General features: G+C 40.2%; 5 protein-coding genes and 2 long non-coding RNA genes across 21 annotated transcripts; 5 read left to right on the top strand and 2 right to left on the bottom strand.

The window, feature by feature from the left end:
- The first annotated feature begins 133,426 nt into the window (after positions 1 to 133,426).
- LOC118918567 (uncharacterized) lies at positions 133,427 to 140,050 on the top strand. The gene is made up of 2 exons (XR_005027187.2): positions 133,427 to 139,109; positions 139,374 to 140,050. It is a non-coding gene; the product is annotated as an uncharacterized LOC118918567 (long non-coding RNA).
- A 348-nt stretch (positions 140,051 to 140,398) lies between these two features.
- DNAJB9 (DnaJ heat shock protein family (Hsp40) member B9) lies at positions 140,399 to 144,125 on the bottom strand. Of its 4 annotated transcripts, none has more exons than XM_036897522.2 (3): positions 144,101 to 144,125; positions 142,245 to 142,471; positions 140,399 to 141,265 (listed from the first exon to the last, which is right to left on the bottom strand). In XM_036897522.2, exons 2-3 carry the CDS (start codon positions 142,459 to 142,461, stop codon positions 140,814 to 140,816), a joined length of 669 nt encoding a protein of 222 aa, XP_036753417.1. In that variant the 5' UTR covers positions 142,462 to 142,471; positions 144,101 to 144,125; the 3' UTR covers positions 140,399 to 140,813. The 4 variants fall into 4 exon arrangements, with proteins under 4 accessions (XP_036753417.1, XP_036753416.1, XP_036753415.1 ...); XM_036897521.2 differs by lacking the exon at positions 144,101 to 144,125 and adding an exon at positions 143,862 to 144,076; XM_036897520.2 differs by lacking the exon at positions 144,101 to 144,125 and adding an exon at positions 143,870 to 144,076.
- A 117-nt stretch (positions 144,126 to 144,242) lies between these two features.
- Positions 144,243 to 151,576, top strand: THAP5 (THAP domain containing 5). Its single transcript, XM_036897517.2, has 3 exons — positions 144,243 to 144,474; positions 147,612 to 147,804; positions 148,298 to 151,576. Exons 1-3 carry the CDS (start codon positions 144,395 to 144,397, stop codon positions 149,207 to 149,209), a joined length of 1,185 nt encoding a protein of 394 aa, XP_036753412.1. The 5' UTR covers positions 144,243 to 144,394; the 3' UTR covers positions 149,210 to 151,576.
- Positions 151,577 to 173,884: 22,308 nt separating this feature from the next.
- On the bottom strand, positions 173,885 to 225,629 carry GPR141 (G protein-coupled receptor 141). 4 transcript variants are annotated; one of them, XR_008998529.1, is made up of 4 exons: positions 225,173 to 225,629; positions 180,884 to 181,021; positions 175,719 to 179,058; positions 173,885 to 175,643 (listed from the first exon to the last, which is right to left on the bottom strand). XR_008998529.1 is itself a non-coding variant. In XM_057504663.1 (3 exons), the coding sequence occupies exon 3, from the start codon at positions 179,042 to 179,044 to the stop codon at positions 178,136 to 178,138; it is 909 nt and encodes a 302-aa protein (XP_057360646.1). In that variant the 5' UTR covers positions 179,045 to 179,058; positions 180,884 to 181,021; positions 225,173 to 225,629; the 3' UTR covers positions 173,885 to 178,135. The 4 variants fall into 4 exon arrangements, 1 of the variants encoding a protein (XP_057360646.1); XR_008998530.1 differs by having other exon boundaries at positions 175,719 to 181,021; XR_008998531.1 differs by lacking the exon at positions 225,173 to 225,629 and having other exon boundaries at positions 180,884 to 183,310.
- A 26,857-nt stretch (positions 225,630 to 252,486) lies between these two features.
- LOC118918493 (uncharacterized) lies at positions 252,487 to 293,766 on the top strand. Its single transcript, XR_008998528.1, has 4 exons — positions 252,487 to 253,011; positions 253,211 to 253,420; positions 281,886 to 281,999; positions 293,668 to 293,766. It is a non-coding gene; the product is annotated as an uncharacterized LOC118918493 (long non-coding RNA).
- Positions 293,767 to 362,598: 68,832 nt separating this feature from the next.
- Positions 362,599 to 869,651, top strand: ELMO1 (engulfment and cell motility 1). 9 transcript variants are annotated; one of them, XM_057504658.1, is made up of 25 exons: positions 362,786 to 362,923; positions 394,839 to 394,926; positions 395,898 to 396,015; positions 450,095 to 450,248; positions 471,284 to 471,324; positions 472,367 to 472,439; positions 506,838 to 506,888; positions 519,030 to 519,199; positions 530,858 to 530,893; positions 538,058 to 538,157; positions 544,882 to 545,033; positions 547,089 to 547,167; positions 551,277 to 551,321; positions 552,361 to 552,411; positions 554,969 to 555,091; positions 556,515 to 556,646; positions 603,164 to 603,268; positions 637,589 to 637,697; positions 712,291 to 712,427; positions 824,379 to 824,542; positions 832,084 to 832,196; positions 840,730 to 840,837; positions 847,966 to 848,048; positions 862,885 to 862,962; positions 868,249 to 869,651. In XM_057504658.1, exons 4-25 carry the CDS (start codon positions 450,171 to 450,173, stop codon positions 868,447 to 868,449), a joined length of 2,229 nt encoding a protein of 742 aa, XP_057360641.1. In that variant the 5' UTR covers positions 362,786 to 362,923; positions 394,839 to 394,926; positions 395,898 to 396,015; positions 450,095 to 450,170; the 3' UTR covers positions 868,450 to 869,651. The 9 variants fall into 9 exon arrangements, with proteins under 9 accessions (XP_036753236.1, XP_036753235.1, XP_036753239.1 ...); XM_057504659.1 differs by lacking the exon at positions 394,839 to 394,926 and having other exon boundaries at positions 362,790 to 362,923; XM_036897341.2 differs by lacking the exons at positions 362,786 to 362,923; positions 394,839 to 394,926; positions 395,898 to 396,015 and adding an exon at positions 362,599 to 362,735.
- A 96,848-nt stretch (positions 869,652 to 966,499) lies between these two features.
- On the top strand, positions 966,500 to 1,151,504 carry AOAH (acyloxyacyl hydrolase). Its single transcript, XM_036897455.2, has 21 exons — positions 966,500 to 966,644; positions 982,475 to 982,570; positions 999,445 to 999,511; positions 1,004,968 to 1,005,067; positions 1,029,311 to 1,029,367; positions 1,034,652 to 1,034,722; positions 1,040,792 to 1,040,852; positions 1,041,925 to 1,041,995; positions 1,042,880 to 1,042,928; positions 1,045,408 to 1,045,456; positions 1,047,315 to 1,047,409; positions 1,082,813 to 1,082,904; positions 1,098,261 to 1,098,343; positions 1,121,156 to 1,121,192; positions 1,121,916 to 1,121,990; positions 1,130,421 to 1,130,593; positions 1,136,987 to 1,137,045; positions 1,137,136 to 1,137,195; positions 1,138,222 to 1,138,318; positions 1,145,444 to 1,145,520; positions 1,151,126 to 1,151,504. Exons 1-21 carry the CDS (start codon positions 966,518 to 966,520, stop codon positions 1,151,252 to 1,151,254), a joined length of 1,725 nt encoding a protein of 574 aa, XP_036753350.2. The 5' UTR covers positions 966,500 to 966,517; the 3' UTR covers positions 1,151,255 to 1,151,504.
- The last annotated feature ends 1,929 nt before the right edge of the window (positions 1,151,505 to 1,153,433 follow it).

Here is a 1,153,433-nt window from a genome sequence, read left to right as displayed (position 1 = left end):
ACAAGCTGACAGTGCCTCACTGGGGCCTGCAGATAGAAAACTAAGTGTGAGACCACAGTGTATTACAGAAAGGAGTATCTGTCGAGCATAACACCAGGATACACAGGCATGGAGCTGAGAGGTAAGTTTCAGATGAGAGGAGGCTGTACTCTCCACTATAAATGTTAAGCAGTTCTTAAAAATCCCATTTAGCAAAACGACATAATCATGATGACATTTCCCAGGAATTCTATAAAGACACAAGGCACAACCAGCCTTTGTCACTGTCTTCCATTCTAATATGAATGATTTCATGAAACTTGAAGTTGACAGTAATGGTCTCATAATATGACATACTTTAGATAATAAAACAAAGGTAAAACAAAATAAAATCTAGAGCTTATGCTTGGTATTTTACAAGTACACACTTGCAACCCATGACAGAAGTCAATTATTCTGACACATTGTATTTATATATATTAGTGCATGTAAAATAGGCACTAAATTGAAACTCTCAACTTGAGTCATGCGGCAGAGACAGAATATGGGCAGTCACCTGAGAGAAAACAGTCGAGACTGTTTGTGCATTACTTACTTATATTTTCCAGGTAATACAAAATATATACTGCATTTTCCTTCAAATTGTATCCAGAATTCAACCACTTTTTCACCATTTCCATTGAAGCCACCCTGGACAAAGCTACCATCTTCTCTTACCTGATTATTATCATAGCCTCTTTTTTGGAGACCCTGCTTCTGTCCTGGTCCACGTCATCGATTTGTCACACACAGCCAGACTCACGCTTTTAAAATGTTGTATCATTCCTCCAGTCTCCCTTCTCTCCTAGCAACCAGGAGAAACCCACGTACTGACCCTGATTTATAGTGCCTGACAAAACAGCATTAACATCCTCTGAGACTTTGTTAGAAATGCAAATTCTCAGGCCTCACCCCTTCATACTGAATCGAAAACTCTGGGAAGGGGGCCCCGAAATCTGCTTTAACAAGCCCTCCAGATGGCTGGGATGAAGGCTGATGTTCAAAATGACAGATTAACAGGACTGTACATTCGGCCCCTCTCACTGCCTCGTGGACTCATCTCCTGCTATTCTTTGCTTACTTTACTCAGCTCTGGCTACAACAGCCTTGAACATGCCAAGCACGTCTCATGCTCGGGTGCTTTGAGCCTGTTGCTACGTCTACCCATAAAACTCTTTCTTGAGATATCATTGTAGCTTGTTCCTTTGCATCCTTTAGGTCTTTCTCCACAAATGTCATCTTATAGAGCAGCCTTTCCTGACAACCCTATATAAAATCAGTAAACCCTGTCTCCAGACTCCTGTTCTTCTTACTTCACTTTATTTTTCTGTATTGCTGTACTCTGAATTGTATAATTCTTTATGTATTATCCCCTGACATAACATTTATCTGTTCATGGCCTGTCTCATCCAGCAGAATGTACACTCGACAGGGATGGGGTCTTTGTTATCACATTTATAAATAAGCAGTGTCAAGAACATTTCCTAACATGGAGCAGACACTCAAACATTTATTGAATGAATGAATTCAGCTGCTGAGTTTTGAGAAAGAAGATGTAGAGCCCAGGACCAGATCAATGTTTGGCTGTACCTTAAATATCTACCAAAGTCTCTTCTTTTTAAAAGTATTTATCATAGATTTCCTATATCATAGATTCTTGTAAAATTAACAATTGAGTCCCCTTAAAATGACATTAAGGGAAAATGCATTTTAACAGTCTAAAATAATATCAGAGTTATGTTTACTTAATTGAATTAATTGCCATATATACACATAGAACATAGGATATGTGGCATATAATACATAGGCCTTTTTGGGGGGGTGATGCAGGGCGATGATGAAGGACTTGCAGAAAAAATTGGAAATTCATCATATAGTCCATGCTGATAAGATTTTTCATTGGAAGTTTAGCAAAACATCTAGTAAAACAGACTACAGAGCTACCAAATAATTGCAAAGACAATTCTGTCATGGATTGTACATACCAGGAACCTGGGAGCAAGAGTTAATAATGTGGGTGCCAGAATCAGAATCACAAATGAATGGACCAGTAGACATAATAATCTGAAATTAGGAAATCAAAAATACAAAGCAGGGGATGTGGTTTTATGTATCATAACTGAAGAGAAAATCATGGTTTTAGTTGACTGCAAGCTCAGTGGTTTGTGAAAGCCCTACAAAAGTTCTTGGGAACATCAGTACTTATAAAATATAATAATTAGAGGAAATAAATAATTGTTAGCTTTACTATGCAGTTAAAGATAGGATACGCGATAAGGGGTTACAGATCAACAAAAATTGATCAAGATAAGAATGGGCAGGATATTGAGAGGAAACAAACATATGTCACTTGAACACTCATGTCACATGTGCCTTGAGTAGAGGAATTATTGAACTGTCCCTCTGCCTGCTGTCCTACAGGCTTTGAAGCCCTAAGGTCGAGGTCATGCCCCATAATAAGATTCCTGATGGATGAAGGTAGGCTTTTCTGTGTGTGTGTGTGTGTGTATGTGTGTGCATGTGTGTGTTTATTTTGGTATCAGTTGATATACAATTACATGATTGTAACAGAGGTGAAGAGGTTTTCTAGAAGGAGAGGTGGCAAAGAAATGTCTACCTCAGGTAGACATTTGCACAGGTAAATCAGTTTTAGAAAACAGCACAAATGAAGGTGATTATCTGGAAAATGGTTTCCCTTAAAATTATCCACAAGTGTAACCCTTGGAAAGTCTTTCATACCCAGTCTAAGGATCACTGGCTGGTGCCACCCTCTGGGAAAATGTATTATAAGCATATCCCTCAGCAGTCTCCTGCACTCTCCTCACTGCACTTCAGAGCCCCTCTTCTGAATTCCAGACCATCATTGCCAGCTCCCTGCACGGCAGTCACACATGCAAACTTACCTGTAACTCATACTCCACAAGCTCCAAGATTAATTGTCCCTGTCCTAGCTCCCCAAATAAGCTACCCCATCTCTTATATTTTCTGCTTCACACAATGGCATCATAAATCTTTCAGAAACCCAAGCTAAAAACATTAGTTAACTGATTTTTCATTCACATTATCTTCTCCCTCCCATTCACAACTAAGTCCTGTTCATTTGTTTCTAAAATAAAGAAATCTTTTAATATTTCCTTACCACCAAACTTCCTCATAATTTCTTGTCTGAGTTAACTGATCTCTGTCCTTTAGAGGAAATTCAAGCATCATAATGTCATGGCTTTTGCACCCTGGTTTGTAGGTCCTCAGCCTCAAATTCCTCTCTTTTTTTCACATGGTCAGGATAAATGCTGCATATCCTTTAAGGCATAGCTCAGTTCTACCTTGTCAATGAACCCTCCTGAAAATCCTGTTTTAATCTTTCTCACAACCTTTTGCTAGCATCTTAACATGATGGAGAAATATTTTTACTGTGTGAATATTTCTATCTTTCCCATCATCCCAACTCCAAAGAAGACATCATTTTCTCTCTGTTTCTTCAATACCCTGAAACTCCAAGGATTTGCAGACTGGTTTGGTTTGGGAGAAATGGCATTGTAAAGACAAAAAGAAAACCTTGGACTGGACCATGAAAAGAGATTTTGAGGAATGTGAATAGAGAAGACTAACAAAAGAGCTATAGGATATACAAAGATTGAAAGCACAGTGGAGGAATTTTAATATAAATTATTTATATAGACTGTGATTCTACTTCATGATGCTTGAAAAATACAAATAAACAATTTGAGTTCCTATGGAACTTTTGCACTTACGTCTTGTTTTCTGTAATTGTTTTTTTCATAGTGACACTTCGCTAAGACTAGACCACATGGATGATAAGTGTAACAGGTTATATATTGAGGGTATGCCAACCAAGAATTGAGATGACCATAGAATGAGCACCCTTCTCTACCCTAAATTAAAAGAGTCAATATAGATCTGAGGTTTAAGGGTACCTTCACCTACGAAAGCTAAGCTGTTGGGATTATGGTATCTAAAAAAACAAACTTCAGTTATATCCAAGACATGAATATAACCATAACGACATCAAAATCTTTAAAAATTGTCATGGAAAGGACAATAAAATCAAAGTTGCAAATTATAGACAAGATCACTTTTCAGGAATAATTTAACCAGTCAGAAAAAACCATACTTTAGAAGTCGAATAACAGATATCTAAATACTAACCTCAGAAAGCAGCAAACTGGAAATTGGTCTGACTTCAATATCCTTAGACACCTAGATTTTTAAAAGGTGGGGTCAGTTTTAAACATTAAGATGAGGTATGTGTCATATTAGTCTGGGTTGGTTCAAAGCCTGACTGGTTCTAGCAGCAAAGATTAAATATCAAAGGACATGACTATGGCTGTCATACTTACAAAGAAAATTGGTGAAACCACTGAGACAGGAACACAATAGACAACAGTTGTGATCACTGAGATTTCTTGCTACCAGAAATTTGAGAAAACAATCAGAAATACTATTCCAGAATCCGGAGATATGAAGAGAATGAGGTGCTCTGGACTAGTATTTTGCCACCCTCTATAAAGATTAACTCAAGGAACATGTAACTGGACAACAATTATTAATATGTGAATATTCCCACAACACTACTAAAGATATGCATTATATGGGACTCTTCCCATTTCAAGAGGCAGAAAATCAACTTAAACCAGCTGAAGGGGAAAAAAGATGGGATTCATGTGAATGGAAAATCAGGGGTGCACCAGCCTCAGACAATGACAGACCTAAAGGCTCCCACTGCCAGCAGTTCATTTTTCTCCCCATTTTCCAGTTCTGCCCTCCTCTTTAGTCAGCTTCATTCTGCCGGCAGCCTGTTACATATGACCAGGGAAATGGATGCCGGAAATTCCACACTATGACCCATACAGCCTGTAATACACAAAGGAAGAAATATACCCAGAGGGCCTCCGACTGACCCAGTTTTGTATATGTGCATGCCCTTGAACCAGTCATTTTGGCCAGGGGAATGGGGGAGTCTAATGGCTAGTCCTGCAGCCCCTCTATTTCTGTGGCTAGTTGAGGATGATGTAAACTCCACAAACCACTGGATACATATTCCCCCCAGGAAGAAGTTCCATACCAGAGCAAATGGGAAGGGAAGCAAGCCAGGAAAACCACACTGTGACTACTAGAGGTCCCTGTAGAAACAGTCTGTCTTTGCTTGCTTAGCTTCTTTCTCTGTCTTCAGAGACTTATTTTTTCTTGCAGACTGCTTCTTCTGGATTTTGTCTTACAAAATCAGTACATGGAATGGGGAGAGGAAGGGTGAAAGATACAAGATATGCAGGGTGTGATTTGGGGCAACTTTGAAAAGAGAAAAGCAGAAAGTTGGTATTGTGTGAAAGAAATGGATGAGAGATAAAGGAAGTACTTAAAGTATTGCTTTAGATTATGTAATGTCTTTCATGTGGTGTGAGGAAGTAAGTGGAAAGGTATTCTGATTTACTGTTGAGTGTCTAAATTGTTCCTTTAATCACTTCAATAGGATTAGAGCCATTATTGTATAAATACTATATTCTCTTTGTGTTTGTACATCTATCTCTCCCACTAGATCAAAGTATCCTTGAAAGTAGTGGTTATACCTTATATATTTCCAAAGTGTTATGCACACAGAAAGGACTCAGAAGTATATTTGCTGAATGAATGAAGTGTGTGATGTATGATTTCTCTACTCTCAAGGCACTCCAATACAGTGGGTCCGTCATATTTTTTAAAATCCTAAAAAAGGTGTTTCCATGGCCTTGAATACAATCTTGCCTTTAAGAATTCCCTTTGTACCTTTCATAAATTCATTCTGAGGCATTTTCTCTCTTTACCTAAAATCAAGATAGTTAAGGCAATAATAATCTTTCACCATCACAGAATCAAAACAATTTGAGCAAAGAAGAGAACTTGAAATACTGAAACCAACTCCTTAATTTTATAGAGAAGGAAATGGGATCTCTTTTTAATTAAATTATTTGTTCACCCAAATAATTATTCAGTGACTAAAACAAGGACTTGAGATCCTAAACTTCAGTTTCAGGACTTCCGTAATCATCTTGTCTCCTAAGCATTATACCTTCATAAAGACATAGCCCAACATCTTCTATCCATACTACATAAGCATATTTATCCTTGCCTTTCCCACAGTTCCTCATCTACAAAATATGTGCAAATAATATGGATTAGTATAAAAATAGCTTTAGAGTCTGACATTTCTTGAGCCTGCTTCTTTGAAGCTGTATGATTTGGTGAAAGTTTCTTTATAAAAATAGTATAATAATACCTACAGTAGCCAGGTACCTATAAGGTACAGAATTGTGAATATTGACCAAGATAAAACACCTAACACAACATAGACCTGAACAAGTATTAGGGTTTGTTTCTACCAAATCCTCACCCTATCTGTAGCCAAATAACACGTATGAAAAACATTGGAACATACAGAAGAAGTCTATGGTGGAGGTTACCGTTTTAGCTCAATGATGAAAGTTCAGTTATAAATTAACATATCAAGAGATTTAGATACCCTGTTAAACTAATCATTCTTCAAGTTACTAATACGTCTTGGCTACCTCATAGTCCCAATGAAATAAAATATCCCTTTAAACTTATTTTTTATCATGAGAATGTGTTAGCACCAAACAAGTATAGTAATCCAGACCACAAAGTACTCAATAGGGTTTTAGGAGATTTCCTTAAAGACAAAGTGATTGTGTCAGAAATAGAAGTAGAGATTAGAAACCAAGTAACAACTCCCTTTTTCAAACATTACCGCCTAACTTAAAATACCACAGCAAGGAGAGCAGTCTTGTAGATAAAAAGCAATTAGATAAAATAATGGCTGCCATCTTTCTACTGCAATTGTTCTGTGACATAATGTGTAGGGATCATACTTCTCCTCTTTTTGATGACTAGTAATGGAAAAAGTTCATCAGTAAAACTTGATAGCAGGCTAAGACCATTTGGACCAGTACAACTAAGTCATTTTTAACTGTTTGCTCAATTTTTTTTCAACTTTTACCTAATTTCTTCAAAAGGAAAGGACAAAGGTTGATTTTTTAAATCCTCTGCTCAAAATCAATATCTGTAGACTAAAAGTAGGTATGATTAGACTTTATATTGTAAGGATATTGGTTGATTTTCTACATTGAGATGATCATAAATTAGTCAACAATTTACCACCATAAATATTAAAATATGCAATACAGAGTTACATATACAGCTCATCTGAAAAATGAAGCTCATGTTTTTTTAATTGGTTTTGTGCCCTAATCATTTCAAGTAAGTCCTGAAGTAATTTAAAGATTATCACAGAATATAAAAGTTGATCTTTAAGAATAAAAGTAAACGATATAGATGGAATAATGTTTTTAAGCACCTCAGTAGAGTTGATTAAAGTTCTTGACTCCTAAATTTAGCTGCTGAGTTTCTGAAATCAAAGAACATAAATAATAGACAATTGCAATACCTTTCATTTTTAGCCACTCACATCATCTTTTCCCTCATATTTTGCATGGATCCTAATTTCTCCTTACTATTTCAATTACTCTCTGTATAGATCTTACCTCAATTTTGGAATTATGTGGGATAAAATGATAAGTGGATAATTGAGACTTTTGATCTCTGAACTAATGCAGGTTAGGATACCACATCTCTTTGCAAGACAACAGAAGAAAGACCATTTAAATCCCAAAAGCTGAAAGTTTAAACCATTGAATAAGTTAAGATGTGACAAATTATATTTTAGAAATAGTGGTAAATATGACAACTCAGATTTTGCCATTGATGTTTAGCTGTTCCTTCTGGTAATTGCTAAGCTTGAAATCTTACTTCTTAGAAACTGCTCCTAGAATAAGGTAATATATTCTATTCAACATAATCAAAGAGGCTGCCATCATTTTTTATACACCTGAAGGACAACTATACAATCCATCTAAAGACATCATTCCCAAAAAGAAAGGGCCATATGTTCATTGTTTCAACAAAAACTCAGTGGGAAGCTTTGGTGTCTCTTGAAGCAAGAGATTCAATAGCGAAGCTGACTTCATGAAGAGTCCTTCAATGCTAGTAGGAAATCAGACAAAAATAGATATGGAAAATAAGGGGCAAGTGCTCTAAAGAAAAGTAAAGCAAGCATGGAGGAGAGACAAATGTAGGTAATATTTTAGATAATTTAGATTAACATTTTTTCCAGGATTACCAGAGAAAGCATCTTTAAAGAAATAACTTTAGAGTAACAACCGGAATGTGAATATGTAGAGAAAAGAACATCCCAGGCAGACGGAGTACATGTTCCGAGGTCTTGAGGCAGAATTTTACAGTGGAGTTCTAAGGTACAAACCAGGCTAATGCTAACTAAAAATAGAATGCAATATAGTTTTATATCCTTCCTCTCTCTGACTGAGTTTTGACAACAATGTTTTAAAATGGACTGAAGAAATAATGATAGTCTGGGATCAACTTCCCAGGCATAATTAGGCTAATATATAGTTCCTGAATGTTGAGGAAAAGACTCAGATAGGTCAATTAATCACTAACTAGCCTTTAATCATCCTTGGCATTTCTCCTAATAATATGAAATTGCTTTTGTGTAGTGACCAATAATAAAACATGTGATCTTGAATTATGATTCTCATACAAAATACAATTTGAGGAAAGGATAATTCAATTATATCTAAGCTAACAGTTTGAAATGTGGATCAAAAACTTTGTCCATAATTTTCAAGTAATAAACTGATCCCCTCTTGAGAGAAGCATAAAAACAAAACTAGTTTAATTTAATAGTTTGGCAAAGATCAGGGCTTACCATTCAGGAAATATTTTGTGTGATTTTGCTACCAGGAGACCTTCTCTTGGGGTTCTTTTCAAGTTGACCTGTCAAAAATTCTGAGGGGAATGAGGCTGAATTAGCCTAACTATGGTGGAGGTGCTGATGAATGGCTATATGATGAGAGAAAGCCTGTCATATGTACCTCAACACAACACTCAAGGTTTTCTGGAGATTTCATCAACAATGAAAACTGTATTTTTTGATATACCAGTTGGCCATCTCAAATATCTCCAGCCTTACCTCTCTACTAGTTGCCCAATAATTAACCCAAAAAATGTACAAACAAGATTTTTTGTTGTCAGATTATACTTGTTGTTGTTTCTAAATTACCCTGCCCCTCTATCTTTTAATCATGATTTTTCCTTTGTCCTTTGACTCACTCTATCAACGCTCCCGAAGAATTGAGTTTACAATTTCCATCTAAAATAACATTGAGAGTTCATACAACACTTAGCTAAATGTTTCTGAGCTGTTCTTTGGTTAATCAGGGTTTTGAAACACTGTTCTGATCCTGATTGATCCTTTAAGGATCTGATGAAAGTTACTGAATCTCTGCCCACCAAAAATGTAGTAGATCCATAAACATCAAATTTAACACAGATTCAGAGTCATCCAGAAGCATCCCCTTATGCCCACATACAGTATGGTAAGAGCTCCTGGCAGATATGGAGTTTTAGACTTCTCCCATGTTATCCAAAAAAGTTTTTATCCATTTAGTTATGACAGACACAAACTTATCCTTGAAGCCATTTACAAATATTAGCCCTTCCCACTCTGCTCTAACATGAAGCCATACTTGGGCATAATATCTCCACATCTGTCACAAGCCTGTTTTGAAATCTGATAAAACCTGCCTCCCTAGGGAATATAAGGTGTTTAAATTGTTAAAAGAGCCAACTAAGTCTTTGAGTGGCTTCTATTGACTTGCTTCTGACATTTTCAAGATAGTTCTGCCTAATAGTTCTGGTTTCCTATGGGATTTCGCCAAATAATGAAGTCAATATTATCAGATCTGTTTCTTTAAACAAGTCTAATTGTGGCATATCTACTCTCTGTTTCACATAATAAGAATGTTTTCTTTCAGACAATATCATATGTGAAATATTTCTAAAGCCCAAGAAAATTTTCAAACAAAGGACAATATCTGCACAGCACCTTAGCAGCCTTACCTCTCACAGCTTTACCTTTCCAGTTTAATAACAAACTCAATGGTGAGACATATAAAATTTACATTGGAAATGATCATTTTACATGCTCAACAATATCATTATACCTTACTGAGGAAGTTTAGTAAGTTGGCATTGAATCTACATTGTGTCTATGTATGTATGCCCACGTTAAAGCTGAGATCCTATATCTACTCCAAAAAGGCAGAAACCTACCTTGTTTGGTAACTGCTTTGAGAATGAACTAACTTGAATGTTTTCTGATAATTATAAAGAATTATATTTATTAAAATTATATAAATGCTAAATAATAAGTGTATGTTTCCTAAATGTTATTCATTGTCAAACTGAGTCTGGCTCTTAATTAAGTCACCCTGCATAGGTATTCTCTACCTCTCAATGCCTGAAAAAAAATAGTGAGATGACCACAGTACAAAAAGCTACCAGCCAGGTCACTTAGCAAAGCTTCATGTTGAGGAGTTATTCTCCCTAGTTTCAACAAATCTTGTGATTAACTTTTGTCTGTACTGTCTTTACAAGAATGATTGTATGGTAAATAGTTCTGGGAGATAAAGATAGTGTCTCCCTCTGGGGCAGAAGGCAGAGTTTTTAATGATAAGAATAATAATTTTTTACAAGTCTCCTTCTGGAAAAATTCTGGCAAAATGGCTAGTATCCTCTTTGTAAGACTGAGAATCAGGATTCCTCAGCTGTGATACCGACCCCATGTGCATACCATTTACCTAGACCACTTGACAGGACCTAGGAGACAAGGAGAACCAATAAGAACATGAAGCTCAAGCTTCTCGCTGTGCCATGAGTAATACGTCCTCTGTCTCTGATCCAGGAGTCTCATGTCCTTGCCAGCATTCTAAAACTGTGGCAGGGAACAAGCAGGGTAAAGTAAACAACTTCATGGTTCTTGACACTAAGCTAAACAAGCAAAGCCAACTGGGATAGAAAAAAATCTATTGGGATAGAAAATAAATCCTGCATTTCTTCATCTGGCCAAGGCACAGTAATGGACCAAATTTATGCTCATAACTAAAATAACTATTACACTAGGAAAAATATATATGAAAACAATACTTTTAATACCTTTGGACATCAAGCAGTATAGAACAATAATTTCAGAGAAAGAGAAAACAAATGCCTGTAAGAATTTCCAGTCTGCAAGAAGAACCTGAGAAAAGCCCATCAGTATCCCTACGTTAAACAAATAGAGTCGAGAAACCAAAGCAATTAGAGTTTCCAAAGCAGAATACAGAAGAGAAGGAAGCTGGATAGAGATCTGCAGAGGACTCCCTTCCAGTCGTCAACTGAGTATAATCAGTGTATGTGTATGAAGAAACTACCAAAGAGAAAAGAAACCCCCAGAGCTCACACAAGGCAAAGAATAATTTGTGCTCCCAACATCCAGAGTGAAAAGCTCCTAATTGATGGAGAACTCAGAAGAGCATTGTCTCAGTAGTGAGGTAAAATTATCCCTAGACTAAAGATTGCTCTGGACCCACCAATGCCTCAAAAGAATCAAACCATTTCCAAGTAACTTAGCATCCCAGAACAAAGCTCAAGAATGTTTAAGAATATGAAAATATCCAGCATCCAATAAGGTAACATTCACCACATCTGGTATCCAATAAAAAGGAATCATGCATGCAAAGAAACAGGAAAATATGGCTTGAAAATGGAAGGAAAGATTCTGAGGGATATTCTTTCTATTCAAAATATGATTCACAGACCAAGCAGCATCAATATCGCCTGAGACTTCGTTAGAAATGCAGAAAATCTTAGGTTCCACTTCAGATCTATGGAATCAGTGTCTGCATTTTAATAGAATCCCCTAAGAGATTAAATGCACATTAAAATTCGAAAGTCACAAAATTAAAACTTAGAACTCAAGGGACTGTAGGGAGTGACTTTGAAGAATTCCTTGCTCAGCAACTTCTATAAAGAATAAGTATGCATATAAGGAATTAGTAAGCATATCCCAAATTCCAGATATTTTATTTCCTAAAATACAACAACATAATATATGCACTTGTTTAAAAAAATAACATTCTACGTATAGTGTTTTAAATGAAAAATACTTTATTTTTTTCACTTTTTCTGATCTGAAGTCTGGCTTCCAAGAGGTGACCACTTTAACTTTTTTGTTTTAGCACTTCTAGTAGTTAGTTCTTTAATGCTTAAAAATAATGCTTATACAAAAATTCCTCAGTCTGTCAAACCTGACTCCCTGGTATGAAGTATAAAAATTTAGTTTATTAATACTATTTCTACTTCCTCTCTCTTATCCTCCCCTAATTTTTGACAGTTATAGATTTTTACTATAAATTTATTATACATTTCTACTGGATACCTATGTATTTTTAAATAATAAATATATGTATATATTTATTTTTCCACTAATTTTTGGCAATATTTCTGGACTCTTTACTCTGTAGGATGAAGATATTGACACTTTTCTCCTCTATCAGCCACATATTTACCTTTATATTTTTTAAGACTGTAACATTTACATTCTATTGTTTATTAAAGTTTACTATCCTTTGTCTATAAAATGAAATTGAAATTAAAATTCCACAAATAGCACTTACATTATTATAGCTACATACATATCAGTTACTGAAAACCAAGAAATGAACTAGGATTCTGTATTTGTTATCCTAGTCAGCTGTTGCTCTACTTTCTTCATGTCTAAGTAAATTCCACTTGCAAGTCTTTGCATTTTATTTGGGTCTTAAGAGGGAAAGGAGATCAAAATGGGTGCTCAATTAGCCATCTTGAATGAGAAGCCAAAACAAGCATTTTATATATATTTTTTCACATAGTCCCAATATAGCCTCTGACTATAAAATAGTCTCTCTTTTCAGAAGCTTCTGACCACAAAACAAAGTCATCTTTCCTTAATACATGCAAAGTATGATGGCATAACTTTCATCGTGCACAATGGTTTGATTGCCCTGCTCATTTCTGGGACAGCCCAAAGAGGAGGTCTCAGATGTTCTCAGCAGTGCTGTGCCTCCCACAGCTATCTTCCTGTGCCCAGGTAGTCCTCCTGACCTGACTATCCAATGTGTTCACACATACTGCCAGAAGCTACTCAGAGAAGTCTCACCAGCACTCAGCAGCAGCAGCGTGCACGCGCCAACATCCTGCCACAGTGCCGCCTGCAAATGTTCTCAACAACTCAGGGTGCTGCCTGTGGACTCCCCGGAGCTTCAGCTCCTCAAAGTACCAGAACACTGACAGAGTCCTTCACTCAGCACCATGCCACTCCTTAATGCCTGTCCCCAAAACAAGCCTGCCTATACCGAGGGGTAAAATCTCTTTAAACTGTTCTCTCAGCTTCTTCTTCAACCCCTGTCTAGAAGCTCAAACTTTTAGTCCCTGGAACCAGCTAAGAAGTTGATACCAATACATCCTCTTCATTATCATTTTCATTCCTTCCTGCCCTGCCTCCTTCATCTCTCCTTGCACATATACAAGACCCCTCACAGATATCAGTAGTAGATACTGTTAATTCCTATGTGACCTAAATAGGAGTTAACTCCTAGTTTATATAGGAATTAAATGGTACTATTACCATAATTATATAGATTGTTTAACATACAGCTGTGAATAACATATAAAAGTATCTCAGATTATTTTTAATTCTCATTGAAAATGAGAATTCATTATGTTCTTACCAATTTCCCTGCAATAGTATATAGTTCATCAAAGTAGCTTTTGGTATTTGCTTCAAACTGCTGATAAATACTTGCTTCATTTTTATATTTAAAGAAAACTTTGGTAGGGTGGGTTTCTTAAAGTTTCTTAGTTCAGGGCTTAAAATTCCATCCTAAGACCCAAATTATACTCCTTAGCAGAACCCCAAGGAGCATGTCAAACTCACCAACAAAAGCAGTAAAATAGGGGAAGCGTGTCATGCCAAGACAGTTCCAGAAGTCCTTTGAAAATCTGCCACAATGTTCAGAAAGGGATAATAATACACCATGTGACATAATGGAAATGTTTCCCAACTCCTTTTTAAGTCTGGATGGACTCAGTCCTCAAACAGACTTCAAAAACCAACCATTCTGTTTTTACAATGAAAGAGTACATTATGTCATTGAAAGATGATACATATATATATATATCACTATAAAGAGAAATGTGCATTGATGGATCACTCTAAATTCAGCAGATAAGAAAGGGGTAGCTCCCCTTTCCCCAGAAAATACCAACCTAAATTCTTTTTTATACCAGGAGAAAAATTCATGGACCTTTTAATGCCTAGTCAGTTTTCTATGTCAGCTTGACTTGCAAGGGTAAACTAGTTTCATGGCTTGAACTACTTTTCATCCCCATTATTGAATCTCTGCTTACAAAAGTGTTTTTCTGTATTAGCCTATAATTGTACCCTTCTCTGTGCTACTGAATTATCAGCACTGACATGTTATTTGTGCTGGATAGAGACAATGCTCTCCATTTTTGCTATGTGGGCAGTTCAGTTCCTTCCCTAAGCAGGATAATTAAAGGAAGGTGAACATGAAAGAAACATGTCCAGGGCAAAAAGCACCTATTCGATAAAGCAATTAGACTATATTAACACATCAGCTAGCTAAGTAATTCAGAATCACATTCTGAGGAGACACAGTTCACAAATGCAAACCTTACACCTCTTTCCCAATGACTACAGACTGCATGAAGACTTACCCAGAAAACTTGAAAATGCAAGTAATCTGTCTAAAAGGAGAGTTAGTGACTTGGCATACTCCAGCACCACTTCAGTAAAATGCATTTGAGGTGCATGCCACCATTTTTGCCAAAAGGAAGGGAATGCACTTAGGGGCATTCTTATCTCACATGTATACTCAAATCACAATGTCTATATCCCCAGGACACTATCCCACAGAGTTAGTATTAACCATGCCTAGACAAAAATACTGTTCATGGTAGTCAAATGCCTAACTCAGTCACTCTCCATCCACATTTGCAGACCGAAGAAGAATGTTCATTTTTCTTATCATTTGAATAGGAAAACAAACTATTTCAGTAGCCAAAACACCATCTCCTTTGGGTGTCAAGAGCCATTAAAACTGACACTAATTGGTGTTATTGCTGACAGCACAGAGTGACAGGGTAGGCTCCATTGAAGAAGCAACATTCATCCCTGGGAGTGCTTGCCAGCTAACTCATGGGCAGGCAAATTCAGGTAACCCCAAGCTGAGCCTGCCCTTGTCATTCATGCTATGTGAATAACAAAGGATGACAGGACTTTTGATTCACCACTTCCTCTAAACACTGTTTGCTGTCTTTGCCTCTGTACACATCACTTCCCTTTCGGAGCTGAACTGATGAGGAAGAACTCAAAGGCAATGAAAGTTTGGCTCTGATCAGTGATCCATGTGTGGCAGGTGTTGAGAGGCCCATGGCAGTACTCACAGCCACATCTGGGTGCTGTGACAGAAACTCAAGACTGTGATGCTAATGAAGCTTGTACAACAGAATGCATTTTCCAGCCCAAAGCACCACACACCTGAGTAAAAGGAATATTCTTGGGTTTCACTATTTCTTACTCATGGTATACACAGCAAAACTCATCCCAAGGCCAATTGTTTTATTCACTTCCTTCCTATGTGTTCTTAAATAGCAAATGGCTTCTTCCTACCATGACCCTCATATTCCCTATCCATATAACTGCTGCTGAATTGTACTAGTGTATCAGAAAATTTGCATTATAAATCCAAAAGAAAATAGATTTACTTTAACTACTCACAAGAAGAGAAGAATTTGTTCCTGTTAAAGCCTGATTCAGAATGTTAATCTTGAGACAATTTATATACAGATAAAATCCTTCAGTTAATCAAAGAAAAAACAGAAACAGTTTTAAAAAAATCCTTCTGCATACAAAATGGAGCTTTTTGAAGTAGGGATAAGAAAAGAGAATAATCAAGTATTGAGCAGCCACTGAAAAATAGAGATGCATGAAGGTATACAAAGTAAGTGCATAAATATAGGGTAGTACTTTAAAGAGGAAAAGTGTAGTAAATCTGTATACATATATTTTTTTTTCCTTTCTTAAGTTCATAGAATATCACAGATTTCACAGGTCATTCTATTCATCTCAGTTCCTTAATAAATAAAATAACAGATGAGGGAAATGAGATGCTATTAATAATACTAGGGTTTACCACACATTTCCAGTCTACTGCACAACCTTTGGGAAGTTGGAGGCTATGTCTTTATTAATAAAACTATCTGATTAATGGGGGGGGGAAGCATACACAGAAAAAGTTCTGTTTTTCCATGTGTAACAGACAGCTAATCAAATTTGGAAGAGGATTTTACTTTCAGATTGACAGATTCAGGATCACACTAAACTGAACCATACTGAATCTGTGTATTTTGGATTTACCACTTGGTACCCGTTCAGAAGTTAAACCAACACATAATGAGACAGGGACCTTGGGTACAGTCAGAGTAGGGTGAGGGCCTCCAGAAGAAGCAAGGCAGGATATTTACAGTCAAACCAATGTAATGATGTAAAGAAGTCCCTATCAAAATTCTGTGTTAAGCATTACACAAGTTAAGGTCACACTAATTCTCTAGGGTAAAGACACCAAACTAGGCATATAGACCTCTTCAGTGAGATCAGTTAAAGCTCAAAAGGCCAGGAGCAACTTGGCCTGGAATGTTTGAGTGTTCCACAAATAAAGAAGGGTATCTCATCATAACCCATGACTTCACTGTAAACAGCCCTAGCAAACAGACAACAACCCACCCCACCTTGGAGGCAGGGCAGGTGGTACAAGTCCACACCCTAAGCCCTTTATCAGTTCCCAAAAATCCTCAACTGCCTATAAATCCCCTAAATAATGCACCACCCTGGGCTCTCTTGTCCCCTCCTGGGGTGAGCCAGGAGTTCTGTCCTCTCACTATATCTCTCAATAAAATCCTCTCCCTAGCTCTCCTACCTTGGGTGTTTGCTAAGTTCATTCTTTGACTCACCCTCCAAATAAATAAAGTAACTACAGAAGTTAGGAATGCCTTAAAGCACTATACTAATAATAAAAAGACACACAATGGAACTTTATATTGAAAATAAACATTCAGAAAAAAAACAAAAAAGGCTGTTGGAGAGAAATATATCTGATACTCTACATATGTGAATAATGAAAATGATTTTTCAAATATGGTTGTCATCATACCTGGATTAGAAACTTGACATTTCTCAGTGATGAAAATTAATAGTATTATGTTACTTTACTACAGCAGAGCCCAAAACAACGGGAGCCAGAATTCCCAATGAACTCCTTAGGCAAAAAATGAGGAAGAATAGGAAGTGAGACATTAAATGCCTTTTTCTAAATTCTTCTGTGTATCATACACAGCACCTTTCAGATAATTTAATAGATCCTTGTTGATTAATGATAAAGTCTTTATAAGGGCTCTACCAAGCAAACTAAAATGATTTCCCTCAGGCAAGAAAAATCACAGAATCTAAGGTTCAGACCAAACCTTAGAGATCAGAATTCAACCTCTCATTCTTCTGATGAGAACCATTAGACCTAGAGTGATAAAGGACTTCCCCCAAGGCCATTCATTTAGCTTGCTAGAAATGTCCAATCCCTCGGGGATTCAAGGTTTCCTTTGTCTTACTACTTGCCTTCATGGGAGGATGATCTTTACAGGAGGTAGACATTTAAAATAGTTGCTGTAGACTGAATTGGGTCCCCCCACAACTATCATATGTTGAAGCCCTAATTCCCACTGTGACTGTATCTAGAGATAGGGTCTTCAGGAGGCAATTAAGGTTAAATGAGGTCATAAGGGTGGAAGTGTGGCCTTATAAAAATAAGAGCACTATCTCATTCTCTTTCTCTCTTCCTCTGTCATGTGCAGATACAGTAAGAAGGTGGCCATCTGCAAGTCAGGAAGAGGGCACTCACCAGAAACTGAACCCTGCTAGAACCTTGATCTTGGATTTTCCAGCCTCCAGAACTAAGAGAAAATTAATTTCCGTTTAAGCCACCCACTGTATGGTATTCTGTTAGGGCAGCCTGAGCTAAGACAATAGCTACAGCAGTATGTTGTGAGAGCGGAGAGCACTACCCATAGACTTCAGTCCAGACCCCTAAGAGGGCAAGCTCCACGGCTGCAGTGATCCAGGGATGATGCAGCAAGCTGGGGTGAAAGGAGTAAGGAGGAACAGCTGAGATAAACCAGCCACTTTCAAAAGCAAGCCCAAATGAAGTATCAATGAAGGTGCAGTCTACTGAAATTTGCAGGTCAGATATCAACCATTGGCAACACAAATATTTATTGAGTGACTTCTTTAGGCAGATACCCTAAGTACCAGGGATACCGCAGTGATAGCATTGACATTGTCCCTGCTCACAGGATCTCACCTCCACAGAGGACAACAATCTAAGTGGGCTGTCTTTGACACTGACCCCAGTGTTCCCTAAGAACTTAGTGAGTTCTGTAGATCAGCCATAAAATCTGTCTTCATTTTCTTCTGTGCTTTGCCCCTAACTGAAAAGAACTTCTGATAGTTATACAAACTTCTGCTTCAAACTTCCTGACAATATCTCCTTTGATGAAAAGAGGCACTAATGGGCCATGATCTATAAGGATCCATCCCTGTGAATGAGATCTGGAGTCATGAGCAAAGTCTTTGGGTGATCGGACCAATCTGGCTCATGGTCAATTCCTCATATCCAGGCAATCAAAATGTGCAACTCAAGGGTTGGTGGTTAATTTACCTCTACCTCTGATGACTAATTTAATCTACCTCTCCAGCCAAAGAAGTACAAAATGATATTGTCCTCCACATCTCCAGAGAAGGTAACCTCAGAAAATCACATGTAAGTGGAATATTTGTTGGATGCAAGCCAGAAATCACCATTGAATACATAAAGCAAGGGCTGTCAGTGTGACTGGCAACTACAAAACCCATTCTGATTGGACCTTGGTATTTGGGAGACAGGATCTAGATAAGATCTCTGACTACTATGTCTCATGAATGCAGCCATCCAGAGGGTGGACATTAAGAGCATGCTTCAACAGTGCAACATGCAACACTTGCATTTTCAATGCTTGAAGTCAAACTGAATGTTAAGTCCTTAGTCACCTATAAGTTTCCTCTAGAGAGAGCCCTGGAGATTTTTAAGAAATCCATAAAGGATTTGAGTCTCAGCACTTCAGATGTTTAAATGTCCAGGTAGGGTAGCCTCTGATGAAAAAATTCCTAATTAATGGTTGTGGATAAAGTGAACATTCCTATGGCCAGGATTCTCACCTGGCCCTAGTCGGCTTGCTCAGTACACATGTGTGGACAATATGCTGCTATTATAAAGAGCTCCAACCAATACTCTGGATGACATGGCAACATGGTAGCATAGCTGCAGGGCTGCAAGGCTGCAGAAGAGCAGAGACTGCAGTGGTGGCAGCGCCAAGGACAGAGACTGAGGTGGCTGCAGGGGTAGAGAGGCCCAGAGGCAGAGACCAGCTTGCTGCATGCAGACTCACGCTGAGTGGACAAGATTCTAGTGATTGACCTGCCACTGTGGGAATAAACTTGGGTATAAACCTTTTTACCCCAGGAACATTCCACTGTCATTTTTCAGTCTCATTGAATCCATAATGAACTTGCCCGGAGCTGAAACCCATTGGCAAGACAATGGTAAAAAATATATTGATATAATGCATTATAACCAGAGAGTCATATACAGAAGAGATGGTGTACCTTAAAAACACAACTAGAGACAGCTTTGGGATACGCTTATGCAAAATTCAGCAAAGGAGAGCAAAGAAGGCAGGTGCTGGAAACTCCCCCTTCTCCTGAGGGTGACTTAGCTAGACAAGAAGGGAAATCTACAGTTAGGGTTTCTGATTCTACTGTATCTGTGTCCAAGAGGAGATACTGGAAGAGGGGCTGGTGAGTTACAAAGAGGAAAGGTCATTAAGTTTTATCTGATTTACTAGGACACTAAAGGTCATAAGAGTTAAGAAGTTTCCCTAGGTCAAACAGATCCAAAGAGGCAAACCCAGATAAAGAAAACTGTAACTCCAAGTCCTGTGCTCTTTTCCCTCCACTAATTGTGTGTTTGCTTAGACTTCAAAAGCATATTATCTTTTCTAACAGAAAAGTTAACAAGTTCTACTTCAATTACAATTCCAAAATATATCCATGTTAGATTTCTCCCCTTTTCCTTCCCATTACCCCACTGCCAACTACCATTATCTCTCTCCTGGACTTCTCCGATAAGTCCCTTAATTCATCTCCCTTGCCCACTCTCACTACCATAGTTTTTAATCTGCAGAACAACAAGAGAGGTTTTTTTAAAAATAGATTATATTATGTCACCACTCTGCCTTGAAAGTCTAATGTGTTTCATTGCGCTAAGAATGAAATCCTCACCTGGCCTACAAGCCCGTGTATGATCTGCCTCTTGTCTGCCATGCTGAACTTCTCTCCAAACGCCATTTTTCACCATGCATCAGCTACACTGGCCATCTATCCACGCTGAGCAAGCCAAACTCATTTATACCACGGGGCTTTTTCACCTACTGTTGCCTATGTCTGGGTGGCCTTTTCTCCAACTCTCTCTATAATTTCTTCTTGTTCATCATTTAGATGATTTCTAAAGTCATCTCTGTGACCACTTTATCTAAAGGAGCTTCTTGCTCTATCCCCAGATAATACATCCACTTATCTGGTTGTGTATTCTTTATGACATATATTACTCTCTAAGATCTTTTTTTCTTTTTGAGGTAGATTGGATTCTTTTCAGCAAATAGTCATTCTTTCCCACAATAGCCCCTGTGGTTGGAAGTAACAATGAACTTTAGGGGATATGGTATGTCTAATCAGCCTGCTTATGCTCTTATGACCTTTACCCCCTCTGAACAGAGTTTGTCTAAAGCAGCCAATGCTCCTTCAACTTGGGTCGTGAGTGATAGATACATAGAACAGACTAGAACCCACTCACAGCATGAAACAGGGTCACTACAGCTGACCCCAGATTTGAAAACATGAATAAATGTTGTCTTTTTAAGCCACTGAGAATTTATTTTGTTGCCACAACAAAATTTCAGAGCATTTATCACCCTATGAGTTATTTGTTTAATGTCCATCTCCCTGACTAGAGTGTAAGCTCCGTGAGGGTACAGACTTTGTCTCATTTATAACACTAAAAACATCATCTGGTATATAGTTGATACTCAATAACTATTTGTTAAAACTCATTTAGCAGGGTCTTATATAAACAAAAACTGTAGAAACTTTAAAACTCACTGGACAACATGAGGCTTTAAAATGTCTTATTTAAATACCAAAATGTGGAAAATTTCCCAAATTTTGCTATTAGTTGTCAGCAAAAGGAGCTGTTATATTTCTGAAAATCAAACCAATTGAAATTGAAAACAAGTGAATTGTAAGCAGGTTAAGTAAAGGAGCAAGCTTGAATTATCTTTCCAAGAATACCAAAGAAATTGCTCGGCGCTGAGAGTGTTTCTCAGCCAAAGCCTGAAGTGGCGACAAGACCTCTAACCTCTCTCCCACCCAAACTCTGCAGCTGTAGCCTCGGGCCTCTTCTCCCTTCCTGCCTTTGGATTTTGGCTCATACTCCTCTCCTTATCTGGAACACCCTTGTCAAATGTCTCCCCGTTCTGAGATTATAGCTATTCTTCAGATGCTATCCCTTTATAAAATCTTTTCAGTCTATGCCATACTGAATTAGTTTTCTCCTGGGAACAGAGGGGGGCTATTTGTACCTCCTACATAATATTCATCACATCCTGTCTTCTACCTGAGCATGAGGACCTCCAATAAACTATGTGAGGACAGGAATCATGTCTTATTCATTGCACACTAGCCTAAAAATAGTGTATTTCCAATAAATATTTGTCACTTTGCAAAATGTACTAAAGTTTTCAAATATTCCTTACCACCATGGTATAGAACTGGAGAAAAGATAATAGACCACATTACTAACCAAGTTTTTTCACAGTATGAGATTGCTGTGACTGTAGAAAGGGAAGTCAAAAACTAAACCTGTTTTCTTATAAGCTTAACAATGCATAAAGAAGCTGCAATTTTATTTTTATGGCTGACATCCACAGATAATAATCATCCAAGTTGATTTTGAAATGCTTTGTACATGTTTGACTTTGCCACTAAATAATATTTATAAGGCCTATCAGCTCTTTTGTAAGGGATCAACTTGAGTATTTTTACATTCAAGCAAGGCTGATTTGTGGGAAAGGGCATGTGCATTATTTGGTGTGATTAGAAAATATCAAGATGTACTAACCACTAAATCACAATACATCATTCAAGCTTCATTCCTTTAGGGTAAGAAGTATCCTCTTTTGAAATTTAGATACAGTTGACACAGTCCACAGATTAAGCTAAATAACAGTTCTTCATATACTAACTAAATTAATTTAATGAGATTGCTTCCGTCCTGACAGTCAGTAAAAATTGGTGGCCCTGAAAAAAAAGGTTTGAAGTAAGAGTTTGTGGAAAGGAACTGATCACAAATAAAACTGCTCTGGGAACACATTGCAGATGGGAGCTTCAGCTGACTCTGAACAGGAACTGTAGGATATTAAGAATTAGATGGTGGGAGGGTGGAGGGGAGGAATGAGCAGAGATGAAAGAGGGGAATAAAAGAGAAGAGAAGATACATGGGTGCTAAGGCAGCTTCTAAAGAGCCTTATCCAGGAGTGCCCTGGGGCAACATTCATGTAAGCCCAGTTTGTATTTTGCCAAGCAAATTTTTGGGGTTTGGTCATTTAATTATGTTGGAGTGGGGGAGGGGGGAAAAGCAGCACTATTGTCTGACTATTTTAACTAGCAGATTCCTTGGTTCATATTAGGAAATTTCCCCAAGGCAGCCTACAGGCTATGTTTACATGATGGCAAACAAATTACTAAATATACACTGAAAAGCACCCAGTACAAATGCCTATGTAACCAGTTGAATTTAAAACAAAAATTCAGAATGATTTGGCATCACCCAAAAAGATATTAATATAAACTTCTTTCTTCACTATTTTGTTTCAAACATTAGAAACCCTGCTACGATCCAGAAATTGGATTGGAAACAAAAGTAATTGAGATATATTTGCCATTTTGAAAGCACTAGTCTAGTAAGGGAGAAAGACATAGAGAGGTCACTTCAATACACTAAGAGGACTGACTGGGCAAAGCAGAGGGAAGCAGTGCCTCATGCACAGTGAACAGGGTAGCGAGTGTTATTTGGGGCACCGCCATTAGTTCTGCCTCAACTATGAACTGGCAAAAGATGGGGCTTTTGCCCCATAGGAGACAGAACTTGGACAGCATTCTCTGCCATGCTGAGCAACCCAGAGGCTCTTCTCAAAGTAATATAAATCTATAGAATAGTTTTAAGCAGGGGATCAAAATGGTTAAACGTGCTCACATCAATACTGGGGAGGTGAAATGTAACTAAGGCCATAGCAATAGTTTGAGTGATACATAATGGGAATATGAATAGTAAGTAGAGATCAAAAAGGACAGGGAAAAATACCAACAATGTCCTGGCTCTTGGGAAGGTGGTAGGTTCACTGCTGTTCTCTGTATTATTACAGTAAGCACACATTGCTTAACATACATACTTTTTCTATATTAAACATCTAATTTGAAACAAAAGCAGAAAAGAAAAAGAAGTTGCAGATCACAGCATATTTTGGTGTTGAAATGGTCGGATATGTGGGTAACAAAGTAGAATAATCTAGACTGAGAATTGTCACATACAATTATGCATGTCTTGCCCTGAACTGAGTGGAAAAGTGGGCACTGAAATGCAACCTGATCTTTGCTTATAAGTAGGGTCTGTGTGTGCATGGAGGAAGGTCAGCTTTTTCTAGTTTTCAAGAAAGCACTGCATAGGCATGTGGCAAATATGCCTAGGGTAACAACCAGTTTTCTGTGTTGAGCACATGGATGGTGGTATCATTAAAAGTGACTGAATTTGACCCAGGAATTCCACTCCTAGGAATTTACCCTAAGACTGCTGGAGCCCAGTTTCAAAAAGACAGATGCACCCCTATGTTTATCGCAGCACTACTTACAATAGCCAAGAAATGGAAGCAACCTAAGTGTCCACCAGTAGATGAATGGATAAAGAAGATGTGGTACCTACACACAATGGAATATTATTCAGCCATAAGAAGAAAACAAATCCTACCATTTGCAACAACATGGATGGAGCTAGAGGGTATTATGCTCAGTGAAATAAGCCAGGCAGAGAAAGACAAGTACCAAATGATTTCACTCATCTGTGGAGCATAAGAACAAAGCAAAAACTGAAGGAACAAAACAGCAGCAGACTCACAGAACCCAAGAATGGGCTAACATTTACCAAAGGGAAAGGGACTGGGGAGGATGGGTGGAAAGGGAGGGATAAGGGGGAAAGGGGCATCACAATTAGCACACATAATGTGGGAGGCAGCATAGCACAGAGAAGATAAGTAGTGACTCTATAGCATTTTACTATGCTGATGGACAGTGACTGTAATGGGATATGTGGTGGGGACTCGTTAATGGATGGAATCTAGTAACCACAGTGTTGCTCATGTGATTGTATATTAACAATACCAAAATAAAAATAAATAAATAAATAGAATAAAATAAATTTTAAAAGTGACTGGAATACTAGAAGTGGAGCCATCTTGGGTAGCACTGGGGAAAAGGAAGTAGATCATATTAATTTCAGGCCATGTATGACATCCAAGTGAAGATGTCCACCAGGAATGTGTTATCTATGATTCTCAAGATTGGGAGAAAGGTCAGAGCTGATACAGAGGTCAACAGCACATACAGGAGTTAAAGTATAAAATTAGAAGAGCAGTAAGTATAAAACTGAGTATCACTTAATCTAGGGGGCAGGCAAAGATAAGCCCAAGAAAATGATCTTTAAGCCTATTGTTCTGACTGTTAGGCTGGAGAAAAGAAAAACAAGGACATGCAAACAGAACAGAGAGATGCCATAGGGGGAGAACACACCAGACACCAAAGTCCGTGCCGTATATGGAAAGGGGACAGCTCTCCCTGAATTCCATCCTGATGTGCCAACTAAGACCTGGATGTCAGCCTCCTCCCTCTTGGAAGGAAAAATGTTTCTAGTTGACTATTATGTCACCTTTAGCCAATCATACCTCTCCACACCCCCTAGGATAGCTTGCCCACTCCTCCCCCTCCTAATCCCTTATAAGCCCCCACCTCCCTAACCGGGCGTGACTTCTCCGGCTTGTAGTACCCAGGCCACGAGAACATCACCCGGGGGTATTTAAATAAAGTATCTGGCCCTTTGTTGCCTCTTTTTGCCTGCTTATTCTGGCTAGAATTTATCTTACACTGACTAGCACTTAATATTCCCTAATACTTTGTTTCAGTGACATCTTGTGGCACTTAACAGTTTTCCTGAAAACTTAAAGCTCTTCTCTGACAAACACCCTATTCAGTCCCCTAAAGCACCAGCAGGCCCATTTTTCATCAACATTAAGCTTTTAACTATGTCCTTATCTCTTTTTGAAAAACAACTGATTGCCTGTCACTGGCTTATACTTTTCAAGATGGATTCTGTAAGAGGTATTTCATCTTACACATTGTGCTAAGTCAACCAAAAATATATAGCCTCATGTTTCAAGATACATTTGAGTTAAAACTGAAACTTAAGTCTCTCTCTTTAGCACTTTGTCCTTTTGCCCCTGTGGAAAATGGAATTTTTATATAGCATTTTTGGTGACATTCTTGCCATTCAAATGGCCCAAACATTTTTTTAATTAAGGTATCATTGATATACAATCTTATAAAGGTTTCACATGAGCGACATTGTGGTTACTACATTCACCCATATTATCAAGTCCCCCACACACATCCCATTACAGTCACTGTCCATCAGCAAAGTAAAATGCTGTAGAATCACTACCTGTCTTCTCTGTGCTATACTGCCTTCCTTGTGTTCCCCCTACATTATGTTTGCTAACTATAATGCCCCTAAATCCCCTTCTCCATCCATCCCCACCCCCTCCCTTTGCTAACAACTAGTCCCTTCTTGGAGTCTGTGAGTCTGATGTTGTTTTGTTTTTTTCAGCTTTGCTTTGTTGTTATACTCCACAAATGAGGGAAATCATTTGGTACTTGTCTTTCTCCACCTGGCCTATTTCACTGAGCATAATGCCCTCTAGCTCCATCCATGTTGTTGCAAATGGTAGGATTTGTTTTCTTCTTATGGCTGAATAATATTCCATTGTGTATAAGTATCACGTCCTCTTTATCCATTCATCTACTGATGGACACTTAGTTGCTTCTATATCTTGACTATTGTAAATAGTGCTGTGATAAACATAGGGGTGCATATGTCTTTTAATCTGGGATCTTGTTTTCTTTGGATAAATTCCTAAATGGCCCAAACATTTTTTAAAGCAACATTGCACTGTAACATCTAATTAGTGTAAAGGAAGAAGTCTGAGAGAGAAGTCTAAAATGCCTCCAGTTATAAACTGTCTGCAAAGGTCTCAATTGGTGAGTTTGCAGTCAAACACAGAAGTATTATCTAATTAACATAGAATTTACTATTATTCATTACCCTTCCTTTTTGAAAGAAAGAGGCCAGACTTTATGTTAGGCCTTGGGAATTCCGAGAAGAACAGGATATTATCCCTGCATTTTAGAAATTCAACCTAGCACATTATCAAGAGCAAAATATCCCAAATTATCAGTTGATATTTTCTCTAGTTCTAATTAGGTGAGAAAATGTGAAATAAAAACGTTATTTCATAGCCCAATTTATCCCACTATTGAATCCTTTCTCTCCTAAATTTTTAATTTTAAAATTGCAAAATACAACAGGCTTCCATGATTTATTTACAATATTTTAAATATACTCATCACCATTCAAGGTAAATGCCATACAAAAACAGATAAATTATGTGTCCAGGAAGGTTGGAGTTCATAATTCTTGCTCTCTTTAATGTCAGTGAGCCCTGGGCAAGTTTTCAGGGACAAACTGGCAGTTAATGTAGATGATGTAAATTCAACCTTAACCATCATTTTATGACCCAGAAACTCCCAGATTTCTGAGCCTGAATTACAAATCGATATCACATTTATTTTTATTTTATTCACCTGATTATACCCTGAAAAATAAAATGAAAAGTCCAAGACAGTATCATGTCATTTAGTCATATATCATGTTTTACTTTGGAACCAGTAAAACATGCATGTACCTTATACACTCAACCAATAAATGATAATTTGAATACAAGCATTGTGTCAGGCACTATTTTATTTAAAAATGGTGACTAATATAGTCCCTGACTTTTTCAAAATAGTACATTTCTATCCATCACATTTTTTAATGAGAATTTGTGAATTCTTAAAAAGATACTCATTGATTATCTCCTGAAATTATATTTGGGGGGAAAAACTAAAAGAGCTATTTCCCAGGATGTAAATTACCCCTAGCTTATTTTAGTAGTTATATTACCTAACATCACAAAACAACCAAAAAAAGGTTATACAGAAGAACCCCATTTGTAGCTCAGTTGAAAATGAGATTATTGTATATTTTGGTGGCTATTACAATGTGATTCAAGAACTTGAGAATCCACAATTGATTTGAAAAATATAAAATCACAAGTACTGGGAGCTTGAGCAGTATTAAAGGGGTCAACAGAGTACTACCTTCCCAACAAAAATTGTAACATATTTAAGTTATTCCATTTATTTCCTTTCCAATCCCCTACACCACTCTTACCATTCCCTTTGTAGATAAAGAGTGAGCCATCCCAATTTTTCTTCTCCCCATCTTGAACCATGTTTAGATTTATTGTTGCCTTTAGATTTTAAATAACTACCAGAGTGTTTCCCTAGGAATTATTCTGGATATCAAATGAGCTTCCAAATGTGTAATTTATTTTAGTGTTCTTTAAAAAGATGTATGTTTAACAAAAATGTAAAATATGTATGCTCAAATCGTCTCCTGAGAATCCAGTTTTCTAATCCTTGGGAGATATTCCCTTAATTGTTCAGAATAACTTCTCCCCTCTCCTACACACATACACACATACACACTTGCATTTATCTGCTTTTCCTCTACCCAGTACTCAAAAGGACCAAAATTTCAGGTATGATTATAAGAAATGAAATAAATCAAGGACAGAACTGATCCTATAGACTCTTAGTTGAGTAAAACATCTGAAGTAGGTTCCCAATTAGCAGCAGTTTCAAGTAGGTCTTGTCCTATTCATGATGGATTGGCCTATTCCTTACATCTACCTATAAGCTAGCTTCTTTTTGACAATCACCCTCTATAAGGAGTCAGGCTCAAAAAAGATCACTTTTTTTCCATCTTATATTTAGCACACAGTGGCTGGAACAAAGTATTAAACCATATTTAGTGACTGTTCCATACAGACTTTGGAAAGGAACATTCTAAGCATATCACATGAATGAGAGATTAATATGAAGACAAAGGTTTTTGTTAACTCTTACTTTTGTTTTACTAAGAGGAGAAATAAGCCATTCATTATTTTAAAGATCCAAATTATTGTTGTGCCCCAAGATTCTACAGTAATACATGGCCTAGTGTGTTGTGTGTGTGTGTGTGCATGTGCATTCCTAGGGGTACTAGAGATGGTATATATTCTCTTTTAACCATTTCCTCCCTATTCTTTTTTTCCCCCTATTCTTTATTTTTAAATAATATGTACCTATTCCATTCTCATAAAGTCTGCAGTCATATCCCAAGATGATATTATGGCCAAAGCTGACTCCAAGAAAAAGTCCAAGCTGAGCCAATTATATTGTATCACTCTAACCATCATATTGGAGTTCAGTCTGAGAGACCCTAGTCAGCCTCTGTTGAACATTTAAGCTGTGGGGTAATTTTTAAAGAAGGGAATAGTAATTTCTCACCTTATGCAAAATGAAGTAAAGAAAGTCAACAGAAAAACTGAGAGAATGAAAAAGACACAAGAAAATTGCAGAGACAGGAGACACTGAAGGTGGGAAAGATAAAGAGAGTGACTATGTTAAATTTTTATGACTTTTTTCTTATCTAATGCCAACCCCTCCTGAGGTTAGATTGCACATCCTACTTTTGGGTTCCTTAAGACCACCCAAATATTCCTTTTGTTTTAGCCTATTTTAAAAGGTTCTATTTGATACAGCCAGATCATATTTGATTGATCTCTTTAAAGTATAGAGGTAAAAGCAAGGTGCCAGACATTGTCAGAAAGCCTGACTTTGGTCTTGTCTTAAAACTAGTATCTAACAGAGCCTAAGTGGTTGTGCAAAAAAAAGCTGTGTGATTTTAGGAAAGTCATTATAACTTTGAGTCTATGTTTCTTTACCTTTGAAATAAGGTATAAAAACCATTTGCAACAACATGGATGGAGCTAGAGGGTATTATGCTCAGTGAAATAGGCCAGGCAGAGAAAGACAAGTACTACATGATTTCACTCATTTGTGCAGTATAACAACAAAGCAAAACTGAAGGAACAAAAAGCAGCAGACTCACAGACTCCAAGGGATGAGCAGTCACCAAAGGGAAGGTGGGTGGGTGGGGAGGGAGGGAGAAGGGGATTAAGAGGCATTATAATTAGCACACATAATAGAGGTAGGTCACAGGGAAGGCAGTACAGCATGGAGAAGACAAGTAATGACTCTAGAGCATCTTATTATACTGATGGACAGTGACTGCAATGCAGTTGAGGGGGCGAGGGGGACTTGATAAAATGGGTGAATTTTGAGAACACAATGCTGCTCATATGAAACCTTCATAAGATTTTATATCAATACCTTAATTTAAAAAATCATTTTAAAAAGTGACTTTATAATCAAAAAAAGTAAGGCATAAAGACTTCTACATTTGACAGTATGGCAGACAAGATACCATGAACAACCATTTTAAAAAATAAAATATTAAAGAAAAATTTTAGGTATTTTTAAATGCATCACTTAGCTAACACAAAAGTAATAAACATATCAAGCCTGATAAGTAATTTAACACAGTAGCTCTAGGAGGTAAAAGTGTCAAGGATGATTTTTGACCTAAAGACTTTTATTGAAGTTTTGAGACCTTGATAACTGCTCAGGAAGTAGGGGATATGAGATAAGAGTCCAGGGGTCTGCAAGGTTGGGTAATATAATAAGTGGTCCCTGCTATACCCACTGTGCAAGGGTGAGACTTAAACCCCACTGCACAGAATGCAACAGAAAAGAAACTCACCTGTGCCAAGTAAGCTCTCTTAGAAGGAAAAAAAATACATATTTACCCTAGTAATTCATAACCACAGCCATTCCTAAATCACATTTGCAATTTGAGTATCTGTGTGACCTGAAAAAAAATTCTCAAAAGGAAACTTTAATTTATGGTGGTTCTAGGTTGGTAGTAGCCCCAAGGTAAATGCTAATCTTATTTTGAGGTGTATCCATCATCAACTAATTAAAGAAAGAATAATTCAAATAGTAAATTAAATGCAGTTCTAAATACAAAGCTGATCATATCACACCAGTGCTTTAAAATTTTCATTGCCTTTTAACAATCAAACTCTGTTCAGTTTTCTCCCAATCACATATAATCATCACCATAAAGTGTTTTGTCTCCTAGCTTCATATATCTGATATATTTTGAGGGTTTTTTAATCACACAAAGGAGCAGATTCCTACACAAGGAAGAAATTTCTACAAGAGAGCACCCAATAACAACTCACTGAAATGGAAGCTCAGACAGCTACTGACCATGCCAGGATCCTTATGCCATTGAGAAAATAAGCGAAAGGCAGTGTTACAGTGTTGACCAAGATCCCAAAGTGGCTACTACTATTAAATGAGTTCAGGGAGAATGGCTGGAACCCAGGTAATTCCCTGGAACATTCACTTATAATCATGCTATTGATAAAAATTCATCACTCAATTTTTTAAATGGACAAAGGACTTGAACAGATATTCTCCAAAGAAGGCATAAAAATGGCCACCAGGTACAGAAAGGTGCTCAACATCATTAATGATCAGGGCAATGCAAGTCAAACCACAGTATCACCTCACACCTGTTAGGATGGATACTAGGGAAAAAAAAAAAGTTAAGTGTTATCAAGGATATGGAGAAACTGGAACCCTTCTACATTGTTGGTAAAAACATAACATGGTGTAGCCACTATGGAAAACAGTGTGGATGTTCCTCAAAAAAGTAAAAATAGAACTACCATAGGATCCAGCAATCCCACTTCTGTGTAAATTGAAATCAGGATCTTGAAGAGAGATCGTCACATCCATGTTCACTGCAGCATTATTCACAATAGCCAAGATATTTAAACAAACAAAATGTCCATAGGCAGATGAATGGATAAAGAAAATGGGGTACAGGATTCCCCCACTATCTCAAGTAGTGTTCTTATGAAAACTTTCATAAGCCAAAAGGGCATATGAAAGATGCAATTACTATTAATTTATATGGAAAACTGAGCATTCTCAGACCCAAAAAATAACTTCTCTTAGGCTTTTCTGATACCTTAGAACACATTTTGCTAACGGATGCACAATATAAAACCAAGATAAAGCACTCATGCTCACAGACACAATTCAAAGCTATGGTGGCTTGATGCTAAGATTCTGAGTGCAGTTCCCAGGGAAGGGGCTTGCAGCGCTGCTCTCACTGTTCTGGGTAAGCACTGCCTCTGTTATGGCTCATTGCAAAACAAAAGCTGAACCCTATTCTCACCCTTTGCCTTTTTTTTTTATAAAAGTGAAAAAGCTCTTCAGATTTCTTTCAGTTAGAAAACACAGGTAGTAATGTAGGTCTTTTATAAAAGCAAAGTAGCATAAAGCAAATTTTCAAAGAGTGTGGAAAACCTATATATATATATATATATATATATATATATATATATATATATATATATATATACGTACAATGGAATAGTACTCACTGTTTAAAAAGAAGGTAATCCTGTCATTTACAATGATATAGATGAACTTGGAGGACACTACGCTGAGTGAAATAAGCCAACTTCAGAAGGACAAATACTCCATGAATCCACTTATAAGAGGTATCTAAAATAGTCAAACTCCTGGAAGCAGAGAATAGAATTGCAGTTGCCAGAGGAGGGGAGAACAGGAAACAGAAAGTTGGTCAAAGGGCATAAAGTTTCTGTTATGTGAGATTAATAAATCCTACAGATCTACTGTACAACATAATGCCTATAGTTAACAACAGGGTACCATGCACTTAAAGTCTTTTTAAAAAGTAGATCTCATGTTAAGCCTTCTTACCACACACACAGAAAGGGGGTATGGGGCACAAGGGAATTTCTGGAGTTGTGATGGATGTTTTTTACCTTGATTTTGATGAAGATTTCTAGGGTGTATGCATATGTCCAAATTCATATACATTAAACATGTGCAGTTATTTTGTATTTCAATTATATCTGATAAAACTGGGGAAAAAAATTAATGAAGCATCACCAAGGTCTCAGATATTTAAAGAATGAATGCTTGGAGGATATCACTGGACAAAGGGGACTGTAAAGGATAGTGCAGAACAAATCATAAATGCAAGAAACAACACTCTAATCCTCACTCTTTATTACTTTATTGCTGAGTCGTTTTTCTTAGTAATTTTCCTTGTCTTTGCTAGTACCCTCTACCAATGCTGCAGACGGTATTTAATGATGGTGAAGAACCTTGCCAGTTGTTCCACAATGTGGTACTATCCAGATGGACTGATCACAGGGAGTCCACAAGGAATAAAAACAACACCCAGATATCTCATACATGGAGTGGCATGACTGATCACAACTTCAGGCTCTCTCCCTCTGGGAAAGGAATGAATATAATATAGGTTGGAAATAATATAATAGTTAGAAGCATTTTTGAAACTCATGTTTCTCAACCTCTTATTAATACTTCTCCCAAGCAGAAAAATTTAATTCAATTTATTTCTCCCTAATGAGAGAAAATAAATAGTAAAGAATAAGATTTTTATCATATAGGGTTGAGCTTTGGAGAACCACAAACGATTGCAATATTGTATTTTTTCCTATTCCTGCACAAACTACCATAATTTAGCAGCTTAAAATGCAATTTTTTTCCCTTATAGTTTTGGAGGTCAAAATCTGCAATCAGTTTCACTGGGCTAAAATCAAGGTGTCAGCAGACCTGTGTTCTTTCATGTTCTTTCTGAAGGCTCTAGGAGAGAATCCATTTATTTGTCTTCCCCAGATTTTGAGGCCACTTGCATTCCTTGGCTCATGGATCCTTCCTCCAACTTCAAAGCCAACAGCATTAACAACTTCAAACCTCTTGCGTCTATCATTACATCTACTATTGAGTCTGATCCTCCTGTCAGATAATGCAGGACAATCTCCCACCTCAAAACATTTGACTTAGTCACATCTGCGAAGTCCCCTTTTACCATGTAAGGTACATATTCCAGAAATCAGAACATGCACCTATATAGGGAACTATTATTCAGCTTACTACAAATATCTAATATTCTTCCCTGCCAATAACCAATCTTGCCCCTTGAGAGTAATATTGCCCCCACTGAGAATGCATGCTTTATATAATAGGAAGGATACATGTGGATGTTAAGTAGCAAAAAGATGGACTGTACCGAACAGCTTTCGGGGTGAGAGCATTTCCTTATATTTTCCTGTTTTTGGTACTAGCAAATAAGATTTCCTTTGGATACTGGCCTTTTCTTCACTGTACTGAGCCTTAATGAACCCATATGTCAAGGTGTAAGCATCTGGTAGTCAATTGGACCCTCTCTGGGAGCATTAAAACAGGAAGAGGCTCAGGTTTCATTCAGGATCAAAGGAGACTGTCCAGGAGTTCTGGCTTCCTTAACTCTTGGCTTTTGTGCTTTCTTGGTTCTTCAGCCTCCCCTCACCTTCCACTTCATTTCTGGAGTCCTACCAGATCCTTTCAAAATACCCATTTTTAATTGAGTTGACCAAAACTGATTTTTTTTTTGCATGAACCCAGATAACTCTAATTTATTCAGAATAAAATATTTTAATTTCGTATAATACTATATAATACCTTAGGGGGCCAAAATTTCTAGAAAAATGAACAATCCCAAGTCATTTAACTTTCATTTTGAGCTAAAACAAAGGAAAAAAATTGGGCAATTTACTAGTGAAATAACAAAAGTAATGCTATTCAACAAAACTTTCTGTGATGGTGGAAATGTCCTCTATCTGTGCGGTCCAATACAACAGCTCCTAGGCACATGCTAATGATTACTTGATATGTAGCTAGTGTAACTAGGGGGCTGCATTTGTAATTTTATTTAACTTCAACTAATCTTAATTTGAACAGTCACATGTGACTGCTGTCATACTAGACAGAGAAGAACTAGAGTCTTCATATTTTTGTAATTAAGAATAGTCTTACATACGGTATAGCACCTTAAATAAATGATTATATCTTCAATCATGAGTACTAATCACTCTAATTCTTAAAAATACTTGAATTTCATTACAAAGATCCATAGTGGGCTAGATATTTTGTTGTCCTTTCAAATCAAGTCTCTATCTTTCTCTTTCTAGGCTCCTTAGGGCTGGCCTGTGTGAATTACGTAAATAGAGTCCTCTGCCCTCTTGGTTCCTTTTGAGAGGTTGATTACAGGGAATTCCTTGCCAATTGAAAAGAAGGAGCAGAACGGAATTGGGTTACTTATCTCCTTGTTTCCTTTCTGCAAGGTAGCTGTGGGTTAGCAATATACCTCAACCATACGTCACAGGTAACCCTTTCCAAAGTCCTTTCTTTCTCCAGATTCTGGTAACTACTTCCTCCTTTGGCCTCTTCAGGCTTACAAAAAGTGATGACACCTCACTGTTACTAGCTCTATGCCTTGTTCTGCATACCCTGCCCTTATTTATTACTCTGTTTAAGTATCCCATCTGTTTCCTGCTGGGATACTGACTGATAAAATCAGTCAACATTTTCATTTAATAAAATTTTAGAATAAGGCTCAAATTAAAACCATAGGATAAAAAAAGTACATATTTCACCATAGAGCATAAAGAGGACCCTAATTAAATATGCTATTCATCATTGCTATAGATAATAGTCATTTTACACACACACATACATACATACATACATATATATACAGCACGTGTGCACACACACAGAATTAGGAATAAAATTCAACTCAAAGCTCAAAGGGACGATAACAATATTTCTATCATTAAAAGCAGATATCAAGGACCCATCCACAAAAGTAGTTATGAATGTGCTGACACAGAATCTAAATTGCAATTTGTTCAGTCTCCTGGGAACTTGGTGTTTTCAAACGTAGTTCTCTTGGAAAAGAAGATAAAATATCACTAGATTCCTATCAGTTCAGTCTAGTTAGGTGACCATTAGTCAAAAAGTAAAGTGAAAGCAAAATGTAGTGTTACTTGTCAACTAAACACAGATGAAAACAAAATATGAAAAAACTTCCTATGTTTTTCCAAGAGGATGAGAGTATGTTATATCCAAAAGAAACTTTAGAACTCATCTAATTGAAAGACATTTTAGATTGTGCCATGAATGGTCAGAGGCTCTAGGAAACTTCTGCATAGCCTTCCTTAACCTGAAGGGATTCAAAAAAAGCAATTCTGAAGTTAATCTACCCAAAAGTTTAATATGAGCAAATAAGTCACTGATAAAAAAGAAAAAATTAAAATGTGAAAGATATTTTTGACTCAAAGTCATTCCTTTACTTTCCGTTAACTAGTGGGGTCCTATCCAAAATAAGAAAGGGATTTCCCCAACATAAACATCTTGTGCAAAAAATCAGGTCCCTCAGGTATCTACCTATTGTTATTACTATTATATTCCAGTCATTCCAATTAAAGCATCATCAATTATTTCCTTTTATATATATGTGTGTGTGCATAACTGTTTATGTATTATATGTATATAAATATCTTATATATAATAAAGATTACATATATACCTATATTTATATTTATTTATTTACACATTTTTTCAGGATCTTCAGGAGAAATGAATGGTCCAAAATCTAGTTTATTGGCTATATTGGTTACAGTAATAGTAGCTACCAAAATGTATACTGCTTCAAACCCAAGAGGACTTAATATTTTTAACAGGCAGATAATTAGATCAGTGGAGTTTCCTCCTTACCGTCACTCACAGATCCAAAGTGACAGGCTTTGCCACCTTCAATACGTAGCTTCCAAAGTAATCATGGTCATCTCCCTCCAGCCAGACAAAAAGGGAACATGGCATTTTTAAGACCAGAAAATGTGGCATATGTCAATTTTACTCTTATTCTATGAGCTAGAAGTCAGTAGCATAGCTACACCAAACTGCAAGAGAGGCTGAGAAATGAGCCTAGCTGTGTGTTCAGGAATAAAGGACAACAGGGATTGGGGGAGCACGGAGCAGTCTCTGCCACAGCGGCACTGAACCTTTCATTCTTTCAGCCCACAAAACATACATCTAGGAAACAAGAAGATAATCACCCCCATTTTCTAAATGGGAAAGCTAAAATACAGTGTGCTGAACAACGGAAGCAAGGAGGGACCCTCCCCTACCCCTCTGTCATTGGCCTGAGGCTAATATTAAGTGTTCCAGACATCCTGCCAGAATTATACACACTGAGTTGAAAACACAGTTTAGACCAGAGGAGAGGAGTTCAAAAAAATAAATAACTGACCTAGCTCCGCCACTGGCTCGGAGACCAACACTGGCTTCATTCATTGCTTTACTTCCCAGTATACTATCTATGGGATTCGATGACTGCAACAGGGGAAATGGAACCTGTTGACCTATACTGTAAGACTACATATACACTTGCTACTTATTTCTCAAGTAGTGTTCGAGGGCTAAGCCGTCTATGGTAGTTCCAAAACCTTACAGTGGTCAGTTAAGATAATACTAGTTACTCTAAAAACAGGAAACCTTGAAATCTCAGTGGCTTAACACATAAATTTAATCTCTCCTACATCTACAGAAAAAAATGGGTATTACTGATAAGCTGCCAGCTCTCCTATGAGCAGGGGTTCAAGACCCAGCCTCCAACCAATTTACTGCTCTTTTATTTACAAAACATAGTTCCCTAGGTTACACCAGGGATGTTCATCCAGCCTGCAGGAAAGAAAAAGGGAAGGAGAAGGCATTCTCACTCTTGACCCCCTCTTCCTTCAAGGGACATACGCCACCACTGCTCATGTTTCATTGGCATGGCCATACATAGATATGAGGGAGACTGGGACAAATGTAGTTGTTGCCCAGGAATGGTTTTACGCTATAAAGGGAAGTTTTTGATGAAAAGCTAGCTCTCTCACAACTCATTAGGAGCCAGTGGAAAGAATCTTTTTTATTTGATTAGTTGTTATCTGTGTCACAAAGAGTTCTGTTACCATAAATAACGGCTTACAGTAGGCTTTCTTTAGGCTAGTGTGGCTGAGCTCCAGAGGTAAGTGACCATTCTGTAATGTATGTAAATTTTCATGAGCAGGTTCAGACTGCATTTTTATAAAGCATCTATAGCCTTATAGTTCAGATTTCAGATTTCTAACCTGTTTGTCTGATTTGAGGACAAAGGTCTCCTAAGTATTTTAAATCATTACCATATAGAAATTTTCTAAACTAGCTTTGTCCTTATAGGCCTTATTCCCCAACCCAGTGGTTCCTGGACTTAGTGGTCAGACCCACTGAGGACCACTATGAATGTACAAATTTCAGGACCCTATCCCAGTCTTATTCAATGACTTTTAAGCTGGGGAGAGGGCTAGATGTTGGGCAGTCTGGGAATACATGTACTTTTTAAGCTCTCCATGTAGCCATTGTCCTTACTTACTGAGCTAGCCTGAATAGATGCACCACTTGTTAAATGGTGCTCACTCCTCGCTAATATTGCCAGTGACTAGCTTCCCTCACTCAGAGCACACCTGCATTCTCTTCATTTTACCCATACTTCTCAGTTTGTTTCTCACAAAAACAACTTTCAGAGTATTCATCAGACCCACCTTCCATTTTATATATCCCTTAAGTATACCTTTCTAATTATGATGACTGACACTATTAAGCATCTCCCATGTGCCAGACATCATGCTTATCACTTCATGTTTCATTTAAAACTCATAGCAAGCTATTTACAGATCGATAAACTGGGGCTTCTAGACCTGTAGAATTTGTCCACCGTCACAGGGTAGTCAAGTGCTTGAACCTGGATTCAAACCTCAATGCCCGATTCCAATCTGTTTGCCTGACTTGGGAACGTATTTTTCACCCCTCCTCTTCAGAACACGGCATCACACTGTCATGGCTTTCTTATTCAACTCTTCTACTCCATGCATTTTTTGCTCCCTCTCAAATACGACTTCAGGTTTTCATCTTTCCCCAGTTTAAAAGTTTAATTCTGATTAGTCCATGTAAAAAAAAAAAAGAGAAACCCTGTAACTGTCCCAATGGTAACAATGCATATATTATCTGTCACCAAGTTTTCAATTCAGAAGCACCAAATGAAATAGATGTGAAATAGATGTTTCTCTGCTTGAACAGAGAAACCTTTGGCTGCTGCAAGTCTACAGATATCCTTAGAGCTTTGATCACAACATGCATAGCTGAGTAATAAGACTGTTAATGACACTTAAAAAAATAATTAACTGTTATATCTCACTTCGTGTCTCAAGGAATCTAAGGTGCAATTTGTATTGAGACTATAAATTATTTTGTGGCAGACGGCACATGGTTATATTTCCTTAATTCACTCCTTATAAATGTCCCATGCTATGCTTTCTGAATACCTGCCTCTGCTCTCGAACCCTGCTAGCGTGGTGAGATTGCACTCCATTGGCACCAGAAAGGCAAGTCTAGAATCTCCAATACCGTAAGGAAGTCGTTACAACTTTTTAAATGGCAGAAGGCTCCTGATCATAAAAACTTTAATTTTCCCACTATGTAGGCCACTTCAATCACTTGGTTGGAGCTGAAAGTAGATAGTGTTCTTTTAAATCTTTTTCCTGAGAGAAATATTAGAATTTTTTTTCTCATTAGTATTTTTTCCTGGGGGTAAACTGGAATGGAAAGGGAGATAAAACATAATTCAGTCAATGACAGTATATTTTGAATTTCACTGAAATATTATGCAGATTCAAATGGTAAAAGTAGGTTACAAATAGTTTATAATGAATTATTTGGAGATTTTAATTTTCCCTGCCATCATTACGCCAACAGCATAGAAAAAAAAAAAACATTAGAAATAAAAAAGGGAAAGGAAAGGAAATGCCATCACCTATAAGAGGAGATCAGAGAGAGACTTGGCACTGGTACCAGTGACTTAATAAACCAATTTAAAATGTAACTAGACATTATACCTTATATATATATATACGCTCCATAGCCACTGGTATCCAACTCACAATTGCCAGTCAATATGAAATCTTCCTCTACATTATCTTTCTCTTAGCTTCATTAGTAATAATGAATTGTTATAATTTTTCTCATATTTCATAATTTTTTCCCACCCTTCAGTCTCCTTGCATCCTCCAGTCACCTACCCCTAGCTAATAAACATACCCACATTTCTTCTATTCTGTAAAAGCATCCCTTCTCGGCCCACCAGTACCATCCAGTGCATTCTTACTATGTTTTCCCTTGTTCAGCTTCTCCTGAAGAATGTTCTACTCTAGCTACCCCCACATCCTTGCCTCCCGTTCCCATTCTCTCCCATGAAAATCTGGTTTTCACCTCCTACCCACCACACACTTTCCTTAACTCTGTAAAAAAACTCCAGAAATGGCAACTAAAAATCTCCACAGTGACAAAACTGTCTATTGTCTGTTCTTCTTATCCTGGTCCTTTCTGTCCCATTTGAGAATGGTAGAGACTCAGTTCTTGCTGAAGTTGCACATCCTTAGTTTCCATGGCATGATTCTTTCCCAGGTTTATCCCACTCTACTTTATTACTCTCTCCCATACAAATATCTTTGCTTCTCTTTGAATGTTGGTGTTCCACAAAATGTTGTCCTCGCCTCACTTTTTCTGCACACTGCCTCTCTTCATATGCTCTGTTCAGGCAGCCTCATTTGAGTTAATGGTATTAACTCTTAGCTATGTGTCAATGACAATAAAACCAGTTCTATAGCTCTGCCTTCTGCCCTGAGCTTGAGACTCAACCAACCAAATGCCTTCTACACATAGCCACCTGGATATCTACAGTCACCTCCTGTTCAATACAAACAAACCTGAATTTGATATCTTCTTCCCACAATACTTTACCTCCAGATTCATTCTTCCTTTTTCCCAGTAACATTTTTGGTAATAATGGGTTCATAGATAGTATCTCACCCATATAACCCACCGTCCTTGATGAGTTGAGAGTAGGCCGTTGATTCCCCGTGACCCGAAATTGTTAGGACCAATAGATAGAAAAATGCAGTAATGTGGAATGCAGCTGGGTCCCAAAAATGGTTGAGCACAAAGGAAAAAAAATGTATGTGCTCTTAATGATTTGCAATCACCATATAAGTTGATCATAGGACAGAAGTACAGTAAGGAGAATATAGTCAATTATTCTATAACATGTTTTTATGTTAATAGATAGTAACCGCACTGGTCGTGGGGAGTGGGGAGGGTTTAATAATATGGGTAACTGCTGAACCACTGTGTTGTATTTTCAAAACCAGCCTTAGATTGTATATCAACAATACTTTAATTTTTAAAATCTCAAAAAAAATACATGTGCTCTTGCCACTTAAGTTCATTAAATCCAAAACCGCCACACCAGTGTAACCCAGACTTCCTGTGACTCACTTTCTTAGAGAGAGTCTACTTGTGTTCAGCACACCTGAGAAGGGTCTTTGTTCCTTGCACCCAAAATAATTCTGACCAAAAAAAAGAAAAAATACTTGTATCTTTAAGTCAAAATGACCTCAGCATTTAAATGAGATTACAATACAATGCCTATTAGTATACAGTGTCTTTACTGCTTGGAGTTCCTCATTGCCATGAAACCCCTAGAATTGACTCTAATTTTAACATTGTTATCTAGATGCATCTAGTTAAGTAAAACCTTAGGCAATATGCTGTTGCCTATTCCAATTCTCTTCTCACCCAGGAGCTGCTCAAAATCAAAAATGTCAAACATAAATTATTAAAGAATGAATTTAAGAAGTCATTTCCGTAGGTTTCCAGGATTTCTGGTGCTGAATTTTTGCTAGCTGTTTTAATAATCCTCTTTTAAATTCCATTTGTCAAATTACCTTTAATCAACAAGAGTGCTGTTGCATGACATACAAATGAGGAAGAACAAAATGTTCCTCAAGGTGCCTCCTCCTGGAATGAGCCAGATAAGTAACTCCTGAGTAGAACTGATTTTAAGTAAAGGTACATTCTCAGTTCTAGTTGAAATGTCAGGCTTTATCATAAACGGACTCCAGATGTATTAGGTTCTGCCTGACATCTGATGATAATATTCGCAACTGTTAAGTTTAAAAGCATTTCATATATAGTCAAGGCTTTCAAGAATAAGGAATCCTTTCTGAAATCAGCCCAGGCTTAGCTATTCTTTAGCGAGTCAAAAGTAACACAGACTAGCTAAAGGTTAAAGCAATTTGTCACAGCTGCATGTGAGTAATTCAAAGTTCTTTAACCCCTTCATTCTGAGAGGATGTTTTCCTTAAAAGCAGGCTGTGGAATTATTTTACAGGAACTGTGTCCCATAGGACACAGAATGAAAATTAGTGTCAGCTTCCCTAACAAAACTTGACAAGGAAAAAATATATAATCTTCTAGTCAAATTACTTTTTTAAGTTTTAGTTGGATATTTTGTTAGAGTTCCATCTCAGAAAAATGATAAATATGTCCATCTTATATAATGTAAGCCATAAATAGTTAAACCTATAGTTTTTCAAACAACTGTGATTCTCCATGAATCATGGTGAAGAGAAAAAAAAGGAAAACAAAGGGGAAAAAAACACTAGGTTAAGTTGCATTTACTCACTCAACACCTTGGTTGGTAAGATTTTTAAAATCTCCCTATAGTCATATCCATAAAAGCTTGATTCTGTAGTGGGAAGTGTTTCCCAAAAGGTTTGTTAAACTTTTCTTTTTACAATAACCAAGAGACATGTAGGCCAAGTCATCATTTGAACTCATCTGAGCTTGGCTGAAATCTGGAGGCACATACTTTCATCCAAAGGCTACAGTCTTACTTGGTCCACTTTGAACTAAGTATGTAGTAATCTCGGTTTTCAAACTGGGGATATAAGAGCATATTATTATAGAGTTAACTCCAGCCTAGTTCATCTAGGATATCATTTCCTAGGAACTAAGTGATATGTTGACAATGAATATTAATAAATTTTAATAAAAACATAAGCTTCTAATTGTACAGAGTGGGAAAAAATGGGATCATGAAAATTGGCTATCATAATACAAGGTAATTAAATCAATTCTTACCTTTACTACTTAATATGATGCTTTGGAATTTCATCAGAATTCAATTGTTGAATTCAATGTATTTGTTTACACACACACACACACACACACACACACACACACACAGATACACATTGTCCCATATACCTTCTGCAAAAAATGACAGATTAGGATTATCAAATTTGAAGGAATGTGGATATCCTACCAACTTTGAAATATGTTTAGGCAACCTAGAAGAATGGTTCACTAAAAGCAAGCTAGACTATAAGCCAGTATTTATTCAAAGTACTTATATATATCAAAGGTAATTTTTAAAATTACACATAAATTTTATTTAAGGCACAACCCTATGACCACAGGGAGTATATTTGCAAATCAGATATACAAAAAATATACAAACATATGAAAATAGGTTTATTGACAAAGGAATTCAGGTGGGCTAGTAGGTTAACAGATCTCTCTAAAGTAATGGTCTCAGTCTTGGCTGCATATTGGAATTATTCTGGTTTCTATCCATTTAGGTTCTAATGTAATTGGTCTGAGGCATAAGGTTGTGCTGAGAATTTTTCTAACTCCCCAGGTAATTCTAATGAGCAGCAAAGTTGAGAACCACTGCTCCAATAGATATAAATCTTGAATGGCTCTAAAGCAGATTGGGATGGAGAGAAGAAAGTGCATGAAAAAAAGGGGAATGAGGACCACAAAGTCAGGCAGGGTAATTTGAAAGGAGAGATGAGCTGAGCAGACAGTACTGTTTGCACAAGCCCAGCCACTTGTCATCCCAGTCAGAGCTTCCTATGATGGCATTTACTTGGGTAGGGCACCACAGCTCAGAGTTTGGCCTTCAGGTTTACAAGTAGAGAATAACAATTATCAGAAGACAAATCTCTCAGAAACCTGTCCCAAAACTGGACTCACAAAATATTGAAGAATGAATCAGAATGCTGAGGAGTGCCTTTACAGTAAAAGACATATTCAGCCTGGATCAGATATCACACTGACATTGGGTAAAGCCATATAGGAAGCCAGATTCTAATAAAAAATGTAAAGAATCAGATGAAGGTAACTAAATGTACAATTTCAACAGCTAATAAGCAAGTAGGGAGAGCTGGATGCATCCACTCCTCTGTATACACATACATGATTCATGGACCAGACAACCCATGCATTTTCAAAGCAATTTTTCTCTACGATGATGCTCTTACTCCTCATTTCTCTTTGCTTTCATGCTATATGCCCGCTTCCATTGGTAAGTTCTTCCTTTAGCGATGTTAATACTATTGATTGCCTCACATTTAAGCTTGGTTTATTCTTCCAGATTTGGATCTGGGAAGCATATTACCTGTAATAATTATATATTGATTGTATTTTTTAAGTATCTGAGATATAGAGAAACCTTAAATTTATTAGCTATAGAAGAGAATTGAGAGTTAAGGGCATCGAACTAAAGCAGAGGGGACATATTCAGAGGTAATTAGGAATCAGTTTGTATAGCTCTGAGGAGGACAAAAGTCATGAAATATGAAATACTTATCTATTTATACCTCCCATGGCCACTACCAAAATTCTGAATATAAAACAGGCTATTTATTTTAATATTATATATGAATTATATATGTATTTAATACATATGTAACTTAATTGTGTGTGTGTGTGTGTATATATGATTTAGCTCATTGAGAACTTACTTATTTGTATTTGCTTATTCTTAGAGATTAAGCTGGTACTATGGCTTCCCTCTTTCCTTCCTGAAGCTATTATCTGTAAAGCAGCTCTTCTCACTATAGTGCTATTCAAAATCTAGATCAGATTGGCTTCTGAATCATGAACTGCTTATGCTATTTCATGAGATTAATCCCTTTTTCATTTCAACAACACATTAACATTAGATGAAATCAGTACCTTGATTCTGAAAAATTCAAGTAAGAAAATATAATAATCTGCCTAGATAGCATCTATGAGTGTTGCTGCTGAATTATAAATATGAAGGAACTATCACTTGTCCTCATTGGATTTTAAAAATAAGTTAGTCATTTTAGCTCCTCTTCTGAGTGAAATTGATTATCTTCGTTAATAATGAAAATGGAGATTGAACACCATATACACTTATGTTTTATTAAAATTGGTAAACTTTTAGGTGACACTTGGCTTATTGTCATTTTGTATTTAAGCATAGGTACATCTCAAAGCATTTCTGGGTCATGTGATTCACTCAAACCTCAGCTACCGAGAAACTGATTCAGAGGAGCTATGCTCATGAATTCATGTTCTAGGTTCCACGACCTCTACTTGGTGCACTGGCTGGGTTAAAATCATGCTTAGAGACTGAATTTACCCTTAGGTCATGATTTGACTGATCAACTCTCTTGGTGGACACTCTTTTTGCCAGCTATCCCTAAGGGTCACCCAAGAGTCACCTGATCACCTTACTTTGCACTTTTTCCATTGAGTTGCTCACTTTTACACCCTCAATACCCATACATCTGAAGTCCTGCTTGTTCTCTTCCCATGCTCCAATACTATGTCTACCAAACATTCCATAAATTTTGACAACACCCTTTCAACATTTTCTCTAATTGATCCTCAAATCAAAGATACATAATCTTAAAACTTTACCTCCTCCTTTTCCAATACCTCCTATTTCTATCTCCTCAGAATATATGGAACCACTGCTTTTAAATAGTAATAGGTGGATTCTAAGAATAAGGTCAGTATCTATTTTTTCTCTAAATTTTGTAGTATAACAAATGCTAATCACTCCAAAAAGTTTCTAGAATTCTTAAGCATTTTTTAAACAATTCAATTGTGTACAATATGATTTAATGTATCTATTAAAACACTTTCTCAAGCTATCAATTCAGGGAAAATAAATGGTTAAATTCCTATCAAGTATGTAGGAAGTCTGGGAGACTTAAGTGGATATTTTCTACATTATAAAAGGAATCTTCTAAATGGTCATTTTCAAATTCTATAAGAATGTTCATCTAAATGAATACAAAACACTATTAGAGCATTAACAGTAATCATTGATATTCTATTTTAATCTTTTTCCTGGGTGTTGTTTTTTTACTAATCTAATTCTAATATATAGTCATGCCTGGAGAATTTCAGCCAAATAGCTCATACTCAGAAAACAAAGTCACTAGAAAATAGGAGAGAGAGAAAGGTAAAAATGAAGTACAAACATATTTCTGAGGTCAGAAGAGCATAGTAATTTCACACTTCTTAGTCAACTTCTTTCATACCCAAAGTTGTCTATAGACTTTCCCAATATTTCAATAACAACAAAACAAAAATCAGTATTCTTGCATCTTTCTACTTCTGCAAAACTCAAGGATAAAAGTTCTTGCTCATACTTTAACAGACACATCATTGCTTAGCTTCCTTCTCACTGAGAACATTGGTGAAGTTAAAAACCTGCTGGGTTTTTGATTTGAAGAGGTATATGACCATTATTCAAAAAGCAAGACAATTTATGAGCTTCAGCCATGTGTGTGAGAAGCCAGTTGTTCTGTTCATTAACCCACCTGTAAAACAGGCATAATAGCACCCACTTTGGTTGTTGTAGGCACAAATAACAAAGCATGGTGCAGGTGCAGAGAAGGTAGTTTCTGAGAGTTGTTACTTCTGGATGATACTTTTCCATGTGAGAATTGAGGGAAACTTATGTCTCTACTGCTGCCTTGAACAAACAATAGCTTTGCCAAGTAATGAGTCCAACTAAAATTCACACTCTCTTTATACAACAGAGTTGAGAGAAGCCCATAAATATCCTACTTTAGGAGGACTGATGGCATTGTGTGTACATTATCTTTATTTTATGGCATAAATGCATATGGTAATCTATTTTTTTAATTTATTTTTGGTATCACTAATGTACAATTATATGAGCAACATTATGGTTACTAGACTCCCCCATTATCAAATCGCCCACACACACCCCATAATAGTCACTGTCCATCAGCATAGTAAGATGCTATAAAATCACTACTAGTCCTTGGTTAGCCAGAGACGGGTAAGATTTCTCAAGGGAGGAACAACCTAAAACAGGCACAGTCGCAGGGGGGCCATCAGGTGAGAAATTGGGGATCAACAGAGGTGAGGCTTAGAACCTCACCCCCCCTGTTCTGAGAGAAATCTTCTGCATCCGTGGATGTTTTATTGCCCTTGTCTAGCTTGGATTAACACATAGTCTACAGGCACACACCTGATCATCTACATTTGCTCTTACAACACTAAACTATGTTTTCTACCTTTATCTTGTATCTACCTACCAGTTCAGCATTTTATTAAAAATAATAATAATAAAGAGAGAAATGTGGTATCCACATACAAATCAAGTATAAAAATCAAATGAGTATTCATATTTGAACTGTTTATAGTTCATAATGCATGAGCAAAACCGAAAGTTTCTGTGATGACTGCCCTTGTACTGTTCACCATGTAACTTATTCACTATGTAAGAATTTGTTCTCCATGTAAGAACTTGTTCGTTATGCTTCAGAAGATTGGAGACTGATGAAAATTAGGCTTGGGGTGGAATAATGATTGTGCATTGAGCATTGACTCCCCTATACAGAATTTTATTGTTGTTAACAACCATTTGATCAATAAATATGAGAGATGCCCTCTCAAAAAAAAAAAAAAAGTACATACTTCCAATTGTAAAATAATAAGTAACCGGGGGGGTGTAATGTATAGCATAAGGAATATAGTCAAAAATATTGTAACAACTTTGTATGGTGATAGCTGGTACCTAGAATTACCATGTATATAAATGTTGAATCACTGTGTTGTACACCTGAAACTAATGTAATACTGTGTGTCAACTACCCTTCAATAAAAAATAATTATCTACAAAAAAAAAAAAGTCACTACTAGTCTTCTCTGTGTTATGCTGCCTTCCCCGTGTCCCTCCCCCAACATTGTGTGTGCTAATCATAATGCCCCTTTTTCCCCCTTATCCCTCCATTCCCACCCATCCTCCCAGTTCCTTTCCCTTTGGTAACTGTTAGTCCATTCTTGGGTTCTGTGAGTCTGCTGCTGTTTTGTTACTTCATTTTTTTTCTTTGTTCTTATGCTCCACAGATGAGTGAAATCATTTGGTACTTGTCTTTCTCTGCCTGGCTTATTTCACTGAGCATAATACCCTCTAGCTCCATCCATGTTGTTGCAAATGGTAGGATTTGTTTGCATATGGTAATCTTAATCCTTTAAGTTAAATATTATTTAGAGTCATTAGTAGTATCCACTATTTTTGTTTTGTAACATAATTGCCTCTAGTGTATATGCTAGAGCCGGGCAAGCTCAGATTTATGTATACTGGATTTTCTTAAGGGACACTCTCTGTATTGCTTCAAACAATTATTACTATAGATGACAAGCAAAGATGCCCTCTCACAATCAGGCAATGTTTGGTCCAAAAGATTAAATGTGCTTGGAAACTGATTCCAACACATACTCTTGAAAATCTGATTATAAAATGGCACACTTCTCTGTTATTTCAAGGACAAAAAATTTGGAGAATACTTTAGAAAAAATATATTAGGTTTACTGTGGAAAGAAGTATAGCCATCTTCCTCAGAGAGGAAGTTATAGAGGAAGCACGAAAAACCTGGCTGAAGCAAGTTCCAAAAGTAGTCTCAAACTCCATAAAAAGCTTTTTGTACCACACTTCTTTAAACAAACCTAGACTGGTCAAATTAAATACATGCTCTGATTCCATCAGAAATGGCCTCAGGAATCTATAGTCCAATTCTAGAATTCACCCAGACCACTCTCACTGGGCTACTTCACACCACTGGTTTCTTCAGCACAGGTTCCCACCAGCCCAAACCCCAGTGGCTCAACTTTGTTTCATGCTTCTGCTATGCTCTTCTGACTAACTCAATTGATTTTCACAGCTCAGCATTTTGCCTTTGACACCAACACTCTGCAAAAGCCAGACTGTCACCATTTACAAGAACTCAGACTATGGACAGGAAGCACTCAGGCTGGAATCCTACCTCTGATCCTGAAGGAACAAGTGGCCAGACCCACTCCTCATCTGGGGCCTCTCTCCAGGGTGAGTGATGGGAAATTCCTCAGAGGCAAGAGAGAAATCATGAATTGAAACACTGGAGTAGTTTAAAATGGTCAGAAGTGCTTTCTGAAGGAAGACAGTTTCTGGGTGTATATTAGTTCATTCATTAATGGACAAATATTTAGTGAGCCTTTCTTTATCAATAAAGAGGTGGACAAGACAGAGAATGTCTCTATTCTCTTGGAGATAGCCTATTAGTTGGGCAAGACAGAAAAAAATGAAAAGTGATTACATATGTAAAAGCATAACTAAGACATTGATAGAGCAATAGCAGAAAATTAGGAGAATGTAGACACCTTTTTAGATTGAGCAGTCAGGAAAGGCCTCTCTCATGACATGACACATGAGCTTAATCTTAATGGGAATAAAAAAGATAGCCAAGAGAGAATTCTAGGTGAAGGAAATGGCACACATAAACATCCTGGGGTGTACATTATCTTGTTTAGGTTAAAGAACAGAAGGACATTCAGTATGTCTAGAGCATAGCATATGAAAATTATAGATAATGGCAGAGACATTAATGGGGCCAGGATAAATAGGAATCATAAGAACATGATGAAGTGTTTGGATTTTACGCTAAGAGCAATGGGAAGCAATTAGAGGATTTTATGTAGGATAAAGTATGATGTGCTTTAAGTTTTAAGATCTCGCTGACTAGAAAACGTACTACCGCGTTCGCCCCTTGTTGCGGTGACGACAGCGATACGTACACAGACCTGGTTCACTTCAGTTCTTTATTGTTGCTCGGAAGGCCGGGAGAAGGCGAGTGAGAAGAAGCAACAGCCGGGGGGAGCGAATGAGAAGAAGAATGAGGGGAGAGAGGGAGACAGAGATTGAGAGAGTGGGAAAGAGAGTGAGTGCTTCTTTCCTGCTTATGCCTTATATAAAGGAAGCTGGCCTATGGTGATCAAGCCTATAGGAGCAACTTCCTTATGCTAATGCCACCTAACCAGGCAGGGTGGCGCCCAGGAAGCGTGCGCCACCTTAGGGCATTGGTCAACTATAGTGGAAGGGCGGTGTTCAGCCATAGTGGGACTCAGCCTCGGCCGTAGGCCGGCCCCTACACGTACTATACATTATAGGGTTCAAAAGGAGTAAGGAGACTCCTGTTCAGGAGCGACACAACAGTGGTTTGAATCAGGGTTTGCAGTTGACAATGTGTGCAGCTCTATCAAAGGAGTCACAGTATATTTTGAATGGGGCACTGAGAGACCAATTGATGCAATGACTACTGTTGCAGGATGAAGAACTATCTACTGATACAAGGAAAAGGATAGGAGGTGCTGGTCTAAAGGGGGAAAATTAGAATTCTTTCTGGGATATATTAGTTTGAGATGCCTCTTAGACACAGAAGGGGAGGTGTCTTAATCAGTCCAGGCTGCTGTAACAAACTACGATAGACTGGGCAGCTTGCAAGTAGCAGAAATATATTTATCACAGTTATAGAAGCCTGGAAGTTCCAAATCAAGGTGCCAGCATGGTCAGGTTCTGCTGAGGACCCTTTTCTAGGTTGCAGACTGCCGATTTCTCATTGTGTCCTTACATGGTGGAAATAGGGCAAGATGATCCTCTGAGGTCCCTTCTATAAGGGCACTAATCCCATTCATAAGGGTTCACCTTCATGCTCTAATCACCTCCCAAAGGTCCCACTTCCTAAGACCATCACATTGAGCATTAGGATTTCAACATATAATTTGAGGGGGAAACAAACAGTCCAAACCAAAAATAGACAAGTGGGACTATATCAAAGTAAAAGATTTCTGTATAGCAAAGGAAAACCATCAACAAGACAAAAAGGCAATCAACAGTATGGGAGAATATATTTGCAAATCATATATCTAATTAGGCTTAACATCCAAAATATATAAAGAACTCATACAACTCAACACCAAAAAAAAAAAAAAAAATTTAAAAAAATGGGCAGAGGACCTGAACAGACACTTCTACAAAGGAGACATAAAGATGGTCAACACACACATGAAAAGATGCTCCACATCGCTAACCACAATGAGATATCAACTCATACCAGTCAGAATGGCCACTATCCAAAAGACAAGAAATAAGAAGTATTAGCAAAGATATGGAGAAAAGGGACCCTCCTACATTCTTGGTGGGAAAGTAAATTGGTGCAATCACTATGGAAAACAGTACAGAGGTTCCTCAAAAAATTAAAAATAGAAATACCATATCATCCAGTAATTCCACTTCTAGAAATTTTCCTGAACAAAATCTCTGATTTAAAAAGATACATGCACTCCTATGTTTATTGCCACATTATTTATAATAGCCAAGATATGGAAGCAGCCAAAGTGTCCATCAACAGATGAATGGATAAAGATGTGATACATATATACAATGGAATATTTTTCAGCCATAAAAAAAAGAAGGAAATCCTGACATTTGTGACAACATGGATAGACTTAAAGGATATTATACTACATGAAATAAGCCAAGTGGAGAAAGACAAATACCATATGATTTCACTTGTATTTGGAATCTAAAGAAAAACAAAACAAAATGAACAAAATGACAATAGACATAGACACTGAGAAGTGACTGGTGGTTAAACCATGGGGCTGGGGAAGGGGTGGGGGTGGACGGGTAGGTGAAATACATGAAGGGGATGAAGAGACACAAAATTTCAATCATAATATAAATTAGTCACAGGGATGAAAGTACAGCATAGAGAATATAGTCACTAGCTCTGTAACATTGTTCTATGTTGACAATAACTACACTAGTTGGGGTGAGCACTTAATAATGTCAAAACTATACTTCAATAAAAAAAGTATTTTAAAAACATTCAGTTCATTGCTTGAGTGGATAAAGAAAAGTTGGATATATGAGTCTTGAGCTGGCAAGGCTGGAATTAGAATATAAATTTTGGAGTCACAAGCATATAGATTTAAAGACATGACAGCATATGAGAGAAAGTAGATGGAAGGTGATCTAGGAAGGGGGTCTAAGGCACACCACCACATGTAGGTTGGAGAGCAAAGACGGAGTCAGCAATGAAGCCTGAGAAGAAAAACCACGGAAGCAAGAGAAGAAAATGTTTAAGAAGGTAGAGTTCACTCTGTCAACTGCTGCTAAGATGTGATATCTGATGACAAAAGAGATGACCAGGGTTGAAATGGGGTGGGACAAGTGTGGTGCCCACCCTGCACTGATAGACCCTGAGAGTATACACCTCTTTCAGTTTTATCCCTTAGGTGCCAGGATTGCTTCACTCCAGTCCTGGCTATGCCTGGACATGACCATTGAATTTGGCATCAGAGAAGTTACTGATGAACTTGTTGGAATAAATGTCAGAAGCAAGGACAGAGCCAAGCAAAGTCAGTGATGAAAAGATGAGCAATGAAAGAGGAAAAGTAGTGATGGCTGATACTAACACTTCCACAGAATTGTTTCTGAGAAGAGAACAGAGAAATGGAGCACATGCTAGAGGAAGATGTTAGGTGAGGGTAGTAATGATATTTGTAAACACTGGCATTTTCTTATGCTGTTGGAAATGGTTAAAAACAGTTAATGGAAAACAGGAAATTGCAATCCCCAGGCAGGGAAGAAAAGGTCCCTCCAGCTTTTAAGGAAAGAAGTGGGAGGGGAGAAAACTGCAGCCAGATGATCACACTGGAGAGATGCCTGGGTTTCCCCATATAAAGCAGCCACTCAAAAACTCTACATTTTCAGATCAACTTGGGCCGCAGAAGAGGTGTCCTGCTCCAAGATTGTATTCTAAAATGCATATCCCTTTTAACACTAGCAACCTTTCAGCCCATGCTACCCTGAAATGAAAGACATTGATAATTCTGGTGGGTGACAGCCCCATCTCTAGGGTCACAGAAGATGGTAGACATGGTGACAATAATGGCTTGCCAGCAAAGAGAGGACTTCTGGGACAATGAGTGGCTCAGGCTCAGAGCACAGAGGTGCTCATCAAAATATCTGAAGCACTGATGTCATCCATCATAAGGTAAGCAGGAGAAAGAGGAACAAAGAAAAGAAGAAGGGGGAGGAGAAGAAAGAGAAGACCTACCCATACTACAGCCACAAGTAGTTTTGGTGGGTTTTTGGGGGGTGTAGGGGGCTAAAATTTATGGTATATACTTAGTAAGGTATTATTTTATGCTGAGAAGTGTTATAATGAGCTAGGCACTGTTCTAGATGCTTTTTATTGTCTTTAATCCACACAGCAATCCTGAAAGTTGGGTGTAATTATCTCACGTTTTCAGGTGAAGAGACTGAGGCTCAAAGAGATCAAATGATTTGCTCATGGTCACAGAGCCATAAGCAAAGCCAGGATTCAAAACCAGTCTGACTCCACTGCCTGTGAAGGCTCTGAACAGAAGCTGAGGAGCCTGGAAGACAGCACTTGGCAATGAAATCAGCCAGCCCTGGCTTGCAGAATGACAGTGAAGTCAGGAGCCACAGCATGGGGAATCGGACAGCACCCAGGACTCTGCACAGAAGGGAAGCAGCAGGGGGAGAGCAGGACATGGGGCATTTTCCTGATGGGCAGACACTATGAGGACTGATTTTTATGTTGCTACTGTTATTATGACCCTGATACCTGCCCTTTAGGTTAGTGAGGTCAGGGAAATACTGCTCCATAACTGCATAATTCTGCAGCTAAAGAAGCACAATGTAACTTTTCACTCTGCTCCCAAGTTGCTGCAGCTAGAAAAGAAAAAAGCCTTATCTCCATATGTACAATTAAATCTCAACAGAGAGCAATGTTAGTCTTATTCAAAGATGTCTGTGTTCCCTCATTTTATGAAAGAATTATGAACGTGTTCCTTGCTGAGTTGAGTTATGTCCCAAAATCTTTGAAGACAACTTAAGTCTCTCTGGAACTGAATAACTCTCTTCAAGTCTATAAAACAGGAAGGAAAGATAAGGTTGTGTAAGCTTCAATTGAAGTTTCTTTTCAAACATCCTCAACTTTTACACATAAGAGGAATAAGCTCTCATTATTTCTTCCTTGCAATATAAACATTGATGTTTTAAAATGTATTTTTCACAGAAGGAACATATTTTCATACATAAAGTTTCATATTTTCATAATTTGGAAAGTTAGAAAATAGGTCCTCTGGCATCTGACTATGTCTCCCTTCCTTATCAAACTCTACAAAGCATCAGTTTTCTATCAATGATGTGCCCTTCCCCTCCACACTCATCCCCAAGAAGAGCAAGAGCCACTAGCCCTACCATGCACAAAAATCAGCTCAAACTGGATCACAGACCTAAACATAAAAGCTAAAACTAAAACTATACAATTTCCAGAAGAAAACATAGAAAAAATGTGTCATGACCTTGGACTGAAAAAAGAGTTCTTAGAAACAACACTAAAATCATGATTTATAAAAGGGAAAAATGACAAAGCGGACTTAATTAAAGTCTTTTGCCTTTCAAAATACACTATTAAGAAAATGAAAAGACAGCCAGAGTAGGAGAAAGTATTTGCAAATAATGTATCTAATAAAGGACTTATACTGAGGATATACATAAATAACTCTTTCAACTAAGAAAACACAACCCAATTTTAAAATGGGCAGAATATTTGGAAAGATACTTCATAAACAATATATGGGGGTGATTAATAATATATTAAAACTTGCTCAACATCATTAGTAATTAGTGAAATGAAAATTAAAACCAAGGAGATACCACTGTACATACACTAAAATGGCTATAATCAAAAAGACAGACAATACTAAGTTTGATGAGGATGTGGAGAAAGTAGAACATAAAAAGGTATAGCTACTTTGGAAAACAGTTTGTTAGTTTCTTTAAAAAGTGAAATATAAACTTACTACCTTATGTAGCAATTCTCTCCCAGAAATTTGCCCAAGAGAAATAGAAACATATGTCTATGTAGACATGTACACAGTGTTTATAGAAGCATTATTCATAATAGCCAAAAACTAGAAACAAAGCAAATTTCCATCAGCTTGTGAATGGAGAAACAAAATGAGAAATTTCCATATACTGGAATACTACTCAGCAATAAAAGGGAACAAAATACTGATTGGTGCTAAAACATGGGTAAATCTCAAAAATAATGCTAAGTGAAAGAGGACAAGTATAAAAGATTACATGATTCCATTTAGATTTACATTCTTCTAAAAGTATGATTCCATTTAGATGAAATATCCAGAAATGGAAAACCTATATAGACAGAAAGCAGATCAGGGGTTGTCTGAGGCTGGGGGTGAAAGTAGGGGTAGACTGCAATGGGCACAAGGGAACTTTTGGGGATGATGAAATTGCTCTAAAACTGAATTACAGGAAAAAAAAACTGGATTATAGGAATACCTGCATAACTCTATAAATTTACTAAAAATTATAAATTTACTAAATTATAATTTATTATATATATATTTACTAAAATGTGATAGGATACATTTTACAGGTAGATATTATTGTATGTAATTATTTGTCAATAAAGTAGTTTTACAAAAAAACTTAACAAAGAGCCATTAGGTCCCTGAGGGTCAGCAGGATATACCATGGCTTTCAAAACAGAACTTGTTAAAGAAATATTTAAGGTACCCATTAAATTGGCAAAAAGCTTACAGTCAGATAATACCACACGGTAGTGAGTCTATCAGTCAGGCTGTGCTGTTATATAACAGAAACAATAACCCCAGTATCTCAGTGGTTTAAAACAGGGGTCAGCACACTTTTCCTGCAAAGGGCCAAACAGTGAATATTTTCAACTTTGTAGGCCACATGGTTTCTGTCTCAACTACTCCATTACACCTACACAATATATAAGCAAATGGGCATGGTTGTGTTCCAATAAAACATTACAAGTAGTGGGCCAGATTGTCCAAGAGGACTCAGTTTCCCAACCACTGATATAAATCATCAATGATTTATTTATAACTCATACTTAATGTTTATTGCAAGTCAACTAGAGGCTTTACTCCATGTCATCCTCTCTGACATGTGTTGATGTGATGAAGAAGTCTCCATGCGGATCAGAGTCCAATAAAACATGAAAATTCCTTACTGGCTCTTACGGCTCTGCTCACATTTCATTGCCCAAAATAAATCCCATGGCTATGTCTGATTTCAAATGGGGTGAGAGAGTGCAATGCCACAGTGCAATGCCACCACATGCACAGAAGGCGAAGAGCTAGAAGTCACTGGTAAATACAATACTTAATTACTACAATAGAGAAAACTTCAAAAACATGAACTCCATCCACTGCTAGGAAGAATCTTAAGTTGGAAAACCACTCTGGGAATAATATAGCACAATTAGGAAAATTACATATACTTTACAAACCCAAATTTCCACTTCCATGTGTTCCCTACAGAATCTCCCACATAAATCCAGTTTAAAAACACATACAAACATGTTCACTGCATAGCCTGTAACAGAAAAAAAGAACACAACTTCAAAGCCTACTAACAGTGAAAAACAGAAAAATTATAGTTTTTCATCAAATGGGATTTATAATAGTCCTAATATAAGGATCAATGAAACAAAATACTGTATCCAAAAGGAAGATTTAGAAAAAGCTATTTTGAGTAAAAAAGGAAAGTTGCAAAAGATTACAAGTACAATAATTCCATTTATTTAAAGTATTAAAAACACATTGTGGAGACATAACATCAAAAAATGAGCACACATTAACTTTAAAACAACACTTATCCCTAAGGAGCTTTGGGGGCTAAGGAGATTTCTAATGTATATTGTATTTCTTAAAAGAATCAGAAGAAGTTAGAGCAAAATGTAAAATGTATTAAGTCTATATTGTGAAATATGTGGGTTTCTGTTCTATTTCTCTTGTCCTTATTTGTATGCTTGAAATATTTTTAAATTAAAAGAAAAATAATTACTGCAGCTAGTGTATGACTGCCAGCAGTGAGCAGTGTCACGGTGATGTTAAATGACACAAAAGAGCAGGCTTGAACCAAGAGCAAAACAATGAGTTGCTCTTATAAGCTACAAAAAAAAGAGCCGTGAAAGGGAACAAACCAACATCACTGGTGAGCCAGACTGAAAGCAGAATTGTCAGGACTCAACTCTCTGATTTAGGGGAAGTTAATAGTGAATAAAACCCACAAAACATAAAGCCCATCTTTTCATGCCTTTGACTAATGCATTGTGGTCATTTAAGCGATGCCTGTTAGGGCTTTCATAACATAAAAATTATCGTGTCTTCTACATTGTAAAAGTGTTCCCATGTAACAGAAATAAAATGAAAGAAAGGAAGAGAAAAGGAAATTGAATAAGAGGGAGAATGAGAGAAACATGGAAAGGGGCAAGGGAGGGAAGATCCATGCTGGAAGTCAGGTAACTGAGCTCCCCCTCCATCCTTGCTGTGTCACTAAATCTCTCTTGAGCAAGTAACTTCAGCTCTGTGAGTCTGTTTCTTTTCCCTAAAAAGAGGACAACCTAAATCCTAGCTCAATATTCTATGACCCTTGAAATATCCATTCAGGTTCACATTTGGAGAAGTGGTATTACCATGGGATGAAAACCCTAAGCCTGTTGTCTGATCCAGTGAATAAAGTACTAGAATAAAAAGTCTGGGTCAGAATTCAGCATGAAGTTCAAAGGCACACATCACTCATCAGGGCAGTTACTATGCTAAGGGTGGTGGGTGGGAAGTGAGTGAAGGTAACCCAGGAAGACTGCTGGGTCTTAGACTTCCATTTATGACAAGCAGGATCCAGTGTCCACACCCTCTGGCAAGAAGGCCTAAAAGAAAGTTGTGAAGAGAATCAAATATTTATGCCTATCTCTAATGTTTCAAGGTCCAAGAAAAACATAAGAAAACCCAAGAGACTCTGGTACATTCAAAGCTTTAACTTGCCCTGAAGTTGGTGTGAAAAGGTTTAAATTATAGGATATGGGACAAAGTCTCACTAGAGTGGTTTCTAAAATACCAATAATGTGCCAACTACACTAATAGCAAAAAAAAAAAAAGAGCCATGAACCCCAGCTGCTCTCTTCCCATGACCCATTCCTCCTTATCACCATCGTTGCAGCATGTCAGCCCCCTTCTACAGAAGCCGCAACAGCTTCTAACATGTCTCTCCAGCCTGAGCCCTTTGCCTTTAGAATGGGGTTGGGCTATATCAAGCCATTTTCCCTATAAATATCCACAGGAAATCACTGAGGAAATATAATTTGAATGGGTGATGGTGGCATGCAGGACTTATGAAATGGAGAGGCTCCTTTGAGAAGCAGAATGTCACTGGCTTAAAATAATTTTTCTCAGTATTACAGATAGATATTCTCAGATTGAAGTTCTCCAAACAATTCAACTGTCTCTATTTTACATTTCATATGATGTCATCACAAATGAAGATCTTTCCATTAAAGTGTCAAGACTCAGATTTATACAACAGACATAAAAATAAAAGCTAACACTGAGGCAAAGAACATTAATGGAAGTTATGTACATGCATTAAGGGGAAAATGCACCTCTGAGTGTTGTTTATGTAAAAGGCTATTTATAAGTTTGAGCTTGCATTTCCTCAGACATTATTTGAAAGTGTCTCTATTACTGATGTGCTAGAAACATTTTTCACATTTTAATTAGGCTGTGGAACATGCTGATTCCAATCAACACATTGAGGACAATTTTAAAGTCCCTGATCAAGAAAGAAGTCCCATTCATATTCTAGAAATTTACCTGAAGAAAACAAAACTCTCCAATTTGAAGAGATAGATATACTCCTATGCTTATTGCTGCATTATTTACAATAGCCTAGACATGGAAGTAACCAAAATCATCAATAGATGAATGGGTAAAGACGATGTAGTACATATATATACACACACACATACAATGGAATATTACTCTGCCATAAAAAAAATAAATCTTGCCATTTGCAACAACATGGATGGACCTAGAGGATAATATGCTAAGTGAAATAAGCCAGGTGGAGAAATACAAATCCAGTATAATTTCACTTATATGTGGAATCTACAAACAAAATAAAACAAAATGAACAAAACAGCAATGACTTACAGATACTGAGAAGTGACTGGTGGTTACCCTGGGGCAGGACTTGGGGTTAGTGGGTGGGTGAAATTGATGAAGAGTATAAAGAGACACCAAATCTCAATCATAATACAAATCAGTCACAGGGATGAAAGTACAGCATAGAGAATATAGCCACTAGTTCTGTAACATCTTTTTATGTTGACATATAGTAACTATACCACTTAGGGTGAGCATTTAATAATGTGTGTATCTTTGGAATTACTGTGCTGTACACTTGAAACCAATATAACATTGTATATCAACTATACTTCATTAAAAAAAATAACAACATCAACAAAAAAGATCATGCTGGCCAAGGTAGAAAGAACAAGGTACAAGAAGGGGCAAGAAGATGGGTTCCGGGTCCATATAATCATAAAGGGCTTGAGTGTGGTGAAGTTTGAATAGGTGCATTAACATAATTTGATAACCAAATGAGTTGGAGGTTAAGACTGGAAGCAAAGACAACTCATTGTTTCCTGACTTCAGCTACTAGACAGAAAATGGTACCACTGGCTGAAAGAGGAAACAGAAGAAGCAGATTTGCAAAGAGAGGAGAGTAATAGTCTTTTGAGTCAAATTCTGAACATGCTGACTCTGAAAAACCTGTGGGCAGTCCCTGTGGAAATGTCTAGAAAGTCCTAGGAAATGGGCTTGGAGCTCAGAAAGATATAAAGGGAATACTTGAGACTTTGGGTGTAGGTGAAGTCCTGTAAGGAGAGTCTCTGATAAAAGAGATTAATAATAGCCAAGATTTAAGGAGAGCTTCCCAAGCGCCAGTCCCTGACCTAAGCCCTTTGCACATATTAACTGATACCCTCACAGAGATCTGGTAAGGTAAGATTACGGCCATTTTTCAGTTTGTGAGACTGAGGCATAGATAATTTAAGCAATTTGCCCGAGGTCACAAGTAGCTAGTCAGTCCTAGAGCTGGCATATGAACCCAGACATATTGCCTCCAGCCTGTGCTCTTACTCTCTGAATGATACAAGCTCCCTAAGAGAGGAAAGCCACAGCAGCACCTCTGGGCAGCAGTAATGTGAATGGTAGGAAAGGATCACTTGAAGAATATTGAAATGCAAAGCTAGAAAAGACAATGGGAAGACCAAGTGAAGAAATTGTTTAGAGTATTAGGGGGTCGTTAGGCATTTCAAACACTGAAAATACCATTAGCCATTATCACACAGTAAGAGAAAAGAAAATTTTCTGAAAAGAAACCAAATAATCTTACAAGTGTTCTAGTAATAACACTGCAAACATTTCTGCTGAAATTATAAAGGTTTTCGGTCCCGTAAACATGAAAAAATGAGGAGGTCGGGCAATGAGTATGAATTTCAAAGTACAAATAGATGCCATTTAAAGTAATGCTTCTTTCCGTTCTTCTCTGTGCAGTTAGCTGGAGTTCAGCTTTGCCTCTGAGTAGGTAAAGGCCGCTGGAAACCAAAATGATTCATCCTGCTGGGACATCTTGCCCAAAAGAGCCAGTGACTTTGGTAAGGGTGCTTCCCGTCAAAGATACTAAGCCCAATTTGGCCAGCAGCAACTCTCCACTGCTACTACCAAGGAAAATAAAAAAGACAAGTGGAGAAAAGGCAGCTTGGTAATCTGTCCTGGAAAGAGCCACAATTAGATCAAAAACAAAAATCCTTAAAGCCTCTAGACATGTTCTTTGAAGCTGTTGATGTGTCATAAACCTTGACATCCCTCACATATTCCAAGAGTATGCAAATAACTGAGCCTCCCTAAATCTAACCTCCCACCCCCAAAAGAAAACTGCAAAGCCAAACTTTAGAAGTATATCCTTTTCTCATTTTCACTGGGGAGCTACTCTAAAATATCCTGCTCTGAAAAGACGGGAATTGGTTTCTCATTAGCTCCATTCTCTCTTTCAATGGCAATTTATCTCCCTCTTGTGGACTTTTGGGATATTTCCACCCAGGAGAGTCCTTTCCAATTTACACCCCCAACTTAACCACTAGGTCCCACTGCCTACTATAAGTATAAACAGAAGAGATATCTACCGTACCCACTACTAACTTAAGTACCAGATAGAAGACACACCCTGGCAACTCACATTCATTCTTCTTCTGGAAATAAAGGAGTTGTTAACCAACTGTGACCATGCATGAAATATTTACTGAGCCATTCTGAAAAGCATGGACACAGGACACTTGAAAATGCAGAGCTTGCTTCTACAAAACTTCTAAAAGACAAGATCAAACATCCCACTGAAAACCTGTGTCAGTTGCTCTGACGGTGAAGAAACACTTGGACTAGGACAGATGCCTATATGGAAATCACCACCTGTGACCAGTAGTACCAAACATTAGATTCTCAAAGACTTGTCCTGGGTTAGGTGTGAAGACCTTCAACTATGAAAATGGTATTTCTCCTTAAATGCACAAAAGAGTAGGTCAATACAAGAATTAAATTCCATCACTCTTTACAGAGATAATGCCACAAGACAGAAATACCACTGAGTTCTTATACTTCTACCTCAAATTTTGCAATTATCGGGGCCTACCTTTTTGTTTTCTCCCATTTCAGAAAAGAAAGTTCCATTCCCTTCCAAGAGTAAACAAGAGTTTTCTTGGCTCTATATTTTTCTGGCTCTTTTCCCTCAACCTGCAATTTTTCTCAGGTCTCCTTCATCCCTTCCACTGATATTTCTTTGATCTATGAAGTCCACTAGACTTATTCTCATTTGAATCAAGCTCAACTCTGTTTCATTCACCCAGTAATGAATTCCCAATACCAATACCTGGTGCATAGTACATATTGATAATTTTTTTTTTGTCTATGAATTAATTGAAATATAATTAATACCATAAAATTCACCCTTTAAATAAAGTGTACAAGATGTGTGATCTTTAGGAGTTAATTAGATCACGAGCGTGAAGCCCTCATGAATGAGATTAATGCTCTTATAAAAGAAACCCCAGGGAGCTCCGGCGCCCCCTTCCACCATGTGAGGACACAGCAAGAGGTCTGCAACCAAGAAAGGGACACTCACTCCATCATGCCGGCACTCTAACATTAGACCTTTCAGCTTCCAGAAAGGTGATCAATAAATTTCTGTTGTTAATAACCTACCCAGTCTGTGGTATTTCATAATAACAGCCCATGGAGGACACGTGTTCTCTTCTCTTTCTAGTGGTCACTTGGTCCCCATTTGATGTCCAGAAAAAATAAAAATAAAAAATACAATGTGGTTTTCTTTAGGAAAGGCAAAGGAACAACTGAATGAGGTATTCCCAACCTCTACCCCAAGATTCCAAAATAAAGGATGCTGTTGATGAACTGAAATTATTTTATTTCTAAATACAACACAGTGGTGCTTCTCAACCTATGAAGGCATCATTATTCAAGAATCCCATCCTAAAGGAGCACAAATACCAAGGAACTACATGGTTTATTATCTTTCCATATTTTAGCTTCTCTAGAATGTGTGATTCCCAAAGGAATTTACTATTTCCTGAAAACCCCTAAGCGTAAAATTTATAGATAGTAAAGGAAAATTTTCTGTAGCGATTCAGAGCTAATTAACATAAGCCATGCCTGTCAGTCACTCTCTGGAAGCCAATTAAGCAAAGTACTCAAATGCAACACTTCACCATCATAAATTAAAGTTGGCAAAAAGTTTAAGTTCTATCATAAAATTAACCACTGTAAGTGAAGTAGTTGTGAAAATGTACCTTTAAAAATAAAGTATATTTATACCTCAATTGCTAAGCAAAATAAAGACAATTTTTATTGTAAAACAGCCAAAATGACTTTATCAATCTTTGCTAACTCTTTATTAGGGGGAAAGAGGATCTTTGCACTCTGAGGTATGTAAAATTAATTTTTTTCAAGGGTATAATTCTTCAGGAACTTATGAAAAGCCCCATGCAGCATACCTTAAAAATAACTCACTAGATTACATCTTCCTCCCCTTTGAACCACTGAAGTTGACTCAGGGCCAAAACATGGTCATAAACAGATGGGGATTCATGGCCTTGATTTATTCTCCTCTCCCTATAATTTATCTGAGGTCAGATAGTGTCACACTCAACCACACAATATTGCCACATAATTAAATAAAAAAATAGATAGATTGATAAGTAGGTAAACTAGTCCTATAACTCTGTCTTATTTGCCTGCTTTCAATACATGTTTTGGGTTATTTTTTTTTAACTCAGTTTACAAACACCTAGTTACTGCATCATAGCTTTTATGACATAATCAGAGAAGAAGTCATTATGATGAGGGAAGAAAAACCCCATACTTAAACCCAAAGGCCCTGAAAGCAAAGCCCTGGCTAACTGATTATACCAGGTGATTATAACCTTAGATATTACCTTAACTACTCTCACGACAACACCCTAATTCCATGTCCTGGTCTACAAGCACCAAATAAAACAACTCATCCCTGATTTCAATATGATCCTGGATGTGAAGAGGAAGGTTTCCAAACCTTATGTGCTGTGGATAAAACACAACCCTCATTCCTCACTACAACACCTCTCACTGCCTGTCTGCCTTAGACTCAGACTGATCTCTTGGTCCCAATTCACTGCTCACCTCAAGAAGCCTACATGCTCTCCCCTAGATATGTCTTCATCTCTTATACTCTTCCTACTGATAGCTGTGTACTTACCTTTATATGAACTCATGCCCAATCCCATCCCTAAATCCTGAAACACTTCCAGTGTGCCCTCTGGAACCCACAATCAACCAGCACAATTCCTTGTATTCCTAATGCCATCAGCTGAGGCTCTCTGCCCACCTCCCCTCCCCCACCCCCAGGATATGGCTTCCCCTCAAATATCAACATACTATCCCTCCTTGTTGCAATTTATCAACAGACCTGGGTCTTTCCCCTACTCATTAAAGAATTAAGCTCCTAACTCAGTGTTCACTTCCAGCACCCTACTGTCATTATTCTTGGTGATTTCAACATACACCATGATCCTTCCTATCCATTTGAGCTCATCTCCTCCAATGATCTGAGGAAGCTCCTAACCCAGCCAACTGTCTCATTACCAATAACAGCAATTCCCCCATAAGCTCAATATCAAGCATTCCACTCTCCCAACACCTCCTTTTATCCTTCCAGCTCTTTCCTCTAATATCCCAACCCAACCAGGACCTATCACTTTTTCCCATATTCCACTCATATATTTAATATCCTCCTTACATAGTTTAGAATCCACAAACCATTACCTCTCTTTTGCATAATATCTTGACTCTTTTGTCCTCCTCTTGACTCATGATTCTAACTTGGCAAAATTCTAATCACAGATAAATCCAACTCTCTACCTGCTCTGTCCTGGCACCCATGAAGCTGAATGTGGCTGGAGAAAAACAATCTTGTTGCATCTTTAAATCCTGATCACTCATCTCAGAGACCTTTAGTGCTGCCCAGTATTTCTCTACTCTACTCAATTTCCTCATTCTCCTAAGGAACTTTTTCATACCTCTTCTTTCACCTCAAAACCACAGCACCTCCTCATTTTCATTTTTCAGTTTTGCTTCCTATCCCTCTAAGGAAAAAATAGTTTCATAAATTACTGCCACCACCTCCATCCACCCAGCTATACTTATTCCACTTTCCTTTCATTTACTACAGGTGAATTTTCCATGCCTTCAATTAGAGCCCTTTTCTACTTGAGCACTAAACCCCAAAATGTCTCAGGTAAATGCTATTGCTTCAGAAATTCTCCCCTCTCTCTTGCCTGATTTTTTAAAAATCTCTATTAGATCATTCTCTGAAGCATAAAATCACCATTCATCAATACTTCTATTGTCAAGGTTTCCTCCATGTTGCTAAATGTGGTCTCAATCTTCAAACTGTAAAACATATCTGCAATATTTGACTTAGTTGATCACATCCTTCTTTTTGAAGCACTCTTCCTATGGTTTCCAGCACCCCACACTCTCCTGGTTTTTCTCTTATCAATGGGCCACTCCAGTTTCCTTTACGACAACAATATTGGAAGGACCTAGACCTCAGACTCTGAATCTCTTTTCTAACTACCCTTATTTAGCTCGATGTTCTATCAGTATAAACTGATGACTCCAAGATTTATATTTTCAGCCCTGACCTCTTCCATAAACTTCAGTTCTCCTACTACACTAGTCAGGCTCTGTTTTAATAATGATATGTAACAACTTAAAAATCACAGTGGCTTATGGTAATGCTTTTCTCGCTCATTTATCTGTAGGTTTGCCAAGGCATGTCTGCTTTAAGCTGCAAATTCAGTTCAGGTCTGTTCCACACAAATCTCATTCTTGAACCAGTAGTTCCTCAAGGGCATGCTCTTTGTACAGCAGAGAGTGAAATCTTCAAAGGGACTGCCTTATTTTTGCCACACCACCTATGGCCTCAGCTCAAGTGGCACACTGTAACTTCCACCCACATTTAACTGGCCAAAGTCACCTGGCCAAGGCCAGGATCGATGAGTCTGAGTATACTTCACACAGGGAAAGCCATGACAGGGGTAGAGAGGCAAGAAAGAACTGTGAACAACTAAGAAACTCTACTGCACCAGCCACCTAGTCAACATCTTCACCTATCTGTTCAACAATCATTTCAAACAAAAATCTCAAAATTTTTCATTGAAAAAACTGATTTTACCCCCCTAAATCTGCTTCTCCCACAATCTTCCACATATCTTCAAAAAATAATACCATCATTTCAGTTGCTCCAAAAGCCTTGATGTCATTGACTTTCTTTCACTTAACACATTCAATCCTATTGATTTTACCTTAAAAAATGTGCATAATCTGAACCCTTCTATCAACTCCACTGTAATCACTTTGGTTCAAGTCACCATCATATCTTGTCAGGAGTATAATAGCCTCCTAACCAGTCTCTATGTTTCCATTGTCATCCTCCTCTACTGTCCTCTCAGTATGACAAGAATGATCCTTTAAAAGTAAATTATATCATGTTACTCCTTTACTGAACCCACCATCCATATCCTTCTGACTTCATATCCTACTATTCTCCCACTCACTCCATTCCTCCCACTCTGGCCTACCTGCTGATCACTGAATGCAACAGGTATTTTCCTGGCCAGTGACTGTACTTACTCTTATCTCTGCCTAGAAAACACTTCCCCCAGATATCTGCATGGCTCTCTCCTTTGCCTTTTTCAGGACCTTATTCAAATGTTATCCTCTCAGGGAAGCCTCTGTGAAACCCCCAACTGCATAGTGCAAGAAGTACTTGGCTGAACATGGCTGGGCAAACCCAGAGGCTCAGTAATACAAACTATAAGTCAATGCATAAAGTCCCCATAGAGAAGGAAGTTGCCAATGAAAAGCAGAGGAACATTATACCTTGTCATGTATAATTCTGAAATTCATCACCAAGAGGCATATGATCTCCCCCTTGACTCTGTGGTGTGTACTTCGGTGACCCATTTATGATGGCCAAGGCCATGTGACTTCCTTTGGCCAGGGGACTGTGTGAAGGGGTACTATGCAAGCAGAGGCTTTAAATCTGTAGTGGTTTTGTTTGACCACTTGTGCTTCATCACCTGCCTTGAAAATAACATGCTTGGAGTTGCCTCTGGTCCCTACATGAAAGTCATGTGGACCAAATGTGAAATCAACCTAAGGGCAGCAGCCAAGCCCAGGTAAGTCCAGAAAAGCCAAGCAAGTGACACCCAACCTGCAAGCCCATTAAAAAGGAATAAATGCTTTTTGTTTAAAGCCACTAGATTTGGGGGGTTGTTTGTCATGAAGCATTCATTATTGCAGCAAAAAACTGAAGACGTTTTCATACACAGCATCAACATCATCTGGAAAGATTTCTACAATATCTTTTCTGTTATTTTTTTTTTCACTACATCTCATAAAGGGTTTTATCTTTTCTCTGGTATTGAATTATCACTACCACCCTTTCTTCTTCAGTGATAACTGCTTGAAGCAATAGTTTACAAGTATTTGTCTCCTTTTGCTCACTTCCCAATGTGCTTTAACCCCTCCAATCAGGTTTACATCTCGATGTCATAGAGACCATTACCTCACCTGTCACTCATCCCTCTTCAAAGGGGAAGATAAAATGCAGAAGTGGGGCTGCAGCACTCATGACAACTGAGTGACAAGCAAAGAGTTGGGTGGAACTGCGGCAGATAATGCAAAGCAATTTGAAAGGCACTATTTTTTCAATCTATTGAGGCTTTTATTCTAGCCCCTCCACTTCAATTTGTATGTTAAAAATTCAAATAATTCATCCACTGGATGAGGAATCAATCTGTTTTCTCAAAAACTAGTTTGATAATTTGATGACACTTCTCTGGACCATGATATTTTCATTCATAAATTTAGAAAGCTAAACTGCATGGTTTTTGAGCAGGAACTCCTAGGAACTTTTTAGAATTCAGATAACCAATGGACCCCCCACTCCTCCATCCAATTCTGATACAATCCCTTTGGGTAGCATGGGATTTATGCAAGCTGAAATGCTCAACAATTGATTTCTTATCTTCTCAAGCCCCACTGCACCTCCTGTGACACACATGCACACTACTCATTCAGGACCACTGTGGCAGATGTTCCCCACCATCCCCCTAAATTCTTAGTAGGTGAGTTTACCTACAGATTGTGCTCTGAACACATTAACTGAAATAATGTTTGGTATCTCTAATGTAATCTGTTTACACAATCTAATGAATATAAGCTTTCTTTATTTTATTTTACAATACCTATCAAAACACTAGATGTTAATGAATACTTTTTATATTAATTTACATTCCCACATAGCCAACATACCACATATGCAAGTGCTCTTATGCCAAGCCAGCAAGTTTGCAACAACATATATTAATTTCTTCATATAATCCATAGCAGACAGGCTAATAAAGAATTTGAAAAATAGTATGAGTTTGGGAGTTGTGTATTCTAGATATAAAATTTTCCCCCATAACAACACAAACATTTGAAAAAATTGTAATAGACATTTTCTTCTTTTCATTATCTCCCTACTCTGAAAAATAATGGTTACATGTTTTTAATTTAATTTTAATTTTTAGGACATGACTGCATCTTTTTTTTCATACTTACCTTCAGCCATTTCAACACAAACTCACATTCACACACATACACCCAACTTCTAAAAATCTAATATCCTTGCTGCACAGACTTCAGCAGTTTCCAAGGGAACACTGCTTCAAGGCAATGATCCTATTAAAAAGATCCCTCTGAGAACAAATATCTATTCCCTTCAAAATCATTCAGAAGCATTAAATCAGAGCCACTCCTCTTGAAATGTAGAGAATAATCCTGCACTTAACCATCACAGGTTAGCAGAATATGTTCCCCTTAAAAGCATAATTACTCTACAGGGTGGCAGTACTGGTATAGACCATTAGCCCTGACAGTGAAAAGCTTCCAATTCCACCACAGATGAAAAGTTGTTGAGATGACAAGGGATCTACAAATCATGATTATCTTAAAATCAGAAAATGAGACCATGTAGCTAAAAAAAGACCCTTCAGGGATCCGATGCCCAAGTCTTCTGGTTCAGGCAGGCAGCATACCCAAAAACTAGCTAAACTTGTTAAGTAGTCTTTAAGAAGTGCTACTTGCCTAGCATTAGCCACACTAGCCTAGTATTATCACTAGACTACCTCCTAAAAATAGTTCTTTTTAGTATTTTTTTTTTGTTATAAAACAATAACATTTAGAAAACATAGAAAAGAACACAGAAGTAACAATCAACCATACTCCTACCTGCCAAAGAGCCACTATTAACATTTGGGGCATAATTTGAAACTTATTCTGTGACTTTATATTGGCTTTTTAAAGACTCAAATGAGTCCATATCATGTACACTATTTCTGCAGTGAATTCAAATTTACAATGCTGGAATTTATCTAATAAGTACCCATTTAGGGACCCTTAATTGTTTCTGGTTTTTACTCTTATAACTAATAGGGCACTAGATACCCTCAAAAATATATCTTTATGAACAAGATAAGTAGTTATCACGGGACAAACTCCTGAAGGGAAAACTGTTGGATCATAGAGTAGAAGTCTGTTAAGACTTTTGATAGACTTTGTCAAAGTATTCCTTAGAAAGGTTAACAACAACTGAAAGTCCACCATCAGTGTGTGAAAATGTGCTCCCAAAATGGCACTGGAATCCTAAGGCAAGGTTCACCCAGGACAGTTACACATGTACATAGCAATTGTCAGGGGATTCTGCCACCTCTTAAGTTAGTTCACTGAGAAATATCAGAATTATAATAAAAAGTAAGAAAAAAGTAAGGTTTATTAATAATGTTAATTTATGAATACTTCTAAATGTCTCTAGATACTCTGTAAAAAACCTGTAGTAATAAGTTCTAGTTCCTCCTCAAAAAATGGGAATACTGAGCCAAAGCCAAAAGAGTGGTCTCCCTTTTGTTTGTTCTAGAAACTTCTTCCTTAAGAGAGACTTAAAAAAGACTCCTGTTAGTGCTTAGTATCACTCTTCTCTTATACATCTCTTTGATAGGACAAAAGGACAGTAAATACAAAAGCCAAATTATCAGAAATAAACTCAACCAGCTACAAAGCCCAGACAAGCATATAAAGAAAGATATGAACCTTGCCAGTTTCAAAACACTGGAGAGTAACAGAGCCTGTAGCAAACTGGAATAAAGCAATGCAAATTCAATTTTTTTATTGTGAAAGGTAATTATATCATGAGGCACTTTACTTTTTTATGAAGAATGACTTTTTTAAAGCAGTTTTAGATTTACAACAAAACTGAAAGGAAGGAACAGACATTTCCCATATAACCCTGCCTGCATAGCCTCCCCCATTATTAACATCACTCACTAGAATGGTACATTTTTAAACCAAGGATGAACCTACAACTGACACATCATAATCATCAAAGTCAACAGTTTACCTCAGGATTCACTTTTGGTGTTTACCTCAGGATTCACTATTGGTGCTGTACATTTTATGGGTTTGAACAAATGTAGTAACATATATGCATCTTTATAATGTCATACAGTATTTTCACTGCCTTAAAAACCCTCTGTGCTCCGCCTAATCATCTCCCCCACATCCCCCGTTCCATTCCCTGACAACCACTGATTGTTATACTGTGTTTATAGTTTTGTCTTTTCCAGAATGTCATACAGTTGGAATCATACCAGTATGTAGCCTTTTAGATTGACTTCTTTCATGTAATAATATGCATTTAAGGTTGTTTCATATCTTTTCATGGCTTGAACGCTTATTTCTTTTTAGCATTGAATAATATTCCATTTTCCATATGTATCAAAGTTTATTTATCCATTCAACTACTGAAGGACATCTTGGTTCCAAGTTTTAGCTACTATGAATAAGGCTGCTATAAACATCCCTGTGTAGGTTTTTATATGGACATAACTTTTCAATTACTTGTGGGTAAATACCATGAAGCACACAACTGCTGGGTTATATGGAAAGAGTATGTTTAGTTTTGTTAGAAATCACCAAACTGTCTTCCAAATTGGCTGGCCATTTTATATTCCCACCAGCAATAAATAAGAGTTCCTGTTGCTCCACATCCTCATGAGCATTTGATATCAGTGTTCCAGATTTTGGCCCTTTTAATAGGTGTATCCTGTTGTCTTATTGCTGTTTTAATTTACATTTTCCTGATGATGTATTACATGGAGCATCTTTTAATGCTTATTTGACATATGTATATTTCCTTTGTTGAAGTGTCGAAGGTCTTTGGCCCATTTTTTAATGAAATTGTATTTTATTGCTGAGTTTTAAGAGTTCCTTATATTTTTGTAGATAAAAGTCCTTTATCAAATGTGTCTTTTGCAAATATTTTCTGCCAGCCTCTGGCTTATCTTTTAATTCTTTTTCCATTGTCTTTCACAGAGCAGTTTCCAGTTTTTAATGAAACCCAGCTTATCACTTCTTTCTTTCACAGATTTTGCCTTTGGTGTTATAACTAAACAAGCATCAGTATACCCAAGGTCACCTAGGTTTTCTATATTATTTTCTAGGAGTTTTATAGTTTTTCACTTAACATTTAGGTCTATAATTCATTTTGAGTTAAATTTTGTGAAGGGTATAAGGTCTGTGCCTAAACTTTTTCTTTTGCATGTGAATGTTTTTTGTATGTGATGGGCCAGCACCATGTGTAGAAGAAACTATCTTTGCTCATTTGTATGGCCTTGGCTCCTTTGTCAAAGATCAGTTGACTGTATTTAAGGGGTCTATTTCTGAGATCTCTATTCTGTTCCAACGATTTATTTTTCTATTCTTTTACCAATACTGCACTGTCTTGATTACTACAGGCTTACAGTTAAGTCTTAAAAGTTGGGTAGCGGCAGTCCTCCAACTTTCTTCTCCAATATTGTGTTGTCTATTCTGGGTCTTTCATCTCTCCACATGAACTTTAGAATTGGTTTTACAATATCTATAAGACAGCCTGCTGAGATTTTTTGGGGGATTGTATTAAGTTTATAGATCAATTAGGAAGAACTGACATCTTGACAATATGTAGTCTTTCTATCCACAAACATGAAATCTCTCTCCATATATTTAAGGTATTTTTTGTTCATGCAAATTTTGTAGTTTTCCTCATATAGATATTACACATATTTTGTTAGATTTATACCTAAGTATTTCACTTTTGGGGAGCTAATGGAAATACTATGCTTTTAATTTCAAGTTCCATTTGTCTATTGTTGGTATATAGGAAAGCAAATGACTTTTATATATTAACTTTGTATCCTGCAACTTTGCTGTAACAGCTTATTAGTTTTAGTTTTTCAAACTATATAACATTGGATTCCCTACATAGATGGCCATGTCATCTGTGAATGAAGACAATTTTATGTCTTACTTCCCAATCTGTATAGCTTTATTTCCTTTTCTTGTCTTATTGCACTAGCTAGGGCTTCCAGTATGATGTTGAAAGGAATAGAGAGAGGAAACATCCTTGCCTTGTACCTGATTTTGGTGGGAAAGCTTCAAGTTTCTCACCATTAAGTATGAAGTAAGCTATAGGGTTTTATAGGACATATTTTATCAAATGGAGAAAGCTTCCCTCTATCCCTAGTTAACTTAAGAGTTTTTAATCATGAATGGGTGTTGGATTTTGTCAAATGCTTTTTTTGTATCTATTTATGTGGTTTTTTTTTTTTTCAGTTTGTTGAGGTGATTGATTACATTAGTTGGTTTTTGAATGTTGAGCCAGCCTTGTATATATGGGATAAATCACATTTGGTCATGAAGTACAATTATTTTCATATATTGTTGGATTCAGTTTGCTAATATTTTGTTGAAGATTTCTGCATCTATGTTCATGGGAGATACGGCTCTGTAGTTTTCTTTCCTTATAATGCCTTTGTCTGGTTTGTATTAGAGTAACACTCTCCTCTAAAAGCGATTTTACAGAATTGGTATAATTTGCTCCTTAAATGCTTGGTAGAATTCACAAGGGAACCCACCTGGAACTGATGCTTTCTGTTTTTGGAAGTTTATTAATGACTTGTTCAATGCCTTTAATAGACATAGGCCTATTCAGATCACCTATTTCTTTTTGTACATTTTAGAAGATTGTGCCTTTCAAGGAATTAGACCATTTCATCTGGATTATCAAATTCATGGGCATAGAGTTATTCATAGTATTCCCTTATTATCCTTTTACTTTCCATAGGCTGTAGTCATGCCTCCTCTTTCATTTCTAGTATTAGTATTTTCTTTCCCCTCTCCTTTTTTCATAGTTAAATGGCTAGAGGCTTATCAATTTTATTGAAGAAATAACTTTCAGTGTCATTGATATTCTCTATTGATTCTGTTTCAATTTCATTGATTTCTGTTCTAATTCTCATTTCTATTCTTCTCCTTACTCTGTATTTAATTTGTTCTTATTTCCCCCTAGTTTCCTAAGATGGAAACTTACATTATTGACCTTACATATCTTTTTCTTTCCTAATATATGCATTCAATGATGTATTTCCCTCTAAGCACTGCTTTTGCAGCAGCCCACAAATTTTGATAAATTGTGTTTTCATTTTCATATCAAATTCATTCTTTAAATCATCCTGACAGACAAGCAAAATACATTGAGGGGAAAATTTTATTCATGCACCTCCAGATTGCATTTTGTTGTTGTCTGTTTGTTCTGTTTTGGTTTTACTAATGTAGATTATTCTTAGTCTCTTATTAATCATTGTTCAAAGTATGCTTTGGGTAACAAATACCTACTGAAGGATTTTTATGGATGTTTGCCTTGATGTGCTCTTTCAAAAAAAGTATTCACACCAAATCTGTGACATTTTAGTTACTAAAACTGAGCCTCTACCCTGCATGTCCTACCTTCCTGTAGCAATTTGTGCTCTTCATATCGTGGCACTGGAAAGTTGTTGCAAATGTATTTTGTTAATAATAATAACATTAGATAATATTTAATGAATACTTATTGGATTCAGGTTAACTGACTCTATATTAGCTAAGTAGGCATTTTCCCTATTATCCGCCTCCCCACAGTAGCTCTGGAGATGTTCCTTTTAACCATTTTACCCACAAAAACATGTAAGCCCTTCCCTTATCATAAGAATAAGGCCAGTAAGCCTCCAAAAGATTAAATGAGTTGCCCACAGTTAAGAGGTGCTTTTGGCCTTTGAACTCAGCAGCATACTCCAGTCACTAATTATGGAGTTAAAAGTGTTACAAGCTCAAATACCATAAAAGTGAGTCTCCTTTGTCACAAAGTTTCCCAAAACAAATGAGAACACAAGCAAAAAAGGAAAGGAAACATGGGCAAGGAAATGCAAGGGGTGGCCCTCATAAAGTTTGAATTTTGAGTCAGTGAGGCTGGTCCCAAGGGATTAGAACTCTATTTAAGCCTAATGCATTTTGGGGGTAGTAAATTTATTGAACTCACAAGCTAAAACCATCTCAAGAGGGCTGTTTATTCAGAGGAGACATATTGATCCATTAAGCTAATGCTTTAATATAAAAGGCTAGACTTACTACTAGCTTTAGTGACCCAAATGATTTTACCCATATGAATAAAATAACCTTTGGTGTGAGCAATAAAAAATAACAAATGAGCATCAAATTCCACTTAGGGTATGTGTATGTGTGAATTCCATCTGTTAGGTTAAATTTCTAGCTTAGACCTTTATATTACTCTGAAAATTATGAAGTATTAAATACTCTGAAACATACATGTGATCTGAAAAAAAATGGCAACCAATGGCCTATACTTATCTGGATAAAATGGAAGTTTTCTGAATGTGTTTGAGGGGAAAATGCTGCATAAAGAAAAAGATAAATTGGGACAGCTTAGGACTCCAAAATAATAATGAAATGAAATTGTATCTTAATTATAATTGGAAAGCTTTGGAGAGTACTGAAATGTGAGTAAACCATTTATCTTATCAGTGTAGTCTGCTCCTTAAATATGTTGAAATATAATTTTCACTAAATCTTAATAAATCATTTATGGCAGATGTTAAGTATATCAAGTATAAGAGGATCATGCAAGGAAGTTAGTGAATTTTATCCTACTAATAGCATAAGGCAAAACCAATGTGCATGATTAACAATGACAGTTTTAGAGAACAGCTCTAAGCAACTTAAAGACCCAGGAACAAAAAGGATCAAAAGAAACAAGCTACTTTCATTGGGTGAATAGAAGTAACTTTAAAATTTGGACTGTTAAAGATGCTACTTAAAATGAGATACAGGAAAGGAATGAAAGAGGACGCATTGTATTCTCAAAAAGCCTATTCTGTCAAGGTTGTTGGAGAACCAATTATTCCTAGGAGTTCGTCAAATAAATGCCTCTGAGCCTGTCTCAAGCTAAAAAATTACATACAAGCATTTAGCATGTATTAGTTTGACCCTCTGAGCTGACCTCATCCATGAGATTTCAACAGTATTGTTGAAAAATATTTCAGCATGCTAGCATACCTTAATTGAACATGGCACATTTTATAGCAAAGGGTGTATGTGGGAAATTGCATGAAAATAAGAGTGAAAAAAGAAATTAATTTAATGCCATTTTATATTCCAGTACCATTCAGAATTTAACAAGAAACACAAACCATATAACCACTGAATTCTGGTTTCATTGATCCAAATCTCCTCCAAGAAATCCAACCAACCCACCCACTTGTCTTGTTTTAAATATTTATGAACACAGCTTCTATCTGGAATAATTATCAGATGCTAATTGTTATACTAATAATAGAAAATTAAAATTCAACACTGAAACAGATGGCCTCCCTTCCACTCTACTCCAGTCTCTTTATCTTAGTGAAAACTCCTAAAAGCGAAAAACTATCCATCAGTTGGATGGGTTTTACAGTATGTTTGCTATTACTAAAGATGGGGTGTCAATGAAAATGTTTCTTAAGGAGAGGCAATTATTTTGATGTGGAAAAAGTTCACAGCATGTTTGACAATAAACATTTATTTGCCCAACCATAAATGGTTTTTTTTTCCATTAAAAAAATTGAATCTTGTACCTTCCAATTTCTTACTCTGACATTTTATTAACTGGTAATCTGTTGAATATTAATGTGATACTCTGAAAATTTAGATCACATATTTACATATATTTGAGAACATCTCTTTAGTGTGACTGCTCTGGGATTTGGATCTACATGACTAGTGCCATTGTTCTCCATTCTGGGACCCCTTTTGGCCTCCCATGCCTCACTGACAAAATAGACCATATGATCTATTTGGAACTCCAGATACTTTCCCAATTAAGTTATCCTCATCCACTCACTGTATGACTGAAAGGCAGTAAAAGCCTTTCCAAACTATAAGTATATATATATATATATATATATATGTATATATATATATATAAAGTTTTTAAACTATATATATATAAATATGATAAGTTTTAAAACTATAACAAAGATATAAATACAAGTTTGATTTTTGCAAGGCCTATTTACACATTTTTCAGCAGTACTTTAGTTCAATATTTATACTCACTTTCTATGCACGTAAGAAAATTTAAGTCATTATTTCCATGCAGAAGCTAATCAAAAGTCCTCATACAGTAATCGGCAGCAAAGCACTTTAGACACAACAGGCAAATTATAAATATTTTAGTGATATTATTAAGGTAAACAGCAAACTTAATTTTATATCTGTTTAAAATGCATTTATTCTGAGTATTTTTCATTAACCAGAACATTAAAAAGTATTTTAATAAGATAAACACTTGTCTATGTTATCAGTATGAGCAAAGTTTTTGTTTCCTTTCATTAACCAATTGCATTTCAGGATGGAGAACATTAAAATTAGGATATCCTGCTTACTTCAGCTGTTGCCTTACTTTTTATTAATAGACTAAGGTATCAGTCAGGTAATTGTCCTTTCCTGCTTTTTTATGCCCTAAACCATTTCTCAATCATAAATAATTTATCAAATAGTAAAACTATTCTTTCTAAACCTGCAGAAGGAATTCTGTTATGAAGAGCTTAATTGCTTCTACAGCACTCTTATAATAGCTTTCTTTGAAAAACTGCATATGAGACAAAACTTTGTGATGGAACTTTGCCTCTAAGAATTGTGGTCAGCCTTGGTTCTAGTGCTAGAGATCTCAATCCTAATGCTCAGGCAACTGAAGCTCTGAGCCCCTTCTAGCAAGTTTTCCCCTCCCCAGGCTGTGAGCTAGCTCTGAGCAGTTCTGCTCTGAACTCTGATCAAAACTGATTCTAGTAGAACCCATGAAATCTTTCTCTAGAGTAGCTGACAGCCACAAGAACAAAGAGAAATTCTCAATAATAGGCAAGAAGGCTGTAAGAAGTCAAAGCCAGAGATACAGCGCTGAGCATCAGGTGGGAAAGTGAAAAAGAGGTTGTACCTAGGAAGGTGTAAGGGAATAAGGCCCAGGTCAGAGTATGGCGCCTTACAAGGGGGCAGACAAACAGTTCAGGATGAAAACTACAACTAGTGCATGGGTGTTCTCTGATCCTAGCTGTGTGACATGACAAAGGGCTTTATGATTAGTAGGACCATGTAAAACCGAATATAGGCAATAGGAATCTATGTACGATTCTGAGTAGGAACATGATACAATCTAATCTGCATTTTAGAGATTTGGCTCTTCAGTGTCAGTGTAATAGATTAAAGAAAAATAAAGCTGAAGGTAGCAAGAACATTAGGAAACAAGAAACACGAAAGGTATGAATGAGGGCACTAGAATTAGGGTATGGTTGAAAGCTACCCAGGGGATAGATTCAACGGGAATTGGTAACCTACTGGCTACTAGGTCTGGTGAGGACTTAAGGCAGTATTTTTGTATCATTTCCAGTTCTAACTTAGCCAAAGGTGGAGATGGTAGTTTCTATTCACAAACAGGAAAACAAAAGAGAGACTTTTGGTAAAAATAATGTCCGTTTTGAAGGTTCTATTAAGCAAAGTTGAAAGTATCCAGACCAAACCGAAGAGAGAGAGACCATTCCTTCAGCCACTATGGCTTAGTATTCCCATTCTTCAGGAACTACAACTGGCAGCCAAAATCTCACTATAGAATAATGACAGATGCTTAGAAGCAGTACATCAACAGTATTTGTAAACCTTGTTCAGTTTTTACTTTTTAGCATAAATCTAATTTTTCTCAGTAAATCAACTTCTGGCTTTTTAAGAGATGGTAGAATCCCTCTTGTCATTACTATGTACAGATATAACTTTCCTGGGTGGACCTTGTCTGAGAACTCCAGTGCCATTTCTGGTGTCCATTCTCATACACTGATGGTAGACTTTCAATTGTTATTACCTTTCCAAGGAATACTTTGACAAAGTGTATCAAAAGCCTTAACACACTTCTATTTTTTGAACTAGCAATTCCCCTTCTAGAAATCTGCCCTGAGGAAATAATCAGAGATGTGCACAAAGATTAATGCACATTATTAGGTACAAGAGTGAAAAATCTAAAGACTACCCAATGGAATTGTATAGTAAGCAACTGGAAATATCTGACTCCCCAACTAGTGCAGTTTTCCCAAATCGAATGGGCATATTTACTTGGTAGATCCCAGTCCTTTATCTCTTCCATCCTCCCCTAACCCAGCTACTATTCTTGCCTTCATCTTGACTCATGCTTTTTTCGTGTTTGATACAGTCCGGCTTTTTTCAAGACTATTCTGCACTCACCTGTCTGTTCTTCCTCTAATCCTTACAACTATGTTCTTCTCTAGGTAATAGTTAATCTGATACTCAAGTGCATGAAACAAGTAGGTAGAAAGCCAGATCTATTTTATGATGTCTACTTTGCTCCAAGATGAGAATCTTATTTTAGAACTGATCTCCTGAACTCCAAGCCCTCTGTTTCTCGTGTTCACAGAGGAGTGATTTTAAAGATGAGGATCACCAACAAAGCAGAAGACAGGAATGTCATGACAATGAGTCAGGTAAACACTCTAGGCAATGGGGTTTTCTCATTTTCCTTTTTTATCTGGACATTTATTACATTCAATCCTGAGGCCATCTGGGTGTCTAATCCATTCAAGGGATGCTTATATACATTGCTTTTCTAGAAAGTTAAAAATAAGTCAGTTTCCAACAAGTATTTTCTTGCCAAACATTACCATTATTCCTGAAATAGACTGAATCACTATTACAGAAGGGTGCTTTTTGAGTATATGAATATAGCTAGTACCTTCTTTACTAGTTGGTAATGACTAATGTCAGTTTAAGAACTGAGAACACTAACAAGAAATTTTGCTTTAGACAGTTAAACTATTAAGATGAATTACAAAGTTTTCTAAAATATATTATCTTAAATGCCACCCTTCTCGAACTGCACAAAAGCAACCAGGGAAGCCACAGCAAATTCATTATGGTGCTACAGTGCATCTTAATTTTCTAGGGAAACACAGTGACAGCTGCCAGACACTCCACAAACTACAGCTCCAAGATAGTTCAGTATCACACTAGATCTACTTATCTTCCTTTTGAAGATGTCCTATCTTTTTCCCCTAGTTTGTTGAGATATAATTGACATGAAATTATATTAAAGCATACAACATGATGATTTGATATTATGTATAAATTATGATGACAACATATCTTTGTGAAACATTTTCAGCAGCTGCTGTGATAAAACGCAAAAACTACATAAAAATGGATGTACGTAAAAGAAGAAATGAGAGCAGTAGGCCCACCTGATTCCACAGTTTGAGAATGAATGCTGTGGCTAACAGTCATACCCATACTATTATTAAGTAACTGTGGGTATTTAAGAATCAAGTATTTTTCTTCCCATGCTAGGTGTATCATTTTTCCAATGTGGCTTTTATGATGTTAGAGGACATAAATACCTATTAAGTTGAGTTAATAAATAAGTCTACTAGGAGTTTCTTTTGGCCTATGGATTCAATGAAAAATTACCAGACACTAAGGGTACTGTTTACAGGAGAAAGTCCGGAAATCTCAGCCTAAATGCTGTGAAACTCTAGACATAAACTGTACATTACTGTTACATCTTGGTTCTTTCACAAAATTGAATGAAAAGCTTTTCTTAAAATTTTACTTGGTTATTACAAAAAGTATTCAATGTCCAAATATAAATTAATTTATATCCATTTTCTATGAAAAAAATATTATTAGCTATTGTACAGGATTTTATAAAAATAAACATTAAATGCTCAGTTTCAGAAGTATTAATTTTTCCTATTTTTGGTTTCTTATTTCTGTAATTTAAGACAGTATACAGACTTTTAGGTTAAGTTCCTAGTAATTACTTGCCAAATAACTTATTTATTCAAAATTTCTCTTCAGCCCTTCCCACTGATGGATATATTTACAGTAAGGAAACTTTAACCTCACTGATACAGGAAGAAACACCTGAGGCAATGACAATCAAGTCAAAATCTTTTATAAAATTGTAGTCCTGTGTTTTGTTTTCAATATCCAAACTAGCACCAATTAAAATCAGCTTCTTTATGTAAATTAGTCTCTTCAAAAACTTCCTTTATCCAGGTAGTTATTAAGTGAGATGGAATTTGACTTAACTAATGTCTGCAAAGAAGAAAAAAAACACAGGGGGGATTCTAATATAGCTTTGAAGCACTGGGCTCTCCTTTGTTTATTTACAATCTCTTCTTTGCAAGAACAATGATCAAGATGCAATTATTTTCTTGACTGTCACTTTTACAGTTTTAATCTGATCCTGCATTTTAAGGCAAAGAAAGGATGCATAAAATGAAGAAGCCCTTTTGTCTAAACCAGTTTGGCTTAGTGATTAAGAAAAGGGATCTCATTGTTGCCACTAATTTCAAAAGGGACATACTAAAGGAAACCTGTACTTTTTTGCTTGGAAAATATGATAGACTCATTTTCCAAATGGCATGACTGTTTCACTGTTCAAAATCAAAATAATTTTTATTAGAAAATAGATTTCCAACTTGGAATTTCTTTCCCCATTCCATAGCAATGTATTCTTAAAAATTAAGAGTATTCAAGATTTACAACCTAGGAACATGAATCAAACATGAGTTTTATTGTATCAAACTGAGGAAGTTTAACCAGGAGGTAAAGGTGAGTTTTGTTGTCTTTTTCAAAAAAAAGACTCAATTGCTATTTATCATGATTAAAGAATAGCCTGAGGGAAAACACTAATGTCTGGAACCAAACCCACAGTCATTGGTGACAGACTTACATTCTTTTAAGTTCAGACCTTGCTGTGCTAATTTAAAACTGAAAATGTGTATGGTGATAGTCAGTAACTACATTTATTGTGGTGAGCATTTTGTAATGAAAACAATGGCTAAATCACTATGTTTTACACCTGAAACAATACAATATTGTATATCAACTATTCTCCAATAAAAAAAATAATAAATATGACAAACAAAAGCCTTATTACCTGCAAGCCTAGAAAAATTATTCTTCTTACAATGTCTCTTTGAAGGTAGTTGTTCACATTCCAGGTTCAATAAAAAGTGACACTTAATTTGGCAGATCCTGGTTTTAGGAACCCAATAGCGTAAAACTGTCCTGATAACATAAGATGCATGACTGAGGCTGTATCAGGGTAAAATTCACTACGTCAAAGTGTCATAAGCTGCCTAAGTCAGGAGCCAAGGTGGAGTCTGGGCAAAAGGGATTCCAAGGGAAATTATGGAGCATTGATGTTTTTGGTTTTTGTTATTCTTACTTTTCTAAGACTTCCATTTTGCTATATGATATTTTTGTATTATTTGAATGCATCTGATACCTTCATTCCAGACTTTAAATAAAAATAAATCAGACTTAAACACATACTAATTGTCATACACATACATCATGTTAACACTCTATACCCAGTCTCATATGAACAGTGGTAAAGGAAAAATATATATTTTTGGTCCCCCCACCTTTTTTAATAACCAGTGCTTAATAAACTCTAAGGCCTAAGTAAAAGTCAGTCATAAAAACTGGGAACAAAATCAGAAAAGCAATTCTCTGCATTTGAAGTTCATATTAATTAATATAGAAGGGATGTGATTAGCAGTAGCGACCCTTGAGAAGCACTCTGAATTGAGTTACAAAGACCAGCGAGTCTCTAAATCTCCTTAGGGTCCCCAGTCCAAATATAAATCACCGCAGCCTGAGCATTGACTTTGGATAACCTAGATGACCTCCTGCTTGTAATAAATGCAAAGAAAATGATGTGGCACTCTGCAGGAAGTTTAGAAAATGGAGAATTGAAGAATAATGATTTGTTGGGGTTTATACAGAGAGACCCAGAATACAACTCATTAGAAATATGTACTCATTGGTAAAGCAGGAATGATTTTCTAGTTTCTACCACAATCCAAACAAAATATCCTCCAAGACTACTTAATTTATCTTACCATGGTCTCTTATGTTCATGTTCACCTCATAATCTCTAGTTAGCAACTTGGAAGTTTGATATTAGGGAGAGCTGCCTTAGAAAAGCCTTTTCTAGTGACAAGAATGGCAAATCCCCACTGAATATTAATAAGTTAGTACTTGTTTATAAATACATCCATTGGACTTGCTAGCCTGAGGTCAGTCTCCAGCTCCTCATTCCTAAAAGAATGGATAGCACCAAGTTTCTTTAACTAGATGCTGGACCCACAGGGATTTCATCAATCTGCAAAAACAGAACCCTGCCCAAACAAGTATGTGAAAGGGTTCAAAAGTGACACAAGGGAATGTAAATGGACTGAATGCACCAATCAAAAGACACCAAATAATAGAATGGATAAAAAAGAAAGACCCACCTAAATGCTGCTTATAAGAGACTCACCTCAAACCCAAAGGCATACACAGACTCACAGTGAAGGGATGGAAAAAGATATTTCATGCAAACAATACGGAGAAAAAAGCAGGTGTTACAGTACTTCTATCAGACAAAATAGACTTCAAAACAAAGAAAGTAACAAGAGATACAGAAGGACATTAAATAACAATAAAGGGGTCAGTCCAACAATAGGATATAGCCATTATAAATATCCATGCACCCAACACAAGAGCACCAACGCATGAAACAAATACTAACAGAATTAAAGGAGGAAACAGAATGCAGTGCATTCATTTTAGGAGACTTCAACACAACACTCACTCCAAAGGACAGATCAACCAGACAGAAAATAAGTAAGGATACAGAGGCACTGAACAACACACTAGAACAAATGGACATCACAGATATCTACAGAACTCTACACCCAAAAGCAGGAGGATACACATTCTTCTCAAGTGCACATGGAACATTCTCCAGAAAAGACCACATACTAGGCCAAAAAAAGAACTTCAGTAAATTCAAAAAGATTGAAATTCTACCAACCAACTTATCATATCACAAAGGTATAAAACTAGAAATAAATTATACAAAGAAAACAAAAAGGCTCACAAACACATGGAGGCTTAACAACATGCTCCTAAATAATCATAGGATCAATGACCAAATTAAAACAGAGATCAAGCAATATATGAAGACAAATGAAAACAACAGCACAAAGCCTGAACTCCTGTGGGACACAGTAAAGGCAGTTCTAAGAGGAAAGTATACAGCAAGCCAGGCCTATTTAAAGAAGGAAGAACAATCCCAAATGAACAGTCTAAAGTCACAACTATTGAAATTGGAAAAAGAAGAACAAATGAGGCCCAAAGTCAGTGGAAGGAGGGATATAATAAAGATCAAAGACGAAATAAATAAAATTGACAATAATAAAACAATGGAAAAAAATCAATGAAACCAAGAGCTTGTTCTTTGAGAAAATAAACAAAATAGATAAGCCCCTAGCTAGACTTATTAAGAGAAAAAGAGAATCTACACACATCAACAGAATCAGAAATGAGAAAGGAAAAATCACAATAGGCACCACAGAAATATAAAGAATGAATAGAGAAAACTAGGAAAATCTATATGCTAACAAGCTGGAAAACCTAGAAGAAATAGACAACTTCCAAGAAAAATACAACCTTCCAAGACTGACCCAGGAAGAAACAGAAAATCTAAACAGACCAATTAGCAGCAAAGAAATTGAATTGGTAATCAAAGAACTACCCAAGAACAAAACTTCTGGCCCAGGTGGATTCACCACTGAATTTTATCAGACATTTAGAGGAGACATAAAACCCAGAGGAGGCCAGTGTGCTATGGAGATGACCATGGTGCTGGCCAGTGTCAACACCTCCCAAACCCCTGCCTTACCTTCAGTGCCTGATTGTCTGTCCATCCTTCTCCCTGCCAACACACACACCTACCCTGCACTCCCAGGTTTTTATTATAGGGCTTAGGGGATTTTCCTTTGTTCTACCATATTTTTTTCCATCACTGATTTCTGGGTTTTTAGTGGAGAAACTTGCCTTTATAATTAATAAAACAGAAATGCAAAAACCAAAGTGACCTAATAAAAAAAAAAAGTTTAAGGTTTCCAAAAAATAGAAGAGAAGGGAATACTCCCAAACTCATTCTATGAAGCCAGCATCACTCTAATACCAAAACCAGACATAGACCCCACAAAAAAAGAAAATTACAGACCAATATCCCTGATGAACATAGATGCAAAAATACTCAACAAAATATTAGCAAACCAAATTCAAAAATACAACAAGAGGATCATACACCATGACCAAGTGGGATTCATCCCAGGGATGCAAGGATGGTACAACATTTGAAAATCCATCAACATCATCCACCACATCAACTAAAAGAAGGACAAAATCCACATGATCATCTCCATAGATGCTGAACAAGCATTCAATAAAATTCAACATCTATTCATGATAAAAACTCCCAACAAAATGGGTATAGAGGGCAAGTACCTCAACAAATAAAGGCCATATATGACAAACCCACAGCCAACATCATACTTAACGAAAAGCTGAAAGCTTTTCACCTAAGATCAGGAACAAGACAGGGACGCCCACTCTCCCCATTTTTATTCAACATAGTACTGGAGGTGCTAGCCGTGGCAATCAGACAAAACAAAGAAATAAAAGGCATCCAGATTGGTAAGGAAGTCAAACTGTCACTATTTGCAGATGACATGATATTGTTCATAAAAAACCCTAAACAATCCACTCTAAAACTACTGGAACTAATATCTGAACTCAGCAAAGTTGCATGATAAAAAATTAATACACAGAAATCTGTTGCATTCCTATACACTAACGATGAACTAGCAGAAAGTGAAATTAGGAAAACAATTCCATTCACAATTGCATCAAAAAGAATAAAATACCTAGGAATAAACCTAACCAAGGACATGAAAGACCTATACCCTGAAAACTATTAAGAGAAATTAAAGAGGACACAAATAAATGGGAATTCATTCCATGCTCTTGGCCAGGAAGAATTAATATAGTCAAAGCAATCTATAGATTCAATGAAATCCCTATCAAAGTACCAACAGCATTCTTCAATGAACTAGAACAAATAGTTCTAAAATTCATATGGAACCACAAAAGACCCCAAATAGCCAAAGTAATCCTGAGAAGGAAGAGTAAAGCAGGGGGCATCTCACTTCCCAACTTCAAGCTCTACTACAAAGCCACAGTAATCAAGACAATTTGGTACTGGCACAAGAACAGACCCACAGACCAGTGGAACAGAATAGAGAGCCCAGATATTAACCTAAACATATATGGTCAATTAATATACGATAAAGGAGCCATGGACATACAATGGGGAAATGACAGCCTCTTCAACAGTTGGTGTTGGCAAAACTGGACAGCTACATGTAAGAGAATGAAACTGGATCATTGTCTAACCCCATTCAGAATAGTAAATTCAAAATGGATCAAAGACTTGAATGTAAGTCATGAAACCATAAAACTCTCCCCAGGCAAGGGAAACAAAAGCAAAAATGAACAAGTGGGACTATATCATGCTGAAAAGCTCTGGACAGCAAAGGACACCATCAACAGAACAAAATGGGATCCTACAGTATGGGAGAATATATTCATAAATGACATATCCGATAAAGAGTTGACATCCAAAATATATAAAGAGCTCACGCACCTCAACAAACAAAAAGCAAATAATCCGATTAAAAAATGGGCAGAGAATCTGAACAGACACTTCTCCAAAGAAGAAATTCAGATGGCCAACAGGCACATGAAAAGATGTTACACATCGCTAATCATCAGAGAAATGCAAATTAAAACCACAATGAGATATCACCTAACACCAGTAAGGATCGTCACCATCCAAAAAACAAACAACAACAAATGCTGGCAAGGATGTTGAGAAAGGAGAACCCTCCTACACTGCCGGTGGGAATGTAAATTAGTTCAACTATTGTGAAAAGCAGTTTGGAGGTTCCTCAAAAAACTCAAAATAGAAATACCATTTGACCCAGGAATTCCACTCTTAGGAATGTAGGAGCCTAATTTGAAAAAAAACATATGCACCCCTATGTTTATCACAGCACTATTTACAATAGCCAAGAAATGGAAGCAACCTAAGTATCCATCAGTAGATGAATGGATAAAGAAGATGTGGTACATGTACACAATGGAATATTATTCAGCCATAAGAAGAAACAAATTCTACCAATTGCAACAACATGGATGGAACTACAGGGTATTATGCTCAGTGAAATAAGCCAGGCAGAGAAAGACAAGTATCAAATGATTTCACTCATCTGTGGAGCATAAGAACAAAGCAAAAACTGAAGGAACAAAACAGCAGCACACTCACAGAACCCAAGAAAGGACTAACAGTTACCAAAGGGAAAGGGACTGGGGAGGATGGGGGTAAGGGAAGGTAAGGAGGTAAAAGGGACATTAGGATTAACACACATAATGTAGGGGAGGGCACAGGAAGGCAGTACAACACAGAGAAGACAAGTAGTGACTCTATAGCATCTTACTACGCTGATGGACAGTGACTGAAATGGGGTATGTGGTGGGGACTTGATAATGGGAGGAGTCTAGTAACCATAATGTTGCTCATGTAATTGTATATTTAATGATACCAATATTTTTTTTAAAAAGTGACTCAAGGGGCATGTCATTATACATTTGTCAAAACCCATAAAATATACACCAAGAATTAACCCTAATATAAATTATGGACTTTGGTAATAATTATGTATCAATGTACATTCACTGATGTCAACATGCACCACTCTAGTGCAGGATGTAAACAGCGGGGGAAGATGTGCTCTTGTCAGGGGGTATATGGTACTTTCCATTCACTATTACTGTGAACCTAAAACTGCTCTGAAAAATAAAGTCTACTTTAAAAAAGGCAATGATGCAAACAGCAGGAGTTAAAACTTACATTTTTAAGTCAAAAACACCTGGGTTGAAATCCTGACACTGCCCTTGGTTGGGTGACATTTGTCCTGTATAAGCCTCAGCTTCTTTATTTGCAAAATGGAGATAATAATATTGAGCATTATGAGAGTTAAATGAAGTAATACAAGACTGTGTCTGGCACATAGTAAGATTTCATAATTTCCATACTTAGCTGAATGCAAATCCTATAAGGTTGGACCTGATTTAGGAAGTTATTCTTCAAGACAAAAAACATAAATCTCGCTGACTATTCAGAGACCCCAAAGTACACAGAGATGAGAGTTAGAAATGGCACAATGTGGGCCCAGGCCCCTGAGAAAGAAAACATTGTCTGGTATTAAGCTGTCAGGGTTAAAAATTACACAAAGCATATTGGTTTCATTAAACTTTCTTATCAAGACAATTGATGCAAACATTATTACACTGAAGTCTAAACTTGTACCCGAGTACTAGTTTAAAATTTTTCCTTCTGCACTAGTTTCTCTTTTGGGTTTTGAAATGAACTCTTCCCACTCCCACCTGCCCCCAACAACACACATACACACACATAGCACAGGGTTCCAAACTATCTCACTTCACACAAATGTACAAAGAAAATTCAGCTTCTTTATTTTGTATGTAACTAATCTAATTTTCCTTATTAGCACCCACCCGCTGAGTGGTGATAAAAATTGAGTTTATTCTAATCTTGTAAATTAATTGACTTCTCTCCAGAGAGCTCAATCTTTTTTGCATAAATGTCCAGTCTTTCAGATGCTCTTTCTCTCCCTTCTTCTTCCAGAGGACATCTAGATACATGAGGCATGTTTCCTGTGTCCTCTTGACAGTAAGGGGAGGAGGTCTGGTATGTATATTCTCCATTCTCTTGCTTTTCTCTGGACTGGCAATCATTAACACTACCACAAAGCCTGTCCATGGAATGTTCTACTGCATCTGCTATTAAATTTAGCATGAGATGCACAGCCTGCCCTCTTTCCATTTTCTTAAGCCCTCATGGACTGATGTAAGCCTGTCTTACCCCTCATTGAAGCAGCTGGTCCCGACCAAGGTGGTTTATACTGTGACATTCAGCTACAAGGTCACCTCTACTTTGCCACAGCAACTCTTGGTATGCCAGAATCTCAACTAATTTACTTTTCCCCCTCCCCTCTGGGGCCTACAAGAAAATCTGAAGCTCCATCCAAGTAGAACTGAGACAAAAAGACAGTTTGGGAGAGCTACAGTCCACAGTTGCTCAATAAAAATTTAAAAATTTTAAAATACTCCAAAAAGAGTATTTTTATCAATTTTAATGTTATCAATACCTATGATATTGTTTTCAAGAAACTCTGCTTTAAATGATAATACAAATTTTATTCAAAAATTTCAATGTATCTTATAACCACTTTAACATAAACAAATCTGATTTCTTATTTTAGCTTATCATCATCACCATTCAAGATCATCATTTTAGCAGAAGCAACGCCCCTACCCATAGAAACTTTAAGAAAAATAATCATGGTATAGTTATACAAACAATCAACAAGCAGATAAGAATACTTGAACAATATTACCTTTAAACTGAAAAGCAAACTGAGGACATGACAGACTAATCAGTGGGAAGATCAAGACACAGAAAGAATCTGAAGGTGAGACGAGGAAAACAAAGGCATGAGATTAGTGGACTTTGGAATACAGGCAATGTAGGGCCAGGGAATTTCTCTCATAAGTCATTCTCCATAAAGGTAGCAGTCTAATGTTATTCAAACGAAATTAAGCATCTCTAAGAGTGGCCTTAAACTCTTCTCCACACATAAGACTATCTAAATGGATTCCAACTGATGGAATCTTTTAGTTTTTTAAAAGAGTTTCAGAATAAAGAAAACTAAAGAATTAAGAAAATGAAACACTTGGTATCTAATATGCTAATCATGTCTGTTTTTATTCTTCTGTATTAGTACACTAGTTAGAGAATGGCTCTGGCTTCCTGTTAACGCTTGCTATTGAAGGGAAGAGAGAAATCCACACAGTCTTTAGCATATGAGTAATCAGTATTTAGTATGTAGTAATGGATGCTGGACAGGGGGAAAAGGATTAGGTATCATTTTAATAGTGGGTCAAAGTAAGTCAGGAGACTTAAATATTACTTTCCTTCCTGAGAATATTCTGAAAGTTGTGATTTTAAAATAATAATAATAATACTCCATATCTAATATAGAGTCAGTTCATTGGTTTCTTTCTATTTTTTGTTTTAATTAAAATCTTCCCTGAAAATCACTGTACTACCTAATATGAAGCCAAGCATTGATTATTTCTCACACTAAATACCATCTCTTTTCCTCCAAAAGGTGTTGAAAGGTTCATTTAATCCAGTGACTCAATTGGAGCCTTTTAAAATGCATTTTATATGACACACAGTTTATCTAGATTTTTTAAATGCACTGGAAGAACACCTTTGTACACTGCAATGACCTGTGAGAGCCGTAGTTACTTTAGATTATATGGATACTGAACTACAACCTGCCCGCTTAACTGTAAACTTTTATCTTCAATTAACTTCTGCCTATTATCTATTTAAAACCTCAGAGAAGGTGGGAGAGGTAGAAGTCAGACAAAGGTAAAGGGTTCCTTCTGGAATAAGGCAGCTCTCAGTCGGCTCACAGGTATGAAAGGACAAGGAGACCAACAAAGCAGCAGAAGGCAGATCTTGCCTTCATTCAGCCAGTGCTGAGCCTGGTGGGCATGAGCTGGCAGGCTGAGCTGAAAAATAGAAACCCTGAAGATGGGCAAAGAACAGAAGCAAGCCGAGCCAGTCCTCCTCAGGCTCAGCAAATACTGGCTCCATGTGACCACCAGGTTTCAGGATCTGAAGATCCAAACCATAGAGGGCATTCATTAGTACAAATGAGGACAGAACCAGAAATAAAATCCTAGCACCCATACAGTGTATGCATGTCAGGTGGAGGAAAGCAGTATCAAACAGATAACGAATAACTGATCCAATAGTAAGAGAACTAGCTGAGGTCCATTACTAGTGAAGCCAAAAGAACAGTAGATGGTAAGATGTGACCTCCCAAAGCAAGCTGTGTCCAGTGTGTGTAGATGAGTATCTCCCTTTTACGAAAATAGAGAACTTTTTTCAGTATGCTTACCAAAAGATGATCCCTTCCTTTCTTAAGGAGACATCCTCTTGATGATGTGGCACATTAGTAACATGATTAACCTTGCACACATTTAATTGGCAGCTACAGCCCTGACCTACCACTCCACAGAGATGTCAGCGCCCACCTAGTGCTTGTTCTGGGTTAGCTAATACCCATTTAGAAGTATGGTACAGTGGTCTGCTGCTTCCCACTAAGCCATGTCAACCATTCCTTGTCATGGTGCCCCAAGGTTCTGTGTCCTGGGCTCCTACTTACAACAGACAGAAAGAGGATATCCAGCAATTTCAGGACTTAGTCCCTCATTAAGAAGTTAATGATCTGGTTCAGGGTCAAACCACTGGCCTCATATTTGAATCACTGGGGGAACTTTTGAAAAACAAACAGAATGTGGGTGGGGCCTGGATGTGGGTATTTTTTAGAGCTCCCCAGAAGAATCTTATGTGCAGCCAGGGTTTTGAATGATTGTCCAAAGGCATTACACAAACAGCAAACAAATGCAAGGCAAAATAGAGTATAAGCATCCTGTCCTACAGACAGACTTCATTGCCAATGCAAGTCAAACCATGATAAAGCATGCAGAATCAGCTTATTCTTTGCTTAACAAAACTGAAAACCTAACTAAAGCCAAAAATAGACTTAACTTTACAATAAACAAAAAACTGTGCTAATGAAGTCAGTCAATTTTAGCCGACTGTACTTCTCTATAATTGGCAGTTCAAGAAGTATCAGTCACTTCCTTGGTATATAGACTAGTTAATGCTGTGGTAATAAACACCCAAAATTCCTCAACAACTTAAAGCAATGAAGGTTTATTTCTCACTGTGTATTACTCACAGGTCAACTGGGGGTTTTGCTTTAGTTCTTTGTGTTTTGTCTTTAGTTCAGGATGCTGAGGGACAGGGCAGTCATTGTCTGGGACATTCTAATTCCATGAGAATGGTGTTTCACGTGATGGTTTTTAAAGTTTCCATGGGAATGTGACACACATCATCTCCTATATTATTGATCAGAACAAGGTGCATGGCCATATGCCCAAACAAAGAACCAGAAATATTTGGTGGACAGCCAAACTATGATACATCGTTATAGCTGACTTAATTACTAGGGAGGTTTGGACAGAACAGGTTAGCCATGTGGACAAACCCTTGTCTTTTGTAGAATTTTTGTATTTCCTAAAAAAAGCTAAAAGTTGTTGAGCACTTATTATGTGCAAGGGGCTACAGTAGGACAATACAAGTACTACTGAATATTCACAATAACCATACACATAGGTACTGTTATTATTACTGTTTTACAAATAAGTAAACTGAGGTTAAAAGAAATGAAGTAATTTTACCAAGGTCACATAATTGGAAAAAGCCATTGATTGGGATTGAGTGTCTCCAGAACTAACCCACTGGTAGAGGAGCTAACTGTCTGGTTTGCTCAAGATTAAGGAGTTTCATGGGATAATGGGACTTTCAGTGCTAAATTTGAGACAGTCCTGGACAAACCTACTAGTAACCGATCAAGCTTTCCGTAAATGACAGTACTTCCTGTTTTCCAAATCAGGGAATACCTCTGAAACCTGTTCATTCCTGTAACCTAGGACAACAGAGCACAGATCCCACCCTCTAGAAAAATGATTCCAAATTTTTGTTGTTATTGTTCTCTTTTTGGGTGATGGTTGTTGTATTAACATATCAGCATCCTATCATGGATATGCCTAAGAATCTCCTTGACAAGAAATCTTCAGTAGTACATACGAATTTAATCCAGGCTTTCATGGGCCACAGACATCAGCAGACCAATGCTACCATGGCCGTGGGGACAATCACAGTGTGACTCATTCTCCCCCAGATCTCCCCAGCCTGTCCTCTACTCTAGAAGTCCTGAGTGGTTCATGTTCCTCCTCAGCAAGTTTCTACTTTTCTGCAGTCACCATCATTGTTGGCTATTCTACAGCTGCCATTATTGAAGACTAATGACCAGCTTTCCCTTACTGGCCAAACAGTATATGTTAAGCAGGAAGTTAGGCACTCAACAAATATCTCATGCCTTCCCTGACCACTCAGGTTATTTAACCTTCCAACATACTCAAGGAGCTCACTCTACTTACTTTCTGACAAGAGCTTCTCTTCATTTCCAGACTAGTGATTGTCTGTTTTCTTGCCTGTATACCTCAAGTATGCACCACAAGAGTGGGACTAGGTTTTTATCCATTATTCTATTGCCAAGCTCTCTTTCTCCCTCTATTACACAGCAGGATACTCTTAGAGACAGTCCACTTAAAGACAGCCTGATACTGAACCAAACTGCCTGATTTCAAATCCTGATTCTTTCACTTACTGCCTTTGAAACCCTGGGCAAGTTTCTTAGCCTCTCTGAACAAGTATTTCCTCACCTGTAAAATAAGTATATAATAGCACCTGCCTCACAGAGTTTTTGTGAAGACTAAATGTGTTACTAAATATAAAATGTTTCAAATAAAACCTGGTATCAATGACCAATTGTGCTGGTTTGCCAAGGACTAAGAGGGCTCCCAGGAAGCAGAACTTTCAGTGCTAAAATGGGAAAAGTTCCAGGCAAATCAGGATGATTTGGTTAGCCTAACTTGCACATGGTAAGCAGTATATAAACATTAGCATTTTTCAACTGATGTAGTTGGTGATACATGGAAAAAGAGCTCTTCTGGACCATAACATGGTTGTTACATATCTCCAATTTCTGTTACTTTTCAAAAATCAAGTAATTTGAGCAGGCAGGATACATACCACCTAAAATGCTCACCCTGAGACCAGGGCTCAAGATGCTTATAGATTCTTTTGTCTTCTAGCATCATCCAAAGTAGAGGCCTAAATTATCTCTGTTCCATCTTCCCCAAGGTTGTCACATTAGAATCAAATTAATTTTTCATTGGTTTATTTACTCTTAAGACTTTCTTGTTAGAAAATGAGGCTTTTTTCTTGTTGGTTCATTTGCTTCATCTTGTTTAATGAAGCACATTTTTGTAACACTAGGAGGTAAAACCTATTACTGTCAACAGGACCCAGTATTATAAACTTTCCATCACAGTACTTGCTATACATAAACAAATGACATTTCTTCACCTTTGCTCATTTCTCAAAGCTACAAAATCACAAACAGAACATTAAAAAATATCTCATATGCACTGGCCCAAGCTTACTAATATGTACATGTATAACATAATTTAAAAGTAACATGAATTGTCACAAACACAACAGAACTTATCAGTCCAAAAACATGTCACCCTGGGAAGAGTTAATAGGGAGTATAAGAAAGAGTAGAACTGAAGTGCCTACTAAACTTTGACTTTAGTTCTACTACCTCAAGTTAGTTCTAAGGTATCTTAAATCACTTAAACATTTTGATTCTGTTTCTTCATCTGGTTGACAGAAATAATATCTGCTTCATAGGACTTTCATAAAAAGTAAATCAGAGTAATGTATATGAATCACTGAGCTTCCATCTTTCTACTTTTAAATCTAGGTTATGCCAGGGTGCAAGAGGAGGCACATAACCATTCCAGAGAGGATGCTGCCACACATAACATTTTGAAATTCCTTACACCACATCCTTGTACATTTCTAAACAAACAAAAAATCACTCTGAGTAAAAACTAATGAATAAAGTGGGTGACCCCAGTAGGGTCTCTAAACACACCATCTGTAGTAAAATGTAACTCTAAAGTAACAGGGAGCACTCCTAACTACTTCCTGGTTGGCGCTGCCCAATTGAAACTGAATTTTGTGCAAATAAACTCTTAAAAATTAAATATGCCTCAGTCTATCATTTACCAGTTCTGGGGTGTGGATAAAATGAAAGTTCCTGTGGCCAAGATTCTCACCTGACACTGGTTGGCTAGCTCACTACACAGGTGTGTGCAATACATCGTTATTGACTCTATATAAAGAACTCTGCCCAGTGCTCTGGGTGACACGGTGGCACAGCTGCAAGGTGGCAGGAGAGCAGAGGCTGGAGTGGTGGCAGTGCCGAGGACAGAGGCCCAGAAGACGGCTGTGTGGGCAGAGTGGCCCAGAGGCAGAGACCGGCTTGTTGCATGCAGACTCACTCTGAGTGAACGAAATTTTAGTGACTGACCTGCCACCATGGAAATAAAGTTGGGTATAACCCTTTCATCCCAAGAATGTTCTACTGTCATTTCTTCAGTCACACTGAATCTGTAGTGAACTCGCCCAGGGCTGAAACCCACTGGCAAGACATGGTGTCAGAAAAGGGAACTGAAGGAGCCTCCACAGCCTCCTGCAGAAATAAGCAACCAGGGGTAGGTACCTGTTGGGCTTGCTGCTTTCTTGCTGACTCTGGAGGTTCTGGGTAAGTCCCTCTCAGACTCTGGATCCTAGCTCCATAGCTCTTGAATTATGAGCTTTCAGGCGTTATTTGAGCATTTCTTTTACCACACTAGGTAAGAAATTGGCCAGAGCTGGACTGAGTCTGGGGTCAGATTGGGTCGGACTTAGGAAGCCGACTGAATGCTGAGACGGGCTGGGTATGACTTAAAAACGGGACTGGGTCCGGCAAGGGATTGGGTCCGATTTAGAAACCAACCTGTTACACGGAAGGACCGTCTGACCCAGGAAGGAGACTGCGTCCAGGGACTGACGGAGTTTGACTTAAAATCCGAACTGGATGTAACTTTAACTGGACTGGGTCAAGTGTGAGGCCACAGGTGAATAAAATTTTGTCCTAAGGCTGAATAAGTAGGTTAACTTTACTGAAGATTATCTTGAATTACAGTGGCCACAGTGGAAAACTTTGAGCCATTTTAGGTAAGTTTATCCACTCATGGAGTGCCTTAAAAGAAAAAAGGGTCTCACCCAGGCACTCACTGTAAATTGGTAGAGGGAAAATTATTTTTTCTCCTCTACAGTTTCTGGTGACCAGGATGAGACAAGCTGGGACATCCTAATCCCTCTGGAGTCTGCAGACACCGGCAGAAAACTGCAAAAATTAAGAATTCTTACTAAGTTGGCTCTCCCACATCTCTCTGTGGTGCCTGGTCAAGAAAGGAAGGCAAAATTTAATGTTTTCTCTTCCTATCCAAATTCAGATCAGCAGGAAAAAACGTTGGTTATCAAAACTTTCTCTCCCAGGGACAGCTATTGCCTTCCTTTTTTTTTTTTTTTTTTTTTTTTACCTAACTATAGTTGATACACAATTTTATATTGGTTTCAAGTATACAACTCAGTGGTTCAACAATTACACAAATTATTAAATGCTCACCCAAACTAGTGCAGTTACTATCTGTCAACACAGTAAGATGTTACAGAACCATTGGCTATATTCTCCATGCTGTTCCACCATCATCGTGACCAATTTATATTATGATTGAGATTTTTGTGCCCATTTATGCCCCTCACCTTCCCCACCCTTCCCAACCCCTTCTCTATAGTAACCACTGCCTTCTTGTTTGCCTCATTTTATGTCCTAAGAGAATGGCTTGGCAACCAGGAGGGGCCCCAAAATATGACTGGATGGAAATGTGGATTGTACGCCACTTGTAGCTAAGATCTCACTGACTGTTCCCTGCTCCCAAGGGAATTGTGTAAATATTTCTTTCCTATGGTTATATTTGGAAATGGCTCTGAATCCAATCCAATCCCAATCTCAAAAACTCCCCAAATTATCACAAAAGGTTTGCAGATATTGTAAAAGATTTGGATTCAGAAAACAAAGCCCTTGGAGAAGCATTCTTTCTCTGTGCCTTTGAGATATAAATGTCCTATCTGTTCTTCTCTAGGAACCCAAAGGCATCTCTTGAAATGCAATTTATGAGAGGTAATTTTTTCAGAAAAAAATAAAGCTATTTGGATATTAGGTGAATTAAAAAATCCTACAAGTCTTATAACAGGACATAAGTGGAAACATTGGCTATATTACCAATGCTTGGATTGGGATGTCACATTTGAGAATGTGCATAAAATCAGATATGACCAGACAGTGTTAAAGAACTAAGTAAGGTGGACTTTATGGAGCCTTGGAAAAACCAGCCTGACAAGGTCACTTCCTGGCGGCCAGGGAATCTCAGGATATCTTGGGGACTTCAAGAATAGAGGTTGTACCCAAATCTACAGGTATTCCAGGAAAAGTCTAATAGTGAGTTCTTGGTTTATTTTCTTAGCCTGAGGAGGCTTTTAAAAGTCCAATCTTAACCGGGATGTAATGTATAGCATAAGGAATATAGTCAAAATATTGTAACAACTTGGTATGGTGATAGCTGGTACCTAGAATTATCATGTATATAAATGTTGAATCACTGTGTTGTACACCTGAAACTAATGTAATGTAATACTGTTGTCAATTACCCTTCAATAAAAAAAAAAAAAAGTCCAATCTGATTCCTTATGACAAGTTCCAGCAAAAAAAATTTTAAAGAGACTATATATGGTCAATCACTATTCTTCCTGCACTTATGTAAATAATCAGGCCAAATTTAATGAGACTATTCTTATTTTACAAAGAAATTAGCCTTACTAATTGATAGAAATGAGGATCATTAATAGAGGGAAAAATTATGTTTCAGTAGAAAATTATAACACAACCTTGTGGATACAGGTGGTGTCTTGAGGTGGACAGTTCTCCCAAGATCTTCATGTCTGGTATGAAACCTTTATTCGTTTAACCTTTGTGCTATTTGCTTTCTCTCTCCTTGCTTTTTTTCTCTGTTAATGCACAGAAAGATGATGTTCCTTAGTTTTGGCAACAATTGCTGAATCTACTGCTAAGGCCATAGTTGCACAACAAAAGTCCCTAAATTTTCTTGCTAATGTGGTTTTAGGTAATAGGATTGGTATAGAGTATTTATTAGCTGAATAAGGAGTCTGCACCATCATAAATACCTTCTGCAGTACCTGGATCAACACCTCTGGTATTGTAGCAAATAGAGGAAATTAACAAATAAGACACTTGTCTTAACAGGTCGATGCCCCTTCAGGTACATACTTTGACTTATTTGATACCAATTGGCTTGATTCATGGGGTCCCTGGCTAAGGAGTATATTTCAGTCTCTTGATATTATCTTCCTAATAGTTATCATTGTAGTCTCCCTGGTATACTGTGATCTCTCAGAGGTCTTAAACGCATATTCACAGTCATCAGCAGTACATCAGATGGTCTCATTATGCTTGGAGAAACAGAAACAAGATGAACAACAAAAATAAAGCTTCCACAGATCTGACATTATAACTTAACCAATGAGACAAAAGCAATTTGGCTCTGGTGGTGACTGAGAGTGGCTCTAATACTAAATTTTTGGTCAGTCTCTCATATATGAGAACATGATAAGAGTGGTAACATAAGGAGGCCATTAGACTTACGTGACTGTAATGTTGTGGTGGCCTATGTAAGCACACCAAAATCTAAGCCTGTAAATGCCTCATGATGAAATTAAAACCTAAGGACAACCAATCACCAACAGTCACCTAGCTTTAGGCTGCAGTCACTAATTTCCTTACTGTCACCTTCTCTCTGTTAAGTCTGTCCCTGAGCTGCTCACAGTGGCGTAGTCCTAACTACTTCCAGCTTGGTGCTGCCCAGTTCCAAGTGATTTCTTTGTCAAATAAACGTTTTAAATGTAGAATAAATAAATAAAGTAATAAAATAAGAAGCACATCATTACCTAAGTCTGTGGCACTTCTGCAGGAAAGGTTTCAAAAAGATTTAGGGAAATTATAGAATTTTTCATATTCATCTATAGCTTCTCAAGGTGATTCCTTAACATAGCAACCCTAACCTAAATGTTCATTTTTTTTAAATAACATTTATTTGCATCCCTTTTTATGTAATTAAAATTAATTCTTATTTCAGACACTGACTGGGATATCCTAATCACCGTTGATGCTTGATATGTTATAAACCAAAGTCGAAAATCCTTTCTTAACTATGTATATTCTTCAGAGTGTATGTAACAAAGAATAAGGTTGCTTATATCACACGTTACTCTTGCTGATGGCTACATGAAGGGCAGATTTCCATAGCCAGAAAGAAGAATAGATCTGTGTTTCTCATCTTGACATTTAGGATAAAATACCTACATAAATTGGTTAAAAATCTTTTGGTTTCAGTGTGGTTAAATAACATGCTTGTTCTTCATTCTGTTCACTGTGTTGTGTACTTTGGCCTCAATGTGCATTGTCAGAAACAGTGAGACATGTTCCCTAGTTCTCTTATTTCTCAAAGTAAGAGCCTTTTCTGCTAGTACTAACTGACATAACTGTCTCAAAGAAAAAAAAATATGCCCTCAGCCACAAAGATAAATTATAGAAGAATTTTTTTAAGTTAGGTTTACTGATTTAAGAGGTACTTGGTGAGCTTTCAGACCTCAATTAAGGCTGTGATTTGAGGAAAAGAAAATGAATTTTCCAAGCAATTAGGTGGTAATAGATCTAATGGCTTTGGGGAGAAAGAAATGAGTATATTTAACTTTGACAAGTGGCTGCCATGCATGTGTTACATAACCTTTTTTGGTAAGTATTTTTACTCCAAGTACCTTTCTTAATTATCTGTAGATGCCTTTTGCAAGGAATTATAAAGAGTAACAACCACAAAGGAGACAGGCATTCTGCCCTACTGAGTCAATAGCATTCACTTTTCTAAAAAGACATCAAGTTAATTTCATAATACTCATTTTTAAATGTCCAAAAATATGTGCTTACCTATGAACCACATGGTCTCAGAAGGATATTTTACAAGAAAATGTGTCAGCTTTCATAAACTTCCACAGGGACTTATTTTCCTTTTGAAAGAAAAAAACCTGACATTGAAAACACAGTGGAATTCGAACATGAAAAGACTTTCTAGCAGCATGAGAATGCAATAGAATCCAACAAAATCAGTGTATTTCATATTAAAGTAAGGCCCTGTCTTCAGCCCATTCATGAGACAAAAGAATAAACCATTGGTTACAGTGATGTGCACAGGTGTTCAAAATTAATGGAGATTCAGGTTCCTCATGTACTGATTTTTAAAGGACAGGCTAAGATGGATTCATCTGCAAACAGAGCCACCTTACTATACCATATTCCATACATAAAAATCTTCTTTGAGCCTTTTTGTTCACAGTATATGCAATTTTCTTCATTACTTAGCCCCATTTTTCCTACCACCAATTCTTTAAAATGCCAAAATGCACCCTACAGAGTCTCACAAAGGAGGAAATCCCCCACCCACCAGTTCTGATGAGAGGAAATAAATTCTCTGAGCTTTGTTGCCTCTGTCCCCTAGGCCCCAGAAGCCTGACCTCTCTAACCTACAGAACAGCAAAAATACTTGGCTTTGGGGTAGTAGAAAATATTTTAAGCTAATAACCAAATGAGCTTTCTCTGAAGCAGAGCGTAAAAAATTAAAACACATAATGGTTGAACCTAAAACTTGGCTGGAGACAGTTTAATGTCTCCTTTGCTGAAGTTGGAATAATTGCTCATGAAAAGAGGACTCTGAGGTCATACCATTGATCCAAAAATGAGTAATGAGTGGAACAAAAGCCAACCATTCAGTCACTTTAGCCACATCGATAATGAATATTGATTTTTAAGGCCAAATCATTCCACAGGTTATCTATACTATTTACTCCAATGACAAAAGCTAACAGGTCAGTTCCACTGCCCACCTGGCACCTTGGTGATGAGATCTAAAGAGTGCTTGCTGTTGTCCTAGACTGAATCGTAATATCAGTGCTGACAGAACAGCAGGAGTTGTCTTAACCTCCGTAGCCCCAAGGAAGCCGTCTTGGCACTGTATGAGCGGCGGAGCACACCCAGTTCAGGAGCTGCAACGGGACTGGGAATGAAGGAGGAGAAAGCGGCACAGATCATACAGTTGACTGACGGGGGGTTGAGCTAAAAGCAGAAGCACCTAATTCATAGTAACAATAGCCGGCATATATTGGGCAGGAATATTTGTCAGGAATTGTACTTACCTCATCAAATATTAACAACCTTTGAGATAGATTCCATCCCTGTTTTAGAGAGGAGAAACTGAGACTCAGAAAGCCAACAGTGTAATAGGAATTAAATTCCAGCAGCCTGACTTCAGAGTCCATGCTTCTGCCAGACCCATTGGGAGTACCAGCTAGAAGTGAGGAAATAGCCAAATGAGCATGAAACTGAAATGAATCAGCCAGACAAGTGGGGAGTGGGATGTAGGTGTAAAAGGAGACAGCGTACCAGAGCTCAAGGGGTCCAGCCCCACAGCCAGGCCAGCAGGGAGTTGTGTGGTATGCTGTGGAAGCCTTGCTCAGCCTCCAATCCAGCAGTTGTGATCTGTCCTTCTTTAAGCCTCTATCAGGCAGGGATACCTGTTGAGCATGGATAATTCAAGAGCAAAGTCTGCTGGTCAAATAGAATTCTTGAATTTCTCTTCACCTTTTAAAAAGAACACTTGAGTTCTACATCAGCTCCTTTTGAGTTCCCAGACCTGATCCATTGTGTGTGCATGGGAGAGGGAGGTTTTCCCAAGCCTGACACCAAGAAATTCTTGAACACCAGCAGGAGCTCCCAAGAGCTCAACTCAGTTCTGATGCTCTCTGCCTGGAGACAGCACCACATTCCCCAGGTAAGGGCTCCATTCTACAGGACTGCCCTCCACCCCCAACTCCAGGCTCCAGGCACACTTCCTAGGCTGTGACCTGTGCTGCTGACCAACTGGCTGCAGACTGGAGGTTCCAACAACCTCCTCAGGTTCCATTAATGTGCTAGAGTGGCTCACAGAACTCAGGAAAACACTTATATTTACCAACTTAATAAAAGATACTATAAAGGATACAAGTTAACAGCCAGATGAAGAGAGACATGGGGGCAAGGTCCCAAACAAAGGAGCTTTTATCCTGTGGTGCTTCAGTGCCTGGCTCCAGGGCAGGTGGAAATGTTCTGACTCCCCAGGCATGGAAGCTCTCCCCAACAGAGAAGCAAGGTACAAAAGAGAGAGAGAGATGCTCTTCTCACAGGTTTTTGTGAGGGCTTCACTGAATAGTCATGACTAACTAAATCATTGTCCATTGGCTGATTCAGCCTCCAGCCCCTGCCCTTTGGTGGGGTTGAAAAGCCTCTCATTAACATAACAAGACATCCATTTCACTTTTAAGGCTCTGAAGTGTTTTCAGGAACTGTGGATGAAGACCCAATATACCTCAGTATATTGTGTATTCATCTGAATGACCAAATGTACATTTTTTTATAATGCATTATATTGCAATATTGTTTTAAAATCTATTTGAAAACCATGCTTTAGGAAAGTACACCAATATACGGAATATCATGGCTTCCTCTGAAAAGCTCAAAACATTCCATAAACACTCATAAAAACTTATATTCCATATAAGTTTAGGCTCTAATACTAAGAATCCTTAGTATTTGGTGTCTGAAGCTAGGGAATAGTATTAGAAAAGAATCCAGTATCTTCCTTTCACCCTAGGGGGTATTCTGCACTTTCCCCTAGAATAGAGAGGACTGTGGTAATAGGAATGGGAATCTCACAGCCTCTTTTGTAAAGATTACACATGCTTCTGGAACCTCTGAGAGATGTGTGTTGCTTATTGTGAATCATGCAATCAGTGGCAGAATCCATGGGGCCTACCAGATTGATTGCTTTCCTTGCGTTGATTTGTCAAGCAATTAGATCATGTGCCATATAAAATCTTACACCCATTATACTATGCTGGTAAATAGCCAGCTTTAATCTTCAGTATCTTAAATGGTTCCCAGGTTATGCTTTATTGTCCTCAGTGGACCTGTGCATTCCTACTTCTAATTCTTCTTTTTCTAGAAGTGTGGTTTGTAAAGAAATAGATCTGACCAGTAAAACCCATAATGTGGGATTAATTACCTTTACAAAATATATTTCTATGACTTTACATTTACAAAAGATTTTGTTGTTGTTACTAGTTGTCTTTTTCAATAGATCTGTTAGGATAAATGTGGCTCTTTTCAGCTTACACCTGAAGGCCACTTGTGACCAAAACAGCTAGAAGTTATATGCTAACACCCAGCACAGTGTTTGATGCATTGTTTTCTTTCACTGAGACAAAAGATAAATAAATATGGACAATTAGCCAATTCCCATTTAACTGTAGAGTAATTATAGATAGATAGGTTTAATGATTCAGAGCTAATCCTCATTTTAAATCAGTAATAGTATTTCTGGCAAGAATCACACACTAACTAGCATATGTACCAGTATTTTAATTTGTTTTCAGTTATTAAGATTTGGGTGCCATCATGCTGTAGACCACACATTGTGCTAGCTCTACAGGGCCTAAAGGGACCAAAGGCCCAGGCCCACTGTGGGTAAAATTGTAACATTTCCAGATTATCCGCCGGGCTTTAGTTCATTTGCATATCTTCAGGGGTGGAGATAAATTAATCTCCATTAGGTAATTACCTGAGCAACCGAGGGCAAACGGGAGAGGTTAAGGGGAGGGGGCTGGCTTGCTTGCTGGCTTCTTTCAGAGCAGAGGAAAAAGAGGGCCTGGGACTGCAGTTTGTGAGCAATGAAAGGGTTTTAAACTATTTCTCCCTTTGACTGATTTCGGTTTTCAGAGGTGTTTTGCCCCGGGATTTCCTCTCCCCAGACTTACACCCACTTCAAGTGACAGTGTTCTCAGAAAGACACAACATATACACATAAAATGTCCTGAGAAACCAATGCACCCAAAATTGTGAGAAACTATTCTGGTCAAATCCTAATAAATAAATCCAGCTACAGAGCTGAGAACAGACAACTTTCTGAGTCACAGTCCACTGCCACCTGGTTTCAAAAGACATCTAGCCGAACCAAATTCCAGCATAAAAAACACATCGGAACATTTTTTTAACTTGGCCGTGGAATATTTGATAGCATAAATTGGGTGAATATACGCTAAAAATGCGGTTCTCTAAGTGTAGTCCCAGGTCTACAGCATCTGCACCACCTGGAACTTGTTAGAAGTACATATTCAAGACAGAAACTCGGGGGAGGCGCCCAACAATCTAGGGTCACAACTTTTCTGGTTGTGAAAGAAGAGGCATCTGTTTCAGGTGGAATGGGATCAAGGCCGTTTCTTGAAGGAAAAGAAACTTGAGTCAGACTTGATGTGGGGAAAATAGAAGCTCCTATGGCCAAGCCTAAACTACTAGATGGTGTAATTGGCCTAGTGCTAGGCTAATGCTTCCACATCCACTGGCAAGGGGCTATTACTGACTGAGTCACTATGTAAAGAGCCCTGCCCACTACTCTGGGCGGAGCAGAGATGGAGGTGGATTAAGGACCTGCAGACTGCTGGATGCAGGTGTGATTCTAGTTCTCAACTTACCACTGTGAGAATAAAACCAGGTATAAACCCTTTTATCCCAAGAATTTACAATGTCATTTGTCATTCTCACCAAATCCATAGCAAACTTGCCCAGGCAAAACACTTGACAAGAAACAGAAGATTTACCTGTTTTTTCCTCTTGATACAAGGCTCTACAAGCAGGACCAGAAAAATGATAAAATATTTACCTTTCCATATAAGTTTAGGCTCTGTTTAAAATCTAAACCATATCATGCAACTACTTTGGCCCACCTCAAAAATAGACACTCCCCAGCCAGCCAGCCAGCTATCTTAAGAAAATTGATAGTAATCCCAAAATATTTGAGATTTCATGTTATCATTCACAATGAAACATGAAGTATTTCCCTTCCCTGACAATTGTGATTTATTTTCTTTGTCCATTTTGTAAGCCATATGTTCGATTCAAAGGTAAGATTTGTAGGGAATTTAAAAACTATAAAGGATGAAATTAATGTGAACAGGAAGCCACACAGGTTCTAGTCAACATTTTTTAACAGTTCGTTTTTCTTGTTACAGAGTAGTTTTTCTTACAAATATTCTACACCTTTTCATTAGGCTCCATTTCATAACAATTTTAGTATTCTACTTCCCCCTTGTGGTGAAAATTAGAATTTTACTATTTCTGAACTAGAAAGGTTGACCTGACCGTAGACAAGGCTCATATGCCCAGTATCAAATTTAAATAGAAATTGACAAATTCAGTCAATCATTTCTTTGATTTCTCTATATCATCCAAATTCAGATCTTTCTGAAATACCTAATGGTTGGTAGAAGGTGTTCCTTTTCATCCAGATCTATGGAATTATCTAGATGCAGGCAGAAACTGATGGGAAAAGCCAGTCAATAATTCTTTTCAAACAACATCTAACTGTTAGTTTTTTTAGCATGACTGAAAATAGAAATTGAACACTCAGAATAATGTGGTCGTTACTGTTAAATATAAAATTGCTAATGACTATACAGAGAATTTGTGGTGGGCTTCTCAATGTTTATTTTGTACTTACTGCTCTAGTTGACGTATAACTATGACTGGGAAAAAAAGCCCAATTTAATTAAACTTTCACTATAAAATCTAAAATTTACATCTCTAAAGTTGACTTCCCAGGGGTGCCAGATTAAGTGCCACCATAGCAATAAATTTCAGTCATTCATCAGACTGAATTTTGGGTTGAATTACTGGAGTTATGAGTGTGGTGTCAAGACTGACAACTTAAAAATATAAAACCCTCTAAACCAAAAAAAGAAAAAAAGAAGATACAACATTTTTAACAACTACCTACCTTTGTATTCATAACATGTCAAGTTCTCAACTCCTATAAGGTGTCTATATTATAATCTCTGGAACATTGATTGTATGGGTCAAATGATGCCAGGCTAGAAACCACACAGGAATCTGATTAATAGAGGTGAACTGATTCAACCTCAATCCAGGCAAAAACTGGGAGAAACAACAATGGACTCAGTCTCCAATTCTAGTTTCCTCCATCTCTGAGATTGTTGAGGCAATGATATTAAATGTTTGCTATATACAGGATGCCAAGATAGTGAGATTCTGAGAAACTGTCAAGGACTAGTTCAAATGCAGAGTATCTCTAAAGGCAGACAGAATTATTTCTTCCTTCTCAATGACATGATAGCTCTTTACTCCTATAGTTAGGAATGCCCTTCATACATTATATTATCTATTATGTGCCCATATGTCTTCCTCAGTAGGTTCTGAGCTCTTTGAAGAGAGGAATCACATCTCAATAGTGTATAAACACTAACATCTAACAGAGTATCTGCATATAGCAGATGCCCAATGTTTGCAAAATAAATCAAATAAATTGGGGTGAATGGTGTGATACAAAAGAGTTGAAAGCATAGTAGTTACCCCAGTTAGTTTATGGTTTATCTACATAGGATCCCTTAGTATACATTGACTGGTTTGGTCCTTGCTTGTAGGAAAGTGTGGTCTTCCTGAGGTTAAAGAGAGCTAAAAGAAGGTGTTTTTTTAGCTAAATTCCCTTCAAGTCAGCTTTTCTAGAGGCTCCTTCCACTTACTAGAACTTCCCTAAAGGCACAGAACTTGCTGTGCTGCCAAAAAAACTTGGCCCCTTTTTTTGATCAATGTTATTTTCCTCTCTTCACAATAGCTGTATGTCCCCCAGCTAAGGTTGTACATGGGCAGAATCAAGAAGATGTGTTTTTAAGGATATGAAGAAGATCCCCATTGTCCAATTATCCAGTAAGGTTTTTTCTCCACAACTATGTTAACTAAAACCTCACCAAAAGAATTTATTCCATTTTGTTATAAATTGCCCTACCAAGTTTAAAATGTAGTTTCCCCTTGGAGGGACAGCCCACCCAGTTCCTAACACCTTGGTGTTTATTAGACTACCTACCATCTGCTCCAAGGAGAACTGAGAAACAGCAGGAGGATTCTAGGTACTTAATAAGGCAAGTGAAGTGCTGAAGGGTGAGAAAGAACATAAATGCTCTGACAATGAAGCAAGAAAGCCCTGCCCTTCTAGAGCCCTGCATTCCTGGGGCTGCTCAGGGCCCATGCAGGTGGTCTTCCTGTACGCATTCTGCTGTCACCTATCTACCCACAATCCATCACCACAAAGCCTCCCCTTCAAACTGACAGCTAATTAATAATTAATAATACTATGAACCCTCAGAATCTTCTTCCTTCCCAAGTAATATATGCTAGCCTACATCATGTGGACAGGCTTTGATTAAATCAAAACGTTCTTCAGCCTAGCCTCCACACAGGAAATGCCATTTCCACAGAGACCAGTTAAAAACCTTCATCTCATAGCCTTGGGGCAAAGTAGCCTCATTGTCCAGTAAGAAAACAGCCAGCTAAAACACACATCCCCAGGGCAAAGTGCAGAAGTGCAGCTTCACACAGTCCCAGTTCCTCGGTAAACAAGCAAAGCAGGCATCCAGCATCTTCCCGAAGACGCTGGAAAGACACCGTGCCCTGAAAATGAACAGATGGTAATTCCGTCCTGAAATCTATGCTCTGGGTCAGAGCTTACGTGAAAGCTAATAACTCCCTATGGTCAGTCATATAAAACCTAATTCAAGAAGCAGACATCTTTCAGACACGGTACCAAAGAACAAGCTGACACACACTGGAGGGGAGTCACCCTGGGCAGGTCATCAGATCCAAAGCAAGGAGTTAGAATCGAGTGGACACTTGTCTTTATTGCCATTGTTATTACGGTTTGGCAAATAAGATTCATCCTTCTTTCTAATGTTATCCTAATTAACTCTCCACCTCCCTGTGTGTGGAACGGTACCATACTCTAACCAGAGATTTGGCACTAAGTCATGGAACAGGCCTCTCCCTAGAATTTGAATATTGACAGGAGTGATACAAAGATAGTTTTAAAAAATAAAGTTTGGGCACATTCATGCCAGGGACAAAGAATGTAAAAGATGGTCACATAGTTTCCACGTCCTACAGACCTTCCAGACTGCACTGTTTTGTTTTTATTCTGTGACTGTGAGGAAGCCATCACTTTTCTAAGCCTATGCATTCTGGGATGAATCCCTCCAATAGACTCTTTTTGCTAGAGTTAGAAAGAACTAGTTTAGGTTACTTATAACTAAAGAGCTCTGACTGATATACTTTATCATCTTTATATGAATCTACATAATCTTTATATAATCTTTATCGATGATGGCATAAATATATAGACACATATATGCACATACACACATATATATAACTAAACAATAAATTAGGTATACTTGAATACCTATGTCAGGTATCTTACCTGATTGATTGAGGATGCCCAGAGTAGGCAAAAATCAGGTAAGCAGGCACACATTCTGTCTTATAATTTATTTCTCTCTGGATATGGCATGTGCTACATTTTAATTCTATCAATTTATTTCCAGCCCCTCATTCTGGATGACCAGGAGGCATGAAGAAGGGATAAAATGTTGAGCATAATCTTCTTGACCTTATCACATGGACCTATGGAACTGAGAATTCAATGTCAGTCTTTTGAAAGGGGGAAAGAGGTATTCCTTAGATGAAGTTAAAAAAACAACAGTGGAGGGAGGGGCAGAAGATGGCGGCGTGAGTAGAGCAGCGGAAATCTCCTCCCAAAACAACATATATCTATGAAAATATAACAAAGACAACCCTTCCTAGAATAAAGACCAGAGGACACAGGACAATATCCAGACCACATCCGCACCTGAGAGAACCCAGCGCCTCGCGAAGGGGGTAAGATACAAGCCCCGGCCCCGCGGGAGCCGAGCGCCCCTCCCCCCAGCTCCCGGCGGGAGAAGAGCAGGCAGAGCGGGAGGGAGACAGAGCCCAGGACTGCCGAACACCCAGCCCCAGCCATCCGGGCCAGAGTGCAGGGCGCTTGTTACTAGGAAAACAGGGCAGCAAGAACAGTGAGCAGGCACTGGAGGCTGGGCGACAGAGGGCATAAGAAAAGCGCGTGACCATTTTTTTTTGCTTTTTTGCTGTTTTGTTTTGGCGAGCGCTTTTTGGAAGTCTTAAAGGGATAGGGACCCCAATACTAGGGAAACAGGGCAGAAAGACTGGTGAGCAGAGGCCTGAGGCTGGCACCGGAGAATAAAGAAAAACGAACGACCACCTTTTTTTTTTTTTTTTTTTTTTAATTAAAAACTTTTTTTTTTTTTTTTAATTAAAAAAAATTTTTTTTTCTTTTTTTTTTTTGGTGGGCGTTGTTTTGTTTTGGCGGGTGCTTTTTGGAAGTCTTAAAGGGGCAGGGCGGGTCACTTAATCCAGAGGTAGGGAATCCGGGATCTCTGGGCACCCTAACCCCTGGGCTGCAGGGAGCAGGGAGGCCCCTTACGGAGATAAATAGCCTCCCAGCTGCTCCTGCTCCAACGCGACTCCACCATTTTGGAGTAGCTGCCCAAGCCAGGCCACGCCCACAGCAACAGCGGAGATTAACTCCATAGCAGCCGGGCAGGAAGCAGAAACCCTGTCTGCGCGCAACTGCGCAGCACAAGCCACTAGAGGCCGCTGTTCTCCCAGGAGAGGAGGGCCACAAACCAACAAGAAAGGAAGTCCTTCCAGCCGTCACTCGTCCCAGTTCTGCAGACTATTCCTATCACCATGAAAAGGCAAAGCTACAGGCAGACAAAGATCACAGAGACAACATCAGAGAAGGAGACAGACCTAACCAGTCTCCCTGAAAAAGAATTCAAAATAAGAATCATCAACATGCTGACAGAGATGCAGAGAAATATGCAAGAGAAATGGGATGAAGTCCGGAAGGAGATCACAGATGCCAGAAAGGAGATCGCAGAAATGAAACAAACTCTGGAAGGGTTTATAAGCAGAATGGATAGAATGCAAGAGGCCATTGATGGAATTGAAATCAGAGAACAGGAACGCATAGAAGCTGACATAGAGAGAGACAAAAGGATCTCCAGGAATGAAACAATATTAAGAGAACTGTGTGATCAATCCAAAAGGAACAATATCCGTATTATAGGGGTCCCAGAAGAAGAAGAGAGAGGAAAAGAGATGGAAAGTATCTTAGAAGAAATAATTGCTGAAAACTTCCCCACACTGGGGGAGGAAGTAATCGAACAGACCACGGAAATACACAGAACCCCCAACAGAAAGGATCCAAGAAGGGCAACACCAAGACACATAATAATTAAAATGGCAAAGATCAAGGACAAGGAAAGAGTGTTAAAGGCAGCTAGAGAGAAAAAGGTCACCTATAAAGGGAAACCCATCAGGCTAACGTCAGATTTCTCAACAGAAACCCTACAGGCCAGAAGAGAATGGCATGATATATTTAATACAATGAAACAGAAGGGCCTTGAACCAAGGATACTGTATCCAGCACGACTATCATTCAAATATGATGGTGGGATTAAACAATTCCCAGACAAACAAAAGCTGAGGGAATTTGCTTCCCACAAACCACCTCTACAGAACATCTTACAGGGACTGCTCTAGATGGGAGCACTCCTAGAAAGAGCACAGCACAAAACACCCAACATATGAAGAATCGAGGAGGAGGAACAAGAAGGGAGAGAAGAAAAGAATCTCCAGACAGTGTATATAACAGCTCAATAAGCGAGCTAAGTTAGGCAGTAAGATACTAAAGAGGCTAACCTTGAACCTTTGGTAACCACGAATTTAAAGCCTGCAATGGCAATAAGTACATATCTTTCAATAGTCACCCTAAATGTTAATGGGTTGAATGCACCAATCAAAAGACACAGAGTAACAGAATGGATAAAAAAGCAAGACCCATCTATATGCTGCTTACAAGAAACTCACCTCAAACCCAAAGACATGTACAGACTAAAAGTCAAGGGATGGAAAAACATATTTCAAGCAAAAAACAGTGAGAAGAAAGCAGGGGTTGCAGTACTAATATCAGACAAAATAGACTTCAAAACAAAGAAAGTAACAAGAGATAAAGAAGGACACTACATAATGATAAAGGGCTCAGTCAAACAAGAGGATATAACCTTTCTAAATATATATGCACCCAACACAGGAGCACCAGCATATGTGAAACAAATACTAACAGAACTAAAGGGGGATATAGACTGCAATGCATTCATTCTAGGAGACTTCAACACACCACTCACCCCAAAGGATAGATCCACTGGGCAGAAAATAAGTAAGGACACGGAAGCACTGAACAACACAGTAGAGCAGATGGACCTAATAGACATCTACAGAACTCTACATCCAAGAGCAGTGGGATATACATTCTTCTCAAGTGCACATGGAACATTCTCCAGAATAGACCACATACTAGGCCACAAAAAGAGCCTCAGAAAATTCCAAAAGATTGAAATCCTACCAACCAACTTTTCAGACCACAAAGGCATAAAACTAGAAATAAACTGTACAAAGAAAGCAAAGAGGCTCACAAACACATGGAGGCTTAACAACACGCTCCTAAATAATCAATGGATCAATGACCAAATCAAAATGGAGATCCAGCAATATATGGAAACAAATGACAACAACAACACTAAGCCCCAACTTCTGTGGGACGCAGCAAAAGCAGTCTTAAGAGGAAAGTATATAGCAATCCAAGCATATTTAAAAAAGGAAGAGCAATCCCAAAAGAATGGTCTAATGTCACAATTATCAAAATTGGAAAAAGAAGAACAGATGAGGCCTAAGGTCAGCAGAAGGAGGGACATAATAAAGATCAGAGAAGAAATAAATAAATTGAGAAGAATAAAACAATAGCAAAAATCAATGAAACCAAAAGCTGGTTCTTTGAGAAAATAAACAAAATAGATAAGCCTCTAGCCAGACTTATTAAGAAGAAAAGAGAGTCAACACAAATAAACAGTATCAGAAACGAGAAAGGAAAAATCACGACGGACCCCACGGAAATGCAAAGAATTATTGGAGAATACTATGAAAACCTATATGCTAACAAGCTGGGAAACCTAGGAGAAATGGACAACTTCCTAGAAAAATATAACCTTCCAAGATTGACCCAGGAAGAAACAGAAAATCTAAACAGACCAATTACCAGCAACGAAATTGAAGCGGTAATCAAAAAACTACCAAAGAACAAAACCCCCGGGCCAGATGGATTTACCTCGGAATTTTATCAGACATACAGGGAAGACATAATACCCATTCTCCTTAAAGTTTTCCAAAAAATAGAGGAGGAGGGGATACTCCCAAACTCATTCTATGAAGCTAACATCACCCTAATACCAAAACCAGGCAAAGACCCCACCAAAAAAGAAAACTACAGACCAATATCCCTGATGAACGTAGATACAAAAATACTCAACAAAATATTAGCAAACCGAATTCAAAAATACATCAAAAGGATCATACACCATGACCAAGTGGGATTCATCCCAGGGATGCAAGGATGGTACAACATTCGAAAGTCCATCAACATCATCCACCACATCAACAAAAAGAAAGACAAAAACCACATGATCATCTCCATAGATGCTGAAAAAGCATTTGACAAAGTTCAACATCCATTCATGTTAAAAACTCTCAGCAAAATGGGAATAGAGGGCAAGTACCTCAACATAATAAAGGCCATCTATGATAAACCCACAGCCAACATTATATTGAACAGCGAGAAGCTGAAAGCATTTCCTCTGAGATCGGGAACTAGACAGGGATGCCCACTCTCTCCACTGTTATTTAACATAGTACTGGAGGTCCTAGCCACGGCAATCAGACAAAACAAAGAAATACAAGGAATCCAGATTGGTAAAGAAGAAGTAAAACTGTCACTATTTGCAGATGACATGATACTGTACATAAAAAACCCTAAAGACTCCACCCCAAAACTACTAGAACTGATATCGGAATACAGCAAAGTTGCAGGATACAAAATCAACACACAGAAATCTGTGGCTTTCCTATATACTAACAATGAACCAACAGAAAGAGAAATCAGGAAAACAACTCCATTCACAATTGCATCAAAAAAAATAAAATACCTAGGAATAAACCTAACCAAAGAAGTGAAAGACTTATACTCTGAAAACTACAAGTCACTCTTAAGAGAAATTAAAGGGGACACTAACAGATGGAAACTCATCCCATGCTCGTGGCTAGGAAGAATTAATATCGTTAAAATGGCCATCCTGCCCAAAGCAATATACAGATTTGATGCAATCCCTATGAAACTACCAGCAACATTCTTCAATGAACTGGAACAAATAATTCAAAAATTCATATGGAAACACCAAAGACCCCGAATAGCCAAAGCAATCCTGAGAAAGAAGAATAAAGTAGGGGGGATCTCACTCCCCAACTTCAAGCTCTACTATAAAGCCATAGTAATCAAGACAATTTGGTACTGGCACAAGAGCAGAGCCACAGACCAATGGAACAGACTAGAGAATCCAGACATTAACCCAGACATATATTGTCAATTAATATTTGATAAAGGAGCCATGGACATACAATGGCGAAATGACAGTCTCTTCAACAGGTGGTGCTGGCAAAACTGGACAGCTACATGTAGGAGAATGAAACTGGACCATCGTCTAACCCCATATACAAAAGTAAACTCAAAATGGATCAAAGACCTGAATGTAAGCCATGAAACCATTAAACTCTTGGAAGAAAACATAGGCGAAAACCTCTTAGACATAAACATGAGTGACCTCTTCTTGAACATATCTCCCCGGGCAAGGAAAACAACAGCAAAAATGAGTAAGTGGGACTATATTAAGCTGAAAAGCTTCTGTACAGCAAAAGACACCATCAATAGAACAAGAAGGATCCCTACAGTATGGGAGAATATATTTGAAAATGAAACATCCGATAAAGGCTTGACGTCCAGAATATATAAGGAGCTCACACGCCTCAACAAACAAAAAACAAATAACCCAATTAAAAAATGGGCAGAGGAACTGAACAGACAGTTCTCCAAAAAAGAAATACAGATGGCCAACAGACACATGAAAAGATGCTCCACATCGCTAATTATCAGAGAAATGCAAATTAAAACTACAATGAGGTATCACCTCACACCAGTAAGGATGGCTGCCATCCAAAAGACAAACAACAACAAATGTTGGCGAGGCTGTGGAGAAAGGGGAACCCTCCTACACTGCTGGTGGGAATGTAAACTTGTTCAACCATTGTGGAAAGCAGTATGGAGGTACATCAAAATGCTCAAAACAGACATACCATTTGACCCAGGAATTGCACTCCTAGGAATTTACCCTAAGAATGCAGCAATCAAGTATGAGAAAGACCAATGTACCCCTATGTTTATCGCAGCACTATTTACAATAGCCAAGAATTGGAAGCAACCTAAATGTCCATCGATAGATGAATGGATAAAGAAGAGGTGGTACATATACACAATGGAATACTACTCAGCCATAAGAAAAGGGCAAATCCAATCATTTGCAGCAACATGGATGGAGCTGGAGGGTATTATGCTCAGTGAAACAAGCCAAGCGGAGAAAGAGAAATACCAAATGATTTCACTTATCTGTGGAATATAAGAACAAAGGAATAACTGAAGGAACAAAACAGCAGCAGAATCACAGAACTCAAGTATGGACTAACAGGTACCAAAGGGAAAGGGACTGGGGAGGATGGGTGGGTAGGGAGGGAAAAGGGGGGGAGAAGTAGGGGGGTATTAAGATTAACATACATGGGGGGGTAGGAGAAAAGGGAGGGCTGTACAACACAGAGAAGGCAAGTAGTGATTCTACAACATTTTGCTATGCTGACGGACAGTGACTGTAAAGTGGTTTATAGGGGAGACCTGGTATAGGGGAGAGCCTAGTAAAAATAATATTCGTCATGTAAGTGTAGATTAGTGATACGAAAAACAAAGCAAAAAAAAAAAAAAAAAAAGGGCAGTTCCTGTGTGGTAACCTCCAATGAGTTCTACACAAGGGTATAAAGGGCATGTAAAAGTGTAGGCAAAGGGTCTGTGTCTATACAGAGGATCAAAGCCTAATTGGGCTACCCCGAAAATGAACTAAGATACGGTATGAAAAAGAACTTCCAATATCAGCACTCTCTGGAAGACTCATGCCAGAAGATGATCATCAAAAAACCCCAACAAAGATCCACGCACTGCTACAGCTGTAGATGCACTCATCCCACCAGCTCCTGGACTTGCCATGGGAATGAGGAAGGAGATATCTAAGCTGGCCTGTGCATACAGTAAAACAACAAATTTGACTGGATCTATACTGTTGGAACTCAACCAAGAATTAGGAGAAATGCAAATTGTAGCGCTCCAAACTCTTACAACTACAGACTATTTACTGTTAAAAGAACATATGGCATGTGAACAGTCCCCAGGAGTGGGTTGTTTTAATTTGCCTGATTTCTCTCAGACTGTTCAAGTTCAGTTGGACAATATCCACCATATCATAGATAAGTTTTCACAAATGCCTAACGTGCCTTAATGGTTTTCTTGGTTTCACTGGAGATGGCTGGTAATTACAGATATGCTTTGGTTATGTAACTATACTCCTATTATGTTAATGTGTGTGCGCAATTTAAGTAGTAGCTTAAAACCTATACATGCTGAAGTTACTCTACAAGAAGATATGTCAAAGAAATAATCAATCTTCCCATGTTTTCTTCCGCCTGCTACTTCTATAGCTTTTCTTCTTCCTTCCTAATTACAACCCTTAAATAGAATTCGTGCCTCATATCAAATTTACCGAGTATCATAACTCCTCCAAGTGGTAAAGATACCTCAAGACAAACGCTGGGCATAGAAGCCACAGGGCATAAATATGCAAAGAAGTAAAAAGCTAACCTTTTCAAACAATAAGGCTTCCCTCTCACTTACCAACTTCACATTTCCCTGTATGGCCCCGGAAGATGACTGGTTAGCCAGAGACGGGTAAGATTCCTCAAGGGAAGAACAACCTAAGACAGGCACAGTCGCAGGGGGGCCATCAGGTGAGAAATTGGGGATCAACAGAGGTGAGGCTTAGAACCTCACCCCCCCTGTTCTGAGAGAAATCTTCTGCATACGTGGATGTTTTATTGCCCTGGTCTAGCTTGGATTAACACATAGTCTACAGGCACGCACCTGATCATCTACATTTGCTCTCTTACAACACTAAACTATGTTTTCTACCTTTATCTTGTATCTACCTACCACTTCAGCATTTTATTAAAAATAATAATAATAAAGAGAGAAATGTGGTATCCACATATAAATCAAGTATAAAAACCAAATGAGTATTCATATTTGAACTGACTGTTTAGAGTTCATAATGCATGAGCAAAACTGAAAGTTTCTGTGATGACTCCCCTTGTACTGTTCACTATGTAACTTATTCATTATGTAAGAATTTGTTCTCCATGTAAGAACTTGTTTGTTATGCCTCAGAAGATTGGAGACTGACGAAAATTAGGCTTGGGGTGGATTAATGATTGTGCATTGAGCATTGACTCCCCTATACAGAATTTTATTGTCGTTAACAACCATTTGATCAATAAATATGAGAGATGCCCTCACAAAAAAAAAAAAAAAGGACAGACTTCCAATGGTAAAATAAATAAGTAACCGGGATGTAATGTATAGCATAAGGAATATAGTCAAGATATTGTAACAGCTTGGTAGGGTGATAGCTGGAACCTAGAATTATGTATATAAATGTTCTACCACTGTGTTGTACACTTGAAACTAATGTAATGTAATACTGTGCGTCAACTACCCTTCAATAAAAAATAATTATTTAAAAAAAAAAAAAAAAAAAAAACAGTGGTCCCAAACCCCTAGGCCATCTAATCTCTGATTCTCCCAGTCCCAAGGAAGATTATTCTTGTGATTGGGGGATTCTGCCTCAAAGTGGATGTGGCTGCAGCAGATTCACATGAAAATGAATCTTTTTGGACCATCAGTGGGCTGGGTCACCACTAAGACTCCCATGTAAGAGATAAAGAAGCCAAGTCCAGCCGATTCAGGCTGCTATAACAAAATACCATAGACTGAGTGGTTTATAAACAACAAAGAATATTTTTCACAGTTCTAGAAGCTAGCCCAGATCAGGTTGCGAACATGGTCAGGTTCTGATGAGAACCCTCTTCCTGGTTGCACACTGCCAACCTCTCCTTGTATCCTCACATGGTGGAAAGAGCAAGAGAGCTCTTGATACCTCTTTTATAAGGACACCATTTTCATTCATGAGGGCTCACTAATGGCCTGGAAAGGCCCCACCTCCTAGCACCACCACTTTGAGGCATAGGATTTGAAAGAGCAAACCAGGGACCTGGATCCTACTCCAGCCAATCAGGACCCGGATCCTACTCCAGCCAGTTGGGACTCAGGCTCTCCCCTCACCAGTCAGCAAGAAGCCTGCCAATTCCCCAGCCAATCAGCCAGAGACACAACTATCACCCCACCAACTACCCCTAGACCCTGCCAATCAGCCAAAGACAGTGCACCTCTCCCCATCAACCTCCCCTAGAGCCCCATAAAACCTTTGTGTTTTTGAAACTCACTCTCTCTCTGACATCTCGGTGTTCAGTGCTGATAAGAGATTGAGCTCGAGCTAGCTTGAATAAAGGCTCTTTGCTTTTGCATTGGTGTTGGTTCCTCAGTGGTCTTCTGGGATTTGTGACTTTGGGCACAATAGAATTTATGCATATGAATTTGGGGGATACATTCAATAAATGGCACTGTGAATCACAGAATTATCCCCAAACTGTAGTGCCAAGTGGGAGCTCAGGCCTAGTTTTCTGGTCCATCTCCCCAAGTTACCCTTCTTAAAAGCTGGGTTCATTTTCCCTGACTTGTTCACCCCTAAGCCACACTCAGAGAAATTGGAGCTTAATAACTATGAGCAGAAATTTGTTTCTCACAATTCTTAAGGCTAGAAGTACAAGATCAACATGCCATCAGAGCTGGTTTCTGGAGAGGCCTGTCTTCCTGTCTTTGGTGGGGGACACAATTCAGCACATCACAGCCATACCAAAGTACCACAAATTGGGAGATGTATACAACAGAAATTCATTTTCTCACAATTCAGATGGGTTTCCTCTGAGGCCTCCCCACTGGCTTGTAGATAACCATCTTTTCTCCATGACTTCACATGGTCTTCCTTCTGTGTATGTTTGTCCAGATTCCCTCTTTTGTAAGGACAGCAATAATAGCAGATTAAGATCCCAACCTAATAACCTTATTTTAACTTCATTACATCTTTAAAGACCTTCTCTCCAAATACAGTCACATTCTGAGGTCCTGGGGATTAGGACATTAACATATGAATTTTAGGGAAACACAATCCAGCCCTTAACAGCAAAATAGTAAGTGAAGAAACTGGGCAAATGGTAAGAAAAGGAAAGATGATGGGAGAATAAAGTATGATCCACTTACCAAGGCTGAGTCTCAGCTCCGGCTCTGAGGCCCGGCGCTGCCAATGCGGAGAGGAACTCGGTGAGCCACAAGACACTTGGCATGCATGGCACATGGATTTGAATGATGGGGCAGAGTGCTCTTATTGTCTAATAAGAAGTCATGACCCGTAGGTGGGAGATTCCAGTCACGGAGGAAAGGCGTGCAGCACCACAGCAACCCAGTGGGAATGTATCCTCCAGCGGTCACAGTCTTAAGGATTCCTTCAGTCATGGGGGTAACTACCTGCACTTCAGGATTCTAGGGGTACAAAGAGTATCTCCAAAGAAACCGATGTTTTGTAAACACTATACACTTACATATGTTGGCATGGAGTAATTCTCAAAAAATTATTTATTGCAGTTATTTTAAACAACCTCCTAAGAATAACTACATTCTAATTTCTCAACTAAATGACAAAAGTCATGAGAGATCCTTTGATCTCTGGAGGCTTTTTATAGTCCCCAGCAATCCATGTGTCTCAAGACCATTACAGTTCAATGGACCAAAGATGAAGACCGTCCAGGTTCTGGAGCCACAAAACTGAACCTTTGACCCATGTCCTGCAGACCTCTTATGTCACTTTTGGAGGGGAAATGGGTATTTTGTAGTGAGGAGACAGGAAGGTGTACACCAGGAAGAATGGTATAGGCTGGGAATATGTCCTTCAAGTCCCATTCAGAGATAAAATATACCTGCCATTTGAAGGGGAATATTGAGTAAGCCTCCTTTTCTGCCCACAGACAGGAAGTCTTGTAAAATGCTAAAGGTCATGACCTTGGGAGACAGTCTGCCTGGATTGAATCCCAAAATCAACATTTATTAAATGTGTGACCTTGGGAAGTTTTCATTAAGTTCTCTGTACCCTGGTTTCTCTCTCTGTTGAGGAAACCAACTGCACCTATTTGGGGAGTTTGTTATAAGGATTTAGTTAAATATATAAATACTTACATATATTTAACATACATATATATGTATATATATAAATAGCACATAGTAAATGATATTAAATAGTTCCTTAAGCTCTGAAAATTATAGATTGTTATAATCAAATTTCTGCTAAATTGTTTGACTAGAAATGATAGAATCAGAACAGTTTCAGCCATATGTGCATATTTACATGTCCCAAAATATACTCTATATTGTGAACAGGTTCATTTATTCAGATATGTAATGAGGATTCATTCTGTTAGTAAAGAGGGACATGAGTTCCTTTGTCAATGCCTGGTAATGAGACACCTGATTTAAAAACCCCAGAAGGGAATTCTCACCTTTTGTAGCTGTTGTAATACCTTGCAATTCAGATAGAATTTGCTATGTGTTTTCACTCCAAGTCCAGGATATACACATTTTTTCTCCAACTGGGCATATTTATTTAAGATTATTTTCTCCAGATGTGTTTGTGTTCACTTTTCTCAGTTGAATCTCTTTTTTCTTTTTTTTTTTTCTCAAATCTCTTCCCTTAAGTCTTTGTAAACAGGCTCTGTCGGTGGTGTTCTCAGCACCATCATTTGGCACTATTGTACGCCTCAGTGGCTCATCTCTCTGCCAAGTCATTAATGATGCTTTTCCAATTTACATGCAAGGCTTTCCTCGGTCTTTTTTTTTGCATCCCATGTGCCTTTCTCTAGAAACTCTTGACTGGCTGGCTGGTTCTCTCCCTTTGTTGTCTCTCATTCATTTCCTCTCATTTTCCTCTTTTCTTTATCCTTTTAAGAATGAAGGGAAACTCTTGTTACTTCAACAGGCTCTGTTATTCCAAGATGGCTTTTCTCTTACCATACTCAGTGCAGATATATAATTAATATTGAACATATTTGAATGTTGAACATACCTCATATTGAATGAGGTAATTTGTTTTATAAATTACAGCCACAGGCTTATCCCTTTTTGTGTACTTTCTCTTTTTTCCCCTATCTAGAGTAATTGGATTTATGCTGCTACTCATGGTGATTCCCTGTCATTTTTGTGATGTGTGACATCTGCTATTTTACAGTACTTAACTCGTGTGCACTGGCAGCCAGACACCTACAGGAAATAACAATTAGGGGCATGAATAACACACATCTGCATGAGTTCTGGCACTGGCTTATGTATTAACTCTGCTTACTGCCTTCCAGATTCATGCTCTTCTGCATTGTGATAACCATTTGATTTTGAAGAGGTTAGCTTTCCTTTCTGTGGAGATTTTGGCATATATTTTATATAATTGTCTGTTTTGAGGGGTTGGGACATGTGTTTGGTTTTGTGTGTGTGTTATGTGCTCTTTGATAATTGAACATTCAAGAAAAAGGAAAACTCCCAATCGCAGCCTCTTATTGCTGTGCTAGGCTTCCCACCTGAATAGTTTTTACAACAACATCAAGCATGACTCATTGGTAATCCCTGCTGCTATAAAATTCATATGCCGTGTGCCTCCTTCTGAAGGCAGCGATTTGCATTTCTGTAGAGGTTTCAAAGAATAGGACAAGGTTATTATCTGTTATTATTTGCTGACCACCCACAGCACTCACAGTGAAGTATGAGAGACAGTCAGGGGAAAGGTCAGCTCTTTAAAATGTACGTGTAACTAGCTCAGAGCCAATGGAAGCATCTTGGTGGTATTTTAAATTAGCAGCTTCCAGGGTCAGAGGACTCTAAAAAGCTTCTTAACGTCTACTTTGAGTCCATGGAAACTGTCACTTCACAGACTCATGAGATGAAAGGGCTGGCACAGAACAGCTGTGAATTCTCTCTGCTTCACTGTGAAACCAGGTGGCTAGTAGGAGTGAAACTACCTCACTCCTCCTTTGTAGAGGTTGGAGCTGGGATGCCCCATAGATGCCAATGGCATCTGCTGGGTGATACATAAAAATGTTAAAAGTTTATTTCCCCTCCAGAAAACAGAAATCAAGGAGAAAGGAATCATCAGAACTCAGTGACTGAAGGGATGGGGCTTCAGTGGATAGCATTATAATGGCAGGACAAGCCAGATCCAATGGCAGAGAATGGAGCTGGAACAGAACCCTAAGCAAGGAGCTACTCTGATGATTAAGTCAACTGGAATTCTAAACCCATGCTTCCTAGAATTAGTCACCAGAAAGAGAATAAAGAGGCTTCCACTTGTTTTTTTGAAAACAAAAGCATAGCTTGTAACACTAACAGTACTTTTAGAACATTTTAATTTTTTTCTAAAACCCTTTCAAATATTTCTGAAACAGAACATGAGGTTGTAGAATTTTCTGTTTGTTTATATTTGGGGGGGTGACAGGTGAATAAGATGGTTGGAATAGGTCAGGTATAAACTACGCTTTCCAAACAATCTGCATGACTCTTAACATGAGAGTCCAAGGCAAAGCTGTAGGTACAAAAATATGTCACAATATGATAAAAATATGTCACAATATGATAATACTTACATATCAAAAATCCTAGATATGTAAATGTCCAGAGACAAGGAAATGGCTTAGTTATGGTATATCTATAAGGTGGAATTATTAGACAACCATAGAATTATGGTTCCACATTATTTTAATAATCTGGGGAAGTGCTCACTATGCTGAATTAAAAAGGCAAATACAAAACTGTGCCTACAGTATAATACAGATGTCCACACATGCACTCACAATGGAAGGAAACACATTACATTGTCTATATCACTGTTAAATCCAAATGGGAGCATTAGTGATGGTTTTAACTTTTTTTTCTATATTTTCCATCTTTCCACAATTACTGTATTTTACTATTAAAATGAGAAAATTAATACATAATTATCTCTAAACCCCTAACCTGCTCTAAAGAGATAACTTAATTAATCAGCAGGACAAACATTCACTTATGTGGTGGAAATTTAAGATTTGTAGAAGTCCATCTTACGCAAAACTTTCTTCCACCAATATCCTGCAGGTACCCCATATTCATATAATTAAAAATATGCTTTAAAACGTATTTTGAGCAAAAGCATACATTGTATGATCCTATTTCTTTTTGTTTTTTAAATGAGTATATAGTTTAATATCTACTTAGCTATATCATTATACATGTATTGGGAACCGAACCGATTCAGCTTGTTCGCAATCCTTAGGTTCTTTCTGATAGAGGGTTGTAGGCTTTGTCCAATGTGCCAGGCAAAGGGTATAGGATTGGACTTAATAGATTCCTATTCCCTATTCATCAAGGGCAGGATGCCTATATAGTATTTCCAGCTGATTCACACATCTTGAATACTAACAATTTTACTAAATATTTGTAATAGCCATTGTGCTAAAAAATAAATAACTGGAGAGATTATAGTAGTTCTCCCAGAGTGTGACCTTCTGATTAATCTTTCAGTAGTAACTGACCATCCCTTGAATGTTCACCTTGATTAGGGTATGTCAAAGACTGAGTAATCAGCCCTAAGGTACTGATTAAAGCTATAACACACACACACACGTAAGTAATTTATAATAAATTATAGACCATGTACTGATATGCATTTACCAAAAAAATGTCTGAGGGAATAACCAAATTTTTATTAGTGGTTTTCTCTAAAAAGAATGCAAGAGGGGACATATTCCTTCACTTCCCTGTGTTGTTTGAAGAATTCATGAAAGCATTACTTTTGTAATCTATAGTCACACTAATAAAAATTTTTTAAAGGATGGGATAAATGATAATGGAGATTTACTCATGTGAATTATAGATTTATATCTGAACACCTTTTGAAGTGCACAGCTGTGTACTGGGAGTCCACAAAAGCACAGAATGAACAAGGCATATAAAGAGTGAATTCTGCCAAGAATTTCAGATGGTTTAGAGCATTAAGTAACTTAAATGGTAAGCAATTTAAAGTTAGATGTTTGAGCAGTTTCCCTCTGGCCTTCCTTCCACCAACCCCATACCCCCAGCCTTGCAACCTACATCCCTCAGCTCCTTGAAATACTCATTCACTTCTTTTTATCATTAGGGGATTCTACTAGGAACATTTGAGAAGTTATGCACTTTGTTAGTATCATCCATTAATACTTGTTATGAATTCATTTATCAAGATTATCAGGAATCACCATCAAACAATTACCCACAAAGGACAAAGATTAAGACTCAGAAAAGGATGTAACTGGTGGAACCTTGTGACTGGGGGACTTGGTAAGGAAATATACGAAAGAGAGAAAGAAAGTCTGGAACTCAAAAGGTAAACTGAGAAGGGATACTCTGAGTCCTAAGGTTAGCCAAGCCCTTAAGCCCTCTAGGGACTGGAGCTCTGGAAAGGTGTGCTTTGGGGTCTGAATAGGAGGAGTGGAGCAGAGAGGTCAGAGAGAATTAACACCAAATAATTTTATATCACAATTTTATCCTTTCCAGGAAATATACAGATATAAATTCAGCAGCAGACAGGGCTATGTCCATCATAAGATTTGCTGCTGGTGATATACATCAGTCAGCATTTGTACGGAGCAAAAGAACTGAAAGTATAACCTGTGTTCATGATAAATGGAGATTTGGAAGACACTTGCTTTATCCTGCCTTTGCTTACTTAGGCATCATGCACATACAAAAGATACCACCAGAATTTGCTTAGACAACACTGAGCATGGGTAAGAGTGGGAAGGAGGGAGAAAATCACTGTGAAATATTGCACTTTCATTGCAATTCTGGAACCATCATTTTAAATTGTGAAATGCTTGCTGCTGCATATAAGGAGCAGGAGACTCCTCATTCAGAGGCATTGGCAGGAGGCCTCATTTGTCAGGGAAGGAAAATGCATAATTCAAAATGAAAGTCACCTGGCCCTGATAACTTGAAATAAGTGAAGCAAAACTTCATTCTTTGGTTCAGTGCCAGGCAACCACTCCTGCCCCTCCTTATAAGAAAGGTGCCAAGCTCCCACCTCCCATTTCTCACTTGCTATTAGACCCCATAGGCAGAGTGAAGGAAGAGAGTAAGTACAGGTTGGAAACATCATCAGGCTAATAAAACGTAACTGCTCCTTGTGTATTTGACGTCAGTGGTCTTAGAAAAGTAGCACCCACATCTCTCTCACTCACTCTTGCTCTTTCTCCCTGTCACTCAGGACAGCTGTAATTCTGTACCCCTGTGTCTGAATGAATCCAAAGCACTCCAGAATGTCTTCATGCTTCTCTCTGACTGATGTTCCCTCCTTTTCTCTTCCTTTTCTTCTGCCTCTCTTCTTTTCCCACCCTCCCTTCTCATAAACCCAAGGTTTAACTCTGGCAGCTGGTGCATGATAATGAGTCACCCATTCATCCATCTCCCATCATTTTGACAAATGTTTATTTACAGCCTGTTATGGATGAGATGTTTGAGAAGGGAGAAAAGGCACTTCCCCAGGTCCCCTTCTGCAGTTCATATTCCTGAGAGATTTCAAAACACTCGGCACCCAAAGTGACTGTAAACAGTTTGCAGCTGTTATGTGTACAGATCTAAAGAGAGAAGGTATTACATAAAAATTACAAATCTATTCTAATAATGGTCAGTGATTCCTGCCTGACTGCTACCCTCCTCCTTCCGCAGCTAAGTAAAAGGAACCAGCAGAGCAAATAGAATCTGGTGCCCATGGCAACATACATTCCTGCTTTGAACTTGTCAATCCACCACAAGGAAATCACATTAATGGGGTGTTTTTCTGCTACAAATAGCTTTTCTTTTCACATTTTAATTACAGGGATAGGTTTTTCTTGATTTCTAAAGTCTTCAAAGACCTGGGCAAGGGGAAAAAAATAGTCATGTTATTTCAAAAATGTCCTTGAAATTCCAAGCAGACTCTTAGTTGATGGAAGTAAAGTAGAGTAGGAGAAACAATCTTTTTGTCCCCATTGTCCCTACTACATGACTGTGAAGAAGCCAAAGCTTAGGCAGATACTCTTTCAGCAGTTTGCTTCTTAGTCTTTTTAAGATCGTTTCCTCATCTGTGAAAATAGAGACAACCATAACTGCCCCCCAAGAGCTTTCTGAGATTTAATGACTGTTTGCAAAGTGCTAAGGATAACTGCTAGCAAAGAACAATTAATATTGCTGGTTAATACTGGATAGGGGATCCTCGGTTTCACCTTAGGCCCTTAGCTACTTCACTCCATCATTAGCAGCCAGAAAAGGCTCATTTTATCTACCTTTAACTGCTTAACTTTGAACCATGGCTGCAGAAGCTGATGAACACATTTATGAACAAATTGGTAATTTCATAAAAAGGGCAAAATTAGAACTGATTTCTAAAGCTGGTTGAGAATGCTGAAGAAATGGGAGATGGCTCCTGTGCAGCACTGTGTATTTGGCAGGAAGCTCCAAGGAAGACAGAGTCCAACGAGGAGAGAGGAAACTGCGGACAGGTAAGTTGCAGATTTGGGGAGTCTTCCTTCTGACCTTAAAACTAGCTAAAACTAACCATATGATAAAAAGCGGTGGGGCAAGGGGAAGGGGAGAGTGGGGGAATAACTTTCTGATTGAAAAAGAGGGTTGATACTCTATAATCTGTGACAGTCTGTCCCTGTAGCTCCTTCTAAATCTTTTAATACTGATTTTTTTAAAAGAATGGAAAAGACATTTTCCTATACAAAATAAATAACTCATTTTCAGGCCTTGGCTTTACTCATGTTGCCCACCTGTAGGCATGGAAGATAAAAGAGGTAGAATACGATCCAGCACTCTGGTCCCTCCTAACTCTTAGTTCTTAAGAAGGAAGGCCTTCTGCCTCAGGGTATTTCTGACTGAGGACATTGGACTAGCCTCAGCCATTTCCTAGTTGCCACTGCCATCTGACTTCTTCCAGTCTGCTAGACATACCAGGCCCTAGGGTGTAGAGTACAAGCTTAAGGAAGCTATCCTTGCTCCCTTGAGCTCTTCAAACTGCTCTAACAGCTTGCTCTTCCACACCCTTGAAGGAAATCCTAGGGAGGACCGGCAGATACTCAGTATAGGTAATAGCAAGTCCTCTAAAGTGCTGGTGAGGATGTGGAGAAATTGGATCCCTTGTGCTTCACCGGTGGAAATGTAAAGTGGCGTAGCTGCTGAGAAAACAATTTGGCAGTTACCTAAAAAGTGAGACAGAATTGCCATATGACCCAACATTCCACTTCTAGGAATATACTCAAAATAACTGAAATCAGAAACTCAGATACCTATACACCAGTGTCCACTGAAGCATTATTCACAATAGCCAGAAAGTGGAAGTAACCAAGCGCCCATCAGGAAGTGAATGGATAAACAAAACGTGGCGTGTACTACAGTGGATTATTCAGTCTTAAAAAGGAAGAATATTTTTGACCATGCCGCAACGTGGAGGAGACTTAAATATATTAAGCTCAGTGAAATGTCAGTCAAAAGGACAAATACTATATGATTCCACTTATATGAAGTATACCTAGCATAGTTCAATTTAGCAGAGACTTGGGGGTAAGGGGAGATGGGGAGTGATTGTTTAATGGGAATAGAAAGAAAAAGTTCTGAAGATACACAGTGGTGACAGTTGAACAACAAGGTGAATATACTGAACTATACATTTTGAAATGGTTAAATGGTAAATTTATACTATATATATTTTATTATAATAATAAATTTAAGTCCTCTATGCATTTTGGGCAATGAAATATATGACCAAATTTAATACTAAAACTTCAGTCTTTATCCAGCTTTACTCCTTTCCACCTTTCTCCATCTGCAGGAGCAACAAGCCTAAGGCCAGAAAACTTGCAGTAGAGAAGCCCAGGACGTGATGGACCCCTTCCTCTTCCTTGCTCTAGTTACTGCTACATTCTGGGGCCCCTTGGGAGGGGGCCAGAGTGAGAGGAGGAAGGAAAGGAAAATTTTATTTGCCTGGGTACAACTGTCTTTTTCCATCTGTGCCCCAAGTTGAGCATAGGGCCAAAGAAAACTCTTTTGTGGAGAACTTTGGTAGGCTCAGAGACCACTCCACAAGAGAAATAGACACACACACACACATACACACGGGACCCCTTCTCTGTAGTTCCCTTGAGGCTGGGGGATTCCTCCAAAAAATGCTGTTCAACTTCCTCTTCAGGCACCTCATTCCCAGTAGTCTGCTCTTATGCTGTTGTCACCTTAGAGGCAGTCCTCTAGGATAGAGATCCTCTCAAGACAATGAGGTCCAGTTGCTTTCCACAGCTTCCACTTCTAGCCAAATACTGATTTAGCTCTGCTCCTGACACCCTGGAAGAGGAAGCTGTTCCCAAAGCAGCCCTGTCTCTTTCCCCATAGCCCCTCAGGGCAGCTCTAGACATTGCCTCCCATGCATTGGACCTTGCAGCATGAGCTGCTGAGGTTCAGTTCCTGTGAGTCTCAAACTGTAGGAGACACATATCAAGCTATCCTAGAAGTTTTCCTGAAGCTCACCTTGAAAAGGAGGCAGAATAGAGTAAGCTTCTCCTCTCTACAAAGAAACCCTCACTGTGATTCTCTGTGCCTTCTCTGCCGTAGTCAGGAGGTGGGCATAAGAACTGTGGGGGCAGAACCAGACTTCCCCGTCTTATCACACCTACCCTTTGTATTAGAATGTACTTTAGAACAGGAAGAGCTGCTTTTAGCATTCCGTTATAAAAGGTTTTTTTTTTTTTTTGCTTGTTTTGGGCTTTTGTCAATAAGATGTCCAATCACATAGAATTATAATAAATAACACATGTGTATATTATGGGGGTTGTGGCAAACAAAGGAGCAACTACTGAAGGTTGCTGGAGGGTGTGAACAAATTAGCATAAGTAGCTTAGAGGCCTTCTAGGAAAAAAGGAATCAAAACATTTTCTCTCAAGATTCAGCCACTGAAATCCATGGACTACAATGACAAAAAGGTCAGGATCAGAGAAGGCCAAAAGGCCCTTGTCATTAAAAGAGAAAAAGAAACAAGAAGTCACAGAGAGAGAGAGAGAGGAAAAGTGCCGAAGAGGCTGGGCCCAGCACCAAGTCAGGTAGTGAAGCAGGGCAGGGATATCAGGTCTTATCTGAGGCTGACGCCAGAGTTTCTGGTGGCAGTTCTGAAATCCCCTGGCCTTGGAGAATTGGGAAACTTGCAGCTTAATTTTCCCAGGCCTCTAAGCCCCACTGTGACAAGGAATGCTTGATTTACTGAAACATTGTTTATTAATATCTTATACAATTTAGCCTTTAGATGAGGTATGTGTTAATCTTGGTGATCTCCCATAAATATAAGCTATTAGACTGGGACAATTTGGACCAACTGAAAGCCACAATCCATAATCCAGGAACTGATGATAAAGCGGAACTTTACAGATAATGCCACTGGCCTAAACCTGATGAAGTACCTGGAGGAACCAAGCTTCCAATACACATGCAATGGGAAGTGACACAAGCTGTTACAGCTGATTGCTCCCATCCTACTTACTGCCAAGAAAGTGAGGCTCATCTCCTGTCCTAGAGATTTGGCTCCTGATCCCTCTCTTGCCTATAATTCTATGGAGATGCTAGCCAGAGGTAAGGATACCCTAAGTAGCATTTTTAATGACAACAATTGGTCTCCCACAAGTTTGTTCTAATTGGAAGGTCCTTAGACATCACAGACACATGTGAGAGTGTTTTGCATACTCAAGGAGCAGAAATATCATTGATGGGTGAGGTGGGTAAGGACTTCTCACAGCCAAAAGTCACTGTTAAAGACTTAGGGACATCCTGCAATAAACAGACCTTTAACTTGTGCTTGTCGCCATGTATCCCAAATTTATTGGACCACAAGATTGAAATATTGGGTAAATAACAATGATACATCAGTTTGGAAAGCATTTTAGCACATGGCCTTCCTAGAATAGCTAATGGCCACCTGGCTGAGAGATGGATCATAACTTCTGCCATCTGAGTATGAGATATCAGAATTGCTATATGAGATGAGGTGGCTGATATGAAAGTGCCCAGCACTGGGCCTAATACCTAAAAGCTGCTCAATGAGTACAGTATTAGATGAACCAAAATATGCATCTGAGTCTATATGAGAAACTGGGACACAGAAAAGGTAAATCTTGATGTAGATGAGGAACACCCAAGGAAGAGAGGCCACAGACACCATTGCACATGTTCCTGTGTGTCCAAGAGCAGTGTGGGGGATGCTGGTGGAAAAATGGGAATGGGGCACTAATGGAAAACCACAACCTTCCTCACAGTGGAGCTTGCACTGGTACCAGTTCTACCTTCTGCTTTCCCTACTCTTCCTCCTGAGTTGATCCTCTCTTCCTCTTACAGCTCACTTCAAAGGACAAAAGCATGTACGAGACACAAAGCATGGCTAACAATAGAAACAGAGCAATGGAACACAGAAGGAAAAGGAAAACTATAGAATTCATTTTACAATGCACTGCAATGCCCGGGGTGTCCATAATTTTAAAGCAAAGCAATACCTCCACCTAGTGGGGAAGCAGAAGTGTCCAGCATTGCAAATACTATTTACAAATGTTATGTATGAAACTCTCCTGCACCCTCCACATTTGGCAGCTATTCTAAAGCTATACACCAACTAAATCATGTTTGATAATCATATTTGTTTCTGGCTACTTAATTCATTCATTTAGTCCAGTAATAGATATTAACGTCATATTCCCTACAGCAATGCAAACAATTACAGACATTTGTAAAGCAATGTTCCAACTTCTACTGTGTCACAAATGCTAATACATCAGTGAAACTAAGTGAAAAAAATGTGTCCCTCAGGTAATAGGCTAAATAGAATAAAGGTGATTTTTTGTTCTTCTTTACCAGCAAAATTGGGGAAAAAAGGAAGAATCTAACCATTCTGAAATGTCCATTCACCTTTGGGCAATATATATTTTAATCCATCTAATTAAAACAAATAACTACAGCTTAAACTACAATTCAACCGATATATACCAAGTGATTTTTAGAAGAAATAATAGCACTACAGACTGCAAGGTTATTCTTTATGCTATAGTTTAATGTGGAAAATACTTCAAGATATATGAAAAATAGCATCTCACCACCCAAGTCAACAAGTCAACAAGACCCAGTTAACAAGTAAAATCAAAGATCTGAGAGTTTAATCTACCCTTTCTGTAACTGCTCAGAGTAGTCGGGAAAAGAAAAAAAGTGGTCTAGCAAATTCGCGACTAGATGCCACCGATATAAGAGCTGCTAAGCCCAATTAGTAGTATGCTGCCATTTGAAATGAAATTGAATGTAATGTTTCTGCATTGTTATTATACAGCAGAAACTGCAGAAACTGTTACATCGACTTTTAATTAAAAACTTTGGGCAGTTGACAAATAAATGATAATTTTTAATAATGTGCTTAGACTTCAGCAGGAAGGTAGACAAAAATATAGATCAGAGAATGGGATAAAAAGAAAGCTTGCAAAAAACTTCAATCAGCAGGGTTTAAAGACTAAGAAGAGTAGTTAGAATCCTAACAGAGGATAAATTCATGATCTTTCATGACAATGCCTTTAAGATAAGAGAACAACAGGATGTCTAGAAATGAGGATGGAAGAAGGGATGAGTTTTGGACTTTATGATATTCTCTCAGAAGAGGTAGGCAAGAATAATTGAGATTTGTAATTATTTTGGTACTGCTCAAAGTGAATGCAAGTTGAAAGGAGATCATGAAAATTATCAACAAAGATGGAGTGTTGTTATTGCTGTCGATAATGTCAAAAGAGAGAAGTGCATGAACTTCAAGTAATAGAAATCCTTCAGGAAAATGACAGTTGGGGGCTTATAGACACAGTTGGAAAGACTTGAAATTGGTACTTGCTTCAAAAAGTGACTTCAAAAGAATATAAATGAACAAAATTCAAAACTGATATCCCACAATTAATAAGGAATACTAGCAGATACAAATTTGTTCCATGATATTCTGATACAAGCACAAAATTTTCCAAATTAAATTAAATCTGTTTGGATCCTCCACCTATCTACTGATAGGATGACCAGTATCATCATTATCAATGTACCCTGCCACCCTCTGAGAAATGGAAACAGGAATCCTGGGACTAACACGTGACAGCAGAATGGGGCAGACCAGGCCTTTAGCCCACATCTGACATAATCCTCCACCGGCTGCTGCTGCCAGATTTTGCCAAGTAGCCCTGAACTGCTGTCCTCTGTGAAACACTATTAGCTTGCTATTGCAGCTGTAACAATTTGCCACAAACTTAATGGCTTAAAAAAAACATAGATTTATCATCGTATAGTTCTAAAGGTCAGAAGTCTGACTGGGTCTAACTGGGCTGATATGAAGTTGTTGACAGACCAGTGTTCCTTTCTGGAGGCTCTAGGGGAAAATCCATTCTCTTGCCTTTTCCAGCTTTGAGATGCTGCTCTCATTTCTTGGTTAGTGGTCCCTTCTGCCATCTTCAAAGACAGCAAAGATAACAAATCTTTCTCAGGATATCATCTCTCAAATCTGACTCTTTTTGCTTCTCTTACCCCTTTTAACAGCCCTTGTGATTACATTAGGCCCACCTAGAAAACCCAGACTAAGTCCTTATGTTAAACTCAGCTCATCAGCAATCTTATTTCCATCTGCAACTTTAATTCCCCCTTGTCATGTACCTGAATGTATTCATAGATCTCAGGGAATAACTAGGACATCTTTGAAGGGGCCGTTATTCTGTGATAGGAGCCCCTCACGGCAGCCCTCTCCTAGTGCTTCCTAACCTCTTTTTTTTACATCAGGGACACAGTGAAAATGAAAATATTTTATGGTGTACTGGGGCAGCTGGATAAACATCGTGTAGCAGCCCCTCAGTCTGGGAAGCCCCTCAGTCTGTGCCTACCGCAGGATTGGTCACAGGGATGCACGCTTTTGCTTTTAAAGCTATGACATCTGGGGATTAATCCGTGGACCTGCACGCTTATCCATGGAGTCTTCCTGGGCAGGTGAGTGGCATGGGAATCTCTGCCTTTCTTTGATCTGCCACCCTACTTTTCCCATTCTCAGGGGATGCCTCTGTCCACCAGGCCAGCACCTTCCATCTTCTGAACTAGGCAACAGCTTTCCCTGTGCTCCTGCCTGCTTTTCTCCTTCAGTGCGATTCCTTGCTGCTCCTGACCCATGATGAAGGGTGTGAGAGGCAAGGGCAAGAATTCAACTCAGACTGGCTTTAGCAAAAAGAAAACATTTTTTGACTCACAGAGCTGAAGACTCTGAGAGGATTATTCAGGCACAACTGGATGCAGGTTAAATATCTCTGAGTCCTCTGAGGAAACTCTTTCAGTTTTCATAAAGTAGCCCTTGGCAGAATCAGGTTCATATCACTATTTCTGTTAGCACTCCCAGGTGATATTTATAAATTTTCTAAACATGAATTCAATGAGATTTCTTTTGACCTACTTTATGATCGATTTGAAAATATTCTCGAAGTGTTGGAGAAGTTACAACTCTTTTGTTTATAATTACCAAATAAGGGACATTTTCAGTACACCATTAATTATGGCTTTAAAGTGAAATGTGAAATGCATGTTTGGGTCCCTGTGCCAATACACAAACACAGCTCAAAAGTTTAGGAAGAGAGATGATTTATTCTTTTCAAGGTTTTTAAGTTAAGCTCACACAGGAAAAGAAGATGTATAGAAAAATATTTAACACTTGATTTTTAACTTCTTAACTCAATAAAACCTTTTCTAAAGTTCCCCTTTGATCTTCTCTTAACTAAGGGGCAGTATCCTAGTTTCTGAGTATCTAAAGATCAATCAGTATCAGTATATAAACTAATTTTGTCTCCTTTCAAGAATAACTTTTTATTAGGTAGTATCTTTGACCATTTGAATAATGGTATTTTAACAGAAAAGTATTTCCTAACACTAAAATGTCTGAAAAAAATGAGAAAAAAACTAATAGCAGAAGAGATGTTATCATTTAGGATTAAAAAAATATTTGCTGGATGACTATGTCAGATTCTCAATATCTTTATGAATAGATGTCATTTGTTATAATCAAAATGTTCCTATTCAGATTAACCTGCTTTATGAGATAAAGGATTTTGTAATGTTTCAGAAAATCAAATTGCTGAGATATGCATATCTAGTAAGATATTGAATTCATTTATTCAAATAGCAAATATTTACTGCATACCCTAAATACTTAGGACATATCAGTAGACAAAACAAATAAAGATTCTTATCCCCTCAGAACTTATAGTCTATCAAAAAGAAATGTATAATAACATAATAAGCAAATAAGATGGTAAGTGCTGAATGAAAAAAAAAAGGAAGGAGATGAAAGGGATGGGGAGTATGAAGGAGGAAGGACATGACAATGTGTGGTTTTAAACACACGTGACCTGGGAGGTCCCATTGAAAAGATGACATTTGAGCTAAGACTGTAAGAAGGTTAAAGTGTTGGCCAAAGGCTAGGGAGTGGTCCAAACAGAGGAAACAGCTAGTGCAAAAGCCCTAAGGAGGAAGCATGCCTGTCATGGTCCTGGGAGGATAAAGAACCCAGTCTGGCAGGAACAAGCGAACAAAGGGAAAAAGAGTAGAAGATAAAATTAGTGAGTTAAAGGGGAGGATGGACTGATTGGGTAGAACTGTATAGACTCTTGTAAAGGATATGGCTTTTATCGTGAATGAGAAGGAAGTAAATGGAAGCCTTGAAGCAGAGAGATGGCAATCTCTCACCTTTTAAAAGAATATAACTATTACTGGTTTGGTAACAGATTATAAGGGGTAAAGGATAAAAATTTACCTTTATCCAATATTCCATATGGGAGATGATGGTGGTATTAGCATTGGCATTGATAAGAACTTGTGAGATTCTGGGAATATTTTGAGGATACAACCAGCAGGATTGGCTTTGTGGTGCAAGTGCAAGAACATGAAAGAAGTCAAGAATCACTCCATGGTTGCAGCCTGAGTAACTAGAAGGATGGATTTGCTATCAGCTGAGATAGAGTAGATTTGAGTTGGAATATCAAGAATTCTATTTTGGACATATTGAGTAGAGCTGTACTTTAAGACAGTGGAACATAGAACCTGGAGTTTGGGAGAGAGATGTGGGTCGGAGATAGAAATTTGGAAGTGGCAGACATTGATGATTTTAAAACCATGAATAGAGGACACAAGGGGAATGAGTATAATCAAAGGAGAAGAGAATAAAAGAGAGGAAAGGGGAAGGGAAGAAAAAGAAAGAGAAGAGGGGAGGAGAAGAAGGGGAGAGAAGGGAAGGGAAGGACCGGGACTGAGAAGATGCAAAAGAGAAGAGGAATCAACAAAAGAGACTGTAAAGGAGCAACCAGTGGGGAACAAGAAAAGCAAGAGTTTGTGTGCTGGGAACTAAGTGAAGAAAGAATATTAAGGAGTGCTAAACTGTGTCTAAGATGAAAAATGTGTATAAGGTGAGAAATTACCAATTTATTTGTTACTTGACATAGATTTTGCAACGTGGAGCTCATCAATAACCCTGACAAGAGAAGTTTTAGTGGAGTGGTGGGAATGAAAACTATCTGGAGAAGTTTTGCTACAAAGGCGAGCACTGAAATGAGATAGCAACTGAACAATGAAATGAGATAGCAACTGGTTCGAAAAGTGGAGTTGAGAGAATTTGGTTTTAGTGTGGGAGAAATAGCAACAGATGTGTTTGCTGGTGGGAATTACTGAATTGAAAGCAGTAACGTGACAGGAGTGGAAGAGAAGAATTTCTGGAGCAAACAAGCAACCTGAAGACTTTGTTTTTGGTAGGGAACTCACAGAAAGAGAAAATGGAGCTGCTTCTATAGGTGTATGGTGAGAACCTTGGGAAGTTCTCTTCAGATTAGTTCAATTTTCTCAATGAAGTAAGATCTCCAACTATAAATGAGTATAGATGTGTTTATCTTTGCACTTTTTTTTCTATTCAGGTTTTTAATTTTCCTGGCTTTGTATATTCATATTTTTTTTTGTCTTTATCCAGTTGACAAACTGAGAAGTCAATGAGCACTCTGGGAATAAGAAAAGAAAGACTTTCAGGCTTTCAAGATGCATCACCATGTATATTGTATCTCTTAATCATGGTATTCTATCTTTATAACCAACATCAAACTTTAATTTGGCACTTCCTAATGCTCATAACAAAGATAAGCTAGTATACACATGTACTTTACACTTTTAAAGTCGAAACACTCTTCAAATAGCTTTTCTAATTAGTTTTCTCTACTGCCCATAATAACTCCATAGGGGGTATCAGTTCTATAGAAGACTTAGAAGGGACAATCATTCATGGAAAGCTTTTAAAGTGTTTACAAATGCCTTTTCCACAAAAGTTTGTCCTTTAATTAGATTTAAAAGTGTATCTGGTCTGGAGTTTCCAAAGAGTGTTACACAGAATTCTTCTTTGGCTTAATTGCCAGAGAAATGCTCCTTAAAAAAAGGTGTTTTGATCATAGATTTTAGAAATGCCTCAAATAATATCTGCTTCCTGGAAATATCCAAAGTAAGTCTGTACATTAAAGACTTCGAGAAGTCTTAGAATAATAAGGAAACTCTCATAATCCAGTGTTTCCCATACCTGACTATGTAATTCTTACTTTCATTGAACACACAGATAACACACTTTGGAAGAAGCTAGTTTACAGCGATTTCTTTTGCAAAATTGTAACATTCCATAAGAAAAGCATTAGGCATATTTAATCTTATATTACTCAATATTCAGGAAAATGAATGTGACTAATACATTATTGCAGCACAGGCTAGCCAATGCCAACTAACATACACCCCTACCTACACAAAGAAAGGAACAGAGATGAATGGATCATAACCCTCTCTGAAAAGCAAAGAAAAATGTTTTTCTCCTATCTTATACATCAGATCTGTGGGCCTATATTCCTGATCCATGTGTCAAGGAATGAGAATCATTATCTAAATGATAAAAATGAGTACAAATAACCAAGTATTATGTAGTAGCAAATACCAGTGTGTTCCATTTCTAATTAAGAAATACGCAATATAGAAAATGCTAAAACTCATTTAAAACAAGAAAATGTTACAGCATTTCAGATGTAACTAAAAGTAAACTTTTAGTTGTAATTAAAAGAAATATCAGCAGAGAATTTTATTTTAATGATTTTCCCTAATATATGTAATGAATCATGTAATGCTTCTTCAAGTGATTGTGTTTAAATAGGAAATGAAGTTTAAAATTTGAATTGTTGAATGGGTTTGCAAAACTCATTTAACCTGTTAATTTTGTGAGTGATAAGTACATAATGTGTCATAATCCAAAACAGACTCCCACGTGGCATCCTTGGGACCTCAGCAGCATAGACTGGGGTGGGGGTGGGGGGGAGAGAAAATGAAAACAATGAAGCTGACAGGACTAAGGCTAAGGGAAATAACATACCTGCAGATTTGACTCCCTACAAGCCAGTAGATAAAAATTCAAACCAGTATTCAAATAAATGAAGAAAACAGGTCTGACAGAGGCCAGCTGGAGCAGAACAGATAAGGGTGGCTGGCAAAGATTTGATCACATAAACGGGCCATGGTAGCAACCATCTTCATGTAAAGAATAGCCTTGATTTTGACAGAAGAGACTTGTACCTCTAATTTAGTGAACACCATTTGGCAAATAATTTCCCTCTTAAAATGCCTGCATAATGATGAATACAAACTATTCAAAGATATTTTGATATGTAGATATTTAATAGGTGTCTGGGCCTGCTTACTACATAAATGACTATATCCTGAATGGTAGACTAGTAAGTCATGGACTTCAATTCTGTACTTCACAAAGGTAAAAAATTATAATGGAATTTTGGAGTCTGTCCTAAATGCCAAGATTCCACAGTATTTAAGGTGAGGTTGGTTCCTAACTCAAACAAAAATGCAACCACCATTTGGGGATACAAAGGGAAGAGCCTAATCCTCTTTAAAAATATCTATCTAATGATAAAGAATACATCATAAAGGAGGTAAAAGTGTTCAAGACCACTGGAATCTTTTTTCAAGTTTTAATATTCAATAGTGTATAGTGCATACAACCTTCCCCTCCATCCTCTCAATCATCTTTAATAGAGCACCTTTTTCTATAGTCATCAACGCTTTAACAGGAGACCCTGAGTTTTAGGGATAGCCCCAGCCCCCTATCCCAGTGCCTGGTCTCAACTAGCCCAAACCAGTCACGGCGGTTATATTCCCCTTGTTCATGACTGGTTTAGGTATGAATATGCAACAGTATGGAATATTTCTGGTCAGTAAGATGGGAAGGAGTTTTTTGAAAGCATTCTAGAACTATGGAAAGCCAGGAACTATGAAGTCCAAATATACTTGAAAAACATGCTTTGATCATCTGAATTACCAAATGTATTTCTTATAAATCACAGTATCACACCTACCTATAAAGAAATATATTTAGCAAGGTTTTCATCTTAGTCTTGATTTCACAAATGTATTTGAACATGATTTCTTTTCACAGCATACTTATTAAAGTTCTATAGATCACCATTCTGAAGAAAAAGCTATTCGCTACTTGGATGGAGTCATAATTGAAACTCTACTAAAAATATCCATGTTAAAAATCCTGTCCAGAAATGTATTCACTATAAATTCTCTTCCAAATGATTTCTATAGAAGTACTCCAATTTGCTGCTATTCTCTCCTAAACCTGCCCAATCAGGCACATCCACACCACTGACAGAAACAAGTCTGTGTAAATTCACCTTCTCAGTGAGGTCTACACTGAACATCCTGTTGAAAATTGCAACACACCCTTGACCTGCTGGACTTCTCAATATCCCTCCCTTGTGCTACATTTTTTCTGTAGAGTTTATCACTTTACATAGTAATTTACTTATTATGATGATTGCCCGTTTCTTTCCACAGAAACATAAGCACCTGCACCCTTTATGAATGATTATGGTGAATAACAATAAATTAGAATGCACAATAAATGACCTAGTATCAAGGAATAAAAAGAATTTTACTTCTACCTTTCTAGATGCTTAGCTGAGATATGCCCCTTCCCCAGGCCACTGTAATAAAACACAGATTAACAGGAGAAAAACAAAGAGAGGCTTAATAACATGTATGCGTCTTGTATACATGAGAGATACCCAGGAGAACAGAGCAATTCTCCTAAAATGCCCAAGCCACCACCTTAAATACTATCTCCAATGAATGACGAAAGAAGGTATTGGGCTGGGTGAGAGCCAGTTTGGGGAGGTTTTCAGGCAAAGCAAACAAGCGAGGTTCTTAAGCAGGTTTAAGTCCAAGCCTTCTCCACTGATAAGGGTTTCTAGAGATTTAGTCATCCCCCTCTTCCTTGTACAGAAGGTAACACCCTTACAAATATAAATTTCCTGTATAAATATAAATCTCTTACAAAAGGGTAACATCTACTTGGTTTTCAGAGTGTTTCCTGTGCCTACATTTAAGAAAATAATAATCAGCACAAAATAACAGTAAGTAGGTGCATTTTATGTGTAAGGGGCACATTTTGGGGATGACAACTCCTGCTCTTCTTCACTAGGCAGTTCCATCATAGGGCAAGGGCTGGAGAGAAGCTGGGGATTGTAACTCTCAGGAGAAATATTTTCCCAGTCCAGGGCAAATTACCTTTGAAACTGAAGTCAGTCAAAGGGAGAAATAAATTGGGAGAAACCTGTTCATTGCCTTCAAGCAGTCATCCACTTCTGCTCGCCTGTGTCTCTCAAACCCAGCTGCAAAAGGAGACCTCTCCAGTCTAGATAAGCCCTCGCTCTCCCCTGTAATTACCTGTTGATAAAAGAGATAGACTACTCTCCACCTCTTGAAAACACCTATTTATATGGAGATGCACTAAGGCCAGTCCAGATATTCTGGAAATATAGCAATTTTACCCACAGGGATGGAGTTTGAGTAACAAAGTTGAGATAGAAGAAGAATCTGAATTTTGAGATGAGAGTCTAAGTAAGGCCTGCATGATAGGGAACATATATGCTGCTCCATCTTCCAATGACTTTGGTTGTATTTGATGTTAAGTATAAATGAAATGTGTATTCATATTGCTTCATCCAGCCTGACATCATTGTCACATGGAAGGAAATGTGAAGTAAGTAGGTTAAGTAAGACAAGGACCTGTGCCTGATTTATTCATGCAAGATTATCTCAGTCTGGTAATACTAAGATTTTAAATTATCTTCTAGTCTATGAAATACATTGCTTTCTGTCAGGGTTGGGTATTGGTATTTCTCTTCCCGGATACTGGTTTTCCTTAAATGTCTGATATTCCTTGGATATCTGTATGTACTTATGAAGGACTATATCAAACTGCACAGGAGAAAACTTCAGAGAAAAGCAGTTTCCTCAGAAGTTATGTATACCTGCATTAGATCTCCTTTTTGATAAGAGCTTTGGTTCTGTCAGTTGTCAGGACATTTCAACCAGCAGGGCCCTGCAGGTGGTCATGCAGGTTTATTGTTCCCTACTGTGATCACGCAGAAGCTATTGTTCCGATGGTAGCTCACAGCCTGCTGGAATTCGCTAGTCAGGCCTGCCTCTGTCAATCCCCTCTGGCTGTGCGTGGCATGTACTCCGCCCAAGTCTTTTCTCCCCAGTTGCCACTAGCGAAACCCACTCTGAGCTCTATTTCTCTGCTTTCCCGCCTGCTCCATACCACACACAAGTTTCAAGTAAGGATGCTGTACTCTGGAAGTGGAGTGCTGCCATTGCATACCAGCACTCTCTCCATCCCCAAGTGAAAATTGACTTCATTTTTGCTCTTCCTTTTGATTGGCACTCCAATACCCTCACTGGCGAGCCTCCCCAGGGATAATCTCTTTGAAAAGTTATTCTTAGTGCTTGTCCTGAAGAAAAAACAGTTTTGCCAATACCAGTTTACCTTAAGGGAAGTCAAAAGGGCAGGGGTTCCCAATGTATAAATGATTGACCTCAGGCAACCTGAATTCTCATAAAACTCTCTCAGAAAAGACTTAAAACTCCTAACACAAAACTGCCTACAGTCACCCATCAAATCAGGAGTAAATTACGCCAATTCTGGAGCACCAAAAGAATCTCACGCCTACTACTATGTGCCCCCAATTTGGGACATGTTCAATCCAGAAAACATGAAATTAGTTCAAGAAAAAGATTAAGTCATTTTTCTTCCCAAAAGGAAAAGATTGATTGATTTCATGTGCTGATTTGTAGTGTAGACATTTCTTAAGTAGTTTTTCATTTTCTACCTATAAAATCTGTACAATAAAGAAAAAAATTTATTTTAAGTTTTAAGTTATTGAGGAAACTTTAATGTTGATTACTGATCTAATTTCCAGTTGCTTACATATCAAACTACTCACACACACACATTTAGATTTAGGTAATCTAAATATCTCTTTTGATATTTGGCTTGTATTTTACATAATTATGATTGTTTCATTTTTCCTTGCAAAAATTATGCCAAAGAGCCAAAAGGGAGGTTAAAAAAAAACAGTGGCTCAAATAAATGTTCAGAATGGGAAAAACAAGGAAAAGAATCAGACCATGGAGAAAAAGGGGAAAGATGCTAATATAAAAATAATCCTTAACATTAATCCTGATTTGAAAATGGCCTTTTTTTCTTCCTCATTTGTTTCTGTTTGACAAGCTACAGATATAGCCTTCAGACCAAAATTCAAAGTATTTTCTAATTATCAAACAAAAGTTGTAAGTATAGAATGGAAGGGTAGGGAGGGATAAAGGCAGGGAAGAAGAAAGGGGGTATTATGATTAGCATGTATAATGTGGGGGGTGGGGGAAAGGGGAGGGCTTTGTAACAGAGAAGACAAGTAGTGATTCTACATCTTACTATGCTGATGGACAGTGACTGTAATGGGGTTTGTTGGGGGGACTTGGGGTAGGGGAGAGCCTAGTAAACATAATGTTCTTCAAAAAAATAAAAATAAAAATAAAATAAAAATAAAAAAAGTTGTAGGTATAACTTCCAAGAAATAACTAAGATATATAAATAAAATAAATTCATTTTTTTCACAATTTTCAAATTAAAGATGATTATAACAAATACAGCTTTATGCAAAGTCTCTGCTTTTTCCTAGCCAGGCCTAAAGAGGAAAAAACCCAATGGCAAGAATACTTGCTCCTAGCAAGCAAATACACGAAAATCATAATTAAAAAATCTTCAAGCTACTAATATTTATGAGGGATGGGGGATGATGAGAGAAACTACCAAATGGCAATGAAACAGGGTCCTATTAGGGTTTTCCGATTAGTCAAAAGTAACTTCTTAATATGGTCTATGATCAATTTACACAACCTATGTCCAGATTTGTAGAATAAATGTTTAACAATGAAGTGACAACAGAGAACACCACATATTGTAAATAGTGTATTTTTCTCACTTACACGCAATGTTGTATGAGACATTCACTAGTTTTAATATGTATCCATAGGATTAATACTCGTAGAGTATAATGTGGAAAAGTGCAGGACTAAAGAAATAAGTCTATCTGGAAAAAAAAGCACATATTTCTTAGGATTTAAAAATATTGCACATAATAAGGTTGCACAGAAATTACTGGCTGTTTTTACAAACAGAATGAGGTATTAGTCAATCTCTAAAGATGAGTGCAAAGAGGAGAAACCACATATAATGACATAAATCCATATGAAGACCTAGAGTACCAACAACTAAGAAAGAAATGTGAAAAGGTGTGTAAAGGAGCTATGACTTCAACACCAGAAAATTATTTACCAGGAACCAAACACATATCACTTGCCAATATTTTCTTAAGTTTTCAACTTTCTTTCAGCCTAAATGGCTATAAGCAACATAATCATTTCCTTTTCTCCAATTCTACTGCAGAAAGGCATAGTTCTCTGGTAAATATTAAACCATACCTTTCTGAAGTTTTCAGTGGAAATTAACCAAGATATTGCTATCCTTTGCTGAATGACTCAATTATAGTTTCACATACATTTAGCAACCCAAGACAGAGATGCTACAGAGCATGCAATTTTAATTTAATAAAGGTTTCACTTCAAAAATTATTCAAATTCACACAACTTAAGTCTACAATGACTTTTAAAGCTTAACCTTAACATATTTATCAGGCAAACTCAATCTTTTCTGGGTAATAAAACTGGCCATTGTTACTAAGCCCAAGGGCAAGCAGAAATAAAAGATCAGTCAGAATTATAATATCTATTTTAAAGAACCTTTCCTAATCAGGGAAATTAATAACTAGCTATTTCTCTACTGACTTTTGCTGAATTTGTTGAAAACAATTTAAGTATATTCAATAGCTATATCAAGTGAAATCATGCACTTGTCAAAAAAGTTCACAGAAAATTGTTTTGCATCAAAGATATTAAAGAGTCAACTAGCTGGGTTTAGTGAGAACAGAAAAAGAATGAGCTACTGTCCTGAACAGTCAGTGTATGTAGTAACCATATTTCCTCTTCTTTGAGTGACAGTCCTGCAGTGCTTGCTAGATCCATGGAATCTATTTTCAGTCTGTACTGTGTGCCGATTGTTAGTGTCAAAACCACTAAAAGAAAACATTTTCTCCATATCTTCAAACATGTCATCGAACAGTCCACCTCCAAAAGAAAACTCCTGGAAATGATGCCTTTGTCTAGTGGAACCATCCTGGCGTGTCTGGAAGTGATTTTCGAAATGCTTCTTAGACCGAGTGTTTTGGTTTTGACCAAAAAAACCAAAGTCTTTAAACAAGTCATCAAAATTGAAGTTAAATGACTGCTCAAAAGGACTTCCACTACCTCTTTGTCCTTTACCATTAGTAAAAGCACTGTGTCCAAGTGTGTCATATTCTTTCCGCCTATTAGCATCTGATAGTGTTTCATATGCTGAAAGAAATAAAAATACTTTAGTATCTGGAGGAAATCTAAATTATATATAACTAAACTTCTTCAAATAAGTGAATTCAACCTTCTATTTTAGAAAAATATTTCACATCACAAGTAGAATCAAAACACTACAAAAACTAAGAATAAAGTTTAATTTTAAGTTACAAAAGGCAGAAACTTTGTCTTGATCACCACATACTATCAGCAGTTAGCACAATGCCACCCCTAGTAAATATCCAATAAATATTTGTTAAACAAGTATTTAAAACACATACGTGGGCCACAATTACAGAGCTATTCTTCACATTACTTGTGTAAAACCATTACTTGTACTGAAGAACTTAATGGTCAAGTATAACCAATTAAGAAGAATTCAGAATTTTCACTTCCTTACCAGTTGAAGAAAATGTTTAACTTAACTCCTAGGTTACCTCCACCCATCATTAACTACCAATGCTCAGAAGGTGCAATTTGTTTTAGAACTAGTCTTGTATCAAAATCTCTTTCATACTTTTCCTTTGAAGGTAAATGTGCCTTTAAAATACAGATCAAGTAAAGAAGAAAAGAAAAAATGGTATTTTAAGAGTCTATTTAAATTTTCTGTATGCTTAATATTTTTATATTTAATTTCTATACTTAGTAAGAACTGTTTCATAAGTTAGTTTTGAGTTTTGGGTACCTAAAATTCCTTCTGACAGAAAACAATAAGCAGCAGCTGTATAAATAATAAAAGAATGAAATAATACATTTTCAACATTTTTAGATCTTTATGCCAATAAAAATATATACTATCATTCATCTGCCCATTTATGAATTAAAGAATCAGTTATAAGAAAATAATCTTGAAAATCTCACTGCATTTAAATGTGGATCCCACTCCCCCTCCTACCTCCATAAAACCCTCAAATATATACACATTTAGCTACCATTCCTTTATTAGTTAGTACCCAAGAGACCTCAGAGGTAGTTATTCATTTACCTTCTGCAATCTCTCTGAATTTTGCTTCAGCATCAGGGCTCTTATTTTTGTCAGGATGATACTTCATGGCCAGCTTGTGAAAGGCTTTCTTGATTTGGCGTTCTGATGCCGATTTTGGCACACCCAAGATATCATAGTAACTTTTTGACGCCAAAATTAATTCTGTTATCATTAAAATGCAAATTGCAAAGATGAAAACTGATTGGGGAGTAGCCATTTCTAATATCCTAAAAAAGAAGAGAAAATAAATTGTATCCATGGAGCTGGTCTTTAAAACACATTTGTTTTAAAAGAAACTCAATGAACTTTTAAGATACAAGGTATACTTAATGCAGCACCAATACGTTAAACATAGAGTATCTTGTACTATTCCCATGAAATTTCATTTTCCTAAATTGGTTGAAACCTTCTTAAAAGCAAATATAATTCAACCAAGTTGTGAAAAATCTTTCTTGGCTTTGCCTTTCCACTTATGCTGTGGTCATATAAAGAGTAGACAATATTCAACAGGACACAAAATTCAACAATTTCATTTCAGCAAGGAAAGCCAAGGACTACTAGAGAACCTCAGTATCACAATACTATTGACAGAGCAACACAACAGAATGTAATCATTTTTTAAAATTAGAAGATCCCAAATATTTAACCAAAAAACATGGGTAAAGACCTTGTTAAAAACTCTTAATAAAAGATTTCTGTTAAGACTGTCAGAAAAATGAACTTTCTGTTTGTTTAGGTAAGTTAAATTTTTATTTTCAAACTTAATTTGTCATTAAAATATTTCTCCGACCTTAAATAAGTTTTAACTTAGAATTCAACTTAGAATTCTTGATAGTATAGATTTAATAACCTGGGATTCAAAAAGAAGTGATCTTTGAACATTGTACCAAAAGAGTCCTTAGTAACCTATAATGACATAAGGCTGACGAAAGACACTATGGTCTGTGGAAACTGCCTGCCTTCCTCTCCTGTGGCCTTTTCCTGAGCGTAATTAGCAGATAGATTATTTCTTTCCAGAGAGTTACTCATAGTCACGGGTACCAAGGATAAAATACAACCTCTCATTTAAGGAACACAAACCAAGCGCGCACTGTTAACACCCCAACGACCGCAGGTTGTTCTCTGGTCAAAGGACGAGTCTAAAACTGACAGGGAGTCGCCTCATCGTTTAGTAAACGTTACTCCAAAGTTTCAGGTTGAATATCTGACCCGTTTTTAGTAGAATGACTTTTGTACTACACTGACTTTCTCATTCCCAAGAGGGTCCCACCGGAAAGCAGCGTGGGCCTTACTCCCCACTGCAGGTGGCCGTTCGGGTTGGAGGTCCAGCTTTCTCCCAAAGGCGACAGACAGTACACACCCTGTCCGTCAAGGCGCCGCCATCGGCGCTATCCGCGCCCGGGTCCAGCTACTGGAAGAGCTGTCGGCGTCGGAGAAAGCCAGCCATACAACCCAAAATATCACACGCATCTTCCCTATTCCCTTCCTCAAAAACATCAGGCAGCCCGAAGCTACCACAGCGGACACCAAGTCCAAGTCATGCCGCAACGACCGGCCAAGGCCACGGGGACGCTCTAACCCCCGCCCTCGCAACCCGGCCTCGTCCCTCGTCCGCACCCGCACACCGCTGCTGTTCCTCCACAGAGCCGAGGGGCTGGCGAGGCTGATGACCGGCTCCACACAGCCACTCAGGTCCGGCCCCTCACCGCGGCCTCCGGCAGCCTGCGCGCGTCCCACTGCGGCTCGGACACTGACCTCCCGCCCCTGCCGCCGCCGCAGACGCCGCGTCCCCTCTCACCCCGCTCCCCACTGGCGAAACGCCGCTGCAGGCGCCGCCACCTCAGAAAAAGACCTACACGAAACGCTTCTCTATTGGCTCCTGCCTCCCCACCTGACCCTGGCGCCTACGCGCACGTGGAAAACTGTTGTCGCCTATCACACGGTGCGTCACTTCCGGCCCCAACTCCCCGAAAATGTGTTACTTAAGCCCGCCGAAGCGGAAGTGAGTCGATGGTGGCGGCGTCTTCCGGTTCGGACCATGCCGGCGCAGGCGCGGTGGCTCTGGCGGCCTGTACCTGCGGTCTCACCTCAGCGAGGAAGGCCCCCTTTGCCTTTCGCCTGCCCGGGTCTGAGGTGACTGCCCCTGAACGATGCCCCGCTATTGCGCAGCAATTTGCTGTAAGAACCGCCGAGGACGAAACAATAAAGATCGGAAGCTGAGTTTTTACCCGTAAGTTGTCGCTGGAGCACACGCGTCAGCCCTTGCCTGAGCCGCGGTCGGGTGACGTTCGGACCCGGGATTTGGCGTGTCTGCGATAAACCTTTCGCTCTCAGTTCTGCAGGCGTGGGCCGTCACTGCGCGGGAGGAGCCCCTAAAGGGTTGATGAACGTAATCTGGTAAAGTTTAGTTTACTGAGAAATGTCCTTCCTGAGCCGAAGACGTGTCGGCTCATGGTGAGGCCCAAGAGCCTCTTCGGGTGTTGATAGCGCAGGCAAGTGAAGCTTGCCTGGTGCCGTGGTTTTTGGAGCTTTTCCCCACCTCACCTGACCTCATTTTTCTGACCGTCAACTACCACTTTAAGGTACACATGCTTTAGACCTGCCAAGAGAGAAGATGCAAAGTTAACTTAAACCTCCTCTGAGTTAGATCGCATAGATGATACCCATTTTCATTTTATCCTGAAGAAACCGAAGACTTTCGGAAAGTAGATAACTAACCTTGAAAGTTTTGTGGCCAAAACATATAACCAGACCCAGAATTGTAACCTGTGTCATACTCAGGCCTCTCTGGATTCTTAATTCGTACAGAGAACAGGGTGTTATTCCGAATTACTAGTGCCACAAAATATTTTCGTGAAACCACAGAAGTACTCATTTTTATCCAGAAGAACAGGGAAACAATAGTGTATAGTAGTTTAGAGTCAGGCTGCAAAGCCAGGCTTAGGAGGTTCAAATCCTAGTTCCACTACTTTGTAGATGAATGACGTGCAACCTGTTTAGACTCTCTATGCCTACGATCTCTCATCTGTAAAGTGGAGATATTAATAGTACCTAACTCATACTTAGTGTATCTAGAGGTAAAACAGCATTTGGCTCTCACTCAGTACGTGCTTAATATATATGAAAGTCAGCATATTTAGAATATTCCATTTATTTTTCTCTTGAACTCTAAAATAATTCATTTAGTTCTAACCTCGTTGTCTTTTACTTTCTTTGAATTTTCTCCCATTTTCTGAAGCCTATTCTGCTTTAGCCCTGAAGCTCTGTGTTCACTAATGACTCAGCTGCTTTTCATTATCTTAACTACTGGAAAAAAACTGATAACCCCGAATAATGCACATATGGCAGTATTTCTAGAATTGTTTCCTCTTGAAGCCAATATACAGAGGTTTCTTGGGGAAAAAATCCAATTTATGGGCAATGGATGGGGGAAATGCTGGTGTATTAATAGCTCAAGTTCTGAGAAGGCTTGTAGCAAATTTAGGATTTAGCCCCATATTTTGCAGGTTTATTTGGCCTTTGATTTTGGGGGTATAACCCCATACTCTCAATTTTTGAAATTAATCTTTGCCTGCATAGTTAATATTTTTAAGGAGGGAAAAATAATGCCAGAGGATGTCAATTTTAAAGACTTCTTTTTCTTAAAATATGAATTTACGAAAACAGAATTTTGAGTTTTTAAAATTCCATGTTTAATGTGCAAATAAAAATTGAGTTAGTTTTATTCCCCTAATAGCACAAAACTTGAAGAATTAAATTTGTTAATGCTACACTATAGCAAACTGTACTATAAATTTATATTGAGAATTTAGTTAATATATACAAATGGTGTCCTGTTTATACTATGAATCTTTTTTTCCTCCCCAACTCATTTAATTAGGTTAGCATAACCTTGATACCAAATCTGGTAAAGACGTTACAAGAAAGGAAGTTACACTTAAGATCAAAGATGCAAAGTCTTATAAAAACAAAGTCCTATGTTTGCTTGCTTATACTATAAGCAAATTGTTATGTAGCCATAAATAAAAAGGCTAATAAATCATGATTGTGTTCACCTTTTTACTGTGATTGTTTTGTTTTTGGGAATTAATAAGAGCGAAACAAAATTATCAGTGAAACAAATGAATCAATATCAAGATACTAAGTCATTTAGGAAACATGTTTTGGGAGATTTATTGGAGGTCTACCTGCTGAGAAAGCCTTGCAGTTCATTTACCAAATAAGGGTAGTTACAAAATGGTTTTATTGTTTGTTCATAACTTAGCATACAGTACCATAAGAAATAATTTTCAAAGAGCACCCTTATACATGGAATTACATTAAAAAACTACTGTAAGAGGTATTCTCATTTTAGATGTAACAGAGAAGGTGTGAACATATTTGTGGCTAGCAGAATTTAGGTACACCAAAAAGAGTATAATACACTCTTGGACTGTGTTCTTGTAAATTCATTGAAAGAAATATTAATTACTGTTAACTGTTGTTTAGTACAGTTTCATCCAAACCTTTTAGACTGGTAGAAAAAAGTCTTCTGTTAAATTCTGCCCTTTGTCCAGTTTTGCCTATAAACCACATTGCAGTATGTTAGCGTCAACTCTAAGCTTATTGTCACTAGTGGAAGAGCATATATAAAGAAAGAGCTGTCTGGCTTTTATCTTTTCTGTTAAATTTGTTTCATATTATAAAACATCTGAGTGTCCTTTTTAACATGTTCTTGTGTCATTTTTCATTGAAGTTAAATTTTAGAGTTCCCAGTGCATTAGTCATAGAAATTTAAAAATCTTGGACTGAGTTACGTATGGGTAGAATTGAGAGTAGTTCTGGTAGAGAGAATGGAATAGTAGTTGTATTCATTGGTATTCATTTTATTGTCAGCTAAATCATTTGCTCAGATTCTCCTAATCTTAAAAATATTAATGTATATAAGAGGCTAATGTTTAATACTCCCATGAATTATAGACAAGAAACCATTTGACTTCTAGTATTAATATGAAATACATTTAAATAGGACTTTTTAGTATGTACAAATCTTTCCTAGTTCTAGCAAACTACGTAAGAAAATGAAAATAAAACATCATCCACAGAAAATGTGAATAGATTTTATCCTTTGTTGGAACACATATATTTTACTTGAAGGAACTCTGAGTTTTGTTTTACCAGCCTTTCTTCTCAAAAGCTTTGGCTACACATCCTATATCTTAGTCCACTACAGAGGTGATACGATAGTAATTGTCATGAAGGTGCACTCACATGGTAGGGATGGTTGCCTTGCTTTGCAGCACTTGATGCATAAGTGACCTATATGTGCAGATCTGGAATCTGGCAGAATTGCAAAAATATAGCAAAGCTTTCCTTTTTTAATTTCAGGTTTCCTCTACATGACAAAGAAAGACTTGAAAAATGGTTAAAGAATATGAAACGAGATTCATGGGTTCCTAGTAAATACCAGTTCCTGTGTAGTGACCATTTTACTCCTGACTCTCTTGACATCAGATGGGGTATTCGATATTTGAAACAGACTGCAATTCCAACAATATTTTCATTGCCTGAAGACAATCAGGTATTGGAGGCAGGGTGTATGGGAGAGGGCAATAATGTGGAGGAAGGTGGTAGTTTGCAGGTGGCACATAATCTGGTAGAGGAGGTGAGAGGGAAAGATAACTGATGGAAAACAGATACTTGAAAAAAAGGAAAATTAATTTATCCTTTAATAAAAGTGTGACAACTTTTTAAAAACTTAAACATCATGAAGCATAATGTAAGGAACAAAAAACAATTCATACATTAATCATTATTAACATAAGTTCATAACCCAAGATTTTTTACTGGCTTTTTGAATGATTTGAAATGTTTCTATCATATGTTGAATATGCTTAATGATTTTTCAGAAACACTAAGTTATATTTGCTATAATTTAGAACATTTTTTTAGCTAAATAAATTTGCTTGGCTAGTATACTGCTCAAACTTATAATTAAATATTCAGTGCTAACTAATAAGAAGATAAACTCAGTAAGGATATCTTTTTTAGAATTTGAAAATATTATTTTCCAGGAAAAAGACCCTTCCAAAAAAAAATCTCAGAAGAAAAAATTAGATGTTGAGAAAAAAGTGTGTCTAAAAGCCAAGTCAGAAGAATCATTTTCATCAAATGAGCCAAAGAAAAATACACTTAACACAGAAGTCCTCCCTGAGAATGCAGAATTACTTGATGCCTCTGCCTTGGTGAGGCCGCCAGTTCCAAAAATAGGAAATATACAAAATAACATAATAACTCTTAATCTAATTAAACAAGATATTGGAAAACTAGAATCTGCCTTGGAAACATCAATTAACCAAGACATAAGTATAAGTGGTTTTCATGCATCTTTTGATAATCTAAATTCTACAACTATTACTTTGACAACTTCCAATTCAGAAGGTATTCATCAGTCTTTGGAAACCCAAGAAGTGCTTGAAATAACTACCAATCATCTTGCTAACCCAAACCTTACAAACAATTCCATGGAAATTAAATCACAGGAAAATCCATTCTTACTGAGCACAATTACTCAAACAGTTGAAGAATTAAATACAAATAAAGAGTCTGTTATTGCCATATTCGTACCCACAGAAAATTCAAAACCTACAATTAATTCTTCAAAGCCTGTGCAAAAAGAAACCATGGGAATGGAAGACATGGACGTTGAAGACTCCTTATATAAGGATGTAGATTATGAGACAGAAGTTTTACAAATTGAACATTCTTACTGCAGACAAGATATAAATAGGGAACATCTTTGGCAGAAAGTCTCTAAACTACATTCAAAGATAACTCTTCTTGAGCTACAAGAGCAACAAACTCTGGGAAGATTGAAGTCTTTGGAAGCTCTTATAAGGCAGATAAAACAGGAAAATTGGCTATCTGAAGAAAATGTCAAGATTATAGAAAACCATTTCACAACGTACGAAGTTACTATGATATAAAGTAAGGAGCTTTTAAAGCAATGACTTCTATATAAGCTTTCATCAGCCAAACCAAATTATATGTAATGTGAACGTTTTCCTGTTATGAAGTTCTCATTTTAACGAAGCTAAGAAAGTATTCTAATGTTATGAACTACATTCTGTTCTTGTAATGCTCATTTTTGAAGAAAACTTAAAAGAGTTGTTGGGCTATAGGAAAAAAGTTTCATTACTTGGTAATTTTCCAAATTAAAGTTAAAATATAGTTAATAAATAATATTAAGTCATAAAGTGAGAGATGCTTTTTATAGATATGGTAAAAAGAACCCAGAATAGAAGTTAAGCTCGGTTATCGGTCTCAGTTACCATTGGCAAATGACTTGGGTAAATGACTTACCATGATTGAGCTTCAATCTTTAATCAAAATAAGGGTAATTAACTATATCTGTAATGTAGTTCGTTTCTTTATAGTTCCTTCCCTTTCTAGTTATTTTAGTAGAACAACTTTTCTATAAGGTAATCTATACTTATGTAATATTAGAAGTTGGCTAGAATTTGGTATTAACTATTGGGATACCCTCAGTATTGAATTGTTGTTTGACCTGTTGGCTGTAGTTAATCTGTAATAAAAGAAAATACTTTTATAATTTTATTACAGTTTTAAAATAAGGAGCCACCCATTAGCCCAATTCTTAGGAGAGTACTTTAAACTCAGTACTTTATATGTGGCAGACCATCACAATACATAGTCATTTAAGCTTCTTAACATCCTGTATTTAAGGTTATAATTTATAAACCAAAAATTTTAATGAGGTTTATTTTTAAAAATATATACTGTTATATTTTAGAAATCATGTTTGTGTCTGTTTAATATGTATAGTCTTTTAAAATGTGTGCTTGTCATTTTTAAATTCCAGAATGATATGTAATACTTAATACTATGTATTCCAACTTAATCATATATTAAGGTTCATAAGCAAGAAGTTACAGATATGTGGTGATGACTTTAGGAACACTAGTAGGAAAGAGAAGTCATGGTGATGTAAATAAAAATACTGCTTATATTCATACAGAGTTAAGAAAAGCACCAAAGTGAAGACAGTGGTAACAACAGAAATGTGAAAAATAGATGATCCCTTAAAATTGGCAGTTAATTAAATATGTTGTTTACATTGTTGAGCACGTTTATGTCAGTCTGATTATTAGTTTTCTCATCTCATCTAGAAAATAATATTACCTATTTTGAAGGATAATTTTGAGAATTCCATAAAGTAACAAAACATATTTTTGGTCCTGTAAAATAGGAGGTGCTCAATAAATTGTTGACTGCACAGCAAATAATATACTAATTGTTTTGTAAATGCTTGGTGATTATTTTTGGCCATGTTTCACTTAGTGTCTTCAGGCTAATAAAATTAATTGGTGTTATATGAAAATGTGTCAGCTATTTATAAAATGTTGATTAGAGGTGTCCTTATTTTGAGCATGGGTGGAAAAACTTAAAATCTTAAATTATGTGCAGATAGTTGGTAGAGTTAACAAAATGTACTTTTTTAAAAGAAATAATATAGATGAAACCTTTATAAGTCATAAAATATTCCAACTCAGTATTTAACTATATATATTTAATTTTCTAGTTGTTTAAAGTTACAGTTTACTCAGGAATCACTTAGACTAGTTGTATTTCTTTAAACTAAATAAATTATAAATATTTAAGATATTTACTTGGCTTGTTTATATTAAGTTGAGAATTTTCCCAACCAGTTAACCTCTGAATATATATTTGGGGTTTCTGGCCAACTTAATTTCTTACCTGGATTATTATAGGAGCCTCTTAGCTAATCTCCTCTACAGTATTTTCAGCCCCCTACTTTCATATCCTGGACTCTGCTGTCAGCTTTTTACCCAAACTATAGATCGAATCTATATTGAATCTACAAACAACTTTATTTTCCTAGTTTAGTAATCTGTAATTTCTAGTACCTACAAAATAAAGCCAAAGTTACCATGATATATCTGATCCTGTTACTCTCTTTATCCTGTGTTCTAGCCACACAAGACTTACAGCATTTCTCAGACATGCTAAATCAGGTGTTTGTTTTCATGTTCTGCTTATTTTCCCTAAATGCAACCAGTCTGTCAAAATTATATTTTGACTTAGGTGGAATTAAAATTTTTTTTTTACCCTCAGTCAAAATTGTTTTCTCTGTTCTTACAAAGCTTTGTTTTATAACCTTAAACAGCATTTACCTTAGAGTTTTTTATATCGTATCTATGGCTATCTCTTTGACTACATTGTAAGCTTTTTGAAAGCAGAATTTGTGTTAATCACTTTTGTTTCTTTGACAATGTAATATGCACTTAATAAATGTCTGGATGAATATCTTGGATTTGCCTGCTTAGAATGTCTTGGCCCTTGTCACTTAAGATCAAGAACCTCCATTATAAAACAGGTCTTTGAGAGCTTGAGAATGATTACTCCCAAGAACTGGAGTTTATTTCTTTACCTTTTTTAATCTGATGGGCTGTGTGACTGCTTTGACCAACAGAATACAGTGAAAATGTTGCAAAATTAGTCCTAAATTGCCCTAGCAGCTTCCAGTTCCTCTTGGAACAGTCCCTTGTAGAATACCAGAAGCCATATAAGAAGTTTGATTACCCTGAGACTGTGCTAGAAAAACCAAAGCTGTAAGAAGAGGCTCTGAAGAATGAGATAACAGACGTGAGTCAAGAAGCCTTTTCTACTCATTTATGTGGTAAAAACTTACCACAGAACCCTGAATGACTTGGTAATTGAAGTCATATACCTCTAGAATTGGAGGAAGGGATGTGAAAACATATTAAACAGTTGGTTTATTAAGCAGCAGCCATCCCACACAGTTTGGTGGGTGTCCCTTTTGTAATCCAGCAGAATATTGTTTATTCTCTAGAGAAGACAAAACAGTGTCTCTAGGAAAAGATAAAAAGCTGGGCAGGGACACCATATGGAGAAGTATTAAATGAAAGTTTACAAACTGAAATGTGAGCTCCAACCTCATCTTACCCCAAAACATCACATAATCAGTTCCCAGAACTCTGGAAGCCAAGCTTACACTCTCCAGTTTTCTGGAGGAAAGAAAATAAGATTTCACACTGGGAGTCCAATTGGTCCATCAAGTCACTCAATAGTGATTTATTTTTCAACCCTCACTGTGCATCAGAATCACTTGGGAAGTTTTAAAATATTTTATTACCTGGTCTCCACTCCTAGAGAATTTGATTCAATTTGTCTGGCATAAAACCTGGACATCTGAAGTTTTATGAATTTTACAAGTGATTGTAGTAAACAGCCCAAGTTGAGAATCATTTCACCATGAAGCTTATGGACAAGGTGCATCCCTGAGTATGGAGTTTTTCATCAACTTTTAAGTGTCCTGTGGACTGTCAGACAATTAAGGGAAACAGTTAATGTTAAAGATAGAATACTTTTGGAGAAAACATTATGTAAGCAGAAGAAAAGGTAGGGGAAAGAACCCAACTATAATGTTCCTAACAAGAGACTTGCATCCCTAAAAACAAAAACTGCCTTTTCAAGAAGTATTATGAAAACATAAAGCTCTAGTAATTTAAAGTGTGACATTAGAAATTAAAAGTTAATAGGAAAGTTAGAAGATTAAAGGTCAAGAACTCTCCCAAAACGTAGAGCCCAAAGACCAAGTAATGGGGAATAAGAGATCCAAATCGAACAAGTTGAGTGCTATGGGCTAAATTGTGTCCCTCGCCCCAATTTCATATGTTGAAGCTCTAACCCCAGTACCCTAGAATAGGACTGTAGTTGGAAATAGCGTCTTTAAAGAACAGATTAAGTTAAGATGAGGCCATTAGGGTGGGCTCTAATCCAATCTGACTGGTGTCTTGTAAGAGCTAATTTCAACACACAAAGAGACAGGGATGCAAGAGCAAGGAGGAAAGATGAGGACAGGAAGGCAGCCATCTGCAAGCTGAGAGGAGAGGCCTCAGGAGACTTCCAGCCTCAGAACAGTAAGAAAATAAATTTCTATTTAAGCCACCAAGTCTGTAGTATTTTGTTATGGAAGCCCTAGTAACTAATATATTGAAGGGGTTTCAATATCTGAATAGTAGGCATTTTAGAGATTGGAAACAGTAAAAGTAGAACAAATAGTAAAGAGTGTAGGAAAAAAGTGACAAAATTTTCTAGAATTGAACATATTTCCAGGTAGAGCCACTGTGCTGAGAACAATAGATAAAAAATGGGTACACAGCAAGGCACATGATTTTTAAAAATCAGAACTTCAGACACAAAAAGAGGATTGTATGGACTTTCAGCAAGGAAAAAAGAAAGGGCCAAGATTAGAAAAGCAACAGTCTTGAATGGCTACACTGGAAGCAAGAAGACAAGGAATCAGTGATCTGAAAACTCTTGAGAAAAAGATCTAATATAGAATACTATATGCAATGTCTCAAAATACTGCCTCCTCGTTATCCTTTCTTAAAGAAACTATTAGAAAATGTATCCTAGGGAAATAAGGCCATAAAAGAAAAATCAAGAGAATGGTTTACCTTCTAGAATTATTTCCCAGATGATACTTTATCATTTACTTGATAAATTAAAAATAGGGAATTCAAATCAAGAAAGAAAGGGAATTTCAAGTAGGTTGTTCAGGGAGTTCTGAACAAGACAGCTGGACTGCAGGCCTAGACAGCCACCAGTCCAAATTGTGGTAGGTCAGAAGGTTCAGGGATGGAGTTCTTCAAGAAGGTGAAAAACTGATAAGAGTAACTAACGTGTTGAGCACCTTCAGAGTAAATTCACATATCTAGGGTATAATTTAGGGTTGAATTAATGATAAGTACAGAGAAAACTATAAAAACAAATCAGAAATATTGACAAAAAATGTCTAAGGTCAAGCTATTATATCTTAGTACATAATTGCAACTGCATAGTGAAAATAACATGAATACAATATAAACACTGATATATTAGGAAGGTGAGAGGTGGTATGGAAAGTAAGCGTGTGTGTGCATGTGCATGCCTGTGTATGTGCCAAGGCCAGGAGCAAGAGCTGGAATGGGAAGCTAATTAAAGAAAGCAAAATGCTCATTGACCATAGTGGGATAGCAAAAGATAATGCCTAAATGCAAAAACTTTAAAATAGTAAATTAAGCATGTTGTTTTAATATAAATAGGTAAACACATTGAAGAATCTGCAAGTATCACTGGAAGAGGTTGACTGGGGAACAAAGTGAAAGAGAACTGCAATTTTTTGTGAGGAGGCTTGTTGAATGCTGGCTTTTAAAGCATGTTTAATAGCTATAGGTTCATTCCTATTCATCCTTCAGCATTGGCCTATTCATTATTTTACCTAGAAAGCCTTCTTTTGCCCTTCCAGATGCCCTCTATAGTCTATTAGTTACCATTACTTACATCTATCATAATACCTATCATCCAGTGTCACTATTGCTTCCTTACATGTTTGCATATACCCCATGTAAGTTTTCATACCCTCAAAGTATAAACTTTTTACAAGCTTCATTGCCCAGCACAAGTCCTAGTACAAAGTAGGAGCTCCATAAATATTTGTCAAATGAACAACTTGACACCAACTAAACCATATTTCAGGTACTACTTTGCTGGGTCGAATTCTGGCTCCACATTGAGAAAGTCACCAGATAAGTTAACCATTTGCAAGCTCCATGTGTGCATTATTGTCCCATTATTCCAGCAGGCTCTGTTAAGTTATTAACTCACATTATAGTGTAAATAAACCTACTTTAAATCTTTCATGGCATGTTGTAAACAGTACCTGCCTAGTAAAGGTGAAGTAACTTTCCTTCCAGAACAGCTTTGTAACCTGGAGTTTGACTATGGGAAGTCTCCAAGAGGGTCACTAACTCCCCTAAAATTCAGTGCAATATTTTGTGTGTATAGGCTGTTTTTGGAAACAGAACCCATAATTTCTATTAGGAAAGAAAGAAAGAACTCCGAAATCTTTAACAGCACTGTTCAGAGTAATAATACCTTACATTTTGCATAGTGCCATTCTCAGGGAATCATAAAATATTTACATATTTTATTCTATAAAAACCCAGAAACAGAGAGATGGAGAAGTTGCTATTCTAGATCTGAATACACATAACCCACCAATTTAGCTATGTGGTTTTTATTTAATCAGGTGTAGAACTAGGACTAAAAGGAAAATCAGCACATATCCATAAGTGGGTTAGGTAAATTCTAAACAGAATTCTTATGAGTTTTAAGCCAATGTTTCATATTTTCTGGAAAATAAATTTAAATGTTCATATTTTAGAGTGGAAGAAAAATTAATTCAGAAATTAAATATTTTTTATTACTGGAAAATACTATTTAAGTTCAATTCACTTGTTTCTTGGTTCCTGAAATAAAATAAAATGAGAAGCAATGGAGCAGGAGGCTATTTTGGAGCTAGCCTAATCTTTATATATATTTTTCAGTGCATGGTTCAGGTTTTCCATTAATAAAAGTGCATTGTGTTTAAATGTGCACCACAGACTAGAATACCATAAATGTGCAATGAGGTTAATATTGAGCTTTCAAATTTGCTTAGTCTGTGAAAATGAGTTCACTGACATGAGACTAGAATGTATCTGAACAATGACTGAAAAAGAAGCCAGTCTGTGTTGAGAATTAGGCTTGGGGTTGATTAATGATTGTGCATTGAGTCCCCTACATAGAATTTTATTGTTGTTAAGAACCATTTGATCAATAAATATGAGAGATGCTCTCTCAAAAAAAATAAAAAAATAAAATTTTCTTTCTTTTCATAAAAAAAAAAAAAGCTAGTCTGTTCAGTGGTGTGATATTAAAATGTGAGTTTTTGAGGGAATGAGTAAGAAAGACTAAAGGACATTCAGATTTTTCAAACAAATTCATTAAAGCACTTGTCTATTCTTCTTTGGAGCATTAATGTTAAAGAAATAATTTGTTTTGCTTTGTTAAGATATTTTTTGGAGGTCTGAAACACCCTTCAGCATATCAACTTTCAGTCCACCTAAAATTTAGTGTAATTAATTTGGGAAATGATAAAATGCAAAAGGAAACAAGTGGTAGATTATAGGAGGGACAAAGAACTAAGATACGTGAAACTGAAAAATGTAGCTTACTTCGGTAATATAATCTAGTCTACCTGGTCAGTAGACAGAAACACGTTACTGGGTATTACCACAGAAATGCATTTATGAAGAAAAGTGCTATAAACAAAGCCTTTTAATGAGGAAAAAAACCAGCAAAGCCCCTTCAAGTTACACTGAAACTAACCTGCTCCTTAGTAATAGCAAAGTGTTGAGGGTAAAGAGACGCTACTACTAAAAATAGAGAATGGAGTACCTGGTTTTAACAAATAATGTTTGGCACAGGAGAAATTGATCCTAAGCTTAGATAAAGTCCCACAAATCTCTCTCTGTCTTCTTTTGCTAATTTGGGCAGAACTGAAACCAAAACTTCATAGGACGGTAGGCCTTCTGTTTCACTAAACCAGTTTAAAGTGGTTTTCTAAGTCGTAACCAGTTTTCTAACTGGTAACTAACACACACATACACACCAGTTAGTTGTTCATTCTTCTGTTTTCACAAACTATTCATATCATTATTATAGCTAGATCATTCTTTGTTGCAACTGCCTCCTTATATATCAGACAGCAAGTTCCTAAGAGGTGGAGATCAAAACTTACACTGTGGGGGAAGAAAAAAATTCCTCTGCTCCTTAGATTCAGTGTCTGGGCCTGTGAAACAAACTGGTAAATGACAGATGAACCAGAGAAAAATTATTAACACGTGAACATGTGCATGGCACATACATGCGGGAGAACTCAGTGATGGGTAACAAAGGGGTGGTCAGAACTTGGGGCTTACGTAACATCTTAAAGAAAAGTGACAAGAAAAAGGAAGAGGAGTTTAGGTACCTAGGGGTGGCAAACTGTAGAAAGGCAAATATAATGGGGAAACTAATGGCCACTTTAGTAAGATTTGTTAGGTAGATTATTACTCTGGTGCTGATAAGGAGTCTAGAGCTGTCTCTGGTGATTAAGAATACTCCTGCCCTTCTTAGTAGAGAAGGAGAGGACACAGAATTTTTTGTGTGTCTGCTTCCTCTCAATTGTTTTCAGCTCAAAAAAATCCTGTCAAAAGTGGCACATTTTGTGGTGGCATACTCTGAATCCCTTCAACAGCTAGTAGGCACTCAATTGTGGGAAAACACGTAACATGCAGTCTCTTGTGGCCTTATTTGTTTGATGGATGGTTGATAAAGTATATTTTATTATGCTTAGATTTAGTTACTTTTAAATACTATAAACACTAACTAAATAGGAATTTTAATTGCTCAATCTCGAAGCCTATTGCTAATTCTGAGCTAGTTTTTTTGTCCTGAAGTATATCTCAAATGTACCTGCTAACAGCAATTAGAGAAACTATGGAAACTAGAATGTCAAAGGAGATGAGAACCTTAGAAAATAAAATACTTAAACAAGCATATAAGAACTTGAAATAGTTTAAAATGTGCATATCACTCTTCAATTTGAGGTCCCACTCAGAAAATTACAAAAGACTTCTCTTTTCAAGTGCAGTATTGTAAAATGATTTTTAAAATAAATTAAATTAAAAAATCTGAAGATCCAATAATACTAAAAGTAACTTACTGGTTACTCTGGCTATTCCTAAATCTTCTGTATGTTGCATTTATCTAAATTCTAAATCAAACATTTTTAAGTCATGCCTTTGATTCTTTTCTAGATAATTACCTTCATCTTGAGTGATTTCTCTCTTGACTTGGATTTTACGAAGTTTAAACTCTACTTATATTTATGCTGTAACTTCATAGATATATTATTCCTAGAAATGTTTGTAACTGTTTCAGTTAGTCACAATTTTCTCAATTGAACTCAAAGCAAATTAGATGTATTATGAGATTATAGAGAACCTGCCATTCGATCTTACTGCCACAGAGTGTTTGCTGCTAAGTCCCTTGGAGTGACACATATTTACTATTTATGATTGTTCTGTGAACTATATTCATCTGTTTAGACATGAAAAATCACTTTCACAACACTTTAACACAATGTGGATTTTCTGAATGCTACTTCTTACCATGAATAATGCTGTGCATGCTTCACTTGTTGATCTTCCTAAATCTTATATCAGTTTATTTTATGAAACAATTCAATTCTGTCATTCTTAATAATGTGTTTATTTTTTTAAATGTAGCATCAAATTCCTCATGAACTATGGCAATTTACATTTCTCTTAAGTAAGACAAAGTGATGTAATTTGGAATTGTTTTTCTGGATTCATGTCTATAGCAAGTTTGTTTTGATTATCTCTTCCTCCTAAACTTGTTTTATGGCATTTCCAATATAGGATTTAAAGAGAACCTGTAGATAGTTTGTTTCACACTCATTTTTATGCCCTCTTTGATTTTTTTGTTTGTTTCTGTTTTTTTTTAACTTATTCTATGTCAATGTCCTTTATTTAAAAAATTGTTGATAGTTTTAACCATTACTTAATTTTCTTTTTCAATTGTTTGGTGGACTTCATCAGAAAAATCACCTGAGCCTGGAGTCTTCTTTGAGAAGAGGTTTCTGAGAACAAATTCAAATTGTAAAATAGAAACAAACCTATTCAGGTTTTTTAAAAAATTTGTTTTAGTTTTTTGTAAGTTTTGTTTGTCCTTTTCATCTAAGTTGTCAAATTTATTGGCATATAATTGTTCATAATATTATTTTATCATCTTCTTGTGTCTATAGCATCTGTAATGATATCTATCCCCTCTTTGATTCCTTTTATTGATCTACCACTGAGTTAAGTACCATTGTTAGTCCCCTTTACATGTGGGAAAATAAGGCCCTTATGGTGATTTGTATAACTTGCTGGTTCAAGATGACATGATTTGCTGTTAACCTCTGATTTGCAATGTCCTGTAATTTCCCATATGTTACATGCAATATGTCACAAAATTTTATTTGAGAAATGGCCAAAGCTATCACTGGAATAAAAAATACCAAGGAAAATCCAGGTCACATAGGTCTTGGATATCCTTGGCTGGAATAATTCAGTATAGCTATCACAAATGCTTGAAGATACTTAAAAATTAAAGATCGCAGCTGCTACAAATTGCAGTATTTGAAAGATATCTTTTCTATTGGAGAGTAAATATTTGTTGATGGACTGGTTGGTGTTGGTCCATAGTCATCATGATTCAGTACTCTCATGATTGTAGACAGCTACCATCAATTTCTTCTCTCCTTGCACAAGCATGTTGTACCTCCATCAAGAAATAGCAGGCAGACTCTATTTCTTTCCTCCTCTTGAATCTGGGCTGGCCTTAATGACTTGCTTAATGAATTAAATGTGACAAAAGTCTTGTTCTGGGACTTCCAATGCTAGACCATAAAATGCCTTCCAGTTTCTTTCTGCCTGGGCCTCTTGTACCACTTAGTCCTGGGGAAACAAGCTGCCATGTAGTAAGTCAGACAGGCACCCTGAGTGTGAAGGTGTTCCAGTCAATAGTCTGAGTTTAGTGCTCCAACTATACTCACCAAATCACCAGACCTTTTAAGTGAAGCTATCTTGAATCCTCCAGCCCATCCAGTCAGCTGAGTGCCAATAAGGTACTCAGTCAATGCCATATGGAACAGAACAAACCAAACCACACCCAAATGCCTGACCAGTGAAATTGTGAAATGTATTAAAATGCCTCTTGTTTTAAACCACTAAGTTTTGGGATTGTTACACAGAAAATAATCAGAACAATCATTATTATATAAATGGAGGCAAACATCCCTACCATCTGGCCTTATAAAGACATCTGTGATATTCCAGATTAGTTGAGAGAGAATCTGGAAAAATGGCACCACCAAATAATCTGCCATGATAAATAGTATATCCTGCACAACTTTGTTCTCCACAGTGCTAGGATGTGAATACAGTTTGTAAAAATTTTAAAAGTTCTTGCCAACACAGTTATTTCAATTTAAGATTATTAACTATTTCTTCTGGTTTTCAGTCAATTAAGACTTGTTTTTATATTCAGGGTACTGTAATCAACAGGACTTTCTGATTACTGGGTGTCATCTTGAGAAAATAAAAACATCTTCATATATAAGGAAATGATTAAGTTAGGGTGGTTGCAAGGGTTGAGCTGTGAGGTTTGGGCAGGTAAACATACCAGGTAGCTCAGACTTCAGACACTTTGAAACAAATCTCTGATTGAATGAATCTGTAATAGTGGACTTGCTCCCTGACAGAATAATATCTTACTGGAGTGTTAAAAGGTTTATGTTGGATGTCACATACAACTTAAAAGTTACTCTGCTTAAGCTGCTTTGGCCAAGAGGATCATAAGCAATACAGTAACAGTAAACATATAAATTTTTTTAAAAGACTGCTTAATTTAATCAAGTTTATAGTGCTTTTTAAATAACATCTTGCACTATCAAGTACTTTTAATAAAAGCCTAATACCTAATTTGGCTTGGTGAGAACATCATTGGCAAGAGTATTTAAAGTAATTAAATATGCCTATTGTGAGTTTTTAGTCTTTTTTATTCTTTAATGAAGAACAGTTGTATAGCAACAGAAAATATAGTCAAGAAGGAATCTAAAGTCATTGATACCTTCTCTGCTCAAGCAAGAGTCATTCTCATTAAAACAATATAGAGAAATAGTTGTTATTAAAGAATCATCTCCTTGGGGCATGTTAAAAATCACTATAAGCCTCAAATGGATGTTATGCTTCTATACAGTTAGCTCTTTTCATTCAGCTTTAAAATGGTACTATTAAAAGTGTGCAGATCACTGAAGAAAATAAAGAGAAGGTGAACGGGCTCACATACCCACTGAAAGGAAACTGAATAGAATAACTTAAACCTCCAGCCTGTCTTTAGCCCAGACAAAGGCAGTTTTTAAGGTATTTTTCTATTGTCTTAACAAAAGTCTTTAACTACAGGGCAGGCTTTTTAAAGAAAATAGCCTGTAAACACTAAATTGTATATATCCTAGATAATTCAATGGCTACGTTAAGTTCAAATAATCACCATTTTAGAACGTATTCATTTCTCAGGATACACAAAGGCCTGTGTCAGTAGTAGAGTGGCTTGTTACTTGGTAGCATTATTGGTAAATGAGTTAGACAAGCTATTTTATCACCATCTTATTGAGCACATCAGATTATTTTGTGGCTTATGATTACATTGCAATGCAATAAAAACCATAATAAAATATGAGCTGTTACTTTTGATTATGTATATATCAAGAGGTATATTGTGGATTATTCCTATGCTTATGGAAGCTCTTCCACAATTAATTAATTTATTCCTTTATCAACAAATATTTATTGAGCATGTATTACTAAGAACTGTTCTGTATTCTTGGTTTGCAATATTAAACAAACCAGAAGAAAAATTCCTGCTCTCTTGAAGCTTAACATTCCATTTGAAGAAAGAAAATTGTTTTTAAAATTTCAAACAAATATATAATGCCAGAGAAGGAGATACTGTGAAGAAAAATCAAGCAAAGTTTGGAATAGCATGTAATAGTAGTACATTTTTGATGGGATTATCAGTGAAAGTCTTTCTGATGAAGTGACATTTTAAAGTACAGATGAAATGGAGGGGAAAACCTTCGGAATATCTGGGGAGAGAATGTTTAAGGCAGCAACAGCAAGTGTAAAATCCTGAGGCTGAAATTTGATAAATTCAAGGAGTAGCAAAGCTTGTGAGGTTGGAGTGAAATGATCTAGAAAAGAAAGGTTGGCAGTGACATTGAAGAGATGGCCAGTAGCTTTGGGTTTTATTTTATGATGAGAAACCGTTAAAGAGTCTTGAGGAGAAAAATAAGTGATTCCTTTAGCTGCTGCATAAATAACAACAAAGGGGCAAGTTGAGAAAGTGCTGAGATCATTGAGGAGCAATTAGGAGGCTATGGCAAGAGACGATAAGTGCCTTGGGGTACGGTGTATGCTGATATTTTCTGTTTGCATCTCCAGATCCACTTTCCATCATTCTCCACAGTTTTTTGTGCCCTAGGAGACTGACTGGTTTGATTCAAGCAGTGCGGGACACTGGCAGAAATCAGGGCAAGAGGAGAGTGAGGAGGGTATTTATTCTCCTGGCTCACTCCCTATAGGGTCACAGGAATTGTTTCTCTACTATAGCTCCTCCTAGGCAGCCCTCTCATACCATACATCTGTTCTCTCCAGGTTCTCTAACATCTTCTATCAGTTGCCCATTTGTACCTCTGATGATGAAGTCTATGTACTATTTCTAACCCTGAGATTTCATACTATCCCTGTTGAGTTTCCTAAACTCTACTCACACCTATGAACAGTCCCTTCAATACACCTTGCTAAAGTTACCTAGTTTTAAGGAGCCACCTCTTATTTTCTGGACCTTGAATGGTACAGGATGAAAATGGTGAGGATGAAAAGTAGTAGTTGGATTCAAGCTGTATTTTAATAGGATCTGCTGAAAGATACAGAGAAGGGATACAACTTGCTTTTTCTCCTTAATAATATGAAGGTCTTCTTCAATGTCAAAACCTCTACTTAATTTATTTTAAATTAATTTATAGAATTCCAAAACTTGTATATACCATAGCATATTAATGAATCACCCTGCTTAAAGTCATTTAGTTCCTTAATGAGTTTTTGCTAAGATAACCCTTGAATGTATATCTTTTTGCATGTGTGGATTTCTTAAGGACAGATATATAGAAGTAGAATTACTGACAAATCAAAACCTCTAGAGACCAGGAGATCTCTGAAATAAAAGAGTTTATTGAGCCTTTACAAATGCTAGCCAGACAAAGGACTGAGTTAGCATGAACAGTTAACAGAAACAACTTGTCTGCTACTCTCAAGAAACAGGGTGTAATTGTAAGAGGTCTCAAGGAAAGAAAGTTCTTTAGGTTCACATAGGCTACAGATAAGGAAGGTGGGCTAATAAGAAGTAGAGAAAGTCCAGGAAAAGGTGGTAGTCCATAGAGAAGGCTAGTACATTGGTCACTGATGATGGTCAGACACTGGTCATGTGCAAGGGGGATATCGTGGTTCTGGGGACCTTCTAAATGATTGTTGAAATGACTTCAGGAATGTGGAGTTTCTGGTTAGCTATGGCCCATGGCTACTGACTGATTACCTTCCCTTGTCTCCTCATTCTCTGGCCCTTATGTCACTTGCTTTAGGACATTTCAGAATTTTTCCTTATCATGACTATACCAAGATATATATGTATGTACTTTAAAATTCCTATGGATATTTCCAAGTTGTCTCCAAAAAGCATTACTAGTACACCCTTCTAACAACAGTGCTTTCACCCTCACCATCAAGAGATGTTATCAAACTTAAAATATATATATATTTGGATAAAAATGTTTCATTGTTGTTTTTTGCTTCCCTTGAATATCGAGTGTCTTTCCTTGGTCATTGGTCAATGTTTGAAGAAGAGTACAATTACACATAGATTCAAAATAGCTCCCCCAAAAATACCTAATTACAAAGAATTAATCAAGAGCACTTCATACGGGAGGTCTGGTGGACACCACTTTAATCAAGTGACCAAAATGAATGTCATCAGTAATGAGACAAGTCAAAATAGTGGTAATGGTAATAAGATGTAATAAAAAAATGAGATGTAATGAGAAAACAGCATGACTTCTGTGATATTACTACAAAAGATATGTAAGCTGAATCTAATTATGAGGCAAACCCTCAAGCTAAAAACACTAGTGTCAAGTTCATAGAAGACAAAGAACACTGAACGTCCAGGGTAAAGGAGACTGAAGAAACATGACAATTAAATGGAGTCTGTGAATTAGATAGTAGCCATGAATCAATGTTCACTTCCTGATTTTGATGTTTGTGTAATGATTGCAGGAAAAATCCTTGTTTGTGGGAAATTCACACTAAAATACGAGGAAGTGTCAGGGCATCTGGTCAGTAACCTACCTGAAATGGTTCAGGAAAAAGAAGTTACTTGTATTCTATTTATAATTTTTCTGAAAGTTTGAGATTATTAAAGCCACAACAAGAAACAACTAACCTTTTCACTTTAGTAACCCTCAGGAATACTCCTCTCTCCCTGTACAGTGGATGTCACATACTCATCCTTGTGGCAGAGAGGAAAACTCTTTAACTTGCTTTCTCTTCCCCAGGTTTTTCTTTTTTTTTGCTGATAGAAGTTCAGCAGTCATAATTCATGTATCACAGAAGCTGGAAAAATATTTCATCATACTATCTACAAATCATAAGAATAAAAGTTTATTAAAGCTAATCAAAGGCTGTCATATGAAGGGGAAGACCTAAGAGGTACTGGCTTGCTTCCCATGTATTCCAGCCTTTTCAGGATTTCAAATGTAGTGAAGTTTCCTGAAATCCCATCTTAAAGTGATCCAAATATTATGCTAATTGGCAAGCATTAAAAAAAAAAAAAAGGTCACCTAAATCCCAATCCTCTGCAAAAACAGCTGTGTACCCTACAGTTTATTTGCAAGAATCAGCTTAATTCAGGTTCAGTTATTAGTTGCAACAAACTAGTTTTGAAATAAAATGCAAAAATTTATTAAATATGAGCTAAGGCAAAAAATATTTGCTTTCAGCAATATTTTTGCTCATATAGTAAAGAGATATTTTAACTATCTTCGCAGCTAAGAGTTGCTGTGAAATATTCCTTTTAAGGAAAAAAGCTGAGAATCTAGTGTAGAGTTCTGAAAACCATAGAAAGTTATTACTCTTGCTTTATTTTCATTTCTCCATCCCCCTCTTTTTTTTTTTCTTTTTTAATAAATTGTTTAAAACTCTAGTAACAGGCTTTGAAAAGCAGTTACAATTTGTTTCTTTGGGTTGCCATCTAGTGTTAAAATAAAGAACACATTTACCTTTTCCGTTTTTGACTTTTGTGAATATTTATATTGATGCTATTTTCAATATGACAGAAATTGCAAGTATACACTTAAAATTTTTAATAAAAATTAAATGTATAACATGCTGATTTGATATATATATGACTAACTTGCTGATTTGATGTACATGGGGAATGATTGCTACAATCAAGCTAATTAACATATTACCTCCTCACATAGTTATAGCTAACCATTTTGTGTGTGTGTGAGGAGTGTATCTAAAATCTATTCTCAAAGCATATTTCTAGTGTTCAGTTCAGTATTAAGTATAGTCATCATGCCTGTACATTAGATCTCTATATCTATTCATCCTATATAACTACAAATTTGTACCCTTTCACCAATACCTTTCCATTTCCCCCACATCCCAGACCCTGGTAACCACCTTTCTACTCAATGCTTCCATAACTTTGATTTTTTTTTTAGATGCCACATATTGTAAATGGTATCATCATATATATATATATGTGTGCATATGTGTGTGTGTGTATGTGTGTGTATCTGTATCTGTGTATACCCCTCACATCTTTATCCGTTTATACATTGAGGGACACTTAGGGTATTTTCATATCTTGGCTATTGTGAATAATGCTACATTTAACATGGGACGACATATCCTTCTTAAGTATCTTGTTTTCAGTTTCTTTGGTTATATACTCAGAAATTGGATTTGGTGGATCATATGATCTACTTATAATATTTGGAGAAACCGTCATATTATTTTCCATAGTGGCTGTACCAATTTGTATTCCTACCAGCAGTGTACAGGATTCTCTTTTCTCTACATCCTTACCAATATTTGCTATCTCTTTATCGTTTTGATGATATCCATTGGAGCAGTGTGAGGGAAAATCTCAATGTAAGGTTTTGGTTTACATTTTCCTCATGATTAGTGATGTTGAGCATTTTTCATGTACCATTTGGACCTTTGTGTGTCTTCTTTGGAAAAATTCTATTAAGTTCCTCTGCACATTTTTTAATCAAAGTGGTTCGGTTTTGTTTTGTTGCTATTCATTTGTGTGAGTTCTGTATATATTTTGGATATTAACTCCTTACCAGATAAATGATTTGCAAATATTTTCTTCCATTTGGTAGGTTGTCTTTTCATTTTGTTGATGTTTTCTTTTGCTGTACAGAGCTTTTTGTTGGATGTAGTCCCACTTGTTTATTTTTGCTTTTGTTGCTTTTGCTTTTGCTGTCAAATCCAAAAAATCACTGCCAAAACCAGTATCAAGGAGCTCACTCCTTATGTTTTCTTCTAGGAATTTTACAGTTTCAGGCTTTAAATTTAAGTCTTAAATTCATTTTGAGTTGATTTTTTGTCTATGGCATAAGATAGGGATCAGTTTCATTCTTTTGCATGTGGCTGTCTAGTTTTCCCAGCACTATTTATGAAAGAGACAATTCTTTCCCAACTGTATATTCTTGACTCCTTTGTCATAAAGTAATTGGTGACATATATGTAGGTTTATTCCTTGGCCCTCTGTTCTGTTCCATTGATCTGTTTTTCTGTTTTTATGCCAATATTATTCTCTTTTGTTTACTATAACTCTGTAATATAGTTTGAAATCAGGAAGTGTGATGCCTCAGGCTTTGCTCTTCTTTCTCAGGGTTGCTGTGGCAATTTGAGGTCTTTTTAATTTATGTACAGATTTTATGGTTGTTTTTTCTATTTCTGTGAAAAACACCATTGGAATTTTGATTGGGGTTACATTGAAACAGTAGATTGCTTTAGGTGGTATGGATAACAGTAATTCTTTTAGTCCATGAGGACAGAGTATATTTATTTGTGTCTTCTTCACTGTCTTTTTTTTAAGTGTTTTTGTATAAAATTTTAATTTTAGAATAGTTTTAGATTTGTTAAAAAATAATAGAGATAGTACAGAGAATTCCAATATACCCCACAGCCAGATTCCCCTTTTAACAACATCCTACATGAGTATTTGTCACAATTAATAAATGAATACTGATACAGTACTAGTAACTCAAGTCTGCATTTTATTCAGATTTCCTTAGTTTTAACCTGGCGTCCTATTTCCATTCCAGGACCTCATGCAGAATAACACACTGCATTGAGTGATCCCGTCTCCTTAGGTTTCCTTAGGCTGTGACAGGTTTTCAGACTCTTCTTGTTTTGGATGAACCTTGACAGTTTTGAAGAGTACTGGTCAGGTATTTTGTAGCTGGGATTTGTCTGATGTTTCTTTCATGGCTAGACTGGAGTTCCATACTATTGCAAGGAAGGAGCAGAGAAGTAAAGTGCCCTTCTCAGCTATGTGAAGGAGGCATACTAGCAACATGGCCCGTCACTGCTGACTATCACCTGGCTCAGGGTGTGTTCATGTGGTTTCCCCACTGAAAGTTGCTCTTTCTCCCCCTTTCCACACTTTGGAAAGAAGTCACTATGTGCAGACCACACTGAAGGAGGGAGGTTATGTCCAATTTCTCTAGTGTGCTTTTTTTAATCATTTAATTATTTATTTATTTTGTTATCATTAATCTACAATTACATGCAGAACATTATGCTTACTAGGCTCCCCCTTCACCAAGTCCCCCCCACAAACCCCATTACAGTCACTGTCCATCAGCGTAGTAAGATGTTGTAGGATCACCACTTGTCTTCTCTGTGTTGCACAGCCCTCCCCATGTCCCCCTCCCACATTATGCATGCTAATCGTAATACCTCCTTTCTTTTTCCCCGCCCTTGTTCCCTCCCTTCTCTTCCATCCTCCCCAGTCCCTTTCCATTTGGTAACTGTTAGTCCATTCTTGGGTTCTGTGATACTGCTGCTGTTTTGTTCCTTCAGTTTTTCTTTGTTCTTATACTCCACATATGAGTGAAACCATTTGGTATTTTTCTTTCTCCACCTGGCTTATTTCACTGAGCATAATACCCTCTAGCTCCATCCATGTTGTTGCAAATGGTAGGATTTGTTTTCTTCTTATGGTTGAATAATATTCCATTGTGTATATGTACCACATCTTCTTTATCCATTCATCTACTGATGGACACTTAAGTTACTTCCATATCTTGGCTATTGTAAATAGTGCTGCGATAAACATAGGGGTGCATCTGTCTTTTTCAAACTGGGCTGCTGCATTCTTAGGGTAAATTCCTAAAAGTGGAATTCCTAGGTCAAATGGTATTTCTATTTTGAGTGTTTTGAGGAACCTCAATACTGCTTTCCACAATGGTTGAACTAATTTACATTCCCACCAGCAGTGTAGGAGGGTTCCCCTTTCTCCACAACCTTGCCAACATTTGTTGTTGTTTGTCTTTTGTATGGTGGCCATCCTTACTGGTGTGGGGTGATATCTCATTGTGGTTTTAATTTGCATTCCTCTGATAACTAGCGATGTGGAGCATCTTTTCATGTGTCTGTTGGCCATCTGAATTTCTTCTTTGGAGAACTGTCTGTTCAGCTTCTCTGCCCATTTTTTAATTAGATTATTTGCTTTTTGTTTGTTGGGGTGCGTGAGCTCTTTATATATTTTGGATCTCAAGCCTTTATCGGATCTGTCATTTATGAATATATTCTCCCATACTGTAGGGTACCTTTTTGTTCTATTGATGGTGTCCTTTGCTATACAGAAGCTTTTCAGCTTGATGTAGTCCCACTTGTTCATTTTTGCTGTTGTTTCCCTTGCCCAGGGAGATATGTTCATGAAGAAGTCACTCGTGTTTATGTCCAAGAGATTTTTGCCTATGTTTTTTTCTAAGAGTTTTATGGTTTCATGACTTACATTCAGGTCTTTGATCCATTTCAAATTTACTTTTGTGTATGGGGTTAGACAGTGATCCCGTTTCGTTCTCTTACATGTAGCTGTGCAGTTTTGCCAGCACCATCTGTTGAAGAGACTGTCATTTCCCCATTGTATGTCCATGGCTCCTTTATTGTATATTAGTTGACCATATATGTTTGGGTTAATGTCTGGAGTCTCTATTCTGTTCCACTGTTCTGTGGCTCTGTTCTTGTGCCAGTACCAAATGGTCTTGATTACTGTGGCTTTGTAGTAGAGCTTGAAGTTGGGGAGTGAGATACCCCCTACTTTATTCTTCCCTCTCAGGATTGCTTTGGCTATTCAGGGTCTTTCGTGGTTCCATATGAATTTTTGAACTATTTGTTTCAGTTCGTTGAAGAATGCTATTGGTAATTTGATAGGGATTGCATGAAATCTGTATATTGTTTGGGCAGGATGGCCATTTGACAATATTAATTCTTCCTAGCCAAGAGCATGGATGAGTTTCCATTTGTTAGTGTCCTCTTTAATTTCTCTTAAGAGTGTCTTATAGTTTTCACGGTATAGGTCTGTCACTTCCTTGGTTAGGTTTATTCCTAGGTATTTTATTCTTTTTGATTCAATTGTGAATGGAATTGTTTCCCTGATTTCTCTTTCTATTAGTTCATTGTTAGTGTATAGGAGAGCCACAGATTTCTGCATGTTAATTTCATATCCTGCAACTTTGCTGTATTCCAATATCAGTTCTAGTAGTTTTGGAGTGGAGTCTTTAGGGTTTTTTTATGTACAATATCATGTCATCTGCAAATAGTGACAGTTTAACTTCTTCTTTACCAATCTGGATTCCTTGTATTTCTTTGTTTTGTCTAATTGCCTTGGCTAGGACCTCCAGTACTATGTTAAATAACAGTGGGGAGAGTGGGCATCCCTGTCTTGTTCCTGATCTCAAAGGAAAAGCTTTCAGCTTCTTGCTCTTCATGATGTTGGCTGTGGGTTTGTCATATATGACCTTTATTATGCTGAGGTACTTGCCCTCTATACCTATTTTGTTGAGAGTTTTCAACATGAATGGATGTTAAATTTTTCCAATGCTTTTTCAGCATCTATGGAGATGATCATGTGGTTTTTGTCCTTTTTTTTATGTGGTGGATGTTGTTGATAGATTTTCGAATGTTGTACCGTTCTTGCATCCCTGGGGTGAATCCCACTTGGTCATGGTATATGATCCTTTTGATGTATTTTTGAATTCAGTTTGCTAATATTTTGTTGAGTATTTTTGCATCTATGTTCATCAGGGATATTGGTGTATAATTTTCTTTTTTGGTGGGGTCTTTGCTTGTTGGCTTCATAGAATGAGTTTGGGAGTATTCCCTCCTCTTCTATTTTTTGGAATTATTTAAGGAGAATGGGTATAATGTCTTCTCTGTATGTCTGATAAAATTCCGAGGTAAATCCATCTGGCCTTGGGGGTTTTGTTCTTGGGTAGTTTTTTGATTACTGCTTCAATTTTCTTTGCTTGTAATTAGTTTGTTTAAATGTTGTGATTCTTCTTTGGTCAGTCTTGGAATGTTGTGTTTTTCTAGGAAATTGTCCGTTTCTTCTAGGTTTTCCAGCTTGTTATCATATAGGTTTTCATAGTATTCTCTAATAATTCTTTGTATTTCTGTAGGGTCTGTCATGATTTTTCCTTTCTCATTTCTGATTCTGTTGATGTGTGTTGATTCTCTTTTTCTCTTAATAAGTTTGGCTAGAGGCTTATCTGTTTTGTTTATTTTCTCAAAGAACCAGCTCTTGATTTCATTGATTTTTTTCTATTGTTTTATTCCTCTCAATTTTATTTATTTCTTCTCTGATCTTCATTATGTCCCTTCTTCTGCTGACTTTAGGCCTCATTTGTTCTTCTTTTTCCAATTTCGATAATTGTGATGTTAGACTATTCATTTGGGATTGTTCTTCCTTCTTTAAGTATGCCTGGATTGCTATATACTTTCGTCTTAAGACTGCTTTCGCTGCATCCCACAGAAGTTGGGGCTTTGTGTTGTTGTTGTCAGTTGTTTCCATATATTGCTTGATCTCTATTTTCATTTGGTCATTCATCCATTGATTATTTAGGAGCATGTTGTTAAGCCTCCATGTGTTTGTGGGCTTTTTTGCTTTCTTTGTACAATTTAGTTCTAGTTTTATACCTCTGTGGTCTAAGAAGTTGGTTGGTAGAATTTCAATCTTTTTGAATTTACTGAGGCTCTTTTTGTGGCCTAGTATGTGGTCTATTCTGGAGAATGTTCCATGTGCACTTGAGAAGAATGTGTATCCTGTTGCTTTTGGATGTAGAGTTCTATAGATGTCTATTAGGTCCATCTGTACTAATGTGTTGTTCAGTGCCTCTGTGTCCTTATTTTCTGTCTGGTTGATCTATCCTTTGGAGTGAGTGGTGTGTGAAGTCTCCCAGAATGAATGCATTGCATTCTATTTCCTCATTTAATTCTGTTAGTATTTGTTTCACATATGTTGGTGCTCCTGTATTGGGTGCATATATATTTATAATGGTTATATCCTCTTGTTGGACTGAGCCCTTTATCATTATGTAGTGTCCTTCTTTATCTCTTGTTACTTTCTTTGTTTTGAAGTCTATTTTGTCTGATAATAGTACTGCAACCCCTGCTTTCTTCTCACTGTTGTTTGCTTGAAATATGTTTTTCCATCCCTTGACTTTTAGTCTGTACATGTCTTTGGGTTTGAGGTGAGTTTCTTGTAAGCAGCATATAGATGGGTCTTGCTTTTTTATCCATTCTGTTACTCTGTGTCTTTTGATTGGTGCATTCAACCCATTAACATTATGGTGACTATTGAAAGATATGTACTTATTGCCATTGCAGGCTTTAGATTCATGGTTACCAAAGGTTCAAGGTTAGCTTCTTTAGTATCTTACTGTCTAATTTATCTCGCTTAATGAGAAGCACTGTCTGGTGTTTCTTTATTTTCTCCCTTCTTATTCCTCCTGCTCCATTCTTTATATGTTGGTTGTTCAATTCTGTGCTCTTTTGTGTTCCCTTTAACTCCTTTTGTGGGTTGTTGATTTCATTTTTTGCCTTTAGTTAGTATTTGGTTGTTCTGCTTTCTTTGCTATGATTTTATTTTCTCTGGTGACCTCTGTTTAGCCTTAGGAGTGCTCCCATCTAGAGCAGTCCCTCTAATAAACCCTGTAGAGGTAGTTTGTGGGAGGCAAACTCCCTCAACTTTTGCTTGTCTGGGAATTGTTTAATCCCTTCTTCATATTTAAATGATAATCGTCCTGGATACAGTATTCTTGGTTCAAGGCCCTTCTGTTTCATTGCATTAAATATATCATGCCATTCTCTTCTGGCCTGTAAGGTTTCTGTTGAGAAGTCTGATGTTAGCCTGATGGATTTTCCTTTGTAGGTGAACTTTTTCCTCTCTCTAGCTGCCTTTAAAACTCTGTCCTTGCCCTTGATCTTTGCCATTTTGATTACTATGTGTCTTGGTGTTGTCCTCCTTGGTTCCCTTCTGTTGGGAGTTCTGTGTACTTCCGTGGTCTGAGCGATTATTTCCTCCCCCAGTTTGGAGAAGTTTTCAGCAATTATTTCTTCAACTACACTTTCTATCCCTTTTTCTCTCTCTTCTTCTTCTGGTACCCCTATAATGTGGATATTGTTCCTTTTGGATTGATCACACAGTTCTCTTAATATTGTTTCATTCCTGGAGATCCTTTTATCTCTCTCTGCATCAGCTTCTATGCATTCCTGTTCTCTGATTTCTATTCCATCAATGGCCTCTTGCATCTCATCCATTCTGCTTACAAATCCTTCCAGAGATTGTTTCATTTCTGTAATCTCCCTCCAAACTTCATCCCTTAGCTCTTGCATATTTTTCTGCAGCTCCATCAGCATGGTTATGACCTTTATTTTGAATTCTTTTTCAGGAAGATTGGTTAGGTCTATCTCCTTCTCAGGGGTTGACTCTGTGATTTTGGTTTGGATGAAATTCTTCTGCCTTTTCATGGCGATAGAGGTAGTTGTGGGGAGCTGGTACGTGTGTCGGCTTGGAGAACATCCCTTCTTGCTGGTTTGTGGCCTTTCTCTCCTGGGAGAACAGTGAGCCCTAGCGGCTTGTGCTGGGCAGCTGCGTGCAGACGGGGTGTCTGATTCTTGCCTGGCCGCTGTGGAAGAAGCTCTGCTCGGTTGCTGTGGGCGTGGCTGCTGCCACTATGGTGGAGTCGTGCCAGAAGGGTAACAGGCAGGAGGCTGTTTATCACGGAAGGGGCCTCTGAGCTGCACTGCTGCCCAGGGGGTTGGGGCTCCTGGAGCTCCCCAGGATTCCCAGTTACTGGGCTGGTTGCACTGGGGCCCCTGTCCCTTTAAGATTTTCAAAGGGCAATTGCTTTTCTTTGTCCCCGTGTTGCTGGCCGCAGGGACCCGCTCACAGGTCCTACTGCCCCGTTCCCCTAGTATCCAGCACCCCATGCACTGTATGTCTGCGCTCTGGTGCAGATGGCTAGGGCTGGGTGTTTAGCAGTCCTGGGCTCCCTCTCCCTTCCTGCTCTGACTCCTCTCCTCCCGCTGGGAGCTGGGGTGAGGGGAGCTCGGGTCCCGCTGGGCCGCAGCTTGTATCTTACCCCCTTTGCGAGACGCTGGGTTCTCTTAGGTGTAGATGTAGTCTGGCTGTTGTCCTGTGTCTTCTGGTCTCTCTTTTAGGAATAGTTAAATTTGTTGTATTTTCAAAAATATATATGGTTTTGGGAGATTTCCGTTGCTCTACTCACGCCGCCATCTTGGCTCCGCTCTCTTCTTCACTGTCTTTTATCACTGCCTTATAGTTTTCACTGTACAGATCTTTCACCTTTGGGTCAGATTTACTCCAAAGTATTTTATTCATTTTGATGCAATTGTAACTGGAATTTTAAAAAATTTCCCTTTCTGATAGTTTGTTATTAGTGTATAGTAAAGCAAGTGTTTTTTGTATATTGGCTTTGTATTTTGTAACTTTATTGAATTTATTTATTCTAACAGTTTTTAAGTGGAGTCTTTAGGGTTTTCTATGTATAATTTCATGTCATATGCAAAAAGAAACAGTTTTACTTCATTCTTTTTACTTTGGGTGCCTTTTATTTCTTTTCTTTCCTAATTGCACTGGTGAAGATTTCCAATATGATGTTGAACAAAAGTGGAGAGAGTGGGCATCCTTATCCAGTTCTTGATCTTAGAGAAAAAGCTTTTAGATTTTTAAGAAACCATTCATTGACATAAATTACTAGGACACACTTGAAATACAACAAACAATAGTCTCCTGCATCTTTCCATCTACTGTTCAAAATGTCTTCCTTGTGTGTTGCCTTCATTTTCCTGTCTGCTTTCCAAGAGCTTGATGTCTTCCTGCTGTCCCCTGCTTGCTTAGAACTGCTAACCATGGCTCACTCAAGCCCCTCCTCCTCTCCGTTAGTGGTCCTCAGACTTGGTCTCCCATCCCCAACAGTTCCTGCTGGTTCTCCAGATTTTTCTCAATCTGAAGGCTCAGGTCTGGTTACCAGGTCCATCCTGCCTGAAGCATAAGGCTTTTAGCATTTCAGCATCTGTCCCTGCCTTCCCAATCCTGATCACCACTGCTCATCCTACTCAAAATGTGGTACCTGTTGGTGACCAATGGGCTTTTATGTGGCCCATGATGAAGCTTCACTGGGTGCATTTTGATATGAGTGGCCCATCTTCTAGTCTTAGAAGTTCTAGATGACGTGTACCCCTTCAAATAATAAAACTTGCTCATTTTTCTGAGTTTTGGTGCCCAGCGTGCTAGTTCTATTACAGAGATAGGGCTCAGCCATACCCAGGATCAAAGTCCTTCTCAGGCCCTGGCTGATGCCTATTTTTTATGTCTGTAGATGCCCTTTGGCATCCTGTGCTTTCTCAGCATTATCCAAACAAATCTACCATCACTGTGTCCCTTTACCATACATATGTTTTTATTACCAACTATTTCCAAAGTACTGTAGTCAGTCCCTATTACAAGGAGAGTTTCCTTGTTCCTACCAGCCCCACTCAATATGAGAGGCCACGGTCTATGCCTCATCTTATTAAAGATTAAGTGGACAAAATCTACCCAATCTAAGAAATGGCAGCCTCACAAATTTTCACCTCCTGACACCCCCCTCAAAAGCTGATGACTGAGAATAGATTGGCCCTCTGCTCTCTTTCAGAACTGCTGTATTAGGAAAACAGCTCTAACGGCAACCCCATTGAAGAGGACTTGGGGATTTTCAGCACTGCTTGAATCATTCCTCACAAAGCTCAATTCACCTACAAGTAAAATAGTCCCTTTCTCCCTAATTTATATGAGGTTGAGGAGGAAAGCTGGGGCAATGACCCTTTCAGAGGTAAATTATGAACAAAGGCTGAGTAAAGTACCTTGTAATGGATGCCAGAAACAATCTGCCTGGGCCTTAAAATTGTCATTACCCCTGGTAGATATTGACCATCAAAATCAGGTGGATACTATCAGCCAATGTAAGAGTTGTGAAGCTCAGGGAAATGTCTTTGTCTTATCAAAAAGGCAAATACACATATGTATTTTCTGTACATTTTCCTTAAACTTGCATTTATTCTTTTGATCATGACAGAAACAAAAGAAGCAATTCAGAATTTAATGAAGCTGAGGTTAAGTATTCCCAAAATAAAGGAATATTTTTCATGTTCATACTGTTATAACTGGTAGGTATCCCTCTTAAGTTGACCATGTTTATGGTGACATAGTGGTTCTCAATCCTTGCAGCCCCAATACCTTGCATTTCATTGCAAGTATTTGATAACACTTTTACCATTCTAAAAATTCACAGAAAATATAACCCTCCAATACCTTGCATTTCATTGCAAGTATTTGATAACACTTTTACCATTCTAAAAATTCACAGAAAATATAACCCTCCTGCACAGACACACAACACACATACACAGGCTGTACAATATTCTAACTAATATAAATGAGTAATGAAAAAGAAAGTAATTTACAATAAAATAAGACATGTTTCAGTGTATGCATGCTCAGACATGATCACAAAAGGAGACAAATGAGGTAGTCTGATGTTAGCTTCTATATCTAATATCTACCTGACTACAACAACTACAAATATTGTTCACAGGCGTGTTGTGTTGTATTTTAATGCCACAAATGGTGTTGCCATTGATAATGTTATTTTACAAAGGAATGAACAACTTTGGTAAAGTTCTAAGAAAAACAGTAACATTTTTCCTCAATATCCATGGAAGCTATATTTCTGGAAAATTAAAGCCAAACTAAGAAAATATTATGCATTTATGAAAACTGAATAAAACCTAGCCAACTGCTTTTATTATCATGAGCATGTTTCATTTCATAAATGTCTGGAAGAACATTCAAATAAAGAGCAAGACCTGATAATTCTTTATTGTGCATACAGTTGTTGCAAGACAAAATATCTAGTCTCAGGCCCCAGCCACCAAATACTAATACTACTCTCTTAAAATTGTGGTATCCAAAAGTGGCCTGAGAGACCAGTGTCACCCCAACTCCTGCATGAGATTCATTTTCATAGCATTTAAAGACAAAAGGCAAGTTGAAAATTTCCATTTATTCTATAAGTATTGATAAATAATATATTTTACATTATGGAATATTGCATATCTATGTACTGGGTAATATCCCCTATAGGTCCACAGAAATAGGCCCTTATTATATGTAATGCATAATAAAACAGAGGAAAGAATAACTGCCTGATTTCAACATATTTAAAATCTGGAAGAGATTATAATACAATCTATTAGGTAACAGAGGTTATGATAGTAAGACATAGATATATAAGAAGAGAAGTTTATGTAATTCCCATAAATAATTAAAAATTTTAATATTTTACTATAAATTTTTTACATATTTCAAGAGTGTTACAAATTTTCTTAAAACTTTTTTGGGTGTTAGAAATTTTCTTACAAATATTATGGGTCAAAGTGAGAAAGAAATACTGAGAAAAAATGGGAGAAGAAGACAAGAAATAAAAGAAATATAACTTAAAAAAGAGAACAGGACATATAAATTTAAAACAGGAAAATTTGGGAATAGTTCATGTATATAGCATGTTGCTGCTTTTTCTTCCTCATAATTACTTTCTATGACTCAGTAATTTTAGTGGTTATAGAAACTCACAGAGGGATTTCTTACTCATCAGATGAATTTGTGGATCGTAGAGTATAACAAATTAAGAAGAATCTTTAGATCTTGAACGTTTACCTTGCTTGGGAAAAAAAAAGTTACCTTAATTAATTTTAATCTTTTAAAATTACCACGAATTGCTTAAGGTTTCCTGAAGCATTAAATAATGAAACTGGCTCAGTTCCTTCAAGATTATGAAACTTTGAGGGAAATAAAGACACATAACTTTAAGGGTGGAGGGGAACTCTAAATATTTCAGTATAGCCTTCTGTCTCCAAGGAAAATCTAAATTAACTGTGGCCCAAGACAGCTAGAAATTCTTGAAAAAATAGAAAAGGAAAAAAATTTAATCACTTCCCTTGGGAACTCATTTTAATGCCTAGCAGCATATTGGTCAGAAATATTTTCTAAGTTACACCTTCACCATTATTTAGACATATTCAGTAAGCTTTTGAATGATTTTTGGAGATACTGAGAGAATTGATCTCATGTCCTTAGATTTGACCTTTATAGGACAAATCTAGAAAACCTTGTTATAGCAGAACGCCACAAGGAATTCTTTTTCTCTTGATTTCTAGAGAAGCGACTTCCCACCAAAGTTGTGATGATCTAGAAAAGTTTCTTACTATTCTCTCTTAACTGCTTTTTTCAGGGTGTGAGTTGAATGGGTATCTTTTCTAGAAAGCCAAATAGAGCTTGTGTTTTCTGAGCCAAATCTTGGCCAGGATTAATTTATCTAAAGTTAAGTGGAATGAAAAGAACTAGAGGGCTGAGTCCAGTCTAAAATAAATTAGTAAAACTTAGAAACCTTTAGACCCTTGGTGCCTGGATAGGCCAAGTAGACATTTTGTATTGGAAAATTATGCAGTATTGTAACTCCAGATAGGCTCAATATCATTAGTCTTTGTACAGGCATCATTTGGAGATGGTATGGATTAAATAAGGACTGGAATTAATTACATTTTATAGTCCTTTTGATAAACTGCATCAAGGCATGGTTTTAATCAAGTAATGAAATAACCATTCCTACCTGCTGTGTCTATTTTCACTCCCAATATAAAGGAAGTAATTCTGAATACTGTAGTTGGTGGCTAACTGCACAAAAGGCAATTCCATAGGTCAATTATCTTTTGCTTAAACCAGTGGCTTCCCCCAAGAACAAAGAGCAGCAAGTCAAAGCAGCTAACTGCTGTTACACTCAAGAATATTTCATTATAAAATGTAACATTGTTGTTACAGTCACTTGACTGTGCCACAGAGTATAAGTAATAGATCCTAAAGAATTGGTAGGGAAGGAAGCAAATTAGAATGACTCCTATAAAAAATAGGTTTTTCAATTGGGCCCAAAACTCCTGATGGGATAGTAGGGAGCGGCGCAGCTTCCGCACCATCGGAATAATGATAAAGATCTGGAAGACCAAGAGAATCACTGCAATGGCTATAAAAATAATGGCTATCATATAGTTGATGACTTGCACATATGCACGATCAAGTTCTTTGTGAAATTTAAAACAGTGCTGCTTATCATACACCTTGTAAGTTCCATACTGAGAAACAACCAGGGGCACCACAATGACAATCACCAGCACCCACAGGCCAGTGCTGGCAGCCACTGCATGCAGCTTTCTGTAGAATTCCACTTTGTCTTTGCGCTTGAAGAAGATGAGGTACCTGATGACCAGGATCACCACGTAGAACAGGAAAGTAAGGTACATGTGGATGTGCAGCATGGCGCTCACAAATTTACAGAAGGGCAACCCAAATGTCCAAGTGTGCTTGATGAGGTAGGTCAAGCGAAAAGGCACTGTCAGCAGGAAAACACTGTGGACCACCACCAAGTTAACGACTGCTGTGGTGGTCACAGACCGGGTGTTCATTTTCACCAGCAGGAACAGAATGGAGATAATGCCCACTAGGCCTCCAGTGAGCACTACACAGTAGAGTGTGGTTAAATGGGGTGTCCGTACTGGATCGCAGGAGGAATTATTGTGGTCAACCATACTTCAGAAATCACCTAGAAAAGACAGCACCAGTGTAACTGACAAACTTCCAGACCTTGTTCGTATCTCAGTCCTAGCACTGGCAATGTGATTTTGTCATTTATCACTTTACATGACACAAACCTTGTGTGTCTGAAGAATAAATTCTGTATCGTATTCATGTCTATATACTTTAGATTGAAAACAGTAAGTCACTGTTTCTTAATCCTTATTGGGTTAAAGACCTCCTCAAGAGGCCCTCAGAGACATGTGTCTGCATACACAGCCAAAACAGCTTGCATGGAACTGGATTGCAGACCATCTGAAGCTGATACATAGTACTGCAGTCACCAGTGAAAATATGAAAATAAGGTAGACAGAAAGTTGAGGGGATGTATTAAGTCACAAAATAGTTTTTTTAGTGTGATTCTAATTCTCTAATTCCTTTCAACTCATCAGCAAATGATAAAAAAAGTATTTATACTTTATTCATTTATGATAACTGATTAGTTTCATAAAAAAAGTTAAGTCAAAGCAAGCAGCAAGCAATAGGATGGTGGATCTGAATTTCTTATCATAATTACATTATTATCTAGCAGTGGGTCCTTGTATAATTTCTTACCATGGCTCTACTGAAAATGCAACAGGTCTCTCAATTCTCCCACCCACCACCCTCAAATTCATAAAAGAACCACTGTCATTTTTCTTCTGGAAAGATACTTGCCCTTAATAGTCTTGCTCCCTTCTAATTCATTATCCACATTCTAATTTATTATTTACTATATGATTTAGTAATTTTTAATTATACTAATCAAGTCATTTCACGTTATTTAAATTGATTTAATAGCTTCCCATTTCTTTTAAGATAAAAATTTAAATCTTTACATATTTTGAATGTTCTGAGTTATGGCAAAATCTGATCCCATGAGACCACATTCAACAAATAATCTAGAGGTGAAATAGACATAATTTGATGGATTGAAAAGGGGAAATGGGAGAAAGGAAGTCAGTCACTCCCAGATTTCAGATTTGACAACTGTGTGATGAGAGATCTGTTTACTGATACCAGGGGGACTGAATATCAAATTTGAGGAAAGTAGTTGAATAATGCACTTAGTTCCTGACCTTTATAACACATTTGCAATTACTCTTAGTCATTTCTTGAATGTCTCTTCACACAATCAAAACTACTTCAGCAATAAAAATTAAGCAACTACTGATATAGTACTGGTTAATTGCAAAAGTATTATACCAAATCATGTATTCTCAATAGGGCAGTATCTCACACAAAGGGACAAATGTTTGTTCCTGAGGTGTGAAAAATCTTACTTTTTTGTTTAAAACACAGATACACATACAGTATGTCTGTGGTGGTAAAACTTCATGAGGTGAAGAGGAGACGATTAGGGGAAAATGTCTAAAAACACTGAAGCAGGAGCAATAATTTTAAAAAGTTGAGAAACGCTGTACTAAATGAAAGGTGCCAGCCACAAAAGACTACATGTTGTATGAGTTCTTTTTCTAGAGAATCAAAACTAATATGACAGAAAAAAGATTGGTGTAGCCCAGGGTCCAGATTGCCAGGGAAGGGATTGACTTCAAAAGGGTATGGGGGAATTTGTGGAGTGATGGAATATTTTATTTGGTGTTGGTTGCAGTTGTAAGTATTTGTCAAAGCTCATCAAATTGTAACTTTCTTACACATAACTTATATCTCAATATAACTACTTAAAAATATTAATAACTTGACCTCAGAGAGCCTCTGCTTTTGTGGGCATGGGATTACATTTCTATATGACTGACTTTAAACGTGGCCTCATATTATACTTGTTCTATGTGATGTGCAATCTCTGTACTTGCCTTTTATTTTTCTCTGTAGAAAAGTAGTTCCATCAAGTAGACTTGAAATTATATTGTGTTCATATCTGAATCAAGGATGAATGTACCACCATAAATTCAGCTTATCATTTCCTTGGGCTGTTGACCTAAAGGGATCAACTGAAAAAAGAAGTATAACCAGTGTCATACCATCTGTCTCAAGTCCACTTTCTTTCTTATAAACTGCTATGATCTCTCAGTTGTAGGAAGCCCATGTTATATCTCTTCTATGTGCCAGATATTACACGACCCTCACAGCTGTCCTGTGCATTGTGTGTATTTACTCTGCTGAATTTTTGGTGAGGAAATTGAGCACTACACATAAGTCATTTGACCAAGGTCTCCAAAGTCTCACACACACACACAACTCTGTATTTTACATCATAGAGAAGCAAGTTGTGCATCTCCTAAGCCCAGGTTTATAAATCTTAACACAAGGAGGAGGGGAGGTCATGAAGAAATTTGTTTCTATTCACATGACTATTTGCCAGTGTGTCTTTTGTTCCATTGATATCTTTATTGAAGTATGATTGACATGCAAAAAGATAGGTAGATACATGCATATATATATGTATATATGTGTGTATATATATATATATATATATATATGCAACTTGATGAGTTTGGAGATAAGTACACACCTGTGAAACCATTACCACAATCTATGCTGTAAACATGTCTACTGCCCCCAAAAGTTCTTCCTGTCTTCTTTATTTATTGTGTGTGGTAAGAAAACTAAGATCTTTCCCTTTAGCAAATTTTTAAGGATGAAATACTAACTATACTGTAAGTAGATCTCTAGAACTTCCATCTTGTATAACCAATCATTTATACCCTTTGACTGTCCTCCCCATTTTCCCTTCCCCCCAACCCCAGAACACCATTCTACTCTCTACCTTTATCAGTTTAACTATTTTAGGTTCCTCATATAAGTGGTATCATGTAGTATTTGTCCTTCTGTGTTCAGATTCTTTCACTTAGCATAATGTCTTCCAGGTCCAACCATGTTGTCACAGAGAGCAGATGTCCTTCATTTTTAGTGTGGATAATAGTCCATTGTTTATATACACCACATTTTCTTTACCCATTCATTCACTGATAAGACATTTAGTTTGCTTCATGTGTTGACTATTGTGAATAATGCTGCAATGAACATGGGATTGAAAATAATTTTTGATACCCTGATTTCATTCCATTTGATAGATACCCAGAAATAGAATCGCTGGACCCCATGGTAGCACTATTTTTAATTTTTTGAGGGACCTCTATACTGTTCTCCATAGTGGCTGAAACAATTTACATTCCCACTGAAAGTATACAAGGGTTCCCTTTTCTCCACATTTTTTTCCTTGACAACATTTGTTATCTTTTGGATTGTTTTGATAATAGCCATTCTAATAGATATTAGGTGATACTCATTCTGGTTTGATTTGCAATTCCCTAGTGATTAATGATGTTGAGCACTTTTTCAATGTACCTGTTGTCCATTTGTATGTCTTCTTTGGAGTAATATCTTTTCAGTTCTTTTGCTCATTTTTAATATCATCATATTTTTTTTTTGCTTTTAAGTTTTATATATTTTGGATATTAACCCTTTACAGGTATATGCATTGCAAATGTTTTCTTCCATTCCATAGGTTGTCTTTTCAGTTCACTGATGACTTCCTTTGCTGTGCAGAAGCTTTTTAGTTTAGTATAATCTCCTGTGTCTATTTTTGCTTATGCTTTTGATGTCAATCTGAGAAATCATTTCTAAGATCAGTCTTGAAAGACTTTTTCTCTTTATTATCTTCTAGGAGTTTTACAGTTTCATGTCTTAAAATTAAGTCTCTAATCCATTTCAAGTTCACTTTTGTGTGTGGTGTAGGAAGGCTCCAATTTCATTATTTGCATGCAGATTCCAGTTTTCCCAACACCATTTATTAAAGAGACTACTCTTTCTGCATTGTGTATTCTTGGCACCCCTGATGAATATCAGGTAGCCATATGCATGTGGGTTTATTTCTAGGCTCTCTATTCTGTTCCATTGGTCTATATATCTGTTTATTTGCTGGTAACATACTATTTGGATTACTTTTATTATATTTTGTATCATAGCTTTATATAGTAACTTTGTAATGTATTTTGAAATCGAAAATGTGATGCCTCCGGTTTGTTCTTCTTGCTCAATATTACTTTGGTTATAAGGAGTTCCATATGAATTCTAGAATTTTTTTTTCTACCTCTATGAAGAATGCCATTGAGCTTTTGATAGGAACCTCATTGAATCCATAGATCACTTTGGGTAGTATGGATATTTTAACAATATTCTTTCAATCCCCAAACATGGGACATTTCCATTTATTTGCATCTGCTTTAATTTTTTTTATCAGAAATTAAATTAGTTTTCAATGTACAAGTTTATCAATTCCCTGGTTAAGTTTATTCCTAAGTATTTTATTCCTTTTGATGCTATTGTAAAATAGGATTGTTTCCTTAATTTCTTTATCACATAGGTCATTGTCAGCTTATAAAAATGCAACTGATTTTTTCATGTTGATTTTGTATCCTGCAACTTTACTGAATTCATTGATTAGTTCTAATAGGTTTTTTGTAGAGTCTTTAAAGGTTTTCTACATATAAGATCATCCCATTTGCAGAGATCATATTGCTTCTTCCTTTCCAATTTGGATGCCTTTTATATACTTTTCTTGCCTGGCTGGCTTTCCAGTACTATGTTGAATAAAAACACCAAGAGTGAGCATCCTTGCCTTGTTTCAGATCTTAAAGGAAAATATTTCAGTTTTTCACCATTGAGTCTAATGTTAACTGTGGGTTTATCATTTATGGCATTTATTGTATTGATGTAAGTTCCTTCTATACATAATCTGTTGAGTTTTACTCATGAAAGAGTGTTGAACTTTGTTAAATACTTTTTCTGCATCTATTGAAATGACCATATGATTTTTATTCTTCATTCTGTTAATGAGGCGTTCATATGAATTGATGTATGTTGAACTATTCTTACATGTAGGAATAAATCCCATCTGGCCATGGTGTATGCTTCTTTTAATGTGTTGATGAATTAGGTTTCTTAATATTTTGTTGAGGACTTTTGCATCTATATATTCATGAGGATATTGACCTGTAATTTACTTTTTTGTAGTGTCTTTGGCTTTTATAATCAGGGTAATACTGACATCACAAAATGAGTTCAAAAGTCTTCCTGCTACTATTTTTTGGAAGAAGTTAAGAAATGTTGGTATTCATTCTTCTTTAAATGTTTGATAGAATTAATCTCTGAAGCCATTTGGTCCTGATATTTTCTTTGTTGGGAACTTCTTCATTATGAATGCAATTTTATTTGTTTTTGGTCTCTGTAAACCAGTATTGACTTTCTATTTCTTCTTGATTCAGTATAGGTAGGTTGTAGGTTTCTAGGAATTTATTCATTTCTTCTAGGTTATCCAATTTGCTGGTGTATAATTGTTCCTAATAGTGACTTATGATCCTGTTTATTTCTGAGGCATATGTTTTAATGTTTCCTCTTTCATTTCCTATTTTATTTATTTGAGTGTTCTCTTTTTTATTAGTTTAGCCAAGAGTTTGTGTAGTATATCTTTTCAAAATATGAACTCGTAGTTTCCTCATTTTTTTGTTGTTTCTCTATTCTCTATTTCATTTGTTTCTGCTCTGATGTTTATTTACTTCATTCTGCTAACTTTGGACTTAGTTTCTTCTTTTCTAGTTCGTTGAGATACACAGGTTGTTTATGTGAGATCTTTTTTCTTTTTTAATGTAGACATTTCTGACTATAAACTTTCCTCATAGTATTGCTTTTGCTCTATCCCCTAAGTTTGGGTATGTTATGTTTTCATTTGTCTTGAGATATTTTCTGATTTCTCTTTGATTTCTTATTTGAACCAATGGTTAGGCAAGAGTTTGTCACTTATTTTACATACATATATACATTTTTCCATTTTCCTTTGGTTATTGATATCTAGTTTTATTTCTTTGTGGTTGGAAAAGATACTTGGCAAGATTTTAATCTTCTTAAATTTCTTTAAGCTTGTTTTGTGGCCTAACCTGTGATCTACTTTGGATAGCAGACTACTTGAGAAGAATGGGTATTCTGTTTGCTATTGGATAGAATGTACTTTATATGTCTGTTAGGTCCATTTGGTATGTAAGTGTTTTTCAAGTCCACTGTTTTCTTGTTGATTCTCTGTCTGGATAACTTATCCATTTTTGAAAGTGGAATTTTGAAGTCTCCTACTATTATTATTTTGCTGTCTATTTCTCCCTTGGGCTTGTTCACAGTCTAATTAAAGTTTAATCTACCTCTGGATGTCCTTTCTCTCCTGCATTTTCAACTACAACGTGGAGTATTATTCTTGACTCCTAATGGATCTGGCCTGACCTCAAATCTTTGTTTTACAAAATTCCCCAAAACCCTAATGCTAAAAAGCTATGATTTTCAGAAGTTTTCCAGCTTAGGATTTTAGTCTCCCACCCCAAAAAGCCCCAGGATTCATCAAAATGTCTCCAACACATTGGTGAAGTTCTTGAATTTCTTGAATTCTCAGGCCTGAATTTGAAAATGCCGCTATGATAAAAAGAAGTTGTTTCATTCAGGTCACTTACTTGATTTTCTTTTCCCTCTGCTGTCTTGGCCTCTCCACTCAGTGACTTATATGAACTTTACTCTTCAAATAGATAACTTCTGTATTTTATTTTCTTTGGCTTTTTAAATTGTTCTTGGAGCCCTTATCAGCTGATAGCCATTCCATCCCATGAAGATGCAGAAGCTAATGTCATTTTTAATGGTTAATAATGTAAGAAATTCTTATAGTCGTGAAAATTTCAAACTGCATTCAACAAAAAAAGATGGTAACTTTCTCCCCTATATGCAAAAATTAGCTCTGTAAATTTTCTAGAATTTCTGTTATGAAATGAACAAGCTCCAGTAAAGTGCTTTGTAAGTTTTGGGGTGCATATCTAATGCCTGTTTATCGTAGCAACACTCCATAACACTCTGACCCTGACTCTCTGAGCTTTGGTCACATTGGCTTTGTTTCAGGTCCTACAACATCTCATGCTCCTTTTTGTCTTAACACTACCACCTGTTCTTTCCCCTTCCCATTATCTAGCCATCTACTAATTCTTTAGATCTTACTCTGCTCTCCTCCACCCCTGAGACTAGATCAGATCTGCCTGACCCTCTCTTCCAGAATTCTCTCTACAAGTATGATTGAATAATTACTTGGGTAAATGGGTGCTATTTGGAGGCGGAGCCAACAAGGCGGCGTGAGTAGGACAGTGGGAATCTCCTCCCAAAAACATATATACTTTTGAAAATACAACAAACACAACTAGCCCTAAAAGAGAGACCAGAAGACGCAGGACAGTGGCCAGACTGCAGCTACACCAGCGAGAACCCAGCGACTGGTGAAAGGGGTAAGATACAAGCCCCGGCCCGGCGGGACCCGAGCGCCCCTCCCCCCAGCTCCCGGCGGGAGAACAATAGGCAGAGCGGGAGGGAGACGGAGCCCAGGACTGCCGAACACCCAGCCCCAGCCAACCGGGCCAGAGCGCAGACACAGTACATGCCCAGGGGGCCCTGGATACTGGGGGAACAGGGAGTAAGACCTCTGTGCGGGTTCTGAAGCTGATGCCCCTGTGACAAAGAAAAGCGGGGGCTTTTTGAAAGTCTTAAAGGGACAGGGACTTAACAGCTTGACGGAAACAACCCAGGTCACAGTACAGCAGCTGGAAATTACAGGGAAAACCGGGTGCACTAACCCCCTGGGCAACAGCTCTGAGACCCCTCACGGAGGCAAACAGTCAAGCAGCCCCCCCATCCATTACCCCACCGGGCGCTGCGAAAGCAGAGAAGCAGCCTGAGACAAATTCCGCCCACAGAAAGGGAAATTTCTCCCTTCCTGCCAGGCAAGACACAAAGACCCACTCTACACGCAATTACCCAACACAAGCCACTAGGGGTCGCAGTTGTCCCAGTAAAGAAAGGCCAGTAGCAAGTGAAAATTTTGGCCCTCCCAGCTGACAGACAATAGCACCTGTCAACATGAAAAGGCAAAAAAATATGATCCAGACAAGACTAACCCAGACAGCTTCAGCATCTGCTACATCTTCCCCTGAGAAGGAATCTGGGGAGATAGACTTAGCCAGTCTTCCTGAAAAAGAATTCAAAACAAAAGTCATAACCATGCTGATGGACTTGCAGAGAAATATGCAAGAACTAAGGAAGGAGAATTCAGAAATAAAACAAGCTCTGGAAGGACTTCAAAACAGAATGGACGAGATGCAAGAGACCATTAATGGACTAGAAAACAGAGAACAGGAACGCAGAGAAGCTGATGCAGAGAGAGATAAACGGATCTCCAGGAATGAAAGAATTTTAAGAGAGCTGAGTGATCAATCTAAAAGGAATAATATAAGAATCATAGGTATTCCAGAAGAAGTAGAGAGAGAAAAGGGGATAGAAAATGTCTTTGAAGAAATAATTGCTGAAAATTTCCCCAAACTAGGGGAAGAAATGGCCTCTCAGACCACAGAGGTACACAGAACTCCCATGACAAGGGATCCAAGGAGGGCAACACCAAGACACATAATAATTAAAATGGCAAAGATCAAAGACAAGGACAAAGTATTACAAGCAGCCAGAGAGAAAAAAAAGGTTACCTACAAAGGAAAACCCATCAGGCTATCATCAGACTTCTCAACAGAAACCCTACAGGCCAGAAGAGAATGGCATGATATACTTAATGCAATGAAACAGAAGGGCCTCGAACCAAGACTACTGTATCCAGCACGAATATCATTTAAATATGAAGGAGGGATTAAACAATTCCCAGACAAGCAAAAGTTGAGGGAATTTGCCTCCCACAAACCACCTCTACAGGGCATCCTACAGGGACTGCTCTAGATGGGAGCACTCCTAAAAACAGCACACAACAAAACACCCAACATATGAAGAAGGGAGGAGGAGGAATAAGAAGGGAGAGAAATAAAGAATCATCAGACTGTGTTTATAATAGCTCAACAAGCGAGTTAAGTTAGACAGTAAGACAGTAAAGAAGCTAACCCTAAACCTTTGGTAACCACAAACTTAAAGCCTGCAATGGCAATAAATTCATACCTTTCAATAATCACCCTAAATGTAAATGGACTGAATGCACCAATCAAAAGACACAGAGTAATAGAATGGATAAAAAAGCAAGATCCATCCATATGCTGCTTACAAGAGACTCACCTCAAACCCAAAGACGCGCACAGACTTAAAGTCAAGGGATGGAAAAAGATATTTCAAGCAAACAACAGAGAGAAGAAAGCAGGTGTTGCAATTCTGGTATCAGACAAAACAGACTTCAAAATAAAGAAAGTAACAAAAGACAAAGAAGGACATTACATAATGATAAAGGGCTCAGTCCATCAAGAGGATATAACCATTATAAATATATATGCACCCAATACAGGAGCACCAACATACCTGAAACAAATATTAACAGAACTAAAGGAGGAAATAGAATGCAATGCATTCATTCTGGGAGACTTCAACACACCACTCACTCCAAAGGACAGATCCACCAGACAGAAAATAAGTAAGGACACAGAGGCACTGAACAACACACTAGAACAGATGGACCTAATAGACATCTACAGAACTCTACATCCAAAAGCAACAGGATACACGTTCTTCTCAAGTGCACATGGAACATTCTCCAGAATAGACCACATACTAGGACACAAAAAGAGCCTCAGTAAATTCCAAAAGATTGAAATCCTACCAACCAACTTTTCAGACCACAAAGGCATTAAACTAGAAATAAACTGTTCAAAGAAAGCAAAAAGGCTCACAAACATATGGAGGCTAAACAACACGCTCCTAAATAATCAATGGATCAATGACCAAATCAAAATGGAGATCCAGCAATATATGGAAACAAATGACAACAACAACACTAAGCCCCAACTTCTGTGGGACGCAGCAAAAGCAGTCTTAAGAGGAAAGTATATAGCACTCCAAGCATATTTTAAAAAGGAAGAGCAATCCCAAATGAATGGTCTAATGTCACAACTATCAAAATTGGAAAAAGAAGAACAAATGAGGCCTAAGGTCAGCAGAAGGAGGGACATAATAAAGATCAGAGAAGAAATAAATAAAATTGAGAAGAATAAAACAATAGCAAAAATCAATGAAACCAAGAGCTGGTTCTTCGAGAAAATAAACAAAATAGATAAGCCTCTAGCCAGACTTATTAAGAGGAAAAGAGAGTCAACACAAATCAACAGTATCAGAAATGAGAAAGGAAAAATCACAACAGATCCCGCAGAAATACAAAGAATTATTAGAGACTACTATGAAAACCTATATGCTAACAAGCTGGGAAACCTAGGAGAAATGGACAACTTCCTAGAAAAATACAACCTTCCAAGACTGACCCAAAAAGAAACAGAAAATCTAAACAGACCAATTACCAGCAACGAAATTGAAGTGGTAATCAAAAAACTACCAAAGAACAAAACCCCCGGGCCAGATGGATTTACCTCGGAATTTTATCAGACATACAGGGAAGACATAATACCCATTCTCCTTAAAGTTTTCCAAGAAATAGAAGAGGAGGGGATACTCCCAAACTCATTCTATGAAGCTAACATCACCCTAATACCAAAACCAGGCAAAGACACCACCAAAAAAGAAAACTACAGACCAATATCCCTGATGAACGTAGACGCAAAAATACTCAACAAAATTTTAGCAAACCGAATTCAAAAATACATCAAAACCATCGTACACCATGACCAAGTGGGATTCATCCCAGGGATGCAAGGATGGCACAACATTTGAAAGTCCATCAATATCATCCACCACATCAACAAAAAGAAAGACAAAAACCACATGATCATCTCCATAGATGCTGAAAAAGCATTTGACAAAGTTCAACATCCATTCATGATAAAAACTCTCCGCAAAATGGGAATAGAGGGCAAGTACCTCAACATAATAAAGGCCATCTATGAAAAACCCACAGCCAACATTATATTGAATAGCGAGAAGCTGAAAGCATTTCCGCTGAGATCGGGAACTAGACAGGGATGCCCACTCTCCCCACTGTTATTTAACATTGTACTAGAGGTCCTAGCCACAGCAATCAGACAAAACAAAAAAATACAAGGAATCCAGATTGGCAAAGAAGAAGTCAAACTGTCACTATTTGCAGATGACATGATACTGTACATAAAAAACCCTAAAGACTCCACCCCAGAACTACTAGAACTGATATCGGAATACAGCAAAGTTGCAGGATACAAAATCAACACACAGAAATCTGTGGCTTTCCTATATACCAACAATGAACCAACAGAAAGAGAAATCAGGAAAACAACTCTATTCACAATTGCATCAAAAAAAATAAAATACCTAGGAATAAACCTAACCAAAGAAGTCAAAGACTTATATTCTGAAAACTACAAGTCACTCTTAAAAGAAATTAAAGGGGACACTAACAGATGGAAACGCATCCCATGCTCATGGCTAGGAAGAATTAATATCGTCAAAATGGCCATCCTGCCCAAAGCAATATACAGATTTGATGCAATCCCTATGAAACTACCAGCAACATTCTTCAATGAACTGGAACAAATAATTCAAAAATTCATATGGAAACACCAAAGACCCCGAATAGCCAAAGCAATCCTGAGAAAGAAGAATAAAGTAGGGGGGATCTCACTCCCCAACTTCAAGCTCTATTATAAAGCCATAGTAATCAAGACAATTTGGTACTGGCACAAGAACAGAGCCACAGACCAATGGAACAGACTAGACAATCCAGACATTAACTCAGACATATATGGTCAATTAATATTTGATAAAGGAGCCATGGACATACAATGGCGAAATGACAGTCTCTTCAACAGATGGTGCTGGCAAAACTGGACAGCTACATGTAGGAGAATGAAACTGGACCATCGTCTAACCCCATATACAAAAGTAAACTCAAAATGGATCAAAGACCTGAATGTAAGTCATGAAACCATTAAACTCTTGGAAGAAAACATAGGCACAAACCTCTTAGACATAAACATGAGTGACCTCTTCTTGAACATATCTCCCCGGGCAAGGAAAACAACAGCAAAAATGAACAAGTGGGACTATATTAAGCTGAAAAGCTTCTGTACAGCAAAAGACACCAGAACAAAAAGGAACCCTACAGTATGGGAGAATATCTTTGAAAATGACACATCCGATAAAGGCTTGACGTCCAGAATATATAAAGAGCTCACACGCCTCAACAAACAAAAAACAAATAACCCAATTAAAAAATGGGCAAAGGAACTGAACAGACGGTTCTCCAAAAAAGAAATACAGATGGCCAACAGACACATGAAAAGATGCTCCACATCGCTAATTATCAGAGAAATGCAAATTAAAACTACAATGAGGTATCACCTCACACCAGTAAGGATGGCTGCCATCCAAAAGACAAACAACAACAAATGTTGGCGAGGCTGTGGAGAAAGGGGAACCCTCCTACACTGCTGGTGGGAATGTAAACTTGTTCAACCATTGTGGAAAGCAGTATGGAGGTACATCAAAATGCTCAAAACAGACATACCATTTGACCCAGGAATTGCACTCCTAGGAATTTACCCTAAGAATGCAGCAATCAAGTATGAGAAAGACCAATGTACCCCTATGTTTATCGCAGCACTATTTACAATAGCCAAGAATTGGAAGCAACCTAAATGTCCATCGATAGATGAATGGATAAAGAAGAGGTGGTACATATACACAATGGAATACTACTCAGCCATAAGAAAAGGGCAAATCCAACCATTTGCAGCAACATGGATGGAGCTGGAGGGTATTTTGCTCAGTGAAACAAGCCAAGCAGAGAAAGAGAAATACCAAATGATTTCACTCATCTGTGGAATATAAGAACAAAGGAAAAACTGAAGGAACAAAACAGCAGCAGAATCACAGAACTCAAGAATGGACTAACAAGTACCAAAGGGAAAGGGACTGGGGAGGATGGGTGGGTAGGGAGGGATAAGGGGGGGAGAAGTAGGGGGGTATTAAGATTAGCATCCATAGCGGGGTGGGAGAAAGGGGAGGGCTGTACAACACAGAGAAGACAAGTAGTGATTCTACAACAGGTTGCTACGCTGATGGACAGTGACTGTAAAGGAGTATATAGGGGGGACCTGGTATAGGGGAGAGCCTAGTAAACAAAGTATTCGTCATGTAAGTGTAGATTAATGATTAAAAAAAAAAAATGCAGTTCCTATGTGGTGACCTCTAAGGAGTTCTACACAATGATATAAAGGACATATAAAAGTGTAGGCAAAGGGTCTGTTTGTGTTTATACAGAGGATCAAAGCCTAATTTGGCTACCCCAAAAATGAACTAAGATACGATATGAAAAAGAACTTCCAACATCAGCACTCTCGGGAAGACTCATGACAGAAGATGATCAGAAAAAAAAAAAAAAAAAAAAAAACTCCAACAAAGATCCACGCACTGTCACAGGTGTAGATGCACTCATCCCACCAGTTCCTGGACTTGCCATGGGAATGATGAAGGAGATATCTAAGCTGGCCTGTGCATGCAGTAAAACAAATTTGGACTGGATCTATACTGTTGGAACTCAACCAAGAATTAGGAGAAGTGCAAATTGTAGCACTCCAAAATCTTACAACCACAGACTATTTATCGTTAAAAGAACATATGGGATATGAACAGTCCCCAAGAATGGGGTGTTCTAGTTTATCTGAATTCTCTCAGACTGTTTAAGTTCAGTCGGACAATATCCACCATATCATAGATAAGTTTTCACAAATGCCTAAGGTGCCTAACTGGTTTTCTTGGTTTCACTGGAGATGGCTGGTAATTACAGGTATGCTTTGGTTAGGTAACTATATTCCTATTATGTTAATGTGTGTGCACAATTTAATTAGTAGTTTAAAACCTATCCATGCTGAAGTTACTCTACAAGAAGATATGTCAAAGAAATAATCAATCTTCCCAGGTTTTCTTCTGCCTGCTACTTCTATAGCTTTTCTTCTTCCTACCTAATCACAACCTTTAAATAGAACTCGTGCCACATGTCGAATTTACCGAGTATCATAATTCTTCCAAGTGGTAAAGACACCTCAAGACAAAAGCTGGGCATAGAAGCCACAGGGCATAAATATGCAAAGAAGTAAAAAGCTAACCTTTTCAAACGATAAGGCTTCTCTCTCACTTACCAACTTAACATTTCCCTGTATGGCCCCGGAAGATGACTGGTTAGCCAGAGACGGGTAAGATTCCTCAAGGGAGGAACAACCTAAGACAGGCACAGTCGCAGGGGGCCATCTGGTGAGAAAATGGGGAGCAGCAGAGGTGAGGCTTAGAACCTCCCCCCTCATGTTCTGAGAGAAATCTTCTGCATACATGGATGTTTATTGCCCTCGTCTAGCTTGGATTAACACATAGTCTACAGGCACACACCTGATCATCTACATTTGCTCTCTTACAACACTAAACTCTGTTTTCTACCTTTATCTCGTATCTACCTACCACTTCAGCATTTTATTAAAAATAATAATAATAGAGAAATGTGGTATTCACATATAAATCAAGTTTAAAAATCAAATGAATATTCATATTTGAACTGACTGTGTATAGTTCATAATGCATGAACAAAACCGAAAGCTTCTGTGATGACTGCCCTTGCACTGTTCACCATGTAACTTATTCACTATGTAAGAATTTGTACTCCATGTAAGAATTTGTTCGTTATGCATCAGAAGATTGGAGACTGACGAAAATTAGGCTTGGGGTGGATTAATGATTGTGCATTGAGTATTGATCCCCCTATACAGAAATTTATTGTGGTTAACAACTATTTGATCAATAAATATGAGAGATGCCCTCACAATATATATATATATATATATATATATATATATATATATATAAACACACTTCCAATTGTAAAATAAATAAGTAACCGGGATGTAATGTATAGCATAAGGAATATAGTCAAAATATTGTAACAACTTGGTATGGTGATAGCTGGTACCTAGAATTATCATGTATATAAATGTTGAGTCGCTGTGTTGTACACCTGAAACTAATGTAATGCAATGCTGTTGTCAACTACCCTTCAATAAAAAATAAAAAAATAAAAAAATAAAAAATGGGTGCTATTTGCTGGTGTCTCCCTGACTCCTCCCCAGATTATAAACTCCATGATGAGGACTGTGTTTATTTTTTTCCACTTTTGTATCCATAACAGTGGACAAGACATAGAATGTGGTCCCTTAAATATTATGCACAGGAATAGCTAAATGTCCATAACATACAGCTAAGAGTAGTATGTTACTTCCAATTCTTACTGCTGCCACTTTTTGCAGTGTTACTCTGGACAAGTTGCTTAAGCTCTCTTGAGGCTTATTTTCCCCACCTAAAATATGGATATTCCATAGTTATGCTATTATAATGTACTGAATTGTGTCTCCTCTTCCCATCACCCCTGAATTCATATGTTTAAGCCCCAACCCTCCATGTGACTGAATTTGGAAACTGGCTCCCTTTTTGGAGATAATTGTGGTTAAATGTGGCCATAAGGATGGGGCCTTAATCTGATAGAACTGGTGTCCTTATAAGAACAGAAAGAGACACTAGAGTTCACTCATGCTCACTTTCTTTCTCCACATGTGCACAGAAGAAAGGCTATGTGGACACTTGGTAGGACAATGGCCATCTGCTAACCAGGAAGAGATCCCTCATCAGAAATCAAATTTACCAGCACTCTGATCACGAACTTCTAGCCTCCAGAACTGTGAGAAAATAAATTCCTGTTTTTTAAGACATTCAATCTGTGATAATTTGTTTTTGCAGCCTGAGCAAACTAATATAGTCATATAGTCATAGAGTCATTATGAGACAAATAAGTTATGCAGAGACTTAAAACAATATATAACCTAATAATTAACATTGGTTAATTTATAAGATAAAGAATAAATCCAAAGTATGGAGTAGCAAAATCTTCCAGGAATATCCTAGATATTCTCTTATTGTCTGCAGAAATCTTGCAAATTTCCATTGCTTCTCTGAGAGGAAAAGAATTATTTGACACTTGAAACAGAGATGCTAATCATATCAATAGCGTTCTGTGGCTTCCCTTGCAAATGACCCTAGTCCATGTACTGGGACTAATGTGTGTTATGGTGACATCACAGTTCTTCCAGGAGCTGGAGATTCTTCCTATCCTGAAACCTAGGACTCAAGCTATTTACAGTGACGGTTTCCTTGCCAGGGTGCATGAGGATAAAAGCAGCAATAGCTACAGCTGCAGACCATTCAACTAGCCAGGCTCCTAGAGCTGAACCCGTATATTCCCAACCCTATCCAGATTCATCCACATACTCTGTTACTAGTTCTTGACTCTCCACCTGACATCTACTTTTGATTCTTTGCTTGACCTGACACACTTTGGCTCATTACACACAAGACTCTGCCTCAGATTCAGCTCTCCTGACTTCTTGATTGACTATTTCCCAGTTAAACCCATCTGCCAATACTTTCCCTCAAGCAGACTTGAAGTCTGATTTTTCCCTTCTCAATAATGCCCTCTTCAATTTTTGTCTCCTTTCTTTCTTTTGGCCCCTTTCTTGTAACTGCAGCTCAGCCTCAGGCTTTGGAACAACTCACTCCCAATAGGAAGGGTTTATTCACATCTCAAGAGATTCTTCGTGAACCATTTGCTGTTCTAACCATGTCGTTATGACCCGCCTGGTTCTCCTAAGAAGTTCTTCTCTGTTTCTTTGTGATAATTCATTCTATAGCTAGAACACTGTAGTTGTACTTTGACCTTTATTTGCACTATCATCATCTTCATAATCCGTCAGTTGCCCCTGTGTTGTCATGTTGAAGGTCAAATTCCCTGACCCTGTCTTGTATGAACATGTGCCGTAAGACTGGGTCCTGAGAGATTTTCCAGCTGCTGAACATCTGGTATCCCGCATGTTGACAGCTTCTAGATTCCTTGTCTCTGTGCTCTGTCCATACTTAATCAGGATATTGTGCAAGACTCCCAGATGGTCTGCCCCAGATCACGGCTCTTCCATTCTGCCTTAACCCTCCTGCTAAGCTGTGCCATGCATTCTCTCAATCTGCCTGCAGGAGACACACTCTCACATGACTCCCAAGGAGCCCAGCTCTGACTCTGGCTTAGGTAACACAATGAAAAAGAAGAGGAGAGGTTAAAAAGTTCTTCCGAGAGTATGTTCCTTTTTTTTTTTTTTTTTTAACTTTCTTCTTTACCTCTTTCTATATGGCACTTTCTTGCTTTTGTTCTCTTGAAGACTGCTCCATTCTGTATGATGGAACCTCTCCCTCAAGGTGACTCACCCGCTTTTGAAAGCCAGAAAAGACTACAATAGGGTTTACAGGAAGAAAACAGTGAAGGCTTCTGAGAGTCCGGTAGTAAGGAGGCCAGATAAGGATTGGAGCCCAATTTATTTCTGGGGAGGGTGGGGAATGAAAAAGGATGTGTGTGTGCAAGAAGTATTCCTCTGCATATGAGATATGACTCCAGTGATTGATAAGAATTTTTAATCAGTTGTCATGAAAATTTTATTTCTCTTCTCCTTTGTTCTTTGTGAGAGATATGATTAATTCTACTGTGTGCATATCTTCCTTGTAGCCTTGACTCTGCATGTCCAATACCACATTGACATAGTCACTTCCCCACCTGTGTAGGTATGGAGGCATTGCTATACCTTCATAATGTCCTGTTCTCTGATACATGCAGAGAGATGGGCACATGGGACACACAGCATTATTTTATCAATATTACATTAAAGAATTGTATTCTCCAAATTGAAGTTGAAACATTGAAATCTGAAGACAATTCTCATTTGAGTTATGAGCAATGTCATATTTTTCTTATCGGTCAAATTTCTTTATACAGTGACTTACTTCAATGACAATAACATCACCAATTCAACCAAAGAAAATAGATTTGCTTGAACCTAGACTGTTAAATATTTCTTAATCAATTATTTTATGTGTGTGTTAGAGTTGGGCTTCCACAAAGAATGGAGGATATCTCCATTCTTTTGCAGAAAACTTGAGCACACATAAAAATATAAATGCCATTCAGACATGCTTCCAATGCCTCACTGAAGAATAATAGCTTGCTAAAGAAAACAGCCCCCGTTCTAGGAAAATGAGGAAGATGTCTGAGAGGAGCAGTGAGCTGTGTGACAGATGGGTCTAACAGACAAACACCACAGGCAGGACCTGGAGACCTGGAACAATGGAGCCTGCACACAAGGTCACCGTGTTCAAGGATGAGCTCTGAGTGTGTCATATGCAGAACTTGCCAAGTGAGGTTAAATAAACCTTGCAGAAAATATATAATCTCGTACTGAATGAGAAGCTCTGTCTCTTTCCCTGGATGTCAAATTTAGATGCTATGTGTTGATTTCTTAATAGTTAGGTTCAGGTTTTGAAATTTGCTCTGAGATTTGGGACATAGAGACTTTAAAGAGGAAAAAGACATGAATCATAGAAGGTACCTATGACCAAATGTTTGAGACTCACTAGTTACTATTATTTAAAGATTCCATCACACACCCAATTTTTGTAGAAGAAAGTAATGGGCACACTAGCTCAATATTTGGTATATGGTAGGTGGCTAGTATATCTGTGATGATTGAATGGATTCATGAAAGTATAAGAGAGAAATCAAGAGGAAGGGGGAAAGATGGAGAAGGAAGAGGGAAAAAGAAAGGAATAAGGAGAAGACAGAAAAGAAGTAGGTTCTCTGGGTCCCAGCAGCCATGCTGTTGTCACTTGTGGGCCTTGAGCTGGCTAGTATTTTCCTGGCTTCAAAGTCTGCATACCTAACAAATGTCTTTCTTTACTGAGATGATTGTCTAATATATTATGAGCTGTTTGCTGAAGAGTGCAGCACATCTCTGTGAGACCTGAAAGAAGGTAAAGATGTAGTTCCTGCTTCTATGGACATGATCTATTACTAATACAAAAGAGCCAGATAATAGTTTTAAAACAATATCTGCAACATTTATTTGCTAATGATATTTAGCTATCTCACCCATATATCTTGTGTTTCCTCTTCCCAAAATATTCTGCCATATTCAATCCCTCTCACATATCCTTGAAGCCTAAACTCATATTCCATTTCCTTCTGGAGCCCTCCCTGGTCACCTTAGACACTTTCATCTGCTGTCTCAAAATGCTGTACCTAAGCGTCTCATTCTTCCTTCCTTTATTTCTTTATTAATTGCCACTTTTTTTTATTTTAGTCATGTGTATGCTTGTTTTTAACACCGAATTTCTTTCAGAACTTACTATTTATAGTAGACATGAGCTGTTAACTGAATGGGTGAAACAATGGTGAAAAATTTCCTTGACTTTATTAAACATATTCCTGATAGGGTTCAATGTGGATCTAATTGAGTAATTGTTGTCATACCCCAGGAATAAACTGTAGACACAGGGCAGACTCCCCTAGGGGAGCAGGCCTGCCTCCTTGGCCCTCCTTAAGCCGCCTTGTCTTGGGCAGGAATCTGTTTTATCTGTGACTGACCCCTGAAGCTCATCAAGAAACCTGGCCTCAAACTCCAATTTCCGTCTGCCCTCTCTTATCGCCCTACTTAAAACCCTTCTTCGGTTCCTTTTAGTGAACAGAATGAAGTCTAGCACCTACCATGTAATGTAAGCCCTTTACGATCTGACTCAACTTATATTTCAAGGCATATCTCCCTTCATGACCCCCTTTTCTCACCCTCATCCTATGCCCCAGACTTACAGACCTCGCCATACCTAGAATATTCTCTTTCATACCTCCAGGTTATTTCTTCTTTCTTTAGACTCCAAATGTACAGCTAGACACTAGGACTGAAGGCCAAATTGTATCATAAAGGAATTTATTTCTCTTTTAAAACTTCCTCAGACCTTCCATTCTCTCTTGAAGATATATAAACTTGCTAGTGTGACATATAAGATTGGTCCTGCTAGCCTTTGTAGTTCTATATCCAGCCTCTCTGCCACTGGCACCAGAATTCTCCTGAATTCTCTCCTGCCTGAACAATTTCTTCATTGTTCTGCTCTGATCTCAGCCCCCACACAGGAGAGCATCTCAGCTTTGCCTGAGGCCTGGTTGGGGACTATTTCCTTGTGTCTAGTCAGTTCCCTTCCCAGTGCTTTCCTCCAACCTTGCTTGGGTCTTGGTGGTAATTGTTCAATGGCCCAAGGAGATCCTTAGTATCCAAAGTATGACGTGGATGTGGCTTCTGTGACTGTTTTATAAAGACTCCATAATAAAGCTAACATTAGAGACCAGTCTACAAAGTGAGAGTCCTAAAACATAGAGTGGAATTCAAGAAACGGCATTAAGCAATCCGTATCTTCATGAGTGCATAGACCCCAGGCCCCAGAACATCCCCTCTTTCTAAACAGAAAAGCAGCTATAATCTACTTTGGGATTTCTCACTTAATTTGATAAACAAATCATTTTAAGTATCTTTTGTACAGTAGTGAATGAAGATTCTGAGATGAATAAAAAAAAAAAATCCCTGCTTTTAAATTTCCTTCTGTCTGGTAGAGGAGAAAGAGGTGCATAAATTATTTACAATAGCAATTACAGGTACATAAAAAGTGCCACAAGAACTTAGAAAAGAGAATAATTAATTTAACTTAAAATGGATATTGAAGTCATCAAAATGCAGTAGCAATGGAGTAAGGCTTGGGCACAGATACACAACAATTACTGGGTCTTTAAGGATGTATTGAAGTTCCAGATGCAGAAAGGAAAAGATCGAGCACTCCAGGTAAAGATAAGATTCTCAGAAAAGGAATGGATGCATGTTTAGGGAATTACCAATAGCTTCATGTGCCTGGAACCTTAGGTAAATGAATAAAACACAGGTGAATGTCTATAGATGAGGCTTGCGAAATACACAGCATGTTGTCACTCTGAGGATTTCTTATTTTATCCTGGAAATTAAGGGAAATGCAAATTTTAGAAAATCAAATGACATTTTAATATTTCAATTCCAAAAGCTTATTTTTAGCAGCAAAATGGAGAAAGGATTGGAGGAGTGCTAGAGAAAAAGAATAATACCATTAACTGACTTTTAATCTGACCAAGTTTAAATATTATAAGGATTGGTGCAAGTTGTCACTACCTATGAGATTTACCCCTAAGCTAAATAAAAATTGAAGACCCTGGGGTTGGAGAAGTCCTTATGTGCTTCAGGTGCATTCATTAGCAAGTGATGACATTTTCATTATCAAATCAATGATAAAAGGACAGGGATAATCACTGAATATTTTGAGAAAACAAAAAGCATATTTTAAAAAGGCATCAGGCAAAAAACTAAGAGTTTGCTGGAAGGGCAAAGAGGAAAAAGTAATTTTACATGTAATTGACACCCTCAAAGGGAAGAGAATGATGTGATAGAAATTCAACTATAGTTGTTATTGAATAACTGAACCCACACAATTAGTGAACTTGTAAGAATTTTCAAAAGGAATCTCACAGATGGTACAGAAATAAAGGTAAAATATAGAAGATTTAAAAGAAATGCTAAGAAATGCCTATGGCAAATCTAACCGTACCAACATCATCCAGAGACAGTGGAATGAAATGGAATACTCAGATAAATAATTGAAGAATATTCCCTATACATAAAAAAGATGAAATCTTTATGTTGAAGGATCTCACCCCGTGCTGAGCCAAATTAACCTAAAAGACTAACATCTAAACACATCAGGATGCAATTTCAAACCACAAAGAACAAACTCACATATCCATTTGGATGTCTAATAAACATCTAAAATTCATATCAAGAAAATGTATATCCGAAGCTGACCTCCTGTGCTCTTCCTACCACCTCCCAGACATATACATAAACTTGTTCCTTGTAAAGTCCTCCCAGCCTCAGGCAACACTAACTCCCTTTTCCAGTTGCTTAAGCGAGAAACCTTAGAGTCAATTCTTGATTTCTCTTTTTCTCCCAAAATTCACCTCCAGTCCTTAAGTGACTCCCATTCTCTCTCCTCCAAAATAATCCACATACGATTGCTGGACCAGGTTTTTTTCTATGAATGACATTTCTGGGACAAATATGAAGCGTCTGTAGGCTAAGGAATAGAATTGCATCTATGTTATTTTCCTGACTTTAGTTATTGTATGTGGTTATATGAGAATGTCTTGTTCTTAGGAAATATTTACTGCATATGATTTGCATGTCGATGGTACTTTGTACCATTTTTAAGGATGTTTTTAGAAGTATAAAATTGTTCCCAAGTTAAAAATTACAAAAAATAAATTAAATCTAAGGTATTTCTACTCTTCACCACTTACATTGTAGTAACTGTGATTCAAGTCACATCTCACTGGGACTATTACTACCAACTCATGGGTTTTCCCTTCTTTTACTCTTGGCTAGCCTTTCGTCTATTCCCAATTCATGCCCCAGAGTGATTTTTCAAGATGTAAGTCAGAAGATGTCATTCCTCTTATCACAATCCTCTAATGGCTCCTTACTTTACTCAGTCAAATCAAAATTGGAAAATGGTCTTTTAGGCCCTACAGAATTTAAACCATCCTCCCTGACTCTGCCTCTTTGATCTTATCTCCTGTCATTCTCTTTCATTGGTATATTCCAACTAAACATAATAATTCCTTGCTTTTCCTCAAACATCCCTGGCATGTTCCCACCTCAGGATGCTGGCTCATGTGGCTTCCTCTTCAGTAATGTTCTTTCCCCAAATATTTGCACAGCTTGCTTCTTCACCCCCTGCACATCTGGCCAAAGGCCATTCCAGTGATTCCCTTCCTGGCCTTCATATTTAAATGCCCACATTGAGCCACTTCCACCCAGCACACTGCATCCCCTTGTATAACCTTGGATATGCTAAAAACCACTGAACTGTACCCTTTAAAGCAGTGAGTTTTATGGTATATGGAGCACATCTCAATAGAGCCTGCTGCCCTGTGCGCAGGAAACCCTGGGTGAGCAGCTGCAGTACGGTCCTCTCGCAAGAGTCCCAGACTCCAGTCACACCGTGCCTCTCCTCTGACTGCTTTTTGCCTGCTTCCTGGTTCCTGTCCCAGCACCCTCTGGGTCTTGAGCCTCCCTGAACCCTATCCATCTCCCCTCCTCAGTCTGACACTTCTTTCTTCACTCCATGCCCTCACATTAGTTACAGGTAGCTTTCTGATCAATGACCTTCCAAAGACTCGCCAACCCCTCAATTATTGGCTCCAGACTGACTCTGAAGTTCTCTTGGGCCTACTTCTGTTATTTCTGCCAGCCCCTGATTCCAAAGCCTGCTCCTGCTTCCCATCATCCTTGTCTTAATTCTAAAATAATCCATGGAAAGACAGAAGTTTTGCCTTATGCTTTCATTCCTTCACCTCTTCCCTTCAAAGTTTATCCCTGTCCCATCCCACAGGGGCTGAAGTGGCCGGCAGAAATCCACAGAGTAGGAGGAAGTGCCACTAATTTTCTCAGCATCCCAAATCTAATCCTCAGCCCTGACTTCCTTGGTCTGCTGCCCAGCCACCTTTGAACCGCACATGCTAGCTATGGCTGAGTGAACGCCAAGACTAGACACTTCGGGCTCTTCTGACAGTGGTGACGTGAGACTCGTAGATGTGTGTGGCAAAGGGTAAGGTTCAATGTTTTTGAAGAGAGGAACTAAGCTGCCAGGAGCATATTGGCCCTCTGTACAGGAAGTAAGGGCCAGTTTTACCATTATGAACACTGGGTGGGATCCATCTTAAAGTTACAACAGTTAGAAGAAGCTACCATTGGATATGCCAGGTATCCAAACATGTGTCAGACACTTCTTGGCAGACTGTTGTACAGAAAGCTCACTGAATTTGATAGTCAAACAAGATGACCAATTCTAAGACAGCAAACTTTGGAAGATTTGTTAATCAACAATATTAGCTGTTCATATATCTGTATCTCCATTATAGCCTGAACATGTCGATCAGCAAATATACAACCTCTGGGTAGACTTTGATTATCTAGTCCTAGTTGTTTCGAGATGTCCTTAATCTACTTAGCTTTTGGGGGGAAGAGAGGTGACAGTAAGAGATATATTTGTATTTCTTTTTAATTGGTTCTGTTTAGACCATATCTTTAGACAAAAGAAACATAGCTTTTCCCTTTCATAGATTTGAAAACAGCACTTATATTTCTCACAAGGCCTCAATACATATTTTCTGGACCATATTCTCTGCTGACATTTATTATGTGCTTAAGAAATGATGTGAATTTTTGCTAATTATCAGGGAAATGCAAATTAGAACCACAATGAGGTATCACCTCACGCCAGTTAGGATGGCCAACATCCAAAAGAAAAGGAACAACAAATGCTGGTGAGGATGCCGAGAAAGGGGAACCCTCCTACACTGTTGGTGGGAATGTAAATTAGTTCAACTATTGTGGAAAGCAGTTTGGAGGGTCCTCAAAAAACTAAAAATAGAAATACCAATTGATTCAGGAATTCCACTCCTAGGAATTTACCCAAAGAAAACAAGATGCCTGATTCAAAAAGACATATGGATCCCTATATTTATTACAGCACCATTTTCAATAGCCAAGATACGGAAGCAACCTAAGTGTCCATCAGTAGATGAATGGATAAAGAAGGCGTGGTACATATACACAATGGAATATTATTCAGCCATAAGAAGAAAACAAATCCTACCATTTGCAACAACATGGGTGGAGCTAGAGGGTATTAGGCTCAGTGAAATAAGCCAGGTGGAGAAAGACATGTACCAAATGATTTCACTCATCTGTGGAGCATAAGAACAAAGCAAAAACTGAAGGAACAAAATATCTGCAGACTCACAGACTCCAAGAAGGGACTAGTGGTTACCAAAGGGAAGGAGTTGAGGAGGGTAGGTGGGGAGGGTGGGAGGTAGAAGGGGATTAAGGGGCATTATGATTAGCACACATAATGTAGGTAGGTCATGGGGAAGGCAGTATCACAGAGAAGACAAGTAGTGACTCTATAACATCTTACTATGCTGATGGACAGTGACTGCAGTAGGGTTTGGGGGCACTTGATAATATGGGTGAATGTTGTACCCACAATGTTGCTCATGTGAAACCTTCGTAAGACTGTATATCAATGGTACCTTAACCAAAAAAAAAAGAAATGATGTGAATTTTAACCTTAGTCAGAGATGCACATAAATAAGGAGGCCCATTTGTAATCAGACAAACCTCTAGTTGAGACATGGCCCTACTGCCTTTTGGTCATATATCCAGCATGGAAAATTGAGGCTCATTGGCTAGGGAGCCTTCCACATATCTTCTGGGCCCTTCTGAGCTGGTCCCTAATAAGTGCACATAACACTCTTGACTCCAGGACTCTTTCTGGGAATACCGGACAAAGGCAAATTCTCTTGTTTTAGACTGGAGTGTGTATATTAAAGACTCAGAAGTGCTGCAATCTTTTTAACTACCATAACAGATGCCAACATATACTAAGCTAATGATGTTGATACCACTTGGCAACAGATGTTTAGGTGTCATGTATAGGAAATATTTCTCCTAGGAAAGAAAACAGGGAGCAAAATCCCAAAGTTTGAACCCATCAAAGTCTGATAACCAAAAAAATGTTAGAGTTTTATCCAGTTTGCATTAATAAAAATGCCATTATTTCATCTGTAATGGACTCAAATTATGTAAACTATATAAAGCATCCAGCATGGGGCTGGACACTGAGCAGCCACTCCATAAATCCCGATAGTCTCTGTTTCTTTTCCTCCGCATGTAGAGATGTTTTTACTTATAAAACAAACACCCCTGAAATACGTCAATAACCAGAAATTCTTGTAATAACATGTTTTGAAGAATTCAGGATAAAGATAAATAGTACTCAGGAAAGAAACTTTATCTTTTGAGGGTAAAACTAACTCAAATCACGAATCACTGAATTTTCTGAAACTCTTATGCATGAGACAAAGGTTAATGGAAGCCATTGCAAAGAACCTACATCCTATTTCTACACAGCATAGTAACAAACCATGTTGTAACAGCATTTGCTACACAAATGGCAGATCAACGTACAAAGAAAAATAAAGTATTGATTTCTTGGACCAGATATTTTTTTTAAATGTTCATTCAGAAAATGACGATAATGTAAAAGAAGAAACTCCAATTTGACTTATTCAAGGTGATTTGGATAAATTCAAGTTTGGCTCCATTTTGGATTTTTTTTTAACTTGAATTGCTCAAGAAGTTGTGTAACCAGCAATTAATTACCAAGAGTTCCAAGTTATTAAAAGAAACCCATTATAAATCTAACACATAGAACCTAGCAGACTTTAAGCTGTATAGTAACTATCTTCTACCAATTTACCTTTTATTTTGTTAAAATGTGAGAAACACCCACTGTGTTATTATTCCCAAACTCTTTTAGAGCCTTATAGAAAAATACAGTCCTTTGGAGTCAAGTTAACTGGCTAGTTCCATTAGTAAATTGTAGACTATCATTCTTTCAACTATCATAATTAACTGTAGCAATTTCAATGATATAAAATAGCCTGAGCCTGGGTGCCAACTCTGCCACTTATTGGCTGTGTAAATTTCTTTAAAATATTAGCCCTCTCAGCTGTATAGAGGATAATAATGCATGCCCTGCCAAACTCAAAGGTTCTCAAGAGAGTAAAAAGGGATCCTAACAACATTTTCCTCCAAAATACTGGGCATAAAACCTATCCTTCACTGTTTCTCTGAGGAACATCTAGAAACTCAGGTCCACAGGTGGAGGAGAAATAAATAAACAAAAGACATGCAGAAAATAATAGAAAAGCCATTGGCTCTGTATCCAAACACAACCATATTTGAATTCTGATACTATTACCAGTTTGATTTTAAGCAATATGTTTAATCTCCCTGGGTTCAGTGCCTCCATTTATATAATAGAGATTAAACTTACCAGTATTGCATAATTGTTAAATGAGACAACGAAAAGGATGTAAAGGGCCCAGTATAGATGATTGCATTAGGAGTTTCTTAATAAATGGTAGCTGAAATTACACAGAATATTCACGTAAAGAAATATGGTTTCAGTCATATAAATACCTAGCTAATGGGTTTTTCCACTGTGAATTGCAGTTCTTTAATAAGACAGTATATACTGAAGACAGGGTATATTTAAAGTGGTGGAGCAATTGCAGATATTCAGGAGACTTTCATTAGGTAATAAGGCTCAACACAGACAAGTGTAACATTGCAATCACGTGGAACACGGAAAAAATGTTAGAAATATCTAGGCAGCAAAAGAGAAATCTAAACAAGACCTAACATGTTCTTGGACACATGGGCTACAGTTTTGTTTTGTTTTTTAACAGTTTATCCATAAAAAAGTGTTACAAATTAGCATCAGAATGTAGTGATATTTTTTCTGAGTTTTCTTATTTGTAATAATGTTTTACTTAATTGATAACACACTGTATATATTTGTGGCAGGAGCATTATTTGCCCAATTCTTTGTCTCTACACACCCTCTGACGTGTGACTTTGCAGTTCTCCTACTGCAGGAGCAAGATATCTTTCCTGCCCCTTGGGTTTGTATTTGGCCAGATGACCTGCTTTGGCCAATAGACTGAGGTAGATGTGACAGTGTGCCAGTCTCAAGCTTAGACTTTAAAAGGCAGTATTTCTGCACCTTCCCCATGCCTCTACCATTACCATGAGTAAAGCCTTCTGGGTCAGCCCCTGTCCCTGGAGGAGGATGGAAGACACATGGAGTGGAACTAAACCATCCAGAAGAGCCCAGCCGCAGTCAGCAGACATCAGCTGTGAGAGCACAAGCCTAACTGAGATCAGAGTCATCCAGCTGAGCCCTCGGCCAATACACAGGTCCACAAAGATAAATGATTGCTCTTGTATGCTCTTGGTCTCTGGGTGACTTGTTACACAGAATTTTACTGGCAGTTACTAACTAAATATAATGTTCTTAAGAGGCATCTTGTTTTTTAAAATATTGTCCCCATCTAGCCTTTGATTCATGACCTGATATATTCTTTGGAGAAGCAGAGAAAGGGGATGTGATGAGTGAATGGTGGTCTAGCTTCTATGGTCCAAACAAAAGCAATTTTGAGTATGCACAATTGATCACTATATTATTATGTTTGTTTTTGTTTGTTCTGTACTCTAGTACCTGTCTCACCTACCCCCCACAGGTACACATGTGAGTACCCTGAGTCCCATAACCACCAGTACTAACCCTTGGGTCCTTCTTGCTACAACAGGATATGTACCTAGTAGGGTAAGCCCGGGGAATGTGGAGGGGAATAGCTGCTGTGATCAAGGGGACCGTAAGCGGGAGCCCAGTCAGTCCTCTTGTCCTCACTCTCCAAAGGCCAGACAGTGCCTCAGTTCCCCAGCAATGCCCCACCCATCCTTTCACTTGAGACCACTCTCTAGGCGAGATTGTGTCTCCTTGGGACCTGCCCTTTGGATTCTCAGGTTTTACTGCTTCACATGTGACAGACAGAGGAATATAGATCTCAAGGGAGTGTTGTAAAGCCTCTAGAAACTTTAAGGTGGCTCTTAAATGCAAACTGCGGAGTTGTTTGGAAGTAGTTATTTACCATGCCTTTTGGGGGTGTCTGTCATCTATTTTTACCATACACAGAGGGCTGAGGTTTCTAAACCTCTGACACTTCTGGCTGCATTTAATCAAACTTGCAGCTGTTATTCAGGTAAATCAGTGTAGTCTTTTATCTGGAGTTGGAATTTTACATCTTTGCTAGATCACTCCCTATTTAAGAATATCAAGAGGAGAGAATTTTAGATTTTAAGAGATGAAATAAACAAATCGATGACAGCAATGCATAGACCTTGTTTCAACTTAGGAAACCAACTGAAAAAAATGTGAGACAATCAGGAAAATTTGAATAGTAACTAGCTATTTGATGATACTAAAGAATTATCAGGGGCAAGATAATAGCATTACAGTTATTTTTTAGAAAGCCCTTAATTTTTAGAGCTATATATCAAACTATTTATGAATAAAATGATATTATATCTGGAGTTCTCTGGGGTTTTCTTCAAAATGATCCAGTTTGGAGGGAGGTGAAATAAATCAAACCAAAGCAGCTGTGAGTCAAGTCTCTCCAGCTGGGTGCAGCCGGGTACTGGGAACACTCATTCCTCCCTACAGTGCTGTATATTTCAAATTTTCCATGATGACATTTTTAATTAGTGATCTGAAAAGAATAAATGCAGAAGACATTTTCAAGAAAAAAAAAAAAGACAAGCAGTAGTGATAAATATACTTCCATTTTCTATTATGAAGAGTATGTTTAAGTTCAGTGTCTCCACAAGGAAACATTGTCATGGGGGTTCCTCAGCTCACCAGGTACTCTTTGTTTCTCTACTTGGAGCCCATCTGTGTTTACCGTCTGCATATTAGGCTTTATGAACAGAGAATCCACACTGAAACAAGTGCCAAGAGAATGCATAGTGCAGGAGCATTGAGCACACAACAGGACTCAACCACTGGTCACTCAATGAAAAAGACTTCAAGTAAAGAAAGAGAGGCCAGCCGGCAAACAGTAAGCACACTCTAGTTCCTGCTGCTGTGCTCCCTGCTCTTGCTCTCAGTACTCAAGCTTCCCTCACCCTGAAGTATTTACCATGCCCTTTGGGAGTTGTGATTTGTCTGATCTTTACTCTTAGCAGGAACCATCTAGATCAAGACTGCCCTTTACAGGTTAACTTCTTTTGTCTGTGCCTTTAACAGGTTGTGTTGACAAGGTAAAGTGACCTTGTCATCAGTGGTTTTCAAGTAAGTGAAAATTAAAGTGAAAAGACTCTTTTTCATCAAAAAGTTAGTGAAGTAAATATTGTGACAAGCTTCACTGCTGGCAAAGATAAGGTGACACTGCTCGTTAGAACTGAAATTGGGATCACATTTCTAGAAATCCATTTGGCAATGTATGGCAAGTGCATGAATAGCAGTAACGCTCTTTGAGACACTAATCCTCTTCTAGGAATTAAGAACACCACCACTGTGTACAGGATATACACCCTAGCTGCAGAGAGATTTGTTAACAAACAGGAAATAAATTATGCTACACCCATGTGACCTACTATGCCACTAACATGAAGCTTAGAAAGGAATATTAAATAAAACAGGAAGACCTATGATAAAGAAGACAACAATGTTTATACACTATGATCTAAGTATATGTATTTATTGGAAGTGACTATATCACATATTTAAGAGTAGTTGATTTGGGCAGTTGGATCATGAATGATGTTTATTCCTTTCTGTATATTTTTTTCAATGTTTTCCAAATTTTCTGCAATAATAAAAATGCTATTTTCATAATCATAAAAATATTTAAAACTATTAGTTCTGATATTTCTCCACTATGCAAAATTGCCCTATATTTCTTAATTGCCTGATGATAATGACTTTGATGACAGAAACAAAACAACGACCTAAAATAAACTCAGAATAGGTGCTATGGCTTGTGCATCTGTATATAATTTTCCCTGGCTCAGTTAAAAGTATAGTTTAATAACATCTCAATCTTAAGATTGTTTGGGAGATAAGTAAGAGATTGTATATGAAACTATCTTTATAAGCCTTTAAGCTCAGTTTCCTTTGTATGTAAAATGATGACAAGACTTGGGTGAGATATTGTACATGAACATGCATTGTAATTATGAAATATTGTAGAATGTTAGCCGTTATTATTACTTACTTGAACGGGTACTTTAAGCAAGGTATTTGGGCTTTGACATTTTGTTGCTGCTCTAACCCTCTTGTGTAATGAAGCCAATGGTTATGTGAGGAAAAGACCCTGTCTATACCAGTCAATACTGCATATGCCTCCCTGTTCCCCTTCACCAGCTTCCTGAAGTAATATGCTTTTCCATGGGAGAGACACATGCCTTTCTTGGAAGCACAGAATTCCTTTCAGATATGACATTATTACTCATTTTCCCAGGTCTTACAAGGTCAGCTTTAGCTTTTACTACTCCCTGCAAATGGTACCCCCCTTTGTCATCCCTCTGTTAGTATTCCCACCAAACTGTGGAGGAAGGAATGTGCCCTCTGAGCACAAAAATAAATTCAGGAAGAGCAACCCCCTGCTTAAATGGAACACAGGCTGCTTTTGGCTGGCTTTCTTTGCCAAGTAATTTGTCCTTGCACAGTTTGAAAGAAGTGCTGACAGAACAGAATCAGAGACTCAGAGCTCAATGACTCAATTAGTTCTTTACCAAGTATCAACCATCTTTCCCTGTCATGCTTCAACATGGCCATTTATAAAATTGTATTTTTAAATCTGCTGGGGGGCTGGGATGGTTTAAATGAGCTAACTTCTAGATCCAAAGCTCTTAAAGGTCACATATTATCTAAGAGGTCATACACACTCCAATGTTCTTTTCAATCTCGAAAATTTCTTTCATATCCAGACACAGTACCACAGAACTCACACTCTTGTTTTGCCAAGCACTCTGTGGTATCATCAGCAAAAATAATTGCTGGGAAGTTTCTCATATAGAAGTCACCTCTTTGTACAACCCCACCATGATTATAGTTTTGTTCTTGAGAACCTTACAATGTAAATGATTTTCCTTCCTAAATGATATTTATTCATCAATTACTATTCCTATCTTCTCCCTTGTCTCTGGACTTCTATACCCTGCCACCTTTTCTTCCTCAGGTGAGTACCTAAGGTTTCCAGAATAGTGTAGGATTATAAACCTTTGTGCTAGAGTTCTATCTTCATCTTTTGGTAGCTGGGCCATCTTGGGCGAAGTACTTAATTAATATCTCTATACTTCATTTTCCTCATCTGTAAGTTGGATGATTATAATGTTACACATTTCATAAAATGGTTGGACTGTTTTATTTACATGAAAACAATCTATATAAAACATGTAAATATGTTAGTAGGACAATATAGAGATTGCACGTCATAAGTGTTCATCATTGATGAGGGTGATAAAGGTGGTTCAGTTTTCAGTACCTTTCTCATATGATCAGACTATTTGGACACTCTAGACTGCCAGTGTCCTTCTTAAATTATAATGTCAGAACTGGAGACATAAGCATGTTATCATCAGGAACACTCAATACAATGGAATGCTTACCATTTGAATTGGATATTAGCTATTTGAAATTGAACATCTTATTCTGTCTTTCTAGATCTACAGTTTTCTCAGCTATAAAATGGGGATTGTTATGCAAATTCTAGTAATGATACTACACTAAGATACTAAATATGTGCAAATCATGGTTCTAAGCACTATATTTAAAAGCACTTAGATCACTTGGCAAGCAGTAAACGTTCAATATTATGGTGATAGGAGAAGGTCTGGAAGGTTCAGGGTATAGTTGACACTGTGGTGATATTTTTCCCCTGAGCAGAGTCTGAGGTTTCCCCACCCCTGACAGATCTGACATCTCTGCCCACTTCCCCTGCAGACACCTTCAACAGAAAGGAGAGTAAAGGGAATGAAGAAGGAGAGAAGGCTGGGGAAGCATCAGAGAGAAAGCAGAAGAGGCAGAGGCTGTGGGAGTGACCAAGAAGTAGGGGACACACCCAGTGGTTGCCCTCAGAAAGACCAGAACAGGAGGAGAGCTGTGAGCACAGGAGGAGGCTTCTTTTCCCTAGTCTTTGCCTAGCCTCTGTGCAAGGGTCTACAGTCAGTCATCGTGATTTATGTGAAGAAGAAAATAGGAACCGTACAAAATTCACACATCACTTGCTTATAAAGAGGAAATGGCCTGAACAACAGAGAATGTGAGCTTTGGTATCAGACGCATTTTCTGTTTTTTAGAGCTGCATTTTCATGACACCCATTATTAAAGCTCTACATTGAATACCAGATTCAGCTGCGTCTCTGCAAAGTGTAGCCTTTACTTCGTTTGACTAAAATTCTTCTTATAGATTATTTTTGCCATTCATTTATGAATTCTTTAGCACTGCCAGAAAAATTCAATGCCCTGTAGGGGGCAAAAAGATATTCCCATTTCCTCTTGGCACTTACAGAAATCTGGAAGACAGAGAAAGATTCCTTCCACTGGGAGAACTTAACTACAGCCTTCTTCTTGAATCTGTATAAATGCTTTTATAGATATTTTGATGTTCAGAATTACTGATAGACTTGAGCCCATCTGTGCCCTGAATTTTGTAAGTTCGCCTATGTTATAGCACCGATTCCCAACTTTTGACAGATTTGCACCATTTCCCCCTTGTTTGAATTCCCTAGACTCCCTGGCCTCAGGGGTTACTGTTAAATACCACCAATAATAAGAGGTGTCCCTGTGAGAAACTAAAGGTGAAACTGAAAAGGAGCCATCACTTTTCCTGTGTCAACAGCATGCAGGCCCAAGGGCTTCAGGAGAGAGCAAACAAGCAATTCTGGCGGAGAATTGCTTCCTCTGAATCACCCTCCTTGGAGCATAAGCAGCTGTAGTCTTCAGTGGTGGTTTCCAGAGATTCTAGTACTTCCTGATCTCCAGAAAAAAAAGTGGCAGCTGCGCCTAATCTTTGCTCTCTCGGCCCTTCTAATGGTATTGCAGCCTCTGTTTCACTGCATTAAATCCCTCTCTGGAACACCTGGAGTGGTTTCAGTATTTTTTTCATGATACTCCAGTTGATGCTTTAATGTTAGATGCACGGTAGAATTGCCTGGGAAGCTTTTGAAAACACTTACGTGTGGCTTCCGTGTTTGGGAAGGGACTTAGGCATCTGTGTTTCTTATATGTTCTCCAAATATTTCCAATGGACACGCAAGGATGAAAACCACTCTCTCTATCTCAAATTGAATTCCCAGCCTTAGGCTCTGGATCCTTTTCTGTCAGATTCTCATCTCACAGGCATTTCAAATTAGGTTTATCAAGTCAGAGAGCTCACTCTAACTCTTACCTCAATAGGTTTCCTCAACACACTGAGAAGAAAGGCTGGTGCAAGCAGTTTTCAGAATGGCCCAGGGTTTCTGGGTGTCTGGCAGAAGCAAATGCCAGTACAAATGGAAATGAATAAAGAAATAAAAGAACATCTTAAAAGTGAATGTTTAAAAAAGTGGCCAGGCATTTTGAAAATTTGTAATTTTGAAAATTAAAAATATACCAGTAGTACCATCATCTCAAAGGACATATTAGGCAAAGAAAACACAAACTGGTGACATGTATAATATGAAAAAAATTCTCAGAATGCATGACAGCAAATAAGAGCAAACACACTGTCTACCTTTCTTAGCACTTTACATGTAATTTCTCTCAAGATCCTCACAGCAACTCCATGAAGTATATACTTTGCTTTCCCCATTTTAGAGAGAAGGAAGCACAGGGAGGTTCAGTAGCGCCCAGATTCGTATGCCTCGTTAGAGAGAGAGCAAACCGGAGCGTCTGGCTTTGGCTTTGTTTCTCAACAGCTATGCTGTGATCCTATCAAGTAAATGGAAATCAAAAAAGAGAAGTGACATGGGGGTTAAATTTGTTCCAGAATAGATGATAGAGTAAAATAAAGGCAAAGTAAAATTCTTGAGATGGAATGGCTGAGAATTTTCCAGAATTAATGAGGAACAAATCATCAGACTCAAGAAAGGTTAAAAAAAAAAACTTAAGCAGGATGAATGAAAAGAAATCCATACTGAGACACAGCATGGTGAAACTGCAGAATACTAAGGAAAAGGAGGTGCTGATGTTAAAGGCACCTGAGTAGAGAAGACAGATCACCTAAAAAGAAAGTCCTTTATGCAGACAGGTGGCTTCCTGCAGGCAGCAATGAAGGTCAGAATACAGTAGTATATTGTCTTTAAAACAATGGATAAAAATAACCATCAACCTACAAAGTATACTCAGAAAAATTATCTTTCAAGAATGTGGACAAAATAAAGACCTTTTGTACAGACAAAAATTGAGAGTAATACCAATTTATCCTTATTTAAAGAACATATAGAAGATACATTTAAGAAGAAGGAAGGTTTTACAAGAAGGAATGTCTAAGTTACAAAGGAAAAAGTGTTAAAGAAACTAAATATATGGGTAAATCTAAATAGATGTCTGTATAAAACAATAATAACAATATGTAATTTTATTAAGATAAAATACAAGACAATACTAAAATCCTGGGCAACAATATTTTATAACTTGGGAGGGAGTTCTCTGTCAATGTGTTCTAGAATCTGTACATTGTTTAGGAAGAAAGCAAGACACTGTTTTCTTCAGATTCTCAGAGTAATATGGAAGTTCATATTTCTTTGATAGTACTAGGAATAAAACCAGAATGTGTGTCTTCTGAGCTCATAAAGGGGAAAAAAATGAAGAAAGAGCAAGTTCAATTGATTCAAAAGAAAAGAAAACAAGGAATGAAGACAGAAGGAAAAAAATGAAACCTACAAAGAGGGACACAGACAGAAAGCAAAAAATTGAAAGGTAGAAATAGATGCACATTTCATTAATAACTCACTTAAGTGGACCAAACTACAGTGTAAGACATGTCTATAAACCCATTAGAAGTCCACTATTTAGACACATCTTTAATAAAAGAACCTTGGAAGTTTGAAAGAAAAATACATTAAAAAGCTATAACAGGAAACAATTAACAAAAAAAAAAGGAAGAAGTTGATATGTCTATAACATCACAAATGGCCTGAAATCATGTGTAATGAAGTTGTACAGTCTATTGTGTATAGAAAAGGGAACAACACCTAATTCTTCCTAGAGGTCAGGTGAGAGAATTGAAGGAAGTTGAATTAAGAAACAAAAATAAACCTTTGGTCAATGTTTGTTGAGCAGCTGTCTATTCCAGGCCCTGACCTGGGGGATTTATTTGCGTTCTCTCCTTGTAATCCTTAAGACAGTTCGCTATGATATGAATTATTAGTTCCAGGTTAAGTACGCTGCCTCAGGGTTCACACATGGAGGAGCAGGAAGTTGACTTCAATTCTGTCAAACCAGAAAACACAATATGTGAAAACTGAGCCAGAAGGATTTCTGTGTAGCATTGACACGTGAAATACAGGATATCCAGTTAGATTAGAAATCTGGATAAACAATAAGTAATTATTTGTGCATGAATATCCTATGCAATATACTAAAAAAAAATTATTTACCATTTATCTGAAATTAAGATTTAGCTGGAGAGCTCTGTTTTTGTTTTCTAAATCTGTCAACTCTAGGAAGGGGGTGGAATAAAAAGCAGTACAGAGGTGAGCTGAGATATAATGGTGCTTCTCCGCTTGGGTCATGAAGCAAGGCTCCCTTCCATTCTTCTCATGACAATCCATTCAAATTTATGAAAAAAAATATAGACTACCCTTTATTAATTGTTATTTATTTATATTTATTATTACTATTGTGCCACAAATAATATATAGTAAGAGGTTGGATAAGGAAGGAGATTCAGGAAAAATATTCGTACGCTCTTCTGCTATATTCCATTTGGAACACTTGGGGGACTTATTTTTATATGCTTAATCACAAGTAAATCATATTTATTATCCCTAAGTTTTCAAATGGAACTCCTACGAGCATATTCACTATAACAAGGTCCCCAACAACAACATAGTTCCATGCCTCATAGGGTCCACATTTGCTTCGTGGTGTAAGCTGACGGTACAAATCCTGATTGGAGTGGAATAATGAAGCACCCAGGCTGGGTTATTCAGAGGGGCAGGTGGGTTTTAAACTAAGCTTTGTGGGTGAGGAAGAACATAGGTTACACTCTTCTAAAAGAAAGAATAGTGCCTCCTGGGCTATATCCATAGAAATATGTAGTAGCTGGGTATACAGTATAAATCAATTCATGACTAAATTTGCATGAAAAGCATTATTGTGTGACATTCAATTTAAATATAAAATCAACTACCCGTGTGCCAGTTACCCATACACACGTGTATTTTTTCAGCGCCTTTGGAGACTGTGAGATTCTAATTGAAAATTCCTTTTAACCAATAGCAGTGGCATAGCACGTGGTTGGAGAGGCTGTGAGCAGACATCTCCTGCGATCTGCCCACCCAGTCACAAACAGAGACAATCTGATGTGGTTGTAGGCGATTTTTGTTTTTAGCTGGGGCTTTAAGTTATTCCTTGCTGAAAAAATAATCTGTAAAATAAGAACTGGGTGCTGATGCTGGACATATAATGCTCTTCTGGCACTATGGGACTGAATTCTAAGTTCCCATAGTCACCCCCAACCCTAATTTTTCCAAAAATCAAACTGTAACAAATATACTTTGCACTAAGTTTATTCTGATCTTCCTTTTTCTTTGATGCTCTTACTCTTTCTTTGATAATTCAGAAGGCACTTCAAGGGTTTCCTTGTGCACCCAAGCAATCAATTCAGTTATTTATTAGCATCAAGTCATAGAATGTAGTGAAAAGAATGTGTCACTTAACACCAGCTCTACCACAAGCTGGATAACTAAGGACAAGAATTCAACCTCTCTGAGCTTCTGTTTACTTAACAAGGGTTATCCTTTAAGTAATCATGAAAGGAAGCACAAACTAACTGTTAGCTTCTCTGGCCTCCTAAAGTCCAGTCTTCACTGTATAGGATCTGAGAAGTGAATGGTATGAGGCACCATCCTGACTCTCTCTCTGTTATGCTAGGAAATTGGCAGTTTATTAAAAATAAATAAATAAGCTCCTGAAAAATAAAATGCCACAAAATTTATATTTGTACATATTTAACTATTACACATATTTATAATTTTTAAATGAACAATGTATACATATTTAATTATTCAAAATGTAAAATACATTGTTAAAAATCCAAGTTAATTTAGGATTTCTGACTACTTATAATCTAGATCATGGATTTACAAACTATAGCCCAAGGGCCAAACCCCACCTGCCAAATAATTTTATAGGTAAAGTTTTATTAGAATATAGCCACACACATCTTTTCACATATGATCTACAGCTGCTTTCCTACTACAATGGTGGTTGAGTAGTCATGAAAGAGACTGGCCTACAAATCCAAAAATATTTATGATCTTTTTTTACAGAAGTTTTTTTTTTTTGCCTGTTCTGAGTAAATTTTTGAATTTAGAGCAATGGGGAGGAACTCATTCACGGGTTCCAGTGGTGTCAGCAAGGAGACAGCACACTAGACTGGAGGCTCGTGTAGTTAGAACTCAGCTAGGTCTGGCTTCAGATCCCACCTTATGTAGATAATATACTTGTGAGATTGTTGGGAGGATTAAAGTTTAGCATGATGTCAGACAAAGTGAGTGCTCAATACATGTTCATTCTATTTAAATACTTGTTTCAATAAATATAATCTTTCCCCCCATACTCTGCTTCTTTTCAGAAGTGTGAAAGAGAAAAGGGGAGCAGCTCAGATACAGTCACTCTGATAAAATTAAATGAAACAAGTCCCCTCTGTAATTCTGTCTAAACACAGACAAAAACAAGGTCACTGGGCCACCCATGAAATATAGAACACCCTCTACCTTAGTTAAAATTAACGACTTCTGTTTCTTCACTGAAGCAAACAGTTGTCTCTGGTTTCTGACAGCATCCAGTGCAGAGCAAATCCCCACTTCCTTAGACCGTCCCCTTAAATCTCTCCACCAAAGCCCAAATCCTATAGTAGATTGTTTCTGATACCATCTTGCTGAGGTACCCATGGCTCCCCATGGTGTGTGCCCTCCCTCTCTGCAATGAGTAATCAGTCCAAGCTGTTTAACTGCATGTGTGTCTGTGGTCTTCGGCTGAAAGTCACTGGCAGAGGAGATGCTGAGATGAGAATAGTTACAGTTTGTTTTATTTGTGTATATTATGAAAACTATAAACTGTATGATGGTGGTAGGAGGGAAGAAGAGTGAAAATTATTATACTATGTACTGGGAATTTTTCATGTGTTAGTTCTTTTGATCCTTACAATTGTCTTTTGAGTTACATATTGTGATGTCTTCCATTGACACAAGAAGGTGAGGCTTGTTGGAGCTGACCAATATCTGGGGCATGGCAGATGTGCTTGTCACTTAGAAGCACACAATGGCTGAAAGAATCACCATTTTTTATAAAGAAGGCTGAGCTCATAAACAATAAAGCCTGTATCCCCTTGCAATAGCTGCTTTTATGTATTGCATAGTGTTGGGCACTCAACCAGGATGCATAGATTGTTTCTCTGAATATCTTAGAAACTTCTCTATTCCTTCTTCTCTTAGACACAAGCCCGTGGAGCTGCTGTTAATTGTGTCCCTGCTATTAGCACTTAAAATACAAAGTTAGAATGTGGGATGAGAAAGAACCAGCCACCTAACCATAAGCCTCATAATCACCTGGGGAGATCAGTCAAACCACTGATGCCCGGAGTCCCATCTCAGATCTTTGGATCAGAATCAATAGGGAGTTGAAGTTGGTGCTCTTAACAGGCTGTTCAGATGATTCTGATACAGATCCACAATCGCTGCCTGAATGTACCTGAAGGTCAGATTCCTTGATGTTCATCCAAATTTCATCCATACATCATGTCTCCATTAAAAGTCCCAACCTTCTGACCTCTCTGTCTTCCCTGATCTCCCTCCTAACTAAATTACCCCAGCACTCAGATCCACACCATGCAACTCATTCCTGAGTACAGAGGCTGCTGGGGAAAACTTAGGACTTGAACAGAATTCACTTTCCTGACCTGTAAAAGTATCCAGGTAACCTTAAACATTGATTTCATCATTTACAATGTAAATAAAACTGGTCTCAAACCCACCCTGGGCAGAACATTTTTGTGCAATCCAATTCACCATGTTCTTTTGGGAAGCAATTAGTATTCTTTATTAAATGCTTTCAATTTTTCCCAGTAAGCCTTTATGGTACTAAGACCTGTTCTAGATAACTAGCTACCCATCTAATTATTTGGCTAATGATTTCTACTCAATATACTTTTCCAGTGACTATGCAATCTAATGAAGATCATCTAACCTCTCCTTTTCTGTAAACATATCTGCTGAGAGCGAAGTCTTAGAATTGGCCTGTTTCAGATATCTTCCCATGAGGAAAATTTGACATTAAGCTTTCAAGTTCTTTTAACTCAATTTCCTGGGGGAAAAAAAAAAGTAAAATAAGGATACCTACATCCTCCTTACAAACCATGAAGCATTTGAAAAATGTAAGTTCTCATAATAATTTATCATCTTTGCATTTGTTTTACATGGATAAGTTGTGTCTTTCCAATTATATTAGTGTCTCCCAGAAGCATCATAAACATCTCTAAATATTTCTACATGTTTTTGTATGTACCTATGCTATAAAGACAGAAGGAGGTATAATAATCCCTATTTTACTATTAAAAATTTTTCCTGAAAACTCAAGTAAGAGAACCTAAAAAGGTTTATGTCAAATTTATTTCATGGGAAGAGATCTGAAACTGACCAATTGAACAATTTTGGTCTTGGTAAAGATATTTGTAGGATAGATTATATATCAACACTGGAAAGAGAGACAGAATTGGTCAATATGACAACTGTTTATTTTTTAATTCTTTCATATCATGTCCAAATCCAAACTAAAGCTTCTCCAAACTGGGCCCTTGTGTAGAATAAGTCTGTGCTGGATATGGTCACTGCCCTGCAAAGAGATTTCAACATTGAAAAAACTGTTGAGACCTGCACTAAAATAATCTTATGCAGTGAATGATGAATTACACAAGTGCCATTGAATCAGGTGTGAAATAAAAAGAAAAATACGTATATATATTGGTCTTTGCCCCCAGGTGCCCAGGTAAAAAGAGCACCAGGATCATGTTTTGCTCTATGAAGTGAAGTGACTCTGTGTGGGCTCCTGGGTGGAAGCCGGTTGCCAAGGGGAACAAGCCGAGATTAGAAGCTCTCGTCCTCCAGAGAGGGGAGAGAGGCTGGGGATGGAGTTAATAATTGATCTTGACTATGTGTGGAAGCCCCCATAAAATCCCAAGAGTAGGGTGTTCAGAGAGCTTCCATGTCAGCAGACACATCCACACTGGGAGGGTGGTGCACCCTGACTCTGCAGAGACAGAAACCGCTGCACTTGGGGCCTTCCCAGACCTCACCCTGGGCATCTCTTCCTTCGGATCTTCACCTGTATCCTTCATCATATCCTTAAATAAACTGGTGAACATAAGTAAGTGCTTCAGTGAGAAACATTGGGAGCGGCTTTAGCAAATTAGTCAAACCTGAGATGGGGTCACAAGACGGTCTGATTTGTAGCCAAATCAGCCAGAAGTTGTGGGTGACCTGAAGGCCTGTCTCCCGGTATATAGTGTCAGAATTGAGTTAAAATGTAGGACACCCAGCTGAGGTTATGGAGAATTGCTTGGTGCAGGGGGAGAAACTTGCACACATTCAGTGACCAAAAGTGTCAGAAGTGAAGTGTTTTATGTGAGTAGTAAAGGAGAGCGTAGGAAAGAAAGACTGGTGGTTTTGCTGATACACCAGGTGACACAAAAAGAGGAGAACGATTCCATCAATTAATATCGGTGAAGACCCTAAGTAGTAGTCGCTGTGCAGGGTCTAACAATGAGGAGTCCCGCAGAGGAAAGTGGGCATTCTAGACATGGATCACAACATTCCAAAGAAGATAATATGTAATGTGCATTTGGGAAACGATGAGAAGTTCTAATAACTGATACAGGAGAAACAGATTGGAGAACAGTGGGGGATAATTCATGAAAGGTATACAGTCAGGCATTCTCAGATTAGACTCTAATATTTCCAAACTGGAGATAGCTGGAGGCTTAAATAGACAGGCAATTAAATTTTTCATGTGACTGAGAGTTACATTTAATAGAAGCAAGAATTTGCCTTTGCACAAAACAACAGATATGATGCCACCTATCTGAAGGCTTTAAATTCTCAAATTCAGAGATGTAAAGTGTAGAACAGTGGTTCCTTGGGGTTGGGGGAGGGAGGAATAGAGTTACTGTTTAATGGGCACAGAGTTTCAGTTCAGGATGATGAAAGAGCTCTGGAGAGGGGTAGTGGTGATGGTTGCACAATAATGAGAATGTACTTAATGCCACTGAATTGTACACTTAAAAATGGTTAAAATGGTAAGTTTTATGCTATGTATATTTTGCCAAAATAAAAAAAGAAACAGGAATAGAATTTGTCTTTAGGGCAGGCCCTCCCTTTAGTCAAGAAAGGGTAATTTTGGTGAACCTTTCAGTAGTGCAAATGGAGAGTCTGTGCCACTATGAGTATTGAAGGTGCTTCAGCCCTAAATGGACCACATTTCTGTTCAATGGGTCTGTCTCTTCAGAGATGACTATGGCATGATCTTATTTTTGATATTCTCTAACTGAGGCTTAACATAGGAAAGGAGAAAGCTGAATTAGTGGATGTGAAGGTTAAGGAGGACAGAAGGCCTTTGCCCAGAAATGATAATTAGGCTCCAGCAGCATGGCCTCAAAACAGGGCTAAGGAGACAAGGCTGTGGGGAACCTCCAGGAGGAAACGCTGATGCCCCTAGCAGGCAATCTCTGAGGTTTTCATTTCCCTCTGCAACATTGTAATTTGTTGTGTTGTCATCAAACCTTCAATATCATTCATGGGCCAGGAAACTACAGCCCATGGACCAGTCAATTATTTGGGTTTTTTTTTATTTTTAATTTTTAATTTGGTATCATTAATATACAATTACATGATCAACACTGTGGCTACTAGAGTCCCCCCATTATCAAGTCCCCACCACATAGCCCATTACAGTCACTGTCCATCAGCATGGTAAAGATGCTATAGAATCACTACTTGTCTTCTCTGTGCCTTTCCTGTGCCCCCCTGCTACATTATGTGTGCTAATCATAATGCCATTTTTTCCCCTTCTCCGTCCCTTCCCATCCCCCCACCCCCACCAGTCCCTTCACTTACTTGTTTTTGTAAATGAGCTTCTTGTCTGATCACCCCAACACCTATTTATTTATGTGGCTGTGGCTGATTTCACATACAACTGTAGAGTTGCTTAGTTGCAACAGACATTGTATGGCCCACAAAATTTTAAATATTTATTATCTGCTCCTTTAAGAAACAGTTTACCAAGAAGTGTCACAGATTCAAGTTAGTTGTGCTTGAGAGGGAACTGAGGGCCCTTGTATTCCTTTTGGAGTCAAGCCAAGCAGAGTGGTGCAAAGAAGATACACAGATAGATCCCAGGACAGCAGTCAGAGTGAGGGGCACCCAGTGTCTTGGATTTGCAGAACATGTAAGCCCTGCCCTTGGTGTCTCAGAAATCCTTTGGGAGGGGACCGAGGTCCCTGTTATACTTAAGTGAGACTTTGAACCATGAAGAAAGTTGGGTTATATATTTGAGGTTCCACTTATAAAGATTTTGGTGTTTGAATTATGTCTGGGACTAATCTCAATCTCTAAAGAGATCCAGGAATATGACCTCAGCACAGCCTTTAAGCACTTGAACAAATGGTGCTGTTTAATACAGACTGATACTGCACAGAGGCATCTATAATTACATCCCCAAGTGAATAGTATGTTACTGTTTCCCTAACAGCTTCTGAGTGGAGGAGGAGTGAAGGGCAGGGAGGGAGAGGGATACACTCTTTTGAATAAAGAAGTTTCAGGCGTAACACCAGATATACAGAGCTGTGCAGGTTTTTCATTTTTCATTTAACATTTCTTAAATTTTTTTAAGTCTTACAACTTAAATTTCCCTAGAGAAGTGAATGAACCATAAACCAGCTATTGTACACTGAATTTCTCTTTCAGAAAATGAAATTATTCCCAGAGAGAGAAGAGAGTATATTTGGATCACAAGTCATTGCCTGCCCCATATAGGTGTGGGGAATCCAGTAAACAGTGTTCACATTTTTGGCATTATCAACTGGCCAGGTGACAGAAGTTAGGCTGACCTTCTTTATCAAGGAGAAGACTGATACCCTAAGTTCTATTAGAACTGGCTTTTGGACTGCCCAAGAAAACCTACCTTTCTGCACAATGTTCCAGCTGGTATAACCTCCTACTGGTCTTGGAGCGGGAGGGGCTCAGATGCTAAGAGAGCAGCTATTCCTCAACAAAATTTCACTCTCCAGTTAGTTACCCCTTTGCAGTAACTAGATTACTGGAACATCATGTTACATGTGAATTGAATTAAAGAAACTTCACTCTTTTAAAAAATGACTTAATACCCAGGAATTGCAATCTTTAGTTGACCAAGTATTTTGAAATCACAGTTATGTCCAAAGTTGAAAATAAGATGCAATCTGTGGACTTAGCAATACTGTTTTTAGAGCACTTTGGGTTCTGAACCTTCAATAGCTATGGCACATAATCTCAATGATGGTGTCTTCGTCTTGTCATTCATTCATTCCCTCATTCATTCCCTCATGTATCCTTTCCAGTGATGTTGAGTATGTGACTAACACTGTTCATGAATACAAAGGTGAAAGTAGCATAGCTCCTGTCCTTAGGGAAATCATAATTTTAAGAGAATGAGTCTAAATAGATTCCTTGATTATGATTCTCATGAGTAATACCATTGTCATCTAAAACAAGATGGGACAATAAGAATATCTGAGGAGTATTTGGCATAACTCATACTAGATTTGAAGATACTGTGAAGTACTGTCTAAAAAATGTTTCACCAATTACAGAATTTTTCTCAAGGTTATTACTTTAAAGGGTATTAATGATATTTGCATATTCAAATCTTTAAAAAAGTTTTTGACATGTTACTGTAGTTACATTGTGCTAACATCTTTTGTGGTGCTGGCACAGTGGCTCAGACATAGTAGACAACTGCCAACCATTTTATTGAAGTTTAAATTTGGAAAGCATTTTTAGAAATCAGCTAGTTCTTGAGCCCTTAACCTTAATTGGTTTTTGTCCACTTTGAAAATCTGATGAAATCTGTGGGGATTTTTTTTCTCATTAAAAAAGCACATATTACAATACGATCAGATTTACATGCACAATTTTAGGGGATTGGTGGATCACCGTAAATATCATCCATAAACTCCTTTTAGGGTCACATGATCTAGTCTACATCTTCCATTTCATGATTGTTGAAAATCATTGCCTGGAACAGGGACTAGAAAGCTGAGGCCAGTTCTGGCTCATCTATTTTCATTCAGATTGTGAGCTAATGGCTATTAAATTTTTAAGTGGTTACATTCTAAATGACTGTGTTAGTATCTGCATATTACCTTCAAGTTTACCTCTTGGCCTGCAAACCTAAATAATTTACTCTCTAGTCCTTTGTAGAAAAATTTTGCCAACCCCTTGCTTAGAGTGGTTAAAAAATATTTTCCAAATCACTCAGCCAATTCCTAGAAAACAGAGGACTAGATTCACGGCACCTCATTCCTCAACCATTGGTCTTCTCATTACTCCTATTGATCAATTAAAATAAAAATTGATTGACTGATTTAAACCCAATAAGAAAACAAGGAGTTGTAAATCTGGAGACTCAATAAACAATTTCTTGGATAAATAATTATACACTTGTGTACAAAGTTGAAATCCAGAGAATGATGTGACTCATCCAAAATCCTATTACAAATTTGTTAGAGAAGCAAGACTAAACTCTCAAACTGAGGCTGTGCATTACTGACTTATTTTTTTTAACTTTGTATTCCATTCCATTCCACACATTTGAAATGCAATACTTCTTGTAAAGAGGAGATAATGGATAGAAGGAACTTAATGTAAAATTATTTGAATAGATATTGCTCTTAACTTTTATTTATATGACTTCTAAAGTAATTTTCAAATTCCTCCTGTCATGTAGTACTGTAAAGATGGAATGAAAAGAATTATAATAGCTATTATTATATGTGTTATTTTGAATATGCTTATTTTAGAAATTTCAAGGTACCTAATTGATTTGATTGTTTTCTTTTGTTGATTAGGGCTGTCAGAATGGTTTCAAACTATATATGACAATATTACCACTAATAGAGTTTAAGAATTTTCACAATGGAAAAAAATGAAACTGCTTAAAAGATAAGCATTTGGCTAATATGTAAATGTAATACCAGATATCCTAAAGACTGTGATGCTTTAGTCGGGCTCTTTTTTATTTGTCCATATTTAACCGCTAACAAACCTAGTGTCACTTTCAGAGCAGTGTGTACTACATAGGAAGATTTGAATAATTCTTTCTACAAAGGAACAGTTGTAGAGTAAATAAGCTCGTCTTTTTACAACAAAACTGTCTGAAGATTCTGAATTCAAATTACACTGGCAAGTTCAACACACTGTCTTTATGCATAACTTTCATTCATATGCTACCCACACAACTTCTGCACTTACCTGAAAAAGCCAGATTTCTCAGGGGAGGTGCAGAGATGGGCCACCTGTCTGACTTCCAAATAAGATTCTTTTCTAATAGCAAGGCTCCTTGAGTACCTTCATGGTCGGTGTGCACTCACAGGCCTGGCCAGTTCACCAAACAAAAGGAAGCTAAAGTGTTCTAAGTTCCGCAGAGCGTCAACAGCAACCACAAAACCTCAAAAACATTTCAAACATGCTTGCATTGAAAAACAGGCTCTAAAAGATGAGCTGCAAAATTAGAGAAAGGACAATGTCAAGAAATATTCATTAAGGTTTTATGACTTTATAAGTCCATTTAAAAAAAGTTTTCATTTTAAAAAATTTTCAACTGAGTTTTATAGAGAATGGGAAAAAATGACTGTGATATTATCAACAGCAAAAAGGGGAGATAAACTGTATTGTGTTTAGGTTGAAAGACTATACATATTATAAATTTTTTAGGGTGAAAGAATATACGTATTATAATATAAATGTATATATGTTATAATATATATATATTTCCTTTCAGAAAATTTAAAGCTGTTCTGTTCCCCATTGGGGACATAGGACTGTTACTCTTATAATATATTTCAGTGATTAGCTCTGTCATTGATACATAATATTGACTATGATATGAGGCTGCACAGGACGGGAGTGCTTTTGTCCACAGCCTCACTTTTTAGACTCTTTCCATTATCTCCAAAAGAAGATATACATATACTCACAGAGATATACTGCAAGTGTTGAAAGAAAAATAATTACTCAAACTGCTCTAACTTGCCAACCATTTTATGCAACACTACACATTAATATTTTATAAATATAAATATCTCATAAATCACATAATGTTATATAGAAATCTATAAGTTCAAAATGCTAATTTAATGAATGTCAACATTTTAAATATACTTCCATTTTAAACTCTAATTTGACATTTCTGCATTTAAAAAAATTATGGTAGCATCAAACTAAATTCTCGCTACTAAGAGGCCCTAATTAGAATGATAATTTTGGCAGTTTCTGATGATTTCTGTTCCCCCTTACAATGTCAGAGCACTAATATTCTAAGCACAAATTTTGCAGTTTTGGTTTCTTATGGTTCACATTTCTTATTAACCTGATGGTATCAGTGCACTGACTTTTTTTTCAGTTTCAAAGGAAGGACTCTACATCTGGAAAGTTTTCAGTTTCAGCAGGTGTGCACTCTTTGTGTTATTGAAATACAACTGTTTTTACTGAAAATAACTCATGCTGAATTTCAAATTTTAATAATGGTGTAGGAGACTGTTATAGACAAACCCACCTTCTGAGAACAACTAAACAAATTTGGATAGGATATAAAACCTATTGGTTTGAAGGCTTTAGAAAGCTGGCCAGGCAGTGAGAATCTAAAGAAACAAAATTCTTGGGAAAAAGAAGGGAAGCATAAAGGGTGAACCTGATTTTCAGTTTTTTTTCTATCAAGGTACTGCTGATTTATAACTGACCACTAAAAGGCAGAGAAATTGAGCAGAAAGGGGTAGCTAGGAAGCTCAGGAGAGAAGGATACCTAATTTGGGAGCAAAATTGGAGTCCAGGGATCCCCAAGGAGGTGGCATCCTTATAGTCTCCTCAGACTTTCTGGTGGGACCCCTGAAGGGCTGTACCTTAGGGGGAGGCATGAACGAGAAATACTGGCATCCAAGGTTGAAAGCTCAGTTTCAACTCAAGTAAAGTAGGTAGTTAGATAATCATTAAATAGATTAAGGGGTTCACCATCATCGTAACAGCCTCCCCCAACCTTGAGTCAAAGTAATCTCTGGAGGATGATGACACTACCCAGATCAGAAATTATCTCTCATAGTTTTTATACAAAGTGTCCAAAGTGCAATAAATAGTAACAAGCATGTCAGAAGATAAGGTTAAATAACCAAAACCATGAAAATAAATAGAAAATAGAAGTAGGTGCACAAGGAGATACAGAATTGAGGACCTTTAAAATAACCGTGATTAATAGTTCGAAGAAATACGATGAGATACAGAGAACTTTTTTTATATTGGATCTCTTTAAAATCAAATAGAAATTCTGAAACTGAAAAACAAAATAACTAAAATTAAATACTCAATTGATGGGGCATAACAGAAAATAAGACACAGAAGATGAGAAATGGGGGTTGGTCATTACAAAATATTGAATTGAAGAAATGAGGAGGGAAAAAAGAAATAAAATTATGTAAAATTCCACAGAAGACATAAAGAACACAGAGAAAAGATCCAGGTAGAATCAGTATTAAAATAGGTAAGGAATGAAAAACTCATACAATATTAAAAGGACATAGATTCAAGATGGAGTATGAACCCCAAATAGGATGAAAATAAATAAATCCATACCTATTGTACATCAGAGAAACAATTATAAAGACCAAAATGAAGTAAAAATCTTAAAATACATTTAAGTGGGGAGCATAAGAACAAAGCAAAAACTGAAGGAACAAAACAGCAGCAGACTCACAGAACCCAAGAATGGGCTAGCAGTTACCAAAGGGAAAGGGACTGGGGAAGGTGGGTGGGAAGGGAGGGATAAGGGGAAAAAGGGGCACTATGATTAACACACATAATATAGGGTGGGGCACAGGGAAGGCAGTATAGCACGAGAAGACAAGTAGTGACTCTATAGCATCTTACTATGCTGATGGACAGTGACTGTGGTGGGAACTTGATAATGGGGGGAATCTAGTAACCACAATGTTGCTCATGTGATTTTATATTAATGATAACAAAATTTTTAAAAATACAAAAAAAATTAACTACTGATAGCCTGCTGTTGACTGAAAGCCTTACCAATTACATAAATAGTTGATTAGTCCATATTTTGTATGCTATATGTATTATATACTGTATTCTTACAATAAAGTAAGCGAGAGAAAAAATGTATTTAAGGGAGAATATTACTTTTAAATGAGCAACTAAAAACAAAAAAGGTAAGTTGTTTCTTAAAAATAACAGTGGAACCCAAAGGAAATGGGAGAACAATCTTGAAAATTATGAAAGAAAATAACTGCTAAATTAGATTCTTTATCCAATGAATATTTTAAGTATCTTGAAGATTAAATAACATTTCAGATAAACCAAACCTATTATAATTTTTAACCTTTAGGAATGAACTAAGGGAGCTAGTAAAGGCAGTTGTTTAGGAAGAGCAAAAGTATATCTATGAAGGAAGCCAGAATTACAGGCAGAAATGAAGAGCAAAAGAAAGAGTAAATATGTGGATAAACCTGAATATATTTGGAATTTATTTTTTATAAATTATTGAACAATAATAGTAATGCCTAATGGAGTTCAAAATATAGATAGAATCAAAATGCATGACAATAACAGAAAAAACATAAGAGGCAAATTAAAGTGTGCTAGTATCTCTGCATCTTCTTTGTAGTGCTGAAAGTATTAGAATATTCTAGATTTTAATCAGTCTAGAATACTCATTGTAATTTCTGAGGTAGCCACTAAAACAAATTACAAAATAGCATGCATGTATTTAACAAGATGAAAGAGAAAAAAAATTTTAATATTAGTTTTTAAAATGCCTCAAATAGTGGAAAAGGCAGATAGAATGGGTTGATAAATAGAAAACAGAGTAAGAGGGTAACTTTAAACCCCCCAAATAATATATGTAAATGAGTACAAGAGATCAAAAACAATTTTTCAGACTGGATGAAAAAAAGTATATGCAACTCAATGTTGATTAAAAGGAACACACCTAATAACATGAAAAAGTATTTTTTTAATGGCCAGTATAGCTCTAATTTTATACATTTTCAGACAAATTAGACTGTAAGGCAAGAAGCATTGGCAATAAACAAGGGGAAGTTCATTATAATAAGAGTCAATCTTTCCAAAACATTACAATTCTAAATTTGTTACACTTAATGGTGTTGTTTTTAAATATACAAAGCAAAATAATGACACAACTAAGGAAAATGGAGAAATCCATTATCATTGGATGATTTTAATAAATATCTCTTAGTATTTGATAGACCAGAGAAAAATTCAATATAGATATAGTAGATTTGAACAATGCAATCAAGACCTAACTTACACACTTTATATCCAGCAAGTGCAAAATTCACATCAAATGCAAGCCAAGTAAGCAAGTGATGGGTATAAAGGAAATCTCAACAAATGTCAAAAAACTAAAATTATACAGAGTACATTTTATTATAACATGCAGTTAGGCTAGAAATCAATAACAAAAAAAGATAATATTAAACCTTCATATGTCTGGAAGATATTCCATATACTTCATATACTTCCAAATAATTCAGAAACTAAAAGAATGAATGCAAGTGGAAATTAGGAAATATTTTTGAATGCTAATGATAACTCACCTTATCAAAACTTTTGTAATACACCCAAAGCCTTATTAAATACTTATATTAGGAGTGGAAAGCTGAAAATAAATCATCCAAATATCCATCCACCCAAGTTAAAAAAAAAAAAATCAAACCTAGACAGAGCAAAAAGAAATAATACTTTTATTCAAGATTGCATTCCAATTAGGATCTTTCCTTAACCCAGTGTGGTGAGGCAAGATAAGCAATAAAAAGTAAAAGTATTGGAAAGGAGGAAATAAAACTGTCTTTATCTTCAGGTGACATGATTTTATGCATAAAAATTCCCAAGGCTCTACAGGCACACTAATTCAATAAATTTGTTAATTCAGTAAAGACAATAGTTATCTGCTAATTTTCAGAAACCAAATGAATTTCACACTTGTAACAGACAAGCAAAGAATGCAAATTTAAAGATAATACCATTTAAATTAGTATCAAAGAACATTAAATCTAACAGAAGAGGAGCAAGTCTTCTATGTAGGACAATATAAAGCATTGAAATAAAGAAGACTTCAATGAATGGAAGACTATACATTGTTTTCATACAAAAAGATTAAGTATTGTGCAGATGTTAATTTTCTCCCCAAACTACCTATAATCAAGATGTTGCTAATCAAAATCTGAACAAGTGTTTTTGAGGAAACTGACAAGCTGATTTGAATGTTTATATGGTAATGTAAAAGGCCTAAAATGTCAGACAATGAAAAAAAGGAATATATTTGAAAGATTTAACTGTCCACATATCAAGGTTTATTTTAAATCTAAGATAATTCAGACAATATGGTCTTGGCACAGTAACATACAAACAGGCCAATGGAACAATATAGAGTCCACTAACTAATCCACACACATACAGACACTTGCTTACAAAAAAGGTAGCAGTACAGAACAGTGGCAAATAATGATTTTTTCAATAAATGGAGCTGGATCAATTAGACATTCAAAAGGAAGAAAAAATTAATCTTGACTCCATACCTCACACTATACATAAAAATTAGTTACAGATAGTTATATAAATGTGAAATGTAAAAATAGTAAGGTTTCTAGAAGATAACAAAGAAGAGTATATTTATGACCTTGGGACTTAGGAAGATTTTTTTTTTAAGATACAAAAACCACTAACTATTAAAGGAGATACTGGTCAGTTGATCTATATTAAGTAAAACTGTATGCCCAGCAAAGACATCATCAAGAGAGGAAAATGGACCGTGAGTGGAAGCAGATTTTTGTAGTTCGTATAACTGACAAAGGGCTCATAGTGATTTGGTAACTGCAGTGGAATACCACTAACTATACACCAGGTAGCTGAAATTTAAAAGACTCACAATATCAAACGTTGCAGAGGATGTGGAGTGAATAGAATTTTCATACACTGCTAGAGGGAGTGGAAAAGTGGCACAACTAAAGCTTTTTCTCTAAAGCTGAACATCTACACACCTTATGAACCAGCAATGCATTCCTAGACATATGCCCAACAGAAAATGCATGTGTATGTTTACCCAAAAAGTTACAAAAATGTGCATAACAGCAGTATGAATAAGAGTCCAAATCTGGAAACATTCCAGAGGTCAATCAAAAATAAAACGTATGTTGAAAAAATGTGGGATGTGTAGAATTGCTCTTACCATGAAAATGAATGAGGTAACATGCCATGCAAAAACATGGATGAATTTTGCAAACATAATTATTAATAAAAAGGAGCCAGACTCAAAAGAAATCACTGTGTGATTACATTTATGAAAAGTTTAAATACTGGCAAAACAGACAAATGATGTTATAAGTCACGGAGTCACTTAGAGAAGTCACTGGGGAGAAGCAAGAGAAGTGACAGGAGGACTTCTCTTGTGACCTGAGTGGTGGCTACTTAAATGTATCCACTTTGTGGTAATTCATATGGTTGTGTCCTTATGATTTGTGCTCTTCTGTGTATATATGATACTAGTACAATAAAAGTTTATTTTTAAAAATGACTCAAACTGGACATTCAGTGCTACAATCATTTGATACTAATTACCTTTACAGTTCTATTATTTCCAAATAAGAGTTCAGCCAACATTCTCTTTTCTCCCTTGAGGCTTCAGATGGAATGTTTTCTTTTTTCAAATTACTTGCATGCTTTTGCTCATTTTCCTGGGCATGATGCCACCACATCCTCTTCCTCACTTTGAAATATATTTGGCCAGTGCTTCGTCCCCACCAAAATAGGTGCCAGAACAATTAGCTCCAAATTCATATTTAGAGCTCAGCTCATTTGGAACAAATTTGCATATGGCATTTGTGAGCTTCCAGCTCTTTCCTATTAAATCAATATGCAAAGTAAATTCTGGTTTGAAGATCTGCGGATCTTAAAAATCATCTTAATCACATAAAAAGAATGATTTCCAATATTGGGACCTCATATAAAGATGAGACTGGTGATGATAACATATCAAATATTCAAAGAATAGGGGAGGGATCTGGGAATTGAAGAATCTCAATGTTTGAAAATACACATGGATACTGGGAACACCCTTCCAAGTAGTCATCCAATCTCTAGTTGTTCATCTTCTGACCGCTCTGACATTTAAAGCTGTTCATTACTTACAAACTGAAAGGTCTCACTATACCATCTACTCACATCTTCAATTCCCCCCTTATAGCCATAGAGAAAAAGCTAAGTCCCTTTTCTGCACTACAGCCGTGCAAGCACTGGGCGACATTTGCCTTGTTGGTTCTGAGTCTTCTTTCCTCCATGTCTGGAGCTGTGATCTGTTAAAAAATGTGTGTTTTGGCTTTTAGTTCCTCCACCATCCTGACCACTCTGCTTTCATAACCCTGCAGTTCGTTTAACTTCCTCCTTTATAAGATTCATCCAGAACAGCACTGAATGTCTTCAGTGTGGGCTGACCTGAGAAATGACGAGTCCTTGTTATGTGGGCCTTTCTTTAAGAGCTGCCTACACATCTTCCACTATCCTGCACTTGGACCCAAGAGAAGACCCTTGCATTGACCTTTACTAAACTTTATTTTGCTCCAGACTTTTTCAGAACTTTTTGGATCCTAAATGTGACCACTCCATCTTCATCCAACAGAAGAGAACTGGCGTTCAAGCCCTTCACCAGCCACTCAAAAGTTTCCATTTGGGCACCAGTCCCTTCATGAGTGTGCTTTGGCTAGAGTTATTCTCCAAATATCATGCAGCCTGTGCTTCCAGAATGTCAATATGGCCACCAGCAACCCTGTCAAACCTCTGGATGGAAACCACATGACCTGTGTCTAATGAATACTGCCCTTCACTCTGGTAACCTGTACACAACTTAACTTCCCAGTCACAAGAATTAGGATCCTGGAGTCTGCACTCACAGTAGGACATAAGGATTTGGAAGTTCTGCATTCAAGTTCTTCCCATTCATCTAGTAAACTGGGTGTCCTTAGAAGATCATTTAGACTCTCTGAGCCTCATTTTGCTGATTAAGACAATGGGGTAAGCCTACGCCTTTACTGTAGATTAAAAAAAAATTTTTTGTGTGATTTGTGTGACTTCTATCTAAAGCAGCACGTTTCCTTTAAGGTATTCCATGAATTTCAAACTCTACATACAGAGTGTTCTGAAACAGACCATCAAACATCACCAGTGAAGAGGTCCAAGGTTTTCACCACTTAAGGCATTCCGACACTATGTTTAGTCATACCAAAAAAAAACCTTCGTCACCTGTAAAGAAATGTCATTACAAAGGATGGTGCCAATGACAGTGATAATGATGTCCTCATATGCAAACTGGAGCTTCCGCCCTGAAGTCTACACGCATGATGCTTCTGTTACTGGGATAGTAACAACAGCTGTTGTCACTCTGATGTGATACTCATGTGGCTTTTCAGAGTATGAGTTCTATTTATGTTCATGTTGGGACATTATAAGGTATTTTAGGGCACTTGCTCGGGTGACAAGAGAATTTTATAGGGGAACATAAATGCACCTCAAATCTATACTTCCTCTCAGCAAAGGAGTAGATTCAAGGACCCTGTCATTCTTAGGAAATAAATTTTATGGTGCCATTTTTAAAGCAGATGTTGTTTTTCTAGAAGCAGAGTAGCAACCTCTGTGCTGTGGGAGACCACACTTCTATGAATAGGGAGGAAATCAAATAGTATTTTGACTTACACAGGAAGTTTTATAACCTGGAGGAAGTATCCCAGTTTTCAATGTGCACCAGTAAATTTCAATCACACACACACTTCAAATAGATCTAACTTAATCAGACAAAAACTTTTATTTCAGGCTAAGCCAGGCCAGCACCCAGTCATAAACTTCAAGCTTCCCAACTCAGTCTATATAAATAGCCTTGGACATTTCCTCCTAACTTTAATCCTGACTTCTTGCCTCACCCTCCATATCTATATCCACCCAGTTCTTGACCGATTGGCTTTGTCTCCCTTTAGTGGCCCTGTGTTTGCTCCTTGCAGCTGAAGGTGGATTTAGGTTTTTCAGTTCCTGTCAGCCTCCCCAGGTGATGGAGCCATAGCCTGCCAGTCATCATCAGTGACGGCTTCCTTGTTACCTAACACTTGCTGTAAGTGAGAGGTCCTGAGAGTTCCCCGGAGACTGGCCAGCTCTTGCCAGATAAATCTAAACCACTTGAAGTGGGCCTTTACTTTAGAAGCCCCAAAAGTTTCATTCTCAATTATAAAAAATCATTCTGCACTTTCCTGTTTACTGAACACCTTTGTCTCCATCTTCTGTGTTGGTCGCTGTTATCTCCAGAGTGCATTATTTTTCTTGGAAGATGAATTTATTAATTTATTCAGTGAATGTTTATTGTACCAGGTATTATACTTAACAGCACAGCTCCAGAAGCAAATCATATCAGTCAGTTTGATTCTGCCTTTGCTGGAGAATTTGTTCATCTAAAATCATCATTCCTAATTTAATTTTTATTTTAAATTTTTTAATTGAGATATAGTTGACATATACTGTATTATTTTCAGGTGTACAATAATGATTTGATAGTTCTATGTATTGCAAACACCACTCATAGGCCTTATCACACTGGCCAGCACTCTGCTAAACAGGGACTTCCTTCCCCTGGGTATACAAGTCTTCCTGTACACACACTATGTTTGTTTTGCTATTATTCACAACCTATACACCAAAACCCTAATTTAACTTCCACAATAAACTCATTTGTTTTGTTCAATATCCTTATTTTGTGTACAGTTCAATAGAGGATGAGATCCATGAAATAAGGGACTGTGATTCATCTACAACTGATGAACAAACACTAAGCACAATAGTGCAAAACATATTGTCTACATTCAATAAATCTACTTAGTGGGTGACGGATGGCTGGCTTGATGGATAGATAGATGAATGGATGCATAGTATGTGCCAGGCAGACATATAAAATAAGTAAGTCTCGGGGATATAATATACAGCATGGTGAAAATAGTTAATACTGTATTGTATATTTGAAAGTTGCTAAATCTTTAAAGTTCTCATCACAAGAAAAAAACTTATAACAATGTGCGATGATGTGTGGTAATCATTTCACAATATATACAAATATTGAATCACTATATTGTATACCTGAAACTAATATGTTATGTTATTTATATTTCTGTGTTCTATGTTCTAGTTAGTTATATTTCTATAATATTATGATAGCATTAAAGTATATATTTTATACATACATATATATATATACTTGTTTTCTGTTACATGTTATCTCAATTAAGTCACTAGTTGAATGGAGGATTTTTATGATAAGAGGACTCAACTATGAATCTGGTTCATCTAAAATCATCATTCCTAATTTAATATTTTATTTTAAAATTTTTAATTGAGATATAGTTGACATATAATGTATTATTTTCAGGTGTACAATAATGATTTGGTAGTTCTTTGTATTGCAAAAAATCATTGCAATTAAGTCTAACATCTATCCCTATACATAGTTACAAAATATTTTTTTTGTGATGGAGTTTTTAAGATTTACTCTTTAAGCAACTTTCAAATATGCAATACAATATTACTGTTACCCATTATTGTTACATTATCTTTCATAATAGAGTCTGTTAGTCCATTCTAAATTCCTATCCGCCAGGCTGGTAATTCTCTCTTCCATCTGATCTGCCTTATCACCACGGCTTTCCAGTACATTCTGCATCTCATTCATTGAATTCTTCAGCTCTAGAATTTCTGTTTCATTCTTTTTCATAATATGAATCTCTGGTAAAGTACTCCTTCTGTTCATTAATTTTATTCCTGAGTTCATTGAGTTGCCTTTTGAGTTCCCTTGTAGCTTGTTGAGTTTCTTCAGAACAGCTATTTTGAATTCATCAGATCACATTATTCCATGTTTTTGAGTTTGAGCTTTGTCACTTTCCTTTTGTAATACAGTATTACTATGACTTTTCATAATGTTGGATGAAATGTGCCTCTGCTGTGGCATTTGAAACAGCAAACCTTTCTTATTTAAGGAAGGCTCGTTCACTTTGATCCTGAATTCAACAGGCTGGCAATTAGACACCTTTCTCTTGTTTTCCAGAAGGTGGTGCTATAGCATAAGTTTTTGGTTTCTCTCCCTGAATTAACAGGATGTTTTCCACCTCTGCCACCACTATAATCCCAGCACGTTGTGGTATTTGGCTTTGGGGAGCAAGGCTGCCTCAGCCTGTTCGTCCCTTTCCTCTGCCTCCAAGCTCATCTCTATCCTGCACCAATGGCCTGCAGAGTTCTCTTTCCAAGCGGGCTATACCTCCACAGATTCTCCATGTCTTCTGAGTGCCCAGCACTCTCCAAATTACCTTTTTTCGATGGTGGCAGGTGGAGGTGGGGCAAACTCATGACTTCCTTGGACCCACGGACTCCTCACAGGCCCTATCCACCCACTTGCAGATGAGCAGGTGGGTGACTCTCCCAGGTGTGCCATGCAGAGGCACTTCTGTTGGGTTATGGATGCCCTATTAATTGCAAATCAAGGGGGAGAGAAGAAAGCAACAGCTCACACTGCCATGATGCTGACATCACTCTCCTAAAAAACTCTCCTTTAAAGAGGGATAACCCTAGGGTAACTTATTTTTCTTGGCTTGCCCAGAACTTTCCTAGTTTTAGCATAGAAATTCCACATCCAAGGAAACTCTTCAGTGTACACAGCAAGTTGGGATGTTCTGTCACCCTTCATGGCCCTTCAAAACAAGCCTCTAAAATCTAATACCAGCTCCACACAAAACTAGGGCTCTATGAAAACGAGTTAATCCCAATCTCTACTCTTCTTAGAAAATAGTATTTCTTTTCTATTAATTAAATATTCCACCTTTTTGAAAATAGAAATCGGAATGGTATATCTCAGTCCTGGCCAGCCTTCATCCTGAGGGTGCTGATGCTGAAGGGCAGTCGCTCAGCTGGGGGGGCCTTGTGAAGAGTGACAGGGGCTCCTGCCATAGCCCAGGGCACACCTCCCCGGTGGCACGGCAGGCCTCTGGCCAGCTGAGGCTCAGCACCCCACACAGACAGAGTTAGACCTTCTTTTGCTATGATGCCGATGGGCAGAGACATCTGTGGGCACACCCCAGAACAGGGCTGGTGTTTCTGGTGGTCCTGCATCTGTGAGCCCAGCGGCCTTCAGGCTCTCCATTGGATGGGCTCACCACAAAATAAATATCTCATCTGAATGGTGGTCTTGACACCTTTTAAAGTTCCCTTTTAATTTAAAGACTTTCATTTGTTCAACTGGTACATAGTGGGCTTCATGATTGTTCTCTGGCCAGCCACCATGCATAAAATCTCCCAGGCCTCTTAGGAATTTGCAAGTGACTTCAACTACCTGGATGAATGAGTGCTTATAGCCAATTATAATCTAAAGGACACTTTTTTTCTGAAATGAGTTCAAAGCTCATCCATTTTAAAGTTTAGGGTATTGTTTAAACCAGCCAAAATTCCTACCTTATCTGAATCACTACAAACAAAATGGTCTCATTTTACATAGGCTTTTAAAAAGTCACACTTTTAGAGATTTTAAAACCTTTTCCCTGATCAATTTCCCATCCCTTTCTTCAAAATGTCCCCAAATAAAAGTGACCCCTATTTTGACTGCCCACCGCTCCTTTATATAGTAAATCCCTTTTAAAAGTATCAGTGCCACAGTCATGTTAGAGAATTTTTGTCATAAGAAAAAAAATCACCTTTATTTACAGAAGCAGAGTCTAAGGGGAAAGCACATATTTATCACATCAGAGAAAATTCTTTCAGATAAGACCTGTCTTGGTGACAGAGGGTCAGCCAAGTCTCTAACTCGTCTGCTTTTGGCAGGTGGCTCACTGGGGGCACACGCTCGGACCCAGCTCTGCTTGAAGATCTTAAGAGCACTCCCATAACATCTGCGAGGCATCACACTGGGGTGGGAAACTGTGGCAAACTCCTGTATGAGTTTTTCATCATACAGATAGTCTGGAGTTGCTATCATAAAATTAACAGTTTCCTTACTAAAATACAACCTCTGCATTTTATATCCAACAAACATTATCAGCCCCAACAAACATTTTGAGGTTTGCCTTCTCCTCACTAGGTTCCAGGTATAAGAAAGCTATTCTGAAGTACCAAATGCTGTCCTTCATTTGGGAAAGTATAACAATGAAGCAAAACTGAAGGAACAAAACAGCAACAGACTCACAGACTCCAAGAAGGGACTAGCAGTTACCCAAAGGGGAGGGGTGGGAGAGGGTGGGTGGGGAGGGAGGGAGAAGGGGATTGAGGGGTATTATGATTGGCACACATGGTGTGGGGGGGTCACGAGGAAAACAGTGTAGCACAGAGAAGGCAAATAGTGACTCTTTGGCATCTTACTACACTTATGGGCAGTGACTGCATTGGGGTATGGGTGAATGTAGCGACCACATTGTTTTTTCATGTGAGACCTTTATAAGAGTGTATATCAATAATACCTTAATAAAATAAATAAATAAAGTAATAGGAATGAACAACATACAACTAAATAACAACATGGGTAAATGTCACAAGTGTAATGTTGAGTGAAAAAGACAGATACAAAAGAGCATATATTGTATTATTCCATTTCTGATAGCACAAAAAAAGGAAAGCTGATCAATGTCATTTAGAAGTCAGGATAGAAGGGGTAGGATATGGTTAGGTCTGGAAGACGGCCATGAGGGAGGATTCTGGGGAGCTGGTGATACTCTTGTCTGTAATCTGGGTGCTAGTTACACAAGTGGATCAGTTTGTGAAAATTTATCAAGCTATACATTTATAAAGGTCATCCATTTTTTTGTATTTATTACACCTCAATAAAAAATTTCTAAAATTAAAAAAAAAGCTATTCTGAGTTCCGGATTATATAAATTTTGTAGCCATCTACTGGAAGACATTTAGAAATAGCCCACCCCAGGAGGCCTTTCACATTGATCTCATAAATTGCCTCATTGATCTTAGAAAAGAATTAAAAGCACTGGGTGATGGAGGCTGATGGTCCATTCACAATGGCAAACACATCCATGCCTTCAATCCCTTGGTCAGCCATAAAACTGAACATAGAGGAAGAAAAAAACATCAAACAAAATGAATTCTTATGAAACACAAAGCCAACCCTATTAATAGTAAAGTCCACCTCAACTGCGGTTTCAAACTCCTCCTTGGCTTACAGCTTCACAAATACAAAGCACTCTGGCTTTGCTGATGGTCGCAGTGCCCGGATAAAAATTTTTTTGCATGGAGTCAGGGCCAAAGGGCGCCAGCCTACTTTTCCCTCTGCATTGAATTCTGACAGACTCTTTTTTCAATCTCTTAGCTTACTAATTCATTCTTTACTCATGTCTGCTTCACCATTTAATTCATCTGCTGATTTCTTTTTAATTTCCAAGAACTTTACCTCCTTTTATAAGAGCTATGAATCTTCTTTTGTAAATGTTTTTTGTTGTTTCCCCATTAACTCTGCTTCCTTGCATAGTTCTTGTATTTTTATGATATTGGTCTTTCTGTTTCATGATATTAGTGTAATTGAAATTTTTGAAGATTTAAAACTCTATTTCCTCTTTTGAGTTGAGGGTTTAGACTTACAACATTATTGCTCATGAGCTTACTTTATTCCCAAAGGGTAATTCTTTTTTCCCTGCTGTGACTGGAAGTTCTGACCATGGACTAGGGGTGTTTGTTAAGAGGAGGGGCCAGGGATGAGGCTGGGCAGAGGGTGCAGAAGGTCAGGCGAATAAAGTAGAATTCTTCATTCTTCCTGTCAACCAAATGCTTCTCTGGGAATCTCTGTATCAGAACTTCCTCTGCAGAAAGCCATGATTGGCTCTATCTAGGCTGCTATCTACTCTCTTTTTCCATTTTTAGTTTCTGGCTCTTGCCCAAAGGTTACCTACACTTCTGCTCTGCCTCTCAGTCCTGTGCACAGTGTCCCCAGGGCTCTCCCTGGTGGGCAGTGAGAAGGGAGAAGCAGCAGGACTCAACTAGCCCAGCCATTTTGAAGGAAGACTTTTAATGAATTACCCCAACTGTTGCCTTGTTTGCATTTGTTGACTCTGACCTTAAAATTTCTATGGAGCTCTTTGGGAAGGAAAGGACCTCATCTGAGATATTTTTCTCCAAACTGTATTTGGGGTTGTATTCTTTTAGATTTTATTCCATCACAATTGGAATGCCTCAAGACTTCTGTTCCACTGATCACAGATTTTCCTATTTTTCTATCCTCTTAGGATGACCTCTTTTAAGATAAATTTTTCAGATCTATCAATTTAATTTGGTACTGAAGAGGAGATGGATTCAAGTTCTGCACCCTTCAACTTGAAGCAGAAATTTAAAGAAATTATTTAACCTTGTTAGAAAAAGGCAGATCTTGGTAAAGATATGTGGGTTTGTGTTATCATTTGCTCTCTGTCTCTGTGTGGGTATGTGTGTGTGTGTGTGTATGCGTGTGTGTATACACATACATATATTTATATATTTTCCAAACCTTAAAATAATCTTTTAAAGTATTATGATCATTAGTTTTATAGATGAAGAAATTCAATCTAGGATTAAAAACTTTCAATTAACTTGTTAATTTTAAATAAAGGGAAAACTTAGCATTATGCCTTACCTAGTGTACACTTTTGTCTATTTTTATCTATTTTAAAGTGATTTTCCCCAACTAGACTTTGAGCTCTTATCATTTTAGGATAACAGTTTATTTTTCTCTGTCACTGTTGCTTAGCAGTGGCTGCTGTATACAGTAGGCATCAGTGAAGGTTTGCTGAATTTGATTGAAGTGAAAAAACCAGGATTCTAAACCAAGCCTGTCTGACTTCACAGCTTGTTTTCACCACTCTACCACCAGAGCTGACGACTGCTCTAATTCCTCAGAGTTAAGATCCCACCCTCTCCCGGTACAATGTTAGGAAACGCATTCTGTTGCAGTTCTTCCTCTAGCCTGAGGCATTTCCCAAGTGATCCTTTACATATTCAGTAACTGTTCTGGATAGGAGTCTCCAGGAGCCAATTTTACAGACAAGAGCCCTAGAGAGAACAAGCATCATGGCTCCATTTTGCTTTTTCAGATTGCTTCCCTGGTGGCCCACAACCTTAAGATAACACAAAAGCTGGAAATATTAACTAGATGTGAAAACAGAATGTAACATCAGGAGCAGCAGCTTTGGAAACAGAAGCAACCAGTTTATGCTAAAGTTACACCAATGCTGGAATTCAACAGCGTCTGATGGTGATTAGCAAAAGCACTTAAAGAGCATCAGTTCACATAGATCCACTTGTGATAATCTTTTGGTTTGGTTCAAGAAGAGAAAGGAGGCTATAGGTATATGGATACACAAAGGCTTAAAATGTGCTGATGGGATATGCAGCGTCAAGTTTCTTCCCAAGATTGAGTTCATAGGCCCATTTCTAAATCTGATGGAGGGTGAAAGATCTTTTTTTTTAAAAGGAACATTCTCACACTTTAGCATGAGTAGGGTTGCTTGGCTTTCCCAGGCTGTAAATAAAGTGCAACACAGAGTGAGTATAAAGAGCATGGTCTTCATTTCTGCTCAGAACCCATTACTTATAGTGATCTAGCGTTGTGAATTAGTGCCTTGGTGATGGAGGCCTCAAAGTAGGACACCATGGAGACCTTGGTGGTGAGAGCCCAGGGGACTCCTGTGCAGAAAAGCAGCAGGACCTAGACTGCACTTGTAATTGTGAGATAAAGGAGGTATCTTGCTGGGATCCCTCAGCACTTTGATGGTGGGCTGCAGAAAGTGGACTTCAGGGTACTGAAGTCATACTCGGAGAAATAAGATAATGAGCCAGAGTAATCTGAGAACTAATATTCACATGACCTCACTTTTATCCACAGCTGTTGGGGTCTATGAAGATTCTGGTTTTTACTTCCTTCATTTTTAGCCATTTCCTTTGCTCTGATATCATGTAGGTTTAGGCATAGATAGTATAGCTTACTTAATAAAGTTGACTCTCAAGTCTAACTGCCCAGTCTGGACACCCAGTTTCCCCATTTGCTAGTTGTGTTGCTGCCCTGCATTTACCCCTTAACCCTCTATGCTCACTATATACATCTGCAAACAGTACCTTTCTTAAAATGTCATTGAGTATTAGATGAAATAACGGATCCAAATGCAGTGGAGGGCTCAGCCCACTATGAGCATTAGTTCATGTCAGGTATGCTGTTATTGTCATTAGTATTATCATCATTACTATCAAGCTCATTTTCATTTGGGGCATTAGACCTACTCATCCCACTCTACTTTTCATTTTCTCAGCACTTATTTTATCATAGACTTTAAAGTTTGCTGAATAGTCATCTGTATGCAGAAACTAGACTCTCACTTTGAATTTTCCCATTTCTTTTAATAGATAGTGGTGTTCACTGATTTATTTCTTTACTATTCACTAAATTATTTATTCATCTGTTAATTATTATGCCTAGTATATATCAAGTACCCTTCTAGGAACTGGTGTATTTTCCTAGAAGAGAAGAACTGCCCTCAGAGAGCTTACAATTTAGTGGTAGAGAGAGACAGTAAAACATAAAAATACATAATGTGAGATCAATGTAAAGGCTATGAAGAAAAATAAAGCAGGGGAAATGAGGAGAGAGTGACAGGTAATGTCAGTTTAAACAGAGAAATCAGGATAGGCACCTCTTTATTTTAACAAAACATGGGGAAGTTCAAGCCAAAGGACATTGACAATAGCAGTAGAGTTCTTGGAGGTGAACAATTAAGAGAAGTCTCCTTGATAGTAGCAAGAACAGTGGTAGAGCAGTAGAAGGATAACATGGAGAACCAGAGAACAAGACAACTGAGAAGAGGCCTCTTGGATAAATCAGACCTTTAAAGACTACTGCTGCAAAGGGGCCTGCCTTCAGTCGGATCAGACTGTGGAGCAATGTATGACCCAAGGTGCTCTCAACACAAATCAGCTAGCAATGAGCAAAGGCTAACAGCTAGGTATGATGACCAGCTTGAAGCTTGACGGGAGGTTCAGGGAAAGAGACAGTCAGAGGGAGCCAACTAGAATCGTACTCATCACAGGGGCAGTAGGGCAGGACTCTGGAGTAGAGACCAGACTGAGGACGCAAGACTGGAGGTGGGAGACCCACCTTACAGGCAGCTCCACTCATCTGAGTGAAAGATGGTGATATCCTGGACTAGGCTTACGGTGGTGGGATGAAGAGATGTGAGCAGATTTGAGACATATTTAGTGGGTAAAATCCGCAAAAATATGAAAATAGACCTAGGAATAAATAACATCGGTCAGTAAATGAACATGATATTGGAATAATTAACTCTAATGAGTTCTCAGAGAATAGCTGCCAGATAGATCTAAATAAATGGTGAAAATCTGCTGATTGACAAAGATGCAAAGCTATTCTTTGCAAGTGTTCTACATAAAAAGAAACATATTTATTGATTTTGGCAACTTCTGAGAAATTCTCATTTAGTTGTTTTATTGTGGAGTAGGAAGTCTTGCCGTATCTTCTAAAACCTTCCCGGAAGTAAAGTCCTTGGCAGAGAATTAGGGGAAAAAATAACAGCACAGGTGCTCAGGATTCCTAATAAAAAATAGAAAGCCATTTATTTGGAATAGATGTTTAAAGCTAATACATTATTATCTTAAAGGGTTCGAATAAATGGAGGTCTGAACTTTTTTCTAATTTCAGTTTTATTAAGGTATAATTGATATATAAAATTGTAAGATATTTAAAGTGTACACCATGGTAATTTGATATACATATACTCTGTGAAAGGATTCTAGTTAATCAACATGTCCATCACATCATGTATTTATCTCTTTTTCTCCCCTTGGGTAAAAACATTTAAGTTCTATTCTTTTAGAATTTCAACTGGCAAATTTCAATTATATGATACAGTGTCATCAGCTATCATCTGAAATTTGAGCAATTTTTTCTAACTCTCATCTTCAAGATAGCAAGAAAGAGACAAATGGGATAAATTGTGATTTTCTTGTAAACATGAGTTCATTCTCAGGTCACTAAATCAAAGGGATTAAACTACTGATGTTTATTTAATTATTCAACTAAGTAATGGCGTATTTTACTTTTTGCCTCATATTCTATACTTAAGGTGTCAGTTTTAGTTCCCTCAACAAAACACATCCTTTTTATTTAGAACTTTCATTCTAATTATTGACTTCTTTAGGCAATGTATTAACCCCATTTCTGTACCTGAGATTATTTAATTTGAAACTCCTTTTATCAAATGTTATTTTAACATCTGATTTTGTTTGTGCTTTCAGAATTAGATAGCCTAGAGGGAGAATGCTTTGCTGAGCCAACAATAAAAATACATTTAAAAAATTCTACACCACCAGATATGGTTGACATAGAATTTTTAGTTGATAGTGATTACTCTGGAATTTCATATTAATTGAAGTCAAAGCCCATGTTTTAGTTATCTTATTAGTAGTAGATAGTGCATTATTCTATTTTGTATACATAGTTCAGCTAAATAGATGCTGACTTCAATACTGATATCAAACTCATGTATTTTTATATTTAATATTTATGCTGTAACAGTATTAAAATGTAAGAGCTTTTAATGGGATGAGCTCTGCAAAGTGTTTATAGAGATTTCAGGATCTGAAAATCAGATATCTTTAGGATAGGTAACTTTTTGTTCTAAAAGAATAAATTTAATTTAACTTAATTTAATTCTAGGTAAATAATAATTAGGAGAAGTGTTGATTACTAAGGCTAAGGGAAAAAACGAGTAGGTCCTTGCAGGGAGTCCTCTGTGAAAATGCTCTTAAATCAAGTGCATTATGTAGATAACAATATATATCCATTTACACAGACCCCAGATATAACTAAGCAAGTGTGACAGGCCTTTGGATAATCATCCTTTGGCTTAAATAATGCTACATATCTTTCCTTGACAATTGAATTAAGTTAAAGGAGAAAGAGAACATTAACCAGTTACTGTGTGCTGATGGTGAAGCGTGGCTCCACCTTCATAAACTGACCTCAGACACTGAGGACCCTGAGAACTCCAAAGTGGTTTTTCTCTGTGATACCTGAGAAATTAGTGATTAGCAATTAGTAATAGCAATACAGTTAACTCCAAAGATGCCAGGCCAAATTATTACCAAAAAACATTCATATTTTTAGCAAAGAAGCTATGATAGTGCAAAGAAGCAGTTATGGTAAATGTTAATAATTACCTACAAATATTATAAATTTTACTATTTGTGCATTCCATCACACAAACTATGCACAGATCCCTTAATTTTCTGATCTGGTAGTATGTTGTCAAGGGGGAGAGGAGGTTTGTTGTATATTCTCTTCTTTACACTCCTCTCTGGAAAAGGGTTAAATTTTGGATGCAGCTTTATAAACTCAGAGTGTCAGTATTTCCAGTGTGATCTGGTTTCAGAGAAGCAGGTATTTCAGGACATATAAAATATAATCAAAGGAGGGATGGATGCACTGGTATTTAGACAAATAAGAGCCACTACTTGAGAACTTCCTAAGCATCAGATATTATACCAAGTGGTTTGCATAATTATTCCTCACAGTAGAACTATTTTCCCCATTTCACAAGTCTTCGCGAGGCTTATTATTGTACTAGTGTCAAATGGGGGTAGACTAGGAATCCAACCAGACTTGTCTGCTTCCAAATCATGTGCTTTTTAAAAACCGTTGCATCATGCTCTGTCTTACAATATTAACAATTAGATAGGAAGTGTTAACTGGGTGCCGGCGTGTTTATGCTTTGCTTACATGTTATGTGTTTGCAGTGCATGATCCGATCTTAGCTAGGTATTATTTACACATGAGGCTAAGAAAAGCAAGATATTAAATAGTTTTATGACCTCCAAATCCTCGGAGTCCTTTGTTGACCTTCCAACAAACTTGGAAAATAAGATGTCTTTTCTCCTAAGAGTTTTAATAATCAATTCATAGGAAGGAAGGAGCAATCTTTTTCTTTTTTTTAACTTGTGGATGAGGCAGCTGAACCATAAAAAATTCAGTGACTTGCATAGTCTCCTTAGCCAGCCAGTGGAAAAGTCAAACTTAAGCTCCTGGGTCTGAACAGCTGTTTCTCTGGAATACTCCTCACCTGAAGGAGTCGCCACTGCCCAGCTCCTGTAACTTTCACGTTGCTTGTCTCCTCTTGGTGACCTCCAGGAGGCAGGAGGGTGCTCTTTGGTAGAAATACTGCTCCTCTTCTAATGAACAATGAGACCACAATGGGTCAATCAGCAGGGGAAACCCAAGCGAGAAAATCAAAGTGCTTTGAAAAGCAGGATCTACAGAAAATTCAGCCTCTCCTGCACACAGAAGTATATATACTACGAGGCCTTTTCATGGCCTTGGCAGAGGGGAGCCCTCATTCTTAGTGGCATGGCACTGGGCAACATAGCCTGTGAGCTATTACGGGGGGCAAAGCAGGGGCCAACACCCTGTACTGAGTCAAATGGCCAGTAGTGACAAGAAGGACAAAACAACTAAGGAAACTTATGTGATCTTTCTTCAGAGGTTTAATAAAAATAGCACACACTCAGCCAGATAACCTGAACTAGTTACCTTTCCTAATCAGTTGAATGATGATTAAAAAAATAATAATTACAATGACGATCTTATAGGGTTTTGGGAAGATTTAAAGAAGTGTGTGTGTGTGTGTGTGTGTGTGTGTCATGTGCATTATACATATAAATACAGTATATATACTGTATACACTTACTATTTAGCACAGTATTCATGCATGGATTGATTCACTCATTCAAACACATAATAATTGCTGGTTTCCTAGGTTCTTTTCTTTCTGCTCTCCTTCCTTATCTTAATCTAAGTTCCCCATATGCTTGGGATAGTTCTGAAATCCCTTTTTCTATTTTGATGTGGATTTAAAATACATTGTGGTGGTTTAACAAAAGCATCAGCTTCTCTCTTAGTAGAATGATTAAGGCAATTGAGAATGAAAAGGCAATTGAGGCAAATGAAAAGGCAATTGAGAATGATGACTTAGATGATGCTGTCAACTCTAAGCAACTGGCTTAAGATGGTGAACAGCTGGAATTGGAGGGTTTCAGAGGTTGGTCAGAAAAATCTCGCTTTTCAAGTCACAGACACAAAAGGAAAACAAAGAAATGAGTGGAAAAGCATTTTCCTGAATGTGTGCTATTCTCTTAAACTGTATCTTTTCCTCCTATAACCCAGCTGCTCATCAGCCCACAGTATTCCCTCATCTCTGTGGATATTGAATAGCTGGCTGAGCTGGTTATCTTTGGGTGAGGGTGAGAGCACATTTCCCAGAGTAGAGTTGTCTGTAATTTGCCTCTTTCAGTGCCTGAAATGGCGTCTCCGAGCACTTCCCCCCTTGTGCTCTCCCTTGACATCTTTCACAGGCTGTCCTCTCAGTCTTGAGCTCTGAATACCCTCCCACCAACACTGCTGGCCATTCGCCAGGTCCTCCCAAGCTCTACACAATCCCACTTCTTGGTTAAATCCTGTGCAGCCTTCGATCTAGCCAGCTGCATAGGGAAATTGGATCCTCTTGTTAGACATTCTAAAAAAAACTACACATTTTCTTCAAAGCACTTGTTGCAGGTTACATTTATATACATGTGCATGTGTGTGTGTGGTTATTTGATAAGCATCTGTCTTCTCCACAGCACCTTTAACTATAGAACAGTAAAGACTGTATCTGTTTCTTTTTTTCTTCTCTATTACATCACGTCCTGAGTACAGTGCTGGGCGCATGGTAGGCACATATGAATTTATTGCATGAATAAAGTATCGGTGATGACCCATCAAAAAGAATCAGGCCCATAAATATTCCTAACCCTCAGCTCCACCTAGGATGATGCTGAACTGTCTCTGTAGAGGGGTATTGGCTGAAATAGTGGGTGGAACCACCAGGGTCTTGGGAAAAATCAAGGATGCTTTCAAGGTACATCAAGGCCAATCCTTTTTTTAAACCTGTTTCACAGATTACATAACAGTGGTAGCAGGCACACAATACCCAGGAAAAGAGGAGCTGATCTCTCTATTCCACGACTGTGTAGCCTGCCTCCCTAAACAACAGCAGGCCCACAGAAGGGATATGAGAGTATGTGCCAACCTCTGTAGCCCACCTTTGACGTGCCAAATACTTTGCCTACATCATTTCCTTGAAGGGAAGGACTATAATTCTGCTTATCTGTGTTTCCTAAGGCACCTATCAGTCTAGGACACACAGCAAACATTGTATTATTAACCATTTATTAATGCTTGTCAAATAAATTGCATTTATGAAAAGAGAGACCTATGACATGTGCACAACCATAGATAAGCAAAAACAATGGTGACTTATGAGGACAGGTTTTGTATTTTGTGATTTAGAAGAGAGAACTGTAGCTGGGATGAAATTCTGAAAATAGAAAAATGTTTAGTGCTACAGTAGAAAGTGTTGAATTAAAAGGCAATTGAGAGTATGTTAATCACTGAGATAAAGTCTTAGGTAACTGTGAAAAAGTAAGATCCTCAAACTGTAATAAGTAAGGCTAACAGTGTGCTTATTCTGTGACCCTACCTCCATAGACATACCCTTGTAGCAACCATCAGTGTGTTCTCTGTATTAATGAGTCTATTTCAGTTTTTTTTGGTTACTGCTTATTTTTTTAGATTCCACATGTAAGTGAAATCCGCTTTGCCTTATTTCTTAATGTAGGAAGAAAAACATTCAGTCTCTCCACTAAGTATGTTATAGACTTTTTCTTCCGTGTCCTTGATCGGGTGAAAAAGCTTCCATCTACTTCTAATTTGCTGAAAAGTGTTGTCATAAATTGAACTTTTTCTGTGTGGATTGAGACCATCACATGGTTTTTCTCCTTTATTGTGTTAAGATGATGAATTACATTGATTGATTTCCAGGTGTCAAACCCACTTTGCATTCTTGAGGTAACACTCACTCTCCATCATAGTGTGTTACCCTTTCTGCATATTTCTGGATTTGATTTGTAATATTTTGTTAAGAATTATTCTATCTGTGTATGTGATGGTATTGGTCCATAGTTTTCCTTTCTTTTAATGTCTTTGCTGTTTTTATTTTCAGGATTATGTTGGCCTCATAATGCAAGTTATGGTATGTTCCCTCATCCCCTGTTTCCTGAAAACACTTGGATAATATTAATTTTATTTCTTCTTTAAATATTTATGGACTTCATTACTGAGGCCATCAGGGCCTGGAGATTTCTCTGAAAGAAAAAAAAATAACCCTCTTAATTAAGGATTCAATTTCTCCAGTAGAGATGGAACTATTCACTTTTCCTATTTCATTTTGTGTTTAGGTAAGTTGCTGTTTTTTTTCAAGGGAATCTTTCCATTTCATCTAAGTTGTCATGTTTACTGGAATAAAGTTGTTCATTATTTTTTCTGTCACTTTTCCAATACCTGTAGATGTTATATGGATGTTCCTTTTTCCTTGTCAATGTTATGAATGTGTGCCTTCTCTCTTATTTGTTATCACTCTTGCCAAAGGTTTATCAATATTAGTAGTCTTTCAAAAGCCCAACTTTTGGGCTAATAAACAATATTGTTTATTAATTAATTTCTGCTTTTATCTTTGTTTTAATCATTGCTGGGAATCTCCAAATATGTCATACACATTCCAATGCTCAAATGTTTTGGAGTGCCTGTTCATGCACAGAGGCCACTAACTTAGGAAATGAACCTCCATTTGTCAAAATTTATTGACTGACTTTGATTGGAAGCTGTTTAACTGTTAGGCATTATTCAGTTAAGAGGGAAAAAGCAAAATAAGCCCTTTAATCAAATAAGAAATGCATACTTAAACTCTAATAATATTTGATCTAAGTTAAATTTTACTACTAAACCTAAATGTGGTAAGTATTCAAGTTCAAGCACCTGGATCATAAAAAACACATCATCTTAATGTGGTATATTGCATAATTAATTGCTCATGGCCAAAATTTTTCAGAAAGACCTTTTGACTATTAATGAGAAAAACAAATTGTAGACTTCAACTTTGATTAAGAAGTGACAGTGGTTCGTAATTGTACATTTAAATGTATGCTGTTGTTAATTAGCAACTCAGTTTTTTAGCTAATGTAATAGGATTTTTTTTCCTGAGGTGATTGATATAAAGTTGGTGATGCCTCTTACAATTGAAGATACCTCTGAATTCAAGAAATAAGTATTTTACAGAGAAACTGAAATTTTCATTGATATTGGTGATCTTTTAGGAACAATAAGAAACCAAATTAAAATAAGAAGAGGAAAAAATCTGAACTGAGCAATAATCACAGAAGGCAAAGATGAAGCTGTCAGAACACAAAAGCTGCTGGCGCCAAGGGGAGCGACTTCTCAGTCATGTTTGTTCAGATCTTAAAGAAAAGATTATTTCTTTGCTATTTAAATTCCTCTAGATCTTATAAACAGATATAAAGCTTCCTTATTTAATACTGGAAAGCTAGCATAATCCTGATACCTAACTCTAGCAGAAATAATACATAGAGGAAAAAACACGTTGCATGCTTATTTATAAATGCCAATTCAAAAATCCTAAATAAAATAGAAGGCCTACTTCAGCACTACACATTTCAGAAATTCAGTGATTAATATTAGAATTTCTAGTAATATCACTGATTACTTGAGCATTTCTCAAATGTCTGATGGAATAAGAAAAAGGGAAAAAGTTGAACTAAACAATGTCAAAGAAATTTCCTGGCTGCATGTATCCTCAGAGCCTTTAATTTGTTCATATACCAGAAGACACAACTGCCCTCAGTCTTTCCAAACAGTTGATCCTAAAACCTGGCCTCCAGCTTTCTCTCAGGTTTTCTCTGGCCTCCTGCCTCCCTAGCCTCAGCAGTTGGATTTGCCCTCATGGTGGAAAGATGGTCACCTCACTGACAGGATTCGCCTCATATTCCAGGACCAAGGAAGGAAAAACGGTGAAAGAACACTTAACAGTGAGGCCACCGCTTCGGAAAATATTAGTTGTCCCAGGATCTTCAGTCGTTCTGCTTTCTGACTCACAGAACCAGCCTCAAGAAAATATGGGCCCATGGCTCCCACCAGTGTGTTTCCATTAGTAAAACAAGGAATGATAAATGGTCATAGATAGTAATTACCAGGTCAGCCATGAGTATCATTTCAAATGAAGGCTGAAATGTTGGATTCTTCAGCACATAAAGGTGAGACATTGGGCCAAGCATTGGGGAGGAAAGAAAACTAAATTAGAGCTATACCTCCCATATGACATAAGTAAATTCCACATGAATAAAAAATGTAATTACCAGGATAAGTCATGGGTAGTATTCATGTAACCATGCAGTGGGGGGTGCCTTTCTAAGCCCAAGGCCATGAGAAGAACCCATAAAAGTAAAGATTAATAGATTTGGTTATGGAAATGTTGAAAACATTTGCTATAGCTCCTATGCAAAAAAAAAAAAATCCATGAACATAATTCAACAAACAAAATATTTTCAATATATATACTAAAAAGGGTAAATTTCCTTAATATAAGGTTTGACAAAAGAATGTAATAAATGGCAACGGTTCATTAGTACATAATTTGGAAGAGAAGAGAAAATTACCAACTGATACTGAAAATATGGTTAACTTCACTGTTAGGCAAAGAAATGCCAACTGACAAGTTACCATGCTTTATCTACAAAACTGTCAACTATTAAGAAATCTGACCATATTCAGTGGCTGAGGTATGTCAGGCACAGACATAATGACCACTAGGAGAAAAACTGAAACTGTTTTTCAGTGGGCAGTTTAACAGTATATATATTAACATCTTTAAATACCTTAAAGGCCACTGCTAATGTTTTATTCTATAGAAATTTTTAGAAATCTGTAAAGGTTTAGCTATGAAATTCTCATCATAATATTGTTATTTAGAGTGAAAGTTTGGAGAAGCATAAGTGTTTACAATAGGAAATTGATTAAATTTTATCATACAAAAATATTTTATTCTGTCATTACTTAAGCTATACATGAAATTTTGTAATATGGGAATATTCTCCTGATATGTTAAAAGGAACATACAGGAATAAAAGAGATTAACAAAGACTAAGAACAAGATAAAGACCCATACAGAAGTTCAGATGGACATAGACCAAGCTGTAAAATGTAGCTATGTGAGGGGATTTGGAGTGTGTTTTGTGTTTTTAATCATCTGTAATTTTTCTACAATTAATATGCAATGTTTATAACAACAACAAAAAGCAGTACAATGTATTATCTCAATTGTGAATTACACCAAAATATTAACAATGGTAACCTCTGGATGAGAGCACTAGAGGGCTTCTCATTTACATTTTCATTTATAAGCTTTCCTATATTTCCCTTTAATTAACAGGTATAACTTCTACAATATGAAAAGACATCCTATTTAAAAAAGAAAACAGCAACACTTAGATGCTCTCTTTTGCCCTCATAATAATGTCCAAAGTTCATTAGAAGGTATATACACCTTATACACCGTTTCCTGATGTGGCCCGTACTTACCACAAGCCAGCTCTCTTACTGTCTCCTCTACTGTACTCCAAGGCTGGGCTTTCAGTTCTCTAAAACAGCAAAGCCTACTCTCCTTTAGGGCATTTGCTTCTGCCCACATGCCGCTTCCAGACTTCTCACAACTCCTTCTCCTGGAAAGTACCCCCTTCCCCTTAACAGGCAGTTTGGTGGGGCAGGTGCCTTGTGCATACCTACATCGCTGCATTCTGTTTGCTTGTCTTTCTCACTCACTGGATTCTAAGTTTCCACAGGGCAACACCTGATGAGTGATCAGCAGTTACTGTTGTCAGAAGAGGTAATGAATGAGAGAGTGAATGGGAAGCAGCCTCCATGTATTTGATGCTGATGTGGACATCTCGTTTATTTTCTCTCATTGAATCCTAACCAAGATTTTATGAGGTAGGCATCATTATACCTCTTTTCCAGAGAAGGAGACAAAAGTCCAATGAATTCAGGAATTTGGATCACCCTCAAGAGCCCCCAAAACATAGTAAGTGCTAATAATTATGGAATAAAAAAAAACACTCACAGTTTATGGTCATTTCTCTAAAGCCAAACTAAGTGAAGAATTGAGCCACTTATCTGGATAATTAAAACAAAAAATACCTTGCTGTGAGGATAAGGTTGAGACTAGAAATAGGAAAAGGTTGTTTATTTTACTTTTTCCTTTTTGTCTTGAATTATTTTAGGGCTGCAAAAAGGGCCTGGATTCATCTGCGTTGAAATCCCATGAGAATTTTTACAGGTTGAACCAAAACAGAATAATGAAATGAACCCTCCCGGGCAGGAGACAGGAAGGCAGAAGCAGACATAAAAGATTATTTCTCTGCATTATTTGGCCTCTATGGAGAGAACCATGATGAGCTTCTGGGAAATGCAGTATTGATGTGACGTAATAGGTGAGCTTTCTTTTTTCTTTTCAAATAATGACTCATTTTATATTAACCATGGCATGAAACATTGCCACTAAAGGTTGTTTTTCAGCGCAAGTGAATTGTATTTGATTTCACTCTGCCTTTTTCATCTATTTCAATAGCTCTCATGCTTTGTCAATGAGACTTTATTCATGTCATTATTCGATTTCTAGTTTAGCGTGGGTTGAATGGATTCAAGAGTTTTTTCTTTCCCAAGTCATATCCTTTATTCCCTATTTTGAGTTTTTCTTTGATTTTCAAGTGATTCCTCATCAGCTTGTGCTTACCTCCATATTTCATTTCCTTCTACTGAAAAATAACACTTTGATTGTGTTACAGTTGAGAAAATAGGTGTTTGCAAAAAGTTAAATATTTTGTTTTTTTAAAGTACAACCTGTACTTAAATTCTTAAAAAATATTAAAATTCACAACACTGTTTTCTTACTGTTTGCAAATCCCAATTCTACACAAGATTGTTATTGGACCACCAAGACAAACTGAAAGTTCAGAATAAAGGGATTTTATTCTGAATACCAATTCAGAGGAGAAAATTTAATTAGGGCTTGATATTAAGTTTGCCAATCCAAATTACATAAATATTATTGGTTTTCCCATTTGATTATTTTCATTATTATTTGATAATGATTTATTGTTGTCTAACTTTCAGTTGGCACTAACTTAAAGGCACATATTAAACAAATGTCCATTTTCTTCCTTCTACAAAAGCAAATCTCTTGTGTGCCAGGCACTGTGTTAGACACAGTTTCTATTCTCTTGGAGCTTGTGGTCTAGGAGGAAGACAGATGAAATCCCACTAGTGAATGTGTAATCACAAACCGAGATGAGTGCCCTAAAGGCAGGGAGTGCAGGAGCTTCTTTGGGGTGAAAGAGTCAAGTGGCATGTCCACATCTCTAACCTGTGGTCACTGGCAAGTCTGGGATTCCTGCCCTGTCTGATCGCCCTGAAACATTTTCCCTGCTAAATACTTGAGATGAAAAACTTACTAGACCTGACCTGGCCTGAATTTTAAAATTCAGATAGAAAGTCTTCTGCTTCTACTTTTAACACTATAGCACATCATATTTTTAGATTTGAAGTAAGAAACTCCACCTTTTGGCAAACATAAATGGTCAGGGTGGATGTTGTACTTGGGAATGATTGATTGGGTTTAAGGCTTAGTGAGTTCATGTTACGTACTTGATGACTTCACATGGGGCAGGTATTATCTTACCGAGTTGCAGAAAAATACATCTCAGAAGATAAGTCACTTGTCCAAGGTCACTTGGCTTCTAAGAAGCAGACCAAATTCAAGCTTATTCATTCAGAGTTGTTTTCCTAGCATCATTTGGGGGGAAAATGTTGAAATTGAAAACATAATGAAAAATCCAGGGTTCATCTTGTAATTGCAAGACAGGCTCATAGAAAGATCCTAGGTAGGGAATATAATGTCCTATGTCCTGGTTGTAGCAGGGCCACCAACATCACAGGAACCAGAGTGAGCCATCTTTCTTAAGAGAGAATCAGTTATTTCACGGGTGAAAAACAAGGCTCTTACAACACCAAAGGCATGATCTGTGAAAGAAATAATTGATAAGTGGGACTTCACTAAAATTAAGAACTTCCACTTTGTGAAAGACATCATCAAGAGAATGAGAAGATAAGTCAGGCTGGGAGAAAATATCAAAAGACATACTTGACAAAGGATTGTTTTGAAAGTACACATAAAACTGTTAAAACTCAACAGTAAGAAAACAAAAAACACAGGTAAAAAGTGGTACAAAGGCGTTAACAGAGACCTCACCGTAGAAGAAACACAGATGGCAAATGAGCATATGGAAAAATGTTCCACATCTGATCATCAGGGAAATGCAAATTAAAACAACAATAAGGTACTACTGTATACTTATTAGAATGGCCAAAATCCAGAACACTGCTAATACCAAATGCTGGTGAGGATGTGGAGTAACAGAGACCCTCATTCATTGCTGGTGGAAATGAAAAATGGTACGGTGACTTTGGAAGACAGTTTGGTGATTAATTGCAAAACTAAATATACTCCTGCCATGCAATATAGCAATCATGCTCCTTGTTATTAACCCAAAGTCCACTCAAAAACCCGCACACAGATGTTTATAACAGCTTTATTCATAATTGCCAAAACCTGAGAATAGCCAAGATGTCCTTAGATAAACTGTAGTACATCCAGACAATGGAATATTATTCAACATTTAAAATAAATTAAGCCACGAAAAGACATGAAGGAATCTTAATATATATTACTAAGTGAAAAAAGCCAATGGTCTCAATTATGTGTCCCTCTGGAAAAGACATAACTATGGCAACAGTGAAAAGATCAGTGGTCGCCTGATGTTGGGGAGAAGGAGAGATGAATAGTCAGAACACAGTGGATTTTGGGGATACTATTCTGTATGAAAATATAATGGTGGATACAAGTCATTATACATTTGTCCAAACCCATAAGTGTACAACACCAAGAATGAGCCCTAATGTAAACTGTGGACTTGGGGTAATTATGATGTGTCAGGGTCGCATCACTGCAAGGATGTTCCACGCTGGTGGAGGATGCTGACAGTAGGGGAGGCTGTGCGTGCGTTGGGGCAGGGGCATTTGGGATCTCTCTGTACCTTCCTCTCAATTTTGCTGTGAACCTAAAACTGCTCTAAAAAATAAAGTCTTCAAAAAATAAAATAAAAAACAAGGCCTGTATAATATTTACTTTATCCAGTTCTCCAGTTGATGACCTCTGGTATAGAATCCAGTTGGATGGGTGATGATTTCATTTTTTTCTTGAAGAAATCTTTATGGTCTAGGAACATATTTTTAACCCTTTTTTTAGAAATCAAGAGGGAGTCACATTTGTCAGAAAATCAAAATAGAGTTGGGGGGACATTGAGGCAGGGCCAAACGCATCCTCACTCCAGTGCAAATTTGAACTTTAAACTGTGTGAAACCACAATGTCTCAAAGACCAAAGTGAGTGAGTTTTATTGACTGTGACCTTCTAGTTTTTCAAAATATCAGGTGCCGTCTGCAACCACATAGATCTAAAATTTCTCTATCAGCCCTCACTTAAGCATGCTCACCTCCTGCCAGCACCAATCATAATTTTACAAACAGCTTATATGATTTGTTTCTTAACCTTGTGGCTTTTCCCTTTTTAAGCTCCTTCCATTTTAGAGTCTGGTGGGAGGCAATTCAAGTGCATTTTGAATCTGTGTCTCCCAGGCTGCAGTCCTAACAAACCCTAAATAAAACTTTAACTGGACCAGGATTTTTCCTTCATTTCTTGATTGACAGGTCTTCTGCTCCTTTGCTCTCCCATCTCTTTTCTAGTTTGCATCCTGATTGCTATAATAATGTGAGTTGTGTGTTTGACAAATATTAATTTATGATATTGATCCTTCTGTTTCCTAGGTGAATATTGTGATCACTAGTCTATTAACAACTTAGCATTTGTGGGAAAGGGGAATTTGTAGGAACTTGTAGGAAAGACACATGTGTACATACTTACTAGTTTTCAAGTTATTTACTTAGTATAGAAAGAGCATTTAATCCTCACTACAGCACTATAAGTCTATTTTTTACCACTATTTTACATATGGATAAACAAAGACTCAAAATCAAGATCCTATATCCCATATAGTATTTGGCATGAAGTAATTACACTGTAACATTTAAATCTGTTGCATGGGGGGGTATTTAATGACGTTACTCAACAGTGCCATGAAATAACACAATTAGGGGCTCAATTTTAGGTTGGAAGTTAATTTTCCCAGTCCTGTCACCAGAGCATGCAGAACACTGATCCTGCAGAAGATCACAGCTGCCGGAGCATCCGCCAACAGCAGGAGGAGGGTTGGGGAGTGGCTGCAGCATTACAAGTCCCTCTTAGGCTAACAAGCAATGGCTAAGGACTGTGGAAAGGCAAGGGGATATTCCTCCATAATAAGGAAACAAAGAAATGGATAAGATTCCCCCAGAACTAGACCATTAGGCATGTTCATTAAAGGTTACTACCAGTCACATGGTGAGCAATGTCTGGACCTTTTTATCCAAACTGCTTGCCTATCCTTTAGAGCTAATCGAATAGAACCACATTTATTCTAGCAAATTATACATGGCTCCACATCACAGAGAAGGGCTGACTCTATCTACTAATCTGGATATCATCTTCCTAAGGGCCTAAATGAAAGTACCCCATGCAGGTGTTGTTCAAGGAGGTGTCCAAATAACAGAAGATGCCACTAGATGGCCATGGAGGACAGGTCCTTGAGAGCCTCACCATGGTGAGATGCATGCAAACTGCAGCTAGCTATTGGGGCAGGATTAAATGCTCCGCCTAAATGGGGAGGAAATTTTTTAATAGGAAGAGAAGAAAAGGGAGGAGAGGGGAGCCAGTGGATGCTGTTGGAGGAGAGGAAAAAGACACTGGCGTCAGGGACCATACTGTCAGAAGGTGACTTAAAAGCACATAGCAGGAGGTTTTTATTTTCTGTGGGATGTCCTCCTCTGCCCCCCAAGGACTCTTCGGTAAGGTCTGCATTGTTCTCCACTGCTTTCCCATTAATGGATTCTTAGCAGAAAATCAGCCAAGGGCTCACTATCTGGGTTGGTGCTGGGCAGTGACAAGGTAGGAGCCCCGGGGGGACAGCACAGCTTTGGTGCATTTCCTTCATCACTCAGAGTGCAGATTCTGATACCTCAGGGGAGTGGGGAACAAAAAGAAGAAACAAAAGAAAGGAAGGGAGGGAGGGAGGAAAAAAAGACAGGGAAGGGAGTGAGGGGAAAGCAGCCCAGTCCTTAGGGTTGTTTCATTTCTCTGTATATGTGCAGAGTTTCTGATTTGAACTTAAGTCTCTCTGACCTCAAAGCCTTGCATTGTCTACTATAGTGTAAGTGTACAACAAAATCCCCATTTCTAAGTCAGCCTGCAACATAAACTCACGTTGATTTTAAAAAGCAGAGGAAATTTTAGTGGTTCCCCACGACCATCCACAGTCTCAGGAAGGCTTTCACAGCCTCCCCTCAAATAGCTTGACTGTTGAACTAATCTTATTTTCCACCTCCAGTAACAGCTCTAGTCTGCAGCATTCCATGCTGTCAGCTCTCTTCTTCTCGACATCCTTTTGCCTCCCTTTCCCCCCCCACAGAAGTCCTTTGTGTTTTTCACATCCCTTTGCATCACCCCACCCCTTCAGGAGGGCTTTTAAGTTCTCATGACCCTCTTCATCTCCCATCTCACACTGAGGTCGTCTTTAGCCGTCTGTGCATGCTCCCATGGACCCAACACCATGCAGGGCACAGACTGGTCCCAATATATATTGACTGTACTGAATTTAAAGATGATGGGTCTGGACGTTTATTTGCAGCTCACTTTAATGACCTCTAAACGTTTCTCCTGGAAGATGGGAAAATCAGGTTTCAGTGGTCTAACACAAAATTCAAATGCAGCAAACCCAGCGTGGCTATCTTGTAAGCGACTACTCCTACTCCTGGTGCTCGATTAGGAAGTTACCTGCCCAACCTGATTATGTGTTTATGTTAAACCCAGTGAAGAAGATGAAATGATGCTGGATAAAGAAAGTCTCATTGATTTTGTTTCATGCACACAGCTCATCTTCTGTGCCTGTGTGCCAGGCACATCCAGGGCAACAATAACCAGAGGCTAGATTTTTTTTTTAGGTGAGACATGGGCCTATGTGAGCACATTAAAGGGGCCTTGGTGGCTGCTCTGGGAGATGCACCTGCTTAGATGCCATTGAAATTTCCAATTTCTTGGCAAAATCCTCTCACCAGCTGAAACTACAACTATAGCAGACCCCAGGGGGCTGTCTGCACTGCCCTCAGGTTCATGGCCAGCAGACTTGCTCTGCAGGATGCTAGAAATACAGTGCCTGCCTCTTTCTTAACTTCCTAATTGGCAAAGAGGAGAGTGCATACTCTCAGGAAGGCCCAGGGAGACAGAGAGCAGTGTAGTAAATAAAACATCCCATCTATTGAAATGATACGCATTTACTTCATGAGCATTTAAAACCAAATAGAAGCAAGCATAAAATTACAAAGTGGTTTACAGCCTTACTTGTTACTGCTAACATTATTCTTTGCAGCTACATACTGCCTTCCTTAAAAAAGGTCCCAAAGCACTTGTGAAATGTTGTCTGGACACAGACATCCCTAACAAAAGGGAGGATACTGGTGAGTGATATGTCCTGTCCCTGCTTCAACAGGCTTCTTCTCCAAGTTCAGCATCATTTGAACATGAGGAAGGACAAATGGTAAAGAGAGCAGGTAGGTTGGACAGGCAGATAGACAAAGATATAAGACAGACAGAGCTAGGAAGAAAGAGAGAAAAAGACAAAGGGAAGGAAATAAATAGAGTTGGAGGCATGAACAGAGACAGACTGATGTACAGGCAGACCTCCCAGGCTGCTCCCAGACAGCCTTCATGCAAGCCAACGCCTAGGACTGTTGTGGGCTAAACTGCATCCAAGATGGGTTTTTCCTCCCAAGCACTGCTCCCCTGCAACACTCCCCATCTCCCCTCCTATCCCCCGAAAACACACCAGCCCTCTAAGATGCCTGTGTTGCCATGTGGGAGCCAGCCTGGGATGGCAGTGACAAGGAGATGCTTCAGAGAGTTAGACAGGAAGAAACAGACTCAAGGAAAGGGAATGTGGGTCATCAGCCGTGGAGAGAAGACTAGGAAGAGAGAGAGAAGCTGGGTGATGCTGTGACAAGGGTGGGTACCTCTGGGAAGCCATTTTCACATGACAAAGCAAACCTGGGAGTGGGCCTGGAAGAGGGTGGGAGAGTATCTCCCAGTGCTGCTTCAGTTCCCGGGGGGCCAGGCTTTCCGGGAGGTGGGGTGGGGGCCTTTTTCCTGCTTTATATCTCAAGTGGCAGTACTCCAGCTTTTAGGGCTGATCCTTCCTTTTAATATTTAAATGATAGTGGCTTATATTTAAGAAATACATGCTTAAGTCTATAGAGCTCAAGAGTTGTTTTATTCTGCAACGGATATGTCTATGATGCCACGAAAATACACAATAAAATAAAATAAAACCTTTTTAAATACATAGAGAAAGAGAAACAAAGTAAATAAATTATAAAAATCAAGAAAAGAGTGGGTCAAGACCCTTGCCGAATGGATGGGAAATGGGTGCCGTCCCTGCATCCCCTGGGCCTTGCTGGCTCTGATTTTCTGAGCTGGCCAAATCCTCTCATCATTTGTCTTCTGTTTGCTGGTACTCCCTTCTCCACACCTCACGTGGACCCACACACGGACTCTCGCCCCCTCCTCCCTGATTCCCAGAGAACCCTGCACAAGGCAGGTGAGCCAAGATCCTGGGCCAGTGGTTGGGGGCAGGGCTTACAGTACAGAGCATCAAAGGACATACATGAAAATTAAACATTTTTAAATCAAAATTTGCAAACACTATTTGCCTTTATAGTTTTCAAATGAGTAGTACCTGTTAATATCTTATTTGTATAGTATAGTGATATTTTCAATAGAGTGAGACAGCTGAAGGGTGGCCATTGCTGTTTCATTGCTGGAGGGCCAGCTTCAGGCTTTTTGCTCGTTATCTCTTCTGCTCAAGACCCATCCTCCTGTCACAAGGCTCAGCTGATTCTCTTTTCTCCTTTACCTTCTTCTTCTCCCTGTCCACACAAACTTTGAATTCAGCTCAGTTTCCTATGCAGAAACATTCAATTCTCTGATGTTCTGTTCCCTGCTTCCAAACTCTGTGTCTGATTGTGGAGTAGGAGAGGGAGCTGCACTCTGTAGAGCCACAGGTCTATGAATTCATTTGCTTAAGCAAAAAATGATTTGACCCCTGGGAGCAATTATGTTAGCAGAGGGCAGAAGCATCAATGCAGTGTTTATTTTAAATAGCAATTAAAAAAATTCTTCCTACACCAAACTGTGGCTTCATCAAAAAAAATGTGGCAATCAGCAGCAATTTGTATGGGAATGCTGTCTGCAAAGCCTGCAGCAGAAAAGCAGTGCTCTTTAAAATGAGCTGTAAGAATGCTGCTGTCATCAGATTTTCCTGGGTCGCTAGCTGGAAGAGACATCTGAGACAATGTGAAGAAGGCTACCCCACCCCATGCTCCCAGCCCGGTGAGCCGCCCAACTAGCACTGTGGCCCTTGACCCGGCCCTCCCTCTGACAGCTCTCCTCAGTCTGTTTTAGCCCAGATCTGAACTCTTTTTTGTGGGGGGGCGCAAACTTTCCTTCCTATGCCAAGGTCCCAACCTACTCTGGATCGATCCTATTCCTGGAAAATCTGCTTTCCTTGCCCTGTCCCCATGCTGTCGAATCTCTTAGGCTTCATATGAGCGTGATTTACAGAACTCTGTCCCTCACATCATTTTGCCAGAACAAACATTCACAGGCAACATAAAATCCTTAGAAGCATCATCCCTGCTCTGTCATTTATTCCTCTGCCCTCCCAACTCCTTCAAGATGTTTCTTGTTTCTTGCCAGAGCAGCTTATTCCAGCTTTTCACTTTGAGGGAAGCCAGTGCATTCTCTGCCTTGCTTCTGGAACTCTGGACCATCAGAAAGAACCATGCGAACATCACTGGTCCAACCAAGACCAGCCAAAGGCCTCTTTCTTCTAGACAAGACCACCTTGGAATCTTTTGATTGCAGTTAAAAATAAAAAATAGAAACTTATTCAAGGGTCTCACTTTCTCACCCTCTATTGAATGAAGTACTAGATAAAATTTAAATAGCATCTGCACTCTTGGACAAAGGAGGGCTTCTTCAGCCACAGAGCCTCCAGGCCCCAGACCTGCAGAGGGCCCCCGTGAGTGCACGCTGGTCTTTGAAGCAGCCAAAACTCTGTGAGTACCCAGCCCGACCTTTTTCAGGGCAGGATGGCCATCTCCACCCTCGTTATTTCACTCAGGCCAGAAGTTATGATCATAATCTTATTTTACCAGATTTGGATTGCTATGAGGTAAAGGTCATCCTAATTTTGGTAGAAACATAGAAGCAAGTAAACATGATTTCCAAACAAATGGACTTTGAGCCTAGGGTTTGAAATATTCTTCTTCATTGTAATTGTAATTGCCCTGCAAAGGAACATTTAGACCTTGTACCTTTCCTTAAAATATGCAACTAATAGTCTCTGCCTGTTAATCCTATCTGCTTCCCTGGGAACTGTAAGTGATGGAGCCAGGGGTCTCCTGTAGCAACCACCTGCCAGCAAGTGGTACTGTTCTAAGAAGATCATTTGCCTTCCTTGAGAAACCCCTGCCCTGGTGCTTTACAGGCTGTGGATAAAGTGAAGGTTCCTGTGGCTAGGATTCTCACCTGGCCCTGGTTACTACAATATGTGTGGGCAATACGTTGTTAATGACTCTATATAAAGAGCTCTGCCCAGTGCTCTGGGTGACAAGATGGCTCAGCTGCAGGGGAGCAGAGTAGAGACTGGAGTGGTGGCAGCACGGAGAACAGCTGTGTGGGTAGAGAGGCCCAGAGGCAGAGACAGGCTTGCTGCATGCAGACTCGCTCTGAGTGGATGGGATTCTACTGATTGACCAATCTAGTGATTGACATGAAGAACGTTCTACTGTCATTTCTTTGGTCACATTGAATCCATACAGAACTTGCCCGGGGCTGAAACCCATTGTCAAGACACAGTATACTTCTGTGTTCTGCCTCAGTGACTGGTCGGGGACTGGTGACCTCTTCATCCTGAGCAATCAGAGTCCTTCCCAGGGAACCGAGTAATGGAAGCTCAGGAGAGACGGCCCTTTCCTCTCTGGAGGTAAGACTGGGAAAGTGTGAGTCCAGAGCCGTCAGCTGCCCCCAGACCCACTGCATGTTCCAAGCCCACCTGCAGGTGGAGAGAAGGGACCCAACACAAGAGAAGCCAAGGTGAGTGACACAGGGCAGGGGTGGGCATGAGAAGTACCCTGGGTACAGCCCTCTCAAGGTTCTGCTTTTAGGTCGTGTTTTTCTTTTCTGATGTTAATTTTGACTTTCTAAACTACTCTGATCTCCCCAGTAAATATTTTTATGCTTATATGAACCTAAGTTGGTTTTCTATACTCGGAACTCAACGAATCCTGCCTAACAAATGGCCCCAAATTGATCTTGTGCCAATGGCCCATCCTCAGGAGACTGTAACACGCTCTCCCAGGAGCAGCAGCTGCCCTTTTTCTCCCTCATATTCCTATAACCTAGTGCATTCACAAAACCCTCTGAGTATCTCTTTTGGGAATAAGCAAGATGAAGTAATAATGATAACAGCACTGATTTATGGATTTCAAAGCCCTTTCACATACCTTGTCTCAAACATCAAGAATATCCAATCTATGGTATCTTTATAGTAGAAAGTTGATGTTTATCAGACATCACAGCCCAATAAAAACATCCTGTAGACCTTTAGCTTCCTTCCCTCTTCTTATCTAATCTTAATTTGGCTTTCTAAGCAGGCTTCCTTACTGGGGAAAGAAGGAGCAAATGGCTGGGAGAAAGAGGGGAAGGGTGATGAAAATATTTGGTCAGCTTGGTTGCATTTCCTAAAAAGAAAATTATCTGGTTTCTGTTGTTGAAGACAAATCTCAGGGCCTCAGGTACCTGGGAGCCCGATCCCCCAATGGTGACCTGGCAACAAAGTTCAGGATCCACGAAGCTGAGGCCCCAGTGCTTCATTCACTCATTCATTCAATAAGCTCCAGGCGAGCCAATTACATACCACGCATTATGGTAATTGTTGTTATTGTCTGCACTCTCAGGAGTTTACAACCTTTTACAGTGGTTTTCAGATTGACTTGTACCCTGGAATCACCATAGCTTTAAAAAATACTGCTACCTGAATGCCAGCCCCGAGATTGTGATTTCATCAGTCTGGGGTGTGGATATGTGGAGCTATGAAATGTCCCCAGGTGATTCTAAATGTGCAAACAAGTCTGAGAACCCCTGGTCTGGGGGTTAGGGGATAGGTGAATAAGCAGGGAAATACTACAAAGGGTTTAAACACTTGATGGGCTGGAACTAGATGAGACCCTCAGCCCAGGCTTGAAGACCCTGAGAGCCTTCCCTGAGGAGGCAGCTGAGACCTGAGGGATCCTGCAAACTGGCCAGGTGATAACATTGGGAAAATGGGGCAGAAGGGTCTTCTGAGCAAAAAGAAGCATAAATATCATAATAAAATGCTGTGAAGAGAGCGGGCCCAGTATATTGGAGAACAGAAAATATCCTTACAGCCAAGGAGAGACAGGAGGTGATAAAAATTGAGCTGCAAGAGGTGAGCAAAGATCAAAACACAAAAATTGAGGTTTTCAGATGTAATTTTGAAGGCAAATGGAGACACATTTATGAGGCATGCAGCAGGAGCTGCAAGGGTCAGCTGTGTTAGAGACAAAGCCCTCTTTTAGCTGCCACTCCTCAGAATGACTGCATGGCCATGCCTACAAGTAGGGCCAGCCTGGTAACAGTGTGGTTCATGTGGATTGCTGATTGTGTTAATGATTTAGCCTTTCATCTTAAAATCTCATCTGTGCCTAGTTCTGGTATTTCATGTATTTATAGGCTTCTTTTTCTCCCCAGGAGATCAAAGCAGCTGCACCATTTCATTAACCTTCCCTCAGCTCCACTGGAGAAGATGGTGAGGTAAATTATATTAGGGAAAATATTAAACACTTAAAGTTTGAAAGATTTGCCAAAAAGTCAGTACGATAAGCTGAGAAAATGCCAAGTTCTGGGGCTGCCTTTTCCTCTGATTCTTAGGCTCCAATTTATCTCTAAGATGATATTGTGGAAAGGAACAGGTCAGCTTTGAGCACTTCTGCAGAGAGGGGCAATGCTGAGCTTCAAGCTAACCTACACGTAGAAAAAAATCAGAGGGGAATGAAATTGCTTTTTGCTCAGGAAACTCTTCCAATTTCAGTTCCAGGGCAATAGTTAATTCATGAACTGAGCTGTGAGAGAAATGAATACACTGCTTCCCAGAGGAATAGGGATCTGGCCAACTCTCCAACTGCTAATACAGGTTTGAGGCTATTTTACATTTGTCCTCATGTGGGAGAAACTAGATATTACTTACCTAAACCTAAAACACTTTGAATTGGTTTTGACCTAGTAGATTTTTGCTAATTCAGACACCACATGTTGAGGTTGGCCTGTTTATTCCATTTTGAATCAATTAATTGTGTTTCCCAACAAACTGCCAGCAACTGTAGGCCCAGATCTGATTTTCTGCTGCTTTTACCTGAAGTTCCTTCTTACCTGATTTCCTAAAAAAGAGGGTTCGAGCTTTCTTTATACCTTTCAGTTCCAGCTCTGAGCTCAGCCCCTTGCCTGAGTTCAGACAAAGAAGTCAAAATATAGATTAAACCAGTGCTTTTCAAGCTGTAATTTACCCCCAGATCACCTGGGAATCCACGGAAGTGCAGACCCCACATTCTGCATTTCTAACAAGCTCCCAGGTGGTGTCCATGTTGCAGGTCCATGAACCACACTTTTTCTCATTATGTTCGGAAGCTCTGAGGAGATCTCTCTTCTCAAAACCATCTTTGCCGTCAGTCTGCTTCAGTTTCTATCACTAGAGAATCACGTGAGTCTTGAAGGCTTTTGCCCTTCCAGCATCTCCTTGTTAAAGCCTTTCCCTGGAGGATTTATTTGATGCTCCCTCTCAGCTAACAGTATCAGGGATTAGGTTTCAGTTGGTTGAAATACAAACCCGAATGGAATAAATAAGGCCTGTGGATATTAAAGAAACAAAGGCAGCCAGAAACAAAGAAAGGGACTTACTGATGATACAAACTTCCCCAATGAAAAGGAAACAAACAAAAGTGAAGCCATTCTTCTTGTCCTCACAGGAGCTGCAAACCAGAGAACGTTACCTAGAACACGCTGGAGAGTCACACACAGCCTTGGAGCTCAATCCCACTCTGTCCAAGGATTAGGGTTGGGGACAAATTCTGTAGCCTTGGGCATTAGTTTCCTAATTTGTAGAATGGAAGTGACAATACCTGCCCCATCCATCCTGAGTTATTGTGAGGCTTAAATGAGATCTTTAAACTCAGATATTGCCAAGCACTTAGTATGGTAACCCTAATAGTCACTCAAAATATAATCAAATGTAACTAACTATGCCAGCAAAGTCTGCAAAATTCAGATTAGTAGAGGACTCAAGAAGGACTTCAGGATTTCAGGCTTCAGTGGGAGGTGAAGGGAATGCAGTTTATTCCACAATTTGCCCTCTTACATCTCGTTCCATTTCATCTCTTAGTCTTGGATGATCTCTTCCTCTACACCTTTCTTTAATGACTGGTCAGTCTAATTTACTTGCAGAGTTTCCCCCTAGGGAAATGTCATATTCAAGAGGAGAACCACCCCCAGGAGTCATTATGGATCTATCTTGGTATACCTTACTTAAATAAAAGGCAACACTGGAAATTGATTTCTTCACTTGCCATTTAGTAGCTGACTTTGGATTTCCTGCTCTGTAAAGTGGGAGCAAGAATAGCTATCTCAGATGGTTGTTTTGTAACTCAAATGAAACATTGTATATGGCCCCTTAGTAATGAAAAGTTACAGTCCCCCTCTGCCTCAGAACCCTCCACCGATGTCCCATCATCCCATTATGTCAAATGCACAAATCCCTTAGGAGAAAATAGACCAAGGGAAAGATTGATTATAGCCTGATTTCTTCATTTTTTTTTCCATACTTGAAATGCTCACTCTTGTCCTTTTCATCCTTATCCAAGGTGAAACTGCCAATCTTTCCCTCAGCTGTAGCTGCCCAAAGAATTATTGGAGAAGCTGAGTTGAATGTGATGTTTCAGGTCTGTTCTTTTCTAACAATAGGTCTAAATGGGACAAACTGAAATTTCCAGGGAGCTCAGCATCTCAGCCACTCATCCTCAGGATGGGAGCTTCTCATGGGAAATGAAGTGTTAGGGACACACTGGCAGGGGCACAGGGAGGCCCGGAGAGGGGCTCCCGCTCCTGCTAGAACTCAAATGACCCCAAGCCAAGAATCAGATGCAAAATTGCCAACATATGCTTTGTTTCCCAACAAGTGATGTCTCAATTTAGACTATGCTGATTTTTCTAAAATCCCGTTTAATATAAGTTTCGTTTTATATGGGCTAGCAGATGGGGGCTGCAGAGCAGAACAGCTGTACAGTATAAGTCACTTTGTAGGGTGACAGGATCCATGTATCTTAGAGGGGTAGTGAGCTGTTAAAAAAAATTAAAAGAAAATCAGGTCAACACCTAGGTGTTTTGAAGGGGAAAAACAATAATTTGAAAATCTAGGGGTTGTTCATCTGATTGTTTTTTTGAGATAGGAAATGAAGTATTGAGATACCACTTAGATAGGACACCACCTTATCAATTCTTTCAACCTCTCTGGGCCTTGGTTTCCTCATCCAGAAATGAGCCTGTTTTGGGTGGGAGGTGACAAAGAGATTTCACTTTATGTGAAACTCTAACCTGAGGCAGTGGCTACTATGAAGACAGTCCTGATGAATCTGTAGCTCTAGCTAGACTGGTGTCACAACAGATATAATACCTGTCACAGGTGTAGTAGAATCAGTTACAGCCATTCTAACACCTGCAACCATCTGAATCAGATGGTCTCTGAAATCCCCTGAGTTATTCAGTCTAATGTACCCACCACAGGATAAAGGGCACAGTGGAACTGTAGAAGATTAGATTGGGGAGCCCAAGAGAGAGAAGACTAACCTAGAGATCACTAGGGATGGTAGCTTTGGCTAAAAGATGTCCTGAAGTTTGGCTTGCCTTGCCATAAACACCACCTGCAAATCCAAGCCCAGGCGATATGTATGACACAGAGACAAAAAAAAAATGTATTTTTTTAAACAACAAAGATATAGGTTCTCCTAGTTCCTTGACTCTCTTGGTACTTGTAATGGGTTGAATGGTGGTCCCCCAAAGATTTGTCCATTTCCTAATGCCCAGAATCTGTGAATATTAGCTTATTTCAAAAAATGGTCTGCATAAGTAATTAAGCTCAAGACCTTGAGATAGGCTTCTCCTGAATTTCATCCTGGATCTCATCCTAGATTAACCCTAAATCCAATGTCAAGCATCCTTATAAGAGCCAGGAGAGAAGGCATATGACAAGGAGACGAGGTGGTGACCACAGAGGCAGAGGATGGACTGATACAGTCAAGGAGGCCAAGTTCTCCCAGCCACCAGTGGCTAAACAAGGCAAGGCAGGGCTGTCCCGTGGCCTCCAGGACTGTGAGAGAGTAACTTCGCACTGTTGTAAGCCACCAAGTTTGAGGTTATCTTTACAGCAGCCCCAGGAAACTAATGCAGCTGCCGACAGCAGTTAACAGTGGCTCAGGCTGGCCGGAGATCAGGGCGGCGGCTTTGCGCAGCTGGCATCGCTCCAGAGCTTCAACACTCCTTCCTGCCTCCCATGCCCTTCAGGCTCTCTGTTTTACACAAGATCACTTCCGCAGCCCCCAACAAGGAGACCCTGCCTGTATTCCTGGGCCTCTCCACTCAGGTGCACCACCTTGGCCCTCAAATGACCTCACTCAGGCCAGCCTTGACCTTGACCAAGTTCTGTAGTTGAACTCAGCTACCAGCCTCATCATTTATCAACATTCTATTCAAACTGAATCCTCCTGGCCATGTTGGAGAACATACTCTCAAGCTACACTTCCTCGTTTTTACTACCCCCAAATGACAGCTCACAACTGCACCTAAAAATATTGTGGAAGCTCTGCCAGCATTTGGCAGCTGGGGAGTGGTGCAAGAGAAGAACTCAGAAGTGAGTGAGCTCCCTTTAATAGTGTTTAATAAGGAAACTTTCCTCTCCAATTTGCAATAAATAATGGACAAAGGGGCCATTTCTAAAATTTCATCTCTATGGCCTCAGAATTTCAATCTACAGGAACAGTAATTCACATAAGAACAAAGGGACCAAACTTTGGATTTCTTTTGATGTTATTGTCCCTGCCCTCCCATTTTCTAATTATGTGTATTATTTGCTCATATTGAGGAATCTGAGCTTCCCCATATAGCAACTCTTTCCCCCAAACTCAGACTATGCACTCTCTACCTCTTCTTCTTAGTTCATCCCATAGTGCTTCTTTATACTGAGACCTTGCTAGGAAAAACAGCAAGCTGTTTCTGTCCCCACCAGCCTGCTCCTTGTCCACCAAAAGCCCCAGTCTTATCCTCCTTGGTGTGCTGGCTCTGTGTGGCATTTTAGGCTCTGGTACCTCACACCACACCCCCTCTGCTGCCTCAGCTCTGACTCCTGCCCTCCACGTGCCCATCACTTGTCCATCTTGCCATGCTCTTCTGTATCTGTAAACACCTGGCTTCTGACAGAAATGCAGGTTACAAATATTGCCTCTGACCTCCTTAGGCAAGCTTCAGTCTTCCTGATTGTTCCCACCAGTTTACCCCAACCCTATTGTAAGTGGGACCCGGACCCTGGGAAGTGTGCCTGGTCATCCGGACGATGCTCCAAGCTATCCCCACAATCTCAGCACCCTAGGGAAAGGCCTCACCTCCCATCATAATCTCTCTCAGAAGTTCACCTGAGAGATGAGTCATAGTGCCCATGAATGACTGATTAGACAGAAAAGGCTCTCCCCTTGGGACTGGAAGCCTAACAGGCCCAGGCATTCCCTTCCCCTGAGGTGTGTTCCTCACCGTCCCTGTAGGCCAAAATGTGGGGACCATTTGTACCTCCTCAAAAATAAGTTATTTCAACAAACATTGGTCAGTGTATTTGTTTGCTTGGGCTGCCATAAACTGTCACAAAGCGGGTGGCTTAAAACCAGAAAGGCATCGTGTCATTGTTCTGGAGCCTCGGAAGTGTGGAATCAAGGGCTGCTCCCTGCTGAGGGATGAGGGGCAATGTGTCCCATGTCAGTCTCCTGGCTCCTGCTGGCCGCTGGCATTCCTCGGCTTCCAGGGAGCACTCTCCCTGTGTCTTCATGTCGTATTCCTTCCGTGCCTACCTGTCTGTGCATCTGTAGTTTCCCATTTTATAAGGTCACCAGTCATATTGGGTCAGGAACCACTTTAGTGACCTCATCTATTTTGATCATCTGGAAAGACCCTAAATTCCAAATAAGGTCATTTTCTCAGGACCTGGGGGTTAGGACTCCAACATCTTCTGGGGGGACATAATTCAACCCACAACACTTAGGTCCAGTGTATTCTTACTTATGTTAAGGGTGCATTTATAAAGACCTCATATAATTTAAAGATTTCCTTAATTTTTCTTAAAGAAAAATAATAGTTGAAGGCAAAGTGGAGGAACTATTATCTCAAAATGTATTTATCCACAAACATAACATGTTTCTTTTTTTTCTTCCCAATATTTTCTCAAATATTTTCCTTTGGGAACTCACTGAATTCACTGCTTGGCCTGTCCCACTGGCTGTTCAGCTTGTGCAGTGGCATCTTATATAACTTTCACTGCGTACTTACAGATTTTCAGATCTGATTTTCAGCACCCCTTCAAACAATGGGACTTAATGAAATCTTGGATGATTTCATTATGTGGTACAAGAAGTTTTAAATGTTTAAGTAGCAATGAATATTAAAATAACAGCCCAAAAGTGACTGAAATCCCTTGCGGTGATTCTAGTGCAGGTACACATGACAGCGACCCACAGCCCACTGACCAAGGAAGCAGGGTGTTTTCATCAAGCCGCTGAAGTGACACTGTCGTCTGGCAGTAGCGTGAACAGGATATATATAATTCATATGGGTCCATGCCTTGAAGTTGTATGATTTTTTTTTAATTTGAGGAATTTTTGTTGTGGTTTTTTTTCAAATTTGGGTAACCAGTGAGACTTCATTGATATTTTCAGGTCACACTGTCTTAAATTCACAGAGTTCAAATCTGCCTTAAGTGTCACTGGCCTGTGTAAGAAGTGCCTTCCCAGCAGGAGGAAGACTGACAGAGCATAACTACTCACAGGAAGCATGGCTCGTGGAAGTTACATGTCTGGTTACTGAGGCCAGCCTGGGGTAGATTGGGAATAAATGGGTGTTAGATATGTCTCTGGTCGTCCATCTTTAAATTATTTATTCCCTTGTCCTCCCTGCCTAACTATGAAGTCTTCTTTTTATTTATTTATTTATTTATTTATTTATTTTTTTTTTTATTGAAGGGTAGTTGACAACAGCATTGCATTACATTAGTTTCAGGTGTACAACACAGCGACTCAACATTTATATACATGATATTTCTAGGTACCAGGTATCACCATACCAAGTTGTTACAATATTTTGACTATATTCCTTATGCTATACATTACATCCCGGTTACTTATTTATTTTACAATTGGAAGTGTGTTTATATATATATATATATATATATATATATATATATATATTGTGAGGGCATCTCTCATATTTATTGATCAAATAGTTGTTAACCACAACAAATCTCTGTATAGGGGGGTCAATACTCAATGCACAATCATTAATCCACCCCAAGCCCAATTTTCGTCAGTCTCCAATCTTCTGATGCATAACGAACAAATTCTTACATGGAGTACAAATTCTTACATAGTGAATAAGTTACATGGTGAACAGTGCAAGGGCAGTCATCACAGAAGCTTTCGGTTTTGTTCATGCATTATGAACTATACACAGTCAGTTCAAATATGAATATTCATTTGATTTTTAAACCTGATTTATATGTGGATACCACATTTCTCTATTATTATTATTTTTAATAAAATGCTGAAGTGGTAGGTAGATACGAGATAAAGGTAGAAAACAGAGTTTAGTGTTGTAAGAGAGCAAATGTAGATGATCAGGTGTGTGCCTGTAGACTATGTGTTAATCCGCGATAGACGAGGGCAATAAACATCCATGTATGCGGAAGATTTCTCTCAGAACATGAGGGGGGAGGTTCTAAGCCTCACCTCTGCTGCTCCCCATTTTCTCACCAGATGGCCCCCTGCGACTGTGCCTGTCTTAGGTTGTTCCTCCCTTGAGGAATCTTACCCGTCTCTGGCTAACCAGTCATCTTCCTGGGCCATACAGGGAAATGTTAAGTTGGTAAGTGAGAGAGAAGCCTTATCGTTTGAAAAGGTTAGCTTTTTACTTCTTTGCATATTTATGCCCTGTGGCTTCTATGCCCAGCATTTGTCTTGAGGTGTCTTTACCACTTGGAAGAATTATGATACTCGGTAAATTCGACATGTGGCATGAGTTCTATTTAAAGGTTGTGATTAGGTAGGAAGAAGAAAAGCTACAGAAGTAGCAGGCAGAAGAAAACCTGGGAAGATTATTTCTTTGACATATCTTCTTGTAGAGTAACTTCAGCATGGATAGGTTTTAAACGACTAATTAAATTGTGCACACACATTAACATAATAGGAATATAGTTACCTAACCAAAGCATACCTGTAATTACCAGCCATCTCCAGTGAAACCAAGAAAACCAGTTAGGCACCTTAGGCATTTGTGAAAACTTATCTATGATATGGTGGATATTGTCCGACTGAACTTAAACAGTCTGAGAGAATTCAGATAAACTAGAACACCCCATTCTTGGGGACTGTTCATATCCCATATGTTCTTTTAACGATAAATAGTCTGTGGTTGTAAGATTTTGGAGCGCTACAATTTGCACTTCTCCTAATTCTTGATTGAGTTCCAACAGTATAGATCCAGTCCAATTTTTGTTTTACTGCATGCACAGGCCAGCTTAGATATCTCCTTCATCTTTCCCGTGGCAAGTCCAGGAACTGGTGGGATGAGTGCATCTACACCTGTGACAGTGCGTGGATCTTTGTTGAAGTTTTTTTTTTTTTTTTTTTTTTTTTTTCTGATCATCTTCTGTCATGAGTCTTTCCGAGAGTGCTGATGTTGGAAGTTCTTTTTCATATCGTATCTTAGTTCATTTTTGGGGTAGCCAAATTAGGCTTTGATCCTCTGTATAAACACACACAGACCCTTTGCCTACACTTTTATATGTCCTTTATATCATTGTGTAGAACTCATTAGAGGTCACCACATAGGAACTGCATTTTTTTTTTTAATCATTAATCTACACTTACATGACGAATACTTTGTTTACTAGGCTCTCCCCTATACCAGGTCCCCCCTATATACTCCTTTACAGTCACTGTCCATCAGCGTAGCAACCTGTTGTAGAATCACTACTTGTCTTCTCTGTGTTGTACAGCCCTCCCCTTTCTCCCACCCCACTATGGATGCTAATCTTAATACCCCCCTACTTCTCCCCCCCTTATCCCTCCCTACCCACCCATCCTCCCCAGTCCCTTTCCCTTTGGTACCTGTTAGTCCATTCTTGAGTTCTGTGATTCTGCTGCTGTTTTGTTCCTTCAGTTTTTCCTTTGTTCTTATATTCCACAGATGAGTGAAATCATTTGGTATTTCTCTTTCTCTGCTTGGCTTGTTTCACTGAGCAAAATACCCTCCAGCTCCATCCATGTTGCTGCAAATGGTTGGATTTGCCCTTTTCTTATGGCTGAGTAGTATTCCATTGTGTATATGTACCACATCTTCTTTATCCATTCATCTATCGATGGACATTTAGGTTGCTTCCAATTCTTGGCTATTGTAAATAGTGCTGCGATAAACATAGGGGTACATTGGTCTTTCTCATACTTGATTGCTGCATTCTTAGGGTAAATTCCTAGGAGTGCAATTCCTGGGTCAAATGGTATGTCTGTTTTGAGCATTTTGATGTACCTCCATACTGCTTTCCACAATGGTTGAACAAGTTTACATTCCCACCAGCAGTGTAGGAGGGTTCCCCTTTCTCCACAGCCTCGCCAACATTTGTTGTTGTTTGTCTTTTGGATGGCAGCCATCCTTACTGGTGTGAGGTGATACCTCATTGTAGTTTTAATTTGCATTTCTCTGATAATTAGCGATGTGGAGCATCTTTTCATGTGTCTGTTGGCCATCTGTATTTCTTTTTTGGAGAACCGTCTGTTCAGTTCCTTTGCCCATTTTTTAATTGGGTTATTTGTTTTTTGTTTGTTGAGGCGTGTGAGCTCTTTATATATTCTGGACGTCAAGCCTTTATCGGATGTGTCATTTTCAAATATATTCTCCCATACTGTAGGGTTCCTTTTTGTTCTATTGATGGTGTCTTTTGCTGTACAGAAGCTTTTCAGCTTAATATAGTCCCACTTGTTCATTTTTGCTGTTGTTTTCCTTGCCCGGGGAGATATGTTCAAGAAGAGGTCACTCATGTTTATGTCTAAGAGGTTTGTGCCTATGTTTTCTTCCAAGAGTTTAATGGTTTCATGACTTACATTCAGGTCTTTGATCCATTTTGAGTTTACTTTTGTATATGGGGTTAGACGATGGTCCAGTTTCATTCTCCTACATGTAGCTGTCCAGTTTTGCCAGCACCATCTGTTGAAGAGACTGTCATTTCGCCATTGTATGTCCATGGCTCCTTTATCAAATATTAATTGACCATATATGTCTGAGTTAATGTCTGGATTGTCTAGTCTGTTCCATTGGTCTGTGGCTCTGTTCTTGTGCCAGTACCAAATTGTCTTGATTACTATGGCTTTATAGTAGAGCTTGAAGTTGGGGAGTGAGATCCCCCCTACTTTATTCTTCTTTCTCAGGATTGCTTTGGCTATTCGGGGTCTTTGGTGGTTCCATATGAATTTTTGAATTATTTGTTCCAGTTCATTGAAGAATGTTGCTGGTAGTTTCATAGGGATTGCATCAAATCTGTATATTGCTTTGGGCAGGATGGCCATTTTGACGATATTAATTCTTCCTAGCCATGAGCATGGGATGCATTTCCATCTGTTAGTGTCCCCTTTAATTTCTCTTAAGAGTGACTTGTAGTTTTCAGAATATAAGTCTTTCACTTCTTTGGTTAGGTTTATTCCTAGGTATTTTATTTTTTTTGATGCAATAGTGAATGGAGTTGTTTTCCTGATTTCTCTTTCTGTTGGTTCATTGTTGGTATATAGGAAAGCCACAGATTTCTGTGTGTTGATTTTGTATCCTGCAACTTTGCTGTATTCCGATATCAGTTCTAGTAGTTCTGGGGTGGAGTCTTTAGGGTTTTTTATGTACAGTATCATGTCATCTGCAAATAGTGACAGTTTGACTTCTTCTTTGCCAATCTGGATTCCTTGTATTTTTTTGTTTTGTCTGATTGCCGTGGCTAGGACCTCTAGTACAATGTTAAATAACAGTGGGGAGAGTGGGCATCCCTGTCTAGTTCCCGATCTCAGCGGAAATGCTTTCAGCTTCTCGCTATTCAATATAATGTTGGCTGTGGGTTTTTCATAGATGGCCTTTATTATGTTGAGGTACTTGCCCTCTATTCCCATTTTGCTGAGAGTTTTTATCATGAATGGATGTTGAACTTTGTCAAATGCTTTTTCAGCATCTATGGAGATGATCATGTGGTTTTTGTCTTTCTTTTTGTTGATGTGGTGGATGATATTGATGGACTTTCGAATGTTGTGCCATCCTTGCATCCCTGGGATGAATCCCACTTGGTCATGGTGTACGATGGTTTTGATGTATTTTTGAATTCGGTTTGCTAAAATTTTGTTGAGTATTTTTGCGTCTACGTTCATCAGGGATATTGGTCTGTAGTTTTCTTTTTTGGTGGTGTCTTTGCCTGGTTTTGGTATTAGGGTGATGTTAGCTTCATAGAATGAGTTTGGGAGTATCCCCTCCTCTTCTATTTCTTGGAAAACTTTAAGGAGAATGGGTATTATGTCTTCCCTGTATGTCTGATAAAATTCCGAGGTAAATCCATCTGGCCCGGGGGTTTTGTTCTTTGGTAGTTTTTTGATTACCGCTTCAATTTCGTTGCTGGTAATTGGTCTGTTTAGATTTTCTGTTTCTTTTTGGATCAGTCTTGGAAGGTTGTATTTTTCTAAGAAGTTGTCCATTTCTCCTAGGTTTCCCAGCTTGTTAGCATATAGGTTTTCATAGTAGTCTCTAATAATTCTTTGTATTTCTGCGGGATCTGTTGTGATTTTTCCTTTCTCATTTCTGATACTGTTGATTTGTGTTGACTCTCTTTTCCTCTTAATAAGTCTGGCTTGAGGCTTATCTATTTTGTTTATTTTCTCGAAGAACCAGCTCTTGGTTTCATTGATTTTTGCTATTGTTTTATTCTTCTCAATTTTATTTATTTCTTCTCTGATCTTTATTATGTCCCTCCTTCTGCTGACCTTAGGCCTCATTTGTTCTTCTTTTTCCAATTTTGATAGTTGTGACATTAGACCGTTCATTTGGGATTGCTCTTCCTTTTTTAAATATGCTTGGAGTGCTATATACTTTCCTCTTAAGACTGCTTTTGCTGTGTCCCACAGAAGTTGGGGCTTAGTGTTGTTGTTGTCATTTGTTTCCATATATTGCTGGATCTCCATTTTGATTTGGTCATTTATCCATTGATTATTTAGGAGCGTGTTGTTTAGCCTCCATGTGTTTGTGAGCCTTTTTGCTTTCTTTGAACAGTTTATTTCTAGTTTAATGCCTTTGTGGTCTGAAAAGTTGGTTGGTAGGATTTCAATCTTTTGGAATTTACTGAGGCTCTTTTTGTGTCCTAGTATGTGGTCTATTCTGGAGAATGTTCCATGTGCACTTGAGAAGAACGTGTATCCTGTTGCTTTTGGATGTAGAGTTCTGTAGATGTCTATTAGGTCCATCTGTTCTAGTGTGTTGTTCAGTGCCTCTGTGTCCTTAGTTATTTTCTGTCTGGTGGATCTGTCCTTTGGAGTGAGTGGTGTGTTGAAGTCTCCTAGAATGAATGCATTGCATTCTATTTCCTCCTTTAGTTCTGTTAATATTTGTTTCAGGTATGTTGGTGCTCCTGTATTGGGTGCATATATATTTATAATGGTTATATCCTCTTGATGGACTGAGCCCTTTATCATTATGTAATGTCCTTCTTTATCTTTTGTTACTTTCTTTATTTTGAAGTCTGTCTGATACCAGAATTGCAACACCTGCTTTCTTCTCTCTGTTGTTTGCTTGAAATATCTTTTTCCATCCCTTGACTTTAAGTCTGTGCGCGTCTTTGGGTTTGAGGTGAGTCTCTTGTAAGCAGCATATGGATGGATCTTGCTTTTTTATCCATTCTATTACTCTGTGTCTTTTGATTGGTGCATTCAGTCCATTTACATTTAGGGTGATTATTGAAAGGTATGAATTTATTGCCATTGCAGGCTTTAAGTTTGTGGTTACCAAAGGTTTAGGGTTAGCTTCTTTACTGTCTTACTGTCTAACTTAACTCGCTTGTTAAGCTATTATAAACACAATCTGATGATTCTTTATTTCTCTCCCTTCTTATTCCTCCTCCTCCCTTCTTCATATGTTGGGTGTTTTGTTGTGTGCTGTTTTTAGGAGTGCTCCCATCTAGAGCTGTCCCTGTAGGATGCCCTGTAGAGGTGGTTTGTGGGAGGCAAATTCCCTCAACTTTTGCTTGTCTGGGAATTGTTTAATCCCTCCTTCATATTTAAATGATATTCGTGCTGGATACAGTAGTCTTGGTTCGAGGCCCTTCTGTTTCATTGCATTAAGTATATCATGCCATTCTCTTCTGGCCTGTAGGGTTTCTGTTGAGAAGTCTGATGATAGCCTGATGGGTTTTCCTTTGTAGGTAACCTTTTTTTTCTCTCTGGCTGCTTGTAATACTTTGTCCTTGTCTTTGATCTTTGCCATTTTAATTATTATGTGTCTTGGTGTTGCCCTCCTTGGATCCCTTGTCATGGGAGTTCTGTGTACCTCTGTGGTCTGAGAGGCCATTTCTTCCCCTAGTTTGGGGAAATTTTCAGCAATTATTTCTTCAAAGACATTTTCTATCCCCTTTTCTCTCTCTACTTCTTCTGGAATACCTATGATTCTTAAATTATTCCTTTTAGATTGATCACTCAGCTCTCTTAAAATTCTTTCATTCCTGGAGATCCTTTTATCTCTCTCTGCATCAGCTTCTCTGAGTTCCTGTTCTCTGTTTTCTAGTCCATTAATGGTCTCTTGCATCTCGTCCATTCTGTTTTGAAGTCCTTCCAGAGCTTGTTTTATTTCTGAATTCTCCTTCCTTAGTTCTTGCATATTTCTCTGCAAGTCCATCAGCATGGTTATGACTTTTGTTTTGAATTCTTTTTCAGGTAGACTGGCTAAATCTATCTCCCCAGATTCCTTCTCAGGGGAAGATGTAGCAGATGCTGAAGCTGTCTGGGTTAGTCTTGTCTGGATCATATTTTTTTGCCTTTTCATGTTGACAGGTGCTATTGACTGTCAGCTGGGAGGGCCAAAATTTTCACTTGCTACTGGCCTTTCTTTACTGGGACAACTGCGACCCCTAGTGGCTTGTGTTGGGTAATTGCGTGTAGAGTGGGTCTTTGTGTCTTGCCTGGCCGGAAGGGAGAAATTTCCCTTTCTGTGGGCGGAATTTGTCTCAGGCTGCTTCTCTGCTTTCACAGCGCCCGGTGGGGTAATGGATGGGGGGGCTGCTTGACTGTTTGCCTCCGTGAGGGGTCTCAGAGCTGTTGCCCAGGGGGTTAGTGCACCCGGTTTTCCCTGTAATTTCCAGCTGCTGTACTGTGACCTGGGTTGTTTCCGTCAAGCTTTTAAGTCCCTGTCCCTTTAAGACTTTCAAAAAGCCCCCGCTTTTCTTTGTCACAGGGGCATCAGCTTCAGCACCCGCTCAGAGGTCTTACTCCCTGTTCCCCCAGTATCCAGGGCCCCCTGGGCACGTACTGTGTCTGCGCTCTGGCCCGGATGGCTGGGGCTGGGTGTTCGGCAGTCCTGGGCTCCGTCTCCCTCCCGCTGTGCCTGCTCTTCTCCCGCCGGGAGCTGGGGGGAGGGGCGCTCGGGTCCCGCCGGGCCGGGGCTTGTATCTTACCCCTTTCACCAGTCGCTGGGTTCTCACTGGTGTAGCTGCAGTCTGGCCACTGTCCGGCGTCTTCTGTTCTCTCTTTTAGGGCTAGTTGTGTTTGTTGTATTTTCAAAAGTATATATGTTTTTGGGAGGAGATTCCCACTGTCCTACTCACGCCGCCATGTTGGCTCCGCCTCCACTATGAAGTCTTCTAAAAGAAACATTACTTTTATTATGTGTTCTTCTGTCCTTCCCTGCCCCCAGCCACCAAAATAGACCTTGGCATAAACGCTAAGTTCTTAAAGCAAAATGACTTAAAGGCAGCATGAGCCAGTAATGCTCAGCAGTCACGCTATGGGCAGCCACGTACTGGGAGTCCTGAGACTTAGCTTTTAATCTTGGCTCTGCCACCAAGTTATACTTTCTGGAACAATTTGTTTAACTTCTCTGGGCTTCCATTTCACCATAGCAAATGGTTTTGTATGGTTTTGGTAAGGTGAGGTAATGCCAATGACAGCACAGGAGATACATGGATATTCTCTTGTAGAGACAAGCACGGGTCAAGTGAAGGGGATCTCACATCACATGCTCTCTCCTCTCCTCACTAAGCCAGTGGTTTTCCTGAGTGTCCAGGAGTGCTGTGGGCCACAGAGAGCCCTCTGGGCTGCTCCCACCAGCTCTCCCAACTGTCTCAGTATGAATGGCCTCCCCCACCCAACACTACCCCGATTTTAGTCTGTGCCTTCACCTAGCCCCAGTGGGGAAGAAAAGGCTATCTTGGCAGTGTTGGGCTGACCCTGAATTTGACTGCCTGGTAGGTTTGGACAGGCCAGCCCTTGGGCTCCTGGACAAAAGGGTGCTCAGTTGACACAGTGTCCATATTTTCTGAACCAACATGCATGATGTGTTCCACAAGAGATTTGTAAATTTCCAAAGTAAAATAATCTGAAAAATATTAAAATAAAATCACGGTTAAGTCTCTAATTAAGTGTCTTAATGAAAAAGGAACAAAATTACATTAGATGCATCTGCCTAATGAAATCCAGAATGAGACACATGATCGTACACGTTCCCTTACTAGTGAGGAACAGGAATCCTCCCCTCGGCCCCCACCATCTTCTGTTGCTAATTCCAAAATCCTTTCCTCTCTGTATGAAGGAAGAAATTAATTTTCAGCCTCACAGAAAAATATAGAAAAGGAAGAATGCATTTTTTCCTGGTCTTTAACAATTTTAATGTAAAAACATGTTCAGAGTGTGAAAGCTTGTTATATTCACCCCATCTTCAGGAATGGGGATTCCCAGAAAGGTCTGGGAATTTTACTTTTTGGTTTCATGCTCAACATCTGGATCGGTTTGTTTCTGTTGATTATTTCTCATCTTGGGAGGGGTAAGTGGAGAGAGAAAGGCATTAGGTACTCTTGCCTGCCCCACCAGCACCGGCAACAACTGGGTGTCAGAAGAAGCTGGTGGAAAACCAGCTGGGATTCCAACATCTGTGAGCCAGGCCCCCTTAGAGCGGAGGCGGAAGTAGGAGTGGCAGGCAGAAGTCAGGAAGACAGCACCTTGCCTTTGCAAGGTGGGAGCAAATCACTTCTTGGGAAAATAAAATGGCCTCACAGGCATGAGTTTCATTCTATTCATTTTTTTCTGGAAACAATGCTCAGTGGAGGGTTGATGAAGAGGTCATAATACACAGTTATTTTAGAGCCATTCAGCAATTTTGTTCTCCACTCAACCAAGAAGCCGTTAGAATTGCCAACAGTTGACATTGCCTGACAACTTGTCTGCAGGGAAATCCAGTTATCACAAACAAACTTCTCTTGTCTCAGGTCAGTTTACTAGCCGACCAGCTTTCAGAAAAGAGAAGGAAGCTGATGTTCCTCACACTGACTTCGATGGGCCTCCAACCCACCCCTCTGTCAGCAGAGATGGATCTAACTCTCACTCCTCAACAAGCCTTGTGGGTCTAGTCAGTGCTTAGAGGAACCAGGCCGCATCTCAGTTGTTGTCTTTTTTTTTAAACAGAAATGATATTTTTCTGGTTTTGAAAATAACCAAGAGCTTCAGTGCAAACTGTCAAGGTGAACTTGTCTGACTGAAGCATGGCTGTAGACTATGACCTGCCAGCTTGAGTGACAGGCTGTTTACACTCATTAGGAGACTCTGAGAATTGAAGGCCTCTGTGGATTTCTTGATCTTTCTGAATATTAGAAACAGAATGTTTTTTAAAAGGGCATGATTTAGGAGTCATCTACCTTATGTTTCCTAATCTGTGTATTTAAACTTCTGTGGAGTTTATCAATCAGAAGAGGCCTTAGTGATAAATAATAGTGGAAACCATAAAGGTACAGAACATGTGGTTATTTAGAAGGAGAACAGTACAGTGGTTAAGGCACAGCCTCTGGAGCCAGCCTACATTTGAACGCTGGCTGTGTGACCTTGGACAAATGACTATCTTACTGAACCTATTTCCCCATCTGTAAAAAGGGCATGATTAAAGTACTTTTACACATGATTATTATAAGGACTAACTAGAATCTCTGGGGTTGAGATGGAGGTTTAAAAAGGTATTTTTTAAAGCACTTGTGATTCCCATGTACAGCGAGGCTCCCCAGCCAGTGTACCCCCTGCCTATGGAATCTTGGCTGCCCCTCAGAGGATGCTGAAGTGTGGAAGAGGCTTGGATTTCAGACCAGACTGGCAGACTGAGAGCCTGGTAAGTGAATTCCTTCCACAAGCTTCCCTTCCACAGGCCCTGTGTGCAAGAAAGGGGTCCTCTCCACTCTAGATGTCTATTTCTTGTGCCACATAAAAAGCAAAGCCCTCCAGCTGCTCCACTGGCCCAAGGCACAGCCGTGACCTCCTTCCCACTCACTGGTTGGGTAGCCCTGCTCAAAGTGACATCTCTGTGCTGTAGGGCCAAGGGCTGGGGAGGTCTGGCAGGATTCCTGGGAGGTGCGGCTTTAGTCAGAGGTCTCTACACTAGATGCTTAGGACATCTACAAAGCAGCAGGAGGCCGCCTTTAACTGTGCAGGCCTCTGCAGCAAATAGGGGCTTCCTCATTATCATAGTAATGAAAATAACCTAAAATATAAAAATATATAAAAATTTTATTGAATCTGAAATCCAGTTGAATTGTTAAGGTATTTTCAACTTGACTTTTGTCAATGAAAGAAAAAGGAAGTGTTATTTGCTTTTTTAAATATCATTTTTGGATTGCTATTACATGACTTTAAAACATGTATGCCCAACTTGAGAGTAACGGTTTTTGTCAGGAATTTTAAGAGATTATTATTTAGAATCTTGACCAGAAATTGCATGTAACCATTTTGTGTGTACAACCTAATTTTTTAGAAAAGCATGAAAAGGAGGAAGTCTCAAGTTTATCTTTTAAAAAATGTGAAAAGACTGTATGAAAGTTTCATACAAATTCATTTTCTTAATATGTTTATGTAATATAAGAAAATAATTATTTTTTCATCAATACCCATAGAGATGCCCTATAACTTACCCCAAAGTGCTGAACAAATATTGTTTTCTGTGTGTGCCATGACAGGTCAGGAAGCATGGCCTTAAAGAGAAACTTTTGTGTGAAACTTATGCAAAAATGTTTATAGCAGCATTCTCTGTAATAGTGAAACAAACAGGAAACCACCCAAAAGTCCATCATCAATAGAATGAATAAATGGCAGTGTGCTCATTCAATGAAATAACATGCAACAGGGGAAATCAATGAACTTCAGCAACATGTCAACATGAATGAATCTCAGAAGCTTCATACTGAGGAAAGAAAAAAAGACACAGAATAAAACATATAAAGTTCAAAAAAAAAAAGGCAAAACCAAACAATAAATTCAGGGGAGAGGAGATTAGAACCATTCTTTCATTCAGGTCTGCTCAGACCTCAGGGACTTGCTGCTTACTGTTTTTTCTGCCTAAAATACTCTTTTCCCAGAGAATGTCGTGTGTCCTTTACTGCAATTAGGTCTCTGCTCAAACACTACCTTATCTGTAAGGTCTTCCCAGACCAGCTGATAAAAAATCATGCAAGGGAACATGGAGCATACACACATCCAAATATACACACACATCCAAATATACACATGCACACACCACACACTGAAACATATCATGTGCATATCTCTTACCCATCTTATTTGACTTCTGTTCATATCAACACAGACATATAGATTTACTTGTCTACTCCTGCCCTCCCACCCCCAACCATGAGGGCAAGAGCTTATTTTGCTCACTGCTGTCTCTCTGCTACTGAAGAAAGTGACTGGCACATACCAGGAGTTCAGTAAAAATCTTTTGGATCCAAATGGGGGTTTACGTTGCACGTTATCACAGCCCTCCAAATTCTAGTACAGGTACCAAATGTAGAGTCACCAACTTGGGTATGTAAAACTGAAACTTTATTTTGTTATATTTTATTTTGTTCTCAAACCCTAATTTCCACTGGTTGAGGAAATCTAAAACTTCCCGTTTCAAGGTAAACCTTTCCCTTCTGGATTTTTCCTCAGGCTTTCCTTTGGGTAAATGGTAATGTAACATTTTATCCCAGTCACCATCTGGCCCTTGTATCTCTCTCTCTCTTTGGAGGGGAGCCTAGTTCCCGGGGCATGGGGCTTATAGTGCAACACGAGGGCCCCTTGCCTTCTCCCTATAACCCTGTTGTTTGCTGACAGCTATGACAGTGCTACTTGTCCTGTCGGATCTTTGTTCACAGACATATTCCCTCCCTGCAGCCACCGTTGGAATGTTCGAAGTCTTCCTGTGTTCTCTGCTCACTGAAGCTGCCCACACCCTTGATTATCTTTTCTTTTATAACAAGGCATCACCACCACCTGTGAGCCTCTCTAAGGGGCTTAGGCAACTTTCAGATAACTTCCTGTACCACCCCAGAATTGCAAGAGATCCAGGAAAGGGGATGCAAAAGTTTTCTCTCAATACAGTACTCCCCACACCATTTCTGTTGCACTTGCCCCATGTTGATCTATGAATCTGCTGCCTCTTCAGGCTTCACCCAGAAGAAGGTGCTGTGAGGTGCCCCCAAACTCATCTGGCACTTCCCTCATGCCCATCTGGGGCATCCTCCTCTACCAGTAAATCAAGCTGGGTTACGCGTCTCTCAAGCAGAAAACAAGCTTTCCCATCATCCTGAATCCTTCCCCACTCTCTAAGAACTTAAAAATCTTTCCCCTCAGAAATCTTGGCTCTCATTCTATTGCCAGAGGTTTTCAGAAGAGCTGACTCTATTCAGAAACTTGACTGATTCTGAACCCACCATCTCTTAGAGCAAGGAATGACTCTGTGGGTGGAGAGCTGGGTGCAGCAAGCAAACTGAGGAAAAGAGGAACATATGTTGTTTTCTTGGAACTTATCTCACCACAGCCGAACCCATGGCACCACAAGAGCTTAGGAAATGGCTTTGCGAGTTTAGACAATGCTTTATTTACCTAATCCTTTGGGAAATCTCCAAAAGGATTGTCTTCTCTCTAACAGATGTTCACTACCTGCACCTCCCACTTTTTGTTTTTAATTTAACAATTCCTGATGGAAATATATGTACCATATATTTCATACCTTCCACATTTATTCAGTGTATAATCCAAAAGATAATGACCCAGTTTTTGAAAGAATGTTATCTTATTAAGAATATCAATTATTACTCAGGGCTCCTCCCTAGCTCTGGGAATTGTTATGGGCTAGGGGAATGGGCAGGACGCTTTCACTTTTCCTACCTCCTGGCTCATCTGTCCTTTCTTCCACCTCCTTTCTCACAGCAGCTTCTCTCAAGGTTGTCATCCTGCCCATCAGGAGTCACGCCTGGCACCCTTTCTGCCTACAGCAGGCTGTCCTGGCTTCTCTAGGTGTGGCCCTTGACCAGCAGCATCCACATCACCCAGGAGCTTTCAGAAATGCAGAGTCCTGGACCCCACCCCAGACCAACTGAATTGGAGTCTGCCTCTTATCAAGATCACAGCGTGGCTCATGGGCATGTTAAAGTTGGAGAAGCACTGCTCCAGATTCAGAGCTTTCCAATCAGTCCACACTGAGCCCTGCTTCGCTCCTAAGACACTAAGCGCAGGCCGCTGCCTGAGCGCTACTCCCCTGCCAGTGTGACTGTAGTTCAGATGACCTGTACACCAGCTCTGGGTCAACATTGTTAGGTACAGACTAATTCCCAGGATAAGATGAGCTAGGAGAGTTATCCCCCACCCAGAGTCTGCACAGCACTGGGGCAGTAACTCAGGGGCAAAAGCAGCCTGAAACACTTTACATACATAAACCCCAACAGTTCTATTGTGAAGGCAAATCAGTGCAATCGTGGTTACAAACACACACACTCTGTCTAGCACATCCTCCAGTTTGTACTTTTGTGACTTATTTCTATTCACAAAACATCCTTTGGTATCTTTTATGAACTGATTTTACCTGATTTACAATTTCTCTGGATTAGTAGAATGAGTGTGGACTAGAAGGGAGAGGGACAGATAGCATGAAAGCAGTCAGGCTCTCCTGACCCCTGTCTGGATCCTATAATTACAGGTCAGAGAATATGTTCACAGCTAGACTCCCTGGATTCAAGTCCTGACTCTGCCTGTGTCATTGAATGGTACTTAGTAGTTATGTCAAGTTTTTACCGCAGTTTCCTCATTGTAATACAGAGATGATCATAACTGTACTCAGGGTGAGTGGAAGAATTATATGAATTAGTACATATGTGCTTAGAGCCATAGATGATACATAGCTAGTGTGCAATAGATCATCATTATTATCCCCAAAACCAAATAGAAGGCCTTAAGCCACTTTTATTTCCTCCTTAAGCCATTTTTAGTTGTGAGATTTTGACTCAATTTATGTACTACCTTTGATCCTCAGTTTCCTCAGCAGTAAAACGAGGATAAGAACAGTACTTGCCTCATAGAGGAGTAAGAATAAAATGAGAAGACTTCTAGAGAAACACCGAGCAGAGTATCTGGGACATGTGGGTTCTGAGCAAAGCATAGTTGCTGCTTCTCCTTTGCCATGTCAACAGTCAATACACCTAAATAAGATGTGTAATTTTACATACAATTCACATCTAGATGCCAGGCCCAGGAAACTTCTATTCATCCATAAAGACCCAGCTCAGATGCCTCCTTCAGTGAAGTCTTCCACACTCCCCCATGATACTCTATTCCAACCTCTCCTAAAGTCCTTAGCCCCCTGGGCAATGCATCATATCTGCCTGTATGTACATCTCCTCAACTAGATTGTGCACTACTTGGGGGCAGGTATTATATTTTATTCATATCTACATTGCCAATACCCCAGGGAGGTCCTTACACAGAGCAGGCAGTATTTGTGTCATGGATGGGCAGATGAATTGGTGGGTGGGTGGGAAGATGGATGGATGAATGAAAGACTAGGGCAGCTCCACAGCTATTTTGCTGTGGAAAGATGTAGAGGCCTGTTTAGCTCCTATAGTTTCACAGTTGGGCTGGATGACTTGGGCTGCACATTACTGGGTAAGGAGCACAGGACTCTGTGGCATTGTGACTATGGACTGTTTCCCTCTAGGTATACAAAAAGACAGAAAATAGAAAGAGTTCTTAGAGTTTAGGTAGTGTCAACTCCACAGCTAAAGAGGACATGTATATTAGGGTTGTTCAGGGTTTATGTAAACTTTTTAGGAAGGTACCCTAAATCCTCTTTTCCCAGGCTTCTTTCTTCTTGATCTCGTCACCACCTCCTGAGAACTGATCAGTCCAAGAACACTTTCCAGATGCCCCCTGCCAGTCAATTGCCCCTTCAGAACACCACTGCATTTTTGTCTTTGCATTGTTACTTACCCATTTTATAGATGAGGAAATTGGGAGTTAGAGAGATTAATTAATTTGCCCAAGATCACTTATTTTAGTACTCTCAAAGAAAGATGTTGATATACTGGTTTGGCATGAACCATTTAAAAAAAATCAATAATTGCCATAAGTATAACTCTTGGTTACTTTAGTGACTTAATTTCTACTCAGATTGTTATCATGGGGCCATGACATACATACATATGTACAGTGTTGATTTATATCAACATATAAATTGTCAGTTTCAAACGTGCAATCTGTGTTTCCCTGGGCCAGAGTCAAGGCTGGAGTTTAAAGTCAATTAACAGTAATGACTATTCTTTCGGTAGCTCTTCTTCCCACTTGCTATTATAGGACTTAGAACCTGCTGCCAAGCCTCTCTGGAATCTGTTTATTTCAGGGAGTCCCTTGGGATGCTGTGGACATTACAGGTGTATTGGTTACCGACGTGTGATATGGACCTTCTCTTTACCTGTATTCTGGATACCTTGGATGAGGCTTGCTAATGCCGTGTCTGCTGTCACTAATATGATAGCATTGTATTGTCCCATTTGCAACTATCTTATAGTCCAAGTACATAGCAAGAGAAAGCCTGTTTCCTTTTATATTTCCCTTAGAACATTAAACACCAAAGTGGTTTTAGATTGTACCACATTCCCAAAATTTTAGCAGAACCATCTCTTTTGGTTTTGACTAGACAATGAACCCCTGGGCCACTGACCAGTCCCCACCCAGTATGGACCCTCTACCCCCATTCACCATCCAGAACCCCACTTTTCCCAGCATTCACTGTCTTCCCTGTGCTTTAAGAACCAGACTCAAAGTCTGCCTTTGACTTTGAAGCCTGTCTGGATATAGAGTTTGTACATTTCTTAAGGTAATAACACTTCCTTGTGCTTTTATAGCTCTTTTTCAAATAAACACTGCCTTCTTGACCTTTATTACCAATCTTTGTCACAAACCTTGGAGATAGGCAAGGCTGGTGTCACTAACTGCCCCAATCTGTAGGTTAAGGAAACATAGACAGACATTAAGGAAATAGAGAAAATAACATATGATCCCTGAAGAAAGGGGAGGCTCTGGCCTCCTCGCATAGGAGGACAACCCCAAGTGGCCATGCGGTCATGCTTTTCCACTTGAGCTACACAAAGTCTTCCCTGTGGTTTAATGCTGACCAGATGTTCCTTTTCTAAGTTTAGGGCAAAATGAAAAGGAACAGTTTTCATGGAGCTCAGAGTCAATGTGAGGAAGATGGTTATGATGAAGACAATGTAATGGCGTTAAGAAGGGAAATTGCAGACAATGGTTAAAATAAGGATAGATTTTCATCTCTGGGATTGCTTAAGGGCTCTCTTGGAGGGAAACAAATTATATGACCATAGAATCTTCTGATTTTGGTTTCTGTCTGTCATCCAATTCTCAACATGATGCAAAGAAACCTGGTGCAATATTTTCCAAAGAAGGTTCTTTTCTGAAAAGAAAAGCAACTTATTTGGTCACTTAACTTCAGGAAATTCTAGATGAAGAAAAATTAAACAGTTTTTCTTTTTGCAGTAGTTCCCAAGTTTTTGCTTTTGAGAATATGAATCCCTATAAAAAGAAAATAATATTCTCTATTTCTTCAATTACTTGTCCACCTAACACCTTGCTCTCAGTATTTTTAAGGCCCAATTTCACAAAATGCTCTTTGGGAAACACTGCCTTTGAACTGATGTGTGGATATTTCTGTAAAAATGTGTTTATTCCATCCCTCCAAAAAAGGGGCAGATACAGGCTCTTTAACCAAGGGATGAGAATTCTCTAGTTTGGAGGCTGTTTCAGCATTTTCCTTGAAAATGTCACTGTGTAACAAAATAAAAAGTCTCTACACCCCATAAAGCAAGGCAAGATGGGAACAAGAATGAGTAAGCCCTGGGCTTGCCAGAGTATTCATTGAAAACACGAGAGAGAAAAATGGATGGGAAGACTGGGCTGTGTTGAGATGTTAAAATCATAGATTTTATACGAGGTGGTCTCTGTTCAAAGTCCCTTATTTCTCTGGTCTGGCCTTTCTACCCAGGTCTTCAAGACACACCTCTGTTCTAAGCAACCCTTCCTTCTGGCCCTGCCAAGGACCACAGGGCATCCTCTCCTAGGTGACATCCTTTTTGAAGTGGTGGTAGGGTCTGCCCTTGGGTTTGCTAGAGCAGAAAGTCCAGGATTCCATGAATCATAAAATCCAAACTCAAATAAATTCCCAGTCCCTGGCCATCATGGCCCCCAGACTGTATTCATTTTTCTGGTCATACCATGGAATGGACCTAATTGAATGCCCCCTCCTAAATTCACATGTCAAAGCCCCAGCTCCATATGTGCCTGTACTTGAAATTTAATTCAGGCTAAATGAGGTCATAAGTGTGGGGGCCCTAATCTGATAGTACTGGTGTCTTATAAAAAGAGGAAGAGACAGACACCAGAGAGCTCACTCTCTCTGCACAGGCACAGAGGGAGGAAGGCTATGTGAGGACAGTGAAAACATGACCGTCTGCAAGCTGGGAAGAGAGGCCTCACCGCAAACCAACCCCAACGGCACCTTGATCTTGGACAGCCATCCCCAGACTGTGAGAAAGTAGATTTCTGCTGGTCAAGCCACCCAGCTTGTGGTGCTTCATTAGGGCAGCCCCAGTAGCCTAATACAGGCCATAATGATCCAAGTAGGTCTGCTTGACAATCAAGAGAAATCTCACTGCAATAGAATTCCCCATAAGCTTCTTCAAAGAAATACATTTCTGGGACTCCTTTTGCCCCATTGATTATCCCTCATCCACTGTCTTCTGTATTTCAAAGAGAGGCTTCCCTTCCTGCTGCTTTTGATCATTCTGTAGAATAAGGATCATCAATGGGAGAGGCATCACCTGATCTCAACCACAGAAAGACCTCCTTAGGGACCAAGGAATGCAGGCAGAGAATTCATTCTCTTGGCATCTCTGCTCCCACGCAAAAGGGCTTGATGGAAAAAAGACTTACTCCACCGAACACAATTGCCATAACGTACTTGCTAATGGCTTTCCAATGGCTACTGCTCAATGCAGAACACCTGCGGCCACCTGACGCAGCACAGATCCTGACATTTTGGCAGCACTTCTTTGTTCTACATAAATCATCTTATTTTCACAAGCAAATGGAGCTGCCAAAAGCTCCAGTGAACAAACACAGCCTGGCAGATGTCATGATGGGACCAAGAATGCGAGGTTTTAGAGAGGCGACTGGCAGGCTTACACACCTCCTCAGGTCCCAGCAGGCACAGAGAAGGCGACAGACACAAACTGACCTGCATGTTGATGTCTCACAGAACAAGGGGGACAGAGGAGGAGAAATCGGTATGGAAGTGTTTTAAAGTGAAACACAACACTTCTTACCACTAACCACTGAGGAGATTTTCAGATTATTCAAAGGCAAAGAGAGACTATAAACAAGGCACAAGCACATAAATGTGTTTTTAACTGGAAAGAGCAATCCAGGGCTGTTTTAAATGCTTTGCATAATATAAATACATATATTTAAATAAAAGGAAGAAAAATGGTTAACTGGAGTCTTTTGAATGAAGGGCTATTAGCATATTTTCATGCCAGCCAATCGGTAGCATCTTGTGCAGAGACACCTGTGTCTCAAGGAGTCCCTCAGGGAGTGTGGAAACTCGCCCATCTCCAGTGGCAGCCTTTTGGATACACTCTCTAAAGGGCTGTCGTGCCACTATGACTTTGCAAAATGCAGAACTCTTTGTATACCTCCCTAATCAAAACCTGACAGCTCCTTTTTTGCCCTCTGAGTTCAATCTAAATCATCAGCATGGCCCACGCGTTCTCCATGATGGCCTTCTGCCTGTGCCCCCCACCATCATGTCCTGCCCCCAGCCATCACTCTCCACCACCGCAATGTCAAGCCACTCAATCTTGGGCTTCCTTTGTCTCCGTACCTTTGCACATACTGTCTCCTCCTCTACGCTACTGAGTGAATTATGACCCATTCTTCAAGATGTGAGCCAAATTTACCTTTCCTTTCAAAGCTGCCCGAAGTCTCTAGGCAGCTTGCTCCATCTTCCCTGCCCTCAGAATACTCTGAGCACCCCCTGAAGTGGGATCAGTAATCAGAATTGTGATTGTTAGGATGTCGTGGTGCATGGGCCCAGGAAGCAGGTCCCTTTCTTCTTTTTCTTTGAATATCTTTGATACCCTCTCAACCAAGTGCATCATCTATTGGCCTAAAAGGATCTTTTCCTATTAAAATGTGTGGATATAAGCAAGCAAGTGAAAAATTACAAGGCAATTTATAAAAAAGCCTGAAGCATCTGAAAAAGGTCATGTTTTCTGAAAACTTAGAAGAACATCTATATAAAAACAGCTTCCAACGACAAAAGATACATGAAAGAAAAAATGAAGTAATGAATGAATGAACAAAAGTGGAGGAAATAAAAGTTTAGAAGACATTGGTGTGGTGTGGTCATACAGACACAGAGGGGGTGACCTCCAGGACACAGGACCAGGGAACCACAGGACAGAGAGGCTGAGATAAAAGAAGAGATGTGATAGGAAGTTACAGAACTGAAAGAAAAAAAAAAAGCAAAAATACAAAAAGGTAAGGAATTACAAAATGCAAAAGCAAATCGAATGCAATTAGGGCCCTAAAAAGCTATTTCTCATAGTTGAGCTACACTTCCCTGCCTGGCACATCGGTCCTGCCTTCTTCCTCCCCGCCAGCGTGTGCGCAGGAGTCCCCGCAGCTCTTCTGAGCCAGCCCTCCCTGTTAGGGATCTCTGCTCTCTGGCAGAATGTCAGCTGGGGGAGAGGGTGAGAAGAAGGGCACGTGACCAGCCACCTTGGGTAGGTGATCTGCCGCAGCTTGGTCACTCGTACCAAAAGCTGAGGAAAAGAAGTCATCCAAGTGACGAGAGATGAGAGAAAAGTGAAACAAACAAAAACAATAACAGTAAAAATAAGAATTGAGTCTAAGATTCATTATCTTTACAAAATACATATTTTCCTTTTAAAAATAATGACTTATGGAACGGACTCCAAAAGCAAAGGTAACAAAAGAAATAAAAACAATTGGGACTGTATCAAACTAAAAAACTTCTTCATAGCAAAGGAAACCAACAAGGCGAAAAGGCAGCCTACTGAATGGGAGAAAATGTTTGCCCATCATACATCTGATGAGGGGCTAATATCCAAATTATATAAAGAGCTCACACAGCTCAATAGTAGAAAAGCAAACAATATGATTCAAAAATGGCAGAGGGCCCGAGTAGACATTTTTCCAAAGAAGACATACAGAGATGGCCAACAAGTACATGAAAAGATGCTCAACATCACTAATTATCAGGAAAATGCAAATCAAAACCATGATGAGATATCATGTTAGAATGGTTATTATCAAAAAGACAAGAAATAATAAGTGCTAGCAAGGATGTGGAGAAAAGAGAACCCTCCTGCACTACTGGTGGGAATGTAAATAGGTGCAGTCACTGTGGAAACAGTATGGAGATTCCTCCAAAAAATTAAAAATAGAACTACCATATGATCCAGAAATTCCACTTCTGGGCATATATTCAGAGGAAGTGAAATCACTATGTCAAAGAGATATCTGCAGCTTCCTGTTCATTGCAGCATTATTTACAATAGCCAGGACATGGCAATAACATAAGTGTCCATTGATGGATGACTAGAAAATGTGATATATGTATATAATTAAAAATTATTCAGCCATAAAAAGGATGGAAATCCTGCCATTTGAGATGACACAAATGGACCTTGAGTGTATTATGCTCAGTGAAATAAGTCAGAGAATGACAAATATTGTATGATCTCACTTATATGTGGAACCTAAAAATAATAACTGAGCTCATAAGTGCAGAGAACAGATTGGTGGTTGCCAGAGGAGCAGGGTCATGGTGGGCAACATGGGTGAGGGAGGGGTCAAAAGTTACATAAACTTCCAGTTATAAAGTAAATGATTCATGGAGATGTAATGTACAGCATGGTGACTATAGTTGAATAGTACTATATTGCATACTTGAAAGTTGCTAAGTAGATCTTAAAAGTCCCCATCACCAGAAAAAAGTTTTTTAACTGTGTATGAAGATGGATGCTAACTAGACTTACTGTGGTGATCATTTCACAATATATACAAATACTAAATCATTATGTTGTACATCTATAGCTTACATAATGTTATGTCAATTATACTTCAACAAAAGTTTTTAAAAATAGAAATGTTATATTTTTATTACAAACATCCAAAATTTGGAAAATGCTCCAAAAACAAGTGTTAAAAAGAAATAAAAACTATCCCCATATTACTCCTAATATTGTAATCTACATTCCCCTCCAATTTTCCATATTAACATGTAAAAAATTACAGTTCCCATATATTCATCATACTCATACCCTACATCATTTCTTTAAGTTCCCACTGAAGATACTCAATTAGAGCAAATAAATAAGACATACACCCAGAAATCTACACCTCAAACTGATAAAAATGTTTTGCTTTTCCAGTTCACAGACCATTACTGACAGCAAAGACTTTCTGTTTGTCACACCAAAACTCCGTTCAGCGTGTGAGACCAGGAGCTTGGAGGCAGCATCTTCACCATGTCCCCACAGTCACGGTGGAGAGGGCAGGAGGGAGGGAGAGCGGCATGAGCCTCCACAGGAGGGCCCTGGAGAGGCATGCACCACTTCTGCTCTGTTCCATTGGTTCTATTTCAGTCATAGAGTCCCACCTCATTAAAAAGGGGCAAGGATATAAAATTTAGCTTTGTGCCCAACATAACAGGAGACACACATTGATTGGGGAGCATTAGTTGCCTTTCAGTTGTGTGGTGGTTTTAAAATATGTCCCCAAATTCTCTGGCACTTCTTCCTTCAAAAAGTAGAGCCTACCATTGATTGTGATGTGGTAGATGTGATGGTGTAGATCTTTAACAGTAGGTCACAAAAGGCACTGCATCCTCCTCCCTGCTAGCTCTCTCCTCTCCTGGACCACTTATTCTGAGGGAATGCTCACTGCCATGTCAGGAAGACACTTAACCACCTCTACAGAGAGGTTAAGGTGGTGTCAATTTTAAGGCTCCTGCCAAGAGCCAGGAGCAGAGACAGAACTCCTAACAACCACATGATTCATCTTCTAACCCAGTGCAGCGTTCAGATGATTGCAGCCTAGGCCAATATCATGACTGCAAACTCATGAGAGATCCAAACCAGCAACACCCAGCTTAGCTGCTTGGATGCTGACCCACAAAACTGTGTGAGACAATAAACAGCTATTGTTTTAAGCCACCAAGTTTGGGGATAATTTGTTATAGATAATTAATGCAGCATAGAGCCACATACACTGTCTAAGGCTAGGCAAAGCATCACCTTATCATAAGTGGGACTTTGGGCCCAGACACAATATATTGGAATGCTTAATGGAGGTGCAATGATTTTCTTGCTTAATCTTGGCAGATCTGAGATATAAGGACAAAGCTGGCAGTGACACTTCTTTATGCATTTTCTCTAGGTCCAGACTCATATCCTAGCCCTCTCATCATTGCAGCTTAAGTGGCCAGTTAAGGCTGTTCCAAGGAAAAACAAACCAAGGGAAAGCAGGGAAGAGGGAAATGGAATCTGAATCTGACCAGCAGGGCTCTGAAGGTAAGAGGAAGGGAAAGAAAATAGCTTGCAAGAGTCGGCAGCCCCTCACCCATTTTACAGAAGTATTCATAGGAGAAAGGTGAGGAATTGTGAGGACAGGGAAAAGGTCCATTCTGACCTGGAATCAAAACCCCTTCCCTGGCTTCTCAAAATTCTCCACCTCCATTAAATATCCTTGCACTTAGATCTATTCAATTAGAATCCTCTGACCTGGGGTGGGGTGAGTTGATGCAGAGGAGCATTATGCCTTCTCTGGGGACAAAATGGTGTTACTTCCTGGCCTCCTAAGGCTGTCCTAAAGGCTCTCCGCTTTTTAATAATGAAGGCTGGAGTCTTGTTTAATTGTTTGATAGAATAACAACTTGTAACAATAGCCTATCTTCTCAAGTTCATGTTCACTTAATAACATCATATGCTGCTATAGTACATAGGGTTACTCAAATGAATAAGCAACAGAGTGTTTCCAAATTAAGACCCTGCTAAACTGATTTTAATGGACATGGTAGCATATTAGTTATTTATACACAGTGACAAACTAATTGTGTGAGGTCAATAATGCCTACAGTTCTTAAATGCCTATAGTTTTCATTTTGTGAATTAAAACTGTCCCCTTTTATTGAATTCTCACTTATTATTTCCATTTTGACAGCTCATATTATGCTTTGGGTGCATTATCAACAATTTCTGAATTTATGTAGCTCAAATGAGAGAAATGTTTCACCAGCAAGAGCTATTTGGCTATTGTCCAGCAGTCAATTTCATTCCTTATTTAAGACTAACTTGTATGGTGGACCTTTTCCTATGGATGGATAGATGGGTAGAAAGTTGGGTAGATGGATGGCAAGAGAGAGAGAGATCTAGGTGAACAGAAACAGAAAGCAAGGCTAAAACACACAGGAGAGGAGTCATTTCTGCTTGGCAGAAAGCGTAACAGCCGGGATCTGAGACCTGGTTCTATGCCCTGCTTTGGCCTTTATAACTTGCTCTCCCAAAGCAACTGGTAACAATCTCAGGTCCATTTCCTTGTCTGAGGTGGGGAACAGCCCTGCTCCCTGCCCCGCTGGTAGGGTAGAAATACTTAAATGCAGGTGATGGTGCTCTGAAGTAACAATCAAGAGTGTAAATCATGAGGATGAAAAGAAAATGTCTCCTGTGGTTGCTACCTCTAACTCCTACCCCTTCATTTCCAAAACCACTTACGTGGGTCTGATGGGAGAGGAAGCAGGTTCACAGGGACTCTGGGGTGTTTGGTTCCTTCAGAGACCCCTCTCAAGGACGATGAGCCAAGTACCTAGAGGATGAGCTAGGGAATATTTACAACACCAAGTTTTTTTTTATCCCCTACTCCAAACACTTCGTTTGTTCATGCCTAATCCCAAACCTTCACTTCCAGCATGGACCCAAGCTGCTCATAAAATTAAAGTTAATGGAAAAGTGACTTTAATATCTCTGAGAGATGATTGCCAAGACCCTGACTCTGACTAGACACCCTACTGCTGTGCTTGGTTCTACACTACAACCACCAAAAGAACAGAACTGTTCTCTCTCTCTCCCACTTCATGTCTCGGGTGCTGGAATGACATTTGATGATCTGTGCCCTCCCTCTAGGACTAAGAATTTTAATCAAGGTATCCCAAACCCCTACTCAAAGCCACGAGTCGTCATCATTTTACAAGCCCACCCTGAGCTGCTGAAACCAGCAGTTGTACCCTGCCTAGGACGCCCCCACTCCCACTTCCCCAAATGCAGGCTTGTACAAAAGAACGTGCTCCCAGCCCCTCACTTGCTATTGTCCTCTGCTAACCTGAGACACAGCATTTTGGCCAAAGCGTCATTGCATGAATCACAAACAGTGAGAGAGTTTACACTTCACAAATAGTTTTTAGTGTGGGTGGTACCTTACCTTAGTAGATTTGTCAATTGCTTTTTCAGGCTCAGGAATCATGGCAACCTTCACAGCATAGCACAGAACTCAAGAAAAATTAGGCAAGAAACCATTGATGTGACATAAAACTGCAAATGTGCCCTGAGCTGATGGAGGAGAAGGCAGATGCATAATGCTAATAAAGTGATTCACAGGCACTTCCGGGTCCTCTAAGGATGCCCAGGACCCAGAAATTTTTGTATCATCATTGCAACTGCTTGGATTGGAAATAAGTTTTCATTGACAAAAAAACCCCAGCTCAGATTGCTTAGAGACGATCACCAACTTATATTAATCAGATCTGAATTTTAGGGGACCCAGGGAAGAATTCTAGAGAAATGTGGGGTTTTATTGCCTCTAAGCAACTGAATGAACACATTAGTTACTTTAAGATCCTTTTTCACAAACTCACAAAGTGCCATCCTCTCTGGCTTAGTGCCCTCAGTCGCACTAGGAAAATCTCTTAAGAATCAATGCCAACTTGTCCACACTCTATCTTCATACCTCTGCCTCCCTCAATGGCCACCAGAAAATAAATTTGTTGAAGCCACCTCAAAGCTAGGCAGCTTGTGATGTATCTGGGGAGTCCGGCTCCAGCTCACTGTTGCCATTGCCACACTGCTGCTACAGATGACGGATGAGGAGAGACCGGATCTGTTACTGTCACACCAACTGATGGAGCCAGATAATTCTGAGAGTCCTAGAAGGGTGAGTATGTCACCCTTGCTCCCTTCTCCTGTATGGGAATCCAGGGAGCTCCAGGGAGTGAATTGCGACAGCAGTGGCCATTGCTTACCAAGCCCTTACTTAGCCTGTGCACAGTTCAGGGAGGAACAGGGGCAGGATTTCACTTAGTCTGGTGGAACTATACAATTCCCCCCAAACACTGCCAACACCAGGAGGGAGAAGAATAGTCTATTTGCTTGTTGTTTGAACACCTAATAGATTTACAGGATGAGAATATCTCCTCTCCAGCAATTGCACAGGCTTGTCAACAGAAAAGAGAAACATCAACAGAGCATTAGAAATGCAGCAGAGAATACAAACCCTCGGACGTTAGGTGGGAACCCAAAGCCCTTGCAGGGAGGCAACCAAGGCACAGGGTCCAGATACCTAGAGTCCCACGTTGAAGGCATGAGAACCCAGCCAGGGGTGGCAATGGAGGATCCAGGGGACATTCCCACTAATCCAACATGCTGGTGAAGACGCATGCGGCGCACCAACCCTGGAAGCACACTGAAACTGGTTTTCTTTTTGTTGCTTGGTTGGTGGCTATACCTGTGCTTGGTAAAAGGAACTCAGTGTGGATTCAGTTTGTCTCAGTTAATATTTTTTCTGAATCTACAAATCTCCGGAAAGCCCCTCAGGCATCTTTAAAGAATCTCACTGCAATCTTCTGCATACGTGGATGTTTTATTGCCCTGGTCTAGCTTGGATTAACACATAGTCTACAGGCACACACCTGATCATCTACATTTGCTCTCTTACAACACTAAACTATGTTTTCTACCTTTATCTTGTATCTACCTACCACTTCAGCATTTTATTAAAAATAATAATAATAAAGAGAGAAATGTGGTATCCACATGTAAATCAAGTATAAAAATCAAATGAGTATTCATATTTGAACTGACTGTTTATAGTTCATAATGCATGAGCAAAACCGAAAGCTTCTGTGATGACTGCCCTTGTACTGTTCACTATGTAACTTATTCACTATGTAAGAATTTGTTCTACATGTAAGAACTTGTTTGTTATGCCTCAGAAGATTGGAGACTGACGAAAATTAGGCTTGGGGTGGATTAATGATTGTGCATTGAGCATTGACTCCCCTATACAGAATTTTATTGTCGTTAACAACCATTTGATCAATAAATATGAGAGATGCCCTCACAAAAAAAAAAAATGAATCTCACTGCAATGGGGGTGAACGTATGTGGCAATGACCGCCAAGATCCGGGGCCTGTCTAGAGTGGGCCCAGGCGTAGGCAAGCAGCCGCTCTTAATGACAGTGTTTCAGATGAAGCATGAGGTAATGGGAGATATTTAAGGTTTGAGGGTCTCAGAGGTCAAACATGTTAAAGTTAACTGTGGGGGACCACTGCATGCATGAGAGAACAGTGAGAAAGGGACATATTTTTTGTCCCTGGGGAATTTTTTAATGTTGTAGGAGATGAGTAACTGCACTAGAGGAAATTAGTTAATAAAATAAAAATATCAGTGAAACTTTGGGTCAGAAAAGTCTAGATGCAAACCCAGTTCTGCCCACTCATAGTAGCTGTGTGTCCTTGAGCAGGTTATTTATCTGGAGCTTCTTCTGAGCCACAGAGTTGCCAGGAGCTGCTCCTTTGCCCCTCTGTTTGCCACTTTATGTTAACCCCCCGTCTTGTCATATGCCTCCAATCACTATTCTATGCTCTTTAAGTTTCATCTCCCCTCACTGTTACCTATATATGCTTTAAATATTTCATTATGAGTTTTAAAAATATAATAAGCACCTGATCACAAAAGGACAAATGCTATATGAAGTCCCTAGAGCAGTCGAATTCATAGGGACTGGAAGTGGACTGGGGGTTGCGAGGGGCTCGGGGAGGAGGGAATGCAGAGTTTGTGTTAATGGCTGTCGAATTTCAGTTGTGCAAGATGAAAAAGTTCTGGTGATGGATGGTGGAGATGATTGCAAAACAATGTGAATGTGTTTGTTTAATGCCACTGAACTTAAATAGGGTTAAAATGGTAAAAATGTATGTTATATACATTTTATCTTAATAGAAAAAAATAACACCTGCCTCACTCTCACGATATTTACCCACAAGATTCACTGGAATAGAAATATTTGTCACATCCAGACAAATCAACATGTTTTTCTAGGGAAGAATTAAGGTGGGGAAATACACTTTTTTTCTATTTTAAGACGAAAAGGATAAATACAAAATCCAGCAGAGAGCAGAAGAGAGTCAAGGCGGCATTTCCCCTTGAATTTTGTTTTGTGATCATTCTCCCACTTGCTATCTTAATTTATGGCTGTTGTCCTTAAAGGTGGAGTCTTTCTAAGACAGCCCCCTCAGAGGGCAGAGGATAAACAACTCTCCCACTGAGTAAGTTGCTTAAACATCACATCATTTAAATTAGCACAGAAAATAATGGCTCGGTGTTGGGCTTTTTGGTGGTAAGGGTTCTAACCTAACTAATCTTTTTTATTTTGTTTTGGTCATATGTCATTTACCCAGACCATTTTGCAAAATACTCTTGTATGATTTTATTGATAGTCCCCCAAAAGGGCACTAAAAACTGCATTAAGTCTTGGTGGAAACCCTATGGAAACACTACTGGAAAATTAATGGGATTTGGGTTTTTACGTGTTTTCCTTCCTCCCTGCTGAACTGCCATAACTGCCCTAATCAAATACTGTAAAAATGTTGCCATTTACATTAACTTTGATGAAATATCTTTTTCTTCCCTTGATGTCCTCCTTCCCTTGATTTCCTACAATGTATTTTCCAGTTATCCTTGATGTGCTATAATTACTTGAAGGAGATTGTATTTTGCCTTAAAAGGATACTGTCCTTTTATTATTTAAAATATCTAGAGAATCGTTTTCAGCTAAGAGAGCAGCATTTTCATGACAAGGGTGTTCTCTCTTATCCCTTGAAGGGAGCCAAATGCCTTTGCTGTCACATTTAAGGTTGCAGATTGCTTTTGACTTCGGGTTTTAAACAGCCTGGGAGCCTCATGAGTGGCATATGGATTCCTGGGGAAGGTTTTGTTTAAGGGCAACAGCATTAGCTCTCTTTGCCTTCTCTCTTGGCTGCTGCTCAGCATAATGTTAAACCGGTGGCGGCTGCAGTATCTGCCCAGGCAATTCCGATTCTTCCATTGACTCAAATCATTTGGATACAGACAGTCTTTTTCTTTCATGCGTTGACTATGATTTAACGACCAAATATCCATTATTATTTCACCTGTCTTGAAATGGGAGCTGTAAACATTCTGATAAATGATTTGAAAGATTGCCTAATTTCTGTAAATACTTCTGTCGGCTGTTAACTTTCAACTTTAACATCTGAAACATTCTGAAATTCCTCTATGCATATCCGGGAATGAGTAGAATGCCACATGTCCCCGGCATCAGTTCAGAAGGAAGGAAGGGAGGGAGGGAGGAAGTGTCTGGCAGCTGCTCCTGGGGAGGTCTCTCCCTGTGCACTAGATGAAACCTAAACCTGGATGGGTGAGGGTTCTTGAATCTGACTGAGAAAGAATTCTCGAACAGGTTGGACAGGTACAGGTAAGGAAGGAATTCACTAAGGCGAGAGTGATGGTGGATGGCAGCAGAGAGCAAGGAAGAACAGAGGGAGGAAAGGGAAGCTCACTGAACTCCAGCTCAGCAGAGGGCAGATCCCTTGCCAACTCCTGAAGCCAGGGTCACCTGGCACCCAGTGTCTGCTTGAATCTGCACTGCACGGGAAATAAGCCCCTACCACCCCAGGATTTGGGGGTGCTGCAGAGCACTGGATGGAGTGAGATTATGTTCTGAGAACTTCCCAAAGCAAAGAAAGGAGATTTTCAGACAGGCTACTAAAGAGCATGATCATACAGCTGCAGCCCTGTCCTGGCCACCCAGGTGATGAGAACTTGCCTGCCCAAATCAGGGATCTTAGCAGCCTACTTGTCTGAAGTAGGACAGAGAGAGAACTGTTCTCAAGTCTAGAAAATAGAATGAAATAGTGAAGTAACAAAGACAGAGCATAGAAACAAAACACAGTAAGTCAAGCAATGACAAGTCTTTATTTAAGGCAAAAAGCACATACTCAAAGAAAGGGGAGTGCAGGCAACATCAGAAAGGAGGTGCACTTAAGGGTCTAGGATTCTGTCTTTTAAGGCTTTCAGGAATGGGGCAAAGGGGGGAGCATAGGCTTGACATGTGGTCTCATGATGTCCCTCTAGTGAGAGACATTATGTCACCATCCATAGTCTGTCCTCAAGAAATTCTATAAGAAAAACTTAACACAAGGAATTTCTTGAGCCTGTTCTTCTCCAAGATAGGGGTTACCCTCAAGCAATGGGGACATATTGTTGAGGACTATTTTGCCCTGCCTTAAGATAGGGTAGGTTATTGGCTGATTACCATAAATTATGTTAGGAATCTTACTTCCTAACTCCCTGGTTTTTAAAATGGAATCTTAGCCTTAAGGTGGATGGAGTCCCTGCTGTCCTTACTGTACTGTTTTATTTCTTGGCATTTTTCATCACAGGCAGGGAATATCAGTCATAATGCTTGTCCCATGTCCCTGCCCTACCTCAGAAGGAAGGGAGGAAGGGAGGAAGGGAGGGAAGAAGAAGGGAGGGATGGGGGAAGAGAGAAAAAGAAACTGTTTTTCCTTTTCTCTGGCAATGGAAGAATACTTCTCTCAAAGCCCAGCATGTGTGAACAACGAGCCTTTTTCTATAGAATAGAAATGATGGGAGAGCCCATCACAATGCCCACTAGGATGGGCTTAATTCATTTAACTTCTTTCTCCAGAATGCTCCCTTTTCTTGGAGTCGAGATGAGTGGAGAGTGGGAGGGAACAGTGATGGGAGATCAAAAAAGAACAACTAAATCCAACTGAACAACCCTGTGTTCTTCCAGAGGCTTACAACCCTCAGAATTGATGAGCCATGTGTTGTGTGTTATGTGAATATTTGCTGCAACATAAAGATAGGTCAGTGTTATCTCTAAGCTCAGTCACCTCTTTGTACATGGCAATTGGTTGGCTTATAATAAGCTTCAGGAAAGCCAGTTCTCATGTGGAATTCACCACATTTAGGAGCTCTATAAGAGTTACTTTCATAACCCTAAATCCAGAATTCCATGAAGAGAATCTAAACAAACTGTGTAGACTAAATAACATCATTGTGGGGAAGGGCGGGCTCCATTATGGAAATCAGGGTGACACATACTGCATTGGCAGGAGCTGTGTGCTGCAGTAAATTGAAATGTAAACAGCTTTTCTTAACAGAAAATCCCATGTGGAAAATGGAATCCAGCTGTAGAATCTAGATGACCTAAAATGCATGTCTCTGTACCGGGTAGTCAAGCAGAAGAAGGTAGTGCAGGGACTCCTATGTGCGTCCAGTCTGCACGGCTGAGAGTGAACTTGTTATCCTGATCTCCATGATGGAAGGTGGGTGTGCAGATCCCCAGAGACACATTCCAATTCTGCTCAGGCTTAAGGCCAGGATTTGTGTCCTGTGTCACACTTAAATTCATCCTAATAGAGACCTCGGCTTCTGACAAGGAATGTGGGAAAGGATCTGAGTCTATACGGAGTGTTCCCTATATGCCAGACACTAAAAGAGTTTGATTAAAAATTTAAAAATAAAAACAAAAAGAGTATGGAAAATAATTTAGCAAGCACTGTGTCCAGATTAACAAATATCAATCTTTTGTTCTATTTGCTTCAGATATTTGTGCATTTGTATAAAAGATGCAAAACACTTGGGTTAAAATGGAAGCTGCCTGTGCTCCCTTCTTGAGTCCCATGAGGCAAAAGAGTCACTATCCTGCATTTGGGGAGTACCATCCTCGTGTGGATATGCAACCACATTAACTCATTTAGTCCTTCCAACAACTCTTTCGAAAGGATGTTATCCCCATGGTACAGATGAGGAAACTGAGGCCCAAGGATATCAGTATTCGCCCATGATCACACAGCAAATAGGTGAAAGAGCTGAGGCTCAAAGCCAGTTTTCTCTTGTTTGAACCAGTGTTCTTCTTACTGCAGCCTACAGCTAGTCCTCTTCCATGTGTCACCTGAAGATTGCAAAGAATCTTCCCAGCTGAATCATTTCACCTCTTTGGATCTTGATTCATGAGCGTTACTTTCTGATTCCTTACTGGAACAGTTTCCAAAGTTTTGCTTTTTGGATTGTAAAGCCCAAGTGTGAACCCAAATGGGGAGTCACAAAAACGGGAGAATTATACTACCTTATTACACACACGTGGCCATCCTCTCCATCTTTCAGCACACTGCTAGCACATGGTTGCCTTCCTGAGGGCTAACTCTGCATCCCATATTTCACTGGTCCCACTCCATGCAGGGAGGTGTCTGTGAAGTGGTTTTTAAAACTCCTCCATGGATACTTACAATTTGTTTCATAGCCATAATACTCAAAAAGGGCTTTCAGAGAAAAATGGGGCAAAAGGAAAGTACAACTTAAATTCAACAGTGGCTACCATACAAACTGAAAAAACACTTTTGCGAAGCAATCTGGTGAAGTGTATCATGAACCACAAAACTATCCACAATGTTTGACTTTAAGAAGCACATTCTGAGAATCTATCCTAAGGAAGTAACCCAGATAGTGGGAAAAGCCACATTCAAAGCATTTCCTAGTTCTGTTATTTATTTAGTAAAGTAATGACCTAATGGTCCGACCAATGTGTTAGATGTACTACAGAAGGCCCCCTCCATGGAAACATGTATTGTCATTAAGTTGATAATTTTGAATAAAAGCAAGGCGCTCATCCTCACTTTGCTACTTAGCTGTAGTCAGTTTAGCAAGCTGGTTAACCATTCTACTTTTCAGACTTTTCACTTGCAATATGCAAAATACTGATAGCTACCTTAAAGATTTGAGAAAATTGCATGGGCTGAGATATGAAACAATGTATCCTGCTTACTGGTGCAGGGTAGTGCTCAATAAATCCTATCTCTTAGAATGCTTGTCTATGAGAAAAGTACATATTTATTGCAATTACTATAACATCTCTCAATAAAAGAGAATGCATTCAAACACATAAAAAGAATCTAATTTATGTTATCTGTTTGTTACTACAATAGAAATATTAGACAAATCTGATAATCTGATGTAGGGAATGCTGTAGGAGAGGAACCTCTGCCCTCTTAGGTGTTGTATTTGGGGGCCTGCAAATGAAACATAACTCACAGCTTAACAGGGAAAAAAGCCACAAAGCTTATTTATGTACATATGGGAATGCACACACAAAGCAGCTCCCTAAACACTGAAGACGGGAGTTTATATACCGAACTTAAAGGGAGGAAGGGAAAGAAAATGCTTCTGTGGGAGGAACAAATGGATTTCTAGGGGAACAAATGGAAGATATGACAGTTCGTGATGATGTTTATGCAACTGGGAGCAGTCTCAATTTTCTTCTTCATGGCCATAAAATGACCCTGAAGAGGGGCTTCTTAGCAGCCTCACTCCCAGAAGTTTCTACTTTCAGTGGCAAAGGAAGGCTTCTTTCTGCATCTGTTGAATTTCGATTGTCTCTACTTAAAAATATTCTGAAATGTCTTATTTTAAAATTCGGGGGGCCTAAGTGCATCTCCCCACTGGCATGAAAATATCTCCCCCCTTCTATTTGCCGTAATATTGTTAGGCAGATTTTGTGAAGTTTTAAAACAAAGTGGTATTTTCTAAGCTGTTACTGTGTAAACTGTGACAGAGGAAGCCTTTTCAATCCAGGAGGAAAAAGCTCTAGCACAGTCTAGATTCAGAGACCACTGCAATGGTGAGACGAGCCCTGGACTGGTAGCCCACAGCTCTTGGGCCACAGCACGGGAGCAAAGCTCTCCTCTTCGCTCCCTCCGCTGCCCAACAGTCCGGGTGGGACCAGCTGGTCCTGTTTCTCACCTATAATTCAAGAATGATAATAATGTCTAATTTACAGGTTTCTTAAAAAGAACTGGATAAGATCTATGCAGGTTGAAAAATCATTTGGTTTTTAAAGGCTCATTTATGTTGGATAAAAATATTTTAAGGCAGTATGATCTTATAAATAAGATGACATCCATTTAAATCAAGAAAAAAGGGATGGTGATTAAACCTGAAAACTTAAAGTGTATATATATATATATATATATATGGAAAATATATATACATTCACCTCTAGGGAATGCCAAGCTGACGTTTACCCTTAGGCACTACAGTGGCTACAACTTCATTCAATGCTGTCATTAGAGACAAACTTGTTTTTAAAAACTGGAGCCAGAGACCTTACTGAAGTAGAATAATAGCTACTTGAGCACAGTGACCTTGCAAAATGGGATTGTTATTGGAGAACATCGTGTACTTGATACTTAGGCCTTGCTATTTTCATAGCACAAGCCAGAAATGCCAACCTTGCCAGCTCTTAGATTTTCTTGCATGTTTATGGCTGGAAACTGGCTGCCAATGAGTTCATTTTTGGTCAGCTAATTTTCATTTAGACAAGACATTTGTCTGCTAATTTCACCAAGATTTGCTAAGATAGCCCCACCACCACACATAAACTACCTTTTATAAAGAATTTTCCCCAACCTTACAGCCTTATGTAGAAAAAAAGTTAGGCAGTTGCTATTAAGTTAGCTATTAATACTAACTTCAAAATTGCTGTAACAAGGTCCAACTGAACATAAACATCAGAATAAAATATTCTATGCACAGTGATCCTTTTATAGTATGCTTCTAAAAATTAAGCTTTTCATGTGGAAATTATCAAATAAATAGCTGTGCTCATTTCTAAGGAGATAAATAGCTCCAGGATTTCATTATTTGTTACAAATTTTCAAAAGAATTCACTGAAGCTCACATCTGGCTAACAACCGACAGTCTCTTCTATTTTCCACTAAAAAACATACAAAAGTTTTTTTAGTGCCAGGCATAATACAATTTTTAAAAAAAGGACTATTGCCAGAATCTGGGAGAAATTTCTTCTAAATCCAAAGTCAACTGTTAGACAAAAGCAAGTAACTAATCGGGGCTTTACCTCTTAAAATAATGGAGGCTTCCATTCTAAAATATAGACAGATATCCTTCATTCTTTCCCAATTGGGCCTCCTGATTCAGACTCTTTTCCATGAAGCCAATTTTTTAATGCTCAGGGAGATGTTTTTAAGACAACCGGAATACTGTGTACCATTTCCCAGACTACCTCCCCTCCCTTCGTCTTGTCAGAAACTGCAGCCCCCAGAAAAGCTTGAGTGCATTGCATTCTGGGGCTCCATATTCACTGAAGTGCTGGCGATAAGGAGAGAGGGTCCACATCGATGACAGGAAATTCTAGGAATTGTAGGTTTTTCATTTTCTCTATTTGCTTAGAGTATCAGGAAATCTCAAGCCAGTGAAAGTGCCCTAAATGAAAGCCCATTAAATTCTAACAAGTCTGCCGTAAAACTCTATGAAATGTCTTAAAGAACCACATTGACCAAGAATAGGGCTATAGGCATTCCGCCTCCACACTGTCAACAACCATCAGGACATTTATTGAAGGAGGTATGAGGATAAAAAGGGTGGAGGTAGCTTATGAAAAAGTAATGCAGTTAAGAGAAAGGAAGTATCTTGAATACTCAAAAGAAAGCACGTATTTCTGAAGTGATTTTACTGCAAGACCCAATAAAAAATGATTCTGAGTACTTTGTCATCTTGACTAGGATGCTAGAGCATACGGGTTCAAAGTTTGCTTGCTGTATCACTGTGGGCAAATTATTCAATCATTCAGATCTTCACTTGCCTGCAAGTGAATTATGGAAGTAAAATATCTGACCGGGTTGCATTAAGAATCCCCTGGTGTCATGTCAATAAATGCTTAGCACGATGCTTAGAAGCCGGGAGAGGACAGCAGGGGTAGTAACAGGAGTGAAGGTGGTGGTGGTGACGGGACTTAATATAGGTAGTAAATAAGAACAGTACTAGGCACATGTGTTACCTGTTATTATTTTGGCTTGATTCCGTGTGTGTGTGTGTGTGTGTGTGTGTGTGTGTGTGTGTGTGTATAGACTACATAACTGTTTGCATCAAATAATTAAGACTGTTACTTTTCAGAAGTAGATTTAAGAGATAAATGATAGGAGCACATCTTCTGAAATTTTATGTATTTTCTTTCTGTAATGAACATGTATTAGTTTTCAAATGTATTTAGACTAACGAAGTTTTCTCTTTTAAATGCATTGTGACCCACTCACTCACTCACTCACTCAGCTACTCACCTAAAGCCCTTCAGTATCTACAGCAATGGTTCCCAAGGCCTTCATGCTGACTGGCCACATCAAGTCACCTGAGGAGCTTATCAGATCTATCTATTCCCTTGGCTCAACCTGGACCTCCCAAATCACCACTTCTCGTTGGTTCTCAGTACCAAATATTTGAGAACCACTGTGTCCAAAGTCCTTCCATGACTTGACCCTTCCCTCCATGCAGTTTCATCTTCCCCTTTCCTTCCTAGTAAAACAAAGCTTCCTATTAAAACATATTATAGGATACGCTCTTCTATGCCTCGCGCTGTCACTTTGCCCAGAATGCATGCCCCATCTCACTCCAACTCTTTGAGTTACTGACCCTACTTATTCTTCAGTACTTAACTCAAGCATTTTCCCCTCCAAGACCCATTGTCCATCAAATGAAGTATATCCAATAAATGAACAAATGAGATAAATTTCCATTTTTATGGCCTCTAAGAGCATTCTAGAGCAGTATCTCAAAAACTTCTCCATATTACACTGAAACTGTCTCTTCAATGTCTGTGTCTGCTCCCACTCAGCTGAGGTCTTAAGGACAGAGCCCATGTGCTGTGTAGCAATTCCTAACTCAAAAATTTACCATGAAACGATTATTTCCATTTCATAATAGTTTAAAATATTGCTAAAAAAAAACATTATTCTCAAGTTAACAGTAAACTATGCAGCAAACTATAGAGCACAGGGAACACTGGTTCACTTTTCCAAATTTGTGTTTATTATAGGCACATACAACATAGATGTGCATGTGCATAAAATACTTTTGAGTTGAAATAAGTCATGAAGCCAACGTTTCCTAAAGCAGGTTCCTAAAAATCCTTGTTTCATGAGCTACTCGATGCAAAAAAGATCCATGAAATTAAATATTCGAGATATCCTACACTAAAAACATTGCTGACACTGTTGAATACAACAGTTCTAAGAGTTATTTGACAATGATGACATGCTATCAAGTACACTTGAGAACATTCAGAGTAAGTCAAGTTCTGTGGACATACATTTTGAGAAATGCTGAATGAAGCATTCTAGCAGTCCTTCAGCTATGGTGGCAGATGGGTCAGACCTAAATGTCATGGCATAGAGGGATGATTTTTACTGGAGAGGGTTACAGTCTTATTGTAGTACACCAGAAGCAACAGACACATTCCAAGTGGCACTCTGTTGAGAGACTACTCCTCTTACCTTTTCCATTATTAAGAATGTCACTCTGCTTTCACATTTTCACAGGTAGTCATTGGAATTCAATGAATAATGTTTTCCCCTTTTGGGGCATGTGTAAATAGACTGCTATCTTGAAGAGCACCCATCTGTGACAACAGTCAGACTTATGGGTCTAACTTACAGACTAATTGAAACTACTTGGGAGATGATGATGCCTCTCAAATACAAGGGGGCTCCCCTTTCTTTATAATATACTTATTTCTAATATATTTATGATATATATTTTTATAGTTTCATATATATCATATTTTTCTCATTCAGGTTTTTGTTTTTTGAATAGTTGGGGACCATGTACCAAAATGCACTCCTCATTTACAATTTTTGGTGGAACAAGAGCAGATTTTGGCTGCTTCTGTTTTATTCATGAAATCTTCTCAGAGGAAATGCTACACTATCCATTTATATTTGTGGCTTTGTATTCAGCACAAAATTTAATTTTCTGCCTGGTGTCATTTGTCAAGTAAGCTTTTAAGGCAGTAATTTCCCTGCATCTCTTATAACGATAGCCTGTCTTTAAAACCACAGGGTGCCATGTGTCCCCACAAGTTGTCACTGAGGAGGAGGAGCTACATGAGGGCTGAGAGTTACAGTGATGACCAGGCGCAGAGCAAACAGTCTCTCTGACCAACATCACAAGTGCAAAAGTTCAACTGTCAATTTGTAATAATTCAGAAGGTTAAGTTAATACTCATCCTAAGTCCCACGAAATACGCAAAGCTACATTATAAACAGAACTGTGCATCTGTTAAGTATACTTACTATACAAAGGTGCCCAATGTACCATAAAATATACATGTATCATATGCAAATAATGAAATGCCAATCTAAATTTAAGAAAATTTACCCTAAACAAAATATTTCTTCCAACAATAATAAATAATCTAAATTTTTGATTAACTATGTTTTCTAAATGCTTTGGATTTAAATATGCTTTAATGAAATTATAGGAAATCCTTATCTCTTTGAAATCTTGGACAGAAAAGTCTGGTTTTTAAATCACTACCTAGAATCCTAGAAGCATTCAATCAGTCTCCATTTTCAAAAGAACCTGCAATTACCTCTCTTCACGCTAGGTGGCGTCCTTAAGGAAAAAGCTAGCAAATTAATGAATACATTTGATTTAGCAAGGTCAAAAGGAAAGGAAAGGATACTTGCAAACTTGAGAAGAGGTAACTATCTTATATTAGAATTCCAATGTTTGGTAAAGAAAACAGACGGTAAGAGAGGAATGGGAAAGCCTATTCAAATAGCCTTGGGATACCTCTAAACAGGACTTCTTAAAAGAGTAGTCACCTACCATCAGGAGTGCCAGTTAAAATGCACATTCCTAGGCAGTCTGTCACACTCCAGAATTACTGCGTTAGAATAGTGAGGATGAAGTAGAGACATGAATCTGTTTTCCTAACATATACTCAAGTTGTTTTTTATGCAAAAATTTTGCGAACTAGATTTAGACTGCTCTAAATTTGTCCAGAAGTAAGAAACCCCCGTTGGTTGACAAGTTCTGATGTTCAGAAACTTTTTTTTTTCTTTCTATAGCTTGTATCTTAAAGATCAGGAGTTATAGGTTGCACTATAAAATCTCCAGATGGATTTTTGCTAAATTACCATCACTCAAAAAATATTCATTGTGGCAGGTTCAACCCTGTACGTAATAGAATACTTGGAAAGCAGTTTGAGCTTTGTAGAATGGAAAAAAATGGGTAAAATGCAATGAAAGTGAATCTCTCCTGGGAGGAATGGGTGGTATTTAAATTAGGTATTCTAAAGTGTTACCACTTTGATCTGTCTTTTGAAGTAATTACAATGATATCTGGAATTTAAAGATATATATTGCTTATTCCTTGTGGACATTTTCAAAAAACCCTTTTTAAAAAACCAAAGCAGTTTTTTCCCCTTAGTTTGAGTGACAAAGGAAGTGTCTTCCTCGAGTGCAGCTAATTATTGTATAAATGTGTGTGTATGGGTGTGCTTGTGTGTATGCATGTGTGTATTTCTGTTCTCTAGAACTCGCTGAAGTGAGTTTTCTGTTTTTTATTTTAAATCGGATTTTCTTTTTGTAGAATCAAAAGCTTGCTCCTTTAAACTCACTTGTTTTAAAATATTTTAAATGGACAATATACTAAGATCTGTTTACCATCACTGACTTCAACTGAATATACAGAATAAAATTGAACCATTTTAGTAAGATAAGCACAGTCAGTGTGAAAAAACATTCTGTAGAGCCTATTTGCCCCTATAGTACATGAAGCCAGTCAATTACACTCTTTGAATTTTTGCACCTACATTTTATGGTTTTCTTATCTTTTCCTTTACTTTCGGTTGTTATGTCATGTTGCCATCAGTACACGAAAGCACTAGGAAGGACTCCTATTTTTAATGCGTAGAGGTCTTGGAAGGCAGCATAGCCACATTTAGTTTGTTGGAAATGCATATATGGTAAGAAGGAGAGCAGGGGACCAGTGGAGTAAGGGGATGCTGCATTAGTGAAATGGCAGATGCTAGCTCTACTTTTTAATTACTTTCTCATTCTTGATTATGTTCCCAAAAGGTAAGACTGCAGGTGGTTGAATTATGGGTAGCTGAACTATTATTTCAAACATATCTTTTCAGTCTATTTTTACTTTGGCTATAATCATAACATTTATAGAAAAGCTTGTGGCCCCCTCAGGTTATATAAATTTTAATTGTCTTGTTTTTTTCATGTACTAATAATAGCATAGTGCATTTTCTTTCTTAATGAAAATGAAAAAATCTTTCATTTTCATTTATAAAGAAGCATGTCTGCATTATTATATATGCATGTATGTGTGTATACACACAAACATAAATGTGCATATCTGAGTGTGTATTTAATACAGGGCAGAGTGAAAAAGGAGCTCACTTTTCCACCTTGGGAAATGACTTCATATGGATTGGCTTTCCTGGAGTTATTTTTATTGCTAAATTATCTTTATCAAGGTCACTAAATGGTAGAAATGCTAACAAAAGAAGGAATACGGTTACTTTACAAAGGAACAGGGCACTGGGACTGTAACTGTTTGTCTGCTCCCTCTGGGGAGGGTGGGGGAGTTGATGAACAAAAGCAACAGTTTCCAAGAACAGACAATGGCATTCTCTGTGACCTGAAGAACAGCCTGCAACACTGGATCCCACACATCAGCTCTCTCCCTAACACCCATGCCACATTTATAATGCCAGTATCTCAGATACTTTGGACTTACTGTTTTTCCTTTTTAATTTAAAAAACATTCCTCCTAATGGACACAAAAAAATAGCATTTTGTATTTTTTTAATTAAAGAACAACCCTAGTACATTTATAAATCTCTAAATACATGAGGGCTTGAGTTAGGTTTATTGAGACCTTCATCTGGAAATACTAAATACTCATCTGACTATGAGCTCCATGAAGGTAAAGATAGGGTTGCTTTGCTCAACATGGTCTTCCTAGCATGGCTCAGTGCCAGGCACATAGTAGGCCCACAACAAACATGGTTGGTCAACTGACTTACTGTAGTTACAGTCAGAAGCTCACCAATGGGTGGAAAGTAAAGCATAGTGCTTTTTAGTCTGTGTCTCTTACAGATTTAAATTTTTCTTCTTTTCCCTCATATGGCTTTGAAAACTTATTTTACATTTTATGAGGAGCAAATGACATGCTCCACTATGCCATCTCAAATCTTCTTTTCTAAATTCAGGTTTTATCTTAATTACAGAAAAAGTGATTATAGGCAAACTGTAGGAGAAGTAAACATAGGAAAAAATATTTTTATTAAATCCCCATAATATCACTGTCCAAAAATAACAGCCACTAAAATATTTGTTGTTTCCTTCATATTTTTCTGTATTTATGTCTTTAATTTATGTCCATCTTCACATAATTGTGATGTTGTAAATATAATTTCATATTCTGCCTTTTAAATTTAATGTTATTTCTTAAGCCAATGCCACATCATTAAAATCTCTTTAAACATAATTTTAGAGGCTATGTCGTGTTCAGCCATAGAGACACACCCCATAATCAACTTAAATTCATCTATTTTTGAACATTTACATCATTTGAAATATTTTATCTTAATGACTATCTAAAGATAATGTTTGTCTTTGTCTGATTACTTTTCTTGGAAGAGTTTCCTAAAAATAAACTTGGCTATTTTTAAGGCTTTTGATTAAATATTGCCATATTGTCTTCTGGTCTTATTATAGTTTGTAGATTAAACTTCGACCAGCTGTGAATGGAACTGTAATAGCAGCTGATAGCAGCGACCATTTTTTGATGCCTTATTATGTACCAGACACCATATTAAATGCTTTATGTGCCATCTCATTTAACTGTAACCATAGCAACATGTAGAATGCATTGTTTTATACCTATTTAAAGATGATAACCTGAGGCACAAAGGGGTTATACAACTTTCCCAATGTCAGACGCCCAGACTTTAGACCCCGATGATCTGAGTCCAGAGCCTCTGCCCTCACTATACTGAAGGAATCTTTGCCAGCATTGAAAGGTATGCCTTATATCTAGTATCTGAACTCTTTGCTAATTTCCTAGAAGAAAAAACAGTATCTCATTGTTATTTCTGTTTCATTGTTTTAATATTAACAACTTTATATGCTTTCTTGTTATAGTTATTAACTAGTTGAATTTCTTTCGATGTGAATTGTCTATTTCCTTCATTTGCTACTTAGTGACTCTTTTTAAAATGTAAACTTCTTAATTATTAAAAATATTTTCATTTGTCTATGCCTATCAGGGGCTAAATATTATTCCTATTTGACATTTAGCATTGTATATGGCATTTTGAACATACAAAACTTCCATTTTTAAGCAAATATATTGATATTTCTCTTTACAATTCCTTACATCACTTTTATGCTCAGAAAGTAGTTCCCTATTCAGATTTCAGCTTAATATTAACTGAAATTTTCTTTAAAAACTGTACCCTTTCCCTATATTGATCCACACATTGGCTTACCCAGAAAGTCCTGCTGATAGCCTTGGATTTCTTTTATTTGTCTGATCCACTGTTAGAACTAAAATGGAAACAAATATTTTCTAGTATTTCTGGTACTCTGAAAACATAATTCATAGAAATTTCAAGGCAGTAACTTTGCCCCCTGCCTGAAAAAAGGGAAGACAATGACAGCGTCGATACATATTGCTAGTGACACACTGATACCAAAGATTGGGTTTCGATCCTGAGCGTTCTGCTTTGGGGTCACCAGTACAGTTCTGCTGTCCAGCACTAGAATCCACTTGGGCTGCTTCTCAGTGTAAGCCAGAAGACCGGAGTTACTCATGAGGTTACTTCTGAAATGTAAGCCCTGAAAGGAAGCATTTCCAATCAGAAAGATCTGCCTTCTATGCTAGAGCACTGTAGAGCAGTTGTTTACAACGCATCACATTGTCTGTTAACAAAACCTCCAAATGCCACTATTAAGGTTTCTTTCCTTTTGCCAGTGCAATTCGTTGATAATTCTGCACAGAAAAGCTTTGAGGAAAACTGATTTTTTTCCCCATTCTACTAATTTGTGGTAACATAATTGGGAGTATGATACTCTGTTTAAAAAGAAGCATCAACATATTTTGGGGAGAGAGTGAAAAGCCTCTCAATCCACCTCTAAATTCTAAGCCTACAATTATTTACATGTAACTTGCAGTGATTTATTAATTAATTATCAACTAAAGTAGGCTGATGTTAAAAAGGATAAGTTTGCTACTGGTTACCAAACTATCATCAACTGCCAGGAAAAGAAAACCTACAATTATAAACAAGACGCAAGTAACCATGGTAACATATCTACTTTTCACAACAAATAAAAAATTTCAAAGACAGTTAGTGTTTCTTAATGTTTGACTAATTTTTATTATCAGTTCCAATGGCCTCTGTTACATTTTAGAAGAAATTAATGTCCAGGTAACTGTGGATCTAGAAAAATGAATTTTATGCTAGTTATATGGACTTAGATTATAATAACTTTATACTTTAAAATCCTGCAACTGTTTTTTGATCCAATTTTAGATGATTTTATGATACATGTAACTTATCAACAAACAGTTAATAATCTGAAAGTTACACAATGATTTATAATGTATTGTGGGATATTGAGCAATTACTATTTTAAAATAATAACTGTAATGGAAATCCAAGTGGTTTTCTAAATGCAATGAACAGTCTCTCTCATCCAGCTATTTTTTATACCACAAGACTAGAAGATATTTCACAAATTATCTGGAATAGCTTTAAAAATAAGTCCAAAAAACTGAATGGAATAAAAATATTTTCCAGAATACCTTCAAGGGAGATAATTATTCATAACAACAGCTAAAATTTATTGAGCACCTGCTATATGCCTGAGAGTTTCCAGTAAGTTGGCACTGATTTTTCAGGTGCTATGTCATCCTCATTTTGATCATAAAAAGACTGAGGCTTAGAGCAGTCAAATAACTTGTTCAAAGTCAACTTTCTGGTAAGGCACAAGGCTGGGACTTAAACCTGACCTGTGTGAGTTCAGCACCAAAGCTCATAACTCCTATGTAATAAATAAATGTCAGCTATATTTTATCAATCTTGGCTGAACCAACCTAAGGCTGGTTCTTCCATTCTTCCTAAGCTTCATTCAGCCAACATAGTGGTCATAATTTCTGAGGAATTGGATCCTACAAAAAGATGCCAGGAGTGACCCAATTATCCCAGAAGAGACCATTTTTTAGAAAATAACTAAGATTGTTTGAAGATCTCTTATTTTTGAAAACCCATCTTCCTAAATAACCCACCACCTTTTGCATAGAATCTTTTCTGTGGGAATAGAGCTCAAGATGGCCTGGAATGTTTTTTAATGAATCCTTCTTTTTCATAACACATGGAGTGTTCCTGTGTGACTAATTTACAGCCACTCTTTAAGCAAATAGTGGACCAGAACTCCAAATTCTAAGTGTACATTTGAGGCTCTTTGATGCTATTCTCCCTTGCCATAAAAATGTTGCCAATTTCATGACTGTGTTAATATACCATATTATCTAAGATGGTGCCATTGGGGAAAGCTGAGTGATAGGAAAATGGGACCTCTCTGTACTATTTTTGCAAGTTCTCATGAGCCTATAATTATTTCAAAATAAAAAAAGGTATTAAACTATTGGCGATTTTCCATTTTGCCAAGGAAATGACTTCTGATATTAGCATCTGGTAACTTTCATTCCATCAAGTTTCCTCTTGGAGGACTGGTCATAATTTGAAGAAGCATGGATGTGTGAGATGGACGCAGTGTGTTATACAAGGTACAACAGAGCCTGTACATAGAACCTGTGTCAGAAGGTCAACCACAAGCCCTTCTGCAGGAATCTGGTTGAGGGCTAGGCTGCCTCTGAACAGCCTCATTAGTCATGAAAGCCAGCCTGTTGAGGGTGAGTCCCTGCTGCCTCTGGTGGCACTCACCACTGAGTAAGACAAACTCACCAGGTGACAGCAGGAGCTTGATGCACAGTCCTTCTGGGATGGGGAGGAATGAGCCGTGCTCCTCACCTGGCTGCTATCTTTGGATATTTACTTACACATATCAGTGCCAAATTCTGGCCAAGACAGACCATAGGACGCTGGTGTCCAGGAAGGGAAGGTGCAATAGCGAGCAAAGCAAAGAGATATTGTGCAGGCAGGCGAGGCTGGTCCCCTCAGAGCTCCAAGCACTCGCCCCTTATCCTCAGGGGGACTATTTACACGGCCACCCAGGAAGTCTACTCTTGTAAGCTGCCTCGAGCAACTAAGAATAGTTCCCAAAATAACACACTGATTTGAAGGTGGCATATAGAGGGAAAAATTTAAAGGTTTGTTCTGATTGCACCTGCCTGAAATGCAATATTTGCTTTTTTTTTTTTTTTAGAGGTGGAGAAGGGAAACAGTGGACTCCTCAGTAACTTCACCTAGTTAATGAGGCTTATTCTGGAAGTTCCTAGAACTCACTAGCCCATCCTGCTCAGAAATACTGTGTCATGAAAGGTTTGTCTCCAGTAGGTATTCAGACGAACCTGTTCACGGTGGTATTAGGGAAAAGGTTGAAACTTTGAAAAGACAGAACCCTGAACACAGCATGAATTCAGAGGTGGAAGAAGATCAGGTAGCAAATATTGGGAAGACAAATGATGGGGCAGAGAATACAAGGAGCCTTCGCACGGGCCATTTCACAGACTACCCTAAAACTGTCCATCCGTCTTCTGCCGTCAACCTTCCCAAAGCCCTGTTGGCATTTCTGGGAACAGATTGCTAAATAAGCCTAAGCTTTTTTGGTTCATAGAATTGGTGAATCAATAGGGGCAGAAGATTTATCTCCTGCCTCTAAAGATCATTTATAACAGGGCTAAGTGGCCCAGGATAAAACCACAATAAAGGTGATTCATGCAGGAAATCCATTCTGTTAAAGCAGAAATGAAAATCCACATTAAATCACAGTCTGTTTTCCATGCACAGGAGAACTGCAGTGAGCCAAGCTCAGTGGATTCCCAGGCACGCTAAAGGCTGAATGCGATTGTTCTAATAAAATGGGGAAATGAGACTCCTTTAAAGTGAGAAGACAGTCTCCAGTTCTGAGAGCAGGGAGGCACTCCTGACCGGGTGAGCTGCCCAGCGGCCCTGCCAGGCGGGTGTCTGGGACTATATTCCCAGACGGCAGCCAGCCTGGGGATTTATTCCATTACTTCAAGTTCCTTGCCAGGAGGTTTTCATTAGCTCTATCATTTTTTCAAGGTAATTGGATATAGTACAAAAACCCACCTTTGCAAATTACCATTAAAAGGCTGTCTACGTGTTTGAGTTAGGGATGTCTTCTGCCTCCTGGCATTTGAACTCAAATTTACTGTATTTTCTTTTGGCTGGGATCATCTGAAAGAGTTGTCCCCTCTTCTTCACCTTCCCTTCTTGCACCAAAGGTCTAACATATTAAGGAATGATGTAAACACAAGGACAGGCTCATAGAGCAATCACTCTTGGGCCCATTACTGTGCACATGACCTATTTTTTGTGACATTAAATTCCTCTCAGCTTCTTTCTTTTTCTTCAGCTAGCACCATGTTTTTTCTCTTTTTTGTGTATGTAATCTCTATCAATTCTCACTCTTGGGCATTGGTAAGGATCAAGTGAAATGCTTTCTAAGTTCAAATCCTCACTTTTCATTGAGAAGTTGATTGATAGTCCATCAAAAGGCCTCCAATTTTATTGTAAATTAACTAAAAAATGTAAACTCATTTTGTATACCTAATTTGGGTTTTTTTCTTTTCCATAGGTTCTTTCCTTTGCATTATTAGCCTTTATTTATACAGAAAAGTCACAACTTGAAATATAGTTATTCAAGCATAATGAACAATCTCTAATGCAAACTGGTTGACAGCAAGGGAGTCCGAAATGAAGACAATCCATAACTACATATGGCTCAGTGTAGAACTCGCTGTAAATCATTGGTCCTCATCTGTTATCTTTATTGAAAGCTAACAGTGGCCACTGTGGCACATCCTGAAGGGTGTTCTAAGAAGCAGCATGTGCAGAGCTTTGGTAAAGGTAAGAATTTAGCAAAGACAAAACCTTATCAAAGTAAAGCCCCTTCTCTGAAAATAAGTAAAATCTGTTAATATGTTACACTTTTATCAAAAGTGCTGATGTCCTTGGAGATGATGGTAAGCTAGCTTGTCTATTGACAAAATACTTGAAAACTGGATTTATATGAGAATTATTGGCTTTCTTCGAAAATAACTCATGTCTACTCTTATGCCTAGAGGGCTTTGCAACAAACATCAGGAATAAAGAAGGTTTATTTTATGGTAAAAGTAATCTGGTAGATTGTAGAGAGAACACTAAATTTGTCTGGTCATTCAGATATTGCAAGCATGAAATAGAACATACTGAGTGTGTATCAATTAACCATAACCTCTTATTGGATTTTCTCTGCAAAAATTGTTTCTCAATACAGTCAGTATTTTTGTTCCCCTTTCAAAGACTAAGAGAAAGGATATGCTCTTGATAACACACTGCTGCTCATCAAACTATATGGAAAGAATTAATTTAATGAAGAGTTTCTACTTAGGAAGTAACAGTAGGAGGAAAGGGCAGCAGTTGGAGTTTCCAACCGGCTGGCTGATGTTTTACATGCTAGAGAAGCAGCTGGAAATTTGGATGACAGTTTTGAAAGATGGATGATAAGGAAAAGGTCACCTGAAATTGAAATGGTGGGTGGGAAACTGGAGCAGGCCAGGATAATGTGGCAAAACTGAATCATCTCATGCGTGGTAGAGCTTTTAAGCAACTCTTTTATTTTTGCTTCAAACAGTTTGCCATCCTGCCTGGTGACTATTGTCCCATGAACAGCATACATTATTTGCTTTTTTCCTTCCACCCAAATCAATTCTAAAAGCAATTTTTAAAGTTCAGTTTATAAGATAAAAGATGTTCCTATCAGAACTGAGACAAATTGTGAATGTGTGCCCTTTACTTAAGTATATATATATTTAAGCATATATGTGTTCCCAAACTACATTAAAAACAATGTATTTACAAAATTAGCAAACACTGTAGCTTGGAAAATTCCTTTGGCACAGACAGAAGTATCCAGCCACAAGTGCTCCTGACTTAAAAGCTGAACCAAATAAACCTTGACAGCAAGGCAAAATATTTTATAGGCAAAGTGACATTTTATAAAAACAGAATAATAAATGCAGAAGGGAAAATGCACCAAGGTTGAAGTATCATCTCAGATCTATTGGATATTAAAGGGAGGTGAATCTCAATTAGATTTTTCCTGTTTTATTACAGTATTAATATGTGTATGACTGAAGCACTCTTAAACTTGGAGAAATACTGTATTTCTAATTACATTGTGCATATCTCCAATCACTTGTCTATGGGAGATCTGGATAATGCAGTGTGGAAGCCTTACTAGCATGATGAAATGGATAGATACAGGAGGAAAGTGATGGAAAAATCCCAGGACTACTTTCTTAAAATCTCCAATTTGGAACAAAATCAAGCAATGTTTAAATCACCCCGAAGAACACAATTCAACCCAAAACACATCTACAACTTGACATTAAATCAGACTACAAATGGAACTAATAAAGAATGAGTACATTTACTTGCTTATCTCCATCTTCCACCCCACTCTACAACTCAGCAACCAGAGTTGCTCTGGGCCAGTTTAGGAGAATCAGCAATGGTCCATCAATCACCCTTCTATTCCATAGGACAACAGTTGTAAAAAGTACTGATGTTTTACTCTGGGAAAAGAGAAACAGTCAAGGCTGGTCTTAACACTATGATTTACATTACGATGTAAACAGAGCCAGGATTTCAGGGAGAGTAAAGTTGGTGTGTGTATGCTCTGTAAGTGCCAGGAAACACGTGCATGCCTTTCTGAAAGCCCTGAGCAAATGTACTTTAGGTTAAGGTGGTGCTCCAGGCTGGGAAAAGCCCACGGTCCTCATTTTTATCACTTAGACACATGCATTTCCACAAAATGATGGCCATGGGCTAATACAGAAGGAATGAAGAAAGATGACAAGGATCTTATAATCATCAAATCAGTAGGTGAAATAATGATTAGGTAATGTATTAATTATTCATTCCTTTGACAGGCATTTATCATTTGACAGTCATAGTAGACATTTATCATTTGACCTACTTTTTTTTTTTTTTAATAATTATTTTTTATTGAAGGGTAGTTGACGCACAGTATTACATTACATTAGTTTCAAGTGTACAACACAGTGATAAAACATTTATATACATAATTCTAGGTTCCAGCTATCACCCTACCAAGCTGATACAATATCTTGACTATATTCCTTATGCTATACATTACATCCCGGTTACTTTTTATTTTACCATTGGAAGTCTGTCCTTTTTTTTTTTTTTTTTTTTTGGTGAGGGCATCTCTCATATTTATTGATCAAATGGTTGTTAACAACAATAAAATTCTGTATCGGGGAGTCAATGCTCAATGCACAATCATTAATCCACCCCAAGCTTAATTTTCGTCAGTCTCCAATCTTCTGAGGCATAACAAACAGGTTCTTACATGTAGAACAAATTCTTACATAATGAATAAGTTACATAGTGAACAGTACAAGGGGAGTCATCACAGAAACTTTCGGTTTTGCTCATGCATTATGAACTATAAACAGTCAGTTCAAATATGAATACTCATTTGGTTTTTATACTTGATTTATATGTGGATACCACATTTCTCTCTTTATTATTATTATTTTTAATAAAATGCTGAAGTGGTAGGTAGATACAAGATGAAGGTAGAAAACATAGTTTAGTGTTGTAAGAGAGCAAATGTAGATGATCAGGTGTGTACCTGTAGACTATGTGTTAATCCAAGCTAGACCAGGGCAATAAACATCCACGGATGCAGAAGATTTCTCTCAGAACAGGGGGGGGGGTGAGGTTCTAAGCCTCACCTCTGTTGATCCCCAATTTCTCACCTGATGGCCCGCCTGCGACTGTGCCTGTCTTAGGTTGTTCCTCCCTTGAGGAATCTTACCCGTCTCTGGCTAACCAGTCATCTTCCGGGGCCATACAGGGAAATGTAAAGTTGGTAAGTGAGAGAGAAGCCTTATTGTTTGAAATGGTTAGCTTTTTATTTCTTTGCATATTTATACCCTGTAGCTTCTATGCCCAGCGTTTGTCTTGAGGTATCTTTACCATTTGGAAGAATTATGATACTCAGTAAATTTGATATGAGGCACGAATTCTGTTTCAGGGTTGTAATTAGGAAGGAAGAAGAAAAGCTATAGAAGTAGCAGGCGGAAGAAAACATGGGAAGATTGATTATTTCTTTGACATATCTTCTTGTAGAGTAACTTCAGCATGTATAGGTTTTAAGCTACTACTTAAATTGCACACACACATTAACATAATAGGAGTATAGTTACATAACCAAAGCATACCTGTAATTACCAGCCATCTCCAGTGAAACCAAGAAAACCAGTTAGGCACCTTAGGCATTTGTGAAAACTTATCTATGATATGGTGGATATTGTCCAACTGAACTTGAACAGTCTGAGAGAAATCAGACAAATTAAAACAACCCATTCCTGGGGAATGTTCACATCCCTTATGTTCTTTTAACAGTAAATAGTCTGTAGTTGTAAGATTTTGGAGCGCTACAATTTGCACTTCTCCTAATTCTTGGTTGAGTTCCAACAGTATAGATCCAGTCAAATTTGTTGTTTTACTGTATGCACAGGCCAGCTTAGATATCTCCTTCCTCATTCCCATGGCAAGTCCAGGAACTGGAAGGATGAGTGCATCTACAGCTGTAGCAGTGCGTGGATCTTTGTTGGGGTTTTTTGATGATCATCTTCTGGCATGAGTCTTCCAGAGAGTGCTGATGTTGGAAGTTCTCTTTCATATCGTATCTTAGTTCATTTTCGGGGTAGCCCAATTAGGCTTTGATCTTCTGTATAGACGCAAACAGACCCTTTGCCTACACTTTTATATGCCCTTTGTACCCTTGTGTAGAACTCGTTGGAGGTTACCACAAAGGAACTGCCCTTTTTTTTTTTTTTTGCTTTGTTTTTGGTATCACTAATCTACACTTACATGACGAATATTATGTTTACTAGGCTCTCCCCTATACCAGGTCTCCCCTATAAACCCCTTTACAGTCACTGTCCATCAGCATAGCAAAATGTTGTAGAATCACTACTTGCCTTCTCTGTGTTGTACAGCCCTCCCTTTTCTCCCACCCCCCATGCATGCTAATCTTAATACCCCACTTCTTCTCCCCCCCCTTATCCCTCCATACCCACCCATCCTCCCCAGTCCCTTTCCCTTTGGTACCTGTTAGTCCATTCTTGAGTTCTGTGGTTCTGGTGCTGTTTTGTTCCTTCAGTTTTTCCTTTGTTCTTATATTCTACAGATAAGTGAAATCATTTGGTATTTCTCTTTCTCCGCTTGGCTTGTTTCACTGAGCATAATACCCTCCAGCTCCATCCATGTTGCTGCAAATGATTGGATTTGCCCTTTTCTTATGGCTGAGTAGTATTCCATTGTGTATATGTACCACCTCTTCTTTATCCATTCATCTATTGATGGACATTTAGGTTGCTTTCAATTCTTGGCTATTGTAAATAGTGCTGCGATAAACATAGGGGTGCATCTGTCTTTCTCAAACTTGATTGCTGCGTTCTTAGGGTAAATTCCTAGGAGTGGAATTCCTGGGTCAAATGGTAAGTCTGTTTTGAGCATTTTGATGTACCGCCATACTGCTTTCCACAATGGTTGAACTAGTTTACATTCCCACCAGCAGTGTAGGAGGGTTCCCCTTTCTCCACAGCCTCGCCAACATTTGTTGTTGTTTGTCTTTTGGATGGCAGCCATCCTTACTGGTGTGAGGTGATACCTCATTGTAGTTTTAATTTGCATTTCTCTGATAATTAGCGATGTGGAGCATCTTTTCATGTGCCTGTTGGCCATCTGTATTTCTTTTTTGGAGAACTGTCTGTTCAGTTCCTCTGCCCATTTTTTAATTGGGTTATTTGTTTTTTGTTTGTTGAGGCGTGTGAGCTCTTTATATATTCTGGATGTCAAGCCTTTATCGGATGTGTCATTTTCAAATATATTCTCCCATACTGTAGGGATCCTTTTTGTTCTATTGATGGTGTCTTTTGCTGTACAGAAGCTTTTCAGCTTAATATAGTCCCACTTACTCATTTTTGCTGTTGTTTTCCTTGCCCGGGGAGATATGTTCAAGAAGATGTCACTCATGTTTATGTCTAAGAGGTTTTTGCCTATGTTTTCTTCCAAGAGTTTAATGGTTTCATGGCTTGCATTCAGGTCTTTGATCCATTTTGAGTTTACTTTTGTATATGGGGTTAGACAGTGGTCCAGTTTCATTCTCCTATATGTAGCTGTCCAGTTTTGCCAGCACCACCTGTTGAAGAGACTGTCATTTCACCATTGTATATCCATGGCTCCTTTATCAAACATTAATTGACCATATATGTCTGGGTTAATGTCTGGATTCTCTAGTCTGTTCCATTGGTCTGTGACTCTGCTCTTGTGCCAGTAACAAATTGTCTTGATTACTATGGCTTTATAGTAGAGCTTGAAGTTGGGGAGTGAGATCCCCCCTACTTTATTCTTCTTTCTCAGGATTGCTTTGGCTATTCGGGGTCTTTGGTGGTTCCATATGAATTTTTGAATTATTTGTTCCAGTTCATTGAAGAATGTTGCTGGTAGTTTCATAGGGATTGCATCAAATCTGTATATTGCTTTGGGCAGGATGGCCATTTTGACGATATTAATTCTTCCTAGCCACGAGCATGGGATGAGTTTCCATCTGTTACTGTCCCCTTTAATTTCTCTTAAGAGTGACTTGTAGTTTTCAGAATATAAGTCTTTCACTTCTTTGGTTAGGTTTATTCCTAGGTATTTTATTTTTTTTGATGCAATTGTGAATGGAGTTATTTTCCTGATTTCTGTTTCTGTTGGTTCATTGTTAGTATATAGGAAAGCCACAGATTTCTGTGTGTTGATTTTGTATCCTGCAACTTTGCTGTATTCCGATATCAGTTCTAGTAGTTTTGGGGTGGAGTCTTTAGGGTTTTTTTATGTACAGTATCATGTCATCTGCAAATAGTGACAGTTTAACTTCTTCTTTACCAATCTGGATTCCTTGTATTTCTTTATTTTGTCTGATTGCCATGGCTAGGACCTCCAGTACTATGTTAAATAACAGTGGAGAGAGTGGGCATCCCTGTCTAGTTCCCGATCTCAGAGGAAATGCTTTCAGCTTCTCGCTGTTCAATATAATGTTGGCTGTGGGTTTATCATAGATGGCCTTTATTATGTTGAGGTACTTGCCCTCTATTCCCATTTTGCTGAGAGTTTTTAACATGAATGGATGTTGAACTTTGTCGAATGCTTTTTCAGCATCTATGGAGATGATCATGTGGTTTTTGTCTTTCTTTTTGTTGATGTGGTGGATGATGTTGATGGACTTTCGAATGTTGTACCATCCTTGCATCCCTGGGATGAATCCCACTTGGTCATGGTGTATGATCCTTTTGATGTATTTTTGAATTCGGTTTGCTAATATTTTGTTGAGTATTTTTGCATCTATGTTCATCAGGGATATTGGTCTGTAGTTTTCTTTTTTGGTGGGGTCTTTGCCTGGTTTTGGTATTAGGGTGATGTTAGCTTCATAGAATGAGTTTGGGAGTATCCCCTCCTCCTCTATTTTTTGGAGAACTTTAAGGAGAATGGGTATTATGTCTTCCCTGTATGTCTGATAAAATTCCGAGGTAAATCCATCTGGCCTGGGGGTTTTGTTCTTTGGTAGTTTTTTGATTACCGCTTCAATTTCATTGCTGGTAATTGGTCTGTTTAGATTTTCTGTTTCTTCCTGGGTCAATCTTGGAAGGTTGTATTTTTCTAGGAAGTTGTCCATTTCTCCTAGGTTTCCCAGCTTGTTAGCATATAGGTTTTCATAGTATTCTCCAATAATTCTTTGCATTTTCGTGGGGTCCGTTGTGATTTTTCCTTTCTCGTTTCTGATACTGTTGATTTGTGTTGACTCTCTTTTCTTCTTAATAAGTCTGGCTAGAGGCTTATCTATTTTGTTTATTTTCTCGAAGAACCAGCTCTTGGTTTCATTGATTTTTGCTATTCTTTTATTCTTCTCAATTTTATTTATTTCTTCTCTGATCTTTATTATGTCCCTCCTTCTGCTGACCTTAGGCCTCATCTGTTCTTCTTTTTCCAATTTTGATAATTGTGACATTAGACCATTCATTTGGGATTGCTCTTCCTTTTGTAAATATGCTTGGATTGCTATATACTTTCCTCTTAAGACTGCTTTTGCTGTGTCCCACAGAAGTTGGGGCTTAGTGTTGTTGTTGTCATTTGTTTCCATATATTGCTGGATCTCCATTTTGATTTGGTCATTGATCCATTGATTATTTAGGAGCGTGTTGTTAAGCCTCCATGTGTTTGTGAGCCTCTTTGCTTTCTTTGTACAGTTTATTTCTAGTTTTATACCTTTGTGGTCTAAAAAGTTGGTTGGTAGGATTTCAATCTTTTGGAATTTTCTGAGGCTCTTTTTGTGGCCTAGTATGTGGTCTATTCTGGAGAATGTTCCATGTGCACTTGAGAAGAATGGGAATCCTGTTGCTTTTGGATGTAGAGTTCTATAGATGTCTATTAGGTCCATCTGCTCTACTGTGTTGTTCAGTGCTTCCGTGTCCTTACTTATTTTCTGCCCAGTGGATCTATCCTTTGGGGTGAGTGGTGTGTTGAAGTCTCCTAGAATGAATGCATTGCAGTCTATATCCCCATTTAGTTCTGTTAGTATTTGTTTCACATATCCTGGTGCTCCTGTATTGGGTGCATATATATTTAGAATGGTTATATCCTCTTGTTGGACTGAGCCCTTTATCATTATGTAGTGTCCTTCTTTATCTCTTGTTACTTTCTTTGTTTTGAAGTCTATTTTGTCTGATATTAGTACTGCAATCCCTGCTTTCTTCTCACTGTTGTTTGCTTGAAATATGTTTTTCCATCCCTTGACTTTTAGTCTGTACATGTCTTTGGGTTTGAGGTGAGTTTCTTGTAAGCAGCATATAGATGGGTCTTGCTTTTTTATCCATTCTGTTACTCTGTGTCTTTTGATTGGTGCATTCAACCCATTAACATTATGGTGACTATTGAAAGATATGTACTTATTGCCATTGCAGGCTTTAAATTCGTGGTTACCAAAGGTTCAAGGTTAGCCTCTTTAGTATCGTACTGCCTAACTTAGCTCGCTTATTGAGCTGTTATATACACTATCTGGAGATTCTTTTCTTCTCTCCCTTCTTGTTCCTCCTCCTCGATTCTTCATATGTTGGTTGTTTTGTGCTGTGCTCTTTCTAGGAGTGCTCCCATCTAGAGCAGTCCCTGTAAGATGTTCTGTAGAGGTGGTTTGTGGAAAGCAAATTCCCTCAGCTTTTGTTTGTCTGGGAATTGTTTAATCCCACCGTCATATTTGAATGATAGTCGTGCTGGATACAGTATCCTTGGTTCAAGGCCCTTCTGTTTCATTGTATTAAATATATCATGCCATTCTCTTCTGGCCTGTAGGGTTTCTGTTGAGAAGTCTGATGTTAGCCTGATGGGTTTCCCTTTATAGGTGACCTTTTTCTCTCTAGCTGCCTTTAACACTCTTTCCTTGTCCTTGATCTTTGCCATTTTAATTATTATGTGCCTTGGTGTTGCCCTTCTTGGATCCTTTCTGTTGGGGGTTCTGTGTATTTCCGTGGTCTGTTCGATTACTTCCTCCCCCAGTGTGGGGAAGTTTTCAGCAATTATTTCTTCTAAGATACTTTCCATCTCTTTTCCTCTCTCTTCTTCTTCTGGGACCCCTATAATACAGATATTGTTCCTTTTGGATTGGTCACACAGTTCTCTTAATATTGTTTCATTCCTGGAGATCCTTTTGTCTCTCTCTATGTCAGCTTCCATGCGTTCCTGTTCTCTGATTTCAATTCCATCAATGGCCTCTTGCATTCTATCCATTCTGCTTATAAACCCTTCCAGAGTTTGTTTCATTTCTGCGATCTCCTTTCTGGCATCTGTGATCTCCTTCCGGACTTCATCCCATTTCTCTTGTGTATTTCTCTGCATCTCTGTCAGCATGTTTATAATTCTTATTTTGAATTCTTTTTCAGGAAGACTGGTTAGGTCTGTCTCCTTCTCTGGTGTTGTCTCTGTGATCTTTGTCTGCCTGTATCTTTGCCTTTTCATGGTGATAGGAATAGTCTGCAGAACTGGGATGAGTGACGGCTGGAAGGACTTCCTTTCTTGTTGGTTTGTGTCCCTCCTCTCCTGGGAGAACAGCGACCTCTAGTGGCTTGTGCTGCGCAGCTGCGCGCAGACAGGGTTTCTGCTTCCTGCCCGGCTGCTATGGAGTTAATCTCCGCTGTTGCTGTGGGCGTGGCCTGGCTCGGGCAGCTACTCCGAAATGGTGGAGTCCGTTGGAGCAGGAGCTGCTGGGAGGCTATTTATCTCCGTAAGGGGCCTCCCTGCTCCCTGCAGCCCAGGGGTTAGGGTGCCCAGAGATCCCTGGATTCCCTACCTCTGGATTAAGTGACCCACCCTGCCCCTTTAAGACTTCCAAAAAGCACCCGCCAAAACAAAACAACGACCACCAAAAAAAAAAAAAAAGAAAAAAAGTTTTAAATTAAAAAAAAAAAGGTGGTCGTTCGTTTTTCTTTATTCTCTGGTGCCAGCCTCAGGCCTCTGCTCACCGGTCTTTCTGCCCTGTTTCCCTAGTATTGGGGTCCCTATATCCCTTTAAGACTTCCAAAAAGCACTCGCCAAAACAAAACAGCAAAAAAGCAAAAAAAAAAAAAAAAAAAAATGATTGCGCGCTTTTCTTATGTCCTCTGGCGCCCAGCCTCCAGTGCCCACTCACTGTTCTTGCTGCCCTGTTTCCCTAGTATCCAGGGCCCCCTGGGCACGTACTGTGTCTGCACTCTTGCCCGGATGGCTGGGGCTGGGTGTTCGGCAGTCCTGGGTTCCGTCTCCCTGCCGCTCTGCCTATTCTTCTCCGGCCGGTAGCTGGGGGGAGGAGCGCTCGGCTCCCGCGGGGCCGGGGCTTGTATCTTACCCCCTTCACGAGGCGCTGGGTTCTCTCAGGTGCGGATGTGGTCTGGGTATTGTCCTGTGTCCTCTGGTCTTTATTCTAGGAAGGGTTGTCTTTGTTATATTTTCATAGATATATGTTGTTTTGGGAGGAGATTTCCGCTGCTCTACTCATGCCGCCATCTTCCGCCCCTCTCCATTTGACCTACTTTATCCAGGGTAATATGTGAGGTGCTGAAGGACAATGCGAAGTGATCTAAGCATTTTATCTCTGGATTTGCAGTTTCATTAGATCTGGAGTGGGCAACAGGTCATTTTTTTTTTTAATTGCTGAGATAATTCTAAGGATCATGAAGTTGGCAACTAACTAACCACCAATCTGGAACAGTGAGTCTCAATCTCTGTGTTGCATTGTAGGTCAGACAGGGAGCAATAGGGAGGAATTAGAGCTGATGCAGAGAGCACTGATCTTGTCTCTGTGCCTATAAGGACACCAGCTATAGGCTGTGTTGCTGAAGAAAAAACTCAGACATTTAATCCAAATGCTGTGTTAGTGCTTAGTAGCTGTGTGACCATAAACAAGTCATTAAACCTCTCGAAGGGTAATTATACCCACTCTCAGAATTGTTAAACACCCTTAAGTGGAATCATAGCAAGGCCTGGTCCAATGCCTGGTCCATAGTTAGGCTTAGTTTCTGTCCTTCCTCCCTCACATGTGTTGTACCCTCCCTTTTCTTACCCTTTTACTCTCAAAAATTGTTTTCATTCTCCACAACCCTATTCTGACCCACATTCTTCCTGAAGGCTTCTCAACACCCCCCCACACCCCACCTAGGCTCACTGACCTCCCTCCCTTGTACTCCTGTGGCCCTTATGTTCAGGATCACACAATCTGATCCTTAATCATCCTCCTATTACTTCATGAGTCCTTGGTTTTCCTGGCTGCATTCTCCCTAAGCAATCTACAGTATTGTCTTCCAAAGAGGTGCAAAATAATTACCTGTTGGTTGATCAAAAATACCTGTTGCACTGCAACAGATCTCTGGGGGGAAGGGAAACCCTCACTTTCCTGTTGGCATAATGCACTGGAGACTAGCCAGCATTGCCACTGCCTCTGGCAGGCATTAGTATTCTCAAATAATCAACAGAATGCCAGTCTCCCACCCCTACTTACTTATTTTGTTGGAAAAATGCAAAACCTGCATTTTTCCACGAACCAGATCTCACTCTATGCACAGAGTGAATGCAGCGTCTGTGTTTAGCATCCCAATGTGATAATTATGCAGTATGCTTACTCCATGTCTAAATCCTACATTTCTATATGAAAACACAAAGGAATGACTAAATATTCTAGTGTGTTATCCTGCCCTTCCTTTCCACTGTAACTTTTTCCATATCACCCAGATTGCCATCGTGCTGAAATGTACCTTTAAAAATAACTGAGAAACATCAGCTGTGTATATGACATGGAAGGTGAGTGATGAGAAGAGGTGAATTGCAGGGACATCTGTGCCAGCAAACCCAGGAGCATACTGGGAAGAGGTAGCACTGTGTGTGTGTGTGTGTGTGTGTGTGTGTGTGTGTGTGTGTGTGTACATGACTGTATGCCTGTGGAGAAAGCAGATTTTTTTAATGAGGAACAAAAGCTGGGTTATGTAAGCAGCACTGTTCGAAACAGCTTGTATAGCAATAATGGAAACAAGGTATGAATATTCATAAGTAAAACGGAAGAAGTGTTCACTTGCAAGGAGGAAGTGGAGATGAAATTTTGAATATTGTTTGACCACAGTTTTATCTGGAAGCTTTAGATGTGTAGATCACATACTTTATCATACAAACACAAAACCAAAGCCCCTTGCCTAAATGTTCCCCTTCTTCAACACACTAATAATCAGTTTATTAATACTTCTACATGTTATTCAGTCAATTTGTCTTAAATAAATTTGATTCTCACATCTCTGAAGACCTAAAGTGAAAGAAGAAAAAAATAACAAAAATAAGAATCATACCCCAAACTTACTTCCAAATATATCAAAAGCTTAAATGTAAGAGCCCAAACTATGAAACTCATACACAAAACACATAGGTAAAACTTTGTGACCTTGGATTGGGCAATGGATTCTTAGACAGCACACCAAAACAACATAAGCATGATAGGAAAGATTAGATAACTTGGACTTCATCAAAATGAAAAACTTATGACCTTCAAAGACACTATCAAAAAAATGACAAAATAACCCACAGAATGGAAGAACATATTTATAAATCATATATCCAATAAGGACCTTATATCTAAAATACATAAAGAACTCATAACTCAGTTATAAAAAGACAACCCAATTTAAAAATGCACAAAGCATCTGAATGGACATTTCTCCAAAGAAGTTAGACAAACGGCCAGTAAGCATATGAAAAGATGCTCAACCTCATTAGTCATTAAGGAAATGCAAATCAAAACCTCAAGATACAATTTCACACTAGAATGGCTTAATCAAGAAGTCAGATAACAAGTGTTGGTGAGGATGTGGGGAAATCACAACCTTTATACACTGCTGGTGGGAATGTAAAATGGTATAGCGCTTTGGAAAACAGTCTAGCAGTTCCTCAAATGGTTAAACATAAATTTAATGTTTGACCCAGCAATTCCACTCCTAGGTATATACCCAAGAGAAATGAAAACATATTTCCATGGAAAAACTTGCACACTGCTACTAATAGCAGCAAATGTATAATAGCTAAAATGTAGAATGAACCCAAATATCCATTGACGGATGAATGGATGAACAAAATGTGATTATCCATACAACTGATTATTTTTCAGCCACTAAAAGGAATGAAGTATTGATGATTGTCCAGAATGTCCAGAACAGGAAGATCTCTAGAGATAGAGAGTAGATTTGTGGTTGCTTAGGGTGATGGAGGGCATAAAAGGGTAACAGCTAAAAGGATATGGGGTTTCCTTTTGAAGTGATTAAAAATGTTCTAAAATTGATTGTGATGATGGTTGCACAACTCTATGAATATACCAGCAGCCATTAAATTGCATACTTTCAGTGAATGAAATGCATGATATGTGAATATTATTTCAATAAAAATTGAAATAGTTGCAAAAGAAGAAAAGGGCATAAGAAGGAATTATCATGATCTTTGGCTCTTAGAAAACCCAAATTATTTCTGAAAGGAAACTCTATCAGTGAAATTATCACTGATCTGAATGATAAGAACATGAAAGAAAATGATGAAATGAAACCAAATCCCAACTTCTAATCCATTCCCTAAATCTCATGCATCATATGATATTGTAATGATAGGCTCTTATGTGAGATTTTTTTTTCTCCAGTAGAACTTTGATCCTCCATGCATTTGCCTTGAAAATTGGAAACCTCAAAATAAAGTTGGTGTTGAAGGGCAGACTATAAGAAACTATTTGTCAGTGTTCAATTTCCAGAGCTTAAACTTGGTAGTATTTTTTCTCTTCTACATGAAGCCAAAAACACAGATTGAGTTATCTTCTGGAATTTGATTAAGAAATGGGTGATCTTGAACATGAAATCAATGAGTACATTTTAATTTGGGGATCAGGTTTAGTTAGGGCAAAGATTAAATATGCTTCAATCTGTTTTAAGTATGTAGATAGTTAACCCAGAATTTATTTCTAGGCTTGGGTCTTCAAACTGTGCCCCATGAGGGCTGCTGACCTGGAGACTCTGTTCCAGGTTCTCCACCAGAGAAGCCCCACCTCTACCCATCCTAAACACGGAGTTTCTGCTTAAGGAAGAGATTCCATAGCTAAACAAGTGTTGGAACGTATGGATGTAGATCATTGTAATTCACAAAGCATCCTGCATTTTCCCAGCCTCACAAGGTTTTTGGTAAAATATGGGTCACATTAAGGGCTCAACTTCACTCTCAGCTCACATCCCAGCTCATCAGCTCACAGAACATCTGCTTCCTAGAAAGGACCTCCTATCCCAAATATTTCTGGGAGTCTCCTCTTGTTGCTTCTCTTGTTGCTCAAGAACAGGTCAACATTTCTTCATTCAACAAGCCTCAACTCTGTTTCTGGCACAATGCAAATATCTGCCATGCTTCAAGTGAGGAGTTCCTGCCCTGTCCTCACCCTTGACCTTTGTTGTTTTGCTCAGGCAAGACTACCATGTCCAGCCATGAGGGAGAGGGCGTCTTTCCAGCTACTCTCAGTCAGCTACTAATAAAGTGCCGTAACACCTTGCTGAAGGAAACACAGTTCTCTGTAATCCTTCCAACACAAACACGTGACGACAAGATTTTCTGGCTGAAAAAAAACCCAGTTCTGCCTTAGATCAGAGATAAAGCTAGATTTTTCTTCATATTGCTGTAGACTATAGGTTTCAAAGATTAATGGAATTTCATCTGTTTGCAGAATAAACAGGCTTTTGAAAATCTAACTCTCAAAATGAGCCATTACTGTTTCACGCGGCATCTAACTAGCATTCCGACTTGGCCTCACCTAGTTTTTCACTGAAATACGCATGGGGACTCACACCAATGAACCCTCAGAGACACAGCCCATCTATTACCGGAACATGTATGCCAGCTACACTAACTCATTAGTAGAGTTCAATATTTGTAGAGCTGAAACCAGACTTGGTGGGATCAATGCAACATTTTGTGCCTGAAAAAGCTTCATCCTTCCTACTCTGCTCAGGGACCTAGGGTCTCTCCCAGCCGTAACTTGGACAAGTGTTCTTCTATTTTACTGTATCCAGGATGCTAAAACTAACCTTTTCAGAACAACCTAGGTAGAAAAGATTGAATATGTCAATTTTTATCTCTGTATTTTTTGCAATATTGCTTCTATATGCCTTTGGACAATGCTATGGTGAAATTTCTTAAATTTAAATTATCATAGAAGGAATTCTCTTTTGTTCACTAATGCAATTCCAGTACCTAGAACAGTGCCTGGCATAGAGCAGACAATTAATATTCATTGTTTGACTGTTTGTGTGTGTAATTAGTTTTAAATAATCAATTGGATTAATTGGCTTCTAATCACATTTGTACTTTAATTTTTGAAGATAACTTAGGCACAGAATTCTTTAATAATTGCTAAATACATAGTGTCATCAAGAATTTTATCGTGAAATCCACCGAGAGCTTAGAGGAATAAAAGCAGGAGCTTGTTGAAAGAAGGAATAGTCCATTTAGCAGTACAGCACTAAAATAAAATAGCCTTTGTTTATTAGTGACCTTCAAGAATCAGCCCAGTGTCTTCTACCCGCCTAACTAAAGTGAGTGTCAACAAGCCCACTCATTTGCCAGGGCTGTGCTGGCTTCCCTGTCAATGCCGCTGACACTGCAAAGAAGAAGAAATAATTACTTCTTAAAGCCATGCAATAATATAACCACTTGGGAAAATTCAATTTGTAAAAAAATAAAGAATTAAGTGGGAACAAAAGAAATATTGTGTTTAAAGTCAGGATTGAAAGGTTAGAGACTAAAACACAGTGAATAGAATGAAGTGTGTGACAACATAGCAAGCTGAGACCTACAGGGGGAACCAATCCCACATGGTGGTGTGGTTAGCTGTGCCTGTGAATGTGGACATTGCTCTCTGCACACTTGGCTAGCACCTACTTTCCTCCATCATGACAAGGAGGAGAATCCCCACTAACCTGGTGCAAATTCTAGAATCTACTTGTTTTAGAAATGGCCTTTAAAATCATGAGTACTGTTGGGGGGTTTAAGTGCACTTGGAGTTAAAGACAGTGCTTGGGCACTGTGTATCTTTCTTTCTCTTTTCAACCCTGCACCCAACTCCCGGGATTCGGATGTCTAAGTTACTGTCTTCCTTTACTTCCTCAGCTTGGAAGGATAACCATAAAGTAGTAGTCTACCATATTTTTAATTTTTCCATTTAAAAGTGCTTAAAACCTAAAAAGGTTTATTATTGTGTAAGAATGGCAAGTATGGCAAGACCACCAGATTGGAAGAGAACTGACACTGAAAAGATAGCTTGTTACACTCATGGATCTCAAGGGGAAGGGACTCACCATGCCTTGGTGAAGCACCAGGTTTGGTTAAGAGACAGAGAGAGGAAAAATTGTGTGCAACAGTCTCTATTGTGATTTTTTGCAGAAAGGAATGGGCCTGGAATGGTACCAAGTGTAGGAGTGACTAATTTGGATAAGTTCAGTGGGTTCTGGGTCACAGGGTCTGTCCCTAATCTTCTGGTACCTGGTCCTGGCATGATTAGGCCAAGGAAACAGTGGCCCAGAGTGTAAAAAAGCTGGATAAAGGAGGTGGTTGAGGACAAGGGCTCTGGAAGAGTTGGTTTGCATTTGAAAGGCATGTCAATGGCCAGTTGTTTACTCTCTCTAGGAACTGGTTTATCCTGAGAGGGGTAGTCCCTCCAGGATTAGCAAGGCTCCAGAAGTCAAAGCATCAATACAGAAAATAGACACTGTGAATACAAAGGGCTCTTGCATAGATTCAGTTTACCACATTAGTAGAACAAGAATTTCACTTGGTGGCTCCCATCCCAGTGAGAAACTCTGGTTATTCAAAGGTCAGGCTACCTATACATTTAAAACCATGAAAAAGGGCCCCACACTGAATGTGAATAAACTGCCTCTGTTGCCTGGGTGCCATCTTCATCCTGCCCCTAGGGATTTGTCCTCTCTGAGTACTAAGAAAAGTACTTTAGGTGAAGGATGCTTTGTGCTTTATGATTGACCATTAACTTGTCACAACGTGAAAGAAAGGGTGGTTGAGGACTGCTGATGAGAACAGGGACGTTTTCTCTCTGTTCCAGGGTGGAAATCGAACCTCGCACATCAATACTAGACTCTTTTATCACTCAGTACTATTAAGTTCAGAGCCTTGAGGAAAAGGGTCTGCAGAAATTACTTTCATGGAGGAGGAAAAAAAATCACCTCCGGTTATTGGTTCCAAATGGCTCTTCCTAACTTCCAAAAATAAAACAGAGGTGAAGATGTCAGGGAAATGGGGGACATTGAACCATATCAGAAATTAAGATTTTCTACCAACCTATTATTGGAGTTAAGAAAGAATTCTCTCTAGCTCTAAAGCTGTTGGAATTGGATTGAAAAACTACTATCAGTGGCTGTATTGGGAGCTGTGTAGATTTCTCTTCCTCTGGGATGGGTAAGTAAGCAGAACAAAAACAGAAACAAAATATGACCATGCTAAAAAGGTATTAATGAGGGATAAACAATGCCAAACATGATGTTGAGAACTCCTGAAGAAAGACAAGCCTCTGAAATGCCTTTATTTAAGAAACCAAAGGAAATTGTTAAAAACTGTCAACCTGAGCAGGATGAAGTAGACATATGCATGAAAAAGAAGCAGGAAAACATGGAAATAGAGGAGTCTGAGATGAGAAGGAAAACGGATAAGATAAGGAAGGTTTTCAAGAAAACTTAAAATGTGTAGCAGGATTCACGATAGCAGCATGAGAGGTGAGACAGAGAATTCCTCCCAAAACCACAGTTAGTATGTGTAAGATAAATTCCAATGTAAGATAAATTCCAACCAAAATAAGTAGGTGACGAGAGGCAACAAAGGGCCTGGCAGTTTATTTTTTTTTAATAATTATTTTTTATTGAAGGGTAGTTGATGCACAGTATTACATTACATTAGTTTCAAGTGTACAACACAGTGGTAGAACATTTATATACATAACTCTAGGTTCCAGCTATCACCCTACCAAGCTGTTACAATTTCTTGACTATATTCCTTATGCTATACATTACATCCCGGTTACTTATTTATTTTACCATTGGAAGTCTGTCCTTTTTTTTTTTTTTTTTTTTTGTGAGGGCATCTCTCATATTTATTGATCAAATGGTTGTTAACGACAATAAAATTCTGTATAGGGGAGTCAATGCTCAATGCACAATCATTAATCCACCCCAAGCCTAATTTTCGTCAGTCTCCAATCTTCTGAGGCATAACAAACAAGTTCTTACATGGAGAACAAATTCTTACATAATGAATAAGTTACATAGTGAACAGTACAAGGGCAGTCATCACAGAAACTTTCGGTTTTGCTCATGCATTATGAACTATAAACAGTCGGTTCAAATATGAATACTCATTTGGTTTTTATACTTGATTTATATGTGGATACCACATTTCTCTCTTTATTATTATGATTTTTAATAAAATGCTGAAGTGGTAGGTAGATACAAGATAAAGGTAGAAAACATAGTTTAGTGTTGTAAGAGAGCAAATGTAGATGATCAGGTGTGTGCCTGTAGACTATGTGTTAATCCAAGCTAGACAAGGGCAATAAAACATCCACGTATGCAGAAGATTTCTCTCAGAACAGGGGAGGTGAGGTTCTAAGCCTCACCTCTGTTGATCCCTAATTTCTCACCTGATGGCCCCCCTGCGACTGTGCCTGTCTTAGGTTGTTCCTCCCTTGAGGAATCTTACCCGTCTCTGGCTAACCAGTCATCTTCCGGGGCCATGCAGGGAAATGTAAAGTTGGTAAGTGAGAGGGAAGCCTTATTGTTTGAAAAGGTTAGCTTTTTACTTCTTTGCATATTTATGCCCTGTGGCTTCTATGCCCAGCATTTGTCTTGAGGTATCTTTACCACTTGGAAGAATTATGATACTCGGTAAATTTGATATGAGGCACGAATTCTATTTAAGGGTTGTAATTAGGAAGGAAGAAGAAAAGCTATAGAAGTAGCAGGTGGAAGAAAACATGGGAAGATTGATTATTTCTTTGACATATCTTCTTGTAGAGTACTTCAGCATGTATAGGTTTTAAGCTACTACTTAAATTGCGCACACACATTAACATAATAGGAGTATAGTTACATAACCAAAGCATATCTGTAATTACCAGCCATCTCCAGTGAAACCAAGAAAACCAGTTAGGCACCTTAGGCATTTGTGAAAACTTATCTATGATATGGTGGATATTGTCCAACTGAACTTGAACAGTCTGAGAGAAATCAGACAAATTTAAACAACCCATTCCTGGGGAATGTTCACATCCCTTATGTTCTTTTAACAGTAAATAGTCTGTAGTTGTAAGACTTTGGAGCGCTACAATTTGCACTTCTCCTAATTCTTGATTGAGTTCCAACAGTATAGATCCAGTCAAATTTGTTGTTTTACTGTATACACAGGCCAGCTTAGATATCTCCTTCCTCATTCCCATGGCAAGTCCAGGAACTGGTGGGATGAGTGCATCTACAGCTGTAGCAGCGCGTGGATCTTTGTTGGGGTTTTTTGATGATCATCTTCTGGCATGAGTCTTCCAGAGAGTGCATATGTTGGAAGATCTTTTTCATATCGTATCTTAGTTCATTTTCGGGGTAGCCCAATTAGGCTTTGATCCTCTGTATAAACACAAACAGACCCTTTGCCTACACTTTTATATGCCCTTTATACCCTTGTGTAGAACTCGTTGGAGGTTACCACACAGGAACGCCTGGCAGTTTATTTGAATGCAATTCCCGGGTGATGTTCCTTGGTCTGAAACACAGGCTGGGGAAGTCACACCCAGCAGGGAAGGCAGCAATTTTTTAAAGAGGGCGGGGGAAGGAGAGCAAAGGTGTACAGTGGCATGAGGATTGGCTCACCTAGGGTACGTGGAGGTCTCATTGGCCTTTAGCCAGGTACTGGAAAGTTACCACTAATCTTTTAGCTTGGGGGAAGGGCTCTAGTAGGGAGTGTTATCTGATCAGGCTCTGGAATGTTGTTAGACTGGAACCTGTTGGTCTCTTCGCCTCATTTGGTGAGGCCTGAGCTTGTCCATCAGGCTCACCCCTTCCCCTGGTGTCTCCAGCCTTACATTCCAGCCTTTTGGTCATAATGAGCGATGAATCGATCTGGCTACTTCAAGATGACAAGGGGCATCATGCAGGGGGTGGGGTTTAAAGCTGGTTGATGGCCAGAGGAGGCTCAGTCGGGAAGGACGAGTACTTGTGCAGCAACAGTTGATTAACTTTTATGTATGAAATTTCTGCCGTGCACTGTTAAAGGAACTTGAAAACACATGGGGCAATTAAGAGTAAACCACAAACTGTTATTAAGGGGCCTAGCAGAGGCATTAGCTAGGCCATTATGGGAGACTGAAGCCATGCATAAGGGCCACCTTTTTGTAGTTCTTGTAGTTTTTTTATGCTTTGTTCTACGACCCCCAGACTCATTGATATAGTAGCAACATTCTTCCTGTCATCGGCATTGGCTTCCCATTGACAATTCTGAGAAGGTGGAATGCTGGGTCAGGTAGCAGGTCAGTGGGGACGATGGTTCTTCATGCCGTTTTCTGGTGGCCCCGGACCTATGTCGAGCTTTGGGCTTAAGGCTCGCTTTCCACATGGGTACCTCGCTTAATGGAAGGCCACAGTCTTTTTCAGAGTTTACTGGTTGAACCTGGAAAAAACTAACAGGAACTGCCGCCACCGGGGGTCGTTGGAGGGAGGCGCAGAGGAAACAATTGGACACATTGCTGAGGATATGTGAAGCATTAAGAAACTGTACTGTTTCTTTAATGACTCTGGCCCAGGAAAGTGGTGCTCCTGCTGGTCGTAGAGAGTGGGGGTAGGGGTCTGACTGAATCTTCTGTTTGAGTGCCTGATCTGTTTTTAGAATATTATGTGATACCTGTGCCTGGGTGTTTAGAACTTCCGTGAGAATGGGATTTACAGTGGTCCATTCCCTCTTGATGTATACTGTGCCCTGTGGGGATCATTGGTAACTATCGTATAGGTTTCCCTCTACTCCTTTTTCCCAGCATGGATCCCATGGGTCACTAATGGTAATGTATAGTTTATCTTGTATTCTGAAGAACATGTTGTCAGAGACTCCTCTTGCTGTTTTTCTACTGCATGAACTCTACATGTGTCTAATTCAGGATGACATCCCCCATACATGTCAGACTGGAAAACACATGTATCAGAGATTTGGTCATACAGAAAGCACAGCGTAGGGTTTTAGAAAGTGTTTAAGATGTCTGTGTGTACTGGTATTTGAATTGGTGCCTGACAACCTACACGTGGGCAACTTTGGGTGCCTACTTCTCGGTTGATTCCATAAAGAGTTAGTTGGAGCTTAAACTTTCATGCAGAATAACTCTGCCTGGAGACCACCGGGCTGTTCATCTGACTGGTGTACTTGACATGACTAACCTGCACCTCATAAGACACCCACTCATCATGTCTGGGTAGCCGTTTGAGCCTAGAAAGGTGATACCAGGAGGAAGGTCCATGTAGTTTGACTGCTGAGGGCGTAGTGAGGATTACTGTATAAGGCCCTGTCCAGCAGAGTTGGAGATTTTGGCTGGAGTTCTCTTAGGAGCACCTCATCTCCTGGCTGAAGGATCGCTAAGTCTCCTGGGTTGTTGGATGACATAGGTTGGGGTAGGAGCTGGTCTGCATGTTTCCTAAGAAGATGTCTCAACAGTGTAAAGTAAGGAAGGTAGGAGGTCAAAGGAGGAGAGATAGCGGGCAGGCCTGTGTTTAGTAAGAAGGGCCTGCCATACATCAGCTCAAGTGGACTTAGTCCAGCTGGTCCCTGGGGGGCAGCACGCAGCCGAGCAAGAGTGATGGGGAGATCGGGCCATGAGAGCTTTATCTCTAGAGACAGCTTAGTTAGTTGGTCTTTTAAGAGACCATTAGCCCTTTCAACCTTACCCAACGATTGGGGGTGGCAGGGTATATGGAAGTTCCAGGTGATACTGAGAGCCTCGGTTGTTAGCTGAGTGACGCGAGAGACGAAAGCAGGCCCATTGTCTGACTGCAGCAAGGCAGGCACGCCAAAGCGGGGGATGATATGTGCCACCAATGTCTGTGCCACTACCAAAGCTGTCTCTTGGCTGGTGGGGAAGGCTTCAATCCACCCTGAAAAGGTATCAACCAGAACTAGTAAATACCAGAGCTTTTTATGCATAGGCATGTGGGTGAAATCGACCTGCCAGTCCTGTCTGGGGATGGTTCCTCTCATCTGGTGGAGGGCCATCTGGATCTTCAGAGCACCTTAAGACAAGATGCGATGACAAGTAGTGCAGACTTGGTGCCCCTGATCTATGGCCTTGCAGAGACCATAAGGGGCAAATATGGGGGAGGGAAACTGGTGCATGGCTTCTGGCCCAATGTGTAGAAACTGATGAATTTTGGATATGATATCTCTGCCTTGGGCTTGGGGGAGGGCAATTCGTCCCCTGAGATATATCCATCCCTGATCTCCCAATGTCCCCCCTTGGTGTAGAAGCAGTCACTGTTCATCATCGGGGTATTGGGCAATAGAGAAGGGGAAAGAAACAGCACAGAGGGTTGCCCCAACCCCTATGTTAATTTTCAGGCCATGGCGTCTGCCAACGCATTACCTCTGGTTACTGGATCGTTTCTAGTTAGTCTGATGTCCCTTACAATGCATGATGGCCACTTCTTTGGGCCTGTATCAGGTGGCTGATAGCCCTACCATTGATGATCGGGGTTCCCTTAGTGGTAAGGAAGCCCCTTTCTTTCCAAATTGCAGCATGAGTGTGTGTAATTAGGAAGGCATATTTAGAGTCAGTATAAATTGTGGCTCTCTTCCCAGCTGCCAGCTGTAATGCCTGGTAAGAGCTACTAATTCGGCTTTCTGGGAGGTGGTCCCAGATGGGAGTAGGTTTGCTTCTATCACCTGTGACAGAGTCACCACTGCATAGGCCGCCTTTCACACCCCGTCACTCCCTTTCACCGAGCTTCCATGAATGAAAAAAGTCAAGTCAGGGTCTTCGAGGGGCACATCCTATAGGCCCTCTCTAGGTTTCCTAAGAGCCTCTACAACTTCTACACAGGAATGAGTGGGCTGATCTACCTGATCACCGATGGGAAGCAAGGAGGCTAGGTTAAGGGTTGGAGAGACTTGTAGGGTTACCTGTGGATGTTCAATGAACAGAAAATGGAATTCTTGTACCCTTGAAGGACTCAAGGAGGCCAGGGACTTATGACTCAGAAGATCCTGTAACCGGTGTGGGGAATACACAGTAATGGACTGTTGGAGGGTTAATTTCAGGGCTTCTCGGGCCAGACTTCCTGCAGCTGCCAGGACTCGGAGGCAAGATTGTCACCCCCTGGCGGTGGTATCTGGAAAGAAAGGCAACGGGACGGTACCCGGACCCCACTGGCTGAACCAGCACTCTGGTTGCCACTCCTGCCCTCTCTGCTGTATATAGAGTAAAGGGTTTAGTTAAGTTGGGGAGCATCAGTGGTGGGGGATGAAAGCAAAGCATCCCGCAACTGACTGAATGCAGAAGCCACCTTGGTGGCTGAAGTCAGTGGCCCAGTAGGAGTCTCTGTGGCAGCCACATAAAGCGGTCTGGTCAGAAGGGCAAAGTTAGGCACCCAGCGTCTGAAAAACCCCACCAATCCTAGAGAGTATCTCGGCTCCTGAAGTAGGTGGCAGGAGAGCTTTAATCTCAGCCACTTGGTCCACCATCAGGGCTTTAGTGGTGGAAGTTAGAGTTAGCCTGAGGTATGTAACCTGAGGTTGAGACAACTGTGCTTTGGCAGGGGATACCCAGTATCCCATGTCTTCCAGAAAATTAAGAAGGGATGTGGTGTCCAGGACCAAGGCCTCTTTTGAGGGGCTGCGAAGTAAAAGATCATCCACGTATTGGAGGAGTGTACTCTTGCCCATTGAGTGTCACAAGAGGTCCTTTGCCAGGGCCTGTCCAAAAAGATGGGGGCTATCTCTAAAACCTTGACGTAGAACTGTCCAGGTCAACTGTCTAGATCGACAGGTGTCAGGGCCTTCCCACGTGAAGGCAAATAGCGGCTAGGAGTCTGAGTGGAGAGGTATAGTGAAAAAGGCATCTTTAAGGTCCAGTACAGTAAAATGAGAGGTACCGGAAGGGACCTGAGACAGAAGAGTATATGGGTTAGGCACTACTGGGTGAAAGGGAATAACAGCCTCTTTAATTATTCAGTGGTCTTGAATGAGGCGATACGCTCCAGAAGGCTTTTTTACCAGCAAGATGGGAATATTGCATGGAGAGTTAGTTGGTACTAAAAGCCCCTGAGAGAGTAGACGATTAATAATAGGCTGTAGTCCCCTTCGATAAGTCTGTGAAATAGGAAATTGAGGCCGAGAAGGGAAGCGGGATTGGTCTTTAAGGCATATTAAAACTGGGATGTGGTGGGTTGCCACCGCAGGGGTGGAGATGTCCCACACGACTGGATTGATAGCAGTCCAGGAAGTCGGGAGACTCAGGTTACCATAGTCTAACTCTCCTTCGCCAACCAAAGCAATGAGGGAGTTTCTGGCATCCTGTAAGCATTTAAAAAGTGGGAGGGAAATAGAGGCTCCTAACTTATAGAGCAAATCCCGTCCTAACAGAGGGGTAGGACAGGAAGGCATGACTAGAAAGGAGTGGGTAAATGGGATGCCTTGGAAGGTACAGGCTACTGGGCCTGTCTCTAAAGGCTTGGAGAGGGTTCCCATGACCCCAACTATGGAGACCTTGGCAGGGTTCAAAGGCCTTTTAAAGGAGGGGAGAACAGAGTAGGTAGCCCCCGTATCCACTAAGAAGGAGATGGGCTTACCCGCTACCCACAGCTTGGCCCTGGGCTCGGCGAGGGTGATTGGGGTGCCTGAGTCCAGGCGTCTTCAGTCTTCGAGGATGCCCAGCAGGTCTGAAGGGTAGTCCTTCGAGGGCATCCACCCCATGTGGGGCTCTGCCGCCGGAGGAGGACCACTCCCGAGTGGACAGTCTACTTTCCAATGACCTCGCTTACCACAGCTGGGGCATGGTCTGCTCAGTCTGCGTGGTTGGTTGGGGCACTTTTGTGCCCAGTGCCCATCTTTGCCACACCAAAAGCAAGGGCCCAGAGGTTCGAGTCGATCTTCAGGGACACCCTGATGATCTCCATGAGCTGGCCGCAGAGCAGCTGTTATGGCACGAGTCTGTTCTGCCATTTGGGCAGCTGACCTCCTCTCGCTCTCGTCCTCTCAGGCATAAAAAACTTTGAATGCCACATCTACCAGGTCTCCTAGAGGGGTCTGGGGACCATCCTCAGTCTTTTTAAGCTTGCGCCTGATGTCAGGAGCTGACTGAGTTATAAAATGCATGGCTAGGAGAGAGGAACCTAACACTGAAGCCGGGTCAATTTTAGTAAAAGCTCCTAGAGTTTCTTTTAGGCACTTGAGGAATTCTGATGGGTTTTCATCAGGTTTCTGGGTAATTTCTCTAAGCTTATCATAATTGATAGCCTTTTGGGCAGTTGAGTTCATACCTGCCAATAAGTAGCGAACCATGCAATTCCGGCATGCTTCACCCTCGGGAGAATTATAATCCCACAGGGGTTCCTGTAGAGGAATAGCTTCTCTGCCCATAGGTTCCCATTCATCTGTGGCATGGGCTTCATTGGCACAGTGCTGTGCTGCTGCCGTGACACAGTCATATTCTTCCGGGGTTAGAGTGTATTGGAGGACTACATGTACATCGTGCCAGGTGAGCTTGTAAGCTCGTGTGAGATATTTAAACTGCTTAGTGAACATTACAGGGTTGGAGGAAAGGGACCCCAATTGCTGTTCTACTTGGGACAAGTCTGCCAGGGAAAAAATAACATAAACCTGCACTGCTCCTTCAGCCCCCGCTATCTCCCTCAGAGAAGCCATCATGTGAGCTTGAGACCACTGTGATTTAGAGTGGGTTACAGGAGGGCTAGACCATTTGGGTGCCAGCTGTGGTGAGTAAGACGGCAGCGGATTTGAAGGAGGGGATGGAGGGGGCAACCTTAGCAGTGGTGGATACAACCTGGGAATTGATGTGGAGCTTGAAGGCAGGGGACTGGGGTATGGGGGAGTTTTATCTGCTTTATCTGAAGTGTAGTCAGCACCTGTGGAGCAAGATGGCAGCACGACTGGAAGAGAAGGGGAACAAGATGGTGGAGAAACCGGAAGAGAAGGAGAACAAGGTGGTGGAGAAACTGAAAGAGAAGGAGAACAAGATGGCAGAGAAACTGGAAGAGAAGGAGAACAAGGTGTGGAGAAACCGGAAGAGAAGGAGAATGAGATGGTGAACAAACCAGAAGAGAAGGAGAACAAGTTGGAGGAGAGATACATTGAGGAAGGGAGTTGGCCCCCACAGTGGGCCTGGAGGAGTGGGAAGAGGGGGTAGCTCAGATCCTCCACCAAGTCCGTCAGAGAAGAGCCTCCCAGTAATAGGAGGGGTAGAGATCAGCAGTCTTTGGTGGAGGCCTGGGCTAACAAAACTTGGGAGGGAATACACTTAACACACAGATCTGGGTGGGTGCGCAGAGTTCAAAAAGCCTGCACATATGGGATTTCACGCCACTTTCTGCTCCAATGGCAATAATTAGTTAAGTTGTTGAGGAGGCCAAAATCGAACATTGCCTCAGGGGGCCAGCGAGATTGGTTGTCCAAGGGATACTGAGGCCAGGCCTGAGAGCAAAGGAAGACCAGCTTCTGTTTGCAAACTTTCCGGGACAAATATAGAGTAGCCAAATTAGAAATGAGACACCACAACAGGGTCTGGGCCTCTGCTTTTGAGGGCTGGTTCCCCATGTCTGTGTCACCCCCCAACTAATTCCACTGAGAGGAGCGCCCAGTGTCCCAAGTACGCCAAGTCAGGGGAGACATCCTTGGAGCCTGGGTGAGGGATGTCTCCCACACTGCAGGGCCAGGGGCAGGCCAGATGCCCGCAGAGGGTGGGCCAAATGCCCAGGGGCTGGATGCCACCCCTGGACGTGGCTATGATTTCTAATGGACCAGGTGAAATGGAGTTAGGAAGGGAAACAGACTGGGGGAAACGGAGGAACTCACCGGAAAATAGTCCATGCAGCAGAGAGCAGGCTGAAGTCCCGGGTCGGGGAAAGAGGGGCCAGGGCCACCAGTGGCTGGGCGGGGCCCCACACTCACACTCCTTCCCGGGATTTAGGCACAAAATGTAAGATAAATTCCAACCAAAATAAGCAGGCAATGAGAGGCAACAAAGGGCCAGGCAGTTTATTTGAATGCAATTCCCGGGTGATGTTCCTCGGTCTGAAACACAGGCTGGGGAAGTCACACCCAGCAGGGAAGGCAGCAAGTTTTTAAAGAAGGTAGGGGGAGGGAGAGCAAAGGTGTACAGTGGCATGAGGATTGGCTCACCTAGGGTACGTGGAGGTCTCATTGGCCTTTAGCCAGGTACTGGAAAGTTACCACTAATCTTTTAGCTTGGGGGAAGGGCTCTAGTTGGGAGTGTTATCCGATCAGGCTCTAGAATGTTGTCAGACAAGAACCTGTTGGTCTCTTCACCTCTTTTGGTGAGGCCTGAGCTTGTCCATCAGGCTCACCCCTTCCCCTGGTGCCTCCAGCCTTACAGTATGAAAATGTAGTTAATTGATACAACTAACCCTAAAACAACAAGAAAGAAGGTTGCACCAGTCTGCATATACCTGGAGAACAGAGCAGACCTCATGAAACAGGGTAACGTACAAAAGCCTTAATCTGACAGGACCCAAGCCCCTCCCCCATCCCAGCTCACCAATGGGAGGAAGAGAAATGGAGCTGGGGAGAGGGTGGAAGCCTGGAACTGCTGAACACTGAGCCCTGGAGGTCTGCTTTGGGAGCTGGACGTTGGGTTGCTCAGACAGGTGGAGTCCTTGAGAGACTGAGATTCCGACCGTTTGTGGAGGAGGAGATCCACACCCTGCAGCTCTGGGACAAGGGAAAGGCAGGCAGGCAGTCTGAGAGGCTTCCTAGCAACGAGAGGGCTGCTGAAGGAGCAGGCTTTGCACGGAGCTTGCTGTGTGGGGTAGGGGAGAGCTGGACAAGGTTGTCTGGGCGTGCTCTGCCCAGCTGGTTGGGAACTTTGTGGAGCTTCAGGTGCCCCATCCCCCAGGCTGCCTGCTCAGCTCCAAGGCCTCCCACTGTGACATGCAGCCTGCTGCACCTTCCTCCTAGCCTGCTGGCACCGGTTCACAAACCTGCAGTCATTGTGCTGGCATCAGGCCAGCCAGAGGAGAGCCCTGCCTACAACAGCTAGAGATGCAAAGCACAGAGGCTTACACCGGTGTGTCTGGCCTACTGACTCTGGCACCGGAGACAGGCACCACAGACAGGAATCAGGAAACAGATCTTTCCTCACTCCAGGCACCAGCTCTGCTCCCCTATGACTCCCAACCTCACTCTAGGGGCTGAGCAGCTGCAGAGACTGGAGCTTCTGGGCACTAGTGGGCACCACACAGAAATATGAAACATCAAAAGAACATGGTTCAGACCAAGATCTCACAAACCCCAGAAAAAGGGTCAAATGAAACTGAACTCACCAATCTGCCTGAAAGAGAGTTCAAAATAAAATCATTAACATGCTTATGGAGGTACAGAAAAATATTCAAGACCTCTGGAAAGACTTTAAGTCAGAGATTCAATCTTTAATAAATTCCATATCTGAAATGAAACATACAATGGAGGGATTTAAAAGCAGATTAGATGTAGTAAAAGAGACGGTAAATGGAATAGAAATTAGAGAAGAGGAATAAAAAGAAGCTGAGGCACAAAGAGAAAAAAGAATCTCTAAGAGTGAAAGAATACTGAGAGAATTGTGTGAGCAATCCAAACGGAACAATATTTGCATTATAGGGGTACCAGAAGAAGAAGAAGAAGAAGAAGAGAAAAAGGGATAGAAAGTGTCATTGAAGAGGTATTTGATGAAAACTTCCCCAATCTGGGGAAGGAGATATTCTCTCAAGCCATGGAAGTGCACAGATCTCCCAACACAAGGGACCCAAGGAGGACAACATCAAGACATATAATAATTAAAATAGCAAAGATCAAGGATAAAAACAGACTTTTAAAAGCAGCTAGAGAGAAAAGAAAGATCACATATAAAGGAAAATCCATCAGGCTATCATCAGACTTCTCAACAGAAACCTTGCAGGCCAGAAGGGAGTGGCAAGATATATTTAATGCAATGAAGCATAAGGTCCTTGAACCAAGAATACTACACCCGGCAAGATTATCATTTAAATTTGAAGGAGGGATTAAACAATTTTCAGATAAGAAAAAGTTGAGAGAATTTACCTCCCACAAACCATCTCTACAGTCTACTTTGGAGGGACTCCTATAGATGGAAGTGTTCCTAAGGCTAAATAGATGTCACCCAAGGGACAGACAAAGAGTACAGAATGTGATTCATAACATACAAAGAATGGAGGAGGAAGAAAAAGGAGGAAAAAAAAATAAAGAGAACCTTTAGGTTCTGTTTGTAATAGCACACGAAGTGAGTTAAATTAGACTGTTAGATAGTAAGGGAATTACCCTTGAATCTTTGGTAACCATGAATCTAAAGCCTGCAATGGCAATAAGGACATACCTATCGATAATCACCCTAAATGTAAATGGTCTGAATGCACCAATCAAAATACATAGAGTCACTGAATGGATAAAAAAACAAAACTCATCTATATGCTGCCTACAAGAGACTCACTTCAAACCCAAGACATACACAAACTGAAAGTAAAGGGATGGAAAAAGATATTTCATGCAACTAACAGGGAGAAAAAAGCAGGAGTTGCAGTACTTGTATCAGACAAAATAGACTTCAAAACAAAGAAAGTAACAAGAGACAAAGAAGGACATTACGTAATGATAAAGGGGTCAGTCCAACAAGAGGATATAACTGTTATAAATATCTATGCACCCAACACAGGATCCCCTACATATGTGAAACAAATACTAACAGAATTAAAGGGGGATATAGAATGCAATGCATTCATTTTAGGAGACTTCAACACACCACTCACTCCAAAGGACAGATCAACCAGACAGAAAATAAATAGAGAGACAGAGGCACTGAACAACGTATTAGAACAGATGGACCTAATAGACATCTATAGAACTCTACATCCAAAAGCAACAGGATACACATTCTTCTCAAGTGCACATGGAACATTTTCAAGAATAGATCATATACTAGGCCACAAAAATAAACTCAGTAAATTAAAAAAGATTGAAATCCTACCAACCAACTTCTCAGTTCACAAAGGTATGAAACTAGAAATAAATTACACAAAGAAAACAAAAAAGCCCACAAACACATGGAGGCTTCACAACATGCATCTGTGGAGCATAAGAACAAAGCAAAAACTGAAGGAACAAAACAGCAGCAGACTCACAGAACCCAGTAATGGACTAACAGTTACCAAGGGGAAAGGGACTGGGGAGGGTGGGTGGGAAGGGAGGGATAAGGGGGAAATGGGGCATTACAATTAGCATAATGTAGAGGGGGGACACGGGAAAGGCAGTATATACAGAGAAGACAAGTAATGATTCTATAGCATCTTACTATGCTGATGGACCGTGACTGTAATGGGGTATGTGGGGGGGACTTGATAATGGGAAGAGTCTAGTAACCATAATGTTGTTCAAGTAATTGTACATTAATGATATCAAAAAAAAATGTGTGGCAGAACCCCAAATCACAACAATTATTGGGAAAAGCAAAATTGCCAATTCAGAAGATCAAATCAGTAATGAAAGAGCAAGATTAAGAAACTCTTTGGGAAAACAAAAAAGAAAATAAAGAAATAAAAATGCTAAGAAAGAAGATGGTAGGTGTCTAGACAGAGAGTAGAGAGTCGATGGCATAATTATGTGGTATCCCTGAAGAAGAGACAGAATGATGGAACAAGAATCAGGCATAAATGTATGATACTTTCCCAGACCAAAACATATTGGATATGTAACTCAGTGTGGTTTACCACATTCCTTGAAATTTAGATACATCGTGACAAAACACTTGATTTATAAGAACTGCAAGGAAGAAACAAAATAAGTCTGTATGTTGAAAAGTGGGTTATGTGCAAAGAATAAAAACCAGGTTGGCTCAGCCTTTTCTTCAGTGGCACTAAATACTACAAAATATTTGCAGAGTTTTGAGGCAAAAAAATTGTAACATAAAAATTTTATCACATGCAAGATTGCCTTCTTGCAGGGTGAAGTCAACAACTTAAAACAATGTTATGAAAAACAGGAATTAGGGTGATTATGGTAGAATAAAGATTTTTAATTCCATATTTCATATAAAAAGGACTCAGAAGATGGCTTTCATTCTTGATTCTGATGTAAGAAGATTAGAGTGTTTTTGTTTATTTAAAAAAAATGAAAGATGACCAACAGCAACATAAAATGTACAATTAAAACATCCACATCAGTGAAGATAAATGCAGACATATCATGATGTGATCCTTGTTTTACTTTTAAAAATGCCTTCTAAAATCTATCTTTAACATGATGGAATTTATTCATTTTCTTTTCCATTTCCAGTGTGTTCTAAAATGAACATATATTAATTTTAAATAAAAAAGTGTGGGTTCTTTTAAAAATCAGAGCTGTCTCTCATATGTAAATGAAAAGTAATCTTTTGGCATTTTCTCCGGTTTCCATGACCAGCATCTGTTTGCTCTGTGCAATTCACTGTTGGAACTGCCCTTATGTGTGCAGACTGAAACATCCCATGAGAAAATGGGCTCAGTGCAAACTTCCAGTTGGACTTTTGCAAAAAAATAATCTGCATTGTTTGAAATAACCATTTGCATATTTACTGAGGTTATATATTATATTTTATATTATACATATTATGAAACATATACATTTTATAATTGTGTTATATATTTTATAAGTATATTAAATGATAAAAATGAAATTATCCTGCCAGATGGTTGTTTGCATCACCATGTTCGTTCCTATTATTGATCACAAGGCACTGAATTCACAGACTCAGATTTCTTCAGTTGCATCTTGAGCCATTTCAAACTATTCCTTTCTCCATAGTTTTTAAAAAAGTTTACTCACACCTGCAAAATCCAGGTGGTGTTTGTTACTATATATGCTTTTAATTACCAGTAGCTTAAATGAGCCATAATTGTGAAATTGCATTTTCTGCTTAAATTTAAAACCCTCTTCCATCATCTGATTTTATTTAGGTCGTGGCCTTTCTTCCCCTGAATTCTATGAATTGCATTAATTTTACTTTCTTCAGAAAACTTGGTTGGGCTAACAGTTTAAACATGGCTTTTCTACACCCCTAAGCCTTTGCTTACGCTGTGCGCTTGATCCAACCATCCTTTCCCCCCAGCAGGTTTATCCTCATCTGAATTCAGATATCACTTTCCTGATGATGATGCTTCTGCACTTACGCGTTTTCATTGCACATTGTAGAGTCATGGTGATACTGCTTACCAGCAGGGCAGGGCCTGTGTCTCCTTTTACCAGCCCCATTCTTAGAACACTATGACATCCATGAATTTGGTAAACTCAATTTACTGAGAGCTGACTGTGTGCCAGGCCCTTTACCAGACACCCAGGGTACAGCACTGAACAGATAATGAACACTGACTTGGCATTGTCTTCAAGGAACTCCCAAGGCTGACTAACAGTTTTGACAGAACTGTGACCAAAATAGACAATGATATACGTGGGGTGTAGGAGGGTCTACTTTACATAGGTGGTCAAGGCAGACCTACTTGACGGAAGAGGTCTGAAGCAGGCAGGGACCGGTCATGTGGAGAGACATCTCATCCAGGCAGAGAGATGAACAGGAGGAAAGGCCCCAAGGAGGCACCAGTTTTCTTTGTTCAAGGAAAAGAAAAAGGCCAGGTTGTCTGGAGCAGAGGGTGACAATCACCCACCAGGGAGAAGAGTAGCATGAGCTGAAGTCATTCAGGCAGAGGGACCCAGATAACACTGCTCAGAGGGAAATTTGGGGTTGATTCCATTAATCTATGAGTTCCCATTCAAGAGTTTTCAATAAGAAAGTGACATTACCTCACTTCTAGTTTTAAAAGATCACTGTGGACTTAGATTGGTGGGAGACATATTTTGAGTGGATAGTGGTGCCATTTACTGAGGTTGGGAAGAAAGTGAGTGGTACTCGGTGGTGGTGATAGGCTTTAGACTCAGTATGTGAGAAAGGGGAAGAATCACACGGGTAGGTGGACTGTGAGCTTGCAGTTCATGAGAAATGGCTGTCTCAGAGATTTGATTTGGGAGATAGTCACATTACATGGGATTTAAGGCTGTGGGTTAGGAACTGGTCACTTTGGAAGGAATGGAGCCCGAGCAGAAGGGCCAGGAATGTTGGGGAGTGTGATTTGAAGGAAAGCAAAAGGAGAGTCATTCAGAAAAAGCGAGCAGCTCACTGCATGGAACGCTGTTGGGAAAGAATGACAATTGATTTCCTTCTGAGTGGACAAATCTGAGAGGTTGGCAGCCTTCTCAGAGGCAGGTTCAGTAGAATGGCTTATAGAAAGGGTGGAGGCGAGGGAGGGGAGATGATGTGGAAGTTGGCCCTGAGAGGAATTTTGCTGTGAAGGAGACATGGAAATGCCTTGTGTCCATCTCCATAACACATGCCAGACCTAAGATTTTGAACACACTATAATACTTCTTTTTCAAGACCACTCAAAATACAGGAAAAATCAACAGACTGAATGGTAATGTTTATAATAAATGGTGTGAGTTGAAAGAAGCCTTCTGTGAATCACAGTGCTTGTTTGTTAATTTCTGTATATCTGACACAGCTATATTACAACGGCTGACATCTGAGCAGCGGTTAAGTATTTTATCCAATACCTAGAACAGCCCTTGAAGGCAGGTGCTCTGACCATTCCATTTTATAGAAGAGGAATCCAAGTCTTAGGAAGTTAAGGGATTGTTCCAGACCATGGACCTGAAAGTGGTCGAGGCAGGATTGGGACTCAAGTTTGGACTTCAGAGTCTGCATTCCCAAACTTTGCAAAACAAGAGTTGAAAATAAGGAAGAAGGTATTAATGACATAGGATAAAAACTAGAGTCTTAGCCATCCTCATTTAAAGAAAAATGGCCTTTCGTAATTATCTAATGACTTTGGTAACAAGATGAATGGCTGTTGGCTAGTCTTCAGCAGTAATTTAGATAATTTTTCTGGTAGCTGAGAATAAACAAATGGAGGCCTTTGATGTGATCCCTCCCTTTTTGTTTAATGCAAGCAGGAAAGGGATTTAGGAAATGCTAGCAATGTCCACTAAATCTGGAATATTTGGAACTTAATATTCTAAGTAAGGTCTCTAATAGTATCCCCAGACATTCATAACGGGAGTGTCTGAGTAAAAGTAATAGTACATCCTGTATTTACTGGATTTATGAAAATGTGCTTATAACAATAGCTTCATGGCATATTTAAAAAAATAGGTTCCCCAAACTTTTGATCAAGCAGAACCTGCATTCCATCAGTGCTTAAGGCAACATCCAAGTAGAAAAGTTGAGTTTTCATGCATTGCATAAAGAGGCCCAACACATGCATATGTGCAGAGGAAAGACAGAGGTGGAGTGTGAGCTCACACAGGATGGGTGCCCCCTTGAAACAGAACTCACTGGGCTCTTCAAACCAATAGCTGGTCTACCCATTCGCAGTGCAAAGTGACACTACTCAGCTCTAAGAGACAGAGTAAACTTAGAAGAAATCTATCAAAGCTTTAGACTGCAGAAAGCTGATTAGAACATTGTGACACCAGGGATGTACACCTCACTTATTTAATGTCAAGTTTGTAAAATGAAGATTCCCTCTACTTAGAATTGTTGGTTTGTGATCTTTAAACAGCTCTGTACGCTGCCCTTCTTTGGGTCCTGGAGGAGAACTTAGCCCAGTAAAAGCAGATGAAAAGAGCATTGAGACTGCAGGTGTGGTCTTTCCCAGGAAAAATTCTCTGACTCCTCTAATTGGTAAGACATGAAATTACCTCTAATAGCAGAAAGCAAACAGAGCACTTTCTTTGTTTTTCTTGGCACTCGTCCATGACAAAATCCACTGTGGTATTTTCCACCTCTGCCCTGCTGGGAGCCCTCGCTATTCCTCTAAGAAGCATGCAGTGCTGATACAGTAAATGGCATGCCCAGATGGAAATAAGGCCTTTTAGTCCTGCATTTATCCCCAAATTTCCTCCGCCCTTGAAGGAGACAGTACTTACCTGGGTTGTAGGGAGAGAGACTGGAGGAAAGTTAAGGAGAGACAGTAGGGCTGGAGACATGAGTTGATTCTGAAAAAGAACAAAATAATAGAGGTCCAACGCCAGGTGAGGATAGGGATGAAGGCCATTTCCAGGGGGCCTGGAGTTGGAAGAGAAGTGAGATATGGTTACTGGAATTCAGAACTTGGGAAATAAACCAAAGTAAATGGGAAGCAAGCTGGACTCAAATTGTAAGTGGTGGGAATTATCAGTAGATGCTAAAACCACTGGACAAAAGATTTTTCTGGAAGAGGATATTTGCACAGTGGAAAGTATTGTCCCACAGATTTCTTATTAAATGTAAAAGCAAAATGTACTTTTTCACTTCAGTGAGCTAGTTGGTGGTGACAACCTTCCCAAGTGATGAAGGTTAGTATAGCCAAGAGTGGCACAGACTGACAACACACGTATCAGTGTGATGCAGTGTCAAGTCCCCATATCACCCATGCAGTGTTCTTGCCAAACACTGAGCTCATCACTTTGACCTGGAGCTCATCAGACCTAACTCCTACAGAAGTACAAGGGATAGAGGGATAAGAAATGATAGCACAGGGAACAGACAAATCCAGTGTGAGTTATTCTATAAAAGGATTTCCCTAGAGCCTACAAGTTATTAGTAATACAGTGCTAGCTAGAAGGAAGAGAGCATTTCACCTCCTAATACTGTAGACCACAGATAAAGTTAATGGACAAGTTAGAAACTGGATGACTGCAAAAGAAACTCCAGGCAGACCGTTAGACTTATCAATGCATAATAAGAAATTGATGGTTAAGATCAGTCTCCTTATATAGCATTTATAAAGCATAAGTAAGCATGTTAACTGAACAATTAAATGTACACAGTTTTTATTGAACATGTGAGTTCCATCATTTTCAGTTTGTTCTTTTGCTGTCCTTATAGAGTCTCACATAAAATATATCTCTTCAGATATTGTTGTGACTTTCTACAAGAACTTGTTAGATCCTGACTTATTCTAGTAGACAAGATTCTAAGGCTCAGGAAGAGCACCTTTCAGGAGAAATCTATCAGTTCGGTGGAATCGGCTCACATATTCTGCATCAGCTGACTAACATAGGTAAACCTAAAGTCCCTGATGGCTTTTGATAAAATAAGTCAGGTCTACTCTCTCCTGAAAACATAATTTTGTCTCCCACGTCTTATTTTGAAAGCCTAAGTAATGCTAACTGGAACAGTGATGGAATGCCCATTTCCACCCTGATAACAGTACAGAAGGCCAAGGATAAAGAGAACATTCTAAATGCTTCTAGAAAGGAAAACACACATAAACATAGGCACACAAGCAAACCACAAAAGAAGATCATGTTGACCTCAGACTTCTAAGACACAAGCCAGGTTTTTAAGAGTTCTGATGACTATCGACCAACTGCAATAGCAAAATGGAGATATTTTCAGGCATGCAGTTTCTCAGGAAAGTTTATCTTCCACTCATACTTTCTGAAAAAAATTATTTGGTTATGTCTTTCAGTGAAAAAAGTTTCTTACAAAGTGGAAGACAAGGTATTCATGAAACAAGGGAAATAACTGGAGTGTACTGAAAAGAAATCGTAGGAAAACAATGAGGGAGTGGGCCACACTGGGAGAAAATCCGAAGGCTCCATGGAGACTGTCTTTAAGAATAAAATGGATTTTATTTGTAAGGACATGGAAGACTTTAATAAGTTTTGGCAATTTAAAACCCAAGAAGGGAAAAAATACAAAGCCATGGTGCCTCCATAAAGTCAATTAAAATATACCCAAATTCTGGGCAGCAGACTACTAAAAGAGAGAATGTGTTTGACCTTGACTCTTGATGCATTCTTCTTCAGGAGTGACTGGCTTGATGACATAGGATTATATTCCTTTTCTTTAAGTTCAGTCATGCTATTTGGCTCTGCCATGAATAATAATATATAATACAAGACTGTAAATACAATTTTTAGAATCAACCAATAGATAATATATAAATAAACATTTTTTATACTGTCAGGACAGAGGGTAGCAGAACATAAATGTAATAAACATTGAACATGTAAAAGTAATACTAAGCTTGGGAATATAGTGTACTAATCATACACATCTACCCCTCCTCTAGCTCCAAACTCCCTGACATGAAATAAAATATATAAAAAGAAGAGTTTATAGGCACAGCAGGGAAAAAGGAAGGAAGGAAGGAGAAAAGGGAGGGAGAGAGAGAGAGAGGGAAGAAAGAAAGAGAGAGAGACAAAGAAAGGCCACCAGAAGTTTTGGAGAACAGACTGGATCAGATATAAAGAAAATTAAAATCGGAGGAAATCATAGCCCAATAAACTGGCAGAAAATTACTATGACAGAAGTAGAAGCAATTTGGCTCAAGGGAGCTCTGAGTCCTCTGTAAACACACATACAAGTAGGAGGGTGTCCAAGGGCACTCAGGACAATTAATTGTGGAGCTACTTTGCTCTCTCCACCACTGCTTTGCTAACCAGGTCATAGCCTTGGCCTTCTGTCCGGATAGAGCAGTGAATGTGAGCATGGGGGCTTAGGAGGACAGGCCCAAGGCATCCTTTCATCTCCTAGAGAGGGTGTGACCATGCTCAGGAGACAGACTATTGGGACCTCCACCTGGCAGCCCGTCTCCTTGGTCTCCAGGATCATCAGTTGCAAGTTACAGACAATAGTAACAGAAGTGACATATACAAAGTTAAAAACACAGACAAGGTGACATCAGTGTTAACTGAGTAACCATAACCTAAGGAAACGGAGTCAACAGGGCTAATAAAAGAAGAATTTGAAAAAGAGTTATTAATATCCTCACTGTAAATAAGAGATGATATAATATCCATAACATCAGAACTGCTGATATATGAGGTCAGTTCCCCAGGAAGCAGAATCGGAGACTCAGGTCTGCATGCGGGAAGTGGACTGTGGATGCCCTTGAGAGCCATGCCTGGGTGGGAGTGAGTGAAGCAGGACTAGGCAGAGGGAGCAGCTGGGCTGGGACACGGTCACAGCACAAGCCTCTGCTGATCTCTTGGGGAGCTCTGCAGCCGGGATGGTCCTGCGGAATTGTCCTGAATTGGGCCAGGGAGGGCAATGCTGGAAAAGGTACTTGGGCATGAGCCATCAGCAACCAACAGTCTCAGCAGCCTGGAGGGGCTGGGGGTAGGGGAATGATGATTGGACAATTGAACATCTTGATTCTTGGGTTGGGGGTTCTGCATGATGCACATAGCATCCATTAGAGGTAATTATGAAAAGGTGCCGATTAGAGAATCTGGAAATTTAAATTTTCATAATAAGAGAAACAAAACCTTAAACTAAATAAATAGGAAAAATGGACAAGACTGAAGACTGGGTTAGTAAGCTGGAAGCCAGAGGGGATTCTTCCAGAAGGCAGTATAAAGACTCAAAGGGAAAGAAATAATGAGAGAAAAGTCAAGTAAGATGAATGATAGTATCAAAAGGTCTGTATAGTAGGACATCCATCATTAAAAAACAGAGTGTGATGTTATAGTCAAAGAAATAAGAACTGGGAGAGGTAAGGCAAAATTATAGAAAGCTTTCACACAAGGGAGTTAATAGATGCTGTATAAAGTTGATATACCAGGAAATAATAGTATAAGCAGTTAGAACCATGGCACTAATCACCGAAAGAATTGAAACAGAAATGACTAATGTGGACCTCTGTGCACTAGGACTGAGGATAGAAGAGGGAAGAGTTACCTCTCCCAATTCTTATTTATCTTTCATTTACTATTCTGTATCTTTTCAAAAATACAATGAACACACAGTTCCTTAAAAGATGTTAAAGAAAAAACAAAGAATGTTTTACTTCTACCTGACTGTTACAAAACAGATTGCTAGCCATCACAAATGGACAGAGGGGTCAGCATTCAATATCGGCTCCACTTACTGAGCATTTACTCTGTCCTAGACATTGCTTGAGAGCAGTAGCCTCATCCCACCATCCCCATTTTGCAAATGCAAATACGATGCAACATAAGAGCTGGGATTTCTTTCTGTGTCTGGAAACTCTGAAGCCTGAGTAAATGTTTTGCAAAATTTAGCTCTGATGAGATCGGTGGGTAAATCCTCTTGTCATTGTTTACTTTCATATTATAGGGATTCCTTGAGATTGATCAATGCTATTTCTTTGGTCATTGGTCTTTGGGCAATGGATGATAGACCTCAGTTATAGATTTGAAAAGCCTTGATAAATGCCCTACCAAACAAAAATCCAAGTAGGGGAGTACATTTGGTTAAAGGGTGATGTGGCAGTCTATGGAGATCTTTTTTGTTTAAAAACAGCATGGGATGGCTAGTGCAGATAGGGGCTGGTACAGAGTAAAGTTCACATTTTTAGGTGGACAGCCTGTACCACTGGAAGGTAATATAAGGACTATGAAATGGACGCATGTTGCAGATGAACCCAGATTAATGGTGTCACAGAAATTATCAGGGGCCAAACAAGAGTGAAGTCCTCCCTTTCATTTCTTGCCTCTGTCCTTGACCAAGTGGTATCACGTTGGACCCAAGGCTACCCAAAGGCCATCCAAGTTCAGCATCCGGTCGGACCGAGGCAGCAAGGCAAAGGCAAATCGCTAGTCTGTGAGCCTCCCCAACAAGGATAAGCAAAACTGTTGTTTCCACATACCCTCTGCCTCCCTTGTAGCATTTCAATTTCTCCAGTTCTCCTTAGACTCTCGGTTACTGCATGATTTGGCCTGGCTTACTGCAATGACTCCCTATCTGTTCTTCCCATTTTTGTCTTCCCTTTTTAATCCATTCTCTGTTTGGTAGGATGAACCTTTAAAAAACAAAAACAACTGACCATGGCAATCTCTTGCTTAAAATATTTCACTTGGAAAACAAACAAAACCAAAGAACTTTTCAGTACCTTCCCATTATCCTTAATACATCCAGATTCTGTGATATGACTCCCAAGGGCTTTTGCCCATTGTTTCTAGGTTTAATTTTGATATTCTTACACTTCAACCAAACTGATTTTTAGAAGTTCCTCCTACACTGTGACTTCTCCAGGACCTCATACAAACTGCATTTTTTTTTAACGTTGAACCCTCTCCCATTACCTGAACCACTTCCTTTTCCCCCCTTTGTCCTGGCTATCACCTACTCACCCTTCAGGTCTCAACCCAAGCAGAGCTGCCCCAGGAGGCTTTTCCAGGTTAGCATACTGCCCCCACATGGTAATGCAACTTTCAGGTGTTACTGTATTCATTCGAAGTCTGTCTTTTAAACTAGGTTGGAAGAGCCAGGAAGGGGCACCCCATGGTTTCTCAAGCTTACCATTGTAGCCCTGCTTCCTCCCACAGTAGCTCACATTTGAGGCATTCAGTGCACATGGAATTAGTGAAGGATTGAGAGAAGGAATGCCCTTTGCACAGCAGACCTCTTATCTCTTTGCTTGTCCCAGGGCTGACCTCAGGGGCCCTGGATTGTAGGTGTCTGCCTGCTGTCCAGACCTCGTTATCTCTGGTCTAGCAGCTTCCTGGAGCTAAGGCTATTCGCTCTGTCCCCAGAGCTGTTTGAAGACTGGAGTCAAGTCAACATGAGCCTGATTCTAAGACAGGAAGAAAGAATAGATTCTTCAAGCTATAGAACAAGGAAGTTGGGGCTGATTTGTGGCAGAATTTTGATGCAGATTATTAAATGCATTATCAAACGAACAGGGCCCATTTGGAAACCAATAAGTGGTTTATTATTTAACTTATTAGAAATGAATATTTGTGAGCACTTAGGGAAGAGTTGATCAACATGAGTCATCATTCATTAAAAATATAACAGGTCATTTTCCAGAATCATGGTAACATTTTGATAATCTTCCACTCACCCCTCCCATCTTGGAGTCCTGAATACACAAGGAAGAATAAAGACATGGAAAACAGAGGATCAAGGTATTAGAATCTCATAAATCCCCCCAAACACATCACCATCTGCAAACAATGCAAAAGTGTCTTGCAAGCCTGCTTGGGAAAAGCTGTTTAGACTTGAGGTTTCAGTGAGTTTTGTTCTCTAGCCAACTATCCCTAATCTGTTTCTTTTTCTCCTACCCATCATGTAACTGGGATGGGTGGTTCTACAGAGGAGATGGAAGTGAGTCCACTTCTCTAACCACTCCATATGTAGTACAGCTGGCCTGTCTGCAGAGAGTTTAAGTCTTGCCCAGGCGGACTTGCTGCAAGTGCTGGTGGCAGGTTGTGTGTGGACTCCAATCCTTACTGTACAATGGTCCTCCTCGCTCTGACTTGGTGATTGAGTGGCCTGGCTCTGACCAGCAGCTGAAGTAAAATCAGAGCCATGATGCTAGTTCTTTTCCTCCCCTCTGGGTAGAAACTGATTATGTGGGAAAAGGGAGGGTGTGTCAATCTTTCCTTGGACTCCATTAGCATGACTTATTGATTAGAGGACTGTTGTGGGTAGTAATAGCTGAGCTAAGATTATTGAGAACTTTTATGCGGCAGGTCCTCTTCCAAGAACTTTTCATGTATTAACTGATTCAACCTCACTCAACCATTGCAGGTAGGTATAGTTTTAATCCTGTGAGTTAAGTCACTTGTGTAGGATGATGCAGCTAGTAAATGGCAATGCTGGGATTTAAACCCAACAACCCAGTCCAGAGATGGGGCCCTTATGCGTGACAACACTCCACTGTGCCCACTGCCGACCACCAGCTGAGCCCAGGTGAAAGTGGATTCCTCTAAGGCATTTGACACCTCTAAGATGTGTTTATGACTACAATAGAAAAATAAGCCTTGGGAATTACACAGTTAAGAGGGGTAAGTGTAACTGAATGAGCCAGTGAACCCAGACAATGCTGATCCCCACCGTGGCAGAGGGAGTCCCTTAATAGGGTATCATCCAGGACCCTAGTGTTCTTAACCTAATCTGTGGGCATGGGGAGACACCAGATGGCTGAATTAAATCCAGATAGGCTTAGAGAAGGTGGACCAGGAAGGGGCTTTGGTCCCAAAGACCAATTCCATAAACACAACATGGCCTAGCAGTAACATGGCAATGAATTTTCAGTTTTCCCCTTGCACTTGTATCAACAATTAGATGTATTTGAAAAATAATTGATAAGAGCTCAGGTTGTGTTATTTTTTAGTGCTTTATTAATTCATTACATGACAACTAATTTTTTTAAAGGGCAGAGACATGTCCTTCAAGAGGAAGATGGCTAAGATTAGAGAGATTTGAAACCGTATCACCTGAAGAGGCATTAGGACTAACAGAATGTTCAATGCTCAGTAGACACTGTTTAGAGAGAATAAGAGGTCTATCTTCAAAGATCTGAAAGGTCATCTCTTGGAGGAAGGATGTGACTTTCTCCATGTTGACTGCAGAGGCAGAGCTGGGACCGAAGGTTACAAGGAGGTGGGTTTGTCTAATTGCTGTGCAAGGTGGGGACAGAAAGTTCCCTATTTACTCTCGGGACAATTATGACAGCTAACTTACTGAATGCTCATGATGTCTGCACTAAAGTTAAGGCCTTCACGTGGCTTAGCTAAAAAGTTGTGGATCAAATTCACACTTATCACTGCTGGCATCTCATAGGATCATTAGTAAAGGATCTTTAATTTACTGACTGCTTTATTAAACTACCTCATTTGACAGTTGCCCTGTTGACTGTTATTATTATATTCTTACTATTTTACAGGTGAGGAGATAGAGAAGTTAAATTACTTTTCTGAAATCTTTAAGTTGTTGGCTTATAACAACCAAGCATGCTTGCTACTAACTGTCTCCCAAAGTTATGCATATAAGGGGGGATCCAATCAGGGCTGTTTATTAGAAACAGAATGTGAGCCACTTATAAGAGTAAGTGTAATCTTAACTTTTTCTAGTAGCCACATTAAAAATGTGAGAATAAACCAGTGAAATTATTTTAAATTATATATGCAAATTTACATCGTAACTCAATACATTGACCCAGTTGACTCATTACATCTAAATTATTATCATTTGTTGAAATGATATAATCAATATTAAAATTATTGACAAGCTATTTTACATTCTGTTTTTTTCATACTAAGTCTTGAGTCTATTTTACACTTAGAGAACATCTCAGAACTAGCTACATCAAGTGTTCAATAGCTGCTTGGAGCTCTTGGCTGCTCATGGGCAGCCAGCTCAGGGTTAAAATTTAAATTTTCTGGGATGGTGTGGGGTGGGATTAAAACTTAAAAGTGGAGTTTTGCCTTCCATCTTAGATTCTAATGTCTGTCTGCTTTCAATTTACCTCTTTTGCCAGTTTGAAGGAAATGCATTAGCAGCTGCCTTTGCCTCTTCTGGTAGAGCCAATGTAGATATTTCTGAATTTGGGGAGGACAGGTGTTTCTGCTGCAGCCTTCCAACAACTGACATTTCCCTTCTGGCAGCTACACTGGGAATTAACCTGTTTGATTTCTGCTTTGAAAATGACTTAAGTAGGTTGCATGAACTAAATCGTGTACCGTAAATACCAAGTTGGGAGTAGAATATCTTGCTTTAGGCAAAGTAATGCAAAATTAGGAAATCCCTGGCTTAACTGATTATAAATCAATCTTGTAGTCAGTAAATGCATATGTGACTGTGGAGGAAACGTTGATATTTTTGCCTTGCTGTCCAAGGGTAGGCGCAGAGCGCCACAACCAACACATCAGACTCCTGAAGTAGCTTTAAAGCAGCCCACCGAAGTTACCCCTCAACATTCCAAACCAGCCGCCCCAAATTAAACCATATAAAAAGATACCGCGCGCTCTCGGCCTCCCGGAGGTGGCGCTATGAGGGTGACGGAGTTAATTAGAGCCTGCAAAACGCCGCATGTGAGCTCATCCGAGAACTCATGCTCTGCACACATATTATTTATAGCAGATCTGAGGCGTGCACAGTGTTTAACATTTTCTTCTTTTTAAGTAGGGGGACTTCAAAAAGTGGCGGGCACTCCCCACCCCCAGGCAAAGTATAGTGGGCAGGCACCAGGGCGCAGGCGGAAGGCGAACGCACCAACCACGCGTGTCCCGGCGCAGGTGCCGGAGAACGCGGCGGCCACTCCGCAGCGTCCGCCCGGGAGCAGAGTTCGCGGTCGATCTCGGGATGCCTTGCAGATGCAAAATGTGTCTCTGGCCAGCAGGAGGAAGGAAGAGGAAGTGAGAGCAGCGGCAGCCGGCGGCGCAGTGGCCGGCCGACCCGGAGTGTAAGTGCGTGTGCTCGGGCGAGCGAGCGCGGGCGAGGATGGGCACGGGATAGAGGCAGAGCCACCCACCCCGCGCCCCCCAGCTGGGCGGCAGAGCCTCCCGCCCGCCTCCTGTGGTCGCGGGTCGCCAGAACGCTGATCACTGGGAACCCTTGCCGCTGTCGCCACTGTCCTGAGACCCCGGGCAGGTTCGTAAAGTTTCCTGGGCTGGCGTCGCGCCCCGACTCGCTGACCTCAGCGCTGCCGGGGAAGAAGCTGGGGCTGGGGCCAGGGGGAGGCGTCCTCCTCTGGGGGACTCTGGGCGCCGCGGAGACACTTTTGTTTCCTCCCTGGGGGCGCCGCGGCTCGGCGGGGGTGGCCGCGGCGCTCTGCGGGGTGAAGGCTGGGGGCGCGCCGGGACGCTCGCCTCTGGGGAAGTCTGGGCCGAGGGGGGCGGCTGGAGGGGGAGTGGGAGCGGAGGGAGGCGGATGGAGCAGGGGATGGAGCGCAGGGCCCGGGGCCCGGGAACCCAGGGAGACGATTTGTCCGGGGCCGGCTGTTGGGGGCCGCCGGAGGGGTGCGCTGCTGGCGCTGGGGGACTGGGGACACGAGTAGTGTGGAATTTGGGTGCTCGGAGACCCGAGAGGATGCACCCGAGCAGGGACTGGCGGCGCGGATTCCCGGCTTTGCTCCGGCTCCCGGAGATGGGAGGGAATCCCTGGGCTAGCGCGCTCCGGGGAGGGGGCCGTGATGGGCGAGAGGGAAGGAGGGCCTGGAGGGGAGGGCGAGGGCGATTGGGGCAGTTGGGGGCATCGGGGGGGCGACTGCCAGTAGGTACCTGCCTCCCGGGGACACGCCGAGGACCCCACTGGGACCAGGGAAGACGGAGGGGAGGCCTCGGTGGGAGATTCCGGCATCGGAGAGGGGGCGCACCGGGCGCGACTTCAGAGAAGGGGGGCAGCGGAGCTCAGGAGGCGCTGGAATCCGAGCGGAGAGGGGCGGCGGAGACCGCCCGAGCAGTTTTGAGGAAGAGGAAATACAGAACTCAGTTGGCCCGGGGGTGCGCGCGCGTGTTTTGGGCTGGGAAGTCCTTGTGCCGCGGGCGCGCGCAAGGGCGGCAAGCGTGTGAGCGAGTGTGAGTGTGTGTGTGTGAGAAACCGCGAGGGGGCTCCGATGCAGGGGACTTCCCGCCAAGTGACCCTTTCGCGCCTGGGGGCCGTTGAAGTTGGTAGGCTCGGGCAGGGATTGTAGCGGCGGGACCTGCGATGTCCCAAAGCCACAGGGCCTGGGCCCCGTAGTGACCCGGCTTTGGGGGCCTCTGGACAGCTCCTGGATCCACCGAGCATATTTTATGATGTCCTGCATCGGCCTGCAAACACCAATGACCATGAATAATGCAGACCTAATTCGCTGTATTTAAGGTTAAAGAGAACCTAAAACAAGGGTTCCTGCCTCCACAGGCAGAGGCTCAGGCCTCCCCATTTAGCATTGCCAGTCACTTGGGGGTGCGGTGGGTGGGGCACTAGTGGAATTTCGGAGTTTTTTTTCTTTGTCTATGAAATTAAAGTAATTAATGACCTGTATTTACATATCAACTCTTTGAGGGTAACTTTGGAAACTAGCCAGAGCTAACTCCCACTTTAGATGGAAAAGGCTGGCAGCGGCTATTAAGGGCCTCCTCTGGCCATGGTTTCACATTTTCTCTCATCTCCAAACCTCTTCCCAAGGTTGTTTCAAGGATTATTGTCCCCCAGTTTACAGAACTGGGGACTAAGTGAGATGGCCACATCCCCTGCTGTCATGTGGCAGGCTTTTTAAAAAGTTGACCATCTGAACCTCTGCTCTTTACTGTGGTACATTTCCTATCTCTTGAGGGCTGTGGCTAAATCTGCATGTTGTCTTTTTTCCTACTACGTTATTTCTTGGATTGTTTATTTTTTTAAAATTAGGTATATTGGTTGTCTTGGGAAATTGTGAGGGGATCAACTGGAGTGTTGGAACTCTGAAGTGAGGTGATGTCAGGAGGGAAGGGAATTGGGGAAGGAGCTTGGTAGGTGTCAGGGAGGGGCAGCCGAGGAGGCTCAGTCCCTGGTCTGGTGGAACTCAGGAGCAGCCATTGGGCTACAGGGTGGGTGGTCCTGTTGATGGCCATATCTACCCACTATACCCTCCAACACTTATCTCTCTTCCCTTCTTAACTGCAGGCACTGTGACTACTGCCTGCTTTTCACCATGTTCTCTCCCAAGGCCTTTGCACATATTATTCCTTTGGCATAAGGAGCCTTTCCTGACCTTTCCAGAGGGCTCACTCCCTTGCTTCCTTCAGTTCTCTGGCCAACTGTCAGCTTACAAGGGGCCTTCCTTAACTTCCTCTTACAAAATAGCAACCAGCCACAACCTGGTCCTCTGAAGTTAATCAGTTTTCCATCCCGGTATTCATTACTCCCTGGCATTATATATTCATTTGTTTGATATTGTTTGGTGATTGAGCATCATTTGTTTGATCAACTTTCCTTTAGAATGGAAGTTCCATGAGGGCAGGAACCTTGTCCTGTTCATGGGTCCAGAACCTAGACTGATTGTCAGCCTAGTAGGTGCTCAATAAATACTTGCTGACTGACTAAGAGATGTCTATTATGGGAGAGGCTCTCTAGGGAAATATTACAGCATTAGCAGCAAGTAAGATGCCCAGGCAAGCAGCCTTTGGTTTTTCTCTTCTGTCCTTTCCCACAACCCAGCGCTCTTCTTGCAGAACCCTTTCTGCCTTTAGTAGACTCTTAGAATTTCATCCTGAAGAAAGGAACAGAGACGTGAGTCCTGGGCATAATGGAAAACCAGTACCATTTATAATAGTGTACAACCACTCCAGATCTGGGGTTTGCTTCCAGATCTGGATGTGTTGGCTTTAACCAAAGAAATAGTCATCTAGAAAGAAGGGCGTTAGTGTGAGTGGTGTGAAGTTGGAGATACCCACTGTGTCCCACTCTGCTTTGCCAACAGGTGGAAGTGAAGGCAGAGGAGAGGAGGTAAGGCAAGGAGAGGGAGGGAGAAAGAAGCTGGCTGGCAGATGCAGGAGAGAAGAGAGATGAGAAATGTTGGAGAAAAATGGGAGAGGAAACATGAGGGGCTTCTACAGTGCTGCTAAATCATAAGTTTTTATTAAATTACAGTGTTGAGATAGAACAATACTTGAGTGTTTTAAAGTAATTTGCCCCCTGTGGGTGTTGGGTGTGAATGAGTGGAGAGAGGTGGAGGAAGGGAGTGCTTTGAAGCCCTTGCAGAAAGGATGTGGCTGCGGGTGTGCCAAGGGGCTGTAGGAGTGCACACTGTACTTACATTATCAGTTCTGAACACTGAAGGTTTAGAGGTGATCATTCCTATGGAGGACATTTCCTGTCCCCATCTAAGACAGCTTAAGGTTTATTACTGAAGCCTGCAACCACTTTTTATGCCTGCAACCATACAGGTGAATAGTTTGGTTTATAAGACATTCATTCTGTTGAATTTGGAGAAGGTAGGGAATTACTAAACCCTCTATACATCACAAAGCCTCAAGTGTTTGCTGCTAATTACGCAACTCCTATTCTGCTTCCTTCTAGTCAACTAGTCTAGGGTTTTTGAAGCTTGGGGTTGCAATCCAGGAATAAATAATAATATCAATTTATTAGGTTCAGACCAGCAGTTTAAAGCATGAAACAGAAGAGAGCACAATGGAAAACAGAGTGCGTTTACAAAACAGATGCTGTATCTTAAGGTCAAATGTATCACTTAATATGGGTCATTGTAAAAAGAAAAGATATTCTAATAATTCTGGAGGACCTAGGAATATACATTTTTAACCAGTTTGCCAGGGATTCTGATGGAAGTAGTTCATAGGGCCATACTTTAAGAAATACTTAATTGTCACACACACATACCCCCCATGCTCCTCCCCTTCTTAAAAATGCTATAGATTTAATCTCCTGCTAGAGATGCTATTTCCAAATGTTGAGTCAGGTGCAGTAAAAGCCTCAGCCACTGACTTTTAAAATGCTGCTGTTTATAGAACATGATGGTGTGCTAGGTCTTGATGCCCCCATTTTGGTGAAACTGGAAATCCAAGTGGCATGTTTTTCACTTTATGATATGGAGAGGCAGTATATTCATCTGTAATAACTGTTTAACCTTACTTAGAATAAAATGACTAAATATACTCTTTTCTGGCCAAGTTTTAGTTTAGAGCTTTTGAGGTCTTTAAACTTTTGACATCTTTGGAACTTTCCTCTGCTCAACTTTTCCTATTTTATGCCTAGTATTCCCCATATGAACTATGTAAATAACTTTCAGAGGTTTGCAAAGACAGTCGTCATCTCTTCTGATGGCAGCCACACACACTACTGTGCTACCTGATTTGATTAAGCTTTTTCTCTGACCTGGGCTTGTGACTAGCTGAGCCAAAGTGGAAATGGCTGAGCACTTCAGCACTGTCCATACATAAAGGATTTTGAAGGCTGGCCATCCAGGGGACAGAGTGTGGCTCCAGTGAAATGCTTGTGGCTTGTGAAAGCCTTTGAATGTGCCTAGCACAGCATATTTAGGGACAGCAAAGCCAGCTTGCATCCACAATGCACATACTGGCTGCAATTTAGTTCCTGGGATAATTTAGGTTGTCTGAGTGTCAACAATTACAACTTTTTTGTATAATAGCCAGAGCTGAAGCTGCAAAACATATTATGATCCATGAGTAAGTTAACTTGTGACTTGGTACCGTGCTTTCCAAACTTCCACAGGGCAAGTGCAGGTACGGTTTGAACAGAATTTTGTCACTGGCCTAAGGTTGGGTGCAGAGTGAAGTATCCAATAGCGATCTGCGTGGGAGAAGGAAGGCTAGCTCATCAAACAGAATTAACAACAGCAACGACCTGGCTTAGTGCTGAGTAGAGAAATTAGTCACATGTATAAATAGAAAGAGATGATGATTCTCAGTCAGTGTTTTTGGCCCCCACAAACACTGATTTCCAGAATTTGAGCAAGATTATTATTGGAACCTCAATTTTAGGAATTGAGACTAGAGTTTTAGCTATTTTAGTTCAAACAGTTTATGCAGTGAACAAAATTTTCCGCAGTAGAATACCCTGGAATGCTCACTACTTCCTGGACTCCAGGGCTGCTATGTGTCGGGTGGGTTGTACTTACTGGCTGAGGAGCAGTGGTTTGAGGGCACCATGGCCAGGTGATTGAGCGTTGCCCCAGTGGGCTTGGAGTTACAGGGTCCATGGAATATTTTTCTCTTTTGCCAGCAACTGACACTCCTCCTCCTGGAGTGCTGCTCTAGGAATGGTGGGAAACAGGCAGCCCAGTATTGTTATCCCATTTTACAGATGTGACTTGGAGGAATGGAATGTCAGAGGGGGTATTTACAAAGTAGATCTGAGCCTACCCAGCTTTTCTGATGCTGTTTCCTCTGCTATTTCTTTCCCGTCCACCACGATACCTGTCGTTGGGTACCCCAGTCTGAGCCTGGGCCTCCCACGTCCAGTTATGCCCCAGCTATCCAGGGGGCCCACCGCTCCTCTATGCTGGTAGACGTGCCCTGGGTTTGGATGTCTGCCACCATAAGGCTGAGTTTTTCAGTCAGTGCCTCCTTTTGGATATCTCACTCCAAAGCAGACCCCCTAGCCTTGAGAGAGCCTTGAGTCCTCTCAGGAGCAGCATGCCCATCACCCAGGCTCATGACATTGAATCATATAAGCAGGAGTGCAGTTCATTAATCAAAAATGAGAAGAATGTCTGCCAAGGAGAATAGACACATATTCTTTAGCCAACACTTCTTTCTCTGTGGATGAGTCATGGTGAAAGCAAAAGCGTGGAACCAATTTGGGGGGCGCATGTCAGTTGTCGGGGAAGGAATACATTTAGCAGTATTTTCCAGCCGATCGTAAGTTCTGCTACTTCTCCAGCCCCATAGATTAATGTCAACCAGAGACCAGAGTCTTTATCCAGAATGGTTTCTCCTTTGGGTGCTGCTGAGGCTCCTGATTCAATTCTTTTTCTACTTGCAGGCGATTGCTCATTGTATGTTGACCTTTTATTTCAGGTAGCCTCCACCTCAGCCCTACTGGCATTTGGGGCTGGATACTTCTTTGTGGTGGGGGCTGGCCTGTACATTACAGGATGTTTACTAGCTTCTTTTGTCTCTACCCACTAGATGCTAGTAGAACCACCCAGCTGTGATAGCCACAAATACCTCCAGACTTGGCCAATTGTCCCCTCAGAGGCAACCCCTTCTCCCTGATTTGGGAACCACTGTTTTGTTTTCTTGCATCAGTAGACCAATTTTCCAGTTGCTCCAGTTTTCTATTTACTGGTTATTCCTTAGACCCTAAGGTGGTGTATTCTTCACAAATGGGTGGTCTCACCCTTTATGTTCATTCCTTCCTTCTTGCTCTCCAGTTTCCTCTGGAGCTCCCTTCCCTCCTGTATTGCAATTGTCTTCCTAACCCAAGTCCGTTTCCCGTTTGAATTTCACGTGTGTTTCTTTCTGGCACCATGGCTGAAGAAAACTATAGCTAGTGGCTTTATGCCTTGGTTTCCTCACATGTTGTGAGTTCTGGTCACTGGTGACTGCATTAACTGTCATGGGGGTGAGATAAATGAAATGAGGAAGGTAAGTATGGCTCATTCGGGGGCCTCTGCCACAGACTAAGGAAATGTCTGTGTGGCAATGAGTTAACAGGGTTAAGTCCTTTGCTAAAATGCACATTGGCTAGGAATAAATATTGGTATTCCATTTGTGTGACCAGGACATCATTGTAGCTGGTCAGGGCGAAGCTTTAAGGTACTGCTATATGTGAAATCCTTTTCCACTCTGCCCATTAAATTTCTGTCCTAATCTTGCCACATTTGTTTTCTTACGTAATTATCTGTCGACCTTTTATTTACCTCCACTCTCTGGCTGCTGTAGCAGCACAGAGCAGCATCTAGTGGCTTAAGCAATGCAGAAATCTCACCATCTTATATGCTAGCTCTGTCTCCCCAAGGCAGCGGCCTTCTTGTAAGTCAGCCCAGCAGCAACCCTCCACCCTTCCTTCCGCCCTTTGTGCCTTTTTCTCAGTCTGAAATTTCGTTTTGAGTGCCAGCATTTTGTGCCATGGGGTTCTGTGGCTGAGCAGTACTGGATGAGCTATATTTTCCAGGCTGCTACACACAATTACCCTTAATTTCAAAGCGTAATGCATTTCAAAATAATTTTTTTTTCCTGTTTTCAGGCTCTTTAATCCAAATGCAGAGCCACAGCTGGCTTTGCCCTTGGTCCCCAGAAGGCATGTGGCTTGGGAGGTAGAGCTGGTGGAGGGACTTTGGCTAGATAGCGAATTTTTGGCTGAGTGAAGAGTGAATTCCAATAACACTCAGCAAAGCTGGTTTTTTACTTGACTCCTGACCAGCCTCACCTCTATTCCACCCCACCATTTTCGTAGCATTTTTATAGTGGACTCTGTGTCCTAGTTACTACAATTGTGGGCCACTCTGTGGCAAGTGACTGAGGACTCAAAAATTTCGGTTTGAGAGAATGGGACTGATTCTTTCATACATGAAATATAAGTGTGTATTGTTTATGTATGTATGTGTGAGAAACACACACACACACACACACACACACACACACACACACACACACACACAATCCATACAGCTCTCCTAATAATGAAAGGTCTTTAAAAGCAGAGAAACTATTGTATCAGCTGCAAAATCCTATTTTCTCCAGTGCTTGTCACTTTTATAGCAAGTCAGTACAAATCACATTAAATCAAAACTTTTATCAAGGATGACTATGTTTCTATCATCTTTAGACTTACTCTACTACCAGGAAGTGACTTCAACTCATTAGAACCATTTTCACAATTACTGTCCATTCTTGATTTGAGAGTTTGGAGAAACATTTGCCTAGATTTACATGAGAGAAGCACAATAAAGATTTGTGTTTTATGTGTAGTATATTTTTAAAAATAATGGGTGGCTTACACTTAAAATGCATAAAATATTTTCCAATTAAAATATTTCTAGGCTTGCAGCATCTATCGAAATACTTCATTCATGCATGCATTCATTTATTCATTCAGCAGCCATTTTAATGGCATTTTATGTTCTGCAGTCAAGGCACTGGACACTATTAAGACCAACTTCATATAAGCAGTGTGGGGAGGGAGGGCTATAATAGGAGACAGAACCATTAATAAATAATCATAATGGAGTATGAAAAATGTAAATTTAGAGTACAGATCACAGAGGAAGGAGTTCACAATGAAGTGTCTTTGAGAAAGATCAAGAAAGCTGAGTATTTAAAGAACATGATGTGTCCGGGGAATACGGCAATCAGGGGCTTTGGGAGAAAGTCTGGAATCTGTCCTGTGTCTACTTTTAAAGTAGTTGTGCGTTTGAGTTGAGCAGAAAGGAAGACCAAGGGATTTGGGGCAACTAAAAGACACAGTTGGAATTCAAGTAGAAATACAACTTCCAAGGCAACATGGAAGGTAGATTAGATGTTACAGCAGAAGGGAGGATCCGCAGAAAGATGGAAACTGCTAGCTCCTTACTCCTAGGCCCACTTGAATAAACACACAATCTTTGTTAAATAAATAAATAAATAAATAAATAAAGCAGTATTCTTGCTATGTAAATGCAACTGGAAAACAGGTCTCTCTACCCACCCCAGCTCGTCTGAGTAGTGAGCCAATCCTTTTCCTTTTAGAAGACAACTTCCAGAGACCCCCCCTCCCATTCCTGCCAGCTGGAAGCACATCAGAGGGAAAGGATGTTGACATTCATGAAAAACTAAAAGATTTGGTGACTGATTGGATTTAGGAAAGAGGGAAAAGTAAGTCATTGAGGTTTAAAGCTAAATAAATCCATCCTTGTTGGTTAAGGGTTCAAGTATCTTTTTGATTTTGCAGGCTGGTTAAGTTGATTCAAGTTAATTATCTTTTTCAGCCTTAGTTTTTACATCTTTCAAATGGAGTTAATACAAGTCCCTCTGCCTTAGAGTTGCTGAGGTAATCAAGTATAATAATGATTATAAAGTAGGGAACTCCTAAAGCTGTGGGTTGGATTTGCTGTTATTGATATTATTACTAATTCAGTAGTTTCTATTCAGATGCTTAATATTCAGATATATTGCTAAAATCATTTAAAGACATGCTTTTATTATTTCATCTTCGCAAAGTAGTCTAGGAAATTCCTCCTAAAATCTTGACTAGGCTATTTGATTAATGTATCTTTTCTTCAAGAATACAGGAGATGTAAACTGTTGAAATACAAGTCAGGAAAAATTGTGGTCAGTTGTTAATGAAAAGAACCAATAAAATGGATCATGTTGGCAAGTTAGGGTCCTCAAATAAAAGCTCTTGTAAATAGATTTCTATGCCCCTTTCATTTAGAACTAACCTGGGATCTTACTATTTTATTTTATTATTATTTTACTTTGGGTTGCTAATAGGGGCATTTTCCCTTTCCTTGACTTCAGTTTTCTGGGTGCTGTTTGCACTTGTCCAGTGAAGACAGGAGCCCAGTGGGAAATCACCTCATTGGTGGGGTACTAGTGGAGGAGCAACTGTCAAGAGTTTAATTCATTTGAACTCGGTTTCATATTATTATGTTGCCTGTTAAGGAAGCTCAATGGTTCCAATAACACTTTGTAAATGTCCGTTTCTGAATCATTTGGAACCTTCCAGTAAGTAGGGGACTATTGAAATGTTCATTGGCAGGTGGGTGGTAGTAATGTGTTAATTTTTTCTCCTTCTATCTGAACCCATTGACAAGATTAGAAAATGCTCTGAGGATAAAAATAGAAAAATAAAAGTAGAATAATTATAGTCCTGAGGGGCCAGACCCATTATATCTCTGTTGTCTCAGTATAATTAACTATACTCATTTTCCTTTTCAAAAGTGTCCTAGGTCAGGGACACTTTGTTTAGTGGCCACCTAAGTAGGAGCCACCTGTTTTCAATTCTATTCACTCTTTCTGTCTAGTTCCAGTTTGTTTGGGTGCCTTTTTTATGCTCCTTTAGGAAGGCAACAACTAGCTTACTGATTCACCAGCTCATTAAGTAGTAGCTCATATACCTGTCACTTGATAACTACTCTTATGAAGTGGATAAAAAAAATTGCTGCAGTATATTCATCAAACCTCTATGAAGTCTGGGTATGGGAGGGACAGCTGCTAAATGGAAAATCCTTCTCCAACCTGTGCTTTGAAAGTCTATAGTCCTCCCTGCTTTGCCACCCCTCTGACTAGAGTCATGAAAAGTCACTCATCTAATCACTCTATTCAAATCTGGTTTGATACCTGACAAATTACACACCATCTTCAGTGTAAAATAAAATTTCCAGTCACTTTCTCTTCTCCCAAGTAGGATAAGTATGGATTGTTCAGCTGCTAGATTGTCCAACATGAAGCAATGTCTCTTTACCTGTATCAGGATTGGTGTATAACTTGAAATAGGCTACAACCTTAAGTAAATGCTTAAAACCCCATATAAATATTTAAAATAGTGAAATAGAGATTTACATTACATCACAGGATAATTATATTCACACCAAAATGACTATAAGTTTAACAGTGACTCTGACATATTAATTTGCCTTATACCCATTTCACAGATGCTTAAATTTATGTCAGGGGGGCTGGCTGCCCAGCATCACAGAGATCCAAACCGAGTGCTCTTTCCTGCACTTTAGCAGATGCTCGCTCTCCTGCTGCCAAGTCTCTACTGGTGAGCCAACTCAGTTTGCCTCAGATGAGCCTGTCATGCTGGGACCTTGTGTTGAGCGGCCGTGCTGCTGGGTGAAGGTTTTGAGAGCTTCACTTCAGGAACATGTAGAGGATCACCGGCAGGCCAGCCACTTACCGTTACCTGAGCCAGGGCTGACTGCCAGCGAGAGGGCAGAGGACAGAGGGCAGAGAGCAATAATGGCAGACTCATTTGTACCCCCATGAGGCGTCCTTCCTCTGTAGTGGAAATTGTGTTGCGACTCTTGCTGGCTTATTTAGGGCCATTTGAAATCTTTTGAAATGTGCTATTAACAATTCTAGCATATGAAAGGGCTATGAAACAGTCTGAGAATCGATGCCTGGAGCTGAAAATGATGAAACATGAAGGTACCCCAAAATAAATCATTGTGAAATCCCCAGGTCTGTTTTTATTTTAGCATGTATCTTCCAGACAGTGAACAAGCTCTAGGGTGATTTTTCATAACCAGATCAATTAAAGGGCCTGAGAAATGGCAGAATCACAGTTTTAATGTGGAATTTCACTCTTCTTTCAAAATTTGAGAATTGAACTATGATGAGCTGGGCTCATCCATTTAGAGTGATAAGTACAAAAGAAGGTAACCAGTGTCATGTTCAGCAGAAGGGAAACCACCGAGGACTTTAGTCTTCAGGGAGCTGGGGAAACATTGGAGCCTTTAACTTTTAGGAGAGGGATCAGAGTATATTTTAAATTCTTAATTGGCTATTGTGGGTCTGAATCTGCCTCCATTATTTCCTTGTGAAATGTTCTTCATTTTTCATCCACAGATATTTATTGAGCACATGCAATGTACCATGAGGTGTGCTAGGTGATACATAAATAATAGTGTGTCTCCTTCCTAGGAACAAAATAGACCTGTTGCTGATTTTATGGGCTGCTTAGACATTAGAGGAGGAAATGTACATTGTTCAAAGGATCACACAAATACATGTGACATTTGAATTGTGCCAAGTGCTGTGGGGGAAGGGACTGCTGCTGGGAGGGCCCAGGGCAGGGGTATTAAGTAGCTGGAGGGCTGGAAGAGGGAGAATGGTGTACTGGGGAAAGAAGAGTCCCGGCAGATGACTGGCATATGTGAAGGTCATGTGAAGGGTGGACTTCAACATTGAAGAAAGTGAAGATCAGGGTGCTCAGTGTGGGGAGCACTCCAGACCTGGGTTGGCCTGGGGAGAAGGACTCATCAGGACTACAGGTCTGGGCCTTTATCAGAGGAGCAGTGGGAAGTCATTGAAGTGTTTTACCTATGGGAGTGATATGATCAGATTTATGCTTTGCAAAGATCTTCTTGGCTTCAATGTGTAAATTCTACATCATTTAAAATTGGTCACAATGTGACTGCACTATTACTACTTTTAGAATCTAACAATTTCTAAAGGAAGCAATTTAGCCACTAGTGTCTCCTTCAGATTTTAAACAGCAGTTTAACTGAGTGATTTAGCACGGGTATTGCAACCATTTAAGAATGATAAACTACCTAGTTCTGTGGCTTTTTCAGACTTCAGAATGCTGAAGAATTCTTGGGGACCCAGAAACCGCAGTTTAGCAAATCCCTCAGGTGATTCTCATGCAGGTGGTCCTGACTTCACTTTGAAAGGTATCATCCCAGAAAGTGCTAAGAAGTGAAAAAGAATTATAAACCTCAAGGTAAAACATTATCAAGCATCCAGGAGAGGATGGAACCTCTTGACTGCCCAGGTTTTAACTTGGATCTGTTCTCCCAATACTAGAAGGATTTTTCTTCCAGTGCACCTGAAATTGATTCTAAATCCTTTGAGTTTCTTCTAATTTATTTCCTAATCCTTTCATATACGACTGTTTTCTCAGATCTGTATCTTACTTCCTCTGGCCTCTGATATTTTACTTTTCATTTTGTCACCTTTTAATAAGAATCTTCCTATCTGAGTCCCAAATGGGGTAACGAGGTGGGGAGGTCATGGGGAAGCCCAGCCAGAGGAGGAGGGGATGAGAAGCCTTTCGGTGGATTTTGCATACTTCACTGTCTAGAGCAGGACACCGAGTGTGTTGTACAGTGGAGAGACAAGTCCATAGTTACCCAATAGGGAATTGTTTTTAGGGGTTTACAGGACCAGAGATACCAGGAGGATTAGCTCTGGGGGTGCTGGCTTAAAATTCCGCTCAGAAACTGGGTATAAGGGAGACGATGGGTTCATCACTGCTGCCTGAGAGCGTGTAAGAGCCCAGAGTTTTTGCTCAGGTGAAATTGGGGTGAAATGAATACTAAGGTTGAACAGAGCAGAAAAGAAGTCACAGCAAAGGCATCAGGCAGTTTGGTGGGCAAAGAGAGAGAGTGAAGTGCCTTGGATGTGCATTTGCCTCCAGTCAACATGATGTAGCTCAGTAGTCCCTTCCTCTGGGAACCTTTCTGGGTATCCTGGAAATCAAAGTCCCCTCTGAGGACATGCAGAGTGCCTCCCTGCACTTGGCCTGGTGCTGCTGCTTTACACTCTACTTCCTGGCTTCTTCCCCAATAGACTGGAAGGCAGATATTCTCCATGCTGAGCCCATAAGAGATGCCCAGTAAGTGTTCACAGACAGAAGCACTATTATGCATATATGTGAGCACTGAGTCCCTCTGCAGCCCTTTAAAATGGCTTCTTTGTCCCTGAGTAAGGGCCCCAGGGACACATGGGTCAGGGATGCCTGGCAGGTTCCTCTCATTGTACCCAGTTTTGCTGAAGACCAGCCCTGCCTGAGGTCACAATGATTGAGGTGTAGGCTAGACCAGATGTCAGATATGGGAGGCAGAGGGCCACTGGCTTTGCAATGCCCAGATCCTGTGGTAGCATGGTTTCTGCTTTACTGTCATTCTGTTGTCCCCAAAGCACCCTATATGTAAGGAATTCTCCAGAGGAGGAAACCGGTGTTTGTCATTGCATTACTATCTGCAGAAATACTTATACCTCATGTGTCTACTTATAACTCTCCTAGTCACCAGAAAGCCTATGGGGTATAGATTTTAGGAGACCATAACTTGGAAGAATGTAGAGAAACATTTCTTGGTTTAAGCCCTGGTACTTCTATCCCCTGTGTGCCTTTATCCACGGTTCAGCTAATGTTGAATCTGGAGAGTTTCTTCCCTCCTCATGCTGGGGGTTGCAGTCCCTACCACGTATGTGGTTAACCACATTTCATTTATTATATTCTGAGAGCACCGTGGCCTTGAAAATTTATGTTTCTAGGCTATAATTGCACATTATTTTTCTAGCAGCTATCAAGGGTTTCAGCTAGCAATTGAAACTTGATAGGTGTCATGGCTCTTCACTGCTGGAAAGATTAATCCTGATGTTCAAGTGCTGAGCTGAGCCTGTTTCTTTGAAGCCAAACACATGCAGTAAACCCCAAACTTAAGTGTTCCAAGTTAACTCTGGAGGTGGAGCACATTTGGGCTTTCAGACCACACTTAGACCTCCCAAAACCTCTTTCTCCCTCAGTAAAATAACCAAACTACTCCTTGCTTCCCTAGTGTGGGGGCTCTGCTAGTTGCTGAGTATGTCTATTCCGATTATGCATTCTGGGGAAATAACCACAAGACGGGTTTGGAGACCCACTGGACTCACCATGACATGGATCTGAGCTAACACCCCTTGGATCGCCTGCATTTCATAAGCACTTACTCTGACTGGTGGGCCACCAGTGATGTTGTGAGTCTCCTGAAATTACTGTCAGTAATCTAGGTTTTCCTGGAGTTGGAGCCAGTGCTCAGTAATCCTTAAAAGATCTGGTTATTTCCTTTCCCCTAGGAAAAGGCTCTAGGCCTCTTTGGGGGAAGGCTGAGAGAAAGATTAACAGTATAAATTTTTGGCAACGTACGTGGCTCCTTTCTTAAGGGCACCTACCCTTCCTTTCAATTAAGGGGTTCTGGGTCTATAAATGGGTTCAAGTCTGAGAACTGATGGAGGGGCCATGACTCTTTTTGTGACTCAGGTTAGGCTTTTGTTCACTTTATCTAGAAATGTTCTGCTTCTACAAATCAAGTAAGAATTTAGTAGGTTTCCTGTCTATTTCACTTCTACAAATGCCATGATTAATTAGCAGTAGGTGTGTGCAAGTCTGACCATTCTGATTGCTGCTTTGACTGCTGCCCATGTGGTGAACAGGCACACTAGAATGTGCTTGAATAGAACCCTTGACTGGCTAGACGCCTGACCCCACCTGCTACTCCCTTAGACCCTTTGCTGAGTTGTCTTTGGGCAGCGACATAGCTACACAGATCAAGGTTGAAATTACTCATTATTTACTTGCTATGGGCAAATTTATTAAGCTCTCATTTCTTCCGTTTCCTCTTGTGTAAAAGGAAATGGTGCCCAGTGTCATGATGAAATGAAAAATGTCACCAAGGATCCAAGCTCTTTGGTTCCAGCAGGTGTGTAATAAATGTGAAAGGATACAACACTTTGAACCTCTCCTCCAAAACTGTTCAAAGCCATCGGTTGGTTGGATGGGATGAAATTAGGAGTCACAAATGGACTCGTAGGAATGGTGGTTCTGGCTTCCTGCACCCTTTCCGATTTGCAGATGACTCTGAAACGTGTGCTTGATTTTAACTTTCTTAGGAAAAAAAGTGCCATTTCATTAGAATAGGTTATGTCCACAAAAAAATTTCACATTTCCTGTTCTTTGTGTTATGACTTAAATTTCAACTTCACTGTGTTTTCCAGTATGATGGTTTGTTTCCTGGGCTGCATTTTTCTCTCTTTAGAGAAAATTAAGTCTGTCTGGGACAGGCGACCTTCTTAGTACCTCCCTGATGCTGTGGGGAGTCCTGTTTTGGGAACCATTTGTGGACTTCAATCATTAACTCATTTTTTAAACACTTGCTGCCAGGGAAATGGTGACTTGGTTCCTTCCCATGGGGAAAGAGGATGCGGTGGACACCTGGCAGTACGGTGTGGCTGATACTCCCATGTGGACAGTGCCTGCTGCCATCATTGGCTACAGGGGTGCTTCATGGAAGTTGTGCCTGGTGAGCTTTGTGGATCCTAGGGGTCCAGGCGTGGCATTTGGGACCAAGAGGCCAGGGTCTTAGTCCTGGAACTGACACTAACCTACTGTCTGTGCCCCCCTCAGTGGCCTGTTTTCTTAGCTGTATAATGTGGAGGGAGGGTGCTAGACATGATGGGTGGACCCCAAGCAAAAATCCATGGATTGGCTGCTTCAGAATCATTGTAGCAGTTGAAAAAAATTAGAATCCGGGCCCTCAGCACCAGAAAGCCAGATTCTGGGAGGGCTCTGGAGTCTGTATTCATACAGAGACCCCCGCGCCCCAGCTAACTGTGAGAGGCCCCTTTTGGAGACCTTGGGTGACTTCAAGGTTCCTCTTCCTTGTAGCTCCTAATGCCCTCTTAAATGCCTTCTGCGTAAAGTCTTCTTGACTTCTGACTGACTGGCCCTCCACAGAGAATTAGTTCATAGCTCTGTGCGAAACAGAGAACAAGAGCAAAATTCATCAATTTGTGCTGGTTTACTTTTCCTTCTCTGCTGGCCTGGGAGCTCCTGAATGTAATGATGGCACCACCATCTTTTCATCCTCCATGCCCTGCCCACTGCCTGGCATGGAGAATATGCCTAAAGGGGAATTTTCCCAGGCTGGCAAGATAGGAGAGTGGTGAACCTGAAAATCAGTCCTTCTCTCTTCCTATTAGCAAGTTTAGGAGAGATTTAAGGGATATTTCAAACGAATCTCTCCAACATCTTTGGGGCTGCCCGTTGAGTTGCTTAATCTCTGCTAGCCCCTCCTTCCAAAGTTCTGATCATTATAGAGGTAACTTCATTCCGTCCTTTAGTCTTGGGACCCCCAGGATGGATGTGGCATCACCAAGAGAAGTGGAGAGAAGAGGACAAGTTGGAAACCAACAACTGAGGTGTTTTGCAAATACAATTACATCCCAAAATTTGGCATTCCCGTCTATAACTCCTCCCTTCCCAGTGGAAAGAGACAGCCATCACTGTGTGTGCCTAAATCCTCTGCTGGATGGAATAGTCAGCTAAGGAAAGGAAAGCTGATTTCCTGGTTGCCCTCCCACTCCCAGAGTTCTGGGTGGTGCCATCCCACACTATTTGCATCATTGAACTGCACACACTGCCAAGACTGCATCTTAAATTTAAACACATTTAGATGAGGATAAAGAAAGCCTGAGGGAAAAGGTAACACTTTGCCATAAGAGGTGCGTAAGCACTGTACATTGTACGTGTTACTCCTGTTTTTGGATTAAGAACAGAATGTTAATTAATAAGTAAAAGTTCATCTTCTGAGTGGCAATAATTTGTGTTTTGCTCTACTTTCATCTGCTGAGTCTTAGAGTTTTTGAAAACATGAAGGCTGAAAAAACTTTCCTAGGGATCCTTCTAATACACCCTTTTAAAAAATTGTTTTGATCTTTAGGCTGCATATTGACTTGAAAAAGAACCAGTGTTACAAAAAGAAATGTAATTGCAAGGAACTGGTTCCTGATTGTCATTCAGGTGACATAGATGTGACAGGGTCTAAGCATAGCCACTGCTTTTCACTGGTTTTACCCAGTTCCCATCCAGAGTCCAATGATCCCCTTAGCCAAGACTGCTAAGAAGCAACATAGCTGGATTCATTAGCCTCAGTTCTGAAAGCTCCACTGAAGAGTTATCTTTATATTCATACAATTTTAATTTTGGGGGACAGGCTGTGCCACTTTTCAGGTGCCAAAAGAGATCACTCAGTTTTTTTTATTAGGTGCTATTTTAACTTCAAAAATGTTTTATTTTTTATGGACTGCTTTGTTCCTTTGACCCAGTTCTCTTTTCCCTGAGTTGTGTGATGTAAGATGGCGAAGATTATTTTATTAATAATGCCTGGAATATTAATTCCTTTCAATTGAAATCACTGTCCTCATCCTCCTCTAACACACACACACACACACACACACACACGCATACACGCACACACACACAGACACACCCCTTCTCACACAGGCATCTTTCATGTTGACAAAATGCTTTTGGAGTACATATGGGGAAAACTGATTTTTCTCCCCCTTTTAGCAGGAGATAGAAAATACTGAGTTTTGTGGGGCACAGCTGGAGTAACAAAGGCCTCTGAACTGGCAGACCTGGCACCCTTGTCTTTACTGTTCCTCTTAGCAGGACTTTCATGCCTGTGGGAGTGTCACAGGCTTAGCAGCAATGAGAGAGTGTGCCATTCACAGAAGTAAGCTGTCAGCAACCACCTCCTCTAACTACAGTTTGCTACTGCCTGGAAATGAGTAAGTGACAGCTATTAAAATGGCTTTAGAATAATTGCAGTTCAAAGTTAAAGATGTTAGCAAAGATATTATAGACTACCACTTACACTTTTTTCTACTCGTGAAAGGGCTGAATGTTTGGGGCCCATAAAATATTCACAAAATAGTATCCTTGGTCACTTTATGTATGATTAATCTACACTATTCTTTATGTTTTTACCACCTTATCATGCCTTCGGTTTTGCTGACATCTGAAGGAGGGTGACATTGCACTCAAGTGAGCTGTGATATATCTGCAGCGTTGGTCACTGCCACCTCAGGCTGACGTGACTGGGGTTATTTTATTTCATCTGAGTGTCAGAGTTCAACATGTGCTTTTCTGGGGTTGGGAGGAGCAGGTGCTCTTGTTCTTGCCTGGGTGCCATTAAGCCTGTTAGGCGCTTTTGTGAAATTTAGCTTTAGCATTTTAAAAAGCCTTAGCCCAAAACATATCTTAAAAATGTCTCCCTACCTCCCAGCTAGGATGACCTCTCTAGCACATTCTAGAAATGTCATATTTTACTGTAAATTGAACTGCAGAATAGTCTATTTTGGCAAACCATTTTGTTCCAAATAAGTACACACATTAATTTGCTTGACAGAGAAAAAGAGCTGAAATGTCTGAACTTGAGAGAGAATTCTAAATGCCATTCTTGCTTCAGAAAGTCAGAGAGTCAGTTCATGCCCTTCATCATCTCTGATTTCCATCTGCTAAATGATTTGAATGTAGCTTCTAAAAGGGTCTCTTTGATTATCTGAACCATAATACTTCCTTAGGGGGATCAGGTTAGCATTTGCGAAGGTTAGTTCGTGATTTTTCAGTAGAGAAGATACAGAATCTTTTATTAAAAGGACCTTGGAGATCCTAAGTTAATGTTTCCCAGTGTATGGTGTTGAAGATGAATTAGGTATTAATGCTGGCTTTTAAAATATATCTAAATAATTGTTTATTCATTTTCATGCATATTAGATTAAAAATATAACAAGTGCATCAAACCTGTAATTTCATAGATTTTCTTGTTTAGGATGAGACTATGGTGAAATAATCTTAAGAGAAATATTAAGTGTAATAGGGCTGGAAAATGGTATTTGAGGAACTAGTTTGGGAAACGATGATGGAGTCCAACGCCTGTGTTTTGCCTGTGATGAGGCTAGATAGGGAGCAACTGAACAAAGTCCGTTTAGTGATGACATTGAGAATCCAACATTGGAATCCAAAGTACATTGCATTTGTGAATAATAACAAGGGCAGCTAACCTTTATCAAGTGTTTACTGTGTGTGATACCAAGTGACATATATGTGTTACTCACTTAATTCTCACTATAGTCCCTAGAATGAATTATTATTAATATTCTTGTTTTATAGATAAGAAAACTTCAAGCTTAGAGAGGGTAAATAACTTGCCCAAGGTCATAGAGCTAGAAGGACCCAGCTGAATGCAAAGATGGGACTGCACATCCGCTGCTCTTAGGTCAATGAGAATAGTTAACATCAAAGAAGACTTTGAAGGGATCCTTTTGTTAGGAAATTTAAAGGTCTGTGGAGCAAATATTTATTGAAAGTTTAAAATGTATGCTGACCTGCTAGGCACCAGGGGCTCAGAGACTTGCCTGAAGACTTGTGAATTAAGGGTTTTGTAACTTTCCTGGGGTAGGGGATTCTCAGAGGACTTTCCTGGGGAGACTCCCTTTATACCTTGGCATGCTAAATGCTGAGAAATCTGCAGTCAGAAATCTGTTTTCTTCTGTAATATTGATGGTTTTTAAACTCAGTCAACCTCAGGTTCCCTTTTTCTCCAATAAAACCTGTTACATTTTGCAGAACCAATATTCTGTGGTGGACCTATTTGGGACCTAACCTAATCCTTTTAACTCATTTAACACATGAGCAATCTTAGGTCCATGATAACTTAGCCAAAGTCAAAACTAATTGTTGGCAGAGTTTGTGTCATTAATTAATTAATTCAACAGGTATACATTCACTGCCTCCCAAGGGTCAGGCATTCTGGAATGTGGGCTACAGTAGTGAGCAAATGAATGAGAAAAAGATACAGGAAGACAGATCTATATTTTAGGAAATAGTATATCTATGAAAATTGGAAATCCTTATTTTTGTCTGCATCTTCTCAAGACAGAGGAATGCCTTTTTTATCTTGTTTCCCATTTTCTAGCACAGGACAGGAAAGCATCTTCAATAAATATTTGTTGAATAAATGAATGAGCTGCTGATGATTTAGGGTCTTTCCTATTCTGTAACAAAATGGTCAATTAAAAAGTTGCCCTTAGTTTTGGTGTGGATTATTCTTTGGGAAGTTAAAAAACATAATATTCTGGGAGGTTTCTAGATTGAAGTAGGTCAGTTGGTCACCCCTGCTAAGAAGCTCAGACCTGAAGAACATTGACCTAGACAGTCATCAGAAGATTATTTTTGAAACAATCATGTCTGAAAACCATCTTTACAAGTTTCTCAGCATTGCTAAATTATTTCATTGGCTAGAATTTTCAGATCACATCTGTTTTTTGATTGCTGGGCTTTTGGCCATATTGCTAAAGTGCCAGAATCTCTAAGACTCTACTCAAATTGCTAATATCAACAGATTTCTGAGGACTGTATAGTTTGTTCAGATACAATAGAGGTGGGACCCAGAATCTTATTACATGGCTTGACTTAGGGGAGGCTATGTATTAGTACTGGGTAATCTGTCCATCTGTTATTTTCTGAACTGTATAGGACACTTGGGCCTTCAAAATCTTTGCTTATGTATGCTTAAAAGGTTTGATGGATGCACAGCTTCCTTTGCATTGTACATTTCAAACATTTGAAAAATGGCTGATGTCAGTACAGTAGGAGGGGTCTCTGAGTCCATTAGGTTCTGAGCTGCCCAGGTAGTCAACACTAGTAGAAAAGATAAAGGTCAACAAAGTAAATACTTTCCATTTGCATATCTTCTTCCCTAAGGAATTTGGTGGCTGCGGAAGATCATCTGCCGCAGAGGACATGACGATCTGACGCTGCATGCTCATGGCTCTTTGCATTTTGCTTTGTTGTCCTGTGGAAGGTGCCATGCTGGACCTTTCTCTGTGTTCCACAAGGGATTCCCTGTTTCTTAGGGGCCCACACCTATGAGGTCCACTTAGCACAGCTCTCAGAAGCACTCACCCAATACTCATCTCCAGCAGATCATTTAGTTTTGGAAAAGGGTATCATCAATTTCAGAGAGGGGCATTTTGGTGGTTAGAAATGCAGCCTCTCTAGTAGAGGGTGCTTACAACTTAGGAGAGAAAAGGAAATGCATCTGACAACATCTGTCAGATTCATTTCTGAGTGTCTCATGGAAATCTAGGTTTCCTCAAGAGAGTATTTCCCTGAAAAAGAATTGTTTATTTCATTCTACATGGCTTTATGGATCACAGCAAAATCAGACATTTATTTCTGTTGAAAGAAGAAAAGAACTATTATATAAAAAGGAATTGGAATAGAAGTTTGAGAAATAAAATACAATGGCAAGCTGTAAGTTTTATTTAGTCTCAGAAGTAAAAGCAAGTAGAGAGCTTTTAGAGTTTGGGTAAAGAGAAACAGGCTTAATTGTATCTGTAAGAGTTTACTGTACGTTATAAGAGGAATGTCTGACTACAAAGAGTGATGAAATTATGGCATATGTTATTGAAGGGAAATGGCAGGCTTTTTTCTGTTCTATGTTTTTAGGAAATAATCTGTAATGTGGAAGACATTGGTACAGGGCAAAGAGAATGAATCCTGGAGCCTGAAAGAGCCAGGCCTGAATCCCACATTCTCCATGTTATATGTTGTTTCTGAGTCTCAATTTCTTCATCTGTAAAATGAGGATATTAATAATCCAGACCTCTAAAGGGTGCTATGCAGTGCTTAACAGCCTTGGCACATGGGAAGTTCCCAATAAATGGTAACTTTTATTATGAACTATAAATAGACAGGTATTTAAATGGCACCCACTATGGCTGAGAAGGAGCTATGAAATGTGCTCTGGAGGTGTTTTCAGACCCTGTGACTTGATTTAGTGTGCATCATGCTTATCTGATGTTTTTTATTTTCAAAGAAATCTTAGAGTGCATCATTACTAGAATGCATTTTGGAGTTTTTACAATCAGTTAACTAATTCCAAAACCCTTTCCCTAAATAGGAAGGCAGGTGTTGCCTGCTTCATCTGTCTATTTGTACACCTGTTTAAGCATTTTAAAATCCACCAAAACATTTAAAATCATGAAAGCCAATTGCCTCATGACTAAACAGAATTCCCTAAAAGTGTTGTGTATTTCTGCCAGCAGCTGACTCCTCTAAAATAGGCAGGAAAATCACATGAAGCATCTCTCTTAATGTTGTTCTTGTGTTGAGACTTGTACCAGGTCCCTTAGGCCAGAAGGAAGCACAGATTTTTGGGAGAAAAAAATCTGATGTATTAAGCCAATAACATCTAACCTCTTGGCCTGACAGATGTAAATTCTTTGTCTAAATTCACAGAACTAAGACTCTCTTAGGGCCGGAAAAGATTTTGATAATGCAAACTCATTTCCTCATTGAATTTATTCCTCTGGATGCTATCTATGTAATTAATAATCAATAAGTGTTGTTTGCTTACTTTGTGAAATTGTTTCAAGTTGGGATAAGGATGAGTCTGTGGTGTTGAAATAGAGGAAAGCTGATTTCCTTATGCTGGGATTGGGTTTAATCTCATTAGCCAGATGTTCTAATCATGAGAGCTAAAGAGAGTCAGATAGGCCACAGGTATCTCAGTTGCACAATGCAGTGGGCTGTGAACCACATTCTTTAAAGGTCATCGTTTGTATGGCTGATAGAGGCACCTCTTGTCTGCATTTTGGGAGCATAGTTCGGCTCCCTGGTCTCACTCAGGTCAGGAACACCAAGGCCCATCACTTTGGCTCCAACTCCTTGAGTTTAAATCCCAGGGCATTTGTAAACTCTGAGCACAGAGGCCACTTTTGGCCAAGGAAAGTGGTTCACCTTTCTGGCCCACTCTGTCCTGCTGCTGTTTATGAGGCATGGCTCTTTCATCCCCGTCTTGGGAGAGCATTTAGAAAAAATCCATTGCAACTCTTAATTTTGATAAAGCCTTTAATTTTCTGTCCTTTGGCAGCTTCATCCATTTGCTGCATATTCAATCGTGAAGAAGCCAGGGTTGAATTGAGATGATAGTTTCAGTATAGCCTGGAGCTTAGAAGATGTGATCATATTAGAGAATCTCCAGCCTTTGAGTTTGTTTAGCTTTGTAATCTGGAGGACTATCCTCATAAGGGAGGAGATTTTTGGCATCTGGGGAGAGAGCACTGCAGCCCAAACGAACTGTGATATTTTGATAAGGTGCTAGAGGAGGTTGCTGGATTCTAGAGCAGAGTTCTGAAGGTTGCAAGGAATATTGAGCTCTCTTGGTGATAACTGCAAAATGTTGGGTGCTAGGAGATCAGAAAATATGCTGTAGAAAAGGTAGAAAGAGTTAAGTTGGCTAAAATAAGGAAATAGGGAGAAAAAAGCTATTTGAGAGAGAGAGAACTTGGCATATATTTGGTATTTGTGTCTGTTTTTGTCTTGCAATGGGCTGATGTGTTGGCAAGAAGCTTCTGGCTGTTGTCAGAGATAGGAACATCTGTGCTCCTTTGCAGAAAACTCAGGATTCTAAAGTGTTTGGTGGAAACTGTAACTGCCACTCACTCTGTCTCCTCATTAAGGAGTTAAGCCTCTAATGCTCAGAGTGTGCTTTTAAAAGGAAGATGTGGCTTATGGCTCTGGGCTTTACTTTTGCTCACCATGTGACAGAAGAGAGTTTCCGGCAATGAAATCTAAGGCTGTCAGTACAAATGTGCATGCTTGGGGCAAATTACTTGGGCTTGCTTGGTTGGAAATGAGAGTGAAAAGATGCTAGTCAGCTAGATAATTATGACACAGGCATGCAAAGTGAGCTACCAAGACGTGTGGCAAATTCTCTGAAGCCTTTGCTTTAGTCACCATGCTTATATGCTGTTACAGTGACCCTAAAGTATCAGTGACAACCCAATAAGAGTAGTTTTTGATCACTTCAAAGTCCAGTGCTGGTCACTGGCATCACCCTGGGCATCAAAGTCTAGTTATCACACTACCCATCTACCTGTTTTCCTTTAGGCAGAACTCAATTACAGGTGTGGCCAAATGCAGAGGAGACTGGAAAATGTATCTGAGCAGTGTGGTTGTAGAAAATGCAGTTGGTTTATTGAACATACAGCACTGCAGCTGCCATGACCCCAGATATTCTCCTTTGATAGTGGTGGATCCGGGTTTTGTAGGGCCTAAAGCTTGTGCAAGTTTGGGGCTCACTTTAAGAAACAACAAAATTGAGGACAAAAGTGAGTATGCATTTAGAGTGAGAACGGAAATAGCTCGATCAAGTGAGGGACCCTGCGGATTAAGCTTCCTTAGCATCACAGTAAATGTCTCTGTGTCCCTAGATACCTGATTGGGGAATGTGTTTCTCCCCTACTTGAGATCTAAGCAGACTGTCCTCGCTCGGTGCCCCCACAGAGCATGTAGTGTTGGTGAGAGTATTCCAGGCCAGTTACCTCACACTGCTCTTCAGAATAAAATTGCTCCAGCCTTTCTGGGGAGCCATGTGGCCCAATGTGCTGAGAACCCAGGGCCCTTTGTGTGCTTACCTCTCAGCCTCCACATGCTTTGAGGGGCTGAGGGCACAGGTGTGGAGGCAGATCCAGATGGATTGGAACCCAGCAACCTTTACTCCACATTCCTTAACTTTTCCACCCACCATATTTATAAAATCGGCATAAGCAGAGCATGTTACTAAGTGTTGGTATCAAAATCAGTTGGGGTAGTACATTATGCTTAGCACAGTATATGGAACTTAGTAAGAGTTTAATACATGTTTGTGTTTTATCATTCATACTAAGCAAAAACATGTTTGAAAATGTTCAGTCTACATTAGTCGTATGTAAAAAGAAAACATCCTGATTATCTGATTATAGATAAATGTTTGAATTGTGTTTCCATACAATGGACTATTGTAGTAATTACAAATGATGATAAAACATTTTATACAAGGAAAAATGCATACAAAAACTGAAAACAGAATTATATAAACAGTATAATCCAAATTATGTAAATAGTGAGTAAATGTAAAAACACTGAAATTATGAAAATGTTATTACTGGTCATTCTGGATGCAGATGTAGGACCACACTTTATTCTCATCTTTATAGTTTTCTGCCTCTTGAAAATTGTATATAATTATTTAAATAATAATATTATTGATTCTCCCATATAAATAGCAATATTGCAGTCTTAAATTTACCTAGTATTTTATTGTTTCCATATCACCTTTAATCTTCACAATAGCCCCAAGAGAACAATAAAGAAAAAAACTTTTATTTTTAATGAAAAACAGATAAAATAAACCCACCCAACCACTAAAAACTTGGAGCTTATTGAAATTTCCAGATAGCATAGTCATAGAAATCTTTATCTCCTTCCTAATATTCCAATTAATTCTGCTGTTCACCAAGTGCTATAACAAAGGTTAAAAATACAACTCTTTTTTCAATTAGTATGCTTTTCTATTTAGATTTTTGATTATAAGTATTTTAGCAATACTGGTTGGGAGTATTTTTTCATGGAAATTCTAGAATAGAGTTTGGAATCCAAAGTTGTTCTACCAGAAAATGTTTTGCTGCATTTAGCCAAGGAGTTCAGAAAGGCTCTTGGGGGTCAGAGCCTACCTGCTTCCTGAGCAGCCATCTCTGTGCTCTCTGCCCTGTGCTCCCTTGCAGGCCCAGCACTTGGGGCTTGGGGGGTGGGCTTGCTGGAGGAGTCTCTAGGACGGTGGCGACCAATGCCTCCTGGTCAGATCACCCTGGATGCTCTTCTCCCTAACTGACTAGGGTTCTGTTCCTGGTTTCTGTCATATTCCAAGTGCCAGAATCCTTACCAGAGTAACCCCCTGAGAGCCGGGCTCTCAGCTCACACTAGTGCCTTCTTCCTGCCTTATTGGCTCTCTGTACAGAATCTGAAGTTTGCCTCCCAGCCCCAGCCTGGTGACTGACACCTCCTTATAAGACCTGCATGAAGATTTATCTGATTCTGACTATCTGTCTATACCTGGAGTATTGTATATTCCTAGATTGGCCCTCTAATGTTTCTTATGCCAAGTCTGAACTGCAGATACTGACCTGGTTACTTGGCTTGACTCTCACACATCCTTGGCCCTGATATTCCGCAGGTACAGAATTCTGCTGGTGCAGCACACTCTCCGCCAGCTACTGAAGCTGCCTCTCTCTGTGCTTTCTGCCTTGCTCACCCCTGGGGCCTCAGCAGATCCAATTCCAGGTTCTGGACTCTGCAGTGGGCCTCACCTACCTCACTGCAATTAACTGGGCTGGGTCACCAGATGCAGCATGTTGCAAAGAGTCTGTTTTGAAGTCGTTAACTGCTTAGAGGACAGCAGAGTTGCAGGCTGCAGGAGCAGCTGAAGTTGGGGGAGCAGGCATGACCTGTGATGATCTATATTTAGGGGTAGAGTACTCTCTTTTCAACTTTGATACAAAAATACTATTCAAGACAGTTCAAAATATGTTGTACTTTCTGCCTGTAATGTTGTCAAGTTTATAAAAGTATCATGGACTGGAAGTTTTCTCTTCTTTAACAGGTCAGTTAAGTGGAAAGTGTAGGCAGGGAAAAGGCAGTCAGTGAGATTGCAGTATTAAGTTCCTAGTGTTAACAAATTGCAATGAACTGGATGGCTTAAACCATCAGAAATTTGTTCTTTCACAGTTCTGGATACCGGCAGTGCTCCCTGGGAAGCCTCTATGGGAGGTCCTTCCTGAGCTCCTTCAGCTTTTGGTAGCTCCAGCCCTTCCGTAGCCCCTGTCTCCACCTCCATCTTCACGTGGCTGTCTTCCTTTCATGTGTCTGTCTTTGCATGGCATTTTCCTCTTCTTTATAAGAACACCAGATAATAATAGTGTCTTCTGATAGGATTGTTGTGAGAATTAAATGAGATAATGCTGGGGTAGTATCTGGCTTTTAGGAGAGGCTCAGTAGGGGTTAGCTTTTATGGCCACTTACAGTCCTTTGATTTCACAAGCAAGTTCAGGGAGAGATTGAGGAAGTGAATGAGCCACACACGAAGTCACACTGAGGTAAAGCAGAAGGTTCTCTTTCTGTGCTGTGACCCCAGGGACACAAATTTTGCTCCCAAGTTTGTTGTCAGCACCCCTTTTGCTCAATTATTTGCCTGATTGAAACTTATACTGTTCTTTTTAGTGGATGCAAATCCTCCTGGGCAAGTTCTAGATAATCTAGGCCTGAGCTGGACTGAGCAAATATGTCTATCCTTTTGGGATTGCCCTGTAAGGCATGTGGCCTGTGCACCGCTGAGCTCCAAGGTGTAATTCATACCATGGTTGGAGTGAATGACACTGTAGCCAGGATTTCAGGGGCACAGCCTGGGCTGCTGCGTGAGGTGGCCAGGGTTACGTGAAGCTGGCAAATAGCATAGTCTGAACCCTATTCTGTTAGCCTAATTATTCAGTGGAAATGGGATTCCCAAGATTTTAAACCTGGTCCATAGCTTAGGAGAGTATGTATGTTCATTATATTATCCTTCAAGGTAAAACCCAAGAGTTGAGTGCAAGTCAAATTGCTGTTTTCCTCCCTGCTTCATCTTTGTGAAGTTTGTGTTGCCAGTTTGACAGCTGGCAGCATATCTGACTTAGAAAATAGATGTTACACGTTGAAGGCCTAAATAAAGCTTAGCTTTAGATTGAAGTCCAATAAAGGAATTATCTATAACTCGTTCACGTATTTCTGTGACAAGTCAATTGCAAATCTGAAAGTACAGGCTTGAATTTGCATGCTCATTTAGTGGTGCTGATCATCTGAAATGCTGATTGTGAGAAAGATTGCAGATTTCATTACGGAATATTCTTTGAATTTCATTTGTATGTGTGTCTATTGATGCACTGGGAATTTTATTCTAAGATGTGTTGAAAATATACTTGTAGATATTTGGTTTATGAATTTTGAGGTGCTATTTATTTTTAATATATCCCGTTCATTCTTCTTCGCAAGCAAGTAATCAAGAATTAATGTTTAAGTAGGATCCGTTTACTTTACATTGAGAGTTATTATTACTTTAATTCATGTTTCTTTTCCCTTGAAGCTCTGATGTACCTTTTGGTGTGTCTTTTGTATGTTAATTATTTTCCTTATCAATATTATTTATTACAACCACACAATAGACATTATTGCACCCTTACTATGTCCCAGGCACTGTGCTAACTTACTTTAGATGGATTATTATTATTTAATATTTGTATCAGTTTTTTTATATACTAGATTTTTAAGTAGTGTCTATTGGAATTCACATTGTAGTGAGGATCTGCAGCCTGGAAACAAACTTGCCAAGGTTACACACTTGCAAGTGGGTGGTAGAGCCAGAGTTTGAACCCAGGTATTCTGACTTGGGATCCAAAGCTCCTCTCCCTACACTCTTGATGTTACAGATACAGGCAAACCTTTGTGTTTGAGGAAAGAACTCCAGATGTAATCTAGAACTTTGCAGTGATTCAAAAGCCTCTGCATTTTCCTGTAATGTGGATTTGGGGCCAATAGATTGATTCATTTTGCTTCATCTGTTTTGTTCGCTTGACATGGTGCTAATTTGCACAGGCCTATGTGTGAAGCAGTAGGAGATATCCTAATAGGGCTCCAGGTTGCAAGAGAAATTAGCATGGAATTAAGAAATTTACAGGCTTCCTACACCCATAACCTTGAGAGTTGACTCAGTTGTTATCAAGATTGAAACCTATGGCCCAAAGTATGTGTTTCAGAACAAACAGTGTTACTTGGTTTTGTGTGATACATAATAGGAGGTCAAATTAATTTAGATAAACTAGTTAAAAAGGTTAAGTAGCATTTTTTTTAATTTCAGGAACTTTTAAGGCCTTTAATATATACTCTGTGCATTGCATTCTCCAAGAGGAAAAGTATTATTACATGTTTTGAGGATGTACTTGGCAATTATTTGCTTGTTTATTCTTATTTTGTTCCAGCAGATGAGGTTTGTCATAATGCATCTGTGATGTGTGGTTTAGGTTTTCCTGTGTAGCAGTTAGGATGATTTTGATTGTAATAACAGAGGACCCAGTGCTGAGTGACTTAAACAGTAAAAGCTTATGTAAGTGATAAGGTTAGAGGTGTCGTGAGCTATAAAAATGAATTGGTTTGCATCAGCCACTCCCTAGGTCATTTACGGTTTGTTTTCTCTTTGTTTTTCTCTGTCTGCCGGAACTGAACTTTGTAGCTGGACATGGGACAAATTCCCCTAGCAAATGAGCAGGCTGGTGATCAAACAATGCCAGAACAAAAATCTGGTAGTATTTAGAAAGAGTGAGTGAAAACATGGATGCTTGAGAGGCAGTCAAATGTCTACAGTGGCCATGAGGATATTAATCCCATCTCTTCTCCACCGTATATGTGTTGATATCCTATATGCAGTGTATAGAGTTTTACCACCCTAAGATATTTTTGGTGATTTTCTTCTGTATTTATCTCTAAGTACAGAAAAATTTTCCAACAGGATGTTCTGGGATGCCATTTTGCATACTTCAGTTTCCCATATAACCGTCTTGTAGACCTAGTTAAGTGACTAGCTTGGCTGCTAACATCCAAGAAAGTTTTTTTTTTTCTTAGCAAAATGAATGCCATAATGCCATGATACCCATTCATTACTATATGATTCATATTTCCCCTAAATGTTACTTTGATACGAAAGTACCCCGGCAGATACAAGTCAGCTCCTCGTCATTCGCCCTTTCACATGGCTGTTTGCAGGTTTTCCCAGAGTTCTCAGGAAAGTGCCAAAGGGTGTTTCACTGGCTGACAGGCTGGGGACAGAAAAAGAGAACTAGAGGCTGTAAGTTTGCATGTCACATGGACACTCGTTTTTGGCCCTGGGGATTTCCTCTGAGAAGTGAGACATGACCTTGGATGACTTGGTTCGTTCGGTGGTTGCCCTATTTGCCATGTTTCACCAACTGGTATTTCCTTCTATTGTTCAGTAAATTGACTGAATGCCTGCTGTGTGCAAAGTATTTTGTGTGGATTCTAAGTTGATTGTGACTTTCTTTAGAAACGCAGCCTTCCTGGTCTTTCAGTCTGGCCAGGGAGAGGGGACAGACACACAAATAATGAACACAAAAGATCAAGTGCAAAGGGAGGCTCAGAAAAGGTCTCCGGGGCTGGGCTGCGAGGAGGGAAAGATTCCCCGTGAGCTGAGGAGTCAAGTGTGGGGGGGGGAGGGAGAAGAATGGGGACTTCAAGAGGAGGTGTTAGGGAAGGATAAATAATCTAGTTTGGCTAGAGCCTAAATGTTGTGAAGCTGTTCAAAAACAAAAGTTAAGGAGTTGCTTCTTGTACTGGTGATTTATTGTTGCATAGCAAATTATCTCACCGCCCCCCCCACCCCGCCCAGCCCCTGCAAATTAGTGGCTAAACCAACAATAAACCTTTAATATCTTTCAGAGTTTCCATGGGTCAGGAATCCAGGAGCAGCATAGCTGGGTGGTTCTGGCTCAGGGTCTCTCCTTAGTCCTCTGGGGCTGCAGTCATCTGAAGGCCCAGCAAGTGCTGGGCGATCTGTAGCAAGGCGGCTCATTGTCATGGCTGGTAAACTGGTGCTTGTTGGGATGGCTGATCTACCCCAGAGCCAAACTTTGAGACAGAGATGGTTAAATGGCAGCTGTATCCTTTTTGTAGTCTAGCCTTGAAAATCATATAGCATCATCTCCACAATATCCTATGTGTTAGAAAAGGCCAGTCTGAGGGGAGGGGAACCAGGAGTTACCTTCAGTAGGGAGGAGTGTCAGACAACGTGAACATGTTTTAAAACCTGTACTGTTCTTGATAAAAATGACAGAAGCAAAAGCAGTGGTTGTACTGAAGCAGTTGTCCTTGGTTGTTTCTACGAAGGGTTTACTCATATTAGCTGGCATGCTAGACTATTTTGATAGGTAAACTGTGGTATAAATAATGTCTTTAGTGTATGAAATTAGTTATTTAAAATAAAAACTGGTAATTATTCAGAAGGTATCTGTAACAGAATCTTACTGCATCAGACAGGGAATGCAGAAATGGCCGAGGCTGCGGTGCAGGTAGCTGGGCACACCACTCCTCAGCACCCTGGAGGGCCTCCCAGACACCTCAGCCCCTGAGAAGAGGGCTTGGTTTGAAAACCTCACTGTGGGTCCATCTGGTTCCCCTTTGGTTTTCTTTAAGAATTCAATTTGTCCCTTGGAAGAACTCTTCCCTATTCAGAGATTTGTAAAATTGCTTTGTAAATGTATTCTAATCCTAAGAACTATTTTCTTTATTTTAAATATGTTTTTGAGCCATGCACTGAATGATGGTTAGTATTGTTTCACTCAAAACGTTTGTTTTGTGGGTGGATGTGGGAGGTGGATGAGAGTGAGGAGAGGACTTGATTTTGAACAGAGTATTACCGTACGTGCTTCACATAAAGCAATGGTTGTAGCAATGAAAGACATGAGCCACCATTTCTCTGATATCAAAACGAAAGCCATCCGTGATCATATAGCCTCAAACCGTCACAATATGACAGCTGGAGTGGGAGGCAGAGTTCTGAGAATGGAGAATTTGTGTGCTTTTGTATAAGTGTTTTTGATAATTTCAGAAGTAACTGGGGAAATTTTTATGAACCAGATAAAGAAAAATATACTCATTAGTCATATGAGTATTAGTTTTCTCAATATAACAATACACTGCTAAGGTCTGCCCTCAGCACTTCTGTATGCTATATGCATGAAAAGAGACCCTTTAATAAATGGAAAAATTGAAAAAGTAGAGTACATTACCTCTCTCTAATTTAACACATTTAAAGGGCAATCGCCAGCAAAATTAAGTTTTACTTAAAGAATTTTGAGGATGAAAAGCATGAAGACACTCATTTTTCTTCACTCTCCCTTTCTGCTATCATCGCTGCTGCAACCACTTTACCTACTTGGAAAAGAGAGAGCATATTGCTTGCTGCAGAGATTCCTTGTGAAATAAAGAAGTGTTGTAGATGGAGAAAGCCTAGAAGAAATCAAGGCTGGGTGGTAAGTGAAAGAAAGAATTTTTTTTTTTTTTACAAAGATGTGTATATGGAAGGAGATTATTGCTCTTTGAATCCATCCATTAGCAGTCACTATTAACACCTATGAACTTCCCACTTGGACTCTTTGTAAGGTAGAATTAGTTGCTCTGTCTCCATAATTATTTCTTAAAATGGTTTTCTAAGAGCCTGTAAAATACTGCACTACTTCTTGTTTCTACTTCTGGTTCTAGCTGTTATAGGTTTTATTATAAAAATGTATATGTGGGAGTAAAAGCCCGAGCTATTGCTAGGCAGAGAGCCTGGTGTGGAGTAGCACCCGGGAACATTAATTCCCTTCTTGCATCCCGCACTGACCCCCACATCCAACAGGAAGGGCGTCAAAAAGCATCAGAGTAGATGGCTTGTAATTAGCAATAGCATCCTCTTCTTTATGCAGCTAAAGATCTTTTCACTCATGTTTCCTTCCCTTGGCACCTTTATCTGTTCTCTCCCAACATGAAACCCATTGTTTTTTTATTTCTCCACCAAAATAGAAGTCAGGTTGCTTTGTTTAGGGCTGGGCCAGCAGGCACAGTAATGGGCTGTCATTTCTCTGATTATATTAGTTTGTCCCTGTTTGAATAAAGGAAGTGATTATAAATCTGGATTATGTTCATTCTAGTTTCATCTCTATGTCAGCTGAAATCAACATGACTGTTATGTTTAGGAAAGACAGGGTTTATTCACAGTCTGACTGAGGACATGGTATGAGAGTGCCCATCAGTGTGTTCTGATAAACAGCTCTAAATCCCTTTGGAGACATCTTAAATAATTTATTTACAGGAGGGGATATGTGCAGAAAGGTTACATTTATCAATACATCAATGGGTGTGGCGTGGATACATCTAGCTATTTTCCTAAAAGATCATGTTATCCACATTCACGCGCTATCTGTATGTGTGAGAGGCAAGGATAAGGGTGTCCTTTCCTTAGGTGGATGACCTCATCTTCCTTTGGGGATGAAGAGGGCACATGTGACGTTATCTTATTGATGCTGGCCAGAAAATTCCTGACTGATTACATTTCTGGAAGAGATTGAAGCTACAGTTAGGTTAGTAAGCCTGGGTTTGGTGATTTAGCAGCTTAGCAGAAGTGACCCTATGTTGGGTGACTGAGCAGCTTAGTAGAAGTGAACCCATTTTGGGCCTGTGTCTTTTTAATGCCTATATGCCATTTACTTGTTCATTCGTTTGTTCAGCATAACATTTGTTTAGGGCCCACAGTGTAGGGTTGTGTGTTGGTGTGGGGCATGGAGGTTTCTGTGGCCTAGGCATCCAGCCCTCTGCCTGACTTTTAGTAGCTCCGTCTGATGGAAGTTTGGAGAGAGAGACATGTAAACAAGAGGGTACATTCCAAATGAGAGTTTATTGAACTCCATCTGTGTGCAAGAAACTGAATCAGATTTCATGGAAATACTAGGTTTTACTAAACTTGATCCTTTCTTTCAAGGAGTTCATAGTTTTAGTATTGGAAAGAGGACACATACTTAATTTAGCAAAAATTTAGAGAGCTTTCTATGTGTCAGTCACTAAATGAGATAGTTGGGAAATTAAAGTTTATTTTCATGTTAATTGCATGAAATGAATGAACCCTTCATATACGAAGAAAGTAAGATCTTTGGAACTGGAGTAATTAGAGTGGGAATTGTAGAGGAAGTAGTAAGCAGATTGCTTAAAATGGTTAAAAGTAATTAAGGGCTCTGGCTCTAGGAGTCAGATAGATATGGTTTTGGATCCTGGCTCCATTACTCAATAGCTGTGTAATTTTGTCAGGGATAGTTAATTACTTTTTCAAAGTTCAGTTTCCCCTTCTACAAGATGTGGATGATGTTGACAATACTTACTGTGGCAAATCATATTTTCCTAAAATGGCCAAGCCAATCTCTCTCATCCCATATTTTCTTCTTACAATGTCACTTTGACAGTCCTCTCATGTAGTGTTAGGGTTTATGTCCCTTCTGTTTGATCGTGAGTGAAATGTGTACTATGTGGAGTAACAGAATATAGCAGAAATGGTGCTAAATGACTTGAAAGGCAGTATCATAAAAGTGCTATGCACTGCCATCTTGCTCTGTGGCATTCATTCTTGGCAGCCAGCCGACATGGTGTGAGGAAGCCCACCCTGCTCATGAAGAGGCCCAAGTGGCCTGGCTGGGTTGAGGCCCATGGGCCTGGCTGAACTTTGAGCTGATAGCTAGCACAGCTTGCCAGCCATGCGAGTGAGCCATCTTGAAAGTAAATCCTGCAGGCAGCCGTGGGTGAGTTGCTCTGGCTGGCTACATATGGAGCTATGGGTAAGTTGCTCAGGCTTCCCAACCCTGCCCAATTGTACAGTTGACCCTTGAACAGTTGTAGGAGTTAGGGGCACCAATCCCCTGTGCAATAAAAAATCTCTTTGTAGATTTTGATTCCGCCAAAACTTAACTACTCATAGTCTGACTGGAAGCCTTATGAATAACAAAGATTTGATTAACACATTTTGTATTATATACTGTATTCTTAAAATAAAGTAGGATAGAGAAAACAGAGAAAATAAAATGTTTTTTTTCAAATTATTGCAAACCTCCAAAAATTTTCCAGTGTATTTATTGAAAAAAATCCACAATAGGTGGGCCCATGCATTTCAAACCTGTGGTGTTCAAGGGTCAACTGTAGTTTCCTGAGCAAAATAAATGATTGTTGTTTGAAACCACTACAACACTTTGGGATGTTTTGGGATGGTTTGTTACACAGCAATAAGTTACCAGGACATTTTCACAAAACTAATCTTCCACTCATGGTAGTTATTTTCATTATTGTCACTAGTTGAGAAGATCTGTAATGGAAATCAGCATTAGTTTAAAGTGAGGTTATAACCTGAAGTTCCCCTCATGAACTTCTGGTATCTGATGGGTTTTAGGGAACTTACTTTGCTCACTTTTTTGTCATTTGCAAAAACCCTGTTGTGTGTCAACTTCCTGGAGTCCTTTTCTCCTGAGTTTCTGATGCTGACTCTGTGCTGGACTCTGTCCCCTGCTGAGTCAGAGTTTCATTCAGGATTTCAGTGTCATGACTGGATTTATAATCAATGTTTAAGCCTTCAAAATATTCTCTGGAAGTCATGTTCCTGACATTATTTACGTTTTTTGGATTGTGGTATAAAAAAACATAATAATATAATATTTATCACCGTAACCATTTTTAAGTGCACAGTTCAGGAGTGTTAAGTATATGCACATTTTGTGGAATAGATCTCCAGAACTTCTCATCTTGCAAAGATGAAACTTCATATTCATTAAACAACTTCCCATTTTCCTTCCTCCTAGCCCTTGACAACCACCATTCTACTTTCTGTTTGTATGAATTTGACTACCTCGTATAAATAGGATCATGCAGCATTTACCCTTTTGTGATTGGCTTATTTCACTTAGGATAATGTCCACGAGATTCATCCATGTTGTAGCATGTGACAGGATTTCCTTCTTTTTGAAGGCTGAGTAATATCCCATTGTAGAGTGTTTATATTTTGTCTATTCCTTCACCTGTCACTGTACATTTAGGTTGTTTCCACCTCTTGGCTATCGTTAGTAATGGTACAGTGAACATGGGTGTGCATATGTTTGTTTGCTGTTATTTTTTCCATCTCCCCATCAATAGCAGAATCTTATTGAAATGCATTTGAGAGAGATAAGAGCTTATCTGTGTTCATTGCCATCTTTTTTTCCAACATACCTGAGAGCATTATGAATAATCAGGTAGCCAGTCTGCCCAGATTCTTCCTGGGGGATTCAGCTTCACTATGCATATCTATTGTGTAGCTTGATTGGTATTAGAGTTGCACCTCTATTTGTAGGTATTTTCATTGCTTTGAAAAAAGTTTCACAAGCATCATTGTTTTGAATCCTTGCCACATGATGGCTGTTTCTTTAATGTGGAGGGTAAGAGAATACAATTATGATGTGGATGTAAATCCACACAGTGGTTGGTATTTAATGTAGTATTTTCTATACAAAAGTAGGCCTCATTTATGAGTAGACTTGACATAGTTTTTTACTTTATTTTTAAAATGAATAAATGTTTTTTTTAGAGCGTTTTAGATTTACAGAAAATTGGGCACAAAGTACAGAGAGTTCTCCTATCCTTCTCTCCCTGCATGTAGTTTCCCCTGTTATTAACATCTTGTGTTAGTTTGGTACATTTGTGACAACTGATGAACCAATAATGATACATTATTATTAACTGAAGTCCATATATTATATTAGGGTTCATTCTTTGATTTGTACAGTTCTATGCACTTTGACAAATGTATAATGTGTATATCTACTTTTACAGTATCATACAAAATAATTTTACTGCCTTAAAAACCCCCAGTGCTCCACCTGTTCACCCTTTCTCCTCCCTGCCACACACAAGCCCCTGGCAACTGTTGCTCTTTTCAGTCCATAGTTTTACCTTTTCCAGAATGTCGTAGTTGGAATTAAACTGTATGTAGCCTTTTCAGACTGACTTCCTTCACTTAGAAATATGAATATAAGAACATATCCATTTTGTACATGTGTGTGGCTTTATAGTCATTTATTTCTATGGTTGAATACTATTCTACTGTGTATATAAACCATGGTTTATTTCCAGAAAATGTCTCCAGACAATGCCTCAAGTCCCCAGGGAAGCAGGTGGGGGAGGGGAGTCAACCCTGTTTGAGAACCACTGACTTTTTTTTACCATGGTTTATCCACTCACTTCCTGGTGATGTCTTGGTTGCTTCCAAGTTTTGGCAATTGTGAATAAGGCTGCCTTAAACATTTGTGTGCAGGTTTTTGTGTGGACATAAGTTTTCAACTTATTTGGTTAGATACCAAAGAGTGTGATTGTTAGATCATATGGTAGCAGTTTTGGTAAGAAACTGTCAAACTGTCTTCCACAATGGCTGTACCATTTTGCATTCCTACCAACAGTGAATGATACTTCCTGTGGGCCACATCCTCACCAGCGTTTGGTGGTGTCAGCATTTCAGATTTTAGGCATTCTAATAGGTATGTGGTGTTATCTTGTTTTCACTTGAAATTCCCCTACATCACGATGTTGATCAGTTTTCCACATGTGACATATGAAATTTTTAATGTTTAGAAGTTTTATTTTGAATTGATTATAGACCCACAAGCAATTGCCAAAAAAAAAAAAAGAAAGAAAAACATATAGAGAGGTCCCTTAATGTAGCTTCCCCCAATGGTAACATCTCACTTAACTAGAACATTATCAAACTGAGGAAATAAACATTTCGAAATACAAGGAACTATAGACTACTGAGATTTCACAAGTGTTTGTATGTACTCATTCTATTTTTGGGTGCGTTTATAGTTCTGTGAACTGTTATTGTGCATTATGCCCTTGTAACCACAACCACCGTGAAGATACAGAACTGCTCCATCACCACAGACACTCCCAAGAGCCCTGCCTTTGCGACTGCATGCTCCCCGCAGGCCTTGCCCTGCCCAAATCTCTGGCAGCCACAGGTCTGACACAGGTTTTAAAAAAATATCCCTGGAGTTACTGATTGAGTTTTGTTTTTGCAACAGTATAGCTTGAGGGTTATTGATTGATTAATCATCTCTTTGACTTTTGATATTTCTGAGTTTAGTGTGCAGTTAATTAGAATGAGCATGTGTATCTCATGTATCTTTTGGAACAGGAACTGGGTATAAGGAAATTCTGCAGAGTGTGCTGCAAGGTGTGAATGAATAACACAGGAGGCGCCGTTTAGTGAGGGAATAACATGAGAACACTGGAACTTGAAACAGGCTTGGTTTTAATGTGAACGTGCCTTGTTACAGATAGTGAAGTATAGTCATTAATCTTCAGTGCAGCAGATAAATTAGTCTGGGATTATTATATGATTAAAAAAACTTCACAAAAGGTTCATTAGCAAGTTTCTTTAAATAATGATTTACTTTAGTCCATTTGAAACATTCAATCTACTAAAATATAATGTACAAATAATTTTTCAGAAGAAATACCAACTGGTATTTACAAACTAGCAAATGATGTTTCTGTTAGAAAGTAGAAGTGTCATGGGAGAGACAATGGAAATGAAGAAGGAACCAGTTATAGTGAATGTCAGTCTGTTTCAGGCTTGGTGAGTAGACAGTGCTGGAGACCATGAAAGACATTAAGGATGTTGGGAACATTTTAATCTCTTAGGTCTCAAAGGGGAGAAAAGTGTACTTCAGAAGACTCTAGTGATTTTTTTTTTTAAGGGAAAGGGAGCATATCATGTTATACTTGGAATTTGTAGCACCCTAACACTAGCCAGTGGCCACTTAAGAGCTTTATACATGCTGGGAACGTTAAATTTGTGCTGGAAGATCATTAGTTAAATAATTAAAATGTAAAAACTACTGTATTTCATAATTCTAGAGCAGAGTTTCTCACCCTCAGCTCTATTGACATTTTAGGTTGGATAACTTGTTGTTAGTTGGGGGCTTACATATTCGGCGTCTCGGTTTGTCCATTTGTTATTATGTTTTTGAGCTCAGCTGTGTATAAAATATAGCTTATCCCTTGAACTGCTGTATATTGGGTCACCTTTAGACTATATTGCATGGTATTTATCCACCGCTAGACATGTAAGTTGTTTCTAGTTTTGCCAAGAAAAAATTATTCTTCAGTGAATATTTTTATTCATGTCACCCTGAGCATGTATGTGATTATCCTAGACTTTAAATAAAAGCCCCATAGAATTTATTGACTTTTACTGTAAATTACCAAATTGTTCTCTGAATAGGTGATATTAATTTATACTTCCAGTTGGCAGTGTATGCAATCCTGTTTGCTCCATATTCTTACTGACACTAGTTATTGTAGAATTCTTGAATCTTCGGCCATCTGAAAGGTGAACATAGTATCTTAATGCTGTTTTAATGTACATTTTCCTGGTTTCTAGTGAGTCATCAAGTTTTAAACCTGGAAGGACCTTTGGGTTGTTCCAGTCAACAGCCATCTTCTTGAGGAGGCTGGTGGTAAACACAGAGTTCAAGGGGAGATTCTGAACTATCAAAATCTTTCAATTTTTTTCCCTACTTATACATTTCCTGCCTTCATTGCAAATGTAAAAAGTTTATATTTGATTTGATCCTGAATTCAATACGACAAAACAATGTAGGACAAAAAACAGTGAGACAGAAAAACAGTCTTAGTAAAGAAAAGTAAAAGTAATGAAGAAATAAAGAAATAGTCTTGTTTTTTCCATCTTTAACTGATTACATTTGACATAGGACCTACGCCAGGGTGGGAGCTCATGTGTTTGCATGAATGATGGAATGAATCCTAAGATATAATGAACTAAAGATAAGGTCCTAGAAGCAGCTTAAAAGTACCCCTAAACCAGGCTTATTATTTTTTTCCATCTCCTCTGCAGCTTGAGCTTGATTTCCTCATTCTGCCTGTAGCTGCAGTGGCCTTGGGAATTACTGATAAGGGAAGAAAGTGTGGACATTTTCCTTGTTAGGGTAGGTTCCCCAGGGAGTTTTGACCCATGCTCCCTAGGTCAGTTCTGCTGAGGCCAACCTCTCAGAGGCCAGCTGTTGGGACCAACAGAATTGTTCCGCTAGGGATATGCACTGTCTTTTAAGGGATGCATAGTTTCCTCTGTAAGGTCTCGGGAGACTGGAAGAGGTCCAGCCAGTCTGCATTGCAACTGCCACGATACTAATAAGCCTATCTTCTTGACAGCCAGCATCATTCCCATTAATGAGCCTGGCACCCTGAGTCCCAGTAAGCAGGCCAAACATGACTGCAGTGCCCCCTACACATTAAGTTTAATTGCCACGTGGTGCCCTAAGGTGTGAAATGAAGGAACATATTGCCCAGAAGGACATTGTTTGTGATCTATGCAGTTTCATTTCACCACAGATATTTGTGTCAAACAAGGCAACATGGAAATCTATTGGGTTTTACTTTGTGATTTGGAAGAATAACTGCAGATAAGCAAGCTTTCCAAGAGTTCAACTTTGTGAGCTTGTTTTTATGCGAAATGATGCGCATGATGCATGTTAGTATTTTGTCAAACTGCGAAGTATTTCTTGCTGAAAGAAACGTTTATAGGCTTTTTAAAGCTATCCAATGAAGGATGCTATGAAGTCTATTTGTGTGTTCATTTCTTCTGTGATTCACATTTTGAGTAGTCATCTGTTGATGACCTACTGTGGACAACAGACTGTCACAGTTGACGAAGCCAGAAAGATGAATAGGAGGCAGGCCCTGTCTTTGGAGCTCTCTGTCCAGTGAGACAAAGACATGCAATCAGATAGTCACTATAAAAGGAGAGAGGTACCAGGCAATAAGGGGCAGAGAGGAGAAATGAATAACCATGGTGGGGAATTTGAAAATTTTTCCCAAGAAGGAACATTCTGCTGTATCCTGATTAATGCAAAGGAGTGTGACAGAGCTGGGGGCACAGATGGGTTGGGAGTGGAGGGCATTCTAGGCAGAGGGAATGGTATGTGCAAAGGCTGGGAGTGTGAGGAAGCCTGACCATTTGGGAAGCAATGTTAGTTATTATTAATTCTTGTTGTTGTTTGGTCTGGATATATTAAAAACACCTATGCCCTCTTCATGGGGATGATTCACTCACATAAAATCCCATTTCACTCCAAATTATGCTGACTAATACGAGCATTTCAGTCCTCTAGCCTGTGGCCCACATGACTGGGCTTCACTGATCTGGCCCCAGTGACTTTTCTCCAGGGAATATTTGTTCAGCAAATACCTTCTTCTGGCCAATCTCATAGAGTCCACACTTTTAGTGAGGACTCCTGATCATGTGTCCATTTGCATTTAATTTGGAAAAGATAAAACAAGGAAAAAAAGAGGGGAGGAGATTTGAGCCAAGCAATAGATGGTTTTTTTTTTTTTACTGGGTATTTTGTTTTTTCATCAAGTAAAATTTATTCAGTGACCACCTCAATCTATTTAGAACTAAAATTTAAAGTCAGCCTTCCATACTCCAAAGAAAACTGTGGAAAAAATGTCCAGGAAACTTTGAGACTGGAATATGGTACCTCCTTTCCAAACTGAATTCAGAAACATTGCTACATTTCCACACAGAAGCTAGACCTCAACACTGGTTTGCATTCTGGGGCCTGCAAATGGGGTGTGGTCGAACAATATCTTAGGTATAAGTGAACCCTTTTGGAAACAAGCTGAAGGCCCAGGGGAATTTATTTACTAGGCTATTACTTCCATTAGTACAGAGAAGCCCCTAAACTTCTGGCAACCACTGATTTTCTTGTCCTTCTTACTGTATCTATAGCTTTGCTTTTTCTAGAGTGTCATATGGTTGGAATCAAACAGTCTAGACTTTTCAGACAGGCTTCATTCACTTAGAAATATGCAATTAGACCCATCCATGTTATTTCATGCCTTGATGCTCCAGCATGATTACTGGGTTATATCGTAGACTACATATTTAACTTTGTGAGAATGTGCCAAACTGTTCTTCAAGATGGCTGTACCATTCTTCTGTGCTGTTTAACTTTCCAAGTGACTTTAGTTTGGAAACAGAACTTAGAAATGATTTGTGGAAAAATGTAGGTGCTACTTAAGTGTAGCACACTGATTCTGAAATACCTAGGAAGTGTTTTGTATTAGGTAGGATATAGTAGCAGAGAACCTGACCAAAAATGTCTTTTACTTAAAGGACATGTATTGTTTACTTAACCAGAAGTGGGGAGCAGGTGGCTTCAGATTCATTAAGTAGATCAAGGATGTCATTAAGGAGTCATGCTTTTTCTTTTCTTCTCTTGACCTATACTAAATCTGTTGGCTTTTTTGTCTTTTGCCCACACTTCATAGTCTCAAGGTAGCACCAAGCATCATGCCTTTACATGCTCAACAGGAATAAAGAGGAAGGAGAAACACCAGCAGTTCTCTCACCTTGTCTCTTTCATCAGAAAAGTGACCTTTAGCAGATTTCCTCTAATGTTCTAATGATGTCAAATGGGTCATATAGTCACTCTAGCTGCATATTGGCCAGGAAGTGGCTTTTTGGAGACCCTCTAATGTTTGACCAGGCCTCACTCATATATCCAGTGGACTAACTACAGGAGCTATGTGTAACGTTTTGGCCTCAATGTCCTCATTAATCTGTAATAGGAGTACTATGATAGGATCTCATCTCAGGTATCTTTTTTCCATTTATATTTTTTCCTGAATAAAATGCAAATCGGTACACGATCAGGACTCCTCACTAAAAGTGTGGACTCTCTGAAATTGGCCAGAAGAAGGCATTGCTGAGCAAACATTCCCCGGCGAGGATTGTTCAGTCACTTTCAAACTGTGTTTCTATAAGCCCCACGTTTCTGAAGATGAGCTTAGGTTCCCTGCAGAGAGAAAGTGAACAGGGGGTAGAGGGAGCCAGACCCTGGCCCCCCGCTTTCTTCTCCTTGGACAAGCATACTTCAGGCTACCTCACTGTTTAGGGCTTCTGGAGTGTTTCTTCTGGATAAGGCTTCTGCAGCTGAAATTAAGAGGGAAACCATCCTGGGTTAGGTGGTGGTGAATATCTCTTTCAATTTTAAGAGTCAGACTTTTGGACCAGGCAACAAGGCTATTACTTCCTAATGCCTGATAAAATCTTTAGGACTTATACTTTGAAAACTTCACCAAATGCACATGTTGTGCACAGGTTGAAAGAAGATCAGTTTTGTCCTCTGTCCTAACAGAGAATGACTATGCCATTTGTAAAATGGCTTAAATCTTCTTCCTTGATAAGGAGATGGTTTGGAGGTGGAAGGTAAGGACATGGTCAGCAGCCTGAGTGTTACCCCTAAAAAGTGAAATGTTGGATCTTTCTTGGTCTTTTCAAACATAATTGTCAAATGTTAAGTTAAAACAATGATTTGTGTTCTTGTCTGCCCTTCCCTAACTACCTTTCATGTTTATGTGAAATCTGTGGACTTGTCAGATGGGCATTTTATGTCTGATGTAGTCATTTCATTTGTGCTAGAAAATGCTGTCGGCTTTTAAAATACAGTTCGGTTTAAAATGCTTCGTCATCAGCATTTATGCCCTGAAGTAGTTATATGAAATTTTAGGAACAGAAAAATATATTATAAAAACAACACAAGAAAAGGAGGTCTGTGTTCCCTAAGGATGAATGGGTGAATCTGCTGCTGAGTGAAGCTGACATGTTTTGGGTTTTTTTTTTGAAATAACTGCAGTGGCTTTATAGTTTGCACAGCACATTGGGATATATGGACAAGGTGTGCAGCTGACTCCAACCTAGGATGCCCCTGAACCTGGGCAGCAGGCTGCCTTTCAGGTCCTACTGGCGCAGTGTTTAAATAAAGGAGCCCTGCTAGGTTCAAGACAAGGGCCTCACTTCTAAGTGCACATATGCTGTCTGATGTTCTCTGTAGACCTGTTTCATCTCATTTACAGTACATAACTCCCTCCAAAGTACTGTTATCCCATTTTGTGGTGGAAGACAGTGAAATACCAAACTTGTATCATATTAAATAGCTAGGGAAGTGGCTGAGCTGGAGCTAAAGTCTCCACAGAAGTCTGAATATTTGTCACTAAATCAATTGCTCTGCCCTTGTAAAATTAATTAGCATTTCTCACCTAAATGAAGGGGAACGAGAATTATCAATCTTTGGAACACTTGTTTGTGCCGAAAAGTTTGCATATTTAAAAATATTTAATCCTCACGACTGCAGAGAGAGTGAATGGGGATAGAGGGAGCCAGGCCCTGGCCCCCCACTTTCTTCTTCTTGGACAAGCATACTTCAGGCTTCCTCACAGGGAAAATACAAATGAAAAACCCCAGGGGAAAGAGTGTTTATGCTAGTATGTGGCGTGGGTGTTTCAGTATTATCCCCATTTTATGTCATAGCAAGCTGAGGCCTGGGAATTGTAGAGGAAATGGGTCCTCAAGGATCTATGAAAATCTGCTAAAGACGTTGGAGTAATGGTACTACAAATAACTCCAGATAATATGACTTTGGGTCTCTTTTTAGGGGATTTATAAAATCCCCCAAAAGCAGTAGCTCAGATTGTCCCTATTACAGATAGCAGAGGACTGTGCATTGGCCCAAAGGTGGTCAGTGTTTGCCTAGTGGGAGAAAAGATGAAAAGTTGAACCCTTCCTCCTTTCCCACACATGTGTACAGTGGTTCATGGTCAAAGGACTCTGGTTTCTCTGCCTGCGCTGGGTTGGCACGGGGGCTGCAATGGAGGGTATGACATGCTAGCACAGGGTAACTGTTCACAGGTTTGAGGGGTTTCAGGCCCTGGTGAAATACACAATTGGTGGTCTCACTGGCTGAAAAATTTTAAAGAAAATTAGATTGTTATATAACGAAATTGCCTGACACCCTCTCTTTCCCAAGTCTTGGGAGAGAGTAGTTAGTTCCCCTCTGGCTCTCCTTTCCTCCAAGGGTTTGTTGAATGAGTTGAATAAATGACATGACCGCTGCCCTTGTTGTCAAGTGCTGGCACAGCATGAGTGGGCTGATGACATCAAGGCAAGACACATCAAAGAGCAGCCAGAATCTGGAATGGCTGTGCCTCTTGGACTGAGGTGAGTTCCAGATGGGAGGGCATAAACCCAGCTGGAGACTGAGGATCTTTGTCCAGCCAGGTGACAATGTGGTTTCCAGACTGGAGGGTCTCAGGGGCAGATGTCAGGCCAGCAGTTGGCTTGTTGGTTGGTGAGAGTAAATGTGAGGGGTCTGCTCCTTGTCCCACTAGGCTTGAGTATTAATAAAGCTGAGTTTGGACTGGAAAATCAGTTCTGGGTTGGAACATGTCAAGAAGATGGGGATGAACATTTCAGTGTCAGAACTTTAAGCTAAAGATGGTATTTCCCAAGGAGGAGTCAGAAATAGGGACCCTTGAAGGAAGATTTCCTGTGCCTCAGGAGTTGTGGGAATGTGGGCTGGGGGGTGAGGGAGGGACTCACAGGGCACAGGCCTGATTAACAGGTCTCTCAGGGCCTGAGTCTAGGGTAAGTATCAAAGTGCCCCAGTTAAGGTCATTCTTTTTTTCTATTTTCCAGGAGGGATTTTCAGGGGAAAATGAGGCTGAAACATTCTGCTGTGACAATAGCGGCAGTACGCAGAGCCTGGGCTGTCTTCTGACCTCTCTCCCTTCTTTGTCATTTCCCCAGGGAGGAAACTTTTGCCCTTTGGTTTCCTTACTTAGAAGTTTTCTTTTGTTTCAAGTGTTCAAGGATCATGTGTCAGGAGGTAAATAAAATAATGGAAACAAAGCAGGATGATAAATGGCGTTGGTCCCTACCTGAGTTTCCTTATCCTGTTACTTGAATTAAGCTGGGGAGAGAGCTTTTGAAGAAAGACTAGGCAATAATGCATTCAATGCTTACATTTAAATAAATTCATAGATTGAGCTTTCATGTGAAAAAACTTCAAAGTACTAGAGATAGGAAGGGAAAATACAAATGAAAAATATATCAATCTCTTTACTTTCTAGGTGAGAATACAGTTCAAAAGCCATGTACTGCTTACACATTTAAAGAAAAAATAACCCTGGGAACAGAAAAAGGTAGTACATATTTACTAGTAGTGTCTGTTATGTGTCAGAGACTGTGCTTGAGTGTGTAAATGAGTGAGCTCATTTAATGCTCACAATAGTTCTGATGAAATAGTCAGGCTGATGAGAAAACGGAGGCTTTGAGTTAAATAAGCCCACCAATGGAAAATCACTGGTAAATGGACCTGAGGGATTCTGATTCTGTCTTTACAAATATGCTGTCCATTGTATAGCCATTACTTTTTGCTACGTGTTCCTGATCTATTGATTCAAAGATGAGCCTTCTTTCAATTTTCTTAGCCTTTGATAATGGAAGATTAGTATTTTGAGCATGAAGCATTGTTATTCAAAGGGACAGAAAGATGAGGAAGGAATGAAGTTAAAGAGTTTATACTGTGAGAGGCTGTAGAATATTTTGAGCTTATGTTCCATCTTTTATTATTTCTTGTCTTAATATATAAGTAAATTGAGCAAAAGTCAGAATGTCTGCAAATGTATAATCAGTTGTTCATTAGAGTTTAATAGAGTTTAAGACTATGGCTAATTTTATTTATATTGCCAGCCAGTTTCTTTCTTGCTTAAAAAAAATTTTTTTTACTCGAGGTATGGTTGACATACTGGTTTGTTTCTTTCTGATGAAAATTCCTATCTTCATTCTGTCTTGGGGTTCAGCTACCAGACTTAGGTGAATAATCCTCAAAACATGCAGTCATTTTGATTTTCCTCTTTTTTCTTGTTCAATGAAAGTATTTGATGCTATGATTTTTCCTCTTACTCCTTTTTTTGAGTCCTACAGGGTTTTGTACATAGCATTCTCAAAATAACTAGTTTCTGTCCAACATTTATTAAATACCTGTGATAGTCTAGTGTAAAGGCAAAGTATATATACCTAAAACTTGGAAATAGGCAAAAGGATGACTATGTGTTCCTTTAAAGTCATACAGGATTATTGTCCCCACACAAGGACTTAGATTCTCTAGGTATATGGCTTTCTTTGTTTTTATTGTGGTTAAGATATTTTATAAGTCTATGGAGTAGATGAACACCTATAGAAAGTGGTATATATAAATGATTTTTGTCCATTAAAAGGGAAATCCTAAAAGCATAGTTCTGATGCCTTGCAAGGCATTAACTTGTTTTGTATCTACTTTAGCAGTCTTATTCCAGCATTCTTTCTTTTAATGACTCTGTAAAAGGTATGTTTCCTCTCCTATAATTCTCTGGAACAATTTTTTGTCTTGTTGGTTTTCTCATTGAATTAAACATATCTTGAATATGTATTTATTTTACATTTGTATGAGGGTTATTTTTTAATGTTTTGAAAATTGCTTTATACCAGGAACAGTGTTTGAAGTTTTCACCTGTGTTAAAACAAAAAATCAGAGCTGGACAGTAGTTAAAACAGTGGAACTGATTTTACTAAAGAGCTATTGGAATAGGGGAAAAAGAGGCCTCGGTATAGAAGTAGGCCAACTTCCAAATACAACAAAGGAAGGTAGAGGGACTTTTAGTGAAGGAACAGGGTCGGGGTCAGTAGATGGAAAAAATACTAAGAGTAAGCATCGAGAATGGGGAATTCTTGCTAAATTGACTCCGAGAAGTCTGACTAAAGTTTGGTTAAGGAGAGAATCTTTGTCACATGCATTGTGTGATTTAATCTTCATATAAATCTTCTTAGGTGAACTTATCATTGTCTACACTGTACTTAGGAAGAAATAGAGGCTCAAGAGTGTTCAAGTGACTTAGTGCAGGATACACATGGTATAATGTAGAGGCACCAAGTGAGCTTAGGTTTATATGAATCAACCACTTCTGTTTACACATTACCCTGGAAACTCACATGCTTCTCACTGAGGAGAGCAATGATAAAGTGTGGCTGAGGATGCATAAAAGAATGCACATAAATGAAGAAATAAGTGAGGAAGAAAAGCTGAGATTGCCTACAAAAGAATGCTGATATTATTGTGTTTTTTTTCTCCCCATAGATAAAAAAATGACATTTTTGTGCAAAATGTCGATGCAGTTGTTTTTATCAATGGAATGGATTTTACCTGGAGAGTCCCCATCTCCTACCTCAGATCTGTTTGCTTATTGGGTGTTTATAGTGCAATGGCTTAAAGTAAGAAGTAGCAGAGATGCTTTCTTGACATTAAGAAAACAAAACAAACAAAACATTGGAAGAGAAGAACTGTGATTGCTTCTAGACTCTGGCCAAACACTGAGTTTTTATTTTTCCAGTTTGTAAATGTATAATTCCTAAGCTTAGCTTTTAATACCGCAGAGTGTTTTCAGTTTTTCCCAAGGGTCCCATAAAGTTCTGAAAACAAAACTGATTATAATTCACCTTACTTAAAAATAAATGAGGGGTGTGCTATGAAATCAAGTCAACTATAGGCTGCTTCAAGTCCAAAATTACTGGAGGTGATCAGGGAAACGTGAGTGATAGGTGGCAGTGGGAGGGCCCAGGCTGAACAGTCTTAAAACATGTCTCTCTTTTGCTGTGAAACGACTCCAGCTTTGTCCTCAATAATCACTCAGCAGGGACTGTTAGGAAAGCAAATGTAGTTCAAATACTGGGGCTGAACCTCGGCATGCTGTGGTATCCATCCATAACAGCAAGCTCTGTCCTTGACATATTCTCCTAACTGGGAGAGCGTCATTTCACTAGGGCTCCAGATTTATGAGGCTGGGAAATGGATTTTGTGTCTGGAAGTGCTAAGTCAGCAACATCTACTGTTGTTATATTCTGGTCCTAAGCGAAGACACCCAATCCCCATCCACTTAACCCAGAAGCCCTGTGTGCCCTCCTGATTCTTCTCTCTCCTCTGCTCCTCACACTGCTGTGAAGTGCCATGGATACTGCCTGTGTTTCTGTGGAACCTGGCTCCATTTCCTCTGCATCGCTCTTGCCCTAGTTGAACCCTCATCGGCCCCTGGTCTGCAGGTGGCCACAGCTGCCTCCTCGTGTATATCCTGTGTACCTAGCTTCCTTCTGCCCCACCCTTTCCCTCTGCAGATGGGTTCCTCGGATTATTATGTCTGCATGATCTTGCCACCTGAGTTCAAACCCTTAAGTGGTTCCCGTGGCTTAAGGGATAGACACGGAGTCTTGCTGAGCATCCAAGGCCTTTCCAGTGTAGCTCCCTTCCACCTCGTCTCCAGTCTCCCCCCTGTAGCTTGCCTTTGCTCACCGTCTCTCGGGGATCTATTTATGTCTGCTTTCAGGCAGAACATGCCAGGCTGTGTTGAGCCAGCCACTCCTTGTGCTGGACCGCTTCCCTTTCAAGCTGGATCAGGCTCCTCAATTCTGCGCTGTAGCTGTGCATTTACAATGCTTCTGTAAGAGACCATGAGACAGGGCAGTGTACAGTATATACCATTATCCCCATGCCTAGCAGGAAGAGGCTCCCAGCAGATGTTTGTGGCTTGAATGAATGAATGAATGAAAGGAAACTTTTCTTGCATGAAAAAGTTAATGCACCTTACCGTTACTTAGCTGTGGAAAAATTGTGAGAACTCAAGATATTCTGTCAGTTGTCCACTAAAGCATATCATCTCTCTTCTCTCCTTTCCTCTGCTTTTTCCCATCTCTGTAAACGTCTCTCTGTAAACCAGCTGCCGTTGGTCATTGCTGTCACCACAGTTCCTTCCAAGGGGGAGGCAGAGCAGTGGGGCCTTGCGCCTGATAAAGGACAGAGATTGTGCTAACCAGGGTATCCCTTGCTCAGCTTGTCTTTGGGGTAGATGGGCCGATCTGCATGGATTTGTGGGGGCTGGAGCACAAAAAATCCAAGCTGGAGAATAAAATGAACATTACCAGCAATGGGAACAAATCGAAGTCCTGCTCCACCTGGTAACACGCAACGAATTGGATGTACTGTCACTTTTCCATGATTTTCCTGCCAAAAATCATAACCTGAATCGAAGCAGAGGAAGCATGTGACAAAGCCAAATTGAGGGATCTTATACAAAATCAACACTGTCAGGGTCAAAAAAAATCAAGAAAAAACTAAGGAAAATGTTTCAGAATGAAGGAGGCTGAACAGACATAACAATTGAAAGCACTGTGTGGCTCCGACCTGGACCTGTTCGCTGTAAAGTACATTATTGAGATATTTGGTGAAATCTGAATGGGGACCCTGAAGCAAATGTATTAAGTGTTAAGCAAATGTATTCACATGTGTTAAGTGTTAATTTCCTGGTTTTGGTGGTTGTGCTGGGATCATGGAAGACATGCCATTGTTGTAGGAAGTACAAGCTAGAGTAAGTAGGAGTGAATCAGGGAGCTTCAGGCTATCAGGTTACTTTCAAGTGTTTCAGAATGAAAGAAGGTTCTTTGGGTTATAGTTGTGACTTTTTGTAAATTTGAGGTTGCTCCAAAGTGAAAATGTTTTTAAAAGATCAAGTTAATAAACTTGGACTTTTCCCAATGGGCGAGGTGTCCTGATGAGATGTGTCTTGTTCTGCATTAAATGCTGACGGAATTATGTACAGGAGAAGCGGGGCCTTGGTACTAGGGATGAAGAGATGGGGAAGCCAAGGGGCAGGGCCAATAGGAAACCTACATCCTTTCTCAACAGGCCTCAGCCGGTAGCCTTGGGTGCAGGTTCAGAAGATCGACTATCAACTCTGGCAGGGCAGAGTACCTCCCAGGAGCAGGTGCAGTTAATTAGCAGGTTTCTGGGAACTGGATAGCAGGATGTCAATTTGATAATTTTACTGTGAGAAAGGTAATCAAGGTCATTGGTACTTTTTGACTAGCAGATTTCCTCCCGGTAGTAAACCTCAAGGGAAGCTGGGTAATCAGGAGAGTAAATAAGGTATCAGCGAGAAGAGCCGGCCCGTGTGATCAGTGTCCAGAGGCATCCTGTGAGGGCAGCCTGACTCCTCCATCCTGCGCGGGAGCCCCCACTTGACAATGGGGTGTGGAGGCGGGAGTCTGGGGCAGGGCGGGGCTTGCCCTCCCTTAGGTTGAGCTGGGGTGGCCTGCCAGGCTCCAGTTTTGTCTGCTTTCATAGACAGTTAGCCTCTGTTTCTGATTGATGTGTTCTTACTTTAGATATGGTAATAGCCTCTGCCAGATTATGGACTCTTGAATATCTTGCATTGTATGATTCTTTTGGCTCTTTCTGGGTTAATTTTATACATTCAATTTCCGAGGTCTATGCTACTTTATTTGGGTTTCTAATAGATCCAACTTGCCACTGCTGGCCACGTGGATCTTGAAGAGGCTGCAGTCTAGAAGTAGCAACTTCCTCTTTTGTTTATGTTTTTGAAGTCTGGAGTCTTGCAGAAGGAAGGAAAGACTTAAAAAGAGGCTTACCTTCTTGGAGTATCGTATCTCTAGGGCTCTTTGTCATCCTTGAGTTGAAGACTGTCTTCTAGAGAGTGAGCCAAAATGGGCATCTTTCCCTTTGGAGAACAGTGTGCCCCCCCTGCTGTGAATCATATAGGTATTCCCTTGCTTCAGAGTCCATGCAGGGCCCTTCTGTGTACGTGGTGGTTATAGTTCTCTTTCTCCAACTGAGTGGAGCCTCCCCACCCTTAACCCCCGCTTCTCTGAGGGGTTGCTGTTCTTTTCGCCATAGGTAGCCACCCCTCCCCCAGGGCTCTTCAAAGCCCCTGGGTACTGAGCCTGGAGCTTATGGTCCCAAATGGCTCCTTGTGTAAAAGCCATTTGTTTCCTGGTGGGTGTTTCATGGGGTTGCCCAAACCTTGAGGCTCTTGAGTGTTAGAGAGGGATGCCAGGAACTTGGCATGCAAATCCACCTGCAGCAAAGAGTAGCAATGGCTCCGCATGGCTCATTGGTTAGAAGCCAGCCAGGAGGGTCTGGGTCCTTATGTGAGTGATGAAGGCCATGGCTGCTCGCAGGCACGAACCCTGGTATTCTTCTTCAAAGGAAGACTAGAAGGTTGTTTTGATTTTTACAAAGGTAATACATATGTATATGGACCGGCCTGCACTGCCAACTTGAGGGTCCATCCTTGGTTTAGTGTAATTTTATATTTTATTTTCTCCTTCGCCCAGACCATGATAAGGTCTTCCACACAAATGCCTTTTTAAATGATAACCAGAACATGCCTGATTTGGTGTTTCTATACTGTGGACACTAAAGAACAGGTTCAGTTGGGGATTGGGGGAGCAGCATCTACACAGTCACCAGGTCAGCTGCTGAGTCCCAGCGTGGCCATCTGTGCTCCAAGGCAGCTGTCTGCAGCCAGACCGCCTTTCTTCTAAAAGTGCTGCCTCGTGAAGAGCTCTTTGGCCTTTAGCACTTGGTGAACAGAAACAAAAGCTTGGAGGGCGGGGTCGTGAGCACCTGGAGGGGAGGCTCAAGGAACGGAGACTTGGTTTTCATTTGCAAACAAAACAAACCCAAACCCCCTATGAATTCTGGCACTAGTCTTTGCCATCTGTTTGATTTTTTTTTACCATGTCAGCAGCTGTGATGAGTACTAAACTTTATGGGCCAGTGAAAGGGTTAGAAATAGAATCACCTGAAACATGCTATTCAAAGCAGGTAGGGCCTGTGGTCTGCTTGGGGACCTATAACTTTCACTTTCATTCTGACCCAGGGCTTCCTTGAATCTGGGAGTCAGAAAAAAAGGCAAGCTGTAACAGGAAATGTGCTCCTTGGGGTACCCACTAAGCCGTCCCTCTGTCAGTCAGATTTCCTATTTAATGGAAAGAGGTCTGCCCTCCCTAGATCCACCAGGCGTTTCCCTTGGAGAAGGAGTATGAGCTTGATGTGAAATGGATCTCTTCCCACGCAAAGTGAGGGAGGCTGACAGTTGTGTAAGGAAGCACTCCCTGTAAGGGGCTTTGGGTCCCTGCTCCATCAAGAGGCAGACTTTTTACTCCCAGTGACAGCTGCAAAATACAGATGTATGTAGGGCATACTAGCTCTGCATTCCAAATTACCATTTGAGTTTCAAAAGAATCTACGTTTCCACGTCTAAGGCTCATTTTAACAAGTTGCCATTGTGGTGGCCGATGTGCAGCCATCCTCTGTTACTAACGTTTCTAACCAAATGATTTGCAGAATGAGATAGGTGATATATACTTGAGGCTTTACTCCATGGGGGATGAAAGTGCTGGGGAATCTGCTCTGAATTCCAAGAGGTGAGACAGGTGTGTGGGATGGGGACGGCTGTGAGATTTTGGAAGTTGCGTGACACGCATGAGGCTGTATTTCTGTTTACAGTGATGAGTTTTTGTGTCAGAGAGCAGCTTTCCCTAATGAGGGTAGCATGTTCCAGAGAGTTAACAAAGTGCTTCATGCTTTATATATACCCATAGGTGGAGGTGAAAGAAAGCATTCAGTTCTACTACAGCTCTTGACAGTCTGTTTCCTATGGTTGAAGTATGGCTAGATTTGCTATTTTAAGATCAGGATATTGAGAATCTGGACACTAGCATGTCTCCTGAGTCCCAGTTATCTATCATTCTTGCCTTTTAATACTCCACAGGGCAGCAGCATGGAAGGTACATCTTCCAACTTGACAATTCTTGACTCAGAGACTCTTGTATAGCTGAGATGTTTTAGCCGTGGATTAAAATGTACAGATTTCTATTAACAACTTTATTGCTTCAATTAAAGGATGTACACGTGTCTGTCCACATAGTCATCAGCACAGTGGAGGAAAAAAATCTCTTAAGTTTTAGAAAAGACTTAAAACTATTACTAAGGCTACTCCGTGCCTTTAAAAAAAAATCTTCCTTCTGAACTTTGAAAGTCTTATTCTCCACCAATAAAGGAAAGGTCTGATGTGGTTCTTGTGCTTAATGTGGGCTGGTTTTATTTCGGAGTCTTTGAAACCCAGCACGAAGGCTAAAATTCTCCTGTGTGGAGAAGTAAAAAAGGAAGGAATGATGAGGTTTGGGTTGTGCTAAATTAAAGTGACGAGGTAGGGATAACAGGGTATGGCCAGGCCCACAAATCAGCCCTCTCTAATTTGCTGCTGTGGGAAGTACCACTTTTGTGCTGCATTGTAATTTATCCTTTGAATTTAAAGTTTAAAAAGAAAGTCTAGGTTGCTCAAAAGAGAAAAACCTGAAAAGTGTAAGCTTTCGGTATTGAAATGGTCTATGGTTCCCATGCTTAGAGAACTATTTGAGCAAGTCCTGCTTCCAAAATATGTAAATTACATGGTTTCATTTTAGAATTCATACTGTGTGTGTTGGATTATTTTGGGTGCTACTTAAAGGTATATCTTTCCAAATTTGTTGTTGTGATTCAGTATGTGTTTTGTGTTGAGCAGGTGGCAGCTGTATTTTGTGTGGTGTCTTCTGTAGATAATGTACCATGTCATGTACAGATTTCTGATGGGTAAGGTGGGTAAAGAATGCCAAGGTTACTTTCTCCAGCTTTTGTGGAATTTTAGGCAATCGCTCAGTATTGGAGGAGAGCCCAAATGACACTGAGTTTTCCCAGCCACAATGTATCCTGCCCCAAATGATAATATTCCTTTTCCTCAAACTCAACTTCCCAGAGGGCTGAAATGTTTTTATTCTACAAAGTGAATTACATGAACTATTACAGGAATTATTATATTACAAAAAGACAGCTACCTAGATGGTGTAACAAAAGTTAGGATTGTTTATTACGACACTGTAAAAAATTAAAATTCATAATAACTTATTGTTTTTAGTTTCTGTTGTTGTTTGCTCCCTGCCTCCAAATTAGATTGTCCACTCCTCATTTGCTGACACTTTCTCCCTCATTTGAGGCTTCAGTTCATCATGGCTTACTCCACACTTAGGAACCTAAGGTATTTCCTAAGGTGTGTTCCACAGATTGTCAATAAGTGCATTGTTTAAAGGGTTCCATGGCCAGATAAATTTGAGAGACACTAGAATGAGTAAAGCCAAGAGATTGCTTTACTGACGGACTTTTCCTAGCCTTGTGTGCTGTGAAGTGTCGGGACAGTGAATGGAGTAGACAGCTGGCTTCCCACAGGAATATGTCCCGAAGTGCATCCTTAGGGAACACTGCCTTTACGTTTGGCACTACCTGCCTGCTATGGCTTGAATTGTGTTCCCCCCAGAAAGATACGATGCAGTCCTACCTCTCCCCAGGATGTGCCTTGTTTGGAAATGAAGTCCTTGCAGGTGTAATTAGTAAGATAGGTCATACTGGAGGAGATGGGCCCTACACCAACAGGACTGCAGTTCTTACAAAAGAGGGAATTGGGACACACGCACGCATACATGAGGATAGCACCATGTCAAGATTGGAGCTCTGCTGTCACAAGCCAAGCGACTGTCAGAAGCTAGGAGAGAGGGCTGGAATAGATGTTTCCTCAACGCCCTCAAAGGGAGGATGGCCCTGTAGACACCGCAGAGATACACTGGGGAGCCACACACTCTTGCTCACTTGACACTTGTTTTCTAGTGGGGAATCCAGTAAACAAGCAAGCGAGCAAATGCCTGGGATAATGTCAGGCTTTGAGAAGCACCAGTAAGAAAATTAAGTGGGTGTGTGTGGGAAGGACAGGGGCACTGTTTCAGAGAAGGGTCAAGGCAGGCTTTCCTAAGGAGGCAGCATAAGAACCTGAGTGAAGAGAGGGAGTGAGCCACAGAGGAATTTAGGGGTAGAGGTGAGGGTGGGGGGGATGTTCTAGGCAGAGGAGCAGCCCTGTGCTTGGTGTGCTGGGGAACATCAGGGCCAGTGTGGCTGGAGTGGAGGGAGAGACAGGGAAGTGGTTATAGACAGAGGCTGAAGGCCAGACCATAGAGTCTTATGGGCTATAGATACGGCTTTGAATGTCTTTCTAAGTGTGACGGCATGCCTGTGAAGTTTTTAGGCCGAGAAGTGCCATGATCTGATTTACGTCTAAAAGGGATCATTCTGGAGAATTTACTGTTGTAGGCAAGAGTGGAGTCAGGGATACCAGCTAAGAGGTACACTTTCAGGCACTGTCTAGGAAGTTTGTTTTAGCTGTATGAAAAATATTAACCCAAACCTTTAAACTACTTCCTAGGCAGTGTTGTCTATGCTTAAAACTTCAAAGTATGGGAAAGTTTTTGTTTGCAATTTATCAAATGTTCCTGTATCTTTTTGAATATGGTAACTGCTTTATTACTTGAACAAGGTCACAAGTTCAAACAAATTTGTGTGCATTTGTATTTATATCTTTTTTTTGTATACAACCCTTGCTAGTTTTATTGTGGATTAGAGTGAAATAATAATTTCTTGTGGTCAAATTTCTGAAGCAGCTTTTTGAATAGATCTAGAATTTAGTATATTCCTGACAAATAAACAAATAGAAATTTTCATGTTTTTCTGCAGTCTTAATTATTTTGATCACACTTGTTTAAATATCTTTTCTAGTAACTTGTACTTTTTATTTGCATTTGTATCACTTCATTAACCTTGTTTGAGTATAAATAATTCAGTGTGTATTGTGGACTAGATGTTTGTGTCTCCCCAAAATTCTTATGTTGAAATCTAATCCCCAGTGTGGTGGTATTTGGAGGTGCACCTTTGGGAGGTAATAGGTCACGAGGGTGGAGCCCTCATGAACAGGGTTAGTGCCCTTATGCAAGAAGAGGCCAGAGAGCTAGCTAACTTTTTCTTTCTGCAATGCATGGATGAAAGGAGGAGGGGGCTGTCTGCAACTTGGAGGATGGTTCTCACCAGAATCTGACAACACTGGCACCGTGATCTTGGGCTTCCAGCCTATGGAACTGTGAGAAATAAATTTCTGTTGTTTATATGCCACCCAGTCAATGGTACTTTGTTGTAATAACCCAAATGGACTAGACAATGTACACATTAGCATATCATTCACAGACACATGAGTCTGTGAGACCAAAATGTGTACTGGCATCCAGTGGATTGTCTAAGCAACATATTCTATTCATACCACAAGGAAAATATAGAAGTCAGGAAAACCCATATATTTCAAAATTTACCTAAAACTAACATCATTTTAAATGTTGCCTAAAATAACCTTCGACTAGACACCTTTCCTGTAACATGTTATAAAATAAAAAGGGAAAGTGCTAGAAACATTATACTTAGTAATGAAATGAATGATTAAATAGATAGAAAATAAAGATGAACCCCCAAATTAAATCTCTGAAAATATATATTAAAAAATATAGGCAGTAGAAACTATACAAATGGACTCATTTGTGAAGTATTTTGAAAATTTGTGTTAGGTGCCCTTGACAAGTAAAAATTCATGAACTCACCAGGAATATATAATCTTAATCAAGAGCTCAAAGTTGATACCTTCATTAATGGGACAAAACAACCACATATGCTTCCTGATATGAGGTGTGACGTCATTCCTGTCATATTTCTGCCGAAAATCCATAACCTGAATCTCATTATGAGGAGATGTTAAATAAACCCAGGTAGAGAGACATTCTACAGAATAACTTTTGTAGATTTTTTCCTATACTCTTCAGAACGTCATGGTCACAAAAGAGAAAGAAAAGCTGAAGAACTATTCCAGATTAAAAGAGACAACTTAGTGCCATAAGTGATTCTAGATTGGCTCCTGGACCAGGGAAACAAATTCTTTTTTCTTTCATGAAGAGGGACAATACTGGGTCAATTAGTGAAATTTGAATAGGATATATTGATTATATAAAAGTTTTGTGTCAATCTTAATTTTGCGGTTTGATAACTGAGCTATGATTATGTAAGTGAATGTTATTGATCTTCAGAAATATGCTTTGAAGTATTTAGGATAAAGAGGCACCATGTTCTGCAACTTACTCATGCAGTTATAGGGGAGGATAAGCCCTTCTTTTTCCAATGTGGTTCTCCAGCCTGGGCCTTGTAAATTAGAAGGACAAAAGAGGATAACGAGAGAAAAACAAAAGTTTATTAACACATACAGCTTGCATACACTTGAGAGAAACTCAGTGGTGAGTAACTCAAAGGGGCGTTAGAACTCGGGCTTCTAGCATCTTAACAAAAGAACAACAAATTTTAGAGAAGTGACAAAGACACATGAAAAGGGCTTTAGCCTTCCAAGGGTGGCGAACTGTGGGAAGGTAATGTGTGGAGGAACCAGTGGAGGATAAGGGTTAATTTAGGAAGAGCTGCTTATGCAGGTCCATGTTGGGGACATGGGTGGTGGTATCCTTAGTATGAGAAGTGGGGGACACTTTTATAAGGGGAATTTATGTTCTGTTTTCAGGCAGAAAGCTCATCCTATATCTGCTTTTTAAAAATTGCCTTCAACTCAAAATAATTCTTGCTCTAGAGTGGCATATTTTGGGGGTGGTATACTCTGAATTCTTTCACAGTTAGGAAAAAATAATAAGAAAGAGAGCAGAAGCCACTGTGACAAAATGTTAGTATTTAGGGAAGCTAAGGGAAGGGTCTCCATCATATTCATCTGGTACTTTTATGTAAGTCTGAAATTATTTCAAATTATGAACTCTAAATTGAGTTTAGGAGAGAACATTTTATTTTCTCCAAAATTTCAGAACCTCCTCTAAGTTAGTAGTTTCTAAATAGTAGGAAGAAGACTTTTCACTTTTAATGGAAGGCAAATGTACTGAAATTGCTTTAAATGTATATCAACTAGGTAAAAATATTTCAAACATATCTTGTATACCTAAAGCAGTGTGAGTCTTGATGTGCCAAAAGAGGGTGACGTGGACTAGTAGGAAGTACTTTTCTTATGCTGAATTCTTAAATAGTCTTAAATAGTCCTTTAAATTCTTAGATAGAAACCTAATATGTAACTTAAAATGTTTTATTCATATTGTTCATAAATTTGTAGATTCATCCTAACTCTTGGTCAGAATGTGATTTAAAAGAGGAAATAAAAATTTACTAAGAAGTGAAATATTCGCCATAGAGGGAATTTCCTGAAGATGAGAGTGACCAAGTATTGGAAACTTGTTGAAGATTCTCTCTGTCCCTGTAAGCTAGAGAGGCACACAAGTATGAGATTTCTCATATTCTACATGTGAGTTGACCTGGACATGTGTTTGTAGCTAGTTCAAGCTTTGGCAATTAAAAATATTTATATTCCCATAAATGTACATTTTTGTTACTCTTCGGGCCTACATCCCATTATGAAGTCACCCAAGTAACCTGGGGCTCCCTTGTGAATGTCACTTAAGAAGGAGTGGTTCACCTCTTCAGTCGTGCGGTGTTGTGGATTTCTGACTACTTTCATGCTGATTTATGATTTATGTCCACTGAATGTAGTTTTGCCTCTGTCACTCTACAAATCCTACTGGAATTTTGATAAACTGGCAATCTGGGGATTGTCATCATTATGACCAATCTCTCTAGAGTAATGCGACCCTGTTTTAGAAAGAGAAGTTTTTCTCTTGGTCATATTGATGTAATAAATGTGCATAGGCTGTGAGGTTGGACATTTATCTGGGGTCTGTGCTCACTCTACAGCAGCTATAAGACCTTAGACAAGCTATAGGTTATCCTCATATTTTCAGGTTCTATATGTAAATTTGCCTACTTTGAATATTTATTTATAACCCTGAATCAGTGTTTATGGTGCTTTTGCAGTCATTCAAGGACATGCACAGAGTGGTGCAACCTGATTTGCTTAGTGAACACTTTCCCAGCTGAGGCCAAAAAAGCAGTGCCCTGCCTCTTGTTTCAGCTCTCACACTGTAGGCCCATGTCCTTTCAAAGTCTAGTTAGTACCATGACTTGCACATTTTTATGCTTTTGTTTATGATTTCACTGTTCAAAATTAGCCCCAAGTATAGCAACAGAGGGCTGTCCAGTGTTCCTAAGTCAAAAGGCTGTGCTATGCCATAAAGAGAAAACACGTGTGTTAGGTAAGTTTTATTTAGGCAGGAATTACAGTGCTGTTGCCATGAGTTTGTTGTTAATGAATCAACTATACATATTAAAAATAAGGTGTCTTTAAACAGAAACACACATAAAACAAGGTTATTTATTGGTTGACTGACAAAAATGTGGCCAGTGACTGGCAGGAACCTAACCCTGCATTTTCCCCTAGGACAGTGGTTCAGCAGTTGCACATTCATATTCACAGTGACTTTATAGAGCATGACTATCACGAATAAGGAGAGTGGACTCTTCAAGCAAACTGGGTCACTTAGTCATCCTCTCATACGTAATACAGACATTAAAATACCTAATTTAGTGCATTGAGCAAATATTTATTGGCAAACTCCTATGGGATTGGGTGCTTTACTGGGCAGTGGGTATCAGTGGCCTGTCTTAAGGGAGTTTACCATCTGTTGAAAGAGGGACATGGATGAATAAGCACACAAGTCTATTACCACACATTTTACAGTTCTTTGGAGAAAAGAAAAGATTGTTACTATAGAGAATAAGTACCTAATTTTGAAGTTGGATGGTGAGGCAGGGAAGATGTCTCTGAAAAGTTGACATAAAAACCAAGATCAGAATATGAGGTTCAGTTTACTGCCAGAAATGTGTTCCATGAAGATGATGCCGGGGTTCTTGTTTGCGGAGCCGAAGAATGAGCTTCACAAACAGTCAAGGTAGGTGAGCAAGGTACAGGCTTCTACTTAGAGATACAGTGAAAGGACAGAGCTCCTGGCTCACACCAGGAGGGGACAAGAGAGTCCTTAGTGGTGCGTTGTCTAGGGGGTTTTATAGGCAGCTGAGGATTTTTCGAGAACATGAAAAACTTAGGGGTGTGAACTTGTTAAGTGGTCTCTGAATATTTAGAATTAACTTAACACAAGCAACTTCTTCTAATGATTTCTCCCTGAGATACCAGCATCTTGGTCTGGGGGCACAGGAAACAAGGCCACCTGCTCAGCCCCCCAAGGTGGGCTGAGGTATTGTTTGCTAAAGAGTAAGTTACGGGTTTCTAACGTCTTAACTTCTTGGGTATTAAAATGCAATCTTATCTTTAAGGTGGAATCCTTCCTGCCTTTTACTCTGTTGTTTATGCCTGGGCTTACCTGCTAAATTAGTTGCCCAGTTTGCAAAATCACTTCATCAGATCTGAAGGAGAAAGACAGCATTTAGGCCTGGGCCTTTTATTATGTTAAAGAGAAGCTTACACATGATTATAAATGGTTAGCATAATAAAATATGTGCTACTCTTCTTTATCTGGGGAACATTAACTGATTTTACTGAAGAATGATTCTAGAGCTCAATGTTTAACATAGAGTTTTAGCAGGGGGGATTTCCTTGCATGTAGTTACATTGCTCTGACTGCAAATATCCCGCCCTGCCCCCTCCGGAGGCCCTCACCCTACTGTGACTACATCCACAGTCCCTGTCTCACAGAATGAGGTAAGGTAGAGCCTGACCCTTACTAGGAAGACTTCAGTGGCTGAAAAGCAATGAGCAAGGAGTGCTATGCAAGATAAGGTCATGTTAAGGATTCTAGGAGCAGTGGGAATCCATTGAGGGTTTCTAAATAGGTAAGTGATGAAGATATTTTAAAAGTTCTCTGTCGTGTATAGAATTGGGAGTGGAGGGAGGAAAAAGAGAACTCAAGAGACCAGTTAGGAGGCTTCTGCAGGAGTCCCAGCAGGACTGATGTGGCAGAGCGGCCGGAAGAAGATTGTCTGGGGAAGACTGTCTGATTAGGAGGTCAGATCCATTGGTCTTGACAATGAATATTAATGTATGAAATGAGAAAAAAGTGTTATAGGGAATGATTCTCAGATTGCTTGAATAGTGGTATCTTTTCTGAAAGGGGAAATGTTGAAGCAGAAACATGGTGAGCAGTCAAGAGTTTAGTAAATTAACATAGATGATCATCCACAAATATTAGTTTCTCCCCCTTTTTGTCCTGCCAGTAGAAATTTTAAAATGTTTGTTCTCCTCACCCCTTATCTCTGTGGGTTTGTATGTCCAAATTTGGTCAGTATTCTTTCATTTTTCCTATCAGTTTTCTGAACATTCTTTCGCACACATTCATCAGTTATCATGCATCTCTTTAATTCTGCCACTATAACCAAACTGTAGTGCTTTACCTGGTACACATTTCAAATCTGCTTCAGGATGTCAGGAAGAGAGAGAAGGGAGTAGGGGGTGTAATCTGGTTTCTGGTCTGGATCCTTCATTAGGGCACACACCTGAGCTCAGCAGCTGCGCCAGTGCAGGCTTCCCATGCCAGCAGGCAAGTTTCTTCCAGATGTTGTCTTTGAACTTTAAGTTATACTTCTTCCATCTTTGAGATCTGTTGGGAGGAAAGCTTTTTCTACCCACTGCAGTTCAAAAGGTCTGGGCCCTGCCATTTAAGTGACAATAGACAGATTAGCAAGACAATAGAAGTTTATGACGTGTGCCTACCAGAGTGCTCAGTACTGAGTAACTTGCTTCATAGCCAGAGGTAAAGGTTTAAATACCAATTTAATAAACAGGGAGCAGTAGAGCTTCAGTGGCAAAGTATGCAAAGGCTCCTGGGCTTTTTGATGCTGACCTTGCAGCTGAATTCATACCTCTTGGTGCTAAGGGTCAGTCTTCTCCCTCAAGGGGGATCAGTGGGAGCTCTAATTTCTGGAACCCCTGCCTAAATTTAGGTAATTTTCTTTCTGTAACTGCTGATTGTTCTGATGTTTTCAACTCAGAGTAATTTTAATGCCCCTTGGTGGGCTGTACACTGATTCCTTCAGACTCTAGTTCCCTTTTTCTCTCAGGACAATCCCAGCCCATCAGAAAATCTGATTAAATTAAATGTCAAAAAGGAAGGGGTTCTGGATCCCTTTTTTTCTGGAAGCTCCTCTATCTTTATGCAGATTTGCCCACCTTCTCTCCAAAGACCTGCTCTGCCTACCAAGGAGTATTGGGAGGACTGACCCTTCTCAGGTCACAAAAGGTCACTGCCTTTCTCCCTTCTCAGTCAGAGTGGGTCACCCCTCATTTGCATAACTATGTTTGGCCACTGTGTTGACTCATCCCTGAACTAAGATCTGCTTCTAGTGACTTTAAGTTTGTCTACTCAAAGATTGACTCATGGCCTGGCAGCTCTCCTGTCTTGAAATTTGTAAGACGTGCCACATCGTGTGGTTATGGAGATTTTTAACTAATGGATAATTAAGGGATGCTGTGAATTACAGGTTCACAGATTTCTTGCAATTTTTTGATTTTGGATAAATGAAAATGTTTCAAAAAGAGGATGTTAGGTCAGGGCTTGGATCAAATGTATAACCCTAAACCTTGTTAACTCAGTTGGTTCAGCCCTTCCCTCTTGGGCTGCATAAATCAGTGCTTTTTTGGCTAGGAAAAATTTGATATCTGTTTACTTGCTCATAGAAACAGGAAAGTTTCCCATTCTATTCAGTTATCAGGGCAACAGTTACCTGTTAAGATGTGACTGCCAAATCAAAAACCCTAGAGATGGAGAGATCTCTGAAATCAAGGGGTCTTTTGCGTCTTTACAGATACAGCCAAAGAAGGACTGAGTCCTGGGACAGGAAGTCTCTGCTTCACCAGAAGCAAGTCCATTTAACAGAAACAGCTTATCCGCCAGACTGAACAAGGGCACATTTATAAAGAGTCTCAAGGAAAGAAAGTTCTTTAATTTCACATTGACTATAAATAAGGAAGGCGGCTAATACAAATCTTGGAAAAGTCGGGGCACGTGGTTAGTCCATAGAAAAGGCTCATGGATTGGTTGTTGATGGTAAGGCACTGTTTACTCATGCTCAAGGGGGATGCGGTGGTTCTAGGGACCTTGTAGATGATTGTTGACATGACTTTGTCAGGAAATCCTATCTGGGGAGGTCTCCCTGCATGCTAGGTAAGACCTCAGCCTGGGAGTGGGTTTTTGACTGATAGAGAAAGAATTCATCAGCAGGTCTAGCAGGTACAAGCGGAGAGTAGTTTAATAAAGCAGAAGTATGCACGCAAGGAAGGAGTGTGGGCACACTCGAGAGGGGAGCAGCAGTGGTGGGAGGGGGTTGTCTTTTAGCTGAAGTTTAAGCAGGGGATGGAATATTTATCGGGATAGGTGGGGTTTTCTTGGAATAGGGAGGGGATTTCCAGAAAATAGGGTGACTCCCTCTTGTTATCCCTAGATGCTGTCTTGGAACTGTTGTGGCACCAAGGGGTATGATTTTTAGGATCCTAATGAGCGTTTAATGAGCTTTGGGGTAACTGTAGATTATTTTTATTCCCCCATCACAAATCTAGTTGGTTTGAACTGGTTAGAAACTGGATTCTGTTTGCCATCAGTTATGTTCTAAAATCTAGCTGTTTTGTTTTTGATAATCCTGTTCAGCCAGCTGGCCACACAAATTGGCCTCAAGCTTTTCTTGACTCGCCCAGGGCCTGGCTATTTCCTGAACTATACTTGCCCATGTCAGCTTCTTCCAGAAACTTTGAGTTTCTGGTTAGCTAAGGCCCAAGGTTATTGACTGATTACCTTCCCTTGTCTCGCTCCCTTGTTCTCCCACACTTATGTCACTTAATTTTAGGACTTTTCAGAATTTTTCCTTTTTATGATTATGCATGCTTTTGAGTACCGCTGTGTTTCCATGCAGAGGAAATGGTAGAGGAATCAGGGAGATAGGAATAAAAATTAGTATGTAGAAGTTCTAGAATTTTTTTTGACAATTAACTAGTGTTCTTTTTATCTGGGAGGGGTAATGATGCCTTGGATATAGTATATTCAGCTTTTTGTAAGACTTCTAAAATTTATTAATAAGTTCTTGGGCAACATGGAGAAATGGGAGTTGAATGCTGCTACAATTAGACATAAATGGATGCATAACAATGGCCACTCTGTAGCAGCCATCTCCTCTTTCCTTCCTGGAGCTGCTCAGCAGCTCAGGTGTGGGCCTGCAGCCAGGACATACTGCTCTGTTTGTCTATCATGGCCAGTGTCCATTCTGATTGGTCCTCGTGCTGGTGTTAAATATTTTTAATGTGATCTCAGGGTATAATAAGCTAGAGCTTTGGGAAAAGCAGGCTGAAGTTGGGGCAAAGCCAGATTAGGTTTTGGTAGAACTTCATGTGTGGTGACCACACCCCATATATAATTAAAATGAAAAACAGTCATAAAATAAGTGTCAGGAAATCCAACATAGTACACATTTTCCCAGGATGATGACTTCAGTATGTTTTTAGAAATATTAAATAACAAATTATGTTTTATTTTCTCACTGATTGGATGCTCCTGCTTCGCTGGTACCTTACACAGGAGCCTTTGTGGAGCTCAGAGGGGGCCTCCTAAGGCAGCAGGGAAAGGAGAGGATTGGGAATTATGGATTGACTCTATTTACATTTTGAGCTTCTACGGGTAGTTGTTTTGGCTTAAAGTGAGTAGAAGTTGTTTGCAGACCCATTAAACGTTTATGGTAACATGTTGAGGTGTTGAAAATAAAAGCATTGCTTAAATTAAAATAGCACCATATAGAAATAAGCCTTATACTTCTTGTAATAGAAAAGTGAAGCAAAGTACTCAACAGAAGTATTGACCACAGAAGTCTAAATTTATTCAACTATCACTTTTGCATATAGGCTCCATTAGATTGTTTGCCTTTGGCTTTAGGCCAAGTTAAGTGTGTGGGTCTTGAGCAGACCTCCCCTAGCGCCACCTTCAGTGCCCTTCCGATTCCCTGAGGCAGTGTGAAATGCTGACTTGCAAAGCAGATGGCGTGGCAGGTTTTCAGGCGACAGTATTTCAGGTGATCTTTCCCTGTAGGCGTCACTGTTGCTCAGCACTGGGGGCCAGGTTGAAAGAGTAGGGGGATCCTTCCTTTACAAGCTGCAGGAGACAGAGCTGGTGATCCTCACTTCATTTGCCATGATTAAGACCTTTTCTGACTGGGGAGATGTCTCATAATAATTGTTCCCTTCAGTTCAATGCCAGGTTGAAAAGAAATGTAATTATGAAAAAAGAGTGTGGAAGAGAAGTGCCACAAGCCAGATCCTTTAATGAGTAAGGGATTTATGGAGAAGCACAGCTGAAAATACCCCTTAAATGTGTAAACTAGACTGAAGGGATGGGCAGAAAGTAGACCGCCAGTTATTTATTGAATTACTGCATTTTTATTAGTTTGAAATATACTTGCACATGTTTCAGTTAGCCCTCAGGAGGGGAAGAAAGTTTATTAGTACAATTCAAAGTTATAAAAAGTATTAATTATTAAATTGCTGTAACTTTAAAAATGAGATGTGTAGGTTAGGGGTAGATAAAAAGAGAAATCTATGGAAAATTCTGTTTTGGACTTAGCTGGTTTTGTGACCTTAAACATAAAAATTAAGGTCATTAATTGAACATTTATTGTGTGCCAGGGGCTCATGGAAACTCTTGGCATTTAATCATTACAGAAACCCTAGGAAGTAGCAGTATTATCCCCATTTTACAGAATGAGGCACTGAGGCCTGATGAGCTTAAGGGATTTGCCCAGAGCCACCCGGCTAGTTGGTGATAGAGCCACTTAGTGATAGTGAGCTCAGTGGTATGGTCCTAACCATCTGAAGAAATGTTTATTGCCCTAGTTATTTAACTTTTCTGGTTAGTTTTCTTATTTTTTAAAAATTTGGTGACAGGACTAGATAAAACTGAAACTGAGCAAAGCCCTGTTCATCCTATACACACAGCAAAAGGTCAAGAGAGAATGACTGAATGGTAATTTCTAGCAAGTATTTGTAGCAATTGAAGTCATTTCAGGATTTTACTTTTGACAGTTATTTGTATTAGTTTTAGTAACGGGCATGGGGAAAAGGCATTGCTGAGTCTACATCTCAGTGCTTTCTCATTTCTGTCTGAACCCCCACCCCCACCCCATCATCCCTCGGAATTGCTAAATAACCCACAACAAGCTTCAACTCATCAAGGGAGTGATGAGTACATGCAGGGGGTGCATGAGAGGAGGGAATTTTAGGGAAGGAAAAAGAGACATGCCACTGATTAAGAGAACCAGAAAGAGGCTGCTGTTATTTTGTGTTCTAATGTGGAGGTTATTAAGCTCTACATCAGTAAAAATATGCTCCTAACTTGTTTAGAAAAGAAAAAAAATCATTCTTTAGCAGTCACAGATTCTTCTGCTTCATGCATAGATTTTTAACATGTAGCTGATTTAAATATATACAAGAAGGTTTAAAGGTTCTTTTATAACTTTTTAGTATAGGAATGCCTTACTCTTTAGTTATCATGCTACAATTTGGTGTTTCACATACAAATGAATTTTCTAGGTAAATAAATATGCAAACCTAACATTTTAATTTTAATTTTAATAAATTATGATGGAATTCATTAATTTTATTAAGTATATAGGCAAATGAAGATATATAACATATATGCATAATTTAATAAAGAATAATAAAAATAGACCCATGTATCAACCATCCAGCCTAAGAAATAGTACATTATCAGGACCTTTGAAGCCATGTTGATAGATGTAGCTGTAGTTCATTTTTACTTTTTATAATGTATTCCATTTTATGGATATGCCATAGTTTATTTTCCTTGAGCTAGACATTTATTTGGATTGTTTTCAGTTTCTTGCTCTTAGAATGATGCTGTGGATATTTTTCTATACCTCTCAGGGGGGAGATGAACAAGAGTTTCTCCAGGATGTGCACCCAGGAGAGGGGGAGCTGTGTTGTAGGGTGTGTACACCTGGAGCTTTACTAGGCGATGCCAGCCTGTTCCCAAAGCAGCTGAGCAAATACAAATTCTCTCCAGCAGTGCATGAAAAAATTCTTACTGCTCACATATTTGTTAACACTTGGGATTGTCAAACTGTATAAATTTCCCATCTTTGGGTATAAAATGGTGTTGCCTTGGGGTTTCTTTGCATTTTCCTAATTACTAATGAGGTTAACTATTTTTTCATAGATTTATTGACCTTCATGTTTTCTCTTTTCATGAAATGCCTGGAGTATGCTTTATGGGTTGCTTATTCTTTTCATTTTGATTTATTGTAATTATTTGTATATGCTTTGTTATAAGTCTTTGTTACAAATATCCTCTCAATATGTAGCTTATATATTTTATATTTTTGCTTGTATTATTTTTTAATAACTAGTTCTTAGTTATGTTATAGATGGATTGATTAGTCTCTTTATGTTTGGGCAAAATATGTTTCTATCTGAAGAAATCCTTCTTACCCTATGATAATTTAGATATTCTTGTTTATATATGTACTTTTTTAAAGATTTCCTTTACTGTTCACTTAAATGTTTAATCTCTGGGATTGTTGCATTTAATGTAGATTGTGATGTAGGGGTTGAATTCAAGTTTTCCCTGTATCATCCCAGTGTCACTTATTAAATACTTCATTTTCCCCCACACTAATCTGTAGTGTCAAATTTAGCATATATCAAATTTCCATCTGTGTATAGGTCTTCCTCTTGCCTCTGTGTTTGTTACATATCTTTGTTGATATCTTTACAATACTGATTCCTCTTATTCATAAACTCTGTATGTCTCTCCACTTATTTTGGCTTTTAATATTTTTCAGTAAATTTTATTATTTTATATGGAAGATTTTGTAACATTTTGTTTGATATATCCCTAAACATCTTATTTAAAAAATGTTACTGTAAATTGTGTATGTAAAAGATTGCTCTTTCTAATGCTCTATTGATGGTGTCTAGAAATGAAAACAGTTTTATATACTGACATTTTACTCTGAAATCTTGATAAACTGTCTTATTAATACTGGTGAGATTTCTGGTAGATAATCATATTATCTGGATAATGACACATTTTCTCTTGTCTTTCTTGTCTATTGTGTAGGTTGAGACCACCAATACAACATTTAACAGAGGTTGTGTTATTTGACTTCCTTGCTTTGTTTTGAGTTTTAAAGGTAAAGCCCAATGGCTCATAATTGAAACATGATGATTGCTATAGGCTTCTTATAGCCATCCTTTGGGAAGAGAGTTTTCCTTTATTCCTAATTTGCCTACTTTCCTAAAAGGCTTAAAAAGTCATGATTGACTTGTGTGCTGGTGATTCTGATATCTTATTTAGTCATGACAGAAAGGAGATAAATTTATTATCAGTAATTCATGATGAAGTCTGCAGTGGGGGTTAGTAGAAAGGGGAAGTAGGGAGAAAATATAGTGTATGTTTGCTATATGCTAATTTTTGCTTTTTTTATGCGCTATAAAATAATTTGATGTAAATCACCTTATTTTGCTTATTTCCAGCTTTTTTTTCTTTGTTTCTTTTTTTTTTTTTTTTTAAGTTTAGAGTTTTCTGATTTCATGACCATGATTGGAATGCCCACCAATTTTTCCTACTACACTCTGGTGAGCTTAATTTGCACCATGCTTAAGTGACCAATTCTTTCTTCTGTAGTCTTCTCTAATCTCTCCAGGTCACACACTTACTGAATTGAATCTGTAACTTATAATTTTTCGCTGTATGTCTGAGGAATTTTCTTAAAGTGCCTAAGAAATAAATGTCTTCTCCCAAATCTAGTCAGTTTATTCATTTATTCACTTAATCATTCCCCAGACAGTCATTGGGAGTGTACTACGTGACTAGAGATATAATGGTGAAGCATTCCTGTCTTCTGCATAGAGTGGAGTTACGACAATAAAAAAATAGGTGAGTGTGTAATGTGATGCAAGGTAGTGATAAATGAGTGAATGAGGGTAGGTGAGAGAGAGAGGGAGAGGATGATGGGGGTGTGTGTGTGCTGGGATGTGTGTGCCAGTTTTGTTGGCATTAGGTTAAATAGGGAAGGCTTCTCTGAGAAGATGGCATTTGGGCTGAGTCCTAAATATGCTGAGCAAACCAGCTACGGGAAGTTTAGGAACAGTGACTGAAAAGCTTGTTATGTCCCAGGCACTTCAAGAAGTCTTGTGTGGCCAGAAAAGTGTGAACAAGGAGGAGTGGAGCAGGAGATGGGGACAGAGAAAGAAACAGAGGGCAGAAAATATTGGGTTTGTAAAAAGTCCTCATCAGACAGATTTTCGTTCCATATTTTTATTGGTGTAATGGAACTATGTAGGTGTGTGCAGCATTTTAGTAGCATCTGGTATCTTTTTGTTCTTTTACTCTCTCAATGGTGTCTTCAGTCTGTTATCCTGTTGCTGAGAATAAGAACACGAACTGCTCCGGGGCAGCAGCCTGGGCTTCTTTCACTTTTGCGTCAGAAGCTCTAAGCTCCCTGACTGATGGATGGAAGGCCCTTGCTAATAATATTTGTGAGGTGACTAGAGAATCCCTTTCCCTTAGAGAAGTTTGGGGCATACTGTTACTGACTTGGCCCAGGTTCTCCACATCAAGTTGGGAGGTGCTGCTTTTTTGCAGGGACTCTAGGAAATTGAACCTTAGAAAGGGCGGGTTGTTAGATGTTTTCCCAACCTTGAGTTTCTCCTTGGATGTCTGATTAGTGGGAGTTTGGGAAATTCTCCAAGTCTGATGTCCTCTCTTCAAACAGAAACATACAGCTTACACAAGTGTGAATGCTTTGTATACTATTCCATATTGTCTTACTTCAGCTATTGTTCTGAGCACTAGGTGTTAGGCAGTTGGAATGAATCTGCATTTGAGCTGTGTCTTAACTTCTGTGCCTCAATCCCCTATCTGTAAATTAAGATTATATAACAAGAGTTTGCCAGTCTACCTCACAGATACTCTGTGTGTAATGAAATGAGAAGGATGCTGGAAGTTGGAGTTTGTCTTTTTTAATGTATGAGAAACAGCTAATGCTAAAGTATGATATAAGATAGTTATTATTAATAATGTTTATTTTTATTGTATGTAACATAATTTAACTTTGAAGAAAAAATGCACTGGACATTCCGTTAAGACCAATAATGGATGTGACTAGTGTTTCTTCCTTTGTCTTGTAGACTAGTGTAGTTATGAAAATTGAGGCGCAAATGTAAGGATACTTTTTTCTGAATTTTCCTTCTCATCCTTTGTCCTCTTTGAGTATGATGGTGTTTTCTGCTTAGGATTTAGAAATAACTTCTAGGGCATCTTAAGAATCTTGGGAATCTCATTGGTGAAAGGTCCCTGTAAGTGCTGGTGGATGGAAATGAAATCTTAGTTTGGTGATTCATCTATTGGATATTTTCTTATCATTGTAGTGGTTATAATCTTTAGTGTGTGATACAATGATTATTAACCATTTTACATTTTTATACTTGTGAAGCTTAAGATCATTGCACATATTTGATTTCATGGCAATGCAGGAAAGAGAATGGTACTCATGGTCATACTTTACTGTATCTCTGTCTGCCTAGGCAAAGGTAAGTTGTGAGTTGAAATAATTATAAGTAAGTGAGAGACAAGTGTCTACTCACACATCAGTTAACTCAATTCTTTAGCTCTCCACTACATGGGAAGCCACATTTTTTCCTGTGTCTTCACACAAGGTTGGAAATTTTATGATTGCTGAGATCAAAGTTTTGTTCATTAGAAATAATGACTGAGACAAGTAGTTCATATTTGGGAATGACTGTAGGAGACAGTTTGCTCTTTTGCTTTTTCTAATGAGGAGAGCTTTTCCAGGGACCAGTGTGGAGCTAATCTCCTGCCGACCTTTCTGTCTTGTGGCTGCTTTGGTGTTGGCCAATGCTAAGCAGAGGGGGGTTGGAGCCCGTCTCCTCCCCGTTGGGCTCTGAAGCTCCTGCCTGTGCTCTTGTCTCACCGCACTTCACATGATGCCCTGCGGCAAGCTCGGGAATTGATCAGTGGTCACCAAAACAACTTCTTTTATTTTTCAGCTGCCCATTTGAAAGATTCTTCACTCTCTGAAGTTTCACAGCCTTTGATTACTGTAAGACTTTAGAACCACATCATAGAATTTAAAACACAAAGTGGAAATGTGGCCAGACATTAGAAGTTATCTCAGTAAAAGTGGATGTGTTTTCCAGTTGATGGGAGTAGACAGGAAAACTACTATTGCTTTCCCTTTCCATGCAGGCTTGGATGTAAGCCTCTGGGGGTGAAGAGCTTTTTATTTGATAAAAGCTAAAAACTTACCCACATTTCTCACCTTTCAAGTTATGACAGTCATTCACAACTGTCAAATATAAAGATGTTTTGGGTGCCATTCAGAGATAATCTAACAGGTTCCAAGTGCTAGGCATATAAGAGTATATAAAAACATTTTGAGCTTTGTTAAGAAGATGCTTCTGACCATCTTCAATAGGACTGAACTTTTTGAGTTATTTTTTCCTTAGTGGTGAGGGAAAAGAGAATATCCTGAGTGTCTTACATCTGAAATACAAGACGTGTCCACCAAAGCTCTCCAGTCTGCTCCCCCTTCTCAAGCAAAACTTACCCAACTCTGAGATAAAATGAGAGAAAGAAGAAATTTGGTTTGACTTTAACTTTTTCTTACCTTAACTTCCTATTATTATATCCTAAACTGATTTATAAAATTTTCCTATTGAAGACAATGTAGCTACCATCGGTGCAGATGGCAGTGAGTTCAATGTCACGCTTACTGATAGGGGTCACTTCCAACTACACGCTACACATGCCTTTACTAGTCAGTTATGTGGGGATTGCGCTGAAATCCTTTTGAAATTTGAGGATCTGTTTTGTACCACTTTTGAATAGGTAGCCACCTACCTACCTTCTCATGGGTATGCCAAGGAGTGGCCTCAGACAAGATCCTAGATTTCTCCCGTAAAAGTAAGGTGTGTCTCTTGCCCCCCAGAATTTTATGCTTTAGTGTGTGGCTGAATTAATTTTTGCCTGGAAAAATTTTAAGTAGCTGTTTGAAATGTCTATCTCCTTTTTTAAAAAAATTTCAGTCAACTTGACAAACTTTCACTTTATACTGTGTGACTTCCCAGTGAACTCTCTTGTACCTGAGTGAATTGATTTGCTATTTACGTTCTTTGCCATAATAAGCTCATTAAGTGCTTGGGCCTGCTACCAAAAAGCCATTACTTCAGTTCTGAGTACTTGTTCTGAGGCTGTACTCTGACAGAGCTAGATGTCATTTAAGATTAGTCCTTGTTAGTGGAAATAAAATGTTATATGCTTACAAAAGAATCCCTCTGTTTCTTCTCTAGGGGGCTGGGAGAGTATATTTAACTCACACAAAAGTTTATCCATTACGTGAAAAGGTAAAAAGATAAGGGTTGTGAGGAGGTCTGTTTTTTACCTCACTGGAAGCTACAGTCTGAGCCCTGGGGTCTTTCTGTGGCAGAGCGTTGTCTCAGAGATCATGCTGAGTTACAGGTCCCATCACAGCATCAAGAAGTTGGTCTGTATTGAGCCTGAAGGGCTCAGGCTTATGATGCCCATCGATGGAGTCAAAGTTCACTAAGTCACCATCGATATGTAACTACGAGGTGGGAAGGTGCAGTAGGGATCCATCATGGAAAAGTGCTTAAAGCCTTCTTCTCCCTTGTGGACATTATTGGTTGTAAAAGCCTGGATTTGCTGATTCATGGAGCTAATGTTGACTCTCCTCTGTGCCAGGCCCCGTTCTAAACACTTGGTATGTTTTAAGGTCAGGGGAGATTCGGTGTAGTGGTTCAGACAGAGTTTGGACTGGCTAGATTGCTAAGTAGCCAAGTTAGTGGCTGGTTTCCTCACTGACGCCGTTTCCTCATGTTTAGAGCGGGGATTGTGACAGTAGCTATGTCACAGGCTGTTGGGGGCTTAAATGTATTTCTATGCATTTGTATGTTCAGTGGGGTGTCTGGCACAGAGTAAGTTATGTAAGTATTAGTTATTAACATCTCATCTTACTGCTCATCTCAAGAAAGCTGTGTGATAGGTACTGTGATTTTCCTCATTTTACAGTTGAGCAAACTGAGGCACAGAGAACAATTTTCTCAAGGCCACAAGTCTAGGAGGTAGTGAAACTAGAATTAGAATATGTGCAACCTGAGTCCAGCCTATGGCTGTCACTGCTGTCCTGTGTTGCCTCTTAACTTAGTAAGAAGGAAATGGCCGTGAATTTCAGATTAATATGCAGTAAAGCAAATGGGTCTACAAGGAAGAAGTGAGTAAAAAGGGTGTCTCTTGTACTAATGGCTTGGACTTTGCCACTAGTTCCTCCAGATGAGTCTATATACCCATTCACTTGATAGTGGGTGACAGACCGACTGAGAGTACATCTGTCTGGAAGAGCCCTAGGTCAGTAAATGGCATCACCACCTATTCTGGTGTGTAAGCCAGAATCTTGAGTTGCCCTTGACTCCTGCTTCTCCCTCTTCTTACCTTGTATCCAATCCTTCATTAATTCCTGTTGATTTTCATTTTGTAAATAGCTTGTAAACCCTTCACATTCTCTGTGTCCAAGGCCACTACTCCAGCCCAAGCCACTGCCATCTATCACCTTCTTACCAAGCTCCACCAATTCCTGTCCAGTCTGTTCTTCCTGTAGGCTGAGGTGAATTGCAAATCTGATAATCTTGTGCCTCAGCCTAAAACATTACCCACTTTCTCATTCATACTCAGATCTGTCTGACTGTAAAACATTTTTTCTTTCTTATGCTATCTTGCTTCTATAAAGTTTGGAGCTGTTGGCTTTGATTTCAAAAGCTGAAAAAAGTAAGATTCTTAGCTGTCACATGGAATCTGGTTTTCTTTGACCTCATTCATTAAATTCATACTTCAGATAATTAGGTCCTAGAATCTGACCCCATTACCAGACATGTCAGCAGAACTCAAGAGTTCTACAAAGATATATAATATCTGACCTTGTTTCTAGGCAAGGCACAGTATATTGTAATAGGAAAAGGATGAGAATCATGGTGGTCTTTCTAATTTTTTTCAGCATCTCCCTTACTAGTCTAGCCAAGTTTTTCTTTGTGATGTAATTGTTTTTATTATTGGCCTGGTTTCTATATGACTGAGTCCTTATCAAAGCAGATATTAGCAAATTGAGTCCCAATATCGCTAAAATAGAGTGCAGGCAAAAATATTCTTAAATCAGCAGCATCCTTTTAATTTACTAAAGTAAATTTTGAAAGGTGCTCAGAAAATTGTCAGCACTGAGTTGAAAGTCCCTCTATCTGTTTTCTTCTTATCAGCTTTTAAGCTCACCCCTCCCATGGCATGAAGTTTGTAGGGAAGCTCTACCCAGAGTAAAGTGAAGGGAAAAAAAAGTCCAGATGTGATTATTCAGATGACATTGAGCAGATTGGCAACCTCAGGATGTAATCGGCAATATGGGCTTTCAGACTAGAACTGCAGGCTACCTTTCCCCCAGTTTGTACTATGGTTTTATTTTAAAATAAACGTGATAAGGTATTTCTAGATTCATATATTTACCTGAGGAAGAGCAATCCTTTTGTTCCTTTTGTTTGGCAGCAGCAAATGGGCCCACTGGATCCACTCTTATCTTGGTGTTTATGTGAAGAACTCTTCAAAGTGTGGCCACCTGTGGCTGCAGATAGCATGTGCCTTGGCAGTATTTTATCTTAAGATGGATTGTAGCAAACTGGAGAGGGAACCTGGGTAAAAATCAGAAGGAAGAGATTTCTATCCTGCAGTCCAGGCGGTGTTGACAGAGGCTTCCAAACTCAAAGCAGTAAGAGGGACAAATCTATGGGTTTTTGTTTTTGTTTGTCTTGCTAAGGGGGTGTGGACTTGTGCCTAAGAGCCATAGGGATAAACTATCATCTAAAACCCTGGAAACAGGGGAAGTTCATGTTTTCTAATGGAATCTTACCTGAGAAGCATTTCGAGGTTCTTCTGTTTAGTTGGGATATGACACCCTAGGGGTAGAGCTGTGTAATCATGGCTACTGGGGCTTAATCCCCACTAAAACGCCAGCTACTGGGGAGCAGCTGGGCCCAGGTGTGGCAAGCCAAGGTCATCAGGCCCCAGGGATATCATGCCTGCTATCAGCCGGCTGGGTGGAGCATTTGCACTTAAGGGCTCCTGTTCTTGGAGAAGAGGTGGGAAGTCACTGAGTGGGGCAGCTGGATGGATCTGTCCCTCAGACAGATGACAGAAGTCACTCTGTAAGGTTGGAAGGGCATGCAAGCGGGGAAGCTGTGCCATAAGTAAGAGGGCAGGTCCACCTCTGTGCAGAAAGCACCCCTGTGGTCTTTCTTTAGAGACTCTTAACTGCCTCATAACTGAAGACCTCATCACTTCTCCTTAGAGAGAGAGGATCTAGCAGAAGTTGAGTCCTTACTATCTTCTCATATTCAGAGAACTTTTTAGGCTGAATCTGGGCCTGTGGTCAGTAGAGAAAAATGGGTCTACTCTGTTTCATCAGACTTTCTGCTTAGGCATTTCTCTGTGACTTCCTGCCTTTGCAAGGCAGGTCAGTCCTTCCAGAATCTTAACCCTAATCTTCCTTTTCTAATTTCTCCCAACCCAGTCACTCACTTGGAAACTTCCACTTGTTCTTTAAAACCCAGGAAGAAAAATGTGTCCAAATCTTTAAGCCCTCACTAGACTAAAGGCTGAGTTATTTCCTCTTGATCTGTCATACCACTGGGTCCAGTTCTAATATGATGCTTAAGGGAAAGAGTCGTCAGGCGGTGGGACCTGTGCATGCTCCACTGGGGGTGCTATGGCTAGTTCACTCAGGTACCCCAGGCCTGGTGAATGGACCATAAGAAAAATGCCATAGCAGATCCAATTCCAACTGCTTCATATGTTCAGTCCTCAGCAATCCTGTAAGAAAGCTCTCCTGTTCTTCCACTTTTACAGATGAGAACATTGAGGACATGTTATGTTACTTGTCCAAAGTCACAGAGCTGTGCACATGGCAGGACCAGGATTGACACCCAGGCAGACACCTGAACTTACACTTGCTCACAAGCCTTTGCTTACCTGGAGAATGAGACACAGGCGACCCAAGGAGGGAGGAAAAGGCAGTGGCTAGTGCCATCCTGGGAGAGTGTGGCGCGTGGCATTGCCTTATGTGGTGCTGTCCAGAATGACTAATTCTGTGCTGAGTTGTCAGGTGGAAGCTGGGGAGACACAGCCCAGCACCCCGCCTTCTGCAGAAGGCCCTCACTGCTCATCTGATGCAATTGTGTTTCCTAGGGTTGGCCTTTTGCGCTCTGTTATTGCTGGAAAGAGAGGGAAAAAGAAGTTTCACATATTGTTTTTTGATCAGCAGGTTTGGAAACTCTGAGTGTTTGGCTTGCAGGATGGTGGAAACGCTCCAGCATTTCCTGTGGCCTCAAGTCTGGGTTCTGAGATAGGGAACCAGGCTGGAGCTTCGCCTCCTCCACTGCAGAATGTCAGTACGCGTCACAGAGAGACAGGCTTGGGGAGTTGGGGGAGATGAGGGCAGGAGGAGGGGTGCAATCACTGGCATTACAACAGCTGAAAAGGAATTTGAAAAGCAAATATCCAAAAACCAGAACAAGGGAGGAAGTGTGTGCTTTAGTTTGTAAAACAATGAACTTTCCAGTTGAGTTGCTGGATCCCAAAGTGGGAGAGAGCTCTTAGTGAAGCAAAGAGAACCAGCACCTCAGCTCAGGTCTCCTTGTTGTTTTTGACAGAATTTCTCCAGGAGGAAAATGAATCTGGAATAGGCCCTGCTCTCACCCCTGAGCGCCTCCATTTCTATTTCTATCCGATGGGGCAAATTAATAGCTGCTGCTTGTAGAAGTGCCTGTAGGGTTCCTGTGCAAGGAATTCTGGATTTAAAAAATGCGTCATTGGCTTGAGTAATCCTGCAAATTAAAAAAAGAAAAAAATCTCTGAATTTGCTTTTAAGGAAAGAGTGATTCATTCATTTATTCATTCATTTGTCTGAACAATATTTATTGAGTTGCTGTTTGTCATGCTATCTGGTCTGGACTGGAGGCACAGAGATAGATAATATATATGATTTCTATGCCAGGGAAACTCATGTGAACCCATAGCATAAGGTGTGGAGACTGATCCTGACCTGGCCAGGGTGGGGTTACCTTCTTTGAGCAGTGCTACCAACCAGCTGCTGCTGCAGAGGGACTGTTCATGATCTTAGTGGAGAACCTGCTTGCTGCGTCTGACTTACAAAGGGTGCTGCATGTGTATGTGGGGGTGGGCCACTGGGATGCAGCTGGAAGGGAAGGATACACTGGTGGTGTTCAGAGGCAGGATGGAACCATTCTGTGGGAGGTTTATGTGCTGTAGGCCCTGAGTCAACATTCTAAGATTTAAAGTAGAGGGTGAAATGTTCAGATTCAAGCTATCACAAACACAAATACTCTGTTTCTTTTGCTATATAATCTTCTGTTAGTTTGCACAGTAGAAGCTGTAGTTAATTGAATTTTGCTGACCTATATGAATTGGAAAGAGTTGCTCAAAAGAATTGGGCTGCTTTCCTGGAGATAATTCTATAGACGCAGGTGATGATAATTCAATATGGGACTAAAGAAAAGAATTTTCCCTGCCACTTTCCATGACATTTTTGGCCAAGACTATTTGGCAATTATTTTTTTCCTGAGAAACTGAGAAGGTAAGTGGTCTCAAAGCATCCTTTCCCAAAGTGTGTCCCATGAGAAACCAGGGCCACAAGATGCTCCATGAAAAAAATTTTTAAAAAAGAGAATTTTCTGGACAGACACATTTGGGAACTATTATATATTATATATGAAGATCTCACAGTGCACATATATTGCAATAAAAACTTGAGATATCCTATATAGTAAAATAACCTTTTTCAAAATATGGTATAGTGATTAAAAACATGGCTATGGAATCTGACAGATGTGGACTGAATTCTGGCTGGACTCCATACATGGATATGAGACTTGGGGCAAGTTACTTAATATCTCTGCATCTCAATTTCCTTGTCTGTAAAATGGTTTAGTAATGGCACCTAGTTCAGAAGGTTGTTATGCAAAGTATATAGTATGTGAGCTGGTTAGTTCCCAGTATTAGCCATTATTCCATTCAGTGTTTTACAAGAGATTTCTTTTTGCATTATGTTAATTAATATTAATGTAAGCAGTGTTATGGGAGAAAGGCCAGACTAAGACTAATTCCTGAAATGTATATGTGACTCCTGTCAGCAGCCCAGGAGAGGAAAGCCATTTCCCAGGCATAGAGGGCTCCATCAGAAATGTGGACATGCAGGTATCTGAGCTCTAGAAATGGGGAGCAGAATATCATTCCTACTTGGCTATAAGGCTGGATTGTGTACCTTCAGTGTGTGTTGTGCATTCCAGTCATCTCTCAAAGGTAGTAAACAGATACGGTAGGATTGATGCTCTGGTTAGGAGTTTTCCCATTTGAAGTGACAGAAACATAACTCAAACTTACTTAGCATATAACAGAGAATTTTTAGGTTTCATAGATCTAGGAGGAATGTAAGTATAGCTCAGAGAATGGAAGGGAGAGTTAGGAGCTGGAAGCTGTCCTCTTCCTCTCTCCTGTCTCTCCTCGGCGTTCCTTCACTTCTCCTTGCCCCGTTCCTTCTTATTGCCTAGTGCCCACCGCCCTTCCCACCTGCGGGAACATGGCTGCCGGCAGCTGCAGGTCAACGACTCCCCACAGAAAGAGAACGCTTTCCTTCCGGGCCTCACAGGTGACTCCCCAGAAGTTGATCTGCTTGGGCCACGTGTCTGTCCCTTGTCCACTCACTGTTGCCCTGGGAGAGGGGCACTGTCGCTGACCAGGCCTGGCCATCTGCCAACCCTTGGACAGCGGCCAGTGGGAAGGGATGAAGAGATGGAAAAGTTCGCTAGATGGACAGGAACCAAAGCTACAAATTTCTCCCGTGGGAGGGAGAAGTGCAGAGTGAAAAGGTGCCCTCAGGTGGTGTCAGGGCATTCGTGTTTTCACATCCATTCCCTTTCCTGTTGGTTTTAGCAACTTTGATAAAAAATATTTTTATTTCTTCAGTGGATCCTTGCTCTACATTTCCTTTCCTCTTCTTACAGTTAAAATATTGTATTTTTAACCCCCACTTTGTAAAGTTGGTATATATAAGTAAGTTTTTTAGAAAAGCAAGATTTGAATCAGTCCACTTAGTGCCCTGGTTTTCAACCAGGTGTGGTTTTTGTCCCCTAAGGGGCATTCGGCAGTGTCTGGGGACATTTTGATTGTCTCACATTTAGAAGAGATCATTTGACCTGGCATCTGGTGGGTAGAGGCCAGGGCTCCTGCTAAACACCCACAGAGCAAGCCCAGGATGAGCCCCACAGCAAAGATCTGATCCAAAATGTCAATAGTGCCATGGTTAAAAAACCCTCTTTAAGTGGTTTCATGAGAACTGAATTCTAATGGCTAAATGTATTACTTTGCCTTTTGTAGATTAATAATAAATTAATTTTACTTATTTCTAAGGGCTTTTGCTTTTACTTTTTTTTCTTGATGGCACCAGTGTATGGGAGTATTATTTTGCCTACATTCTCACCAATCAATCAGCATTTATTTCTTACCAATCTGACAGATGAAAAGGTCTGTTTTGATGTGTCAATTTGCATTTCTCTTACTATTATTAAGGGTGACCTTTTTTAGTATTTATTGATCATACATTTCCTCTTCTGTGGCTTGCTGTGTTTTCTTTTCCTTTGTCCTTCCTTGCAAATTTATAAGATCACTATTAAGGATATTAATTCCAGGTTGGATCATAGCTGCTGCAGATATTTTCTTGATTGTTACTTGTCTTTAAATTTTTACTGCCTTGTGGAATGCAGGAGATTTTAAACATCTTTCCATTAAATCATTAGCCCCCTCCTTATGTTTTCTTTCTTTGGGGTTGCATTTGTTTGCTAGGGTGCCCTAACAAAGTACCACACACTGGGTGGCTTAAAGAATGGGAATTTATTTTCTCACAGTTCTGGGGTCTAGATGTCTGAGCCCAAGGTGTGTTCAGGGTTGGACCTCAGATGCCTCTCTGCTTAGCTTGTAGATGACTGTCATCTCGTTGTGTCCTCAAATGGTCCTCTCTCTGTACCTGTCTCTGTCCAAATTTCCTCTCCTTATAAGGATACTAGTCAGATGGGATTCAGGCCCTCCCTAATGACCTCATTTTAACTTAATTATGTCTTTAAAGGCCCAATCTCCAAATACAGTCATATTCTAGATACTTGGGGTTGAACTTCCTACATCTGAATTTTAGAGGAGAACACAATAGGCCATAATAGGCATCGTGTTAGAAAGGCCTCTTTCACCTGGAGAGTATGTACGTATTTGGGGGAAGCTTTTCAATTCTCTAAGATTCAGTGTCTTCATTCATGTACTGCATTGAGTGCCATCTGTCACTGGGGCTGGGGTGAGGAGTGAGATGTGCATTTCAGGTGCTCTGTCTAGTGCCTGCCATCAGCTCCTGTCCCCACCCTTTTCTGCCAATGTCCCATAATTTCCATGATGACAATTCAAGATGCTGTGAAAGCAAAGACTTTTCTCTGCAAGTTTGCAACATATTGTAAAGCTCTGGTAGCCCATAGCACATGTCCCCACCTGGCAAGTAGTGGGCCAAGTGATTACTAAGAAGACCATATAGGGCTTTTGTCAACAACATATATGTAAATGGATATCGGGTGACTGCATTTGATTTAGTTCTTTCTTTTCTTCACATTCTCCTGAGCATTTATGTATTGCACAGTGTTCCTCCATTTCTAAAGCCATAAAACTTCCTCCTTGGACCTCTGCTGCTCTCAAGAATGGCCGCCAGTTCCCTACTGGGGACAGAGAATCTGAAATAGCACCCCCATCATGTATTGACCCATCTGGACCCTCCAGCGCAAAGGACACATGTCCACTACCCCAGCTTCACTGTCCTCTCTGGCAGTCATTGCTCATCTATGTGACTTGTAAAGAGGAACACGTCTGTCCCTTTCTGATATGTGTTTTAAAAGAGAACAAAGATAGGGGTCAGCAAGCCTGGATGATCACAACTTTCTGAGTATGTCAAACTGACAGCATGTGTCCCTTACTGTATTTTGGGGTCTAGACAGTAAGGCATTGAGACATTATCAGTCAGTTTGGAATAAAAAGGATGTTGTGCAAAGATGAGGAGAGCAAAACTTTTATCCAGGTCCATTTCTTGAGGGCTTTGCTGAGGCACAGTGTACCATGAAAGGCATGAAAACTGGAGAGCTCAGGGAAGACTGAGTAGTTGAAAGAGATCAGAAGATGCCAACTCAAAATATGCCACTTTTCATTAAGGATTATTTTGAGCTGAAAGAAACGCAGAAACACAGGAGGAGCTCTCTGCTCTTCTCCCTTCTACTTAAAAGGCAGTTTTCTTTTGTAAAGGAAATCTCCATTTGAAAAGGTGCTCTCCTCCTCCAAACCAGGAAGAGAACTACTCCAGAGTCAACTGTTACCACCTAAGAAGACTTGAGACTGCATAGCAAACCTTACTAAACAACATGTTTCCAAGTCACCTTTCCACAACTTTTACCCCTTTTTCCTTTGTCTAGACTCTACTCCATATTTATCACCCCTTGTTAAGATGCTATATAAGCTCCAAATTCTAATGACCCCTTTGAGTTACTCATCACTGCATTCTCCTGCATGTATGTGCATGGCATGAGTAAATTCTTTTCTCTCTCCTGTTAATCTTTCTTTTTTTTTGGTTTAATTTGCAATCCCCAGGTACTAAACCTAAGAGGCTTGAAGAAAGATGTTTGCTTTCCCTCCTCTACATAATACAGAGAGTGAATGAAAGTGTGCTTTCTGTGGAGTGCCACTGCAAGGGTACTTTCCCTCTCTAACTAAACTGAATGCCAAGGGGCGATGTTGTCAATTTCTTTTTCTACAAGGAACTCTCAACATTTAAAATGTGGACCTAGCAGCTCCCTCCCCACTATCCCTATAATCATTATAAACCTATTATCTGTCATCATTAGATAATTATGGCCAGTGGGGCAGAGGACAACTCCCCTAGGGAAGAAGAAAGGGACAGGGGAACTGAAGCAAATCATTTCTCCAGCTGTTTGAAGAAAGGGACAGGGGAACTGAAGCAAATCATTTCTCCAGCTGTTTGTGTTTCTTTCCCTTTGATCTGCCTTTTGGTTTCTACTGGCCCATCTGTCAGGCCCTTCAGTGCAGTTGTGGGGGCACACAGTTCACCAGGGCCAGCAGGCTAGTTTTTCCATTACATGACTCCTATAGGAACCTCCTTATAGGCTTGATTTTTTTTTTACTCTCTCTCTTAATAGGGTTTGCTGGTATAACAGAAAGACAAAAAATAGAATAAAAGGGTTTAAAACCATTACAATGACCCAAAGCTAAAATGGTATGTGAAATGCAGAAAGCAAAAAAAAAAATCAGGTATTTGGGAACTTGCTAAAAACCTAAGACCTAATCAAGCTGCCTGGAAAAACATGTAGAGATGTAACAGATCTTTAAGGGGCTACAGTGATATGAGCTTCAAGCACAGAGACATGCACAAGAACTTTGGGTAGAGAACAATGTGTCATCGTAGAAAGATTTCTAGATGGGAATCAAGAGCGGTTTCTCTCTGTTGTCTTGGAAACGTGACCCAAAGCTAAGAAGGAGACATTCAGCAGAATGATAAAGAAAATTTCAACTTGCTCAGGAGTTATGGAATCACATCTAACTGACATGTGGACTTTAGTAATTAACTCCCAAGTAAAAAGTAACTTCTTTATCTTATTTAAATCACCCAACCAAAAGCAAGCCATTTGACATGCATATTAAGATTGTAGAATCTTAATGTTAACAGTGGAATGAACTAAATCAATTGGCAGGCAAGCACAGCATGGTATAATTCTCCACCCTTCCCCTAGTAGTCTCCTTGGACTTGATACTTATCTTACAAGGCGGACTGGTTGCAATGCTAGCCAAGTACATAGACTTTCTTGGTTCTTAAATCTTAGTTTGCATAAGAATTATAGTGGGCTGTTTACAGAAAAATTATTGTAGCTCATATTTACTGGGTGATTTTGATAACATTAGACTCAGTTTTACTGCTGGTAGCTCTGATGAGATGCTGACAGTGAGATGAGATGTGGGCCATGAAGAGGATGCACTCAGCAAAATGACATGCCTGCCATTCCCTGGTCATCTAACTGTGACTGGGGTGTGGTCCTGCCCTCCCAGTGCTCCAGGTGTAGTGGAGAGGACTTGAACAGAAGCATCAAGTGCCCCGAGGACTGTGCTGGGGAAAGCAAGGACACCAGGAGAGCCAATTTCTTGAAGATTTAAAAATGAATTTCCACCTTGGTCACACCTGATCACGCTTGGGCCTGCATGTTGTTGTTCTTTGGAGAGCCTGATGAGAATATTTATCTAGTGTTAAGTTCAGTGATAGGTTGTCCTGCTTGTTAGTAATCTGCTAGCTAGTCCTAGAGGACTTGCTAGCTCACAACTTAACTAGGGGGTTTTGCTCCTCAGACGACATTTGGCAATGTTCGGAGACATTTCTTATTGCCACAACTGAGGGGAACTATTGACCTCTAGAGGGTAAAGGACAGGGATGCTGCTAACCTGCGTTCAGTACAGAGGACAGCCCCCCAACAAAGGACTGTGGTCCCAGACGATAACTGCTAGGCGTTGGAAGCCTAAACTAGAAACTTCCTTCCCTAAATTTCATCAGAAGTGACAATGACTATATATAGAAGCCTTGAGAGCTACTGTTCCTTCATGGAAAGATAAATTCAAGAGGATAAAAAGTGACTTCTGAGGGTAACGAGGTGGACGGGATTACTCACTCTGCAGTCGTACACCTGACACCACCCGTGGGCGCCTCATGCCTGCTGCTGGTTTATGTGGGGAGGAGTGGCCAGGCCTAATTGAGCTTGGTGGGGGTCGGTGACGTGAAATCCCAGCGGATGCCCCCCAGCCTGTCTGCTCTCTCAGGGGCTGTTTTGTACACTACTCTTATCTGAATCTCCATGAAGATGCCAGGAGAGCCACATTATTGTATTCTCACCTGTTTGACAGGTTTGTCGAACAGCCTTGAGAGACAAATACCAGTTAAAGGGGAAGATAAGCACCCTTGGCCTTTGATTCCCAGATGGTTAGATGACCTCATTCAGGGTAATTCTAGACTATTTTGTATAGAGATGGGAGGAGGGTACTCACAATGCATTTTAATTTTAATTATCTATTTTCTTGACCTCCAAGATTGTTTGTTCTTTGTTTTGAATAGTGTTACCTGATAGTCACACAGTCTTGTTTTTACATTAGAGTTTGTTTTTATCATTCATATTCTGTGGTATTTCATTGAATATGGATCCAGAATTGAAGTGACATGGTACAGATATAATACATTGTCCTTAGAATTGTTAAGTGAATACAAGAGGGTACAGATTATGAAGAAGCCCCCGATACAGATTGTCTGGTTGTTTTTACACATATGAGGCTCAGTAACTATTTAACAAGTCCCTGTTGTTGAATATTCAGTGTCTTGAAATTTGGGAAATCATAACCAAAATAACAGTTGCCATTGCTGTGGTTAAGTTAATAATTTTTTCTAGAGGAAACATCTTAGAAAAGTAAAATTGCTCAAAAAGAATGCAAAATTTTAAGACTTTTTGTACAAAATTGAAAGGTATACTAATTTATACTCTGAATAGATGGGTATGGGCATGGATTTTCTTCCTTACAAGTCACAAACTAAGATGCATGGTAGGAGTGTCTAGGGGGACCAAGAGCACAGTGAATGAACCTACTAAGTTATGACCCAACAGTTATTGAAACTCATTCCCTTATTACTTTTACCCTTACCTACTTAGCTTCTGCCACCTACCTGTTTCAAGAACATACCAGGCATGCTCCTGTCTCAGGGCCTTTGCACATGCTGTTCCCTTAGCCTGTGATATGATTTCTCCCTATTTCTCATGGCTCATCTCCTGACCTGTCGTAGGTCTTTATTCAAATGCTGCCTTCTCAGTGAAGCTTTCTCTAATTTCCCTATTTAAAATTGTACTCTTGCCTCTCCCATGCAGATATACACACATGCTTCAGATTCTCCATATCCTTTGATGACATCTAACATCTAAATTTGCTGCTCTATCCCCAGCTCCAAGAATAGGCCTGGCAGAGAGCAGGGCTCAGTAATTACTTGTTGAATGAGGGACCGAACCGCTGCATTATAGATTTGTTCCTGTTGGTTGGCACTGATTAGCTTCGTAGCAGGCTTCCTTGTATCATCCTTGGCACAGAACAGAAGTTTTGTTTTGGTTCATTTCCTTTCCTTGTCAAAACTCTGGTGAAGTTAGTTATTTCTAAAAGTGCCTCTGTTGTTGAGGCTGCCATTATTAACTCCACTTTCCCTGTCTTCTCAGTACTATGTCCAACTGCCATTGACATATGGGATCATAACTGACAAGGCCTGCTCTGGTCTGACAGAGAACCAGAAGCACATGTTTGGTTAGAATGTTCATATAGATTTTTAGATTCATTTCTAAGAAGAAGACCAAGAACCCAATAAAAAAAGGGCAAAGGATTTGGACAGTTCACAGAAAAGTGGACATGGGACTTTGCTTCTTTATGTTCAACCTTACTCATAGTAAGAGAAATACACATTAAAAGTACATTGAAATATGTTTTTTCAATGCATCAGGTGTATAAAAGTTCAATCTGTTGGTGAAGCCCTGTGTAAACTGGCAGCCTCATCCATTGCTAGAGGGAATGTAGATTGATATGACTTCTATGGAGGGATATTTTGAAATGGTCATCAAAATTTAAAATTGCATAAGCTCTTTGACCCAGCAATTTCACTTCTGTGAATCTGTCATAAGGATGTACTTGTACATGTGCAAAATGATGTATGCATAAGGTTGTTCACCATAGCCTGTTTATAATAGTCAAAATAAGAAATCATTCAGGGTCCATGGCAGAGGACTGGTTCATCAGCAAGGATATTTCCATATAAAGAACTACTATGCAGCTGTAAAAGGAACCGGGATGCTCTATTTGTACTAACACAGAAAGGTTTAGAAGATAACATAAAATGAAAAAAGACATGAAATGCTGCCTTTTATATAAAGAAAGGAGAAAGTGTAATACATTTTTCCATTTGTCTTTTATACATGAGAGAACTCTGGAAGGATATGCAAGAACTAATAATGGTGGATAGCTGGAGGGATAGAGGGTAAAAGTGGATATTGGGTAGGTGTGTGACTTTGGGAGGAAGGAGATGCTACACTGTATGTCTTCATACACACACACACACATCCCAGTTTTGATTAATGTGAATCTTTTACCTGTTCAGAAATACTAAGTCAAAAAAAGTCATCCTTAAAGAAACGGGAGAGGCAGCAGAGGATAATCTTGCTTTCTTTGTGTAAGCAACACAATCCATTACAATGAGAATTCAAGTTCTGCTCTGAATGCAGTAGTATCCACCCCCCATCCCAAAGGCGTATTGTGTGAACTGGCCTTGGGGAAAGAGTGTGTGTGTGTATGTGTATGAACCTTGGGGCATTTCTCCTTCCTCATGATATCCTGGTTGCTATAGTGCAGAGCTCTATTTGTGACACACAGAAAACACTTTGAAGAAATGCTGCTTCCTGACATGACTTCCTGGGCAATCTGTCCTTCCGGAGGCTGTTGAGCACGAGGGGTTGATGTGCATCTCTGGACACAGTGAGCCCAGCTCATTCAGACCCCAGGTAGCCTTTGGAGCAGAACTCCGGGGTAAGGACAGGATTTCTCTCGTCGGCACCACTTTGACTCCAGGGCGTTGGCACCTTCCCCTCATCTGTCCTCTCTCCTCAGGAGTGGCGGGTGGTACAGTTGGCACCCTGTGTCTTCTGCACCCGGAGCCATTTCTTGTACCTAAAACCACCAGTGAAAACAGGAAGTGATGAAGCAGAATTCGCCCTGCATCTGCCCTGAGTGACTTTTTTTCTCTTTTTGTCATTCCTCATTAGGTATAGACACGTGCAGCAGCTGTCTACACTGTAGGAGCCCAGTTCCACTGGCTCTGGACATTCTTGGGGGTTTACAATGCCTCCACCTGCGGATATCGTCAAGGTGGCCATAGAATGGCCGGGAGCCTACCCTAAACTCATGGAAATAGATCAGGTTAGTAATGCCGGCAGCAGTTTGGCAGGTATTTTCAGTTTTCTTCCTATTCTGGAATTTTCAGACTTCGGATAGTGCTTTTTTTCCTTTCTTTCTCTGGCTGTGTTGAAAAATATGCAGTAATAGTTGCAGTGCAGTTTGATTTCTGTACTATACACGGTGGCGATGGATGAGGTTTTTATACTCGTCTAGCATCTACGGGATTTTGTCAATACAGGGTTTGTGTCTGAAGCTGTGAGGGAGGCGGGAGGCACAAATGGCCTGAGTTCCTGGCAGCTGACACAGGGGAGATTGTCCCAGCCCTGCCTGGCAGGGACTTATGAATAGGTGCAGATTATTTTATCATAGGCGACACAAAATTTAATTTTTTGAGTCAGTTTTCTCATCGATTTTTGCAGAAGCAGACATTAACAGCTTGATAATGAATTAGTATGGAGGGGCTCAGTCTTGGATCCCAGCCAACTGTAATTTTATTATCGGTGCAGAATGCACTGTGTGTCTAGGTTATTGTCTGGCATGCATTAAATACTAAGTAAATATTTACTGAATGAAAAGAATATTGAGCAGATTTAAAAAATGGTTTTACCTACAAAGGCATCCTTTAGCTTGGATCTTGACAATCTTACAGGTATAGTTCTCATTTACTATTTGAATACAGGTTATCTCAGGAAAATTACTTTTATCATTCTAGAGCAAATGATTTAAGGAAAAAAAACGGGTTGAAATGTACACTTAAGGTTTTATAAAGCCCATAATATAGGGATGTAGATGGCTTTCTACCTTTTCAAAATTAGGGTACCATAACAACTCCACTGTTTGTTTATGTTCTTGATACTATTTTGTGCTTACGGTCTATACTTGTTGTTCTGGTCAAATTTTATTATCTGGTTGAAGACCTCTGCAAGAGTTATATGGCATGGCATGGATCAAAGGACTCATTCAAATAAATTATAGAGTTCAAGTCAGAATTAGTTGAACTTGAATGTGAATGTAATAAAGGATAAATTTTTAGGATTGTTGCTCAAAAAGGTGTCATCGGTCCAACATACCATTGCCATTTTAACAACCCTCTGATGTAATTTTTGTGTGACTCTAGGAGCTGCCTATGTAGGTAGAGAAGCCAGCCCAGTAGTTTTATTTACACTTGTATCAGGCATCAGATATTTATCTGTTTGTGCATGCTGTTTGAGAGAAGACAGGAGTTGAATTTTACATTAAAATATGTGTGGGACTACTTGGTGCCGATTACATGTAGTTAGGATTAGGTTTGGCCATAACCTAAGAAAACAATGGCTTCTGTTTCAACTTCTGTGAGACAGTTGCCTTTCATGTTCACATGGCCATCTGGGCTGGCACAGTGCCCCAGTGTCATGGATGCAGGCCTCTTCTGTCTTGTGGCTTTCCCTTCTCCACATGGGGTACTGAGGACCAGTTGCTTGGGCATCTGGGAGTTCATGAGAAATGCAGGGTCTCAGCCCCTCCCCCGACCTCCTGACCCAGAGTCTGCATGTTAACGAGAGGATTCCTATATATCCTTGAGTCTGAGAAGTGCTGAGCTGGGTACTTGGTGCCCAAGCCCGAGTCCTCCTCGGAACCACCTGGGGCATTTCAGTGTTCTCTGGGACCCCATCCCAGGAGACTCTAAGTCAGTGGTTCAGATAAACTCTTTCCTTTTAATTCTACCATGGTGCCAGAGTATTTGGGAACTTCTGCTCTAAGATAGCAGCTCCTGATACGCACCTAGGGGCCTGTGCAGTCAGTGTCCTATTCCTGCTCTTGGCACGGCCTTTGTATGTGTGTCTTAATGATTTTTTACAAAATGATCTTTTTATTTTGGAACAATTTTAGATTTACAGAAAAATTTCAAAGATTGTGTAGAGAGTCCCCATTAAACCCTTCAGTTTCCCCTAATGTTAATATCTTAATATAAATATACATTTCCCAAAACGAAGAAATTAACAATGGTGCATGACTAGTAGCTAAACTACAAATGTTATTGTGATTTGACCAGTTTGCCACTAATGCCCTTTTCCTGTTCCAGGATCCAATCCAGGAGCACCAAACACACTGGAATATAGTTGTCATGTGTCCTTAGTCCCCTCCAGTCTGTGACAGTTTCTCAGTCTTTCCTTGTTTTGTATGACCTGATGGTTTTAAGGAGTAACTTTGTTTCGACACAATTTCAAACACAGAGAAATGGCAAGAATGGCATAAAGAACCTATTTGTTCTATTTATCCAGATTCACCAGCAATTAACACTTTGCTTCATTGCTCTGTTGCTTTCTTTATTTTTTAATACATATCCTTTCACTGAACTACTGAGCGTGGTTTAAAGGCATCATCCTCATTCACCTTTGCCCCTAAATACTCAGTGTAGTATGTCTTTCCGAAGAACAAAATCATTCTCCTACATAACTGGAGTCTTTTTATAAAAACCAGGCAATTGAACATTATTTCAAAACTATCATCTCACTCTAAGTCCACAATTCGTACTCAAGTTTCATCAGTTGTCCTGAGAAAGGGAAGTCCTGTAGAGGTATTTTCCCCACGGTCCGATCTTTCTTCAAGATCATGTATTACATTTATTGTTGTGTCTCTCTAATCCCCGGTGACCCGGCATGGGTGCTTTATCTTTATCTTTTATGACCTTGACAGCTCCACGGAGCACAGGACAGTTGTTTTGCAATGTCCTTCAGTGAGAGTTTCTCTGATGTTTCCTCCCAATTAGATTTCAGGTTTTGCATGTTTGACAGGAATGCCGGAGAGATGATGTGTCCTTCTTGGGGCATTGTATCAGGAAGCACGTGATGTAGCCTCATTCTCGGTGATCTGGTTTTACAAATGCAGATATTGAGGGTGATTTGCCTATCAGCGAGACTCTCTGAAGACTGAGCTTTTAAACATTTGGCTACATTGTAGGCCTCCTGCACCATCTGGAGAAGTACAGGGAGAGTTTAAACTGGTGTTTCTCAGCTTTGAATGTGCCCAAGGATCACCCAGGGAGCTTGTGCAAAATGCTCATTCCCAGCTCAGATGCAGGGATTTTGATTCTGCCAGCGAGGATGGGGCCTGGTTTGTGATCAATCTCCCCTTATGTCGTGAGAAACAGGCTTGAGCCTGTGAGGTGCCCATCGTGGAGTGCTCTTTCTCTGCTGCCTGGTGGCCAGTCCTTATTTAATAAATGGAGATTAAATTAATGAATAACTGAGAGAGAGCTTCCTGGGTGGGGATCATTTCTGCTCAGCGTTGCTCTGATGGTGCTTGTTGGGTTCGAGGGGATGTCTGCTCGGGGTGGACTTGCTCAGTTTTGAGGAGACAATTCTGTTTCTGCTCAGCAGGAAAAGCACCTAGGAGCTTTTAAAGGTGGAGTTTGCTGTATCCTATGTGGCCCTTGAAAGAGCCGTCAACTAGCTTGTTCATCTGTGGCTTTTGATCCGGCCTTCATGGTCTTTTGTTTGGTTCAACCTCGGGAGTCGCTTGGGGCTGAGGGTAGGTGGCTGTCTGGACACACTGAGCCTGAAAGGCTCCTCCCATCCTCTGTTCTTGTTAACTTCACTGCTCACAGAACAGCGTATTTCTCAGCAAGGGTGTAGAGCCCCCAGCACTTTGACAGGAGGCATCTGCTCAGAGGTGGTGTGGTCCAACAGACACAGTACAGGCTCTGGGGCATTTAAACCTGGGGTGAGCATTGGAGCCCCCATTTCTGTGGGAAGCCCAGTTAGCCTTTTGAGCCTTCATGACTTTATCTTGTAAAGTTAGGTAGCAATTTGCCACTTATTTGATTGTTGTGAAGATCAAAGTCTGAAAAGAATGCAGGACATTGCCTGTCTCAGAGTAATTGCCCCACCAAGGCAGCCATTACTGCTGCTAGTTGAAGAAGTTCTCATTGGCTTAGAAAATGAGATGCTGTTTCCTTGTTAACTGCCTTCCTTCATGAACAGTTTTCCGCCTTTCTCCTTCTTTCTCTGCCTGATGTTTTTCATCGTTAAAAAGAAGAAAAAAATTAAAGGCTAAGTGAGAGGCATTACCTAGTAATAAGGGAACAGTGCTATCTGGACATGCAGCCAGTACCTGCTGTGGAATATTCACTGGCTCCCTCGCACTTCACGATATTTTCTTCCATGTTTTGGCTGCTCATCAGACTTCTGGGCAGCGGCTCTTCTTCTCCGTGCACGTGCTCTTCAGGCCTCTGTTTTCTCCTGCGTCTGCCCTGCCCTCACACCTTCTTTCCAGGGAGTACTGGGAGGGCCAGAAAGCCGCTCCTCCCACCTGGGCCTCAGGCCTTCTCTGCTGTGTGTTTGCCTGCCTTCCTGGATCATGTGCTGCCTTTGTCTCCTGACATCCTGTCTTGTTTTTATCACTGCTAGCAGAGGAGGGAAGAGGTGTCCTACTTTATTCCCAGGGCATTCAGCCTGTCCCAACCCCACCTCTCTTTTGCTGTACCTGTTTTAACCCATCCTTTCCCTTACCTAAGGCTTTGCCCATTAGTATCCTCTTCGTTTGTTCTTTTCTCCTCGGCTGTCAACAGTAAGCTCTTCTCTTCCTGCCTTGGAAAGTCCTCCCCTTGACCTAGTAGCTCTCCTGCTAGCATGTCTGAGTTTGTGTCTTTCCAGTCCAAGCTAACTGAGATGTTGTCAGTATCGGGCCCCTATCTTGCTTCAGTATCTACTTCATCTTAGAACGAACAACAATTTTCCTCCCTCTAGATCTGCCCTCTTTGATGGCACTGACGCCTTTCAGTTTGCTAAGTCAAGTGGTCTCTGCTGCACCTTGATCAGCCTCGGCCTCGTTTACCCTTGGCAAAGCTGCTCATTCCCATTTTCTTGAAACTCCGTCTCCCCTTCTTTAAGCTTCAGTTCTGAGATTCCTCCTCCTTGTCAGATGAGTCTGTGAATTTCCTTCATGGTTCCATGTCTTTCTCCTTTTATCTAAATCCGTCGCAACCTCAATGCTCAGCCCTCTGGTCTGTGTGTTCACTGCTGATACTCTTTGTCTCAGATTCCATCTCCTGCCTTCTCTTCAGCCATCCATGCCTCTAAATCCTGGCTTTCCTGAGCACTGCAGAGAACCTTCTTTGTATTGACACTGTTTTTGAGCATGTTATAATGCAGCTGCTTCTCTTTCCTTCTCATTTCTTATGCCATTTTCTTTGCCTGTAACTTTTATTTTCAGTTAATATAATCTACATATAATGTTATTTTCATTTTTTAAAATGCTGTTTTCATTTTTTTAAATGTGTCCACATATTTCAAAGTAGATTATGAGCTCCTGGTAGTCAGCCTGTGTCTTACATACATTTGTATCATGTGGCCCATCACATTGATCTCTATTTCTGTGTGTCTACTTTAGGTTTACATTGTGAACAGGAAAGATAAGAATGAAACATTGGTATTCTCCATTCTTCAAACACAAACATTATAATAACACCTCCTCCCCACGGTTTGGGATTTTATTTCCCTAAAAGAAACATAGATGCATGTGTTTTCAGGCACACATGTACAAAATAATTGCCTGCAGTTTTCTCTCAACTATCTTATTTCTGTACTATATGTAAGATATAATTCAATATGTATAAATTTGATTTACCCCAAACCTTCATAAAGCTCATTATTGCATAAAGCACCTTTAAGTTTTAGTGCTTGACATCAGAGTTTTGCTCATTCTGTACATAATAATAAAAATAGTAAGAATAGTCATAATAGCATGTGCCATCTATCAGCCCATACAAAGTACCAGGCAGTAAGCTAAGTGCCCTCCCTGCACAGAATATTTCATCTCCTTACTACAGCCTAACAAGGCAGGCTTTAGACTTGCTAGTTCATAACTGTTCAGAGGTTCATTCATTTGCCTAAGATCACACAGTTAGGAGGCTACTGATTTGAATCTATCTCTGTGTAAACTAAAGCCCAGGAAGTTTCTACTAATCATAAGGATGTATGGTAGTTCTTTTTAAAAAAAGTCTAAATTCATTTTGGCTTTATTGAGGTATAACTGACCTGTAAAAATATAAGATATTTAGAGTGTATATCGTGGTGATTTAATATGTGAATATATTGTGAATGGATTCCCTCATTGAATTAATTAACATATCCATTGCTTCATGTATTTTTCTTCTCCTTCTTCCTCTTCCTGTTCCTCTTCTTCTTTTCTCTTTCTGCTTCTCCTTCTCCTTCTTCTCCTTCTCCTCCGCCTCCTTCTTCTTTTGGTGAGAACATTTAAGTTCTAGTCTCTTAGCAAATTTTGATTATACAATGCCGTTCTCAGCAACAGTCGCCATGTTACACATTAGATCCTTAGGCCTTATCATCTTTTAAATGAAAGTTTGTACACTTTTATGAACCTTTCACCATTTCCTACAACCCCCAGTCTCTGGTAACCACTTTTCTACTCTCTGTTTCTATGAATGACTTTTTCTTTAGATTCTACACGTAAGTTATATTCTGTAGTATTTGTCTTTCTCTGACTTATTTTACCTTGTTCTGTTTGAGTTTCTCCATCTCTTATGCCTCTACTTAATAGTTCCCACCATTAATCCTGGCCTGATTTGAGCAGATGCACACATCATGGCCCATGCACCTGTGAATCAACTAATGGTGTGACTTCCAGAGACACATGGTTTTATGAAAGCAAAGGCTGTATTTCCTTAAAAATTAGGGAAATATGGTGAGTGGTCTGGGTTATTACAGGAGCCCACATGAGGTGAGACAGAGCCTTGAAAGGCTGGTGCTTTAGGCTGGACATTGATAGAGGAAGTTTGGCCTGGTGCTCACAAGCATGGGCTTTGAGCCGACTAACATGGACTTAAAATCTGGGCTGCCTCTTAAAGTATTATGTGGCTGGGGACAAACAGCCTGCTTTGTAAGGAAGAATTGGCAATATTTATATATCCTTCCTGCCATTGTGGGGATTCAGTGACATAATCCCTCAGTGCTGTGTTTAATAATGGTAGCCATTGGGAGCCAATTATGATTTTTTTCAGAGTGTTACATAGAATAGAATTACCTTCTTATGTTTCAGGCAAGACTGGAGCCAATTAATACAAACTTTCCCTTAAATGCATTATAGCCAGCTCTTTAGCCCGAAAACCCATAATTCCCAAGACATTTAAATATTGACAGCCTGGTGAACTTAACTGACAGTTGAGCTCCAAATAAAAAGTTTTGAATTCAGAACTTTAAAAATAACATAGAAGACAGAATACAAAATATGAATGTGCTGAATACCACTGAACTGTACTTTTAAAAATGGTTAAGATTGTTATATTTATTTTACCACAGTAAAAAATGTAAAAAGCCCATAGAATCAAGAAAATGAGACTGAATTTCTGGAAGGTGAGTTTCCAACCTCGCATGCAGATATTGGGCTGGACAATTCTTTGTGAGGGTTGTCCTGTGCATTGTAGGGTTTTAGCAGTATCCTAGTCTTTACCTACTAGATGCCAGTAGCATCCCTTCCCCAAGTTGTGACAAGCAGAAATGTCCCCAGTCATTGCTAAGTGTCCACTGGGCAGTGGACAGATGTCCCCATGTTGGGAGTGGACTAAACCAGGGGCTCCCAAGCTTGGTTCTGCATCAGAATCACTTTGTGAAACATGTTGAACTTACAGGGGGTTCCAAGAATCAGGACTCCCATTTTCATTAGGCCTCTTGATGATGCTGATATCCTTGCACCCAGATTTGGAAATCACTGTTGTGAGATCCTCTAAATTTCTGGTTCTATCTGTAGGTGATCTCTCTGGCTCCTGCTGTAACTTTCTATGAGTGCCTCAATGCCTCCATCAGTAAAATGGTTCTAATAATTCTCCTCTCTGTACCTTACAGAGAGTATAAACACAGCACCTTTGAGAGCTCCTTCTGTTCTGTGTGAGGAAGTGTTATAAAGCCTGTGGGATATTGCACTGTTGCTCTTTTTGCTGTCATAATAAGGTAGGATGACTCGGGGACAGGAATAGTCATCCCTCATCTGATTTTTGCAACTGTTGTGTTTGGTATTATAACAACTATTACTTAAACTTCTTTTATAATAAAGTGACCAGGCTATTTCCCTTTCTGTTTTTAGCTCTCTCTCCTTGAGTGATAGAGACAATCTACATAACCTCATGAAATCTTAGAGTTTGCCATGCATTAGAAGAGAAAGACAGTAAACATATTTCTCCCCTTGACTAAGAGCTCAGTTTAATTGTGCAAGCGTGAACTCGGGCCTTCCTTTGCCTTCTGAAAATGAATTACAGATTGTAGTTTGCTTGCCTGGTAGGGTGCGTTGGTATTCTCTTCCATTCCTCTTCCATTCCCCAACTTGGCCGGTAAGAGCAGATTGGACAACCCTGTACAGGATCTATCATCAACTATGTTTTCTTGAGATTTGGTGACTAAGACATTCGACATTTATAGAACCTTTGGGGCATGTCACACCTTGTGCTTGATTTTCCTGTTTAGGTCAACTGGCATTTGTGGTGGGGCATATAAATATGTAGATTTCAGCATTAATAAGAATTCTGATTATCTGGATTACCAGTTACAGGCAGCTTACTATAGAGAAGGGCAGTCTTCACTTTATCTCTTAGAGTATTTAGATCTGTGTAGTATGCCCAGAACTCTGAGAAAATGAGAGCAGCCTCAGAAAAATAAAATATGTGCTTTTCTAGTTCTTTTTCCTACATTTCCATCAAATGTATTCATGAGTCCAAGTCAGTGGCACCACCATGATGCGTGACAACCTCCATCTAACTCCCACAGCCCCTCGAAGACTAAGTCCTGTAGAGCCTACCTCCTGAGTGATTCCTGATTCTGTCTACATCCTCTCCACCTCCCTGCCCCAGCTCTAGCTCACCTCCACTAGCTGACTTCAGTGACTTCACGGCTGGCCCCTCTGCTCCCAGTCTTACTTCCTCTCCAGTGTATTCTCACAGGCTTAGCATTCTTCAGTGGCTCCTCCCTTGGATTTTGAATAAAATGCGGACAAGGTTTCTTGCTGTGATTACTAGGGCCCTGCTGTCCCCAGTCCTCACCTACATCACCAACCTTGCTTAGAGTCACTGTGGCTTCCTCCAAACTCCTCTCCCTTTTCATAAGTTTTCATATGTGACTTTTCTTCCTTTTATAAATGCACACTCCTCAGAGCCCTTACAAATGTGATTTTTCTCTTAACTGGAAATCCCCCTTGTTTCTCTGCCTCTCTAACTTCTGTTCATTCTCCTTCCCAGATGGATACTAGCTCCTTAGAGAAAGTCTCTTCTGCCTCCTCAGACTAGATGAAGACCCTTGTTATATGCACTGTAATATCTTATGACTCCATTTACGCATTGTGCGATCTTCTGCATGAATCAGGTGTGTTCCTGTGCCTAGCACAGGGCACCATATGTAGTACACTCATAATGAATATTAAGCAAAGAAAACAGGTAATGTTTATACTACTTCTTTCCCATAATACAGACAGTTAAATGTAATTATGGAAAGGAGTGTCCCTGGTGAGAGGAACATCTCTTTCCTTGTTTGTTCCCAACAAACATTCTAAACATATTATTACATTTTATGAATTGACTTTATAAACATCTATTTTTGTCTTGCCATCCAAACCATCCATAGTCAAAAGAGAACCAAATGACTGCAACATAAGCTATACCAATTTTCAAAATGATTATAGATGGATCATTACTCTGGGACAAGTTTGTGGTGATCTGTTTTGATTTATCAGCCTCATTACCATAAGATGCTCACAATTTCCAGTTGTCACTTCTTTCTTGAGCTCCTAACCCATATAAACAGCTACCCATCTGCCTATTTGCCTGCCCATAGATGTTCCTCACACCTCAAACTGACCATCTTCAAAGTAGTGCTCATTGTTCCTTCTGCCCACAAATCAGTGTAGTTTTGCTTCTCTTCATGTTTTCCTTTTCTTGGTGACAGATGAAACTATTTGTCTTCCTGGGCTCTTCTCTCTCCCTCAGCTTTTCTATCCAACCAGTTACCTCAGAAAACTTGCCTGCATCTTGTCCCCTTTATCACATCTGCCCCTGCTGCTCTGCTGACCCTACTCTCTCTGCTCAGTGTGGAGGAGCACAGAGGGTAAGAGAAGACTTAAAAAGTGTGTCAGGTATCCTCAAGGGGAAGACTTTAAAAGGGAGAGAATAATATCTACACAAACAGGAGATTATGAATACAAAGTAGGTAGGTAATAAATTGGGAATAGATGGATATAAGAAAGAACCAGTTAGAAATCTTAGAAATGAAAAATATACATATAGTAAGTAACTGTGGAGTGGATTTGCTAAAGAGAGAATTAGTAACTTAGAGAATGAAATAAGAATTTCCAGAACACAGCTCAAAAGATATAGGAATGAAAAATATGAATGTGAGGTTGTATTGAAAGGACATGTTAAGAAGTTTCAACCTATATCTAATTAGCAGGCCTACTAGTAAAGAACAGAATGAATGATGGAGAAGTAGTATTTAAGAAGATCCTGGTGAGTATCTTACCTCTTTGGAACTGAAGAGAAATACCACAGTGGGAGAGAGCAGGGGCTCTAGGCTTTGGTTGGATGGGCAGAGGCTGTCCGAGTTGTATGGACTTAATACGCTGTCCAAGAGCCATGAGAAAGGGGAAGGTTTCTAAACAGGGGAGTGATGTGCTATGATTAGTGCTTACAGAAGTCACAGTTTGAAAATGGTTTTGTAAGAGATCAAATGAAATAAGAGAGATTAGTTAGACAGCTCTTTCAGTAGCCCAGGCAAGAAATGATCATTCTGCAGCCTAGGGTGTTGATAGGGGAGACAAAGAAGTGAGACTTATGTATCATTAAGACATAAATGAGATTAAATTGACAGGTAGCTGATAATTTATTACATGTAAGGGGGTGAGGGAGAGTGAACTGTTAAGGATGAGTCTAAGATTTCTTGTATGATCACAGAGTGGTGATAGGTACCAAAATAGAATGTAATAGTGGAGGAATACTTAGGTAGACTCACATTCTTCCTAGAAACGTTTTGGGTGTAGGAAAAGAAGGCAACGATCTATATGGCTGAGCCTCCTTTTAAGATTTCCTTTGGGTTTTGGTACACTGGTCAGTTTGTCCACCCGACTGGTCTCTTGAGCTCCAGTGTAATCACCAATCACTAGAAAATGCACACCTGTTTATGCCTCTTCCCTGCTTAAAAACTTATGATGGGTTCAAGTCATCAAGAACCCTTTAATTTTTAAAGGCACATTTTTTGCCTTTAATGTGCCTTTTTAGTCACTCTCTCATTCGTATGTGACATTGTCAGCTCCTCCATATACAACGTGAACTCCCAATAAGCCACACCTTTGTATTTACTCCACCTCCAACCAGTGTCCCTTAATAAAGCAATCCAAATAGCATCTATGTTTAATTGCTTCTCTGTACCCATAGGCAGAATAAAGAGGAAAGTTTAGAGATTCACCTCTGACATGGACTTGGCAAGACTGAAAAGCAGATAATATGAAGGATAGGGAAGATGTAATGTTGATTGTAACAGTAGAAGAAGAATAAAAGTTGAAAATTGGGAAAAATAATTTTGGGGTGAGGTTTGAGTTTGAGATTTTGGAAGGATGCACACTCAAGTTAAAATGGCCTGAGGCAGAAGGGGACTACAGAGAAGTCGTAGCACCAAAAGTGAGAAGGGAGCTAGAGCAGGGAGTTCTCGCAGTGGGTATCAAAAGGTTCTGTGGTAGTTTAGGATTTTATCATAATTTGTGTGGATAATGCCTGAGGCAGGATCATCTGCTATTCTCATGGTACTGCTAAAACCTTGTGCCTTACATAATGCTTATCAGAAACTCACTATGTGCCAGGAACCAAAATAGCCAGAACTAGTGCCTTTCCCCTCAGGGGTTAGTTCTGGGCACTTGTTCTTGTTGTTCATGATTGCCAGGACTCCAGATTTGGGATGGACTTAAAGAGCAAAGGTTCTGGAATTACTTAGGCCCGGGTTCAAATTCTGGCATCTTCCCATATGCAGAGAGGCTTTGAGCAAGCTACTTAATGTCTCAGGATTCTCAGACAGTTTTCTCATTTGTAAAAATAGACTTAGTAATATCATCTTGTAAGGATATAAGGTAGTCACTCAATATATAGTAGCTATGAGTGTTGTCATTATTATCAGAAGGGCTGGCCAAGTGGCGATAGATAATAAAAGTCTGGGAGGATATATCAAAGGTAGGGGAGTTTTAGAGAGTTCATGAAGTTGTGGCCACTGTTTGCATATTCCAGACCCTTCCAGAAGTGCCTGTTTTTTTAATTTTTCAAGGCTGTAGTTCAGCCTTAGGATGCCATCGTCACATTTGTGGGACAATATATATTTGAGACTTGGAAGCCCATGTCCTTCCACTACTTGCCAGCAGTGGCAGTCTCAGGACATCCATTACCACTCCAGAAAGAAGGATGACCTGGCAATTAGTGCAGCCATTCGGAAACAAGTAAACCAACTACACAGAGAAGAGAGACAAGAAGTAAAAGGGTGGGGGAGGGAACCCAGATTAAAAAGTAAACTCAGTTCTTAATATTCTTTTGCTACTAGTTTCTCTTAGTATTCTTTTAACTGCTGTCTTATATCCAATCTCAGTTCCTTTGCAATTGATAAACCTTCATAATCCTGTGTTTAAATTGAACCTGAACCCTACTTTGCCTTCAGAGTTTATCTGGCTTGTTCAGATCTTCTCACCTTATCTGATAACACCCTGTCTATCAGAGTCGACAGCCATTTCTGTTTATCCTACTGAGTGTGTCTGATTTCTTATTTTTAAACTATGCACATAAATACGATTAACCTTCCACATACAAACTTGACACAAATAAGTCCCGAATTGATTCACAGTGTGAATCACTTATTTCCACCTAAAAGAGAACACTTGCTTATGAGGGTGTGGTGGAATGGCATGCCCGCCAGTCTAGAGTCATCTGGGCATGCTTCCTGGAAAAGGCTGATATTAAGGAAGGTTGAGAGGGCTATGGAAATTAGGAAATTGGTTTTTGTTGCTGTCTGAGATACTGAAATTTGGGGAAAAATATTTTTTCTTTATATCCATAGCAACACATACTGGGACAGTGTAAAATAGTGAAGGACAGGAAGGAGAATTACGAAAGATAATCGAAATGAGCAGTGCTTTGTTTATGCATTGTCCATTTCTATATTGTTGTCATTGTCTAAAATTGCTGTTTCTCTTCCAATTGAAGGGAAAGGCAATTGCTACTCAGTAGAAGTGTATCAGTGTACCTACAAGAAATAGGTATTTCTACTTGTCTTTAAGCCACTAATAGATGAAAGTGCTAATTAATTATGTCTTTGCTCATTTACATAGTCCAGTGATTACTATGATTCAGAGATTATACTTTATCTTGCTAAAATATAATATTTAGTTAGTTTTGTGAAGCTTGAAACAAGTCATTTTTAATAAGCCCATTTTTGAAATAAATCACCATTTGTCAAGGAAAAGGTGGCGTAGCCTGTCATCTTTCAATTTTTAAAATTAACGTGTTACATGGATTGACTACTTTGGAGACACAGTTGTGAGGCTCTTTGTCATTTCTGTCAATTTTTGGAATCTTGTGTCAGTGATCCACATTGAAACTGTTATCAGAATACTGTCTTTCCAAGAACCAGCTAAATTTGCCTGAAGAAAGTGTGGTTTTGTCATTATATTTTGGATTATTTAGGGCACTTTTAGGAAACCAAAGTAAGCATACACATCTCTGGGAACACACTGGGCTCCTCCATACTAAAGGCAAATGACCGGGAGCATGGAGAGTAGTCACAGAGCTCATTGCGGGGAGGGTAAAGCTGTTGTAAAATGACTGGTGTCATTGACACAATGTCAGGAGGCACCTCTGGGAACTGGATGGATTATTGTACATTAAAGTTTCTCCAGATCTTTTGCAGGCTTAAGTCTTGGTCAACACGTGTATCCCTTCTCAGAGGTGTCCTGACATTTGGAAGCTGGGTTTCTTTTCTGGACCAACATTACTCATAAGTGCTGTGCAGAATATGTTCAATGAATTTCCATCTATAAACACAATGTAAAATCCCAAGTGCTGTGGTGCATCACCTCAAAGTGTCAGAATAAAGTATCAGTCACATTCTTTTAAAGCACTGAAGAAAGCTTTTTAATTGTCTAGGACCAAAACTTTAAATCTCTGTGGGAAATAGTTTTGCCATTAAAGGGGGCTGGAAGGTGCTGGCTATCTGGAGGGCAGGTGCATGGTGGTGCGCAGGCATTGCTTCTGTCTTCCTCTTGCTGTTTTCCACCTTTAGCTCCTGCTGTAGCTTCAATGGCAGTCAGAAAGAGACCAGAAGAAAGGGAAAGAAGATAAAAGTCTGAAAAAGGACGATGTGTTCTTAAATACATTCATTAATTGCATGCCTGTGGGGGCCTAACAGCCACTGTCCTGGGAGGGGACAGAGGTGTTTTGTATGTGGTGTCTGCCGCCAGAGCAAGTATGACCTAGTTGGCAAAAGACACATAAATGAATGAAAGAATAAAGAACAGGATGAGCAATAGACTTGAGAGCTCCGAGTAGAGCTCCGAGGCGGCACGGGGGTGGCTGGGAGTCACTCAAGGGGGAAAGAGGAATTGGACTCATTCTGTCATTTATTTAATTTCTTTAACCAACTTTAAAAAAAGAGTACCTGCAAAGTGTCCAAACAGGATGTAAGAAATGAAAGAACCTGTTCATAGGGAACATGGAGCCAGTGCCTTACTATGCACCAGGCACTGTTTCAAGGGTTTTACATATGTCATTTCAGTTAATCTTCACAATGTGACAATGTGTGAGCTATTGCTTTTATTTTCAGACGAGACAATGGAAGCATGGAGAAGAGAAGGAATAAGTCTAAGGTTATAAAACCAGGGACTGCAGAAGTTGGGGTTTGATCCTAGGAAAGAATTTTCTAAAGTCCTTCAGGAGCTCATAACTGAGGGAAGATAGAGAAAAGCAAGTCATTGCTACACGTTCAGCATGCTAAATGCTTTTCTGGTCACTTAATGTCATCTCCTAAGCATTTTATTCTCCATGTCATTAAGAACATTTGAAATGAACAAGCTGTCTATGAAGCCAGGCTTTCTTTTCTGGGAGATGCCCATTTCAGGACAGAAATGGGTCTCAGCAGGGGGTGCCAGAGGCAAGAACTGTGCCCACCATCCGTGGCTGCTAACGGGCACGTGGTCACATCGGCTGGGGGGTGCTGCCACCTCCCATGAGCCAGTGTCAAGGCAGAAATGTGTGCAGCAATAGACTTGAGAGCTTGGAGGTGAGCATTTGGCTGGGTACAGTCTCCAAACCAGGTGTGTGGGCCATGGACAAGAACAGGGGCTGAAAAGGAAGTGCGCTCATCAGAGGCATGTGGGGGAGGGAGCACTGAGGAGGAAGAGCAGCGGGGCTGTGCCCAGGGAAGGAGCCTCCAGGCAGGTGGGACTTTGCCCCCGCTAAATAAGCAACCAGGGACTCCCGAGAACGCTTCTTAGGAGTTCTCTCATGCTTTAGAGGAACCATGTGCTTTGGGTGGGAGAGTGATCATTTTTTAAAGAGATTCAAGGGAGGCAAGAAGAGGATCTGGCTTAATAAAGAAGCTGAAGTGTTAAGCTTGAAGAGGTGGCAGGACATCTGCGTGGATCCACACAAGGGATTACTGGAAATGCAGGCTCAGACCTTAAAAAGAGGGGTCAGAGTGGGAGATGCAGATTCAGGAATTTATGATATTGGCATTTCATTAAAGGCAAGGGAGAGAGTACAGAAAGGAGAGCAAAGGACCTATGCCCATTTTAAGGAACAGAGAGAGAAGTGCGTATTGCCAGAGGCATAGATAAAAAATGAATTGCTAGAGCACTTGGCCATTCTTAAGAATCTAGCTGATTTTATGCAAATAGATCAGCACATCTTATAGTGGTGGAAATATGCTTTCTGGACTTACCATCTTCAGTAAGTTAAGTTAAATAAAGGGATTATTTTGGAGCATATGAGTTAAAATAAAAAGGGAGGACTAATCCCCCCAAACAAAAAAAGCTACTCTTTGAATATAACTGTTGGCACATGGGACTTTGCCAATCAGATTCATATGGAAATGCATACTTCGTTTGAAAAATAAAAATGTTTCTGCCAACATTAACATTTTCCCGGAATGCTATAAAGTTGAGAAATGCTTTCGTATGCTACAAGATGACCTCACCGTTGCTAAAGGAAATGGGGAAAGAGTGTAGTCTGGGGTCAAATTGTCCCTGATCTGCTGCACGTAGAAACCTGCTAACTGTCTAATTCTCTAGGTTATCCCCCAAAACATTCCTGCTTTTCCCATTTCAGTTCACTGCCGAGTCCAAGAAGGTAGTTTTGACCTTTCAAACAAGAAAGCTTATGGAATTTAGTTATGATTTTTGTAATTTATGAAAACATACTCAGGCAGTTAAAATAATTTGCCTCAATATTCTAAGTCTAGATATATTCAAATGGAGTATAGAATTTTATTGTCAGTTTCTTCAGGGTTTATGGAGTGACAGGGAAAAGAACCAGTTTTCACCCTTTTAGACCAACTTCCTTTTCTCTGAGGCCTGAAGTGAAAGGCAGGTTCTTCAGTGGATCTACAGAAAGTGATCAAGATATTGCTCTTGTCACCCTACTCCCAAGTCTTGGAGAACTGGACAGGTAGATAGAAACACCATATGTAACCTGAGCAAATGTTAACTAAAACATAGCCAAAGCTGGCATTTGGCTTGAAATTTAAGTCAGGCAAGGAGCTCGTGTCAAACTTTATACAGGTGAGGGCTTTATACAGGTAGTGAGAGAAGCAGTGATAGCAGGCTAGTGTTTTCTGCTTAGGTATCTCATTCTGTCTCTGTTTAAGAGAGTGCGGCTCACCTGTGTGGCCTTGCTAAATGGGTGGTGACAGTCACTAATCGGTGTCTGTTTTTATCAGCTGTTGAATAACACTCCTCATCAGCTGGCTCACTCAGTGCTCTCCCAAGCTATGAGTCACATAACTCCTTCCAGCGAGGTCTGTGCAGGGAGTAGTGGCAGCTTTCACACGCCTAACAGCTTAGAGCCAGCAGCTGCCTAGAGCCTCCAGGCGTGGTTTACGCGGTGGCAAGTGGGCTGGGTGCTGTGTAATCCAGGCTAGACTTCAAAATAGTTGCTTTACATTCAAGCCTTTTTGTTTGTTTTGATTTTTAAAGAAAGTGAATGTCTGGGTTTTCCATTTAACAAAAATGTGTTGAGTCTCCTTTTAGGTCCTTAGCTTCTATGTATTGTGGTAACTAGTACTGAAGGGTGAGGAAGGTTACAAAGGTGAATTACAATGCCTTGATCTCAAGGGACAAGAAGAGAGGACAGGTGTACAAAGTCCTTAGGAGTGATTTATTTAATATGCTAAGTGCAGAGAAGGAGTGATCTCTGTCTACCTGGGGAGATCAGGGACATCTGTTTAGAGGAGGTGGCTGCCACATGGATATTAGTGGTAGGGTTGGAACACAGAGGAGAGAGATGTTTCAACAAATGGCATAAAGTGAACATATGGAGTTGGGAAGTTTTTTTTTTTTTTTTTGGTGAGTCTCATCAAGAAGCATGGAGAACATGTACAATGTTGGTAGAAACTTTGCTTGAGACCAGATTGTGGTAGACACTGGATAACAAGTTAAGGAGTTTATACTCTCTCAGTGGTGGTCATTGGGGTTCTATGGAGGAGACTGGAGCAAAAGGGAGACATGAGCAAAGTTTGTGGGGAAAGTCTAATTTTGTCTAATTATAGTTAATACAGGTATTGGACAGAAAGAAAATGGAGATGTGGAGGCTTCTTTGCAGGAATCTGGTGACGGGATCCTCAGACCTTTTAATAAAGATGGTAGTGTAAGTCCTAGAAAGACTAAAGGGGAGAAAAGTTGTGGAGGAAGCAATGATGGGACACAGTGTCTTGTAAATGTATATGTCACAGAAGAGGGTAAAAAACAGGAGATGACAAGAATAAGTTCTTTAGAAGCATATGTGGAGAAACTGCCAAAAGGAAGCAAGTTGAGTGTAGGAACCAATGGAAACTAGGAGCCTAAGTTTGACATGCAGCTTCCAGTTGGAAACTTACGGCAGGTAGTTACTAGTGATGCGATGGTGCTCAGGGAAGTCTCTGGGGCTAGGGACCTACAGCTAAGAGTGACAGATTGGAGAAGGATTGGTTCTGTACCAGGCATCGAACGATGAGTGTCAGGGTTTTGGGAGAATAGTTAGAAAGTGAGAAGTAATGATGTGAGCGTCAGAGGGGAAAATGCTACATAACCTGGTAACAAATTAGATCTGGAGAGTGAAGACATAAAGGTGACTGATGCTCCTGGGCAGTCATGGTATCCAATGAGGCAGAAGAGTCATGGAGGGGTAGGTTAAGCTTTGGGGGGGCATGCTGTTTTGGGGGACTGATGGGTGGGAATAGTGAGAGCAGTGATTTTTGTTTGTATGTTTAATAAGATGCCTGAAGGAGAGTTAAAATGCTGTATCTGACAAACTGTCATAGATTTGCAAGATAGTCTATATAGACTTTGGACAGTTGAAATGAATGAGGAACTGACCAATTGAGTAAAAGCAGAAGAAACAAGAACAGAAATTTGGAGTTAGGAAGGCAGAGGTAAATGAGAAACAATGAAGGATCTCTTGGTTTTTTTGAAGGCTTACTGGTTATAACTATAGGAGAATAAAGGGGATATCATAGAAGTTCTAGAGAGAGGGTTTCAAAAAGAAGGTAGTTGTAACAGTGTCAAATAAGGTAGATGGATTAAAGGAGATGAGAACTGTGAATGGTCATTGGCAACTGGGTTTGGGTGGTGGGGGCTAACTTTTTATGGGAACAGATAGAAGGGTGGAAGGGGCAGGTATAGAAAGTGGCGGGTACGATCAGCCCTCTACTTACATAATATTCATTTTAATAGGGTTGGCTGCATTATGGATGCATTGTGTTCAGTTAACTGTGATTCCTTTCCCTCTGTGGCTCAGGTTTTTCTTTAATCTTTCTGTATTAAATCCTCAGCTTTGTTCTTCCATGGTCTTTACTCTTTTCATATATGCAACTTCAGAATGTTATAGATATAATAGTACCCCATAGGCTTCTGTCTTTTCAAATATAATTCTGAATCTGAATCAGACCTGAGTTAAAATCCAAGAAATTCCTCTAATGTACCTCAACCAAGAAGTCTCATTCTGGGAGCTGTTATTTTAGATTCCTTCTCCTGCCTCAATAGTAATAATTTCTTGGCCTGATCTGTTGTTTCAATGTAACGTAAGGCTGAAATCCAGCCCTGTTGTTTATATTTCATTTTTCAGGATGCAGGAAGACTAGGAGGCTGGGAGACTAATGGATCTCCCTGAAATACTGGTAGCCTGGAGAGGTTTCTGGCAGCTGGAAGTACAAATCCTCATCCTATGGGAAAAGCTTTGTTCCTAAGTTTCCTTTGTCATTTGGTTGTGAGAACACATTTGCCCTGCAATTCACAGCTAATTGGACAAGCCAAACAATGCACAAGTTCTTGCAAAGATCTAGGACTGTGTGACATGTAACTTCACTGTAGAACCCAATCTCCATTTCTAATCTTATTCTAGAGGAGACTGACTCACGGATGTCCGAAATACCCTGCCATCCTTCCACTCCTCAACAGTCCTAGGTCCCCCTCCTCCTCCCTACTCCTTTTATATTTTATAGTTGCAGGCAGTCATTCTTTTGAACAAATAGTGGTGGACTTCGTCAGGGTGGCTAGAGCTCCAGTGGGAAGGCGTTCACTGGAGGAATGCTGAGAACTGAGCTGGAGCTTTTAGCAGGGACTAGAGGCCCTTGAAAAGGATAATGAACAGTGTTCAGAATGCAGACAGAGCAGCGTCATGTCCAAGGGCAAGGATGCAAGGAGGAAATGGAGCTCTTCTAGTGGCTCAAGAGGGCAAGGAAGCCAGAGCCCAGGCCCTTTTATATTATCTCCCATTTAATTTAACTTAATTTAATTCTTACAGTAACTCTGAGGAGTGGATATATCCTATGCCCATTTTACAGATAAACTAGTTGAGGTTCAGAAAATTATAGGAATCGTAGGTCACACTGCAGCCAAGTTGACAAGCTAGGATTTGAACCAGTTCTGCTTGATGCAGAATTCCTTTCCCTGTACCACATGCTCTTCAGATGATAGCAGTTGTACATGTTTATATGCAGTCAACTTTCCTATGGTTGTATCTGAAAGTCCAGGACCATGTATTGTATTTCTTGATTTCTCTTCCCTATTCGTTTGTTGTCTGTGATCTGTTTCTTGGTTGATACGCTGTTGCCCACCCCAGGAGACAGACAGGGTCTGTTTGCATCCAAGGCAGGAAGAATTTCAACATCTCTGGGTGAGCAGTGTGTGTGTCTCTGTGCTGCATTCCTTTTCTCTGGAGGCAGGCAGAGCACAGCTGTGGCTACTAGGCCAGGACACAGCTGTAGTCAACCGCCAGTTGACACCATGGCACGTGGTGTCATGGTCTCATAACTCAAGTGTGCCAGCTCAAGCTGCTGCGTGATTGGCATTTGCTTGGGCCAGGGCTGGGGAAGGATCATATGCACTTTGCAGGAACAATTTTGCAATACCTCATATTCCATTTGCCATGCATTCTCATAAAAACATCATGAATCCAAGTTTGTTTGCATAAAACCAAACTGCTGGTTGCCTGATTCATGTGCTATTCCTGAGGAATTCTGGTTATAATTTGACCTTGTGGGCTTTCATTGCCTGTGAAATCTTTGAACAAAGCTGTTTTCATCCTAATTTTATGGTGGCTGAATTAAATCTGATGTATATTTTGTTCAACTAATGTTAAGTATAGAAAAAAAAAGTACTGTAAGTGTAATAAATCAATATATTTGGTGGTGCTGGCTGGTAGGTTATTACCTTGAGAAAAACAACCGACTTGTTGACAATAACTAAGAATAGCAAATGTAAATTCTCCTTAGATATCTTTTTATTAGGCTTCTTCTTTTTTTTCATGTAAAATGATGAAATGAAACTAACAGAGAGTATTTCCTTTTTTTGCTATTTTGCAGAAAAAACCACTGTCTGCAATAATAAAGGAAGTCTGTGATGGGTAAGTGTTACTCAGGATTCATCTGAGTCACTTCAGTCCACAAATTGAAAAGCTACAAAAATATTCCCTGTGTGATTCTAAAACATTATTCCTAAGCCACTACTTGACCTGTCCAAAGACACCAAGAATTCCTAGGTAAGATTTACATGCCCTCTTTAACCAAAAAATTACTGTTGTTCCTCCAAGAGCAGAAAGTATGAAATGGCTAGTGTGTACACTCTGGGGTTGGTTTTATTTATTTGGAAAGTTGTGGTTCATTCATGCTACTCAGCAGGGAGTGGTCTAAAGTTCCTGAGGTTAGATACACACTTCATCTGGTATAAACTGAGAGGACCACTTAGGTCCTCTTGGAAGGTGAGGACCTCAAATTCAGGTGCCCAAAGAAGATGAAATCATTTAAAAGACCAGTTGGTGTGTAGTTTTGGTGCTACGTGGAACTTCACGGTGGTATGGCTTTTCTACTTCTCTCTGGGCTGTTCTCAGTCCAAAGGAAAGCAGGTATGGAAGTTGCATGAGGAGTTTTTCTTTTTTTGTGTGTGACTTTTAAAGCAGGGCTGTGAATAGAGTATTACCTGGAATTTATTGAAGACCTGGGATAGTTAGTTGGAATGTTCCAACATGCAGCGAGCATACTGATGGGGGATTGTGGAATACAGAGACAACTGAAATGAAACCGTTTTCAAAAATTTTAAATGCATTGCATTCATTTTCTTTGTTTTCCTCTCTCTGCTCCACACCTTCAAAATCGGAAGGAAAGTAACTTTATATTAAAGTAGCCCTGCCTCAAAGTCATGAAGGTAAAATGCTTAAAGGTGAGCAGTAGGCTTGGAGTAAGACCTAGCGATCCACATGTGAAATGATGGGTCTCAGGGTAATAAAGGTGGGTCAGTGTCATTTTGTTTTAGGAACCACATTGTGGGGTACATAGGGTACTGGCCGAATTCCAAGCACAGGGTGTTTACTTCATCTAACTCTGTCAAACTGTAAAAATGAAAATGACCATTTTTTGGTTTTCTGATCAGTTTATGCTTGCGTTTTTAAGGTGGTCCCTTACCAACCATGAATACTTTGCACTGCAGCATGCTGATAGCTCAAACTTCTATATCACGGAAAAGGTAGGTCACCCACTTTATTTAATCTGGCACACTTACACTTAAGGAAATTGAAACATGACTAATGTTTCCTCTGTTCAGCTGGTCTGACTTTTAGATCTCTACCATCCATGAAAATAGTGTGTACAAAGTAAACAACTGCCATGTCAGTGTACACTTAGCACTTTCAGGAGTGAAGACCAGATATGTTCCTGTGTCCTGTTTTAGTAACAGCATTTGCCTTCTGACCTTGAATTTACTAATTATCTCTTCTTTCTCATTGTTGCCTTAAGCGTTTATTTGATACTTAATGACAGTCCAGCTCTCCTTTCTCAGGCTTTTTTTTTTTTTTTTTTCATAACAGCCTCTAAGCCCTGCTTAATGTAGTTGAAACAATGACAAGAGACTTAACAAAGGTGACATTTGCAGGCACTGAGTGTTCCGTGGCTCTTGGGAACCCTGCTTCTCCGGTGATTTTTTTTACTCTTTAGAAAGCTTGGAGGAGAGGGAGGGAGTTGTGAAGACTACAGTAGTTTTGTCAGCAAGTAAAAACAATGTCTGAGACATCCCTGATAGGAGAAGGGACAACTAGCATTTATTCAGCACCCACAGTGTGCCAGGAAATGGGCCGGGCACATTACATCTGTTGGTTGATTTCTTCCTCGAGACAACCTGTGATGTAAACAATATGGGTTGTGGTTAACAGATAAGAAATCGAGTCATAAAGGTCATGTGGGTTGGCCGATAGCTCAGGGGTGGTAAACTATAGGGAATCAGGAAGCAAATCCAGATCCTTGTGCTTCTGTCATTTTTCCTTCTGGGGATTTCTAGAAGAGCGTGGCCTTCAGCTCAGTTTTGTGGAGAGCTCACTGATGCATGGGAGCCAGTATTGTCCTGATGGAACTGCACCCTTGTGGGGTTGGCAGGGAGGGAAGGGACAGCCTTCTTGACAGCATTGTTCATCACAGCAAGGTGGTCAGTGCTGAGACAGGAATGAGTACAGTGTGCTCTGGGAGGAGGAGGGAGAATTGGGTGTCCTCAGATGCAGGCATTGTTTGTCCCAATCAGCCATCCCTAGGGTCACCATTTACCTATGAATTAGGTGGTGGTTTAAGTGGAGGCAGTAACAAGGGTCCTGTTTCTACGTGATGGCTCTCTCTATCCTGAGGGTGTGTGTGTGTGTGTGCGTGTGTGTGTGTGTGTGTGTGTGTGTGTGTGTGTGTGTGTGTGCGCGCGCACGCGCGCGCATCTATGTGTCTGTGAGGGGGTGGGTGCGGGGTGGGGCAAGGGGCATTCAGCCCAGCCCAGAGGGAAGGAGGCCTGGAAATACTTCTCAGAAATTGCTTTGTCCTTCCCAGATGGACACCAGAATTTTCACAACTGATTGTGTTTTCCTCTTCACATTGGCTGCCAGAAAACTGAGAGTTAACAAGTAGACTAGATTTCCCAGCCTGTGTGTATCTATTAATTTTACTTGTTCCTTTGATTCATTACACAAATACTTAGTTTCCTATCTCTATTTTCCCCTTGCTTCATTTTCTTAATATTTTTCATTTATTTTATACTGCATTTAGATAATCTGTGTGCTATTCTTTGTAAGATAAAGAGCTTGTAAGTAAATAAAAGGTAAGTGTTAGCAGTTAGGTGTATTGCTGTTGATATCCTTAGGAAAAAGACTGTCTCATTTCAACTTGGTGGAGTCATCTTTTAAAGGTAACTAAACTATTGTGACTTTTGGAGACTTTGGGAAAAGATTGTATGGTTTTCTGCTATTTGGGATATAATATGAAAAAGTGTAATGGTAAAAGTGATAAAAATTATAGGACAATAGAAGTTATAATAAGGTTTTCAAACACTACCAATTAGTGTATGGCGAAATCAGTTTAGTTGGTTGTTGTTTGCGAAAACTTGTGTCCTACACACACATATATAAACATGTATAATGTGCTTGTTTTTTACCCTGGGTTGTAGTCTAAAAGCTACCAAGTCACAAACAGCCCTGCCTTTGATTAATTTATATTGGCTTGTGTCCCCTCTTGGCTGGCCTGTCTTCTTTCATAGCTAGGAGACCTCAGTTTATTGCAGATTACTAAGGATGGAATTCTCAGACTAGAGAACGTAAACATTATAGGGAGAATCTTTTAAAACTGTGTATTTTCAAATCCCAAGCCCAGCGACACAGATTGAGTGGCCTTGGATATGGACTAAGGTTTTGTATTTTAAGAGCCCTCCATGAATTCTGATGTGGGATGCCACCTGGAGGAACACTGCTGGGAGCCGTTTATCCCAGACACTGTGTACTGGGAATAGAAGTTGTGTACTAAGTGTGACTTGCGAGTGTTTGTGTGTGACCGGTTCTTGGAGTAATTAAAAAATTCATTTTCTATGTATGTTTTTGTTCTAAACAAGATGAATATATACTCAGAAAATGCAAACTGCTCATAACAGTGGGAAAATTACTGTTTTATCAGACATCCTAGTCATTTTCTGGGAGATCTTACTTTGCCTGAGGAAATTCTCAATGTTGAGTGTACAAGGGACTGCCATCTAAGTCTGGCACTGACTGGTCTGTCCCGCTTCAGTGGGCAGTAGCCAGGATTATTCTTTCATTAAGAGTTTAGGGAGTGAGGAGACTCTTCTTCCCAATGGTAGCCCTTTGTTAGCAAGCAGAATGTCATCGCTCTCCCCACTGCAGCTGTTAGTGGGCACAGCTGCATGTGCACGTGACACCGAGCTCGATGTGCTCAGGATGAGAGGGACCTCGAGTCCTGGGTGCAGGGGCCAACCTGGGCTCCCTTCAGTCTGCTGTTAGGTCCATCCAGTTCCTTGCAAGTATTCCTAAAAATAGAGCCCATTTTTCATGTTTAAAGTAATGGGTTTAACATCATCTGGGTTACTTAGGGCCCAGTGAGTTGTTAGGTAATATTTGCATTACCATGGTAACCTGTGACTAATTTTTGAAGCTTGTGCGTGTTCTTAGTTACTAATTTTCCTTGAATGTAAGGTGGTCTCCCTCCCTTTGCCAGAGATAGAATATTACCTATAATTTTAAGGAAGAAAAATTCTCCAGGCCTGACAAGCTTACACATTTTGTGACTGTGAATGGATGCTTGTGATTCTCTTCCTCTGAAGGCATCTCCTCAGGAGACATCTCCCCTACTTTTCTTAGGCTTTTCGAACTCATTTTCTGAGATAGCCTTCATTTGCTTATTGGGCTATTAACTTCGGTTTTTCAGTGCAGTGGGAAAAGATGTCATGTTGTTGAGCAGTGTTCAGCAGAAACATAGCATTCAAATTAGCTTGGAAAAAGTTAAGATTCAGCTGTTCACAAGTTCAAATTTTGTTTCATGAACTTCTATATTTCAGGGTGATGTCTGAGAGAGAAGGAGGGAAAGAAAGAAAATAAAAAATGAAAAACGAATTGTGTATTTTTTCAGCTTTATTGAGGTATAATTGACAAAATCGTAAGATGTTTAACTTGTATGTCTTAGTAATTTGATATATGTATTTTCTGAAAGGATTCCTCCTATCTAGTTAATTCATGATCTGTCCCCTCAGGTATGTATGTATGTATGTATGTATTGTATGTATTGGGTGAGAACATTTAAGTTCTACTCTCTTAGCAAATTTCAATGATTTAATACAGTGTTATTGGCTAGAGTCGCCAGATTTTACGTTAGATCTTCAGGCTTCATTCATCTTATAGCTGAATGTTTGTACCCTTTTAGCAACTTCTGTCTGTTTCAGCCCCTGGTAACTACTTTTTCTACTCTTCTGTGTCTGTGAGTTTAACTTTTCTTCTTTTAAGTTGATACACTTAAGTGACACCATGCAGTATTTCTTTATCTGATTTATTTAACTTAGCACAATGCCCCCAAGGCTCATCCATGATGTCGCAAATGACAGCATTTCCTTCTTTCTCATGGCTGAATAATATTCCATTGCATATACCTTCTTTATGCACTTATTTGTTTATATACGCTTAGGTTGTTTCCATATCTTGGCTATTGTGAATAATGCCACAGTGAACACAGGAGTGCAGATATCTCTTCAAAATATTGATTCCATTTCCTTTTCCTTTGGCTACAAACCCAGAAGTAGGATTGCTGTATCATATGGTAGTTCTGTTATTGAACTTTTGAGGAAACTGCCATGCTGTTTTCCATAGTGGCCGAATTAATTTTTATTCCCACCAACAGTGTATGATTGTTCCCTTTTCTTCACATCCTTGCCAACACTTATCTCTCTCTCTTTTTCTCTGTTTATGATACTCATTCTGACTGATGTGAGGTGGTATCTCACTGATTTGGTTTGCATTTCCCTGAGGATTAGTGGTTTTGAGCCCCTTTTCACATACTTGTTGGCCATGGGTGTGTCTTCTTGGGAAAAATGTCTATTCAGCTCCTCTGCCCATTTTTTTCATTGGATTGTTTCTATTTTTTCTATAGAGTTGTGTATGTTCCTTACATATTTTGGATGTTAACCCCTTACCTGGTATATAATTTGCAAATATTTTCTCCTATTGCCTTTTCATTTTGTTGATTATTTCCTTTGCTGTTCAGAAGCTTTTTAGTTTGATGGAGTCCCACTTGTTTCTTTTTGCAAATCATGGGCTTACTTTAAGTATTCCAGTGGAAATTTGTCTTCTGAAAAAGAATTTTATGAAGAGAATGCTAAGCATTTTAATTCATTATCCTTATTCCAGTCTGATGGTACAGGTATGATTAGCTCCATTTTGCAGTGAGGAAGGTGAGACTGAGAGAGATTGTGCAACGGTGTGTTTGGGCTACACAGATGGGCAGTGGTCAATCTGAGGCTTGGCTCCAGCTGGATCTGTCTTCAGGCTTTCTGTGCCTCTTCCTAGAGTGTCTCGCCCCCCCCCACCTCTCTGGGCCCAATTTGTTTGTCATGCCTTTTCTTTGTTGAGACCAGGCCAGTGATCCTGATGGTAATTGCCTCAAGAAAATAAATACAGGAAGTTACAGCTGGTGAGCACTGGTTACCAGCGCAGCCCTTAGCTTCCTTATTCCTTAAGGGGATAAATTGGAGGAAGACGTAATGGTACTCTCCACTCATTAGGGGTTTTCACTTGGTACGGGTTGTACAGTTGTCTAATTCCTGCACTAATACCATTCCTTTTAGGCAAACAGGGAAATTGCCTCATCATCCTTAACTCTAAGCACACAGAGAGGTCGGTCCCTAGAAAGCACAGGGCAGGGTGGAGGGCACCATTAGGAGATTGCATACATGCCAAGAGTTAAAGCTTTATCACAATTTCAGAGTGGTATTTGCTTCCCCCCTGCTAAGACCTACTCCAGAATGTATGAAGTATAGTGATAAACCTCCACTGTATCTGACTTTGATAAACACATATTTTGTGATAATGGAGATAATCATGCCTCACCCAGGCCCTCTCTGTAAAGCTGGCTCTGGGAACCTTTGTGAAGGAAGTGGGGTCGTTTGAGGGGCACCCTTTTGGTGCCATTCCCACTGCTTGGATACTCTGGGTTCTCACCCAGTCCTGGAGCTCCCAGGGCAGGCAGGGATTGGTACCCCTGGGACATTTATGTCCCACCCAGTCGGAGACTCCTCGACTGGCATATGGATTTCAGTTCAACTGTCATGCCTTGAGCACTGGGCTCCACAAATAGCTTAGTGAGATGCATGTGCTCCATTCTCTGCATTCATGGATCTCAAGGTCTAGTGGGGGTAAAACTTTGAAATGGGCACAGGTTTTGAGGAAGGAGAGGAAGAAACCGAGTGATTACGGAAGAGAAGAGGGATCCAGAAAGGTCCTGGAGCAGGCTAAGTATGTCTGGACTGAATTTTGAGATACGAATGGGAAATGTATGCATTCAAAGACAGAACTCTGCTTGTGAGTTTTAGGCACCTTGGCAAGCCAGCTGGGGAGTTATTTGGCAGGTGGTAACCCCTGCCCTGAATGTTTGTTGTCTGCTTGCTCTGTGGCAAGTGCTCAGCTAGCATTTCATGTGGACTATTTGTTTTATTTGAGTCTTACAGTAAGCCCATACATCAGGTTACATGTTCCATTTTCTGGAAAGCACAACTGAGGCTGGGGATGTAAGTAAGAGCTAGGATTGGGCCCAGGAAGTCTGACTCCAGAGCCAGTGCCTTCTGTTCTTGGGCTGCTTGTGGGATGGGCAGAAATTTTGGTGATTTTTAACCACAAATGGGAAGCACACCAGTTTTTGGTGCTGGAGATAGAGATTGATCTTTTTGTCCCCTTCCTTTACCTCCCTGATTTCCTTTGCTGACAGTCCACATTCTACCACCTCTCAGTCTGCCCAAAAGCATTTGATTCTACATACACTCTTGTCCCAATAACCCAATTTGGTCAACATTGCTGAACTAAGTAATTTGTGTTAGAAATCCCCAAAGGTACACACATCCCCAGCAGAGCTTCTTTTCCGTCTGGAACAAGGCTAGTGAGTCCCAGGGAACTGGTTCCATCCCTGTGTGGGAAGGTCCGTTCTGTACATAGTTGGTGGATGGTGCTTCTAAGCTGGGTCAGCTACCACAAAGGTGTGTGTCTCTGTCAGTCATTAAACAAAATGGAAACTGGGGTGTCATACGGTGGCTCAAGCGCATTGTCGTGAAAACACCTGAAGTTTGTACATATGCCTTGGATAATTTTCATTTCAAACGTGCCTTTTTTTAGTGTGGTGGGTATAGGGCTGTCAAATAAAAGAGGTCAGCGACATTTGTGTTGACTGCCTGCCCCTGTTTGGTGTGGATGTCCTTAAGCACAGACATCTCCGGTCAACGTGGTTCATCTTTTAAAAGTGCCTGAAATATTGCATGCTTTGGGCATTGCTGAGAAAGACTGGGGAATTTTATTCTATTTTGAGTATAATGTGAACAGTAGAAAATTACTTTTAGATGGTAAAATTATAGGACAATGCAGGTAATAGTAGGGTTTTTCAGACTGTAGGTTATCATTCACTAGTGGACATTAAAGTATTTTAATAGATTGAAAGGGCATTAAAAAATGGAGTGTAACAGAATTGAAAAATAGCAGAATATGTTACATAATGTTGTTTTGTGAAATATTTGTTTGACTTACATTCATATATAATACCTGTATCTACAGTCTTAGTTTTTACCTTAGCTTGGGGCCAGAAATGTTTTGAAGTCCCCAAAAATCATTATAAGGGGGTATTGAGTAGGGAGGATAAATAGAAGTGCTGTATGCTAAGTATGCTTGCTTTGTGGCAGATGCTCAGCTGAGCATTTCACGTGGACTATTTGTTTTATTTGAGTCTTACAGTAAGCCCTTGAATCAGGTTTTAGTGTTAACACGTTCCATTTTCTGGAGTTTAAGGAAGCCGCACTTGCGGAGTGTGCTTTCCAAAGTACTACACACACATATACACCCACCCCCACCACCAACCAAAAGACAAAATAATCTGAGGCAGATCTTTTCCTGGGAAGCTTCCCCATCCTTGGCTCCTGGGAGGACAGGCCTGGTACCACATATCCCTTCCCTATGGCCACACAGCTAATGGGACCAGAAGTTGACACCTTATTCTAGCTGGGTCCCCATACATTCTCCCCTGGGAATCTGAAATTGAGGAGTGAGTTCAGTTATGGTGTTGGCTGGAACAGCAAGGTCATAGGGAATTAGTGCCAATATGGTGTCGTGGCAGATACACCTTCCTGCAAGCTGAATACACGGCTTGGTAGACGGAGCCGTAAGTACACTGAGTAAAACCAGTCTGCAGAAAGGATTGCAGCTTGAGATAATAACTGGGGCAAAGGTCTGTGAGGGAGTCAGGACAGGGAGAGGGAGAAACTTCCTGTCCTGACTTCCATCTCTGCTTTCTGTTCCCTGTTTTCTGCTTCCCTGTGGGAGGACCTGCTCTGGCTTTTTTGTCCGGTGCCTTGACTTAAGCCACTTCATGCTGGTCATAGTTCCCCTTGATCAAAGAACTTTCACTGGGACAGGCATTTTAATTTGAGTGAACCAGAGCCCAGAAATGTTGTAAATTTCCTAAACTAGCCACACATCATATGTAGCATTCCCTTTTCTGCTGCCTGTGGTAAAAGATACTGGATTTGTTTAACAGAAGCCACTATTGCTGCCTCAGCAAGCTGCACCTCAGCTGAGTGTGGCCAGCAAGGCTGCCACCTGCAGACCCAGGCTGGCACCTCCAGGCCTGACTCTCAGCAGACAGGAAGGGGCAAAGAAAAATGTCCCTGCTTTTCACCTTACCCTATCCTTTCAGCTTTTCTGGGGTACCTGACTCCAAGCACTTTTCTTCTGCTTCCCCTTTGCCCTCTCCCTTGCCTTTCTCACACCCTGCTGTCTGCTGTTGCCTTTGTTAAAGACTCTGTTGGCATTCACAGGTGCCTTACTGCTGAATTCTTTCTTTTTTGACTTGTGACCAAAGCTGACTTCTGTTACAGATGCTCCTTGCCCTATGGGCTTCTTAGATGCCTGTTTCCAGCCTTTGGAAAGCACTGGACTCTCCTAGATGAGCTGTTTGTCCTGGATCTGCCAGCTCATAATCCAGAGCTGTCAGAAAGAAGTAGCCATGCTACGAGGAAAAAAAAGCCATGTGTGCACTCATGTATTTGTCAAAAGAACTAACTTTTATTGACTTCCTGTATGTGCCAGGCACTGTGCTGAGCTATATATAGTTACAACCTCTATGATTCTCAAGATCCAGAAGGGTAGAAAAGCAAATAAATATTTTTACCAAATTAACTAGTTATAATTTTAAGTGCCACAAGGAAAAATATGAGCATTTAGACCTAATTCAGCTGGAGCAGGTGACATTTGAGCAGAGATCTAAGAAGAATAAAAGGGGAAGACCCTTAACTTGGGCAAGCTGCAGCTGGACAGTTTGCATGAGTCCCAATTTTCAAAGCCTTGTAAAGCCATATTGATGGTTTTGAACTATAGCCTAAAAGCATTTGGGAGTTGAACCTGACCGCAAATGTTTGAACTGTAGAATCCCCTGTGATTGGTGTGAATGCACCATATTGGAAGAGTGGCCAACCTATGCTAGAAACTATCAGAAAACTGTTCACTGTGGAGAGGAAAAGAATGCAAGGGTATTTTGAAATATACATAGATATTAACATCAAGTGCTGGGTAGTGCTTTTTGATTCCAAGGAGACAATAGGAAGATAAGAATCTTCTTGAAATATCTGCCCACAAAAAGCTAGCCATTAACCTCCTTGACATCTTGGCTAAGGGTAATAATACATTGAAGTTGAATAAAGCAGCTCATTTTATTTATTTCCATAGTGATGTCTCCTTGATACACTTGTTGATTTGTACAGCTTGATAAAATGTTAATGTATGATTACCTAACATATTGAATTTTAACTTCCCTTTTGGACACTCTTAGTTTAGAATGTAAGTATTTTCTAATATATTCAGAAGAAAATAAGTAGAAAAACATCTGTAATATTTCTTATAGATTGGGGCATAGGAGTGCCAGGAGGAGAAATTGATTTGCTCAGATTTGACAGTTAAATATGTTTTATAATAAGAAAGGTAATTAAGACACAGTCCCTGTCCTCATAGAGTTTCCAGTCCAGAGGTAGACTATGTTGATACCGATTGATAATTGATAGGATATTTGAAAAGATTATTGAGAATATGATTTTGGAGTCAACTAGATTTACAATTTGACCCTATATTTTTGGACCCATATGTCCAAGAATGTTAATAAGTCTTTTAAGCAGGATACGGACTCTTCTACTTTATTTTTTTTAAACATCTTAATTGAGACGTAGCTCACACACTATAAAATCTACTCTATTAAAGTGTGTAACTCAATGGTTTTTAGTACATTTACTATATAGTGGGCAATGGTTTATATTTTAGATAGCACAGCTGTGTCATTTGCATATGGGGTATTTTCATCTTCTTAAGCATCAGCTCATAGACTTAATTGTAGATCACAGCTCAGATTTAGAGATTTGGATTCAGTTGATCAAGGCATTTTTAACAAGTCCAAGGGGTCCTCCTGCCATGTACTACCCACTAGAAGTGTGAACAGCCTCTGGATCTTTCTCCTTATTCCTGCATACAATAAAGACCCATATTGTGCATTCTTATTGGCTTACAGGCCTGTACACCCTAAACTGCAGGATCATTCTGGTTGGTTTCCACTGTGTTGAGCGAGAATGAGGTCCAACTTCCTCATGAACCTGGCCATCAGGGTGTGTCTGAGTCTTGCTCTAGTCAGCATTTTCAATTTTGCCATCTTTCTCTTGTTCCCTCAACTTTTTCAGGACAAACTGCCTTCGTGTTCTCCAGAGGAACCTCCCTTGTCTCCTCCATGTAGCTTAATGCACCTGGAATTCAGTCCTGAAACCACCTCCTTCCTTCCCTCCCATTACGTTTCAGGTACTAGATTAGGTGCTGGAGATAAGGAATGACACGACACACTCCCTGCTTCTGGGGAGATGAGCCTAAGCCACAAACACACACTGGAAGCAGTGTCATCAAAATAACTGTCATTTCAGGAAAGCTGGCCCTCTTCTCCCTACCAGTCCTAAATAGTTTGAGCTGGAAGAAACCGTGGCTGCTTGCCTGAAATAAGCTTACCCACAATTCTGGAGATTAGTTTCTTAATTTAGTCCTCTTCTAAATCTCATCCCCTTCTTTCTGCTGCTATAGGAATTATTATCTCTTTAGTTTATTGTCTCTTGGGTTCATTTATTAGCTAATCAAGACCTGCATCTCTTTACTGTTGCCTTGAACTCTTGTTTAACTATTTGTTTACTAATTTGTATTTTCCCATTTTTGGGATTCCAAATGCCTTGCCATCAAAAACTGTGTGTTCCACTTCTGGGTCCACTACAGTCACTCATGATTCCTTGAACATAATGATTCAAGGATTGTTTGTTGATTTCATATGATACAATTTTCTTTGTATGATAAAAAGTACAATTAGTTGCCTAATAAATTATGTATGATGTTGGTTAATTCAATTACCAGAATATGCATACAGTGTACACTTCCAGATTATTCACAGTGGAGGAATTGTACAGTGAATAAATGAATCTTAATGATCCTCTTAGAGTCTTAAATCAGTGTTAAAAAGTTTCAGTTGACTTTTAGTCTCCCACAGCTGATTATCTTTTCCAAAATAAGTATATACGCACACACACACAATATCTACACTATGCTGGATGTCAACTAAAACTTTTTAAAGATTCATGACATTTCATAATAGTACTTAAACCCAGTCCTATGGATTTAAGTACTCCCTATTTAGAATAAATTACCTATTTCTGAGAACTTGGTCAGCTATAGGAATTTATCCCCTGTTCACAGCAATAGGAATGGGGAGGGAAAAATAAAAGACACCCTCTGGTACCTTATATTATACAAATAAATCATCATTATGTAGATGATCAAACAGTAATACAATTTCAAAGCCAGTATTATCATTTTATTTTCATCATAGCAACTGACAACTCTAAGAACCAAACTATAGCTGTGAGAGATAATTTACCCCAAGTTATGTGATAGTTCAATTCTGAGTAAGTGAGTTTTACTTTATTTCACCCTGGGGGAACCACTGGTATTCATGTGGCTCACCCATCTTCAGCTCTGTATTTCATGCACTCAGCTCTGTGAAAGCAGTGGTCCCAGAGGGTACAGGGAATTCCAGGCTTAAAGACATGTTTCAGAGTTTCCATGAAGGAATGAGTTAGGCATTCCATGGGCAATGACTTAGAAATCTTGTTGGCATTCTTTCCCCCCAACCTCCTCTTTTTTTGTTAAATGAAGAAGCTTATAACAGTCACACTCCACTGTGGTCACACATTTTCCAATAACCAAGGAATAATTGCATGCAACTGTTTGCAGCTGGAATTGGATGCACATGAAAACAAGTCACTAAGAAAAGAGGTTGGAGCAAGAATTTTGATCAACACAAAAAGTGCTTTGAAATTTGTCATCTTTTGTGTGCCTGAGTCTTAGTCCTTTTGGGCTGCTGTAACAAAAGACTGAAGGGCTTTTAGACAACAGAAATTAGTTTTTCACAGTTCTGGAGGCTGGAAGTCTAAGATAAGTTGCTGGCAGACTCATTGTCTGGTGAGGGCCTGACAGATGGTTCCCTTGCCACTCTGTCATTATATGGCAGAAGGGGAGAGAGCTCCCTAGGATCTCTTTCATAAAGGCACTAATCTCCTTTATGAGGGCTCCACCCTCATGACCTAATTACCTCCCAAAGGCTATACCTCCTGATACCAGCATCTCCGGCACTAAAATATAACAAATGAATTTGGTGGGTACAAACGTTGAATCTATAGCAGCTTGCCACATGTGAATGAAGAGTGTTTTCATTGTCATCTCCCAGACCTTATATTTTAAGTTTCTATAAGTCAGGAACCAAAAAGTTACTAATATTCACTTTAAGAACAAACCGGATTTTTCCCAGTTTAGCAGTTGAAGACAAAAGACACAGGTTGAGCTGGGGCAGCGTGCTAGCCACCTGGCGTACTGGTATTTTGTTTCTGGGATATTGTTTGGGATAGAATGATAGATATTACTCTTGGGTTCCTATCAAGCCCAACTTGTGAAAAAACATAGACACACATACCTGTGCACATGCACACATGCCTCGGATTGTCCTGACTTTCCCCAGATCTGTGCAGCCCTGGACTTGGGCTTTAGCCAGCCATTTCTTTTTCTGGGAATGTCATCCCATCTCAAGCCTGGTGCCTTTGCTGTTAGTGACGCAAACTAAATTGCAGTAGGCTTTCTGAAGTCTTCTCTAAAACATTTTTGGGTGATTTTAGAATATCCTAATTAGAGTTTGGGAATTGGATAGGAGCTATTATTTTAAATCATTTGGCGATTTTCCTCTAGAGAGGACTTGTAAGAGTATATACTTATTTCAGGATGAAAGAAAAAACGACAGCCTAAGTTGAGTCACCAATGAGAAGGATCAGGAGAGGAGGGTAGTGACTGCCGTCAGCATTACTGAGATGTCAGTGGGTTTTGTGACATGTCATTTAGTGTTTACCACTGACTATTGGATAGAGGCTATAACAAGATCACATAGGCAGCTAACTTTTTTTTTTTGGTTAGGCTCCCTAGCTTGTGTTTGGTAAGATACAACTGCTTCTAGAATTGAAGGCAAAGACAAATGCCAGAGGTCATGATAATTCCATGTTCTCTACTTCAGCTATTAAACCAATGAATAGATTGACTCAAGTACTGAAACATTAAACTGTGTAATGCTCAGATGCAGAAGGAGTAACACTTGGTTTCCTCTGAAGGCAGACACTTGTTTACCAAAAATGAATGTAGAAATATCAGAACACCCCTTTCAAACAAAACTAAAATGAGTAAAAAATGAAAACCCATTCTCAATTGAGGAAATTAGCTCTGAGAATGGCTTTGTGACTCTTATAATGTGTTCCAAAGCCAGAAACTTAATTGCAAATATTCTAAGCACAATCCCATTCATGTTTTTTATACTGCAGGGATGAGGTTTATTTCTGAATAACTATTAGACTATGTTTCTCAAAGTTTTAAGATGGAGACACATACATCGTAGGTGCGTATGTGTGTGTGTGTCAAAAGTAACATAAAAGACTCAAGAAAGTGTAGTCACCATACTACTTAGAATGCCTTATTGCCACTGTTAGTCTATGGTTTTCTATTTTTATATGTTTTATATTTTTAAAATGTCCCTGTCTCCCTCCCTCTCTCCCTTCCTTCCTGTCTCTCTCTTTCTTTTTTTCACTCCATCAGGATGATTTCATGACCATTAATGGTTGTGATCCAGTTTGAAAAACATTTCATTATACTCCTTCTTCTACAAGGTCACAGAATTAGATTTCCTTACCTTTGTTACCCCAATGTTTAGAAAGATGCTCAGTAAATATTTGTTTAATGAGAGTGAGTAGCACTGTAATAGTAAACCAGTGACTCAAGGGCAGACTGAAGGGTAAGCATGAGCAAAGACCAAAGGAAAAGAAATAAAAATAGAAGAAAGACAGAAAATTTGGTAGCACAACTAGGGGGAGAGCAGAGGAATGAGATCTTGCCTCCACCCAGCAAAGGTAGAGTGCCTGCAACTGTTTTCTGGATGTGACTCTCAGTGACATTGGGGTTCTAGGTTGCCCAGTTTTTCCTCTGTGATTAGAGGTAAGTTACAGTAATAATTATTGCATGATCATTTATTTTTGATCCCATTTTTCAAGTTCTCTATTGTTACATTAAAAGAACACCCCACACTGAATAACATAAAACAAAAACCCATTGTCAGTGGAGATGATTAGCTTTATTCACTAATCCTCTGGGTCAGGGAATCTGGACATGGCAAAGCAAGGTTGATGGCTTGTCTATGCTTGATGATGTCTGCAGCTTTGTCTAGGAAGGTACAAATACTACCTGGGGTCTGGAATCATTTGGAAGCTTCTTTGCTCATGTCTACCTGCTGCGCTGGGATGACTTAAAGGCTGGGCTCAGCTGGGACTGTGAACAGGAGTGCCAGCTATGGCCTTTGCCTGTGGCTGGGCTTCCTCAGAGCATGGTGGTGGTGTTCCAAGAAGTTCCCTGAAAGGGCACTTCCTGAGAGTAAGTATTTCAAGTGAACCAAGCAGAAACTGCATGGCTTTTTATGACCCAGCCTTAGAAGTTCTGTGGCATCTTGTGTTCTACTCTATTGCTTGAAGTAGTGGTAAACCTGCCCAGGTTCAAGGGGAGAGGACATAGTCCCTCGTCTCTACAGAAAACATACTGAAGAACTGTGGGACTTTTTAATTAAACTACCACATGCAAGATCCCTTTACCATTCTCTTTTAGGGAAAAGCTAAAAGCTTTCAGGTTTACTATTTTCCAAAAATTATCTAAACATTAAACTATGTTTTTTACTTCTGGTAGATCTCAACTTTTTAAGCTAAGAGAAAGAAGAAATGATAAACTAAGAAAAATAGAAGAAAGTTTACATTCTTGAAGTATTGAGCAACTGATAAAGGATACAGGAAGAGGAAAGATCTATTGCTTCTCTTCCTAAAGAGTGGGGATGGGGAACAATGATTGCATAAACTGAGGAAGTATTCACAGGAGTTTAGGGGGAATTTATTAGGTACTTTGATATTTATACCTCCATCTTTCTAGTACAATGTTTTGGGGAAATTGGCTCACTTCCTTTACCATGTCTGAAAATTAAAGTTAAAAAAATAAATTTGAGTGCTCTGTCACCATGAATTGCACTTGTGTAACTACTCTTCATCTTTCAAAAACAGTCTTGTCCTTGGTGTTGTGACTAACAAGAAAGAACTGAAAAAGACCTGGTGGGTTAATTGTAGCCCTATCAAGTCTCTGGGTCTGGAGTAGGTCAAGTTAACCTTGGCAGTCAAGCAGACTCTTTTCATTCACTTCTCACTCTTATGAGAGAAAAAATATGAAAATGCAAAAAAACCCCAAAAACCTTTAGTTGTGATTTTACTTAGGATTTTCCATTTCATTAGGAAATTAGGAGAGAGAGGTGCCTCCTCCATTATTATTTTTTAATGTATTTCTTCTTTTGTCCCATTCTTTCTCTACTTCCTCATATTTATCGTCCCTTCTCCTATGGCCTTTTTCTCTTCCTGCTCATTTTTCTTCCCTTCCTTCCTTCTTTCCTTTTTCTTCCCTCCCTCTTTCTGTCCCTGTCTCCCTCCCTTCCTGTCTCTCTCTTTCTTTCATTCCATCCTTCCTTACTACCATCTCCTTTATTAGGTTATTAGCCATCTTTTAAAAAGTGTCTCTTCCTAGTCTCTGTTCATCTATTTTGTTTTCTCTCCCTCTGTGTTCAGATGCCCTCTATCTTGCAATTTTAGACTTGCAATTACCGTGGTTAGATTTAGATTTTTAGATATAAAAAATAATGAGGTGTCACTTTACTAATTTAATTTAACTTAATATAAAACAGTCTTTTATTTTTCACTGTCTACTGCTCCTAAGCATACTTATAGGAGATTTCAAATTTCATTAAAAAAAATTTCCATAAACAAATTAAACATATTGGAGACATTTATTAATTAGAAGGAAAGAAGAGTAAGAATTTTTTCAGTTGCAAGAATCCTTCTACTCAGAGAAAACCACTGACATTTTACTATATACACTTCATACATTTGAGTTTGAGTGTGCATATTGTTTTGTAAAATGGAATCATAGCGTGCACTTTCTTTCATAACTTGTGTTTTAACTTAATATACAGCAGACATCTTGACATGTTAGTTAATATACTCTGTCTACTTCATTGTTTAATGAAGATTAAAAGGAATAATGCTGGCAAATGGTATGCAAGGTGCTTAGCCCATGGTCATCCCTCAATAAGTTATATTTCCTATTGTTAGACTTTCTTTTAATGGCTGAAAAGTATTCAGCTCAATTTGAAAATCCGTTCTTTTCATTTAGAGTTTCAGATTATTTGTCTTTTTTCTCTTTCTTCCTTTCTGTCTTTCTTCCTCTGTTTCTGTTTTTATCTTAAATGCTAAGGTGACCATTCTTTAAACTGATTCTTGGTGCAATTCCTTAGTTACTTACTTACAAAATAGCAATAGAAGTTTTTATGATAGGTCAAAGAAACTGGCCATCAGCTTATGCAACCATCATTTATTGAGGACCCCACCCCCACCCCAGGGCCAAGCACTTTCATGCATGATTTCATTTAAGCATTTAGGACTCACAAGGGTCCTAGGGGGTTTTAGGTCACACTGCTTCTGAGTGTCAGTTTTGAAACTGAAACCGAGATATGTATTATGGTGAAGAAAGTTTCACATCAGGGCTTCTCAGAGGTGGTTCAGGAATTTCAGAAGTATTTGATTTATATGGCCTTTTGAAATAATATTTTGAACTATTTAAACATGAATGAAACAATCAACATAAACTGTGATAATAGCTTCATTATAATTAACTTAAGCTGTCAGCTTGACTTTAAGCAGACCTCCACATGAAGCCTTTCGTTTCCTTCACCCCTGTGCATGTACTTGCACTTCTATAAATGTGCCATTGACTGGGAAGATCATACTGTTTTCTCTCAAATCAGCCATGAATCCACCCATTCAAGCAAATTCATCTCAGCGGGTTCCCAGCTGCTGCTCCTGTGTGCCTGGTTCATGTAAAATCAGGGATGGTTCAGGCTTCCTGGCTTGGGAGCATGTCAGGTGTCCAGTGAAGATGGACAACTAACAGATGAATACCTAATTTTATTGCTAATTTTATTTTTGTTTGGCTCTGAATATTAGTTATGAGGAATGAGAGTTGAGAGTAATGTTAGTTATACAAATGGAAAGAAAAAGCATCTGATTTTACCTTTTTGAAGCATCTGTATAGCCTCCTGAGAGTTCCAGGTAAGCTCTTAAAAACAGTTAGCATTGACATACCTGTGTGTGGTAGGTAGAATTCTAAGGTAGTCCCCAAGATTCCCACCAACTGGTATCACACACCCAGTGTAATCCTCTCCCCAGTGTGATCTGCACCTGTGAGCATGATGGGATGTCATTCCCATGACTATGTCACATTGCATGTCAAAGGAATTTGCAGATACAATTATGGTCCTTAGTCGCTTGACTTTGGGTTAATCAAAAGGGAGATTACCCTGGTGGGTCTAACTTAATCAGATGGGCCCCTTAACCTTCTGTTTGGGTTAAGTGTTGAAGTTTGGTGAGGTGCTGAAGAGACACTCTCATGTTGGCCTGAGAAGGGACGAGTTACTGTGTTGTGGAGAAGGCTACCAGGTAAGACCTGAGAGCATTCTCTGGGGGCTGAGAATGGTCCCTGGTCAGCAGCTAGCTAAGAAACAGGGGAAAGAGAGATCTTAGTTATATAACCACAAGGAAACCAATTCACCAACCACTGGAATGAATTTGGAAGAGGCCTCTGAGTTCCATGTAAGGATGCAGCCGACCAGCACCTTGATTTTAGCCCTGTGAGAACACAAGCAGGGAATGCATTTAAAATGTGCTGGACTCCTGACCTACAGCAACTGTGACATCAATACATTTGTGTTGTTTTGAGCTCCTAAGGTTGTGGTAATTTGTTATGCAACAGTAGAAGACTAGTTTGCTGTGTGAATGTCTCCAGATTAAGATAACAAAACAAAAAGCAAATTGAATGTGGAAGCTTGTTATGCTATTGTAATAATCTCCATAATACCAGATACTGAATTTTTATGTTAATATAAAAGGCTCATTATTCCTGCTGATTACTTTAATAAAATAGACATTTACAAACCGAGGATCATAAAACACATTAATATTAGGTACAATACTGCTTTGTCTATTTTAGGTCTTGAGGCATCATCTGAGTGTTTTTTTTTCCCTTTCCAGAACAAAAGGATTCCATTATTTGAAAACCACTGACTTGAGTAATAGGCACTTTTTGTTTTAAGACTGCACAGTTGTTTTAAGAATGTAACTGTTGGCAGGGAAAAGAAGAGCAGGATTGTGCAAGGCTAATTTATAGTCAGCATATTGTTTTAAAATACATGTTTATCTTTAATTGTTCTTTTGTTACAAAGTAATGCATAGATGTAAGAAACCCAATTACTACTTTTGATTCAGACAGATCAGTTTTGCACTAGTGATAGTTTTTTAAAGCAGAATTCATTTAAATAGTAATTTAAAACTTTTTAATCATTCAATATTTCAAACATATCAAAAAAGTACAGAAAATGATACAGCTAGCGTCCACACACCCAACTGTCTGGATGTTAATAGGTGTTAATATTTTGCTTATTGCTTCAGATCATCTTTGAAAAAAAGTACAAGTACAGAAAAGCCCTACTCTATCATTTTCCCTTTCTCTCCTATTCCTCCCTCCTCAGACGTAAATGCTAGCCTGAAATTGAGATATATTATTCTCATGAATATCTCATGAATTTTAGATTGTTTTACATATGTATGCATTCATGAATAATATGGAGAATCATTTAGTGTTTTAAAATTTAACTTATTTGTATCATACTGTAGGTAACCATTTGCAATTTAATTTTTTCATCCGAAGTTATATTTGTGGGATGTATAATATCCCATTGCATGAATAAAACACAGTTGATAAGCAGCTGTTTTCCCATTTTCGGTATCACAAATAGTACCATAATGAATATCTTTGTGTATGTATTCACATGACCTCATTTGAAAGTTTCTTTAGAATAAAACACAGAACTCTGTTGGATTAGAGGGTACACCCAACTTTGCTAGGGATTGCCAACTGCTTTCCAAGGTGGTTCAACCAACTTAGCCCTACCCACAATGTGGAGTTCCTCTTCCCTTCATCCTAACCAGTTCTTGTTGTAAGTCTTTCCTACCATTAGCCAGCTGAATAGGGGTGTCATGCAACTTCTTATGGCTTTAATTTGTATTTCCCTAATTCCTGAGGTTGAGCATATTTCCTATGTTTATTATCTATTCAGATTTCCTTTCTACAAACTGCCTGTTACAGTCTTTGGCCAATAGGGGGAGGGGAGTGTTTTATTCTCATGATGGGAGTTCTTTATAGGATATGGAATGGCTTATTTTTTTATATATCTGCACCTTGTCCCTAGCTGTTAACTTTTCTATGGTTATTGAAAAAGTAGTTACTAATGTGATCAAAGTGATTTTTTGAAAATTTATTGCTTGGGCTTCCTTTGTCTTATTTAAAAGTAGTTTCTCTAGCCATATATTGTAAATATCTCTTGTGTTTTCTTTCAAAAGCTTGAAAGTCTTGATTTTTGGATGGGTCATTAATCCATTTTGAAAGTGTGTGTGTACATGTGTATTAGAGAGGGATCTAATTTTGTCCTTGCACCATTTTTTGAATAATTTATTGCCTATCTTCCCACCTCCATTATTTGCATTGTCACCTCTGATATGAGTTGTTTTCTGAATATAGGCATCTCTGTGGCTTTCTGTTTTGTTCAGTACCATATAGCTTTGATCACTTACAACTTAGTAACAATATGTGACATCTAATAGGATGAATCTGTCTTCATTTTCTTTATTAAAATCACCCTGCATAGTCTAAATCTTTTACTGTGCTACATGCATTTTAGTGTCAGCTTGTCAAATCCTGTTAAGATTTTGTTTAAAGTTGAATTAATTTTATTGATTATTTTTTGTGAGAATTGCTTTCTTTAGGCTATTATCTATCTCATCCATGAATGTTTCTTTTCACTTACTAGAATGTTCTTTAACATTTTTCAATAAAGTCTTATAATTTCTCCCTTGAAGTTCTTATATACATTTAGTAAGATGTATGTGTAGGTACCTCATAGTTTTCTGTCCATCAAAAATTGTATCTGTTTTGTAACAATTGGTACATAAATAAATTGGTACCTAAGCCACAATTTGCTATGTAGAAGGCATTCTATTGAGCTTATTTCTGTAAGCATACCGAGATGTATTTATCAGTCTATTTCCTATTTTTTTAATTAACAAAATAAAGTATCAGAGAGATTAAGTAACTTAAATATAATGTATATGTACAGTCTTGATTTTAACAGTTTATTTCAATCTTTACATTTGCTAAGAGCCTTGCCTTGTAAATCAGCCAATATTTCTCTGATATATGTTATCTTGTTTTGCACAATCTTTTTATAGTAAAAATCCAAAATCTCATTTTAGAGTCTCTATGTGAAAAAGGCATTTAATTCATCAAGTAGGTATCCCTTCATACTAATTAGTTAATTCATCTAATTAGACACATTTATGGCAGAGAACAGGTCTATAAAAGAAATGTTTTCTCTGGCAGTAATCTTCGGATCAACTCTTAAGGAAAACAGTGTCCTAATTGAATTAGCATGGTCTTTTTATTGCTCACTGCCCCACTAATGCTTAGATGAATGCGTGGTCAGATGACGCCAGGACAAGCCGCTTCTGGAGACAAGGCCTTGGTGTCTGAGGGCACTGTAGGTGTTCCCATAAAAAAGGAGAAGAGCCAGCATGCAGATTAGTTTTCAATATTTCTAGAGTTTTGACTGTTTAATTCCCTCCTCTTACATCTCTCATCTCTACCAACTTCTCTAGAAAAGTCTATAAACTCTAATTTCACTTCTGGTGCAGGGAGGGAGAAAAAAGAAGATGGAAGGATGGGCCCTTGAGTGGGTTCCAGTTAAAGCCCATGCTTTCTCTAGGGTGTACAGCTGGGGGCTTTTACTTCCAGCACTGAGTCCAGATCCTGCTTTTCTAGAGCCTCCATCTGGCCTCTTTTTATAACAGGGCCCTTCCACATAGTGCTGGAACAGGCAAATATTCTGGGAGTGGTTCTGGGCAGTCTTCTGAGCCTCTTGACTCAGTTGTAGAGCTCTGGGGCTCTGTCACTTTGCTTCTGGGCTAGGGCAGGCGATGCTGTGGCTTAGGTGAATCATGTGGTGGAATGTGGTTCATTTACATTCAGGACATCATTGAGGACTCATGGACTGATGGTAGAACAGGAGTGAATATATCTAAACTCTTTAAAAAAATGTTAATGATACATGTACTCAGAGTAGGCATGAAATAAATACCCACTGCTGATGTAAGGTTGTAGAATAGGGAAGGAAAGGAAAGATGGTCTGAGATTTATTTGCACTGTGGGGGAAAGAAAGGGACTGTATTTCCATCTTTGATGACATAGTGCCCAGTTAGCTTTAGTTTACAAATACATTCTGGTTGTTGCTCCAGGCCCTGTTATTATTAAAATGTCCATTCCTTTCATGCAGAAAGTTCTTACTATGCACATTATATATACCAGGCACTGTTCTAGGTACTGCTGATGGTGAAATGTGATGATGCCCACTCTTCTCATGCATATGTTCTTGTGACTATGGAGACAGACAGGAAATTTCTAAAAAATGACCAAGTTATTTTTTTCATATCAGGGTAAGTGCTCTGAATGAAGTAAATGGGATAGCATGATAAAGATACGGACGCAGAGTTTGGTAGGTGTTGCTATTGAGTTTTAGTCTCCTAGGCCAGCCATAGAAATATAGGATAAGAACAGGTCAGAATTATAACTTGACTTGGTTGAAGTTTACAAATAACCAAATGTAAATGAAATAAGACTACAGGACAGTAGACATGGTTTCCAGAATCTGTGGCTTAGTCCTTCAACATTTGAGCCCCAAGAAACAAAACTATACCCCTGCCCTAAAGAGTTATGCTACTCTCTGGATTTGTGCTACCCAAGGTTACTGTCTGGGTTCTGGGTTTTTACAATGGGGCTGTGCCAGCTCTGGGGCAATCTGCATCCTCTTGCAATGGCCCTAAATGGTCTACCTGTTGGCCTTGGCCAAGACTGCATAAGGCATCAGGAATGTCTCTCTAAAGAGGTAACATTTGAGCCAAGTCTTGAGGATAGCAAGGAGGCACTGGTAACATTGCAGAAAAAGGAACGACCAGTATGAACGCCCTGGAGCATGAAGAGCTTGGTGTGATAGGCACCAAAAGGGAACAGGCTAGGGAGCTTGGGTGTTTCCGAATGATTGTGGGGGCCACATCAAGCTGAGTCTTTTAAACTGTGGTAGGAATTTGGATTTTCTTCTAAGTATAATGGAAAGCTGCTGTTTTAACCTAGGGTCCATGAACTTGTATAGGAAGAAAGTTACAACTCTATGAAAATGTAAATTTTGCATTGCTTCCATTATGAATGCAGGTGACAAGCCACAAATATTATAAGCAGTAGCTATGCTGATGTTACCAATAGAAATCATAGATCTTTCCATTTATTATTGTTATTAAAGCTGTCTCAAAATGTTATTTATGATCATTACACCTAATTAGAAATTATGGTAGTTATTAGGCCATATAATATATCTTGTTATTTCATGCATTAAAATAAGGGGTCAGCAAACTATATAGCCTGTGGTCCAAATCCAGGCTGCAATCTGTTTTTATAATAAAGTTTATGGGAACACAGCCATGTCCATTTATTTATATGTCATAGTTGCAGCAGAGACCTTGGTCTTCAATGCTTAAAATATTTACATATCTGGCTCTTTCTGGAAAAAGTTCCCTGATATCTGCACTGATGGAGCAGCACATGTATCACTGTGATACAATTTAAAGTATCTGTATGACTGTTAGTTTCTTTGCAAGCTTATGGATTTTATTTATGCATTTAAAAACATTGTTCAGGGCAGACATCTGTAGGCTTCAGCAGACTGCCAAAACATCCATGACCACGGGAAAGAAAAGAAAGGCCCTTGGGTGTCTTAGCAGGGGAACACACTGGTCTGACCTGCGTTTCCTTTGCCTGTGATTCTCTCCCACTTCTTGATCTGGCAGAATTTCCATATTTTCTGTGCCCAGTATTGAAGCTGCTGCTTCTTTATGAATGATCTGTCGGGTCCTTACTGTGTGCCAGGCAGAGGCTTTATTAGCACTGTCTAGTTAATTCTCACAACATACCATTCAGTCTAAATATCCTTGTTTTCATGTGGTAGCAAGGGTGGCCCAGGGATGTCATGTGCATGTACTCATTTACTGAATATTCCCTGAGCACCTGCTATGTGCCAGGCATTGTGCCAAGTGCCCAAGTGGCAGAGCTGTTAGTGGAGAAGCCAAGGTGTGAATCAGACCCATCTGGCGACACGGCCTGGGTGGCTCACACCATGGCGGATTATGTTTGGGATGGCATGTGACCCCACACTGTCTCGGAAGCCAGCTGTCCAACTCATTCCCTCCTCTGTCTCTGGTGTTTCCATCCACGGTGCTCCATAGCTCTATGCTGTAAAGGCTTGCTGCTCATTCTCTGTCCATAGTCTGTTGTTCCAGAGCAGGCCATGGGATTAGTATTTTCCCAGCTGTGGTACCATCCTTGCTGACCCCACCAACACTACCGGAGTGGCCCTTCAAACCATTTTATGCAAGCATGAGCTTCTTCCTGTCAGGGCAGTAATCCTGGCTAGCGCTTGGCGGATTTCTGCGGCCATAGGCTCTAATGTGCCCAGAGCAGCCCAAGTTTAAAAAGGTGCCATGTCATTTGATTAGGGGGTAGGTTAAAACTGCTGGCAGTGGGAAGGGTTGGCAATCAAGTCTATCTCCAGTGGATGAAAAAGTGGGACTTCAGGGGAAGACCTGTTCGATGTGGTTCATCCCAGCTTGTAGAAGCTTTCCCTCTGTCGAAAACCAGGGAGGTTTTCTCCCGTAGAAACACAGACAGTATTCATTAGTTGGGGTGGACAGATATGCATAATATCAGATATTTTTCCTGCTTTCTTTCTTTTTTTTTTTATATGTTGCAAGTGAAGAACATTACAATTACCTACTTGGGCACTAGTATTTTTTTCAGTGCATACACACACATTACATTCCATCAACTTGGATTTATACTGCAATACTATTTTGCAACCTATATTTTTCACTTTATAATACAACGTAACATGTTCTCATATTATTAAACAGTCTTTTTTTTTTACCACCAGTTTAGTGGCTATATTATGTACCATTGGCCTGCTTTGCCATATTTATTTATATTTTCCTTCACATCAGGGGACATTTAAAAGACTTGGTATATCAGTCAGGGACCAGTCAGGATATAGAAACCAAATTTAATTAAAAAATTGGTAACTAGTAGAAGCTGGTTAACTGTGAGTAAAAGCATAAGAGAGGACTCTGATGTTCTGGAAAGAGCAATTGCAGTAAAGTAGCTGGGGCCTTTAGTCTGAGGAGGGCACTAGAGACCAAAAGAGGGCACTGCCCCCCTCCCCCAGGGCCTGACAAAGAGGGCATGGCTACCACAGGCATGTAACTGCTGTGATGTGATGAAGGGTGAGGGCCTTTGTTGAGCTTTGAAAGTGTGCTGTTGCTGGAAGGGTGAGTAGGTGAGCTGCTTAGATGTGTCCTCTGGTAGGGGGAGTGGGGCCTGAGGGGCAGGAGGCCTGAGGGCTTCCACACTGAATAGTAATAACAAAGGCAATCCCAGAGGCCTTTTTGTGACCAGGAAGGGTCATTCCAGTGCCCTGTACTGGTGAAGCTAAACATTCTCCCAGATGGCAGAGAGTAAATGCCTGCAGGGTCTGGTTCCTATATTACAAAGTGGGCACAAAAATGGTGTTTTTTTCCTGTGCTCTTGGCTAGGAAGAATTAATATTGTCAAAATGGCCATCCTGCCTAACGCAATCTACAGATTCAATGCAATCCCTATCAGAATACCAACAGCATTCTTCAATGAACTGGAACACATAGTTCTAAAATTCATATGGAACCACAAAAGACCCGAATAGCCAAAGCAATGCTGAGAAGGAAGAATAAAGCAGGGGGATCTCACTTCCCAACTTCAAGCGCTACTACAAAGCCATAGTAATTAAGACAATTTGGTACTGGCACAAGAACAGACCCACACACCAGTGAAACAGAATAGAGAGTCCAGATATTAACCCAAACATATACGGTCAATTAATTTACGATAAAGGAGCCATGGACATACAATGGGGAAATGACAGCCTCTTTACCAGGTGGTATTGGCAAAACTGGACAGCTACATGTAAGAGAATGAAACAGGATCATTGTCTAACCCCATTCAAAGTAAATTTGAAATGGATCAAAGACCTGAATGTAAGTCATGAAACCATAAAACTCTTAGAAAAAAACATTGGCAAAAATCTCTTGGACATAAACATGAGCGACTTCTTCATGAACATATTCCCCTGGGCAAGGGAAACAAAAGTAAAGATGAACAAGTGGGACTATATCAAGCTGAAAAGCTTCTGTACAGCAAAGGACACCATCAATAGAATAAAAAGATATCCTACAGTGTGGGAGAATATATTCATAAATGACATATCTGATAAAGGATTGACATCCAAAATATATAAAGAGCTCACGTACCTCAAAAACAAAAAGCAAATAATCCAATTTAAAAATTGGCAGAGAAGCTCAACAGACACTTCTCCGAAGAAGAAATTCAGATGGTCAACAGGCACATGAAAAGATGCTCCACATCGCTAATCATCAGAGAAATGCAAATTAAAACCACAATGAGATATCACCTAACACCAGTCAGGACACCTAACCACCATCCAAAAGACAAACAACAACACATGTTGGTGAGGATGCAGAGAAAGGGGAACCCTCCTACACTGCTGGTGGGAATGTAAATTAGTTCAACCATTGTGGAAAGCAGTATGGAGGTGCCTCAAAAAGCTCAAAATGGAAATACCATTTGACGCAGGAATTCTACTCCTAGGAATTTACCCTAAGAACGCAGCAGCCCAGTTTGAAAAAGGCATATGCACCCCTATGTTTATTGCAGCACTATTTACAATAGCCAAGAAATGGAAGCAACCTAAGTGTCCATCAGTAATGAATGGATAAAGAAGAGGTGGTACATATACACAATGGAATATTATTCAGCGATAAGAGGAAAACAAATCCTACCATTTGCAACAATATGGATGGAGCTAGAGGGTATTATGCTCAGTGAAATAAGCCAGGTGGAGAAAGACAAGTACCAAATGATTTCACTTATATGTGGAGTATAAGAACAAAGAAAAAAACTGAAGGAACAGAACAGCAGCAGCATCACAGAACCCAAGAATGGAGTAACAGTTACCAAAGGGACTGGGGAGGATGGGTGGGAAGGAAGGGACAAGGTGGGGGGAAAGGGGCATAATGTAGGTGATGGGGGGCACAGGGAGGGCTGTACAAGAGAGAAGACAAGTAGTGATTCTACAGCATCTTACTATGCTGATAGACAGTGACTGAAATGGGGTATGTGGTGGGGACTTGATGATGGGGGGAGTCTAGTAACCATAATGTCACTCATGTAATTGTAGATTAATGGTACCAAAAAAAAAATGATGGGTTTTGATTTGAGACAATAAATAAGTAACTGGAATACTTGGATTTGCTTTTAGTTTTTTTCTCCCTTTTAACCAATACTGTAGTGGACATATTTTTGTAAAATATTTTCATCTCTGATGACTTCCTCAGGAAAAATTCATGAAAGTTGATTTTGAACATTTTTCAGGCATTTGTTAAATGTTACAAAATCATCCATCAAAAATTTGTCCCTATTTACTCTCCTTCAAATTATATATGAGAGGAAAGGCATGTATTTTTTGTCATAGAACCTATTACTTGCCAGCTTTTCGGACCTCAGGTTCATCTGCTGGCGTTCACGTGGAGTCTGGAAGTGCTCCGGGCCAGCAGTGGCACCGCCGGAGCCTGCAGCCTAACCGAGAAGCGCCACACTCCACAGTGATGGGAGGCAGCTGTGCGTTGCTGGAACACCCGTCGCCTCACCCCATCTCCTTAACTTACTCCCTTTCCACTCGGATTCACTGCTACTGACAGATTCATTTCTATGAAACATCCCCTTCGTATCGGTAATCTTGCTCAAAAGCCTTCAGTGTTTCCTCTTTGTTTATCATGTTGAGAATGAAAGAGAAGAGAATTGGCCTTCGGCCCTGGGCCCCTTGCCTCTGTTCTGTTGATAAGGAATCTTAAGCAAGTTGACTTGCCCAATGTTGCGCGGCAGTTAGTTGGCCCAGGCCCAGCCTGGGGCTTTCTGCCAACAGTCCACTGCACAATCCAGGCTCCCAGAGACCTGGTGGTCCCCCAGCCTCACCCCCTTACTGTTACTCCAGCCCAGCGCTTGTAGGGTGAGAGATTTTGTGAATACACATCCTCATCCTCCTGATGCTCACACTCTGCCTTTGCTGGGGCTGACCCCCCTTGTCTGGATTACTAAAACTGTCCCCCCACCAGCTTCCATGCTTCAGGAGACTGCCTACTCACATTTCCAGGCTGAGTCTAAGATTCACATCTAAATAATGACCTTCCATTACTTCTTGACAAATTAGACTCAGTCAGTTCTTATCCTAGGGTGTTAGAGGACCACGGACACAGGTTAGGTAGTACCCTGAGCTTTTGGTCCTGGAACCTGAACAGCAGGTGAAGGTAGGTGTGTGCTCAATCCTGCCATGTGAAATTGGCTGAGGAAGCCAATGACTCCCGGCCCTTCCTGATCTAGCTAGGGCTCACCACACCATTGTGGACTCCCAGGTGCCTGTGAACTGTGTGCCCACCTGTTTCCATTCCTTTAACCCAGATCTTACTACAGAGAGAAAAAGAGCAACCTGGTCATAGGGAACAGGCCCTCCAGCTTTATGGCCTGTGTTTTCCACACCACCGGTATCTTAGTTATTACCTGTGTACGTTGTTTCTTCTTTTGACTTTGGGAAGGGTGTAAAGGAGATTTGGTTGTTATGAAAAGCAAAATGATTAAAGAAAGATAACAACTGAAATTAGAATCTAGTTGGGCATGAAAAAAGAGTGAAAAAGATGTCAGACCCAAATCCTTCAATCAATGGGTAGAGATGAGCTGCTAAAAGCTGTACCTGGAAGGGGAATGGGGATGGGGACCTGGACCTTGTTGGTAAGCTGCCCTGGGGATGCCAGAGTACAGTTATGGGAAATGTGCAGTTAGAATAGTTCAGTGCCCTTTCTTTATCTGTTTTCCTCACTCTACCTCTTTTTTTCCTAGTGTTTGAGGGTTCAGATTTTATTTTAGGGTATTTCTAACATTCCTCCTCCAGTGTTAGACCTGGAGTCTTCTGTCTAGAGGCATTGCTCTGTAACCTAGCAACCGACATATCATATACTGCCCTGCTATCTCCTTTAGCCCAAAGATTTGAAGATCATACAAATGGACACATAAAGGACGAAAGGTATCAGGTTCACATTTACATGTAAAGTCTGCCTTTGTGATGATTGAGTAATGGATCTGAAGAACAGCGTTATTTTGTAATAATGCATCCAAAGTAAGGTCCTTGTTACATCTGGAGAGAGAGACAGAGAGACAAAGACAGAGAGAGGAAGACAGCCACAGCCAGGGAGGGACAAGACCCCAGAGCTGCCTGCCCTCTGGGGGCCCAGACCTGTGGGTCACAGTGCCCTCTCCCCCTCCAAACTTCTGTTTTCCTTTCTAAACAATAGGAAGGGAGGTAGAATTTGGATTTTTGACCAGGGAATAATCGTTTATTTGTTTAACGAGATAGAAAGCATACTGAGAAAAACAAATCTTGGGGGGAAAAAAACAGTGACATTTTTCTGCAGGAGCTTATTATCAATCCACACAGAGGCCGAATTGCTGAGCCAGTTCTGTAAAGAAACACAAAGACATCCTATGGAGATGCCTGTGAATGTCAGGGGCTAGAATAGTCTGGAACTGCTGGGTATGAGTAAATACGACAATGGGGCTTAGCTGGCTTTCACTGGGCCACTTGTCATTCCACTTGTATATTGTGGGCAGATGGGATATTTCCCTGCAGAAATATGCTTTCTGCTGCTTTTCTCCTTGGAATTTTTGAGGAGCTGGCATTAGTCTTGTTTACCTCAGACTTTAGTACCTTGAAATTCTGAACACTTATTCGAAATGTGGTGAGTAGTCTTATGAATTAGAATGGGATGATTCTAAACTTGATTGTGCATCAGAATTACATGGGATCATAGTAAAAATGCAGCATCCCAGGCCTGTGAGTCGTTGGCTATGGAGTAGGGGTCCTAGAAATCCACCTTTTAATACACACCCATGTTGATCTAAAACAAATGATATGAAGATCATATGAAAAATGGAGGATTAAAGGCTGATTTTCTGGAGAGGGGTGTGGGGCAGGTTCTTGGCACTCTGAATTGATGGATACATACTTCTTTTTTGTGGAATCTGCCTCTTCATTTGTGGGGAAGGAGTTCACCCACTTTTTTCTTTCTTCCCCACATGCCTTTGTCTTTGGCCTGAGAAAGGTGACCTTGACTCAGTTGAGTGTTGCTGGAATGGCCCTGTTGCAAGCTTCTCCCCAAGGATCACCAGTATTACCTGTCGGTAAGACAGAGCTGGCCAGTACGCTGCTCACTGTGCTGAGGGAGAACACCGCCACACAAAGCTGTGGCAGTGTCTCAGCAGCTGCAGGTCTGTTGGTCAGGGTTCAGTGAGAGATGCAGAAGCAGTAGGAGAAATATGCTAGGAGACTTACTGCAAGAACTTGGTTTACGTGGCTAGCTAGGCAAATCTGAAATCTGCAGGGCAGGCCTCCAGGAAGGGTAGGCTGGAACTCTGGGATGAGCACTGAATCTGCTATTTGCTGGTAGGATAGGATTTCTTCCTTTAAAGAGAGCCCTCAGCTTTTAAGGCCTTTCAGTTTATAGAATCAAGCCCACCCAGATTATCTGGGATAATTTCTCTTACTTAAAGTTAACTGATTATTGAGTTTAGTCACATCTGCAAAATACCTTCACAGTAACACCTAGATTAGTTTTGATTGAATAACTGAGGACTGTAGCCTAGTCAAATTGACACATCAAAAGACCATCACATTTTAAGGTCAAAATTTATTGAGAACTGGAAGTTTGATTTAGGCTAGACTTTCAAGGCATGTATGGGTCTTGATACCATAGTCCAGGATTGGTGTTAGCCACAGAGAATTTCAAATTGAGAGATTCAAAGAATCTTAGGATGAAAACAACTGATGTTTTCCACTTAAGAGTTTATAAGTTTCTCAGGAAGTCCCTTTAATGAGCAGTCATACCTTTTGCCCACACAGAAGGCTTCTGGAAATCAAAGTCATGCCAACGAAGACTGCAGAGCACAAAGCCCTGTTACTCTAGACAGCATGGTTTGGACACTTGAGTATGGGGGTAGGGTAGATAGTTTCTCTTCTCAGCCCAGACGCATGACATTCCTTTTTATTGAAGAAGGATGCATTGCTTTTGTTCCCAGAGCATGTGCCCTGTGATTCTCCGTATTACTTACAGAACAGAAGCATTAAGCACAGAGATGGCTGCATACTACCCAACGGGCTACTTCAGAGAGGACACACTCATGAACAGTAAATCAGAGCTGGAATTTCACCCCACTGACTCCTGCCTCCCCTTCCTAAAATGGCTAAAGGTCTACCGTTTAAGTGTCATTCATATCTTCCCCTTCTGTGCATCCTAGGCTCTAAGCGACAACACAGGACTCTTCTCTGTTCCTGGAGGATGTAGTGTCCTTTGAGATTGTGCTGTTTTTTTTCCTCCTGAGATATCCTTGCTTTTAGATTAGAGGGCCTTCTTGAATGTCACCTCCACTAAAGAACTTTTCTAAACACCCTTTTCCTCTCTTCTTCCTGTGACACATATGTGCTTTTACAGAACTGGTAACCCACAGTATGGGTCCACAATGCTCTCATGGTACAGGTATAACTTGTCAGTCTGCTCACTTTATTGAATCTTGAGAGGAATTTAGGCAATAAGAGTTAAATCTTTTTTAACTTTGTTTCTGATCCCCCTGTCTTATCTGTGGCCAGGCATACAGTAGATGTAGCCATTTATTTAACAAATATTTATTAATCGCCAGCCATGTGCCAGGCCACACACATTCACTATTCTAGGTAGGAGTGATATTGTGGTTATAAAATATCTAGTCTCATGGACATGACATTCTGAAGGTGAGGGGAGATAGCTAATGAACAAGATAAGTAAGTAAAATCTCTTTCTCTCGCACACACACATAGAACTTACTGAGTGTGTGGAGGACTGCATCAAGGAATGTCCCTCCAAAACAGGTACAGAGGCCCAAGTATCAAAAAAAGTGCCAGGTTCCTAGCCTTTAATGTGAGGTACACTGTGTGGCAGAGCTCCTTTGTTATTTTGGCCTGCTGATAGAAGAGGCATACGTTTGCTAGTGTTTGTCATTCTACTGGGTATGTGCTACTGATGCTGGGTCTTAGACTTAGGATAACATAGATCACAGTATTATTTTTATTTAATTGGATCCCATATAAAGATTAGCTAAAAACAAGTAAGGGTATGTAGCTATGTATATTTTGGGCTTAATAATAAAGAGCGAGCTTTATTTTTTTGTTTACAATGTGCCAGGCACTGTTCTAAGGGCTTTAAATGGATTATTTCAGTTAATCCTCAGAACAACCTTAGGAGATAACACTTGTCATTTTGTATGTTAAGAAGCTGGCATAAAGGGCAGCTATGTCACTTGTACCAGATTCCCCAGGTCAGAAGTGAAATGTGGTCCAATCCAGACTGTCCAGCTGGAGACCCTGCTCTTAAGGGATAGAATTTATGAAATCAGAGCAAATACAAGATTTTTCCTTTGTTAATAACCAAGCTGACATCCCGTGTTCATCAGTCCATAGAGAGCAAAGGTGTCATCCACTCAGGGTAGAAGAGGTGTGCTCCAGCTGGTTTCCTGAAAGAAGACGGACTGAAGCAGAGGCCTGCCCTTGCCTTTCTCTTTGAATTCCAGCTTCCTTCCGGTCAGGACCATATGGTTTTAATGCATATTTAGTAGCTTATCTACTTACCTTATTTTACTTCAAAATATGAAACACTTGAGTTAAAACATTTTTTTCAGGGCAAAGGAAAAGAGAGAAAGCAAATGAAAGGCTAACTGTGAAGGCTTAGACAGAAGGGGTGGGAGCTGCTCTGTAACAGAGGCCATCTCTCTTGTTTCTGAGCCAGTTCTAGGCCAGGCACAGTGAATATGCCACCTCTAGTTCTTACTACATTCTTTAAGCAATGACTTGTTCTCATTTTAGGGAAGAGAAAACTTAGATCAGAGTGGTTAATCAGGCTTGCACCGAGCGCACACAGCTGATGCACAGCAGTGCGGAAACTTGAACCCAGCAAGATTTGTCAGTGGTTTTCATTTTAAACAACAACCCTCAAGACTCACCCTTCAAAAACTCGAATTTGGATCCCAGGATGTCAGGAGTCCATGTTACAGGTGTCAACATGGGTGCCTGGAGGCCAGCTGCTTAATTTCACCTGCACTGTTGCTCCCAGCCAGTCCCTGCACCCCGTAGGCATCACGGGCAGCCGGGCATCGGCAGAGCATTTGTTCCCACCACTCTTACTTCAATGTTGACTTCTCACTATGAGCCTTGTTCTCCATAGTAACTAATGAAGGGGCTATTTCAGTTTTTCATCTTCTGACTCTTTTATTTCTCAATTAATTTAGAACCTGTGCAGGAAGGAGGCATGCTGCATATTTGGCTTCCTTAATATTCTGTAATTAGTATCTGCTGTCTTCCTCTACCGTTCTCAGAGTCATAGAATTTTGGAGTTGAAAGGAGATTGTTTTTAAATGACTGAAAGGCATTTGACGCTCTCCTATCTGAGTGTGCCCGCCAGGTGGCCACTCAGCCCTTGCCCGCATACTGCCGGGAATGAGCACTTGCTCTCCAGAGGCAGCTGGGTGTCTGGCTGTGATGCTCTAGTTAGGGCCGCAATTGCCCAAGGAGAGCTTGGACCCAACAATGTTGGGATTTCAGACCTCCCTGCATTCAGTTTTAGGGCTTTAGGGTTCATATTAGGGTTTTTGGAGAGAGAGATTTGGTCTTAAGCCTGTTCCCTTTCAGGTGTGACTCCCACAAGGCCACCTCCTGAAAGCTGAGGGTGGTGCATACTCTGGTGGCAGAAAATAAAATTGCCAGTGAAACACTTCCAATGCCAAACATGCTAAATGACAGAACACTCACCTCACCTGTACTTGCCAAGTGGAGACAGACTGATTTGAGATCTGCTTATTTTTGTTATTTTTTTCTTAACTTTAAGGCAACATGCAGTTGGAGTCAGCAAACATTAAGAAACCAAGCTCCTTAATAATCTTTAAAAAAATAATAGTTTTATTGAGTTATAATTCACATTCTCTAAAATTCACCTGTTTAAAGTGTTTGATTCAGTGTTTTTTTAGTGTATTCATAGATTTGTGAAACCATTCCAAAAGACAATTTTGGAATATTTCCATCACCCTGAAAAGAAATCCGCACCCATTAGCATTCACCTGCCATCCCTCCTCCTGCCAGAAAACCATTAATATGTTTCCTGTCTCTTGGGAGATGCTTATTCTGTACATTTCATATGAATGGAATCATAAAATATATGGCCTCTGTTTCTAGATTCTTCTACTTAGTGTAGTGTGGTCAAGGTTCATCCATGTTATAGCATGTATCAGGACTTCATTTCTTTTCATGGCCTAATAACATTCTATTGAATGGATATACCACATTTTGTTTATCCATTTGTCAGTAGATGGACATTTGGATTGTTTCCACTTTTTGGTTGTTATGAATAATGTTTCTGTGCATACTCGTGTATAAGATTTTGTGTGGATGTATGTTTCAGTTCTCTTAAGGTATATGTAAGAGTGGAATTGCTAGGTCATATTCCCTTAATAACCTTTTCTAAACTGCTTTTGTTGTTTCCTTTTCTTGGGCCCCATATTCATATTCTTTAGATTAATGTTCACTTCCTCTGTGCTGAATGCTGTCTGTGACTTGATATTAAGTTAACACTTCTAGGACCCAGTTTAAATTTCTGTGTAGAAGTAATTAAAAATCACTTGAGTGAGAATAAACTGAATCATAGGAATGCTTATTGCATAGAGTCTCTACTAGATTTCCATGGTCTTTGTTCTTTTCTTTACCAAGCTTCTACTTAATGACTTACAAAGATTTTTTTTCCCTTTTCCAGAATCGCAATGAAATAAAGAATGGCACTATCCTTCGATTAACCACATCTCCGGTAAGTTGATCTTAGTTTCCTGCTCTCCAGTAAATGCTCTAGTATCCAGTTTCACTATATGTAGTTATGGGATACTACTTTTTGAGGATGACTTTAGTGCAAAACAAAAGGTCTCTGGAATGCCTACACATGCAGACTCTGGATTAGCAGGAATGCTCCTCCTTTTATTTCCCATTACAGAAGAGGAAGACTTTGTTCCAGGTTAAGTGCAAGTAAGTTGACTTCAAGTTTGAGTTTGGTGGTCATCTCAACAATTCTCATATTACAGATGGGATAACCCAGCTACACTGATTGATTAATTTTACCCACCTGCTCACACATGCACCTAATGCCATCTGAAGAAATTCAGACAACAAACAATGCAAATAAACCAAAAAAAGGGTATCACTTCCCCTTAAACTCAAAGGATGTGTGTAGGGTTATGTGTATGTGTCTCTGTATCAAGCAGAGAGTATTTAAGCATTTTCTCGCTTTAGTCAATTATTGTGACAATTCATAAAAATATAGTTTGAGAAATATTTGTCACTTATGTTATTTCATTGACAGCTGATTCTAGATAAAACACTTTGAAGTTTTTCAGATAAAAGCTGCTAGACAAAAATGCTACAGAATATTTGGATTACTGTAGCTGCCTTTGTTGCCTATCTTGATCTTTCTTCCTTGCTTGCAGATACTTTGGGTAGTAACATTAGCATATTTAAAGTATATTATTTCACAGTGCATCTTACTGCTTTCCTAAAAAAAAATCTGCACAAAATACACCAAGTGTTACTATTTTCACTCTGCATCTGTGATGAAAACTGTGTCTAATTCTCATTTTTAGTTTCCACTGAAGCCATGTGGTACACTAAAAATAAACTTAAAAATTGGGAAAAACATCTGGCTAAAATTAAATTGTGGGTATTGTAACTACTACAAATTCTTCGTGTTGAAATTACATTAGAGAAGCTTAAAAACTTCTAAACATTTTACCCAATAACATCTTGAACCTAAATACAGTGAGGAGCTCAAGAGAACACATGGCTGAAGTTGGCTGAACTATGTCTTTCCGTGCCTTCTTTTCCACTTAATGGGAGTCATAATTTATACTCATTTTTCAGTGATTACATGATGAGCTGAGACATTTTTGTCTGACTTAGCACTGTTCTTACTTTAGTCAGCAGGAATTAAAGTTAATTTGACCTTTAGAGACCATGGTTTCATTTGGTTTTTGTAGTTACTATTTATCCTGCTTAAATTATTCATCTGCTTGCTGGGCAAAAGAGTACACCTTGCTGTTTGCTTCATCTTAGGAATTAGAAAGGCTCTTTTTTTGTTTTTCTGTTTTTGTGTTTTTAACTTAGGCGGTCTGTAAACCAAAGAAGATAGGTCTATGTGTACATAGATCTGACTATCCAGGATAAATGCATGTCTATATCTGTGCCTTTAACCTAGGCCTCTTTAAGCCTAGGCCTTCTGAATGTCAAAGTTACTGCCATTGGCTCATGCACCAAATTTCTGCAATGCTAAGCCACTCCTTGAAAGAAGGCTGGCTATCCGGTAGGGGGAAGTGTTTCAGCATCCCCAAAAGTGAACATGCCAACACTGTGGCATAACTGGGTGTCATCAGGGCCAATGGAGTGTGTGCTTTTCAGGTAATGACCTTCACGTTCCCTACATGGTGAACAGAAAGACGTGAAAGCCAGTGAAAGCACAAGGCAATATGATAAGGTGGCATCTACTTGCAAGAGACTGGGTTATACTTTCTAAAGAGCAGTGGTCCCCAAATCTGAGTCACTGGTGGAACTTTAAAAATGCTCATGTCTGGGCCTTCAAAGCAAAGCTGAGTCATGATGTCTGCATTTTAAGCAAGCTCCTTATGGTTTGACTGTAGCCTCAGGGTCTAGAATGGAGTATTACTCTATAGGCAAGATGTTTTGGCTCAGTAAACTTCACTTGTTGATAGTGGATTATTTTGTATTATTTTGTGTTTTACTGAAAAATTTGGGTCAGCATATGCTAACTCTTTCACTTTTTACATACACACAAAAAATATGTTAAAAATAAAAAACCTCTCTCCACCAGATTTGCTAGGAAGTGTTAAAGTACCATAAAGAAACCAGCCAATGGTGCTTCACCAGCTTTTACAGTCCCTTCATTTGCCTCAGCTGCACTCTCTGTAGCCAGACAAGAATGCACACACCTCTCCCGATGGCTCTATGCCACAATACCACACGCTCCCATAATGTGCAGCTGTGCTGAGTTTCACCTGCATTTGATCAGTGGTGGGATTTTTGTTGATTTTTGTTGATGAATTTATTTTCTGTCCTACTCTGTCGTAGAACATCCTATCTGGGCATTACTAAGATGTAAAAAAACAACCTGCATTGGTATTCTTGTGAAAACACACTTGGCTGGTGGTCCTTCCCCACATTACACATCTTTACACAATAACTCTACTGGCATCTTAAACATGTGTGTCTTTCAGGCATTGTATCTTTATCCATCTCCCTCGTATCAATGAAAATATGGCCAGAGACATACCCAGAGAATGTGGGCAGATGTGTGTGTCTGCCTGAACTGCTCAGGGTCTGGAGAGCTTTGGATTGTTCAGCTACAATGTTTCCTTTTACCTGCCATGATAACAATAGCTGTGAAAACCCAATCTGAGGTTAGGCGCTACATGAAGCCTATTTTAAATAAATTTTGGCCACTGTTCCTATTGGAAGAAGCTTGGGTTGCCAGACCATTGTTTTTAGTTCCCTGAAATTTTTGTTTTAAAAAGTCCTTACAATGAATATATTTTGTAGTCTTAGCGCATGGACAGCCTCTCTGGGTAGGGCATAAAACCCAGAAACCATAAAGAAAAAGATCAATAAATTTGACTACCAAAAAATAAAACAACCCCACCAAAGCTTTATGTTTGGAAAGAATTCCAGAAGCAACGTCAAAATAGAAAATTAGGAAAAACAATTGGCAATCTGCATGATAATTAGAGGGCTAATTCCTCAGTTTGCAGGATCCCTGTATGAATAAATAAACTACCCCCAGAACAGATGGCCAAAAGCTATGAACAAAAGTGAGCTATATAGCTATCTCTACTGTTTTCTGTATCTATGTGTAATATCTAATATATAGATATTATATTATCTAATATATATAGATATTATCCTGGCAGGTAGAGACAGAATAAATGCATATCTATATCTGTAGAGAGAGAGAGAGACATAAATATCTATAGATATATATCTATACATCTAAATATATCTATAGCTTTATATAGATCTAGATGTATATGAAAGAAGAAATTCAATCTTTCTCTTAAAAGAGCAGAAAATCTGTACTCCTAGATAATTAAGGTGTAGGGCAAAGATGCTATGGTGTCTAGAAAATAAATTGGTGCAGACTTTTTGGATGGCAGTTTAACTCTACCCAAGTTTAAAATACATATGTCTGTGTCCTGACAATTTTTTGGGGGGGAATTTATCCAATGGACTCATAAAAGCACTGCAGGGCTAACACACACAAACACACACAGGAACTCCACACACATGCACACAAGGCTTCCGCATCACTGTTTTTAGTAATCACAAACTGGAAACCTCTGAGATATCAGTTGGTACTAGTTAATTGCATTAAATAATATCCATGTGATAGAATACTGTGCAGCCATTAAAAAGAATGTGGCCTGTGCTGCCTCGAAGACATCTGTGAAGTCTATTATTAAGTGCAAAAGCACGTTGCAGAAAACCGTGTATAGAATGAGCCCCAGTTATGTACATGGAAAGAAGGTGTATATATACTAAATAAAGGATAAAAATAATTTTTAAGAGTTAACACAAGAAACTATTACCATTGGCTTAACTTTATTTTTTTATTTCATAACTTCTGATAGCACTTATGTATTTGGTCCCATACCATACATATGTTGGTATTATTTTTGATTCAATAAGTATAAAAATAAATATCGTGAGGTCACTGTAGTACATAAGAGGTGAATCATATCCAAACTATTAGATTTTTAAGAGCCCTTTTTTATATGACCTGAATTCTTCTTGCTCATTTTTCCTCATTTTGGCCTGTGTGGACATAGTAAATAAACTTGCTTATCAAGTATCTGCTGTTTTGTCAGCTTTAAGCATAATCCTCCCTTTCTACTCTCTTGGTTAGGGAATGGAGATTAGAAGCATTAGAATGTCAGAGGGCCTGCCACACTGATTTTTGGGGCTAGTTACTTGACCAAAAGAAAGGTATTATCTCAGTTACTTTGTGGATTCAGGTTATGAGAGATTTTTAATAATAAGACCATGAACAATTTTAAACAAATCTTTGTCTGCTGATTTGACAAACTGAAAAAGGGTTGTAAAATGTCCTAAGTCCTATTTGTTGCCATTGTTCTGTGAGCCTAACTTAGAGAAAAGTCAGCAAAGGCTTTTAGGCAGGGGAGTGACACAATCGCTGGCTGCTGCCCAAGAACAGACTGCAGAGGCGGCAAGGGGACAGGTCTGGGATTTATTACAGCCATCCTGGCAGGCGGTGAACATGGGGTGGGCTGCCTGCATCGCAGGGGTGATGGAGGGTCTGAGGGCGTGACGTGGAGGACAAGTCCCCAGGACTTCCTGATGCTTTGGCTGTGCTGCTCCTTGAGGGAGGATTCGAGGATGTCCCTGGTATCTGGACAAGATAAACAGTGGTGCTGTTTACTGACATAGAAGAATTGGGGAGGGGAAAGTGAAGAGTTCGAGATGTCTGTTATGTGTCCATGAGGACTGCCAGCTAGGCAGTTAGGAATGTGTGTCAGGCAGCCTGGAGAGTACCAGGGTGCCAGCCACCACCAGGGACACAGCATGGGAAGCATGGCTTGGATAAAGTTGCCATGGGGAAGGTAGAGCCCTGGGTACCCTCCGGTTTAGAGGAGATGCTGGCCAGGAGACCAGGAGAAGAAAGTGTTTCTAGGAGGAAGGCCCACTTAGGTGTGTTGAAGATGACTGAGACAGGGAAGATCAGATGAGGGAGTTGACCCCTGGGCCCATCCCCTCACTGTATTGGTGGATCACAGAGGTACTCAGTGTAGGGGTGAAGATGGAAGCCTCATTGGCGGAGGGAGAAGAGAGAATTTGAGGTCGACCGAGGCAGCAATGTTAGATGCACTTTTGTTCCAGAACTTTTACTGAGAATGGCAACAGTGAAAGGAGGGCATGGCTGGAGGGACACTGGGTCAATATACAATGGTTTGTGTGTTTTTGGTTTTTTTGTTTTATTTATTTATTTATTTATTTTGGTATCATTAATCTACAATTACATGAAGAACATTATGTTTACTAGGCTCCCCCCTTCACCAAGTCCCCCCCACGAACCCCATTACAGTCACTGTCCATCAGTGTAGTAAGATGCTGTAGAATCACTACTTGTCTTCTCTGTGTTGCACAGCCCTCCCCATGCCCCCCCTACTACACATGCTAATCGTGATGCCCCCTTTCTTTCTCCCCACCCTTATCCCTCCCTTCCCACCCATCCTCCCCTGTCCCTTTCCCTTTGGTAACTATTAGTTCATTCTTGGGTTCTGTGATTCTGCTGCTGTTTTGTTCCGTCAGTTTTTCTTTGCTCTTATACTCCACATATGAGTGAAATCATTTGGTACTTGTCTCTCTCCACCTGGCTTATTTCACTGAGCATAATACCCTCTAGCTCCATCCATGTTGTTGCAAATGGTAGGATTTGTCTTCCTCTTATGGCTGAATAATATTCCATTGTGTATATGTACCACATCTTCTTTATGCATTCATCTACTGATGGACACTTAGGTTGCTTCCATTTCTTAGCTATTGTAAATAGTGCTGGGATAAACATAGGGGTGCATGTGTCTTTTTCAAACTGGGCTACTGCGTTCTTAGGGTAAATTCCTAGAAGTGGAATTTCTGGGTTAAATGGTATTTCTATTTTGAGCTTTTTGAGAAATCTCCTTACTGCTTTCCACAATGGTTGAACTAATTTACATTCCCACCAGCAGTGTAGGAGGGTTCCCCTTTCTCCGCAACCTCGCCAACATTTGTTGTTGTTTGTCTTTTGGATGGTAGCAGTCCTTACTGGTGTGAGGTGATATCTCATTGTGGTTTTAATTTGCATTTCTCTGATGATTAACGATGTGGAGCATCTTTTCATGTGCCTGTTGGCCATCTGAATTTCTTCTTTAGAGAACTGTCTATTTAGCATCTCTGCCCATTTTTTAATTGGATTACTTGCTTTTTGTTTGTTGAGGTGTGTGAGCTCTTTATATATTTTGGATGTCAAGCCTTTATCGGATCTGTCATGTATGAATATATTCTCCCATACTGTAGGATACCTTTTTGTTCTATTGATGGTGTCCTTTGCTGTACAGAAGCTTTTCAGCTTGATATAGTCCCACTTGTTGTTCATTTTTGCCTTTGTTTCCCTTGCCAGAAAGATATGTTCATGAAGAAGTCGCTCATGTTTAGGTCTAAGAGATATTTGCTTATGTTTTTTTCTAAGAGTTTTATGGTTTCATTACTTACATTCAAGTCTTTGATCCATTTTGAATTTACTTTTGTGTATGGGGCTAGACAGTGATCCAGTTTCATTCTCTTACATGTAGCTGTCCAGTTTTGCCAGCACCATCTGTTGAAGAGACTGTCATTTCCCCATTGTATGTCCATGGCTCCTTTATCGAATATTAATTGACCATATATGTTTGGGTTATTATCTGGAGTCTCTATTCTGTTCCACTGGTCTGTGGCTCTGTTCTTGTGCCAGTACCAAATTGTCTTGATTACTGTGGCTTTGTAGTAGAGCTTGAAGTTGGGGAGCAAGACCCCCCCCAACTTTATTCTTCATTCTCAAGATCGCTTTGGCTGTTTGCGGTCTTTGGTGGTTCCATATGAATTTTAGTGTTCTTGTTTTTTAAGAGAGGAACTATTAGAGACTTCTTGCAGCTGGAAATGATCCACTGCAGAGAGAGCCCCTGATGGTAGAGAAGAAAGGGGATCATTTAGAAGGAGAGAGCTTGAGAAAGTGAGAGGGGAAGGGATCTAGAGCTGCAAGGAAGGATTGACCTTTGCTAGGAAAAATGACACCAGGTGCACAGGGTCAGGAAGAATCAGAGCATGAGGATAGAGACAGATTCAGGGCCTCACTTTTGCAAATAGGTAAATGAAAAAACTCGTGCTGATTGCTTTAATTTCCTCAGTGTAATGTGGAGCAAGATGACCAGTGTGTGGGAAGGAGATGTAGGGGATGGAGTTTAAAGAGAGAAGAAAAAGTGTGAAGGAGTCATGTTGGAAGAATATAGCAAACATTCTAGGAAAGTGTAGTTGGATTACTGGGCAGTACTGAATGCAAGTTTGAAAACACCTGTCAAACTTGCCAACCTAAGGACTCTATAGATAGAGTACTTCTTATTGGTGTCACATGCTTGGAATCATACTGGAAGTTTCTTGGGCATAATTTTCATTAGGACCTTTAAGAACAGAGGTGTAAATACTTGGCACACATCCCCTAGTACTGCTTTTGGTGTTCATTCCTGGTCCCTGGGGAGGCTGTTTTCCTCTGAGTCTGGTCCAGGGAGTTAGGCAGCTGTATGGGGCTGTTTGAATGGCTCAAGGTGAAACTTGTTTTCTATCCTTAGAACAATACCAGAAAATAAAACTTATTTACCATCTGATACAATGTCTCACACAACTTCCACACTCTTTACACTTGTGCTGCTTGAAAAATCAGAACTAAGGCTATTTTACTTTTTAATAATACTTATTTCCTCCCCAATATAAAAATATTTCACTCATGGAAAATTTAAAAATGAAGCTTGCTACAAAAGAAAATTATGCAGAATATTACAATACATAAATAACTATGGGTCATACCTTGATTTGTTTCTTTTGGTCATTTTTGTGCAAATATTTGCACATATTTATGCCTATATATGTTCATTTATTTTTTTATTAATTTAGTGAGCTTTTCTGAACTCCTGGTAAATACCAGGCATTGTACGGGGAATAAAGTAATGGGCAAGTCTGACGTATTTCTTCTACTGGAGTTTACATCCTAGTGGATGCACACTCACATCCATGCACACACACCCCTGCCCCACAAACAATAAAATATATTTGTTCCCTGGTCTTTCTTCTAGTATTCCATCATGCGCATGTGCCCATGCTACTCTACAGCCTCTGGAAGTTTCATTTTTAATTCTGTGTGCTATTTCATCCTGTGGCTCTATCAGGATGACTATGTCGTACTGTGGCTATATACCATTGTTCTATTGTCAAACATTGTGATCACTTCTAGTGTTTGACTATAAATGCTAGTTGAAGTGCTGCACAGGTGCACACACCCGTCTCAGAGATCGAAATGCACCCTGTCAGGCAGGGCTGCTCATCATCAGCCAGGATTCCTCCAGCTCTGCTACTCATGGACACCTCAGACTGCCTGGCCCTGTCTCTCTGTCCTCACCTCCTCCCACACCAACCCCAGACACGCCGGTCACTCTCTGTCCCATTCCCCCACTTTAGGTTTTGTTATAAATGTCATTCACATTAATTCTTATTGTTAATTTATTGTCCATCCCCACCTCAAGGATGTAAGCCCAGGAGGGCAAGAGCCCTGACTGTCTTGTTCATTGCTATGTCTTGAATGTGCCTGGCTCAGGGTGAGCTTTCCAGAAGTAGTTGTTGGGTCAGTGAAGGACGATTCTGTTTTTAATTTTGAAGAGTCATAGCTTGTAAATGGATAATTATAAAGACTTGTCTGAATAAAAGTCAAATAATATTATATGTAGAGTAGTCTTTGGCAATAACTGGTGCCAAAGAAATGTTTTCCTTACAAAAATCCAGTATTTTAATAATAAAAGTTTTTTTCCTGCATTTGTTTTTATAATAAAAGATTCATATCCACATAATTTAGAAATTAGAGAAGGTAAAAAGGAATATATATTCCCACCTATTCTGGTCCCCACTGGAAAAATACTGCATTAAAAATGTCCCAGAAGTTTGATGTAGTTTTTGGATGGGGGCTCACATCGGGAACTAATGTCCATGGGGTGCCTTCTCCCGGCCACCTCTGTGATGAGGGTCCCTGAGGAACAGTTTGTGGCTCTGGGGGCTGGAGGGAACCTCGAACACAGTCTCTTCACTGTTCCTCAGTGTATTGCTACTGGAGAGCTGGGGCCAAGAGGGATGAAGAGATATGCACTGAGATGCCCCAAGTTCTCGCACCTTGTTCAGTAATGTGTCCCCTCCGGCGGTCCACTTTATGTCTCCAAACCCAGAGGACAGGTTAACACCATGGGGGCTCTGTTCTTATGAAGAGTTGACTCCTTAGATGACGGCACCCAGGGAAGGGGGAAGGTCTGCTTTGAAGGGCAAGACCAGCGTGAAGACAGAGCACGTGGTTTTCAGGCACTGCGTCGTGTGCAGGAGAGGGAGGAGGGTCCCACAGGGACTGCTCAGGCTGTTGCTTCTGTGCATGGAACGTGGCAGTTTGACACAATCGAGAAGAGCCTTCATCACTGTTATCAGGAGTGTCTCCTTGGCTGAGACTCTGGCAAGTCAGGGTGTTGCTTTGCTGTTCTGGCATGGGACTGTCTTAGAAAGTAGTTTCAGACTCCACAGCAGCACTCACTGGCCATCCTGGGATTTGGGACCTTTTTGTCCTTGCTCCTTCTGCTTGGCGCACCTGGCTTTCTCAGGTCTCTCTTTACTTCTCTTATTTTAAATTAACTAATTCATTAACTTTTAAGTAGTCAAGTTAAAACACATGCACAAGTAAAAAGTATGGTAGAATAAATCCCATCTACCTAGATTCCACATTATTGGCTTACTCTTTTATTTTCTTAGCAAATATTCTCCCTTTAAAGAAATGTGCACCTTTAAAAAAAAAGACCAAGTAGATTATCTCTTTGATACAGGAAGCCAGGAGGGGCTCATTGTGCTCCAGCTGGAGAAGACGGGATCAGAGCCCGTGTTCCCAGTGAGGCTGGGCTGTACATGCCAGCATTACAGAGGTGCAGTATCTTTAGTGTTTCAGAGCAGTGGTTCTTAGTATGCAATTCTGGGACTAGAAGCATCAGCACCTGTTAAACGTACAATTTAGGGGACCCCATCCCAGGCCTACAAGACCAGAGACTCTAGGTGGGGCCCAGGATCTGTGTTTTAAGAGCCGCCCAGGTGATTCATGCATGCAGCATTTGAGACCCACTACTGTAGAGCCTACTCTTCAGAGTCCAGCTGCCCAGATCCTGTCTTATCTCCAGCACTGACAAGCTGTGTGAGCTTGGGCAAGTTCCTTTACTTCTCTGCACTTTGATTTCCTCTGTAAAATGGAGATAATGCAGGCACCTGCTTGATAGAACTACTATGCAGATGAATAAATTCCTTCATGAAGATATTTAGAATAGTGGCTCATTAAAAGCACTAGGTAACTATTAGCTGTTTTTAATATTAGTATTAATATCACCAAATGCTATTAGTTAGCATTAATACTGACAATGAAATAATTTTTGAGGATCATTATTATCATAATCTCTATAATAAATGCAGACTTCGTGCTTGGAGAAAAAAATTTTTTTCAAGAAATTCAAAGTGATTCACTTGGGTTCAATAGTAAATGTTATGTTAATGCTGTAGATCCATTTGAAATTTTAGAGAGTGGTGTTTCTTTGAACAAGTTTAAAAGATAAAATGATTCTCAGCTCTCCCTTCTCCTTTTTAAAAAATGGTTTTTGGGGTTTGAGCAATTTGTCAGATATCTAGGAGTCAGTGAATGAGTAGGGAGGGTTCTTATTTTCCTCCTTCCTTGTTTTCCTTCTTTTTCCCTAATTTCTGAGGTAAAGTGAGAATTTTGGGTTATACTCACATGGGAAACCTCAGTATGTGTCTGACCGAGTGTGGGGGCATGCGTTTCATTCCTGTCTTGGTCCCTGAAGAATTGCAATGGTTTCCCTGTTGAATCCCCTTCTCTCCTTGGGGCTACTTCAGCTGACAGTGAAGGAGGAGCAGGACAGGGAGGGAAGGGCCTCAGCTGTGGAGGCCCTTGGGGTGGAGTCCCTTTGCTCTCAGTACCCGGGTGGATTCCCTGCCCCCACTCTGCCATCCTATCCCTGTTATGGTTCACATGGGGCTTCTCAGATGTTTCTCATCAGTTACTGTTTGGGAGAACATATCTCATTGCTGGGGACAGATCTCCCATCTTCCTCTTTCTTTGAAATATAATGAGTTTCAAAGGAGAAAGCAAATACCTGAGAAGGAGACTGTGAGGATGGCAGAGTGCTTAAACCATTGCAGATTGGAGTTAAATAATAAGTAGAACAGATTTTGGGTTATTTTTATGAAGCAAAAACAGAGGCAGAAAAATTATATATATATTTACTATCTGCCCCATGATATGAAAACCTTTACTGGGTAAATGAGAAATATAGACAAGTTATTATCCAGAAGTTCAGCTCCTTTAATATATTTTCATTCCTCCCTGTTCTACATGCAGAAGCCAAGTGCAAAGCACTTAAAAAGAAATCTAATTCTAAGCAAAGCTGCTCCTTTAGCTTCCTCATTATTTTGTGTTTTTTTGTTTTAAATTCACACAGTAAGTAGCCAGTACTTGTGAAACACATGTTGGAAAAAGTGACATTTTACAAGCATCATTGTCTTGTGTTGGAAGATTCTTATAATCTAGAAAGATTATTTGGGTGTCTAATGAAGCTTCTGAGCACTGTGCGTGTAGGCAGCTATTACTCAGAGTATTGGCTGAACAGGTGAACTTGCTGTATAAATTTGTGTAATTGCTTAACTGAGCAAATAGCTTTGTGTCATTTGTAGATAATAATTTTGCTTAAAAGGCAAACATTTTCCCCATTTTTTCCTTCTTAACCACCACAACCTGTTCTGTTTCTGGATTTTTGCTGTTCTTGTGCTCTTGCTTTTCCAAGAGATGGAAATATGGGCCCTTTCAAAAGAAGGCAACTGATCCCCATTGTGACGTTAACAGACAGCGCCGGAAAGTGGAGTCAGTGGTTGGAAATGTTTGCTTGGCATGCAGCACACACAGTCTTGTGCTTTTCACCTCCGTGTCATCATTTCTCCATGAAACATTAACTTTTTATCTGTTGTGGTTTCCTCTGTGAACACTCTTGCCTTTGTTTTTGTCCTCTGTGAGGCTCAAAATGCCCAGCAGCTCCATGAGCGAATCCAGTCATCAAGTATGGACGCCAAGCTGGAAGCCCTGAAGGACTTGGCCAGCCTCTCCCGGGATGTCACGTTTGCCCAGGAGTTTATAAATCTGGACGGCATCTCTCTCCTCACGCAGATGGTGGAAAGTGGCACTGAGTAAGCATCTTTTCTCTAAGATTCCAATCTGTCTTCCTCTCTCCAGCATTTGGGTATTTTCTACTTTTCTTACACTTGTAATTTCTAGTTTGAAAGACCAGAAACTAAGTGGGCTCAGGAAAAAGTGGCTTACAAGATAGTGCCTGGAAGGTGGGACTGTAATTCACTTATCACTGTATCCTCCATTCATCAACTAGCCAGTATCTGAGATAGGCAATAATTCCATAAAATACCTGAAATTTCAGATTTATGAGAAAAAATAATAAGTCATTATCTTTAAGGGCCTTTCCAACACTAAAATTACAATTCTATGTAATATAAATCCCTCACATCGCTCGCCTATCCCCAGGAAAAATGTCCCTTCCCTGACACCATTAAAAAAGATCAGAATACCTCCTTATGTTTCAAAGTCTTAAACCAGGTCAAAATAGCATTGCTGAAGTAATTTTTTAAAAGTTTATATCGAGTGATGAAATACATGTCCTTAATTATTTAAAACTAAATGCAATAAACATTTATTAAGTACTTACTGTGTGCAAAACAGTAGAAGTTGGGGAAATTTAAAAAGATGTGAGTCTTGCCATCCAAAAATTTATGGAGGCAGAATTCAGTTGAGGTATAGTTCCTCCTGGGGGCTAGAGGTTGGACGAGTTATTTCTCATGGAACCTTATAGAATGAATGGTCCTTGAAGGAGTCTGAGTTCCCATCACCAGCAAGGAAGGGGTGGGCATTTCTGACTGGGGAGCTGAACTTCTCAGGGAAGGCTTTGATTCTCTGGTGTGATTGGGTGTGTCTGGAGCCAAGTAAGTCTAGTTCTCACAGGTGGACGGGTACCTGCCCTGGCTACCAATGGCCAGAGTAGGCAGCTGCTCATCCCCGTGTGGTCAGGGGCTACTGGCATAGACTATTGGAGCATGTGAAAAGTCTGAGTCAGCTAATAACTTACTAATACACTAAGTTCATACGTGCAGTGTTGGGATGGATATCAGGAAAAGTAAATGTCATTGAGCACTGGGGTTTAACCTTGGTCTTTTAAATCTCTCTTCTACCTGGTGATTCAAAGACTGAACAGATGATCGTACATGTGGGAGACCTGCCTCAGCCCACTCCCTTCCTTCCTTCCTTTCTTCCTTCCTATCTCCTCCTACACTTGGCATTATTTAGCCTCTGCAATTGGCACAAGTGACAGGTTTTTTTTTTTCTCATGCAAAGGGCGAATGTTTTGTAATGTCAGGAATATTTCCCATACAAGAATGTTTGCTAGAGTGTGGAGCTACGGGGAGGGACTCTTATCTCAGAGACAAATAGAGAAAATACCTAGGAGTGAATAGGAGAAAAAAAAATCCAAAAGAGGACTGGCAGGCAGGTTTGGGTGATCCTGAAAAGTGTCAGTTGTGGACAAGAATCATTTATTTTTCTAACGGGGCCTATAAGTCTGCTCATTAAAGTTTTGGCAAACATCAACTTGGAGTGGGGCAGGAAAACTCAAATTTTGTGTATCTTTGGAATCCAGTGTGGTTACTGTAAATTGGACTTGGAGCATAAAACAGCTAGAGGGAAGTTGGATAAGTTTATGAATCCAAGAGGTTTGACCAAACAGAGGAGAAAGAGGGTTCTGTGTCGGGAGCTCCAGGCTGAAATCAATTGTGGAAGGTGTCACATCCCTCATTCCTTGTTACTAGTGAGCAGTGGAGTTTGAGTTGTGATTACAAACACCTTCACTGGAAGATTTCATGTGGTTGTCACACATGGTAGGCCCTGCTTCACACCCACCACTGCTTCTGGCAGGATGGTGAGCCCTCAGTGACATTTCCAGCATGTTCATTTTACATAAAAATGTAAAACTGTTTCCATGGTTATTGATTTTTCTAAGTCCCAGCCCTTGATGGATCAAAAGCAATTTACTAGAGCTAGTCATAATGTAACCTGCTAATGTTAGTTAACATTAACGCAGATATCCAGGACCTTAAGCTCTCAAATATTCATAATGACATTGTCTTAATGCTTACACATTTACTGGCACTGCAATGATAATTACCATGGCAGTGGTAACTACACTGGAGGCAAGGGTCGGTGTGATATGCACCCAGAAGAGAAGGCTGGGGCAGAGCTGCAGGACCTTCAGAGGCTGGCAGCTATATATTTTGACAATGAGGAAAAAATGCATTCGAGGAGCTTCAGTTTTTAAGTATCTCATTATAGTTCGCTAGGGCTGTCTTAACAAAATATCACAGACCAAGTGGCTTAAACAACTGGTTTATCGCCTCAGTATTTTGGAGGCTGGAAGTCTGAGATAAGGGTGTCGGCAGGGTTGGTTCCTCCGCGGTCTCTCTCCTCGGTCTGCAGACGCCTCCTTCTCGGCGTGTCCTCCCTTGGTCTCTCCTCGTCCCTGGTGTGAGCGCTTCCCTGGTGCCTCTCTGTGCATCTGCATTTCCTCTTCCTGTAAGGACGTTAGTCATGTGGGATTAGGGCATGCCCTAAGGGCCTCATTTCAACCTAATCACCTCTTTAAAGGCTCTATCTCCAAATACTGTCACGTTCTGAGGTGGTGAGGGTCAGGGATTCATGAACTTGAGGGCGTACAGGTCAGCCCATTGCATTCATCAAAGGGACACTACTACTTTAGCTTGAAAAGAAAGAGTAAAAATGGACACTTTGTATTTGTCTTGTCCACATTATTACTTTTTATCTGTGCCATTGCCTCACTCTGTCACTCATCTTGAGCTGTAAAGTGGCCTGAAAGAATCAGTGACTCTCAGGCTTGGGGATTGGGGAGAGCAGGTCTGAATTATATCCCCATGTTGCACATGTACAACATGAGAGAATATCAATGCTGAAAGTTCTTTATATGAACCACAGTAATTGAATTCCTTTTTTTTTAAAAGAGCATCATATGCATTATTATTTTAACTATTTTTAACCCTTAAACCATCCTAATTTCTTACCTGCAGCCAGGTTTCAGACTGATAAGCAGAACTCAAGGCGAGACCTTGGGTGAATTCTGGTTTGCATTTGTCTCTTACGCTTTCCCATCACATTCTGTTACTGAGAAGGGATGATGTCTCTCTGGGTCACCTTTGGTGCCCCCATCTCCATTTTACATAAGTTCAAAGTCATGTTGCTTTTGGAGATGGAGGAAGGAGCTGCTCAGCCTCCTGCCTTTCTTCTGCTGGGTCCTGCAACTCATTTTTAAGATGCTACTCGTTTGATGCACAGCTGTTTTTCAGGTCTTTTGATCAGGTAAAAAGAAAAGAGAAAGTCATTTTTCTTGCAAGAAAAGCTGGCTTCTCAATTAAACTTATAGCAAAACTTTAATTAATTAACAGGAAGCCTTTGGAATAGAAACCCTGCAAATTAAATAGATCCTGTAATTTGGAAGGCATTTAGTCATGACTCCTGGGCAGATTTCCAGCTGGGGAAGGCAGAAGTTTCCTAAGCAGGACCCGTGGAAATTTTTGGGAAACAATGAAGCTGGAATGTAGCTGGAATTTTTCTCCTTAGTTTGAGCTATAATGAGATTCAAAGATTACTCACCTGCTTGTCATTACCCAAGGCTGAGCTTTAAAGGCCTCTCTCCAGCTGGTACCAGGAGGGGCCATGGGGCAAAATCAGCAACAAAGGGGCAGTGTAGAGTATCACTTTGGCAGAGCAGTGTTTAAGACCTAAATTTAATTTTGTCATTCTTGTGAAATTTTGAGTTTCCATTCCTAGTTTTAGCTTGAAACATAGGTGTGGAAGCAAATAAGGTTGTGAGGAAACATGTTACCCCAACCTGAGCAAAACAATGGTGTTGAGTAAGGAACTTTAAAGAATGGGCAGTGTTGTTTTTAAAAAAAAGATGGGTATTAAAAGATTTCACAAGGGGTTAATATACCAAATATGTAAAGACCTTGTACAACTCAATAACACGAACCACAAACAATCTGATTAAGAAATTGGCAGAAGGTATAAATAGACATTGTCCCAAAGAAGGGATACAGATAGCCAACAGGCACATGAAAAGATGCTCCATATCACTAATCATCTGGGAAACCCAAACCACAATGGGAAAGCACAATAGCTAGTATCAAAAAGATAAGAAATAACAAGTGTTTGCAAGGATTAGGAGAAGAGGGAACCCTCATGCAGTGTTGGTGGGAATGTACCTAGTGCAGCCACTAAAGAAAACAGTGTGGAAATTCCTCAAAAAATTAAAAATAGAAATACCACACATCCCAGCAATTCCATTTCTGGGTTATCTATCTGGAGAAAACAAGAACACTAATTCAAAAAGATATGTTTGTTGCAGCTTTATCTATAGTAGCCAAGTTATGGAAGCAACCTAAGTGTCCATCCGTGGATGAATGGATAAAGGAGATGTGGTACATATACACAATGGAATACTACTTAACCATAAGGAAGAAGGAAATCTTACAGTTTACAACAACATGGAGGGACCTTGAGGGTATTATTCTAAGTGAAATAAGTCAGACAAAGACAAATACCACATGATTTTACTTTGTATAGAATCCAAAATTCAAAACAAACAAACAAAACAAAATCCAGACTCATGGTTTTAGCTTGAAACACAGGTGTGGAAGCAAATAAGGTTGTGGGGAAACATGTTACCCCAACCTGAGCAAAACAATGGTGTCGAGTAAGGAACTTTAAAGAATGGGCAGTGTTGTTTTTAAAAAAAAGATGGGTATTAAAAGATTTCACAAGGGATTAATATACCAAATATGTAAAGAACTTGTACAACTCAATAACACAAACCACAAACAATCTGATTAAGAAATTGGCAAGAAATCTGATTAATGGATACAGAGAGCAGATTGGAAGTTGCGAGAGGGGAGGGGTGAAATGGAATGAGGGGATTGGGAAGTACAACCTCCCAGGTATTAAATAAATTAGTCATACAGCATGGGGGATATAGACAATAATATTGTATTAACTTTGTATGTAACTAGACTTATAATGATTATCATTTCACAATGTATGCATATGCAAATGTTGAATCACTCTATTGTACACCTGAAACTAATATAATATGGTAGTTCACTTATATTCCAACTAAAAAGAAAGATGTCTCAGAAGTGATATATTTATTTTATTTTAAAGAAAAAAGTCATACCTGCAACTCTAAATCCAAGGAGGTGAATAATACTGCTTTTCTTCGGGTTTTAATAAAACACCATGTTCTTTGTCTCTGCCTCTGTGCACACAGACAATTGGACAGTTTACTCTGTGTTCTTCTACTGCTAAACAGTCAGAAGAACAGGGGGAACATTTCCAAGAATGAAAAAACAGGATCCTTATAGTTCCTTCCCACTTGGCAAGGTGACAGGAAAATGATGCCGCTGGACTATGAGTAAGCCACAGCACCACCCTGGGCAGAAAAGTCAAGACTGAAAGAAGTTAAATTCATGTATTACAAAAAACTCTGTATTTTAAAATTCGCTTTCTCTCTTTAATATAAAAATCATATTTATTGTTTAAAAATAAGTGTAAATAAGCAAAGGAGGAAAATAAGACAATCCACCTTCACAGAGACAAACATTTTAACTGGATGGTATGCATCCTTTTTTTATGTTCTTTTAGATACACATACATAGGCTTTACAAAAGTAGAATTATAATATTTATGCTTTTTGTAGCCTGCTTTTTCTAACAATATTTCCATGTTATTAAATTTTATTCCTGCGTAATTTTTGATGTCTGAATATTATTTCATTATTAAAGCTTTGTTGAGGTATGCTCAATATACAATAAAGTAATTTGAAGGATGTACATAGTACAGTTAACCATAGTACAGTTGGACATTTACATTGTTTCCAGGTTTTTTTTCACAGTTGTGAACATTCTCTAATCAGTTTTTCTTTTAGCAAAATCTTGTGAATATTTAAATTATTTAACTGGAATAAAATCCCTGATTCAGAGGAAAGACACATTTTAAAATTTTAAAACAAGAACAGCCCCACAGCTGGCTGAAATATCCTAATTTACACTTACCATTCATATAGTGGTATGTTGATGTCTAACATCCTGGCTGATAGCGGGCTGAGGTTCCCTTAGGAATTCTAGCTTTCCCAAGGAACAGTGAGGTATCTGAGGAGCTCTCATTAATCTGGGGAATTTACAAGTGCTTTTTAGTTTCTTGGTTGAAGTGATTTCTCCAAAATTTGACCTAGGTAGGAACACTGGAAATAGTCCAACAATTGTTTTAGATATATGTAAATCCTTCAGTAATTACCTTAAAAGCAACCAACATTAATTATATAAATTATTAGCCTCCTCTCCATTCTGTCACACGTATGACACAGATGAGGATTTTGACTATGTGTATGTATGGCTGTATCTGTTTGTGTTTACAGAAATTGTCATTCTTCATTAACATGCAACAATTTCATATTAAACCTTTATTATTCGAATTGTTTTCTCCTGGCCAGAATTAGAGCTGCAGCTGTTTCTTAGGAGATATGAAAACTGAGGTATGACTTGAATTAAGTACACTAAATGAAGGCTTTGATGTTGCCTAGCACCCATATTTGAGAGTGGATGTGTGGGTTTTATTCATTTAACAAAACGTGTATTATCTGAGGGATGAATATTCCTGACACTGTTGTCGGGCAGCTGTGTCTGGGGAGGTCTCTCCCTGTGCACCAGGTGAAACCTCAGCTGGCCAGGGAGGGTACTTGACACTGATGGAGAAAGAATCTTGACCACATCAGATGAGTGTAGATAAGGAAATAGTTCATTGAAGTGAGAGTAGCAGCAAATGGCAGCAGCTGCACAGGCAGCGGAGAGCAAGAAAGAACAGAGGGAGAAAAGGGAAGCTCATTGAACTCCTGCTTGACATAGGGCAGAGCCCTTGCCAACTCCTGAAGCCAGGGTTACCTGGTGTCCAATGTCTGCTTGATCTGCAAGGTGCAGGAATTATATCCCTACCACCCCAGGATTTGGGGAAGTTGCAGAGCACTGGATGGAGTAAGATTATGTTCTGAGAACTTTCCAAAGCAAAGAAAGATTTTCGGGCAGGCTACTAAAAAGCATGATCATACAGCTGCAGTCTTGTGCCAGTCACCCAGATGACAGGAACTTGCAAGCCCAAACCAGAGATGTCAGTAGCCCTTCCCTACATGTCTGAGGTGGAACAGAGAGAGAGAAGACTAGTGCTTAAGTCTAGAAAATAGAATGAAAAGCAAAGTAGCAAAGTAACAAAGACACTTTCCACCGGAAGAGCACAGAGACAAAACACAGTAAGTTGAGCAGGGAGAAGGCTTTAAGGCCAAATACACACTTGAAGAAAGGGGAGTGCGGGCAACCCCAAGAGGAGGCGTGCTTAAGGGCTTAGGATTCTGTCTTTAAAGGCTTTCAAGAATGGGGCAAAGGGTGGGGCGCCAGTGTAGGTTTGATGTGTGGCCTCATGATGTCTATCTCTGGTGAGAGACATTATGTCACCATCCATAGTGTGTACTCTAGATATTCTGTAAGATAAACTTAACACAAAGAATTTCTTGATCCTGTTTTTCTCCAAGATAGTGGTTACCCTCAAGCAGTAGGGACATATCATTTAGGACTGTTTTCCCTGCCTTAGGATAGGTTGTAGTCTGATGACCATAAAATATGTTAGGAATCTTACCTCCTAACTCCCTGCTTTTTAAAAATGGAATCAGCATTAAGATGGAGTCCCTCCTGTTCTTCTTTACTATTTATATCTTGTCATTTTTCATCATAGGCAGGAAAAACTTAATCATGATACTTGTCCCTTGACCATGCCCTATCTCAACACTGTTAGGCACATAGGGGAATGTATGAGTATAAAATACAAAGATGAATATGACAGTTTTGGCTATGCGTGACCCTTTTAAAAACTGTTTCACACATAAGATGAATATCTATTTTGATAGCAATGTTAACTTTCAAGGACATGCATTATCAGCTTTAACTCATGCTCTTGCTTCATAGAATTTGGTGTGTCTTATAAGCCTTGGCTGTTCTGAAAGGCTTAGGCCAGGCCAAATTGATCAGTGACTCACTGTCTCGCAGCTAAGCACGGGTCACACAGTGCATGTCCTGTACTTCACCTTGGACAGAGGCCATAGGGAGGAGCAAGCAGCTCCCCAGTCATAGCCAAAAAGAAGCTCCTCTGTGTGGTCTCTGGGCCCTAGCTGTGAAGGCTGCCTGTCTCCCCATATCCCTCTGCCTGCTTTCCTGGACGGTGCATGCAGCTCAGGGAATTCCAACTGGAACAGCCCTTCTGGGGCCCTGCCATAAATTTGCATCACAAATGCCAAAGGGGTCAACCGTTTTAGGCTTTATCAGGGATTGTGTGACAGAAAATTCCTTAAAGTGGATCCTCCTCCTCCTCACCCCTTCTGGCTTTGTTTCTGTGTCTTTGTCCATGACTCTAGTAATGGAAATGAGAAGGGGCTGTGCAGCCTGTTTAAAAAAGAGATCATCTTCTGCTGGGGAACAGAATGCCATATTTTGGGCTGAGGTGAAAGGCTTCTGGCCACTCTGAAACATCTGCCGTTCCAGAGTCATGTATATGAGTCTTATATGTCAGTGGGTATGTTGAGAGATAGGTAGGTAGACTGGGAACCTCAGGAAAACAGATATCATGACACAAAATGTCCACTTCTGTTATGTTCAATCTAAAGCTAAAATGAGGACGTTGAGAAGTAAGAAACACTGCGATTCAACATGAATCTCTGCACTCTTGTCCAGGAGAACTTTCCAAGGCCAAGGTCGGCTGCAGAAGTGCAACAACTAAAATAACCTAAAGGTGCTTAGGCCAGAAAGCTCTTTTAGGGTGAAAAGTTACAGTGACTGCTTTATATATTGCTTACACACAAAAAAAACACATATTTATTTTGAAGCCATTCTCTTACAAGATAAACAGAGGCATATTAAACATTTTAAGAGTTTACTTGAGCAGCAATCAGAATCAGTCAGTGCCAAACTGGGACCAGGGACTCTTTTCTATGGAAAAGGCTGGAAGCAAAGCGAGGAAATTACTGGGTTGTCTATAACTTGATGCTGGTGGCTGTGATTGCTTGTCCTAGGTTTCAATTTTGTAACCCTAAGACATTTAAAGCCTTATAGTTTGGTTCACTTACATAGGCCACCTGGCATTAAAGCCACCTCAGTCTAATGACCGCTTGTTAATTAATTTAGCCATTCCAAACTCTTTATGGAATCGTTACAAGGTTAAGGTTCCCCAGGAGTCTGAGGTGTGTCCTTTAATACAAAGTTTTAAGTCAAGATAGCACCTGGTGCTCAGTTGTCCTGTTTTTCCTAAGCATAACTTAATGGCTCCTTTCTTTTCATGACTTTGGCATTTTTTAAGACCACAGGCCAGCCATTTTTAGAGTATCCTCCAATCTGGGTTGGTTAAAAAGTAATTTATTAAAGGTAATTTTAAGGAAAAATAAAAGCATGACTCTCACACAGATATAAAAGTGAATATGTATTAAAAGAAATGTATTTTTCTCATTCCTCATTCTCTGATATGAGGGAACCAGGTAGATGTTTTAACAGTTTCAAAGGAAAAGTCAAAAGGGCACCAATTTATATAGAATAAAGAAATGTTGAACTGGACTGCAAATGGAGACAAAACTGATTTTTCACCTGCAGGGAGGAAGTGGATTAAATCACTACCAGACAAACCAAAATATACAAACCCATCAGTTACTTACAACAGGCCTGGGATCTGATAACCCTGAAGAGTATGCTAAAGACAGTGCATAATTTCCCACTGAAACACAGATTTTTTCCCAACACATTTCTTCAACTTTTTCTCATTTTAGACTCATATTACATGTCTTCGGAATATCTCAGAAGCTTGTGCATTTTCACTGCATTCTATTGATGGCACATGGTGTCTCTTCATCTTATTACTTGTGTTCACTTTGACCACTTGATTATGATAACCCCTTCTAGATCTCCACTGTAATGCTTAATCCCCCCTTTGTAATCTGTTAGTAAACAATTTTGGAGTAGTTACACTGTGGAAAATGGAAAATGGTACAAATCAGGCTGGTGTGTTTTCCCCCACAGATTTGGTTCTTCCACAATACAGGCACACCACTCATTCAAATAATGTGGAGTTAATCATTCCTGATTTATTCATTGGGCTATACTCTATCACTATTACTCATTTTGAAGCTCAAGTTGTCCCAGATTTAGCCATGGAAGCCTCTTCAAACTGTCTTCTGTGTCCTTCTGACCTGTTTCCCATTATTCTTTGACCGTTTTGTTACTTTCTGGCTCAATGAGTTGCTCCAGACTTATCTAATTTATCCCTGTCCCAACCTTGGCAGGAGTCATTTCTCCAAAGAGCCTCAGTTCCTTTTAGTGGAGGGGAGGGAGTGTTTGGCTCTTGCAAGAGAAACCAACTTCTGCTCAGGCCTGCTGCCCTGTGGCCACCTACTTCTTACAGCTTTCCCAATGGCTGTTGGAAGCTATTACATTTTTTTCTTTTAAAATGAAAGAAGGAAGCTGTTACTTTTTTTTTTTTTAAGAAAGGAAGGTAAAGCGGGGAGGGAGGAGAGGAGAAAGAGAAAGATCTCTTTATGGACATTTTTAACCCTCCAGTTTTACCAAAAACTAGATCTGATCTTCTCGTGGTCAGTTAGGTTTCTGAAGTGGTTACATTTTATGTGGTTGAAATGTGAAACTTCATTTTTTCTGCATCATCAAATCATTCATCAACCATTTATTGAGTATCTGCTGTGCATGTGCCTGACATTATAATACTGAGTCGCAGTGCCAAGCCCCTGCCTATCAGGGAGCTGGAAGGACAGTGAGATGTCCTAAGTCATTCAGCTGATGTATCTTCTGAGAGTGCAGATGTGGGCACCATGCTCCCTCGGGTCAAGGAAGGGAAATGAGAGGTCAGAGAGGCTTCCCAGATTCCCTTCAATCAGGTGAGTTTGGGGTAGCACTTAGCTAATTGGACAAGTAGGGGAAGAGTATTCAATACAGAAGGAAGAACAGACTTGATGCCAGAGGAACTTGGCAGACTTGAGCAGTGGGAAGGGGTTTGATAGGATTAAAATCACCTGTTGCCTTATCTTCTTGACCCGTTTTTTAAAAAGCATAATTGTCCTTTCTTGCAGACAACATTTATCTATTGCACAACTTTTTTTTCAGGCCACCATCCCAGAGTTCCATGTCTTGTCCAGGACTATTGCAATGTCTCATGACTTCTTCCTTCCAAAGAAGTAATCTTTTTCCTCAAGAAAGAGAAAGTAGAATTAATAGGCAATTTACCCAAGAAAATCAACTATTTCTTCTTTGTTGAGCCTGTACTTAAGAACTGATCTAGTACTTTCTGGCTACACTTTCTTCATTGAAAATATACCCATTCGTATCTCTAGGGTCTTCTCCCCTCATTGAATATACACCCATTCTGATCCAAATGGAGTGTTCTTTTTGCCTTTCCTCATAAGGTTTGTTACAATAGTTTAATCCTTGTGTTTTGATTGTTTCTTATCACTAAAAAATACCAGTCTATTATTTTGAATAATGTTTCAAAGTGAATAAAGTTCCCTTACATCATAGCAGTTAAATTGGTCTTATATCTGATCTGAGCTTTCTTCAAGATAATGTCCATAGTGTAAAAATCATTTGTTTCAAACATGCTTCTCACATGGTTGTTTTTAAATTTTGCAGACGATACCAGAAATTGCAGAAGATCATGAAACCTTGGTAAGAAATTTTGATCAATTGATACAGATGATGCAACACTTCCTTCTTCTCTGAATAATTAAGCCCTGTCTTCTGACTGTGTAACTGTGCATGGAGATATTTTAAGTTAGTGATGTGTGTGTGTTTTTTAAATTTCTGCTTGAAGTTCTTATAATCAAGTTCTTTAAACATCTATTTCCCTTCTTTTTTTGTGGTGAGAGGTATTGTATGTTTGTAACCACCAAATGATCACATCAGAATTGCTACCCTTCTCATGGAGCAAGGCTATGCATAATTTTATGTATTATATTAAAATCTTTCTTTTCTGTGGCCCATGTAATGTTCAAAGTCAGACATCTTTGGTTCTCCTTAATGGCTCAGTAAGGAAAAGATCCACGTTTTAAAAAATATTTTCAGGATTGAAGTGTGGAATGAAAATTATTTACTCTGAATCTGGGAAAGTGCTGGATCACCTATCGACTAAGTGAGCTGCATGATAATAGTAGTTGGAGATCTCAGAACTTGTTTCTTAGCGTTTTCCCTCCTCAGTGTCTTTATTATTCACTAAACAAGGTGAGTCAAACAGAATCTAACAAACTCTTTATTATAGGCTGGATGAATTTCCATTCTGCCAAGTTGTTAAGCAGATAATTTCAGTTTGAGAAAGAAGACTGAACAGCATTTGAAAGTGTGTAACTTCTTTTGAAACCCTTAGAAAAAATGCTTATCACCTTCAGTATATAATGCTGGTCCCATATCATTCATCTTCCCCTACCCATCCCACACAGATAAAGTATTCATTTCAGGAACTCTTCAGTTATTAAATTCTAATAAAGTAGAAAGCAATATTGAGTTTTTAGGTAAGACTTCTTAAATCTTACCTTGATATATATTTTTAATGTAGTGGAAGCACTTAAGGGAAAAGATGGCAGTAGAAGCCATCTTTTATGAGAGTTTATTCTGTCCTGGGCACTGTCTCAATGTTTACACTTATTCTAATTTATGCTTATATATACTACATACAGTCAGTAAGATTAGAATCATTTCCTTGACACAGACATTAAAGTCAGGTGGTAGAGCTGGGATCCATACTGATTTTTTCTCCGACAGCCTCATACAACTTGCTAGCATAGGGGAATTTGGGGCTCTGAAGACAAAATAATTTCTTAAAATTTATCTGTGAATATAGTTTTAAGAATTGTTCTAATCTTTTGGTATGTAGAGATGTTGGAAGTGTGACTACATTGAGCCATGATTTCCACTTATCAACCAGAAATAAAAATCAATCTTCAGGGCTCTACTTCTGGTAATAGCAGAGTAGCTTAATCAGACTAATATGGATAACAATTATAAATCTGGACAAAGTACTATGAACAACACATCTAAAAGTAACTTTAAATGAACTGGGTATACAACCCAAGGCAGACAGAAAGAAGAGAGCAGTCAATCCTCAAGAGAACAAATGGGCCTCAGATGACGTGTGTGTGTTTGTAGCTTGTTGTCTGAGCATACCTGCTCATCCAGATAGCATGATAAGTTATTAAGCTAAGTTACTAAGAGGATGTAGTTTTGGGCTGGCAGAACAGCTAGGTATTTATGGGGGATCCATGAGAGGAGGGAAGTTCAGAGAGTTTGAAACCCTATATCTGCATATAAACTCTGCCCTAATCTCTCATTGATCACTGAAGTGTGAATATGTGTGTGTGTGAACTCCAAGTGAGCTGGTAAAAACTGTAACTGGAAATGCAAAGAATTGAGAAGAGATATAAACTGTCACTCACTGCAGAGTGTAGAGTTTGATTTTTAACCAGATTAACTTCCTGCTATAACAAAAATCAACACTCTTCAGAAGAATAAAACTAAAGTTTGAGCCTTGGCAGTCCCACTCAGTGTTCAGAATACAATACAAAATTACTAGGTATATAGAAACAGGAAAAGATAACCCATGCTTAAAAAAGAATTAAAGCAAGTACCAGAAGTACTGACCCTGAGATGACCTAGATTAGCCGATGAAGATTTTAAAGCAACATTTATAAATATATTAAAAGACTAAAGAAAAGTATTAGGAAAATGAATGCATATTAAAGATGGGGAGTCTCAGCAGAAAAGTGGAAAGCATAAAAAATAATCAATTGGAAATTATAAAACTAAAAGTGTAATAGGTAAAGGAAAAATTCACTGTATGGGAGCTGAAGAGACAATGACCTTGAAGATATATCATTATAAATTATCCACTCTGAAGAATAGATAAAATAGGGAGTAACTGACTTGTGAGATAATAACAGTTGATTTACAATACATTTAATTGGGGTCCCAAAAGGAGAGGAAAGAGAGAATGGAGCAGAAAAATATTTGAGGAAATAATGATAGAAAATTTCCAAAATTTGTTGAAAAACATAAATTTATAGATCTAAGAAGTTCATTGAACCCCAAGTGGGATAAAAAAAAGAAAACTATACCTAGATACATTTTAGTCAAACTTCTGAAATTTGAAGATAAAAAGAGTACCTTGAAGGCAGCCAGAGAAAAGCAACTTTACTACATTAAGAGAATAAAAATAAAAATGAGTGTTGACTTCTCATTTGAAACAGTGGAAGCCAAAAGGCAACATCTTAAAAGTGATGATGTTCTTGTCAATCCAGAATTCTTATCCAGTAAAACTATCTTTTCTATTTAGCAAGGCTTCAGGATACATCAGCATATAAAAGTGATGCATTTTTATGCATTAACAACAAACAACTAGAAAATGAAATTTTAAAATTCCCATTTACAAAGTGTCAAAATCACAAAATTCTTAGGAATAAATTTAATAAGATGTATGCAATACTGTTCACTGAAACATGAACATATTGCTGAAAAAAAATAAACAGACCGAAGTAAGTGGAGAATATATCATTTCATGGATTGGAAGACAAATATCATTCAGTTAGCAATTCTGCCCAAATTAATGTGTAGTTACAATGCAGTGTAGTTCAGAAAGAAATACAAGTCAATCCTAAAACTTAAAGGAGATGCTTAGGACCTAGAATAGCCAAAACCATCTTGAAAAAACAACAAAGATCAACAGAGTTGGAGGATTTTATTAGCTGACTTCAAAGCTTACTATAAAGTCAGTTATTAAGACAGTGCGATACTGGGATAAGGGGATCGACAGAGCAATGGAATGAAATAAGAGTCCAGATTCGATCCACAGTTAAATTTTCAACAAAGGAACCAAAAGAATGCTTGCTGACGTTAAGTCATGCTGAGATTCTGAAGGGTAAGGGAATGTCTAAATGGTGATTTAGGGATCCATATATTCCAATGTATGTAACTTTTACCACAAAAGAAAATGCTTGGGAAAAACTCAAAGGGCAGAGCAGAACTATATTCATTAATTTTGGCAATTAAGGATCTGTTCAGTGTGATATCTTGCTAACTTCAAAAGTGGACTTTATTTTCATCTTCTCTCTTCTCCTCTCCTGGGCATGGCACCCAGTGGAAACATTTGGAAGCACTCTTCTTTTATAAAATTAGCAGCATAAATTAAAATGCTTTGAGATTGGCTGAATTTTGTTGGAATGAAGATGGTCTCTACTGAGTTGATGAGAAACATATATTTGACTCATTCCAGCACACATGGTGTGTTGGCTGTGACATGGCTCTCGACCAGCGTGTGAAGTTTGCAGTCAGCTTAATTTGTGGCAGTCAGTACTGCAAAATCTTTAGCTTAGCACTTTTTAAAAAACAAATAAGGCAAACAAATAAAAAATGGCGTTGATTTCAGAGATAAGGTCTTGGCGCCTGCCTTCCCCCTTAAGAGCCTGAATCACTCTAGGAGTAGAAATAGACATCTGTGGCAGGGTTCCATACAGTTTTTATAGCTGCCCCATTTGAGATGAGGTGATTGAGTCCCTTCATTTGGAATAAAATTTTAGCATGGCCAAACTTTCCTTGCGATTGAGACTATGAAGTTGAATTTTGAAAAAATTCTCTCTTATGGAAACTTAGTGTGCCATCCAACAGCTAGTCATAATGAATTATGTATGTTATATAAGCACTATATATCTATATATGTATCTCTATATAGTATATTATATATATGCATTATGTATATTTTATAATAAAATATGAATAGACCTAACTAATAACCTATCTGTTATAATAATATGTAATATAAATGATTATATAATATATAACATGTCTAATATATGTATTTATAGAATATATAATTATGTATTAAAAATTTAATTAGATGTTTATATAAAATATAAATATAAATTACGTAACACTTATATAAAATGTTATTCAGTGGGCCAAGAGAGTGAGCCTTCCTCTGGGCACCTTGGCAGGTAATGTGGGGAAGCTTCGCTCACTTACACATCATTCACACCGACAGGTGATTGCCAAGCACAGAAAGCCCTATCTGCAGTCTCAGAAATGGTGCTCCACCTCCTGAATAATGTGGAGATTGAAATCCAGGGTCCAAAAGCAGCTTGGAGATTTGGAAGCCAAATGATACTCTTTCTCTTTCTCACCATCTCTTCTCCCAGGTCCTAGCACCCTGCCTGAGGAGCCTGTAGGCAGAGTTCTGGAGCATTTGAGGAGGAGGGACAAGCCGCAGATGTTACTAGCCTCATTTGGGTTATGGGTCCAGGGAGCAGAGAACAGAGTCATTCAGAGAGCTGAAATGTAATTTACCTTTTGCTTTTAAAGCCGTTAATGATGACTAATATCATCTCTATCCCCAGCCTCAATTACCTGCAGGGAAGGTAAAGAGTTTGATTCCACAAGGGTGTGCATCCCTTTGCCACTGCCTTTTGCATGGCTTGTTCTGTAGGGATAATACTGAAGTAGGGTTTTTGTCCTGTATGGAAGCCATGGATGTCAGCCCTCAGTGTCATGTATATGGGAATCTTTTAGCAGTTGAGGTCATTTAGCATGTCAGTATAGGCAATGGCAGCTATTAGTTACCATATACAGTTGTTTTTCCTCTTTGTACACAGTAAAAAATAGCTGATATTGTTTTCCTAATGCTGTAATAAAATAATAAATTAGCTAATATTGTTTACTGCTGATACTAAGCATCATTATACAATAATGTTCTCACAGTAATACTAATTCCTACACAGTCTAGTCTTTAATCTTACTAATTGTTTTTGTTACCTGACTCTTATTTTCCTGATTTTTTTGCAATTTGATATTTGGATTTTCTTGTGATTTATTATCTGTAGGAAGAGTCTTCTAGGACTTTTATTTAGCCTCTCTTGCTACTCTTTTTAACACATTTTTCACCTGTCTTTCTACTTTTTTTGGTTCTCTCCTTCAAATAAGTTTGTTTTCTGGCTTGGAATTTTGTTTTTGGGGCATGATCCTCTGATGCCACCTAGGGGGCACCTGTAAGATTTAGGGTTGCCTGTTTGTGACTCAGAAAAAAGCGTTTAACAAAAATATTTGCTACTTTTCTATCTGACTTGAATGGTTTGGCTTTCCTTGCCATTTTTTTTTTCTGGCCTCAAAGACAGAGAAATTTTGACACAGTTTGAAAATCATGGGCTTCATTTTCCATATTAAAATGTCATTTGTGCATAATGATGATAGCTAATGCTCACGTGTTGCTTTCTGCCTGCTACACACTGTTGGAAGAGCTTTAAGTATGGTAGCTCTCATTTCCCCATCAATTGTCGTCATCCCCATTTTTAATAAATGAAGAATCTGAGGCATAGACTGCGCCAGTAATGTCTACTTCGAGCTGGAGGGGGATCCTCTGCTGCCAGACTCCAGAAACCGCCCACCTAACCATTCCTCTTGCATGCCAGCTCCTCTGATCCCTGACACCTTTGGCCCAGGGGCCTTTCCTGGGGGCCACTTCCTCTTTTGTAGGCTACTTTTCAGTATCACAGCTTCTGAGATGAGGCAGAATTTCTAAGGTTGTTATTAAGGCTGGGTTGGGAACAGTAGGAAGAAGGGAAATTGCAAAGCTGTTTTAAAAAGAATGTGAGCCTGTTTTCTATTCTGTTCTGAAAATAGATGGGAATATTCAATCTAAACATTTTATGAGACTTTATAGTGTACCAGTTGTGGTATATATGAGCCTACAGATGAAAAATCTGTACAACCAACTTCATTTTTTAAAAAAGCAAGCATAAGAACCAGTGTGGTTGCCTGCAGTATAAAAGTATGTTGGGCATAATTCACTGTATTTGAAGAGAGCACCTGAGAGTTTTAAGTTAATATTTATCATGATGATAATTTACAATAGAGGTGATTTTCTGTAAAAGATTCTGAGTGTCTGTTAAAGAGCTGTTCTGAAAGCCTTGGAAACTGGGATATTGTCTGATACGGGTCATGGGTGGAGCTGTTTTGGAAGGATAGTGTGTTAACCTGAGCTTGCCGGGTCTCTGTTTGGACGTGTAACCCACACCTTAGACCCTTCCTGCAGCCTTCAGAGTCACAGCAAGGCTCTGACCAGCAAACAGCATGATTTCCACAGATACTCTGTAAAGCCTGTTAACTAAAGGTAAAATGCTGGCCAGGGTAACATAAAAATGAATACTTACTTACATACATATTTGTATCTATGTTTGTATGTGTGTGTGTATGTGTACTTGCCCAAACACACATATATGCATACTTGCACACACACACACACACACAAAGGTATATATAGGCCACTTGAATCCTCTGAAAAGCACTAATACTCTTAATGTGATTATCTCTAATCTTCCCTGTTGGGTACTCATGGAAAATAAAAGCAGCAAATTGGCCTCTCTTAGTCATTCTCACGTTCATTTGCTGAGAAGTTTTTCTTTAAGCTATCACTTACTGAATGCTTACATGCTACACACTTAGTTAAGTGCACTTTAAGCCACTCTGTGGGTAAATAGGTGCCACTGTCCAGAGTTCCAGCTGAGAAGACAGAGGGTCAGACTGATGAGCGAGCTGCCCAGTACGACACAGCTCATCAGAGTGAGTCCGTGTGAGCCAGGTCTGTCCTGCTGAGGCCCTGGCTGCCCTAAGTGAAGCTGACCTGCCTCTTTCCCATTGACTCACGTTTTCAGGGAGGTTGTCTGTGGCCCAGCTGCTTATCCCAGTGATCTTTTACAATCCTGCCTGTATTCACTGGTCTGAAGCACTGTTGCTCGTGTCCTTCCTCGTGCTGAGCATTTGGATGCATCTCTGTCACATTCACCTTGTGTTTTCCAGCTTTGGAGACATGCTCTCTTTCACCCTGACGGCCTTCGTGGAGCTGATGGACCACGGAATAGTGTCCTGGGATACATTTTCAGTGGCATTCATTAAGAAGGTAATGCAGATTATGCTTCCCTAGGCTTAAATTACTTCCTTCTTTCATAGGTACTTCTCTGTGCTTTGACGATATCTTATAATTGTTACCTTAGTTCTTTGTGTTTAAAAGGTAGGTGTAGTTTTTGATAGTATTATGTGTGGGGGGGGTTCAGGGCACCTAAATTTATTTTGTGAATTTGATGTTTTCTCTCCATCTGGATCATAAGGGCTTCCACATGAGAACCCCTTGTCAAATGCAATCAAGGTGTCATGTTGCTAAAAGCCACAGAGGTGTCTGATGATTCCCTGTATAGGAAGGACTCCTGCCCTCAAGATCTAAATATAGTTCCTGCTGTCCTCCCTCAACCTTCTGCCCTCAACCAGGTATTTGGAAAAAAGGGAAAGAGGCTGAGTGCCAGGGTTGGAAGCAGGGATATAAGAGAAGGGGGTGTGCTTGGGTACACGCCTCTTAGGCAGAGTAAGCCTGCTTATAATCGTGGTGAGATAAATGGCTCTGGGATCAACTGGTTCAATTGGTTCCTCCTTCGTTAGCAGGAAGCTGATAAAGAGGATAAGTGAGGGTAGACCTGGTTGGGGAGAGGGGCAGTAGAGCTCCCACCATTCCTTGCAATTTTGAAATCATGGTAAACCTTTTGTTTCGAAATCATGGTAGACTTAGAGCAAATTTGCAAAAAGCAGTACAGAATGTTTCCATATGCCCTTCATCCAGCTTCTTCTAATGTTCACATATGCATAGTGCAATTATCAAACTAAGAAACGAACAGTGGTGGGGGTGCAGTACTATTACCATTATTGTATTTCACTAGTTTTTCTATTACCGTCCTTACTCTGGGAGCCTGACCCAGGATTCTGTAGTACATTTAGTTGCCATGTCTTGTTAGTGGCTTCCAATCTGATAGTCTCTGATTTTATCTGTCATGACTGACAACTTTGAAGAGTACTGGTCACTTACTTCGTAGAATGTCCCTCAACTTGGGTTTGTTTGATATTTCCTCATGGTTAAATTATGGTTACACATTTTGAGCAAGAATATCAGGGAAGTAGAGATGTGTCCTTTTTTGTCTGTGAAATGGATGTCCACATGTCTTATTAATGGCAATGTTGGCATGAAATTATGTGGGTGAAGTGGTACTGCTGGGTTTCCCCACTGTGAAGTTGATCCTTTTTCTCTTGAAGTTAATCAGTATCTTGGGAGATACTGCCTTGAGATGAAGGCATAGGAGAGCCCCTCGTTTGTGCAGTGAGTGTACTGGGGGCAGAAGCCCTACACACTGAACGCCTACATAATGTTGCATATTTACTTCAGACAAGAGCTGATTGGAAACCCAGGGCCTTCTCGACACACCTCTGAATCCTCTTTCCTTTTGTAAGGGCATAAAGCCAAAGCACATGAGTAATGGGAACCACCTAGAAATCACACGAAAAAGGAGCAGGCCTCTTTTTGCCAATATTTGTCAGTAGTGTGAATTGCTAAAGAGAAAAGAAACGATTGCAGGTGAGAAAGCCAAGGAAAGTGTGATGTTAGGAAGTACTTTCCTGTGGTGATGGTAGGGAAGCTAAGGCTTAACGTATAAATGCAGAGAACAGATTCCTGTGTTCCGTCTTTCTGGGGTAAAAGTTCTTGAAGCAAGTTCAAATCTGAAGATATTGGGTTTTGTGGATTTTTATGCTTAACAAAATTTGAACTCATTCTGGGTTTTTGGCAAGCCTCCATCTCCTACCTATGAATGGCCTTGCTTGTTAGGAGGGCCTCTTTTACTACAAAAGCGATGCTGTTCTGAATGTGAACTCTGTGAAGACGTGTTGTCCCTTCACCCACATTCTCCTTCCCCCCCTCAGCAATCCTTTCCAGAACAGAACAGGTCGTCATGTTGGTCCTGGTCAGGAGGCTTGGGGAGGTCAAGTGAGGTCACAGGGAGTGGGTCAGGGTTCCTCCCCCATCCTTATGTACCTGAACTCTCAAGTGGTGGAAACATGAGCTCCTGCAGACTTGTTGAAGCAGTGTTGCCCCACCCCGTGACCTCCCTGGTGTGGCACTAAGTAGTTTCTTCTGCCCTCCTTTCCCCTGGGAGCTTGTGGATGCCCTGTTCCAGCACTTGGCACATTTCTGTGAATTTGTTGTTTTTGGACCGGCTCCCCCAACAGACCCTGCATCCTAGGAAGGTGGAACCACACTTCCTTCATGGCTTTATCCTCAGGGTCTGGTGCAGAGTAAGACATTAATACATTTCTGTGAAATGAATGAATGAACTTTGAGTTGGAAGCATTTTTTTTTAAAACCCTAGAATTTGAAGAAGAGAAGGAATACAGTGAAACTATATTTAAATTTGTTTCAAGTAAAATTTCAGTTATGAGTGAAAGGAACTGCAACACTATCTTTAAGCGATGTGAGAAGTGGTTAGAGAGAGTGGCAATAATTTAATTTTCGGACTACTTAACAAAACGGTATTCACTCTCTGAAATTAAATAAATAATCGTATTAGATCTAAGGAAGCAAAGACTATCCATCTTGGCAATTTGAATAAAATACTAAATATTTTTCAAAAGGCAGTATGTTTAATATATTCCATGTCCTCATTCCCAGTCATTTTATTTACAACCTTTGTATTGCTACTTAGATCTCAATTCCTTATGTGAATCTGAAAAACAGTCACCAGAAGATGACTTTATAATTGATAGTTTTTGTAAGGTTAACTTTTTTTACTCATTAGCTGGATCAAATTCAGTGCTTTGACAACCCAGGAATTGTATGCAGGCAACTGTCTTTTAAATGGAGCTTTATCTTGACAAAAATCAACTTGGAAATGCTCTGACAAAAGATGCTTATCTCTGGGGTCGAGACTTGGCTTCTTATTAACGCCAAATTCATACCACTTTAGAGAAGTATTTTTTCCCTGCCAGCCTCTGTCTCCTTCTCGAATATCTGTTTTTGTTATACATGGACCTAGTTATTAGTTTATAAACTTTGCCTGTAATAAAAAAACATCATTCATAAACACCTTTAACCTGGAATCCCTCGATGCCAGTTATAGATTACTGCTTTTTAAAGACTTGGCTCCTCAGCCTGAGAATAGGGAAACATGGAGAAGAAAAAAATGAAAAGAAAAAGCCAGAATTTTCTGTCATGTGTTGGTTTCCCCCAGCCAAGTATAACATCAGTACCTTGTCTTGGAAGGAAAGTTTCATACAAATGCTCTCGAAACCTTAGCTCTGCAGGAGGGCCTGGTTCACCCTGCAATGTTCCCAGAGCCGGTACAAACATCCAATCATTTTGGCTTAGAGAACTGCTAATTTTTACCTCTTAAAAACTCAAGAGATTTATGGGTCTCTGCCTCAGTAACTTAAAATACAAGAGGGAAGCTGTAGATTTGCTCTCCCTGGTTCTTTTCAGTTTTGAGAACATAGGAGGATTTTAAGATCTAAGTAATTCTAAGAAGAGTTATGATTTTAATAGTTTGTATCATTGATTCATGCACTGTGATGGCCCTTAGCTTCTTAAAAGTCATCCAAGTATTCCTGTGTTTTATTTATTTTTGTTTTTAAATGAATGGAAGCAGGTGGAGGTAGTATACATAATTATTGCTAACTTCTCTTACCTTCTCTTTGTTCTGATGCAGACCCACTTTCAGGAAGTTGTGCTTGAGCTGCTTAGCTTCTGCTCACCTGTATCAGCCAAAAGTGCAGTAATGGAGCTGAGAAAATTTAAAGGCATAGGAAGTCATTATTGATTTTGGAGAGAACAAGGGAAATTAAAACTTACCCAGACAATCTTTAACCTTCTATAGCTATATTAAGATCTATAGTTTTTAAACTAGACAAGGAAAACAGCATTTGTCTATTCACAAATTTATACATGCTCTAATAAGGAGCCTGTTTACAGCTATTGTGTTTTCTAAGTCAGCCCCAATGTCTTGGTTATTAGGATTCATGAGATGAAAATATTGGATCATTTGAAAGTCTAGTTAAGATCACTGATAAATAAAGGCAAACAATGGAAGTTAGTTTTAAAAAGTGACGATTATCACCTCTAGAACTGAACAGAAGACTCTAATGGGTTGTATGCCTGCTCTCTGCCAGGCAGTACTCAGCTAAAGCTGTTGCACAAAATGCTCATTTTGCAGTCTGCATTAGGATTGCTAACAGGATGGGTTCTATATGTCAAGGAAGAGGGGAAGTAATAGAAAAGACTAACTTCTAAAGAGTACTTTGACTAAGGTAAGGGATTAGCTTCGCAGGAGAGAAATACATAGAAATGGCAAATGGAATAGCAATACATATGTGGGATTCAGATATACCTGAATTAAAGCAAAGACTACAGACTATTTTACAACCACTGAACAAGCCTTTTGGGAGAAGGTGAGAGTTAATTATTTGTAGAGAACTTTAAAGTACATTTTAAAAAGGTGTACTTCATATCAGAAAACATTGAAAGTTCTCATTAAATATTTTGAGAAGGGAAATATTGTCAAAGGATATTTGTGGAAGTGGTGGGTAAATTTATATCAGAGGGAAGTCGTGAATATAGAGGAACGAAATGAGGTGCTGTCCTGCTGACCGAGGAGTGAGCTGGACTGTGGACCGTTCTCGTGCATATACAACTGAATGTGTATCAAAGGAAGACATTGCAAGTGTGTTCACAGAGACAGAGAAAAGGAAACCGGAATTATTAATTACTAATGATTATGGCAAAGCTGGGAAAGGTGATAATTGAGATGAGAGGATTAAGAAATAATGAAATTTCACCTCATTTAATTTTAGGCTCTGTTGGAATATCTCAATGGAGGCAAACCTTTGGATGCCAAGAATAAGCACTTATGTACTTCATAGTGAATGCCTTTTTTATCCATCTGTCTCTGCTAGACTATAAAGTTCTTGAAGTTAAAAATCATGTGGGTCTTGCTCATCTCTTTATCTCTGATTATTAGGACAGGACAAGCCTGTTTTATAGCACATAATACATTACCTGAATGAGTGAAAAGAGGATAAAAGCTGGAGGGTAGGGGAGAAAGTTGGATGTGGGCTCTCAGGTGGAAGATTCTTCATGGAGTCAAAGGTACATCCAAATTTACTGAATGGAGATAAGCTAAAGAATGTGAAGGAAGCAAGAATTGGTGCAGAGAAAATCACAAGTATTATCACTGAACTGAGTTTTCTACAAATTACCAAGAATTGTGTTGGGATAATGAAGAATAGTCGGGGTGGTGTTGGTGGGGAAGTCAAGGAATTTATATTCTATTTAGATGAGATCTAAGTGTTAAACCATGTGCACAGGATAGGGGTAACTGGATTTTTGTCAGAGAAAGATGGCCTTAGAAAAGAAAAGAAGGGTGGCCTTAGCATGGTAGATTTGATAGAGTGGAACAGACTGTGACGGTTAAGGCAAGGACTTGCCAGGGACAGTAAACACGTTGGAGACATTTACTAGCCATGAAAGGATCTAAAGTAGTCTTCTGAGAATCTTAAAATTCTCATATTCTTCCTGTAATTTGTGTTATAAAATACCCTCTTTTTGGAATATAAGAGCATACTGTTACTCTACTTCTTCATGTCATTTATTTCCCACCCCCTGAGATCCAGATGTATCTGGGGGCAGCGAGGGTTTTAGTCCCTGTATCACACCTTCCTGCTTTCCCGAGGGAGTCACTGGTCTAGGAACAGTTGAGATGATAACTGCAAGTTGCCATGGGGCTTTTGCATTTCATCTTGTACAAGGATGGAGAGCGGATGAGGAGAAGCAGTCGATGGGACCATAGAAAGGGAGAAATTAGTGTTGACAGGGGAGAAGCAGAAAGTGTCACCGAACCAAATTATTTAGCTTTTAAGAAAGCAGTCATTATGTTGATATAATAACAGCCTTTTAGTGTGAGTTGTCAACAGACAATAATAACTTTTAATGAAGCTTCTAAAATAAAACCTTTATGGTACCCATGTGTTTGGGTTACTGTGATCCATTATTCTAACCCTTATTTTACTTCCCCCTTACATTGTGATTTATTATGTTTGAGGTCTTAGTGATTAATTCCTTAGAGAATATATTTCAGAGTTTGAACTATTATTTTAACTTTTAGCACTGCTGATTTTAACATTTTCCTGTTTGCTAAATTTGAGATGAGAAGAATTTATTTGACCATAAGAAATTGGAAAAATAGTGGGGTTGGGGGAGCGTTTTGTTGAAGAATGCAAGGAGGGTAGCCAGTGACTGAAAAGTTGCAGTTGAATTGTGTTGACAAGAGTGATTTGTGTGAGTCCCTTAAGAATGTAACAGGATCATAATAAGAACATAAAAATCATGGATCGTGTTGGTGAAGGAGTAGCCAGGGAATGGAAGAGAATGGCTGTTAGTGTATGTTGAAATTACTGTCTCAGGGAAACCCAGTAATCCTAACAATATATGTGTTGAAACCATCTGCCCCAAAGCTGAAACTCAGAAGAATAATCCCAGGGAAACCAGACAGAATAATTCTTTGAAGCCATCTTTTTTTTTTTAATTGCTTTTTAATAAATTATAGGAATATAATATAAATAGTACTCTGTAATAATGTCATAAACAATCAATGTTGACTCCATGCATTTCTTGCTTTTCTACCGTAATTCTAAGAAGTTTTCATCCTCAGTGTCTGGTGTTTCTTAAATGAGCTCCCAATTTACTTGATGTGCCCCCTTCGCTCTCTCTCTGCTCTCTCTCCACAAATAGTCAATTGTTTCCTGCTTGGATTTTTCAGATAGCAAGTTTTGTTAATAAGTCAGCCATAGACATCTCAATCCTGCAGCGGTCCTTGGCCATTTTGGAATCGATGGTGCTCAATAGCCATGACCTCTACCAGAAGGTGGCGCAGGAGATCACCATTGGCCAGCTCATCCCACACCTTCAAGGGTAAGCATGCTGCCCGGCCCCTGCGGGGAGGGAAAATGATTCTGCGCCCTGGGATACATTTTAGGTTGGTTTGATGAAGTACATACAAGAAGAATTTTGACAAGCACACCACGTGCCGCTCTTGTTGTCCACCACACTGAAATGGCACAGGCCTTGTTCCGGGCTCAGCCCCAGGCGCCTTCTCAGCACTCTTCTGGCCCTTAGCAGGCACTTGGTTTTGTTGGTAGGTATAGGGAGTTTTACTCTTAATAAGACACAATGGGACAATTTGTTCTCCTAAGTTCTCAACAGAACCTTTCTGTAGTCATTTAAAAAAGCGTTTTCTGTACTGTAATGAGCATTTTCATAGTTACTAGGGATTTAAAAAATCAGGCTTCTTTCTTAGAGTAAAGGTGGTTACAATGACCTCCTTCTTTTTTATAATACATGTAATTATTGTTCTGGAGGCTCAAGCTGTAACAAGGCCCAAGCAACCAGCTGTCTTTGGGGCTCCACCCTTAGGTAACTGGTGAGGTTGCCTCTGATGATCCTGGGCTGAGAAGGACCCCACTGCACAGGCCACTTCATACATCACAGCATTTGGGGTTGCAGGTGGCAGCCAGCATCCTGGGCTTGCGCATGTGGGACAGGGAGTTTATTGAGGGGATGCGGCGTACTTTATAGGACCTGGGAGTGACTTAGCAGCTAAGCCTTGGGCAGGACAGGCACTGTGGCCTCCTTTGAGGCTTTTCTCTAGTGAAACTGGCTGACAGTGTGACTTGGCTCCCGGTAACTGCTGTCTCTGGCCTTTCAGGTCACATTTGCAAGTTCTCAAAAAGAAACCTGAGTAGTCCATTTGGGTGTGGATACAGGGTGGGGATGTGAGGGAATACTCAGTAGTTCTTAATGACCCCAAATGTTAACTATTGTGTTTATAATATAAACTGTCAAAGTGCGTTGGATGTTCCCTTCAGTTGGTAGGGGGATGTGACTAGAACGTAAAATGTTAAGTCATACAAGCTATGGACTATAGCTTCAGAGAAGATTGACACATGCTCTAAAATCATGGTTTTGTGTGAAACCTTTGGAAAAAATAAACCTTTCACATTTCCCTTTATAGTTTGTTTCTTTTTTCTTCATCTTGAGGACCTATGTGTGCATTCACAGTGTACTTTGTCAAAGTGAAGAGTTTCTCATTTTCCAAGCACTGTGCTAAGGCTTTTTTATACATTACCTCATTTTATCCTAAAAACAACCCCTCAAAATAAGTATGTTCTTACCCAGTGCTAGATATGAGGGAACTGTCTGAGGGTTGCCCCTGACCTTGCCCAAGGCCACACAGCCCCCCCTGTGGCACCCTGGGCTTTGGGTTTTATCCTGCCACAGGCCATGTTCTAAGTAGCTCCTCTCCCCACATTGTGTCTAAATGTCACCCACAGGCTGCTCTTTGCTTGTGTCTGGGTGCTTCTTATTTAGTGCTTACCATGCAGTTTACATTAGATCTTTGCTTCATTTGGAATTTCTGATTTCATTATGATGAACAGGAAATAAGTAAACGTAAAACTGGTTCTTTTGTTATTAAATAGTTTCTACGTGGAATAGATTTTTACAACATGAAATATCATTGCCATGGAGACAAAGCAGTTTCCTTTATAATAAGTCCAGGAATGTATGGACACTCAGGAATACTCCTAGGTACACTTCATGTATCAGAAAATCACACACACATACACACACACACACACACGCACACGTGCGCGCGCACACACACACACACACACGGTGGCTCCTATTGTAAATTCTAATAAAAGAGAAGGGGAGAGAACCAGCCAGCCACCTATACTTCCTGGGTGATCTGCACTGAGCAGTGTATTGTCCGGCTTCCTAGAGTAATATCCCCACAGCTGTCTCCAGCCACTCAATGGTTGAAATGCATTCTCATTGCCAACTGCAATTCTTTAGATCTTGCCCTTCTCTCTCACCTTTTCTGGGGGAGATGATCATGAGCCTTTTCATGGTCTGACTCAGGAGCAGCCTCTGCTGACTTTCTTTCTATATTGTTCTGTGTCTTCACAGGACAGATCAAGAAATCCAAACCTATACCATTGCAGTAATTAATGCACTTTTCCTGAAGGCCCCTGATGAGAGGAGGCAGGTAAGTTGCACTTCTGTCTGAAGACCACTTAGGGCCAGCAACTTTTGGTGTGGAGAGCACCCTCTGCTTCCCACCCTAGGGCCTCCCTGCTGCTCTGCAGCTTGGCTGGCCAGTCTGGGATCATTCACAAGTCCAGTGGGAACTGGGCGGAGATAGGCAAGCCCTTGTCGGAGGAAGAATGCTAGGAATGTTCCAGTGGTAGAGCTCTTTCATCAGATGAAACCCAATGGAGAAGTCCAAACATAAAAAGACAAAAGCATTGCCGCAGTGGTAGAAGCAGAGAGAGGTCAAGGATCTTCGTCACTTCATTGAATGCTCCCTGGGGAAAGGAGGTGTCATCCCTGTTTTTCTGATGAGGAAACGGAGATCTTGAGAGGTGTTGCACTTTGCCTCTGAAAGTGTGAGATAGCAATGTGAGAGGACCAGGGGGAGAACAAGTAGGATGCTGCCTGTGGTTGGGAAAGCTGTTCCCATGTCAGAGGGGCTCTTTGCTTGATATTTCTGTTGCCCTTATGTGGATATAGCTGGGAGGACTGAGCAATCCATTTGCCCTCCTCCGTGTACACCAGAGGAGGAAAGCCCCTTAACTGTACCTACATGGAACCTATCCTTTGATACTGTCTTCTGTGGGTAGACCTTTGGTTCTCCTTCAACTAGGGAAAGGGTCATTGTAGAGTGGAGGTGGGGAAGAAGTGGAATTCCTTCTGTCTCAGAATTTAGCTCACACCTCAAAACTCATTCATGTTTTTTCCATCAACATAACATATACTGGGTTACCTTGATCACAACTCACTTCACTTAAAACTGGATGGAAATATGAGGTCTTTCAACAAATACAAAGTGTGCCAAGGAGCTGTATGACAGTTACCCATAAATTGTTTAAGAATTTAGAAAACTAGCATGCTACTGAACACTGTGTCAAGAATTGTATTTCTTTGCTGCCAAGGATTTTAAACCTCAGCAACTAAATGTGAGGGTTTCTGGTTGCTTGCCATTTAGAATTGTTGGCTCAGTCCTGGGGATATGTTTGAGTGGAAAGACTTTATCGTTCCTGGGCATTTGGTTTGCTGCCTGTCATCCTCAAGCCTGTGCTCCAGGCTGTATCTATAGGGGTGGCTTTGCAGCTCGTAGGTGAGATCGTGGATGGGGCTGCTCCTTTTATATTTATATTTATATTAGATTTAAATACTGAGCTTATGATAAGCAAATTGCCTGGTAGCTCTCATATGCACAAGCCTCAAATGGGCTTTGGAGAAGTTTGGTCTACTGTCCAGACCAAGGATGCCTGGCCGAACCTCCTGGTGCTGAGTGGAGAGTGGGGGCCAAGAAGTCTGCATTGTCTTGGGGACTTTCCTGTCCCCTGTGTAAGGAGAGGTTGGATTCGAGGAAACCAAAGCTCATGTCCACCCCAAGTGCTATAATTTTGCTTGGGTTTCTGGATCCAGACATGAGTAAGATGCATAGATTTCGCATCTTCCTGTTACTCCAGCAACTACTGTTAATCTGCTGAACTGGAATCAAATGACCATGGAGAAATAGGGAATCAGATGCCAACCAGTCTGTACTGACTCTAGGACAGTGATAACAAGGAAAATATAATGGAATACCAGTATAATGTTAGGTTTGGATTCTATGAATCAAATCTTATTTTTTTGGAAATTAAGCGATATGAAACTGACATGATGGAGTTTAGCCAGGTATTATAATAATAATAAATCACAAGGGTAGTCTAATAACACTAAACAACTTAAAACAATCCAACTAAGAAAGAGTACATACAATTCAGGAGAAAATCTAGAGTATTAAATGATGAATTTAGCTTTTGAAATAAAAACAGTGACAACATAGAAAATTACATGGACTTTATAAACTGTGTTGAATTTCAGATGAATCAGTGAGCACTGTTCGTCAAGAAAGAGAGTATTTTGATTTTGATTTTTAATTTAAAAAATATTTTTCAGTGAGTTTGGAGAGAGCTGGCTCTAAAAAATAACTGCAAGTTCATAATGAAGCAGAGTTTGATGTTATTTCCTGAAGGTCAATGAGGCCTATATAGCACATGATCAGGCAAATTGGTGATATCACCTAGTTTGCTGTATCTCATATATTATTGCCATTGCCTTTTGTTGTGAAAAATTAAAAATTCTGACATTTCTTGTAGTCAAAACAAGCAAAGAACTTGACGGGACTGCTCAGCTGATAAGAGTCAGAGCTAGAATCCTAATCTCAGCCCTGCTCTTATCTGCAGAGCAGCCCATAGAATGTGTCAGAGAAGTGTCATCCAAGCCTGAAAGAACCAAGCCCATTTTCTCACTCCATTAGGTTAAAACATAATCTAAACATTTATTTATTGGATTTACAACAATGCCTTTTTTGTATGTTATTTTAGGATAAGTTCCACTTAAGTGAAAAAAAATTTATTTCAATTTCTTTTCCCAACCTGGGACCAAAAATATTGGTAGAACTTCATTATCTGGGTTTTCATCATTTTTCAAAATGTCTAAAATGAATTTGGATGGATTTTAAACACCTATATATTATTTCTGCCTTTATGGCAGAAAAATACCACCATCGCCAGATCGTTTTACTTGGCAGGCAGACCCAGCAGTATTTGTGTTCTGCATTCACTAGATGGGCCTTACTGAGAAGGCATGGGCTTGTGCTAGGGACCTGGGGTGTAAGTTCCTTCTCTGCAGAGGCCACCCCATCAGCTTCCCGGAGGGAGTAGGGGGTCATACTTTTTCCTCATGCCTCCCAGATGTGGGAGCTTCTCCCCTTTCCCTGAACACAGGAAGGAAAAGTATGTTTGTTCTGTCGGGGAGACAGTTGCCACTGGTGGCGAATGGCTGCTCTTCCTTACCGTTACTTTTGCTATTTTCATGGCAAACATGTTGGAGAGATCCCTTCCAAATGTCTCTACAAATATTTATGGTTTTGATAAGCATTATTTTCAAAAATCCTTTTTATTTAAAAGATTTAGTAGAAAAGAAAAAAGTACAGATTGAAAGGAAGATGTTTTAAAGACTCGTATAATTGCATTCCTAAGACGGAGAACCCCTCTAACTACTTACAACTTTGTGACTTTCCTGGCCCTACTTCCTGCTTGGTTCTATGCAGAGACTCTCCTACATACATAATTTTTTTACCAAATATGATCATACCACATGCACTGTGTTCTTTTTTTCTTTTAACTGCTTTTAAAAACTAAAGATAATTGTGGACATCTTTCCATGTCAGTATATCTATATCTGTGTTTATAGCTATCTGTACTTTCATATCTTAATGGTATAAAATATTTTCCATGGATTCTCAAGGTTACTCAAATAGTTTCCTAACAGACAAAAAATGATGTAAAATGATGTGGACAAGAATTTTTCAGTTTTCTCTCTGACCAAGTTTCTGAGGGAGGGTAGTAGAAAATATTCATTCATTCTTTTATCAAACACTTACTGTCTGCCGTGTGCCGGATATTATGCTGCGGGCTTGGGATACCAACATGAAAAGGACTCTCCATTTTTTGGGTGACCATTGTCTTATGCAGAAGATAAATGATGTAAACAGACAATTATGATAATTGCTCTAGATGTTGGGAACAAATCATCCCTTCCAATTTGTTGTAAACTCTTATAAAATTGTTAGGCTCATAGAATTTTTTTCTTTTCTGCTTGTGTGTCAATTAGGCCTTAATTCAATCTTTATAAAAGAAAAGAAATGGAAAGAACTATAAGGTCCTTTGGGCTTTTTGTTTCTCATTATGCAAGAAAAAGAAAAAAAGGAGCTTTCTATTTTGATCAGGAAGAAAATGAGACTTTCTACACACTGTGGAAGGGCAGGATCCTTCCAGATTTTGCCATTCAACTTATTTCTTAATGTGTTGTTGTCCTCGCTTTCTTGTTTTCAAGAGGTTGGAAGAGGCCCTTATATTGTATTTTGACTTTAATGCCATCTAGCCTCTTTGAAACACCTTACAGTATTTATGCACATTTCTCTTCAATGCAGTGGGTCAACAGGGGCATAACAATAAAGTCGGAACTTCTAACAGAGCCCTCTGAATTTCCATCCTTCTCTCCCGCTTGCTTTCCTTTCTGTGGTGGCCATGGCGCCGTTAGGTCGGCGTAGACAGCAGTGTTGACATCCTTGATTGTCCTCTGACTGTAAGTCCCCACGTTCCCTTTGTCAGCTCAAAGTGGGCCCTGCACTCCCATTCTGCTCCTGTCCAAGCCTGCCTGTGTGCCCCTGGACCCCACCATACTTCCTCCCCGTGTTCTGGGTTCTCCTTGCTTTCTGCAAGTTTATTTTAACCTTGATTGAATTCATGGTTGTAGTTGTAGCTTAGTTTTTTCTCTACTCAGTAAAAGTAGCCACTCTAAAAATGCCCCCATACAAAAAACAACATCCAGGTGTCTTCCTGAATATGAGCAGTATTTTTTTTGAATGTTTGCACCAAGATTGCACTGGACTATTTAATTTTCCCTTAGTATCTGTTTGTCAATATTTAGGAAGGGGGGTCTGTGAATCATTTCATTTCATAAAATAATCCTCAAATCCTCTATGCCAGTCAAGTAGGCCATAGCACAAAGCCCAGCATATAGGAATGAGCTCTAGCGATGCTGAGACGGACCCTGAGGCTTAGCATCTGCTCAGGTATTCGTCCCTCACTAAAACTCCACTCAGATCACTTGCACAGACTATTTTCAAGTCCTGGGGCATGTACTACTCACTCTTGGCTTTGCACAGCTTAAGATGAAATGACTTTTAGGAGACAGATGTTTCAAATGATGGTTCTCTATATTGGCATCTCCTTGGTGCAGACATATGTTGCCTAGTAAAAGCTCTCTGCATATACAGTCTAATGAAAGCTGAGGAGCCTTTTGAATGGAGGACCATTGCTTTCATTTGGAGTGTTTGCTTTTTCTTCTGCACTCATCTTTTCCTGGAAGGAAAACATTTCCTTAAAAAAGGAAGTTTTCAGGTGCTAGATTTTCTTCCTTGGATTTTATACGTGGCTGTGTTGTCTAAACAGAACATTCAAAAAGTAGCTTGAATACTACTGCCTGTTTGAGTCCGTTCTTGCACACGAAATACTGCTGATATCCAGTTACGAAGCACACCCCAGTATAAAGTCATTTTGGGCCGTGCTGAACTGTATCTTTCTAACCTAAGCTTTTGCGTGGGTGTGTTTTTCTTTAATAGGAGATGGCGAATATCCTGGCTCAGAAGCAACTGCGCTCCATCATTTTAACAGTGAGTACCTGTGCTCTGTGGCCGTGTTGTTGGGGAGGAGAGGCCTAGTGCATTTTTTTAATCTCCTCCTTTGGCTTCAGATTTGTTCTGCGACTTGCTTCTGTGGTGAAGCACTTGAAACTAGGAAGGAGGGAAAAATGTGCTTTTGGAACTGGAATAAATAAGGCTTTCCCACAAGAATGGCCTCCTCATATGATTGGGGGGAGGCGTCTCTGGAATTGCTGTAGAAAGAGACATATTTTGGCAAGAAGGCTTGAAAATCTCTCAAATGGGGCAGTTTTATTGCACTCACCAGAGCTTTAGCTTTGCATTTAAGGAAATGAGGGGAGCTCCGTGACTTAAAAAAATCTACCAATATAAGGTCATACTGTTTTGAATGAGGAAGCTAGCTGGAAACATACCAGACCCTGAGAGATGTCCTGAAGTGTGGACTGTTTTCCTGGGTCCCTTTGCAAGAGAAAGGCAGGAAAGGCATATGCAGAACCCACCCATTTAACTCAGTGAATCACCTGTGCCTTGGGAGAAAAGAAGACATATCTTATGTTGCGAATGTTTAGAAATCAATCAAATTGCAAGATTTCCTGACGACTTATCTGTCTTCGACTTTTAACCAAAGGCTGAAAGAAGCCTGTGTAATTGACTCCCTGCTTACCAAAAAGGTGATATCTGCTTCTGTGATTCCCAGCAGGAGCGATCCTCACTGACAAGTCCACACAAAAACAGACACATTCCAATAGGATGAGGCCATTCAGTATTAAAAACTTTATGAAAGCAAACAAAATAAATAGTCTAGACCCGAAAGCCAATAGTAATGACTACAATTTGTCATCACATTTGATTTTAAACTTCTTAGCTGACAAGGATAAAGAGAAACACATGAGTCTAATTTTCTTTGTTTGATAAAAGAGGTACCCCAGTTCTTCGGGAATGACATAATTTTCCCTCCTGAACTGGAATCTGAAAGGGGTGTTGGTGGAGCATTCTCATAGATTCTTGGTCCAAGAACGGTTTATAGAGATCGTAGAAGGATTCATCGTGTGGTTGTTTTTTATACTGGTTCTCAATAACAGGGGAAGCTGCGATGTTAAAGCGTAGCTCAGTGAAGGTGTTCACGCAATGGGAGGAGAGTGGGGAGATGAAGGATTAGAAATTAGAGATGTTGTATAAATGTCCTAACCTGTTGTTGGCACTATTTGGTGTGGCAATCACACTTAGAATGCCCAGAGGTGGGTGGATGGGTGGATGGGTGGGCGGAATGACTTAGCTCCCAGGTCCGAACAGTTTGCTCCAGTGGGGCTTCTTTTATGAGACTTCGATGGCTGGAAGTTCCGGGTTGGTATTCTCTGGCAAAAACTGGAATACAAATATTCTTGAGTTGCTAGTAAAATAGATGCCCATATGCTTTAGTACCCAGACAATTTGGATAGTAAATGCATACCATCAATTAACATTCTGTTCTAAAGATTGAAGGATATGGCATTTATTCCACCCCCATCCCACTGTGTAGCTTCTCATCCCTGCAATCTCCATAACTCTGATTCAACAACTTTTTTCTGTTCCTTTTTCATCTCCCCACCCTTCTTTCTTTAACTGACTATTTTGACATGGTGCTTGTATTCATGGCATGGAGTCCGGGTGCATGCCAGGTTCAGGGACACCTAGAGAAAGTTCTTTCAGATAGCAAGACATGATTTGGTGATTTGAATAAGTGATTTGAATGGTTGTTTCATCACATCAACTGGTCATTTTTAAGGCACAACCATGGTCTCTGCCAAAGAGGATGTATGTTAGGCCCAAGTGCTGAATGCCATTTCAGACCCAGCTCTGGTGGGGGCAAAAGCCCACCCACATGTCTAGTCTGCTGCCACTCCTTTTATATTTGTTCCATTTTGGTTCTGTTTCTAAGGGGAAGGGTCATTTTGTTTTTCATTTAATTGTTACCAGGAAAGTAATGCACGTGAAGTCACTCACGGCATTGTGGCGGTGGTGGTCCCTAAGTAGTTTCCACAGTGGATTCACCACAAACCTGGGAGGTACTTCGCTTTTGTGTGTTGCTTCTAAAGCTCATCCCCATTTTGAAGTGGGATCCCCTGTCAGGGATGGCTGTAGGGTAAGATGATGGCAAAGTCCCTCTCCAGTACACATGCACCGTTGATTGGTCCAGTGCATGTGAGGAATGCATTGCTGGGGAAATCCACACTCCCTTCAAGACACCCTCATTTGGGGCACACCTCCTCCTGATTTATGTGGCCGCAATCACCAGAGCATTTCCAGGGCTTCCCTCTCTTCCATGCCCTGCCGCACACAGTAGGCCTTTTCCTGGTTTCTGTCCTAATGATCAGGCACCTGACCAGGCCCTGGAATATAAAGGAAAACTCCAAGGCCATCCGTGTCCTCTTCTTTCTTCTGAAGGGTGGTTCTACCAACCTATATCCCCTATGCCTCCAAATGAGGCCTTCCAAGGTTCTACTTGGCATAATGGTAGGGGTTAACATTCGTTGTTTGCTTTTTTTTGCTTGCTTTTAAAAGTTTTTTCCTTGGTGAACTATCTCCCCAGCATGTCATCCGAGCTCAGCGGGCCATCAACAATGAGATGGCCCACCAGCTGTACGTGCTGCAGGTACTTACCTTCAACCTCCTGGAAGATAGGATGATGACCAAGATGGACCCCCAGGACCAGGTGGGTGCCCATTAGCTGGCAGTCAAAGCACATGAGGCAGAGCAAGTGTCATTCAAAGTCTTTTCTTGGGCTACTCCCAAATGGAATTGTTTGATGATGATCTTATTGTTTTATTGTCATCTCAGAATGTGGAGGCATGGATTTAAATTGTAGGTGAGCCTAGGGTCAGAGAACAAAATAAATAAACTCTTTTATTCTGCATCAAACATGGGCATATTCTTCCTTTATTGAATAAGAAAGCTTGCTGTCACATGGCCATAGACCTTGTTGGCCTTTGGCACTGATACCCTCAATGGTAATGGTTTTGGAGTGAAGTTCACAGACAACTAGAGCCCCTTGGAAGCTCTGTGCGATGTTGATCCTGCACTTGGAGGAAGTCATCTGCATTCTGCAGTAATCAGTGCCAAGGGTGGGGGTCCCGGGTTACACCAGATTTCTGGGCCTTCATCTTTGTTAGGGGCTATTCGTGGTAATTCTCTCTAGGTCTCTGGCTGTTGTGTAGGAAGTTCTGTCTCCATCCGGAAGGCAGGGGAACTTGACCGTGTGGGGACGGAGTGAGAGGGAATGGCTGGGAGGCCTGCTGTAGCACATTTTCAGCTTAAACAGCGCTGCAGCTCTGGGAGGGGGAGCACTCATTACTGGCATGTGAGGGCCTGATCTATCGCAGATGGGAACTTCATGTGTGACATGTGTAACTGCCACGGCACTTCATTCCTGGCACATGGCCACACGAGTCAGAATGATGGAGAGCTTTGAGAAGCCGTCTAATGTGGCCCGGACTTTTGGCAAGGGCCAAGTGTCATCATCCCAGAGATATGAGACTGTCATCTTACCACGTCTAGTGACAGAAAGCAATGTATCTTAATGTGGAACAGTCCTCCCCATTTGGAAACCCTTCCTTTTATTTATTTCAAACATTTTTTTCTTACCGTGGTAAAATGTACATCACAGAAAATTGACCACTTTCACCATTTTTAAGGGTTTATTTCTATGAAGCCACTTCTTTGTGGACTTTGGGATCCCTTGTCACTTGAATATTCATACATCTCATGTGCCTCTTACGGTGTTTCTAATGGTGACAGTGTGCCCAGGTTCTCTAACCTGGCTTTCTCCAGCCACAAGCTTTCTATCATATTCGGGGCTCCATTTAGAACTTGACTAGACCACTGATAGAAGTATTCCAAATGACTTGGCAGTGAGTATAATTGTGGACTAAAGCCAGGGCTGACTAGCAGGGAGAGTGGCAGGAGGAGGAGAGGTATGCTGAGCCCTAACTTAGAACACTGGTTGTTTTTTATCTGTTTTCTTTTGCCTGAGTGCAGTGATTCATTCAGACCTTGGGGAGAGAGGGAATATATGTAATGTCACACACTGAAAGCAGCTCTCTCTCCCTGACCCTTTTTTTTCTCCCTAATGCCTTTAGGCTCAGAGAGACATCATATTTGAACTTCGAAGAATTGCTTTTGATGCAGAGTCTGAACCTAATAACAGCAGTGGCAGCATGGAGAAACGCAAGTCCATGTACACACGGGATTATAAAAAACTTGGCTTCATCGTAAGTAAGCCATCTCCAGTAAGCGCTCTTCTTCCAGCATCCCGGGGTCTGACCTCAGCCGCATAACTGATGTCTCTTCTGAGTGGTGTGGTCCTCTTGCGCCTTACAGGAATAGTTTCCACATTTTCCAGATGTTCAGTTGGTTTAAACAGGATCACATGAAAATCTCTTCTGGCTGCAGTGAAATGGAATAACTTGCACAAGAGTGACTAATACTGAGTTTGTTTATTCAGTTCTGATTAAGTGTAACCAAGAGTAGTTAGCCCGGAATGCATCTAGACTTCATTAATGCTACTTCACAGGATGCTTAAGGTTCTGTTTGAATCAAATGAGTGATGGCAACTGTGGGATGGGTCTTATTATTGGGTTAGTGATTGGATTGCTTACATACATTGATTTCATATCAAAATCCAATTGAGTCTGTCCTGAAATTTGATCATGATGAGATTCATGCAGTTTGTATTTTCCTAAGAGTTTTGTCTTGCTATGGGTGCTAATAAGTTGTCTCCTAGGTATTCTTTCTTCAGTTTGCAAATCAGAACACAGTTTGTCCTGAATATAATCTTTTATTTGGTTTCTACTTGCGTTTCATTCTTGCCTTTATCACCATCATATTTCCATGTGACCTTGGGCTAATCAAACTCAAATTCTGCCAGTGTAAAATTGGGTTTCCATTTTAACCTTCATCATAAATGACAAGAGTGAGATTTGGCTTCAGTGATTAGAAACCTTTTTTTAATCAGGCATTATTTTATAATTGCAATTCCCTTCCCTTAAACACGCACACACACACACACACACACATTAATATTTAGACATTAGTACCATGCTGTATGTGTTATTTAGGAAACCCTATCTTTCATGGGAATTATCTTTGAAAATGTTTTCACATCAGTTAACATGTGTTGTTTCTCCCTATTGAGAAATTTTTCCTTATTTCGATGGACTAGTTTATTTAACCAAGCACTTTTACTGAAGGTTTCAATGTTTTGAAATTACCAGTAAGTCTATAAAGAACCACGTTGCCGCCCAGGTTTTGTTCATGTACATGATCATGTTATTGGATAAATATGTGGAGCTGTCATTTCTATGGTACATATATTTTAAGGCTTTTGATGTTAGCAAATTGCTTCCCATGAACAATTTCCAGTTTAACTGTAAGCAGACCAGAGTGACTATTTTTTTGAACCTCTCCAATAATGTTTCTCAAATTAAAAAAAATGTATATATATATATATAAAACAATCTGACAAGTTATTGTTTTTATAGTAGTAGTCTCAACATGACTTCTCATAAGAGTACTCATCAAGCAACGCATTTAGCCTTGCAACTTGCTTTATGGAGATGTGACTGATGTATCATTTTTGTACGATCATATCCCATATTTGGCTGTTACATTTCCATTTTATCTTTTAGTTGAATCTATTTTTAAAAATTTTGACAGAAAGTTTCATGACTGATGGCCCAGGTGAGAGTTCCCTGGGCTTGGTGTCAATGATCAAGGCTCGTGGTGGCCCTGGCCTTGCTGTCACCCACCTGCTTGTTGGCAGAGCCTGTTTACCATGGATTTAGCCAGGGCATGTGATGAGGCTCACATCCCACCTCACCTGTAGTCCTTTCAGGTTTTACTTTTGTGTGTTGAGCAAGGCATATCCAAATCACCCAGGAAGCTTTGCCAAATCACCCCCCCCTCCCCCCGTCTCTCTTACCCTCAAGTCATATCAAAATGGCTAGGAAAGAAATGAAAGTATGTGCATTTCAAAATGCTCCCAAATGATTCTGATGCTCTGTGCTGGCAGAGAGCCTGGGAGTGGGGTACCCGTCACGCCTGCAGTACTGCCGTTTTAGTTTCCTCCTTCTGCTACTACCTGGATTTCCAGTGTGTTTGAACTTTATAGAAAATGCACATTCTAGCACTTTATACATTCTTGCCCCAGGACTCAACATCTCTCTTCCCCAGGTCCTAGGGGTTTTGGTGGGGCTGCCATCATTGTTCCTTCTGGCCATGTGGGTGAGGGATGGAGCAGAGAGGGAAACTGGGGGAAGAACACTTGGTGGGACTCGGAGTATTATAGGTTTTCAAATTATTAAAGGTCTCTGGGAAGGACATCCGTAACGGGAGTGGGATGTGAGGCATCTCCCTTTTTGTTTTCATGCTCTGGTCCTGTGTGAAATAATCAGGGCATTCCATGAGTGATTTTTCTCCATGTAGCTCCATCTGTCTTGACACTATTGTTGATTCCTTCCACAGTTTAGAATTAGAGTGTTTATCTCTGAGTTGTCAGTGTCTGCTGTGTGTTCTGCTTCATGAGTACTTAATAAAGAAGAATGCGTTTTTTTTTTTTTTTTTTTTTTTACTGAAAGTTAATTTGATGTGGTTTTAAGGCCTTTAGATCTTACGCAGTCTCTCTCCAAAGACTGGAAAAGTCATTTTAGAAAAAGCAAAGACCTCATCAACAGAGAAGAGTGCTGGTTTCCGTAATTTATCCATGATTCTTTTTTCAGTTTTCAATTCTAGTCCTTCGTCTGAAACCTTTCCCAGATCACAACTTTGCATGAGAGAGTTAAGAAATTCGAACGACTAGTCAGTAATGGTTTCTAATGCTAGAAATGATCCGGCTTTGCCCAGCAGAGCCTGCATTTCTAGTCTCATTTCTAGCCTGGGGAGACTGACTCATGTGCTCCTTGCGCCACCTAGAGACCATGATGTGAAAATGCTGAGCTGGTTGAGCGTATCAAGGGTTTGCCACAAAAGCTCTGGAGGCTGTAAATAGGCCTGAGGCAGAATTCTCTTTGTGCTTCCCAAGGGGAACAGTCTAGCCAGTTACGTCCTCCAGGGGCAATTTGAGATTTGGAAAATCTTTGGATCTCTGTGAAGAAAAGTTCAGTTCATTAGATGAAGATTGCTCTTCCTCATTTCACACAGTGAAAGTGCCCAGGAAGGGTTCAATGACAAGTTTTTGGAGTTGAGTAGGCCTAGATTTTAATTCCATCTTTCCTGCTTACAAGCCAGTTATTAGGCCTCTTGGGCATCAGTTCCTCAGCTGAGTAACTGGGCAGCTGCTCTTCTTGGGGGTGTTCAAGGCCATCTCACTGGCCCAGCACCTGGAAGTGGGGCCGCATTGAGCAAATGGTACGTCTCTTCCTTGCCTTTTGGAGAGAACCTATCATGGAAATCATAGGCAGCTTTTAAAGTTTCTTGAAGTAGGAGTAGGGGGCATTGCATCAACAAGGCAAGTAGAACAGTGTGCGAAGGACCCTAAAGCATAACACCTTTGGGAAGGCAGGAGGGCCTACATAACTTCTCAGCACAGCATGCCAACAAAGCAGATTATTCTGATGAAATGATTCTAAAATCTCAATCTAAGGTGGCTACATGGCTTGTATGATCAGTCATAGCACAAAAAACACCTGTTTTCAAAACAGAGCTGCTTAATCTTCTAATGTTTCTTAATTAATGATTCTCTAATTTCAAAATGGACATGCCTCTGTAGGTGTCCGGGTGGGAGGAGGGATCAGGATTGTCTGGCATAACACTATTCTTACTGGAACTTCTAAGAAAGAGTTCATGTATTTTTCAAGATAATAGAAGGCAGAGTCTCATTTCTACAATGACTTTACTCATTCTAGAATGACTTTGAGAACAGGGGAAATGCCGGTATACAGATTACGCCCTGTTGAGTATAAAGACCAGCAACTGTGCAAAATGGTTTTCAGACTCTGTGAGTTCTATTCCTGGCCGGAGACCCTTCAGAATTTGTCTGTCTTGTTATGGAATTGATAGCTTGTCTATTTGTGAATTTTACCTTATACAAGCAATAAAAGGACATGGGCAAACATTATTGGACAAGCACGAGAAAAGAGATGTCTCTAGTTCATTTTTATGATCCCTCTTGAACCAAGGCAGATGGTAAAATTGGACCATGAGTTTTTTTTCCTAGTTTTTTCCTTTCCATTATCTTGACTGGAGCCCAAAAAACCCCTCCATTTTTAAAAGAAACTGTTTCTGCACAATGTAATGTGCTTTAATATGAAAAACTTTGATAAACTTTTCTCTTAACATTTACAGCTTGTTTTGAAAGAAAACAATGACTAAAATGTGAAAGTGGGAAAAGATTATGGAAAAATATTATTTCAGAATTAAGATTGTCTTTTGAAATGTAGGTTTGATGTACTCAGGTGTGTGAAGCCAGCACCTTATCAGGAGATGATTGCTAGTGAAAAGATAGTTTCCTACTCACAGTTCCCAAAATGGGGAGCATATCACACCATGCAGGGCTCCATGGGGGAGCACCGGGGTCAGTTCAGAGGCAGAGGGAGCAAGGGGAAAACATGGGCAAGAGCCTTTGTGTGGTGTCCAGGAGAAAGGCAAGCCAGGCAGTGTGAATAGGCTTAGGACGGCTAGTGTGAATAACTGCATTTGCTTCGGGGGTGTAGGGCTGTCCCCAGTGGTTGTTACCAGGCTCTTACCTGCCTTTGGGATGGCTAGGGCAGAGGAGTAGAGGCCCAGAGTACAAAAGCCTGAGAGAGGAGATTGTTGGGTATGGGATCTGGGTTGGTTGGTTTGCATTTGAAAGGTATGCTTCTTATCTCTCAGAATTAGCTAACCCTGGGAAGGGTCATCCCTCCAGTATCAGCAAGGACCCAAGCTATCAAAGTATTCAGAAAATAGAAAAAAATTTAAAAAAACATAATTAATACAGATTCATCTTAAAAAATTTTAGAGGGTTTTCTACCTTCTTGGGTGATAGAAGATCATTATACATAGTTGCACAAGTATAATTATACATAATTACGTATGCAGTGCTTGGTATCATTTTATTTTTTCTCAAATACAGATGGCAGGGAATGAAGTGAGATGCGTATTTATATATCTCTTCCTCCATCTCCATCCCCATCCCTGTTCCCATACCACAGAAGGAAGCCTCTCAGTCTAAATGTAACTAGAATTCAACACAATGCTTTGTGACAGTGATATTGGGATTAAGCTTGGACTCTGGGTTCTGCCCAGGGCTGATTCCTGACTCCCCAACTCACAGGCTGAGTGACTTGACACTTTCGTGTCTCAGTGTTCTTATCTTTAAAATGGGGCACATTGTTGTCTCTTATCACTAGGTCTACTGTGTGGATTAAATTGCTAGGTACTTGTAAATCATACAGAATAGTTCCTGTAGGGCGAGTGGACTATGAATTTAGATGCTATTATGCTGATGTTACAATTCTATTACTATTATTACTGGAACATATAACCCAATGTCCCCCGACACTGTGACAGACAGTGTTGGGGAAATAGAAGAATTGGAAATTGTTCCAGGAGGACAATGAGAAAATACATGGTTCAAAACCAGTCACAGATGAAAGGACAATGTGTGCCTATGAAACTGCAAAATATTTGTTATGGCCAGTGTTTATACTGCAAGGGAAGAAAAATGTAGAATTGTCTTTGCAAGTGAGGGACAGGTTATGGGGAATTTTAAATTCAAAGGGGTTTGCAATATACAGTCAATCCTCTTTGTTCATGGATTCCATTTTTGCAAATCCACTTATTCATTAAAATTTATTTGTAACCCTCAAATCAATCATTGGGGTGCTCTCATCATCGCTGGCAGATATGTACATGGTGGCAAAAAAATATGAGTTGCCTGCAGACACACGAGGTTGAACAAGGGATGCTCTGCCTTCTTGTTTCAGCGGTCATATTATATAAATGAGTATCCTTTTTGCAGTCGAGCCAGGACCACATTTTTTTCAAAATTCTGTGCCTTTTTGTTGGTAATTTTGCTGTTCAAAGTGGCTTGAGTGTAGTGTTGAAGTGCTGTCTTGTGCTTCTAAGCACATAAGGCCATGACGTGCCTTACAGAGAAAATGTGTGTTAAAGAAACTTATTTCAGACAGGAGTTATGGTTTTGTTACCATGGATGTAATGTTAATCAGTCAACAATGCATATTCAGTAAAAAAAAAGAACAGAGACACATCTAAAACAATGTTATGTATTGATTGGTTGACAAAAATCTTGTGGCCAGAGGCTCAAAGGAACCCTGCCCTGTATTTCTCCTAGGAAGCAGTGGTTCAATGTTCATTCATTCAGGGTTTGTGAGGACCTCATGGAACTAACTATAGGAAATAAGGAGAATCCACTATACTTTAAATCCCTGGGGAGCTTCCAGCAAGGGTAAGCTGTGGAGGTGAGGATCCCAGGCGGTTCTAGGCTCAGTTGCCTCCTAGGCATGTGTCTGAATGTGGTAAGTGGGCAAGAGAAAGCATACCCTTCCCTAACTAACCCGTGTGTGGGAAGTTAAAGAACACCCACAGGTCATCTGGCACTGCTCAGGATGGTCATGGGGGGATTGGAATTCACTGTGATTTGATTCATTTGTTTGAAAGCCAGAAGCTGCCTTGACACTGCTGCTCCACCAAAACGCCATGTCCCTGAAATCAAGTGAAATTTCCTTCTACAGTCCGTTTTCATTCTGAATTCATTCTACAGAGGAGAATTCAGCCTATGGTGGTCCTGGTTAATATTGTAGCATCATGCCTAACAGGACTTTTTTCATACAGTTTTGTCATTAGGAATGTGATTCATATTTTGGAGTATGAGGACAGCATTAGTAAGAGCCTAGAATAGGTGTGTGGGGATCGTAGAAAGTAAATTTTGATATTTACCTAATTTTTGTGGTGTTTGCCTCCCTTTTGCAACAGGGCATCTCTGGAAACCACAGGGTAAAGCAGATTTTTGTAAGGTAAATCTCTTTTTTCCATGTGAGTGATTTACTAATGGGGATAGTATTATTGCTGACCCAGCAATTTGCTTTCAGATAGTTGAAGATATGACCTATAAGCAATAGGTCATGGAAGCAGAAGGGACAACTGATCTTCTTTTAAACTCAGTTTTTGAAATTCTCTAAATTTTAACTGCACGGAATTCAGGAAGTACCAGTTCAGGCTAGGATGCTCTTCCAGGAAGCTCTGGCCAGTCCTAGCCAGTTCACCCAGCCCCAGTCAACCCTGCCCCTGTGAAGGGCCCTGGGGACGTTGATGAAGGGATTACCAGGGACTAAGGCCCCTGCATCGTCGTTCAGTCTGGATGAACTTGCAGGCAGATACAGCATGTGCCTGTTCCTTGAACCAGATCTTCTGTTTTCTGCCTCATTGACACTGGCTCTGGTCCATTCTGATCAGATATCCCCTTTTGCCACCTAAAATTCAGCAAAGCTTCCCTCCTAATCATTTCTAGTCTTGCTCCTTTGAGGTGTAACTAGCTGGGAGATTGAGTCATTTGTGAAGCTGGAAAAGAATCGGCCGCCAGATGGCGCAAAATCACAGCCTTTGACTCCCAACCAAACAGCCCCTACACCCCACGCAGATAACCAGCCCCTGGGTCACCCAGTTACAAGGCAGCTCTTCTCAGCAGCCTGCGGAGTACGAAGCTGCAGGACCAGGGGAATTTAAATCTCCTCAGGGGGGCTCTTTAGCCTTCATTGAGGCCCAAGGGCCAGGAACAGCCTAAAATGCCCAAGTAGCCTCCCTGTGAAGTGAAATTTGCCGGCTGTTTGTCAGATGAGCTTTTACCTCCTGACATCTCCTGACACTCATTCCTAGTTATTTCTCCCTGTGCTGTCATGAACATCTTGTATATGGGGCATAGAAATCTATATATCTAGTGTTTTCTTCTATCTTCACATAGAAATGTAGCAAAAAATGCACTGGAAATGGAAAATCTAATGGATAACGACTGTAGAAACAGTCATAATAATAATGTATTTTGGGGTTTTAAGAAATGTTCATAATTAAAACGTGTGGAAGCATAACATGGAGCAGGTAGAAGGGGTAAACAGTCAGAGTGAAGCAGCGTTGTCAGGACGAGGTGGAAAGCTGTCTGGAGAAGTTTGAGCTGAGCTTGAGATGTGTTTCTTAGGTGAGTAGAATCTTATAGAATCATTTTTCAATTTTTCCTGTTAAGTTGCCACTTCTAGAGTTATGTGTTCAGCTGTGATGTTGAGACTCGGTCTTGATAGTAGAGGGTGCTTGAGCCTTTTGGACATTTTTTCCTTTTTATCTCTGCCTTTCCCTTCCTCACTGTAACAAATAGCAAGAGGGGTTCTGAAAGGGAATGCGGTGAAGGAGGTCATTTTATGAGGCTTCCTATAGTTTAGGCAAAAGGTTGCAGGCAGTTGTGTTGTTTGCTTCCTTGAATGACAAGTGAAGGCATGTCTTTCAGATGCCTCCTTTCTTATAGGTGAAGGGAAGGCCGCCAATGTCCTGTCCTTACATGCTCAGGTGGCCTCTGCAGTATCTTTCTTGGGTGTATTTGGTTAAATGATGCAGAGTGTGGCATCATGGGGTTAAGTGCAGAGACCTGATGTTAAGTGCAGAGACCATAGCTTGGTTGAAGTTACAGCTGCATGTGGAGTAAAGGGAAAGTTACCTTTGGAAAGCAGAACTTGAGAAGATCAGATACAAGGTCTTATTTGCCATCATTGAATGGAGCAGGGGCAGATCACTTGGCAGAGCTCTTCACATTGGTTTCTGCAGCCTCATAGGCCCACCTCCGTCTCAGGGTAGGATCCTAACCCTTCTAGTGATGCAGAAAGATATCAAGAAGTCCTAAGTTGAGCACATGTTTTCTTCCATGCTCCTGCTTTGTTCTCCTACTGAATGGGCCCCATTTTCCACTGCCTGTCTCTTGACATGGGGCATGTGTTGTTCCTGACATTTCTGTCAGGGAGTGACTTACATATGTGACATGTTATTTCCCTTCTCCCACCCTAGCTGGGGAGGGAGCACAGAGGAACAGCGAGACCTGAGGATATTCTCGTCTCAGAATCAGCCCGCAAAGACAGCATTTACCTGCTGCGAATGCCACCTGAAGATGGTGCAATGTACACATCATTACCCCTTGACAAGGGACACATGAATAAGTGTACTGTTGAAATGTTTTGATATTTTTAAAGGAAATATTTTAAAGGAAAACTTTTGTAAAACAAATGAAATGTCATTCATTGCTATGACAATATTTAAGCTTCATTCTCTTCTTGCATTTTTTACTGTAATTAATTTTAATTCTAGGCAAAATTTCATAGGGGTCACTATGGAAAATGGAGTTAGGAGACAGGTTTCTCCCAAGCTGTTTTCCCAACTCCTTTCCTGCTGTCCCAAGGAGGGCCTTTTAATCTCCTGTTGGAACTGTCTGTTTTCTGGCCACCAGGCGGCACCCCTAACAAAGGCATGTCTGTTCGTTACTATCCAGACTTGGTTTTTTTTAACGCTTTTATACATTTTTTAAAATAAAGAGCAGCTCTGATGTACTTGAGAAGGTAGACTACTTAGTGGGATAATTTTAAAAATATTCAGAAGAACCATGCCCTAGCTGAAACCTTCCACTTTCCATTTTTAGCATAAAACCCACAAGAAATTTGTCCTCTATAAAACATGGCTGGGGCAGGAGGCAACTTACAACGGTGTTCGTCATTAACCGCATAGAGTATTGTGCACACTGTCGCGGCACCCTTTATATGTGGAACTTTGGAGCCGAAGGGCACCAACCAGCAGGCACACCTGTGTTGCATAGGGCATGCAGGCTTAATGGCATAAACAAGTCAACTCTATTTGCAACTATCCAGCACAGTTATTATAAGCACAGCCTCTGGAGCCAGACTGCCTCGTTTTGCCAGCCCCATCGCTCATCAGTTGTGTGACCTTGGACAATTTCCCTAACCTTTCTATACCTCAGTATCTTCATTAGTAAGGTGGTTCCTACCTAAGCTTGTTATGGAGATTAATGAGTTAACAGATGTTAAGCTCTTAGAAACCAGCCTGACTCTTAAGAAAATTTTAGTGAGTTCTGATTATTGCTACCATTTGGATCTCATAGCCATAATGAGTCTGGGTCTGCATATTCCCTCGTGGGGGACTGAGACAGCTGTCCATTTGACCATCACCAGCTCATTCAGAGAGTAGAAATATGTAGCTTCAAATGCAGACCTAGTCCTGAGGGGTGACACCTCCCAAAGCCCTTGAATTCTAGAGAACTTTCATAAGGGTTCATAGCAGGGCAGGAATTTTATTCCACTCGAAGAGCCTCTTTACTGAAGGGGTGGTTCTGTTCCTCTGCTTTTTTGCTGCTCTGGAGCTAGCATGCAAGCACATCATGAGGTAGATCCTTACGGATCCAGTCTGTCATAGGCGTCTGCTGCCGAGAGAATTTTCAAAAGGGGGTTGAGCTCAAAACCACAGAATAAATCAAAGTAATGTTGCTGTTCACAACAGGATGAATGACTGCATTTGGGTAGCCCTTTGGACTTTGGATGGTGCTAGAACCAGAGTGTTTGATCAGAGTCCAGACGAGGACAAGAAGTGACAGGGTTCTGGTTCCTGCAATGGGTCGTCGTGAGCATCCCGCACACCTTCCTCTTACGCTTGCTGCCTTCCCCTGCTATGCTGATTTTGCCCCTGGGTGGATCTATGAGAGCACCACGGAGGAGAGTACTGCCTCTTCTGGGGTGCAGGGAAGAGGGTGAAGAAATGGCTGGACAGAGGCCCACGAAGTGGCTGCCTGTTTGCTGTTGACCCTGCTTTTGACAGACATTGAAGGGCTCCACGTGGAGTTTGCATGCCTTCTGTTTTTATCCTTTCTCCTGAGACATTTTGTTTCTTTCCCTTTTTTCGAAATGGTCACCCCCTGTCAGTGTGTCTCACAGCTCTGAATTCAGCGTGATGTGACCTTGGGACAGGAGGTGTGGGCACGACATCTAGACCTGTTTCGTGTCTGGGAGGAAGTGATTTATAAACCAGGAGCTGGCTTTATGGCAGAGATTCTAATTCCGGGGATGGCATTTTGTACGTGTAGGAAGGCTGTCAAAACCTTTCCGATGGGAAGGGACAAGAACCAATTTGAGAATAATGTGGTTATATAAGAAGTGTCCGGGTGCAGACTTCTTGGCACACTTCCTGTACGTGTTCATTCCCAAGAGGAGAGAAAGGGGAGCAGGAATTCTCCATGAGCACTGGCAAACCTGCAGGCTTCACTGGGGGAAGGGACATGCACTCCTGAGACGGGTCTAGAGACATAGTTGCAAGGCTAATGGTTATTTATTAGCCCTCTGCTTTCTTCTTATTCTTACCCCTCCTCTTTTAAATGTTTGCCAAACTGATTAGCCTACTGAGAATATATACTTTTCAGGTGGCCCACTGGGGCTTCCATGGTTTTACATCAGTAATGAAACAGCCATGCCAGCTACCTGCCACCGTGTTTTGAGTGCTTCTCAGGATTTGGGCCAGTGGCTACCATGCAGTATCTCCTTTCATCTCTGCAAGGCACAGGGCACATAGACTATTAGTATTATTCCTATTTTAGATATGAGGAGAACAAGGCTTTTCAGCTTTAAGAGATTTAAAATCTGCCCAAGGGGGTCGCATTGTTTTGGCAGGATGAGGACATACTTGCAAACTTAACGTCACTTCTCAAGCTCTTTAGCCAAAGGTGCAGACTGCAATGGACACACGGTGGTGAAGGAGGTGAATGTGGCATATTTTGGCATTGCTTTTTTTCTGGCCTCCAGGTGCCTAAGGGGGGTCTTTGCAAAGGTGGGACATTCCCCATTCCTGAAGAGTCCTGCCAGGGTTGGGAAACCCACCAAATGCTTGATGCCATGTAGCCTTTTCATTCTCAGAATGATATCAGCACTACTGAAGACTGCCCACTGACCATGCCCCTTGCTTCTCCTCAAGGAAATGGGTACTGACATTGACTTTGCTTGGTCTCAAACCCAGCAAAAGCAAGGCCACATCCCCGACTGGGATAGAAAGCAGAGGAGTAGAAAGCTTGCTTGTTCTTGAAAACAGCACTGATTCCAGTTGTCCGGAGTCCCAGAAAACCTTCCCAACACTCAGGGCCAGCAAGGGGACACACCAGCGTTTGGCACCACTCCTGCCCGACTCCAGTCTCCAACTCAGCCGCTAGGCTGTGCTATCTTGCTAGTTAAAGAACCATAAAACTACAACACGAAGCACCTCGCTGTTTGTAGATTCGGTTTAGGTAAACAAGGATGCCTTGTTTCCTTCCTCTGCTTGTTTGACTTCTGCCTTTTTGCTCAATGGTTTTCAGGCATTTGAATTTAGATTTTGTTTCTGAGTTTTTTCTGGCTTTCTCTTCTTCTTCCTCCTGATTTGGAGCCTTCTTCCATCCGAGGTGCTTTCTCTTTACTATACTGATGTTCCTCTTGCTCCATCACTAAGATAAAGCAATCAGGGAAGGCAAGTGCCTTGGCGGTGAAGATCCCAAGAGCCCATCTCCCTTACTCCCCAGAAATCCAGAAATTGGCCTTAATGCTCTGCCTCCCATTGCTCATGCAGCCGGATGTTAGCAAACTGGATTTTGCTTCTCTTTACCATCCATCCCTTTTATGTATTTATCCGAGGTGTCATATACATTCCTTCCGGGCTCCCTGGAAAGACTCTCCCACTGCAGCCATTCCTTTTCTCTCATGAGCACTGGGGAAAAGGGCCTGGGCCAGAGGGTGGGGAACAGGAAAAGTGAGACCTCTGCAGTTTGGCAGCTGGTCTGGGGGGATCTGCCGTAAAGAGTACACTTGGGACCAGGTTCATTAGAAGACAAGCCATGCCAGCCCCTGCAGATAGGGAACCTGTGGGGCGGCCACATTCCTCCCTTCTTTGGGGCAAGAGCTGCAAGGTCGGGCAGCCATTGCTGCTCATTGACAGGAGCCTGCCTCCGGCGGGCTGGGCACGGCTGAGCCTCCACACTCGGTCTCCAAGGCAGGCAGGAGGGGCGGCTGTGGGTTTCAGCTGTCTGGTCTGAGGGGATCACTGACAGATGGCTCCTTGCTGGTCACCTGTAGAGTACCTTGGTGACAATGGATCAGGCAATGGAACAGAATCACATTGGAGTATAATCTAGGGTAAAAATAAGAGACTCGTGAATTGATTTTTTTTTTTAATGCAGCCAGTATCTGAGAGTATTCATTATATTTAAGGCAGTGCGTAAGTAAACCTCGAGTCACAAAGACAAACCAGGCAAAACCCAAGATCTTCATGGAACTCAGTGCTTAACGAACTCCCTGTCCCTCTGGACCTGCATGCATGCTCTTCTTTCTGCTTGAACCCTCCTTCCCTTCTCTCCTCTGTACTTTTCAGTCCAGTGGTAAATTCGGGTAGGATGTGTTACATTCTTAAGACTAGAAAAGGAGTCTGCTGGGAGCTCCAGGACCTTCTCCTGTTTCAGCACTTATCACTCTCAGTGTTATTACTTGCTCATCAGCCTGATGTCCCCCCAGAGAAATAGCCCCTTGTTTGTGTTGCACACCACTGCATCCTTCATATCCAGCATAATTCCTAGCATTGGGTAGGCATATGGAAGTGTGTGTTGAATGAATGGGTCAGTTAACGATCCTATCATTCAAGAAGGGAGACACGTGTGTGTGTGTGTGTGTGTGTGTGTGTGTGTGTGTGTGTAACACTAGGTAGACATTGATGGTTGATGTATACTGTGAGAAAAATACCTTATTGTTTGTCAATGAAATTCCAAAAAGGGATAAAATGAATTTGTTTGAGAAATCCATGAAGTCATGCAGAGAGGACATTGGAGATGGTCACTGAAGAATGGGTAGCGTTTGGACGTGCAGGAGTTGGAGGAGAAACAAAAGGGCCGTGGAGGGATGGAAGAACACGGGTGACAGGTGGTGAGTGGAAAGCCAAAGGATGGGAAGGAGTGCTCCTTTGGTGACAGGCCTTGAAAAATTGTGTGCCAGGGTTTTGGATGATATTCAATAATTTTTAAATTAGGTGATTATGTAGTTCAGCTGAGGATTTGCTATGGTGGTAGCATAAAGAAGATACCTGTTGACATATCTATATCCTTTCAGTCGTTTTCTCTACATGCACATGGGACATGGTAGGCACTTCTAAAGTGGGAGCACTGTTATAGAACTAAGTGGGATACCCAGGGGGCTCTCGTGAGCAGAGTACCGTATTAGGTTTGTTTACGCGTCTGTGCGCACATGTGTGTGCCCGTCTACTAGCAGGAGAGAAGCGATGAGAAGAGAAAATTGGGTGGCCTGTAACACAGGAGCTCCCTGATTTGTTTTTAAGAGCTGGGAAACAAAACTGATACTCTTCCTCTAAAAAGCTGTTCACACGGTCCTATTTTTAGTGTTTCCTAGTGACTCACCATTGTATATATAGCACCATACTGGTTTTAGTGCTGGGTATGAGTCCTGCTCAAGGCTGCTGTTTAGCGGAGCGGCCACCCCTCTGAGGCCCGGGTCCTGCAGGGAGCCAGCTGCGAGGGGGCTTGTGGCTCTCTTCGTTCTCTGATGCCCCCGAGACTGGCAGACACATCCCTGCCCCGATGGTTGACGACTCTATGCTTTCTGCTCTCCACTGCCGCTTTTACAACAGCTTTTTGTTTTCATTCAGTTTACGTGTCAGAAGAAATTACCTCCATCTTTAAAGAGATTTCTGTGAGGAAATCAGCCTGGCAGAAGCTCAGGTGGCCAGGGGGCTTTCACGGGATAAGCGTCACTCTGCGGGTTGTGTGTTGTGACCCCTGTCTGGTGGCCTCCTAGAGCCTTACTGCTCACAGGGATTCTTTTCCTTCCTCATGGATCAGCCAAGGGAAGGCAAGCAGAGCCTTCAGGAGGTCCTCAGCAGTTTTCACCAAGAGTGCAAACATGCCAGTTTGAAATCTCCAAATCCTTCAGAGAAATTCCCTCTCCAGACCTGAACAGGCGTCTGCAGTGTTTCTATTTTCGTACTTCTGTTTTATGAGCGTTTTCTCTCCACTTTTGAACAGTATCTCTTTCTGCTGCTTGATTGAATGCATCCCTATCATGGAAACTTTGGAGAGGAGAGGAAATTGTGAAGCAAACAGACAGGAAACCCTAAGAAACACCCATAATGCCACCCTCCCCAGGCAGACACTGCTACTGGTTCGCCTCTTTCCTTAGTTGCTTATTCTGTGACTCATTTCTTTACATACGTGAGATTAACTCTCTGTTGGATGTGCTTTTGTTTCCACATGTTGTCAGCTAGCCTTGATAAAAATCATGTGGCGGCTAGATAGCATTTCGTTGAGTGACTGAACTACAGTTTACTTAGGTGTTCTCCTGTATAATTGAGGATTTAAAAAAATATATTACAGAGCATGATTTGATGAACAAAGTGTGTATGTGAACATTTGCTCACATTTAGGATTATTTCCTTAGGAGAGATGATTAAACTCCTGAGTCAAAAATGTAAGGACATTTTTGTGACTCTCATTTGTAGTTTTGCTTATCTGTACTCCCCATTTAAAAATTCTTCTTCCTGCTTTCCTCAAGGTGGGTTTTCATTCATATTGTTTCCAAATACTTTATTTGAATTCTTGTCTTTTTAAAGTTATCTCGCCTAATTCTGAAATAGGACATGTTAATTGCTGAGAATTTAGAGATATAGATAACCAAAATGAGTAATATTAAAATCAGGCATATTCCCCCATATATAAATAAAATAATGCTACAATTTTGGTACATATCTTTCCAGATATTTTCTATGCTTATATAAATAAGTATGCATTCACTAAAATGTGATCACACAGGTTTTTAAAAAGTTTTCAAAACGAATTTTATTTACACGTTTTCTATGGAAATGCCAGGATATATGGAAATGCCTGGAATGCCAGGATAGTTTACTCTGCCATCTCAGTATACACTTAGCTTTATTGGACAGAGCATTATTCAAGATTTTCTTTCTTTGCTGTCTCAGGTATAAAATTGTGGTTTAAAAAAAAATAATCCCAGTAGAAAGCATATTGAGATTTCTGCTCTCCACCTCAGTCTTGGGGTTAAGTGATAGTTACTACTATTCTTACGTGAGACTAATAAACACACAACCTCCAGAGCAAATAAAAGGTATTGCCCTGAAGCAAAGTAATTTTTTTATGATCAATAGTTATCATTAGCATAAGGCTTATTTAATGCATTTGCAGACTTTTCATCACCTGAATTGTAGTTTATAAACATTAACTTATTGATCTTTGCTGCTCTTTCATCTGCTATTATAATTTCTAATAAATATTATTACTTTTTTTGTAGGTGAAGGGAAAACAAAGTAAATATCTAGATAATCTGATGATTGCCTATGGCTGTAGAAAAACTCAGAATTAAAGGTTATCTAATTGCATAAATTCCTCAAGCTTTCCTAGGGGCTTACATTCCATTTTATCCATAAAATCCAAACTGACAATATGTTCTCTTCTAAATGTGGAGTGAATACAATAACATAACATACTCATTTTACCCACATTGCGATGGTGACTTACATATCCTTTATAAATAGACAGTATGCTGAAGATATATGGGACTTAGCTTTACAAAAATCTATTGCCATTTATTTTCTGTTGACTTTTCCATGTTTCAGCAGCAATTTATTAAGCCCTCCCCCCGATCCCTACATTCTTCCCTGGAAAGGTTCTGTTCAGTCCTTTAGGAGTTCATTTCTTAAGCCAGATAGCAGCTGATTTCATTTAGGTAGTGAAGACCAGCTTTTTGAATGACCAAGATAATATACTATTGTAGCTCTGAGAGAGTGACTTCTTTCTCCCCTAGCTTCTGAGCTACAGTCCCCACACAGTCCAAATGTTCATTGTCTGTGTCTTCAGGGTCTCATGAATTACCATTGTCTTTCTTAAATTATAGCAGGTGTTAGGTAGGCTCATTTTTCTTAAAGGTTCAAAGTTCAGGTAAATGTCACTGGGGTTTTTTAGGAATGCCTTGTGGAAACCAAAATTTTCAAAAGGATTCTTTTCTTCTCTACTGGTGTTCATCTTAGATTCTGCATTTGTCTTTTCAAGGTAGGAAGTCCAATTCTTCCAAGAATGTGTGTAATGCTCCACTAGCTGCTCTTCATCTGATCATACAGTTTTAAAATTCTTTTTGTCCTACAGCAATACATTTTAAATCTCTGTCATGTAATTAAACATTCCAAAACATCATTATTAAAACAGCTTGGTATTCCATACATGATGTTTGGAATTCTTTTAAGCAGTTCTTCAGTTTTGAGTGTGGGTGTCATTACTATTTTAAATTATTGTATGCAGTGCCACAGCTTTTGCTTACAGTCTTATATCTGGAAGTGCAATTCCTTAGTAAAGATTATATGCATAAATATAATTCAACAGAGAGGACGACCAAAACAAGTGGTAATTGTTAGAAACTTACTGAAAACCTAAAAAATACATGAGCTAAACTGCACCGCTGGTGAAGTCCATCTCTTCTGTATGTTCCCATAGAAGCTTCTCTCAGAGAGCCCAACATGGGGGTGACTGCTTGGGCCACACCACACCATTCTGAGCCCTCACACCCAGCAAGATTTAGCTGCAATGTGTTTTTAGGGGTTTGTTGCATATTTGCAAAATTTGTCAGAAGAAATATGGTAACAATTTATACTCCCACCATTAGCCTTAGAATGTGCCTGTCTGACTGCAGCCTCAATAACCAAGGACTTCCTGTCTTTATTAGTTTTACAGTTGTATTTTTAAAATCTCCTAAGATGCCTTTTTTTCCTGTATTGCCACAGCCACATTTCCCATCTCCCTGTTGGACTCTTGTTCTTGTTCTTCTTATTTTACCTTACTCCACTGGCCTGTGAATTGTCTCTCTAGCAAGATGCACGCTCCATAGATAAGCCCTTTGCACAAATACTTATAAGATACAGCCTCATTTAACAGGAGAGAGTGCAGTAATCCAGTTCTGGACCTCCGTAAAATCATCTCATGAATGCCATTTGGAACCAGAGGGCTGGGCCTAATCCTTCCTGAGCAGTTTTAGTCAAATTCCTTATTTGTGTAACATGCAAGGTTGTGATAGTGATTTGATACGCTCCTTCCTTACAAAGTTGTTAGATATCAGAGGAGGTAATATTTGTGTATATAGATAATTTCTGAATCACTGGAGATTGATGGCAACAACTGCCATTGGAAACAAGATTTTAATGATTTTATTTTTTTTTACCTTTATAAATGGAGCTTCTTGTCACAAAGTAATAGAAGCCTTTCAACTGAGAAAACAACCTGGCATATGTATATGTGTGTGCGTGTGTATATATACGCATACTACTTTGGGTTATTATGAATAATGCTGCTTATGAATATCTGCATACAAGTTTTGACATGGACATATGTTTTTATTTTTCATAGTTTTATCTCTTGGACTGGAATTGTTGGATCACATGGTAACTCTATGTTTAACCATTTGAGAAAATGCCAGACTTTTGCAAATGTTTATACCAATTTATATTCTAACTGACAGCTTATGGTTCTAATTTCTTCACATTATCCTCCTCAATACTTGTTATTATCTGTCTTTTGATTATAGCCAGTCTAGTGGGTTTGCAGTGGTATCTCACTGTGGTTTTGATTTGCATTTACCTGATGGCTAATGATGTTCAGCTTCATCCTACGCTTATTGGTCATTTGCAGATCTTCTTTGGACAAATGACTGTTCATATCCTTTGCCCGATATCTAATTGACTTGTCTTTTTATCATTTAGTTGTAATAGTTCTCTCTATAGTCTAGATACAAGTCTCTTATCAGATTATGATGAATTGTCTTTTCACATTCTTGATAGTGTCTTTTGAAGCATAAAGATTTTTAATTTTAGTGATGTCTAGTCTATTTTTTCCTTTACTGTCAGCACATTTGGTGTCTTAGCTAAGAAAATCATTGCCTAAACAAGGTCATGAAGATGTATCCCTATGTTTCTTTTAAGAGTTTTATAGTTTCAGATAGGGCAACTTTATCCATTTTTTTAATCTCCTCAACCTTATTCTCCTTAGCTTTAAGATAAAAAGTTCTGAAATGTAAATAATGAATAAGGAAGTTGAGGGAGGTGGGAAGTATATAGCATAGTCCCTTGACTCCTTTCTCTTCTGTACTCCTTCCATTCTTTGTGCACATTTTTGCTGCCTTTTTAGAGAGCAAATTCCAACTTATTTCCTTATTTATCTCTAGCCTGGTAGACCCTGAATAACAGGAGATCCGCTTCTAGATCTTTCTTCTTTTCCTGACAAGAGTTGAATGAATGAATGGAGCTTTTGGGTCCCTTAGTCCCTATTGTTATCCACTTGCCTTTTTCATGTCTTTATTACAAATGCTTTAGGGTGATTTATAAGAAAGTAGTTAGTAAAACAATAGTATTTACTGAATACACTGGCAGAATGCTTGCCAGTTTTCTTTATGATCAGGTTTTATTTTTATACAACATATTTAATCACTGTAAAAATGAAAGTGTCCATCACTAAAAAAGACCTGTCCATTATTCTCCTTCCCCTCCACTCCTGTGTTGTATCTTCTACCATGTTAGCAGCTTCAATTCCTTTATTCAACCTCATAGGCAGTTTTTATAATGTCCATTCCTAAAATACTCCCCTTTAAAATGGTGCCATCAAAGTGTGTCTGCCCACTGATTACTTTCACCATATGCATCTTAGTCATTGCATTTTAAATCTAGCTTCCATGTGTTAGCCATTTTTGACTTTCCTTTTTTTTCTTTGCAGATCTTTGAAGGGGAAAAAAGAAAGAGAGTAGCAGAGAGATAAGCTCTCTTTAGCGATCACCAACCCGAGGCAGGAAAGAAGAACTAGACATTTTTTGTCTGCTTATTTCTTGTGCCAGGGCCTCTCCTGGGAGTTTGACATAGTTTCCTCATTTAATCCTCACACCTAGCTCAGGAAATAGATGTTTGTGCCTTATTATATATCTCCAAAAATCTGAGGTTAAACAACCTGCCCAGGGTCTCACGATAGTAAGAAGTGACACCAGGATTCAGTGATAATTTTATCTCATACCCAAGCCACTGCTATTTGGCAGTGCACCGTACTGTACTGCATCTCTCTGAAAGAAAAGGTTGAGAGAATTCAGGCATGCAAATGAGAAAGTTTTTGTAGAGCAAGAGTGGTTTAACTTGCTGTGTAATAATTTGTAACCTTTTCCCACTGTGAAAGCACATGATGGATCTCATTTACACATACCCCTTTTTCTGGTTTAAGAACTGTTAAGCTGCTCTTTCCTGCTCACTCTCAAGGAAACATTGGGGTGCAAGTGAATAGCTGTGGAATTGACGTAATGAATCTACCCAAGGTATTTGCCAGAGTCTGAAACAGGCCAGAGTGGTGTGCGGCCAATGTGACAAAACAGGCAAGAGAGTGAGAAACCTGTCTTTACTCTGCTGTGCTGATCGCCTCATGCTGCCGCCAGGGGACAGCATCCTCACATAGTTGCCTACTTAGGGGGTGTGCAGGGAGTGGGTAGTGCTGTCGTCAACCTCCCCCTCTAGCCCCATAGTCTTCAACTCTTGTTTTCCAAGCCCTACGACCCAATCTTCTTTGGACAAAGTGAATGCAAAACAGTTTCAGTGGGGTTTTTTTGAAGAGGAGGGCAGGGAGAGGTGGGAAATACACCTGGTATGATACCATACACATTAAAATATTTGGTACTTTGTATGAATGGGTATGTTCTGTGCATTTAGAGTTCTTTCCCCAACTGAGAGTTCCCATTCCCTTTGCCAGGGCTGTGTCTGTCAATGAGTCTCAAGCACAGTTCAAACCTAGTTTTCCTAAAGATATGTGCAGTAATTGGAAGACATGGTCTGTGGTGTAGCACTTGACCCAAAGCCTGCTGTCCAAAGTGCTGATTTTAGAATTAGCCCGCTTAGATTCAAACCCGTTTAAGCACTTATTATTTAACCTCTCTAATCAATATGAGCATTATGATTCATCCCTATTTTCTTTAATTCAACAAGTATTTGTTGAGAACTTCTTTACAGGTAGAACATGGTATTGTATCCTGGGTGTTATGGTCTTTACATATGGTCTTTATATATATACCTCCCAGTTCCATTTCATTTAAATAGGCCTCTTGTTTCTGTAACTAGGGACATATTTCTGTCACAAGCCCTGGCTGATGCAGGGTGATTCAGAAGTAGTAAGATCTGGGAGTACAGGATGGAGCTACCTCAGTTAGTGATAGATTATTTAAGAAAGAAGAGTGAATCAGGAGAGCCCACAGAGGCACCCCAGGGGTGAGGCCGGTGTCCTCATTCTCAACACCTAAGCCTGGGGGTGGGAGGAGTAGTGGCTCACAGTAGGTTCCGAGATGGAGTTCTTAGAACAAGGAATTGTCTCGTTTTAGGCAGGCCCTCTGTGGCCACTGGGCATGTTTATAGTTTGCATTTAACAGTTATGTCTGTCACTTGCTCCCAGTTTGAGTTTGGAATTTTGGATCTTGGAGATTCCCCTGAGACTCTCATTTTTTATTTTTAGTGAGATGAAATTTACATCACATAAAATTAATAAAATGTAAAGGTGCCCTAACCATGTGGGCTACAGTGATATTAAGTTTAGTTTTCCTGAGACCATTGAAAGTCTGAAGCCATGGAGATTCAGGAATCATTTAGTTGGGGGTTTATGGTTTCAAGGCTAGAAGGCAGTGATGCAGAATCACGTGTGAGACCCTCTGTTAAAATCACTGTTCTTTGATATCGTGGAACCACATGGAGTTTACTGTACGTTCATTCACTTGTCAGATGTTGAATGAGAAAATGACTATTTGCAATGTAAATTGTTAGGATAATTAAGTCAGTCTTCTAGGGCATGGCAAAGAATACTCCAGACCGCCTGTTGCACTCCTGCATCCCTTCCCAGGGAGGACAGAGCATTTCATTTCCTCGGCAGTGTGATTTCACTCTGTAAGCAAGGACACATGACTACCCTGAGAATAAAAAGCAAATTAATGATGTCAATTTTGATATTTGGCTAATTTCTTATGACTATTTTATTATTTTTGGAGCCACTATGGGAAACAGACTTGGGGAAGTGACTGCCTTTCTACTCTTTTCTCTTCCCGGTATCCAGCCTCTGCCAAATCTTTGGTTTTCCTTTTTCATTCCTGCTATATTTGATAACTCAGCTTTTCCTAAAAGTAGTTTGGCTTTTGTTTTAAAATTTGAAATGAAAAAGCTATATGCAAATATATGCAGATTAAATTTGAATTATTTTCAAGCCACATGGACAAAATTCCCCATGTCAGTCTGTTCACATTAAAACAATTCCTCCGTTGTTGCTTTTATTTTTTTAACTTTTCATTTTGAAATAATTTTAGATTAACAAAAGTGTTACAATTAGAGTACAAGGAGTTACTGTACTCCTTCACATAGCTTCCCCTAATGTTAACATCTTAGACAACCATTAGTGTGTTTATCAAAACTTAGAAATACATTTATTAATGTAATATAAAAATTAACATTCTAATATAATTAACATTGATTAATGTTAATATAAAAATTAATATTGGTGTGACACTGTTAGCTGAATTATAGAGCCTACTAGGATTTCACCAGCTTTTCCACCAATGTCCTTTCTCTCTTCCAGGATTTCAGGCTGCATTATTTTTCATGCCTTCTTAGTCTTCGTAAACCTATGATAGCTTCTCAACCCTTCCTTATTTATAATGACCTTGGCACTTTTTTTTTTTATATCATTAACCTACAATTACAGAAAGAATATTATGTTTACTAGTTTCCCCCCTTCACCAAGTCCCCCCCTCATACCCCTTCACAGTCACTGTCGATCTGCGTAGTAAGATGCTGTAAAATCACTATTTGTCTTCTCTGTGTTGCGCAGCCCTCCCTGTGCCCCCCACGCACTATGCATGCTAATCGTAATGCCCCCTTTCTTTTTCCCCCCCCTTATCCCTCCCTTCCCACCCGTCCTCCCCAGTCCCTTTCCCTTTGGTACCTGTTAGTCCATTCTTGAGTTCTGTGATTCTGCTGCTGTTTTGTTCCTTCAGTTTTCCTTTGTTCTTATACTCCACATATGAGTGAAATCATTTGGTACTTGTCCTTCTCTGCTTGGCTTATTTCACTGAGCATAATACCCTCTAGCTCCATCCATGTTGTTGTGAATGGTAGGATCTGGTTTTTTCTTATTTATGGCTGCGTAATATTCCATTGTGTATATGTACCACATCTTCTTTATCCATTCATCTACTGATGGACATTTAGATCGATTCCATATCTTGGCTATTGTAAACAGTGCAGCGATGAACATAGGGGTGCATCTGTCTTTTTCAAACTGGAGTGCTGCATTCTTAGGGTAAATTCCTAGAAGTGGAATTTCTGGGTCAAATGGTATTTCTATTTTGAGCATTCTGAGGAACCTCCATACTGCTTTCCACAACGGTTGAACTAGTTTACATTCCCACCAGCAGTGTAGGAGGGTTCCCCTTTCTCCACAACCTCGCCAACATTTGTTGTTGTTTGTCTTTTTGATGATGGTGATCCTTACTGGTGTGAGGTGATATCTCATTGTGGTTTTAATTTGCATTTCTCTGATGATTAGTGATGTGGAGCATCTTTTCATGTGCCTGTTGGCCATTTGGATTTCTTCTTTAGAGAACTGTCTATTCAGCTCCTCTGCCCATTTTTAAATTGGATTATTTGCTTTTTGTTTGTTGAGGCATGTGAGCTCTTTATATATTTTGGATGTCAATCCTTTATCGGATCTGTCATTTATGAATATGTTCTCGCATACTGTAGGATACCTTTTTGTTCTATTGATGGTGTCCTTTGCTGTGCAGAAGCTTTTTAGCTTGATATAGTCCCACTTGTTCATTTTTGCCTTTGTTTCCCTTGCCCGGGGAGATATGTTCATGAAGAAGTCACTCATGTTTATGTCCATGAGATTTTTGCCTATGTTTCTTTCTAAGAGTTTTATGGTTTCATGACTTACATTCAAGTCTTTGATCCATTTGGCATTTACTTTTGTGTATGGGGTTAGACAGTGATCCAGTTTCATTCTCTTACATGTAGCTGTCCTGTTTCTTAGCACTTTTTAATGAAATCTAGTCATGTATTTTGTAGAATTTTCCTCGACTTGGGCTTGTCTTGTATTTTCTCATGATTAGACTGGTGTTTTGGAGAGAATATGACAGAGATGACATGCCCTTCTTAGCACATCATATCAGGAATACGTGATATCTTTGTTGACTTTTTAAAGGTTCTTATTTTCTCTCTCTGTTTTGCAATTTTAAGTACCTCTCTAAGGTACTAAAACTGTTTTTGAAAATGGAATATTATGGATCAATTACTTAATTATTCATGTAAAATCCTTTAAGTTTTATGTATATTGTGGAGTAGCTCCATGAAAGAACAGCTATCAGATCAGAGCGTTGTTTCCTCTTTCTCAAATACTTTCAACCCTTCAACTCCACCTGAAAACCACAGTATACCACTTTGTGAAATGTTCAGAGAGTCTTGGACAAAACATACCAAATCTTGAAATTTCCTTCAAGGTTATTTTTAGTAACCTGGGACTTCAAACACTGGAATGAATCATCCACGTGAACTGTTAAGTGATTGAATGAGTTCCTTGGCTCCTAACTCCCTACTGAAGCCAAACTTTTGATTCTCTGAGTCTTAGAGAGGGGGCTTTATTTGGCTCAAAGAATCTGGAAACTTCAGAAAGCTGATTTCAATCCTGATACAAACTTCTTCAACTATAAGGAATAACAGTGTGTATTTTATCTCAATTCCCTTCAGTCATGAACGTTCTAGGTCCTAGTATATAGAGAATATTAAATAGTGAGCAAAAGAAGGAAGTAATCTACAAATCATACTCAATGAATGACCACGAGATGCTGTAATTACTGTCCTTGAGCATTCTCTAATTAGTGGCATACTTTAGACATCTTTATAGTAGTGTCCTCTGGAGCATAGAGTGACAGAAATAAAACAGAACACCTAACAAAAAACACAAATTTTTTTAAAAAAAGATTATCTGTAGAAGATCAACTTTACTTATTTCCTAAGATTAATTCTAATACGGTTCCTGGAACACGTTCTAAATTATTTTGGTGCAGCTAGAATATCACTAATTACTTATACTTACAATTGGGAAGGAAATTTAATTAGCTCTGAAGTTTGAGAACTATTGGAACAAGCACTATTTCCATGCCACTTCTCTGTACTTTCTTGTGCAGATGATGTATTTCATTGCTAATATTTCTTGCTTAATGTGTGAATGTGTTTGACAACCATTGCCACAGAGTTGAGTATCGTGAGTGTTCATAAGCCACATATGTTCAGAAGGTCTTCTGACAGGGCAGAGAAAAGAAAAATCTCAGATCTGTAGTGTACAATCTTCTACTAGAATGTGCTAAGTTTAGAGTGCTTGTCATTGACGTTTCTAATTGGAAGGTGATCTTCTGTAATTCCTTAAAGCTCTTAATTTCAATTCCACTGAGAACTCTTCCTCCTACTTTTTATTTAGTTTTTAATATACCATGTGTTTCAGAGTGGGTTTCTTTCCCCACTGGAATGTACATCTACAATTCTTCCTTAGCATTTTTAATTGCTATGCCATCTCTGTATTTTTTCATTGAGCTGCAGCCTCCTTATTAATCTATATCCATATTGTCTGTCGTAGATTGTATATTATTTTAAAAGCTGTGATCTATTTTTGCCCCTTCCCTTCTTTAATTTTTCTTTCAATTTTTGTTTAATGCATGAATGTCACCTAACAGTAATAAGGAAACAAACAAAAAATAGTCCTATGTTCTCATTACAATGGACCAGCTATTTTTGTTCTCTGTTTCTTTCTAGTTTTTGATCATACATATAAATGTTTATGTAACTGTAATACTAAAGGAAAGATTATTCTATATTTTACTTGAAGCATTATATACCATAAGAATTTTTTCATGTTGTTGCATCACCATCATCCTAATGACTTCATTTCTTTGAACTGATGCATTGTCATATATTTAGATATTTTTAATTGCTGGACATTTAATGTTACAGAATTTTTCTATTTATATACAGTATTCTATTGTGCATCTTTGTTCTCATAGCTTTATCTTTTGTTTTGAATTCCTTCACTGTGATACGTCACTAACCGAAGTGCTTGAAATTTTCATGGTTCTTAGGCTCTATACTGTGTTTTGTTTGTGTTTATTTTTGGCAGAATGTCATTTATAAATAAGAAGACACTTGGTCAGGTCTTGGGATGAGGCAGTAATAAGGAAACCTATTTTGAAGCAGCCTTCTTATGTGAAGTTATTGTTGGGACTCTGAATATGTTATTTTAGGAGACAGTAGTGAAAGTAAAGCAGCCGCTGAGCCTTGGGGAGCCTGTCAAATTATTGGCTTGGAGAAGGCCATTTGAAATTCATTTGTCTAGCCCACGGTAATCTATACTGACATTATTTCTAGTAACTGACAGTATATTCTCAACAATATCCAAAGACTATTTTAAAACCTGTTTTGGTCTCCTGCATATCATTCCAAATGTCATTTGAATGTTTTCTTTTATGCGTAGCTGGAATCTCAATCTGCTGTGGAATGTAGTTTTCAAGCATTACAGTCTAACTTACAATTAAATGTAGCTCCATCTTCTGTGGAGGGAATGGAGGCATTGCCTATCCTTCAGATCATGGGCCATTTGTTGGGTTTTGAGTTGGGCATGGAGAAGAGTGGATGCAGAGTCCTGTAGGGTTAAGAGACGTGTCTGAAGGTGATCCTTGATAGAATTCCAGGGTAAGGTCCTCTTTTTCAACATCTGTTTGGTTTCAGTTTTCCTGAGAGGAGGATTTACTCTGAAGCCAGATGATGCTTCTGGTGATGGGTTACCATTGTTATCTTACTCCTACAGGACACTGGCAAATTTAAAGAGCTGTGAGTAGTTACTAATTTGCATTGGGTGAGACAGTGATAATAGATGACAATTTGCTCTGAAGCCCATATTCAATATTTGGAAGTGATCAACATTTTATAAATATGCTCATCTCAAAAAATTCCTAAACTTAATTTTTCTTTTACTCTCTTTATCCTTTTCATCTTATTTCCCCTCTATAATGTTTCCCCTCTATTGTGATGATTCCAATTCTGTCTTCCTCTTCCTTCCTCCATTTCTGTTTTTCCTTCCCACCCCTCCTCTTATTTTTCCATGTCCTTCACCCCCTTCATCTTTAGACCCCCTTTCCTCTGGGCTTCTGCTATTCTTATTATCTTTCTTTTTCCTTTGGGAAAAACAGGCTTTGAATTTGGAGTATGCTCAGGGAATGTCATCTCATAGTGAAAAACTGCAGGATTCAGGGACTACATTCGTGGCTTATTGATAAAGAGAGGCTACAGGACCTGGTGCTTATGGGGTGAGTTAGGGATGATGGCTCAGTGTCTCAGGTGTACTTGATTGTGTTGTGGGACAGCTGGATTTCATTTAGCCTGATTTTGACCTCTCCTTGCCATGTAATTAACAGCATGCCAGCCACAGATCATAAAGTGAGTTCGGTTCAGTGAATAATATCACGTACTGGTGCCTGGAATTTGTCTTACCCATGGGACCTAGTGGACATGGGGTATATCTGAATGTCTAGCCAGGAGTGACATTTAAACTCAATTGCCTGATGCTGGGTTATGAGAGCTCTGACATGCATCCCCAGACAGCTGCTCAGTACAGATGGCTGATGAGCTTTGAAGCTTCAGGCTGACATGTCCAGGAGCCCAGAGGCAAACTGATCTTTTTCTCCTTAGGCACAGCATCTGTGTTGGCTGTTTAGAAATAATCAGAAGACATTTTAATTTATCTTCCAACCAAAGCTTGAGGGGCTCAATTTTTGGTGATTAAAGTAGACTTTTAAATAGATTTCCCTAAACCCTGAACGAACACTGTGAACAGATTCATAAGTGAAGTAGGCTTGCCTCCCTTGAGTTTTGCAGTGAATTCAGTGCTTTTCATGGCTTTTGTGTTGTATATTGATTAACAGCAAATTAACTGCCAGGCATGTTCATGGAAAAAAAGAAGTGGGAAGGGTATAAAGCATGGAATGGATAACAAATTTCCTTGAGATGCATAAAATAAGTTGAGTAATGGGGAGGGGCACAAGACAGCAGATTTAACACAGATCCCCTATCACAGTTTCATTGACTAATTAAGGAATTTGGCAAGGTGGTTCAGACAGAGTCAAGACAGAGTGTGTAAGCAATGTTTCAATAATCACTAAGGTATTAATCAGGACACATACCAGATGACTTTAGTTTCACTGGAAGATGGGCAGGTATGGGCAAGTAGTCAGTCAGTAATTCTCCGAACTCCTAGAGTTTGGGGAAGCCACCCACTATTGTGGTTTAACTTGGTCCAACCTCAGGAAAGCCAACAGAGCAGCCCTGCTGACTCTGTGCCTTCAGGTTTAGGGTGGTGATGTTGAGAGGAGCCCAAAGGAGAGAGAGAGGCCATTTAAAAGGAAAACACCTATTTCTCAACATCAAAAAAGAAGTTGACCTTGGGTTTATGCTTTGAGCCTCTCATGGGAAGGGAGGAGGGCCAGAGAGGATGGGCAACCTCGGCTGTCCTGACCCCCATGGGATTCATTTATTTAGTCATTCACTCAGAACCATCAGCATGGGCTAGGAGCTATTTGACCTTTTACAGTTTAGCTTCACTATTTACTTACTTTTTTACTGAAGTATAATTGATATACAATATCCTATTAGTTTCAGTTACAGCATAGTGATTTATTTTTATACATTATGAAATGATTGCCATAATAAGACCAGTTAACCATCTGTCACCATACAAACTTATTGCAATATTTTTGACAATATTTCCTATGCTGTACATCATCCCCAGGACTTATTATTTTTTATAACTGAAAACTTGTACCTCTTATTTCCCTTCACCCATTTTGCCCATCCTCTCAATTCCTCTTGCTTCTGGTAACCAAGAGTTTCCTGTATCTGTAAGTCTGTTTCTATTTTGTTTTGTTTGTTAATTTTTGTGTGTGTGTGTTTTAGATTCCATATATATGAATGAAATCAAATGGCTTTTCTCCTTTTGTTTTATTTCATTTAGTATGATATTCTCTAGATCTATCCATGTTGTCACAAATGGCAAGATTTCATTCTTCTTTATGGCTGAGTAATATTCCTCTAAATATATATACCATATCTTCTTTATCCACTCATCTATCCACACACACTTAAGGTGCTTCATATCTTGGCTGTTGTAAATAATGCTGCTACTTTGAAATGAATTCTCTGATAATTGGCTTCATGTAAAATGAAAGGCAAATTTGAAATAACATATCCAAAGGCAAATCAGAGGAGTTTTTCAGTCATCCATTCTGTTGCTTCTTTCCATCAAAGTGGAACTGTCATAACTTGACCCCTACTTCCTCAGTGTTCCCTTTCCTTGGATCCTCATCTGGTGACATGAAGCTTACAGGTGGGCATTTAAGAAAGGGACACTGTTCCATGTGGCCGTGCTGGCTAGGTGTGAGAATAGGGGAATGTCACTCTAGCTCCTGGATCTAATTTTGAAGAGTGCATCTCTAGAGTTAAATGAGTTTGCCTTAAATTCTGAACAGTTGCAGATGATGTAATTCTTTGAGACATTTTATTAGGCAGATTAAATTAAGATACAGGAAATGCTATTTCACATTACATTGGAATGAAAGTCAAGTCTTGTGAAAGTTGTTTACTACAACAGAAGGTTGTTGTGCTTCTGTTTCAACTCAATTTTCTTACTGTTTCAGGATTTGTGTTCCTGCAGCCCTCTACTGCTTGCACAGTAGAAAATCCAATCTGCTAGGAGCTTTTTGAGATGAGTAACAGCCCTCTGACAGTTGTTGGAAATTTGAGATCAACAAAAATAGTCAATGGAAACCTCTGTGTACTGTGCCAAGCTTGTAGTACTTGTGTGCATATGTGGAACCTGTTTATTTAGGTGCAGCAAGTTGACTAAGGTGGCACTTCTTCTTGGCATAGCACAACTTGATGGTAATTGAGTAATTGACTTGAGTTCTATTTCTAGTATTGTGGGTGATGTGCTTTCCATTTGGGGTCGATTATTTGGCCATTGCAGACTCCAGTATCCTAATCAAGGCTGTAAGTACCTCCTGATAGCAGACAAGCTCCTCAAGTTACATAAATATCCCAGCAGATTTTACCTTTCCTTAACTTAGCTGATGAAGTCTGTGAGAGGATAGGGAGAACAACAGACTGGTTTTGATGATGGGTATTTTGGATAGGGGTGTGGAGAAAACAGAATGAGGGATGCATTGAAATGTCTCATTTAGTCTTTCTTATGTTAAAAGAAGAATTGAGAAAATGTTTCTAAGATATTGAGAGTAAATTTCTTTTCTGAAATATCCTAAGTGGCTCAGAAGAGGATTTCAGTATGAAATTACACTTTTTTTTTAATGAAAGCATGACAATTCTTTCCCTACCCTCAACGCTTCACAGAATTTCAGAGGAGTAGAGAAATAGACATGAAGTTGACAAGAGAAGCCATCTAAAATAAAACTCTCCATATGGAATCACTTTTTCTTTTCCTCTATGTGTTGTACACACTCTAAAGCATAGACACTCAGCTCTATCTGAGAAATTTCTTACAAGACAGTCATTGAAGGCTCTTTGAACTCCTAGCCTCTGTCGTTATTCAACTATTTGTAGCTTCTCAATGGTGAAAATTTATTCTTCTAAATGACAAGATTTTATTTAAAAATACCTCTACTAGCTTTACTTACAGACTGAATAGATAATAGTAAAAACTCAAAAGGTACAAAAAGTAAAAAAATGGTGAAAGTGTTCTTTCTATCCCTTTCCAGCCTTCCTCCTCCCATCCCAGAGATACACTGTTCCCCATGTCTTTTTATTTTGTCTTCAGTTTGGATATGATTGTGATTAGGGGCTGATGGAGTGTAAGTAGTCCTTTATGCTAGATATGCTCTTTTGGTTCCTACTGGTATATAACATATTAGAAGAAAAAATAAGGCCTGATTATAGTAACAAACTAATGGATGAAACTTAGCTACTAACATAAATTTACCTACTAATCTCCTAGGTAAATTGTGCAGCAGGATTTACATTTATATGTCCATATTTCATTGTTTGAGCTGCCATTGACTGGTAGATACATATTTTATGTAAACTAAGAAAGAAAAACCTAGCCAGTTAACTATTACCAATGCTTCCTATTATTTAAATATAAAAAAATGTATTTATTGAAAGAGCTCTGCTAGACTTAATGATACATAGACGTTTATCACTTAACACTCTTGTAAACCATCAAAAGAAAATACCAAAGCAGTAGATTAGGTAAGTTTCATTTCTGAAACATCTACGCAGAACCGAACCTTTTCTGAATCACCTCCATCTCACTCTTGACTGTCTATATTTTTCCACACAGTTTGCCCCATGTACCATCAAGGGTATGGGTCATACAGTTTTAAAAGATTTAAAAGCCACTGACGCTGAGCTCTGAAGCTATCTTCTGAAATTTTGTAGAGCCAACACACTGGACTATGGCTGGGCTATGAATGGAGTGAAGCCAGCCTGGTTTGCTAGCTCCCACCACTCCCCACAACCATTTGGTGCTTGGGGTTAAAAACTGGTCTAGTATTGTCTCAGAGTTTTAGTTGCAGACCCTGAAAGTCATTCCACTAGTGTGATGCTGATGTTTTTAATATTCATACTTGCCCATGCAAAGAAAATTACTTTGTGACTGCTATTTATTTGAGAGCAATTCAAAGATGCCATTGATTGTGAAATTCTACCCAAATGTAGAGCTGTTGAGATATGAGGAAAGAAAGTGCATCTTAGGATTGATGAAAGATGGGAACATTAATTCTGAACCTTATTAATTAAAAATGGAATTTCTAGAAATTTTAATCTTTCAGATAAGAATTATCTCTAAGTTGTAGAACTGTGGTGCTCATAAATAAAAATTATAAGTCAAAAACACTAAACTTTGCAACACTAAGGCATTTTAAAATATCTTAGATTCTTAAGTGTGAACCCTTCCTTCCGTCATGTGCTCACAAATATTGACAATATATTTCTTTTTCAGAACATCTGAAGTGAGTCCGTTTGAATATTTAAGTGGCAGGTTAAAAAAATCTTTTTGTCCCCCAATGAATCAGCTGTTTGTTTTTACTCTAAGAAATTCAGAAATCTGAATTAAAGATGATCTTCCAATTGAAAAAGGAAAAACAGCAGCAAAAAGTCTATATGCGCAACCCATCTTAGCTCAAGTAAGAGCTATTTTTCCCCTTCTTTGAAATGTGTAATATTACTCTCAGTAGGATACTAAGAAAAAGTATTCAAAACTTGGAAATAAAAAGGCAAAAAAGTAGAGCAGCATTGTCTTTCAATGTGATATTGGAGCATTAAAAAAAAAATAAGCCTGATCAAGGATCATTTAAATCTTCTAGAAGAACATCCTTGTTGACTTGACTTTTTGCTATTATTAGAGCCCAGACACTGGGCAGTGGTGTGTTAGTGTATAGATTGGAGGAAGGCTTACACGAAAAGTTGTAATGTTAACCAGGTTTGTAGGGAACCTAACTATCTTATACTAAAATTCTTTTTGCAAATTATTTCTTCCTCCTCAAATATTCTTTGAACCAACTTTACCATCTAATTGCTTTCTTCATTAGTGAATTAAATTAATCTTGACACAAGCATATATTTTTAAGCTTATATTTTTATAAGCTTATATATTTTAAGCTTATATTTTTCCTTATATTTTTAAGAGTCCTGTTTTTAAATATTGAAAATTTCACTCGGTCAAGATTAAATCTCTCAACCGAAACAGAGTTACTAACAGTCATTATGATATATATTTGTAGGTTGATGTGTGCTTAGTTGTAGTTCATGGTAACCTGAAAGCTTAATGCACATGGACTAGGTTCAAATCAGATTGCTGAGGCTGCACATGAGTAGTCTTTATCCAGTGATTAGCATATGATATTACTTGTGTGGATAAACGACTTTCAGGAGCTGGAGCTGGGCTTGTGTAAGGAATTGTGAGATTCCAGGCAGATCTGGAATTGTAGGCAGGACTGGGAGAGCCTTTCCCGGTCAGCAGCCTGGGCATACAGGGGTGCCCCAGAGAGGCAGGTGTTTGTGTCTGCTGCTTTAGCACCAGGAGTGGGGTTTTCTAAGCTCTCAGCCATGTGCATAGTGGTTCTTGGAGTTATCACCTCTGTCCCTCAAGAATATCAGACACTGATTTTCTTAGTGCAGGATACCCTCCCCCTGAACTATTCTTTCATTATTATTCTTCTTCTTCCATCAGCCCCATTTTTCCTCCTTTCTTCCTTTCATCTGTCTGTCTCCCTATCCCTTAACAAATGCTCCCTGAGGTGGGATGGCATGGAAGATGATATCATATTTAACTGGATATATATGTATTTGGTTATCACTTCAAGGCTTTCTATAATGCTAGAGCGGCAGCCCTCAGAGGATATGCCATCAATGAAATACACACAAACCAGTGAAGAGAAATTTCCTTTGTATTTGAACAGTGTATTTAAGTCATTTTCCTAAGGCAGTATTTTATATTTGCAGTGATTTAGGGTCACTTATGTGGAATTGACACAATACTCAAAGTACAGTCTTATGTAACTTGGCACCTGGAAGTCAGGAAAATGTTGCTGAATGTGAAAATGAGTGAAAAATGAGAAATGCTATTGAATCTTTTTTGCTAGAAGTTCTTATAACTAGAACTAGTTACTATCCAGTGGGAAATTGAAAATCTCCATGCTTGAGTGCAGGAACATGGAGAAGGCAGAATATCCCCCTGGATCTTTTGGGGACTTTTGATTCTTTAATTAGTTGTCTGACTGTGGGATTGGGAGGTGATTCAGAAGTGTCAGGAAGGAGGCCCCTCTAGCATAATGCTGGGGAGATCTGGGAGTAAGTGTGGGCTGAGTAGTCTAGGGAGTCAGAACCATGGGGCCAGTGAGAAAGCCAAACTTCAAATTAATGGCACCTGAAGGCTAAGAATTCAAGGTAATCTAATGTCCTGAGAGGGACCAGGCCTAGCATAAAGACTGGGATTTCTGAACTAGGGAACACTGGCCAAATCTGATGGAGGACACAGAGGCCACTGTAAATGGGAAGTGAGGTACACTTCCCAGAGCTCATGGGGCTCGGCTCTGTTCAAGGTGTTCTCTGTACATCCTCTTATTTGATCTTCACATGAGGCCAATAAGAGAGTCAATACCTAAACAATGTTATAGGTGAAAAAAATGGGATTTAGGAAGGTAAACTTTCTTTTCTAAGACCATCGACTACCACTGAAGGTTGCACCGGAACCCTGGGCTGGTAAATCTGGGCTACTGACTACCATACGTGCCCCGCTATATGTGCTTGTCCCCTCTATGGCAGCAAGCCAGGCTCTGTCCTTGTCAGGCTTGAAGGACCAGGGTGTTTCCTGTCTGTGCAGAACCAGATGGGGTGGAGCATCTGGAGGCTATTTGTAGGTCCCAAGAACACAGTAGGTGCAAGACCCCGGTAGGCATTCTCCTGGCAAGGTACCCCAGGAAAGCGCTTCTCTGCTGTCTTTTGGGGGCCAGCTTGCTTCCTTCGAGCAGTTCCTTGAGTTTTCCCTCCCCACCTCTTACACACAGGGCCATGGAGGGAGTTGCTACCTATGTCTGCTTTACAGATGAAGAATGAGCACTTTGAGAATGAGCAGACCCATTCTTCCCCTCTGTGTGGCGCCTGATGGGCAAGGAGTTGGCAAAGTTCCTTTATATCAAGGTGCAGAAGAAAAACTGATCCTTGCTAGGATCTTGGGAAGAGGAGAGGAAATCATGTTCTTTTGTAGACAAGGGAGGAGTTTATATAAATACGTTCAGAATGGTTTTACAAAGACTGCCCATATATGCACTGAGCCTGTTCAAGATTCATTTGTGGAGGATTGAAATATTCCTATTAGAATTCCTCATCTAAGAGAAACAGAGGTGTCTCCTGAATTTCGCAGAAGATAATATGAAAACTGATCTCTAAGGGTCTTTTTTAATATTTTGCTTCCTCCTTCATTGTTGAAAATATATTTCAATTCTCCTTTACATGCCAGCATACAGCAGAAGATAAAGATAGCATAATCAGTATGAAAGTCATATCAAGTGTACGTACTGTTTGCATTGCTGGCAAGAACCGCTTTTGATCTTACATTTGTATTATTCCATAATATGTAAGGTGCAAAGTTCTGAAGTTACTAAACCTACTTGAGTTTACTGTGTTTAGATAAAATAAATAAAGTGTGGACTTTATAAATTTTAATTTTAATTTTGAAATGTTGTAATCAGAGAAAAATAACAGAAAAAAGCATTCATGTGTGTAACCACCACTCAGATTTAACAGATGCTAACCTTTTGCTGTGTTTTCTTCAAACATATCTATTTCTGGAAAGGGGATTATTAAGAAAACAGGACATTACAAATTCAGTTGGCATTCAGCCCTCTCCCCATCTGTCCCCGGCCATCCCTCCTTTGTCCTGGTGCAGATGCATATTATTTCCCTGCAAGTGTTTATACTTTGAAAAAATGGTTGTGGACATTTTGGTTGGAATTTTCTTCACAAATATATTTTGTGAAAACATTTTCAGTTTAAAGCCATATGTGTACCTTTAAGGTTATTTTTCTGTGGGGTATAATTTATCAAAGTACCCAGTTGTTAGAGGAGGGCGTGTTAGTAAAATAACTACCAAAAAATAAATTAGACTTCAAGAAGTTAGTTTCTCCTGCCCTCATGCTCTGAGTAGCCTGGCAGATTCCCTCCATGTGTGTATGGAGGCCTTTGAGACAGTTTCCTAGAACACACAAGGTTCACAAAGACAACCAACAGGTTTTTTTTTTTTTAAAAAAACAAACAAACCAACAGAGTAGTTTTTAATTCCATTTAATCTGTTTGCTAAGGTTAGGGGCAACTTGGCATTCACATGCTATTTATCTAACATTTCCAATAGTCCTCATCCTCTTTCAGGGCTTATTGCTTCTCTGGCTGGTGACGGTCTCAAATTCTTCTTTTTCAGACCCTTATTCTCAGGACTAAGAAAGTCACAGTCACTCTATCTGCAGATGGCCAGATTTCTACAGACAAAACCAAACCAGACAGAGGTCACCTGTACTTCTTGTGGCCCTGATGAGTGAAACCCAGGAGGGGAGATCATTCCCCCTTGGTATTTGCTGATTGCAGAGTGGAGGGAGGTGTGTCAGAGATGCATTTTTAGAAGTTCAATTAAAGCATTAATTTCAATACTGATTTTCAAACTGGAGGCTATGGCACTTCCTCTGGTCTTTTTATCCTCAGCTCTGGCTGATTCTCTTTGGAATTGTTTCCATTACATTCTCTAGAAGAAATCTCCTTCCAAGAACTTTGAAGATCACTTCGTAGTTTGAAGGGCCCATCAAGGTCCTCTCATTGTTCAGCGGCCAACATTTGTAGGTGGTCATCCTGGGGCTGGCCCAGGCTTGCCCAGCCAGTGGTGAAGTGACTGCAGTGGCCTGAAGCAGTGATCATACAGTCCCTTGACAAACTATGAAGTGTGGTGTGCACTGTCAGGCTCTAGGAGATGCTGGCTTAAAAGGGGCAGGATAACGAAGGGAGGTCCTAGGAGCCTGGAGGGCTGTACCCTGACGAGCAGGCAAGGCGAGCGAACGACCGGGAAGGGCCCAAGTGCAAGAGGCCTCAGGACTTTGGCCCTGGTTCTGAGAATTCGGATATAACAGAACCTGTCCTTGGCCTCTTATCCAAACAAAACCCTATTTGCCCCACACTCCGTGAGGTGCTGTTTGCACAGGACTTTCTGGGGCGGGTGCTGATGAGCCTCTCTGCCCAGAGCACATCCCTCTGGCCCAGCTGGCTGCTGACCTGCAGGGAAGGCCTCAGCAGGGTCTTGTGAAGGGTCCAGGCTGAGAATCCAGACTGTTTCTCATGTTCTTCCACAGGATTATCTCTCTTCTCTTGTTAGAGAACAGTTGGCCCATCTCTAATCAAATATAAGTAAAAATCAATGCATCTTCATTAGAGAAAATTAGAAAAATATGGACAAGTGGAAAAATATCTCCCACTTTCCCACCAAATAAATACTGTTAATACTTTGGTGAATTCCCTTCTAGTTTTAAAAAGCACTTAAAAAATCCATAGTTATGTGCTTAGTTTATATCTTGATATTGCTAATACATATATAATGTATATAATAAGAATATAGAGAAAGTGCATAAAATGAACATTGCCAAGGAAATTCATACTACTATCGAAGTTGTATACAGAACATAGCATATATTCTATATTCCTATCCTTTTCAGTTCTGATAGCTAAGTATTCTATGAACATAATTTCTAAAGGTGGTACAATATTCCAACTGGTGAATTTTTCCATTGCGTAGTTCAGCCAATTCTCATTTTAGAATGGCAGTTAAGAACATGGGCGCTGGACTGTTGGGTTCAAATCCCAGCATAATGTTTATATGCCTGTGGACAAGAAATTTTAACCTCTCTATGCTTCAGTTTCTTCATTTTTAAAATAGGCAGAAGAATTGTACTTATTCTGTCATGAAAAAGAGACCACAGCCTCCACATTTAAAAGCCAGATTTTGCCATTTACAAGAGTGGCATTGAAGGGAGGAAGGAGAAAAACACTGCCACACTGCAGTGATCGATCAGCCACAGCCCTGAGCCCTCACGTATCAGCATCACCCTCTTTTATATCTGCATATATCAAAGGCCTCCTCCAAGACTTGCCTTTGGTCAAGCAGGGGAGAGAGGCCCAAAGATACTCAGGGTGGGTACTAAGTTAAGGCTACTAAGAACATTCCTTTCAACATAACACCTTGTGGAGTTACACCTTGGGAATCTTGAAAATCATTACCATGTTTACCCAGGGGAGTAGAACACTGAACATTTACAAAGGGCTCATAGCATTGTCTAGGGAGCAAAATGTTAGCATTTCTCTGTTAGTTGACATTTTTAACTTTTGGTTAATGAGAGACTGATTTTCTCTACTCAGAGGGTTGCTGTGAGAACAAATAGCATAGAATAGGGGCTTGCAGACTGTTCTTGTAAAGGGCCGGGTAGTAAATGTTTTAAGGCTTTACAGACCATATGCAAAAGCTGCCACAAACAATATATAAATAAGTAAGAAGGGCCGTGTTCAATAAAGCTTTCTTTGTCAACATTGAAATGTGAATGTCATGTAATTGTTACATGTCACAGAATATTATTCTTGTGATTATTTTTTAAAGAAATGATTTAAATATGTGAAAAAAAAACTTCTAAATTCACAACTGTAGAAAAATAAGTGGTGGACCTGATGTGGCCCTGGAGCTGTAGTTACCTCTCACTTAGAACAGCTGTTGACACCCACTAAGGCTGTATGTGCCTTGGCTGACACCCCCGCAGCTGGAGCTGTTACCACCATCAGCACCATCTTCATGCCAGGGCCGGGCGGCACGAGGTCCTGGAGGAGGCCGCATTGCAGCACACAAACCCCCTCCTCCCTTTGGCGTCTGGGGGTCCATCTGTAGCAGCTGCAGGGTGACCCGCTCCTACCTCCAGCATGGCAAGGAGGTTTTGTCTTCCAGGCCTGTCATGGCTCCCTTAGCAAAGGCTGCCTGGAGAGCTGTGCTGGGCCTGGGGTGAGGGAACGGGTTTTCTGATTGATTAGTGGGCCTGCTCTGGGGTGCTGGTAGCATACTTCTGCGTCCTTTGATGGATCTTTTAGATGGTGCTCTTCCAGGGGATGGGTAAAAAAGGGAGATGCAGAAACCCACTGTGCACGACTGGTGCTTGTTCACCTCTTGTTTTAAAGTGACAGGGGGTGGGAGGAAAGGGGTTCTAAAAGGAGCTGAGATGTTTGATATCTTGATCTGGGCAATTGTTACATGTGTGTATAAACATGTCAGAATTCATCAACTATACACTAAGATTTGTGCATTTTATTATATGTATCTATGTGTATATACATATACCTATATATATACATATATAAAAGGATGTGTTATCCATATATACAATGAGCTGGGAGTTAAGGGAAAAACACATAAGGTGTTGCCATTGTGAGCCACAGTGCTTGGATTGTTCAGAATCCTGCATGTGCTCATCTCTGAAGAAAAATTGCAAATGTCTTTATAAACCTTGACAGCATTATTTCATTATTCATGAAGGCTTTAAAAATATATATATAACCAGCTTCATTTTAAAGGAAATTTATTCTCAAGGCATTTTTTAATTGAGTTTTTATGATAATTTTTTGAGTTGAATGTTGAATCAACATTTTGAATAAATAGTGCTCATGTTGGTCCTTTTATTCAGTAAGTCTTATCTCCACTTCTTTAAGATAATGAAGTGAGAGTGAACGTGGATTTTCTTTAATTGTATACATGACAGTGCATGGTATTTTCTGACCTTTTAAGAGTAATTTTTAAGAGGACACTATTTTTAAACTAAAGAAGTTTGCCTTAAACCCAGAATTTCCAGTGTGAGATCTTCCATTATGTGTGTATGTGAAGTTATTTATGACTCTACGTGTATGTGTGCATGTGCATATTTCAAAGCTATATTGTTAAGTCTTTTAATACCTCACTTCTGAGACAGAACTTTCTTGAAGGCTAGTACCACTTCATTTTAAATTCATAGTTGGATGAAATTTATCATGCCTGTCTCCCACAGTGCCTTGCACGGTAGTAGACAGATCCAAAATTATTTGATGAGAACAGAATGAACCAGGGGCTGCAGGCATCGAGAGGCATTTGCCCCAATGCTCTGCCCTTTTAGTTGTGTCTATAGCACTGCTGCTGTACATCCAGTCCTTGCTTCAGTATTTCTGAGGATAGGAACTTCTCTACTAATCCTGTTTTCTGTAGCTTCACAGAATAATATTAATCCTTCAGAAACCTAAAGCCAGTAGCAGCCCACCCCCTTCCCATCTCCACAACCATACCACAAACACCTTTCTTCTTTTTTCCTGGGTTAAGTATTCGTGGGGAAAATGGAAGGTCCTATGGCCAGCATCCTCACCTGACCCTAAACTACTTGATGATGTAACTGGCCTAATGCTAGGCTACTGCTTCCACACCTGTAGGCAATAAGCTATTATTGACTGAGTCACTATATGAAGAGCTCTGCCTAGAGCTCTGGGTGGAGGCAGAGATGGGGGTGGAATATGGGCCTGCAGACAGCTGGATGCAGGCATGATACTCATGCTCGACCTACTGACGTGAGAATGAAACTGGGTATGAATGCTTTTACCCCCAAAACATTCTATTGTTATTTCTATGAATCCATAATGAACTTGCCTGAGGCAGAAACCCTCCGGCAAGGCAATATCTAAAAGTTTTTTTTCTAACTTTTCTGACAAACCTTTCCGTTCAGACCATTTTGCCTCTTCCAGGCCACCCTTTTGTGCATGGTTTCCTGTGTGTCAGGCATGGCTTGCAGTGTGTGCCAGAACTGTGTCTTGTGTCTAGATGGGCCCAGTCAGTAATGACCTCCACTGTTCTTCATGTTGTGCTCCTGTTTATGAAACCCAATATGTCAGCATCTTCTGACTGCCATCTAAAATCCACTCCTACTGGACTTACTGCCAACTTAAACTCTTGGTTAACAGTCTGAAGGGTAACGGACTCTCCGAAGTTTCAGAACAGTCCCAGGTTGGGGGTTCCCTTAGTGACTGGGTCATTGTGGATGGTCCCAGAGTTCAGTTGAACCAAGAGTATTACCCAAAAGATTATTGTGGACTTGCCGAAGAAGGGAAAACAGAGCCAGTAAAGGCCAGGAGGTAGCAAGTGGGTGAATGGAATTAGAGTAGCAGAGGTATTAGGGCGGGCAAGGAGGAGAGAATGTGCCCTCAAGAGGGAAGCACAGTAGGGAAGTGATGTGGCTTAGAACCGTTGTTCTGAACCATTAGCATCCTCCTGGTTGCTTCCTGCAGGTCTTTGGTGCTTTGCCTGAACAAATCAAATTTTAATGATGAGAAGATGGGCTTCATGAATTATTCATAAGCCAGGTTTCTCTTATTCTGTGGATAACCACTTGAATTTTTAAAAAGTCTTTTTACAGGACTTCACATTTTTTCTGATTAAACTTCTTGTGGATAGGGTCCATCTTCCTATTCTCTAAAGACCTTTTGTACCTAAGTAGGAAATAAGGTTCCAGAATTGAAGTGGTGACTCTGCCACTTACTAGCTGTGATCTTTCATAGGTCGCAAGTTCTGCCCCTCGTCTGTAGGGAGAGAAGAATAACATTTACCCCATTCATAATGCTTACCTTGTTGGGTAGTTGAGAAGATTAAATGAAATCACCATTTGGAGTGGCTGGCATGATGCCCACCAGACTGAGACCCAACTGGTCGCAGTTATTTTTTTGCTCAGCATATTCACCCACTATTAGGTCAAATTTAGCTTCTCTGTATTCATCCAAACTATTGATTTTTATTGAATTTAATGGAGAGAGTTCAAGGCCAGGATCCAGAGATTTGTAAAGGCTACATCTAGGACGTTTTGGAACATTAATCTATATAGGGGGCTCACAAAGTTGAATCCCATCAAGAGCTTCTTTATATAAATGTGTGAAGCAGCCTGGTAAGAGAGTGGTGGAACCTGTCAATTCAGATAATGCATATCCTATCCAGAGCAGGCATTTTAATAAAACTTGGTGTCTAACCAAACACTTGGTACATGTAATCAAAGTTCCAACTCTGTCAGCTGATGGATATTGGTCCCTAACATACTTTTGCTTGTTTAGAGCAGTTCTTCTCAAAGTATGGTCCAGAGACCATGAGCAGCCCCTGGAACTTGTATGAATGCAGTTCTCAGTCCTTACCCCAGACCTAATGAGTCACAGACTCTAGGGTGGGGCCCAGCAATATGTTTGAACAGACCCTGTAGGAGACTCTAATTCTGCTAAAATTTGAGACCCACTGAGTTGGAAAAGTGTTCTCAACACTGGCTGGGCACTGAAATCACGTGGGGAGCTTTAAAAGACCAGTTACTTGGTTGTCTCCTACAGAATCTCGTTTACTGATTCGGGGTACAGCCTGGACATCAGGATTCTTCAAAGCTCCCCAGGGGATTTTCAGTTGCATCCAAGGTTGGTAACTGCTGTTCTAGGAAGCCTGCGGTAACACCCATACACTCCTTTCTCCTGGGTGGGGAGGTGAGGAGTGGGAGGCATGTGTAGTTTGACTGAACTCCCAAGTGATCTGCTACAACCATCAAATCTCGCTTCCCCTTGGAGAACATGACCTTAAACTACCAGCTTCAAGAAATATCCCTGATAGGGCTTTTTGTAGACTGAATAAATATTCTCTCAATGCAGTTTGTTTAAAAGGTTGCTTTTAATGCTATATTTGTTCAGCAAATGTAGGCACTCATATAGCACAGATATTAACTCCTAAATCCGCAAAGGCTTCCCCCACGATATGCCATCTGGCAAGCATTATTGTAATCATCTCTTTATTATCCACTCTAATGAAGGACTAGCATGGCATTGGTAATTGAAAAACACAGATAATTTAACATCATTCAGGCTAGTGCTGGCACTGCTTCCCCATCCAGGAAGCATTCAAGAGTAGAAAATATTGACTGATTACAGTTTCCTGCCCTCCTTGTGGAGGTGCTGATACATTTTATTTTAGTCAGAAATCTGAGCAATAAGAGGTGTGAGAGGCTTCTAAATTATAATTACTTTTTCTGAATTACAAGAGCCTGCTTTCTCGATGAGAGGCCAAAGCACAAAGCAGATAAGTAGCAAGTATATTTAAAATGCATTTGCACCTTGGAACCAGTGCGTTCAAAGGATGGTATAGGTGAAGCTGAGTGGGATTCTAGGGATCAGTGGGTCAGAGTCTAGATCTTATTCTGATGCTCCCTGTATTACTTGGAATGAGCCATTCAGGCCACCAGTGGGTCTCAAAGTGTGGTCCTCAACCAGCAGCATCTGCATCACTTGGGAATTTGTTAGAGATGCAGATTCTCAGCCCCTACCCCAACCCTTCTGAATAAGACTCTGGGATGAGACCAACAATTGGTGCTTTAACAAGCCCTCTGGGAGATTCAGACACCTACTCAAATCTGAGCAGCACTGTTCTCCACCAGGTGTTCAATTTTCTTATCTATAAAATAAGGCGACCAGCCTAGATTACATTTGAGGTCCACTCCAGCAATCTAATGCCACGGGTGTGTGGGCCTGAAACAGGTTGACACATTCTCTTAAATTTGCAACCACACATCCAATATCTAACCGATTGGTACCTTTAGCTGGTTGATGCCATTTTCCAAAAGTGGAAACCCTGGTGCTCAGGGGAAGGATGGCAGCCGCTACCCCTTTCTCCAGGGGCTGAGAGCTGTCTGATGTGATTCAGGGGCAGCACTTCTGCAGGAACTAACAAATGGCGTTCCAGAAGGATGTACAGAGGTACACAGCTTTTGCAGTAAAACAAGGGAAAATTTCAAGCCATTTATCAAAGCTCTTGCAGCTTCCACTTCAAGACAGGTGGAAAAAAATAGCAGGGAACAAGAAAAGAAAAGAAATCTGTATCCAGAGCATCTCATAAATAAGAAAGGAGAGGGGGAACTGTTGGCCTTGTCGGGTTTTCAGAGTATTTTTGTCACAGCATAGAAAGCTTTCAAATGTTTCAGCTTGTAATTCTTACACTCTTTCCATTATCAAGAATCTGTGCTTGTAAAATCACTTCACTGGCTATTAAAACCAAAAGAGGAAAAAGGAACCAATCATTTCAAGGAGTGAGATGCTGCAAAATGATACCTGGAATTCAAGAACTAGAGAGAAAAATAAAAACTTAGTTTAGCCACAATGACAAAATATTTTTTTTCATCTGAAATTCAGTGATGCTTCATAATTGAGGGCAAGTCATAGAAAATCAAAGGCAATTTACGAACTGGCTTTTGTTTAGTAAGAATGTACTTTTTGAAAACAGTCGGACATGGTTTATTGAACATGAGAGAGACTTTGGTCTGTTATGGCTGGGAAGGATGGAGAAATCACAGGTTTTATTTTAAAAAGGATGGATCATAGGCCCACGTTGTCTGAGTGAATGATGTTGATTGAGGAGAACCACAACATTGGAGGACCTGCCTTGGAAATCTTTCTGAAATTCCCAGAGTGTCAGGTTGATCAACAGCTTGATACCAAAGTCCTGGTTAAAAGCTTGTACTTTGAGTTCATATTCTAGCTCTGCTACATCTTGGTTCAGAAAGTTTGGACAAGCCACCCAGATGCTCAGTGCCTTAGTTTCCTTTTCTGTCAAAGGAGAATAATAGAACCTGCTTTATGGGAGTTTTATGCAGATTTAGAGTTAGCATATGCAAGATGTTTTGTGTCATGCCTGGCACATGGCAGGCATTATTTTATTGGGGTTATTTGCTAAGTAGCTGTATGGTTCTTCAAAAGAACACTAAAAATAGTTTCTGAACTGTAAGACCATTTGAAAACCTTTCTTAACTGCGCCCTAGTTGATAACCCCAATGTGTGCCTAAGGCAGGGTGTGATTGATGGAAGGAGGCTTTGAGGAGATCCTGGGAGCACAATTCAAACAAGACTGATGACTCATGAGCCATGGGGACTTTCTCCCTGGTTAACTGCGCTAACACATGGCTTTGGCAGGGTTGTTCAAACCTGATTCAGAGAAACTAATTTTTGTCATTTGGTTTCCTTTTTGTGTATTTATTTTTGGAATAGACTCATAGACCAACACTAGAAATAGGTCTGAAACACATCTTGTTTTTTTCTCCTAGGTGTGGCACATTCTCCTTTGTTGGCTGGACCATGCTGCATAGCAGCTAATATTGATTAGCATACATTTTTCTCAAATAAACTTTTCTCAGGCTGTGTAAAGTCAAAATGCTAGCAGTACCAAAAAAAAAAAGTGCATTTAACTTACAAAGTGGTGGTAAGGAAAAAAGTAGGAGCAAACAATACATTGTCTGCTCTGCCAAATCCATGTTGTGAAGCCCTGGACAAGCTGCTTCTCTCACTAGAGCTAGTTTTCTCATCACTAAAATGGGCACAACAGTAATGCCCACCACCTACTTGTTAGATGAGATCATACATAAAACACAAACTAGAGCAAGCCCCCAGAAAGTACTCAGCAAATAAACCTATTTTTTACTTGCATTCATGGAAATCTAAGGAATTAAAATCAAAATAATGAAGGTAGGAGTAATGGAGGAAGTTCTACCTTTTCTTCTAAAGAACTAAAAACCATATTGAAATCTTTAATTGCAAGATACTTTTTAGACTAAATCTCTGATCGTTATTTCCAGCATTTTGATTTTTCCTCCCACTATTGAATACAAGCTGACCCTTTTTGCTCCAGTGTCAGATTCAAGCTGAGCTCCACTGCACTTGATGTGTCCAGTGATTTTCATTTTTGTTACAACTGCATTTATTTTGTGAGATGTGTCTTTGTGATCATAAGTGGTAGTACTTTGGTACTTAAACCTTCTAACACCTTAAATCAGGATAGGATCTAAAAGAAAATAGTGAAGTCACTCCACTGACCCAGCTTACTGAGATTTGGGCAGAGATGTTCTAGAAACCGGAACTGTGGCCTGAAGGCAGCACCACTGACCTGTAGTTTTAGATGTTATTTATTAGCTCATTTAACATTATTCAAATCGGCACTGATATACTCTTGAATAATGTAGAAAATTGTGGGTGATTTGAACTTTGAACAAGGAGACAAGAAGATCTTCCTGTACTTGACTTAGAAAGTACGGCAGCTAACCAGATTTCCTTGGCAAATCAGAGATTCAAGCTTTTATTAATAAGTATTCGAGAACAAAACAAAAATATGTAATTTCATGCAAATCACCTAGACTATGAGGTAGAAGGAGTTTTCTTTACCATTTCTTTAACGTTTCTTTTTCATCTCTTTAACAACAAAAAATGACTTCCCTTAAGTCATTCATCATTTAGATCTTAATTTTCAGGACAGATCTTGGTGATCATTTTCTGTGATTAATGGTGGAGAATGGTTTGCTGCTCTGAACAAGAGTCTGGTGATGTTTATGGGGTGAACTCAAGCATGTAGAGAGTTTGTTGGACATATTTATAAGTATTATTTTGTCTGTGTGCTCCTCTGTGCTGTGTCTGGTGGCCACAAGGCTAGGAGAGTCCCTGAGAGTAGAGAGCTGTCAGGACCCTGTGGACATCTGAATTTTACGAAGTGTCTGGGCTCGGAGGCCCAGAGACTGTGTAGCCCTGGACAGTTCACAAAGTCCATGGACAGCTGGAACCATACTTACCCTCACACATGAGGATAAGGAAGTTAAGGTGCAGAAAGGTAAATGGCAAAGATGTGGCTTTATCCCAGGTCTTTGTCCCCAAATGCTACTGGTTCCACTAAAGCACAGCCAGTAGAAATATAGTCTTTACATTACTGTCTTTTTCCCTCAGTGTTACATGTCTAAGAATAATCCTGTATTTTGATCTTCAGCTGAGTTTCTTGACCCTGGTATAAAAGCTGTTTTGGCCACACCTGTAGAAAAAAGCCTCCACCACCAAACTAATAGGTTTACATGGAGGTAGAAAATGTTATTCTACTGGATTATCTGGAGCTGGTCTTGTGGTCCTTTGGTCTGGAGGAGGGAAGCCAGACATCTGGTGGCTGGTGAAATCTGCTGAAGAACTAACCTGATCAAACATTTTATTTTAATGACAGAATCATGTCAATCCTGCCATGGACTTTACCCAGACTCCACCTGGAATGTTAGCCCTGGACAATATGCTGTACTTTGCCAAGCACCACCAGGATGCCTACATCCGGGTAAGCACGCTTCCCCTTCCAACTATTGTAGGTTTCCTACTGCATTTTAATTTCAGAATTACAGATATGGAGGGATTACCTTTAGAATGTGGCCCCATATTTTGGGCTTTCATCACTCATTAAGATAAAAATTTAAGTGAAATTAATCAGGGATACTGAAATATATTTTTAACTTAAAATTTTTCTTTCACCTGATGACATTTAAAGTAATACAATAGATACTGGAAAATATTTAATGTAGTTTAATATTGAATTATGACCAAAACTCTTAAAAGTCAAATAACAACAAGGAGGAGAAACACCTGCACAATCCCAACTCTTCAGTAGACCTCAGACTTACTCAGCTTCTTGGAAAAGAGGCCCAGGATTCTCTCTGGCACAGCTTCTCTTCGATCTAATGTACTTCAGTCTAACTATACAATACAATAAATTTAAAAAAAAAGAATGGGAATAGTCAGGGTGGGGGGAAGAGATGCCTTCTCTCATTTCGTAACAGACTAGTGACACTCCAACTACCAAGGTAGATACCTCTGTGGGTGCAGCCGGAAGATAAATGCCAGGTGCCACCTGCTGATGGGGCAGAGCAGGTGTGGGAAGGAACAGGTGGGACGGAGGCATAGGACCCCTGCCCTTCAGGGCTGCTCCCTTTGAGGCTCTGGGTGTGTGCTGCCATCTGTCCCCTGTCCTCCAGGAGAGGAATCCAGGTTCAGCTGGGATGAGGGATACCCATCCAAGGTTGAGATGGAGGAGGATATGAATAAGGGGGGCGAGGGAACTGACAAGTGGTTAAAATGATGGCTAATGTCAGCTTAGAAAATATTTGACGAATGAATTGCCTAATGTATGAAGAGTAAGGCTGGTGTTAAAATAGAGTAAAAGTCCGTTACTCTGACATTCTTTGCTGGGTCTCTCTTGGCACTGGCTTCCTGCGGCCCAGGTTTGAGAGCTGACACTGTTGCTATCTTGTGATGTAAGAGGGGGTGATCCCTTTTGTCAAGGTTGAAGTCTCTCCTCTAAACAAGGGAGTTGTATTCTCCCAGGTGCATCTGGGAACGTGTGGGTGTGTTTCTTTGGTAGTTACCATGCCCAGTGAGGTGCTATTGACCAGAACCTGTAAGACCTGGGGCAGTCTGCCCAGTGAAAAAATTGTCCTATCCAGTAGTAGCCCCCTTAAAAAATGTCATGCTAGGTCTCTGAGTTCCCTTTAGGCACTATATTTTAACTTTGTGTTTTTCCATATATGCAATTTGACAAGCTTTGACTTATACTGAAATATTATTTATAATTTGATTATAGAAGTGATTTTATGCATTTCTCTGAAAGGTTTGGTATCAGGTGCTTGGTCAGAAATGCAGTCTTTCATAAGAAAATTGTTTTTCCATTAAAGTTTAATTTGGCTTGTATGTGTATATATTTATTGCACAGTTTTTTTTCTAGGAATGTAATCTGTTCTCACAGCAAGCAAATAAATCTTTTTGAGATACCATGTAGTATAGTCTTGGAGAGTTGAGTGTGAAAAGAAGAAACCAAATTGAATTTGAATTTAGCATTAACTGATTAATGTTTGTGGATGAATGTTCCTAAAATTAGAGCTTATTGATACTAAATGTATTATTAATTGCATAAGAAGCATATGTCTCATGAAAATTAATTTAGGGTTTTAAGCCGATTTCCCTCAACGTGTTCTCTAAACTGTTATACATGAAAGTGACACCATGGCAACCTGACAGAAGTCTATCTGATAGAGACTTATAAAAAGCCTATTTGTAAAGAAAATGTGGCCTTTTGGGTCCACATGCCCTTTTCTTTATTGGTTAGCAAGTCTTATAACTGAGATGTGTGTTATTTTCTCAGAAGTGTCCCTTTCCTGATACTTTCTGTGTCCCACCTGACTTTGGGGCATTCACCACTGGATGGAAAGCTAAAGCTATTTACATGACTAGATGGGGTTAGGAGATCATCTATAAAGTCTGAGGTATTCTGCAGGAAGTGCTTTGATGGCTTTGAAAACATATCCCAGTAGTAGTGAAATAGTGATGCAGACAGTGAAAATAGTCACTCCAGATAGCTAATTAAATTTTGATCTATGAGCTGAGTGGTCTTCTCTGAAACATAAACGTTAAATAAATTTACATTTTGATAAATTTCATTTTTTTCTTGACCAGACAGTGCTCCTGCCTGAATGTAATTATTTGTTATTTACATCTTTCGTTCAATAAACACTTACTCTGTACCTGAATGTAGCCTCACCAATCACTTTGCCAGTCAGATTTATGATTGAGATTTTTAAGAGAAATTGTCTCACATGCAGACACACGCGCGCACACACACACGCGCGCGCGCAAATGCACACACACACACACACTCTCCATCTTTAGCCTCGATACCCACCCCCTCCAGCTGTCATGTTCCCTCAAATTCTGTGTATCTGTATTTTTCCAAGTTGTCTTCTTGCCCCATTTTCTAACTCCCCTGCCACTCCCTTTTCAACCCCCTGCACCAAGGCTTCCAGGCACTGCCTCTTCCATTGCCTTGGCCTTCTCGTGGACACCGGATGCTGCCTCTCATCCTGCCTGCAGCCCGTGCTGTCCATCTTTGTTCTTTCTTGGCCATTTCTCTTGGTCTGTCTGAAAGTTCTCTCTCCCTCTGCCTACTCCTCCGATGTACATGAACACAAAGACTCTGTCTGTGGGCCTTTCTTCCTCTCAGTCACCCAGATTGCACATGTCTACTGAGTATCAAATGCCCAGCAGTGAGCAGGGTGATGGGAGTTCTCCAAGGAACGCATCACTCATGACTCCTGTTGTTGACATTTTCTGTCTAAAGAGGGAAAGGAGGGGTGGAGGGGTAAAGCCGGGCACTTTGCAAGCTACTTAGAATGTATTCTGAGTGGGCAGGAGGTATACTGGGGTCCCAGGAGAGTCACCAACACCGATGTGGGGGGCAGTCAGGAAAGCTCCCTGGAGGAGGTGTCCCTGCTGCAACCTGCTGGGTAGTGCTGGTTAACTGGGAAAAAGGAAAGGGGCATTGGGAGAGTCCCCACCTAGAGGGAAACATGAGACAAAGGTGTAAAGGTGTGCGCTGCATCCAGGGAACCCAAAATAGTATAGTATGGCTAAAATATATGGGGTGCGGTGACTGTGATCATGCCTGAGAGGCAAAGGCAGGCCAGTTCGTCAGGGAGCCATTAGGCCACACAAAGACGTCTGGTGGAACTTTAACCAAAACGCAGCAAAGAATTTCTGAAGTGTCAGCTCTCAAACCTGGGCCCCAGTTAATTTTAGAAAATTCACTTTCCTGCAAGAAAACAAATGTGAGAAATCAAGACCAGAGGCTAACGTAAAATTTGGAAATTACAGAGAAATGGTGGTAACCTGAGCCAGGATGGTGGCACTAGCACTGGGGAGAAGCAATTTGAATGAGTTATTTTGGATGAATATAAACTGGACTCTCTCTGAGGAAGAGGGATCTCACCAGCTCGAGTGAACAGACAGATGGTGGTGTCATCAGTGAGCCAGGCAGTGTGGGCCTGTGAGGGGTAGTCATGTGGGGACAGCCAGACCCTGTGTGCATGGGGGCATCTATCCAGGTGGACGTGTCTAGGAGGCAGCGAGACCCATACAGATACTGCATTCTGTATATTCTACATCCTTAAACTTTCTCATTCCCACTAATCCATTCATCTACATTGTTACATATTAATGGCCTACCTACTAAAGTCTGGTATCTTCGAACCCACCTTCCATGCCAGTTCCTGGGACGATCTTTGTAATTAGGATTTAGAACACTTTGTGGACCACCCTTTGCCCACAAGCCTTCCTCCTGTGGTACCTGGCGCATGGTGGGTTTTACTAATTTCTTGTTAATTGAGTAAAAGGTTTCTTTAGTTTTTATTTAAATGGCCTCTGGTCAACAACGATCAATTCATTTTTCTCATCTGAGAATCATGGCCTTCATTCCTCCTAACAATTACAGAAAGGTCTGTTTTTGTGACGTGAATTTATTGATGGGCAGCCTGGTTTCTCATGTATTACTTGACTAAATTCTGTGACTATGCTAAGGAAGGTGGTGGTACTAGACAGGCACACTTGGACAGGCACAGCACGTGAGGAGCAATTGCAAATCTGAGCATGCCAGTGCAGAGGCATAGCATGATTTCAGACTTTGGGATCTTATTTACTCTGGGCATAATTGCTTGTAGTTTTTCAGGAGATGCTTCACTCCCCAGCTCTCCCCACAAGGCTCTCTCTGTGAGAGGTGGAGGGCGGCACCTGGCTCACTCTCATGATCCTGCTGTCATTATTTCACAGACAGAGTTAACAGTACAGAGTTGAGCGTTTTGTTTGTTTTGTTTTTGCTTGCTGTTTTGGTTTTACTTGTTCTTTCCCCTCCCTGAAATGACAATTCTCAGTACCTTGGAAGCTTAGTATATCCATTGGAAATAAAGCCTTTGGACTTGGACCCTATGTTCTTAGAACATATATTATTTGTATATTTAGTTATTCATTGGAAGACTACAGAGAAACTCAAATGACTTGGTTTTCATTTAGTTCAAGATTCATGCTGGCAGTTGCAGGAGCCAGTTTCAGCCACCAAACAGGAAGTAATGTCAAGAAAACCTCAGTCTCCCAAACAGGTCTAGAGTGGAAGCATAAAAGTAGTTAGGAAAAATGTTACAACTGAAAGAGAGAGTGGTTTCAGGATGAAGTGGTTAATTCTTCATGGTAACATTCACCATCCCGTGGATAACATAAGAGTCATACTCTATAGGTTAGTTCAATCTTCAGGGAAAGCCTATGAGATCAGCATTGTTATCCCCTTTTTATAGATTTAGGAACTGGGACATAGGGAGGTGCAGAGAGTTTCCATTAAGTCAAACAGCCAGTAGACAAGCAGAACTTGAAATTAAATCATAGGCCTTCAAATCTCAGTCTCTTTCCTGTCTGCAGCACCCTGTCTCTGGGTCTGGAGTGTGATGGACACAACAGTGCTGACCTTCTTGACATGGGGGCGGGGGGGAAGGGGACAAAGAAGAATGGTTAGAAGACATGGGAAGTTGATGGTGACATCAAACAAGTGTTTGTACTCAGTTATGATCTTCCTAAACCTAGCATGGTCAGAGTCATTCCTACAGAGGTGGCACCTTCTCTTTCCATTTTATTATCACCTTATATACAATATCACATTATCTTATTTAGACTGTAAAATCTTTGAATGCCAAGGATGTCTTTTCCCTATTTATCACCATATTAACAAATATTTGATTGACACTCAAATGATGTTATTTAAAGGAATAAATGAGCCTGGTGAAGATATTCCTGCAGAACTTTCCAGATTTCAGATGTGGTGGTAAGTTTCAGACTAGGGACGTGATAAGTGACAAACAGAAGTATTTCAGAAGTTCAAGGGAGGTTCAGAACCTAATGTCAGTCATCTGGTTCCCTCTTGGCACTTCAGCCAGACAGAAGTATGCTGTGCATTAATCCCAGACCCTAAAAATGTCAGGTAGGCTATTTAAATGTGCAACCACAAAAGCCAAATGCATGCAAAAGAGATGCTTCTGTTTTTGCTGGTATCTTCTTCAGGGGAATAAAATTCACACAGAAAACAAAAACAGTCCATCTACTTAGATGATAAAAAGCATCCAACTAAAGGAAGAGAACTCCCTTTCAACATTCACATTTAGTCATTCACTGACTCATTCAGGAAATATTATCGAACACCTATCATCTGTGAAGCTGGTGCCATGCATGGTGGGTGTGGTAGTTAATAACAAACATAGGGTCTAGTTCTTAGATACCAGAAAATAGACTAGCAAGCAAAGGAAGACAGTAGTCTTGTTTTTTTAATCTGATTTACTCCCCCGCATGCTGGTTTCCTTCTGGATTTTTAGATGTGACCTGTCCTGGGAACACCTATCAAGTCATAAAAGTTTTGCTTGACATTTCTTTGCATTTTTCCACCATAGACTGAGCAGGTAAATATTTCACTGTTTTACAAATTACCATACAGTTAACTATATCAGAACCACTTAGAACTTGCTTCCTTTCCAGTGACCTAATTTTAAACAATGTCACTACTCCTTAGAGAAATAGTCTGGTGGTGGGTCAACACAGAAAAGAACAAACCTGGCCCCTCTTGTATGTTTTTCTTGGTATGGTACTATTTCATCAGTAAAAGATTTTCTTAATGAACTTTTGTCCAATCAACTACAGAATTTATAAAATCTTGAGACTTCCAGTAACAAAATAAAAAGTAAATTCTGATTACTGTATTCAAGATGGTGGAGTGAGAGGTGAGACAGAGAACTCCTCCCCAAACCACATATAACACAAAAATGTAGTTAATGCAACTAATTCTAAAAGAGCAACAGTAAAGAAGGCTGCACCAGATTGCATACACCTGGAGAACAGAGCAGACCTCATGAAACAGGGTAACATACCAAAGCCTTGATCTGGTGGGACCCAAGCCCTTCCCCCACCCCAGCTCACTGGTGAGAGGAAGAGAAACAGAGCAGGAAAGGGATGGAAGCCTAGGACTGCTGAACATTCAGCCCTGGAGAACTGCTTTGGGAGCACAAACCTACATTGCGTGGTGCTCTGGAGATTAGTGGGGTTGGAAGCTAAGACATGCAGAATACTTGGGGAGACTGAATTCCAGCGATTTTTGGAGGACAGGGATCCACATCTGACCGCTCTGGGACAAAGGAAAGGCAGGCGGTCTGAGAGGCCTCCTAACAGTGAGAGGGCTGTTGAAGGGGCCGGGTTTGCCCAGAGCTTGCTGCGTGGGAGAAGGGATAGGTGGACAAGTTTGTCTGGGTGCGCTCTGCCCAGCAGGTTGGGAACTTTAAGGAGCTTCAGGCGCTCAATACCCCTGACTGGCTATGCAGTTCCGAGGCCCCCACACAGCCTGCTGCACCTTCCTCCTGGCCTGCTGGCACTGGCTCAAAAACTGGCAGTCCCCGCCCTGGCAACAGGCCAGCCAGAGGGAGGCCACACCTATGGCAGCTACAGGTGCACAGTGTAGAGGCTTACACCTATGTGCTCTGCCCACTGGTTCTGACAGTGCAGACAGGCACTGCAGCCGGGAAGCAGGAAACAGCTCTCTCCTCCCCGCAGGCACCAGCACTGCTTCCCTGCAACCTGTGACATCACTTCAGGGGCTGAGCAGCTCCAGAGACTAGAGCTTCTGGGCACTAGAGGGTGCCACATACAAAGGAACCTGATTCAAACAAAAATCTCAGAAACACCAGAAAAAGGGCAAAATGAAACTGAACTCATCAATCTTCCTAAAAGAGAGTTCAAAATAAAAATTATAAATGTGCTCATGGAGGTACAGAAAAATATTCAAGAACTCAGGGATGAATTTAGGATGGAGATTCAATAATTAAGAAATTCCATATCTGAAATGAAACACACAATGGAGGATTTAAAAGCAGATTAGAAGTAGAAGAGACAGTAAATGGAATAGAAATTAGAGAAGAGGAATACAAAGAAGCTGAGGCACAGACAGAAAAAAGGATCTCTAAGAATGAAAGAATATTGAGAGAACTGTGTGACCAATCCAAACAGAAAAATATTCTCATTATAGGGGTACCAGAAGAAGAAGAAGAGAGGAAAAGGGATAGAAAGTGTATCTGAGGAGGTAATTGCTGAAAATCTCCCCAATCTGGGGAAGGAGATAGTCTCTCAGGCCATGAAGGTGCACAGATCTCCTAACACAGGGACCCAAGGAAGACAACACCAAGACATATAATCATTAAAATGGCAAAGATCAAGGATAAGGACAGACTTTTAAAAGCAGCTAGAGAGAGAAAAAAGATCACATACAAAGGAAAACCCATCAGGCCATCATCAGACTTCTCAGCAGAAACCTTACAGGCCAGAAGGGGGTGACATGATATATTTAATGCAATGAAGCAGAAGGGCCTTGAACCAAGAATACTCTACTGGAAAGATTATCATTTTAATTTGAAGGACGGATTAAACAATTTTCAGATAAGCAAAAGCTGAGAGAATTTACCTCTGCAGTGCTTTTTGGAGGGACTTCTATAGATGGAAGTATTCCTAAGGCTAAATAGTTCTCACCAGGGGAAATAAAAACACAGCAAAGAAAGTAGACAATTAATTACTAAGCAGATGCAAAATCAAATCAACTATCCCCAAAGTCAATCAAGGGATAGACAAAGAATACAGAATATGATACCTAATATATAAAAAATGGATGAGGAAGAAAAATGAGGAAAAAAGAAAAAGAACCTTTAGATTGTATTCATAATAGCATACTAAAATTAGACTGTTAGTTAGTAAGGGAATTACCTCTATCTTTTGGTAACCACGAATCCAAAGCCTGCAATGGCAATAAGTACATACCTATCAATAATCACCCTAAATGTAAATGGTTTCAATGCACCAATAAAAAGACATAGAGTCACTGAATGGATAAAAAAACAAGACCCGTCTATATGCTACCTACAAGAGACTCACTTCAAACCCAAAGACATACACAGACTGAAAGTAAAGGGATAGAAAAGATATTTCATGCAACTAATAGGTAGAAAAAAGCAGGAGTTGCAGTACTTGTATCAGACAAAATAGACTTCAAAACAAAGAAAGTAACAAGAGAAAAAGAAGGACATTACATAATGATAAAGGGGTCAATCCAACAAGAGGATATAACTATTATAAATATCTATGCACCCAAAACAGGATCACCTACATATTTGAAACAAATACTACCAGAATTAAAGGGGGAAATGGAATGCAATGCATTCATTTTAGGAGACTTCAACACACCACTCAGTCCAAAGGACAGATCAACCAGAGAAAAAATAAGTAAGGAGATAGAGGCACTGAACAACACACTAAAACAGATGGACCTAACAGACATCTACAGAACTCTACACCCAAAAGCAGCAGGATACATATTCTTCTCATGTGCACATGAAACATTTTCCAGAATAGACCACACTAGGCCACAAAAAGAGCCTCAGTAAGTTTAAAAAGATTGAAATTCTACCAACCAACTTCTCAGATTACAAAGGTATGAAACTAGAAATAAATTGTACAAAGAAACAAAAAGGCTCACAAACACATGGAGGCTTAACAACATGCTCCTACATAATCAGTGGATCAATGACCAAATTAAAACAGAGATCAAGCAATATATGGAGACAAGTGAAAACAACAGCCCAATGCCCCAACTTCTGTGACATGCAGCAAAGGCAGTTCTAAGAGGAAAGTATATAGCAATCCAGGCCTATTTAAAGAAGGAAGAACAATCCCAAGTGAATAGTCTAAAGTCACAATTATTGAAACTGGAAAAAGAAGAACAAATGAGGCCCAAAGTCAGTAGAAGGAGGGACATAACAAAGATCAGAGCTGAAATAAATAAAATTGAGAAGAGTAAAACAATAGAAAAAATCAGTAAAACCAAGAGCTGGTTCTTTGAGAAAATAAACAAAATAGATAAACCTCTGGTGAGTCTTATGAAGAAAAAAACAGTCTACACACATAAACAGAATCAGATATGAGAAAGGAAAAATCATGATGGACACCAGAGAAGTACAAAGAATTATTAGAGAATACTGTGAGAATCTATATGCTAACAAACTGGATAACCTAGAAGAAATCGACAACTTTCTAGAAAAATACAACCTTCCAAGACTGACCAAGGAAGAAACAGAAAATCTGAACAGGCCAATTACCAGCAACAAAACTGAATCGGTAATCAAAAAATTACCCAAGAACAAAACCCCCAGGTCAGATGGATTCACCGCTGAATTTTATCAGACATACAGAGAAGACATACTACCCATTCATTTTCCTTAAAGTTTTCCAAAAAATAGAAGAGGAGGGAATACTTCCAAACTCATTCTATGAAGCCACATCACTCTAATATGAAAACCAGGCAAAGACCCCACAAAAAAAGAAAGTTACAGACTAATATCCCTGAAGAACATAGATGCAAAAATACTCAACAAAATATTAGCAAACTGAATTCAAAAATACATCAAAAGGATGATACACCATGATCAAGTGGGATTCATCTCAGGGATGCAAGGATGGCACAACATCAAAAAATCCATCAACATAATCCACCACATCAACAAAAAGAAGGACGAAAACCACATGATCATCTCCATAGATGCTGAAAAAGCATTCGACAAAATTCTACAGCCATTCATGATAAAAACTCTCAACAAAATGGGCATAGAGGGCAAGTACCTTAACATAATAAAGGCCATATATGACAAACCCACAGCCAACATCATACTCAACAGCAAGAAGATGAAAGCTTTTCTTCTGAGATCAGGACCAAGACAAGGATGCCCACTCTCCGCACTTTTATTCAACATAGTACTGGAAGTCCTAGCTACAACAATCTGACAAAACAAACAAATAAAAGGCATCCAGATTGGTAAGGAAGAAGTCAAACTGTCCCTGTTTGCAGATGACATGTTGTACATAAAAAACCCTAAATAATCCACTCCAAAACTACTAAAACTAATATCTGAATTCAGCAAAGTTGCAGAATACAAAATTAAAACACAGAAATCTGTTGCTTTTCTATACACTACAGATGAACTAGCAGAAGAAGAAATCATGAAAACAATTCCATTCACAATTGCATCAAAAAGAATAAATACCTAGGAATAAACCTAACCAAGGAAATGAAAGACCTATACCCTTAAAACTACAAGACACTCTTAAGAGAAAGTAAACTTGATATAAATGGAAATTCATCTCATGCTCTTGGGTAGGAAGAACTAATATTGTCAAAATGGCCATTCTGCCTAAAGCAATCTAGAGATTCAATGCAATCCCTATCAAAATACTGATAGCATTCTTCAACGAACTGGAACAAGTAGTCCTAAAGTTCATATGGAACCACAAAAGACCCCAAATAGCCAAAGCAATTCTGAGAAGGAAGAATAAAGCAGGGGGCTTCTCGCTTCCCAACTTCAAGCTCTATAACAAAACTACAGTAATCAAGACAATTTAGTACTGGCACAAGAACAGACCCATAGACCAGTGGAACAGAATAGAGAGTCCATATATTAACCCAAGCATATATGGTCAATTAATATATGATAAAGGAGCCATGGATATACAGTGGGGAAATGACAGCCTCTTCAACAGCTGGTGTTGGTAAAACTGGACAGCTACATGTAAGAGAATGAAACTGGATTAATGTCTAACCCCATAGACAAAAGTAAACTCAAAATGGATCAAAGACCTGAATGTAAGTCATAAAACCACAAAACTCTTAGAAGAAAACACAGGCAAAAATCCCTTGAATATAAATGTGAGCAACTTTTTCCTGAACGCATCTCCTCTGGCAAGGGAAACAAAGTAAAAAATGAATAAATGGGACTACATCATGCTAAAAAGCTTCTGTACAGCAAAGGACACCATCAGCAGAACAAAAAGGCATCCTACAGTATGGGAGAATCTATTTCTAAATGACATATCCAACAAGGGGTTAACATCCAAAATATATAAAGAACTTACATGCCTCAACACTCAAAAAGCAAATAACCCTATTAAAAAATGGGTGGAGGATATGAACAGACACTTCTCCAAAGAAGAAATTCAGATGGCCAATAAGCACATGAAAAGATGCTTCACATTGCTAATTATCAGGGAAATGCAAATTAAAGCCACATTTAGATATCACCTCACACCAGTGAGGATGGTCAGCATAGAAAAGACTAGGAACAACAAATGCTGGCAAGAATGCAGAGAAAGGGGAACCCTCCTACATTGCTGGTGGGAATGTAAACTAGTTCAACCATTGTGAAAAGCAGTATGGAGGTTCCTTAAAAAAACTCAAAATAGAAATACCATTTGACCCAGCAATTCCACTCCTAGGAATTTACCCTAAGAATGCAGGAGCCCAGTTTCAAAAAGACATATGCACCCCTATGTTTATCACAGCACTATTTACAATAGCCAAGATATGGAAGCAACCTAAGTGTCCATCAGTAGATGAATTAATACAGAAGATGTGGTACATATACACAATGGAATATTATTCAGTCATAAGAAGAAAACAAATCCTACCATTTGCAACAACATGGATGGAGCTAGAGGGTATTATGCTCAGTGAAATAAGCCAGGTGGAGAAAGACAAGTACCAAATGATTTCACTCCTATGTGGAGCATAAGAACAAAGCAAAACTGAAGGAACAAAACAGCAGCAGACCCACAGAACCCAAGAATGGACTAACAGTTACCAAAGGGAAAGGGATTGGGGAGGGTGGGTAGGAAGGGAGGGAGAAAGGGTAAAGGGGCATTACGATTAGCACACATAATGTAGGGGGAGGCTCGGGGAAGGCAGTATAGCACAGATAAGACAAGTAGTGACTCTATAGCATTTTACTACACTGATGGACAGTGAGGCAATGGGGTAATGTAGGTGGGGACTTGATGAGGGGATGAGTCTAGTAACCATAATGTTGCCCATGTGATTTTACATTAATGATACCAAAATATAAATACATACATACATACATACACACACACACAAATAAGTAAATTCTGGAACTGCTTGTGTTTTATGTACCATGCAGTTCTTGCTTCAACAGCCCTCGTAATTTATGATGAACATTTCATCCAGTTGGAATATCTTTATACACTGGGTGACTGTGATAGAAGATAATGAATTTCCTGAGAGGGGAAAAATAGAAATGTCCTTAAAAATAAGATTAATTACAATGGATTCATGCAGTTGTGAGCCAGGGCACATGTATTTTTCTAATGTTATACCATATCAGAGCAGAAATATTTATAATATGTCAAATAAATTAGATTATGGGAAAAGATGGATATTTGTACCAAAGAATTGTTTTCTCATGGTTCTTTCATTATAGCCATTTTTTAACAGATGAAATGTTTTATGTTTACATTATTTTAAAGCCTTTAAATAGATCCTTCTTCCTCATCATGCGTATATAGTAAACAATACACTTTAAAAATAGTTGGGAGGAAGATTGGTTTGGACCTTAACTTGTCACTGGGACATGGGAAGCCTGGTTCTTGAGGCAGTAGTGGAAAGAAAATGCCATGAGGTGATGTACTATGAGAAAAGGTACCATCTTTTAAGCCTTTACATATTTTGAGTACTTAACATACATTATTTGTAGTATATGCTCCTGAAGATGTGATCACAAGGCAGCCTCTGTACCCTCTTCTTCCAGTGTGCAGGTCTGTCTGTGCAGTGAGACCCACCTTTAGTTCAAAGCCACTGTGGAAAAACCGTTTCAACTTCTCTGTTCTGTTTCAGAGGGCATAAACACGATGGTGATAGCAAACGAAGCAGCTTGCTATAAGATAACAACTATGATAACCGCTTTCATTAATTTCTCACAGCAACTCTGTGACGGCGACCCTTGTTATTTCCATTTTACAGATGAGGAAACTGGTACACAGAGAGGTTAGGTGGCTTCCGTCACACAGCTAAGGAGATGCCACAGCTGAATTTCAAACCAAGTAGGCTGCTTCCAGTGTCCATAACCTGTGCCTTGTAGGGGTTTGTAGACTCATATAGGGATTGCTGCCACAGTTCAGATGAGTCCTATGGATGTATTTTGCTCAACTGGCACAGTGTTTCTAAAGAGAAGAGGATTTGAATTGCCTATAGGGAGCATGCCCTCCATCTTCAAATAACATGAGTCCCAGAGTTCCCTATTTTATTCTGCCTGGTGCTTGATGTATTCTAGTTATCTGCTTGGTACTTGAGGGGCTTGAGTTAGTGGCCACTGATGCTGATGATCTGCAGTGACCTTTGTGAAGTTCTGAATGCATTGTCAGTGCACAGTAGGTGCTCCAACTGTTTTATTTGCCCTTTCCCATACATTCATACTTGATTAATAGCCCATCTCCTGGAGGTTTCATATTTATTCTCTAAATGTTTGTTGTCTTCCCACCCTTGTCAACTCCTGGAGAGCAGGTACTCCATCTTGTTGGGTACTTATTCTCTTACTGAGAATAAGGGACTTTAACTTCAACCTCCCAAGAATTGGGAAAAGGAATAGGTATTCTTCTCAAATTCCCTAGTTGTAAATTTTAATGAAAAAAAAGGTCATCAGATCTTATTATAAATACACTGGACCAGTGTTCTTGGAGCTCTTAGCATAGTCAGCCTCTGCAATACATGTCAGACCAGCAGTGGACCCCTTGTTTGCCCACCAGCCTGCATTTAAGGAGAACAGGGACCAAGTATCCTATATGCACCAAGGCAGGGTGCTGATGGAGGCAATGCCGAGTCTTTAAAATAAATTAAGGAACTTTTAACATTTCAAGGGGGAAATTGGCAGTTTCCCAAGCAACATAATTACAGGACAGTGTATAATGTATAATTAAACTTAACTATGAAGCAAATGATTGGAATAAAGCTCAGTGGCACATCATTTTTTTGTTCCCATAGTGCTGACAGATCCTCCCCTCCCCTTGTCCCTGAAATGGCTTCAACGGCAATTGCTCCTAATTTTTTTTTTAAATGAAATTATATGTTGCCAGTTAAACACACTGTTTCATGTAAAGGAGCCTTTTTTATTTGAGTGACGTTTTCTTTCTAGGTGATCAGAGCACAGAATCAATTTAGAATAACAAGGACCCCAAGGCTCAGCCTTGCTGGGGCCTTAAAGTGATTCTTTGTGTAATTAGTCATTTAAATACTTTATTCTTTGCTCTTATTTTTGTTTTCCCTTTGACCAAGGTCCACAGCTTGGAGACTTGTTTTCATGTTCAGTTTTTTCATGTTTTAAAAATAGGGGCATTAATTTTGTTGATTGTGAATAACCAAGCTGTTCCTGCCAAACAGTCAGGACCCCTTGAGAGTGTGAATATATGTGATTAGATGTATTAATTGCACTGCAAGCAGAATTTCTGATTTCCAAAGGCAAGGATTTGAATGGGATGTTTTGGGCCTCAGGATGAGATCATTGTTCAACATGGGCTTGGTTTTATCTCCGAAGATGCATCGTCTGAGGGAGGGGGGCAGGTTCCGTACACAGCGTATATGCTCTGTTGATGCCACCTGAGTTCTTCAGGTGCTGGAATCCAGATCTGAAATCTGAAGCAGGCCTAAAACATCGTTGTCACCTGTTTAAATCTCCTTTGCTACCAGCTCAAGTTAGGAATTAGGTTCAGAAGATTTTACTTAGCTGTATCTGAAGGTTTTGCTGTTTTATTTTTGTTTTTATTTTGTGAAGTTTAAAACACAGTGGGAATTTAAAACAGCAGTGGTTTGCTTGAGGAAAAATGAAACCAAGCTATATAATGAACTATATGGAGGGGACACGCTATAAACCTAAGCCCAATGTGAATTACAAGGTTAAAAACTACAGAGAGTCTCATGTGTGGGTGACACCCTCACATGAGTACCAGCAGAGCCCTTAGCCAACAGTCACTGGGCCGGGGGCTCAATCTTAGACCCAGTAATATCTTCCCATTCTTCCTCCAAACTGGTTCTCTCTCCATCCACATTGTCAGTTTTTAGGTCTCACTGTGATAGTTAAACAAATACATATTTATTCATTATCTGGTCTGTGAAAAGCCACCTTCTTTCTACTTTCATTGATCAAGCTTCCACCTTTAATTATGCATTTTCTGTGTGTAGCTCAGGAGCTGCTATGCTGAGGACTTGCTATTGCTTCTCCCCATTTTGCTCTAATTGCTGTGCTGTGTTATAGTGCAGAAGCACCAGGAACTACAGCTCACTTCTGACTCTTCCTTTAAGAGGGAAAGATATCTGGAATTCCCTCTCTTCTGTGTGTCTAGAGTTGGAAGGTCTTATAGGCCTCATTGTCTCTTCAGTTATTTTTAAATAATAGACTTTACTTTTTAAAGCAGTTTTAGGTTTATAGAAAAATTGAGCAGAAAGTACAGAGGGTTACCATAAAAGTCCTTCCCCCATCTCCCACACATACTTTCCCCTGTTATTAACATCTTTCACTAGTGTGTTACATTTGTTACATTTGGTGAGCCAATATCCTGCACCCTTGCTATATTGCTTATTAGTTCCTGGAGGATTTTATGTTGATTCTTTGGAATTTTCTAAATAGACCATCATGTCATCTGTGTACAAAAAGTTTTGTTTTTTCCTTTCCAATCTACACTTTTTATCTCTTTTTCTTATCTTATTGCATTACCTAGACTTCCAGTAAGATGTTCAATTGGAGTGGTAAGAGGGACTACCCTTCTCCTGATTTTAGCAGGAGAGAGTCAAGTTTCTCACCATTAAGTATGATATTAGTTAGCTGTAGGGTTTTTTTTACAGGTGTTCCTTATCAAGTTGATGAAGTTACCCTCAGTATTAGTTTGCTGGGCAGCCATAACAAAGCAAAGATTGGGTGGTTCATACAACACAGATAAATAAATCCTTTCACAATTCTGGAGGCCAGAAGTCTGAGATAGGGTACCTTGGTTTCTTGTCAAGCAAGCGTGGTTTCTTCTAAGACCTCTCTCCTTGGTGCGTCCATGGCTGCCCTGTGCACGGCCTCCCATCTTTGTGTGTCCTATATAAGGACTAACTAATATCATACTTAATGGTGAGAACACTGGTCATATTGGTGATATGACCACCCTAAATGACCTCATTTTAACTTAATTACGTCTTTAAAGAGTCTGTATCCAAACACAGTCACATTCTGGGGCATTAGGGGTTAGGATTTCAATATATGAATTTGGGGAGGATGCAGTTCAGCCCATAACACCCTCTATTCCTAGTTTGCTGGGAATTTTTAACATGAATGGGTATTGGATTTTGTCAGATGCTTTTTCTGTGTAGATAATATCATCGTATGAATTTTCTTCTTTCTCTTGATTTGGTAGATTACATTATTGATTTTTGAATGTTGAACCAACCCTGCATATTTGGAATAAATCCCACATGGTCATAGTATATAATAAGTCTCTTATACACTTTATACTTTTTATACATTGTTGGGTTCTATTTGATAACATTTTGTTGATAATTTTGCATATACGTTCATGAGAGCTGTTGGTATATAGTTTTCCTTTCTTGTACTCTCTTTGATTTTGGTATTACATTAATGCTGTCCTCATAGAATGAATTAGGAAGTGTTCCTCTACTTCTGTTTTATGGAACAGATTGTAGGAAATTGGTATCATTTCTTTCTTACATGTATGGTGGAATTCACCAATGAAACCATCTGGGCCTAATGATGTCTGTTTTAGAAGGTTACTAATTATTGATTCAATTATTTAAGTAGATAGAGGCCTATCTACTTCAGATTATCTATTTCTCGTTGTGTGAGTTTTGGTGGACTGTCTTTTTGAGGAATTGGTCTTTTTATTGAAGTTATCAAGTTTGTGGGCACCGAGTTGTTTATAATATTCCTTTATTACTCTTCATTTTTGGAATCTGTAGTGATGGCTCCTCTTTCATTTGTAATGCTTAAAATTTGTCTTTCCTCTTTTTCTCTTGGTTAGCTGGCTAGAGTTTTATCATTTTATTGAGTTTTACAAACAGCTTTTGCCTTCATTGTTTTTTCTCTGCTGTTCTCCAGTTTTCATTTTAACTTAATTACTGATTATTAGATTACCGATTTTATATCTTTCTTTTTTTCTGATACATGCATTAGGTACTATAATTTTCCCTGCATTCCACAAATTGTGAAAAGATTTCTTTCCTTTTTCATTTAGTTCAAAATGTTTTCTAATTTCTCTTAAGACTTCTTTGAACTCTGCATTATTATATGCCTGCTGTTTAATCTCCAAATATTTTGGGATATCTCAGCTGCTTTTTTGCTTACAGATTTCTAGTTTAATTCCATTGTGGTTTGAGAGCATGCTTTTTGTGATTTCTATTCTTTTCCCTGTTAAGATGTGATTTATGGCCTAGAATATGGTTTACCTTGTGAATGTTCCATGTGAGCCTGAGAAGAATGTGTTGATCTTTACAAAGAACAGCTTTTAAAACATTCTGAACATTTAGAACATTCTGTTGGATAAAGTATGCTGTATATGTCAATCAGATCCAGTGGGCTGATGGTACTGTTCAATTCAAGTATATACTTACTGATTACCTGCCTGCTGGATCTATCAATTACCAAACTACAGATATTCAAGTCTTCAACTATAATAGCAGACTTGTCTATTTCTCATTGTAACTTTGTCAGTTTTTGCCCCACATAAATTGGTGCTCTGTTGTTAGGAGCATGCATTCAGTGCCTTCTTATTATGTCTTCTTGAATAATTGATAACACAAGAACAGATAAGGCAAGAAAGCTAAATAAATTGGCTGGAATCTGGTATTTCCCTTCCCCCAGGTTGTTTACCCATACTAGTGTGTAAGCTCCATGAGAATGAGGACTGTGTTTTGTCTTTGCTGTGTCCTAGTGTCCAGAGCAATGGCAGGCACAGAAAAGGCACTCAGCATTGATCTGTTAAATGAGTGTCTATATCAACAGAGTTATGGTGTTCTGTCCTCTGGACTGCCAGTCAGCCCAAGATCGGAAGCTGTGGAAATAGGTTCCATTTGGAAAACACACTATAACTTCCCCAGCTGCAACTGTCCTTCTGGCCTTTGTCCATCTTGAAGTGGAAACCAAATTATCAGCTATATTGGTCTGCCCCAAATGGCCTTGCCCCAGATACGCTGATGCTCATACTCGGGTGAGTCACTGCTGACTTTCATTTTTAATTTGTATATTCACATGACCAGAGTCTAGCCAGTGTTAGCAACCTGCCTACCAGATCAGAAGGCATTTTGCTTTGATATAATAAAGTTTAGGTGATAATGTTCCCAAATGTCCCGTTGTATTTGGTAAAAATAGCTTTCTGCTTAGAAACTGTGCAATACACCTGCTACACCCAGGAGTGTTTGACATGTCAGGTAATTTTATTTTTACATTGACCTTAATTTTATCAGCTCTTCTCCTGCATTACTAAAACCCAAGATCCCAAAATTTATACATATATATGTATAAATCATACATAATAGACAATATTATTCTCATATTTTATAAAGCAAGTGAAATGCTATTAGTAACAGATACAAGAGTTCTGACAACTAACTTCTCTCTGGCTAGTATGTCAAGTGCTATTCTGTACAAGGTCCTTATACTTGGTTGCTTTTAGAATCCAAGACCCTGATGTATGTTATTCATACTTGTCAACAGATGTGAATGCCAGGATCAGGGAAGCCTTGCTGGCCTTTCAGTTTTTGAATGCCGGTGCTCCTATACCACAGGACCTCCGCACATGCAGTTCCACTGATTCAGCCCCTCCATCCTCCACCCCCACCTCTCGTCCATTTAACTCCCATTCATTCTTTAGAACATTATTCTTAATTGGTTTTGTTTTACTGGTTTTATTTCCTTGTTACTTTTATAGCACTCACTCAGTTTGGAATTATATAATCATATGTTTTATTATTTGGTCATTATCCCTCTGAACATGACATCTTTGAGTGGGGACCATGCCTTTTTTGCCCTTTGTCTTCACCATCTAGCACTGGGACATGTAAGTTAGTCATTAAATGAACAATTAAAGATTTGCTATGTTGAGTCCCTGAGTGGTGTTGCTTCCCTCTCTTCCCCTTTGGAATCCTTCCTGCCATTTGTGATATGTGTCAGAAAGTCAAAACTGAAACTAGACTTAGAAGAAATCTGCCTTTCAGTGAGCTGGTGAGATCTTTGAAATGGCCACCATTTGTTAAGACTGTGCTACATGGTGCTAAGCCTCACATAAGTCTCAGTTACGAAAGCAAGGAGAGCATGTGTATGTTATGTGAGTAGCCATGAGTTCTGTATGAGAAAGTGGCTAAGAAGACCAAAGTGTAGTTAATTATTTTAGAGGAGGGGTCAGTTCTGCTGATAGCCTTGTAGCTTGGGGCTACACTCTGTGTATGGCAGAAACAAATAAAAGTATTGAATAATGAATGTGTAATAGGTGCTGTTATGAGCATTTTACATATACAACCTCACTAAATTCTCATAAATCTGTGGTTATTATTGTACTATTTTGCAGATAAGGACACTGAGATTCAGAGATGTTAAGTAACTTGTCCATTGTTATCATAGGTAGTAAAAGGCAAAGTTGGAATTTGGACCCAGGCTGTTCTGATGGTGACTCTGTAGTACTTAACCTTTCATTCAATGGTGTGCATTGAGTAATTAATTTTTGAATAAGTTATTTAAAATAAGAGGAATTAATTTCAGTGTACTGATCTTTCCAATGGGCGAGTGGCATGTTCAGTTCACAGTGCCAATAAGCAATGGAGTTGAATAAGGGACACATTACTGATTCACTCTGGCTAGGAGCTCGGGGAGGATGCCGAGCTGGCCCAAGAGCCCCAGGAATCTACCGTCAGAAGAGGTGAGAACCCAACAAAAGGTGACTTGGAGCAGGAAGATAGAGGCCCCTTATGGGGGTGTCACAGTAGTGGGAGGAGGAGGAACGAGTAACTAGCAAGCTTCTTTGAATTCAGATTTCTTAATTGTCTGGATTCATCAATATGTATTTGACATAGGAATTCTTCCCCAAAGAGCCTACAATAGAACCCTGTCCCCCACTTCCCACTTTCCTCATCATTAGCCTGGGTCTAGAAAGATGCAGTTGCCTCTGGGTGGGAGAACCATGGCCTCTGGAAGGATTCAGGAGCGGCTGCTGCCAGTCCAGTTCATGGCTGGGGAGGGAGCCTGAAGCTGTGGGGTACTTGGGGCAGGTGGTGATCCCTGGCCATTTCCTTCTCCCATCTGAGGAGAATGTCGAGGACATGGATTTTCCTTTCCTATTCTTTGCTCAGATTGGCCTGGTGAAAAAAATTTTTTTATTAAGAATATACTTTTTAGAGCAGTTTAAAGTTCATAGGAAAATTGAGGGGAAGGTATAGTGATTTCTCATGTATCCCTGCCTACACACGTGCACAGCCTCCTCCATTTTCAGCAGCCCCCTTCAGTGTGGCACAATTTTTACAATCAATGAGCCCACATTGACATATCATCATCACCCAGAGTAGGTGGTTTACATTACAATTAACTCCTGGTGCTGTATTCTATGGGTTTGGGCAATGTATAATGACATGTATCCATCACTGTGGTATCATACAGTATTTTCACTGCCCTGAAAATTCTCTGTACTTTGCCTGTTCACCCCTAATGCTCCCAATTCCTGTCAACTACTGATCTTTTTACTGTCTCCATAGTTTTCCTTTACAGAATGTCATAAAATTGGAATCATACATAATACAGGCTTTTTAAATTGGCTTATTTCTCTGAGTAAGATGCATTTATTTTTCTTTCAAGTATTTTCATGGTTTGATAGCTTATGTCTTTTTAGCACTGAATAATATTCTGTCATCTGGATGTACCCCAGCTTACTTATCCATTCACCTACTGAAGGAAATCTTGGTTGCTTCCAAGTTTTGACAATTGTGAATAAAGCTGCAGTAAACATTTAAGTGAAGGGTTTTTTGGGGACATAAATTTTCAGTTCCTTTGGGTAAATACCAAGGAGTGTGATAACTGGATTAGATAGTAAGAGTATGATTACTTCTGTAAGATCCCCTCAACTGTCTTCCAAAGTGACTGTACTGTTTTGCATTTCCAGCAGCAGTGAATGAGAGTTCCTGTTGCTCCACATCCTCGCCAGCATTTGGTGTTGTCAGTGTTCCAGATTTTGGTGGTGAAAAGATTTCTCTCCCATTGCTTTGGAGAGTATGAAATAACACAAGCTTCTTGGATGATGGTTTATCAATATATCTTAAGTGACAAAAATGTTGAGAATCTTTTGACTTAACATTTCCATATCTAGAAATGCACTTAAAGGAATCATTAGGCTCATGCAGTGTGAGAGGAGAGGACCTCTGGGCAGAGGGAGGGGGAGGAACCCAGCACCTGTGCAAATGCAAACACTGTAGCAAGGCAGCTCTGCCCCTTTGCCTTGACAGCCCTGAGCATCTTAGGATTTGTGTCTTTCCTGTAAGGAAAGGATTCTGAAATGAAGGGAAAAGTAAAGTCTTTTGGAATATAAAAACCGATATTGAAATTGTGTGGCCTGATTGGGAACAAGAGCAGCCAGCCTGTCTGTGGTATCCCGTGCGTACCTTATGGGGCCAGGAGGGGCCTGGTCCATTTGAGAGGGCAGCTTTGGGCTGGCCAAGGTCCTTCCTGGGAAAACCACCAGCATCACTGCTCCAGCCTTCAGTGCTCTCTTCCCTTTCCATCCGTTTCTTCCAGGATCTTTCTCAGTTACAGAGTAATTAAGAGAAACTTCCTTGTTGATCTGCTCTAAAGGAATGCTTTTTAGTCTCCCATTTTCTATTTTTCATGTTTCACCTGAAAGCATCATTGAATTATCTGAGAGGCAAGCCTGTCATCAGGCAAGGAAACTGGGGTTCATGTTGAGGGTCTGGAACAGGGGACCTAGAACCAGAACTAGTACCCAGTATGCATTAAGGAGAAGGAAGTCCCATCAGGGCCGTTATCAGCGAGGACACATGAGTAACTCTCTCTTGCAGCACTGCAGCATTGATGCCAGCCCCAAAGACCCCTTGCCTGTTGCCCCGCCCCTTCCCCCAACCACCCATGCCCAGATTCAGGGCCCTCATTCCTGGTATTAGGAAAGTAAGGAGTGGAGCCAGTGTGTGCTTGTAGGATGTAGGGAAGGGGACATTCCTTTGCTGTGGAAGCTGGCTCCTGTCACCTCATACATTTTTCCCTCCTGGTTCTCACTCACAGTGTTTACAGGAAGCATTTATAGCAAATACTTGCCAAGTGTTTTCCATAAACACAACTAAGGACATTTTTTCAAACATTCCAACACTCTGTAAATGTTTGTTTTCACAATGCACAAAGAAAGTAAGTGCACAGTTTCCCTAAAGGGGCCTTTGAAATATGGGCTTTGGCCCAGTGAGATTTGCTTCTGCATTGGTCCTTCCCCGTAGCCACGTCCTCCCTGGGGTCACATCAGGCAGGTGCAGTAGATCAGCTAGTTTCTAAACAAGTTTTCCTCCTCAGTGTGGATTTCATATGTGGTTAGGTGCTCTAACTATTGAGTCACTTCTGGATCCTGAGCACCCCCATGAGGAAGAAAGGGGTGAGGTTGGAGGTTGCTGGGAGTATCCCAGAAGCCACTGCTGCTGATGAAGTCCACAGGGAAACAGAGCAGGGAATATAGATGATGGGATAAGAAGATGATCGCAAGTTAGTGAAGATGCATGTGCATGTACAGAAAAATTAATTATGGATGTATTATTTAATAATAAGTAATAAATATTATCACTTAATAAAGTTACTTAATACATTAAGTTTGTGCTCACCACACAGGACAGAGATCTCACTGGTGCCTTGCTGAGCACTGCCAGCACAACTAGAGGCCAGAGTTCTGTCCTGCACGGCCCATTCACATGTTCAGTAACTGCTTTGTTGCTGAATGCCTAATGTGTAAGGGACTCAATTGCACTGTGATTCTCAGTTGACTGAGGTATGGTTCCTGACCTCAGGGGCTCTGCCCCACCAAGGGCAGTAAGACACATATATTTCAGCCCAAGTTGGGGCAAAAAGTGAGAATTGCTGTAAGATTCAGATAAAGGGCTGTGGGGCTTTAGAAGAAGTAATTACATAAGGTTTTATGGAGAAAGTGATGTTGGGTTGGGTATGAAGGAGAAATGTAGACAGGTGCGGGAGAGGAAGTAGGGGGTGGAGGGGTGTCAGGGGAAGCAATTTCCGTGGATGGAAACCCATCTGGACTGACTACTCCTGTAGGAAGTCTGTCCCTCAGGAGAGATCTCTCCTTTAGCAGAAGTAGCCAAGATCTAGGATGCGTATATAGAATATGATGTAATGAGATGAAGTGCATTTAAAAAGCTAGGTTTAATAGAAGAAGAAGGATGTCCTTTTCACATGCCCTTAACTTCAAGTAATACAATGCGCTGCCTGATTTCTTAATTAGGTTTCAATAAATAATTTTCCCATTGTAGCTAGCTTAATATGTTTATAATCAGAAAAATCAACATCATCTGTTTGAAAATGTTTCTGAAAAAGCTCATTTATTATTGTCCTGAGAGGGTGATGGGAAGTAGTTCTCTCCTCACCTTTCCATCCCTCAAGTCTATTCCCCCAAACCACAGTGAATTTATAAATCTATGAGCTAAGTGAGAAAATGAGGTGTCATCTGACTCACGGGAATTCATTTTATCACTTGCTTTCCTACACTATATTTATTTAGTAAAGCAAGTTTTATCCAAATATGTTTCAGACAATATATGTGGAGTGTAACTTAGCTTTAAGACCTCAATAACTATTAAGACAGTGGTGACAATTTCTCAATAAGAAATTAGGCCTAAGAAATGTCAGTCCTAATTTTTCATCCAACAGTGACTGTCAGACAATGCCCACATCTTGGTGTCTTTGCATTCCATTGAAAGAGAGGGAAGTCATTTGTATTCAGTAATATAACACTGAGTACGTCAAAATTCTGCCCTGTGATCTTGTGATTTATTGCTAATATTGTGCAAAATGCAGAGGGGTTTCTCTACCTCCATTCAGTATCCATTTCCCAGTTGCAATTACATTCCATAGCTCACCATTGGCTTGGAATGTTAAAAAGATGTCCCAGGAGAAAGTTTGGAATTAATTTCTTCTTCAAGACTCACCCTCTTGGTCAAGCTTACCCTGCTTGCCCATTGCCTCTCACATGCACCTTCATCATAGAAAGTAACGATTACTTGTGAAAAGCACAAACAATATAGAACTGTGTAAAAGAGGTATATAGCAAGTGAAAGTCTGCACACCCTACAAATTCCATGCCCTTGTGTCTTCTAAACAGGTTGCAAACTCCAAAAGATAGTATTTTGTTCATATATGCATTCTTAGCATCTAACAATTACTTAGCAATAATAAATGCCTAAAGAAATGCTTGTTAAATGAACAAATCAACTGAAGGTTTTGGACGAGAGTGGGGCTGTAATTCAGACGATGGGTTTGGCAAAGTATAGCACCTTGCTTTTCAAAATGTCACCCTTAGACCAGCATCATCATCATCCCCGGTGAGCTGGCTAAAAATGCAAGATTTTAGGCAGACCCCCAGTCTGCTAGTTCACAATCTGCATGTTAACAAGATCCTTAGGCGATCTGTGAGTGCTTTAACATTTGAAAAGACCTAGGGTAGTATATGTCTGTGAAATAATTACAGATATGAGCTTTTGCAAGCAAATGCAAGGCAGTATATGTGATCTGCATTTAAGCAGTGTGCAGTGTAACCTCCTCCTAAGTGGAGATACCCATGGCCTCTGTAAGGCTCATGCTTCCCGCCCCTCCCAGCCCCAGTGTGGCTGTCCTTGGTGTTCTGTAGGATGAGCATCCTGGGCCATTGCTGAACCATCGACTCAGGTGCTTCTCTTTGGGCAGTCGTAAACATCACCTTGGAAATGGAAATGTTTCATGCCACCCACAAAAAAGATCAAACCACAGTGTAGAAATCATGAGGCTGGCCTGTGGACTCAGGATGCTGGCGCATCACATTTTCACAGCTAGACAGCAGGCACGTTACTCAAGCTCCCAGGCATGATTTTCTTATCTGTAACAAGTAGTCCTGCTTTGATGGCTTGTGGGGACCCAGGGAGTTAAACACTGGAGAGTTTGCACATGGTAGGCAGCCCAGATGTACTCACACTTTGTATAATTGGGGTGAAATTCACATAACATAAAATTAACCATTTCACAGGGAACTATTGAGTGGCATTCAGTGCACGCACAATGTTGTACAATTGCCATCTCTAGTTGCAAGACATGAATTACCACGCCAAGAGGAAACACTGTGCCCATTAAACAGTGGCTCTTCAGCCCCTGGCAACCACAATCTGTATCCCCTCTATGCATTTTAACTCAGTAATGTTAGTTTTTATTAGTAACGGGAAAAAAAAAACCCCGAAACAATCGGATACATTTCTTCTTCCACTGACTCTCTGAGGCTTTCCACACCTTTAAAAACTGGAAGTTTACTAATGATGGAGACTGAGAGCATAGAGGCAGCATAATTTAAAGGCAGTGGTTTGTAAAGTGTGTTCCCAAACTAGCAGCATCCACATAACCTGGGAACTTGTCAGAAAAGCAAATTCTTGAGTCTACTCAGAAAAATGGAATCATGACTCTGGGGGTGGGGCCCGGCAATCTGTGTTTTAATAAGCCTCCAGACGATTCCAACACTAGGTCAAGTTAGAGAATGGCTGTCTTAAATAAATCAGATGTTACTTCTCTGAGCCTGTAGTGATGTATCCAGGTGACTGCTGCACCTGCACTATCTCCGGGCCCGGGAACACAGGTGCTGACCTGAGAGAGGAGGTCTTCTAGCCCAGTTCCTTGGGTGCAGGCATCAGCTGGGGAGTCACTCCCGCTGTCTTCTGGCCTTTGGAATAGTCTGCAGAGCTGATGCCTCAGGGTCACTGTGCGGCACAAGCATTAAGTCATCCCCCTTGTTATTTAATCCTGTCCCCTCTTTGTGCTACCCAACTTCATACTCAAACGGAGGACTTTTCAGCAGAGAATGGCTGTGATTGCTTGGTGTGTTTCACACATCCAGCTTTTGTTGCACTATATTGAAGTGCAGACAGCATTTCTTTTTGGTTGATTAATGTTCAGTTCGAGGTCTATTATGAACCTCCGGGCTTTAATTACTACACCATTACCCAGTCAATTCCTTGCCATTTTATATTTATGGCCTTTATTATGCCTCTGTATGTGCAATTGCCTAATTTTATTCTGGAAAGATTTCACCTCATTAGCTGGGTTTTATACCATTCTTCTCATTCGTCCAGATTGTTATTTATCTTGGTTCCCTGTATGTGCTTTTTACTTTGTTTTTTCACCAGTCTTACCCTTTATACATTCTTTTTCTCCTTTTCCTGGGATGCATTGTTCCCTTCGCCTTGGAAACAACTCTTGTGGTTTTTGCAAACAGCTCTGGGTACTTTCTTCCATGGTCACGCTTTAGCTGAGGTGTTCCATCTCAGCTGCTAGGTGTAATGGCCCTGTCTAAAGGCCATGGACATACCATGACGGGCCTAATTATCAGGTTCATATCTTCCATCCAACTTGTGTGTATGCATTTGGAAGGTGTGTGGATGGAGCTTTTTCCTTTTTTTAAGAGTATGCTACCAAAATAACTTTTAAATGTTCTCTGAAATTCTTTACTGACACTCCTTTCCTTAATCCTCCTAGAGCCTCAGAAGAATTTAGGGTTTGGTTACTTGCTTGCATGCTGTAGAGAAAATAGAAGTTCCATGGCCGGGATCCTCACCAGACCCTGGTCTGCTTGCCCACTAGGCACACGCAGTGCTCACAGGTGCAGGCTTTCACACGTGCGGGCATTAAGTCAAGTTATTGACTCTATATAAAGAGCTCTGCCTGGGGCTGCAGGGCTTGGGGGGCAGTGAGGCAGCGGAGAGACCCGGAGGCAGAGACTGGCTTGTTGCATGCAGACCTTCCCTGAAGCAGCTGGGATTCTAGCGCTTGACCTGCCACCACGAAAAGAAAGCTGGGTATAAACCCTTTTATCCGCAACTTTCTGTTGTCATTTTTTGGTCTCACTGAATGCAGAGTGAACTTACCTGGGGCTGAAGGCCTCAGATGAGACACATATTTTCTTAGGTTCTACCCGAGACCTGCTGAATCAAACTCTGGGAGAGCAGAGTTTGTGTTTAATAACCCCTCCAGATGCTTCTGATGCCCACTCAAGTTGGAGAACTGTTCTAAAGAGATGCTGAAAGAGCCTTACGAAGGCGCCGTAAGTCAGAAGTGATACTTACTCCACTTGAGACCTTGCTTTGCCAAAGTGCAAAGATTAATAATCTCTATAGAAGTTATATTTTGTTTTTTCTTGTGTGGTTTTTTCCCAACAGCTTTGCCCTGGAATTATGAGAATATTTCAGTAAAGCAAATGGTAACGTCTTGAAACAAGAGCTCATGTAATTATTATAGCAATAGTAGATCAACTGTCTCCATTATTGGGTGAGATGTCTCAAGCTTTGAGAGATCTTTACCTCCTTTTTAAAAAATTTAATCTTACAACCCTTTGTGGGTAGGTATTCCTGTCCCCATTTTATAGGAGAAGATGAAGGCTAAGGAATGTGTGTAAAGTCATCAAATCTTTTAGAAGCAGGTCCAAGAAAATAATTTCTGTCCAGAGCCACAATGCTATCTACTCATCTGTTACCATTTAAGGACTTTCCTGATCAAAGTTTTATTACTATTTCACTTTTTCCTCTTTCAGTAGATGTAGGTATGACGTGTTACGGTAGGAATCAGTAACCAAGAATGTGTTCTCTGGATTTAGGCCACCTAAGTTCTTGTTTATTTCTGTGCTGTGTGACCTAGAGAAAATTATTCAACAGCTTTTTGTCTCAATTCCTCCATCTGAGAAGTGGGATGGTGCCATATTTCTGTCATGTGGTAGTACATATTGCCTCAAATGAGACAATCAGTGCAAGCAATGAGAATAAGGCACGGGAAATAAATGTTCTTGGTATTTGCTGCTATTTATCTTTCTCTGCCCTCCTGTCTGAACCTTTAAAGCTACCTCTTTTAGGTTTATTAACTTTGGGATCTCACTTCCCTTACCTGTAAAGTGGGGAGAGTAGATAGGTGACTAGTGGCCTGGGATTCTGATCTGTTCTGGTTTGTTATTCTGGTGGGCATACTTTCTATAATTATAACGTTCTCTATTCTCTGCCCATTTAAAATCATCATATCAGGGCTTTGGCACATTCAATCATAAGGACTTGCTCAACATTAATGATTACAGTTAAGCTCTTACGCAGCCCCCTTGCAGCAGCTCTGTGTTCTTTCTAATGCTCCTCTCTTTGGCTTTCTGGGACCAGTCACCATCAGCACTGGTACCAATGGGGAACAGAGAAGAGGCTCCCTCATGGCCCTCAAGTCTGTGTGAGACCCCCAAGCTGGGCTTATACTTTAACCTCAGAAGAGGTCTGAGGCTGTGTGATGTGACCTAAAGGCTAATGCTTCATTATGGGATGGTTCCGTGATTCTGTTACTCATGTAAAACTATTCTTGAGTTGCTTTGGGGGAAGATCATCAACACCAGTAAGGTTTTTTGCTTGTTTATTTATTGGTTTAATGTGGGAGGAACATGGGCATTTTCTCCAATGAGTCAGGAGACAGTTTTTAGCAGAGCTTGTGAGGCTGACAAGACTCTGAGAACGGGTGTCCTGTCATGGCTGTAACTGTTTAGCATTGAGACTTTAATGCCAAAACCATCAGAGCATGACATCTTCTCCGTGGTCCTCTCTTATTCTCTGTACTTGTACTACCTATATTCCTGTGGAAGATTCCTGCTTGAATATGGGCACGTACGACCTCCTATCTTTTGTTTCTGGTGTAAGTAGGTGAAGACGCCACTCTATTCATATGCCTCTCATGTTTGCTTATGTCCCCCGAGGCCTGTCATCAGAGAGCCAGTCCCACCACAGTCATGATTTTGGTTTAGTCACTGGTAAAAGTGTTGTGTAAAATGTTGACCAAGGGCCACACTGGAATAGGAAGAGGGAGGGCAATAAAAAAATAGTAAACATCCACCCTGTCAGGTCCATTTCAGGCACTTTGCCTTTGTTTTGTGATTTAATGTGCACAACAGTCCTGTGAAGTGGGTTTTATGTAACTTCTGTGCATCGCCCACAGGGATGGAATGCCTGGTGCATGCTTACACTAGTCTTGGTCAGGCTGTCTACGTTATCAGTACTTCCCATCGCAGCTTTGGAGCAGAACTGGGGCAAAATGTACATACCTTTTGGGAGAATTGGGACAAAATGGACACAGTACAAATTCACATGCTATCCTTGGTGGCCTGTGAAGCGACCACTGGGCTTCATCTGACTCTCAGTTAGAGCTGAAGCAGCATGAACAAGATGCATCCAGAGATGAGAGGTGATGAGGGAGGCCCTCACAGCTCACTCCAGAGCCGGCAACAGGGAGAGCAGAAGGGACTCCAACTGAAAGTGGAGGAAACAATGTCAGGGACAGCCAGCTGCCTCTGAGTGAGCAACGCGGTGCTGAGGCTGAGAAGGCAAGGGTGGTCCCAGGAGCTGGAGAAGGGGTGGGCACTAGAATGTGGCTGGCCTTGTTGTACTCAGCACGTGATGGTCATGCCCAAGCCAAATGCATTGGTGATCTGCACCACTGAGAAGGAAAGGCAAGAAGCACAGAGCATTCAGAGGGAAACTTGAAACTTGTAGAAGTAAAGCCTGTGAGAGCACTCCACAGTCGCTTTGGTCACTCGCTCCGGGCAGTCATTCCTGATCTTCAGTGCAGAAATGAGAGAAGAGAGACTCCTATACCATTGTGTAGGTAGGTTTGGGATTGTAGACCCACTTCGGTGAGACAGAGGAAACTGACATGAACTCCACTGAGCTTCATCGCAATAGGTATGTGAAGGCAGTTTGTAAACCATTAACAGGAAAATCAGAGATTTGGAAATTAAAGACCTTAAAAATTGAATTTCACGACTGATCTAGGCTAGCTGTATGATCAAGCAAGTCACGTGTTCCTCTTGTGTCAACATTTTTGAGAAAATAATAGTAATACCTGCCTTATCAATCTTATGGACTTACTGGGGGTTCAGCTGATATAAAATAGGTAAATACACCCTTGTAAACAATATTTTATAAAATGTTTTACTCTTACTATTGTACAAAGCCAATGTTTTATTTTACAAAACACACAGTTACAACTTCTTTTGGTGTATGACATATTCTAAGATGAGTGATAATAGCAGGTTTTAGCACTCCATCTATTGTTGTTTATGTTCCACTAGGTTTCCTCTTAAAACCAAAAAGTAAGGAAGATGAAAAATACACCTTGATATTCTTAAATGGAACTTTTCAAAATGTCTCCAGTGAACATGGTTAATATCAGTATGTTGAATATAGAATTAAATATAGATATATCAGTGTGTTAAATTTTTAAAACAGCTACTGCCCAGTTTAAGAATTCTCTTTCACTACAGTAATGTATTATTAGTAATATTCCTAATCATAGTCTCTTCTAAATATTTCTGTGAAAGTATTGACCTTAAAACCCACGCAGGTTGACTTTAAAGATTTGTGTCTGCCTTGTGTAATGAAATCAGTTAAGAAGGAGGGTTTATTTTTCTTTAGGTGAGTAAATATGATAAGATGAATGGTACATTAAAGAGTAAAGAGATGGGCTTCTCCAAGCTGATTTACATATTGATTACTTAAATTACTCCTTAATTTAGTGTCTGCTAATAAACAGTGCGTTGGAAATGTTTCTGGAACATTTATTGGCTGCAGTAATTCTACCTACAGTGTATGCAGATCACATCCTTATTAAATATGGATGTGCTCATGAAATGTTAATAGAATGTTAATGTGAAATGCAGGGGAATGTCTTCCCTGGGAGCTGGCTGCTGCCTGAAAGCTCCCTGTCTCCTGTCTGTTCTTTATGTTCTTTATGTCTTCTTCTGGCTCTGTTTTTCCATTCATTTCCCCATCATCAGGAGGTTCAGATTTGCTCCATGATATATGTGGCTGTCTCAGATATAAAATGTTTCAAAGAGAGATTCACTGATTGATGGGAATTGAGTTGTTCTCTCTTCCTGCTTTTCTGAGCTGAATTCCTGGTTAGAGTTAGAAATGATTCTCCTAACCGGAAGAGGGTAATTCAGGCTCAGTCTAATGAGATTCTGTGCTCAGGCAGATTGTCCAGAAGGACTCCAGCAGTGGTCCTTCCCTGCATTGGCAGGAGGAATGATTTAGTTGGAGTTTTATGTTCAGCTTTCTCAGAAGAAAACCAACCAACCCAAAACCTGTGTTCCCTAAAGACACTGTAAGGAAGCATTTTTATCCTAAGTCCCAAGGACAATAAAGGCTGTATTCATGATGATATTTAATGCATATTTATTTATGTGAGCATATGTTGCAAATGGTTGAAAAGTACCACAAAATGGGATGGTTCACCGACTTCCTGGACAATCAAGAGGGAGATTTAGTGATGATGGAGGCTGCAAAAAATGCCTGTGATGCACCAAGTGGAAGAGGAGATCGAATATGCAAACTCCTTATGTTGTGATGACAACTAGGTTTAAATGCAATGCAGGAAGGAACATCCCCAGGTAGAAACAGCTGATTTGTTATTGGGGTACTATTAATGCATATGATAATTTGTGTATATGTGTGTGCTGTTGTTATGATGTTTATTCAGAAAACAATTGGTGCACATTTTTCTTAACATCCTACTCTTTTGGCTTTAAACAATCCACCTGAGCTCCCTCACTTTACTTCACTATTTGGAACTTTGTATCAATAAACAACACTTTCATTTATTCTTCCTTCTTCCCCTTTTCCTTCTCTCTTTTCTTCTTCCCTCCTTCCAAATATTCTTTCTTTTATCTCTTTTTCCTAAAGGCCTTCCCCTCCTTGTCTCTTCATTCCATTTCTTCCTCTTCTTGCCTTTTCTGATTGCTTACCATGCGCTGAGCTCACTGCACAGGCCCAGTCTGCACCTCTGGGCTCTGCCAGGATCGCTGCCCAGACCCTCCTGAAGGGCTGTGCTCTTTCTCTTCCTCTCTGCTCTACATTCTCCACACTCATAGATCATTTAAGAACAAACCGGGTCATGTCACTTGCCTGTCTAAATCCCATGGTTAGCCTGTCAGGGTCTTAGAATGTCTGACACCCCATGTAGCTCTGGGTCAGTGGCTCTGATCCATCTCTGGGCTCCCTGGGCTTGTTCTGTCCCCCCTCAGGCTCCTGGAACCAAACTGCTACCCTGCACAACTCAAACCCCTCCACATGGCAGACCAGGCAGTGTGCTGGCCTGCCTGAAGCACATCCTACTCAACTCAAGGGCTCTGTCCTTGATCCCTTCACCTGGAATATCCTTTCTCCCAGACCCTGGGATGGCACGTGCTTTCTCTTCCCAGAAGGCTCCTGGCTATCTAAACTGGCCCCTCAGCAGGCCTTCCTCCTTGCTCTTAACCACCTCAACCATTTAATCTTTTTCATAGCACTTGTGATAAAATAGAATTACCTCTTTCATTTTATCCACCTCCCTCAATCAACATGAATGCTCCATGAGGTCAGAGCCCTGGCTTGTCTTCTTCTCCCTCGTATGGGGCCTAGTCATCTTTCTGGCAGATAATAAGTGCTCTGTTACTATTATTGATTGAATGAATAAAGCACCACTCCTGCCACTGAGGGTCCATAGCCAGAAGGGATAAACAACATAAGTCAGCGCATAGCTTTGCCCAAGATGCTCCTGGGAGACACCCACTGAGGGCAGGGCAGCTCTGAGGAGGTGACTGGACAACTCCAGTGGGGAAGTTGGAAGCAGCTACAGAGATGGATAAGTTGGTTATTCCTTTTATTGACACATGAATTTGGGAATTTGAAGTTTAGTAATTTTAAAATAGAGTTTTGTTGCTTTGTTTTACTTTTGTTTGACCTATGTGTAGGATGGCTCCCTTAGTCTTGGTAGGAACATCTCAGCTAGCTTTAGGAAAGGGGAACATTTATTTGGTAGACCCAGGTGTTTTCAGAGGAGAGGTTAAACAAATGAACAGCAAGAACAGGAAGTGGTTTTGCCACAAGATCCAGTGGGATGAGGCACTCAGATGCTGGGCACCCACTGTCTCCTTCCTGGTTTCCTCTGCATTCTAGCTTGCTTTTCTTCATTTTCTTTGCAGGCTCACGTTCAGAAAGGTCCTGTGCTCACACCCCTCTGGTGTTGTCAGTCAGCATAACAAAGCCAATTCTCCCCTTTTGGTATGATGCATCCCAGGGAGGAACTCTGGCTGGTCTGGTTTGTAGCATGCACCCTATGGGCGTGGGATGCATCCCATGGGCGTGTAGTATGCATCCCATTAGTCAACTAATGCCAGGGTGAGCTCTTGCAAGAATGTTGACACTTCTGTGGGAAATATGTGATTAAAATGTAGGAGAGGAAGTGACAGAAGAAGAGTTGCTATTCCCAGGAAAGGCAAGATGTGACTGGGAGGAAAAGAGAGTGGTTTTGTCACTTAAATAAAAAGTCTTTATTGTACTGTTTTGGAAAACTCTCCATGGGTACCTCTGGGTAAGTGGAAACCAACAAACAAAATTTATGGGGTCAAAGGAGGTTTTAGGAGGTTTGTAAAGCAGGAGAGTTTTTTATGCTATATACTGAGAATATACTTAGAGTACAATCCTGTTCTGCCCCCAAGTGCCTTAGTTTGATGATCTGGAGTGTATCTGTTTCTCCATTACAGCAGAGCCAACATGTTGCCATTTTCTGCAAACTGACTTCCCTTTCTGACCTGTTCCCTTTCCCACTTGCAGATTGTGCTTGAGAACAGCAGCCGAGAAGATAAGCATGAATGTCCCTTTGGCCGCAGTAGCATAGAGCTGACCAAGATGCTGTGTGAGATCTTGAAAGTGGGTGAGCTGCGTAAGTATGCTTGTTTCCCACAAGCTGGCAGAGACCCAGTGACCAGGGCTGCGTCCTGACCAATGCAGAGAATTCCCAAGGTGCTGGCAGCTTTGTATATGCGTCGCTGTGGACGCAACATTCTTTGCCTGAAGTTTCCAGTGTATATATTTCTGCATGTCTGCTCTGGGAATAACCATTATTAACATCTACAAAATGGAAACATTTTCAGGTTTTGTGACTGAATTTCAAATGTCACAAAAATGAGTATAAAAACAGCATTGCATTTACTACTCTGTTTAGGAAAAAGATCTATGAATTTCTGTTTTAAAATCCCAGTTTTGAATCTATCAGTGGATCATTTTCTTTCTTTAGAAACACTATTTCTCTATTTGAATACTTTCATGAAATCCTCTTGCTGCCAGTATCTCCCTTGTTCAGAATGCTTTCTGCAAGAAAGAAGGGGTTATTGAAGAAAACGGGTAGCTGATCATGAAAAATGTGATCAGAGATATGCTTATTGCTTTTTCTTACTTATATTATCAAATTTAGGATTGGACTCCCCAAAAAAAAGGGCATGGCAATTTTCTTGCCTTTTGGTCATTGGCATAATTCAGCTTAAACCTGTTAAGGTGAAGCTGATTTAACCTGGCTTGCAATCATTGCCAACACCAAGCCTCCATAAAGCGGTGGACTTCCATTCCCTCCAACATCTATGGAGCCAACACACGTATAAATCTTTCCTCGTAGGCTTAATAACAATGGGCACCAGAGAAGGCCATTTATACCAGAGAAATGTTGGGTGTTCTGTATTACTGGGAAAGCATAAATGTTCAGTTACCTCCTGGAGAGCTTAACATAATGTTCTGGAGTGATTAATGGGAAGGAATCTGATGATTACATTGGAAAGGGCGTTATGTTTTATTTACAATGTAGAACTGACTACAGGTGCTGCTAAGGTAAACTAGAAAATTTAGAACTTTGTAAGGAAAGCCTGAGCATTTGAGCCTGGCTGACCAAGTGCAGCAGGCATTACCCTCCAGTATGGGTGGGCGGGGGAAAGAGGCTGAAGCCGACTTGGTTGATCATGAAAGTTCATTGCTTACAAGCCCAAGTTTGGGCAGTTCCGCACTAGTAGAGCAGCAGCCCACCCTGAGATTTCTGTGTTCATGTGCTCAGGTTCACTGATGACCAGGGGTAACATTCCTGTTTACCTGGACCTTTGGTGTGAGTTTTCCTTCCTACTCCTCATGAGACTGACTTGTTGAGAGTTGTATCTGCTGTATAGCTTACTATTTATTCTAGTAAAGGATTAAAGACTTCAGTTGAAAACAAATCCTACTGAAATCTTCAGTCTGATAACTGTAACTATTTTATGTTTATCTCAGTTTTATGGGGGCAGCTGTGAAAAGTCACTTGCTAAAAAACATTGCAGGGCTATCTTAAGATTCTCAGAAAGTGGAGAACAGTCATGCTCTGCCTGGCTGGTACTTCTGTGTCCAGGTTATTGCCCCACATCACCTTTTCCCTCACCCCATTCCCAGCTTCCCCTGCGGCCCCCTTTGGCTATCAGCTCTCCTCTGGATGACAGCAGCAGGTACACACTTTTGTGCTTTGATCACCATACCCAGCTTTCTGCTCTTCTCCTTTCCCAAAAGACATGTGTTTCTCATGCTAAAAGTCAACACAGAACAGACACAGCGGGTAGGGGACAGTTGGGAATAAAGGGGAGGTGGGGTCTATCTCTGCCACCAATGCCCTTTGTGTCCTTGGGTAATGTGTTCACAAATGTCACTGTGCTCTTACATCTTCACAGAAATTGATTGGTAGTACTTTGGGTAATGAGTTGAATAGTTGTGTTCATTTTGGTTTGATCTCAAATAACCTCAGTGGTTGAAATTGCAGTAGTAGGAGAGAGAGGAGTACCCAGGGAACAAATAATATTCCGCCTAGGGGGGCTAACTTGGAAAAGATGACCCAATTCCAGGCTGTGTGTGGGCAAGGTAAATGTGGATCTGCTTGGACTCACCTCCATGTCCAGGGGCCTGCCTGATGGGTGGAGGGTAGCCGTGGGTGGCAGGAGTCTCAGCAGTGCTGAGGTGAGCTGCTCAGGTGAATGTCAGCTCTGTGCTCCAGGGAGGGACTGGATGCAGAGTAGGGGCTGATGTCTGGCTGGTGTACAGCAGCCCTCTCAGACTTTTGAGGATCTAGTATCAAGCCAGGAATTAGGACACAACCTGATTCCTATGGGCTGAGATAATAGAATGGGGTAAAGGCAAATACCTTGGGGATCTCTAGGGGTGCCCCAGATGCTGTTTTGCACTGTGTATTTTCTATATCTCACATTATGCTGCAGATAAGTCTTCCAACATTTTGCCACAACTCACTTAGTACCTGGGCAGCCCTGGTCTCTTCAGCGAGGTTGGCCTCGGACAGCCGGGACCTGGCATACTCATGGCAGGTTCCCTTCATCTAAGATGACAAATGCACTTGTTCATTTGTTTCAGACAAATTGATTGATTACTTACAATGTGCCAGGGACTATGATGGACACTGAAGGCACAAAGGTGAACCAGATATGGTCTCTGTCCCCAGAAGCTTCTGGCTGAGAAAGTGTAAATAAGTTGGGACTGACATTTTTCCTGTCAGTTATATGTCATTATGTATATTTTAAAATGCCCGTTATCTCTTCTAAAGCATATTTTTTCCAGTGTTTTCATAGTTTAAGTTTTCAGGCTGACCTATTGCTCGTCATCCACTTCAAAGGCCATTCTGGACACTTTGCAAGGCTTACAAAAGATTCCCACATGTCTGAAGTCTATACACCCAAGTGAGTTGTTTTCTGCTCATAAAATATTAAAGGATTGGTACATTCTGATTAAATGCTAGACATCAAATGATGAAACACTCTGAGATAAGAGGAAAATTGCTTTTTAATGGATTGCCTTTTGCCTGTTGCCATATTAAATAAGATACTAATACGAAAAAACAATCTGAGTGCACCCTTATGTTGAAGGAAATAATCTATTTTTCTGCTGAAGAAAATTTGTTTCACGAACAAATCCATCTTCTTTTGGTTTACATGTGTCTGCTGTTCTCCTTTCCTAAGTTCATGATTCTTCTCAAATTTGGATTAATAATTGACCAGGAAGATCTCTGTCATGTTAGATCTATAAGCAAGGCTGAGACCCAAGAAGTACCAATCAAAAATCTTAACTGATTGAAAAAAGGACATATATAAAAGTAGAAAGATTCAATCTTCTAGAAATGCTGTGTCTTCTGAGTTTAGGTCTTTTGAGGAAATGCGCTTCTGAAATGACAATCATATGTTGGTGTTCAAAGCAAGCATATTAATGTTTAATTAAGTTACTGATACCAAATATGTATGCACAGCTTTTTTTAAAGTTGCTTTTTAAGAAATCGCTGTTTTTCTGCTTTCCAATTATTGACATTGCGAGAGGCAAATGTTTGATAGTGTAGTATAGAAAACAATGTCTATTTATATTCTGAGAGCACTTTATCAAGGTTGTTTAACTGAAGCCTGTAACACCCCCAGGAGTTAATGAAGATCAATGACATCTATGTTTATTAATGAAGAGAAGACTTATACTTACTGCATAGTGTTTAGGGTCACTGAGCTCAAATTGGTGTTCCAGATGCCCAAAGAAGAGTAGTGTAGAAAGAGGCAGGAAAATGAGTGGTTGCCTTTTGGTATCAGGAAGACCCATCTTTGAAATCACAGTTCAGTTACTAAGTGGAGGCCTTGGGCATGTTTCTCCTCTGTTCTGAGTTTCTGGTTCCTTATCAATAAAATAAAGGTAATACCTGTTGCACATAGTTGTTAGGAGGATTAAAGGAAATACGGGGTGTTGCTTTCGTTGGAAGATAGATAGCTGTTTTTCATCTCAGTTTCCATAAGCAAACCATGGGTTGAGTGACGACGCCAGGGAAGCACTCTGGCTTAGGTAATAGCTGGAACCAGGATCTGGGGCAACGTCTCTTGTTTCTCCACTCTTCCCACTCTGATTAAAATTATTTTTGACTGCTTTCTCCATGAAGCTTTTTTGAGAGCAAGGACTTGTTTTCCCTTAGTTTCAATATTTAAAATTACAAAGAATACTTATGGACCTGGATGTGGTCACAGAGCCCCTTGGCCTTGTTTGTATAATTGGCAGCCTCAGAAGAACAAGACTGAAGTAGAGCAAGTAAAGAAGGGCAAGTCTTCAAACGAAGAGGCAAGTGTGTGTGCATGGGGTGGCTGGGGGTGGGGGAACCCAGGAAATGATACGCTCACAGAGTAAGGGAGGCGCAACACAGATAAATCCACCCACACTTGTCACAGATGTGAAGTCCTTACGAAGATACCTCACTCTTAACTGGGACTGAAAATGGTAACTGTTGCTTTGTCAATATAATGGTAGCTGTTATTACTAGAGCAATAGTAAGTTGTTGAGAGATGGGAGGAAAACTTGATTTCTGATACAAACAGGTCAATTACTTATTTTTTGGATGTGTAGCACCTCATCCAGTTATATTCCAATATCAGATAGAGCTAGGATATTTCTTTTTGTCTCTCATTTACTCAATAACTATAGGGCTTCTTCTCTATGAGTCAAGATCTAATCGCTGATAACTTGGACTTAAAACACACTCCATCCTTCAGCAGCTCACATGCTGACTAGATAGTTCTTCACATAAACAAATGACTATAAAACAGTTTGCTGTTTGTAAAATTACATTGAAGTTATATGACTGTCACTAGGAGGCAATGCTCAGTCTTTGTGCTCCTGGGGAATCAGGCAGACTAAGGAAGGGAGAATCTTGGAGGGTGTGACACAGAAGAGGAGGTGCTTGAGTCGTGTCATCAGAATAACCAGGCAGGCACAGACATTGCATGGTGGGCAGTGGCTATTGGAAGTCCCAGGCTGTGAGATGTAGGTGAAAACCGGGAGGTTCCGGGAATTCTAGTTCCTTGCACCTAAAGCAGGGGCTTGAGGGAGCAAGCCAGTGGAGGAGATACTAACACAGAAGAAGCAAGACAGATCCCAGTAAGGATTTATTATGCAGAGGAGATTGGACTTGACCTTATAAGCAGTGGGAACCAACAGAAGAATTTTTAATAAGAAAAAATGTCTCCGTCCTGGGCGTAAAATTCTAGAACTGGATTATTTTTTGTGGTTGTGGCAAAAATTTATGCACATGATAATGTGCAGGGCCAGGGACAGGGAAAATCTTACCTCACTGTGGCTCCAGCCCAGATAACGCAGCAGCTGGGAGAGTTTCAGCTGCAAGTAATAGAATTCCCAGCTCAAAATAGTCTATTTCCAAAGGACATTTATTCAATATCACAGATGCAGAGTTGAGTAGGAACCAGAGTTGGTTAACTGGACTGTTCGGTGATGTGGTCAAGGACCCAAATTCTTTCCATCTTTTGGTTCTGCCATTCTTGATGTACTAAATTTGTCTTAGGCAGGTAGCAAAATGGTGGCTACCATCACATGGTACAGAGAAACAGGAGGCTGTCTTTTCCAGTGAGCCTCCTTTACATGTGTGGAAATGTTTCCAAAAGTCCATTAGAAAACTGTCTCCCATCTCATTGGTTTAACACTGTGGCCTGTGCCTAACCCAGTCAAAAGGGGAATGGGACCAATCATTAGCCACTCCTTAGACTGGGCGTGAGACCAGCCTTTCCCGAATATCTGATTGCAGGATGGTAGATAACCAAAGAAAATTGGGGTTCTGCTAAGATAGGGAAAATAGCTATGTGAAACCCTTTATTTTGTCCCTTTACTTTAAAAACTTTCTTATGTATTTTCCTCATTGCTGTAGAAAACCATAACAAACTAAAGTCAGGTTACAACCCCCAGTCATTTTGCCTTATTGGGAATTGGGGATATGCACTAGTACTTTATTAATGTAGCAATATCAAAGGTTGCAGAAAAATGGAAATTGAGGTTTGATTATATTTCATTTTTCATCGCTAAGAAGCTAGGGCTCCACCACCTTACTTTCCTTTTAGCATATATGTATTTTTCACTTCCTCAATTACACTTTTGTGTGTGGGTTATTCTTGGGTGTATTTTAAAGGGTAGGATGGACATATATTTGTGGTTGAAGTTCTCTTATTTCTCTGGAACAGTTTGCCCTCTTCACCTGTTTGACCATATACAATTAGATTATAATTTAATAACCACTTCTCTGTTTAAAAAAAACAAGAATGAAATCTATATCACACACTATGAAAATGTTCAGCATCTCCTTACTTTGTCTTTCAGTGGCAATATTTATTATAACATACTGGTGTGCTGAGTGAAACACCTTATATAATTCATCACGCAGACACCTCTGCTTTAGCAAGTAAAAATAACACAGATGAGCAATCTGAAGGACTCTTTGGGGTGCAGCAGCAATTAGAATAGATACTTAACTCTGGGACATTGGTGCTTTGTACTTTGAGAAGCACCATCCATCACTTTCACTCTTAGAACATTCTGGCTACAGAAAACTCAAGAAAATTACCTCTTAGCAATTAAACATCTTAAGGAATGTTTTTTGCCTTCTAATACTAGCTTGTACCCATGCTCCATGGAAAGTTGAATCCCCTCAGATCTTGACTATATCTTGAATACTCATATTCTACTTCCATGTTCTACTTCAACTTTAATATAAAAACAAAAAATAAGTAAAATAATGTTCAAGGCCTGAGCCTGGATTTAGAAAGTTATATCCACCTTTGGCTCAAATTAAAAATGCTGTTGGAGAGAGTATAAAAGCCATTTGAGAGTGGTTGTTTAGAACCATTATAAAACTAGTATCAGGTTTCATAATAGTATTATCACAATTCAGGAGGACTTGATGTGAGATTCTTACATTCAGAACCAGAAGCCCTAGGTGTACTTCTGCTACCTTGAAGTAGTAGGTGTAGCTGATGTAAGTAAGGGCTTTTGTCAAGGTGTTCAGCCATCTTGCCCCTTAGTCTCCTATTTGTAACATGGGGAAATTCTCACCATCAACACCATTATTATTATCCTCATCTGAGAATCAGATGAAGGAATGTAGGTTAAAATATTTTGTTAACTGTGAGATGCTCTATTTGTGAAGGAAATAGCATTAACCTGAATATGCACAGATTCAGAGACACTGCGATGTATCCCTTCCCATAGCAAAGCCAGCCCTTTCTGTGCTTTTATTGTCTGTCTTAAGAGTGAAATTCCATGGTGGTTTGTTGGAGTTCCAGAAGACAGTACTCTTTGACACGTCTAAAATCACAGTGTAAAGTTTATCTGCATAGGAAGTGATTGCTCAGACAAATTAAACTTGGTGGTTTAAGAGAATATATCAAGCACATCTCAATTATAATGGATGAAAATAATTCATATTAACATAGGCATTTTTAGGACTTGATCCTTTTTACATTATTTCTGAAAAGATATGTAGCTGGAACAGTCAGCACCCATTTCTGTTGTCTGTTGGGTTATGGATTGAAGGGTAGATTTCCCCCAGCTCATAAGGAAGAAAGACATAGACATGTTGGAAGAACACAGATGCCCACTGTCTCTTTCTTTTGCCTTATAGAAACACTTGCGCAGGCTCATCTCAAACATCAGGACTGGGTGACAGTTCTGATTCCTGCCCTGATCCCTGTTGTGGGAAGGCATCGCATTCTCCTCTCAACTCCGTAGCACCTCATCTGTGCCTTTTTTAAAAAATAATTTTCTACTGTGTATTAATACTTTTTTCCCCTTAAATCCTGGCCTGTTGCCCCTAAAAGTTGAGGTGGCTTATAAAAAAGCATAAAGATAATTAAAAAATAAATAAATGGTGAAAACAAAGGCAAATAAAAAATAAAATTAAAAAAATGGATTATGAATGTTTGCAAAGTGCATGTTATAAAGGCCTTTGTATTTACTAGCAGTGACCCTTGAATTTGGATCAAAGATTCCTTTGTTACAGGGAAGCAAGAAGTGCTCACATGAATAAACTCAATGTGAAAACTCAAATGCTCATTTCAGTTAATGCTAAAATAGTACTTGATAACATTTAATATCATTTGTTAAATATGTTGAAATAGGACATATTCTTAGAATTATTCTTTTAAGCTGCTCTAAAGCAATAAGCCAACCTATATTTAAAATGGTGATACCAAAACAGCTTTCCCATTCAAAACTGTAACTAAAGTAGGAAGCTGTAAGAAGCTAATATTCACCATTATTATTTTTCCTTGATCTGGAAGACACAAATAGAAATAGAGTTCATTGGTAGAAATAGAGTTCACTGATAGAAGCACTGAAATAATTTTCAGTTATAGACAATGAAACTGTCTATCCAGAAATCCCTGAAGAAGCAAAGGAAAAGTTGTTAAAAGTAATGTAATTTAGAAGATTGTCTACATAACAGATAAAGAAAACTTGTTAGCATTTCCATATGTTAGCAGTAATTAGTTAATTATAAAGTAGATAACAAGGATTTTTTTTTTTAGTAGTGGCAGTATAAAGGTAAGCTGCTTAAGAATAATCCTAATAGAAAACATCTTGGACTTACGTGAAGAAAACTATTAAGATTTTTCTAAGATATGCAGTACATGTTTCAAATACATAAATAAGCAAATATTTTACTCCCTGTGGGAAAACATGAATACCATGATAAAGATGTAAGTTCTACCAAATCAGTGTTCAGGCTCATATCTCCTTGCAAAGTATCAATGGCAGTGAGGATGGAAACTTCACAGGATGACTGTAAAGTTCAATAAAGAAGTAGAAATTGGCAGGGAAGTACTGATAAAGGAGAGCAAGGAAAATTGAAATAAAGATATTTTTCTTTTTTAAAAAAATATTTTTGCAAGAAAGTCCAAGGAACCCATTCACATATACCTGTCACCCAGGTTCACCTGTTAACATTTTGCCATATTTGTTTTGTCATTTGTTCTGTCTCTCTCCACACACAAATATTTGCAAATATTGTTATAAAAATATGAAAAATAAATTTTTATGGAAGAAAAAATTGTAATATAAAGAAAATAATCAAAATAACATTTTAAAAATTATTTTAAATTATATGCAATTCTGCTTTCCAGAAGAGCTGTGGGGAGGAAGGTTGGGGTGCCCCTGAATGAGGCATCTCCATGGGAGCAGGGTTTGGAGCCTGGTTCAGGATACCTGCTTGCTGAGGGAGGCTCATGCTGCCTGTCTGCTCCCCAGCACAGTGGGGGGATGTGGATGACACTTACATGCACCTTCCCCTCCCTTCTTCTACAACACTGTGGCTGTGGCTTAGCTAAAAACCAGTGGTTATATACATGAGGGACTGTGGATTTCAGGACATGCAGCTTATATATATATATACCGACAGGAACACCATTGAAAAAGAAAAAAACGTAAAAGTAGCATGATCCCTGTAGATGAAAGAGGCCATTTGCAAGGGTAGTATTTTCTCTCTCACTTGTAAAATCAATCTTGTATTAAAGTTACTAATCTTACTCCAAAACCATCTTTCCCTAGTTCTGTACCCCAGGCTGGGACCCCATAGGCTATTCTTTTTCCAGAGTAATAATCACCCTTATCAGCATCGATTGCAGGATCATGATGTGCCAGGGCACGAGCTAAAAGATCCTAATATGTTGTAAAAGTAGAATATTAATTTGGAAAGGGAGCAAGAAATTAGAGGGAAGGTATGAGCAGAATGTTAGAAGACTGAAATAGATGGTAAAGTAGATGACAAAAAGAAAGGAATTAAAACAACAGAAATCAGGGTGCCAGACTGCACTGCAATGGTGATGAGCTGCTGCCCTGTATGATTTTTAAACCAAAATGTACACAAGTAAAACAAAAGCAACCCAGAAGCAGCCCCCTGGCTTCAGTCTTTAATGTACTTCCCTTAGGAGTGAGTTCCCCCACAACCCCTGATCCTCCCCACCCTCTCCTGGAGTCCCCAGACCTTGGGAGAGCAGCAGAGGGCAGAAAGCCCTAAAATGGCTTTTAAAACTTTCATCCTTGGCCTGAGGCCTTCAAACAGAGAGATTTTCCTGGTTGGTGGAGTAGATTAGGAGGTAGCTCTGTAGAGTCTCCCTCACAGTCCTGGGCACTTGAACTTTAATCAAAACCACTTGCTGATTTAAAGAAAAGTACAATTTATTTAAGGAAAAATAAAGACCACTGCTATTTAGGAGGTGCATTCCTATATGGCAGGCAATTCCTTGAAGTCAGTAGTGAAACCCCTTACAGCATCTGCACTGACAAAAGAAGGAGCTGAGACTCTGGGAGGGGTTGAGTAGAGAGGTCATGCAGACAATCGACGCAGCCAGCTATTGGGGGACACCACTATGCTGTTTACTCTTAACTATTGTGCAAAGACATCATCCACTGCTTTTGTTTTTTAAAATTTCATCTTCCTTACAAACTGTAAGCTCCTTGAAGATGAGATTCAGAGTGAATTCACCTTTTATAGCCTCTAGGCCAGTGCTTTTTATATAGTCTGTGTTTAGTTTCAGGGTCAGGTCCAAAAATATTTTTCAGATATCCCTGAATTTTTTATGATCTTTGTGTTTTACTCTGAAACCTCCCAAACACCATCCTTTTTTTCTTCTAAAGTGGGAATGTGTTAGACAAAAGGAACAAAATACCTTCCTGACTCCCCTCCTCTTCTTCCTCAGGGTAATTTGGTGATATTAGAAAATATCAACACTACAGCATGTTCCCCGAAGAGGAAAAAAATGATCTATTTTCTATCTTGTGTTTCAGAACACACAGCTGTGTGACTTCCATTTATTATATTCCCAACTGCCTCCAGACAGCTCTCAGCTTGCACCTTCTTCCCTGCCCACCCCCTGGAAATGGAAAATGGGTGGACTTTAACCAGTCCAGAGCTCAGACTCCAGTGAGGATGCAGAGAGGCCAGAAAACTGCTCCTCCAAAGACACCTCCTGCCCACGTAGGTACATCCAGCCCCTAGAGCCTAAAGGGAGCCAGGTCCCCTGGGATGGCTGCTGTAGGCTAGGGAGCCAAGTCGTCAGCTTGTTGCAGGTCAGAGCGCCTGGGTGTCTCTCCAGAGTGGTTGTCCCCCACCTCCAGGGATGCAGCCTGGAGTCCCAGTAATCAAGTTCAATGCGGCTTCCTTTAATTTGGCTTTCTGAGGGTTTTGGCCATCACAAGAACAGATTGCAGCTGTGGCCCGAGCATCTTTAGAAGTGTGAATCATTTTTATTTTCCCTGAAGAAGCTATTTTGAGCTTTATAATTGCATATTTCCGTGTTGTTTTTTCATAGAGTAAGGAGAATGACTTGCATTTTTTTTTTAATAGAAATCTCTGGTTTCTTTGCTCTTCTGTCTTGTATAACCGAGGCCAGTGATTCCTGAATTTGACTGTACATCAGATTCACTTGGGGGAGCTTCTGTGGAATATAAGTCCCTGCTATGCAATCCAGAAATTTTCATGTTTAATAAACTCTCCAATTCATTCCTAAGCAGCCTGACTGGCTCCTCCTGAGTTACGGAATCTTTGTTGTACACCCCCGTTATAATTCAGACAATGATCAAATGGATTCTTCATGGGTTGGTAAGAGCTCTAGAGCAGACATTAGACCTGGATTCTAGTTCTTGCTCCACTGCTGGCCAGCTCTAGACAAGCCTCTTCTCCTGCATGGTCCATGGTTTCCTCAGGTTGGAAGCATTGTCATTGCCAGGTGACTGCTGCCTCCAAGGTTGCTGTGGCCCTTTTATATACCCAATATGGTGACACTTAACCACTAAACTGGTAACTGGATCTTTGCCTTCATCAGTGCTTGAGTGACATGTGTCTAACCTAGACTGCTAGTGGGCTATGTGCAAGCATTAAAGAAGTGCCCGGAGACCTGTTATCAAGGGCTCTTGGGATGCAGCAACCTTGCAGCCTGGACTGAAGGGCTTGTTTCTCCCACAGATACAATTGTTCTCACCTTTTGAATGAAAAGTTTAATTTAATATGCTTTTCCCACTCTGAATTTTTTTCCTCCTTTGAAATACCAACTTTCTCGCCAGTAAAAAGTCCTTTGAGAAGAAGAGTTAAACCTAGTTTTGCCAAAACAGATCAAGAAAATGGCAAAAAATATCCCTCTGACTTCATTCTTCCCTGCCTAGCTGGTATCACACTGTCTTTTCCCACCTTGGTATTCTCTCGGCTGGGCAGCTCCACGGTTCTCACCACTCTGTGATGCAGCCGGGCTGGCGGCTGAGGCAGCTGCCTTGCTCAGCTTTACTTGGAAACAGGAGTGTTTAAATAATCCCAAAACTTGGAAGAAGAAACAAGCCTAAATCCAAATGCTGCTTAATATTTCTGCAAGTCATGCCTATCCCCACCCCGAGAAGCACACCTCTGAGGGTTCTTTGGTTGTTCCTGGTTAGAGAAACTGCTTCGTGCTGGAGCCCTTAAGGTCCTAATAAAGTGCAGAGACTTATTTTCCCATCCCAATTTAGCCAGGTCAGAACTAATCCTGTGTCATTGATGTCGTCAGAAGAAACCTCAAATTTAAGTAAGGCCTCACAGCATTGACCGTTTTGATCACTTAAAAAATTTTTATTTTGGACTAGGGGTTTACCTTAATGCATATATGTTAACAAATTTTCCTATCCTATTTTATGATAAAAAATGAGATAATATCATTCATATTACTTTGTAATCTGATTCTTTTCACTTCACATGTTACAGATCTTTTTACTTTCAACAAATTTATTCATTTGCAATTTATGCAAGCTTTTAATAGTTGAATAGTGATCACTTCAGATGTATGGCCATATTGTGGCTATAGAAATAAATAGCATCCCATTTTATGAAAGTATGGGTCTCATGTTGACAGATCTCTATATTGTTAACAAACTTTTGTTTTATCAGGGGCACCAGGATTAACATTTGCTTAGTAAATACTCTTAACTTTTTAGCCCTGGGGCTGTAGCATTGAAACCAAACACCATCCCTTCCCTTAATTACCATATGTTTTACTTGGAGAAAAACAGACAATAAACAAATAAAGATGTGTATCACATGGTGAAAAATGGAGTGGAGAAAAATCAGAGGGAGAAATAAAATAAAATATTGATCAATAAAATTGAGAAATCAGTGGAGGGACAAAAGGGAGGCTGCATGACATTGTCTCACTGAGAAGACGATGTTGATCAAAATACAAGTAAGTGAGGGAATGAGCCAGGATGGTATCTGGACAAAACTTTTCCTGACAGAGAGAACAGCTGCATAAAGGCCCTGAGGCAGGAGTGTCCAGCTTGGGAAAAGCCTCTTAGGGATGCCAGTGTGGCAGGAGCAGACAGAACCAAGGGGAAGACTAGCAGGAGATAAAGAGGGGTTAGAATGTGGAGAGATTCTGCAGCCCTTGTAGACTATTGTAACAAATCAGCTTTTACTCTGAGTGGGAAAAAAAAAAAGAAGTCATGGGATGGATTGAGCATGCATGTGACATTATGTGATTTATAATTCGAAAGAATTGTTTGGCTGGATCTATTGACATTAGATTATCAGGAAGAGCAAGTTAATACACTGCACTATAATGAACAAGCTGAGAGTTAATGGTGTCTTGAACGAGGGTGTTAGCAGTAGGGATACTGAAAAGTAGTTGGATTCCAGATATGTTTAAAAGGTAAAGCAAACAAGATTTTCTGGACAGATTCAATGTGGGATGGGAAATAAAAATATGAGTCAAGGTTATACAACTAGAAGCATGGAGTTGTCATCAAAGTTGATGGAGAGAGTAGAAGATCATAGAAGATCTGTTTTAGTTTTGCTAATTTTGAGGTGCCTTTTTGACATCCAAATGGAGATGTTGATTGAGTATTTGGATATATACATCTAGAGTTCAGGGGATGGTTCTAAGCTGGCGATTCAACTTTTGGCATCATCAGCATGTAGACAATATTTAGAGCTATAAGATTGGATGAAAGCATAGAAGAGGCTCCAGAATTGAGCCATGAAGCACCCTAAAAGTTGAGGGTTGGGGAGAAGAGAGGAAGCAGGAGAATTACAGGGGCTAAATTAAAGGTGAAGGAGAGATTACCTGTATGAAATACTGCAGATGATAGAATTAAATGCAGATTGAGCATTGAACATTGACTGTAGCAATGTGGGGGTAGAGGTGACCTAAGCAAGGGCAGTTTCAGTGGGGTGGTGGGGAAGAGTGCTTGACGGATGGGTTAACATCAAGTGCAGGCCGAGGGACTGGGACAGTGAGCACAGATGAGAGCTGCGCAGCGTGGTCTGAGGATTGCTGCGAGGAGATAGTGCAGAGTCAGCTTTCAGAAAACTTAATCATGGTTTGATATGACCAAGACATTCAAGCCCATGATTGTTTTTCAGGTGATCAATTTTTATTTCATTTTTCAAGAGTGTCTGTTTCTAGTCAACAGATTAGAAATGAAAAACAAATTGGTCCTTCATCACACATAGTTTGAGGGGTATTATTATAGACACCTGTTTAAAAGGGTTTTGCTTTACAGCAGAGCAGAAAAATAAGGTGGAAAGGAAGCTAGAGGGGAATTTACAGTTAAGTGGGAGTTTTTATAATGGTGAGAGAAAATTGTAGCGTATTTATCTGCTCGTGGGAAAGGTTCAGTAAAGAGGGAAAAACTGATAATGATGGAGACCTATATCTCTGTGGCTACATCTTTACATACATCTTTAATAATTTCCTTAGTGAAATATCTACCAACAAATCCTGAATCAAACAGTACATATTTTCATTATGTTTTTATTCCAATGTAATACATGCTCATCGAAAAATTTTAAATGCAGAGAAGTATAACTAATAATTAACCATTATCCTACCACCAAGATAGATTAGTATATATTTTTTCCATTAAAATAGGATTAAACTATATTTTAAAAACCTGTTCCTTCCAATTAATATGTTGTCACTATTTTCCTACAACAATAAATATATAATTCTATCATTATTTAATTAGTGGCTGCCTAATATTTTATTGTGTGGATCAACTATAATTAATTTGACCAGACTCTTATTACAGGATATTTAGGGATGTTTCCATTTTTAGTGGAAAATAGCGCTGTGATGAATATCCTTATAATTCCATATGATTATTTCCTGAGCATTAATTCTCAGATGTAGAAGTTCAGTGTCAAATGGTCTGAAATTTTAAAGATTTGTATTCCTTTACAAGTTACCCCTAGAAAGGCTGAAGCATTTGCACACTAGTGAGCAATCAGGTTGACTTAGATACAAGGTTTAACACAGTTTTTGAACTACTGAAAAAATTGGGGATAGAGGGAGAAACCTAACTGAGATGGTGAGATTTTGGGTGATTACATACAGGGAGATATTCCGATAGGCACACAGATGCCTAATAGATATAGACATGGTAGAGGTTTATAAATGTAGATATGACACATGTTTATCTATATCACAGCCATGCTATGACTTTCATGAGCTGTAGTTTCTTTTGACTTCTTGGGGCCCTTCCTCCGTAAAATGATATTAAAATTTATATTTCCTGACTGCAATGCTATAAAGATGACTATTTATTGTCATATATTCATTATTATCCTATGTATTTTTCTTCTGATTTTTAAAGCAATTAAGATTAAAACATTTTCTTGGGCTTCTAAAAGTAACATGGGTCTTCACGACTGTGTCTGCCAGGCCCCATGGACATTGTCAGTCCTGATTATGCTTCTTTATACTTTTAGTATTCTTAATAATGAATAGATACTATCTTATGACAAAAAAGAGGAAAATGTCAGACTAAACTTATAAATATTTATGGTTCCTAAGTAACTTTCCTTTGCTTTGTCTACAAAGGAAGGAGATACATTCCTCTTTTCTCTTGTGTTCTGTCCCATTTCCTCACCAGCAGTGGGTTGTAATGGAAGACCTGGCTCCTGCTGTAAAGAAAAAGTAAAGGAAAAGATAAAAACTCACTAGTTTCCCTCCCAAACTTGGTGTTACTCCTGATTCCTGGTGTCACCATTCACCCAGTTGTCTGCCCTGACATGATGTCATCCTTCGTCACAGCCTCATGTACACAGCCAGTGACCAGTCCTGTCAAGTCAGAACCTAAAGGTTTCTGTCTTTTTGTTTTTGAGATGTAATTGACATATAACATTCTGTTGGTTTTGGGATACAACATAATGATTTGGGAAGGGAAGCTGATGTGTGTGTATATTGTGAAGTGATTACCAGAATAAGCTTAGCTGATACCCATCACCTCACATAGTTACAAATTTGTGTGTGTGTGTGATGAGAACTTTCAAGATCTCTCTTAACAGCTTTCAAATAGTAATACAATGTTGTTAACTATCATCACCATGGTATATATTATGTCCCAGAATGGACTTGTCTTACAACTGGAAGTTTGTACCTTCAGACCTCTGAAGATTTCTTCTGTCTCCTGGTTCTCCTGTTTCCACCATCATCACCCTGATTCAGATCACTGTGATGCTGCGTGCACACCTGCCCTCTCTCATCTATCCCTGCTCCTGGGCTTTATCTAAGGCATAAATCAAACCAGTTTAGTCTGATTTTTAAAAATGAGATAGCTCCTGTTGGGTCCTGCTTTCTCTCAGAGTAAAGTCCAAAATTCTTTGCACCATCCCCATGCTCCAGAAATTCCAGCATGATGTGCTTCCTCTTCACTCTGTACCTTCATACACACTGGCTTCTCATCCTAGAATATCCATTCTCCATTTCTTTGTGTCACCACCTCAGACCCACTCTTCAGCCCTCACTCCCTAATAATAGCACCTTTCCACAGGGCTGGGTTTAACACCTAAACTTCCCCCAGTGAGGCACATGTCACACTACATGAAAATGATGTATTTACTTGGTCATCTTTGCACATTTTCTTCCTCCAGCTCCATCTGCTTCATAATTGGTGTTGGTTGCACTCAGATTCCTGTATAAGGTTGTCCATCAATCCAGCATGGATGAAAAGCTTGGAGAGGCTGGATGGGGGGCAGCTCTGGGGCTCCATGTAGACCTGGATAAAGACAGTTTTGTTATAAAATTGAATCTGTAGGCTCTAGGGCTATAATTTGGGCAGTTCTTAGTTAGTAAAACCTTCCAGTCAGGACAAGCAATGTCATGTGGGATGACAGAAGGCAGAGGGATGGGTCATAGGCAGAGTTTCTGACACACAGGAAGAGCTCAGCAGATACTGCTTGGTACCACCATCCCAAGGCAGCACTGGGACCTGGGCCACCAGGGTTTGCCCTCTGCTCTGCTCGGGGCTGCCAGGTGGTTGGTGAGGCAGCCGCAGCCAACATGTGACACTGTCAGTCAGGTAGAGGTCAGAACCCAGCAGGTGTGTCCTGCTGTGGCTAGATTGTTATCAAGAGGATCAACATCTTTGTCCTCTTCATGTGAGAGCCCAAATTTCTTTCCTGCTCCGGGCCTGGAGAAAAAGTCAGAATTGTAACCATTGATACTGAATGAGTATTTTGGCTGGCCAGGAGGGATGGGTTTTCAGGTGAAGAGGAAATAAAAGAAAAACAAACAAAACTAAGTAAATTTAACCCTCCATCTGCTGACCCATTTTGCATCTCTTCGAACATCGGTCATCATGGCTGGTGAGATGATAAGAGGAGGACCTTTGGACCTTTTTTTATTTTACCTGTTTCTGTGCCAAGTAGTTGCCTGAATTTATACTTAATACCAAATTTCTGTTGTTTTTGAATATTCTTCTTGAGTCATGACCTTGAATCATTTGATTTCTAACTTTGAATAGTTCATGAAATGTGGTTGTAGGCATTTTATCTCAAGAAATAGCGGGGAAAGTCATCCCTGGGAGGAGGCAGTCAAGTGGATCACTCTCTTGAAGTAATTGCGAATAGTGACTCACCAGGGGTGATGAAATCACTTTGGTGAATTTTGAATAGTGTTTTAAAAAATGGAATATAATAATTTTTAAAGTGCCTTATAAGTAGCAAAGATAAGTGTTTCATTAGATCAGTTTTACATTCATCTGCATGTGTATTGGGATACAACACAAAAATTCTTGCTGTAGGTCACAGATGGAAAAGTTTAAAAGCTCCCGCCCCTACCCCATCATAAGGCAATTTACCTTGAAATTACTTACTCAATAGAGCATTGTCTGTTTTTGCATTAATGTATGCATTACACATTTTTTTATTCAAACATGTCATTCTGTCAGAGTTTATCTTAAGGGATGAGTTGCCTGCCGCACAATGATATAAGGGAGGCCGATTATCATTTGCAGGCATCTCCTGCATAATTCCTGCTCCCATCTTTTCTCTTTCTACTGTTTCTGGCTGTTAGTGATATCTGTGAGTTCCCAGGCTCGCTCTTCTTAGGAGAGCTTCTTTGTAGATTAGGAAAATCAGAATTGTATATGTGACATTTCCTACGTGTACATTAAGAGGGGGTCACAAGGCACATCTCTAAATGAAAGGCCGTGTCAGCCCTGTGCCAGAAGTAACTTAGAATAACTTTTCTTATTTCAGTGTTTTATGTGTTGTATCTGAAAGAGAATTTTCTGCTTTAAATAATTCCAGATGGAAAGCATCAACCACCATTTATGGAAAAGCCTGTATCTAAAACCTGAGTGAAACATGTGGTTCAATGACAAACACCCTTTGTTCCTCCTGGGCTCCCTTCACCCATAATGACTGTGAATGAGAATAAGCGGGGTATGAGGAAGCAATTTTGAGGTCCCAACTAATAAGAAAATCATTGAATAGTCATTTATTCCTCCTCAAGCCAAGGACTGTGGAAAACCCTGTATTGCATCGATCCTTTAAAGGGTCCTTAAACTGGCCTTTGTCTGCTTTTCTGATCTTACTTTCTATACAGTTAAAAAAAAACAAACACCTGAACTACCACAAACAGCTTGTGCTTTGCTTAGGTGTAGCCCATTTGCATCTTCCTGAAAAGTCAAACCACCTCATATATGCCGTGGCTCCTTGCCACTTTCTCCCGTAGCCACTTTTGGTCTAACATCAGCTGAGTGTCTATGTCCCAGGTCATTGCCACAAAGCCTTTGGGGACCTAGTGGACCCCAATTTGAATTCATTGTGGATTCCATTGAGCACCTACCACATTCCAAGAACAGGGCTCAAATATGATGGCAAGGAACACGTGTTCTTGTCGTCATCTCTCCCTCCTGAGATCCCAATTTACAGATTAGACAAATTATTAGACATTTATCTTTTGAGCATTTGTGATATCCCATACCTTGTTCTAGGCATTGAGACTTTACTGATCTGATGAAGATAATGTAAAATTGTGGAATTATCTTTATGCTCCTCATTAACTTATATTCCAGCATCAGTGCACTCATATGAGTAAAACTATTTAGAGATATAACAAAACCTCCAGGCATTCTTTTAAGCTGTTCAGCAGAGAGTTCTATAGAAGCAAAATAAAATACCAATAAGGCTTTTTCCCCACTATAATTGTTTAGGCAAGTTATATTTAGAGCGTATATTTTATTTCAAAGTTACCTTTAATATATTATAATAATATAATATGATTTAAAGGAGATCAGTATTTTTTTTTTGAATAAATGGTCATATAAGAATTGCCCTTGATTTTTTCTCTGGCATTTCTCTACCAAAAAAATAAAAATAAAGAAAATCCACATGAAACCAGCATCCTATCACACACACACATATATTTAAGATTATAAAATCAATACATTAAAAATAAAATAAAATAACATGCACATTCATTATTGAAGTTTTAGAAAATAAGAATGCTTAAAGAAGAAAATTAAAGCTGCTCACTGTTCTGCCACCCTGAGGTAACAGCTATAGGCATAGTGGGATCTTTCCTTGTAGCCTCTTCTGTATCTATATTTGTGTCCTCACACTATCGTATATATATACATATGTTTGCATATACATGCATATATGAAAAACATGGGATCATACTGCCTCTGTTTAGATACCAGTTTTTCTCTTCATTCAAAATTATCCTATCTATAACGTGTTTCTATATCTTAAAATGTCCTAAAAGGATATATTCTTTGATATCTAGGTAGCATACCATTGGTAGATAAAGCCTAATTATAAAAAAGATATCTATTTTTACATGTTGAGGTTTTTCCTAATTTTTATTATTTATAAACATATGTGGGATGATTATCCTTACAGATAAAGCTTCAATTCATCCTAATCTTTTACTTAGAATAAATTCCTAAAAGTGACATTGCTAGTTATGTACACCCGTAAGCTCTGGATACCTATTGCCAAACTACCCTCTGAAAAGCTTACCTCAATGTTTATGTCCCCGTCAGTAGAATGTTGAGAGTACCTCTTCACCACACCAGTTATAAAAATAACAAAACCAAGACACTTCATTGTTAAGGAGAGTTCAAAATGTTACTTATTTGTACCTATTTCATGAGAAATAGTAAACATTTATATGTATTGGCCATTTTTACTTTACATATCAAAATGGTTTTATTCTAATTACATGAGAATTGCATGTGCTTCGTGTTGTATAACTAAGAGGAACCAGTGATATTACCAGGTGGCACATATTTTGATACAGGGACTAGTGGAAGATTGGTTCTTTGAAATAATGAGAATGGTGTGGTTCTAATGTGGAACATATATAGGGAGATGACTTTACTTAGATATCTTAGGCATGAGAATATTAGGTCTTTAAAAATATTAAAATAAACATCCATTCATGATAAAAACTCTCAACAAAATGGGTATAGAGGGCAAGTACCTCAACATAATAAAGGCCATATATGACAAACCCACAGCCAAAATTATACTTAACATTGAGAAGCTGAAAGCTTTTCCTTTAAGATCAGGAACAAGACAAGGATGCCCTCTCTCCCCACTTCTATATAGTACTAGAAGTCCTAGCCATGGCAATCAGACAACACAAAGAAATAAAAGGCATCCAGATTGGCAAGGAATAAGTTAAACTGTCCCTGTTTGCAGATGACATGATATTGTACATAAAAAACCCTAAAGAATCCACTGCAAAACTACTAGATCTAATATATGATTTCAGCAAAGTTGCAGGATACAAAATTAATACACAGAAATCTGCGGCATTCCTATACACTAGCAATGAACTAGCAGAGAGAGAAATCAGGAAAACGATTCCATTCACAATTGCATCAAAAAGAATAAAATACCTAGGAATAAACCTAACCAAGGAAGTGAAAGACCTATACTCTGAAAACTACAAGACTTTCATGAGAGAAATTAAAGAAGATACCAATAAGTGGAAACACATCCCATGCTCATGGATAGGGAGAATTAATTTTGTCAAAATAGCCATCCTGCCTAGAGCAATCTATTGATTCAATGCAATTCCTATCAAAATACCAACAGCGTTCTTCAATGAACTAGAGAAAATCATCCTAAAATTCATATGGAACCACAAAAGACCTCGAATAGCCAAAGCAATCCTGAGAAGGAAGAATAAAGCAGGGGGAATTACGCTCCCCAACTTCAAACTCTACTACAAAGCCACAGTAATCAAGACAATTTGGTACTGGCACAAGAACAGACCCATAGACCAACGGAACAGACTAGAGAGCCCTGATATAAACCCAACCATATATGGTCAATTAATATATGATAAAGGAGCCATGGACATGCAATGGAGAAATGACAGCCTCTTCAACAGCTGGTGTTGGCAAAACTGGACAGCTGCATGTAAGAGAATGAAACTGGATTATTGTTTAACCCCGTACACAAAAGTAAACTCGAAATGGATTAAAGAATTGAATGTAAGTCATGAAACCATAAAACTCTTAGAAGACAACATAGGCAAACATCTCCTGAACCCATCTCCTTGAGAAAGTGAAACAAAAGCAAAATGAACTCATGGGACTACATCAAACTAAAAAGTTTTTGTATGGCAAAGAACATCATCAACAAAACAAAAAGGCATCCTACAGTATGGGAGAATATATTTGTAAATGACATATCCGACAAGGGGTTAACATCCAAAATATATAAAGAACTTACACACCTCAACACCCAAAAAGCAAATAACCCGATTAACAAATGGGCAGAGGATATGAAGAGACGATTCTCCAAAGAAGAAATTCAGTTGGCCAACAGACACATGAAAAGATGCTCCACATCACTAATCAACAGGGAAATGCAAATTAAAACCACAATGAAATATCACCTCACACCAGTGAGAATGGCCAGCATCGAAAAGACTAAGAAGAACAAATGTTGGCAAGGATGCAGGGAAAGGGGAACCCTCCTACACTGCTGGTGGGAATGTAAGCTAGTTCAACCATTGTGGAAAGCAATATGGAGGTTCCTCAAAAAACTAAAAATAGAAATACCATTTGACCACGGAATCCCACTTCTTGGAATATACCCAAAGAATACAAGTTCTCAGATTCAAAAAGAAATATGCACCCCTATGTTCATTGCAGCACTTTTTACAATAGCCAAGATACGGAAGCAACCTAAGTGTCCATCTGTAGATGAATGGGTAAAGAAGATGTGGTACATGTATACAATGGAATACTATTCAGCCATAAGAAAGAAACAAATCCTATCATTTGCAACAACATGGATGGAGCTGGAGGATATTATGCTCAGTGAAATAAGCCAGGCAGAGAAAGAAAAGTGCCAAATGATTTCCCTCATTTGTGGAGTATAACAATGAAGCAAAACTGAAGGAATAAAATGGCAGCAGACTCAGAGACTCCAAGAATGAACTAGTGGTTACCAAAGGAGCGGGGTGTGGGAGGGCGGGTGGGGAGGGAGGGAGAAGGGGATTGAGGGGTATTATGTTTAGTACACATGGTGTGGGGGATCACGGGGTGAACAGTGTATCACAGAGAAGGGACATAGTAGATCTCTGGCAACTTGCACTGATGGACAGTGACTGCATTGGGGTTTGGGTGGAGACTTGATAATGTGGGTGAATGTAGTAACCACATTGTTTTTTCATGTGAAACCCTCATAAGAGTGTATATCAATCATACCTTAATAAAAAATAAAATATATATATATTAAAATAGAGCTGCTATATATACATTAACTTGCATTCTGATGTAATTAATGAAGTTTTGGGGACCCAAGTCCTATTTTAAGAGGGGTGCCTTTAAAAATGTCCCTTTTTAGACACTTTCGATCACTTTGGGGGGAGCATTATTCCCTTTATTGAGTTGCCAAAAGCCTAGGGGGTAGTTTGAGTTGTATTTAATTTTTTTAAGGTTTTCGATTCTTTCTTATTTAATACTTTTATTAAAATAACACATGTGTATAAAGTACTATTGAGTACTTTAAGTTATATGGGAGATTTAAAATAAAAATACCTCTGTCCATCTTCGGTTTGTTCCTTTTTGAGTCCCCGCTCCTGGCAGTAATTTCTGTCTGATAGGCTCCTAGTCCATTTTCATTGCATATACTAATGAATCCTCTGTGTGTGTGTGTGTCTGCGTAAATATAGAATTCATTATTTTTAAAGGTTGGATAATGTTCCAGGGTAATGTCTGACCTAAGATAATGCTTGACATGTGAGTAGTAACAATGTTAGATTTACCTGCAGGGAATTTTATTTATTTCAATCTGTTACAGAAATTGAAGGGCATGGGGGATGATCTTTTTGGCTAATGTTAGTAGAGAAGATCTGGTCGATTGCGGTTATTTTTTTAAGTTATACCAAATAAAGGAAGATGATACCAAACCTTAATTGTTCTCTTTACTTGCTGAAATTCTTTAAATTTTGGAGCCTATTTAAATTTGGAGGGAGGGAGTAATAAACTGAATGTGCACCACAAGGAAACTCTCTGGAATTCTCTCTAGGAGACTGAATCAAAACACCCAAAATTGATTCTGTTTTTGCACAGCAGTCCCACTGAAGACTGAAACACAGTTATGAAATTCCTTGCTAGTTTCTTCTTGAGAGTGTGAAGCCAGCTTTGGGAAAACCAGACATTTCTTTCCCAGGATTGGGAGTGTGGTAAGAAGTGTGAGGTGTGTCTGTGTATGAATGTGAATGGGAGGGATGAACGATTCATTCTTTTCTACCTACGATCCATATCAGTGGAATTGTACCGTAGCCTTTGGTGTCTGACTTCTTGTACTCAGTAATGTGTTTGAGAGTCACCTAGGTTGTTATGTACTGTTTTATTACCAGGTAAACTTTGTTTTGTTACTGTCTCCCTTTATGTCAGGTTTTTTGACACAGTAAAGTCTACCTTTTTTTAGGTGTACAGTTCGTTAGTTTTGATAAATGTATACAGTCATGTAACCACCACCACAATCAGGACACAGACTATTTTGATCTTCCCAAAAGTTTCCTCTTGACAATTAATTTTGCCTTTGACCAGTAGTTCTCAGCCAGTAGAGGGTCATGGGGGCAAAGTGGTGAAGTTAAATCTAACCTGTTTGCCATAAACCTCCAGTAATCTTATCTAGGGTTTTAGGATCCCATGCCTATTCCTTAATGAGAGTGTCTCCCTCCCTACATTATGAACCATACAGAAAGGCATATCACAATAGAGGAAATAGATGGCATACGTTCCTCTCCACTGGATTGTCACACTTTGCTTCATCTCGGTATGTAAGTTCCAAAGGAGGTACTAGAGCTCCTCCCTGAGAGCAAAGCAAATCTGGTGTCCATCACCTGAAATTTATCACATCATCTTTAGCCAGAAGTCAGTGATGGCCAAAGCCAAATAAGAAAACCTGGTTCAAGGAAACAAGGGGTCATACCTGACAACATGAGGGTAAACCCACTTCCTTTGCCAATCATTGTTCCTAATTTATGGAAATGACCCAGATTTGATACTTAAACACAGGTTCTGAATGTAACACACATATACATAAACACACACATCTTCATTTTGAGTTTTTCTCAGCCTACCATATCCTCTTTAGTTGTTTATCACACTTCCATAAAACACTGGAGGCCCTTGAACCACTGCAGAATGAAGTGACTTGAGCGGCATGGCCTCTTCTGCTGTCAGATGGTGCCATGAAGGTGGGGTGCTGAGGATTTCAAATGGTGCAGCTGCATTTTTCTCTTTCATCTCCTTCGATTGCCTTCTTCTCACTCCCCAGAGGAGTATCTTCCGTGTCTAATCAAATGAAGTAAAGAAAATTGCATTTATTTTAAGCTTAAAGTTTAGCCAGATGGAAGCCTGCTTAAGTTTCGTGTGAATATAATTTGATTTTTTCCCCACCTCACCATCCCATGTTGAGTTGCCTCTGACAACTGATAAAATTCACATTTCCAAGCAAATCTAGGATTTCGATATAAATATGCAGTGAGCACACAAATTAACTCATGTTCTCAAAGTTAAAAAGGGTAAAATCAGACTAACTTTACATAAGAAAAATTTCAACTTAATGCTGTGAGATGGAGCAAAATAGAATGTAACCCATAATTAGATGCCAAATTTCTTCCAATTCATAATTTTTAACAGAGTAGGAACATTCTAGCAAAGTTGATTACTAAGTCTGAGACCCATTTTCTCATTAACTTTTGGTGTAAAATTAGAGATGGGTTCCATTTGAAATAATTTTCTCAAAGATTGACCTAACATGCTTGTTATGAAATAAATTAAAATTTTGGGAAATGTTATGAGATGTGAAACATTAGAAATTTTAGCACCTATTAGCAGGGCATGTTTTTTTACAGCTCTAAGATATAATTGTAGAATTTCACTTCTAAGGGATTCTTGAGTTAATGCTTGCAGCTCCCAGTCCTTTCTTTTAGTTACTCTGGTTCTAGATTTTTATCCTGCCTCATAGGTGAAGGGACTGGGAAGTAATGGAGTTGAATTTGGTTTTTCTTTATCAATCTGATTGAGGATTAGCTTTCTAGTTCAGTGGTTTGAATCTAGAAACAGATACTTTTTCTTCTAAATACATCTGCCCTAAGAACAGACTTGCATTGTATGGATAAAGCAAACTTTTGTATGTATTCCTGTCCTCCCTACCCAGACCCAGCAGGGAAGAAGGGCAGGGACTCTGGCCAAATGGAAAAGTAAAAATAAAATGTAATCATTCTCACCACTCCAGTGAGCACAGGACCAGAGTGGAGTCATTTCCACCACGTGGAGGCTCCCCGAGAAGCAGCGGCTTCAGTAGCAGAGGTGTGGTGGAGTGTGCTGGGGAGGTCACTGTGGGACTGTCATCATACTCTTCTGACTCCTAATTGCAGAGACAAGGTCTTTGGGGACAAGTAATCCACCAAACAGAGGCGGAATTGCTACTTAAATTCAAACCGCTATTTTATGATTAATTTGTATCAGCTAACTTTATATTTCAGATCTACAGCTTTCAAATATCATGGGGTACTATCTGAAGACCTAGGGGGCAGAATCATTACTAAGGAATGTTTGCTTGAAGGGCCCAGACTTCCTACAGGAGATTTCTCTGGGGACCCCTCAAGATTGCCTTTGAGTAAGCCGACTACCATTCTCTCCTTTTGTAAACCAGCCTTAACACTCCTGAAAGTTTCATTCCATGAAGTGACACACCAATAGTAGTGCCCTACTCCACCAGTTCTGGAAGTTTAAATACCGTGTATTATGTTCACTTCTGAATTACCTGTATTGTAACTGTTTTATTCTTACAAGGTTAATTTTCTTATTGATGTTTAACTCAGATACATGTTAAAATTTGCATGCCTTAGGGGAAAGGGATTTATTGGTATACTGGCAACTTCAATAAGAAGAAGGTGTGGCTATGTCCTGGGAATTAATGTTGGGAATGAGTGGTGTATACACTGGCTTTCACCTGTGACATTTTCACATTAGTGGTCACAAATAATTTGTTAAAAAGCTTGTGCATGAGTTCTATTGCAAATTCAAACATCACACTTACATGCTGATTATTTCCTGAAAGGGAGAGACTGGGACAGAATTCCACCTAGGCAGCTGGAAAGTGCATAGCTGCACAGCCCATCTTAGGTCACCACAGCCCTACCTGAGGGTGCACCTGTGGAAAGGGTGAGGTCTCTCTCTGAACTTCCTGTGTGTTGGAGCAGAACAGGAGGCCCACATCTGGTTCCTGTTCACGTAATGGATATGCACCCAGGCAAGCTGTGCTCCGTTGTGACTTCCTGGTCTTCTTTGTTCTCTCAGCCCAGGATTTTGTCACCAATATTCAAATGAAATATTCCAGGTACGTCCATAGTACTGAATTTGCGATTCTCATAACTTCAGGCAGAGGTTGAACTATTATATTTATGAGTGGGAATAGCCTGCCTAAAGTCCATATTTTAAACTTGTCCTTTTGAAATTTGTGAATGAATCCAATCCAAGGAGAACGCATTTATCAGCCACATAACCTTCATTTCCAGGCAACTTTTTAACCTTCACAGTGTTAGTAACAGAGGAAAATTCTGCCTTTTTAAAAAAAATTTTATGTTAGTCTTCAAGATGTTGCAGACTAACAGTTTCTATTTCTGGTTTGTTATTTTTCTGATTCTAAAGTTAATAGAGATAACTTAAGGAGAAGAAAAGATATTTTAATATTTTAATAATCTGAAGCCATTTCTGGAATTACCCCCTTTTGACATTTTTTCTTAAACCAAACTGTCTTTTTGTTTTCTGGTGCTGAAGCAAATTCCTATATGTAATAGAAAAATTAGAAAATAAAAACTAGAAATAAAATTTAAAAAAATCACCCAAGTAGCCATTACTAATATACCCTACATTTCTGTCAGTCTTTGGTGCATATGTGTTTAGAAATTATGCTCATTGCTGTGTCCCAGTATCAGACACACCTTCTGAAAGTTGTTAGATGCTCAGCACATATGTGCGGACCAGACGATCTGTTTCATGTTGATTATTCTTTTCAAATGTTGATGTTCTTTTCAATTGACGGGGCACCTTGGCACCATTTGATCAAAATGTATATTTCCAAAGCATCATTTCTTCAGATCAGTGTTTGGGCTGCCTGCTGCCCCTCAGAAATTGGTGACATCCGCAAATTTAAGGACATTTACAAATGAAAGGTTAAGTTTCTGTAGAATATGTGGATCCTGATTTTTATGGGATCCTCTTTAAATCCTGACAAAGTTTACCTCATAGACACAGGTTGGGCAAAATTGTTTCTGCCTCTAAAACTGCTCAGATAAAGAATTTATTCTCAAGTCCTTTTTATTGACATGTCTGCCCAGTCAGTTGAAAATCTTGTAGGTTATTGTAACCTACTGATTTTCCTCAACTGGGTAATGCAAGTGGATTTCCAAGTAACAAAGCCAATCACAAATATGTTGTGCTCTAGTTTCTTTATAAAATTAATTTTGCTCTGCCATAAAACTGATAAAAGCCTTGAATCCAGTTTTCTCAGTAGCAGTAGCTCCTTGAGGCACTAAGCCCCTCCGACCTGAAGCCACACAATGGCTAAATAAGAGATTCAGAAGAGTTGTGTCCCACAGCCAGGCATAAATGTTTATGTTGATGGACATGCCTCACCCAGTGGCAACTGCAAAGCTCAGAACCCTACAGGTTTGGCTCCATCTCTTCCTTGAGTGATGTCCGTGGTTGATGGTCCCTTCTTCCCAGATAGCCTGAATGCTGTTTGAAGGAGGCAGTGTTCCTATTCTTGATTTGTTCCTCCAATCTGCAAGGACTATACTGTTTTCACTGTCAAAATAGATGCATATGCAGATCAGAACACACAGAGGAAAAGCCTGTGCTGGCGCCGATGCACTGGGAGTCATTGCCATGGGAATTGTGTTAAAGTCACAGCATTGGCTAAGATTTGTCTTGGAATTTGAAGTAGGAATGCAGGATGCGGACACATGGAAGAACTACATTTGTGGCCTCATAGAGAAGGAGGAGGACCATGCAAAGGAAGGGTCAGAACCAGAGGACACAGAGGCGCCAGTGGATGCCATGCAGAATTAGGCTAGAAGAGGAGGGCGATGTGTGTGCCCGGCACTGGAGGTCTTAGCCAGAGCAGTTTCTACAGATGGTTGGAGATGGAAGGTAGAGTGGGATGTGCAAGGACTGGAAGAGAGGTTAGAGGTAGACATGGCTGAGGGAGACAGCTGCTTCCAGGAGCCCAGCCAGACTGCAGGCAGGTTGGGTCCTGGGCGAGAGGGTTGGAGTCCTGGGAGGTTTTTTGTTTTGTTTTATTTGGATGGTCTTTGGTTTTTTGTTTTTTAAAGATGAAGAAATTTCAGCATACATCAGTCATGTACTGGAGCCAATTATTACATCTTCAGCAAGTTTGGTAGGTAGTTGTTAAACAATGGGCAACTTAGAACTGGTCATAATGTGAGTATTTACATCACAGAAACTGGCAAACCCAAATGAGCTCCCACCATTACCACCGAGAGCTAGTGGTTAAATATTTACCAGCACACCACTGAGTCCACCTGAATACAGATGGATAGGATCCACTGGAGTAGGAGACGGGATCTGCAGGAGCCTGCACTCGGAGGATAGACTAGGGGATGGGACCCAGCCACCTATGACGAAATGGACTTCTAAAAGGAGGAAGGATATGGCCTCTCTTTGAATGGGATGCAAAGAAAAGAGGATGAGAAAAAGAGCCAAGTCTTATGAAAGCCATGGTGATTATCACATCTAACATTCCTGGTGCCTGTCGTGTACTAGACCCTCCTGTGTGTGCTTCACCTGTATTATCTCGTGTAACAGCCATACCCTGGGGCAGGTGTCCCTGTCTTCATAGGTGAGGAATCTGAGGCACAGAGAGGTGAAGTAGTGTGCCTAAGGCCTAACAGCAGTTAAATTAAGGAGCCAGGATTTGAACCCAGTGATCTGGTTCTCCAGCCCTCGTTCATGGCCTCTGCCCTCTGTACTGCATCCCAAGGAATGTGTAGATGCCACAGCAGGAAGTTGACACAGATTCCATGCTGATGGCTTTTGTTTTCTCTCTGAAGGAGTCAGAAACATTCCTTCAGAATGAGGGGAGCCAGAGAGAGACATCTAAGCAAGTAGAATATGTATGAAATGATGTGGCCCTTGGGAGAGCAGGCTGGCAAGAGAAAATGAGAATTCGCCTGGGCAGGCTAAGGCCCAGTTGATTGCTTGGGCCCTGGGTGTGTAGTGAGACCATCCAGTAGGGTCATATACCTTCAGTCCCACAGCTGGTCTGGGTGGGCCCTGGGAAGGTGGCCTTAGGGGTCTCTATGGGGTCTGTACAGTTGGATTATAGCAGGGGGATGGGAAAGAGGATTGGAAAGACACAGGAGCTTAGGGACTTTGGAAGATAGGATATGATTGTGGTAACAGACATGGAGTTTCGATGGAGGAAGGAGGATGTGGAGGTGGGAGGGGGTTGGTTAGACTTGAGGTTTTGATGAGGTTGAAGAATTACAGTAGTTGGAGTACTTGAACTAATTCAGGAGGTAAGATCAGAGACTGTCCTGAGTATTGGAAATTATTGATTCTGGTGATAACATTTTCTCAATACACCTTGTTGAGAATGTGACTGTGGAAGGGGATAGCCAACATGGGATGTGAGTGAGGGTCAGGGAGATGAGGTCCAGGGTCAAACACGAGGACCTAAAAGCAGTCCAGGATGAAGGCAGTTGTGATGAAGGGAAAGACTCTGATCCTGGTTCTAAAATGTTTATTATTAAATAATATGGCATTTAACATCTCTATAAGAAGGACTTTTGGATATTGCTGATATTCATTGACAACTTCACAGTTTACTTACTGTGTTAGTTTTATTCGTCAGAGAGGGAAATAATATGCATATCTTATAATTTTTAAAGTTTTGTTCAGTACTAAGTTTAGGACCTTTTATTAGTATCTCTTTTAAATATTCAGATTCTTTATGGAGCCTGAAAATGAGTGCTGGCATCATAAAGAAATCCTAATTGAATTAATACTAGTCAAGATATATTTATTCACCAAAAGCTACAAATTAGTTTCAAACACAATCTTCAGCTCTCCTCAGGTATTAGGATGAGACTTTGTTCAGCTGTGAATGTCACCAGTTGGACTGGAAATCACATAAAACTTGAAACATTACCCTTCATACAAATTTCAGATCCCTGCCTTCTTTCCTCTCAGGCTTTCATGGAAACCTAAAGAGAACTGGCATTCATGAGTAAGAGTAAATTCCTGTGCACATTATTGTGGCTCCTTGTTTTACTGGGTGGATGAAATAAAATCACAGTCCACGCCTTGGTGTGTAAGGGAAGTGTGCCTGTTTATTCTCTTTGATGCCTCTGAAGTTCTTGGCCTTGCGTGTACTGTAGTCTCACCCAGTCAGGGGCACCAGTGGAAGGAAACATTTCTCTTCCTGAACAGCCACCTGCAGTGAGTTACTAATGCCAGTGTAGTTTCCCCTGGACCTCATCTTGAGGAGTGTGCTACTGCATTAGTGGGAAGCTCAACCTAACTGTGGTTTCCCTTGCTTAGGGGCAGTGTTTCCTCATGCTCTAAGTGGGATTAATTTTCATAACTTAATTTGCCAGGAAGCAAGCTGCCGTTGCTACGAGAACAATAACTGTGTTTCCTGCCATTAGTACACTTAACACATCAACAAAGATGCTGTACTGACATAGGTACATCTTCCTTTTCCCCCTTTCACCCCCTTTTCCATTTTTAGATGGATTGTTGTTGGGGAAACGAGAAGGAGGGTTTAATATCACAGTCTGATTTATCTGATTAGTGTGTCATAATATTCACTGGGTGAGTTATTTTCCTGGTAATTTCATATCCAAGGGATGCATATGTCTAACCTTTATTTCCTGCCTTTGATTGTTGGTAGTTTTGACAGGCTTTCTAACATCATGGAGGCCCTCGCAGGAAGAGAGAAAAATGTTCATTCTCATACCCTGGGTGGCAGCCTTAAGTTCCTAACTGAATAACTTGTTTATTGAACTTAACATGGCTGTGTATACCATAATAAGCTGTGCTCATTCACTTGTTGTCTTGATCACCATGAGTTATTTCTTCTCTAAAGTTGAAAGGCCTTTTGGGTTAGATATCTATATGCAATCGAGGGCGATTGTCAGAGAAGTACTTGCATTGCATTTCCAGGCCACATAGTCTTTAGCCCAATATTTGCATATTAATGGTAATTGTAAAACATTATGTAAATTACACAAGGTGGTGAATATATTATCAAATCAAATGGCCTTTAGGGGTGATTACAGGATGATGCTATGTCAACTAGGACACTGCAGGTTGAATGCTGAACACTTTCCAAAGAATGAAATATAACCCAGGCAGGTTTATTCCTGTCCAAAGTCACAAGTTGTCTTTCAATGTGATTTTTTATTTTGTTAGATGAAGAATCTAACATTTGGAGTTACATTAGTTGCAGAATACTAGGGATTAAAATAACAAAATCCAGACTGAAAAATATTGGATGTGGAAACTTCTAAGACTGGTAAATAATCTAAATGTTGGAGTCACAGAGAAAGTCTCATGAGTATGTGTCTTTCATTATACTTATTCTAACATACTTTTTCAATTTTTATTTTAAAACACTCCATGCTCATAGTAAAATGCAGCAGACAGTTCAGCCTCCTTAAATTATCCCTTTGCTGTTTGGCTTCATTCATTCATCGACTGCTTTTATGGGCAGTCACTGTTTTATTGTCACTGTTCTCCACGAGTCTAACTCAGTGTCTGTTCTGAACATGGCAGCAAGAAAGCATTGTGGGAGGAAGAAAAGGAGGGAAGAAAGGAGGCAGGGAGGAAGACCAGAGGAAAGGGGAGGAAGAGGGGGGGAAGAAGTTGTGCCAATAAGTGCTACCACTATGGGACTGAATTCTGGGCAGCCCTAGTCACTTCTGCCAGTTGTTAGGCTCGCTCTATTAGGAAAGCAAAAGGTCTCTCTTTAGAACATGCTACTTTCCATAAAGATAAAGGAGATCAATAAATTTTGGTTGTACCTACTGCTTTGAAGGGAGGCTGCCTTTCTGTAGATATCACCTCGTTATAAACCGTAGGTGGCCGACCAACCGCATAGTTGGTCTTTATCACCATTTAAGTGTGTTCCAGGCTTATCCCTTGTTCCTTAAAGTACCTTTCCTATTTGATTTCCATGCAAAATGACCTCTCCCCTACCATTCTAACTATATCTGGTTCTCTGAGTTGTCTTTTCTGTTAGTTAGGGAATACTGAGAGTAACACATTTTATCCTAAAACAAACCTGATATGTCAGGCACAAAATATAAACAATAACTAATTTGGAAACTCAAAACCAGTCATTGGCCAAAATCGTCATTCAGATGTGTGCTTGGAAATCTGAGTCTTCGCCCGAGAAGCCTCTGGGGTCAGTGACCTTCCGTGTCTGAGCCGTCTCCTCTTCTGGGCTTCCCTTGTTCCCAGCCCATTGCCAGGTTAGGCTGGAACCAAGTGAACTGGGACTTTAACCCAAAGTTTTGCGAATTAATTTATTTACTCAGTTTATACTGTAAATAAAATACCAATGATCTAATAATATATAGGCAGTAAAACTCGAAAGAATTGTTGACTGACAATTTTAAATTCTGGTTAATGATTCAGGAATATTCTAAGCCAATTTCTAACTAGACAAAGGGAAAGGAGCTACGCGTCTTTGAAAGACATTCTGTTGCTTTCTTTGCACCAGAGTTCAAGTTAGATACTTAAATCCCCCTTTGTCTCTTGCTGATTCTGTGACTTTGGACAAGTACCTCATAAGCCCTTCTGCACTTTAAAGCCCTGGGTAATGGTTCTTATCTCACAGGACTGCTGTGAAGGTCAAAAGAGATCCCAGCTTTGAAGGCCCCTAGTGAGGGCCTAATCCGTGGGAGGCACTCAGCACCTGTCCTCTTTGTATACATCTTTCCTTGTTTCCATCCTCTTCGTGTGATGATATCACAAAAACCTCTAAAAGTGACTATTATCAAAATTAAAATGCAAATAGGTAGCCGAGCTGTAAGTTTGTTCCTGGCCTTGGGCGAGTCATTTATTCATCATCCACTTGCCTTTTCTCCATTTCCAGCTCAGATCGGTAATTTGCAGCCACTGAGAACTAATGAGAAAACGAAAGGTATTGTTACCATTACTGCCATGGCGCCAGGAGGCCTCACGTGGGAAAATCTGAGAGGAAAGGGATCATACAGGAAACAAAAAAGAAACCTGCCTGGAATTAAGCTGTGCTATCTAGAGCCTCCCTCACATGACTTCAAAGCCACATTTCCTTAAGTGGAAGTTAAAGGCTTAATCTCCTTGCCTTTAGATAGATTAGTTAGAAATAATTCTTGATGATAGCATAATAGTGAGTCATGTTTTGGCTCTGTGCGACACTATTGATGGCAGTGCTGAGAAGCAGTGAAACATAGAAATGGCTCCTGCCAAACAATCAGAGAGGAAAATATAACAGCTAATTAATAGGCCATAAAATATTTTCTACTACTATATACCTAAAATTTGACACATACACTGTTAGTTCTCAGCAAGGATAAGCTACCTGATTTTCATGGTGTTCGCTATGCAAAAAGCTGATACCTTGGCCCTAAGCTCACATTCCTGCCTTGAAATCCTTTTAACCTGTCTGTCCTGATAGGGGCTGCAAAGGGTTGCGGCTCCCCAGGTCCCCTTTTTCACAGAATGACCGTCTGTTATAGCCCCCCAACAGATGTGGCAATTGCCCTGGGCACATCATAATTAGCTCCCTTGGGTTCATTAAGAGAATTCATTAATACAGAGAATACAGACCAGTAAAGGTAAGGGGGACATCACAGGGTGGTTCACTGGGCACTCTGGGAAAGATTCCAGTTCCAGCCCTCACCTGAGACGCTCACCACAGCGAGACCTCGGGTGCCTCATGTGACCTTGGTGGGGAATCTTGAGCCAGGCTATGCCTCCTGAATAGTGGTGCTGTCCTCATGGGTACAGGCCCCTCCCCACAGTCCCCTGAGAAAGGAAGGAACCCACCAGGGGTTTCAGAAATCTCTGAGAAATCTTTTTTGGTTGTAGATAATATCACCCAACTCTAGACTTGCCAAATAACTCACAGTCTTTGAGGAATGTTACAGCCAAGTGTTTTTGGGTGAGAATATTACCCATGTGGAATCAGGACCTGTTGGTTTTGTAGAGGGGTCTCCATACAACACTCAATACCCAGAGCCTGTCCTGGTGCCGGGGGACCACACAGGGGTTCCTATACTGAGCTTCTCCAAAGGAGAGGTCACATCACACTTGCCTGGGGGCACTTAGCCCTTGCTGAAACTGCAGGTGCATTTATTTATACTCGTGATAACCCCAGATCATTTCCCATCAGTTCCTCTGGTCGGTCTGATGAAAGCTTGGCAGGATTTATTTTCCTCACTTCCTTTCCCAGCCCCCTCTGGCTGGGCCGACCACCCTGCCCTGTGTGGCAGGAAAGCGAAAGGGCAGCATGGGTGTGCCCCCGAGGGCCGCAGAGAGAGCAACCACCACATGGCTTCTCATCTCTCAGTTTTTATAGGGGAATTAAAAAATCTGCACTGAAAACGTAATGAACCAGTTAAAAACTCTGCTACAAGAGTGGGAGATTTTAAAAAAATATTGTAACTCTGTTGCTTTGACTTGAGTGTTACATCCCGAGAATTTAACATTTACATGAAACCAGCCCCACAGAACCAAATAAAGTGAGAAGAGTAAGGATCTTAGCATAAGAGAGTCCAAGGGACTCTGGACTGAGAACCCTGGGCAGAATTTTCACTGTTCAGCAGCCAATGATGTGGAATATAGTCTGTAATATGTATGTGTGCATGGTGTGTTTGTGAGTGTTAGTGTAAAGTTGCCATTGCCTTTTGTAGAATGGAAGGACTAATCTTTTTCTGTATCTGTGTCCTGCCAACTTCTTTAGAGTTAAATATGTGGGTTTTAATGGTAGAGGACTTTTTAAATGTTTTTACTTGATGCAATGGGAAGTTGATAACATTATGTCAATTCCCAAATTAAAAAATAAATGTTTGCTAGTCTGAAAAGGTCCAAAATATAGATCATTAGCTAAAAGAACTGCCAGTACCCACTTCCTACCGAACTCAACTCTTTAGATGAAGCTCAGAAATGGGAAGAGATGTGTTCCTACTTATAGACATAGCAGTCAGCTCTGGGAGCATGTGCTTGTGTCTATGCATGCATGTGCTCATGTACACCAAATGCTCACACTCACCTCTCCTCTTCTGATGACACCCTTACATTCATTAGGCTGAGGGGGTGTTCCTGAGCTGGGTAAAGCCTTTATATTTTGGAGACTTCTGAAAGGAGGAACGATGAAGGCCTTGTAAAGAATAAAAGTCCTGGTAGAATCTCTTGTAGACTATTTCATGAGAGCTCATGGCTTTGGGAGAACTTGATTTCTCCTTGCAAATGGCTTTACCATTTTCTACCTGGAGTCACGGATGGCTGGACATCTATCGTATGAATAGTAAGCTGTGCCTGGTGGAGGTCACTAAGAAAGTCAGTTTCTAGTACTCCATTTTCTTTAATCCTATGAAGTTAGAAATGCATAAATGGTTGTTAAAATTTAACATTTTTTAAAAGCATGACAAATATGCCCATGGTATCATTGATTTTAACCTTAAATCAGAACCGGGATGCAAAGCCCACCAAAGAATTTATAAAAGGAATAAAGTAATATCATGACTGCTGTTTGTAATAATGATTTCCCTCAAAATGATCATAATTTATGTCTGTCTTGTTACATGTTTGTTTCAATCCACTTAAGGATCCTTCTCTATATTATACCTAAGATATTAAAAATAAAATAGTAATATTTTTGAGTACTTACCATGTGCTAGACATTTCACTAAATATTTTTAAATCTATTATCTCATTTAACACTCAAGCCATCCTATGAAACAGGTACTGTCTTAATCTCCAATACTGATGAAAGAACCTATTCAGAGGTCCACTGACTAGCGTAAGATCACACAGCTAAAACAGTCCAGATGAAAAGTAGAACTCAGGACTCTAACTCCACCCCTGTCTTTTGCCCTGGCCTCCCCTGTTCTGGCCCTGAGTATGTATCATTGCATATCTCCTCCTATCTTCCCACCACTGCATATACACCCACACAAAGTCAAAAGAGGCTGTTTTGATGGTGGGCAATTCCATCTGCTAGTCCCAGAACGTCTTTCTTCTAAGCACCCAAAAGGGTCCCACGCTTGGGATCTTACAGCCAAGACTAGGCTGGAAAGTCAAATCTGTTTACTTAGAAAGAACCAGAGACAAAGGTATGTTTCTTTCATTTACTATGTCATCCATTTGTATTTCAAAATTGACCGATTAAATAGACCTAATTTATGGTAGGGATATCTTGTGCTTTTTTTCTGACAGGCACCGGCACTCATCTAATGGACCCTGGTTCAGCTTAAGCTTTTTCATGGGAGCTGTGCTTGGTCCCATCTAGGGTTACAGTAGGAATGCTGAAGGGGGGGCACTCCCAGGATTAGTTATGTCATTGTGGAATGACGAGTGAAAAGCAGACCTGCCCTAGTGCTCCTGCCAAGAAAGTCCCTTGGAAGAAACTGCATTTGTTGCTTTTTAATCACTGCATTTCTTTCCAGGGACACTGACCTCATGAAGAACTGGCTAGGGATCTACAGTCAGTAAAAATAGCTTGTGTTTATAAATCACCTTTCATCCAAAGTGTAAGAACTATTCTACAAATTTTACTTAAACTAAAATCTTCCTGAAATATTATTTAAGGAGGTGAGATTATTTTAAATTGTAAATTCTTTCTGGGTAGCATTGTGCTTTTACATTTTTTTCTCTTGTTCAGCTCAAAGCACCAATGTTTATTAATATTTTAAGATGAACTGGTTCCTATTTAAGATTAATGTTAAATCTTAATGGATTACATGGAACCCATTGAAATTCCATCCAATGGAAACATGATAATCTAGGGCTGCCGCCTCAGCCAAGGCTATGAGCAGACATTCCCCTTGGAAAGATTGTGGCAACCAATTGTGTATGGTTGAGCATTGCCCAACTGTAGGGTGCACCATTCACATGGCCTATAGGGACTATGGCACTCCCTAGAATTGGGCACTGCTCAACTGTAGTGCACTTGGAGGCCCAGCAGGGCCCATGACTAAGCAGACTTAATACAGATGTGGAAACCAGACAGTTTCTTGCCATTAAAATCTCAGGAGACAACCAATGAGAGATTTCACCTGCTAGAGGGCTGGAGCTAACACCCTGCTGACCACTGACTCACAAGCTGGTTAGGGCAGATCCTGCAAATGGATGGTTAGTGACCACACTTTCTTGGTTATTGGGAGAATATCTGGGCAGTGAGTCTTCAGGGGTGTAGGTACTGCCGAAGCTTTGATTCTAGGCTTACACACATACTTGAAATTTTCAAAACCATGTGATAATGAACCCGAGAATCTTTGTTTGGCTCCTGCTATACAGTCAATTGCCAAAATGTGAAGAAATTGAAATTAAGCTTGCCTAAATTCCCATTCTTAGTAAGTTACAGCGATGGAGTTCACCCAAACTTTTAAAGCCTGCGATTTTTGCAGTATACTCTGCTGCTTCCAGTTAGGACAGGATTTTTCTATAGACAATCCAACTCTTTGTTTCTTGTTATCATCTCTGTGTATTTGTCCTCTGGTCACAGAAGCCATTTTCTTATATTTATTTTAATGTTCAGTGTCTATGTTGTGGGATGAGTCACAACTGCTTTTTGACATGGCTGACAGGGAGACCTGGGTATTACAGGGAAGCTAACTGATAAGCTTTTTAGAAATCTGTCCCTGGGTGATAGAATATGCTCAGCTCTATTGTTTGTAAACAGTAGCATTATTGCTAGGACAAGATATGCAATTCGTATGCTAATATGTGCATGAATGGTTGGAAAGATGTTTGAACCAAAAAAGCTTGTATTTTTCACATTTACAGGTGATAGAAATTGAAAAATTTTGAGCAGGTTTTCAGTGAAGGTGGGAGAAGTGCCAGAAACTGGGGATTGCTACATAGCAGTGCCTTGCTCTGAATTACTACAGGCACACAGGCAATTTGCAAGAGGTTGATAAAATTATTGTGAATCTACGAAATCCTATGATTCTGTAAAATATTATATAATGTATGTTATATAGATCCCACAGCATAATCTGAATAGACACAAGTTCTTAAATTTAACTTGACTTGAGATTATACAAAATACCAACATTTTATTTCTTTTCATAATATCTCTTAAGATTTCCTTTAAGTATTTAATAAAATATTAAGACATTTTGCCTGTTATGATTATCCCTAATGTAAAGGTGGCCCCTTGTAACTTTGCATGTTACTTTATGATAGTACATGTCACTTCACTCTTTGTAATGAAGTTCTTGTGCCCATAGCCAATCCCCCACTCTTTACAGATATTTGAAAATAACAGCCATTTCTTCATTGCAGACAGTTACTCAGTTTATGCTAAGGGACTGAGGATGAATGTTACCATTTTCAAAAATTTTTAAAGTATATTCTTAAAACTATTATCACTGACAAAATTGTTTAATAGATTATTGAAAGAGACTAGTTTTTGCTTTTTACAAGAGAAAGTAACAAATACTTGGAGCCATTTTGGGTTCCCTAAACTTCGTTTCTACCAAGAATCACTTTCTTTTCTGTCATAAATATTAACATGATAAATTAGACAAGGGCCCTAAATATAGTGTGTTTAGTTTCTAGCATGAGGCAATGATTTTAAAATTTCTTAGAATCATTTTTTTGGAGGGAACATGAGTCTGTCCTTGGCTATATCTTTTTTAAGGATTTGAGTCTTCATCTGATTAAAAACATGCAAACTATACTCATCAGACTTTTCTACTCAGAATACCCAAATCAAGAGGAGCATTTCATAATTAAAGATTTTTAAATGTCCTGATAGATTAGCTGAAACCATGGGACAAATATCAAGAGTAATTTTAACTTTGAAAAAACTCTGCATTTAGATTTTTAAAAAATCAGTTGCAGAAGTTTAAAAGCAAGGAGACTTTGATCAGTAACTCTGGGCAAAGGACCTGAGCATTTTATTTTAGTTGATGACACTGTCAATCTAAGCCCATGGTAAATGGGTAAGTAAAGCCAGTTCAGTCTCAGGCTGCATTCACAGAAACAGAGTTTCCACATCTAAGGTGGGAGTTAATAGTCCTGTGAAAAATATACTTGCCTCAGATCATGCCTAGAAAACTAGGAATCATTATGGGGCATATGTTTTAAGAAGGTCTTTGGCAAACAAAAGCGTACATAGAAGAAAGTAGTAATGTCTTTAAGCAACAGTTGAGGAAATGGGGTATGATTAGCCTCAAGTAGAGAAGACTAAGAGGAGACACATTAACTTCTTCAAGCATTTCAAAGATGGTGAAATGAAAGGGTATTTGATTTACTGCATTGAAATCTAGAGGGTAAACTAGGACCAATGTGTGGAAGTTTTAGGAAACTAGACAACAGTTGTTTTGTTTTTTTTTTAACAAATGAAAGTGTACTGAAAAGTTGTGAGTCATTGCTCCTGGTCTAATCAAAATTACATGACAGTCTTTTGTGGGTGTTGCTAATTAATAAGTTTTTAAAAATGTGTTTCACCCATGTCTGCAAATGCATATTTTTAGAGGAATTTTCTAACAAAAGTTAAGTATTTAACTTAATACTTAAGTCCACCCCAAGACATCTTTTGAACATTCCATAATCACAGAAATTGGTTCCAAGCTTTCTTTATGGAGGATACTCAATCACCGTTGTTAGGGAACTATAGGATAAGCCTGTGGTTGGTGCTCTCCGTGGTGCTGAATGTAGGCAGACCTTTCAGGTGTCTCCCAGAGTAAGGTTTGCTTTTTACTTTGCAACAATTTAGCATGCACTTATTGCTTGTTAATCTGCCTTTATATTATAGCTCCATGCCATGTAGGGTACGTCCTTACATTAAGCCTTCTGATAATTTTGCCTGCCTTTCTTAAATCTGACTGGTACCCAAACTGTCTTGACCCCAGGTCACTGACCTCTCAAGAAAGATAAGTTATGGAAGAGACTAGATTTGGGTTGGGAGCTGCAGTAAGTAAAATAATGACATTCATAGGTCTCTCTTGACCTGTTAGTAAATTCTGTTTGTAATCACTTGCAAAGTCGCCTCATGGTATATATTTATTGATTCTTAGTAGATTTACACATGAAGACAAACATTGGATAAGGTGGGTATCTGGCTGAGGAAGAGCATCTTAAGTGTTTTATGAGGACACTGATGCACTGCATATAAAATTGGGAATTTTTTCTTTACATTTTGGTTTCTCTCTTACGTAGAAAGCACTGCCCTTGGTGGCTGGCAATATCAATTCTTTACACTAACATGGCTTTGCATGGAAATGAAAAGCTTTGAGTAAGGGTCACCACATGACAGACCACATTGACAGAATACCTGGACAACAGAAACAGAGATTTGATAAATTTGGACTGTACAGAGTGAACAATCATGTTCTTCAGAGGAGAGGATGCTGCTGGACTAGCAGGGAAGGGTATTTCTGTCTTCCTGTGGGGTCTTACCAAACATGGAGAAATTGACTAATGTGAGCATTGTTCCCTGTGGATGCAGGAAGTTAGGACTGAGCTCAAATGAGATATACCTGAAACCCTAAAATTAAAAGGAGGAAAAAGAACTATTAATGGAAAAGAAGAACATGAAGCATAATGGAAGAAGAGGTCTAAAAATATGATATTTAATGAAAATCACTTTTAGAAAAACCTGCACAGGAGCCAAACCATTTAAGGTACATAAATTGTATAGAAAAATTTTAATGGTACAATTCCTTGAGTAAAGGATTCATTCAAAGTTCACTGCTTATAATTTATAGAACATTGGTATACTCAATTATGCAGTTAGTAAATGCTTTCCATGATACATGTGAGTTTGGTAGCAAAGGAAAAAAAATCTCCTTAAAATTAAGGGGAAAATATAGAAACATAGTTTCAGGAAATATAACAAATGAAACAGTTAATGCTCAAGATTATTCTAGTGAGGTTTTATGATTAAATAATATTTCATATAAAGAACTTTGACAGTGAAAGAATTCATGTTCTTTCATAATTTAGAACAGTCTTTTAACATCTGGTTGAACTCAAGGTCAGATTTATTAGTCTTAGAAAAATTACACAAATTGGGAAGAATCACTAAAGAGGCATACCATTTATTGAATAATTTTCTTTAAAGGCATTATTTTTCCCCCTGAGTAAAGTATTCTCCAGAGCTAAGGTGTCCCAGTATCCATTTGAAATGGTCTTACTGTCATATTCCACCCAATGTAACCAAGAGGTCAAGGAGACAAGGCCCATTTCTCATCATCTTCTTTTGTTGTTTTTTTTAGCATGACAGTTCTTTCAAACATTTTGGGGCTAGTTATATCTGCTCTGAAAGAAAATGATATTTGATCAAGTACTATGTAATAACCAGAGTAGGAAGTTGTACAGGCAAAGAAAGAATTCCTATGTGAAATTCCACACTTACAGCAGGGTATCCTGCCCAAAGCCCTTGGAATATAATAGGTTCTCCATATGAGCTATCTTCTGTGATTAAATTGTACCCCGTTATGGTAGTTAATTTCAGCTGGAGCCAGCTAAATATCACCAACGAATGTTTGACTTTCTTCTACTGAAGCACAGATGAAACTGTTATAAGAACACTTCAAGTTAGTCAGCCTCTGAACTTGGCTTCTACATCTATCAAGTAGAGGTCATCTTAACTACCTCATAGAGTTGCTTTAAGGCATTTAGGTCATTGTAAGGGCACAATAATTGTCAGGTCTCTTTCCACCTTCTCCTTCAAGGCTATGTTAAGCGCTGCTATGAAAGAGAATCGGGAAGTAAGTTTTAAATTCTTCCTAAACACCTAGGTACCATTTGTCCCTGAAGGTCTTCTATGTTCTCACTGAGTAAAGTCTTTGATGGATCCATCTTTTCCTGAGGATGGGCCCCAGAGGGCAGCTGCTTTTTTAAGCTTATGATTGAATATGATAAATACAAATATTGAGCTAAGCTCTTGGTTTATCCAGTTGTCCTAAAGAAAACAATAAGACCTACAAGAGAAAGCCACACTTGGGGAGGCAAGTGTCAACTGATTGATAAGGTTCTAAATTTCAATTTTATTAAGGAAAACAAAATCTTTTTCAGTGGCCAGAATGATAAAAGATAGGAAAATAATACTTTTTCAAAAAGGAGACTAGAGAGTGACTGCTAATGGGTATGAGATTTCTTTTGGTGGCTATGAGATTTCATTTGGTGGCAGTGAAAATGTTCTAAAATTATACTGTGATGAAGTTTGCACAACTCTCTAAGTACACTTGAAAACATCAAATTTTCTACGTAAGTGGGTGAGTTTTATGGTATGTAAACTATATCTCAAAAAAGCTGTCAGGTTTTTAAGGGATGAAGTAGTGGTATTTTCCAACAGCACAGGTATTGAGGGCAAGAAGACTTGGGGTCAGATGCCCATAACTTTACAGTTACTAGTTGGGTGGCCTTGGGTCAGCTATTTAATGCCTCTGCACCTCAGTTTCCCCATTCCTAAAATGGTGATAAGAATCCCCCTAGGGTTGTTGTGAGTATAAATGGGGTAATGTATGTAAAATGTCTACCACAATGCTTAACTTAGAGAAAGCCGTCAACAATGCTAGTCATAGGGCATGGGGGAATCTGAGGTACTGTTAGTGTTAGTAAGAAGTAAGTCTTCAGTCTGAAAGTGCAGAGACTACAAGAAGCCCTAGTCAGAGAAAAGACCTTCTCATTTCAGGATCTATATGTTCCTCCAAAACTGTATTAAAGGAAGTTGATTTCATCCTGTTTCCTCAATAATCCCCTCTTTCTTTACCTCTTCCCTTGGCTGACCTGGAGACAAACTCAGCTAATTCACTCATGCAAGTATGTGACTGGAAATCAGACAAAATTTTTAAGCTCTTCAAGGAAAGCAGGGCATTTCTGCATCATTAACAACCTCCCTACTGAACCTGGTTTTCTTTAGGAGAAAGCTGAGATATACAAAGGAGAAGGGTGTTGAACATGTCCTATTATCTTATTTAGTACAAAAGGACCAGAAACTGAATCCTTCCTGCAGCAGAATGGCTTTTCCATAGGGGAAAGATGCAGTCAAAGGAGAATCCTCACCAGACAGCAAAGCCCTTTGGAGAGAAGGCCCTGGGAACCCCAGAGTGACATTGGCAGTGCTCAGGCTGCAGGAAGCACTCCGCCACCACACCACCACCGATCCTGCATTTATTTATTCAGCTCGTTCAGTACTTACGTACTAAGTGCCAGCAGGTCTGAGGTGACACATGAATGCTTAGTATTTTTCCATTAACAAGACAAATGTGGTGGTCTCTGTCTTAAAAACTGACATTCCAGTGGAAAGACAGAGAAAACAAGTTAAAGCGAAATTAATTAATTGCAAGTTGTACCAAGTTATGAATAAATCAAAAAGAGAATAGCAAACAAGTGCTTGGGTTTCCAGTGGGTCTTTGTGACTGCATCACATCCACTAGAAGAGCCCTTTCCATCCCATTTTCACATCTATGAAAGAGAAATAAAGGTGCTCACCTCAGGAAATGTAATCCAAGCCCTTTCAGTGAATGCAGGATATTTTGGGTCAACTGAACTTTAATCATTCAAATAGGTTATTACGTAAGCTCTGTTCTTAAAATTCTTACAGAAGACAGTGGCTACATAAACCCAGGTAAGACTCAGCACATGCTGAAGCACCTTGAAAATGTTAGAGGGCTGAGGTAGGAATCACTCTGATGAGTATCTCATGAAATATATCTAAATATGTTTTCAGGCCAAGTGTTTCCACAGCAGCTCTTAAATGTAGGTACTTTTACTTAAATCTTTATTTTGTGAGTTGGATGGGGAACTAAGCCCAAGGCAAAAGCTTCTACTCAATAATGCCAAGAGGACAAGAATCTTTTTCAGCATTTCAGATAATGAAATTGTCATAATTATTGTGCAAATGCATAGCAAAATTGTATTTTTTTCCATTTTCTTGCTTATAAGGAATTAAAATCCTTAAAATACTACTACACAGAGAAATTATTTCATTTTTCAAATTATAGGAAATTTATTTTTTAAGTATGTAATATATAATTAAGTAGGTTTTTTAATGACTAACTCAGCAGCTGTCAACCAGAATTGGTTTTGCACCTGAGGGCACATTTGGTAACATTTGGAGACATTTTTGGTTGTCACAACTGGTGGGGGTGCTAGCAGCATCCAGCAAATAGAGATTAGGGATGCTGCTGAATGCACAGGATCCTGCAGTGCACGGGGCTCCCTCTCAACAAGGAATTGTGCAGCCCCGTGTGTTAACGGTACTGAGCATGGCCTAAATCAGTAAAAATTTTTGTCATAAATTTGCAGGGGTGATGATTTAGTTCAACAAGGCAAAACCAATGATACATGCTAAAGTACAACGATTTTTCAGATAAACTGTCTAAATAAGTATTTAAGAGAGTAACTTACATTCCGGTCTAAGAAGGGAGGTTCTCTTAACTGGGGCCCAGATGGCCTTCTTGTCCCTTATTGAACCTGGACCACCTTTTGTGGTCAGCTCTGCTCTCTTGGTTGTACAAGAGAAGCGAAGTCAGACATGTAGAGAAAGGGAAATTCTGTGAGGGACAGGTATACTAATTAATGAGCTATTTCTGTATTTAACAAGCTATTTTGTTCAACTGGCCTATAAAATGAAATGCCAGGTCATTTACATTCTAAAAACATGTTTTGCAGACACAGCGCTAGAGGCTGGGGACAGAAAGGTGAGCCAGCCCTCACCCTGCCTCTCTAAACATTCCTTTCTATGGCTCAGCATTTGCTCTTTCTCCTTTACTAGTTAAAAGAAGAAACAGCGGCAACTACCAGAGACAAATTGTGCAGACTGTTTTTTTGAAGCAAAATATTGGATTGATGCCTGGTCATAATTTCTTCTTGTGGGAATCTGTGATTTACATACATCGAAGGAAAATTTCTGTTTCATTAGTGAGTGGTTCGCAGCATCTCCCAGTCTCTCCCACAGCTGAAAGGATCTTGAAAACCCCTTTGGGCTTTGTACTGGATTGCTTACAGAGTTCCCAGGTTCCCTTTAATAAATCAGAGAATGAATTTATATCAGCTGTTATTTTGCCCCAGTATCTCCCTTGATCTCTCAAAGACCTCCGTTCTCGATCTGTCAAAATCTCATGCAAGGTACCTAGTGCTGCCTTCCCACTGGTCTCTCCATGAATTTCAGGATTAGAGTTAACTGCTGACATTTGCCTCAGTCTTTGATCTGTGTCATACTCTGATTTTTTTTGTTTTGTCTTGTTTTTATGACTGTCACTCATCTATTTGATTCATCAGTGCTTTTAAAATATCAAAACATCCAACCTAAACTCCCACTCCAATGAGAGCAGCTGTCCAGGTGTTCTTTCCGTGCCCTGTCTGAAGCCGGGACAGAGCTCCAAGTGGGACACTTACAGGGTTGTCATTCTCCAGCAAGAAGAGGGCTGGGCAAAGGCCTGGGCCCTTTTATCTCGGTTAGTTAGTGCTGGTGTCTTAGAATTCTTGAGGGAAAAGTACAAAGAATACTTGACGTTTCTGTTAGAGCCCCTGAGATGGGCTTATAAGAATTACTTTATATATGTAAAAATAGTTTTTCTCTCTTTCAAAGGTTGACCTTGAGTGACGCTGTTGCAAATTGTATAATTGCTGGGCAGTTATACATACTCTATAATTTTAAAAGGAGAGAGGTAAAGTACATGTTTTAGGTGACAGTGAAAGATCTGTTGCCCCTTGACTGACTTACATTCAGAAAACGGGGAAGTGCTATGTATACAAAGGGGGACAGCGTGATTATAAACTGAGGTTTGACTTAGAATTTAACAAGATGCTTCTGCAGGCTGAATTCACTGAAGGCTGCCGGTAGTGTGACTGTGGTGGCTCCAGAGCCAACAGCAGGGAGAAGAGGTCATGAGGTTTGCCGGAAGCAAACAGTCCTGTAGGGCTTGGAAGGTTACTGCACAGTTCACTTTGCCTCTCAGGGCCTCGGTTTCCTTATCTCTAAAATAGGGATCATTCTAAGCCTCAAAGTAGTGACATAATGTGTGGAGAAATCCTTTGGTAATTCTCAAGTATTGCATAAAGTATACTTTGATTGTGGAAATATAGATGGTTTCATAATCTTAGCTATTTTAGGGACTCTGGGAAGAGAAAGACTTTAACTATTTTTCTTTTCTCTTAATTTCTTTGTGGAATGAAGCCCTGCATAAATATATAAATAAATCATTTTCTAAACCAAGTTCAAATAAGTGGTATCTATACCATTTAGTAGAGAATAAAAGAGAAATTGCTGCAGAGCAAAAGCAGTGAGCAAGGGGAAAAAAGAAATTTTTTTTCATAAAAGCTTTGAACTATTGTGACTTTTTTTTAAAAAAGCATATACCATCTTATCAAAATAGAGGAGTTTTTTATAAGAATGACTTGTCATAAGTTTGCAACAGTTAAGTAGGAAATGCAAAATCTTAGCTTCTTGTACCTCATAATTTTTTAAATGAGTTTTATTTTTAAGTGCTGTTTTAGATTTATAGAAAAATGTCAAGATAATACAAAGAATTCCCAGATACCCTGCACCCAGTTTTTGCTATTATTAACATTTTACATTAGTGTTAATTTGTTGCCATTAATAATAGTAGTATTAACTAAAGCCCGCATACTATTCAGATTTCCCTGATGCTCTTCCTCTGTTCCATGAGCCTGCCCAGGACACTACTTTATATTTAGTCTTTGATTTACACTCTAGGTTGTCCAGAGTTGGTCCTAGATTGCTGTGTGTCTATATGTGTCTCTCTGTTAAACTAGGTATTACTCTTTCTAAGGGTTTTTATTGATCATCCTAGTAAAGCAGTCACAGCCTCATACTAGGAAAGTAATGTAATTTCCATCCCAGAGCTCAGCTGTATGGCCACTTGGAACAAAACATAGGCAAAACCTAGCATAGAAATTTAAAAAATAGCCTGGAATAGCCATAGTAAATGACAGAGTCAACCATATTCATGCGTGTCACTCTAGCATTACTTCTCTTAGTCATATTTATTTTACATACATTTCTAACCCTTTTGGTAGCATTTGAAGGCTCTTCTTTCAGAATGAGTCCATACCATAAACAGCTGAGGGTTACTTGAAATTCTAGTTTACATCTCAATTGGAAGACCCAGAAGATACTGTGGATAAAAGTATTATTCTTTTAGTTATTTTAGTAAAATTCAACACAATGATAAGTATAAAGATGCCTATAATAATGATAGTAACAATGTATACATGCTCAAGGATGCAGATAGTAAAGCTCAGTGTCAGAATCTAGTCTCTGCTTATCTCACAGGAACTTATCTAGAACTTTTCTGTGGTGTATATAAATGATTTTTTAAAGAGAAGAGTAAACAACTCAATAATTGTGACTTACTATTCCGCCTGAGAAGTGGTGCTTCCTAGGGAAGAAGGCCAAGGCACTGGAGTCAGGCAGCCCCTGGGTGAAGACTGTGACCTGGTGCAGGGGATGTAACCATTGTGAACTCACCCATTTGGTCAACAATATTCACTAAGTGCTGGCCGGCTTGTGTGGACACTAGGCGAACACCATGAGCAGGTGGGACAGGGGCCCACCCCTTGGAGCTTACATTATGCTCTCTCATGTATTAATGCACTCTGATTTACATTATAAAAGGATCACTGGGTTCTTAGTGCAGAAGAGGCTATAGCAAGAGTGGAATAGGATGTCTAGTTAGGAGGCCACATCAGGCAGGAGGTGATGTGGCTTAGACCAGGTAGTAGCGGTAGAGATGGTAACAAATAATCAGGTTCTGAATTTATTTTCAAGATAATGCCAGTCAGATTTCCTGGTAGATTGGATGTGGGGTTTGAGAGAAAAAGTAGTCAAAGATATTCAAGGTGTTTGGTCATTTACTAAAGAAGGGAAGACTAGGGAAGGGGAGGTCTTGGGGATAGAAGTCAAGAACCCAGGCTTGGCTGTTTGTTTGAAATATCTGGGAGATGTGTGAGTGGTGCTTATGATGAGGTAGTGGGAAATAGGCATCTGGCTGCAGGGGGAGACTCCATGAGGAGAGAGACTGGGTATCATCTCCCAGGGAGTCAGCACAGGTAGAGGAGGCGAGATATGGAGTACTAAGCTCTAGGCTTGGAGGCTCAGAACAGAGAGAGAGAGACCAGGAGGCAGGCAGACAACCAGTGGAAGAACGAAGGAGAGGTGACACCCTGCACTGAGGGAGGAGTGACTGCCTAGCCAGATACTAGCCATGGGGGGGAGGAGGTGGACGTGGCCATGCCATTGGATTTGGTAGTGTGGAGATGGTGGCCAAGCCACAATTTCCTCACTCCTAACTGCAGACAATAATAGTGCTTACCTATAATGTTCTAAGGATAAGTATGTAATGATGCAAAGTTCTAAGCATTGTAAACATGTGATTCACATTAGCTGTTTTAATGGGACAGCTGACAGATCACTTTCATATAGGATGGCTGTTCTGAGCCTCCCAGGTGATCTAAGAGAAAGGAATGTCATATGAGCATTGTCCTTGTTTATCAATAAGGATATTCACCCTCAGAGAGGTTAGAGGGAATTAGTCAGGGTGCTGGAACAGAGCTCTTCCTAATCCAGGCCTCACTGAAGATTTTCACATCTGCCGAAAATAACAAAAAACCAAACAAACAAGTTCCTGGTATTGTTATTTTTTGTGGGAAAAAAACTGAGTGGGTTGTAGGCTTTTATCACACAAACAAACATCCCATGCTCCACTCTCGCCCCCAAGCCTTTCTAATGGGTGTAAAAAAGACTGCTAGTATCCAGGCTCCTTGTGGGTAAGGGGGATGGCATCACTGTGATGAAGACACAGAACATGTATCACAGACCCAACAGTGAAGCCCCTCGGTTCTTCCTCTAGAGCTGGCAGCACTGCTGGCCTTTGGCTCAGCCCCTTCTCTGCTGGTCTCCCCTTCCTTCATGTGATTATCCTCCTGCCACAAGTTCTAGACGTACATTGGTCTCAATCCTGGCTGCATGTTAGAATCTCTGGGCAGCTTTTAAATAATGCTCTGGCTCATGCTCTGATTGTCTGATATTATTCATCTGAGGGAGGCCCAAACATCAGTAGTCTTTTTTTTGTAATTCAGTTTATTGAGATGTAAGTTATATAATATATATATTATATAGAGTTCACCTATTTTTTGTATACAGTTCTGTGAGTTTTGACACACATATCCAGTCATGAAGCCAATACCCCAATCAAAACACAGATGACATATCACCCCAGAAAACTCAAGCGTGCCCTTAGAGTCAACCTCTCCCTCCACTCCCTGGCCCTGGAGACCATTCATCTGTTTTTTGTGCATCTGTATTTTTTAAAGGTGGGTGATTCTGTGAGCCACCGGGGTTAGGAACTGTGGTCAGCAGAGTTGCCTAGCAGTCTTTAATATGATTCAGGGCACAGGAGAAGAGAGCTGCAGTATTCTGTTTATACAGTCACAGAATCTGTCAGTTTATCTCGAACGTAGGCTTCCTTTATCCCTGTTAGCTAAGAGAAGACTGGTCTATTCCTTGCAGTCTGCTACGGTTGTTTCTTCGTTTTAGTTGTGGTTTGAAGAACGAAGGGAATGGAGTAATAGGGAGGCTCTGAGGCTTTGCCCGGGGAAGTTCCCCCCCATACATGCCATGATGGGAAGTTGGAGGTCACCAGATATGCACACAGTCCTCTCTAGATGTCCACACAGTTCTCAACACTGAAGACACAATGGTAAACTAAATATACAACTCTCCTGCTTGACTGGGGCTTACTTTGGGTGGAGATACGCAATGAACAAATAAAAACCTATACAAGAAAGAAAATATCATGTAGAAGAAAATGCTATGCACCGGACTGAATCTGGTGAGGTGATAGAGCACTGAGAAGGCCACTTCAGGGGGGCGTCTCTGAAGAGGGCACATTTACGCTGAGACCTGAGTGTCCCGAGGAAGGCAGCCACGTAGAGTGAGGGAATATTGCAGGCCTGAAGACACAGCCTGTGCAAAGGCTTTGTGGTTGGGAATGAGATCCACGGGTATTAGGACCACTGTGCTCAGCTTGATATGCATAGTTTCACTCTCCCTCCTTCGGCCAGTATTTTCAGGGTTGTGACTTTATTTTTGCTAGCTGCATTTCTTTAAAAATGTATGTATAACAAAATACACCCATTCTGTGTCATTGGTAGTGCTTTCAAACAGTGCTTCTGTCCTTCTCCCCCTCTCTCACTCTGGCTGAGAATTTCTGGGAAATATTGGATAGATTAAATATATATATATATATACACATATATATATATATATATATATATATATATATATATATATATACATACATACACACACATACACACGCAAACCTTATGAATGTATATGTCTTCTCTGGGCCTGAAATAGAAGCCTTCTTTCCACCCACCTCTGCCTCCCTTGGCCACACACAGACCACCACTGTTCCCATAACTCAGGGCCTGCAGTAGATCAGCAAGGTAGGCAAAGACCTTCCTGTGTGAAATATACCTTGTATATTTATGGGGCTTGTAGTCTGTCCATGATAAATAAGGCTTTCATGTGTTCCAGCTTATGGCTATAAAATGACAAATGGCAGCATTAATCTTCACACTGTTCCTTTCCCCTAAGGACATTATAGGGACAGCCAAGGTCGTGTTACCATATAACCTGAGTGTTGTTGTTTTCCTTATTTCCTTTCCTATACAAGTAGTTGACATTAGCTATTAAATATGCTATAATTTTCTTTGATCTCCCCAACTTCCTATTCCCAAATAGCTTTTAGACCTATATAGAATCTTAATGATACCAGTGTAAGGGAGGCGCAGCATCTATTTCTTACACTCACTGTATTTTGGCTGATGGGGTGCACTATATAATGTCCTGTTTCTCCTTCTCTGGTAGAGAAATACACCAACGGGTGATCCCATGATATGAGAAACTCACACTACTTCAAGTTTGTGACTACTTTCTTTGTTCTCAGGCCCCTTATGAATGAAATCATGCCTTGGTGAGGGAGGAGGGATTTGCCATTCTTAGAGCATTGCATATCACTTCAGCCACATACTAATAGCAGCAGGTACCCTCATGTTTATATTTTTGCTACTTCTGTGTCAGTTAATGTTTTTTGTCATAAAGATACTAAATCCTCTCCTTTTAGATTACTTCCTCTGGTTGTGGATTGGGGGACCTACGATGAGAGAACTGTCCGTGCAGCATCATGTTAAAGCCAAAGCTACTTTTGGCTTTAACAAAGTTGCCTGCTCAGCCCATGCCAGTCGGTGTACTGATGAGTAAATGATCTCAAGCTATTTCTGCTTAGCTCTAGTTTCGTGCTTTGGGAATGGTTTTGTCTGGTAATGGGTATCTGACATGAGCATCTGTCTGCCTAAAACTGCACTGTCCACTGTGATAGCCACTAGCCATGTGTAGCTATTTAAAATTGAATTAAGTAGAAATAAAAATTTTAAATGCAGTTCCTTAGTCATACCAGCTACATTCCAAGTACTCAGTAGCCACACACACATATTTCCATTATCACAGGAAGTTCTGCTGGTCAGCACTATAATGTAACACTTTTTCTAAGTAAAATGAAAATTTTAAGTCATTGCACTTTTTAATTATTCTGCATTAGAACGTACATTTTATGTGAAATCAACATTATGTTGATCATATAGAGAAAAGAGATAAATACAGGTCAACAAATCAGTAACACCAAGACTTCATTTACCCAGGTAACTAATGTGGATCGTAAGTTGATTGTTGATAGTTTAGGAAGAAGAATGAAGGATAGGCTGAATTAGAGTCAAGTTAAAACAAGAACTTTCCCATGAGGAGAAAGTACAGAGACTGCCAGAATGCTTCTGCCTTCCTCATTCTGTGTCGATGATGTGAATGCTCCTTTATGGTCATGAAGTCCTTACTTCTGAAGGTGCTTCTTCAGCTTGAAAAGCCAAAATTGCTCTCACAGCATTTCAGTCCCCTTTGTTGCTGGGTCATTATTAAGTAAAACTGGAATGATGCATCTTTTCTCCAGTTCTGTGGGGGAAAAGGGCCGAGACGCAGGAAGCCAGCCAGAGCAGAAACCCTCCTCTTCTCTCCTCTTCCCCAAGACCTGTGGACCAAGTGCTGAGGAGGCTTCTGGGGACATAGAGGGCACGTGGCCCTATTGTGTAAAGAACATGATCATTTTGAAACAAAGTAAACCATTTTGCCTCTGTGCATCTTACCCTTTTATAAACATATGACATAAATAAAGGGCCACCCGTTTTGTGAGCCTTTGTGTGCCCATGGGAGTGTCCTTGCAGACTATTCATATTTATGTACAGCAGTAACTCCTTTCAGTAAACCTCATGCAGAACTTCTCCTGATCTTTTGAAGAAAAAAATGAATCTCTTAGTTTCTTGAGTTTAGAAAAGTAATATTAGAAGGAAAACCTCTAAGCAAGGAAACTTGTTGTACCTTTCCACTTCCAGTCTCTGTTGTTAAGAATTCAAGTTCAGGTGACCTTAGAATATTGAGGAAAATAAGAACTTTAATGGTATGAATTAAGAGAAGCCAGAAAGTCCATCCCAAAGTATCATGAGCTTTCATTGGGTCACTGGCATGGACTTAATTCATTGCCCTCTATAAGGCTTCTCTTAAAATAAGAGAATAGTTCTGAGAAAGAGATGCCACCTGGGTAGAGTTCCAGGGGACAAGAACCTGCACAGACAGGTCAGTGACCTAAAGCAACCAGGAGTAGGATGAACCTGGGGCCAGGTGCACATTGTGTCCCATGAAGTTAAAGCCAAGTAGTAGGGGAAAAGACAAGAATGTCTTAAGCAAGGGAGACATTAGAACTGATAGGAAGGGAAAGCAAGGCTGCCCATAAAGCTGGGGGATCAGGGCAGTTGTTGCCGTGGGGCTCATGCCTCGTGCTTATTTTCTTACAGGTTCCATTGAGGTGGTCTTTGTATGGTTCCCTGATTAAAAGGCACAGGGCTATGCAGGACAGTTAAGGAATGTATCTTTTTGGGATATGGAGGATGTCATGGGCAGAACAGATGGGTCCACTCAAACTTTGTGTCTATTAAAGCAGAGCCATCATATCCGCAAACATTTACTGTACTTTTGATTGCAATCTCCAATGTCTTTCAAGTAGGTTGACTTTTAACATAATTCCCACAGTTCTTTTATTCAATATCAACTCTTTTAGAGGTATCGGCTGCCCAAATTAACCATATCCTGAAGCCATAGACTAATGTATCTGTGTATGCATTTCAATATCATTTAGTCAAAATAAGATGATATCTTGAGGCCAAAAAAAGATCTTTGAAAATGTCCTGTCTTGTAAGAGTTTATTATTCTCTATGATAAATACCCAGGGAGAAGTTCAAACATAACACAAATGGAGGAAGGGGGAAGAAATATCTATAGATGTAGTAGATACAGATTTAAAATGTTGCTCCCACTGACCCTTTGTTATCTGTCTGTTTTTTCATGTAGTTAGAAAGCAGCCCAACCTTGACTTCTTCTGACTTTTCAGACTTGCGTTCTGGGTTGGTGAGGGAGCCAAGCTAATGGTTGATTTCTGGGGGTTCTGTCCCCGGCTGCTGTTTCTCTCGGCTCATTTCCCACTCACCCCTCCCTTTTTCTCCCCATGTCTGAACTGGCCTCAGAACAAAGTCGGCCTCACTTGTGTTCATCACCTGGTCCTTTGCCAGGAGCTGCCAGCCTGCATCCAGTCTGCGCAGGTTTTGATGGCCTGCTTTGCGGCACTGCTTGCTGAATCCTCACCACAGGACTGGCTCTGTCTTCCGAAGTAGCAGCTCAATTATTTTCCGTCTCCTTATCCACAGGGGTTAGTGAACAGAAATGGCCAGAACCTAGGGGAAAAGGGGCTGATCAGTTTTTTTTTTGTTTGTTTTTTTTTTTTTTAGATAATTATTTTTTATTGAAGGGTAGTTGACACACAGTATTACATTACATTAGTTTCAGGTGTACAACACAGTGATTCATCATTTATATACATGATAATTCTAAGTACCAGCTATCACCATACCAAGTTGTTACAATATTTTGACTATATTCCTTATGCTATACATTACATCCCGGTTGCTTATTTATTTTACAATTGGAAGTGTGTACTTTTTCTTGGTTGTTGTTGTATGGGCTGATCAGTTTTTTGGCTAAATGGGGGAGAAAACGCAAACATAAATGTCGACAGGGAGTAAAAACAAAATCTTTTAAAGTTACTGAAAATAACAGAAAAAGATATATGACTGTCTCACATAATACACAGGAACTATTGGTTACAAACCTGTTCCCATGAGAAACCTCTTCATTACAGATTTTCTTTTGTTAAAATATTAAAGGGTAGATTCTACTTTTTTTTTACATAGGAGAGTTGCTATTTTATTGCTGTGAGATTACTAGTGGATGCAGAAAATTCCACAAATAAACTTTCAACCTCTCATTTTATTGTCTAATTAGAAGCTTACCTTTTATGCTGTAATAACCCTGTTGGTACCAGCAAAGTCCTTACTCCTCACCATTTTATCAACTTCTTTCCTCTACTCAGTTTCCAATTTATATTAGACATTTTATTCTCCTATGATTTTTCAAAATGATTGTTTCATTGTTTTCAAAATGTTTTTGTCCATGTTTAATTTGTTGAAAATCTGTTTTGAATATTTCCTTGTCATGGAAGTCCAAACCCTGGTTATATCACTTCTGGGTTACTAGATCCTTTCCAGAAGCTTCCATCCAACTCCAGTGTCTTGCATCTATTTTAAAAAGAAGAAAAATTCCTCAATCAAAATGCACGGCTCTCTATTCTAGACTCTCTCCTCATTTTTCACCACTCCCTGGAACTGAGCTTAAGTATCACCATCCCTGACATTTGTATGATACCAGAACATCTTTGAAGATACTTCCGATGCATTTCCTCCTTTGATTTTCTCATCTGTGTGAGGTTGTATGAGAAATTAAGTCATTCCCCAGAAAACATGTATCTGTTTTGTACCAGAGAGTAGACTATTACTTATACCTTCTAACAGCCTAATTTCTTTTTTCACAGTGCTGCAGTCCAATTCGGAGAGGTACTCACAGTTTACACCTTTGCTTTATCTTCTGTGGTCTTTTTTCTGTACTGAATGTTCTGGATCACCTACCACACTCTGCCTTGGGCATTGAATAGCTTTTCTCTCAGTGCCCTCTCTGTGTCTTTTTAGCTTTTTAAGCATCAGTTCTGATTGTCTTGGCCTCCAATTTTCATGTTCCCAGTATCTCAGCATGGGACAGCCTGCCTTGCAATTCCTTTCCCAGATTCTGTATTCTTACCATAAACCCCATTGTCAAATATACTGCATTCAGCTCATTTCTTCATATATTCAGCATGCTCTGGATTGTTATGCCCCTGTTCCTCCTGGGAAGAAATATCCAGGCCTTGATCATGCAATGCTCACTCACTCTAAAGTTATAATCTAGTGTCTGTTTTTTTCCCCAAAAAAACGTATGTTTTAGATATTGTTTTTGTTTCATTTTCAGTCAACATACATGATAACAAAACTCTACTGTCATGGTGCACTTTTCTTCTAAAAAATTCAAAGCGCTTTGAATATCATCCATCCTTGCAGTGTGCCTCTGAGGCAAGTGGGTGGCAAGTATTTTTGTCACCTTCTATTAAAGCAGAGGCAGAATTCACTGCACCAGGATCCCCTGGAAAACAGGGCGATCTGGACTTACTGAGTCTCTGCTCTCTTTCATTTATTGGCTACCACAAACCTACTCCTGATAGTACCATGCACAGAAGCATCTCCTTTGCAGGCAGACTTATATGCATGCATTCAAATGGCTTCCAAGAGATGTTGACTATGGAATTTGGAGTCTGAATGAAAATGGAATTTGAAATGAGCCTGACTAGGAAATTGTTCTGAAAGAAAAACACATTCAGAACTATGAATTAGATTCTACCCTTCCTTAGGTCCAATTTAAATGCCAATTCCTTTAAGAAAATAAACCACACCTTTCCCCTGGACTCTCATAACCCTTTGCATGTTCTTCCTTTGTGGTATATGATTCACTGTACCTTATTCTGTGCTCTTCTATACAGAGTCCATGGCTGATTCACCTGTGTGGATAGGCATTCAAAGTGCTTTCTGAGTGGAAGGAAAGGAATCAACCTGCATTGTTTGTAACTATAATGGAGCCTAAAAGTTCTTGCATTGCCAGGCCTGAGTGCTCTGGAGGACATAGAGATTGACATATAGAGGACATATAGACCGCCCTGCAGTCCTCTGATTGTCCTCTTACTTAGCTTCATGAATATTATGTTCTTGCCAGTGCCAGTTAATCACTAAACACTCCTCCCCACTGACACTGCAAAACCTGACCACAGGGGAAGGCTCCGTGGAGACACTGTGCCCATGCGTTTCACTGCCTGGGCTGAAATCAGCATGTTAGTGTGTAGGACTCATCATCGTATTCTACAGGCAATATGTACATGTAATATTTCTCTTACTTTGCTTGACTTTACTTGACCACTGGAGAAGCTAGAGAATATCTCTGTCCTTGGCCAAGCATTTGAGTATCATAACCAAGAAAGAATATCCAACTAGCCATTTACCAATAGTGACTGTAGGAGACCGGCTCAGGTGCCAACCTGGCCAAGGGGCGTTGTGCATTGTCTTCACCTCCTTTGAGCCTTCCTGCTCCCCCCTGATGACAGGGAAGAGCACACTGGCCAGGACTGGCCTCCCAGAGTAATGTGAGCTTCAATATGTTGATCCTCCCAAATATTGTGCTGCTCTCCTGAAAGGGGCTTTAAGTAGAGTAGCTTGTTAAAAATAATGCCAATTCTCAAGCTGCCCCTGGCTCCCTTAGATGTGTCTATACCAGGCCAATGAAGCCCCGAAACAGTGGTGAGGATAAGGAAGGAGAGCAAGTTCTTTTTGTCAGAAGAGTGAACCGTTGAGTCCTGTCTCCTAACACATTGCAAATATATGAAGGAAACCAAACCAATGGGGGTGTGCTCTAATATGGTGTTTCTCCAGTGACTCATGTAGGCCTGGAATGGGGAGCAGCCTGAATCAAGCTGAACAAGTATATTTTTAAATATGGGAGGGCACGTTTCCTGGTACAATATGATGATGAGTCCTACACACTTAAGTGCTTATTTTAGCCCAGGCACTGAAATGTGTGGGCATGGTCTCTGTGGAGACTTCTCCTGTGGTCATGTTTTGTGTTGTCAGTGGGGAGGGATATTTAGTGATTAATAGGCACTGGCAAGAACATAATATTTCAGTGCAATATTTCAATGTTGGAGATAAAGAACCTCTGAATGTTGACATCCTCATGGAGGGCAGTGGAGAGAATGGGTCTGTGTGGAGGGTGGGAGACCATTTTGGAGCCTTCCGTCATAACCTGGGGAAGGGATGATGAGCACCTGGAGCCAGGGTCAGAGGCAGTGACCAAGGAGAGGGGGAATGTATCCAGGATGTTAAAGCAACTGAGAGGGAGTGAACACCAACCTGGGCACCCCGGTGGTGAGACAGCTGAGATGGGGGACCCAGTCAGTCTGGTTAGAGAGAATGAGTGAAGCTTGGGTCATTTGGGGTTTCAGGTGACTAAAGGACATCCAGGTGGTCAAGTCCAGAAAAGAGCTGGTTGTCTGGAGCCCAGGGGAAAGATCTGAACTCTAAATAGAGCTTTGGCAGCTGGGAGCTGGGAAGCCAGAGGACTGCCTGAGCTCTCCAGGGCCAGAGTGAAGAGACTGAAGATGAGAGCAGAGCTACCTTGGGCAGGGAAAACAAAACAAAGCAAAAAGCAAGTCTATGAAGGATGCTAGGAGAGCAGTGAGCTTAGAAGACTGGTATCCAGCGTTAGTGGGCTGTTGTCATTTATTTTTTTCCTCTGAGGTCATAATGGCTGTTGGATAATCTCAAAGGCATTCAGAAAGAATCCACATGTGTATAGACATGATAGATCTATGTCTTTCTTGCCAGGAAGCATGGTACCACATTGGGCATTTTTGGCACATTCCTGGTCACTTGTATGTGTACAAGAATTGTAGTAACAGAAATTCTCTGTTTTTAGGGAGCTGTGACATTTTTATAAAAGTAAAGTTCTTGAATGCATTTGTCATTCAAGAGAGAATGGGGAGGACAGGGGAGAGGGAGAAAACTGTTTTAAAATATCAAGAACAAAATTGAATGACCAAAAAGTAAAATTAAAAAAAAAAACTGTCTGCAAAGAATGGGAATGAGAGTGTCTGAGGGCATTAACTTTTATTTCCTATAAAAGGAAGATCTGAGAAATTTCACCGTATTTTTCCTCCCAAAGTTAAAAGCCTCTTATTTTTAATCTTATTCTTAGTTGGGTTTTTTCATTAAAATATTTCCTTATCTAAAATGCCCTCTTCTTGGTGAGGGTTTAAAAAGAAAGAGAGAGAAAGTTGCTGGCCAAGTGGCTGAAGGCTGAAGTAACCTTGCCGACTGGAAACAAGTCCATGATTGGATAACAAACCACCTGAAAATACAAGGAAATTACGGAAACTTCAGGAGTTTATTATCCTTACCTGTCAGCAAGACTGGGGCATAAGAGTAGCAGACATTCAGTATAAGAAGAACTTGGATAACAAAGGCTTAAAATATATCTTTCATTTTAATTAATATATCTTTTATACAATTCAGGACTGAATTCTTCACAGACACACACTTGTGTTTGAATCTATATGCCATCTATCCCAGTGGGCCACAAAGAATAAACTGAATAAACTGATGTTTTGTTCGTTAGAATACCAATTAGGTCCCAGTGCTCTTTAGAATGAAAAAACAGTCTCATTAAAGCAATAACAGGATCTTAAACTGAATTTGATTAGTGATCTTTAATAGTGAAAATAATTTTTATCAACTGCAAAACCAGATTCACTTCTAGGACATCTGTGTGTTCGGGACAAGATCCATTCTGGGAGCACACCTGGTGAATGTGCCACGTTCTGCTCAAATTTGTTTCCCACCAAAACACATCTGTTTTTTTGTTTGCTTCTTGGTTTGTTTTTAAAGCTATTTTTATGAAACAAAGAGGTCTAATCCTAACATACTCTTTTTATTAAAAAGTCAGAGGTCATGGTGGTGTTCTTAATGAATGGAAATGATATCATTTGGCTGCTTATTGATAAGAGATTCTAAAATCTGAGACACTTGGGTAATCATGGATATGTGTGTGATCAGTCATGATCAAAAGGGCCCAGAGGCCTTATTATGTGAAATCTGAGCAAATTCTTATCTAACTGCATACTGGTTAGTACAGTCGCAGCAGCAACTGTATAGTTAAAAAGCTACTGGGACCAGGAAATCTGAGTACACAGGGTCTGCACATACTTGGTTCGTAGCACAGCCTCTGCAGGCCGATTGCCTCCTACATGTACATTCTGGCTCTGCCTCGCTCTAGTTGTGTGACCTTGGACAAGTCCTTCCGCCTCTCTGTGCCTTGGTTACCTACCTCACCTGTGAAATGAGAGGAGAGTGGAACCTGTCTCATGTTTAATTCCCATGTAAGAAATAAATCATTTAATAATTGTAAAGCACTGAGAGCAGTGGCTAGTATATATTAAGCACTATATAATTGTTTGACAAAAAATAGATTGGTCTGATTACCTTGATTTTCTTTATCTTTCAAAATATTAGCCTTGCATTAAAGGAGATGAATTTTGTATATTCTTTATTAAGATGAGGATCTATTAAACTAATGAACAATTAAAAGGTCCCTGAAATTAAGAGTGTACAAATTGTTTATTTTTCCCCTGGCATTAAAACAGTAACATTTCTGTAGGGATATATATCTGCTACAGATAAACTGGAAAATACAGTACTGTTTTACCGACTATAAGAACTGCATACTCCAAAATTACCTTAGTTAACAGACCAAGTCTTCATTAAAATAGTGGGTCAGGGAAGAAAGAAATGGAATTAAATTTATTTTTAAATAACAGTAAATAGGAAGTATTAACTTGCTGCTGTAAAAATCTTCCATGCAGGGAAATTGCTGTCCAGTGAGTAGCCGGATAACAGAGACCCTGGACCAAATTGTTAAACTCTGGTTCTGCTCCCTCTTTGCTACTTGAGGCAAGCTAAATCTGTCCCCTGTGCCTCAGTTTTCTCATCTGTACAATGGGGGTGATGCCAGCTGCACCTATCTCATGGAATTGTTATGAAGACTAAATGACAAAATACTTGTAAGGAGCTTACTTAGGACAGTTCCTAGTACATGGACGTTGCAATATTCTAAAGTAAAGAACTCACTTTTCTAGGCTGCTCACCTTCTCATTTACTGAAGCAGATTCTCCAAGTGTCTTGTTATTCAGATTATGTCCTTTTCGAGCTTTCCAGCCAGCTGTTACTGGTTTGGTATTTAATGCCTTATCCTTTGGTTTCCTCTCTTTCTGGTAAAATCTCAGTCAAGCGCCTGTGTGAAGCTTGACCTTTTCCTAAATTATTATCGCGATGCCTTGAGGATATGCTTCTTGGGGCCTGGTAGTCTGTTCATACACTGAGAGGGCCTCTCTGTCCCTGGGCACAAACTTGCCCATGCAATCCTGGGTGGGAGAGAGCCTGCTCTTTATCCTTCTCTTGCTTAAGAGGACTGCATGGAACTAGAGATAGGCAAAAATATTAGGGACTTAACTCTTTTTTGTTCACTGATAGAAATCTCTATCCTCTCAAATCCCACATTGACAAAAGAATGATTGTCAGTGGATTATTCCGTTAACATCCCCCGTACCGCCCTTAATTCCACCACCCAGTGTGAACACATTGTTAACAATGTTATGCAATCCTTGAGGCCATATGTTCCTCTGACAGAGTCCGAGATGAGCTCCTGCTCAAAGTGCTGTGTGGTAAATGCATATAGGGAGTGGGAGGGGGACCCCCGCTGCTGGGGACTGAGTGTTGGCAGTTCATTTACAGAGGAGGGTTAAGTGTCTGCATTTTAGAAACATAAGCAGGTTTGATTTTCTTTCCTGTTAAACTTATATAATTAATTTGCTCTCTTTACAATGTTCCTCATTGTTATGAGAACACCTACACTGGGGTTTCAGAAAACTGGGGGAGAGCTTGGGTCCTTTTGCAGGCTGGACTATTTTAAAGTAGTGGGTGAAGCATGTGTGAAGCTTCCCAAGATGCCAGAATTGCTGCAGGAATGCTGAGACGTGTCTTGTACAAAAGTGCGGGGCCAGCCATCCCGTTCCATAAGCAGTGCGTGAAGCGGGACGTGATGAAAACCATGTAGAAGAAAGGCATGCTCCTGGAGGCATGAAGGCGAAAGACACCCAGGCAGCGAGTGCAGGCGTGTGTTTGTAGAGGCTGGCCATCGGGGAACCATAAAGGATGCAGAAATTACTAATGCAGGGTGCCTATTTTTTGTTGGTTCCTTATCACAGGGAGAATCCAAACAGGTGGAGAAAATTAAAGGTCTGTAGAATCATAAAGGAAGAGGCAGTTGGGCAAGGCTTGTGTGAAGTGCTTTCAGCAAAGGGATGGGCTTTGGAAGATGAGTCAACGGGCTCTGTGAAGAGGGAAACCTCAGGGCTTAACATGTGGAAGTACAAGCAAGGGCGGTTTATTTGATAAATAGAAACTCTGATTGACTTTGGAGTTGAGTTATAAGCCAAAGAAAAACTGGAAGGAGTGGAATCAAGTCAGACTGAGAAGTATTAAATGCCTCGCTAAGGCTTCTAACCGCCACGGGTAATCGCTGAGTTTCAAAGGGGATTCAGTTACACGGCGCTGAAGACAAGAAAAAGCAGAGTGATGAGCAAGCGTTGGCATGTCCTCTTTCTTTAATTTCCCATTCATCAGATTCAGGATTACTTATTTTTAGCCCTTTTTGTCAGCTCCCTAACACTGGCTAAGGCTCTGAGTCCCAGGTCAAGGTGTAGTCCATGGTCATTTCATGGTGTGCACAGTTCTTACTGGGGCCTCAATGAGGCACCATCCCAGTTGCTCATTAATCTGCCTCTATCCATCATAACCCCTGAGTGACCATTTCACATAGTTGGACAGGCAATCAATCATTCATATCCATGCTAAATTTGCTGTGTGTTAGGCAGTCTCTTAATGTGTCGCTTCTCAGAATAATTTTCCTTATAAAGGAAATTTTAACAAGAGCATGTAGAAATCACTTGGTGAATAGGCTCTGCTTGGCCCTGCCATTGGCTGTTTACCACCAAGTTAGAATTTTCCTCTTTCCCAATATTCTGCTGTACTCTCCCAATGCTCCAGTCACCCCACCTCCACAAAGGTAAAATACACTCAACAAGATAAGTGTGCTTTGCACTTGGTTTTTGCATTGCCAACTTATACCACAACCTTGATAACGCTTTCCAAAGAATCCCATTTTTTTCCCCATGCTCTTTTTTCTCTTTGGACCAGAAAACAGCCCATTCTTAGACATGTAAGTGGATCCAAAAATGATTACTTCGCCAACAGGTAAGGTGTTCAAGGACCCAGCTTCCATTTTCATGTACATCTTAGTTGTTTTATCCAGAGGACAATGGAAAAAAGCAAATGCAGGGCATATCAGCAAGAATATTTTTCAATTATAAGCAAACTTCCAGGGCTCACTTAGCTCACTCTTATCAGAAATCTTATTATTAGAACTTCTGCACATTTTGTCTTTTGGTTAAACATCTTAGAAGATAACGATGCCAATGCTGCTCTGGAACTTTCTAGGGAACTGCGTACCTTCCTTAAGGGAGGTTAAAGTAAATAAGATTCCATTGCAAATTAAACCTTGTATTAAATGTGAGATTTAAGGGTGGGAGAAATTACACATCATATTTTTAGTCTGCACAATTTTTTGTGTCTAACATTTATTGAGTGCTTATTATATGCCAGTTACTGTGCTAAGTGTTTTATGAGAATCCTCTCCCTATAACTTTACTCAGTTCTACAGGATGTAAGTTACTATTACTGTCATCATAAGACAAGAGACTTAGAGAAATTAAAGCTCTTGGTTAGGATCACACAGTTAAGGTCTAGAAGAAGAATTCTAGTCGCAGTGCCAACTCAGAAATGACACTCCTAACCACTTAGCACTAAAGTAATTATCTGGTTCACACTTGTCCTTAATACACCAAAATATTGAGTGAGCAGTTTCCAGAAGAACAGGAATCCTCAAACTACCTGCATTTAAATCCCATTAAAAAGAGACAGAAAGTCGAATAAGAAAGGAGAATGAGAAGTTATTACTTTATCATGTTTCTATTTAAACCTCTTTAATGGCATACCATTGCAGGTGGAATAAAGCACATATTCCCTAACGTGGTCTACAAAGAATGAGATACCTGATGACTGCCTATTTCTTCAGTCTCATTTTTTACTCATCTCAACATCCTCATGAGCTCAGGTCATATAGAAAATGAGTGGCAGGGCCAGGATCCAAATGCAGGAAGACTGACTTCAGGGCCATGCTCTTAACTCCCTTACTAGTTGGATGGATGAATGGATGGACAAACGGATGGACTAAAGGACAGACAGACATGTGAACATACAGATGGAAGAAAGGAAAGAGTTCTATAAATGAATGGGTGATGGACATGAGGGAAGAAGAAAGCTCATTTAAAAGAAACTTGTGACTCAGAGTTCATGCACAACCAATCAAATCTACTGTAACTTTTCCATCAGCATCTGCAGTACTCCTCAGTGAGGTCAGCATCCCCTGTCAGAAAAGAAAATGCACGCATAAACCTTTTTATTCATCTAATGTATGAATTAAACTAAAGTCCAGGTGTGAAAATGTGCCCTTGACCAAACTTTAGAAGCTGATACCACTTAGGTGATTGGACAAGGATGCCTGCATAGACAGATTACATGCTTTTTCTTTAAGCCAGTAAACCTGACTATGTAAAATGCCAGTCCCTGGTTCCAGAGGTGGTGGGCAGGGTAAGTGCTGTCCTGTTCTAAAGAATGAACTTAAATCATCTACAACAGTTTTACCCTGTCTAAAATGGCATTGTCCCTTCTTATTGACCCAGAAAGCTCATATTCTTCTTTCTTTAGTTAACCTTTTTGTAAGTGTAACTTAAATGCATAGCAGTGTTCAAATCCTAAAAGCACAACACAGCCCAATGAATTTTCCAGTCACCACCTATCCGTTAAGCACCTACCTAGATCAAGATAGAGATCTAGATCATTATCACGTTTCTAGATAATTATATAACCATCAAGACCCTCTTGGCCTGCTCTTCTCCAAAAGAATGATACCCTATGTCCACGATCATAGATGAATTCTGCTTGTTTTGAGCTTTAGATAAATAAGATCATATAGAATGTTCTCTTCAATATAGGGTATTTTTGTTCAACATTATGTTTTCAAGTCACTCATGTTATTATGTGCAGCATAATTTTAAGAAATGATTTCTTTGTAGAAAATATGCTGCTATGTGAATGAACTAATTTATTTATGTAATCTCTTAGATGGACATTTTGGTTGTCTCAGGTTTTTGGCTCTAACAAATAACACTGCTGTGAACATTTGTGTACATTTCTTTAGGAACATGTACATATGCATTTCTCTGGGATAGAATTGCTGTATCATAGGATATGAATATTTTAGCTTAACTAGATAATGCTAAGCTATTTTTCAAAGTGGTTGAACCAGTTTACACTTCCATCAACAGTGCCTAAGAATTCCATTTGTTCCACATTTAGTATTTTTTGTGTTTTCATTGTAGCCATTCTGATTTACATTTGCATTTCCCTGGCAACCTGAAAAGCTGAACACCTTTTCATGTGTTTATTGGCCACTTAGTTGTCCTATTTTATGAAGTGCCTATTTACATCGCTCCCATTTTTCTATTGGGTTGTCTGTTTCTTATTGACTTTCAGGGGAATATCATAGAAACCAGTTCTCTGTCAGATAATATTGCAAGTTTTTCTCCTACTCTGAGTTTGCCATCCTTATTGTATCTTTTGATAAACAGAAGTTCCTGATTTTAACGTAATGTAAACAAACCTTTTTTCCTGGGGTTAATGAATTTTTTGGTCCTGTTTAAGAAGACTTTGCACACTTCAAAGTCATAAGTATGTCCTTCTTTATTATACAGAAACTTCATTGTTTCTCTTTTCATTTTGAGATATATAATCCACCCAGGGTTGGTTTTTGTTGAAGGTAAAAGATGGGGAGTCATATCCATTTTTTTCCAGGCACACATACAGTTGGCCTGATACAAGTTATTGAAAATCCTCTCCATTGTGGTATCACCCCTCTCATGAATCCAGTGACTGTATGTACAGGTCTGTGTCTGGACTCCATAGTTTATTCCATTGTTCTGTTTTTCTATCCATGGATCAAAGCCAGACTGTTTTAATAACTGTAGTTTTATAATGTCTCTCCATCTGAAAGTGTAATTCCTCCAAATTTGTCATTTTAGCTAAGTAAAATAATAGTCATTTTGTTACTAAAACTAGTAACAACCTGCCATTACTGAATGCTTATTTTATCTCAGTTACTATATAAATCATGTATCACCTTACATTTAATCCTAACAGCAATCTGATGAGGTAGGAGGCATTATTTATTTATTTCAATGAGAAAATTGAGGAAGTATAAATTGGTCAAGATCACATTGCTATTAAGTAGTAACAGCAAGATTTGCACCCAGGCCAGCCTCATTCCAGAACCTCTGCTCTTCTATTAACACACTCTGTGTGCCTGGGAGATAACCTCAGGTCATCTTGTTGAATTGGCTGCCTTTTGGTGCTAGAGTCTGATTTTTAGCACTAACACTAGTCAGTATTTTTATCTCTCTGCATGTCCTTAAAAAAAAGGCTCATAGGGAAGGTGAACGATGAAGCATTGGATTAGCTACTATATATCATTTTGGTGTTGATTTCATATTCTTTTTAAGCATGAGAGAAGGTAGAAAGAATATCCAGAGTTCTGTTAAACCAGGCTTCAGGAGCTGGGAAGCACTGAGCAGGTTTCAAGCCTCTGATCAGCTGTCCCAACATAGTAGGAGTGGCCACTTCCGTCCTGGTGGAACTCGGCAGCAGTGGGCGAATGTCGAGATCTTTGCCCTCACGCTCCTCTTTCACCTCTACCACCTACAAAAGGTCCTGAACTTTTAGCATCTTCCCACATAGTACCAAAACTCCAACACCACGCTATTAAAAAATTGGGTCTCAAAATAGAAAACTCAGAGGCCACAGGGTAAGATTTCCTGTAAAGATATAAAGCTATGAATATACATTTGGATCTGAGAATTCATAAATATATTATCCAGATGGATCCTACAGCCGCAAATAGTTCTAATTTGAGTTTCCATGCCATGGATAATGTAAGGTTTTACAACCGCTTTGGCAGCTTTCATGTATTAAATACTGTTCTGTGTATGTGATTTATCCCCTCTTCCTGTAGCTCATAATTTTAAAACAAAATGCCCTTTGCATTAGGCCAGTGCTTTTATCTCTATTTCGGTAAAAATATTCAGAATTTGCCTAGTGCCTCCCAAATCTATGTTCCTCTAGTCATTGCAAATGGATTCACAGGCTCTTTTAGCATAACAAGGGGCAGAGAAAGCATGAAATGGAGGTTTTTCCACATCTCAAAGTTGGTATTTGTCTTAGAAAATACCCATGAAAGAGCAGAACTTACGTGCCCTTCCCTGTATCATCTTGTCATTCTATCTTCAGTCAAGAAATTTTCTTATGTAATGGTCTACATTAGATGATATTAGTAGGTTGAAAGGGTGTAAAATCAGCCAACAATTTTTCTTATGTGAGAAAGAGTAAATACCAGCTCATCAAACATTTTCTAAGCCTATCAAATGTCACTTTGATGCTTTAATATCCTAAATGAAATGTGTAGCCATCTTGTCATTCCAGGATATAATAATTTAGGAAATAAAGTGCAGGTACAGTTTCAAAGTTCTGTAATTATTGATGGATATTAAGGAATTGAAGAAACATTATCTGGTACTCATGTGTGTGTGTGTGTGCATGTGCATGAGTGTGTGTGTGTGTGTGTGTGTGTGTGTACTTGGCAGAAACCTACCAGCCCATCTCATTTATAGTAAGAAACCTGGAGCCTGGGAAGCTGAGATGACCTTCTCAAGGTCACAGGCAGCATGGGAACCTGTTCTCTTGCTAATCTTCCATTGTTTACTCCCTGCACTGCAGTGGCCTGTGCTCTCTGAGACTCTAACAATACCTGCCTCACCTCACATTATCCAGTGGAGAACAGGAACAAATCTACTTTGAAAGGCAAAGTGCTACATAAGTATACAGCATTCTTATTTTTATTTTTAAAACATGTATGTGGATTATAGCTTCTTTCAGAGCTGGCCTCTTTATAAATGATTCAGATATCAGGAAATTCATAAGAACCTGGTTTACCCTCAGCCCTGATAATACCTTATTATTTCCAGACTGAAAAGACCATTAAGTTGATTCTTTTTATATATAAAGTAGAATATCATTGTGTTAAAAATAGTGTGCTTAAAAACACTTTTTAAAAAAAGTCATACTATTTTTGACTCATTGAAAGTTTCTCTCCAAATTTCATTTATAAAACCATTGCCTACTAATTCAATACTTTTTTCAGTGTTTTTCTTTTCTTTAAGAAGCAATAATAAACCTCACCCTCCCTGTTTTTATTTGTTTGTTTGTTTGTTGAAACCTGTGAATTAGAACCCTATTTCTGAGTTAGGCCATCCCTGCATGCTTTTGAAAGCTCACATCTATCAGTGGGATGGCCTGAGCCGGAGTCCATTTGATAAATGAGTATCATAACCTTGTTGAAAACACTTGCGTTCAGCCTGTTTCTATAGTCACTGTTCCCACTTAATGCTCACAGGTATCTGATGAAGTTCACATACTGTGGTTGCCCCCATATTATAGATGAAAAGACTAAGGCACTGACAGATGAAATGACTTGCCCAGGTGACTCAGCAGTAGGTGAGGCAGGCTGGCTTCCAGCATCTTTGCCCACTTTCTGCCCTCATGGGTGCTTGGGCAAGCCATTTTGCCTTTCTCACTGCTCTTACCTACAAAATAATACATAACCAGGTATGCTGAAGGGGACTTTCGTGCAATAATCCTCAATCCTAAATAGCTACAATTTGAACACTCTAGAGGAAAAACATATTAATACTTAATCTTTTGTCCTTACCTCTAATACTGGAACATACTTAAAACAAGGAGTCATGAATCCCAAAATACATCAAAATCTTTTCATCATTTCTTCTGTAACTTGTCAAGGAAAGAATTCTTTTTGATGCTTTTTTTACTGAAGCATAGTTGACATACAATATTACATTAATTTCGGGTGTACAACATAGCAATTCAACATTTATGTACATGATAAAGCAATCACCCATGATAAGTCCAGCTACCATCTGTCACCATATGAAGTTGTTACATATTACTAACTCTATCCCCTGTGCTATATATTATATCCCCGTGTCTTATTTATTTTATATTTATTTGGAAGTCATTTGCCCATTCCTTACTGCAAGCGAGGTGTCTTAAAGAAGTTCAGGATGATGGCAAGCCAATCCCTGCTCTTGGGGGATAAAAATACTGACTCTGGTGATACAGTGCTGAACTCTACCCCTGGACCTGTCATTGTAAGTTACTAACTTCATTGTTTCTCAGTTTTCTCATCTCTGTAATAGTGTTGATAATAATTCCTTTGTTATTGATAGTTCAGACAGGTAAAACTCTTAGGTGAGTGCCCAGCACATAGTTTTGAACAATTGCTGGCTAGTACCACTGTTACATTGCAGCTCCCCTAGTAACCTTCATTCAAGATTTCTTCTTTTTATATGCTGTTTGCCAATGCTAGCCCCTCCTAACTAGGGACACAGAACTTGACCGCTAGTCAGCCTTGAGAATTGCTCCTGCACTGGGTATGTTCTGGTGCTGTCTTAGTCCTGCTGTGAACAATGGCTGTCTTGTCTCGGCTTTCTTTAGTCACTTAGGCCTGTGGTTTCAAAACACTAAAGACAAAGGAAAATGAAGTGCTTTTTCCTTTCTCCTTACTTTTGTGACTCATGTTCTCCCAGCCTCCACCACTTTTCCTGCCTCTCTCACTGGGTTGGGGAGTGAACTGAATCCCAAAGCACTTACATCAGGGGTCAGGCCTTCTACCCAGGTGACTATCTCAGTTTCATCTATTTTTAACATGAACTATTAGCAATATTTCTTTCATTACCAACTTAAAAGAGCCTATGAGACTTGGACATCATTTGGAGGTTTGAAGGGGAGGGTGAGAACTTAGACTTAATGTGTGTCAAGGCCCAGCCTCTTCACCTCATATAATTTCAAGAGGTAACTTAAGAATGTGTCCACTTACTGGTGAGAAACCATGGGAGAAGGATGCTTGCATCACAGACCTAGTGAGGACTTGAATAAGGCTCACCTGATTCTGAAATTTATATTGTTTTCATAATACAACACTATGAGAAGGAGCCAGGCATTGTTTTTCTCTGGAGGCAATGTTGATTTGCCATTGCGGATGAGTACATGTACCCTCAGCATGTAAAATTTCAGCTTTGGCACCTGAATATTCCATAAGTCTTTGGCATCATCAACAAGAATGATTGACCGACCTCAACCCCTCCATATCTTATAGGACCCCAAAGACTATTCACCAGATTTTTCTTTCCTTTCTTATCTCTTAGAATTTTAAGAAGCTGTGTAGTGTGCTGATAGTGATGCTAAAGCAATACCTAATAGCCACTATTTACTAAGTGTTCTAGTTACCTTATCACATACTTTATATGCATAATCTATTTTGATACTTACAAATCCTACATGATCATATATTTTACAGATTTAGGAAGTTTAATTGTCAAAGATTACATAGCATGCTGGGGAGCATCAGGTTTGGTCTTCGAATGCAGGTCAGTCTATAGCCATTATATAATCTTGTCTCGTCATTCATACTTCTTCCATGGCCTCCAATGATCTTGAACATGTGCTTTCTTATACTAATGTCTGTGTATGTACATAAGTTTAAGTTTCCATATCAGTAATTTCATGTGTCTAAGAATAATAGAAAACCTGAAAACAGTGACCTAAACAAATGGTAAACAAAGAATTCCATAGGAGGGCAATTCGGGGCTTGTATGGTGACACCTAGTGTCATCAGGAGCTCCTTCTAACTATCTACTCTAGGTTGTAGCCCTCATTTTTTTTTTTACTAAGGAGACAGCTGTAGGAGCTCCAGTCATCACTGGATATGAAGAAATTGTGTTCTTACCTTGAAAAAGTTGAAAGGAGAAGCAAAAGGGATAAGCCAATCAAGTCTTGCCCCTTTTAAAGGACTTTCCTTGAAACTCTCTACCTAGCAATTTCTATTTATGTATTACTGATTGAGATTGTGTCCTAATGACCACTCTTAGTTGCAAAAGAGGCTGGGAAAAGTAATTTTTGAGCAGAGCATGTTGTTGGAATGAACAAAAGTGCCATTCTGTTAACACAGAACACAACCCATGAGTTTCTTAAAAGAAGACAAATAAATTCATTCTGTGTGACTCTTCACCAGTGACTGATGTCTAAGGGAAACTTGGTGTGTTCCAGAAGCTGAAAATATCTTGAGAAGACAAAAGAGTTGGTTCAGTAGAAGCTAGAACCAAGTAGGATATTTCTCGGGTACTCAAGAGAGTTGTCAAGGGTACAGTTTGACCTGACCCAGGGAAAGGAGAGGTAAGGTCCTGAAGAAGAGTGTAACCCTGATGATTTAACTCTAACTCCACTTGGACCATGACTAGTAGGGGGAAAGCAAAGGAATCTGAGACTCTAAATATACCTAAGCATTAAGAAACCTGTGCCACTCATAAGATTTTACTTCATAAGTGTCTTCTATGGGTGTAAAAGCAATTCTTTAGTATTTGTGTTGGGGGGCGTATGGTGTGATGAAGGCAGAGTTAATTGGGAAACAGAATGAGGAAATGAGTGCAATAGAACAATGATGGCATTGAAGACAAGGCGACTGAGTTTGAATCCCAGCTCTATCACCTGCAAGCCCTGTGACCTTGGATGTCTCCAAACCTTTCAAACTCTATTTCTAATTTAAAAGGAAAGAAGGAAACTGATCATATCTTCCTTATATGCTTGCTGTAAGAAGAAACATTGATGGAAACCCAGTTCCCGACCTGGGGCTAGTGACGAAGGAATGACTATTGCTGGTGTTGTCACACGGCCAGGTGTCTGTTAGCAGGTGCTGGCTGTGCACTTGTGAGCCCCATTGGACTGCAGGTCAAGATCCTGGTTTCTATTGAAGAAGAAGTGCGAGCTCTAGGACAGTGGGTGGGAAGGTTAATTATCAAAGCCACAGTCACAAGGAAATGCTCTGAGTTCTTGCCAATGAAGGCAGGAAGTCTGCTGGGTCAACTCAACTCCAGGTTTCAAATGCTCATTTGGGGCCACCTAAAAAAAAGCTTATAATGGAAGATTTAATTTCTCCAAGTTTCCCCTTCCTCTGTATAAGATGAGGATAAACATAGTGCCACCTTCTTGGGTTGTTGAGAGGATAATGCCTCTAGAGCTCCTGATGAATCATACGCACCCAGCAAATACTGTCTATTACGAATGATGTTGCATTTCTCCCTCTGCACCGGGGCAAGAGCAGGGCTGGTTGGTCTTTTTTTGTTTGGCTGTCTCAGCTCCGGGAATCCCATAAAAACTTTAACTAGGGCATAAAGTACACATATAATCACACTGGGCCTGAAAAAGATACTGTGATAGTGTGATTAATAATGAGTTCATAGATGGCAATAATGTGCTTCTGTAGGCTTATAAATATCATTGGCTTCAGTGCTTTTGAAAGGGAGACTGACAGCTCACTGCTTAGGGCAGCAAACACACAGTCCGTCCGTGTTTGTGACCAGGTTCTTACATAGCTTTGGGTCTCCAGTCAGAACTTGACTTTTGACATCTTTTCCCAGTAACACAGGCTGGGGGTGGGTTGACTTAAATATTCTTGCTTCTGATTTCTGAGATGTGAACAGGCTTGGCTGGGAATTTGGGGGAAATCAAGGAATAAGCCATGCTCCTGGAAATGATTAGTTCGCACAGCATTTATCATCATCACCACCACCTTGCATCAACTTTTATTCTGTCAAAGCACTTTCCCATGAATTATGTCATTTGATCCTCTCTGAAGCCTTTAGAGAAGACAGAGGAGATTTTGTTTTCATTTATTAGTTAATAAAATTGAGGCTCAGAAAGAACAAAGTGATTTGCTGCTGATTGGCATGGGCTGAACTTGAATGCAAATCTTCCACCCCCAAGACCCAAACGTTTTCTATATGACTGAGCATTGCGGCTGGCCTATGCCCTTACCTTGTCTTAAAGAAAACAGCATTCCATGGCTTCATGTCAGGTTGTAACTTTCAGAAGGGGTGAGCTGAACAAACACATGCCCCTTCCAGAGGTCTGGAATTCACCACATTCATAAGGGAGAAGATGGAAGAAGATACAATTGCTTGTGGCCCTGCCAGAGAAGAGCATGTCTCCTTAGGCGTGGTCAGGGTTCACTCCCCAGGGGCCTACACCAGTGGATTCTAAGTGGGATCAGCCACATGGTAGGCACCAGGGCTTCCCCAAGTACAGAACGTCTCTGCCATAAACCCCACTCCTGCCTTGCCTTATCCTCTCCTGGGCTTCTAGGACGTGAAATTCTACCACTGACCTTGAAGACTAATTGGTCTTTAAAAGAGATCCCAATTAACACAGGAATTCTTTTACTGTACCAAACAGCCTATATATATATATTTAAAACTCCTGGGTACTGTTCTGGGAAGTCACAAAGCCTAGTTCCTTGGGCTTCAGGAACTAGGAGCTCTTATATCCTCATCCATAAGACATGAGCACTGGAGAAGCATTATAACAGTCAAATGAGATTCAGGTAAAAGGGCCATAAAAGTATAAGCTTTTCTTATGATAGCTGGGAAGAAGGGAGCAGCTGGGGCACTGGTCTGGGAAGGAGAACGTAGAGCTCAGAGGTCTGCATCTGACCTGAGGAAGCTCTGCAGTGGAGAGATGCAAAGATAGTCTGGCTGACTTCATGGTTTGGTCCACGACTGGACCAGTTGTGGCCTGCACAGCCACTTGGGTTGTTTTGACTTCCAGCCATCTGCGTCTGCCAATATAAAACAAATGGTTAATGGCATCAGATGGCTAATGATCTCAAAGGTCCCCTGCTTCCTGCCATAAGAGGGAAAAGGGGCCCCTGGAGAAATAATCAAGGATGCTATTTTCAAAGTTGCAATTGATTGCATATTTGGGAAAGCTCATCCTCTGCCAGCTATTCTATTGAGAGAGGAATTAAGGGTGATGGAGGAGCTATGATGGAGAGAGCAGTTAAGATAGTCTTTATCAGGTCAAGAAGCCAGTCAGAGGACCCATATCTAACACGGGGGATCCTGGAACAAAGCCTTAAGTCTCAAGTCATGGGGGTGGGTTAGGAGCTGACTTCCTTCAGGCAACTTAATGTGCCTAAAGGAAGGTCTGACCATCTGACCTTAAACTTTGAACTTCCACAGAGCTATCCTTAGGCTGATTTATCAGAATGCCTTTTTCCCCCATGGCTTGAGCCAAATAGGCCTCCAGTCATCTCTCCTTGGGGACACCTGAATGTGGCTTGTCCTCTCATTTCACTTTTCAAACTTCCTCCCTTATTTCCCTTCTCCTTCCTCCAGCTAGTGAAACCTGCAACGACTTCCACCCAATGTTCTTCACCCATGATAGATCCTTTGAGGAGTTTTTCTGCATCTGTATCCAGCTCCTGAACAAGACGTGGAAGGAAATGAGGGCCACTTCAGAAGACTTCAACAAGGTAAGGTGAATCTGAGGCGAGGGCAGCAGCTTCCTGTGTCCCCAAACGGGACACCTTTGCACTGTCCCTTAGCTGTGTGTGGAAAGTGGTTGGCTAGTTGGGAGGATGAGGACAACTGTAATTGTAGGTTGCTTTGAGAATGGAGAAAGACATGCTTATGCAGACATAGAAGGCTGTGTGTTGGCAATGCTGTCATCTCTTGGGATAAGCTTGATGTATGATTATTGAGCTCTGTTCCTCCTGGCTTCCCAAGCTGGAGCCACCAGCAGAGACCCTTTCTTGAAAAATATTGTTTAGATGAACCTTTTCCTTTAATTGTGCTTTTTTCCTTGTTCATGTAATATCTATTGGGGAAAATGCCTTCCCTCCACCTGTGCAGGGAGCTGCCACTGAGAAGATGAGATCAGAAAGTTTGCTCTGTCTACATCACTCCTTTTCTCTGTGGATTATGATAGCTTGAGATAATCTGCCCTTAGTTGTGCCTAAAAGGTTCTTTATTAAAATGCAAAAGCTCTTTCAGGGAGTTGAGTAAATAAGTTTACAGGGAGCATTTCTTGGTTTATAGAAAGCATTTGATTCTTTGAACGGGGTGTTCTTTGGTTTTCTGTAAGAGATTGAATTTCACATTTCTGTTTGTAAGTGGATGTTGGATGGAGAGAAGAGGGTTGACCAAGTCAGAGGAAGCAGAATCATCATGTACATTGCTGAAGATAAACAAAATCTTTATCCTTAAGTAAAAGCCTTGTGAACAGTAGTGACATGGCCGATAATAGCTGATGGTTGGGACAGGAATAGTTAAGCCTTTAATACTTCTAATTTTCTACTGTATAAGGCTGTCGTTTTGGGTGGTCCCATCACCATGCCCACTGACAGGGTACTGGGGACAGAGCTATGGCTAAGGGTCTCAGGGTCCCGTCTCACAGTCATCCCGTAGGGCCCTCATGGGCTTGTACTTAGGGCATAATATCTGAATTCCAATTCTGCTCGATATTCTTGTTGGTCGTTGATTCCCTGTCACCTTTTCTTTAAACTTACATTTCACCCTTCTTTTCCATCATATTTTTGGTGTGTGGCATCTTGAACTGATAACTGGTTGAAAAAAAAGAAAACCAGGGAAAGGAAACATGGCTCTGTCCCAAGCCTGTCAGGTTTCCACCCACTGGTCTCCACCAGCATCATGACCTTGCCTGTAGTTGTACAGACAAAGCCATTCTATCTCTGCCATTTGGGACCATCTATTTAATTCTTGAAATAAACCCTCGTGATGCCCCCCTCTGGAGAATACTGATCTGGAAGCTGCGATTCAGAGCTATGAAGGGTCTGAGCAGCTCTGACTAAGGACAGGCATGATTTAGGAAGGGAAGTGAGGGAAAGAGACCCATTAATTCTCTTGTGATTATAAGTGCAGCCTCCTAAGGGTACTTCACTTGATTGTAAGACTTTGCAATTCAGGTACAAATCATCCCTGGAAGAGAGAAAAGAAGGAGCAGGAAGACCTTTCTATAATCAAGCCAAAAAAAGTGGAGAGTTAAATCAGTAGTCTCTGATATGGCTATAGCTCTGCCCCAGATCAGTTCAACTCTTTCATGAACTGCAGTGTTTCAAAGCCATGTGGTCTTCAGCTTTTATGTGCCTGGGACACTTGTTCCTCCAAGAGAAGGGGCCTCACTGGTTGTCATGTGTCCTAGCATCAGATGTTTGTCTGCTTTCTGAGAAGATGTCAACCAACTGCTTCTCCTGAATTACAGAAAATGGCATTTTTGTAAATGATAACAATGCAGATACTATTATTGTGAATCTGTGCATAGATCAGTTATATGGAAAATATCACCAGATTCTTGCAAAGGAATGGTTCAAGGGGATGAACACCTAGCCACCTAAATCCTATAGAAGAACATGAAGCTCCAAGGTACATTGTTAACCAAGGAAACCAGAGACCATAGTCTGGAGGAGGTGAGCAGGGCTGGAGAAGGAAGGTGAGCGTAACTCTTGGCTCCATGGAGTTTTGAGCATGATTTTTGGGTCCATGCGGTTCATCATGGCGTGCGCTCTGGCTGGTGGTGACCATATCTCACCTGTGCAAGGTGAGGTTCCACCAGGTGGCAGCAAGCTCCCCAGAGTGTCACTGAAACTGTTTCATAGTTGATTTATATGGCTGCAAAAACCTCTCTTCAGCAAGATCTAAGAGCCAGGTTTGGAGTACGGTTTCTTACTGTGTCCCTAAGTGCCGTCTTCTCACATTGTTTACAAATCACAAGGGTTAGTCTGGTGTCACACATATACTGCTGGGCAATGCTGGCAATTCATGGCTTGAGCAGGTAGTTGGAGGCCTGAGAGGCGGAGGGTCCCAACCCATGTACACATATCCATTGGCCAAGAGGTGGCTATCAAAGGAATATCTGTGATGGGAATAACAAGGGATTTAAATATTCTACACTAAATATTTTTGCTGTTGCTTTTTTCTTTTATTCCCTTCTTTTATAACCAGGAAAGTATATCAGTTATATACTTATTTTTTTCATGTGTGTATTGTTTCCTAATGATCCTTTAACAAATTACCCCAAACTTTACTTTATGCAATATAAATTTATTAGCTAATAGTGCCATAGTTCAGAAGCCAAAAATGGGGTTTACTGGGTTAAAACCAAGGTGTCAGCTGAGCTGTGTTCCTTTCTGGAGGCTCTAAAGAGAGCCCATTGCCTTGCCTTTTCCAGGTCCTGGAAGCCACCACTCCTTGGCTCATGGCCTTCTTTGTTTATCTTCAAAGCCAGCAACTGTAGGCCCAGTCCCTCCCCTGCCACATCCATTACTCTGACCTCTCTTCTGCCTCAGTCTTTCACTTTTAAGGACCCCTATGATTATACTGGACCACCTGGACAATTCCAGGATATTCTTCCCTATTTTAAGGTCAGCTGATTAGGAACCTCAATTCCATCTGCAACCTTATTCCCCTTGGTCATATAAAGTAACATATTCACAGATTCTGGGGATTAGAACATGGACATCAATGGGAAGGCCATTATACTACCTACCATAATGTATATTTAATTTCTAAGATGTTAGATTTGAAGGTATGTGTATCAGTTTAAAGTAATGAGCTTTTTGTAATTGTTCTTTTGTGGTAGACTAGCATAATAGCAGTCAGGGTTCTGCCAATAGTCACTGAAAGGCAGGTATAATTATCTTCCTTTTCTCTTATGTCCCTGTTCTGCTTCCATCAGCCTTTTCAAAAAAGTTGGACACTGTGTGAGGGCCTGTAGTTCAGTGTGAAAACGTCTTTCTTATTTTTCACTGCTGCCCCTCTATCAGCCAGTGTTCTTCTTTACCAGACAATAAATTGGAAAAGAGAGAAGAACTGAAATTTTCATCACTTCACTCTTCTTTTTGTTATTAATTTGGTAACAGAAGTGATTGAATTTAGGAACAAATGTGGATTTGGTGTTACTGCTAAATTTAATCTTATTTGTTTCCTAAGATTTACCATATTCTAATTCAGAAGCATCTTAAAAGAGCCCAACATGAGACACAATTTCTTTTGAACTTCCTTGGACATCATCTCAGGCTCTCCATTTTGAATGGAAGCATGGATGGCGGATTTAATTGTCAACCTGAGATCCAGGGTTCTGTAAGAAGGGCATAGCTGTCTGCCTTCTTTAGCTCATTATTGCTACAGAGGCAGTGTCCCTCAATTCAAAAATTTTATTTTTTCCAACAAACAATACTAAATTCCAGCAGACGCCTGACTGTCTTCTATCGTCCACCTTGCTTGGGACATGCTACCCATGGTTGTCAAACGGATGGGAGATTCTCCTCCAGTCATTCCGGGCCAACTCAGGACCCGTGTTCCTCAGTGGCCAGGAATGTTACCACACCTCAGATCTATCCTTGGAAAAGGAGAGCAGGAGGAGGAGGAAGAGGCCAGTGATGACACAGACATGTCCGTCAAAGAGGAGAGCCCGGTCAAACACGTCAAGAGGCTCGCTAGTTTGTAGCTCACTAGTGGTTGTTAGTTAATACTACCACTGGAAGCAAGAGTTTGAGAAGCAGCTGTCTTCCTGCTTTTCCAGACTTGGGGAGCAGAAGATAGCATTTTTTAAATTTAGATAAAAGAAGTAGGATTAGAGAGTGATTAAAATATTTATGCTTTGAAAAGTACTTTCTTTAAGTTTCTTAATATAGCAGTCTCTGCAGAATAATACATTGATTCAGGCCATTGAGTTTGTATTCTATATTTTTGTCTTTTATTACCAATATTTTAGAGCATGCATTATTCATTTTTATGGGCATCAGAGAAGAGTTCAACTGCAGCTGGATACCACGGCACACAAGTGACCCCATCATCATTCACTGAAGCCCTTTTTTAAGCAGGTAGGAAAGAGGACACAAAGGATTCAGATTTGCAGGTTCAGGATCCTCATTTCAAGCTTTTGTCAATGACTGCTCTGCTTAGAATTTCTAACAAAGCTATACACATCTGGATCTGTGTCTGTCTGTAACAGTGTTTTCAAACCTTGCGTGGACCATTAGAATCACCCAGGGGGGCTTTGGAGCCTTGGTTATCCCAGTGCCCATTCATCACATACCAGTTACATCTTTGGGCAGGTCCAAAGCTGTCCATGAAGATTGTCATCATGGTAGATTTGATCACTAAAGGTGAACTCTGTCCATAGAATTACCATCAGTTGACACCTGTAACTAGTATGAAGTGTGTGCCTTGATGAAGTAGTATCTCCATCAGTCTGCAAGGCCCAGGTTCTAATACTGGTTCTGCTAATTAGGAGGACTAAGTCTGAAATTTCTTTTTTTAAAGTGGATACCTGAATCCCATCGCCCTCTTTTATGGTGATATTAAGTTGAAGCAAGAAATTAAAAATACTTTCAGGAAGTATTATGACATACTTGTTGTGTAGTGTTCCTTTTGTGTGTAGTAAGATTAATGCTGTCTATGAAAAATGAGGAAATTGCCCTTTTCGAAAGAAGATATTTTCTGTTAAGTCGAAAAACAACAAAAAAATGAAGCTCTTACATACCAAAAATTAAGTTCTGAAACTGAATTCAGTAACTCATTTAACTTTGGCAGAAATAGGTTTAAGCTGAAATGTCATAGATTTCAGTGTTGTCTTCCTCGAGAGAACTTTATTAGGCATCTTAGTTTGCCATGTGAAAAGCCAAGGGTAGCAGCTAAAACTCAGCAGCTCCCACATTTCTCATGTACTTCCCGGCTGGAGAGAGTTAAGGTGTTTCTAGCCATTACCTAGCTCCCCAGACCTTCCGGGGATGGCTGAGCCTTCTAGATACCATCAAAATATTTGTTCATAGCCTTGGTGTTATTTTAGTTGCTATCAAAATCGGCATTAAAACCCAAGATCAAATTACATTGCCATGCTTTCAAACTACCAAAATAAAAGAAACTAATGATTTGAAAAATGTGGTCACTCTAGAGCAAAAGAACTATTTTAACACTTTACCCGGTAGCATAATAAGCAGAGCATACATGATAGAAGTTAGAATCTCAGGCTTGCAGATGAGAAACCATCGCTAAAATAGGAGGAATGCATAAGGAAAACCCAGGCCCAGCAAACAAAGCCACAGCTGCCCCTGGCGAGGCTATGAGCATCATCTGAGTCTGTGGGAGAAAATCTCAATTAGGCAGAACTGGAGAGCAGGGCAGAGGACACATCCTGAGAAGTCCCCTAGAAGATTATCCATGGAAAACAGCCACTAACTAGTCACATCTAATGTGTTATGGGGTAGTATAGAAAAGGGATTGTAGAAAAGCTTAAAGGCAGCAATCACATGAATAAAGGCAAATATGTTCACTTCCCAAACTGCTTCCAGCTTACTGACTTTGTGTGCATGCTTTTCAGGGGGCAATTATATATTCAGGTCCCCTTCCTAGGCCAGCTCAACCTCGTAGTGCTGCAGACGGCGCTCTGTTGTTTAGCCGTGCTGGCTTACGGAATGAAAGGTGGTCTGTAACTCTAGACATGAATAAACATGAATCTCCTCATTTGCATGAGGCAGGTGACTGTAAAATATCTTGAAGCAAGTTGTGAAAGGAGGCTTTGTGCATCCATGCCCATGGGGAGCTGGGGAGGACTCAGTGTTGTTTATCTTCATTAGAATTCCATCTAGTGCTGCTGTTATTGATCTGGACTGGGCCTGGTGTGGCTAATAAAGTAGGTGTATGTTTTAATTGAAACATGAATATTTAAGTAGAGGAGAAGTCTTTTAAAGGGCCCTAATGTCATACAATAAGGCCATCAATTTTTCAGCTGTCTAAGCCATTTACAAGTATTTATTCAAAATGCTTTTCATGTTTCAGAAAGGTCTTTAGGTTTGGCAGGAAGGAAATCGAACCTCCTGTAGAAGCAAATGCATTGTATGAGGTTTACTTATTTTTTTTATGTTAGCCCTTGGATAGGTAGCAAATGGTTTTGTGCGCTTATGTGCGTGTGTGTTTTATGAATGCTTTTAAGCTATTCATTTAAGGTAGTATTACCCTTTTTCATGGAATTTGCCACTTTCAGTTGGACAGTAGTCAAGGCATACCTCCTGTGGTCCTCATAAATCTCAATGATGTCACCTACAGACAGCAGAAAGACAGAGAAAGAGACTGACTTTACTAACTTACTTTTTTCAAGAGGTCAGAATGCAAGGTGAACAGGGAAGAAGCACAGCTGAGAGCAGCAGGAGAGTCTGGAGTCAGGCCCAGCCAGCCCCTCACCAGCAGTGGGACCTTAAGAATGTCATTTAACTGCCAGGTCCCTTCTCATCTGTAAATGGTGACAGTAATAGCAACTAATAATAATAATGAAGGTATTTCCCCAGAACACTATGAGGACCAGGGCCTCAAAAGTTGGCTTTGTAATTTTCCCATACAAATGCGAGGGGCTGCTCTCTACAGACAAAGCCTGAATCGGCAGTAATTTGCATTTGGTTGTGCAGTATAATTGAGCTGCTTTGATTTCCTAAGGTAGTTTGTTCAAATATCTATAAACACAGATTTTCTCCGTATGGGAATCCTCTCTGTGGAGATCCATTGCACTTTGGTTTGGCTACAAAAGGGGTTTTTGACCACAGTTGGGGAAGTCCTCTTGCACAGGTATTCAGCGGTGAGGGTCACTCCTCCCCAGCCTGCCATAGACATACCCCAGGTGATACAGGAGCTTAGCCGAATGCCACAGGGAGGAGCCCTTGTCCTTCAAGAGCCCAGGTCCTCCGGCCAGCTGGATAACCTTGTGCAAGGGATTCAGCACTGTCAGTTTAAGATTCCTCATCTGTGAGAGGGGGTAGAAAAATTACCTTGGCTAGGCGGGCTCTGATCCCTGGACCACATCAGGCAGATAAACTACTCAGCTAAATCTGGCCTGGAGCAAGCACTAGGGCACACAGGATTCCAAGTGCCTCTGAAAAGAAAAAGGATGCTCATGGCAATGAAGATGGCAAGCATTTTCAGAAAAGGTAGACAAGCTCTTCCCTCAGATTTAGTGACTAACTAAATAGAACACCCATCCCAGTGTGCCCTCTTAGTGGTCCCAGCTGCACAAAGTCAGTGCAGCTTTTCGGAGAAGCACAGGGATCACCATAAAGGAGTCCATTTTCAGGGATTGTCCTGAGGTTGTACCATTAACAGCCCAACCATATCCTCTCATGAGGGGGTAGCATATGAGGATCCTGAGTCATCCACAGAGAATTAGGTTTTGCTGACTCTGTTCATGTAATTTCCAAAAGAGATGGTTAAACTATTTAAAATCTGTTTGTAAATTAACTGTTAGGTTTAGTTGGCTGCTAGCACTGCTAACATGTTTTGCTTTCTAAACATTCTCTGTAGCTGGAGCACTTATAAAAATATTTACCATGATTGAATCTCATGAATAATTTTGGGTAAGCCTGACAATAGTAAATGTACACCTTGAGGGTTCCTTTGTGTGCAAAGTCTGGCTTAGTTCTACGCATTCCCAAAGTCTTCCTAGAGTCAGTGTGTCTTTCTTTGCATATGTAATATGTGCTAAATTGGGACTTGCAATTATAAGAAGAAAAGAATTGATAAGTTCTTCTGCTGGACAAGAGTGAGATACATCAGTCCCTTGGTTCAACTGCAGACTATTAACTTAAATGATGACTCTTAAGTTAACAGCTCTATATAACTATTCAGTTATTTCTGAAACTTCTTTCCCTTTGATTAACTACACTTTGGGGTACTCTATGAATTGTTAACTTGGTCCTATGACCTGAATTCCATATTCCGTTGTGGATTATGTGAGGGATTTGGTAATGCTCAGAAACCATCTTATTGGTATATGTCCAATTAAAAGGAAATTACCTACATTTTAAGTAAGGCATAATGAGAGTTAGGCATTTTAACTTCGAGGGCAGAGAGGAATCAGAGTTGGATTGCTAAGGAGAGTATCATTAGATTGGACTCTCATGAAATACAAGTCATCCTTGATTTAAAAGAAAATATTTATCTTGTAATTTCAAAGTTACTTATGTTAAAAGGGAGTTAAGAACACACTTCTGCAAAGGGATGCATTTCCTAAGGTGGAAGGGAACATAAGGGGCTGTCATAGAGAGGTGCTCCTCATTACCAAATGAGATTAATCAGGGTGCGATGAGGGATGGAGGGCAAAGAGGGACCCTCGATCAGGTGAGAAAAGGAGTCAAATGAAGAGGCATTTGCTTAGACTCCAATACAAGAGTTGAGAGAAGCTGGAAGAGCCCATGTGGAATTTTCAGATATCCCTGCTAAATACCACAGGTAGGAGGCCAGAAGTTAAAATACATATTTATACTCCTTGCATGCTTGAGCAGGTTTTTCAAAGTCATGTGTTCTATCTGAGCAGCAGCGAATGATATGTCAGGACTATCTACCTTCATTTTACCAAAGAGGTGCAGAAACCCTCACCTGCACAATGTAGCACTCACCTGGCCTGCCTGCTCCATTTCCAAGGCATGGATCTAAGCCACTGCGCCAGGCAGGGCAGAAGCAAGAGTGAGGGTAGTGCAGCAAGGGGAGGGCACCAAAGTAAGGCTAAATTTGGTAGGAGTTTCTCCAGCCTTTTTGTTATGGTTCTGGTAAAATAAAAAATAATAGTAGGTGCTCAGTGAAACTGTATGTGAGGGTCATTTAGACAGGTATTCATCTCAGGTCTTATTCCTACATCTTCCCTAGGAAAGTTCTCAAGCCTGCCGTTGTCATTCTTTGGCAGCGATTTACTCCGATGCCCTCGAATACTCTCCTTGCTCTGTCCCTGACTTCCACGCCCTGGAACTTACCCACAGTGAAGTGCAATTGTTTAATTGTCAGCCCTTCGGAGAACAGAGCCTTGCCATTTCTGTGTTCTCAGGATCTCTATGGAGTGCCGGGATGGAGAAGGTACTCGGAGGTGCTGTCCCACAGCCATCATACAGCATGGCCACATCATTCAGCATAACACATCATGGTTAATAGTGTCACTAGCCACCCTACACTGTAAGTGTTGTCTGCTCTTTCAGCAAATGTTGTGTGTCCACAGCACAGCAGGCACTGTGCTAGACTGTGGGAATACAGATGGGAACTGGACGGATGGTTCCTGCCCTCATGCTAGCAGATGAGTGAGTTTCTTTTTGGATTATGGACTAATCCCTCTATGAAACTGGTCAGTGGCCAAAGTCATTACCATCACTGTAAGATCATCTGCCCTCTCACCATTATCTTGGTTCAGATCTTCCCTTTCTCTCACTCCAAATCTAGTAGATTAAGGGCTGGTTGCAGTTCCTCACTGCTCCATGGCAGTGGTATACCTCCACATGTGTGCCATGGCAATGATGAAGCTTATTTCCTCTGCCCTTCACCTTTTTATTTGGCCAAGTGATTTGCGTGAGCCAGTGAGATGTTCATAGACGTGAGGTAAACAGAGGCCTGACAGTTGCTTGTGTGATTGGGTTGGGCTCTTGCAGCTTCTGCCTTCATCATGAGATGAAGTGCATATGCTGGGTGGCCACTGCTCCTTCTGTGTGGGCCCCAGAATGAGGCATATGCCATATGGTTCCCTTGTCAGCCCTCAGAATTACAACTTAAAACAGCTATCTCATCTGACCTATACATCTGTGAGTAAGAGAACTTCTTAGTTGTTGGAATTATTTGTTACACAGCATTAGTATGGAGATAGCTAACTAAGACACCATCTGTTGCAGTAACTTATCTCCTAGGTTTGAAACTTCTCCACTTTGTAAATATCCTCTAACACAGATCTGATCATGTCACTCTTGCTTTTAATCTAACTGTGGCTGTATGTTGCCTGCCTCCTAAGTTTCATGGCCTTGGCAAGGTGTTAAGATGTCTGTTTAGTTAGCCTAATGTACTTTGCTTGCTTCATTCCCTTATCTTCATCCTGCACCTAAGGTCTACATCACCTGAACTGCCCACCATTCCTTGGGTATGCCATAATACTTCAATAGCACAGGTATTTGCTCATCCTCATTCCCTATGCCAGAAATGTTTTCTCCCATCTGCCTGTTGAAATTCTTAGGATTTTGTACAAGCGCCATCTCAGCAAGATGGTTACCATCAACTTCTCATTCCGAGTGAAACTGTACACCTCTGCCCCCACAGCATGGAATTTGCAGTTTGTTTTGTAAAATGTTTTCTCACTATTTAGTAGTAGTTGTTTATTTACAAGTCTGTCTTTCTAAATTAAGTCACTGTATCATTGGAAGCAAAACAGTAGCTTTAAATCTTAATATCCTCCAGATGCTTTTTAAGTACTATTTTCCTAGTTACTTCGGGGTTGAATGTCAAATGAATAAATAGCCAGAAATATTTAATTCACTCATTATTTAAAACGGCCCCCTTGATCAATAAGCTCAAATAATTATTTTATTATGGGATGGTCACTGTTCAATTCCTGTAGACCAAAGGTACTAAGTATTCTGGGGTTCTACAGAATAAAGAATTTTCTTACCCCAAAATGTCAGTAAGCCTTATTGAGAAACACTTCTAGACCATTCAATCAGAATCTTTTACTCAGAAGTCAATACTTTGAGTGTTCCAAAATTATTTTGCCATTTGTTTCTTAATAAAAATGGCAGTAGTAATTATTTTTCTACCTAGGCAGCTTTATGTTACATGAATGAAAACCTCAAAGATATTGAACAGTTGCAAAATAAACTGAATTTCTCTTTCCTAAAGAGTTTGGTTGGAGCCCCTACTTAAAAAAAGATCACTCTGCTTCATTTTTTCACCTCCACTCACCTTTTATATCACTCTTAGGCCTGCTTAACCCACATACCCTGGCCGCAGGGAGCACTCTGTTCCCCTACTAGTCTTGTTTCCAACCCAGTGGGGAAAATTATGTGATGGTGTTTATACAATCATGGGATGGCTGCCACGAGACCTTCTAGTGCAGAAGACAAACGTGCCTTCCAGCGGGCCATCCTGTTTAGGTGACTGCTGTCTCCCTGCACGTGCCCAGGAAGTATGTGCCTGTGTGCAGCCATGCTCGGTGATAAATGTGAGCACACTGCACAGGTCACAGAAATTCTTTTGTATTTTACCCTTACTTCCTTAACTTCTCCTAAGTTAGAAAATAAATTGCATTCCCCAAGAGCTTCACAAGAGTAGGAAGACTCGATTCTTGCCACGGTGATGGTGCATTTAAGTGCTGGAGACAGTCGACTTCCTAATACACTTCTGATCCTGTTTTCCTTGTTTCTTTCACATACCCTTTTCTGTGGCTTGCCTGGATCCAAGGCCTATGGCATATGGCTTTTTGCCGCTTGAGCTGCCACCGAAGTGAATGTCATTGGCATCTAATGCCAGTTCCTTTTTGGGAGTCACAGAGCGTGGGATTCTGTCCGAAAGCTCCCAGCCTTCTATGTTCTTAAGAAATGGAAGAGGATTTAGAACTATGCTTCCGAGATGGTGTTCCTTTTAAAATCACAATGAAAAGTGCATATGAAATGGGGAAGCTGCTTGGATTCTTTTATTGTAGTCAGGGCACTGGGCAATCCTGGATATTTGTTCCCAAGGCTCAACTAAACAGATACTGATTCAGTCAGATGGAGAGTAGCTTTTAAATTTTTTCAGATAGATAAGAATTCACTTATGCACATACCAGAAAAATAAGACTCTGACTTAAAGATATCAATGTTTTGGGGTCGAAGTTTATTCGAGTGCTGTATTCATTACATTTTTCAGTTATAAATGCTTTAGGGCAGAGCTGGAATGGTAGCAGAGACCTGAAGCTGCCAGGCACAGCCTCAGCCTGGGCTCCCCACCCCCACCGCTCATTTCACCCACCTCCCCACTCCTCACCCCCCTCCTGGGCCTGAGGGATCAAGAGGAAGGTTTGGAAATTTACAAAGAAGAAGTTCAATCAATAAGTTCCATAAACCATGAGCATTGACCCTGGACTCAAGGAGTGAGGTTCAAAACCTAGCTCCAACATTTCCTTGCAGGGGATCTTGGGCAGATTAATTCCTTTGCCCTGTTTCTCAGTCTCTTCAAGTGGGAAGTATAGAACTTACAATAGTTGTGAGGGTTAAATGAGCCAATATTAGACTGATCATCTGAAATGGCCAATAACTGACCATTTCTGAATTGTAAAACCAAAAATTCTTTATGACTTATCCCAATATACATAAAGCACTTGGGCCATTTCCAGGAGGGGCAGGACAAGGATTACACAAGGCTCCAGACCAGATGTGGGAGCCATAGATTCCGGTCCAGCTCTGCCTCTAACTTGCCACATGGCCCTGAGCCCTCGCCACCCGCTTCTTTCTAAAGGTGGCAGATTTCTCATCTGTGCTCTGGATTTTCTCTCTCCTCATCTGCTCTGGGGTGCTGCTCCATCAGTTATCCCCTTTAATCCTTACAACATCAACTCGTCCTCTTGGATGCTCTCTTCTTACCAGCATTTAAATGTACTCAAATCGCCTGCCTTTTAAAAAACAAGTAACTCCTTCCTGATCCTCTGTCCACCCACCTCAAGCCACGTTTCCTCAAATAGTCGCGTCTGTTTACCACCTCTTCGCTTGCCATGAATTTATTAATCCACTGCCACCTGTTTTCTGCCCTCACTAAAAATACAACTAAGCAGAAGAGAACTATGATTCTAAAAAGCACTAAATTATATTGTCAATAGTCACAAACCTCTTTAGCCACAAAAGCCACCAGTTTTGACAGTCAAGAACAACCTCTGATGGGCATTTTAAAATCTCTAATCTGTCTTCTTGGCAGCCACATGACCCTGTTAGCCACCTTCCTTCTTAAAACCTATCTGTGGCTTTGGAAATCCACATACATACAAGATATATACATAGTATACTATATATATTAAAAGAAGAAATAAAATAATCATTGTTACAGTTGCTAGTGATATTTTTAGGAAAAAATTTAAAAGGTAACTAAAAATGTAACTAAGCTCAAGAAGAGAATTATGACTCTAAAATGCACTAATAGGTATTTTGAATACTTAGAAACCTCTTTAGCTGTAAAAACATGATTTCTAAGAGGCAAGTGGAGATTAAGAGGAACTGTTGAATCATTCTAATTTAAGACTGAAAAGTCACATTGTTATGAATCTTTGCTCTGATGAAAAAGATAGACATGAAAAAAAATTTATAAAATTAAGTCTTTTATCCCTTGCCCCTTTATGCTCATCCTTCCTTCTCCTCTCTCATTTTTATCTCTTCAGCCTAAAAAGCTACAAAATCTCTTCTATCCTTAAAAATGCTCTTTTTCATTCCTGTTCCTCTTCCAAGTTCCTATCCAATCTCTTTCCTTCCCTGTACTGTCAAATTTTCCAGGAGAGAATGCCACCTCCACCTGGCCTGCTCCACTAACTGTGGTCTGATGTTCACCCACATCTGCCTCCTTGAAATTGCTTTCTGTAGGTCAGCAGTCACCTCCAGAGTATCAAGCCTTTTCCCAATGTTCACCTGTTCCATCACCCTGAAGCATGGGCTTGTGTACCCACCTGTGCAACCTGGGATTGTCTCCCTTCCCTAACTCCTGAGGTACTGCCACCACCCCTCACTGACCCTAAGCTTAGGATTCCCCCAAGGTCTTCTTCTTGTCTCTCTCCTACCCCATCTTCCTCCCCATCCACAATCTCTCATCCTCAACCACCTTCAGTCTCGGAGTGATATGCCATTTCATCTCATCTCTTAGACTTGGACCCTTGCTGTGGTCCCTGGCTTCCTCATTTTTTCTAACAGGTCCCCAGTCCCATGGTTCTGTCAGTGTCTGAGGAAGGGTCATCTGGGGGCGTCCTGCCACCATCGTCTCTGGAGTAGATGTGTTCATCCTTTAATTGTTCTCCCAGAACCTGGACTCAGCCAACTATTAAGTTTTCATTCTCTTAGCTCTCAGAAACACTTCTAGAACACAATTCTTTTCATAACACATTTGTACTCAAAAAACTTTAGACCCCTTCTTCTTAAAGCATGATAACAAAAGCTCCACATTCCATTGCAAACCACTTTTCCAAACAAAATGCCTGTAATGCCATGCAGCACACCGCCTACTGATCTATACTTAATCATATTGATGGCTCCCCAAGCATGCCTCATAATTCCAAGACTATTTTAACCAGTGATCCCTCAGCAATGAAGACCCTTCACCCTTTCTGTTGAAATTCTGCCCATCCTTCAAGGCCCAACCTATGGGCCCTGCAAAGCCCTTACAAGGAGTACAAGGAGGCAGTTTCCTCTTAGGTACACTTTCTTTTCCCCTCTCTTGTAGCACTTAGCTTACTCAGCCATACATCAAGTTTGAAGACTTCTTTTAGCTAATTAGCTTGTTTCAGACAGGTTCCTGGCCGTCCTTCATTCCGCATCATAGCTGTCTTGAGGCAATGCTTCAGAATCATGGAAGGACTCATTGAGAACTAGATCTTAGATTATAGGTAGTTATCTACACTCTTGCACTGCACTTTGGAAAACAAGGATGAATTCTTCCTTACCTTTCTACCCCAGGGGGCCTACCAAAAGATATTATTATAGGTGCTCAGCAAATGTTACCTGGATTGAATTTTTCTCCAGCCATTAGTGGAAAAAAAATAAGCTGATGATATTTTTGAAGTAAGCTGATACATTAAAAGGAAAAAGCACATTTTAGAACAAACCTTGCAAACTATAGAACAAATTCAGTTCATAAGTGAAGGACATTGTGTGGCTAAGATATGACAGGAGAAAGTGATTCTTCAGAGTGACTATTTCTTGCAGGACCAGGAAAAAAATATTAAGGCATTTCCAAGAAAGAGGGAACAGGAACTTTTTGTGTGTGTGTGCCTTAAAAACATCTTTAGATTTTGTTTTGGTGATATTTATTGTCTGACAAAAGCCTATTGATTTTTTGTGCTGGCATGTGCTCCTGCGCAGAGGCCAGAGGCTGAGACACTCGCGAACACACTCATATCCCAAACCAGGCTGTGGCTGAGCCTGGGAGACCAACCCAGTTGGTTGTGAAGTTAATTTACTCCCCTTCATCCTTCCCTTGTTTATATGGGGTGGAAGAGACCCTGGAGCTCCTTATGCAAAAAAGGGAAGGAAGAATTGGCGTCCTTTAATATCACGTTAAAGGGCCCCTTGCTACTGCTTTGCTGGCAGAAACCTTGACATTTCAGGAGAATTTTAAGGGGCAAAGTTCCTGTTGGGGAATTCACCAACGATTGATGACCTCATTTATAAAACCATGCAATATAATGTAGATATTTAGAATCATAGACATTCCAGGCAGAAAAAGAAAAGTATACATATACATGTTCATTTCACCATTATTTATAGCAGCAAAAAAATGTAATATAACCTAACAATTCAGCATTGAGGATATGATAAATTAATTTATAGGCATATTTATTTATGTTAAAATTTTCAGTTATTCAAATGACATTTGTGAATAGTATCTAAATATAATTTTTTAAATATTATGTTAAATGTAGGGGGAGCAGGATGTAAAATTATATCTAACTAAGTAAAAATACAAACTAAGAAGGTTTTTGCCTTTAATTTGAATGATTGTAGCAGTGCTCTCTTCTTCATGGTGTGATTAATTATATTTTTTCTTTTATTATGTTTTTAATGTTACATATTTTCTCTACTGAATATGTATCTTCTTACAGTCATAGTTTAAAAAATAACTTTAAAATAAAGGGGTGCAGAGCTGTCACCAATCTCAAGATTGATTTGGTATTATTAGTGGTTCTGGTCAAGAGAGGATTCTTTGAGCCCAACACCCCACATTGTGATTCAGCCTAAGTTTGTTTATTCTTCCTTGAGATGGCACCTGGTTTTGAGCCGGCTGTGTAGCTCAGCCAGTGCTTTGCACCTTCCTCCTGAAGTTGATTGCTGCTAAGATCAAAAGCTCTAAGGCTCCATTGAGGAAGACTCATTAACGGGAAGGAAGTTCTGAACAGATGTGACATCCTTGAAGAATGGCCAGGTAGCAGGCAGAGCTGGCCAAGCACCCAGAAGGCTTATAAAACGGGTTCTGGAAGGGGAGGTTTCAGGAGTGCTATCCAGCTCTCCCTCTTCTCTCGCACACTGGGGATCGCAGGAGTGGGAGGAGGGAGGAATGGGAGAAAACACGCGATGAGTCACTGAGACGTTTTCAAAGATACCATCCTCCCATAACTTTAGCTATGATGTCGGGTGGAATGACAGATAAGTCCTCAGAAGGCTCCTGTAAATTCCCTGAGTGTAAAAGGTTTGCAGTAAGATTTTGTATTCTTGGCTCAGTGGTGAGAGACATCTAAAGAGGTTATTCCTGGTGTTGTGTGAATAAATCTGACTCTAAACAGTTTAGTACTGGGGATAGCTCTGGAAAGGAATCATTATGAAATAATGTAACATGCGTAATAGCAAAAGCCCATATACACTGTATGGAAGTAATTCAAAGGAGGGATTTACATAAAGGAAGGACTTTCCTTAGGAGGGCCTTAATATATGAATGGAAGATTACCAGGTGAGAAGAACAGAGCTGACTGGGAAAAGACATGAAATATAATGAATACATGCAGAGACAACTTAGTAAGTAGAGTTTTATTATTTTCAAGATACTAAGGCTGTATCCTTGGGTTCTCAAGCCTTGAAACATGAGTAACATGTGAAAGAGCATTATAGGCATTTCCCAAACATTACTTGAATGAATGGAGGCCAATTCCTTACTTCCAAAATGGCCTTTTTTTGGCAAAATATATTTTTTCAGTGTATGTACTGAATAGCTGAGATGTCTGACACACAATAGATTCCCCCAAAATACAAACAAGAGCACTTAGTCATGGTTGAACATAAATTCTCACGCTTGTCACTGTGTTGAGAGAATTGCAGCAATGCATTTTGGAAATCATGTTTGATATTTGCCTTGGGATGACTTGGAGGAGGAGCATTTTTATCCGTAAATGGATTGGTTATTGCCCTTTGAGACCAATTTTTATTTATATTATCAAATTAACTCCTTCCAACAGTTACTGGCTTAAAGACACAGGCAAGTACTGAGCGATAAAATAAAATTATATTTTTGTGTGAATTTAATTGCAGCACATATTAGGTTGCAGAGCTCATTCTTTGTGAGAGTTGGGAATAACCTGTCAATATCACTTGCCCAGGGGGTTATGGCTCATATTTCAAAGTTTCCTGTCATTGGAAGTACAATAGAGAACAGTTTGGTGATCCTGCTGCCATAAGCTGATTTTGAAGGGCTGAGTTTAAGAACAAGCCAGTCCTTGTGGAGGCAAAACTGGTTTGCCATGAACGGCACACTGAGTTGTTTTCCTAGAGAGGTGCTGGCTTGTTACTGATATTCACTGATACTCCGGGAACATAGTTGTCATGCCACTGGTTTCTGAGAAAGTCAACTCCTTTACCAAGGGAGAAAGTAAAGATAAGTGGGTTTAAACAGGACTCACCCTAGAATTCCTCTTGGTGATTCCTTGGCCTGGCGTCAGTCTGTGGTTCCATATCTGGCCCTGTACATGCCTCTGACCCCCTTCCCAGCTCTCAAACTCCTACTCTGCCTGTTGCCTTCCACATCTCAGAACATGGCCTCTGGAAATTGACTGCCTGAATGTCTAGTGCTTTCCTCTTCCTTCCTCCTTTCATGGGCATACCACATCTCTTCTTGTCTTCTTGACCTTCTTGTTTTCCCACCTGCTCTGCAAACCATCCATTCTTCCCCTTTGTCTCTGCTTTGTCCTTGTTCTGTTGCGGTGTTATCCCTGTTGTTACAGGAGACCAGGACACAGATTATTTGTGGATCTGTGAGCAGAAAGATTAGAAAAAGTAAGTGTATCAAATATTAACCATTTGATAAACCATAGATTTAACCTCTACCAACTGGAGTGAGATTGTTCCTTTTATTGAGAATATCAGAAACTTTTTTCTTGAGAGGTGGGGTTATTTGCATGTGAAATTGATAAGGATTTCAGAATTGGGAGAGGTCTGTTTGTGCATTAGATCTGAAAACCAAGAAGCATGTGAACACTGCCCAGAAGCCTCCCCCTTAACGGTGAAGAAGCTGTTTCCCGTTTTGTGTTATCTGAAGAATATCCTAGCCTTGGCCCAGGAGTTTTGGGCCAGCATAATGCCAGTGGACATGCTTGGCAAGGCTGAGCTGAGGATTTTGGCATTTTCATTTTTCCTTTTGGCATGATTTTTCATCAGTCTGCAATTCTGGAATGCATTCCCATGGTATATTTGGATTCAAGCTGGCAAGATGATAAGCTTTCAGAGTCTCCCCAGCTATTCCTTTGAATGCACTCAGAATTAGGAGCTACATCATAGCTGCCTTGCCCTTTTGGCCCCGTGTTCTTCTCAGATCAGCTCATTCCATTTGGTCCAGCTCCTCATGCTCCGAGGACTCCCAGACCGTGACTCTCCCTGTGAATGCAAATCGTGGTCACCAGTCAGAGGCTGATGCTCTGAAAGAAAGAAGAAAAGCATGGGTTGGAGATTTGTTTATAGATGGGTTTGCATTTGTGGATCTGGTTTTATTTCAATGTTTGTAGGTTTTGCTTATATTTTAGGCATTTTTAAGGAAAGTGCAAAAATAGCAAAGTCCAGAGAAGTAAGCCTCCCCATATTAATGCCTCAAAAACATGAGTTACATATCATAACTCACCATTAGGATGCTACGAGAACAATCCCACCTGCTCCGACTCCTTGCTTACAGGAGCTCTAAGACTGTGGTGTGTTATACTGCTTGTGGTGCTTCAGACACTTGAGCTGGAATCCTGAGCCTACCCCTTACTGAGTGGTGAGTGTAGACACACTACTTAAATGCTCTGGGTCTTAGTTTCCCTTTGGGAAAAATGGACATTGTTTTTTATCTTGCTAGTCCATTGTAAACACTACACATGCATTTGCTATTATTTCTCTCAGCCTCCCACAAATGTCAAGGCTATGTCACATAGACCTTAGCATCCTGGAACCTAAAGATAAAGTGACATTACAGCAGACTTTGTAAGTGCTGCTTATGATCATCTCACCATGAGGGTGAGAAAAAGAGAAGCAGCCGTCTGTGTATGGGGATTTTTCTAGGGAGCACTGTCATGATTATCTCCCCTTGGGGGTAAAAAAGATACGTGAAAGTTATCCTGACCATATCTAATTGAGGTTTTGCATATGTTTTGGTTTTAAAATGTACAATGTAAAAAAATCAAAGATAGCTACTGGTCAGCTCAACTGACAAGAAATATCTCTGCATTGTCTCTTGAATGAAATGAAGCAGGTGAGCTGAGCCAATAGTAATCACACTTCTGACCTCCAAAGGTAGAGGCCCTCCTTCCGACCTCACATTTCTGTGAGACATGATCTAGTCCAGTTTATACTGTGCTTATTTCTGTTGGACAGGGGTGAGAGTGAAGTCAGTGTGTGTGTGTGTGTGTGTGTGATTGCACACATGGCTGGGGTGGGGTGCCTTAAGAGGCTGAGATGCAGCTGGAGGTGAGCCTTTTGCAATACACACCTTACCTGTCTGGAATTTTCTTGAGGCTCAGTTTGACCTTAATGATCTCCCTCTTATGGAAGAATCAATGAAAATGGGGCTCAGTGGAGCAATGTCATGAATTAAGGGGGTCATTGCCATCACAGTCATTGCCAGTAATAAACATGCATTTTGATAAAATGGATGCCCAGATTGTAGAAGCAGTCAGTTTGGGACCAGGAGCTAGAAAATGGAAGAATTTGCTGTTAGTGCCACATCTCTATAACCTGGTAAATGGAATCTCCTTCAGCTCCCTTTTATAAATGCTTGATATAAATCATGCTCATTTTAGTTATGACTTGTAGGTAGACTAAGGAAAATTTAGACTGCTAGTTTAGAAATCATTCTACAATAGTCACTCTATTTTTTGATACAAAAATACTTATCACCTAACAAAATTCTTTTTGGATTTGTGAATTCACTTAAAAAGTATCACAAAAGTTTGTGAATTACATCAGGTTTGGTCATTAGATATTTACTGAATTTTGTTTATGGAAAGAAATAGAATTTAATTAGCCTGAATCTGCCCCCAGGAAAATGCAGGCTAAATGGTACCAGCAGTACCTACGCAGAGCAGAGCAGAAAATATAGGCTGTATGTAATGTGGGGATGAAATGGAAAGAGATTTCTTCTCATTTTTATTCAACTTTCCTGAATTTTCCAGGGTTTTAATGCTGTGATTCCCTTTTCCTCTCTGTAGACAGCATATAATGAATCTGAATGTGTTCAGAAGCTTGGTGATATGCTACTTACTGATAATACATTTTGAGCCTCTGTAAGTCCATTAGATGTCTGCTGCATACCAGTTCTTGGGGGCTTGTTCAAATATCAAACCAATAAATTCTAGGTTTCCCTTTTTTGAGCTTCAGCAGCTTGTATGTACTCTTTTCATTACACAGTCTAGATAAGAAAGAGTACCCAATGATGACCTAATGCAGTCTGTGGTCTCAGTAATACAACTGGTAGACAAGATTCCATGGAAGGTTTCTTTAGAAGTTTCTCTAAAGACTGTAGCTATTTTGTATAAAATGACCCCTCAGGAAATACAGATGAAGCTGTTTCTTTTTTATAACTAAAACTATGACTAGGTGAACCAGAGAGCTTGCTACTGGCTTTTGAATAGATCAGGAGGGTAGATCAGATTAAGGGCTAACTATTCACCTTGCAATGGTGTCCTAAAAAGTGAATTTTCTAGGAAAAAATCACCTGAGGAAAATTTCTGACATTTCAATGTCCACGGTAATATATGGTCTGATACCATCTCTAACTACCTCGTGAATCTGGTCTTTAGGAACTCCTGTGTTCTCTGAATATATTTGTTCTTTAGCATAGCTAGTGAGCCCCAAACTGTGCTGTGCTCCCCATCCTCCACTCAAGAATTTGCAGTTAATCAATGGAAGGTGACTTTATTCTGATGTAGATGGATGGGTCCTTTGGGATGACTTGGAGTAGTGAGGGTCCCCCACCCCCCACCATTCTCAAACAACAAAACACCCTTATCCATTTTATACCTTAAAGATTCTTTTAGGAATAGCTTTTTCCTTTATGCAAACATCTCTTAGCCGTGATTCTGAAACTGTGGTGTACATAGGAATTTCCTGGAGAGCTTGGGAAAATGTTCCTGGACTCTGTTCCCTGAGATTCTGGTTTAGGAGGGATACAATAGGATCCCTGGAATCTGCATTTTGATGAGAATACCAAATGAGTGACAGAGTGGTCCCCTTAAACCATGTTTAAAGAAACTAGAACTAGAATCCCTTCATTCAAATCTCAGCTCTGCCACGTTTTATATCTTTATAACCTTGGTCAGGTTACTTAGCCACCTTATGCCTCAGTATCCTCATTCTGTATAAAATAGGGATAATAATAAAACCCCACAAGATTGTTGTGAGGATGAAATTGGTTAATCCACTATCTTGGAATGCTACCTGGACTATTAATTACTCAATAAATGTTAAGATAGATCAGTCCAACAAGACATGGATACCTTGAAATGGTTTCAATTAGAGTAATATCCTGTTAATAGACTGTTGAGATCAACTAACGAATATATTATTTTACGTAGGTGTGTTGGGGAGCAGGGGATCATTTAAAGGAGTACTTCAGTGGCCTGTGATGGCTCATAGGATGAAGACCAAACTCCTGAATGTGGTCTCTAGGACCTTCAGGTCTGGCCTCTGCTTGCTGCCCAAGCTCATCTCACACCATGCTTTTAATGATTCTCACTGTGATCAGCCCCATTTGACTTCTTTCAAGTTTAAAAGCCGACACAGCCCCTCCTAGGCAGTATGCATCTAACAGGCCCTTTGCATGTATCAATTCCTTATGTCTAAGACACTGTTCCCCTTGCTTTCAATCATTAACTTTTACTCTTCATTCAGATCTTAGCTCAAGTATCACTTCCTCTGAGATACTTTTACTTACTTACCTCACTAAGTTAAGTCTTTGTATTATTTGTATTCATAGCACATAGCTCTTCTTCATACCCCATATAGAAGGTATACTTTAATCTTTTTTCCTCCTCTACTAGAGTCATTGTGCTGCCAGCCAAAAACCATGTCAGTTTGTTTTGTCACTAGCAGTGTTTGGCATATAAACACTCACTGAATATTTGTTGAACAAATGATTAAATTTTGGTTGAGGGAAAACCCCTTTGGAATGACATATTTTTGCATAAAATTAGTGGTGATCTGTACAGTCTCAGGAAAGTGAGAGGGCAAAGGAGAGGGATCCTGATGACAGAGGAAGTGGGCAGAAGAGGTTAGAGGTGTTCCAGAAAGGTGTTAGAGAAATCCTGAGATACCCATGGTCCTGGAGGGTGGAAGCAGTTTGGACATTGCTGAGACGGATGTTAATGTTGGATTTGGGTGCCTTAGAGGCAGAACTTGGGTTAGAAACCCTTCCCAAGCTCACAATGGCACAGAAAGACACACTGGAAAACCAGGATTCAGATTCTTGAAAGAGCGAATCCAACATCAAGACCGCTGAGCCAGAGCTGAGCGCTTGGAGCTAGATGGGAAGGGGGTTTGGACTGAAAGTCGTTTGGGAATAAAGGAGGCCCAGGGCTGCTGTTGCTTATTAGGACAGTGAGTGTGGGATAAACAGATAGTTCACCTTGGCTTCCAGAGCCAGACATGCAAAGAGCAGGCCTCAACCCTTCCCTAATCTTGCTCTGTATCATTAATGGTTTGAGGACACTGGGTTTATAGAGACCTTCGGGAAGGAGATCCATGACAATGGGATGGAGAATAATTCTTTTCTCCCTAACTTAAGCCGGAAGCATAGCCTTCTTGAAAACGTGCCATTTTCAGTCTCTGTAGAATTGAGGGCTTCCCACCGACCCACGTGTGAGAGTGCCAATATCTGAGCCCCTTTCTGGGTCTGACCGGCCCTGGATCCATTCATTGCTCAGTGGCGGCCCCTGCTGTTAAATAGAAAGATAACAGCATATCCAGAGTCCGTGACTTTACCTCTTGGTCTGCAACAAGAATTTGTAGTATGCAGGGGAGGAGTCAGCGGGGACGTAAAATGGGCTGAGGAAATTCTCAGGGAGATCTCCAGTGTCCAGGGCGCCTTGCTAAGGTGCTAATGCAAGAAGCAGCTGCGCCTGAAGACTTTTGTATTTAAAAATCCTACACAAGCTTCCCAGTTGAATCACTTCACTCCAAAGCTTTGCTAGGAACCACAATGCCCTCTGAAAAATGCCACTGCAAACTTTTATTTGGGGAATTTCACAGGTGTTAGATGACAAATATTTTAAAAGCTACTCCATTAATTCTTTAGGTAAGCTTGCAGTACATTTTAATTAGGGGTGGAGGCACACAAGGAGCTGTTTATGTTTGTTTACATGCTGAGTAGGAATCAGAGTACAATTCTCTCATGGGAACCCTGCGGGGCTGCACTCTTGCATGCACACATTTCTGAGTATGAGAGCACGCCTGGCGCACATGTGCTGTATGTACAAAGTGAGGCGCTTACATTGACATTTCTGGACAAAAACTGTATATAAATAGGAGAGAGAAAGCAAACTCACAATCAAATAAAAGTAGGGTGAGGGGGAGAGATGAGATTGCAGTTGATTGTGGGTCTGGCAGCAGATGTTCTACACGAATCCAACTTGCTGCAGCCAGTCTGTTTCCATGGCAACAGAATCAGTAATTATTGAGCCCAGGCACTCCCCCCTCCTTTTTCCCAACAAGGTGGAAGCTGATGAATATGAACTGTCTCCAGCCCATAAGCAGCTCTTTCTTGTTCTTCTAATTCTTTTTTTTTCCCAATTCTTTATAAGAAAGGGTATTGAGGAATACCAAGAGGAGCTATATGTTTATTTATGAAAGAGCACAGGGCGTTAAGATTGAAATGAAGTTATTATTTTTCTCTTGTAATACTATAAGAGAAAAGCTCTTCCTAGAAAAGCCGATGATCTCTGAAGATGCTAAATAAATGAGCAGGAGTTTCCCTGAGATGGAGGCTCCGTTTGATTGGCTGATCTTTCCGCAATTCCTGCCAATCGGAGCACCCCTGGGCTCCAGCTCCATAAACATAAGCAAAGCTACATGCTTATTCTTCTGGACTGGAAGTGTATACCACTCAAAGGTGTGCGGCAGGTCTCCATTCACATGGCTCAACTGGAAACCTATTTCATGAACAAGCTTACTCGGGGACCATCTGGTATTCCAGCCCATTGTCCTACAGGGGGACGACTCTAAGTCATTTGGGGTGACAGCAGCTTAACAGCAGTATTTGTAGCCGTGAAAGATGGACTTATGGGAGCTTGGTGAGTACACCTCAGTCTTACACATCTGTCCGCTGGTATCAACAGCATGAGCTAAAATGTAGCTTTGTCCTATTGTCTGCCAAGAAAACTATGAATTGGAACAAGCACATGGAAAAACAGGCATTCTGGGTTCCTGTGATGTGTGAGCGTCTGTATTTCAAAGGCTGCATGCATTGCTTGTGTGTGATCAGATTTGCAGTTGACTATGTATTATATTTGGATATTGGTTTGTCTCATTAGGATTAGTGTGAGAAGAGGAGTTTTGCTTTATCTCCTGGGGATTGATCCATTTCAAATGAAGATGCTTTCGACATTAAATTAATAAAAGTCAACCCTGTGCATTGCTGGGAAAAGAGAGAAAGGTTCAGGCAACAGAGCAGAGCTGTGAGCTGCTTAATTGTGTTGCTCGTGTTTGCATTGTGAAGAGAGATGTTATTACAATGATCTGGCAAATACTTCTTCAGACCCCAGCTACAGAAGGGAGCATCTCTTCTGCGTGCACTGCTGCTCTTGGCGTGGGGAGTGTGCATCTGAGCTAGAGCATGTCCCTGCCTTTTTCATGAAACCAGTCTCTAAATTGAAATATGTTCTTTGTCTTTTTAAAAATTAATTGCAAAGATGAATTGATGTGCAGTCAGAGAGATTTTAGCTGTCAGAAACCATGCTTCGAAATGACTCTGTTTTGCATCCTTTCAAGCCTCTGGCAACCAGAGAGGGTTTGCAAAGTTATAATCAAGGATTGGCTCTTTGCCAGGGAAGGGATGCTCTGAGCTATTGCTTTGCTCCCTGAGGTTTAATTTTCTGACATTGGTGACCAAATTTTGAATTTCTTTGGGTAGAAGCAGGAAGAATAAGAAAGTAATGCTGTAAACAGGCAATGGAGGGGCAGCAGGGGAAGGAGAAACTCTTTGCCTTTAGGGACCCTTTTAGCTACAAACTTAAAAATATATGTGGCAAGACAGAACTCAAGCATGGAGAAGGATTCCAGGGGAACTCTAATCCTTCCAAATGTGGAGAGAAGAGGAATTGCCTTTAGTGGGGTGCAGAGTGGGGGCTGAACTTGGGGCATCCATCTCTGCCTGAGAACCTCTTTCGAGCATCTCTGCTGATTTTGAGGTTTCATCACTGTCACTTTTTAAAAAATGTGGTTTCTTACCTTATATACCAGAAAGACTGAGAGAACACTGGTGTCTTCTATACAGTCCACTTAGATTCAAATAATAGAGAGAGGAAAAGAGAAAAAAATTGTCACCTGGTTCACAAATCAGTGCATGTGAAATAGTTGTACATGGAAAATCTTATTGACTTGTTCTTTAAGACAATGCCCTTTTGACAGAGGAGAGCATTGTGGGTCTTCATGTGGCTCTAGAATGGAATCTGTCATGTCCTAAAAGGGACCTGTGATGAATGGGTAAAGAAACAAAGAAGCTAGGAAGGTTTTGCCTGTAGAAGACTCAAAGCAGGGCAAGGGCAACTGGGGGTCTGGGAGAGACCTTTTACTCTCAGGGCCGGTACCAAAGTGGGGATGGTGCATTAGGAGGGGACAGAGGTTCCCACCTTTGAGCACTGTACATAGTGGGAAACCTGGTCACTTGACCTGGTCAGTGGCCTGCTTGTTAGCTGAAAGACTCTCTTGACATATGTAGGCTATCCTCTGATCCTGACAGGCTCAAGCTGGTGTGCTAAATTGAGAATTTCACCTGATCAGAGGCAAGTGTGTGCATGTGAACCTTCTCTGCTGCACCTCACTCCTCAGTACACCTTGACACATGCACAGTTTTGAGGAAGTCTGGTTTCTCGTGGCTGTGCATTGACAGGCATCTTATTAGAATGACCCTCCATCCTCTTTTGGTCTCTTTTCTCCCCCATTAGTGTTACTTTACATGGGTGAAGTACTGGCACCTGTTGGCAAGAATGAGAAGAAACAGCCTTTTGTGGAAGCAGTATAAATGTAAAAAAAAATAATAATAAGACTAGTTATTACCCTATTTTTGGATCATAGAAATTGAAGAATTGGAAACCTATGAGACTCACCCCTGGCCCTAGGAAGATATATTTATGCACAATTACATATTACTTTGATGACAGCCCATTTCAGGGTCAAGGAGAATCTGTCCTGGGTGAATAACCAAGAGTTTATTTTACCCTCAAGTTCATTATCTCCTTTTTGCAAGGGGTCTACTGAATACTGCCACAGCCCCATGTCACTCAACTGCTGGTCCAAGCAGTAGCTTCAGTACCTGAGTGGAGTCCTGCGCTTACCCACTGAAGGCTCACTTAATTCTTGATTAAAAAGCCTTGGAAATGACTCTAGAACATGGTGGTTTTCTCCTGAGGTTGAAGGGTTGCTGAAACCAGAGTTGCAGGACTTGAAACAAAAATGTATTTCAGATACCAGAATTAACTGCACCCTTGTGACTGTTCTGTCCACTCCTGAGACAAAATGCTTCTTCCCGGCACTTGTAGGATGTGGGACATATTAGAAAGATAAATGTAAAAATAAAGGAAAATGAATTTCCTTAGATTTTTCAAGTGACATCAGACTTGCCTGATGTAAATCAAAGTGAATATAAATATGTTGAATCCAGCCCCTGCAATTCAACACTGAGAGAGGAAATGGTAGAGTTTTGTAGTTCTCTCAATAAATGGAAAAGCAATCACAAAGGAATAGCTAACCTGCCTTGAGCATTTACTGTGTGCCAGGCACCTTTCAATATATTGTATGTGGATGTAGTCACTCCCTACATCTTTACAACAACCCCAACTGGACTATTTTTATACCTACTTTCTGGAAGAGGAAATTGAGTCACCAAAATATTAAAGAACATGCCTGTGTTTATACAGCTACAAACTGGCAAGTGCTTGTTTTCACACATGTTGATTTCCCTGTTTGCAGCGTACACGGGTGAAATGAGTGTAAGTGGAGAGGGGAAGGTCGTCTTCTTGGCTATCAGTCTGTCTGGTGGAGTTAGCCTGCAGGGAGTTGAATTCATCATTGCAATAATTAAAGTCAAATTAGAAAGGCATTTTGGGGTGGTCAGGTGAATTATTAATACCCTTTAGGATAAGAAATTTGACCTAAGTGAAAACCCATCATCAAAATGCCCCATTCATTTGCCTCCTATATTACTATGTGATGCTCCAGCTCATCTGGCAGAGCATTTATTTGATTGGTATGAACTGAGTTTCCATATGAGACCAGCTCCTCCCAGGCCATCTGTGAGAGGTGGAAGGTCATCCGTTCCATGGCGACCCTTTGCTTGCATTCGCCAGGAAAAATTTACAGTTGCCGTAGCAATGGGTGAGGGGTTGTGAAGGGCCAGGAAACAACCAGGCAGCTGGTTTGGGGGTCTGCATGACCCACCATGGCTGTGGGAATCACCATGGCTACCATGTTTTCTGAAGACCCTGTAAACAGGAATAATGAGCTCAGCTTAGGAAGAGATTCTCCGAGATTGATGGAGCAACTGAACACTCAGGTTAGCCTTGGAAGTCATTGAGTGGCACAGTTCTCAGCTGTTCCCCTCAGAGCAGTTCACTTTGTTACTAGAACCACTCCACTGCTGGTCTTAAAAGTAGATGGCCTCACCCGGACCCTAGTCACCCTCAGCCTGCTTTGAGCCATCCGTAGGCAAGAGTTTCTTAGCTCCTCTATTTCTTTCCCCGCTCTTCACAGCTCACATTTAGTACACATGGCTTCAACCAGAACCTCTCCGTTTCTACATTTTATAAACTGGCATTCCCACTGGAGCCTCCCTAATGAGAAAAGTCAGGGAAGATGTTACCTGCTAGAAGGAAAAAGAAAAACTATTGGTCACTTTGAAATATCTAATTGGACATATAAAGAAATGAAAGACCAGAGCAGATCAGCAAGACCATATGGCTAGACAGAAAAGGAAACTGCAGGTTTTAAAAGCATGAATTATTTGACATGCATGTCTAAAATCATGCTCTTTCTACTGTTACACTAGGTATACATATGTGCAGAAGACAGTTTGAGTAACTGTTCAAAATATAATAGCCTCCAGGTATACAGTATGGCAGATGTCGTTCTAGAATAGCACTGTCCAGTGGAAATACAGTTATAAATGTAACTTCAGTTTTTTTAATAGTCACATTTCAGAAGCTTTTAAAGTCTGTTAATTTTAATAATATATATTATTTAACCCAGCGCATCCAAAATATCACCATATCAACATGTAAGTGCAAAACTATTTATCAAAATATTTACATTCAATTTTTCATGTTGTCTTTGAAATCTGACATTTTGTACTTACAACACAACTCAATTTGTTTATTGAATTTTTGCAGGAAATCTGTATTTAGATTTCATAAAACCTATTGTTCAAAAAAATAGACTCACATACACAGTTTGTTCCAAACATACTTTAAAGTTCCTCAATAACTGAAGTATCAGTTTTAAATGTAAATGAGCTAAAATTAAATAAAATTTAAAACTCAATTGCATCGTCACCCTCTAGGCACGTGTTTCAAGGCTTCCATAGCCACATGTGGTTAATGGTTCTTCTACTAGATGGTGCAGTGCTGGACTTTGAAAGACCTCCCCTTATTCTTCACTATTATGCCATGGCATCGTCATCTCTTCTGCCACCATGAGGCACCTGGGATACCTGCCCTGGTAATAGAAAGAAACAGAGCATTAGTGTTCACAAGCTTGTTTACCTTGGCCGTTTACCATTGCACATAGTAAACTCATCATGGAACTAAATCTTGGTTTCTCCACTATACTGTTTGGCATGGGGGAATTGACAGGTAGGCCATTTCAAGTGGCAGTAAGTCAACATTCACCACCTGTGACATTTTTCAGTCCCCAGATGTCTTGGGCCTGCCACTCACCATGCTTTGGGGCCACCTCCCTCAACTCAGTATGTTCAGGGAACATGGATTTAATTTTAATAAGCTAAGCAAACCATGATTAAGAAGGTAACTACTGGAAACAGACAATTCTTTATGAAGACAAGTATACATTGAGGCTAAAGATGATTTAATTGCTGTCCTCTTATTCAATTCTGCAAGTTTTGTTTGGCTAGAAAATATTGACTGAGTAGTTCTACCAGTTAATTTGGTCTTAAAATCCTTATTTTCAACATCAGATGTTATCCTATTAGCTATTACTCGAAAGTTTTTTTAATGTAAAACCAACCATGAAAATGTAATCAATCTCTTCAATAACTAGATCAAAATTATGCTACAAAGTTTTCTTAGAGGCATCGAGTCCCAACCTCCTCAAGATGTCCTTATATCAGTGATTCAGCCCAATATGCACAGGGAGGGATGAAGTTCACTCTAAGCTTGGGCCCCTGAAACCTTCTGATAATAAAGAGCTCTTTTAGAAATCCACAAAACATTGAAAAAGGAAAAAAAAAACACAGTTCAGTATCATCCCCAGTATCAGAGATACTTGCTAGTACCACTATACCCATTTCTATCATGTTAGACGCAATTCCCAAGGAGAATGTCTTGTGCATTTAAGCACCCAAAAAATATTTGTTGGATTCAATTGTGTGGGTCTTTTGCAACTTCTTTCTTTTTTTTTTTTTTTTTTATTGAAGGGTAGTTGACACACAGTATTACATTACATTAGTTTCAGGTGTACAACACAGTGATTCAACATTTATATACATGATAATTCTAGGTACCAGCTATCACCATACCAAGTTGTTACAATATTTTGACTATATTCCTTATGCTATACATTACATCCCGGTTACTTATTTATTTTACAATTGGAAGTGTGTTTATATATATATATATATATATATTTTTTTTTTTTGTGAGGGCATCTCTCATATTTATTGATCAAATAGTTGTTAACCACAATAAATTTCTGTATGGGGGGTCAATACTCAATGCACAATCATTAATCCACCCCAAGCCTAATTTTCATCAGTCTCCAATCTTCTGATGCATAACGAACAAATTCTTACATGGAGTACAAATTCTTACATAGTGAATAAGTTACATGGTGAACAGTGCAAGGACAGTCATCACAGAAGCTTTCGGTTTTGTTCATGCATTATGAACTATAAACAGTCAGTTCAAATATGCATATTCATTTGATTTTTAAACTTGATTTATATGTGGATATCACATTTCTCTATTATTATTATTTTTAATAAAATGCTGAAGTGGTAGGTAGATACGAGATAAAGGTAGAAAACAGAGTTTAGTGTTGTAAGAGAGCAAATGTAGATGATCAGGTGTGTGCCTGTAGACTATGTGTTAATCCGAGCTAGACGAGGGCAATAAACATCCATGTATGCAGAAGATTTCTCTCAGAACATGAGGGGGGAGGTTCTAAGCCTCACCTCTGCTGCTCCCCATTTTCTCACCAGATGGCCCCCTGCGACTGTGCCTGTCTTAGGTTGTTCCTCCCTTGAGGAATCTTACCCGTCTCTGGCTAACCAGTCATCTTCCGGGCCATATAGGGAAATGTTAAGTTGGTAAGTGAGAGAGAAGCCTTATTGTTTGAAAAGGTTAGCTTTTTACTTCTTTGCATATTTATGCCCTGTGGCTTCTATGCCCAGCATTTGTCTTGAGGTGTCTTTACCACTTGGAAGAATTATGATACTCGGTAAATTCGACATGTGGCACGAGTTCTATTTAAAGGTTGTGATTAGGTAGGAAGAAGAAAAGCTATAGAAGTAGCAGGCAGAAGAAAACCTGGGAAGATTGATTATTTCTTTGACATATCTTCTTGTAGAGTAACTTCAACATGCAACTTCTTTCTTTTTGTGGCATGACAATCAAATTTTCTGAGGCAACACTGGCAGGCCAAGTAGATTAAACTATAGGCAGGTTTGAATCTAAGAGTGAGATGACTTGCTTGATGCATCTGCTGATATTTGACCAAGCCAAGGACTAAAATGCTCAATCATGAGTAGAAAGATGTGTTGTGGAATTTCAGTGAGTGCAGAGACACCAGGAAATAGCTGTACATCACATAAGTAAAATTATCATTACAATAACTGTCTTTGAGTTACCATGGAACTTTAAAGCCCACTAATTTGCTAGTTTATTTCAAATAATCTGTGATATTCTAGAAATCCAGGACTATTAAAGTGTTTGTATAGATGATAGACCAGTAATCTAGAACCTAAGACCTTGGATTGTTGTCCCTAGTTTAGCAACTAAATTTTGTAACCTAACCTTTTTGCTCCTCAGCATCTGCACATGAGTTAAGAAGAGTTAGACTTGGTGACTTCCAAGGTCAAATATATGTCAGAATTCCAACAAGCTATCCTCTAGGGCCTATGTCCCACTGATCATAACAATCATTCCTGTTGCACCCAGGCAGAGCCTCAGAATCCTTCTTAACACAGCACTAAGCCACCACCAAGCAATCAGAATTGACTTACAGCTGAAACTGATTTTTCATCCATATCCTGTGTTGGTCTTCAGCTCTGTGCCCTTTGCAAGACTTTGAAAAGGAACATTCAGGGAATTATCATCAGTATGCAGGTTTCAGGGACAAGGGAACAACAGTTCTTTACTCATCCTCCTGCTCAGCTGTTCCATGGAGGTGTTGCCATCTGACAAGGAGGGCTGCAGCCTGGAACTTCGGGAGCTTACTTTTCTTTTCCTTTGAGCTATAAGTGATGAGAGACCTGTCAAGGAGAGCAGTTCACTGGCATCATTCCCAGACCTAGAAGCATAATGAAATAAAGTTTCATTCTGACTTGGATGGAATCTTATAGCTAAACATTTGAGATAGCATTTGGAGCTGTTCTAAAATCCACTTGCCTGGTTGGAATGAAGCACCCATCAGCTAATGGAACACAGGCCTTCATACTGGTAGCCTAAGTCAGGGTGCCTTGAGGGAAATCGTTTCTAACTAGCACCAGCCAGGCCATAGATCCCAGCAGGTACGATGGAGCACACTCATGTCTAAAATGCCAACAATGTGAAATCTGCATTTCAGAAGATTTATCATATACAAAGAGTGATATCAAAGCAGCAAGTGGTCTGAAAGCCACAAACACTGGTGCTGCTCTCAGACCTAGACTACTTAACATTTTGGTTCAATCTGAGGTTCAGACTCTGAGGGTATGTTGATATGGTCCATTGGCTCTCTTTCACAATAATGGTAGCAGGGCCACACCCTTCCAGCTTTAAAAAGTGGTGGGGATCAAGGGGCAAAAGCCACCATTGTAGATTCCATGAACCAGGCTCAAATGTCTCTGCAGAGTAGACCAAAGAAGTTTGTAAGATCGCCTTATTGGTGATCTCTCTGTCCTCCCTAAAATTTCCTGAGAACTAGGTAAATAACTACTTAACCTCTCTGAACCTTAGTGAAAATGGAAGTGAAGTTGTGTTTCTCACAGGCCTGTTGATGAACGAAAATTAAATTAGAGTGATGTCTGTGTGAGTGATTACCATTACATGTTATGCAAGGAAACAATTGTATGGATATATTCCTGGGTAGATGCCATTTATTTTTCGTTTCTTGCAGAATGTCTGTCTCAGCTCTTTGGCTGTAGGAGGGCACATGCTGTCTGCTCTCAGATCACTCCCCTAAATCCTCAGAGACTACCCCAACCCTGCTACCCCTGGAGGGCCCCCAGAGAGAAGAGAGCACTGCACATAGTTAGAACCAAAAGTGTGGGGTAGAGTCCCAGCTTAGCACTAGTAAGATTTGGATCTTGCCATATTATCTCTCCAATCTTTAATATATTTTTCTCATGGATAAAATATGGAGAATACTCCATCTGATACATAGAGATGTTTAGAGAACAATGATTGACATATTCCATGTGCTTTGTGGATTGTGATGTACAGTCTTAGTATTTTAATTTCGAATCCAGTATCTCCTAACTCAGCCTTGTTTATTGAAGAGGAATAATTGGAAACAGGGTTCTGGACCAGAGTACCAGAAGCTCCAGGATAGTGATGTATACTTTCCTGATTTTAGAAGCCAGTCAAGATTAAATGGTATTGTACTGCTGGGCAGATGCCTTATGGCAGTCAGGAAGGCTGTGACCTGCCATAAATTGGTGGCATTTCCATTTGTAAGTCAAGATGTTCTTGGTCTTTGCAGATGGCCTATAAATCTTCTGGATGGCCAAGCCTCAGCCATCCTGCCCCAACTCACTCTTCTCAAAGGCACAATAAAAGTCTTGGAAAACATGCATATTTTTGTTTCTTCCATAGATAGGTTCCCAGCCACTTCTTGGTGCTTTCTTCCCTGCCTCTGCCCCCTCAGTCATCCACTTCACAACCCTGACTCATGTATTCTGTCAAAACAGGAGAAGGGATAAATTCTTCCTTTGTTATAGTTGGTTATCTATTTACTATAAACCTCACCTTCTAGATCTGAAGAAACCTGAGTTCTAGGATGGCAAATAGATTCCATCAGGTGACAACTTGGGTGACACTGGTATTGGCTGCCAAGGGCTCCCTCTGGGCTCAGTGGGCCCACGGGCAGGGAGGGAATGGTAGGAACATGCAGTTACCTTCTCACAGGTGAAGGACGTGAGGCTCAGAGAAATTACCTGACTTGCTAATATGTCTCTGTTAACAAAGAGCAACATTCACATTCCATGCTCTTTCAGTTGAATTATTCAGCAAACAATATTTGCTGAATGCCTACTGTGTATCCATCTAGGCCTTGGTATTATCTATGAACATCTATGGATTAACCTGCATGCAAGTTTATTTTTCATGTAATTGTCAGCCTCAAAATTGGAACTTCTCAGAATATGAAGGCTACAATAAAAACATTTCCAACAAACCACACAATTACATGTGTGTGTGTGTGTATATATATATATATATATATATATATATACATTAACCAATACTTTGGTGCATTCACTTATGCCCATTTACAAAAAGGAAGAATACCCACTTTCAAAACTTGGGCTTTTGTAAGGGTTCTCTGAAAACAACTTGAAAGTATTGATGAAAACAAATTGGCCAATAACTGCTCTTGCCTTCTGCTATCCTTTTCCTCTGCCTGCATCTTTGTATGGTCTGCTGGCATAGGGTTGAAAATAAACACCAAAGAAAACCCGTAAGAGCAAAACCCCAAGAGCTGTACACACCATTCTAACTTTTCCAAGCAACCTACAAGATGAAACCTAGGGGAACCAAACATTTTTTTTCCACTTTATGTAAGGTTTCTGAATTGTTAGAATGGTCAAGGGAGAAAGAATTTGCATATATGGTGATCGTGAACCATTACAATTCCATGTACCTCGGAAGAGGCATAAGCAGCAATGGATAGTAAAATCTCTTAACCCCAAACCTGAGCAGTATAATAACTATATAATAATCATACCAACTGTATGTGGCGATCTGTCTCTCTCACTCATCCCTGGTATAATTGTCCTTCACAAGCTCATTCCTTGCCACTTGCTCTAAGGCCAGAGCAGTATCAGAAATACTCATGTGGTGGTTATAAGAATTGGGCCCTCTCTGTGTGCTAGGCACTTTACATATGCATAGGTTCTTTTTAATGAAATTTTCCAAACCTGTTCTTTTCATTCTGAGTGTAGCTATTATTTTTAAATTATCACACTCAGTGGTCCATCAGGATATGGGTTTTTTTTCCCAATTTTGTTGAGAAATAATTGACATACATCACTGCATAAGTGTAAGGTGTACAGCATGATGGTTTGATTTACATATATTATGAAATGATTATCACAATAGGTTTAGTTAACATCCATCATCTCATATAGATACAATAAAAAAAGAAAAAAGTCTCCTTGTGAGGCACACTCTTAGGATTTACTTTCTTAACAACTTTCCTGTACATTACAAACCAATGTTAACTATAATCATAATGTTGAACATTACATCCCTAGTGCTTATTTATCATCTGGTTGACAGTTGGTACCTTTTGACCACCTTCCTTCAATTCCTCCTCCCCTCACCCTCTAGCCTCACAAATCTAATATCTTTTTCTATGAATTTGGTGGAGTTTTTGTTTTTGCTTTTTTTTAGATTCCACATATAAGTGAGATCATAGAGTATTTGTCTGACTTATTTCACTTAGCATAATGCCTTTAAAGTCCATCCATGTTGTCACAAATGATAGGATTTCTTCTTTTTTTATGGCTGAATAACATCCCATTGTATATATATACCACAGCTTCTTAGGATACAAGTTTTTATCAGAGTGCATCACCTATACTCAGACGATGGAGGGTGGGAGTCAGGGAGGCCTTAGTACCAATTTTCAGTCTTTATCCTTTTTCCTACTGACAGTTTCAGTGGAGTGTTAAGGGTGATGTTGAAATGCATCAGATCCCTTAGTACAGATCAGGAAACAGATGTAGAGAGTTGGCTTATTATCTACCTAGTAGGTTACAGAGTGAAGTTCAAATCCACGTTCATCCAGTTCTGAAGCGTGTATTCTTTTTACTGTTATCTCATGCCTCCTTTTCAGCCTTACTGCCTGTGTGTTGATTAATAGCTAATGAAGTAGAAAAGTGGTCTTCAATCCAAAGAGCTCATTTCCCTGAGTGAAGACTTGTCAAGGGGAAGGTAGGCATGGATACTTTTAGGGTAATCCATTTCCACATTCTCAATTTCTGCACATACATTAAAATTGACCATCTTGAGATGGCACCTGGGGCCTCCTAATACCCTTCTCTCTTGGCAAAAATAGCCCTCCTCTCACCTCCACCAGACCTTACATTGGTATGTTGTCTGAAATGTACCCTCCTCTGAGAGCCAAAGGGGCATGTGACAGTCCTTTTAAACAGAGAGCTGTAAATGGGTCCCCATTTCATTAAGAGATGCATTCCCAGTGAAATATTTCTCTTGGATTTAATAGTCATCAAAATCTGCATTATATTTCTTCTTATTAGTTTATGCTGCTAATAATTATACTGTTAAACTGAATCATAAAAAGTATTTTTTATGGCTTTCTGTTTACAGAAATGTAGTTAAAATTAGATTTTAGTATATATAGATATAATCTAATATATATAGTATATTAAAACAACATAATATATATATTAGATTCTAGTATATATACAAAATACATATAAAATATTACAAAAATAAATATTATAAAATATCAAAAATAAGATATTTTACATGTGTGTATATATATCCACTGTGGTTAGTATAGAAACTATGTGTGTTTTTGTTTCAGAGAATAGTGTGATTAATAGTTGACTTTTAAGCATTAAATTCTATTACAATGAAATTCTGTGTGAGTACTATTCAAAATAGAAGGGGAAAAATGGGAAGCACAATGGGAATTGGAGGCACAATGGGAATTGGAGGTCCAATTCCCATTGTGCTTGGAGGCCCAGGTCAGAGGTTGGCCAACAGTGACCTGTGGGCCAAATCCATTCTGCTGTCCATTCTTAAATGTTAGTGGAACACAGCCACCCATTCTTCTCCGTATTGTCTGTCTGCTGTCATGCTACACTGGCATTGCTGAGTAGCTGTGACAGAGACTACTTGGAAAGCTTAAAATAGCATTTGACCTTTCACATAAAAAGTTTGCTGACTGCTATTAGAGGAAGAAAATCATGATGTACAATTTCCAACTATTAAAGAAGAGCTTATTTATGTATTTCTTAATGAGTAATCATGGCTGTCAGATCACTATTGTATGTATACCCTAGGGCATGTTTCAAAGAGTGATGTAACACTTTTATTTTTTTTAATATCAATATTTTAATATACTAAAAATTATGTTCTTTGCAACTATTTCAACTTTATTGAAAAAATTTAACATCGACTAAAAATAGATTTTAAAAAATAGAGTTGAGAGACCACTGTCTTAGAAAACAAGATCAGGGAGGTGGCTTCCCATGGCTAAAGTCCATCCTAGGACGATGGGGGCTTGTTTCTTTCTCTTGGAGCAAATTAAGTCCCATGTGAGTCCCTCTGCGCTCACTGAAGCTGTTCTCCTACAGCCTGGAGGGGTAGCTGATGGAAGTGTGGGACTCTTAACAGGACACGGTCAGGGAGTGGCCTTCTCAATGGCTGGGCTCAGTCTTACAAATCAGATAAATCCTTCATGAGTCCCTGTGTTGGCCCTACTGTCAACCAGCTAGGAGGAAGGAAGAACGTGAGTGCCCTTCTGGGAGGTGGAGGGCTGGGCCTTTGAGGATGCACCTGCAGGAATGATGGGAGTCTGCACCGTGCTCCAGCTGCACTCACTTTGGGTTAATTTGCTCCAGGAGAAAGAAACAAGCTCCCAAGTGGATTTTTAAATCTGCTTAGTAACCTTGGTACATTTTATGGATTGAATTGTGTCCTTCACCCCCAAAAAATATGCTGGTCTTAACCATCAGCACTCAGAATGTGACTTTATTTGGAGGCAGGGTCTTTACAGAGGTAATTGAGTTAAAATGAGGTCATTAGAATGAGCCCTAATCCAGTATGACTGGAGTCCCTATAAAAAGGAGAAATTAGAGCCCAAGAGATAGACATGCTTTGAGGGAAGACAGTGTGAAAAGACACAGGCAGAAGGCAGCCGTCTACAAGCTAAGGAGAGAGACCTGGAACGGATCTCCCCTCACAGCCTTCAGGAGGAGCCACGCCTGTTGACACCTTGACTGCAGACTTCTGACCTCCAACACTAGGAGGCAATACGTTTCTGTGGCCATACCAGTCTGTGGTACCACAGCCCTAGCAAATTAATGCAGTGCATTCAAAAACATAGTCTCCTTTAATGGATTTCCCAAAGCCCAGGGATTTTTACATTTACTGCAGCTATGTTTTGAAATCAGTGCAGAACACAAATTGTATCAGCCTGCATCCAAAGACAGAAGATTGGAACCAGGGAGGCACTGCTCCTGGCCCCTAGTCTCCTTCCCTCTCCTTGGAGAAGTTTATCAGAGGAGTTAAGATCGACAACTCTGGAGCCTGAGCTCTTGGGTTTAAATCCCACTAGCTAGTGCTTCAGGACCCAGAGGCCTTACTTGTTAAATAGAAGAATAATAGCACCTGCCTTGTTAGGTTCTTGTGAGGACCCACTAAGTTAATAATGTATGGAACTCTTAGTGCTTAGCACATAGTAAGTGCTAAGTAAAGAAATGTTCATTGTATCATTGGGGAACCAAAAACAACAACCTAAGACCACCCCCAAGGCCCATAAATCACCTAGCAAGTACTTCCCTGGAATTCTGGAATTTTTATTTGTGACATTACCATATAAATGTTTGAAGGTTGTTTTTTTTTAAATCTCTGCTTGTGTTCTCTCTTGATTTATCCTGCCTTATTCTTAGAATGCCTAATATTTGAGAATAGCTAGCATGCCTTATTAATCCTTTAAAAAAATGTATCTGCTCCAGCACCAGTTGACAGATTTCATCAGTCACTCAAGATTATGGATTAACTCAGTGATCTTTTTACCCTTTGAGCTAATTAGCCTTTGGACAAATATAGTTAGTCACAGAGGCCCAGCACAGCTGACCAAATACATTTCAAAGAGTAAATTCAATGGATAAATAATGTCAAGCTTAGACCTCTCAGTAATAATGCTTTTCTGAGTTACTGGAAATCTCGATGATCTTTCCTTCCCAACTAGAGTTGAAAGGGAGATGTTTACAACCCTTCAAAGCAAAAGGGAAAATGTGACTAATCAAACCAACTGTCTCCTCCTATCCTAACTACTCTTTCCTACATTTAAAATGATTTCTTCTCTTATGTTCTCAAATAACTGGCCCAATTTAACTTCACATGACATAAGCATATCCTTTGGGACCCTTGTTTAACAGACAAGGGAGTCTTCCCTAGATCCCCAGATGAAATATAATTTTTCTCTATTTAGTTTAATTACCACTACCTGCCAGGACTTTCTCACACCTCCATAAAGCACCTTACACAGTTCATGCTGACCTTGGTGCTAAGAACTGTTAAATACTTGTAGGTACTTTTCATATCCTCTCAGACAGCACTGGTGAAACTCAGTATTTCTAGACCTTTCATTATTTGCTAAAGGAGACCTCTTGAGGCAGTCCCTTTCAAGCCCCCTTCAGTTGAAGTTATTCTCACATGGTAATATCATAGACAAACCTCCCTAGCAAGACCTCGGTAGTTGCAGAGAGAGCCTCTCCCTGGGACGGAGCCACCCCTTTGGGTGTGGCAGCTGGAATGGTGAGCCCTTCCTGGTGTCCAGCTCTATTAGGCAGGCTCCTGGTCTCTCCCCTGATGTCTCCTCGCATGGATCACACTGTGTATCCGTGATCTGCTGAGTGAGCACTCTTTCTTCCTAATCACACAGGGCAGAGGGCTGGAGGAGAAGAGATTTCAGGGTAAATGACCAGCTCTGACATTGCACAGCCACATCCCTAAACCACTTGGGTTGGGGTTTTGTTCTTGCATTTGGGAAAACAGAAAACAAGAAAGAGTTTGACTCTTATTTCAGGAGAGTAGAAGAAGTACAGTCATTTTGCTTTGTCATCAATATTCACTAACACAACAAAATATTTAGCAAGTGACTACTAAGTGCCCAGTCCTGTGCTTTGGTAGATGGGAGGAATCCAGAGAGAGTACCATCTAGGCTTTGCTCCCAGTCATCTTAGAAAACAGTGGAAAGCTTACAAGACAGTAAACCATATTGAACAGTATTATCTAGTTAATATCAGAATTGTAAGCTTTGAGTGGACTAAGTCCTAGGCCACTGTTCCGTAACTAGTACTTTTGGAAGAGTAGCCCCTGGTGAAGAGCCCTGCACCCCACACTTGTGTGGGCCTTCCCAAACCCCATCATCATGTCTGATGTCCAAGTAGTATCTGTCAAAACGAATCATGACAATTTGAGCTTATTATGCAGAATGAACTGTATATATATTTGACAAGGAAATAGGACCAAGAAATATATTTCTTGGCAAAAAAGGTAGTAGGGCAAAGGACAAAGTGGACAAAAAATGTAATAGGACAACATACAGCCTAAAATTCCTGTGTGTGTGTGTGTATATTGGGTGTATGAATGTATTTGTGAATAATTACATATACGAAGGAAAAGTCTGGAAAATGAATAAGACAATGTGAAGAATGAGTAACACTGGAGAATAAGACTGGAAATCTCAGACAGTGGCATTTATTTTTAATATGCTATTTATCTGTACACATTTTTACTGTAAGTATGTGTTCATTTTTTAAAATTTAATTTAATCATCAAAATGAAATCTTGAAAAATATGTACCTTGATAAAGTAATAATAAAAATCAAAACCCCTTACTCAATATAGGAGAGCATGTTTACTTTCTAATTACTAGAGAACATAACTAAGGGTTTGTTTGGGAAATAAAGTGGTGATTCTCATCCTTTGATGCACATTATAATCATCCTTCGGAACACAAGATACTGATTCTTTTAAAAATTGAGAGACCCTGCCCCAGGATCACTCTAACTTTATAAACCAGAATTGAAAGTGATATTTGATTAACTGTGCTTAACGACAACATACACACACCCCATCACCACCACTAACACATTCCCCAGGTGATTCCAATGTACACTAAGTTAAAACGTAGAACTAGAGAGGAAATGAAAGATGACAAAACCTGCCTGCTGTGGCATAAACATCCTACGTTAAACTTCGTGTGAAAAGATAAAAATCTTAAACTGGATTGAAAAATAATATACAGTAATGTTGTACTCACAAACAAGCACCTACCTAAATGATAAGAAAATAAAGGAAAAATATAGCACACAAATGGGAAAAGAAAAGAATAGAAAAGGCAGTATGGGCATGAAAGGAGAGATTAAGCCAAAAAGCTTCAAGTGGGACAAAGAATCATTTCAGAGATAAAACAATCAAATTAAAATAAAAATAGAACAGTCATGAATCTTTATCCACAACATATCAATATCATCAAAAGAAAATGAAAAAGCTAGAAATACAAGAAGAAATGAGCAAAAATATAGCTGTAATAAAACATCTTTGCATTATTACTATATTATGTGTCAAATTCACAGAATATTTTAATAATATAACTAAAAAGCATCAGCCAATAGGCTTACATTGAATTGGCACCTTACATTGCATGTATGCTGCCTTTTCAAGTATCCATGCAACTGTTTAAAAAATGTGTCACATGATCAAAGTCTTTAATAAATTCTGAAAGTAGCAGGCTTCTAAATCACTATTGCATCAAATTGGGCATTGAAACTACTATTATAAGCTATTCAGAATAGATGGCAGTGAAAACATAGCATGCCAAAACATTACAAGGTACAGCCAAAGCTGTTCTCATTTTGTGTACTTATAGCCCTACAAATCATGTTTTACAAAAAATGAAAATAAAGGAACTGAAGATTTAGCTCAAGTTAGAAAATAACAAAAGAATCAAAAATATGCAATAAAAAATAAACCAGAAAATAGAGAAATAATAGAATCAATAAGTGAATCCAAGAATCACTTCTATTAAATAACTAATAACCATCGAAAATTTTAATCAAAGAAAATATAGAGGAAATATAAATAACAAATTTATAATTGAGAATGATATGAAAACAGGCATGGAGGTGACTGAAACATTATTAATGAATTTGATGGGTGGCAGTTGCTAATATACTGGCTAATACTCATCCCCCCACCTCCACACACACACAACAAAATAATTATAATCCAATTGTGACTATATTTGAGACAAATTGTATAAATTGTTAGCAAAGCAAATTCTCTTAGTTGTTTGAGATATATGTTTGTACAGTCTTCCTGAGAATAGTAATATGTATCAAGAACTTAAAAACTTCTATGATCCTTGACCCTCTCATTCCAAATCGAGCAGTTTATCATAAGGAAATCAGAATTATGGAAAAATATGCATTGATAGGAGTTGGGATTAGGAAGACTAATGTAATGGGAGCATGATGATGATGTTTGTGGGGGGAAAATGAAAAAATAAAATGATTTAATCTAGATAAAACATGTAATTCTGAACCGAAATAATTCTGGAAAACTGCACTATAATGTTAACACTCATTATTTGAGTGTAGGGATTACAAGTGATCTTATGTTCTTCCATGTATTCTTGTGTATCTTCCAAATATTCTTTGATGAGATTGCAATCTTTCATAGACAATAAAATCACTAAAATAAAGGGAGACATTTTAATATAAAATAATATGAAAATATTTAACAGGGATAACACATATGAAAAACAAGTGTGCATAGTATATAAAGACTGAGGATGCCACAAAACCATAATATTCACTGGGTAATTTGTACAACTGACCCTTAAACAATGCAGGGATTAGAGATATTGACACCCCTGCACAGTTGAAAATCCCAGTATAACTTTTGACTCCTCAAAAACTTAACTACTGATAGCCTACTACTGACAAGTCTTACCAGTAACAGAAACAATTGATTAAAACATATTTTCTATGTCATATGTATCATATACTGTACTATTACAGTAAAATAAGATAGAAAAAAGAAAATTTTTTTCAAATTCTCACAAATCTCCAAGAAATTTCCAATGTATTTATTGAAAAAAGTCTGTGTATAAGTGGGCCTGAGCAGTTCAACCCCCCTACCCCCATGTTGCTCAAGGGCCAGCTGTGTACATTCCATGTTCTTGGGATACATATAAGAGGTGGAGGGAAAAGGTGCCAGTAAGGACATGCTCTTTCTCCAAAACCTGAGGTCTTTGGTGTTCCCAATGCTTCCATCATGGGTCTTTTATCATTAATCCCTGGGAAGCCAACTGTTCCTTTCCGGGTACTTGCATCTCTACAGAAAACACCTTATCCACCCAGAGACACTGGCTTCTTTCCCTCCTTCGGTCTCTCTCTCCTTTCTTTCAATGTGTCTGAGCTTCTGGAAGTGGTCAGCACCCTCCCTTTACCAGAAGCACAAAGTTTGGCCAACACTCCCCCTAGTGTCCATTTACGAATCTCCTAAAAATAAGTTCCCAAGAGCCAGGGCTGAAAACATGCAGCCTATGTTCATTGAGGCACTTGTTAATGAGACGTATTGCTGGGCTCCTCCTCAGGAGTGTGGCTCAGAAATATGTATTTCTTTTTTAACAAGCAGCCCTAGTGATTAAAATCTTCAAGTGTGGGATCTGTTGATCTAGATTATATATTTCTGAATATAGTAGAAAAGAGAGGCAAGGTGAGAAGAAATTCTTGGAAACTAACTTAGCACTAGTTTCCAAAAGGAATAGAGGTCAGATGTTTTTATATTATTTCCTGCAAGGAACACTTCTTAGAACATAGCTATTATTTTTATTCCATTTGCTACCTGCAGATATATATGACTATAAATTATAAACGAGTGAATGAGTAAAACCTGGGCGTTTTTGCTTTATTATTCTCCATTCATATTTCTAAACGTCCTCCGTACCTTAGATTTTCCCCAGTTTCTAGACAGCCAGTCCATCTGGAACAGCCTGCTGATTTAACCAACACAGTGCTTATCATGTTTTCCAGGTGGTCAGTGGGTCTCTTAAATAAAACTGGCCCTTGTTTTAACTGGTGTTTCTATTCTGGTCCCTTTTGTAGAATAATTTGCTTCATGGCCAGAGTTTCCATTCATTATTTCTCTGTAGTCTTCGGTAATCCCTTTTCACCACTTCTTTGTTCAAAACTATCAACTGGCACATTAATTCAATTCATTGATGTTAATCGTACATGCAGGGAAGAGGCGACTGTTCTTATTAATATCAACACCTTACCCAAATCATTTATCATTCACTGGTAAAGAATTAGAGAATAGGATTGTCATCATTATTGATTGAGAGAGAAAAGAGCCTTCTTATTGTGCAACCACAGACTGGCAGTTTCCATCACTGCTTCTGTTCTAAGGAGGAATATCTTTGTCATTTGAGACAGCATTATTTGGGGAGCAGCCTATATGGACCGAGTTTTCAGGAGCCCCACTTGAAAAACCTGTTTCTTATATTCAGTGCCACACAAAGGATTCCAAGTATAAGTAACCTTCAAGCTAACCCATAGGTTTAGGTCGGATTCCCATTTCACAAATGGTTTTCAAGGTACACAGTTAGGTTGTATAAAAATGACATAAGACTCATGTTGGCAGAATGCCATTGTGGTATGACTTCTGCAATAAAGAATGGCTGAAAGTAGGCCAGATCCTGTAAGATTTGAACGGGTTACATTCTGAAGCAAGGCAGCCAGAGGTCCTGAAAATTATTGGAGGAGCTGCAAAAAAAATGTGGCTCTATTACACCAAACATTTTCCTCTTTTCCTTTCTATTGCCTGACTGGGATGATTTGGCAGAGTTTAAAAATAAATGAGCTGTACTCATTTTTCCTTCAGAGCTTTGCTTTGAAGGCATTCTGTAAGGAAAAAAAGTGAAATACTAACACAGGCAGTATGGGGGGATCAAGACACGAAAATGTAAGCATTCCATCCAGCAGTATGTATTTAATAGCCCAGCACTTCTCATGTGGGGAGATATGCTTGATTCCAATTAAGGTCATATCATACAGGTGAATGTGTTGCTTCAAAGAGATGTTAATGATCTGCTAGGAACTGCAGAGGAAATGATGTTTTGAATAGGTTTCAGTAGCATTTGAACCTTCCCACTGTCATGTTTACATTAGAACGTGTAGTGATTGGAGTTAGATATTTTTATAGCAACTGGATTCCAATTTTCAGTACTAACTAGAGATGGGATTCTTTTGCACACTTATCATTTATGTTAATCATTGCTTTTCACGTTTTATGTTAGCCATAGAACACTTATTTTAAACAGAGTGGACCCCTGCATATAAAGCACATGAAAGTGCAATTCTGTGATGGAAACAAGGCAGACATCTCAGAGATTCCCTCACTGAGCTTTACTCCAGTGCGTCCCCCACTCCAACCCAGAGCCCAGTTTGAAAACAGTCTTCTGGGAGAAAGGACAAGATTTCTTATCTACAACCCAAGGGGAAAGTGCCTGTAATTATTCATTCATTCTTTGATGGGACAAATATTTATTTGGTGTCTGTTATAAGCCAGACCCTCTCTAGGCACCTGGGGATGCAGCAATGGATAAGAAGGACCAAGAAACCTGCCCTCAGACAGACACCAAGGGAGACACCAGACAGCCAGGATGTGGAGGTGCTGTGAAGGATGGGTGGAGAGAGGGGTCCCAGGGGGAGTGATCAGGGAAGGCCTGTCTAGGAAGCCTGAATACTGAGGAAGAGTGGCTACACCCAGAGCTTGGGAAAGAGTGTTTCAGGCAAGGAAAGCCCCTTAAAGCCCCAAAGTAGGAGTATTCAAGGCATATCCATGGGGCAGGCAGCTGGAGCCCATTGATTATGGGGTCTTGGGGGCTGTGGAAGGCAGATAGGTCAGAGGTAAGTAAGCCTGTTCATGGAGCATCTACAAGGTCATGATGGAAATTCCATGTTTCACATTTTGTTTTCAATTTACTTCTAATCATGGTTTAATTATATATTATTAAACTATAATTAAGCTCTTCATATTTTTATTCCATCAACTTCCAAAACCGCTTTGAGGTCACCCACATAAGTGACACTTTTCCATTCAGATAAAAGCCAAGACCAAGTAGAGGGAGAAAGGAATAATAGATAGTAGAATTGAGAATTAGAAATATAGTTCTGTATTTCATTGGAGCTAGGGTCAAAAAAGGAAAGAAAGTGATGGTATATATAATTCTGTTTAGTAAAAAAGAAAGGCTATCCATTCTTAAGGGAAGAAACTTCTAAGATAAATTCTAAACATAAGGTATTCCATTGGAATGTATACAAGAAACATCAGTAATTTTCTTAATGAATATTGAAAGAGTATATATGCAAAATATTGACACTCTAGAGAATATAAACCTTAATCAGATACAAATTCTGCCTTCCAGGAGCTTTCAATTGTATAAAGGTACATAAGAAATGTACATAAATAACTATACTACAAGGCAGGAGCTATAAGATTAGTTTTCAGAGTATCTAGAAATGGATTTCCATAGAACCTTCTGTCAATCACAGGTATAACATTAAAGCATGGCTCTGGAAGCATTTCAGTGTTAGGGCAAAGAGTTTAAGAGACCAGTCATGTTTTTAGCTTTTCTGTAATCCAAGGATTTAACAAACACAAGCTAGGGAAGGCAGGGCAGGTTCCTTAGGCTGTCTTCCTCTGCAGTCATATCTCACACAGGGTCTGGTCCTCATTCCATTGCAAAGTGACTGTCAGGAACCTAGGAGGCAGATGACCTGCGTTGCTAATTTAGAGACATACGTACTTTGTGTATCAGATGAGTAGTTGACAAATTGACATTTGTCAAAACACGTTGTGTTTTATGTAGAATGAATTCCAGTTTATAGGTGAACATAGAAAATGTAAGTATTACAAAAGGGAAATGCTTATAACCCATCCATCCAAAGAAAACTCTGTTAATACTGTGGTCTGTGTCCTCTCAGACATTTTCCTCCACGTGCGTGGGGAGAGGATCACACCACCTACCCCCTTCTGTAGCCCGCACTTCTCACCTCTTTCAGCTTGGACACATGCTCTTCAATGATATTTTAGTAATCACTACATGGCGCTCTAGTGTTTAATTGTGTCATAATTTACCTAACCAATTTTCTGGAGTTGACACATAGTTTGTTCCCAGTTTTTCAACCTTAGAATCAATGACGGGATGAACATTCTTTAAGATAACTTTTCCAACTTTCTGTAATACTTTTCTAGAAGTGGAGAGACCAGAGATTTTTGGTAACTCTCCTAATTCTGAGTCACACATACACCCAAAGCTTTTGTTTAAGTCCTTTGCCAATTGACTCTAAAAGCAGAAATGCTAAGCTGTCCCTTTTACAGAGGAAAGAGGGCTTCAAAGCACCAAATGAGTCCCTGCATTTTAGATTCTCATTTGTTTTTCCTTTCTTCTTACCCAATCCCATTAATTCCCTTAAATTAATAACCCAAGCCAGAGCTTAGATAGCATTTTCAGCTCCTTCTACTTATTCAACACCTACCACATACAATGAGTCACCAAGTTTTTTAAGTGCTGCCTCCTATAAATGTCCTGAATCCATATGCTGCCTTCTTCATGCCCAGTTCATCTGGCCCTGATCTCTGACTCTGGATCCCTATGAGGTTCCTAAATGCTGCCCTCTTCTAAGGTTGGTCTCAGCCTCTAATCCATCTTTTCCATTTCACTTTAATGTAAATCAGATGATGCTATGCTCTGCTCCAAACCTTGTAATGGTTCCCCATTGCTTTCTAGATAAAATTCAAACCCTTCAGCTTGGCACACAGGCCTCTGTTTCTAGATGCAGTCACCTGGTCTGAGTCGTGAAAATCTGTATACTTGAAACCTCCTCTGTGACTTCAGTGTAAGCTGCTTGGCTCTTCACAAGTCCTAAGATGGGCACTTAGGGGGTACCGGTCTGCTTGAAATCCACTCTAGAGCAGGAAGCCAGCTACAGCTGGGAATACCCCTCAGCCACAACTTAAAATTATCCAGCACAATGTGATTATTTTAGGAAAAATTTCAAAAGCATTCTGCCAAAAAGCAGCATGTTTGCAAGTATGGATTAGAAAATCATTTCCACTTAGAAGTCTAATTTAATTAAATGACACAATTTTTAAGCTATGAAGCTTTTCCTGCAGAGTCAGGTTTTTTTTACTTCTTGGCTAACGTAAATAAGGTAGTTGGATGCAACTGTCTCCAGACCACCACATGCTGGGCGGTATCGAAGTTCAAAGTATCAAATATTGTTCTGTGGGACAGAAGAGCAAGAGGGCATTTTGTTTAAATCTTATGAAAGCACTATGTTAAACAGTTTTTTTCAACTAAAACATTTAAATTTTAGGATCCTTAGAAAAATTCTTAAAAAGCCATTTTATTCTTTGTATTTCTCATAGGAATAGGTATTTATAAATACCATCAAACTCTTAAAAAAAAGAAAAATCATATTTGAAAAGTTGTATGTTTTTGTATGTTTCTTTTTCAGATTAACAGTGTAGCTTTTAAAGAAAACGTACATTTATGAGACTGAAGAAAGCATTGCCATTATAGCAGTTTATTTTATTTCACCTCTTGTTAATCCTCAGAGTTTGATAGGTTAAAACTCCCTAATTATCAGGCCAATGATTATGTGAACAGCCAATATAGTCATTAATCCCTCATTAATAGTACTCCTGAAAGATACAGAGTTGGGATTTTAGAACAGTTTCGGTTACTTTTCTTTCTGTCTCCTCCACTGGCTTTGTTTCCTCAAAGCCAGACTCTCTGTCTGCTTTGTTCACACTGTGTCCTCAGCCTCTGATTCATGGCAGGCATGGGGTAAACACCTGCTGAGTTAATGCTTGCATGCCAAAGAATGAAGATTTTGTGTAGCATACTCTTCTGAAGAGACACAAGGGGAGAGATTCAATCCTTGGTTTGAAAGAAGCTTAGAGGCGTAGAGAATACCTTTTTTTCTAGCCCATCTGATTCACGGAATTATTATCATGCTATGCACATTGGAGCACAATTCTCAATACAAATACAAATTCTCAATACAAATACTTCTTTTGTATCTAGCCTCTCTCACCACCCTTGTTACATATCATCAATACATATGTTCTAAAGTTTTCATTAATGTTATTATGTCATATGTATGTATATGTATGTAGTAGGGACAACTTCCTCACAGCACATTTAATTGTTATCAGGTATGTTGAGAGATTCAAAAACAGTTTTCAAGACCATAGGTAAGAAATCACAGGAAACACCGGGTTAGATGATCTACATCAGTGTTACTCGAAATGCTGGTCAGTAAGCTCTTTGTAACTGATCTGCAACAAGATAAGAAGCTTGCACCAGACGGTAAATCAACTGTGTCCTTAAACACACAGTTTAGTGCAGTTCACATATTTTCCTAGTAAGATTTTCTCAGTGAAGGAAGCAGGGTGTTTGACTTGCATTCTCAGACACGCTCTTCATCTTGTAAACTGGTCTCAAACAGATTGTAGACTAGCGTGACCATAACTACATGTTAAATAGCCCTGAACTTCATCAAATCTTGTCTAGTTCAAGGAACTCCAAAAGTAAGGTTTCCAGTTTGTTAAATGGTTATTTCTTCAATAGTTAATATAAATAATGTAATTATTTGGATAATGTGCCAAGTAGTAACAAGTCATGGAAAAAAATCAAACAAGGTTAAAGGGCTAGAGAAGGGAAGGGGCTGCTTTTTCAGTCAGAGTGCTCATGGATGGTCTCTGAGCTGTGAAGAGAAAGCTGTGTAATGATAGCTAGGGAAGAACATTTGAGAGTAGGCTCAAAGGGCTGGAAATGGAAGCAAGCTTGGTGTGTTTATACCAAACAAGGCAGTGTGAACAAAGAAAAGAGTGGTAAAGGAGGGGTCAGAGAGCTAGCTAGACACCAGATTTTGCAGGGCCTTGGAAGCGATGGTAAGGACATTGACCTTTGTTTTGAGTGAGACAGGGAACCACTGGAGGACTGTAAGCACAGGGGTGATGGCATGATTGGACAGGTTCGAAAGGACTGGTGACTGTGGGGGAGTAAGAGTGAAATGAAACAGATGAGGGGGCTGTTGCCGCAGGTCAGGCGAGGGGTGAATGATGGCTGTTCTAAGGTAGAAAGGTTGGAGACGGTAAGAAGTGGTCACATTCTGAATCTGTCTTAAAGGCAGAGCCAACAGAGTCATGGGGTGGGAGAGAATGAAGCTGACGATGACTCTGGGCTTTGACCCCCTTTATGGAGAAGAGGAACACTGGGGAGGAGCGACTGAGGCAAGGGAAGAAGAAGAAAGGGTTGAGTGGGGCCTGTTGGATGTGAGATGTCTGGTAGACAACCAAGGACAGACACAGAGAGAGCAGTGCAATAGATGCATCTGAGCCTGAGGAAGAGGACGGGACTAAAGATACGAACCGGGAGTTGTCCACACACAGATGGTACTAGATCGGATCATGTAGGCAGCAAGGAAAGATGGATAAGAGGTCCAGGGACCAAACAGAGGGCCCTCTAACAGTTAGGAGTCAGAAAGATGAGGAGAAACTCAGCAAAGGAGACTAAGAAGGAGATGCTGGGAGGTAAGAGGTACGTAAACAACAACAAAATTGTGATGTTATGAACGCCAAGAGGAGAAAGGCTTTTCTAGGAAGAAGCAGTAATCATTTGTTCCAAATGTGTTATAAAATGAAGGCTATAAATTGTCTACCTAATGATGGTCATTGATGCCCACGATTAGAGCGGTTTCAGCTCTAAGTCATGCCCAGCTAGAGAAGTTCTCTTGTGATTGGTTTAGTTTTTAGTGAAATGAGAATTAAAGTTACCTGATGAAAACAGGAGCAAAGGGTAGGGTCCTGGAGGTTTGCAAATGGAGGAGAAACTGTGAAGAGTAAGTAAATCAACTGGGGAAATATAATAGGCTTGCCAAACAGAACTAAGAACTCACTTGTTCGCTGAAGTCATAAATTTCAAATAAGACCAGACAGCACCACTGTATGGTTTTCTCCAGCCACATTCAGCTGTTCAGGTGGATAGAGGCAGAGAAAAGGACCTAAGGAGGATCTGTGTTTTGCTAGGCAAATACAGTGCTGGGTAGAGGTGCTAGGGATTTGGAAGTCAGTGTAAGGGAGTGATTGTAATTATAATGGAATAGAAGTTAGGAAAAGATTAAAGTGGAGACATAAACAGGGTAATGGACAAGGAAAAGGTGGCAATGTCAAAAGTCACAATAGATTCAAAGAATTCTTGGAGTGGGAATATTACAAAGAGTGAGTTGTAAAGATGAGGTAGTAGTTACAAACTACAGACTTTGGCTGTTGTTCTATATCAGCAATGACAATGTCTAAGATACAATCGCAGCAAAAGCTGGCTTAGGGGAGTATAATAGTCAAGATCACTGGATTGAGAGGCTGGGGAGCTGAGAAGCTAGACACTGGAGGGATCATCTGTGAGGATATTGAAATTACTAAGATTGGTAAAAGAATGGCAACAAAGAGTAGGAAGGATAAGAAAACCTTGAATAAGTTGGGGGCATGACCAGGTGGAGAGTAAATGACAAAAGGCAAGATACCAGGTAGTATGGTCTGATGGCAGGCACCCCAAAGGAACTGGGTGTGGGTTGGGGAGCAGAAGAGACAGCAGCCCAGCAGCAGCAGGAGGAGCAAGAAGGACAACTCTCCTACCTCCAAGCTCATGGCACCAAGGGTGGGAAGAAAAACTTGAGAGGCTGTAGGAGGAACCATCTCCTAGAGAGCCAGACTTCCATCAAGACCAGAAAGAGAAACAAATTCTTGGAGGAGATGCAGGAGAACTGGCTCGTGACAGAACCTGGGTTCCAGAGGGCACACTGGAAAGGTTTGGAGGCGGGGGTGGGGTGACCAGAGCTTCAGGCAGATTAGGGTATAAACAGAGCCTTTGGGAATCTGTGAGTCTGGGCGATGGGAGGTCAGCTGGAGTCCTGGGCACATGCTCATGACTGAGGTTCACAGGTATGAGAGGCAGGACAGGCTGATCCTGGCGGAGTCTTGAGAAAGTGGGATACTCAGGACTAAAAGTGGTTACTTGTTGGGACTGGACTCTGGTGGGTCTCACGATGAGGTAAAAGTTTTGGAGGAGAGAGAGTGGGGCACAGAAGCCTGGAAACTCCTTGGATGCCAAGGACAGTGGTCGGTCTGGCAGGGGCTACAGACCTCTAGGAACTTTGCCCCAGTCTTGTCAAGGACAACCTCAAGGTTTCCAGAAACCTTACTCCTTCAATTCTCTATCCCCTTCTGTTCATCAAAAAACCACCATCCAGTGCTTGGAGTCTGCCTGAATGTATTTCAGAAATGCTATGTTGGTTAAATGCTTCAACAAATACTGCTTTCATGGAGAGCACTTCACATTTATATCAGAAAAGAGCTGGTGCCATCCTCTGCACAGAAACAGGCTAACAGCACCTAAATAGCTTTGGCTATCCCTTGGGTAGATCACAAATGGTAGGAGATCAACAGCGTTACCATGGAACATAACTTAGAAATGGTATTTTTCTTTGCTCACACAAAACATTTTGGACTTGGATAACTCAGACTACCAGAAAAGTAGTTACTGTGTAAGGGCAATGGGGACTTGCTTCACCTAATGTTTTTTGCCATTTTTTTCCTGCATTATAATCAAACCTACAGACCCCTCATTATATACCTATTGTAAGTTCAGCTTCCTTGCACTTTCTATTTCAAAAGAGTCCTTGAAAAATTACACAACTGATGATTTTTATCTAGGCAAAACATGTTTTTGATGATAGTCTTGCCAACAACTGCCGAAAAGCTTTATCACTCACTACAGGCTGTTGCAAGATGGCCTCACTTGGAAGTCTTAAAATCTAATGAGTTTTTTGTATGCCTGGATGCATTTTTGAGCCATAAAATAGAACTTGTTGGGAAAAGTGACCTTTTTCCTATATACAATGTAGCTGAATTCAGAATTGTCCTTTACAAAGGTATAATACATTGATTGATTTGATGGCACTTGGGTCTAAAATTACTTCTTGGATATAGAAGAGAACCAGACCTTATTTTAAAAGTTTATGACTTACTTTCTTTCAAAAAAGAGAAGGTGGCACATTTGGAATTAGAAGAGAATTTTAAGTTTTTGTTCTAACCTGTTCCTGAATCAAAATGTTTATAGCTTTAAGGACACTCTAGACAAGAGAAGGTTTTAAGAAAGGAACAGATACTGAGATAGATAAATTTGAATTGGATACTTATTTATGAGTCAGGCACTGATGAAGACAGAAAGATATAAAAATGAAAAAGGATCTTGTCTCAAGCACCAAATAGTCTAGCAGTGGGAACAGACACATAAACCAATAAGCTATTGAGCTCCATTAGACTTATGGAGAGGAGGTACGGACAGTTTGTCCTCTTGGGGGAGGAATAAGAGTAGGTGGGGGATGGAAGAAGGCTCTGAGAACCTATAAAGAACAGAAGATACTTGATTGGGCTGTGGAAGATGATTAAAAATTTGTCACACGTTTCCTAAAGGAGTGAGATCGAGGTCATGAAAGAGCGAATTCAAAGAGGAGACAACTGCCTGAGCAAAGAATCGGAGGCATGAATAGGACAGTCTTTGGGAGAAAGCCAGAGGCAGAAAGAAGTCCAGTGGTGATTTGGGTTTTTACATAGGTAAGAGACTCTGGTTGAGATCCTTGGTACTCTACCTTTGACAGATTTAGGAAAATAAAAAGATGTATACATGTTTCCAAGACATTGTGGAGAACACTCTATTATTTGGAGACATCTAGAAATCAGAATACTGTGCTGAAATAATATGGAATTGGACCATTTTTCTATGATGTATCTGAGTAATTCATCTGGTGTGTGTTTTCATAAAGGAAATCTTTACACCTGCTTAGTGTGTTGTTTTTCTAAGTAAAATTACTTGGGAATTTGTTCCTAAAAATGGATTCTCCATCTTTTGGTGAATGGGGACCAAGGGGTGTAGTAGCAAGCCTGCAGAGGGACAAGAGGGTGTAGAGAAAGATGCAGCAGATTTGAGCCAGAAGAGGAGGGTTTCCTTCCTAGTGTGAACACTTAGGAGCTATGTTTCTGTAGAATAAAGCCACCTGACTTCCTGGAGTCCCTTCCTGTGCCTGTGTAAGGGGAACTGATGAGTCGTTTGGCAACACGCAGCACAGGCGAGGTGATGCAAAAGCCCTTACATGTGCTATAAAAGCTCCATAGATGCTAGAGTTGATAGTCACACTAATCTCTCAGTTGTGAACTTCACCTTGTTAAGGCCCCAAGGTCAGAAATTGTAGGTCAAACTTAGAAAATGGTTGTCAAACTCTGGGGTCCAGAAATATTTCTCACCTGGTATATTTGTAAAAATGTGGAATCTTGGGAACCACTTCCATAATTTCTGATTCTTGCAGACAGAATAAGGATAGGGTTTAGGAATCTGCTCTTTTTTAACAAACACCCCATGTGATTACAAAGAAGGTAGTCCAGGAGACCATTTTTAGAGAAACTGTCCCAAAATATCTTGAAAGATACATGCATTCAGCAAATCACACCAGAGTGTGCCCATCCTAATAATAAAAGGTTGGATTCTCATCTTCTGAGAAAAGTGACCATAACGCCTGCTTAGCTTCCAAGGGGTCTTTCCGACAGGTGTCACAGCTGATGTTGGTCTTACTACTGAACCAAATCTAGGAGGCACTAGCCTTTGGGAAGTCCTGTGATGGTGTTTGGGATGGAGGACTGAAGACCGATTACCCCACCGCCTACTGAGCGCAAGCGCTGGGCTCCCGTGGTGCATTCCCAGCACACTGACCTTTCATTTGGCACCAGTGTCTCCTGGTGGGAGTCAGTCTAACTGCCTTCCAGAGGGCCCCATCCTTCCCGTGCTTTTCCACCAGCCCTGGCCCAGAGCATCTGCCGTCACTGGAAGGTGCTGTAAGCACTTGGCCTGAACCCTAATTGTGATATGCAGTGGTTCTGTGACCTCTGACAATAACTTTACTTTCAACTTCCCATTTCTCCATCATAAATGAAGATGACATTACCTACCTCGCAGCTATGAAGATGAAGTGAGATGGTGCCTAATGCCTTCTGTGGGCCTGCTGCATGGGCTCCTCCCCGCAGACCATGGTCAGCTGTTGCCTCCCAGCGACTGTGTGTTTATGCTCTTCTGAGCAACAGCAGTGTGTTTGGAAAACTTGCCTGGAGTCAGAGCAAAGCTCCAAGTTCTAGGTATGGAGTCAAGAGCAGAAACAGCTCTTAGACTTTCGCTATAAGTTTATAAGCTTCTGAGTAAAGATGGTAATTTTGGGTTGAAACATTTAATTCTCCTCCTTCCAGAATTCTTCTTCAGATGATATGACCAACACACACACACACACACACTATACCAGGCCTAGAGCAGGGAAGACTACAATCTGGTCATTCAGCAACATGCAAATATATACGCCCATAAGATGCCAGACTCTCAGTGGGTCCATTTGATACAGGCTAGAATTGGGAATAACCTACATATTCAGGAATAGGACAAAAGTTAAATAAATGGAAAACTGTATTTTCCTTAGAGAAGATGCATTTGCATGGTTATTAATATAAAAAAGGTGATACAAAAAAGATTTTAAAACAATATGTACAATATTATACAACTAGTCTTTAAAAGCTTGTAGAAAGATATGTACTGAAATATTTAAGGTTTTTTTTGTAGATAGAATTAGAGTCATTTTTTAAAATATTGTGTATCTATCCTTTCTAATTTAATTACATTGAATTTAACATGCTTGTGAAATAAACAAATCTGCATAACAGATTAGAACAGTTGGGGCTTTCAAACATTAACCACAGACCTAAAAATATCTGGACAGCTCATTTGGGACTTTGGTGTGATGTCCATCTTTATATGTCAAGAGAGCAGTGTCTTCCATCATTTGGCACCCTGACCTCATTACACTGAAGTGTCAGGAGAGGGCTGTCACCTTCCTGGGGGCCCCCTAAGCAATGCTTTGGGTGGGTGAACAGAGAAGTTTGTCTCCTCCAAAAGCAGAAAGAGCTGTCCTCCAATGCTGTCTGAGCATATTTTTTCCTCCTCATCTATTCACACACCAGTAGAATTTCTTTTACGTCAGTGAACCTCTCTAGAGACTCTGTGAGGGAAAAAAATGTGTTGAATATTTTTTTCTTTTTCTTTTTAAAGCACCATTACAATTCCCACTTTCCCTCCATTCATTTTCATAACTGAGTCTAGAATGATTGCTTTTTCTTTGAATCTTGCTTAAAGGGATCTTAGTCCCTGGACCTGGAGCCCAGAAAGTGAATATGGAGGTGCTGACTTATAAATCAAATGTTTGCTCTGTGCTGGGCATTAATCACATAAACCTGCACAGCTGCATAAGATTCATTAGTGTCATCTTTCCCTGCTCTTGTCTCCCCAACCTGCTTGCTCTCTGTGGCATTCATTAAAATACCACTGGTGCTTCAATGGCAGCTCCATCTCTCTCTCTCACCTCCTGTGGCCAGGTGCTGTGTTTGAGTCCCCGGGAGCAGGGAAAGATCACTCTGAGGTTACCAAGCAGAACATTTAATTAAAGGGCCTCTGATGGCCTCTTTGACTGATTTCCTTTCAAATCTGTCTGGATCCTCTGGGAGCTTCTTCTCAGGATCCATGTTCTACACTGAGCCAGATGCAGCCCCTAGGGCTGGAAAGGGGCCCCAGCATGAGACTGAGTGTTTGCTGTGAGCCTCTCTGCTGTGAGTTTGCCAGTGCGATACACCAGTCACTGCCCCTCACCTGGGGACATCATGCTGGTGCCCAGACCCTCCTCCTTTTCCAATCCACTTCCTAATTCCGTTTAGAACTCTCTGGGTTCAGAGTTCCTTGCTCTGGCCTTTAAATCACCTTTTACTTGTCATTCTTCCAACAAATACTTATTGAGCACCTACTGTGTGCCAGGCCCTGCACCAGTCACTGGGCACACAATACTGAACCAACGAGACATGGTCCTGCCCCCATGAAGTGTGCATTCTAAGAGGGGAGAGAGACAAAAGCAAAGCAAAAATGAAACAAGACAAAGTGGCCACAAGTATAAGGGCTATGAAGTAAACCACAAAGGGGCAGAGACAGAAAGCACCAGGGGTGGGAATGACTCACTGAGAATAGCGTGGTCAGAGGAAGCTGTGGTCCCTGGACAGCACCGTCAGTGTCACCTTTGAACCTGTGAGAAATGCAGATCCTCACACTGCATCCCAGCCTCTGAATGAGACTCAGGTGGCCCAGCCTCTGCTTTACAAGCCCTCCAGGTGATCTGAGGCCCACTCATGCTTGAGAACCACCGACTGGGCTGCAAGTGCATGATGGGAAGGAGGTAGCCACGTGAAAGTGTGTTGGAAAGCAAGCACACTCCAGGCAGAGGGTGGAGAAGGCAGAAAGTAGTTTGGCTCATTCAAGGAAATAAAACCAAGACTGCTTTGGCTAGAGCAAGGTGAGGAGGGGAAAGTGGCAGAAGATGATGTTGGCCACGTGGGCAGGAATCAAATCATGCAGGTCCTTGTAGACCACAGGGAGGGGTGTGGACTTCAGGTAAAGTAAGAAACTGAAGCATGTTAAGCAATACCATGGACTGATCTTCATTATTTGTCAGATGATCCGCATTGCTGAGCCCAGAATAGAGTGGGATGGTGGAAGAGTGGAAAAGGGGAGACAGTGGAAAAGGGGAGACAGGAGGCACTGTTTCAAGCGGTAGATGATGGTGGCCTGGACTCTGGTGGTAGTAGTGGAGGTAGAGGTTAGAAAGTCATTCCAAGATTTGTTCTAGAGAGACGTTCACAAAGGCTTGCCGATGGTCTGGATATGGGAGGGGCATGGCTATGGAGGCGGGAGGGGTCACAAAGGACCCCTCGGTTTTGGCTTGGGGTAAGGACATTGAAGTGTCAGTTACTGCTCTGGAGAGTCAGGAGGGTGGGATGCTTTCTTGGCCTTTATCTCAGACTCTCCCTAACACGTTTGGGCAGGCATCCCTCTGGAAGCAGCTTCATGGAGCCTCTCCTCAGCTTCAGCTGCAGGCTACCTACTCAGCCCAACCCAGACCCCTGAGAGAGGCCCCGCTGGCTGATCCCAGAAGGGCTGCATCCCTGTAGTGCAATGCCTTGTGTGCATGGAGATTTGAGGAGTAGCTACACGACTGTGCCTGCCTGTAGAGCAGGGTTCCTATTGGAAAAGACTTGAGTCAGCCGCCAGCCTTGCTGACGGGGGCATATTTGTTATCTTCTCCTTTTTCCCTAAGGAGAAAAGAAGTAGAGAGAAGAGAGAGAAATGGCCTAGAGTCACAAAGCACAGATGCCCCGGAGTCCAGTGGGGGTTGAGCCAGGACAGAAGCAGAAGATAGGAGTAACCAAGGGCAAAGGAGGAAATTGGAGAAATCTGTGGCTCAGCAGCTGGTGACCCTAGTCACCCATTGTGAAGGAAACGAGATGCTTAAATTCTTTACATCTCCTGCAGAGAAGGTGGGCTGGTCATCTAAAAAGCTGCCTGTGGGCCGCTCAGTTCCTGAGTGTCTCAGGAGGCTAAAGGAAATGTCATCTCCCCTCTCACACCTGTGAATAGTGAGCATGTCAGTCAGTCCAGCCAGTCAGGAGTCAGTCACCTCCAGCTGTCCACCTGCCCTGTTGTTTGTATGCCATGCATAGTACTTTGTCCCTCATTTACTGTGTCCATTTGTGATATGAAGGTGGCTGCATCTTCTAGACGTAAACCCTGAAAACAGTGCTGAGATAGAAAGGGAGGGGTATAAAGGAGTGTAAAGGACCACAGGGAGGCAGAGAACCTAAGAACTCTAACCAGAAGAGCCCAGGCCTAAGAAACTGAGAAGCTGATGCAGCAGAATCAACTTAGCCAGGAGGGCTTTGCTCTGGAAAAATGTTCCCATTGTCTCTGTGACCAACGCCTTGCATTGTCTGCGTAATGGGTGTTTATAATCGGTGGTTCTCAGACGGGGAGGGGGATCTACTCAGCGGACATTTGGCAATGTTTGGAGACAATTTTGTCACAGTTGGTTGTGTGGGGAGGGTGCAGGGGCACTGCTGAACATCTATAATGTATGGGACGGCCTAAGCAACCGAGGATTATCTGGACCCAAGTGTCGGTAATGCTGAGGTTGAGAAACCCCAGGCTAAGCTATGTGAGAACAGAATAAGAGAATGTGGTCTAATGCAGAAGAAGCTATGGCCATCCACATTGAGAAAGGGTGCTTTCCAGCTGGTCTGTGATCAGAGGAGCTAGACAAGGAAATCCAGTGAAATACCACATGTAATGCCAGCTCCTGTGTGAGCCTCTCTGAAAATCAACAAATGTTTACTGTCCTCCGTCAGCGTACCAGGAGCCAGTGTGATGGTGAGGAAGTGCTGGGGGCTGTGGCAGGCAGAGAGGTCAGAGGTAAGCAGGCCCAGCCTGTTCATGGGGCTGCTAGTTAGGCCATGATGGAAATTCTGTATTGCTCATGGATGAGGTAGGACCTTTGTAAGGATAAAATGACAATGTATGCAAAGTGGCTGTACCTGCTAACATGCTAACCAGATGCTGAATCTTCTTGCTCCAGACTTTCACTGTCTTTTGCTCCAGCCCAGCTTCTTCTGCCTGCATGTTGTTTTAGTTTCCCTCATCTCCACATCAATAACTGAAGGCAAATAGCTGACCCCTGCATCTATCTTGCCAAACAATTGTAAAGATGAAGTGTCCTCTAAGCTGCTTATAAGCTGTTCTAAGTTTCCATGTAAAATCAAGATCCTGTTCATTCTTGTTACATTTCTCACCACTCTTTACCACTCATCTATTCAAACTGTATTTATTGAGCAGCTACTGGATACTAGGAACTGTTCCAGAAACTTGAAAATTAAGTCAAAGAATATATAATCCCTCACTTGATTGTATTGCTCATCTTCTGTCACTTGATCTCTACATTCATGAATATTTTTGTCATATTTTACATACACACACACAGACCCCTTGGCTTTGTCATATTGTTTAAATAATATACCTGGGCTACATCCTCCAGGAGGACAGATTGTTGGCCAGGAGGAGAATCCTGGGGGTGAAGGGGGTGTGCTTGAGAGAGATTCCAAGCATTCCCCCTGTGGACGTTTCCGGGTCATTGGTCAGAATGTGAATAGGTGTAAGGACAAGAAATGTGGCTGCAAGGGTAAGACATGATTGGTACTGTGCTTTAGAAAGAGAGCTCCCTGGATAAAAAAGTCCAGGACTACTGGTGAAGAGACCAATTTAGGAGGTAGTTGCCTAATCCAAGCAGGAAATGATATGGGCCTGAATCAAGATAGTGGCCAAAACTGGGGATGGGGTGGATAGAGGTTTAGGATGTAGATTCAACAGACTTGGGCAATTTGTTGGATGTAATTGAGTGGGTTAGAGAGTGAGAAACTAAGGATGATTTCTTGGTGACTACAGGAATGTCCAGCTGAGGTAAGGAATATGGGAGTAAGCGTGAGCCAGGATTTGAGGGAGTGATGAATTCCTTTTCTCAGCTAGATATGTAGTGCGTTGGTTATGTCCAAATGGAAGTAATGTCTGGCACAAAAAGCTAGAGAGGCTAAAGAGCGAAGGTGAGTGAGATGCCCTGGAATCTCACAAACAAAACTGGCATCGTAAGCCTGAGATAAAACTCTGAGTCATTTGAGTTGATGAGATCTTGGGTGGGAGGGGGACTGTGGAAAGCGAGAAGAGAAAGAGACCCTGGACTGTGTACCTGCATTTAAGGGGCATGTGGAAGGAGAACCCACAAAAGACACTGAGGAGGAGGAGGATCAGACAGGTAGACGAGATGGCTGTTTTCAGTGAAGAATAGAGGGCCCTGGTGGTTTCAGAAGGAAGATGTGAATATTCATGGAAAATGATCCCCCCTCTTCCTCACTATAGGTATCAGTCTTCCTTTGGAAGATAGGGAGCAACACACTCACGTACATCTACACACACACACACACACACACACAGAAGTTGTTGCAGAAAATACCATACTGGTTTTAGCCAGAGGTGGCTTTGAAGCCTCAACCACAAAGAAGGGAAAATTTTTTTGTTCTGACAACCCTTCATCTTCACAGCAGAGTAGGAGGGTCCAGTGGCCACTAGACAACAGATGCAGTCTCCCCATAACCATTAATACCAGTCATCTCCTACCTACTGGAAGGGAAGGTAGCCCTCCTAGCTACCCCAGGCCTCTCTTCCTGGTGATGGATGTTTCCATTATTGACAGGGAAGCAGCAGGCTAATGGCACAGATGAATTGTAAATTTTGACAACCCTGACAGGTAAATATTGGCTTTGCACAAACAAGTTTCTATATATAGACTGTCTGCTGTAGAAACTCCACAGATGGCAGCAGGGCTGCCCAAGCATTGATTTTCCCAGGGTACTTGGTGCAGAAAAGCACAGCTGTCAGCTTTGCTGTTCTCGTTGAGAGCTCAGGCCGCCTCTGCTGTGCCCACAGCCTGTCCCATCCCATCCTCCTTTGGCAGGCAGAGGCAGGGGCAGGTGGAGATCAGTCATTTCAGTAACCTGCCTCTGGTGACTTTCATTCCAGCATTCCAAAGGGGGTCCTTAAAAATGTCACTTCTCCCAGTTTTGCACTCATAGTGAGAATACCTGATATGGGGATTTGTTGGCCCCTTCCAATTAAAGTTGGTGCTATTGAAAGAAAATCAGGTGAAGTGAGACATACAGTCACTCCAGACTGTGTGCCCTGTGGCTGCATTGCCAACAGTAGCGCTTTCCAGGGCTCTGGGCAGGTGTCGGGCTGTTTGTGAGCACGCCAGGAGCACTGACCTGCAGGGCAGTGTGGGTGTGGAACCATTCACATCAGCAAGTCGTCTTGCTGGGGAAATTTGCCCAGCAACCACCTCACCCCTTCCAGAGAGCCACCAGGAATGTAGTGAGCCACCATCAGAAAAATGCAAAGGCATTCTTATTTCTCAAATATTGGGCTAAGACCTCTTAGCTGGACTAATGCTGACTGAAGTGGTGGGATTCTAAATGATCGTTGTAGGAATGCCCAGACAGCTTAGTGGTAAATTAAATGCCCCATCACTGTGGCTGAGCCCTGGTTTGGGGAATGCCTGTACTTCCCTCCCTCCCTAATGTTGTTTTCCACTTCTTATTTCCATGGGTTTATGATTTAGTACATTTCATTGTAAGCCCCTTCAAACTTTTGTGGAAGTAGGCAAGGCACAAATCATATAAGGTGAGTCAAATCATTCTTGAAGGTGTCTATGATAGGAAGAGTAATCAAAAACTTTTATTATTTTTTCTCCTACAAAGCCTTGGAGAAAACAAAGGATAATAATAGACACTGTGCAATGAAACAATTTGTAATAGAAACTTAGGAGGAAAACCTTGTGGAGAATTCCAGTAGGAAATAACATGTGAATAATGAAGTAATGATGGTGTCACACCCAAAGCAGAATTGTCTGTGGTTTTCTCTTTAGCCTCATCCTGAGAGAGGAGAGCAAAGCTAATATGAGTCGACAATCATTCCAAAGTATAGCATGTATGCCTGCTGTGCTCTGTGTGCGTGGGTGAACTCAGGACTTCCGTTCCTTCTCCTAAGCAACCAATCACTATGAGCACAAGTCCCCCTTGCTTTTCTGGTGGGGTGGCCTTCTAGTTACAGCTCCCTCTTCAGAAGGAGGACTAGTTCATTAGTGTTTGGGGCTAGGGACTTCTCCCAAGTCTTGTCTTCATGTTGAAGGCCTGTGATTTCAATAAGGGCTGTGGCCAGTGCCTTTTGCTTCCCGAGCGCTCTATACAGTGCCTGGCATCCAGCAGGCAACAGATCAGCATCTGTGGATTGGAGTTGGCTCAGTGAGCTCTGGTCATCAGGTAATCTAATTTTCATATTGGCCAACAGACCAGAAAAATTCTTCATGGGTGAAATTAAAGCTTCCATATTCAACAGTATAACTGAACAGGACGTGCAGCATAGAAAATAATGAGTCATCTGCCACTAAGCCTATAAGAAGGATACAACACATTATACAGGAGGCCCCAGTAGTATCGTGGAAAATATATAAGTCTTGTTCTCAAAGAGACTTCATTCGCACTCCTTTGTGTGAACTGATAGACTTTGGGCAAGTTTTTGAGTCTCTTTGAATCTCAGCTTCTTCATTTTTAAAATGCAGATAGTAATAATTGAATTCTCAGGATTGTGACATCCAAGAGGCAGTCTAGTCTTGCCATTGCTAGCAGGAACTCTGGAGCCACATTGCCAGGTTCACATCCCGCTCTGCCATTTACTAGCTGAGTGATGTGTAGCAACTCCCTAACATTTATATGCCTAAATGTCCTTATTTTTAAAATGTGGAGAGCTGCTATGAGGAATGAATAAGTAATATATGCAAAAAGTGCTTAGAGAACAGCATGGTGTGTAAGTGTTCAATGCATGCTTGTGACAATATCGGGTGGCACCGAGAAGAGGTGCCCTGCCTGGGGTGCTCTCTTTTTCCGTCTCACTTTCCCAGTCTTCCTGTGCTTCTCTGAACAATTCCTTGACCATTTTGTTCATGTGAAACCAGCTGCTTTATTGTCATCTTCATAAAGGATCACCCAGCTGCTGTCTAGTATTCATGGCCTCACTTGGAGGGGACCCATGCCAGATTCCACACAAAGCCAAGGAGGAAGCCTTTGATACCCCCAGGAGAGAGGGGGTGAGGGTTGTTAGGCAGAGCTGGAGTTAAGGTTTTGTTTCTTTTTTGTGGTTATGAAAATATGTTCTTTAATTGAAAGAAAAAAAGTGCAAAGTGTTTTACAAACCAAAGTAATACACTTGTTTAGTTAAGGGTAAGTGGACTATTTCGAGGCATATAATATACTACACTTATTCAAGAAATTGATATATAGTCCATTCATTCAAACTCTCTTATGTAATGATTGTACCCTGGGTCCTATGCCAGTGCCAGGGATAGAAATAGGAACAGGACCGTCTGTGCCCCCAAAAAGTCTAAATTGGTAATGTCTGTTAATGAAATTTTATGACACAGGCAATGGACAAAGATTTGTTCATGAATGATGATTCAGAATACCAATAGGGAGATTATATATAAGGGGAAGGTGATCAGCCTTGTGTTAGGTAGGACTGATGTAGTACCTTAGCTGTGGCAGAACTTAACAGAGGATATGGGAAAGGGAGGACTGAATTTATATTAACACCAATGTTACTTTGAAATGTTTTCTAAGAATTAAAGAAAAAACATTGTTGACAGTCTCAGAACTACATACCTGAACGAAATAAGTGACCAAGAACGTATACAATGAAAAGACTTTGGTGAATGTTTCATTCTCCTTTGCATGTTCCTTATCCTCTCACTAGATGGTCAGTGGTGTCCCATTGTACAAATGAAGAAACTGGAGCTCCGAGAGAATGTGGGACAACAGTCCCAGGGAGCACTTCTGAGGTGGGGATCCAGTTGCATAGGCAGCTGCAGTCCCTGCTACAGTACACTGTCCCAGCATGCCAGCCTGCTGCCTCTGGGACCTGGAGGTGGTTCGTCATGACCGCTCATCATGGCAGGATAACTCTGGAAGCTCTCAGTGGCATGTTTTAGCAGCCATCTTTATCCTCTTAGCTCCTCGGGCATCTTGTCCCTTCCATCCTAGGAGCATCTTTGCAGTTAGTTTAACAATTCTGGGGCTTCCTGTACTGTGTGTTCCTTTTCTCAGCAAGTGTTCAGCATGTAAGTAGATTTTTTCACAGAGCCTATGAAATGTTCTGGCTGGGGCAGTCAATCTCCTAATTAGCATGCAATGCCATGTATGATCTCCTGTTAGAATTCCTTCAAGCTAAAACACAGTGAACCTGCCATCAAAATAAGCACTTCCTTTAAGAGGACTAAATCATCCCATTGATCCAGATTTACTCCTTCATGGTGTAAATCTGTGGTTTTCCTGTAAGACAATCCCTTGTCTACATCAGATATATATGGAGAGAAAACTCTCCCGAAATCCCCATCCCATGTCGTAAGCTTCCTCAGACAGTGGTGGCACCAGCCTGTCTCTTGAGACCAAGAAAATGCTGCTTTTGAGCCTTGGCACAGTTCGAGGGCTGTCACTTATAATGACTTCATGTTTCTATTTCAAGGGTTGTTGACTGATGCTTTGGCAAAATCATTTTGCTTCTTCTAGATACAGCTGAGGGGCCTTAGAAGTAACAAGCAGCTGCACTTCCTGGTGAAGGAGGAAAGATTTTCTAGTGGCAGAGGAGAGGGCTACTTAGTGAGTCAGGGCTGAGTGTGGCTCAGGGACCTTTGCCCCTCTTCTCTGGGCACTGTCCGCCAGCTCATGAACCAGCGTGTGGAGGTCTGGCCCAACAGGGCAATGCTATGGGCTGTGGTACCTTAAAAAAAATCTCTCTGTAAAAATCTATTAATAGGATGATGACAGTATAAAAAGTCCATGGGCTTTTATGTAAATTACAGGTTGCAGTTTACCTCTGCCCCTAAAAGTCTTGTTCCTTGGAATCACCCAGCACTTCTAGCACTATTGAGGTTCCAAGTCAACTGATGTGGAATAACCAGGAAAACATAGCAAACAGAATTCAGGCCCCGCCACGTCCCTGCTGTGCACTCTTAGGCACACTTGTTTGCCTCTCTGAGCTCCAGTTTGCTCATGTGTGAAAAGAAAAAGAATAAGGCCCTCCTCACAGAGTGTTATGAAAGACCTTGTAAGGGTGATTTGCAGAGTGAATGCAGTGTCTTCCAAATGGGCAGGGTTAGTTTCATCCTTTCACAGTGTGTGTTTGGTCATCTACCCAGGAGTGGTCACAAAGCCAGAAGCCACGGACCTTCCTTGGTAGATTTCCAGATTGTCTGAATGGGTTTAGGTTGGACCTGCTGTCCTAAAGACCCTTTGGCAATGTCATGCCAGTCACCTAAGGTAACAATTTCCAAGGTGAACTGGAAAATTAGTAGGTAGACAAAAGCCTTATATGACCAAATATGCTTGTGATATCCTAGGTTTAATAAGTTTAATAGATTTAACTTGTCTATGCTATAACGTGTAATGAACCTCCAGGAGCAAGACATAAGAAATGAAGTTTCTCAGAACTGTACATTGCAGAATTCTCCCACTTCCCTTTTTTCCCTTTAGCCCATTTAGCTTATCATGGAACTAGTTGATTCAGAGCATACTCTGAAAAATGCTGACCCAAGGAATTCTAAAGGGATTACCCTGTTCTTTATACCTATGCTAGTAGTAAGGCATGGTGGCACAGATAATGCCAAATGCTCAACCCTATATAAAGTGCAAACACATGACTTCTAAATATACCATATCTAAAGTGAAGGTGATTGGATCAGTAGGCTTTTTTTCCGACATGGTCCCTGTTTAGCTGACATTTCAGAAACCAATTAATTTTTTTCTAGAACCAACATGGATAATAGTAAAGAAATTGTTCCCCAAAACATACTGTATAATTGGAAACTAATTTGGGACTTAGTTTACATTGACTTAGGGATATTTCATAAAACACATAGCTGAGGGCCATTGCCACCTCCTTCATGAAGCTGCTCTAAATTCCCAAGCTAGAAGTTGTCTTTTCTTTTCCCAACCTTTTATCACACTTTACTTGGGCCTTTCTTGTACATTTATAGTTTTCTGCTTAACACAAGAGCTAATTGTGTACATGATTTATCTCCCCTGCTGATAAAGAAACTTCTCTTATGGATTGCTTCTTAGAGGGCTACAATGCCTAGCCGAGAGCTTGTACATGCTAGACACTCAGGTGATTGACTTAAAGAGTTTTTGGTATTTCCCTGAAATTATTTACTTACCATTATTATTAATTGTTATTAATTAGATAATATTTATTGAGCATCTAATATGTGCTAAATAAGCACTTTGCATTGATAATTTCATTTGATTATTCACAACAAAAACTCTGAGGTAGAGACCTTTCCCCTCGGTTTACAAATAAATAAAATGAGACTTAAAGAAATTATAAATTATAAATAACTTGTCTAGTATGAGAACCAGTATTGCAAACAATTGGTATCTCTTGCCCAAGTCTGTGCTACAAATCACTAAGCATTACCCCCTCAGGCTACAGAATAGACAAATACCCACTGTCCAAAAGAGTAGCCTCAGACGTACTTTTGGGGTTCCACATTCTCCTTAAGCCCCCCTATAGAGATAATCACTCCCCAAAATTAAAGACCTGTAGGCCACCAGCCGACTTTTTCTCTTATGGTCTGAGTGAGGAAGGCTCTCCTTGGCCTCTTCTGTCTGAGGCTGCTTTCAGGAGAAGTGCCCTGCTGTGACTGTAAGCCCTTGTTCAGTTTGGGGTGATTGCTGATTTAGGCAGCGTTCTCCTGTAGAAAGTCCCTCCAGAGAGAACAGCCTCAGGACTGGAAAATGGTTGTCTGTTTGCTCTCCACTTGCCCAGCTGCTAATGGGGTTAGGAGGGTGCCGACACATATGCCACTCCAGATTCTACTCATTTACCAAGTCTTGATCATTTCTACACCCAGCGATTTTCAGCCTGTTGCCACCTGTGGAGTCAGGAAGTCAAACCAACCAGTGTTTATTGGGCACATGCCACAAGTAAGGATAGGGTGTTCCTGTGAACTCGTTTACACTTGTTTTGATTCTTCTTCCTGGTTTGCTTTTCCTGTGAAGCATAGAATGGGAGATTTGAGTTCCTGCTCTGGATCAAGTGTCACTCCATGCACGCTGTGGGCCAGCCACTGTGCCCCTCTGCAAGCATGAGGATGGGCTGCAGTGCCTCCTGATCTCTCCTTGGCCTGGCTTTCTCAGAGTGGGTACAACTTTCCAGGAAAAGGGTTTCTCTGCACTCTGAATGGGGTGGGGTCCCTTGTATGCCTGTGGAACAGTCCAGAACCACTGTAATACCACTTATGTGTTGTAGTTACCAGTGTACCTCTGGGAATGTTCAGAAAACACAGTTGTTGGTAAGTGAATGGAATTAAACAGAAATCTAGGTTGGAATAGGATTTATGCTCTGTTGACTTTTACTTGCAGAAGATAAAACACACAAGGCTTGCAGGTAAAGCCTTTCTGAAGGGGGTTGGGCCCTGCCCCTCAGCTGACTGGGGTAGGTCTCAAAGCAGGTCTCAGACTTCTGTCACTGATAATCAGTGGAGACTTTGACCTAGATATGATTTGGCCAGGAAATCAACCAAGTCCTTTCTGAGACTTATGCCAAATATATAATCATACCCACAGAGAGATGGTTCATGGGTCATTTTACATTTTTTAACAACCTTAAAAAATTAAATAGCTAAATGCATGTTATTTTTTTAAATTAATAATGTCTATGATGTTTTGTAGAATCAAAAAAAAATGAACATCACTGAACAAAGCAGACAAACATTCCCTCCCTCATGGAGCTTACATTCTAGATGGTCACTAATGACAACAAAGGTAGAAACCAGCATTTGCCCATCCAAGAACACAGCATCCAGAATGAAGCAATGCAGGAAAGGCCCTCTTACCCCATGCAGCAGGGGACTGGCAGCTGATTAGTTCATAAATAAGGCCATGGCAATGCTTATGGTTAATTATGACATCATGTATGTGTACCTTAAATACTTTAACTTAAAACATATAAATGCATATTCACACACTCATTTTTTTAATGTTAAACCAAATCATTCCTTAGGTTTGCTCATTGGAGTTTTTTTTTTTTTTCATTGGCGTTTTTAATGACCATTCTTAGATAAACCATACCTAAAAGGTATCACCTGCAATTTCTAGTTTAGTTTCCTTAAAGTAGAGTAAGATGTAGAAGGCACATAAGAAGAAAGCTAAGTAGAGAATCTTTCAGTCTTTTAGGGTTGACCCTCCCACATCTGGTTCAGCAGCAGGTTTGATTTTATTTTAGCAATTTTTTTTCTATCCAGTCTTCCAGAATATGCAACTGAGAAGGAGCATTTTATCTTCACAGTCATAACTCATAGTGTGCCTCTCTATTCCCTTCACCTATTTTTCCCATCCCTCCACCCCACTTTCCTGTGGTAACTACCAGTTTGTTCTCTGTATTTATGAGTCTATTTCTGTTTTGTTTGTTTGAATGATTATATCTTTAAGGTATATTGAGATGCTTTTAGAGAGGAAATCTTAGACTTTTTAAACTACCATAGATAAAGAACACATAATAACACTTCTAAATATTTTTAAAAGACAAATGATTTGAAATGTCTGGTTTTCACCTGATTTATTTCCACCAGGTGTTTCTGAAAAAGCACTATATTCATTTTCTAGGGCTACCATAACAAAGTACCACAAACCAGGTGGCTTCAAGAAGCAGACACTTATTACCTCCCAGTCCTGGAGCCCAGAAGTCCAGAGTCAAAGTGTGGAAAGGCCACACTCCTTCTGAAACCCGTAGGGGAATCCTTCCTTTCCTCTTACTAGCTTCTAGTGGTTTGCTGGCAATCCTGGGTGTCCGTAGCTTGCAGCCACAGAACTCTAATCTCTGCGTTTGTCACCACATGACATTCTCCCTGTGTGTCTGTGTCTTGACAGGCCATCTCCTCCTAACAAAATTAGTTTTATTGAATTGGAGCCCACCCTACTGCAGTATGACATCATCTTAACTAATTATATCTGCAATGACCTTACGGCCAAGTGGGGTCACATGAGGACTTTGACCTGTTCAGGGTGTGGGCAAGGGGAGAACCCAGTTCAACCAACGGACATTAACGATTTTCTGGATCTAGTTCTCCCTGGCCCCAGCCCCCTCAATTCCTAGAAACTGCCAATGAATAAAACAAAACCCCTCAACATTTATCATGCCAGAGATGTCCCTGTGCTTAATAAAACTGAAATAGATCCTCTGGAAGAATACCTTAATCGAGGCAAGGCAGAGCAGCCAGAAAAGATACTCCATCTCCCAGATGGAAGAACTGAAACTTTCTTGTGTGTTGCACGTCTCGCTCAAGTGATGAGAAATGAGGAACGAGTTTTCCCACACTCAGACCTTGGGGACAGCCTGCATCTTTAGCTCTAACCTTTAGCTGAACTACTTCCATGAGTTTCCTTTAGAAGTTCTCTAGCCCATGACTATTTGAAATGTCTTCTGACATTGCCAGTAGAGGGTTGCAAAATCCAAAAATTTTTCAAGGATATTTCCTCTTGTGAGTGTCTGTATTGTCAAGGAGAAAAAAATTATTTTGCCTATTATTAACCTTCATGCTAATTGGTTTTTTTCATCTCCCAATCATCAAAAGCGCATGTTTTCATTTCCATTTCAATCATTTCAGTTTCTTGCATCCAAAGCAGAAACAATCCCAAAGTTATTAATGTGTATAATGCTCAAAAGTAAACAGCCCCGCACCTTACCTAGCCATGCCTGAAGGTTTTCTTTTCCCTTAAAAGGCATTTCCATCAGGCTTAGTTTCACAGATGTGTGCAGGAAGAGGGCAATAATGTGAATGCTGTTAAGCCAGTGCCCTTCCCCGCCTGCAGAATTTCTGGAGCAAAAGCAGGTGTTGTCCACTCTTCAGACCATTCTGTCTCCTGAGCCAATTGGGAAAATATTCCATTAGCGTCAGTCCCACTGTTTGAGTTGGTGGAAGGGCTGAATTAAATTTGTATGTAATCAGCCTGATTTACAGGATGCCAAGAATGTGACTTGCCATTTGAGTTGCCCCCAGTGCTCCACATTCCTGTCCCTTGCCATGTTGGCCTGTCTCTACAAGACCTTACTCTTTCTTCCTCATGCTACAAATCTCCTCTAGGAGTGAGATCTGTCCTCAATCCAGCACCCTTGTGTGCACTCCTGAAGTGCTCTCTGCAGCCTCCATACGTACCCAAAGCCCCTGGGATCTGCAAGGAGAATTAGATCAGCAAATTTCAAACATTTCCACAGCCAAACCTTTCTTTAAAAAAAAAAAAAAGGCTAAGGGGAAGCTCAGTAAAAATAGAAATAAAAACAGAGCTGTTCTCCCTCAAACTCAGGGAACAACGTGGGAAGTCTGGCCCCATGGTCCTTTCAGGTAAATCTTTCACCTCCTTTGAATGCAGTGTAGACATCACAGACCTAATGGCGTGAGACCGCTGCGTCTCTAGCTGGGACCCTCAGCTGCCCCTGCTTTCTGCTCCCCGGCTCCCTGCCCTCTCTGCTTCACTGTTGGAGATCCCAAACACCCTCATGTTTTTCATGCATCTGACAGAGTCCTGTGGAGCTGCCCTTCCTCCCACAGATAGAGCCCTTGCATGCAGAACAGCATTGCCTTTATCCCCCCTGTCCTGGTTCTAGATCTCTCTCCCCCCAAGCCCTGTGCTGGTCACCTCCTCTCACTATTGCTCACCCAACCACAGAAGTATGTCACAGAGAGCTTTTTCAAAGTGTGTGTGAGTAGACAAGCATGGTGTCACTGCTAACTTCTCACCTTGGAGAGTTGGTGGGAACTACATTTCATCTTCCTGCACCCAAGTTCCACGAGAATAGGCTACACTTAGAGTCCTCCCAGTACTTCAACTAGAAAATGACCTTGTCTTCCTAGAAGAAAGTGACTAGTCATTCCTACCTGAGGTCCTTGGACCAAATGGATTAGTGTCCTGGAAAATGCCAGAGTTGTACTCTGCTCCTGTAAAGTTTTACCTATGGAAATTCCACAGTGTTGTGAATAGCCATAGCTAAGCGATCTCGGGATACAGTCACTCCCAGCCTGCAGCCTAGAGTTCTAAAGTCTTCTCCAAGCAGGGGTGAGTGGCATGAAGGGCAACATCCAGCCCCTCCTGCTCTGATTTCTTTGAAGTAGAGAGTAACTGAGCCAAATGGACACCTCGATGTGCCTGTGTCACTGGTGCCTCTCTGAGTCTCTGTAAAGAGCAATGCAGAACTGCTGCTTCTTGTCTATTCAAGACCAATCCAAACAAAATTCCCAAGCCCTGGATAACACACTGGCCTGGGAAGGCTTTTCTCCATCTACTATCTCTGCAACACCCCGGAGGAGCCCTGAGGCGGGACACAGGCACTTCCCACACATCTCTCTAGTCAACAAACACTTAGAGATCCTTTTCTAGGCCAGCCACGGAGCACGGTGCTGGCCATTCGGAAGTGAACGGAGCACACAGCAGAGTGTTGTCCAGTTGGTTCAGCAGGCTGAGTTATGGGGAACCACCAGCTTAGAAACATCTAAGAGACTATTGGGTGTTTAAGACATAGAGAAAAGAAGCAAATCATCTCTTGTCTTTGCTCTCTGATCTGCTCTCCGGATCTTCTCAGTCCACTCTTTCCTCAATCAACAGAAACACATACCCCAGAGAACCACCCAGCTTTGTTTCACTTACTATTTCCTGCACACTCTCTTTCCCTCTATAAGAGTGAGCACATTTCTAGATTACATTTCTAGATTACAAAGACTTTCAGTTACCAGGGTCTGAATGAATGGTATTTTTTATCCAAGTATTTCAAGATTCCCAGTTAGAAGTACATAGACTCCTCAATCCTAATACACTTTTCCCCCTGCATCAATGAATGTGGAAGTAACAGAAGGTATAAGGCACATTCCTCTCTTTCTTGCCCTTTTTACCCAATCCTTGAATTAATTTTCCTTTGTCTCCCAGTTAATCAGACATCTAGAGGGAGGAAAAGGAGAAAACTAACACTGTGAAGGACACTGAGCCCAGAACTGTGTGGGATCCCTCTGTCACGCAGGGGCCATGTTTTATTAAGTTGTATCTGATTGTGCCTTGCCTGCCTCTTAACACAACCACAATAAGTGTTTTATGAGTGAATGAGTGAGGTGAGCCCTTTAACAAGCGGGTCATCGTACATCTCAGCACACCTGGGCTATGTCACTTCTTGTATATAGTACCTGGTTACCCGAAAGAGTACCCTACATTATACAGAGCTTTCTGATTTTCATTCACATTCTCAAAGAGAGACACATATACAGAGAGAGTCCCTAGCCATAAAATTCATTCTGTTATAAATTTGATCTCTATAGATGGTTCCCGAAAGAATTCTGTGAGATAGGTAGTACTATTCTCCTTTTCTGTGTATAGCTGGGAGATACTTCCATGTCTGCCCAAAGTCACACAGTTCAAGTTTTGGATTTGTGTTTAAGTAACATATACTGAGGACCTACTATGTGGTGGGCATGCCAGTAAGTACTGTCCATGTGTTTGGAATTGAATCCTACAGCTTTGTGGAGTCTGTTAGTGTTGTGATTGAGGAGGTTATGATACTGAAGCTTTGAGAAGATAAATGAGTTTTATTTAAGGCCACAGGTTCATACATGGAAGGCCCCTTTTCCAGCAGCACTCATTGCAGATCAAGCAGGAGTCCTAGTCCTAGGAGACTGACCCTCTGGGATGAATCTCAAAAGCCATTCCACATGTCCTAAAGGAGGCACTTTTCTTTCCAAATTTGCATCCATCTTTCTCCCTGTAAGATGGTGCTCAATAGTGTGACAGTGGCCAAAGTTTCCATCTTATTCAAATTCTGCATTATTTAAGGTTAAATGCATCAACTGTCAAAGTGACACTAATGGATCAAGTGCAATAGGAAAGAAAGAAACTCATTTCCATTCTGACCTTTTTCAATGATGAATAACATGATGGAGATGGAGAAGGAGAGAAACGAACCAAAAGTACTGCCCTCTCACCCCACAGGTGAGTCTGTCTGCCGGTGTTCACTGGATCTGTCTGCACATTCGCATGCTCTGACTTTGTTTTATAACTGCCTGATTAGAAAATAGCTGAAATTACAAATATGACATGGTCAGAATGATAGACTTTCTCATCGATACAGGAAAACAAAGTCAAGTTTATTTAAAGAAAAAAACAGCAAGGTGTTTCTAAAAATGCAACATTAAAAAATGATTTACCTGAGTATGCTCTATAGAAGATGATTTTCTCCTATCTTAGGGGGTATTTCAATTATGGCTTCCTGTTGTGAGGAGCAGTGTCTTTCTGTGCCTCCAGGGCACAGGAGTGAGTAACAGACCACAGCATGTAGCTTGGGAGGCTTCCCACAAATGCAACTCAGCAAATTAAAGGCATAACTAATTTTAGTGACAGCATAGGAGAAATGAACCTTCAAAGGTTAGGAAATTTTAGCTTTAACTTGGGGGAATTGCACAGAGATAGGTTTTCAACTCTTTTCATCTTAAAAAAGCACATCCTAAAATATTATAATACATGCATCTGGAATAAGATTCACTGACTCTGTAATTTGTAAGCACAATATAGCTTTTGAATTTCCTAACAATGGCCTGCAACTGATATTCACAAAAGTACCTTGGACCCCAAATAGCCCACTTAGAATTTCTAGACACATCCAGACACATCTAGACACATGACTATTCCCTGGTCAATAGCAGCTGGCCTGTGGGCTAGGGAATCCTGCACACCAGGGTAGTCAGTTCAATTACAATACAGAGAGAGAGCACATGGCTATTCACTGACTGGATGTTTCCAAGCTTTCTTTGCTTTGGGTTGACCAGTTCTCCTCATAGCAGGGCTGCTACCTAATGAGAAACATGATCCACAAACATAATTTAGGCCCTTGTAAAGTTGCATCATTTCATTAGGCCACTTGGATCTCATGGAGCAGCAGACTATTCATTTTCTCAATTGCTCCCAAAAGGGTGTGCAAAGCTGATGAACTTTCTTACTTACACTCTGGGAATAACTCATTGACCAGTCAATCATTGGCCCTTATCTAGAAGAATCCCGGGAAGTGGTGTTTTTCCAGTGTTTGGAAACCAGTACTTTCGATTTCGTTATCATAGACTTGAATATTTAATTTCACTACACCTTGCCAACTACTTTTATATTGTTCTGCTATAGTGACTTTAAAACATACCCTCTTTTAAATTCATCAGCCAATTGAAACATTTATTGTTCGTTCATTCCACATGTATTTACTGAGTGCCAATCATTCAGAGCTAAACCACACTGAACATGGAACTGGAGGACTTTAAGAGTGCTTAATAGAAGTTTGGAGGGTGATGCTTAGGGTCATGGTACATATGCTCAGCAAGAAATAGTTATATGACAATTAATTCCAACCTGGAGTGAGATATTTTCTAATTAGTACCATGATATGTGTTCTCCCTCATTAAGGAAACTCAGAGTGAATGTAGGGAATTAAGAGGATACGGCAACACCTACCACTCTTTCACCCACACAGGAGGGGAGGTCAGAGCTCTGGACGTCAGGAAGTGAACTGGGCAGGAGTCCCGGCCCCAGTCAACAGTGCCCAGAAGGCAGCAGGCAAGAGTGCAGGCTTTGGTGTTTTGTGTACATTCTTGACATTCAAAACTCCCTTTCGCACTCAGTCTAATAGAAAAGGGTTCTGCTTCCTTGGCAGGGGTAGTCTGATTCCCTGGGGCCTCTCCAAACAGCCCAACGGGTGGGATGATGGACTGCATTTTAGACTTCAGTTAATATTTACAGTCAGAACTGGGAATGGGGCTGGGAGGGCTGGCCAACCCCTTAGAGGCAAGTGTTATATTAAGCAGGCAGTGGGAACCCAGCAGGGCCCGAAGTGGATGTGGACATTATCTTTTTGTTGCCAGGTGCCACTGCCCTACTGCTTTTCCTGTCAGTGCTTCCTGGATCCGGGTGAAAAATATGGCAAAATACACCATTCCTCTCAGGCTCGATTTTTGAAATATAGAATGCTGTTTGTGTGTCACTGATGCTCTTGTAGTTGCCTTTTGCACCTGATTTACAGATGGTTCTTTTTGACTGGCTACATTAAATGATTTGCTTGAAGTCCTATTGATTGGATTGGGGAGGCATAAGCATTTCTGTCAAAGCCCTGGAGTCTGCAGGATAGGAGGTGAAAGGAGATTCAGAATGACTTAACATAATCTTCTTCTTGGATAGAAGTGCAGGTGGCAAGAGACACCTTTCTGTTTTCTGAGGCAGAAGGAACATACCTTTATGAATCCTGGAGTTAATCTTGAAGCCTCACCTGAACCAAAGGAACTTATCTTCTTGGTTAACAAGTACAAAAGATGAAACTTTGTACCTTTTTCCCTCATTTGCCTCTTGAAATTTTTCAGAGATTTACCAACATCCCAGGAAAATGATAAAGCACTGAGAGATGAAATTTGATTTCTGAATAATCAGTAGTTGATTGGCATGATTTATTCAGGTTTAATGCAAGTCTGGCTTCCGGGGAGAGCTGGAAGACCAATCACCAATTTCCTGTGATTTGAACCCTAAAATCTCTCTTCCCTGAGCCTATTATAGTAGTTGAAATGACATTCCTTAAAAGTAACCAATTGCTTTAAACATGTACATAGCCCCAGGGTCTCTGTCAGTCATTCATACTCCAATGTGCACTACTTTCTTCATATTTGATTTCTAGAGTTACACTAATGTTATTGGAGAAAGGGTCATGTGGTTTGCAAAATACAAAACAGTTTAGTACTGTCTCCTAAAAGTAGGACTAGATGTGGTTCCACAGTGGAGGTTTCTCAGTTCTGGGCTACCTTGTGTACTATAAACTTTCAATCTGCTACTCCAGCCTGAGGCTTTGTGTAATCCAGGTCAACAGTAAGATGTAGCAGATTGCAAATAAAAAATAAAAGCCTATCACCATGCTGCACTGGGAAATGACTGTGTGCTCATAAACAGGCTTCATTCATTCATTCACTGAATATTTATTGCCCTGTGTCTAGTACTGTGTTTGGGTATTTTGGTGCTAGCAATAAAAAAGGCATCTCTGTTCTTTACTCAAACCACATCCAAAAAGTAATTTGCAAAGTTATATCCTGACGATACACATGAGAAAGTTTGGGCTCAGCTTGCTCGGAGTTGCACAACTAAAAAGTAGTCAATTTAAGATTTGAATTGAGCTCTGCCTGACACCCATATCCATGCATATCCCTATACACCACACTGCCTCACTCTTGGGTCTCAGAAATCACCTTGAAACTCCCAAGTTACAACTGTCTGTCAGGGGTTACAACAGGTAATTTGAAATGTTTGAGTGAGTCTTGCTAAGGCATTGCCTGTCATCCTGCTTCTCTCCCAGTGGTCCATAGTGTTAAGGAGCATGGATAAAGAAAAGAGTAACATAGACTCACAGAATGTCTCAACCTCTTATTTGCCATTTTCCAAGTCCTGGTTCCTCCCCCCGCCGTTTTGGGTTTGATAGAAAATAGAGTGTACCTTTTCTATATACTCTAACAAAGGTGGTGGAAATCCAGGGAAATCAGCAGATTAATTAGGTATTTCATGGCTCTTCAACACCAGAGGCATAATAAACCATACTGACTTTTCTCAAGAGAAGGTTATTATAGCTCACTCCTTGGTATGAGTTCGAGAACCAGCCTACAAAAACTCTAGAATTTTATTAGTACTAATGTAAACAAGGATTCCTGTGTTTGGGATTGTTGCTGAACAGCAAATTCTAAATTCCATTACATGGAATACATACATGTCTGAGGTCTATGAGCAGGTAGAACATGTAAAAGTGTTCTTTGATCCAACAAGTCTGAGAAACACTAGGTTAAGAATCTTGGTCTCTTCCCCTTCCTAACACTAAGTGAACAAGAGGGTGTAACTCCAGGGGGGGAATATGCTCCCAGCCCCCAGGGCAAATAACCTTTGAAGTGGAAATCAGTCAAAGGGAGAAACAAAGTGGGAGAAAACCGTTTACTGTTTACAAGCAGTTGTTGGCTTCTGTCTCTCACGACCTGCCTGCAAAAAAGGGACCCCCACCCACCTCTCCAGTCCAGATATACCCTCGTTCCCCCTGCTCTTGTGATCACCTATTGATATGGAGATGAACTACTTCTCTTCACCCCTCGGAAACACCGGGGGTTTTCGTGCGCTAAGGCCAGTGAGAGATTCTGAAAATATTGCAATTTTACCCACAGAGGGGAAGGTTTAATCATGTGAGGCTTAATTCAGTGCTGAGTGAAGTCCAAAGCCAAAAAAGGGAAAGACCTGAGATTCCATCCTCAGTTTGCATGGGTTGGTTGCCCCGTGAGACTCTGGGGCTCATGCAAAGGGCTCACTGCCCCTAACCTTCCCACACAAAAGACAGGAAAAATTGCCCACCTGGGCTTAAAAATTCACAGCCATCCTCTTCAAAGAGACAGGAATCCAGTGAGACCTGGGCCATAACCCAAGTATGCTACCTTGAGTGTGACTTTGAGCAAGTCACTCCAGTTCCAACCTTGGTTCTTCATCTCTAAAACCTGGGTCTTAGCCCTCCTGGGGACAGTCTGTCATCATCCTGAGGACAGTGAATTGTGCTGAGGCTTACCCAGCAGGGTAGAAATGAGGATGGAGTCTGGGTCATGAACTTGGAGTTCTTCCCCAGCTGCCCCCACCTCCTTTCCTCAGGCAGCCAGGATCACCCTTATGTAATACAGCCAGGAAAAGGAGGACAGGAAGGCAAAAATATTACCCTGAAGCTGAAGCTGAGTCGGTACCGCGCTGGGTTCTGGGTTAGAGGAATGAAGATGAAGGGGACTCTGTGGGAAACGAGGAGGAACAGAGCACATGTAAAAGCAAGACTGATCCCTCTGGCCGGGCATTCATCTGTATTTGGTCCTCTGTGTGGATGCGGCTCTGTGCTTGGAAAAGAGGCCACAGGCACTGGGGCTGGAGGGGAGATGCATCCATCACTATTGTTCAGAGTGTTTAATTTCCCAGAGACTGTCATTAAACAAATTTCTGCTGCAGTCTGGCAGCCCTCACAGACATTTGTTGGAAGAAAATTACGAGGAGGTGATTTGTCTGAGGTAATAACCAGGCTGTGCTCTGGATTCTTAATGGCAGGTGGACCTTTTGCCTTTGAAAAAATTGCTTGTTAGAAAATTCATTTTCTGGCCTATCTTGCAATCAGAGTCAGAGGAGTTGGGACAAAGTGAAAAGAAAAGCCATAAACACTTGCTGGGCTTTCAGGCCCAAAGATGGAGTCCAGGAAAGCTGAAATGAGTAGGTGGCAATATAGGGACCAATTGCTGAGATTGAACGATAGGGTGGGAGAGATTCTGGCCATAAGCAAGGACACCTTCCCTGGAAGTTTCTGGCCCTTACTTGCTGGGAATAGCATCCTGTTATAAATTGAGGTCTTATCTTTTGCTGCAGCAGCAGCTAGCCCACAGAGGCCAGGCGAGGCATGGCTCCGTGAGGATCTGAGGGGCTGCGAGCTATGTATAGATTGCAGGATTGCTCTTCCCAGCCTTTGGAAACGTTCAAGTACTGAGAGAGTCACGAAAAAAATGATCACTCTGTTTGTTCCTTGAAGTATAAAAATGGTTTTATTTTTAGACATTACGGTGTTTTTTTTAAATCTGCTGGCAGTTGTCTTCAGATGCAGCCATAGAAAGTAGAATAGCACAGACAAGGGTGAGTGCAGGAAAAAACTTTGCAAGGTACCCAGGGTTTCTTGGCCTTAGCACTACTGACATTTGGGGGCTTGATACTGCTTTGTTGCAGTTGCTGTCCTGTGCATTTTAAGATGTGCTGCAGCTCCCTGGGCTGTGCCCCCTAGATACCAGTGGCACCACACCTCCTGTTAGGATGACCAATCATGGCCAAATGTTCCCTGAGGAGCAAAACCATCCCAAGTTGAGACCACTGCTTAGAAAATGCAACCTTTCCCATGAACCCGTGCATTCAGTTTTTCCTTGGTGATCAGCTATTCCCCAAGCACTGGGCTCTCTTGTACCCACTTTCCTTCCAGTTATCCACTGCCAGCTCATTTCCATGCCCCATGGGGACACTGTTCCCTGTGCCCCACCCCTATTCTCTGATCACCTCCATTGGATGACACACATTCTCCTCCTATTGCCCGGAACATGTAGTTAGGTTTAATGCACACTGCTCTCAACATGAAATGTTTGCATGGTATTTACCAAATATACGTCCTTTAAGTAAGTTTGCCAAATGTGCTGCTTCATCAGGAGAAAATACATTTCCACTCAGTGTTTCCATTTGGTTTTGTTTACATGTGTTTTTTTAAGGCAGTGCCAGGAGGACCTACTCATCCTGAGATCTCTGTGGTTCTGATTTTTTTGTGCAGTGTTAGATTTCTTTCACACCTTTCCAATATTTAGGCCCCCAGAATGAGAGCAGGGAGACATACTCTGCCAACAGGGGACCCTTGTTTTAAAACACCTACATATAAGGCAGTGGTTATGTGTACTGAGCAGGCACAGCCTCCAGCCGTGTACTTGCAAGCTTCTTGTACCTGGATCTAGCACACCTCCAAAGAAAAAAGAGAGACATTTCTCCTAGGAAAAATGAGCTAAACCATGAAGTCAAGGCCAAGACTATTGGGCAACAATCTAAAATCTAAATGTCTAATCAGATCTAAATTTAGAATTTGGAAAAAGAGTCTGGCTGGAACAGGTGGTATTTAGAAGAGTGACTGCTCGAAATATACAACTCCAAAGGCCATCTCGCTCCTTGTTTAGAGCCCTTTGGTGGTTCCTGAGGGAGGGGTCCAGCTGCTTGGCCTCACAAGGCTTTTGTGATCTGTCCACACAGATGTGATCACCAGTATTCCCTCTGGCCACCTCCCTCACTGTGTGTGTTCCAGCCAAACGGAACTGTTTTCGGGTTCCCAGACACGCCAGGCTTCTTCGTACTTTTGCCTGGAATGCCTCTTGTGTCTTCTCTCCACCTGGGAAGCCCCCACTCGTCATTCTTGACCTAACTCAAAACATGTGACCTCTGGTGTTACCTCTCTGCTTAATAACCTATGGCTGTTAGAATTACAATATTAGAATGTATATTAGAATTCTATATATTAGAATATATCATGATATATTAGAATGATTTGTTTTCCCTTCTGAATTTCTAATACTTGGAACAAAGTAGACACTCCCTGAATGTAATTGAATGGATTACTGCATGATCTCAATCCCACAAAAAATAATTTAGTGTTTGCCATTCTTGAGAAGTTTTTTTTTAAAAATGCATTCACTGAAGTTTTACATTCTAGAAGGGACCTTGAAAATTCTTAGGTCCCTACCCAACCTCTTTCTCTTTGGAAATCCTAGCCAATTCTAGGCCCAGAGCCCAGGCCTTCTGCATCTGTGTATATCCAACTGACACAGGGAATTTTTTTTATCATGGATTGTCTCCTTGCATGTTTTTTCATTGTCATGGCGCCTTTGGAACTGTTTTCCCTAAACTGAAATTGAGTTTCTTCTTTACCTTTACTTTCCTACCTGAAGGTACAATATTGACATACAGGGTTTTACTGCAAGATGTGATCCCAATTTCAGAAGGAATTTCATTTGTTATTAGATTAACAGGCCCATTGGTTCTGTAAGTTGGGTTCTGCTCTGTGTGTTTGAATAATTTTTTTTCATTAATTGATTAATTGGCATCTAGCAGATGTAGAAAAGAGAAAGATATAGTTTGCCACCAAGGAGCTCCCAGTCCAGTGAGATACATATCTCATCAATATTTCCACTGCCTGAAGAATGTGCTCCCATAGTCATGTGTGGGGAAAATGGAAAGTCTGCTGGGGGTAGAGACAGCTGGTAGGAAGGTCCAGAGACCGCAAGAGGAGGGAATGGACGGGGCAAGTGAAGTCCCTGGGTGGATGCCCATGGTGTGCCCATCTCAATTTCAGTCTCTCGTCTCATCCTCCCTGACCACTTTAATTGTGGTTATTCTTACTCATTATGCCCCATAAGAAATATAAGAGGTAGAGTGAGAGACTCTGTGGGTGCTTTTCATAGGAAATGTGTCATTAGGATCAAGTTTTAAGCTAACACTCAGCCATTTTTAAAGCAATCATGAAAGATGAATGTGAAAGGGAGGTTTTTAGACCTTGATTCCTGCTGGCAGACAAGTGCAGCATTCACAATGGAAGTGAACAGTTTCCTGGAACCCAGCCACCATTCTCCCGTGATACCCTCCCAGCAGAAACAAGCTCATTGTTGAGTCATATTCATTTATTAAATGGAGGTTTTCATATTTCTCTTTGTCTTCCCTGTTTCCCTTCTCCTTCCCTTCTCTGCCAAGTCATGTTTATAAAGGTTCTTAATTTTCAGAGGGAAAAGATCTCAGATATACCAGTTTTAGTTCAATTTTTTAAAAACTAAACATGTTTCAGAGATAATTTCATAACATATAAAAATACAGAATCACTATGATATATACCTGAAGCTAATAAGATATTTTATGTCAATTATACTTCAATAAAAATATCCCAGAACCCAAGAATAAAGCTAATTATAATGACAAATTGACCAAAATGAGAAAAATGACAAATAATCTGTGGGCTGGAAATTTCCCCAAAGCCAGGAGTAAATAGTCTCTTAAAGTGCCTGGTGGAGGAGGCTGATAAAAGAAACTCAATTATCTGTTTTTTCTTAAGTCTGTGGTATCTGACTTTAAAAGGAAAAAGTGGTAAGAAATTTTAAGGTTATGAAGTAAAATAATAAATAGAAGTTCATGAGCTGCTATGAATTTAGAGGTTGAGAGAAAATGTGTTCATGGTAAAACAGCTAATGAATCTGAAGATTTGCTTTCAAAAATTGCATCATTCAACGTAGCCTCCTCTAAACTGTTTCAGTTGGACAATTGGACATCCGGGCACCTACCAATTATTATTGGAACTTTTAACTTTTTCACAGTACATAGATACTACATTTCCCTGAAATTTGACTCATTCCCATAAGAGAATTTTTAAAAATTGGCAGGGAGAAAATATATAGAATTCTGTATGTTTGAGGGAGAATGGGGAAAGTTCCACAAGAAAGGGAAGGAGGTCTGGACAGGGTCAGTTCGGCATATGCAGTGAGGCCCTACCACTCTTTGGAATGGTTGACTTACCTGGGCAATTTCTATTATCTAAAGCCCAGCAAAAGCCCTAGAAGCAGATGTGATCCTTCCTCAAAGGACTTTCTCAGGAGACATACAACCTTGAAAGGTATATGACTGCCATAAATATGGGAGGACTGCAATGAATCTGCTATGTTCTCAATGCGTGTGTCCCCCAGAATTAATTTGTTGGAACCTTAACCTCTATAGATGACAGTATGAGGGGATATGGGGCCCCTGGGAGGTGCTTAGGTCATGAGGGTAGAGCCCTCACGAATGGGATTTGTATTCTTATAAAAGAGACTCCACAGAGATCTCTAGACCCCTTCAACAACGTGAGGACACAGTGAAAACATGCCGCTATTAACCAGGAAGAGGGTCCTCATCCACTATACTGACCCCCTGTTCTTGGACTTTCAGCCTCTAGAACTGTGAGAAATAAATTCCTGTTGTTGTTATATGCTACCCAGTCTGTGGTATTTTGTTATAGCATCTCAAACAGACTAAGACAGAATCCTGTCTGGACCCTTTCTCCAATGAAGAGCATTTTGGGAATTTTCTGTGTTGAAAATAAGTTTTGGGGAACTCATTTTATAGTTATGGAATGCCTGAAATATGCCAACAATTATGCTTGATTCAAGGTGGGTGCAAGAAAGAGACCCTCATCTAGCTGTCAGGGATATCACAGACTAGGTGAAAAGGGAGTAGTAGTAATAATAATAATAATAGTACTTTTTTATTACTGTTTTGGGTTATGGTACTATTATAATCCCCATTTTACAGTTGAAATAACTGAGGCCAAGAAGGTTAAGTAACTTGACAAGGCCACATAGCTAGTAAGGGGCAGATCTAGTTCTAAAGGCAGAAGGTCTGGTCCATTGGGACCAGCTCTTGACCAAAAGGCCACACTGCTTCTCAAGGGCATTGAAATTGGTCATTTGAATGTGCTTTTCGAGGCCTATAGAAAGAGCTTTGGGCATACAGAGAATAGAGGGACTCGTGGGGGAGTCAAGAAAGACTTCTCAAATGAGATCAGTCAGTCTAACAGGAGAAAAGTAAAATGGCAGAAAACAATATGGAACATTCTGTTCTTAAATTACTATTTTGTAGAGTAATGTGGATATGTTTTATGCCAGATTTTTTTTAAAAAGCCCTTTATGCATAAAACTGTAATAATATATTGATATTCATTAAAAGATATATCTGTATGTGTGTATATACATATATATATTAATAGACAAATGTACATGTATACATGTATATACATACATGAATATCATTATGTAAATTAATGTGTCAGGTGAGAGATATGTTTTAGGATATAAACCAATATATGTAGAACCATATAGTTTTAGACATTGCAGCAGTTGTTTTTAATAGCCACAAATCAGCTGAATGGGAAAACATGAACCCTCAGAGCTATATGAGGTCAGCATCTCTCTCCAAAGGCCATGCCAAGTAATGGTTTGCTACACTGGGCAACTGTCCAGCTACCCGATCAATCCAAATCTCATTCAGAAATGAGGAGCAATGCATTTCATTCACTCCATCATCCATTTTCATGAACTCATTGACTCTTGTGTTCAACAAATATTTTTTTAGTAAGTCCAGAGCCCTATATGTTGACTCTTGAAGGTTTGGCAAAGGGGCATATTACCCAGGGCAGCAGGGGTAAGATTTGGGTCTTGCAGGCCAGGCTAGAGGATGAAGCCTAAGGCTGGCCTTGGGAGGAAAAAGCTATTCGACATTATCAGTCCAGGCTAGGATGCCCAAAGGGAAGAGCGAAGCATCTTGAACAGATCACTGTTGATGTCCAAAGGGGCTGAGGGCTTTTCACACCCCATGGAGAGTTCCTAGTGATGACACATTGTAGTGATAAATGGTCCACAAAATCTAAGCTATCTATTTCAGACATTAGCTAGAGACTTGGTGCTGGTGATGATAGGAGCTGGGAGTCCAGGAAAAGGGGACTGGAAGTGGATAGTTGGTTTGTTCCAGTTGCAGCCAAGTTGGCAGTGGGGTTCAGGGGAGCCTCCATTCTCATAAGAGCTTCGGATTACAGAAGCTTTTCCACATGAGTCCAGCATGCACCTCAGAGCATAGAGATATGAGCTGGAGCCCCATGAGCACTGGGGGCCAGAGCTCTCATAGGACCAGCTCCTGGGTTTGCAGCAGTACACTTGGAGCAGTGGCAGCAGCCTTACTTCCATATTTTCCAGACTCACTCTCTTCCAGGCACTGTGCATCCATTGTCTGATTCTCACAGCAACCCAGCAAGGTTAATATCATTTTCCCATCTCACAGAAGAAGAGACTGTGATTCAGTGACAGAGTTGGGTTTCAAATCCAGGGTTCTCTGACTCCAAAACCTACATTTTTTCTATTTTACTAAATGCTATTTCCCATAAAATAGTGCAAGCCTCACCCACTAGTGAGAGAGATTGGTTCAGGAATTTATCTGGGATACCTTACAGCTCAACGGTCTCCAGCCTGCATCTGAGAAGTGCTGTTAAAGGCAGCATTGTGCTAAAGACTGTCTCATGCTAAATGCTGTGGGAAATAAAATAGAAATGAATGATTGTCCTAGTTCATGCTAACCAAATGTTGGATTCCATGAAATACGTGGTGGCATCCAACAGAGAGAGTTACCTTCTCTGCCTTCTAGGATCTTCCAGCCCAAGGTACACATTTACTTGCTTGAATATGGAGCTGTGAGAAGGAAAGTCAGTGACATTGTATACATTACTTTTATTATGGATGCTACATTACTATAATTTAGCTGAACCATCCTCAGAATAAAGTACATCCTCAGTACTTTATTAGCTCAGGTGTTGGCTGAATGACTAAATGAATTAATGAATGAATGAAAACATATTTGCTTGCTCTTATAGATCAGCTTTCTTGCTACAAATGAACTAAACGAAAAAATATTTTCCCATACCCCCTAAAGTGAGTCTATTTTGTTTTGTGGGAGGTAGCAATTTATAGACCTATCTACACATTATTTTCTAAGACTCAAGTATTTTAGAAGACCAGATGGAGTACCATACTGTATACACTAGTCATATATTTTGAAACGTATTTCTTTTTGAGCAATTTGGTGTTGCTTTATTTAGACAAAGCTGTTGAAGGTTTTAAAAGCAGTGATCCCAAGAACATGAGCAGCTGAGATCACCATGCACAGACCTCAGGCACAAGGCCAATCTTTTCCAATTCTGCTCTGCAGACTCCAGCCCTAGTCCCATCACCTCCAACCCCTAGAAATGATGATCAACTTTGTTACTAGGGGGAGAGAGGGCAGAGCCTGATTATCTGTATTTTTTTGTAAATCCTCTGGGTGATTCTAATAGGCACCCAGGCTTGAGAACCAATCTTCTATACCCATCTCTGACTGTTACTCTTAGTACCTTGCTTTTTGGAGACTCTTATTTATTCTCATCTATTAAATTATTAAAGAAATAGAGAAAGAAAACTTCATTCCTTTTGTATTTTCTAAGATTCATGGGGGAAGCAAGTAGGCATTGAACATCTCCTATATTACCAGGGAATGTGGCATACAGATCTCATTTAATCTTCATGAGAACTTGATAACATTTTTAGAGTTAATTGTCCCTCAGACTGAGTTGAGTCAGGCATATTCCTTGCACATAACTAATCACCATCATAAATCCATGCAACACCTCCTCTCATTTTGTTATTGTTCCTCTTCACCCCTTCCCCTTCCCCAACAGAAACTACCTAAATATTCTGGAACTAAAATATGCACATGCATATATCCTTATAAAATATATCTTACTATTTTGGGATGTATATAATTATTTACATAAATGATAAATCTATAATATAGTCTATAAAAAGCAAAAATGTCTCTCATTTTGTCACTCAACATTATGTTTTCAGATATATCCCTGTTGCTGTGCAGACTTCCAACATTTGCTTAGTATTTCATTGTCTGCATTCACACCATTTTATTTATATTTTTCCCAGTTGATATACATCCATGTTATCTCCAGATCCCCACTGTCATGAAAAATTCTGCAACTAACATCCTCATCCATGATCCTTGGGGACCTTTGTGAGCATTATTTCTGGGATGTGTGCCCAGGATTTGGATCTCAGAGTCATATGAGATATGCATATTTAAATTCAGGTTGGTTCCCTAAATGGAAACAGCCCACAGAGTTCTCATCTCCCTAACATCCCCACCAACATTGGTATGGACCTCCTTTTAACAGCTGGTCATTCTGATAGATGAGAGTACATTTTCATCATTGTTTTAATTTTCACACCTTGGATTACTAGTTTGAGCATCTTTTCACATGCTTTTTACCTAATTGGACTTTCCCTCCTGAGAACTGCCTTTTCATATCCTGTATCCATTCTTATATTTCTTTTTATATTGTAGGTATTAATCCCTTGTCAGTTTTTGTTGCTGCAATAACTAACTCCCAGTTATTTGTCTGATAACTTACCAATAATTTTAATTTTTGAACAAAGGTCCTTACCACTTAATGTAGCTAAACCCAATAATTTTTCATCTTATGGATAGTGATTTTAGGATCTTTTTTATGAAGTACTTTTCCATTCAGAATAAGGATTATAGTGCCCATTTTTGTAGACAAGGAAACAGAATGCCCGTATTGTTGCCCATGGCCACTCTATCAACAGCCTGATTTGAAACAATCAATAATTAGCTATTAATAAATTAAAGCAGAGTATTCACAGCAGTTTTAAAGCAATCAAGTATTATTTGAACTGAAAACAAGATCTCTCAAAAATTGGAAACTGCATTTCTACCTTGAGATTTTTGTGAATTTTCCATTCTACCCTGAAATTCTTACAAAGTACCTTGAATTGCATTACAACCACGCTGGTCATAATTGCAACTTTGACCTTCATTAAGCTAATTACTACTTGTATTTAAATTGAGCCCTTTTGCTCAAGTAACACTGTAAAAATGTCTTTTCTCTGGGATGTCTCTGCCTTTTCTAGGAAACTACAAGGCTGATATGAGCTCTGTCTCTCCTCAGAGCAAGGGATTTCAAGCTGCCTTCCTCCAAAGAGCCCTGGGGCATGATTTAAGGGTCTCACAGGCAGTGTAAGAGCAATGGCGGGAGGAAGCTGAGGACTGGAGGGAGGCTGAGCGCAGACACCCACGTCCAATCTAACGCAGACAGGCTTTGCCTTATTTGCTGTGTACTGGGTAATATGTAAGATCTAGTTGAAAAAAAAGATTCTACGGCTAAAAGGGGCAGAGAGGGGAAGCACCACCTTCAAGAACTAGATTACTTAATATAAACTGATATATTTTCATCTCTCTGCTCATGTTACATTTATATAGTGCTTTCTATTTTGAAAAACGCTTCTACATTATTTGAATTTATAAAGACCTTGTAACGTAAGCATGTTTTAACAGCCGCGGCAGAATTTTCTCCCAACTGAAGCTCCACGTTACAGCACTTGTTCTAGCAGGCAGGCGGCAGGCCCGTATGTCAAGAGATGGCAGAGGTTATCATTGCCTTGGGTGGAAGGTAGACCTAGATGATCTCTAATCTCTGTTCATGCAAAGATGTTACGACTGGAAATGATTAGAGAAGAAAGTGACATCAAAAGAATTTTCCCCACACTGAGGCTCTGGTCTGTTGGGGACAGGAAGGAGGAGCTTCACACATTTTTTGACCCCCTGCACTTGCTCGCTGTGCTAGGTGCCGCATTTCATTTAATCCTTACAGCCACTCTGGGAGGGAGGTATTATTGTATCCTCTTTCAAGGTGATGAAACTGAATCATGTAAGGTTAAGTGGAAAAGCTTAGAGCCCAGAGCTCTCCAGCTTCAAAATTAGGTCTCTTTCCATGGGTAAGGATGCCTCCATGTAAGCATTATGTTGTTTATAAACTAGCCTCTCCAAAATTCACAGAAGCAGTGTTATTTTTGGAAGGAAGGTCTGTCTCATGATGGGCCTCATGTTGATACCTTGTTCCTCTCCCTCCCTCCAGTCATTCCCTCCTGCTTTGGGTCAACCACATCATCTGTCACTTAGAGCTGCATCCAGCCTCCTTATCGATGAGGTCACTTGCCATGACTCAGCTGTCAGCATCTTTCCTACTTTGATTTCTTGGGTTTCCAACACAAGCTCTTGCTATTTTGGGTTTTGCCTCAGATAGGAAGATTGAAAACAGCAGTCTGACCTTCTGGTTCTCCAAGATGTTGATTCAGCTTGGCTTTCTCTATTCATTCATGAATTCTTTCTGTGCTGCAAGCTGAGAAGGTTTGCATGATTGAAAGATTCTTCTGTCTTCTCAGAGGATGCACATCTGGGAAACAAGTGGGGGTTGAATGTGGTTTCAGCTTTGGTTATCTGTGTTTTCACTCTTCCAGCAAGAGCCCTTCAAATGATGAAATCATTCTTCCCCCTCCTATTTTTTAAATAAAAGAATAAGCATACTGAACAATGCTGTTGAGTAGTTTGGTTTCAAATATGCATATATTATGACTAGTGTCCTGAACAAGACAGGACAATTACCAAAAATAGATATATTTAGTCTTTATTACTGATAATTTGAGAAACTGTGCTCTGTTAAATTTAAGCTGTCTGCATTTCACAACTAGAACTTCTGGAATCTTGCATTTTGCACTTGGAAACCTTTTACTCAAATTTTTCTGATCCTTCTAAAATAACTGTGAGTGAGAATGTGTGTTTGCCTAGCACCTTACAGTTTATGAAGTGTTTTCATATGCATTAACTGTTTTACCTTAATTACTCTATGAGGATAGGTTTTATCCATCCCTGTTTCACATGAGCAAATACAGATGCAAAAAGCCTTAAACTTTAAAAGCAAATGTGTGCATAAGGAGATCTAGCAGAATCACCTAGAGCACGTGCAAGTCATTAGCTTCTTTTGCAACAAACAGTGCTGGATTATGAAGAATAGTGTTACATTTTGAGAGACTGATCCATATAAAAAACTGAAGTTAAGACTGAACTGTCATTCAGCTGGCTGACTTTTAGGTCAGTACCAGAGGGGCAGGACTTATGAAATTAAGTAGGGCTTTATACTCTCCATGTGAAAAGGCAGGGCTTAAATTACCAACTGTTTTTCTCACCACCCTTTCCTCCTAGGATAGCTTCCTGCTTCTAGCTGCTATTGGCCAAGCCTTCAGAGCAGCCATGATGCTCTCAGGACCCCCCAGCCAGAAGAGAATAATATTCCACAAATTCTCAGGAGGCTAGGCAATGTTGTAGGTATCAGAGATAACATGATTAATAAGAAGTGTCCTTGTCCAAAGAATATAATGAGGTGGAGGGTGGAGGGGAGGCTCACTTAAACTAAATCTTCTAATTCAATGAGGTCAGGTCTGTGAAGTGGTGATAAGTCTGCCCAAGTGAAGGATGAGCAGCTAGTCTGTTAAAGAGGGAGCATTTCAAAAAGAGGCAGCAGCATAAAAACAAAGGAATTACCAGTAACCTGGTATTTCTAGAAGGCAGTGTCTGACCTGGGAGATGGTGTGTGGTGAGACTGGAAGATACAGGCAGAGGCCCCATGATGGGGAACGTTGTTTTCACTAATAACAAGTTGGGCTTTTTGCTGCTGAGCCCCTGGATCCACATGGTGAGATTTGTGCTCCGCTCAACACACTAGTCCTGCTGTGGGGAAGGGATGGGAGGGGTTGAACATAGAGGGAGTGAGATAAGTTAGTGTTGCTCAGAGTCTAAATAAGGGACATTAAGCACCAACAGACAGAGGACATAGCAGGAGAAGAAGGGCAAAGATGAGAAACAGTGAGAGGGTGGAGTTACAACTTCACCATCAGACACAATGAGTGAAAAGGAGATAGCGTCCAGGATGACTTCATTACTTTTCATCCAAAGGAGGATTCTCTGCACCCTCATAGGGGATGCTGTAGGAAAGACAGTTTTAAAAGGAAGATAATGAGTTTTAGAAATGTTGCATGAGAGGTCTTATGGAACACTTCTAGAAGAAAATGTTCCATGGACAAGGAAATCAGTTGGTAGCTTAAAGCTAGAAATGCAGCATCCTCTGTGGTTTGCATCATCCTTTTTCTCACACTACCCCTTGAAATCAGTGTTTGTATGGACCTCGTCATGACCAATTTTTAGAATCTGATGAAAGCTGTGGATTCCCTAGGGGTGGAAAGCCACGTGTACATGTTCATGAAACAGGACACACAATTTCAGATAGATCAGAGAGCTTCAGTTGATAACCCTTGCTTCAAATGTAACACGGGACTTTAAAACTCCATGTAAATCCCTGAGCTACCAAGCAGAGAGAACATTTAATTCTCTACTACTGCTGTGTGATTGGAGAAGTCCAGTTGCAACCACGTGGTTTATAATCAACACAAGTCAATAGGAGATCAGCAAACAATGTCAGTATGCAGAAACTAGCACAGGGGCTCATTTTAACACTTCTGTAAGCTACTTAAAATCTTTTTCTCATGACCCTATTCTTTGCCTGTGTCATAAACTCCCCAGACTTTCCTTAAGGCAGAGCTAGTAGAGCCTATGCTGATCAGACTCTACTACTGTTTATTGACCTGAATGTGGTCTTTCAAGTCCCAATTCATTACCATCAGAAGGCGGGGATCCTGTTGTGATCACAACCACGTTTCATCTTCCTCCGTATTCTCTGCTCAAGTGGGTCAACTCAAGTCACTTTTGTTTTCATGAGAATATAATCATTCTGCATTTTTCACCTCTGTATTTTGACTCTTTTCCCACAACCTCTGTATACGTTCTCCTGAAATAAACTTTTTCACACATTTTATTCTCCACCAAACCTTGTTGACCATCCCCTCCTTTAATGCAATAAATAGTGATCACATCAACAGTCCCCCAAACAGATACAAAGGTATTCTCTCATTCAATATCTGTTGAGTACTTACTACATACTAGGTCTCCTTCAAGGAATCCAGTCTAATAAATAGGTCAAATGTGGATTTATTAATTACACACAGGGTGATCATTGTGTTAATAGAGGTGTTAGGTGGAGGTCACATTGTGTGTGCTGCGCTCTCCCGTATCTGATGAGCTGAGTCAGTCAGCTGTTTTTTAGTAAGCATTTGTTGCACCCATTCTGAGTAGGCTGAAAGGTGCTGTAGAGGTTGAGACATGAACAAATCTTAAATTTGAGAAACTTTCCAGCTTAACAAAGATAGCCAGAATAAGCTGTAACTGGAGATAGAAGTGATACATGCCATAAATGTGGAAAATGGCCAAAAGGAAGCCATTATTTTTTGAGTATCTACTATATATAAGGAGTTATTTTAGGTACCTTCATTTATATTTTCTAATTGAATACTCCTATGTTTTGAGGTTTTATCCTCATTTTACAGAAGAGGAAATTGAGGCTCAGACAATAAACAAGTTATCATAGATCTCCTTATTTCTAAAGCTCATATATTTTTACTCTATATTGTTAAAGAACCATAGAAAATATATCAAAAAAATGAAGTGAGAAAGAATATGACCCACTTAGTTACTACCCAGTGTTCCAGTTTTCTCTCAACTTCATTTATCTCCTTCTCTCTGCTGATTGTAGGTAAGTATATGCCCTGGGACATCCTTAGCTTTGCCCTTACCAACTCTATTATTGATATTCTGGTAATTTCAAAAATAATTCCCTCTGGATGTGGCTCAGCAGCTATCTCCTATTTTTCTCACATAACTTATCCAATCCCTGGTAACTTTAATATTAGAGATAATTAAATGTGCTGCCTTTCCAGAATAATTTTCATGGGTATGCCATCTGTTTTCATAAAGCATGAGCATTTCTTAATAAGACACAGATATGGCAGACACCATTTTTGTAATTCAGGACCTCTCCTGTCCTTTTTAATATAACTGCTAATGAACCCACCCTCATGTTTTTCCTTTACTGGATGGGAATTATTATAGCTCAACTCCATCTATCCAATATCACAGAAGTTGCTGAATATACTCACTAAATTACCTAAATTGTATCCCTCTTACAATTTAACACTTTAAATATATTCCAGCAAGCATTGGACATTATCATATGTCTGAAACAATTTGGAAATCAATATTTGTCATACAACCTTCCTAGGTGTAATGCCTACAGCAATAGTCGCTTAGCTGACTTAGGTTCTCTGCATGGTATTTACCCAACAGTCATCATTCATGTTTGTTCATTAGGTGTGGGGGTGATGAGCCAAGGCCCTGTATTCTCAGCTGGCCCTGGAGCCTGTTTATTTTGGCACTGATTAATGATGTGTGGAGAGCGAGCAGTTTGCAGAGCTGTCTTAGAAACCCTGTTAGCCAAAGACAAATACAGGCATAACCTCATTTGATGGCACTTCGCTTTATTGTACTTCACAAATATTGCGTTTTTCACAAATTGAAGGTGTGTAGTAACCCTGCATCAGCCAAGTCCATCAGCACCGTTTCCCAATAGCATTTCATGTCTCTGTGTCACCTTTTGGTAATTCTCAAAGTATTTGCAACTTTTTCATTATATTTGTTATAGTGATCTGTGATCAGTGATCTTTGACTGTTACTATTGTAATTGTTCGGGGGTGTCAGGAACTGTGCCCACGTAAGACAGTGAATTTAACTGATAAATGTTGTATGTGTTCTGTCTGCTCCACCGACCAGCTATTCCCCTATCTCTTTCCCTCTCCTCAAGCCTCCCTGTTCCCTGAGACATAATAATATCGAAATTAGGCCAATCCATAACCCTATTAAATGTTAAAATAAAAGGGAGAGTCATACACATCTCTCTTACTTTAAATCAAAAACTAGAAATGATTAAGCTTAGTGAAGCATGTGTTGAAGGCTGAGATAGCCAAAAGCTAGGCCTCTTGCACCAAATAGTGAACTTGTGAATGCAATGGAAAAATTCCTGAAGGAAATTTAAAGTGCTGCTTCAGTGACTACATGAATGATAAAGCAAAACAGCCTTCTTGCTTGTATGGAGAAAGTTTTAGTGGTTTGGATAGAGGATCAAACCAGCCACAGCATTGCCTTAAGCCAAAGCCTAAACCAGAGCAAAGCCCTAGTAACTCTCTTCAACTTTATGAAGGTTGAGAGAGGTGAGGAAGCTGCAGAAGAAGTTTGAAGCTAGCAAAGTTTGGTTCGTGAGGTTTAAGGAAAAAAGCTGTCTTCATAACATAAAAGAGCAAGATGATGCATCAAGTGCTGATATAGAAGGTGCAGCAAGTTACCCAGAAGATCTAGCAACAATAATTAATGAAGGTGACCACACTAAACAGGTTTTCAGTGTAGATGGAACAGCCTTCTATTGGAAGAAGGTGCCATCTAGGACTTTCGTAGATGAAGAGGAGAAGTCAATGCCTGGCTTCAAAGCTTCAAAGGACATGCTAACTCTCCTGTTATGGGCTAATAAGCTAATAAGCTGAAACTAATAATCAATGTCCATTCCAAAAAAATCCTAAAGCCCTTAAGAATTATGCTAAGTATAATCTGCCTGTGTTCTATAAATGGAACAACAGAGCCTGGATGACAGCACATCTGTTTACCATATGTATATGAATATTTTAAGTCCATTGTTGGAAACTTGTTCAGACAAAAAAAAGACTCCTTTCAAAATATTACTATATATTGTTAATGACCAAGAGTTCTGATGGAGATGTACTGTGAAATTAACTGTTTTCATGCATGCTAACACAACATCCATTCTGCAGCCCATGGATCAAGGAGTAAGTTCAACCTTCAAGTCTTACATTTAAGAAATACAATTTGTATTCCTCTGATGGCTCTGGGCAAGAGAAACTGAAAAACTTCTGTAAAGGATTCTCCATTTTAGATGCCGTTAAGAGCATCTCATGATTCATGGAAAGAGATCAAAATACCAACATAAAAATGAGTTTGGAAGAAGCTGATTCCAACCCTCATGGATGATTGAAGGGTTCAAGACTTCAGTGGAGAAAGTGACTGCAGATGTAGTGGCAAGAGAACTAGAATTAGAAGAGGAGCCTGAAGATGGGACTGAATGGCTGCGGTCTCATGATCAAGCTTGACTGGATGAGGAGTTGCTTCTTAGGGATGAGCAAAGACAGTGGTTTCTTGAGATGGAATCTATTCCTGGTGAAGATACTGTGAAGACCGCCAAAATGACAACAAAGGATTTGAAATATTACATAAATCTAGCTAATAAAACAGCAGTGGGGTTTGAGAGGATTGACTCCAATTTTGAAAGATGTTCTATGGGTAAAATGCTATCAAACAGTACCACATGGCACAAGAAATCATTCATGAAATAAGAGTTAATTGATGTGGCAAACAACATTGTCCTGTTTTAAGAAACTGTCACGGCCATCCCAGCCTTCAGTAACCAGCACTGTGATCAGTCAGCAGTCAGCAGTATCAACACAAGACCTTCCACCAGCAAAAAGATTATGATCTGCTGAAAGCTCAGATAATGGTTAGCATTTTTTAGCAATAAGGTATTTTTAACTAAGGAATATACATTGTTTTTTGAGACATAATGTGACCACACACTTATTAGTGTATAGTGTAAACATGACCTTTATATACACTGGGAAACCAAAAAATTCATTTGATTTGCATTACTGTTGTGGTCTGAAATCAAAGCTGCCGTCTCTGAGGTAACAGGAGCTACAGGAGTTGGGCTTTTGAGAAAGGGGAGTTACTTCGAAACACCAGTATGACTTTTGGTTGTCTTACAAGGAAAGGGAAAGGTTCTGCAGTTGATGATGCTTTCTGGTTTCTTGCACCAGAGGTTCGGGTATAAAGCCTGTTACTGATGTGTTCATACAGCTGCATCATTTCTCTGTGCTTTCATTCTCACCATTTATAAACTTCGTTGTGGGGCCTATCTGCTTCCCAGTCACCTTCTGACAACATGTACTTGTATCAGTAAAGTATCTTGAGACATTTCTTTTGACAGTTTTGTGCCCAAAGAGCAAGCATTTACAGCTTTGCTTTTTTTACCAAATGAATTGCTCACTGAAAAAAGTTCTAAGTTTAGTGTCTATATTGCCCTATGTGCTTCCTAGATCTTGTTTGTGCTTCTCATTTCATTCACTAGTTGCGCTATACTGGTTTGGCATCCATTTCTGTACTCAAATGTTCTCATTTTGCCTCTTTCTGTTCTTTGGGATGGGCAACAAGGACAAGAAACATTCATCTTGAAGTAGTAGAGCAAGTGTCTCAGCTCTGATTGGGGCACTATCCTTTTAGTGGCATGGCAAAAGTGTGTGCAACACGTTTTATTGTCCTTTCCAGAACAAACCTTTTCTCCCCATCACTGACAGAACTGTCAGAAAACACCTCTGAAGTTCCATTGATGGCTCATGGTCAGAAACTTTAGAAATATCTATTTCCTAAAAGTAAATAGCCCCTTGATTAGAAGGGATTTTTTCACTAGCTCCCATCCAAAATTCTCAATTCAGAAATTCAAGGAAGCCCAAATCCATTTGGAGGAAGAAAATCAGAGAGATGAGAGGATGCGCCCAAGGTGACACAGGAGACAGCGTAAGAAAGATGCAAAGCCAGGTAGGCACCAGGTGTCCTGGCTTAGTTATTAGTCTTTGACATTATCACTTTGTTCCTCTGCGCAAAAGTCTTAAATGTTCACCACTTCCTGTAAGGCACAATTCATCTTCTTCTACTTACCATTTGCTTCCATAGTTTAATCTTGACCATCTTCCATGACCTCTTACCCCACTCCTTAAGTGAATAAACATAAACAGTAGCTATCATTTATGTCTGGTTCCTTAAAAGCCACTTGACAAACATTCTCTTGATCCTACACCAACTGCAAGGTCTACATTGTAATCTCCTATTTCCTGAGGCTTAGAGAGGTTTAGAGATTTGCCCCAGAACACATAGATAATAAAAGTGAGAGAGCCAAGAATCAAATCCAGTTCTGCCTGACCATTTCATTGCTTGCTGGTTTTCCTTTGACCTTTCACTAAAGCCAAAGTGATCTTGTGCAATTGCCTTTCTATTGACTTGGAAAGCCCTAACCCCCTCGCTCCTCTTTTTAGATCTGCTTTGTTCATACAGTGTTTTCTAGGCCCCCAACTGGAAATGGTCTACCTTCCTTTTAGCCATAGAGCACTTGGCAATGATCATTTGGTATTAATGCCCTAGAGCAAAGACCTTGGGGTGAGTACAAGTCAGGAGCTTTGGATTTAAACCCCTGCTCTGCCACTACCTAGTATGTGATTTTAGGTGAGTCACTTAATTCTACCTTGGCTTATGCTGTAATCTGACCTCTAAAAAGTCCCACCAAATAAGAAATTACAGGATTCTAAAGTTATATATGTAATTTCTTGTGTAAGTTGACTCCAGTACTTTTCTGTGCCCACCTACCCCTACTTTCCCACCGTCTTATGTAGAAGGGACACAGCAAATATCGTTGAGAGATGCTGTTACTCTTCAGTTCTAACTCACTCCCATTCATTTGTTTGTTTTATTCACTTATTCATTCATCTACTAACTGCTAGCACCGAATTTTCCTATAACTTCCATGATCCTTCCTGAGATCTTCTAAAGGCTTCACCTCCTCTTTTATACAGTATAGTTACTGGTTTGTTTGTAGTTATAGTTAACTATAGTCTATAGTAAAGTCCTCAAGGACAATGTGGACTTTTCATTTTTGTATACCCCAAGCAGATAAAACAGAAAGAAAAGCCACTCTGACAATAAGAGATCTCCGAAAAAGAATACCAATTAGCACCCTGCAGCATTTTCAGTGTCACAGTTTTCCCAGCATTTCGTCAGTCCTCATGTACCTATACATATAAACCCATAGTTAGCAGAAACCTGAAGTTACCAGGTCTCAAGTTTGGTTTCAAAGGGCTGTCATCTTCTGTACCATGTTCAGTGACAGTTGTCTCCTATTGCTCCTAAAATCTTTGGCTCCTGCAGGTCCTCAGACATTTTAGGAGATGGCAGTTCTGCTTCTCCCATCAGCAAACACCATTTTGCAAAATAGATATCATCTTCCACTACCCTAATCCCCTGAAAATTTCTTGGACCCCAGTTTTCACTTGTCAGACATTCATGCTCTTTCTCAGACTCCCCTATAACAATAATCTTAAAAAAGTAACATTCTCACATGGCTTTTATTTGTGAACACATTTCTTCTTTGCTTATTGTTGAGTGCTTACTACTCAGTAGGAGCTATGCATTACCTGCCCATCTTTTCACCCACGTAGCGCAGTGGCACGGTAAGTCTCTCAAGTCTCTCCCCTGTCATTTACTATAAACTCTGAGCCCTGGTCTCTGGACGCTTAGAATACCCTATCTCCACTTAGTTACAAGCATTTTTTCTTTCAGCACTCGTATTCTGAAATCGACTGCTGCTTGGTGTTTCCATTGTGATCATTTAAAGCACAGGCTTTCTAATTACAGAATTTGGATTCAGGTCTCTCCCCTGTCATTTACTATAAACTCTGAGCCCCGGTTTCTGGACCCAAAAGAAGTGGAGAGTCCCTATTTGGTGTGATTATTGAGAAGACATAATGAAATTAAAGATACCATGCTTGGAATACCATACCTCCACTTAGTAAAGAACCAATAATTGTCACCATTCCGTCACCTCTGACAGATAGAAGGTACTTCATGAGCACCCATCGCATTTGACTCAGGACTTTGCCTGACTGAGTGAGAGAGAGGGTGGATATTACATTTGTTTTCAGTTTTAAAATATTTCTTCTAATCCAAGATGGATGCATAGTGAGGTCATCATAAGATGTATATTCTTCTTAAGGAAGAAACCGAGAACTGTGGTAGTGTACTTGTACATTTGTTCTGCTGAAGCACACTTTGTGTGATGCGTGCCTTTTTTTCCCTTTCACACTTTGTCTTAAACAATATAATAACAAAACTTAACCGAACACTGACTCTTCAACAAAACTGAACTCTAATACAAATTATATCCTTCTGGAAATCATTTCATCTGTTTTTAAAAAACAAGTAGCAAAAGCATTGATGTTACAGAAATAAACATTACTTCTAAAAAATCTTCAGTTAACATCTCCAAAATTATAATTCTAAGAAAGTTACTTAAACATTGGTTACAGTCAGAAAATTTTTCCTGGAGCGACAAAATCATTGAAATTTGAAAAGAAGGAACAAGGTGGTCATGCTCACCATCAGAAAGGCTATAACCTTGCCCAGGAAACCCGTATCTGGCCACTATGTCACTGATTCAGTGAACATGTGTTGGCTCCCCCTAAGTGCGTGGCACTGTTCTAGGGCCCACGACTGGGTCCTCAGCATGGGCAGTACGCTGTGTCTGGATGCATTAGTATTGCTTCAGTTGCCAAGATGTGAGTGAGGTAGAAGAACTGTTCAGCTGCTGGATTGAACAACTTTCACATAGGCATAAATTGAAAACAAGTTCAGGCCCTGAAAGGACTTGGGCTAATCCTCAAAGACATTTAGTAAGGGAGAATTGGGATTTTTCAGTGAATTAAGACAAAGTCATTGAATAGTTGAATGTGTTTGGTAAGATTAACTATAGCTCACCAACATCAGTTCCTTGAGAGATGGAGGACAGGTGCCACTGTGAAGGCTAAATTCAGCTGACTGGTAGTAGCTGCCTGCATTAGATTCCTGGTTCACCAGAAAAAGTGCCATGATGGATTTGTGATGTCTGCCATTGTCATGAGAGGGAGGAGTGGTGATATATGCCATATAATTGCAGTCTATGCTCTTTCCTCAAAAGTACCCACCAGGAAGGGAAGGGACTGCATTTGATGGAAGGCGTGGCAGACTCAGTGGGTTTCTGGGAACTCTAGGAACAGCTGCTTTCATCCAGCTGTGAGAGGCATAGTGAATGAGCAGAAATAAGAGGTACTGAGTAGAAAAAACACAAGAACCATGTCAGATCTTCCTTGGATGCATTGGCCCCAAACCACCCAGTACCTGTCAGGAGTTTGCAGAGGGAGAGCGCTAAGGGCGGTTTTCATTGTCTGAGCTTTGTGGCTTGAGTGATTGTCAGGATATCTTTTAAAGGTAATAAATGGCTCACAATTATTTTACTTCCAAAAGTGCTCTTCTGCCCTAGGACACTGTAATAACCAGCCATGGAAAGGAAAAGGCCAGGGGATTTATGAGATGTCCCAATTTACAGCCATTGGGGAGACATACAGCACGACGTTGGTATAAAAGTGTGTTAACCAGAGTTAATCTATCATGGCTACTGTTATAAACTCTCTTTCCCTCTGCTTAAAACTATGGCAGGAATTCATCCCTGGCCTTCACAAGGACATGCCAGAAATTATTTTATTGAACATCTAACTCGGAAATACAGTCTGGTTGACCTTCAGTTTACTACACTGAGTGGGAAATTTTCCAAGTATGAGGGATTTTAAAATCCACTAATGATAAAAAGATAAATGAAGTATCATCTCTTCCTTCAAAGGGCTCAAGGTCCTACAGGGAGACTAGTAGTGAATATATAATTTCAATGCACCATGAGAAGTGCAATGGTTGAAGTGATAGGTTAAGAATAGAAATATATTTCTATGCACAAAAACCAGTGTTGTGCTTAATAATCACTTTGGTTTCCTTGCATTATATTGATGGCCCCTCACCATAATAGCACATAAGGAAGTCCACTATTACTTGCTTACACTTCTATCTCCCCTAACTTACCTTGAGTTTTGTAAGGTAGGCACTGGGTCTGATTCTTCTTTGTGTCGCCAGCACTCACCCAGTGATCAGCACATATTAGGTACCTAATAAATGCTAGCTGAACGAATATAGGACTGAATATTTATGAAACTGATGCTGGACACATACAGATGAATTAGGTAAAATCCCACCACCCATAGAGGTTGAGACACACGGGGGAGATTAACACGCCCACAGACATTACCATCACTCATATTTTTCACACCAATAAATGAGTGAAGAAGGGGCAGTGAGTAGATTCAGATTTGTTGTTAAACAGCCCATAGGGTTTAAAGGGATATCCTTGGATGTCATTTATCCATTGACAAAGAAAATAAGGAGTTGCTCTTCATTTAGCATGGTGCCTTTTAATATCATTATTGTGTAGCTTTAAAAAGAAAAATATTTTCAGGCTCAGTTACTTCTTCAGTGAAATTCCTCTCCTGCTTTTGGAGGGCTTCCAGGGGAGTCAGTCCACCACCACCACGGTGAGCCATGTAGCCGTAGCGACTCCAGTTTGAGAGACTTGCCCATTGAGAGGTCATTTTTTATAACTTTCAGAAGATCTGCAAAAGCTTTTGCTTTCAACATCCATGCTTGACAATGTATGGCTAAGTTTGGTGAATGAGCCTTAGAAAACCAAGAGTAACGTAATTATTAGAAATTGGTATCCATTTTCTCCCAACCCCATCAGGAAAGAGTTTTTCAACCTTTGTAAGAAAACTAGCCTTGTTTGTTCCTGCCTCTCTCACCACACATGGTCACATGCTTTGACTGACTGGTCTGACATGCTGTGTACTCAGAGCTGTGGATTAAGTGCCACCTGCTCATGTGATCTGCACGGACTCTGCTTGCCTGAGGCCGACTCCCTCAGACACCAGTGAAAAGAGCTTCCTCCTGTCTGCCAGGGCCTTCAACTAGCTGGCCCTCAAATCTAGCCTGATTGCTGTACTATTTGGCTCCATGTTTCAGTGGAAAAGGAAGTTTGGTCACACAGCTGTTTGCCTCTTGATCTCTCGCCCCTCAAGGGCAGGCTGCCTAGAGAAGGCAGTGAGGCCACACCTCACCCTTCTGTCTCCCCTTCTGAACTGGCTTCCTGTGGCTGCTGGATGTGTTTCCGTAACCATTGTTCTCCAACAGACTTAGCACTAATTGATTTTAAGATGAATTGCTTGTTGAAAGGTTTACTTTTTCTTTTTTTTACTGGTTATAACCTGCCTTAAACCTTACATTAAAACACCTTCTCCTGAGGAGCAGGGCAGCTCAGTGCCAGGATTCATATTTGGAATGTGAGATTGCCCAGTTAGCACCTGCGCGGAACGGTGGGGTCAGGCATCATATAACGAGTTATTCGGGGGACTAACACAAAATCCCTCAAAGCTCTCAGTTTGGATTATGATCAGATTCTCAGGATTCTTGAAGCTGCCTGAGCATCTCACTATCCCCTGCCATCCAAGTCCTACTTTATTAGCAGCTGAAAAGCAGGGGATGTTCTCAAGCAAGGGAACGGCAGCACTGAACAGCTAGCTGCCTTGCTAACTGCTCCCGTGCCATCTGCTTTGCTCACAGGATAAGTTGGAAAAGGTCACCTTTCCTGCTCTTTCAAATACCAGCCCTCCCTCTGGTTCCCCAGGCCACCTGGACTCTCTAGCCACAGGCTTGCCTGCTCGAGGTTCGCATGCAGACTGCTGCCCTGAATCCAGGGACACCCATGCTGATTGCAGCCCAAGGAATCAGGGGCCAATTGGGAAGATGCTGGCTGCTTTTGCTAAAGTGGGTCCCTAAGCAGCATCTGATCCAGATAGGCAGGTGCCCATACTGGTGGCTCAGTGAGACGCAGCCCAGGAAGAGTGGTCTGGCTCCTCAGTGGAGGTGGCTTCTGAGGGACCTGCCCAATTATGTTCAGAGCAGATGCGGTCCCCTGACCATCTCTATGACTACCCCACTGAGAGCGCTCATCCTGTCCACAGGGTAGCTCAAATCTGAAGACCAAGCCTTGGGGAAACTATCGGCAGCCACAGGCTGAGGGCTCGGCTCCTCCTCTTTAAGTTGCATTGGCAGTTTTAAGAGGAGAGAGCGTGTCCCATCTCTCTTTTCCCCACAGTGGCAGCAGTAATCACTCCCTCCCACCTTCTTATGCCTCCTCATTTAGACCAAAGCCCTCAACCCCAGCTGCACATTAGCATCCAGGATCTGGCACCCATTCCAGTTCAATCAGGATCTCTAGGGGTGAGGCCAGGCAAAGGTGCATTTTAGGTTTTGTTGTAGACTGAGGGTTGGGAAACACTGATTTTTGAGGCTATTTCATTCTTTTAGTCACTTGATGAGTCCATCAGTCATAAACACATGTTCTCAGTACCTACTCTGATTGAACTGTGCAGACTTTGGGCATGCTAGAGGAAGCAAGGAGGACCCAGTTGGGGATATCGTGGTGCAGTGCTATGATGGGAGAACAGAGGTTGCTAACACCAACTTTGTGGGGAGGGCAGCAGGTCAGGGAAGGATTTCTAGATTTGGAGAATGAGCAGGTATTAGAAGGAGGGTATAAGTCACTGGTGGTAGGAAGAGCACAAATAAAGGCCTAAGGGTGCAGTTCAAGGCACCAAAAGGATCTCATGTGGCTGGATCATGTGCTGCGAGGGGTAGGGCCCAATAGGAGGCATCTGCTAGGGGGGCATGGAAGGCATCTGTGAGGGCCCATGTGTTCAGACTAGACAGGCTGGCTTCACCCGAAGGCAGTGCAGAACCATGTAGGTTTTAAGGCAAGTGATGTGATCAGATTTGCATTTTGGAAATATCTGACCTCTGTGAGGAGAGGCTGCAGGGGACAGAATTGAAGTCAAAAGCTGTTGGGTAAATCAGGACAGATAATGAGCCATGAAGCAGATGGAAGGAACAGATATTCAAGAATCAAGTTAACATCACACTGCTCCTGAAAATTCTAATGCTGAGAGAAAAATCCCTGATTTCTGTGAACACTCAAGTTCCCAAGCCAGGTTGTTCCATTATTTTAATTATTGCTACATAGTTTTCCATCACCTTCCAAAGATATAATGCAACTAGAGTGGCATTGAAGTCATAAGTACACATATTTGACACCCAGAGAACAGGCCTTAGCTGTCAGCAATTGTCAGCAGTTTGCATTCCAGACACTAACTCAGGAGGAGTCAAATCAGTGGTAAGTTTCAATCTGCAGTAAACTGTTCTTTTTCTCAGCTCCTGAGTGCATATCTTGGTGTTTGATGTGATACACAGAAAGCCTAGCATTTGCTGGATTCAGAAATACCATCTTAGGGAAATGCAGTTACAATGACTATGTCACACACAGCACATAGTGGTTCTGAATTCATTGTCAAATGGCTTGCTGATTCTTATTTGTACTGCATGCCAAGAATAGACCATATCCTTTCTGAAACACAGAGATCTTTGCATTTATTAATGAGCAAAATGTCTCAAATTCAGTGTAATTGAGAACGCATGATGAAATGAAGAGGTGCTGGAGGTTGCACACTAACTGAGCTGACCCTCCATGGTCTCAGAACAGTGTCTGCTCATTTACATTAAGCCTGACCCCACTGGGCTCTGGAGAGCTGGGCCCTTCACCACAGAACTGCACTGGTCAAACCCCAAGGACAGGCCAACGTACCAAGGCCCTGAAACCATTCAGGGGGAGAGTAGAGGATACTGCTTGTTTTAAAAAAAAAACTCTTTAATCTGTAGGAATCAGTTCTGTTCAATGCAACCTAAATATACTCTGGAACTGCCCTGCACAGACTGCTAGCATCCTGCATCAGCATGAGGTTGTTTGCATGCTGCAAGGAATATGTTTCCTTTGGATAAGCTGTCTTCATGATTCACAGGAAACCTCATAATGATGCATATAGTGTATTGGGGTACATGCTCCACATCTCCTAATTGTGACCTCTGCTGAATAGATAAGGAAATAGGTTCAGAGAAGCTGAGCAATTTGCCCAGCTGAGTGAGTGATGGAACCAGACTTTGAAATGAGCACTGCCTAACTCTAAAGCCAGGTGTTTTTCCTCCATACCAGGGGTAGGCAAACACCACCTGCAGGCCAGATTCAGCCCACCACCTGTTTTATAAAATCAGGTTTTATTGGAATATGGCCATGATCATTCATTTACTTATTATGTGTGGCTATTTTCATGCCACCATGGCAGAGCCGAGTAGTTGTGACAGACCCTAGATAGCCGGCAGAGCCCTTACTATCTGGTTCTTAACAAAAGTCTGTCAGTCTCTGCTCTATGGCACATTGCCCCAGAATAAATACAGAAAACTTACATGCTGCTCCTTGGGCCCAGAGGGCACTTTGATTTTTCTGTCTCCTTCATTTAATACACTTGACACACCACTCAGCAAAAATTCTGGTTTGCATGGACTGGCCTAGGCAGTCCGTTCCCCCGTTGAGGCAGAGCTACAAAATTAAACTGTCTTTAGTTTCCAGAGGTGTCCTAATTTTAAAGACCTCTGAGAGAGCGGGGAGGGGGGAAATCACCTGCCTTCATCTGGGTCAACAATTGTCCCTGCCTGGTAAGTCCCCAGTTTTCACCCCAACTTCTCATACTTTTTCTGGGCAAGGCCAGCTCCTCCCACACTCTGACCTTGGGGAGGAGCCCTCTAGGGCGATTCCCGGCTTCTGGGAAGCTATTCCATCTGCCCATGAGCACTTGTGGTCTTCTTTCCCCTGGGCCCCTCTCCAGGAAGAATCCCTCCAAGTTTTTGGTCTTTGTGAGCCTTCAGTCATTTTGTCTTGTGTAAGGAATATTCCTGGGAAGAAAACTGGTCTGGTCCTGAAGCCTAGCAATGAAAACTCTCCCACGCAAGCCATTTTTAAGCTGGACTGTGTTGCCATCTGTCTTCTCTGACACAGCCTTTTCTCTTCATTATGAAGATAAATCCATTTAATGGGCCACTACTGGCTGGGTAAATTGTAATGTGGACCCCTCCTTTAGTGGCAAAGCCCAGTAACATGTACTGCTGTTACTTTTCCAGAGACCCTCCACTCGGCTGCAGATCAACCCCTTCAGCCTTGGAAGGTAGCCCAAATTGACTCTAGAACCCTAAGACAGAACCTCAGAGACACAGACTTTACTCTTTAAGTTTTGTAAAAGTGCACTTTGAAAACTATGGTAACAATCTTGTAAGTCTGTTAAGGATACGTTTGATTCATTCTACAGTAGGACGGTGGGGAGCCTAAGAATCTTTGGCATCGAACATATCAATCATTATTGCAAGTAGTTTTGGGTACTGTGAGCCACAATACAAATAAACAATTCTTTTGTGAATTCTTGTGAATCCTCCAGGGATTTGCAATCTAGATGGGGTGAGAGGACTACCAATAACTAACTTGACTGCTGTATAGTGATATGACAAGAATCGCTATAGATGCCAATCTGAAGGCTCAGAAGTGGTGCTGGGAGTTTGCTGAAGTCAGAGAGTGGTTTTCACACTTGAGTGTGATTCAGAATCACCTGGGGCTGTTGACACACTGATTCTAGGGCACCACTCCTAGAGTTTCTGATTCAGTAGGTCTAAGCTGGGCCTGAGAAGTTGAATTTCTAGAAAGTTCCTATGTGATACAGAAGTGGCTTGGGAATACCCTGCCCAGGATATTTTTATAGAGGAACCACCTACACAAGTTATTCCATTCTCGTAAAGTAAGGGAACTCACATTTTCTGTGTGCCTAGTATGTTCCATGCAGTGTACCAAATACTCTGCATGTAATATCTTGTTTGGTTTCACATCAACCCAGTGACCTCTATACTATAACGTCCACTGTACAATGAGCAAACTAATGCTTGGGAAGGGGAACTGATGGTTACTAAGTATCTGCAATGTGCCATAAAGCATTATCAGGCTTTATCTAATTAATAACAACCCAATGAGTCCTGACTGATTAGTACTCCTAGTTTACAGAAAATAAAAAGTGAGTCTGAGAGAGATCACGTACCTTAAGGAAGATCACAGCCTGGCTTCAAAATTGTGTGTGTTGGGTTCTAAAGGTTGAGCAGCTCTCCTGCAACCAGGACCCGTCCATTTGCTGAAAGCTACTCACTGGACTCCAAAAAATGTATCTTCTTTAATGCATGAGGCATGCACTCCCTCCATCCCTCCCTCCTTCCTTTCAGTCCCAGCAACAACTTTGTCTCAGCCATGCAGAGTCCTCTGACATCCCTCCATACTCCAGCTGCAGCAGCAATGACGACTCCTCTGTATATGTGTCAACATACTTTGTATTACTGAATTCTATCCCATATCCCAAAATGCTCTGGTAACTTATCACTAGTTACAGAAAAAAAAAGCCAAGTTTTTCATCTTAGCAAACTTACCCACTGTCTGGCCCAGCCTGCCTTTCTACCTCACCTCACAGCCCCACCTTGTTTCTCCAACTAAATGAAACCACTGTACACTGTTTCCTACCCAGGGCTGTGCTCTCCTCCCACTGAGCCTTGGCTCGGCTCCTGCTGTTCCTTCCACCAAGAATGGTTCTTCCCTGCACCTCTTCTGGCCTCCTCAAGCCCCAGCTAAAGCCCCAGCTGAAGTCCTGGTGCTGTGCCCTTAGCCTGCCAGCCCCTGAGAGGGGCTCAGTTAGTATATTAGGAGGCAAGTACGAGCATTATCCACTTTCCCAGACAGGGTGCTCATTCAGCACAAGGCCTCAAATGCCTCACTCACACTGCCTTGCACATTGTGGGTGCTCAAAAAACAGTTGTTGAATGAATGGCTGATGTTGCATGGAAGTGGTGAGTATAAAGGCAGGATCAAAGAGGTGATTAATATAGGAGCACACACAGCTTAGTAGATTTGGAATAAAACACAGGAGCACATGCTGTAATTAAGAAGTTTTAAGTCCACCAATTTCCTAATGTTTCTGCAATACCATCTGTGTTTTTTTCAAACAAAGAGAAAGGTCTGATATTTCCCAAGAAGGGCAGAGTTAAGGATGGTAGTTGTGAGTGCCTTGATTTAAATTGTACCCATAGACCATCAGCAGAGACTAAGCACCATTAATTGGAGCCCTTGTAGAAGCTACTTTGCAAAGGAATAGAAGGATATTTGACTTATGTAACTATTGGGTCTTCTTAAAACATTAATGACATATTTCATTAGGGTCATTTTCCTTGGCACACAGACTGACCATAGAACTTCTCAGGGCCAGTGACAGTGCCAAGCAGAACTGAAGCAAAGCAGGCGAAGCCAGCCTTTGGCTCTCTTCTGTGCTGTATACCCAGCACTTGCATCCCTTTCCCTGGGGCCAGGTGCCCTCTAGGCCTCTTCTCTATTACCCAATCAACCTATCTTTAAGAAATGGACTACATTTTATTCAAACTGAAATGCAAGTGATTGTTGGGAATTTACAGGAGTGTTCTACTATGACTATTTACATCTAACAGGGATCAAAGTCTTAAGCTAGAGGAATGAAACTCTTAACAGATTGTAAGTGTAAAATATAAATAGTAGCTGAAGAATTTCCCACACTACCATAAGGGATTATCATCATTTCCATGCAAAGGTACAATCATAAGCATATAAATGAAGATAATTTCTAAAGTGATTTCTTATTGAAGTAAATTGGTTGTTTCTATCCAGCTTCCTTCTCCTACTTCTCTGCAGTCTGGGCAACCTGAGCCCCAGAAACTGGTACTCTTCTTTGATTTCATTGTTTGTATTCATTTGGATCTTGGTTGCAAGTGACAAGAATCCCATTTAAATCATCTTAAGAAAAAAAAATGTCCATGTAACCAAACTACCAAATGTCAGGGTTGAACTGACGTTATGGTTGAATGGTTTAACCGTTATTAACACACTTTCTCTCTCATGTATACACACACACACTCTGTCCTTCTGTCTGATTCTATTGGCATTGGTCTCATTATTCTACTCTCTCCCACATATTAAGAGACAGTCTTACAGTTCTCAATGCAAAGGGAACAGAACAGGCTTTAAATCTGCTTCAAGTCAAGTCAGAATAGTCTAGGGAGGGATGCTGATTGGTCAGTTCGTATCACATGAGAACTTACTAGCATGATCATTGTGTCTAGTCAGATATGGTCCGGTGATTGTCATCTCTGTGACAGTCCCTTAAGAAACACATGAAGTAGGGGAAATCAGTTGGCCCTTTGAACTTCTGTTTCCTTATCTATAAAATGAGGGAAGTTGAGATATCTCTAAAACTTGCCCAGCTTTAAACTGATTCTATTTAAAAATTGCTTCATTGCTTTTAGTATTCTGTAATCACTGTATCTTTGCCTCTCTTACATGTCCTACCTCTTTCTGGAAGGTCAAATAAAATTTTGAGATAATAATTATCTCCTTAGCTCAATTCTGAGTTTCTCTAAATGGGGAAAGGGGCAGCTCCTGTGGTACCCCTCACATGAACCAACAAAGTGTTACAGTTCAGCCTTGATCAAATTTAACCACCATTTATACTGAAAGATGGTCACAATTTTCAAAATTTGTCAAGCATCCAAATTTAGCATTTTGTCTGAGTAAAAAAGAAGCAGATCAGGTGGAAGGTCAACTGGAAATTTTTCTTTTATGCCATTAGGCTGGAGGCATGAAACGATGCTTATGTAACTGGCTCCAAATCAGATGCATCCCAGTTCAAAGTGGCTAAAGTGTGGTAGTGTCCAGATTGTTTATCTCTTTCCATACCACTGAATGCTTATCCTTCCTACAAAATCCACATGATGTATTCTCTGAAATGCCTCCCCACCTGCCAACAAAATCGATCAGTCCATCTTCCATATCATATCCACACTTCTATTATAATGAACTTTGCCTGTGTCTAGCTCTCTTATTAGACCACTAGTTCACGGAAGGCAAGGGCCATGCATTATTCACCTTTGAATTCCTCTTACCTCACCCAGTATAGACACATGGTAAATACTCAATAATGTTAGTTGTGTTGACTTTACAGATAATGCTTCTCAAGCAAATTTTTGTTAATGGCTTTTATCAATAGAGTCTTAATTATGGTAAGATAATAACCAGTTGAGTTAGGCTGCAGGGAGCAACCCAACCAGGATCCTGGAAACTTCCATGTATCAGTGGTCCAGAGGACAGTTGCTTTTATGCCTTTACATCACTGCTGTCACCAGAAACCACTTCTTTACAGGCTACACATGGCTTGCAGTCCCTCTGAGAACACTGGTGCCTACTAAATAAAGCAAATCCATGAGCAAATGACATAGATTTGTCATCCCCTAAGTTTTCTTCCATAGTTTCCTGAGATTCCTGCTCTTAGATTTGTGTGTGATAAGGTATTACCTCCCAGAAAGTCCCTACAAAAATGTAAACATGATACTGGCAGAGGGTATTCTTACTGTGGGCATGGAGTCCTGAAAGTCAGAAGCATATAAGGAAAAATATGGATTGATATCACTTGAAAATATCCAAGTGTTTTCCTTCCAGCCACCTGTGTGATTCATCCTACCCTCAGTTCAGCCATTGTCAATTGACTAAGTGAGATGTGACTTACATGAGATCCCTAGGAGCATGGGGGCGCTGCGAGCAGTGAGTCTGCAGATGACTTAAGAATGAGTAGAGGACACCTGGCATCCCTAAGTTAGGGGACTCTTGGGCCTATTGGTTCCCCAGAAGCCTGATGACCACAGGCCAGGTTTTCCTGAAAGCCAGCTGAGTTTTGCTGCCAAGGAGGACTCACTTTCTTGTTCTACCTCCCAATATCCTCTAGACCTCTGCCAGTCACTGGACAGGTCCTTAAGTGGATAGGACAGCTATAGGAGAAAGAAACTTGATCTGATTGCTTAGCACCTGACCATAAGAGAGGGACAGCACCATTAAACAGAACTCAGTAAGGACAGGGAGCTGTTAAGTGTTTGAGGGCATTTCAGCCACCTAATATTTCCTGAGGTCATGAGACTGTCCCATCACCCAGTAGTCAGGCCATTTTGGAAGTTCTGGTTTGCCAGAGTCTTTTCCATGCTGCAAAATTGTTAGCTTTGTTATAATACTTCATGAAAATGACATATTGGTGGTACTAGTCAGTGAGCAATTACTGAACCTATCATGAGTGAATTATTGAATGAACAACCAATTAGAAGCCATAAGGAGTATATTTGTAGTGATAAAGGGTAAGCAGTGCCCCAAGGTTGTTCAACATCAAGGTATGCTGTATCCACCATAACGGGCTACTTGGTATCACAGAATTTAATTAGATATGTGTGACCTTGGACAAATCCTCAATCCTCAGCCTTGGTTTCCTTACCTTTAAAATAGTGGTAATAACACTTATTCTGCCTATTGGAAGGAGGCTTAAATGAGAGGAACAGTGAAGTGCCTGGCACAGAATTTAGCATATCACTGAGGCAAGTTTGTGACTTTTCTCTTATTTTTCAGTTGCTAAACATCTCTAAGAATGGTGGCATGGCTAACAATGTAGACTGTTTACAATCCTGGGTTCAAACTGGAGCTCAGCCATCTACCACCTGCATGATTTTGACCTAATTACTTAATGCTTCAAAGCTTCTGTTTCATCATATGTAAATGGCATGGTGATAGTATATACCTCATAGATCTGAGTGGATTAAAAGAGGGAACATATAAAGCACCTACCATAGTATTTGGCACATAGCTGATACCTTATGAATGGTAAAAATTGCTGTTACCATCTGTAGTAAAGGATTAAAAAGCAGCAGCTGCCAGATTACTGTGAGTCTCTTGGATGCCTCTGTATGTTCCCTGATCTCTTCCTGCTTTCTATATTCTGATAAATATATACAAGTCTACATTAATAGAGGCAATGGTTAATTGCCTCCTTGTGAACTGAACCTATCCTGGGGCAGCACAGTACCTTATTCGTTTTTCTTGAGGCTTCCAATGGGATATGTCCATTCTAATTTAATAGAGCTCTTTTTTTAGTGCCTGGTGCATGCAAAGAGGTAATACCACATGTACATTTCCAAATGCCTCATTTGTATGAACTCAGGCCTTAACTATAAGGGGAAAACATCCTGGGGGGTTGGGGTGGGTATCATTTCACATTCATTTGAACTGGTGCCAACCAAACTTCTGTGAATTATGTCTCAGCAGTTTTCTCCTGGAAAAAATAATGATTATGAGACTTCTAGCTGTTACTTGGACTTCTTTCATTCTTGCATTTGCATTGCTTATGTGCATCAGCAGCAGTCACATAATCTATCAAGCTCCCAGGCTCCCAAGTTAGTCAATCCTTCTTCTTCAATCCAGTACAAGAGAAAATGGAAGAGGTACATCCTGGTGGTTTACTCTTTGGAAAAACATGCTCCAGGTTTGGGCTGAGAATGCAAGCAAAGGGGATCAGGGAGGTAGGGGGCAGCTAGCTCTGGAAGAGCTTTTCTGAATGGGCAAGGTCAACTCCCAAGAAAATGATGGCCTTCCTTTAATCTACAGGTAATGCAGGTGGTGAAGGAGCAGGTTATGAGAGCTCTTACAACCAAGCCTAGCTCCCTGGACCAGTTCAAGTGCAAACTGCAGAACCTGAGCTACACTGAGATCCTGAAAATTCGCCAGTCTGAGAGGATGAACCAGGAAGATTTCCAGTCTCGCCCAATTTTGTAAGTTACTCCTGACCTCTATCTCCCTGTAGGCTCTGACCACCATTTCTGGAGTGTAGGCCTATCAGACAGCTGAACTGTGTCTTGTGCTCTTTACAGAAAACCAGCAAAAGATATTCCAAAAGCTCTCAATTCTGTTGGTGAAATCTCAGCAGCTTGTTGAGGAAGGCTGGGCAGGGATGGCCTGCGGGGGAGGGAGGGGAGATAGGTGCTGACAGAAGATGTGAGCCAGAAAGGGGCCCAGTTACTAACAAATCCTTAAAGATTTGTAGCTGAAACATTGAGGACCTTTTCTAACATTGGTGACAAATTTTTTGCCTATGGAGCTATATTCTTCATAGGTGCCTTTGAGTGGCAAGATTCTGGACCAATCAGGCAGATTGAGGCCTGCTGATAATTAAAACAATGTGAGCATTGAAGTAGTTTGGGAGGGAAGGAGAGTGGGGCCCACTTTCTCTGCCCCTCTGGCTCTGCTTCCCATTGGAGCGTCTTGCATCGCCCTCGTGACTATCCACCTGTAAGCCTAAGGCAGGGAAGCAGCAGATCCCCTTCTTATGGGACTTTGCGTCAAATACCACTTGCAACAGTTGTGTAATTTCATGTTTCTCTATCTTTAAGATGTTCTGAACCTTGGACATTAAGACTAGTTGACTTTATCTTTTTAGAACTGGCCTGTTTACCTTCCCTTGTCCTTTTCTAAAAGCTAAATCATTTTTGTTACCCTTATCATTTACAGGGAAAAGGGTCAGGGATAAGGAAAGTGTTTGACAAGTATTCTCATTCTTACCTCAGAAGACTGGGAACAGCTTCTTTTGAACTTTATATGAAGCCAACTTACAACATAGGTGTTATTTTGAAACCCAAACTGAATCTCTCTCTTTCTTCTGATTCTTTTTCTTTCTGTCCCTCTTTCTGTTTTTCGCTCTTATATATTTTACATTTTTAATACTTGGCAATTGGCATATCTTTCCTGCTATTTCATTTCCTCACATCCTTTTGGGACAGGCAGGTCTTAATCCCATTTAAGGACAAGGATGTGGTTTAGAGTGGTGAGGAGGCAGGATTTGAACTCCAGCCTGCTGATCTATCAGATCATGCTTAACCCACCCGTCAGAGCTCCTGCCAAGTACAAGACTGAGATGAGATTTTTTTTAAGTACACAGGTCTGGAAAGATAATAGTCAAACTGCAACGTCAACTTTGCATTTGTTCTTAAGCCTTAAGAAGCACCTTTAGAAGCTGCGAAGCAGAACTGCAGACTTTGTTGAGGATAAGCTTAGGCAGCAGGAGGGGGAAGTGCTTTCTGAAGGTCTGTGGTTTGCATCACTGTAAGCCTAAGACAGAAGCACTGAGCATAGCCTACAAGGTCTGCAAGAGACACCACTGGGGCTTTGCGTTGGCCATTGGCCAGAAGAGCATAACATCCAGAAACACCGAGCAGAAGGCACTTGAGATGAATGATTGACTCCTCAGAGCTGCAGTCTCTCACTGCAGTGAGGGACAGTGGGGCTTCCAGGGCTTCTGGTACTGAAATGTTGGGTTTTGTAACATCTGTTTCAGCAAATGTATAAACACAAGGAGACTTTATTATGCTTTGGCAATAATTCTTAAAACCCGAAGAGAAACTTGAGGACCCCTTTTGTTAAGGCCAAGTGATTTGAAATTGTTTGACCAGGACTTGGTTCCAAGTAAGAATGTGAATGGCATGTCAACTGTAAACACTTTGCTTTTACTTTGGCTTCACATCTTCACTTCCTAAGGCTCTGCCTGTGACATTCTGAAGTTTTGTTTCCCTCTATTATCTTTACATTTATTATGTAAGGAGAAGTACAGAAAATACAAAGGAAATCTCTCATAGGTATATAGCTTTGGCATCATCCCTTGACCATGGGACAGAAAAGCGCCATGGCTCACTGGAGTTCTTGTTATAGTTGCAGTGAAGTCATAAAGATGTACCAGAAGCTACAGCATTTAAGGGGCAGGCCATGAACAGCCCGACCATAATCCCAGCGGAAATGGGCAGATGGAGCCAGTCTCCATCTTCTTCTCCAGTGACATTTTGTTTGTTAGAATAATCTGCTGGATAGGAACTTATTGTGGGGTTGGATGAAGTCCAATTGCTGCCAAAATGGCTCATAGGATCAACCCAGGAGAAAGAGAAAGGGACAGATCATGTATGATTGGATGATTTTGTTAATTTATTCATTCATTTAATGAATATGCATTGAGTAGCTCCTACCTGCCAGGCCCTGCCTGAGGTGCTGGGGACAGACAGAGAATCAGACACACTTGGCCCCACACTGTCCTAGGCTAGAGTCCCAGGAGGAGTTACACAGACTGTGCTCAGTGCTCGATCGTAGGAGGCACAGGTGGGTGGGTTGTTAGTAGGGTACACGGAGACACATCTCACCCAAACTTGGGGGTTAGGATATTAGAATCATAGAGCTGAAAAGCACCTTTATAGTCATCCAGATCAAGCTTTTCATTCTGCAGACTGGGACAATGACTTGACTGGGGCTTGACAGCTATGCAGAACCCTGCGTGCTCTCACCTGCCTCTCGACCCCCTGCTGTGCTCCCCCCTCCCCCCGTTGTCCTGCTGCCTCTGTGCCTGCCGCATACAACATGTTCTTATAAGGTGTTCGTGTTCCTGAGAAGAAAAATGCAACTCCACGTGAGCAAATATGTGAAAGGAACATGTATTCAGTGGGTTGAAGAAGCTGCTTTACTTCTGAGCTCTTAACTAATTATTTCAGAGAGAAGGTATTTGTTATTTTCTACTTAGCATGACTTTACAGGGAAGATAAGTTCATCCACACAATTAATCGAGTTAGCACAGACCTAAGGAGCTAAGAGACTAGTCAAGCTGCAACGTCAACTTTGCGTTTGTTCTTAAGCCTTAAGAAGCACCTTTAGAAGCTGCAAAGCAGAACTGCAGACTTTGTTGAGGATAAGGTTAGGCAGCAGGAGGGGGAAGTGCTTTCTGAAGGTCTGTGGTTTGCATCACTGTAAGCCTAAGACAGAGGCACCGAGCATAGCCTACAAGGTCTGCAAGAGACACCGGTTCCACAGGCACTACTTACAAATGTGGCTTTTCAGGCAAGTTGTATGAAGATTCTAGGCCTTTTTTCTTCACATCTGAAAATGAAGATGATAAAAGTATCTACATCGTTGGGTTGTTACGAGAATTCAATGAAGTAGTGATTGAGAAACACTTGGCATATGCCTGACACATAGCATCTACTCAGAAAAATGATCGCTCTTATTGTTAGCCGATAACCAGAATTTAACAAGGTGTCATGCTGTCTTAATATGTGAATGGTTAAACTGACACCATGAATGTGTCTGTAGAAGTCTTGTCTTATCTCAGAAAGTACAGTGAAAGTAGGTGAGAAAGAAAAAAGTAATAACAAGTAGAGCCTGAGATAAAGCTAACGCCTGTCCAGCAAATCTGCATCCTTGTTGAAGATTGGCCACACTTGGCTGGAGGCTTATGGCTCATAGCCGGCACCAGAGGAAAGTCTAGTCAGTTACACGATTTTCAGTGTTCAGTGCCCTTGGCAGGTACTTACCAAGTGCCTGCCACATGCCAGGTACTGTCCTATGATTAAACAGTGAAGAGAACAGACACAGTCCTCACCCCCAATAGTGATTATATCTTAGTGGGGCGAAACAGATGATAAGCATGGTAAATAAGGTAAGCATGGTAAGCAGATGATAAACATAGTACAGCATGTTAAAAGAGGATACAGGCAATGGAAAAATGAAGCAGGATAAGAGAAAGAGAGAGTTTGCAGTTTTAAATAAAGCAGTCAGAGTAGATCCCTCTAGTTGGAGTGACATTTGAGTAAAGATGGGCAAGGGACAAAGGCAGCAGGCTATGTGCGTTCTAGGGAGAAGGGTCCTCCAGCAGAGAGGACCTTCAGTGCCAAGACCCTGATGTAGGAGCAGGCCCGGGTGCTCAAGAACAAGGAGACCAGTGTAGCTGGAGCAGAGTAAGCAATAGGGAGAACAGAAAGAGGTGAGCCCAGCAAGGTGGCCAAGAGCCTGATTAAGGAGGGCTTTGTTGGGCAGCCACTGGAGGGTTTTGAGCAGAGAACTGAAGTGTCCTGACTTGTTTTTTTCAATGATCCCTTTTGCTGTTGTATTGGGTATAGACTCCAAGGAGGCAAGTTTAGAGGTAGGGAGATCAGCGAGGAAGTTATCTCAATAACCCAAGGAAGAGGTGATAAGAAGTGTTTAGAGTCTCTTCTATAGATTATAGTTGGAAGATAAGAAACAATGGTATTTCCTGATTGATTAGATGTGAAATGTAAGAGAGGTAAGAATCAAGGATGGGCTCAAGGTCTGGGGCCGAAACAACTAAAGGACAGAGTGAATGAAGCAGGTTTGGACAAGAGGATCAGGAGTTGAGCTTTGGACACATCTAGTTGGAGGTGTCTGTGCGACATCCAAGTAGGCAGTTAGATTGATGAGTATGGGGTTCAGGCAAGATATCTAGGTTGGAAACATGAATTTGGGAATTGTCAGCATAAAGTTGGTATTTAAAGCCATGAGTCTGTAATATAAAGAACAGAAAAGGTACAAGTACTGAGCTTGGAGGCCCTCCAGTGTTGAGACAGAAGCCGATCAATTTCCATGAAACTGATAGTCACTCAACCCGAAGTCTGCACGAGCCCTTTAAGATCAGGAGACAGCAAATTATAGCTCTTGAGCCAAACCTAGCCCAATGCCTGTTTTTATATATAGCGTTTTATTGGAATACAGCCATGCCATTTGTGTACGTACTATCGACTGCTTTCACTCTACCATGGCACGGTTGAATAGTTACGACAGGAAGCGTATGGCGCACAAAGCCTGAAATGTTTATTATCTGGCCTTTTACAGAAAACATTTGCCAACTGCTGTTGTAAATGAACATGGGGTAGCAGGTCAGTAGGGCAGACCCCAGGTCCAGGAATGAATCTCACCAGTCTAGTGGCACTGTCTTTTGTGTATGGCACTGGCCTCACTGGGCCTGGGCTTGGAATTGTATTCCACAAATAGTACTAGACTGGGAATTGTTCTTCACACACTCGTTTACTTTACCTTCTCTAATCTCCCTCCTCTTATTTGTTCACAAGGCCTTTAAATAGAATTAGAGGAATTTTATCAAAGGAAGACCAGTAAACCCATAACCTTGGCCTCATTGACCCAAACCTGAGGATTTGACAAGCCAATTCCAGCCCATGTGTCATTGCCTGAATCACCCTGCATTCAGATCTCGTCCACAGAAACACCACATAGGGATTGCATGTTATCCTAGGATGAGTGAATTTTATAGCTGCCAAGTCCATTTGCAAGAAGAGAAGGGGAAATCACTTAGAAAAAAAAGAAAACTGCCCCTTTCCTTTCATTGCCCAACCATGCTTTAGAGTTCTTTGAGGGTCAGAACAGAAGAGGGGAACTCTTGCAACAGGTGGTCCACTTATTCTGACGGCCCATCCCCAGAAGATGATCACAGACAACAGGCACATATGGGGCTTATACTAAAAAGTCATAAATCATCAATTAAAATTACTCAGATGTACTTTCAATTATTTCCTCCTTTTAGTTCTCATCTCTGCATCTTCATCCCCATTTTAATGACTCAGCTGTAGCCTAGTAAAATATTTAAAGATACACCTGTAACCTAAGAAATGATGACACTCCTAAACTCTTTCTCCCATTTCTCCATCCCTCAGTACCTTCCCTTCCTCCACCTTGTCACCCCAACTTGGACGTCAGGGACAGTGTTTTATCTTTGTGTGCAACTGCCCTGGCAATTCCCCACCTTCTTCATTCAGAGCAGAGTTCATCAAAGCTACAATTTACTGAGTCCACTTCCAAAAGCTGAACGCTGTTAATAAATCATTGCAGTGATCTGAAAGCCTGAGAGGAGACCCTGGGAGACCTGCATGGGAAATGCCTGGCAAATGTTCTAAGCTGTGTGATTGCACAGAAGCTCCACATGAGGTTTAAAAATGTTCAGGTAGACCAGCATTAAATGACAGGAGGTTTGAGGCCATTAAAGCCTAAGATATTTATTAATGAAGTACAAGAATACCCTGTTAGACGGCCAGAACCTTTTGTGTAACTTTATTTTCTCACATGTAAAAAAAAAAAAAGCAGTTTGCACAAGGAAGACTTGAGTTTGTACCCATGTTCTACACTTAACCTCTGTGAGCAATTTCCCCATCTGTAGGATGGGAATGATGATTTTAATACCTATTCCCAAAATTTGGGGGGAAGAAAATAAATAAAAATTTCCCAAAAGTTTGCTAGTGGGGGAGCAGGGAGAGATGTTATATAAGCTAAACTTGCTAGTACACTACCCAGCTCATCGCACACACTTGCCAAGCACTTGTGCCTTCCCCACATGGGAATAGGACACCATGTAAAGACACATGGCCTGCAGTCCCAAGCAAGTCCAGAGTTAAGGTCAAAGCTGACATGAGCCTTGACTACAGGGTAATATGGGCATATTGAGTGTCCAGTCTGAGAAAAAATATTATCAAAGCAAGTTCAGTGCCATCTTGCATTCCTGCTCAGTGTTTATAGAGCACTTACACTCACTATCTCCTTTGGGAGTCACAGCAGTTTCCCAGGAAACACTCATCCCTATTTTACAAGTGAAGAAACTGACACTTAGATGAACTAATGAAATGCTAGTTATGAGCAGAGCCTAGATTGAGACCCTAGTGTTTTGAGTTGAAGATCTATGTTCTAATCAATATTTCAGCACTGCTCTGAGGGCTAGACTCTGGGTGTCCCTGTCTAACTTCAACTAGAACAGCTGTAGTTTTACCAAGCTCAGATGCTAGGATGCTCCATAAAATTTTACATGATAAAAACATCTTGACTCTTGAAAAAAAGATTTAAAAATGATTGCACTCTATCGTGATAGCTTTACAGCAAAGTGCATCTAAACTGAATTACATTATATTAGCCTGAAACAAGATGCAAAAAATCCTTAATTTATCTCATCATTATTCTAATCTCGGGGTGAGAATCTGGGATGACGTGTTGTTCCCATTTGTCAGCGATAGAATCGAAAGCAAAATGTGGTCCTGGGTTACAGTGTTGGTTGTGGAATGGTAATTGTGTGGTTGCCCAGTATTCTTGTTTGGTCAGATCACAAATGTAGTCTAGGAGTTGACCTGCTGCAGAAGGGAAATGTGACCAAAGACGTGCTTTCTTGCCAGAGCTGAGTGGGATTTTGCGTAAGTTTATATATGTGGCTTTGTGAAATGAGCAGAAATCTCTCAGGAGACTTTGGTCTAGGAAAGCATCACTGAAGTGGCTGATGCTTTTGTGGATGTTCTGTAAATGTCAGGGAATCTGTAATGTAATTCTAACCCTGTGCACGCCTGCTTAATAAGTGATCGTCTGAAGCACCAATTTGGGAGGTGTTGGGATGTTCATGAAAAGATGCAGCTTGCATTCCCTGGCCCCATCTGCCCATGATGCCCTTTAACCAAGGTTCTCAGGGTGGGCTGTGGAATATGTGCTTATCCCTTCACAGGGAACTAAAGGAGAAGATTCAACCAGAAATTTTGGAGCTGATCAAACAGCAGCGCCTGAACCGCCTCGTGGAAGGGACCTGCTTTAGAAAACTCAACTGCCGGCGGAGGCAAGGTATTGTGTTGGGGGCCACTCCACCCTACCCTTGGCCGGGGTGAACAGTGGCCTGGCCCATGGGGAATCACAAGGGCATGGGTGTTGGTTTAAGGTAGGCCAAACAGCATTGTAATCAGACCAGGAAGAGCAGTCCAGGGAAGTTCTGATTGCTCATGCATACCCAGGGAGAACCAATATCCAGAAGTACCAGGAGACCCATGGAACTGAAGAGCCATCCTGGGCCCTAAGTCTGTTAATTGTGGTTCAGTAGGAGCTAACATGTACTGAGACCTTACCAGGCTCTCATTTTACTTATGTTAATGCAGTTCATCCCTGTAGGGACCCTGTGAAGTAGCTAGTGGCCCCACCACAGGTAGGGAAATGAAGGTGGTAAGTCATCGTTGACCCAAAGTCACAGACTATCAGGAGTGCTTCTCCAGCAGCCTTGTGGCAGTGACTCACCATCCTGGCAGGAGACCTGGACCCACTGGTGGAGTTGACCTTGGAACTCTCAGCATGAATGGCTCTTATTCTTAAATCCCAGTACTGATTCTCTTCCAGGTCAGAATTATTTTATTTGGAGATTTAAGTAACAGTGAACCAAGATGGGATAGAACTGTTTTTCATAATCTTATAGGACAAATTTCTGAGTTGTCTCTATAAATTTTAATCCCCAAATACCAAGTCAAAATGGGTACCACGAGACTAGTTTCCATAGGTGGAAAGCATTTCCAAGTGATCCTTAGCCCAGGAAATAGAGTCCCTCGATTGTCTTCTTGCTCTTTTGACATGCTACTGATTGCAAAGTCAAAGTACCCATATCATACTCTTCTAGAAACAGTCAGAAAATAAAACTGAAAAATAAGATGTGGGGAGAGTAGAAGTGCAATAGCAGGAGCAAGCATAAGCATTAGCAACTGTACCAAGAACAAGCAACAGTTATGGCCCAGGAGAAACTTGCAGGTATTTTAAAAACCTGCTGGATGCCCTGCTCAGACACAGAGCTCACCAGCTGATGATGCCCATCAGTTCATGTTGATGCTGAGCACATCCCCCTGGCTGTTCCCTTTGATGGCTTTGTGCTGAACACTGAGGAAATTCAAAGAATTTCAAATGTTGCCATTACAAATCATATTAAGGAATTTCCGAAGGCAGACCTTCCTTGAGAAATACAAATACAGGCTGCTCCCAGAGGATGGGCAGCCATGCTTCAAGCAGGGCCAGAGGAGAGGACAAAGGACCGAATAAGAAAGGGGTGAGTGACAGCAGGGACAGAGAAAGGCTCGCATTCGGAAGAGCAGTGCCTGTCACCCACAGAAGGCCAAGTTCACTCACTCCTCTCACAGTGCTTTGCTTGAATGTGACAACATCAGTGGAGTATACAGTGTTCCAGGAAGACAGCATGGTGCCATGGCAAGAACAAGAGCCCGGAGCCAGATCACGTGGGTGCAGTCCAACCTCTCCCCCACGTCCAGCTGTGTGACTGTAGGCAGTTTCCCCATGTGAAATGGGGATCACCATGCTTGTGTCCTAAAGCTGTTGAGAGGAAGAAAGGCGATTATGAATGTAACGCTTAGAAAGCAACAATGAAGGGCAGCTACTGTTATTCTGAAAGACTGTGCAGGAAAAGAGCAATGAGCTGGGAGTGAGTAAAACTAGGCCTCTCAAATCTGTAAGTAGCCACCTAGGCGTCTTTAGGCAGGACACATGACCTCTCAGGGCCACAACTTCCCATCTATTGAGATAACAGGATCAGATGATCTATTACCTCAGTTAGCCATAGTCAATAGTATGCCCTGATCTCTTCGTCACCTTTGGAAAAATCAACATTCAGGGTACATTGCCCTCATGAAGTGAGTTATAAAGTTTTTATTTACTCACTGGGGCACAGAAATTGGAGGAGGGGTGGTAGCAAATAGACACAGACACCAAATGCTTCAACTGATGCTCATCTGGAATCCTTTGGAATCTAATTCAAAGAGCTCAATTTAACCTTCCAGTCTGCTTCACCACCACACTTTCCTTTACAAGCTGAAATGGACAGAGCCTACTAGAATAATCCTGCTTCTAGATGTAATAACTACAGGGGTTTTTTTGGCTAAAGAAGTGTTAGTCCCTTATCTACAAATTTTTCCAGTTTTCTAAAAATGAATTACCAAGTGAACATAAACATGTTAGCATCTACATTATTAATTTATTAGTTAACCTCCCAAGGGAGCATGACCATCTGTGTTTAATATAAAAATTTTCCTTCTGAATGTGGAAGGGAAAACTTTTTGGTGTTTGGTAAATGGATTTAGAGCTAGTGACTAGTTTTGTGTGCTTAAAAATAGGGATTCAAAGCAGACTGTGCTGAAATTGGTTTCCTATCACCACATCAAAACATTCCATTTAGATTTATACAGATTTATGAGGACATGACGTACCATCATTTTAATCCCTTTGAGAAAGGTGCACTTCTGCGTGGGATCTCAGATGGGGACAGCCATGTGCCATCCCATGCTTGTTTGTTGAAGACCAAGCACACCTACGACAGAGCTGTGGCCACACTCTCTTTAAACTTATCCAGTGAGTCACACACACAGATAAGTAGATTTAGTATTAACTTTGTACGGGAAAATGTACAAGATGTTCCTGTAAAACAAAACTGCAAAGTGGAAGAACAGACAGAAAGGCCTTTACCAAGCCATGTTTGCCTCGAACCGTCCTTGAGCTGCTACTGGCTCTTCACGACTCTCCATCCTACTTGCTGCATTTCCAGCTCTCATGTAGATATTTACAAAGTCTGATGTAGATATTTACAAATGTAGATACAGACAAATGTAGGGTCTGGGGGCTTCTGATCACATTAGAACCAGAAGGCAGTGAATCATGTGAGACATGTCAGGCTTCATTCAAGTCCCTGCCTCCCTTCTACCCCTACCTGGGCAGCCTTCTAAATCTCTCTGTGCTTCAATTTCCTCATCTGTCAGATGGGAATGGTGTCAGTTCCTACATCAAATAGTTGTAAGAGTTAAATAAATTCATGCATCTATAGCACTTAGTAGGATGCTTGGCATATTTGGTATTAATTTTAGTTTTTAGTTCCCCAGAATATAGAGTCGAGTGGCAGTGGAGTCACATACTGACTTCCCACCATTCTGCACCCAGCACGGGGTGTGTAAAGCCTCTGTTTGGAATCCCTCATGCTGAGATGGCCCTGCTTCCTTGTTTCTTGAGCTTCTGCAGGAGAGAGTTCAGATGAAGCTCCAGAACTTGTTTCTGTGAGGACCATTATTTGCTTTGTGAGAATCTACAGGCTCAGGGACTGCCTGCTATTTTCCATATATTTCAGAGATTAGGATTTTTCAGAATCACTTTCATTGAGTATTCTTGATAAGAGCCCAAATGAACACTGAAGTGTTCATCTCAGGAAATGATAGCATGAAACTTCTGCTTCTCATTGAACTCATTGTCTGTTTTGTCGACAAGCATCCCTTCCCTAAGCACTAACAAGACAAACTTAACTTGGAACTCAATAGTGGGCAAAATGTGCCTGCACCCCGACCCCACCTGGAAGGAACTGGCGTGTTTCTTCACTGCTGCTAAGGGCAACGTACCTAGCATTGCTCTTTTAGCTCAGAAAACCTAGAACCGAATGGAAAGTTTGGGCCTAGTAACCATATGAGCTCTTGAGCAAGTTTCTTCCTCTACCTTGATGGAAATTTTCTTTTAATGTTGAATTAAACCTTATCTTAACTCATTCTTACAAGAAGGCAAGAGTAATAATACATATTTTCAAAGGAAAAAATCTAGTTCATTTTTCATTTTCCAATAGGTATTTGATCCAGTATTTGATAACAGATAATTATTGTCCTCAAAAGGTAGAGGACCAGTGGTGTGGATGAGAGAGATTACATTGACTAGAAGAATAGGAGGACAATAATATTTGAGTGAATGGTGCATGATGGGTACTTTATATATTTTTTTCTCATATAATTATTAGCATTATGTAAAAAATGCAATAGGGATACCTGAGGTTTTTATAATTTGGCCAAGACTCTGTAGCTGATGTGTCAGGGCTGGTGTGTAGCCCAGGTCTTTGTGATTCCAAAGCAATAGTTAGGCCAAACCATCTTTAAAAAGATTTGGGGACTCTGGAGTCATTCTCTGCTGTGAAAGGAAACAGCAGTCTCCGGGGATGCAGAATTCTAAATCAGAACACAAGTCTCCCATTCCAAAGAATGTCCTGTGAAATGAGAAAGATTTAAAAGGCAGAATGACCTTCCTCTGTATCAACAGTTGTTGCATTCCTTTGCTGGACCAGCAGAGAGATGTTAGATCTCATCTCTTGGAAGATGATATTTCCCTTTAAAAACATTTCTGGGGTCCCTTGCACTTTGTGACTTGGAAAAGTTCAACCCTAGGCAGGAAGCGGACCTTCTCTTTAACACACTGAAGGTTTTGTACAAATTTAGGTTAACCTAGGAAAGATTCAAAATCCTACTGGAGACTTTACATTAGTAAAGGCCACCTGCCTCCCAAACACAGAATTCTCAGGGCCCCCCTGGGCCAGCAGCAAGCTTCCAACTGTAGGTTTTTTGCCTAAAACAAGATGTCCCCGCATCCACAGCAGAGCTGTTCAGGGCTCAGTTCTTGCTGTGCCACGTGCCTCACTGTGCTGAGCAGCATTTAACCTCAATAATGGCAGCTATTCATCTCCTCTAAAGAACTGACGACCAGCCCCAAATTTGTCTCCAGCCTGGATGATGAAGACACTGAGCTGCTGCATTGTTTGATATAGCTACCTAAGACTAAGTTAATTAAAATTAAATATAATTTAAAATTTCTTGTCTTACTATTGGTTAAAGCAGATACGGTATTTCCATCATTGCAGGAAGTTCTACAAACACTGCTGCAAGAATTACAGTTGTCAGTAGTTATTAGCTCCATAATCATCTATGTGACCTTGGGAATAGCTTTAATCAGCCCTGGAGACCTTTGTACCAGGCTTGTGAGCTTTGAAAGCAGCATTTCTCTCTGATCCTTCACATACACACATGCACACACACACACACGTGCACAGAGGAAGAATGATGCACAGAATTGTCTCCATATTTTCAATTTTTTTGTTTAGAGAATTAAGAAATAAATGGCTATTAACATACTAACATTCATAATTGATGGGAAGCCCTCTATGTTAACTCCTATTTATTCTTTAAATGCTAGTAAACAATCTTTGATAATGTTCTCACTGTTCCCTGCTAATTGCTTTTAGTGACACAATCTACTCATTCCTTGCCCAGAGGGGCTGAGGAACTAGTAATGTCATGCTGGGTTTTGAAAAGAAAATATACATTTTTCTTACCATAAAAGAAACTGCAGATAAAGCTGCTGCTGGTGGCTGACACTGAAACTGTCTCACCCAACAAGTCAGAGCGTTGTCTGTTCAGAGCTGGAAGGGCTTCTCTCCTTTACAACAGCTCCACCTTCAAGACAGCCACACACAAGTTATGATGCCTCTAAACCTTCCCAGAGCTAATGATTCTAGCCTGTATCCTGAGGAAGATATTGGCTGAGTGTCTACCTATTTGTTCATGACTTAAAACAACCTTCCCAAGCCTTTTTAGCCCCTTTTCCAATATTTTGTTATCCATCCAAATTCTCCTATTTGATAGGAGATGCAGAGCAATCATTTATGCCAATAATGAACAGATAGATTGGCTCTCTACTGTTTCAGGAGTAGAGAGGAAAACCAGGGCAGGGTGGTGGTGTCAAAGTCAAGAGAATTTAGGCCTCTGGAAGGAGGGAGGTGTCACCTGTACACCAGATATTGTTATGGCAGGGTCCCATAATCATGCTTCTTTGAAACAAACACTGACTGCAGCTTTGCAAGGAAGATGGTTGTTTTGCCTCCTGGAACCCTGGTAAATAAATGTCCACTGTTCTCTAGTTTCTGAATGAAAGTACATGTTGCAAAAGAGACGTTCTCTATTCCTATTTTTTCCCTGTAATATAGACAGAGTCACTGATTCCCTGTCCCTACTTCCCATAAACAAGTGTCTCCACCATCTTTCTTTATTTGCCACTGAAAACTCAGGGAACTCCTTCTCCTTAAGCTTTTGGCTTTGTCTCTCATGTCCGCTTTTTATCCTAATGATTTTCCGTGACATGCAGTCGAGTGCTATGTGCATTGTAGGCACTCCATAAATCTTCAATGGATAAACTTACCTTGAAAGAATAGGCAGCAACATTTTTTGAAGTCTTAAAAATGAATATAAATTGAGCATTTTATACCACTTAAATTTTTTAACACTCCTCCACATACATTAAGGAAGACTGATGGCCTTTGATGGCACCATATTGTCCCTTGGGCTTCAGGTCACTGCCGCTAACCCCTGGAGCTCACCCCACCTTGGGAAGCATGGGATTCCTAGAAAGAGCAGGTTAAGACTCTACTCAAAATAAGAACATCATGTCTAAGCAAAGCTCATGGACTTATTTCTGTCACTCCTCAATTACCCACTTAACCAAAAATCTCACCACAGAGGTAACAGGAGAAGGAAAGTTATATGGCAAATTTTTCCAGCTGTCTTTGTGGTCATCCTGGGCTATTTAGATAAGGTGAAAGCTGCTTTGGGGAAGAGGAAACCTCTGTACCCTGTCATGCCAGGCCCCCAAGAGCACTGTTGTTGCTCATGGCCAAAACAAGGCCTGCCCCTCTGGAATTCACATTTCCTGTTGTGAAGTATAAGTCAAATTCTCAAATCTGTTCTTCTCATGGAAAACTAATTATTACATATTTGCCTAATTGAAATGGCTGTGAATTATTCAGGGAATAACTTTATTTTCTCCCTTTGAAATGCTTTCCTAGACATATGACCTATGTTGGGTATATATATGTATGACACATAATTCTGAAAATTTAGCAATTCCAGATGTTTTCCTAGCCATCAAATAACTTTTTCTTTCCTCTCAAATTTTTCCACCAGAGTTCATACTCTTTTACATATATGGCTTGCTGTATTCTATGTTCAAGAATTTTCAAACCCTATTTATGTATAAGTAAGATAGGAATCACAGATATGTTTTGCTTTTGTAGATCAAATTTGGGCATTTTCTTTGTTCATTGTGTGGCTTTTACTTCCATTTTTAAAACTTTCTTTTCTGTTAAAAATCCTAGTTAAAATACCGTTTTGCAGTGACAGTGATTTCAGATAGAAAAATGCTTAAAATGTTATACAGAGCTTTTTAGTCAGAGTGGTTTCAAAACAGTTTGTGTTTGTAGACACAATAATGAGGTGACTTGATCAAGGCCACTGTGTTTGCCAACTGCATAATTTTACAAAGGGTTTACAGGTCATTGATGTTTTGTACCTTAAACATTCTGACTAAGCCCTCTTGAGTCTTCATTTATCTGTTAGCCAACACCGACTGTGCAACTTCTACGTGCCAGCTATTTTGCCAAGGGATTGGGGCAATGCAGTTATGAAGACAGTGGCTATCTTCAGAGAGCCCTGGCTTCTCCACACTGTCAGGCCTGCTGAGTATCCTGGAATTGTCTTCCTCCATTGGTAATTGTTCACGGTACACCTAATAGGGCAAGTTGCTTACCTAGGGTCAGTGGCAGATAATGAGAAATATACCGAAGTGCTTAACATGTGAGCACCAGTAATCAAAGAAGATGCTGGAGCAGCTAAAAGGTGGGGAGAGTCCCTTTGGCTGTAGTAATCAAAGAGGGCTGCCTGGAAGAGGCAATATCTAAGCACAGCCTTGAGAGCTACACAAAGGCTGATGTCACAACGTAAATTTCCTATCTATAAAAAGTGCCCTTTGCCTCTCTCTTCATGCCTCACAGGCTTATTCAAAATTTTTTATTACATCTTGGGGCAGAAGAGGGAGTTACAGGAATGATCCTAAGGCCCTGATCATGGCTATTTAGAGAACTAAACACTAGGAATTAGAGAGAAGAGACTGTGAATTCTTTGGATAAATCCATGAATTATTTAGATTATTTCCTCACGAATTCTACACTTTGTGTATCACTAGCATCCTAATAATTCCTTCTCTGATTAACTTGTGTCTATTAGCCTTGGCAGGGGGGAGGGGCTGGTGGGCCAACCACCATGTGACACACTGTTATCTCAACAGTCTTAAAATCTCAGAGACCAAAGTGGAAGCAGAAAAGTCCTGAGAAACCCTTTTCTCTCTAAATCTTTCTCTCTGCTTTTATCAGGCCCAAATAAATAAAGAGTAATTCCCATAGTTATTATAGATCCTGGTAAAATAACCCTGTGGAAGTCACTACCTCGGGAAATCTGTTGCCTTTGCCCTTGAAGGATTTGATAATTTTCCCAATGGTTACCAAATGTGTTACCAAGCAGGACATGTACTAACTAAGTATCAAAATCCAAAGGGGATTTACTGCCCAGGGCTCTAGAATTTATTCCTTCCTGGAGTCTTTAAAACAAATGAATTGCTTGTTCTTCTAGCTATGACTATTAGGAAATAAGGATGTTGATATTTTTGGAAGCCAGAATCACTTATCATGTAATTTGTGTTTTTCCCTTAGACAAGTTTTGGTATTGTCGGCTTTCACCAAACCACAAAGTCCTGCATTATGGAGACTTGGAAGAAAGTCCTCAGGGAGAGGTGCCCCATGATTCCTTGCAGGACAAATGTAAGTGGCTCTGCTTTGTAGGAGGCATGAATTTCGGTTGGTTGGGAAGTTTCTCGGTCACACAAGAACCTGCAGAAAACTATCAACCTAAATAAACTCATTGGACATGGTTCATTTGTAAGCATCCTCATCAAGCATAAGGCCTGGATGGATCTGAGGTTTGGGACAGAACAGGGGAGGGCGAGAAATAATGCCCACATATCTTTCCTGTAAGATGTAAACCTTGGGTTCAGATGCCCATGTTTGCATTACTTTTTCAGGTGCTGTTTCGAGAGCAACACAGTATAAACCTGGTTCTGTCGATGGTCTTTTCTGATGACCCAAAATAACTTCCATAACTTCCTATGAATTGTGTTTGATGCCTACAACATTTATTCATTATAGTTTAGTGAACCCTAGAATTCTAATTCATAGCTAATGGCAGATCAAATATAGCTAACTTACTTCCAAGAAATAACTCAGACACTTAGGAAATTTATGTTCAATTACATTCTATTATTTACTGAATAGTCCTTGAAAGAGATGTCATTTATATTTATTTGCTATTTCTGTTTGGTGTCTGTTTTAATGTGTATGTTTTTAAGACCTAGTAATATGCTAGATTATTTTAGCCTAAAGTCAAACCAGGATCCAGGTTTTTTAGATAGTATTAAGTACACAAATTAGCGAAGTATTCTAGAAACATTAAAATATGCAAGGGTGATGAATTAATTTGGAAGAGAAATGAGGTAAAGTGAAAATAACCTCAGAGAATATCCCAGGTGGAGAAACCAAAGAGTAAGGAAACAAATAAAGACATTTTTAAATAACCTTGAAAAGCCACAGTGACCCTAAAGGGAGTCATATAACTATGTCCCAGACAGAATTCTTCCCCCAAGTCCCAGCATCTTCCCTCTTGTCACCCTGGGGCCCATAGATTTCAAATCTGCAGCTCATGGCCATCAAAGGTGAAAATAAAACACAAGTGGGAAATTCCTGACACATTTAGACTCTGTGCTGATCTATCAGGCTGACAGCCTGGAACATTCTCTCTTCCTCCAGCTTAAAAATGGGACAGTCGGGTCTTTGTACTGTCATTTAGCTCAGAAGGCTATTTCAATTCCTTTCATGGGAGTTCTGCCTCCCCAGCCCATATTATTGACCCTGTTAATGGGAAGAGAAAGAAACCTTAAACTCGCAGCTGCAGAGTCTGGAGTAGTGTCTGTGCATCTGGGTTATGGGGGTGGCCTGCGTCTCTGCCCACAGCGAGGACCTCCCTTTGGGTCTCAGAAAGCCTTACCCATCCCACCACGGACAAGCCAGATCCGGGACTCTCACAGAGTGCTTCTCAGACTATGAGCAGCAGTGTCACCTGGGAAACGACTAGAAATGCAAACTCTCAGACCCCACTCCCTGACCTGCCGGATCAGAAACTCTGTGGCTATGGCCAGCGAGACCCCGCCGGTGATTCTGGTGCACACTCCCAGTGGAAACTGCTGAGTCAGATATTGCTCCACACTCCTCTTAGTGATCCCCAAAATTTGGCTTTCACTGATACGTAAACATTTTAAAAGGCCAAAAAAAGTGAATTGATTGTGGTTTGGCAGCTTTCAATTTGGGCAAGAAAGGCTATTAAAAAGAAAATCTAATTAAAATTTAATAGCATATTCCTTTCCTTTAAAAAAGGGCTCTTGATCACAAAAATAAACAGTAAGAAAGACCGAATCTTAGAATAAAGGATAGTGCCCTCTACTGTTAAATTAGCTTTATGAAAAACTCACAGCAGTGTCTTCATTTTCCTCACTTTGCTATTAACTGGTGAAAACTCACTGGTGAGACCTCCCTCGCACACTCCTAATTGTCCAGAAGTCAGCAGTTTGGAATCACTGCTCTACAGTTGTGAAATGAAGAGTTAGAGGCTGCTGTTGGTCAAAGCAACCAGAAGCTTTGTGTGAAGTCACCCACAGGCTCATTCTTTACCTGACCAAGAATTAGGAAAGTGGTCCAGACAGGAAAACAAAAACAAAAACACAGCTTGATTCATTCCTTCCCCATGTGGCCCAGAAAATCAGCTCCTCCATCCACTGGACATATTATTTATCCCATATTTATAGGAATATAATCCACTTCTCAACCCACAGAAAGGCATTTGACTGGCACTGATTTCAGGTTTTATTCTCATTCTAGCTGTACTCTCATCTAGCTGGTCCTGTTGCTTAGGAATTTGGTAGCCTTGCTCCTAGAGAAGGTCAGGTTGTGGACCCCCATGAGCCTGTTTAGGGGCAGTTTCTGAGCTTGCCTGCAAACTGATACCCACCCCAGCTCCACCAAGGCCCACCCCACCGAGAACCCAAGGTGAGAATAATTAGCTAAAAACTAGATGTTCTGGTGCCAGAGAGAGCCAGCTGGCCGGGTGGTTTACAGAAGAGCAAGGCCAGAGCTGCAAATCTCCAGTTTTTAATGGTGGACAAGGAAGGATGTTGCTCTAGGAAAGAGATGCAGCAGTCCCTTCTGACAAGGGACTCCAAAACTCTTGTCCACCGATTTCCTCTGCAGCCTTTGAAATAGTTCGGAAGAGCTATTCTATAAACAGTTTATCCATTGCAAGAGAACTTAAAAATCTATACTTGTGCAGGCCTGTGCATGTGGGAGGGTGTATGTGTGTGTGCATGTGTGTGTGTATGGATGGTGATATATCTTTATGCACATGTGTGCCAGGGAGAGGGTGTATTCATGTGATGAAGTAAAATGTGCCTGAGATAAGAAGGCAATTTCTTAGAAAACTAGATTTTGCTGCTTCAGGCCTGTAGCCTGATTTCCATTTAATTCCAATCACTCACACATTCTGCCTGGAGGAAAATAGCCCATCCTCTTGGAGCCCTCAAAAGTCAGAAAGCTCATTCCACTAGAAAAATTAGACATTAATTAAAATCAAGTACCATTGCTCTTACTGTGTATGATTGCCCTCTCTTGAGACCAAGGGGAAAATTATCTTCCACCCCTTGAGTTAATCAGTGCTGAATATTGAGATATTGATTAATCATATAGTCTAATTGAATCCTCTTAATACAGAGAGTGCAAGTGAAGAATTGAGGGGCCTCTCCTTAGCTGTCACCCTCCCTGAAGGTTTAGAGAATCTCTTTTCCTGTATTCCTTTTATTGGGCAGGAAATGTGAGCCTTAAAGATCTACGTCTTACATCCCCTTGTTCATATCTCTCCTACCAGGTTTACAGGCCCTTTTCACCTCCTCTAAACTCTAGACTCTAGGCTTTCCAGCCTGCCCCAGGCCCCTCCATACCTCCCTTTAAAAGAATCTAGGCCAGCGCTCCTCACTGCTGCATCAAAGGGGCCAGGAGGAGAAGGCTCCCCACCTCACACAAGGCGAGTAAGCCTATTACAGTAGATAAGTGAGCAGCTAAGACAGCAAAGCAAAGTGGGTGATTTGGGTCATTGAAGCACAGTGAATAAGTCAGGCCCCTCAGTCTGCAGAGAGAATTGATGTTGATTATTGCTAAAGAGAATAATTGCAAATAACACTTTTTGAGTGCTTACTATATGCCAGGCACTGTGCTAAGAGCTTTACATAAATTATCCTCTTGACAACCTGAAGAGGTAGTATCATTGTCCTTGTTTTACAGATAAGAAAAGAGAGGTACAGTAAAATTAACTAACTTGTTCAAGGTCACATGGCTAGTAAATAGTAGAGCACAGATCTGAATGCAACCATCCAACTCCACGGCCCAGACTTTCGCCCACTATTCTGTATACTGCCTAGATTAAAAGCCAGCAGTGATCTTGGCTGCAGTATCAGGAGTTGATTCTTGGTGCAGCCCTGCGACGTAGATGATGTTATAGTTCCAAATTGTGGGCAAGGAAGCTTAGACTCTGAGAACTTAAGCCCAAAGTTGTATAGCTGATAGGTGGGTCTAGAATTCAAACCCAGGCTCTGCGATTCGAAAGGCATAGCCCTTCCCAGCATTCCATGTTGCCAAGTTAGAGACCAGGTTCTTCACTGAACTGTTCTGGGATCAGCCTGTCCCTCCTCTGCATCTCCATTCATGGGAGCTTCCGTGGAGCTGTGCATACAGCCAGTGCTCATGGTTACTGGCTGCTTCCTGGGTGGTTTCTGCCTTAACTTGGCTCCCAGTCCTGGAAGCCAAAACTCTCTCTCACAATGGCCACATTTACTTTTTCAGTTATATTTTTGTTTAAAATCATAGTTAAATTTCCTTCTGCAGATATTAGCAATCAAAGAGAGTCCTGAACATACCTGAGAGATAACCACATCTGGGACCACATTCAGCATGATTTGGGGTGCTGACCACCTTCCAACACAGGGAGGAATCACCACCCCACAATGGAGCATGGGGTGGAAGAAAGAACAGTTGTCCTAGTTCTGCCCTCCACTAGCTATGTAACATTGCTTCATTTATTTCCTCATCTTCAGCCTCAGTCTTCTAATCTGTGAAATGGTAGTGTTGAATTAGACAGTCTCAATCTAGCTCAACTTGAAAAAAGCATTGAAAGAAATGAGTCTGTGTCCCAAGGAGTCAGAGTGGGGGTCCAGCGCCAATGGTGACCCTCCTGGTTCTCATATTTCTGGGCTCTACTTCTGTAGGCTACTCCCACACACTAAGTAAGGCCTGAGAGAAACACCAGCCTGGCTTTGAAGTAACCAAGAGCCCTCTGCTGCCTTCTTAGAGTGTAGATTCAAGAGACATGAGCATAATTTTGCCCATGAGAATAGGGAGGACAGTATGTTAGCCTTCATGAGTCTTACAGTGCATCTAGAAACAAACTATGCAAAGAGCAACCTTTAAAAGCTGAGCTGTATTTTTAGAATTTTGTGTTTTCCTTTTAGCTGCAATCCTGTGAGTAATACAGCAGCTTGTCTCCTTGACAGGGGACAATGCATATAAAAAACTGAATATATTTACTGCCACAAGCATGGTGGAAAAGTGCCTTTTCTCCCCTGAAGGCTTCTCATTAGAGATTCTGACGACAGCTCCCACAATAGGCTTTGGTGTTACTCTTGTACTATTCCATATGATGGGTTTTCAAAGCCACGGGATAACTTACTATTTATAGATTATAGACAATCTCTCCAGCTCATTGACCATGTTATATATTATGCAACAAAATACTTTCTACAAGGTACTTGTGACTCAGACTCTGTCTAAAGCTTGAAAAGCTTTTTTGAATTGTATGCTAATTATATTGCAAATTCATTTCAGTGTTTAGATTTTTCATTGAGAAGTAAAGCCAACTTCCCAAAGTGCCCAAATGTGGGGTAGTGATTAAGCAGCCCTACTGGCCACAGAGGGGAACAGGGCTGACCATTGGAAATGGATTTGAGGAGAACTCAAGTCAGTGGTAGTGGTCAAAAATAGATCCAGGAGTCATTGCAACCATCTATAGGTAGATGGCCATCCAAAAGGGCCAAGCAGAGTTAGGAAAGGTGTCCAAAGTAACCGATCATACTTGGGATAGGCTGTGTTGCTACATTATGCTGCAGGAACCAACAACCCCCAAATCGCAGTAGCTTAGGATGAGAGTTTCTCACTCACATTTCATAACTGACATGGGTTATCAATGGGCGCAGTCACTCAGGGACACAGCCCAGCAGCTGCCTTGCCATCCCATAGCTGTGCTGTTTGGATGGAACATGTGGTTTGTTCAGTTTCTTTAGCTGGAGAAGAGAAATTAGTGGAAAAGGATTTTTCACTGCCTCAGCCAAGAAAAGAGACATACCATTGCCTCTTGCATCTCATTGCCCAGAACTGATCACTGTGTAGCCCCACCTATCTGCAGCGGTTGCTGGGAAGTGTAGTCTTCCATATGCCCAGAAGGAGAGGAAAGCCAGTGAGTACAAGTAATGTCTGCCAGAGAGATCTAGAATCAAGGCTGCAAGATGAAAGGGCACACATGGTGGGACACAAAGCAGTAAGGTGCGCAGAGATTCCTGGAAGAATGCATCACAGCCCCACTCTTGTCTAGGGTTAGACAGAGCTCTAGGAGTGGACCAAATTCTTAGTAATCTTAGAGTACCTAAAAATGTTAGCTTTTAAAGGCCTTCCTGTTGTATCAATTATATATTCTATATATTTTACAATTTTAATCTTCATCTAAATATCACCTCCACAACCCAGTTTCCCAATAAAAATATGTGAACTTTAATTATGAAATCTTTCATGAACTTTATTGACTGAGACTAAGGAATTGGCTACTTGACATTTCTGCAGAACCTGCATAGGCCCCTAGATTAACAGTTCCTTACAGAACTGAAAGAGAAGGGGCTGGAGAAGGACTGATGGCTTCTTATACTTTTAAATTAGGATTCGAACCACCCTATTTCCTTCTGTCTCTCAGATGATCTTAACAAAAGTTTTAAATGCACAGACCTTTCCATGTCTTTTATCTTCCTCCAAGTCCTGAGTAAGACATGAGATAACATCATTTTATCTAACTGCATTATCCTCAGGATCTCCAAGATAAATACCAGCTACCATTTCCCTATCAGAAAGAAATGTTCCCTTTACTTGAATTTAGTTTCACTATCTGTAAAACAGGGATAATAAAGCCTGCCTCACAGAATTGTGAGAATTAATGGGATGGTAGGGAATTTGGAGAATGAGTCAGGACTGTTTAGATATAGATCAATTTTTTCAATTTTTTCAGTACTTCAACCTCATTATTCAAAACTCAGAAACTAAATAGTTGTAGATACTATAGCAAGAGATCCCAAAATATGCGCAGATATTGTTCCTGGCACGTAGACACCTTCCATGTCAGCATGAGTACCACCATTGCTGTTATTACTGCCATTTTTCTAATCCCATCGCATTTTGCATGACCACACTGGGTTTGAGTTTTTAGGTATCTGTTATAGTGAACCAGATTCTGCTTACAAACAGAGACTTTTCTCCTCAGGAATGCTTTTTACCAGAATATAAGAAAGCATTTTAGTTTCTAGTCCTAAGACACTGCCTGATTTCTCTTCCCTTTTTTACCTTTTCTTCTTCTCTTCTTTTGCAGTGATTTATGAGAATGGCAATGGGGCCAGCAGCCTTGATGCATAGTCCTGCTTCTTGCTGACATGTAAGCTTTCACGTGGTGTAGTTACTTTCCTCTTCTCTTATGAATTGCAGTGCCAGTGGCAGATATCAAAGCTGTGGTGACGGGAAAGGACTGCCCTCATATGAAAGAGAAAGGTGCCCTTAAACAAAACAAGGTATGATTTCCATATTACTGCAAATACAGTTCTGTCTGCACAGTGCAGTCAGTGACTGCAATGGGCCCAGACTTTCTTTAGTAGCAATGCATATGTGTGTGTTTGTGTGGATGCATATATGCACGCATGTGTGTGCAAGTTGCACAACTCTTTTTCAGCTCTCCTTTTTTTTTTTTCCCAATTCCTTTTATATCACTTAGCCTTAGTCTTCCTTTCATTGAACGCTTGTCAAATACCCACCATCTCTTCCATTCTTGCACTTCCTGTCTACTTCCAACCCTAGGGATTGCTCTCTCACTATTGTCACCCAGTCCTCTCTAGAGCCTTCTCTGCTTATCCCAGTCCAATCTCTGGGTCTTCTCTCTTTCCTGATTTCAACCCCAATCTCTCATTTTCTTGTTGTCATCACCTTCTGAATAGTCTCCCTGGGGTCTCAGTGAAGCCTTGGGAAGGCAGAGACCTGATGACTCAAAAAATACTAGAAACCTTTAAGGACCTGATATTCTTCAGCACCATGGAAAGTACTATGAAATAGCTCAAACCCAGCTTCAAAAATTTCCCCAAACCTGTGTTTTGTTTAAATCTTCACATTGCACTGTTTTTCACCCTCCCCTCCTACTATACCAAGTGGCTGTTCAACAGCCCATGGTCTATACAGAGGATGTGGAAGGGGGTATTATTGGAAAAGACTGAAGAATTTCCTTTGCCCTCAGTTTTGAGGTAATTTGCCCTTTGGGAGGCTACCAGGGAGCCGTTTTTTGTTTGTGACTTGTGGCATCTTGTGAAGCATAGTATTCATCCATGAACAAAATTACCCGGATTGATCTGGATGCTCCAGCCACCTGGGTACCAAAACTACCCCATAAATCAATAGATTGCTTCTTTATTATCAAATGTTAGTATGTAAGAGGAATACAAACATATACATCCTACTTATCAATCTGGTTTAAAGTGAATAATCCCTCCTGTCTAATTTCAAACATTATAAGACAAAGAGCAATCCAAGTTTGTGTAGGATAACCCTATCTGTGAATAAGAAAAAACAAAGCACTGTGAAAGTATTGTTTAAAAAGATAAAGAGAGTAGCCAAGAAGCCTAATAGGAAGATCTTTGCTTCTTAATTATGTAAGTATAAAGTATAACTTCAAATCTGTATGAATTCCTTCTTTCAAGCTTGTCACAACACTATTATAACATGCACGTAATTGACAAACATAATGACATAGGGGCATGCTGAAGAGTCCATGGGTCATCTGTTACATAGCGCTTCTCTTTTCTCCATGACATGAGGAAGCAGGGATTCTTACAGCTCTTCAGATTCCAGAGGAGCAACTTAATGACAACAACAAAATGCCTTTGCGGTTTGCCTCCTGTGAGGCTGCCTTCCTTCAATACCATCTGATGTGGGAGCCCTGGCTGTGCTCAACTCCAGCTGGCATCCCTGTGATTCTATAACACTTGGAGCTGAGCAGGTAACAGTGTGGGGAAATTGGCAGTGACAAGAGTCTGTAACCCAGAGAAGGCCAGGATGGGTGGAGGTCAGCAACAAAGTGGCCTGCCAGGATTCAAGCACTCTGTGTAAGAACAGAGAAAATAATGTAGAAAAGGTGCAGAAAGACTTCTGGTTTTAGCCCCAACATGTAAAGAGCTTGGGAGTTGTCACTCCTATCCTTATAGTAAGAAGAAACTGAATAAAGTGAAAATCAACAATTTTCTTGGACCTGCCAGAGAACAGAGATTACAGGGAAAACCACCACTGCGGAATTTGAAAAATCACATGCATCTAGAAAGTCACAGCCAGATCTGCTCATCTAGGGCACAAACCACTGGACCCATAAACTGTGGGCTCACTTAAATGACAATTCTGGTGAAGTTCTGTAGGCTGAGTGTGGGCTAGTATGAGAGTGAGAAGCTCTTGGGGGTTGTGGTCATGGGCCTCTAGTAACCCTAACACTTTCTCACAGTGAAGATCTGAGCAAGACCCCTTCTCCGCCATGGCTCTGGCAGGGGAATGAAAAAGTAATCATGAAGTACACCACAGCCATCTCCATAACAACATCCTGTTCTCTAGACCTTTTCCCAGCTAGGAGAAGGGAATTTCTCCCATTCCATCCCGTTTTAGCCTCCTTGTCTTAACTGTTGGGTTCAGGATAAGAGAGTCAAAATCAACAGCAGAGCCTCAAGGAAACTGACAGGAAATTCTGCAGCCAGGGAAAGGGGGATGCGACAAGGGGCAAAAGCTATAGCACTGGAGAAACACTTGAGAAGGAGATGGCCACAAGATGTAGGACCCCTAAAACATGGAGATTTAATTGGAAAATTATGGATTGCTATTCCTCATCTATACCCTACCACTGCACCAATAGTCCAAAATAGTGACATTGGATGATAGCTGAGAGAGCTGCAGGACACAAACTCTTTCTAAGCAGGTGTACTTTAGGGAAGCCCAAAGTCAGTAGAGGAGACAAAAGCAGGGACACCAGAGGAATCTGAAGCTTCTGGACTTACAGCTACAGCAAACAGTAAACATATCCTAATTCTCTGCCAGATTAACATAAATCATCACTGTAATGGTCTATGTATCTTACATCCTGCCACCTGACACAACATGTATTGATTTCAACAAAAAATTACAGACACGCCAAAAAAGCAAGAAAAAGTAGCCTGAAGAAACAAAGCCATTATCAGAAACAGACTCCAATATGACACAGATGTTGGAATTATCAAAGAGAATTTTAAATAACTGTGATTAAAAGTGTTATAGGCTCTAATGGAAGAAGTAGAGAATCTGAAAGAACAGATGGGTAATGTAAGCAAAAAGATGGAAATGCCAGAAATAAATCAAAAGGCTGTAAATAACAATTTAAAAAATGAAGAATGATTTCAGTGGGCTCATCAGTAGATTTGCCATGGCTGAGGAAAGGATTAGTGAGACTGAAGATCAGATCAGTCAATAGAAACTTCCTAAAGTGAAATCCAAAGAGAAAAAAGAAAACAACAGAGAACACCAAAGAACTAAGGGATGATTGCAAAAAGTACAGCATATGTGCAATTGTAATACCAGAAGAAAGAGAATGGAGCAGAAGAAATATTGATGCAATAATGGCTAAGAGGTTTCCAAAGTTAATGACAGACATCAAAGCACAGATCCAGGAAGCTTAGAGGACATAAAGCAGGATAAACACCCTCCCACAAAAAAATGCACCTAGGCATATCATATTCCAACTGCAGAAAACTAAAGACAAAATTTTGTAAGGAATCAGAGGGGGGAAAAACACCTTAAGTATAGAAGAACAAAGATCAAAATTAAAGTAGATTTCTCATCAGAAATCATGCAAACAATAAGAAAGTCAAGTGAAATATTTAGTGTTTAAGAAAAAAGCCCACCAACCTGTAATTCTGTATTCAGTGAATTATCCTTCAAAAGTAAAGGAGAAATAAAGACTTTCTCAGACAAACAAAAACTAAGGGAATTCATTGCCAGCAGACCTGCTCTGCAAGAAATGTTAAAAGAAGTTCCTCAGCCAGAAGGAAGATTATCTAGATCAGGAACTTGTATCTACATGAAGAACAGAAAAGCATGAGAGAAGGAATAAATTAAAAATATTTATTTTTGTTATTCTTAATCCTCTTAAAGATCATTGTTTGGTTAAAGTAATAATAGTAACAATGTGTTGGATGATTATAGCATATTGGTGAGTGAAATGAATGCCAACAATGTTACAAGGGACAAGAGGGAGGAACTGAGATACTCAAAATAGGAGAAGGAAAGAAAAGGAGAAAAAAGAAACAGAACAAATGTAACAGGTAGAAAATAATTACAAACATGGCAGATATTAATCTTTATCAATAATCATTTTAAATGTCAGTAATTTAAATATACCACTTAAAAGACATTATTAGAGTGGACTAAAAAATAAGACCCAGCTATATACTTTCTACAAGAAACCCTCTTTAAATATAAAGACTGAGATATGTTAGACTAGTGAGATAGACAAAAGATATCAAAATACCTGAGACAAAACTGATAGAACTGAAAGGAGAGATGCACAAATCCATATTATACTGGAACTTCAACACCCCTCTGTCAGTAATTGATAATCAAGCAGTCAGAGGTTCAATAAAGGGATTGATGACCTAAATAGAATCAACCAACTTGATATAATTAACATTAATAGAAAATCCTCCCAACAGCAGAATGCATATTCTTCTCAAGCTCATAGGAAACATTCACCAGGATAGACCACATTCTAGGCCACAAAATATATCTAACAAATTTATAAGAATAGCAATCATATAATCACCCTAAATGTAAATGGTCTGAATGCACCATTCAAAAGACATAGAGTTACAGAATGGATAAAAAAGCAAGACCCATCCATATGCTGCCTACAAGAGACTCACTTCAAACCCAAAGACATACACAGACTAAAAGCGAAGGGATGGAAAAAGATAATTCATGCAAACAATACGGAGAAAAAAAGCAAAAGTTGCAATACTTGTATCAGATAAAATAGACTTCAGACAGAGAAAGTAACAAGAGACAAAGAAGGACATTATATAATGATAAAGGGGTCAGTCCAACAAGAGGATATAACCATTATAAATACCTATGCACTCAACATAGGAGCACCCAAATATGTGCAAGAAATACTAACAGAATTAAAGGGGGGAAATAGAATGCAAAGTGTCCATTTAGGAGATTTCCACACACCACTCACTCCAAAGGACAGATCAACCAGACAGAAAATAAGTAAGGAGACAGAGGCACTGAACAACACATTAGAACAGATGGACCTAACAGACATCTACAGAACACTCCACCCAAAAGCAACAGGATACACATTTTTCTCAAGTACACAGGGAACATTTTCCAGAAGAGATCACATACTAGGCCACAAAAAGAGTCACAGTAAATTCAAAAAGGTTGAAATTGTACCAACCACCTTCTAAGATCACAAAGGTATGAAACTAGAAATAAATTCTACAAAGAAAACAAAAAGGCCCACAAAACACATGGAGGCTTAACAACATGGTTCTAAATCAATGGATCAATGACCAAATTAAAACTGAGATAAAAAAATATATGGAGACAAATGAAAAAAACAGCTCAGTGCCCCAACTTCTGTGGGAGTCAGCAAATGCAGTTCAGAGAGGGAAGTGTATGTCCATTCAGGCCTCTTTAAAGAAGGAAGAACAATCCCAAGAAGCATCTAAATTCACAATTAATGAAACTGAAAAAAGAACAAAAGAGGCCCAAAGTCAGTACAAGGAGGGACATAATAAAGATCAGAGAAGAAGTAAATAAAATTGAGAAGAATAAAACAATAGAAAGAATTAATGAAACCAAGAGCTGGTTCTTTGAAAAAATAAACAAAATAGATAAACCCCTAGCCAGACTTATAAAGAAAAAAAGAGTGTCTAGACCATAAACAGAATCAGAAATGAGAAAGGAAAAGGCTCTACAAACACCACTGAAATACAAAGAATTATTAGATAATACTATGAAAAATTATATGCTAACAAATTGGATAATCTAGAAGAAATGGACAACTTTCTAGAAAAATACAACCTTCCAAGACTGACCCAGGAAGAAACAGAAAATCTAAACAGACCAATTCCCAGCAACAAAATTGAATTGGTAATCAAAAAACTACCTAAGAACAAAACTGCTGGGCCAGATGGCTTCACTGGTGAATTTTATCAGACATTTAGAGAAGATCTAACACCCATCCTCCTTAAAGTTTTCCAAGAAGTAGAAGAGGAGGGAATACTCACAAACTCATTCTATGAGTCCAGCATCACTCTAATACCAAAACCAGGCAAATACACCACAAAAAAAGAGAGAATTACAGACCAATATCCCTGATGAACATAGATGCAAAAATACTCAACAAAATATTAGCAAACCAAATTCAAAAATACATCTAAAAGATCATCCATCATGATCAAGTACAGTTTATTCCAGGGATGCAAGGATGGTGCAACATTCGAACATCCATCAACATCATCCACCACATCAACAAAAAGAAAGACAAAAACCACATGATCATCTCTGTAGATGCTGAAAACGCATTCGACAAAATTCAGCATCCACCCATGATTAAAACTCTCAACAAAATGGGTATAGAGGGCAAGTATCTCAACATAATAAAGGCCATACATGACAAACCCACAGCCAACATTATACTTAACAACGAGAAGCTGAAAGCTTTTCCTTTAAGATCGGTAACAAGACAAGGATGCCCACTCTCTCCACTTATATTCAACATAGTTCTGGAGGTCCTAGCCATGGCAATCAGACAACACAAAGAAATAAAAAGCATCCAGATTGGCAAGGAAGAAGTCAAACTGTCCCTGTTTGCAGATGACATGATTTTATACATAAAAAACCCTAAAGAATCCACTACAAAACTACTAGATCTAATATCTGAATTCAGCAAAGTTGCAGGATACAAAACTAATACACAGAAATCTGTTGCTTTCCTATACACTAATGATGAACTAGCAGAAAGAGAAATCAGGAAAACAATTCCATTCACAATTGCATCAAAAAGAATTAAATACCTAGGAATAAACCTAACCAAGGAAGTGAGACCTATACCCTGAAAACTATAAGATACTCATGAGAGAAATAAAAGAGGACACTAACAAATAAAAATACATCCCATGCTTATGGGTAGGAAGAATTAATATTGTCAAAATGGACATCCTGCCTAAAGCATTCTACAGATTTGATGCAATCCATATCAAAATACTGACAGCATTCTTCATGAACTAGAACAAATAGTTCTAAAATTCATATGGAAACACAAAGACCCTGAATAGCCAAAACAATCCTTAGAAAGAAGAATAAAGTGTGGGGGATTACGCTCCCCAACTTCAAGTTCTACTACAAAGCCACAGTAATCAAGACAGTTTGGCACTGGCATAAGAAACTCATAGATCAGTGGAATAGAATAGAGAGTCCAGCTATAAACCCACACATATATGGTCAGTTAATATATGATTAAGGAGCCATGGACATACAGACAATGGAGAAAGGACAGCCTCTTTAACAACGTGTTGGCAAACCTGGACAGCTACATGCAAGAGAATGAAACTGGATTACTGTCTAACTCCATACAGAAAAGTAAGCTTGAAATAGATTAAAAACCTGAATGTAAGTCATGAAACCATAAAACTCTTAGAGGAAAACATAGGTAAAACTGTTGAATATAAGTATGAGCAACTTTTTCATGAACATACCTCCTTGGGCAAGGGAAACAAAAGCAAAAATGAGCAAGTGGGATTACATCAAACTAAAAACTTCTCTACAGCAAAGGACACCATCAGTAGAACAAAAAGGCATCCTACAGTATGGGAGAATATATTTGTAAACAACTTAACTGACAAGGGGTTAACATCCAAAATATATAAAGAGCTCACACACCTCAACACCCAAGAGGCAAATAACCTGATTAAAAAATGGCAGAGGATCTGAACAGACACTTCTCCAAAGAAGAAGTTCAGATGGCCAACAGGCACATGAAAAGATGCTCCACAGTACTATTCATCAGGGAAATGCAAATTAAAACCACAAGGAGATATCACCGCACATCAGTTAGGCTGGCCAACATCCAAAAGTCAAGCAACAACAAATGCTGACAAGGATGTGTGGAAAAGGGAACCCTCCTATACTGTTGGTGGGAATGTCAATTAGTTCAACCATTGTGGAAAGCAGTATGAAGGTTCCTCAAAAAACTAAAAATAGAAATACCATTTGATGCAGGAATTCCACTTGTAGGTATTTACCCTAAGAAAACAAGATGTGAGATTCAAAAAGATATATGTGCCCCTATGTTTATCGCAGCACTATACAATAGCCAAGACATGGAAGCAACCTAAGTGTCTATCAGTAGATGAATGAATAAAGAACATGTGGTACATATATACAATGGATATTATGCAGCCATAAGAAGAAAACAAACACTACCATTTGCTACAACATGTGTGGAGCTAGAGGGTACTATGCTCAGTGAAATAAGCCAGGTGGAGAAAGACAAGTACCAAATGATTTCACTCGTTTGTGGAGTATAACAACAAAGCAAAAACTGAAGGAACAAAATAACAGCAGAGTCACAGATCCCAAGAAGGGACAAGCGGTTACCAAAGGGAAAGGGGTTGGCCAGGGTGGGTGGGAAGGGAGGGAGAAGGGGATTAAGGGGTATTAGGATTAGCACAAATAATGTGGGGCGGGGGGCACATGGAAGGCAGTATAGTACAAAGAAGATAAGTAGTGACTCTATAACATCTTTCAATGCTGATGGACAGTGATTGTTATGGCATCTGTGGTGGGGACTTGATAATAGGGAAGAATATATCAAGCACAACGTAGCTCATGTGAAACCTGAGCATAAGACTGTGTATCAATGTTGCCTTAATAAAAAAATAAAAATAAAAGAATAGCAATCATACAAAGTATGTTCTCATATCACAAAGTATGGAATTTAAGTAGTAATCAATAACAGATAGCTGGAAAATCTCCCCAAGTATTTGGAAACTTAAGAACACATGTCTAAATAACCCATAGTTCAAAGATATCTCAAGAGAAATTATAAAGTGTTTTAAACTAAATAGATAAAAAATCTAACTTACCAGTTTGTGTGGGATGAAGCAGAAGCAGTGTTCAGAGAGAAATTACAGCATTAAGTGCATATATTAGAAAACAAGAAAGATAAAAATCCAATGAAGTTTCCACCTTAGGAAACTAGAGAGAAAAGAACAATTTAAGCCTAAAGCAAGTGGGAGAAAATAATAATTGTTAGTGGAAATCAATGGATAGAAAACAGGAAGACAGTGGAGAAAATCAACAAAAACAAAACTTGGTTCCTGGAAAAGATGAGTAAAATTGATAAATTTCTAGCCTGACTAACCAAGAAAAAATGAGAGAAGACACAGGTTACCGGTATCAAAACAAGCATGGAGATGATGACCTCATTGGAGCACATTATATGTATGGCTGAATTTGGGTTTATTCTGTCAGATTCCTCTCCCCTTAGAGGGGATAACAAAACAAACTGAGTAAGTGACACTTCCAACTTTTTTTTTAATTGTCATAGCACCCACAGAAGTTGGAAGGGATAAATAAGATGGATAGACAGACTGATGAGTGGATGGATGGATGGATGGATGGATGGATGGATGGATGGATGGATGGATTGATGGATGGGTGGCGGATGGATGGGTGGTGGATGGATGGATGGGTGGATGGGTGGTGGATGGATGGATGGATGGATTGATGGATGGGTGGCGGATGGATGGGTGGTGGATGGATGGATGGTAGGTGTGGGTGGGTGGGTGGGTGGATGGATGAATGTATGGTAAATGGGTGGTGGATGGATAGATGGATGGGTGGTGGATGGGTGGTGGATGGATGAATGGTTGGATGGATGGTGGGTGGGTGGATGGATGGATGGTGAATGGGTGGTGGATGGGTGGATAAATAAATGGGCCCACTGTTATAAGCACATAGATGAGACTGCAAATGGAAGCTGCTGTTTGTGATTCACTAGCCCCGATGTTCCAGGCACCCGCAGGTTTTCCAGGCTGCCTTGAGGGCTGAGAGAGGTAATATCTTTGCTAGCCTGGCTTTTCCATTTGCATGCACATGGAAATTATTTGTCTTGTAATGTTAATAGTGTTCGTACATCTGATTCATTGGGCAAAACATCAAAAAGGAGAAAGGGAACCCATAGTCAATAGAATTTACTTCCTCAACCCCCTGCACCCATATGCCTTCTCCCAGGACTCTAGGAGCCTGCTGCTCTCTGCCCCTGGGACTTCTGGGTAAGCACCGGGAGACCCACAGCTTAAAAGGAGAGTCAAAATGTGTCCATAGGAGCTCTGTCAGTGCATGGTATGGGCAGCAACTAAGGTGTGTTGTTTTCCCAAGTAGAGGGTAGGTTTTGACATTTTGTGCCATGGGACTTTCCGTTAGCTTCATGAATGAGCAAGGCAAACTGAGACATTAGCATCCATAAAGGAGACACTTTGTTAGTAGCAAAATACTGGCAACCGATGGTACTTCCTAGTCTCTCAACATCTGATATTCTGGGCACTAAGGGAATAGAAAAAGGAAAGAAACTGATCCTTTCCCTTGAGGCAAAGGCATTTGTTCAGAGTCATTCACTCAGCATTGGAGCCCCGGAGATACGATGAGCTCTGGGCATAGAGTGGCGAACAAGGCCAACACGACCCTGTCCCCCTGAGGCTTAGAGTCAATGTGTTTACCGAGTCAGCACAAAAGGTGAATCTCTGTGGAGACAAAAAGTGCTGGCTTCTTCACAGATAGATTAGGAAATTTCTGAGACTTGAAAAGAATTGGTAGGAGTGAATTGGGAGAATTTGATTTTTAAGGATTAAGGATTCTAAATTCAAATTCTGTAATATAAAATATAGTTGCTTTGTGTTTTTTGAAAGTAGGTATTGCTGGTGCTTATCACACTTAATTTGGGGCTTATATATAAACAGCCACCATGTTATCATCAGAGAGAAGACCTAACCAGATCTCACTGATACAGACAGGAATATATTTGACATAACAGAAGCTTCCCTTTTACCAGGTCCAAGAATTCAGCTTCTATTTTTCCAGTGTAATTTATGAACCTCAAATAAGAAGCAGATTCTACTAGAAGCTTATATTCTAGCATCAGCTTGAAAACCCTGGTCTTAACCCAAAAACCTTTTATTGAGATTTACTTCATTCATCAGTCATACAAATACCGTATTGAATGTCTTCTTTATACCAGGTCTGTGCCAGAGGCTAGGAATCCAGAGGTAAATCAGACCTGGCCCAGGTCCCTGGGTGTCCAGCAGATAAAAGATTTAAGTATCAACCTGCAATTACAATCAAGCATCGTCTATTCCCCAGTAAATTAGACTCAGAGAGAGCCTGGGAGAGTTTAGGAAGGCTTAAAAAGGAACCGATCAGGCGGAGAAGTGAGGGGAACACTTACTAGGAGGAGGAAAGAGTATATGAAAAGGCACAGGGGCCTTTCAACATATGCAAGAGCATCCTCTGATTGAGAAACACTGATTTCAGAGCATAGGATTGATGGAGACAGAGAGAAGAAAATGGGTTGGAAAACTATTAGCTGATAATGCTAAGATAAGATGGGGACAGAAAGTTAATAGCTGCCTGAGGAAGGCAATACCCGCTATTATGTACTACAGAAATGAGTGATTTTTACCTTCTAAGCCAGAAACTCAAACTCATAGATATATAGATAAGCCACAGTACGTTATAACTAGGATGTCTATTACTATTTCTATGGCCATCTTTAATGCACACACATGCCAAGTTATCTGTGTCTTTAATCAAAATGCCTTGTGGTCAGTATGACCTGGATAGATGGTAGAGAACCAACCCAGTTAAGGTCAATGCAGGGCAAAATGCCCAAATAGGCAAGTCACCCAAAACAGTTTAAGGAATGGCAGCCAGTGCTGTATACTGAAGATACATTGTATAAAACTCTACTCTCATATTCATTCAGTCTACCATTTGACCCCTGGAGGATGGTGGTCCCAAAACAACACATCATTCATGCTCAGAATTTCTCTGAGCATCTCCTGACCCAGCACACCTTGTCACTGGCCTCAGGTGTCAGAGTGCAATAAGTATCAGAAGCACCTGGGTCTTGGGGGATCTTCAGGGCCTCCTGCCTCCTCTACCCCAGAACTCACTCATCTCGGGCCTTCCTCCACATGGTGAGGTGGGAGGTGTGAATTAGTGGAACTGAAGGTAGAGATAAGCTGTCCTGGACATCATTTTTCACTGAATTAAATCCAGAGGGAGTAAAAGACCTTAGGTAGTGAGTAGCACAACCTCAGAGCTTCAGATGTCTGAGCACTGTGGTGTGTGACCAGAAGCCCCTGAGGGGGGACACTGCCCTAGATCCATGACTGCTCTCTCCACCACCTCCTGACATCTCTCTCCCTCACAGACATTTTGGACAGGTGGCAGCTTCTGGAGTGTTAACCCACGGAGTACCACTGCTCCCTGCCCTGCAGCCTTCCTGCTCAAAGTGCTGAAGATCTGACCTCCACCAGTGACTCAATGACAGCAAGCCAGAGATGTCAATAAAACTCATTATAAGTGATGGCAGCCTTTAATGCAGGCATGTGGTTCAGAGAATTAATTCCTCCCACCCCTCCCAGGCAACTTTGGTAAAATTAAAGTGGGGATTGACATCCTCATGAATTTCCCATTTCCTGCCTGTGTTTATCAGGAATCTAGGTCATGACAGCTGTGCTCATTCACGCCTTCACTGGTATGTGCCTTAGAAGGGCAAAGCCCAGTGCTAGCAGGCCCCCTCCCTGTTCTTCCTTCTCCGTGCTCCTGCAGAAGAGAAAATGTCACTCTGACACTCTGGACTCAAGTGACTTCGGCATCTAGTTGAGAGGCTGAGTCTGGGCTCTGGCAGTGACCACATGACTATCATCAGCAAGGGAGTGATCACCCGAAGCAAAGCAATTGCCATCTATCGTCAGCCCAGAGATCCGTTCATGAATTTCAACTTTGCATGTTGACCTCCCAAGGTCACCCACTAGCTACTGCAATGAACTGACTGTTCAAAAGCAAGACCTGCCCTCTACTTTCTCTCCAGTCTCTCAAGTATTAAAGTTTTCCTAACAAAGGTTAGAAAAGACAGTATCATTTATATTAATGTTCCTAATCTAAGAACAATTCTATGAATTTATGAGGTTAGAGTTTAACATTTTATTGACAAAAAGTTTTAAGTTTTTTGAATGAAAAAAAATAATCAACTATGATCCCCAAACCTTAACATAATCATTTTCATTCCATGTATTCATGTCCAGTCTCTGTCCACAGGTAGACATTGTTCATAATGATCAGTATGTAAATAATTTCCATCTCTCCTGCTTTTTTTCACTTACGATCAGGTCTTCACAGTTATCATATTGAATGGCTGGCTGAATACATTTCTCTGGGTGGCTAATTTGCGGTTTCTGTAATGGTTTGCCCTGAGAAAGGAGGACATTTATTTAGTTTCTATATTATGTTCTTTCAGATAATAATGCATACAGCTTCTGCTTGCTTAGACTGCTAGGTCTTGATATGCTTTGCCTACCTGACTCTTTTAAAAGGGTGACACCAATTTATGGTACTCTGCGTAGGGCCCATGACCATTTTCATTATAAACTAAAAGACCTGAGAGAGATGCCAAACTTAATGGAAAAATTATTTTTGTTTGTTTTGGTGACCTCTTTTTTAATATTATCTATCTTCACTGGTCAAAGCTGAATGGAGACTAAGGAAGAAAAAATGAAAAAGGAGGAGGGGGTAGTTTTGCAGAATAGCTACCATCTCTGTCAATGACTCAACGTTCTTTCCTTCACTTTTACTTCTGGCAAGGTGAGGAGGCCGTAAGAAAGTGAGATACTGGTAGGTCTGAGCTTGTAACAAGAGCTGCTCCCTCTCAGTGAGGGGACAGCTGGAGGGGAGCCAGACACAGATGAACTCCACGAGAGCCACAAGTGGCCCGATGGTTGACTGTGGCAAGAGAGGTGTCCAGCCACTGCTGGGCTTGCAGAGTTCACTTTGGAGGAATTCTTTAACCCATTTGAAATTCTGAAACCTGGAGGTACTGGCCTCTCTTTCTGCCTTCCCCCTTTCCAGGGCATTCTTGCTGTGAGTTAGCAGCCAAAGGCAAAGCCTCTTGACAGACACTAAGGCAGGGAATGAAGGGGAGGGATCTGCCACCCTAAGATAGAATGCCTCCTGGGCAGGTACTGAGAGGGCAGCTTCCAGATCACAGCAGGGGAAGAGGGACAGTCACCAACGGTGCCTAATGACACAGAGAAGGAAGGTAGAACACCACATGTGGCTTATAAGGATACATGGAATTGATGTGGGTACACTCGGCCCTTCCCTTCCATATTGGAGCCATTAGGCTCCAGGGTGTGTGATGATTTCCATCTTTCAAAGGTTGTGTCCTGCTGATGGCTCAGGCCAGTAGAATAATCAATCCTTATATCCAAATTGTACAGCACATACAATCTGAGAGTTGTATCCTAATGTACATATTAAACACTGAAAGCCTTGGCCAAGACCATTCAGCTACCGTGCAATGTGTCACTTAGTCCTTGGTCTTGTGCATCTGGTTCATAGTCTGCACTCAACAGACATTCACCAATGAATGAACTCAGATATTTTGACATCAGGCCCATGCTTCTCCTTTATATCCTGCAGCCTCTTTAGGTTAAAGTCCAGTTTTTGTGTAGCCTTTGCTCTGCAATAGCTCAAAGACCAAAGGCCAGGCATGTTATCTAAAGATGATGGGTTCACCCAGAAGTCTCATTACTCCTAGAAAGCTTCCATGTTTTAGGTAGTTCATACCCCTGTGTACATGGATTTTGGGGGACAACTAGAGGTAGAACATCCCTTAATGCTGCTGATGGGGATAAAGTTCACTGTTCTTCATGGTCTCCCTGGAAGGGAGACGCTGAAGAAAGGCGAGTAGCGCAGCTCTGGCACATGTGGCTTTGAATGACTCACTTCACCTCTCTAAGCTCTTTCCCGTAAAGGGGAATGATAACACTTGCTACATGAACTGTCTGAAAGTTAAATGAGATGGTTCCTGCAGACCTGCCCTGAACAGAAAGATGTGTCATGAGCCCTGAAAAACATGCTCCTTCCCCCACCAGCCTCACTGATGCAACTCTTGTGTGGACACGATGCAGGCCTACCCCATGCTCTGTCTGCAGCCGATTGTAATTGCAGAACAGATGTGCCCATTTTCCTGAATGTGGTGTTGGCTCTAATCTCTTGCAGGAGGTGCTTGAACTTGCTTTCTCGATCTTGTATGACTCAAACTGCCAACTGAACTTCATAGCTCCTGACAAGCATGAGGTAAGTGGGGTTCATTTATGAAAGAATGTCACATTTTTTTCTACAAAAATATTGAAAAGAACGAAATTTTATTTTTTTAAAACTCCTGCATGAGAAAAATCATGAGCAAAGAAACATGGTGTTGACTTGGAAGAGAAGGGAAACCTTTTGAAAAACTGCCAGTTAGAACAGGTTCAGCTTCTTGATCAATAGTCCATGGTGAAGAATAATCAGAGAATGTGCAAATGCTTCATACTCAGCAAGGACATAAATGCTAACCCAGAGGAAGAACGGCCCTGGTTATAGCTTTGGTTTTCACTGAGTATTTAGTTTTTTGTCAGGATTTTCTCAAGATAAACTTATTTCTATTTTTTAAAACATTTGATATAGTTTTTCTACCATGTTTCTTTAACTTCTTTTAAGAGGTTTGGGTCAGTCTCTGTTGTTGGAATTTTATTTTTGAGATGCTCTTATTCCTTTGTGACATCTTGTTATATGTGTAACTTGTTTATCTCCTTGAAGCACACTATCAGCTACATTTAAAATATTTGGCTTATGTTTAGGAAAGTGCATTTGTGAGGTGAAGTAGCTATGGTTAGTTTAACTTCTACTCTTACAAATTAGAAACCAACATCATGCTTGAAACTCTCATTCTTACATAATACCATTCAGATTTTTGTTTTACGTGTGGTTGCATAAATAGCTTTTAGAAAAGAAGGGAACATTAAGAGAATCTAACTTTTGTTCCTCATTCCCCTAGGAGGCTTAGCTCATTTAGAAGTTATTCAATATCTGGTTTTCACTGGTTTGAAGCTTTTGGATAAAATTGTACATTCCAAAGAGAAAGGAAGGATTAGAAACGAATCTTGCATTTAGAATGGTGCTTACACGTAATTTCTGTGCTATTTGACATTTATTGTGCAAAAGGATCTGACTTTGTCCTCATCTTCCTGAGAATAGATACTGTGTCCTTCCGTTTCTCTTTTTAAATAAAATTGTGGTTGTTCACAGGCCACCATATTCAAGACGTACACAGCTGTACAGAAAACCACTTAGATCATTAAAACTGTGGATGTTATTTAAATTGCTATGCAGGGCTATTTACCCCAATGTCCATTGATTCCTGATAAGGATAAATGTTCTGGGATTGCCTGATTTTTATTCATATCTGACACTTTTTATTGATATAGAGAGAAGAAAAATGCTATATGCTTATGAACACCTTTAATTTCTTCAGATGACTTTCATATCTATTACCTCATTTTATCTGCATAATCACTCCATAAAATAAAAGTTCTGTTACAGATATTCTCATTTATCAGATAAGGAGAGACAGGCCTTCCAAAATTGAACACCTCAATAATAGTAAAGATAATAGTAGTTGTAACTAGCCTGGATTCCTCTGTGCCAGGCACCATTCAAAGCTGTATGTATCTCGCCTCACTTAATCTCTATGTAACTCTAAAAATGGACTAATATTATCCCCATTTTATGAAGGAGGGAAATGGGGCCCAGAGAGGTTAAGAAACTGGTCCAAGGTCAAACAAATAGTAATAGAGCTGGGATTTAAACCAGGGCAGTCTTGTTCCAGAAAGTCCTTCTCCTTGACCCCAGCGCTGCATAGCTAAGGAGAGAAAGCAGGACCTGCACTCACAGCTCCCTGCCAGCACCCGCCTCCCAGCTTCAGCAGTCACCCGCTTGTGGTCGTTCTGGTTTCTCTATACCCCATCCACACCAGATTATTTTCAAAGGAAATCCAGCTATTTTATCATTTCATTTGTAAATATTCCTGTTTGCAGCTCAAAATAATCAAGAGTTCATTTGGAAACAACTACTATTATCACACCCAATGTTGTAATATCACCATATGCAATTTTCAGATTTCTCCAATTGTCTCATGTGTATTTTTTTTTTTTCTTACACTTTGCTCAGGTCAAAATAGATCAAGTAAAATGTGTGCATATCAATTGGTTAACACATTTCTTCAGTTTCCTGGAATCTGTAGGTTCCTCTCTCTCTCTCTCTCTCATGAGCATGGGTATGTGTGTTTTCCCCTTGCAAGGTACTCATGAAAAACCAGGTCATCTGTCTGGTAACATTTCCTATAGTCTAGACGTTGCTGGTTATAATTCTGTGTATTAGTTTATGATGGCTGCTTTAACAAATTACCACAGATTAGTGACTTAAAACAACATAAATTTATTATTTTACAATTCTAGAGGCCAGAAGTCTGATGCAGGTCTTTCAGAGTTAGAATCAGTATACCAACAGGGCTTCCTTTCTGGAAGGATCAGGGGAAAATCCATTTCCTCACCCTTTGCACTTCCAGAGGCCGCCCACATTCCTTGGCTCGTGGCCTCCATCTGTCTAAAGTGATGGCGGGCTGCGTCTTCAGGCTGCATCATTCCAGCCTCGTCTTCCTTAGCCACATCTCCCTCTTCCTTTCACTTCTCTCTCACTTCTCTTCTGTTTCCCTCTTCCCCTCTTAAGGACCCTAGTGATTACAATGCCCTATGAGCATAATCCCAGATAATCTCCTGATTTTAAGGTCAGTCAATTAGCAACCTTATTTCTCTTTGCCGTGTACCCTAATATACTCAAAGGTTCAAGGGGTTAGGACACGGTCTTATGTGAAAGGAGAGTAGTATTCTGCCAACCCCAAAAGCACTGTCATTTCACATGTTTATCTGTCTCCTGTATTTCCTATTAAGTGGCAGTCATAGGATTAATTGAATTCAGGCTCAACTTGAAGCAGCAGTGGTATTGTGTTCTTCCATGGTGTCCAGTTGTTTCTCTTTGGGGCATGTTAGCAGCCTTTGATGATTATTGCCTAGATCATTGGATCCATTAGACATTGGAATTCTATAATCCATTAGATATCCCAATTCTGTTATTCCTCCTTCATCTATTAGTTGGATGGTTACATAAAGGGAAACTGGCCTCATCATATTTAGTTACCCTGAAGTTACACACTTTATATATGCTAGGCAGGGTAAATACTTCATTCCCTTTACCAGTTTCCAAAATAGTGGACATCTTCCAAAGGAGACCAGTGAGGGGTTTTTGGTGTCTGAGTATATCATTATGAAGTTATGGATTTAAACATATTTGTGGCTCAGTAGATTATAGTTACTGTTACTAGCAGTGTCCAAATTATAATATAAAGTAGAAACCCATCGCAATTGGCTTCTAACTCCTATCGCCATGACCTCAGATGTCTTTGACAACTTTCAGTCATTTGGGTGTGGAGAGGTACCCCAGGCTCATCTTCTCTGTTTCCTGCCTATTCTCTGTTATAGGCACTTGTGACCAGAATCTGGGCATGGGTGGACTTATTACTACTTGGTTGGTCATTATTTTTAGACCTTTTAATGAGCAGAGCTAGGAGTTATGCTTTTTTTAAGATAAAACTCACCAAGCTTCATACTGACACTTCCAAGTCAGGTTTAGTACTATAGTTTGTATTTATTGGTCGATACACTTTTTAATAAAAATTTCTGTTCCTGTTGCTTCTCAAAAGAAAAGCACCATAGAAGTGCTCCTGTGGGCCAAATTAATCTGTACTAGGAAGCTGTCCAGGACTGGAAAGGCTGTGTACAAAGATCAGAAATCCCCAGGACTCAGGGATTTATGATGAAACATGTAAGAGCTGAAAGGGGCCTTAGAGAGTACAGAGTTCAGTGGTACCCATATCTGGGGGAACATCAGAATTAGCTGGAAGTTTTTCTAAATAAAATTTGGATCCTTTCCAAGATCCAAAAGGTCAGGATCTCCAAGGTAGGACCTTAGTATCTATTTTTTATCAAGGTTTATAAGGAAACAGAAGTTTAGATGTATTCAGAATCTAAGGTATTCATGAAGGCACTTACATGTCCAGAAATCCCTTTGCATTCAACTGATGTTTATCTGAGTTAAATGCTTTGGCTGAGGTCATATAACCAAGGTTCTGCAGTGCAGGGCTATACTACTGAGACCTGGGCCTCATAATACACCTCAGATACACCACGGGTGTATTTTAAGATCCTCAGCTTAAAAAGTGGTGCCACCAATATAGATTTTCATCACATCACTACGACAAGATTAGTATAATGTTTGTAGTCTTGTATTACTTTCATGCTGAGATCAGCTATCATATTCAGGAATATAACCCTGATAACCACAGTGCAAGGGACAGGTTATGTAGGGTTTGAAATTTCACCTTGATCCAGTGAAGGCAGGAGAGGGAGGAATCCAAGAGCATATTGCAGAAGGAAGACCACTCAATGGAAAGAGCAGAGCAGTTGCTATCGGAGAGGTCCCATGTCAGACTAGGACATCCTAAAGGGTGAGCAAAGCACAGCATCCAGAATGTAGGCAGTTTTCTGAGATGCTGGCAGGAGAAGCTAGGTCTGCCACCAGGAATCATGGCTGTAATACCAGGCAGGGCAGGGCAGGGTTCCATCCTCTGGGAGGAAAACTAACAAGAATGAGGCAGGTCCTTAGAAAATCAAGGCAGTTCCTTTCCTCAGGGAGTTCATAGGCTATTGGAGAGCAAAAGACATGATGAACTTTAATGAGAGGGGAAGAACCAAATTTTTAGCTGTGTTCTATAGAAGGCTTTCCAAACCAGGTGATAACTCCCAGGGATCAGGCTCCAGAAACCTAGAGGAGAAAAACCCTGAAAACTGGAGATCCAGGCAGAAGAGGTTCCCAGGCAGGAAACAAACCCACCTCCCATTAAGATCACCATTTTAGCCATTTTGTCCACCAGACGCTGGGCAACAGAAGGCTATTTCCTAGCCCTTTTGCTGAGAAATGCAAAGGTGGAACTACCATTGCCTCCAGGGTGGGATTGGATTGTCATTGTGAGTGCTAGGAATCAGATAGGATAGGCGAGGAAGAAGCAAGCTTGACCTGATGGTGAATCCAGGGGTGCTGGGATATATCCTACCAATGCCTTAAAATCATAGACTCACTGGAGGAATACTAGAGATATTACATTGCATAGTCATAAAGAATGCAAATCCTCCTGCTGTTATGTAAGGAGGCATTATTTGTACACAGAGATACAGGCACTAGAGTCAGATTGCCTAAGGTCAGGTCTCACCCTCTCCACTCACTACCTAACTCTCAGCACCTCCATTCCCTCAGATGTAAGACAGAGATAACTGAAGCCTCAACTTTATAGAGGTGTTGTAAATATTGAATAACAACATAAGCAATCCCTTAACATAGAGCCCAGCCAATGTAGAATAATCAGTGTTAGCTGTTGTTAAGACTCCTGTAATTGTGATCAGTAGTTATCAATGTCACCTCCTTTCCCACCAGTACTGTATCTGGACAGACGGGCTGAATGCACTGCTGGGGAAAGACATGATGAGTGACCTGACTCAGAATGATCTGGATACCCTGCTCAGCATGGAGATCAAGCTCCGCCTCCTCGACCTGGAAAACATTCAGATCCCTGATGCACCCCCACCAATCCCCAAGGAGCCCAGCAATTATGACTTCGTCTATGACTGTAACTGAAGTGGCCAGGCCCAGAAGCTCCCCCCTCCCAAACTGGAAAATCTAGCTAACAAGAGAGAAGAATGGAAACACACCTACACCTTGGAATCCTCTGTGGCAAAGCTATGGGTCAACATTTTTCTTTGGCCTTGCCTCTAGTCCTGGCATTTCTCTGCCCCTACCTGGCATCTTGCTCACCTCCCTGATTCTGTTTCCAGACTCCACTGCTTTAGGTCACTTCCCATCGCTGCAGGCATCTGGGGAGAGAAGAGCAAAATCCACCACCCAAAAGAAAACCAGAAGGCCTTTCCATCCTCGTCCCCAGCAGACATGTCCTCCCTTCCTGGAGTGTGAAAGCCAGCAGCACCAGACTATTCCCCAGAACCTGCCAGCAGACCTAGGGCAGTGCCCCAAGGCTTGTGTCTGGAAGAAACAGCCTAGCTGCTTGAGAGGACCAAATACTGCCTCTTGACTCCCTCCTTCCCCTCCTACCCTGCCTAGAGTCAGCTCATACCGCCAGGTCCATGTGAATTGAAATCTGCTTTCAAATGCCCTCCCTCCACCTTCCTGGCCTTTGCCTTGTCCTGTTCCTCTCTGGCTCCAAAAGCAACAGCAGCCTCATCCTAGTTCTCGGCAGCACTGGGTCTCCAGACACAGTCCACAGGCCCTGTGCCCGCTTCACGTCCGCACTGTGACCGTGACCAACCCTCTCCCCTGCCAGCTAGTCTGGAATTCCTGCCCCAGCCAGACCTGCCTTCTGCATTCCCTCCCTCTCTCCCAGCCCCTTAGCGGGAGGCGCTGGAGGTGAATCGGTGGCCACGCTCCCTTTCTGATACACTAGACCTAAACGCCCGTGTACCAGGCACTTGCTTCTAAGGGTTTGGGGTCACCTTCTGGGGGGCTTGGCCACAGCACGGGTTCCACGGGGCGATCAAGCTGTCAGACGTCCACGTTTACATCACTGTCGTTATTACAGGTGTTGACAGTTTGCAAAGGTTTGGGGTTGTCATCGTTGGTTTGTCGTCGGGTTTTATTTTCTTGCTTTGTTTTTGTACAAAAGAGTCTAACATTTTTTGCCAAACAGATATATATTTAATGAAAAGAAGAGATACATAAATGTGTGTACTTTCAAGGTTTTTGTTTTTTAATTATTTTAATCCTGAACATCTTCCTGAGAATAACATTCCCTTCAACATGCTGTGGAATAAAGTTACTTGTGATGAGTTGCGGAGCTGGAGTTTTGATTGGGTAACAGGGTCTTGCTGCTCAATTGTCCACATTCACTGTAGGCTTGTTAGAAATGCGGCATCCCTGGCCCCACCCCTGGCCCGCAAGATGAAGTGATTCATGTGCACACAAACTTTAAGAAGCTCTGGCCATGCAGACTTGACCATGGCTAGGTCACCACAGGCTCTGAGATTCACAAGGCATATTACCAAATGCTACTTCTGAGAGGATCCTCTCGATTCATGGGGAAATCAGACTCTCTATGTAAAAAAAATGCATACTCATTTTACACTGTTGCCTCTGGACCATCACTGTCTCTTTTATTTTTTCCTTCCTTACCATTATATAATGTATAGAACTGACCAAATTAAGCACATCACACTTTTCATTTAGCAATGAAAAAGAATGCAAACCCATAGACCAGAAATTTAAGCGAGAACTAAATAAATCTGCCTATGAATTAATCAGATATGGGTCAGAGCCCAGGAAAGGATTTTTCTGAGGCCATTTCCACTGGAGGCATATCTGGATCATAAACTCTGAGGGCTGAAAGGGATGTCAGAAAGGTCCAGGCATGCAGAATTAAGTGTGGTAGCAGCATAAGGCACACTGGACCTGCCGAAGTGTTAGATGCCTTCCGGTCACTGATCTTTACAGTCATCAAGATATGCAATTACAGATTGATTTGAGTGCAGATGACATGGTCCAGAGCCCTCCATAAATTGCAGGAGGAAAAAAAATCCTTTGTAATCCATAGTAATTCATGGGCAATTATGCTTCCCATCAGAGCACCCAGACCTGACTGTCGGGCGATGCTTCCTTTATCATTAAGCTTCACTGATGTTAACACATATGTCCTTCATGTCAGGAGCATTTACTGATTTACCCATCATCCCGATAAAATGATGTTAGGTTAAAGAAAGCGGACTGAGTCATACCATTTTTTATACTTAGGAATTACCAGACACTACCCATAAAAAGAGGAATTCTTTGAACTAACATATCTGAGGTCTTGGGACTCTGGTTTCAAGAAATTGACCCTTGCTGGGAAGAACAAGCCCCTCTCTCTTCTGGTACACCAGCTCTAGTGCATTAAATAGAAACTAATCCTCTCAGGGCTATTCAGATAATATTCTCCTACCTCTCCTAGACCACCCTCCTGCAGGCTGGTGAGATCCTGAGAGTATAACATCATTCCTTCCTTCTGTGGCAGTAAGGTGCACCACTGCTGTCCATGATTGGCCACTTCATCTTCTATCCTTGGGCAGCCAAGGCTTTTTTCCCAGACAGTGAGCCTTCCACTTTCAGCTCAGCTCCCATCGCTGCAAGTTTCTCAGCCTGGACACCAAAGCAGCCAAGGGAGCAGTGAAGCAGGAAGCCCAGTTTTGTAATGAGGTCTAAGCTGCATGCTCCAACTCATCTTTACCTGTAATAAAATTGATCATCAAATTTGAATTTTCTGATATTTTAATCCCTGTCTTATTCTTATTCAGATCCTACAGAGGAAAGGGTAATTCATTAGCTCTCAAACTCAAAAGTGCCTACTTTTAACGGTAGGGCAATTTATTGGTCATTACAAAAGGAAAGTACAAGGCTGACTGTTTCTTGAGTCTATTTGCATATCCATTCTAAACCATCTTCCAGTTTTCAACTAAAGCATGTCCTATCCACCTGTCCTTGCAATAAACTGAGCAGTTGTCCCAATGACATTATGCCTTTCATCCCTTCTGTTTTAGTTATGAAAAATTTTACTTCATAATAAACTTGACATAAACATTTAGCTTTAGGGAAATAAAATATCCATATAATAAAAAATGCACTGAAACACATCCTTGTGCAACAAGAATAAAATCTATAAATTTAAAGTTTGTAAAAATGAGGACAATTTGTAAAATTAGGAAAGTTAGAATCAAGTAATTTAGTTAAAATAAAATCACATAAATTGCAGCACAGTGGGGTCAATTGTACTATATACATGTACACAAGGGAAAGTACTAGAAAGGAGGCTGTGCTCAGTGTTTTGAAAATGGGGTAAGGAAAAACAAGAGAGGAGTAGAAATTCAAGTTACGTCTTGAGAGAGAGAAGATGATCACCATGCAAGAGATCAGCACCCAGGTAGAAGAAAGCGAGTGGAGCATGGAAGCAGGGAAGCCATGACTGTGCACAAGCTGGGGTGTCGCTCAGCTTGGCTGGTACGTAAGCTGCATGTGGGAGGGCAAAGGAGAGAAGACTGCAGAGGAGGGAAGGCACAGATCAGGAAAATCCTGAGATAGCTGGCAAGGGACTTGGACTTGAGGGCAAGAGAGCGCACTTAGAGGAGCGATGTTCTCAGATTTGCCTTCAGAAATACCAAAAAAACAAAACACCCAAGTGGGGTGGATGAGTGGAGTGGGAAAAACTGAAAGCAGAGATAGTAGCAGGAAAATGATTGACATAGTGCCAAATGAACCACTTAAAGCCCAGACTTTGGTATAAGCAATAGGGAAGAGGAGGAAAATAAAGATATTAAAGAGGCAGAATATGCTGCCTCTTACTTGATGGGAAGAGAAGAATGCAAAGGATTCCTGAGTTTTTGGGATGGGAAAGGAAGCATATAATAGAACGGTTATCTACAGCCAGGCAGAGAGGAGGACCAGGGGATCTTGGGAAATGGTGAGATGAAATGAAGATCATGAGACAGGGAGTTTGTTGGACTTTCCCAAGCAAAGAAAGAAGATTTGGGGCAAGTCATTTAACCACTGTGAGTCTCTTACCTCGTTGATGAAAGGGAAACCTCATTAACTGAGAAGACTAGATGCGGTGGCTGGAAAATGTCATGCTCAGTAAATCCCATCCGCTCCCCTACCATGCTCTCCCTATGCCCTCCCAATCCTTCATATCCCTTCCTTTCCTTTGGTTTGAGTGAATGAGCTCTAGCATAGCTCAAACTAGATGACATCTTTCAACCAATTCAGCCTGTTTTATGATAAAGAAAAACAAAGGAGAGGAAGAAAGGAAAAACTGAAAATTCTAACATACTTCTTGAAAGAAGGATTTAAGGTAACTTGCAATAAAACCACAATTTAAAATAAATCTGGGGGGGAAAGATGTATAATCTCATATGAAAATGGAGCTATATCATAAATTTTTCTCTTAATATAATCATTTTTTTCTGACATTAAAATGTAAAATGAATACTTCAAGTTAAGGGAGGTTTATTTAATTCAGAAAAATAATCAGAGCACACCCAGGTAAAGAAATAATTCTACCAGAAACACCGGGTAAAGATAGTTGCCATACTTGAACATTAAATCTAAGTCTGGGCTTCCTGGAAGCCAATGTAAATAAGGAAACAATTTGGGATACATAACTTTCATTTCTTAATAAAAGTTTTATTCCCTCATAAGAAAACAACCTTTTAAAGGTACCAAATTTTGGAAAAGACATGGCATTTAAGCACTTATCACCTTCAATAGGCACTTCTTAGCAGATGCTATTTGTCTGTCTGTCTGGTTTGCAAAATAAAGGTGGTGTCCCTGCAGCCCCTTGAAGGATGAAAGCAATCAGGCATTAGCTAAGGGTCATGCGAGCACTGAGTGAGTTTAGGGACAAAGTGACAGAAGAATCAGAGAAAGAGCCTGGGAGTAGAACCACCAAGGAGGGCTTGGCCAGAGAAAGAGGTCCGTCAAGCAGGGGGAAAAGGGCCAGGCCTGGAAGAGGTGCTGGGCAGAAGAAGAGCAGGGTCCAGAAGCCAAACTCCACCGCACAGTGCACAGGGATGCAGAAACAAGTAAGAACTGGCCTCGACCTTCAAGAGGTTCTAGAACACAGAGACAAGTAAATGTGATACATGGCTAAAAGGATATATGTACAAAATATGTACATAATATACAAAATATGGAGCTAGCCTCTGAGCAGGAAGCGACTGCCTCTGCCTGGAGGAAGTGAGGCCTGAGATAGAGTCAGAAGGATGCACAAGAAGCCACCAGGTGCGAGGAAGGCCAGTCTCACTCTCTACTCATCCTTTTGGGTCATCACTTTCCCTGGAAAGCATTCCCTGGACATCAAAGTCAAGGTTGGAAACTCGGCCTCTGTACTCCCACAGCCAGCTCTACTTACCCTGTCTGATCGTGTGACCCTGTCACTGTCTTCATCACTAGCCTGAGCTCCCTGAGAGGAGGAAGAAGGCCGATCATTCTCGCCACTCCATGCCTTACCATCAGTGCCTAACTGTATTCCCTTGGTACTCCTAAGAGAACCAGAAAAAAATATTTCAGGAAGAGGTAACAGCAAGAGACATTACAAAGAAGAAAGATGTTATGGCTCAAATAGGGATGAGTATGGTAAAGAGAAAAGTAGGAGAAAAGCTTGGATAAGAGGGTGAAGAACCTTGAATGCCATGCCAGCAGGTGGGCAGTGTGTTCTTTATGTGCCTGGGACCACAGACACACATACTTAGGTGAATGGCATTCAAGGTTCGCACTTTTAGACCACTACTTTCATACCGGCCACAACGCAAAAGACAAGTTGAGAAGGAGTGTGTCTAGAGGCAGGGACCAGGTTAAACCATGTCAAAATGTTTCACTTTCAAGAAGCCCAGACTTATCAAATGACTGGGATCAAACTGAGCCCAGCAAAAATTATACATGGGTGTTGTAAAGAAGTGGAGCTTGATTGTCATTGCAAAGGACAGAAAAATAAAAGACAAAAGGTTATATTTTTTTAAACCTGATGTATAAATACAAAAACAGAAATAAGAATAAGTCTTTCTCAGACTGCCTGAAAAGACAAAATCTGAATAATTGCTGGTTAAAAGATACCTGCCTAAAATAAAATGACACAGAATAATTGAAAACACAGAGATGGGCAAGATATAACAGCAACTACAAAGTCACACTGATGCATGTGAGGAGAGGCAGAGAAGGAGCAAATAAATTCCAGGCCAGTAAAACAGGATGAAAAGCTATGGAAAAAGAAAGGTTTTTGGTACTACTCATTAACACTGGTGCAATTTATCATGTTGATGTGACTGACAAGATTGTCTAACACCAAATAAAATTTCCATGAAAAAGATAAACCAAAACTGCTGAAGGTACGAGAGAACTGATAAACCACACCTTAAGTAGAAACCTTAAATAGTGGCATGAAGCTTTAGCTGATATAATTAGCTGGATCAATAGATATTTTAATATGTAATGTACAATGAATACACATTTTTAAAATATCTTTGGAATATGTTCAAAAATAATCATACAGCTGTCCACATACAAAAAAATCACTACACAATAAAATAGAAAGTAAGTATAAAGGATTTCTGGTTCTATGACAATACCCAAAACATCCTCTCCCAGAAATTATTTAAATGCAACAAAAAATTTAAATGTAAAAAAAATGATTTTAAATGGTTTTGCCTGGTTGTATAAAGAAAGTGAAATCCACAGGTGCCAACAATGAAAAGAAAACTAATCAGAAGCACTAAGCTTATGCTTGAGGCTATGGCCTACCCAGGGTTTTGGTGGTCTTGACAGAAGTGTGGGCGCTAATGTCCAGGTGTGAATGGAGACCAGGTCTCCCACATGCGAGATGAGGAATGGAACTGAGAGCTTTCCAGAAAAGCCAGGATCTTGAGAGGGCTCAGCTGAGGTTGGATTGGGAGAAAAAAAACCTATCCATTGACACAGAATGATAACAGAGCCCAATCCTGGTCCTGACATACTGCTTACAAGGATATTGACATTTCTGCATACCAGTGACCCATCCCGAGAGCACCAGCATGCACTCCAACAGTAGGAGGCTCTGAATGGAAGTTTGAAAATAATAGGATCATGTTTTCATAGCACTGAGACCCTATAACCATAAACTAAAATTCTATTCCGATTTATAGTGTCAATCAACAGTGCAAACAAAATTAAGTCATTGTCCAACAAGGTTTGAGGGAACTTGTCGCTCATAGATGATCTCTAAGAGCGAGAAAAAAAAAGAGACTGTGTAAAAGACAATAATACCTAATTAAATTACCAAATTTCAGAATTAAAAGACAGAACAAGAATATAATATACAATGAAAGGGCATAAACTGCATAAACTTAAGACACTTAACCTTTTATTTTTCAGAAGACTAGAGATACTGATAGTCTTTAGATTTTAAATTAACTCTACACATTAAAAATAGTTATTTGGGAATAACTATTGAAAATACTAAAACCCAAAATCTGTGACTTCTTTATCAACAGAAGGGAAAAACATAATAAAGAAAATTAAGTCATCAATAGTAATTAAATAGTAATTAAAAGGAGCAACCAAAATAGGAATGCTCTGATTGAAAAATGTGAAAAGGAAATTGACAGGCAATTCACAGCATGTAAGTGTAAATGAGGAGAATAATAAAAAAATGTTAACCACCCCAGAAACTGAAGAAATGCACATTAAAATGAGATTCCTTTTCTCCTGTCACATTAGCAAATGGCTAGATGATTAAAGGTTATTTCTCTTAGTATGTAAATGGTTTACAAATCAATAAGAAAAGCAGAATAATCCAAAAACAGATGGATTAATAACAAAAGGAAGTAAACCCTTAAAATCATGAATATCTAATGAGGAAAGAAACTGCTCATGGTCACAAGTAATTTTAAATGGCGCATTAATATCTTAAGACAGAGTTTTGTTTAAGAAATGTTTAAACATTCAATGATAGTAAAATGATAATGAGACAGATGCTCATAATTTTCCTGGAAAAAAAATTGGCAATATATATCCAAAGTTTTCAAAATATGATTGATTTTGACCTTGTAATTCTACTCATCAGAGCTACTCTGTTTCATTAAGTTTTGTTTGTTTTACATGTCAAGTCCCTGTGTATGATTTTGTTTTGAGAAGGTATTCCAGTATTTAAAAATAAAAATTTGAAACTTGGGGTTAAGTAATTTATGGGACATTCACCATGGTACATGTGACTGGCTCTCAAAAGCATATGAAGTATTTCATTAAAAGGAAAGATGTTAATAAAATGTTAACTGAAAAAAAGTGGTTATAAAACAGTAGGAGTATGTGTGTATATTTTATTTTTAAATGTAAATGTGTGTATCAAATATTCATAGAAAAGGATTTAGAAGAATATATACCAATGGGTATTTAATGCTTTTCTCTATTTGGATGAAATTTTGAGAATTTGTTTGCGTGTTGTTTATTGCCAAGTCTGTGTTTCACATTTTTGTAATATGTATGCCTTGCCTTTGAAATAAGAAAAACTTATTTTGCATTTTTAGACCCAGTGCAGTAGATTAATGGCCTGAGCTAATTTTATCCACTCCACCTTCAACATTGCCTTGTTGCTCACCTCTTGCTTTATACTGCATCCATTAATCTTCTGTACCTCTGTCTATCACCTATAGTTGACACCCAATTAGCTTTCCTTAACCTCTGGCATTAGCTTTTCTTCATTCTTCTCACACCTTCTCTGACCAGCCCCTCCTCTAACCTCATGGGCAAGGACACCCCTCTCCCTACCTCTAGTCTGCCTGTTGCAGATTCTCACAAAAGCTTCCAACAGCTATGAGGATACCTCCTTATTTAGGTGATGAGATTTAATGGGTCAAATTATAGGCTCTTAGTAGTCATTGAATCCAACCTACCTTCCAAGCATGGGAAACCCATCTTCAAGCCAGCCTCTGATGGAATATTCTGTTACCTAGAACCCAGAAGTCACAAAAATATTCCCTACTAATGCAGATTAATTCCAATACGGTAGTTCCCCCTATTTGTGGGGGCTATGTTCCAAGACCCCCAGTGGACGCCTAGAACCATGGAAAGTTTTTTCCTATACATACATTCCTATGATAAAGCTTAACATAAGTTAGACACAGTAAGAGACAAACAATAACTAGTAATGCAATAGAACTATAACAATATACTGTAATAAAGGTTATGTGAATGTGCTCTCTCTCAAAATATCTTATTATACTTTACTCATCCTTCTTGTGATGATGAGAGGTGATAAAATGCATATGTGATGAGATGAAGTGAGGTGAATGATGTAGGCATTGTGATGTAGCATTAGATTACTACTGACCTGCCTATGTCAGGAGACTATCTGCTTTCATACCATGGTTGACTGCAGGTAAGTGAAACTGCAAAAAGTGTAACCACATATAAGGGGGGTATCTACTGTATGTGTAAGAATATAAGAAGGTCCATTACCTTTAGTAACTTTCCTCTAACAATTCTATGTGTATCCCTTAAGGCCATATGCATACATTCAATCCATCTTCTTCATGCAACTTTTAAATATTTGAAAATAGCTATTACGATCCTTTTCAGTCTTTTCCTATTTCTTTTAACCCATCCTATGTGACATGGTGCCAGAGCTTGAATGTTTGTGTCTCTTAAAATTCATAGGTTGAAAAGATAATGCCCGAAGTAGTGGTATTAAGAGCTGGGGCCTTTGGGAAGTGATTAGGTTTTTAGGGCAGAGCCCTCACGAATGGAATTAGCACCCTTGAAAGAGAGGGCCCAGAGAGCTCCCTGCCTGCTTCCATCATGCGAGGATACAGCCCAAAGTAAAAAGTCTGCAGCCCACAGAGGACTTCCACTAAAACCTGGCCATGCTGGCACTGTGATCGTGGACTTCTAGGCTCCAAAGTTTGAGAAATACATTTCTGTTGTAATAAGCCTCCCAGTCTGCGGTATGTTGTTAGAGCAGTCTGAGCAGACTGAGACACGTGGTTTGTAGCTCACCTTCAATAAATTTAGTTTGGTGGTGTTCCACTTAAAATATGTCACTTGAAACCTATCACTGTTTTCTATATGTGTTTTCAACAATCCAGCAGACAAAAGACCTTACTTAACTTTCAGAGTCTTTGCATGAGTAAAACCTAAGAACACAATTGATCATTTTTTCATTTCATTTCATTTCATTTTTGGAATAAGGTTAAACTATTGACCAAAAGTTCTAAGAGATTTAGCAAGGTCTGATGATTGCAAATATTATTTTTTTAAAAGGCACAAAATAGAATACCAAAAAATAATAATCCCTGAGTGCTTTTTTAGCTAAATGTGTTGGGTGTGGGGAGAGAATGTGTAGGTGCGTTGAAGAAAAGGGTAACTTTGGGGCAATGTCATGGCTATACAATTGTGAAGAAAATATGAACTTTGAAATCCTGTGTCAAATTCCAGTTCCAGTGCCTGCTGACTGTGTGACTTAAGGTAAGTTATTTCCTGGTTTGTAAAACTCTGTCTATAAAATCCTTTCATAGCAACTGTAGGATTATATTAAATAACATTTATAAGTTTCAGAGGACATTGTCTAGAATATAGTAAATACTCAAAAAAAATAGTAAAAAGTAAAAATTCATAGCTAAACCTTTTTGGTGCCAACGATCAAACACATGTCCACTTGGGTCCCTTTGGGTTTGAGAATCAGACCTGCTCTGGCTAGATGGCCATTTGGATCTTAGGGTAGCTGTACCCTTCACACTTCTTCCTCATGAATTGCTAGTAAGCCTTATATTAAATCTTCAAATCTTACCCCCACCCTCCTGTGTAGTTAGTGTTGGTTGTTGAACAAGTGGGCCAGACCCTGGGTATCATCTGGAAAACCAGGATCAATGGTCCTACCTGCCAGAATAAAGAAAGCTAGAAGTGGAAGCTGAGGCGGAAGCAGCAGGTGATGAAATGTCGGAAGTTCAGGGGTTTCCCTGCGGTGCTGGGCGTAATGGGGACATCTCTGTGACTTGTCTTTATTGGACGTCAGAAGGGTGGTGCCTGTGCAGCTCTGGCTGCTGTTTACTGACCGCCTGGGGCAGGCATTGTGCTAAAGGCTTTCCTGGCGGTATATCACTGCCCTCTCTGGGCGGCAGGTGGCGCTGATGAGAAGTCCAAAGCTCTGAGAATTCAGGTCCATCCCCAAGGTCCATACTCAGGAAGGAAGGAGACGAACGTGGGGCTGAGTCAGGCTTTCCCTGACACCTAACTGAAAAGGGCAGTTTCTGGTGAACCTTCACCCTCAGATATTCATGTTACTCATTTTTTAAAGCTTAAATTTGGAACTTTACATTTCTTTCTTGGATGGGGCAAGAAGGCCATGGAATTTTGCTAGCAGAATCTCTTCTCTCTGAAACTCTAGGCTTCTCTACATGCCCTTATGAGCTGTGTGCTATATTCCTGCTGGCCTGTCCTCACACCTGAGCAAGTTTCTACAGCTGCAGCAGTTCCAGATTTTTCACCAGGCATCTGTAGTGCCTCTCCCTGGTCATAAGTTGCAGGAGAATTTTCTCACTGTTTTCAAATTCCCCACCCTATATTCTACCAACTCTTCCCTTCCTGGCCCATCCCTCTCTCTCACATTTGGGCTTAGTTAACTCCTTTAGCTACCTCCCCACTTTCCTTGGGGCCACTATGGTTCCCAACCTGCCAGGACAGCTCCTTAATATTAGATTCCAAAATAGATGCTCAGGACTTGTGAGGAGGAGCTCCAAATACAAAAGAAAACAAACAAAAAACTCCCTTTCAGTGCGTGCCATTGGGGGTTCCTCCCGGTGGGAGGCGCACCAGTAGTTTTCCTGAACAGCTTTCCAGCACTTCCTCCGTGACAGATGAGCAGCTCTTTGAGAAGTGAGACAATTCCTTCTCAAACTGGATTGTGCATTTTTCCTGTTTACATTTGGAAAAGCACAATATGCTGTCGCGGCAGAATGGCAAAGCAGAAGAGAGAGGAAGCGCCAGGACGGGAGTGGAGCCTCGGCCCGAGGAGCCTGCTGTGGGCCAGTATTCCCACGCCGGCGCGCGTCCGCCAGGTGCGCGCAGCCCTCCGAGGGCGAACACCCAAGGCTGAGTGCTCCGCGAAGAGGAAGGCCCTGTGGCGCTGGTCCTGCTGCCCGGTCTAAGGGCAATTTCCTGCACCTGTTGTGAGTGGAGTGAGGAGAAATGAATATTATCATGTGGTTTCATTTGGCTCCAGTCATCTTAACATCTGTAAAGCAACCAAGAAAGAATTCATCCATCACCAAATAAAGTCATTATTGAAGCAGCTGTTCCCCAGACATGACTCTCAGCTGGGGTGGTAAGGGCAATTTATCTCCTAGCAGCAGCTTGCCAATATCCAACTTGCAATTTGCTGAGGAGGAGAAATCTCAGAATATAAGGTTCAGGCAAACGTGTTGAAGATGGCTCTTTAAATTCTTTTTAAAATAAAGTCTATTGTTTTTCAACTTATAAAATAGAGGAAACTTGGAAAATGTGGAAGCATGTACACAGGAAAAAGTGATCTAATCAATATAACTATTACTATTTTAATGTATTCCCTTCTAGGCATTTCTCCATATATTAGATAGATGATAGATATATGGTTAGATAGAGAGATGATAGACTGATGACAGATACTGTATTCTTTAGAACTGAAAATATATGGTATATTTGTATGTATTTCTATCACCATCTGAATGGAATCAGCCAGGGAAAATTAATCTATTCATGTGACTCTGCCCTCAGTTTAGCCAGCTTTCCTCAGGGTCTCATCTAGTGATTCCATTTATCTTCAGATGTTTGGCATCATATTTCATGTGGCCATTCCACATGACTTCTGGAAAGTCCCCTAGCCAGTCTAGGCCCCCTCGGCTTCACACACAAGGATATCTCTGTGTTTCCCAGTGTCCTGTATTAATAGGCGAGAAGGAAAACAAATTTAAGTAAATCCCATACGTCAAAGTGCAGGAAAGTCAAAGGAAATACTTCAGGTTGGAAGGAAATGAATGATGCAAGATGTTAGAGAAATGTTAACAGAACCCAACTTGAAGTCCAAAGAGGAAAGAAATATGTAAACATATTCCTTCCCTTCAGGGAACTCATGGATAAGAATATAAACCATCCTCTAGGGCCTGGTGTATCAGCCTTGACACTATTGACATTTAGGGCCAGATAACCCTTTGGTGTGGGGGGCTGTTTTGTGCTTTCTAGAATGTTTAGCAGCTCCCCAGACTCTACCCATTCGATTCCAGTGGCACCTCCCCCTCCCCACTAGCAAGTGTGACAATGAAAAACGTCTCCAGATATTGCCAAATGTCCCTTGGAGGGCAAACTGCCCCCAGCTGAGAATCAGTGAACTAGGCATAGGAGATGGGAACAGGGGTTTATTCTTCTGCCTGCTGCCATCAAGCAAAATTATCCTGTTCACAATCATAAAAATATTTCTGCAACAGTGTCCCTGGGGACAACAGGAGAGAACACCTATAGGCATTTGGGTTTGAGAAGAAGAAAGGAAATAAAAAATGGATCCACACATCTTGTGTATTTTAAACCTGTCAGCAGTCCTTCAAGGTGGGCCTTATTCTCCTCATTTTACAAGTGAGAAAACTGAGGCTCAGAGAGCATAAGTAATTTGCCTGGAATCACAGAGCAGGTAAACAGAGGGCTCCCCACCCTGCAAGGCTGTATCCAGCAAAAAAATAAGAGTTCCTAAAGTTTGGAGGAAAGAAACCTTATAAATTCTAAATTTCTAAATACTAAATAAGAAAACCTGGAGCATGAGGAGATGGGCCTGAACAGAGGCAACCCCTCAAAATCCTCCGGTTTATTTAGAATTACTTTGTCAGCAAAATTGTCATTGGAGTATTTTGTCTAGTGATTGGGCTCTGTAATTAAGCCTCCCTTGACGATAGCATGTTAAGGCTAATTTTAAATCTGATTACCATCAGCATGATATCCACTTGAAGCTATTTTTTGCACAAGTGCCAGAGATTTTCCCAGGGATGTCAGGGTTAAAGTTTGTAGTCTCAGCAGCCCCATCTTCCTCTCCCAACCCCAGAGCTCCCTCCAGACACGGGTTCACAGCACGGTAAGCTCAAAGTGCCACCTGCCAAGGAAGGTCCTGTGCTTGTCTTGGGAGCCCAGAAGAGCCGAGGTGTCTCAGTGTTGGCCTATATCAGATGGTGACAAAAGACGGCTCCTAATCGGATTAGTGAGAGAAAAGGCTCTGGGCCATGTCCTGCAGTCCCTTGACTTGAATCCTCATGGATTAGTAGCAGTAACACGGGACTTGTGCAGCCTCTGCTCCATTGTGGACAGAGAAGTTGAGAGGGTTTGACACGGATTATCATAAAGCTTCTTGGCCCCAAAGCCTTCCACTATCTCTCAGATTTTCTGATCTTCTTTTGAATAAAACATATGTTAAGCAAGACAGGAGCTCTGAAGACCGTCTCTCCAGACCTCTCCAGCCAGGGGAGAAGCTGACAGCCTACCTCTGCTGCTTAAGATGACACCACCGCCAATCAAGTGTGCCAAGGGGGCCAGCACAGGGCAGACTGGAGCTGTGGGATTAATTTTGGGATCTGCACACCTTCCGGTTCCAGTGCTCACCATCTTTTTCCCGACTCTCAATTTTACCAGCTCTCCATCCTCTGCCCTCGAGATAGTACTCATCTCTGTAAATTACCATCTTCACAAATTCCTAGCACCAAAACAAGGAACCTGAAGCTCCTCATGTTGGAGCCTGCGCTTATCTCTTCAGCCCCGTCTCACTTACAGGAGAGCTTGAAAAGTGCAGAAGTGATGAATGTATGAAAGAGTTGGGAGACAAAGGAGGCAGCAGCTGGTGGCCGCCTGGCTGAGGGAGAGAACACGAGGGAGCAGTCCAGAGTGACTCTGAGGTTCACTGAGTCAGGCAATGGTGTACATACTCAGCAGCAGATTGACCTCAGGATGGGCAGGGTGGGTGGGAGGAACACATCTGGGGGAAGATGAGCAGTTCAATTAGGGGCATGTGGCTCTGAGCACCGAGGGCCACTGCAGGATCTGTGCCATGAAAGATGAGCTCTCAGCCCCGACCCCTTCCTGCCCTCCTTTCTCCTAAGCACTTGAACAAGCTGGGTCTCTGCTCCATTGTCTATGCAGATTTCTTCTAAGTGGGACGGTCACCTAAAGGGAAATGGGTCCTAATGTAAGACTTTTGGTTGGTGGGAGTGGGGGTGGGGTGGAGATGAAGGAAGGGGAGGGAGGCTACTGGTTTCTGCCTTGCATTTGAGGACCAACCCCAAACTGGCATTGACTAAGGGGCCTTGGCTTCAAGTTCTGGACGAGCAGGCGGCTGCCACTTTGAACTCTAGGTTCAGTTATAGGGACCTCAGTCTTGCCCCGAAAATATCCTTATTTGGAGCCCAGAAATTTCCAAAGCCTTCACCACCAGCAACTTACTTGTTTGTATATGTTTTTCATTATTGGTACTATTTTTTTAATATCACAACCTTGAGATGACTTATTATGTCACTTTAGTGTGTCTTATCCTGTTTCGTAAAGCATCTAGTCTTATCCAAATGCTTTTCCAATTTTCAGCCTTCTGAGTTTTATTTTTTATTATATTTTCATGTTTTCATTTTTAACATTCTACCTTATTACATCACATATATATTTGGATTTGTTTTGATTTTCATTTTAGCTTTTGAGCTGCAGGTTTTAATCTCAATTGTTTTAATTTTTATCTCTAAACCTTTCCTTTGTATCTAGTAGAATCTTTAATTCTGTTTACTGATTCTTTAAAAAATATCTTTCCTTTTATTTATTTTCAAAATTTCTGCTCTTAAATTATTAGCTTGTCTCTCCCAGTCATTTTCTTACTAGGTTAGCTCTTTTTATTTATTCTCAACTTTTAAGTCTGTTGTTTCTCCTACTATTTTTTTGGTTATTGTTGCATAAAGGTTCTGGAAATAATTCCCCCACTTCCTGTACTAAACAGAAATTAGATGATTTTTCTCTTCTGGCTGTACACCCCCTTCCTTTCTGTCTGGTCCCAGTCAATTTTCCATAATTAGAAATGAATTCTAAAACAATTCTAAAATAAACTGTATGTACACACACACACACCTCTCCTTATGAAGTGAAATTCCTTCCCAGTTAATAATGCTGCCTCTGCAGATGGCACATCTGAGAAGCTGGAGTGATGATATATTTCTTCATCATTATAAGGACGTGTGGGTTTTATAATCTCTGACTCTGAAGAATTCAAAGAACAATAGAGGAGGAGGGTTTCAATGGACTACAGTGCTGTCTAGGGAGAATAGATGTCATGGGAATATGGAATAGGAATTGGAATCAATTAATATAGAGATAATCTGAATGCTAAATTAAGGTTGATTGGAAAGAGCAGTTTAAGAGTTAGAGTTCTACTCTACCCCTACTCGGTGTTAGAGACTCCATCCCACCTGCCTTATAAACATTGCCTCCTTTTATCTCTTCAATAACAACCTGTGTGGAAGTTATTACTACTATTTTACAGATTAGAAAACTGAGGCTCACAGGGGTTAATTTTTTTTCCTATGACCGCAAAGATATTAAAGGATGGAGCCAGGAAATAAATGAGATCCCCCTGGTTCTAACATCTGTGCTCTGAATACTATCCTCCCCTATTCTCTGGGTGAAGATGGAAAAGCAAAAGATTGGAGAGCAAAAAGTGGAATATGGAACATGTTCTCCAAATCCACCATCAGGGCATCTTAGAACTCTGAGGGAGCTTATAAATCAGGACAGAGGGGATCTACTAGGTGTTCTGTCAACCAGGATAATCTGGAGGTGAATGGAAGGAAAAGGCCAAGACATTCATGACTGACTAGAGAGGAGCTGCATGGGGGAGAGAAGGGTGGTCACCAAAGAACCCAAAGGCAAGTCGAGTCTGCTGGAATTACACCAAAAGAAGGGAAGACAGTGTTCAGAGAAGCCCAACATGGGCTGGAGGTATATATATCTTCCTAGGGCTGTCATAACAAACTCCCACAAGTTGAATGACTTAGAACAACAGAAATTTATTCTCTCAGAGTGCTGGGAGCTGAAAGTCCAAAGTCAAGGTATCAGCAGGGCCATGGCTTCTGCCTGAACTTCTGCTAATTACCAGCAGTCCTTGGGGCTTCTCATCTTACAGTAGTATGACTCCCATCTCCATCCCATCCTCGCATAGCTGTCTTCCTTCTGTGTGTCTGTGTCTTCACACACATCCTCCTCTGTCTCTGTGACTCCAGTCATACTGAATCTATCAGATAGCCCACCATACTATAGGATGACCTCATCTTCAATTAGCCAATAACAATTGCAACAACCCTATTTCCAAATAAGCCTACATTCTGAGGTTCTGGGAAGAATACAAATTTGGTGGGGGGTTATTTATCCAACCTAGTACTAGGTGAAAAAATAACACAAGCAACCTGAAAGAGCCTGTGAGCCTCTCATCAGAATCTGAGTCCTGGGTTCTCAAACTTGGCTGCACTGTGGAATGACCTGGACTGCTTCAATCAGTCCTTCAGCCTGGGCCCACCTCTAGAGATTCTCATTAATTGGTGTGGGTGCAACCTGGGCCTGTGGGGTTTTTAAAAGTTTCTCAGTTGATGCAAACATGCAGCCAGGGTTGAGAACCACCGCACGGAAGCAGTTGGATGTGAGAAGTCAGCCAGTCTCTAGGGCCATAACAAACTAGGTAATTGAAGTGGCTTCATGTCATAACCCCTTGGATTTTGGAAGCTATTGGATCTCAGGGGAAGAAGCTCTGGACCCCATCTCACCAACAGGTTTAGCTTAAACTTCCTTTGCATTAGTCATTTACCCTTTCTGAACATGTTTGTCTTCTATAAAACAAGATGGTTGGACTAGATGTGTTCTGAGCATCATTTATGCTATTAAAAAGAACTTCATGTCTTTATTTATTATTGGCAAGTATTGAATATCTGCTATTAAACAGATTCTTAGCATCTGTGACTTTTGATGAGAAATAAGGATAAAATCTAGTTAAGTTGCCTAATAATTCACATACTTTGTAAAGACCCCTTGTCTTCATTTTTTTCACTGCTGACTTCTTAGCCCTTAGCATACTGTCTGGCACACAAAAGGTACTCAAAAATATTTGTTGACCTTCTAATTGCTATATATAAAGAACATTCCAGTGCAGACTAACATACCCCAACTCCCACCGAGGCCTGTGGCCACAGTAGTAATTCAAATGCCAGTAACAAAAACCGGGTCTGATGTTTTAAAAATAGTAAGGTCTGGTTCCTCCTCTTAATGGCTGAAAGTGTAGGAGTTTAATTCATCTCTCTGAACCTCATTCCTCTTGTCTGTAAAATGGGGATGATAGTATTTACCTAGCAAAAGAATAGTATGGTAATTGGCCATAAACAGTGAATTATTTATGTAGATGTACTTGGCTATATTATTGATATTAAAAACAACAACAGCCTTTTGGGGGTTATGAGGAGATCTTGTGTCTAACTTCAATCAGAGAACGATAGTATTTTTAACTAAAACAGGAAAGATCCCCTTTTTAAGATGTTAATGTTCAGTACTATTAATCTTCCAAACTGAAACAAGTTACATCTATAGAAACTGTAGCCTTGATAAAGTTGGACATTTACTTGTCACTGAACATCAACTGGGGCATCAAATATATGATGCAAAATAGGTAACTTTTTAAAAGGTGGCTCATGGGATCAATAATATTGCTTTATACCAGTGTTTATCATTAGTGATCTATTTCTCTATAACAAATCACCACAAAAAATATCTGCTAAAATAACAAACATTTATTATTTCACAGTTTCTGTGGGTCAGGAATTCATGAGGGAGTGCGCTGAGTGGTTCTAGCTGAGAGTGTCTCACGAGGCTATAGGCAAGATGTTGGCTTGAAGTTATGTTCATCTTAAGACTAAACTGGGCCTGGATGACCTGCTTCCCAGGCGGCTTCACACATGACTGGCCGGTTGGTGCTGGCTGTTGGGAGGCCTCAGTTCTCTGCCACATGGACCTTTCCACTGGGCTGCCCAAGTGTGCTCAGGACACAGCAGCTGCTTCTCCAGAATGAATGATCCAAGAGAACGCAAAGCGGCAGTGCAATGATTTTTATGAGCTAGCTACAGGTGTCACACTTCATTGTGTCTGCAACATTTTCCTAATCACAAAAGTCAGCCCTGTTCAGTCTGAAGGGGAAGCACAGGAGGTGAAAACTGGCTCTCACAGATGATTGGGGGGCACCTTGGAGAAAAGTCTGCAGATAACCTGCATCAAAACCAGCCAGGTTGCTGCAAACAATAAGCTTCCCAGATGATTATATTATTTACATTAAAGTTTGAGAACAATTGCTTTCTTAAACTAAAATGTGTCTATCTATATCTATATTTACATAAAGATATATACAGAGATATTGAAATTATTTTGAAAATTGTCACTTCTGGGAAGTGAGACAGTGTGTCAGGGACAAATATCACTTTCTCAATAATAAATATGTGCTACACTTATACCAAGAGTTGTAATAAAATGACTTCTTAAATGGCACACACCCTTTTGGATATTGTTTTATGCTGTCTGAATCTCTTTTGACTTTAAGATAGTTGCAAGAACATAGCCTCTGAATGCTGACACTTCCTCCAGCTACACTGAGACAGAAGTTAGAATTCCACGGAGTACCGCTTAAGGAAATTCACCTGCTCTGGCCCTGCCATGTTCCTCTTCAAAGAATTGGAAGCCATCAAGGAGGGACAAGGTGGCCCAGTTTCTCTTCTTTCCGCTCCTTCCACTTAGCGTCTGCATGGCTACAGGATAGAGATCAAACATTTTGGAAGAGAATTCACTGGTGCAAGTGAATGAGGATGTCCTTGTTTTAACACTCCAACTACTTTCATTGTCCTATTTCCAACGATTTATTTACACAGCCCCATGCCACTTATAGAGATACTTCCAGATCACAGCTTTCCAGCTTATTTTAATTGGTCAAGGCCAAAAGCTTATCAGTGTTCTCTCCAGGGATTTCGGTTGGGGTCAGGCCCTGAGCAACTGAGATAAGTATATCAAGAAGACAGGAGAGGAGTGGAGAAGAGGGAGAAGACAGCAGAAATCTGCAGTCACATACTTAGGGGACCACTTGGATTGGTGCCTTGGGTATATCTGACTTGGCCCTTAGGCTATCCCACTCCTGCTATTTCTCTACACTCCAGGAAGTGTGCGAGGGGTTGGGATGCGGTGGACATATTGACTCCCCCATACTCTGTGCCCAAAACTGCTCTTCTGTGCTAGAAGGCCCTGCCTCCACCCATCTTTGTGCTCCCCTAGTTTTTTGGACACTTAATTTGAATCAGCATCTCGAATTATCTCTTTAGGATAGATTCCTAGAACTACAGTTACTAGGTCAAAGAGGATAAACATCTTTGAGAACCCTGATTTATGTCCATTCATTATACAAGTGTTAGCTTTTTCCCACCAGATGGTCTATTATAGACAAACATTCTGTAACAGACGTGTTCATGGGTACATGAACAACAAAGAAATAGCAAGGTTTGAATGCTCGTCAATGTACATAGCACTTTACTTCTCCCAATCTACTGCTTTGACTTTAAGTACTTAACAGTGGTGGCCCACAAGCTTTTGATGACAATGCCATGCTCTGCATAAAAGAAAAGTTTAGGATTCCCCACCCAGGGTAGTCAAAACAATATGGCATCTATAGTTCAAATGATCCAGGCAGATTGTGAAGCTAATCAATAATGTAAAGAATCCATACATCTTGATGGGTATGGAAATGCAGGCTTAGCATCTGTTACACTAGCACTGTAGAGGGTTAGAAAAATGTAGATATAACTCACACGCAATATGATTCATCCTTGTAAAGTGTGCAAGTTCGGTGGCTTTTCGTATACTCATAAGGTTATGCTACACCACTAATTCCAGAATATTTTCAGCTCTCCAAAAGGAAACTCTATGCCCATGAGCATCACTCTCCATTTGTCCTCCCTCCAGCCCCTAGCAGCCACTAAGCTGCTTTCTGTCTGTGTGGATTTGCCTATCCTGGACATTTCATGTAAATGGAAGCATACAACATGTGGCCTTTTGTGACTGGCTTCTTTTCATTTAACACAATTATTTCAAGCTTCATCTATGTTGTAGTATGTATCAGTATTTCATTCCTTTTTTAGCTGAATAATATTCCATTGCATGGATATAACACATTTTGGCATCCATTCATCTGAGGAGGGTTTTTAATATAAATGTGGAATACATCCATAAAAGAATGGTAATCATAACTGTACATCTTGATGAATTCTTACCAAGTGAGTAACCAGCACCCAAATCAACAAACAGAACATTACCAGAAGCTCAAAAGTCCCTTGGGCCCTTTTCCAGTCACTAAACACCCTCCAAATATAATCACTATCTTAACTTCTAACTCCACACATTATTTTTGCCTATTTGTGAAATTTGTACAAATGAAATCATATACTATGCAATCTTTTGTACTGGATTTCTTTCTCTCAGCTTTTTATTTGTGAGATTCATCCATGTTGTGGCTATAGTTGAATCTTTCTCAAAGCTGCATGATTTTCTATTCTGTAAGTACTACCGTTAATGGATATTTGGGTTCCAAGTTTCGGCTATTGCTCGTAGTGCTTCTCAGAATTCTTGTACATGTCTCTCAGTGACTCTAGGTACACATTTCCATTGAATATATGCCTAGGAGTGGAACTGCTATTTTGTACGGGGTACCTATGAAATATCACGTTTAATAGATACTATGGAAGAATTCTCCTAAATGATCCTACATGACAATCTCACCCTCAGTTTTTAGATGTTGTGGTTGCTTCACATCCTTACCAACACAAAGGATTTCCTGACATTTTCGTTTAGTCATTTTGGTGAAGGTATAGTGGTATCATATTGTAGTTTTAAATTATTTCCCTAATGGCTAATGAAGTTCAGCAACTTTTCAAATAGTTATTGGCCACTGAAAGTCCTCTGTTTTGAAGTGTCTATTCAATGCTTTCCCCCGTGTTTCTCTTGGCTTGTCAGCTCTTTTCTAATTAATTTGTGGAAATTCTTTATATTCTGGATTTGGATCTTTTGTTGGATATAGACTTTGCAAATATTTTCTACTCTGTGACTTGCCTTATCTTTTGATAAATAATGTTTAATTTTAATGTAGTCCAGATTTCCAATGTTTTCCTTTATGGTTAGTAATTTTTTTTATATATATATCATGCTTAATAAATCTTTTCCTACCCCAGTGTCATGAGATTGTGTTTTGATATGTTTGATATTGAGATGTTTGATATTGAAAGGTTTATTAACTACCAACTTCATACTAAATGGTGATTCTATCTCTGTTATGGTCTCTTTAGGAAGGGCACACGTGTCTTAGAGATATTCTGAATGGAAATAAGAACAAAGGAGCAAATCATAGCATCCACTCTGCGAACACCCAACACAGATCACATGGCTATCTCTGGTTTCCTTTAAAGGAAACTGATCCAGGGTTATCTTTCAGCTTAGTGTTCCTGGTTGTATCTCTAATTCCTTTCCAATTTTTACATCATCTTCATTTGTGGCAACAATTAGCTTTGACTCATAAATCTGTCTTTTTGTCTAAATATAAACCACACTTCCTAACTCTATTAGCCAGTTTGTAATTGTCCAGGCAGGAGTAAGGTTATTTCTAAGAAGGGAAGTTCAGCAGTGTTTCAATAGATTTATCTCTCCATCTGAACACTTCCTGAAGATAGAAGCCAAGTGTTCTTTAAATTACCAATTTGGTGACAATCTGAGCATCACTATAATTTATGTCACAGGGAGTCTAGGGGACAAGAAAGAGAAATTAGCCAGATTTTCAACGGCATTGCACTGTCACATGAAACAGAAAGACTGTACACAGGCCAACTTCTCTCTAGGATCATAACACCTTCCCCAGCCCACAAATACACACAGTATTTGCATCAGGCTATTGGTGGCAATTGACTCTAATACTGCATCACGCTGCAAATGCAAAACCTACTCTTCCCCGAATTAACAGCTGCTAAATATGATCAGGCAGAATAGCACAAACAGAAGTAATGGTTCACTGAGGGCTTAGAAGAGCTAGCCAGCACATTAAAGGGTTGCACGCCCTCACTGAGGGCAGCAGCTGCGTCTCACAGTGACAGGAGGCTGGACTAAAGCTTTCCAAGAACTTCTTCATTAAGAAGCATGGCAAGAGTCACAAAATGAGGCTAACAGGAGAATTAGTGACAGCAAGGGAAGGAGAAGCATGGCCAAGAAGGCATGTGCCCACCCCAGTGACGCTCCTTAGTTCACACAGCACATTAGGGTGCCGAGGCTGAGGGCCATGGGGTTGCTTCCCCAGAGGCTGGACCAGAGAATGGCTTGTGATGATTTGACAAATTAGACTTGATCTTGTCTCCAAAACTCACAGTTCTCTCAATGTCTTAGAGAAACAGATAAGAGGCTCAGAGAAAAAATATGCTTATTAAAAACTGCCATGTGTGTAGAGTCAGGCATTTCTCAAATACTATCTAGTAAAGTGGGTAATAATATCTGTTTCCTAGCCTGTGAAACAATATTCCAATAAAATAATCTACAGCAGTGTTTCCTATCACTTCTCAGAAAGGGCCAGGGATGTTCGAGGAAGAGGAAACCATAATTAACAACAGGCCAAAGGCAAAAGCCTGGATGCTATGAGTTAACCATAGGCTGAAGGGAAGGCTGCTCACCTGGGCACCAAAACCTAGGGAGCCAGTCAGGTGGGAGCCACTGAGTTCAGGTAGGAACTCTGTAAGGAAGGAATCCTTTTTCAGTCCACTCTACCACCCTAGGCCCTGTTGGAGAAGGTCATCAAGAGGACATGGCCACCAGTTGACCTGAGCTGGACCCAGGCAGTCAGAGGCTCCTCACCCTTTCCTGTGCCCTTGGAACATACACTCTGCTCACTGTTCCCACAGTAGGATCCATTTCAAGGACACAGCTTTAAGATAATGATGTGATTGAGACTGTAGAGAAAATGAAAGTTCCTATGGCCAGGATTCTCACCTGACCCTGGTCGGCTTGTTCACTGCACACCTGTGGGCAATATGTTAATTCTAACTCTAAAAGAGCTCTGCCCAGTGCTCTGGGCTGCATGGCTGCAGGAGAGCAGAGGCTGGAGTGGTGGCATCACCAAGGACAGAGACTGAGACGACTGAGGTGGGTAGAGAGGCCCAGAGGCAGTGACCGGCGTGCTGCATGCAGACTCACTCTGAGTGGACAGGATTCTAGTGATTGACCTGCCAAGGGAATAAAGAGTATAAACCCTTTCACCCCAAGAATGTTCCATTGTCATTTTTCAGTCTTGCTGAATCAAGAGTGAACTTGCCCTGGGCTGAAACCCATGGGCAAGACAAGACCATCTGGATGGTATACTTGCCTGAACCCAGGTAAGGCCTCTATATAAACTTTCAGATTTGGCAAGCAGGTGCTGAGAGCTTTTGTGGCCACCTAAGACAAGCTTTGTAAGTAAGTCCCTTTGCTTATTAAACCTGCTACCTACTCATATGAAGTGGTTGCCTGTGGGGAACTGGAAGTTCTTATGTCCAGGGTCCTCACCTGATGCTGAACTACTTGCTTTCAAACCCCTAGGCAATGAGCTATTATTGACTAAGTCACTATATAAAGAGCTCTGCTCAGTGCTCCGGTTGGAGGCAGAGATGGAGGTGGATTATGGACCTGCAGACTGCTTGAGGCAGACATGATTCTAGTGCTTGACCTGCCACCATGAAAATAAAGCCAGGTATAAGCCCTTTTACCTCAAGAACATTCTGTTATCATTTCTCTGTCTCAGTGAATCCATAGTGAATTTGCCCAGGGCTGAAACCCTCAGGCAAGACACCTAACTCTTTCTTTGGTCTCTCCCACTCCAAGTTTCAGGTCTGGTTTCATCTTACACCCAGGAAACTCCCTGATTCAAGACAACAGGGTCCCTGGTCTTGCTTAATTCTTTCCAGGCTTCCCTTCCCAGGCCCTTCCCATGGCTCCCTCTTCTTCACTCCCAGGTCTCAGCTCAGATGCCACTCCTCAGAGAGACCTTCCCCACCACCTTATCAGTAGAAGCTGCCTCACCCCAGCCTGGCAGCTAGTTACTCTCATTCAGCTTACCTGTTTATCTCTTCCTGAACATTATCACTATGTGAAATTACCTCTTAAATCATTTGGTCACTTTTTATGTTCTGTCACCAATAAAATGAGCCCTGCATGAGGATAGGGGCTTTGTCACTTCTGTTCATGCTTTATTCATGAAGCCTGAAAAAGGATCTGGTGTTGTGGGTGGTTAAATATATGTTGAATAAATGAATCATAGAGACAAAAGGATTAGGTAAGAATTCCTGGCCAACATTCTGGATTATGAATGACATACTTTAAATTGACCAAAGCATCAATATATTACAAGTTCTAAACTTAGAGAGTAGTTTCTGATAATTAGTGTATAGACCTCTCTGTGGAGCTGGTGTGGTGTATATGTTGTCTCTTGCATTCTAACAAATAGCTCCAAAACTTTGCAGGTGAAAACAATAAACATTTATTATGATGTAGTTTCTGAGGGTCAGGAATCCAGGAGTGGCTTGGTTAGGTGGCTCCTGCTCAAGGTCTCACATAAGGTTGCAGCCAACTGTCAGCTGGGGCCACAGTCTCTAAGAATTGACTCAGGCTTAAGTATCCACTTACAAGCCCACTCATGTGGCTTTTGGCAGAAGGTATCAGTTCTTCTCCATGTGGGTCTCTTCATAGAATTGCCCCAAATATGGCTGCCTCTTGAACAAGTGATCCAAGAGACAGAAAGAAGACAGGCAAAGGAGAGATGCCCAAGATAGAAGCTGCAGCCTTCTACAATCTGATCTCATAAATGACATGTCATCACTGATGCTGTACGCTACTGATCACACACAGAGTGGGTACAGTGTGGAAGGGGACTCTATCAGAGTGTAAATACCAGGAGGCAGGGATCACTGGGGGCCATCCTGAAGGTTGGCTGCCCTATGTGGGAAGGAGAATGCTCTCCATTCTGGTCTGGTCTGGCTCCCTCTTCTTTCTGGATAGTCCAAGACCTGCCAACCATCTGTGCTAGGTCGTGTTCTATTCTTGCTCAGGGTTCATCTGCCTTGAGATGTCTCTGTTTTGAAGCAAAAGTCCCTTATCCTCAACTTAGAAACTGGTTCACTGTTTGCTTTAATTATGCACATTTTCAATGATAAACAGATCTTACTTCCCTTCTTCCCTTCAATACAGCCTGCAAAAGATTGGCCACTAGTTACTTTTATCCTATAGTGGATTCTCTTGCAGGATATGGCCTCTCTGCTTTATGATCAGTGCATCTCTGTTCTGTAACTTCAGTGTTTTTCCTTGGTTCAGCCTGCTCCATAGAGTGGGAGGTAAAATTTATTCTGCCCTCCTCAGTCTGAGCTGAAGACAGGCCCTGTGAAACACCATGTGACCCTGTCAGATCTCTGAATTTCTGCAGTGAGCAGAAATTTGATCATTTAACTAGTGGTGTCATTAATTGATGCCATAGTTTATGCACACCAATGAATTGCAAAGTTGGCTCCTATTGAGAACATCCTGGGCAACTTCTGGAAAATATCTATTTTCTAGATCTCATTCCAGAAATATTTGTGTTTATTTTGGTAATACTCCTCCCTTTAAAGCTCTTTGGGTAAGTCTGATGGTCAAACAAGTTTGGAACCAGTTGGAGAGGCTAAGATAAACATAGCAAGTAATAAAGAGCCATTAAAACAAAGTTCTATCAGAAGTCATATGTGCTAAGGCTGAGGTCACAGAAACAAATGAGATGCTTCTTGTTTCCTGTAACTTCTCACATGGGTTAAGTCCTGATGATGGCCTCCTACCACACTGGCTTTCTACTCCTTAAACACCTAATGTACCTCTTTTCTCTTTTCCAGTCAGGGCAGGAAGATGGGGAAATTAGACCCTTCCAAATCTCATGAAATGGGGTCTCAACTGCAAAGGGCATTTTGTTAGCAGAAGATGGGGGAAAGAAGAACAGGATAAACCAAGGCAGATGCACACCTCAGAGAAGCTGTCAGCTGCTGGCATACACAATCACCTGTTCAGTACGTGGCTTTTTGTAGTGCAGTCCAGCAGGAAACCAGAAAAGAGAACAGGTAAAATTACCTCTTCAAGCCTCTTCTGCCAGTTGGATGCTACAAAGTTTGAAAAGTTTGAACACTGTTGTGCTGAATCCCTACTCCTGGGAGAAGGTTATGTTGCTGCATAGAAAATATTTTGGTCCTGTGTTGGTTTTTTGTTTGTTTGTTTTTACAGCAAGGGATGATTTCAGCTCCAGCTCCAAGCCAGAAATGATCTTGCTCTTCAAAAGGAATTTAAAGTATCCTTCAACTTGTTATAGCATGCCAAACACATGGACATCAAAGCTGGGAGCACAGGGTGTAACAGCCAAAGCAGAGAATCATAGACTAGATCCACAGCTGGACCAGCCAAGAGCACTGGAGGCAAGAAAATCCCAGACTAGAAATCAGTGGTGAAGACTCAGGATGTAAGCGTGGTATTTGGAAGAAACACACCCAAATGCTAAGACTTCTTAACAACGTTTTGAAACCGAGGAGAATAATTGGTCATCTCCTTTATGGGTCAAAAGCAATGTGTAACACCCAGGAAAGGAACAGGCAAAGGATGGCTGTATTATTTTTTCAGAGACAAGGAGCCAGGTATTAACATCAGAGTTCATTGTCTATTTTTTGATACTTCATATGTATTTATACATATATGTCAGCCATATGTGGTTTTCTTTAATGAGGTGGGTTCATCTTTAGTCAGCTCCATCTAGTATAAGCCAGAAAGTCCTAGGCTAAGGTAGCTCCTGGCAGTCAGCGAGAGTCAAAATTCCAGAGTTCCAATCAAGTACACACTTTCCCTTCCAGAATTCTATCTTGACAAATCCTGTCTCTTCCTGGGAGCATGCCCAGTCTGCAACACCATGCTACCACACAAATAAAACAGTTTATGAAACTGCTGTTAATTTTTTTTCCAACTTTTTATTAAGGTCTGATTGATATACACTCTTATGAAGGTTTCACATGAAAAAACAATGTGGTTACTACATTTACCCATATTATCAAGTCCCCACCCGTACCCTAATGCACTCATTATCCATCAGTGTAGTAAGATGCAACAGATCCACTATGTGCCTTCTCTGTGCTACACTGTTCTCCCCGTGATCCCCTACACCATATGTACTAAACATAATACCCCTCAATCCCCTTCTCACTCACTCCCCACCCGCCCTCCCACACCCCTCTTCTTTGGTAACCACTAGTTCATTCTTGGAGTCTCTGAGTCTGCTGCCATTTTGTTCCTTCAGTTTTGCTTCATTATACTCCGCAAATGAGGGAAATCATTTGGCATTTGTATTTCTCTGCCTGGCTTATTTCACTGAGCATAATGTCCTCCAGCTCCATCCATGTTGTTGCAAATGGTAGAATCTGTTTCTTTCTTATGGCTGAATAGTATTCCATTGTGCATATGTACCACATCTTCTTTATCCATTCATCTACTGATGGACACTTAGGTTGCTTCCATATCTTGGCTATTGTAAAAAGTGCTGCAATAAACATAGGGGTGCATATGTCTTTTTGAATCTGAGAAGTCATATTCTTTGGGTAAATTCCAAGGAGTGGGATTTTTGGGTCAAATGGTATTTCTATTTTTAGTCTTTTGAGGAACCTCCATATTGCTTTCCACAATGGTTGAACTAGCTTACATTCCCACCAGCAGTGTAGGAGGTTCCCCTTTCTCCGCATTCTCTCCAGCATTTGTTGTTCTTAGTCTTTTCAATGCTGACCATCCTTACTGGTGTGAGGTGATATCTCATTGTGGTTTTAATTTGCATTTCCCTGATGATTAGTGATGTGGAGCATCTTTTCATGTGTCTGTTGGCCATCTGAATTTCTTCTTTGGAGAACTCTCTCTTCATATCCTCTGCTCATTTGTTAATCAGGTTATTTGCTTTTTGGATGTTGAGGAGTGTAAGTTCTTTATATATTTTGTATGTTAACCCCTTGTCAGATATATCATTTACAAATATATTCTCCCATACTGTAGGATGCCTTTTTGGTTTGTTGCTGATGTCCTTTGCTGTAAAAAACTTTTTAGTTTGATGTAGTCCCATGAGTTATTTTTTGCTTTTGTTTCCCTTTCTCGAGGAGATGGGTTCAGGAAGAAGTTGCTCATGCTTATATTCAGGAGATGTTTGCCTATGTTGTCTTCTAAGAGTTTTATGGTTTCATGACTTACATTCAAGTCTTTAATCCATTTTGAGTTTACTTTTATGTATGCGGTTAAACAATAATCCAGCTTCATTCTCTTGCATGTAGCTGTCCAGTTTTGCCAACACCAGCTGTTGAAGAGGCTGTCATTTCCCCATTGTATGTCCATGGCTCCTTTATCATATATTAATTGACCATTATGGTTGGGTTTATATCAGGGCTCTGTAGTCTGTTCCATTGGTCTATGGGTCTGTTCTTGTGCCAGTACCAAATTGTCTTGATTATTGTGGCTTTGTAGTAGAGCTTGAAGTTGGGGAGCATAATTCCCCCTGCTTTATTCTTCCTTCTCAGGATTGCTTTGGCTATTCAAGGTCTTTTGTGGTTCCATATACATTTTAGGATGATTTTCTCTAGTTCATTGAAGAATGCTGTTGGTATTTTAATAGGAATTGCATTGAATCTATAGATTGCTTTAGGCAGGGTGGCCATTTTGACAATATTAATTCTTCCTATCCATGAGCACAGGATGTGTTTCCACTTATTGGTATCTTCTTTAATTTCTATAATGAGTGTCTTGTAGCTTTCAGAGTATAGGTCTTCCACTTCCTTGGTTAGGTTTATTCCTAGGTATTTTATTCTTTTTGATGCAATTATTCCTAGGTATTTTATTCTTTTTGATGCAATTGTGATGGAATTGTTTTCCTGATTTCTCTCTCTGCTAGTTCATTGTTAGTGTATAGGAATGCCACAGATTTCTGTGTATTAATTTGTATCCTGCAAGTTTGCTGAATTCAGATATTAGATCTAGTAGTTTTTAGTGGATTCTTTAAGGTTTTTTATGTACACCGTCATGTCATCTGCAGACAGGGACAGTTTAACTTCTTCCTTACCAATCTGGATGCCTTTTATTACTTCATGTTGTCTGATTGCTGTGGCTAGGACCTCCAGTACTATGTTGAATAGAAGTGGGGAGAGTGGGCATCCTTGTCTTGTTCCCAATCTTAAAGGAAAAGCTTTCAGCTTCTCTCTGTTAAGTATAATGTTGGCTGTGGGTTTATCATATATGACCTTTATTATGTTGAGGTACTGGCCCTCTATAGCCGTTTTGTTGAGAGTTTTTATCATGAATGGATATTGAATTTTGTCAAATGCTTTTTCAGCATCTATGGAGATGAGTATGTGGTTTTTGTCCTTCTTTTTGTTGATGTGGTGAATGATGTTGATGGATTTTTGAATGTTGTACCATCCTTGCATCCATCGCATAAATCCTACTTGATCATGATGGATGATCTTTTTGATGTACTTTTGAATTCAGTTTGCTACTATTTTCTTGAGTATTTTTGCATCTATGTTCATCAGGGATATTGATCTGTAATATTCTTTTTTTTTGTTGTGTCTTTACCTGGTTTTGGTATTAGAGTGATGCTGGCCTCATAGAATGAGTTTGAAACTATTTCCTCCTCTTCTATTTTTTGGAAAACTTTAAGGAGAATGGTATTAGGTCTTCACTAAATGTTGGATAAAATTCAGCGGTGAAGCCATCTGGCCCAGGTGTTTTGTTCTTAGGTAGGTTTTTTGAATACCAGTTCAATTTCATTGCTGGTAATTGGTCTGTTCAGATTTTCTGTTTCTTCCTTGGTCAGCCTTGGAAGGTTGTATTTTTCTAGAAAGTTGTCCATTTCTTCTAGGTTATCCAGTTTGTTAGCATATAATTTTTCATAGTATCCTCTAATAATTCTTTGTATTTCTGTGGTGTCCATAGTGATTTTTCTTTTCTCATTTCTGATTCTATTTATGTGAGTAGACTCTCTTTTTTTCTTGATAAGTCTGGCTGAGGGTTTATCTATTTTGTTTATTTTTTTTGAAGAACCAGCTCTTGCTTTCATTGATATTTTCTATTGTTTTATACTTCCCAGTTTTATTTATTTCTGCTCTAATCTTTATTATGTCCCTCCTCCTACTGACTTTGGGCCTCATTTGTTGTTCTTTTCCTAGTTTCATTAATTGTGAATTTAGTCTGCTTATATGACATTGTTCTTCTTTCTTGAAGTAGGCCTGTATTGCAATATACTTTCCTCTTAGTACACCCTTGGCTGAGTCCCACAGATTTTGTGGTGTTGAATTATTGTTGTCATTTGTCTCCATATATTGCTTGATCTCTGTTTTTATTTTGTCATTGATCCACTGGTTATTTAGGAGCATGTTGTGAAGCCTCCATGTGTTTGTGGGATTTTTCATTTTCTTTGCGTAATTTATTTCTAGTTTCATACCTTTGTGGTCTGAGAAACTGGTTGGTACAATTTCAATCTTTTTGAATTTACTGAGGCTCTTTTTGTGGCCTAGTATATGATCTATTCTTGAAAATGTTCCATATGCACTTGAGAAGAATGCGTATTCTGTTGCTTTTGGGTGTACAGTTCTGTAGATGTCCGTTAGGTCCATCTGTTCTATTGTGTTGTTCAGTGCCTTTGTCTCTACTTATTTTCTGTCTGGTTGATCTGTCCTTTGGAGTAAGTGGTGTGTTGAAGTCTCCTAGAATAAATGCATTACATTCTATTTCCCCTTTTAATTCTGTTAGTATTTGTTTCACATATGTGGGTGCTCCTGTGTTGGGAGCATAGATATTTATAATGGTTATATTTTCTTGTTGGATTGACTCCTTTATCATTATGTAATGTCCTTCTTTGTCTCTTGTGACTTTCTTTGTTTTGAAGTCTATTTTGTCTGATACAAGTACTGCAACTCCTGCTTTTTTCTTTCTGTTAGTTGCATGAAATATCTTTTTCCATCCCTTCATTTTTAGTCTGTGTATGTCTTTGGGTTTAAAGTGAGTCTCTTGTAGGCAGCTTATATAATGAGTCTTGTTTTTTTATCCATTCTGTGACTCTATGTCTTTTGATTGGTGCATTCAGTCCATTTACATTTAGGGTGATTATCAATAGGTATGTACTTACTGCCATTTCAGGCTTTAGATTCGTGGTTACCAAAGGTTCCAGGTTACTTTCCTTACTCTCTAAGAGTCTAACTTAACTCACTTAGCATGCTGTTACAAACACAATCTAAAGGTTCTTTTCTTTTTCTCCTCCTTTTTCTTCCTCCTCCATTCTTTATATATTAGGTATCATATTCTGTATTCTTTGTCTATCCCTTGATTGACTTTGGGGATAGTTAATTTAATTTTGCATTTGCTTAGTAATTAGCTGTTCTACTTTCTTTACTGTGGTTTTATTACCTCTGGTGACAGCTATTCAACCTTAGGAACACTTCCATCTATAGCCGTCCCTCCAAAATAGACTGTAGAGATGGTTTGTGGGAGATCAATTCTCTCAGCTTTTGCTTATCTGGAAATTGTTTAATCCCTCCTTCAAATTTAAATGATAATCATTCTGGATAAAGTATTCTTGGTTCCAGGCCCTTCTGCTTCATTGCATTAAATACATCATGCCACTCCCTCCTGGCCTATAAGGTTTCTGCTGGAAAGTCTAATGTTAGCCTGATGGGCTTTCCTTTGTATGTGATCTTATTTCTGTCTCTGGCTGCTTTAAATAGTCTGTCCTTGTCCTTGATCTTTGCCAATTTTATTACTATATGTCTTGGTGTTGTCTTCCTTGGGTCTCTTGTGTTGGGAGATCTGTGGATCTCCTGGCCTGAGAAACTATCTCCTTCCCCAGATTGGGGAAGTTTTCAGCAACTACCTCCTCAAAGACACTTTCTATCCCTTTCTCTCTCTCTTCTTCTTCTTCTTCTGGTATCCCTGTAATGTGAATATTGTTCCATTTGGATTGGTCACACAGTTCTCTCCATATTCTTTCATTTTTAGAGATCCTTTTTTCTCTCTGTGCCTCAGCTTCTTTGTATTCCTATTTTCTAGTTTCTATTTCATTTATCGTCTCCTCCACCATAGCCAACCTGCTTTTAATACCCTCCATTGTGCTCTTCAATGATTGTAACTCTGACCAGAATTCATTCCTGAGTTCTTGGATATCTTTCCGTACCTCCATTAGCATGCTGATGATTTTTATTTTGAATTCCCTTTCAGGAAGAGTCATGAGGTTCATATCATTTAAATCTTTCTCCAGAGTTATATTAATTTTACTCTGAACCAGGTTCCTTTGGTTCATATTTGTGTATGGCACCCTCCAGTGTCCAGAAGCTCTACTCTCTGGAGCTGCTCAGCCCCTGAAGCAATGTCAGGGGTCGCAGGGGAGCGGTATTGGTGCCTGGGGGGAGGAAATAACTGTTTCCTGCTTTCCGGCTGCTACGCCTGTCTCCACCACCTGAACCAGTGAGCCGAGCACACAGGTATAAGCTTCTGTCCCGGAGAAGCTGGATATGGATCCCTGCTTTCCACAAGTGGCTGGAATCTCAGTCTCTCCAGGAATTCTGCCTGTATTAGCTTTCCAACCCTGTAATTACATGAGTATCATGAAAGCACCATAAAATGTAGGTTTGTGCTCCCAGAGCAGATCTCCGGAGCTAGGTATTCAGCAGTCCCAGGCCTTCCACTCACTCCCTGCTCCGTTTCTCTTCTTCCTGCCAGTGAGGGTGAGCTGGGGTGGGAGAAGGGCTTGGATCCCGCTGGGCCACGGCTTTGGTACATTACCCTGTTCTACCCTGTGAGGTCTGCTCTTTTCCCCAGGTGTATGCAGTCTGGCGCAGTCCTCTTTCCTGTTGCTCTCTCAGGATTAGTTGCACCAAGCATATTTTCAAATTGTATGCAGTTTTAGGAGGAATCCTCTGTCTCACCTCTCATGCCGCCATCTTTAATCCTCTCTCCTGTTGTTAATTTTTAATCAACCAAATTTACAAATTTTGAATACAAATTTTCTTTTTAAAAATATCAGGTGGCATTAAATATTTATTTCCTTCAGTGTTTTTTTCATTGATTTGTTCCAGAAACTGACAAGAATTTGTTGTCAATTACATTTGTTAAGTATTTTAATGAATAATAGATTATTTTAGCAATGATAATTATCAGGTTTCTCAATTTATAGAAAATGAATGCAAAGCAAAAAACCAGTCATTTCCATATTCTCAATTATTTAATTAGGTTTTGCTATTGCCTTCTAAAGAACTGTGTAGTAAGATTTTTTTTAAACTTAATGTCTGCTTATGGTTCCTTTAATGAATTCCATTAATTTAGTTTGTGTCTTGTCTTTTCTTATTAGCATCACATTATTTACTCTCTTGCTGCTTACAAACCAGTCTACATTAAAATGCCTGAAAGTATCTCCCTTCATTTCAGCATATGGAAGTGAATAAGCACATCTTAGCATGCTCATGGACATAACATGCACATGCATGGGTGCACACACATACACACACACCATACTTGCATGAGCACATAAGAAAGAATTTGTCTCCCTTACCCAGCTTTGGAATCCATATAGAACAATAAATTAACAGGAAAAGGATATTGTCAATGATCTTCATATCAAATACCATAATTTTTATGATTTAGTTTTTATTTTTACCAAAGTTATACATGTATACACATAGAGTCAAATAGTTCTACCAGGATTAGTACATATAAAACAATAAATTACCAGGAAAAGGATATTGTCAATGATCTTCATATCAAATACCATAATTTTTATGATTTAGTTTTTATTTTTATCAAAGTTATACATATATACACATAGAGTCAAGTAATTCTACCAGGATTATTACCAAAATCAACCAAACCAAAACAACCCCCTGTTCCCCACCCAAAATCTCAAATTTCCATTTCTTAGAGGCTATCTTTTGCAACTCACTACACTGTTGCCCTTGTTTCTCACCTGCCTATCAACAAACTGCATACTTCTTTTAGCATTACTTGGACTTGTCAGTGTGAGGCCGCATACATTGACCTCCAACTATGGAAGGTAAAGATTTAGCTCTTTTTCACTCTCCTTCAAACCATTCTGGTTTCTCTCTCTCTCACACACACATACATTTTCTTCCCCTCAGATCCCAGTTATACTTATATCAAAATTTTCATTAATTCAAAATTTAATATTAACATTAAAACTATATAAACACTATTTTCAGTTGAGCCACGTAGAATATGCACAGCTGTTTGTTTTCTATGAAATTAATCACGGGCTTATTTTTTTCATTTAGTTTTCTTTGTATTTATCCAGAATCTCCCTCATTTCCCTACATGTGTGTGTTTAATGTGACTCAGCTGCTGAGAAATGATGCCACCTTCCCTGTGTGTTTTAACCAGGCTAGATTTCTGAGCACCAGGGCTAAGCACTGGCCTAAATCCCCCACTCCCCAACACCTCCCACCATGAGCCTTCCTCCAGGGGCACTCCTTTTTGCATCACTGTCTTAAGTTCTACACCTGGAACTTTTCATGTGCAAGGTATTTGGCCATGAATTTAGATTCTCAAAGAAATAAACATTGCTAGTCTCATGAGCTCCCAGGCTCACTGTGGCAATGATGTGTGACAAGTTAGGAGTGAGAGAGAATGGCAAAGCAGAGAGGACACAGGGGTTACAGGTATGACAACTAAGGGCCAAATGAGAGCTCATAGATGAGCAACTTTCTGCCAGCCCCTCCGCCCCAACAGCCACTCTCCCCAATAGTTGGAGCTGCTGTAGCCAAAAGTTACAGTACTTAGAAATGTTCTCAAAGGATATCCTTTGGCTTGGAGCAAAGTATCACTTTCCAGACTTCTGTGTGTCATGTGATGTAGGCAAAAGCTACAGTTACTTTGGAAGCAGACAAACCTGGCTTCAAATCCTGTCTGTCCCGTTTAATTATGTAAGACTAGGAAAGTCAGTGAGCCTATCTCTGTAGCAGTTCTTGCTCCTATACAGGTATTTTTCTGTAGGGTGGTAGTGGGACCTAGAGAAACAATTTAGAAGACACTGTGAACACAGGTATTTTTTTTTTAAGTTGCTAATCTTACTCCTGCTGCTTAGGCAAATTGGTCAGATCATTTCCCTCTGAGCTAGCATGTCATAGCTAATGGGCTGGAGGAGTTAGGTGTGAGTTTGAGTTGGGATTTACTACCTGTGTGACCGTAAGCAATTCACTCAACCTCTGTAAGCACCGGTTTCCTCTTCTGCAATGTATAGGTTTTAAAACCCAGTGGGTTGTCCTAGTAAGTGAGACCATATAAAAAAGTTGTATAGCATCAGGCACATAGGCACAAACTCCTAGTTCCCTCACCTTATCCTGCTTCTGATCTCAAAACACATCCCGCTCATTCAATTTAATTACAGAGATGATGAGGCATGGGGAAAAGCTGCTGAGAGCTGGAAGAACCATATTCTCATTTTTCTTTTCTAGAAAACCAAAGGTCTTTTGACAATAACTTTAGCCAAATCTCTCACTCTGGCCAGTGGTTTACACTGGTGAATTACAGCTATGGAATCTTTGTACCATTTGGTAAATTGGTTGATGAGAAAATGGGCTGTCATTCTTGGGGTGGGTAATTTATCACTTTGTATCTCCTTTTCCACTTAATCTTCCTAGCACCCATGGGGGTAAATGCTGTTCTCTCCAAGGCTGTGATCCACCCACAGGTTACAGAGTGCATGCAGAGGTGGAAGTAGGTGTCAGCTCTAAATAACTGGCTCAGTCTCCTCCAACCTTCTTCCCCCCACACTCTCTGTCCCTAGAAGCTCAGTGCTATTTCCTTGTGAATATAAGGTTCCTGCATTTCAATTTTCCTATTGCCTGAGGTCTCAGAAGTTTGATTTGGGCCATTCATTCTCCAAAGTATCTTGGGCAGCCCTTCCAGTAACCAGGAATGTAGTCAGACAAATCACTGGCCGCTGATTGGCTTGAAATAAACCAAGTATGAAGGCCAAATGATTTCACTTTCCGGAAATGAGCTGATTATTTGAAAGGATTAGGAGAGATTCAGTGTTTGGGGAGGGCAGGTAGGGAGTGCATCCTGCTGTAGTGATTTCTAATTAATCAGCCAGGCTATGGTCTGTGGGTTTGGCTCTATAAATAGAAAGCAGATGCTGCTGTGGGGGCTGCCAGAGTGAGGAAAATAGCAGAAATCTCTTCAAGCTGTGACATTTTCAGTGAAAAGGATCTGAAGAAATGATGGTTAGGTTTTTAGACATTTTATTAAAAGTAGTAGTGGGTATGTATAGCCATAACACCTTATTCTTCTCAGAGAAAAGCTGCCTAAAATATGTTTCAAATAAACTCCCCCAATCTCCTTGTCAAAACGAACAAGCAAACAAAAGGTTTGGGAGTGTAAATACTTACCAACTGGACTTTCAAAATCAACCTATATTCAAAGTGCATTCTTGTTCTCTCAAAAGTAAGACACATACTCAGAGCATCTATTAAGTGCCAGATACTTTACAGCTGTTACCTCCTTGAATTCTCATAAAAACCCTGTGAGGGAGTGGGCTTTTATTCATTTATTTTTCTAACTATCTTCTAGATGAGGAGAGGAAGGCAGAGACAGTGAGGCAATCTTCCCTGGGTCCCCGGCTGGCGAGCAGAGGGGCTGGGAGAGGCCCCCAGTCTGACAGGCAGAAGCTGGGGTGGAGCGTCCTGATCTGAGCGCTCCTCTGCAGCCGACTTGCCTGATTTGAATCCCAACTCTGCCCCTGCTGGCTACAATGCCTAGGGCAAGTCGCTTAAATTCTCTGTGCCTCAGTTTCCTCAACTGTAATGTAGGAATGAGAGGCTGAATAGACAAACAGACGCTGGTGAGACCATGTCCAAAAAGGACTCTGGCCCTCTGCCTCTGAGCAGCCAGCCCAGGAAGCCACACCACCACGTCTGCACGATCGGCCCGAGTGTCAGCATGTGGCCAATGACTGCCGGCTTTCCTAGCTTGTTGCCTTTCCTTCCAACTCAGGACCACCAGAAACAGCCAAATCTATTCCCCAAACAGATCACATTACAAGGCCCCACTGCGAGTTGGCCTCCCTGCTGCTTCCCCATGCCCGCAGCCCCCCAGCAGAGCACACCTGAAGCCTGCCCCTTCGCAGAGTTTTCCCACTCTGCTGACGGCCTGTGGGTCTCTGCCAAAAGCAGTTGATGGTGAGCCTTGTTGGGCTTCTGTTTTCATTCGGAGTGTCTGCATTTATTTCCACAGGGTAATGGCACCAGCTTCGCAGGCTTGTCTGAGGATAAATGTGGGCAATGCAGGTAAAGTGCTTAAAGAAGAACCGATCCATATACAGCACTCAATAAGATGGTTGCTTTGCTTTGTTTTTTTTTATTAATTTAGCAATGGAAAGTGGTAAGGCAGATTCAAATAAATTATTTGCACATGAAAGAATTTAAGAACTACTAAGTGATGGGGATTTGGGTGGATGTTCAGTCGAGGTTTTTTTCTACCATGTCCTGGGCAATATCGTTATTTCTACTCTATAGAAGAGGAATCTGAGACGCAGCAAGCCTGAAATTGGAAGAAGCTGGATTCCAAAGTCCATGTTATTTCTACTCCTCATGCTCATTTATATGATGATTGTTTTAAAAGGTTTCATTTGGAGATGTCTACCTATTAGGGGTTTGTGTAATCCTGGCCTTTGGTGAGAACAGAGTGGGCAGATCACATGATTCCTTGATCTGTGAGTTCACCAATCACATTAATATTATGCAATAATATTATGGCAGGACTTTGGGGAAAGGTAGTCGAGATGTTGCTGGGTTGAAATTAAATGGTTTAAAGTTAAACACCTAGAGAGCAAGACCCAGAGCAAAGCTCCTTGGCACAGTGATGGCTGATGAGAGTTAGGAAGCCAGCTTAACCAGGTGACGTCTATGTCCTATGTCCATGAGTATTTTTAAGATATTAAGATAGCCAGAGAGATAGTGCTTGATATATGATAGATAGATAGATTTGGCTTTTATCTTGATAGATTTTTATCAATTACTTAGATGACATGAGAACCCAAATCAGGAGCAGTTGATAATTGTGTGTTGCTATATTAAAGGTTGCTTAATGGTGACAAAAGAAGAGATAGGCAAGTCTCCAGACGGATAAGCCTTCTAGCTTCAAGTGGTGCTCCTCTCCTAGAGTGAAAAAAATGTGAGAACAATTGGAAGACTTTGGAGTTTAATGGGGAATATAAATATGTAAGGAACATAATGAATTCCTCTATTCCACAGTAAAAATTCATTTTGCTATGGGTGACAAAAAGCTGTGAAATAGCCCTTGGAAGCCCATATTTGAGAGAAAGATGAATAAGCATTTTAAAAGAAACATTTCAACAACTAAGTTAGTAATGAAACTTAGAGTACACAGATGTTTATACTCTTCTGACACATATTCTAACAAGAGCATTGTATGGCCTTTAAGCAAAGTTAGGGTTCACTCATCCACTTGCATTTGTATACATAAATAAATTTTCTTGTTCTTGCATTTGTCATAAATAATTTTTCTTGTTGAAATGAATAGATTTGATGAGGTCTATAGCAGACCTCATATTTGACTCCCTTCCCTCCCCAGTTTCCACGATAAAAATGTAAAAAATTAAGAACAGTCTGGGAAGTGGAGGTGACAAGCACAGAGCCCCTAGCACCCACAATCCCACAGAGAGGAGCCAAGCACAAAGGGACTCTGGGAGGCGCATGGGTAGCAGCAAATCTCAGCCCACAAACACGTGGAAGTGCCGAGAATGCAGTTCATTCACCTCCCAGCTGCAGCTCTTCCTCCAGCCACCTTTGTAATGTCTGTACCTTTTTTTGGACTGAATCACTACAGCTCTCCATACACTATAAAGACTTTTCTCTCTAAAGAAAAATTACCAGACAGTTGACAGTTTTCAGTGGTTCAAGAAAGGTGCTTTATATAAGGAATTAAAGAAAATACATGACAAACTAAAAACAGCCAAATACAAATACATTTTTAAAAAACATGTTTTCAACAACTTAACAAGAATCAAGAGAACTTTGTACCATTGAAAGGGGATCAAGACAATGAGAGAAAAGATTACTTGGATATGAAAAGCTTTGTTAGTGGATTTTAAATGCCTGGGCTGATTCAGACAGTGGTAGTCAATGGATGGCTTTGTGAGAGGAAAGGTTGCCAGGAACTTTGTGCAGGGAGTGCTCAGGCTGACGTGAGGACCAGCGACACAGTGATCCCTTGGTGTCACTGAAAGCAGGTCATTTGGGCATTCTGCACCTCCAGGTGTGACACAGTATACAGCACACAGACCCGCCTCTTACAGACTCTTGCCAAAAAGAGGTGAAGCAGAATCTAATTGTATCTTTAAAGTTAACTAGAGAAAACATGAGTGTGGGGGGAAAGGACAAGTTAATCGACACCAGAAGCATGCATGGCATTTTAGAAGACTACTGACTGGCATAAAACAAGCCAGGAAGGAAGGGGCTGGGTTAGATTAAGAGGGACTTAAGAAAAGGCCCACCAAATGGGGTGTAGGGACTCTGTTGGGATCCTGATTCAAACAAACTCATGGCGTTTTTAGAAACACTCAGAGAATCTTGATTACCAAGTGGATATTGTGTAATACTAAAGAATTTTTGTCAGGTTTTGTATGAGGCGTAGAGTGGCCTGGTGGTATGTAAGAACATGTCTCTCTTGATTTAGACTTGTATACTAGTGCTCAGGGTAATGCCTGTGATCATTTTTATCTTTACTTTTTAATTTTTCTAGCTTTATTGAGCTACTATTGCCACACAAGAAATGTAAGCTTAAGGTGTACAATGTGATGATTTGGTACTTGTATGTATTGCAAATGATCACCACAATTCAGTTAATTAACACCTCCACCCCCTCATATAATTACACTGTTTTTGTGGTGATGGCTTTTCAGATCTACTCTCTTACAACTTTCAAGTATATAGTACAGTCTGATTAGTTATAGTCACCATGCTGTGTCTTAGATAGGATTTTTTAATACTTCAACAAAAAAGAAAAAGAAAAAAGGAATAAAGGAAATGTGGTAATATCTTGATAACTGTTGAATCTGGGTATTGGTAATATAAGGGTTTATTGTACGCACTGGTATGTATGAAAATGTTCACACTATATTTTCTATTATAACAGTGACACCTCAGTCAGACTGGACTCCATGTTCATCACCTGGCCCGCTATTGACAACAGGCAGCTACCAGAACAGAGTATTCTGTTTTGGTGATCTACTTACTCCAAACATTACCACACAGGAATTCTGCCATGTCAGATCTGTAAGTACTGGTGAATGTGGCGGGTGTTGGCATGCTCTGTCTGTTCCCTTTAGGATGGAGAGACTAGTTCCTCAGCTGCCCAGAGGGTTCCCTGTTTGTCTCAAAGCCGAATCCCTTTCCAGGAGCTGTTCTTGGTCAAGGCAAGCTGCCTTGTGCCAGGTTATGGCGCCTTCACGGGCAGTGGGCATCCAACATCTGGTCCATGTGTGGAAAGGCCCCCTTACCCCAATTTGAGACAAGTGTGAAAGGCTCCAGAGCCCCCCTGAGGAGGCCGACAGCTTTGTTGTGGCCGCCCTGCAGTTTAACTCGCCTGCTCAGTCCTGCTCCACTTACTCTCCTGCAGGCATTACTCTTAAGAGCAGTAGCCAGTCACCCTCCTACACACAGATCTCCATCTCAGCTTCTGTTTCCCGGGAAACCTGACCAAAGCAGTGTGGAAAGACCCCCACTACCTGTTGTTGAATGAGAAAACAAATTGCAAAACAGCGTGAATAGAAAGTTTCCTTGAAAATAATAGAAAGAACAAAAGCACACGTTTCTATAGGGTTATAATAACACAGTAAAAGGTATGGAAATTTATATATATATACACACACACACACACATCTTCTGGGAAAAGGGAAGTGAATTAAGAAGATGTTAAGGGCAGTTTCCATTTTATCTGAATCATTTTAACTTTTATTAATAAGATGAATTATTTGTATTATTTAAAGTAAGTCAATAGTTTGTTCTTTTCAAACATGAAATAAGAGCTTCCTTCAGCAGATGGAATGCTACAGACAAGTATGAGTTCCTGAGATGAGTTTAAGGCTTCCAGCACCCAGGTAAAAAGGCTAAACAAGGAATACAAGGTATAGAAATAAAAGAAATGAAAAGTAGACCCAGCGGATTGTGTGTGTGTGTGTGTGTGTGTGTGTGTATGTGTGTGTGTGTTTGTGTTCATGTGTATGTGTTTCATATGAAAGAGAAGCAGGAGAAGCAATCATTAAACAGACAATAGAACAAAGAAATGCTTTGGTTTTGAAAGACTGGAAGCTTCAGAGCAAAAGGGTCTCCAAGTACCAGGCAAAATATCCAAAAAGAACCGCACATCTATGTAGTAGAATTTTTTAACTCAAATGATAAAAAAGGAAAATGTTACAGTCATTCAGAGATTAAAAACAGGTTGTCTCCCAAATATAAAGAAAATTCAGTTGGTGCCAGACTTCTTAAAAATGCCAAATGCCAAAAATCAGCAGAAAAGTGGCCACAGCATTTGAGAAGGAAATATTGTGACCTAAGGGATTTCATCCAATAAAGTGATATTTACCATGTGCAAGAGCATCAGAAGAGAGTTGCATACATGCAAGAACTAAATAGCATAGCATGCACATATTTTCCTTAATAAAAATTACTTAACCAAGTATTGATGCATAAATGCTATGAGCCAAAAACTTGAACCTGGATGTTGAATAGAAAATTAATCGTGATGAGCAATAAAATAACTAAAATTTTGAATTAGTCTAATTAAGCAATATTAGCTTGGAGTGAAGCTTAATGCAAATGTCAAGAATTATTTTTAAAGTTAGCATTCATAACATTAAAAAATCATTATTAGTAGTAATTTAGATAAAAAGTCCTTCATTTATTGAGAAAACCCCAGGAAAGATGATAGTCAAGAAGAGAGGAAGGAAGGAGAATGTATAAGGGTGCTAAACATAGGTATTTAAAAGACATTATTTTATTCTTGGTATTAATTGGGAAACATATAGATATACATATGTATTTTTTTCAGTTTAAAAGCTATCACTGGTAGACCAAAGTTATAAATTTTAATTTCTAAAGAAATAGGGAAAAAATTAGGAACATTTGGCCAATTAAAAAAGAGTAGGAAAAGAAAAAAAAGTGGAAGATGAGGAAAAATATGTTTAAAAGTACAAAATGACAAAATCAGGGTGAAAGAAATTAATTTTTAAAATTAATGAGTATATTACACAGTATTAAAAACAGAAAACATTCAGATTCACTTTAAAAAAATATAATTATGGGATTTTCCAGAGACTCAACTAAAATTAACTGAGAAAGTTTAAAAATAATTAGGTGGATAAGACACACTGGACAAAACAAAAAGAATGTGGGGAGTGGAGGTGGCAAAAATAATATCAAGTAAAGAAGGAGAAACAATTGTTAAATGTGACAAAAGGGATTGTTTTATATTTTTGAACAATATCTACATTACAGTTATAATAGTCATGAATGATTGAATTTGTCATTGAATCATACAGCATTAAAATGTTCAAAAATATATTAGGAGGAGAAATTGACAAAAAGTACATCCAATAGGAAATTTTAGTATACCTATCCTAGAATCTGGAGAAATAGTAGAAAAAATTATTAAGGACATAAAAAATTAATATATTAAAAAGCTTAGATATCTATCAACCAATCAATTATGAATTATTGTACACTTAGTACAACCATCCTTAGCATATTTACAAAAATCAGTATCTTGGCCCACAAAACAAATCTCAATTCCAAAAGGACATTATACTAATTGATTTCACCACAGTGCAATAAAATTGAAAATGAATGGCATATGCTCTTTTAGAATTCTACTTGGAAACTCAAAAAACCCAGCTAACTAACACTGCAGTCAAAGAAGAAATTAAAGCTGCAAATAAGAATGATTTAGAAAGTGATTATAATGGCTAGAATGAATCTCAGATTTTCCTGGGGTATGCCAAAGCTGTATCAAAGACATTTCAAAAAGAATATAATACCTGACCTATACTTTTACCAATATTGACCCAAGAGAAGAAATAATAAACATGTAAGCTGAAATTCATAAATTTGAAACAGACCAATTGATAAATAAAAGAAACATTTAATTCTGAACGAGCTAAGAAAACAAAGAATAGAAATATACATGAAGAGTAAAAGAGCATATATTTTAGAAACAGAAAACAAATTCTTAGAAATGACAGGAATGAAATCAAACAATGAATATGAAATACATTACTTTCAAGGCAGAGCCAAGATGGTGATATGAGTAGAGCAGCAGAAATCTCCTCCCAAAACCATATATATTTTTGAAAATACAACAAATACAACTCTCCCTAAAAGAGAGACCAGAAGACACAGGACAACAGCCAGACCACATCCACACCTGCGAGAACCCAGTGCCTCGTGAAGGGGGTAAAATACAAGCTGCGGCCCGGCCGGACCTGAGCGCCCCTCACCCCAGCTCCTGGCGGGAGGAGAGGAGTTGGAGCGGGGAGGGAGAGAGAGCCCAGGACTGCTAAACACCCAGCCCCAGCCATCCTCACCAGAGCACAGACACAGTGCATGCGTGGGGTGCTGGAAACTAGGGAAAAAGGACAGTAAGACCTGTGAGGGGTTCCCTGCAGCTGGTGCCCCTGGGACAAAGAAAAGTGAGTGCTTTTTGAAAGTCTTAAAGACACAGGGACCCCACAGCTGGATGGAAGCATCCCGCGACACTTAGCCCAGCAGCTGGGAATCCTGGGGAACTCTGGGCACTCTGACCCCCTGGGCAACAGGGCAGCTTGGAGGCCCCTCATGGAGATAAACAGCCTCCGGCCATATCCCCTCTGACGTGGCTCCGCCATATCATAGCAGCAGCCCGAGGCAGGCCAGGCCCACAGCAAATGCGGAGCTAAACTCCATAGCGGCCGGGCAAGAATCAGAAGCACTGTCTGCGCACAGCAGCCCAGCACAAGCCGCTAGAGGTCGCTGTTCTCCAAGGAGAGGAAGGCCACAAACCAACAAGAAGGGACGTTCTCCTAGCCATCACTTGCGCCAGTTCTGCAAACTATCTCTATCTCCATGAAAAGGCAGAAAAATTTGATACAGAGCAAAATCACAATCCCTGAGAAGGAGATAGACCTAACCAGTCTTCCTGAAAAAGAATTCAAAATAAAAATCATAAACATGCTGACAGAGCTGCAGAGAAATATACAAGAGCAAAGGGATGACGTCCAGAGGGAGATTACAGAAGTGAAACAATCTCTGGAAGGATTTATAAGCAGAATGGATAAGATGCAAGAGGCCATTGATGGAATAGAAACCAGAGAACAGGAACGCATAGAAGCTGATGCAGAGAGAGATAAAAGGATCTCCAGGAATGAAACAATATTAAGAGAACTGTGTGACCAATCCAAAAGGAACAATATTCGCATTATAGGGGTACCAGAAGAAGAAGAAGAGAGAAAAAGGGATAGAAAGTGTCTTTGAAGAAATAATTGCAGAGAACTTCCCCAAATTGGGGGAGGAAATAGTTGCTCAGACTACGGAAGCACACAGAACTCTCAACAGAAAGGACCCAAAGAGGACAACACCAAGACACATAATAATTAAAATGGCAAATACCAAGGACAAGGACAGAGTTTTAAAGGCAGCCAGAGAGAGAAAAAAGGTCACCTACAAAGGAAAACCCATCAGGCTATCATCAGACTTCTCAAAAGAAACCTTACAGGCCAGAAGAGGTATATTTGATATAGGTAAATATATGATATATTTAATGCAATGAAACAGAAGGGCCTTGAACCAAGAATACTGTATCCAGCACGATTATCATTTAAATATGAAGGAGGGATTAAACAATTCCCAGACAAGCAAAAGTTGAGGGAGTTTGCCTCCCACAAACCACCTCTACAGGGTATGTTAGAGGGACTGCTCTACATGGGAGAACTCCTAAAAAGAGCACAGAACAAAACACCCAACATATGAAGAATGGAGGAGGAGAAATAAGAAGGGAGAGAAATAATCATCAGACTGTGTTTATAATAGCTCAATAAGCGAGTTAAGTTAGACAGTAAGGTAGTAAACAAGCTAACCTTGAACCTTTGGTAACCACGAATCTAAAGCCTGCAATGGCAATTAGTACATATCTTTCAATAATCACCCTAAATGTAAATGGACTGAATGCACCAATCAAAAGACACAGAGTAATAGAATGGATAAAAAAACAAGAGCCATCTATATGCTGCTTACAAGAGACTCACCTCAAATCCAAAGACATGCACAGATTTAAAGTCAAGGGATGGAAAAAGGTATTACATGCAAACAACAGGGAGAAGAAAGCAGGTGTTGCAATACTAGTATCAGGCAAAATAGACTTCGAAACAAAGAAAGTAACAAGAGATAAAGAAGGACACTACATAATGATAAAGGGCTCAGTCCAACAAGAGGATATAACCATTATAAACATATATGCACCCAATACAGGAACACCAATATATGTGAAACAAATACAAACAGAATTAAAGGAGGAAATAGAAGGCAATGCATTCATTATGGGAGACATTAACACCACTCACTCCAAAGGACAGATCCACCAGACAGAATATAGGTAAGGACACAGAGGCACTGAACAACACACTAGAACAGATGAACCTAATAGACATCTATAGAACTCTACATCTAAAAGCAACAGGATACACATTCTTCTCAAGTGCACATGGAACATTCTCCAGAATAGACCACATACTAGGCCACAAAAAGAGCCTCAGTAAATTCCAAAAGATTGAAATCCTACCAAACAAGTTTTCAGACCACAAAGGTATAAAACTAGAAATAAATTGTACAAGGAAAGCAAAAAGGCTCACAAACACATGGAGGCTTAACAACATGCTCCTAAATAATCAATGGATAATGACCAAATTAAAATGGAGATCCAGCACTATATGGAAACAAATGACAACAACAACACAAAGCCCCAACTTCTGTGGGATGCAGCAAAAGCAGTCTTAAGAGGAAAGTATATAGCAATCCAGGCATATTTAAAGAAGGAAGAACAATCCCAAATGAATAGTCTGATGTCACAATTATCGAAATTGGAAAAAGAAGAACAAATGAGGCCTAAGGTCAGCAGACAGAGGGACATAATAAAGATCAGAGAAGAAATAAATAAAATTGAGAAGAATAAAGCAATAGAAAAAATCAACGAAACCAACAACTGGTTCTTCGAGAAAATAAACAAAATAGATAAGCCTCTAGCCAGACTTATTAAGAGAAAAAGAGAGTCAACACAAATCAACAGAATCAGAAACGAGAAAGGAAAAATCATGATGGACCCCACAGAAATACAAAGAATTATTAGAGAATACTATGAAAACCTATATGCTAACAAGCTGGGAAACCTAGGAGAAATGGACAACTTCCTAGAAAAATAGAACCTTCCAAGACTGACCCAGAAAGAAACAGAAAATCTAAACAGACCAATTACCAGCAACGAAATTGAAGCGGTAATCAAAAAACTACCCAAGAACAAAACCCCAGATGAATTTACCTTGGAATTTTATCAGACGTACAGAGAAGACATAATACCCATTCTCCTTAAAGTTTTCCAAAAAATAGAAGAGGAGGGAATACTCCCGAACTCATTCTATGAAGCCAACATCACCCTAATACCAAAACCAGGCAAAGATCCCACCAAAAAAGAAAACTACAGACCAATATCCCTGATGAATGTAGATGCAAAAATACTCAACAAAATATTAGCAAACTGAATTCAAAAATACATCAAAAGGATAATACACCATGACCAAGTGGGATTCATCCCAGGGATGCAAGGATGGTACAACATTCAAAAATCCATCAACATCATCCACCACATCAACAAAAAGAAGGACAAAAACCACATACTCATCTCCATAGATGCTGAAAAAGCATTTGATAATATTCAACATCCATTCATGATAAAAACTCTCAGCAAAATGGGAATAGAGGGCAAGTACCTCAACATAATAAAGGCCATATATGATAAACCCACAGCTAAATCCTGAACAACGAGAGGCTGAAAGCTTTTCCTCTGAGATTGGGAACAAGACAGAGATGCCCACTCTCCCCACTGTTATTCAACATAGTACAGGAGGTCCTAGCCACGGCAATTAGACATAACAAAGAAATACAAGGAATCCAGATTGGTAAAGAAGAAGTCAAACTATTACTATTTGCAGATGACATGATATTGTACATAAAAAACCCTAAAGACTCCACTCCAAAACTACTAGAACTAATATCGGAAGAGTTCAGCAAAGTTGCAGGATACAAAATTAACACACAGAACTCTGTAGCTTTCCTATACACTAACAGTGAACTAATAGAAAGAGAAATCAGGAAAACAATTCCATTCACAATAGCATCAAAAAGAATAAAATACCTAGGAATAAACCTAACCAAGGAAGTGAAAGACCTATACCCTGAAAACTATAAGACACTCTTAAGAGAAATTAAAGAGGTCACTAACAAATGGAAACTCAGTCCATGCTCCTGGCTAGGAAGCATTAATATCATCAAAATGGCCATCCTGCCCAAAGCAATATACAGATTCGATGCAATTCCTATCAAATTACCAACAGCATTCTTCAATGAACTGGAACAAATAGTTCAAAAATTCATATGGAAACACCAAAGACCCCGAATAGCCAAAGCAATCCTGAGAAGGAAGAATAAAGTGGGGGGGATCTCGCTCCCCAACTTCAAGCTCTACTACAAAGCCACAGTAATCAAGACAATTTGGTACTGGCACAAGAACAGAGCCACAGACCAGTGGAACAGAATAAGGACTCCAAACATTAACCCAAACATATATGGCCAATTAATATATGATAAAGGAGCCATGGACATAAATGGGGAAATGACAGTCTCTTCAACAGATGGTGCTGGCAAAACTGGACAGCTACATGTAAGAGAATGAAACTGGATCACTGTCTAACCCCATACACAAAAGTAAATTCAAAATGGATCAAGACCTGAATGTAAGTCATGAAACCATAAAACTCTTAGAAAAAAACATAGGCAAAAATCTCATGGACATAAACATGAGTACCTTCTTCATGAACATATCTTCCCAGGTAAGAGAAACAAAAGCAAAAATGAACAAGTCTGACTATATCAAGCTAAAAAGCTTCTGTACAGCAATGGATACCATCAATAGAACAAAAAGGCATCCTACAGTATGGGAGAATATATTCATAAATGACAGATCCGATAAAGGGTTGACATCCAAAATATATAAAGAGCTCACACACCTCAACAAACAAAAAGCAAATAATCCAATTAAAAAATGGGCAGAGGAGCTGAATAGACAGTTCTCTAAAGAAGAAATTCAGATGGCCAACAGACACATGAAAAGATGCTCAACATCACTTGTCATCAGAGAAATGTAAATTAAAACCACAATGAGATATCACCTCACACCAGTAAGGATTGCCATCATCCAAAAGACAAACAACAAATGTTGGCAAGGTTGTGGAGAAAGGGGAACCCTCCTACACTGCTGGTGGGAATGTAAATTAGTTCAACCATTGTGGAAAGCAGTATGGAGGTTCCTCAAAAAACTCAAAATGGAAATACCATTTGACCCAGGAATTCTACTTCTAGGAATTTACCCTAAGAATGCAGCACTCCAGTTTGAAAAAGACAGATGCACCCCTATGTTTATTGCAGCACTATTTACAATAGCCAAGAAATGGAAGCAACCTAAGTGTCTATCAGTAGATGAATGGATAAAGATGTGGTACATATACACAATGGGATATTACTCAGCCATAAGAAAAAAACAGATCCTACCATTTGCAACAACATGGATGGAGCTAGAGGGTATTATGCTCAGTGAAATAAGCCAGGTGGAGAAAGGTAAGTACCACATGATTTCACTCATATGTGGAGTATAAGAACAAAGGAAAACTGAAGGAACAAAACAGCGGCAGAATCACAGAACCCAAGAACGGACTAATAGTTACCAAAGGGAAAGGGACTGGGGAGGATGGGTGGGAAGGGAGGGACAAGGGTGGGGAAAAAGAAAGCGGACATTACGATTAGCATGTATAGTGTTGGGGGGGGCACGGGGAGGGCTGTGCAACACAGAGAAGACAAGTAGTGATTTTACAGCATCTTACTACACTGATGGACAGTGACTGTGAAGGGGTATGTGGGGGGGACTTGGTGAAGGGGAGAGCCTAGTAATCATAATGTTCTTCGTGTAATTGTAGATTAATGATACAAAAAAAAAATACATTACTTTCTCTATTGTAGGACAAAGGTCTTACATTATACAAGATTTCTTTTTTTAAAGAGCAACACCTAATAGCAAATAATCAGAAAGTTTCAAATGGAAGAAGAGGCAGAAGATGTACCAAGTGAATAGGAACACACAGAAAGGTTGGGGTGGTAATATTATCTGACAATGTAGAATCTAATACAAAAGGATTACATAAAACAAATAAGCTTATTTTTAATGGCTAAAAATGCCAGTACAATAGAAATACACCAGGCATACACCTTTCCATATGAAATAATATAGCCCGCAAATAGTTAAACAAAAACAAAACTCCACAAATGTGATATGCTACAAGAAATCCCTTGGATCTCTGTTCACGGGCCAGGGCTCTTTAACATCACCATGTGAAAACCCACCCTTCTCTTGAAAACAAATGCAAGTAATAAACTATAGCAGTTTTTCTGAGCTCCATATTCCTTCCCAGAGAGACCATGTAATGTTTGCAAAATTCCTTGGAGCACTCTCTCTCTGCCTGGAGATGATACTTGCTGTTGTTTGATACTTTCATTAGAAAAAAAGAAAAACAAAGATGGTCCCTTAGTATTTCAAATCTGATAGCTTTGAGGTTATCCTTAGACCTTCCAATTCCACCTCAGGAGAAATAATAAAAGGGCATGTAACTCCCAACCTCTTTGAACCAGCCACTTGGTAGAGCTCATCAACTTTGACTTCTGTGTCAAGGCAAACTTATTTCCCCACTTAGTGAAGGGAGCTAGACTAACATGGGAGTTTGGGACAACATGTAAGAGTAGGGAAAAAACAGTTATTTTTCTTCCTAACAGAAGAATTAAAACAATTTGGGTAATATCTGTTTAGCTGGTGTTGCTTCGGTTGGACTCCATCTTTTGAGGCCATCAAACTTCCATAGTGTTGCTTTTTAAAGATTCAGAGTAAAGTCTAGAAAATAATCATCTCTACTTTTGGCAATGATTAAAATATGATGGAAGGCTTAAACAGTTTTCTCATAAACTGAGAGATCATATAGACAAAAATACATAAGGATTTAGAGGCTCTGAGACATACACTTACGGTGTTTAATAAACAAACAGAGCTTTTTGCCTTAAAAAAGAATACATTCTTTAAAGTGATCCCTGAAACATTTATAAAATTGCTAAAATTGGTTGAAAATTTTAACAAATTTAAGAATAGAAACTACATAGGTCTCATTTTCTCATTCTTTCATTTGTTCGTTCATTCATTCAATATGTAATAATGTTTGGCACCATTTGCCAAACAATATACTAGATGCTGGTGATGGGGCCAGAAAATTTAGAACATTTAAAAAAAATAAATAGAAAAGAAAATTCTCAAGCTTTTAGAGAACTCAAACAAAACAAATGTTTCTCCTAATAACTCTGGGATGAGAGAATAAATCAAAAGTGCAATTACAAACTACTTAGACAATATTGATGGTAATTATACTACATTCTAGTGAAAACTGTTCTCAGGGGAAAATCATAGCATTTGATGTTTTTATTATTAATGAGGAGAGATTTAAAATAAATAAATGAAGTATTTCTGTTAGGTTTATTTAGTTGCAAAAAACTAAGAAGTTGATCCCAGAATATATTCAAAGGACTCCCCCATCCTCCATGAGCTATCCATTGGGAAACTCATATTTCTACTGGAATAGGTCATAAAATCAAAGGAAGAAAGGGAAGTCAGAACTCATAGACCTCTCCTCAAGATGCTGAAATCAGGGTGATTCAGTTACAACTGCCATCCATTCCTGAATGTCTGCACTACAGATTCAGCTTCCCAGGAGAAATATCTGAATGAACTATTATAAGTGACCTATTCAAGGTGATCCAGGATCCCATTACTGGGGTCCAGTAGAATCATAGGTAGTGTAAGAAGAAAGTTTTGTAAAGCAGGTGTCATTGTGCAGGAAAAACCCCCTACACTAATCATGCAATTCTAGAAACTAGAAAAATACAACAAAATAAACAGTAAGAAAATAAACATAAAGAATTAATGAGTGAAGGGAGCAATTAATGTCCAATAAAAATTCCCGAACCTTACACAATCTAGAGCAGTTAGCTGAAAATTTCAAATAAAGCCAGGAATTATAAAAACACATACCTTATTTGAATTTAAAACATAGGCATACAGTAATTTCTCAGTCTTTTGTAGCAGAGACTTTCCTTTGAATGGAGGTCTACTGACTGGAGTGCTCCGTCATTTTTCTCACATAAACCATTTTCTATAACACATCTTCCCTAATTGCTAGTTTTGGAACAGAACTTAAACACCCCTTGAGATATAATATGAAGTAAAATCCTAGTGTTTCTTCCCCAGATTTTTAAGTTGTTTCTCCCAAACTTAATGCAACAATAATATTTAAGTACTTTTTAATATAAAGACCAACATTCTACCTAGTTTTCATAGAAACAACATTCAACCTAACCTTTTAATATAAAGATCAAACATTCAACCTAATTTTCATAGAAACAACTATTTTTCACATTCATATTAATTGGTTTATGCAGTATTTAAATAGAACATATAATTTCAATAACGTTTATAACTAGTATCAACAGTTTTCAGATAAGCCCATCACTCAGGCCATCACTCAACTAAGGAGAGCAGGATGGGAGACAGTCAAGTCCTGGTTGTGAATGTTCTCATGTTCTCATCAGGAACATTAAAGTAGTTATCACGTTAGCAGTCCAAAGGAGGAAAACGGACATAATGATCCAAATAGATGCCAAAAGGCATTTAAGAAAATTCAGTATTCGTTCTTGATCTAAAACAAAATCTTGGCAAATAAGGATCCAAAATATTTTTTTCTTATATGATAAATTTAAAAAAAAAACCTAGGTCAAATTGTGTTTGGTATTATACTCAACACTACAACAGTAGAGGAAACCTTATCAAATTTGGGCATGAAGCACATATGCCCACTATCACCTCTGTCTGTCACTGATCATAGTTCTGAAAGTGTTAAGTAATGCAGTTAAATAGAAAACCAAGTGAGAGCTATGACTAATGCAGCAAATATACCATTATTTTTAGAAAATATAATTGCCTTTCTGGAGAATATCCGAGAATCAACTGAAAAAGTATTAAAACTAACAGAGTTCATTAAGGTAGTTTTAACATAAGTAATGAAAAAGATATACCCACACCATCATTAACCTCTTAGAAAATTTAATAGAAAACCTTCACAATAGCCACACAACCACACACTTCTGAAAATTAAATTTTATAAGAAATGGGCTAGATTTTTCTACAGAAAGTCATTCTTTCCTCGGGAGAACAAAAGAAGAAAAATAAATGGCAAGACTGTAATGTTCCTGAAGAGGAAAACTTGTAAAGATTGCAGTATTACATTTTTCCCCCAAAGTGATCCTTAAATTAAAAAATATATGCACTTTTGTGTCACGTTTGTAAGAGTAGGTGTTCATACACACACACACACACATGTGCACGTGCACACCTCCTCTTTCTGAACTCCCTTTCAGCCACCCTTCACACTCTCCGTGTTACCCATTGCCCTTCATGAAGGACTCAGATTGCTTCTTCCTGTCTATCTTTTCGAGCCTTACCCACAGCCTGCCTTAAATGGCAAAAATATTACTCTTACTAGGCCTACTAATACTACAGCTATTGCTTTGACTCTGCCTTTATCCAGCACCCATTCTGGGCAAAGCACTGTGCCAATGCATTACCACCCTGATAACTGACACTGTTACTGTCTTCATTCTCCAAAGAAGGAAGAGGCTTGGAGGTTGCTCAAGTTTTCCATTGCTGCTATAACAAATTACCTCAAACTTCGTGGCTTAAAACAACAGAAGTACATTATCTTCGGTCAGAAGTCTGAAGTGGGATTCACTGGACTAAAACCCAAGGTGTCAGCTGAGCTGCATGTCCTCTGGAAGCTCTGGCTTTCTGGGGCCCTGGTGGGTTGTGTCCTCACATTGCATCATTCTGATCCCTCTTCTGCCTGGATCTGTCACTTTTAAGGACCCTTGTGATTACGCTGGACCACCTGGATAATCCAGGATACTCACTCTTCTTTTGTTAAAGTCAGCTGATAAGCAACTTTAATTCCACCTGCAGTCTTAATTTCCCTCAACCATGTATGCAACATTTTCACGGATTCTAAGGATTTGATGCAGACATCTTCGAGGGCCATTATTCTGCCTGTCACAGAGGCTGTACATAACTTCCTACAAGTCGTGGAAGTAGTAATGTTTTCTGGATTTGAATCTTGTCTCTCGAATTCGATGCCTCCACTAGTAACCCCAATGCACATTGCTGCTTCAGTAACATTCAGGCAATGATATCATTTCCTAAAGCCCTCTCCTGGCAGGTGCCATCCTGGACACTGGCAGCTCCTATACGAGTAAGAGTTAACCTCTGCCCCAGGAAGATCCACAGGCTTGTTGGGGAGAGTGGCTTGTAAATGTGATAAATAACTATAAAGGTAAATTAAAAGTACCTGCAAAATACTGTGGGAACACAGAGGAGGGGGTAATGAATTCCATAGGAGAGGAAAGTTGTGTGGCATGGAGTTGGAGAGAATAAGTCATTTGAAAGATAATTAGTTCAGGAGGAAGGGAAAGAGGTGAAGAATGCTTCATGCACAGAGAATGATGGGAGAAAGGCTGAGCAATGCAAGGGACTGGGTGTTTATGGGTAAAGTAATTCATTTTGGTGAGGCCAGACTGAATGTCTGAGGTGAAAGGTAGAAACTCCTTTTTAGACTCCTAAGTAGAAATTTACCTTAGCCATCCAGGCCCCAGAAAAAACAGAACTCTCCACATGGAAGGAAAAAAACAATCAAGTTTGTTTTGCTTTGTTTTTTTTTCACTATTAATTTGACTTTGAACAAATCACTGCAAAGTGAAGAGGTTGAATGGATTCATCTATTTAAATATTTATTGGCCATTCTAGGAGCAGAAGGTACGAAGGTGAATAATTCACAGAGGGCTCACAATCTAGAGAAAGGGCATCTGTACAACTGATGAGGTTACAGCATAGTAAATGCCACAATAAACGCGCCAGCAGAAATCCCAGCGATGTGGCAGTGCCTTCCAGTTCTTTGTGTCTGTGAATCCAGGCCTGCATGAAGGCAGCACGTATTTCAGTGTGATGCTTTTATCACTTGGAATCTCTAAATTATGATTCTTGGATGCATGCGTGCTGCGCTGCTAAGCACAGATGATTGCCCAGCCATTCAACTGAGGGAGGCAGCACTCTAGTCAGGTTTGTTTGCTTTTGTTACTAGCAGTATTCATGCAAACCAAGATATGTCACTGACCTCTGCATTCCAAGCATTTCTCATCAGCCCTCCTGACATCTTGGACAGCACGTCTTGCTGCTCTAAAGGGCTGCCTGCTTCCCCTCCAGGGACTCTGAGCTCCCTGGGGGCTGGTTCCGGATGCTTGTGCCTCTCCCCATTTTTGCGGCTCTTTTGTTCACCTACCGTTTTCAAGATCTGTCTTTCAAAATAAAATTGGATGGCTAAGTGAGATGTTGGCCATTCTGGCTTGAAATCTGTCTCTAGTGAGCATTCACACCTCTCCAGAAAGCTGCCGTAAGATCATAATTGAGGAATTGCGTAGGAGTGTCTGAATCCAATGGTATGTAGTTAGAAGACAAGCCGGGCTGCTACAGCAGAGAAGCCTCACCAGCAGCAACAGGACAGCAGTTTAGTTCTCACTTATAAATGACTGAAAGGTACTGATTAGCCCTGTCTTATCTCTTCCACCATTTACCTAAAAATATTGCCAGATACCTTCCTACCATTACAAACAAAAACCCCCAGCTCTTCTTTGTGCAGAACATTGACCTTTTCATATAGTAAAAGTAACTAATATATGCATGTATATATGTACATGTATGTGTACAGATGTATGTGTATGTGTCACATAAACACACAATCTTACTAAGCTTGGAATTCACATTATCCTTCTTCAACTCTTCTAAACCTTGTTGTTCTTTTTTGTTTGTTTGTTTGTTTTAAAGATTTGGCTTACTACTTACGCAGTAGTCCCAGCCCGGCTGTCTTGGCTGACACAGCAGTCCCAGAGCAACACGAAGCCCAGTTCCTTCTGGCTGGTGGCGCCTCTGCCTTCCATCCATGGCTGCGAGCCTGAGGTCTGAAACGCCGCCCTGGCTTCATCAACGTGCCGCAGCCCAGCCAGCAGAAAGAGGGAGAGGACAGTGACTGGGTTCAGTCCCTTTCCAAGGCCAGATGTGGAAGTGGCTTGCATTACTTCTTCCCACAGCCACAGGGGAGACTGTGGCCCAACTTGGCTTCCGAAGAGGCCAGAAATGTGATCTTCATCTAGGCCATCCTGGGCCTCCTCACTGCGCAGGAAAGGAGGAATGATATGGGGGCAAGCCAATGACCTCTGCCCGCAGAGCGTTTGCCTGGGGCTACCGAAGAGCACTCACACCAAATGGCCCTCAGAACACATTTGTCTGGTTATGGCTGTGAGCAGCAAGGACCAACACAAACTGAGCATTCCCTCTGTGGCAGAATCCCTAAGAATCATTTAGTGTATGTTATTTTATTTAATCCTGACAGACAAAGAGCCTGAGAGATGAAGTGACTTGCCTGCTGATAACTATAGGTGCCGAAAGAGGAACATTTGGACCCATGTCGTTTCCCACATATCACCCTGTTGCCTATAACAGGCTGGTGACTGAATGGACCCCTTGGCTGTAAGCCGGCTTTGGGGTTGTCAACTCAGAATCACTACCATCCCCGTCTAGGTCTCCTCTGCAATGCAGAGGGGAAGCAGGAACTACACTCCCCAGAATGCCATCCATGCAGGATCCAGATTAGAGCATAGGAGACATCTGGAAGGCAGAAGAAAAGCAGAAGTCCTCAAAGAGGTGATTGTATCTAGACATGTGGAAAGATGGAGCTTCACAACAGCTTTCCACCAGCTCCTTAGAACCTCTGGCTTCAGTGTTTCAGGATGAGGTCTTGGCTCATGGCTTCTCTGATCTTTGTACCCTGGCTCTTCCGATGGTTATATAAATCCCTAATTACTATGTAAACTTCTCCATATCTGGAGCATATAGACTGATGCCTCACAGGCGCAGAATGTGAGATCACAAGATGGGGCAGAGTTTTTCTTTATGGCAGAAAGAACACTAGAATTGGAACTGGATGAACTGGATTTGAATCCCAGCTTTCTCATTCACTGAGCATGTCCTTGGGCACATCACTTACACCTGAGAACCAACATTTTCCACCTCTAAAATACGAATAACACTTTCTACAAAATCATTGAGAGGATCACATGTGAAAAAATATTTAACAACAATTAGCACATCAAGAAAGTAGAATGGTATTGTTATTATTACTTATAATAATAATAGCCAACCATACCATAAGCCTTACTTCATTTAATCCTAAAACAACTCTGACTACTATTATTATTGCTATTTAACAAGCAGAAAACTAAGAAACAGAAAACTGAATTAACTTGCAAATGGTCACACCGCTAGCTCTTAACAGACCTGGAAATTGAACCCAGAGTCTCTAGTTTAGAGCTCAAGCTCTTAACTGCTGTGCGGTGTGCTTCCTGTGATACACATTTCAGCCAGCTTGTTTATTTCCACCTTCCTCCTCAACAAAATGTTTACCAGACTTGCCAAAAAGTACAAAGATTAGAGAAAATAATTCTTGGGCAGCAATATATATGGAGTAACCTTCTAACAAGTTCAAAAACCTTATGTGGAATTGATCTATCTATCTGGTGAGGTGCCTGGTCCCTGGGTATTTTCAAGGAAAATCTCAAGGACAACTTACACCTGGGGTGACTATACCCTCCAGGGGACATTTGGCAATGTCTGAAGATATTGTCATAACCAGGGATTGAGTATTAATGACATCCAGTAGATAGGGACCAGAGATGCTGCTAAATATCCTAAAGTACATAGGAGAATCCCCCAATTCATGGCCCCACAAACACAGAATGATCTGGTCCCACTCAATAGCATCACTGTTGAGAACCCTGCTTTTGGAGGTGTTACGAGATCTTTAGCTCCTGATATAGGTCATAGGGACATCCTCTAAGGTTATCTCGTCCAGTACAGTTGTCACTTGCCACGTGTGACCATTAAAATTAAACCCAAATCAAATTCAAATTTTAATTTCTCAGTTGCACTTGCCACATTTCAAGGGCTTGATGGACAAATGAAGCTAGTGGCCAATGCTTTGGATAGAACAAGTGTAAAGAACATATCCATCATCTCAGAAAGTTCTTTTGGACAGTGTTACTCCAAAGGTCTATTAAATATCTCAAGCTGTGTTCCTTTAATGTTATGAGAAATCACAAATTAAAATGGTGACTTGTAAAACAGATAAAATAGGGCATATTTATTCACATCATAAAAGTGACCTTTTAAATGGGAAAGTTGCTAATATATTTGATGGCTTATCTCCTTGTTAAGAATCTGATTTACTTGTTTATAGGTCATTAAAACTGGGAAGAAAGTGGAGACTTAAACCTACAATTGGCAAAGCCAATATCAATTGAAGTTTCAGAAAAAGACTTGAGACAGCTCTGAAATTACAATCTAAAGTAAAGATTGCTAGGAAGTAATATAATTTTTTTAGTGAAAATAGGGTTTGCCTAATATTTTTTGGTTTAGGTTTGTTTTTAGAGACCACAAAGTTCATGGGGAATCTGGTAAAACATACTGATCCTCTATTTGCAAGGGGGAATGTGAACCCACAGATATATACAGATACAATTTTCTATGCAATTCATCTGTTTTCCAGTTGATCCCCACTTCTTACCCCCATTTCACATATGAGGAAATCAAGGCTCTGAGAAATAAGTGACTTCCCAAGTTTACACAGTGGCAGAACCTGAATGAGAAGGTGGATATTCTAATTCCCAAACCTTATACATTTGTTAAGAAATATCAATTTATATAAAGTAGCAAAAAACAATCTAGTATGTGATATAAGATACACTTATACCATTCAGGTTCTTCTTCTGTGCCTCTATGAAGGGAGGAAAGAGTAGTGCTTAAAAACAAGGGAGTGGCCTCCAAAATTGCCAGAGGGTAGAACAGAGAAATGCAAGCGCACTGAATACTCCACAGGCTGGCCTGTATAGCTCTGAATGAAGAGGTGTGTTCCGTAATTTCTGATTTAGAATTTTTATCCAGAATGCTTCTTTGAGAATCCATGGCCTTTCTCCAAATACCACACTGCAAGTAATAATATCTCACCCAAATGCCTCCATCTTTCTCATTAAGGCTTCGGGAAGCACAGTTTGTGAATTCCCCCTTGAATAGTTCATTAAGTTATTTGCTTTTGTTCTGCCTCCTATCTCCTGTGTTCTGCATCCTTATTTGTGCTTTTCCTTTAAAGCCAATACAGAGCCTAGAAAACTCCCTTATGTAAAATTCCAAAATTCAACTGTGTATTTTACTCTTAGACTTAATTATAAGAAGTTGCGCCTGTTCTATACATGTGGCTTTCAAAGTGTCCCATTACGTAGAATAGCAAGCAGCAGCAAAAAGTAGCAAATCTCTTTGAAGTCTAATCCTCACTGAGCTATCCCTATTGAGATTGTATAAATGGAAATAATATTCAAGAAAAAAGAAATTGCCCAACAGATCTACTTACAAACCCCAAACCCAAAACCTTACAAAAAATCTTATAAACCCCCAAAAGCTTAGTGAGTCATGTACATTAAGCCCAATGTCTGGAACATAGCAATCAATTAAAAAATATTTGTTGAGGGAATAAGCTATTTTCATTTTCCTCCTTGCCATTCATTCTCTCTGCTGTCTGTCCTCATCTGTCCAAACCCCTGTGGACTTCATCACCCAGGCTTTCTTGCTGGGTGGCTGCCTATTGGCTACAGGCCATAGAAGGTTAGAAGGTGGAAAAAAAGACACATTGAAGCAAATAAATAAATGAAAAGGTTTAGAAAACCAGCTGTATAAGTAAGTATACAGCTTATACTTTTAAGTATAAGTAAGTTTTAACATTATAAGTAAGTTTTAACATTAAGGAATAAAGCTGTAAATATAAAATTCATTTCACAAAATATTAAAATCTCAATTACTGAAATTTTACTGAAATAAGTTTTAATATACAAAAATTTACATACATGTTTAGATAATATATGAGAGGGGCCAGGGAAAGATAATCTAATTGAGAAAACTGATTTAGGGTCAGAAAAAGTGCTAAGAGCATTAATAAATGAAAACTGGCAATTAGCTTGTACCTTCACTATGGACTGGAAGTTTGCAAATTTATGTATATATACGTATGGTAAACAGTTCCAATCAATCATAAAATTGACACAGCCTGGTATATCATGTATGGCCTAACATCTGACTTGGAGCAAAATCTTCTTGTAACTATGTGGATTTAGGGAGGTGAGGTCCAAGTGGGGATTGAGGTCACAGGTATGAGCTGTAGGGAGACGTCGCATAATCAAAAGGACTAGTCCTCCATCAGGAAACATGGCCTGAATTGCTTTAGCTTATGAACAGGTCCAAAGTCAGAGTCCTCATCATGAGAGGGAGGGTGGCAGCCTGCAGACGCCGGCCCGTCTCTGAATTAATGCTCTATTTCTTCTCTCGCTGACGCTCACTCCAGCATGCTGGCATTTTCTCTCTCACTCTGACTCTCTCTTACTACAATGCATGACATTTATTTTTCTTACTGTAAAATGTCAGAAATAGTCAACATACAAAAAAAATACCATAGAAATAAAGATAAGCAAAAGGAAAATAAAACATAAAATGACAAATACCCACACTGAGATAACCAGGGTTTGCACCTTGGTGGATGTATATCCTTCAATAGGTAGGTGATAGCTGGCCTGATGAATAAATGATAGGTGAGTATTTCCTGGCAAAAAATCTAATCAAATGTGCCTGTTTTATAACTTGCCTTTTCATTTAACAATATGTTTTAGTATCTTTCCAAGTTACTGCCTACCCTTCTACAGCATCATTTTTATAGCTGAAAAATATTCTATTACATGAGTTTGTCATTTTTTGTTTATCCGGTGTCCAATTGTTGGAATTTTAAATTCTTCTGAATATTCTGCCTTTTAAATGAAGCTGTAAAAGATACCCTTACAATCACTTGCTATTTCAATAGCACAGTTATGGTTATTATCTCGATTTCTCAGTGCAGTGGCAGGGCTTTGCCTGTCCTTTTTACCTCTAAGTTCTGGCTGTGATTACAGAAAGGCACACTAATGGTGGAATCAGTTCAGTTTTAAAGGGGTAGGTCTTGTATTTCCAATTCAGTGCCAACCTCCCTCCACCAAAAGCCCTCTCCTGGGTCCTTCCTGACACCAGAAGTCCTTTCCCCGTGTACAGCCACATCAGCCAGGTAATCTCCGGGAATTAGTGAAAATTTTAGTCAGTATTTCTTTGTTCTTATGAATACAGTGTCAAAATGAAAGGGGATGCCCATCCTTTTCAAATTCTTTCACGTACGCACATCCATATACTACCTGTAATGCATTTCACAAATGTGCATGAGTGTGCATATGTATATGGCCCATGACTCTGCCAGCTGGCTGATGCTGTCTTCACAGTTCCTGTCTGAGAAATTCAGAGGTCACCATGTGTTTTGCACTACTTACTCCTCTATCTATGGTTACAACCTAGCAAATCACAGATACACAGATTTCAGCACTTATGCATTTAAAAAAAAAAATTTATTGAGCATCTTTAAATGCCTAACACTGTGGTAGGTGGTCAGGTTACAGGACTAAACAAGAGTGAAAGTCCCTGTCCTCACAGACTCACACCCAAATGCACACTGGCGTGTAGCACGCACTTAACAAATCATATGTGTTAACTTGTGCCAAGCACTGGGAACAATGCTTGGCACATTGTGGGTGCCTGGAAGTGGAGTCTAGTAGTAGTAGCAGTTATACTATTTGCGGAGTAAATGAAGGGAGGAAGGTGGGAAACCCAGCGAGGTGCCAGTGAACTGAAGCTCGGAAGCTGCACATGCTATGAGGCAATGGGATCTGTGGAGAAGCAGATGGAAGCAGCAGGAAAGTCAACAGTCAAGTAGTGACAGAAATTGAACCATAGGGAGAGCAGGGCTCTGACCGTGTCCTGAAGGGTGGCCCAGTTCTCCCAGAAGCTGTGCAGTTGCTCAGATAAGTCCCTGTGCTTACTCACTTTGCTGTGTGACAGTTGGGGTACCCTAAGCAAGTCTGCTTCTTACAATCCAAAATAGCCCAGATGGAATGATATGGTGATTTCATAGTTTTCTCATTACCGCGAGGGAAAAGTCTCTTCTTTTTAGCACTTCTGGTCAACATGGAACTCATTCTTCTTTGGATTTTTTTTCTGCCTTCATCTGAATCCTAAAGAGAAAGATAAAATGATGTAAGCATTTCAAAAGAAACATAAAGCCCACCCAGAATTCTTATTCTTGCAGTATGTGAGCAAAGCATAGATGAGCCGCTACCCTATGTTTGGTGGCTTAGTGAAGAGGGCGTGGAGACAGAGTCTGACAAACTACCTTAGCCTCGCTCTTCCTTTTGTGTTCCCATTTTCAGTGCCACATCCAAAATAAACATAAAAAAGTAAGAATTTCTTTCCTGTAATTTTATGCTTCCCTGCTTTCTTTGTTCAATTTAATGTAACCTGTATAAGATTTAAAAATTTTTTTTAGCTGTGAGGGAATTGGAATTTATCAATAGGAAGTTTTAAAGGTTTGCCCAAAGTAGTTTGAATATTTTTCAGGAAGATAATGTTCATTGAAAACAAAACTGAAAACAACCATTATCACTATATAATAGTTCAGAGAAAAAAGAAAATGTTCAGCGTACCGTTCAGAAGCCAGACACCTTCATAAACCATGTAAAGAATGGCATACAGTACGGTGTACTGGAAGTGATGTAAATTTTGAGACTGACATCCTTACATTTTAATTCTAGTAATGCTGCTTCCTAGCTGTGTAATTTTTGGTAAAATAACTTTTCTTACAAGTAATAAGAGTTGTCACTTGTAAAGTATAGAAAATAATAGCCTACTGCCAGAGGTGTTTTAAGAGAATATCTATAAATCTTTCATTAGAAAAATTGGTACTTGGGAAGGCTAGGGACTGTCAGTTCTCCTCCTTCCTCTGTCCCCACCCTCAGAGTTCAGTCCCTCCCAGGGATTCCTGGTCTACCCCGGGTTCGTATCCATCTTATGTCAGATGTCTTACTTTTGCTTCTGATAATGGTTGAGTGAGATCCTACTAGACTGACCTTCCTGAACAGAACAAGTAAAAACTTTGGACATAATACAAGTAGCAGCTTCCTGAAAGGCAGTAGAGGGAACAGAATCAGGCAGATCCTGGAGGGTTGCCCACTCTTAGATCAGGGGACTTAGCGGAAGGGCTCTTAGTTTGTAGCCGAATATAGTCAGAGGGGCCTGCAGGATGGCAGGGCAATGGGAGGGGAAAAAAATCCCAGTCCTTCCAGCCTGGAGAATAAAAAACAGAATATAGAAAAACCATAGCCAGTGGAGGGAGAGAGAGAAGGGAAATGCAGAAACAGAAAGAGTCAAAGGGAGGATCTCAAAATTCTGTCTGTCCTTGACTCTGGCTGACCCTTGGACCACATACACACAGTGTAGACCCAAAGAAGCTCAGATAAAGACAAAAGATTTTAAGTGACAAAAAAGCAGCCATCCAAAATAAGCAGATTTCCAGTGGAATTTTTTTCCTCATCGAAGCAAAATAATAGAATATAGAATCTCCATAACTTTATATTTACAATGTCCAGGATACAATGCAAAATTACCCATAAAACAAAAAAGGGAATGAAACACATTCTCAAAAGAAACCAAAACATCACCTGAAACCAACCCTGAGATTATCCATATACTGGAATTAGTAGACAAATGTTTTGAAGCAGCTATTTATAAATGTGCTTAGTGAAGTAAAAGATATGTTTGCAGTGAATGACAAGATGGGAGACCTCTCTTTGACAAAAAAAAGTTGTGGCCTCTGCTGTGAAATTTGATAGCTTAGATCTTTGGTGAACTCTCCAAACAAAATAACTTTAATCCAGGTCTCCCCCTGCCCCCACCCTCAGAAAAAAAACTTTGGTGAATGTGATTTACCAAAATCTAAATGTGGTTGTTAACAAGGTCCTGGGCAATATCACAGAGTTGATTTGCTTCTACTCATTCTTCTTTGCATGCTCTGTGCTTTTTCATGCCTCTGCTCCTTCTCTCTAAAGTTCCGTTTCCCTCCTTTTATGAATATTTACTTATACCTGTCTCGCCCATTTGAAAGTGAACTCTATGAGGGAGTGAAGGAAGAAAAAAGCCAACATTTGGATACCTGCATGGAACCAGAATTGGAAATTCACATATGTTGTTTGGGAGGGCAGGAACCAAGACCATTTCATCTTTGCAGATTTGATGCTTACTATACTGCACGGTTCTGCAGCCTGTGGGCAAACCCAAATTCCTTCTTTGTTCTTTGGACTCTGATGCTCTTTGTTGCATGTATGCATATTTACATTTTCAAAATCATATATTAATCAACTTGGTACCATAGGCAAAGTCTGAAACTAACAGGCTATTGATGTAATGCGAAAGACACAGTGAAGACACGAAAATGAAAGGATGTAGATGCCTAAAAACTCCCCAGGGAAACGCTTAGACAACAAAGTGGAATTCGGTGAGTTAGGAAAGCAGAAAAATAGGCCACAGGCAGAGGAGCAAACGGAGTCAGAGAGGGCCCATCATTAAGATGATTTTGTACAGAATCCACTTCAGGGGAAATCATCTGGGAAGAGGAGAGGAAAAAGGAATGGAAGGAAACAAATCAACATTCCAATGCATCTCTTTGTAGATGTTAAGATGACACTGGCTGTGCCTGCAGGGAATTAATTACATCTCATAGTAATACTTAGATTCAACACATATTGTACTCTTGCCTTATACAAGCTAAATTTACTAATCCTTAAAAATTGTGAACTATTCGGGTTTTGGTTTATGTCCTGCATCTAGTCCTAACTGTCCAAACCAAAAGTAAACCCTCAGACCACAGATGAACCTCACTCCCCTTGGTTTACTGTGTTCCTTCTTTACACTGATGGTTGACAGCCTCTTTAGCATTTTCTCTAAGTGTCTCAATTAAAGGGATAAATGGTTTTTATATGGCTCTGGGTCTGTCTTTTGTCATTGAATTGATTTCTTCCCCTGAGCTCTGGATCCTGTTCTCCCCTCCTTCTAACTACTTTTCTTTATTAATTACACCTTGCTCACATTTATCTTCAAGCCTTCCCTCTCCAGGTTCTTCCACATTAAAAAGAAGGCTACCACCTATATGTCTTTGTTCATTCATAGTCAAACATCTTGGAACTTGTCTATTTTCCTTATCTCCGATTTCCTTCCCACTTCTGTCCCAACACTCCGGTGAAACTCCTGTTACCAAGCTAACCAATGAGCTCCTCATACCAAACCCAATGGATGTGTTTTCAGTTCTTATTTTGCTAGACTTCTCTGCAGCATTTAACAATATAGCACAACCTCACTTGTTAAACTCTCTCCTTTATTGGCTTCCACAAACTGCTCTCTCCTGGTTTTCCTCCTGTTAATTTTGAAGCACATTCTCAGTTTTTCTTATAGAGTTTTTTCCCTCCATGTTGCCTCCTAAAACATTTCTGCTCCACAAAGTTCCATCTCTGGGCCTTTGCTCACTTAATCCTGTCTCCTTGAGGAATCTTATCCACTCCCATGATTTTGGTGACCACTCACACACAGGTCATCTTTAGAACAGATCGTTCTCTTGAGCTCCAAAGAGTATATCTAATTGACTCATTTTATTTCTCCTCTGCCAAATTTACTTCTCCACTCACTTACACATCTTGGCAAATGTCACCTCCCTTTATTCTTTTGCTCAAGACAAAATTTTAGAATTATCCTTAATTCTGTCCAACTCTGCTCCCACAGTAAAGCAGCCACCAAGCCTGGTCAATTCTCCAGATAGTTCTCACTTTCTTTTCCTATCATTTCTCCCCTGGGTTACTGCTAAATGCATCTCAAATGGACTTCCTACTCTTAGTCTTGCCTGACTGTTCATTCTACTGTCTTTGCTTGTGCTAGAATTTGCATTTTGAGGCTAAATCTGTCACCCCTTAATGATATCCCATTGCTTTCAGGATAAAGTTTAAATGCCATCACAAAGCCATCAGTGTCCTCCATGTCCAGCTCTGCCTTACTTGCTTAAAATAAATTGCTTGCCCCAGACTTCTTCACCTTCTATTCCCTTAAGCTGGAACCAGACATTGCAGTGACCCATCCTCAGCTGTGTGAAGGTAGGGGAAAGAGATGGCCCCAAACATCCTCACACAGCAAAGCTACCCACCAACCTAGGCTAGAAAGACAGTTCTGTGAGAAGGAAACAACATTGATTTTATTTGGAGTCCTTTATGACTCTACCCTAGCCTGTACCCAAACTAGTTAAACTGCCTTCTCCTCACACCATTGTTGCTCTCGTCTTCAGCTGGATCCCGGTTCAGTCTATACCGGGTGAGTTGCATTCTCCAAATGCTCCGTGCTTCCTTACCCTCCATGCTTATGTCCATGCTCTCCCTCCATCTAAAGTCTGTCATCTTTTCTCTCTGCCCCGATACCTCCCATTGTACCTGAGGACTCCAGTGAGGTGCTGGCTCCTATCTGAAGCCTTCCCAGACATGCTCTTCGCTCTCTGCCCCTCTGCTCACACAGCACCCCGTGCATCATACCACAATGTCCCATGATCACTGGTTTGCCTGCGTGCCTTCCCTCTGCCAATGACCATCTTGATAGCAGGGCCTATCTTTTACCTCTGGCATATGGCTGGGACTCAACATAAGTATAATGAGTGAGGAGTCAGAGAATTTCGTGATATTCCAAGTTTCCCTAGAGGAGGTTTATGTGTACCTGAATGTGTGTATGTGTATCTGGGATTGAGCCATCATAATGAAAATACCAGGAACCTAAAGAGCCAGCAACTGGGAATGTAGCCAGCATCTTTAGAGAGTGCTCAGCAAGCAGGCCAGGGCTAGGTGTTTAAATGCCAAGCTCAAGGATCAGGAGAAAGGGGGATGAAGAGTGGGGTAACCCAAACAATATTTTAAACAGCAGAGAATGGCTCGTATGGATTCTACATCCTAAACCCCTGAAACTTTAAATGTGTTTGGCAACGTAGCAAAGGGGAATTTATGGCGCAGATGGAATTAAGGTTGCCAATCAATTGACTTAAAATAAGGAGATTATCTTGGATTATCTCAGTTGGCCCAATGTAATCACAAGGGTCCTTAAAAGTGGAAGATTGAGGCAGAAAACAGAGAAGGAGAAAAAATGGCAGTGTGAAAAGGCCTCAGTCTAATGTTGCCAGCTTTCGCGATGGAAGGAGGCCATGAGAGAAGGCGTGTGGAGAGCTTCTTAAAGCGAGAAAAGGCAAGAAAACGGATGCTTTCCTAAAGTTTCCAGAAATGCATTTCCCTGCCAGCACTTTGTAAGTGACATCCATTTCAGACCTCTGACCTCCAGAACAGTAAGATAATAAGTACACGTTGTTTTAAGCCACTAAATTCATGGCAATTGGTTGCAATAGAAATAGGAAACTAATAAAAGTGTCAACTGAATGAACTTGGACAGTATATTTAATCTAATTAAACCTCAGTCTCCTCTATAAATAGGGATAATACTCATTCTGTGATTGTGGGGATTAAGTGAGATATTATATCTACAGATCTTGGTAAAGTGTTTAGCACACAGTGAACACTCCATACACAGTAGTAACTACTTATTAATATCATCATTGTTATTATTGTTCACTCATGTGCCTACTACATCTGGTGGAGAGGAAGTGACAGAGAAAAAAAGGTAGAAAATAAAATAATAAACATCTATTTTGGAAATGTGCAGGCATATTTAGTTTTAGCTCTTTTGTAATGTGACTTCTTAACTCACAGAATGTACTTCGTTTCCTTCTGCTTTCTCTTTCTTGCTTTAGGTATTAAGATCTATTTTAAATTTAGTCATTTCAAAGTCTCCTTGGCATCGTATAAATGTCACACCATTAAATATATATTCGATGAGTGCTCAAGCAGGCTGGTTTCCCAGCCAAGAAACGGATTCCTATGGGTGAACAGGTGGAGAGATGACACCCTCCTGCCCATTGACTCTGCTGTCCTTACTCACCAGGACCACATTTTCTGAGCTCCAAATTAGGATGTACAGTCTGAAAAACATGTTTTCTTCTGAGTTTTAATTTATTTTTAAGAAAAGACTTTCACAGGTATTAAATTAAATCACATGAAATTTAGTGGATAATCTTTACTGCAAAGAATAAACTCAAGTGAAAATTCAGGGAAAATATATATCAGTTTTTATTATATTTGAAATCTGAATTATCTGTGACAATCTAGAAGGGATTTGGTTTCGGTTCTGGTTTGGTTTTGTTTTGCTCTCAAGCATCCCCTTCTCCTACCCTTCTCTGAGGCATGCTGCCCGCATTCTAAGCTGATGACCCGGTGAACTGCCAGACATCGAACTCCAGCTTCTGGTTAATGGAATAGACATGTGACCCTGACCCAGCCAATCACAATACCCCATCAGCCTGGCCACTGGCTGGCCCTGTGAATAAGCACGTGATCCAAATGGACCTAATTTCATACGGACATCTGAGAAACATTACTTACTTCCTCGCTTTCCTCTTGAATAGCAAGCAGTGGTAACACCCAGGGGAGCTGTCGCCTGCCGTACTTGCTACCACAAAAAGGAAACACAGCTACAGGAAGTGAATGAGGCCAAAAACCAGAAAGAGGAAGAGTCGAGAAATGGAGGGAGAAAAAGCCCTAATGATACCTCTGATCACTCAGACCCATCAGTGCCAGACACCGCTTATTCCCCAGCCTTCTCTGCACATGAGACAATAATTATTTTCTAAGTGGTATTTCTGTCACTTGTAAGTGAAAGAGGCCTTAATAATAACACAGGGTCATTGCAAAAACACTCTCCAAAAGAGAAACTTCAGAAACACTAGCCCATATGTGGGCCAAAGAGGGACAGGAAGAAAGAAGAGTAAGTATAGCAGGCAGTAAGGCAAGTGGGAAGAGAATGAAAGACACAGAATCAGACCAGCAGGGTTAAAATAGCTCTGCTGTTTTCCAATGACCTTGGCAAGGTATGACCTTCCGTGACAGCATAGCATTTCTGTTTAATGATCTGCAAAGTGGAGGACTCTGATATCACTGCCATATACAATACGATGCACTGTGGGAGGCTCACCTGAGATAATAAATGAAAGCGCTCCTTGTAAATGTTAAGTGCTTGCAAATGGCACTTATCACACAGAAAGCAATATACTTAAAAAGAATGTGGATTGAAATAGAGACTAAAGAGAAGTTAGCCACAAGTAACTAAAAGCTTGAGGGAGGAATATGGAAATCAGTTAATTGTTGCATCTCCTATAAAGTATTTAAAGGACAGACTTAATACTGAATGTCACCAGTTTGAATTAAAATGTATGCAAAATCTATGCCAAAACTGGAAAACAATTCTAAGGTTGTGCGTGAGGTAGGAGTAGGAGGATAGAGAAGAAAGGAGAACCAATGTTTGTGAGGCGTCCACAAATATTTCACCTGTCTTCCACACATGCTCTCGCTTGACCCCTGTAGGAACATTGCAAAAGTCAAGTTTTACAGCCCCCATTTTATAGTGGAGGGGAATAGGCCCCAAGCTTACATTCGAGCTTGGGTCCTAAGCTTCTACCACTGTATCACTAGACCACACTACTGCCAGGATAGTACATTTGAAACTAGACTCTGGGAATTAGATGAGGATATGCTTAGTTTTCTTTCCAGATTACAAGAACCAGTCAATATTTTAAGGAAGGCTAGACATTATTTAAATAAAAAAAAAAAGAAAAAAAAAGAAAATATATATACTTGTCCCCGGAAGATGACTGGTTAGCCAGAGACGGGTAAGATTCCTCAAGGGAGGAACAACCTAAGACAGGCACAGTCGCAGGGGGGCCATCAGGTGAGAAATTGGGGATCAACAGAGGTGAGGCTTAGAACCTCACCCCCCCTGTTCTGAGAGAAATCTTCTGCATATGTGGATGTTTTATTGCCCTTGTCTAGCTTGGATTAACACATAGTCTACAGGCACACACCTGATCATCTACATGTGCTCTCTTACAACACTAAACTATGTTTTCTACCTTTATCTTGTATCTACCTACCACTTCAGCATTTTATTAAAAATAATAATAAAGAGAGAAATGTGGTATCCACATATAAATCAAGTATAAAAACCAAATGAGTATTCATATTTGAACTGTTTATAGTTCATAATGCATGAGCAAAACCAAAAGTTTCTGTGATGACTGCCCTTGTACTGTTCACTATGTAACTTATTCATTATGTAAGAATTTGTTCTTCATGTAAGAACTTGTTTGTTATCCCTCAGAAGATTGGAGACTGATGAAAATTAGGCTTGGGGTGGATTAATGATTGTGCATTGAGCACTGACTCCCCTATACAGAATTTTATTGTCGTTAACAACCATTTGATCAATAAATATGAGAGATGCCCTCACAAAAAAAGAAAAAAAAAAAAAGGACAGACTTCCAATGGTAAAATAAATAAGTAACCGGGATGTAATGTATAGCATAAGGAATATAGTCAAGATATTGTAACAGCTTGGTAGGGTGATAGCTGGAACCTAGAATTATGTATATAAATGTTTTATCACTGTGTTGTACACTTGAAACTAATGTAATGCAATACTGTGCGTCAACTACCCTTCAATAAAAAATAATTATCTAAAAAAAAAAATATATATATATATATACTTGTGAATGGTTTTCTGCTAGTCTAGTGCTTTCAGCAGTTCCTAGAAATTTGTTACTCCTTATCGGTGGGGCCCACAGCTAATAGATGCCATAGTCAGTGTTTATGCCCTTAACTCAAGCTTTAACTGACTGGTAATACTGCCTTTATTGGAAGATATGGACAGTGAGGGCATAATCTGTAAAAGGCATTCACTAGATCTAACTCATAAGATCTCGCCATGCAGTAGCTCCATCTTAAAAGTCGGCAGTAGCTCCCAGGTGGCTACTGAAACCACTTGAGGCAGGGGACTCGTCTAGCTGGTAGAATCACCAGGTTTCCTTTGGTACCTAATGCAGCTTTGCAGATTCCCTAGAGGCCATGGTTTGCCCTCAGGCAAGGACGGCAAGGTCTTTCCCTTGCCTAGCTGTCTCTAATGATTGACAACAACCCAGCTTCTAGACCATGTTGCTGTCTCACTGACAGTGCTTCCCCACTCCTGATCCTATGACCTTGACACTATTGAATCTTAATAACACCATATCCAACAGACCAACACTCCACAGGCCAAGAGATCTAGTGATAATTCCTGCTGATGTCAAATCAATGTGGCATTATTGCAGAATCACAGTGCTTAAAGTATCCTGCAGTAAAGAACAGTAGAACAGCAATGCCAGTGGGGAAAAAAATGTACCTTCTTCCCCAAACAACAATTTTGGCAATTGTTTTAGTCTTGGCTAAAGCCTATATGTTTTTGGCATGGTGTTTACTTTATGGGCCAAACATTAAACCCTGGTGTGGCTATGAATAAAGATTGAGTAGGATATGAAGAACAAATTACAAAAATGACTATAGAAGCCTTGCAGATTCCAAAGCAATATGTACCAGGATGGGAGAACATCTCGGCAGGCACATCCCTTAGAAGAGAGGGAATAGGGTTATTGCCCACTGAACCTTGGGACTTTACCCTCTGCTTCTCCAAAGAAGTCCTTGCTGATATATTTTACCTCTATATGTAAAGTCCTTGATGATATATTTTAACCACTTCCTTTTGTGGTACATTGATGGTTTCAGTTTATTTAAATATTTATTTCAGTTGGTTTTAATTTTAGTCCAGTATTCTCAGAAGCTGGTTTGACAAGTTCACTGTATCAATTACCCAGCCTGTACAAGGACCACTCCCCACCTTCTTTGTTAGTTCAGTTGCTTAGAGAGCCTGAAAAAGGCCTGGGAGTAGCTCAGCTCCCAGTTTAATTGAACTGTGACTGGTCTGCTAGAATGTTCTTTCCTAGAGTACAGATCTCGAGTTACTGAGAATAACATCCTACAGTACTCCAGCCACTCTCACCTCTCATGGGTCCTAGGCCCATGCATTCTGACTACATGAAAAATGACACCTACATTGGCTGCTGATTTAAGTCACCTGCTTGTAAGGGATTGTCTTCATCAGGCCATTCAAGTAATCTATAAAGCCATCTGCTGCTGGGTGACAGGAGAAAGTAATAAATGCCAAGAGCCAGCATCCATCCCCACACCTCCCCAACCACCAAGGTGCCTCAGATGGCTGCATCATATTTTGAGCTACCATACCAATGGATAGGCACTTGTAGGTCCACAGATGAGAAGGCCAGCAAAAGAATTCTGAGGAAGAAAGGCATTGTGTATCTGGGATATGCATCTATTACTGTAAAGATAAACCACTGTCCACTTCATTGAATGATGCTCTATTAGGGACTCAGAATGAGCCTTTGCTGTGGTAAAGTTAGGCAATCAGCAGTGGCTTTAGCCAAATCAGCCTTAGGGATGAAAAGTCCCTGTTAAGCCACCATCTTTGTCTTGATTGCCATTCTCTACAGGGGCTCATTGAACAAAGACCACTGTGGCCAAGAAGGGAAAGTGACTGGCAGCCACCTTTCCTATCTGTTTATTGAGAGCATGTACAAGTCAGTAGCTGAAAACCAGGTGTCAGGAGCGGTTATTAGTTTGCTCCAATAAAGATATCACATCCCAAACCTCAGCCATCACCACTCAATTAAGTTTGGGACAATCTGTAATTCTTCTCTGAGACCCATCTGCCTTTTACACCTGCCAAATAGACTAGTTAAATGGAGATGCAGTAGGAATAACCACCCCTGCGGCTCCCAAGTCTCTGGTGGCAGCATTAATCTTTGCATCTCCTTCAGGGGCGCCATATTGCTTTGGGTTTATTATGTTGGGGCTTCCACTTGGCTTTTCCTTTCAATATAATCCTCATTCCACACTGTAGGGAACTAACATGAGCATTCTGCCAGCTGAGTGTATCAATTCTCACTATACTTTTGAGAGTGGGGAAAAAAAAACAAAGGATGAAAAATGGGTAGGAGGAGACACTCTTGCATGCTAAGCTTATCAGTGTCTTATCCCTTTCCCTCTCCTCCCATAGAGGACGTTATCTATGCACTCCTTGAATATGGGCAACCCAATCACAAAATCTCATTTTGAGAGGCTGTGTCCTGGGGCCACTTCTCCCAGTACTAATTACTATGCAAGTCAAGATTCTGGCAGGAAACAAGTAGCACACTCAGATTGGGGTAATTGGAGAATGTAATAAAGGGACATTTTGCAAAAGTGTGGGCAGATTTAATGGAAACCAATAAGGGATAGAGGAGCACCACAGGATTAGCAACAGTGGGGCACACCCATTGCAACTGAAGGAAGGGAACACAGAAAGAGCTGTAACCTTCAGGAAGGACTGCAGCCACTGACAAACTGCTGCCTAGCAAGGAGGTAGCCAGAAGAATAAGTACTCAGATCTCAGTGTGGTCCTGCCTTCCAATGTCCTGCCCAACCTGATGGGAAGCCAGGGATGGGGAGCCACTGATGCAGCCCATACACATTGCCCTCCCAGGGCTAACAAAGACTGTTAGTACCTCCTCTTCACCGAGAAACCCACCCTGAATGCTCTAATAGATCAATGAGTCTCCAGGCCCCAGATTGCCCATCCTCCTTATTTTGCCCTACCTTTTCTTTTTTCCACAGCATCATCACCATCTAGCATATGTGATTTACCAGTTTATTATAATTATGATATATTCTCTCTCTACATTTCTGGTGGAAAATAAGCTCCCCTAGCACAGAAAACTTCATGATTTTATTCCCTGATGCCTCCAAATTACCCAAATCAATGCCTGGTATGTAACAGGTATTCAATAAATTTATGTTTATGAATAAAAATAATGCATTGTGGATAATGGGAAAGAGCCTGATAGAGAGCAAGACAAACCTATGAGCTGATATCCTAGTGATGCATCTCGAATCCTCCAGGGGTCTTAAAGAGAGGAGATGGAAGGAAGCTGATGCGTAGGATGGGGAGAGAAAGAAGATTACAACTAGAGAGCTTAAATGTGTGTCAGAAAAGGAGAGTGCCAGTGAAACATTTGGTTAGTTCTTGTTTCTAGTATATCTCACAAGAGCATCAGTGTGTTATTTAATCTGAGGATTATTGAGGAAACTTGGCCGACACTTGGAATGGGCCCTCACAGTCCAGCTAATTATCCTGAGTTTCTCCCAAGCTTCCCTTTTCTCTCCACCTTGCTCAGTATCTCCTTCCCCTTTTCTCGGCCTACAGTGTTACAGCAGTGGAGGGGATGAATGGGCCTGAGGTTCATTGAGAAGAACCTTCAGTCCTTTAGGCTCCTAAATCTCCTCCCACAACCCTGATAAATTTATATCACTAAAATAACAAAATTGCACCAGTTAAAAATAATGCACAGGTGGCACAAGCCCATTTGTGTTTATACTGAGGGTCCAGAGGAGCAAGGTTAAAGCCATCTCTTGCTCTTGTCTGGCAGCTCTATCCCCTTCATTTGGGGACATCACATTTTACCTTCTGGGGTATTATATGGACTGAACTGTTTTCCTCCTAAAGTTTATATGGTGAAGCCCTTTCCCCAGTACCTCAGAACGTGACTGTATTTGGAAACAGGGCCTTTAAAAAGAAGCAGTTGAAGTTAAATGAGGTTATAAGGGTGGGGCCTTAATCCAACAGGACTGGTGTCCTTATAAGAGAATGAAGAGACGCCAGAGAGCCCCACACACAGAAAAAAGGTCCTGTGAGGACACAGTGAGAAGGTGGCCATCTACACACTAAGGAATAGGCCACAGGAAAAACTAAACCTTCAGGACTTTGGTGCTGGACACCAGCCTCTAGACCTATGAAAAACTAAATTTATGTTGTTAAATTTCAGTCTGTGCCACAAGAGACCCAGCTGCCCCAGGAGATAAAAATAGGAGCACTAAAATTCTCCCTTTACTCATGGTGTGACAAAATCAACATATGCCACTCCCAGGCCGAGATCCCCGGAGCCCAGCCCACACCTCCACACGTACCACCTCCCTCAGGCAGGCCAATTCTCTCTCTCTCTCTCTCTCTCTCCAGGGCATCTTGCTTCCAGAGGGAAGGATGGTGCCATGGACACTGCAATGGTTCTTTTCAAAACTGACCCTGATTGAGTTCCCTGCTTTCTAGGGTTCCGCTGCTTAGCCTTTTCTTCTCGTTGAGCCACCTGCCCCTACTGTGATTCCCTCTTCTTTCCTTCCTTCTTTTTCTTTCACTTAAATTGATAAGAGTCCTTTCTAATACCTACAATAATTTACACATGATTGTCAGGTGACCAAAAACTGGGAAATGTTTTCCCCACACATCTCACTTCTTGCCAAGAATTAATTCCTCTTAATGTTCCCCTTCAAACTCAGTTTCCATAAATAGGACATGTTTCAAGTGATGTGTCCTGGCTGGTGAGCCAATATGCCAGAGGGAAAGAAAAAGTAGCAAAATTATCTGAACTTTGCCTTCTGGTGATTTATAAAATTAAGCCATGAAGGTTATAAATCCACTCAAATCAACAATTGAGTCCCAAAAGAGGTTGGACTGGACTCATCCTGATGAAAGAAAGACACCAGAAGCTTCTGAGCATGGCTTTTCCAAATTGTGCTTCTGAAAAGGTTTTTAAGTAGGGGGTGAAGCCAGGGGAGCTATTTTTAGAAGGATTTGGCTGCAGGTTGGATGAGAGATGGAGAGACTGGGGAAGGGACCAGATCGGAGTTTGCTTCAAGGTCGGTGTAGGACAAGATGTTGATGGCCAGCCTGGGGCAAGAATAGGGAGTGACTCCATGTGCGCACCTGGCAGGTGACTAGGCTGTTTGCCATCAGGTGATGTGGTTATCTAAAAAGATAATTTGGACATGATGGTACCCCTACACTGAGACAAGCAGTGAGATAGTTCATTTCTTCATTTTATATCCCCAAAATGCACTCATTTCACTTTGTAGAAGGAGAAAACAAAACTTAAAATATCCTAAATATCTCACAACATAAGTGGATAAACAATATGAGAATTATGCATTAGAATGCTGTGCCTTAATAGGGAGATCTGTAGATCTATGGGAATATGATCACAATATGCAAATGAAAAACAGAAGCTGCTGATAGTATGTAGAGAAAGCTATCATTTTGGAAAAACAATAAACAAATGTGCATGTGTGTGTGTGTGTAAGAGAGAGATCGAGAGAGAGAGAGATCTGTGTATAGGAGTGCATGTGTACGTAAACAGAAAAAGTCAGGAAAGATCTTCACAAAAATGTTAATGGTGGTTATGCTTGCAGATTACTAGAAAGGAAATTTCAAACTTCTTCATACCTCTACATCACTTTAATTTTACCCACAAATATGTTTTATTTCTGTAACTAACAAAAACAGAAAAAAAAAATTTACTCTGGAAGAACAATACTGCTTCAATGAGAACATTACGCATGTTTATAAGCAGAAGCTGAGGATAAAGCCCTCTGTGGACTTTAAGCAAAGATTGCTATGGAACAAGAATGGAGTCGGCCCTTAGGCACCAAAATACAGTCTGGGACAGACCAGGTGATACCACCCTACGGCTTCTCATCAGTTCCTTGATGAAATTACTATCAGAACCCTATGGATGGTCTTTAGGGAGTATGGCTTATAAAACCTAAATTAATAGGATAATAACTGTGTATAATTTTCATTCCTCACATTTTATGGTCTCTGCAAGATCCAACAATTTTTAAAATCCATGCACATAAGGTAAGATGTAAGTATCTGTGCCCTCCTTGACTACTGTTTTTAATATTCTGGTGGGGAAATTAAGCAGGACTGGCTATTGAAGTATAGCTTGACCCTGTGTTACATCATCAGAGCTGGCTTTCCAGGTGGGCACACTGTGTGGCCACTCAGGGTCAGTGTTCAGAAGGGTTCTGAGCTTGGTTTTAATGCTCTGAAGAAGCCATTCTGAAATTCTTAATAATTTTATCTTTGAACTTGTGTTTTGTAGGTGAAATCCAATAGGGCAAAGGAGCATGGGAATGAGCAGCGGCGACAGGTGCTGTCTAGATGTCTTCTGGTTCCTGCAGCTCCATTTGAATTTAACCTTTGAGATGCAGCATCATCTGAGAATCCTAGAAGATCCATAATGCATGGAAGTTCAGCAAGATACAAGTGAGTACAAGGTAAGTGTGTTAATATCTATAACTGAGTGGGGGTGTTGATAGCCTCAGAAGCCCATGCTTTCTGTTCAAACCAGAAGTTGCTTTGAATATAGGAAGAAGGCAATAGCACTCTAAGAAACACAAATGACTAAGGAATTCAATCGTGTTCTTCCTTACCCTTGTTATTTCCCTGTAGCCAACAACTGAAAACAATGATGTAGAAGGACTGGGAAAGATATGGCACCCCGTAGCTCCCTTTCTTCTCACTACGTCCTTACAGAGTACTCCAAAGGTAGAGCATGTCGGTAGAATTGCCCATGTGAAGAAATGAAATAAAATGGTTGAGAGTTTCTTTGTACAGCATTTCCACTCTTTTGGTAAGAATGAAATACATATGAATGTATAAGCTATGAAATATGAATTGTGTAATTTTGGTGATTTCATGTAAGAGTTAAATGCTCTTATATTTGCATTTAAATCTGGCATTGCACAATGTAAATATGAATGGTAAACTCAAACTAATAATTTAAATTGTTTATTTTTCTTCACTTAGACTAATATTAAACAAAAAAGTTAAAAATGCCAGGCAAGGAAAGAGAGAAGCTGTGGAAGAGAGACTAAGGTTTTTATTTTAGGACCTTGTGTCTTGCTGAACTTCCATGCATTATGGATCCACTGGGATTCTCAGGTCATGGTGCATCTCAAAGGCTAAACTCAAATGGAGCCTCAGGAACCAGAAGACATCTAGACAGCACCTGTCGCTTCTGCTCATTCCCATGCTCCTTTGCCCCATGGTGGTTTTCTTTTCCTGTTTTTTGCACAAGGAGTCTCACATTTTCATTTTGCACTGGGCCCTGAGAATTGTGGCTAGCCCTGCCTGTGATCACATGGACCATCAACTCAAGTGGCTATGGGACGTTTTGGTTGTGACTTGAAGAAGGCAGGAGCGAAGGCAGAGGAGTAGCGCAAACATCACTGAAGCAGACACAGGGAAAGAGAAAGGGGTCTGGAGAGGAGGAGGGGGCATTAACTTGTGTCCTTTAGCAGTCCACCTTGTGCAGCTTTCCATAAACTACAGGGACAGTGTGTGTTAGTGAAGAGGGATGCTCAGTGTAACGAGGCAGGTTCCTCCCTTTAAAGTACGTGAATAAGAGCAATTTAGTGCTGAGCAGTGATATTAGAGAAAGGCTCTTTTTTCATATGATTGCTGATAAACTTCTGTCTATTACTCGAGCTCAATACTGAGATATATTTGTGCAGAAAAGTTGAGAGCTTGCCCGCAGGAAACCCAGGGAACAGTGTGATAGATCAATTGATTTGTCAAGTCCCAGCAGACAGAAACAATTTCCTTAGCTAGACCACGTTAATGCAGATGGCTGGTTCCTTCACCCTCTAATACACCTCACCCTGTCCATGGATCATGTTCCCAGGAGGATGTTACAGTCTTCCTGGAAGGCTCTGGGCACTTTCTGTGGGCATTTGAAAGAGCAGATAAAACAGCACAGCACAGCCTGAGAAAGCGTTTAGCACAAGCTTGGTGTGCCAGGGAGAACAGTTAGGTTAGTAACATGCCCCTGGCATTCATGTTAAAACCTGATCTTGCTTCTGTTTTCTGTGTCCAGTCATCCACTGGTGCATCTGAAGCTCTTGAGGAAAATAAGATTAAGAACATGCCAATCAGATGTCAATTCTTTACACCTGAAATGTCGACTCCCAGTCTCTGATCGACTGAGATGGTGGGCTGTCAGGAAGCATGAGACCACGCAGAGCCCAGCAGCTTGGAACCTAAGCAGGCTCAAGCCTGATCACCCTGCTTCTTGCCTCTTCTTATGTCTACACACTCTCTTATTACTGGCTTTACTGCTTTGAAGGCAGAGAAGAGATGAGAGAGAGCATCCTATCTATCTGCTACAAAACTCATTTCACTCTTCCCATTAAATACGCCAACTATCTCTAGTCCTATACGAGGACAGGGGGCAGGGGGTACGATGAGTGAGTGGGCTACAGACATTCCATTTATAATCTTCCTTTCCGCAAACACTTCTGACAACCACAAGTGCTTGTAGTCCCCTGCTTCCCCACGGCATTCTGCCCACCAGGCCTTTATTTTTGCTGCCCCCTCTATTGGAATGCCTTCCCTACTTCTCCACTGACCAATGATCATCTAACCCATTTCCTCTTCTTCCTGGCCACACAGTTAAGACTACATTTCCCAGCCTCATTTAGTTGGTTTAGCCATGTGACTTGGTTCTAACCAGTAGAATGCAAGCAGATGTGTGCACTTCCAGGCCTGAGCCTTAAGGCCTCTTTTCCCCCTACAGAGAAATGCGGAGGCCACAGCAGCAGGAGAGCTGAGGGGTGAAGGTGGTGGGGCCACGAGAAGTCATCAGGTCCTTCAGTGTCCACTTGGAGGAGAGTCACTTTCTGATCATCTGAAAACCCTATTTTGGAAAGTGAGAAATGAACTTTATTATGTTTAGGGGTTTGCTTAGCTGGCAGTGTTACCATAACTAATACAACGGACTTCTAATAATATTCTCCCTTCTCCTGGGAGGACACAGTTGTAATCTAGGTATTAATTGCTCATACATCCTCCAGCCATCTGGAAGCTTCCTGATCCTTGATATTTAATTTTAAAGGCAGAAATCCCTTCATAATTAGGGGAAAAATTAGAGCTCTGCTACTCCCACCTCCATCCCTACCAATATCTCTAGGGTTTTCTGAAGGACTAATTTCTCCTGGTCATATCTTGCTCTGATAGCACACAAGTAAGAAAGAACATAATAAGGTCCCTTTGTCTTTCATTCTTTGTAAAGCATCCCTGCTTTCCTTCTTCTTTCAAAGCAAATTTTAGTTTGAATGGAAAACATGGCCAGTTGGGGCTGACAATGCTTCTTTAATGCACCATAGGCTGGTTCTCACTTTGAGTCTGGCTGAATTCCCATGCATCTGGGTTGCTGGAATTCTGTGCCAAACTGGAATTGCAAACACTATATGTGAAAGGGGAGGATCAGATGCAGTCCTCTGCTTCTATACCTGGGTAAGTGGTCCTGTGTCAGAAGCTGATATTCAAACCAGGTGAGCATGTCCCTTCATGGAGCGTTGATTTTACTAGAATACTTTCCTGGGAGGAAACACATTACTTTTATATTAGAGTAAGTGTCGTGGAGTAGAATGCAAAATCAAAATTCATTTCTCTTAAGATTTGAGGCTCCAAAGAAGTTTTCCTCTGGTGAGAAGAAACAGCCCTGAGCAGCTGCCAGTCAGAGTAGCCATCAGATATGGGGGTGCAGGGCAAGAGGGTCCTAAAGATACACCATGGTGGATGGGAGATAGGTGAGGAGCCCCAAACAGCTGTGGGGGCAAGGAAGTCTTCCAAAGAGGGCCTAGGCCAAGCCATACAAGTCTCTTACCAGGATAGGGTGGAAAAACAAGTTTAAAACTGACAACACAAATTTGTAGGGCATGAGCAGTTTACACACGTGGGGGTTTCTTTCTCCCTGGGTTAGGGCTACTTCAGCAAGGTGTTTCAGCTGGGGAGAGGAAGGAATCATTCCAGCTGTCTTAGATTTTCCTTTGAGTTGCAGACAGGCAAGCACCTAAAGATTTAGACCAGTGGCTGGCAAACTATGACCTGTGACCAAGTATGTAATCCCCTGCCTATTTTTGTATAGCCCATGGGTTAAGAATGGTGTTTACATTTTTAAAGGGTTGGGGAAAAACATGAAGAATAAGATTTTTTGATACAGGAAAATCATATGAAATTCAAATTTCAGTGTCCATAAATAAAGCAGAATTGAAACACTGCTCACTCCCTTATGTATTGCCCATGGATACTTTCCCGGGACAATGGCAGAGCTAAGCAGTTGCAACAGAGAAAATGGCCGACACAGCTTAAAATCTTTATCATCTGGCCCTTTACAGAAGCCGTCTGTAGAGAAAATGAAAGTTCCTATGGCCAGGTTTTTCACATGACCCTGACTGGCTTGCTCACTACACATGTGTGGGCAATACATTATTACTGACTCTGTATAAAGAGCCCCGCCCAGTGCTCTGGGCTGCTCAGCTGCAGGACAGCAGAGGCTGGAGTGGTGGCAGCGCCAAGGACAGAGACTGAGACGGCTGTCTGGGTGGAGAGGCCCAGGGGCAGAGACCAGCTTGCTGCATGCAGACTTGCTCTGAGGCAGACAGGATTCTAGCGCTTGACCTACTACTGAGGGAATAAAGTTGGTTATAAACCCTTTCACTCCAAGAACATTCCATTGTCATTTTTCAGTCTCACTGAATCAAGAGTGAACTTGTCCAGGACTGAAACCCACTGGCAAGACACCGTCTGCCTGGCTTAGATTCTTCACAAGGAGGGCGGCCCCCATGGACTTTAACCTCTCACTCCTGCACCCTTTACTTTGTCTTCAGCAAGGATGCCTGTCCACACATGCATTTCCCAAACTGGTCTGCAAAATGGTTATAGGTGTTCCACAGAACAGGAATGGGTCTCGAATTAGTGAAATCCTGGATTTTTTTTATAAAGGATAAAATGATTTTGTTAGTGGGAATATTTTCAGCTCTTTAATATGCTTTGCGTCCATCCAAATTGGGGATATAAAATTTTAGCATTTCCCAAATGTATTTCACCACTCAAGAATATTTTTAAGGAATATCATTTATCTCAAAATGTTTCATGCAGCACAGGTTCAGCAATGCCCTCTACACCTTTACCAGATACAAAGAAGTTATCGTGTAACTTGGAGCAAATAAATCTTCCTTCATAGTGAAGCCCACTTGATCATTCATTCTCCTCTTCAGGCATATGAATTTACTGTGGCGATTTCTCATGCTGCCCCTTCTCCCAGTATGGACATGCTCACCCTTTCACCCCCTGACCTGTGATCTCATTCCCCTCCCCTACACAGAAAGACATGGGAAGACAGGAGTTTTCAAGCTGCAAATTATACTCAGCTGTGGGTCATGGAACTGATATAGAGGGTCAGTGACCAGCATTTAAAAAAATAATAAAAATGGATATAAAATATCAGAGTGCATCTCAATAGTACTTGGTGAGATTTTTGTATAGGTTTTGGGTCATGGCATAGAATGTATTTCTTATATGGGTCACAGTCAAAAATGTTTGAAAGCTACTGTGCTAGGGTGCACACAAAATAAAAGAGAATAGCAAAGCCTTGTAGCTAACATTTGATTAGCAAATATGTGTCTGTCCCACTATTAATTCTTCTCAGATCTTTTCACCCCAGGGTATTCATTTTTAATTGGCAGCCTAAGGACCCAAGGACTGCGGCTTTTGATTAACCTCTGTACCTTCTACCCCTTACCAACAGGGAGGCTCATTTCCCACATATTTATATGGAGGCTGCATAAATATTTGATGTTGATAATGAAATGGAGTAAAAAGCTGATAGGATAAGCTCTCCAGTTTCTAGTGCCGCGGCTTGTTAAAGGATCAGAAGGAGCGCTCTATGCCATGTCCACTTCTGCATGGGCTTCCAGAGCCCTCTCTACACACACCCTAACATGATCCAACAGGCAGTACCTCTTTTGGCAGCAGAAAATGCACACACATAGCTCAACCTCGTCCTCAGCTATAGCCTTCTTACATTTCCACCCCCAGCTCTGGCATCTCTTGCTGGGCACCCTGTGCTCTGACCACTGTCTACAGGCTCTGCCTCACGGCTCTGCAGACACTGCTGCTCCCTCTGCCTCAGAGCGTTCCCCCCCCCACTTTCCTCTTACCTGTAAAAGTCTGCATTGCATAGACTTCTCTGAAGCCCCAACACAAGGACTTACTAGCCTCCTTTTTTATGGCCCAATAGGACTTTGTCCATGCATCTGTGTAAAAAGAATGGCATTGTACTGCAAGTTTCTATGTGCCTTTTGCCTCTTCTTGCTCATCAGTTTCTCCTGGGAAAGGGCAGTGTTTTATTCATATCTGAGTTGTCCATGTCTGGAACAGACATGGACAAAATAGATGCTAATAGTGTTTTAAGTGTAAATGAAAAAGAAGAGGAGTATGAAATATCAGAAGGATGCCAAGTTTACTTAAGGGGTAGCCTATATTCTTGTTTCCTGCACCTCCAACCCATCTCCAGCACCCAGGGCAAAGCTTGCTTAGCAGGCTGCAGCATCTTTGGACATGTCCAAGGAATGGGCAAATGGAGATTTGATGCACACACACATCCCAGGTATCTCAGACAGAGAACCAACGCACCTGCCCCTTCTACACATACTAACCATCCTGAGATTGATTGTCAGGCCATTCTACATGCAAGAGAGAAGTTTTCATTGCTCATAGAGCTCTAATGTAATCGCAAGTCCAGTACAGCTAGTAGTAGATGATTAATGACTTGTAGAATTAGCCAAATGTGAGTTTTATAATAGCTGTAAATACTGAGAACTGCAGGATTATGAATTTACATTCTGAATTTCCTGCAAGCTTTTCTGTGAAGTTCCCTCCCTCTTACACTCCCCTCTTTCCAACCCACACCCACTCACCCAACAAACCCCTTACCTTTGTTTTCCCCCAGAACTAGAACACTGTTTCTCCCATCCCCCAACACCCACCAGGATGGCCTGCGTCTCCCCAGGTGTGCCTGTGTGCCAATGGCAGTTCATGCCGCTGTTGATCCGAGCAGTGGCTTCTCTAGAGACTCCAATTCACCTGAGACTGAAAGAGTCCACCACGAGCTGCTTCCCCTGAGCCAAGGAAGGGGCTCAAGACTGAAAATTGGCGAAAACCACTTGGTTGATTCTATCCGCAAATCCATGCAGGACTCTAGAAACACTTACCTTAGTCAGGAAGGCCCACACCAACCTCAAGGCACGAAAGGAAAATAAACAAGGCTCCGAGGAAAGTCCTGACCCTTAGCCAGAGGTAATGGGAATGTTATCTGTGGCCTTAGTCTCTTTAGGATCTGTGGGTTCTGAAGAAGCAGAATGGAGATTATTAAAATTAGCTGTGAGGCTACTGGTATCAGGCACAGAGGTCAAAGATACCAAAGAGGAGAACATCATATCTGATGAAAGCTGGCAATGAATTACTTTTAGTTAAACTTGACCCTCTAGGCAATCTACTACGTGCCACCATGTACTCAGCTGTGGGGCTCCGAAGGCCAGTTAAACCTGGGTGTGCAGACACTGCAAAGACAGCAGCTCTAACATTCATCATCTTCCTTCCACACATGCTTCCACAGTGGCCCTCACCCAGTTCGAGACACCTCTGTCCTTCTCTCTAGGCCAGAAGTCTGAGTCTTGTGCATGTCACCTCCACCACTCTCATATCCCCATTAGAAAGCCAGACCTGGAGGTTTCACTCCCTGGGTGTGTTTAAATCCCTCCCTCTTCAGTAGAACCTCCTGGGTCCTCTGTGTGACTAGCCAGCCTCAGGGGACCTGGCCTGTGTCTAACTCTCCAGCCACTGCTCTCAGGCCCTCCTTCCTACTTCGCTTACCATGCTGGGGATTCTGCAAGGCTGTCCTGTGATTCTCCAGCAGAATTGGCACAGGAAACACAACCAGTAGGCAAATGACAAGCAGGGACAGTATCTGTAACATATGAAACCCAGTTCATATACATAATATACATAAACAGCTATTGCACATCAGTAAGAAAAACATGAGAAGTCCAAAAGGAAAAAAATGATATAAACAGGCAATAAAAAAAAATACATGTGTAGAGAGAATAAACATAAGGGAAAAAGTCCAACCTCCAGAGTAACAAAAGAAATACAAATTAAAACAACAATGACGTATTTTCTGCTTTTGTTGGTGAAGTGAGGAGAGAATTAAGACTTCCCCCTGCAGCTGATGAAGCACAAATTGACAAAGAATTTCTCAGGGGAAAACTTGCTATATGAAAAAAAGTCTTTAAACAAATGTGCACAGCACTGACTATCCCACTGATGCAGATTTAGCCTAAGGAAATAATGAGTGGATCGGGAAGTTTTTTTCACTTTGGGGCTGTATAACACAGTGTGGTTTTAATAGTGAATATATGGAAATAATACAAATTTCCAACAATAGGGTATTTTTAAAGTGAATTCTATACAATACACTACATGCATCTATTTAAGAGGGAAGGTAGAAGTGTAATTGTTGACATGAGACAAATGCTTATTGGCAAATTTTAAGAGAAAATGGTTTATAAAAATGTGTGATAGTATATTTTATTTAAGAAATTTATAAGTATAAAATTCCAGAGAGATTATTATTATACCACCCTATAAATATTGGTTGTATCTAGAATAGACTTGCTGGCAAGGAAACTTTTGGGAAACCTTTCTATGTTTTTCCATCTTTGAACAATAAAAATGATTTACCTTTATAATAAAAAGAGGCTTAAAAATAGCTCAAACAAAATTGCCACACTTAGAGTGATTTATTATTGAAGGCGATGACTTGAGCAACTTAATTTTTAAAATAATGTGACTAATTTACTTCAATCCAGAAGACATTTATTCATCTTCTAAGAGACAGGCATGTTTGTGTGCTGGTGCAGGGAGCACAGCATTAAAATGGTAATTCACACAATTACTTAAATAAAACTTGTGAAATTCTAAATGATGAAAATTTGTTTGATTTATGAATCTTGACTATCATGCCAAATCTATTTTGGTGTTGATTAAGTAAGATAATGTAAAGAAAACACATTTAAAAATAAAATGACACAGTTACACAAGTAATACTCATTGTGTCAAAAACTAATGGAACTGCACATTTAAGATCTGCATATTTTGCTGTCTGCAATCTTTTCCTTAAAAATGTGAAGGTAGAAAAAAAAATGACACAAAATATTTTACATTTTTATCTTGAATTTTTAATGGATCTCTAACATTTAAAAATATTTAATAATAATTAATGGTAATGTTTAATAATAACTAAAAGCCAAACAGGAGTACTCCTCTTCTGACTATGATGGAGTAATCCGTGTCAGACAAACCTCTTGCTGAAAGCAACTATAAAAGCTGGATAAATTAACAACAATAACAGCTATTTGAAGACATCTGAGAGAAATTAAGGAAGCTAGGTTTCCTTGACATGGCAAAGTTCTCCATTCAAAGTGAAGACCCTGGGAAGAGGGAAAATGAATCAACATGAGGTAGATATTCCTGCCCCCTAGGTTGTACTTGCATGGGGTTAAATAATGAGAAACAAAGGAGAAACTTTTCAGACGGTAAAATCGAAGCAGAAATTTGATTCCTTAAAATGCTAGAAAGAAAAAAAAATGAGTTGAGGCCATGCAAAAGAGAAGGGGCCCTGATAAGCCTTTAAGCCTCAGTTGAAACTCCTGAAGTACACAACCAATAAGAAAGCCAGAAACAGACCTGACTCCCCTGCACCTAGACGATCCACCCATAATCTGTTTGCCTTCCAGAAGCAACCAGAATCTTATCCAAAAGAAAATAGCATCATTCAGAGCTTCTGCTCTTTTTGAAACATTTGGTATTCAATACAAAATTAACAAGCACAACAGGAAATAGAAAGAAATCATTAAAAACTAAAAGACAAAAGCTCATAAAATAGGATGACACCCAGAATTATATAGATATTTCAGTCATCAAATACTAATTTTAAGATATCTATAATTATATCTATAGATATAATATATCTATTATAATATTTTATATTATAAAAATATAAAAACTACTGAAAAATGTTACCAGACAATTGGAACCTATGAAAGAATCAAATGGAAATCCTAGAACTGGAAAATGTAATGTGTGATATTAAATATTCAACAGATGGGTTTCACAGCATTAGAGAACAAAGGACTGCCTAGTTAACAGGAAGTTGGTTAACAGAAAATATCTGGATTGAACCACAAACAAAATTGAAAAAAAAAAGAGAGAAAATAAGAATATGGAAAAGAGACAATACACAAAAACAAACTGTATTGATGTGTTATACACATCAACAAAAAGTTACAAAATGACATTTAAGAAATACATGTATTTTAGCATCATAAAACCTTAATACCTAAGACTATATCTAAAAAAGACTATGAAAGATCTCTTTAAGATATTTGTGAGATAAACGAAAGAAAACCTAAACATATTGAGGAATATACCATGTTCATGGATTGGAAGATATTAGGAAAACATAAATGCTTCCCCACATTGAACTATAGCTTAAGTGCAATCCCAGTCAAACTCTCAGCAGCTGTGCATGTGTGTGTGTCTAGAAATTGAAAAGATGCTAAAATTTATACGGAAATGGAAATGCCAAAGAATATCCTAGACAATTTTCTTGTAGAAGAAGATAAAAAATTAGGACTTCTACTACCAGCTGTCGAGACTTTTCATAAAGCTACATTAATCAAAATTATATGAAATTGATGTAAGGATAGAAACCAATTGATACAGTCTGGCAACAACTGATTTTCAACAAATGTCCCACTGCAAATCAATGGCAAAAGAATGGCCTTTTTAATAAATGACACTGGATCAAGTGAATACCCATATTTTGAAAATTATCTTGACTGCTTCCTCACATCAAACACAAACCCAATTTTAAGCAGAATGATAAAAAATTAATCTTCATGATCTTAGGATCTACAAATGTTTCTTACACAGAACACAAAAGGTGCTAACCATAGAGAAAAGATTGATAAATTAGACTTCATTAAGATGGATGGAAGGGGAGGGGTGAGGTATGAATAAGGAGTCCAGGTTTTCTTTATGGTCTGGTATCCTCTCAGGGTCCCAAACAGCAAGCAGGGTGAAAACCTTTCTGCTCCTGTCTCCCCCCTCAATTCTTCCAATATACATTCCCTCAATTTGAGCCTGGAGGAGAGAAATCGTATTACATATATCTGACTGCTTGTTCACCTACCTTTGATACTCTTCTCCTCCAAATTACTGGCTCAGAAGGGACATCCTTCCTACTATCCTTTCTGCCCTGAACTCCTCCTGTCATTTTTTCCTCTTACCTATGCCAGTAAATCTCAAGGCCTAGCTCCCCCAGGCAAGGGGTCTGTGGAAGGAGTTATGTGCTGAGCGCTCTTGGTTTTAATCAACATGAAAACTGCAGGACAACTTAGAGTTAAGGATTACCGAAAGGGAAAATATATTGGTTTTACAGCTCCACAATATTGTACCTATTCAACATATTCTGAATGCTTGGTGCTTTATGTATTTTATAACTAATTCTTATAGCCACCCACCAGAGATGATGATATATCACCAGCCTCATTCCGTACATGAGGAAACTAGGCTCATACAGGTTAAGGTTAGGTTCAGAGGCAGAATTCACATCCAGATATGCACGAATCCCAAATTCTGTTCATCACAGCACACCACCTCCCAGGAGTCTGGTATCCTCACACACAGCCCTAGTGGCCACATGGAACATTCTCAACTAGTATTATCTGAATAAATGAATGATGAAAGGGTAAATGAATTTTTACTGATCAAAACTAAAAGAAAACCTTGATATATCCAAACACTAGTAGAGATATGACTTTTACTGTAATTTTTGATAGCAAGCATTATTCTATCATGCTTTGTAGCTAAAAATAAAAGCACTTTCCTAAAATATCTCATCCGGTCATCGTAAGGATCAAGTAGAGAAGAAGAAAGAGTGGGTGCTGTGAAGCTCACTTTACAATGAAAGAAACTGAGGTTCAGACTGAATCAAGATGCATAAGGCAACACAACTGGTAAGCAGTCTCCCAATTAACTTTCTCCTCCCCTACATATGACATGGCACTGTAATAATTACTGATTTAAAATAACTTTATGTCTAATAATACAGTAAAAACTTCTTTTGGGGGGAATGGTTATCCAGAATAACAAACTATTCTGAACATAGATGGGAAAATACAGAGTCTTTGTAGTCAAAATAGATGCCGCGGTAAAACCCTTAAAGGTCATGTGATCCTTCGATTAGTTTCCTCAAGCTCTCATTCTATTTTTTAAAAGTTTAACCTCATTTCTATTTTTTAAAAGTTAAGTATATTTTATTTGGTTTTCATTCCACAATAGAATGAAGATATCAAATGAGAGCAGGGAGGCACGCATGCTGTCAGTAAGGGAACAGACAGAAAGACTGTAAAATGCACAAACAAGAACTCTGAAGTTACCAGCATCTATACTCAGTCAGTGAGGAGAAACAACCACAAACACTTGAATGAGCTCCAGGGCATCTTACGTTACAGATGTTTTAAGGGACAGAGCCAAAGTAGGTTCCTTAGGAAGGTTGATCTTGCTTCTACTTTAACCCTTTGTTCTTTTTGAATGAATAGTTAATGGCTGTATTAGTTCCCAATTGCTGTAACAAATTACAACACAACTAGTAGCTTAAAATAACACAAATTTATTATCTCACAGCCTGGAGGTAAAAAATCCAAACTGGGTCTTGCAGACCAAACTCAAGGGGTTGGTAGTGCTTCCTTCTGGAAGCTCTAGGTAAGAGTCTGTTTCCTTGACTTCCCAGCTGTTATAGGCTGCCTGCGTTTCTTGGCTCATGGCCCCTTCTTCATGTCACTCCAAACTCTGCTTCCATTGTCACGTGTCTTACTCTTACTCTGATTCTTCTGCCTTTCTTATAAGGACCCTTATAATTGTGCTGATCCACCCAAAGAGTCCAGGGTAATTCCCCTAGTTTAAGATCTCTAACTCAATCACATCTGCAAAATCTCTTCCACAGATTGCAGGATTGGGCCACAAACCTCCTTGGAGGGCCATTAGCCAGGCTACCATACTGAAAAATGAATTTCAGAACCAATTCCAAAGTAGTGTAATGATTTTGTCCTCTGAAAGCATTCCCTCATGGCCAGGGAAAGAGAGACACCCTACACTGTTGGGCGTCCACCTGTTCCTTCTCTGAATGGCCAAGATAGGGTACTTAACAGATTTTACAAAGGCTAAAAGAAGAAAACAAACAAAAGAGCTCACTCAAATATGTAAAGTAAATCTACAAAGGAACTTTGGTTTTATTGCCACAACTGAAAAGAAGAAATGAAAGCCAGCATACGGGGTCTAGCTTGGGAAGCAGAGACCAGCTGTTGATCTGAGGTTTCCCCCACATTGCTTCATGACAATAGCCAGACACAGAGACTGATGTTCACTCTGATGTCCTTGCTCAACAGGAAGAGATCACAATGTTCATATGGAAATAGGTGGGTCCCAAACTTCACACAATTTCTCAATCCAAGTGGCAAAATTTTATTTAAGAGGAAAACTCCAGTTAATGGAAATTTCACACACGTGGAGTACAGAATAAGAAGTTGAGAAAAGTAAGACCTTTCAGACCTGGAAAGCATGAAATCCCTAGAAAAAAATTAAATAGGTTTCAGGGGTCCATGATTTTTTTAATTCATGTGTAAAATTTAGTGTATTTTTGTTATGTGCTTTTTTTCCCAGGAAAAGGATGCATAGCTTTCACCAGATTCTCAAAGGGGTCTGTGACTATAAAATATAAGATATTTTATATGAGGTAATCAAATAAGAACAGATAAAAGACTTCATGTCCTTGTTTTCCTGGTACAAGCAGTTGTTTCATTTTAACTATGAAATGTGCTTAAAGTCAAAATAGGGACCAATCTTACGCAAGCCCTAAAGCTCAGCCTTAGAAACCACTCAAAGGGCAAAAATAATGCAAAGAAAGCTAGCTTCCTGCTCTGTGGGAATGGTGGGTCTGTGAGTTTCCCAATGAGGGGCTTTGCATACTCTGATCATGTGGATGAATAATGATAAAAAACAAAAGCAATTTAACCATATTTAGATAAAATAATTTGCCAGATGGCATAGCAAGACAACTGTGAGTCCACAAAATGTAAACTCAGTGCAAGCAGAAATCTTTGTAAGTTTTTTTAACTTCCATGCATACAACAATGCCTGACTGTATGGTGATCAATAAATATGCATTGAGTAAATGAATTAATAATGAGTTTTCTAGAACCCTATGAAGACTATGGGTCCAATTAAATGAGGTTTATTTTAAAATTTCTTTTACCACTAATAAGAAGTTTATTTAATTTTATTTAAAAGTCACATATTGACATTGAATAGAAAATTTTTTAGTTTTATTTCTCATTGTTTTCATGCTGAAAGCCTGAAAGCTGTTCACTGAAACATTATTACTTTCATCAGTGCAGCATTTCTTTACATTTATATTAAAAGTTCACATATGGAAGAAAATGGGAAAAGAAGGCCACTACTTGATTCTTTCCATTCATAATCATGTAATTCAGGACCTCTGACATCATGGAAATAAAAGATCCAAGTTTCAGAGCTACCAAGACAGGCTGAAAGTTTCTGTTGTTCTTAATTGAAAAGAACTATTTCCCTGCATGGTGGAACACAAGTCTGTTATTCATGATGTCATGTGCTAACTGGATTGTCTCTGGTATGGCTGGTATAAGCCTGGCATGGATCACTACCACATGGGTGTCTTGAGCAGGCCCACCAAGTAGCAGCCTTCTGAACACACAAGTTGTTTTGAAGTCTGAGCACTTTCCCACATCAAAGTATAGAAGGGAAATTTCAGAAGCAGAAATTAAGTATATTTCTTATATGCTGGCCTGCACCATGAGGAGTTTCGACCCTCCAGGAGAGATGTCTCACCAGAGCTTCTGGGTGTCTTACCTACACTGGTTAGTTTGAGGGGAGATTACTTCAAACAAGCCATGTTTACAGAAAACACCTAGGTGAATAGTTCCAACATCCATATGTAGATCTACATGTAGATACACACACTCACTGAAACTCTATAAAATGGAAAGGAAATTTGATAACTGAGAGAGACTTTATGAAGTACTATTTAGAATGTTGGGGGAGAATAAGGCAAGTCAATTCAGACTCTCCCCTAGGCTTCAGTCCCTTAGAGGGGATACCCATCCTGCTGTGCTCATTTCTCTGTTCCTCTGCCATCTCCATTATAAGTCAGCCATCCTGCTTCCATCTCAAATCATTTGTATAGGCAGTTCAAGCATCACTGAGCTGCTAAAAGAGGGCCTGTCACTGCAGGAGCAGAAACACTGGGAGGTGAGTGGATCTGGCTGGACCCTTCCTTCTTGCTACTTGGAGCAGCCTGCTCTCTAGCTCAACAAGGCCATGCTGGTGCTGCCCTTCTCCAAGCCCCTGGGCTGGTTCAGGTCCGCAGTCTTTAGGGAAGTAAACTTTGCCATCTTATTACAAAAACCATGCCAAAATGGGAGGAAATTGCACAATTCCAGACTTCACCCCTTGACAGCATAGCACTCTCGCTTCTTGTTTTCTCTCTACCAGGTGGTGGCACTGCCTCTAAGATCCTAACTCAAAGGCTCCTTATTGCATCCTTTGCTGACCTCATCTGATCATTTGCTCTAGGGTTTAGTTCTGAACCCCAAATGTACTGCCTTTAAAGAAGTTTTTTTTCACACAAGAACTCCTGAGAACATTTAAAAAATATATCCTCATCTACTCCACTGTACTGCTATCGTTCTAAGCTGTGTTTTCATTTTGCTGGCTCCTCCTTCCTCATGAACTTCTAAGAACCTGCTTGTGTGTCAGGTGTGTGGCCCGTGCTGACAGTACCAAATAATCTGCCCTCCGGGAACCAGCAGCAGGTAGGGGAGTCAGATGCCTGCACTAATGGCCATGCCACAGAGGCAAGGGCCAGAGGAGGCTTACCCAAAGGGTCCTGGGAACCCTGAGGATGGGGAAGCCCTTGTGCTTGATGAGGCACAGGGCAGGCTTCTGAGAAGATGTGGCCTTGAATCAAGAGGAGAAGTGTCCTGGAAAGTGAACAGAAAACAATTTAGGCAAAGCGAAAGTTCATGCAAAGGCGCCGGCCATGGAAAGCTGGGCATGTCTGGGGACTTCACTGGTAATTTGGTGTCACCAGAACATAGGGCCACATGGGAAAGTGACTTGAAATGTGGCTGGAGAGTGAACAGTCTCAGATGATGGGCAGCCCTGTGAGCCCTTGGCAGGAAGTCACCCTCGATTTGGTGGCCATGGGGTGTTTGAAGGGGTTGTAAGCAACATGGTCATATGATCTCTTGTATGTATACTGATTACTATTTTTCTTCAACTCTACTTTTATCTTTAACTGTACTCCCTGTATCTTTCTTCTAAAAATACTAAAAATTAAAAGTATGAGTAAGGGCTCATACTTTTTAAACATAAGCTCATTTAGGGATATATTTATTCCAGTTATTCCCCAAACCTATAAAAGTATGTTCATCCCCGCCCTCTCTTCCCACCCATCACCCTCCCATTGTAAACACTTGGCAGGAGTTTAGATGGGGATTTGGATGCAGCATTTTAAGTCCCTGCTCTGTGCCAGGAACCATGTGAAGCAACTTTATGATCTTCTCCTCTCTCCTTCCTCAGCCTGTTCACTAACTCCTGCTACAATGACTCGGAATATCAGAGGACAACTTCCTGTCCTGACGCAGGCACTTCTAGGAAGCCTGTAACAGACTGGTCTGAGCTCACGGCGTGCCTGTGGGGCCCATGCCGTAACACGTTGGCGTCCACGCAGGTTGAGGGAAGTTCTTGGGGTTGCCACTTGTTTAGTCAATTAATCTCTCAAAATATTTGACTAGTTGGCCATATAATCTAAGGGCGCACTGCAAATCCAGTGTCCTGCACCGTCCCCATGAACCTTCAAGTTGCTTTCAGCATTTTGTTCAGATTTCATTTGCAGCTTACTGCACTCTACCTGGGCTTCCTTTGTGAAAGTATCAGAAGAGATTTAATCCAAAATTTTTAAGGAATGTGGTGGTGAACTCCCCAGTATGGCAAGAGCCTGTCTTATTCATGAAATTCCCCCGCTGAGTCAGCCTGTCTCATCTCAGTCTCAGCTGTGATTTTCATGAGGATTTTTACCAACCCGAGTTTCCATGAGTTCCCCAGGACAAGGATTGGAAGGAAGAGTGCCTTTGGGGGGGAGTATCTGTCTGCCCAACATTCAAACAAAACCCCGCTGGGAAGAATAGGACAGGCCAGTGCGCCTCGTTCCACCACCTGAAAACTCATAACACAAGGTGATCCAATATATTTAATTCAGAAATTAAAATGTTTACAGGTATTTATGTATAATTTACCTAGTGGACATGCCTCCCAATATTCTATTTCTCATTCTTTTCAGAACCCTGATTTTTAACTAAGCATATTGCTACCGGAATAAAATACACCTGCTAAAAAATGCACAAAGCAAAGCATTTACTGTTAGGTTTTTTCACTCATATTGTCAGTTTAATCCTCACAACTTCAAGCCAGAAGCAACAAGAGGGATCCTCAGTGTCAGAAAGAAGAGAAAGTCAAAGAGGCGCTTCTGTGACAGCGCCAGCTTCTATAATAGCTCCTGTCATCCCGGCCATTTTTTTTTCTGAATAAGGAAACTGCTGTGAATGAGATGGTCAAGGTCCATGAAGATACAAAAATAATCAGGATGCATATTCAGAGAGAACAAACCAGAACCACAGGTGTAACATTTGGAATTATAAACCCTCAGCTTTCTGCTGCAGAGGTTTAAGTCAGACTGTGGTTTAAATCAGAACTCTCTGAGTAAAGTAACAAAGTGCTTCAAGGGAAGAATCTCATTCCCAAAAGCAGATCTTGAGAAAATCAGAATTAGAGCATCTGACATCAGGGGTCCTCCAGGAACACTGTATAGGACCCAACTAGTTACTATAAACCACAGGCAGGTCCAGGGCTTTCACCAAGTTGTGCAGAGATCCTAAGTCATTTGCACTCAGTGCTCAATGAACAAAGGCAGCCCCGTCGGAGAAATGACACCTGCCAGTCTGAGGTCACCTGTGCAAATAGGAGGAACCCTCCACCTTGGTGATGCCAAGATAGAGGTTCTGTTAGGCGGTGTATGGGTACTTGCACTCAGTTCATGTGGCATCAGTGAGCAAGATCACTTCCTGATTTCTGTGTTCCTCTGAATTCTGCCAGTAAGAACTTACCCTTCAACCATGAAGATTGCATCCATTTATGGAGCACCTACTGTGTGTTGGGTACAACGATGACATATCCCTATCAGCTGAGGCCTCGGAGCGTGGGAATGGTAAGGGGCTTGCCCAGGCTGCACAGCCAAGCCAGGGACTCCCACTGCAGCCAGCCCCGAAGTCTGGGCACACCAGGTTGTCTGAGGGCTCACCATCCCTGGGCTGGTTGTGGATGGACTTACCTGGGTCTCACACATACATGACAAAGGGCCAAAAACGATCAAACAAGCCTTTCAGCAAGAAATTCCTCTTACTCTGAGATTCCCCAGGACTGCTCACAGCTATAATGTAGACCAGGAGAACCTCAGAAGCCCAGGCCTGGGCCAAACTCTCTTCTGGAAGCCATCTGAAGATTCCTCACCAATCTATAGGTTAGACAAACTAGACTGTGTGCTCCTGGAGTGCTGCCCAGCACACACAGGTGTTCAGTAAATGCAGCCTTCAATAAAAGCCCTCATGTTCCCACATCTTGGCCTGCAACTACTACAGGTGTCTTAGAACTCTCTCGAAGGCTGGCCTGGAGTGCAGAGTTTATCACACTCCTGCTCAGATAATAACCAGAGCCCCGATTTACTATGCATGCATTTCTTGCAAGGCACACTGCTTTGTAGTTTAGATCATCCTCTATTTAAGTCCTTCCAGCAACCCTGTGAGACAAATATTATCCCAATATAAATGAGAAACCCACAGTGCAGAAAGGTTACATCACTGGTCTAATACATTACACAGAGGTAAACAATAGGTAAGATATTTGAACATGAGTCCTTTTGTCTTTGCAGCCAGTTCTCTAAATCACTCCATTTTCCTGCTGCCCCAGGAAGTCTTGGGAACTTCTCTAGGCCTTGACCCCAGTGGTGGTCCTGATGAGCAACAGAGCTTCCCTTCGTCAGAGGGTCAAGGGCCTTGAGAACCAGCCGCTCAGCTTCTAAGGAAGCCATAGGCCCATGGTAGCCAAGGGCATCTAAAGATACCCATGGAGTCTGTTGGCCCCTGAGCTGGGAGCAGAAGTAGGGAAACATTTCTGCTAAAGATTTAGGGATTTGACAAATTGGCATTTATTAAATTAATGAGTACACAAGAAGTCTTCAAGCCATAAAAACTGGTGTTTCCTACATCCTGGAAAGACTACAGCTCTAAAATTCTACCAGCTACTTGAAATGCTACTCCTCAAGAAAAGGAGGAGGAGGAGAAGGAAAAGGAAAAGAAAACTCTACCAAGTTTGAGAGATTTCATAATATTTCATAAAGCTCATAATAAGCTTTCCTCGTAGCCTAAACAAGGGGAATAAAAACTGCGTGATCTACATTTATCTGAATTGTGGCACTTTGGCCCAGTCCCCTTATCTTGTCTGAGAATGGCATGTGACTTAGCTGTATCTTGTTTTAGAACAAAACATGTAGATTATATGTCTTTTCTCTATCTATGATCTGATTCAGTTTTTTTCCTCCCCGAAAAACTGCATTCAGATATTTTCAAAACAGAAAATCAGTCTCTTAAACAGGAGTAAATCATTCACGGGTGGGGCACATAAACATACTTTGGAATTCTGGAGAAAAGAAATGCATCATGCACAGCCAAGTGGATATGAATGGGTTAATTATAGCATATCTTCTTTCTGATTAGATTTAAAATCCAGTCATGCTGACTGACCATTACTGTCCACTGTCCACTTTGCTTATTTTCTGCACCAAATGAAAGGCCTTAAGAAAACTTGACCCTTCAAGGAATAATCAGACTACTCCAGAGGAAAATAACTACTTGACCAGAATATTTTTTAGCACCCAAATAAGGATCCCAGCCTCCATTTATAGAACAGTTTAAAGCAAAACTAACTTCTGAATGTAACAAATTACAATTTCTAAGTATGTGCATGCTGCTGATCAAATTGCTAAAGGGTGGTATTTTGTGGGTGAGTTTTTTTCTTTCTTCAGTTTTAGTTTTAGTTTTAGTTTTGTTTTGCAAGAAGAGGAAGGGACTCCCAGGCATGCAACAGGACAAATGTGACAAGCCTCCGAGAGCCTGAGTTTTATGGCCACGGACTTCAGCCGGCAAGCACAGAAACGAACATTGCTGTCACGGCTGTCACGGGCGTGTGTCATTTTCCTGCAGTGTTAGCTCAGAAAAATTTCCCACCCGGACTCCCTCCAGCTCTTCCCAGACCTGAACCTGTGTGGCCCTCTCAAGGTTAGTGAGGAGCAGGTCTGTGAGTGTGTGTGTGTTTTTATTCCCCTCATACTTGTTGAAAAGTGTGTCTATGAAAGTGTGGGGCATGTGTGCATGTGTGTGTCAAAGACAGCACAGAAGAGAAGGGGAGAGACACTGATACTCTGCAGAAGTCTACCTCAGCCTCCCTTAGTCAGCAGCTTCCACAGCCAGGCCGAGCTGCTCTGGTGCAGAGCTCCAACATGAAGTCCCTCTGGAATATTTCTTTGGTGGCTCCTCTGTTCTTTCTCCTGCCGCTTCACACGTCAACCTCTCCAGCCTCCAAGGACCAACCCAGCACCAGACAATACAATGCCCATGCCTGTGTAGGTAGGTAAATATTTTGCATATTTTTATGTGGATGTAACAGTGGGGTCAGATTCTTTGCTTGCATAGAAAATCACCTATTGGATAACATCAATAGCTATAAGAATCTGAATAAGGCACCAGTATTCTCACTGACAGAGAAAAATTTTGAGCCTCACTCTCTATACACATATGACACCGTACATTTGCTAGTTTGAATTGGGCATAAAATCTTCCACCTCATTAGTGATTGGAACTTCTTTTCTCTTGGATAGGCAGCTGTAAGAGCCAGCAATTCTTACCTGTTTTCAGAAGAACAGTAGGCAGCACCACACAGTAGAAGGAAGATGGACTTAGGCTTTGCACAGACACACCTGAGGTTGGGTTGCTCTCGCATCCTCCCCCTCCGCACCTTCCTTTATTGTGTGAAACCTTCCTGGGCCTCCTTGTTCTTACTGATTAAACAGGGCTAATAACATCCACCTAATGGGGATGCTGTGAGAACTGAGGTGCATGCAAATTTATAGTATTTGCACATATTAAGGACTCAACCATCTTAGTTTCCTTCTTTCCCTCAGGGAGCCCAGACTTGGCAGTAAAAGGAGAGTCACCTGGAAACATTGAACGTTGACTGAGATGCAGTTCCTTTGCTTATCTTTTATGAAAGTATCTTTTTCAATTTTTTGTTGATGTTTGAGTGTTATTTTTGGAGAAGAGTAAAAGCACAGTAAGACTTCTGACATTCATATTGTACTTGGAGCTTCCAGAACAGTGGCAGGCATTTCAATGGAGACTTGGAACTCTGAGTAGCAATTATTCTGTGAGCTACACAGAAAAAGAATCCAAGGGATGGTAGGTGGCCATGTCTTACAAATGGAAAATATAGACTTAGATTCTGACACTTGAATGTTATTTCTGGAAATGTACAGAAAAATATCTGAATCAGTCCTAGTTCCTGAAAAACCATGACCACAGCCCCTTACATATGTTACTGACCACACGTCTAGTTTCCAAGCCTCCTTTTAAATTAAAAACTTAGGGCCAGACTCCCTGCAAATCTATTCCCCATAGGCCTGGAAGCAGAAATCTGCGGTCCCCTGGGAACCATGCCTAGAAGGTCATCCTCACCCACTATTTGGTTCCCTCGGATAATTATTTACCATCATTTCGTTTTCTCAAAACAAAGCCCTAAAGCTGTCAAATGGGAAGTTCCCTTCAGTGGAGGAAATGCCTGGAGAGGGACTCTGATGTGAGCTGTCAGCAGCGACACGCCCAGCAGCTGGGGAAGTGACAGTCTCCTGAGAGGGGACCTGGGGCTGCCTTTCAGTACAGGGCCAGAGGTGGGAAATGTCTGAGATAGCAGTGAGGCAAGCTCACCCACAGCTCGTGGTAAGAGGATGGGTCTCATGGAGGGGATACAACAAGAAAAGGACATGCTGGTTGGGCTTCTACTAACTACTGTCTGATAAAAAGCAGGACTGTATGACTTTAACTGCTTGGCCGAAGGGACTTCCCAAACATTCTCACATGTTCATTCCCCGCATAGTCACTGAATGGCCACCATACTCGAGGCCCTGTGCTCTGAACCAGAGATGCAAACAGGAGTAATAATAAACATTTTAAGCATCTTTCTGTCCTCAGGAAATTTAGTGTCCAGTTTAAAGAAAAATGAGAATTTAAAGACTCATAAACAACTGAAATTCTTTAAAATGAATGACAAACTGTGCACTTAGTACCCTCAATAATGCCCCACTTCTCAGGAACCCTGTAAACCTCAGCGTCAATAGTAGAGATGGCAGAAAGCCAGGGAGTATAGAGCAAAGGCAAACACTTGAGAAGCGGTCAGATGCTGCCCGAGAGAAGCTTACTGTATTCATCAAGTCACCAGGGGAAGACAAAGAGTATAACTTGGGTGAAAAGGAAGAGGAGCATGGTAGAGTTTTAGAATTTTAGGAATGTTTCTACCCAAATACTGCCAGTCCAAGAAGGAAGTCTTAGGTTTCTCAAAGATTCCATTGCAGTTACTTCCCTCTTGAAAGATGCTGGGCAAAAAAAAACTCATTGAGAAAAGTAAAAATCATCCAGCTGAAGAGTAAGGAGAAGTCAGCTATCTTCTCATCACCATTCCAATATAGCTTTACCTTGATCAGAAAAGTATACCCCTTGCCTTGATTTACAAGATCATAATAAAATAAACTATTTATAGTATCTTCTCAGTGCATGAAAGAAATTCTGTTTCCATGGAGTTCAACCACATTAATTGGTTTACATCCATTTTTATGAAAATGAGCATTTGTTTGTCACTCATAAGTTTTTTTTGTTACTGGTCTGCTGCCGTTCTTGCTGCTCCCCAACACTCTTCATGGGCCAGTTGCCTTCCATCTTTTCTCAGAGTAGAGTAGGGACTAATTGGAGTGATGCCTGGGGAAAGTCACCACAGTCAAGGGCCCTTCAGCCATGAGAATTATATTGTGAGTTAGTAACTTTCCAGATTGCTAACACTTACTGAGCACTTACTGTGTAATTAATAGTCTTCCAAAATGTTTCTAGGTACTAACCCATTTAATCATCGCAATGACCCTGTGGGGTAGGTGTCATCACAATCCCCATTTGGCACGTGAAACAACTGAGATTCAGAGAAATAAGCAACTTGTCCAAGCCAGTTCACATTCACCTTATATCGTACTGTAAGTGTTATTATGTTGTGTTTTAAGTTACTAAGTAGGTACAACATATTTCTTCCCAATATTTAAAAAATAACAGTTTATTGAGATATAGCTCCCATGCCATAAGGTTCATCCTTTTACAGTGTAAAAGTGTAATTTCATTTAGTATATTCATAAATTGTATATTGATCACCAGTATTTAATTCAAACATTTTTATCACCCCACAGAGAAACCCAGTATTTATTAGTAGTCAATCCCTATTTCCTTGCCCTCAAGCCCTTGGAATCACTAATTTATCTTATATCTCCATGGAATGGAATGATACAATATTGATGTAATGGAATAATAGAATAAATGGAATGATACAATGCATGAGCTTTTGATAGGCTTTTTTGACTTCATGTAATGTTTCCAAGGTTTTTCTATGTTGCAGCATGTATCAGCTTCCTTTCTTCTTATAGCTGAATATTCCATTGTGTGGATATGCCCCATATTGTTCATTTATTCATTGTTTATGGACATTTGGATTGTTTCCACTTTTTGGTTATTATGAATAATTCTGCTATGAACATTCATGTATAAGGTTTTGTGTGGGCATTAGTTTTCATTTATCTTGGGTATATTCCTAGAAGTAGAATTTCTGGGTCATAAAGTAAATTGTTTAACATTTTGAGGCGTGGCCAAACTGTTTTCTAGCATAGCTGCACTCTTACATCCTCACCATTAGTGCCTGAGCAATGTAATTTTTCCACAACCTCGCTAATCATTTGTTAGTATCCTTCCTTTTTTCTATAGCCATGCTAGCGGATATGAAGTGACTCCTCACTGTGGTTTTGATTTGCACTTCTTAAAATCATAATAATATTGAACATCTTTTCATGTCCCTATTGACCATTTGTATATCTTCTTTAAAGAAATGTCTATTCAAGTCCTTTGTCCTTTTTTTAATCAGGTTACTTATTTTTTATTGTTGAGTTGTAAAAGTTCTTTATATAATCTAGATGCATGTATGTTATCAAATATATGATCTGCAAATATTGTCTCCCTTTCTGTGGGTTTTTTTTCTTTCACTTTCTTGATGGTATCCTTGATAGTGAAAAGTTTTACCTTTTGATGAAGTTCAATTTATCAATTTTTCTTTTGTCTCTTGTACTTTTTGTGTCATATCTAAATCCCATATTTAAAAAAATTATTGTTGCCACTATTGTCTTATTGTCTTATACCCATTCCCTTATCTTGTTTCCCAACACTGGATCTCCATCCACCATTTCAGTAACCAGGAGAGTAACTCCTGGGGTTGCAAGTAACAGGAGTCAACTTGAGTGAGGCTAAGCAAAAAGGGAGGAAACCTTCTTATGAGAATCCCAGGAATGATTTGAGAACCGAAAGTTAGAAAAACAGTCAGGCCTTAAAAACGAGCCAGAAACCAACAAATATTGGCTGCCAGGTGCCCAGAGAGTTCTCTTTCCTGGATTCTCAGTACTGCCTCCATTTCTGTCCTGCAGACCAGCTGCTTTCACTGCTCTAGGCCCTTTGGCCACTTATGGGCTCCCACAGTCCAGAGTTTGCATGTAATAATTCCATTCACAAAGAGATGGACTCTTCTTTGGGTTGCCAATACAGCTTCCTAGCAGAAAGAATTGGGGCTCTTTAAACCACTGAATAAAGTGAGAGCGAGGAGAGCTCACGGTACAGATGTGGTTGCTGCGGTCAGGGGTAAGGGGGCCAGTCTCACAGACAAGGGCACTGCGTGACTGGAGATGCACTCAGTGAGGAACCATGACTGAAGCTAACTGAGTGACTGAGCCAACACCCTCCTGGTAAGCAAACAACTCAAGCTCCAGTCCCAAGAGGACCTTTTGCAGTGGGAACCAGCCTGTAGATCTGGAGGGCACGGTTTTGAACATACTCCAAAATCAGAGCCGAGTTGTGCGAAGCCCATTGACCCCTTTCCCAATTTACCATAATTAGTTTGCACTGAATTGTACATCCCATCCAATCACTAAGCAAATGCTGATTCTATTGTGCTTGAACAAGCAGTTCCTCTTTCTGCCACTTTGCAAATGCTATGGAATCAATAATAAGCCATGTGCATTTTTGCAAAACATCATTTTCTTCACATGGGTGATTTAGGGACAAAGTAATCCTTATGTTTCTAAGTCATTGACATTTAAATTAATTCATTGGGTTTCGGTTTTGTTTTGTTTTTAAGCACTATTTGGTGCTCAAAAAGCCTTTTAAGTGGTTTAAAAATCTTTTTTCCCTCATTCATATTTGTTTAAGTATATAAAATGCCTTCAAAGTCAGGTAAAAGCCCCTGTCCCCACCTTTACACCCCACACAGAACAGTCAGAGATGACTTTATAATTTGAATGATAAAGAGAAAGAGAAAGAAAATCCTATGATTTCAAGCCAATGTGAATGGCAAGATGACAGTGCCACTGACAAGAGGAAAATTTAGACAGCCAGCAGAAAAGGTTGAAAATTTATTATCACAATTTGTGTACACAGAAATTTCATTTTCTCTATAACTGAACACTTGTTGATAAGCTACTGTTGCTGTTAACAGAAAAAAATTTCACCTTTGAACCCTTGTGTTTAAATTTAGCCTCCTCTGAGTAATTCAGGGTTCTCTTCCTTCCCTCCTCACTGAGGGTTGGTCTCAGTGCTCAGGGAGGGCTTTTGTGTCACTCAGAGACTTAGAGTTCTCGGCCACCTGTCCCCAGCCCTGGGTCCCCACCCTGGAGTGTCACACTGGAGTAGCTCACGGGCTCCTCTCAGCAAAGCAAACTCCTCAGGTGCTCCCTGCTGCCCCTCTGCTCACCACCACCTCTCAGGCCCTGCAGACCCGGCAGGTCTAGCCAGATGCCCACAGGTCCCCCAGTGTAGCTGCAGCTCTCTGCACTTTGCCCCTCCTTTTTCATACCTTCTCCTTCTTTATTTTTAAGTTATCGTAGAATTTAACCCCAACCTTAGCACAAATGTTAGGTTTCTGATCCTCTAAATTTTCACTATGCCCACATTTATGCTTTTATCACCTGGATTGCTCTCGGGTCATAACCCTGAAGAGAGAGAGAGACTACAAACGCACTATAGAGTGAGGTCCCCAGTTTTGGAGAGAGGTCACAAAGTGAACTAAGCCAAAAGAATCCAAGCTGACAGTATGCTTTTCTTCAGGAAGGGTGAGAATTAATCTATCTTTTTTTTTTTTGAGTGGGTGGGTAAAACTGGATCATGGTTTAAATGTACTATGGGAAAGAGAAAAAAAGAGAATGCTGTGTAGCATTAAGCATAGTAAAATCCCCATAAAGCTATAATGTGTCCATCTCTAATTATATAGCTATCTTATGTGGCTCTGACATTATATGTGAATGGACCACGTATTCTAGTCAAGAAACAAAATAATCAGACTAAATAAAATAGCAAGATCCAATATATTCTGTCTGTTTGAAACATACTTTAGATTCAAAGACACAAATGGATTGAAAATGAAAGGATAGAAAGGTTAATGTAAGAGAATTGGAATAAATATATTAGTATCAGAGAAAATTTACTTTAATATATGGAACAATCCTAAAGACAAAGAGGTATAGTTCATAATGATAAAGGGGGTCAATATGTCAAGAAAAAAATAACAATTATAAATGTACATACACTTAATATCAAAGCCAAACAAAACAAAACAAAACAAAACAAACCTAACAGAATTAAAAAGAAAAATGGATGATTCAACAATATAGTTGAAAATTTCAATACTCCTCTCCCTGTTAGCAGAACTAGACAAAAAGTAAATATATAGAAGACCTGAACAATGCTAACAACTAACTTGACCTAATTAACATCTATAGAACACTCCATCAAGTACAGCAAAACACACTGAAAACCACAAAACATTGCTGAAAGAAATTAAAGAATGCTTTGCAGAAATGAAGAGAATGCATGACGCTAATGGATCAGAAGACTCAATAATGTTAAGATGTCAATACCCCCAGTTTGATCTATAGACTAGATACAATTCTAATCAAAATCCTAACATCCCTTTTTTGTAGAAACTGGCAAGCTGATTTTACAATTTATATAGAAATTCAAAGAAGCTATAATAGCCAAAAACTTTAAGGAACACTCTCGGAGAACTGACACTACTTGGTTCCTTACTTCAAATCACACATAATGATTAACTCTAAATAGATCAAACACTTCAAGAAAAGAGGTAAAACTACAGAACTTCTAGAAGGAAATCTTTGTGTCTTTAGGCAAAAATTCTTAGAATGACATTATAAGAAAGAACTCTAAAAAAAGAAAAAGTTGATAAATTGTACTTCATTCAATTTAAATAATTTTGCTCTCCAGAAAACCTCATTAGGAAGTGAAAGGATATTGGGAGGTAATGTTCACAAATTATATAGACTTCAGTACAACAATGTTATTTTTATTAATATGATTGACAATTTTCATTTTCAAAATCCAGTATTTTAACATATGCAGTGTAATATTTAGAAGTGTATAGATTTTAAAGTGCAATAGGTGTGGGTTGGAATCACAGTTAGTCAATTAGCAGTTGAATCACTGCTTATCTGAGATGCCTTTGACATATTGCTTAGCTTCTCTAAGCTTCATATTTCTCATCTGTAAAATGGGAAGTACCAATCTCATGAGGGTGCTATGAGGATTAAGTGAGATATTGTTTGTAAAAACACCCAGAACACAGATGACACAAAGGAGTTATCCTAGAAAATGTTGTTTCATGTTTTCCTAAAACTTATTAAGGTAGAAGGCAACTATTAAAAAGCTTATTCAATGAGAAATTGTTTGATAAAATATAACATTGCTTTTTCTAAATTTAAAAGAATATATGGCTTCTGTAGAGATTTTAGAAAATACAGAAGAATATTTTTAAAGAATTTAACCAACTGTAATCCCCAAATCCAGATGTTCACAATTGATATTTTTATAGATTTCCTTTCAAAATTGTCTAGATATATATTTGCAGAGACTGGACCTTGTTTATTGTTTTGTTTGATTTTTAAATTTGGGTTGTTATGTAGATAATCTAAAATCAAACAGTTTTTTCTTTCAGCAAAACATTTTAAGAACTTTGGCAGTAATAAGCCTTTGCTGGCATAGGTTTGTGAAAAAGACTGTTGGGCAAAGTCTAAGATTATGTATCTATCTACCTACCTACCTGTCTATCCATCAATCCATACATATCATCTGTCTACCCTTTCTAATCATCCATCCATTCATCCACCCACCCACTCACCCATTCATCCCTCTACTTTTCTATCCATCTATCCTCTATCTTTAACTACCTATCTCAGAATTCAAATACAGAAGTGAATGGAAAAATGAAGTCATACTTTTTCTGAAAGAAAATCTAAGTGTTTAATTTCTTTATTGATAATATCTGACTTTGGCATTTAGGTTTATACAGAGGACATTCTTCATAACTTGAATGAACTAAATCTGCAACTCCAAAGTTTAACAAAAGTATGTATGAAGTACGTATTAAAATAAAGGATTTTACTTAAGATATTGGATAGGCAAAAGCATATTGAAAAGAACAATATTTCAACTTCCCAATTCTTTCTGAGTATGTTAGGGGTTAACAATGTCCCTCTAAGTGAACTTATAATATATATCATTAAAAAATAAGTCTTAGTAAAACTTTTCTTTATATGTATTTCCTAGAAATTGAAAGAGTGAAAGACTCCATTGATTATGTAATGAATATTTTGCCAAGTCAGGTGGTTTCTAGTTCTTTGCTTTCAACACCATTAATTGGGGACTAAATAGAGTTGTCAGGTGATAGATCATTTGAAATTATTCCTAGTGATAGATCACTTTAAGGTTTTTTACACTTAACTCAAAGGAGTTAAAGAATTGAGAGACATTGCTATATCAAACTCCTTCCATTCCCATTTACTTATTTAAATAAACATATTTTCTCAGCATGCACCTCTTTAAAATTAAAAAATATGAATGGACATGATACCAAATCTTGTCTCTTACATGAATAAATAATATTCTTCAACAGATATAGGTACTAATTGAAAGGTCCAACCATCTCATTAAAAGGTGCATTTCCAATAAAATGTTACCTTTCCTATTTAGAGGAATATTTTAATACTTAACAGTATTAATATTCATGGGAAATTGAAATATTTATGTAAATTTTATATGTATTTTTAGCATTAAGTATAATAGTGTGATCAATAAAATATTTCAACCATAAAAATATATTACACTGGAATACAATTCTATAGTGGAAGAAAAGCTCAAAGAAGTAGACTTTTCATTGAAATAAGAATTCAAGGAGAGGAATTATCAACATAAATTTCTCACTGTGAAAAAAAGAGTCTGACCATATGTTATGAGAATAAATATAAATCACTACAGTATTTAGATTCCTTTGGATATATATAGAAGATTAATGTATTATTTCTATTGTAATATTTATAATCTGCCTGGAATTATACCCTTTGTAAATATTTAAATTAATACCATTAATAATATTTTAACATCCATTCAGATGTGGAAAGGGTACATAGTTTTTCAAATTTCTTTTAGTGAGTACAGAGCAAAATGTTTGGACACCATTGGTCTACACTCTGGACTCAAGAACATGAAGCGCTGTAATCTGGCCCTCAAGGCTGTTCATGCTCTGACCTCTTCATGATCTTCCTTTCCCACAGACCCTGGGCTCTAACCGTGGCCAACTTCTCTCTCTCTCACATCCAAGTTTTTAAACATTCTATTGCTCTCTTCCAAAATGCCCTTCCTCCCTTTTCCTGCCACATGAGATCCTCCTATCCAGTAACACTTAACTCATCTAGGGGGAAACTGTCACTTGTTACCCAAGGCAGGGTTAGTTTCCTCCTCCTCTGTGCTCCCAAAGCACTACCATGTCCTGGTACCACAGCACTTACTGGTTGCAGTCACCAGATTGTTCTTCTAGTCATCAGACTCCCTACTTGTCTGTGACTTCTCTTACTTTTGCATCCTCAAGCTTCTGAGCACATAGTAGGTGCTTATAAGTATACACTGAATTAGTAACAGGATGGAATGGCTCCTGGTGTCTTCACTCTCATTTCTTCATTATTAATTTTTTATGAATTTTTAAGTTTCAAACTAGCCAAGCCAACCATCCTGTCTCTCTCATACAGTCTGTTCACTTCCTCTCATGGCTGTGGCTTGGGCCCTACTCACCCTGAATGCCCTCAGCCCTTGCACTCACCAATAACTACCTAACACAGTGCCTCTCTGGTTGCCAATGTTCTTGAGAAAGTCTGCAGTTTGGAACTCACTGAGTACTTTCTCATAAAAATGATGCTCCAGATGATGGTTGGGTTAGGTCACAGAGCCTAATCTGCCCCAATACAGTGATAATACTAGATATCTGCAATTAAAGAAAATTCAGCCACAGAGAAGTAAAAACATTGTTGATATTGCAACATGCCTTTCAAACCTAAGTTTCTTAAGTCTCTATTTTAAAAAGAATCATAGAGAATATGTCTTTGCCCAGTGGTGGTCTCAGCAGGTTGGATAGAAACTACTATCATTTGTTAAGTGCCTACTCTGTGCCAAGCACCCTGTGCATGGCACACGTCATATCATTTAACCCTCACAACACTTTTGCTGGCTGTGTCAGATAGCCTTTGCTGAATTACAAACCACTCTACACTTACACAACAGTCATGTATTAGCTCATAATTCTGTGGGCTGGAAACTTTGGGCTGGGTGCAGTTGGGTGGTCCTGCACCTGGTCTCCCCGGCTCACTCCTGCTCCTGCCCTCAGCTGGTAGGTGGTGGAATGACATGGGCTGGATGATCTGTGATGGCCTTGTTCACAAGTCTGGAACTTGGTGGGCTATTGGCTGGGGCACCTCAGGTTCCCTTCATGTGGCCTCTCCAGCATGACAGCTCAGGCTCACAGCTGTAGTGTTTTAAGGGGGCAAAAGTGGGAGCTGCAAAGCCTCTTGAGGCCTAGATTCAGATCTGACATGCTGTCATTTCCTCTACATTCTACTTCTCAAAGCAAGTCACAAGGCCATATTCAAAGGACTAGGAAATAGACACCACCTCTTCATGGGAGGAAGTATAAAAAATCTGTGGATCTTTTTAATGTACCATGCAAGTAGGTATTATTCCTTTCTGTGGGTAACAAAATCTGGGTTCAGAGAGGTTAATCATCTGCCAGATATGTCACCTCATAGGTAATAGAAACAGGATTTAAGAGCAGGTCTGTCTGACCCCCAAATCCTTCTGCTCTCTGCTCTAACATAGCTTCTCCCTTCTCTTTCCTCCCTTCCGTTCTCTTTTGCTCTCCTTCCCACCGCTCCCTATCCATGCCCAGACTCTCAGAGGAGGAAGCTGAAGAAAAAGGGGAAGGTACAGGAACCACCCCTGGGCTGTGTACTAGCATCTCTGACTTAATAAGTAATATTTTAGGGAAACAAAGCTGACAGTAGGATAATTTTAGGTGATTATTTTCGTATCTTTCTTTCTTATTTCCTTTTCATTTCACCAACATGAGAAAAGCCTGGGATAATGGTTGTTGATAAGAATTACAATATATAAAACCGTATCATCTGTTCCCACCCAACCAGGGAAATTGGAGAACAGAAGTTTGGGGTTTGTGGGAGGAGCTTTGCAAGGGTTTGGGGAGAGGCATGTGGTCAACAAGATTACCCTGGTCCAACACGGACGCAGGACTCCAAACCTGAGCTCTACACCTCCCAGAGACCCAACCGAAAACCAAAGAGTCACCCTTGATTCTCACTTTTCCTCACTTTTCTTCTCAATTGTTAATAAATCCTATTGGATCAACCTCCACAACAGATCACAAATCTGTTTTCCTCTGTCCCCACTGCCACTCATTTCTCTACCCAACCATTGGCTCTCCAGGAACAAAAGAGCCTCCTACTTTCTCTCTCTGCTCCCATCTTTGCCTATAAGATCCTCCTCCATCACAGCCAGCATGATATTTTAAATATGCAGATCAGATAGCAGCAGGCTTCTCCACACATCCATGGCTCCCCATTGCTCTCAAGATAAATCCCTACTTTCTTTTGCAATCTATAAAGTCCATGGACTTGGTCTCCACCTTTCCTGCACCTCATCACCCACCGTTGGGCTCTGGTGCCAGGCTCCCTGGTCTCATTGCCATCAGGGGTGTACCAGATGCCCTGCCTTCAAAGCCTGCCCCAGCTCTTTGCACTGCTCACTGCTTTCCATGATAGTAGCCACTTTTGGTCTCTTCTTCAGAGAAGCCTTCTTTATTTGCCAAGAAGGTCTATACCGCCCCATCCTCATTACCATCTGTTACATCATTCTGTTACTTTTCTTCATAGCACCTAAAATTATAATTATGTGTATGCTTATTTATTTATAATCACTTTTCCCTAATTGAGTCTAATCTCTAAGAGGAAAGAAACCATATCAGTTTGTCCTCAGCATATACTCAGAGTCCAGCATAGTGCCTTGCATCTAGAAGGGACTCAGTTCACACTGAATTCCAGTCCCAGCTCCCCTGTGTACCGGCTACACACTTAGCAAGGCACTTAATCTCTCTGAGCCTCTGCTTGCTGGTCTGTAAAGTGAGAGCAATAATGCCTACATCTGTGAGTTGTGAAGTTTGAATGAGATGGTAATGTATGCAAAACACTTTGAAAACAGTAGGGAATGCTCTAGTCATGTGATAAATTATTTAGGCCCCTCCTCAAGGTCATGCCCACTGACCTGGGCTCTGACAATTGCCAGGTGCTTTCAAGGCTTTTCAATGAGGTGTGGGCTTCAGACAGATAGGAAATCTAATAGCCCACTCTAGGCAGTTGGCTGCATTTCTGGTCGGCATAGATAGGATTACAATTAGAGTTTCAAGAGTTCTGTCTTATTTCAGAATTATTCCAGGTACAGAGTGCAGTCTACCTGAGATATGTGGCCAGAAGAAGATCCCCGTGGCAGGTGTTTTTACTGAGGCTCATTCGTTTCTTTTCCTATGCTATCAGGAATGTCTGTTTCTATTATAGTCATTATTTTCAGATGCCAAGTGAGAAGAGATTTCCATTCATGAGATTTCAGATGGTGACCACTGTGCAAAATGCATTGCTCTCACCAGCTCTCCTCACCTCCTGAATGAACAATAGCTTGGACAAACTCACTTTAGCAGAACCAGGCCTTTTATTAGCAGCAGAGAATAGTCTGTAATGAGAAGAATTACTCTACTCATGCATCTTTCCCAGGGAAAACATTCTTTAGCCTGTCAAGAGAGTGAGCCCTCTTATTAGAAATACAGCAAAGTCAATTTCTTCATTCTTGCCATGAAAGGATTCAGGACACACCTCACTGCAGACCCTAGATTAACAATCCAACTGGAAGGGCAGCTGAGCCCACTGGAAAGGAGTCCTGGAAGTGAACAGGGCTCAAATCAGAGCTGAGCCCAGCCTGGGCATTCATACCATTCAGACCCCTTACTTGCTTTTCTGCAGCGTCTTCTGATCATAACGACTCCTTGCTTGATAGAGGGACAATAGTGGCAAGATCCACCTGATCTTCAGAGAGAGCTGGGTATTTTTCCTTTTTCTTTTTTTTGGCTCCTCTTTATTTATCTAGTTATTTCCAATTTTAGCCAGCAGTGCTAAGGAGCCACAGAGGTCATAAGAGTCCCTGATGGGATTCCTTTGGGTAACAGAAAGCCTCTATCTCTAAGTACAGAGGAGCTGGCGATCTCAAACAGCACAGCCTCTCGGGCACTCATCCTTCCAAGCCATGTATGGAAACAAGTGCTGACCTGTGTTTCAAGTCCGCTCTGGGTACTGAATTCCATAGCTCACTGATAAGATGCTGTATGAAGTGACTGCAATGTAGGATCCCAACCTGTTCCCCGCCACATTCTTGTTTGTCCTGAGCTGAGTGACATGACCACTTCCTACAGAATCTGCTACTTGACTGAAGGGAAGGCACTTTGTTTCACATCATTATGCAAAGTGGAGCTGTGTCCTATAATGAGCCTGGAACAAAGTGTAAGCAGCATCCGTCAGGGAGATGGCTGAGCCAGAACACTACTTCAGGCGCACTGTTAGCCCTTCCCATGGAGACCCCCAGTGCTGACGACCGAAATGTCGCTCAGGTGGCTCTCCGGTCAGCTGGCCTCTAGTCAAGCCTCTCTGCTCTCCCTGCTCCAGACCAGGCCCTGTGCCAGGCACTCAAGTTGGAGAGAGTAGGACCCCATTCCTGCCCTCAAGGAATTAGTCTAACTCTAAATTCTGAATAATGAAGTCCTAGAAGGAACTGGTGTTCTTCAAAGTCACACCCTCTGTAAGTGACTGATACTGTACTTGAAGACGATTTATTTTTATTTCAAAGTTTCTCCCTTTTCAACTACACCACACTGCATCCTCTTATCACACTGCAAAATAATTATTATAACTGTTTATTCAATTGCAGTTATTAAAATTTATTTAGCTCTACTTGGCTCAAGAGGTGATTAGCAGAGACATGAATCAGGCTGTAATATAAATGTTGAAAATATTCACATATATAAAATATATTTCCTATATTTAAAATAGAATTAAAATTGGCCTACCTTTTTTCACTGTTCTGTATTTTTTTAATTTCCTGAAATGAGATTGCATTGCATCTATATTTTTGAAAGATTTAAACCATAAAATGCTAATATGTATCAGCTATTAAATTCACTGGGTGTAATGAAACCCTCAATTCATGGATTCTGTTAAAAGCACATCTAATCAACTGTGATGGTTGATGTTGGTAAATGTCCAAGAAGTAGGTGCTTTCAGAGCAGGAAGACTGTGCTTATCAAGATCACACTATTTCAGATTTGGTGAGCCCACCTTTGCCCAGCTTTGTCTGAGGCCAAAGCCTTGTCAAATATTTCAGTGTACAGAAAGGTGGAATTCTTTCACTCTTTACTGGCTATCTCACATGTTACAGAAGATTTTATTTCTTTCTGTCTAGAGATGCCACATTGTACTATTCGCATATGTTATCAGCCACCTTCCCTCAAGGAGCTGTAGTGGGAATGTGGTTTTAATGACATTGCATGTGAGTTTGGGTCTCCAGCTTCTTGAAGAGTTGGATAGTAGTGAGCTGGCTGCAGGGTATGGCACCCTGGAACTTCTTTATTTGGGACGTACATCTTTTGCCTCCTTGAAACCGACCTCAGCTAATAAGCGCCACTCCTCTTACCTCAGCGAGGCCTAACATTTTCTTCTCATTGACTTGCTGATCTTTGACCAATCAACCCTTTATGTACAGTGAAGAGCCCCCTCCCTGTGGATAAAGGAGGTTTGGCCTTTCCCGGCAGTTCAGGAGAGCAAGGCTGCTGGTAGAACCACTAGGGCCGTCATTCTAGCCATTCTGGGCCTTCACACCTATCTTACATAAAGGCAGCTAAAGGAATGGATCCCTAATTTGGTCCCAGGTTCCTACTAGACACTTACTGTATTGATACCTGCTTTCAAGCAGAGTGTATTATAGCTGGGGGCAAGACGATATTTTATAACAGTGTATGATTTCAAAGGTGCATTGAACTGCACTGTTTTCCCATTTAATCAACACAGCAGCATGTAGGAAACTTCTACCTACTTTGCAGTGAGAAAACCAAGGCTCAGAAAGGCTGGAGGGTGAGTCCAAGATTCAAGCCGAGACTCAATCCCAGGTCCTCTTGACTCCAATGCTGGGCAATTTCCATGACTTTTCTAAAATGAAAAGTCCAGGTCACAGGCTGCTGATCTGTAGGATGGGAATGATCCTATTCACAGTGAAGCTGCAGAAGCAAAGAAAAAGGGAGAAGAAGCCAATGTCCATTCAGCTTCTACTCTGGGCTGCCTGTGTTCCTTGCTCTACCTCCTTTCCCACTGTGACTGAAAAGAAAGGTAAATAAAGCAGGGCTCAATGACTTCCCCAAGGTCACACAGCTTATAAGTGGCCAAATTGAACTGACCCAGTTTTTCTGAACCCAAAACATATGACCTTCTTACCACACTTCACATTTCACTGCAACTCTGGTGCATCTGTGCACCTGGTAAATTTTAAAAGCCATAGCAAACAAAAGTTCTCTGGGAAAGGTGACTGTGCTTCAGGACACACACATATCATGTGTCTTTCCCCTGACCCTCCAGCACAGTCCGTGTGACACTGCTCACGTATCTTCTGCTCGCTTGCAGGGTGTGTGGTGGTCGTGTCTGTGATTGAACAGCTTGCTCAGGTTCACAACTCTACGGTCCAGGCCGCGATGGAGAGACTGTGCACCTACCTGCCTGGTAAGTTCAGAAGGTCATGGGCTGTGGGGCTGCTTTTTCTTCACTCATGAGTCATCATGAGTCAGTTTATACCCTAGACATGGAGGAGAATCTGATCGTGTTACTCCTGTGAGTTGATAGTCTTATGGGGCCCATGACAATTAAAACAAACACACACAAAAACTGTTCTAGGCACTCTTTCCCCTGACATTTGTTTTCTGTTATGGCAGAATGAGATTGCTGTGGACATTTAGGGAATAAAATGTAGAATGGCCAATTGTTGTTTTATGTGTCATATTTATAATGATTTGCCCACCTGGTGATCATTGCCTTCAGTGCAGAAAGGTGAAAATAAAAATGAATAATAAATCATTTTCAATGACTTATTTAGCTTAACTACATACACATTCCCAGACACATGCACAGCCCTACCATCACAGAGCTTTATTTAGGCTGAAGAGACAACTGATCTTAAAACTCCAAATGGGAAAATAACCTGGAAACTTTCCATTGATTCAAACTGGATGTCAGTGAAATACCTTAACCCATCCTGCAAAAGAAGAAACTGACTGGAGATTTAAATAAGTTGTATATTTGTTTTTCAATCTCAGCAGAGAGGAAACACTGATTCTCTTTCCCTTACAGAATACTGTTAGGTGAACCATCACAATGAATCAACTTTGAGAATCAAATTTTCACTCACTTAATATTAATGAACTAATTCATCAAGGATGTCTACATTATTTTTTCTAAGTACGGTAGCCGGACTAATGGCAGTCATTTATCTTTGACTTATCTAGCATGCTGTGAAAATAGCACGTGTATTTTCAGAGAATTTATTGCAAGCAGTCACAATGTGCATTCACAAGCCAATTTTTTTAGAATTCAACAATAAAGACTAGGAGAGAATAACACACAAACGTGTGTTTACAGTGTCCCAGACATTGCTAAGATCTGTCATATTTACCTCATCTTTTGCAGAATCCGAACATGATAGAGAACCTGATACACGCTTTTGCCTGCCCCTACTTCCCAGCTCCACTCTTCTCCCCCTTCCCTAGAGGGAGCCACTCATAAGAATGGCTTGAGGGGCATCGCTCTTGTCGAACTTTATACTTTTGCATTCACTTGTATGAATCCATAACAATGTACAGTTTTGTTCTGTGGGTAATTCTTAAAACGTTTCTTGGTTAAAAAAAAAAAAAAGCAAATGTGGAAAACCACACAAAAGAAATGTATAGCTTTACCAGTTATTCACGGTGAGCACTCTTGTAAATATAGTCCAGGTCAAGGGGGAACAGACAGGCAGCCCCACCCTCATTCCCCATCCCATCATAAATCCTTACTTCCCCCTAAAAGAACATACTGAGCTTTACTATAATCATTTCCTCAAATTGCTCTGTAGTTTTAGCACCCAAGTGGGTATTCCCAGACACCATGGTCTTGACCAGTTTTAACATTTTTAATGTGACATTTAAGTCTACTTTTATCTGCAAGTTTCCTTTCCGTTCATTCCTTTTCCTTGTAATTTACTGTAGAATTGATGCTGTAGAGTTTCCTGAAGTCAATTTTGCTGATTTCATCCCTGTGGTACCACTGAATATGTTTCTCTGTGCTCTGTGTCCAGACCCAAAGGCTTGATCAGACTCCAGTTTGGTATCTTTGGTTCATAGGAATGCTCATTGCTACTGAGTTGGTCACTCTTTCTAGATCTCTCTAGTAGATAGTGATAGGAAATACACATACATATAGTTAGATATAAAATTTTAAAAGAAAATATCCTATTCATATGATGCTTCAAATTCAAATTCAGGACTACAGGAATTTTTTCTTAATCTCTTCTGTATCGTATCTGTATTCCTTCTTTCCACACTCCAAATCCTAATTCTCAACAAAGGGATTGATAGAATTAAAATATCTCACAATTACTCACTTACTTACACCCCTCATTCCACATATAACAGTCTCAGAATATCAATCCTAATACTACTACCATTAATATATTTTATAATCATTGAGAGCAGTTCAAATTGCTTTTTGCATATGCTTTTCCTATTTCTCCACCCCTTTAAATCATGGTATTCTATTATCTGAGCATACAGTCATTGCACACAATACCCACTCCCTTTGCACCCTCATTTAGTCTCAGTTGCATCAGCAACTACATGAATGCTGTTCACCACCAGCCCTTATTCAGGGTTCTCTCCAGGTGAGTTGCCCTTGAAAGCTCATTCCTCAGGAAGCTCATTGCTTATGCGAACAATATTCCCTGAATTCTTGCATGTTGATAATAAGCTTTTCTGTGCCCTTTAACTTGAAAGTCAGTGTTTTTCTGGATATAAAAAATCCTTGGCACACAATTTCTTTCCTTAAGTACCTTAAATATGTTATTAAAAAGTCTGATAATCTTTTCTATTTCTTATAGGTCACTTGTTGTTTTTGCCTAAAAGTTCGAAGTTTTTTTCCTTCTATTGAAGCTTAGTCATTGAACTAGAATTTGTCTTGGTGTTAGTTGCTGTGTATTGATGTTCCTAGGCATGCGGCATGCTCTCTCAATATGTGATTTCACATATAGTTTTTATAATTTCAGGAAAGTTGTTTATTTTTCAGTTTCCTTGGTTTGGTTTTCTTCTTCAGGGATTTCTATTTCTATTTTTAATCTTCTTTGCCTATCTTCTGTATTTTGCCCATCTCTTTCACAGTTTTTTTTTTTTTGTAGATAATTATTTTTTATTGAAGGGTAGTTGACACACAGTATTACATTACATTAGTTTCAGGTGTACAACACAGTGATTCAACATTTATATACATGATAATTCTAGGTACCAGCTATCACCATACCAAGTTGTTACAATATTTTGACTATATTTCTTATGCTATACATTACATCCTGGTTACTTATTTATTTTACAATTGGAAGTGTGTACTTTTTTTTTTTTTTGTGAGGGCATCTCTCATATTTATTGATCAAATGGTTGTTAACAACAATAAAATTCTGTGTAGGGGAGTCAATGCTCAATGCACAATCATTAATCCACCCCAAGCCTAATTCTCATCAGTCTCCAATCTTCTGAAGCATAACAAACAAGTTCTTACATGGAGAACAAATTCTTACATAGTGAATAAGTTACATAGTGAACAGTACAAGGGCAGTCATCACAGAAATCTTTGGTTTTGTTCATGCATTATGAACTATAAACAGTCAGTTCAAATATGAATACTCATTTGATTTTTATATTTGATTTATATGTGGATACCACATTTCTCTCTTTATTATTATTATTTTTAATAAAATGCTGAAGTGGTAGGTAGATACAAGATAAAGGTAGAAAACATAGTTTAGTGTTGTAAGAGAGCAAATGTAGATGATCAGGTGTGTGCCTGTAGACTAAGTGTTAATCCAAGCTAGACATGGGCAATAAAACATCCACGTATGCAGAAGATTTCTCTCAGAACAGGGGGGGTGAGGTTCTAAGCCTCACCTCAGTTGATCCCCAATTTCTCACCTGATGGCCCCCCTGCGACTGTGCCTGTCTTAGGTTGTTCCTCCCTTGAGGAATCTTACCCGTTTCTGGCTAACCAGTCATCTTCCGGGGCCATACAGGGAAATGTAAAGTTGGTAAGTGAGAGAGAAGCCTTATTGTTTGAAAAGGTTAGCTTTTTACTTCTTTGCATATTTATGCCCTGTGGCTTTTATGCCCAGCATTTGTCTTGAGGTATCTTTACCACTTGGAAGAATTATGATACTCGGTAAATTTGATATGAGGCACGAATTCTATTTAAGGGTTGTAATTAGGAAGGAAAAAGAAAAGCTATAGGAGTAGCAGGTGGCAGAAAACATGGGAAGATTGATTATTTCTTTGACATATCTTCTTGTAGAGTAACTTCAGCATATATAGGTTTTAAACTACTAATTAAATTGCACACACACATTAACATAATAGGAGTACAGTTACATAACCAAAGCAGACCTGTAATTACCAGCCATCTCCAAGAAACCAAGAAAACCAGTTAGGCACCTTAGGCATTTGTGAAAACTTATCTATGGTATGGTGGATATTGTCCAACTGAGCTTGAACAGTCTGAGAGAAATCAGACAAATTAAAACAACCCATTCCTGGGGACTGTTCACATCCCATATGTTCTTTTAACAGTAAATAGTCTGTAGTTGTAAGATTTTGGAGTGCTACAATTTGCACTTCTCCTAATTCTTGTTTGAGTTCCAACAGTATGGATCCAGTCAAACTGTTGTTTTAATGTATGCACAGGCCAGCTTAGATATCTCCTTCTTCATTCCCATGGCAAGTCCAGGAACTGGTGGGATGAGTGCATCTACAGCTGTAGCAGTGCGTGGATCTTTGCTGGGGTTTTTTGATGATCATCTTCTGGCATGAGTCTTCCAGAGAGTGCTGATGTTGGAAGTTCTTTTTCATATCATATCTTAGTTCATTTTCGGGGTAGCCCAATTAGGCTTTGATCCTCTGTATAAACACAAACAGACCCTTTGCCTACACTTTAATATGTCCTTTATACCCTTGTGTAGGACTCATTGGAGGTCTCCACACAGGAACTGCCTTTTTTTTTTTTTTGGTATCATTAATCTACACTTACATGACGAATATTATGTTTACTAGGCTCTCCCCTATACAAGGTCCCCCCTATAAACCCCTTTACAGTCACTGTCCATCAGCATAGCAAATGTTGTAGAATCACTACTTGCCTTCTCTGTGTTGTACAGCCCTCCCCTTTCTCCCACCCCCCCATGCATGCTAATCTTAATACCATCCTTCTTTCCCCCCCTTATCCCTCCCTACCCACCCATCCTCCCCAGTGCCTTTCCCTTTGGTACCTGTTAGTCCATTCTTGAGTTCTGTGATTCTACTGCTGTTTTGTTCCTTCAGTTTTTCCTTTGTTCTTATATTCCACAGATGAGTGAAATCATTTGGTATTTCTCTTTCTCCGCTTGGCTTGTTTCACTGAGCATAATACCCTCCAGTTCCATCCATATTGCTGCAAATGATAGGATTTGCCCTTTTCTTATGGCTGAGTAGTATTCCATTGTGTATATGTACCACCTCTTCTTTATCCATTCATCTATCAATGGACATTTAGGTTGCTTCCAATTCTTGGCTATTGTAAATAGTGCTGAGATAAACATAGGGGTGCATTGGTCTTTCTCATACTTGATTGCTGCATTCTTAGGGTAAATTCCTAGGAATGCAATTCCTGGGTCAAATGGTAACTCTGTTTTGAGCATTTTGATATACCTCCATACTGCTTTCCACAATGGTTGAACAAGTTTACATTCCCACCAGCAGTGTAGGAGGGTTCCCATTTCTCCACAGCCTCGCCAACATTTGTTGTTGTTTGTCTTTTGGATGGCAGCCATCCTTACTGGTGTGAGGTGATACCTCATTGTAGTTTTAATTTGCATTTCTCTGATAATTAGCGATGTGGAGCATCTTTTCATGTGTCTGTTGGCCGTCTGTATTTCTTTTTTGGAGAACTGTCTGTTCAGTTCCTCTGCCCATTTTTTAATTGGGTTATTTGTTTTTTGATTGCTGAGGTGTGTGAGCTCTTTATACATTCTGAACGTTAAGTCTTTATCGGATCTGTCATTTTCAAATATATTCTCCCATACTGTAGGGTCCCTTTTTGTTCTATTGATGGTGTCTTTTGCTGTACAGAAGCTTTTCAGCTTAATATAGTCCCACTTGTTCATTTTTGCTGTTGTTTTCCTTGCCTGGGGAGATATGTTCAAGAAGAGGTCACTCATGTTTATGTCTAAGAGGTTTTTGCCTATGTTTTCTTCCAAGAGTTTAATGGTTTCATGACTTACATTCAGGTCTTTGATCCATTTTGAGTTTACTTTTGTATATGGGGTTAGACAATGGTCCAGTTTCATTCTCCTACATGTAGCTGTCCAGTTTTGCCAACACCATCTGTTGAAGAGACTGTCATTTCGCCATTGTATGTCCTTGGCCCCTTTATCAAATATTAACTGACCATATATGTCTGGGTTAATGTCTGGATTCTCTGGTCTGTTCCATTGGTCTGTGGCTCTGTTCTTGTGCCAGTACCAAATTGTCTTGATTACTATGGCTTTATAGTAGAACTTGAAGTTGGGGAGTGAGATCCCCCCTACTTTATTCTTCTTTCTCAGGATTGCTTTGGCTATTCGGGGTCTTTGGTGTTTCCATATGAATTTTTGAATTATTTGTTCCAGTTCATTGAAGAATGTTGCTGGTAGTTTCATAGGAATTGCATCAAATCTGTATATTGCTTTGGGCAGGATGGCCATTGTGACTATATTAATTCTTCCTAGCCATGAGCATGGGATGAGTTTCCATCATGTTAGTGTTCCCTTTAATTTCTCTTAAGAGTGACTTGTAGTTTTCAGAGTATAAGTCTTTCACTTCTTTGGTTAGGTTTACTCCTAGGTATTTTATTTTTTTTGATGCAATTGTGAATGGAGTTGTTTTCCTGATTTCTCTGTTGGTTAATTGTTAGTGTATAGGAAAGCCACAGATTTCTGTGTGTTGATTTTGTATGCTGCAACTTTGCTGTATTCAGATATCAGTTCTAGTAGTTTTGGGGTGGAGTCTTTAGGGTTTTTTATGTACGGTATCATGTCATCTGCAAATAGTGACAGTTTAACTTCTTCTTTACCAATCTGGATTCCTTGTATTTTTTTGTTTTGTCTGATTGCCGTGGCTAGGACCTCCAGTACTATGTTAAATAACAGTGGGGAGAGTGGGCATCCCTGTCTAGTTCCCGATCTCAGAGGAAATGCGTTCAACTTCTTGCTGTTCAATATAATGTTGGCTGTGGGTTTATCATAGATGGCCTTTATTATGTTGAGGTACTTACCCTCTATTCCCATTTTGCTGAGAGTTTTTATCATGAATGGATGTTGAACTTTGTCAAATGCTTTTTCAGCATCTATGGAGATGATCATGTGGTTTTTGTCTTTCTTTTTGTTGATGTGGTGGATGATGTTGATGGACTTTCGAATGTTGTACCATCCTTGCATCCCTGGGATGAATCCCACTTGGTCATGGTGTATGATCCTTTTGATGTATTTTTGAATTCGGTTTGCTGAAATTTTGTTGAGTATTTTTGCATCTACGTTCATCAGGGATATTGGCCTGTAGTTTTCTTTTTTGGTGGGGTCTTTGCCTGGTTTTGGTATTAGGGTGATGTTAGCTTCATAGAATGAGTTTGGGAGTATCCCCTCCTCCTCTATTTTTTGGAAAACTTTAAGGAGAATGGGTATTATGTCTTCCCTGTATGTCTGATAAAATTCCGAGGTAAATCCATCTGGCCCGGGGGTTTTGTTCTTTGGTAGTTTTTTGATTACCGCTTCAATTTCGTTGCTGGTAATTGGTCTGTTTAGATTTTCTGTTTCTTTCTGGGTCAGTCTTGGAAGGTTGTATATTTCTAGGAAGTTGTCCATTTCTCCTAGGTTTTCCAGCTTGTTAGCATATAGGTTTTCATAGTATTCTCTAATAATTCTTTGTATTTCTGTGGAGTCCGTCGTGATTTTTCCTTTCTCGTTTCTGATACTGTTGATTTGTGTTGACTCTCTTTTCCTCTTAATAAGTCTGGCTAGAGGCTTATCTATTTTGTTTATTTTCTCAAAGAAGCAGCTCTTGGTTTCATTGATTTTTGCTATTGTTTTATTCTTCTCAATTTTATTTATTTCTTCTCTGATCTTTATTATGTCCCTCCTTCTGCTGACCTTAGACCTCATCTGTTCTTCTTTTTCCAATTTCGATAATTGTGACATTAGACCATTCACTTGGGATTGTTCTTCCTTTTTTAAATATGCTTGGATTTCTATATACTTTCCTCTTAAGACTGCTTTTGCTGTGTCCCACAGAAGTTGGGGCTTAGTGTTGTTGTTGTCATTTGTTTCCATATATTGCTGGATCTCCATTTTGATTTGGTCATTGATCCATTGATTGTTTAGGAGCGTGTTGTTAAGCCTCCATGTATTTGTGAGCCTTTTTGCTTTCTTTGTACAGTTTATTTCTAGTTTTATGCCTTTGTGGTCTGAAAATTTGGTTGGTAGGATTTCAATCTTTTGGAATTTTCTGAGGGTCTTTTTGTGGCCTAGTATGTGGTCTATTCTGGAGAATGTTCCATGTGCACTTGAGAAGAATGTATATCCTATTGCTTTTGGATGTAGAGTTCTATAGATGTCTATTAGGTCCATCTGCTCTACTGTGTTGTTCAGTGCTTCTGTGTCCTTACTTATTTTCTGCCCGGTGAATCTATCCTTTGGGGTGAGTGGTGTGTTGAAGTCTCCTAGAATGAATGCATTGCAGTCTATTTCCCCCTTTAGTTCTGTTAGTATTTGTTTCACATATGCTGGGGCTCCTGTGTTGGGTGCATATATATTTAGAATGGTTATATCCTCTTGTTTGACTGAGCCCTTTATCATTATGTAGTGTCCTTCTTTATCTCTTGTTACTTTCTTTGTTTTGAAGTCTATTTTGTCTGATATTAGTACTGCAACCCCTGCTTTCTTCTCACTGTTGTTTGCCTGAAATATGTTTTTCCATCCCTTGACTTTTAGTCTGTACATGTCTTTGGGTTTGAGGTGAGTTTCTTGTAAGCAGCATATAGACGGGTCTTGCTTTTTTATCCATTCTTTTACTCTGTGTCTTTTGATTGGTGCATTCAGTCCATTAACATTTAGGGTGACTATTGCAATATATGTACTTATTGCCATTGCAGGCTTTAAATTCGTGGTTACCAAAGGTTCAAGGTTAGCCTCTTTAGTATCTTACTGCCTAACTTAGCTCACTTATTGAGCTGTTATATACACTGTCTGGAGATTCTTTTCTTCTCTCCCTTCTTATTCCTCCTCCTCCATTCTTCATATGTTGGGTGTTTTGTTCTGTGCTCTTTCTAGGAGTGCTCCCGTCTGGAGCAGTCCCTGTAAGATGTCCTGTAGAGGTGGTTTGTGGGAAGCAAATTCCCTCAGCTTTTGTTTGTCTGGGAATTGTTTAATCCCACAGTCATAAATGAATGATAGTCGTGCTGGATACAGTATCCTTGGTTCGAGGCCCTTCTGTTTCATTGTATTAAATATATCATGCCATTCTCTTCTGGCCTGTAGGGTTTCTGTCGAGAAGTCTGATGTTAGCCTGATGGGTTTTCCTTTATAGGTGACCTTTTTCTCTCTAGCTGCCTTTAACACTCTTTCCTTGTCCTTGATCTTTGCCATTTTAATTATTATGTGTCTTGGTGTTGTCCTCCTTGGATCCTTTCTGTTGGGGGTTCTGTGTATTTCCGTGGTCTGTTCGATTATTTCCTCCCCCAGTTTGGGGACGTTTTCAGCAATTATTTCTTCCAAGATACTTTCCATCCCTTTTCCTCTCTCTTCTTCTTCTGGAACCCCTATAATATGGATATTGTTCCTTTTGGATTGGTCACACAGTTCTCTTAATATTGTTTCATTCCTGGAGATCCTTTTGTCTCTCTCTATGTCAGCTTCTATGCGTTCCTGTTCTCTGGTTTCAATTCCATCAATGGCCTCTTGCATTCTATCCATTCTGCTTATAAACCCTTCCAGAGTTTGTTTCATTTCTGCGATCTCCTTTCTGGCATCTGTGATCTCCCTCCGGACTTCATCGCATATCTCTTGCTTATTTCTCTGCATCTCTGTCAGCATGTTTATGATTTTTATTTTGAATTCTTTGTCAGGAAGACTGGTTAGGTCTGTCTCCTTCTCTGGTGTTGTCTCTGTGATCTTTGTCTGCCTGTACTTTTGCCTTTTCATGGTGATAGGAATAGTTTCCAGAGCTGGGACGAGTGACGGGTGGAAGGACTTCCCTTCTTGTTGGTTTGTGGCCCTCCTCTCCTGGGAGAACAGCAACCTCTAGTGGCTTGTGCTGGGCAGCTGCGCGCAGACAGGGCTTCTGCTTCCTGCCGGGCTGCTATGGAGTTAATCTCCGCTGTTGCTGTGGGCGTGGCCTGGTTCGGGCCTCTGCTCCAAAGTGGTGGAGTCGCGTTGGAGCAGGAGCTGCTGGGAGGCTATTTATCTCCGTAAGGGGCCTCCCTGCTCCCTGTAGCCCAGGGGATTAGGGTGCCCAGAGATCCCCGGATTCCCTACCTCTGTATTAAGTGTCCTCCCCTGCCCCTTTAAGACTTCCAAAAAGCACCCACCAAAACAAAACAATGACCACAAAAAAAAAAAAAAAAAAAAAAACAATTTTTTAAATTCAAAAAATAAATAAATAAATAAATAATGGCCACTCGTTTTTCTTTATTCTCTGGTGCCAGCCTCAGTCATCTGCTCACCAGTCTTGCTGCCGTGTTTCCCTAGTATTTGGGTCCCTATCCCTTTAAGACTTCCAAAAAGCGCTCGCCAAAACAAAACAGAAAAAAAAAAATGGCCGCTCGCTTTTCTTATGTCCTCCGGCGCCAGGCCTCTGGTACCTGCTCACTGTTCTTGCTGCCCTGTTTCCCTAGTATCCAGGGCTTCCCGCGCATGCACTGTGTCTGCGCTCTGGCCCGGATGGCTGGGGCTGGGTGTTCGGCAGTCCTGGGCTCCGTCTCCCTCCCGCTCTGCCTATTCTTCTCCGGCTGGGAGCTGGGGGGAGGGGCACTCGGGTCCCGCGGGGCCCGGGCTTGTATCTTACCCCCTTTCCGAGGCACTGGGTTCTCACAGGTGTGGATGTGGTCTGGATGTTGTCCTGTGTCCTCTGGTCTTTATTCTAGGAAGAGTTGTCTTTGTTATATTTTCGTAGATATATGTGGTTTTGGGAGGAGATTTCCAGTGCTCTACTCATACCACCATCTTGGCTCCCTCCTCCTCTTTCATAGTTTTTATCTCTTTATATTTTTGTCTTAAAAGTTTTCCTCTTTTTTCACCTTCTGTTTCCCTTAAAACATTAGTTATTGGATTCACTTCTTGCATTCATTCTGGATTAGATTTCTTTATAATCTTGTATTCTTCCCAGAATTCTTTTATTCCATGTCTGAGTTTTTCTCATGCTGATTTCTGTTGTTCTTTCACACTTTACATCATTTTATTAATGCTTCTTAGATCATTTTGAAATACTAGTTATATTTTAATCCTTTTGTGGGTATAAGATTTTCTTGCATGCTTTTGCTATCTATAGGGATATGTTTCTACTTCTTATTCTTTCTTTTTCTTATAATAACTTTGTATGGGAGTTAACCTCGGTAACTGCCTGTTGCTCATGTTTATGTGAAATTGGTTTTCTAAAACTCTTAGAAAGAGAAGCGGTTCAGGGCAGCTTTCCTAAATGCACAGTACTCCTTCCAACTACACAGTTGCTTCTGTATAGTGTCAACACACATACACACAGGGTGGTGGGCTTTCTGAGGTTTTCTGACTCTGGCCCCCCACCCACTTTTATGCACATTTTCTCTTTACTTTGCTTCTTATTCAGCTCAATTTTGATTCCAAGCCCAGCAGTATATCCTCAGTGTGGGCCCTGCCTTGGAAGGGAGCTCTGGTAGGTCAGTTTCTAGAGCATGTAGATGCCTGACCACTCAGGCCCCTTAGTCCTTCTAACCTTGACCCCTCTGCAGTCATCTGCCTTCACAGTGGGCAAAATCTCTGCCAGTTCCCCTTGTTTTTCTTTAATTGGCTCACCATACTTTCTAGTCAATGCCTCTGGGCTACTTCAGGATTCCCCTGTTCTCAGGTTTATCCGACATCCCATTGCTTCCCTTTACTCTTGCCTACAGACACTGATAACCCACAAGTCTTGTAGCTGCAAGTGGTTTATCCTGGCCTAATTGTATTTTGGGGCTCGTAGAGAAACCTAGTTTGCTTGTAACTATTGTCCATGAGCTTTTGGTTTTCCTTCCAGAAGCTCCTTTTTTTTGGTAGCAATTCAAAGAAATTCTAAAACTCTACTGCCTCCACCATTATCTTTCCAGAATCCTCCCTTATGGGAGCTTTAAATGATATTAAGGTCTATTGTATGTATTGCTCTACAACTTCTATTTTTCACTCAACATTATGTTTTGAGGATGAATACATGTCAGGACATGTAGACTTCGGACAAGCCTCTTAACTCCTCTGTCGTTCTTTACTGTATAGATATCCTGTATTTTATTTATCCACTCCCCTATTTGGGGACATAATGTTATCTATTAATAACATTAATCTATTATAAACCTTACTTTATATTTTCATATCTCTAAATTACAGAAAGAAGAAAAAATATTATTACCATTTTATAAAAAAGGAAAAAAATTAAAACCAGTCACAATTATCATTAAGACTTGTTTTGATTGGTGGTCATGTCTGTGTAATAGACCCACACAGACAAATAGCACCATTTTACCTTGAGTTTGATTTTCTCTTCTTAGGCAAAGTTGTAATGTTCAAAGATGAAAGACTGAGTAAAAACCTATTTCCTACATTATCCTCTCCTAATGTCCTAGCAAAATGTAAAACAACATGAATCAAGATTGCTGGTATTCAAGGTACTGTCTTGGCTGCTTCTGACTCATAACAGGAAATTTCAGAGTCTGCTGAGGCAAAATGAGAGGCTGAAAGTCAGACTCTGATAATATAGAAGTTGGCACTTTTCCAAGGGACAGAAAGTCAGTGTTTTGGTTTTCAATGGTATTTCTTTCAATTGGAGGAATTTCAAAGGATTAAGGAGGCTGGTTTGGATCATTTCCATTATATGAATTTCCATTTTACCTCTGCATGGAAATAAGGTACTCAGTTCAGATTAAAGGCTCTTTCACTTGGCAGACAGAAACTCAGAGTGGGCATTATTGTTTCCTTTTTATGGATGTGGAAAGCAGTGCACAGAATGGTCACGCGAACTGTACAGGGTGGCAACGATGGTCTGTCTCCTAGCTAAGGATTTCTCCTTCTAGGAAACGTAATAACCCAAGACCAGAGTGCCTATCTGCACCCAGTATTGCCTTCTATCTGGTGACCCAGGAAAGGGGACAGTGGAAGTTAAACTATGCATCTCAAAGCAAAGTTACTACTTTAAAAATTATTTTAAAATAGTATTGCTTTTACCTCCAATACTAAATAAGTACAGAAAACATAGCCTTAGCAGAGAAAGCATGTAAGCAACATTGTTGAGAATAATCAGTCAGTAAATCATGTTGCCTTCCCTGCGCCTGGGAAGACAATTTTTTCAAAGTGTGCAAAGCATGCCTGACCTTCAGTTTCACCCACTGCTTTTGCCTCTGGCCCTCATTAGTAAACACCTTGCAAGAATCTCAGAATTGTTAATGAAAAAATGATTAATGGAATCATTCTCACTAGGGGTCAGCACATTCATATGCCCTAAAAGTCTTGCTAAAACTTCACTTTCCTTGGGTAACCTATGCAGAAATCATATCTCCATGGAATATGATAGTTAAAAACTCATGTAGACTTAAAATGAGGATGGCAATTCTCCTCACAGTCCATAGGCTCTGAAAATCTCCATGCAAGCTAGAATATACAGCCCTGCAACTAGCCCTGAGGTCAAGTCTTTTCAGTGTGCTTCAAATTTATCATCAGTAACTTGTGTATGACAATAACCGCCCTACCTGAGGTAGATGAGGCATCAAATAAAATGTCCTAAGTTTGCTAAAATGCATACTACAAATTACATGGGCATTTGGAATGAAAGATATTAACCTCTTGCTGAACCACTGACTATGTCTATGATCATGGGCAAGTCTTAAATTCCCTAAACCTTAATGTTCCTCCCAATAGAATGAGGGTAAGAACAACCACTCCCTCAAAAGGTTCTCATGAGAAAGGAAGTGATTAAACACGAAGGTGACTTACAACCTGGAATGTTCTATATTTTATTTATACACACACATGTGTATAAACTGTGTATCATACAATGTATGATGACTTACCAATTGTTCCTTTTTTTACTCTCCTTTGTTCCTGGGAATGGCCACACTTTTTCCCCCTGTGCTGTTCTAAGTCCTTTTGACTCTATAGAAATTAAATACTCTTGTGCCTTCCTGGTCACAGGTGCAGTTTAACTGTATACATCTTACATCAGACAGGTTACTAGCAATATGTTGGTGCCAATCTTTTCTTCAGCTGTAACAACAGCAGTGAGGTTACCATCCTATGACCAACTGGGCCCTACCTGGCTTGTGCTGGACACTTTGCGTATCTCCACTTCCGCACACTTCCATACTGGTGTAGTCAGCTCTCAGAGGGCCACCTCATGTCCTACATTGGCCGTTACGCCAGGAGTCTCTCACTGTTAATAAGCATCACAGAATCCATTTGAGGAAACATTGTTCAGATGGTCCTGCCCGAAGTGGGAGCAGAACCTAGCACCATCCACTTCGACTTGAGCAAAACAACGTTCTAAACAACTATTCACACACACATCTTTTATTTTACCAGGAAGAAGACAAGTTTTCTCTGCCTTTCAGGCAACACTGCAAGTTCATCAAAGAACACCCTAATGTCGATTTTAAATTGCTCTGCTCCTGGCAGAACTAGTTCTCCATTAGCAATATTGGAAACTCGCTTCCAAAGTGTGCTGCCAGTTCACATAACTTGGCACGTCTGTTATATAATTCCCCAAACTTCCAAGATAGTGTAGGGATGGAGGCTGAATCCTACTCCTACATTTTTCATATGAGGAAATCAAAAGCCAGAGAAGGAGAGCAACCCAAGGAAGGTCAGAAGCCAGTCAGCTGGTGCTGATACTCAGGTCCATGAATCTTGGGACATCAATGCTCCTTGACACCCTCCACTGCAGTGCCCCTAAAAAGGAGCACCCAGGGGCACAAGCATGCTATTTTAAAACAGTGGTATTGAGATGTCATTCACCCACTTAAAGTGTATAATTCAATGGCTTTTGGTACATTCACAGAGTTATGTATCCATCACCACAATAAATTATAGAACATTTTCATTAAGCCATAAAGGACCCCTGTACTCCTTAAGTGTCCCCTACTAAACATCCAGTCTCTCCAGCCCTTAGCAACGCAACCACCCATCTTCTTTCTCTATGAACTTGCCCATCCTGGGCATTTCCTATAAAAAGAATTATAAAATGTGTATCTTTCATTTAGTGTGTTTTTAATGTATATCCATGTTGATGGATGTATCAGAACTTCATTGCTCTGAAGAGGTGAATGACATTCCATTGTTTGGATGTAGCCCATTTTGTTCATCCATTCATTAGTTAATGGACATTTGGATTTAGTTGTCTCCACTTCTTGGCTATTTTGAATAATGCTGCTACAAACACTCTTGTACAAGGTTCTATGTAAATATGTATTTTTAATTCTTTGGGGTATATACCTAGAAGTGGACTTGATGCATATGGTAACTCTATGTTTAACTATTTGAGGAAATGTAAGACTGTTTATTAAAATGGCTGCACCATTTTATATTCCCACCAGCAGTGTACAAGGATTCTAATTTCCCTACATCTCCATCAACACTTGCTATTATCTGTCAGTTTTATTATAGCACATCATAGTGGGTGTGAAGCACTATCTCCTTGTGGTTTTGACTTGCATTTCCTTAATAGCTAATGGTGTTGAGCATATTTCCACATTATTGGTCATTTGTATTTCTTCTTTGGAGAATATCTATTCAGATGTTTTCTTTAAATATTTGGTACCATTTACCAGTGAACCTTCTGGTATTTGGCTTTCCTTTGTGGGAGGTTTTTGATTACTAATTCAATCTCTTGCTTATATGTCTACTCTGTCTGTTTATTCTTGAGTCAGTTTTGGCAGTTTGTCTTTCTAGGGATTGGTTCATCCCCTCTAAGTTACCTAATTTGCTACCATGTGGATGTCATAGCATCCCTCATAGTTTTCTTTATTTCTGCAAGGTTAATAGTAAAATGGGGATACAGCTTTAAGTTCCTACTTCAAAAGTACAATATGTTTGAAATCACATGCCTCATTGTTAAAAAAGAACCCTAGGAATTTTTAAAAAGTAAAAAGTTAAAATTTTAGAAGTTTTATCTATTTTAATATAAAAGTAACTGTTTCGTTATTTAATGAGTAAATTGAAGTATTTTACTCTTGAGTAAAAGTAAAATACAAGAGAAAATTCCCCATGTTTCTCCTGTTGGTTCACTATCCTATCCTCTAACACAGCATGGGTAACCCAGTTTAAGATAAGCATGACAAGATAAATTCTCCCCAGGGCGGCTTTCTCATGCTTTCTTCGGACAGCCCCTTACTGTGCCGAGGCCCTGAGTGGAGTTGTCAGGGCTCCACAGTAGACTCACAAGCTGGAAACAAAGGACCAGAGGGTCAACAGGTTTCACGGTGCAAACAGATCAATCCACAAAGTTTTCCTGTAATGCCATAACGCTGGAAGGCCAGAGGAAGGAGATGGTATTGCTAGTGGGGGTGCATGTGTCTGTGGTCCCTGGTGCAGATGGCAGTGGAGAGACACCCTGACAGGTAGTCTCCTTTCATCTGAAATACCAGCAGTGCAAACAGAAGAGCCAAGGTGAAGTCGTTTGTCCCAAATGAGCGCCAGAGAAGAATATTTCTAACAAAACCATAATTTAGAGTATTTACTTTGAAGAAAATCTTGTTTCTTTCAGCATGAGCAAATGATATCTGCACCAACACTCAGATGTCTCTTGCTGTACAAAGGAAAATAAACTCCAACATTTAAGTGTATTTTCGTAGTAAACTAGGAATCTTTAGCATGTACAGTAAATGAAGTTGCATTCACATAAGCCTGAGATGGAAATGATATTTTAATGGATATATTAACTGTAGCATTTCCCCTAAACTCTTATAATTAGCCACTTGAATTTATGATAAATTAATCACTCAGCTTCAATTCCTAGTAAAGATGATCATTATTAACTCATGTGTTAAATGCATCATAATAAAAAATAATCTATTTCTCCTTTTCAAATTTTTCTTAGAAAAGCTGCTCTTGAAAACCACCTGCAGTTTAGTGGTGCACATATTTGGACCCGACGTCATAAAACTGTGAGTATGTGGCACATTGATCTGATTCGGTTGCTGGGATGTGGGGGAAACAGGGAAACTGGGAGGCAGTGGGTTCCATTTCCAGCAGGATACGCTCACTGAGCAAGGGCTTGAGCCGTGTTTCAGGTGCTGCTGATAGTAGAATTTTCAAACCCCGTTGGATCCCTTGTCACTCAAGGCAAAGGCCGCCTTGGAATGGCAGTGGTGGCCCCTTGGCTTACTTTCTCTCCAGAAGCCTTGCAAGAAGGCACTTCACCAGCAGTATCAACAAGTGACGGGATCCTATCAGCAGGGCACAGCCATGTGACCCTTTCTCCTGAGCTCCCCGACGTGCCCCAGCCTGTCCCTTTCTCCCTCCTGGGCTCCCAGGCCGCAGTCTTCTCAGGTTCTTGCCTCTCCTCCTACTCTCGGTTTCCTGGCCCATTCCTCTTCCCCAGGCCCGGCCCTTGCCCCTCAGTAACCTGCAGGGCCATTATCCTTATCTGCCTGCTTCCTTTCTTTCTTTATCTTTGTTCTTTTTTGAGCTCAGGGGCACTGGATTACATAAATCATATTCCTGTTCATGGCACTTTCTCATCAAGGACCCATATGTGGCTTTCTCACAATTCTTATTAGTTGGTCACCTAGAAAAGGGCAATGGCCTGGGTTCCTCGGGAAACCCATCGCTCTTCTGTAGCCGGCTGGTGGGTGATGAGTGTGCGGGTCAGTCAGCACTGGACCAGAGAGAGGACAGACACTGCATGGGGCATGCAGATGTGAGCCGAACAAAAACAGTCCATCTCAGGTTAACTGCAACTGGATAAAGGCTGTTAAAAAAGAATGGGCCCAGCAAGCCACCAAAGAGGGCCTTTCCCTGAGTAGGTGGTGGGGAGGGGAAGAAATTTTTTCTTTGAAGTGACACAAAGTCATGACATAATTCTCATTAGTATATGGTGGGCCATACTGAATAGAGACAGATATAATAAATGATCCCCCCTCAGGGCTCTGTCCACTATCAGTTTCATTTGTGTGTAATCATCCAGCACCTATATTAGCTGTTTGCTGATAGAAATTCCTCCTCTTAGGCATACTCTTCTTACAGCTTGTTTTAATTAACTACATCCAGTTCTGAGTTGATGTAGGCCCTGAAATGACAACCTCATGATTTTGTTTTACCTGAAGTTCAGAGTTCCAATATTAACTGTGTTTTCTAACCCAGAGGACATCCTTCTTCATTACTTCACACCAGCCCATTCTCAATGATTCATGGACTAATTATCCAGCAATTATATTTCCTACCCACTGGCAAGCCGCAGGATGTTCTTAGGGTATGGTGTTAGGGGAAGCACTCAGGCATTCCCCCAAGAACCAAGGGTGTGCAGGGAGGGGCTACTTCCAGGAGTAGACAATCCTCCCCAGTGACCATGTGCTGGGCCCTCATCTGCCTGGTCTTGACCTCCATTGCGCCGTAGGTTGCCATAGCAATCCTGATGCCTGTCTTCTGTCCATCTTGCTTTGCTTCCTTGTATCTATTTATGCTGCCATCTCAATCACAAACTCATGTATTCCAAACCTAAGCACTCTCCTAACATCTATAGAAGAAAAATTCAAAACAGAGTTTATAACTATGGTGCACCTTAAGTGTAATTAATGTTTTTTTAGACACCAAAAATACAAAGTAATATCTGTGTCATTCGCAAGATAATTGCAGTAGCCCCCTTATCTGCAGGGGATACATTCCAAGACCCCCAGTGGATGCCTGAAACCATGGATAGTGCTAAACCTTATACACATGGTTTCTTCCTACACATATATACCTATGATAAAGTTTAATTTAAAAATTAGGCATAGTAAGAGATTAATAACAATAAGAAATAATAAAATAGAACAATTATAATAATATACTGTAATAAAAGTTATGGGAATGTAGCCCCTCTCTCACTCTCTCAAAATATTTTATTGAATTGTACTCCCCTTCTTACTGTAATAATGTGAGATGATAAAATGCCTATGTGATGAGATGAAGTGAGGCAAATGATGTAGGCATTGTGATGTAGTGTTAGACTCCCACTGACCTTCCTACATCAGAAAGAGACTCATCTGCTTCCAGACCATGGTTTACCTTAGGTAACTGAAACCACAGAAAATGAAATTGTGGATAAGTGCGGACTACTGTACAAGATTTACAGAAATGATTAAACTCACAGTACACTATAAGGAGAGTGGTTCAGAAATGGGATAAAAGCATTAAGTTGTATGAGGAAGAATTTCTTTCAATATTGTGAGTGCACCTCTGTGACTATATTTTAATATACAAAATGCCCTTTGGAAGTGATATCAAAAGTCTAAATTTGAGAGCTTTCATGTGTGAAAGGCCCTGTCCCCACTCCCTACCATAAACTGTTGCCCTGCCCATCTAGTCACTTAACCTGACCTTGCTCCCTTCTTTTGATTTACGATAATGATCATCATCATCGACTTCATTCTACCATGATCCTAATTAAACTTGCTAATAAAACTCTTCCAAATGTTGGCCCCTTCCCTCTCAGCTCATGCCTCACCTCCTCACCTCTGTTGTAAAAGTAGTCAAAAGCAGTAAATTAAAATGTGATCATTTGGGTCTTATTTGCAGCTCTGGGAAAAAGAAAACAGTGTTGGGTGAGAATGGTTATTACGCGTTTGGAGATTTCCTAAGGATTTCACAAATTATGTGTCACCTAGGTCTTCCTTCCCAAGGCTGGCCAAGGGCACGTGTATCACTTTATTACTTCTTTGCATCTTACACATTCTAATGATCTTACACTTGTCTGGACTTAGGAGGCTCAACATTTTTTATACTTGTCCAAAGGAGTGCTTCTCATTTTCAGTCTTTTGATGATGAAGCTATGGTCTGAGAGGACACTGGGAGGGACCCCACATGCCCAGTTCCCTCTCCTACTCCTTAGTTCAGAGAACACGAGCCTCACTCTCTGACTGAGGTGTCCCCATTTCCACTCCCATATTCAAGTTCATGTACTTGAAATTGTGCTGTACTTGCAGGGGAAAGGGAATTGGTCTTGGATACCATGTGACTAGTTGCCTCTGCTTGCCCTGGATTGCTACAGATGGGATATTAGCCATAGGTTAAAACAAATAAATAAATAAAGGTTAAGCAAAGCCCTATTTATCACCCCCCTGAGTCCACTAAATACCAGGCCCCCATAAAGACAGTGGTCATCAGGTAAATAAATGAACCATTAAGTTGAGAACAGATGTGTGAAAACAGCCACCCTCTCCTGATTTAGAGACTCTTGGTAGACATTAGTTTGGTAATGGGCTTTATCTGTCACAAACAGCTTGTCCCACAGCTTAGAAGACATGGCCTCCTTTCATACCTTAAGTCACCTTCCCCTCCACCTCCCATAGGGACCCTGAAGCCAAGCAGATGACTCCCACACTGATCTCTCTTTTTCCCTCTTAGCTTAGGTGCTCACAAAAGGTAGAGAAACCATTTTGCCAGTAACATTGTTGGTCTTGTTCCGCTGGCATGAAATTTGGGAGCCCATGGTCTCAGCCTGTTTTCACATACTAGTGGCCATCAAAATATTTGAAGATCTCTGAGATGGAAGCTTTTACTTTGATGAACTTTTCATTCATATAGGGCAGTTCTTTCTGCAGAAAGGTGTGTGACATAAACTCTCAAGGCCCCTCCCAGCACTTTTTCATTGGCAGTTCAAAGATAAGCTTATTAGAGATTTTAAAGCTATTTTGATGTCCTCCGTCATTAAACTGCTGCCTACATGCACTAAGTGAAGCTGGGGTGCTGTGTGGTTTGGTTTGGTTTGGCGGACATCTTGTTCCTGTTTTGCTTTTCTAAATTCCATTTGTTATTCTGCATGCCTAGCTGTAAACCTCCCCTGGAGGGACGGCCAGCCTACGGGAGGGTCTGTGGAATGGCTTTCAGGGAAACAAAGCAGAAACAAGAGTGGAGTCAGGGAGCAGATCAATGGCTGATACCTAGTCCCTAGTCACAGGGGCCAAGCATCCACAGGCTAACCAGGAGCTCTCAAGGGTCAGCCCTCTGTGAGCTGTGAATGCCTTCGTTGAAAAAACCAGAAACAACTTCTTGGCCTTGCTTAAGAAGAAGAAGAGAGAAGAGGAGGAGGATCAGGGAGAGAAGAAAGGTGGTCGTAATTGTAGTAGTTACAGAGGTAGTCATTGTAACAGTTGGTGGGGACAAGCTTCAGAGTAGATTTCTTACAAGGGAACCTAGAGCATATCATGGAACTCAGGGGCAAGACACCATCCAGGCCTCAGACAGTGACTGGAAGCAGGGCTGGGAAGCCACCAGGAATGCTCCCCCTGGGACTCCCCTCTACACACGCTGGGTTCTGTTCCCTGGACCCCATCCTACAGACTAGCTTTCCAGACACTCTGTCCACATGGTAGGAAATGGCATTACAGTCCCAAATCACTATAGCTACTGTTACTCTGGGAACAGCCCAGAAAGAAGTCAAATTTTTCAATACCAAATTCAAATTTCCATAAGAGGGAATCTGCTTGGTCCTACTTGGATGATAGTCTATTGAGATCCTGGCAGGGAGGTATGGAATATAAACCAAGTTACCTCTGGATGAAGAGGGACAGTTTAGTGATCATGTGAGCTTAGAAGGAGCCCCAGAAAGTAGCCTCTAGAATTTATAACTGTCCTTCCAAGATTAGTCTCTAGATATTACCAACTTATGTTTCTGGATTCTTTTTGTTGGTTTGGTTTCATCTGGATTTCAATCAATAATTTACTTGGAAAAGTTATTAAAAGTCCATACTTTACTTGTTCCTTCATGTGAAGCAGCACATTAGATTCCTTCTTGATAGGAATATTTTTGGGTGTGTTAAGTAGAAAATGGTTACAGAATATTTTTTTTAGCCCCTTTAAACCTAGATATAAACAAAATGTTTGAAGAACACTAGCCTTACAACATCCCCAGGGAAAGGTCAACTATATTGTATTTTGCTTCATAAGGTAAATATATTTACTTTTAAAGGGAAAAGGTTTGGATTATGGCTAAGAAAATTAATTTAGTTGTTTAAGGCTACGTCATACATGATTTTTTGCTATAAGACTCAGCAAACTTTAAAATACAGTTCCCATCAAATACATCCCTGTTCATTTTTCCTTTCCCAGTTTTATTTTTGGCTTCTTCTGAAAAGAATCATAGTGCTCCTGAGAGAGGCTGACTCACAGCTCTGTGATGCTCATGCCCCCCCCCACCCACTGCCAGCCCCCAGGACTTTATTCCAGACATAAGAGAGAACAAAATGGTAGGAAATCCTCCTGATCCAGCAGCTACCTGGGCCTCGACCCAAAGCCCCTGCTAGAATAATCCATTCGAAGGGAGGAAAATCTAGGAATTTCCCTCCCTTATGAAATAGCTTCTATTTTCTATTGCCTGAGAGTTCTTAAATAGCCTTTTTTTTTTTGCCCCATTTCCCTCCAGGCTCAGAACAGATATGAATGCTGACATGGTGTGTCATTCCCTGGAGTTTTGTAAACAGGACCCTGGCCAACCATTGTGTCATCTCTACCCCCTTCCCAAGGTAAGTGAGTTTTTAGTCTGAATGTCAGATTACTATGTGATATGCAAGCCCTTCGGAAATGTAAAGAGAGGCTCAGCCAGGGAGAAGCAAGATGAGATTTTCAATCATGTTGCATGAAATAATACTCCCAAGTTCCTACCTAGATCCCTCCTCCCACCCCTGTGCTACCAAAGAATGTCTTTGCTGTTTTAACTCTTAGGGACTATAATCTAAAGCTGGGCTGGCAGTAGGTAGGAAATCTGATCAGCCAAGGAGAAAAGAGGTTAAATCCCTTTCTACCATTTACAAAGCAAACTTGTCACTTTTATAGAGTAATCAAATCATCCAATTTGCCCAGGACTTTCCGAATATAAGCACTGAAAGTCCCACATCCTGAGAAAACTCAGGCAGTTGGTCACTGTAGTCTAAACTTTACTGTTCTCCAAAAATAATGGGTGTAAGAAAATACCTAAAATGCCTCTCTCATGGGTTCATTGTGGGAAGTAGGTGAGCTAATACATATACAATGCTAAGCACAATACCTGCTACATAAAAAAGCGTTAATAAAAAAATGGTAGCTAACATAATTATTACCAGTATCATTATTCAGAGACAGCTGTTCAGAACACCCTGTGTGCATTATAGCATGTTGGGCCACTTGTCACTGGGATGCAGGCAGAGACAAGGCGGCAGATGTCGACACAATTCCCTGCCCACATTCTGAATGAGCGTATAATGTTAACTCTAATTTGGCCTCAAAATATGGACCTTCAGAAGCCTCCTGTAAAAATAAAGATATAAAATAAAATAAAATTCTGTGCCTCCTTTCCCAGAACTACAGTTTTTCTCTAACACCACTGGTTTCTGTTTTATTCATAATTTTCTTTGGATTCTTATTGAAATGAAGTCAGTATAACACTTTGTGACCTCACCAATGAACATGACTATGCTGACTGACAATATTAAATATCATAAGCCTGTGTCTTTGAGCAGGAAGAAGAGCTGGGGTTTGTGTGTGCTTCATGCTTCATTGGTCATTGATTAAGTGCCAGTAAAATTTCCCCTCATTCCACCTGAGAAGCTGTGGGCTCCACTGGTTTCTAGAAGAGTTAGGTAATTTTAATTAAATTTTTTCGTGTGTTCGAATAGCATGTGACTATCATATAATAATATTGGCTGTTTGATAAGCTACAGAGGAAATGTGTCTCTATGTACAAATGCAAGTGATACGGGTTTTTGTGATTTCCTTAAATAATATATACTTCACGTCCAAATGATACATGCATTACACCCACAGCTATAGTGTTCAACTTTAAGCTACCCCATTTAAAAGGACATTATTTTTATACTCTATGGAGTTTATACTTGAAATATCATTTCCTTGTCTTCCCATCAAACCCCTTTTTAATTCCCAACTTGGGAACATTTCAGCCATCTTTTTGGCTAGGAGGGAGGTAGAGGATTTTCATCCCAGAAAGGTGTGGTGCTCCCTGGCCAGCTCTCTTTGTGATGCCCCCCCTCGCTGCTCTGGACCTTCACCCTCCTCCTCAAATCCCCGTCGCCAACCCACGTATCTGCAGATAACCCAGAGAAGAGGGGAAATGGCAGCATCTGTCTCTTCTGCCTCCAAGGCTTCCTTTAACAGCAGGAACTGATATTTACTGAGTACTCACTGTCCTTATACTGTGCTTACACCGCATCATATTTAGTCTTCCAAATAGCCCTGGGAGAGAGATACCAATATGACCCAGTAAACCTGGGAGGGAGGTACCTATATGGTACCAATAAAACCTCAGTCATGGTTAATGAAGTTATTGAGGTTTTGTAATTTGCTGAAGGGTTGCTCCCTTAGGCAAGGTTACTCCCTTAGGAAAAGTTACTCTTAAGAGCAGAACTGGGATTCGCATCCTTGACCTTCTCAGAGAGGTTGGTTGGGCTCTTAACTGTCGTGTCATTGTTTCTGAAAACCTACTCAGGGTGTGTCTTCCCACCACTCAACTGAAATCCCACCACCATAAATAACCAGTGTTAAAATGGTGGATGTTTTCCTTTTATTTTTAAATGAATTATTATATTAATTTCTTTGAGAGTTATAATAATGTTATATATATAATTTTTATCCAAATTTTTTAAATGACTCACATCAGAACTTCTTTTCATATTCATAGCACACAAATTACAACCACAAAGCAGGTGTGAACTAGTAGGTAGAACTACCTACCTACTAAAGGTAGGTAAAGATACAGGTGTAAGCAGTTTACAACCTGCCAGAAGCCTTCCTCATGACCCTCCCAGTCAATAGCACCCCCAGACGCAATACAGACACTATTCTGAAATCTGTCACCACAGATTAGTCCATTCATATAAAATTCTATTCTTGAACTTCATATAAACAGAATCACTTAGTATGTTTTTCTGTGTCTAGCTTCTTTTGTCTGTGAGGTTCATCCATTTATTTGCATGTAACAGTATCACTACATGGAGATTCACACAGTCATCTTTTGATGGAAATCTGACTATAGATTCCCAGTTACTCCAGTGAAATCTGCTTTGCCCTGTTCCCAGTAAATTTTCCATACTGATGCCAGAAATACCTTACTATAAGATAAATGTGATCTTGTCACCCCAATTCAACACCTTTGCCTCGAAAGCAATTTCTCCCTCGTCCTTCAACCTGGTGGACTCCTCCTCAACCTTCAGATCTCAGCTTACATGTCCCTTCTCTGGGAAAGCCATCCCTGTGGACTCCTTCCACATACCTCTCTTGTCCGATACCTGTAGGTCCTTTCACTGACCTTGCCTTGTTTTATGATACATGTATGTGATTGCCTGTCTACCTATCTCTCCTAGTGGAAGATATGCTGGAGGCTATAACCTCCAGGAGGGCAGACTCAGTGTTGTTCATACTGAATACCCAACACCTAGGATGGTGCCTTGTACATGACAGAGAAATATTTGTTGAATGAATAAATGAAATACCACTAACTTCTCCTTGGCATAGCTGATGGGAATTCTGATTTTCCCATCATATTATTTCCTCAGCTTATGATCTCCACAATGCTTACACATTTAAGTACATATTTTCTCTTAGCACTTTAGGATTCTCAAAAAGCCTGCCTGGGCCTCCACTGTTATCCTTGTGCATCTTCATGCTGTGGCCCAAAAGGAGTGACTGGCTCTTGCTTGATTCCCCCTCAACCTTTCCCCCTCTGCACCTTTGCTTACTTATTCCTTCCATCCAGAATGCCCTGTCAATGCCAGACCCATCCTTCAAGCTCATTTCACTGTCACCTTCCTGTAAAATAATTCCTAATCATATTAGAAATTGTTAACTCTAGCAACCATCATCATATATACACACTTAAGTAGATGCATGTGATAGATGAGGGAAAGTGAGGCACAGACATATTCAGGTATTAAGTTTACACAGATTTCCTTCTTCGGATCTGAGCATATGGAGGCAGCAGGTCTGCCCTGCCCCTCTTTGTTGCCTCCAGCATGCCAGGCACATATTTGGTATATGGATGATGGCTCTGCACTTTAGATCTGGGACCTTGTTCAACAGTGCTCTTGGGGAGTGTTGTATTTATTGTAGAAATAAGGAAATTGAGACTAGGAGAAGCTAATGGGCTTGCCCAGGTTACACAGCTAGTAAGTACAAAGAGAACATTCAGCTCTGGCTCTGTTTGTATTTAAAACCAGAGTTCTCACCCACTGGGCTCTATGCCTCCCAGATTCCTTTGGGGTATTGTTCCTTTGAATGGAACTACTGTGCTCCTGGGCCGGTTGATTCCTCACAAGCAGGTCTCTGCACCCTCAACCTCCTGCTTTTCCTGCGTCTCAGATTCTAGTAAAATATAGTGTGATACTAGCCATCTCCTCTGGGAGAGGCAAGCTGCGGTGGGTTGGGGGGTGGATGCAGGGGGTCTGCTTGTTTCAGGGAGCTCACACGGTAGAACAAGAAGTGTCCAGCCATGGTGGGGCTGACTGAAATGAGGCCAAAAGTAAAAGGTGGAATTGCATTTTGGGATCACAGTGAACCACCTATTCATCATCCACAATACAGGTGAAATTCCAGGCCCTCTTCTTGCAAGCTTTTAGACGAGTCTCCATAGCCTTATCTACTACGTGCACAAAAATGACAAAGGTCATCCATAATTAATTGAAGCAAGAAACAATCTACAGGGTTCGACTGGCACCGAGAGGAGGGTCGGGGTGAGAGGAGGAGAACAAGAAAAGGAAAGGAGAGGAAAGGAGAGGAAAAAGGAAATTACAGACTATGTTGTAAATAGTTTTGTGTTACCTACTTGGGGAGGATTAGTTATACCATTCCTCCTCTCATTTGCACATAAAACAAGGCATTGTCTGCTGCTGGGGTGTGCTAGTGTGTGTGCGTGCGCTCATGTGCGTAAGCAGGGCACTGACACCACAGCGTTCAACTGAAAATTGAGTATGGTTGCTTCATGTGTAGTCTGTCACACCTTAAACCTCCCTTCTTTAGATCGGAGTGTTACAGAGCCTGGGTCCAGATGGAGCCAGGGCTTTATCCCGCTCCATCTTGGGCCCCAACGCTGACATCTCCCGGCAGACCCTGTAACATTGAACAGACCCTAACACCTCTGAGCTGCAAGGATGTGCTGCACTTACAAACATCTCAAAGGCATACTCAAGATTTACTTTACACCACTTTGATCCACATTAAAAGAGAATTATGTTCAGAATGTGTGCTCCCCGTGGAGACAGATTCTCCTTATTACCCTAAGGCCTCCAACCCATTTAAACTGCTGGGAGTCAAAAAGGAATTTGCTGTAAGATTCCATTCTACCAGTTGTGCTTGTTCAATGTAACATACAGGTAGAAATAGGAAAAGGGGGCCTCAAGCGAGGGAATAGAGGTGGTCAGATCCAGGCTCTACTTGGAAAAAGAAACATCTACCCCTGGGATGGATAGTGGGAGGGAAGCTGGAAATGTGAACAGGGGGCTGATTGGAAAGGCCTCCACTGCCAAACTTTGGAGCCATTTAAATACTGAAGTAAAATTTTAGTATATTTGGGCATTCATTTCATTTCACATATTTTAAGTCCTTGAGATCAGTAAAACAAAATACTTAATGCATTTCAAAAACAAAAATTCATCAGTATAAGTACAATGTAAATATACTAAAACATATATTAAACCTACCATTCTAATATAAAAATAAAACATACTTAAAAATTGGGGTTTAAAAAGAAATAAAATTATGATCTTTTAAAAAAAATGATCTTAGTCTATCAGTGATATCATCATGGAGCTGTGAAAAACCTTCCATTTGCTGAAAACTTCTTCCTGAATCTATACTAAAGGAATGATAAGGATATAATTATAAATATTTTTCTCCAGTCCATTATCTTCCAACAATCCTATCTCTTGGTAGCTAACTTTGAGATACTGGGTGCAATGTTTTGTTTCTTTGCAAGAACAAATTTTTTATTTTTTGCTTCAAAGAAAGCATTTCTTGTTTGTCTTCATCTTCCCATTTCACTTTTTATTAATAGAGCTTCTAATGCAGACACCATATTAATACCAATGAAAAAAGTCTTCTGCAAACAAACAAAATAAATAAACTGCTGCAAGGAAGACCTGCCGTAGGAAAGCATTTGAGACTTTGAAACAGCTTTTCCCACCGTGAATCTGATTTCTGCAGGACCCAGAAAATCTCCAGTGCTGAGCATGTGGGACCATATGTGTGCACAGGGAATTCGTGTTCCCTGGAACCCAAAGCACCAGGAGGCTGACATAAAAGTGTTTAAAAAGGAGTGAGTTGGGGCTCTTTCTATGAGAAAGTGTCACGTGACAAATTCTTGTTCACTTGATAAACAAGAGAAGCTCTGGAATTTACTTTCATTTTTTAATCATCAAGTGTCAGATAAAATATCTGGCATCTCTTTTATGTGAAGATCTCAGGTGGTAAGGCTTAGGCAAAATTACAGAAGGAGAGGAAATTGAACTTTCTCTAAGATTCATTAATCACCAACTTTCCTTCTGTACCATCAGCAGTGCCCTTTCATTCATAAAGATGTGCTTAGCTGTGAGTTCATTATGTGCTTCTGATGTGTTATCATCTAATCTTCCCCAAACTCTGTTGTTTTTAATAAACTTTTAATTTTGGAATAATTTCAGATGTACAAACAGTTGTAAAGATACTACAGAGAGTAGACCCCTCACCCAAGCTCAGTGGCCCCTAATGCTAACACCTTAACATTACTTGGAAGCATAGAAACCAACATGGCTCTTGTATAACACATTACTGTAAGATAAATTCTAGCTGAAATAAGCAGGCAAAGAGAGGCAACAAAGGGCCAGGTAATTTATTTAAATACCCCCGGGTGAGGTTCTGTGGCCTTCTTGCCAGAGGCCAGAGAAGTCACACCCGGTTAGGGAGGTGGGGCGCTTATAAGGGATTAGGAGGGGGAGGAGTGGGCAAACTATTTTAGGGGGTGCGGAGAGGTATGATTGGCTAAAGGTGACATAATAGACAACTAGAAACTTTTTTCTTTCCAAGAGGGAGGAGGCTGACATCCGGGTCTTAGTTGGCACATCAGGATGGAATTCAGGGAGAGCTGTCCCCTTTCCATATACGGCACGGACTTTGGGGTCTGGTCTGTTCTCTCCCTATGGCATCTCTCTGTTCTGTTTGCATGTCCTTGTTTTTCCTTTCTCCAGCCTAACATTCCAGCCTTTTGGTCATAATGGGCGAGGATTCAATCTGGCTACTTCCGGCTGACAAGGGGCGTCAAGGGGGTTTGAGGCTGGTATTAGGCCGAAGGAGGGGGTTCAGTGGGAAGAGGTGCATAACAGTCAAGTAACATCTGGTTGGTGGCAACTCAGGTCATCTGGGTTAGCTGCTGTTGGAGGAACCTGAGGACACAAGGGGCAACTAAGAGTAAACTACAAACTGTTATTAAGTTGCCTAGTAAGGGCATTAGCCAGGCTACTATGGGGGACTGGAATTCTGGATCCAGTTTACATCTCAATGACTAGTATTAAGATTTAGTATAGATAAGACTTCATTATTGAAACAATACTTTTCTCTAAAATCACCCTTATTTTTATTAGAAGTAGTTAGATTAAGAAAATAATTAACAGTTGGCTTGATTATTTGTATAAGTGCAGCAAGAAGAGCAATTGATTACATGGGCTCTTTTAAATATGCTTTGCTGGAACTTTTTGTAAGGAATTTCAGATTGAACTTTAAGGGCTTCTTGAGACTAGAAAGCCAAGCCAGACTTGCCATCAGGTTGTGCCTGCAGTACCTATAGATTTGGGTGAATTCCTCTCTTCTTGAGGTTCCTGCACCTGCCAGGAAGTGACCTTCTTTACTCACCTGGTAAGGCTGCTGGGAACTCTGTAAGCAAGGTACCAGGCCAGTTTTTTTAAGGGGCTTTGTTGGCTCCATAAAGTCAATCTTAGTTCCTTAAAGCTGTCTGTTCATATCTGAGTTTACACACGTGTCTCTCAGGTATGATGTTCCAGTCAAAGCCTTGGTAGTATAACCAGTGTTTTTAATTGGTCCTCTTACAAGGAAAGCAGATTCTTATTGAACTTGTGCAAATAAATATACTGCCATGAAATATAAAAATAGTTACTGAGAGTTTTTAAATTCTGGAGGGATCAGGTAGAGAGAAAAATAACGTTTCAATTCTGCTTATAAAGGCAGTCATTTACTAAACTGTTGTCAGCTTAAGAGAAAAAGCTTAAAACACTTTATCAACAACATTTGAAACAAAAAGCCACAAAATTATCTTCTTTAGCTTACTTAATGTTATGTAACCAATACCTGTTCTGCTGAAGTCTAGTTCTTTACTAGCTTAAGAGTAATAAAACAGTGACTGTAAATAATGAAAGACTTATAAATGACAATGGTTAAAGATCTGATGAGAGCTTACTGTAAGACAGTTGACATAAGGAAATTCTGATATTTCTGTAATACAAAACATTCAGTAACAAAGTTTAGCATTATTCTTTTTGACAGTGCTTCTTAGGTAATTAAGCAGGTAATTATATGTCAGATAAATAAGCTAAATTAGCCAAATACTTTCTCCAATGAGAAAAAAATTCCTCTGACATGTTCCAGGGGCCCTCTGGAAAATATCAGAGTTAACTAGAGGCAAAAGCACTTTTTTGAATTTGATTTTGGGAAGTTGTTAAAAGGTTGCTATGAAGCAATACTTATCCAATTAACTAGAATGACAACAAAGTACTTCAAAGGCAAATAAAGGTTGCACAGTTGTTATCAAAGTTTAGCTTTTAGTCTTTTTAATATTAAGATCTCATTTTCTTAAAGACTCTGACAACTCACTGAGACTTTAAGCATAAGAAACTGCTTTGATAAAACAATTAGAAGAACTTCCTGCAATATTTCAATATTAAGAGCTGACTAGCAGTTAAGAAAACTTTGTCTTTTTAACTGAAAACAAAATTCTAATTTTGCTGTGTACTTGATACTGAGACTTATTTGCTTTAATTTTATATAGCATGACCATATTAAATTCTTCTATAAACTTTTTACAACTTTCTTTTATCAAAAGCCATATTTTTTAGCATGCAGAAATGTTTTCCTTACTACTTTAAGTAGTTTTGATCAGAACTTAAAACTATTACTTTAACCTTCAGTGAACACTGAAAAATAGGCTACTGTAAACTGTTACACTAGCATTCTTCAGATTGATACATTTATGAATGTATATTATCATTTTTGGAAATGTGCTTTATAGCACAATTTCTTATTAGGCACAAAATATGTCTATATAATTTAGCAAACTTTAAGAATTTTGGTTACTACAAAAATTCTCAGGCTGTTTGCATATATATATATACTGTTATACATTAATACAGTATTATTAAAATTTATTTGCTAGGCTTGTTTACTTATTTTTAGCAACTATGCTAGATTACTTACAAAACCTTTACTGAATGTTAGACAAAGCCAAGCACTTAAGCATTTTATTCTTAAAAGATTTAGCAGATAACACTGACTTAAATGACTTTAGGTAAACTTAGGCAGCTGGTAACAACAAGGACATGCCCGCCTCAGCCAAACTCAAATTTGCACCCATGCTTAACATTTTCTACTAGATTCTCTGGAAGTTCCAGAATGCTCAATCTTCTCAAGCGCTTGTTTTTAAATAAAATATTTTCATTTATACACTTAGACACAGAAACGAACAAACTGAGATACAACGACTACAGTCAGCAACACTTTTTTCATAAAAACATATACACAGATAGACAAACCAATACAAAGACTTAAGTTACTGATATCTAATTGCCGTCTCTCTTCTCAGCTTCTTGTCAGTGGCTTCTGGAACTAGAGGGCGGGAGGGGCGTGTCCCGGTGGGGGAAGAGGCGGTGAAGGTGGAAGGAGAGGGGGAGGGGGTGGTGCAGCCGCCGGAAGAGGAGAGCAGGACGACGGCATGGTTGAGAATGCAGGACTTTATGATGGAGGCGACACTTGGGAAGACAAAGGACTTAGAGATGGTGGTGGAGAGAGGGGGAGGGGATTGCGAGCTGAGGGAGGCGGGCGGCTGAGGTTTTCTGGCGGATCTGAAAAGGAAGGACTGAGCAGAGTAAGAGGCTGACAATCTTTAACTGGAGATCGGGCTAGGAGAACCTGAGTTATAGAACACTTAACATAAAGGTTTTGACAGGAGTGCAAAGTCCAAAAAGCCTGCACATATGGGATTTCATTCTACTTTCTGCTCCGGTGGCAGTAATTAGTTAAGTTGGTGAGGAGGCTAAAATCAAAAGTTCCCTCAGGGGGCCAGCGAGATTGGTTGTCCAAGGGATACTGAGGCCCGGCCTCAGAGCAAAGGAAGACTAACTTCCGTTTGTGGACTTCCCGGGATAAACAGAGTAGCCAGATTAGAAATGAGACACCGCAGTGGGGTCTGAGCCTCTGCTTTCATGGGCTGGTTCCTCATGTCTGCGCTCACTTCCCAAAAAAACATCCCGCTGAGAGGAGCGCCCAGCATCCCAAGCACACCAAGTCAGGGGAGACGGCCTGGGAGACTGGGTGAGGGACGTCTCCCCCACCGCAAGGCCAGGGGCGAGTATCCCGGATACTCGCAACAGATGGGCTGAAAGCCCGGACCTGGACATAGCTACAATTTCGGATGGACCAGGTGAAACCGAGTTAGGAAGGGAAGCAGACTGGGGAAACTGAGGGACTCACTGGAAAATAGTCCACTCAGCGGAGAGCAGGCTGAGGTCCCAGGTCGGGGAAGGAGGGGGCGGGGCCGCCGGTGGTCAGTCGGGGTCTCGCGCTCACACTCCTCCCGGGTTTCAGCACCATATATAAGATAAATTCTAGCTGAAATAAGCAAGCAAAGAGAGGCAACACCGGGTGAGGTTCTGTGGCCTTCTTGCCAGAGGCCAGAGAAGTCACACCCAGTCAGGGAGGTGGGGCACTTATAAGGGATTAGGAGGGGGAGGAGTGGGCAAACTATCCTAGGGGGTGTGGAGAGGTATGATTGGCTAAAGGTGACATAATAGACAACTAGAAACTTTTTTCTTTCCAAGAGGGAGGAGGCTGACATCTGGGTCTTAGTTGGCACATCAGGATGGAATTCAGGGAGAGCTGTCCCCTTTCCATATACGGCATGGACTTTGGGGTCTGGTCTGTTCTCCCCCTATGGCATCTCTCTGTTCTGTTCTGTTTGCATGTCCTTGTTTTTCCTTTCTCCAGCCTAACAATTACCAGTGACTAAACTCCAGGGTCTGTGTGGATTTCACCAGTTTTCCCACTAACGGTCTGTTCTAGGATCTGATTCTAGGTACGTGGAGATCAAGGTACATGTCTCCTTAGTCTCCTCTAGTCTGGTACAGGTTCATAGTCTTTCCTACTTTTTCCATGGCCTTGACAGTTTTCAGGAGTACTGGTTAGGTATGTTTGTAAAATGTCCCAAAAGAAACCTCAAATTGGGGTTTCTTTGATATCTCTGTATTGATTAGAGTTACAGGTTTTTGGAAAGATGATCCCAGAAGGTACATTTTATCCGGGGTACCACATGACATCCCCGGATAAAATGTGCCCTCTGGGGTGTTTGTCAGGTTTCCCCACCGGAAAGTCACTTTCTCCCCGCCCCCTCCTTCCCCGACCTGGGACCTCAGCCTGCTCTCTGCTGCGTGGACTATTTTCCCTTTTCCTTGTCTCTGTTCTTTAGAACTGAGTCACTAAGTTCAACTCACACTCAACAGGACTGGGGACAGCAAACTCTCCTCCTGATTAAGGGAGTATCTACATACATTATTTGGAATTTTCCTGCAAAGTTGATGTGCCTCTTCTCCCCATTTATTTATTTATTTATTCACTTATGTATCTCAGTATAGACTTATGTATATGTATTTTATACTTTTGGCTATAATTCAATGTTTTGTTATTTATTTTCTTGCTCATAGTTTTTCAGCATCTGCCATAGGGGGCACTTTCAGGTTTGTTCCCATGTTCCTTTGACTGATGTGTCTCCACTGTTCTTTTCTTTCTTTCTTTCTTTTTTGTGCTTCTTTACTTTCTGGTAAAGAAGTAAAGATAATCCAGGGTCTTCTTTTTGTATTCACCTTGTACCCCAAATCCACCATTTCTCTAAGGAAACCTAGTTCCTTTTATTGGAAAATGATATTTAGAAACCAAGATTTGGGAACTGGATGTGCATATTGCTACTGGGATGTCATTGCTTCTAGATTTTCTTTATGGAGAGTTTAGTAATGCATGTATGTATACAACCCATGTATACATTTATTTGCATGTACACATATATCTGTGTATGTGTGAACATGGATTTATACTGATGTCTCTAACTTAAGTCTACTATCACAGGAACAAACTCTCTTTTATAGGTTTAATTATCAAATATATTTTGCAGCTGAAGCTCCAGGTCTTGACACAGGTCTCACACCTAGTGAGTAGACCCAGGCCTTCAGAATTCAAACCTCCAGATCTTCACATCAGCATACTTTTGGAGCACATTCAGAGGAGCCAGAGAAGTAAAGGCAGATTTGGTTTTAGTTTTAATGAAATAATCTTAATTTTTCAAGAAGAGTTTACTTTTCAAGAATCTTATACAAGTATCCCAACTTTGTCATTACTAATTAAATCATATAGTTTTCACTCAGTCATAGCTCAGTGAACATTTCATAAGCCATTACCATATGCCAACCCCCTTCCCAGTCACCCTAAGTTAACTCTTTTAACCTTCACAATTGTGCAGGCCAGATATGAGCCCCCATTTTATAATTAAGTCTGCTAAGGCCTAGAGACTTGAAACACTTGCCTAAAGTCCTGTGGCTTCTACAGAATAATTGATTTCTTTTTACAGCCAGCAAATATTTATACAATGAATTATGTAGGACAGTACTCGAGAAAACATGGCAGTCAACAGTAATGCAAATAGCAATTCTAACAGGGGAGGCTGACTTATAAACAAATTATGATGAAAAGATAAGTGCATTAACAGAGGGTACAAGGAAGAACCAGACCCCAGCAGAGGAGGGCTGGGCTCACCCTGGGAGATAGGAGTGGAGGTGAACATCTTCAAGGTGGGGCTAGAGCTGGCCCAGCACACCAGGCCTGCCTCGGTGCCCTGTGCCTGAGCCCTCTGCCTAGAACTCTTCCGATTCTCTGCATTGCCAACATCTTCTCCTCCTTCACGTTTCTGTCAAAATGTCCCCTCTTCACACGGAGCTTCCTGAACAACCTATCTGAAGAAGGTCCTCTTTCCTGATCTCGCACAGCATTTTGTTTCTTTCACAGCACTTGAGGACACAGGCCATGTCTTTCATGTTCCCAGGACCGATACAGTGTCTGGCACACAGCAGGTCTTCTTAAGATTTATTGAATGAAAGATGAGATGGGAAGGAGAGTTCTAAACATGTGTTTGCTTTACTTCCTCCCTTGTGAGGACTGATCTTGTTTCAATGGAATAAATACCAGATTGCAAAATGTTTAGCTTATTTTGGAATGTGAAGCAGTTTTCAGAAATATATGTGGGGCCCCAGCTCAGCATCTGGCCCAGTATTCCCAGAGTGAGGCCTGAGCATCTGCCCTTGTTCTGCAAAGCTCCTAATGGGCACTCAAAGGGTGTTACATGGAAGCCTGGCCCAAATCTGACAGATGCCATTACAAGCCTGCAAGTATTCTCTCTTCTTCTGCCACTGGCCTTTTCTTTGTCATGTGGTGACCTCCCAGACACCCAGTCATATTTCTCCACTTACTTCTAGCATCATCTTTGATTCCTTGATTTCCAGCCATCCCTTGATTTCTGACCCTTGTCCCATGGGTTCTTTAACTTAAATTCTCTTACTGGGTTTCTACTCTTCAATTCCCCAGGAGTAAGGCCTCTGAGAAAGGCTGAAACTGGAGGTTTTAGCACCAGTCTATTTAGAGGTCACCTTTTTTTAATGGATTTCTTATAACAGTATGCTGACTAATTGGGCAAAATTGCACTGAAGTTATTTTACACTCAAGGGAGAAAATGAGGATGCCTATGAACACTCAGATCTCTCCCTTTCCAAAAATTAAATATAAAAATAAACCTCCCAGGATCTCTAATTCCCTCCAGCTACAATAAAATTTCCCTCCTGCCTATAACCGAGGGGCAGTTGAACACAGTGGTTAAGAGCACAGATCTTAGAGCCAGACTACCTGGGCTCAAAGCCCCACTGTATGTCTTACTATCTGGCTCCTTAGACAAGTTGTTCAGTTGCTTTGGGCCTCAGTTTCTTCATCTATAAAATGGAGATAACAATAGCTTGTCATAAGTTACTATGAATATTGAACAAGTTAATGTACATCTCTATATGTACTTATACACATACATGCATGCGTACCAGCGCCTATGTCTATTATGGGGTTAGGGGAGGGCAGGGCATTGAGCTTTAGAACAGCACTTTGCACATAAGAAGCACTAAATAAGCACTAATGGTAGCAGCAGTGACAGCGGCATCCAACTATCTGGAAAGGGGAGAGCTTCCCCCTCACCTCTCATTTGCTTCTCAACCTGCTGTGGGTTTCTTAACACCAAACCCAAGCACATCTCATGCATTATCTGCTGCATTTGACACTACTCACCACTGCCCTCCTGACACTTCCCAGCCCTTGCATGGTTCCTCCTGCAGTTACTGTGTCCCTTAGAGGGGTTACTCTTCCCTTCCCATGCCTCATGACCCAGCCAGCCAGGGCTCTGCTCACTCTAGGCTCTCTCACTGCATGACTGTAGGCAGGACGACCTGAGGGCTAAGCACGTGAATCCCGATGCTGGCCAGCTGCAGTGAACGAGTGGCTTTGCTTGCTGTGTGATCTGAGATATCTCACCCAACTTCCTGGTGCCTCAGTGTCTTCATCTGTGTAATGGGGAGTATGGTAGAGTCCAAGGGCTAATATGAAGATCACATAACTTAATACATGTAAAAATTCTTGGAATAGTGGCTGATCATTGTAACTGTACCAATGCCTACTCTTATTATGAAGGCTCACAAACGAAGCTTAAAACTTTCCTCAGAGCTTCAGCCAGTACATAACGTTCAGATAAACTTCTTTATCTGCAGGTCCCAAAGACTCTTTGAACATACATGTCAGCAGCCGGAATATTATGTTTTCCCTACACCAGCTACTCCTATGTTCTGTACTTCAGTTTTGAAAGTACCATTCACCCCTTAAATTGTTCTTTCTAGTCTATCCCTGCTCTCCATCCCTGATTCCACCTGCCTAATTTGGAAGTTTCACATTCCTAATTCCTGCAGCAACTTCCTGATATCTCTACCTCCAACTTTGAACCCCTCAAATCCAGGAACCCACAAGATGTTTCCAAAGTGCAAGTCTGACCAGTATCCCTTCCCTGCCTAAATCCCTTCAAAGCCATCGATCGGTGTCAGGACAAAGTCCAAGCTCCCGGAGCTGGCCGGGCCCTACCTCTCCAGCCTTGTTCTTTGAGGAACCGCCTCATGCCCTTCTCTTCAGCAGCACAGCACTAATCACTCCCCTCACATCCCCTGGTTCTCACTTCCTTCCTGCTTTGCTCTATTTTCCCTGAGGTCTGTAATGCCTTTTCCTGAGTCATCCTTTAAGACCCAGCTCAGTTGTCACCTTTCCCAAGAAACTCCTTGACACCCATGCTCCTACTCCAGGGAGGGTTAGACTCCCTTCCTCCCTGTCTCATGACATTAAGGGAGTATCTACATACATTGTCATTAAGGGAGTATCTACTTACAGCTATCGTTACACTTTCTATGTTGCATTTTTGTCACTAGTTTTAAATGTCTATCTTTATTAGATAGACTGCTGGACTATGAGTTGTAAAGCTGGGACTATCCCTAACCCAGTTCTCTATGCTCACTGCGTGGTACGGGGCTGGCACACTACAGGTGCCAGTAAATGTGTGCTGAATAAATGGGCTAACATTTGAACCCAGTTTTATCTATTAATAGGACACTGTTGCCTTCATAACGCTCCTTATCTCTACATTCCCTCCCAGCACTTACTGGTGTCTGCACTCTCAGCATATTGCCTTCTTTATCTTTTTAACAGACACACCTAAGATGTTTTGGTTCGTTTATTTAGATTTGGGCCTTTCCTACTGCTAATCTTCCAGATGACTCATTACGGGCATCGGTTCTGTCCTTTCCTGTCCTCCTTTCTGACCAAGGCTATACTTATCACCCAGAGAGGCATCTTTGACTTACTCCCCTGTTGCCACAGCCTAGGGTCATTATACTAGGAGCCCCCAACTTGACTGATTTTCTGAGACATATTTCCTGAGACTATCACCATTCCTGGAATCAAAGAGGTCATTTTAATTCAGTTTCAAAGGTGATTGAAAAAATAAATCAGTGAGTGAGCAATAAGACTGAATTGGCAAAAGAATTGAGTTTAGAGTCTCCTTTATTTAAAACCAAAATACCCTCTAGTAACCAGCAATTTTTCTTGTTTTTATTCAAGAAAAGCAATCTCTAATCCTGAGTTCCATTTTGTTCAGTATGGTGTGTGTGTATGTGCATGCGGGCGTGTGTATTGGGATAGATTTCTTTAATCGATCTCTGATTTACAAGATACAGATCTCTGATATCTGCAGTTGTACTTTTAGCATTGTTGCTATGACTTGCTTTTTTTAGGCAGGTGCATGGAAAATAAAAATGAATTAAGTGTCTCAGTTTACCAGAAATCTCTGTGTCAAACAGGGAAAGGAAATTACTTCCTGGGTCATCATCATTATATTGGAACCTCCATGGCTACTGCTATGGGAATTCTAGCAAAATAACAGCTCAAAATCTAAACTAAATAGAAATAATTAAACTGCTCTCCCTATTTGGTTGTCTGGTCAAACTCTCCAGACTGTATTTGCTCTTCCCCTGTCTGCCACTCTAATTCTGTAGAGTATGTGTGTTTTCTCACATAGCCAAGCTAGTAGAAAAAAATATTAAATAAGAAGGAAGCCGCTTGTGTGGTTATCAGAGTTTGAAGTTAAGAAAATTTTCTTCTTGAGTGATGGCTGATCTTCAACTGTGACTTGATGAATCATTAGAAAATCAAATGATATATTTGAAGGGAACATACATTCAAAAAAGAATAACCCGCAACTTTGAAACATTTTGCTGTGTACCTTAATATTCTGGAAGACTTAAAGTTTTCCAAAGTAGATGGCAGAAATTCCAGAATCTCCCACCTAGCATTAGCCATTTACATATCAATGGATGTTTACAGCTGCATCCTCCAGTGGATCCCCGGCAAGAGGTGGAGAGAAAATGCCCATTCTTTTCTCCCCTCCATTCCTGGTTTGCACATGGTCTGGTATCTGCCAGTCTCTAAGGACCTGCCCATGGAGTTCCTGCCAGAAGGGACAGGTGGAGGAAGGGGAGTGCTAGCTGAGCAGCCGCTGGAGGAGATGGACAGAGCTGACCCTGGCTAGCAACTGTAAGGACTAAGAGCCTTTTTCCAAACCAACCCTTTCCCTTTACTTATTTCAGTTTCACCAGTTTCATAGGGTACTCACTCTGGGCGGGAACACCCTTCCCCCCAGAGCTACAATAAACCCATGTCTGTGCTTAGAAGACACTATATCTTTGGTAACTGAGACCAGAAATGGTACCAGGGTCTGAAGGATCTTGGGCGAAATTGACAGGCTTTTAAGGCATAGACAGTGATTCTTTTATTCTTGTAATGTACACTTACTGAGCTCCTCTTGTATGATAGGTACACATTAGGGGCTGAAAAAGGAAAAGCAATGACAATCACAATTTGAGTGGCTCCAGCATACCAAAAACTAGACTAAGTACTTGTCATACATCATCTAAAATCCTCCCACACAACTGCAAGGTTATTCCATTATCCTAATTGTACAGGTGAGAAATCAAAATTCAAGCAAACTGTGGGTTGTGGAGTTGTTTTCTTGTCAATGTTTTTAAAGTTCCTCTTTAAACATCTCAGAGAATTTTGAACAATGAGATAAATGACAGGGGAATATAGCCTTTTACATGCAGAAAAGTCAGCTTAAAATGGAACACAATATAGTGCCTAAAAATAAACCCAAATGCATTTGAGATTCTTGTTTTTTATTAAAATAGCATTTCAAATCAGTGGTAAAACACTGGCTTATTCAATAAATGGATGGAACCAAAGATTTGCCTTCTGGTAATGAAATTTAAGCAAGATGCTTATCTATGAGATACTTATCTTATAGCAAAATAAACTCCAAATGAATTGGAGGTTGAATCATAAGAATGGAACCGTAAAAGAAGAAAAACCTTAGAAATTTTATTTTTAATTTGTGATACGAAAGTCACAAAGGGAACTATGAATACATCTAAGCAGTTGAAACCTCCCATACACAGACAGTCAGAAGACAAATGGCAAGTTGAGAAAATGTTTTTTAATCTGCTATCCAAAGAATTGTTTTCTCCATGATTCAAAGAGCTCTTATAAAATGAAACAAATGAGCAAAGGCCACAAACAACTGACTTAAAGGAAAAGATCAAGAACCAAAATGTAAGGAGAAATACTGATTCCTTTCTCATAATCAAAAAAGTGAAAATTAAAGGATATTCCTCTGCCTCTTATGTATTTTCACAAATCTCTTTGAAGGTCATTTAGACAAGAAATTATCACAGAAACGGAAAGACTTTAAATAGTAGAGACTACTAAATTAAACTGCTCCCTGAAGACTTGAAGGTTTAAAACTCTAACAAAACTGAGGAAAGGATTAAACACTGTGTGTTTCTTGGATGTACAATCTACTGTTCAGTCATCTCTCAGAGCATTTCAATGGATCTTGACAGAGATTCCAAGTTTAGTTTGGTTTAATCCCATATTTGGAATCTTAAAGAATTTATCTACTTAAACCTGTTTAGAGACTATTTGGGAGTCATTAAACTCATAGAAAGATCTCAAGGATCTTCAAAGGATACAATAAGGCAAATGTTAAGTTATCCCCAACTTCAGACCAATAGGAGAAATAAATGATTCCAAGGAAGAAACTTACATGATATTCAAATTTGAAAATGTTTCTTGCCTACTTTTAAGAAGTTTAAAAAAAATCATAACTATTTCTTTCTTGAGAATACGCTTCCTTCTACCCTTAGCTCAAGAAAAACTAATGACCCTAGTGAATTCAAGCCATTCTAAAAATACTTTGAATTTTAAAGTTTTTGTCACTGGTCTCCCAGCATCCACTCTTGGCCCTCATCTTCACCTAAATAATCACCCTCAGCAGAATGCAGCTCAGAAGTCCTTTCCTCTAAGTTTTTCCTGATGCCCCAAGTTAAGCCAGGTCTTCCAGGATTCCTCTCCTTTCATTGCATTCCATCCTTCCAGAATTTATTACAATTATATTTAAACAATTGCACAATCAACTAAATAATTGTAAAATTATTATTCAATATCTCCTTCTGTTAGAGTGTAAATTCCATGAGCGCAGATAATCTGGCTGTTTTATTCCTCAAAACTCACATGCTGTTCCCTGTGAATATCCCAGAGCCTTTACGTATTAACAGATCAATAAGTACTTGTTGAGTGAACAGTGTAGTATATAGAACAGTGGCTCCTCAAAGAGGTCCACATCCTAATCCCCAGAATCTGTGAATGTTACCTCACATGGCAAAAAGGACTTTGCAGGCTTATTAGGTTAAGGATCTGTAGATGGGAAGTTATCTGGATGAGCCTGATATAGTCACAAGGATTCTTATAAGGAAAAGGCAGGAGGATCAGAGTGTGAGAAGAAAATGTGCCCAGAGATGTAGGGCAATGAGGCCATCAGCCAAGGAGTGCATGCAGCTGCAGGGCAAGGAACAGATTCTGCAGGAGGAAGCCCTACCCACACCTGATTTTAGCCTCCTAGACTCATTTGGGACTTCTGACCTCCGGAACTATGAAAGAATAAACTTGTGTTGTTTTAAGTCTATAAATTTGTAGTAATTTGTCAAAGCAACAATAGGAAGCTAATATAAAATGATTAACTGTGTAACATTGGACAAGACTGATGGGACCTCTACATGTGTGGAATGACACTGGTGGAAGTGATGGTAGTAAAATCAGTGAACAATAATATCCTGCAAAATGTGGAGTAGAAATAGTACCATTTAAAAGGTGTGAGCTTAGGAAAAAGATAGCAATAGTGTGACTAAATATACTGATGATACTAACAGCTCTATAGTGCAGAATTTACCTAGGAAAAGGAAAGAAGAAAATTTAGCTAATGGTAAAATATGTATGAAGAAGAGATATCAGTGACAAAGGGGAATGAATGTAAAGCTAGTGACTTTTTTCTTTTACTTTTACCTTTCTTTTCTTTCTCTCTTCTTTTTTCTTTCTTTTTCTTCCCCCTGAAGAAGGAAGTGACATGGAATAGACTCCATTTTTTCAACATATCTTAATATCTTTAAGTCATAAATGCCCAACAAAGCTGGGAAATGTCAGAACATGAAAATCAAATTAATCTTTGGTAGCTCTTATCCTACATATTGGAAAATAGCGATTGTAGAATACAATGAACTGTAGATATAATAATAGATCACCAATTCCACCCAAAGTCCAGCCACCAATTTATAAAAATTTTTAAGCAAGGGTACTTCCTGCCTTCGACTTCCTACGGAAGAGAAATTGCCTCAGAACTTCTTTCGCCCCTTTCTCTTGGCTCCCCTAGTCAACCTTCTTCTGGAGTTATTTATGCACTTACTGCCTCCAGTGGGCAGTCAAGCCCTTGGAGACAACTTCTTTCAAATTTTGCTCTGTTTTTAAATCAACTTATACCATTAAATTTGGGGGTAAGGAACAACCCATCTTAATAAACTTCTAGAAAAGATTGGGAGTCAGTGATCTTCTCCCTTCCCCCAGACTCCCTTCACATATGCCTGCTCTTCAACAATAAAAAACACATGTCTAAATCATCATTTCTCTTCCCAGGGGCTTTCTCCTTTGTGGGAACCTGTCACTGCTGTCAGAGTGTGCAGTGAACAAAAGACACTTTCTGTAATTTTTAAATCTACTGCTATTATAATTGATAGCAGAGAACATGATCACTAAAATTGTTCACTGTAGAAACTCATGCCTAAAAGTACTATTTTTCCTTACTTCATTCCTAAGTGTCCTGGAATTCAATTCTTTAGCATCACAGAACCTGAGAGGTCCAATTACTGAGAGTGTATTTTCCAATATATCAGTACTAAATGTCAAAGGAAATCATATTGAGTTCTGAAGCATCCCCTGTACACTGTATTGTTTACATGTTTTCCCATCACAGTCAATACAGTGCGGTGTGTTTTTAGCTGAAATATTTGAATGTTTGGGAAGTGCCTTTCTAAATAGTATTCTTTACCACAAGGTGGCTCAAAGTGAAGATGCCAGTGTGTGTTGTGGCTCTCCCAGAGGGGCATTTAATTCACAGACTTCCCAAACTTTTAAAACTTAAAACAACAATGAATTTCTTTTCTAGCACACCTACCTGTGGCTTTGGGCAAGTATTTTTATCCACTCTAAGCCTCAGTTTACCTCATCTATAAAATAAGGATAATAGTAATTATTACTTAACTTTTTCTACATTTATTCTCATTACCATTTACTGTCAGTCTTCTCTCCCAGGATATAAAAGTCTTGCTGAGGATTATGTCTCATTCACTGTTATATACCTAATATATTATTCATGGCACAATACAGACACTCAATAAATATTTGTGGAATAAATAAATAGAATGAATAATTGCACAAAGAAATGACTGAATATTTTTTCTCCTTTCATTATCAGTCATAGACTTGCTGCTATGCTTGTACCTGGCTAACATGAATTTCCACATAGGTGGCTAGGTCCCCAGCACAAAGCCAGTTTTTTCCTTCTTTCCTCTGCCATGTGGTCCTCTGCATTAGATCAGCCACACTCCATGTGAGTGACACTTGCCATTCTCCTAAGCCTTGGGGAAAGCTCTTAAGTCATATTTTCTTGCTTGTGTTAAAGTTTCAGGCTTACTTTATTCTTGGAGAAGGAACTGGAGTCTAGAGACTTGGTTTCCATCAGCTCTGCTTGCAAAGTGGCCATGGTTAAATTATGTAACCACTGAGCATTTGTTTTCTTATCTGTAAAATGGGGAAAATAATACTTTCCTCTCAGGGTAGTTTTCAAGATCATCAAAAAATAGCATACATTTGTGTAAGCTGGTGTTGTAATTACAATGTTTTCAGCTGCATGTTGGTGACATAACAATCCAAAATAAAAACACCAATTGTCGTTAACACTAATGTTATGCTTACTCCATGCAAGGCACTATTCTAACTACTATTCTGTTCAATCCTCACAAAAAAAAATGCTTATTATCATCCCCATTTTGCAGATGAGGAAATTGAGCCACAGAAAGCTTAAGCAAATTGCCCAAGAACCCATGACTAGTAAATGGCAAAGCCAGAATTCAAACCCTCAAACACTCTAGAGTCCAAATTCACTTTAAATAGGAAATAACAATGGGGACCATGGTCTAGTAATCAATACAACATTTAAATAGTTCCCACTGAAGATGGAAGTCCCCCACATTCAAACTGCTAAATTTGACAACTTTCTTCCTTTGCCAGGGCTCCATTGAGCTAATGCTTAGCAGAACAGAAAACCTACCATGGCACCCCTTTGCCCAATACCTGGTGGCAGTAAATGCTTGGCCCCTGCTCTTCCATCATCCAAACTGCTCAGAGCCCAGGGTCAAGAACTGGCATCATTCTGGAGGGCAAGAACACTCAGGAGTCACAAAGCCCCTCCTCTTGCCTGAAGACTTTGGGCTGGTTCTGGCTCAAATGAACACCTAAACCATTCTAGACAAAAGTGTTTCACAAGCCCCCATGGATATATGCTACTGTGTGTTCTGATAATCAAGTAAAGAACTGGCCTCTTCCCTTCTGTAGACTACTAGGGCATGGTGCCACATTGTACTTGAATTTTCCAAGTTCTTGAGTAAAGGCACCCAATCTCCATACCCATGGTTCTTGGGACTATAACCCCACACGCTAAGGGCTTATAGCTCTGTGAGCCTGTGTGATAGCTTCCTCAGCAATCCATTCATGAGAGTGTTAAATAGACTCTGAAGGGGACTTGAGCTGGAATAAGAGACACTATAACCAAAGGGAGAAAGTAATGAGAAGCTGGAAAGATTTGACCATAACAAATTTTAAGATCAACCGAGCACTTCCAAAGCCAAGCACCCCATTGTTGATGGAGAATCAGCTTAGGCCTCAGATGATTGCTCTAGCTGAGTCATAAACATCATTATGGCTCCCAACCAGAAGAGTTTTATATCCAGCCCATGATCTAATCCCAAACTTTCTCTCCAACCTCTGATTACAGTGGCACCCTGGGGTTGCAATTTTTCAGAAGTTGGAAGTGGTCCTCATACTTTGGGAATGATGGCTTAAACACTAGATTACTGATAGTAAAGAGGTTACCAAGGAGAGAAAGCAATTACCTTCATTTGCACATTGCTTACAATTCACCCCCTTTGCTTGTCATTAAGACAAGCAAACAAATTAGCCTTTCCAAAGGTCTTTGAATCCTTACATCCATTTTCTTTAGGGGAAAAAAAATCAGGCCTTTATCTTGATTCACTCTTTTATGTTGGCATTAGTGCACTAGAACTGTACGAGAAAGTGATGCTCTGGTCAAGCCAGGTCCAGATGAACCTGCGCTCAGCCTTCCAGGGAGCACCCAGACGCGGCAGTCACACCCAGCCCTAAGGGGGTCAGAAGGCATTTGGCACAGCCCTGGACAAGTTTTTTTTTTTGCTGGTCTATCTCTCATTAAACATTCATTCCCACCAGAGAACTGAGTTGGATTAAAATCAAATTGGCTTCGTCTAGGAGATCCAATGGCCGCTCCTAGGAAGATGTTGCCAAGGCCCTGTCTCTGTTCCACCTCACTTCTGCTTACTGTACTAATTCGTGGTCTGTCCCCTTGCCAGCCTGGAAACTCTGGGAGGGCAGGGATGCCTGTTCACCACCAGATCTCCAGGGCCCTCACCACTTTCCTGTGCTATGAGTCCATCAAAAGCTCTGGGAAGCAGAGTTGGCAGCAAATACTCCCCACTTCCCACCCCCAGCCCAGGATTACTTTTCCCCCAACCCTCCCACAAATGCACAAATATGGAGTTCCATAACAATAGTTTTTGGCAATAATTAGCTAACTCTATACTTGCGCTGTAAATTCAGAAGGTGATTGACAGATGGGGATGTGTGACCAGGAGAAGGGTTAGTGAAGGGAAGATGGAGTATTACCTTGCATGGCAGTAGTCAGCTGTTCTTCAGCACTGTGGCACATGGCACCTAGCTTGACTATTAATCGCCTCCTGCCATGGGGCTTTCAGACACAAGGAGAAGTTGCTTAGGGAGATGAGCATAGCATAGCAGGCAAGGAGACAGAGGTTCAGAGTGCGTCTCTGCCAGACACTGGTTCTGTGCTCTTCACCAAGTTTGTTAGTTTTTCTGCATCTCAATTGCCTCATCTGTAAAAAGGTCATACCTCTCAGAGCTCTTGTGAAGATTAAATAAGATAATGTTTGCCAAGTACTTAGCATGGCATCTGGCACAGAGTAAATCCCTTAATAAAGATAGTTATTAACATGAAATTGCCTTCTTGTGATTTATTTTATCACAAATTTATGGAGTAATTTCTTCATTGCAAACTTACCCACTTTAAAATCCTATCTTTAGAAAAGACATAGAAAGAAAAGATGAGACACAACTTGTGATGTGGTCTAACTTTGTTTTTATACAAGGCATGGAAATTTACGCTGGAGAAGGCAAGGCAGATTATGAAGAAATCTCCGACTCTGGTAAGCAACAAATGGGTAGAATGCAACGTTTTCCTTGGGGCGTTCACCTCTCTCTGCCCCCTGCTCTCACACTCCAAAGACCAGGTGCTACTTTGGACACAAAACCACAACAGCCGTGGCTGCATCAGGAAGGAGAAGCAGGAATATGAGTTCTTCCTCTTCTTTTTTTCCTCCCTTGTATCCATTGCAGCATTTCTTAACCTCAGCACTACTGAGGAGTGGATAAACCTTTTGGATTTGGGGCTGGATAATTCTGTGTTGTGGGGGCTGTCCTGTGCACTGTGGCATCCTTGTCCTCCATCCACTAGATGCCGGTAGCACCCTCCGCCCCTCCCTGATTGTGACAGCCAAAAACTTCTCCTGATGGGAAATGTCCTCCGGCACTCACAGCTGAGAGCTGCTGCTCACCAGTAGGCTATTTTGGAGGAGATTGTATCTTCCTGCTGCTCCAATTTCCAAATATGAGAACTTAGCTGGGCCTCAGTTTTCCTGACAGTAAGATAGAGACAGTAATAGTTGCATTCTCCAAGCGTGGATATCAGGACCCACAGAGTTGATGTGTGTGGAGTGCCTGGAAGCACTCAAAAAATGCTAGCTAAAATCATCACCATTATTATTCCTCTCCCCTAAGGCGTCCTCTTTGAAATACTAATTTTATTCAACAAAGAGAAAGTTTAGATTAAAGCAGTTACCACAGAGTCAAGTATTTGACTTAAGCCCTGGTTGTAAATCAGCCCCAATTGAAAAGGAAGCAGAAGAGTAAACCTTTAAAGAATGGCATGTCCCATGAAGCTAAAGACCCAGGGAGTAAGGAAGCATTCTGGGTCTTTCAGAGATGAGTGCATGGCCCTTGTCCGTCCATGGCTTCTCTCTGCTGACCCAGCTCATCATTCACCCTGATGCAATACATTTGAGGTAGTATTAATTTGGTAAGATGGAAATAAAGGGAAAGAAAATCCCTCATGGCTCAGCTTGCCAGATTTAGCCACTAAAAATAGACGATGCCCAATTAAATTTGGGTCTCAGATAAACAATGAATAATTTTTTTAGTATAACTATGTCCAGTGTATATTTTATCTGGCAACCCTACTTGTGGGGGGCATATGGGTTTTGATGTGCAAGGTTGATACATGGTGAATGGCAATATGCAGGCATTTCTATACAATTGATTAATCAATCACATTGTCTGCATCACCAATCATTATTTAATTCAGTGAGTAATTAAAGGCCAACAACAGCCATTTTAGCTAACCTGCCTAAGTCATTGAACAAGGAAAGGAATCACCACATAAAACCCTTGACCACCTTCAGAACTGTAAACAGAACTGGAGAATAATACAATTCCTTTATTCTTCTCAACATGCATCTAAAAATTTATTCTCAGGGTATTGTTTACTTCACTTGCACAAACTGCCTTGGCATTAACTCAAAGGCTAATTAGGATTTTACAATTTTTCATTTCTGTCACCAGAATTGCAAGAATAATTCATGAGGCAGGATTCCAGTAATTCCTTGCAGGATGCCAAAAAAAAAGAATTCTACTGAACAATTCAACAATATAAAACGCCTTGAAATCCTCTTCCAATTTATTTACTCTCCAGATTAAAGCTATCAAGGAAAAAAAAAGTCATAAAATGCAAATAAGTATCTCTGAAAAACTGCTTGGAGGATATTGCTGTAGTTAATTCCATTGTGATGGTTGTTATTACTGCAGAGCTAGCCAGGATGCAGAAAGCAACACACAGTAGGCCGCATATCACTTCAGCACAGCCTGTCAGACTGTGCAGACAGAACCAAGGCTGGAGAAGTAGAGAATTGTTGAAGGGAATCAAATGTTCCAGGGAAGAGCTGCATCTTGATGAGGTCCTAAGAGACTCCTCGGGGGGACTTTACATAGCCTTGACAGCATACTGAGAATCTAAGGGCATAGAGTACCTGAGTTATGAAATCTATTTACTTAATTCTCATGAAAACTCCTACAAAGTAGATAGCATACTTTTGTTAACAACCCTATTTAACAGATGAGAAGGCTAAGGATCAGATACATAAGTAATTCACTCATTCCACATGGCTAGGAAGTGAGAAAGCCATCATTTTAATCCAGATCTAGCTACTTTAAAGTTCCTACCCTTTGCACTATGCTAATAGCTCTCAGTGAGACCTCCTTAGTACTAAAATTCAGGAAACACCATGGAGATCAAGTCAAATTCATGCCATTCACCACAATTTGAATATGTGGATGTTAGAATTGTACTATGCACGACCTGTGCAGCTGTACATGACAACCCTGGTCACCGACCTATCTACTCAATAGAATCATCTGGAAAACCTTTAAAAACTTCTGCTGTCCAAGTTCTGACCCAGTCCAATTAAATCCAGGTCCAATAATACACAAGAGTCGAAAAGTGCTTCACCATACAGTTTTAATTTCAAGTTGGTTGTATATGAAAGAGTGATTACTTTCCCCCTTTGACCTTCTGTTTACCCTTTTCACCACATTTTCCTTTTTCAACCCCTATGTGTTGTTCTGTATTTAGTTAACATCCCAGGGTGTGGGAAAGCTCAGGATGCAAGCAGACACTAGTTAAATATATGGCAAAATGAAGACACTGCATGACTCCTGTGCTCAGGGACAGCCCAGACTTTAAACTTTCACTTTAGTTGGGATTACATGCAGCCAGATACAATATTTTAAATCCATTGCTGAGTTAATAACAGCCCACATTTTGCCTCTGTCTAGTAAAGTTCAAACTGAAAAGAAGGGGCTGGCAAACATGCCAGCCAGTGAGGACTTCTACAATGTTGCTCTTTTTCACTTCTCTTTGCCAGTAAATTACAGGAAAAGTTAGTCTTTCCCACACTATGTGATGAAAGGACTGGATAATCAAGACCCAATTTCTGCACAATGACTGTCAAAGACAGCTGCAGCCTTCAGGCTCAACTTTAACAGTAAACAACTGTGCAGTTACACCATTTTATTATATTGTACCTCTTGTGTAGTAATTATAAGGCTGCCCATATAAATTTTTTGACATATTGGTTATCATCATTGGTTATACATCATCACCAGGTTAAGCAGGACAAGGCCTTCAGACCAAAGTAAGTATTAAAAGAAGTATTGCAAACATAGACTTTGATATTTGCAACCTGACTTTGAACATTGGGTCTCCTAATGTGCCCGTAATTCCAAATCACCACCAATGCTGTGGTATAATTTTATGCTGGTGATTGTTTTACAGTGTGTCTAAATGCTTATTTTAGTTGCCCCGTCTCTGGTGTCCACCTTCCTAACACCCATCCTTTCCACCATGATCTCCACCTCCCACCTTAAAGCAGTGGTTCCCATCCAATGGAAATTTGGTCTCCCCACCCCTTCCCCTGGACCTCTAGCAATGTCTGGAGCCATCTGAGGGCTGCTGGCACCTGGTGGCTAGACACCGGATATGCTGCTAAGCAACCTACCATGTACAGGACAGCCCCACAACAAAGAATTTTTCGGCTCCAAACGCCATCGTGCTGAGATTAGAAATCCTGAGAGCAGGCTCAAGGTCTTTATCTGACAACAGGTCTCTCTACCCCATCTTGCCTCCTCCAGGCCATCCTCTCAGCTTCGGAAATATCTTTCTGGAATACAAACATGATCCCTCTGCTTAACTCCTCTGAGGATTCCCCACTGCCCTCACGACACGGCGCCCTGCAGCATCCTAGGCTTGTCGTACTGTCTCCTCCTCCCACGGTCCACTCGTTCCTGTGGGTGCCTGTGCTCCAGCCAGCTGAAACACTTGGTGGTCCCCCAAAATGGCAGACCTCACATAGCACTGTGGGGTGCTCCTTCTGCCCCCACCAGCGCTTCTCCAGTTTCGGCGTGTGCTGCAGCAACCTGGGACCTTGTTCAAATGTAGATTCTGATTCAGCAGGCCTGCCACAGGGCCTGAGACTGCATTTCTAAAACTCCCAGGTGGCATCAATGCACCCAGTTCTGATCACATTTTCATCACCTGGGACCTAGAGCAGTGGTTCTCAAACTTCAGGAAGCATTGGGATGACCTGGAGGCTATGAAAACACAGATTATGGGGACCCACCCCAGGCTTTCTGATGCAGTGGATCGGGGTGGGGCAGACAGACTGCACCTGTAGTAAGTCTGCTGACTGTGCTTGGAGTCACAAAGCCCTAGAGCACCCTTCTCTTCTTTCCCACTGGCTTCCTCCCTACCGAACTTGGGGGAATCTCCCACTTCCTCCTCTGGGTTCCTAAAGAGCCGTGTAAATGTCTGGACCCTGCAGACTTCAAAAAGCACACTAAGAGCTGATATCCTGCCCCAGTGTCCACAAGACCATAAGCTCTGTGGGGGCAAGGACAGCCACTTCTGTCTCCATCTCGCATACAGGCGGGGGCGCTAGTCAGGACTGTGCCTCTAATCCTACCTAGGAAGTTGGGGAAACACCATAATGGTCCTTATAGCCTGAAAAGCTTGCCTGGTCTCCTCTGCCAGAGTCAAAACATCGCCAACGCTGTTAACACAACCCATAGCCATCTGAACAACACTTGGGGTTGGCAGGAATTAACTATCTCCCTTCATTGATAAATGCCGGCTCCTAATTTTTTCTTCCCTGTTATCTTTTTCTTTCATCTGAGGAAAGCATCATGGAAAGCACGATCTTTGTAAAAGCACTGTTTAATAAAAAGCCAGGGCTTTCAGTTTATCACACAGCTAGCACCTCATGGAAACCGCCGTCTGAAATCCCTTTGCCATCGAAGCTGGAGGAGCTTCGTCTGCAGGCCTCTCCTGGGCCCTCCCATCCCCCGGGAATGGGGATTTCCTCCCTTCCTCCCAAGCCCTGGCCTTGTCTCCTCTGTTAGTATTTACTGTACCTCATAATAGGATGGAATTATTTCATTTGTAAATGTTCTTTACTTCCAAATTCTTTTTCAAAACCCTTGAGTACAGGAGGGAGAAGAATGTGCATGGAGTAGAACGGAGGTGGCCAGATCCTTTGGGGGTGAGTGAAGAGGCAAAGGCAGGGAGAGCTGGCTGGGCGAGGGGGAAGGGGCAGCCTTCAGGCTGGGGGGCCAACGTGAACAAAGGCATCGAGGTGGGGTGAATACACAGAGTGGGGGCAGGAACACGAGGTAAATTTAGTTAAGTAATATGGCCCAGGTGTTGGAAGAAGGAAGGTCCAGAAATCCAGGCTATGGAGTGAACAGGAGAAGAAGGGCGTTTAAAAGTTGGGAAACCATTCCTTGAACTAAACACTCTTTTTGTTTTTGTTTTTTTCTTTCCAGAAATATTCCAGGAGTGGCTCTGATATCTGTTCTCTACCATTTTTGGCCAAGATCTGTCAGCAGATTAAGTCGTATGTACCCAGTGTCTCCCTTCCTGAGCCCTGGCATGGGAGACAGGCTTGAGTTGTCCCTCTCTTCTAATGACTAAAATGATTTTCAAATTTAAAAGGCATCTTCCTGAAGATGAAAGTGTTTCTTGCCCATGACTTGTACAGAAGCTAGAAGATAAATTCGCTCTAAACAAAACCCTATTGGAAACACACTGGATATCAGTATCTTTGAATCTCAGAGCCTGACTTAAACCTGGCTGTGGCAAACGCCTGCTGATGAGACCTCTGAGTAGCTGGTACACATTTGCATCACATTTGGAGAATCTTTATTGCAAGGCACCCATGAGGCTGGAAAGGGACTGTTTATACACAGAGCCCAATCTATTACCTAAAAATTCTGGCTCCAATATGTATGAACAGAGATCCACACACAGAGGCGCTGTCCAGGATGCCCAAGCCCTCCTTCTCAGTTTAAAATCCTATACTCCAGCTCCGCTTTGAGGTTATGCTGATTGTTGTAGTAACCACTGTCCAAAACATTAAAAGACAGAGTAATGTCCTGAGAGGGGTACTGGACTAAGAGGCAAAATGACATAGGTTCTACCTTCCACTCGGCTACTTCCTGTGTGACTGCTGCAGCCAGGTCACACAGGGTCACTGACCGAGGTGCCAAATGGTGACCTTTCTGCATTTAGTTCTCACAACAAGACCATGGGGTAGGGCTCATTTCACAGAGAAGGAATTGAGTCTGAAAGAAAAACCTTCTCGCAGCTGCCAAGGACCCGGGATACGCCCCCAGGTGTATTGGACACCCCCCCCCCCCCATATTCTTACCTCCGCTGTAATGCTGCCTCTCAAGCCAACTTTGAGAATTGAGCCACTTAATGTCTCTGAGCCGCAGTGTCCACATACCTAAACTTAAAGTGTGGAATGAATGATGGCCACACTTCAGAATCATTTGGGAATGAGACACTCGTTCAGCCACCCCATCTACCCAGGCCCCTGTTGCTTTTCTTCTTGTCTCCTGCAGGCAGGTCCTATGACTTGTGTCCATTCTGGTCTGGCCTAGCTCTCCTTATGAGAACACCCAGAGGTAAGAGTCAGGCTGCACCTCTGGTCTAAGAGCTATATTGGTTTTGTAGGGCTGCCATAATGCAGTACCACAAACTGGGGATCTTAGAACAACAGAAACATATTCTTTCCCAGTTCTGGAGGCTGGAAGTCTGACAGCAGACTTTCAGACGAGGTGTTGGCAGGTCCCTCTGAGGTTCCCCCTGAGACTCTGGGCCAAATCCTCCTTGCCTGCAGCTCCTGGCAGTGGCCATCGATCCCCGGCGCTCCTTGGCTTGCAGCGGCCGCTCTCCATCTTCACACAGGGCCGTGTTCTGCCTTTTCCTTATACAGGAACACCAGTCATATTGGACTAGGGCCCACTCTAACAACCTCATCTTAACTTGACAAAGTCTGCAAAGACCCTATTTCCAAATGAGGTCACATTCACAGGGACGGGGATTAGAACTTCAACATATCTTCTTGGTGAACACAATTCAGCCCATTAACAGAGCCACTTTTCCTACATTCCTCCCCCCTTCATCTCATGAGCTTCTTGGAAGCCAACTCCATGGAATATCTCCCATCTGCTATGGAAGTATCTTGGGAAAGGAGGAGGCTATCTTCTGACCTATATTCAAGGCCTCCTAGGGATCCAAGAGTTTGAAAACTTTCCCTGGCTCATCTGCCCACATAAGCTCCTGCAAGCCAGCTGTGCAAAATACTGGGATGGGCCCCAGAAATAGTATCAGCATCCCTTTTTGAAAGGGGTGGATGCAGAGAACATCAAGACATGGGGAGTGAAGGGGAAATATCAGACATAAAAGAACAGGCTAGAAGGCTGAGATGTAGCCAGTGTCCCAGGTCCCCAGTCTAGCTCTTGTTGAACCGAGACACCTTCCTTTCTGAAAGCATCATTGCATTTTCTATGTCAAACGTGGGCCAACAAGACCTAAAGTGACAACCCTTCAATTGAAGTGCCTTAGAAAAATATAAGAGCATCAGTGGCCAGGGATTTTCCTGGCCCAGTTAAAAAGGGAAATTCTTTATGAAAAAGCAAAAGCAGTATGTTTTTCTTCTTTCTAAAATTCATTGTGTTTTGAGTATAATTTGCACCAGGTCATAATTTATTCAGCACTTTATGGTTTACAAAGCACATTTAAATGCAGCCTCATTTATTCTTCAACAGGACCTGTGGCACAGTAATAATAATAATAACTGAAAGTTACCTGGTGTTCTCTGTGCCCTAGAATGCTTGTAAATGCAGCCCTACAAGGCAGACACCCTACTGTCCCCTTTCTAAACCAGGAAAGCTATTCACCCAAGTTCTCAGAGCTAGTAATGGATTAATCTGACCTTTGAACCTAGCAGCTTGGTTCCAAAAGCCAGGCTCAAAGCCACTACATTGTCTGTCCCTTGCCTGTCTAGCCCCACTTTTAGATGAGCAAATAGGCTCTAGCACGTTAAACACCTTCCTCACTAGCATGGCCAGCAAGTGGCAGGCTCTCATGTCTTCTTGCATAATCTTCCCACAAAATCCCCCTCCAATATACCTGGGGGCATATCCCAGGTCCTTGCCTTTCCTGCTCAGTGTCCCTCCATTCTGTCTGGTCCATGCCTTCAAAATACACTGGAGATGTCCCCACCGAGGGAAGTTTTCCAGATCCCTGCCCCACTTCAGTCCTCCACCAGCCCTCCACAGTACAGGAGCCCACTGGTGCCTGCTCCTGCACCCCATTCTTCCACTGCAGCTACCCTGCAATCTCCCATGAAGACAGACAGCTCTTGCAGAGTGCAAACATCATCTCTTAGTAAACTTTAATCCTTGTAGATACCTTCTAGAGAGCTTAGCATTAATGGGCACCCAGTGAAGAAAAGAGGGACTAAGTAAAGACAAAGTCCTACTTTATCAGAAAAAAAATGTGTAGGACACCAACTACCACCAAGGGGCAATCAAGTTTTTTGCTTTAGTTGTTTTGCTTTGTTTTGATTAGAATTCACAGTCCTACACACTGTCTATATTTTATTGTAACAATGGTAAGTCAGGAGGGTCCCCTTTTAATAACCTATTCTATTTAGTTTCCTTATGCATAAGCCCACATATATAGTATTTCACATAAATGCATACAGTCATATTCCATGTGGTGTTTTTAATTCACCATTCTTCCCTTTTCCTTTTTTCACTTGTTCCTTCTACAACATGCCCTGTTCTCTCCACCCACATCAGCACCCCCTGAGCCGTGCTAGCTCATCAGGGTGTAACCTTCCACGGTTTTCTCTGTCCTCATTTCATCTTAAAAAGGTGCATGTAACACAAATACAGGCATATGAAACAGACCCACTCCTGGCCTGGGAATGCAGCCTGGGACTCAAATGTGGGGCAGGTACACATGGAAACTTGATTCTCCCAAGTTTTCTTCTGTCGTAATGCCCCAGTTTTGTGAAATAATTTTAGGTGTTTAAATACAAATAGCTCACTATTATGTAAGGAGTAACAATCAGCTGCAATACAATTGCTCACTGGATCAACCCTGCTAGCCTGACAAGGGGCAGTTCTAGAGCAATAACACCAAGCAGCCAGCATGATGACTGGACAGAACATTGAGTAGCTGGAGCCCTCAAGTACTGAGAAGGGCCCAGGGATTAGACTCCAGCTGTCTCCAAAACTAAAGTGTCATAAGAGCAAATACCTGACTCCTGTTTGTGCAATCCAAGAAACCATCCTTGCAATACCTGTTTCCACCGCACATACCGACAGAAAGAGCTATTGTTTTGTAAGCATTTACTGCCTGCTTGGCACAGACTGTCCCACTTCACATGTGGCAACTCATTTAATCTCCACAATAACCCTTGGAAGCAGGTAGTGATATTGGCCCCACTTTACAAATGAAGAAACAGAGGTACAAAATATTAAATAATTTGCATATTTGGTCACATAACAAGTAGACAGCAGACCTAGAGACAGATTCAAACCTAGAGAGTCAGACTTCAGAACCCAGAGCTATGTCAGAAGGCTTCCCATGGCTTTTCCTTCCTTCCAGAATACCCTTCACCCACTTACCTGCCTCAAGAATGCTTTCTCATTCTTTAGATTTTACCCTAAGAGCACATCCTTTCCTGTACAGAGTTAGAAATGTCTTCCTTTTTGGTGCACAACCATTTTGGACTGTGTTCTCCATGTCTACCAATGCATCATTTTCTCCACTCATCAGTCAGCTTCTCTATCCTAGGAAATGCATCTTATATTCATCCCTAATATATGATATGGTGTCTGGCACATGGCAGGGACTCCAAAAATGCCAGTAGGAGGGAGGGAGAGAGGGAGGGAGGGAGGAAGATTTTACCATACAACCAGATAACTAAAAGGATACACAGGTATCAAATTTGGATACAATTATGCAAAAGTAATGTTAGTAAAAGTAAACAATATGTTACCCAAAACTTTGGAGCCAGATGTGATTTGGAATTCATAATTTTCCAGACTTAAGAAAGTAACATATGGTACAGATAACATAGCTCAGCACCTCTTGATCAAACATATTTATATTTCAGCAGTAAAAGGTATGAATTTCACACTAAGTAGAAGAAAGCTTATGAATTGCCTTATATCAGTTTAGGTCAAGTTTTGCCACCAAATGAATTTGCTGCCAGGTTGAAAAAAATCTCTTGGTTTTCTGAGCTGTTTGGCTTTGGGGGCTGTAAATAAGGGATTATGGAGTCTATGTAAATTGTAGTTTATATTGCTTTGGATGACCAATCTATTCATGTCTAAAATATATGGCTTTGGTTAGTCACTTTGAGCCTTTAAAATAAGCAGATGGAGGTTAATTTAATGAACTAGTTTTCTAATTCTAGAGACAACTCCTTGTTCTTTCCTTCAAGGATAAACTCTCATGCCCAAAATAGCAAAGGTAGGAGGGGATAGCTTTGCCATACAAAAATAATACCTTTTGACCAGCACCTTTTCTCAGACAGAGAATATGACTGTTTGGTTCTGTACTTTGTGTGTGTGTGTGTGTGTGTCTGCTTGTGTTTCTTCTTTTTCTCAACTAGAATAATAAACAACTGTCCAACTGGTCAAGTAAGGACATGGGAGAAAACAACCTAGTCTCACAGGAGATGCATCTTCAAAGAGGTCTAAATACATATACCCTGGACTTCCGGTGGGTCTACCATCCCAGGATTCATAAGATGGGCTCACACTACCAATTAGGCTCCATACTGGCTCTGGCTGAATTCATTTGCCTTCAGGGTCTCAGAACTGCTGAGGAGCTCTTGATTCAAAAGACCATTTTATAAATCCTATAAAGGATCATATTACCCTCCCTACATTCTAGGCTCCAAGAATAGCCTCACTCACCCTGCTATGTGACTCCACTTCCCTGCTACCCCGTAAATGATTTTCCTAGAGGGAAAGCAGTGTTTTCCATTTAGAGGCTGGGAAAAGTCTGGTGGTGGGGACACGGGGAAATGCTCACTCAAGGGAGGTGTCCGTGGCTTTGGCATGAATTTACTTGGTAGTCAATCACATCAGAATCCTTGGTTTCCCAGACTCATGAATGGAAGTGAAAGTTGCCAGCTAATCTTGAACTTAGTGCTTCAAAATTCTCAGAGTAACTATTTTAAGAAAACAAAATTTTAAGAAACAAGTTCCATCAGAGAATGTGTAAAATGGTGCAGATTCAATCTGTAGTGCTGAGCGCACTGCCTGGACCAACGCTGCAGTCTCTGACTTCCCTGGGGACTGCGGCATCAATATCCCATGCCCTCTAAAACTTCAACCCAAAAAAAGTGAAAAATTGTTTCAGTTTACCATACAGGGCAAATTAAATATCAGGGGGAAAATAGGTGTTTGGGATAGAGAGTAGAGATTGGCAAAGTTTGGCTGGTGTTCTTACGTATAATGGATTCCCTTGATTTTATTTTTAGGATAGGCTTCTATCACATAAACTCAACAACATTCCATTTGAAATATATCTATTTGTTTTTGCTAACATGATTGTTTTTTTCTTAGCTCACCAAGTGTTTTCTTTTTTCTAGTGCTATAGAAAATTCTGTGCCATTTAAAGATGTAGATTCAGACAAATACAGTGTTTTCCCAGTAAGTATTAAGAATAACCAAATGTTCACTAAATATTGCACTGCTTCCTACAAATGTCTTTCCTTTAATAAGACAAGATTGAATTCCATTTGAATATGTTATTAATTTGATAATATATCACTTCACGATTTCTATGGACTTTTTGGCATCTGAATAATACATGGACCATCAAAGTAGATCTCAGTCCTAGGCTGTTTTTGTTTCCTGAAGCCATTCCCAACTAGAATTCTCCATGGGCATTATGGTTATCATGAAAGGTGGTGTGAATTATTTTGGAAATTCTTAAACCTGCTATAACTTTCTTTTTTTAAGTGTGTGTGTGTGTGTGTGTGTGTGTGTCTGTGTGCACTTGTGTGTGCATATTCAGTTTAGAGCAGCTAGGATATCAGGATGTTCTCTGTGAAGGCCTAGGAGCAAACAGATGTCACACATTCCCCAAAGGTGGTGGCATCTCAGATACTCTACATGGGAGTGGGGAAAATACAAACATTGTAATTTGACATTATTAGGACTCTTGATCCTTCCAAATTAGACTGGCCAAAATATAATAAATCTACATAACCAGTTTGGCTAGAGGTTTTTAATTATCCAATAAAATGATTAATCATTTGATAAAATAAACCAATTTTTAGGGATCCTGTGAAGATTGATGATTAACAGAGAGAGTTCAGGGAGTTGCATGGTCCTGCTGTTTATAGAGGTGCACAGACACACACACATGAACGTACATGTACACAACATGCAAACATGTGTGAGTGCACAGACACCCACACACATGCATTCATACCCATGCAACCACACACCCACACACCCACACACTGGCACACACATACACATTTACATACGCACACACTACCACCTACTATTGGCCTGGGCACTAGATTACATTTCACCTCACACAGCATGTCTTATCATATTAGCCTTAATTTTCTTAGTGGTCTCTAGTGTTCCTAGACTGTATTTTGAGTTAAAAACTGCAGATGTCTATCCCCCTCAGACAGCTCCGACTGACCTTCACAGAGGAGAACACCACAGCAGCCTGACCCTCCCTGTGTGTGCTCTTCTGTTTCAGACGCTGCGGGGCTATCACTGGCGGGGGAGAGACTGTAATGATAGCAACAGGCTGGCATACCCAGGCAGAAGGTAACTGTCCCTGCTGGCCACTGGTTTTTAAAATTACTTTCCGAAAAGGAGGCAGGAGGCATAACTCCTTCTCCCAGCCTAAAGGGTCCATGCGTACAGAAGGGCCCCTGTGCCTGGACTGAAGTAAAGCTCAGTGCAAAAGAACAGCCTTAGCTACTCATAACCCCAAGAAAGTCTTATCAAGCACCTACTAATGAGCAAGCACTCTGCATCAAGTTGGGTGGTGAACAAAACAGAAATGGGTTTCTTCTCATGGAGCTTAAAGTCGAGCGGGAGAAATAAATGAGTAAACATTTATTGTGGACATTTATCCAGCCTCCTGCATGAGTTCTACGTGCAGAACTGGACCCAGAAATCATAGACTCTCTCTCTCAGAGTAAGGAGGGGCCCCAGTGAATGGAGTACATGACTGATGTTACGCCAATCACTCCTGTGATTTCAACAAAATGGATATAGGAAACTTCCCCTTAGTTGTGACTACAGCAACAAAACATTGAATTAACTAGATATTTAGGGATGTCAGAGGCATAATTTTAATGGTTTAATCCACATAAATAAAATATACTACAGATTTGTTGATCACGCTCATCAGCACCAATCCACAACAACACAGCCCATGAATATAGTCAATCATGGAAAGACTGGATTTGGTCTACAGTTCCTAGCAAATGTCCAAAACCAAAGAGGCCAAGTGGAGGTTGCTGTGTGCCACAATGCACAATAGTGTGTGGCACTTCACCCTGAAGAACCTATCGTCTCTCAAGGACACTGCATGTAGCTTTCATTCATTCATTCATTCATTCATTCATTCATTCATTCATGAAGCTAACATTCACTGAGTGATAAGCATATGTTGAAAACCAATGTTGATATTTTCTTTTTAGGCCAGACAACTGGGATATACATCAGGACTCAAACTGTAATGGCATTTGGGTAAGCAACTAATTCAGACCTAACCCCATTCTCTTACTTTCCACCCTCTTTAAAAGCCCACTGCCTGTTTGCTTTAGTCAGACCTAAGGAAGAAAACCACAGATTAAAGTTACAATTTTTCTGCCATTTGGAAGAGGAGTATAGAATTCTGATCACCCATGAAAAATATCAATCACATTATAAGAGTTGAGGGTCTCTCAGTCACAGCCCCCTTTTAAGCCTTGCTTAAGGCCACCCATGTTTAATCTCTTTATTCTGTTTTGAACTGTGTGAAATTAAATGGAAAGTGGTGTTAGCAAAGTTGCACAGCAACCCAAAGATCTCCTGGAGGAAACCACCTGCTCTCACCACTGCACTGCTGTCAGGCAGAGCAGGAACTGGCCTGTGGTTACCCCACTGCCCACATCTCCGGGCATCTAATGCCAGTGGCCTTTTTCCCTGTGAATCATGGATTTGCACTCTCAGGCAGAGAAAAGTGAAGGAAGGAGCAAGCCCACCAAACACTTACCAGAGGACAGGAGTGGCAGACCCAAGTTTTGTGGGGTCTTGAGTTTGTATGATTTGAGAGGGTCTCATGAAGAAAAAGAATGCCAATGTACAAATACAAAATCAAGTATGAAAGTAAATAATTAATTACAACAATAAAAGAAATCCTAACAAATATATTGGAGTCTTAGAAATTCAGGCCCCTTTCATGTGAGACCTCTTTTCCAATTTACTGGGAGTGCTTGCAAGGAAGCAAGCCTCAAGTGCAGCCTGACATCTCCCGTCTAACTTAACACTCTATAGCTCCCAGCCACTCTAAACACTCACACAGCCAGAGCGTGTGCAAACAAGAAGCCCTGAAGTTTCAGATTCCCCAGCTTCATGACAAATTGCCTCTAAATAGTTACCTAATTTGTCTGCTTGGATGACAAAGTAAAAGTTTCTACGAAGATTTCCCTCTCTCCAGAACAGTGATGGCCCCTGGCTTTGGGCTAGAGAGCAGGACAGGGTGTGCCCCAGTGCACCCCACCAGCCCCCATCATCAGTAATTCTGTCTTTGTTCTCCCCAAGATCTTAAGGTGTCAAGACACAAGGGAGCTCTCGTTCTGATAAACTCAAACTTAGTCATCATGTCTTAGCTGCTGTTTTTGTTCTATAACCTCATTCCTGCCTCTGCCATGGTGTGCAGTGTGCCACCCACATAAGGAAGGCCAATCAGAGACTGCTCTAGACCAAGGGAAACCTGCCCTGAATTCAGGCAGCCAAGACCCAGCTCAGCATCAGTATTGCCAGACACACATCACCTTCATACCTATCCATTACTTCAGAAGAAAAATGACTCAGAATCCCCAAATCATAAACTCAGAGGGGACTTTGCAACCAAATCCAGTATTTCCCAAACTGTGTCCACAGAACCTCAGGGTTGACTGTGAAGTTAATAGGTGTGAGGGAGGGGTTCTCTAGTCAAGTTTGGAAAGTACTGGGTCAAATAAACCTGAACAGTTTTCTTTACTTCCAGATCTCTCAGCATGTTTACTGTTTTAATAATGTGCACTGGGAGCCCCCCAAGACCAACACAGTTGCCATCACATCTCTGACCGCCAAGCACACTCATATTAGAATCATGTTACTATCTAGTTAATAATTAGTCAATATCTAATTAATACTAAATACTAATTAATATCTAGTGGAATGTCAGACCACAGTCCAGCAAGCAAACAAAAAAACCACCCCAAAATATGTGTATATATCCATACGTACTTTTTGAAACTTTCCCTTGAAGTCATCCAGACTCTCCGTGAGCCTTTCAAGGACCCGCATGGCGCTGAAGGGCAGCTTTAGTTAAGTGCTGGGAAGGCCCTCAGCTGTGCTGACTTGGCCCCACTCATGGGCCCACCTCTCTCCCAGGTTCCTCAGGCCCAGCACACTGACTTTTGGGTAGGAGAGTCCTACTGTTGGACTGCCTCACAGATTGTAGGCTGTTCGGCAGCATCCTGGCTGCTGCTCACTAGATGCCAGAAGCTCCTCCTCCCTGTGTTGTAACCACAAAAACTGTCTCTGACATTGTCAAATGTCCCTTGCAGTGGGGAGGGGGCGAATTCAGCCCTGTTGGGAATCACTGCTCCAGGTGCAGTGCCCTCGGGCACTGGAGAAGCCAGGACCCCAGGGCTCCAGCTCTGAGTCTGCTGAGCCCACTCTGGCCTTGTGTCCTGGGCACTTAGTGACCTCCCAGTGCCCCCTCCCAGCAGCACTCCCAGCACTCGGGACCCCTGCCCTGCACCCTTGGGCATGGGATGGTCCCGCTCCTGCCCCCAGTTCCTTACAGCCCCGCTCACATGGAGTGTTGCTATGTTGGGTTAAAGGCTCAAGAGACTTTAAGGGGTTTTATCTACTGATTTGCTTTTGCACTTTTAAAGCCATTTAAGAAAGATTGAGTGTATATGTCTCATAAATTTAAAAACAAACTGCTAACCTCATCATTTCTCTTTTAAAGGGTATTGATCCAAAAGATGGAATTCCATATGAGAAGAAATTCTGTGAAGGTATGAATTGTAAAAGTCAGTGTGCTTATCGCAATATAATGTTCTTTTCTAGTCTGAGTTAAATTGAAGTGAACAGACTACCCAAATGAGGAAGTGCGTGATGCTACAGTTTAAAAAGTTGACTGATTTACATTTATTTTCATGGCAAATAGGAAGACATGAAAAAGATCATAGAAAAGGCAGACAGAAGCTAGAAAACACGAAACTAAATTTGTTTAGTTTTTTGGGGATTGGAAACATTAAAGAAAATGCTAGAAAAAGCTGCAGGATAGATTATAGAGTAACTGAAATCCAGCTTTTCTTCAAATAAGAAAACAAGTAGAGGAGATAATTCTTAAGTTTCTCCCTGTCCTTCTCAGTATATTACAAGGTTAGATGTCTGGCCTTGTACTGACAGAATCCCTGTGTCAACTGGACTGAAGACTCATATCTGGGTGGCCTGACGGAGACCCCCAAGCTATAGCCATTGGGAGGACCTAAAAACAGTGAGAAGCTCTGTATTCTAAATGCCACAGACATCATGGGCTACCAGTAGCCCTTCTTAGAAGCAACCCATTAGCACCCACATATTACTGAAAGCATGCTCCTGGTGATGCCCAGAGAGTCTCAAACAAGACCCTATGGTAGCATCACTGCTTCATATTTAAGCAATGCTTTTCCCTAACATCTAGAAGCCCTTTATTCATTCACTCAACGGATATTTCCTGAATACCTAGTCCTGTTATACAACAAGAGCTGTATTTGGCTCTGAGTTTTCATGGGTTCTGAGTTTTCACGTTTCATGAGTTATAGTTCTTGCCCTCATTCAACTTAAAATCTAATTGGCATTAAGGTCTCAGAGGGGCAGAAAGAGGGTAGAAAATGTCGAGACCCAATGCATACTGATGCAGTTTAGAAATGATTGTTGGATGAATAAAAAAACAAGTGAACAAATAAACTGATGAACAAATAAATTCAGATCTCAGTGAAATCCTGGTGTAAGCCTCTGGGGTCACTGTGGATAGCTTTTTGAATTATCTACATCCTAACCCCTCCTGGATGTTCTGGGCCTTTTCAGTCCCTATTTGTGTGGCCAAGTGCTAGCTGTCACAGAGGCCCAAAATAAGGAACCCCTGGAGTGAGGTTATGCCATCATCTGGCATGATTTAGGGGGTTTGGAAGTAGGGGAGGGAGACACCACTCTCTGACTCTGGGAGACACTGGTTGATTCTTCCAGGATCCTAACGTGTTTGGAAGAGAACGCATACCACCTGTGGGCGAATGAACTGAGTAGGTGGGCCTTAACTCAGATTAAGTGATACTTAACCTTCAAACATACAGGGCTGCATAGAGAACTTTATATCTCCTTCTCCCCATCAATCAGCCAGAATTGTTCATCCAGTGCTTTTGTGTATATGGATTAAGAGCTTTAAGAGACCATAACATTTATGAAAAATCAAAATTGCTCCACGAGATTACTAATTCGTAAAGTGAATTAGAACGGAAACTGGTGTGTTTTCCAAAAAGGCCATTTCCAGAACCAAAATGTAGGGCATATTTCTGAGTGCAGACAAAGTTCTGATACATTTATTCATCCATCATTCACTCAGTGTGTTGCATGGCTGTTGGTTTTATGCTCAGCTAGGAAACACACCTGTGTCTGGACAGCTTAGCTAGCAGTTTTGATGGCCTAGAAATCTCATTCAGCTCCTAAATGCTATGCCCCTCACCCTCCAACCCTTGAAAAGTAGCAATGCATCATTGTTATGATACTCTGTGCATGGAATACACACCAGGGTATCAGCCCTCCTAACTACCCAATCTGGAGGCTCCAAACAACTTGAGTGCACAAATAATGCAAATAAATTGTGCCATCTAGGTTCACAGCCCAGGGGGATCATTTTGCTGGGAGACTCAGCTGGGGCTCATTTTCACATCTCTCCCGAATGGATCACAGCCTCGCAGATGTCTTTGGTAAGTAATTTCGGCAGTAATCAACCCGGATGTGCTGTCCTTTGTATTCGTTTCCCGTGCTCTCTCAAAGTGTGATGCCAATTCCAAACAGGTGCAAATTTCCCTCCTCAGCAAAATCTGCCATAAAAGGTACCTCTACAGCCATTTCTTCAGTTCATTTCAAACACTGTGATAAAAAATGCAAGGGCACTGACACAACAAGCTCAGAACAAGAGCATCCTGTTCATTAGAGGTGGACGATGGTACCCCCACCCCATGGAAACTTTGGCACATTGTGGAAGCCCTGGTCATAGGGCCACCTCAGGGTGTGATTTCCTCTTCCCCCTCCTGCAAAATGGAAACTCTGCCCCAGGGAAATTACACTACAGAAATTATCAATTCTTCCTTGACCCTTTGTACTCAGACTAAAGAAATCAGACATGAACCTAAACGCACTCTGAACCTACCTCAACACCCAAAACAGGCACACACAGACCTCCCTTTGTAAGGAGGAACAAGCAGGGAAACATCTGGACATGTAATAAAGAAACATTATGCAACCAGTAATATACATGTTACAGACACATTCCTTAGTAAGAAAATGTGTGGGTTAGAAACTAGTACACATGAACCAGTTTTTGTGAATATATGTGTGTCTGTGTGTGCAAACAAAGAAAATAATTAGAAGGTTGTAGGTCAATATGCTAACACTAATATCTGTGGATGGTGTAATTCTGGGTAAATTTTTTTCTCATTTTTCTTCAATGAATTTGTATTTCATATGTACTGAATATTGTAATACAAGATTTTAGTGATTGCTTTATGCAAATAGCTAAGAAAACCAGCTAAAGAAAACTGAAGCTGTGCTTTATGAATCTTTGTAAGAAACCCTTGAGGTAGATGTGATTACAGTCCAGCCTCACTTTACAGACAGGTTCTCAGAAAAGTTGAGTAGACTGCCTGAGGTTACACAGTTAACAGGGGCAGATCACTTCCTGTCAGTGCCATGGTAAACAAGCCACCTAGCCAGAAACTCTGAACATGACAGGAACAGTCTCAGGCAAGGTCCTGTGCTCCAGAGCTAAGAACAGTGACAGCACTTTGGGACTATGTGTTGGGTTGGCACTTGGCACACACAGGGCAGTGATGGCAGCTACCCAGGCTGGTCAGTATCCTTGTGCTTGTCCTTTCTATCCTGCATCCGGAGCTCCAGAGGCTGAAGTGAGGGGTGCCTCTCACTACAGGGTTCTCCTGGAGAAGACAGACTCTCTTGCTCACTCTGCAGCGTGTTCAGTCTCTGGGGAAGGGAGAGACCCACTGAGGAGACACTAAAGGCATCACTCCCAGAAGCCTGGTGGTGAGCCCCATCCTAGAGCACTGACCATTGGAATTTGGATTGCCACATTTTTTATCTGCTATTTGCAGCAACAAATGTATTGAAATACTACAGATAGACATTTGTTGGTTTGGATTTGGATTTGGGTTATTTCCCACTTCATCCCCTCTCACTCTGTGGCAGTAAATAAGTAGTTTTGAGAAATGATTATGAGAATGGCAATGATGTGGGGTTGACGTGGAACCCAAATCAGGTATAATGTTTATTGGGATTCATGAATCTTACCAGTATGTTCATAATGCTGTTGATGGTAGGGACAACACTACGGTTTCAGTGTCATTGTGTCATCTATTTGAAGCTTTCGATGTTCCAGGGTTCTTAAAATGTTTCTCCAGGTTCACATTCCTTTCCAGGCTAAAAATGAGCTCAGTCACTCTGAGCTTGGGCCACCTCTGTGGGACACCATTTGATAAGAATGGAAAATGGCAAAAGAAGAATAAAAGATAATTTGCTTAGAAAGTTGACATTGAAAATGAAACTTTATCAACAAGTTATTGTCAAAATAATGCTGTACAAACCCCTCAAAATCCCAGTGACTTAAGACAATCACCGTTTCCTCTCACTCATGCACCTGTGGGTCGCCTAGGCAAGCTGCTCCAGGCTGGGCTCTGTTGGTCTTGGTTACAAGCTGGAGATTGGCTCCACGTCTTCTCCATGTGTCTCACTTTTCTCTTGGTTGAGCAATCTATCCGGAGTATGTTCTTTTCATGGTAATGGCAGAAGTACAACAGGGCAAGGCTCCTTGCACAAATGCACTCGCTGCCATCACGTCCAACCATCAACCACTGGCCAAAGCAAGTCCCCCGGTCATGGGTGCCCAGGATCAGTGGGCAGGGAAGTGTATCAGCCCAAAGAGGGACAGGGAAGAAAGGGAACATCTGCTGCATTGTTTCTGTCTAATGATAAGTGTTAACTATTCAATGGAGAAAAATAAGCAAATATAGAAATTACCGAGAAATCATTAAAATTTCCCTTAATGCTACCTTCCAGAAAGAATCATTAAAAAATTTTGGAATATCAGATTGGTTTTAAAATACTCTTTTTAATATCCATCTTATTAGAATAAAAGAAGAAGAAAATGAATATTAGAACCAATTTTGGGTAGTAAAAGAAAAAATCATCCCCACCACCTTATACTTTTCTGTTTTTTTCCTCTTTCCCAAGCATGCCACACCAACTGTGCATACACACACACACACACACACGGACACCCACACACACATTATGTAGTCATGAGAACAGCAAGTATTCAATTGGCAATTCTCCTTTTTATCAATTAGTTCTAATTATAATCATTTTTCCACATTTCTACTTAATCTTCATACTTACTATATTTGTCAGTGTTCCATAGTATCCTGTTCAGTGTACAAGTCATAATCTACAAAACCCTTCACTCACAATTGGACATTTCACTGATATATGGTATCATTTTTTGGCTATTATGGATGAAAATCCTTTAAAAAATTCAAATATTTAAAACTTATTATCTATAGAATCTCTTCATGTGCTCAGGGAATCAGCCTAGGTATGAGTACCATGCTTAGCAGACATCCACCAGATATGTTGATCTCAGATATCTCATATTTTGATTTCTTGGTTTTTAATGTTTATGGCAAGTGTAAACAAAATACTAGCCAAATACTAACCTGTGACCTACTGTATGCCAAGTTCTGTTAAGGGGTCTAATGACACAGAAGGAAGAGGATTGAAAGAACCTACAGCCTGAGAGAGTTTCAAGCCCTGTGGGGAAATTCAGATGAGCAAATAGCCAATTCAGAGCAAGAGCTGCTGTGATGTGCACACACTCCCCAAACTGGAAGGAAGAAGGGCTCAGGCAGTCTGGGGCTAGCAGACCTAGGCAGGAGCGTCCATGCCCAGAAAAAGCAGGGGCAAAGGCTTCCAAGAGGTGTCAGCATTTGAGTTTAGTGTGGCTGATCTGACATTGGTCAAGTGCAAGATAGGGAAGTAAGGGAACAGCCTAGGAAGGGGCACAGAAGCTAGGTCTCGAAGGTCTCTGAAATCACAGTAGGGACTTTGGAGTTTATCCTGAAGGGGATAGGGAGTTGTAGCAGGGTTTTAAACAGAAATAGCAGCACTCATATTTGAATTGTAGAAAAAACACTCCAGTTTCAATGGTGAGAATGGATCAGACTGCGAATCTCCTTGATATCTGGCCAGAAGACAGCTGGATCCCCGTACCTTCTGCCTTCAGTCTCTTTCACTGACCATCTATATAGTCTCTTGAAAACTCCATTGCACCCTCAGGAGTGAACTCAAATTCAAAAGGCAAATGAAATCATAGGATTAGGATGAAAATAGAGATCTTGTGAACACTCTGTGAGGGTCTCCAAGACCCCAGGGGCTCCCAGACCACACTTTGAGAACCACTATCATAGAATTTCCCCACTGCCCCTAATGTCCAACAACTGAGGATTTAGAAAATAAAGATGTTGCTGTGGGGTACTGTAGTTTTAAAAATTCTTCATATCTGTAAATGCCAAGGATGAGGTACTTTAAAGGACGTTTTAGGGCAATACAGGGAGGCCGTTAGCATAGTGTAGGCTTGTCTCTCAGCCCACGTATTTCCAGAACATATTAGAATATGTGATTATTCCCAAGAGAGCATTCACTGAAACAGTTACTCAGCTATCAGACACCAGTGCTAATTACTCAGCCTGGTGGGCCCGGGGGAATCTGATCACCCCATCTGCCCCCTGTGGAATCATCAGCATGGCCTCAACCCATCAGAGCCTCATTTCTTTATGTCCTTATTACCCTGGGACCTGTCTCACCCTCAGAGCCCCCCAGTGGCTACTGTTCATCAAATGCCAGATTGTTCTCTCCTCAACTGGCCTTAAGGAAGCCTTCCTAAAATGACCAGGGGAGGGGCAAGCAACCAGAAATCATTTTTAAAAATGAAACCATGTAGCCTTTCTCTGACCTGTACAGCACACAGAAGTTCTGAATTTGAAACTAGGGAGGGCCCACCGGACCCTGACCCACCCTGTGATCCCTCTATGAACTCGTGTTGCACACCGAAGAGAACCAAAGTGGTACTATCTCTTCCAAAGTAAACATTCAGCGGCCTGGCCTCACTCTCGGTTCAACAGAGAATCAATGCTTATGCGTAATGCATCATGAATGCATGCTCTCACCCAGCACCCTCTGGAGCCCCTGGCATGCTGGGCACCATTCCTTTACTACACCGAGTAGTAGATCATATTGTCTGGAAGAGGCAGAAGTGCTGTGGAAAAACAAACGTTTTGTTGTTTCATAAAAAGCCATTCTGCTCTTTCTGAGACTACCCAACATTTCTTTGCCTTTGTCTCTCCATAAAGCAGAACACATCCTTGCAAATACATCCCATCATCCTGTCTGTGCCGCAGAAAAGGAATCCATAGTCTTCGGGATCTTTCCTGTGGCAGCCCCTTCTCCTCTCCTCTAGTTAAGCAGTGTGGCACCCGAGAGGCCTGTTTACAACTAATTAGATTAGGAGTGTGTTCATCTGGAAAGATATTTGTGGTTCAATAAAGAGAGTGTGAAGAATCACCCCTGCAGGTCCGCAGAAACAAAGGGTTCCGTGCCTCATTCCACTGGGGGCAGAGAGGTGTTCCTGCCCTCTGCCTCCTCAGCTTCTCTCCAAGACCTCCTTAGTAGGCAAGTTCAAAAGGAGCTTCCCACGTCACATGAAAGACTTCCACATGGGAAAATTTCAAAGAGAAACAAAGAGCAGATCCAAAAACACTGTCATGCTTTCTTTTTTCTTTCAAAGGAAAAACAGTCACTGCTTGAGTTGTTCTGTTGAGAAGGAAAGAGAGGTAGAGAGATCATCAAGGCCAGCCATAGAGGCTGCCCTCCTGCCTCTTCTACCATCTGTTTGAAAATCATTTCCAAAATATTAAATGCTGTGTTTCACTGAACCAGAATTGCATGACGGGTTGGGAGTGGGGGGAGAGAAGGAAAAAGCAATTCTGAAATACAATTTCCCAAATGTTTATTTTGTTAGCAAAGACTGTTGCCTGTACTATTATAAAATCTTCACACGACCCCTCGCAGGCTGCTGTCTGTAGGGTAAATAGGTGCAGATTGAGTTTCATGCTGTGTCAAGGACAAAATGAATCCTTAATCTGGCTGCAGAAAATGCATATTCACCAGAGAGCAAAGCAGTTCCAGTCTTTCAAGCCCATATGCACTGCATCTCTCTCTTTGAGATGATTCTATAGATCAGGTTTGGCTACGGTTTATTAGTGCACAGACAGCGCAGGCTGTATCATCGCCCTCACTCTGACCCTCACTAACCTGACCCGCTTCCCACTCTCTGGATTTATCAGTGAGCATAAAGCTTCCATTAAGCATAAAGGCTGATTTTCATGGCGCATATAAAATATGCAAATTCTACCCTAGCTAACTGTATGTCAACTACAGAAATATTTAAGAGTCAGAGTACTTTTTTTATTATTTTTAAGATGAGGAAAGGCTGTTTTTAGTAAAACTGGACAGCATTATGTTTTCTGCTCCTCAGACATCTTGCAGGCTGGCAAATTAAAGATGCTGAACAGTGAGAAAAGAGGCCTCAATCCTGGTTACTTCTCATTTATTCTGTCAGAAAAAGAAAGTTGTGTTCACAATGGAGAATCCTTTTCTCCAACACTATCAGGCCACAAGAGACAGAATGTTCTTCTGTTCCCTTTCTCCAATCAAGGGTACAGACCAGAAGGATGGCCCTTTTCTTCCTGCTCAAGGTAAGCACTTGAGTCTACTCACCAGCAAACTAGGGTGCTCTTACAAGCTCATTCTGGAAGCATCAGTGATCTTAGCCCTCCCTGCTTTCTGTAAGAATTAAAAAGGCAAACACTCATTGTTATGAAAAACTATAAGAGGAAATTATGTTAAGCTCCATACTTCTGAAAGGCATCTGTCATTATTCAGCCCACATGCCTGCTCTCCCGGCACACTGGAGAGATTTTTGCACGGGGAGGCAGCCCGAATCAGTTACCACCTATGCAGGCCAGAGTGCTACAAAGACTGAAGAACCATCTCTTGTCCTCTAGTTCATTATACCCACCACTTTGTTTCATTCTCCCTCAAGTTTCTCAGCCATAAAATGGGTCTCGTGGAACTAATTTATGACAGAGGAAACATTTCAAATCTTAAATCATTTGGGATGTGCAAGGAGGAAAATTCTGGCATTTAAAAATAATTTTGAGTGGTTGGAATTAATTGCTGCACATCATTCATTCAAGCAGTGGTCCATTCAACTACTTCCTTTCATGCCACTCCTTGGGAGGAATGAGGAAGGCAGAGCTCACCCAACTCGGCCCTTGGCAAATGCCTGACAGTCATGACTGGCTTCAGTATGATTTCCTGGGCATTTGCTACTCAAGGTAATGGCTGTAGGATTGGTAAGAAGTGTGAGCTAAACCATAATTCATATAGGAAAATCAAGAGGAGCATTATGAAACACAGGCTCCAAAGATTCCAGAGGCAGAAGTTGAGGACAACATCACTGAGCTAAGAATTTAAAGGCTGACTGATAAAGAGGCCAAAGGAAAGGCGATCAGGCAGGAGCAAAGAGGTCCTGGTCTCATGTTGGTAACATATTTGAAAGCCCACAAGAAGAGGAGGTAGCCATGTGCCCAGCGAACACTGTCAGAGTTCTGTTATAAAAGACAGAGAAAATAGGTAATGGTGGGCAACTAGGGCTCAGATGTGAAAAATAATCTCTAACCTCAAGGAGCTTAAAGTCTAGTTGGGAAGATAAATAAGTAAACTCTTAATTATAACATCAAGCAAATATTATCATGTGTTTACCAAGTGCCAGCATGTTATTTATCACTATCTTATTTAATACTCAAATTACCATACTATTGTGTGTATTTCATAGGTAAAGAAATAGCAACTTAGGGAGGTTAGGTAACTTACCCAAGATAATGCAGTTCAACCTGGAGCCCAGATGCAAACTGAGTCTGTTGCACCCTAGAGCAGGTATCAGCAAACTATGGCCCTTCGGCCACTGTGGCCCCCTATCTGTTTTCGAAAATTTTAATGGAACACAGCATTCCCATTCATTTACATAATGCCTGTGGCTGCTTTTGCACCTCAACAGCAACCCTATAGTCATAACAGAGACCAAATGGCTGGCAAAGCCAGAAATATTTACTGTCTGACCCTTTATAGGAAAAGTCTGCCTACTCACCCTAGCGCTAGCATTGTTAGGTGCCATCAGCTAAGCTTGTGCAAGATGTGATGAGAGCTGGAGGGAAGCACTCACAAAGGCTGGGGCACTCAAGGAAGTCAGGATTCAGTTAGTGCCTAGCTGTCGAGAAGCAATTAATCAATAAACACTGTGGAGTAGGAGGAGGAGCTGGTGACAAGCCTGGAGATCTGAAGGGCCCGCAGGTGGCTGAGTTGGGTAGGGGAGGTGGAGACATGCAAAGAGGCAGGGACAGTGGGTGGCACCATGCGGAGGATGACACCAAATAGCTCAATGGCCTGTAGAGAAGTGTTTCCCCAGCCTGGCTAGTCACTACAGCCATTTAGGGCACTTATTAAAAATAAGATTTCTAGGGCCCTATCACCAACCTACCCAAATAGAATCTATATTTCAAAGAAGTTCCCCCATGAGATTCTGGGATGCATTGCTGAAAACGGTAGGGGGAGAGTGAGGAGGTGGAGACCCTGGCCAGAGGCTGCAGCAGGAACCCCAGGGCCATGGTACGTCCAAGGTGGAAGGGTAGAAGCAGCGAGGTCGTGTGACAGCTTCCTGGTGTAAGGTGAAAGAGGGCACAGGAAGACAATGAGATCATTTTTTATGTGTGAGATGGTGGAGAATGGGTGCCCAGTTCCGGCCTGGTCACAGGTGCCCCAGGGATGGCTTCCCCTGTGCTCACTTCTGCAGCCCGACTTTGGGCTTCTCCTAGAGTCTCAGGCAGGGGGAAACCCATCCAAAAATGGAGAACTACCCTGCCCCAGACGGAGGGCAGCCTGGCTGGCTCAGAAATGACCAAATCTTTACAGGATCAAATGAAGGTAACTGAAGAGTGGACTTTTATGATGTGTACCCTTTGTGGCCTGTTTCTGACCCTTAGAAGAGTTATTTTTTTCTGTTTGCGAAAGACTTTGTTTTACTGGCCCCACAAAAGAATTGAGTTGTGGTATCTTTGGGTAAGCACAGGACATTTTTAACTCTTGTTTTCTTGCTTTTATGAATTTGGATACAGTCCAATCACTCTGAAAATAATAATGGAAGGAATTGAGTTCTACAGAAAAAGTCCAACTGTAATGATGCACTTTCATTTGGTAGGGGCAGTCAGATAAATGCATCCCTCAACTCCTTCAGTGGATAAATAAATCATGGGGTTAGAACTTAAATAATAAATAATAGAAAAGGGGAAAGAAGAGACTAAGCAGAGCTAACAAGGCAAGTAAATAAATAAATAAAAAGCTATATTCAGGCAAAATGATGAAAAAGTATTGCCTGCCACCTGTCCATTTTATATTTACTGGTCATATTTTGCTAGAATTCTTTATTTGACTACCTCCTCACTGCCCATCCCCATAAGTTTTTGGACTGGCAAAAGGTCAAAGATGTTATATATACCTTTCCCTGGACAAATACCTATTTAGTGCAAGTTGAAGTTTCAATGGTCATTGAAGAGGCATCATCCCAGGAGCTGAGCAGTTATTATTGCTGGCCAGCTTGCATGTAGTATGTTTTAATCTGCTGAATTTGAGGGCAATTTGTTATATAGCAGTAGATAACTGGCATAGCTGGCATTTGGGGGTTTGTTTAAGGGGGAGTTTGTTGCTCCTTGCACATACCCAATGAACTTGGCCTTGGGGTTGTGCATATGGCATTGCCAATGCGTTTTTCCTACCCCTTTCTGCCTGGCTCCCTCTTAACCTTACAGGACTCACACTGGATAACATTTCTCTCAAGATCCCTTCCAGGAGCCCCCACATGTGGGTTAGGTGGCCTTTCTATTACCCTGGACTCCTATCAACACCACCAACAGCTAATTTTTGCACACTTAAAATTCTAAACTTTATGCACAGATGATCTTTTCTAGTTCTCTCAACCACCCGAAGACATTGGTGCTGTTATTAGTGCATTTTATAGATAAGGAAACTGAGACACAGAGGATTAAGGAACATCTTCAAGGTTACCTAGCTGAGAAATGTTTATTTTCTGTGTCCCTTTAGATTGTGAGCTCCTCAGAGAAGGGACATTGGTCAATGGAGGGCCCAGCACAGGCTGGCACTTGATGCATTTCTGTCTGTGTCTCTGACACAGGATTCTGACTGATTATGAATCAGACTGAGTTAAATTACATTCTTGAAGTTCTCTATGTCAAAGCATTAGCAAACAGGGCTGCCTGATCGAGTTAAGTCTGAGATTAGAGAGGCAGAAACCAGATATTCTCTCCCCATTTCCCAGAACTTCATCTGCCAGGCCCCATTGGAAGACAAACTCCAGGTGAGCAGTGTGCATCCTTCCCCGTGTCTGCCTTCCCCAGCATGTGTCAGGCCCAAACAGCCATGGAAATATGTGAGTGGGGAGTGTTTGTAGGTGTCTGTATAGGGTCACAGTCTTTATCCCCCAAAATACTCATTCTGCACGCTTCATAAATTATGTGTGGCTTCCATATAAGAGAAATGGACAAGATGATGATAGCTCCTGGGTTATTCGTGGATTCCTGAACGTTTTACCCAAAGCTGTGTCTGAGGGACCGTCCCTTAGTAGGCAACCAGGAAGCCTCATTTTCAACAGCTAGCAAAGCCAGCTTGGCCAGCTACGTCATTCTGTGAGATATGACAGCTCAGAGGAAAAGCAGGGACTAGACACAAGTGGGCTGTGGAAAGCTGAGGCTCTTGAGGATTCCTGCCTGCTCTAAGCCTCTCCCTTCCTAGTTCCACCAGAACCCGGGTTCAAATCCCAGTCCCACTGTTTACCAGCTCTGTGATCTTGGATGAGTAGAGAACTCATTCAAACTCCCTGAGGCCTGTCTGCCAGTTTTCCCAGGCCCTGAACAGCCCAGTGTCAGGGAGTCTTCCACCAACAGAAAACAGAGAAATCCTCCAGAATCCAGACCCCATGATGGGAGGTGCCTTCGTAAAAGAGACCTTTTCAATATCTCTAATTGGGTTAGCAGTCATTTAATTTACTGCTGCTTAACTGAGGTACTTTTTCTTTTTTAAGAAGTAATATTCAGCATCTAGTTGCTCAGAAAGTGTTTGTGGAAGAGGGGGAGGAAGAGAGGAAGAAAGACTAACCCTCGTGGAGTTTTTCGATGAAGCTACAACAGTTTGTGTAAGTTTCCTGTCTCAGTGCTTGGCCCATAAGGGCCAATATTATAAATATTAGTTCTCTTCCCCACTCTGGCTTTAAAGTGCAAAAGTTATCTGGAAACGGCATGTTCCAACATCACAAATGGGTATACTTTTACTTACAGGATTTATTCACATTATCAAAGACTAAAGGAATGGGACCAAGCAAGAAAGTTTGTGTGAGGGTCAAGAGGACCCTTAAAGTTTCATCATCTGGTATTCCTGTGAGGCTTGGGGGACGCACAGAATGGCCTGAGAAGGCAGGAGGTAGTATGGCGTGGTGGCACGGTGGGAGTCAAAGGCCTAGAACAGGAGGAAAGCCTCACCTGCGCCACCTACAGGGCAGACGACATAGTGCTGACCGAGGACGCAGAGTGCAGGGCTGGGAGACCTACCTTCCTTCCCAACGCTCAACAGCCACGGTCTCTGATTCCCAAGCCTTCAGATTTGCTCCACTATCAAAAGACCAACCGAAGAGGTATTTTCTTATTTGGGTAAAACAACAAAACCTGTCGGCTTTGAGAGTTTAGTTCCTGGGAAATAAATTTTAAAAGACTTATTTACCTGATGATATTTTTCACATCTTTTTCCAACAGCAGTTAGCAGCAGATTCCTGCAAGTAACTTTGTACTATTTGAAAATAACCAATTTAGGTCTAATTCAGTTAAGAGTATTAGAAAAGGAATACACTGTGGAAATGCACAGTTTCCATTGCTGGATGGGGAGGTCTCAGTTGTAAACAGTGAAATAAAAGCACCAAGAATATTCCCTTTGTCATGGGAAGATTGGCAGAACTAGATAAATATAGTATTAATATCATTACTCTGTTTCTTTTTTTTTTTTTTTTTTTTTTTTGTTAATTATTTTTTTATTGAAGGGTAGTTGACACACAGTATTACATTACATTAGTTTCAGGTGTACAACATAGTGATTCAACATTTATATACATGACAATTCTAGGTACCAGCTATCACCATACCAAGCTGTTACAATATCTTGACTATATTCATTACATCCCGGTTACTTATTATTTTACCACTGGAAGTGTATACTTTTTTTTTGTGTGTGTGAGGGCATATCTCATATTTATTGATCAAATGGTTGTTAACAACAATAAAATTCTGTATAGGGGAGTCAATGCTCAATGCACAATCATTAATCCACCCCAAGCCTAATTTTCGTCAGTCTCCAATCTTCTGAGGCATAACAAACAAGTTCTTACATGGAGAACAAATTCTTACATAGTGAATAAGTTCTTACATGGTGAACAGTACAAGGGCAGCCATCACAGAAACCTTCGGTTTTGCTCATGCATTATGAACTCTAAACAGTCAGTTCAAATATGAATACTCATTTGATTTTTATACTTGATTTATATGTGGATGACACATTTCTATCTTTATTATTATTATTTTTAATAAAATGCTGAAGTGGTAGGTAGATACAAGATAAAGGTAGAAAACATAGTTTAGTGTTGTAAGAGAGCAAATGTAGATGATCAGGTGTGTGCCTGTAGACTATGTGCTAATCCAAGCTAGACAAGGGCAATAAAACATCCACGTATGCAGAAGATTTCTCTCAGAATAGGGGGGGTGAGGTTCTAAGCCTCACCTCTGTTGATCTCCAATTTCTCACCTGATGACCCCCTGCGACTGTGCCTGTCTTAGGTTGTTCCTCCCTTGAGGAATCTTACCCGTCTCTGGCTAACCAGTCATCTTCCGGGGCCATACAGGGAAATGTGAAGTTGGTAAGTGAGAGGGAAGCCTTATTGTTTGAAATGGTTAGCTTTTTATTTCTTTGCATATTTATGCCCTGTAGCTTCTATGCCCAGCATTTGTCTTGAGGTATCTTTACCACTTGGAAGAATTATGATACTCGGTAAATTTGATATGAGGCACGAATTCTATTTAAGGGTTGTAATTAGGAAGGAAGAAGAAAAGCTATAGAAGTAGCAGGCGGCAGAAAACCTGGGAAGATTGATTATTTCTTTGACATATCTTCTTGTAGAGTAACTTCAGCATGGATAGGTTTTAAGCTACTACTTAAATTGCGCACAACATTAACATAATAGGAGTACAGTTACATAACCAAAGCATACCTGTAATTACCAGCCATCTCCATTTCTTGTGAAACCAAGAAAACCAGTTAGGCACCTTAGGCATTTGTGAAAACTTATCTATGATATGGTGGATATTGTCCAACTGAACTTGAACAGTCTGAGAGAAATCATACAAATTAAAACAACCCATTCCTGGGGAATGTTCACATCCCTTATGTTCTTTTAACAGTAAATAGTCTGTAGTTGTAAGATTTTGGAGCGCTACAATTTGCACTTCTCCTAATTCTTGATTGAGTTCCAACAGTATAGATCCAGTCAAATTTGTTGTTTTACTGTATGCACAGGCCAGCTTAGATATCTCCTTCCTCATTCCCATGGCAAGTCCAGGAACTGGTGGGATGAGTGCATCTACAGCTGTAGCAGTGCGTGGATCTTTGTTGGGGTTTTTTGATGATCATCTTCTGGCATGAGTCTTCCAGAGAGTGCAGATGTTGGAAGTTCTTTTTCATATCATATCTTAGTTCATTTTCGGGGTAGCCCAATTAGGCTTTGATCCTCTGTATAAACACAAACAGATCCTTTGCCTACACTTTTATATGCCCTTTATACTCTTGTGTAGAACTCATTGGAGGTTACCACTCAGGAACTGCCCTTTTTTATTTTTTATTTTTATTTTTTTTGGTATCACTAATCTACACTTACATGACGAATATTATGTTTACTAGGCTCTCCCTTATACCAGGTCCCCCCTATAAACCCTTTTACAGTCACTGTCCATCAGCATAGCAAAATGTTGTAGAATCACTACTTGCCTTCTCTGTGTTGTACAGCCCTCTCTTTTCTCCTACCCCCCCATGCATGCTAATCTTAATACCCCCCTACTTCTCCCTCCCCCTTATCCCTCCCTACCCACCCATCCTCCCCAGTCCCTTTCCTTTTGGTACCTGTTAGTCCATTCTTGAGTTCTGTGATTCTGCTGCTGTTTTGTTCCTTCAGTTTTTCCTTTGTTCTTATATTCCACAGATAAGTGAAATCATTTGGTATTTCTCTTTCTCCGCTTGGCTTGTTTCACTGAGCATAATACCCTCCAGCTCCATCCATGTTGCTGCAAATGGTTGGATTTGCCCTTTTCTTATGGCTGAGTAGTATTCCATTGTGTATATGTACCACATCTTCTTTATCCATTCATCTATCGATGGACATTTAGGTTGCTTCCAATTCTTGGCTATTGTAAATAGTGCTGTGATAAACATAGGGGTGCACTGATCTTTCTCATACTTGATTGCTGCATTCTTAGTATAAATTCCTAGGAGTGCAATTCCTGGGTCAAATGGTAGGTCTGTTTTGAGCATTTTGATGTACCTCCATACTGCTTTCCACAATGGTTGAACTAACTTACATTCCCACCAGCAGTGTAGGCGGGTTCCCCTTTCTCCACAGCCTCGCCAACATTTGTTGTTCTCTGTCTTTTGGATGGCAGCCATCCTTACTGGTGTGAGGTGATACCTCATTGTAGTTTTTTTTTTTTTTTAATAATTATTTTTTATTGAAGGGTAGTTGACACACAGTATTACATTACATGAGTTTCAAGTGTACAACACAGTGGTAGAACATTTATATACATAATTCTAGGTTCCAGCTATCACCCTACCAAGCTGTTACAATATCTTGACTATATTCCTTATGCTGTACATTACATCCTGGTTACTAATTTATTTTACCATTGGAAGTCTGTCCTTTTTTTTTTTTTTTTTTTTTGTGAGGGCATCTCTCATATTTATTGATCAAATGGTTGTTAACGACAATAAAATTCTGTATAGGGGAGTCAATGCTCAATGCACAATCATTATTCCACCCCAAGCCTAATTTTTGTCAGTCTCCAATCTTCTGAGGCATAACAAACAAGTTTTTACATGTAGAACAAATTCTTACATAATGAATAAGTTACATAGTGAACAGTACAAGGGCAGTCATCACAGAAACTTTCGGTTTTGCTCATGCATTATGAACTATAAACAGTCAGTTCAAATATGAATACTCATTTGGTTTTTATACTTGATTTATATGTGGATACCACATTTCTCTCTTTATTATTATTATTTTTAATAAAATGCTGAACTGGTAGGTAGATACAAGATAAAGGTAGAAAACATAGTTTAGTGTTGTAAGAGAGCACATGTAGATGATCAGGTGTGTGCCTGTAGACTATGTGTTAATCCAAGCTAGACCAGGGCAATAAAACATCCACGTATGCAGAAGATTTCTCTCAGAACAGGGGGGTGAGGTTCTAAGCCTCACCTCTGTTGATCCCCAATTTCTCACCTGATGGCCCCCCTGCGACTGTGCCTGTCTTAGGTTGTTCCTCCCTTGAGGAATCTTACCCGTCTCTGGCTAACCAGTCATCTTCCGGGGCCATACAGGGAAATGTGAAGTTGGTAAGTGAGAGGGAAGCCTTATTGTTTGAAATGGTTAGCTTTTTATTTCTTTGCATATTTATGCCCTGTAGCTTCTATGCCCAGCATTTGTCTTGAGGTATCTTTACCACTTGGAAGAATTATGATACTCGGTAAATTTGATATGAGGCACGAATTCTATTTAAGGGTTGTAATTAGGAAGGAAGAAGAAAAGCTATAGAAGTAGCAGGCGGCAGAAAACCTGGGAAGATTGATTATTTCTTTGACATATCTTCTTGTAGAGTAACTTCAGCATGGATAGGTTTTAAGCTACTACTTAAATTGCGCACAACATTAACATAATAGGAGTACAGTTACATAACCAAAGCATACCTGTAATTACCAGCCATCTCCATTTCTTGTGAAACCAAGAAAACCAGTTAGGCACCTTAGGCATTTGTGAAAACTTATCTATGATATGGTGGATATTGTCCAACTGAACTTGAACAGTCTGAGAGAAATCATACAAATTAAAACAACCCATTCCTGGGGACTGTTCACATGCCATATGTTCTTTTAACAATAAATAGTTTGTAGTTGTAAGACTTTGGAGCGCTACAATTTGCACTTCTCCAAATTCTTGATTGAGTTCCAACAGTATAGATCCAGTCAAATTTGTTGTTTTACTGTATGCACAGGCCAGCTTAGATATCTCCTTCCTCATTCCCATGGCAAGTCCAGGAACTGGTGGGATGAGTGCATCTACAGCTGTAGCAGTGCGTGGATCTTTGTTGGGGTTTTTTGATGGTCATCTTCTGGCATGAGTCTTCCAGAGACTGCAGATGTTGGAAGTTGTTTTTCATATCGTATCTTAGTTCATTTTCGGGGTAGCCCAATTAGGCTTTGATCCTCTGTATAAACACAAACAGACCCTTTGCCTACACTTTTATATGCCCTTTATACCCTTGAGTAGAACTCGTTGGAGGTTACCACACAGGAACTGCCCTTTTTTTTTTTTTTTTTTTTGCTATCACTAATCTACACTTACATGACGAATATTATGTTTACTAGGCTCTCCCCTATACCAGGTCTCCCCTATAAACCCCTTTACAGTCACTGTCCATCAGCATAGCAAAATGTTGTAGAATCACTACTTGCCTTCTCTGTGTTGTACAGCCCTCCCTTTTCTCCTACCCCCCCATGCATGTTAATCTTAATACCCCCCTACTTCTCCCCCCCTTATCCCTCCCTACCCACCCATCCTCCCCAGTCCCTTTCCCTTTGGTACCTGTTAGTCCATTCTTGAGTTCTGTGATTCTGCTGCTGTTTTGTTCCTTCAGTTTTTCCTTTGTTCTTATATTCCACAGATAAGTGAAATCATTTGGTATTTCTCTTTCTCCGCTTGGCTTGTTTCACTGAGCATAATACCCTCCAGCTCCATCCATGTTGCTGCAAATGATTGGATTTGCCCTTTTCTTATAGCTGAGTAGTATTCCATTGTGTATATGTACCACATCTTCTTTATCCATTCATCTATTGATGGACATTTAGGTTGCTTCCAATTCTTGGCTATTGTAAATAGTGCTGTGATAAACATAGGGGTGCATCTGTCTTTCTCAAACTTGATTGCTGCATTCTTAGGGTAAATTCCTAGGAGTGCAATTCCTGGGTCAAATGGTAAGTCTGTTTTGAGCATTTTGATGTACCTCCATACTGCTTTCCACAATGGTTGAACTAACTTACATTCCCACCAGCAGTGTAGGAGGGTTCCCCTTTCTCCACAGCCTCGCCAACATTTGTTGTTGTTTGTCTTTTGGATGGCAGCCATCCTTACTGGTGTGAGGTGATACCTCATTGTAGTTTTAATTTGCATTTCTCTGATAATTAGCGATGTGGAGCATCTTTTCATGTGTCTGTTGGCCATCTGTATTTCTTTTTTGGAGAACTGTCTGTTCAGTTCCTCTGCCCATTTTTTAATTGGGTTATTTGTTTTTTGTTTGTTGAGGCGTGAGAGCTCCTTATATATTCTGGACGTCAAGCCTTTATCGGATGTGTCATTTTCAAATATATTCTCCCATACTGTAGGGATCCTTCTTGTTCTATTGATGGTGTCTTTTGCTGTACAGAAGCTTTTCAGCTTAATATAGTCCCACTTACTCATTTTTGCTGTTGTTTTCCTTGCCCGGGGAGATATGTTCAAGAAGAGGTCACTCATGTTTATGTCTAAGAGGTTTTGCCTATGTTTTCTTCCAAGAGTTTAATGGTTTCATGACATACATTCAGGTCTTTTATCCATTTGGAGTTTACTTTTGTATATGGGGTTAGACAATGGTCCAGTTTCATTCTCCTACATGTAGCTGTCCAGTTTTGCCAGCACCATCTGTTGAAGAGACTCTCATTTTGCCATTGTATGTCCATGGCACCTTTATCAAATATTAATTGACCATATATGTCTGGGTTAATGTCTGGATTCTCTAGTCTGTTCCATTGGTCTGTGGCTCTGCTCTTGTGCCAGTACCAAATTGTCTTGATTACTATGGCTTTATAGTAGAGCTTGAAGTTGGGGAGTGAACTTTATTCTTCTTTCTCAGGATTGCTTTGGCTATTCGGGGTCTTTGGTGTTTCCATATGAATTTTTGAATTGTTTGTTCCAGTTCATTGAAGAATGTTGCTGGTAGTTTCATAGGGATTGCATCAAATCTGTATATTGCTTTGGGCAGGATGGCCATTTTAACGATATTAATTCTTCCTAGCCACGAGCATGGGATGAGTTTCCATCTGTTAGTGTCCCCTTTAATTTCTCTTAAGAGTGACTTGTAGTTTTCAGAGTATAAGTCTTTCACTTCTTTGGTTAGGTTTATTCCTAGGTATTTTATTTTTTTGGATGCAATTGTGAATGGAGTTGTTTTCCTGATTTCTCTTTCTGTTGGTTCATTGTTAGTATATAGGAAAGCCACAGATTTCTGTGTGTTGATTTTGTATCCTGCAACTTTGCTGTATTCCGATATCAGTTCTAGTAGTTTTGGGGTGGAGTCTTTAGGGTTTTTTATGTACAGTATCATGTCATCTGCAAATAGTGACAGTTTAACTTCTTCTTTACCAATCTGGATTCCTTGTATTTCTTTATTTTGTCTGATTGCCGTGGCTAGGACCTCCAGTACTATGTTAAATAACAGTGGAGAGAGTGGGCATCCCTGTCTAGTTCCCGATCTCAGAGGAAATGCTTTCAGCTTCTCGCTGTTCAATATAATGTTGGCTGTGGGTTTATCATAGATGGCCTTTATTATGTTGAGGTACTTGCCCTCTATTCCCATTTTGCTGAGAGTTTTTAACATGAATGGATGTTGAACTTTCTCAAATGCTTTTTCAGCATCTATGGAGATGATCATGTGGTTTTTGTCTTTCTTTTTGTTGATGTGGTGGATGATGTTGATGGACTTTCGAATGTTGTACCATCCTTGCATCCCTGGAATGAATCCCACTTGGTCATGGTGTATGATCCTTTTGATGTATTTTTGAATTCGGTTTGCTAATATTTTGTTGAGTATTTTTGCATCTACGTTCATCAGGGATATTGGTCTGTAGTTTTCTTTTTTGGTGGGGTCTTTGCCTGGTTTTGGTATTAGGGTGATGTTAGCTTCATAGAATGAGTTTGGGAGTATCCCCTCCTCCTCTATTTTTTGGAAAACTTTAAGGAGAATGGGTATTATGTCTTCGCTGTATGTCTGATAAAATTCCGAGGTAAATCCATCTGGCCCGGGGGTTTTGTTCTATGGTAGTTTTTTGATTACCTCTTCAATTTCGTTGCTGGTAATTGGTCTGTTTAGATTTTCTGTTTCTTCCTGGGTCAATCTTGGAAGGTTATATTTTTCTAGGAAGTTGTCCATTTCTCCTAGGTTTCCCAGCTTGTTAGCATATAGGTTTTCATAGTATTCTCCAATAATTCTTTGCATTTCCGTGGGGTCCGTCGTGATTTTTCCTTTCTCGTTTCTGATACTGTTGATTTGTGTTGATTCTCTTTTCTTCTTAATAAGTCTGGCTAGAGGCTTATCTATTTTGTTTATTTTCTCGAAGAACCAGCTCTTGGTTTCATTGATTTTTGCTATTGTTTTATTCTTCTCAATTTTATTTATTTCTTCTCTGATCTTTATTATGTCCCTCCTTCTGCTGACGTTAGGCCTCATCTGTTCTTCTTTTTCCAATTTCGATAATTGTGACATTAGACCGTTGATTTGGGATTGCTCTTCCTTTTTTAAATATGCTTGGATTGCTATATACTTTCCTCTTAACACTGCTTTTGCTGTGTCCCACAGAAGTTGGGGCTTAGTGTTGTTGTTGTCATTTGTTTCCATATATTGCTGGATCTCCATTTTGATTTGGTCATTGATCCATTGATTATTTAGGAGCGTGTTGTTAAGCCTCCATGTGTTTGTGAGCCTCTTTGCTTTCTTTGTACAGTTTATTTCTAGTTTTATGCCTTTGTGGTCTGAAAAGTTGGTTGGTAGGATTTCAATCTTTTGGAATTTTCTGAGGCTCTTTTTGTGGCCTAGTATGTGGTCTATTCTGGAGAATGTTCCATGTGCACTTGAGAAGAATGTATATCCCGCTGCTTTTGGATGTAGAGTTTATTGATGTCTATTAGGTCCATCTGCTCTACTGTGTTGTTCAGTGCTTCCGTGTCCTTACTTATTTTCTGCCCAGTGGGTCTATCCTTTGGGGTGAGTGGTGTGTTGAAGTCTCCTAGAATGAATGCATTGCAGTCTATATCCCCCTTTAGTTCTGTTAGTATTTGTTTCACATATGCTGGTGCTCCTGTGTTGGGTGCATATATATTTAGAATGGTTATATCCTCTTGTTTGACTGAGCCCTTTATCATTATGTAGTGTCCTTCTTTATCTCTTGTTACTTTCTTTGTTTTGAAGTCTATTTTGTCTGATATTAGTACTGCAACCCCTGCTTTCTTCTCACTGTTGTTTGCTTGAAATATGTTTTTCCATCCCTTGACTTTTAGTCTGTACATGTCTTTGGGTTTGAGGTGAGTTTCTTGTAAGCAGCATATAGATGGGTCTTGCTTTTTTATCCATTCTGTTACTCTGTGTCTTTTGATTGGTGCATTCAACCCATTAACATTTAGGGTGACTATTGAAAGATATGTACTTATTGCCATTGCAGGCTTTAAATTCGTGGTTACCAAAGGTTCAAGGTTAGCCTCTTTAGTATCTTACTGCCTAACTTAGCTCGCTTATTGAGCTGTTATATACACTGTCTGGAGATTCTTTTCTTCTCTCCCTTCTTGTTCCTCCTCCTCGATTCTTCATATGTTGGGTGTTTTGTGCTGTGCTCTTTCTAGGAGTGCTCCCATCTAGAGCAGTCCCTGTAAGATGTTCTGTAGAGGTGGTTTGTGGAAAGCAAATTCCCTCAGCTTTTGTTTGTCTGGGAATTGTTTAATCCCACCGTCATATTTGAATGATAGTCGTGCTGGATACAGTATCCTTGGTTCAAGGCCCTTCTGTTTCATTGTATTAAATATATCATGCCATTCTCTTCTGGCCTGTAGGGTTTCTGTTGAGAAATCTGACGTTAGCCTGATGGGTTTCCCTTTATAGGTGACCTTTTTCTCTCTAGCTGCCTTTAACACTCTTTCCTTGTCCTTGATCTTTGCCATTTTAATTATTATGTGTCTTGGTGTTGCCCTTCTTGGATCCTTTCTGTTGGGGGTTCTGTGTATTTCCGTGGTCTGTTTGATTACTTCCTCCCCCAGTGTGGGGAAGTTTTCAGCAATTATTTCTTCTAAGATACTTTCCATCTCTTTGCCTCTCTCTTCTTCTTCTGGGACCCCTATAATACGGATATTGCTCCTTTTAGATTGGTCACACAGTTCTCTTAATATTGTTTCATTCCTGGAGATCCTTTTGTCTCTCTCTATGTCAGCTTCTATGCGTTCCTGTTCTCTGATTTCAATTCCATCAATGGCCTCTTGCATTCTATCCATTCTGCTTATAAACCCTTCCAGAGTTTGTTTCATTTCTGCGATCTCCTTTCTGGCATCTGTGATCTCTTTCCGGACTTCATCCCATTTTTCTTGCGTATTTCTCTGCATCTCTGTCAGCATGTTTATGATTCTTATTTTGAATTCTTTGTCAGGAAGACTGGTTAGGTCTGTCTCCTTCTCTGGTGTTGTCTCTGTGATCTTTGTCTGCCTGTAGCTTTGCCTTTTCATGGTGATAGGAATAGTCTGCAGAACTGGGACGAGTGACGGCTGGAAGGACTTCCTTTCTTGTTGGTTTGTGGCCCTCCTCTCCTGGGAGAGCAGCGACCTCTAGTGGCTTGTGCTGCGCAGCTGCGCGCAGACAGGGTTTCTGCTTCCTGCCCGGCTGCTATGGAGTTAATCTCCGCTGTTGCTGTGGGCATGGCCTGGCTCGGGCAGCTACTCCAAAATGGTGGAGTCGCGTTGGAGCAGGAGCTGCTGGGAGGCTATTTATCTCCGTAAGGGGCCTCCCTGCTCCCTGCAGCCCAGGGGTTAGGGTGCCCAGAGATCCCGGATTCCCTACCTCTGGATTAAGTGACCCGCCCTGCCCCTTTAAGACTTCCAAAAAGCACCCGCCAAAACAAAACAACGACCACAAAAAAAAACAAGAAAAAAAATTTTTTAATTAAAAAAAAAAAAAAAATTTTTAATTAAAAAAAAAAGGTGGTCGTTCGTTTTTCTTTATTCTCCGGTGCCAGCCTCAGGCCTCTGCTCACCGGTCTTTCTGCCCTGTTTCCCTAATATTGGGGTCCCTGTCCCTTTAAGACTTCCAAAAAGCGCTCGCCAAAACAAAGCAGCAAAAAAGCAAAAAAAAAAAAAAAAATGGTCGCGCGCTTTTCTTATGTCCTCTGTCGCCCAACCTTCAGTGCCTGCTCACTGTTCTTGCTGCCCTGTTTTCCCAGTATCGAGGGCCCTGCACTCTGGCCCGGATGGTGGGGCTGGGTGTTCGGCAGCCCTGGGCTCCATCTCCCTCCCGCTCTGCCTATTCTTCTCCCGCCGGGAGCTGGGGGGAGGGGCGCTCGGCTCCCGCGGGGCCGGGGCTTGTATCTTACCCCCTTCGCGAGGCGCTGGGTTCTCTCAGGTGCGGATGTGGTCTGGATATTGTCCTGTGTCGTCTGGTCTTTATTCTAGGAAGGGTTGTCTTTGTTATATTTTCATAGATATATGTTGTTTTGGGAGGAGATTTCCGCTGCTCTACTCACGCCGCCATCTTCCGCCCCCTCCTCCATTACTCTGTTTCTTTAAGATGGTTTTAAGAAACCCAAATATAAGTTGCTTGTTGAAACTAGGGATTAAAATATTTCCAAATCTAAAGTATTATATTTACTAGTCTTTAAAAAGGAGAACCAGTAGACTTTCTCAACACATGGAAATACACATACACACAGTATCGTTAAATGAAAATATTACATGAAAATAGTATATACACGGTAATTATGACATAAAAACCCTTTTATGTCATTGACAAAATTAGAAGCAAATTTGAAGCAATGTGGTAGTTGAATTAGTACTCACTGAGCTTCTGTTCTTTACAAATCTGGAAAATTTTTCTTGGTAAATATTAAGTCTTTCCACATATGCACATTTAAGGTACATTTAAGATGAGTTTCTTGAGAAGGTAAATGTTCAAGAGGAATAAACAGGAGTTGATGAGGGAGATCTTAATTTGCATTTTTCCTGCTTTAAATGCCTGAAATATCTTGGGTATAATGTCGCGTGAATAAGGCTTTTAGTTTTTAATGTGATATGACTTCAACATTCTCTTTTTTCCAGAGTCTATAAAACCTTTGCTATTAATGGCCATTACTTCTCATTTTTCTCTACCAAATTTACTAAGGAAGAAAAATATGTTGAGACTTCCATTTGTCTGCTTAAATCTTTTCTGTTGTCTGGCAATAAACTTCACTCCTCTTACACCTGAACCCACCCACCTGGAGAGGGGCACTAGGTGAGCCTCCTTGAACATGGTGCTTTATATAGTGCAGCTTCTACCATCAGCCTGCTTCCCTCACTGTAGATGGCGCATAAAATGTTTAACTGGGAAAACACAGACCTGCACTATTTCGAGGTGAATCAAATAACCAGCATAAACCCATGCAGTTGACCCTCCTGGGCCTTCAAGGGCTCCAGATGTGGAATAAAACCCCGCTCGGGTCCCAGCTATGATTCAACACAGCCACTGTCCACTCCGGCCTAAATCCTGATGGGAAATATTCAAGGCAGGCTGGGGCTTCTTGGAGCACAGCACGGAGTCCAGGATTCTCCCAGAGAGTTGAGAGTTGAAATGTCTTCAGCTTGAACCACAGGTAGTGAACTGGAAGACCCCATTTCCCAAGACACGGTTGCTTGCCATTTCCTCACCTGTCCTACCCTCCCTCAGTATCTTCTCTTCCCCTACCAGGGAGATAAGAATGTTATCCCCTACCCTGATTGAGAATGCGAGCTGGACAGAGCATGGACCCCATTCCCAATGTGTCATAGCCACACCATGGAGCTCCACTGTATCGGCAGAGCCAGATGCAGGAGTCAGATCTCCTGATTCCTAGAGCAAAGGCTTTTCCCTACTCTGCGGCCATCCCTTCCATTATTATTCCAGGCCGCAGGGGTATCCACACACCTCCCTTTGCCAGCAGAGTTCTTGTCGAATTCCTTCCTGTGAAAGGGAAAACAAGCTCATCCAGAATCAAAAGTGCACTTCCAAGCCAAGCTTCCCAAATCTGGGGTTGTCACTGTGCGGGTGACTAGAAAAAGGTGAAAGAGTGGAGTGTTGTATCATCCTTTTAACTTGTAACATACTTTACAGATTGCTCACTTAACACAGCTCATAAATTCTGCCTGCGTCTCACAAGCCATTTGTTTACTATCTTGGCTTAACACATCTTATGAGTTTCATCCATTCTATTTGTTTTTCTCATCTTCCATAGAATTGAATATTCTCAAATCCTACTGCAAACACACATTGTAATCAGAAAGACCTAGGGAAAAATATAAGATTAAAAAGAAACGAAGGAAACATTTGATTTATAGTGACAGGAGAAAGAGAAACCAAACAAGAGAGTATCTGAATCACAGTAAAGTGGACTTTTGAGCAGAAAATGGTGGATGCTAAGGGCTGGCAAAGTACCATAGATAGTTCTCCAGGATTTATCAGGAGCCTCCCGTCTGTGATGTGGTTTCTGCTCCTTTGACACAGATAAGTCACAAGGAGTAGAAGCGTATCCCAAGAAGCCATCCTTCCCAACCACCCTCTACCCATGTCCGGCCCACACTGGCTGGAAATCGTACTTGGGATAAAAAGAAGGATGGGGACCTTGGGACTGGCATGTGGACAGAGGAGGTGACTGAAGAAGGGGCAGGAGGCTGCTCACAGAGCCATGGGAAAGAGTGCACAGCACCATGGGATTAGTGCTCTGTGTGAACATGTTTGTTACATGACATATTTTGAGAAGCACATCAACACAGCAGAAGGGTTCATATCCTGGACCCTGAATAATAAGAACCACAAGCTAATTGTCCAATTCAAGCATGGTCTCCTGGGACTGCTGCAGTTCAAAGTACCACAGACTGGGTGGTCTAAAACAGCAGGCATTTGTTATCCCACAGTTCTGGGTGCTAGAAATCTGAGACCAAGATGTCAGAAGGAGGGTTCCTTCTGAGAGACCTGAGGGGTAATCTGTTCCATGGCTCTCTTTGAGCTTCCAGTGGCCGCTGGTGGTCCTGGTGTTCTTCAGCTTGCAGAAGCATCACTCTGCTTTCCTCCTCCATCACCACATGGCCTTCCCCTTGTCTGTTTCTGTGTCTCTTCCTCCTCTTCTTATAAGGACCCAGTCCCATTAGGGATGCATCCTACTCCAGTGTAACCTCATCCTAACTAATTACATCTGCAATGAACTTAGAGAAAAATAAGGTCACATTCTTGTCTAATTAGACAAGAACTTAGGCCTTTAACATATCTCTTTGGGGACACAATTCCACTCATAACAGTTCATAGCTGAAAAATATAAATTTTATTTTATTTATTTTGAACTCTCATTCTCTGTATGGTAGTAGGAACTATAACACTCTGAACATGAGGAAGATTACTTGAGCTTTGAGTTTTTTAATTTGAAAGAAAGATGGTAGGTGTGTGTGTGTGTGTGTGTGTGTGTGTGTGTGTGTGTAAATAATACAAAGTGTTAGCAATGATTATCTCATAATAGTTATCTTGAGGGGAGGTGACAGCTATTTTCATTTCTACAGTGTAAATTACCAAAATGCTCAAATTTTGTAACAAATATGTACTACTTCATAGTCACCAAAAACAAGAAGGTATATTTTCAAGTGACTAATGAGAGAGAAGTATGGCTTTTCCCTCCCTCACAACCTCCAGATTCAGAGTCTGTTTAGGAGACAGGGTGACGATCATGACGGGTGAGGAAGCAAGCAGGGAACGAGGCCGTATGACATTTGAAAAATCATATTCAATGCTATAGTTGCATTGATGTGGTTTGTCTTTAGACATTCTTCTCAATTTATTTTTAATTTTAAAATAACATTGGGAGAGGGGCGGAAGATGGCGGCGTGAGTAGAGCAGCGGAAATCTCCTCCCAAAACAACATATATCTATGAAAATGTAACAAAGACGACCCTTCCTAGAATAAAGACCAGAGGACACAGGACAATATCCAGACCACATCCGCACCTGAGAGAACCCAGCGCCTCGCGAAGGGGGTAAGATACGAGCCCCGGCCCCACGGGAGCCGAGCGCCCCTCCCCCCAGCTCCCGGCGGGAGAAGAGCAGGCAGAGCGGGAGGGAGACGGAGCCCAGGGCTGCCGAACACCCAGCCCCCGCCATCCGGGCCAGAGTGCAGGGCGCTCGATACTAGGAAAACAGGGCAGCAAGAACAGTGAGCGGGCACCGGAGGCCGGGTGCTGGAGGACATAAGAAAAGCGCGTGACCATTTTTTTTTTTTTTTTGCTTTTTTGCTGCTTTGTTTTGGCGAGCGCTTTTTGGAAGTCTTAAAGGGATAGGGACCCCAATACTAGGGAAACAGGGCAGCAAGACCGGTGAGCAGAGGCCTGAGGCTGGCACCGGAGAATAAAGAAAAACCAGCGACCACCTTTTTTTTTTTTAATTAAATATTTTTTTTTTTTTTTTTTTTTTTTAGTGGTCGTTTTGTTTTGACGGGTGCTTTTTGGAAGTCTTAAAGGGGCAGGGCGGGACACTTAATCCAGAGGTAAGGAATCCGGGGATCTCTGGGCACCCTAACCCCTGGGCTGCAGGGAGCAGGGATGCCCCTCATGGAGATAAATAGCCTCCCAGCCGCTCCTGCTCCAACGCGATTCCACCATTTTGGAGTAGCTGCCCGAGCCAGGCCACGCCCACAGCAACAGCGGAGATTAACTCCATAGCAGCCCGGCAGGAAGGAGAAACCCTGTCAGCGCACAGCTGCCCAGCACAAGCCACTAGAGGTCGCTGTTCTCCCAGGAGAGGAGGGCCACAAACCAACAAGAAAGGAAGTCCTTCCAGCCGTCACTCTTCTCAGCTCTGCAAACTATTCCTATCACCATGAAAAGGCAAAGCTACAGGCAGACAAAGATCACAGAGACAACACCAGAGAAGGAGACAGACCTAACCAGTCTTCCTGACAAAGAATTCAAAATAAGAATCATAAACATGCTGACAGAGATGCAGAGAAATACGCAAGAGAAATGGGATGAAGTCCGGAGGGAGATCACAGATGCCAGAAAGGAGATCGCAGAAATGAAACAAACTCTGGAAGGGTTTATAAGCAGAATGGATAGAATGCAAGAGGCCATTGATGGAATTGAAATCAGAGAACAGGAACGCATAGAAGCTGACATAGAGAGAGAGAGACAAAAGGATCTCCAGGAATGAAACAATATTAAGAGAACTGTGTGACCAATCCAAAAGGAACAATATCTGTATTATAGGGGTCCCAGAAGAAGAAGAGAGAGGAAAAGAGATGGAAAGTATCTTAGATGAAATAATTGCTGAAAACTTCCCCAAACTGGGGGAGGAAATAATCGAACAGACCACGGAAATACACAGAACCCCCAACAGAAAGGATCCAAGAAGGACAACACCAAGACACATAATAATTAAAATGGCAAAGATCAAGGACAAGGAAAAAGTGTTAAAGGCAGCTAGAGAGAAAAAGGTCACCTATAAAGGAAAACCCATTAGGCTAACGTCAGATTTCTCGACAGAAACCCTACAGGCCAGAAGAGAATGGCATGATATATTTAATACAATGAAACAGAAGGGCCTCGAACCAAGGATACTGTATCCAGCACGACTATCATTCAGATATGATGGTGGGATTAAACAATTCCCAAACAAACAAAAGCTGAGGGAATTTGCTTCCCACAAACCACCTCTACAGGACATCTTACAGGGACTGCTCCAGATGGGAGCACTCCTAGAAAGAGCACAGAACAAAACACCCAACATATGAAGAATGGAGGAGGAGGAATAAGAAGGGAGAGAAGAAAAGAATCTCCAGACAGTGTATATAACAGCTCAATAAGTGAGCTAAGTTAAGCAGTAAGATACTAAAGAGGCTAACCTTGAACCTTTGGTAACCACGAATTTAAAGCCTGCAATGGCAATAAGTACATATCTTTCAATAGTCACCCTAAATGTTAATGGGTTGAATGCACCAATCAAAAGACACAGAGTAACAGAATGGATAAAAAAGCAAGACCCATCTATATGCTGCTTACAAGAAACTCACCTCAAACCCAAAGACATGTACAGACTAAAAGTCAAGGGATGGAAAAACATATTTCAAGCAAACAACAGTGAGAAGAAAGCAGGGGTTGCAGTACTAATATCAGACAAAATAGACTTCAAAACAAAGAAAGTAACAAGAGATAAAGAAGGACACTACATAATGAAAAAGGTCTCAGTCAAACAAGAGGATATAACCATTCTAAATATATATGCACCCAACACAGGAGCACCAGCATATGTGAAACAAATACTAACAGAACTAAAGGGGGAAATAGATTGCAATGCATTCATTCTAGGAGACTTCAACACACCACTCACCCCAAAGGATAGATCCACCGGGCAGAAAATAAGTAAGGACACGGAAGCACTGAACAACACAGTAGAGCAGATGGACCTAATAGACATCTATAGAGCACTACATCCAAAAGCAGCAGGATATACATTCTTCTCAAGTGCACATGGAACATTCTCCAGAATAGACCACATACTAGGCCACAAAAAGAGCCTCAGAAAATTCCAAAAGATTGAAATCCTACCAACCAACTTTTCAGACCACAAAGGCATAAAACTAGAAATAAACTGTACAAAGAAAGCAAAGAGGCTCACAAACACATGGAGGCTTAACAACACGCTCCTAAATAATCAATGGATCAATGACCAAATCAAAATGGAGATCCAGCAATATATGGAAACAAATGACAACAACAACACTAAGCCCCAACTTCTGTGGGACACAGCAAAAGCAGTGTTAAGAGGAAAGTATATAGCAATCCAAGCATATTTAAAAAAGGAAGAGCAATCCCAAATCAACGGTCTAATGTCACAATTATCGAAATTGGAAAAAGAAGAACAGATGAGGCCTAACGTCAGCAGAAGGAGGGACATAATAAAGATCAGAGAAGAAATAAATAAAATTGAGAAGAATAAAACAATAGCAAAAATTAATGAAACCTAGAGCTGGTTCTTCGAGAAAATAAACAAAATAGATAAGCCTCTAGCCAGACTTATTAAGAGGAAAAGAGAGTCAACACAAATCAACAGTATCAGAAATGAGAAAGGAAAAATCACGACGGACCCCACAGAAATACAAAGAATTATTAGAGAATACTATGAAAACCTATACGCTAACAAGCTGGGAAACCTAGGAGAAATGGACAACTTCCTAGAAAAATACAACCTTCCAAGATTGACCCAGGAAGAAACAGAAAATCTAAACAGACCAATTACCAGAACGAAATTGAAGCGGTAATCAAAAAACTACCAAAGAACAAAACCCCCGGGCCAGATGGATTTACCTCAGAATTTTATCAGACATACAGGGAAGACATAATACCCATTCTCCTTAAAGTTTTCCAAAAAATAGAGGAGGAGGGGATACTCCCAAACTCATTCTATGAAGCTAACATCACCCTAATACCAAAACCAGGCAAAGACCCCACCAAAAAAGAAAACTACAGACCAATATCCCTGATGAACGTAGATGCAAAAATACTCAACAAAATATTAGCAAACCGAATTCAAAACTACATCAAAAGGATCATACACCATGACCAAGTGGGATTCATCCCAGGGATGCAAGGATGGTACAACATTCGAAAGTCCATCAACATCATCCACCACATCAACAAAAAGAAAGACAAAAACCACATGATCATCTCCATAGATGCTGAGAAAGCATTTGAGAAAGTTCAACATCCATTCATGATAAAAACTCTCAGCAAAATGGGACTAGAGGGCAAGTACCTCAACATAATAAAGGCCATCTATGATAAACCCACAGCCAACATTATATTGAACAGCGAGAAGCTGAAAGCATTTCCTCTGAGATCGGGAACTAGACAGGGATGCCCACTCTCTCCACTGTTATTTAACATAGTACTGGAGGTCCTAGCCATGGCAATCAGACAAAACAAAGAAATACAAGGAATCCAGATTGGTAAAGAAGAAGTTAAACTGTCACTATTTGCAGATGACATGATACTGTACATAAAAAACCCTAAAGACTCCACCCCAAAACTACTAGAACTGATATCGGAATACAGCAAAGTTGCAGGATACAAAATCAACACACAGAAATCTGTGGCTTTCCTATACACCAACAATGAACCAACAGAAAGAGAAATCAGGAAAACAACTCCATTCACAATTGCATCAAAAAAAATAAAATACCTAGGAATAAACCTAACCAAAGAAGTGAAAGACTTATACTCTGAAAACTACAAGTCACTCTTAAGAGAAATTAAAGGGGACACTAACAGATGGAAACTCATCCCATGCTCATGGCTAGGAAGAATTAATATCGTCAAAATGGCCATCCTGCCCAAAGCAATATACAGATTTGATGCAATCCCTATGAAACTACCAGCAACATTCTTCAATGAACTGGAACAAATAATTCAAAAATTCATATGGAAACACCAAAGACCCCGAATAGCCAAAGCAATCCTGAGAAAGAAGAATAAAGTAGGGGGGATCTCACTCCCCAACTTCAAGCTCTACTATAAAGCCATAGTAATCAAGACAATTTGGTACTGGCACAAGAGCAGAGCCACAGACCAATGGAACAGACTAGAGAATGCAGACATTAACCCAGACATATATGGTCAATTAATATTTGATAAAGGTGCCATGGACATACAATGGCAAAATGACAGTCTCTTCAACAGATGGTGCTGGCAAAACTGGACAGCTACATGTAGGAGAATGAAACTGGACCATTGTCTAACCCCATATACAAAAGTAAACTCCAAATGGATAAAAGACCTGAATGTATGTCATGAAACCATTAAACTCTTGGAAGAAAACATAGGCAAAACCTCTTAGACATAAACATGAGTGACCTCTTCTTGAACATATCTCCCCGGGCAAGGAAAACAACAGCAAAAATGAACAAGTGGGACTATATTAACCTGAAAAGCTTCTGTACAGCAAAAGACAACATCAATAGAACAAAAAGAATCCCTACAGTATGAGAGAATATATTTGAAAATGACACATCCGATAAAGACTTGACGTCCAGAATATATAAAGAGCTCACACGCCTCAATAAACAAAAAACAAATAACCCAATTAAAAAATGGGCAGAGGAACTGAACAGACAGTTCTCCAAAAAAGAAATACAGATGGCCAACAGACACATGAAAAGATGCTCCACATCGCTAATTATCAGAGAAATGCAAATTAAAACTACAATGAGGTATCACCTCACACCAGTAAGGATGGCTGCCATCCAAAAGACAAACAACAACAAATGTTGGTGAGGCTGTGGAGAAAGGGGAACCCTCCTACACTGCTGGTGGGAATGTAAGTTAGTTCAACCATTGTGGAAAGCAGTATGGAGGTACATCAAAATGCTCAAAACAGACTTACCATTTGACCCAGGAATTGCACTCCTAGGAATTTACCCTAAGAATGCAGCAATCAAGTATGAGAAAGATCAGTGCACCCCTATGTTTATCGCAGCACTATTTACAATAGCCAAGAATTGGAAGCAACCTAAATGTCCATCAATAGATGAATGGATAAAGAAGATGTGGTACATATACACAATGGAATACTACTCAGCCATAAGAAAAGGGCGAATCCAACCATTTGCAGCAACATGGATGGAGCTGGAGGGTATTATGCTCAGTGAAACAAGCCAAGCGGAGGAAGAGAAATACCAAATGATTTCACTTATCTGTGGAATATAAGAACAAAGGAAAAACTGAAGGAACAAAACAGTACCGGAATCACAGAACTCAAGAATGGACTAACAGGTACCAAAGGGAAAGGGACTGGGGAGGATGGGTGGGTAGGGAGGGATAAGGGGGGGAGAAATAGGGGGGTATTAAGATTAACATGCATGGGGGGTAGGAGAAAAGGGAGGGCTGTACAACACAGAGAAGGCAAGTAGTGATTCTACAACATTTTGCTATGCTGATGGACAGTGACTGTAAAGGAGTCTATAGGGGGGACCTGGTATAGGGGAGAGCCTAGTAAACATAATATTCGTCATGTAAATGTAGATTAGTGATACCAAGAGAAAAAAAAAAAGGGCAGTTCCTGTGTGGTAACCTCCAATGAGTTCTACACAAGGGTATAAAGGGCATATAAAAGTGTAGGCAGAGGGTCTGTTTGCGTTTATACAGAGGATCAAAGCCTAATTGGGCTACCCTGAAAATGAACTAAGATACGATATGAAAAAGAACTTGCAACATCAGCACTCTCTGGAAGACTCATGCCAGAAGATGATCATCAAAAAACCCCAACAAAGATCCACGCACTGCTACAGCTGTAGATGTACTCATCCCAACAGTTCCTGGACTTGCCATGGGAATGAGGAAGGAGATATCTAAGCTGGCCTGTGCATACAGTAAAACAACAAATTTGACTGGATCTATACTGTTGGAACTCAATCAAGAATTAGGAGAAGTGCAAATTGTAGCGCTCCAAAATCTTACAACTACAGACTATTTACTGTTAAAAGAACATAAGGGATGTGAACATTCCCTTATGGGTTGTTTTAATTTGTCTGATTTCTCTCAGACTGTTCAAGTTCAGTTGGACAATATCCACCATATCATAGATAAGTTTTCACAAATGCCTAAGGTGCCTAACTGGTTTTCTTGGTTTCACTGGAGATGGCTGGTAATTACAGATATGCTTTGGTTATGTAACTATACTCCTATTATGTTAATGTGTGTGCGTAATTTAAGTAGTAGCTTAAAACCTATACATGCTGAAGTTACTCTACAAGAAGATATGTCAAAGAAATAATCAATCTTCCCATGTTTTCTTCCGCCTGCTACTTCTATAGCTTTTCTTCTTTCTTCCTAATTACAACCCTTAAATAGAATTCGTGCCTCATATCAAATTTACTGAGTATCATAATTCTTCCAAGTGGTAAAGATACCTCAAGACAAATGCTGGGCATAGAAGCTACAGGGCATAAATATGCAAAGAAATAAAAAGCTAACCATTTCAAACAATAAGGCTTCTCTCTCACTTACCAACTCTACATTTCCCTGTATGGCCCCGGAAGATGACTGGTTAGCCAGAGACGGGTAAGATTCCTCAAGGGAGGAACAACCTAAGACAGGCACAGTCGCAGGGGGGTCATCAGGTGAGAAATTGGGGATCAACAGAGGTGAGGCTTAGAACCTCACCCCCCCTGTTCTGAGAGAAATCTTCTGCATACATGGATGTTTAATTGCCCTTGTCTAGCTTGGATTAACACATAGTCTATAGGCACACACCTGATCATCTACATTTGCTCTCTTACAACACTAAACTATGTTTTCTACCTTTATTTTGTATCTACCTACCACTTCAGCATTTTATTAAAAATAATAATAATAAAGAGAGAAATGTGGTGACCACATATAAATCAAATATAAAAACCAAATGAGTATTCATATTTGAACTGACTGTTTATAGTTCATAATGCATGAGCAAAACCAAAAGTTTCTGTGATGACTGCCCTTGTACTGTTCACTATGTAACTTATTCATTATGTAAGAATTTGTTCTCCATGTAAGAACTTGTTTGTTATGCCTCAGAAGATTGGAGACTGACGAAAATTAGGCTTGGGGTGGATTAATGATTGTGCATTGAGCATTGACTCCCCTATACAGAATTTTATTGTCGTTAACAACCATTTGATCAATAAATATGAGAGATGCCCTCACAAAAAAAAAAAAAAAAAGGACAGACTTCCAATGGTAAAATAAATAAGTAACCGGGATGTAATGTATAGCATAAGGAATATAGTCAAGATATTTTAACAGCTTGGTAGGGTGATAGCTGGAACCTAGAATTATGTATATAAGTGTTTTATCACTGTGTTGTACACTTGAAACTAATGTAATGTAATACTGTGCATCAACTACCCTTCAATAAAAAATAATTATCTAAAAAAAATAAAATAAAATAAAATAAAATAACATTGAAGGAAGACTCAAGGTTTTCACATTCATCATAAGGCAGCATCATTTTTCAATGTTGAGAAATACAAAAGCACATGGAGGAGACAATGTTAGGCATGTGAGATAAACTGCTTCTTGTAGACAGGCATTGAGGTTTCCCATTGGCCAAGGTAAAAAGGGAAATTGGCTTTCAGAGTTTTTATCCAAACTAGGATTCCCAGGTAAAATACAAGACATCGAATTTCAGATACGTAAAGAATAATTTTTAAGTGTAAGTACATCTCAAACATTGTAGGGGATATACTTATACTAAAAATTATTCCTTGTTTACCAGAAATTCAATGTTTACATATTCATTTTTTTATTGTGGCAAAATACAAATAACATAAAATTTACCATCTCAACCATTTTTAAACGCACAGTTCAGTAGTGTTAAGTTGTATGCACATCATTGTGCAACTGATCTCCAGAACTTTTTCATCTTGCAAAACTGAAACTCTACCCATTAAACAGTAATTCCATATTTCCTCCTCCCCCCAGCCCCTGGCAACCACCTTTTTATGTTTTCTTTCTATGAGTTTGACAACCCTAAATACCTCATACAAGTGGAATAATACAGTATTTATCTTCTTGTGAAACTGGCTTGTTTCACTTGGCATGATGTCCTCAAGTTTCGTCCATGTCATAGTATGTTGCAGAATTTCCTTTTTTAAGGCTGAATAGTATTCTATTGTAGATATATACCACATTTTGTTTATTGAAACTCAAATGTAACTGGGCATCCTTTGTTTTTCATTTGCTAAATCTGGCAATCTTATACTGAACACCTCAGTCTAGATAAGCTTTCTCTAGAAATTAAACCAGAGAATAGTTTATCCCAGAGGACATTTCTAAAAGGATCGATAAGGGGACACAGGTGGCAACATTTTTTTCTTCTGTGATTTTGTATAAACCATAGAAGTGTGGCTCAAATGAATCCTAATTTTAATAGTACTCTGTGTTAGATCTTAAACTGGAGTCTGTGCAAGAGCAGCAAGGGGTCTGTGAACCCCTTGAAATCATAGGCGAGGCTGAGTGTATGTGTACCTTTGTGGGGAAAGGAACCATAATTAGATTTTTAAGGGTATCAGGAGGTGAGGAGGCACCACTGTATTATCTGAGGGCATAGCTTTGAACTTGAGGAAGGCATTTTTGCTGGGGGCTTGGGTATTATTACTTTTCAGAAAATGGATTTCTTTAATATCTAAACTAAAATATGAAGGAAATCTCAGCAAATTTAAAAGAATGGAAAGTTTACCCATTTACCGAGGCACCCCTTTCAAATGAGGGATGAGTGTGACGGCCTCGCGTTCTGCATCTTCCACAGAAGCTGAATGGAAGCCCGTTTGTGAGTGATGCTGATCTTTGTGAATTTTCTGATGATAGTTAAATTTCAGAGGCATATGCTTTAAATGCCAAAATTCCTTAAAGACAGAGATTAAGAAAGAGAGAGAGAGAGACAGAGAACAAGCAAGGGATTATTTTATGACCTGTGGAAAACAAATGACTATTGTGATAATTACTTTATTTTTTCCTTCAGAAATCCTTCTTCAGCTTACCAACAGCTCTTACTGATGAGTTAAACTGGCCCCAACTCTCCGGTGCTACTGGATTTCTGGACTCTTCTAGCGGGTATGTATGTTTGCCTGTCCTCAAACATTTCAATCTATCTCTATAAGGAGAGAACAGGAGATGAAGCTTGCTCCCAAGATGCTGAAATGAGAATTATTAGGAACTGCTTCTAGAACATGCGTGACATACAATGAACTCACCACTCACATAGAGTCCACCAGGCAGTAGGATGTAATGCAAATTATATTTTAGCCGTGCTGGTAAGGAAGACTATTCCTGCTATGACCTTGGATGGAAAATACTCAAATACATTGATGAAATTTTCTGACTCAAGGGACAAAGAAGTTCACTCGATTATTTACTCTCAGGAATTAATATTTATAAAGGTAATGGCTAAAATTAATAGATAAGTCTCAAGGTCCTAGAATCATCCTGGCTATAGTAGTCTGGATTTGAAGATAGAGACAATGCATGGTGAGTCTTGGTGACACACAAGCACAGTTAGCTGTGTGTGACTGGGTGTTGACTTGCAGTCTGGAAACAGACATTCATAGTCTCAACAGCCATTTTTAAAATTTAATGGAGGACATTGCAGAGCATGAATAATTAATTTGATCATTATCTTTAGTCATTCATTTTAAAAATACTTTTAAAATACTTGCTACCTAATCAGGCACAGATGTTTTCAAGGTAAATAAGGCTTGTCCCATCTCTGCAATTACAATCAAGGAGGACAGATGAGACAAACGTGTAAATAAAGGTAATACGAGGTAGCTGTACCCAACGGCAACTCTCAACCTAGAGCTTCAGGGTTCACTGGAGAAAGTATTCATGGAGGTAATCAACAGCCACTTCCTTTTGGGGTGTTAGGCAAGGGTCCAAACCCTAAAGGATTTAGCAGGTTGGAGCAATGAAAGAGGTAGAGAAGAAACTAGGACACATGACCAACCTTCAGGAAGTCGTACTCAAATCTGTGTGGGAATCATCTGTCAATATAGGGAAAGCAGAGGAGATATGTTTTCAAGGTCAGGTATCAGTTTTCATGTTTAATCATGTAAAAAATTAGGCTTGTTCGTCTCATTAACGTAATAATATTAATGGTTATCAACAGGAAGGAGAGTAAGAAGTAAGCTTCTAGAGGCATCACTATATGCCAAGCACTGCACTGAATATTTTGTAGAGATTTTCTCACTTCATCTCTTTGGCAAGTAGGTGGTGTTATTTTCTGCCCTTCACAGTTGAGGAATTGAAGGGTAAGTAGGCAGGTTAAGGAACCTGACCAAGCACACATCAGTAAGAAGTGGTGGGATCTGTGTTATACTCTACCAGAGAGTAATCCAGTCAGCAAGCAGCTCGCAACCTCCTAGCCCACAGCTCGCAACCTTTATGTGCTGTGGCCATCCTACCTGTGGCAGGTGGCTCGCTTTAGCCACTGCCCCTTTTTTCAGAGCACAGCTATGGGATCAGGAAATGACTAGGAACCAAAAAAGCCCTCCCCCAGTGGCAATATGGCATGAGTTGCTTCAGATGTTGATCCTCTGCCTGTTATCCCTTCCAAGGATCTCAAACTCCCAGCAGTCTGGGGAATCAGAACCCTTGCCAGCAACAGTCTTCCTTCTCCTCTACCGCACCAGGTCACGGGGCTCTGGAATTTTAGATATTGCCTTTAAATAAGAAGTCCTTCCTTCTTGAGGCTTTCGTATTGTTCCCAACCCTTCTTCACATGTTACTGGGTCTTGGCTTCTTTAACATCAGTAGTATTTTCCTGTTACGTTAATTGCTTTTGAAGGTGATCTGAACATGAAGTACTATTTTTAGTCTTTAAAAAATACTTTCTTTTTCCCATTTACAGTTACAGCTCTCTTCCTATTGTCACCCCCGCAGCTACCAACCTCACAGAGATTTTTTTCCTTTGACTTAGTCAATTGCTTTCTGAATCACATTGTAAAAACAAAACAAAGCACATGGTTTTAAGGGATATTACTTTTTGAATTTTCTGAAGCCCAAGAGTCAAGAGAACAGATTTGCTCATGTTGACTCAACTGAAGGATATAGATTTACAAAGCTAAGCAGATTGTATGTATCTTTTAATGCATGCACATAATTTCAATTAGAATTAATCCCCTCATAAAGAGATATTAAATTTAGAGGGGGTGAGTGTATAATGAAGAAAGAAAGGGAAGCCACCATCTTCTCTCCCAACTGCACCTTTTGCTTTCAAAGGTACATTTTCCAAAGAACACTGTTAATACCCAAAGTGTAAAACTGATCATGACATAGGAAAAATTCTATCCCATGTTGATGAGCATTTGAACTCAAAGGGACATTTGCTCAAAATGCCTGGGGAAGATGACCACATCTCTCAGCAGTGCTTCTAGATCAATATTCTTTTCATTCTCCTGATTCCACCAGAAGAGGACCCCCGCCATATGCTGATCTCTAATTTTTTTTTACACACTTTATAACTCTTTGTTATGAAGGAGACTGGCCTAGCATAGGTTATCTTCAGGTGTAATTAGCATGAGGGTAAATGAGACAGTTTAACAGGAACTATTGCTGTGAGGGACATACTGGCAACAGACACATAGGGACTGTCATATTGCTATGTTTCTGCTTAGTGGAGGGATCCAGTGCAATGCAGATTTCAGAAAGAAAATTTCCATTTCTGATAAAAGAAATGGAATCTATTGTTTCCCATTCCAACTGGGAGGCAGAGAACACAGGTAGAATATATAGAAACAGGGCAAAAAGAACACGTGAAGAGAGACAGCTAGATAGCTTGGGGCGCCACAGATGCAGAGAGAGAACAGCCTCTGCAGGTAGGTGAATGACCAGCTCTGGTGTGCACCTCATTAGAAATACAACAGAGATGGATAATACCAAGCATCAGTGTTGAGCAAGTTGCATAAGCAGACTACGAGTCTTCTGCAAATAGCTGTCCAGAGCCTAATACAATAAGCATAGACTAGCTCAGGATAAAGATGATTTTCATATAAGCTACACCTAGACAGACACTTCCTTTGTGGGAAGGCATCAGATCTCTCTGTATAGCTCTTGCAAGAATTATAAACCATGTTTTTCTGAAGACTCACAACTTTTCCTCTCCCGTTCAGCCACTGCCTTTCTTCTAAGGAAGATCTGTCAGCCTTGCTGGGCTGATAAGATGACAAGTAGAAATTGCTATAGGATTGGAGGTCTGGCAGGATTTCCCATTGAAAAAGGAGCAAACCCCTGTTCTAGGGACAGAAGAGATGCAGAAAGGAAGAGGGAGACTGGTGCCCCCTGCTATCTCCCCAACAAAAACTAGAAAGAATTGAACAGAGTCTGCTTGGGAGGAGGACCTAAGTTCGGGTGGAGTTTGGGGAAAATCAGATTTAGGAGATGTGGGGCAACCATCGGTGAGCCCTAAGTAGACAGAGATGGTTTCTACCAGTTTAGCTGGTTCTGGCGAATGGACCCTCTTTTATTCTTCGTATGTCTCTAGTGAAGATTTTAACTAATTGGCAGTTAATTTTAAACATTAGACTGCTATTTTCTCTATGGCAACTTTGTGAGGCTTCAAGTCAAAAGGTGGCTGAATTTTATCGGATCCATGTATAAATTTTAGCTGCTATTGAAAGTATATAACAAACTGTCTCCATTTCTCATTCATAACTCGTTCCTTTTGTTCTTGTAACAGAAGCCTTGACTTAGAGAAACTTCGAAGTATTTTTATACAAAGTTGGATTGGGAGGATGGCAGTTAAATATTTTCTTAATTCTAATGTTGACAGTGGAGTATAAATAAGACTCTCCCAGAAAGCTGCCTTAGCCAGGCAGCATTTGTGTGTGTTGTGGCCTAGGTGGAACATTCAGCATCCCTGGACCTCATTTATATGATGGAGTTGAGTTGCACCTTGCAATCTCTGAAGTTCTCTCCAACGTTCAAGTTTAGTGGTTGTAGGACAACATGATGTTAAAGTCCTCACTCCACTTTATGCTGCTGCTTGATTTAGAAGCACTGGAGGAAATTTGAGGTGGATATGCTCCTGCTTCTCTCCACCAAATCTGCTTTTCTCCACTCCTTGACTAGCTGTGCCTTGAGACAAGATATACTTATTTTAAGGATCAGACCCTGAGTGTTCCAGGAGCCATGCTTCTCTTGGGCCATGTGTACTCTGCAATAAAGGTTGAGCTCATACATAGTTAAGGCCTGCATTGTGTGATATTGGGTGCTTGACTGGCTGTTAGTTAAACTGGTACTCCATGATTGCCCTTTATATGTTCTATTTCCTCCAAGGAAACCCAGAGAAGGAGAGAGGTGATTCCAATTCCTTAACAAAAATAACCACCTGAACTTGGTTCCCCCTTTCTGGAAGTGGGGCCAGGAAATAGTCCAGTCAGTTGGGTTTTGCAGGCCACAGCTAAATTAGATTAGAGATCTTCAGAGCTAGGGGGGAAGAGGGGGCTGGGAAGAAAAGCAGGGCCACAACAAAGCTTTATAAAAAAAACATATGTAAGAAGCTGAAGTTAGCCATAAAAGGCATCATAATCAAGAACCAAAGCAATTACCAGAGTTACCGTATCAAGCTGGAGAGAGAAGAGTGAGATCAGTGGGTCAACCTAGCAAAGTAGATGGAATTTTCTAGAGTAAATTTTGCTCCCTCTGTTCTCTGGCTTAAAATTGCTGTTTTGGGTCAGAAACACAGCAAACGCTTAGAAAGAACTAGACAAAGCCATTGTTATAAGTGTCACCGTAATGTTATTCAGGGACATTTAAACAGACGTCTTTGATGAGAGGTGTCCTAGAATCTGAGTGTTAAAGGTTATCTATTCTCTTCAACCCAATAAACATTATATGAGAGAACAATTTTGAATAATGGTGTATAGTTCAAAACCAAGTCACTTGGGACCTTAAAAACAGAAAATTGAAGAGAAGGGATTTGCAGCTAAGATTTGCTAACCTAATTTCATATTTCAAAAAAAAGACATTTAAGTACTAAACACTAATGGGCTTAATAACCTTATTAAATCCATTATTCAAAAAGTACATGTGATGTAATTGCAAATGATTAGCCATCTTATAATTATGCTTTGCAAACCAAGTAATTACCCTGAGAGTTGGTCATTTGAAGTTGGGTGAGGCTGATGGCAGTGGCATATAGTTTACATCAGTGATTCTCCCAGTATGGTCCATGGTTCACTGAGTGAGAGGGTCTCTAAGACCCTTTCAGGCAGTCCACAGGTAAAAACTATCCTCACAATACCAGAACAGTGATGCCTTTTGCAATGTGTAGCCATTTGTACCCATGGCGTGAAAGCAATGGTTGTCAGCAACTGCTGACACCTGAGCATGAATCAAAGCAGTGGCACCCAGCCATATTAACAGTCATGTGGTTTTCACCTCCATGCACTCTTGGTTGGAAAGAAGTCCCTTGAAAATGTCGCCTTTGAAGCAGAAAAATGTTATGTGTTTTATTAAAGGACATGATTTTTTTAGTAATTTCATCTGATGAAATGGGAAGTATGCCTAAAGTATTTCTGCTACATAACAAAACACGATGTTTGTTCTAAGGAAAAGCACAGCATGAGTGAGTTGAAAGCTGATTTGTCAGTTTTTCATTGAATGCCTGTTTTACTGAAAAAGACTGGAAAACAAATTATAGGTATTTAGACTTGGATATATGGCAGATATTGTATCTACAGTGAATGAAATGGGCTTGTCACTTCAAGGAAAACAACTGACAGTGTTGGTTGTTAATCAAAAATTTGAGCTTTCAGAGAAAATTCTGAATTTTTGAAAACTTTTATCTTCTAGTATGAACTTGACAGCTTCCTAATACTCAAAGATCTTTCTAATGAGAGACCTCTTGCTAGCAACAAGTATGATTTCTCAATATCGTATCATAGGATGTATCAACATTTGGAATATCTGCACATCTCGGTGAACCAATATTTTCTAAATGACCAGTGTGTGATATATAAAACCGCGTATGGGTAAAATATCCATTCAAAAGGGCAAGATAGACCAATGCACTTGAATGTAACATGGTACAAAAAGCTCACTGATACTAAAATAACCACACAGGCCAAAAAAATGGAGAAAATAAATTCAAAGTAAAATTATCAGTACAGAAACCAGGTAGAAAGAATAAAACAAATGAGAGCTCTGCTAACAAGCATTTTGGCCAGTAGATAAATCTAGCCTTGATGCAAATTTTTGTCCAGAATGATATAACCTTGCAATCTAGATTGATCCAAGTAAATGAACAACCTCCAAGTTCCTCTACTAGAATTCTTGTAACCAAGAAACCTGAGATTTTAGATTACACATTGCAACTGATCAGCCTTCAAGAAACTACCACTTGCGGAGTTTTGGTGTAGAATCAAAGAAGGCTATCCATAGTTATCTAAAAAGGATATTAAAATATACTCCCTTTTTCAACACTGTGTATGTTTAAAAAGATATTTCTTTGTATAATCCCTTCAAAACAACATATCATTACAGATTTAATGCAGAGGCAGGTATGAGAACCCAGCTGTCTCCTATTAAACCAGACATTAAAGAGATTTTCAAAATGGTAAAATATGCCACTTTATTTATTTAAAATATTCTCTAATTGAGGGAGAAGTTGGACAATTTTTTTTTAGAAAAGAATGTTACTTATATTAACTTGCAATGGGATTCTTACCTTACTTTAAATGAATTAATAATTAAATGTTCCTCCAGTTTTCTAAGTTTTAAGTTCTAATATATAAATATCAACAGCTATAACTTACACAAATAAAAGCTCTCTGGGTTCCTCAATAATTTTCAGAGTGTAACACAGTCATGAGAGCAAAAAATTGAAAATTTCTTTCCCAGGGGTTAAGTGTAAAAAAAATGTGGCTGAGGACAGAGGCTGGGAGACATCAACACTTAGATGTTTGGGAAGAGAAGACTAAGAAGGAACAGCCCTCAAAGTAGAAGGAAAACTAGGAGGGTTTAGTGTGGTGGAGACCATGTGAAGACAGTGTCTCCACGGGAGATGTGTCCGTCAGCCAAAGGCTGCTGGAGGCAGAGCACGGCAGGCGCTAGACCGCTGGGTGTGCAAGATCGCGAACCTCGGGACTCTGACCAGAAACATTTCAGGGGGATGGTGATGGAAGCCTGACTAGAGAGACCAGATCCCAGGAGGTGATGAAGCAAATGCAGGTGAGCACAAACAACTCTTCAAACAAGGTTTACTATTCAAGGGAGCAGAGAGACAGGGTGATAGCTGGTGGGGAATAAAAGATCGGGGAGCCATTTTTAGATGGGAATCTTACAGCATGCTTCTAGTGATAGGAAGATCCAAAAGAGAGAAATGTGGATGAAGGAGGAACAAGGTCCTAGCGAGGCAAGCAGGGACGGCACGCGGGGGCGTGGAGGCACAGCCCTCGGGCAGGAGGGACCGTCTGTAGGCCCTGTGGGTCCTAGCCAAGAACTCCTCCTGCCATGTACTGACAAATGTCTCCACCTGCAATGGCTTCCCCCTTGACTCTACTTATTTTTAAATTTTCATTTTTTAATTTAATTACTCAAATCATGAACATATTTTTCTTTTAAAAAAATATAAACTATATAAAGAAGCAAGCCAAACCTCTCCCCCAGTCTCACCCCCATTCCTGGAGGAAACCCTGTCAGTTTAGTGTGATTTCACCCATACCCTTTCTTTGTGATTACATGCATATTTTTAAAGATAAATAAATATTTTGTTGGGATTTTCTCATAAATGACATTATATGATGCATAACATACTACAAATTAACACTTTGCCTTAACAGTATTTTTTGAAGCATTTTGCATTCTTGTGCAGTTCTGTGTGATATTTCATAGTATGTTTGTTTTATTCTCCTATTGATGGACAGTCAGTTTAATTCCAATGCTCATTATTCCCAATAATGCTGTAATGAACATTGTGTAGTTCTCTCTGAATAAATATGAAAAAAATTCTGGATAAGAATGTGTACATTTTTAATTTTTCATAATCCCTCCAAAAGGGCTATGCCAATTTATATTCCCACAAATAGTGTATAAGAATACTTGTTTCCACATGGATGGATCTGGAGGATATTATGCTCAGTGAAATAAGCCAGGCAGAGAAAGACAAGTGCCAAATGATTTCCCTCATTTGTGGAGTATAACAACGAAGCAAAACTAAAAGGAACAAAACAGCAGCAGACTCACAGACTCCAGGAAGGGACTAGTGGTTACCAAAGGGGAGGGGTGGGGGAGGGCGGGTGTGGAGGGAGGGAGAAGGGAATTGAAGGGTATTACATTTAGTACACATGATGTGAGGGGTCACAGAGAAAACAGTGTAGCACAGAGAAGGCAAAAAGTGAATCTGTGGCATCTTACCAAACTGATGGACAGTGACTGCATTGGGGTCTGGGTGGGGACTTGATAATATGGGTGAATGTAGTAACCACATTGTTTTTTCATGTGAAACCTTCATAAGAGTATATATCAATAATACCTTAATAAAAATTTTTAAAAAATACTTGTTTCTCCCACATGCTTGCCAATACTCATATTGTCCATCTTCTTAATTTTTTCCCATCTGATAATACTTTATTGTTGTTCTAAAATGTAACCTCCTAGTGAATTTAAGCCTCTTTTCATAGGCATTTGTGTTCACCTTGGGCTTACCTAGTTACCTCCTGTTCATGTTTCCATGCCCACCACTCAGGGTCAGTTCCTTCAGACAGCCTCTTCCCCTCCCACTGGATGATTCTCTCCTGTGCTCCCTCCCACTGTGCTCCTTCAATGCCAATGTCGCAAACTCATCCTGTATACCCGTTGTCTCCCTCCCCCACCCTCCCCAGCCAGACTTTGAGCACTCAAGTGCAGGAATCAAGCTTGACTTTGCTCTGTAGCCCTAGCTCCTGGCGTATCACAAGGCACCACAGTAGGCACTCAATAACAGGATTATTGATCAGTTCAGAATGATATCACCTTACATTTGTAGAGCACTGTACAATCTGCAGAACTCCTTCCCTTCATTTTCTCAGATTGCCTCAATCAAATCAGATTTGCAAGAATTAACATTTCAGAGAAAATACTAGGGACAAGGGAGGAGGAGTATAAACGGCATAATTGAATCACCAGCTGTGTGACATGATGCATATGAAAATAAACCAGCATAGCTTAAGCCCTGGGACTCTGAGTGTGTTCTACAATAAATGTTCTACAAGAAATTAGCAAAATTTATTAAAATACTAAAATAACCACACAGGCCAACAAAATGGAGAAAATAAATTCAAAGTAAAATGATCAGTACAGAAATCAGGTAGAAAGAATAAAACAAATGAGAGCTCTGCTAACAAGTGTTTTGGCCAATAGATAAATCTAGCCTTGATGCAAATTTTTGTTCAGAATGATATAATCTTGCAATCTAGATTGATCCAAGTGAATGAACAACCTCCAAGTTTCTCTATTAGAATTTCTTGTAACCAAGAAACCTGAGATTTTAGGTCACCTTAATACTCACAGAGATAATCAATATTCTTCAAAAACTGTTCTGTGAAACACTAGTGAAACAAGATGTTAAAGGGTGTTATGCACATTTTTAAAAAGATACCTAGGTCAAATAGTTTCAGAAATGCTGGTTTAAATAAAGGGAAACAAGTTTATTCAGTGTAAGTTTTATCAGAACCTTTAATAAGCTAAAAAGTTTAGCATATCCACAAAGTGTAATATGAAACATTTCCTAAATGTATTTGACCACAAAGCTGTGCAGAATCTGTGTGTGCGTTTATGAGAAAGGTACATCTCCAGAACAAGTATTTCACAAACAACCCTTCGAGAAGTGCTGTTTAGATTCTTAAAACAATTTTCTTCTATATCATAACTGATCTTTTAAGCTTTAAAAGCATTTACAACCTGAAATCTTTCAGTTCATCAGTTAAAGGTTTAGCCTGATACATGGCCTAGAATCAAATCTGAGACTGAGAAAAGCCAGGAGGGAGACAGTTTTAACTGTTCCCAGCTGAGAGAAGGGCAGAGGAAAGCAGCTTAGTGGGGGTGGTTAACTGAACAGGTATGAAGCCTTATCTGAATACAGCAACTCATGAATTATTGAACATAATACCCACGAAGTCTTTTCCCTGTACTATTTTGCTGCTCCAGATTCAACATCTATCATGCTGTCTTGCTAATCTTTTCATGTCTGAACTCCTAGGACCTCCTCTATAGTCATCCTCACCCCTGCGCATACCCCTGCCTAATTAGCCCGTTCTAGTCTCTCTGAATACACAACGAATCATATTCTGCATGTTTCTCATTTTCGGAGGCTGAAATCCGTTGTTCTGTGATGCAGTGAAGTGGAGATCACACAGGGATCTGGGATGCGGCCAGTATCAAAGGCCTAGAAGGAATTTTTTAAGTTCTTTAATCCATCTTACTGGCTCCATACTGGCCTGACCTCCATCCACATCACAAAGAAAACAATTCAACCTTTTCTTTAAAGTTCCTCACAGTAGAGGTCCCTGGATAAAGCCTGTCTAGTTTCTAAGCTATCCAGTTTTGTCCTAATCCATTCCTGCCCTAAGCCTTCACATCAAACATTACCATTTATGTCTCGCTGACCCTGCTGCCAGTCTTCCGAACCCATCTTTTTGTGACTTATTCCGTACGATTCAACTCAACAGGGCCTCAGAATTCATACCCAAACTAGCTGTGCCTCTGAAGAGAGGCAGAAATAGCCTCAGCAGCTTCACCAGGACCGGTTACATCAGTGTGCGCTGAATCATACACAGTGGTTTATCCCCCAAGCCTCTGATATGTTAAGCCTTTGGGAAGCTGTCGCCTCTCTCCAAGCAGGTTCTTCTCTGAGTCAACATAGAAGGTGATGATTTTTTTCAGTTTTAAATCATCCCCTTTAGTTTATCTGCATTATTCTTGAGGTTCATTCTTGATTTTATTCATTGTTTCATGTTTCTTTCAGTCAAAGTGAAAGGAGGAGGAGGTCATTAGAAGGCTCTCAGAGAAAGTGGATTTTTGTGTTGCCTGAGTCCATGTTGGAGAAAGCAACTCGTTGACATTCTGTCTGAGAATTAGCTATTTTGAATTTGGGTGTGAGAAATCAAAACCTGACCAGTGCATCCTTACATGAGCGCCTGTACTTCCTGGGCCCTGCTGTAGATGGAGCTGAAAAAACAGGGAATTTCATGTGGCATGCTTCCAAGCCGGCTCCCTATGTTGAGGAAGCCAGTACCTTGGGCATTGGGGAAGGTGTGAGGAAGAAAACTTTCAAGTACTTCTCCTCTGCACCCCTCAAATTCCCAGACTGAAGCAATCACCTCGTCTACTAGCTACCAGCCTATTGGACTCAGTTTTGATGTGCCACAGAGAAAAAAGGGAGAAACAAAAGATCACACTGGGAGACTTGAGTCCAAGAAGGGAAAGAGGAGCAAGAGGAGGGGAATTTGAAATCAGATGGTCACCACAATTAACCTTACTCTGCACAGTATACTCGGTTTCCCCTACTAATTCAAGGTCAACTGACCATGTATAGTAACTTCTTTAATCAACCTTCTCAGTTTGTAGGCATCTCAAAATATTTTATTGCATGCTTCTCAAATCATTATGTTGATCCGTCTATCTTCTCAGGATTCCTGAGCAATCCATGAGAAATTCAATTCCTAGAATTTTTATAAGAGAGATGATGTATTTTTAAGCAGTGATGAAAGAAAACAGTATCTTTGATTCTGTGAAATTCTTTCTACTGCCTATTTCAAAACCTTTATCCCAAAATTCTAGATGCTATTTCTGGTCGGAAATGTTAGTGGAATAATTCACCTATTGCTAAAGACTTCTTATAAGTATTCTTGTAATGAAAGATGCAACTAACTGTATCTTTAACATTAATATCCACTTTATTTATTCTCCATGAGCAAGTCCAAGAGAAACAATATTTTGGCACATAAATTCCTTTTTTTAGAGTTATCAGAAATACATTTATGGCTAAGTATTGGTAACAATTACTTTCCCAAAGGAAAATAACCCCTCTTTATTGACCGTGAAATTATTTTAGGATTGAACTCAGATCTAATGTCCATTTCCCATCTGGTTTTTCAAAATATAATAAAATAGTCAAGGCAGAGGGCATAAATGATGCAGTGTATGAAGTATTCATTTCAGGCTCTGGGTAAGGTAGCAGATTGAACAAAGCATTTACTTCTCTCCCTTGAGAAACCCCACTAAATGACAGTAAATGAATTTGTCCACAAGGACAAAGAGAACAGAAAGAGCTAACAGCTGCAAAATGTCGGAATCCAGACACCAGAAGAACAAGTGGCAGCTGATTTAGTCGACTGAGGGAAACTGCATCCCAGTTAGAAGGAGGAATGCCAAGAAGAACGGGAGAACCCCACAAATACTTGGAAACTGGCTACATATGGTAGCTCTAGAAATGGAAGTGAAGCAAAAAAACAGAAATATTGGTTGAAAGATTACTGAAGAAGCAGTTAGAGCCTCAGCTCCCTTCCAACTTTACAGAGGTGGGCAGCTGCCCCTCCCTTATCTAAGATCAGACTCGATGTTTATTCTCTGGAGATGCTAAAATAAAGGGCTTCTGGCCTGAGAGACACAAGGCACAAGGGAGGAGAGGAGCTCCCACCCAACACTCACCTGCACTGAATCGGAGGGCCACCCAGTCCCAGCCCCCGAGGGTTGGTGGCCCGGCTGGACACTGGAAGATCCTCCTCCAGGCAATTTGTACACCAAGGAAGAAGGCTCCAAAGACCCTGAAAGCTAGGGTTCCTGGAAGCTGGCCCAGCCAGCCCACCCAACGGTGAGGACCTCTCTTAACAAGCCACACCCAGAAGCACACTTTCCAATCAGCTTTTGAGTTTTTAACCTTTTAGATATAAACCACCTAGGGGCATCAGACATCTGAGCCAAACCTTGGATGTGAAAGACAATACAAAAATACAGAGAAAAAACAACTTCAAGAGAACAGACTATTACACTGTTTTCTAAAGTGAAAAAAGCTGACCTCTAATTAACATCCTACTTATAAAAATAGCCAAAATTAATATCTTCAAAAAAATAAGGTATTTCATTCATGTTGCCAGAACATTATGTTAAAATTAGAGAGATACTCAAAGAACAAAAAATATCACATGGAAATGACACTAGTGATGTAAGATGATTTCTTAGGAAGGGTTGAAGGATAAAGTTGGGGATATAATTCAGAAAACAGAACAGAAGACAAAGAGATGGAAAGTAAGACAGAAAAACTAGCAAAGTTAAAAGACCCGATACCCAAATAATAAGAGTTCTAAGAAAAAAAACGAGGGAATCATCAATTAACTAATTCAAGAACATCTCTCAGAACTTAGTGAGATGAATTTCCAGGTTGAAAGGGTCATCAAATGTCTAACAGTATAAATGGAAAGAGAGCCACACCACACCTGTCATCATGACATTTCAAAACACTTGGAACAGATGCCACTACAAGCTTTCAAAGGATGGAGGCCCAGAACAGTTCCAGAGAACACTGGGAGGTTAGAAGCCAATGGATCAATTCCTTCAAACTTCCGAGGAAAAATGATTTGGACCTAGGGTTCTATAATCATCTCTTCTGTTTACCTATTGTGTAACAAAATACAATGAATTTGATTTTTTAAACTAGGTGCATGGGTAACTTTGATTTTAAAAAGTAAAATAAATCATTCAAAAGTCTACCACAATGCAAACATACCATACTTAAAATATTGCTCAGACACCTTGGGCTTTTATTAAGAAATGCTATTATTTAGTTCCTCAGACTTCAAGAAAAATACTTCTTTCAGGGCATCCTAAGTGCCCAAACCTGACACATGCTCACCGTTCTGAAGCATTGGCAAACACTATAATACAATGAGTGAGACTTACATGACACTTAAAAATAAATGGTGATTTATGCAAGGTTCTGAGATATGAAGCTATTATAATGAAAAGAAAATACAATACATTTGAAGAGCATTCAATACTTCTGAGTTTAATTATTATTCACTAGTTCATACCTGGTCTCTTGTTTCAAAAATGATTTTAGGAAGTTGATAAGAATATAGAAAACATAGCATTAAATTACAGTTAAATGCAATTAAAGCTTGGCAAAAGAAGATAGAAAATCAAAGATGGCACAAAGAGGAAACAAGAAAATGATTTAAAATATGTGTAATTATAGCCTGATACTAGTCACAAATTTGTCCCTAAACCCTGTATCTATTAGACTCAGCTACAAGTAAAAGAGAAACACCATATGGGTGGTTTAAATAAGAGAATACATGAATTTATTTCTCTCACATGTAAAAGATCAGAGATGTGCAATCCAGATCTGGTGTGGGAGCTCAAGTCCGCAGCTCCTCAGGGATCCAGGTCCTTCCAGCTCATACTCTGTCTTCCCAATGTAAAACTTATCCCCATATCCAATATGTAGCATTCTCATTATGGGCAGCAGAATGGAGAAGGAGGACAAAGAAGGAACAAGGGTTGCCTGCCAATTCTTTCCTAAGAAACAATCCCAGAAATTGCTGATGATACTTCCACTTCTATTTCATGGCCCAGAACTTAGTGAAGTGGCCACTCCTAGCTGCAAGGGAAGCTGGGGATAGCGGTCATCGTTCTGGCATCCTCGTGTCCTGCTGAAACTTCTATTAAAATGGATGAAGGGGAGAGGTGAATCTGAAGGGCGAGAGTGTCTGCCACAGCTTCACTGCAGCAGAAAGAATAAAAGGAATATGGTCAGTTCAAAATACAAGCGCTGGTAAAGATGACCAAATACTTCAGAGGCTTATAGCAGCTCTTGGTAAAAAGACTAGAAAGGTGTGACTCTGGAGGTCCTCATAAAAAAGAAAGTATATAAAGAACGAACAAACGACAACAAACTAGAAACAGGCTCATAGATACAGAGAACAAACTTGTGGCTGCCAGAAGGGAAGACAGAAGACGGTGAGGGACAGATGAAATAGGTGAAGGAGATGAAGAGATACAAGTTTCCAGTTATGAAATAAGTAAGTTACAGGGATGAAAAGCACTGCATAGGGAATATGGTCAGTAACACTGTAATAACTCCATATGGTGACAGATGGTAACTACACTCAGAATGATGAGCATCTCATAATGTGTATAACTGTCAAATCACTATGTTGTACACCTGAAACTAATGGAGTATTTTATGTCAACTATACTTCAATTTAAAAATAAATAAAAAATTAATCTTACCATATCACATGCAACCCATTTTATAGGACTGTTTCTTGTAATAATTCTTAAAAATGCATCGACAATTTAGAGAAAACGTATCTGCACAGATTTGATTTTGAGTCTATTTCCATCACATTTTTAAAAATCATAATAAAAACATGCTTCTTTGAACCTCAGTATGTTAATATTCTGACATTAAATACATGCATATATATTTGTTTCAGAATTAAAGAAAACTCTATTTACCTTCTTTTACGGAAAAGAAACCACTGCAATCACAGGGACTACCAGAATATTTCAAGAAATGGTATGTAGTTCTTCACTTCAACCTTCACTAATATGCTTTAATGATTAATTTTATTTTGTAAGTACCACAAAAGCTCAGAATTCAATGACAAAGACCATAGACTAAGATAAACAGTCTCCCTTTCCAATCCCATGGCCCTGTCCAAAAGGGGCTATGGGATTAGAGCCTTTTACCCACGGCAAAGGAGAACAAGAACAAGATGCACTCAAGGCATAGACCAATAGGCAGCTGGTCATCCAACAGCAAAATTCTAGAAAGGCCAAGGTGCAGGGCATTCGAGGCTCAGTTGGCAAGACCAAAGTGAGCATAAGCAGAACAAGGGCTGAACAAAATCAAGATCACTGGAAACCTCTGTGCTCCCCTTCAGTGCAAAGCCTCCCACATTTCTACTAGGGTTGGAATTTTAAGAAAAATTGCTAAGTGTTTGTGGCTGAAATCCCCAAAGCCATTAAGGGAAGGAATGTGTTTTCTGAATGTTGTGAAGACTTGCAGGTCTCCATCAGCTTACCATGTTTCCCTGGACATCACTGTCTAAGGCCCTTCCTTCTTACCTGGTGGTTCTCACCACCCACCTTGGACCCAGATGCAATCCACTGCCACAAGATTTTGATGAAACTCAAGCTGATTGATAAGCCAATGCCTAGCCAGTGCCTTAATGAATTGCTAAATAAATGTTCTGTGACACCGTAATGCAGAGATGGCAAACACTTAGGGTGTATGTTGCCACTCCATCTTCCTAAGAGGAGGAAGATCTTACTAATCATCCTTGGCACTCTTGTCTGCTACATCCAGATTCCACCTCAGAGATTCTCACAACACAACACTCTTACAATCATCAGCAACAGATTAGACTTGGCACACCAAGCTGAACCTATTTGCCATCCCTGTTGCCATCTCTAATCAACAAGATGTTAAGGAATTTTCCAAGCGGTACAAGTTTTAACTAAATATATCACCTACAAATACTGTGTTTCTTTTAACAAATATTCTATACAGAATAAATGTTCTACTATTCTAAGAACAGTATAGGATTTTTTACTAGTAAAATAATAGCTGCTCTTTATTGATCTCTTACCAAGTGCTAACGCTTTCTGTATATATTTCAGCTAATTTTTTAACAAACTCTGAGGCTTGGTGTTATTATATTTCTTCAATTCTAAGATAACACTGATATAATAGCTATGGAGAGTGGTAAGGGAAGAAAAAGTAAGGAAAACAAGCTACAACATACACGTTGACTACAGCACCCAACCCAATATAAAATGTGCTGAAATATATTCCTCAGAATCAAGGAATTATAATGATATTCACAGCTGAGAGAATGGGCATAGAGAGACCAGGAACCTTGTCTGGAACCACAGAGGTAATAAACTGCAGAGCTGGGATTTTGTGGCCAGCCTGTCTCCCTCCATTCAGACACCATAAATATAACACAGTCACTGGTCTATGATCAGAGATAATCTATGGAAAAGATCGGTCTCCTCTCTCAGCACACAAACACAACTGACAATTTAGCAGAAAGTTTTGACTGAACCTGGCTGTTAATCATCATATATACAGAGTGAACTTTGCCCCTTGCACTTGTTCTTCTCATTTAGTGAGATGCAAACAGCTCCAACACCGTCCAGACCTTTCTGTCAATGTGGACCATAGACACAAGGAACAAAAACACCTATGTAGGATATTATGCAGTTCTAGAGAGTGATGGTTAAAAGCCCATATATTTTCAGTTATTTATTAGACAAAACACTAACAAAAGAAAAATCAGGATTTTAAATTGGATAGTATAATTCAATTTCTACTATATTTGTTTTTTTTTTATTTTGGTATCATTAATCTACAATTACGTGAGGACATTATGGTTACTAGACTCCCCCCATCATCAAGTCCCCACCACATACCCCATTACAGTCACTGTCCATCAGCATAGTAAGATGCTATAGAATCACTGCTTGTCTTCTCTGTGTTGTACAGCCCTCCCGTACCCCCCACCCCCTACATTATGACTGCTAATCATAATGCCCCTTTTCCCCCTTTGTCCATCCCATCCCACCCATCTTCCCCAGTCCTTTCCCTTTGGTAACTGTTAGTCCATTCTTGGGTTCTGTGAGTCGGCTGCTGTTTTGTTCCTTCAGTTTTTTTCTTTGCTCTTATACTCCACAGATGAGTGAAATCATATGATACTTGTCTTTTACCACCTGGCTTATTTCACCTAGCATAATATCCGCTAGCTCCATCCATGTTGTTGCAAATGGTAGGTTTGTTTTCTTCTTATGGATGAATAATATTCCATTGTGTATATGTACCACCTCTTCTTTATCCATTCATCTACTGATGGACACTTAGGTTGCTTCCAATTCTTGGCTATTGTAAATAGTGTTGCGATAAACATAGGCGTGCATCTGTCTTTTTCAAACTTGAGTGCTGTGTTCATAAGGTAAATTCCTAGGAGTGGTATTCCTGGGTCAAATGGTAAGTCTATTTTGAGCATTTTGAGCAACATCCATACTGCTTTCCACAATGGTTGAACTAATTTACATTCCCACCAGCAGTATAGGAGGGTTCCCCTTTCTCCACAACCTCACCAACATTTGTTGTTGTTTGTCTTTTGGATGGTGGTGATCCTTACCGGTGTGAGGTGATATCTCTTTGTGGTTTTAATTTGCATTTCTCTGATGATTAGCGATGTGGAGCATCTTTTCATGTGCCTGTTGGTCATCTGAATTTCTTCTTTGGAGAAGTGTCTATTGAGCTCCTCTGCCCATTTTTTAATAGGATTATTTGCTTTTTGTTTGTTGAGGTGTGTGAGCTCTTTATTTATTTTGGATGTCAATCCTTTATCGGATATGTTATTTAAGAATATATCTCCCATATTGTAGGATGGCTTTTTGTTCTATTGATAATGTCCATTGCTGTACAGAAGCTTTCAGCTTGATATAGTCCCACTTGTTCATCTTTGCTTTTCTTTCCCTTGCCCAGGGAGATATGTTCATGAAGAAGTTGCTCATGTTTATGTCCAAGAGATTTTTGCCTATGTTTTTTCCTAAGAGTTTTATGGTTTCATGACTTACATTCAGGTCTTTGAGCCATTTTGAATTTACTTTTGTGTATGGGGTTAGACAATGATCCCGTTTCATTCTCTTATATGTAACTGTCCAGTTTTGCCAACACCAGCTGTTGAAGGGGCTGTCATTTCACCATTGTATATCCATGGCTCCTTTATATAGTATATTAATTGACTGTATATGTTTGGGTTAATATCTGGACTCTCTATTATGTTCCCCTGGTCTGTGTGTCTGTTCTTGTGCCAGTACCAAATTGTCTTGATTACTGTGGCTTTGTAGTAGAGCTTGAAGTTGGGGAGTGAGATCCCCCCCCACTTTATTCTTCCTTCTCAGAATTGCTTTGGCTATTCAGGGTCTTTGGTGATTCCATATGAATTTTAGAACTATTTGTTCCAGTTCGTTGAAGAATGCTGTTAGTATTTTGATAGGGATTGCATTGAATCTGTATATTGCTTTAGGCAGGATGGCCATTTTGACAGTATTAATTCTTCCTAGCCGAGAGCATGGGATGAATTTCCATTTGTTAGTGTCCTCTTTAATTTCTCTTAGGAGTGTTTTGTAGTTTTCAGGGCATAGGTCTTTTACTTCTACTATATTTCTTAACATAAAAGAAAAACTAGCTGTACATGAAAAGATTGGTAGAAAATACTCCAAAAATTTTATTTTATTATAGAAATAATGACTATTTTTATGTAGAAATATTGTTTTTTTAGTTACATTTATACATATAGTTAGTATTTAAAATTATTAAAAATATGTAAATTATTATAAAAATATATAAAGCATTTATATGGCAATAACATTCATTGGTTAAATGAATGTAGGAACATTAAGGGGCCTGCCCAAGTTCCCAAGGCTGAGGGTATGACGTTAGGTGGCGGCGGGATTCTGCAGGCAGTAAGCTCCTTTCTCCTGCGCCTACAGACACCAGCATTTCTCTCTCTCACAAAACCCAGGCATGTCACCTCCACTTCACTACCTACCCACGATGAATGCAGGGATGTTTTGTAAAATTAAAAAGACCAAAGTAGGATACACCAGAAAGTACTCAGTACAATTTATAGCAGACATTTATCCTTTTGTGATATGCGGTCTTGACAGCATTCCTTTAAAATTCAGATTGTGGAGATAAAAGGAAATAGGAGATGGGAGTAAAACCTACTCATGAAAAAACATGCATGTCAAAATTTGATCCAAACCTGTGGCTTCTGTCAGACTTTTGTCTAATGAGAAGATGCCAGGAGGTAAGGAGGGATGATTTCCTTCCTTGTCTTTAAATTTGCAATCCTTAGAAATACACAAAACATACACTTTGTCTAGTACAACTTCTTTGAAGGTGCTTCTTGACTGTTTTTCTAAGGAAAATTCCAAAAGGATTTTTTTTTAGTTTTTCACAGATACATGTTATTTAATGTTCTGGTTTTATTCTCCAGTCCCTTTCCTTAGTTTCTATTGCCTTCCCTCACTATGCACTTTCTTCTGATATTATGCAGCGTGTAACCTGACAACCCGCGCCAAGTTATTTCAATTACTCCCCAGGGTTTTTATTAGATATAGGAAAAGCCAGCTTTCTACATCCTGCATATTTATGGCTACACTTAGTTTTCAGAACCAACAAGAGAGAAAGAGGAGAAAGGGAACAAAGTGTTGAATGGAATATTAAAGTGTTTCTTCAAAATTGTATAGTAAGAATTAAAGAAACAGCTCTTATTCTCATCTTGATGTTTATGTACATAATGTCAAAAATTTCCATAGATGCCTCTACCATGAACCACTGCCAGCTATTATAAAGCATTTTAAAATGTAAGTGTTGGAGTCACCTTCAATTTGGTTACTCATTCTCTGGTGTGGGGGTTAGGCACAGGAAGCCCCCTGCTAAATCTTTACAATTAACAAAAAGATGGTTTGCAGCAGCTCTTACAGATTCCAACATGCCAAACATCCCAGGCAGGAGGGGCCAGTCCATTGAAGGGGAAAAGGGCCAGAATGCCAAAGGGCTGACTGGCTCGTGCAGGACATCAGCTTACTTCTCAGAGATGCAAAGTGAGGCTCAGAGAACAGGAGCCTTCTTGTTCTCCCATAAAATCTTCTCCTTTCTTTGCAGTATCAAATAGCAGGTTGGTTTTAAATTTGGTCCTGGAGTTGGTGTGTGATTTGGACAAGTGATTCAATCTCTCAGGTCTGTTTCTACATCTCTAAGGTGGGGTATCAGGGTTCAGTGAGCACAGTTGCCAGAGGCAGCCTTGGGATCCCATTCTGGGTTGTCTAGACAACAAGTCTGCACCCCATTCTGCTGAGGGAGAGGCTATACCCAAACTCAGTGGGGTGAGGAGTTTGGGGAATGAACCCAGCCTTGTAAGTTTTCCTTTTGTCCAATAAAGCCAAGCCCTTGCTATGTCACATGACATTGTGAAATTCATCAGAAAACCCAGATGGGGCCCACTTTGCACAGAGGGGAAAATAACAGTCCAGATCTGAACTTCATGAGGCTGTTGTAAGGTTGAATGGGGAAAATGCAGTGCTTCCTAAACATCCATTATCATTGCTAACTCCACCTACCATCTGTACTGTTATTTACTCAGCATTTTTAAAAAAATCAATCACTTTTTCAGTGTAAATTTTCTTTTTTTAAAGAAGCAAGTAGATTTGAAAAAAACAAAAATTAATTTAAAAAATACATGTCTGTGTTGGGAGGGTCTGTGGCTCCCAGAGCTCAAAGGCAGAATGAAGGGCTTCTAAGATTGGGTCTCTGGGCCCCTGGGGACAGTGGGAGGATAGGGAGGGGCAGCTGGCCCAGCCTGGAGAAGCTGGGAGAAAGAAGGGGCTATCTGGAGGACGAAGTGGGGCTCAGGATAGGAGGGAAAGTGATGGGAACTGGTAGAGGACAGGTCTGAGACTAGAAGAGGGGAGCTGGGGCAAGACAGGGCTGCAGAGGGAGCCCTGGGGAATGGGAGATGGTACTGCCTAAGATTGGGCTCAGGGCCCCCTCTCTAGGCTAGAAGAAAGGGCAGGATTAGGGCAGAGGGACGTTAGAGCTGAGGGCAGGGCAGCTGAGGACCCCTGAGGATGTAGGGCAAGGGATGGAAGCTATGAGGTGGGAGGAGGAAGAGAACAAGCCTTGGCTAGTTGAGCAGGTGCTCGAGAACATGCCGGAAGAAGGAGCAGATGAAGGGTTTCACCTCTCCCTCAGAGATGATGACCCCTCAGAGTCTAGACCTTTAAGTCAATATCCAGCTGGGAAGGCCACACAGCAGACATGGACCCCAAAACCATCTCCTATACCTACTCAGCATGTTCTGCTCTCTGGGGCCTCATGCTCAGCAAGGACTCAGTGGATGTTAGCTTTTATGCAGCCCTCACTGTGCTCGCCTGACCTCATTCCCCACTCACACGCCCAGCAGAGCCGACCACTCCACTGCACAAGCCCGTTGTTCCTGCCTCTGCTGCTGTGCTTTCCTGGGCTTGGAGCTGAGTTACTTGCTTCCAGTCTGGCTTTGCAGCCTGACTGTGAGCCCGAGCCGCTTGGGAACCCTGTTCATCCTCCTAGCAGCTGAGTGCAGCCTCTGCTGCACATAGTTGGGACTTGTCAACCTGACACACTTTTTTTCTTAAAGCCAAATAACTCTTGGGGTTTACATTTAACTTTTGAAGAGAAGAAAAGCACACACAGTAATCTTTTGCCAACCTGAGTATCTCCACGGTGGGCAGAAACCATGATTGACAAGATTACAGTTCATTTAAAATGAAGGGTTAAAGTGGTATTCAGTATGTATTTAAAAAAAAAAATTGTAAGTCATCTAATTCCAAAGAAACAAGACTCATCTGCTCTAAAAAGCAAGCAAACGCCAGTCCCTGAATCTCTGCGCCGCAGCCCGCGGAGTGGGGCCACTCGTGACTGGCCGGCTTATGGGCCACACATAGGATCGCTTCAGTTTCCGAATGCGACTTCATACTACCTTGGATTGAATGTCTTTTTCACTGGCAGGCTTCCTCATTTTGTTTTCACAAGTTTAGCAAAACCTTGGTGTAAACACCTGTTTTGAGTTTTTTGTTTTCAGAAAGTCAAGAACGCTTACTAGAATTTTTCTTCTGGTCCCAATCTTCCTACAATGTGAGGCCACCCTTCTCTCTACCCATATGTTTGTTCATTTACTGGGAGAGTGAGGAACAGAGACTAACTGAAAGTATACAGGTATAAAAATAGAGAGTTTTAACAATAAAATGTGTATGTTTGCAGCTTCACCTACCCAACCCTGTCCCTAATCCCTTGGCTGACAACGAGATTTGATCTTGAACCTCTTCTGCATGTACTTTCCATATGTGTAAAAGAAAGGGCTTAAACCAGATCATTTCAACTTCCATTCAAGCTCTGTGATGCTGAAATTCTAAATCATTGTGTTTTACATTAGCTATCCTCAGACTCACTCCATGTGTTAGTTTTTTGTTTTTTAATGTAATTCATTGCTGATATTTAAAAATCCGGAGCTTTTTACATAAAAATCCCATTTCCTATTTCTCTTAGCATATTGGTAGCTGTGGTAACACAGCCCCACTCCTGCCTGGTAACCATGGGCCGCAGCTGAGTAATGGCCACTCCTTTGGGGGGATTACGTGCCGTACACTTGGCCACAGCTCTGGCTCTGCTCCCTTCGCAGTGGGCTCAGCTACCTGGCCCTATGGCCATTTGAGATTTTGACCCCTTTCCCAAGTGTACATAGCTAGGAACTATTCAAGTTCAAGTGGACCTAGGACCTCAATGCACAAACATCAGAAAGTGCAAAAGCAAGAAATAGCTCTGACAAGTGGACCAGGCCCTGGGTGAGCAGCAGGAGAGAAGCTGCCTCTGAGCAGTATCCTAACAGGAGCAGACAGGAGGGAGCAGTCCATCCTGCTGTTGAACTTGAAGAGATCTGACAGAAAGGATTTTGCCTTTTCAACAAGCAAAAGAACTGTCAGTGGCACTTGCCCTGGGCAGAAACAGCACTATCAGGACTTACTCCAGAGCCAGAAAGAAAATGTTGATGTCCCTTCGGGCCCTAGGCAGTTAATCGTGTGTTTTACCCAGAAGTGCTGCCCAGGACATTCACTGGTCAGGGCCTGCCCCTCCAGGGCCACCCATTAGCAGGGTGTGTGAATTTAGCTGACAGTTGTTTATGTTGCTATTGTTATAACTGCTTTTATAGACTTTAGCTACTACTGAGTACTGCTGGCTTAGCTCAGACTGTTTTAACAAAGTACATGGACTGGGTGGCTTTTAAACAACAGAAATTATTTCTCCTAGTCCTAGAGGCTGGAAATCTGAGATCAGGATGCCAGCAGCACGGGCAGGCTCTGGTGACAGCCTCTTCCAGGATGCAAACTGCTGACTCACCACCATCTCCTCTGATGACATGGCAAAAAGAGAGCAGATGGGCTGTCTGCCTCTTCTTATAAGGGCATTAGTCCTGTGCACTAGGACTCAGTCCTCTTGAACTAATTACCTCTCAAAGGCCCTACCTCATAATACCACCACAGTGGGGATTAGATTTTAACATACACATTTTGGAGATAAACGAATATTAGTTCCTAAAAAGTATCTTCTCTAAGCAAAACAGTTTCCTAAGTACTTTACTTACTCTATCCCCATTTAATCCATAAAGCAACCCTATTTTACAGATGAGAAAACTAAGGCTCAGGAAGGTTAAGTAACTTGCCCCAGATCTATTAACTTGTCAGTGGTAGAGCTTAAACCCATGTCTCTGTCTCATACCAGACATACCAGAGTGTATCTGTCCATGCTCCCAGCTATGCCATACTGTCCACCTTTTGGATTCTGGCTTCAAAAGCCACCATCTTGCTCTCTAGGACAACCAACACCGGCCCTGAGGGCAGCTGAATGTTAGAATTAAATACAGTGACTCAGCATTCTGTGCCAGCCTTCTTTATCAAAAGTGGTCCTCTCGGACAGGGATAAAGGCAAGAAAAAGTAAAAGAAGAATAAAGACACAAACTATAGATGAATATTAATCTAGGCTTACCTGAATTCAGTTATAAATATGAGGGCTTATTATTTTTATAACCCCCATGATCTCTATTCTGGAACAAAGTAGGTTTTGTACCTTTACGTGGCCAACTGACCATCTGCTATTGTATTCTTGCCAAAAATATATAACCTGAATTTAATCATGAAGAAACAAAAGACAGATCCAAAGTGAAGGGCATTTCACAAAATAATTGGTCAGTACTCTTCAAAAGTGTCAAGGTCATGATAGACAAAGAAAGACGGAGGAATCAGTCCAAATAAAGGAGACTGAGAGACAGGAAACTAAACAATATGTGATCCTGAATTGGACCTTGACCCAGAAAGTGGTCTTTAGTGGGACACTAAGTTTAATTTGAATTAGATTAGATGATAGTACTGTACAAATGTTAAATTTCTGATTTTGATCATTGTTCTATGATTACAAAAAATGTTCACATTTAGAGAATCTATATGTGCAAATCCTCTCTTATTTATTATTTGACTTTTGGAAATCACCTCAACTTTCTGGAAATCATTTCAAAATGAAAATTTTAAGACACCGTTTTGAAAGCTACAGAATATAGGAGAAAAGCAAAGAAGTCACCTTTACCAAGCAGAAGTAGACCCTCAGGGAATATTTGGTGAACACAACTACTAGGTTGAGTATGTTGTCTCAACCCAAAATGTTGAGAGAAGATGACAAATTATATGTTACAAAACAACTAGGACATGTCTGTTTGGGAGCCGTGATCCAGTGTGGTCACAGCAACAAAGACAGATTTTAATACCTATTTTTGAGATGCTTGATCTATTACAGATATTGTCAGTGTCAGCAGGCATCAAAACTGGTATTTCTCCTAAGGACCAAATGTATCTCCAAAATACAATGTTTAAGTATAATAGAAACTTTTGAAAGAGAAACATTTCAGTTTGTCACATTTTATATAGATACACATATTTCCCTCCTTTTATTAGGGGACCACATTCCCATCTTTAATATTTTCCAGGCTTTCAATTTCAAAGAATCCTTAGACAATGGAGACATTCTGATCCAAGTGGGACTCTTTCTTAGGATTTATCTATGCAACCCTTCCTGGCTTCTCTTGTTCCATGCAGTTCATCTCGGTAAGAGCAGTCCACGTGGCAATAGCTGTAAAGTGAAGGAGGTGTGCTTTGAAGTCTTCTGTTAGGTCAAGATTTTTATCCTGTATCTCTTGAATCTGCATACCTGCAGAAGCCAATTCAGAATCAAGTATCTTCTACTGTTTTATGTAACTGTCAAAGGCAAGGGGTCCTGAAGTCCTAGGGGATCTTCTTGGTTTAGGACTTGAGACAAAGAACATAATGGGGAAAGCTCAGTGCTACTTGTGTTGATACCTTAAATGAATTTTATGGTTTTTTATAAGCTCCAAGGCATTCTGGGATGTACATTTTACCTCTGATCTCTTTTATTTCCTTTCCTCTCATTTTCCACTTGGTTTTGCCCCTACCAATCCCTCTCTTTCTAATATTGCAATAGGTGCTAGAAACAGAAAGATGAACAAGATGAAGTCCTGGCCTTCAAGAAAATTATAACTAAATGGAAAAGAGAGACAAATAAGGAAACAATTATGGTTCTTACAAATGACACTAATATAGAGGTAGGTTGAGGCCAGTGGAGGTGAGAGACATTTAACTCTGCCTGGAAAAGGAGAGGAAAACTTCACAAAGAAGGTACATTTGACCATAGAGCCCTGAAGGAAAAAAATAGGTATCCAGAAAGCATAGGGAGGTGGTGACTCAGTACATAGAGGCTCCAGGGCACAATATCTTTGAGGAAGAGGGGCAGAGAAGTTCATTGTAGCTAAAGGATACTTGTGAAGCTAAGTCAAGAGACTAGGAGGTAGATTAGAGCCACACTGGGAAGGCTATTACACTCATTTAAAAAAATATATGTTTGGAAGAATCATTTATCTGGTTTGTCTTAGAAATTCAGAACCATGCTTGTGAATTTGAAAGCATTTTCAGTAGTAGAAACATCATCAGAAACTGTCACAACAAACAATTATTAAGTGCCTACTATTTTGAGATGAAGGTCAATATACTAGTCTGAATCTGCTTACTTCAAGCGAACATTTTTAGAATAATAAGGAACTTAAATTTCTCACAGCTGATTTTTTTAGCTGGATTATACAAGTCATGCTCTTCAAAATGCTTCCTGAATTATAAAAATGCAAGCAAAATTTGAATTATTTAAAATCTTATTAAAGTCAAATAAATTTATTAGAGTTATTTTAGGTCTATGTATGACACCATGTTTCTCATGAACTTCTTATACTCTAATACATTCAAGTTCCTGGTTCTGGGTATGATAGAGTAAGCACACTCCACCCTGTATGTCCCACTGAATATGGCCATAAAACCTGGACAGAATGTATGGGAGAGATATTGGAGGACCTCTGGAGAATAAATGGTAGCAGGCAGATTGAAGAAGAAAACCAGAATTAAGAGTACCACCAAAACAGCAGTGACATTAGCATTTTGTTGTCCTTTGTTGATTTCTGATGAGAGATCACATCATAAGAAATCCTCTAGTTCTCACTCTAGAAGTGGAAAATGGGTTTCCTGGCAGTGACCATGGCAGCAGTGGGGACTTGTAGTTGCCTAAAATTCTAAGGGGAGGGATTTCCTCTCCAGTTGGAAGAGCTGTGGCCTCAGGAGGATGTGGCAAACCCCCTATTTCATATTTTCTTACACTGTCCTCCTATCACTAGGTTCTACCATGAGTGGATTTGCAGAAAGTGCATAGGAGAGTGGAAGAAGAAAAGTTAGGGCTTTAGGATAGAAGAGGGGATTGCAGGGAACCAGAAATTACCAGAAAGATCATGGGGAGGAAAGAGCTTGGAAAGCAACCCCATGAAGTTGTTTATGAACTCTTGGGCTCACTCTTGAGCTTCAAATGCATGGATCTGATACTTAGTAGCATTCCAAAGACTTTAAGAATGGAACTAAGGCCATCCTGGTTAGGAAAAAAATAACAGCATGAGAAATGAGGCAGAAACCTCCTCCCCAAATCACATATAACATGAAAATACAGCAAATACAACTAATATTGAAAGAGTGACCTGAAGACTGCAGAACAGACTGCCTATAACTGAGGAAAAGAGAAGACCTCACAGGAAAGGGTAAAGTAGCAAAGGCACTATCCGGCAGGATCCAAGCACTCTCCCAATTCCAGCTCACAGCCAGGAGGAAGAGAAACAGAGCACGGAGGAAGTAGAAGCCCAAGACTGCTAAACACCCACCCATGGAGATCTGCTCCAGGAGCACGAACCCATTACACGGTGCTCTGAAGAGTAGTGGGGTTGGAAAGCAAAGACAGGCAGACTACTCAGAGTGACTGAGATTCCAACTGACCGCTCCAGGACAAAAGAAAGGCAGACACTTTGAAAGACTTCCCAACACTGAGAAAAGTATTAAAGGTGAAAAAAATTACACAGAGCTTGCTGCTCAGGAGAGAGGGCAGGTGGACAAAATTGCCCCAGCATACTCAGCACAGCAGGCTGGGAACTTTCAGGAGCTTCAGATGCTCCTTCACCCTGGCTGGCAATGCAGCCCGGAGGTCACCCACTGTGATACACAGCCTGAAGCTCTTTCCTCCCGGCAGGCACCAGTCCACACACCTGCTGCTCCCGCCATCACACCAGGCCAGTCAGAGGGTGGCCCCGCCTCCAGCAGCTACAGGGGTGTAACACAGAGGTTCCTCCCTGTGTGCTCGGCCCACTGGACCTGGCAGTGGAGGCAGGCACTGCAGCTGGGAAACAGGAAAAAACTCTTTCCTACCAGCAGGTGCCAGTGCTACTTGCCTGTGACCACTGCCATTACTCCAGGTGCTTGACAGCTCCAGGGAGTAGAGCTTCTGGGCACTAGAGGGTGCCACCTACACAAAGTTATTATTCCATGAATACAACGAAGCCTGAAAGAATGACAGAAAGAAAACTGTGACAGACTGCCTATATCTGGGGGGAAAAAACACACCATTGTTCCAGGTGCTAGGCAGCTACAGAAAGCATAGCTTCTGGGCACTAGAGGGAGCAGCCTACACAAAGTTATTATTCCATAATAATCATTCAAACTATGAAACAGCAAAAGAATTTTGTACAAACCAAAATCCCTCAGACACCAGAAAGAGGGTTAAGTGAAAATAAAATCACCAATCTTCTTGATAAAGATTTCAAAATAAAACTCATAAACATGCTCATAAAGCTACATAAATATATTCAAGACCTCAGGGAGAAATTCAAGAAAGAGATACAAACTTTGAAAAATACAGTATCTGAAATGAAACATACAATGGAGGGATCTAAAAGCAGACTAGGTGAGGGAGGTAGAGGAGACAGTAAATGAAATAGAAATTAGAAAATGGGAATACAAAGAAGCTGAGGCACAGAGAGAAAAAAGATCTCTAGGAATGAAAGAACACTAAGAGAACTGTGCAATCAATCCAAAAGGAACAATATTCACATTATAGGGGTACCAGAAGAAGAAGAGAGAGAAAAAGGGATAGAAAGTCTGTTTGAGGAAGTAACTGCTGAAAACTTCCCCAATCTGGGGAAGGAAATAGTCTCACAGGTCATGGAAGTGCACAGATCTCCCAACACAAGGGACCCTAGGAAGACTACATCAACATATATAATAATCAAAATTGCAAAGATCAAGGACAAGAACAGAATATCCAAAGCAGCCAGAGAGAGAAAAAAGACCACCTATAAAGCCCATCAAGCTATCATCAGACTTTTCAGCAGAAACCTTAATAGGCCAGAAGGGAGTGGCATGATAAATTTAACGCATTGAAACAGAAGGGCCTCCAACCAACAATGCTCAATCCAGCAAGATTATCATTTAAATTTGAAGCAGCGATTAAACAATTTCCAAATAAGCAAAAGTTGAGGGAATTTACCTCCCACAAACCATCCCTACAGGGTATTCTAAAGGGACTTCTCTAGATAGCTATCACCAGAGAAAATAAACCATAGTAAAGGAAGTAAACCAATCAATTACTAATCAAATGCAAAATTAAATCAATTACCCACAAAGTCAGTCAAGGGATACACAAAGAGAACAGAGTATGACACCTAATATATAGAGTGGAGAAGGAAGAAGGGAGAAAAAAAAGAACCTTTAGATTATGTTTGAAATACAATAATAAGCAAGTTAGACTGTTAGATAATAAAGAAACTTCCCTTGAACCTTAGGTAACCACAAATATAAAGCCTGCAATGGCAATAAGTACATATCTTTTGATAATCACCCTAAATGTAAGTGGACTGAATGAACCAATCAAAAGGCATAGAGTCACAAAATGGATAAAAAACAAGACCCATCTATATGCGGCTTACAAGAGTCTCACTTCAAACACAAAGACATATACAGACTGAAAATGAAAGGATGGAAAAGATATTTAATGCAAACAATAGGGAGAAAAAAGCAGGAGTTGCAGCACTTATATCAGACAAAATAGACTTCAAAACAAAGAAAGTCACAAGAGACAAAGAAGGACATTACATTATCATAAAGGGGTTAGTCCAACAAGAGGATATAACCTTTATAAATATCTATGCACCCAACATAGGAGCACCTATGTATGTGAAATAAATACTAACAGAATTAAAGGGAGAAAAAAAATGCAATGCAACCATTTTAGGAGACTTCAACACACCACTTACTCCAAAGGACAGATCAAACAGACAGAAAATAAGTAAGGAGACAGAGGCACTGAACAACTCATTAGAACAGATGGACCTAACAGACATCTACAGAACATTCCGCCCAAAAGTAGCAGGATACACATTCTTCTCAAGTGTACATGGAATGTTTTCCAGAATAGATCACATACTAGGCCACAAAAAGAGCCCCAATAAATTCAAAAAGACTGAAACTGTGCCAACCAGTTTCTCAGACCACAAAAGTATGAAACTAGAAATAAATTATGCAAAGATAACAAAAAAGCCCACAAACACATGGAAGCTTAACAACATGCTTCTAAATAATCAATGGATTAATGACCAAATGAAAACAGAGATGAAGCAATATATGGAGACAGATGAAACTACTCAATACCCAGAACTTGTGGGATGCAGTGAAGGCAGTTCTAAGAGGAAACTATATTGCAATACAGGATTACCTCAGGAAAGAAGAACAATCCCAAATGAACAGTCTAAACTCACAATTAATGAAACTAGAAAAAGAAAAAAAAATTAAGCCCAAAGTCAGTAGAAGGAACATAAATAAATACAAGTGAGAAGAATAAAACAACAGAAAAGAATCCATGAAACCAGGAACTGTATCTTTGAGAAAATAAACAAAATAGATAGACCCCCCCCCCAGCCAGACTCATCAAGGAAAAAAGAGAGTGTACGCACATAAAGAGAATCAGGAATGAGAAAGGAAAAATCACTATGGAAACCATAGAAATACAAAGAATGATTAGAGAATTCTATGACATTATATGCTAATGAACTGGAAAACCTAGAAGAAATGGACAACTTTCTAGAAAAATACAACCTTCCAAGACTGACCCAGGAAGAAACAGAAAAACTGAACAGCAATGAAACTGAATGATAATCAAAAAACTACCTAAGATCAAAATGTCTGGTCCAGATGGCTTCACTGCTGAATTTTATCAAACATTTAGATAAGACTTAATACCCTAATACCCATCCTCCTTAAAATTTTCCAAAAAGTAGAAGAGGAGGGAAAACTTCCAAACTCATTCTAGGAGGCTAGCATCACTCTAATAGCAAAACCAAAGACACCACAAAAAAAGAAAATTACAGACCAGTATCCCTGATGAACATAAATGCAAAAATACTCAACAAAATATTAGCAAACTGAATTCAAAAATACATAAAAAAGATCATCCATCATGATCAAGTGGGATTTATCCCAGAGATGCAAAGATGTTACAGTATTTGAAAATTCATCAACATCATCCACCACTTCAACAAAAAGAAGGGCAAAAATCACATGATCATCTCCATAGATGCTGAAAAGGCATTTTACAAAATTCAACATCCACTCATGATAAAAACTCTCAAGAAAATGGGCATAGAGGGCAAGTACCTCAACATAATAAAAGCCATATATGACAAACCCACAGCCAACATCATACTTAAAAGTAAAAAGCTGAAAGCTTTTCCTCCAAGATCAGGAACAAGATAAGGCAGCTACATGTGAGAGAATGAATTATCCACTCTCCCCGCTTTTATTCAACGTAGTACTGGAGGACTTAGCCATGGCAATCAGACAACACAAAGAAATAAAAGGCATCCAGATTGAAAGGAAGAAATTAAACTGTCACTGTCTACAGATGACATGATATTGTACATAAAAACCCTAAAGAATCCACCCCAAAACTACTAGAACTAATATCTGAATACAGCAAAGTTGCAGGATACAAAATTAATACACAGAAATCTGTGGCATTCCTATATACTAATGATGAACTAGCAGAAAGAGAAATCAGGAAGACAACTCCATTTACAATTGCACCAAAAAGAATGAAATACCTAGAAATAAACCTAACCAAGGAGGTGAAAGATCTATACCCTCAAAACTATAAGACACTCATGAGAGAAATTAAAGAAAACAATAAATGGAAATACATCCTATGCTCATGGATAGGAAGAATTAATATTGTCAAAATGGCCATCCTGCCTAAAGCAATCTACACATTCAATACAATCCCTATCAAAATTCCAACAGCATTTTTCAATGAACTAGAACAAAAAACTTTAAAATTCATATGGAACCACAAAAGACCCTGAATAGCTAAAGCAATCCTGAGAAGGAAGAACAAAGATGGGGGGATTATGCTCCCTAACTTCAAGATCAACTACAAAGCCACACTAATTAAAGATTTTGGTACTGGCATAAGAAAGACCCATAGATCAATAGAACAGAATAGAGAGCCCAGATATAAACCCACACATATATGGCCAATTAATACACAATAAAGGAGCCATGGATATACAAAGGGAAATGGCAGTCTCTTCAACAACTGCCGTTGGCAAAACTGGACAGCTACATGTGAGAGAATGAAACTGGATTATTGTCTAACTGCATACACAAAAGTAAACTCAAAATGGATCAAATACCTGAAAGTAAGTCATAAAACCATAAAACTCACAGAAGAAAACACAGGCAGAAACCTCCCGAATATAAACATGATTTTTCCTGAATACATCTCCTCAGGGAAACAAAATTAAAAATGAACAAATGGAACAATATTAAACTAGCTTTGTACAACAAAAGACACCACCAGCAGAACAAAAAGTCATCCTACAGTATGGGAGAATATATTTGTAAGTGACTTATCTGATAAGGAGTTTACATCCAAAATATATAAAGAGCTCACAAGCCTCAACACCCGAAGAACAAATAACCCAATTTTAAAATGGGCAGAGAAAAAAAAATTGGCGGAGGATCTGAACAGACAATTCTCTAAAGAAGAATTCAGATTGCCAACAGGCACATGAAAAGATGCTCCACATCGCTTGTCATCAGGGAAATGCAAATTAAAACCACAGTGAGATATCACCTCACACCAGTTAGGATGGCCAACACCCAAAAGACAAGAAACAGCAAATGCTGGTAAAGATGTGGAGAAAGGGGAACCCTCCTATGCTATTGGTGGGAATGTAAATTAGTTCAACGATTATGGAAGGCAATATGGAGGTTCCTCAAAACACTAAAAGCAGAAATACCTTTTTGACCCAGTAATTCCATTCCTAGGAATTTACCCAAAGAAAACAAGATCACAGATTCAAAAAGATATATGCACCCCTATGTTTATAGCAGCACTATTTATAATAGCCGAGATATGGAAGGAACCCAAGTGTCCATCAGTAGATGAAAGGATAAAGAAGATGTGGTACATATGTGGAATGGAATATTACTCAGCAATAAAAAGAAAACAAATCCTACCATTTGCAATAACATGGAACTAGAGGGTATTATGCTCAGTGAAATAAGCCAGGCGGAGAAAGACAAGTACCAAATGATTTCACTCATTTGTGGAGTATAATAACAAAGCAAAACTAAAGGAACAAAGCAGCAGACTCACAGACTCCAAGAAGGGACCAGTGGTTACCAAAGGGGAGGTTTTGGGGAAGGTGGGTGGGGAGAAAAGGAGAAGGGGATTAAGGGTCATTATGATTAGCACTCACAATATAGGTGGGTCTCAAGGAAAGCAGTATAGCATGGAGAAGACAAGTAATGACTCTATAGCATCTTACTATGCTGATGGACAGTGATTGCAAAGGTGCGGGGTACTTGATCATATGGGTGAATGTTGAAACCACAATGTTGCTCATGTTAAACCTTCGTAAGATTGTATATCAATGATAACTTAATTTAAAAAAAAGAATGGAACTTAGGCATAGACCACTGCCCAGGTCCCATAATGTCTACTCAGTGGTATAGACACGCGGTCAAAATAACACCACAAAGGGTTTGAAAATGGAAATCACAAATGGAAATGAAAACTGAAATCACAACCTCACAGAAGGCTGGTTAGAAACACGACCTGAACCTAACCAGGTCAATTGCCAACTAAGACAAAATACAAAACTCAGAGTCTAACGACATCCAAAATGCCCAGGGTAAAATCCAGAATTACACAGCATACAAGGAACTAGGAAAGTGTCAACTCACATGGGCAAAGAAAACCAACAGATGTCAATGTTTAAATAATAAATGGCAACATTTGTATCAACCACCTGACAAAAACTTAAAGGCAGTGGTTATAAAATCCTCCAGGATGTTAGCAAACATTCTTGAAACTAATGCAAAGATAGAGATTCTCAGCCAATAAATAGAAGATATTAAAAAGAACCAAATGGAAATTTTAGAACTGGAAAATACAATAACAAAATAAAAAGCTCACTAGATGGGCTCAATGGTAGAGTGGGGATAATGAACAAGTCTTTGGACTTGAAGGTGGAGCAATAGAAATTATCGAAACAAAGAGAAAAAAAGATTGTGGAAATAATGAACAGAACCACAGAATAGGTGGGACAATGTTTGTATTAATTAGTCAAGGTTCTCCACAGAAACATAGCCAAGAGGAGATATATATATATATATATGTATAATACATGTAACAGTATATATTATAAATATACTTAAATATTATGCTATAAATTTTATTTCATATATTTTAGTATTTATGTATTTAATATTTTATATTGATATATATATAATTATATTAATAACATGTAAATATTTATATTTATGTATAATAAAAAGAGATGATATAGACACAGACATCTATGTATAGTAACTAGCATACATATACATATACAGAGAGATTATAAGGAATTGTTCACATGATTATGGAGGATGGCAGGTCCAAAATCCACAGGGTGGGCCAGCAGGCTGAAGACCCAGAAGAGTGGATACTGTAGGTCTAATCTAAAAGTAGTGTGCTGGAGAATTCTCTTTTGCTCTAGGGAGGCCAATCTTTTTTGTTTTTGTTTATAACAACTATAAAGTTCATAAGAACAAGGGCCATATCTTTCCCATTGACTGATGTGCCCCAGCATCTATTATAATGCTTGGCACATAGCAAATACTCAATAAATGTTACTTAATTAATGAATTCATTCATGAAGACTTATTATATTTAAATATACCCCATGTCTTTCAGTGAAGAATTTGAGACCAGGCACCTACTCTGGGTCAGGGTTATAAGCACATTTAGAAAAACCTTAAACGTGTTTGACCCATTGATCTGAATGCCCAGAATATGAAGTGCTTGCTTCTGCAGTCAACACAGATCCAGCAGTGGAAACACAGGCTGAAATTCAGTCACGGAGGGACTGCTAGTGCTGGCCTTCGATGAAGCCCTTCTCCTCTTGCCCTGCACATGCCTTGCTTAAAAGGGACTGAATGAGCCAGAATTCAGATTTTGATGACCAGTTAGGGCCATATTCTTTCCTTAATTGTAGTCAGGTAAATTCTCCATTGGACCAACTTGACAAATAAATAAAATGCCCCTGCTTCATAGTCAAACCTTTTTCCTTTCTCTGATAATGGTAGAGACCAGCACATGGACTTCTTAAAGGTAGCGCCAGTTCTTCAGGCACTCGCCTTGTTTGGCCGTATCCCACAGGGTAGCAGCTATCTTTCTTCCCTGCTCACATCTAGTCTTTAGTAGCAAAATCAGCTACAGAGAAGAATTCTACACACAGGAGGAGAAAGACAACAGAGGCTGGGAGGCAGACAGAAAATGTTGATGGGGCTTGCAAAATGATAGCAGAACAGGAAAGGGAATTAAGAAGAGAAAGTAATATGGGAATTACATGAAGTAATTACATAATCTCATATAACTGAGATTTCCAAAAGGAAATGGGAAATTGTGGAAGCAACCACTTTGGAGCAGAGGAAATTCTATGCTTTTATTATCAGTACCCATCAGAAAAAAAAAACATTTGGGTAAAGAAGAGCAGGCATTTCCTCTCCCTTTGAGTGGATGTTTGTGATTGCTATTTTTAAATCCACCATAACCAACTGCCACTGGCCAGCCACCCGTGCCCTGGGCAGCAGGGGAATGTGGGTGGTGTGGGTACAGGGAGGGCTGCCATGACAGGTTTTCATTTTCATTCTCCTCAAGCTCTGTGGGTGCTCTGCACCTCCAATTCCCAGCTCTACTCTGGATAATGAGGAAATTTGCTGGCCTGACCAGGTCCTTTCATTTTTTTTCCCACTCATGGTTTGAGCTTTCATTAGTTTTCATTTCTCATTAAGAGAAAAATCAAAGAGTGAGAATTAAACACCTCCTTATTTATGATCTTACTGAAAATGGGAAGTTGAGAGTCATGAGGCTGGGACTGAAAGAAGGGCCCAACCGAAGAAAGGAGGGAAGCCCCGTGGGACAGCGCGTCAGCACGCAATGGCTTCCCTCCTTCTCTACCCTCTTGAGAACAATAGGGAGCCATCTAACACGCACAGATACTTTGAGTCTCTACATTTAGGACTCAGTGGTGGAAAATCTGGTACCTTCTCTGATATCTCTGAGATAATAAGCTCAAATCACATTGGATTTTCCTCTTTTGAAGCATTGGGCTTGGATATGCACTAACCCTTTTGCCAGCACTCAGTTATATGTCTACCCATAGATGCTACTCCTCAAGTGTAGAGGCTGTGTCCGACTCATCTGCTAATTACCTGCTGTATGTCAGGCACACAGCAGGTGCTGAACAAATGAATGGAGAAAGTTAACAATGCATGCATACTGAGATCAATGGACTGCTCTTAATTTGTATGTGTGTGCACACATTTAATAATACCCTGCCTCACTAAAAAAAGGAAATAAAAAGAGTATGGTGGTTCCTCAAAAAATTGAGCATAGCATTACCACATGGTCCACCAATTTCAATTAAGTATGTACTTAAAAGAATTGAAAGCAGGGACCTAAACACATACTTGTCCACCAGTGTTCATAGCAGCATTATGCACAATAGCCAAAAGGTGGAAACAATCCAAATGCCCAACAACAAATGAATGGATAAACAAAAATGTGGTGTATACATATGGCAGAATATTATTCAGCCTTTAAAAAGAAGGCTGGTCTGACACATGCTACAAATGGATGTACTTTGAAAATATTATGTATGCTAACTGAAATAACCCAAACACAAAAGGTGAATAATGTGTGATTCCATCTATCTGTGGTACCTAGAATAGTTAAACTCATAGAGACAGAAAGTAAAATGTTGTTATCAGAGGCCAGTGGAGGGGAGGGACTAAAGGGGAGTTATTCTTTAATGAGTACAGGGCTTCAATCTGGGGTGATGGAAACAATGTGTAGGTAGATAGTGGTGATGGTTACGCAACAGTGTGAATGTACTTAATGCCACTAAATGTACATTCAAAAAGGGTTAAAATGGTGAAGTTCACATATTGTACATTTTACCACAATAAAAAAAAAGAAATAAACTAATATTCATTTAATGTACTAACATTCCTCAGTCAGCCAAGAGAACATCAGTGCTGCCCATACAGCTTGCATCTAGCCATAGGTGAAAAAGAGAGTCACTGCATGGGCACACGGGGCAAGGGAGCACGGCCAGCATGCCCTTCGTGGCTGTGCAATGTGCCTTTTCCCAGGTGCATCACTAAGGCCTAAATGAACTAATAAGTGCTTAACAGAGTGTCTACAATAAAATGAGTGTTCAATAAATACTGTTTTCACATGTAAGAGATACATTTACATGTGGTAACCGGGGTCAGAGAGGATGGTCATACCTGTCATTACAGAAATTGAAATACATTGGCTCTACAGTCTGAGCCCTGTGCAGGCCAGCCAGCCAGGAGGAGTCTTCAGAGGGGCAAGAATGCAAGCAGGCTCTTCAGTGGGACTTTCTAGGGAGACAGGGAGCAGAAAGAATGCCCTCTACCATTCTTCTCATCCCTCAGCTAGGTCCTTAATCTTTGGGGTAGCTTCTCTCCTTGGTTATAAATACACACCTTTACTCACATCTACTAGAAAGTTTACACATTCGTGCTTAGGAAATGCTTGAGACCTCTGAATCTAGAGAATTTAGAGTCTAGCAAACAGAAAACCCATAAGAAGAGTTCAAGACCAAGTGATACCCAATAGTGTGATGGTGTGAACAACTTCTAAACTGCAATAACTCTTCCATGATTTTGGTCAGACTCACAGACTGATACTGAACTGAATTTCTCTTAATCTTAATTATTTAGGTGCATCTTCCCAAAACCTGAAGAGATTTATAGGAAGGTAAGTGGAATAGGCATATAAGACGTTTTTCTAAAACTGGGTTTCTCTTTTTGAAAAATGAATGAAAATTCTCTTTTGTTACCTTGTCATCACTTATAGTGAGGACCAATGCTTATTGATCACTCTCCAAACATTGGGAGACTCTCATTTCTTGGGCCAGTGAGCACTGGAAGTGATTATCTTGCATATATTGTTCAAGAAAGATCAGAAAAATGTATACAAAGTGGGTCAAACCTTGGTCTAGCCCAAGTTTCTGACAAAGACATAAAGGACTATTTCATATTCCTACTTAATGAACAAGAAAAAAATTTTGTGCTCATTTTGGGCTTAAAATCAGAAGCAAGGCCCTTGGTGCCCAGAATTGAAAACTTGGGAAACCCTTGATTTTTGTAAGTTGACTATAGGTCCACAGCAGTCAGAATGTCCTGTTAAACTGGACATAAGTAACCCAGGTGATTCATCTAGGTTTAATGATAACAAATACTGTGAAAAATCCAGAGATGGTAGCTTGTCCCCCTGCTGGAGACTCTACTCTTTTCAAATCTAGGGATTTATGTAGTCTTTCCCTAACGGGAAAGTGGTTAAAGATTATATAGAAGAAGGGGGAAATGGGAACAGTGATGTCAGAATGAAAGAAAAACAGCAAACAGTTCCAAGAGGGTGGTTACCCAGATCCCTTCATAGGTTCAGCCTGTGACATTGGGTATAATTATGGCTTCTCAGTTTGTCTAGGAACCAACTGTTGGACTATCCAGCCATTGTCATATATGCCATGATTGGAAATGATGTCTGCAAAGGGTGAGTTACTGAGAAAGAAGGTCTTGAAAATTCTTTCACTCCATTTTCCAACCAAGAGGTTGCCCCCTCTTCTCCACTCCACTCCATTACCATGACCTACTGTTGAACTGAAATTCTCTCTCTTAGGAAGCCCAAACACATGTGAGATCAATGGGGCCAACATGCAATGCGAGAAGCCCCTTTAAAAAATATCTAATGCATTAACCCTCTGCTCTGATTCACCACAAACGGGTGTCTAGTGATCAGTTCTGAATTGTATCACAAGAAATATGCTGCTGCTAATCAAGAATCCAGGGTTGAGAATCATGACCTTTGAAATAAAATAAGGCAGAATTATGGCTATCCTAAAAGGACAACTTCCAAACTCATATTCTGATAGATTTAGTCATGTGATAGAAACAGCATACACTTGGAGCCTTTGCAAACCCAATGCAAATAATTTACAGCCAGTTGCATTTATGACCACGGCCCATAGTAAGAAAGTCATTTTGCTAAACTGCTAATATGAGTAGTGATTTCAAATGCTGAATGCCTTAGTTCCTCCACAACATTTTGGAAGGTTTCTCAAAATCTGTGTGTACCCTAAGAATATGCTGCATATGAGAATGCCATCTGTCCTGTGATCATGGCCAAAAAGCAAGAAAAGGTGAGATCAGATCTAGAACAACTCCCCAGCAGCCACCCACAGGAAACAGAGAAGTAAAGCCAAGAGAGGTTATGTGACTTGCCCGATTAAGATTAAAGGCAGGCTGGACTCCAGCCCACGTGGAGCTAGAAGCAGGCCATCCTGCCCACTGCCCAACCTTTGCTCTCCTGTGCTTCACTCACCGAGCTTTCTAAGCCTGCACTAAAAACACAGTTCAATATTACTAACGTGTATTTGCTCTTCTAGACACCTACATGAGAGCCCTAGAACTCCTATGGTAAAGGAGGTGTAGACCTAATCACTTAAACAAGTTCAGGGCAGGAGATACCCCACCGGGACCCAGAGATATTGATGTGCCAGACTCTATCTCAGTACCCCCTAGGCTGCTTTACTGCTGTCTCCAGAACCTCAAGTCTTCAAGGCTACATGCCATGGACCCAAGTCCAATTGTCTGTGATGAACCATCCAGAACTCTCCTGTAAATAGCAAACAGCCCCAACCCTTCCATGAGCCAACAGTCACACCACTCTCTATGCCATCTCAGCCCCACACAGCTCAAGGAGGCAAGTATGACTGTCCCCATTTTACAGATGAGGAAACTGAGGTTTGTCAGGTTAAGGAGCTTGCTTGTACTGCTACTGAACTGCAAAGCTAAGAGCCAAACCAGCTTCTCTGACTCAGTCTGGGGCTCTTTCTACAGTCCACCTTTACTTCATTTGCTGTCATTTTTACCCAGTCACTTTTTAAAAAGTATATATGATGTGCCAAATGCTGTGCCAGGCTTTGGGATATGATGGGGAGACCACAGTCCCAAGCCTCAAGGAACATATGGAAGGAGAACCATTGAGCTTTAGCCCCTAGCACATCACAAAAAAGAATAAACCTGCAACACATCAGCCAGCGCTCCCACCCCCCCACCGCCCCCAAGCCCCTGGGTCGTGCTCCCCTGGAGGGAAAAAAGGCCACACTGGTTATACTGAGCGAAGAACACCTGCAGAAGGAGGCTTGGACTCAGAGAGCCCACATCCCTGAAACTGTGCTTTTCCCACTTACCCAGAGGCCTTCCAGCCTGTTTCTGCTTTCCCTTTTCTGAAGAGCCAAAGGGCAGGCAGACATCAGCCAGAGACCTGTGCCAGCCTCTGCCCCCGCTGGGGATCTGGGCAGAGCAGCAGTGAACACTTGGGTGGAAGAGTGGGGTTGGCAGTGTGGATGTCCCTGCGGCGCCCACTTTGCAACGTCCTGTGGAGGGGTGAGAACAATACAGACAGATGGCAACTGCACCTCCCCAGCTGCCAGAATGTCAGGCTGGAGCACATAACCCAAAATGAGCAAAGTGATTTCACAAAAACCTCAAACCAGCAGTGAGTTGTATAGTAAGTCCATCCTGGAACAAGTTTTGGGATATTCACTTGACTTTTTTTCTTTTCTTTCTTTTTTACAATGATGTTGGCTCTTCCTGAAATAACACAGCTGTGTGCTGCTAATTCTCTAAATCCATGTAGACAATAAAATACTTGCTAAATGAATGCAGGTCATGATTGGAAGATAAATCTTAGCATCCAGAATTCGAGACGAAAGAAAATACAGACGAACCTAGCTTCTTCATTGTATCTCTACTCAATTTGGCCTAAGCTAACCCAGCTTTCTTGGGCTTTTCCGTCACTGCCATCTAAAGCTTTAGAATGTGAGTACATGCCTGGAAAAGGGGAAAGGTGAGTGAGCTACACCAGCAGAGCCTTGGGTAGCAGGACAGCCATGGGAAAAGGGAATGGCCTTCTGAGCCTCAAGTCATATGCCCTTCCCTGTCATCCCAACATGACACCCCTGAAAAGAACATTGTAATTGATGTAAATATGATCAAATTATAAAAGCATCTAACAGGAACCACATAAACTGACATGGCTCCATTTTTTTGTGTGTGGACCTATAAATTATAAATTGTACATTTTTCACCTACTGGAGAGAACCAGGACCACCCCACATGGTAGTCTGTGTCTCTCTAGCCCCCAAGCATTTGTTCCTGTGGTGCCAGTGGTCAGATGTCACTTAAGGCTGCTCATCAATGCTGCATTAAGAGGAAACCAGCCACGGTGCTGACAGGTCACAGGCCCCAAGGAGCCTGGACTACCAGCAAACAATCCAGTCAAAAGCCAGCAGGGAAAGGAATGCACAGAACTGCTGCTGCTCAGGGGAGTTCTCTTTCCCAGCCCCAAGGCATGGGTGGCCAAGGGAATGATCAGGAGCTTCACAACCAGCCAGTGAACCTGGGATCTCCACGTGTGCAGTAACATAGGCATAGGGAGTCCCCACCCCACTGCCAGTCTGTGGCGAGATGCCTCATCAGGGCAGTGGGGTGGGATCTCGGGGATCTGATTACAGCTGGCTGGCCTGGAGGAAAGGGCTAACTCAATTACCTGCATGCTTAAAAAACTCAAACGCTAGTTGTGAATGAGGTCTGAGCACTCAGTCATGCCAAGTCTCTGGACTTCAGCTCTGGTTCTGGGAAACATTTCCCACAGAGGCCATGTGTCTTCTTCCTTGAGAGAGGGCACATCTCCCTGGCATCGGCCAGGTGAAATCTGGCTGGAATACCTGCCAGGGTGATGAAATGACCATGGCCAGACCTGCACCCAAGTCAGGAGGCTTAGTTTGCATGATCAGGCACAAGTCCTTAAGACAAGGACAGGCTCTGAGCCACCCAAGAGGAGAGGCTTCATCTGTTCCTGGCCGGCCGTGTGTTCCTGAGTAGCGTGAGGGCACAGCAGTGGGCACCAGCTCCTTCTCACTATTCCCCCTGACACTAGCCTCCCATCCCCCAGGCCGTTCTCCAATCCCCTGTCTGCAGGCTCAGCTCGCCCAGCCCCTCACCTCTCTATCTGAGTGACTGGCGTGAGCTCGCTGGCGTGTGAGAAGGGGTGCAGGGCGCCAGAGTGGGCAGGCAAACCAGGGATGCAAAGTGACCCTGAGATGGGCCCCAGGACACCTGGGTGGAAAGGGGTTAGACATTTTCAGCTCAGCCCATTCAGTCTCTCACCAACAGCAGGGAAAGCCTCTAGATGTTTCCCAAACCACTGAGGTTTTTTGGTCACCAAAATACTAGTACTAAGTCCCCTTAAAAACTACCAGAGAAAAAAGAGTACATAGATCAAAATAGCACTGAGAATTTTTCAGGGACAAAAAATACCTCTGTGGCATCCAGAAGGGGTAATCCACCACCTGTCTCTTAGACCCTTTGGCCCTTGCCCAAACTAAGAAGTGGTTAACTTTGCTATGAACATGAAAGGATCGAACTGACGACACACATGCATAAATTACACAGCTGGAGACGATGCAACAAAGATGACTGGAGAATGTTTAGCATTTAGCCATTAGCAACACCAAGGCTTCCATTTTGTATCACTTAGTGATTAGCCGCTTTGGTTATGCCTGCTTAATTGTGGAGTGCCCGTGTGTAAGTACAAATTAGCTCAGATTCTTTGTTACCATCAGGGTTGTGTCTTTAACCAAAAAATAATTATTAAATAAGGAGCTTGGGAGACTTTGCTCCATCTTAACTCACCTTGCCTTTATGTTGTTGGAGAGCCTTATAGCTCAGTGTAATTGCTTTGTGCCAAAGTGCTATTGTATTAGCAGAGAAAAAAGCAAAACACAAAAACAAAAACGAGGTGCCAAGGCAAAAGCTCATAGGCAGTGTGTGCCAGCATCACCAACGACAGAGGACAGGATATAGACACCAGACTTGCTTTGGTTTCCTCCCCACTGTCACACTCCCAACATACAGTGGACACAAACCCTGGTTACTCTCAGTGGGTTCTCCTTGTCTGAGTAAATCCACAGGACAGCCTGAAGTCCCTTTGCAAACGATCCTTCTAGCACTTCAGGGCATATGCAAGTCAAGCCAAACCCCTACCCAGCCAGACTTCTACCCCTACTAGGTGGACAACCTATGCTCAAATCTTTTTGAGTGCTTTCTATGCAAGTCAGGGAGATTTTTATGCATAAAGTAGTATGAATTTAGCACTCTGTTCCATATACTGGAGTTTTGTAATATAGGAGATCTATCCTTCCTTCCTCCCTTCCTCTTTCTTTCATTCATTCATTCTTTCTTTTTTTGAAAGTCCCAGCAACCCATTCATTACATAGTATAGAAGCAGGTTTATCGACTCCAACTACCACCCTACCAACTACCCCAAACATCAGACTTGCTCCACCTGTAAAGGGTCCATGTTGCTTGTCACAAATTAGTCCATGTGATCCTCCCACTCATGGTCAACCTGTCACCTTCTCGGTAGCAGCAATTTGGAAAGTGATTTTATTTGACTAAGTGAAATAGTTGGAAGGGAAATTACATAAAATTACAATGTTTTCTGCCCCTGCCATTAAAACTGAAGTGGAATCCAGTCCCCCCACCACACTAAGAAAGAATAAAAATGATACAAGAATCTGGTTTATTTTTACTATTTCTCAGATTACAAAATAACACCTGTCGTGTGTGTAAAGTTCAGATAATACAGGGCTTAGAAAGTGAAAGTTTCTCCATCTCACTCCCTACCACTGCCCCTACCCTGCTCCGAGCTAACCAATTCAGATGGTTTGATTTATTTGCATCCAGATTTTTTCTATGCAAATTCTAATTTATAGACTGATTAATAATATTCATTGAAATGAAGTAATATTATGCTTACTGCTCTGCAATTTCTTTTCAATCAACAATACTTTTTATAACTCTTTTTCATGCTAATACATACAGATTACTTCATTCTTAATGTTTTAATATTTTTATATAGAATTCACATGATATAAAATTAATCACTTTAAAGTGAAGAATCCAGTGGCATTTCATAAATTTAGAATGTTGTGCAACCATCATCTACATCTTCTTTCCTTTTAATGGTTGTATAGCATTCAGCTGCATGGATGTAGTATGATTCACTTACAGTACAGGCTTTTTAGCTTTTTCCAACTTTATGAAATACTTGTATGTACATCTTTGCACATTTGTGGAAATGTTAATACAGGACAACTTCCTAAAAGTGAAATTTCAAGGTCAAAAATTAAACCACCTACATACTTTGGTACATTTTGAAAAACTCCCTCCAAAATTTCCCAAAACTGAGAGCAGCAGTGTCCATTTAGGAGCTCCCCTGAAAGTGAAAACAGTCAATAACCCTGGGGGCTTGCTTCTTTCTGTCCCCTCTTCCCATGTCACTTATGCCCCAGGCCCAAAAGTGAGTAATGGACTTACTTTTTTGGTTTGGAATATGTATTAAGTTCCCTAGAGCTGCTGTCACAAACTACCACAAACTGGGTGACTTCCAACAATAAAAATTTATTCTTTCACAGTTCTGGAGGCTGGAAGTCCAAAATGTCCAAGGTGTCAGCAGGACCGTGCTCCCTTGATGAGCCATGGGAAAAATCCTCCCACTCTTTTCATGTTTCTGATAGCTCTCGGCAATCCTCAGAACTCCTTCACTTGTGGAAACAAATCTCAATCCCTGCTTGCAGCTTCACTTGGCCTTCTTCTCCTGGTGTGAGTCTGTGTATCCTCTCCTCTTCGTAAGCGGACACACATCTTTAGATTTAGGGCCCTTCCTAATCCAATATGACTTCATCTTAACCAAGCTGATTACATTTGCAAAGACCCCATTTCCAAATAAGGTCACATTCTGAAGGACACTACTGAACCCACTGCAGGACCATTAGGTAAATCTGTGATTTTAAGGACTCAAAAATAGAAAACAACTTATTATTCCATTTAGGTTAACAACAGGCAGTTTAAAGCCTAAAGAGTAGATGAAAAATGAAAATCTTAGAGAATTCTATAATCTACTCCCAAGTTAATGAAGGTTAGTATCTTTTTTTTTATTTCACTGTCATTAATGTGTAATTACATGAACAACATTATGGTTACTAGACTCCCCCTATTACCAAGTCCCCACCACATACCCCATTACAGTCACTGTCCATCAGCGTAGTAAGATGCTATAGAATCACTACTTGTCTTCTCTGTGTTATACTGCCTTCCCCATGTCCCCCCCCACATTATACATGCTAATTGTGATGCCCCTGTTTTCCCCTTATTCCTTCCTTCCCACCCATCCTCCCTAATCCCTTTTCCTTTCATAACTGTTAGTCCATTCTTGGGTTCTGTGAGTCTGCTGCTGTTTTGTTCCTTCAGTTTTTGCTTTGTTCTTATGCTCCACAGAGGAGTGAAATCATTTGGTATTTGTCTTTCTCCACCTGGCTTATTTCACTGAGCATAATACCTTCTAGCTCCATCCACGTTGTTGCAAATGGTAGGATCTGTTTTCTTCTTATGGCTGAACAGTATTCCATTGTATATATGTACTACATCTTCTTTATCCATTCATCTACTGATGGACACTTAGGTTGTTTCCATTTCTTGGCTATTGTAAATAGTGCTGCAATAAACATAGGGGTGCATATGTCTTTTTCAAACTGGGCTGCTGCATTCTTAGGGTAAATTCCTAGGAGTGGAATTCCTGGGTCAAATGGTATTTCTATTTTTTGAAGGTTAGTACCTTAATTCAATCTTGAAGTGTTCCTGAACGTGCATATAAAAGTCAGCTGTGTAAACAACGAACAGTAATGTTATCCACTGAATCAAAAAAAGTTTTTGCACCTTATTTATAACTTGCCTTTTAAACATAATGGAAAGAGAGAGAAAGAAAGAAGAAAGAAAAAAGAAGGAAGGAAGGAAGGATGGAAGGAAGGAAGGAAGGAAGGAGGGAGGGAGGGACGGAGGGACGGAGGGAGGATTTAAATGTAACTTTCAATGATGAATGTCTAATGTTATACATTCCTTACTTTTGTTCTTTTCTAAACCAATTGAAAATAAGTCATCCAGCTTAAATTCAATAAATGTCTGAAGCTAATAATTTGCTATTTTTAATTCACTTATGATTTCCATTTTAGTCTTAAGTTTCTTTGATTTTAGGCTTCTACTCTTGTAACCACTTTGGGCACTTTCTCTTCTTGTTTTCACTTTTATTACACAAGAAGAGAAAAATATAACTTGGAAATTCAAATTTCCTCCATAGCCCCCAAGCACTACTACACAGAGAAGGGCAGTGATGCCAATTGGAACTGCCTTTGGCAGACACTGTCCAGGGGCATAGCCTGGAATCGCAGTCCATCAGGAAATTCATGAAAGTTCAAATTCAGTGTTGTGGATAAATGTAGTGTGGATACATAATGTTACATTATTTCTCAGTGAAATTCTGTTTTCCTAACTGTGATATGTGTGAAAAGTTTTAAAGGCCAAGTTATAGATCCCAAAGCATCAAACAAATAATAAGCAATACTAGACTCCTTTGAGTCCATTAATTATGTGTATCAGTTAGGACAGGTGAGGCTCTGCTGCAGCCCCTATAATCTTAATAACATAAAGCAACAAATATTAACTCAGTCACACTTTGTTATCCATCAGGAATTACCAAAGGGCTCTTTTCAGTGAAGCAGCTGCTATCCAGAACATTGTCCACACCACGGCAGAGATAAAGAGCATTCTAGAGGCTCTCATACCACCAAACATGACACATGTCACTTCTGCTTACAACGCATAGGCCAGACCACTGGGCCCACCCTACCACAAGGGAGTCAGGAAGCCAGAAATATTAGCATCCATAATCACTACAGTGTGTGTGTGTGTGTGTGTGTGTGTGTGTGTGTGTGTGTGTGTGTGTAGGGAGTGCGGGGAGAATCTTGTATTTACATGCATCTACCCTTATTTACTAAGATATTTTCTGTTCTTTTACCGACAGGAAGATTGACCCAGTCTCAGAAATGACCACTCCTGAGAAATTGTACTCCAAGGTCATGGAGACTCTGAAGTATCTGAATTCCCACCTGCCAAATGGCAGCCACGTTATTTTGTACGGCTTTCCAGATGGAACCTTTCTCTGGGATAATCTGCACAACAGATATTATCCTCTCGGTATCACTTTGAAGATACTTTTACTCTTTAACAATGTCCGTGTGTACATAGTTAAATATATGTAGTTCTAGTGATAAAAGAATACACCTAAAATGCCACCAAAGTACATAGGTCAGAACTGATGAGGGGAAGGGCCTGAGGTCCAAGGTCTAAAGGTCAGTATCCAAAGGTGAGCCAAAACTAGATACAAAGTCGAAAGGGCAGAAATGTTTAAAGGAGAATTAGGACAAATGAAAAGGTAAGAGTCTCAGTCATGAAGCTCTTTTAACTAAAGGTGAAATCTACAATTAACTGCTGAACCCCAAAAAGCCAGAAGGCCCTGAGTCAAAGGGACTTCTCCAAACCTCAAGAGTGAGTGCCCCCTAGTGGACAGAATTCTAATGAATTTCGTGGACCTTGGCCAGTCAGAATAGCACACCATGACCCTCTGATCCTCCCAGGGGCTTGCTCCCTGCGTCTGCACAGGCTTAGAATCCTCGGCTCTGGAATGCTTCAAAAGTCCCCAGAAACTTCTAATAGCATCTCTAGCATTCCAGATGCTTTATAAACATTTATGTAAAAGTGGTAGTAATTCACATTAGGAAGGGCTGCCATGTTGATCCTTGAAACAATCCTGTGAGATAGATGCTTTCACTGATTCCATTTTATAGATGGAAAAACTAAGGCTCAGAGAGGTGAGGTGGCCTGCCAAGTGTCTCATTGTTTATTGTATATTATAAGTGGGTGTAGTAGAGCTTGCTTTCTGTGTTGCAGGGGAGAATGTCCTTTCAAAAAATATTTATTATGTGTCAGGTGCTGTTCTAGGCACTACATAACCATTAGTGAACACAACAGTCAAAATTCCCTGCCCACATAAGTTTATATTCCAAGGAGAGAGACTCCAACAAAAGTATGTCAGAGGATGATAATAGAGAAAACTAAGCAAGAAGCAGGTTATGAGTGCTGACCTTGGTCCTCTCTGGAAAGCTTCTACAAGGAGATGTCTGGGTACCCTCCTCTCAGCCCCATATCAACAGCACCTGTACCAGTCTCCCATTAAAGGGGCTGCCCTTTTCCTGGTATTGCCTGAGCCACCTCCTTAGACCAACCCAAGCCTAAAGTGTACTGGGGGTCTGAGCAGTTTCTAATGAGTCAGGTGAGCAATTCCAAGGAGGAAGACCTGGAAGTCCTTCTTCAGTGGCCTCCTTAAGGGGTGGGGTCAGAGAGCTTTCTTTTGCATATATAACTTCTCTGTGTCCTTCCCATCTCCTACTGTCCTCATCCTGCAGTCCCAGTTTAAGCCAACTCCCCCTATCGCCTCCCTCAGGAAGTTCCACTCCTCCCCACATGAGAAAAGTACAGGGTCTCTTCAACCAGTTCTCAAACGGTTCTGTTCCCTTCAGTAGGAGGACGATAGAAATACCCACATTCCAGGCTCCCCACCAATGAGACTGAAGTCATTTTCCAATTCAGTTACCAGGCTATCCATAGTTGTTATTATTATCTGAGCAAATCACTGTCCAGCCCCACACGAGGAAAGCATCTTCCTTCTGTTCACACAGCTTTGACCATGCCCTCTAGAAATGATTTCTAAATTATCATTTAGCACAGAGGAGAACCTGACTCATTCTGGGCTGCCGAGGATTCAGGAAGAACAACCATTTGGGCTGAGAATGTCTTTGGACCATTGGAGATGAAAATCTCTGTTACCCCAAGATGAGTTTTCAGATTCTTAGATTTCTCCCATGCTAAGAAATGCTTGGGGAAGGGAAGTTGGGGGCAGTGATGTGCTTCCAATTTACTCTGTCACACAAATAGGGACTTGACTTTGATTTCTCTGGCTTCAAATTCCATTCTTTTTTCCATGAACTCCAGTTAAATTATGTCCAGTATAAATTCTCTCAGATATGCTACCCAATTCACTTGAGCCAACCACAGTATGCCACAATGGCTGTGTGCAATTTGGAAGGGAGCAAGGGAAGGAGAAAAGGTGATTGAGGAGCTCATCAATCACCTTGGTAATGTTCTAGGCCAGTGGCTCTGATCCAGGGGCAACCTGCCTGCCTCCACTTATTATCACAACTGGAGAGGTGATGCTGCTAGGCAGAATCCAGGGATATTCCTAAATATCCTATAACACAGGGGACAGCCCCCAATAACCAAGAATGTAAATAGTACCAAAGTTGAGAAACCCTACTCTTGGCTTTGCCTTGTCCTCAAATGGCATTTCACAACACAGGGAAGAAGGAAAAGGTGGAACAAGTTTGTTCTATATAAACAACCCTGGTTGTGAAAAAAATCCAATTAGAAAGTTGAAACCATCTAAAATTTGTTTAATATTTTTAAGTTGTTATTCATACCCTAAATTATACCTGCCATCTGGTTACCATGGGAAATAAATTATATGTTCCTCAGTGAAGCATCAGTGTCTTTCCTAGAAAGATCAGGGAGGTAAGTGGGATTTACCCAGCTTCCCCATTCCTACTTTGGAAGGCTCATAATTCACACAAGATGAGCAGCTTGAAAAGAAGGCTACTGCCCTCAGGTCTCTATTCTACTCCAGCTCCAAATCCGAGTTTTGGATCTGGAGAAGACAATGCTACTGAGGAAAATCTTATACAGATTCCTGACAGTGAAATTTCCAAGTGCCAGACGTGGACCACCAGTGAAGCAGGTTAACGGTAGGCTGGCCTCAGACTTGGTCGTTCTGCCCAGGTCAGGGTGGGCTGCTTAGTCAATAGCCAAACATCCAAGTCTGATTCCCAGCACACTATGCCTAGAGTTGTATAAACATATAAAGGGTTTTTCTATTTATTTCTGTCTTTGAGCTTAGAAACATGATGATGACAATCTCTAGATTGAACTTTGGCCACCCTTGAAGGATTAAGAGGGAGGTCAGGGAACAGAATGGGTCAGGGGAGAGCCCCTGGGTCAGTGATACATTTTCTACTGCCTCAAAGGACACATAGGAATTCAGCTGACCATTCAGCGAAAAAGAGTTAAAGCCACTGCATCAGATCAACAGGTAATGGAGGCCCAGAGCAAGAGTAAGTTTCCCATTTAGTCCTGCCAGAGAGGAGGGAGTGATGAATCTCTCGTAGCCTCTCTACCCTTACCTGTGTCTGTGGGTCACCACCCAGCCAGTGCCTGACTGCCAAGGGCTCAACAGTCCCACAATTTCTACCAGTTTCTGGCAAGGATGTATTGTCTTTTTAAGAAATTGCCAGAAAGTAAGTCTCACGTTAAATTCTACTTGCATAGATCCTTTGAGAAAGGTCAAGCTTGACCAGGGATGAATCCTCTCAGGATTCATGTCTATGAGGAAGACAATCTTTCCATAAATATGTCTGAGATACCCTATTCTGTGCTTAGGGATAAAGATGGTACGAAGACGAAATTCTTGTCCTCAAAGGAGAAAGAAAAGACAATGTTACTGGGGAAAATCTTACAGATTCCTGACAGTGAATTGCCAAGTGCCAATGACATGAGTACAAGCCGCAGGCATTCTGGGAGGTATCTCAGGGTTTAATCATGGTCGAGAAGTTCAGGATTGCTAGCTGCACAAAGGCTTTCCTTGAAGGGCCTCCACCACAAAACATCAACAGCAACTTAATTTTGCCCTATTACTCTTAAACTTGAAACCTAATGTATTTAAAAATACCTTGTAGTATATCCTATATTTTATTATTGGCTTCACTAAGATTGAATACATTCAGATGGCATTTCATGCAGGTGTGGTTGATCTTTTTGGTACTAAGCTTTTATGGTGACTGAAATTTTTGTTATGGAACCAGCCTTAAATAAACGCCAAAGACTCTGCCCTAAAGAACTTGTTAATGTCCAAGACACAAGCTGCTACCATAGCAGCCAGTGCAGAACATGCCCTTTAATCTTCAGAGGGAATATATGGCATCACTGGGCCAGTCCCCTGGCTCCCGACCCCTTACACATGTACACACACACTCACACACACACACACACAATTATCAGCCCTGATAATTCCTGGCCACTGTGGGACAGCCCTCCTGACCCTGCCTCGGAATTCTTGACCAGGTTTCTTCCCCAGGTTGACTTTCTAACAAGGGAGTTACAAAAACCGCCTTTTTACAGGTACAAGATAGAGGCAGGATCAGTCTTTATATCAGAGCTCCTCAATATGCAAAAATACCATGAAAGTAACAGGGTAAAAAGAGTGAATGACCAACTGACAGTGCCAGTAAGTGGAGAAAGGCCTAAGAACTATGTTCCCTCTTCCCTTTCTTTAAACCATAAGCCTATCACAAGCTCTCCCAACCAACCTTCCACATGACCAGCCCCCATGTCACCCTACCTCTAACAGGCAGAAATACCAGAGAGAAACCAACTAATTACACCTTTCCCATTTACCTGATAACTATAGCTAAAGTGCCCTGTTCAACACACCTACCTACTCACCAAGAATTTCATTATGTCCAATTACAGCCAGTGTCAAAACAGCAAGGAGATAGAGGGGAACAGGGGGCAGGGATTGGGAGAAAGTCCAAAAGGAGGACATGCTGGTGGTTTCTTCCTAAGGTCAGGGCCTCAGCAGTAGGACAGTAGGAAGAGAGAAGTAAAACAAGGCTATGGCTGGGCCCAACCCCAAAAGGAGAGGCAGCAGAGTTGACCCCAATATTCAGGAGCAGGACAAACTCCAGAGCAATACAGACCTACAAGTGGAGAGTGGGAAGGTTCAGGATGACCCTCTAGTCAAGGAAGAGTTGCCACCTCCCCCAAATTGAAGAGACTTCAGCCACAGGGCAGGGGATAGAGAGAGAGGACACCACTCAGGGAGAGGGAACTCGCCAGGGCAAAGCAGGGTATCAGGGCCCCAGTCAAGCTACCTAAGATTTATTATGAGACTCTGGTGCCAACAAAAAGACAAGATAGCAGAGGGAAGTCAGCAACTCAGGGGCAGGACTAACAGGGGACAGGAGTCAAGTCATTCAGGCACATTGGAGATTGAGCGTGGAGCGTACAGGTTGCAAGTGTCAGTCACTGCAGCTGGACTGGGCTGAGCCGGGATTGACATGCACTAAAAGGAGTAAAGTAAAAAAAAAAAAAAAAAAAAAAAAAGAGGGAAAGGAACTTCAGTGGTAGAAAGCACGATCTTGGAAAAAGATAGGAGCTCAGGGATCCATGTTGAGCCCATAAAATGAAAGCAAAGACAGAAGCCAGCGGCTTGGGATTCATCTAAAATGTGAAGCTGCAGGCACCTTTGGAGAACAGAGAAGGTCTGGTGTGTCACTGTGACTTTAATGGTGATAATAAACCTATGGTTTTCCAGTCTTTTAATTCACTCAAGCATACAGGTAGATAATATACGTTCCTCTGTGACATGAAAATTGAATCTATCTTTCAGTCTAACTGATCTGTGGTATAAGTGAAAAATAAGACTGTGTTCCATCACCTTCAATCTCTCTCTTTTACTCTGAGTTAAGTCCTATTATTTCCCTTTATTTTTTCAAGCATGAGAGAGGTGTTAATGGACAAGACATCAGTCATTCACCCCTAAGATTTGGGAGAGTCTAGGTTTTGTATTCCAGCCACAGCATGAAGTTGAGTTGCCTCTAAGGATGCATGTGGTGGAAGGTGGGGAGGGAGGAGAGACATGTGAGAAGAGAAAAGAAATAACCCCACAGGTTCTGGGACTACAGCTGATGCTTGGAAAGACTCTGGTTGAACTCACATATGGCACTTATCACATTTATTCTTATGTAATTCTTTAACATGCAAAAAAAATTAGTAAGTGTAGAGCATATCTACTAATTAAGGTTCAAATAAAGCATCTGCTGAGCCATGAAGGGATACAAAGTGCTGGCCTCCCCCAACCAATGGCCACCCAACCACTTTGGGAGGCCTTCAGTTCACCAAAATGTAGGACAGTGCATGGTCAGATCTTCAAACACTCAGAATGTCCTGCCAGGTCCTCAGCATGAGATGACTGGGTCAGTCCTGAGTATTTCATTAAACTTGGAAAGGAGCATCTGGTCAACTACTACCTTGAATGCTCTGTGTCCCAAGGGAATATGGCGTTTCATCTTAATGTCAAGAGAAAGCCACTGCTCTGCAAGGTCCTTTGTTAGTGGTGGTCTGGTCCACCTGGTACCCATGTATCCCTATACCTGGGGTCCAGATAAGGTCAGGCCTCTCAGGCCCTGCCCTAGCCCATACCAAGAGTTTGAGATATGAGTAAGCTCCTTAGGGACCCTCCCCAGCCCTAGGCCTGAATTTTGGAAAGCACAGGCATTCTTCAAGAGCAAGGCCGAATTAAAAATCAGGGCAGACCTCTGGAAGTGCCACCCTTCTGCAAGGACAGCAGGGTCACCAACAAGTGTCCCTACTTGGGTGATATATTCGAGTACATTCAGTACACCAGACTTCTCTGTTTTCCAGGCCAACTAAACAAGGATGTGACCTATGCAAATTTCTACTCCTTCCTGAGCTGTCTCCAGGTGAGTTCACACTGACTTGTCCCAAGGCCTCTTTCCCCTTAGAGGAAGCTGTTCCTCTCTGTAATCAAAGTGGTATTTTCCTGCTCTTAGATCAGCCCCTGCCAAAGTTGGATGACTTCTAACAAGACCCTCCGGACTCTCACTACAGAGGTAGAACTATGACAGGCCATTTGATACCATCTTTGATGATTCTTTCCCTGTGTTTGCTGCAGTGTTTTCACTGGGGATGGGACTTTTTGCAAGGGCAAGGTTCACACACTTCATTCACAGATGGTGAATAAACTTTTTATAAAAGATTTATTGAACTTCTTTACAAAAGAAATATATTTCAATTAAACAAAAAAAAAACCTTGGTGAATGTAGAAAAGCCAAAGAACAATAACAGAAATCACCTCAAATCCCACTCCCCAAAGTTAATATGTATGTCTTTCCAATATCACTTTCATAGATAGACATTTTGGGGATTTTGCCTACATAGCATCAGAAAATACATATTGCTTTATGCCTTCTGATGTTCATAAATTATTCCTTCACATCATAATTTTGTAATCATTCTAGAGTATACAGCATATGAATGCAGATGATTTATTTCACCCCTTAGTGTTGGACATATAGGTTGTTTCCAATTTTTCACTATGATAAATAGCATTGTGATTAACTTTTATAAATATATATTTATATAATATATAATATATAAATATAATATTTATATTTTTATGTATAAATATAATAACAAACATATATATATTTATGTACCATGTCTATTTCCTTAAGACAAATTCCTACAAAAATTGTTAGGTCAAAGGGTACACCATGTTTACAGATTTGATCCATATTGCCAAATTGCTCTTCAGAAAGGTTAAATAAATAGACATTCTCAATCACCTATCCCATAGCAATATTCTGTATATCACAATTGTTCATCTTTTCTTTGCCAATCCCTCCAGGGAAAAGTATTATCTTATTACTTTAATTTGCACTAATTTGGTTACTAATGAATCTTAACAGTTTTACATGTTCTCTGTCCATCTGTGCATGAATAGAATTTATGGAGAGCTGCTCTCTGCTGATGGTGTGGAGAGAGGGTAGGGACTGCCAGTTTCTTTGTTCTGCATGAATTCTCACACCAAGTCAAACACTAGGTTTCATGAAATTCTCCGTTTCCTTTGTATTCAGAGAGCAGCTCAACTCTCCAATACACTGAAGAACATCGCAACCAGCAAGAAATTTACCAACTTTGATCTTTTCTACCTGGATTTTGCCTACCAAGAAAGTAAGTTTTGCTTGGTTTAGATATTGACACAAGACAAAATCAGCAGTTACAGTTTAGAGCCTGCCTGGGCAAGGCTTTTATAAGCCACCAGGCGGTAGACTGGACAAGGTCACTCCTGCCCATACTGACACACTAATAATTCTGAGTGTTGAAGGAAGAGAAAGGGCAAGATTTTTTTTCTGGGATGTTGGAACCTTGGCATCAGCTCCTTATTTCACCATCACTCTAGAACCCCTAAAGCGGTAGAGCTAGTGACCAGCTTTGGGCTGGGAGCCAGCAGAGCAGCGGGAGCACCTCCCTGGTTCTTGTCAGTTCAGCAACCGCCCACTTACTGACAGGCAAAAGACGGCGGTGCCAGGGAAGAGGGATCGGCAGTGCCTCTCACAGAGGACACTGCCTTGCCCTCTACAAGGACAGCGTGACAGTGTGGATGCCCAGCCCCCACACGTGATGGAACTAACCAGAGAGTCTCTAAGGCAGGCAGCTCAGCCGTGCCTCTGGCAGAGTGGACAGCCCATATCCCCCCTTTCCAGAGAGAACATTACTGTTTCTTTTCAAGCATTCTGTGCAAACATTGGGGTCACTGATATGCAGCCACACAAAAACAGATGTGATTACTGGAGCTACCAATTTACCCCTTACATTCGGACTCTGAAAAACTATTGTTTATTACCTGTAATCCTTCCAGTCTCATTTTCATTGCTAAGCAATTGTTATACAAGAGAAAAGCCTCCTATTGACTGACTGCCAGCTGAGATGATGCTAATGAAAAGCTTCACAGTGTATGCAAAGGATGGAAGATTTCTCATCCAGAGTTTATCATCTCTCTCTCTCCCTGCCACGAGCCCCCAAGCCCAAGCATCTGGGATGAAGCAGATGGCCAGCATGAATTATCAAATATTACATTAGCTGACACATTTTGTATTGCAGACTCTAGTACCTCACTTCTGAACATCTTTTCGACAAGATTGAGATCCCTTAACTAGATTTCCTGCCTAGGTGATACATATTTCTCTCATGGGGAGAGACAGTTTGATAAATAACCTTTCATTAAAATGCAGAGTTAAAGACCCATTAATGAATTCCTGGTGTAAACAAAAACACCACCAAGTGATCTTTGATCATTATCAACCTTGAATATAGATAGAGTTATTAAAAACATAATAGTGTCTAATATTCACATGGGACTTTTTCATTTTCCAAAGTAGTCTCTAGCTCTGTCATTTATTATATTTGGGATTGTAAGTAATTCCCTGAACATGTCTAAACTCTCCTTTCCAGACCTGGGCATGAGGATACCATATCTACATGACAAATCTTTGTGATGATTTTATAAATATTGTGTAATCCTCCTGACTGCTGGGCCTAGTATGCAGCCAGGACCCAGAGAAGAGTACCACCCCATCATACACCTGCTGCTCAGCATGTGCTTCAGGATGAGCAGCAGCCACACTGGGGGCTACTTACAGATGCACAGCCCCAGGCCCCACTCCTGATTAGGACCTACCTAAGCAGAATCTTCATGGGGACATAATCCACAGATGATCTATGTGTACATTACAATTTAACAAATGGGACTCTATAACACTCCAAGATTAAAAACTTGGTCACTGGTCATCAGACTTTACTAAGTCCCACTCTGTACTGTGTGGGTGCTGGGAATACAGCTGTCAGCAAAACAGAACCTTCCTTATCTTCGTGAAAGATAGAAATAGAGTTCTACCCTCAATCCAACACTGGCCAGCATTCCACTGACAACTTAACATGCTTGGAGCAGAAACCCATCAGCCCATTCTTGGGCTCACAGCAACAATAAAAGCAGTAAAAAGCAAAAAATCCAGTTAACCCAACTGAACATTCTAAATCAAATGGCAGTTGGTCACCTTACTGGGAAACATCCTTGGTAATTCTCTTTGCTTGTCAATTATCATGAACAATTCAAGGAATTTCCTGAGATCTTGTAATTTCCTGTCATTTATTAAAAATAAATAGATATGAGGATCCATTTTGGGTACAGGGCTTCTTTGCCTCCTCCCTGTGCAGTTTGTGGGTGCCCCATTAGGGAAAACATGTGGACAGAGTGGGAGGGAGAATGGAGGCCACGGAAACGGTGCCCTGGGATCTGCCTCCATGAACATGATATGATACATGTCATGCATAATGTCTAGGTATCACTGTGTTCACTTCTGCAAAAGCTGGAATTTTTGTCTAGTTTTCAAGAACTGTAGTAAGGTCTTGACCTATGTGCTGTGTTAGACTATTGCAAAGGGAATATTTACCTTGAAGTTTTAGCATTTTCCAGACAAGGCAGAGGGATCATTCACTCCCAGATCCATCTCCGCGGGTAACCTTCCACGCCTGGGTGGCTTGTCATCCTGGAAACCTGGCCTACCTCACATAGGTGCAGTGAGCTAATACAGAAGAGCCCAGAATTTACAACCAGATAGAACTGTGTTCCCAGTACTACTCAGACACAGAATAACTGCACAACCTCTAGTAAATTAAATAACTACGCAGCTTCAGTATCCTTTTGTTTAATGTAGAAATAAATAGACCATGGGATGTATGTAAGGACTGAGATAACACATGTTATTATAATATAATAAGGACTCAATAATGGTTAGCTGGCATCTTTCCATAGCCACAGTCATCAATGTATGTAAAGCACCTATACGTTCTTCCAGGGCTTATGATAGAAAATAAATGTACATTTGCTGTGAACCACTTTGAGTTTCCTTGAGAGGAAAACATGGTGGAAATGCATGTCATTATCATTGCAGCCTCCTTTTATCAGAAATCAAAACCCTACAGAGTCACTTATTGAAACTGCAGTCTTAATAGTCCCATGAAAATCTGTCCTCCCATTTTCAGTGCTGTATTTGAACTGACTATTGCATCACAAAAATCCTCATTTTTCACATCGAATGTATAATTTCACACCTTGTGGCAGAGCAAATTGCAGTTGAGGGTCCCTGTCCCTCAAGGGTGGACATCAGACCTATCTGTCCTCCGCTCTGACAGACCCAGCACAGCACCAAACGATGATTACTCATCTCCAAACACGCTTTTTTGTCTCTTGCTGACTCATTCTCCAGTTGGTTATGAACTAAACAGAGACAGCAATTTTCCTCCCTTCAGGAAATGCCAGCTTGAGCAGGTGATGTCCTTTCCCTTTATCCGCACCAACCTCCCAAACAGAGAAAGCAAAATGCCGCTTGGCTGACAGGCCATTTTTGCACTGACAGTGGAAATATACAACCAGCTGCCCTCAGTTTCCAAAACAACTCAGTTGGAGTAAACCTGGTTCAGAGGCCCCTTTCCCATGTGTATATTTGCAAAAACAATCAGTGACTTCAGGGTGCCAGCAAGAATTCAGATTTCTCTTTGTAAATATCTGCTAGTGTTGCTGTTCATCTAGGAGCTACCAAGTGTTTTACGAATCTTCTTTCACAATTTCTATTGCATATTTGAAAAGCTGGTCTTTAGCAAATCTTCTTTGACTTTACACATAAACAAAATACTTTGTGCACCGAGTCCCAAATGATCATTCATGACCATTGAAGAAGTTTAATTCAGAGTCTTCCAAAGAACAAATAGAAATTCATTTACCTACTTTTAATTATGGTTCCAAGAAGGAAGGAAACTGACCCACTTACCATGCTAGCCCTTCTTGGACCTCCCACTCTAAAATCAATCAGGGAAGAGATAGAGACTGCTGTCTGGTATTGCACTTACTCTAAGAAAGCGAAAAGATAAAAAAACAAAAGTCACTGTCTAGCACTGATCACAATCTAGGTAAAACCTTTAACCCTTGTCTGTGAGTTCCTGACTCTTCCTTTACGTGTTATAATACTGATGTCTGCAGATATGCAATGACTGGTAACCCTTGCAGACACAGTAATCATGTGAGAAAATTATGTTTTCCACTGTGAATAGACTGATTGTAGCCTTGGTAACCTGTGGCATTTCTTTCAATACCTATTGGATCATTCTGCCTGACAGACAAGTTCTTTAAAGGTGAGACTCCTCCTTTAGTGCCCTACTAATGTGGGGGAAGGATAGGGATTTGTCGGGAGCAGGAATGCATTTCCTGGCAGGGAGGAATAAGTTAGCACTGACATTATTAAGAATTGCTGGGGTATGGCGATAATAAAACCTAGACCTGGCCCCACCCTAAGGTATGCCCCTGTTCCTTACAAAACATGACAAGTAAGCATCCCTTCTCTTTTCTTTATGCTTTGGTTTCTCAGTTTTCTTTTCTTAATCAGTCCCTCACTATGCAATTTATGAAGCCTTCAAGGGGAGCTGGAGGGGATGACTGCTTCTTCTCATTTTGAAAATCACCCACTAATGCTGATGACTGAATTATGTCCGTTTGTTCTGTGAGGTTTTGGTGCACTACCTCCCCCTTTCTCTAAGGGCCATAGTTTTTAGTTTGGTAGTTGGTAACATATATAAAATTCAAATCAAAGTGGAAATAGCCTAGACTAACTTTAAGCCTAGGCACCAAAATTGAATCACACTAGAGGAAACTCAGTATAAGCAAATCTGATCTGTTAAATATTGGGCTTCTTGCAAACATTGCTCTCAAGGAACATAATCTTGGCTTAAACTTTGTTTCCTTAATAGGCTCAAATTTGCTTTTTCCTGTGGATTTTCCAGATCTCCAGATCACTGTAATTCTTTTCTGGATTTTCCACTGGCCAGTGAAGGTACAGGTTTACATTGAACTCTTTATTCAAACTTCTCTGCAAACACAAGAGTCACAAAGTGTTAAAAGAGGCTTCTCACCCCCACCAGGCCAGAGGCCGTGCAGGCGGTCTGGGTCAGGTCCATGGCCTGCTGTGTGACTCTTCAGTCCGATCTTATCTTATTCCTGCAGCTCTGCAGCTTTTCCACAGGCTCTGTCTGAGGTCTCGACGGGGCTCCATTCCCATTGCCCTGTTAGCACTGTGTGGGAATTTCTTAACATCCGACTGGGATTTCTTTTTCTTTTTAATATTTGTATAGCATAGGTGAAACCAAACTAAAAATAAAAAGAGAAGCCGGAGAAAGGATGAAAAGTTCATTGAGAATTTCAGTGACATAAAGGAGCACGAATGGCATGACGTGAAGTCCCCTCTGGAGCTGCGGAGGAGCTGCGAGGGCCCACTTCCCACCTGGGCGGGACCTTTCCCCATGACTGTTGATTTTGGTATTAGAGACCCAGGGTAGAGATGAGGCAAATACTCCAGAAAAAAACAAAGAGCACCCACGAGGCTCAGTGGGATGACATTGGCTCTGCATTTGAAGAAACCCTTCCAAATGCCTGGTACAACATTAAAGGTAACTTGTGGATACTCAGGCTGGAGGTGGCTCAGATAGAGAATCAAAATAGTTAGAAAGTAGAAAAGCAGGACCCCCTGCCCCAGGAAGAACTGTAGGAAACTAGCCTGTCCTCTCCTGGGCAAGGGGGAGAAAGAAGAGCCTGAAGCAGGCATGGGTGTGCGTGCAGCCAGTGAGCTGGATGAGCAGGGGCGGGCCGGGGCAGCACCACACGCTCAGAGCAGGCAGCCTGCGGCCCACAGGAGCTTCATGGTGTCAGGTCCACACGCAATGGCAGAGCAGCCAGAACTGAACCTGAAGCAAAAAGTCTGATTCCAAGGTGACACCTAAAAAAACAGGCAGAGCAGCCAGGCAAACTGAAGACAGACCCAGGTGAGCTTCGCCGAGGTTCTGCCTTTCACAGGATGCCTGTGGGCAAGTGCAGGAAAGTGCTGCCGTCTGCAAGCTGCTTCAACAGAACAAATCAGCCTTCAGAAGAGTTAATGTGGTGAGCATCATTGCAGCTCCGAGCTTCCTATCAGAAGAGCAGATATATATACCATTCTTTCAGGATACAGGCTTAGCAGCATGAAGCTATTTCTCCCTTGGAACTCCATGTGAAGGACACAATAGACAATGTCCTCAATTAGTGTCACAAGAAATGCAAAGGCCACTTTCCAATAGCTGCTTCTTCTAACAACATAGTGAAACCCAAATGCAAAATATAAAAAAGTAGCTTGGTAGTGGACATTCTGCCAGAAAGAAGGCAACAGGAGTGGGTGATCCAGTGTGGGGGACTCCGGACCACCAGCAGAAATTTTTTCCTGAGCTCTGACAAGGGCAGCAATACTTGAGACCCCACTGGGGACAGGGTCGGGCAGCGAGTGGGGATGGCACGCTGTGATATCAGGAGCAATTACAAAAGCAGCGTAGTAATGATTCAGCTCAGAGGAAGTCCAGCTTCTCTTGCCCAAACAAAGCCCCCAGTTGAATTTCCACTCCTCCCCTTGAGGAAAGGAAGGGACAAAGAAAGGGCATAGATTTGGGGGGTGAAGCACCTTTTCTGTGCCTGCTCCTCTCTCTGGATGGCAGGGAAGAGCGGGCATGGGCTACTGGGAGCAGCAAGTTTCAAATTCTTCTCTCTGGAGGCTCTTGAGGGCTTTGAAATTTCCTTGAGGAGTGCTTATTGGGTACATGATCTTACAAGTAGAGTTAATTGTCTTGGAGCAACCAACATTCTGGGTCTCTTATCCCTGCTGAAGGACAGTTTTATTGCTTTTCATCACTTTGGGGCTCATAATATTTTCTCTGTACCCATACTCACTCAATATGTGATGTTAAGATGATTTTATGTGATTATATTTCTGACGAACTGCATGATTTTTAATGGTAACGGCTTGACATACGCAGGCAGTGTCTGGAAACAGCAGCCCATGAAGGGGATGTTAGCAAAATGTTTGATTTCCCCTCCTGCCCCTCCAGTACTGTCCTACTGGCCCCTGAGAATTGAGATGGACTTAAATCAGTATTGGATATTTGAAAGCTCACCTCTCCCCAACACCCTTCTCACTATACATACCACATTCACGCAACACTCCCACAGATTTTCTTCCTGACTTAGGGGAAAAAAAAATTTTTTTTCCATTCAGAAAGCCCCCAGCCCAACACGGGAGCTCAGAGGCAGCCACATCTGAGTAAACGTCAGGCCAGGAGGGCAGTGTACAGCTCTGAGGACACTTTCACATGGCCCTTGCTCTAGGGCACTGGCCGTTGCCTGCAGCATCGTGTCACTAACCCTCTGGCTGTGTGTGTGCCCTGCAGTCACAGAGGAGTGGCAGGAGAGAGGCGGGCAGCCCTGGCAGCTCATTGAAACCGTCGATGGATTCCACCCAAATGAGGTAAGCACAGTCATACGATGGTTGCTGAAGGCTGTCTGTTAGGTTATTTTTGAAATATAATTATGCATCCATGTGTTTATTTTTATCCTGTTTTATTCCAGAAAGAATTTGAGGTAATCAAAGTACATATGTCAGATCGAAAATTCAATTAAAAAAAGTGGGAATCAGAGTAAAAGGAAAGTAAGGTGGAAATGCAACCTGGGTTCCTGACTTAATGTCTACAAGTCATAACACGTGTGCAGGTAGTCTCCTGAGAAGCTGCCAGCAAGAGCTGACAGAATCAGCTCCGTGCTCTCTAGGGGCTGATATAAAGAGGGTTGTAGGTCACGGCCCCCATGAGATTAAAAAAAAATGAGATCAAAAATTCAGAGAAAAAAATATCACAAAGATTCCTGGAAGTGAAACCTGTGAGAAATTTTCTATGGGTCCTTCTAGAAAGGACGCCATGTGAGAGGAGAACAGCGTTCTTAGCAATGTCCTGCAGTAAGAACTGTTATTCATCTAGGATTCCAAGCTGCAATTCTGGAAAGTAGCTCTACTCCAGCCTCTTCACAAAGCAAGAGGAGCGGGAGGCTGGGGCTGTCCCCTCCCACCGTCCCCTCCCACCCACACCCGATCCATGACTTCCACCAGGGACATCCCACTTTTATCTGTTATACATACTGGACTTGCTCATGAGTTTTCTTTATAAAAAGTAAAAATAAAAGAAGTAGTAGAGGAGTAGTTCTGCTGCTTTAAAAACTTTGAAAGCTGGTGGTCCTCCTGCATACAGGCACCCTGACTCAGCCTGTGCTAAGTGTGGTGTGGCAGAGACAAGGGTCCAAACCTGAGCAGCTCTCACGCGCTTTCCAGGTGGCCTTGGTCTCCCTGGCCAGCCAGGCTTTGTCACCCCTGCTGTGAGAACTTCAAAGAGGAGCAAGATGAGCTTTCATGGTGGACCAGCTACCACCACATGGCACAGTGAGGGCTTTTGAACAGCGGCAGCAGGAGGACAGGTGGGTGACAATGCCTCACAGAACACTAGGGCTGCAGGGGCGCCTGCAGTAAAGCACCATGCCCGTCGGATGTGGACTTAGCCAGAGGAAGGGCCACCCCTTCACGAACTGGCAGTGGTGTCTAGACAGCAGAACTCTGGCAGCCAGAGCTCTCCAGAAGCATACAGGCTGCCAGATCAACTACCGAGGAAGGGACACCAGAGCACCTGACTCTGTTAGCCAGGAGATCCCACTTAACCAGAGCTCCCAGCCCCTGTCATTCCCCTGGGCCTGGGTTTCACTCCATGCGTTTGTTCAGTAATGTCAGCGAGCGAGGCAGCCTACAAACTCTGCCTTGCTGCAGAGGTTGTGCTTCCTGGAAGGAGGAAGCCATCTCCAGCCCCTGTGCTGAAGACAGATGCATGGCAGAGGTCTCCAGGCATCTGTGTGATGGAATACCATGCACTGAATAAAAACGAGGGCAGAGAGCTACCTTTAGTGACACAAATATGTTTGTAATAGAGAGCAAAGTAAGTAAAAACAGATTACAGATTATACCTGTGTCAACACTAATGGAACTGGCTAATTTCACTGTATGCAAATTATACCTCAAGAAGAGCAGATTATAAAATGATGTTTACAGAGGGATTCAATTTGTGGATGAGTGTGTACACACATGTGCATCAGAAAGGCTCTATGCCCAATGTTAACAGCGTTATCTCTAGTAATTACAGGTGGCTTTTAATTCTGTTTTTCTCTTTTTGCTCATCTTAAATTTTTCTCAGATGAATAGGTACTGCTTAAATGTTTTAAACTATGACTAGGGAAACAAAAGGATATTCACATGAAGGAACAGCTAACTTGGAGTAGTGACTGTGCTCGCTGTGCGCTGGGTGTCATGGGAGTTACAGGAGAAGGTTGTGACAGAGCCCACAGTAGGTTCTCAGTAAATGCTTGTCAAGAGAATGAATGACTATAGCAGGTCATTTTATCACAAGTCTAAACTAAATTACTAAAATGATTAGTAATAACAATGTCACTCTCATTTTAGATGCAATACATTAGCAATCCACACTCGTAAGTATTTTAATCTCCATTAGAGTGACAGCCAACTAATTGCTTCTAAACTCCACAGTTACCACCTGCTCGAATCTCAGCTCTGTCCTTTTAACTTCCCTCTTATCTTCAGCCTTATCTCCTTCTTTATTAATTTAGATTGGGAAATAAATGACCATAAATGCCTTGGTATCACACAACTGTTAGGAAGGCAGCTTGGCATATCAAGCTAAAAGGAAAAAAACAAGAGAAGTGCCTGTAATTTAGCACAGACCTGGCAGCAGCCTCCTGTGTTCAGAAACAGCAGGGAAAAGAGTGACAAGACCAGTCAGTCTCTGTCTTTGAAGACACTGATTATTTAGTGTGTAAGAGATGATCAGACCCTCCCAAAAACCTGCCACCTTGATAACCAGCCTGTGTGTGCATGTGTGTGTGTGTGTGTGTGGTGTGGGGTATATTCGTGTGTGTGCCTATGATGTGGTGGAGAAGTGTAATGTAATATGTGTGTGATGTTGTCAGGGAGTGTATGCGTTAGGGGCAAGTGGCGTATGTGGGGTGTGTGTGTGTGTGTGTGTGTGTGTATGTGTGTGTGTAGTGTATATGCTATGTGTGTGGTGTGTGTGTAGTTTTTTATGTTATGTGGTATGTGTGTGCAGTGTATATGGTATTTGGGTGTGTGTGATGGGGGTGTATATGTTATGTGGTATGTGTGTGTAGAGTATATGTTATGTGGTGGTATACGGTATGTGGGTGGATGTGTGTGTAGTATATATGGTATATGGTATGTGGGTGGATGTGTGTGTAGTGTATGTGGTATGTGTAGGGTGTGTGTGTGTGTGGAGGGGTGTATATGTCATGTGGTATGTGTGTGTGTAGTATATATAGTTATGTGTGTTGGATGTATAGTATATATGGTATGTGTGGGGTGTGTGTATATGTTATGTGGTGTGTGTGTGTGTAGTGTATATGGTATGTGGGGGGGTGGGGACTATATATATGTTATGTGGTATGTGTGTGTGTATAGTGTATATTTTATGTGGTGTGTGTGTAGTATATATGGTATGTGGGGTGGATGTGTCTGTAGTGTATGTGGTATGTGTGAGGTGTGGGGAGGCTGTATATGTTATGTGGTATGTGTATGTGTGGTGTATATGGTATGTGTGCTATATATGTTATGTGGTGTGTGTAGTGTATATGGTATGTGGGTGTGGGGGGGGTGTGTGTAGTGTATATGTTATGTGGTATGTGTGTAGTGTATATGGTATGTGGGGTGGATGTATGTGTAGTGTACCTGGTATGTGTGGGGAGTGTGTGTGTATAGTATATATGGTATGTGTGGTAGATGTGTGCATTGTGTATATGGTATGTGTGGTGTATATGTTATGTGGTATGTGTGTAGTGTATCTGGTATGTGTGTGTGTGTAGTATATATAGTATGTGTGGTGGATGTGTGTGTAGTGTATATGGTATCTGTGGTATATATGTTATGTGGTATGTGTGTAGTATATATGTTATATGGGGTGGATGTGTGTGTAGTGTATATGTTACGTGGTATGTGTGTAGTGTATATGGTATGTGGGGTGGATGTGTGTATATAGTATATATAGTATGTGTGGTGGATGTGTATGTAGTGTATATGGTATGTGTGGTGTATATGTTATGTGGTATGTGTGTAGTGTATATGGTATGTGGGGTGGATGTGTGTGTAGTGTATGTGGTATGTGTGGGGGGTGTTGCTGTGTATTATATATAGCATGTGTGGTGGATGTGTGCATAATGTATCTGGTATTGTGGGGGTTTTGTGTGTGTGGTGTCTGTGGTAAGGGCAGTTGGTGGGAAGGTGGAGAGGGCAGGTGGGGGGCTGTGTGTTAGACACCACATGGATATGACGAAGATTACATTGTTGGATGGATAGAATTTTGGGTCCACCTCAGAAGGCTCAGGAACATTTCTAAATACCAGGGATATTAATGTAGCAAATCAATCAGTTCTAGTTATTTCTAACAACTGCTAAAATCTTACACACAATTTAGATCCAGCAAGGTCTTAGATCATTTACCCTAGCCTACTCATTTTGCAAATGAGAGACCTGCAGCTCAGAGAGTGGAAGAGAGCTGCCCAGCATTAGCAGGAGTGGAGCTGGAGGCACTGCCTGTTGGAATGGTGAATGAGACCTGCTCCGCGGAGACAATTCCATGTGACTCTGGATGAAGTCAGGGACACCTCTGAGCACCCTCCCCTTTGAGGTCTTCAGAAGCAATCACATTATCATTTTGCAATAAAAATCCTTGTGAAGATGTACCCAATTCGGATCTGAAGGCCTGGTCAGGCCCCATTTGCTAAATGAGGGCATTATCTGCAAAGAAAGACTCCTCATTAAAGCATGTTAATGACAAGCCAGAGAACTGGACAACTAAGAATGGCTCCTCCTAACTTTGTGAATAAAGGAAAACCTGATGTATAACAGTGCAACCCGAGAGTGGGTATTAGGCTGGCAAAGTCAAAGTCAGGCCTGTTGTGCTTTAAGCTAGTGATTCCTCACCCTGGCACTCCAGCCACACCCTCCATTCACGATCCTGCCCCTACAGGGTGACCTCATCTCATAGGCACCCGTAGTTCCCCACGTTCTCTTCCACACCTCCATGTCTCTGATTGTGTTGTGTCCCCCACCATAAGCTCTGGCTCCCATATGATCCATATGGTGGGCTCCTCCTTGAAAATTCAGCTCAGTCATCACGTTCTTCAGAGAGGACCTGTCCCTCCCCAACATGCAGCAGAGTCACACTTCTGCCAGCCTCTCACAGCCTTCCCTGTGGGTTTGGCAGTGCCATTTTGCATGTCTGGTTCCCTCACTCAGAGGTCCTTGAAGGAAGGACTTGTCCTGTTGTCCAGAACCCAAGCCTTAAGCCTGCAGTAAAGGTAAGCATCCACAGGTAAATGAAAAAATGGCTTTCTGAGAAAGTGTTATTACTAAACAACAAATTACCACAAATTTTAACAACTTGAAACAATACACATGTATTATCTCATAGTTTCTATGGGTCAGAAGTGCTGGCACAGTTTAACTGGGTCCTTTGCTTATGGTCTTGCAGAGTTAATATCCAGATATGTCATCCAGGCCATATTCTCATCTGAAGACTCAGCTGGGGAACAACTGTTCTCAAACTCACTTGGGTTGTTGGCAGAATTCATTTCCTTATGGTTGTGGAACTGAGGACCCAGCCTCTTGCTAGGTATCAGCTGGAAGCCATCTTCTGCCCCTTCGCACAGTGGCTTCCCAGTAAGGCTTCTTACTTCATCAATCCAGCAAGGATAGTCTCCAGAGACTGTAGCAAAGTCTTAGATAATGTTACATAATCACAGAAGTGACATCTTTTTACCCTCATCATCCACTATTGGTTAGATCGAAGTGATCGATCCCACCCTCATCAAGGGAAGGAGATTATACAGAAACATGAGATGGAAATCATGGGTTCTATCCTAGATACCATACAAAGAATGGAGTAAATCTTGCTGGTACATTCTTTACTCGTTATAATTTCCCATTCACTCCTCCTTTGGGTTCTCTCTCACAGGTGGCTTTGCTCCTATTAGCAGATCGCTTCTGGAAGAAAGTGCAACTCCAGTGGCCCCATGTCTTGGGAAAGGAGAATCCATTCAACGCCCGGATTGAACAGGTGTTTGGAGACCAAGGGGGTCACTGAGTCGCTCAGGAACATGCACTCTTGGGCTGCTCAGGGAGGCAGGAACTTGGGTAAACTCACTGAGCAGTTATGGGGACTGCCGTGTCACACAGGCTGATAGGACCCTATTTAGCAGCATCACTGCAAAGCTTTTCTTCCTCATTTCAGAGCATATCTGAATGATAGTGTGGTTCTCTGTGTTAATGAGATCAGCGCCCCTCCAACTGTCCTTCAAATAACCTTTAATAAAGGGTTTTGGATGGCATTACAAGCAAGAGACTATCTGTCCCCTTTAATGGCTAATTGTCCTAAAAACAAATAAGAAATCTAGTGATGTTGGGCAGCTTACCCAGGTGCTTAGTGTGCAGGGCACTGGTCCTCCCTCTGCTGCCGACTTCCTCAAGGCGGCTGGCAAGCTGAGGCTCCTAGGAAGGCTGAGGACCAGCTGCCAATGACTCTCACATCAAAACTCAAAACTGTAAAGACAAAGTTAGGTATAAACTTGAATATTTATGTAGAATGATAAAAGAAATAACAACAAATAAAAAAATGACAATTTTTCTTTCTTTAAAAGATTTTCTTACATTCTTTGGGCTGCATATCTGATTGTCTCTTCCTATAACAATAATTGCATGATACCACTGTCTACAGAAAAAAAAAAACAGAAAAATAAACTATGTTGGTTTTTATCAATACTGTAGAAGAGTTTCTTTCAGCGACACAATTCATTATTGGTAAAGTCATGTACATTTTTAGGATTGTTGTCTAATTGGGAAGACCCCTATCAAATTTCTTTTGTGTGGGAGCTATTACAGACACACTACTTATTTGTGTACTGTTGAAGTGGGGCCCATTCAAGCACAAGAATTCTGATAAATTCTGCTGCACACCATTCTCATCAGCGTGTCACCTCCCTTGCCCGTCTCTGACTGCAGCCACAGATTTGGGGGTCAGCCTGTGTATGTCCAGCCCCACCCCATGCTACGACATCCCTCCTCAAGCAGGCACTTCTTTCTACATTCTGCCCCCAGGAGCTTGCTTGGCACATCCAGGGGCCTGGGGCAGTTCCACCCCAAAGAACTGCCTCTTCCACCAGCTTCTTCCTTTTGGGTCCGTTTGGGGAGGCATCAGTAGCTTCTCAGGGGGGTCTCAGCAGAACCAGCCCCACTCTGCTCACAGCAGCGACTACCTTAAATGGCGCTTCCTCCTTCCCTGTGCCCATTCCCTCACTCCCTTGTTCCTGCTTTAGGGGATGGTGGCTTCCCAGATAAACCACTGGCACCCAAATTTTTGTCTCCACAAAGAGAAAATGTAAGTGACGGTGTACGTATAACTGTGTACGCTTTATTACTGGATATATTCCTGATAGGGAGATACTTCTATTGTGACTGAGCACCAATGCGAACTGAATTTTCCACTCACTGTGCCATGTGATGATTGGAAGTAAGAACACATTGCTGGGGCCCTTCCAGGGCTTTGAAGAGGATCCTAAAACTAAACCTTTATTAGACTTATGGCAAATCTGCCTCTGTTCACAAGATTAATTTGCCAGATCGTGTGTGAGCTTCAGCTTGGGGGCCCAAAACACTTGAAATGCTGTCAACCCCATTAATTTCTGTCACCCAGACAGAACCTTTGGTTCAGCATAACCAACACGTGGCCGCAGGAGGTGGATCAACAGGGGACCAACATGCCGTCAGGAGGCTGCTTGTTTCAAACAAGGCATAAAACTAGGAGGAGGAACTGGAGGGAGTGAGGTGTGGAGGCACCGGGCTCTGGAAACCTGGTTAGTCAGTTTCCTCCTGAGAGACTCGTCCACTTGTGGGATCTCTGTACTTGCGTGACTGGTTTTGGTGTTCCAACATCTCATGTGATTTTTAAGCACCAAAATACCAACACTTGTTGTAGTATTGTTTTATTATTGTTTAATCTGAAATCTTAACCATTCAGTCTCAAGACATACCCAGAGAAGGCAGCAAATTTTGTATTCATTAGACAGAATTCTGTTCAATACACCCCTGTGTTTAAAATGCTTCCAGTTACTTTATTGCTATTCTAATTTCTATTTCCCAGAACTCTAGTGAAGTTAATAATCTTGTATTGCTTTGGCTGTTGTTGAGGAGACAGAGAATTCATTTTAGGCCCAGGTCTCCAGAAAGCCTGGAGGGACTAGAGTTATTTTAAAAATTGGGGGAAGCCA

This window comes from Manis pentadactyla, chromosome 7 (assembly GCF_030020395.1).
Source record: "Manis pentadactyla isolate mManPen7 chromosome 7, mManPen7.hap1, whole genome shotgun sequence".
NCBI lineage: Eukaryota > Metazoa > Chordata > Mammalia > Pholidota > Manidae > Manis > Manis pentadactyla.
The sequence above is the reverse complement of the archived record's forward strand: the minus strand, read 5'-3'. Positions and strand labels throughout refer to the sequence as shown.

What these genes read in the sequence shown, in the direction of transcription:
- DNAJB9 (XM_036897522.2), bottom strand. Translation starts at nt 142,461, where the DNA reads ATGGCTACTCCCCAATCAGTTTTCATCTTTGCAATTTGCATTTTAATG. An exon ending in ATTCAGAGAGATTGCAGAAG is followed by an intron (nt 141,266 to 142,244) that starts GTAAATGAATAA and finishes TATTTCTTTCAG; the next exon opens with CATATGAAACACTATCAGAT.
- THAP5 (XM_036897517.2), top strand. Translation starts at nt 144,395, where the DNA reads ATGCCCCGCTATTGCGCAGCAATTTGCTGTAAGAACCGCCGAGGACGA. An exon ending in CGGAAGCTGAGTTTTTACCC is followed by an intron (nt 144,475 to 147,611) that starts GTAAGTTGTCGC and finishes TTTTAATTTCAG; the next exon opens with GTTTCCTCTACATGACAAAG. An exon ending in CATTGCCTGAAGACAATCAG is followed by an intron (nt 147,805 to 148,297) that starts GTATTGGAGGCA and finishes ATTATTTTCCAG; the next exon opens with GAAAAAGACCCTTCCAAAAA.
- GPR141 (XM_057504663.1), bottom strand. Translation starts at nt 179,044, where the DNA reads ATGGTTGACCACAATAATTCCTCCTGCGATCCAGTACGGACACCCCAT.
- ELMO1 (XM_036897341.2), top strand. Translation starts at nt 450,171, where the DNA reads ATGCCTCCACCTGCGGATATCGTCAAGGTGGCCATAGAATGGCCGGGA. An exon ending in CTCATCCCACACCTTCAAGG is followed by an intron (nt 545,034 to 547,088) that starts GTAAGCATGCTG and finishes GTGTCTTCACAG; the next exon opens with GACAGATCAAGAAATCCAAA. An exon ending in CTTCAGAAGACTTCAACAAG is followed by an intron (nt 712,428 to 824,378) that starts GTAAGGTGAATC and finishes TTTAATCTACAG; the next exon opens with GTAATGCAGGTGGTGAAGGA.
- AOAH (XM_036897455.2), top strand. Translation starts at nt 966,518, where the DNA reads ATGAAGTCCCTCTGGAATATTTCTTTGGTGGCTCCTCTGTTCTTTCTC. An exon ending in CCAGAATATTTCAAGAAATG is followed by an intron (nt 1,098,344 to 1,121,155) that starts GTATGTAGTTCT and finishes TTAATTATTTAG; the next exon opens with GTGCATCTTCCCAAAACCTG. An exon ending in ATGGATTCCACCCAAATGAG is followed by an intron (nt 1,145,521 to 1,151,125) that starts GTAAGCACAGTC and finishes TCTCTCTCACAG; the next exon opens with GTGGCTTTGCTCCTATTAGC.